We start from the raw sequence: 1153433 nt of genomic DNA on the forward strand, positions 1-1153433 counted from the left end.
AAGCGATTATTAAGGCTCACAGGATAACATGTTACATAGATATAGGTTGTGCAGGATATACAGGTCAGATTATGTTTCTCGATGCAATTGTGAGGCTTCATTTGGAGTATTGTATGCAGGTTTGGCCTTTTTATTATGTACTGTAGAAAAGTATGATGTAACATGTTCTTTACAGGATAAGAAATCTTGATATGATTTCACCTGAAAAGTATTTTCTTTCCATAATTTTCATTGCTTTACTATATGGCAGGTTCAGTGGCCTCCTCTGTGTTTCCTGATGCTGAAGCTCTCCTGTTTGAACTTGTACAGTTTGCATGCATTATTGAAAACAGAAAGTTATTGGAGTGAAGTCTTCTAAAAGCACATCATATAAAAGCATACACCTCAGGCTGACTAATCTGAAACTCGGCATAAATCACATTAAATTGTATAATCTGCCAATCAAAAAAAATGTTTTTTTTTAAGCAGTCTGATTTATTCAGTACAGCTTGGAGTTTTTTGAAAAGTTCAGTGTTTTGTGTTAACTTTATTTAAGCAGGCAAAAACAATAAATAAATAAAAAGAAAATTCTTATATGCAATTGCAACAATGCATTTATTTTTCTAAATTCCTTTATCAAGCAAATTGTAATGACTATTGTGAATGGAATGGTGGGGTCCAAGCACTTACAATGAAACCAAGAAAACATATAAATTATAGTAAAAGTTTTTTTACATTGACAAATAATTTTAAATGAGGTGGCATGGTGGCACAGTGGTAGTGATGCTGTCTCCCAATAAGGACACCAGGGTACACGTCCTGAGTCCTCCTTACATATTCTCCTTGTAGCTGCATGAGTTTCCCCCAGGTGCTCCGATTTCCTCTCACAGTCCAAAGACATGCTGGTTAGGTAAATTAGTGTAAGTCTAAATCAGCCATAGTGTGTGGTTGGGGTGTGTGTGTGTGTGTATGTGTGTTTGCCCTGCAATGAAATGGCATCCTGTCCAGGGTTTGTTCCTGCCTTGCGCCCTATTCTACCTAGGATAGGCTCCAGCAGACTCCTGTGACCATGTTCAGGACTAAGGGTTAGAAAATGGCTGCCTGACTGAATTTGAAATGAAATCCAATCAACCGAAGACCATTCAAGGCTCCGTTAGCTTTATTTGCTTTGCTAATGGAGTCAGCTACACAATTATGTTGCACTCTGTCTCTGGTCAAAAGTTGTTCTTTTCCTGCTAAATTCCTAGTTTATTTGTTTCATTTGCCTCAAAAACTAAGTCTGCTAAGTGGTTGTACTGACATTTCTACATACTGTATTTGTCATATTAAAATAAATGAAATCAGGGTCAAGAAAAGAGTTGGTAGCTTTATTTCTTTTTTTTTTTCGCAGCTGGAATAGCAAGCCACAACATTTAAAATATTTAAGCATAAGATCTTTGTGACAAGGTAAAAAAATTAAATAGTGGTAAAGGGAACAAGACTGTGAATCTGTAATTCATAAATAAACAAGATCTGTACTGTTTGGTCTTCCGAAAAGGTAATCTTCTTTTAAGTTAAATTCAGGCAAATAATTAACACATTCCCTAGGCCTTAATTATAATTGTCTTTATGCTGCTTCATTAACTGATGCACGTGTGACAGTACCACAGCAATGGGAAGGTATCTATAACAAAAAGAAAGTAAACATTACATAAAAAACAACTTTCAAATAACAAAAAATGTTGAAAATGATAATTAAAGATCGTGTCTCCTATGTTGTGTTTTCTTTGTGAATGTGATCAAAGCTCATGTATGAGTGATAAGTATCTGGGTTGCACATAATTAAAAGAAGAGGGTTAGATAAGTAATAAAGTTAATAGTTAAGTGTCATTTTTTTTTTTCAAATCTCAGATATTAACTTGGAACCACCCAGACAATCACACCAGCTCTACTTTGTAATGCTTGCACAGGGCAACAGCAGTTTTGAGAGAGAGAATGGAATTATGAGATGGCACGAACAGATCAGAATTTAAGTAATGATCACAATTACTTAATTGTGAAGGCTTAATAATATGTTAAGATCAGGATGTGAAACCAAAATTATGTTTTGATAATGAATCCAAAACTTGAAAGACCATGAAATGTAAGAAGCTGACCCTTATGCTTTAATGAAGTAATGTCTAGCAACAGCATAGCAGCCATCAATAAAGCTGTACCAAAATGGTAGAAAGCTTTGGCTGAAGACACTGTAAGCTGTGGAGGTCCACGCTAGACAGGAAACATGTGACCTCCCCGCGAGCTTGTTTTAGTCACTTGGAGCCAAATGACCTTCCCTCAACCCTAATTTTAACCATTATCTAACCATGTGCATTTTGTGAGCCAGAAAACCCCCCAACAAACCTAATCTTAACCATAGTGTAAGCAGGTGTATCACAGAACACCACGATTTTCAGTATGGAGGTCACATGTTTCCAGTCTAGCACGGACCTGTCTTTTGCGGACCGTCACACTTTCCTTTGGACAGTGAAGGTGATGTGTTTTCTGTCTAGCATATGGAAATGGGATTATGAAGGGGAACAAAGATTGGGACTGATGGGAAAACAAGAAGGCCAAAAGAAGAAGAAGTCTGCACTAGTAAATAATCTTTGAGAAGATCTTTAAAATAAGTGTGAATCAGATCATGGAATGCTTTGTAACTGAGACACTTAAAGCCAATACAGTACTTAAGTGGAAGCCAGTGATATTTATGTGAATATGGTAATGTAACTTTGAGTCTTTGTTTGACTCAACAAATTCACACTCAAATTTTGAACTGATTGCAGCTTGTTTATAAGTTTAGCCAGATACTGATACAGGTGCAGAGTAATTCTTGAAAAGAAAGCCTATAATGACAATTTCAAACTTTGCAAACTATTAAGTGCCATCATGGAGACAACAAGAATAAACTTTAGATGTTTTAATAGAATTATAAAGCTGTGTGTCATTTGAATAAGATTACCGTGATTACCATGGCAGTAGAGTGTTGTACCATGTTAGCTATAGATTGATACAGGAGAAAGTAGGGTGATACATAATTGAACTAAGACGATGAAGAAGGTAAGTGATAAAAAGCGAAGATCTCAGTAGTGGACCCTGTGGCACATTATGGGTAAAAAGTGAATGGAGGAAACTGCAGTTTTTCAATTGAATAAATTGAAATATATTAGTTATTTAGTATTGCAGCTATGAATAAGCGGTACCATTTACATCCTAAAAAGACAGCCTGTCCAATAATTTTTTGTAAGAATTAGTGTTAAATGATTATCTAACTTCAAGAAGAATAAGAATGCTTAGTAATCTGATGCTTTTCAATGCTACAGTGCCTAAAAATATTCAGCCCCTTGGAGGTTTTCATATTTTACTGTTATACCACATTGAATCACAGTGGATTTAATTTGGCTTTTTTGACACTGATAGAAAAAGACTCTTTAATGCAAACTTGAAAATAGATCTGTACAAAGTGGTCTAAATTAATTACAGATACAAAACACAACATAATTGATTGCAGACGTGTTCAAGTATTTAGTGGATAAACCTTTGGCAGCCACTCCAGCCTTGAGTCTGTGTGGACAGGTCTTTATCCATCAGCCTTGCACATCTGGATACTGACATTGTTTCCCATTGTTCTTTGCAAAACTGCTCAAGCTCTGCCAGGTTGCATGGGGATCATGAGTGAACAGTTTTTGTAATGTCAAGCCACAATATTTGAATTGGATTGGGATCTGGACTCTGAGTTGGCCACTCCTGAACATTAACTGTTGTTTTTATACAATTTCAATGTTGTTCTAACTTCATTATTGGAGTCATTGTCTTGCTGGAAAATAAATCTCCTTTAAACTGCAGACTGCACCAGATCTTCTCACCAAGACATCCCTGTATTTTCCTGCATTCATTTTACCCTCACATTTGAGGCCTGCTGTGGAGAAGCACCCCAATAGCATGATGCTGCCACAACAGTGCTGTGAGATAATATGCAGTGTTTGGCTGACATCAAATAAGTGGTTAGTCAGATGGCCAGAAAGCTCACTTTTGGACTCATCAGATCATAAGACCTATTTGCAGCTGATGAGTCCCCTGTGCACCTTCTGGAAAAATCTAGCCAAGATGTCATGTGAGGTTTTTTTTTTTTTTGTTTTTTTTCTTTGCCTCTCTCCCATAATGCTTTGACTGTTGAAGCACCTGTACAACAGTTGAATGCATAGTCTCTCCAGTCTTATCCACTTTGGCTTGTGACTCTTTTAGAGTTATCATAGGTCTCTTGGTGGCCTCCCTTACTAGTCTTCCTCTTGCACAATCACCCAATTTTTGTGGACAGCCAGCTCAAGCAGATTTACATCTGTGCCATACTCTGTCCATTTCTTAATAACTGATTTAACGAAACTCCAAGGAATATTTAGTGACTTGGATATTTTCTTGTATCCATCCCTTGACTTGTGCTTTTCAATCATCTTTTCAAGGAGTTGTTTGGGGTGTTCTTTTGTCTTTATTGTATAGTGTAGGCCATTAAACTAACTCACCACATGTTGGACCTTCTAGATAAGGTGGATTTATACTACAATCAACTAAAACCACCAGACAGTGGTTATTTAAGTGACTCATAAAACAAAATGGCTGTATCAGTGATGAATTTGGGATAGCATATTAAAGGGTTCAATACATATGAGCTCAATCATTTTGTGTTTTATAATTGTAATTAATTTAGACCAGTTTACTGAGATGTATTTTCACTTTCACATTCAAGAGTCTTTTTTTCTGCTAATCGCTGTCAAAAAAGTCTAATTAAATCCACTGTGATTCAATATTGGGGATAAGCACAGTAGCAGAATATAAAATGATTTAGTTCACCATTAAAATAATTACATGGTGTAGTCCTGGTCATCCCTATTTAATTTCAACCAAAATATTTCATTTTTTTCAAGTCAAAAAAATTAGGGTTGTTATGTGTGCTGTCAGAAAAGCTTCAAAACAAAATTGCTGTCAGACTAGGTGACCAAAAGATAGTCTGGAAGGCATTCTGTTCTGTGTTGGGTTTGGCGCAAGACTGAATACCTCCTCCTGACAGCAACAGGATTTATAGCTCGTCTTCACGGGGCATCTTCTCTGTGCTGCAGTGGGAACAACAGTGGAAAATCTTAGCATTAGTGCCCCTTTGTGATGCAGAGAATTATTACATATCTCTGATGAGCCCATAGGGTGGTCCACAGATGCACTAGCATGACAATGTTTTGGAGGAACATTAATTTGCTAACTGGACCACAAAATATATACAGTGGAGGAAATAATTATTTGACCCCTCACTGATTTTGTAAGTTTGTCCAATGACAAAGAAATGAAAAGTCTCAGAACAGTATCATGTGCGCAAACTTGGTCATCAATTACAAGAAACGTTTGACCTCTGTGCTTGCAAACAAGGGTTTTTCCACTAAGTATTAAGTCTTTTTTTGTTAGAGGGTTCAAAAACTTATTTCCCTCAATGAAATGCAAATCAATTTCTATCTTTTATTTAAAGTTATTTTTTCGATTTTCCTTTTGATGTGCAATCTGCCACTGTTGAAATAAACCTACCATTGAAATGATACTGTTCTGAGACTTTTCATTTCTTTGTCATTGGACAAACTTACAAAATCAGTGAGGGGTCAAATAATTATTTCCTCCACTGAATGATATGCTAAAACAGTAGTTTTATAGTAGTCTGAAAATTGCATCAGTACAACCAGGCTTGGAAACATACAAAATTCAAGCACGAGTAGCCAGTGTCCAAAAATAATAGTCATTCTGTTGCAACTTTTGAGCTGATGTCATGTTTCAGTCAAATAAGTTCCTTCTCTTGAATTAATTTGTGGATAACTAAAGCTTTGTTATCGAGGGACTGACCATTAAGCAAAACTGCTTTTAATGTAGTTGTGTAATTTGCACATGAAACATCCTTTGCAAGTGCGTGAAGAGAAATGACATTCATAAAATGACACATTGTGCGATTAGCATTCAAACTGAAGCTTCACCAAATAGTTTTAAAATTGCTACTGGTAGTATGATAGTGTTGTCCGGGACCACAATGAATATAAAGCAGATGATAAGGAAAGGTGCAAGAGTTCACGGGTAGAATATTTCCAGAGCATCTTATCTGATGAAAGCTAAACAAAGTGTTAACTGTAATCCAGCATGCTGAAGCAAACCAACCAATCAGATTCATCAGTATGTCCAACGCAGCAATCATGCAGAAAACAAATCCTGTAAAGGAGACACTGAGAAGTTAATTGGACGTATTAGAATACACAAATCTGATCCTTTCAATAACAATGCCAGCTCCCAATGGCAGTCTACACAATGACTCCTAAAAATGATATACTTCACATATATATTCTTCTAAATTGTCTTACAATATATAAGACCAGGAGAAGCAAAGCAAAATTGGTGAAAAGCAGCAGCCAGATGTGCACACTGTTCTTTCAACCAGACAAGAACTGAGGCCAGAAAAAAGCTGTGCAGATTTCAAATTGTTCCTATTCATTTGGCATAGTGATGTCAGCTGTATGAAGTGAGACAATGGCTACAGCAACTCTGTGAGCAGTGTGAGAAATGGTCCAATGCCACCAGAATAAAGAATATGCAATGCAATTAAATCTTCAGTATTTGATTTTACTGACACTGTTTCTTAAAAGCCAATACCTCATCCTAAACTCCAATTCTCTGCATGCAATGAATAGAATATACAAGCTGCAATGTCACCTGGTTATAGTTTACACAGACTATACTCTGTGAGCTATTAAAATCCTACCATAGAAGCTCAACATCTTTGTAGATATTGAGAGGCTCTGCCAATATGATGTAATAGAAACACATAGCTTCTACTGGCATGGAAGAAGAGGGAGATAAGGAATGACAACTAATGGTCCTCAAAAGTAAGCAGAAAACACAGCGTGCTAAAGACAACTAATCAAAAAAAAATTGGTAGAAAAAATTGGTATTGCTAAGTAAAGAAAAGTTGTGTTTTTTTTAAAAAGGGTCTGTTTAAGGCTTTATATGTTTTGTTTGTTTCTTTAAGTTCTCTCATGCAGTTGAGCCATTTCTAAACATTCAGAAAACTGTATGCTTATCACAATTTCATACTGGAAATGGGTCTTTCAGTCCCTGCTAGCACTGGGACCTATTCTAAACAACTGACTCAATTAGCACACTGTATTACAGATATATCAAGAAAGTTCTATCTTAAAAGACTATACCATTGTTTATGGCTATGAAAGAAAATTAGATTCTCTTCAAATTAAACAGTTACTGATGAGTTTAACTTAAAGCATTAACTTTCTAAGATTGCCTCTTACAACAGTTGACCCATATTTGTCCATTCCATAATGCTTAAAGAAGAATACATACTGTTAAGCAAACCTTATTTAACTATTCAGTATTCTGGCCTTGCCCATGTAAATGTGGTGGCCATCTTTCAATTTAGTAGTGTTACTGCCAAAAATAATTTGCATAAGGGACAAAAAATAAAAGCATATAAAAGTGAATTAATTATAATTCATGCTGTATTTATCCTGTATCTAAACCAAGACAAAATAGCTAACGGAGAGGACTCATTTAAATGGGAACCTGATGAGCCTAATTTAGTGGTTTAGTTGAATCCGGTGTGTACCTTGCCGCAGCTGCATTCTCTAAATAATAAGACAGGAAAAAAAGCATATTACTTAAATATTACTCCCAAAAACTACAATTAATTAGTTGAAATTAAATGAATGAATTAAGACATTGCATCACTATCTATGAGTGATTTCGACTTCTCCATTAGTTCAAAATATAGGGAAGGAACTTAATTTGAAATGAAAACCAATTGCTTGCACTCTGGGATGGTTCAAAAGGCAACAGGCACCTGGATCTGACAAGACATTGGGCACCCATCCCCAAACTCCTGGCCAATTCCAGAACCAACTTATGGGCATGTTGAATAAAAGTACATTATCCATCTAAATAATGATATTTATTTGAACATACTATATAATTTAAACAACAATAATTTGTGTTGGGATTACTGTGCTTTATATTAAGGGCTGGCAATGGGTTAAGATGCATTCACCTACATAAAAACACAAGACATTTGATATATCAGAGGAGATCATTCAGTCCATCAAGCCTGTTTGTTTAGCTAATAGCTAAGCCGTCCTAATATCTCATCCAGATACTTCTTAAAGGTTGCCCAAGTTTCTGCTTCAACTATATTTGTTTGTAGTCTATTCCAGATTCCCACAACTCTTTGTATAAATAACTGCTTCTTGGTGCTATAACACAAAAATAGTAAAACTCCATGATAACACTATCACAAAAATCACAATCACAATTTGTGCAAACTTATACTACCTCACTAAAGTCCAACAAACAGTGCAACACTGGATTTTGCTGACTGTGCTTCATCTGCCAGTACTCACTAGCTGTGCAGGAAAGTGTACCTTCTGAAGAACTACTATTATGTTATAGCCATCAACAATAACTCTGTTTGTACTGGAACCTTTACTGTTTTCACTTTATATGCTTTCATTGGGAATTATTATTAGAAAACATAACATTAATTTTCACTCATATGCAGATGACACACAAATATACCTTTCTTTTAGGCCAAATGATGTTTCTCCAGTGCTGTTCTTATTTAATTGTTAGTACCTACTTCCCATTCCAAATTACTGGCTCATTGGCAAGGGCCATACGAGATTAAGGAACGAAAAGGACTTGTCGATTATTCGGTTAAACAACATAATCGTCGACCGCGTGAGCGGGTATATCATGTTAACTTGCTGAAACCGTGGAAGGACAGAGAGGTGGCACCTTTTCGCCTCCCTTTTCGTAGAATACCAACCCCTTAATTTCAGTCCTAATTTGTCATGGCGTCAAAGACAAGAGTTAGAGAATACTATCTTGACCATTCCGGAAATGGTAAGTGAACAACCATTTCACTCTACACTGATTGAGCATGACATAGTCACTGACCCGGGTGTGATTTCCGAGAACGCCCCAATAGGCTTCCTGAAGCAAAGAAAACTGAAGTTGAACTGGAAATTAGGCGAGTGCTAGAAATGGACATTATTGAAGAAAGCTATAGTCCATGGTCTAGTCCAATCGCCTTACTTCCTAAGCCTGATGGATCGTGGAGGTTCTGTAATGACTTCCGACGACTCAATCAGGTTTCTAAATTTGATGCATATCCCATGCCTCGTGTGGATGATCTCCTAGAAAGGTTGGGAAATGCTCAGTTTCTAACTACACTTGATATGACGAAAGGGTATTGGCAAATTCCCTTAACGGACTCCGCTAAAGAAAAAAAACACCTTCAGTACTCCTAGTGGACACTGGCAGTACAAGGTTCTCCCATTTGGTTTGCACAGGGCACCAGCAACCTTTCAACGTCTGGTGGATACACTGTTATGGCCCCACAATTCCTATAGTGCCGCCTACCTGGATGACGTAGTTATCTATTCTGGTACTTGGGAGGAACATGTAGTGCATGTGTTGGCCGTTCTTACCACTCTAGCTCAAGCAGGACTCCGGATCAATCCAAAGAAAAGTTTCTTTGGACTGAACGAAGCTAAATATTTAGGCTATCTAGTACGAGGTGGTACAGTTCAACCAAAGTGTGCCAAAATTGATGCCATTGTCAAATGGCCCCGTCTGATTGCAAAGAGGCAGGTTCAGGCTTTCTTGGGTTTGGTGAGTTACTAGTGTTGTTTTGTTCCTCGTTTTTCCAAGAGGGCTACGTCTCTTACTAATTTAACAAAGAAAAGGCTCCTCTTAAAGTGATATAGGATGACAATACTAAAGCTGCTTTTTGTGACTTGAAATTGGCCCTTACATCAGCACCTGTTTTGAAATCTCCTAACTTTTCTTATCCTTTTATTTTCCAGACCGATGCATCAGACACAGGATTAGGTGCCGTGCTGAGCCAATGCATCGATGGTGCTGAACACCCCGCATTATACCTAAGCCGGAAACTGTTGGACATGGAGACGAGGTATGCAGCGGTGGAACGAGAGGCTTTGGCGATCAAGTGGGCTGTGACCCAACTTCGGCTTGTTGAGCCATGAGTTTACTCTGGTTATGGACCATGCCGCTTTACAGAGGATGGCCCTGAATCGTGAGTCGAATCCGTGTGTCACCAGGTGGTTTCTGGAATTGCAACCTTAGAGGTTCAGAGTCACTTATTGTCAAGGTTCTCTTCAGGCCAACGCTGAACCTTCGACCTCTAGGTGCAGGCCGCCTGCCCCGATGGGTCTGGGCTGAGGGGGGGTCATGTCACACACATGCGCTTAGGAGGCAGCCAACAAACCCAGAGGTGAGCGATTTATTAACAGATGGGGGTTGTTTTATGGTACTGATGCCACTCTTTCTAATCTTATACAAAACAAAGAAGATCAATAATCCAAACATACCTGCAATAACCCACATCTCAGAAAATGGCAAGTCTACTTCTTCATTCAAGACATCACTTCTGGCCTCGGGTGATGATGCCACTCCCGGTCCATCCTTGATGATGTCACTTCCGGCCTCTGATGATGACGTCACTTCCGGTCCCCCCCCACGATGACACCATTTCCGCTTTAATCATGTCATGTTTAATTCATGATCATCTGTTGTCTAATGTCTGAATTACTTCTACATTTTCGACCAACTTTTGCTACAAGCAATATACGGGGCTATTGACCAACTCTTTATAATTGTTTTTGTGTATGTTATTTCGTCACAGCGCACATGGCTTAGACAGCGTGTGCAAGATGCTGTATACCAATAATCTGATCAGCTGCTGTACAGCTGTGATACTTACACTCAGATACAGTGGGTTAAATACTCAGTGATGCACTGGAAATAACAACACTAAAGCAGTGATGGTATTTAGAATAGTTTGGTCATTCGGTGCACAATTATATGGTTATGGGTTGATTACAATGAGCCTTAAACTAATAAATGATATGCGGTTAATTTCAGTTTACTTGATAAAGCCGCATCAGGGATGTGAATCTAAAAACCACACCGGAACAGTAGCACTGCTTTGACGCTGGGGGCCGCCAGCTTACAAAATTGAGCAGAGAACTTGTATACACAAAGGGTTGAGCTAGCGTGAAAATGTGTGTGGATTTACGGCAAGTTCAGTTTTTATACATCACGATGAGAGCATGGAAACGGGCAAACGCAACATTTTTGTGCATGCGTACCGTTTATACATGACTGTAACTTTATTTTTTACTTTTTTTTTACAGTTATAATCTCCACCATTGTCAACTGGCCATATATTGTTGGTTTCAATTTAGGTTTAATCAGTTCTTATCTTGATCTTTGTGTGTTTTAACAAATTTGCATGTATGTGTGTACCAGTTCTGTATTTAGTAATTAGTATAATTACACTTTTATTCTAACTGAGAATTGTTGACAGCGCTCTGTGCCTACACTCAGTTAAAAGTGCTATACAGAAACAAGTTGTATTATATTGAATTGTATAATATGCCAACTCAATAAATCACTATACCACCTATCACCGGGTCTAATATAGTAGAAAACAAAAAAAGAGAAGGGGACTCAAAATCCATACATCTAAACCAAAAACTCACTTGTTCTAATTTTCATGGGGGTGCTCCCTGCTTCTGGGTCCATGTGCCTGAGGATGTTTGAGTTCCATGTATACTTGTATCAAAGCAGGAAACTGGAAAAACCTTGCCAAACATCCTTTACAGAGATAATAAAGGGGATATACTGGTCAATCATGATGAAAGCTTAGAGAACATTTCAACAATATATAAAAATATTTAAAAGAATTTACATTTCAAAGATCCTAGGTAATGATGGGAAAGGAACTTTTCAATCAGTATCTCATAAAAACAGCGGAACTAAGTCATATATAGAATACACCCTTGTTCTATATGAGCCAAACATTCCATAATTCAACTAAAGGTCTTTCATCAATCACTATTTATTTTATTTAAATTTGGCAAAAATGTACTCAGGGCAGGAACCAACCTGCAAGCACTGCTATCTGTGTTTTGAGAAATTATTAAATTAACATCAAAGTTGCTATATAAAAAAATGTATTATTATTTTATTATTAATTTTGGACAAAAATCTTTAGATACTTCTCAGACAGCCTTAGTGTCACAATCACTATTAATTAATCAACAATATTTGGTGTATTCGTGGATGGCATTAAAGTGTATTGGCATAAGACTGTAATTGCCTATGTCATGAAACTAGTATGCAGACTTTTCTTGCATAACTGGAAGCATTCCATTTCACCTTCTATAATTTTATATTACTGTATCTCACAAAAGAAAAATATCAAATTCTATCTTGGTGGATATGTGCAAAACATTTTTAAAACATGGCAGTAACTGATTAATATTATTTTAGAATAAGCATACTGAGTCTGTGGTTGATTCTCTCATGTTATTGATCATTTTATCATATTTAAAAAAGTTAGATTTTTTTTTTCCTTCTGCGGTATTTTTAGTTAATACAAGGTGAGACACAAAAATAACCGGACTGGGCTTGGGGTTTTCTGGAAAACTGTTTTGAGGTCGGCTAAACGTGAATCATAGAACTACTGTATATCCCCTCCTACACGCCCTGTCAAACCGCCGACTGGAAAGGTATATCCTGTGAACAGCCCAGTCAGTATTTACACAACAATAGCTACATGAGTTGCCACGATAATGTTGGGTGAAAAAATAAAACAGTGAATCAACATCACATTTCTCCCGAATTTTCTTTTTTTCCGTAATGCAGTTTTTGACTGACAAAAACATTCCTGTCCTTGATCATCCTCCCTATTCGCCCGATTTAGCTCCCTCTGATTGTTACTTGCTCCCAAAAAACATATTTTTCTTCAATGGAAGAAGTGAAGATAAAAACAGCAAGCCTGTTGAAGAGCCTCAAGCAAGAAGACTTGCACCGTTTCAATCAATGGAAGATACGTATGGAGCGGTATAGAGATCAGGAGGGGGAGTATATAGAAGGTGGCAATGTTTAGAATACTGTAATTCATCAATAAATATTTTTTATTTTTTACCAATCAGATTATTTTTGTGTCTCACCTTGTATATATAACAATGCATTATTAAACAAAGGAAAAGGACTGAATGGAATTCAAGGGTTAACTAAATGCAACTTAAAGCTTAAGCGAATGAGGTCTTTGTCTCATCTTAGAGAAGCTACCAACATTATTTTCCAAGGTTAGAATGAGGTTAATGAGTAACAAAGACCCCTCCAGAAAACAGGGATAAACTGAAGGGAAAGCCAAAACAATCCTCCTATGAAGCAGTGCTAAGATCAGTAGGAAAATTCACAAACCACCTCTCTTAACAAAGTGGTGTGCAGAGTAATGGGAGAATCAACAAGTGTCAGAAATTACAGTTGGCTTTAGTTGATTGGAGGAGGTAATAAAGTTCTGTATACTAAGAGTGAGATGATGTGATGTATTAAAAAAGGTGATGTAATTAAAAAAAAGTAAAAGGAGATGAATTGTTTAAGTGATTACGCTTTCCATGGACTGAGTCATTTGTGCATAACTTTATGTAAATAAATAATTTTTTTTGCATTCTCACCTGGGCCCCATAACTGCCTAGTCTGAAGATGAAGGAAAGTTTTTTTTTTCCCCACAGCATTTCTTTGCTCATTTCTCTCTGTTTGTTTTTTTGTACTTTGTAGTCATTTTGAACTCAATGGTTGTGTCTGTTAAGTTATTGTTTTTTTTGTTTGACTGAGTAGCTTTCCATGGTAACATTCTGGATTTTGAAAATAAAATTAAAGGAGGCTATATGCATCCCTGCAGTGGTGCATAAAAAAGTCTGTGTATGTAAATAGAGAAAAGTCAAACAATTTTGGACTTAATATCATGTCAACAAACTCCTCTTGTTAGTATGATGTACAGTAAGTGCAATCTGTAATAAAGATTTGATTTAAAATACAGAAGTTAACAAACTTCTGGGCATCTCTGGTTAAGCTGCTGCCCCCGCGACCCAACCTCGGATAAGCGGAAGAGGATGGATGGATGGATGGATGGAAGTTAACAAACTTTAGTATATAATGAGAAAATACAGAGGTACATTTGTGAATTCAGGAGCAGTTGAGGTGTTATGTGGTCAATTTAAAAGAATACTTTTTAAAATGCAGGATACAATTTGCTAAACTATCAGCAGGAGCAAGAAAATAAATGAGTGAGGGAGTTAAGAAACAAACAGAAATACACTTTACAAATACAAAAAAATGTAGCTAATTATTTTATATTTATAACTAGATCACTTTACACAGATCTGTTTACACTTTGACATTAAAAAAGCTTATTCTGTTATCAGGTCAGGGGTGAATACTTTCTATGGGCACTATATCAGTGTGTACAGTATACTGCAATGGACTGGTGCCTCATCCGGAAATAGTACCTATGTTGTTTCAGGAGGAGGCACTGACACTCCAGGAGCATGAAGTGGAAAAAGAAAGCCCAAAAATGGAATGCTGAGCAGGAATTTAAGTGGTGTGTCAGCTTCAGTGACTGTTTTTGTCAAGCTTTTCATCTGTTCTTAAAGTAGGTGTGGGATCTCTGACACTTGCTTCACTGAGACTGCAAAGCATTTTGACCCGAATCTGACTGAATATACAGTAGGTATTTAAAAGGAAGCTAATGACAACTTTCATTTTATACAATACAGTGACACAGTTTCTGAACTCATTCTTTGACAAACAACCAGACTTTATCCTGTTAGCACTTGGCATTAGTATGAAAAAACTTTGGAAGGGATGAAATGCTAACACAGGGCACCCAAACCTGCTCTCACTCATACGAAACTTGTTTGGATTTGCTGGTCTTTCTAATAGCATATATGTAAAATGTAAAAGTGAATGGGAATCCCCAGGGAAAAGCCAAGCGGTCATGGTCATAAGGGGGCAGCAATGTCTTCAGGTGCCAACCCTCGTGCGAGTCCATTGCTGGGCTACTTTTAAGTTTTAAAATGTTTAAACACTTCAAAATTTTCCTTTGAGTTATTCAATAAATAAAAGCAGAAGGTGTTCCTTTCACAATTATTACATTTTCAGATGAGATGATGCAAACCTTGCATAGTTGCATATGGAAAATTAGCAAGTGATTCTTAAATAAGCTCCGATGTTTTTTCTTCCATATTAGTACATGTGGACACATCCTGCTATACCCTAAAATATTCAAAGGTTTCTGTATGTGGCATTATTTTACGGAACTGAAAGCAGTTGCCAAACCAAATTTTATATTGAGCACATCAAATTATGTGCACTAAAAATACTCAAAAGCTTTCTTAAAGGAGAAAATTCACAAGAGTCATAAGATTATAAGTAGTAGTCATATAGAATAAAGCATTGCAATAAAAATGAGGTGGCAAGTTTCACATTAACTGGAGATGTAAGAGCTAAGAGCTTCAAATAAATCTACCTCAAATATATACATAGCTATGTAGCTACGCTACTATAAAAACGTAGATAATGTGCAAGGATAAATCCATCCATTTTCTGTATTCATCCTCTACAGGGTTAGGTGGACCCAGAGCAAGAAGTGTAATGGGGCACTAATCCATCTCAGTGTACACACACACATACACTTGTCTCTCATTGATCAACCTCATTCAATTACCAATTAAGGTAACATGAATTTCTTATGAATGTGGATAGAATTAGAAGTACAAAAGGAAAATTACATGAAAACCAAGAATGGACGTACTGCACAGATCCAAGGACTGAACCCTAGTTTGTGTAGCTCTTAGGCAGTATCACTAAACATTGAGCCATCCATGAAGTATACTAGTGATGGGGAATATTCACTGTATCTCCTATTATATTTATTTACATCAGAGCAATGCATATTACCATAAATTAATATATTACTTTTTTATTATACTTAAAACCACACACAGACATCCTAGATGTCTAAATTGCTTAACCATTTTTGAAAGGTGCATATAGCTAAACTGGGTGGGACTGTGATTTGTGCTTCTGGGTTACAGATCCAGTGTCCTAGGTATGAATCTCATGCCACATTTGCCTTGTGTGTGGAGCTTGTGTATTCCCCCAATGTCTTTATAGGGTTTCTTTCAGGTACACCAGTTTTTCTTCAACATTCCAAAGATTTTTAGGTTAATTGTAAATTGTGCATGAATAGACTGATACCTCTGCTAAGATTCATTTCTGATTTGGACCTGATGGAGCTAGCTTAGCCTTAAAACCATCCACAACTATGATTTGGATTGGGATGTTATGGTAGGCTCTTTCAAACTTCTTAATTACATTTCCATATTAAATAAAAGTATTTATTAATTTATAACATAATAATATTATACCAGTTGAATCCATTGCAGAGCCTCAGAAGCATTGCGCACAATATGAGAACCAATGCCAGCCACTGTGAGGTCCACCCACACACACCTACACGTGCCCACAGGGTCAATTTGGAATTCCCAATTAAGTGAGCACACACATCTTTAGCAATGTGGGAAGAAAACCCACATAGAAAACTCAAAAGCCCACACAGGCAATGACTGGGGCCCAGGATTCTGAATATATGAGGCATCAGTGTTATATTATATGTTTAACATGAAAATTTTGTCAGTACTGCTCACATATTTTCATATTTTATAATAAACTGATACAGTATTAGACAAGGACTAGTGCTTCACCATGCATGTTGTGCTCAATACGTTGATTATTTGTTAGAAAAATGTAGTTAAAGCTCAAAATCAGAACATTCAAAATCTTAACATCATGCCTCCTTTAACTCATTACATGCTATTTAGGAGTCATCAAGCCTACCTACTCAGATTCCTTAAAATGGAAACTGAAGTGGAAACAACTGGAATAATGCAGAATTCTAGCCTAAATTGAACCACTAATGGATATACTTACTCACATTCTTGCTCACTCACATCTTTATTCACCCACAGCATCACTTACTCACTGATTTGCTCACTCATTCACTAGATCAGTACGATGTTGAAATTCTGTTAACTCTTTACTATTTCTTGCAGGTCTACATTGAAATTCACTTTCAATGGACATTCAGCATGACTTAGCAAAAAACTGTAATCACTCCAAAACGCAATTGTTGACTTGGAGAAAGTGAACACACCACTTTTCAACCACCTCAACTATACTTGCTTCATCTATGATCCTATTATCTTTAAGACTAGATGACTAATATACAGGTATGCCAATCTGAACATTTCAAATTACCTGGCACAGCTGCTTTTAACCGATCACCCTGTCAGACCATTGAGACATCTTCACAACTATACTTGTATATTTTTTTTTATAACTGAAGCCGTGCTCAGCTTGAATATACTCCTTTTGATATTTGCTGTTACTTTCTGAGTTATTATTTCTATGTACTTTGCTTTGCAGTTTTATGCTCTAGGTGTTGAATATATGCCTCCTTTTGGTATTGACTGTTTACAAATTGTTACATACACTCACCTAAAGGATTATTAGGAACACCATACTAATACGGTGTTTGACCCCCTTTCGCCTTCAGAACTGCCTTAATTCTACGTGCCATTGATTCAACAAGGTGCTGAAAGCATTCTTTAGAAATGTTGGCCCATATTGATAGGATAGCATCTTGCAGTTGATGGAGATTTGTGGGATGCACATCCAGGGCACGAAGCTCCCGTTCCACCACATCCCAAAGATGCTCTATTGGGTTGAGATCTGGTGACTGTGGGGGCCATTTTAGTACAGTGAACTCATTGTCATGTTCAAGAAACCAATTTGAAATGAATCGAGCTTTGTGACATGGTGCATTATCATGCTGGAAGTAGCCATCAGAGGATGGGTACATGGTGGTCATGAAGGGATGGACATGGTCAGAAACAATGCTCAGGTAGCCCGTGGCACTTAAACGATGCCCAATTGGCACTAAGGGGCCTAAAGTGTGCCAAGAAAACATCCCCCACACCATTATACCACAACCACCAGCCTGCACAGTGGTAACAAGGCATGATGGATCCATGTTCTCATTCTGTTTACGCCAAATTCTGACTCATCAGACCAGGCAACATTTTTCCAGTCTTCAACTGTCCAATTTTGGTGAGCTCATGCAAATTGTAGCCTCTTTTTCCTATTTGTAGTGGAGATGAGTGGTACCCGGTGGGGTCTTCTGCTGTTGTAGCCCATCCGCCTCAAGGTTGTGCGTGTTTTGGCTTCACAAATGCTTTGCTGCATACCTCGGTTGTAATGAGTGGTTATTTCAGTCAAATTTGCTCTTCTATCAGCTTGAATCAGTCGGCCCATTCTCCTCTGACCTCTAGCATCAACAAGGCATTTTTGCCCACAGGACTGCCGCATACTGGATGTTTTTCCCTTTTCACACCATTCTTTGTAAACCCTAGAAATGGTTGTGTGTGAAAATCCCAGTAACTGAGCAGATTGTGAAATACTCAGACCGGCCCGTCTGGCACCAACAACCATGCCACGCTCAAAATTGCTTAAATCACCTTTTTTTCCCATTCTGACATTCAGTTTGGAGTTCAGGAGATTGTCTTGACCAGGACCACACCCCTAAATGCATTGAAGCAACTGCCATGTGATTCGTTGATTAGATAATTGCATTAATGAGAAATTGAACAGGTGTTCCTAATAATCCTTTAGGTGAGTGTATATTTCTCAAACACATTTATCTATCAGTTCTGTAATTTTGTAATTGTTTATGTTTTGATGAATTTATTTTAAATATTTGATGCTATATTTGAGTCTTGTTTGTGCTGCATGTTATCTTGTGATTGTGCATGTGGTTATTGGTGACTTCTATCAGAAAAACTGATATATTCAGTAATTAACTTTGCTAGAATAATCTGAATTCTACTTTGTATTTTCAACACATATTGCTAAGTTATCATCATCTGCTGTCAACTCATGTTTCGGGATTTTAAATCACCTGTAACTTGCAAACCGTTTGAGCTATTGACCTGAAATTTGGTGCACATATACTATGTGACGTCTGCTATCCGCTTTTTGAATTTTGGATGAATGACCTCCAAGGTTATTCCTTTTTTTAATTTATATTTTATTGTATTGCAGAATCCAACAGGGTGCTCATGTGCCGTTCTCATTCCCAACCACCTTCACCACACTTCCCCTACCTCTTCATATCTTAAATCATTCTTGAGGCAGATTGAAATCAAGTGTCAGCTTAAGTAAAAAATAAACGTACTAAGTAATTGCAACACAAACACTGACTTAATCAGTTTTAACACGAAAAGCGGCTGATGAAAGAAGAGAAGAAGCAAGCCGCTAGGGTGGAGAAAAGAAGAGCTGCTCAGGAAGCAGGAAGCCCATCAATCTCTGAGCAAATGAATGGTAAATGTACAGAGAAAGAGGACGAAAACTATGAATGCTCAAGTCAAGTGTATTCGTGCAGTGTGCTGTTACTGGTATTTTATCATTTCTAAAGCACCTCACGATGGCATACCTTATGAAGAGGACTATAAAAACACATGCAAAGCACTTTACAAAGACAGAAGGCGACTAATACAACCATTACCAATCTGCAGTATCCACCTTCATAATGTGATGGCTGTCATTTTTGCACCAGTACACTCCCCACACATTAGCTTATTAGGCGGTGAAGAGGATTATTAATACTTGCTCTCATTAGGTTTTTGGGACATTTTTAAATCCAACACTTTGGTTATGCTCACAACCTCTACTGGGACTTTACTTTCATGAATTATGCCTTCAAATAGACAAGCCTTTATATGTATGCCTTTAATACACCATCTCACTGGTATAAAAAATAAAAATTCCATTAAAAATCACAAAATAATTTGTTTGAATGTTTGTGCTTTTAGTTTCATTTGAGTCAAGTACTATTCAGATGACAGTTTTCAACATATTTGCATATTTTTTTTATGGCTTTTTTGTAAAAATTTGTGTTTTATATTGCTAATGAAATGTTTCTATTAATATTTGAATAATGTAGATGCATTTTTTATTACAATAACAATAGGAATATTCTCTTTATAAGAAGTTTTTGTGTAAGAGTTTTGTAGGCAGGCTGATTGTATCGTAAGACTGGCACATACTCAATGCTGAACCATAATATATCAATGGGATCAGCGTTAATGGAATATAGTCTGATAATGTAACTGGAAAATTAAATACATTTTAATACTATCTAAACTAACTCTGTGGAGGATCCATCTGAATACTTAACCTTTTTTGAGAACCCACCTACCTACCTACCCACTACTAGGCTTGTAAAGTGAGAATCAACCATGGCTGGGGTACCAGTCTGAATTCTTTTGAATATTAGTTGCAATTAAAATAGTTTTAGTGATGTCTCCTAGATTGTGTTTTCTGATGAAGGCACTGTTTGAAAATTTTACATGGCCTTTGACAGTCAAAAACAGCACCAATGATCTAGATGATGTATAGATATTGTTTTGGGTATATCCTATTTTTTTAAATTTCCTAATTCGTTCATTCATTTTCCAAACCTAGGAAACTGAGAACATCCCAAGAATGTAGGGAGAAACTGTCCCTAGACTAGATGCAGGTCCATCTCAAGGCATGATTACACAAACAAACCCACATACACACACACTCATTCACAGCAGGCCAATGACACACATTAAGTTAACCTACACACATCTTTGGAATACCTTTGTAAAAGCTAGAAGAGGGTATGTATGACCAGTCCAAGAATTCAATCCGTATCCTTGCAACTGTGTATTAGAAATGCTAACCACCAAATCCAAGTTTTAGTATTGTGGGGATGTAGAGCCTAAATAGTAGCAATTGTCACCTCAACTTGTTCAAGGGCCCAGCACAGTAGAGTGACTTCTGGCATTTTGCGGTATTTGAACCAGAAACCTTCTGATTGCCAGCGCAGAGGCCCTAGCCTCAAAGCCATGACTCCATGCCACACTAAGATTAGTTATATTTAACATTATGAGAGATGATGTTACAAGCATACCATGCATTACCTTAATAGATGATCCTTGTCATGTTCAGATTTGTTATATACAGTGTCGTGCGCACACAGGGACAGTTTAAGGGCTCTGGTGATTGCACTTCTCCACTGCTTCAAGGATTGGCGCTTTGTGATAATGCCTTCTCTTTTCCTCCCTCTGACAGCTTTTCCACCACTTACGTCACTTCCAGTGTCTGTCTGCCTGGATTCACCTTTTCGTGCTGGTAATCCACAAAACCAAAAGCTCCACCATTTTATTTGAAAAGATGTCTTCATTTAACCAAAAAAATCTTGTCTTGTTTTCCCTTTTGAAAATCAATTATATGGGATTTGCCCATGGGTGCCCCAACACTCTTTACTGTGACTTCTTATTCTTACAAATGATATATTTTTCTTAATAGATATACAATATGTATTTTTTAATCTGGATTTCTTAAAGGAAGTAATGCTTTTGGGTTGAAACAACACTCAAGGAAACAAAAAGCATCTAAAAGTGGATGAGGAGACTTATTAAGAGCCTGTCCAAAGGCCACCACTCCTGTGGCAATCAGGGCCTTAAGTAGGTGATTATTGATGCAATATGCTATAAATGCAATAGGAACACTAAGATATCATCAGTCATCAGGGCTACCACAAAAATTTCACATGATAAATGTCCTACAGCTTCACTGCAGTTTGGTTATAGAATCTGAGGTTTTCCTGTACAACCTCCCTCTCACATTTTGCATGTGTGAAACTCAAACTGTTCTTGCAAAATGTGCGTTAGACAACTATAAGGAATAGTCTAATGAATATAGGAATAAGCTAATAAAATATTTGATCTTAAAATATTTGATTTGAGTAGAATATTAGGTGCTTCAATTATTTCTTTTCAGTAAGTATCATTCTAGAATTTTGTACATCCATCAAGATCCCTTTACTATTTGGTGTCACTTAATATTTTTGTAAATGTGGTTAAAAGATGTCATTTGGAGGGGCAAGATGTTTGTGTTATATACTACCAGTAATGGTGCACTGCATGATAGATAACATGCAATGAATACACTTAACTTGAGCATTCCTAGTTTTCATCCTCTTTCTCCGTACGTTTAGCATTTGTTTGCTCAGAGGTTGATGCACTTGCTGCTTCCTGAGCAGCTCTTCTTCTCTTCACCCCAGCGGCCTGCTTCTTCTCTTCTTTTGTCAGCATCTTTTCGCGTTAAAACTGATTAAATCAGTGCTTGTGTTGCAATTACTTAGTACATTTTCCTTAATTTTTCATTTAAGCTGGCACTTAAGTCTTCAATCTGCCTCAAGAATGATTTAAGATATGAAGACATAGGGGAAGTGACGACGAAGGTGGTAAGGAGGAGAATGGCGCCCGTACGCATGTGCTGCTCGCCCGCCCTGCTGGCTGCTGCCAAGAGTTGATTCTCAATAAAATAAAAAGAGGAATAACCTTGGAGGTCAATCATCACCCTGAAAGTGGACACTAGACGTCACATAGTATATGTGTACCAAATTTCAGGTCAGTAGGTCAAACAGTTTGCGAGCTAAAGGTGATTTAAAATCCTGGACAGACAAACAGACAGCCACAGTAGTGTATTATATAAGAAGATAATGATATTACATTCTACATTCAAATTTAATTTCATTGACAATTTCTTTGTCATACTGTTGCCAAGACAGGGGCAAGGATTCAATGGAAGCAGCATCAAGATGCACACAATGTCTGGATATATAATCAACTAATAAAGAAAAAAATTAATTAGATGCTGAAATATACAATTACAAAATAAATGTTTAGTAAGCTCAAAGTCATGACATTTTCTAACCTACTTAATCCAGGCCAGGGTTGTTAGGGGTGCTGGAGCCTATCCCAGCAAGCACAGGGTGCAAGACAGGAACAAACAATGGACAGGGTGCCAGTCCATCATAGGGCGAGCACACACACCCATTGTGAACAGGCTGAACACAAACCCAAGGAGACGTGGTTGCTCTTTCAAAACCCCCTCTTAAATGGTGATTCAATGGGAAACAAATACATTTTTTACCTTCTCTTTGCTAGATCAGCTGCAGGCGTGTTGCTGCTGCCATGCCACGTGATCTGCATCTCGCACGACATTTCAAACATTTAAAAGGCTGTACTGCAGCTGTCCTTTCACTGCCTTGTCTCTCTTCCACCCCAGACATCCTCTGCTCCTGTTGGGGCTCCCGCTCCCGAGGTGCGGCCCTATGTAGGGGAAGATTTTCTATTCTTTTAATTGAGAGACAGAGCTGTGTCCTCTGGGTACACACAGGGCCCGGTTAACTCCTGAAAGAGATGTATGTTTGTTTGAAGTGCTTAAATAAAGTTTTTGTCTCTAGAATCTCCTGAGTGTGTCTGTGCAACTTTGTGACCCAAAGCGTGACAATATATACCCACAGACCAAACACACACTATTGCCAATTTAGCATCACCAATTTCCCCTAACTAGCATGTCTTTGAACAGAAGGAGGAAACCCATACAGACACAGGATTTCACAGAATGCCACTGTGTCATTGCATCACTGTGCCTTCTAAATGAAAACAGATGACCTAAACAAATTACCTATTAATCTTTAGCATAAAAACAAACTATAGGCTTATACAAAAAATACTGTTTATTCTCAAAATTTCTCAAAATAAATATAAAAGATAAAGGTAGGATAGAATGAGGTAGAATATACTCTGTCAAACAAGCCATTTACTTTAATTTTGTTTTGATCAAATGAGGCAATATGCCTCCTGCATTATATTTAAAAAAAAAAACAGCCTATCCACTGATGCTGGCTTCAGCACTGACCTGTTACAGCTTACTATGTTTCTCCCAGTGTTAAATAGTAGGTTGCATTTTTTCAGAATTTTTTCTGAATGTTATCGTTTTTTTCTGGGATTTATTGATTCTTCCCTTAGGGTTTTTAAAACCCTAGAATTCTGTTTCACTTTCAATTTCTGTATTTATTTTGAGTTTGGATTACTTACTTCATTCATTTGTTATGTAAACTTGTTTTAGTGGATGGCACTATTTTAAGATGTAGTTGTTATGACGTCTTGGAAGACGCACCGCATGGCATCATCAGTGAGACACTTTTAAATCCAGTGTCATGTCCACCACCTTTTTACAAGTTTGTGGATAACCTGTCTAAACATATCTCTTGCTTTCCAGTTAGTTTGAACTTCAGGTATAGTCAGGAATCTTGATTTGTACCTGTGACAACAAACATTGCTTTACTTTTTGGGTATTGGTGTTGTGATTCTATAAAATGTACACTATTGACTTTGGCTAGATTTCTGGTTTATGTTTTGCTGCTTATCTCCAGGTCCTCTTCTTAAGTTGCCCTGAGGTCAAGTCAGAATCTGGGAATTCATTCTTTATTAAGGCAGATGTATAATCCAACGATTTGCAACTATTGTGTTTCTCAATGGAAAAAATATATGAACTCATACATTTTTCCTGGTATCATAAAACAGTCACTTTTGCTGATGAGCTATTTTCTTTATTAACAGTTGAGCGCTTTTAGATTGAATATAAATTTCTAAGCCACTAATGACTTTGTAGAACTGACATGTATGTGTTAATAGCTAATTGGTACATTTTTTTTTTTACTTTTGTACTATACATTTGGTTTCCCACTATTTTTATCCAGGCTGAAAACACAGATATTAACTTTTAATGCATCTGTAAGTTTATATTTTCATTTGGGTATCTTTTGTACTTAGAAGCAGTGTAATCATTGGGTAGAACGATTCTTTTATCTGATTGACTGGCCCAGCACTGACTCAGCTGTAGAATGGACAGTAGTAGTGGGGCTTCTTGGCTGAGTTCTCCAGTATTCTAACTTTTTCTGTCTGGGTTGTCCGATTCCTTTTCTACAATCTGGCTGTCATACAACAAATAGTTGATGGACAGATATTGTTGTTTTTCATTTATGTAAATTAGCTTCTACTTGATTTATGATGTACTTTAACAAATCTGTATACTTATGTGTGATGGGTCTGGATTTAGTGAGTGTTTCAATCTGTTCTTCGATTTTGCAAGTAGAGTTGTCACGCCACTCTAAGTTCATTTTTGTGTGTTGTATTTACCCCATTTTTGATACCCATTGCAAGCCCAAAACTACCTGGAAGGGGGTCTCTTTCTAAATTGTCTTTCCCAAGATTTCTTTCATTTTTTTTACCAACAAGGTTTTTTTTGGCAGTTTTTCTTGTCTTCTTAGAGAGTCAAGGTTATCAAAAACAGGGTCTGTTAAAGTTCATTAAAGCATTCCTTGTGTGGTTTTGGGCTATACAAGAAATACATTGTTATTGTTGTGGTGCAATCATAGTGAGGCTCTGCCCCATCTGACTGATATTTAAGCTTCAAAAAGGGCATGTCCTAGTCAAAAAGGTTGTCTCATCACCCTAAATATCAAAATGAGAATGAAAATAATAGGCATTGCAGTGACCAATGAGAGGTGATGCAGAGATAATGATAAGTGCTGTCAGATAAGTCAAGTGGTGGAGTTTTTCTAACTCTTTTTCATCTATGCAACTGGAAGATAAAAAAAGCCAAAAGGTGAGGGCCGTGATACAACAGTGGCAGAAACAAAAGCAGCAGATGTTGCTGTATCTTAAATCTCAATTTGTACTTCTGGCCGTTTTCAGGATATGTAGTGCACAGTAAGATTCCACTGGCAATTCTGACACATTCTTGATCCAACACTTGAAAGTTCTAGTTTCAAGCATAATGTCAAAAAGGTTTCTGGGCAAGTCAAGATAGAAAAGCAGAAGTGCAACAATTCAATTGTGAATATTCATTATTCCTAGCCTACCAGCCAGTTATTTATAATGTGATAACTGTGGTGTAGTTTTCATCAGAATAGATCAGTAACAAGTTACACATGATAGCCTAATAGATAATTGGGAAAGTAAAGTTGTATTGAAGGTGCAGACAATCCCAAACAGTCAGTGATAAGTATATGTTCATGACAGAAGACTGCGAGTCAGCAGAGGTCTTCTGTTTCACTTCAAACTAATTGCCCACCTTTCAACTATCATAACCCTGCTGGCCTGAATAACAGCCAATGCATATGTGTTATGCAGCACTATTGTTACGCTACTCTACTCTCTAAATCTTGCAGTCCACCCCAGTAGAGACATATTACCGAAAGGCTGCTGCATCTCTCAGCTGTCATAATGCAGCTAGCCAGAATACTGGCCTTCGCTATTTTTTTTTTTGCTGTAGGTCAGTTTTGGTTTTGCTTGTAGGTTTCCAGAAGAAAAGGAAAGGTAACTCAAAACAGTAGATGCTTAGTGTACGCAGAGAAATACAAGTAGGCAAAGAGAGTTTTTACCATTTGCTCAATGGGTTTCTTTCCTCCCTGAGCCCATCTTAGGATATCTGCATTGCAGTGTAACAGGTGTACTTTTATAAATCTAATTTTTTGGTTTTCAAAATTTTTGAAAATTGCTGGGGAGGCTAGGGTTATAGTGCCAAAAAGCTGGAGAGAACAGGATTCAAAGGGTTAAACGAAGCAAAAAGTTTAAAACCACAAAAACAAACTAACATGCACCGAAGTCCTAATCACTAATCCAAAATGTGCGGCACAAATGCACACTTTAAGAACTGTTCGGTTGAACCCACAATCTTAAACAGTGTACTACCTTAGACACCAAACTTTATAATGTTGAGCCTTTAACATCAACACAAAAGACTTCTGAGGTAATGCCCCTAGTGACTGCAACATGATAACCATCATTATTCAAAATGGTGACTCCCACTTAAAAACAAACCCTGATGTTTTCCTGCTAGTAATGCTTTAGTCACCTTATGGAAATAAAAAACATCTCTGATGACTCAGGTTACTGGATAGAATTTATGGTTACGGCTCTTTGGTTCTGGCATAGTCCTTGGGTTTTACGTGGTTTACATTTTGATTAATAAAGAAATATTGGCGTTTGACTTTTGATATGGAATGTGGTATCATGTTGGCTTTTTCAGCTATATTCAGTTTCTATAGAGTTCACTGTTCTTTATTTTGTATCCATTTCTCATTTTTGTGCTTTTGCATTGTCATTTTGGTTGGGAACCCATTATGTTGTTGGGTGCCCCATATTGTTAATAGCAACAATGACAGTTGCTAATCACACATCACATCGTCACACACAAACTTGTGTTAAAAATTAGACGCCATAATGGAGAGACCTGGAATCATGAAGTGCTAGAGCCAAAAACAAAAAAGAATCATTAAGCTTTAACATAGTGTATTTTTTTTTACTGTTACTTTTGGCACTTGTGTTGGTTATAGATTTAGTTTTTCTCAGCATCATTACATTGGCTACCTGTGTAATTTAGAATTAACTTTAAAATACTACTTATGGTATATAAAGCCTTTTAAATAATCTTGCTCCATCCATATCCTCCTACATTCAAAGTCATATCCTTAGATCATCTTATGGTTGTCTCCTTACTATTCCAAGAGCTAAGCGTTAAGGAAATGGTGAGGTGGTTTTTTCCTGTTATGCACCAAAAATCTGGAATACTCCAGGCAGACACTGTGGATCATTTTACAAAAAACTCCTAAAAACACACTTTGGTTTTTCGTAACTACATGTTAGTATTGCTCCTAAGCAATTAGATATGCATAGAATTATCATATTCTTTAACAAATTATCAGTCGTTGGTAATCTCTACTTCTCTCTTCTTTCTTTTCCAGTTTTTCTGTGGTGGTGTTTTGTCCCGCCTCCACCTGATCAAAGCACTGTTAAGTTGTTTTTCATTTCTTGTAGCAATTTCTTTGACATCTTGTAAAATGCATTGAGCTACATCCTCTGTATGAAAATGTACCATGGAAATAATTGGTGTTGTTGTTTTTGATATACTGTACTTGTCTTCCATGTTTTGGATCCTAGCAAATTTTACTTCTTTGTTCTGATCATGATGCTGCTTTTATAGTTCTGTTCTGAACTGTGTCCCATGATGATTCCTCACATTAATCTCATTCAAAAGATATCTCTATACACTTCACATATAAAAGAACACCTATAAATAAATATTGAAATTTTTGGAAAGCTGAAAGTAGACATTGTATTGGTATGAGTTGTGGCCAAGGAAGGCAGAACATCAAACAAAAACCCAGATGAAAATGGTCAGCTGGATGTGTGGAATGTCATGGTGAAAGACTAAGGCAAAGACTTAGTGTAGATGCAATCAATATTGTGCTGAAGGGCAGAGGATAATTGGGTCAGAAGGTGCATTGTGATGGAGATGAAGGATATGAGGCCCAGAGCAAGACTAAAGAAGATGCGCTTGAAGGTGGTGTTAAATGATATGAGAATAATATTTCTCATTCCAAGGAATGCTCAGGACTATAGAAAGTGAAGGAAAAAGATTTGATTGCAACTGGATGAACCTTGATAATGGCCATTAAACCAGAAATAGTGATGATGATGGTGATAAACAGATGAAGAAAATGAAAAGAATTTTAAAATTGTTGTTCTGTGGTTTGTACAGTGTGAGATGTGTTAAAGTCTGCTGTAATAAACATCTCACATATGAAGAACCTGCATGAATATACTGTATGACCAAACAGTAATATGAACACTTTAGAGCCTTTATTTTTTGTTACAAACTGTATACACTTTGAACTAAGTTAACAGTTCAGAGCTGTATGAGAGCATGTCACCTGTGGGACCACTCAGAAGTCTATGAGTCACTCTGATAGCTTGAAAATTCAAAGAAAAAAGCAAGAAGCTTATGCTGTGCTGTACATGTAGACCTCATATATTCTAGACCTACTCCATACAACCGAACATGTACTTTTTTTCAGGTTGGTTAAAAAACACGCCTTGCAATTCTCTTTATATGAAGGTGTTCTAAGAAACTAAAACTCTTTCTTGGGCACTAACAACATTTTCACCGACTCACTGTGACACTTCGATTCTCACCTCATAGAATCATCACCTTGTGGCACGTCGCTACACCATTCTGAATGCTGCAGCACATTGCTCCACTTTTCATAAAACCGCAGTGCTGTTCTTGTGGTTATCCTCCACAAATAAAGCAAGATATATATAAACACATTAAAGTGAAACATGTAGAATTTAAGACTTTAGCAACTGTGAGTCATTTCAGAGATGAATGATTCAGATCTTGCTAATGCTTGGTACAAAATCCCCTGGAGTTCATTTCTCTGTAAGGATGATCAAAGGTGATGACCAAAGGTACAGCATAGCTCTTACTGTGAGGGGATGCATGGTGTTTCCTCAGTTACATATGGTTGTGCCCATAGTACAGTTTTGAAAATCCTTTGAAAAAAAAGGTATACACTGCTCTGTTTTGTAAGACTTTCAGAATGGAAATGCCACTTATCATTTCTCTGGTTATAGTGTGTGTTAGTTTATAAACTGATATCAGCTTGATCATGTGTCCTACGATTAACAAGTATATTTAGTGAAAAAACAATATATGTAAAGGTAAGTGAGCTAATGTTAATGTCTGTTTTTCACACTTACAGGTAATTTGCTTATAAGTGATTGAAGCTTCATTATTCTTTCATTTGTATGTATTCCTAAATCTTGAATGAATTTGACAATACATAATGCAGATGCAAACCACAGTAATTGAGCTCTGCTTTAAAATTTTCATAGTGCATGTTGTTGTGTGAGGTGCACTTAGTAAAGATTTTATTACCAAGAATGAATGCATTTTAAACGAATGCTTTAAAGGTCTACATGTGATTGAGAAGAGATCAAAAACACCTAGCAATTCCACAGAGGTTGCATGTTCATGACTCTTGTGGGTATAGTGGGTGAAGCTGGGGAAAAGTGTGTAGGCTTGGTGGTTACAATTTCATATTTTTTGTCTACCAACAAAAGGGGAAATATTTTGACAAGTTCCTCTGATGTTATGCAAAGGATTCAGAGTAAAACTGAAGAACACCTAGAAGCCTTAGTAGGTGCTTAGAAGATGAAGCATCTTGATAAATACTGAGAAAAGAATAAAATAAATTCTAAAGTTAAAAGGATAATTATCAAGAAAATAAAATTAAATCCTGAAACACACAAACATTGTCAGGTATTTGTAAAATGGAATCGGAAAGGAGCAAATAAATGGATGATGAATAACGCATTGCTTCTAAAGTCCTCATCATTAATGATAGTTAACCAATGACACAGCTTTAAATTCTTGATTTTTCTAATTTGCTTTGACATTTTTGCTAGTGAACAGCATTTTTTCTTTGGCCAACCTTTCATGAATCAGTTAAATACATACATACACTCTTATAAATAAAGGTGACAAAGAGGTTCTTTAGTATGATGCCAAAGGGGAACTTTTTTTTCATAAAGAACATATTTATTTAGAATTACAAAAATGATTATGAATAGACGGTAGATTTGTGAAATACCCATTAGTTCATAATTTTGAAGCACTTTTTTCTGCATAGAAAAACACAGGCTGATTTCAGGTTTTGTTGATTTGTTAGTACCTTGCTAGGAAGCTTACTATACATTATAGACCTTTTGTTTTGTCCACATATAAGGAACTGTTTCATTAGAAACGTTTTGAAATGTATTTTTTTTTTGTCAAGTAATGATGCTGTGAAGAACCGCCCAACCCAGTAAAGAATCATTTTAGAATGAATACTTTTTGAAAATATTAGATAGTATGGTCTTTGGCTGGCTTGTCATCCTGGGCAATACCCCCAGGCCGCCAGACGGAGCCCTCCCTGCTGTATGGAGGTGCCCCGAAGACCAGCAGGGAGTCATGGAATATGTAGTTTTTATCCTCATCCCTGCTGGATACCACAGGGGCCGCAAGAGGGAGCTGCAGGGAGGACCGAAGACTTCTTTGTGCCCTATAACCCGGAAATGCATCAAAGGAAGAGTGACGTGCTTCTGGGGTGAAGAAGAAGGACTTGTACCTGACCCGGAAGTGATATTGAATTACATGGACTGGGGATTGGGAACACTTCCCAGTCAGGGAGAATAAAAGGACTATGGGAGCTCCCAGACAGCGAGCTGAGCTGGATGGATGGGTGGCAACGCGTCTGTGAGTCGGAGGACTGGTTTATTGTGTATTGATTAGTCATTGTATGAGTATAGTGGAGGAGAGAGTGCTTTGTGCACTGTGGCATTTGAATAAAGTCAATTATTGGACTTTTACCTGGTGTCTGGAGTCTTGGACAGGGGTTCAAGGGAGCGATACAGCCCTAGTCTGTCACAATAGATACATAGATCTGCATTGTGCACATTGAGCATGGCGTCATGCCGAGGATGAAAGCCATTGTTCAAAATGGTGAATAGTTATGAACAGCATCTTTCTATCTTCTGCTATCTCCAAGCAATCCAGGCTAGTGCCCAGAATAACAATGACCTTCCTAATTAACTTGTTAAGTCTGTTGGCATCTCCTGTCATCATGCCACTTACCCAAAATGCACTCCATAAAGCAGCACTGTTTTGTCCTGAGACTGATAAGTCAAATGATGAAATATTTAACACACACTAAAGGTCCTAAGTCTCTACACCAAATGAAGTGAACTCAGGAGTTTTTAGTTTCTGCTGCCCAGTGCCGAGTTTCTGGGAAATCATTTGTTTGTTAATGTTGCCTTTCGGATGGCTGTCTCTCTATTACTTGACAAAGTGATCCTCTGTTGTCCTCCATCTGTCCACCACTTATGTGCTCAGTGATTGTAATGTTGTATGAACACTTTAGCAGATAACACATCTCAAAATAATATTTGAAGTCCAACATGTATAGGATGAACAGGAAGGGATCTTGGATAGTTGTGGGGCACTGTTTTGCTAAGCATCTGTTCTGACGCATAGTTTGAAATCTTATAATCGCCACATTCACTGACCTAGAGAAGTTAAAAACACAATTCTCACGTGGCTAGCGAAATGGTGAAGCCCCTATAAGGCAGATGATGGCAATATTTACCTGCCAGGAAGCACTTCTTAATGCAAAGAGTTATGGGAATATAAAACAAACTACCAACACATGTAGTTAAAGCAGAAACGTTGACAACATGTAAGGGATTTCTGGAAGAGCTATTGGGACAGCTTAGCTGACAGATAGGTTAAAAAGAACAAGCTGGATGGACTTATTCATTTCGTTTTGTTTGTCAAATTTGTTATGCTCTTATCACTGCACATTACATTGAGTACATACAGTATATTTACCCACAAGGAGGGCCAATTTAAAGTCATCAAACACATTAACCTGTATGTCTTTGGGATGTAGAAGAAAACCCAGAACAACTGAAAATCTACATTGAAACTTAAAAAACATTTAGTTTCTACGCAGGGTTGACTCTTGAGGGTGAACCTAACATTTCTTCTCATGGCATATTATACCAAAGTCAGTAAAGCTTGAAGACTGTAGTTGAAATATTGTTGATTTGTAACCACGTGTGAGCATTAGATTTAAAGAATTTTAATGGAATGCATTCATCTGAACATTAAATTTGAAAATTCAGGATTTATTTTTGGATCACTCTGAACAGGACATTCCATCAAATTCAATTTATATACTGTCCAAAAGAAGGTAAAAAGGGACTGAAAATCCCAGAGTAAACGGAACATTTATCCAAAAAACAAACGTGGTGTACTTGGGAATTTTCAACAATGAATGTAATGTAAATGTGCAAGTAAATTTAGCTAGTGATTCCTTGTGCATAAAATAATATTGATGTGCTCTGGACAAATGGGTCAAGCCTTTACAAGTGACAACTTGGAGAGATATTGCTTCATTGCATTAAGGAAAAAGCTTGCAGCCTGGATATCACATTCTAAAAATGTTCCTTTAAACTACACTGGACAGAGGTATGTAACCAATGGCTGAGAGGAACCTATATCCATGTGACACAGTCACAATAAAGGGCTATTCTAGAGCTTGAAAGTCCTTGAAGGGACTTTCAGATTAACATTACTCATCACATCTTGCCTTTGCCATCCTGTATGATGAGTCTACAGTCAAGAAATAATTTGGATGAAAACTATATGTGAGGGAGTAAAAAAGGTTAGAGGTTTGTAGAAAGAGAGGGGAGATAAGAGTTTGCACTGATAGTTGAATAAATGGTGTAACTGTCTCATTATTAACAACCTATAGAGTAAGGCCCAGCAAGAAAGCTGAATTTTATTAAACTGTATTTCAGATTTTGTGGCTAAACTGTTTGTTTTTCATTTTTAAGTTTAGTTTTCATTGGCAGTACTCCAAATAAGGACAGCTATTCTACTCTTTACTCCACATACAATCCCACAGTGCTAGATGTAAGCTTGTTTTCTTCTAGACTCGCCACTTTTCCCCCCACATCTCCGAAAATGTGCATATCAGGTTGATCGGCGATAATAAATTTGGCCTAATATGGATACAAGTGTCTACAGAAATAAGCTACAGCCCTCAAAAAAATTTCAGTGAGATGGAGAACATTATACATTTTGTAAGACAAACTAAAAAGATTACAGAAGAGGATGTAGACGAGGATCATGAGGTTGAGGTTGAGGTTGAGGCAGGGAGCATGCGCTGATTACAGCTCATTGCCGCACCCACCACACAGCAAACCACCCGGATTGATCATGACTCATGTATATGTCTGCTTCCTCCACATTCCCACAGTCTCCTACTTCGAAGAAGATCCGTGACTTCTTATTAGCTAAACTTTCCATCCTCTGCCTCTATCACTCAACCTTCCTTTAAAATTAACTACATCAGACTCATCTCCATTGTCACATATAACTACAAGGAGAAGAGACGTTCTTTTTAATTATTGTGTCCTTGGCAAAGCCAGTGGTATCTCACAGTAACTCATTATCCATTTTCACAATGCTCCAAACATGTTTTTTTTACTAAAACATTGCAAAATAAAGCACTTATGGAAAATGCTCTCATCAAAGAAAATGGAATGCAAATGAGCATCTGAAATTTACACTCACCTCTTGTTGTTACATTGGTAATCTTAGAAGTGAGCCACAGCTGGACTTCAATTCAAATACTCAGTCATATTTGAGCATTTTCTGTTTTCATAAACAAGAATGTTTTTCCGCCAGTAGTTTGTTTAACAATATTTTAGTAAAATATTGTTAGCATACAAATGGATGACTTAACATGTAAATTATCTGACATGAGTAATGTGAGATTTTTTTTCATGGACATTTTTGATATCGTTTGATATTATCCAATAATGGTGTCCATAAACACCTATTCTATCAGAAACTTTGCTATATCTGTTTTGCATGAAAACATTAAATATTCTTTTTGGCCATCACTACAAACTACTTTGCATAAGTAACATTAGAAAAATGTTATTTTTGGGTGGTGTATTCCTTTAATACTATAAGCTGTGAACTAGGTTCCCGTGTGTTTGCAGGATATTTCATGGTGTTGATAGGGCAACACTCAATCAATATGACTATTTTGTTTTGTTTTGCTAAGCTGGAATCCTGTCTAGCAGTCTCTGGACACTGCTGGTCAGAGCAAAACAGTAAATGCATTGTCTAAAAAAGAATTATAAACAAATAAATATGAAAGCTAAAAAGTAAATAATGTAAATGCAGTATAAATAGGATTTTCTCACTCATACTCTCACCAGCTATACCTCTAAGATATGCTAACTGCTCAGATATCTGTGTTTTCCTTCTCTCTGCAAGAAAACTGAAGTTAGAAATTTATTTCCAGCTCCAACAAGAAATGCCTAAAATAAAGGAATAGCTATAACTGGGAAGTTCCCTATCATTGCCTGAACCACAATACTATTACAAATCTAAGGACTCCTAAAGAGGGCAGCATCAGGAGACCCCCATGCAATTTGATTGAACTTGAATTCTTTTGAAAACTTCTCGTGTGTTAAGTGAACAGAGGTTAATTCAAACAGACATAACCCTATAATCAAAACAATAGGTGATTTCTGAAAGTACTGTAATAGTCTTTTTTAGTTTCAATTAAATATGATTGGTTACAATGTAGTGGTATTAGTAGTAGTATTGTCACATTCTACATGTCCAAGATAAGACTTAGTTCAGAATTTTCATTAACAAAAGCAGAACTTTGTAATATGGTTGTGTGGACTTTTGAAATCCACTATACTGTAGACCACAGGTGTCAAACTCCAGGCCTGGAGGGCCGCAGTGGCTGCGGGTTTTCATTCTAACAATTCACCAATTTTCACTGCTAATTAACTTTTTTTTCCATTCATTTTAATAGCCTTGTTTTCAAAGATTCAGTCCTCTCAATTGATTCTTTTCTTCATTAAATGGCAGCCAAACAGAAATGAGATGTGAAATGAGCCAACAGATGACCAGCTAAACTGGGGCTTCCAACTCCAGTCAATTTCACTCCAACCAGTTCCTTAATGAGAAGTCAGTTCTTGCTGTTAAATAAATCTGTTACTTAATTCAATGGCTTGCTGCTGCTCTCATTCTGCTACAGCAGACATTTCCAAAACTGTTGATTTTCTGATTTTTCTAAGAATGCCGTCAAAATGTTTTATTGACCTGAAAGATCAACCTTACTGAAACCCTCACCTTTCTTTATGTTCAGATAACGTGGTTAGCTGGTCATGTGGCGGCTAGTTTTGTGTCTCATTATTGTTTGGGTGCTAATTAAAGAAAAGCAAAGAATTAAGGGGTCTGAGTCGAGTTCATTCAAACTAAGGCAAAAGACGTTAATTACCAGCAAAAACAGGTCACTAATTAAGAAGGTGGTTAGAAGGAAAACCTGTAGCCATTGTGGCCCTCCAGGACCGGAGTTCAACACTCCCAGCCGGGAGTTTCTCAGAAAGGATGGACTGTTTGGATGGATGTGGTTCCATTTCTATAATCAGGAATTTTCTATAATTGAAAGTAGCATCCCACAGGTGAGACTGCCATTTCTATACCTATAAAGCATCATGGTGGCTGTAGTTCTAATGAGCAGGCCTGTTGGGGTTCTTGGGCATTGCCAGGTGGAGCTGCAAGGACAGAGATTTCACTAGACGCAGATCTTGTATAAGGTTCCATTATAAAATACTAGGGTATGTATTTTTTAATTTACAGAAAACACTTAACATTAGCACACAATTTTACATGGCATATACATATAAGTTTGTGAAGAAAGAACTTTGACATGAAAAATGTCTTGGGTCTACTGTATTAAAAAAAAAAACTGAATTTTTATATAAGTATATTTTTTGTTCTATTTGTTCTGGGTTGGGAAGTTATATGGAAGTCATCCACCTGAATACTGTGTATGCTGTATAACTAAAGAACTGACAAATTGGTTTCTTGCTCAGCATTACAAAGTGTGAGTGAATGAATGAAAGGACCAAACCAGCAACCATCTTATACCTTTGGACACATTAGCTATTAGGGCATCCTGCCTGCTAATACTCTGTGTTATCTGTGTCTGATTCTACTAAATTTGGAGATTTTGTTTTGGCAATACTGTAGTTTAAGCTCATTAGTATATATGAATTGTGGATGCCAGCCCTGGACACAGACAGACAGACACCTCCATGTCTTCAAAAAAACACATTTATTTACTAAGTTCACAGCACACAGTGCTCCTGCACCAATTACCCTCTTGAGTCCTTCAACAAGTCCTTTGCCACCTCCACTCCTCTCCGCCAAGCTCTGTTCTCTTCCTCCCGACTGCAGCCCCTGACTGGAAGGAGGCGGTCCCTTTAATATCCACCCGGATGAACTCCAGGTGCTTTCCGATGGACTTCCTGCGGCACTGCCTGGTGTGGCGGAAGTGCTGCATGACCACCTGGAAGTACTCCGGGCGTCCTCGGTATTCCTTCTGCCAACACCTCCAGGTGTGGCGGAAGCACTACTGTCCGAGGCTCCACAATCGACTGGGCACCCCCTGGCGGATGCCACGGGGCCTTACAGGGTTGAGCTTCCATGCTCAGACCCCATGGCCCCCAAACCAGCAGGGCGGCTGCCCTTTCCTGTTCCTGAGGATGCGCAGTCCCTCTCCTGGTCCATCCAGGTGTTGTGACTGGGCACAGCCCCCAGCCAACCACCACAGAATTTAGTTTGGTACAAAAACTGTTACAAGTTGCATTGCATAAGAGCAGTGCTGTGATCAGCTGTGTTCAGTTCTTTACTTAGAAACTGACTTCCTTCATGATGACATTTTTCTGAATTAAGATCAGTGAATAAGCAAAAGAAATGAGCAACAATGTTTTATTAGACAATATCTTAGACAGATTACTCAAAACACCCACTGCCATTACAGCTTTACACCTATTTTAGGCAGGTTTAAAACAAAGAACACACCATGAAGCTTCAACCATTTATTCTGCATGAACTCTAATTGTATTTGTATTTTTGGTAAAGATTTTAATCTCATCACTGTCTCTGCAGCAGCAGTAGCTTTGGACTCTGGGTGGGGAAGACAGCATTTAACTTCTGGTCTTGTCCCTCAACTAAAAACTAAAATAATGATTAAATGTGATACATTTAAAACTAGTTACACTCATTTGGAATGAGGAAGTGTAAATGCCAAGTATCTCTTGGAGCAAGGCTTGATTTTAGGTGAAGTGGCTTTTAGTGTGAAACTCCTAAACCCTCAAAGAGTTGGTGCAAGTTTCCTTTAAGTCTTCGGTTTCCTTTCATAAGCAGCGCATTACATTGAATAGGAAACCTACATTGCATACATTGTCAGTGCAAACTTTAGTGTGCTCAATGGATCATTGAGAGTTGGTTAATCTCTTCCTCATGTTAGCAAAGCTACCCGTTTCTGTGTCATGTTGACCTAGGAAATGTGGAATTAAGAAACTGGTAGATAAATTGGTTTCAACCATTTCAATATTTCTTAAAACTTTAGAGTGAGGACTTAGAATATTTTTCTATAGTTTTTTTTTTATGTACAATGCCTAAAACTTCACACTACAATTCCCACAAGTCCCACTGCAACTGTGCAAACCTGCTTTAAGGACACAGACCCCATATTTACAAACCAGGTATCTATGCCACCAGTATTGTTACTAACATATAATAATCAGCAAACAGGATGTACCTTACAAAAAGGAAAACCTCCTTCAATGTACTACTGTATAAAGCAAAGTCTGCCTGATTGTTTGATTAAGTACAGTAATTGTGTTTTGTTTGCCATGTGTACTTAGTTCAATGACAGTCCTACTTGAATGAACAGAATCCATCTGTTCATCTTTCAAACCTGGTTAATAAGAGTAGGGTCACTTTCAGGAAGCATTGGGAGCTAGTTAGGAACAATTTTTGGAAAGATCACCAGTCCACAAAAAGGTTAACGCACACACATACAAACATACAACACACTGGGGCCAGTTACATCAACAAAAGACACACATAACAAATTATGCGTACAGTGATATATTAACTTCTTGACAGGCAGGCATCAGCTGGTCTGATGGTCTCTCAACACAGTGATTGCATAGTGTTGTATTCTTAGTCCTATGCTATACTCTGTACTTAATGATTGCAAGGCTGCAAATGACTGATTATCATTGTCGAGTTTGTTGATGACACAACAGTGGTGGGCCTGATTTCTAACAATGATCAAAATGAGCAGGGTGAAATCAAGAGTCTGTCACACTGGTCTCTGTCACTCCTGAACATCTGCAAGACAAAAGGCACTAAAAGAGGACTTTGGGAGAAAACAGGAGAGGCACTGTCACCCCCTTTAGTGTTACCAGCACTCCAGTGGCAAGGTCAGACAGTTTCAGATACCTCAGTGTCCATATCACAAAGGACCTGACCTGGTCTAAGCAAATTGACACCATGTTAAAATACTAACGAATTTCTATAAATCCACCATTGAAAGGAAGTATTACTCTCTGTAATAACAGAACGCAGCAGGACTGCAAGGCTTTGCACAGAGTGGAATAGTCAGCTAAACATATCACTGAGCATGCACTCTCTAACTTCCAGGACATCTATACTAAGCAATATAATTCAGGGTAATATACTGTATATATATATATATATATATATATATATATATATATATATATATATATATATATATATATATATATATATATATATATATATACATACAGTGGAACCTCTGTTTTCGAGTAACTTGGTTTACGAGAATTTTGCAAGACGAGCTAAATGTTTAAATAAATTTTGACTTGATAAATGAGCGATGTCTTGCAATACGAGTAGTATGGATACACTTTGTCTACTCAGCATCATGTGGTCACAACTGAGCTGATGGTTCTCTCTCTCGTGTGTCTCTCTTTTCTTTATCTATCTCGCTTGCATCTTTCTCTCTCCTTGTCTCTCTCGCACAAGCGTGCATCTCTCTCTCTCTCTCCTTATCTCACTCGCGTCTCTATCTCTCTCTTCTCTTGAGGGCAATCGTCTCCTATTCTCCATCTGCATGTCCACGATTATTTTTGGATACGCTTATACGGCGAACTGCTATATATTGCTATATATTTTGTATTAATCATTTTTATATGAATAGTTTTGGCTTGTGGATCGAATCATCTGAATTTCCATAATTTCTTATGGGGAAATTCACTTTGATATGTGAGTGCTTTGGACCGCGAGCACGTTTCCGGAACGAATTATGCTCGCAAACCGAGGTTCCACTATATATATATATATATATATATATATATATATATATATATATATATATATATATATATATATATATATATATAAAACAGACACCAGCCATCCCAAAAATGGCTTCTTTTCTGGGCTGCATTCATTGCCTGAAGACCAATTCAGAAAGACTAAGGAAGGGCTTCTTTCTACAGTTCATCTTGACTAAGGAAAGAATCTAGATCAACATGATGCCTTATTGTTAATTCTCCTATCTTAAGTTATATATTTATTTATTGATTATCTTGTATATAGGGCAGCACGGTGGCGCAGTGGGTAGCGCTGCTGCCTCGCAGTTAAGAAACTCGGGTTTGCTTCCCAGGTCCTCCCTGCATGGAGTTTGCATGTTCTTCCCGTGTCTGGGTGGGTTTCCTCTGGGTACTCCGGTTTCCTCCCACACTCCAAAGACATGTAGGTTAGGTGCATTGGCGATTCTAAATTGTCCCTAGTGTGTGCTTGGTGTGTGTGTGTGTGTGCATGCCCTGTGGTGGGCTGGCGCCCTGCCTGGGGTTTGTTTCCTGCCTTGTGCCCTGTGTTGTTTAGGATATAGTGGGTTGGATAATGGATGGATCTTGTACATAAACGTCTACGTGTGGAAGTGGGTATGTCTGTCCGGCACAGAAGTGAGAGGTGGAGTCAGGGTAAGGGCTCCACCTTCAAGGATACGTAAGCGAGGCCAGCACCTCAGCAAAATGAAACCTTCATGGAAAGTGACTTGCTTAGCCGCTAATACAGAAGCGAGGCGAGCACATCGGCAAATCGGTATTCCTTTTACTTTCCTCCCTCTGCTAATACACAAGCGAGGCAGTCACGACAGCAAAAGAAAACCTCCAAAGAAAGACAAAGTTGCTCAACCGCTAATACACAAGCGATGCGATCCCATCGACAAAATGAAACCTTCAAAGAAAGACAAAGATGCTCAGTCTCTAATACACAAGCGATGCGAGCATGTCAGCAAAACAAAACCTCTTAGGTGAGAGATGTTCAAAGTATTTCCTTTCAATCACCTGATATCTCTACATTTCAATTTTTTTTCTGATGATTTCAATAGTTTCTAGGACCCCGGGCTTTTTACAGCACAGGCTTACACAGCTAGTAGTTTTATAATATTATTATAATGCTTGCATGCATATTGATATTTACAGAGTTCAGTATTTACCAATTATTCTTCTAATACACAGTCAAAGTTCAGCAGCTAAGCATTTACTACATATAATTTGATTTGATATATAGTTTATATACACTGTGTGTGTACATATTCGCACATACATGCATAATATACTGTATTTTAATATTAATTAAGGTGAGGTCAACAGAAATTGGCGATTGCTGTTCATAAAGGATGCTTCTAATTCCTCCATTTAAAAAAAGGCATTTTATTTTCATAGTTTGCTATAGAGGTTTCTTATTAAGATATTCTGAGCCCACTGTATTCAAGATGGCAACAATGAGATGATTTGTTCAGTCATTTTTCATAGGCAGTTAACTATTTCAGTGCCTGTTCTATCCATATAATGTAGTTTTATCCATATAAGGTACAAGTTGTGATGGGTAATGTACAAATATATTATGCAAATGTGTTATAAGATCATCTCACTTTATATAACCTCCTTATTTTATTGGGTCATGGGTTATAGTGAACTCAGAGTGCGTGTAGGGTAGATGCACATTACGTGATGTCCATTGTAACTATTGCAGTGTTGACCTCAGCTGTTATTTAGAGGAGGATTCCCTAATAGTGGTGATCATAAATATGTACGCATTCATTTTCTAGCCAGATGACCTATTGGTCAGGATAATTAGCATACGGTGTGTATCCCAGCCTTCCTTGGTGCAACATAACATAACAACACTGCATAATCCTATTCAGATTCTCGTTAGTCCATCACCTACTGTATACGTGTAGCACTGGGGGGAACACAGGAAACAACCCTGGCCTGAGTGCCACTTAATTTTAGAATAGCATGATATGACATTCATTCATGACAATTTAATCCTGTTCAAGTTATAAGGATAATGCTTATACTGACAAGACAGGAAGCAACTTTAGAAAGAGCACCAGTTGATTTTATAATATTCTTGAGTGAACGTTTTCGGAACATTGATTTCTTTTTATGCAGAAATGAAAGGGCAAATCGATTTGGTTTAAAATAGGAAATACTTGCAAACCTACCCCAAAACCTCAGATTTATGGAGTTTTCACAATATTACTTTATGTTAACTACCCGTCAAGCTTTGATAATTTAAAATCAACATCTGTTTTTTGCTTTGGGATGGTAGAAGCATATCTTTATTTTATTTTATTTTTTTGTTTTTCATACTCTGTAGGATGTATAATCACGTATCCATATGGTAACTTCCACCTTCCTTTCCCCTTTCCTTTCCTCTCCGCTTCTACGCACCCCCTTGCGCATTAGATTTTCCTCGGTAGGTGGAAACCGTCGTGAGCGCAAGGGCTCTTTCGGTCTCACCCTAACACACACACTCTCTCTCTCACTCTCAGAATATCTCTTTTCGTTCTGTAATGGGGAAGTACCACGGGTGGAAGTTCCACTCGCAAAAGCTTACATAAAACAGACATCATGCAGTCTCAGATTTCACAAAGCTCTTGACCATTTTCAAAAGTCTATCTCAGAAAGAATGACTGTACAAGAATACGTCCCCCAGGAATACGAAGGTAACAGGGGAATGATAAACAACAGCACTTTGGGACCTTACGTGGCGGTGGATTTACAGAAGCACGGCTTTGTGATGCTCAGAGAGAAGCCAAAACAGTCGTACAGCTGCTGGAAGTGGATCGGTGTCTTCTCCTTTACGGTGGTGCTTTTGGCATCTGCCTTCCTGACGCTGATGTACTTTGATATTATTCCTTCACTTAAAGCTTCACCTGAAACGAAGCTGGTAAGTGCTAAGTTATTTTTTTTTCTGCTGCGTCTTTACAAAATAAGCGCCACGATTGCGAGTCATCTAAATGTAAAGCAAATTTTAGACTCTGCACTTTTAAGAAGATCGTGTTCTTTATCAAAATACGTTATTTTTAGTTAGGTATTAACAAGTAAGCAGCACATTCTGATTTGAAATGCAAGCTTTAGTGGCTGGGTAACGTCGTTTGCTGCTGTCTGCGCTTTAAAAAAAAAACGGCACCAGTGCGGGCCAATCGCCGCGGCGCGGAGTTAAAGTCGTTTAGCTTCAGGCTCACTTCACAAGCTGCTCTGCCTCTGACCGGACTTTGTATGCTTTCCTCAAGCAGGTTGAAGGCACGTTGCCAGTGAACATTACGCCAGAGGAGAACAACAGTAAGTTTCTGTCTTACACTCTTTTACTATGCATGGAAAGTCTTTCTTTCTTTCTTTCTTTCTTTCTTTCTTTCTTTCTTTCTTTCTTTCTTTCTTTCTTTTCTTAACAATTCTTCATTTCTATTGCAGCGCTTCCTGAGGCACTGAAACAGATGGCAATCAAGCCACAGACTCCAGCAGCACACTTAGTCGGTGAGTATTTTTAGATTTAGTTGTCTGAATCAACTTTATAGTTAGTTGCTTGCGCAAGAGCAATTAGCCCTTTGGATTTTAATTGTGGTATTTGAAGAAAAGGCACTAAAAACTTTTAAGTCAGTGTGGTGATCTTTAGACGGGTAACAGAAGTACTGCTTTTTAATTTTAGTACTTCTTCATCCATTGCTGAGTTCTATACATTTACAGATTCTAAACATTAGACTAGTGAGTTTGCAAGTTCATGGGAACTGTTACAACCATCTGCATTTAAATGTGAGCTTGAGCAGGGAGATACAGAGCACTAGTCCCTTAGAAGTTTTAATAACAGAACATATTAATGACAGCATTGGGAATGCAGCAGCAGAATTTGAACTTTGTATCTTGCAATTAGTAGTTAGCACAGGCAAAAACCATTTACAATTTATAATAACACTTTCACACAGGTATTATCTTGTTAAATAGTTTGCATTCTACATTATGTATGAATCTCAACATAGTGTTTATAGTGTTCAGGGTAGCTGCCGCCTGTACTGGTAGAATCACATACAAGACAACCGAACATCGAACCCTGGGCACACTCAGATTAACTCCGATCCAGCCAATATAGAAGTGCCAGTCCACCTAGCCTGCACATCAGAAAACTTGGGTTTAAGCCCACCTATGCGCACCACTGTGCCACCTTGTCGCACAGAGAGCCTCTCAATATCAATTTGTTTTTAATTGTGGTTTTTTGTGTATGCTGCTTCAACAGTTTTGATGTAAACACAGAAGTCATACTTGGTATTAAGCCTATTAACGTGTGCTTCTGTTAGCGGAGGTCAGCATTATCTGCCCTTTCAACTTATAGTCAAGTATACTGGCAGGGAATCCAGACACATGTCCATCACTACAACATCCTTACTGTGGGTAGGACTGTTGCCTATTTAGGCAATTGAGAAGCAGTAATTGTCAAAGGCTGGGTTTATAGGTGTTTGTAAATTTTAAGTTTACTTCTCAATTGTCATACACACCTCCAAGGTTCTTGTGAAAAGACAATTTCCTCTCCAGGATTAATACAGTGTATCAGATCAAGAATCAAACTGGACTATAATTACTTAAGAGGAGAAAATTCATCCTGTAAGCTTGCACACATTTTTGAAGTCAGTATTATGATTATTTATAGGTATAGGCTTAATGTAATTACTAATTAGAACCCAGAAGCAAACCATTGAATGGCTGGATTTGTAATCGTAGCACCTATTGATGTTCCATCCAGGGTTGATTCCATTCTTGCATCCGATGCTGTCAGGAAAGGCTATGGCAACCATAAAACTGGATTGAATGGCTATAGTATAGTAACGCCATACATCATGATCTAATATAGATAGATATATACTGTAGATACTTTATTAATCCCAAGAGGAAATTCACATACTCCAGCAGCAGCATACTGATAAAGAACAATATTAAATTAAAGAGTGATAACAATGAAGGTATAACAGGCAGACAATAACTTTGTATAATGTTAACGTTTAACCACGGGTGGAATTGAAGAGTCTCAGTGTGGGGGACTATATATATATATATATATATATATATATATATATATATAACCTTCAAGCTCCAGCACTGTTGTGTTACTAATTGGAAAGAGAGAGGAGCGGAGATGCTGATTGAAAATCTGACCCAAGTCTTTCTCTTACAGCTGACGTTTCCTCTGATCTGAAATGGCTTAGTGATGTGGACCAGGCGTTTCTGGAAAACGGAATGAAGCTTGAAGATGGAGTGGAGCTCATTATACCCAGAAATGGCTTGTATTTTATCTATGTTCAGGCTGTATTTGAGACCAACCAAGTTAAAGAGTTGACCGGTAGCGGGGACTGTGTGCAGAGTACTGATCTGTCAATAAGTGTTCAACGGTACTCTGAGTCTTACCCAGTGTATGTTAGTATTCTCAGCACCTCCCGGTCTTTGTGTCTGCCCAAGATGAAGGACAGCTTTCATTTGCCACTCTACCAAGGTGCCTTGTTTAAGCTACTTAAAGGAGATAAACTAAAGGTACTAATAGATCCTCTTGAATTTGTGGATGACAGAAAAACATTCTTTGGGGCATTCGCTTTGTAAGGATGTGTCAGTGATGTGTGGTATCATGTTATGAATCAGGTGGTTATTGTAATTGCAATATTAAATTTGGAGCTGCTCACAGGCCACTAGGTGTGGGGTGTCCTAAGCTGCCACTGAATGGAAAGAGTTTTCTGAAGAATCATTTGATATTTATGTATGTATTTTTATTTATTTATTTATTTACAAACCAGTGAAACCTTTTGTACATATTTGGTCTGACTAGCATTTTTTGAAATGCACACCAGTTACTGTATTGGTGTTTTAACCTCAACACTAAGAAAAAGGTACTACTGGATTTTTATATTTGATGAATTGCTGTATTTATTAATTTTAGTCATCTTAATTAGTATTTAATGATTGCTTTCGATGATCAATTGACTGTAATGTCTTTTTACATTATGAGTACTTCTGTTTAAAAGGAGCTTGCAACTTGAGGTCCATGCTTTGCAAGGCAGCAGTGGTTCAAGGGTAGAACGGACCGACCTAAAGTGTTACTAAACAAATCGACGTCAGGGGCACCTTAAAGTGTTGCCAAAATGTAAGCTTGATTTCTCAGAACAAGTCTTTGAAATAGATGTCTCATGTTGAGAATATTGTAACTTGTTTTATATTAAAATAAGTATTGTGTATTTAAAAAATATGTTTTTAAGATGAATCTATTGAACTGTTATTATTTATGTAATACAGCATGCAATAAAATTGATTATTTTGTCAAGTCAAAATGAAACATCTGATATCTTATTGTTTACGTGAAATTGATCTGGAATTAGTTTGGGGTAAATTCTTCAATAATTCACATGCACTTGATGGGTGTCTCTAATTTGGCCTGTAAGAGTAAATCGGGGTGTTGGCTGTGATGGACCGGCGCCCACTCTAGAGCTGGTTGTCGCCATTGCTCCACCCCACCCTGAACTGGATAAATTGGGTTTTTTGGATGAAGAGAATTATAAAGAAAATACGTTACATAGAAAATGGATGGAAATTATTATAAAAAAAATACATTACATAGCAGTCTCAATGAGAAGACAAGCAAAATGGCACCTTTTATCGGCTAACTAAAAAGATTACAATATGCAAGCTTTCAAGGCAACTCAGGCCCCTTCTTCAAGTAAGATGTAATACAGAGACTGGAATGATAATGGACTGTTTTACATCTTGCCTGAAGAAGGGGCCTGAGTTGCTTCAAATGCTTGCATATTGCAATCTTTTTAGTTAGCCAATAAAGGGTGCCATTTTGCTGGACTTCTCATTGCATCCATAATGGCTAACACGGTACAACACCCTAGTACTATAGCAATCTCAAATAAAACATTCTCAAATCCACCTAATCCAGTTCAGGTGATATTAAAGGCAACACATTTACTATTTGAAACAACACAAATAATATTTGTAATATAAATCAACACAAATAATCCCTTAAATGCAAGTAATAATTTATCGATGGTACTGTATGCCAACTGTCTTGTTTTTATTTAAGTGATCTTGCCTCTTATGGCTTGTTTTAATAGTGAATGAATGTAACTGCTGTCTTTTGGCTTCCATTGCAATGTAAAGCACTCCATTCACCACACTTGATTATTCTTTTCAAAAGACAAAATGGCTTTTACTGTCAGTCATTGCTGATTAGTTATTAGCTAACTTATTTTTCACCACTCACTACTTTCAATATATCTTGACTCCTGCTGCCACGTTATGTATCTAATTAATCAAACACAACAAACCCATCAACTAATGGCTCTACTCAACAACTGGAATTTCCTTGAGTCTATTCTTTGTAGAAGATATTATTAAATAAACCCTGAGCATGCTTCACGCAGTGGCCCAGAATGGCAACTACATGTCATTATCTCCTGGTTGAATCAAATCTTCATAGCATGCAAATGTTATTGCTCGGGAAAACACAGATGTAAAAGATTAGATCTAATTGATATAGTCAAATGCACTATGTACAACTGGAAATATTAGACTGAAAGGCTGTTGAGGCAAAGACCCTGGCACAGTCTATGAGAAGAAGCTTCCAAAACTGAAATAACTAGTCAGACAAGTATGCATACATTCTTAGACTTGTCCAAACTGGAAGCAATATAAAAATTAATAGACAGGTATAGAAAAGTATAACATGTAAATTTTAATATTTAATAAATGTAATAATGTAAAACAGAAGTAAAAGAACAGGAATGAGGGTGCTAAAGACAGTTATTTATAAAGTAGGTAAGAGTAAAACCATTTAACCAACTTAATTGGTTTCCCCATTTTTTAGAATCTCTTGCACAAATACACACTGACAGAAGATATGTGTAAGGTCAGATAACCAAACCATTGAAAGTAATCCATAGTGAACATGTTTAGCTAGTTTTTTCTAATTATAACTTTTCTGCTGAACTAAGCCTCAGTTCAAGAACTGTCTTCTATGCCACTGACAAATGACAAGACATCTACAATTAGACTCATTTAGCTTTCAGTATTCTGAAGGTGGGGCTTTTCTTTTGTCATTGCATCAGAAGATTTCCTCAGGTTTTTTTTTTTGCTGTTTAGACCTAGGGAATGCCCCAGTTTATTTAATCATTCTTAACGATACTTGCGCAGCTCCTGCTGGGTTTTCCACGCACAGTTTAAAACTTGAATAGTGGGGTGAATACAGTGCAGCACTTTTTTTTATAAGGTATTTTTGTGTTGCTGCTTTGTGGATCCAGCATCCCAAGTTCAGGTCTGCCACCCATTTGAGGATTGTGTTGAGCTTGCTTGTTCTCTCCATTCCACTTGTCATTTCCCTCCAGGAATTCTAAATTGCCTTTCACATCACATTAGGTTTTTTACTGATTGGAAGTTGTCCCTGCCCATCTCCTGTCCTCAGTTGGAGAGGCTAGTTGAGAATCCAGGGCCTCCAAGTCAAAAGCAAACTCCATGCCTCCAAGTGAAATCCCAGATTTATGACTAAAAGCTTGTACCTGAGAGTTTATAAAATTACCTAGAAGCATCAGGCTCTCTTAATTAAACTTTGCTCTGTTTACACATCCCATGACATTTGTGAAAAAAATCCAACAGCTTGGCCTGTTAACATGTTTCTTAATGGCATTGAGATGATGTCATGTGTTGCAGTAATGTGATTAACAATGAGCCCTGTTACTACCAACAATACTACTGTAAATAAAATCTTAAAGGATACGTAAACGCAATAATGATATGCAATATTTAAATGTGCCCATCACTACTGTCACAGTCATGTCCTCTTAAGAGTTTGTTTTTTCTGTTTTGAATTTGTTAATGAATTGTTTATTTTTCTGTATTTATTTAAATACATATTAGTGACAATATTAAGTGTCAAAAATATTTAGCATTAATTGTCCTACCCACATGCAATGTAATGGAATGTGCTCATGTGGTTTTGGCAGCCATGTTGTTTAAGGGTAGCAATCTTAATACTTGTCCTTATTTTGTGTCCTGCCCTTTTGACTCAGTACCAATCTTTACCTTTGGTTAGCACAGCCGTCTGGTCCTGACTATTCTGTCTTTGCACTTTAAAAAGAAATATCAGACTTATTCTTAAAAAAAATCAATAAATACATAAACAACCATTTTTATCATTCCTTTTTTTATGGAATGATCGAAATTGTTACATCAGTCATCATTTTACTATAATGTTTGCCTCGATTATTTCCTTAGAACATTAGAGCAATCTAGGCAGACCATCTAGCCCAACAAAGTCTGCCAGTCCAATCCAGTAAATTCTTCTAAAATAACATTGTCATGATTTGAAAGTCCCTGAAGTCCAACTGTCTACCACACTACTTGTTAACTTATTCCCTGTGTTTATGGTTCTCTGTGTGAAGAAACACTTACTGATGTTTGTGTGAAATTTACCTTTAACAGGTTTCCAACTGTATCCCCATGTCCTTGATAAACTCTTTTTAAAGTTACAGTCTCTAACCACTGTACTAATTCCTTCATAACTTTAAGCACTTCAATCACAACTCCTCCTAATGTTCTTTTGTTTAAACTGAAACAGCTCAGCTCTTTAAATCTTTTCTCATAATTTATCTCTTTTAGCCCTGGAATCAGCCTAGTCGCATAACTTTCTTGAATCTGTACTGTACACATTGTGCTATATAGTCTAACATTCTGTTAGCCTTCTTATTGGCTCCTGAGCGCTGTCTGGCAGTGTTAAGTCCACTACGACTACCTTCTTTTACTAGATTCCACTTGACTTTTTGTTCAGTTTGTGTCCTTTTACATCACTAACCTTCTGCTGGTCAACATAATCTACAGCTCTTCTATTTGACTGTTTCATGCTTTCAAATATGCTTTTAAAAATTCTACTATAACAGCATAATAAAACATGTTATCCTCCTGTAATGCCTTCTTTAGATATTGGCTTCTGAGCAGTGTGCTAATCTTGAGCTCCCAAAAACCAGGAGTTTCAAAATATAATATTCTCATACCCATTTATGAGTTCTTATGAGTCTGAATTCGTGTAAGCCCGCATAATTTGGGGGTATTCATAAGAAATGCAAGGATTTGCTTCATGAAATTTAAAGTCTAAACATTTTCAGTAGAAATTAGAAATCTCAATAGAAATCCCGGTAGAAATTTGTCGTTTTCCACCTTCTGATAGAGATCATTAGAAGACTAGATTTTTGTTAATATTTACTTGGGATGTTGACCACTAGGGCACACTTTTGTTCAAATTAATTTTGAGTCCAGATATCTTTTGAAATTCTGATAGTACATTTACGGCTATAGGCACAGAATTGTATGGATCTGATATATACAGTACCATATCATCTGATATTATCTGTTCAAGTCCTTCTCTGAAAATCCCCTTTATCTCTAATGCATTTTGAAAGTGAACAGCCTGTGGCTCAATGGCAATTGCAAACTGCAGTGATGACAAGGGGCATCCTTGTCTAGTACCATATTCTAGTTTGAAGTAGTCTGAAATAATGTTGTTAATGCAAACAGAAGCTTTCTGGACTGGTATACAGTAGTTTGATCCATGCAGATATGTTTTGGGAAAACCCAAATTTATGCAGAGTAGTGAACAGGTAATCCCATTCAACAATATCAGATGCTTTTTATGCATCCAAAGATAATAAGATCTCCGGAGTGTTAGGCTTAATGGGTGAATATATTATATTAAGTAGGTGTTGAAGATTGGAAGCCAAGTGTCTACCTTTAATAAATCCAGTTTGGTCTTGTGATTTAAGGTAGCACTTTCTCAATCCTTCTAGTTAGGGCTTTATTGAGTATTTTAGCATCATTATTCAGACGTGACATTGGTCTGTATGATGCACATTGTAGTAAGTACTTATTTTTCTTATGAAAAATGGTAATTAATGCTTGGTAAAAAGTTTGAGGTAGCATTTTTTGGTCTCTAGCTTCTATAAATGTTGCTAATAAGAGGGGAGCTAACTTAACTAACAATGTTTTATAAAATTAACAGGGTAGCCATCAGTAGCCTGGTGCTTTCCCACTCTGAAGTGAGTTTATAACGTCTAGTAATTCTGATAGTGTCAGAGGTTTATCCAGTTCCTCTACACTTAGAGTATCTAGCTGTGGTATCTGTAATGTATCATAAAACGCATTAGATTGTGTCTTGTGTTCTTTAAACTGAGTAGAATATAAGAATCTATAGTAGTCTCTAAATGTGTGCATTATATTTTCATGGCCAATGATTCTGTCTCTGCCTGTGTTGGTGATTACTATTGTTGCATTGCGAAATTCCTACTTATGGACTCTCTGAGGACTGGATTCCTACTACAGGATTACAAATTTAAATAACATCATATTCATAATCACTAACCTTGAAATAGTTTAAAATGTTATTCCACATGTTTATATTTGAAATATGTAATTTTTAACTTTCTGGGATTGACTCTTTGTAGCAGTGATGTGCGGTGAGGTTCATGACTGGTGAGGCACTGACTCCTCCAGAGTCAGATTTACAAATATACTGTATGAAGCCAAAAAAGTAGCTTATTCACTATTCATTTGGCAGCTTGCACATTGACTATTGGCTATGTTTCATATCTCATCAGCATTCTTTACACACGTACAGTATTTGGCTGAGAAAGAACATTAAATTTATAGCGACAAGAGAGAGCAGAGAGAGAGCGCATTTGCTCTGCACCTTACATGTGTTCTAAATTTGCTGTTGCAATTCCACAATTCATACTCATTCAATACAAATGAAAGTATAGAGTGATGTAGAAAAAAAAAGGATTTCAATTTTGACCTTTATTGAAATATTTAGGTGTTTTTATAAGCTTTTAATTCTGATTCTTTAATCAATTTTAATACAGACTGTTCAACAAAACGATAACAAGATAAAAGATTATTTTATTTAAGGTCAAAATTTTGTTTTTAAATATTGGATTGTTTTTTTCTTAGTCTGATCCCATTTTTTATTAAAATTGAAAAACATTTATTGTATTTCCTTTATTTGTAAATAAAGTCCATGTGCTTATCCTTCTCCACGAAAATCTCTGTCACTTTCTTGTAAAAGTCCTCCTTATTTTCCTTTAGTTTTAAAAGTCTTAGTCTTCCATTTTGGCAGTCAGTCGGAACAAAAAGTTAAAATAAATGGACCGCTGCAGTGCATTTGACTTTCTGAAATCACTAACTTATTGGCGCCTAGAGCCTCTGCATAGAAGAACAGCTGCAACAAGCAACTGTTGGGCTCACATCCGCCCCATTTGGAGTGGCACAGTACTGTTTGCCTCACCTTGTGCCTCTTCACTGCAGATTTATGTCCAATCAGCAAGACTAAAAATGTCACATACATTCATTAAAGATATTAGCCAGACTGTGGAAAGTCAGGCATAAACATTATATTGGCGACATACAGAGAGACAGCAACAGGCACGCGCCAATTGCACGCATCAACCCAATGTGTGAGGGAGGGTGCAGTCCGAGGTGAGGCTCGGCAGTTGTTGCTGCACCTCACAATCTCCCCCGTATTTGAACAGGAAATCTATAAATTCAGTGATTTTGACTATAAAAATGATCAAAATTATTAAAATCATACAGAAAACAAATTTATAGCACAGACCAGTGGACAAATTTATTTTCTGTTATCATTATTAGTTTTTTTTTTTTTCATGATTACAGGTGAGGCCTCCCCTGACCACGTATCCCTGCTTAGTAGGCTAGGGCCACCGATAAAGAATCAAATATCAAAAATATATTCATTACCAGCAGCATCAAAATAGAATTAAATGACAATCCACATGCTTATATTACCAATCCCATCATTGACCCCTAGTATATTATTAGGAGATAGATAGATAGATAGATAGATAGATAGATAGATAGATAGATAGATAGATAGATAGATAGATAGATAGATAGATAGATAGATAGATAGATAGATAGATAGATAGATAGATAGATAGATAGATAGATAGATAGATAGATTGATAGATAGATAGATAGGTGGAATTGAAGAGTCGCATAGTGTGGGGGAGTAACGATCTGCTCAGTCTGTCAGTGGAGCAAGACAGTGACAAAAGTCTGTCACTGAAGCTACTCCTCTGCCTGGAGATGACACTGCTCAGTGGATGCAGTGGATTCTTCATGATTGACAGGAGTTTGCTTAATGCCCGTTGCTCTGCCACAGATGTTAAACTGTCCAACTTTATTCCTACAATAGAGCCTGCCTTCTTAACTTTAAGTTTGTCCAGGCGTGAGGCATCTTTCATCTTTATGCTGCCTACCCAGCACACCACCACGTAGAAGAGGCCACTCACCACAACTGTTTCATATGTGAACCGTCTCTTATCCTCATAATATGTGAAGTTGAAGGTGTGATATTTTCATAAAGATGCTTGTTAGCATTCAGTCAGATGCAATCATTTTGTCTATAATGAGCAGACTCCTGTCAATGATGGAAAATCCACTTCATCCACTAAACAGGATCATCTCCAGACAGAGGAGTAGCTTCAGTGACAGACTGCTGTCTTTGTCCTGCTCCACTGAAAGACTGAGGAGACCATTCCTCCCCCACACTATATGACTCTTCAGTTCCACCCGGGGATTGGGGGATAAACATTAATATTATACAAAATTGTCTGTCTGTAATACCTTCATTGTTATCACTCTTTAATTTAATATTGTTCTTTATCAGTATGATGCTGCTGGAGTATGTGAATTTCCCCTTGGGATTAACAAAGTATCTATCTATCAATCTATCTATCTACCTATAAGAATATATTTAATGAGAAAAAAGAGATAATGTTCCTGGCAAGATATCTATATAAAACATCTGTGTAGTCATTGAAAAGTTATTTGAACACATGTAACACACAAGTCACAACATGCATACTCCGTGATCTGCAGCAACAATTCACAACTGTTGTTAAGTGTCTATTTTTACAGTTTCTCAGGTTTCCACAGTCATTTGTCTTATCCTCAGTTATCAAAGTGCAGTCATCTTTAATAAACACAGCATTTGTCCTAAGTAGAATCTCCAGCAGAGTTCCTTATGGTAATCCATAGGTGAAGAGCCGTTCTTTTTTATCAGGCTTTGTTTATACTCCTCTGCGGCCACATAACCAGAAAGAGAAGTCCACTCAACCCCACCTGCTTCGTGCTGTGTTGGGCCAATACTGTGGCTCTTTTTGTGAAATCGCAAGAGAAATGTCCAGGGGATGCACATTCATGTTCATCCTATAAAGAGAGCAAAACAGACTTTGAAGCCTACTAATTCTTAAATCATCCCTTGTGATCCCATCACTTTTTGGTAAGTAGCTGAAGTGAACTCTTACAATCTGTGCATTATTTGTATATTGTTTTGCGCTTTTTTTGAATATCATACAGTATATCTCATTTGTAAGTAACAGTTCATTTGCAATTTTCTGCTCTTTGAATGCTGCAGTTTAGGTTTTTATAATAGTTGTATTCTTCTTTTAAATTTTATTCCCTAATTTTTGAAATTCCTTATGTTTTCTTTATTGATTAGTTAGTTCATTGTATTTTAATAATATATTACTAATAAAATATCCCTTTGCACTTTTTTGACATACTTTTAATTTTGTTCACCTTAGGTAATTTTGTTTATATTATTTGTTTTTTTTTTCATTTATTTATAAATTATTCCATCCATCTCTTAATTTTATTAACCTGCTTTTTCCAAGACGGTACTGAGATGCCAGAATGTTAGTCATCTACAGATCACGTTTACTGACACTCCCACACATATTCATTGGGCCCTTCAGTGGAGTCAGTTAACACAATATTGATGTCTTTAAGGTCTGGAAGGAAATAAAATATTCAAAGGAAATCCACAAATGAACAAGCAGACTTCTCCATATACAGTAAGGTGGTATCCAAACCTGTGCTATTCTAGGTGTTATGCAGTGTGGCCCTGTGTAGGAATGATAAGTTGCTGAACAAATGAAAAGTTGGGTCACCAAAGGGTGTCCCATTTAATTAAAGCAGTCTAAACAAAAATCATGCCCCTTAGTATCACTGTAAATAGATTCTCATGCAAATCAACAAAAGTACTTGGGTCTTTACCACAGAATATGGGGCCGATCACTGGAACTTCATCCGGTGGGTCGCTCTGAGTGCAAAAGACACCTCCTTCTTGGCAGCTGGGCTTCTTATATAACACAAACTGGAAGTGGTGGAGCTAAGTGCCCTCACTGAGTGGTTTTTCAGTGCTCTGAGGAGAGTAGGGGAAGAGAATGTTAGCTACAACACCCTCCCTCACCCCGGTGGGCTACCACATACGTCAAGCAAGTCCATGAAAAGATCCTCCAACACACAGCCGTTTATCTAAATAATTTATTTAAACAAATTTGCAAGGCTGCTAAATCTGGTATCTCTCATTTCAAACATTTGCCATTTACATACTACTGTTTATATGTTTACATCAATTCTGTACCCATCTGTATACCAGCTTTGTTTAGTTACATTTAAAGTCTTCAACTGGGTACAATATCTAAACCATTTTGAAATTCTTTTTGATCTCAATATAAATATATTATTATCTACTGGTAAGAAATGCTTTTGTTTCTTCCTTACAAAGCTGTAAAATGGATTATCAGCTAAGCATTTTGTCTCCTTTTTTGGGTTTTAATAATAATATTATTATCACATAGTTTAAGACTTTATTAGGCACATTTTGTATCTCAAGTAAATGGTTAATTAACAAACAGAGCCAGCTATATCCAAAAAATATCTAAGTATCCAATTGTTTGATCAATTGTAATGGTAATTGGTAATTTCTACTGTAAAAATGTTCTATATATTAATTTTACAGTGTGTTTGTAATTTTACAAGTCATGTTCTGTAGTATGAATTTCAAAGAATGAATCAAACAGCAGCTACAGTCATTGGGTTAAACAGACATCTATGAGACCACTTAGGTATGCATAATATGCAGAACAAGGTCTAAAAAATTGAAAACAAATCCTCAGATATCAATTCTGTTTAAGCAGTTAGGCAAGTAATAGAATTCTTCGACTTAAAATAATGAAAAGTAAGATTTACTTTTTTTCTTTTGCTGGCAATGGTAAAGTAATAATGTGAAATATGGGATGCTCCAGGACCCCCAACACCTAAAGAAGGCAGAAGCTACCCTGAAAATTTAGAGTAATAAAAAAAAAAATTACCAACTAAATTATTTATCATTTCTTATTCAAAAATAAATGAATTTATAAATAAAAACTTTTTGGTATGTGCTACTTTATCATTTAAGTTACACACACATTGGATGTCAAGTTGATTGAGGTACAGACTTTTTTGTTATCTTTTATATAAAAAGCACATAAATTGACAATTACTGTAAGTCTTAACCTAAGCATGGCGCCCTCCGTGGCAGATGTGTTTTCTCGCTCCAATCAATGCCGTTTTTTGTTTTGTGTTTTTGTTTTTCACCTTCTCTACAGCGCTCAAATGCTTTGCACTACAATCATACAGCAGACAGGCATTGCTGGACATTGCTAACTCACACAGTCCCCTGGAATTTGCCGGTTTTATACCATCTGAGGTACAGTTCACTGTTCGCTCCCGCAGCCAACACCACAACCACACCCAGGAAGACCCCGTAGCACCGAGCTCAAGTGACCAAGCTGACCCCAGGAGACTGCTCAGGAGACGGTGATGCAATCGAGGCAAGAGGGGAGGGCTCCACTATAGGCTGAAAGCCCGTGCTAGCCGACCACCGCTACCCAGCCTCTTGCTAGCCATGATCTCCGTCGCTGGAAAACAATCTGGATGAGCTAAAAGTCAGGATTACAGCACAGTGGGAAATAAGAGAATGCTGCGCTCTAATTTTCACTGAGACCTGGCTTTCGGACAAAGTCCCAGAATGCGCCATTCAGCTACAGACTCACTCCATGCACCGAGGAGATCGCACTGCAGCCTCCGGTAAGTCTTGGGGGTTGGCGGGTTTGTTTATTAACAACTCGTGGTGTGGAGATGTACAGATTGTTTATAAGCACTGCTCACAAGATGAGGAGTTTTTACTGCTGAAGTGCAGACCCATCTGCCCTCTCTGCAGAGCATCTACAACTGAAGAGTCCGCAGGAGAACTGCCTCGATCCTCAGGGACCCCACCTACCCCCAACATGAACTGTTCACACTTCAACCCTTAGGCAGGAAGTATAGAAGTATGAAATGCAGGTCTTCCAGGCTAAGTAACTCTTTCCCAAGGCCATTAGACTCCTAACTAATTGACTGGAGTTTATAACCATGGTTCATCTCATTCTATCTACCTCACACAACTGTAACTGTAATTGACTTGTCCATCACACACCTACCTGCACATTACACTTTATATTTCTATTCTGTTTTTATACTTTATGCTGCCTCTGTTACTTATTATCTATCTGCTACTTATTATTTATGCTTATCTTTATAAGTTGGTTTGGTTATTTGGTGTGGACAGCAAAGAATGAATTTCATTGTACAGGGAAACGTGTTTCCTTACTGTGCACAAGACAATAAACTTTGAACTTGAAGTCTTAGTCAGGTTTTGATGACTGATCAACAGCTCAGCAGCCTATGTTTAATTTTTATTTTTGTGCGAAAAAGTCTGCATAACTTCTTTCTCTGTTCCCTGAATGGTCAGGAGTCTGTTACAATAAATGACGGTGCATCATTTGTACCCTGGGTAGTCTTGTTGTAAAATAAAACAATATTGCAGTATGCTAAATTAGAGCTTTCTAAACTGCATCTTGTAAAGGTGTTTCATATACATTTGTACCATATATGCCTTTTTATATTGGTTCTTCTTTTTATTAATAACATTTGTAGTTTTTTCCTTGCATCGAGTGATTATGACTCAAATATTGAGTGCTTAAGAGTAGTAGTCATCAAACAAATCAGACATCTGAAAACACAATTTCTCAATATACACAAAGTGACAGGGTTAAAGAGGAAGTGGAATAGGGCACAATTCCCACTACCTCCTGGTAACTGTAATGCACATAAAAAACCAAGTCTCTCATGATTGTGAAGTGGCTAAAATGAGCATTTCTGACATTATTAACTTATGATCCTCTGAAAAACTTGTTTAAAGTTGTGATTTTAAAGCTACTACTATAATACAAGAAAAGTTACATAATGTATGTATTTCTTATTGTCTTTAAGGAGAAAGAATCCAGTTTTTGGTAAGTGCAATCAATGCTTAAGAGTAAGTCGTGTATTTTATGCTTAAGAGTGCAGTGGAATAGAAACAGGAGCAGAATGTTAATATGCACAGTTGTTCTCATTCAAAATGACCCATGCATGTTGGCATTTTCACACAAAGACTTTTGGAAGTAATCCAGTTCCATAAGTCAGTTCATATTGCAACTGTAGATCGAATAGCTGAGAAGCCAAGTACAAAATCTGTCCCCAAATGCATTGTGAAGGATTTTATTTAAAAAGCAGAAGCCCATTCTTCTCATTAATGACAGACAATGCAAGCTAACCGCACAAAATTATGAATAAGCAGCCATTCATCCATCCATTGACTGACAATTATCCAGGGGCCTCATGTAGAATTAATGTGTAGAATTCACACTATAACATGGCGTAAGCACAAAAGCCGAAATGTGTTTACGCACAGAAAAATCCAGATGCAGGAATCTGTGCGTACTCCATCTTCCACGTTCTTCCGCTACATAAATCCCGATCAGCGTGAAAACTAAAGCTCGTGCATGTGCTTTATGTAACGCCCCAACTCCTCCCAGAATTACGCCTCTTTGAATATGCAAATCAATATAAATCGCCCTTAAGCTCAGCCTTTTGGGAAAAGACAATGGGGAAAGCACGGGGGAAAATATAAGAATTTCAGCGAATACCAAGTGGAGGCAAAGGAAAAACATACCATTTGTTTAAACTGTGGTATAATCAACAAAAGGAAGTTGGTCGAGTGACATACCGTGTTGGAGAAACTTGAAAGCTCACGTTCACAAAATTGCAGTGCCGGAAATAAAAAAGAAGTCACATATCAAAGTTGCAGTGAAAAGGCGAGTTGTAGCCCACTGTCTGAGTGTCATATGAATGCTTATTAGGGTACAGAGAAAAAAAAGGCACACAGTGGGGAAAAAGCACGAAATGTCAACTTCACTCTCGAAATTTCCACTTTAATCATGTAGTTTATTTTGTCATTAAAGTAGAACATCATAAACTTCATCTTAAAATCGTTTAATTAACCAGTTTCTCAAATCACATCGTAATTAAAGTAGCACGTTAAATGCTTTGTTTTGTATGTGATCTTCTATGTGTGTGAATCACTACTTGCTTCTTAAACCGGCTCTCTTCTTCCAACAGGAGGAAGAATCGGTGGCTCCTTCGACCACCAATGTCAATATGGTAGCTTATGTACGGTGGATGGCCACATCCGTTGCGGACACTGAATAGCAGCCTTGTTGTCATGACACAAGCATTTAACTTTTGCCAAAATTTGTCGCTGCGTTTTTTAGCTGTGTTGTTATTTTCTCTTTCTGTTTAATCTATAATAATAAAAGGCAAAGCCCTCACTGACTGACTGACTGACTCACTGGCTCATCACTAATTCTCCAACTTCCCGTATAGGTAGAAGGCTGAAATTTGGCAGGCTCATTCCTTACAGCTTCCTTACAAAAGCTGGGCAGGTTTCATTTTGAAATTCTACGCATAATGGTCATAACTAGAAACTATTTTTCTCCATTTACTGTAATGGAGTTGAGCTTGAAAGCCGTGGGGGGCGGAGTTTCGTGTGACATCATCACGCCTCTCACATAATCACGCATTACGTAGAAAACCAGGAAGAGCTACAAAAAGCGCTGAAGAAAACATGCATTATATAATTAAGAAGGCAGTGAAACAATTAGAAGCGAGCGAGTGACATATAAAACCATATTCAGCAGCTCTGGGAGGCTGAGTATATGTTTACTGACATTTGTGGTGCTAATGTGGCTGTAATTACAGAATTTAATCTAAGACGGCACTATGAAACAAAACATCAAGATAACCTGAAAGACCTGAATGCAATGCACAAGATACAGAAAGCAGAAGAGTTAAAGAAGAATCTGACACTTCAGCAGACGTTTTTACCCGTGCAAAATCACAAAGTGATTTCAAGTGAAGCTACTTTTATAGGAGACACAAATGCACAAGTGCAACTTGCCCCACTTTCCCTGTTGCCAAGTAATGTTTAACCAAGTTGGCACAACGGTGTTCCTAAATAAGCACTTTGCTGATAAACTGAGCGCACTGCGCCCTGAGTTTGCACGGCCCTTTGGTGACATTGAAGAACAAAAAAAGAATTTTGAGTTGTTTCGCAACCCATTTGCCATCGATGTGGAAACTGCAACTGTGCAGATTCAGATGGAGGTGATTGAGCTGCAGTGTAATGGCACACTGAAGGCAAAGTACGATACTGCAGGGCCCACACAGTTTATTAACTCCATTACCGCAGAAATGCTCCAGCTCCGTCTACATGCGGCTCGAACCTTGTGCATGTTTGGTAGCACATATCTGTGTGAGAAGCTCTTCTCAGTCATGAAGACTAACAAAACAGCACACAGGAGTCGCCTCACTGATGAGCACCTGCAGTCCATCCTGAGAATCTCCACAACACAGAACCTCACACCAAACATAAATGAACTTGTTGCCAAAAAAGATGCCAGGCACACCCCAAAGACTGTATATATATATATATATATATATATATATATATGTGTGTGTGTGTGTGTATGTGTGTGTGCGTGTGTGTGTGTGTGTGTGTGTGTGTATATGTATATATGTAGATATGTATGTATATATATGTTTATACGGTATGTGTGTGTGTGTATATGTAGATATGTATATATATATGTATATATATGTGGATGTATGTGTATATATCTATGTATATATATATATATATGTATATATGTGTGTTTGTATGTATATATATGTGTATATGTATATATGTATGGATATGTATATATATATGTTTATATGTGTGTGTGTGTGTATATATATATATATATATATATATATATATATATATATATATATATATGACATCAACACTCATCACTCACAGTGAGAAAATAATTACATTGACAATCATGTTACATTATTTTCAAAATGTTTCCTTTTCTTTTTCATTACTTCTTTAACACACTACTTCTACGCTGCGAAGCGTGGGTATTTTGCTAGTATTCAATATATATGGGCGTAGCCGCCCCTGCAGTCCTTGCTTTTCTTTCTCCAAGTAACCGATCGCCACACAATCAGCTCTGTAATAGATGTTAAGCCATCTGTAAGCTTAGAGCGCTGATTCTTCAAAACGTTTAAGGAACATTGAAATATCTTCGTAGTACATGTTTACTTATTCTATCCTTCACGACAGTCCCAGTGAAGAATATAGATTATTTAAATGAAGTTAAAGTTTTATCTGTATAATATAAAAAACATATTTTGCTGCATTTCATCTTAAAAATGATATTGTCATCATTATATAAATACGCACTTTATAAAGTGGCTCAGGTTGTGCGATATTATAATTGTAGTGCAAGTTTACAGTGGGGTACAGTTTTACGAGGAGCAATTGATTTAGTACGTTTAAAGTTCTTGGGATGAAACTGTTTCTGAACCGCAAGGTCCGTACAGGAAAGGCTTTGAAACGTTTTGCCGTGGCTGAGACAGCGTGTGCTTGAAGCTGTATACCGATAATTCTCTTTCCGATCAGCTGATGCTGTGATTCCCCACTCAGATACATTGATATAAATACTCTTTAGTGGTGCAGTGAGAGTAATATGGAAAAAGATGATCCGCTGTGGCAACTCCTAACGGGAGTAGCTGAAAGAAGAAGAAGAAGAAGGTGCAGTGAGAGTAACAACGCTAAAGCAGTAATGGTATTTGGAATACTATGGCTATTCCCTGGACCATTATATTGTTACAAGTTAATTACAATCAGATGCATTACACTAATAAATAATATGTGGTTAGTTTCAGTGTATTTATAAAGCCGCGTCAGGAAAATAAGGCATAACCACACAGGAACCGTAGCACTGCTTTGACGTTGGGTGCCGCCAGTCTGCAAAACCGAGTGGAGAACTTGCGTACGACAAGGTATAAGGTACCGTGGAAAGTGCGTGGCTTTACGCCAAGTGTAGGTTTTATACATCGCGATTTGAACATGGAAAAGTTCTTGCGCAACATTTCTGTGCGTACGCATCGTTTATACATGAGGCCCCAGGTGTGTGTTGCGGGGTCATCAGTCTAAGTAAAGATGCCCAGACATCCCTCTTCTCTGCTACTTCCTCCAACTCCTCCGAAGAGATATTGATGTGTTCTCAGGCCAGCTGAGAGATGTAATTTCTCCAGCATATCAAGAGTCTCCTCCCTGCTGGACATGCCTGAAATATCTCCCCAGGGAGGTGTCCAGGAGGCATCCTAATCAGATGCTCAAACCACCTCACCTGGTTCCTTTGGATATGGAGGAGAAGTGGCTCTACTTTGAGTGAATGTCTGCACTCCTCACTCTATCTCTAAGGCTGGGACCAGACACTCTGCAAGGGAAACTCATTTCTGCTGCTTTTATCAGTGATCTAGTTCTTTTGGTCACTATCCACAGCTTGTGACCATAGCTGAAGGTAAGAGCACAGACTGACTGATAAATTAATCCCCTTGCCTTTCAGCTCTACTCTATCTTTAACCACGACTGACCCCAGTACAACATCGGCATGATTGTAGATGCTGCTCCTTTCTCACCTCAATTGTGAAAAGAACCCCAAGATACTTAACTTCTCTGTTTGAGGCTGCATTCCATCCCCAACATATAGAAGGCTAAAAACCATGATACCAGACTTAGAGGTGTTGATCCTCATTCTGGCAGCTTCACACTTGGCTAAAAGTGTTAGTCTAAGCCTGATGAAGCCAGCAGGACCACATCATCTTCAAATGGCATAGCTGTGATCCTGTGCTCACCTAACTGGACACCCTCTACCCTTTGGCTGCGCCTAGAAATTATGAACAGAACTGATGACAAAGGACAGCCCTGGCTGAGTCCCACATCCACAAGAAATAAGACTGACCTACTGCCGGTAATGTGAACCAAACTTTCACTCTAGTTGTACAGGAGCCAAATAGCCTGCAGCAGCAGGACCAATACCCCATACTCCAAAAGCACACTCCCAAAGAACACCCCAAGGAACATGATTGCATGTATTTTCTAAGTCCACAATACAAATGTAAATTGGTTGGATATACTCCCATAAATCCTCCTGAATCCATATGAGGGTAAAAAGCTGATCCAATTTTCTGCAGTCAGAACAAAATCTGCATTGTTCCATCTGAATCCCAGGCTCAACCATTAGCCAGATCCTTCCTTTCAACATTCTAGCATAGATCTTTCCAGGGAACTTGAGGAGTGTGATGCCCGTAAAGATTGAACACACCCTTCAGTCCCCTTTCTTAAAGATGTGGACCACCACCTCATTTTGCCAATCCACAGGTAATCTCCAGAGGCAAACTGTTGAAGAGGTGTGTTAGACAAGGTATCCTAACAACATCCATATCCTTTAAGAACTCCTACCATCTGCCGTTAGACTGTTGCTACAGAGGAGTTTTTTAAACATCCAAGCAACCTCAGCTCCAGTGATGGGTGAGTGCTCCTCCAAGTCTCCTGACTCTGTTTCTTTAAAGAAAGGAATATCAGTGGGATTTAGGAGGTCAGCAAAGTGCTCTTTCAAAGCAGAAGCCTGTCTATTTTTAATTAATGACAATACAAGCTAACCATTCAAAATTTTGAATAGGCATAGGGAGAATAGATCTTGCATGAGATCTATAAAATAATACATTACTCCATGATAATGCCGTCCCTTTACATTTAAAAGACAGGTTTTTCTTTTGAAAATGTTTAAAAATACATCTGAGTTATAGATGAGCAGTAACATTTGATCTGACATCCCTAATCTGCAAGAAGAGGTGACATCTGTTAACTCCCTATAAAGTGACTGTATGGATTACATTTAGTTTGCTAGTTCAGTCAGCTTGGTGCCACTGTACTACTATGCGTACATGACAGTCAGCAATTTTGCGTGAACGGCAAAGTCCTATGTGTGTGGTACAGTGCATAGTCTTCAGTCAGTTTTTTGTATGTTATACAATCAAAGTTGTTTTTAAGTGATTGCAAAAAAATCAATTATAGATAATGTTTTTTTGAGAAAGAGAAATATTTACACCATTGAAGAAAAGTTACAAGCTTCATCAAGTAGGGGTGTTCACCCTCTTTGGACAGAACTGCAAAAATACAAAAGGTAAGGTGTAATTATACAGTAAGGAGTATTAGAAAATGGAATTTGATTTGAGGTGGGGTGATGAAAACAGAACTGAAGAAAAAAATACCATGAAAACATGTAAATGTAAAAATCCATGGTAAAGATATGCAAGTTAACTAATTTGTGTCATATTCTACCTAACATAAGATATTTGTAAAACTCACCAGTTACTAACCAAAATGTTTGTTGTGAAATTTGTTTGTAAATGTAAACAGCTTTTCTTTCTTTACTGTCTTCTAAAGTCTGGCAATTTATGCCAATAAATACACAAGCCAGTTATGTTGGGGTGTTGAGCAGGATTTCGAAAGTGTTTGGAGGTTGTCAAGGAAAAGCTTGTAAAGCACTAACATACTATATGAGTTGAATTGTTCATTTCTAAATATTTTTGTATTGTTATTTGATCTATTTACTTGTAAACCGTATAGCCAAAATGAATTCCTTTTCAAATGAAATAATTTTTTACCTTAATAATGTGTATAGCTTTGTCATTAAGATGTTTTTCATTTTTTGGTTAAATATTTCTTGGTGGTCAGAAAGATGATCATTTCACATTGCTTGGACTTCATTAATCAAAATTAATGCTGACTAAGCAATCAATAAAGTCATTAATTACAATGCACTTTTTAAAAGCACACCACACTTAAATATATTTAATAAAACTCTTTTAGAGTACAAAACACAGGCAGTGGGGTGTAGTGGTTAACACTTTGGTGCTGGGTTCAAATCCTGCTACTTGACACTGTGACAATAAACAAGTCACTTCTGCTTTAGATGAAAACAGCAAGAGATGCAACTGATTGCATCTCAACTATGCTCGTGGCATGGTCTAAACTAGTCGGTACTAAGGTGTATGACTGTGCTCTCTCATTGTTTTGCAATTAATGACCTGTGCTGGTCATAAGCATGGCCCTAAAAAGGTGAATGAGAGATCTTGAAAACTATGGACTAAGTTCATCTTCCTTGTTACAAGAGACAAAAATTAGCCCAATAATATGAAGCACAATAAAGTAATCAGTGGACTGGGATAAAGTAAAGGCAGATAATACAGTATTAGGCACAAAAAAGTAACCCTGTTCATGGTAAAGAGATATGCCCTGTTTTTTAACAAGTTAAAATAACCAGGAAAAGTAATTGGGAAGTCCCCATTCATGTTTTACTTTGTTTTGTTAGTTCTGTTATGTGTATGCTTCCTGGATAGAAGACATGTACTCATTATCACAGCTCATTTCAGTTTTGGAGCTGTATGTTGCTATAGGTTTTATCAAGATATGTGAGGGATTTCTGTTATGAGTGCCCCTGTTATACACACAGTTCAGCAATTGTTGAAAAATAGACATTATGTGAGTAATAAACTAAAATCAAGAATTCCTCCCCACTGTACCCAAAAGGTTACTACTCACACAGTGGATCACAAGGAAAAATGGCAAAATAAATCAACACAGTGATTATCATAGCAGAGGGATGTGTCACTAAAGTCATGTCGGCATGTACCATATGATTTAAAGGCCACCTTTATAAGAATAGTCCAGATTTGTTGTGAAGAGCTGTCTTACAGATACTCTGCTGCATTTCTTCGTTAATTGTACTGTAAAAGGTGCCATAAAAAATGCAGCAAATTCTGATCGATTGAATTCATACCCAATGGCACATTTCATTTGTTTTTCATGTGGCTGAAAGTATATGCTAATTAAACCAAATGCCATTTGCCAAACTTATTTTATTTTTGCTTGCTTTAATCCTGTTTAAAGAAGAATTTGCAATGTAGTCCAAGTCCTTTATTCAGGCTGTCATATTTGAATAAATTGGGTTATTCAAATGAATGTATTTTGAAAAGTCTGTAGTGTTATTTTTTCTTCAAATAACTACTAGCAGGCATAGTTGTTTTTAGTTATAATAATACAATTTAAAAACTATTGTGCGTGAAGTACATACAGTATGCACCTTTTAAGCTGGTTCTGTCCATAATAGAATCAAATGTTTAAAATTTAAAACACAGTCTGGTGAAGTAGGAATTTGTAAAATGTACAAAGTTCCCAAAACACAAAGTTGCTGCCCCATCATTTTTCAGTTTGTCATTTTGAAATGTCTTCAGTAAAGTTTTAATTGACAGTTATGAACACATGGGTTCTGTACATTATTCTTTTACCAATGTAATATATATATAAACTGCTCAAAAAATAAAAGGAACACTTTGAAAACACATCAGATCTCAATGGGGAAAAAATCATGCTGGATATCTATACTATATGGACTGGGTAATGTGTTAGGAACAAAAGGATGTGTCATCGTTTGATGGAAATAAAAATGATCAACCTACAGAGGGCTGAATTCCAAGACATCCCGAAAATCAAAGTTAAAAAAAGAGATGGCAGGCTAGTCCATTTTGCAGAAATTTCATTGCAACAACTCCAATTCATACTCAGTAGTTTGTATGGCCCCCATGTGCTTGTTTGCATCCTTGACAACGTCGGGGCATGCTCCTAAGGAGACGACGGATGGTGTCCTGGGGATCTCCTCTCAGATCTGGACAAGGGCATCACTGAGCTCCTGAACAGTCTAAGGTGCAACCTGGCAGTGTCGGATTGACCGAAACATAATGTATCAGAGGTGTTCTATTGGATTTAGGTGAGCATGGGGCCAGTCAATGGTATCAATTTCTTCATATTCCAGGAACTGCCTGCATACTCTTGCCACATGAGGCTGAGCATTGTCTTGCACCATTTGGAACCCAGGACCCACTGCACCAGCACAGGGTCTGTCTATGGGTCCAAGGATTTCATCCCGATACCTAATGTCAGTCAAGGGGCCAATGTCTAGCCTGTAGAGGTCTGTAGATACCTCCTTGGATATGCCTCCCCAAACCATCACTGACCCACCACCAAACTGGTCATGCTGAAAGATGTTACAGGCAGCATAACATTCTCCACGGCTTCTCCAGACCCTTTCACATCTGTCACATGTGCTCAGGGTGAACCTGCTCTTATCTGTGAAAAGCACAGGGCACTAGTGGTGGACTTGCCAATTCTGGTATCTATGGCAAATGCCAACCAAGCTCCGTGGTGCCGGGCAGTGAGCACAGGGCCCACTAGAGGACGTCGGTGTTTGCAATATGTGCAGTTTGGGGAAAGTGAGTCATTGGCTGGATTAGCAGTTCGAAAATAAACACCTTTCTGAGACAAACTGCACCTGTATGCTCTTGTTTTGTATGCAACAGTTGGGCCTTTAGGCCACCCTCATGAAATCTGTTTTTGATTGTTTGGTCAGAGACATTCACACCAGTTTCCTGCTGGAGGTCATTTTGTAGGGCTCTGGCAGTGCTCCTGTTCCTCCTTGCCCAAAGGAGCACATTCCAGTCCTGCTGAAGGGTTAAGGACCTTCGATGGCCCTCCTAGAGTAACTGCCTGTCTCCTGGAATCTCCTCCATGCCCTTGAGATTGTGCTGGGAAACACAGCAAACATTCTGGCAATGGCACATATTGATGTGCCATCCTGGAGATCTTGGACTACCTGTGCAACCTCTATAGGGTCCAAGAATTGCCTCATGTTACCAGTAGTTGCACTGACCGTAGCCCAAAGCAAAACTAGTGAAAAAACAGTCAGAAAAGATGAGGAAGGAAAAATGTCAGAGGCCTCCAGATGAAAGATGAAACTGATTAACAACCCCCTCTGCTACTTAACTGATCAGATCAATAGCCCAGACGTTTCACTGACGTGATGCTATACTGATTAAAAAGTGTTACTTTAATTTTTTTGTGCAGTATATATATATATATTTGTGAAAGGACTCAGACCACACAGCAAAAAGGTTTGGGGGCATCCTCCCGTAAACTTGAAATTGGGTTTCAAAAAGTGAAGATTTGGTTTCACAGATCTTTATAGAACTGTCAGGCAGACAATAACATGGCGGTTCAAAAGCTGGGCAGGGGAAAAGACATCATCTGGGCAGGAAGAGGAAGTGATGTCATCTGTCATCAAGGCCAGAACTGGAAGTGATATCATCTGGGCAATGACCGGAAATGATGTTGTCCAGGCAGGGACTGGAAGTGATGTTATTGGACCCAGACCCGGAAGTGATGTCATCAAGCCCAGTTGGAATTTCTTTGCATTTGGTCTGGAAAGGAATAAGAGAAAGGATCAGTGCACTCTGCCATTTTCAGTTCCAGTGTGGAATTATCATTTTTGTGCCCTTTAGCTGCCTCCCATGTGCACGTGTGTGACTATATACAGTATATATTGTCACAAAAACGACCATCAAGCATTGAGAAGGTTTGGGGCAGCCACCCGTATAATTGTTCCCGGCTGCAAAACTGATTGACAAACAAAGACATGTTCATTCAACTGAGCCCAAAACAGAACTGATTCTCTGGAGACAAGATGGCGGCTTTAAAGGCCAGAACAGGAAGTGATGTCATCAATACCAGAACCGGAAGTGATGTCATTGGCTGCCCCGGGATTCACCTAGAATAGTCTGCAAAAGATTGAGAAGGAAAATTAGTGCACTTCACCACCCCCTGGTCTGGCATGGAATCACATGTATTCAAGCACTTTAGTTGTCTCTTAAACACATGTGTGTGACAGGGCTCCCCCCCTTAATGGGTCGGGCGTTCTGTACCGAGAGGTCATGAATGCGGGAGACAACATCGGTGTTGGCGTGGAGAGAACCCTTCCGATGAATGAGGGAGAATTTATAAGGTTGTAGATCAAGTAACCATCTCGTGACTTGAGGGTTAGACTCCTTATGTAGGGCCATCCACTGTAAAGGTGCATGGTCCGTGACAAGTGTAAACTCCCGACCCAAGATGTAGTGCCTCAACTGTGTAATCGCCCACTTAATCTCAAGAGCCTCTCTTTCTACCGCCGCATACCTGGTCTCCCGATCCAGCAGTTTCTGGCTCAGGAACATGACAGGGTATTCAGCACCATCGACGCTTTGGCTCAGCACTACTCCTAGGCCTGTGCCCGAAGCGTCCATCTGGAGGATAAAAGGCAGTGAAAAGTCAGGTGCTTTTAAAACAGGTTCCGACGTCAGGGTCTTTTTTAAGTCACCGAAGGCTGCCTTAGTCGTCTCAGTCCATACCACAGTGTTAGGAGCCCACTTCTTTGTTAAATTAGTCAAGGGCACGGCTCTGTCTGAAAAGCATGGCACAAACTGGCTGCAGTACCTTGCCAAGCCGAGAAATGCCTGGACCTGCCACTTGGTTCGCGGACGGGGCCATGTCAAAATGGCTTCTATTTTAGAGCACTGCGGCTTCACAGTATCACGACCCACCGGGTACCACAAATATTTGGCTTCTTCCAATCCAAAGAAACATTTCTTTGGATTGATTCGAAGACTGGCTTCACCTAGCGTCCGTAATACCGCTCAGAAGTGCTGTAGGTGTTCCTTCCAGGTGCTGGAATAAATGACAATGTCATCCAGGTAGGCAGCACTATACAGTATGTGTTATGGGGGTGGAGCACTTTGTCCACCAGACACTGGAAAGTTTCAGGAGCCCTATGTAACCCGAATGCCGAATAGAAGGACACAATACTGCCAGTGCCCACTAGGGCTGCTAAACACGGTTTTACCCTTTGCGGAATCCGTTAAAGGAACCTGCCAGTACCCTTTGGTCATGTCAAGTGTGGTCAGATATTCAGCTTGTCCAAGCCTCTCAAGGAGGTCGTCCACTTGAGGCATTGGATAAGCATCAAATTGTGAGACCTGATTAAGCCGACGGAAGTCATTGCAAAATCTCCAACTCCCATCAGGTTTAGAAACCAAGACAATTGGGCTGGACCAGGGACTATGACTCTTCTCTATGACTCCTAGGTCCAGCATGCTCTTGATTTCCAGCTCCACTTCAACCTTCTTTGCCTCGGGAAGACGATAGGGGCGTTCTCAGATTATGACTATGGGCTCAGTCACAATATCGTGGGCAATCAGAGAGGTCCTTCAGGGTTTTTCGTCTACTATCTCTGGGAGAGACGAGATAACTGCTTCAAGCTATCGCCTCTGTTGGGTATTCGAATTAGACCCAAAGTTAAGTGTGTTAATCTGAGCAAAGAAGGAGCGGGGCTGGCCGGAGGTGGAATCAGGGTCCCTTTCCTTCCACGGTTTCAGCTCACTCGGTCGACAATTGGGTTGTTTCACCAAATAGTCGACGAGTCCTTTTCTCTCCTTAACTTCGTATGGTCCTTGCCAGTGGGCAAATAGTTTAGAGTGGGTGCTGGGAACCAACACCATGACTCGGTCCCCCGGTTGAAACTCCCGAAGTGTTGTGCCATGGTCATAATAGTGGGCCTGTGCTGCTTACGCCTCCTCCATGTGACTTTTTAATATGGGCCGAATTTTTTCAAATCTATCGCGTAACTGCGCGACATATTCCAAAATATTAGTTGAGGGAGGAACCTCTCCTTCCCAACCTTCTTTTAAAATCTCCAATATGCCCCGGGGTTGTCATCCATATAATATTCCAAAGGGTGAGAACCCCGTTGAGGCTTGAGAGACTTCCCTGTAGGCAAAGAGTACGAGGGTGAGGAGTTGATCCCAATTCCTCCCATCCCCGCTGACCACCTTGCGAAGCATCTGTTTGAGAGTCTGATTAAATCTCTCTACTAAACCATCGGTTTGAGGATGATACACCTCGGTTTTCAAGTGCTTTATTTTAAGTAACTTGGTCGTTTCCCTGAATGTCTCCGAGGTAAACGGCATCCCTTGGTCCGTAAGGACTTCTTTAGGAACCCCAACTCGCGGAAGGACTCCCATTAGTTCCCATGCGATTGCTTTAGAATTAGCTGAGCGCAACGGAACAGCTTCTGAATATCGGGTCGCATAATCCACAAGGACTAATATATATTTATGCCCTCGGGCCGAGGCTTCCAGGAGCCCCACTATATCGACCCCTATCCTTTTAAATGGGACATCAATTAAGGGAAGGGGAACAAGAGGAGCACGGTCCCTCCTAGGAATTTGCCGCACCTGACATTCTGGACATGAAATACAGAAGCGGCGAACCTCCTTGTTAATTCCTGGCCAATAGAAACGGAGCTTAATACGCTGTAGCATTTTCTCAGTGCCCAGGCAGCCTCATAGGAGGTAGGCATGCGCTAACTCACAAACTTGCCGCTGGAAAGTTCATGGGATTAGCAACAGCTTCCACAAACCGTGCTCACTGACCCAATTTAATAAATCATTTTCTATAAGAAAGTGGGGTCCTTGTAGCATGGGCTGATTGGTACTTTGGCCGTTGACTAGGACAACTGTATTCTTAGTAAACTTAAGGGAATCATCATTCCATTGTTCCCTTTTAAATGAGGCCAGTGTTTGTCAAGATTGGAAGCTCAGATCTGAGAGAGGGTCTGGTCTGACCTCAAAGGGTGGAGAGTCATTCTGTTCTGGCGAGATGCAGACAGACAACATAGTGATTCGTGACAGTCCATTAATTTCCCTGTCCTCCTCTTGGTCTCCCATATCTCTCTCCACCAGCTGAGTACACGGTGTGGAGACAACTTGAGACGGTGGATTCCCGTCTGTAACTAGGCCCAATTTTGTTTTAGGAGAGATCAGTACATCAACGCTTTTAATATCACACCAGTCTCGCCTGAGAATCACAGCGCATGGTGGATTTGGGAGGACCGCTACAATAATTTTTTTAAGTGACCTTCCGTGGCTGATGAAACATTGGGGCGGATTTATAGGAGCAGATATCTCCGTGCACACAGGTAATTCTGGTCTTTGTTTTTAACCACTGTCGCGGTAGTACGTATCGGCGATCAACAATAGAAATGTTGCTGCCAGAATCAAATAGAGCTTTTACTTTGAAGCCATTTACTATCAACTCTTCCATAAGAGCCATTAACAAGGGGTTTGAAAGTGCACACAATCCACCCCTCTCTCTCCATTTACATTCCGCCTCGCTCCCGAGTGAGGGCTGCGCCCACGGAATCAGGCACCCCGGTGCAAACTCCGGTTTATGCCAAGAGGGCAGATTAAGAGGAACATAATCTCTACGGTGTCCGCTTAAGGACTGTTCTGCTCTCCCAAATTGTGAGGCTGTCCTAGTTGTTTCAATGAGCTCAATGAGCTCGTTTACATTAGAAAATTCTCCCCAGACCGGCTGGGTAAAATGCTCTGTCAGGCTATTTATTAATAGAAAGTAGGCCACTTTTTTGATTAGTTGAAAGGTGGTGCATTCAGTTGGCCTTAACCAACCTGCCACCTCTTCCCAGAGAGTATCTAGCTGCTCTCGGGTAGAACGCTTAGAGTCAAATCTCCATTTTTGTATTTTCCTCACCTGCTGGTCTGGGGAATCCCCACTTTGTTCTGGGGCCTTAGCCCCGGTGGGAAGGACAGCTCTCTTCTCCAAGAAAGCATAATGAGTCCCCATTGCTTCCCCCATAGAAACCAGCCCACGTCTGTGTGTCCCATCGACACTCTAAGTATTTGATTTAGGTGGCCTGGAACTAGACAAAGGGAGCAGAGTCTGCACTGGTTCTTTCCGAAATCCGAGACGCAATCCCCACCCGACAGCTCGGCCCAGGTACTCTCCCACCTGGACATGATTCAGGTCATATACAATTGGTTGTACTTGTGATATTATTATTTTTACTATTTATTCTTTAGTCATTTTCAATAAATCATTTTATTTTAAACATTTGGTGCCAGTGTGAGTCCATGCAGTGTCTAGCAGATGCCATCTTCCCACAACTTTTGTAAGAATAAATAAAACAATCTATCATATCATCACTTCTAGGCTGAACTGATAATATTTTTAGCAACTTATAAGATACTCTGTATACCTTTATTATAAATGTTTTTTCTCATTTCAATAGCAGCTCTAATAAGTCTCCTTTCTTATCTTAAGAATATATTCAAGTACTAGCGACTGGGAGCCCGATCGAATCGGGCTACAAATTCAACGTTTGTGAAATCCATACTTTCTCTGCAAAAGAATTATTTGTTGTGTTAAGTCTTTGAAATGATTTTGTTATCATGGCTCTGATTTGTGGTTAAAATAGACCTTTATGGCCACCGTAAGGCACGGGCTGCTCGATTTCTTTCAACCCGTGCTGCATTTGCGGCTGCTCGAGCTTCTTCAGTCGCTTGTGCACAGCTGGCACAATGTCTGTCAGCGTTAGTAGCATTCTGTAGCGCATGTTCTTCATCTGTCCTTTGTGTCCGATTTGCACAGTTTCTTTCAGCGTTAGTAGCATTGCTAGCCGTACGCTGCTCATCTGTTTGTTATGCTGGTTGTGTACATATGGTCGCATTTGTAAATCTACGTTCCGCGTCAGTCATGTGACTTCGTTTCCTAAGCATCCTTCCCGTGGCCGCTGATCTTGTGGCTGCTCGAGGTATTGCTGCGAACACCATACATATGGATAGTATCAAATTATATATAAGGATTTTGTTAAGCAGTCTGAGGTGTATTTACTCTATGAATTATGCTATATTTATGTATTATTACAGGGTCAAGTGTATTGTTAAAGCAAACTCATTATAATATCCCTCATTATATTCAAGGGACTGTTATTGACACATGACTATTAAGTGACAGAAATATTTCACAATATTTGTCAGATATGGCTCACGAGTGAGCACATTTCTGTACTGTTTCCTGCATTAATCATTATTTTATGTTGTGTTTGACTGTCTGTCTATTGTTTCCCTGGATCCAAGATGACTGAAACATCATGACACAGTGATCACGAGACGTAAGAATGTAAGAAGACAGGAACAATTTGAAAGCAACAGAAGAAGTCATTTAGCCACACATATCTTATCAATTCCTACTCACTTGACTTCTGTTACATATCATCAAGTCAAGGTTTCAAGGTCAAAAAGTAACACAGCTTACTACTTGATTGTTGTTCTTCATGTATCTGTAGTACTCACATTTCCTAATGGTTGTGCAATAATATTAAACTTCTAAATGTGCTTTGTGTTCTAAGTTAAGTGATTTTTTTAAATAACAGCTATATCAGGATTACTTCCTATCATTATTTTGGAAACTACTAGCATTACATGTCTTAATGTTCATTTACTTATATTTAAAAAATGTAATTTCTTCAGTCCATCCACATAGCTTGATGCACAAAGCCCAGGGATCAATCTAGTAGATCTAATAGATACTGTGACAGATAGGGGGCGCTGTCGTCTCCTTGAACCCTCAGATCAGATGCCAGACACCAGAAAAAAGTCCCAAATATTGACTTTTTATTATAAATAAGTGCACAAAGCACCCTCCACTCCACTATAGTCATAAACCAATAAACAAACCCCAATAATACACAATACAATAATCAATAATCAAATCCTCCTCTCCCAGATGCGTTGTTCCCTTCCTCCCAACTCAGCTCAACCCTGGAATCTCCCACAGTCCTTTTTATAGTCCTTGATCCAGAAGTGTTTCTCTCTTTGTCCATGTGACTGGTAACACTTCCGGGTCAGATAAAAAACTCCTTTTCTTCAACCTGGAAGCATGTCATTTCTTCTGTCCATGTGACTAGGACGCACTTACGGGTTGTAGGAAAAACAATCGTTGTTCCTCCCTGCAGCACCTTCTAGCGGCCCCCGTGGTATCCAGCAGGGCTGTGGATAAAAACTCCATTGTCCATAATTCCCTGCTGGCATTCGGGGCACCTCCATGCTGCAGGGACGGCTCCATCTGTTGGTCTGGGGCTATTGGCCGGGATGACTGGCTGGCCATATATCACAATATATATATATAATACCACTGACATATATATATATATATATATATATATATATATATATACACAGTATATTGTAATATATATATATATAGTTTTCATTTTTCTATTAAGTTTTTTATTAAATCAAAGATGTAAATGGATGGATATGGAAAAGCTAGATGGAGAACTGTTGGCTGCTTTGTGATTTACATCTTATTACTAAATAAGGAGTCATTAAAACAGTCACTGCAGCAGTTTAAGACTAAAATAAGCAATTAAGGGTGGGGAACCTTAACAAGCAAAACCACTAAAATGAAGCATCAAAATGTCACTTAAGCAATAAGTGCTTTATCAGCAATAATTGACTTCTCATTAAGAAACTGGGTTGGATTAAAAACCTGTAGCTACTACGGATCTCCAGGACGAACATTGTCCACCCCGCCCTATGGCATTGCTCTGGCACCTTTATTTTTAAGCATGTAGGCTGTAACGTTTATTTGTGCTTATTAATAAGGGATTGGTTTAGATAGACAATCATGTGACTAACTACATGGGTAAGGTGACCACATTAAGTCAGACTAGTTGTAGAGTATTTCAGGGATTTTACCATATGTTACTTTTTCCATTTTTCATCTTCCATCCATCCATTATCCAACCCGTTATATCATGTCAACAGGGTCACGGGGGTCTGCTGGAGCCAATCTCAGCCAACACAGGGTGCAAGGCAGGAAACAAACCCCAGGCAACACACCAACCCACTGAAGATTTTTCATCTTGTGTCCCCTTAAAACAATTACATTATTTTAAATAGCTGAGATGTGTCAATATTATTGTCTCCTGGAAATGAACGCAGAAGGCCCATATCCACAGTCATTGTGCAAATCATTTGTCTAAGCATGACTGAAACATCACTCAACTATGCAACTTTTTTGCAATGTCCTGATTTTATTTTTAAAACTTGAAGAGCAAACAGAGTCGCTTGTTTCAACCATCTACATGTTAAAATAAAACACTAAAGTCAGTTTGTCTAGGCCTGAAATGTCACAGGAATGTACCTCAGGAGTGTGGACTGTGGAAGGTTCCCAAATGTAAAGGTATTTTTTAACAAAACTAATCTCAGACATGAATGAAAAAGGAGAAAAAAAATTAAATGAGAAACATTCACAGTAAAAGAAAACTGTCACATCCCCACTGGGCCTACTTTATACAGATTTTTAATTGTGTCACACCTGCATGGTGGCTTTTCCACTTTACCATATTTTATAATGAATCACTTTGAAAGTGAGGTGTCCATAGCATTTATAAAGAAAATGTAGTAATTAGAGGAAAAACTGTTTTAGAAGGTGTAGCAACCTGCATAGTAACTGTAAACATAAGAACATAAGAAATTTGACAAATGAGAGGAGACCATTCAGTCCAAGTTGTCTACTTCAACTACATGTCTCTGTAATGTGTTCCAGAGACCAACAACTCTTTGGATAAATAAGTGCTTCCTTGGTTCAATTTTAAATGCATTTCCTCTTAATTTCTGATGTCTGATTCACCTATAAGCTGAAATTTAAACAAAATAGCCATGGCAATGAAGGAACCCACACAAAACAGCTACACCGAACATAAGGACAAAACTAAAATGGTGGTGTAATGTCATTAAAATTAAATAGCCATAAGAAAAATAAATAATATACACACAAAAGTGAGAAAAAATAATCTGAAATAGCAAAAAACACAGAATCATAATCATTTTAAAGTATGAAAATGTTCTTATTTTTCTTCTTCATTTTTTATCTCTCTCATCTTTGATGCCAGTTGAACCATTAACTCACCTCTCATTTCCTGATGTGATAATGACAAAGACTGTCTATTAGATTAGTCATTGGTTTTTTTAGAGGCTCTACAGAACTATTTAAGAATTTAGGAGTCAGCAAAAAACAGCCCTGCCATTGGCTTCATCCATCTGCACTATACAGTATATAGTGACTTTCTGGCTTCCTGTCCCCCGCTACAAACAGGAAGACCATAAACACAAACATCCCTGTGGAGTCTAAAGGCGTTTTCCCACTCCTAGTCTGTTTGCTTTATGCCAAATCAGGAGATGATTACTGACTTGTTTCAGTCTCCAGTTAGTCTGGATTTTGTTTCACACTGCAAACTTTCAGGTGAACCAGAAATAATACTAAATGCTGCATATGTGTGTCATGGACTTCATTCACTGGTCAGAAACAGTTTTTCCCCCATAAAAAATCATCATGAACATTTAATAATAGCTGTGCTTGTACAATGGCAAATTTGCAATGCGTATGTAGTTTGCATACCAAGCAGAGCTCTATGAGCAAAATGCCTCTTACCTGATAACAAGAACAACACCTGAAAATGCGTTCTTTTGCTTGCTATGAAAAGGACACATTTCATCTGAGTGACTCTATGGCAAGTTGTGCTGATTGAACACAGTGATGTGTCTCCATTTCATTTAGACAGTAGATGTATCAGGTAAATTTAATTTCACTGTAGGATGTTGAGAAATTACTCTCCAAACATGAATGTCACACCTGTTTAGGTTATCCCAAATCACATCTGCTGTTTTTAGGCCTGTAAATAATTACTAATAATGTTAATTTGGGAATGTTCAATTCAAATTCAATGTTTAATTCCAGTGCCCGGATTGTGTCAGGATTTTGATCACATTGAGAAGACACCCCATCAGTGTGCACGTCTGCTGTTTTTACGCCTATAAATAATTACTAATAATGTTAATTTGCGAATGTTCAATTCAAATTCAATGTTTGATTCCAGTGCCCGCATTGTGCTAGGATTTTGATCACATTGAGAAGACACCCCATCAGTGTGCGTAACTCTTGCAGTGTAAGATTAGGGGCATTTGTTTCTTACTTACTCTGTACACTCTCTACCCAATCACAAACGAATCTACACCTTTTTTATTTTTTCCATGGTCGACTGTTATATGATCCTAATGTGAGAGAGATATAGATATTCTGAGGTTAAATTAAGCGCTAGGATTGATCTGATTGATTGGTACTTGTGTTTAGACCTGGATCTAGACTGTTTAGGTTGGGCGTTGGAGGCGGCTATAAGAAATTTTGAGTCGGCACCTTTTCACACAGTTGACTATTGTGATGGACAGCCACGGCCACTACCTGGCAGGGACACCAGCAGGGTAGAAGGATCAGGGGAAAGAGCATTGATGAGGCAATAACTCCCCTGGGACACTACAGGGCAGCCCTCCTGGGTTGCTGTGGCACCATGGATTCCTGCAGGGCATGTCAGGAACTGGAGCTGTTTGGGGGAGCTGCAGAGCCCTGTAGAGGACATCCAGCGCACCTGGGAGTGATTCCAGATAATAGTGATGCACTACCTGGAACACTCCCAAGACCTGAATAAGAGGAGCTGCCTCACTCCATTAAGGGGCCAGAGTCGGGAGGAAGGAGACAAAGCCTGAGAAGAAGTTGAGGCAGATGGACTGGTGGCAAGGAAGTCGATGGACCGTATATTGTGGTGTCGGTAATGTATGCATAAACTGTAAATAAACTCAGGTGTTGATTTAACCTGTGTCCTGCCTGTCTGTGCCTGGGGGTTAGGGTGGCAGTATGCCCCCTAGTGGCTTGCGCTATACAACAGCTCAGTAGCTGCTTATGACCAGACAGTGACTTTCAGTATAGGTTGGGATGGTCCGCTATTATTCAGATCACTTAGATAATTTTCAGCCACAAGAACAACACCTCTACCTGCACTGTGTTGGTGTGAAACAGGTAGGGAAGGTACAACATTACTGCTTGAACTCCCCTTTTGATCTGAAAGGCATGGGTCACAAAGACTGCATATCACAGCTAAGAGCAGCAGTGTCCAAACTGCTGGTAGCAAGAATTGATTTGGGAATCAAAAATCACTGCATGGTATTTATGGCTTCTTTAAGGGATACCCAGCATAGACTCTAACCATAGACAGTGCATGTGCTACACAAGAAAACACACAGTCATTCAAGTAACAGTTGTGTGAAGTCATTTGTCACCATCCACATCTACCCAATCCAACATCAAACGCTTACAGTGATCAAATGTCCATAAATTAATCATGAGAAATCACCCAGAACATGATGAAAATGTGTACAGACAGAAATAGAAATCTCTACAAGAAAAATCTTTGGGGGAAAGAAGTTCAGAAGTTGAACCTATCTGTTCAGAGACTCTATACAATCTAGCAACCAGGTTTAATTAAATATGATGAAGAAAAGAGCATGGTAAAATAACCAGAGGTTTTGGTTTAATTAAACAGAACATCAAATGCCATAATGAAGAAAGGTGTGCTCTGAATAAAAAACTCAGGGCTTTTCAGGGTCTCAAGATCAGATCGCAGCACTCCAACATGCAACTCATAAATGTGAAGAATCCATTAAGAGCTCTTATATGATTGGTTTTATTTAAGAACAATCTTCCAAAATGGCTTCCATCAACTCGTCATGAACTTGACATTGAAAAAGCGCATAGAATTTATATGACAACTGATGGTCTCAACCCTGTCCAATTTCAGTATCTTTAATGTTCTACTCCACGAATTGAGACCTTATTCTAAAAGGAGTCCACCAGTAAGAGAAGATCATATTTAATGCAAGACAAATCTAACTCCTTGCTTACTACAGCCATCCCATGACAGGCAAAGAATCCAGTCATCGCTAAAACCTGAGAAAGGGGCAATACTTTTCTCTTTTACCCAGCAATTGTCAAGCTCTCCAAGGATAATACACTTGTACAATAGTCTCTTCAGATTAATATTGGTGACTCAGATTCAAATCAGGATGGCTGCAATACTTATGTTGTAATTTGTCAATACTGACTACCTCTCTCTCAAGTCATAAAGTAGTTGTACAAATTTTTTGAATCCCTGAGTTTCAGAAAAAAAAATCAGTCATTGGCAATTTAATAGATCATTATTGTCCAGTGAAATGTTTTGTTCTGAATTATCAAAGAAATTAGTGGATTTCATTCCTATAAACTGTCTACCACTAACTAATTTCACTTTTGTAGGGATTTGCATATTCTCCCTGATTGTTGTAGTTTTTCTATCTTTTTTTAGCTCAGAAACCAGTCTTGGGCCAATTTGTGATGACTCTGTAGGTGAATTTTAAGGTTTGTAGGGTTTTAACTCTTAATGTCTATAGCACACAACATATCCTGCTCTAAGACAATTCGCTTACATTGACGCTTTCAAAGTTTTATTTGAATAAATGCCATACTGGGTTTTGTCATTTTCTAATGGCCATGTTGATCTCTGAAATCAGAAAATGGAAGGCTACTAAGATCTTAGCTCAACAAATCAACAAACAGGAAGTTCGCAATGCAATACCAGTAATTACCAACAAAGACCATGAAATTATAATGTACACATTTAGAGACTACAACAACAACATTTATTTATATAGCACATTTTCATACAAACAGTAGCTCAAAGTGCTTTACATAATAAAGAATAGAAAAATAAAAGACACAATAAGAAAACAAAATAAATCAACATTAATTAACATCGAATAAGAGTAAGGTTCAATGGCCAGGGGACAGAAAAAACAAAAAAACTCCAGACGGCTGGAGAAAAATTAAATCTGTAGGGATTCCAGACCATGAGACCGCCCAGTCCCCTCTGGGCATTCTACCTAACATAAATGAAACAGTCCTCTTTGGATTTAGGGTTCTCACGGAAGGGCTTGATGATGATGATGGTCACGTAGACTTCTGCCTTTAAATCAACAAGACTACTATAAGCCATTATATTCTACTCAGCTTAAAGAAGTCAAAACACAACCTGATGCATTTTTGGATGAAGTTTTTGCAGGAATTGGATAAACCTCTGGCACTTTCAGAATTACTAGATGCAATAAACTCACTTCAGAATGGGAAAGCAGCAGGCCCTGATGGCTACCCTGCCAAAATTTATAAGAAATTCTCAATTAAGGTAGCTTCCCTTTTATTAGCAACATTTCGAGAAGCTACAGACAATAAAATTCTGCCTCATACTTTTCGCCAAGCATTAATTACCATTTTTACTAAAAAAAATAAGGACTTATTATAATGTGCATCATACAAACCAATCTCACTTCTGAATAATTAAGTTAAGATACTCTCCAAAGTCTTAGCTAGAAGGATTAAGAAAATGCTTCCTTCTGCAATATCACAAGACCAAACTAGATTTATTAAAGGCAACCACTTAGCTTCCAATCTTTGACACATGTTATTTTAGTCACCCATAAAGTCTAACACCCCAGAGATATTATTATCGTTGGATGAAGAAAAAGCATTTGATATGGTTGAATGGGACCATACCTTTTCACTACATTGGAGAAATTTGGGTTTGGCTCGAACATATGTGCATGGATCAAACTACCAGTCCAGAAGCATCATTTTGTATTAACAACATTCTTTTAGACTACTTGGTACTAGACAAGGGTGCCCTCTGTCACCGCTACTTTCTGCATTCGCCATGGAGCCACTGACAGTTCACTTTCAAAATGCTTAGATAAACGGAATTATCAGAGAAGGACTTGAACAGAAAATATTACTATATGCAGATGATATGGTACTATATATATGAGATCCACAAAATACTATGCCTGCAGTCCTAAGAGTAGTAGTAGAATTTCAAAAGATTTCTAGACTCAAAATTAATTTGAATTAAAGTGTGCTCTTTCCAGTGAACTCTCTAGCACACAATATTAGATTGGACACCTTCCCTTTTATCATTGCAGGGGTAAACATTACAAGTAAAGATAAAGCTCTTTATCAGCATACAGTGGTGCTTGAAAGTTTGTGAACCCTTTAGAATATTCTATATTTCTGCATAAATATGACCTAAAACATCACCAGATTTTCACTCAAGTCCTAAACGTAGGTAAAGAGAAACCAGTTAAACAAATGAGACAAAAATATTATACTTGGTCATTTATTTATTGAGGAAAATGATTGAATATTACATATTTGTGAGTGGCAAAATTAGTTGAATGTGAAATTAGAGTCAGGTGTTTTCAATCAATGGGATGACAATCAGGTGTGAGTGGGCCCCCTGTGTTATTTAAAGAACAGGGAACTACCAAAGTCTGCTCTTCACAACACATGTTTGTGGAACTGTATCATGGCACGAACAAAGGAGATTTCTGAGGACCTCAGAAAAAGAGTTGTTGATGCTCATCAGGCTGGAAAAGGTTACAAAACCATCTCTAAAGAATTTGGACTCCACCAATCCACAGTCAGACAGACTGTGTACAAATGGAGGAAATTCAAGACCATTGTTACCCTCCACCAACAAAGATCACTCCAAGAGCAAGGCATGTAATAAAAGAATAAAAGAACCCCTGGGTAACTTCTAAGCAACTGAAGGCCTCTCTCACATTGGCACATTGGCTAATGTTCATGTTCATGAGTCCACCATCAGGAGAACACTGAACAACAATGGTGTGCATGGCAGGGTTGCAAGGAGAAAGCCACTGCTCTCCAAAAAAAAATTGCTGCTCGTCTGCAGTTTGCTAAAGATCATGTGGACAAGCTAGAAGGCTATTGGAAGAATGTTTTGTGGGCGGATGAGAACAAAATAGAACTTTTTGGTTTAAATGAAAGGCGTTATGGTTGGAGAAAGGAAATCACTGCATTCCAGCATAAGAATCTTATCCCATCTGTGAAACATGGTGGTGGTAGTATCATGGTTTGGGCCTGTTTTGCTGCATCTGGGCCAGGATGGCTTGCCTTCATTGATGGAACAATTAATTCTGAATTATATCAGAGAATTCGAAAGGAAAATGTCAGGACATCTGTCCATGAACTGAATCTCAAGAGAAGGTGGGTCATGCAGCAAGACAACGACCCTAAGCACACAAGTCATTCTACCAAGAATGGTTAAAGAAGAATAAAGTTAATGTTTTGGAATGTCCAAGTCAAAGTCCTGACCTTAATCCAATCGAAATGTTGTGGAAGGACCTGAAGCGAGCAGTTAATGTGAGGGAACCCACCAACATCCCAGAGTTGAAGCTGTTCTGTACGGAGGAATGGGCTAAAATTCCTCCAAGCTGGTGTGCAGGAATGATCAAAAGTTACCGGAAACGTTTAGTTGCAGTTATTGCTGCAGAGGGGGGTCACACCAGATACTGAAAGCAAAGGTTCACATACTTTTGCCACTCACAAATATGTAATATTCTATCACTTTCCTTAATAAATAAATGACCAAGTATAATATTTTTGTCTCATTTGTTTAACTGGTTTCTCTTTATCTACTTTAGGACTTGAGTGAAAATCTGATGATGTTTTAGGTCATATTTATGCAGAAATATAGAAAATTCTAAAGGGTTCACAAACTTTCAAGCACCACTGTAATTTTGCTGTTTGCATGGAAAAGCTTAAGGAAGACTTGCATAGATGGTCTACCTTTCATCTCACTTTTGCTGGAAGAATTAACATTGTCAAGATTAATATCTTTCTTAAGCTTCTTTTTCTATTTCAAAGCATTCCAATACACATTAATAAATCATTTTTTAAAAAGTTAGATTCAATCATAACCTCATTTATTTGGAATTCAAAACATTCACATATCCAAAGAGGCAACCCTACAAAGACCTAAGACAGAAGGTGGCATGGCTCTACCTAACTTTCAGTTTTATTACTGGGCTGCAAATATACAAGCTATAAAAATCTGGACATTGACACAAACAGATCAACATACACAGGCTTGGCCCGCAATAGAGATAAGCAGTACTTCTTTATATTCCGTGCTTTTTACCCCAATAAATACAAGTTATCGCCAATATACTGGGAACCCAATTGTGCTTCATTTACTCAGAATATGGAAACAATGTAGAAAGTAATTCAAGATAGATGACCTTTTATCTGTGGTATCTCTGCACGATAACCACCTTTATCTACCCTCTCAAACATGTGCAGTTTTTAATATTTATTTATTTATTTTTTAAACTTTATTAATCCCAAAGGAAATTACTTGGTTTTCGCATACCCCTTGGCGTCAGAGCGCAGGGTCAGCCATTGTACAGCGCCCCTGGAGCAATTGAAGGATCTCTGTTGGCAGTGACAGGGATTCAAACCAGCAACCTTTGGGATAACAGCACAGATCCTTAGCCTCAGAGCCACCACTCCGCCCCTCCAAATGTTTATTTGGAAAACACACAGGATTAAATTACTTTGAAATTTGTACATAGATAATGTCTTTGCATCCTACGAACAATTACACTCCAAATTTAACTTTCCATCATCACAATTCTTTCACTGCCTCCAAATTAGATAACTTTGCTAAACAAAATCTGCCCAATTTTCCTCACCTCATACATACTTCTATTCCAGAAGAAATATTGATCAGTCTTGAGGACACAGATAGAGTTTCTGTAATATAGAACAACATTTTAAAGTCCTTTCCTTTCAAAGATCACAGAGTACAGTGGGAAAAGGATCTCTTACTCAAAATTTCAGAAAAGGAGTGGAAGACATCCATGCACAGAATTCATTCTAGTACCATATACGCAAAGCATACAATTATTCAACTTAAAATCTTTTATCGAGTAGATCTATCTCATTTAAAATTGTCCAAAATATTTCCAGAGCAAGATCCAACCTATGAACGTTGTAATTGAGTTCCAGTCTCATTGGGCCATATGTTTTGGGCATGCACCAAATTAAAATTATTCTGGACCATTATCTTTAAATGCCTATCAGAGAGCCCTGGTGTCACAATCTCTCCTAAACCATTAACAGCTGTGTTTGGTGTACTCCCAGATGAGCTTAAAGTGGAGAAGGACAAACAAACTGTAATTGCCTTTACTACACTATTTTCATGTAGACTTATCTTGCTCAACTGGAAGAATCCTAACTTACCTGTTTCAATTCAGTGGGTAACCGATGTTATATACTCTGAAATTGGAAAAGATCAAATTTCCAATTAGAGGAAAACTTTTATAAAACCTGGCAGGATCTAATTAAATAGAATAAGCATTTAAATTGGGGAAACAGATTTTCTTCCCTTTTTTTCCTACTCTTAAAGTTTTACTGTTGGCCTAGCTCTCTTTCTCATGGGTGGGGGTTGATTTGAACTTTTTGTTTGTTTTGTTTTGTAAAGTATGACTTGCTTGTATGGAATGTTACTTGCTTTTAATAAATTGAAAAAAAAAAATAGATTCTAGTGTGTTTAGATATAATCACAAAAAACAATGGGGAGGGGCTTAGAAGCTAGCGGCCCTGGGACTTAAAGCATTGCTTTGGGCCCACCTAGCTGTTCTCAGGGAAATCCAGAAAAACTAGCACATAGCTGACACTTGAATAGCCACTATACAAGAATAACAAGAACTCCATGAGCAGAGAACAAGACCAAGCAATGGGTATATGGACAAATGCAGAAACACAGAAACAGAATCTTAGATTATGAGCAATACATAGATAAAGATATAGATATAGAGATAGAGATAGATATATATTGTTACACATGGGAATAGACAAGGTATGCAATGACAGTGCTAACAATACCATATCCTTTCTCATCCATAGCTCCAAGAAACCATCAAGTGAGGTCACCTCAGCCACACTAACACTAAAATAAACCACGTCTCTTCTGGGCAGGACAACATAAATTGTTCGAGGAATTCAGTCCCGCATGTCATGACAGAGCTCCCCTACCCAGACCTGTTCAAGAATACTGATAGTTTAGAGAACCTACTGAAGCTAAAAAGGCAGATATTGCAGCTGATTTCTGTTGCACTGCCACACACTCATTTTTGGTGTTAGTTTTGCATACTGCCAGTAAACAGAGTGACCTGAATGGCACCTCCAGTTTTGTTTGGTTTTGCTCTCCCTTATTTGCACATCAGTATATATATATATATATATATATATGTGTGTGTGTGTGTGTGTATACTGTATATATATACATGCAAAAATTACATAAAATTTCTAACCTTATCCAGAGTCACAGGACAGTAACAATTCCTTTACAGTGTACCAGCCAATCACAGCATATACAGTATGTATCACATGTTAAATGTTAAGAACAAAGAGAGTATGATCATTCAACTATATATTTTGCGAGAGAGCGAGAGAAAGAAAAATTATTTTAAAACATTGTTCTGCTGCCAAATTATTTTCACAAAACCAGGTATTTTCAGTTGTGAAAATAAAGCTACAAAAAATCTAAATATAAAAATATATAACGTAAATAAAAAAACAAATTAGTAGGATTAGTGTTTCACCAGTTTACAGACTTTGGACACTTTTTTCAAGCTGCAAATAAATAAACTTTACCTGTAGCTCAGTAGAGATACCATCAACTGAGTAATTGTATGAGGTTTGTATTGCTCCATTGTCAAGAGACCTTCCTAAAGCAGAATTGATTAACCAACAACAACATTCTGCCCATGTATGTAGACATATTAGTTTGTCAAAGAGCTTTTTTTTTTCCTTCAAAAATGACTTCTGTGTGAAGTAACAAGTGAATTGTTGTCAACAAGATGCAGAAACCTGAAAAATAAACAGAAACGCTCTTGCTTTTCTGTCTGGGTTCTGTCCAGATAGTTTTGTTGACCAGCACTTTTCAACTTTAGAATCATGCCTTGATATACAAGAAGAGCAAAGAAGGCCATTAGCTCATAATACCGGAATTTAAACTAACTACTCCATCCTCACAATATTCAGTGCTTTCACCACTGTGATCTCATTTTCTGAGAACTTGCTATCTTAGTTTTTGAATCATCATAGTCCTAAAAGAGGACAAACTCCCAACCAGCGCTTATGGCATTAACTCTCAACCCTAACTAACATCAAACTGGGTTTGCCTCCTACCTGCCATTCTTAAATCATTGAATACTTTGCCAGAGCATCTTTGATGACATCTAAAAGTCATTGTTTGTGGACTGTGGCAGGAGGCTGGGAAGCAGACCCAGCTGGGATGCCTGGAAGGACCGGGATGCAGTTTATATGTCCCCCGGGCCACAAGGGGGCAACCGTCATGGATAAGAAGGGGACCATGGGGACGGAGCCAGGAGGCTCAAGCCCATTGGTGCCCGTGACCACTGCTAGGGGGCACTCCGAGTGTCGTGAAGCCAGGGAAACCTGGAATTCTGCCACACCTGGGCAGGTTGAAGAAGAGCCTCCCAGGGACACCCGGGCTCGTGCGGCACTTCCACCCCACCAGGAAGTGCCGCCAGAAGGTCATAAACGAGCATCTGGAGCACATCCGGGTGAATATAAAAGGGGCCGCCTTCCTACAGTTGGGGAGCTAGAGTCAGGAGCGGGAGCAAGATGAAGCTCCAGGGACAGGAGGAAGAAAGGCGGCCCACGTACATTGAGAGAGAAGCCCATGTTGAGGAGTGTTTGGTGCGGGAGCACTGTGTGCTGTTTGGACTTTATTATTAATGAACGTGTGTCAGTGCCAGTGTTTGTCTGATGGTGTTCGGACCTGCTCTCACAGGACTCAACACAATATTGTTTCCAATGTGACCTGCTTGTATCTCTTAGTTGAATCTGGGGACCATTCTCCTAACATTGCATGATGATAACCAGAGTTTCCTCTTGCTTGCACAAAAATCTGTGACATAGTTATACACTCTCCACAAAATGTTTTCCAATTTGCAATACCCACATTCTGTGCTCTGACAGAGTATCTGTCTTAAATCTGTTCACTTCTTTAGAAAATTACTGCTTGTCATTTTTGACAGGGGGGTTTTCCAAAAAATGATAGTAAGAATAAACAAATAAGATTAAAATTGACTTCACACCTCTTCAAATACTATGGGTTTTCTGCTCACTCAAAAAGTACCACTTTGAAGGCAGGTCCAGCTATATGAGTAGAAGAGTCAATGAAACACTATTAGTATAGAGATGCTAACAATCAGTCAGCCTTCTAAAAGTGAATATAATGGAGCATGTGAGAATTTTCTGTGCAATAGACTTGTTACCTACCCACTGTTAACAAGTTTAGATATGGAGTATTGCTAAACCCCACTGGATGAATGAGATAGAAAATGAAGAGCTCAAGAATTCCCCTTATCACACTGGTTTTGTCATTTAATACAGTATCTTCCCTTATACTTTAAGTGTGCTCTGATATCATGCGAGATCTTCAGATTTGTTTTGTTTGTTCCCAAGAGACCAAATGATGTTAGATTTACCAACGACAGCACTATAGAACAATATAAGTAATATGATACCATACACATACAAAAAATTCCCTGCTAGCTTATTTATATCTGCAAGGTATTTAAATTTTAAAGGAACATCAATAGTGTTATTTCTTCCCTTAATTAATTCTGCATTTCTATTTTTGTTTTTCTGTTTATATTTAATTAAGTTTTCCTTTGCTTATATACTTATTTGCACATTTTTTTTTATCTTTCTAGGTTTTAAATTTTAATTAGTTATTTTTCTTTCAAATTTTGTAGGTAGACTTTAAAATATGTTCAGTATACATAAATTATTATATTTTTTTTAAATGGTATGTTTGTTGGAGTTTGAAAGTTCTCCTCATTTCCACATGGGTTTCCTCGTGGGCACTGTCCAAAGCCATTCGGGGTGGGAGTATTGATGTTGTTAAACTGGCCCTAGTGTGCGTTTGCTTGTGAGTGTGTTCGCCCTGTGATGGGCTGGGGCCTTGTCCAGGGACTGTTCTTGCATACTGCCCAGTGCATGCTGGGATGGGCTCCAGGTCCCAAATGAACCTGCTCTGCATTAGCCGGTTTGGAAAATGAATGGATTAAACGTTTTTTTGTTCTTATTTGATTACAGTTAGATCCATTTTTATACGTATTCATGTTCTTAATTGTTTTTTTTTAATAAAAAGCCAACAGTGCCTCATTTAAAGAACCCAGTTTTAACAAGTAGTAGATTTTTGGCATGCTTATTGTTCTTCTCATTTCCAATCCTCACAATGACTTACTGTCCTTCCTCATTACTAGAAAGCTATTGTTTTCAAAGCTCTATCACATGTTGAATACATTAAAATAACTCTGCAAAAGCAAGTTAAGAAAATTAATACTTTAAGGTTCCAACAGCACCCGTTCTCCGCCTCTGTCTGTTTAAGCTGTTTAGGTCAAATGTGACCATGGGCAAATGTCAGCGTACAAAGTATCACTTGATACAAATAACACCAGTTACATACCAAACAGTAGTCTCTGGTTCACACCAAGTCTCAGTGTAACCTCTCTCTGGTGGGTTGACTTATTCTCTCCCATATAATGAACATATTTCCATCTTTGGTCATACAATATGGACATAACTCAAAGTGGACTGTGAGTCCGGTATTTAGGTTCGGTTAGGTGTTGAGTCTTGGGTTCAAAGAAGACGTGTGAAGTCTATGTACACAACACCCTGCTATTGTACCTATCCTGCACTCTGTAGTGCTCTCAATTTGCCTCTGTAATATTACATGAATAGCAACCTGGCTATGGACTTTGCATGTCTTTCATCATAAATAATATTGCCAAGAGCACTTGTGCCCATGTAAAACAAAACATGTAAAAAATACTTAGTATCAGTGTAAGTGAGTGAAATTTATGTACGTTTGAGCATGTAAGACATTTTCCCAAAAGTGTTCAGCATGGTGGTGCAACACATATTGCTCCACCTGACCTGGATACTGGTACAGTTACTAACTTAATACAATTTGTGTGGATTTTTCACATTCCTCCTGCCATTTTATTGACTTTCCTAACATATAAAAGTTTCCTGCAATAATAGAATAATGTAAAGATTATCATTCTCATTGACTGCCAGTTCTAAGCTTGGTCAAAATAGACAACTATGCATATTTGCAAAAGTGAACTTTGAAACAGGTCATTGTTGATGTCTTTCATCTGATGCTGCCAGGATCCGTTTTGGTTCACCACCGTATTGTGAAAAAAAACATTTCAGACAAGAGTCTCATGGATAGAAGAGTCCTAAAACGCATTTTCCTCCCCTTTACATACTTTGATTCAAGTACAAAATGTAAGTATTGTAACAAACATCAGCATGACAGCAGTAAGGCACATGCACACCAAATGTAGTCAAACCCAAAATGAGCATTTTTATTGCAAACTTACAATTCTGCAACCTTCCTATTTTTGCCATAGGAAACTCCTGCCAAAATAACAAATTCAAACAGTAACAATGTCGTACTACTGCCTCTCTCACTGTTTCACACAACGACTCCAAAGAAAGAAAGAATATGGCCGTTACTTGTGCACTGGCTTCAGTTCAGACTTTGCCCAGCTTCCTTCGTCTTCCCAACGCTCCTCCATAGAGAGTCTGCCTCACCTGCCCGTTTTACCTCTTTCACTTCAGTCTCTATCCCTGCCTTTCTTCTCAGCAACCAACCTGCTACAGCATTTTCATTGCAAATAATTATATAAAAAGCTACTGTATCTATTCAGCTTGCATGAAATTGAAAGAAACAGTGATTTTTCTATTATATGGAGTCTCAAAATAATATCTTGCGGTGTCTGCACACATCTTCAGTTAAGGATGTAGAAGCTAAATGAAGGATAACATTCCCACACTGGTGTGAATAAGAATGTTGTATTTACAACCATTTGCTGTGTTTCTGCTTTATTTGTTATTTGAGTTAATAATAAGAAACACTTAAAATATAGACTTTGTAAGGAGACAGCCCAGACACAAACAGACGTACACCTAAGTTCTAAAAAACACACGCATTTATTATACAAGTTCCCCAAATTCCAAGTCCCTCACACACACAGTGCTCCAGCACCAAACACTCTTCACTTTCTGGGCCTTTCAATGGTCCTCCTCAGGCCGCCTTTCCTCCTCACTCCCGAGCGTTGCCTTCTTCCACCCAACTCCGGCTCCTCTTTTATATTCACCCAGCACCCAGCTGTGCTCCAGGTGCTCCCTGACATCCTTCCAGTGGCACTTACTGATGTGGTGGAAGTGCCGCATGAGCACCAGGAAGCACTCCGGGCGTCCCTGAAAGTTCCTCCACCAGCACTCTCAGGTGTGGTGGAAGTGCAGACATCCCGGGCTCTATGAAGCTTGGGGCGCTCCCTGGTGGTGGCCATGGTCCTCAATGGGGTTGAGCCTCCATGCTCCGTTCCTGTGTTCCCCACACTACCCAGGGTGGTTACTCCCCCTTGGCCCGGGGGATGTATAGTCTGCCTCCCGATCCTTCCAGGCATCCCGTCTGGGTCTGCCCCCCAGCCACTTGCCACAACTTTTATACTTATAAAAGACACAGCTTAAGCAAGTGATCAGTAAACATTTTTAAACAAGTCAAAGCCCACAATACACAATACATTTCTTTCATTTGATGGTCTCTAACCTACTTTAATAAAAGAACAAGTGTCTGTGTGTGCACGTTTATGTATCTGTTGTGGCGAACGGCCGGGGTCCATGACTGGCTGGGACGTCCTTTCACTATATATTCAGGGGGAGCAGCCATGGACTATTCAATACCTCCCCCTGGATGCTAGATGACAACCCCCCTGGGTTGCAGCAGTGTCTCGGTTTCCCGCAGGGCTCCATGGAAATTGAAGTTTGGTGCAGCCCTTTTGGGTCCCGCAGGTACCGCCAGGGGGTGCTGCAGCTGGGATTCCTGAGCCCTTGTGGACAGTCTTTTCGCCACACCCAGAAGTGCAGCCAGAACTCAGCAATCAACCACCTGGAGCACTTCCAGGTGCCTGATAAAAGGGGCCAGCAGCCACTATTTAAGGGGCCAGAGTTGGGAGGAGGATGATGAGGTTGCCAGGAAGGAGTGGTGGAAGAAGAATAGTATGCCTTTTGTTGTTGTTTTGTGCTTTGTGGGTTTGTGCTGTGCCTGTGGGACACGGGGAAGATGTGCCCTACAGGTGAAGACAATAAATCTTCGTTTTATTTTTACACATGCCTCCCTGTCTCTTTGTACCGGGTCGGGCGCCTATATAGTTTCACACTGTATGCTATGTCAGTGTTATATGCCAATTGGTATGAGATTCATAAAAGCAGTGGTAAGCTTTGTGATGTGCCATCTTTTGGAATGAAAAATGTAATGCGTTTTACTACTACAGTTGTGCTTGAAAGTTTGTGAACCCTTTATAATTTTCTATATTTCTGCATAAATATGATCTAAAACATCATCAGATTTTCACTCAAGTCCTAAAAGAGAAACCAGTTAAACAAATGAGACAAAAATATTATACTAGGTCATTTATTTATTGAGGAAAATGATAGAATATTACATATTTGTGAGTGGCAAAAGTATGTTAACCTCTAGGATTAGCAGTTAGTTTGAAGGCGAAATTCGAGTCAGGTGTTTTCAATTAATGGGATGACAATCAGGTGTGAATGGGCCCCCTGTGTTATTTAAAGAGCAGGGATCTATCAAAGCCAGCTCTTCACAACACATGTTTGAAAAAGAAAACAGAAAAAGACTTGTTGATGTTCCTCAGGCTGGAAAAGATTACAAAACCATCTCTAACGAGTTTGGACTCCACCAATCAACAGTCAGACAGATTGTGTACAAATGGAGGAAATTCAAGACCATTGTTACCCTCCCCAGGAGTGGTCGACCAACAAAGATCACTCCAAGAGCAAGGCGTGTAATAGTTGGTGAGGTCACAAAGGACCCCAGGGTAACTCCTAAGCAACAGAAGACCTCTCTCACATTAGCTAATATTCATGTTCATGAGTCCACCATCAGGAGAACTCTGAACAACAATGGTGTGCATAGCAGGGTTGCAAGAAAAAAGCCACTGCTCTCCAAAAAAAAATTGCTGCTCGTCTGCAGTTTGCTGAAGATCACGTGGACAAACCAGAAGGCTATTGGAAGAATTGTTTTGTGGATGGATGAGACCAAAATAGAACTTTTGGTTTAAATGAAAAGTGTTATGTTTGGAGAAAGGAAAACACTGCATTCCAGTATAAGAACCTTATTTCATCTGTGAAACATAGTGCTGGTAGTATCATGGTTTAGGCCTGTTTTGCTGCATCTGGGCCAGGACGGCTTGCCTTCATTGATGGAACAATGAATTCTGAATTATATCAGAGAATTCTAAAGGAAAATGTCAGGACATCTGTCCATGACCTGAACCTCAAGAGAAGGTGGGTCATGCAGCAAGACAACGACCCTAAGCACAGAAGTCGTTCTACCAAAGAATGGTTAAAGAAGAATAAAGTTAATGTTTTGGAATGGCCAAGTCAAAGTCCTGACCTTAATCCAATCGAAATGTTGTGGAAGGACCTGAAGCGAGCAGTTAATGTGAGGGAACCCACCAACATCCCAGAGCTGAAGCTGCTCTGTACGGAGGAATGGGCTAAAATTCCTCCAAGCCAGTGTGCTGGAATGATCAAAAGTTACCGGAAATGTTTAGTTGCAGTTATTGCTGCAAAGTGGGGTCACACCAGATATTGAAAGCAAAGGTTCACATACTTTTGCCACTCATTATGTAAATATGTAATATTTGATCATTTTCCTTAATAAATAAATGACCAAATATAATATTTTTGTCTCATTTGTTTAACTTGTTTCTCTTTATCTAGTTTTAGGACTTGAGCGAAGAACTGATGATGTTTTAGGTCATATTTATGCAGAAATATAGAAAATTCTAAAGGGTTCACAAACTTTTAAGCACAACTGTATATTTATTACAAAATATATTCCAATTGATGGTGTACTACAAACTTTAACAGTGAATATGCTGAGCTCTAAGTTGAATGCTGAGATTTCAACCTGTTTTAGATGAGTAGCACAACTAGTGAAGATAATACCTACAATGTGAAATTCTGGATTCTGTTCCCTGCTGTATCATGTTACAAGCACATTTTTATCGAGAAGGAATACTTAAAATTTATGAGTGTTTATATGGCAGACCTATAATACATTTAATTAGATTCTATGAAAAACACTAAAGGCCAAGAAGCATGGGAAAATGACTGGGAGATGAAAACAAAAACAGTACAGTATGTAGACAGCCACAGTAGTCTTCCAGTAATGAACTTAGGATCCTCTGTACTAGAGCATTTCTGACATCACATGCTGCAAATTCTAGTCAATGCAAGATTGCAACAAAATTGCAGTGCCTGTAAAATAATGTTAATAAAATTATTAATTAATTAATAAAAAATTTAAAATTGTTTTGTGTGTGTGTGTGTGTTGATTTTAGTTTATTCTACATCATGTTGGGCGAACATATACTACAACCGAGACAATCTTAATGTCGAAGTCTGCTGTGAGGGGAGTGTTACAGCAGAATTCATTCACTCGCACAGCGTTCTGGTGGATATAGCCAGGACACCCGGCTCCCCGTGGATTACCATCCCTGGAGGCCGACGACGAAGGCGGCACAGAGAGAGGAAGCAGAAGCGAGGCTGCAGGGCCGGCGTGCTAGCTAGGCTATGGAGACAGCCTCACAAACCTCCGCTTCCAAGTCTTTTCCTCGCTAACACCAGATCTATTGTCAACAAGATGGATGAACCGAGGCTTCAGGTTTCATCAGCCCGCATGATCAAGGACAGTTGCTTGTTTGTGTTCATGGAAATCTGGCTTCATTCATGTATACTGGACTCGGCTATTGAGCTAACAGGCTTTACGTCATGGTGGTACGACAGGACTAGAGACTCCAGTAAGAGGGGTGTGTGTGTGTACATCAATAATAACTGGTGCATGGATGCAGTGATAGTGCTTAGACATTGCTCCCCTGACTGTGAAATGTAGACCTATCTATTTACCGCGGGAATTCAAGGTGGTAATGATCACCGTTGTTTACACACCACCACCTGCTAATGCTAACTTGTCTCTGAGACATTTATACAGCAGCATTAGCAGCCAACAGAGCCATTACCCTGATGCCGTGCTCATTATTGCAGTGGACTTTAATCACATGGACTAAAAAGCAGTGCTCCCCAAACTCCACCAGCACGTAAAGTGTGCTACTGGAGGAACCAACACACTGAATAAGGTCTACTCAAACATCAAGCTGGGCTACAGAGCTAAACAGTTTCCACACATGGCCCAGTCTGACCACATGTCACTGCTGATGATTCCTGCATACACCCCTCTCCGCAAATCTGCCCTTACCACCACAAGATCCACCGTAACCTGGCCTGATGACGCATCTCTGCAGCTGCAGGACTACTTCAACAGGACTAACTGGGACATTTTTGAAAATCCAGACCTGGAACTCTACAGTGTATTGTGTTACATTAAAACCTGTATTGACACTGTCATAGTGGAGAAACGTATCCATGTCTATCCAAACCAGAAGCCCTGGATGACAAGAGAGGTTCAGTGGCTGCTAAAGGAAAGGAACACTGCCTTTAGGTGTAGTAACAAGGCACTCTACAGCATGACATGGTCCAACCTAAAGAGAGGCATCAGAAAGGCTAAGAGGGACTACAGGAGAAGGATTGAGGAGCACCTGGACAGTAATAACAGCAGGCAGGTTTGGCAGGGAGTCCAGAACTTTACCAACTACAGGACCATCCTCCCTCACAGATTGGTGTGCAAGCTGCTAGCCTTGGGACTTCCGTATTCCACCTGTATATGGATTAAAGACTTCCTGACAGACTGCACACATCAGAGGGGACTGTGTGGAGAGGTTGTCAGACTTCCGCTTCCTGGGAGTCCACATTATAGAAGACCTGTCCTGGGGTGTGAACACAGCTGAGCTGGCGAAGAAGGCTCAGCAGAAACTTTATTTCCTGAGAGTCCTCATGAAAAATAACATCCCCCAAAAACTGCTGGTGTCCTTCTATCACTGTACTACTGAGAGTATTCTATGCTACTGCATCTGCATGTGGTTTTCCAGCTGCAAAACAGTGCAGAGGAAAACTCTTCAGCAGATCGTAAAGACTGCCCAGCAGATCATCGGCTGTTCTTTACCCTCTCTGGATGATCTACACAGCTCTTGCTGCCAAAGGAAAGCGGAAAACATCTTCAAAGAATCCTTACACCCTGCTCATGACTGTAATTTCTCCGGTCCTGTTCAGCCTATATACATCGGACTTCCAATACAACTTGGAGTCCTGCCATGTACAAAAGTTCGATGACGACACTGCTATCGTGGGCTGCATCAGTAGTGGGCAGGAGGAGGAGTATTAGAACCTACCCAAGGACTTTGTTAAATGGTGCGACTCAAACCACCTACACCTGAACACCAACAAAACCAAGGAGCTGGTGGTGGATTTTAGGAGGACCAGGCCCCTCATGGACCCGTGATCATCAGAGGTGACTGTGTGCAGAGGGTACAGACCTATAAATACCTGGGAGTGCAACTGGACAATAAACTGGACTGGACTGTCAATACTGATGCTCTGTTCAAGAGAGGACAGAGCCGAGTATACTTCCTTAGAAGGCTGGCGTCCTTCAACATCTGTGATCTGTGGTGCAGATGTTCTATCAGATGGTTGTGGCGAGTGCCCTCTTCTATGCGGTGGTGTGCTGGAGAGGCAGCATAAAGATGAGGGACGCCTCACACCTGGACAAACTAGTGAGGAAGGCAGGTTCTGTTGTAGGCATGGAGATGGACAGTTTCACATCTGTGGCAGAGCGACGGGTGATGAGCAGGCTCCTGTCAATCATGGGGAATCCACTGTATCCACTAAACAGTATCAACTCCAGACAGAGGAGCAGCTTCAGTGACAGACTGCTGTCACTGTCCTGCTCCACTGACAGACTGAGGAGATCGTTCCTTCCCCCACACTATGCAGCTCTTCAGTTCCACCTTTAAATATTAACACTATACAAGATTATAGACTGTTATACCTGCCTCGCACTCTCTCCTTGCATTTTTTAACTTGCATTGTGTTTTTATCACTCTTTAATTAATATTGTTTTTATCAGTATGCTGCTGCTGGAGTACGTGAATTTCCCCTTGGGGATTAATAAAGTATCTGTCTATCTATCTATCTATGTTCCAACTGATTGTTGTATTTCTTACAATGACAATAAAGATATTCTGATTCTGACAAACTTAAACTCATGAGAAAATATTTTCAAAAATAAGCATAACTCTAAACAAAACAATCAAAATCATAGGAAATTCTCATTGACCTAAAGCCACAATTGTTGTGCTACAGCATGTAACTTATGTGCTATTCTGTGCCACTTTGTCCCTTTGCATTGTCCAGTTGAAGAATCACTCATGCAAAATGCATTGAAAATAAAGAAAATATATTATAGCCTGAACCCCTTGATAGTGAACTGGATTAAAGTTTCAAAGACGAATGAATGGATAAATATTAATGCAATTTTACTTTATGTAAGATTAGCCCATTCTAAGCCTTCACTACAGAGGTTAAATTTATTTTTGTTGGATGTCAATAATCTGCAAAGAAAAATATATTTCCTGTTGACTCAGTTACTACAGCGTTATTAAAAGCATATCATAAACTGGTTGTTGCAACTCAGAGTTTTTAAAAAGAGAAAACCTCAGCTTCCTTTCCCATTTCTGTCTTGCCTTTCTCATGCAAAAGTTAATATTAGATTGCAGTGGTACATGGTAATGAAGTAGTTTATAGATGATACTACTGTGCATTTCTGAGTCTACTACAAAGAGTTATATTATTTTTTTCTTATTTTCCATGCATACTTACTGATACAACATTTAGTTATACTGAATTAGTGGTAGGTCGATAAAAATGTGTGTCTTCAGATATGATTTATAATATAAGAACGTATGAACTATTTTGAAAATTTATGTAAAATACTATAGAGTTGGGAATTGAAGGTCCCCAAAGTACTAATATCTTCTACAAAACTTGGTAACTTATTGCATGCATCTATAGTATTCCTTAAGAAAAATGAAAATAAAAAGTTCAAGCCTTTGAGCAAAATGTATCCTTAACCAGCTTCCATGCATGATATTTTACATTAATTTACATCTGCCACATATCTGCTAAAGTCATTCATAAAGAATTCAGAGGAAAAAAGTCCACTTATAGTTATTTTGCTGACTTCTCTAAGGTACCTGACATTCCACCTTGTTTAGCCCAGGATCTGTCTTCAAATGCTGACTCAATGCTGTGCCTTATGAATCTTTTTGGAGCTGATTCTTACAATCTTTCTAATATGCCCTGAAGCACCAATGATCAAAAGTGCTGTAAAAAAGTTTTTTGCCCCTTTCTCAAAGTCCTCTATTTTTGAATGTGTTACAATGAATGGCTTCCGATCTTTAGACAAAGCTTAATATTAGATAAACGGAACCAGAGTAACCATATAACACTGTTTTCAAACTGCTACTTAATATTTTTGAGTAATGAAATTATGCAACACCTGCATTATGTGTGTGAAAAGATAATTGCCCCATTAGTTACTTATTTAAATAGCTGGCCAGAGTTAAGTGATATGACAAAGTAAACTAAACACAGCAGATTTGTTTAATCTATACCTTGTCATATATTGACTCTTCCTGTGCAAGTGAAGTCATCACCACCAGGGGCCTCATGCATAACGCATGTGTAGAATTCACACTAAAGCATGGCGTATGGACAAAAGCAGAAATATTCGTACGCACAAAAAAATCCAGATGCATGAATCTATGCATATGCCAACTTCTACGTTCTTCCCCTACATAAATTATGGTCAGCGTGAAAAGTAACACAGTGCATGCGCCTGCCGCCACTCCTCAACTCCTCCCAGAATTATGCCTCTTTGAATATGCAAATCAATATAAATAGCTCTTAAACTCAGTGTTCTGTGAAAAGACAATGGCAAAAGCATGGGAGAAAATAGAAGAATTTCAGCAAATACCAAGTGGAGGCAAGGAAAAATGTACTATATGTTGGTTTAAATAGTGGTATAAACAACAAAAGGAAGTTGACCGAGTGACATAGAGTGTCGGAGAAACTCGAAAGTTCAAGTTCACAAAGTCGCACAGTGCCCGAAATAAAAAAGTTGTCAGATATCAAAGTCGCCATGAAAAGGTGAGTCATAGCCCACCGTCTGAAAGTCATATGGCAGCTTATTAGGGTACAGAGAAAAGAAAAAAAATTGGCACACATTAGCAAAAAAGCTTGAAATGTCAACTTTAATCTTGAACTTTCCACTTTAGTCATGTAGTTTATTTTGTCATTAAAGTAGAACTAGTTTCTCATATACCATCATAACTAAAGTAGCACTTTAAATGCTTTGTATTGTATTTGTTTTTCTATGTGCTCTATGTGTGCGAATCACTATGTGCTTCTTAAACGGGCTTTCTCTTCCTCCAAGAGCGGACAGAATCCCTTACATTCATAATATTACAGCTCTCTGAATAAATTAAATAATGAGATGTATAATTGATATGATTTTCTTGATGATAAGAATTAAAGCATGTTATTAAACATGAGAACACGGTGGCGCAGTGATAGTGACGAGCTGGTGCCCCGTCCAGAGATTGTTCATGCCTCCTGCAAGATGCTTGCTGCACTGTGAGCGACCTTCGATGAAATAATTTATTGCAGCAGTACTGTCTCTTTCAAACATACTAACTCCTAATTCCTGTCCTTACTTTTCTTTCTCCAAGTACCCAATCGCCACACAATCAGCTCTGTAATAGATGTCAAGCCATCTGTAAGCTTAGAGCACAGATTCTTCATAACTTTTAAGAAACATTGAAATATCTTCATAGTTCATGTATAATTATTCTATCCATCTATCCATCCAGTGCCGCACCAGTCCAAGCAACCATACAGGAAAAGGCAGGAACAATCCCTGAATGGGGTGCCAGATAGTTGCTAAATGCTGCAACACCGTGTCCTCACATGTTTAATTATCAACATTACAGATTATTTAAATGATGTTAAAATTGTATCTGTATAATGTAAAAATCATATTTTGCTGCATTTCATCTTAAAAATGATATTGTCATCATATGTAAATATATACGCTTTATAAGGTGGCTCAGGTTGTACAATATTATGTATTACAAGTTTACAGTGAGGCAATTGTACATATAAGTACAAGCAATTCTACAAAGAGCACTTGATGGACTGATTGACGCTGGGTGTTGCCAGTTTGCAAAACTGAGCAGAGAACTTGCATATGCCAGAGAGTGAGCTAGCGTGAAAATGTGTGTGGTTTTACGCCAAGTTTAGTTATTATACATTGCAATGTGGGCGTGGAAATGGTGTACGCAACATTTTTGTGTGTACGCACCATTTATACATGAGGCACCAGGTCTGTAGAAGAACACTATGCCTCAATCGAAAAAAAAAATCCAGAAAGAGATGAGGAAAAAAGTTCTTGAAAGTTACCAATCCAGATTTAATATGAGCCATTACATCCAAATGGAGAACTATTAGAATAGTGCTGAATCTTTATCACGGAAGGCCGGCTTACCTAAATTACCCCAAGGGCACTGTGACAACTCATTCAAGAAGTCACAGATGAACTAAGAAGAACATTTAAAGAACTGCAGTTCTCTCTAGCATCAGCTAAGGTTAATGTTCATGACTTCACGATAAGAAAGAAACTGAGTAAAAAAAACTTCTGGTGTTTAAGAATAGTTCTCGATCTTCAAACTTTCTGACATAATATTCTCTGAACAGACAAGTCTTTAGATGACACAGGTCCGTTTGAGCCTGGCATGATACTAATACAGCATTTGACAATAAGAACATCATGCCTGCAATAAAACATGGAGCTGCTTATGTGATAGTGTGGGGAAATAAAAAAATATATATCATCTAGCTGTGACCTGACGCTAAGAAGTGTAATTAGGTTATGCAGCAGGAAAATGACAAAAGCAATTGCTCAGAAGAAACAAAATTAAATATTTGGAGTGGCCTAGCTGAAGTCCTGTGGCAGGACCTTTGTGTATAAATGAAAGCAGATCAGCTGTAAGAATTTAGTTGTGATTCTTACTGCTACATCTGCTCCAATCAAGTACTGTAACTGGGGTAGCCATTAGTTTTTCACGTGAGTGATGGGGTGTTTTAATTGAAAAAAGAAAGTAAAGATTTAAAATCTACCGCATATTCAAATCTGAGGCCATTCATTGCGTAAAATATGCAAAAACAGAAGATACTAGGAAGGGGGAAATACTTTTTCATGATACTATGGAACGGATTACACTTAGATGATTTGCATGGGTTGTGAGCAGAGTAACCAAAATGAAGAATAAAAACCAATAAAGTATGTAGTGGGTCAAATATGACCCAAAGGACATGAATTTTTTTTTTTTGCTTTAGTAAAATGTGGTCACTTTACTAAACCCTTCACAATTCTGAATTGAAAAGATGAACTTTTTGCCACACTAACCACACAATTAAACAGCTTGAGATCTTGGTTTGCAACCCACCAGGCAGAAACACGGTCCAGTCCAACCCTCTGGAAATGACCAACTATCTGCCACAGCCAGGTGTTACATGGATGTCACCTTGGCCTGGTCCAGCTGCTCAGGTCCTCAACAATAACAATCCTCCCAGCTGGATCACACTCGGGGAATCATGCCACATGGCTGTAGTGCCATAACTGATGCTCCCTCACAATGCAGGTAATGTTCCACATTCGGGCATGAACAACCACTCATGTGGCACAAAGTCAAACAAGTGTTACCCAAGTTCCTCAGAAAACTGCATGCAAACCCATTAGGAAAAGCCTAATCTTGGAGTACAGCCTCATTCTCCTAGTAGGTGATAGCCTACTGGACCTAAGCTGGATCTTCAGAGTAGCAACAAACAGGTCTGTGGTCAGAATTCACAAACTGGGCACGTCTGTAGACCCTGCAGTTCTGTAGGAGCCTTCAGGGTCCACCCATAAGGATGTGACCTATCTCCTTCACCGCACCACCAGTTCTGGAGTACCAAGTCCAATGATGTGGTTCAGTGTGTTGGAACCAGGATCCAGCGTTCTACAGCCCCTAACCTTTTGCAAACTCATAGAACATTGAGCCACTTTCACCACGGCCTCCAGACCCATGGGGATAGACAAAATTCTCATACCCAGCCCTGTCAGTGCCAGTGGTCGTATTGAAGTCACCCATGACCAGAGGAGTGTCACCTCATGGGCATCCATCAACCACTGATTGAAGTTGCAAATAAAATGTCTCCCTTATCGAGACATCACTCACCACAGTTGGAGCAAACACTGAGGCAGAGAGTGCCTTAATCTAATTATCATAATACACTCATTGAAAAGAGTGACATCAGACACCAAGGAAAGAAACTGATATAGTACAGCAACAGCTACTTCTCGAGTATGACAGGTATCAGAGTGACCAGAACAATAAAAGGTGTATCCACCTATAGAGATCTGGCAATTTCCAGGTTTATGCACCTCAGAGAGTGCAGCCACTAAAATATAGAGTTTACTAAGTGTCTCCAACAGAAAAAGAAGATGATCATCATGCCAGAGAGCCAAGATATTCCACACGCCTACCCGGATGGGCCTCCTCAAATTTGAACCCGAATCTGCCATGCAGCTGATGACGCCTCAACATCACACCAGTTCTTATCCCCAACAGCCCTGACTCCATTGGTTTCCTGCGATTTTAACTATTCCAGGGATGAGGCTACCAAGGGCTTTCCCCCACCCCCTTCATAATGCAAGCAGCTTTCCTATGGGTGGCTGCAGCAGAGGTACTCTGATGAAGAGCAGAAAGGAGTCCTGAATATTGTTTTGGGACTGTGTGAAGTTTTTATTGTGGCTGGCGTGCCTTTCCTGCCATCAACCCCCCAAGATTTCTCTGCAAGTTGGAAGACCACTTGCAGGGCCGGATGTTTAACATCATACCCAGGACAAATGAAAGATGTGAAAGCTGTACAAATTAATGGATGTATACATTTTTTACTGTGCATTAATTAGGGAAAATATAGGAAAAGAACAAAATTTAATTCTTAATTCTTAATGGCCCAAAAACAAAAAAAAAGCATTCAACTCAGGATTTTATGAAATATGGCTTTGGCCTAGTGAGCAGGCTAATAAATTACCTTTTGAGTGGCTCACAGTATTGTGCCTGCTTGACTTCCTGAGAAACAAATTAGACATTGTAACATGATAAAAATCTAGAAGAAAGTTTAATTACATCATACTAGTACAGCATAATAATTAAAAACAGGACTTTTAAATTGTTGTGATGTTTATCCAGATGCAATCCATCTTTCTAAAAACATGAAATGTGAAAGCAGGTTTACTCCCTTTTTCTTTCTCCCTTTGTAGGCAGACATCTACACCAAATTTCCTTTATAAGAGTCACATGTAAATTTTTTACAATATTCAGAAATTTAATATCAAGTCCAATACCATAAACAACACACATACAGTATATATATTTAGCATTTCACATACTATAGCTTAAATATACTGTATATGATTTTACTTACATTCAAGATAATTATTTACATAACTTTTCTAGCTTCAATAGCTGAAATGCACAGCCATATATCATATACTAGCAAAACACCCGCGCATCGCAGCGGAGAAGTAGTGTGTTAAAAAAGTAATGAAAAAGAAAAGGAAACATTTTGAAAATAACGTAACGATTATCAATGTAATTGTTTTGTCACTGTTATGGGTGTTGCTGTCATATATACATATGTATTGTGAATAAGGCTCTATATAAAAGCGCCCGATCCAGCACAGATTCACACTGAGGCACGTATAAATTGAACAGAAATCTTTTTATTTTCTCTTCAGCCAAGGGGCACATCTTCTCTGTGTCCCACAGGCCCAACACAGTCCCAAACACTTAAACACAGTCCAAACATTCTTCCCCTGTGGGGCATGTCTTCTCCGTGAACCCCACAGGTATGACACAGTCCCAAAGCACCTTACTTTAAACACAGCAATCCTTCCGTTAGCACCACCACTCCTTTCAGGCAACCTCGTCCTCTTCCTCTTGATTCTGGCCCAGAGTGGTGGCTGTTGGCTCCTTTTATGGCCCTCCCAGGAGTGCTCCCGGGAGTGTGATGTTGCGATGTCCACGGCTTTATTTAATGTTAGCTAAGACCCGGCACTTAAAAGTTTCTGGCTGCACTCTGGTTGTAATATGACGAAGCTGCGCAAGCTCACTCTTGAGAATGCAACGTATAGTTGTCCAGGAGAAAAGCAATCTTGCCTCAAATCAATGGCAACCTTTTGTAGTTAAAAGTTTCTCGCTACAACAAATTCAACTCCGTTACAAATTGATCCAAACTCTTGTTTTATACATCGTGTCTTCTCATTAAAGTTGTACCTCGCGAATGAAGCAGAGCGTGTCTATAAACTTCATTTAAACTTACGGTTTACACCGTGCTTTGTTTCCACAGTAGCTGCACTTATGAATAAGCTTAGGAGCTTTTCCTTGTTTTCTACGTACTGCGTCAGCTCACGTGATTACGTGGGAGGCGTGATGATGTAAGACGCAACTCCGCCTTTCACGGCCATCAAGCTGAAGTCCATTACAGTATATGGAGAAAAATAGGTTCCAGTTATGACCATTACGTGTAGAATTTCGAAATGAAACCTGCCCAACTTTTGTAAGTAAGCTGTAAGGAATGGACCTGCCAAATTTCAGCCTTCTATCTACACGCGAAGTTGGAGAATTAGTGATGAGTGAGTGAGTGAGTGAGTGAGTAAGTCATTGAGTGAGTGAGGGCTTTGCCTTTTATTAGTATAGATTCAGGGGTGGGACAAAGTTAATTTTTTAACAGCACAATATCTTCTATTTATTAAACTAAGGACACAGCTTATCATTTATATCACCCATGGCTCTTACATCATATATTTTCCTCATCATGTTGTTGGCTTGTCTGAATCTGAAAGCAAACGTCACTACCCACTCCGAGTGATGCACGATTTAGCATTACATCAGTATGTTTACACGGGAGGACACTGTTTAATCTCACACAATGGTCTGGGGTTTATTTCTGTCATGCACTCTTTAAAACTGTTACAAATAAGTACATAAAATCATTAATTTTTATACTTTCATGATTTTCATTTAAGTGAAAAAATTTAATTATGAAAATTATCAAAAATATGTAATACTATTCTATATAATTTAAATGTCAAACTTCTGCTCCCATACCAGCTTATCATTAAGGTGAACGCTCAGGCACTTGTAGGTTTTAACTATATCAAATTCTTCATCCTGGATGATGACAGGAGACAGAGTAGACTTCTTCTGGATGTCCACCACAAGCTCCTTTGTTTTCTTGGGGTTCTGGCACCACTCCACAAAGCTACTCACCAGGATTCTGTATTCTTCCTCCTTTTCTTCACTAATACAACCAACAATAGCAGTTTCACATGAAAACTTTTGAAGGTGGCAAATCTCAGAATCATACCTTAAATCCAAGGTGTAAAAAGTGAAAAGGAAAGGAGCAAGGATATTCTCCTCTGGAGCACCTGTTCTGCTTATCGCTTTCTCTGACACATAGTTCTCTAATCTCACATACTGGGACATGTTAGTCATATAGTCTAAAATCCAGGAAATCAGTCCAGTGACAACCTGTGCCACATAGAACTTGTCCCTCAATAAGAGAAGCCGGATGGTATTAAAGGTGCTGGAAAAGTCAAAAACACGAATATCACTATACCCCTAGCCCTCTCCAGATAAACTACACTAAACTTAAAACAATACTTTCCAAAAAATGCTAATGACTTTATTAGTTACTTGTCCTCTGTGGTTTGTGGTGATGGCTGGACAGGAGTAAACAATATTTAAACATTCATGAAAACATCCAAATTATTTGTGATGCATAAACCATCTATTATCCATGCAATGTGCTCAAAAAGTCCAAAACGCACACATTTTGCATTAAATACACTCACACGTGCACATGGGAGGCAACTGAAGAACTTGAAAATGGATAATTCCATGCCAGACCAGGGGGTGGCAGAGTGCACTGATCTTTCCTCTTTTCCATTGGCAGACCAACCATGGGAAATTTCGCTTGGACTCAAAGATGTCATTTCCGTTTCCAAGCCCTGATGATGTCATTTCCAGTTCTGGCCCCAAGGACATCACTTCCCCGGTTCGACTTTAAAACCACCATGTTAGCCTATCTGTGTTGTTCTATTTTGCATTGAAGTCTTCACATTTGGCAGTGGCTGCCCCCAAACATTTTCCTGTGTTGTCTGAATCCTGTCACAAAACTTTCTAGAATATTAAAGTAGTACATGAAAGTGAGCAATATTAAGGAGGAATGAGTTTTTGAATTGAAGCTATCTATACTTCTTGAAGGAGAAAAAGCAGATCTTCAGATAGCTGAATCCTGTTTAAACACGGTTTATGTCCTTGTACTATTCTGATTATTGGGAAGTACTTATTTAACAATATTTTAGCAAAAAAAGCATATACTTTGGATGGTGTGAACATAGGAGTGGAAAAGTGACAGTGAATTATGTGACACAAGTAACTTGAAATTTTTTTAGTCTAAATTTTAATATTTTTATGGTTCTTTAATTGGCCTTAGCTTATTTCTTTGTACTTACTAATTCTGGAGCAATGAGAAAAATCATAAAAAAATGTTTTAGACAGGAGAACACAATTTTCTGTCTCCTTGCTAATTTCTATTGATTTTTCAAGTTAACACTAGTGCTACCAAAAAATGGGTGACTGGAAGGATAGGAGCATTTAGTGTTGAGCCAGGGGTTAGTGACTATTTTTTATAAGTTTGTTTTCAGAAATGTTAATCCAAAAAATCCACTTTTCTTGCTAGAATCCTATTTGTTACAAATAAAAACTTCCTCTGTTTAGCTTTGATTGTATAAGAAAATGACCTTTCCAACTTGCCAATGAATAGACGGATCAATATGGAAGCGTTTTTCTCTGTATACAGAAACAGCAGTATTGCTATATCAGAAAACCACAGTGAGAACTGTAACATTTTTTAAAGTGTTATCTGTACCTTTATTAATTTTATTGCAGGTTTTTAAGAGGTTCTAGCATCAATATGAAGAATGTTACATGCTCTTTTAAGATAAAAAGAAAAACAAAGCATTTTCATATAGGTTTAGTGAGTTGCAAGCGGTTAGCTATATACTATGCGCTTGAATATATTTATTTTTCAGAATATTATACAAATAATTTCAATTTAGTTAGGTTTTCAATGTGTACAATTTCCTTATCATTATGTACTTTTCAGTATTGAATGATTCTTTTGGTAATTTGTAAATATGATCTCCGAGAAAGAGTACTGATGTTCTGTGTAAGTTTCATTTGAGATAACAAAAGCCCCCCTATTTTTGCACCTTTATCAAGGAGCACATATCTTGTCTATAACTGCCACCAATCTGTAAGACAGAATTGTTTTTAGGATGTATATTTGTATTTGAGCACTTTTTACTGCTTACTCGTTTTTTCATTTCACTGGAATTATGTTTAATAATGTATAAAAATTTAATTTCTGTCTTCTAGTCAGAGTTCATCCTCCAGCTAAGGAGGTTGGACATTTCTGAATCCATAGTTCTTGAAGCTGAACCACCCAATCTCACTAAGATTGCACAGGTGGTGAACCAGCTGAGGGTTGAGAAGACTGCAGAGATCTGTGGTATCCAGGGTGAACTTCTCCAGGCTGGGGGTAATGCTATTCTCCTGGAATTGCAAGCAAGCTTTGTTTCCATTTTACTGCCTAGGAAATGGGACTTGTTAACCTTATCTGGAAGGGGAAGGGTGATCTCCTGGATTGTGGCCAATACAGAGGAATAACACTGCTCTCGCTGCTGGGTAAGTAAGGTCCTTGCTTGGGTTATCCTCAATAAGATCCGTGATCACCTGCTCATCTACCAGCAACGGGGCAATCTGGCTTTACGCGTAAGAAGTCTACCATTGAGTGCATCCTGGCACTGAAGGTTCTCATTGAGCACAAATACAAATATTGGCAGAGTTTCTTTGCAGCTTTCGTCAAATCTTGTAAAGTTTTTGACTCAGATGATCAAGCTGTCCTGTGGGATATCGTGAGACTTTGTGGGATCCCCTTAAAGTTGCTGGATATCGTGGATGGCCTGCACACTTGTACTGCAAGTGTTGTGCAGAGTGTAGGCAGAGTTTCTGCGTTTTTCCCAGTTCATTCTAGAGTTTGTCAGGGGTGTGTTTTTGGTCTTACTCTGTTCAATACTTACATGGACTGGGGCAGGGTCATGGGGTGCAGCGGCTGCGGGGCATCCATTGGTGAAGAGAGATTCACTGATCTTGACTTAACTGATGATGCTGTGATCTTTATGGAGTCAATGAGGCTGTGATTGGGGTTCTCGAGAAACTGAACAAAATGTCTGTGTCTGGGCTTGTGTGTGTCCTGGATAAAAACCAAGATCCAGGACTTTAATGGCCTCTTGGGCACAGCCATCAGCAGTGTGTCTATCTGTGGAGAAAATGTCAACCTCTACGAGGTTTACTTACCACAGCAGTGACATTAATTTCTCTGGTGACTATTCCTATGAAGTCAGTAGACGGATTGGGAGAGCATGGAGGTCACTGGAAAGGGGTGTGTGGTGCTGCCAATATCTCTGCAAAAGGACGAAGGTCCAAGTCTTTAGAGTCCTGGTGCTTCCTGTTTTGCTGCAGTTTGTTGGGGAGGCAGTATGACAGATAAGAACATTAAGAGGCTGTACAAGCGGGTGAAGAAGGCTGGTTTGCAGCGTGACAGAACTGTTGACATATTGGGAATTGTAGTGGAAAGGTGAATGGGGAAGAAGGTACAGGCCGTCCTTGACAGTAGCAGTCACCCGCTCCACATTTTGGTAGTTCAGGAAGTAAACATTGCTGTCATTTTCTGTCACTGCAATGAAGAACAGAATGCTTTAGAAGATCATTTGTTCCTACTGGTGTGAGATTTTATAATACTGTTGTCAATACAAGTGATTCATGACATGGTCACCACTCTACCTTCTAACACTGTTTGTTCTTCTTGCTTTTACAATAATGTTTAACAATTTTTACTGATGTGTTTGAGTTATTAAACACTTGAATTTTCCAAAACAGTCTCACAGACAGACAATGAAATATGCAATATAATGTTCATTTTGACATTATAAAATTCTCCAACTACTGTTTTTCATCAAGTCCCTCCACATCTTGTCCCCACTATTACTAACTTCCCCCTCCTCCTTCCCTCTGTGTCCAGAGTTTCTACGCACAGATCTGTTAGTGATGAGTCTATTTAAAGCAACAGCTATGAATTTTTGTTTTCCCTTCCTTGTCATTATGAGCTGAGTCACAGATGTTCTGCAATATAAACAATTTGAAGGAAGCATGTACTGTAGTTTGTATTCATGGATGTCTATTAGGTCACTTCTGTTTTTTACTAATTTTAAAGATTCAGGATCGATGTCTTTATACAGTCATACAGAACTGAGTCACTTTTAAGTGCAGTCTAACTGTAGCCTTAGTAACCTGCAAACTGTATTGGCTACAATTCCACTGGTATGGACCTTTCAACTTATTATTAGTATTGTGACTTTCCTCTAGCATTGCTCCAGGATTAGGGTAAGGTCCAAGGACCCCCAACTTTAGGATGGGGGAAATCTCCCCTATTACCCACGTATTGACAGCATCCATGTGCATAATCTTCCCTGACTAATTTTTTTTATTATTATTTTTACCATGCAGCTTTAGGAGGTATGTTTTTAAATGGTTTGCTCATCAAAAAACACAAAATCCCATCCCCATTTATTTTTTGCTTTTTCTTTATTGTAGACTCACAACTAACAGTTTGCAGTTTCAGTATTTTCATACTTTGTAAACACTTTGAGGGTGGCACAGTGGCGCAGTGGTAGCACTGCTGCCTCGCAGTTAGGAGACCCGGGTTTGCTTCCCGGGTCCTCCCTGCATGGAGTTTGCATGTTCTCCCCGTGTCTGCGTGGGTTTACTCCAGGCGCTCCGGTTTCCTCCCACAGTCCAAAGACATGCAGGTTAGGTGGATTGGCGATTCTAAATTGGCCCTAGTGTGAGCTTGGTGTGTGGGTGTGTTTGTGTGAGTCCTGCGGTGGGTTGGCACCCTGCCCGGGATTGGTTCCTGCCTTGTGCCCTGTGTTGGCTGGGATTGGCTCCAGAAGACCCCTGTGACCCTGTGTTCGGATTCAGCGGGTTGGAAAATGGATGGATGGATGGATGTAAACACTTTGATGAGGATTGTTCCAACATAGTCTTCTTACAAAAAAATACTAAAACTGTCCCTTTGTCATATGACTGGCCACCCATGTTATTTAGACAGTCTGATTCTAAAAAACTGAAATAACAACACTGGCTTTCCACTTTGAATAAACATGTGACATTTTAAAATGCACAGTATGTTCTCAGATAATCCTATTTCATTATTTAAGATATAATAATGAATTACCTAATTAATTAATCACACAGATTAACTTAATATATAGCAAACAGAGGAAAACTGGAGAACTTCAAGTGAAACTCACAAAGAACATGCAAATTCCAAACAGACCGAATGGGGAGATACTTGATGCCAGGAGTTAAAGTTCCTGTGAAGCATAATCACAATGAGGCTACATTAAAAAAATATATACTGTATTTGTACTACATCAGGAAAATACTGGCTTGGGTTTTCAAGTTACATATTTGCTTCAAAATAAAGTATTAACCATAGTGTGGAAGTGTCAAAGCAGGTTTTATTAGTGTTTTTTCTTTATCTACAGTAACCTGAGACGTGCCCGCCTCCTCAAAACCAAAATACGCCTACTTTGTAATGTCTAGTTTTCATCATTTGCTTTCTTTTCCCTCACAGTCTAATCAAGTGAGTCACAGGCGTATTCCTCAAAGCCCCCACCTGCACAGTAGTCTCAGTCCCATTTTGGATGAATCATGAAAGACTGTAGGTGATGTACAAGATGTGGATAACATAATAGTAACACCTTTTATTTTGTTATAATCCTGGACCTAATAAGGACAACAGGTCCACAATTTGTCTTTTAACAGAGCATCAATATTTCTTAACATGCTGTCATAAATGTTTTGAATTTTGAAGAGAGGCATATTGCACTATTGTTCAAGATGAAATGCTCTACAGTCCTTTAAGTGATGAAATCATCTGTATTTTGTGCTCCAGAACTTTTCAGAAAGTGTGGTGATTTTTAAAACTTGTGGTTGGGGAGGCTAAGAATGCTGTTTTAATTCATCCTGGTGATCATAAAATAATTTGTGACTCAGTTTGGAATTGGAGAACATCATGAAGGGATAGAGTCTGTACCACAGAGTGCACTTGGTCTTGTAAAATGACCATTATACAGCCATCCACAGCCATCATTGGGTATAATGACTCCCACAAGCTGGCTGGCCATAACTTTATGGATTCCACTCTAGCTAGCAAGAAACATTGTCAGCTGAGGGACTCCATTAAGTTTCTCCAGATGTAATCCAGTGTGCATGTAGAAAATCAGAATTTTTATTGGTCAGGGGTCCTGGTTTTGTGCTTCTTACACCAGGTTATTCAGAGATAAACAATTTTCCAATGGCAGACCTGCCATAAGGTCCAGCTTTACTCAACTAACAACATGCAGTTTTAGATGATTCTATTTCAGAGAGTAGCTCATATAATTTTGTGGTAATTTTGGAGGATGTGCTTTCGTGGCATTTACCAACTTTCTTATGAAGTGTTTGTCTGTCCCTATCAGTGAGATGAAACTTGCAGACACTATTTTTTTTGCCTATGCAATTTGTCCATGTTTTGAATATGCTGTCATTATTTTTGAGATAGTTCCCTGTGGTGCATGTAATAATTAGGTCATTTAGTGAGTGATTCACCTGCAGTTCAGGCACCGACTATTAAGATTCTTTCAAGGTCATTAAATTGCCTCATGTTGGTTTGAAAATTCACATATCAAAATGAAAATTATCAAACCGCTTTTATGGAATACACACACTGCTAATTGGCAATCATCTTAATACAACTCATGTTTGCAACTGCTTTTTAAATTGTGATTTAGATCTAAAACTCCTTTGCCATGTGGCGTTTTTTTTGTTTTGTCCTCTCCTATTATATAACATACTGTTTATGCACAGTATATTAAAGAGTATTTGTGAAAATAACAAATGCTCTCCTCCCTCTGGATCACAGTGATATTTGTTACTTTCGTGCTCTTTAGAGGAACATATTTGATACAATTACTGAAAACAGTACTTATAAAAAATAGTGAGATACATAGTGTTTGGGAGATGCTTAATGGAAACATTGATTGACAAATGTTAAGCAGTGCAGAAAAATCTAACATTTGGAAAATTTTAGGATAAAATCTAATACTTAAAGCAGAATCTGTATTGGTCCGGTATGAAAATCCACATTGTTGCATTGCCAAATTTTGCACAGGTTTCCCATTTATACAGGCGAAGACCATAGGCTATGTTGCATTCTGAAAATTTTCCTCATGGTATCTTTATTTAGTGACCATAATTTATTAGGTAAGTGAACCTAAGAGGCATTTATGGGACTTGTCACAGGTATACAAAGCTGATCCCCATGGTGGGTTTAGTCTGAGTCTTTTAGTCTTTTAGTTTGAGTCCAGAAGTGTTCCCCCTGAAGAATTTATTCTGTGACCACAACTGCACTTTCATTGCACCCTAGGCAGCTCTGGGTACCCCTCAGATACCAAATAAAATAAAATCCACTGCTTAAGCTAATAAAACTGAACTTCAATTTAATCTCCCCAAGCACACATAACACCCAAAACGAATGTTCTTTTACGATAACAGAGGGTATATAAAGAATGTGGACTCACATTAATCAGTTGTGTTTCCTTATCACTCAGTCAAGCTTCCTTCATGACTAAAAATATCAGTTTTCAAAAGCACAGTACAGAGCCTTCCTGATTAATACTGTTCTCAAATAACTCACATAACATAAATTATACTTCTCTTGGTTTTGTCCTTAGTTTTTTTTTTTTGTTTTGTTTTAATGCTGATCAAAGAGAAAATACTGATGACAAAACTTGTCTAAATAAATAGAGACTCAAAAACTCACATTTATTTAGCATTGTGGTGTAGTGGTTAATGTCTCTTCAGGAAAGTTTGCAGTCTCTCATTGGTATGACAATGTGAAAGTTCTTCGCCAACCAGTACCTAAATTCTTTAAGTAGATTTTTCAATTCTTTGTACCAGAGATTCCATTGTTTTATAAATTTAAGTCAGATTATATGCACAACAATGTTTCTTGCATAGGTTAACAGATTGAAGTTCTTAATACACAGAGAGAGTCTCTACAAGAAGAACAAATTCATGGCATTACCACAGAGTATTTAAAGGGAGAGGAACTCTGCATCACAGTACATCCATAGCTTAGGTTGGAGTTCCTCTTCTTCTTCTCAACATTGAAAGTGTGTTAGTAGACCCCATATACATCTCTGAGGTCAACTGACCTGAAGAGGGTGTCCATACTCAGGCAATGACCTTTCTGGGTTGGGTAGCCTTCTCTAACATTCAGGTGACCTTACTGGCTGTGTCTTCACCTTGACACTTCCTTTACCTTTCTGTTAGAGATTCTCATTTCATACTGGCCCTTATCTCCTGAGGAGGTATTGCAAACTGTAACAATAGGTTTCTTTATGAGCCAAAGCAAAATGAGTTCAGTGTTTGTTATGGCATAGCACTGCTGCCTCACAATGAGGAAATCATACTTTCACACGCTGGTTCCTCACTGCATGAAGTTCTTTGAGTAGTGAGAAAAGAAAATGTAAAGAATTATTATTAATATTATTGTGGTCAAAACAGCTCTGTGTTTATCACATCAGATTTTTTTGCAGTAGTCATTTTCTTCATCAAGATGTTAAATGTCAAACGTCGGTCATGAATCTATATTCTTTTTGAGAGGAGAGGCGTTTTTCTACCTGACCTTGAATCTAGGGCAAAGTAGTGGAGTCTTATTTGAATGGTTGACTCATGCTATCTGCCATTAAATGAATCAAGATCTACCTGTAAATCTCTTGATGTTACCTTGTGGTTACTGGAGACGTTTCACTGCATTTTTGGTAGTTTTCTAGGCTGAATTTAATGGCGTGACCTGGCCTGAAATTTTCAAACTTTCTCTATTTGAAGATGATCTTTTGGTACATTGTAATTATTGTTTGATTAGAAGTATCTTCTTATACTTTCAGAGCTCTTTTAACTCTTCCTATAATGTAGCTGTACTTCTTAATCACTTCAGATTCCTGATGTTTATGTAAGGATGGGCTCTCCAGGTTACTGTCTAATTAATTTTTGAATTATTTTCACCTGATTTTAGTTTGAGACCTTTGATGCAAGAGGTAAGAGTGTATTAGTTTTCTCCATATTAGCTAATTACATTTCTATTGATTTAATTAGATCACTTTATCTTAATTATTGTTGAAATGATGATCAATTTTACTTTTGTCCAAAAATATTAATAAACACTTTCAAGTGGTGAACTTTCTTTTTCACAACCACTGTATGTAATATATAATAAAAGAAGAAATTACCTGTTCCCCCGGCAGAGTCGGTTCATTCCTGGATAGAATCTACTGTAGCTTTCAATTACTTGAAAAATTGGAACAAGCAGCTGAAGTAAATGAAAACCTTTATAATCAAAAAACAACAACATCTAACAGATAAGGCTTGTTTGATGAGGTAATTTGTACCAGTACTTTATCTTAATTTACCTCATTTGTGTTTCCAGATTTCCTCAATCCTTTGCATAAACGATTATTGTCTGCCCTCTTTATTTGAACTGCTACAAAAGAGTCTAAGAAATCTCATCATGCTTTTTAGTAAAACCTAAACACATACTGTATGTAATTCGCTTTTTGTTGTCCATTGGAAATGTTTTCCTTCCCTTTTTGTGACCCAGAGCCTTAGAAGAGATACACACTTCAAACACAATAAATTTATATAGCGCCTTTCTGCATAATTTACTAGAGTGCCTTACTTTATAAACATAAAGAACAGTTTTTTTTTACAAGTCAATGGATTTGCTCCAGAGTCCAGGGAGCTAGTTGGAGGACTGAACTGGCATCCTTATGGGTAGAAGTTCACATCCTTTAATCAGAAAACCATAAAACCTTCAAGTATACTATGTGGACAAATTATGGCATTGTTTTTGGTAACAACTCTTATTGTTTGTTGTATGTATCTCCTTAAATGTACATTTTAAGCAAGTTGTTCTCATATGATGTGGCCCCAAAATTCACAAATGTGGAAAAGGGAATTTTGTTTGTAAAAATGCAGGTTATCTATAAATGTATAGTAACATCCTGTAACCCATTTAACCCATTTTTTTGTCACAGCAGGCCAGTGCCTATACCTGCAGTAAGGCAAGAACGAATCCTGGACAGTGTGCTAGGCTATCTATTCCTGGACAAAAGAAAATATTAGATTTCCAACTAATATGAAACCTTCTTCATATATTACAGTAAAAGTAAAAAAAAGTACAATGGCAAACTTAATTCATTTTCCCTCATTTGATAACAGAATCCATTGACTCAGCACATTCCAGCCAGTCCAGCAGTTCAATTTTCTGCTTCAGTGTTATCACTTTTTCCACTCTTGGCTGCAAATGCAGATGCTGGGCTTTTTCAGTGGATGATCTAAGCATCAAATTTACAAATTCTTTTGGTCCGTTCAGAACCAATGGAGTGCCACAGCAGGAACAAGAAGCAATTAGAATGTCTGTGCAATGGAATGGAAGTCTCAGGATAAAAGGATATCTGGCATTTCAGTTTGTTCCCCATTATAGTATTAACTTTTGACCTTAAGAGTAAAATAACTATGACTGCAGAATAGGCCAAACCAAGGAAAAAGAGGGTTGGCATTTTGAAATGCAAGTGACATTTTTTACCTCTATCCCCATCTTAAATTTGTAAAAAGTCCAACCACATAAATGTAGTGTCATGGAGGGCCAGGACCCTTGCCCGGCAGTGACATGATTATTATGGAAGGACTGGGGTGTTGGGGAGGAGAGAGGTCAGGGCATTATTCTCACAGATTCCCTCAGTGCACTGTTTGAGTTAGAGTTTGCTGCAGCCCCGTTGAGTTCCATGGTTGCCCATGGGGAAGGTGTGGGATTGATAGACCATAACCCTAATGCTACCCCTAATCCTAACCCTTCATGGCAGGAAGTCTGCCACACCAAGAAGTGCTGCTGGAAGAAGGTCACCGAACACCTGGAGCACTTCTGGGTGCTTGATAAAAGGAGCCAGCCACCACTACTCTGGCAGTTGGATGGGAGATGGATAAAGCTTGCCAGAGAAGAAGTGGAGGCAAAGAAGAGAGAGAGAGAGAGAAGAAGAAGAAGAAGATAAGGACTGTGCTTGATTGTACTGTATTGGTCCTTTTACTTTGCTGCTGCAGGGAGAGAGGAAAAGTACTTCCCCATGTGAATAAAAATACATGCTGTGCTGGAACTTGTGCCTGGAGTCTAATTGTGCCAGGTTTTTGTGGCTGGAGTGTCCCCGTCAGGCTACAGTAGTCATTCTCTAAAAAGTAAAAGTTGGCAGTGTAATAGTGTGCTGGGTAGAAACGGAGCTGGATGAAAAACAGACTATTACAAAATGGAGTAGGACCTTACAATATCTTAATGATATAATATATAATATGATATGATATATGATATGAAACAGTGTACCCTTGCCCCAAAAATGAACAACATTTTTGTACAAATAACACTAAAATACATTTAAGTTTATATAATTAGTTTGATAACATTAGTCACCCAAATATACCCTAAGATGGCAGCTCTTTACCAACGCTTAATTATTTTAAGTTATGCATTCACAAAATGGCCTTTCAGTCTTTCTTGGACTTTTCCAACTATTTTCTGAGCAACCCACGATGAGCTGAGTAAACATAGCACATGAACACACAAGTACACTATGCTGCAGCCCACCCCATTTAGCAGGCTGCTGTGAGAACAATGTGTGAATGCAGTGGCTGCAGTTGTGAAAATGACTGAGACTGAGTTTGCATGTCACCAACATCTGACTCTGCCACAAACATAGAGCTGTGCTCCCTTCCACAGACTGCAGCAAGGTGTACTTGGAAGGACTGTGAAAATGATCAGGTATCAATGGTAGAGGCACATGTTCGAAATTTGTACCAAATTCGGTGTATGTGAAATTTCTGCTTCATCGTGGTACATAAAAAAGAGTATTTAAAGAAATTCTTCATATATGTTTATTTTTTGAAGCAGTTGTTCTTAAAAGTGTGTGAATTCTGTACTGCCATGGGATGGAGATCACTAATGAGAGCTCAGCAACTAGTTACTCCAAGTGACGTACTGAGGAATGGCAATAGGCAAGAATTAATAATTTAATAGAGGACGTTCTCCTCCTGTCTGCTAGAACAGACGGTACTGTTGTCTATATGGACCCTGTGCTGTTTAATGAGGAAAACAAGCTGTCTGCTCCTTGAAATGAGAACAGAGGCTCAGGTAGTTATGAAACCCGACCAGCACTAGAGGGAGCCCTATTACATCAGCCTCTAGTACTAGAGATGCTCCAACAATGATGGATGGATTAAAAGGAAGAAGTCTACGTGACCATCATCATCATCAAGCCCTTCCGTAAGAATCCTAAATCCAAAGAGGACTGTTTCATTTATGTTAGGTAGAATGCCCAGAGGGGACTTGGCGGTCTTGTGGTCTGGAATCCCTACAGATTTTATTTTTTCTCCAGCCGTCTGGAGTTTTTGTTTTTCTGTCCCCCCTGGCCATTGAACCTTACTCTTATTCGATGTTAATGTTGATTTATTTTGTTTTATAATTGTGTCTTTCATTTTTCTATTCTTTAATATGTAAAGCACTTTGAGCTACTGTTTGTATGAAAATGTGCTATATAAATAAATGTTGTTGTTGTTGTTGTTGTTGTAGAGCATGGGGCATGGACCTGGGAGGACTGGTGCTGGCCTGAGGCCAGGTGGTTGAAGAAAGATGTGGGAGGGACGTTAATAGAGGAACATTTGAACAAGTACTGTGCTACAAGGCAGGTTTCACTCCTGTACTGTAGACACAAAAGGACAGTAAGTTTATCACTTTTCCTACTCTTATTTTAAATGTTGTTCTCCCATTCATGTTGTATAACCATTCTCTATATTTACTTAGTGTAACAAACCTTTATTTTAAAGTATGTTCCCCTTTGGTTTATTCTGGCTTCAGAAATTGCCAAATAGAACACCTGTCTTCCACAAAATAATAAACATTGATTATATCCTTAATATTCAGGGAGACTCCAGATCATGAATAAAACCTTATACGAGTGAGAAGAAGAACAGTAAAGTGTATTTCAGCAGCCTTTAGATATAAGACAACGAAGATGATTGAATTATGATCTAATACTCTTTTTTAATATGAATCAGCTATGATTCATACATTCTTGCAAGTACAATACTTGGTGACATTTTTACCATAGTGCTGTTTCTTCCTCTGCTCTATTATTGTTTTGCTTGCTTATCAACAAGCCAAGCTGCCTGATTTCCTGCCGCTGATTGTTACAAGAAACCTATTTACTGCTCTGTCTTGAAACTCTGCAAACTATTTTTATTATTTCTTGACCTCCTCATATTGGGCCGCATGATGGTGCAGTGGTAACGCTGCGGGTCTTCGTTGCATGGGTTTCCTCCCACTGTCCAATGACATGCAGGATAGGTGATTTGGTGACACTAAATTGGCCCTATTGTGTATTTGGAGGGTGTATGTGTGTGTTTGCCCTGCAATAGAATGATGTCATGTCCAGGGTCTGTTCCTGCCTTGTGCCCTATGCTAGCTGAGATAGGCTTCAGTCCTACCCCCATGACCCTGGTCTGGATTAAGCAGGTTAGAACATGTCATGACAAAATGACTCTGTTTTAACTTCTTCACTTTTGTATTAGCCAATGTGTGACTTACTTCATATCTATAAAATGACCTCTGCATTCTTGTACCCAATAACAAACACATCTATCTTCTTTCTTCAGATTTGTCTTACTCAGTCCCTCAGCCAGAATTTGTAACCTCTGTGGCTGGAGGCTTATTCTAAAGTGATTTATTCAGTACAACGAGTGAGTGGCACATATTTGTGCAATGTCACATGTCCTGAAACCTCACGTGTGTATTTTCACATAAATATGGCTTGTCTGAGGGTCTAAAATAATGACGATGACAGAACCGCGAAAGAGGACGTGGCATCAGAGTTTGAGACACAAAACCATTTTTTCCGAAAACGTGACCTATGAATAACATTGAATAACATCAATCACTAAATCAAACATCGCTCAGAACAACATCCACCCCTTGACATTTCTGCTTTTCTGTATGCTTTTCTAGGACTGTTCATATCCAGACTTTGTTATTCATTTTATTTTCTATTATATTTTCTTCTATTTACTATTATCTATCTAATATATGAAGCAGAGTCAATGAATGTGTGTATGTTTTTTTGTCTGCTATACAAATCTGCTCCAGGCGTCTGATCGCCACCAAACTGGGCATGGGACTGATTTATGACCATTCAAGAGAATAATAGATCAAAAAGCAATAATTACCAAACAAACAAAGATAACTGGCAGTAACAGTGCAAAATTCACAATTGGTATGCCAGTTTGAAAAGATACGTTTTGAGGGCAGTTTTAAAATGTGTTATTGAATCGAGCTGATGTATATGAGAGGGAAGAAAATTCCCGAGTTGAGGAGCAATATGAGAGACACTGATGTGTGGTACAGAAAGTACAGCTGCAGATGAGGATCTCAGTGAGCGAGAGCAGTGCAAGTCTGCGGGAGATCAGTGAGGTTGTGGAGAGCTTTCAATGTTCAGAGCAGTATTTTGTATTGTATTCTATAGTTAACAGGGAACCAGTGAAGTTGAGAGATGTTCAGTGGATTTAGAACAGCAGGTTTTTATCCTGGCAGCAGCATTTTGAATAAGTTGTAAGCGCTGGATACGTTTTTGTGGGATTGCAGATAGAATAGCATTACAGTAATCTATACGTAAGGCGACTCGGGCATTAACCAAAACTTCAGTACTGTGTGGCGTAAGAACAGGATGAAGTCTAGAAATGTTTCGGAGATAGAAGAAGACAGTCCAAGAACTGTTACTTATATGGGAGTAATTATTTAATAATAATAATAATAATAATAATAATAATAATAATAATAATAATAATAATAATAATAATTTTTGTTATTTAATAATTGCCATTATTAGTGTATAAATGAACATAAATAATTGCATGTAAACGATTTGCCAAAATCTGTTGTATGTAAACGATACTGTTTTAAACTTGTGTTTTCATCAGAAAACCCGGTTTCCACGTCTAGTTGTATTATTTTAAATGGCACTTTTGCCACTTGCAATACGGCGGACGCGCTGACGTATCATGTCGACTGGGCAACACAGTGAATGAGGAGTCTATCTATATATGTCTATGTATGCGTCGCTCTTTACCAAAGTTTCTATAAATTGCCAAGAGATGGCGGAATTGTCCAAGTATCAGAAGGCCGACTATTTTCATTGGGTGACTGCTTTTCACTAATATACCCATGCCACCTAAAAAAAGAGTTAGAATTAGACAATCCACTTCCGACGCCAGAAAAAAGTCTATTTCAAGGACATCTGAAACATTGCGCAAGACATGAACATGTTTTCATACCTGGCATTCCGCTGATTCCAAATGATTTAACCTTTGATTTCAAACGAATAAAATTTCCTGTTCATTTGTCAATTAATAAGGCTCAAGGGCAATCACTACAAGTTAAAACCATCAATTTGGAAATTCCATGCTTTTCACACAGACAGCTCTACGTAGCATGTTCTAGAGTGGGCAATCCTCAGAATTTGGTCATTTTCGCACCACAAGGCAAATATATATATATATATATATATATATATATATATATATATATATATATATATATGTACTGTATCCAAAGCCTCTAAAATGACAACTTATATTACCTATTACAATAAAATGTCAATCAGAAAAATGTTGGTTTGATTTCTATGTTCTGTTTCTTTCATTTGGGAAATTCACCAGTTATAGATTCCCAGGCAACGGGGTACTCCTGCAAGTATGTTAATAAATACCAAGTTGTTTTAATATTTTCTATACTTTGTCTTTTATCTAAGAGAGTGATTGAAATAAGAAGAGGATACCAAGTGTAGTCAAATTGTCACTTTCTTGCCCACAAGGTTTAGCAAGGCTACTGAGGTCAGGCCTAAATAATTAGAACACCTGCGGTAAAAGCAAGACATGGTTTGGTTAGTAAGTGGCATAAAACCAAAAGAGTTGCAATTTTATGTGTGTCACAATGACACCTGCATGTTTGTTAGTGTTGGTGATAGTGAATCCCTATGTAGAGAATCTTATGTGGAATATTGGGGAGTGCTTGGCAACTGGCACCTTGAGTCTGTTTGTATGTGTGTGTGTGTGTGTGTGTGTGTGTGTGCGTGTGTGTGTGTGTGTGTGTGTGTGTGTTAATCTTTGAAGACAGGAGTAGAAGAACCTAATAATTCCTTTTCTGGTAAGTCTCACAAACGTAACGATAATACAACAGTGCACATGACAACCCAAACGGCATTGTAAAAGACACAAAAAAATTGTAACTTTCTGACAAAAAACATTCCAGCAAGAAAGCAGAAATAGTCCTTAATGTTATAATCCTGAGTTTGTGTTCATTTTATTTAATTTTAATGTAATATTTTTTACATCATTTATCGTATCAACTTTAAAATATTTGACATCTTATTTTGGACTGTACTTGGATAAGAAAGCTGTCAAAAAAACGCTCCTATTACCCTCCCGAGTTGAGCGATGAAAGAGGATTGTGACCCCATTTGGGTTCTGCTATAAAATGGCGGCATGCAGCTTTCTCAGTATCCCTTGGTGTATTGAAGAAATATTTGAAAGAGCTTTTTTAATATAATTTAGAGCAAAGAATTCAGGCTCTTTAGATTTTAAAATGTTGAAGCTTTGTTTAGTCCTTTTTGATTGTTGATGAACCATTTTCTACGTTGATTTTTTCTGGTTTTGACGTGTATTGACAATGACTTTGCCTAGCCCATTTAATGGCACTTTCATTTCCTGCTTTTTCCTATCATAAAAATTAGGTTCTTTTCTACTAATTAGTTTCTTTTTCTACTAATCTTTTGGATAGTTGCTTTAAATTAAAAAGCTGTACAGTTGATGCAGACAAAATTTAAGATTATAGAATGGAAAATTTGTTGCAGGCTTCCTTTGATTACAAGCATTACTCCAACTCGAAAAAAGTAATTACAGTGTCTTTTACATCCACCTGTGTCAATGTAGGAACTCGTGCTTTGAAGGGGAATTTCTGAGTGTCATCCCTATGACACTTAAAATTTTACCTTGATTAGCTTCACAGAAATGTTGCATTTCTATTTTAAAATGTGCTAAAATACACATATATTTTGCCAACCACATTTCTATAACAGTTCATCATGTTTTGTTTTTCACTCCGGTCAAATAAAATGACAAGTGGTTAGAGAGTGGCAAAGTGTCATAGTCATATGGAGGAACCCATGGGTGGAGGAAGCATCCAGCATGTGTCACTGGTTTCATCAGTAACCTTAATTTTAACCAACCAGAACTGAGGAAAATATATGTGCCTGAACATGACTGTTACCTTATGAGTGAGCGCACAATAATGTAGTCATCAGTGTTATATAGAATCACTTGTCTAAATGCAAAAGTCGTAAAACGTTACTTCCAATACCGTAAAAGAAATGTTTTCAGTTTGGTGTGCATAACCATCGGAACAAGCAAGTTAAATGTGGAGTAGCCTGACTAACATACTGTAAGTCAAATTAATGACATAACTTATTCAAGAATTTCACTGGTACTCGCCTAAAGACAGCACTAGTGTTTATGGTGGTTATTTTTTAAAATATTTTTGAGAGTTCCCTCATTATCTACATCTAACACATATTGCACACAGCTCCATAAATAATTTTTTAAAAATTGTTTCTTCCACCTTGTTTCAACTTGTCTTGTAATCCATCCCTGAAATTGAAGAAGTGTTGATCCTGCCAGATAAGTCTTTGTGTTGCTTCCTATGAAATGACACTAAAAACACTAAAAATATAAACTACTAATTAATTAGGTTTACGCTTAAAACATAACTAACATATCTCAATGATCTTCAAAAATGTCTGCAAAATTTAGTTTCAGAAATGCTTTATATTAGATTTTTGCTACATCTCCATAGGAAGGAGCCCCCTTAAACATTTTCAGGCAATAGTATTTATTATTAGATTTAGCTTTCTGTTTATTTCATTTTTCCCCAGAAATCATTTAAACCTATAAATCTATCCATTAATTAAACCTCTGTAGCTCTAAACCTATTACAGTACAGCGTTGCAAAATTCAGTTCATGGTCTTATCTCATTAATTGATTGTCAAGCAACACCAGAAAAATAACACAAATAGATAGCTGATGTCCTCCCAAAGGTTCTTTGATTTCCAATCATGGCTCTACTGAGGATGCCCACTTCATGACTCACTAGCCATACACATTCATTAAAGAAGCAATTACAAAACACCAGTCATCCAGCCCACACATTGTTATACTGTGAGAGGCAGCAAGCATCTTAGGGGGAATCCCATCCAGAAATAGCTAAAACATGCAGTCGTCAAATGAAAGACTTCCAAACATGGGATCAGTCCAGGACTGAAGACCTCATGGATGGCTACATGCTGCCATGTGTCATGCACCTTGAAAGAAGCTAAACAATTTTAAGCAGTTTCTGTCATATTAGACATCATAACATAACATTTTAATGAAGGATGAAGTAGACTGTTGCAAAAGCATTGCTCAGTCATCAAATATCCTCTCCCTTGGTGGAAGGTCTAGTCATAATTTAAGGGGGAGTGCAAGCAAGGTTGCTTGTTGCTGAAATACTTTGTTCTTTCTGCTTGATGGAAATCAGGCAAGATAGGTGGGGGAGGGTGAATGGTGCTGCTTTAGTCATAGAAGTGTGAAGGTGAACAAATCTTTTTTTGGAATATCAAGTCCCATTCAGAAGAACAGACAAGCACTTTAGGTTGTCTCTGTCCATCCATGCTTATAGTTTATGCATATAACAGCTGGGCAGCATTAACTGTGGGAAGAACCATTATTTCTCTTTATAATGAGTGTGACTATACCCCTACAGCATATGTTTATACTACAATGAAAACAGGGAAAGCCACTGCCCACAAAACCTAATTTACTTCAGTGCACAATTGCCCAACTAATGAGATGCACACACCAAAACACAGGAACTTGTGGTTCAGGGGGCCTCTTTCTCGAAATTAGCAAATGCATCATGTTACAAGGTAACCAAACAAGAAGCAAATTGTCTTTACGAAACACACTAGGCCAGTATCAACTTATCTGTTCACTCTTCTCACATTTAGCTGTGGCTGAGTTCATCATTTCAGATCATAAACATGCAGAAGCATTGAGAGAGAACTGGCAATTTTTCAAAGGAAGACTCATTGGTGGTTGGTTATAATTAATAAAGCAAAATACTAAGAATATCCAAACATTGAAACATTTATATTTTCAAAACCACTTGAACAAATTCAGGGTCACACATGACTGGAGCCTACTCCAGCAGCACTGAGTGCAAGGCAGGAAACAAAGAGTGTCAGTCTATCACAGGGCCCACTCATACACACACACACACAAACACACACACATTGGGGCCAATTTAAGGTTGCTATCTCTGGTTAGGAATTCACTCAGGGTGATGAATCCCCTCAACATCCCTTTCATTTGTTCATCATGGCTGAGACAGCGGAGGCAGGACTCAAATTTGGGGCCTTCAGATTTCAGAGCAGCCTTCTCTGCCACTTAATTAGAGGAGAACTCCCTCACCTCCAAAAGCCGATTAGGCTTAAATCAGGCTCTTGCTCTCTTCCTTTCAGCCTTGATCTACTCACCCCCTTCTCCTCACTACACAATTTAGGACCCTAGAATTCAAAGAAGTCTTCTCTGCCACTATACTAAGTAGAACTCCATTAACCGCAAATGCCAATTGGACTTCAGTCTGGGAGGCTCCCTTTCTTTCTCTCTCTATTAATTCTCAGCCTTGATCCACTCATCCCCTTCTCTGAGAAAATCAGGGTAAAGGCACCACTTGGTGCCTTCAGACTACAGAGCTGCCTCCTCTGGCTCTGTACCAAATGCATTCTCCTGTGTACAGGTAATAAAACAAGACTATTCTGAAATGTGAAGGCCTAAGTTCAAGTCCCACTACTGATGTTTCAAGGATGACAAGCAGCTGAGAAGACGTTGAAGCTCTGACTAAAATTCTCAGCATAGACAGTTGTCAATTAGCCAAACCTGCCCATCTTTTGGGATGTGGAAGGAAAACTGGAGTGTCCAGAGGAAAACTTGGGAGAATGTATAAACTCTGCACAATAGGGCATGAAATCTGAAATTAGGACAATGGGTTTGTGAAGCAGCAAAGTTAACTTCTGTCCTACTGTGCCAATCCCAGGTATTATAAAGGACGTTAAATAAAGTTGTGGACTCACAAACAAATATCATGTAGCAGTCAATACTGTGCCTTTAAAAAGTATTCACCCCTTTTGGAAATGTTCACATTTTATCGTTATACAACATTGAAATACCATGGATTTAATTTGGCTTTTTTGGCCCTGATCAACAAAACAAGATTCTTTACTGTCACAACAAATTTCTACTAAGTGGTGCATCTGTACACTGCATTTTCTGCCCAATTCTTCTTGGCAAAACTCAGGTTGCATGGGGATTCTGAATAAACAGAGTTTGTCAAGTGCAGCCACAGACTGAACTGAGATCTGTACTCTGACTCTGCCACTCCAGGACATTAACATGGTTGTTTTTAAGCCATTTCTGTGGATCTTTAGATTTATACTTGGGGTCGTAAAATCCTCCAAGATTCAAGTTTGTTGCAGACTGTGCCAAGTTTTCCACCATGATTTCCCTGAATTTTGCTGCATTCGTTTTACCCTAATCCTCACAAGTCATCCAGGCCCTGCTGCAAAGAAGCATCCCTGCAGCATAATGCTAGCACCACCATGCTTCACGGTGGAGATGGTGTGTTTTTGATAATGTGCAGTGTAGCATGGTATTTAGTCTGTTGGCAGAAAAGCTCAATTTTGGTCTCATCAGACCCGAAAATCTTCTTCTATCTGACTGAATCTCTCGTGCACTTTCTGGCATACTCTACCTAAGATGTCATGTGGTTTTTTTTTGCCACTCTCCCAAAGCGTTGCAACTGGTGAAGCGCTCGGTAAACAATTGTTGCATGCACAGTCTCTCAAATCTTAAACAATGTAGCTTGTAACTCCTTTAGAGTTACCATGAAAGGTTTTAGTAGCCACCCTCACTAGTCTTTTTACATGGTCATTCAGTTTTTGTGGACAGCCTGCCCTAAGCACTTTTGCAGCTGGTTCTTATTCTTTTCATTTGCTTAATGCTTTTTTTTAACTGGACTTCAAGAACTATTCAATGACTTGTGCTTTTTAATCACCTTTTCATCATGTTGCTTGGAGTGATCTTTTATCTTCATTGTGTAGGTTAGGCCATGATACTGAGTCACCATAAGCTGGACTTTTCAGATGAGGTGCATTTAAACCACAACCAACTGAACCTCCTGATGTACAGTCCAAGCCTGTGACACTAGGTCATACTACCCAGGTTACTGTACATTAAAAAATGAAGAGTGCTACCTTTTTGCTGTGAAGAATAAATAAAATACCCTTAGCCTATAATACAAATGACACAAAGATATTTGTCAGCAGAATACACTTTGTTTTAAATCAATAATTACATTTTAGTTCTTTTCTAATGGTGTACTTACCTACTAAATTGTGCATCATGCAACTATTGCTCACATTTCCTCTATTCCTGCACAACAGAACTACTGCACTATGTATCATTTCCATATTTCTGCTTTAATGCTAAGGTATAGAATTATTAAAATTAAAACCAATGAGGGTTTAGTGCCCCTCACAGGCTTCAGGCAGTACTGCATACGACTTTAGTGTCTGAAACAAACCAAGTAATAGATTCAGGTTTCCAGCTCCTTACTAATTTCTCAGCTAGTTGTGAGATAAATGATGAGCATTATGTCTGATTCTAAAGTAAAATAACTCATTGGTAGTAATCCATTGTCATTCTGCGTGAAGAAATGGGTTAAATGACAAAGTGACAGTCTCAGACCCACTTTAATTGAATTTAGCATTCCTGAGCCGGTGGCATGGTGGGAGCAGATTCTATGAGCATTGGGTGCAAGGCAGGAAGCAGTCCCAGTTGGTGGACAGTTCAAAGGAGCAATTTTGCATCTCAGATTAGCCTAACCTGCACCTCTTTGAATATGCTGTGTGGACCACCAGAGCACATACAGCCGCCCTAACCCGACACAGACAGGCAGACACGAGGTTACCACACAACACACCTTTCATTGTCACAGCAGACAGTTTAGCTCACAGGGCAAAGTACAACACAGTCCCTTTTCCTCCTTCTTCTTCTTCGCCTCCTGCTTCTTTTTCTTAGCCGCCTCCACTCCTCTCAAAGCAAGCTTCGCCTTCCTTCCTCCCAACTCTGGCTCCCTGAATGGAGTTAGGTGGCCTCTTTTATACTGCACCCGGAAGTGCTCCAGGTGCTCTTTGATCATCCACCAGCACTTCTGGGTGTGGAGGAAGTGCTGCATGGGCACCTGGCAAGAACTCCAGGTGCACCCGGATCCACTTTTGGCATCACCTTCGAGTGTGGCAGAAGTGCTGCAGTCCAGGGCACCACCTGGTGGTGGCTATGGGCTCCAGCAGGGTTGAGCTTCCAAGCTAATGCAGGGAGATTGCCCTCTTATGTTCCAGGGTCCTTCCATCACAGGGGCACCCCAGCTTTGCGACCCACCTGGAAATATGAAGACTACACACAGACAACATCCAGATGTGGCATCTGAACCCAGGATGCTGGATCCATGATGCAACAGCACCACTATGCCACCCCAAAAATATATACTGTACATAAAGCAAAATATCAAAATTTCCTTCTCAGTCCTTTCTGTAATATTTACAGAGAAATGAAATGGTCTGCAGATCAATCCCTTTGGCTTTAGGGACCCATGTCAAGGCCTGTGGTGAGGTGTATTACCTAAGGAGCTAGACTAAACCACAAGACAGCCAGTTTAGTTTCCCTTCTGGCCCAAAGCAAGTCATTCACAGCGTCCCAGGTGTAAAAAGCAGTTATGATGTTATATTATATATCCATACTTATAAGAAAGCCCTGCAATAATATCCTCTATAAAAGGGATCAATATAACTTATCAAGTTTGTATATTCAGTGGGATGTTACAGATAGTGTCTCTAGAACAACCAAGTAATGATTTTCAACACTTAATTTCACCTGCCAGGCTTGCTGCTAGTGAAATGTGACCGAGCTGAACCCTTGACACTGTACATACTCTTCCCATTGTGTGCCTATTATTCTTCCTTAAAGGAGTTTTATTTACAAAGTTAAGAATCATCCTAAAGTGCCTGGATCTGCCAAGCAAAACTAACCTTTTGCAGCCCTGGGCAATAGCTTATTGATCAATTTTTAAAGAAGCAAAAACCCCTTGTGTCCATACAAGCTGCCTGCCTTATCATCCCCGCAAGGAGAATACCAGCTACTTTCTCTTTTTCTGTCAAATAAGCCTTGTAAGAGAGAATAGAGTTGAAAAATAATGGAGAATTAGACTTTCTCTAAGACAGATGTCTATGTTTAATATGTAATAATAAGAATCTTACCCACAGCAAAGTGGGTCCCATACACAGTTGCCAGAATGTTTCCCATTCTTCTAACATTTAATTCCTGGATCCTTATTGATTATAGTCCTCAACCAATTACCTATGTTTGCTGAAGTTCTTCCCATCCTTTTTATGAATCCACATGTTCACAGTAGCTCATCAGTGCATTCATTCAAGCACTTAGGTTGCTCATTGTCTGCAGGGCATGTTTTTCCCCCAGTGGACTTAACCAAGCATCATCCTTCAAATGTATTCTTATTGTCTAACTTCGTAATACCGATCTGTAATATCTTGCACCAGCCATACCACATGCACTCCAGAAAAGGTAATCCACCTAAAGCTAAGCATGTTCAGGCCAATACTTGAATGGGGGACCATCGAAGAAAAGTACTGGTTGCTGCTGGAAGAGGTGTTGGTGAGGACAACAGGGGGAGCTACCTTGTGGTCTGCATGTTGATCTCTGTGCTGACTCTCTGTGGTCATATAGGATCCCTGGGCATCTTTAGTAAAGAGTAGTTTGTGTCCTGATGTCCTGGCTAAATTGGCATCATGGTCTGGTCGTTCTGGCCCTGTAATCATCCCTGGTCTCACACTGGCTAACTATCTCTCTCACCCCTTCACCACCTAATAACTACTGTGTGGTGAGCATATGGCCACAAAATGGCTGGTGTTGTTGCACATTGGTGGTGGTTGAAGTGGCTCTCCCCTCTCGATGTAAAGCTCTTGGAGTGTCTTGAAAAGTGCTCTATAAATGCAATGTCTTCTTCTTCTAATATCCTGACAGAATCCATCTGCTCAACCTCTTGACTGATAATTTAATCTATATGTATGGAACTGAAAACCCTGACAATGGACATCTGAACCGGTGATGAGCAGAACTGGCACAGTCCTACAATAAATGAGCTTGGGAATTATTATTTTCAACAACATGCAATTTTTTATTTATAAACATCTACAGTCATCTGCAGTGGGTTGGCACCCTGCCCGGGATTTGTTCCTGCCTTGTGCCCTGTGTTGGCTGGGATTGGCTCCAGCAGACCCCCGTGACCCTGTGTTTGGATTCAGCCGGTTGGAAAATAGATGGATGGATGGATCTACAGTCATACAATCATAGAGAAAAATGAACATAAGGAAGCAGCTACATAGTACCTAACATTTGATGGCTTTCGATCAAGTTTAGAAATATTTCACTTAAACACATTATTTAATGAGTGAATAAATGTGTAAGAGAACTACAACAACCATTTCTGAACCATTTTTGCAGAGTTGCAGGTGACATTATCCTGCCAAAAGAGGCCACTACCTTCACGGAATACCTTTGTCATGAAGGGGTATGTAGTCTGCAACAATCTTTAAGTAGGTGGTATATGTGAAAGTCACATTCACATGAATGCCAGGACACAAGTTTTCCCAGCAAAACATTGCAAAGAGCATCACACTGCCTATGCAAAAAAGCTTGTCTTAAGCACTTTGAACTACATTATTTATATGAAAATGTGCTATATAAATAAATGTTGTTGTCTTCTTCCTGTAGTGGGTCCTGATGCTATGTGAACAACTGGTAAATCTTCCCCAGGTAAATGAAGCATATACATCCACATGATCTAAAAGAAAGCATGATTCATCAGACAAGGCTACCTTCTTCCATGGCTCTATGGTTCAGTTATGCTGCTTACATCCCCACTGTAGTTGCTTTCTGCAGTGGAAAGTGTCTTCTTGGTCACTTTGACCAGTCTGTGGCTCTGCATTTCCATTAGGCAGCAAGATGTGATGCACTGTCTGATACCTTTCTTTCATGGCAAGCATTAGGATTTTCTGCTTCTGTGGATTTGGACCAGATGGGCTTGCCTTCACTCCCCACACACATCAATTAGCTTTCCATGCCTATGATCCTGATACCAGTTCATAAGTTGTCCTTCCTTGGACCAGTTTTTGGAGATACTCTGACCCAGTTATCTAGCCATCACAATCTGGCCCTTGCCCATGTCACTCAGGTCCTAACACTTGCCTGTTTTTCCTGCTTTCTACACATCACCTTTAAGAACTGACTGTTCATTTGCTGCCTAATATATTCCACCTATGTGCAGTCTTTAAAAGAACATGGAACATCGGTTTACTTAAACGTCTACAAATCTGCCTGCAAAAAACAATGCATCATGCTGTGCTCTCTCTCTTTTCACTTTGAATACCAAGGAAGCAAAATTCTCCAAAAACAATTGGAATGTAAAAAAGGTAACAGGTAAGGCCGGGTTAGGATGGGGAGCATGCACTGGTACAGCATGTTGCCACACCCACCACACAGAGAAACCTGCGTAACCTTGGCCTGGTCCAGCTGCTTGGGTCCTGAGCAGTGAGGATCCTGCCAGCTGGATCACCCTTGGGAAATCGTGTCACATGGCTGTAGCTGACACTCCTTCACAATGCAGATGCCTCATTCAGGATTCCATTAGCAACTGCTCATTTGACACAAAGTGAAACCAGCAGTACTCAAGATTCTCCAAAGATACACAATACCAAAGGAGTCCAGTCTCCATCTCAGGTCAATAAATAGCGCCCGTGTCTCACAACCTTCATTTCACATAAAGAAATGCTCCTGATGGCTGTGCCCAAGAGGTCATTAAAGGCCTAGATCTTGGTTTTTATCCCTGGACATTCGCAAACCCAGCCACTCAGACTCCTCTGCCAGTCTTTCGAGAGCCCTGATCAGAGCCTCTATTGCCCCTGCAAAGTTTACAGCATTGTCAGCAAAGTGAAAATCAGTTAATATCTCTTCACCAACAGATGCCCCACAGCTGCCTAACCCCACAACCCTGCCCAACACCCAGTCCATGCAAGCACTGAACAGAGTAGGAGCAGGAACACAACCCTGATGAACCCCAGAATCAACTGTGAAAAGCACATGGGTTCTGCCACCACTCTGCAAAGCACTCACAAAAGAGGTTTTAAGACCAGACGTGATATCCAGAAACTTTGGGGGGATCCCACAAAGTCTCAAGATGTCCCACAGGGCATTTCGATCAAGGGAGTCAAATGCTTTACCGAAATTGAGAAACGCTACAAAGAAACACTGCTGATATTTGTGTTTCTGCTTGAAGAGAATCCTCAGTGCCAGGATGTGGTAGACTTCTTAGGCATAAAATCAGACTGCTCTGGTAGGTTAGCAAGTGATCACAGACCCTATTGGAATGACCATAGCAAGGCCCTTACCAGGCACCGAGAGCAGTGTTATCCTCCTGTATGTGTCACAATTTAGGCAATCACCCTTCCCTTTCCAGATTGGATGATAAATCCCATATTCCAGTCAGTTTGCTTGCAATGCCAAGAGGACAGCCTTACCACCAGCCTGGAGAAGTTCACCCCGGATACCACAGATCTCTGCAGCCTTCCTACACTCAGCTGTTTCAGCACCTCTGTAATATCTGTGAGATTGGGTGACTAATAACTAATTGGAGGATTATCCTCAAGAACCTTGGACCCAGAGATGTCCAACGTCCTAACTGGAGGATTAGCTTTAAACAGCTACTTAAAGTAGCCAGCCCAGCAGGTCACAATTGCAGCTTCATCCATAAAGACTGTTCCATCACTTGCCCTGACTGCAACTGTCCGAGAAACAAATTCGAATGTGCATAATGTTTTGATTCCTCTGTAAGCAGTATGTGGGACACTAGAGCATAGACAGTGTGTCACTTGCTCACAAATTTCTCTAACAAGTGACTCCTTATCTGCCTTTAAACCATTCCAGAAGATAGCATTCAAAATAAATTCTTAATTGATATTCAGATTTGACTGTCCGATTTCCAAAGATTTTTATATAATACATTTTAATGAACAATTGATATTGAAGCAACATGCCCTATTTTAATCACGTAAATAGTATCTAGTGATAACCAAATACCTTCAAGTATGCAAAACTGACACTCTGATTCATTTTACAGGTGATAATGTATTTGTGAAACATGAAACTCACTAAAAAGAGTGTTTTGAATCTTTTATAGGGTGTTTTTGTCATGGAAAACAATGAATACTCCTCTCTAAAGCCTTGTTCACCATTGTGTCTAAATGTGTTCTTTCCTGCAGCTGCATAATGCATGTAATCTATCACACACCAATATAATCAGTTCTATTTAAGCCTCTCATTCACGTAACTACAGAGAAGCACAGTTAGTTTTTTCTTTTTTTTTTAAATATGACATGCTGAATATTTTCCATGCAAACACCCATCAAAACTTACCATTGTGCAAAGTATTGTGTTTTCCCCACTGGGAAATCTTACTGCATGGGAAGCTGAAATGCTTTCCAACCAACGCCATTACATTGTAACTGCCAGTTTCTTTATTCCTGTAGAAGAGGCTTAGGATATGCGCTCTGTGAATGCTTTAAGTTTCTTTTCTGCCCCCTATGCATCTTCAGGATTGGGATTGCCAAGGTTGTCACCATAACTGGCAAAGTGAGGATTGTACTACTAGAACACATTTGGTAGGAAATTATCTTTTTCTTTTTTCAAGGGAAATTTTTATATAAATACTAAATGAAAATGAATGCATGTAAATTCTTCTAGACAGGACTAAAACACCTCTTGTGTCAATGGCAAAAATAAGCAAAATGCAATTTTTTCACATTTTATTTGGAGAAGCAAAACTGAGTTTCACTGCAAATTCAATTTCATGCAAATTGTTGTTTTTTTTCAGTAGTGGAATCAATGCAAGGGGGACCCTTGAACAAACATTCCATTGTGAATCCTGCTATAAGGGATCCTACTCCGTTGGGCCCTTGAGCAAGGCTCTTAACCTGAAAATTGCTCCGGGGTGCTGTACAATGGCTGACCCTGCGCTATGACCTGCAAAATTTCACTTCAGGGATCAATACAGTGTACCAAATACTAAAAAAGTATTATCCTTAAAGCGGATTGACAGTAGATGTATAATAATCTTCATAACATGCTCAGAACATCTTAGGTCACAATCATTCGCCATCTACCAATCAAATGATGTAAATCAATAGCAGAACCATTATGTTAAATAACTCCATAACTGATAGGTGCAATGAGGATGTAGACATAGTGGTTAATGTTAACTTCACACCCCAGTCTGTGCAATGTATGTGTGAATTTTGCAAGTTTTGATACAGGCTTTTTCCTGGCGTTTCTTCCCATATCCCATATTACCTTAATTAGCATTTTAAAGCTTAGTGTACGTACTGTATAGCATTGACAGATGTGATTTCTACCTAGTGCTATAATAGCCCCCATGACCCTTATTTAAAATAAATAGGTGCTGAAAATAACATATTAATTTATTACTGATTATATTACATAATTATTTATCATTGCTGCAATAAATATTTCAGTTGTCAATAGATTGCAATAAGCTCAAAATGCTGCTCACATAAATCCATTAGCCTTCAACTGCTTCAAGTTACAAGGCTGAACGTTTGCATGAGTAGAGCACTGCTGCGAATTAAAATCTACATAAACAGAAAATGCTAAAATATAAAGTAGTCAACAGAGAAGGTAAAAAGCAGAAATAGTGAGTTACAGCCTAGGGTCTTAATTAAGGAAGCCAAAGATTATTAAACCCAAACTGTCTAAGCCTGTACAGAAAAAAGCAGCAGGGAAGATATGGAACCAAGGAACAGAAGAAGATCTCAAAAATGAATAAAACTTTGAACTGGTTAAATATACTGGTAACATTACAGACACATTTAGTGTTGAACAAAGAAGCTTACCTTTTCAAAAAGGGATGTTGTGGAGGACTGCCGGCTTCCCATGCCGGTCCGCACTTCCAGGCCGCCAGGAGGAGCTCCCCCGACAGCAGGATCGTGCCCTGAGTTCCAGCAGGGCCTTATGGACTATGTAGTATTTTTACACAGCCCTGCTGGATACCTTGGGGACCACCGGGGGTCGCTGTAGGAGGGCCCTTGTGTGCCCTATAACCCAGGAGCACGTCACGGTCACGTCACGGGAAGAAACAACATGCTCCCGGGGTGAAAAACAGGACTGTTTGCCCTGACCCGGAAGGAAAAAGGAACTGTGGACTGTTGGGACAGAAACACCTCCGGGTCAGGGGCTATAAAAGGGCGGTGCCTCACTCCAGACAACGAGCTGTGCTGGGAGGTGGAGGAGCAAAGTGTCTGAGCGAGGAGGAGAGTTTATTAGTAGTGGATTGTTTAAAAGAGTTTATTGTATGAGTAGTGTGGAGGGTGCTTGGTGCACATTTGTGTTAAAAGAAAATAAAAGGTCTTGGACTTTTATCTGGTGTTTGGAGTCATCCCTGAGGGTTCAAGGGAGCACTAGCGCCCCCTACTGCCACAATGTAAAGAAGCAGAATTGGCAGAATACTCTGTGTATTTTAAGAGTGTAAAGTAGCAGTGGAGGTATGAGGTATGGTAAATAAAAAGTAGTTATATTTTGTGAGGCTTAAAATTAATACAAGGACAGATAATGTCTTTGAATAGTCAAACAAAGAGTTTGAGAAAATTCAGAAAGGAAGGAGGAACATAATAAATATGATGTAGGAAGCAATGAACTTGTTTGGATTCAAAAAGGTGTATCATTAACAAGAGTTTTACAGAGATGAAGTAATGGAATCAGTGATTGTGCAATAATGGAATAAAAGAATGCGGTATAAGCACTACCCTGAGGCACAAGATGTAAGATAACAGGATGTGTAAAGGATGGCAAATCTAAACTTAGAAAGACTGAGTTAAAAACCTGAATAAGGAGTTTTGTAATGGTATCAGTTGTCCTGAAACTAGACTAGTGGCAAGTCTATGGGGAATGCTGAAAAGAGAATGAAAAGGAAACACATTGAAATAGTGTCTATTTTTAGATAGAAAAATTTAGACAAAAAAAACCAAAAAGCTGCCAGGTACTACAATTACAGGGTTGTTGCCCACAAGTGAGATCAGAGGGAATCATGCATGAGTTTGAGAAAAGCCAAGTTCTTAGAAAAATGTTTCTTTCTCACAATTGCTCTTCCCCAGGGAGAGTAGAGGCACAAAGACTTAGATTGCAAGTACAAATGGCAGAAAGGAGAGCTCTAATTTCTGGACTAACTCTTTGTGGCTAGGAGAGCAGTATAACGTTTTGGAGTATCTGCTTTTTCTACAGATTCAGAAAAGAAAGTTGAGGATTGAAATCTAGTCAAGACGTCCTCTAGGACATCCCATTGGAAATATATCAGCCATAGCAAACAATGAGGAAACCGGGAGAGAGACTAGTCTACCGGATGAACACCTAGCTCATAAGAAGCTAGAGACCTATTGCTGGAATTTTGCAAGTCTTATTTGAACACCTTCACTTACCATACCAAGATGTACATGGAGCCTTCAGAGATGTGGTTTCGTATCCAGGGACTTATCAATCACAACACTATGCCTGGGGGAAAAACGTGCAGAGCTTAAATCTCCAATCACGAAACTAAGAAGACTCAAACAGTTAGGCTCATTGGTTAATTATTAACAATTATGGTTATTGTTAATTTTCATCCATCCATCCTCTTCCGCTTATCCGAGGTCGGGTCGCGGGGGCAGCAGCTTAAGCAGAGAAGCTAAATTAATTATTGTTAATTTTGACATACTAAATGCTAATTTAAGGTTTCTGCTCCCTGATATCTAAAGCTTCTAGTCTAGTTATTTAATTTGTTAATGTTCCAAATGTGAAAAAATTATCCTGTATCTCTGTATTACTTACTCACAAACATATATTTGACCTCCTGCTGGTTGTGAAACACAAGTTACTTTTATAATAGACTGTAGGGATGTTAGTCTCATGCTTATCCCCCAAGTTTAGGGACAAGTCGTTTGATTTTAGGGATTTCATTGCTTAGATCACCTGTTTTCATTACAGCTTACAGAGTCTAAATAGGCAATAACAGGTCTATGATATCTGTAGGTGCCCAGGGCTGCATGAGTGCTACAGTGAATAGATCAATGTGTGCCTACCTAGCACAGAGAGGCATTGATAAGCCCATTCATGATGGGGCTTGCAGTTGTTCCCCACAAATGAGGAATTCCCAGTAAGTGTAGGTCATAAGTTCTCAATGGTTAAGTCCCTGTACTTTCTACACATCACTCATCACTACTACCAATTGGATGATTTAGTGAGGTTCTCACATTGGTCCCTTGCTGCGGTTGATCATGGCTTCTGGCAGAGAACATAGAAGATGATCAAACTTGACTATAGAGGATTACAGAGGAAGTAAAAGTTGTAACAAGGTTTCTTTAGATGAGCTTTAGATTAACCATTACTGAGCCTTGTAGGTTGCATCTGCCAGACCTCTTATCCCCTAGCCACTCCTTTCCCTGAGTTAGCATCCCAGTGGAACCTAACCTCATTTTTCCCATAGGATCGATGCTTCAGTACATACGGGTTCCCTATCTATGGGGTTTTTCAGTAAGACAACCACAAAGATAATGAGACTTCACTGTATGCCGTTTTGAAGGAGTACGATACAATACCACCCAGCATCCTCACAGTCCCTTCAAAACCTGCTACCTTGGCCTTGGGCTACTTATTTAGGTTTCCCCTTATTAATTATTAAACTATATAGACATCTAGGTCATTCAAGTATCCACCACTTATCGACGTACTCCAAGCAGCTGACCCTAAGATAAGTGTTTACTATCAAACCATCCTACATAAATATATTGTATTGTCAGAGAAGAGATATATCTAAAGTACACAGCTGCTGAGTTTAATCTAATATACAAATTAAGATTTAATAAGTGCTGACAGCGCTGTGATTGGCTTCGGAAATCCAACTGTTACAGCTCAATCAAACTGCATGTGATGTCCAGTATAGGAGCACAGGGAAAGGCCTAGGCACAGATATCTACAAATTTCTCTTTTTCTCTCTCTCTCTCAGTTGAGGCCACAACCATGAAGGTCCAGGAAAGTACCAGAATAAAGCAAGCAGAGAGGACAACCTCTTTCGGGCAAGTGATCCAGGGTTCCTTGCAGAGAGCTGTGCATTTTTGATTTGACTGGCATGAGACAAGGATTTTTAGAGACATTGAGGACCAGGAGAGACTGACTTAAAATTTTGAAGACATTGACTTTGAATGCTTAAGATACTGTTAGGGAAGCAATATAGACTGAGATAGTGATTGGCAATAAACCTTTGAATTTGGCCCCCAAATATTTGCACAAAAATCTTACTCGCTTAAAACTTTAGGCTTAAACTGTAAACAGTAGGGACTTTGCAATTAATATGTGATCATTACAAAATATTACAGAACTGACAAACCAGAAATAAAAATTAAAGAGTAAAGTCTTCAGGTAGTTGAATATTCTATGTAGTTTGAACCTGAAAGTCCATCTGTTTGAGAGTTAGTTTCCATGTGAAAGATTGGGGGCTGTATAAAAATGGCATTCCATGGTACAGATAGCGCTTCTTAATTCACCTGTAAATCAGTATGCAGATTGTTTTCAGTTCACACATGTGGCAAAAAGCATAGAATTCAACAGTAGTGCTGATTAAGAAATGTCAAGCCTGCCATATAAGAATATGCATTCGCTAGGTGATCTGCGGCAATCAAAATGAAACCAGAAGAACTGGACTGAAAGGAGCACAAATCAGACACGAGGAATACATTGCATTCAAAAATGATTACATTTGCTATATCAAAATGTAAATGTAATCATTTGAAAGGCATTGTATTCTTTACTGAAACGTTTGCCTGTGATTCAACCCACCACCTAGTCAAAAAACAGGTTAACTATTAGCTGATAAGGTGCTTCCATTTGGTACCCACCTTTTCTAAGAAAGGGATGCAAATCTTACATTTGATGGGCATTTGGGTTTGCAGTTTGTGGGTTGACTTGGAAACAACCGTCTTAAGTTAATTTTAGGAAAAAAAAAATAAATCCACCCTAGAATGTCATTTCCCTTTTAAATGGAGGTAGTTGTCCACCCTGTGTTTGGAGGAAGTCCAGGCACTTGAATAATTGTCTAAAGTGCTCACTGACTCAGTATGAGTCAGTATCAGTATGTTGCTGCTGGAGTATGTCAATTTCCCCTTGGGATTAATAAAGTATCTATCTATCTATCTATCTATCTATCTATCTATCTATCTATCTATCTATCTATCTATCTATCTATCTATCTATCTATCTATCTATCTATCTAGTCCAAAGGTAAAAATGAGCACATTTAGCAGGAGTGGCTGAGCCAAAATCGCCCCATGCTGTAAAAAGAAAATGCAATTGTGTTTATTATAACTGCAGAAATAAACCATCATATACTTCATTATTACATATTAGCATCAAGAGGTTGAGTTAAAAGGTTGCAATTTTTTCACATTTTATTAGAGAATTATATAATAGTTTTTTGCACTGTAATCAAAATTCTACAAATGAATGTAATACACACAATAAATTATAATAACTTGCTGTACTTGCTGTAGGTAAAGTGCAATAAACTGAATATACATTTCAGAGCTGACAAACTGTAGCTTTTAAACTTTAGTGTAGTTTAATATTAAATTTTTTCAATTTTGTTTGTTGGTTTTGTTATGAATATTAGAAGAAGCTTTTCAATTTAGTAAAAATCCTTTTTACAGTGTTTCATTTTTTTCCAGCATCAGTTACAAACAAATAGGATACACAGATGGACATTTCCAGGTTATATGATCTGATTTTACTGCATTGGCTAATGATATAAATAGATACAAATTTTAAGAAAAAAAGCTAGAATACAGAAAATGTGTTGGCAAAAGTTAATAATAAGGTGCCGAGTGGTGGTTCCCACATTCTCTAATATAATAATTGCCCTGCAGATCTCCAATCCAAAATGACCAACTTTAAGAGATGACATTGTTAAAACAGTTTCAGAGTAAATGCACATTAACCTCTGAGGAAATACAAATGAATTCAAGTGAAGCACTCAAAAAACAATTACAGTTTTGTTCCACATAACTTACATTATTTTCATCATAGACAAGGATAGTAATTGTGCATAGATGCAAATCCACCGATTAAACAGAACAATAACTATTTCCTGTTTACAGATATACTGTAATTAGAAAGCAGATATAAGGATTTGGTACCAAGTTACACATTACTACATTGTAGTTAAGGACACTTAAAATAAAGCATTACTACAAACAAATGAACCATTTTATTTTATACTGAAGTAGAGGTTGTTTCATTTTGAGTACCATAACCACAGCTTTCCACTGAAATTTCAGTACTCTTAACAGTTTTATTATACAGTAGATAATATATTTATATTATGTGTAGTATGGATTGTTTTGTGGAGTACTGAGAATGATTGGCTCGACATCAGAAATAAAATCTTAAAACATTTAAAAATGATTATTGCTGTGTTTTAGTCATTCTGGAGCTGAGACTAAACCTGGCATAATGTGTATGCTTTTAAATTTGTATATATTATCTTGTGTATATGCAATTTATACACACGGATACTGTACATATAGTTAATAACAGGAAATAAAATATGAACCCCATGGTAAGCATCGGACCAGATTCAATAGTCCATTCTATTCTGCAGATTCTAAAGTCCATTGTAAGAATAGGGTCATTAACAGTTAGTGATCACTGCTTCAGTGAAGCAACTCATTTCCAGTCTTAAGGAGTGTTTCAGTCTTTTCTCTCGTGCTCTAAATCAACACACACTAAAGGCTCACATAAAAATAAAAGTAAGTCCAGAAATACAATGAATAAAACAAAAATGAATGATTAAATGAATGAAATGGATAGTTTAAAATAGTGCAAATTGTAAAAAGTGCTAATATTATATTTAAATTAGATGTAAATATTGTTCTGTGATTTTACATTTCCTTCACCTTATTAACCATGTTATTGTGGTACAATTGTGCTCCGTCAAACCCCTTACCAAACTCCTTGTCTCACACATATTCTGATTTGTACATGTTGTTCTCATCCTTGCCATGGGGTATTTAACTTGATGTAAGTAAATAAAGGATGAAAAAAAAGTGCTTAGACACAAAACTGTGAGTCTATAAATAACAAAATACTATAAAAAAGTAAATAGTTGACATTTCAGAAAGAACAAAACATTTAAAGCAACATTCAAAGGTTAGAACAAGATATGCTTAGAGTATAAAGTAAATGTTTTTGTGGAAGACAATTTTAAACATTAACAAATTAAAAAAAAATTTATATTATTTTCAGATAGGTAATTAACACATTAAAATGCTAGTTTAATCAACTTTACAGTGCCCATTTAATCGATATTCAGGTACATCTCAAAATACATAATGTGTGTGTCTATGTATGCATGTAACTGACAAATTAAAAGAAACACATATTGAGAGGGCCTCATGGCATGGCAACTGCATTATCTAAACTGTACCTGCCACACTAATCTTCCATGAGAATTTGCATTGTTTTGTATTTTGATGATGGTGGCAGAAAATGCTCTCTTAGGTCCTGTTCCAGAGAACGGTCTGCAAATTCAATTTTGGATGGCTGCAGGTTTTTGTTGCAACTCGATTTCTTAATTAGAAACCAATCCTTGCCAATAACTGATCATATAAATTTAATGGCTTGTTGGTGTTTTCATTCTGTCATGTCAGGTCATTCCTATATCGTTTTTTCTCAGTCCATGGATGTTTTTGAAGTAATTTGTAGCCTGAAGTGGACGACTAATTCTATAGAATAATGTCTTCAATTTCCTTCCAAATATTTTATTAAACCAAATAGTTCACGATGAGTACCCAAAAGGTGTAAATGGAGAGCTGCTGTAACTTTGTCATCTACATATTATTGCTAATAAGGAGCAATTAAAAACAGTAACAGGAAATCCATCTGTTTAAAACAAAAATAAGCAGTTAAGGGAGGGAAATCTTAACAAACAACCAACTAAAATTAACTATAAAAATGTTGCTTTGAGCAGTAAGTGCTTCAACAGAAAAGAAAATCTTTAGGCATTATAGCCCTCGAGGACCAACTTTGCTGTTCTAGAGTCTTACATTAGTGCTCAGAACACATGACTGATATACACTGTTATTACGCTTCTTAAACCGTTCATTGAGAAACTCACATGGGGCATTGTGGATCTGAGTAGCAGGATAAAAATACCTCACTGCAGGACAAAAGTTATGATTCAGGATTGCTTTGTATTGACATTCACTGTCAGTGAAGATGTACCTCAACCACCAGAACCCTACACTATTGGGAAATAAGCATGGAGGCCATTGATCTCTTTTAGTGTGCAACACGCATGCACTCATGGCATATTGCTCAGTACCAATGTTTTGCATTGTTTACTCCACAAAAGAGCAGTTTTAGGTACAATGATAAAGTTTACACACTAAAAAGCAATCATAGTGCTGCCTGCCATAAAGTTGTTAGTGCCTATTTTAAATTAGACATCCTGTTTCTACCTCAAAATTAAATATGTAGTCAACTGACTGAGAATCAGTTTCCTGGTTTTCGATACATCTCAAAGCAAGGTATAGCCATCACAGTCAAGGAGTCTACATTTTCAGGCGCAGTTGTGCCCATATAATGATATTGTTCGATATCACTTCTATGCTCACATCACCTTTGAAAGAGTTCTTCCTAAAACACCAGCAAATTGAATATCCTGCTAAGCAGCCCCTAGAAAAGGCATAATGAAAAATAAGGAGAAAATGGACTCTCATGGCCTTTTTATGTTTGATCTTATGCATAATGGGATATTATTTACTTAATTATCTCAATGAACTCACCTACGCACGTAGAAGTGCCAGCTTTTAGTTTAATTGGTTTCTTTTATTTTACCAGTTAGTTGTGTGCATATATTTGAATGAATTATTATGCCCCTTACCTCATGCGCATCAAACTTTTATAGTACTTCATAAAAACTTCTTAAAATGTAACAAGCATGTTACAGTTGTGTAACTAAATATACCTGTTATGATTTCATAATACAAAAATGACAAAACATTTTAAACAATAAGCTAAGCAAATCAGCTACTTTTAATTCATATCTTGGCATGTATTAAAATAGTAGACGGGCCCTTCTTTACTGGAAATGTTTACCACGTTTCTTTGCAACTTTAACATCTTCCATACGTACATTTCACACAAGATGAATAGCAAATCACTGGAAACAAGCTACACAGAAATTCAAGTGATAGATTCCTCTGAAGTTTAATCACAGGCACATGTAATCCTCCTACTTGTCCTTTCAGACTTTGCTGTTTTGTTGTGAATAATAGTCTAATTGCAATCAAAGCATGTTTAGTTAATGGGAAGTTATTTTACTTCAAAAGTGATCTTATGTTGAACTTATTTCAGATTTAAAGGGATTTGACAGCCCATATCATACTTCATTATTATTATTATTGTCCAAAATTCCTCTCTGTCACAAATTATTCTTAAAAACTTCAGGATAATAAAATGGCAACTTGTCCATATCTTCTGTATTTCCTTTGTACTTCACATTTTTATTTGCAATTAGTCAAGTCTCATCCTGCATTAGACTTATAAACACCTAATAATTTTCCAGCATCAGTTCCATGATTCCAGTCCTACAGTTATGATGTGCTGCCCAAGATATAACATTATTCACAGTCTTATGACTAGAAAGATCACCTTCATTGGTTACAGGTATTCAGAATGACCCATGCCTGATTTGTGTTACTGATTGTTATGCAAGTTTGAATATTATTTAATTTGAACATTATCAGTTTAGAGTGCTCACCTGGAAATAGAGAATAGGATTTTGCTGCTGACTTGTGCTCATTGAAATAAATCCTTGATTCATGGTTTTTTCCTCTTTAAGCATTTATAGCTTCAGTCTTTGCTTGTTGATCAATCGATGCATTTATTTTAGGAACTGTGAGTCACGTTGAAAGATCCTTGTCAGCTTGTGTCTCTGTTACCTTTTGTTATATTTTAATTTGGAAGAATAAACAGATAAGGAAATAGTCCTCCAAAAAAGAGATTCAACAGCAAATTCCTTGACATTCATTTATAAATAATACATGATATTCAGACTGCCACATCATATGGTATGTAATGCTCAGATAGTAGTCTCCCACATTTATGGATCTATTACACTGTAAAATAAACATAATCCCCTTAACCAAAACAGGTATTTTATCCATTTAGTTAATGAAAGCTACATGACATAACAAGGGGTGAAGGTGTAAAAAAAATAACATTTTATTGTGGCACCAAGTTCGAAGGGTCAAAATTAAGATTTTTTTTTTTTAATGGTACTGGTGCTTTCACTTGTACAGCAGGTGCAGTCGACTGCCATGGCAGTTGTTGCGACTCAACTTGTCCGCTAGTGGGGGGCGCACTGAGGGCTGGTAAAGGGATGCTATGGGGGCAATGTTCGAGTTGGTGAAATGTTCCTGGTGGTTCTCTACAGAAGAGGAAATTGGGAAGCCAGAGGAGGGAGGTCCCTGGGCTAAAAACGCTTGTTTTTCATTGACTGAAGGTCGACGACGAGAACGTAGCTGCTGTCTCTCCAGGAGTTGGTGTCGTAACTCGGAAACACGCTCCTCTTTCTGCAAAAATAAAGGAAAAAATAAAATTAAGGTTTTGGGAGTAAGGATAGAGAACTTCAGTTTTCAATGGATACATTGCATTTTAATTCACCAAAATATCAAAGTGCTATTACTGCTACACATACAATTGCATGGAGTAGATAATTCCTCATTTGAATCTATTACTATACCAGTAACGGCACACTGCACGATAACGTGCACTGAATACACTTGACTTGAGCATTCATAGTTTTCATATTCTTTCTCTGTACGTTTAGCATTCGTTTCCGAGAGGCTGATACAGTTACTGCTTCCTAAGCAGCTGTTCTTTTCTCCACTGTAGCGACCTGCTTCTTCTCTTCTTTCGTCAGCATCTTTTTGCGTTAAAACTGATTAAGTCAGTGTCTGTGTTGCAGTTACTTAGTATGTTTTCCTTAATTTTTCACTTAAGCTGGCACTAAAGTCTTCAATCTACCTCAAAAATGATGTAAGATATGAAGAAGTAGGGGAAGTGATGGCAACAGTGGTAGGGAATGAGAATGGTGCAGTACGCATGCACTGCATGGCTGCCCTGCTGGCTGCTGCCGAGAGTTGCTTCTGCAGTAAAATAAAATAAAAATAAAAAGAGGAATAACCTTTGAGGTCACTCATCACCCTGAAAGTGGAGAGTAGACATCACGCAGTATATGTGTACCAAATTTCAGGTTAATAGGCCAAACGGTTTGCAAGCTACAGGTGATTTAAAATCCTAGACAGACAAATGCACAGCCACGGTAGCATATTATATATAAAGATATTAGGAAAATCATCTAGCATCACCTTGTGGGAATACGGTTTATTATCTTCATCATTTAAATATGACTTTTGACCAGAGTGTACAAGACTTAACATGTGTTTCTAAATCACACATCCCCACAGCGAAGGCTACATGTTATGTTAAGGTAAGCCTGGTAGGTCTGTTAGATAATATTTATTTATTTTAATATATAATTACTTATATATTTTAGTTTATCTTATTAGTTGTTCTGTCAGATACACAATTAAAAACTTAACAACATAACCTTCTCAAACTCATTTCAGAGTCACAGCAGGCCAAAGCCTACCTCAGTAATACTGAACACAAAGTAGAACACAAGTCTGGGAAGGGCACCTTTCTATCATAGAGACAACTCACATTCACATCCACACCTACACTCACACAGGGTCAGCTTGAAATTGACATATCAGCCTTACCAACACATCTTTGGAGATGCAAGAGGAAAACCCAGCAGACACCACAGAACTGACAGACACATTGACAACTAACAATGAACGTAGAACACTTGAATCATGAATGAGCAACCCTTCTCAATGCACCACTACACAACAACATTTATTTCTATAGCACATTTTCATACAAACAATGTAGCTCAAAGTGCTTTACATGATGAAGAAAGAGAAAAAAGACAAAATAAATAATTAAAATTAGGGAACACTAATTAACATAGAATAAAAGTAAGGTCTGATGGCCAGGGAGAAGAGAAAATAAATAAATAAATAAATAAAAAAAATACACCACCAAAATAAAAAAAGAGTTTGTTTGATTTAACTATTGTTGGAGTTTTGTTTTGTGTGTTAAAACTCTCATTGTGACATCCCATTTCAAAGTAAGGATACCAAGAACAAGAGAGAAAGACATGATGGAACACTGGTTATCTCCGTTTACTTCCAGCTTGATGACTCTAAATAGGCCTCATTGTGACTACATTCTTAACTGTAACTGAGACACTGTTTTTTGTTTTTCTTTTCTTGTAATTGTTATTTGTTTGTTATATTTTTCTAGTGCGTGAAATTTTATAAAAGTTAAGTTTGCCCTTAAAGCAAGCCAAGTATTGTCTTTTTATCATATGCTAATTCTAGCATTATGTCTGATATTATAGAGTATAACACAGGCTTAAATATGTACTGTGAGTGACATCAAATTGTGCATTAACAATGAAAGGACTGTTCAGCAAGCCGTAACATTTTAATCTTCAATAGATAGTAATATTTACTTGACTGTAAACTCAATAATCAAAATGCTCGCTTAATGACTTTTGGGAAGAAATTCATTATAAAAAGAAAAAAAAATGCATGGACAGACCTCTGCAATGATCTTCTCTAGCTCTCGATTCTCCTTTTCCAGCTGTCGGGACTTCTCCTCATCATTATTATTGGTAGAAGATCCTGTCTTCATTGTGTCCTGCTGTTCAGACTGCCACTCTCCACGGGTGATGAGTCTTCTCATCTACAAGTTTGAAAGTTTATCCCATGGAGTCAATGCAAAGACAAAGACAATCACAATGTATTTCTTTCACCTCATGTACAGTACATACAAAAATACTTGTAATTGAGGTTGTGTTTATTTATATACATACACAAATGCACTGTATATTTATATTCAGGCCAGCTGGGTATTGCATATTACATTGCATTTTGTATTTTCCCTGGTTTGCATTTGTTGTCAGTTTTAGATAGATAGATAGTCATTATGTTATTTTTGTTGATAATTCTGTAATTGTTTACCGTCACTTTGAAAATTCTTACATTCCATGTGTTCTATGGGTGGTACCACAAGTGGTGGGCCAAGACCTGACGTCACCAGTCTGGACAATTTCCTCTAGCAATTTCAGGCCTGGAGATGAGGATCACAGGTTTAGTGCATTGACACTTTACAGGGTCAGTAATGAATGTTGTTTTTTCTTGTGGATTTCCTGTTTTTTTTTATTATTTTCTGCTCTGAATTTTGTTTACAAATTGTGTTTCGGGACTTGTACTTTGTGGATTGCCATTTGCCTTTACATTCTTTTTCAGCAGTTTTGTTATAATTTTGCTTGTTTTGAAAAAATATTCTCATTTGATAAAGATTCTGTATTTTGAATAATCTTTTCAAACCAGAGTTTTTCATAGTTTTGCCCTCTTTTAAGGCATTTGTGATATTTTGAAACTTCAAAATATATTCAACGCTTTAAAAGCAAACTACTCCATTTTGGGGCTTTCTTAAGCATAGGCCTGCAGCTAGTAGTTGGAGGATGGTTTGATTGGGGTGAGGCTACTTTGGATAAGCCAGTGAAGATATTGTCCTGATTTTGTAGCACTTTTTGGAGACCTCACCCTTTTCCGCAATGTTTCTGATTCCATATTATAACACCCATTATATGTGGTTAATAACCCTCTGTTGGTTTACAGGGATAGCATGTTCTGTTAGGGGGAATGGTGACCTGGGGTAATTTACCAGAAAACAGGCTAGCACCAAACTTGAAGATGTATTCAAAAGCACTGGAAGAGGCCCAGGAAGTAATTATGGATTGAGATTAAAAGCATATCTGAGCTGGGAGGGAGAAGAATTTGGATTTGGTAGAATAGAAGAAAAAAAGAAAGAGTGACTCTTGAAAAAGTGGATTAGGTACTACATCATGCCATGAAATAGTAAGGGGATTTTTTTGATGTTTACGTTTTTTATTTCATTCTGTAAAGCTCATTTCATCATTGCCTATCCCTGTTTATTTATTTTGGATTTGTTTTTTGCTTCTGGCCACTGCATTGTCTAGATAGTTTTTCCCGCTGATAGAGGGTGTGGTCCCCCATGACTCATGGATAATTGCAGCGATGTGATTAAAAGGCCACCCATTAATTGTATTCTCATCCAAACTGAGGATAACAAACCTTGATTTCTGCCTTCATTAAGAACCTTTTTTTTTTTTTTTAATCTATGGTTTTCTTACTTTTGCTATATTGAAACACTGTGATTTTTCACTTCTCATTTTGGGTTTGGCACTTTGGGTTTCTTGATCTCTCCATTCTTATCCCTTTTCTGTCTTCTCGCTGTTCTTGCAGTTGCTCTTTTAAAATGAGTTGGCTTGCCGACATTCATCCATCCATTATCCAACCCGCTATATCCTAACTACAGGGTAACTGGGGTCTGCTGGAGCCAATCCCAGCCAACACAGAGCACAAGGCAGGAAACAAACCCCAGACAGGGCGCCAGCCCACCGCAGCTTGCTGACATGTCCATTCTTAAAACCTCAGTTTATATTAATACATAGGTTTTATTATTATACTAGCAAAATACCTGCGCTTCGCAGCGGAGAAGAAGTGTTTTAAAGAAGTTCTGAAAAAGAAAATGAAACATTTTAAAAATAACAGTTTCGTTTATACCTTGTGTCTTCTTATTAAACTTGTATCTCGCGAATATCATATTTGTCATAGGCATGACAAACGCCAGTGGCAGCGTGTCTATAAACTTAATTTAAACTTACGGTTTACACCGTGCTTTGTTTCCGCAGTAGCTGCACTTATGAATATGCTTGTATGCGTCACTCGCTTCATATATATTGTGAGATGTGGCCGGCTTGTCATCCCGGCCAATACCCCCAGGCCACCAGATGGAGCCCTCCCTGCAGTATGGAGGTGCCCCAAAGACCAGCAGGGAATCATGGACGCTGTAGTTTTTATCCTCAATCCCTGCTGGATACCTCAGGGGCCACAAGAGGGTGCTGCAGGGAGGACCGAGGACTCATTTGTGCCCTATGACCCGGAAGTTCATCATAGGAAGAGCGACGGGCTTCCGGGGTGAAGAAAAGAACTTTTACCTGACCTGGAAGTGATTGAGGATCACATGGACTGGGGATTGAGAACACTTCCGGGTCAGGGAATATAAAAGGACTGTGGGAGCTCCCAGACGGCAAGCTGAGCTGGGTGGAAGGGTGGCAACGCGTCTGGGAGCTGGAGGATTGTATTTGTGATTATAGTGATTAGTATATGAGTGTTGTGGTGGAGAGTGTGCTTTGTACACTGTGGAGATTAAATAAAGTCAACATTTGGACTTTTAGCTGGTGTTTGGAGTCGTGGACAGGGGTTCAAGGGAGCGAGAGCGCCCCCTATCTACCACAATATCTTTTGCTGCCTTTTCAATTGTGTAATGCGTTTTTTGTTCAGCGCTCTTTGGAGCTCTTCCTTGTTCTCTACGTACTGCATTCACAGTCAGTTCACGTGAGCCGCTCTTTTGTGTGATCTTGCGATGTCCACGGTTTTATTCAATGTTAGCTAAGATCTGGCACTTAAAAGTTTCTCGCTACAGCAATTTTAACTCCGTTACAAAGTGATCCAAAGTCTCGTTTATACCTTGTGTCTTCTCATTAAACTTGTATCTCGCGAATATTGTATTCGTCGTAGGCATGACAAATGCCAGTGGCAGCGTGTCTGTAAACTTTATTTAAACTTACGGTTTACATCGTGCTTTGTTTCCACAGTAGCTGCACTTATGAATATGCTTGTATGCATCACTCGCTTCATATTCTTTTGCTGCCTTCTCAATTGTGTAATGCGTTTTTTGTTAAGCGCTCTTTGGAGCTCTTCCTTGTTCTCTACTCACTGCGTTCGCAGTCAGTTCACGTGAGCCGCTCTCTTGTGTGATCTTGCAAAGTCCACAGCTTTATTTAATGTTAGCTAAGACCCGGCACTTAAAAGTTTCTCTCGCACTTTCGCTGAGTTTGTGCCAAACACAAGACCATCTCATCTTCGTTTGTATAAGCACAGTCCTTCACCCATGAATATTTACCTTATATGGGTAGGCACTCAATTATGTGGGAGTCGTGATGATGCGGGACGCAACTCCGCCTCACACGGCGACCGAGCTGCAGGCTATGGCCATATACAGTATATGGTCGAAAGTATGTTCCAGTTATAACTGTTACGCGTAGAATTTTGAAATGATACCTGCCTAACTTTTGTAAGTACAGTAAGCTGTAAGGAATGAGCCTGCCAAATTTCAGCCTTCCACCTACACAGGAACTTGGAAAATTACTGATAAGTCAGTCAGTGAGTGAGTGAGTGACTGACTGACTGACTCACTGACTGACTGACTCAATGACTCATCACTAATTCTCCAACTTTCCGTGTAGGTAGAAGGCTGAAATTTGGCAGGCTCATTCCTTACAGCTCACTTAGAAAAGTTAAGCAGGTTTCATTTCGAAATTCTACACATAACGGTCATAACGGTCGACAACGTCCGCAATGTTGAACTTTCTTATTTATTGCCCCATCTTCACAAAATTTGGTAGGCGGCTTCCCTGCGCTAACCGAAACCGATGTATGTACTTATTTAGATGGTATGACACCACTGTCGGCCGCTATATTGATCTTTCCAACGTCACTAATTTTCCAACTTCCCATGTAGGTAGAAGGCTGACCCCATCTTCACGAAATTTGGTAGGTTGTTTCCCTGCACTAACCAAAACCGATGTACGTACTTATTTCGGTGGTATGACGCCACTGTCGGCCGCCATATTGAATTTTCCAAACATCACTAATTCTCCAACTTCTCGTGTAGGTAGAAGGCTGAAATTTGGCAGGCTCATTCCTTACAGCTTACTTACAAAAGTTAAGCAGGTTTCATTTCGAAATTCTACGCGTAACGGTCATAACGGTCAACAATGTCCGCCATGTTGAACTTTCTTATTCATGGCCCCATCTTCACGAAATTTGGTAGGTGGCTTCCCTGCGCTAACCGAAACCGATGTACATACTTATTTCGGTGGTATGACGCCACTGTCAGCTGCCATATTGAACTTTCCAACGTCACTAATTCTCCAACTTCCCGTATAGGTAGAAGGCTGAAATTTGGCAGGCTCATTCCTTACAGCTTACTTACAAAAGTAAAGCAGGTTTCATTTCGAAATTCTACATGTACCGGTCATAACGGTCGATAACGGTCGACAACATCCGCCATGTTGAACTTTCTTATTTATGGCCCCGTCTTCACGAAATTTGGTAGGCAGCTTTCCTGCGCTAACCGAAACCTATGTATGTACTTATTTCGATGGTATGACGCCACTGTCGGCCGCCATATTGAACTTTCCAACGTCACTAATTTTCCAACTTCCCGTGTAGGTAGAAGGCTGAAATTTGGCAGGCTCATTCCTTACAGCTTACTTACAAAAGTTAAGTTGGTTTCATTTCAAAATTCTACACGTAACGGTCGATAACGGTCGACAACGTCCGCCATGTTGAACTTTCTTATTTATGGCCCCATCTTCACGAAATTTGGTAGGCGGCTTTCCTGCGCTAACCGAAACCAATGTATATACTTATTTCGATGGTATGACGCCACTGTCGGACGCTTTATTGAACTTTCCAACATCACTAATTTTCCAACTTCCTGTGTAGGTAGAAGGCTGACCCCATCTTCACGAAATTTGGTAGGTGGCTTCCCTGCGCTAACCAAAACTGATGTATGTACTTATTTCAGTGGTATGATGCCACTGTCGGCCGCCATATTGAAGTTTCCAATGTCACTAATTTTCCAACTTCCTGTGTAGGTAGAACGTTGAAATTTGGTACATATTTCGGTGGTATGATGCCACTGTCGGCCACCATATTGAACTTTTCAACGGTCTTTGTTACTTATGGGCCCATCTTCAAGAAATTTGGTACGCGGGTTCCCAACGCTAACTGAATCCTACTTACATACATATATACGTCCATAGCCTGCAGCTCGGTCACCGTGTGAGGCGGTGTTGGGTCCCCCATCCCAACGCCCCCCACGTTGTTGGCTGCCTGCCTATATAAGGCCGTCTGTCGCTCCAGTCTCTACATTCCCTTCCTTGCTTCGCCACGGTATTCACGTCTCCCTGCTGATAACTACAGCCTTTTTATTTAATCCACGGCTTCTCCGCTGTTTTATTGTTCATTTATTACGATTATAGTTATTGTGTAGGTATTTAAGACTTACTTTACATTGTTCAGGTACCCATTTCCTTTATCATTCCCACCGTACCCCCATTAACATGTCTATCGAGGTGATCACCATTGATCAAAGAACTGTCACTTACCAAGTGGTTTCCATGCCCGGAGATGGCACCTGCCTTTTCCATTCTCTTTGTTACATATTGCACGGCCATATCAGGCTCACTCTTGATATCCAGGGGAACATTGTGTCTTATGTATTGAATGACTGGGACAGGTTCAAGGTGTGTACTGATGACGGTACAGGAGATAATTATACTACACAGGAGCACTAGAAGAGTGAAATGCTTAAGCCCTTCACCTATGCATCTGCATGTGAGTTGATGGCTGCCGCTGAATTGTTCGGTTGTCGCTTTCAAGTGTACCGAAATGGCCAAATATTTTACACCTTTGGACAACTGCCAATGCCTCTTAAACATCTTAGATTTACAGGTGACGATTTCAGTAGTGGACACTTTGATGTTTATGAATGTTTAAACTCTCAAAAGCTGGATGTGAAGTTATCGATGAAACCGGTTGTATACTTACAATGCTTGACAGATGCCGAATGTCTCTTCAACACAAGTCCTACAAATACTGTCGTAATTGAAACAAACCATGAAACTCAAACCGATTATGACAGCAGCAATCTAAGCTGTGAGATTTGAAACAAGATTACTGTTCACATGGCCAACTGTATGTTGCATGCTCAAGAGTAAGCTCAAGGCACAGCTACAGCTTGGTCATATTACAACTGGAGGGCAGAACTGACAACGTGGCATACAAAGAGATCCTTAACAAATAATTATTGGTATATTTTTCCTCAGTTTAAAAAGGTTTAATTTTCTTCTTAATAAAAATTTTAAGCAAGTACTTCGCCACTGCGAAGCATGGGTATTTTGCTAGTTATATATATAGTAGATGTGTTACCTGGTGTAGCCTGGGTGAAAAGGTGAAAAGTAATTAAAAATTAAACATTACCCACATTTATTATCCTTAAAGCTGTTTCATTAAATATATTATTTTAGTAGAGTAAAATGTTTTAAATATAATATTGTTTTTTTTTTCTTTTCTGTGGGTGCAAAAAAAAGGTGTGATGCCCTGGGGCCATAATAAAAATAAAAAGGGGAAATATTTGATTAAAGTCATAGTGAAATGTGATGGGCAGGAATCAAACCCAGATTTCTTAGTTAAACATTAAGTGTGCTAACCATCACACCGTCATCACAACCAGAATAGTGTTGCTTTTCTGTTAGTTGATCACAATGTAGTATTTCTTGCCATTAACTCCCATCCCCAGCTGTCCCCAGCAGCACTTTAGAAGGGCGAAGCTGAAAGTTGTATGTCAGAAACCAGATACATGGTGAAAAATGAAGCTTTATAAATAAGGAGAAAATTTTATATATATGAATAAATAAATTCTGCATTTTATTATTGTTTCTTTAGTGAGGACTTTCAGTTTGGGAAAATATCCATCCATTATCCAACCTGCAATATCCTAACTACAGGGTCACTAGGGTCTGCTGGAGCCAATCTCAGCCCACACAGGGCACAAGGCAGGAACCAATCCCGGGCACGGTGCCAACCCACCGCAGGACACACACAAACACACCCAAGCACCAAGCACACACTAGGGCCAATTTAGAATCACCAATCCACCTAACCTGCATGTCTTTGGACTGTGGGAGGAAACTGGAGTGTCTGGAGGAAACCCATGCAGACACGGGGAGAACATGCAAACTCCACGCAGGGAGGACCAGGGAAGCAAACCTGGGTCTCCTAACTGCGAGGCAGCAGCACTACCACTGTGCCACTGTGCCACCGTGCCGCCCCTGGGAGTATATTGACAAAGCTATTCTAAAGGATTTTTACTCTGACCATAAAGATATATTTAAAGCTGACTCATCAAATAAAATGTCACTTACTGCTCTTAAAGCAGACAAAAGCTGATCTGTAAGTTGTGTTGCAAAAAATAATATTTCAATTTCTATGTATTCCTATGTATTCCTTGATTTAATTTTTCATTGACTGCAGTATGGCTTTTCAGCATAAACTGAACACACTGATAACAAATGTGTCGGCACTTATATCACAGTAATGCATGATGTGCTGTGTCAGCTTTGCTTTGGGTTCTTGTAAGGGTTTTGCTCCATCAGTCATGCAGGTTTTCCTCTCAGTAAATGTTCCTATTAATATTTAAAGCAATTTTATATATCACTGGCTTCATGCTGAAAATGTTATTTTTATATCAGGAATACATCATTTTTAGGGGGTGGTTTTTATGTGCAATCATTTTCTGTTGCAGCATACAGTATTTGCTCCATTTACTGACTATTACCCTTTACAACATGATTTAAGTTTTTTCGCTTTTTTAAGGTTTCTTGCTTTCCCAAAAATATGAAAACATGCCTTTAAATACTTTTCTTGTGGTTAAAATAAATGCCTTTAAATTTTAAAAGTAAAACACATATTTAAAGTTTTCATTTTTACACCCTACCTTGGGCACAAAAAGAACAACGAGAGTGATGTACACAGAGAAGACGATGGCAAGGGAAGCAAATGCAAAGGCTGCATCCTGCTGGCTGTTCAGAATCATGGTCACTGGAGCAGTAATCAGGCAGAGCACCTGGCCAAAGGGAAAAAGGGGGGAAAAAAAGGCTTGAATATTTCATGAATGGACTGGATATTAAGTGGTATCACATTGTTATTTGAACAAACGTTTTCCTATCATATCTCTTCAGAATAAAACCCACCATGGTGCTTTACAATCAGGTGCATAATTTTATTTCAAGTATAGGGAGGGAATATGTTAATATAGACAAAGCTGTTGTGTTTATGACCCACATATTACACTCTAGATACTCTTTGTCTGTTTACATGTCATGCTCAGTCCTGCAGAAGATACTACTGGGCTTCAATTTCAAGTCCCCTGTTAGAGAGTTTGGCAAGTAGTGGATCAGCCCTCATGCTGATTAGGACTGTTTCCATTATAATTTTAAAAAGCACAGGGACAGAATTGATTTTCAAATTATAACAGTATTTCAATGCTGTAGTATTGTATATTTGCTTCAAATAACTGGACTATTGAACTAATATTATGTTTATAGTTTTGCAGAGGTTACATTTGACTGCTCTAAGCTACACACCATGTGCTGAAGAAAAAATAGCTCAAAGGTTGCTGTGCTGTCACTTGAAAAATTGTGATGATTCCAGTCCTGTCATTGGTGCAAAATATACTGTTGAAAAAAATTAAAGGAACACTTTTTAATCCGAGTATAGCATCAATTCAATAAAACTTCAGGGATATTGATCTGGTTAGTTAAGTAGCAGAGGGGCTTGTTAATCAGTTGCATCTGCTTTGGTGTTAATGAAATTAACAACAGGTGCACTAGAGGGGCAACAATGAGATGACCCCCAAAACAGGAATGGTTTAACAGGTGTAGGCTACTGACGTTTTTCCCTCCTCATCTGTTTTTTCACTAGTTTTGCATGTCACTACTGGTGGCATGAGGAGATACCTGGACAATACAGAGGTTGCACAGATAGTCCAACTTCTCCAGGATGGCACATAAATATGTACTATTACCAGAAGGTTTGCTGTGTCTCCCAGCACAGTCTCAAGGGCATGGAGGAAATTACAGGAGACCGGCAGTTACTCTAGGAGAGCTGGACAGGGCCGTAGAAGGTCCTTAACCCATCAGCAGGACCAGTATCTGCTTCTTTGCGCAATGAGGAAGAGGATGAGCACTGCCAGAGCCCTACAAAATGACCTCCAGTAGGCCACTGGTGTGAATGTCTCTGACCAAACAATCATAAACAGACTTCATAAGGGCGACCTGAATGCCTGACATCCTCTAGTGGGCCCTGTTCTCACTGCCCGGCACTGTGGAGCTCGCTTGGCATTTGCCATAGAATACCACAATTGGCAGGTCCATCACTGGCGCCCTGTGCTTTTCACAGATGAGAGCAGGTTCACCCTGAGCACATGTGAAAGACGTGAAAGGGTCTGGAGAAGCCGTAGAGAACATTATGCTGCCTGAAACATCATTCAGCATGATCAGTTTGGTGGTGGGTCAGTGATGGTCTGGGGAGGCATATCCATGGAGGGACGCACAGACCTCTACAGGCTAGACACTTTCACTGTCATTAGGTATTGGGATGAAATCCTTGGACCTATTGTCAGACCCTATGCTGGTGTAGTGGGTCCTGGGTTCCTCTTGGTGCACGACAATGCCCGGCCTCATGTCGTGAGAGTATGCAAGAAATTCCTGAAGGAGGGAGGAATTGACACCATTTACTGGTCCCCAAGCTTGCCTGACCTAAATCCAATAGAAGACCTCTGGGACATTATGTTTCAGCCCACCTGAAGCCGCCAGGTTGCACCTCAGACTGTTCAGGAGCTCAATGATGCCCTGGTCCAAATCTGGGAGGAGATTCCCCAGGACACCATCCATCATTTCATTAGGAGCATGCCCCGGGGTTGTCAGGCATGCATACAAGCACATGGGGGCCATACAAACTACTGAGTACGATTTAGAGTTGTTGCAATGAAATTTCGGCAAAATGGACTAGCCTTTGATTTTCAGGGTGTCTTTGAATTCAGCCCTTTGTAGGTTGATAATTGTCATTGTCATCAAACAATGCAGCATCCTTTCATTCTTAACACATTACCCATTCCATATCAGTCCATACCGAGATCTGATGTGTTTTCAAAGTGTTCCTTTAATTGTTTTAAGCAGTTTATATGGACAAAAAAAAACTGATTCTTGCACTAAAAAGATGTATTTAATCACACTATTTGAAATTCACAAAGTTAATTAAATTTGAAACAAAAGAGAAACTGGCAGTGAAATTACATATTAAGATCACATACATGTACATGGAAGGTAGAAAAAGGGATTTATGCAGATGTGTCATTCTGACTGATTTAATTACAAATGATGTGGTTGCAATTTGTTTTGTAGCCCTATGTGCACAAACTGACCCTCCAAATGAAGTGTGTGCTTCTTTTTCAGTGATTGTAATCCATTTAATTGCCATAAACACTTTCTTGTTATAGGAATTTGTCATTTTGCACATACCTCAACTTACTCTCCACTGGCACACATAGAGTTTTGGGGTCAGAGTACAGGGTCAGCTATTTAGAGCAATTGCAGGTAAAGGGCCTTGCTCAAGGGCCCAACAGAATAGCAATACTTTTGTCATTGCCAGGATTCAAGCCAGAAACCTTCAAATTTCCAGCCCACATGTTTTAAGCACAGAGCCACCACTCCGACCCAGGCTTTAGTAGGAGGTTCTACCAAGATTTGAACTAGGATTGCCTGATTCAGAGTTCAGAGTACTTCCTGCTTGATTCAATTATGTCATATCTTTTCTTGTAGAGTAATGAAAGTTCAGCACTGCATGATGAGTAAATCTGTGTTTATTCAATATGCCCAAACTCTCTAACTGAAGATTATGGAGAGTAAGAAAAAAGTAATCACTGCAATTGGGAACCAGTCAGTGATGACTTAGTGGGTGAGCAGTACTGGGAAAACTCTGCTTTAATTAACTTTTATCTGAATGAATAGACAATTATTACTATTCACTGTTAAAGCAAATAATTTGAAGAAAGTTCTGAAAATTTTTGATAATTTTTTTGATAATTAATGATAGCTTGCCCATATTACCCATAGATTGTTGTGACGATGCAGGTTCACTGCATGCTCTCATCATCCACCCGGGAGCCCTTGAACCCGTCACCGTTGGTAATGTTACAGATGAGCTCGGTAGTGAGGCACAACAAATAGAGCAAGGGGATGGTGCAAAATGTGCAAAAGTGATTTTATTTAAATCTTCAATAAATAAATCCAGTTGAAAACGAGGTTAAAACAACGCTGGAAAAAGTCCTTTAAAAAAAAATCCAAAGCCCGGTGTCTTTTACCTGGTGGCTCCCCTGCTTTTCCCATCAGGCTTCTCAACAGGAGAGTCGCCCTACCAGCAGCTGGCCTTCTCTCCACTCTACTGGTCTGGAGGCTTCCTGATCCCTGGCTTCGGCTTCGCTCTCCAGACAGAGACTTGGCTTCCCTAACGACCAGGATACTCACGTCAGGGAATTCACCGCCCAAGGCTCCCGACTCCCATTGCCTTCTTGGCCTTGCGCCGCCAGCCATCCTACTACTGGTCATTCCCATTCCTCCATAAAATGTTCAGCGGGAGCGACCACTTCCAACTGCCCTAAGTGTTGGCCAAATACCCCTGCTAGGGCTCAACTGTCCAGCTGCCTGCCTGCGAGCCTTCACTTGCTCGCACCGGCTCTCTCTCTCTCTCTCCACGCTGCTTGCTGCTTCCTGCACCCTCTGTCTTTCTTTTTCCTTCCTTTTTTCTTCACCTCCTAGCCGCCTTGTGCTTCTATTTATGACGTTGTGGGTCGTGATTCACCTGTGGCAATCAGTGGCTACCGGGTACAATTACAGATGCGGACAGCTCCTCACCTGTGTACTTAAGTGAGACTCGCCCACACCGCAAATCACCCCAGGAGCCACTTCAACCACACATCACCACGCCCCCAGGCTAAGCCGCGAGTGCAATGATTATTTATTTTAAAAATGGCCCTTTGACTTAAGCTGTGGACCCGCTATACCACAATTGTGGATTTACCTTTAACATTTTTCAAAGTTTTGCTTGCATTGACTAAAATTGAATTTATAATGAATTTATTAATATAAAAATTTGAAATTTCTGCCTCGAGTCTTCTATTTTTAGAGAGCAATTTGTCATGAAAAAACAGATGTAAACTCAGTAATACATGTATAAAAAAAGCATGTGAACTTCAAGAATGAAAACAGCAAGTAGCAGGAAAGCTGGTCTCAGTCCATTTCTAGAATGAGAACTGAGCAAAACATGTTTTCTAATTTCCCCCAGGATACAGTGATATGGCAGTACGGGGTCAGTGAGAACACGGCAAAAACCGAGAGGAGCTTGCTAATGAATGGTGCAGCGTGTATTCTCATGAGCCTAAAAATGGCATTTAGAAGAGAAGACTGTGTATTGATATGATTATAACTTAACTGATTTCTTTTACAACTTGGGAAAAAGACACAATATATGATCTGTAACCCAGAGATAAATGTTAATTTTGAAAGAAAGAAAGATTATATAGACATTGAGAAGGATTTGTCAAGAAGCAGTATATTTATGACTGTCAAGACTGTTGTTATTAATCATTAAATGTAATAATCTATTTATTTATATGATTACTATAAAAGAATACTGGTATTATATCTATGATATATGTTTGCTGCACCAAGGGAGTGAGGGCCAGCAGGTGCTCTTTGGAGCCAGATTCCACCATTTGTACAAATTTGCCCCACATTAAATCTTAAAAAACAAGTATGTGTTTTTAAGGTGTTTTACATAATAAAAACAAACTGAATAAAAATAGCTATTTAGCAAAAAACAGAAAGTGTGGCAGTTTTCCTAGACAGAAGTGTACTGCAATTTTCATTGCATGACTGCTACACAGATTCATCAAGTTCAACTCTTCTAATAGCGAGTTCAGAGGTTTAACTGTCTTTGTATATCTGAGGTTTTACTCGAACAGTATAACACATGAATCTTGATATAGTGTTACTTTATCAATGGCTAAATATTGATAGATAAACATTATACCAACTATGCATTCTCTAGTAGTAGGATATGCTACAAAAATGTTATGTTTTTTAAGCTTATTTTTAACATTTATCATATTTTGTGATCTTTCATTTTACTGAAAAGCATATTCATTGCTGTGTGCTGGGTATTTTGTATTATGTGCCTTTGCACGTATACTGTAGGTGCCACCAATGTGGCATGCTTTCAACCTCTCCTTGGTTTAGGTTTGTTAAACAGCACTGTTAACCTGTGTAGGAAGATGTTCAATTTTGCTATAAATTTTAGGCTGTTGCACTCAGGAATATTTTTGTTAAAAAAAAAAAATTGTGGCTTGTATTTCTTGGACTCCTTTGTCCACTCAGTAAGTTTATTATTGGCTAACTCTGGAGTAAAGGAGCTCCTGTGCATTAGCAATAGATGTCAGATTAAGGGAAGGGATGACCCTTCCAAAATAGAAGTAAATTTAGTTTAATTTAATTCAACTTAGTATTTAGATCACACTTTTATTTACAAAATAAAACAAATTGTAGGATTGCTTAGTGTTCTTTAAACATGTGATTTCCATTACAATATTTTTGCAATTACCTTTTTATTCTGACTTGAACTGAACATGTTTTATTTTATCCATGTCTTTATTTTCATTATTTATACAATGCTCCATGGAAGGATCACATGATCAGTTCAGTAATCTCATGACAATACTGGAAGATTACACATAAAAATGCAGCATTTGCTTCTCTCATTATCCCCCATTCAGTAAAACAAAACAAAACTTGTGAAGAACTGTAATATAGATAGCTTATTATCAAAGTTGACAATTGAGTCAGATTTGGATCACTTTTTTAATCCTCAATTTTTATTTTTGATTATCTTTTAGGTGTTTTGCATGGTTCTCTCTGTCCTCCCGGTTATGATCTCTGCTACAACTTTTTGAACATGATTTTTCAGTTCTTTGTATATCTCCTGGTCCCTTTGGCCTCATAATAATTCAGAGACATTGTTTTCATTTAAAAAAAAAAAATAAATAAATATATATATATATATATATATATATATATATATATATATATATATATATATATATATATATATATATATATATATATATATATATATATTACATTTAACAAAACTCAAGATAAACATTTCCTCAATAGACTGGTTGGACAGCTCCATCCTATACCAACAGCGACAAGGAGAATGTCCGGATTACAGGGCAGCCCTAAGACCTAAACCTTACTGAGCTGACTTTCAAAAGATTTAAGAATGCCGTCAATCTCAATGGGTTATTTTTAAACTAAACTTACTCCTTTTATGTTTTGTTACAATACTTTCTGCAGTAGCATACCTTTATTATTGGAATATAGAACTTCTCTTCATGATAAAACAGAACCCTAGTTCGGAATACCATATACAGTATATAAGCACTGCTCATTTAAAGAGAATTTCCAAAACTAAGCTTGGTGGATTTTGTTTGTTTTGCACAATCTGTGGAAAATTTAAAAATACTACTACTGGTTAGTGGAGTAAGGTGAAGTCATTATGGATTTTGTTGGGTACCCTTCAGGGGGCTTGATGTCATGTTTTTATGTTGTTTTATATTTTTCTATTATTTTCTTCCTTTTGCATTCATATGTGATCAAATGTCCTTCAAATGATAATAAACTTATGGACTAAACTTATTTTTGTTCTACTTGCTTTCTTCTGCCTTAGTCAATAGAAAGTCATTTTTTACTGACATTTACTTTATTTGCTGTCATTGTCTGCCACCTATAGGGCACTGGAGGGTAAAGAAGGCATGTTCTTTCCTGAAGTAAAACACAGTTTAACCATATTTATATTAACTGATTTTCTTTACCATTAAAATGTTCAGTAAAATGGAAACAGAAAAAAAACAAAAGTATATAAAAACTGAAGTATATTGCACATTGCAGTTAAAAGACAACCTTTTCAGCCAGGCTTATCCTATTTAAAAGTACACTTACTGCCACATTGTAGATAGCCATGCCAACTGCACGATGGTCATTGATCTTTTCTGTGGACACACTCTTTGTCTCATAGGCAAGGAAGATTCCTAACAGCAAAAGAAGACCTTTGTACCCATACACCACTCCTGCAAGGGAGCACAATAGGTTAGTTTCTTGGCAATGCCATAGTATCTACTTAGAGGCATCAACCACTTGAGAGATTCTCAGATCTTTACAATACTGGCAGCTTTTATAAGAGATAAAAGAAAATATTAAACAGATTAAACATCCCAGAAATGGTGAATCCCAAAGGGAAAGGATATGCAAAATACAGCCAACAGATTCAATAACACCAGGGTTGCATGAAACAAATTTCCATATTTTTTTCTGATGTAGCAGTCTGCATAAAACATTAACATTGATTTAAATTCCAAACCAATGAGGGTTTTATAAATACACCCACTGTGGACGAGCTGCTCGATAAACCACTAAATAATTTCTTTTTAAATAATTGGAGGCATTACTTTTGTCACACGCAACCTTGATTCTTAATTGTGCAAAAGCAAAGCTACCCTAACACAACATGCTTAAGCGTAATGGGCATTTGAGTGAAATATTCCTGTAACATATACAAAGTACATTTAGCAAGTAATATATTGCAGAAAAAGCATTTTTCTAAATAAAAAGTGTTTATTTCCAGTAACATTAAATTTAACAGGTAATATACTGTGGAAAAACATCTTTCTACATAAAAATTGTTAATGTTTTCATGATTACTGATGAAGTAAACAATTGCAAGAAACCAAATATCAAGATTTAATAAATGACAGGATTAACATGTAAATTTCAATCAATTTTATGTGTGAAATCAGCAAGGAGGCTGACCTTGGCTACTGCTCTAAAATCCCGTTACAAGCAATCAACCTTTTTAACACTATTGACTAACTTAATTTAAAATGCGAAAGCCATATTGTTTTTATAAGGATGGAATTCATTTTTAAAAATATTAATCTAAATTTGCAGGGGTGGCAAAGTAATCTTGAGGTTAGTGCTGCCTTCCCAGAATTTGCTGAGATTCAGGTTCAGATGTTTTTGTCAATGTGGCTTATTCTCCACACTCCATGTGTATGTAAGGATACCTGGCTTCTTTAAATTGGTTTGTGTTGGTCTCTGCCTTATGCTATTTTAGAATATGATGGATAGTTGAAATTTCCAGCATTCCGTTAAAAAATGTAGTTTAAGTCCTAAATAACTTTATTTATTTGACCAAAGTAAATATTAAATATTACAAATTATTTATCCAGATAATATTCAGTTTTGCCATGTCAACTTTGAATTTCATATCCCATAGACCTAGGATCATTCATGGCTCTATGATCAACCCGTGCCCTTCAAATGTCATTATTTTAATGATTTATTCCAGCTTGCCAGCAAAGCAACTGCTATGCCATTTTTTAATGAAAAGGTTGTTTGCGCACATACCATAAAGTACAGCCTTCTTTTCATTTCAAAACTTCACAAAACACAGTTCATGATCTACTATATAGTAATATAGTATTAGCATTAGTAATCCTTATTTATTGAATCCTGAAAATGAGTCATTAATGGCATTTCTACATTCCACCTTGAAGCAAATTAAATTATTAAATTGCTGTAAATTTTTGAAGTGGTTCATGGTTTTTCTTTGTTTATTTTGGGGCTGTGTTCCTGTATTTAATCAGGCATTCTTTGATTTGATTGGCTGCCAAAATAACCCTCACCTCACACTATTCATATTATGAAATATGACCAGCACTGTAATTCACTTATGGCAGCAGCTCCAGAGACTGAGGAGTGGTGAGATTTTTTTTCAACTGCATCCCCTCAATGAGACATGCCTTCTGTCTATACATTTTTGCAAGCTGTTCCAAGACATAAATCTGACACTGCCATTAGGCAACAACATTATTTATATCTTTCCTACAAAAAATAAATAAATCCTGCAATTCTCGCCCTTTCATGAATGTAAAGAAAGCAGCGTGTTCTGACCTCTTATTTATGGTAACAAGTTGTGACTCAGCTATTTATTTATTTTTTTGTCATTTGTAAATGTGAATTTAAATTTTGTATATGTGTTCCTTTTTGTGGGTGGCACAGTGGCGCAGTGAGTAGCGCTGCTGCCTCGCAGTAAAGAGACCTGGGTTCGCTTCCCGGGTCCTCCCTGCGTGGAGTTTGCATGTTCTCCCCGTGTCTGTGTGGGATTCCTCCTACAGTCCAAAGACATGCAGGTTAGGTGGATTGGCGATTCTAAATTGTCCCTAGTGTGTGTGCGCCCTGTGGTAGGCTGGTGCCCTGCCCAGGGTTTGCGTCCTGCCTTGCGCCCTGTGTTGGCTGGGATTGGCTCCAGCACACCCCTGTGACCCTGTAGTTAGGCTATAGCGGGATGGATGGATGTTCCTTTTTGTAGATATTCTTTTAACATAATTTAATTAATATTTGTGTGTATTCCTTTTTGTTGTAAAATGATGAAACCTTATCTTATATAATATTATTTAATTTAAATTGCTACTCTTATGTAATTCTTCAGTGCCACCTTTCTAGGAGCAACCAATGCCATGTATTAATAATTGTTTTTAGGGGGTGAAGTGAAGCATTAACTAAAATCAAAGAACTATGCATGATGCCTAACACTTCATATTTTCTTTTTTGGTTTGATGCTATGAGTCTTAACTTTTGTTGCTTAATAAACCTCTTTCTTAAATACATTTCATTGACCTATTTTTACCTCCAAAATGAAGGATTACTTTGAAATACATACATTGCTTTTCTAAAAATAAAAAAATATATCAAAGCTAAATCCATAGTCCATCTCTTTGATGTTTTTCCTAACAGCTCTGTCAATATTTTTATAAAGGTTGTCCGATTCTGACAGTCATTTATTGGCCCCCATATCCAAGTCTGTTTGAAGCAAATTGCCTTTCTAAAACCCAGCCATTAATTTTTGGAATATACTCTTTCAGTTAGAGAAATGCCATTTAGAAAAAAAGCAAAATATGAACAGGGCTGCAGGAAAAAAAAAGTTTCCACTGTTTGTGAACATTCATTGGGTATATTCATTCTGAATTCAGAGGCAGAGTGCAAAAACAAGGAAAAAAGAAATGCCGTTGAGGAAACCCATCAGCTACACTCATGGATTTTCTTCAGAAGGATCGATTATTAAGACCTGCAGTAACTTTACCCTTGTTGTATGCAGATCATAATGTACAGTACATACTGTATCTAGCCTCCTGAATTAAAGAAAATCTTAAACTATTGTTCATAATCTGAAAGAAAGGCTTTTAAACATGACCCCTATATACAATCTGTTTAGGGAGCTTTGTCTTAGAAATACAAAACAATTTCCTCTATTTTACAGTATATATATAATATTAATCTACTTTGAGTGATGTCTTTCCTACTTCCAACCATTTTCTGAGGCTTAATTCTGTATCAGTAGGGTGTTGTACCATGTTAGCCATTACAGATGCAATGAGAAATCAAGCAAAGTGACACCTTTTATTGGCTAACTGTACAGATTACAATATGCAAGCTTACAAGGCAGCTTAGGCCCCTTCTTCAGGCAAGTTGTAATAACTTAATTCTAAATAGCTAGCTTTATATTTTTTTAGCTATATAAGGTGTCACTTAGAGGTCAGTACTCCAACTATTATGGTTTTAACTATACGTGCTACTTCTGGAAGATGCTAAATATTTTGAAAACACTTCTATAGAGATGATGTTTAGACCAAATTATAGGTGCTTTCCCACTGCAGGAACATTTTTCAGGAGCGGAAGACTTTTTAAAAACATTTCCACTACAGAAACTCTTGTCATTTTTAGGGCTTAGACGATGAATTGTGCTGATTGGTTGACTTCAAGCACTGGCAACATAAATTTTGTATGTAGTTTGGGCTCAGAAGGGTCATCGTAAAGATGGTATGCCGTAATTCACACCTTATCATTCTTCATAGCCAGCTCCCCGGTGTGTCACATCAGGCAACTCATCAAAGCAATAATCTGCCACTTCAAGTTGCAATTGCATCAAAGCAATAAGGCAGGAGGGTATTTTTTGAACTCCTGATCACATCACACCTCACACCGAATCACTCTTTATAGCAGCCTCCCGAGTGTTGAGCACCATTCAGTACAGTGAAGCAATAAGGGGAAGGTCCCATGATCTTCCAAACCTGCTTTACTTCACACCACATCACTCTTCTTTGCTTGTCACATATTTTGCATAAAAGTTGCGAGTTGGGAATGAAACACATAAAAGTGGCCAGGGGACCACAGGTGGCCCAGGATCATCATACAGGAACTCATTGCTTCCTGACAACAAAGGTCTTGTGTTGAGAAACCATCTTATGTTACTACTGTCATACATTTAATTAATTGTGTTGATGATTTCAAGATTGGATGAGCAATACCTACCTAACTGCAAATGTACTCAAAAAATCTATTTTATCATTTGATAAAAAATTACTTACAGCAACAATGTCTGTTTCTTTTTAAAAACATCACTTTTACTGAATGGAGATGCAATTTAGGTATTATTTTTAAAACCACTCTATTTTCCCAACATTATCTAAAACTTTCTTTTTCCATTATTTCATAAAATTAATTTAGAATTTTTTTTAGATCTTCACTGAGGGCTGAGAAGGCCTAGATAGTGTTATGATCACCATAGGATTTGTGCAAATTTAATAAAGTTTTGAATATATTATCTTTTTATTATTAGGAATAGAAGGGGCGTCCAAAAGAATGGTCTAATAAAGTTTTTCTCAACCACTGGTTTGCAGCCCACCTTTGGGTCACAGACTGAAGCTGGTGGGTTGCAAGCTGCTATTGTTTTTAATGGTAGTAGTCATTGCGACAGTCATACTCGATTCCCCCCTGCTCTGATGACTGTACTCGAATCACCAAAGTGGACATCCAACTGTCCAGTGAGTCACAAAGACCCTTACGTGGGCAGAAGTGGGTCGCGACCGAAAGTAGTTGAGAAACACTGGCCTAAGAGCTACTTGAGCTCAAAGCATATTAAGGGGAAACCAAAATTCAAAATAGTAACGCTGCTTTACTTCATAACTAACGCAAGGTTATTCCTTTGTTTGTGAGTTAAAATACAGCCATTATTCTGTGGGTGCACCTTTCATGATGGCAATGTGAGGATATTACACATTATGTTGCTGTGTTGTCATATGTTGCCAACAGCAGCACAAAAGAGCAAATGACAATAACACAGAAAACAGAAATGCCCACCAGAAAAGCAAACCATAAAATGGAGGTACAGTAAAGTCACAATAAATGAATAAATAATAATTAAAATAATAATGCTAATGTGTCCAATGAAACAAAATCAGCAGATACAGTGGTGCTTGAAAGTTTGTGAACCCTTTAGAATTTTCTATATTTCTGCATAAATATGACCTAAAACATCATCAGATTTTCACTCAAGTCCTAAAAGTAGATAAAGAGAAACCAATTAAACAAATGAAAAAAATATATTATGCTTAGTCATTTATTTATTAAGGAAAATTATCAAATATTACATATTTGTGAGTGGCAAAAGTATGTGAACCTTTGCTTTCAGTATCTGGTGTGACCCCCCTTTGCAACAATAACTGCAACTAAACATTTCCGGTAACTTTTGATCATTTCTGCACACTGGCTTGGAGGAATTTTAGCCCATTCCTCCGTACAAAACAGCTTCAACTCTGGGATGATAGTGGGTTTCCTCACATTAACTGCTCGCTTCAGGTCCTTCCACAACATTTCGATTGAATGAAGGTCAGGACATTTCCATTCCAAAACATTATTCTTCTTTAAGCATTCTTTGGTAGAACGACTTGTGTGCTTAGGGTTGTTGTCTTGCTGCATGACCCACCTTCTCTTGAGGTTCAGTTCATGGACAGATGTCCTGACATTTTCCTTTAGAATTCTCTGATATAATTCAGAATTCATTGTTCCATCAATGAAGGCAAGCCATCCTGGCCCAGATGCAGCAAAACAGGCCCAAACCATGATAACTACCACCACCATGTTTCACAGATGGGATAAAGTTCTTATGCTGGAATACAGTGTTTTCCTTTCTCCAAACATAACGCTATTCATTTAAACCAAAACATTCTATTTTGGGCTCATCTGTCCACAAAACATTCTTCCAATAGCTTCTGGTTTGTCCACGTGATCTTTAGCAAACTGCAGATGAGCAGCAATTTTTTTTTGGAGAGCAGTGGCTTTCTCCTTGCAACCCTGCCATGCACACCATTGTTGTTCAGTGTTCTCCTGATGGTGGACTCATGAACATGAACATTAGCCAATGTGAGAGAGGCCTTCAGTTGCTTAGAAGTTACCCTGGGGTCCTTTGTGACATCGCCGACTATTACACGCCTTGCTCTTGAGGGTAACAATGCTCTTGAATTTCCTCCATTTGTACACAATCTGTCTGACTGTGGATTGGTGGAGTCCAAACTCTTTAGAGATGGTTTTGTAACCTTTTCCAGCCTGATGAGCATCAACAACTCTTTTTCTGAGGTCCTCAGAAATCTCCTTTGTTCGTGCCATGATACACTTCCACAAACATGTGTTGTGAAGAGCAGACTTTGATAGATCCCAGTTCTTTAAATAACACAGGGTGCCCACTCACACCTGATTGCCATCCCATTGATTGAAAACACCTGACTAATTTCACCTTCAAACTAACTGCTAATCCTAGAGGTTCACATATATTTGTCATTCACAAATATGTAATATTCCATCATTTTCCTCAATAAATAAATGACCAAGTATAATATTTTTGTCTCATTTGTTTAACTGGTTTCTCTTTATCTACTTTTAGGACTTGAGTGAAAATCTGATGATGTTTTACGTCATATTTATGCTGAAATATAGAAAATTCTAAAGGGTTCACAAACTTTCAAGCACCACTGTATTAGTAAAAACCTAAAGATTTTATGCAGAATATAATGAGAACACATATTTCCATTATTGTAAAATGCTCTGCATGAACAATTTATTTTTAATTTCTTGTTGTAAAATTGTCTGTACTCACCCAACCAAGTGTTCATTTTCTCCGAGCTGCAGTGCTCTAGCAAAGGCTGGATTAGTACATCATTATCAACCTTTGGAGCCTCTTTTGTAAACTCCTAAACAGAAGAAAAGTATGTTATTTACTGATGGTCCTTTATTGATCAGTACTAAGAAGAACTCAAAAATGATCACACTTTATGAAATTTAAAGACAACAGTACAGTATATTTAAGTTACTGTAAAGGCCATCACATAGAGTTTGCTGTGAGCCACTGACTGCAATGTGATTATGGAATATCAGTTACTGGAATTGGAATTCTATAATGCAATTACTGTGCACAATTACACAAATGTAATTACTTTGCATTATTTACCACAATTTAATTACAGTGCATTTGTAACCAAGAATAAATTAGTTTTATCTCATTCCTGTCCACATTTCCTTGAATCACAATCACTATACATTAATTACAGGAAATCTAAATGAACTACATCAATAGCTTAACAAATGCTTTGCAGTCATATCACTATGTGACAATGATTGCTGCCTAATTGCACAGAATGAATTACAGTTTGACAGTCTTTGTAGTATTATTCTTGTCTAAATCTTATTCATTTAATTTTGTATCCATTTATAGCAGTATTACTAAACAGAATCCTCCTTTACCTTGTAGTATTTTTTACTTTATCTATACATATAAAAGGCAAAGCCCTCACTGAGTCATTACTAATTGTCCCACTTTCCATTTAGGTGGGAAGCTGTAATTTCATGTGCTCATTCCTTGAGTGTACTTACAAAAGTTAGGTATGTTTCATGTCCTATTATAACACCCAAGGGAGGGAAACTGGTGTACCCCCTAAACTGTATATATAGATAGGGGGAACCTCTTCTCACTATTTCTGTGACTTCCAATATACGTAGGAAGCCCAAATTTCCCATGCTCATCATTTACACTATACTTAAAAATGTTAAGTATGTTTCATTTTGCGCCGTGCCCCGTAACGAACTTTCAAAAATAACGTCTTCTTTTTGGCGGTTCTCACCATTATGCCATAAGGAAATTTCGGAACTGACCACTCCTTTTGGCGGTTTCATTCCTTATTTCCATTAACAGATGATTTATTTTACAGCAGAGACGCACAAGGGCCGCCCCCGGTCCCCCTTTCTTTTTCCGCACGGCCGCTGTCCAAGAACCTACCACGTTGTTGGCTCCCTGCTTAAAATTGTGCATTTGTCATACACAACATTTACATTTATAAATTAAACTCTTTACAATTATCAATTTCAATCTCAATACTAAAATAAGCCTATGACAATTACATTGACAATCTTGTTACGTTATCTTTAAAATGTTTCCTTTTCTGTTTCATAACTGCTTTAACGCACTTCTTCTCCACTGCGAAGCGCGAATATTTTGCTAGTTGTTTATAATAAGTTGTCTTTAAGCAAAGAACTTTCAAATACAGTTGTAACTACTTATAGAAGGGGCAATTCGAAAAGACGTGTGAATAGTGGCTTGTAGATTCTCACAAGCCACTATCCTATTCAACCGACTGCTGTTCGCACAGCACTTTTATATGTACTATGAGCAATCTTGTTCCAAAATGGGCCAAAATGGGTTAAAACTAATTCACTCTTAAATAAAAATATGTATATTACAAAGTGATTTCACACATAGTTTTTAAATTCCATATAGTTTTAGAAATCAGTAGTTTTTAGAAGTTCCGCATCTGTGCTTAACAAATGTTCCTGAATCTGGCTCTGTTAGCAGCTTTCTTGGCAGAGCCACATAAATTTTTATGTGGCTGGCCGTCTGATCAGATCTTGCTAATACTGTATATGTTTTATCTTTGTTTTTTTTTTTTTTTTATTAGATTATCTCAACGACCACTTTCCAACGATCGTGATTCTTTACTTAACATATTTTCTTGCTTGCTTTCCTCTCAATTTTCATCACCTGTTGGGATATTATGTGATCCTCCAACTTTGTTTTATTTATCTGCTGACTTCTTCACCTGGACGCATGTTTTCACCTGTATCAGTGAGCTGAATGCCTCTCGGAGACGCAAACGCACCCGCCGCTGACGTGGAAAAAGAGCATGCATTGCTTTCAAACGCCGACTGAAGTCCCACAGTTGCCTACGACCCATCTTCTCCTTCACAGGACTCCATCCTTGGTTCTTGATCACTGGACATCGAATTTAATTTCTCCATTTCAAGGCGGCATCACTTTTCCTTGGTGTGCTCTCGGGAAGTAAATGCTGCTAATGTCACCTGTACTCATCCCGCAGCGAGCTCTTCCACTTCTATCAAGGCTGCTCTCTTGAACTTGAGATCAGTGTCTAATAAAATTTTTCTTCTGCAAGACTTTATTACCTAAAATAATCTGGATTTCTTTTTCATCACTGAGACCTAGATTGTAAATGGTGACTCTTCATGTTTTACTGACTTGGTACTATCAGGTTATTCATTTTTAACCTCTCCTAGACTGACTCGTCGTGGTGGGGGGCATTGCCACTGTTTTTAAAAGTATGTTCTTGTGTCGGAGCCTTACAAAGGGTCCGTTTAGTAGTTTTGAACTGCAACTTTTCGAAGTGTGCAGCTCCCCTTCTTTGTTGTTTGCTGTGGTTTATAGACCTCCTGTAATTAATGATATATTAATTTCTGAATTCTCTGATGTCCTGGCTGATATCACCCTCTCCCATGACACAGTATTTATTGTTGGTGATTTTAACATTCACATTTGTTGTCAATCGAAACGTTTGGTTAATGACTTTTTATCACTATTGGAAATTATTTGATTTATATTAATATGCCAACTCGATCTCATTCTTACACGTGATATTTCAGTTAATGATATTGATTTATGTGATTTTTTTTTTACTGATCACTTTTCTATAATGATGGATTTGAATATTACTGTACATGTCCCTACTACTAATTGTGCTTCATGCTGCTGTCGCTTTTTAAATTCTTCTATTATATCCGATTTTAAAACCATATTCTCTAGTCTGGATGTGCATGTCCAATATGATTGCATCGATGATTCTGTCCTAGAATTTAATTCTTCTTGTAAAACGGTATTAGACTCAATTGCTCCGTTCAAGATACGCTGTAATAAGGGAAGACCTGCTCCCTGGCTAAATGAAACTACGTGATTGCTGCGCTGGGCCTGTCAAACGGCAGAACGACATTGGAAAAAAGATGGTCTGATTGTTTCTAAACAGATTTTTAAGACTTCTCTATTCAATTTTCAGGTTGCAGTTAAGAAAGCTAAATGTGATTTCTTCGCTGATTTAGTTTCATTCTAAGAATCCTAGGGTCTTATTAAATTCAATTAATGGGGCAATTCACCCTCATTCTGTGATGGGATTAAATAGCACTGTTCTTTCATGTGAGCAATTTCTTTCATTCTTTGTCAGTAAAACTGATAAAATTTGCGGTGGTATTGTTCCAACTTGACTATGAACTTCATACTGTTAATCATGGTATTGTATTCGAATCTTTTGATCCTGTCTCACTTTCACAGCTAAAAAGAACTATTGACACCCTTAAACCAGCTGCCAGCCCTCTTAATATAGTACCACCACGCCTCGTAGTGGAAGCCTTTGATGTTTTGGGCCATTTTTACTAGCCATTATCAATGATTCTATTAGTGCGGGGGTTGTGCCTTCATTTTTTAAACATGCTGCAGTGTGTCCTGGTCTAAAAAAGGCAGAATTATATCCTGGAGTTTTAGTCAATTTTCGCCTTTCTCTGTCTTTTGCAAACCTCAAGTCCGCAATCTTGGTGTTATCTTTGACAGTAACCTCTCTTTTGAGAAAAAAGTTAATTCTGTAGTCAAGAGTTGCTTTTTCCAGCTTCGTCTTTTAGGTAAGATTAAGCCTTTTTCATTTTCTAGGGATCTTGAGAAAGCTACTCATGCTTTTATCTTTTCTTGCCTTGATTACTGCAACTCACTGTATTCTGGGATTAGCAAATCCCTGATACGCAGGTTACAGTTGGTCCAGAATGCTGCCGCTCGCTTTCTGGTTGGGGCAAGGAAGTATGACTCTGCTTCTCCAATATTAGCTTCTTTACACTGGCTGCCTGTCAGTTTTCAAATTGATTTTAAAATCTTGTTGCTAGTTTTTAAATCTTTACATGGGCTTGCTCCTGCCTATTTATCTGAATTGTGTGCTTTACCCCAGCCATCCAGAGTGCTTAGATCTTCTGGTCAGTTGTCTCTTGTTGTCCCTTGTACTAAGTGTAAAACCAAAGGGGGACAGAGCTTTTACAGCTGCTGTCCCTCAACCTGTGGAACTCTTTACCTCATCACATAAAGGAGTCGTCTACAATTTGAACTGTTCAAAACAAGATTAAAGACTCATTTCTATTCACTTGCATTCCGTGACCTTCAGTAATACTGATGGTTTCCTCATTGTGATTATATAACATTACTTCTATTTATTATTTATTTTATTTATGTTTCATTTATTTTATTTCTATTTATGTTTTTTAATGTTAATTGTGTTTTTCCTTCTTTTATTGTAAAGCACTTTGGCCACAGCATTCCTATGTTGTTTTAAATGTGCTATATAAATAAAGTTGATATTGACATTTACAAGATTTTCAGATTTGTTTTTCGTGATTATCAATCCATTCATTTACTACACCTGCTTATTCCAGACTGAAGTTTATGGGTAGCCACAGCTTCAGACACCACACTGGGCAAAGTACAAGTACATAGGAGGGCACACTTACATTCATGCCCATTCCAACCTACACAGTGGCAATTTACACCTTTCAGTTAAAACTAACCGACATGTCTTTATGATGGTGAAGAGAAACTGAACCATACCCGGATGTAAAAATCCACACACACAAAAGTAGAATTTGAATACCTCACAAAGACTGAGCAACTGTGACACCATGCCATTAATCTCTTCATATTACATGATGAAACTGTTCTACAAACCACTGGCTATAGAAAATGTAATGTTCATTCATTATTAAGTATTAGTGATATGTTATACGCATACTGTATCTATCTGTAATATGAGCATTTCACATAGATTAGGATTTACCTAAAATGAGAAAAATAATCATTCCCTCCTTATGCATATTAGCAAGGGTTAAGTCAAACTTAACACATATGTAGTTAATTTAAAATATCTGTTTTATGTTTTATTTTCATTAATTTTCTAAAGTGCATTCATGACTACTTAAAAATGCAATTACAAATTACTGTAATAAATTCAAATTAGCTGAGCAACAGCAGTATAAACAAAGTGATGCACAAGTACAGAATTTTACATATTGGACCTGCACAAGCTGCTCTGAGTGGCTGAAGAGCCAGCCCATCAAGAAGGAAAAACTAAAAATGAAAGGGAATGCCTCTTTATCCCCTGGAATTGACACTAACATTAGAAGTCACTGGAGCTCCTTTATAGCTCTGCACTGACTTTGTAGCATCGTTAAACATTGACTGTGTTACAGTGTGAAATTTTATTACAATATTTCCGAGTATTAATATCTGTGAAGATCCTAGGATGAGGGTTATAAAAAAATGCACAGAATTCTAACACATGATTTAAATTCATCTTACAGTCAAAAAAATACTGGTAATACCTACAGGTTGCTGACAAAGACAAGGTTGCTATAATCTACAATGGATACATTGGACATCTGTGCTTATTTTGCAACTGCCTTACTCATTAACTAGTTATACAGTATTAGCTCTCATTCTGCTTCGAAATCACTTTTATAACTTTCTGGCAAAGTTCCCGTTCTAGTTCCACTACTATAAATTTAACATTAACCAAGACCATCTGCTTCTGTATACTCATATGTATACAACCTTCAGTAAACTCTTTTTAATTTGAGGGAGTCACTACTCTTTAATTCGCTCATAACAGATACGTGGATGACTCTTTTTCTCTCCACTGTCAAACATAATTATGACTTTAAAATGTTCTGGTTTTCTATTTATTCATTATCCAATGCATTATCCACTCCTGCAGTAAATCTGTATTGCTTTCATCATACAGTTTTGTTGGTTTAATTGTATTCCCTATTGATTAACACCAGTTTGTAGAAAACAATAAAACAAAAATGAAAAACTTCAAGCAATGATTCTTGAATAAGGAATAGTGTAATTTTTTAATTATGTCTTGTTCAATATAATTAAATGGATAAATAATATTGTAAGATTTACGTACCTCTATAGTAATATGAAGAGGATCAACTATCTGCCAGATCATCAAGGACAAGATGTCTATGGCCAGGAGGACACCTACAGTAGCATAGAGTTTCCAGGGCTCTAGATGCTGCTGAGAAAGTTGAATAAACCAAACAGGAAAAGTGTAAGATATTAAAAAGTATAGCTGGTGAGGAAACCATAGTATCTTGGCTCATGAAGTACAGCATAAGGAGAAAACAAATTAGCAATGAAAATTGGTTGTGGACAATGGATAGCAGTTATCCTTCTGCAAAGAAAGGCCAAGTAAAGATGTTGGCTGTTGAAAAATATGCAGGAGGGTTAAATATTAAGGCTACAACTCAGCAAATGTCTGTATTATTTCACCAATTATTGTTTCACTAAAAAATGAATATCAAGTATCTAGTATTTTAAATTAAATTTAAAATAAAGACCTAAAAAAACAGAACCATTCTACTGCATGCAAAGGGGACAGTGGAAATCAAGCAGTAGTATGTGGCACATATTTGTCATAAGATTAGTAGAAAAATTGAAACATGATAAAAAAGCAAAGCTATGATGAATCTATGTTTTGTTGTTTTTATGTTTTAGCCAGAACCAAATATGTGTGTACTGCACAAGCAAATGATTAATGTAGTAAGCTACTTCAAGACAGCAAAACTGTTTTGTTCATATTTTTCCTGATTGTCGATAATGAACTTTTCACCTCCATGAGTCACAGTCACCCTTGTGCTGCGTAACCTTTCCTTTCAAAGTCTCTTTTGTATATCACTTGATCTTGTACATTGAAATTCATTCTTATTTCTTTGAAGTAAAGTACTGCCCCGCTGCCTTTCTGCAGAGATTTGAAATGGTGCTCCTCTTAAAAGACATTATATACACTGTAAATGGGGGTCTACAAAGTTGTATTTTTTTATTTTGTCTGTAAGGGTCAATGGCAATATTTAATATGCGTTTTGTGCCCCTTAGTGAGTTGAATGTATTTTTGTTTTATTTGTCTAGCAATCTCCCTTTGTCTCTTGGGCGCCACAATTCAAGATACTGCATTCTGGATGTGGTAATATGTGCTTCTGTTTTGTCGGGAACACATACTCCCTGAGAAATGGTACTTCTATTTGTACCCTTAGCTAGCATTCATATACTTCCATATACAGACCAAATGCCTTTAATATAGCAAAGGAAGGACAGAATACTTATTTTATTTCTATGATATTTTAACATGAAACATATTAATGATGTCTATTCTTAGTGATTCCTCTATTATTTTATAGGTTGACTATATTTGCAGTGCTATAAATGGACCTGTTTTGAAAACTGCATTATAAAATCAATCAAATTGAATTGTTTTCTGAACTGTGAGTCATAATGTCAGCCATATTCTAATCACTGACACTTCACTGACTACCGCATCCATCCTGAACCTCTTCCTTTCACCGTCTTTTCTATATATAGATGTTTCCAGAGCTTAAAAACAACTAGTGATCAATTTGACACTGTGATTTGTAAGTCTGGTTATTTTTAATACATTTATGCTTATCTTTCATACACACATAATGATATTAGTAGTAACCTACAGACTAAGACAGGACCTGCTAACTAAGGCCACAAGCAGAAGGATAATGTTATAGTGTTACAGGTTCACTTTCAGTCAGATGTTTAATGGACGTGTTAAACTACTAGAAGAAAGCTTGTTTTCCATATACAGGATTTGTTAGCAAAAACATATTCTTATTTGATTTGCTATTTTTTTTAAACCAAGGACTTTCATAAAGATTTTAAAGACTGGCATAGCCTTATTGAAATTAACCCTGTCTAAATGGACAGACGAAAGACATTCCCTTTGATGTGTATTATGATGGACAATTGGGGTTTCTTCCAGGCCTGGACTCCTCCTTAATAGATGGACCAGGGGAGCTGACATGCCCATGGCACTACCTCCTCCAGAGCACTAAATGCCAAACCCCCTGGGCTGTAACAGTGCCTTGGACTCCCACAGGGCTACAAAGGAGTTGGAGTTGAGCACAGCCCTGTAGGGTTTTGCAGATGCTACCAGGTACTGCTGCAGGAGCGATGGAGCCCTACTAAATTGGCCTTCAACCACACCTGGGAGTACTTCCGAATTATGCTGATGGGCCACCTGAAGTGCTCCTGGGTGCAGCATAAAAGGGTCTTCACATTCAGGAAGCCACAGTCGGGAGGTGAAGGATGAAGCTTGCTGGAGGAGGAGTGGATGTGGAAGGAGACAGAGAGGGTAAGAGAAACAAGAGAAGAAAAGTGCAGTGTGCTGCTTAATTTGTGCTTTTAACTATGCTCTGCAGGTGGGAGACAAAAATAAGTGTTTCCCACAGCAGAATAAAAACCTTTGTTATGCTGGGACTTATGCCTGCATGTGTCTGTGTCAGGTTTGGGGAGCCGGTACATCTCCTGGTCTTCATAGTACATAGCAAAATGCCTCTGACTACCCTGAAGGTGGGCATACAAGTGAGAAAGACCCCACTAAAGAAATGTAGGATAATTTTTCTGTTCTAGAGGGTTTCTTCACCTGTTTGAATATATATAGATATATAGGAAAACAGCCACATTTAATAGCATGCTAAATATATCTTTTTAAAATATTTATGCAGGGTTTAAAGGGGAGAGATATTTTGATTGTACTCTGGCTGTAATTCTAAAAGAACATACTCCCTGGTAGTATGTACCCCGTGTTAGATATAGTTTCTGTGCTCTGATTTTGCTGAAAACCCCATACCATGATGATCTTTCCCATTAATCTTCAGCTCTTGCTATTCAACTTTATGGCAACATTTTGAACAGTTTTTTATTACCATTAGCTATATAATCCATGTTGCTAAGTCAATTGTCCAGTCTTGCTTTTAACCTTTAGCAAAATAAGCTGATTCACAATGCTTCTCAGTCGCCATATGACCCTATCTTGAAATCTTGCTGTTAACTGTCAGCTCTATGACTCCATTCCATGCATACATTCATTAATATTAGTTAATACATTACATTGCAAACTCTTATTTTTCTCTGATATACTTGTCATCACTATGCTTCTGCCTTATTCTGCACATTTGCACTTCCCAATTAGCAATGCAACCCATTCCTTAACTTTCATTTTGTCCTCAGACCAACGACTCCAAGTTGAACTGTTCCTGTTAAGCAGCTGACTTCTTGTGTACACTGAAGCTTTGCTTTTCTCTAACACTGCACACTTAAATAATGCTTAGCGGTGTAACTTCATTCTGGACAGTCTTGTCGCTTTGGCTTCCTTAGTACTTTAAACCTATGCCACTCAAAGGCATTTGAAATCACATTATTTAATGTAATCATTCAACATAATTTAGCACCAGTATATATTCATAACACATTTAGAGATATTTTAATTGCTTATGCTCACTGTGCTAGAAAATATTCCACATGAATAAATCTGTCTCCCTATTTTTTGTTTTGTTATCCCACCACTATATATCTTACCTTTCGCTTCTCTTTCTTTTCATCCTTCTTGGTGAAGACAGTGTGCACCCACCAAATCTTGGTAAACATACTTCCATAAGCCAGGCTAAAACCAAGACCCAGCAGCCAAAGACGAGCCTACATGTGATGCAATAGATATACAAATTATGATAGTGCTTCAGCTCTCATGCCTTCACAGCCTTCCCTTTTTAGCACTTACACACATTTACTGCTTTGTTCTTCACTTTTTATTTCAGTACAATTTTCAGTTTATTAAATACATACAGAATAAGATCAGTTTTTGTATACAATGGCAGGAAGGAACCTAGGCAGACTTCAAAGCATGTATTAAAGCAAAAAAGAAAGAAAATAGACCAATAAAGAAAGGTACAATAATTTTTGGCTGAAAGGCAAAAAGTGCATCATATATACAGTGATAACTTTGGCTTATTCTTTTCTTTAAGGAAAAAATGTGACTTCCTTTGAAGAGTTGGTGACTCAGATGGAGTAATGATTATGTTCATCAAGATCCTGACATACAGGACATATCATAAATGAACGAATATATAGCATGGAGGCAGAGGTCTTAAGGGTGCTAGTCACTATGATAGAGGAATGTATTCCATCAGAGTTGAAGAGTTGATACCAAAAAAAGAAAAACAGACAAAAGATTCCTCACCTGACAGACAAATGGAAAATGGCTCCTAGAAATGTGTTTTCCATCTAATCCAAGTGGGAACACAGCCGCTAAAGCCAGCATGCATCCTACAGCTGTCATATTATTAAGATAGGGTTGAGAATTTTGAATATACCTGAGGAGAAGAAAAAAGTGAAAATTACCCAATTTTGTTAAATACAGCCTGAAAATTACACCATCTGATATAAATGTGCTCTAAGGACCCAGATGCCCAAGTTGTAATTTGTACAGCAGCAAAAAGGATCTGTTTTTGAGGGTTAATTAGTTTGGGATTGGTGTAGTCCAAATTTGAGAGACTATTCATGGGCAAGAAAGAAATTAAAGGATGACGTAAGACTGATAAAGAAAATCTCTGCTTGTAAAGTGTACATATGAGCTTTTTATGTGTAATATGCATGAAGTACTCTTTGAATATATGCTTGGATGTAATGTATTTATTATATGTACAAAAAAGAAAGTTGTAGTTATTTTTTTCTACATATTTGTTCTACCTGCATAATAGTTCAGGGTCACCAGAAGTCAATGCCTGTTACAGTAACATCTGGTTAAAAGTATAAACCCTGGATCAGGAGCTGGTTCATGACAGAGTACACTTTAGAATGCATCAATACTCACTGATTAAGTGCCAGTGAAGAGCTGAGAATAAATCTAATTCACAAACCTTTATGATGTGTGAGGAAACTAGAGTATCTGGGCAAAAACCTGCACAGACACAGGAGAACATGCAAACTTCCATCCACCCATCCATTTTCCAACCCACTGAATCCGAACACAGGGTCACGCTGGAGCCAATCCCAGGGCACAAGGCAGGAACCAATCCCGGGCAGGGTGCCAACCCACCGCAGGACACACACAAACACACCAAGCGCCAATTTAGAATCGCCAATCTACCTAACCTGCATGTCTTTGGACTGTGAGAGGAAACCCACGCAGACACAGGGAGAACATGCAAACTCCACGCAGGGAGGACCCGGGAAGCGAACCCAGGTCTCCTAACTGCGAGGCAGCAGCACTACCACTGCACCACCGTGCACAGTGACCTTTGAGGTAGAAACCAGGAACCATTAGAATCACAGCTCTGGTCTTCATTGTTAGCAGAAGCACCATTATATACTTCCGATTTGCATTTAAAAATGCTTAAGGAGATATTTGTGTAGATACTAATATTTATCATCTTTGAATGTATCAGAAACAGTTCTTTAATAAAACACTTACAACTCCTCCATATAATGAATTCCAAATAATAAATATAAAAAATGCCCAAATAAAGTAAAACTTTCCCTAGTGTCCTGTTCTCTCTGTTTATACTTGCAAAGTAATAATAAAATCAAACTTCCCCTTAAAGTCAAGTACAAAAGTCAAGTACAAAATATACATAATAAACTATACTTTTTTACCAGACATGAAGTAATAACTTGATTAACTCAACCATTCATTTTCTGAGTAATGGAGATCTGGAATCTACCTTAGCTACACTGGTGTTATGTAATGGTCTGAATTTATATGTATTTTATGCTTTATTGTCATTTTTATTTATGTTTCATATTTGTATGCATTTGCTACTTTTGTAATTATGTACTTTTTAACACTAGACTCCCTGAAGCCACAAAAAAACTCATAATCCCAGGCCACCTTAAATTCCTTTGCACTTTTCCATTGGCGTTTTTTGATTTACAAATGTGTCAATCAGCACAAGGAGCAAAAATTTTTGTTTCGAAAATTCTGGAACCCAGAATCTTTGAGTTATAAGGCAGCAGTTCTTACCACTACACTATTCAAGAATACATATCAACATCCTGTCAATTGACATTTGAGCTTGGGTTTTTAACTCAGTGACGGCAACATGAAAATTGAATGATTTTATTTTTTTCTTTGGTTATTTTCTGTAATAAAAACGTACATGTTAATTTGGTATTTGGACTAAAGTATTCACACATTACACACTTCACATCATTATTAGTATAACATGAAAAAGTTTCTGTTTTAGCTATGTGTTCAGCAGTTCCTGTCAATCTATACTCACACAGATTGTTGTAGACACGGAACACACATGAAATGTATGTATTCCAAATAACGATATATTATTTACCCTAAACAACTCCAGGCACCTTACTCCCAGATAAAGAGGCCTGAGATCTGAGAAATATGTAATGGACTCAGCTCTGTCGGTGGGGGGATAGCAGGCTGCCTTCTGCTTCTTCTGATTGACACATTTGCAAAACAAAAGATGCTGGCAGAGAGGTGCGAAGGAATTCAATGTGGCCTGGGATTACAAGTTTTTTCATAGGCTTCAAGGATTCTAGTGTTAAATGTGCCTCCTTTCCATGCATTTTGTGGGTGGAGCCCTAGGAGGTGGGACCACCCTGACTTCACCACTGCTGGATGTTCCCTCATCCAAAGCAAGAGACTCAGTCAGTGGAACATTGTATTTGTCTGTTGTGTGTTGTTATGTTCTTTAGATGCTCCTGGTTTTGCTGACTTCTTGATTCTGCCTTAAGGATTCTGATTTCTGTGGATTTGTTTGCTATAGGATTTCATTTTTGGCTTTTTTTTCTTTTTGTTCTTTTGAGTAATATTTCTGTGTATTTTTCTAATTGTATTTAATAAATCCTAATCTGTAAAGATTCTTTGTTGGCCCAGTTGTTTACAGTTATCCTCCCTCTTGTGGGCCTTTCTGGTATAGTGTGGACATTTTGTCTTATTTCGCCAGCTCTTCATGCATGGGGCCAGCTAGGCTGAAGCATACTGTTCATAGATCTGTAAGCTGAACTGGGTATATCTCTTCTGGGCTGGCAAGTGAAACCTGTGGCCAGTTTTGTGGCAGTATTTTGGATGCTTCACCCCCATGTAGCTAAGTTTGTGTCTCCATTTCATAACAACTGGTGGTAAAACAGCAACCAAATGTGGACAGGCTGTCAATCCATCACCTACGCACACTGAGTGATTTTGTGACTGGAGGAAAAGAACCATACTGATGCAAGGAAAATGTGCAAAATTGGCACAGTTGGTTACCAGACTGGGATTCTGAAACAATTTTTTGAAGCTATGAGGCAGCAGTGCTTATCACTCTGCCATGTTACCAACAAGATTAGCAAATGCTTTAGTATAATATTAGTGAGATACTGTATTCATATACTGTATTATTATTGTTCTATACACAATAATGTATTGCACATATGTCCATATCAAAATGTCTTCTCATAATGCATTTTAATATATTAATCACAAGAAATATCACTATATAAATATATAGCTTGTGTAACGTCTGTTACTATCTAATAAAGATAATTGCTAATTATTATTATTTTTTGTCCTATTTATGTGGGTTTTCTCTGGAGATTCCTGCTTCCTCCCACTGAACAAAGACATGCTGTCAAGCACGAAGACATAACTTGGCAAAGTATGACAATGTGTGGGTGGTTCCTGTCATGGAAAGGCATCCCAGCCAGGCTTGATTCCTCCCAGTGATTCTGAATCAGACCATGGCTTCATATGCCCCTGCACTAGAGAAGCGGGTTTAGAAAACAGAAATCAATTGACTATTGATTTGTAAAGCAATTAAGGAGTATGTAATAATCCAACAAAAAAGCAAACTTTTCAAGGTATTTTTAATTATATAGAACACCAGAAGGTCTATTTAATAGGCTAGCACATATATTAATGAAGCATTAGTCTCAATTTAGAGTCTATTCATGATAGTTTATTAAGTGCTTTGGAACTATATATCAATCGTACTAACGTGTAATTTAATAATTCTTTAAGGAAGACTCACATTATGTGTTCATTTTCAAAAGGCATATATAGTATAGCTAATTGCAACAGCAATAAAATCTTTATTTAGGAAGAGCCTTTGAAAAGAATGGTATCAAGAAGCTTATAGAAAGACACTTGAAAATGGGACTAGTATTTCAAAACTTCTTTTTGCAGGTACCTTGTGAAAGATATTTGCAGAAGACCAATGCTGATTCACAAATTCATTCAAAGTTTCAAAAATATTACTCCCATTTTTCAAGTGTCCTTTTATATGCCCTTCATGACTTAACATTATATTAAAGTACAATGTACCAGAGCTGTTGAATGTGAATACAGAATGTACAAAAAACAAATCAACACCACATACTAGCAAGGAAGCACCATATTACTGAGTGTTTTTTGCCAATTGTAAATGATTTGCTCTTTAGTCCTACAATGTTGACATTACAGTTGATAGAAAGAAGCTTTGCTGCTACTCATGGCTGAGCCTTTTCTTTATTTACCCATATTTAGTATACTTTACATCACAAAAGTTTAATGCTGCTTCCTCACGACTCTAGGAGATCAAGTTCAATTCTCAGTCTCTTTCTTTGTGCCTGATAAGTAGGTTGATTCTAGTATGAGAGAGCATGAGTGTGAGTGTGCATGCGTCTCATGTAGTGGACAGCCAGCCCATCTATAGCTGGTTTCTACCTTGTGTCCTGTGCCAGCAGGACAGAGTCCAGCCTTACCAAGTGCCTCATAGTCTGAAATAATCTGAAATGGGGCTAGTTCCTAGTTCCTCACTGTCAAGGTTGCTTTAACTTTCATGATTCCATGATACTATACACAACAGGTAAAGACATCTAGTGTGGCTTTCCCACATCTCCAAAATACTTGGCTCAAATATGTCAAGAAGACAGGTCACCTTGACCAACTAACAAAAATTCAGTTTTAGAACCAACTTAGGTCAGAAATGGGCTGGCGATACTCAAGATCTAAAAATCAAAAGTAGGCCTGTGAGCTTTTGGGTTTTCAGATTTAAATGTTTAGAGATTAAGCAAATGCACATGACTGTTTTAAGATAAAAGTCCTTTTAAATGTTGTTAAAAGCAGAACAAAAAGGTACATTTGTTCAGAATGTTGATTATTGAAAATAAAGGATTGTTGAATCAAGATGTTCCTCCTTTGAAAACAGAAAGACAGCTACAGAATTGTATGGCTTTTCTTTACTATTCTTACTTTAACTGTGATGCAGAGTCTATGAATTAGAAATAATATAAGTTAGATTGTGTTTCATATTATGAATACATGTACATATTCTGTTTATATTGTACATCATATAACTGAGTATTCTTAAATAAATAGGATAAAAGCATTTTAACATTACCTAGACAGTCCTTAACTCTTGAGCTGTTCTGGTCTCAAATATTCAGTTGACCAAGAGTCTACATGGGAGATATATTGAAGAACAGAACAGACATGGTGGCAGGATCTGCAGGACAACTTGGGGCTCAGGCCTATCACTAAACCTGTTTAAGTCACATTACCAGGTAATAGGCCTTGTGGGTAAGCCTTAGTAACAGTAGGGGTAACACTTCCTCCAAATCTCTCACCTGATTAAGTGTGATTAATAACTTGGATGTTCCCCTACACCCGGCTCTAGACAAATCCAAGACATATGTTTAGTTTGCAGTGGTGTTAGATTTTTGTCACAGTACTCTTTTTCATGCCACATCCCAAACCCATACTGTAAGTGTTAGATTAACTGACAAGACTAAATTGTCCCAGTGTAAGTTAACAAATGTGTTTTCATACAAGTGTGCCCTTGTTGTTGGCTTCTGCCTTCCACCCTAGTGTTGTTGAGGCAGGTGCAGCTTCCCCAACCCTGAAATGAATAAACAGGTTAAAATATAGCTGAATGTGCATTTCCTATCATAAACCAAAAAACATTCTAAATGTAAGTAGAGTACACTTCTTAAAAATGTTTAAAATTGAAGTCAGGTAGAATTATTTCTGTTGTAAAACTAGGAAACTGTATCTTGCTATTTTAAAATGTTTTTTGGAACTGTGGCACATGCATTTGAAGTCAGATGCATTCTCTGTGTGGTCTTCATTGCATTCATTTAACTACATGGGCCTTGAGGATGACAATCCACAGTTCATAAGTTTGCAGTGTAACACCAGCCATAAAACATACCAAGTCAATGTACTCCACTGCACTCCTTATCCTCTCCACTGTGCTTGACATGCAGTCAATGTGCCTGACACAAAGAGGAGTTTGAGCAATAACCAAGATAACACTGTGTCAGATCATTTTTCATTCTGAATGGTCACTGCTTTGGAAATTGTCACACTACATATGCACCAGAGACATCTTTGGAATTCAATTCAGAATGTCCTTATTTTTTCTGCTGAGGTCAGCATGAACCTGTTTGTTAAGCATGCAGTAAATAAGAAGTGCCTTATAATTAATTACAGCAAATGAGTTTAGCAGAAAAGAAAAACTAAAAATAACAAACCTTTTTTGCACTTACCGAACATTACTGTTATAGACATTAAATGTCAGGCAAATTATTCCCAGGAGAATACCTAAGCCAGCAAATACTGACACGATCACAAAGAGCTTCTGGGACAAGTGACGGTATTCCTCAATAACCTTAGTCTGGTCTGCTGGGGGAAGTGGCCCTACAAAAAAGACAAACATGCATGAGCAGACATGTCCAACTATTAGGCGAATAGTGAAAAATCTATACCAAATTAATTTGTATTAAAGTGCATATCTGCTGAATGTGCTTCCATCTGCTCTGTGATAACAGAGCTTCATGGGATCTGTACCACCCCCTCTTCCAATTTTGGTTGATTTCTGACCATATCTTGAGCAGACTGTCATCTTTAATGCTGGAAATTCTGAATCTAACTTTCTATAATAAAAGCTTCCAAGTTGTGAAGGACCAGCTGGTGTCTCATTTGGGATGGGCCCTGCTCGCTTGTCTGGCTAGGAGGTCATTATAAAGGAAGGTCATGGAGGGAGCTACAGTATCCCCTTTAAATGCCAGGACCTAGACACGGAGATATGTGGCAGCAGCAATTATACCAGGGCTGGCATCCCTGGTTGGGTCTGTGAGGAGGGAAGGACAGGACAATGGGTAACTCTCTGCTATGAGCAGAGCATTACGCCATACACTGGGAAGCAGCATCCCATCTGGAAAGCTCCAATATGGATGCCCACAGGGCAGCATAGGAGTTGTGGTCCAATGGGGCTGCCCTGTCAGGATCTGTGGAGACTGCCAGGGGGAGCTTTCAGCTATTAACAGCACAAGGACTGATGTGCTCCTGCCTGGCCTGGAAGTGCTTCCTGGAGGCAATTGATTGAGTATTCCTGGATCAGGTGTTAAAAGACAGTCCACCACTTGGCTAAGGTTGACAGAGTTGGGAGAGGAATCAGGTGAAGCTCACCTGGGAGAAATGGAGGAGTTAAAGAAAAGAAAAGAATCATTGATTATTTCTGAAAGGAGAACTGGTCATTAAAGGAGCCTGGTAATAAGGTAGTTGTTAAATATTATTCTAACCAGGGACTGTGTCAAGGGTTTGTGGTTCTGTTGCACTGACTGACTATAATCAATTATTTGAATTTGTCATCTTTGTAATGAATATACAGTTAGTTTACTTTATTTAGGTGGTTTTGCATAGGTTAGGTGAGGATAGCTCACATATATATATATATGTATGTACCTTTCTGAAAAGTCAAGTTACATGAAAATTGTATGGATCAAAAATAGTGCAGTTCTTACTACCTAATCTAATAACAAAAAAACATAAAAAGTGTATCCTACATGGTGAAAAGAGTGAATCTAGGAGAATTCATTAAGATTCAAAATATAAGAAATATCTACAAATCTTTTATGCAGCATATATATATATATATATATATATATATATATATATATATATATATATATATATATATATATACACCTACCAGTAACGGCGTACTGCACGATAACGTGCAGTGAATACACTTGACTTGAGCATTCCTAGTTTTCATCCTCTTTCTCTGTCTCTGTTTAGCATTTGTTTGCTCAGAAGTTAATGCGCTTGCTGCTTCCTGGGCAGCTCTTCTTTTCTGCACCCTAGCGGCCCTCTGCTTCTCTCCTTTCGTCAGCAACTTTTCGCGTTAAAACTGATTAAGTTAGTTTTTGTGTTGCAATTACTTAGTATGTTTTCTTTAAATTTTTCACTTAAGCTGGCATTTAAGTCTTCAATCTGCCTCAAGAATGATTAGCAAAGGTGGTAGGAAATGAGAACGGTGCCCATACGCATGCACCGCACGGCCGCCCTGCTGAGCGCTGCCGAGAGTTGATTCTACAATAAAATAAAATAAAAATAAAAATAGTAATAAAAATCATCACCCCGTAAGTGGATAGTAGACGTCACGTAGTATATGTGTACCAAATTTCAAGTCAAAAGGTGAAACGGTTTGCGAGCTACAGGTGATTTAAAATCCTGGACCGACAAAGAACAGCCACGGTAGCATATTATATAAGAAGATATATACATACACACAATTTAACTGTAAATACTTGTAATGAAATGGGAACTGAGCAGTCCTCACTGCATTATACTATAAGGTAACTGAAAATTGCCATGCGCTGCAGTCAAAGAGAATTGGGAATCTCAGATGAGAATGCTTACTCTACAAATACTGTATCTGGGAAATGATATAAAACAGAGATGAGTTTAAGTGGGAGCAGAGAAGACTGCAGTGCTTCTTGATAAAAGTTATTATGTGCACTGTGGTATTCAGCTGACAAGTCGGCAATTTTTAGGTCTCTCCAGAGATGCTCAATTGGGTTTAAGTCAGGGCTCTGGCTGGGCCATTCAAGAACAGTCAGAGTTGTTGTGAAGCCACTCCTCCATTATTTTAGCTGTGTGCTTAGGGTCATTGTCTTGTTGGAAGGTAAACCTTCCGCCCAGTCTGAGGCCCTTAGCACTCTGGAGAAGGTTTTTTTCCAGGGTATCCCTGTACTTGGCTGCATTCATCTTTCCCTCGATTGCAACCAGTCGTCCTGTCTCTGCAGCTGAAAAACACCCCCACAGCATGATGCTGCCACTGCCATGCTTCACTGTGGGGACTGTATTGGACAAGTGATGAGCAGTGCCTGGTTGTCTCCACACATACCGCTTAGAATTAAGGCCAAAAAGTTCTATCTTGGAGTTTGCTAAAATACACCTGAAGGACTCTGAGATGGTGAGAAATAAGATTCTCTGGTTTGATGACAATGACCCTAAGCACACAGCTAAAATAACAAAGGAGTGGCTTCACAACAACTCTGTGACTGTTCTTGAATGGCCCAGCCAGAGCCCTGACGTAAACCCAATTGAGCATCTCTGGAGAGACCTAAAAATGGCTGTCCACCAACGTTTACCATCCAACCTGACAGAACTGGAGAGGATCTGCAAGGAGGAATGGCAGAGGATCCCCAAATCCAGGTGTGAAAAACTTGTTGCATCTTTCCCAAGAAGACTCATGGCTGTATTAGCTCAAAAGGGTGCTTCTACTAAATACTGAGCAAAGGGTCTGAATACTTAGGACCATGTGATATTTCAGTTTTTCTTTTTTAATAAATCTGCAACAATTTCAAAAATTATTTTTTTTGTCTGTCAATATGGGGTGCTGTGTGTACATTAATGAGGGAAAAAATTTTATTTAAATGATTTTAGCAAATGGCTGAAATATAACAGAGTGAAAAATTGAAGGGGGTCTGAATACTTTCCGTACCCACTGTATATGATTATTATTATTTTTGTTGTCTCGCAATTAAATGGGGTAGCTGGGCTGGCATACCAAATATTTTTTGGACTCTGCAAGTCACTCTGTTCCAAAATATATATACAAATGATTTAAAGCTACTTCATCTTCCAAACACCAGTATTTCCTGCCAAGATCTGAAGTAGGACTGACAAACTAAGATGATAAAATTGCAATCAATTATAATAATCAAAAATTCACACTGTTTTCATTACACTGACATACGAAGCATAGCTGGCAGGAATATAGCATAGCAAAATTGCACACAACCCTGCAATACACACTGGGGAGTAACCATGTTCACAAACTTAATGAAACTCATTTTATTATGACGTACAGATCACTGCAGTCTTTAACAGTCAGGCCTGTATCCAAGGCTTATTAGGGTGGGCTCTGTTTATTTGGAAGCCAGTGCATCTTCTGATCCACAGCTGCTCTTGCCAGTTTTGCAAGTATACAGTACTTTGTGAATTTTTTTTTCTGTTGAGGAGAGTTGCTTCCCATGTTGGATATTGCCTAATTACATTTGACTTAGGTATACTCACATTCCAATGGCTCTGGTGCTACAAGCTTTTCAAAATAATTGTTAAAATATATTGTTTTTTCTAAATTGTTATGAAATTTTCTTTTTCCCTTGCCATGTCAGGAAGCACAAAAATGTTTATTGTCTGGATAAACAATCAGTTTAGCAGTGCTATCAATTCCCAGTCACCCACAGATCCGACATCAGAAGCAATTGTTAACACTCTCTGAAGATTTCCATACAGCTGATATTCACTAGTTCTGTTTGGCTAACACAGCTGCTTTCGCACTCCCAGTCCTCTTAATTTACAAGTGGCAGGAACCTTAAGTCCTTTATCTCTGGTGATGTTTGTCTCCCACAAGCCTTCCAGAGCCATTTTCTAGGTGCTTCAGTTTACAAAGACTATCTTGCCAATTCACAGCACAATTCCCCCAATTTTGGTACAACATACATTTTCAGGTGTGGGTTCTTACATAGAAAACAAATCAATAGGGAACACTAGAGTAATCAACAAAGAAAAGAACAGATAATAAATGAAAACACAGGCATTTAAACAATGCCATACCAATCAGACAACACCTTTTTTTGCTTTAATTGTCCCCTGTTGAGTTAGTGTTAACATATTATACTTATTATAGTATTATTTATAAACAATCCATGGCAATTTATTTTTCTGTTATAAACTGTGCATAATCAGTGAGCTTCTTTAACGTGCTGTAGTCTGATAGTTCCTATGATTGTTACTGATTGCTTGTGAGATATTGGCTTGCTCAGTACGTTAACCAGTTTAGACACAATATTCCTTTGTTCTTTACTTTGTGTAAAAATTTACAAAATGTTTTTGTGTACTTCAATTATACGTGATAAAGTTCACCACACTAATAACGGGTAATAACTGGTAATTTCCTTTGCCTCAGAATTACAGATTGTCTGATAAGATGTTACACAGGCCCATTTGCAGATTTGGCCTCCCCTGTTTAAAAGAGTATTTAAAGATTTTTTGCACTTTAAAATTTCCAGTCATGATCTTTTTACACACACACACACACATATATATATATATATATATATATATATATATATATATATATATATATATATATATATATATATATATATATATATATATATATATATATATATATATATATATATATATATATATATACTAGCCATGTGCGCCCAACTACGTTGCATGTGTTAAAGTTGTCTGTGAAAGGCTCCCTGTTTAAAAATGAAAACCCTTGGATATTGATTCGATAGGAACGGCCCACTTGGAATCACTGTCCGAATAGTAATTATGTGGTGGTGTAGGAACATTTCTGTTTCTGTCCGTTCACAGTCCATCTCGTTTTCAGGACGCTGTCATTTCCTCTCACGATGTCTTCTCAACCTTTCTCCAATCTCGCAGGTTGGTTTGTGGAAATCCAAAGAGTAAGGCAATATACACGGCGCAAAGGTTATTAAAGGGGGACACATAGGTATCCAGGCTCTTTAAAGCATAAATAGGGATCACTTCACTGACATGTGAGCAAGGCACCGTACAACTGTGAGACGCGCAGCACTCGCCAGCTACAACGTAACAATAATAATTTCTGGAACGTGCTGTTACATTGTCATTTATTTAACCCACTGTCTTTCTTTCATTCATATGTTACGTAGGCACGTACCTTTTATCTTCGGCAATCTCATTCTCTAACCAGGCCTCAGGAGCTAACCAGCGTAACACTGTCCACCACCCCTTTTGTTATTCCGGCACATTGTTGACATCCGTGAGTAACAACAACGTACTAAACTGGAAGGTGGTCTACGCATGTGTGGAATTCGCGGACAAACAAAGATCAAGATCTAAATGAAGATCTCTTTAGTTAATTTAAAGCACAATAATTTGTTTAGTTGGGTTTTGAGGTGTGACTGAAGTACTACAGTCTTCAGTAGTATAAGCCTGGAGGAGATTCTTAATGCAATGCCTATGTTTTAGCTGTCTCTACTGCCATCTAGTGCTTCTTCTAATTCATTCGCGGACAAACAAAGATCAAGACCCAAATGAAGATTATATATAGAGATTGCGACTGCTACTGCTGGGGGATGCGGCAGCCCTTCAGAAACCCCCTCTTAAACAGTTATTCAATGGGAAACAAATACACTTTTACAGCTCCTCGTTGCGGGATCAGCTGCAGGCTTGCTGGCTTGCTACATGACATGCTTCTCACGTGGGGCTTCGAACATTTAAAAGACTGAGCTGCAGCCATCTTGAGGTCTCACCCTCCTGTCTTTCTTCCTACATACTCCTTCTGCTTCGGCCACTGCTTTGGAGCCGCTGTACCTCCTTGATGAAGGAGACTTTGTGTTTTTTTGAGCAGGAGTCGAGGCTGATGTATCAAGTTTGATGGCTGTTCCTTGTGTGTTTGGATCTCCTCTGAAAGGGACTTGTATTTATATCTGCCAGAACAGCAGTAAAGTATTCTCCTGTGCAAACTTGTGACCCAAGCTTGAGAATATATATACCATCTTACATGCATTTTAACTAAAATAATTTTCCAAATTCACATTAGCATAGGTCTTTGCTTATACAGTTTTTCAAGGCTTACACAATACTTTATACTTAAACCTTTAGCCTAAATTACCCTATACATCTCTGTATGTTTCTTTTTTTACTGAAATTACTTTTCTTCCCGGACTGTCTCTTCTCAGTCTTTTAACCATGCAAGTTCAGATTTTCTATAGTACATTTCTCCATTACATTGTATACACTGTCACACAGGTGCGTTTAGGAGACAGCTAAAGGGCCTGGGGAACTGTAATACTACACCAGACCAGGGGGTGGCAGAGTGTGCTGACTGTCTCTCTCAGTTTAATGCAGACGATTATCGGGAAATCTCACTAGGTTCCGGCCTCTCTGATGACGTCACTTCTGGCTCTGGCGCCTCTGATGATGTCACTTCCAGCTCCGGCACCTCTGATGACGTCACTTCCGGACTAGATGACATCATTTTCTTCCCCTCCAATTAAAACCGCCAAATAATCAGTTCTGTTTTGGACTCAGTCTTGTGAACATCTCTGTTCAAATATTTCAAAAACTTTTGCAGCTGTGAAATAATATACGGGTGGCTGCCCCAGACCTTTATGATGTCTGGAGACTCATTCTTATTACAACACATATATAACTTCATGATCACATGTTACTAGACATTGATGGTTACATTTACTTTAGTTGTCTGCTTATTCTGCTGTGAAGTAGCAGCTCTTTTGCCATATGGTAAAGAAAAGAAGCAGCCATAAATAAATAGACTTTGTATGTATAAAGCAAGAGGAATGACACAAAAATCTGGTAAGTAAAGCAACAACAGTAAACAAAAACAATATTACAATTAAACTTTTAAGACTGACAGCAAAGCACAAACGGAATGAAGCCATAATTTTTGGGCCACCCTAATGACACTGTTTCAACGATCACATTGATCCAATTAGCTCTTTTGCATTGCATGGAATGAATATTGATTGTTTACCTAGAAATGCTCTAATAACACTGAAGCAGATTGACATGATACCAGATTCAAAGAAAACATTAAAACACAACAATGAAATAAACATAGATTATGTGATAATCACAAGATAAAGGATATAAAGTTATGAAAGAGAAAAAAATATTTTATACAACACAGTCTTAACTTTGTCTCATTTTCCACTCTGCAAGCATAATTTTTAGATAAGAGGTACATTTAAATGAAAAGAATATATATAAAACTGTTCCAGACAAGAGGCCAGAGTACAGATTTTAAGTTTTGTAAAGATGTATTTCAGGTACAGAAAGTACTTAACATTTAAAATATGGCACAAATAATACAATTACAAATACACAAATAATGAAAGTGCTGTAAGAAATTTTTAAATGGCATTGTACAGCTTGGGAAAATTTATATAAGTAATAACTATATTCAACTGTACAGGTATGACAGATCTGTGCAGTTTTAGTGCAGTTGACTTAAAGAACAAAGAAACAAGAAACATGGGTAGGGGAGGATAGTTGGGTTTTGTGGATTCTGTGTGTCTCATGAAGTCCTAGTGCCATATGCTCAATCATCTCATGAAGTTACTGAGTACTGCTACTGCTTGCACATATTTTACTTTATGCTATACCCACATTCCAATGACTCTGGTGCTGTTAGCATATAGGATGTGTCTGACTTTTTTTGTAAACAATGCATATGAATGATAGCAAGGAACACTTCACTCATTTGATAGACCATTACGCACTGAATATTGGGAGTGGCATTGGTGGACATACAAAATAAGATAATAGCAAAGTTAAAAAGTGACTGACCGAGCATACCAGTAATGATTAAAGACTAGCAAATCAACCTGAGCTGAACCCAGTGAAGCAGATTTATAACACATAGGCTATGTACTATATACTATGTGTATAAAATATGTATTTACTTGAATGAGCTGAAAGGGTCCATGAGGCAAAAATAATTGTTAAAACATAACGCTATTAAGTGTTTTAAGGCAGTTTTTGCAAAGAAAAATTTAAATAAAGCAAATACTGATCAATTATAGCTCACTGGCAGAGAGGGAATAATTTTCCAGGAAACTGAAAAATGACTTGAAGGTAAGAAGTGAACAGACAACTGTTAGATTATAAGGGAGGTGGGTAAATTGAGGAATATAGAAAGGATCAAAAAAGAAGTTAGAGATAAATTTGTTATGTGCTGTGCATTACGCTATATTTTGTGTATATGTAGTAATTTCACATAAAAATGTAAAACTTTTATGCATTATAAATTAACCTTTATAATTCAAAAGATCAAAGCCTGGTTTTCACAGAAATTGGTATAAACTCTTTCTGGATTACTGTTTCGGAGTGCTGAAATGGATTTTTCTTTTTTGACTGTACTCTTAGGATTTCCCACAATCTTCCCATCTGTCACATGTCCATATTCTATTCTATTCTATCCTATTTTATTCTATTCTATATATTCTATTCCACTTTATCTTTAGGAATTTAATCTACTATTAGTCTCAAAGGTGCTGGTAATGGATGATTGGGGTAGTACTGTCTGACACTATAGTATACACAAACTCTCTGGCTTCATCAAATCTGTCTACTAATTTTATCTTTACACTTGTTAATAACATTGTTGGCTGGCACAGTATTGCAGTGCTTAGCATTTCAGCCTTCTAGTTACATGTGATTGGGTCTGTCACCCAGTCAAATTATGGTTTATGTGCAGTCAGCACCTTCTCTTTGAGTTTACATGTTTTTTATGCTTATTGCAGTGTTTTTCCCATATTCCAATATTGTGTAGTTAAGATTAACTGATCATGTTAAATTAGTCTGCTATGAATGAGGTGGCTCCTGTCCTGTACCAAAAGCTCTAAGTACAGGCTGTGACACTTCATGACCATAAACCTGGAAAATTAAATCAGTAAATGTAAGGACAGCTTATAACAAATTACGTATTTAAGTCATTTGAAATTGTTGAAATTTCAAGCAAATGAGATATGTTGTGGCTGAACAAGTATACAGTGTGGCCAGCAGGGGGCGGTGCAGCTCCCCAAACACCCACCATAAACAGTCTCAGGCACAAGTCTGCTACATACAAAGGTTTTATTTGTGGGAAATTCTTCCAGGGAATTTCTACACCACAACCACAGTTACAAAGCACACAGCAGCTCTTTGTCTTTTTTTCTGTTCCTCTGCCTTCTCCATTTCTCCCAGTAATTGTTGTCCTCCTCCTTCCAAACAGAGTTGTGTCAGGAAGCTTCTTTTATGTGACTTCCGGAAGCATTTCTGGTGTCCTGAAGCTGTGGTTTGGAACCACTTCCTGGTGAGGTGGGAGCCCGACAACGTAGGGGTCACCACTTCCCACAACACCCCCTATCAGCACCCATGAAACCCAATAGGGCTGAGTAACAACAAACAGTTCCCATGCTGCCGCAACCCGGAGGGACTGCCATCTAGGAATCCAGGCGAGACAATGCCCTGCGCTCACTATCTCCTGTGTCTTAGGAAGTTGAGGCAGTCCCATCCCAGCCCAGTAAGGCTCCCAGATGGCATCTGTCACAACAGCTTCTAATTCTTTAAAGAAGCACACAAATGTGAACACCTGGCAATAGCTGTGAGGGATTAGTAACCTGGAATGAGTCGTATATATGAACCCTACCCTTGACTACTGAACAAAGAAAGCTCCTATAAAAGATCAACCAAATCAATGCTGTACATGAATACATTTCAGCAGGTCCTATTTAATGAAAAGAGTATGTTCCACATGAAATGACATCCTTTTTGAAATGAAATGAAACAACTAAATAAAAATTGTTGATATAGGTTATTTAAGGTGCAAAAAGTGTGGCTATCATCAAAGATTTGAAAAGAAAAAAAAAATTCAAAAATAAATATAGTAAATGATGTTATACAATATCAAGAAAGTGGCCACCAATCTTCCCTTTCTCCAAAAACTACACTATTCTTCCATCTTAAGGTAATAGCACACCACTTAAATAAAGGACATAGATCTTTAGCTCTCCACCTAGACTACACATATATGTCCAGCTGTAAAAGATCTCCTGTGGACCAAAAGTAGCAGTCAGATGTTCTGGGATGTAGCAACAACAGAACGCCAAGGAGGAAAAGAGAAAGAGAAGAAACTCCCATGCATTAACTTAGACTGAATACTTTTGTCAACCTAACCAGATGGTTTAACAGTAAATGGAGATCTGGATGTTACCAGAACCCTTTCAAATATTTTACACCATGTACAGTATATGGTTAACAAAAACTGAGTGCTTGCTTTTTGGAGTCTCATGAGCAGAGTACAAGGCAGATTAGTAGCTTATATTTGCTGATTCTGTGACTAATAAATTGACATTAGAATTTCCACTAATTGAACAGGGAAACAATTTGACATAGACTATTGCCCCAACCAAGAGCTTCTGGAATGTTTCACTTGTCTGGGTGAATGGAAACAAAGGGGGGTGGTTATAGGTGAAGCTCAACCACTAATCCAATATCCCTTCCAATCTCTAGAGCAGAAGAGAACTCACTCGGAAGAAGCTTGACATCAGTTCCGTTCTAAAGCCACAAAACTCACCTCTTTCTGTCCATGCAGCATATATATCATCACCTACTCACATGTTTGGACCAGCTTTGAAGGAGGATGGAGCTGCACCATCCATAAGCACTTTTTAGCTAATGGAAAACCATGAAGACTGATGACTAGTGTCAGAGCAATTATTTTTGACTTCTTTTCTTTTTTCACTCCGAACATTAACGGATTTGTTCATGGGAACCTCAACTCTTTATGTGTTTCAGTGTTTCCTTTTAAACACATGCATGTGAAATAGTTTAGGGATATGAATGGAAGAATTTATAAAAATCAATAGTAGCTTATCTTTCAGCAACACACTACCAAATAGTAATATATGCAATGGAAAAGTAGCAAAGCAAGCATATGTCCTAAACTGTCTGAAAAATACATTCATAAAATAATTAGACATAGTCATGTAATGCTTATACCGGAGATACACCTACACAGTGGCATAGCTAGAGTTCATGCCGCTCAGGGCGGGGTGGTGCTTCAATTTGCCGCCCTCCAACATATCTGAATATGTTAACCTATTTAAATAGAAAATTAAAATGACGTATACAGAAAAATGAAGATATATTTTGCATGCTATTTATTCATATATATATAGAAACAGCAATAATTTTTCACATATAATTATTTATAAGTGCCAACTAGGCAAGAATATAGTATAGTCACACTGATAAGCCATGTTCTAATTATTAGTTTAAAATAAATACACTGCGAAAACCAGAACCGGTATAGTGTACAAGTGATAGGTGGGGATGTTTTCTGCACAGAGCAAGAATGCATTCGTATTGATAACGAAACAAAATTTTAAATTGTAAATTAGTTGTTTGTCTTCCTAGAAATTATTATCGGTGTAATGTTTATGTTTATTTTTGTTATTGCCTCATAAACTTCAACAGCTGTGTCTGATGCCATCACAGAAAGGCAGTCTGAAAAATATTTTTGAAGCATTTGTGGATAAAAATCAGAGAATTTTCATTATTGAGTGATATTTTTCCAATCCCTGCTGCTTACACACAAATGGTACTGAGCCTTTCGGCCAATAATGCCGCCCCCTAAAATGTGCCACCCGGGGCACACAGCCCCCTCCACCTGCCCCTACAGTGGAAATCCATTTTGTTTTACAATTTTGTATAACTTGGATGACATTTCTTGCACGATGGTCAGCAGACAAAGAAATGTATTCTATTTAGTCAAAGATGTGTACTTCACTGAGGACACTGAATGTTTTTAGTGAAATTAAAATTCTGCAACATGTTTATATAACACGTAGGAGGTTTAAAGTTTGTTTTGGTTTGTTTTCCACTCACTCACTTCCAAACTCCCTTTCTTTCTTGTGTGTGTAAGGCAAAACAAATAAATAGCAGTAAAAGGATCCATTGTTTTAATCCCAGACAACTATACAGACGTTGGTGTAAGCAACTTTTTAAAAATTTAACTATTACAAACTAATGTAACCTGTTTGCAAATTATTACAACACATCTTAAAAGGCCTGGAGTGCATTCATTCAGGTTTTATTTATATACAGTGGTACTCTTCTAAAAAGAAATGCTTAGAACATTAATGAGATTTACAAGGATAAAACAGAAACAAAAAATACAGTCCCTTGCAACATTTATATACATAAGTATGCACATGTATTTATTTAAACAAAAATAAACTAACAAAAATATATTTCTATTTTTTAGTGAATGCTCTCAAAGATTAGGCAACATATTTTTTTCCAAACTGAAATAATATTCAGCAATATGAGAAAAATTACTGACTGTTTTATTTTAGGTATGAAAATTATACTCTACGAAACAAAATGCCTCGAACAGAGCACTGGTCCAATGTAGGGTGGCTTACATATTCATATTTAATCATACCAGAACATGTACGTTTGGGCATATGCATCTCTTCCACTGGGGTCCTCAGCACTTGGACTCCACATTATTGTGTGCTGAACCCAATACTTCATTCATTATTTACACAAAACTGCTTACCTATTCATAGCACAAACATAAGTGAGAAATTTGCAGATGATAACACCATACTAGGATTGATTTCCTTTAACAATGAGATACTGGGATAAAGTACAAAATTTGACCAAATTGGGTGCAGAAAACAATTTGTCACTCAATGCGCAAAAACACAAAATTACAGTAATAATTGATTTCAGGAAAGAATGAAGGACAGAGAAGACATCACAAAGAATAAAAAGTATGCAGTTGGAACAGTGACCCACTTCAGATTTCTCAGAGTCTATATTAGAGAGAAGCTCTCCTGGTCCCTAACACCACACACCTTGTGGAAAAAGGCCCAAAAATGTTTTTTTTCTTCCCAAGGAGACTGAAAAAAGCCAACCTAATGCAGCAGGTTAAGATCAATTACTATCATAGTACTATAGAGAGCATCCTAACTTACACCCATACAATATGGTACACTGGCTGCCATGCATCTGTTCAGGAAGATCTGCAAGAGCAGTAATGGTAGCACAAAATCATTGGTATCAGACTCCCAGATTTGGAATTAGACCTATAGCAGTTGATGCTACAAGTAGGCCCAGGATATCATTAGATATCAGTTCCAACCAGAACACTGCATATTTGATCTGTTGTCCTCTGAAAAACACTACAGGGTTAAACTTAAAAACAGCTCATTTCCTAAAGCAGCAGAAATGCTGTCCTTCAACTTTCACAACACTCCCCTCAACCACCAAATGTATGAATTAATATGTACAATAAACCCTTGATAGCAATCCTTTTGTTCTCTATTTACAAATCTGCCTATTTATATAATTACATTTTTGTTTATTTATAGTATATAAATGCATACAATGCTTACATAGGAGACACCACAGACCTCAGCAAACAACTGATTCTCACCAGATCTTTTGTCATACCAAACCCTTCTCTATCACAGGGCCATATCTAAAAGTACAACATGCATCCTCTCCAAATCTGGAATCATAGTAGAGTACAAACCTACAAACACTCTACAGACAGTTCTTTTGAATGCTAAAAGCAAGAAATCTGCAGCTGAGACATGCAATGTTGTTCACAGTATACCATGCAGTTCATGCCTAGTTGTATACATGGGACAAACATCTAAAACACTCGCCACATGTATACAGGAACATTGCAATGCTGTCAGGAGGAAGGACCCATGATCTCTGATATACGCACATACAAGTTCAACTGGACACATGTTTAACTGGGACACGGTGCAAGTAAAATTCAGGGCTAATACTAAAAGTGCCAGAGAGCTGGTGGAATCATGGCTCTCAAATGAAAACACCATTAACAGACGTTTGGGTATGAACCCAGCATATGCAGGCTTAAAAAGAAGAACATTCACATAATACAGCATTTCCGTAATATATAAAACCATTTTACAGTCCCTTCCTTTCAAAGATCCCAGAGTACAGTGGGAAAAGGATCTCTCACTCAACATCTCAGAAAAGGAGTGGAAGGAAGCAATGCACAGAATTCACTCGAGCTCCATATGTACAAAGCATAGAATTATTCAACTCAAAATTATATATTTAGCACATCTGTCTTGCTTAAAATGGTCCAAAATGTTTCCAGGGCAAGATCCAACCCTGCAAGTATTGCAATCGAGCTCTAGCCTTGAGTTATTTGTATGGAATGCTATTTGATTTTAATAAAATGAATAAAATCAAAAAATAAATAAATAAATAAGACTTTAAGACTACCACCCTCCAAACCCAAAATTATATATTGTCAGGGATGCCAGGGGCTATGACCCGGCCGGGACGCCAGGAGGGACGGAAGAGGGTCAGAGCCCGCCTGACCACGTGGGGTTCGCCTTCGGGTTGCTTTGGGGCCACGGGTCAAGGGCTTGGAAGCTCTTCCCTGTAGGGGCCCGTGGCCACCGCCAGGAGGCGCCCCAATGCCTTGGGATTTGTTTCCCCAGCACTCCTGCCACACCAGGAAGTGCTGGGGGGAAGACTTAGGACGGTGCCCGGGGAGCAGCCGGGAGGACAGCCGACACTTCCGCCACGCTGGGGCGTGGCCAGAAGATTGCCGGGAACACCTGGGGCTCATCCGGGTCCTCCATAAAAGGGGCCGTCTCCCGTCATTCAGAGCTGGAGTCGGGTGGAGGTAGGACGAAGCTGTGGAGAGTGGAGGCGGCCCGAAGAAAGGCATTGTGGCCAGGACATTGGGTGTTTGGGGTTTTTGTGCACGTGACTAGGTCTTTGTGACCGATGAACTGGGGTCTTTGTGACCAGTGAACTGGGGTCTTGGTGACCAAATAATTGTAAATAATTTGTAAATAAACGTGTGGTGGTGTCATAACAACATGTCCGCCTGTCTGTGCCCGGGTACCGTTCACAATATATAGTGACAGATTAAGGTGTTGTCTTCCCCTTGAACCCTCATATTCGACGTCAGACACCAGGTAAAAGTCCAAAAGTTGAATTTATTATAATAATAAAGTGCACAAAGCACCCTCCTCTCAACAATGCTCATAAATAAATCAATTCTCTAATAAACAATAATCAATCCTCCTCTACTGGATGCGTTGCCACCCTGCCACCCAGCTCAGCTCTCCTGTCTGGGTTTTCCCAGAGTCCTTTATAGTCCATGACCCGGATCCAGGTCAGATCAAAACTCTTCTTTTTCATTCCGGAAGCACGTCATTTCCTCTCTCCATGTGACTAGGATGTACTTCCGGGTTATAGGGCAAATATAAGTCTTTGAGCCTTCCTGCAGCGTCCCCTTGCATCCCCCATGGTATCCAGCAGGGCTGTGAAGGAAAACTCCAATATCCATGATGCCCTGCTGGAATTCGAGGCACCTCCATGCTGCTGGAAGGGCTCCATCTAGCGGCGTGGGGGTATTGGCCGGGATGAACGGCCAGCCATTGTCCACAATATATATATATACTAGCAGAATACCCGCGCTTCGCAGCGGAGAAGTAGTGTGTTAAAGAAGTTATGAAAAAGAAAAGCAAACATTTTAAAAATAACGTAAGATGATTGTTAATGTAATTGTTTTGTCATTGATATGAGTGTTGTTGTCATATCTATCTATTTATATATATTGTTCTGCCCCACATCTTGTTAGTTGAGACTGTTATTTGTTGAACTGTGCTCCCCCTTCATCTTGTCATTTATTAACACACCAGTCAGTCACATCCCATACTCGCAGTGGTACTATAAAAGTCTATGAAACTCACGTAAAGCACGTAGGTCCCATAATAAACATTTGAATACAATACACCCCATGTGTCTCACGTAGGCACCCCTGTATCTCTTGTTTCGGTCACGTCCAAAACGTATCCTTAGGGTATATAAACCCCTGTGTCTGGTTAGTTGTGGTACGCAGCAATTTGAACCTCTGTCTACACGCTTCACTTCGTCTTGATCCAACCGTGGAAATCACTCGCCTTGTAAGTGTCTTTAAAGCTCTATTATTTAATGTACACTGTCTACTATGTATTGCTTTGTAAATTATTCTTTATTGTCTTTGATTGTTCACATGTAAATGCTTGTATGTTTCTTTTGTATATATTTCAGTTTACAACGAAGTACGTCCAGTAAAAGCCTTCAAGATAGCTCGCTCACCCCTTGTCGTTTTTTATGTGGATGTACCGAGTTGTTTAAGCTCTCTGCGGCCGCATAGTGCGGAGTGAGGCAGAAGAGTAAAAAGGCGAATCCACGTCGCGGGACAGACTGCAAGAGAATCGTTAAGACAGCTAAGTTAAGGAACGTTCTGGCCACGCAGATCAAAGAAGGATCCTACGGCAACTTAGAAAAGGGGCAATTCCACGGCGCGGGACGGAACCGCAGAACATTGCTCCTCACTTGCTAAGTAAAGGGACGTTCGTGCCAGGGATCAAAGGGAGGATCTCTGGGCAACTTGGCTGAAAGACAGTATTCACACCGCAATCGGAGTGCAACATCTTCACGGCTTCTTTTAAATCAACTGACTCCGCCTACTGACCGGTTGAAGCGCAACATGGAGAAGGTATGCAAAACTGACGCTGTTTCTGTGGCCAGTTCAAGACAGACCCGCTATTCCTACGCGTCTGCAAGCAGCCCCGCAACCAAAGCTCGCGCAATGGCTGAAGCTGCGCGTGTACGGGCATCCTTTGCAATGAAAGAGTTTGCGATTAAAAGAGAACAAGCAAGAATGGAGGCAGAGAGACTTGCACTGGAGGCAGCACTAGAGGCTCTTCAGTCCGAAAAAGAAGCTGCTGCCGCAGTAGCTGAAGCTGAAATATTAGCAGCTGCGACCAATCAACTAAATCATGAGATTCGCAGCCGCCGAAGCTCATCTCAAGCTAAAAGAAGGACAGCAGGGTATGTAACTCTTGATGCTGTCACCCCTCAGCCTGACTCACCTACACGCAAAGAAATGGAAACATCACCTGCAGCACAACAGGACGTCATGATGAAGAGTCCTTCACGCAAGTCAGGTGATCACCCATTTTCTACAGAGGTGCAGGCAGGAGGAAGTGAAGATGTCCAGAAAGCATCATCACAATCAGCACATGAGGGAAGGACAGCAGAGTTTGTACAGGAGCAGACGGCATGGCTCACCCTTGACGCTGTCACCTCTCAGCCTAACTCACCCAGTCAGAAAGAAATGGAAACATCACCTGCAGCACAACAGGACGTCATGATGAAGAGTCCTTCACACATCTCAGGTGACCACCCATTTTCTGCAGAGGTGCAAGCAGGAGGAAGTGAAGATGTCCAGAGAGCATCATCACAATCAGCACATGAGGGAAGGACAGCAGAGTTTGTACAGGAGCAGACAGCATGGCTCACCCTTGACGTTGTCACCTCTCAGCCTAACTCACCCAGTCAGAAAGAAATGGAAACATCACCTGCAGCACAACAGGACGTCATGATGAAGAGTCCTTCACACATCTCAGGTGACCACCCATTTTCTGCAGAGGTGCAAGCAGGAGGAAGTGAAGATGTCCAGAGAGCATCATCACAATCAGCACATGAGGGAAGTTCAGCAGAGTGTGTACAGGAGCAGATGGCATGGCTCACCCTTGACGCTGTCACCTCTCAGCCTAACACACCTACTCACAAAGAAGTGGAAACATCACCTGCAGCACAACAGGACGTCATGATGAGCCCTTCACGCATGTCAGGTGATCACCCATTTTCTACAGAGGTGCGGGCAGGAGGAAGTGAAGATGTCCAGAAAGCATCATCACAATCAGCACATGAGGGAAGGACAGCAGAGTTTGTACAGGAGCAGACGGCATGGCTCACCCTTGACGCTGTCACCTCTCAGCCTAACTCACCCAGTCAGAAAGAAATGGAAACATCACCTGCAGCACAACAGAACATCATGATGAAGAGTCCTTCACGCATCTCAGCTGACCACCCATTTTCTACAATGGTGCAGGCTGGAGAAAGTGGAGATGTCCAAAGAGTGTCATCACAGTCAGCATGTGCCATTTATCAAAGACTGCCCCACCAAGCAGGACTGCTTGATCATCACATCAAGACCCCTCCTCTAAAAAGTAGCCCATTCACAAACTCTCTACGGACCTGTGCTGGAGTTATGGACACAATTGTCAGGAAAGCAGTTGGCTTCCAAACAGAGGCTGTGAATGGAAATGCTCACAAACCAGCAGTTTGTACTTTCAAAACAAGTGTGCTGGAAAATGGGCGACCTTCACTTTTCACGCCTTACTACAAACGCCTTTGCTTGAGAGAAAGGGTGACTTACGGCGGGGAGCCAACACCATTGTCCCCTTTGATCAAGTCTGAGCATAATGATGTGCTGAGGACAATTTTTGACTCCATGTTGCCACGGATCAGACTGTCTGCACTTCCTGGTTGTTTCACAGAGAATGATCTCTTTAAAAGCCAGTGGAGACAAGTGCAAGCCTTGGCAAATGAATTCTGGACATGCTGGAGACTTAAATACCTTTCCGCTTTGCAGAGCAGGCGCAAATGGACTTGCCAAATAAGAGACATTGTGTCGTTGAAGAAGAGTCCACTATCACGCAATAAATGGCCTATGGGATTTGTCATCTTGGTATTCCCTAGCAGCGATGATACCGAACAAAAGATAGAATTTAAGACTGCCTCTCAAGGCATCTCTAGGAACTCTATCAGACATATCACAAAAATCTTTCTACTGGAAAATGGATAAGTTCTAAATTAACACAATGTTTAGTGTTTAGTGTACTGTTTAGTGATATAATGTTATTATATCAGACGGGGAGTGTTCTGCCCCACATCTTGTTAGTTGAGACTGTTATTTGTTGAACTGTGCTCCCCCTTCATCTTGTCATTTATTAACACACCAGTCAGTCACATCCCATACTCGCAGTGGTACTATAAAAGTCTATGAAACTCACGTAAAGCACGTAGGTCCCATAATAAACATTTGAATACAATACACCCCATGTGTCTCACGTAGGCACCCCTGTATCTCTTGTTTCGGTCCGTCCAAACGTATCCTTAGGGTATATAAACCCCTGTGTCTGGTTAGTTGTGGTACGCAGCAATTTGAACCTCTGTCTACACGCTTCACTTCGTCTTGATCCAACCGTGGAAATCACTCGCCTTGTAAGTGTCTTTAAAGCTCTATTATTTAATGTACACTGTCTACTATGTATTGCTTTGTAAATTATTCTTTATTGTCTTTGATTGTTCACATGTAAATGCTTGTATGTTTCTTTTGTATATATTTCAGTTTACAACGAAGTACGTCCAGTAAAAGCCTTCAAGATAGCTCGCTCACCCCTTGTCGTTTTTATGTGGATGTACCGAGTTGTTTAAGCTCTCTGCGCGCATAGTGCGGAGTGAGGCAGAAAATATATATATATATATATATATATATATATATATATATATATATATATATATATAGCAAAATAGCTGCGATTGGCAGCGAGAAGTAAAAAGAAAAGGAAACATTTTAATAATAACGTAACATGATTGACAATGTAATTGTTTTGTAATTGTCATGAGTGTTGCTGGCATATATATATATATATATATATTTATATATATATATATATATATACATATACACACATACATATATATACATATACATATATATACACATACTGTATATATACACACACACATATATACATACTGTATATACAACATATACATATCTACATATATACTGTATATACACATATATATACAAATCTACATATATATATCTACATATATATATTAGGGTGGACTCGATTAAAAAATTAATCCAATTAATTAGAGGCTGTGTAAGAATTAATCTTGATTAATCGTATGTAATCGCACACGTAAATTTGCCCCAAATCGCAAATGTTTTTTTTTTTTATTTAAAACGGTTTTAGTGGGCGACAGAATCAAATAATAGACATGGACATGAATATTGTAAACTGAAGCTGTTTTAATTTCTGAAAAAAGCTTTTAAACTGCATTTGAATTCAAAACAGAAACAAAAATATCATCCCTGGTTAAAATTGGGCAGACTTAAAAATAAAGTGGTAGTTTAAGTACTTTAAGTACATTTTCAGAATAGTATTGTCTTTAAATAATAATAACCAAAATTTCACCATAAAGTGCAGTTTTTCTTCTTAAAAAAATAAGTCAGAAACATAAAAGGTAATTTGACCAGCTTACTCTTTAAACTCTGAGTAACATTAGCCAAAATTATTTTGTACATTAGGCTAAAACAGTGTGATCATTGAACATTTTGTAATTAGATGTATTTAGAATTACTAACGGTCACGGAAGTCCAATGATCCCCAGTAAGAGCCACAAAGTCCGCTTTCTGTAATGCATCTAATTTTGCTTGCTTTTCAGTGTGCACAAAACCATGCTTTTATCAAGGCTTCGCTCGGGTAGTCGAAATGATCAGTCGTAGGAACGCGCTTTATTCCGACTCTAACATTTTTGTAGCTGTGATGTGTGCATCAGTGTAATGGATGTACCAGGAAATCATGCATTGACAAAAGTTCCCGTTTGCTTGGAATTGAAAGTGTGATTAAATGCATTATTTTTAGCGCTTATGGAGTACATGCATCGAAGCTTCTCAACTGTGCTTGTGCTAAGAAAGGGAAAATTTTAAAATAACGTAACATGATTCTGCTTAACCTAATATTTTTCATACGTCCCAAACCAAGGAGATGGGAAGGTAAAATGAATCGGTGGCGTACATAGTCAGTACATCCCCTCTCGGAATCGAAGCTCAATGTCGGCGTTAGAGGCGAAGACTCTACAATTGCGCCACCGCTTGTCTATGCTAAAGTATGTATTGTAGATCGGGCTATAGATATACATTTATATATATATACCCGTGTATCGCAGTGGAGAAGTAGAAGTTATGAAAAAGAAAAGGGAACATTTTAAAAATAACGTAACATGATTGTCAATATACAGTAATTGTTTTGTGAGTGTTATTGAATGTTGCTGTCATCAAGGATTTGATTATCATTATTTCTTTCAATCAGGCTCGTATTTGTACGATGTGTTCAAGTTACATTCCGTGTTTGTCAATCGTTGTAAAGATAAGAGGTTTCATTCATCGATTAGTTCCTTACTGCATCAATAAACAGCTCGTCTTCCTTTTTATCTGTGATGTGACAAACTGCATTTTTTTACGCTGTCTTCCTTTAGCGGGACATTGACTTTTTCCACCGTGTGCTTTGTTTCCACAGTAGCTGCATTTATGAATATGCTTATCAGACGCTTCATATTTTTTGCTGCCTTTTCAATTGTGTAATTCGGTTTTTGTTCAGCGCTCTTTGGAACTGTTGCTTTTATCTGTGCACTGCATCAGTTCACGTGAGCCACTCGGTGTACTTGCATCGAAGGTTCCCAGCTGTGCTGGTGCCATCTCGTGCTATGTCCATAGCTTTATTTAATGTTACCTTAGTCCTGGCACTTAAAACTTTCTCTGGCAGTTTCGCTGAGTTTGTGTCAAACACCACCCTGACCATCTCATCTTCCTCTCCATAAGCACAGTCCTTCACCCGTGAATATTTACCCGTGGCAGTTTGCTATTGGATTGCCGCTGACGGATGGCCTTATATGGGCAGGCACTAAATTACAAACGCCAGCGGCGGCCTGTCTATGAACTTAATTTAAAGTGTAGGTTTACATCGTGCTTTGTTTCCGAAGTAGCAGAACTCGCTTCTTATTGTTTCGCTGCCTTCTCAATTATATAATGCATGTTTTCTTGAGCGCTTTTTTGAGGTCTTCCTGGTTTTCTATGTACTGCGTGATTACGTGGGAGGCGTGATGATGTCACACGAAACTCCGCCCCCACGGCGTTGAAGCTCATCTCCATTACAGTAAATGGAGAAAAACTGCTTCCAGTTATGACCATTACGCGTAGAATTTCGATATAAAACCTGTCCAACTTTTGTAAGGAAGCTGTAAGGAATCACCGTGGTGGCTATGGGGACCATGGGAAAGGAGCATAGAAACTCAACCCTATAGGGGCCTGTGGTCACCATCAGGGGCTGCCCAGATGCCTGGAGAGCCCTGGTCCTCAGCACTTCCGCCACACCCAGAAGTGCTGGCAGGACGAAGACCAGGGACTCCCGGAGTGCTTCCATGTGCAGAGCCGACACTTCCGCCACACCAGGGAGTGCCAGCAGAAGATCATTGGGAGGCACCTGGAGCACGTCCGGGTGAAGACAAAAGGGGCCGCCTCTTTCCATTCGATAGCTGGAGCTGGGTGGAAGAGGACGAAGCATGAAAGAGAGGAGTGGAGGCTGTTAGAAGGTGAGGCATTGAGGAAAAGGCCTGGACTTAAGGGTGATTAGTGCAGGGGCACTGGGTTGTGTGTGGTTTACTTTGTGGTTACTTTGTAAATAAAGCGTGTGTGGTTTTGAACCAATGATGTCTGCCTGTCTGTGTCCGGGCTGTTCTCCACAATATATATATTAGAGCCCGTAATGCATGGAGCACAAGAATGAAGACACAACCTGTTTGGGATGGTCGTCAGTTTTTGTCCCTGTTGGGATGATCAGATATTGGATGGACAAGGAACAAGTGGATCTTTTGAACAATTTGTGCCCCAGCACAAGAGGTGGCAGCGTTCCCCTGGCTGGGGCCTATTAGAGAAATGCTCAGAGTTGTCCGGGAATTGTAGTATGGAAGGGAGACCATGTCAGGGTCCTTGGGTGCTACAGGGTGTCGCTGTGTGGAACGGACCACCCTATTTTGGAGAACATCCCCATGACCCAGTGGTGCTTCCGGCATGCAATGTAACAGCACTGGAAATGCTCCTGGTTCAACATAAACGGTGCTGCTCTGCCTCATCCAGGTGAATCAGAGTCAGGAGGCAGATGGTGAAACTAACTTGGAGGAGTAAAAGGAGGTGGAGGAGGAGAAACAGCTTTATTAACGACTGGTACATTGTTGAATGGACTTCAGATATTATATAGTAGTGTCTAGTTTTAATACCTGCATATCTGTATTTTATGTTCGTGTGTACATATATTAAGTATTGTGGATTTTTGTGTGCAAGGTTTTATTGGGTACAATTTTGGTAAACAAAGTTTCACAGCTTTGTGAGCAGTGGCAAAATAGATTATTTTATCTCATTTTGTTTTCTTGTGATGAGTCAATGGTGTATTGCCCTTTGATAAAACAAACAACTCTTCTGGATGTTGTGATAGATGTCCAGGAACCTTGCCCCACTGGGATGACGGAAGAAGGGAAGGACCGGGAAAAGGGTAGTATCTTCCCTGAACCACAACGGGGTGACCTTTATTGAATGGGAGCTCAACCGTATGGAGGGACATGGCCACCACCAGGGGGTGCCTGGACAGCTCTGGAACTGTGGTCCACAGCACTTCCACCACACTCGGAAGTGCTGCCAGAAGAGGAGCTGAACTCGCTTGCAGCACTTCCGCCACGCCCGGAAGAGCTGTCGGATGTTAATTATGGAGCACCTGGAGCACTTCCGGGTGCTGTATAAAAGAGGCCGCCTCACTCCACTCAGGAGCTGGAGTTGGGAGGAATAGGACAAAGCTTGGGAAGGAGGAAGACCCATTGGGAGGCCCGGACTTAAGTGTGATTGGTGCAGGGACACTGTGTGCTGTGCGGGACTGTTTTCTGGACATTTATGTAAATAAACTTGTGTGTTGGACTTATCGGTGTCTGCCTGTCTGTTTCCGGGCTGAACTTCCACATTGGCATCCCAGATGGGCCATTAGGGGGCATACCGCCACCCTAACCCAGACACAGACAGGCAGGAGACATGTTTTGCCACACTCCACACATTTATTTATAGTTTTTACCAGTAAGCACAACGCAACACCACTAATACCATTCAGTCACTTCCGCCACCAGTCCTTCTCCCTGTACTCCTCTGCAGGCTTTGTCATCTCCTCCCGACTCTGGCCAGCTTACGGTGTGAGGCAGCTCCTTTTTATAAGGCACCTGGATGGACTCCAGGTGCCTAATGAGCTTCTTCCGGCCACATTTCCGGGTGTTGCGGAAACATGACCAAACAAGGCCCTGGAAAGGTCCATGCGCCCACTGGCTGTCCAAGGGGGCTGCCCTCTCTGTCCAGAGAAGATACTGCCCTTGTCCCAGTCCTTCCCTTTTTCCTGCATCCTGGTGGAGCAAGGTCCCTGGACATCTGTCACAAAGTATGAAAAAAACAAAGCACTTGGAGAAACCTCATGTAGTGACTGTGTTAGGACATCAGAAATCTAATACATTTTCAGTAACCTAACATCTGATATCTTAGCATTACTATAGACCATACAGTCTGCTGACACATAAAACAGCATAAATTGCCATTATCCTGTTCATATTTTTGGGGTTATGTATATGACATATTTCAAGATGACACCATTTTATTTGCGTACAACAGTTTAGAATGCACCCTTCATTTGCCACTGGAAGGATCTATGGAATTGACTTATATTTTTTGATTATTTTGCAAAGCTAACTTTCTCTTGGGGTATTTGAAACAGGCTTGGACTATTACAATTAATCAAAAATGCTGTGTTTTCAGTCTGTTTTTAGTGCTGTTTAGAAACACCATAATGTATAAGTGAAAGAGATCAAAAAATCAATTGGTATTACACAATTTCAGCTAATTCCACATTGGACCTATTGAAAGCATCTAATGCCAGTCCATACTGGAAGAACTCTGAAGTATTTCAAAGATGCCAGTACATTGGATTTAGCATCTATGTCAGTAAAGTGAAACAACACTTAATCAGTGCAGATGAGAAATCAACATGCACTGATGGTTGTCCAAGGTGAGTTTATAGATTTGTGTCACTTAAAAGATAGACCCATTACTTCCTTGCTAGAAATTCACCATATTTTCAACCAGACTAGAAATATAGTAGACATGAATAGGAACAAGAAATTAAGACAGAAGGAAAAAAGCATGAATTAACCCATCAGCAAGATGCACAAATGTGTTCAGGCATTGAGCCAGATATCTTCTTGTAAACTGACTGCTGAAAGGAGGAACACAGAAAACACTGAGAATTTTGCAGGCAATTCTGTGAAAAAGGTTCATGGATAATGGTCATTGTAAGGCTTTTTGAAAATAATGGAATAATACGATGAGAATTTGATGTATTACGTTTTTTTCATTCTGTAATACAATCTTTATGCTACGGGGAAGTGTACCTAGCATTGACACACCATAATAATGACAGAATGTAAAGGCTATTGAATAACTAGGAATCAGTGAATATAATATATTTATTTTAAAGTCATTTTGTTGGGGCAGATCATCAAAAAACTTTGCTGTAATTCTATGAAGATGAATATTCAACAAATGCAGAAGAGCTTCAGAAATTAGACTGGTACAAATCTAATTATGAAAGGAGAGTTGCTGAACATAAGAGAATACTAAAAATCATTTATAAAATCCCATTAATCAAAAATCCAATGAATAATAGAGAGAGAGAGATAAGGTAATAAGATAAAACCTATTAAAGTAAAGATAGTCATGCAAGCATTGACATATAGAGGTGATATGACTTAGTAGTCAAAATGCTGGGCTATACAACACATGCATCCCAAAGTAATCCCCACCAGATCACACTCATGCATGGATTTCAGAGGTCACGTGTAATGTTGAATACAAAATGGCCAATCACTCACCACACGTACACAAATGTTTTACTAATATGAAGATGAAAAAAGAAGAAAAAAAAAACTTTCTTCAAGGGAAGAAAAATGATAAGACTTTAAAGGTAATCAAGTGAAACAAATGGAGAAGTACATTAACAAGCAAACCACAAAACAGCAACAACAGCATTTACTTGGCTCTATACATCAAATCATCTGCAAACTAAGACTCGACCAATAATATGGACAGTTTGAAGAGTGTCAAAAACTTTTCTGGAAGTGGTTAGTTTATATGGCTCTTTTGTCACACAGGTAATTCAACATTATGGTCTGACATCCGTTACACAGAGCTCTGCCCAAGTGGATTCAGTCAGACTGTAGTGCTCGCCAGCCTAACTAGTACATTCACCCAATCTTCATTTTTATAACACTTAAAAATAGTGGCTGAATGCTGTATATTTTGTAGGTCATATTTTATTAGATGGGCGGCACGTTGGCGCAGTAGTAGCGCTGCTGCCTCGCAGTTATGAGACCCGGGTTCGCTTCCCGGGTCCTCCCTGCGTGGGGTTTGGATGTTCTCCCCATTTCTGCGTGGGTTTCCTCCCACAGTCCAAAGACATGCAGGTTAGGTGGATTGGTGATTCTAAATTGGCCCTAGTGTGTGCTGTTTGTGTGTGTCCTGTGGTGGGTTGGCACCCTGCCCAGGATTGGTTCCTGCCTTGTGCCCTGTGTTGGTTGGGATTGGCTCCAGCAGACCCCTGTGACCCTGTGTTTGGATTCAGCGGGTTGGAAAATGGATGGATGGATATTTTATTAGATACCAAACTAGAATTTGGAAGCGTCTCAGGCGCAGACTGCCTATGATTTCCTGGTTTGGACACAAATAGAACTACCCTAATGACATTCATGTCTAAACCATGCATTATGACTTACTGGAAGAGGAGCAGGAATCATTAAATGTTTATATATCATTAGTTTTGTCAGCTGTTCACCAGTATAACTTGATAGTCTAAGATAAGTAGACTTCTTTCATTATTACTAGTAAATGATGCCGAAGAAATGAAATGAAATGATCCTGCGTAAGATACTTGTATTTCAGTGTGCTCTAGAAAAAAGTACTGTATCTACTGTATTACATATATTGTTACTTCTTGATTTTACAAAAAAAAAAAAACCTTGTTATTATCTGTGTAAGGTTCCATAGGGTTATATAGTAGGGATCCATGCTTCCTCTTCTGCCATGATTAATGTACAGTAAGTAGAAATAACATTTTTATCATAACATAAAGGAAAATATTGTAGAATAATAATACAATGAAGGATTAGTCACTAATACTTAAACCATATGTACAAGTCCTGGGGTTTACTGTGGAATTACTACTGTTTATAAATCTAACTTAGCGATTTTAAAGGGGAGCTAAAATCTCATCCTTGTATGTAAAGTTGAAATCAAGAGAGGGTGTGCTTAAGCACAAATCTGCAGTACTACACACACACACATTTATTCTACATCTACAAAAGGATAAGCATAAACTGTATATTTGCAATGCATTCTCTCTGGGAGTTCTGTCCAATTTAACAACAGGTCTGTCGGCACGTTTCACTGGTCAGTTGTGTGGAGCACATTGCTCACAGCCTAATCATGCAGATGAGAAAATGATCAAAAACAATTCTCTAAAGATGAGAATTATTTAGATGAAAGCACAGACAGAAAGTACATCACTAGGGCTGGAACCTGCAAAATTCTATAGTAATTTTACAACTATAACGACAGCCTTCTTGCAGTCATATTGGTAACACTGGATATTTTTTAATTCACAATCTATATATCTATATCTGAATGGCTTGTTTTTGTCACATATCTAATTTATATTGTTAATTCCATTGGTAGAACTAGTCCTGATGTCTTTGTTGCAACTTCACATGAAGCTGCAGGACCCTCACTTGCTAGCAACTGGCTCAAGGCAGCATGCACCACTGAATCGGTTACAAGTCCATTTCAGGGCACAGTTACACATTAACACTTTCCCATACTAGGCAGTGAACTAACCCATCCATCTTTGAGATGGACGAGGAAAAAAAATTAAAATACAGGGAAGAAAAGAAAATATCGAGATAAGGAAACAAAACAGAGAGAAATTAACTGCTAAATCCAGGTTAAAAACATCACACACAGAGAAAATATTGAGCATTTTGATTGTCTTAAAAATAGTTTTTCTTTTTATAAGAAACTCACAAAATACTATAGTTTAAACTTTCAGTTAGTTAACTGAATGATTTTTTCACCTGCATTATTTATTACATTAGATTACATAAACTGTATTAATCCCAACAGGAAATAGAGATCCATACAGCAACAAAAACAAAAAACAAGGGGACAGATAATACAGCCAATTAATTTATCAGTAAATAATCCATCCATCTGTTATCTAACCTGTTATATCCTAACTACAGGGTCACGGGGGTCTGCTGGAGCCAATCCTAGCCAACACAGGGCGCAAGGTAGGAAACAAACCAAGGGGCAGGGCGCACACATACACCCACCCACACATTAGGGACAATTTAGGATCGCCAATGCACCTAACCTGCATGTCTGTGGGAGGAAACTGGAGTGCCCGGAGGAAACCCACGCAGACATGGGGAGAACATGCAAACTCCATGAAGGGAGGATCCGGGAAGCGAACCCAGGTCTCCTAACTGCGAGGCAGCACCGCTACCCACTGCGCCAGAGAGCCGCCATCAGTAAATAAATAAATGAATAAATAAATAAATTTATATTGTGCAGGTATTTCAAAATTAACCTAACAAGTAGATTGGCAGGAAGCATTGAATTGCCTGATAGCAGTGGACAGAAAAGACCCCCAGACACTCTTCTTAGCACACAGAGGTGCAAACAGCATGTGGCTAAAAATGCTCCAAGACAGCACCTCCTGGAAGGGATGGAGAGGATATTTTATTGGCATCCAAATTTGCCACCATCCTCTTTTCCATCACAGCTTCCAGTTGGAATCTTCCCTAATAAATGTGTTCAGGCACTGTGCTTCTTTCAAGCTCAAGTTGCTTCCCCATGAGACTGCAGCGTAGAACAACACACTGACTACTATGGACTGATAGAAGATTTCCAGCAGCTTGCTGCATACATCAAAAGACCTGAGTCTCCTTAGGAAGTGCAGTCTGCTCTGGCCCTTCTTGTATAGTGCCATTGTGTTTTCAGACCAGTCCAGTTAGCTGTTTCTGTGAAACCCCTGGCACTTGTAGCTCTGCAATACGTTCACGTCCTCCCCTCTGAATAGTGACTGGTCTCAGTGGCTCCTTGGCATGCTTTTTTCTTGCTGATGTTGAGTTGCTGGTTGTTGTCCCTACACCACACAATGAAGATCTAAAGATGTTTTGGAAGTCCATTATTGCAGTAGTGATTGCATTATACTTAAAGATAACTGACTAATGAAATAATCAGATTGAAGACTTTGATGGTAGCAGTTAACATAAGTACATTAAGAGCTATGTTAGAAAAAAAAAATAAGATGACCCTTGTTGTGTAAAGGGTTAGCAGAAGAATATTTAGCCCCTAAAAGACCTCCTTATATTGAGTACCTCATGCTTTTGTTAATTTCGTTAGATGTGGGCATTATAGAACAACCTATAACTCAATAAAAATTACAATATACTTCACAGCTGCAATGCAAATACATAACCTCAAAATAAAACGAAATTGAATATTTCTCAGCATGCAAGATAAATGATGCTAGTTTAGTACAAGTTTAAAACTATCTAGATCCCTGTTTTATGTTATAAATCAATCACACTCTTCCCCTCAACCAGAAGGATCATTTTACTTCACTACTAATATATGAGGATGTAGGATTTCAAATTAGAAACACAACCATTTTAAAACATTTTGGGAGATAAAAAAAAACAAAAAACACAAGTCAAACCTAACCAAACCTCTTATGTGACAGACAGCACTGCAAACCCCAGCTGTTCCTAACTGTAACTCTAGTGTGCCGATTTTGCCTATTTAAATGGGCATTTCTAAAATGCAGCAGCACAATTAGGGATTAATCTCTGCTCTGTACGTGGGTTGCATTCTAGTATTATAAGAGAAACACACATGGCTGCACTCGGTCTTTCTATCTCTCTCTTTCATACACACACACACACACACCCTCTCCTCTCACAGCTTCCTGTCCTTCAGTATTCTATAGGACACTGGTTGCCATGGAGACCTGGATCCTACTAGGCAGTGCTGCAGCATGGAAGCAGTTACCCCAGCAACCAAAAGAAAAAGGGTGGTGGTGGGGAGCTGCAGTATGTTACCACGGTGATTGAGAAAACTGGGCAAGAAGGCATCTGTATTGTCAGAGTTTGAATAACCTACACCCATTTAATGTAGAGTAATATTAATAGACACTAATCAGAGTTGTTTCTCTTCAAGGTTACTGAATTGTGCTTTAGTGGAATGTTAGCTTTTAAAAAGTACAGTATAATGAAAACCAGTGATGATTCTTGTAAAAACAAAACAAAAAAGAAAACATTTTTAAACTCTTTACATTGTTTTAAACAATAACATACTGTAAATGTAGATTGAACACATGCAGTGTACTATGAAATACAACTGCAAATACTAGGAAAGTTTATGCTTTAAACATTAAAGGATTAAAAACTAAAGTTTAAACAGATGTTCATCCAAATATTATTTGAAAGAGTAAATTTGAATCTCAGATTACAAATCAGCATACTATGAAAAGAAGATCATTAGAAAAACCAAATGCACACTTTGTTTATTTCCAAAAGGTTCACAGTAGTATAAAGTGGTACACCAAGAGAGATATAAAATTATAAAACAAAGGTTACAATTGTTTTACTCATTCAACCGTAAATGTGCTCTAGTCATCTATCCATCCATTATCTAACCTGCTATATCCTAACTACAGGGTCATGGGGGTCTGCTTTAGCCAATCACAGCCAACAAATGGCGCAAGGCAGGAAGCAAACCCCGGGCAGAGAGCAAGCCCACCGCAATGTGCTCTAGTCATGCGCTGTTTTATGTATATATAACAATAAAGCTAATCAACAATTTTAGGTTTCGACCTTTCGGAGTGTTGAGTGTGGGTGTGCACGAGTGGGCTTTACGTTGGACTGGTGACCTATCCAGGGTTGGCTCCTGCCATGTGCCTAGTGCTGCCAGGATCGGCACTTCTCTCCCACAAACCAGAACTTGATAAAATGGGTTTAAAAATGTCATGATACTTAAAATATGTTATTTACAGCAAATGTGGTGAGAGTAACTAACTTGGTGACTACAAAAAAAAAAATAAAAAATGTATGTAAATATAATCAATAAAATGTAAAAACAACAGCTATTGATTCTGCATTAAAAGTTTATTAATGATGCAAGTTCTCTTTTAAAGTGTATTGCATTCTGATTGCAATCTAAGTAATATTTATGTACTGAACTTTGAAAATTATTGGCAATATTTTTGGAATAAACTCAGTCCTGATAGCCCATAAGTTAGAAACTTAAAAATCTTATTACCTATAATTATTTTTTGGCAGTGCATGTGTTAGAATTTTCCTACCACGCGAGTGACATAATATTATAAAAATCAAAACAAATTTGTTATGTTGCTAAACATTCAGCCCTAGCTCATTCACTCACAGCTTACCCTCTGGTATGAACAGACTCAGTCAACAGAATCAGGATCACTTTTCTCAGAATCAGAAACACATTTAATCCGCCAGTAATTCATGTATAGGAATATAACTATATATTACAGCTTTGGAGCTGTTTATAACATGACACAAGGTCACATTCAAACGACAGAAGTTAACAACATACCTTATAAACAGTTTCAGAACATTATAATAGTAAAGGAGAAGTGCAAAAGAAAGCAAGTGTTTGTATAGTGTGTATGCACAAACACAGAAACATACATGTACATATTCTGTACACACACACACACGCACACACACACACACACGCACATGCACACGCACACACACTCTCAGACAGAACACACAGACATAACCAAGGAAGCCAGGCTAAATCATTGGTTAACAAGGGCTACGCTCTGGGAATGAAACTGTTTATGTGTCTGTTACTATTAGCTTTAATTGACCTAAAGTGTTTACCAGAGGGAGGTTTTTGGAACAAGAGATGACCTGGGTGAAATGAGTCCAAGGTGATCTTTTTGACATGGTTTATGACACTAGATACATACAGGTTTACAACAGATGGAAGAATTTAGCATAAGAAGATACAATCAGCAGGATTAATGAGACAGGTACACACAAAACAAGACAACAAGATCATACAGGTAAAATGGGCAGTAGATGTTTGCTAAAGAAACAAGAGGAAAGGACTAAGCAAAGATATTTTCCAATGACATGATTGTAAGGACAGAAAGGTGAAAAATCAAGGTGAGTAAATGCAGAAAAAATTAAAAGCAAAACTGTAAGACACCTGCAAAGCAGGGATACAAAATGTAATGGCAGCACCAGAAGTAGAATAAGGACAACAGGATGACTGTTAGCAAATCATCTCTTTCTTGTGAAGTTATGTTCTCTCCATGTCAACATGGGGTTTCTCCCTGAAGTATGACCATGGTTTTACACAGTCTGTGAAAGAATGTCATTCTCTTTAGAATGCAGCCTTTTGCATTTGCTGTAAATTCAATTGGCAGCACGTGTTTGTGTGAGGCTGTCCCAGGGCGTATGGTGCAACAGATTGGCATTACATTCTGTGCTGCTTCATGCCTTAAACCAACTGCTGTCAGGTCAAACAATGAACTGGATTAAATGATTCTGAAAATGAGAGAAAGCCTACCACACAGAGACACTGGAGTTACTTTTAAAAGACTACGGATTGCTAAGGAAGGCACCTAGACTCAAGGATGAAGTCAGGGGGCTGAGGTAGTCACATTAAAACAATTCACCATTCCAGCTTCAATATAGCACTTTTAAATAAATTGCTATGATGAAAAAAAAAATCACAAATGTAGTTAATTCCCCCTTTTGTTTGTTGATACATTGTCTGATAAAGTATGAGTTGGGGGTGTCTTTAATTCTGTAATAACCTCAGAATGTAAAATGTTGCCTCTGAGTCTCTTGTTCTAAATGATTTAACAATATAGAGTGACTTAACATATGGCAATCAAATGAACAAAACAAATGGATGCATAATAAGGAACTATTTGCCAAACCAAATACAATTAAACCTAAATCTTGTAATTCAAATCTAATAACTTGATCAGAAATGAGTGGTATGTTTCCGACTAGTAAAGAAAACACAACTGCCCCACAGTGACGGAGTTTAAGTACCTCAGGGTCTTGTTAATTGTGAGATTGACGGAAGAATTTGTGAAATGGCTGCAGGTGAATCAGGGACTGAGGCCTCAGGTGAAGAATTTGATTTACCAGTCATCATACATTCAAATACTCAAATATTAAAATAATATAATAATAGGAATGAAGGTCAGTAGGAACAAGACAGAATACATGTGTGTAAATGAGAGGGAGGTCAGTGGAATGGTGAGGATGCAAGGAGTAGAGTTGGCGAAGGTGGGTGAGTTTAAATACTTGGGATCAACAGTACAGGGTAATGGGGATTGTGGAAGAGAGGTGAAAAAGAGAGTGCAGGCAGGGTGAAATGGGTGGAGAAGAGTGTCAGGAGTGATTTGTGACATACGGGTATCAGCAAGAGTGAAAGGGAAGGTCTACAGGACAGTAGTGAGACCAGCTATGTTATATGGGTTGGAGACGGTGGCACTGACCAGAAAGCAGGAGACAGAGCTGGAGGTAGCAAAGTAAAAGATGCTAAGATTTGCATTGGGTGTGACAAGGATGGATAGGATTAGAAATGAGTACATTAGAGGGTCAGCTCAAATTGGACGGTTGTGAGTCAGAGAGGCGAGATTACATTGGTTTGGACATGTGCAGTGGAGAGATGCTGAGTATATTGGGAGAAGGATGCTATGGATAGAGCTGCCAGGGAAGAGGAAAAGAGGAAAGCCTAAGAGAAGGTTTATGGATGTGGTGAGAGAGGACATGCTGGTGATGGGTGCAACAGAACAAGATGCAGAGGACAGAAATATATGGAAGAAGATGATCCACTGTGGCTACCCCTAACAGGAGCAGCTGAAAGAAGAAGATACATTCAAATACTCACCTACAAACATGAGTTATACATAGTGTGCAGATGAAAGGTGAGGAGCTGAACATTACAGATGGAACTCAGGTTAGAACCAATGCTTTTTCAGGTCACAATAAGCTGGGTATAGGAATGTAGAATGGATGGCTCATGATAAACTTCAAAAGTGGAGTGTACCACCCATGGCCCACTGGGAAAAGACCCAGGAGCAGATCCAGGACATAGTTAGATTATGGATTATTACTGTATATCTCTCTGCTGGACCGGCAACATGTGGGAAATTTTATACAGAACTGGAAAAGAAGCTGTTGAAGCCAGGGTGGCCTGGTCAGTTCAGCTCAACATGTTGCTATGGCATCCCTCATCAGGAAAAACATATCTAAAGTGAAGTGAATTGAATCTAGTAATCCTACCATTTCAAGAATACTTTGTGTTACCACCTTGATAAGAAGGATTTATGCTATATTGTTTATGTTTAAAATATTGTGTGTTTAGTTTAACATTCTGAATTTACTTTATACAGCTATGGAATTATACTTTAAAAAATATATTTAAATCACACACATCCCAACTTATCATTTTTGCCTCACTATACAGAAACTATATATTGCAAGCTTAATGAAGCATTCAGGGGGACAGATTCTAGAATCCCAAGTCTAAGAAAATCTGTGAGATCTCAATAAGAATTTTATTTTCTTCCCAGCATGATGTCCCTAGGCACAGTTACCACAGACTACTTTCTGAAACTGGGAGCAAAATTGTGTGTATGTGTGTGTGTGTGCATGAACAAAAATAAGAGCTTGAAAGGAATAGCTTTAAAATCTAATTTCAGAAAATAAATCATTTTGAGATTTCATTGTGCGATCAATAATAAGCAAAAAAGAAATTCCATCTGAATCATTATAAATAAAATGTGATGCTGGAACCTCTCTTTGGAAATATACTGCTGGATCAGTGACTAAATTGTTATACATTTAAGAAGCTTAAGACTCATCTTGAGTATTTCTTAAATTATAGTTCATGTAGTCAAACATTAAAAAGCAAAAACATCAACTATATGCAAAAGAAAAACAAAAAAACAGAAAACGTATATTACACTACTTTGTGCATGTATAAATGATTTCAAGAAGAAAATTAAAATTATGATTGCAGTGCTAAAAGACCAAGTTGGTCAAACCTTACTTTGTCAATACTCTTTAGATTTACTTGAGCAATTTCTAGGTCAAATAAAAGGAGTATTCTCCTCCTATCCAAGCCCATGCCTGGAACACATCCCATGAGACTTGTCAAGGAGGCTTCATCATTATATTCATCAACAGTAACATTCCTATTCCAATATCCAGCAAGATGATTGTGCATCTCAGCCTTCCAAGTAGTCAGGTTTCCCTATGACCTCTGTAGTTATATCTGATTAGGAATGTAACTGTAGTACTGCATCATTGTGCTGCCGTGTTGGACAATCTCACAATAACCCTAAATTTCACTAATAAACAGGACCTGAAGGTAACTGCTCCACTTTGAGAATCCCCTCTCACCTATCCCACAGAGAGCAATCCATGGCTTTTTGAAACAGAACAATGATTTCACATTTGGCAGCGTAACATTTGGCCACAAATCCACTCCTGAGATCACTGTCAAATAATGCAAAAACAACAAGACCACCCATAAATGAGAAAGATGCAGCTTTCATTGTTGGCAATGCATTGTTATGTTCATAGAAGAAAATAAAAATCACAGCCAGAAGAGTGGTCGAGACACAGCATTGATGAGATTTCTACATTCATCTGAAATTTACTCATCATAAAACAGCAAAAGTACACAACTCTCACTCACAAATGAATCACAGACAGTGAAAACTTCTACCAAATAACCCCCAAGGTTTCTCTTTTAATTCTCATGTGAGCATAGTGGTTTTCCATTCCAATCTTAAGACCTTACCTAATGAAGATGAATTACTCTGAATAGTGGTTAAACACACTCACATAAACAGTATTTTCTTTTCTACAACAGGGGGTTGCATTGAGGCAACTGTTTGATTCACCAGTATCAACTATAAAAGGATAAGACCTACCGGTATTTGAAATTGGAACAAATTTAATTCTAACTTAGAGGTTCTGTACAAAATGTTTTCAAAACCTGGCAGGATCTAATAAATAACATTTTAGATAGATAGATAGATAGATAGATAGATAGATAGATAGATAGATAGATAGATAGATAGATAGATAGATAGATAGATAGATAGATAGATAGATAGTTTATTAATCCCAAGGGGAAATTCACATACTTCAGCAACAGCATACTACATACATTTATCTATTTACTTATTTTTACTAGTACAAAGTTTTACTCAGCTGGCCTAGCTCTCTTTCTTATGGGTGGGGGTTGATTTGTTTACATATTTTAATATTGACTTGCTTGTATGCAATGTTATTTGAATTTAATAAAATCAATAAAATGCTAAAAAAAAAAACGATGTTTCAGTCAACCACCTCCCACCCTGTAATAAGAACATAAGTTTATTATGTCACTGTCCTCTGTGCAAATATATATTGTAAATCTACTTTTGTTTCTACTCACATGCACAGTTGACACAGTGCAAGATTTAGCAAAGGGGCTCATCATTTAGAACTGCTAGGCAAAGCATAATAAAAGACAAAACAGATAAAGACAACTGGAAAAACGTTCCGTCAGATTTTTGTATACAGATGTATACTATTTTTTGTCTGTCAGAGTCAGCATGAAACTGTATCCTCTTTGCCTTGTTTGGAATTGTATTATTCACCTAAGTGAGGGCCTCCACACGAAAGAAACAGTATAAAGCCTTGGAAAGCAGCCAAGCACCTTTGAAGCCGACGGACAGATCCGATCCTGAAAATCTTTCCACTGCACAGTGAAAATGGCAGACTCTACACATCGAGCCCCCACTCCCAGTCTTGCCACTGACTTCTTTCATCTGTTATGCAGCGTAAGCCGTCATTAAACAAAGCTAAGTTATTTCTTCTATGTGATTTCTTACCACTGTATCACTAAGGGAGGGGTATCGCCTTTTTATATTATATCTATATAGATTCGGGTTATGTAACATGCAGCAATTAAAAGAACTCATTCTCAGGGAGCTAACGCTTTCTGCTGGATACACAACACTTCTTACAAGTAGGTCCTTTTCCACTGCTGTAGTGATATAGTTTCCTTTGTCAACCTTTAGGACATTTGCTCATTAGTTCCCCTCACGGTTTATTACTAAAACAAATCCTGAACTTGAGCCACACACACATTGAACCCACATGGCGTGAACTGAACCCATTCATTCTGTATGTGTCACCTGTACACTAGCCAATAAATGGCAAATGTCACCCCCAGGCCAGGCTCAATGTGTGAATTTTGGTATTCCTGTTTGGAGCAAGATTCTCTTAGATTTTCATCTGAAGTATTATAGGGGTAAAGTTTTGTTTTTTCTTTATCTAGTCCTCTTTTTAGACCAGTTTGCCCAGAGTGATCCTACCAGGAGCACAAGCCTGGCAACACCATAGTTCTAATAAACCATAGGATGGCAATGTCTCAAGCACATCAACATCATCATTTTGGAATGAAAAAATGTACTGCCACCAGTACATCCACTATGGAAAGGTTTATAAAAATGTAACCCAGATACTGAACTGGATTCAGATGGATGAAACCAAATGGATGGTTGAATTAAAATTCTAATGCTATTTTTTAATAAAACTAGTGAAGACTAGGCTTAGGATGAAAAAGACATATTCATTCAGTTTTGAAACCTGCTTGTCCACTGTAGGGTGGTAGAGACCCATGTCTCTCCTGGCAGCAGTTTGCATAACACCGGAGCCACAACCATTTATTGTGCCATTCATTGATTTACACCCACAAAATCAATTAAGAGTTTCCAATCAACCTAACCAGCACATCAAGCACTGTGAGAACGTGCAGACTCTACACAGATATCAACTAAGGATTGAAACCTTGTTGACTTAATTGAAAAACCAGCGAAGTGCCAACAAGTACGAAAGATGCTGTATTAAAATGGGTTTCTGAACAGACTGATTTGTTAACTCATTTATATAATGCAATATTTTCATCAATTTCTTGTTTAATTAGAAAGAATTAAGTCTTTCATCCACACTATCAGTCATTATTTAACAAAATAGGTTCTTAACTCTTAATACCATCAAATGGAAATGAAATTTGTGCATTACATTTAAATGAAACTGAATTGTGAACCATTTGTTGCGAAACATTTGATATCTGAGTATGTTTTTTTTTATATATTTCATTATCAGGTGTTTAAATGCCCCTAAGTATTTGCATTATGATGAGATACAGTCTAACTTATAGTTCCATACATTGAAACATACATTATACTCTCAAACCAGGGATGTTGGAGGTCAGAGCCTTTCCTGGAAGCAGTGGGCGCACCGGCCCATTGTACTGTAGAGCACGTGTGAACACTTAGGCCATTTTACAGGATGTAAGCAATTAACCTAAGTGGCACGGCTAGAGGAGAAAAATCCAAGTACCTGGGTGGACAAGGTACATAGACACCAGTAGAATATGCAGTCCCACACAGATAATGACAGGCTGTGGGATTTAAACCTAGAATGCTGGAAATATGAGGTAGCAGCACTAAGAGACGCCATGCAAACCCACATAAGAATCATCTAGCAAATATATAGCTGCACAACTCTAGTAAAGTTAAAGGCAGTTTTATTGACATTTCCAAACTTATGAGTTAGCTCTGGTCAGTATTAATAATTACATTTTTTCTTGCATTTATCCTTTCTTGACTTCCTCCCATTAATCTCATTGCCAGCCTCTTCACTCCCACCCACAGTGGGGTCTGTGCCCTCCAGCAGAGTAACCTTTAAGTAACAGCCAGAGGAAGGAGAAAATGTCAGCCCTCCAGCATGGGGCAATCAGAAAGAAGGAAAGCATTTGTTTTGCCAGAAGCCCTGTCTGTAATTGCATGAATGTCTCAAAAACAGTTTTGGCTGGAATGTGAAATTTAGCAGATGTAATTAAAGGTGACATTTTATCTCCATGTTTGGCACTTTCATAATTTGAAAATGTATACAGTTAGTATTTCCCCATCCTCAGAATACAGAAGAATCTGTCATGGCCTGCAAGAAAACCTTCACATGAAGGTCTATTCAAAAATGCTCCAGCTACAAACAGCACTTACTCTCTAAAGAATAGTAAGGTATGTCAGTTAATGACCCCTGGCAAACAAAAAAATAACTCATTCTTATGCAAAAAATAGACACTAAAAGGGAATTCCTTAAAACATCTTTTTTTTTGTTGATGGCAAATTTTTAATGTTCAACTGGCCATGACAGTTTACTAATTACCGACGACACTATACATCTACAAATGACATTTAGCTATAGCCCCACTAATGATTATATGCTTTGCTGACCTTTATAGATACAATTTTGCACTATACATCTGTTCAGTCTTTTTCAGCCTAAATATTTGTGGTTGAGATTTTACACTGCAGCTCTGCTTCCCCTTTCTTCAAACTATAAAGCAAGCAGCTTTGATGCTCATCTGTGATGACTTTTTCAAATAAACGGGCTTTATAAACTGCAATAGACTCTCAGGACAAATTGCACAATCTAATATGCTGGGCATCTACACAGCAAGGCTGTACTTATTTTTAGCTAAAAGTCAGGAAAAGGCATGGGCTCCCACAGGTATTCCCACCAAACAATATGTTTTGTTTTTAATTTAATTGAGAACTGAATTATATTTACCACAAGAAATTACAAGTGGATGATTTATGTCTTTATTTTTATTCAGTGGGTCTGCATTAGACTTATGGGTAAACAATTTAAATATGATAAAAACAGACCGCACCTTCAATTGCAATATTCAATTACAAAACATTATTCTCCACAGTTACCAGAATCACTGAATAACGCTGAAAAACAAATGATTTATAAAAATCCTCTTTAGAAACCTTTCATTGAACATTTTTTTCATGCTGTACCAAACATACTACTATAGTTACTTACCAATCCATTTGTCATTTCCATACCACGAAAGGTTCCCCTTTGTGCTATCATAGTATCCAATCTTCTTGTAACTGCCACCTGAGGGATGACAAGAAACTTAATTTAACAGTCTGGCCAAATCCTCGTCAATAATGCCCCAAAGCACAAATAAACAGAGTCCTGAAAAGAAGGGCACCATCTGCCTAGCTGGGCGTCTTTCTGTGCACTTAATGTCAAATAGAGATCACAGAGTTTGATGTCAATAAAGTAAAACAGTTTAAATGGCCTGTTCTTGCTGCTAATCAGATCAGTAATTTTCTATCTATTGATCGATCGATAGACAGATAGATAGATAGATAGATAGATAGATAGATAGATAGATAGATAGATTATAGATATATATATATATATATATATATATATATATATATATATATATATATATATATATATATATATATATATATATATATATATATGGACACCTTATGATTCCTTTGATTTGAACCTGGGACTCTTTAGAGCATTTGTGTTTGGGGTTTGGGGCTCACCGATGCCCCTAGCTATACTGTATATAAACTGCTCAAAAAAATTAAAGGAACACTTTGAAAACACATCAGATCTCAACGGGAAAAAAAATCATGCCGGGTATTTGTACTGATATGGACTGAGTAATGTGTTAGGAATGAAAGGATGCCACATCATTTGATGGAAATGAAAATTATCAACCTAAAGAGGGTTGAATTCAAAGACACCCCGAAAATCAAAGTGAAAAAATGATGTGGCAGGCCAGTCCATTTTCCTGAAATTTCATTGCAGCAACTCAAAATCGTACTCAGTAGTTCATATGGTTCCCACGTGCTTCTATGCATGCCTGACAACGTCGGAGGCTAGGGGAGGGTATGCTTCTAATCAGATGACGGATGGTGATCTGGGGAAACTCCTCCCAGATCTGGACCAGGGCATCGCTGAGCTCCTGAACAGTCTGAGGTGCAACCTGGCAACATTGGATGGACCGAAATGTTCCAGAGGTGGTCTATTGGATTTAGGTCAGGCGAGCATGGGGGTCGGTCAATGGTATCAATTCCTTCATCCTCCAGAAACTGCCTGCATAATATCCCACATGAAGCTGGGCATTGTCATGCACCAGGAAGAACCCAGGACCCACTGCACCACTTTGTTTCCACCATTTGTTTCCACTTCAAGGAATGAGTTATTTATAAATTGTTCTCAGTTTTAGCACGCCCAGAAAGTTGCAATGGTTAAAACTGAAATATTACCCACCCTGTAGTTGTTCAATTAGGGTCCATGCCATTCTGGATCCCTGGGCATCAAAAACCACGTGACCCTAAAGAATGGAGAAAGAATGAGAAAGAGACAGCAAGTACATATAGCTTTAACTTCTACATCTAGTCAACTGAAGCACATATAGAATATGGTTGTTTGTTTAGGATCCTCATTCAGTGTGCCTAAGCAAGCCATTAGTGAATGTTACACTCTGATCCTCAATGTGTTAGGAAAAGTAAGTTTTTGACTAGTCTAATTATTTTTCCATTTACTGTTCAATTTGTCATTATTATAATATTATTAGGGTGACGCAGGGGTAGCGCTGCTGCCTCGCAGTTAGGAGACCTGGGTTCGCTTCCCGGGTCCTCCCTGCGTGGAGTTTGCATTTTCTCCCCGTGTCTGCGTGGGTTCCCTCTGGGCGCTCCGGTTTCCTCCCACACTCCAAAGACATGCAGGTTAGGTGGATTGGTGATTCTAAATTGAAATAGTGGGTGTGTTTGTGTGTGTCCTGCAGTGGATTGGCACCCTGCCCAGAATTGGTTCCTGCCCTGTGTTGGCTGTGATTGGCTCCAGCAGACCCCCTTGACCCAGTGTTTGGATTCAGCGGGTTGGAAAATGGATGGATGGATGGATAATATTATTAACATTATCCCTAAGGGGCACTTTTGAGGGTGTTGGGGCTTATTCCTTCAGGGGAGTCATATAATATGTGTTCTATTTGAACTCGAATTTGGAGTACCAGAATTTAGGAGAGAATAAAAATGGTATTTTCCAAGTTTGGAGTAGGAAGAAATGAGCCTGACATTTTTCAAAAACAAGATTCTTAAACGATACAACAACCTTTTCTATGCAAATAGGGTATCTAAAAAGGTCTAGATAAGTCCTTATTTCATGTGATGTTAGATTCCAGATGAGATAAAGCCATCATGTTCAGATATTCAGGTAAATGTGTAAAAGTGGGGCATTGCATATGACATCTCAAGAAGGCAAGATGTCATCTGAGAAGTTAAAAATAAGATTTTAAATGCTACATTCATCTGGATAAATCGATTGCCTCTAATTTCAAAGTCATTGTCATAAGCCTGCAATATACCTCTGACTGCTGATCTTTGATGGATGCCATCGAATTACTCAGAGCAGTGTTCATTTTGGTTGATCAATGGGTTTAAAATATATTTTATCAATTGCATATTTAATCTTTATGACCAAATCTGGTCACTTCAATTTCTTTCAGGGATTTCTTTACACTCTCCCATGTCCCCTTAGACAGTGACTTGGGTTAAACATGCAGCCTATTACTCTTCTCTTTGTATAAAACATTTAGCTTAGATTGCCAAAGACAAGATGAAATCAAAGGGCAACACTCTTCAAGAGTAAAGGCCATTTCTGTGCTTATCTGAGTTAATATTTTCACCTTTGCAGCCAAATGCATTCCAAACGTCTGGAATGGGACATAGGTCTATGGCTCTGAAGGCTGAGTGCTCAGTTGACTAAAAATTCAGAGTACACCAAGTGGAATTGTCTATCCTAAGTGTCTTGCCACACCCCATGTAGCTTCAGCATACCCATAGTGCAATTCGGCCTACTCACAGAAACGCCTTCAAATGAGGAGGAGTTCATGGCCTTGTATATCTCATTAGTGATATTCTTGTTATTGTAGTTGAAATCTTCTAATCGCAGCCCTTTCTTAGCTAGCTGCTCAGCTGTTTTGTTAAGAGCTAAGGCCAAAGCCCAAATGGCATCATAGGCAAGTGGAGCTTCCTGAAATCCACCAGTCTCCTCAGGATTTTTCCCACCAAGCCGCTTCATTAGTTGCTCCAAGAATTCTTGAGATGTCTACACAACAGAAAAACAAAGCGAGCAGAATGATAAATATTTCAACAAAAGGAGCAAAAGTCACAGAATCAGAGAGATACAGTCAAGCGTGAAAGTGAGATACTAACTCATTGGAGATTATACATTTCGGATGAGCAGCAGGCAAAAACAAAATGAACGAAAGCAGGCATAGCAGTGTACTTAGTATCGTTTCCCATTCAGAATACTAAGGCCTCTTGTCAAAACTTTGGCACTCAGGACAGCGATTTTCGAATTATTCATTACAACTAATCCTCAACTTGCAACAATAATTCACTCAAGACAGTCTTCTGAAACAAAGGATGGCGAAAATACAACATAGCAAGAAATGATAAAAGCAATAGTTTGAGCACAATAAAATGATGAGTTAAAATGCAAAGTAATATTAATAATCATTCAGAACAACCTAACTGGAAAAGACAGAAGGAAATGGAAGTTAATAAAAATATTCTTGTCATAATAAACCACATGGGATTACACACTGATTGAAGAAAGAAAGGCAAAAAGAGAATATTATAGAGCAAAAAAGAATTAAATTAGAGCAATGCACTGAAGCAAAGACTCATGTACAAAAAATGATTTATTAGAATTATTTTTTATTGCAGGGCAACATTAATAGCTTCTGTGGAAATTCCATGCTGTGCAGTACAATTATGCAGCCCTTTCCTTCCTCTCCATAAAGTGACAGGTCATTTGCCATGCACAACTATGAAATTGGCATGTTTTTAGTAACTTGTCTCTTTGTGACCTGTGAAAGCAAACTAAGCTTTTGCTCACCAAATTGGATGCCCCTTTTACAGTCTCTGGGTTCAGCATGACAATCTCGGTGGTGACGTGACCCTCTACAGCCTCTGTCATGTTCTCCACTGTGCAGTTGATTGATGGATCTTTAATCTTAAACCAGTTGTCAGCGTACCAGCCAATCAAAAACCAGACATACTTTTTACCATATAATTTCTCCTTGAAGACCTGGAGTGGATAAAATTAAGCAAGAACACCTCAAAATTCAGGCAAAATGTGCTGCATTTTTTTCCTTTTGCATATAATGTATAATATTGTACTCTTTGATTTTCTAAAACCAGCTGGTGTCCATTATAAACAGCAAAAAAAATAAATAAACATTGACACATAATTGATTGTGTTTTCTTTAAGTAGGATTAGTTAAACACAATAACCCACAAGATTTCCTATTTTATTTATGTAAAACATCAAAGCCAAGTAGTATAAAAATTGCCACAATTGCTCTTTTATTTGCATTAAGTACATACCAAATGCTGTGATGAATTCATGTTTTAATTAATAATCACTAACATACAGTCTAAAGGTTTCGTTTATTCCAAAAGAGCACACACGTTCTGAAATATTCCAGAAAATCTACCAATTGGTAATGAAGGATCTGCTCTGTTGACTCCCCAGCATTGTCCCCTTAAAGCATCACAAGATGTTTTAGATGTATTTATAATTTCTTATTAATATTTTGTTTTGTAAATCTTCATGCAGTTCAAGTTAAAGTCATTTTTCACAGACAAATTCATTTTCTACCCTGTAATCCTATGTAAAGTAGGTGAATAACTTTTGGTTTTATAGGCGTCTGCTTCAAGAGATGTTAGGTGTCTTCAGGTTTGGACTTCTATTAGTGACTTGTACTTGTGCATTGTAAACAGTTATCTGGGCTTAGATATTATTATCATTGTGAAGTTGATTTTACTGTTTACTGTTGTGGTTTAAGCATACCGTTCGACCCGCATCTTTTTTCTTTGCCTGCTTATTGCCTAGTTTCGATCTATTTAACAAGTGCCGCCCCCTTGCTTTGTGTTGATAATTGCTTTGAGACTTGCAGCTGGGCTCACTCAGCTGCTCCTTACTTCAGGAGACTTACAATGCTCTTGCAAAAGCATCAGCCCTCATGTGCAGTCCTTCTTGTATGAATGCCTATTTGTGTAAAGACCTCAAGTCTATCTGTGTGAGTCTACCAACACTTCTACTTAACTAAAGCATTGTGTTTTGCTTCTCTTTCAATATCGTCTTCAGAATGCATCATCAATACATTCTTGCCCATTTAGCAACAGAGGGAGAAATCCAGACATCCTTCATTCACTGCATCAAGCCACCACTTCAAATATCTTCTTCTCCTTTCGCTTGTGGAACTGCCAGTCTGTGGTCAACAAAGCAGATTTATTCCAACTTTCGCCACTGAAAGGGGTCTCCATGTGGAGGCTCTGACAGAGACATGGATTCATCAGAAAATACAGCAACACCAATAGCACTTTCACCTTCAACTTCTCCCACTCCTGCCATTTCACTGGTAGGGTTCGGGGGGCAGGTATCCTTATGACCAAGAGCTGGAGATTCACCTCCCCCGGTTAATGTATGCAACTTCACTACTTTTGAGTACCAAGCAGTTTCTGTCTCCTTTCCATTAACATGACCATTGATGTTATTTATCTCCCTCCAAGTGTTCTTAGGAACTTCCTTGATGAGCTGGATGGACTGCTCTCTTCCTTCCCAGATGACAACGGCCCACTTTTCATTCTCGGGGACCTGAACATCCACCTGGACAGCCCCTGTGCTGCTGACTTTCTCAATCTTCTTTTTTCCTTGAGCATCACATATCTCCACACCCCACTGACTCACAATGCTGGAAATCTGCTTGACCTCATTCCATAACATAACGGCACTCCCACTAATGCATCTGTCACTCCCCTACACACATCTGACCACTTTTTCATTCAGTTCTTTCTGCTGCTTCCCTCTTCTCATTCTCCTCCTCCCCCAACATTATCCTTCTGCCATCACCCCTACTCCATCTCACCCACCCAATTCTCTTTTATAGTCTCCTTTGCTCTCCCTTCTCCTGACCACTTCTCCTCTCTTTACACCAATACTGCCACAAACATCCTATGCTAGACTCTGTCCTCCTGCCTTGATAATGTTTGCCCACTCTCTTCCAGACTTGCACACGAAAGACCCTTTTGTCCCTGACTTTCTGAAGCACTTCGTAATCAACAGACTGAGGTCAGGACAGCTGAAAGGAAATTAACAAAGTCAAAGGCTCAGGCAGACCTGGCTAAATACCAATTCCATTCCCTTTTTCTTCTGCCATCATCAAAGATAAGGTAAGGTTCTATCAGACCAGAATTACCATCACCACTGACACATGGTCTCTGTTCTCCGTTTTCACCTCTTTTCTTAACCCTCCTCTACCTCCTCCCACAACCTCTCTGTCTGCTAATGACTTTACCATCTTTTTTCAGGATACAGTTGCTGCTATCAACCATCAGTTCTGACCCTCTCTGCCACCCATTATTCCTCCTCCCAAGCATCACTCTGTCATTGATGTTTCTGACCTCTTCTCCAATCATTCCACTACCTATCCACTTGACCCTATCTCTCCATATTTCCTTCAGGCCATCTCCCGTCATTCATTTATGCAACTACACACATCATTAACATATCACTCAGCTCAGGCACATTTCCTACCATCTTCAAACATGCTCTGATAACCCCGTTTCTCAAAAAACAAACACTTAGTCCATCCCAAGTTAACAATTACAGGCCTGTCTCCCTCCTTTCCTTTCTTTCCAAAACACTTGAATGTGCTGTTTCTAACCAGATCTCTTCCTTCATTGTACAGAAAAGATTGCTCAATACCAACCAGATCGGCTGCAAGAGGAACCATTCGACTGAGATGACTCTACTGACTGTGGTCCACCAGCTACGATCTGCTAGAGCTACCAACATGTCATTGGTCTTGATTCTGCTAGATCTCTCCTCTTCCTTTGACGTCGTCAACCACAACATACTACTTTGCACCCTCTCTGACCTTTGGTATCATTAAGAGTGTCTGCAAATAGTTTGAGTCCTACATCTCAGGCAGATCCTACAGCGTGTCCTGGAGAAGAGAGTTGTTAAGTGTGCATTAGACATTCACAGGGTTGTCCATTATGTTCAGCTCCCCATCTTTGTATAGCTTGGTTTAATGTTGCTAACACCTACCAATGCAGTATGAAATCATTGGGTGGTGACTGAGTAGCAGCTATCTTTTTCTAGCCACATTTGTACTATTTTCAGAATCATGCAGGTTCACGCTGTTCAACATCCACAAGATCAGACATTATCTGACAGAGTATGCAGCACAACTAATAGTCCAGGCGTTGGTCTTGTTGTGTCTAGGCTACAGCAACTTACTTCTGGCAGGAGTACCCACATGTGCTATCAAGCTGCTGCAGGTGGTCCAAAATGCAAGCAGCCCTTCTTGTATTTAACCAACCAAAACAGGCACATGTCACTCCTCTGAAAAAATATTGTGGGCAAAGCCAAAATATACCCTTCCAATTGTACTTATATTAGGGAATTACTACATGAGGATTAAATTAGGGAATTATTACATGAGGATTAGATATAGACAATCGATTATACTAAATAGCAGAAATATTGTTCCAAAGCACAAGGAGATGCAAAGAAGTTTCATAGCTGTTAATTTAGTCCTAACATCTACAGTGGTTCTATGGAATTAACAATTTCTCCCTCTCCCCATATTAGTTATTTCTAGCCATTCCTCTTGGGGCACAATTGCATAAATTGGATTAGAGGTTTCTACAAGTGTCCATCAATAGGCTTTGTATGCATGCTATCCAGTATATAATTTTGGACAAATGTGTGCCTTTCAAGGTTGCTGAACACCACTATCCGAGCATCTTAAGATGGCTAAAGAGAGACAGTGGAATTAAGATAAATGTCAAGGCACTTAATTGCTGTGACAAACTGACCAGGTCACTCACCTCACAGAAGACCTTCCTGGCTTCTGTTTCATAGAAGAGTCCCACAATAATTCTGGCATCTTGACGCTAAAAGAAATCAGTCAGAATTATCAAATCTTGGAGGTCTGAGTAAATGACACTGTAAATGTTTAATGCGACAAAACTATATATTTTTTGCAAAACACTGCTCTAGCTTTGTCATGAGGTTCCTAGGATAACATATTGCTCTAACACAAATTCCTCATTGACCCTGAAAGTCTGAGGCCAATACCTTGAGATTCTTAACTGCTATGGCAGGATCGGTAAGGAAACTCTGTCGCACGCTGATCTCAATCCCAGCCTCCTTGACTCGCTCCTCTAAATCATCCAAGGTCTGCAGAGACAAAAGCCGAGGACAGATATAAATCATCAGCAGAATGAGAGGAGCATTAAGAAGGACAGAGGGAGAAGTGCTTTGAATCAGAGGAAGATGACAAACAACTAGTTACATGCAACATGTACAGAGCAGAAGCCAGGTGAAAAAAATGGGCAGAAGAGAAAAACAACAAATACGTGACAGGTGGCACTAATATGGTATAACTTAATCAAACAGAATGAGAGTAAATTTGATAAATCATCCTATCCATGACATTTCTCAAAGAAATTTCATTTGGTTGGTGCATCTGAGCAAATGTCACTTTACATTTGTCCTTGAAACCAATTCTGTTGTCTGGCATGTCTCCTAATATGTGATGTGCCTTCGCCGATAATTAAGAAATGTCAGGTCACTAGGCAACACTCTGAAAGGCTTCAGGAACCTGGCATGTCTCCTCACACCGTTCTAACACATTTAGATGCACCATTGTCAGAATTTGTTATCTTAATGTAGTGTATTTGAATCTTTGGAAATATTAGAAAATTATACTGCCAATTATTGATTATTGTCAGCCAGGTGTTTTACTGAATTTCAAAACATTGACTTTTCAGGCACTAGATCTAATAATTTAAAGTACTCTCAGGTTAAGCTAAAAGAAGTGTATAGCTACACAGATAACATCATTACAAAATGGGAAATTAAGTAAGAGACTTAATGAACTATTTAAACAATTAAGGTTTAATTTAGCACAAAATTCTACTTTTACAATAGGCACAAAACAAAGGCTAAATAAGAGATTTAAATAACTATTTAAATTGGTGAGGCTCAGATTAGCACAAAATTGTACTTTTTATAACAATTTGGATTGGTCCTTATATTCCTTTACATTCCACATTTATCAAATTGATTTCAATAAAAATCATAAATATATTTAATGAAGTGCATTGCCAAATTAAGATTTCAGTGTTTAAGATGTTGAACTTGGAGCTGAATCAGAAAAGAGTAATTATGTGTGTATGGTGTGTGCTCTGCGTGTGGAGTGCTGTATTTATATGAGCCACACTTTAAAGGGAAGTGGGAATCTTACATGATTACAGTGAATTACATTTTTGCAGAGCAACAACTAGCTGCATACTCCTAAACAGCAGCACATATAAAGTAAAATGAATGTATCACCCAATTTTATGGTGTGGGCAATCTTCAGATTTTCAACTGCATACTGTTTATTTAAAATTTTAAAAACTTTGCTCAAACGAACTAGGATGAACTGAATTTGCAGAACTTACAAGAATTGCAAGCAGTCAGTCAGTCATTGTCCAACCTGCTATACCCTAACACAGGGTCACGGGGGTCTGCTGGAGCCAATCCCAGCCAACACAGGGTGCAAGGCAGGAATAAATCCCTGGGCAGGGTGCCAGCCCAGCACAGGGATTGAAATTGTATTGTACTAGTAAGTTATTCATTTGTTCCAGTCATCCTTTTATTCAATTACTTTATTATCTGAGTAAGGCAAATAAGCACATACCACAGAACCCGTTTTAATTCACTTATATTATCATTATTTACTGTATATTATAATTTCTATATTATTTGAATGTATAGATGACATAGGACTAGGAATTGCTGAATTAGTTTACAGCTTGGGAAAAGAATGAGGTACTTAAAAGATCAAACACTTTAATCAGAGTCATTCGCAATTAGGATAGGATGGCCAGTCAAACGTGTACAAGGTCACATGCCCCAAAACCCCACGTGTGTATTTTAACTTAAATATGGCTCTTCTTATAGATCAAATGGAGGAGAAAAGAAGAGGAAGAAAAACAACAAAAGAAAGGTAAAATCAGAGATCAAATGATGTGAAATCATCTGATTTGGACATCAGAAAAACTCTGAACAACGCTGATCACTAAACCAAAAGCCACTCAGAACATTCATTCTTTGACACTTCTGATTTTCAGTAAGCTTTTCTAAGACTGTTTATATCCAGACTTTGCTACCTGTTTTATTTTCCATTATATTTTCTTCTATTTGGTATTGTTGTACATTAATAAATACCACATTGCTTTTATTTTCTATACTTTGTCTTTTATCTAGAGTGATTGAAATAATAAATGGGTACTAAGTGTGAGTTTAATCCTACTTTTCTCATTCAGAGGGTTTATCAAGGAAATTGTGGTAACTCCTCAATAATTAGAACAACTGTGGTAAAAGCAAGACATATAGTTTGGTTAGTAAGTAGCATACAACCAAAATGACACCCACATTTTTGTTAGAACTGGTGATACTGAATCCCTATCTCTAGAATTTTACGGAGAATATTGCTGAATAACTCTCACTTGGAACCACTTAAACTTTATCTGAATTGGATCTCTCTGTATGCTTGTGTGTCTGTGTCTTATGTGCATATTGCAGAGTGACTGGCAATTGGCTCCACTCAAGACTTTGTCTGGATAGGGTCGCTATGTGGATGTGTGTGTATGCCTCTGTGTGTGTGTCTAAATCTTCAAGGGCAAGAGTAGATTAACCCAATAAACGTTCCTGGTATGTCTCACAACCTTCGTGAGTTATACACCCGCCTTACACAGTGTTTGCATACAGGACACAAAAGATTAAATGATATGAGAAGCATGTATTTTAACTGCTTGACCCTGATTGCATCAATATTTCTGGTCAGTGTGTGTATGAGGTGTGTATATCTCTGTGTGTGTTAATCTTCAAGAGCAAGAGTAGATGAACCCAATAAACGTTCCTGATACATCTCACACATTTCTTGAATTATACACCAAATTTACATTGTGTCTGCATATGCATGTTTAAGCATAAAACCTAGGTAACAAGGACATTTGGAAATGAAAACTAGGGGAAGTGGCTTTCTTGATTTTTCCTGATATTATACTTAATACAAAACTAGGACTACCCCTAAGTAACCCATCTTCCTATATGATGCCTAACCAAAGTTTAAAAAAACACTAATAAATCTTTTTCTACTTCTCTTTTTTTACTCTTTCTGTCTCTTTTAGTTACAAAAAATATTTTTAAACACCATAATAATTATTTTTTGTTAAACGTTAAAGAGCACCACCTAAAATTGTAATTGCTTTTTCAATTTGCCCTGTTAAATTGCACTGAAATTTTTGAAATATGCCTTCAGATTTAGATCATCAATATTAGAAATTTTGCAAAAAATGGATACTTTTCAGTTGACTGAGTTGATTTGGGTAGTTAATGTAGCAATATGAGAAAAATATTAGAATATATTAGAATGTGACACTGTTATGGGGTGATTCATTTGTTTGTGAAATAGTAAAGTGCATCTTATTATGCATGTATGGTGTTTAGAGAAGACCAATAAACAGATCTTTTGATTGTTAAATGAAGGTTTGTGTTGAACTACACATGAAATACTGAGGCAGCAGTACTAAAATATAGTACTTTGGTGAATTAGCACAAAAAACATGAATGTTGTTTAAACAGAAGAGGGAAAAAACATGCCACAGGGACTAACTTGCGTGGCACTGGACGCAGAGGTTTCTGTGAGCTAGTTACAAACAGGATTCCACACTAACTGTCAGGCTGACAAGCCTTCGATTTCTGAGTAACTTTACATTTTTAGAAGGCTGTGATTACAATAATTGCATTAGCTGAGATGGAAAGTGCCCTGAAGCCTCCTGGGAAAATAGACTTTGACAATTCTAATTTAATCTCTTACATGAAAAAGATGGAAAGAAGAATTCAACTTGTATAAAGACCTGATGATAAGAGATAAAACAGATTAATACCAAGTGAAACTGTTAGATTACCTGATTGGTGAAAAAATGTAGATATGGAACTAGAGGTTATATTGATAAGTGACGTAATTGCAGCATTGCAGGAATTTTTTGACCACAAGGCAGATGAGAAGATAGAAAGATACATTTTTTTGACATGCAATCAGAGCCAAGACTAGAGCTTGGCACAAATTTTTGACATAACTGAAGACTTCTAACTGCCACCTGTAATTTCAATGAGATCACAGACTCTGTCGTCTGAGACAGAATACACGTGACTCACACTTAAAAGGATGTCTACTTGGACAGACCAGTCTTAGCTTAGGCCAATGTATACAGATAGGAAAAGCTGCAGAGTTGTCTTAACAAGGAGCAAATGTCACAGAATTCTGCAATTCTGCACACTATGTCAACGAAAGGAAAAAAGAAGGGAAAATACAACCCATCAGAAAGCTAGGCACTATACAATGCAAATGGCATGGCCGTAAATATGAGCAAGGAAGTACAACATTTTTTACCATGGTCAGTTGTTCAGTAAGATTCCGAAACTGCCATGCCGTCACATTTTGTAAGAGATATCGATAGTGTGACGGGCGGCCATGGCCATTACCCGGCCGAAATGGCAGCTGGATGGAAGGACTGGGGGGAGAGAGGACCTCCAAGAGAGTGTATCTACCACCCCGGGATGCTAAAGGGGAGCCCTCCTGGTCAGCTGTGGCACCATGGATTCCCACAAGTTTGGTACAGCCCTGTTGGGTTCCATGGGGGCCGCCAGGTAGGGAGCTGTAGAGCTGTACTTAAGGCTTTCAGCACATTTGGGAGTGATTCCAGGTCTGATTAATGAGCCACCTGGAACACTCCAAGGACCAACATAAAAGGAGCCACCTCACTCCACTCAAGGAGCTAGAGTTGGGAGGAAGAGGTACAAAGATTGACAGTGGAGGAGTAGACACAGAAAGGAGAGAAGAAGAAGAAGAAGAAGAAGAAGAAGAAGAAGAAGAAGAAGACAGAATGGACTGTATATTTGGTGCTCTGTGTACTGGGCTGTTGAGGGAAGCGAGGGAGACATGCTTCCCCTTTTGTAAATAAATGTGTGCTGTGCTGAACTTGTGCCTCTGCCTGTCTATGGCGTGGTTGGGACAGCTGGAGTACCCCGGTTTCCACAATAGATAATTCATAATGATTCATTGTGGAAACACTCATGAGAAAGTTTTAGAGGATCAAAGAGGTCATCTTGCACGCCCCAGTGTTGAAGTAATTCAACCAATCTGAGCAGTTTATTCTACAATGTGACACATCAGAAAGAGGACTTGGGGCAGTCTTGATGTAATTAGGGTAATCCATTGCATATACCAGTAAAACACTGATGGAAATATTCATTACTTCTTGTATGGGCAAACTGTAGAAGTGAAAGTTAATCACAAACCACTGAAAAGTATAATGATAAAACTGCTGCACTGAAAAGGCAACTGCACATAGTTATGAAACTCCAGTGGTATCTCAGTTCAGACTTTATTATTGTTCTGGGAAACACACTTTACACTGTTAGTTGTGCGCTTGAGCAGAGCATGAAAGCACTGAAAAAGTTGATGGGGCAATGCAGTGTCTGCTCAGCATGGGTAAAAAAAAATAGGAGATCTTGAGACGACATAGGGACAGATGGTAGCTTGTAGAATGCTTATGGAGACAGAGGGCAAAATGAATGCAGGAAAATACAAGTAAGGCTTGCAAGAGAACAACCTCAAGCATAAAGCTAAAATGTCTCACTTAAAGGTTTTCCAATGATGTATCTGTCCTAGTGTCTACATTAACACAGGGCACTCCAGTTTTACCTATAGTATTACACCTTGCCTGAAGTAGGGGCCTGAGTTGCCTCGAAAGCTTGCATATTGTAATTTTTCTAGTTAGTCAATAAAAGGTGTCATTTTGCTTAACTTCTCACTATAAAAGTACAATGTGAAAACTTCCAAGGGGATAAACAGTTCTTATAGACACTGTATCTATACATCTTCTGGGAGGAGGACTAATTATAAAATATACACTCAAAAACAGTGATGCCAAACACTGAAAGCACACTTCACTAAGAACTGATTCCCAGACATAGTCTTATTTGGGAAATCTTCAGGGGAATTGAAAAAGCTCAGCATAGTTCACATATCCTTGCCAGGGTAGCATCAAAGCAATGGAAAAGTTGAAGAAACAACGAAAAACAATTAATGACCAAAACAAAGAAAGCTTGAGCTATTCCATACTTTATGGTGTTGGATTAAAGGAATATCTCAACTGAAGGATTCGATAGCAGCCCTGTGAAAGTGCCAATAGGACAATGCACTAAACATTTCTTACAATGATTGAAAGCTTACTATGGTTAGTGGTGACAGGGGGCAAACAGGAGAAAAATGAGAAAATACAGCTGCAGCATGTTCATTACTTTGAAACCTTGGCCAAGGATCTCCAAGAAATACACTGCAAGGACAAAGAAAGAGTCTAACAATTTTCAGGGCAAACACAGCGATGACTGAAGGTAAAATAGTGAGACCCATGAAAAAATGATCATGTGAAGTTAAGATGTGGAGTGACTAAATCTTAAGGGGGTACAGAAAGCATCTGAGGGACTGCCAAGGGATGGATGATTGCTTTCCCACAGTGAGAGTCTGTCCTATAATGGCAAAACACTTAGCAACCAACTATTCTGTAAGTAACACACAGCGGTCATGATCTACAAATAGTACAGCACGGAGAGGACCTAAAAGTTCCCAGTGAGCACTCCTCAAAATAAGCTACGTGCCCTGTTCATTAAGTTGGTCTGCATACCTAATTGACTTTGCATGAGCTTTGAAAACACACAGACATGTCTATTTTATTTATTTTTGATAGATTTTGTTGTTGTTTTCTATTATTCAAAATAATATGTAATGAGTATTAACTGTTCAGTCATACTAGAAATAACTGCTGTTTAGCTGTTTGCAGGTGCTGTTAATGTAAATAAGATTTTAAAAAAATAAAATGTAACAATATGTAAAATTAATTTTAATCTGATACTGAAATTGGGGAATTAATTTGTTGCTGACAAAGGCAATTATTTGTCTTGAATTAAAAAAAGAGACTGCTTATTGAAACAATTAAAAGCTACATGTTCAAATATCTCATCCTGTTAGAGTAACTCAGTTGAATGTACCAGACTACAATGTCCCTTTTTATGAGGAAATACTTCCTGATTTCCCACATCAGTGCACTTTCCCTTAATTTCTACAGGGGTCCTGTAGTATATAATTTACTGATCTACATGAAAGAAACTGGATTCTATCATTCATCCACTTTCCAGGTAAGGGCTACAGGGAGCCAAAGCCTATCCTAGTTGCATCACAATTAAGACAGGAATTATTCCTGGACAAAATCCCAGCCTATATCAACGTATTCTGACTCACACTAAAACAGAAGTCATTAATCACAATAAGTCATTAATGAACCTAGCCATTTTAAACCAGACCTCTTCGAGTGTGAGTGTGATTCTGAGTAGAAGCCTAACTTAAATGTTTTCAGGATGCCTACTTGATTCAGGACATACCCTTTAGTCCAGGGAGGCATTTGTAGGCCTTTTTCCTTAAAACTACGAGCTCTCACTTTTTGGTGAGATAAGATGGACAGAAATGTACATGCTATTGTGGTGGCGAAAAATTCATCATCAGAAGGCTTTTTACCTAAAAATAAAGGCTATTAGGACTCGAGATAGACAGACAGAGTTTTAAGGCTTTATTGCAATAAATCAACCACACGGACTCAACCCAATTCGGCCGAATGAGATTGAGCCCCGATCATTGCAGCCATTGAAGTTTTTATAACAATTTGTTATCATTTTGGCTCATTCAATTAGCTCATTCTGCACCTGGTTTTACTGTCCATTGTTCCTCTTGGTGTCTGTTTGGCTTATTTTGATTGGTCTAAGACTGGGTGGAAGGTTTCCTCTTCACCATTTTTGGGCTTTACTATGTAATTTCCTATCTTTTCTGACCTTGCTCTAATGAGCTTGTTTGCCTACCTCCTCTGACTCCCTTTTACTCCTGTCTAACCAGACTTTGAGTTTCCATGGGAACCCTTATTATCTCCTTACTTTTCCTATTACTGCCCCCCTTATGGAATTTGTAATGCTGTTCCCATTTTCTCTAACTGGCCAAGGCTTCAATTCCATATATGGGTTTTCCTCTCATCGTTTCCTCTCTTAAGCCTTCCAAACTTCTTACAATAGTGACCTGAAGCTTAAGCTTTAATTAAAAAGAAGTATAGTATGTGCTTTTATTTGATCATTGCTTGGTATGCTTGATTTGTCTTAATTTCTACACTAAAGTTAATTGCTAATATATTCTTATAATATTTTTGCTAATGCCTGCATTTACTAAGATTTTCTCTTCATGCATTAGGTCAGCGTGACCCTGCTTATAGCAAAAGCCTTTCTGCTGATTCAGCAACCCAGCTGGTTTCAGAGGCCTCTTCTCTATGTTATCGTTTCCTAGCCTTCAATCACAGGTGTTCTCAAACTCTTATCCTGTCCAAAACTGGTCTCGGTGTATCAATTAGCTGTTCTTTTCTTTACTTTGGAAATGTTAATGTAAGCCTATAAAATAATGCAATATAACTGATTTTTAGTTAAATATTTGCTAGACCTATCGTACTTGCTTTAATATTCTAATTTATGCTTAATCTAATGTTTTAGAAGCTTTTAATTACTTTTTATGGCTCTATATGTTAATTTGCTATTCTCTTATGCTAATAAAACATTTTTCTTCTACACTATTCAGTAAAATACTATAATATCCCCTGATGCAGCCATTTTGCTTTTCTGAATAGTCAATGATAGTACTATATAAGAACATAAAGGTTTGCATGAAAACAAATAATTTAGCAACTCACATATCTGTTCACTTCAGACTTTCATGAGGGGGTTTATTAGTGTTGGTTAGCTTAGGCCAAATGGAACATACTTAAAAAAACACTTTTATATTTATTTGAATTTTGATTTAATATGTGATCTAATAGTGCTGGTTAGTTTGTGCCAAACAGAATCAGCTACTCTGATCTTGGCTCATAATCATGAAATAGGTCTAGGAGCTCATCTCTGGGTTTTTCCTTTGTGTAATTTGTAGACCAAAGCCATACAGAATATGAGAGATGTGGTGTCACAAGGCATTTTACATCTTGACTTGTACTCCTCACAGTGCAGGTACTATGAAACCCAAAATTCTATTGTCTTTAAAATAATTATTTATGAACACTTTGAAATTACTTGATTTCTTTGTCTAATGCCCCCACAAATTATATACTGTTCGACTCATTTTGATGTCTAATTATGCAAAACATTAAGCTTTTTGAAATTTGTTGGCAATCAAGACCCAAAAATTCCTCAGTTGTTGGCCATTTTTGGATGGTATTTTTTTGCAAGAAATTACACTCTTATGATACAGAGTATGCCAATCAGTGTCTTCAGCAAAGACCATCAAAAGGACTTGAAGAAGTGCATACTGCATAACCCAGACAACTCTCTAATGGGATACAAGGGGTTTAAGCTATTTTTTTCCAAAATATTTTAAAGAAATAATATTATATACGAGGTGTGGCAGAAAACTAATGAGACTGGCAACACTGTAAGCGATCTGGCAACGCTGCGCTGTTGTCCTTGATGGAGCACGTGTATCAGTACCCTCCCATAGCTCAGTGCGAGTTTCAACTCTTTCTGTTAACTACGTGATTTTTGTGACTGCTATTAGCGAAGTTGTGTTTTTGGTTGTGCGTCACGCAAAATGGAACAGCGGAATTTGGAGCAACGTTGTGCTATTAAACGGCAAGTGTGACATTTGAAAAGTTAAAACAGGCCTATGGGGAACATTCTTTATCCCGAGCTGGCACAAATCATTTTTGGAAGGCAGAAAACACGTTGAAGATGAACACCGTTCAGGGAGGACTTCAACTTCGAAAACCAATGAAAACATCGAACGTGTGAACACTCTTGTGAGATCAGACCGTCGTTTAACATTAAGAATGTTGAGTGAACAATTAAATTTGAACAGATTTACCGTTCATCAAATTTTGACTGAACATTTGCACATGCGAAAGGTCTGTGCCAAAATGGTGCAGAAAAACCGCCCTCTCCATAACAGAATTTTTGATCTCAAAAGGCATTCCTGTGGTTCCCCAGCCCCCTTATTCACCTGACCTCAGTCCGTGTGACTTTTTCCTTTTTCCTAAACTGAAAAATGTTCTCAAAGGACGTCATTTTGGGACTTTAGAAAACATCCAAAAGAGTGTAACGGACATGCTGAAGACCATACCAGTTGAAGAGTTCCAGCGCTGCTATCAACAGTGGGAACAACGTCTCCATCGGTGTGTAGCTGCCCAAGGGAACTACTTTGAAGGGATAACATTGATGTTTGAAAAAAATAAAAACTTTGGTAAATATAAAATCAGTCTCATTACTTTTCTGCCACACCTCGTAGGCATGCTGTTCCAAGGCTGCTGATCATGAACATGGTAATATTTTGCCCTCTAAGAGCAACTCCTGGAGGTTAAAATTACAGATTTGAAACAAGTAAAGTGTCATTTTAGACTGGGGTGCCCACACTTTTTTGACTTGTGAGGTGCTTTTAAACTGATCGAAATGATCTACCTACATTAAAAATTATATATATATATATATATATATATATATATATATATATACTGAGTATACGTTATACATAAAATATGTTGTTTTACCTTGCATAACTGAATAACCTTTATGGCACAATCCATCCATTTCCTAACCCGCTGAATCCGAATACAGGGTCACAGGGGTCTGCTGGAGCCAATCCCAGCCAACACAGGGCACAAGGCAGGAACCAATCCTGGCAGGGTGCCAACCCACCGCAGGACATACACAAACACACCCACACACCAAGCACACACTAGGGCCAATGTAGAATCGCCAATCCACCTAACCTGCATGTCTTTGGATTGTGGGAGGAAACCCACGCAGACACGGGGAGAACATGCAAACTCCACGCAGGGAGGACCCGGGAAGCGAACCCGGGTCTCCTAACTGCGAGGCAGCAGCGCTACCACTGCGCCACCGTGCCGCCCTTATGGCACAATAACAATTCAATACATTTATGGTCACTACAGTATTTGGATTTAATAATCTTCATGTTAAAAGGCTGACTCGCATAAATAAGTAGAGCTGAATAATGCAGTCAAAGAGCTTTTGAATTCAGCCGAGTGAAAAATTACGGCTGTCCGATTAACTGTGATTTTAGTTCCCTCTCCTTTCTCTTTCTCAGATTGCTTTTCGGAAGGAAGTCAGTTTCATAGTTTTTATGAACAGTTTGAAAGTGCCTTTCTACATTTTCTTTTTTTGGAATAGCAATGATAGATTGACAGATCAGACAAACGCACTTCGATTGTGACATTGTGAGAAAAAAAATCCTCTTTCAATTCCACATCCAGCCCATACACTCCCCAAACATTTTTTTTTTTTTAAATCCCTTGTTTAGTCGATATAAATTGGAAGGCTAACTAGATCACAGCCGGAGTTTTGCAGTAGTTTGTGCGTTTGATTGTACGTGCGGGATGACCAGTGTCTTAGAAGAAAAGAGATCTCAGACTGGCCGCCCTGTATGTCAATCATGTGGCAAATGCCATTGGGAGGATACAGTATATAGACTTATTAAAAAAATTTTTTTGGAATGCAACGCGATCTACCTGCAGTATGTACAGCTCAGGTTTTCCGGCCGACAGTGCAGATAGCTTCACCTGCCAAAAATGTTTAGTTAATTTAGAGTTGGTCGGGAAAATACGCGAATTGGAGGACCGCGTTAGGAATCTGATAGCGATTAGGCAAACCGAAAATTGGATCGACTCGGTTTGTTTAGACAATTCGGCTACATCTGATTCGGCTTCAGTCTCTCCAGGTCCCACTGTAGTCAGTGCGAGGCCGAAATCAGCAGCACCAATTCAGCCACAGGGCGAGTGGGTAACAGTAAGACGGGGGTCTAAGAATCCAAAATTTAGTCCCCCAGCACCCAGGTCACCAATTCGGACCCAGAACAGGTTCTCAGCTCTCCGCAGCGCGCCTGTGGAAACTGAGAATAATAAAGTGCTCATAATTGGCGATTCCATAGTGCGGAATGTTAGAATTCCAAACTATGTTAAACCAGCAGTTAATGTTAAGTGCCTTGCAGGGGCCAAGATTTCTGGCATAAAGGCCGCATTGGACCGTGTTGCCGACGATGAAGTATCTACCTTATTGCTGCATGTCGGCACTAATGATATTTATTTACAGCAATCTGAGGTATTAAAGCGAACTTCATCTCTATGCACCAAAGCTAAAACAAAATGTCGGAATTTAATTGTATCTGGTCCCTTACCAAGATTGTATAGAGGGGATGTGATTTATAGCAGATTGCATTCCTTTCACTGCTGGCTAGAAACCTGGTGTGCAAATAAAAGCATAGCATTTGTGAACAATTGGGATGATTTTTGGGAAAGGCCTGGATTTTTCAGAAGAGATGGTCTTCATCCTAACTGGAGGGATCTTATGTATTATCCCAAAATATGGCAGCAAAACTGCCTGGTTGACTGATTAGAGCACCATCCAGGCCGCAGTCATGTGATCTTAAATCACAGGCTGTTGTTTATCCCACCTGTTATTTTCCTGAAGCTGTTACCCATAATCCCTGTTGTGGGGCATCCAGTAAATTTAGTCTTGAAACAAACCATAAATTAATTGATAACCAAAAATAAGGTGTATAATTAGACCAAGGGATAAAACCAGACACTCCACCAGGGGCATCTGTAATAGAAATTTAATTCAAATTAAAACAAAAATATATCAGCAGTTCAGAAAGAACCATGCAGTTTTAAATGCTGTTTATTGAACATTCGCTCTCTTGGCACTAAAGCTGTTTTGGTAAATGATATAATATTAAGTACAAAATCTGATCTGTGTCTTCTTACTGAAACCTGGCTTAGTAAATGTGACACTGTTCCCCTAGCTAGAGGCGTCACCAGATGGATACTCGTTCCTTCATAAGTCTAGAGATTCTGGTCGAGGAGGAGGCCTTGGAATAATTCATTGTAACAAATGCAAATCACTCCTAAAATTTAGGCAACTTTACATCCTTTGAGGCATTCATTTTAAATATTAAAACAGATTTCAACACAATTATAGTGCTAGTCTACAGACCACCAGGGCCATATTCATTGTTCATGACTGAATTTAGCAACCTTCTGTCTGATTTGGCTATAAATTATGATCACGTAGTTCTGATGGGGATTTTAATGTACACATTGATGTGGAAACTGACACTTTTAGCAAATGTTTTACTTATTTGTTAAATTCAGTAGGATTTTGTCAGATTGTCAAAGGTCCAACTCATAATCATAACCATACATTAGATTTAATTATAACTTACAAAGTTGAAATTCAAAATTTAAATATTACTCCATTAAATGTAGTTATTTCCGATCACTTCTTAATTACGTTTGATTTAGTTCTGCCCATGCCAGCACTCGCAGATTAAAACAAAGACAGTGCGACATCTAGATTGTAATTCTGCTTCAAAATTTATAGATACCTTGAGTAAGTCGAGTGTAATTGTGGAAAACCATTTAGATCAGTTAACATCAAATGTAAATCCTAGGGTACTTTTTAGAGCAGTGGCTAAATTAACAAATGGGAATTCAGATCTACAGTGCAAAATACCAACAGATATTAGCAGTACAGACTTTATGAACTTCTTCAATGAGAAAATTAAAAATATAAGATCCCAGATCTCAGCATCACAGTACAAACCAAATACTAGCTTAGCAGACCCTGTCACATTGCATTCAGTACTTTAATAATTTTAATCCTGTAACTCACCAGGAAGTCTTAACTTTAATTACTAAAATGAAGCCCACTACTTGTTCCCTAGATCCAGTGCCAACAAAACTAGTAAAAGTGCAATGGATGTTCTTGCAGCCTATTCTAACCATTATCAATAGTTCATTACTGCATGGCACCGTACCTGATGCACTAAAAGTGTCAGTTATTAAACCTTTACTTAAAAAGTCAGACCTAGACCCACACATACTAAATAACTATAGGCCTATTTCAAATTTACCATTTCTCTCTAAAATACTAGAGAAAGTAGTCGCCAGTCAGCTTCAGTCACACCTTATGCATTACAATTTATTTGAGAAATTCCAGTCTGGCTTTCACACTGGTCATAGTACAGAAACGGCACTAACACGGGTTGTAAATGACATTCTGATATCCTCTGATGAAGGAAATTCCACTGTAATTATGTTGTTGGACTTAAGTGCAGCATTTGAAACCATTGACCATTCTATTTTACTGCACAGGCTAGAAAACGATGTTGGGCTTACAGGCCCCGTGCTCGCTTGGTTCAGTTCTTATTTATCAAATCGATTCCAGTATGTACAGAAATGTGCAGACAGTACTCCATCATTATACACAGAAGTTCAATATGGTGTCCGCAGGGCTCAGTACTGGGACCTTTACTGTTTTCACTTTACATGCTTCCACTGGGATCTCTCATTAGGAAACATAATGTTAATTTTCACTGTATGCAGATGACACCCAGTTATACCTTTCATTTAAATCAAATGAAGTTTCTCCGATGTTGTCTTTAATTAGTTGTGTTAGTGAATTAAAGGAATGGATGAATGAGAACTACTTGTCTTTAAATACAGATAAAACAGAGATGTTAATTGTTGGAGGGAATGACGCTGATCACAGCAATATTTTGTCGCCATTTAACTCAGTTGGAATCCCAATTAATTTTACTGAATCAGCCCGCAATCTAGGAGTTATCTTTGACTCTAGCATGTCATTTAAAGCGCATATTACAAAGTCGTCCAAAACATGTTTTTTCCATCTTAAAAATATTAGGAAATTAAGGCGCTTTCTAAATAAACAGGATTGTGAGAAATTAATTCATGCATTTATCTCTAGTAGGATTGACTACTGCAATGCGGTGTTCACTGGCTGTTCAAACTGTTCTCTATACAGCCTCCAGTTAATCCAAAATGCGCTGCAAGAATTATTACAAGAACAAGAAAATATGAACACATAACCCCAGTTCTTAAATCTTTACACTGGCTCCCAGTTAAGTTTAGGGCAGATTTCAAAATCCTCCTTTTTACATATAAAGCATTAAATGGCCAAGGTCCGCTTACTTGTCTGAACTTATCATGACTTACAAACCTGAGCACATTAAGATCTCAAGATGCCGGTCTGCTTAGGATTCCAAGGATTAATAAAATAACAGTGGGAGGTCGAGCTTTTAGTTACAGGGCCCCTAAACTGTGGAATGGTCTTCCTGCTTCCATAAGAGATGCCCCTTCAGTCTCAGCCTTTAAATCCCGGCTGAAGACTCACTACTTCAGTTTAGCATATCCTGACTAGAGCTGCTGATTAACTGTACATACTGCATCTCTGTTGTTAGTCATTAGCACTATAACATAAGTAACATGATAATTATATTTGAATACTAACCCTCACCTATTCTGTTTGTTTTCTCGGTACCCAAATGTGGCCATTGGTGCCACGGCCCACCTGCCAAGTTGTTTGCCTGCCTATGGTAAAGTCATCCCTGATGGAGGATCACAGGAATCATGGGAAAGAGGGGTCCTTTCATCGGAGCAACGTTTCAGCCGTGGCATGGCCAAATGGGGAGGCAGCTAGATGGATGAGGTCTCCAGGACTCTAAAAATATCCAAACCTAATTATGTCATATCATCTACTGTTAAACCGTAATTCTAAAATTTTTATTATTATGCTGTCTTAAGGAATTGTTCTGTTCTGTATATTGTATTGTATTGACCCCCTACTTTTGACACCCACTGCACGCAACCTACCTGGAAAGGGGTCTCTCTTTGAACTGCCTTTCCGAGGTTTCTTCCATTTTCCCTACAAGGTTTTTATTGGGAGTTTTTCCTTGTCTTCTCAGAGAGTCAAGGCTGGGGGGCTGTCAAAAGGCAGGGCCTGTTAAAGCCCATTGCGGCACTTCCTGTGTGATTTTGGGCTATACAAAAATAAACTGTATTGTATTGTATTGTATTGTACCTGCACTAACTTTGAGATATACTGGTCGATCGCGATCGACGCATTGGACACCTCTGTTTTAGATTTTTTCAATGCCAGTGGTTACAAATATGATTTAATCATTTGTTGGGAATCTAGCCCTCTATGGACCTCTATCACAGGGTGAAAAATTACATGTTTCTATTTTTAAGAATATTTTGACTTTAAACATTTACACTGAAGCACACATTTGAATATTTCAAATATGCATCTATTCTTGTTTATGTTCTTCTGCCATATGAAGTAAATCATTACATTTCTTACGAACACCCCAAATTAGGATGGCTTGTGTCAATTCATACACTTTGGCCTTTTCAGATTACTTCAGTACTTCTGTACTGAACAGAGATGAGTCTTAAATAGTACATCTTTTCATAAGGTGTACTTTGTAATTCCCTAATTGTCAATTATATTATACTAGCTGTGTAAGCCAGTGCTGTAAAAAGCCTGGAGTCCTAGAAACTATTGAAATCGTCAGAAAAAAAATGGAAATGTAGAGATGTCACATAATTAAAAGGAACTACTCTGGGCATCTCTCTCCTAGGAGGTTTTGTTTTGCCGACGTGCTCGCCTTGCTTGTGTATTAGCGGCGGGTGGAAAAGTAAAAGGAATACCGTTTTCCCGATGTGCTCGCATTGCTTGTGCATTAGCAGCTAAGCAAGTGTCTCTTCCTTCAGAGGTTTTGTTTTGCCGACATGCTGGTCTCGCTTGTGTATTAGCGGCTAAGCGAGTTTCTGTTTCCTAGGAGGTGGAGCACTTACCCCGACTCCACCTCTCACTTCCAGGTCGGGAAGACAGACACACTTCCATGCATAGACATTTAAACATAAGATATTTTTCTTTCTATATGTAATATATTAATGGTAATTTGCCACATATCCATATCATATATCACCAATTCATTATGATAAGGTTTGTTTCCGGCATTTAATTGAGCTGAGATTATTTGATAGCACACACAATTTAGTGTTATTTACAAATGTAACCAACTAGTTAGTTACAATTTTATGCAAATCATTATTATAAGCTAAAAACAGTATCAATCCAGAGCAATGACCCTTACCAAATGCTCCTTAGGAACACCTGCCAGTTCTCAATATTTTGCAACATAAGCCATTGTTGTCTGTACCTAAGCTGCTCCTACAGCCATCTATCTACTATGCACTGAATTTCTGCTACTAGTAGTTCAATGATTTGTCTCTCATGTGTGAATCAGTGATTGATGCAAGTTTGAAAGCTGGGAGATGGATGACATTTTCTTTATTGGCTGAGAGGATTATTGATTTGTTTGTTTATTTATTTATTTTTTTATTTAGTCTTTTTATAGAATGATAATGACTGTTTCCAGGAATAGCTAACTGAGATACATTAATTTATGTGAGAATCTCATTGTTTTGTCAATCAAAAGTCAAACAAAGGATAAGCAATTCTAGTAAGAAGCAATCGGCCATAAAGACACTGGCAGATCACTGAAGACTGCATAGATGTTTAGGAAATCACATTTGATCAGACTGCAGCCATGTCATTTCACACAATACTGTCATATCATGCACTTGTTTATGTTCTTCAGTATGTCTGTGTTTCCCACAATTTTGCCTTTGTTGTTATGCACTTATCTTAATTTACACTCCTCCCACTTTCTAAGTATGTCTCTGCAAGAATTATGTGTCTCCAAATGTTGACCCGGTCTGAACAGTGCGAATGTTGTTCACAATGTTAAGTAGTAAGTCCCTGTGCTTGCATAATAACCAGAAGCTCAAATGAAAGGTCAGTACAAGTATTAAAGGTGAAGACCAAATATAAACATCTAAATGGCACTTAATGCACAGTAAGAATCATCTTGAACTTGGCTGATTAACTTTACATAGACCTGAAAGCAAATTCTTGGAAAGAGTATAGAAACACTCTTTAAGGCAAACGATTTTAATCCATGTGTTGAGAAATTTCTGGCTTGAATTCTAACATGCAAAATTGAATTCCTTAGCTTCAAAGAATATTTCAAATGAAAATTATTTGTGAATATTTGTAAGAAGACTCTGAAAGAGGCAATCTAATAGAAAATATACTAACCAAATAACATATTTTTTGTAATGTGCAGTGGAGACATGGGCAGTGTTTAAGGCACTTCCCAAATCCAAAGTAAACTGCCAAACACAACATGTGTATATTGTCTGACACATTCACAAATGGGTGGGCAGCAGAAGTTTGATATAAGTAAAGTGGACTAGCTTCTCATCATAAGAGGGGTTCACCTGTCAGGATAACAAGTGGAGAATTAACTGGTCTGACTCAGGAATCTCCAGGGAGCACGGTGAAATGGTAAATGTTATGACAAGGATGGGCGATCCCCAGTATCCAGCTTTTTTGGGCTGCCGATGTGATGCTCTACTCCTATTACAGGTATGTGCTGTACTCCCTTCCCCTTTGACTTGTATCTCTTACAGACATTACTGTTTCTAATCAATGGAATTAGACTTTCAAAGAATACCAAAAAGAGCATTTGAGTTCACAGAAGCAGCATGCCTCAAATCCATTCCAGCATGCACTGCACACAAATTTGGTTATGCTCATTCTCAAAATATGTGGTTCTGTTCTAATGAACTTTATCAGTTTGACCCTCTTGAACAAATAGTTTATATGAGGGGAAAATACTTACAGAAGTGAAGACTTCAGTGGTTTGTTGGATTGTGGCGATTTTGGTCCATTTCCACTTCTTAAAAAGCTGAACCCGAGTTGGATTATGCAAAGTGGCTGAAGGATGTGTACGAAAGAATGTAGGAAAACGCTGACGATTTGAGAGGGCTGGAGAACTGGAACCATAGGAAAGCTGTGGGAAGAAAAAAAAGAAGAAGGAATAAGCAAGAAGTCTTAGAGACAGAGAAATTTATTATACCTGGATCTGGAGAAAGAAGAAGAGGTAAAAAGGAAAAAAAACACATCAAACTGAGTTGCAGTAATACTAAATTGATTTTCTCAGCATTGATTAATTATACAGCACTTGTTCATCTATAACTGTCTAAGGAATTTATTTTTTTTAACTGATGTTTTAGCCCAGTGGTTCTCAGGTTCACTCCTGGGGCTTCACTGTTGGCTTCAAGTTTTTGTTCCAACCAGTTTCACAATCAGTGAATTATTTCACCTCTAACTGATCTCATAGTTTGTTTTATTTTCGTAAAAGAGACAGAAAACAATAAAAAAGGGTTGGAGATTCCCCCCGTATATTGTAAGGTTTGCTGGAAAAACAAGCAACCAAGTAGTCAAAAAAGACTAAAGTCCCAAATTAGAGTGACTGCAGAGCTATGTCTTATATTGCTGAGGAAGAGGAAGAGGTGGGGCATCTAGAAGGGAAATGATCATCTGAGGTCGTGGTCTGGAGTCGGAGGAGGGAGGAGACCAGATTTTACTGCTCCTGAAGGGAGGGAGGAAGAGGCATTAGTACACCTGATTACCTGCCTGTGCCTGTGTGTCAGCAGTAGCTAGACCCCCCTGCTTCCTCCCATGTGCACATGTGTGACACTTCAGTTCTTATTTTAACTTCAGAAATGCCCAGTAATGTGAAAATTATATTTTTAAGAAATGTAAAAGCTTACAAATGTTTTTGTGAACATTGTAAATCCTTTAACGTGCTTGTTGATTTCCTCTCAATTTACCTTTTTCTGTGAGGTTAACTCACCTTATTGTATCCTAATAGTGATAATTAACAATTAGTGGAAAAACCACCATGGCAAATGACAATGAAGACTGTAGCTACTTCAGTGTAAGACAATAACCGAAGTGGAATAAAAATTTATGACGTTAAAAACAAAAATAAAAGACATTAAATTATCTCAATGTAACATAAATAAATGCTTTGTATATTCCAATATTTTCCTATCATTTTTTTCTGGATTGACACCAAAATAACAGCTTGTTAAAATAAAACAGAGTACAACGTAGAAGCAGGAGCTGAGTGGCATGAAACCTGCAGCCACAGTGGGTCCTCAGAACTGAATGTGAAACCACCAGTTTAATCCAAAGAGATTACAAATCACTGGTGTATTTCTACAGTTAGATTGAGGGCACAAGAAGTGACTGGCCAAGGTCGCCAAGTGTGCCACTGAAGAGTCCTGAGTCTGCAACTTCATGGTTTATAAACTAATATCTTAGCCCCTTTCACTGTGTGGACACTAGAGGGTGCCCCCAGGTAATATGTATTTTACAATAGAACATGCAAAGGGTTGCGGTGGGCTAACGCCCTGCCCGGGGTTTGTTTCCTGCCTTGCACCCTGTGTTGGCTGGGATTGGCTCCAGCAGACCCCCGTGACCCTGTAGTTAGGATATAGCGGGTTGGATAATGGATGGATGGACATTCAAAGGGTTTAACTCCAGCATTGCATAATAAACAAATAAGAACCTCCATCTTCCTTCTACTCTTTCTCTGCGAACACTGGCCACTGCCTCCCAACTCTTAACTCCTTGAGTGAGGTGAGACAGCACTCTTTTATGTTGGACCCAGGAGTACTTTTCAGTGCCATGGCATTCCAAGATGGACTCCAGTCAGAGGAGCACTGCCACCTGTCATGCTGGGGGACAAATTGCTCATAAATTCCAGTTGTCTCTCATTCATCCATTATTTGTTCATCCCGGCCTGGTTGCACCTCCATTCCTGTGATCCTTCTAATAAGCACTTATTACTGCCTGTTCTCTTAAATTGAACCAGATGTGAGGGAGTGGAATGGGATAGTTCAAAGGAATTTTAAGGACCATCAAGCAATTACTTAAGCTTCACAAGTATGCTTCTGCATTTCCCTCATCCTCTACAGTGCTTCTTTCAGGACAATAGGCAGGGCTTGTGGCACAGGTACAAAGGCATACCAAGCAGGATCATAATTAAAAGGTTTGTCAACTGGTGAGCATATATTTAAAAGAATCTGATGATCATAGAACTGAAAAGAAAATATATTATGGATAAAAAAGACACAAAACAATAAAACAGACCAAAACAAATGTAGACAGCCCACACACTAATGTCATCCTGACCACTAGATCTAAAAACCTTTTTGTCTTAGCTTGAGAGTACTGTTTCTTTATTTTCATTTACTGTATATATTTTGGTGTATTTATATGTCTATATATTTATTGCTGTATTTATACAAACTGTACATCACTTTGGTCAACTAAATGTGTTCTATAAATAAATTTATCTTGACTTGACTGTGATGACGTGCACATATTGCAAAGAACAGCTGGGAATCATATTTACTATAAGTGTAGAAAAAGCATTTACAATTTATGAAAAAAAAATGCTTTTTGAGTTTAATTATTCAGATTGATTTCATCTATAAAAACCAAGAGTAAAGCTTGCAAAAAATCACACTATTTTTGGACTTATTGCACTTTTGCCCAAGGTATTCATCTAGGAAGGTTGTGTTCACCAAACCCCAGCCCCAATATGCACACACAATTTTGGAACTCCTATTGGAATCTACTTGTCAGTGCAATGGATTTTAATAACCCACACATGAATGCCTCATGCTATACAGTACATAATTGAAGCTTCTTTTTTGGTTACCATGGACCTGTTCATTAAATTGCATGCAGGAAGTCATCATTTGCTGCTCTTAATGCATAGAACTGAAAATGTATTTAAATCATTTCAGCTTTCTCTTTGATGCCTTTAATACTATTATGTTACATTCAAACATAAATTAATCTCAAAGGCAGATTTAAATAATATATATATATTTTACAAGTAGTGATGTTGCATTATATTTTATTTAGGTTTTTATCCTAACTTACTACACTGAATGGCAGTACAGTGGTTACTACAACAACAACAAAATAGATTTCTATAGAACATTTTCATACTAGGCTTGTAGCTCAGACTGCCATAACAGATGTTAAAGAAAGTAACTGCAAGAAACCCAGGCTCAAAATTCATCCTGATAACAATCTGTGTGCATTTTTCTGTTGATTCCCATTTCCCCAGGATAATTCTCTGGGTATTCTGGTTTCCAGTTTAGCTTCACCGGGGACTTTGTTATCTTTATGCCGGTGATGGTGCCCTCCGATAGACACTCAATACAGGTGTCTTGCATCTGATGCATCTGCTCTGCCTATCTGTCATCTTGCATCAAAATAAGCGTAAGTCAGATAATAAATTAGTGAACAATTAATCTAGCTGCCTTTTACTTGCACAAACATAGCCACTTGCTTCACACCTGATGCTCACAAAGGTTTAGAAAACAAGTTGATAATCACATAACTCTACCATTAAAAGAGGACAAGAACTGAAATACATCCAAAATTGAAATGTAGTAGCAGCACACTGAGAGGAAATGTTGCAGGGCACAAAGAAATGTCTGAGATGTACACAATAATTTCTGAAGTTACCAACATGTTGTTACATATCAAGAGAAAGTCCATTATGAAGAATACTTTGCACAGCACTTTGGAATTATTTTCACTTTAAGAGATTTAGTCTAATCTTAATGATTTTAGCACTCTCAGGATTTAAATGGCTTGAACAACTGAAAAAGAATAATACCAGTATATAAATTATTTAACAAATGAAAGTGCAGATTGGAATAGAACTAATCAGTTTCAATTAAAGGCTTGGGAATTGAACACGTATATTTTCTCCTTCACAAATGCTCCTACTTATGTTTTTATTCTCAATGAAGGTATTTGTTACTTATTCAGAAATCTGGTCAGAATTATTTTCAATAATGGTAACATGTCCCATTTCTGTTTAAGAGATAATGTTTGTAGATGTAGATATACTGTAAGCAACAAAAACTGTGTTAGAAGTGTCACACAGGGACTGACATCCCAGCCGGAGCTGAACCACGATCCTTACCCAGCCCTGGAGGCAAGTATGATGGAAGGACAGAGGAAGCCAACTTGTTCAGATTATTGTCTCCCCCAACACGCTATGGGGCAGCATCCCTGGGTTACGCTACCTCTATGGATACCCACAGGGCATGTTGGGAAATATAGTTATTTGGATAGGCCATGTTTGGTTCTGTGAATGTTGTCAGGGTTTTGTATCAAAGGAGCAGCCAGCTTCAGTACAGGAAGCCAGAGTCAGGTGGATGTGGACTATAGGAGAGAAGGAGAGAAGGAAGAGATGGAAGGACTTCTGCAGGTTTAGATTAAACCTTTAAAGTACACAGGAACTTGTGTCTGTGCCATTGTGTGGAAAGTATGGCCACAAGGTTTAATATTCAAAGTGACTGTAAAAAGAGTGTTTCACAGTTGAATATAATTTTGGCCTCTTACCGATGTTCGTTTCACAAAAGAAATATTAAAAAAAGGATAAAAAGAATCATGTTCTTATAGTTATTGCTGATTTGAACAATACTAACAAGATGAACAGACAACTTAAAATGGCATTATGACAAATTAGTTTGTATTATTTATTAAAACAAGAAAAAAGAATAGGTAACCTAATCATCTCCATTTCCTCTCTTTTTTCGTCTGTAATTACGAGCTTTAAATGGTTCTCTATTCAGAATATATATGAGATACAGTATCTGCCAAATCACACAAAAAGTACACAACATATGTTTCACCCTTATTGGGGCACATCAGGTGTACACACTTTTGACAGCATCTGAGGCAAAGCCTCTGATGTTGCGCCATGGAGGCTGGATCACTTATTTGACAGGGTAAAGATCAAAGTATTACATTCTTAGGTCTGAAATGCAGTCTGATTAATTGGGTGGTTACCTACCACCTCTCCGTAATGGGATGTAAAAGTCTGTACACCCGAAGAGCCTGTATAAAGGCGTGTCACGTGCTCTTTGTATTATTTGGCAGATACTGTATCACATATTTACGATCTCCTTCTTGCAACTAAGAAGATGTGGCGGATGTTTGTCAATTTTTTGTCAATTTATTTTATTTATTTATATAGCACATTTAAAAAAACATAGTAATGCTGTGGCCAAACTGCTTTATAATCTATACTAATAAAAGGCAAAGCCCTCACTGACTGACTGACTGACTGACTCACTCACTCACTCACTCACTCACTGACTCATCACTAATTCTCCAACTTCCTGTGTAGGTGGAAGGCTGAAATTTAGCAGGCTCATTCCTTACAGCTTACTTATAAAAGTTAGGCAGGTTTCATTTCGAAATTCTACGCGTAACGGTCATAACTGGGACCTACTTTCGTACATATATATGGCCATAGCCAGCAGCTCGGTCGCCGTGTGAGGCACCTCCCACGTAATTGAGTGCCTGCCCATATAAAGTAAATATTTACGGGTGAAGGACTGTGCTTAGCATATTCATAAGTGCAGCTACTGCGGAAACCCTCTGACGCTGAACAAGCCTTTGTACACATACAGTATCAATAGGAAAGCAAGGTGTAAAGCTTAAGTTTAAATTACGTTCATAGACACGTTGCCACTAAATATTCGCAGGCAAATCCACAACTTAATATCGAGAATGCCTATTAAACATCTTAGATTCACGAGTACCGATTTGGGTAGTGATCACTTTGATGAATGAAACCTGTTCAAAAAAACGCATTACACAATTGAGAAGGTAGCAAAAGAATATGAAGCGAGTGACGCATACAAGCATACAAACATATTCATAAGTGCAGCTACTGCAGAAACAAAGCACGGTGTAAACCTTAAGTTTAAATTAAGTTCATAGACAGGAAGAGATGGTCAGAGATAGAATAGTGTTTGGCGAAAGTGCGAGAGAAACTTTTAAGTGCCGGGTCTGAGCTAAAATTAAATAAAGCCGCGGACATCGCAAGATCGCACGAGATATTTGCGAGATACAAGTTTAATGAGAAGACGCAGGGTATAAAGCCTTGATGCTAAAGACCTGGCGAAGTCATGGAGAACATGAAAGGACGAGTTCAGATTATACACCGAACTTGCAATGCCGGAGGCAGAGGAAAACACTAAGGTCAGATTATTCCGTTATCTTATTGGAGAGAGCGGCAGAGAATCGTGTCAGACCGGTGATGTAAGACCTGATGAGCTAACCATGAGCTTGATGATACGTAATTTGATAAACATTACAACCCGAAAATAAACAAAACTGTAAAGAGGTTCAAATTTTTTTCAAGAAATCAGGCAAGGGGAGAAAATATAGACAACAACGTCACAGATCTGAGAGAGTTAGCAGCCACATGCAATTTTGGGGAGATTAAAAGTTCCCTTATACGTGACCGAATTGTGTGCGGAACCATTAATGCAAGTTTGCAACAAAGATTACTGAGAGAAGACAAACTGACTTTAGAGAGGTGCATACAAATATGCAGAGCCACAGAACTGTCGAAGGAGAACAGCAGAACAGTCACACAGGCTTCCCCTTTCTTTACTTCTCCCAGTGTGTCTCTCTAAACCCTCCGTGCGGGAACATTATCATAAGGCTTAACAATCCTATTGTTACACCTTCTACGTGCACCCAACCGTCCTTATTACGTTTTATAGGTATATATATATATATACGTATATATATATATAGGTTTATATACGTATTATAGTCTTCCTTGCTTTACCGCTGGCTGCTTCTTTCCTTCCTAGCTCTTTATTTAAACAGTTTTCCTTCTCACTTTTCCACTCCTTCACTGTCTTCTCCCTTTTAGTTCAAAATACACACCTCCTTGCCTTTTTACAGTCAGTTCCCCTTACATCACACCATGGTACGTTTAGCACAAGTTAATACCGGGAATGCGTGTTAAACATCTTACATTCACGAGCAGCGATTTGGGCAGTGAACACTTCGATGAATGAAACCTGTTGTCTTTACAACGATTGACAAACACGGAATGCAACTTCAAAACAACACATCCTCCAAATACGAACCTGATTGAAAGAAATAATGATAATCAAATCCTTGATGACAGTAACACTCATAACAGTGACAAAACAATTACATTGAAAATCATGTTACGTTATTTTAAAAATGTTTCCTTTTCTTTTTCATAACTTCTTTAACACACTACTTCTCTGCTGCGAAGTGCGGGTATTTTGCTAGTAATAGAATAAAAGAAAAACAAAACAATTAACATAAAAACATAAATAGAAATAAAATATATAAACATAAAATAAGATACATAATAAATAGAAATAATGTTATATAATCACAAAGAGGAAACCATCAGGATTACTGAAGGTCACGGAATGCAAGTGAATAGAAATGAGTCTTTAATCTTGTTTTGAACAATTCAATTGTAGACGACTCCTTTATGTGAGGAGCTAAAGAGTTCCACAGGTGAGGAGCAGCAGCTGTAAAAGCTCTGTCCCCCTTGGTTTTACACTTGGTATGAGGGACAACCAGAGACAACTGACCAGAAGATCTAAGCACTCTGGATGGCTGGTGTAAAACGCACAATTCAGGTAAATAGGCAGGAGCAAGCCCATGTAAAGATTTAAAAACTAGCAGCAAGATTTTAAAATCAATTCGAAAACTGACAGGGAGCCTGTGTAAAGAAGCTAAAATAGGAGAAAGAGTCATACTTTCTTGCCCCAACCAGAAAGTGAGCGGCAGCATTTTAGACCAGCTGTTACTTGTGTATCAGATATTTGTCAATCCCAGAATACAGCGAGTTGCAGTAATCGAGGTGGGAAAAAATAAAAGCATGAGTAGCTTTCTCAAGATCCGTAGAAGATCAAAAAGGCTTTATCTTACCTAACAGATGAAGTTGGAAAAAGCAACTCTTGACTACAGAATTTACTTGTTTCTCAAAAGAGAGGTTACTATCAAAGGTAACACCAAGACTGCGGACTACAGGTTTGGAAAAGACAGAGAAAGAGCTGAGAAGTCCAAGACCAATTTGGGCTTTAGCTGATGGACCCACTATAAGCACCTCCATTTTATCTTGATTTAGATCAAGAAAATTATTAGCCATCCAGGATCTTAGTTCAGAAGGAGAGTTGTGGAGTTGATTTGTTGCAGAGTTGTAGACAGGAATATAAACCTGAGTATCATCAGCATAGCAGTGTAAAGAAATGTTAAATTTACTAAAAGTCACTCCAATAGGGTGAAGGTATATAGAGAATAAAATAGGACCCAAAATGGATCCCTGAGGAACACCACATTTAAGAGAAGCAGTAGACGATAAAGAGTTTACCGATTGACTGACCAACCACAAGCATTACCTGGTAGGTAACCACCCAAAATAATCAGAATGCGACTCAGACCTAAGACCTAAGCCTAGAGTTAAGGAGCAGAGAAATTCCAGAATTTAAAATCAGTTGTGTGTGTTTGGGGTGCCAAGGGTGTTGCTCTCCTTGCTGACAGAGTACAAGTACAGTAGGTTCACAGTGGAGAATAAGCTACAGGTTGTCACTCCTAAAATGTTTATACTAAGAAAATATCATTTGGATTTTAACTACAAATCTCAGCTCTTTCTGTGATATATGGGATTGTTTGAATTTATGATTGAAAAGATTTTCTAAAGTTCTTAATTTTGCTTCATATAATAACACTTTTTTGGAACAAATAAAACATATATATTCTTCAATGTGGTTTGTCTTTTATCATTCAATTTTTTTCTCAGAATTTGAAATAAGAGCAATTTCCTCTTGCTATTTACATCACATTGCAGCACTGACGTAAATTCTGCAGTGTGACTCCATGAGGATACTCCAGCCTTGTTTAAGATACAACAGCATAAATTCATGTCATTCCCTCACTTTCAATTGTAATCTTCAAGTGAAACTCCATTACCTGTGCAAGCCTGACTATTGGTACATGTTATATCATTCAGTAATCATCAAATATTATCAAACTACTGCTTTAGATTTTAAAAAATGGAAAGAAAAACTGTAAGTAAATCAGGACATGCTTACTTATTAGATGGACTATGATTTCCACTATTAGTATATTTAACAGCTAGTCAACAGTTGTATAAGAAGAAGCTTCATTGCATATACTGTGAACTAAAAATTATTGCTTTTACTTACATACCCAGGTATTATAGTACTGCTAAAATAAGCTATATCAAAATTAAAGGTCTGCTGTATATATTCATGCCATAATGCAGCCCAAAAAGGAAATTACATGTTATCACTTAATCTGCAAACCGCCCACGATTATTGGATGGCTCTTCTTTTCAAATGTTTAATCAAACCCTTTTTGCTTTATACAGCATACTGTCAGCAACTGTAAAGGAAATCCCAATACACTACACATGAACACTGAGATGTATATTCTTACAAGTTAAAAATAGACTAATACAGAGTTTTGCTTATAGGTTGCCACTGGATTCATCTTGCTGGTGTGTGACTTATAGTGTAGCACACTCATATGAAGGATAAACAGCACAGATTTACAAGCTTAACATGAACAAAAGACAGAGTTGTTGATTGACTGATTAAATCAAAAATGGAACATAAAGTCTTTTGATGGCATAACATAGGGAGGAGTGGACACTGAGCTGACAAAATAATTTAAACCAACAAATGGCACTCAGTTTAATTAAATGCATCATGCATTTAATGTAAAAAGAGAAATGTGACTTATCTTCCAGTGAGAACAAACATAATTATGAAAATACATAATTTTCATTATTCTCTCTCAGACGGGCACTCATGCAGACTCATGGGATAATGTCTAAAGGCTTGTCTTGCCTAACGTACAGTACATTTAAACTATAAATGTAAACCACAGTCTTGTGGGGAAAATGGATACTTTACATGATTTTTCAAAAGATCAAATATACTTGCATTTTAATTATAAAAGAGAGTGTTGTGATGTTGAGTGTTCTGATCTTCATCATCATCGAGTCTTTCCATGAGAGCCCTAAATACAAAGATGACTGTTTCATTTATGTTAGGTAGATTGCCCAGAGGGGACTGGGTGGTCTCTTGGTCTGGAATCCCTACAGATTAAATTTTTTTTTCTCCAGCCATCTGGAGTTTTTTTTTTTTTTTTTTTTCTGTCCACCTTGGCCATCGGAATGTTGACTTATTTTTATTTTTTATTGTGTCTACTATTTTTCTATTCATTTTGTAAAGCACTTTGAGCTATTTTTTTTTGTATGAAAATGTGCTATATAAATAAATGTTGTTGTTGTTGTTCAGAAGATTAAAAGTCATGTATCAACAAGGAAATGGAATAATAAACAAGAACTCCTAAATTAGAGTCTTCTTGGAAGTGTCTTTTATATTAGTTTCTTATAAGAAACATGGAGCAGTAGAAGGCTGCCCAAAGATGGAAGTAAATTTATGCAAGTGGGATTGAAGCACCAGAAAGGGACAAGCAGCACGTAGCATGGAAGCAAGTGGAAGAAAAAAAAAAAAATCAAAAAACTAGGTGGCTTTGAAACTAAGGATCTGCGCTGGTATCCTGAAGGTTGCCAGTTCGAATCCCTGTCACTGCGAAAAGAGATCCTACTCTACTGGGCCCTTGAGCAAGGCCCTTAACCTTCAATTGCTCCAGGGGCGCTGTACAATGGCTGACCCTGCTCTCTGACTCCAAGAGGTATGTGAAAAACCAAGTAAGTTCCTATGGGATTAATAAAGTATAAAAAAATAAGCATAAAATCAAAGAAAAGTTGTAGAAGTATCTTACACTACATGTTCTTGTTATCTCAACCTAATGCTAATAGTAACTGTTGTTCAAAGAATAAATCAAAATGAAAAGTATAAGTAGGAAAGGATGACACACTACATCACAGCCCTCCACATCATGTGACTAGAAATGAACATAGTGACTGGAAACAACACGGCTGCACCCTTGTAAAAATGGTCTCAGCAAGGAGGCACCCATCAAAAAACAGAACACAAAATGTTATTCACAGAATAGCAATACAATAATTTAAAAAGTGCAAAAATTAAAACCACAAATGCACAAATGGTACAAAATTAGTATCAAAAATTCTAAAATTTTCAGTTCATAATAGTTAAAGTGTACCTCGATCACAGAATCTGATATTTAACAGGTATTATGCAGTATTTGCCTTGAGACAGCTCATAGAGAAGCATTGAGAGAAAACAGAAAGGATTGCACGTGGTGTTAATTGATTTGAAGAAGGCTTATGATAAAGTGCCATGTCAAGTGGTCTTGAGGTGCTTGAGAAGGAATAGAGTACCAGAGAAGTATGTGAGGATTGTCCAGGATATGTATGAGGGAGTGAGGACTTGGGTTAAAAGCAGTGTTGGGGTAATAGAAAGATCCCAGTCAGAGAAGGTCTGCACCAGGGATCTTCTTTAAGTTCTTTCTTCTTTGATCTGTAATGGAGGTGTTGAGTCATGGGATAAAACACCACTGCCCCTTGTGCACGTTTTTTTCTGATGACATAGTGTTTTGTTTAGAGTCACAAAAGAAGAAGTAGGGAGGAATTTGGAAGAATGGGGAAGGGCTTTAGAAAACAGAAAATTGAAGATAAACAGGAAGAAGACAAAATATATGAGGTCTAATATGATCAGGATTCAGAAGTTAGTCTGCAGGGCGAGCTATTAAAAAGAATGGATATATTTAAATATGTAGGATCAGAGGTAGCCTGAGAGGGAAAACTAGAGGCCGAGATAACCCACAGAGTGAAGTGTGGAACAATTGGAAGAAGGTATCAGGAGTATTGTGTGATCAAAGAATTAAAGCAAAGATTACAGGTAAGGTTTTTAAGACAGTGGTAAGACCAGCAATAACGTATGGAACTGAGACATGGCCAATAGACAAAACAAAGAAGAAGAAAGTAGAAATGTCAGAAGTGAGAATGTATGAGATGGATGTGTAGAGTTAAAAAAATCGACAGAATAAGAAATTAGGCAATCAGAGGTAAAACAAATGTGGGAGAGATGTGTAAGAAAGTACAGGAAAGAAGGCTGAAGTGATATAGATATGTAATGAGGAGTACAAAAATCACGGCAAAAGAGTGATGGGAATGGAAGTACAGGGGTAGACAAAGTGAGGGAGGAAAAAGTTTTGGTGGATGAATTAAATAAAATAAAATCTGAAGGAAAAAGGCCAGGAGGTGCAGGGCCAAGCTTTTTGGAGAGGTTGATCAAGTATATCAACCCTACATAGAATTGGGAAACAATGAAGAGGTAAAAGAAGAAGAAGATCACGGGACCTCTGTACTGTTGCTCATTCTATTTAAATCAAACACAAATATCCATTTACATTTTTTGTATTGGCCTTTTGACCAGAATTGAATAAAAATGTCAATCTCTAATATTAAATTATATACTTGCTTAGTGTACAACCATTACTACAGCTGTGATATCTAATGCTTAATATAAGACTCCAAAATGAGAAAAGATCAAATGTGATGAATTTTCTTTAGTTTGAGTAAAGACAAATTAAGAGGTTACATTATGAATTGTTATCAGTGGATGCTTTCCTTATTTTTTAGATAAGGAAGGTAGAACTTTAGAGGTACAGTAATCGTACTCACAAATCATGGGTGTCGGAGAGTAGTGACATGTTGCATGCTGATTGACACATTAAAGTAAGAATTTTAGTGTACTCCATATTCATTATAATAATGACCCCATAATTCTGTAGGAAATTTACTAGTGCTAAAATCTGCCTAGTATTACAAAACACAACAGACATCAGTTTGTTAAATAAGCTCCTTATTGAGGTGTTATGTACCAACATTTTCTGTATTCATCTCTTAAGATGTTAGATTCTTTGTTTTATTAATTGATAGTAGTGGTAACAGTAGTAGTGGAAGTTTAGTGTACAGCGAAATTCTTACTTGCATGTTTGCCAAACTTTGGTACCATGATAAATGTATCTGCCATGGCTTTTCTTTCTTAAAATACACAGTGCTTTCTTCCAGAATTTTTCCCTGAGTTGTAAGTTGTCTGGACCAAGCTGCTATCCCGACCTCACAACAGAAATTCAGAGATAAATTGGCAAACATATATTGGTAATATATTTTTCTGTCACCTTGGAACATTGATAAAACCAGAATGGTGATGTGAACTGTGTGTCACTGCACCATTTTATCTAATTCCAGTTTTTTAGCTTCATCAGTCTGAAATTCTTCATACCAAGGATATTTAACTTGTTACACAAGAATATACATGTAGTATTTTGCAAGAAAAAGGTTGTACAGCTTCTGAAAATGGTGCTCTTTCAACTGCTAAACTGTTAAAATGGACTTCCCTTAAACAACCCCAGTTATTGTAAATCTTCAAGAGGGTAAAGCCATTCTAACCAAAGAAATTGCAGGTGTTTGAAATCCTTTTGGGAAAATTTTAAATTGTTTGAGATCTTCAAATGTAAAGTCTATAAAAAAATATTTATTATAATAGTTTCTATGACTAATAATCTCTCTGTGAGTATTAATGACTCGAACATCTTTAAATTACAAGAAGAAAATCCAGCCATTTGTAGTACACTACAATATTACAGTAGGATGCTCAGTTAGTACCCACCAAAAATGTCTAAGCCGAAAAACCATTTTTAAAGCAGAAAGCCCACTGTTGTTGCATTTATCTTTCCATGAGTCTGCAGAACTGGTTTCAGAACACTCCTACTTCTCCTGCTTGTTTGATTTGAAGATTTGGTTCAGGCTAGCGTGTGCAGTGCACCACGCAGTGTTAAATCTACAAGTTTAAAGAGGGTCTCTCTGCTGGTTCTCACCTTTGAAATATCTGAATTTATCTGATTCTGAAAGGACATATTCTGTACTATGTGAGAACAGTATTCATTTGGATTTTTCCTTCCTCTGGTCTTTCAGCAGAATTAGATGGTGGTGCCAAGAAGCCATCATTTGGGTGCTGTCACACCCTGTGCCCCCTTTCTCAATTCACTTTGGCCAATGTCGTTGCCACTAATTTGCCTCTTCTCTATGCACACACTCTATGCTGCTTAATGATGATGCTGATGGAAGTAAGGAGGATTTCTATCTCATGTCTCACTCCTTTATTAGTCATTTGTTTATCTTTAATGTATTAATTGAGAATAATGCATACTATTTTACAGACTACAAGATAATTTCTATCACATCCATTTTATTAGACAGACAATAAACACACTTGTACATGCTGTAACAAGGTTTGTGACATTTGAAATGTAACTTTTTTGATTATTGATCTTTTTCAGCAAAGTGTGATAATGGTTCTATTGAGAAGCATTGCAAGCACTTACTAATAAAGTTCAATATAACCCAATACTGTACTTCAGTTAATCAATGATGGGCAGTATATAAAAGAATATCAAAAATGTTAGAAAAAAAACAGAAATTCTGCACTGAGTAAAGAAGTGGTAAGAAACAAAATAAGACTCAAGAGGATAACAACCAGCCAAAAAAGCAATCAGCACTGCAGCAGTTTCACCCATATTTCCTTGTAGCTAAGTACATAAATAATTGTTTGTAATGTTTAATCAATGTACAAGCAATGCCTCCTCCAGAGTTTTTAATTTTATTGGAAAAAGTTCTGTAACTAACCTGTCTGCCTTAATTTGTTTCTTGGTGTTAATGGAAAATCCACACCAGTCTCCATTAGATGGGAAGGTAAAGATAATGATGCAATGGTGAGCATTTGGGTTTTGAGATGGAAATGAAGGGTCAAAAAGGTATTTGGCTCTTACTTTGAATATTGGCAAGAGGGAGATCCACAAAACTCATATAAACAAGCACAGATACAGCTACTAGAATCAAAGAACTCTAATACTTCACATCTGAATGAGAAAATCATACCTCGTGTCTAAGTCACAGTTCATACTTATGTGCAAATATGCCTTATAAGAACATGCCATTATAATAAATTGTGGTAGATGAAGTCCTCATCCCTGAAATCCAAACACTACTTTACAATGTATAAAGAAATACCTTCCTTAATCAGCACTAGCAGTTTCAGGTAATGGGCAAAGCACTTTAAAGACTGGAACACAGACTTCCCTAATAAGCCACATGGTCATCAATTGTCGTGACACAGGGGTCTCAAGAGCACAGGTATCAAAAACTATTAAATATTATCCATAATACCGTCAAAAATCACAATTAGAAACTCAAAGGGATGAGACAAAATATAAATAAATAAATAAAATGTTTAAAAAGAGCTGCCTGAAGAGGCAAGGCAAACACAGCAAGCAAGTCCCAAATCAGAATCTCAAAACATTTGCCCGAAAACAGAGCAGTGGTTCAAAATATCAATTAAAACAGTTCCAAAACAAAATCCAGAAGTGTAGTCAAAAAAAAAACAGAGATTCAAAAATCCAGAAAATCATAAGGCCAAACAGAGGCACAGATACTCAGAATAAACTCTCCACTCCCTAGAGTATTCAAAATGAACCACTAAGAACTATGGAAGGCCCTCCCATAAATAGGGTGGAGGGTTGTTCCTGGCAGTGATTGGCAGATGGCCCCACCCTTTGAGGCACACCCCAAAAAACACAAGGGACATAACCTAGGACATTTCTACTTAAAAATAAAAACAAAGAAAAACATACATATTAAATAAAAGAAACCTTAATAAAAATGAATGATATAAAATTAGGAACAGTAGAAATGAGGCATGACTTTGAACCCCAGCCAGGGGAAAATGCTGGCTGAAAGATGACACCAATAACAATATGCTTTCTCTTTTGAAAGGAATCTAAAAATTGGCACATGAAAATCAAAGAGATGGCAGCAGAGATTGGAACAGTGCACAGCTTAAATATATTTCTATCATAAAGGGAAACGTTGAAAACAGTAGGAAAAGTGCTTCTTTACGATGGGGTTTTTGTACAGCTGTAAAAAGAAGTACTGCATACACTGTACATTTGATTATATTTAACAATTTCCTCATCATAACCTAATTAAAGCTTAATGCTGATATGCTCATTACTTCTGAAATAATCGTCATACTTTATGTTCTTCCTTCTTTATATCTCCTTTATGTTTTTAGTTGTAAATAAATGTGCATGTTTTACATGTTATTCCTCACTGGAATGACGGAGAGCTGCAACGAGGATGCATATTCTTGTTACAATATGAGCAGCCATTAATGCAGTATCTACTAGCTCCTTCTTCTAAATAAATCTGTTGACCCCCATAGATAGCATCACACATGTGTCTGACTTATTCATAAGCATTTCCAATGCAAAATAAATCAAGGTGACACTAATACTACACATTCATTAATCTATGATTTGCTGAACAGCACAGGTAAGTCTTCCGTGGCAATGGAAGAGAAGCATTAGGAAAAAGCTAATATTAGGTAAAGAAAGCAAATCCAAAAAAAAAACCAAAAACTTACAACAATAAGGTTCCACATCCTTGCTGCTTCAGCCACCAGTGTGGAGACGGAGCTGCAGCCTGGCATCAACACAATCTTAATGGGCTCTTTGTAAAGAAGTTCATAGAGCAGCTTTGTGGCTTCTCCTGGGTCACACTGCAGAAAGATTGAGGGAGAGGATTTAGAAAATCAATAAAGCAATACCTTTGTGAACTTTGCCATGATTTAGTCTTAAAGAAATCAGAGGACAAAGTCCATCAATTAAAAAAAAAACTAAAATGGCTATACAGTACAATATGTGAAAACCATAACTTTTTAGATAATTAAAGAAGCTTAGAACTTAAACATGGCATAAGTGCAGTCAACAATCTCATCAATGAAATGCGGAAACACCTCACAGACCTAAATTAAATAAGTTATTCTTCAAACTATTCAGTTTTTTCCCAAGCTCTGAGTATTTACTTGAAAACTGAAAATTGAACTAATAAAGTTTTAAAGCCAAGACATATTTCGACAAAGGTATGCGTGTGAGCAATAAGGATAGTATTAGATTTGATGACCTTATCCAGTACCATGCCCTAAGTACAACTCTAATTAGCGTTCTGTTTTTGAACTCCTAGATAGAAATGTATTTTTGCTTTGAGGCCTAAAGAAACGTATATTAGCCACAGTGAATGCCATCTGACCACTGAAACAGGTCACCATTTGTAGAACTGCACACCCAGAAAGCACAGGCAGTTATAAGATCTATGAGCAACAAGAAGTTGAGACAGAAATGTACATCCTGATGTTCTGCCCCAAGCATAAATACATTAAGAAATAATAACTAATAGGTATTCATAATTCAATATTTATATATATATATATATATATATATATATATAATACTAACTCACTCACTCATCAACAAAGCACTATTTCCTATTTATTTAAAAAGCGAAAATTTAGCAAGATTTTACATCTAAGCCAGTAGGTATCCACCAAGAAAGGACATTTTGATAAATCAATATTTCAGGGGAAACACCACACCCACAACAGAAAAATGAAATACCCCAAAATCTCAAATATGCCTTGACAGATTTGATTGAAATTTGGTGATGTTATAGAAAAAAGAAAATTAGTTGGCACTTTTATTTGTCACCATTTTTTTAAATTTATGCTAACATACATGCTCCGTGATCTGCTAATGATGGGCTTTATGCAAATGAAAGATGCAGCACAAGGTAACTAATAGGGTGAAAAGAAGACTGAAGAAGAGATGGTATCCTGCATAGGAAATAACAGACATAATTACGTTTTCTGTCTGAAGTCAGGTATGGAATAGAAAAAGAAAAGGTGGACAGAAAGAGTAAGTTTAAACTTAAAAGATTCCCCACGAGTTACTTCACTGAAATATACATTCCCATCTACAGACTTTGAAAGGAGACCCTCACTCTCCAAAATGGTTTAGGTTTACATGTGCATCTGCATATTTTGACCAGGGATGCCCCTCCCATTGTTCTCCAAAATTCTTTGCATATTGTGAATGACTGCACTATGCTTTCCTTCTCTGGGGCTGGATGAACCACAGAAAAAACACACTTTCAAACAAGCTTAGAAGAATCAGCTGCACTTAATAGTGAGTAAGTCATACATGACTTTAAAGCCAACTCACGTACTCAGTACTTTGTCCTGTGTCCAATGCAGACTACCTGCAGCTCTGCTCCTGCCTCCCTTTAACTGAAGGTGCTTTCAAGTTATTTAATCTGAAGGAACTGCTGACAAAACTAAACAACTAGGAAGTTCTCAAGTTTGTTTTGTGTTTGAATAAAACACAGATACTGAATAAAGCTGCAGTACAGTTTCTTCAAGTGCCAGAATAAAAGTCTCTTTGTCCAGTTTTGTCTTGGCTGTGTTTTTGTGCAGCTCAGAGGCTCAAACATGACATTATACATTTTTATCTGCAGATTTTAAAGTGGGACCCATCCCAATCATTTAAGAAGTCTTCAAATTATACTACCAGCGGTTATTTATTTCTACTTCAAACATTAGAGAAAGAACCTCAAAAGCAAAAACATTCAATTCATTCCATGGGCAGAACAAATGTGCATCCTGTAAATATCACTGCTGTTTGTAATTAGTTTAGAAGCATGTAAAAAACAATTCATTGTTAGCACTTTATTATCTGCCTATGGCAGAAAAAAAAAGAAATGAATTGATGAACATACATCTAACGAACCACAAGAAATGAAATACTTGATTGAACAACATGAAGAACTGAAGATTGTAAACATCTAATAATGATAAAAATAAAATGATAATATAATAATAATAATAATATACTCAAATTTCATGTTATTCCTACTGATTACCAATTTCAATTCAGAATAATGCACTTTTCTGTAAAATTGTGTTTTTCAACGACCATCAACAAAAGCCAAGTCACTAGGAAAAGTGGAAATTGATGTAATGCAGGAATGTTTCACTCATGGTCAACCATATGTACCATGTTTAAGAGTAAGGAGTGCCAGTGACCAAATAACATTATTATTACTTAATTGGCTGGTGCATTTATCTAAGGTGGCTTAAAACATCTCAGAAACAATTGCTTAATATTCTTTTGTGTCTCTAGTTTGAACACAGGCAGGTGAAATGACTTTCTCATGGTCACATAGTGTCAGTAATGGGATTTGAATCCACAACCTCAGGTTTTGAAGTCCCAGGTCCAAAGCCTTAACCACTAAACCACATTGTATGTCAATAATATTAGCCTTTGGTAAAAATACTCAACTACATTATATACATAACATTAGTTATACAGTACTTCTGTTTAACCAATACCATTATCTGAGGCCTGTTGTCTTCCTGGGTGAAGTTGGACAACACAGCTAGTTTACAGTATAAAATCCACAGACTGTAATAGATTATATTAAAGAACTGTCTATTGCAAAAAACAGATGAAAGGGAGAAAGATGAAAGAAAGATTATTGGGAATCATCCTACTCATGTGGTATTTAAGTAGGTGTGGGCCTGAGGGACAGTGGGCAGATACTCAGAACTCTGAAGAGGGAATATGTCTGTATTTTTTGGAGAAAGGGTGAGAAATCTAATTTGACCAGAAATCTAATTTTTATATATAGTTTTAAAATTTGAGAAAATTCTTTACCCTGCAATGAGAGAACAACAGGCGTTTGTGCTGCACTTAATTTACACAGTTTAATATTTATATTTAGCCCACTGGCTACAGCATGTACATTTCTCCTTCAGTCAGGGCTTTGGTAAGGCATGATAATCTCTCTGAGCCATAATCACCACATATTATGCATATAGTTTGATTAAATCAGAGTGGCACATGAAAAGGGGGTTATATTAGTATTTAGTCCAATACATGTTATGTTTTGGCATTGAGTACATTTGTTCTTTTAAATTTATTTTGAAGGTTTCAAAATGTTCTTACTATAGGTTCTTTGTTATTTTTTTACGTTGCCATGCACATGAGCATAGGGACAACTTAAGGGCTCTGGTGATTGTAATTCCCTATTGCTCCAGGTGTTGGTGTTGTGTCCTAATGCTTTTGCTCTTTCTCTCTCTGAAGACTGAAAGATTGACAGTTATAACACCACTGATATTGCTTCTGGTGTCCATCAACCTGGACCTGCCTCTTTCTGCTGGAAAGACTTAAGACTGGAACCATCTTGAGCTAGTTCAACTGAGAACTTGTGTGTGGTAGGAGATCTCCACAATAATTGCATATTTTTCTTTGGTTCTTTAAAAGGGTGATGCCCCATCTATTTATTGTGGTCTGTCTGATCTCTTACAGTGTAATATTTAGAAGTATGAAGTATTCAGATTTAATACTATTTTGCATTAGTATTTTTGTTTCTGAAGTATTAGTTTGGTTTTGAATTTTTCATGATATTATCTTAGTTTTTTAGTTGGGTTGGCCATTTTAAATAATAGTTGCAATGAGATGATGACCCATCACTGGGGTGTGTGGCATCAAAAGTTACGTGTTATGGCATCATATGAGTGATGGTATAAAAGTCAGCATCACAGTTAGCACATTGTCCAAGATTGTGGATTTAACCGAGTAATTCTTAAAGTGTTTATCCATGCTGGTATCTAATAAAAATGTATTTTTATTATTACATTTACAGTATATAGTCCTTTTCTAGCTACTTACAACGATATACATAGATAGTGGGCAGCAATTTCAACCAACACCAACGTGCAGCATCCGTCTGGAAAATGCAACGGGATTCTTTCTTGCTCCATGATGCTCACCACGCACTAGCTATTAGGTGGTGAAGGAGTGAGAGAGATACCCAGTTAGAAAAAAGGGATAATTAAAGGGGCATAAATTGATGAGGCCATGATATGGCAATTAAGCCAGGACATTAGGGTACACACTATCCTTTTTGAAGAATGTGAAGGAATAATGTATTAACACAGAGAGTTAGGACCTTAGTTTCACATTCAATTTGAAGGATGGCTCCAATTTTTACAGCTTGGTGTCTTAATCACTGCACTGGAGCATTGGGATCCGCACACACCACAGAGTAACAACACCCTGCTGGCCTCATCAATACCTCTTTCAACAGCAACCCAAGCTTTCCCGGGTGTCCTCCGTACTGGCTGGGGACAAACATACTTAGCTTCAGGTGTTCTGAAGTGCAAGTGGTACAGCTTCTAGCTTTATTTAGAGTTTAAAGACTTCTTACTTCATTAAAACCCTTTTCGTTTTGGAATGGCAATTCGCAGTTTGGTGCATGTTAGTTTGCCTTTCTCGTTAAATGTTCATCTCCTGGTTATTGTCCTGTTTTCTTTGCCTTTGCCTTGCTAGAAAAATACTATTACCCTCTATTTTGCCTCACAAAAGGAATGATAAACAGAGTCAATGGAGCTAGCCAGGACAGAACTGTCAGTAAACATCCCAGATATTCAGTAACCAAAAGTCTGTCATAATGTACATCTAATCCTAAAACAATAACCCAAAGTTGAAATTACGAAATCCTAAGTCTGAACGCTGGGAGAAATTTAGGAATCACTAACTACACAAATTTAAAAAAGGTTTTGTTTTATATTATCTGCAAAGTTGGATGCAGATGGATCTTTGGTGTTGGCTACTAAATCACTGCACTAATGACTTTGTAATGTGTGACTTCTGAGACTGCGCACTCCCAAAACTGGGTGTAGCATCAAGAAGCTGTCATCCTAGGACAAACAAGATGGAGTTGGAAGACATTTTCTACTACAATAAAATTACATTATAGCAACAACAAATTCATGTACAAATTGGATTTACCATCACTAAGAATGCTTTAATGGTAAGTAAACGCTGACCCCCAAAAAAAACACAAAATCACATAAAGATATTATTAAATTATCACAATTCACAACACCCTCTATGTTCTATACTATACTTGTCATATCCACATGAAAATCAACTTTGTAAACAAACACAAGACAGGATACTAGCCCATTTTAGAATATGAAAATGTAATCATCCACTCTAACTCCTACATGGTCTACCAACCTGCAAATCTTTGGACTGATGGAGAAAAGTAAAGCACTCAGAGGTATGGTATACCTCGAAGAACATTCCGATACTAGACAGAAAGCACTCCCCTTAGGAATTACACAAACAGGGAATGTCAGTTACAAGTCAAATGTGATTTGAAGACATGTGAGGTGCTAGAGATGCCCCCTTTTCCAAAAGTTGTGCATTCATTATCCTAAACCAGATCGCAAGGGCAACAGTTATACTGTAGCAGTGAGGCTCATACATTCCTTTCCCTAGGCACGCTTACCACCACATGCTATGGGACCACAAGGCATTTCCAGGCCATCTGGGAGATATAACCTTTCCAGTAAGCCCTAGAACTTCCCCAGGCTCTCCTCCTAGCAGATCCTGCCCCTAAAACCTGCACAGCGAGGCATCCGAATGGCCTCCATATCAGATGCCCAAATCACCTAAATTGTATCTCTTATTGTAGAGGATCAGCAGCCCTACCTCAAGGCTCTCTGAACCTCTCCTGAATGTCTGTACTTCACAACTTCTCTTCAACAGTTGCACCAAAAAAAAATTCTACACCTATTCACTTCTGAATCTGTTTCCTCTAATAATTATCATGAATATATTCAGCTTGTGGAAAGAACCCTGAATTCCTAGACAAAACCTACAATGTGACAAACAGAATGTACAAATTCCACACAGATCGAGACGAGAAATCAAAGTAGGGTCTAAGAACTGCGTTACAGTTTATACCAATGTGCCAATCATTAGAAATAAAAGTCGAACCTCCACTCATTTTTTAGTACACTTTCTTCAATACAAGATTATGGCAACATCAAGCAATCAAGCAGAATCAACTAATCAAAAATAAGTTAAAAAATAATAATTGTAGTATTAATATTTTTAAAAATAAAGGTCAGTTCTTTCTATGTATAACTCACTAGATCAACAGATTCCTTGATTGCTTCTTGTATCTTGTCCTATTTCTGAAATCTTGCAATCCATCTACTTAGGTAGTGAATAGGCACTTAATAGTTTGATGTTTAGCCAACCAAATCCTCTTCAAATACCTATCCTGCAAAACATCAACATGCTTACACAGGACTACAGTAAAAACTGGTTTATGGAACAAAACCAGACCATAAAAACATTAAAAAAAAACCTCTCTGTGCCATGCAGGGTTTAAGATGCATTACACCTACACCTGTATTATCTGAACAATCCAAAACCACAAGAACTCAAAACATTGTTGTACAGCACTCATTAACAGAAAGGGCACCGGCCATCGCCCTTTCACAAAACATGTATTCTTTACATTTGTTTGTCCACTCTCAATATATTTAGTTTGCCAGAAAAAAATTTCAGAATAATCCAGGAAGATGATCAAACTGGACTTCTATTGAATTCAGTGCATGTCACAAGCAAAACAGCTAAGAGGCTTAAAAGCCTCATGATGATTTTCAAACTTTTAAATTAGGTTAATTACAATGAGTGAAAGCCATCACCCTTGCTTTCTAATTAACTGTCAGCTGCATTTTTGAATGCTACTGTGAAAGAGTACGAGATGGGCATGTGAATAATGTCTTCTGAAAGCATTCCCCCCACCACCACGGTTGGCTTCTTCTTTTGCACATGCTCCCTCCTTAACCCCCACTACCCATTTTTGTCGTCTTCACTTTAATCTCCATCTCCAGTTTTCCTTTCTCTCTTTCATTTCCGCTCTCTCATCCTCTAGATCTGCTTTCCCACTGGCAGGGTTAATAATTAATCAAAAAGCTCTGCAATACAGCATCTCCGTAACCAGGACAACAAAGCTCTGAAGCAGTCACATGATTCTATCTGAGTTTAAAGAGCTTCAGAGAGGAGAAAAAGGATTATGACAGGAAAGATCAAGTTTGCCTGTCAGATATCTAAGAAAGCACTTGGAAAGTGCCTAAGTGAGTCTGCTTTTAATTGGAGGGTCATTTTGGTCGATTCCTATTAGAGAATAACTTGATGAATGCTATTTTAAACCAAACTATTTTGTTTCCAGTGATCTACTTCATAGAATTCCTGTGCATTCACTATCTCACACCCGAATTCAACTGGAGGTGAGAAATTTTGTGGAGAAGTCCACATAAGTGGATGTACACATTTGATGCCATAAACTAGGCATTCTAGGAGTGAAATAACTCTATTTCATCTTCAAAGTCCTACTTATTTGGACATAACAAAGGTCTAGTAACCAGGAAGGTTAACTGTGTTATCTTAACTTTTTTAACATCTTTTAGATGCAGCACTTTAAGTATCACGTGTTGATTTTGATAAAGTTTTTGAGTGGAGGTTTTTATCTTTTGGAAGCACTAGTCAAGCAATCAGGGAACATATAACATTTGTTGTGTGTTGTGATTCTTTTCCTTGTTAATTTTTGCACCAATGAATAATAAGATAATGTATTTTATATGTCATATTCAGACGGAGGCCTGACACATTAAGAATTTCTTTGTTGCTGCTGTATAGCATGGGGAAAAACAGTATTATCAAATGTTCAGACAACGGCTGCTGTCAGCTTGCTCAGGTTTCAAGTACATTCCTAAACCAAAAAAATGAAATGACTGAAGAAATGTCCTAAACTGAAAAAAAATAACATTATTAAAATGTAACATTGAAAAATCACTGTACACATCTGGCTTAGAGAAATACCAGAAGCTGCAGCAAAATACTAACAAAAAAAAACATGAAATGATGAAACAAAACAGCTTTTTTTCTAGTACTAGTTCTTTAAAAATGCAGTTAAAGATAACAGAAAATGCCTCACTGACGAGCAAGGAAAAATCTTTGAAAATGAGCAGAAAATGGCATATTAACTAAATAAATACTCGACTCAAGTCTTTACAGAAGGAGAAATAAATGGTGTTGCCTCAGGCTCAAGCAAAAACAAGATTATAGACATTTAGCATAGAAACGTCAGATATGCTTCAGATTATCAGTGTGATGAAGACTAATGTTGTGAACATCAAACAGTTCTCATAGATGTTCTAACAGTTAACTTTCAAGTAACATGGCGGAGATCTTTTTGTTTATCTTTTAAGGACATATGAGATGAACTGCCAGTTGTGGCAGCAGATAGCACAAAAAGAGCACTAAACTTCAAATCATTAACCAAAGCTCAGTTAAATGCAAATTCTGAATGGACATCAAGAAATAACATATTCAATTGCTTTTCTGGAAGTTTAGATGACCTTAAGACTGCAAGGTAGTCTTATAAAATGCAACTGCCATAGTCTCATGCAATGAAACAAGTGAAACAAGTGCCTAGTAAAATGCCTTCTTTTGTCAAGTTAGTTTTGCTGTGGCAAAACGGTGTACTTTGCTCATTGGTGGTTTAAGATTTCAGCATTTGTGGGTAGCATTTTTTAGGCCTTTTTGGTTTTTAGTCTTCTTTCATTTTTTATATTTGGAATGAGTTGGCTTTAGTTTCATAAATATTATTTTTTATTTCCTTGGCCCTGTTTTCCTAATTGTATTATGTAATATCTTGTTCTATTGTCCCTTATTGTTTACATTCAACAAATCATTTAAGAAATAATAAGCATGTGCTTGGGAGAAAATTATTCTGTTAGACTTTAAAAACGAGGTAATCGGAAAAGTAGATGAAAAAAGCATACAATATAATTTGCTTTTAAAAAGCCTTTGACACAGTACTGAAAAACATGTATGTAGTAATTTTAAAGCTGGATGGTACTGGTATTGGATGTAGCTCGCAAAACATTCTCTGGTTTCATAAATTAACAGCTGGATAATTTTTTTATTATGGAGAATTTATTTTATTGGATTTAAAGCTATTTTTTAATTATTTGGACAAAATTTAGAAATATTCTGATCATTACCGTCTTTTGTTAATGTGACATGCAGTTACGTGCCACGTGACTTGCCAATGGCATTTCAAAAACATATGTGGAAGTTCAGCTATAAATTCACTGGCTCTGCAATGTAGCTTCTTTCCTTGGTGGATAACTTCTTTCAAAAAGAACCATCTAGTGTAATTAATATATTTAGCGCTAGGTTTCATTTCTTGTTTGTCTTTGTTCTGTCTCTGACTTCTCTATAAATTCACCTTCATAGTTTATTTGCTGGTTATTATGATCTCTTTGGTTCTGACATTTGCCTGTCCTTTACCATGAGCCTACCTGATGTAACATCTGTTGATCTCCTTGCATCTCACAATAATTTGTGGAGTAAGCATTTTGAGTAGTGAGAAAAGCTCCATATAAATGTAAAGAATTATTATTATTATTATGTCTCAACACCTGGTCAATTAGCCTACTAGAGATTCAAGAGTACAAATAAGAGGCGAATGTGAACAGAGTCATGCAAGGGTCTTTTCTTGGATCCTTTTGAATTTCCCCATGGGATTGTACTAATCTAATCCAATCTAATCCAGTCGATTTTATATTAATGACACAGACTCTGAATTAATGTGAAGAAACATTAAATCTGAAGAGACAGAAAATGCTAAGGAAGCAGCAAACAAAATTCAGAACACTTCAACAATCTTCAAATCTCAGTGAACACTTGATAAATGCAGTTTAATAAGGTCAAGTGCTACATGCAGGCAAAGGGAACATAAATTATAAATGTATGATAGGAGCCTCTATTCTTACAGAAAGTAACCACAGAAAAGGGTTCAGGGTTTATGTTGACACAACATTCTCTTTGTGCAATGGAGAAGCAAATAAAACATGAGGTTATATTTTAATGACTTTTGAATATAAATCAAGGGACTGCATAATGAGACTACATCTGGAGTTTTGTGAGCAGTACTGTTCATCACTCTACAAAAGAGACATAGCATCTCTCTCCCTGAATACTTTACTTACTGTATGTCCCTCACCTTGCAGCTTTCAGTACCAGTAAAAGCTACAATTCTAAAAGAACACATTTCCCAGCAATTGTGCATCCATTACTGGATAAATAAGAAAATGCATGTGTTCCCAGGCCATAAGGCTGCCAGTTCCAGATACTACTGAATTGTAATAAAGATACCGTATTTGATGCTTTCATCTTACATTTTAATTTTACTGAGCAGGGGATATCACTTAAAAATGATTGCACTAACAAGAAATGGTTCAATTTTTATGATATGAAACCTGCTTTGTAGATCAACATGGGCTAAGGCATTAATAGGATTAATTTTGCATGCCTATTACACTTAAGACCACCACAACCAAAGACAGTTGCTTCAATTTTATTTGCCATAAAGATTACAATCTAACAGGGTCAGATGAAAGGGGCCTTGAGATGTGTGTTCCTGGGCTCTGATTAAGCATGCCCTTATTGAATATATTCTTCTCCACACCCCATTCATCAACCAGTGTCTTGGTGCAAAAGCAGTTGTGTCTGCTAAACCTACCTCAGACAATCATCCAGCACCTTAATGATTACATGCATAGCCAAGGAGATGTATTAAATAAATCCACATGTACTGTACATCATGTCTTACTCTTAAATTGCTCTTTATTGGTTTGGAATAAATTGTTATTCCACTCAAACTATTAGTTCCTATTAAAGTTTAGTTAAAATGGCATGGATGAACCTTAGCATGAGTTCTACTGGAAGGTTTCAAAGATAAAACAGATACAACTTTAACAGTTATTTGCTTTTTATTTTCATATCTTATTGTTATCTGTTTTTTTTTTATTTGTTTTGTTTTTTTAGTGCCTGCGGTGGGCTGGCACCCTGCCCGGGGATTTGTTTCCTGCCTTGCGCCCTGTGCTGGCTAGGATTGGTTCCAGCAGACCCTCCGTGACTCTGCAGTTAGGATACAGCGGGTTGGATAATGGATGGATGGATGTTTTTTAGAGCCTACACTTCCATTCTGCAGGACTCTTGTTGATCATTGATTATAAATTCAACTTGTACCTTGAATGCGTACAGCGCAACTTTAAAAGCTATTTTGTAATTGAAATGCTTTATATCAGGGGTCAGTGAAAGACTCATATAGACAGTTAAAGGCTGTTTTCAAAGACAGAACAATTTTAGAACTCCTGCAACACCTCACCAGTCATATAATGGACTTGGAAAAAGCTATAATAAAGCAGCTTTTCTAAAATATGATTTTAATTATGATAGCTGCCACTAGTAAATTGGCCCCATGCTAAATTCCATCCTCAGCCATCCTATATTATAGATGACCTTCTAGAATGGGTGATGGCTGTTTGGGTCATGAATTTTCTTCCAAAAGCTGAAACTACAAGATGCATTATTATCTGATATTATATATGGCTAATGAATACTAATACACTAATGTAAAGTGTGCAAACAACAATAATTTTATAAAGGAATTAGAATGAGGCAGTGTCAGCATGCATCTGTAAACTGAAAGAGGTAACGGTTAATTTCTACCGCTCTACTCTATTGAGAATCAAAAGAGCTGTTAAACATAATTTTCTCTCATCAAGCTGTACTCATATTTTTGTGCTGTCTGTTCTCAGTGCTGAGCACCTTTTACTGCACACACAAACATTGCTGATGTCATGTAATGCCTAAGATTGCAATGTATTGCCTATTCTTATATATGCACAAACACACTAATTTAGAGACATGTGGAACTTGTCTTTTGTCTATTTCTCATTAATAATTTAATTTCTGACCTGAAGAAGATTACTGCCTATTTTAAAGCATCTGAAAACCTTCTTTACTTTAGTTTTATATTTAGTAAAACTAAGGGGCTCTGCCCCTGCTTGCTTTGCTTGCCAACCCCTGTGGGCAGGTGCTGGGTGACCACTGTCTCACGTCTGAGCCACTCAAAAGGTGTCGGGGTGCTGCTCTGTTAGAGAAAGCGATTGTACAGTATTTAAAAGATGGTATCTAGTACAGTATGTGGGGCATGGGAGGAAGACAGTCCTTAGTTATTATAGATGGAAAATCAGTTACTTGAGTATTTCACTATAACTGTTGTCACGTATGAGCACTTCGGGAGCAGCTTAAGGACCCGATTTGCATCGCAACAAGTCCAGTCGGGGGACAATGACGGCATACTAACCTTTCTCTCTTTGTTTCTTTAGAAAGACAGACATGCCGCCACTGTAAAACAACCCGGACAACTCAAAGAGTGACAACACTTCCGGGTTCCTTTCTTCCCTCTGCTTCCCCATGGATGATGTCATCCTACAAAAATGCAACACGCTTTACCCAGCATTCCACGATTTAATTTCCGGTCCTCCCCTATAAACTGTCCATCTTCCCTACCTTCAATGTATTTTGTGTTTTATGGAAAACAAATTGACCTTGCTTTATTTACAGTATATGGGGCTACCACCTCAAAATTTTATGAGTATGTCTGTCTGTTATTTCAGAACATTCCACAGTGGCGTAGTCGGCAGGATAGAAGTCCGAGAGTATGCATGAAGGACAGGATCTGAATACCGTCCTATACACCCTGGCCAATGAACTACAAGCCATCAAGATTGAGCAGGCGGCTACGAAGACAGAGCTAGAGGACACAAAGGGGCATCTGGCAGCAGCAGAAGCGGTAAGGCCGGAGCCCGCGAGACCTCCTCCACCTCCGATCATTGCTCTTACTGAGGCGGATGACAAAGAGGCATACCTCTCCATTTTTGAGAGGACCACCACACAGAACCAATGGCCATGGACAGAGTGGCTGTCCATCTTGGCTCCCTACCTAAAGGGGCCTGTGCAGCGGGCCTATCATGACCTTGCTGAGGAGGATGCCGCCCAATACAACCTCCTGAGGGCCGAAATATGTAGGCGATATGGTGTGATCTCCAGCCAGCAGCCTAGGGCCTGGAGACACTGGAAATTCAACCCCCGCCTAGGGCCCTATCTTTTGAATACTGTGGCAAACTAGGGTGCTTGCTATGGCCAGATATACACCAGGCTCGCCAAGTACCTCGCCCAGCAGGTCTGGAGGCACCCCTTCCAGGACATGAACGGCCTTCTGGAGGTCTTAGAGCGACAACTGGCAGTCAACCAACTCTGGGAGTCGGAGAAGCCAGCTTGCAGGATCTGACAGGGATGGGTTGTCACCCCTGAACCCACTCACCATGTCGTGGAGGCTCTGGCCAAACCGCAAGATTGGTTGACTGAACCAGGTCTCTAAGTTTGACGCCTATCCCATGCCCCGGGTGGATGAGCGCCTCGAGAGGTTATGGATGACCCAATTTCTGACTACTCTTGACATGACAAAGGGCTTCCACGATCCGATGGGTCTGTATTGGGGGTTGTTTGGGGTCATGTCACACACTAGCCCTTCGGGAGAAGCTTAAGGACCCGATTTGCATAGCGACAAGTCCGGTCAGGGGACAACAACGGCGTACTAACCTTTCTCTCTTTGTTTCTTCAGAAAGACAGACATGCCACCACCGTAAAATAACCCGAACAACTCAAAGAGCAATAACACTTCCGGGTTACGTTCTCCTCTCTGCTTCTCCATTGATGATGTCAGCCTATCACAATGCATAACGCTTTGCCCAGCATCCCACATTTTAATTTCCGGTCCTCCCCTATAAACTGTCCGTCTTCCCTACCTTCAATGTCTTACAGTATACAGTGCTACCACCCCAAAACTTTATGAGTGTATCTGTCTGTTATTTGACAACATTCCACACTGTTTATTTTAATACCAATGAATAATAAAATGAAGTAAACAGTAATAGTAGAATTAAAAAAGTAAATAAAAAATTGAATTATTTTTTCCTCTAACTTGCATTCTATAAACGTTGCTTGCTTGCATTTCTGTTCGCATATTGTTTGTGATATTTTTCTCTTTTTTCTTTATTGAATGAATCTCTTTGTTCTTGATTTTTATTATATGCAGCTCTTTTTTGATTTTTGTTCATTTTCATTTCTCATTATCAGCTTTTGCCACTCTTTTTCTATCATGATGTAAAATTTGACGTCCTAGAACTGTGGTGAAGGCAGGGATGGGCGGATCGATACTAACAAATCCTGGCCTTTTAATTTAAACATCGATGTTCAAATTAAATATATCGATATTACACATTTACAATAATATGCATGTTTATTAGAAAGTATTTTTAAAAAGCATTTGATGCTGTGAGCACAAAGAAACTTGTCATATTGTGTAAAATGGAGGGTACTTTTACTTCTGTGCTTTTCATTGCACTGCATTTACATTGGCAGTGCTGCAATCCACCAGTCAAAGCAGTGGACCTGTGTATGTAAGGCAATGACCAAAAGAAAGTGAAGTGTTGAATGAAGTTATTTTACTCCACTGAGTGAACAATAATGGAGCAAAATGTCATATGTGTCAAAAGACTGCACGTTACTATGGCAACACCACAAACCTAGTAAAACACATGAAGGTCAGTCAAGTTGCCAAACACGAGGAGTTACAACAGAGGTGATCAGAAGAGAGCACTGACACTCAGTCTAAAACGGTTGCAAAAGGGCTGTAGTCTAATCTTAAAGAAGTCTTCCAGAAAGGCAGGCAGTACCCAGGTGCCATTAGTGTTGTAATCTGATGTTAGGTTATTGTAATTCTTTGATTAGAAAATAATCAATGTCTGTTTTTAGTGAGGAGTATATTACATTTTTTGCTTGACTAGGGGGTTACCCCCTGCTCGCTTCACTTGCCAACCCCCCTTGCCTGCACTATGCGCCAGCCGCTTCGCATCTCTGCCACTCATGTTGTGAAGAGGAGGGCTGAACGCACCCCAAGGAGATGCAGTCACTCCTCCGAAACCCTCTCTTAAACGGTGACACAATAGGAAACAAATGGTGTTTTTTTATTACCTCCTCTTTGCTTGATTAGCTGCTGGATTGCTGCTGCTGCTCCCGTGCCACGTGATCTGCATCTCACACGGCACTTTGAACATTAAAAGCTTGTACAGCAGCTGTCTTTGTCATCTACTCTTTGTCTTTTATTTCCGGCCCTGGGCGTGGTTAAATCTGTTGGTACAAATTCTCGTCTTGGGAGACGTGAGCTGATCTTTTTTAGTTTATAATTTAAAAACAGAATAAGAATCTGAAAATATAACAACATCACATTAAAGTTCAATAAACTCTAAAAAGAATGATACCAAACATATATATGTAGGTTTTAAAATAAGCCCTTATTTAAAGTGTGACAAAAAACATGACATAAAAAGTCACATAAAATCGTTGCACTTTTAGTCTTAGGATTTTATATATGTAGAGTAGATGACATACTTAGGACAAATTTTCAAACTTTCTGTATTTATTACGTCCACTTTGTAAAAGAAAAAAAAAACAAATTACTCGATATCAGCTTTACTTTATTTGGGCTGTACTAAATAATAATACTAAAAGCGACAGTCCCGAGCATTACCCGAGCAACATTATAGATGTGTCTTCTCTCACCCTGTTGATGTGTCTAGTAATAATGGCATCTTGCAAAAAAGCATTTTTCGGTAGTCCAGGTGTTGCACGCTCTTGACAGTGATACGAGTAGTGATGTTGAGGAGCCTGTCATCAGCAGTGATGACAAAGTGAATCTGTCTTCAGGCAGTGAAATTAAAATGGAAACCTAAAGTGAGTCTGATAAATCCAAACGTGACACTCACTTAGTATTTACATTATCATTATACATTTTACACTTCTGATTGTATACTTTAAGCGATTGCATGTTTTACAGTAAAAAAATAAAAATGCCATTTTTTGAGCCAAAAAATGCAAAGCTGCTTATGTGTTTTTCAAGAAAAAATTTAATGGCAATGCTTGTTGTTGTTCCACTGATCGTTTGCAAAAACTTGACATCAGATGGACATCTAGTAGAAAAAAGTCACATATTTATCAAAACTGAGAGAATTAAAACAGTGTGAAAATAATTATCTGGTGTGCAGATATAGAAAATCTAGCAATTTCTTTTTTTATATAGCAATTTTCTATACATTACACCATACCTAGGCAATTTAAAGTACAGTATTGAAAGTCTCCATAGCTCTACAGTGTAATAGGTTCATTAGGTTACATATTTTCTTAGCATCAGTCTGTGTTTAAATCTTGAAAAAGTGTAGCATTTTAACCACTGTATAATATACATCACTTTATATAGCAGCAGTGATGATCAAAACTATTCTGGTTAAATTGAATTTGACACTTAATGAGAAAAAAATCATGAAAGAAACTAAGGTTTGTTTCTAATGACATTAATGCAGTTGTCACAAGAAGAAACTAATTTAATCCTGATTGAAAGCATTTGCATGCATTAATTCTGAATGTATTTGCCTGTTGTTCAGTATTTAAATAAAAATCTCTAGAGAAAAAAAAAAATCATCTGACTCTTTTCCTGTCACATGTAGACATTTTGTTGAGCAACCAGACATGTTCATATAGTGTAATCCCCACATTGTCAATTTTGATGACAATCCTAGTTGTCACAATCCTGCGATGCAATGGAGATAGAAATTAAACCTGAAGCTTTACCCACTTAGGGAGTGTATATACTCAACCTCTTCTGCAGGAATTAAAAAACAGGAAAGGGCATGAAAGGAAACAGGAAAGGGTGTGCACAATGATGTACCCTGTGAAGAAATGTGCGTTCTTGTAGATTCCTTGTTGTGGGTGGAGCATTCGTAAAAGGTGAATAACTTTTTCTTTTTAAGAGAATAGAATTTGGACCTTGCAAAGAAATGTAGAGATGGGTATGGTCTAGTTGATTTCTGAGCAAGCCCTGATTGTGAAATGTCACTGATTTGCCACATATTTGTCTGTGGTGAACGGAGGGACTGAATTAAATACAACAGCTGTAGCAAACTGGCGAAAATAAGTCATACTTTTCTTAAGTTCTGATTCATGGAGTAAACTATGCGAATTCCTATTTGGAGATGTGGTAGCATTAACTACTCCCATTGGCTACAAGAATGAGGCCCTGCCCTTGCCACTTTCTCAATCAAATTATTTTGGCAGTGATGCCACACAAGAACACTTTCAGAAATCATGTGACTGCAAAATCCTTGCCAAGTGCACTAGTCATGCTCAAAATATAACTTGTGCTTGCAAAATGCACTCAAAATGTAACTTGCACTGACAAAATCTGTGGTACTTAGACATGGACTTTTGGGAATAATCCATATTCCATACACATCTTTTAAAAAAAGGCATTACACTTCTCGGGTGATGCAAACAAGAAGCATAAATAGAACTAATCTGACTGGCTTGCAACAGATTATATGCAGAAAAGAACACAAGTACAGAAGTGTAAGTGAGGCTATAGGAAACAATATTTCTATAATATAGAAAAAAAACTTTAAAACCTCTAAACCTCTTTTTTGTGAGGTTCATGTTTCACAATTACGAAACTCCATGCAAAACAAATTTTTGTGTCAATTTCACAAAACTATGCAAATCGAAACTTGCCTGTTTCACTCATCACAACACAGCTGCTTTTTAAAGCAAGTATCACTTCCAGAACTTTCCTGCTACATATCTACTATATTCCAAGTCTATCACATTTCTAAAATTGTGTCACAAAGAGAGTCCATTGCATTGAGTAAACTGGCAAAGTTATAATGTGCAGTGCAGCACCATTCCTAATAGACCACACTTGAAACCAGTGAGACTCTTCATTTCCATTTTACCAGATTTCTTATGAACTTTGAATGTGTGTCTTTTTATTTAGATTATAGTGGTGAAAGATTAGCAAAGGGTAAATGCATTATTATATTTATTATCTCTCTCTGATGTTCTCTCAATTGTTATATGTGCTGGAAAGAATATAATTAGGTCACATTTAAGCAGCATTTCAAATGCTCTTTGGTGCTCCATTTAATTTATAAAGCATACTGATGCATGAAAGAAATGTATTAAAAGTCTGACTCAGTGCTTACCCTCTCTTAATAAATATTTCCTATAATGTCTCTCTTCTTCTCTCAGGACTGTTGTAATGTAAAATGTCATGGCGATAACAAAGGAGCCACTGTAGTGATGATTTTCAATGCCTTTAAAATTAAAAAATAGGTATGCAAGACAGCAAGTGACAGAATTGCTGTCTTGGTACTTAGGTGTGCTTGTTTGTTTCATGACAAATTTCATTTTCCTGCCTGTGTCATGTTTGAAAGCATTGCACACGAGATGACAAAAAGCTGCTGATGGTTGAATGTGATTGTCATTCCTGTCTTTGTGTTGAAAAGTGGCTGTGAGATTAGAAGAAGAAAATGATCCTTTATGACAGCCTTTAGAAAACCCTCAGAAATGGACCAGTAATTCAACATTGCCAAAAATAATATTGTTATGGGGAAAAATGGTTTCAAATATATTGGTAAGGAAATTTTGCGGAGTGGCAATAAGACAAATCTGCACACTGAAGGAGAAAGAAACTAGCAGCATTTCCAATATACAGTTGAAACCTGTTTACAGCTTTTTAAATTTGGGACATGATTGCTGTTTCGCAAATAGTTGCCATTCCTAAATTCAGTGATCACTATTGTAATAAAATTTCAAAATCTAATAATAACAATGTATTAATTTCAGGTAAGTTATAATCACTTATAGCAGAGCAGTAATTGCTTTATAGCTCTTGAGGTTTATGTTAGTTCTAAACATTAAACTATAAAAAGTATTTGACCAGAGGTGGTTAGTGCTTGTTCCAGTGTGCTACATGTTTTTATAAGTCAGTTACTCATTTTTGTGTACTGACACCATAAAAATGATATTATTGATGGAAATCAAAACAGTTGCTCTGAACAGGAGATGTAAGAGAAAATGCATTAAAGAAATTCCAAGGTCAAAACTAGGAGATGAAGACACCAAGTCATCAAAGACCAAATACAAAAGCAAAGTTAAATAGACACACTGAAAAAAATCTTTCCTATTAAGTTATTTTTAACAATAGCTACCCCACGAGAATTTATTAATGACATCCAGAGTCTTGTACCATAAGATTAGCATGCTGCCATCTATTATATACAGGAAATGATGACTCAGAACGTCATGTGGCTGGCATTGGGTATAGCAACCTGCAAACAATATGGCCACGGCCAAATATGCAGCCACAAAATGGCAGCAAACCTCGTAAAATCAGAACACAAAATGTTCACAACTGCAATCCAAAGCACACATAAATGGGTAACATGTCAATTGCATGCCATTTTACCTATACTTCCTGATGTGCTGGAATGAAAGCAAGATTAAGCCAAGCATAGTATGTTGACATTTAACATCATGAATTGTCTTCTAATGTCTTCTAATTAACCTCCTTAAAAAGAAATCTGTCAGCCATTGTGACTCTCCAAGAGTATGGTTGCCTATCAGTGGACTGAATTAAGGAAGATATAACATTCTCAAATCTGCTTAATCTAATTCAGGTTTATGGGCAGAGTTGCCCATCTCAGAAGTGTTAGGTGTAAGACAGAAGCCACCCTGATCACATTTATAGTCCAACAAAGGAAGAAAGCATGGTGAACAACCTTGCAGAAACTTAGGTAGTATATTTAAATTCCACACAGAGAGCAAAGCATCTCTTAGCCAACGGTTTTGACAGCTCCACATCATGCCACCCATTACAGTTACACGTTTAATCACTAATAAAATCATGAATGCAAACAAATATTATATCAGGTATCTAATATGTACAATATCAGTCACAGAAATCCAAACACAATTGAAGGAATAAATATATGGCATAAATATAATTAAGGGGAGACTTCTTCTTCTTCTGTTGGTTGCACTCATTAGGGGTTGCCACAGCGGATCATCTTTTTCCATATCTTCCTGTCCTCTGCATCTTGCTTTGTTACACCCATTATCTGCATGTCCTCTCTCACCACATCCATAAATCTTCTCGTAGGCCTTCCTCTTTTCCTTTTGCCTGTTAACTCCATCCTCAGAATCCTTTTCCCAGTATACCCAGCATCTTTCCTCTGCACATGTCCAAACCAATGCAATCTTGCCTCTCTGACTTTGTCTCCCAAATGTCCAACCAGAGCTGACTCTTTAATATAGTCATCCTAATCCTTTCCATCCTCGTCACACCCAATGCAAAACTCTGCCACCTCCAGCTCTGTCTCCTGTTTTTTGGTCAGTGCTACCGGCTCCAACACATTTAACAAAGCTGTTCTCGCTACCTTCATGTAGACCATGCTTTTCACTCTTGCTGATACCCATCTGTAACAAATGACTCCAGACACTCTTCTCCACCTATTCCTCCCTGCCTGCACTCTCTTTTGCACCTCTCTTCCACATTCCTTATTACTCTGCACTGCGAATCCCAACTATTTAAACTTATCTACCTTTGCCAACTCTACTCCCTGCATCCTCACCATTCCACTGACCTCCCTCTCATTTACACACATGTATTCTGTCTTGTTCCTGCTGGCCTCAATTCCTTTCCTCTCCAGAGCATATCTCCATCTCTCCAGGGTCTCCTCAATCTGCACTCTACTCTCACTACAGATCACAATGTCATCAGTAAACATCATAGTCCACAGGGGCTCCTATCTAATCTCATTTGTTAACCTGTCCATCATCATTGCAAATAAGAAAGGGCTCAGAGCCGATCCCTGATGTAATCCCACCTCCACATTAAATTCATCCGTTACTCCTACCGCAGAGCTCATCACTGTCACACTACCCTAGTACATATCCTGTACAACTCTTACATACTTATCTTCCACTCACGACTTCCTCATACAATACCACAGCTCCTCTCGAGGCACCCTGTCATATGCTTTCTCCAGGTTCACAAAGACGCAACGCAACTCTGGCCTTCTCTTTACTTCTCCATCAACACCCTCAGGGCAAACATTGCATATGTGGTGCTCTTTTTTGGTATGAAACCATATTCACTAATCATCACCTCCTTTCTTAAACTAGCTTCCACTACTCTTTCCCATAACTTCATGCTTTGGCTCATCAATGTGATCCCCCTGTAGTTACTATAGCCCTGCACATCCCCCTTATTCTTAAAAATCAGTAACAATACACATCTTCTCCACTCCTCAGGCATCCTGTAACTTTCCAATATCCCATTAGACCTTCCGGTTAAAAACCCCACTGCAATCTCTCATAAACATCTCCATATTCCTCAGGTATGTCATCTTGACCAATGACCTTTCCATTCTTCATCCTCTTCATAGCTATCTTTACTTCCTCCTTGCTAATCCATTGCACTTCCTTATTCACTATCACAACATAATCCAGCCTTCTCTTTTTTTCAATCTCTTAATTCATCAGCCTCTCAAAGTACTCTTTTCATCTGCTCAACACAGTCTCCTCGGTTGTGAGTATGTTTTCATGTTTATCTTTTATCACCCTAACCTGCTGCACATCTTTCCCAGCTCGGTTCATCTATCTAGCCAGTTGGTACAGGTCCTTTTCTCCCTTCTTAGTGTCCAACCTTTCATACAACTCATCATATACCTTTCTTTTTTCCAACTTCCCAACTGAGAGGAGACAACTGAAGCCTTTTTATGTAAGCTGACACTTTATTATAACAATTGTTTTTGGGGGACAAATATCAATATATCTATTAGTTGTATTCTTTATTTGCTTGACCTTTTTTTCCACAGCTACTTACAAAAATCAATATAAGCACAAAACACTTAAGCATTTGGCAAGGACATAGATGTTAACAAGCAATAAAGAATGAAGTTAAGAAAAAGTGTAATAGAGTAGAGTAAGTGTGAAGATCTAGGACAGTCAATCAAAGAAAGCACAGTAAAATCACAACTAATAGGACCAGAAAAAATTGCTGATATCCAGAGGAGAGTAAAAGGATAACAAGTTTTAGCAATGAAATGTAGGTCTTCAGGAAGAAAATCTGTATAACGGAACAGTTTGTTTGGCTATAAGAATCCCAATCCACAGCAAAACTTAGAAACAAGAATAGAGAAACACTAATGATGCACAGAGCTCTGCAGTGACCTGTATGTCAATACCAGATTTTGACCTGTATCCTAGCAGTGATAGGAAACTAGTGGACAAGAAGAAGCACAGGAGCACTGAAAAGGACTACAAGTTTTAAAATTACAACCCCAGCCATTGAACTCTCAACTTTCCCACATCTGCTTACACAAAAGTGTAATACATGAATGAACTAAAGAAGATCTGTAACCTGGGGAGTTACCATCTCAGAACAAGATTCACCATCTCCAACCTTCCAACTTTCACCTAGGCTGCACCCATTTACAAACAAATGTATGAAGAGAATGAACTGAGGAAGATCTGTAACCTGGGGAGTTACTATCTCAATCATATTCAGGAAACTGAGCCTTGAGAGGGAAAAAGCACAATCCATAATAATCTCCAAAACAGCTTTTAACTGAGGCGCATATCACGCTTAGACAAAACCTGTGCACTAATCACAAACACAAAAAAATATTGCTTTGTACTGCTTTGTATTGCTGCTGTTGTGACACATTTTGCACTGTAATTCAGTGTGAACATCTCCAAGACACTCATTTAATCTTCCTTCTGAACTGGGAGCAAGTGATAAATTAATAGCACACAATGATATAATTAATTCCCTTAGGCCTCATCAGTCAATTTCAGCCTGTGTCAGATGAGTATAAACATAAAGTGGCTGTTAAAACTATTCACCTTCTTGGATTATTTTTCATCCTATTGTATTGTTTTTTTTTTTTTTGTTTTGTTTTATTTTAATTAGATGCAATTTTAAATAGATTAAGAGGCTATAAATGTCACGGGGGGAAGCAAAACTGTAGATTTTTCTAAGCCCATGAAGAATATTAACAGAACATAATGTATACCATTTATATGGTTCATATGTGAAAGTAAGCACCTTTGATAAAATAATACTCTTGAGTAATTTATATAAGGTTTCTAGCAGTTTTGTACTTCTGGATATTGCAGTTTTTGTCCAATGCTCTTTTCAAAATTGCAAAATGTCTTAAGAGGGGCATGAACTGCTGATGAAGAGAAATTCAGCTCCTACCACATATTTCATATTGTACTTGAGTTTGGAGCCTTGACTGGGTTTTTCTACAACACTGACCACTTTATACTTAATAACCCCGTTGAAACACTGACTGTGTGATTTGGGTGACTGTCCTGTGGAAAGATTAATCTTTGCCCAAGTCCCAGATCACTTGCAGAACTGCAACAGTTTTCCCTCCAGATACTTTACAGCATTCACTTTTCTTTCTATCTTCATGAATCATCAAATCCCTCATGCAGAGTTGCAGTAGTCAATCCTCTGCTTCACAATATAGATGGGGATTTCATGATGACTTTAATGTTCTGCTTAACCTTCAAATGGAATAAAGCAAGAAGGCCAAAAAGTCAATTCTGCTTTCTTCAGAGCACAGAATCTTTTTTCAGTTTCATCTCAGAGTCTCCCACTTGACTTGAGATTTAACACGAGGTATTTTCAGCAACTGATATTTTATCCCTCTTCCACAATGCTCTGATTTGTTTAGTATCTGGGCAATGGGTGGGTGTACATACAATCATCATAGCTAGCTGGGTGGCATCTCAGGATGCAATTAAACATTCAAAATGTTCTGGAGAGATTTACAATTGTACAACTTCTTCTCAATTTGTTAATAATGGATTACGCTAAGGGATTTTTCTTTTCTTCCAAACAGTCTTATACCCATCAGTTAACACAGCATTGTTTTAAACATTCAGTCCCGTGCCTTTTCAAGTGACCTATAGTAATTATCTGTAGGTATATTTGATTCATGTGATGCACCTTAATTGAACACATGGGGACTGATTATGAAGTGACTAATTAGATGACTTCAGAAGACTATCGGTTATACCAGAACATATTTAGGTATGTCATAACTAACAAGAGATTTAGCATTATTTGTCCTTGTAATTAAAATTCAACAGGTCCACTGGCATTATTATAACTTTGACAATGTACCATTTTTTCTTATTCCTCCTTATCAACAGCAAAATGCAACTAAACACATATTCTGTGGATTCCATTCTGTTACAATAACATCTAAAAAGACTGATAATGTTGAACACAAATTCTTCCCAGTGAAATAATCATACAGATCAATTAGTTTAATTATATTGGCTCAGAGAAAAAATACTGAAATTCATGCTTTGAGTTTTTTTCCCATTTCTATTAAATAGTATCTTTTTTAGCTTACTTAATAAATCCCATATACAGAAAAAAATAAGCTGCTCCTAAACAGACAAAATAAATGGTAACAGTCTCTACTTTTAGTGTATCTCATATTGCAACATATTCCAAAGCAGATCCTTCTAACCCTAATTTTATCGTTTATCTAGACCAGGGGTGGGAAATGTCAGTCTTGAAGAGCTGCAATGGCTGCAGGTTTTTGTTCCAACCCAATTTCTTAATGAGAAGTCAATTACCGCTGATAAAGCACTTATTGCTTAAGTGACATTCTGATGCTTCGTTATTTTAGTGGTCTCATTTGCTAAAGTTCCACACACTGAATTGCTTATTTCAGTCTTAAACAGCTGCATTCACTGTTTTAATGACTCCTTATTAGCAATACGATGTAAATGACAAAGCAGTCAGAAGTTCACCATCTAGCTTGTTTTGATTTACATCTCTGTGTGTTCATCATGCACTGTTGGATTTAATAAAATAATTAATAGAAAATGTGACAGACTGAAAATTATCCTTTTTAGGCTTCAAATCATTTTGATGATATTCTTGGAAAGGAAAAAAAATCTACGATATAAGAACCTTACATTGCAGACTAACAAGCCATAAAATTAAATAAGGTCTGAGATTGGCAAGGATTGGTTTGTAATTAAGCAATTGGGTTGGAATGAAAACCTGCAGCCACTGCGGCTCTCCAGGACCGACATTACCCATCCCTGACCTAGACGGTTCTATTGGATTCTCTCTACTCAACATTACAGGTATGTTTTTAAGTCATTTCTTTCCAAATTCCACTTTCTTACTAAAGTCCCCAAGTAAGACAAAACACTGAATTCTTTAAATTTATGCTTCAGAGTTTTCAATATTTTTGCATTTCCATAGGATACAATGGTATATTCTTGTGAAGTAGACAAAAATAAAGGTCATGATCAAAAATAGATGATCTGAATGTCTTTGCTGGAAGTAATACAATTTCTGGAGAGTGATATTATTGTAACTCAGTTCCATTTGCCTCATACGCTTATTAAATTAATTGTCATATACCCTCAAAATAGTAACTCATAATAAAACATTCACTTCAGCTGCAAGTATTGCTGGCTGAAATAACTATTAAAATGACTCTCCAGCTGAAATGATAAACTTTTTATTTTTATTTTGGTTATGTATCACTTCTTTATAGGCATGCATGATTCTGAAAATCATTTCTGTAATTAAATATGGAAAAATGTCTAACATTTTATTAGAGTCACTAAAATCCAACCATCTAGTAGCCAATCCACTTAATCCAGATCAGTACTACTATAAATGTGCAACCTAAATGACATTTATCCAGCTGTATTCACCTGACATATTACCTAACTGTGGTGAACAGCAGCATTTCAACAGAAATGACTAAAATGGGTTGTTGTAGTAACGCAAAAATAAAACAAAATTAAAATATGAATAAACCTTTTGATAGTCTACTGCAATGGTTCCCACTTAAAGGCTAATAACCTTTAAAAAATAAAATGTGTTAAATTTTACTTTTAAATTTCAAATTATTTACAAAACAGAAGAACAGGAAGGAATTAAAAGCCCCAAAGGCAGACAATATTTACACATTTGCCAAGCTATTATGTAAATGCCACATGCACAGAACGTACATAAAAAGACACATAAAAAATGTAAAATAATCAACATTTCATGAACAAAGAAATGTAAGATTTATTGTTGAGATTGAAGGGCACTTTTCCAGCATCCCTGTAGCAGAACAGAAGATGCAAGTAGAACAAATGTTGCCTCTACAAAGTCAGATAAAATAATGAAATCAATTGAGCCTGGAATAAAACTGATATTCACCATCCATCTATGTATATATCCCATTTGAGACTGCAGATTCCAGTCAAACTGTAGTTGGAGCCTAATATAGTCACAACAGACACAATTTAAGAAGACAGACGCAAGATAAAGCTACACCAGGAATTAGGCACAGATGAGATAGACTGACATCTAAGTCCTCCACAGATTCAGAATGCTGCTAAATTCCCCTAAACTGGGTAGGCTGCAGGCCAGATTCCTATCCCGAAGGCTTTTTGGAACAAGTTGAAGATTCCATTTGGGCTCAGTTATTTGAATATGATTTGATTTCACCACACATAAAATTTTCATAAGATTTACTCTAGTATAATGCTGCTTAGTATGTGTATTATTATGTTATGCAATGGAATTGTGCCCTGTGCAGTGTTAATTTCTGCATTATAGGGCTAGGCTCTGGCCCCATTTCTCTCTACATATAGAATCAGGCAAAAAAATGGACAAATGGATAGGCTAACATGGCATTTATTAAAACAGCAAAATTAATGCTGTTTTAACCATCTAAGTAAGAGATAAAGGTTTAAATTACTTTTTTTTTGCAAATAGCATGGCATTAGGTACATAATGCAACACATAGTGGTACAATTCTAAATATCGCATGCAAAAACACAAATCAGCACATTTTTTAGATTACACTTTAAGTCTGAATTGTATTTTTGCAGCCAGACAACTGGCACCACTCCTCTAAAATTTTTCAGGTAACAAAAAAAAAGAAGTTTCAAGATATGGTAATAAACTATGAACCTATAATATTTTCCAAAACTCAAATAATTAAGCTATGAAATTAAAAGGGTATAAATTAAAAAAAAAAAAACTACTATAGTTTCCTTGTCCTGAAATAACTGTGATCAATCATTGATATTGGTAATCCTGTATTTACAGTAATCCCATTTAAATTATATAGAGTAAATCCCAATTGAATTATTATCTATTGTAGAATTTCTTTAGGAGGCCTAGAAAGTTTTATAACACTTTACAAACAGCAATCTAAGTTATTAATTGATTAAACTTTAATTTTAAGCAATAATTTGGTTTTAGTCACTTCAAACTGTAATTAATTCCATTAAATAGAATTTTCTGATCACAGGTAAATTGTATCTGACAGCTCCTGCCCTTACCAATATACTGTAATCAGATTCAAGTGATAAAATTATAACATGCAGACTGCAAACTTTATGAAAATATATAAATATTGTAAAAAAAATTCTAATGTAATTTCAAAGAAGAGTATAGATGAATTGAGAAATTAGAATATTGGAGCATTAGAAAAATTTGATGAAAACAGGCCACTCTGCCCAACAAAACTCGCCAATTTTATTTACTTAGTTACTCCAAGGTAACATCAAGTTGAGTTTTCAATATCTTTAAAGTTCTACTGGCTACATCAGTATTCAGTAACATATTCAATGTGTCTATGAAAAACATGCTAACACTTGTGAGAATTTTACCCTTAACAAGTTTTCATTCATGTGCCCATGTTTTTGTTGAACATATTTTAAAGTAATAGCCATGGATTCACTGTACTAATTTCTTATGTAGTTTTCAAAGGTTCAATCATTTAACCTCTTAATTTCTGTTTACTTAAACTGAAAAAGTTTAAATCTTAATCTTTCCTCATAACTCATACCCTTCAATCCTACAATCAGCCTAATTAGCTCTTTAGCAATTAGCAATTTTTCTAGAGCTGCTGTGCCTATTTTGTGGCCTGGAGACCAAAACTGCATACTCCAGGCGAGGCTTCATATGTGTGCTATATTTTTTAAGCATAACCCCATTTGACTTATACTCTACACATCATGCTATATAACCTAACATAGTGTTAGCCTTCGTAATGGTTTCTGTACACTGTTTTGATGTAGATAGTGATGAGTTCACTATGACTTTTTTGACTTTTTAACGTTTACTTTCAATTTTCAGACCTCATATTTTGTGTTCAAATTTGACATTTCTACTTCCGATGTATGATACCTTACATTTACTTATATTACATTTCTTCTGCTACAAATCTGCCTGATCCTGTATGCATTCTAATATCCTTTGTAACAATTTCACTGATTCTACATTATGTGCCCTTCCACTTAGTCTGGCATTGTCTGCAAACTTAACCATCTTGTTATTTATATTCATGTCCACATATTTATATATATATATTGGAAACAGCAGTGGGCCCAGCACTAGCCCCTGAGGGTCACCATTTTTAACATCACCTAACTGTGACAAGGATCCTCTCAACATAAACTTTTCCTTCTAATAACACTTTCACTATATGTGTGTGTGTGCATATATATATATATATATATATACTATATATATATATATATATATAATATATATATATATATATTGTCATACACGTGCGCATGGGAGGCAGCTAAAGGGCTTGAGTGAAGGCAGTTCGGAGGCATGTGCACTGACTCTTTTTCTCCCTTGCCTGTAGACCATTCCCGGGGGATTTCACCTGGCTCTCCTGACATCACTTCCGGGACTGAGCCAATGGAAGTCGGCCACACCAGCTCCAGTCCCTCTGATGTCACGTCCGGCTATGAACCAATAGTGGAAGACCACGTGCCGGATCCATATGACCTCACTTCCTGTCTCCCCCTTTAAAATCTGCCCCTTTTCCTTTGTTTCCTCAGTCTTGTTTTGGACTCAGTTGAATGCACTTCATTGTTGATTATTTGTTAAAATGACTTTTGCAGCCAGGATACCACATTATACGGGTGGCTGCCCCAAACCTTTATCTGTCCATGTCTCGTTCTTGTGACTATATATATATATATATATATATATATATATATATATATATATATATATATACAGTATATGTATCTGATAGATGCATTAGCTGGATTAGCACCTCTCAAAATAAAGATAAAATACAAAGCACAACGAAACTAACTATGTTAAAAGTGGTGCTCATAAATAATGCTGAAAAGTAGAATGTAAAATGTTCACATAGCAGCACAGATTTTATTAATTTCTTAAATGATAAATTAGATAAGATCCCAGATTTTTAAGTCATCTTGCAAAATTAGTAATGAAGTCCAACCCTTTTTTTCCTTGTGCATTATGCCTTAATGATTTTATTATTATAGGAGAGCAGGAAATCATAAATTTAATTACCAAAATGAGACCTAGTTTCTGTACCTTGTATGTAATGCCATCAAATAAGTGCAAAGCTCATCCTCTATTCTGGTAGCACCCATTATTAATATTATTAATAGACTATAATTGAATGGCACAGTGCCTAATGTGTTAAAAATGTATCAGCTGTTAGAACATTGCTATGAACATAAATTAAGAGCAAGACCCTAATATTAATAACTAAAGACAAAATTCCAGTGTTTTTTTTTTTCTTTCTGGAGTACTTCAGAAAGTAGTACTCTCATGGCACAAGCCTCGCTTTATTTATTTCACCTAATTTGATTTGTTTCAGTCTAGATTTCATGCCACTCACAGTACAGAAACAGCATTAACTTGTGCTGCCTCGGACATTATAATGTCATCTGATGAAGGACATCCTACAGTTATTATGCTGTTAGATTTAAGTGCAGCTATTCAAAATACTGACCACTCTATTCAGCTACAAAGGCTTGAAAATTATGCTGGGCTCTCAGATACTGTCTTGTGGTTTAGTTCATACTTATCAAATCGATTTTATTAAATACAGAAATGTGATTATAGTACTCCATCATTATGTTTTGAATTTAGATACTGTGTATGGTTCCTCAGGGATCAGTATTGAGAATGTTAATGTTTTCACTTTACATTTTGCCTTTGGGAGATATACTATAATTAGAAAATTGTGATGCCCAGGTACCGACAGTCTTGGCATTGTCTTGTGTGTCCATGTATGTAAATGTTGTACGGTTTAGCAACTTGCTGTTAATTCATTATAGTTGTGGATGTGTGCACAAACTCTAAGTCTGTACTCAGAGAAGAGAACTATTACAAATTAAGAAGAATGGAGATGATAGCCATTTTTTAAATGCTCATTCAAGATGCAAATCTGCCAAGTATTTTCATCTAAATGAACCCTTTTCTCTAACTTGTTTCAGTAAAATAAAAATCTTACCTGATGATTAGTGTTTCTAAAATTACTTATAATGGATACTTAATGCACGTGAGGGACAGCTTCCTCACTTCACAATATTTAAAACCACTTTTGCCTTTCTTCACAATGCAGCCAAGTTGATCTCATATTGAATTTTAGTAACAGAATTTTTATTTTTTTTCTGCTATTGTTTAGGTCAATAACAGAAGTACTCAATTTCTAGTCTCATGTAATATACAGTATAGTGTCACACACGTGTGCATGGGAGGCAACTGAAGGGCTCAAAAAGTGATAATTCCATGCCAGACCAGGGGATGGCAGAGTGCACTGATCCTTTCTCTTTTTTATCAGCAGACCAGCCACAGGAAATTTCGCCTGGACTCAATGATGTCACTTCACCTGGCCGACTATAAAACCGCCATGTTTGCCTGTTTGTTTCTTCTATTGTTGGACTGATGTCTGTCGAGACCTGTTTTCATTCAACCAAACTTTCAATCATTGGCAGCCTGTTTCAAATATATAGGTTGCCCCCAAACCTTTTCCTGTGTTTGACGAATCCTTTCACAATAGTTTGTCTTTATTGTTATTTTATATATAAGGCAGAAAACAGCCAAGGCCAAACACCAATAACTTTTAATTAAGGCAATTGTTATTTATTTGGGATGCTGAGGTTTTTAAAGATCAAATTTACTGAACTTGTAACTGCTAAAGCACCTGCATTTTTTTTCTTACTACATTTCTGGCTAAACACTTAATTTAAATTTAAAAATGCAGACAAGATGCAACCACATCAGCAGAAAATCTTCAATCTTTTTTTTTTTTTTGAGAAGCTTTTTTATTTGCTTTTAGTCATGATTAATCAACTCCTCTATCTAATGCACATTTACTACAGCAATTTCAGACAGTAATAGTTTGTTTAAAGCTATAAATCAAAGAGAGTGTCATTCAGCCACTGACAGAGGGCCAAACTAATAAAATCAGCCACAAACCTGAATCTCTCCAGCTGCTGGCCCATTTTTAGTTGGCTGTCTTAAAGATTCTGACGCATTTAAGTCTTTATCTCTTTGAAAGCTCATCTCATTCTCTCTCTGTTATTTTATTCAAATTCCCATTGAAATCTCACCAAAAGCAGCTTGTCACTAGCTTGACAAGTCAAAGAAAACAGCATGACTTTTAATTCATCTTGGATTAAAACCTCTTCTTTTATTATTCTTCCTCGTGATCATTTATTTCTTACTTCCCTTACCTTAGTTTGTCAGTTTCTCAGAAAGACATTGGTAAGATTTTACATAAGAGAACACTTTTTCCCTTCCTTCGCTATATACTTCTGAGCTTCAACGACAGCAAAGTCCAAAATAAAAAAAAAACAAAGGATTAACAAAATAATTCAATAATCTATCTATCTATCTATCTATCTATCTATCTATCTAAATCATTACATGCAGCAGGTCAAATTTGGCTAATTAAAAAGATTACAATATGCAAGCTTTCGGGGCAACTCAGGCCCCTTCTTCAGGCAAGATGTAAACGTTTGCATTTAAAATTCAGTGTAGTTGACAATGCACTAATCTTTTTTGTTTGCTACTGAGTTAGTGGTGTGTGGAGTGGAGTGGTGGCTACTGAGTTGCTGGTTCGAATCCTGTAAATGCCAGAAGTGATTCCACTCTAGTGGGCCCTTGAGTAAGGCCCTTAACCTGCAATTGCTCCATCCTGGGTATGACGTTAATCAGCAAGCAGGTCCTTTAACATGCAGGGAAAACTCAGGGGTGCTGGCATTCCAGCAACTGTAAAATATCCTCACGCTGTTCCACTCCATTTGAATTAGTGTGGTGCATGAGGTGTCACCAGCTGCACTTGGGTCCTAATTTGGGATCTTGAGGTGCACTGCATCAGTGCATGCTGTTAACCTCTATTAAAGTTATTAAATATGAAGTCATATGCTAAAACCAGAAAAAGTTCTTTAACCTGACAAGCCAATAATCCAGCAAAATGTATGAAACAGCTCACATCTCTTATATTAGCTATTCTTTGCAGTAGCCTTGTTTTCTTTATGTACTGTTTCTTGTGATTGTTTGTTCAATTAATTTTGAGGTATGAAGAGAGTCTAACCCTAGGCAGACTATAGACTTAGACAGGATACCTATCTAGTCAGCTACAAGAAGATGTTTTGGGGTAATAAAATAAATTACTGAATATTGTTGAAGAATCAGCAGTTTTTGTAGTTGAGCATAGTTTGCTTGCAACATATCCTTAACATCATTAATTCAGGTAAAAGGTATGTCCATGAGTAATATGCACCAAGTTCTTCATATAGACTTTAGTAGTATGAGTAAAGACTATAAAACAAAAGGCTGATTTGCAATTCAAAGCCTTAATAGAAGTATCAACATGCTGAAGATAATGATACACTAAGGCCTTCAACAACAAAACAAACAATAACATTTATACTTCACTGCTGCCATGAGTGACAGGTTATAGGGAAAAGTTTTCTTCATCACTTTATGCAGCCTACATAACAGCTAGATGTTTAGGAACAGATTACATGGTAAGTCAAATTAACATTTCAATATAGCTCAAAATGAATATCAGAAATCCTAAAATGCAGTTCAGTCTTTCAGATATTAAAAACTGATTTTGAGATGTCACATAACGATTGTTCCTATACATTACAATTTAATTCATTTTGTGATATGCTGGGCTTTTTGAAATATCTCAAATGCATCTTCTGGTAACCCCAAATATATTTTAAAATCTCTCAAAATAATTTCCTGTGTATTTAATTTCAAAAACACATTGAGAAATCTCATCCTACGCATTTTAAGAAAGCAAAGTTTGAAATATCTTAAAATCTCTTCTTGTAAAATTTTCTTTTCCCATTCCTATGAATTCATATCTAATTTAAGATACCGCATAGTGTATATGAGATATCTTAAAATAATGAACTACGTATTCTGAGATATCTCACATACACTATGCAGTATATCTCAAAATACACTTCAGAAACCTCAACTTGACTAGGATGTCATTTTAAGATATCTTGAAATGCATTTGAGATATCTGAAAATGTATTTACTATATTTTAAAATTTATGTATCATTAGCTCTCACGCATAGAGGCGCCTGCTGTTTGTGCAACCTTACAGGTGCCTGTTCATAGCATATCTCACATTTCTATGTGTGGCACACAAAGCCTGATGCCTCTAAATTGTCTGACCTTCAAACAATACATTTTTAAATGTTTTGTGTTTACTATAATGCCTGAGAGGAGAGTACCAGTCATTCTATCAAACCAATTACTTTTTTAGTAGTAGTAGTAGTTAAGAACAAAAAATGCAAAGCAATAAAACATTTGATATAATCTCTTCGTTGAACAGTTGCTGCAGGCTGTATACCAAGTATTTAAGGGCCAAACAAATTGTCCAAGGATTACAGTGAGAAACAAAAAAAACAGGAAATGTTAAAGAAAACAACACATAGTTATAATTGAGAAGCAAAGTTGTAATCAGGAATGTGCAAGCTAATGGGCAAGACAAAAGCCAAAAATCAAGGACGTGAGAGTCAGAAAACCAAACATCAAATTATCACTAGGACCTACTTGAAACTGAGTTACTACCCTACACTGAACTTTCTGTTATCCACAAAGGGACAGTGTATTGAGAAACCATCACATGTTTATAGTGTTATCACCTTGATGTTATTAATATGATGATCGAGGTCAAGTGACACTTCTAACAGCATCACGTAAATAGTAAAAACAAAACCAAAACGAGCTTTTAAGAACAAGATCCAAAAATCCCAAAATACATTAAAATGTGTGTAAAAACTAGTATTATTACAATATCCAGCTGCACATCTAGAACAGAGTGAATTATTTCTTTAGCAATCTACTTCCTTGCTATTTTTAAGAGCCTTTTCAATACAGGCAATGCTCACTCTAGCTGCACCAGCCAATATATAGTTTAGCACTAATCTCAGTAGAGCTTTTGAAGGGATGGTGTGTGTGTGTCCTTCAAGTCTGCACTCTCAGTGGCTGCTTAATTGGCTCACATTACCAAAAACACGTGTAAATTAAAAACAATAAATCAGTTCACCCCTATTACTCCTCTATTATCATTATTATACTCTTATTTCTTTAGGACCACTCTAAATAACATAACCTAATTTATGTCCCGTGTCACAAAGTATTAGACTGAGTCCCACAAGTCATTCACAAAAGTATGCCTCCAATATAAAGAGAAGAAAACTGGAGTGTCTTTTCCGATGTGTCAAACTGCAGAATCTGAAATGTCTTGTCACTATGGGCCAGAATGTCTTACAATTATAACGCTAGAATATTTGTTGTTATATGTGGACTGATTTTGTTTTGTTTTGGTTTGGTTTTTTTTTTTGGAATAGGCTGGAAACCTGGATGAAAGAGTTTGTTTTGCACAACTGATCTATTATTACCAAACACTTACCTTTCAATGTTATGAAAACTGGAATCTTTGTCAATCCTTGTACCACTTGCAGAAAGTAACAGTTAATAAATAGGCAACAAAATGTGTCACTGATTTCATCTCTTCTTCTCTCTTATTTTTTGCCTCAAAAGGTCATATATATCTAAATAACTATGTTGATTATTTTTTAACTACAAAGAAAGAAAGTAGATAGATATAGTGTTAATGCACTCCAATAGCTTTATAATAAAAGCTACCTATACTCAGGAAAATTCATTGTTTTAGACTTTTTGTTTTAGCTACCAGCCATTTATATTTTTTTCCTAAGCACTCAATGTTCTAAGGAAATGCTTGAGTGACCTTTTCACTTCTTTGCTATCTCGGTTTTGAAAAATTAGATGTATTGTTTGCTATTCTTTTTTTATTTTGAAGGGTTTTTATTCTGTTTGTTCTTTACCGTAAAATCTCTGAAGTGACCTTTCAAAATATGACTTCACATCTTTAATTAATTAGCACACACAGCAGGCTAGCTCTGATGGATTTTTTGACTCACTTGGAAATCCCAGCAGTGCACTTCCCACTACCCAAGATGCCATAGAAGCCATTTCTTCCTTTCTTTAATAAAATATGTGACCAATACACCACTTTGTTAAAATGCCATTTAAAAATAAGGGTTAAAATGACAAAAGTTAATCCAGGTTTCACTCAAAAATAGATCTGATGGTTCCTTTCCAAATGTTTGTTCTTCATAAGATCAATGCACAATGAGTGGTGGGAGTAAATGAAGTTGTACACATGAGTGTGCCTTGCAATGGATTCACACCCAGCCTACAGAATCTCTTCTACCTTTGCTTGACACTTGCTGCTATAGCCACCAAATCTCCAGGACTCTTACAGTGGTCTGACCAGGTTCAGTAAAGTGATGAATATGGTGAATTACAGGCAGCTTTATCCATCCATTTACTGACTCCTCTTGCTCATCAGTGGAGGAACAGACAACGATCAATTCTAAATCTTTGTTGTTTTTTTTTTGTTTTTTTTTATTGAAACAGATAATTCTGTGTATAAATTAAATACAAAGACTTTGCAGTGTGTTTCTTCAATGGAACAAAAAGCCAGAAGAAGACTGTGAAGAAGTAACCCTAGGAGAGTTAAATGTTCACAAGTTTTTGAATCTGTCGTAAAGAATGTGTTCATGCCAGATTTTGCAATTAAGTTAGTAGTACCAATTAGCTTTGTTATTTTTTAATGTCTGTGGTGTTTATTAATTTAGTAGCCATGGTACCTGACAAGTAATATAATTTTAAAATATTTGCTATATCTCACCCTTCTTATACTTTCAGTGCCTTTCCTCTGTATTCACTTATATATGAATCTCTCTTCATCGGCCCTCCCGCTCTTGAGCATGTTCCTGTAAAGCCTGTCATTATTTTTAAGGCCCCTTTCTCATCTCTGGTCTGCTTTTATACTTTCCACCTTTGAAGGCGATTCTTTCAGTGTGTGCCTTTGCTTTTTCTTGTGTCTATCACACTCTCACCAATCACGTGAAAGCTATAATGATCAATAAGATTGCTCTGAGGGACTGGACACCCAGACTTTATTATATAGTAGATATTTTTTGTATAGTCTTTTGTTTATGGTTTACTCGCACAGTGTCCCACATGCATGCAAATGTGTGACATTGACAGAAATATTTTTAAATTAATGCACTATACATTCAAAGCAGGGTGGTGCAGTGGTAGCACTGCTGCCTCACAATAAGGAGGCCTGGGTTCGCTTCCCGAGTCCTCCCTGTGTGAAGTTTGCATGTTCTCCCCATGTCTGAGTGGGTTTCCTCCCACAGTCCAAAGACATGCAGGTTAGGTGCATTGGTGATCCTAAATTGTCCCTAGTGTGTGGGTGTGTGTGCCCTGTGGTGGGCTGGCGCTCTGCCCGGTGTTTCCTGCCTTGCGCCCTGTGCTGGCTGGGATTGGCTCCAGTAGACCCCCGTGAACCTGTGTTAGGATATAGTGGTTGGAAAATGACTGACTGACTGACTGACATTCAAAGCATGTTAGAAGTGGCTTTTGCTTTTCTCAGACAAAGTTTTCTTTTCTTAAATCTCTCAGGTTTGACCTTGATATGATTATGCCTGAATTAGGACCAAATATTTGCCCACTTGTAAAGATCATCCACACTTAAAAGCATAGCAACACTTAAATAGCACAGATTTTAAGTGTTTGACCAGTAAGTAGTCTTTTTATTGATTTTTTTTTCACTAAATAAAACAAGATTATAATTTCACAGATATACATGGTTATTTCAGAAATTACCAAAATAGAAGTTTTCTCTTTAAGTGGATTGTCACTTAAAGCATGTAAGCTCACTCCTACACAGGAAAAAATAGATAACAGACAGTGTTTAAGAGTAGAAATGTACAAAGCCATTTTTGACTGTGTATACTATGAGAACTACAGATGGATCAGTTGTTCCCTGATTAAATGGTAGACCATCTTAGTTGCAAATTCAGTATAATGAATCCCAAAACATTCTGCTTCATATACAAAATTGGTACTCCTCTCCCAAACAGCGTTTCAAATGTAAACCTAAAAAGCTGGTAACCTTTAGAAAAATTGAAGGAGATTAAGAGACTGGGGGCTGCTACCCCAAAGAATGCCAAAAGTTTAGTATATTTATACCTCCCTGTAGCTTCAGAAACATGTAAAACAAGAAGCGTCTGCTGCATCCTGGAACACAAACAATCCAGGCATCCAGCCTAAGGTGAAAGCCAGCCAGCTGCAATTGCTTCAGTTGGCATCACAATGCTAAGTCATACCTGAAAGCTACAACTAATTAAGTGCAAGCTGCCAGGGCACACCCTTTGGTTAAGCAGGATGCACAGGTTTGTCTAATGATTCCATCTGCTTTAAACTTCTCCTTTGTTGCTTATGTTTAGATTCTTTTGACTGAGCGTCTATGTTTTCACAAGTGAATGGTAGCAATCCTCTATTTATTTATCTTATGCTGTTCTTTTAAAATGTTTTTTTTTCCCAAAAAATTGTATTTGCTAAATTTTAAACCAAACTATTCAATTTAAAATTAGGGCTTTTTGAAACAAGTTGGGAGTCATTTTACAAGATTTCTCATCAATGTCACTGTTGTAGTCAATTCTTTTTGTGAAGATGTTTATTTCTTGCTACAGTAAAAATAATTAATTAGTTAATTAATCTTAGTTTAGTTTAAATAAAAAGGTTATTTTGATAACTGTCAGATGTTAAATTTAAAGATATGCAGGTATAGCAACAGCATTATGCATCTGATGATGCTAACCTAAGAGTCTAATCATTGCAGATATTCATATTTTCAATTCTTTGCATGGTGTCTTTGAAATAATACAGCATTGGAGCTAACCAGTTTCAATTTCCTGCTAAAGCTCATATACTTAAAATTATAAATTCTTAGCAAGTACTCTTAAATCTGTCTCCTTCTTTGGATTTTGTCATGATATGGAGTTTCTTGAAAGCAAAATGAGGTAAGCCTCTAACCTTAAAGCAGTTAAGGAGCAGAGCAAAATTCTACCTGGTCTGTAGATTCAACTTTGATTTCAATGTCAATGTCAATTTATTTACAGTATATAGCACATTTAAAACGTGTATTCACGTCTCCCTGCTGAAAACTGCAGCCTTTTTATTTAATCCACGACTTCTCCTCTGTTTTATTGTTCGTTTATTACGATTATAGTTATTGTGTAGGTATTTTAGACTTACTTTACATTGTTCAGGTACCCATTTCCTTTATCATTCCAACCGTACCCCCATTAACGTGTCTATCGAGGTGATCACCATCGATCAAAGAACTGTCACTTAACGAGTGGTTTCCATGCCCGGAGATGGCACCTACCTTTTCCATTCTCTGTGTTACATATTGCACGGCCATATCAGGCTCACTCTTGATATCCGGAGGAACATTGTGTCTTATGTATTGAATGACTGGGACAGGTTCAAGGTGTGGACTGATGATGGTACAGGAGATAATTATACTTCACAGGAGCACTATAAGAATGAAATGCTTAAGCCCTTCACCTATGGTTCTGCATGCGAGTTGATGGCTGCTGCTGAATTGTTCAGTTGTCGCTTTCAAGTGTACCGAAATGGCCAAATATTTTACACCTTTGGACAACCGCCAATGCCTCTTAAACATCTTAGATTCAAAGGTGACGATTTCAGTAGTAGACACTTTGATGTTTATGAATGTTTAAACTCTCAAAAACTGGATGTGAAGTTATCGATGAAACCAGTTGTATGCTTACAACACTTGGCAGATGCCAAATGTCACTTCAACAAAACAAGTCCTGCAAATACTAACATAATTGAAACAAACCATGAAACTCAAACCGATTATGACAGCCGCAATCCAAGCTGTGAGATTTGAGGCAAGATTACTGTTCACATGGCCAACTGTACGTTGCATGCTCAAGAGTAAGCTCAGTGCACAGCTTGGTCATATTACAACCGGAGGGCTGAACTGACAACGTGGCATACAAAGAGATCCTTAACAAGTAATTATTGGTATATTTTCCCTCAGTTTAAAAAGGTTTACTTTTCTTCTTAATAAAAATTTTAAGGCAGTACTTCGCCGCTGCGAAGCATGGGTATTTTGCTAGTAGAGAATGAAATTGGACCCAAAATGGATCCCTGAGGAACCCCACATTTAAGAAAAAGAGGAATTTAAAGTCACTGAAAAGTGTCTACCAATTAGATATGACCTGAACCAGTTAAGAGCAGTTCCAAAATACAGTAAAAGCCCCACAAGATGAAGGATAACCATCAACTGTTGTATTAATGGGGCAATCAGAATTTTAACAAATCAAATACTTATTAAAAAAAAAATAGAAGATAAGGCATAAAAGATCAAGAGTAAGACAAGGAGTTTCCTAAAAGCCAGTTGTAACTAAACTAGTCCCAAAACACAGTCCAGAAGGCAGAATCCTATAAACAAAAGCAAAAATTAACAGAAAAACATTTCTACTGCTTGCAGCCCTTCCGTCAGAAAATCTTGGGCCCTTAACAATAATGGTTGAGCACCTGGGCCCTCTGGCTCCATACTACGATAGTTTTGCCTCCCCAAGAAGATCGAGTGATGTGCCTATGCTACACTCAGGCTTAACGTCAATGAAATTGAAATTTCGTACAACCGTAATTAAATTTATATAATATCGTATCACATGTCGTGTATCATCATGTGTGGAGGGTCTGGTAGCTCTGAATTAAAATCACTAACAGAGTCAACATATCTTTTTGGAAACGTTTTTATTTCTGTATGTGTATCTCATGATATGATATCAATGATCACAGTGCCCACCTTCGGACTTTAACATTTCTGTCATACATGTTCTTGACGTGAATCACCTCATATTTTAAATGATGTGACAGGTCCTTTGAATACTTTTCATCTAAATTTGCAGAAGATGCTGAGATCTCCTCCATGCTCATGCTCCTAAAGTTTCAAATTGGACAAAAAAGGTGACATAAGTTGTTTAGGCTTTCAAAATGCCAGACGATTCTGAAATTAAGAAATCCATCATAACATGAAATGTTCCTCTTCTGAATTTTACTTCTGGATCTTTGGATTCCTGATTACCTGCTTCTGAGTCAGATCTGTCAGACTAATTAAGACATCTTAGTTTTTTCCAATGCCAACCTGATTTGAACACAGCAGGGATTTCCATTTTATTTACCTCAGCTTTAGCCTCGTGCAAGACAGCCTCCCACTGCTCGGGACCCAAAACAGGTGTCATGGTTGTTCCCCCTGGTGGTGGCTTTGCTGCTTGGTTCACCTATATAGCAAGAGTAAGGGCCCGGGAGTGGTGACATCAGGGTGATCCTGTCTCGTGGGGCTCCAGCCACAAAGAACAGGGAATATATGAACATGATTATAAACAGAAAATTAATAAAAAATAGAACATACAACTTAAGAAACAGCAACTTTACGCCAGGGTGAGAGACAAGTTTCTAACTAGAGATGATTATAGGACCAGAATAACTAAGCTGTGGTGGGCAGTTTAGCCAGGACAGTGGGATACACCCTACTCTTTATGAAGCATGCCCAGGGATATTTATGACCACAGAGAGTCAGGACTTCATTTTTACAGCAGCAACCTGAGCTTTTCTTGGTTCGTCTCCCATCCAAGTACTGTCCAGGCCCAAACAAGCTTAGATTCAGGTGGATTATCTGTTCTGAAGTGCATGTGGTATAAGGCAAACAAGAGGGGGCGTCTGACTTTATATAGAAAAGGTGTAAATTGGTTATGGTTAGAGAAAGAAGAAGAACTTGCCTGCATTCTGCCACACTGCAACACAGTTAGTTATTAAAAGAATTTCCACAAATCTTTTTTACCATGTATATTCAACACAAAAGCTGCCATAAGTGAAGCAGCTGAAAGTATGTCTCAGGTGTCACAAGAACTAGAATTACTTTCTCCTGAAGTCTTCAATTTTATCTTGGACAATTTTAATCCATAGTTATTGAATAAATCATTAAATATTTTAAGTCAGTACAGTATGAGCCCAAATCACCAAAAAGAAATTCTCAATCAGGGATATAAGAATATAAAACCCAATATAAAACTGGGATCATGTGCACCACATTCTTGTGTACAAGACAATCTTTTAAGAGAGAAAAACTATAACCAAAAAATCCCACACTAATAAACCTTTTAATGCATGTAAGGCTGTTTTAATGGCACAGAGTGGAACTTATTTAAAGTCATTTCAGCAGGGGCATCTTATGAGCATCATAGGCCCCTGAAAAAAGTAGTGAGCTGAGGCCCCTGTTTTGATAACAAAACAGAAACATACATAGGCATCAGAAACATTGTGGGCTGCTAGGCTCCTGGGTTCTCCGGCCATTGTGCCCATACATTAAGTCAGCCCTGCATTTCGCAGAACAAACAAGAGCTCCAATTAAAGTGCAGTCCAAATGTACAAGTGTGTCCTCAAGTAAAAGAGGGTATGAATAAAAATGAGAGATCGCTATTTGTTTGAACAGTTTCTGATCATTTACCAGACTGACTAGACTAAAAGTAACAGTGGAAATTCAAGTTTCATACAACTCTATCGTCCTCACCCTCCCAATTTGTCTTGAAACATTTCAATGACACAGAGGACTTCTACATAGCTAAAAGCATCAATCTTCTCCTAAGAATCAATCACTTTACTTAATGTAAAGTCTCACCAAGGCAGCATAATATCTGCTGACCTCTGTATATGTAAGGGGTTAGTACTCCAGCTAATTGAACTGCACGCAGCTCAGAAGAAAGCAATAATGGGGCTACTCAGACAGAAAAAGCCCCACTTTATGAGCGATCCTACTAAGGGCCAGAAAGCATCTTATTATGCGTTTTACCATGAAATTGTGTTGTACACAGGAGGGAATTTTTCATTTTTTTAAAAGTGAAAATAAAAATACTTTAATATTAGACATGGATGGTAAAATTTCAGTTTTGATACATTTTTTGTTTTTCCTTCAGCTTGCCAACGATCAAGAAAGTGCTTTCTCTTGGGATTAAAAATGCTCATTAGTTCAATGTTATAGACTGACAGACGTTAAACAGGTCATTTTTAAGCCTGATTTACATATCACAGCTATCAAGCTAGCAGGCAGTACAGAATATAAATATATGCATTATAGCACTGCAGGTTCTTTTTCAAGTTATTTCGATTTCAGCTGCAAATCAGTGTGGATTTCAAATCGCATATTAATCAGATCATTAGGACAGCATTTTTTCACTTAAGAAACATAGCTAAAGTTAGACCTCTTATATCACTGAAAGATGCTGAAGAAATTAGTTCACGTGTTTGTTTTCAGTCGACTAGATTACTGTAACTCACTCCTCTCAGGACTACCCAAGAAAGACATAAATCATTTGCAACAAGTGCAGATTGAACCTGCTAGAATCCTAACTAGGAAAAGAAAATCCTAGCACATCTCTCCAGTTTTGATGTCACTACACTGGTTATCTGTGTCATTCAGGATTGACTTTAAAATTCTGCTTATGGTTTATAAAGCCTTAAATAATCGCGCTCCATCTTATATATCGGAATGTCTGACACGTTATATTCCAAATCGTAACCTCAGATCCTCAAAAGAGTGTCTCCTTAGAATTCCAAGAACAAAACTTAAAAGTGGTGAGGCGGGCTTCTGCTGCTATGCACCTAAAATCTGGAATAGCCTGCCAATGGGAATTCGCCAGGCTAATACAGTGGAGCACTTTAAAAAACTGCTAAAAACACATTATTTTAACATGGCCTTCTCATAACTTCACTGTAATCAAAATCCTGATACTCTGTATATCCAACTCATTATAATAACTATTCATGGTGGCTCTAAAATCCGTGCTAACCTCTACTCTCTCTTCTGTTTCCTTTTCCGGTATCCTTTTGGTGGTGGCTTGCCCCACCACCATCTACTCAAAGCACCGTGATGTTCCAACAATGATGGGTGGATTAAAAGCCAGAAATCTGTATGACCATCAACATCAAGTGACTCCATGAGAACCGTAACTACAAAGAGGACTATTTCATCTATGCTAGGTAGAATGCCCAGAGGGGACTGGGCGGTCCTGTAGCCTGGAACCCCTGCAGATTTTATTTCTTTTTTTTCTCCAGCCGTCTGGAGTTTTTTTTTCTGTATTTTCTGTCCACCCTGGCCATCAGACCTTACTCCTTTTCTATGTTAACTAATGTTGTCTTATTTTTAATTTCTTATTTTGTCTTTTATTTTTCTTTTCTTCAATATGTAAAGCACTTTGAGCTACTTTTTGCATGAAAATGTGCTATATAAATAAATGTTGTTGTTGATAACTTTAGAGTCCAAATATTTTCTTTTAAGTGAACTAATGAAAGTAACTATGACTGGTGGGGAACATTAGACCTTAAGGTTGTTTAACTACTTATCAGCCTAAAGATATCTCCCAAGAACCCATTGAAGTATGGATGGAATGCATTATGACATGTTACTGAGATGATGAATCACTACTGATGGCATCTGAGAAAGAGACCTGGGATTGAAATGGATCCAAGAATGGCAGAACAGTCTTCAATCACAGCAGTATTCAAGGAGAAACTGTATGTTTTGGCTTTACTTCATTTTTCACTTGTGCCCATATGTTCTAGGAACTATGAGGCTCCATAACAGGAGCTCCGTTTTTCAACCGTGCAATGTCTTTGTAGAATTTTTACATGCTCTTCCTTCCTCCTTCCAGGTTTTGGTCTATGAATCGCACTTTTATCTCACACCCAAAGACCTGCATGTTGGCTTTTCAATTGTGAATGATGAGTGTGCTCTGAATTGGATAGGCATCCCTTCAAGGGCTGGTGCCTGCTTTATGCTGCTTGCAGCTAGGATGAGTTTCAGCTGCGTATATCCTAAAAATGTTTTGATTGGTTTCAGAATGCTGATTACATTTCTGGCAGATTCACAGGTCTGATAAAGCCATGGAATATTTCCATGACAACAATGCGTCATAGACAAAGCTGAAACATGTGCTACCTCTTAAAGGCATGGTCAGATCTGCTGCATGTATCCTTCAGATATCCTTGGATTTCTCATCTTTCTAACTGGTTAAAAAGCAAATTATATACTGGATGATTCTATGTTTAGAAAATAAGTATATTCTTTTGAATATAATGGCCAGAAACACAAAGTCGTCAACCTTGTGGTGTCTCAGGGCAGCTCTTCTTTCTTTTGTTTTTGGCTGATTTAAAATGACAACTAAGATATGTGAAACTATGCTGGCAATAGTAAAACAGAACCTAAAAATGAATAATTAAAAACTTAAATGGTATATAAAAACAAGCCTGATCTTTATCATTCATAAAGATTGAGTGGCAGTTTCTCAGTTCAGACTTTGAACTGCTTGTATGGAATGTTATTTGCATTTAATAAATTCAATAACATGTTAAAAAAAAATAAAAAATAGCTTAAAAGTTTAAATTAATTTCCATATTATTAAATCATACATACAAGATATTAATGACAGTCAAGAATAAGGCTTTGCAAAGAAAAGCCAAAGTGGACCTGGAATAATACAAATTAAAATGAATTCCCACTTCACTTGAAAATTCAAATTGCCACCTGTTCAGCTTTATCAATTACAGTGATACTGATTTGATGCTTAAAACGCTAAAGGCATGTCAGCCAAGTGGTGGAAAGATCATGGTAGCATATCAATTGCTGCAGGGAATACTGCATTGGAAAAGTTATATGGGAATCTCTTGAAGCCTGTTTCTTAGTCACAACTACTTTAGTTTGTTGACCCTAAGAACGTTTGCACTATACAAGTGAGAGTTCAAGGTGTGGTGTGTAGGTGGATACAAAATTGTCTGAAATGTGCGAAGTAAAGGGGAGTAGTGAAAACAACTTTTTGAGAATTAGGTGATATTAAATATATTGTCCTTCAGGGATCAGTGCTGGGGCTGCTGCCCTTTTCAATATACAGTACATAAATGATCAGGATTGGAATATAAAGAACAAACAGATTGTTTGTAGATGGTCCGTGTACTTTTTGGTATTTGAAATTTCATTTTAGAAGCAAAAACGAAAAAACGAAAATGAAAGGAATTTTCAGATTTAGATTTTTGATTAAAGAATAAAATGAGGAAAATAAGGTATTTTTTAATTCTGTGGTAACAAATAGCAGTCATAAACTTAAAATTACACATACTTTTCTGGATTTGTTTGTGATTCAAATAATGAAAGTGTAATAGCTGAAAAACAACAAAACAGACGCATTTTCGTTGTCTGAAGCCGGAGGTACTTCTTCTGCGCAATTTTTGATGACACGTGCGAACCTCCCAACGTCCTCCTCACAAGACATCGATCTACGGCCTTGAAGTTACACTGCATGGCATCAGCAGAGGATGGATCGTTACGTTGTTTTTCAGAACAGTAAAAGAGTGACACTCCAGGACGAGGACACTGAGTCGCATCTTTCAGGTAAAAATGCAAGCTTTGCAGACTTTGCTACATTGACGTAGCAGCTCTTTTATAAACGTTATTGTTGTTACTTACTGTGAAACAGCTAACATTTGGTGATTTCATTTACTAATACTAAGTCTGGCAATTTTTAGAGTGCTAGCAATTTGAATGGTAGTAAACGTTTCGAGTATTAACAGTGAGCACAAGTGTGACACATTAGGAGAGCAACGTGATTTACAGAAAGTTTTCTTAACATGTGTTACACATGTCAATGAGCAACCATTCACACATTTAAACGTATTCAAATTGCTAGCCCTATAAAAATTTCCAGACTTAGTGTTAGTAAATGAAATCACCAAATGTTACCTGTTTCACAGTAAGTACAACAATAACGTTCATAAAAGAACTGCTACATCAATGAAGCAAAGTCTGCAAAGCTTGTATTTTTACCGGAAAGATGCGACTCAGTTTTTCTGCAGTCAAGTCCTCGTCGCGGAGTGTCACTCTTTTACTGTTCTGGAAAACAACGCGATGGTCCATCCTCTGCTGATGCCAGGCAGTGTAACTTGAAGGCCGTCGATCGATGTGTTGTGAGGAGGACTGTTCGCACGTGGCACAAGTACCTCCGGTTTCAGACAACGAAAATGCGTCTGTTTTGTTGTTTTTCAGCTATTACACTTTCATTATTTGAATCACAAACAAATCCAGAAAAGTATGTGTAATTTTAAGTTTATGACTGCTATTTGTTACCAAAGAATTAAAAAATACCTTATTTTCCCTCATTTTATTCTTTAATCAAAAATCTAAATCTGAAAATTCCTTTCATTTTTGTTTTTTCGTTTTTGCTTCTAAAATGAAATTTCAATTACCAAAAAGTACACGGACCGTAGATGACACTAAACTAGATGGAAGGTCAGCTAAATTGTTACAGGGGAACCTGAAGAGCATACAAGCCTGGACAGAATTGTGACAGATGAAATGTAATGTAAATAAATGTAAGGTATTGCATGTAAGAAGTAGAAAGCTTAGAACTGAATACACAGTGGAAGGTTTAACATCTTAAAGTACCGTTTAGGACAGGGGTCACCAACTCCAGTCCTGGTTGCAGGTTTTCATTCTAACCCTTTTTTAATAAGTGCCCTGTTCAGCTGCTAATTAACTTCTTGTAAATTTATTTTAATTGACTTGTTTTTTAAGATTTGTTAACCTGAATTTTTTTCATCGTTCCTCTGAATTGCTTCATTTCTTTCTTTAAATGGCACCCAAAGAGAAATGAAATGTGACGTTTGTGAGCCAACAGAAGACCAACTAAGTCAGGGCCTCAAACTCCAACCAATTTCACTCCAACCAGCTGTTTAATGAGGTGCAAATTCTTGTCATTAATTAAACCCGTGCTTTAATTGTGTGGCTTGTTGCTCCTCTCACAAAACTGTTGATTTTCTCTTTTCTAAGAGCACAATGTTAAAATATTTTTTGGCACTGAGCAGATCAACATTCCTGAGACCTTCACCTTTCTTTATTTTCAGATATTGTGTGATGGACACCAGTTGTTTTGGTGCATTTTGTATGTCATTATTGTTTGGCAGCTAATTAAGGAAAAAAGAAACATTTAAGAGGTCTGAGTCTTCAAGAGCAAGTCAATTAAAAACTACACAGGTCACTCATTAAGAAAAGGGTTAGAATGAAAACCTGCAGCCACAGTGGGCCTCCAGGACTGGAGTTGGTGACCCCTGGTTTAGGAGAAGGAACTAGGAGTCACAGTTACATCAAGAAGGATGACAGGATGATAGGATAATATACCATGATGTGTGGAGTATAGTCAAGGGAGGTTACACAACACCCTAGTAAGGCCTCACCTGGAGTAATGTGCACAGTTTTTGTCTTCATTTAAAAAAAATGTAGCAGCACCAGAGGACAGTGACTATGTTGAAAGGTATGAGCTATGAGCACAGATTGAAGGAGTAAAACTTTTTGAGTTTAGGCAAACAGAGATTAAGAGATGACATGATAGACAGGTTTAAAATTATGAAGGGAATTCGTACAATGGATCCCAGATGTTACTTTAAAATAAATTCTGCAACTGATATGTTTCCCTAGCTAGGGTTCATGTTTCTCATGTATGTCTTTTAATATTCTAGTTTTAATATGCATATACAGTATATCTTTTTCTATATGCCATGTGTTTTGTGTGCGGCCCCCTAAGAAGTTGGACCACCTGCCTGTTGCTATCAGGGGATTGCTCTAAGCCCTATAAAGGCTGAGGAAAACCCACAATCCCTGGTGGTTCATTGAATTTGCTGGCGTTTGCACGTTTCTATTGTGACTTTTCTATGCTTCTGTGAATTTTTGACCTCTGTGCCTTGTTTTCTGACTATTCTTTGGATTTTTTAATTGGGACATTGTTTGCCGTGGATTGCTTTTGTTGTTTCAAGCAATTCCTTTGCCTGCTTTTGCTCATTGGAGCATATTTTTGTTACATATCATTTTTGTTGATAGTAAATCTTGTATTTATTTATACAAAATATACATTTTTCCTTTTTGACTAGACAGGGTTTGACAGTTTCAACCCTCTAGTGGCCATTTTTGAGATATTTTGGGACTTTTGTGCTTAGGAACCCCAAGTTCATGGCACACATTTTACAAAGCTCTTCCATAAAAACATGGAATAAATTATCAAGTACTATGGTGGTGAATAGAATTGCAAAGACCTTCAGATTTCATCTTGATGTTATTTTAGATAATCTAAGTGAATAAGAGAGACAAGCTTGTTGAGTTGAATGGCCCGTTCTCATCACCACTGTTATAATATTTCAAATACAAATACTTTATGTGACTGTTCTTAACGCATGAGAGAAGGGTGTTGATGTCTCTGTGAAGGTTCAAATCCAATGACAGTGCTGTTTGTAAGTACTGTATCAAGTTGAAATCATACTGAAAGATAACATGATTGAGGGCTTAATATGGGCTATAATTTCACACGTTGTATGCTGCTGCTGTGCTTGGCAGCATGGTCAGATAGAAACTGAAGAAACTGCAATTTACAGTACCTACAGGCTTCTGATTGATTCAAGGGCAGGAATCAGCTAGCAATTGTATGATTTTGATATTTGTTACATTGATTTTTATTATAGCAAACTGAAAGGCAGTAAGACTGCTGGGTTCCATTTTAAAAACATAATGATTTTTAATGAGATACATCAAAATGGTGTTACTGCATGCCCATAAAAGTTGTTTTACTAGGTATGCATGTTGGTATGATAGGCAGTATGGGCTAGTAGCTCAGGTGGTAAACCAGCCCGCTATATCCTTACTACACGGTCACGGGGGTCTGCTGGAGCCAATCCCAGCCAACACAGGGTGCAAGACAGGGAACAAATCCCAGGCAGGGTGCCAGCTCACTGCAGGGCACACACACACACACACACACTAGGGACAATTTAGAATCACCAATGCACCTAACATGCATGTCTTTGGACTGTGGGAGGAAACCGGAACACCCGGAGGAAACCCACGCAGACACGGGGAGAACATGCAAACTCCATGCAGGGAGGACCCGGGAAGCAAACCCAAGTCACCTTACTGCGAGGCAGCAGCACTACCCACTGAGCCACCGTGCCACCCCTGTGGTGAACTATAAAATATAAATTAAATTGATGCCATTAACTCATCTATGACCCTGTGTAAGATACGTAATATGCCAAGGTCAATACTGTCCACAAAGATTCAGTTGTTGTGTGATTTGCAAGTCATTTAGATTTAGAATGTTTCAGTTTAAGTTTAAGTTCGCTGTCATGTGTAAACAGTATAACATGATTCTTACTTTCATGTTTTGTACAGACTGCTGGCATTAGCACAATGCCAACAATAGACAATGAATACAAAACAGACAAGAAACAAAGCACTTTATTTTAAACACAGCATCAGATGGCATAAGAAAACATATTGAATATCCTCAAGCAGTTGTCAGAGTGAGCTATTGTTGAACATCTTAATGACCGGAGGACAAAACAGTCCCTGAATATATTTGAGCAAGTTCTAATGATCCTGTACTGCTTACTGGAATTAAGAAGTGAGACGCTTGCTTTTCTAGTGCACTGTTGCTAAAATATGGCATAGCAGTAACGTTCAGAGCTGAATTTATCAAACTCTGTAGTTCTTTGTGATCCTGAGCCGAATAGGTGCTGCTGCAGGATGTAATGCAGTCAGAAAGGATGGACTCCGCTATGAACCTGAGGTAGTGAACATAGATGCAGACATCTGGGTTTTCCACAGAAATGTACAGAAGAGGCTGAATTCTCTACTTCACTGTATCTCAGCTGCTGTCATGTCATTGAAGTCTTTTACATTAACCAGTAAGCTAGCACACTGCACTTTAAAATACATAGATATTCTATTCTATTACATTTGCACCATGTTCAGATCTTGTTTATAATTGTAATGCTTATTGAAATATATACTTTCTATATATTGATTCACTTTATTTCTACCCTTTTTAAATCTCTTTTTAAAATTTCTTTTCATTTTTGATCTAATTAGATTTAGTGCTAACTTTATTGCATAGTATCTTGGCCGATCAGGGCACATTTCACTACATGTTGTACTTGTATAACTGTGTATGTGACAAACAAAGAATCATGAATCTTGAATCTACTTACAGGGGCCCAAAGCTCCAGAATAATCTGCCAGTTTATGTAAGAGATGCTCGTTCAGTCTCAGCTTTGAAATCTAGGCTGAGGACTCTGTTACGCATGTGCATCAGAGGGTCATCTCGGGGTTTGTCATGGGTAAGCACTACCACCCCAGGACACGAGGGGGCATGATCACTGAATGTCTTGTCTTTTTTCACTCACAGCTCCAAGAAGATGTCCAATGAGGGCAACTGACTCCGCCCCTTCCAGTCTACAGACAATAATACCAGGGTGCACCTGGAAGGAGGTATTTAATGTGGGTGTGAGCAACCCTCCATCATGAAGCCTGATTGCTTTTCAGAGCCTTATTACAGCAGCCAATAGCTAAAGCCACTTTTTGTTGCATTTTGCACCTGTTATCTCGGATCAGATTATTATTTCATTAAATAAGGTGACCCAGTTGGCACCCAAACATTTCATTTGAACTTGTGCAGCCCCACTGGTTGGAGACACTCACTACTTTAATCCATCATACCCTAACTAGAACTGCTTATTAGTTGTTTGTTAGTCATTTCTAAAAAAAATAAAATGATAAGAAATGCAATAATTTAGAACCATTACTAAGCCTCCTCTATTCTGTTTCTCTTCCTGCTAACCTGCTGTGGCACTTAGTGCCACTGCTCTAATTCCATGCTGTTTTCCTGCCCATTAAAAGACATCTGAGATACTGGGGGCCTTGAAATCAACTGATATAAAGATTCTGTCATCAGATTAGATGGCCCAGCACAGGCTTTACTGTCAAATGTCCAGGATGGGGTAGGTAGCCATTTGGCAAAGGTCTCCAGGAATGCCTGACTTTGTCTGCTATATCTGAACATGGAACCCCAGAGATTTCTCTCCTCTGTTGTAAACAGAGTTCAACAATTAATTAATGGACTGATATTGTTAGGCTACTTTTATGTTAATCAGTTTCAAAAAAACGTTGCTTCTCTGTCTGTTTAAATAAATCACTGTCTGTATTAGAGATGTGTGTTACAGTAATCTCTAATGCTGAGTACTCAGGTTTTTTCGAGGGAGAGTGTGGGATGGGGTGGGAAGGTTTGCACCAAGTCTGCAGTGAGGGTGAGTTGGGGACTTGATAAAAGCAAACAGATATAAAGTGTATTATATATATTATTTATTGACATTTCATGTGCAGTGGAACCATGGATTGCGAGCATAATTCATTCTGGAAACGTGCTTGTAATCCAAAGCACTTATATATCAAAGTGAATTTCCCCATAAGAAATAATGGAAACTCAGATGATTCATTCCACAACCCAAAACTATTCATATAAAAATGATTAATACAAAATATAAAGTAAAAATACATAAAACAAATTAACCTGCACTTTAACTTTGTAAAGAATCATGGCTGGTGTGAGGGAGATGAGAGAGAGGAGGGTTATTGTGTAGCATGACTTTCAGTCTAACTAATGGAATCCCTGCTATCTGTTGGCTCACTGGAATCTTCTTCTTTTTTTGCGACTTTAAAAAGGAAATCTATCCAATGACAGTTGCTTTTGCCTGAAGAGTCACTACACTTGGACACTGTGGACTATGGCTGGCCAGTCATCCCGGCCAATACCCCCAGGCCGCCAGATGGAGCCCTCCCTGCAGCATGAAGGTGCCCTGAATGCCAGCAGGGAATCATGAACATTGGAGTTTTCCTTCACAGCCCTGCTGGATACCCTGGGGGCCACCAGAGGACGCTGCAGGGAGGCCCAGCGACTATTATTTGCCCTATAACCCGGAAGTACGTCTTAGTAACAGTAACAGGAAATGATGTACTTTAGGGATGAAGAAGAAGAGTTTTGATCTGACCCGGAAGTGCTAGGAAGTCACATGGACTGAGGGTTCAGAAGCACTTCCGGGTCAAGGACCATTTAGAGGACTGTGGGAGATCCCACGGTTGAGCTGAGCCAGGAGGAAGGGTGGCAATGCGTCTGTGAGAGTGGAGGATTATTTGTTATTGTATCGATTGGTTATTGGATGAGCATTGTGGAGTGTAGGGTGCTTTGTGCACTGTATAGTCGAAACAAAACAAATTATTGGACTTTTATCTGGTGTCTGGAATCTGATCTGAGGGTTCAAGGGGACGACAGCGCCCCCTATCTGTCACAACACAAAATAAAAAATAATGCATTACGCACTGTAAGGTTTCTAAACTCTTTTGTGATTCCGCCCAATGTCCTGAAGCAACCGCAGGCTCCAAGCACTGTAGCAGTTCGCCATAAAAGCAAATCCAAAAAGATTGCGGACATGCTATAAGTGCCTGCCGTTGATGGGTGATACAAGGAACATTATAAATGTGCAGGGCACAGTATATTACATGGCCACTAACCTGGCCATGACCCTGCCTGACTGCTGTGTCTGTGTATAGGAGAGTGGCAGATCCCGCTACAATAAATAACCATGCTCTTCCTGTTTCAAGTTGAATAAAGCTGGTGTTGCTAAAGTACTGAGACTCAACTTCGTGTTTGGGATGCAGGACAGTGACTCGCACATTACAGCACATACACGTGGTCACAATGCTATAGTAAACAGGATATGCTCGTACAGATGTTGACTATATGTGTGAGGCATGCTGACTGAGACCAAGGAAGAAAATGATTACCCACTATCCCGCAGCGAGACAGAGAGAAGAACCATCAGCTCAGTTGTGATCATGTGACGGTCGGCATACAAAGCGTATACGTACTACTCATATATCAAGACCTCGTTCATTTATCAAGTTAAATTTTATTAAAAATTTTACCTCATCTTGCAAAACACTTGCAGACTAAGTTACTCGTAATCCAAGGTTTTACTGTATTTATTTACTTCTTTGCTTATTTACTGAAACAATAAATCTTAATGTGCACATGATCTTTGAACTGTTGGGCTACTGAACATTCAATTGGGTAAACAAGCTCAAAATTCTAAAAGGAAAGGGTAATTGTATTTAAACTATAGGTTTTTATTCAAAAAGATCAATCCATCTATATGCTCTGGTGATAGGTGAGTGCACATTTGATTGGCAATCAATCCAGAGGTGGAGAAAATTTACTCAGTCATAACAGTGGTTGTGGGGACACAATGAATATTTTTCAGAAGGGCACTTAGCTTTTTGTAGCTTTTTTTTTACCTTTCACCAAAGCAGAGGGTCTTGCCAAGATGTAATGCATGACATATTAACACAGCTTTGTAGCTCACTTTATTGTAAATACTCCATTGCACCGTAATCTTGTCTGAGGAAAGTTTCAATGCAGGGGCTGATGCTGATGATTCATTTGAGATATATCTGATATGTGTGTGGTGGATAAGCTTATCTTTCATCAAAGCTGTGCGTTTCTAGTATGAATGACCCATTTGTCGTCAATAAAGTGACATGTTATGGTAACATAAGAGTCAGTGGTTAGAAAGATCCATGAGTCAGTGGTGATATAAACACTTTCTATATTTGAAAGTCTAGCTTTAAGGGAAGATGCACTCTTTTTTTAACTTATCTATTCTGGCAGCCATGGATTTTCTGCAGGGTATGCTGTATTGGGGTTCAGTGTAATGCATGAGTTCATTAAAGTGTTCCCCCTGTATAAGGCCAAGTGATAGCATGTCTTTAGCAACCATTTCAGCTGCTGTCTGCGTAGTTCTTTCCACTCCTCCAGTGTCACAATTTTGAGTATTAATGGATGAATTAATGCTGCTTTAGATAGTCAAAGGCTTTGATATATATGAGTATCCATGGACTTTTATATTTAAAAGAACGATGGTCATGCATTGTGATCATTATGGTATGGAACTGAGTTTTATCTGGCACAGCTTGCACTGAACAGTGCTTTGATCAAGTTGTTCAAAATGCCTCCATACCTCACTACGTTTGTTCGATCTCATTGTCTCCACTTTCAAAGCTAGTCTGCATTTGACTGTGGAGGAGATGGTCTGGGAAGTTGAAACGTACTGCTCAACTCCATATTCAATACAAAATATACAAAAATAAACTGAATTCAGCTGAAATGAAGTTAGTGTCCTTTGCTGGAAAAAGACATTTGCCTGTCCTTTAGATTTTTTTTAACCTGCTCCCTCTATTTAGTTCATCCCCTGGTCCTCCTTTCACTATTTTTAATTATGTGCACATTTTCTGCATCAAAGTGTACATGACATACATAACACGGGGGAATACAGGCCTTCTGTTAGATCTACAGTATTTAAATGGGTCTATGGTGGGCCTTTTTGTCATCAGGTGTACTTCATTATATTTTTTTTCCTTTGAGTTGAAAGAAAAAAAATAATGAAGTAATCCCAGCAAAGGAACAGATTATAAGAGATATTATAATAATATAATAGATTTCTTGAATACTTATCATTAAGACGTCTGAGTGTACAGATCTCAGATGTAATGCACATCAAAAAAAAAACTAACACTTTGATAAAATCATAAGACATCCAACTTTCACATAAGCTATCTGTGTTAAATCTGCAAATACAAAGGACTTTTTCTTTGCATTGATAGAATATGTGTACAAAGGCACGGATATTGTCAATGTCTGCCCAGTAAGTGACTTATGTACCCAATTAAAGAGCTATTTAGGAAAACCTATTGAAACGTAAGTCAACAAAGAGCATGCTTTAATTATATTTGAAATACTAACAATTATTTCACCTAATTTGCAGCTTCTTTAATCTTTAGTGCTGTCACCAAGCTTTCTTGGGCTTCTCTGTAGCCAGGTTAAGAGGAGATTTAAGGAAAATTAGAAACTTGCAAGCAAATTCAGCTGGGGAGCTATGCAGTCCAAGATCATATAAAGCCTTAATCTAAATGTAAAAGTGTACTATGTTAGAATATTCAGTGATAACAGCTAATACATTACAGATTTGCCTTTTTGTGAGATTTTATGTACAGAAGTTAGTTCACCAAATAATCCTTAATACTCATGTTAACATTCTAGTGCATGATATACATTGATTTAATTGTATCAAAAAATAATAATTTTTGTTGTTTTTTATTAATTTTATTGCAATCCATACAAAGCAATCAAGTTTTTACAAAAACAAAAATTGAGTTAAGAACAGATCGATCCCCACCCCTGAGAGAGAGAGCAAGCCAAACGGCGTAAAATTTAAGGCTTGTAAATATACCTAAATTAATAAATTCTCTTTGCTTTATGAACTTATTTTAAAATATTACTGATTAGATCCTGCCATGTTTTGAAAAAAGTCTGTACGGATCCTCTAACTGAGTATTTGATTTTTTCCAATTTCAAATAATATAACACATCAGTTTCCCACTGACTTAAAAGAGGAGAGTTTGGGTTCTTTCAGTTTATCAGAATAAGTCTGCGTGCCAAGAGTGTAGTGAATGCAATCACAGTTTGTTTGTCCTTCTCCACTTTAAGCCCCTCTGGAAGAACCCCAAACACAGCTGTTAATGGGTTAGGAGGGATTGTGAGTCCAAGGCTGTCTGAAAGGTAATTAAAAATTTTGGTCCAGAATAATGTTAATTTGGTGCAGGCCCAAAACATGTGACTCAGTGAAGCTGGGACTTGGTTGCAACGTTCGCAGATTGGATCATGCCCTGGAAACATTTTGGAGAGTTTTAGTCGAGACAGATGTGCTCGATATATAATTTTTAATTGTATAATTGTATGCTTTGCGCATATGGAGCTCGAGTGAATCCTCTGCATTGCTACTTTCCACTCCTTTTCTGATATATTAATTGAGAAATCTTTTTCCCAGTGTCCTCTTGGATCTTTGAAAGGGAGGGATTGTAAAATGATTTTATATATTGTAGAGATGGAGTCTAAGTCCTTGAGATTGATCAAAAAATAATTTTTAATTGCCTATTTCATTAATTAGCTATGTTTTTGGTCCATACCTTTTATAGCCCACTTTTCACGTCCATTCTAATGGGGAGTCTGAGCTTATTCCAGCAGCTTTGAGCACAAGGTGAGACCCAGTTCTAGATGGGGTACACACCTATTGCAGAATGTACATAGAAATACTGAACCCACAAACCTGTACTGTACACTTGCTCTAATTGGGCCAATTTAGAGTTGCCAGTTACCCTAATCCACTTACTTTTAGACTGAAGAAAGAAAACCAGGCTTTCTGATGAAAAACTCACAAAGATATAATGAGAATACATTAATTCCACAAAGACATTTCATTAGGCCCTAACGCTTGAACGAATGACTTTTGAGCTGTGGGATAGCTACATTATCTACTGCCCCATCATGTACAGTATGCTTTTGTGCTCAAACTGTGGTTGTTGCAAAACTAGCTAAGCACTTAAAGCCTTGAGGACACAGTGAAACTGCCTCACATTATTTAGTCCCAACAAGTGTGCTTTCCTCTAACTCCAAACAAAATGCATTCACTCTTACCTCATTGCCAAAGAAATCATGACATCAAATGCACACATTACACTGACAGGCACATTGACATAAGCATTTGGCATAAATATAGCCACCTCTGCTACCATGCAGAAGAAGCTCAAATAACATCAGACGTCCAAGGAACTCAGTGCACAAAGTTATGAAAAATTTAATTTTCAATACAAAATGAGTGATGCATTGTATAGTTTGAGTGTAGTACATAGAAAAGCAATAAGCACCAGCATTTTCAGTGCAGGCATCTGGCTGCTCAATGATTGAAATTCTGAGGAGTACTAACAAGAGAAATGGTTTCAACACAAAGCCAGAAAATAAAGAAACCACATAATATTTCACACAGTGTGTTGTTAATATGTAGAACCTGCCATGAGGACATCTTTTAGGAGCAAATACAGTATGCTGGACCTTTGTAAAACAGTGCAGATTGATGGTTCTTATCACAATCAGATAAGAAGTGATCTGCCGGTAATGGTGCTCTAACATGGAGGGTACTCATTCCTCCAGTTACTATACCAGAGTGAGATTTTCCTTTCTTTTGTAGTTGGTTAGCAGTCCCACCAATGTGCGGTTAGGACTTAATCTTGACAGTACTGTTGAGCTTGTAAAAGCTATATGGTTCTTTTTTAACAAAAATATGTTCAGGTCTTACATCAGATTACATTTGCCCATCAATGTGGACAGGCCCCAGAGGCAGTGTCCACCCAATCAGACCGTTGGGCCCAATGCTATTTTAATATAAAAAACTGAATACATACATATAATGTATACAATGAATTAAGCAGGCTTTTTTTAAATGACAGGCACCTTTCTTGCAAGTCTGATTTTGTTTCATACCCAGCTTGGGTAGTTGGTGTTGGTGGTAACCAGGATTACCTTAAGAGGGAGATTGTGAGTATGTCAAAGTCGTCAATGCAGATCACTGACAATTACAAAACGGCATTCATTTTTGAAAAATTACTTTATGAATTCTACTTTATTTGCAGACAAGCTTTGAAGAGACTCTACATCTTAATCTGTAATTGCATTAGAAAACTACGTGAATGGTTGGAATATGTAGAAAAAAAGTGGCAGCAACAGAGCTTGTGCTGCCATTATCCATGAAGAAGAAGCAGGGCACAGACTAAATCATATGTGCTGTTTCTTCATTGCACAGAAAATCCTTAAAAAGTTATACTAAAGAAATACTGTAGAAGTTCCATAGTGGGTGAGTTATTATTTTACCCTGAATATATGTGTATATTGCCCACGTCACTGTATAGCGCCTATTTATGTGTTGTCTGCTTTGGTGATGCTCTGTTTTTTTTGTTGAGTATGTGATTGATATAGTCAGTAGCATTTGATTTATTTGATTAACACTGTATATTCCTAAACTACGCCTACAGAATGTGCTGTTGTGTTCAAAGCTTTATTGTACTTATTGGCTGGTTGTATTTTTGTTTTGGTGGCCTGAGCTTAATGCTGTTCTTTGCTTAACTCTAATTAACTGCTAAGGCATAGCATGTCTGCCTATCATGTAAGTGACCTCTTTTTATGGAACATCTATTCAATTTAATGGTTGATCAATGAGTGTGTCAGCATCACTGCTATTATGTTATTTTAATTTTTATTTGATATCAATGCTTTATTAAAATAGTTCTGGAAATAAAAAACAGTATTAATTCAATTTAATATTGGAAAGTGCCCACCTAGAGAAACACAAGGTTTGGTTTGAGTAATGGACCTTATTATGTTGTTAGTGTATGTTTCCAAATTTAAAATAATAAAAAATATATATTGTTTTACATTTACTTTGAAGAAAATTATTGCAAAAAACACAGGATGTAAATGCAGCTGACTGAAACTTATTACAAAACAGTAATGTTGTGTATTTGCTGCAATGGACATGGAAAGTCCCATTGTTGAATACACCAGGAATGCATGGAAACATTTCACTTCAAGAAAGTAATGTCATTGTTAATCAAGGCATTAACCCTCGAAAATGTCCATCCATCCATTACCGAACCCGCTATATCCTAACTACAGGGTTATGGGGGTCTGCTGGAGCCAATCCCAGCCAACACAGGGCACAAGACAGGAAACAAACCCCGGGCAGGGCGCCAGCCCACCGCAGTGCGCACACACACACCCACACACCAAGCATACACTAGGGACAATTTAGGATCGCCAATGCACCTAACCTGCATGTCTTTGGACTGTGGGAGAAAACTGGAGCACCCAGAGGAAACCCATGCAGACACGGAGAGAACATGCAAATTCCAGGTCTCCTAACTGCGAGGCAGCAGTGCTACCCACTGTGCCACCATGCCACTGTCCTCGATAATGTTCTTAGGAAAACTGCCAGTGTTAAAGGAGTACTCCAACCAAAATATATTTGTTTTATCTATTACTTATACTGTGTAGCTTGTACTGATGAACTGGATTGAACTTTTAACTGAAGATGCCTATTCATTTATCAAGAGCCCTGTCTTTTATTCAGAAACGTAATCCTGTCCGAACCTGCCTTATTTGGAATTATTTATTTTAGCAAAAAATACATGTGATTTGGACATTGTGAGCATATGAGTAGATAACCGACTTGAGGATTATGTGGTACAGTAGTCAGTCAGTCATTATCCAACCCGCTATATTTTAACACAGGGTCATGGGCGTCTGCTGGAGCCAATTCCAGCCAACACAGGGCTGTGTTGGGAGTGGTACAAGTAGCTTGAGATTTTTTATGGATAGTTTAATATTGGTCAAAAGTGACTCTCAGACAGTCCCAGTTGACATCTGTTGTATCTTAAACTTTGTGATCTCTATTCTCCAGAAAAACATAAGGATAAATATTTTTCTCAGTGTATACTACAAACAATACAGGGTAAGTAACAGATAAAGACAAATATCATTTTTGTGTATCACACATGGCTATTTTTCTCCATATATATGTGCACCCTTTGAGTATTATTTTTGCACTGTCTATTTTGTTATATACTGAGCAGCTGACATGTGTATTTGGGTTAGAAACTGTCAACAAGACGCACTCTAATGGCATCATAATGCTTCACTGCACCCTCCTCTTCTAAAAGCCTGCTATGGCACTTATACACATAGCTGCTGATCACCAAGTTCTGATATCAGTCACTGTCAGTGAAATCTTCTCAAAACTTACAGTCTAATACTTGTCTACCTCACCAGCGTTAAACATTCCACCAAAATTAAACTGCAACCAGAAGTGCAAGATAAAAGCCGAAGACACCCTGTACTATATGTTTTAACTATTAGTGGCAAATTACCTTCAGTTTTCTTCTAATAGTACAGTAAGAAGCAAAAAAAGTAATAGCACAGACAGCTTTGTTACATTGGGCTGCCAATCCATACGCAGCAGTGGTTCCATTTCAAAAAATAAAATGTGTTTCTAAATTTTTGAAAATAAATGCAATGATCGAAGTTGAAATGATTATAAGCACCTTGAGCATGGGAAAGGTGCTATATAAATAAAATATATTATTATTATTATTATTATTAATTCATATGAATAAAAAAGACTTAATGGAAGACCCACAGCTATTGTATTGTATTAGTGCAATTTTTAAAGATGTAGTGTGAAAAGAGCTGATTTGAAATGTCGTAAATAAAATATGCTTTTGTTAACTTTTTAAAAGAAGTCCAACTCAATCCCAATGGTTTTGGAAAAGATGTAAATACAGAAAAGTGTTATTTAAGATTTGAATTCCCTGTATCTATCGCCCTTACAAACCTGTAGATAGGGCAAAGAAAAAACTTCACGGAAAAATGCAAAAAAAAAAAATCTTTACAAATAAATTAGCACTTTTATATATACTGCAGACTGGGAAATTACAAAACTAGACACTTCAGGGAAAAGAGCCTCAGAACTGTTTGTGCTCCGTTTCTATGCCATTACCTAATTAGATATTTAATTTATTCAGATTATTTTTTTAAATATTTCAGTAAATGAACTGCGCCTCTACTGATCTTTGAATTACCCTTTAATTAAAACTGACAAGGCTTTTTTTTTGTTTTCCTTTTTATTTTTAATCAGTTTACATGTAGGGCTTGCATTAACCAGGCTCTTAATATTGGGCTTGTTTATGACTTCATAATTCCTTACGTTATTTGTACATATATATGTTGTACGCTTCATTTATGTACGTTATGAAATTAAAGTGGTTGATGCAATTTCAAACATTACATGCTAACTTATATTTCTGGATGCGAAAAAAAAATCTTTTTTCCCTTTTTTGCTTCCTAAAAGCTAAAAGGTTGGCACAACAAAAAGAAGTAGCTGCTTATTTCTTAAAATGCTGTAGTTTCATACACTGGGGACTTATTAAGCTTATTGTCCAAGACAGTGAAAGTACAGGCGCCTAAAAAATGATTAAACAAAGCTCCTGGGTAAAGCAGCATTGCCCTTCATGAAAGGTGAGACTTCAAACTAGCTTATCTATAGAAGTGTAACAGAGGAGGAGGCCACAACTAGAGGAAGGCTTATCTAATTGTTACAATCCATTCCATCTTAAAATTATATTGTTACCATCAGCCCATAGCTAATCGTTTTCTCTTGTGTCTTGATTTTACCTCTTTGATATACTATTTTGACAAATTGTGCTGTTATCCTAACTCAAGACTTATACTATTGTGTTAATATATTCCACTATTTAACACACAGATCTTTCAACTCGATATTGTTCTCATGTGTTCTGAATCAGTTTTATTATTTTTATGCTTACTGACCCTTGGGGCCTATGGATATGGCAGTCTCTGCAACCATCTAAAGCAGCTGACTATGAAGGGTGCTATATAAAAATCAGTTAAACGGAACAGAATTGGTACTTGTTTTATAAAGGTATTGTGTGGGTGGGTGGGTTGGTTGGTTGATTGGTGCATAGATGTGTACGTAGGTCGGTAGACTAATGGATTCTGAGTGGAGAGGGGTTGCCATGGGTAACCAAAGGGCTGCACGAGGGCCGAACAAAAAAAAAAAAACAACGTTGGTTCTCATAGAGCTTCCCTACAAGCGGGTAAAAAGCATATGCAATTGGACAATAAGCTCTGCAAATATAAATATTGTTCTCACTCACTAAGAGGTAAAGGAGTCACAATTCCTCCAGGGTGTAAGAGTCTTTCAGGCAACACCAGCAAGGGACCTGCTGAAGTAGAGGAGTTATCACAGACATTAAAAGAGTTTCCTCCAATAAATACAAACTTTGGCAGGATTAATTCCTCACTGTGCTATGAGACAGTATTTGGTAATGAAATTGGAGTTTTTCCAGGATATCTCTGACACTGCAAGTAATTTCTAGAATGGCACTGCAAGTGAACTACAGGCCTCTCTCCTTTAGGAGCTCAATGAGTGTTGAAGTGAGATGAGGCAACAAAATACTAAATATTTGCTTAGAAATGACTTGAAGAAAATGAGCTTGAGCGGGGGAGGAAAGAGAGAGAGAGAAACTGTAAAATTCAAGGAGGACACCATTTTCTGGTCATTTGTAAGTGGGGAGGCCTGTCTCTATTGAAGCAGTTGATGTGGATTGGGGTCAAACCAATAAATACCTGGCAGTGCAGTTGGATGACAGGCTGGACTGGTTAGAGAGAACAAAGACTCTGTTCTAAGAAAGCAGGGCTCCTTTAAAATATGTAAGAAACTCTACAGTTGTTCTACAGTATCAGTCTGTGGTTGCCAGTACTCTGTTCTCTGCTGTGGTGTGCTGGGGGTCGGGTTGCTTGAAGAACACAGATGCTGATTGTATTGGCAAGCTGATTAGGCTAGCAGGATATGTAGTTGGCATGGAAATGGACTCTCTGGTGACAGTGACAGAGAGAAGGACACTGTGGAAGCTGCTCTCTATTATGGACAATGAACATCACCCACTATACATCACCATAATTAAGCAGAGGAGTCTGTTTAGTGATAGGCTACTATTACAGAAATGCAATACTGACAGATACAAAAATTAGTTTGTCCCCACAACCATTAGACTCTTTAACTCTTCCCAAACAGGGCAGGGGGTGGTTGACTTGAGGGTCTGATGCTCCTTCTCTGCTTATACTGTAAGTTACATTAGCTATATTAGCTAGCACTACATCCAATATCTCACTACTTGGTCACTACTGTATAACCTTTTCTCATAATGTGTCCCTTTAAACGTTTTATCCTATCAGCAGAAGCCATGTCACTTTATTGTACTTTAATATTATTAAACTTTACTATCAAAGTGACAGGTGGCACATACAGTAATTATAAAATGACAGATACTAATGTTATTTGTACAGTTCCCATTGCACTGGCATTATTGTATGCTGTATCCACATTACCTGCATTGGACTTTAAGATTATAACCCCTGTGTACTTACTTAATGTTATGTGTATTGTGTACATATCTATCTATCTATCTATCTATCTATCTATCTATCTATCTATCTATCTATCTATCTATCTATCTGCCTGTCTGTCTGTTTAGCAAGGTAAAGCCTTACATAACAGAGGTATAGGAATACTTTTGTAGTGTAGTTTATTTATTTGATATTGTGTGGAACAGAAATATGCACTGTTATCACCCAGATACAGGTCCTGGGTTTGCTTTAGGAGCCCTGTGCTTTTAATCTCACATTCCAAAGACATAAAAGTTGCAAGCCTAAATTTCCCCACATGAGTACAGTATATGTGTTTGCGAAAGGACCCTGTGATAGACTTTCTGAACTTCTGAACAGTGTTTCTGGGATAATATTTGGACCTCTGTGACCCTGAATTGGATTAAAGGATCAGTTCTGTATTTTTCAAGTTGAAGTTATTTCTTCACAATCATGGTATACATTAATTTGCCATTTAAATTGTGCCCAGAAGTAAAGCACATTTTGATAACTATTAAAAGTAACTGTTTTTGCAGCTTTAAATAGGGCTTAAGGTAACCTGGGTTCAAACAAGAAAAAGGCTTAAACTTACAAAATGCATGCACTATTTACTGCAAGAAAGTTATCAGATATTAATCTACATCTTGAGATTGAACAAATATTGTAAAACATCATATCCACATTACTTTAGAAAGGAATTTAAAAGTAAAAAAAACTATTAGTGAGATTTGGCAATTTTAAAAGAAAATCATCTCTGCACCTCATCTTCTTTCCTGCGCGATAAACTTTCCCCCTTCAAGAAGATGGTTTCCTCTAGCTCGTGTTGTGAATAGACCACACACCACCTTCATTTTGAGAATCTGCTACTTTTGGGTACATTTTCTTTCAGAATTTAGACACATAAGATATCATTTTAACTCAGCCAAAAGTCCGACTACAGTATGAACACAAGTATACATTAAGCATTTTTGGTAAACCGTGTTTATATGAATGAGAGTATATTGATGAGAAGATCCAACAGATTGACGAGGAAAGAACTAAAGAGCAGAGCAGAACTGGTCGGTCAAAAAGAGCAAAAAAAAGTAACTGGAAATTATGTTGATGCAATGGACAAGTGGCGATTAGAGACATTAAGCATTTGCTTTGCCAGATCAATAATTTAGAGCTTCCATCCTCCATTTTCAGGCCCACTCTTATTTTGGGGTTGATGTAGATGGAGTCAATTCCATATGCAATGAATCTGCAACAGAGCTCCACTGCCGCTGCAATGGAAATATAGCAAAGAAGCAGACAGCAGTTCATTGCTGGGTGCTTTCTAGTACAGCCACACAAACACAGACACACACACAATCTCTCACTCTTCCTTTCCGTGTAAATTGGAGACTCCAATTAAACTGACAGAATGTTTTTAGACTATGGCAGCAAACTGGAATTCAGAATGAACATAGACATTGATGCAGTTCAAACATTTTGTCATTCTAATGAATAATGTAAAAAGAACTCTATGTCTGTTATAAGTAACAATTGTTGCTTGCTATGCTCAGAATGTTGGAAAAATACAAAACAATGTTAAGCTGCACCCAGACACCTGAGTGGAGTCCATGTGTACGACAGAATGAATGTGAGGGTTTACCAGAGATGTCTTTTCAAGCAGAATTCCTTTCTGTTTCAGCTGCATGCCTAGCAGTTTAACGGCCACCTGACACCCACACATTTCAATAAATGAGAAATCTGAACGGCTACTCAAAGCACTGCAAGGCCAAAGCACAGCAACCAATCAGTACTCATCTTTGCAGCTGCCAAGCAAAACCAATGCAGTCCAGCTAGTAACATGAGGCTGATAGCAGGGAGCAGATAAAGCGAGGAGCTGGTGGTTTACTGATTCACAGACTGGCTGCAACTGCTAAGGTGGGGGCACATGAAAATAAAAATACCACAACTAGCTAGCTTGACAATCATGCTCAGTGAGTCTCAACAAAACATGGAAAAGCTGTTGTACCTTTAAAAATAATGAAATGAAATGAGATTTATTGAGATCACTGTGCATTTGTTGGGCACCAGCAGAAGAAGACACTGATACTGAGTCTCACCTAAGAAGACATTAGGCAAGTATACTGCTGCTTAGAAAATAAAAAGACTCTGGACCTTCACAGTTCAGTGCAAATATATTTAAAAGCATGAAGATCACTGGAGTGTATAGTATTTTGAGTCATAATGCACCTTCCATCTGTTCCTTTATTGAACCTGCTTAATCCATTTTTAGGATTGCAGGGTAACAAAGCAAATGCTGGTAGGAAATAAATGAACCCTAGACAATAGTCTATTGTAGGGCACAGATTCACTCAGTCTTACAAGGCCAGTTTTGAGTTAATCTGACACATACATGCACACACCTTAGACTAGCAATCTTAAGGCAAATGCTGGAGCCTGGTGTTAAGGACCAGATTATCTAAAGAGAAACCCTTGAGAATACAGGAAGAACACACATAGTCATTAGAATAGGATACAATGCAGTTCTAAAGTTGCAGCACAATCCTAGCTATTATTAGGGAATTGAGTGTAAGACAGTACCGTTAACCAATAAAATGTGGTGCCACCTTTTACAAGCCTAGGTGAAACCTATGGGAACAATACTAAATACAAATTCATAATTAATTCTAGTAGATATTAAGAACTGCTACACTAAAGTACACTCCACAGATGATATTTCAGCATTTCAGCATTTATTATTCGGTAAGAGCTGATCACCAATATCCTAGACTTGAAATGTAGCACAATTGTCTGCAACTGGATTTTGGACATCTTAACTAGAAGACCACAGCATTTACAGACTGAATGCATCACTTCCGCCATGCCTCCAAAGAAGCATCTACAAAGTAGTTTACTAAGGCCACTGCTGTACTCCATGTTGTCAGACACAGCTCCAACTCCATCACTACATTTGCCAATAACACCATAAGCATAAGCCTGATTATCAAAATTGGTGAGATGACTTGATTTGACATGAACAGATTTGCCTTTTGACACAGTGGTGCCAGGAGAAATCTGTCTCCTTTCAGCAAAACCAAGGAGCTGGTCAAAGACTTCAGGTAGCATCAGGCAGACCACACCCCCATCAACATCAAAGAGGATGCTGCGGAGCAGGTAAATAGCTTTACATTTGTTTGTCTCATCATCACTGACAACTTGACGTTGGCACAGCTGATCTTGGCTGTTATCAAGAAGGCTCAGTTTAGTCTTTATTACTGCACATTAGTGCTGGGCGGTATGACCAAAATTCTATATCACGGTATTTTTCAAAATCTTACTGGTTTCAGGGTATTCATATTCAACGGTATATTTTTCCCAAGCATGAGTGGATGTTATCCACATTTTCCACTGCAATTACTGCAGCAGACTGGCTAAGAATAACCTATTCCACTGTCATGAGAATTGCACATTGTACAAAAAAAATTTTAATGAGCACACAAGTATTAATACAGGTTTGCATGGCCCGATAAAGTGATAGTTTTCAAGAGGTTGGCACTAATGAAGAGAATGAATCACATTGCATAACAGTTGCAGTCAAAATATAGAACCTTCTTATTGAACAAATTTTGCAAACAACTTAAACTATAATTTTGACAACATGTTTTTGACCATCCAAAGAAGCATTTAGACTTAGTAAAATATCCAGAGGTGCTTGTCAAAAGTTGAAATCAATAGTAAATACTTTTTGTAAACCAACTACACTTTCTGTTAATGTTAACAATCTCTGTCCACTGACACGTTAGCTATATGGATTGTAATGGCATTGGTTATCTCGATCCACCACTTGCTTTTTTTGTCGTAGGCAGTACCTCTAGCAAACACGTCTACAGGTGACGTCTGACTCGAGCGTCCTCCAGCTTTTTCAGTTTTATCTGAGGACGTGTAGGGTGCCAATCTTAGTTCCATACATTCATGGTACTCCAAATCATGTTTGCGGCTAAGGAGGTGCAGCAAATTGCTCATGTTGCCAACTTTAACTCGACAGCATTTGTTGTCCACATCCAACCTTTTAAAACCAAAGTATCTCCAGACAACAGACATGGCTCCTTTTTTCAGCAAAAGTTCTTCTGTGTCATCATGTTCAACTTTATTGTCTGCTACAGCTTCAGTTTCAGAATGTTCTCTGTCCATTTTCACCGCTCAATACTTCCACTAACACATGTACTCTGATGCATGCATGTTTAGTGGTGTAGCAGTGAAAAGGTTAAACAGTTTTCCGCTGCGCCACGTTCCAAATATTGTTTAGGCTATTAAAACCAGTGTTGCAGTATAAGAAAATTCCATATCATAACAAAAATAATATTTCAGTATGAACCAGCATACCTCCCAGCACTACTGCAAATATCTTCAATAAGCCTAAAGGTATTCCTCTGTTTTTAGCAAATGTGGTAGAAGCACAGTGTAGTATAACCTGCATTACACACTTTTATGGAACTTACTCAACTCAGTACCACAAAGCATTACAGACAGTGGTGAAGTCAGTTGAGAATATTATTGGGGCACAGCTCTCTCCGGGCCATTTACAGTATAATTCACATTACCTTTGATTTCAAACAGTATTATTAAATTAAAAATCATTCTGCATCCATTCTGGAAAACAGTACAAGTACATTAGCAATCACACCAGTAGATTCAAGGACAGGTTTTTATATTGTGGTCATAAGGCTAGTTAAAAGCTGCTTATGCTAACAGCTACATACATACATGTGCCTGAATTGTGCTTATTTTACTAATTAATGTTGAAATTAATATATGGTGTTAAATTTATTGCCTATTTCTATTACACTAATGGCACAAGTCTGTGGGAGACATTTAAGTATCATCACATTTTTTAGACATGAAATACACTTAAAGTTATTTTAATGTTAGTCTTGTTGATGCCAGATCTATAATACACGTTTGGAGACAACCATGAGTGAATTTTTCTTAAAAACGGGTTGGCTCAACTAGATGGATCACTGAGTGTCACATTTCTAAACCAATTTAATACCACATGAAGATGGTGCTGAAAGAGGGGGCAGTGATTTTGAATTGCAAAGATCAGATGTGCCCTCGTTGTCCTGTTCTGACAGATAGTAATCTTCTGTTTAAAATGAAAAAACTTCAGTCAAAAAGTATAGTAAAAAATCCTCTTTTAGACATAGAAATGTGTGTTGAATAACATGTTTTAAAAACAAACATAACTTGATGCAAGGGAAAAAACTTTATGTAGCATCAGATTATGTATTGCCATTTGATGGCATCAACTGATGAGTGGTAAATGTGAACGATATGCTGTTGCAGGTGCTGTGTATGTGCTCTGTTGTGTAGTGTGTGAGTGACAGCCAGAGTTTCAGTCTGGCCGGGACGTCCCTCAACTAAGAGAGAGAGCCTTTTTAGGACACTACATCCTCCGGGACGCTAGATGGCAGCTCCCCTGGATAAAAATGGTTCCCAGGATTCCCACAGGGCAGCATGGGACATGGAGTCCGGTTCTTCAGCCCTGTTGGGTGCCGTGGGAGCCGCCAGGGGGAGCTCACCAAGAACCCGGGGACTATTATGGTGAGGTTAACCTGGAACCGGGACATCTGAAGAAGGCATTTGACCCTGAGATGGAATAATAGGACTGTGGGAAACCGCAGAAGATGGAGCCAGAGTTGGGAGGGAGTGTGACAGAGCTGCTGGGAGAAGTGGAGGATTTCTTATTGTGATTATTGATTTATTGGAGTATTGTGGAGTGGAGGTGATTGGTGCACATTATTATAACAATAAATTCAATTATTTAGATTTTTACCTGGTGTCTGACGTGTCGTCTAAGGGTTCAAGGGGATGATAGCGCCCTCTATATTCCACAAATGTTACAATGATAGTGTAGGAGTTGATGTAAACTTGAAAGAACTGGCAGCTATATTCATAAAAATATGATCCGCAAAATATATATTTGTATATTATTATTATTGTATTATAAGTAAATAAAGTGTCACACTACATTAAAAGGATGACCGTGAAGACAGCTGATAAAAATGAGCCACAGGAGATGTAGATTTCAGTACTCAAAACACCTGAATCGTCAAATCTGTCTATCAACACCAGTAGAAGCACAAATGAGGTTGCACAACATCTACCTTCTGACCACACATCTAATGGAATAACTATAGAAATTTAACATGCCATGACAAAATAGTTGCAGCATTTTAACATGTTGTATATCCATAGACCAAAATGTTCATCTGAATTATATTTGCTATTGTTATGTCATATATTGAAGCAACAATTAAAATGACAGAAAGATACTGTAGCAGAAAGAGCCATTTCCCAAACAGGTGGAGCTCAGTAGCTATACTGGTCTATGTGTGTGTGTCGGACTCTATCCACTATCGTAGCACTTATTATAATGTGCAAATTAATTATTTAGCTTCAGTTTCCTTCTGCTACTGAGCTCTTAAATGCCAAACAGCAATTTTAGCTTTTCATTTTTTTTTTTGGCATCAAGTCTTTTGTTCAGCATCTTTTGCATTCTCCCTAAAACCCCGGCCTTAGTTTAAAATGCATCGACTGAAGAAATTGGAGGCGTGTTTTAGGAAAAAGCCCAGTGGGTGTAACTTTTGCAGCGCAAGATTTCAACGATATTCACTACACACTTTTTTACAGGTTGCCCCTAGCTATGTATTCTCATTTGAGAGTCACATCAGGCCCCGCGAGTTTAACTTGATGTTAACTCACATGGCTTTTACAGACCTAGCCTTACCAGATGTTAAATGAAAGGCAGCTTACTGCCACAGACACCACAGCTCCCTACAAACAAGCGAAAACAACAGGCTCTGAAAATCCCTAATTTAATTCTGCTAATGTGGTATAGGAATACAGACTCTCAACCCTCCAGTTTAATAAAGGCATTATTAGTGATAAAGCTATGAGACCCCCTTAAGCACATATAAATGCAGTATCTTAATCCTTTTGAAATAATATAGTAAGAATCTCTTATTGTAGATGGCGTCATGTAAAATGTGCTGGGAGTGGTGTGGAAACATCTGGAAGGAGGCCAAGAACTCAAGATGAGGCGGTAAGAACTATACCTCGCAGTCTGGAGTCTTAGTTTGCTGAGCTCCTCCTGTTGTTGCATATCTGCTGTTACACAATGCTTGCTTCCCAAGTGTATACTGGATAGAGGTATCATGTGGGTGGAGATTGCACAATCTCTGTACTGTTAGTGCTTTTGTATGTGGCAACACTCTATAAATGTCAAGAAATATTAAACTGGCTTTATTGGTTTCTTGTATGAGAGAAGTGATACTGCCTGTAATAAGAGGTTCTTAATAAAGAGGCCATGAGACCGACACCTTACTGGAATGCCCACCTCCTTACTGGTAGCCAGTTACTTGCTAATTCAATATTGTTTGAAAGTAGAGCAGCATCAGAATGAGAATCAGTAAATTGAAAGGGGAAAGGATTCCTACAGGGAATGGCAGGTTAATATCTTTCAAACTCATTAGGTTAAAAAAAACACAGGCCCAATGTAAATTGTTGTGAGATTTGGGGATTTTGCTAATTAAATATGTTAACCATTAACTGACACAATTTAAAACATTAAAACACCAGCTAACAATAGTGAGATAGAAAAAGATACTGACCACAACTCCATGATGAAAAGAAAATCAACATTTAGCGGAATAGAGAATGGAAAATTTCAACTCTTTGGGTACTGAACATTGCATTACAGGACAAAGCATTTGTTTGGTTCACAGTCCTACACAAAGCAAGTGTGATCAAACATCTGTACACCACAACTAGAACACAAGGTCAAAGACACTCAAGACAAGCAAAGCCTCAAAAATAACACTGTAACTATTTCATTAGGGATAAATAAAATTGCAGAACTCACTAATAAGCACATGTGTTTGCAGTCAAAGGAAGCAGATGATGATGGTGTAAGGAACCTTTTCAGAATTGGCTGATGTTAAGAGTGTGTCCCACAGGGGTCAGTGATTGGGCCATTGATATTTAGAAGATATATAAATTATTTGGATAGGAATATAAGTAACAAGCTGGTTAAGTTTGCAAATGATACCAAGATAGGTGGATTGGCAGATAATCTGGAATCTGTTGAATCATTACAGAGGGACCTGGAGAGCATACAAGCTTGGGCAGATTTATGGCAGATTAAATTTAATGTCAGTAAATGTAAATTATTACATTTAATAAAAATGTTAGGCTTGAATACATGATGGAAGGTCAGAAAATCCAAAGTACACCTTATGAGAAGGATTTAGGAGTCGTAACGGGAGCAGCCGAAAGAAGAAGAAGAAGTGGACTCTACGCTATCGACTTTCAGACAATGTTCAAAAGCCATTAAGAAGGCAAACAGAATGTTAGGTTATGTAGCATGATGTGTGGAGTACAAGTCCAAGAAGGTGTTGTGGGGTACAAAATCTGATAGATATTTTCATTATATTTTGTTCAAGACAAAACAACAGATGAACTTAAATACAGGTCACTATTATGGACAGTCAGTCAGTCAGTCATTGTCCAACCTGCTCTATCCAAACACAGGGTCGCGGGGGTCTGCTGGAGCCAATCCCAGCCAGCACATGGCACAAGGTAGGAACAAATCCCAGGGCAGGGCGCCAGCCCACCACAGACTATCATGGACAGTTAACATTAAAGGCAATCTGTTTTCAGCTGTTTACAGCTTGGGAAAGGATGTCATGCTATGGTTCAAGCTGAATCTGATTACTTTACAGTCTGTGACCAGAAGGAGATGCCATGGGACTGGAAATTACAGCTTGAGACAGGCGATTGTTAAAATATTAGAGACTTTTTTGCTTGGGAAAATGGATGTACTAAGACTGATGAAAGAGTTTGAGCAAATATATTCCTCATATTGACAGCCGGCCAATCAGGTGCATGTAGTAATCACATCTTGCGAAACCCCCAGATAGAATTTTATAATAAATATGCCTTGTCTGAAGAGCGACAGAAGAGAAGAACAGAGTGATGTCAGAAGACAACGCCTGCAACGTGTGGCCATTTCCATCTGATGATCAGAAAAGCATCTCATGAACAACTACGAGTGCTAGATCAATGCCATCATGGGCCATTCATTCTTAACATCTTTTTTGCATAACTTTTTCATAAGCTTTTTCTAAAGACTATATATATCCAGACTTCAGTATCAATCTTATTTTCTATTATTCTTTGTTCTATTTGGTATTATTATTGATGTAATAAATACAATGCTGCTTTTCATATTCTATGATTTGTCTTCATGTCTAGAGTGATTGAAGTAATAAGGTAGATTTCTTTGAGCACCTGTTGCAGCCAGAAGTTTGACATACGCTCTGTGCTGTAAGGTTTATTAAGGACTGAGGGTGTGAGTTCCACCCAATAGTAAGGAACAGTACGTAAAGTAAGGCATTCTTGGTTTTAGATATATTTAAAACATTGTATGTTGTTCGTGCAAACAATAAGTAAGTCTCTTGAAGTGCCAGAAGGGTGACAGGCTGTGTTATTCCTAAGGCACTTGTGTGATTTAAAGTGCTAGAGGTTAACCAGCTTTGTGTGTGTCATAAGGCACTGTTGAGTTTCTGTGTGTATGTGTATATCTATGTATGCGTGTTAATCTTAAGGTGTGACAGTAGACCATCCTGGTAATGAACCTGATGAGTACACTTACCCCTAGGTAAAGGGTAAGTAGTGGGAAATATCACAATAATACAGAAGGTTATGCTCAAGCTTTATAACACACTGGTGAGGCTTCATCTGGAGTACTGTGTGCAGTTTTGGTCTCCAGGCTACAAAAAGGAAAGTTATTAGGAACACCTGTTCACCTGCTTATCCCTGCAATTATTTAATTATACAATCATGTGGCAGTGTTGCAATGCATAAAATCATGCAGATACAGCTCAAGAGGATCAGTTAATGTTCACATCAAACACCACAAAACAGAAAAATTTGACCCTGGTGATTTCGGAATTGGAATGATTGTTGGTGCCAGACAAGCTGATCTGAGTATTTCTGTAACTGCTTACCTCCTGGAATTTCCATGCATAACAATAACTAAAATTTACTCAGAAAGGTGAGAAAAACAAAAAAAAAAAATCTATTGAGTCTAGACAGAAACACCTTGTTAATAAGGGAGGTCAGAGGAGAACGGCTGGATTGAGCTGACAGAAATGCTAGAGTAACTCAGATAACCACTCTGTACATTTCTAGCGGGCAGAGAAGCATCTCAACATGCACAACACATCGAGGCTTAAGGCTGATGGGATACAACAGAAGAAGACCACTTCAGGCTCTACTACTGTCAGCTAAGAACAGAAAAGTGAGGCTCAAAAGATTTAACTTGATCTTATGATTTCTGCAGTGGCACACAGATGGTAGTGTCAGAATTTGGCACCAACAACCTGAATGCCTGCTTCTAACCAGCCTTGTGTCATCAGTCCAGGTTGGTGGTGGTAGTGGTGGTGTAGTGGTTTAGGGAATGTTTCCTTGGCACACTTGGCACAATACCAATCAATCATCACTTGAATGACATGGTCTATCTGAGTATTGTTGCTGGCCATGTAAATCCCTTCATGGCCACAATTTATCCATCTTCTAATGGCTACTTCCAGTATGATAACGCACCATATCACAAAGCAAGTCTAATCTCAAACTGGTTTCATGAACATGACAATGAGTTCATTGTTCTTCAGTAGCATTCCCATTCATCAGATCTGACTGTAATAGAACACTTTTGGGATGTGGTACAATGGTAGATTCACATTATGAATAGGCATCTGATAAATCAACGCAAACAGTGTGATGCAATCATATCAACATGGATCAAAATCTCAAAGGCATGTTCCCAAAATCTTGTGGAATCCATGCCATGAAGAACTGAGGCTGTTTTGAGAGCAAATGGAGTCCCTCCCAAGTATTAGTATAGTGGTTCTAATAATTCACTCAGTGAGAGTATGTAACAAAGCTATTGCACAATCAGCGTCATTGTGTTGTTCATTCCTCTCTCATCAGTGTCACTTCTGCATATACAATATGTCGAGGCCCACAGTCTTTCTGATATGTCATGGCCTGAGTCACACCTATTAATATGCTTTTGATCACACCTCCCACATGCATTTTGACACTCAGGCTTTCCATGTGCAGGTTGCTTCTGGCCACTCCTCCCACTTTGTATTGCATGATAAATTCTTTGAACATCTTACCCACATTCTGATGTATTTAAACAATCTCCTAAACAACATTTTTCTCTCAGTCATTGAAGCACTCATGTACTAGTGTCTTCATCTAGTTACAATATTCATGGGATTTTTTTTTTGTCCATCGTTCTTCTTAGACTTGTAGACTTTGGAATCAACATTGCCTAATCAGTTAAACTTAGTTAGAATTTCGAGTTGATTACCATATCTCGGACCATATCCTCATTGAACTGTGCAGAGAAAAAAAGGATTTTTTGATCGTGTCCATATGAAGTTAAAATATACATTTAAAAATGATTATTTGGCAACACTGTGGTCAAGTTGTTAGATTTGGTACCTCATTCTTTCAGGGACCAGGGTTCTTTCAGAGGGGTCTGCATATTTTCCATTGTGTTTCTGTGAGCTTCCTCTCCACATCCCAAAGGTGAACGAGATAAGCTGACTGGCAGTGACTGGCTGAATTCTAATGGATTGATATTTTGGGAAGAGTTGATTACTGTCTAATGCTAGTAGAACTAACATTAGGTCCTAATAAACTGGTAATAAATTAACTATATTTATAAAAAATATGGATAACAGTTGTTTTAGCATATTAAATCTAATGTGTGTTCAATAATCATTCATGCTTTCTGAAGCTACATGCTTTTAACTTGTTTTTGTTAGAAATCATTCTTCCACAAGGAAAGACAGCGAATGATATTCACACTTTATAAAAACGATTCCCATATGTAAATGTCATTACCACAAACCATGCAACTAGAAGTTCGCAAAAATTAATTTGCACAAAAATTGTTAAACCTTAAACCTTATATCTTTGTCCTTGATAAGGCCTAGCAAATGTTTAAAATAAAAAAAAAAACACATTAATATGCATTCATAAACTTAGAAGCATATTTTAAAAAATACGCACATCTTAATAATCATAGAAATAGTATAAAATACCCCTATTAAAGAGAGAGTCATAATAATTTGGTTGTTAACATTAGCTTTTTGACCATGGCTGACACTGATTGAGAGTGCTCATTTGCAGTGATTACAGAACCCTCTTCTGTCATTCTTTGAAAATAAAATCACTCCTAAGCATTTCCTTTGAAGCTTTCAAGGTAGAGAAGATGAAGATTTAGAATTGTTTAGCATACACTAACAAGGTGAACCTCCTCTAAATTCAGCTCTGCCTGTGGATGACTGAGTAAACTTTGCAGGCACTTTGGCAATGGCCACGTGTATTCTGTCTATTTTCAGGGTTAAAAACAATCTGAAAAAAAAACAGTGTAACCATGAGGCAAACTAGTTGGACTGCAAAGTTGACCATTCCATTGCCAGAACTGACCCACTGTGTGACCCCAATAAAGTTGCGTAGGCATCAGCATCACCAGCAGCAGAGATTTGTGAACACTTTTGGCATGAGCTTCTAATTTATATGTTGATTTATATATTGCATTTTAATGTTCTCAGTTACTTGACTGCTTCTGTGAAAAAAGATGCCTGGCTTCATAAGCAAAACTATTCAAAAGTATTTTTTAAAATATAATTTTTTCATTCCTTATGAACAGATCCATTTTCTAATGTGTCTTATTAAAAGCAGTCATATTTTTTATTTCTGCCTCTTCTGTAAAGACAACAGATGGGTCTCAAGGCAGTCTCAAAAAGTCTGAATTAACATAAGCCACTGTAATTTGAGGTGTGTATACGAAATGTAAGGATTTATTTCATGAGGTAGAAGTATGTAATAAACAAAAATAGTCAGTCAGTCAATATCTAACCAGCTTAGCCCAGAACAGGGTCGTGGGGGTGATGGAGCCTATCAAAGCTAAAACAGGGTGCAAGGCATGAACAAAGCCTAGACAGAGTGCTAGGCCATTGCAAGGTGAACAAACAGAAACACACACACACACACACACACACACACAGACACACACACACACACACAGACCAATTCAATATCATCAATGACTTGCATGTCTTTGGACTGTGGGAGGAAACCCACACAGACACAGGGAGAACATCGAAACTACACATAGGGAGGACCAGGGACACAAACCCAAGTCTCCTTACAACAAGGCAGCAGTGCTACCACTGTGCCATCCAACAAGAATAGATGCATCAAATATTTGAAACATTAAAATGTGTGCATCAATTTAAAAGTTTAAACTCTCAATATTTTTGATTGTAATACACTGTACCAATTATGGCGCACTAATACACTTGACTTGAGCATTCCTAGTTTTCATCCTCTTTCTCTGTATGTTTAGCATTTGTTTGCTCAGAGGTTGATGCGCTTGCTGCTTCCTGAGCAGCTCTTCTTTTCTCCACCCTAGTGGCCCGCTTCTTCCATTCTTTCATCGCCATATTTTTTGCGTTAAAACTGATTAAATCAGTGTTTGTGGCACTTAAGTCTTCAATCTGCCTCAAGAATGATTTAAGATATGAAGAGGTAGGGGAACAACGGCACTCGTATGCATACGCTGCATTGAAACCCTGCTGGCTGCTGCTGAGAGTTGATTCTACAATAAAATGAAAATAAAAAGAGGAATAACCTTGGAGGTCAATCATTACCCCGAAAGTGGATAGTAGACATCACGTAGTATATGTGTACCAAATTTCAGATCAATAGGTCAAACAGTTTGCGAGCTACAGGTGATTTAAAATCCTGGACAGACAAAACGAACAGCCACGGTAGCATATTATATATAAATATAACATGAAACAACACTCTATGTGCCTATATTATCGCTCCTTATTCTTTTAAAACTTTGTGAAAAGGACATCTTCTTGTCCTTCTGATAATTTTTGCTGAAAACACCAGTTGGTTTGTTCTTTAATACAATGGTGTGATTTCCCACACAAAATGTGAATCTGAATGGCCTGAAATGAGGGGTTTTCAGATCTAGATGGCTAAAAAAAGGAAGTGGGGATTTGGGGAGGATTGGAAACAAAAAACTTAAAATCTTGCATAACTAAATAGCAAGATGCCTCAAGAGGTATATCATCTGTGGAAGTTTTCTTGTACATGTAAGTCAAACAAAAAAAAAAAAAAAACTGAAGTAATTTGAAAGTGCTAATAAATAATTCTTATGAACACAATTAAAAATATACAGACAGAAGCTAAAGGGTTGACTGTCTGGTCAGGGGCCCAGAAAGTATTGATAACCGGTTGGGGGGTCATTGGGTGTCAAGAAGTCAGATGGCAAAAAAAAAATTTCAAAAGTGCCAGATGTGTTCAGTCAGTCATTACCCAACCCGCTATATCCTAACACAGAGTCATGTGTTTAAATCATGAAGGCCTCACCAGGAAATTGTCACTTAGTGGACAGTGTGATGATTCAATAAATAGATAAATGCAGATTGGTATTACCGTGTTTAAATTGTACCCCAATATACTGGTTCATAAAAGATGTGCAAATGTGGAAGACAACAACATTAAGGAACAATCATCACGGTACCACGGTATGGTGCTAAGCTATTGCTACTAATCTTTGACTGCACACTGCCGCGTGAAAAAGAGTGTAGTCTGGTTTTGAGATTGCTGGCCTTGTTAAGCATTAATGTTTAAGTAAATTTAGATGTCCATGTTCACCAACAGAAACCTCTTAGCCAGCTGTAAACAGAGCTGCACAGTCTCATCTTTCAAGAATGGTGAACAATTGTATTAAATACAGAGCTTGACTAAACAAATAAAATGCTAATCAAAAATGTTCAGGGGAATTGTGTGAGCCAGAGAAAAGGCGACACTGACTAACTAATTAAGCTGAGACACAAACAGGAGTTGGTCGAGGGACCCCAGAACAGTGCTGATGTGATTCATTCTTTTCCTTGCTGTGATATTAATTTTTCACTTTTTGTCCTCTTCCAGATTTTAGTTATTTATTTCTCATACCTTCAGTGCTTCTAAGCCTTGATTACGTGTTAACCACATCACCTTATTAAAGGAAGAAACACTTCAACTTATCATTTTCAGTTATTTTCTTCCATTTCTACTTATATTGTTTTTTTAAAACTTTACTTGTTTTCTCAACAAGACCATTGGGTTCATTGTTTTGGTTGCTTGTGCTTAAGGATTTTGCCTGCCTGACTCTATTTATTGTGTATTAGCATTAACATCTCCAACAGGAGAATACGTTAGATTAAGAAGTTTAAAAAAAAAAAAAAAGATGAAAAGAAGCAGTAATCACAGTAAGAAAAAAAGATTATTTTGCAGGAGCACACTCTTCCTGAAAAATACTGTAGGTTCTTTTATTTTGCTGCCAAAATCAAGCCTTGAAACACATGTGCATACATCTCAAAACACTTAAACAGTAGATTTTAGCTGAACTCTACTCACATGGTGGCAAAGGAATGTTGTCTATAAATAATATGGACACCACCATGGACCAATACTACAAACAGCTGCTTAGCACCAAAACAAAACAGTGCCACAAACATGTCAGCAAATATAACAATTATTAGAATAATATCAAAAAAAATATTTATAGCCCATGTGGTGAGCAAATAAGAGTCCAGAAAGAATGCATAGTAGTTTATACCATATACTACATGGGTGTAGTAGTTAATGAATTGTATTTGTTATCAACTACAAAAGGAATCCCTAGTAACATATTACCAGTGGTGTCAAAATGACATAAATACATCAAATGTGTCAGTGACTGCATTGACACAGCACATTATACAAATACGTTTGAATTTTAACTGGCGTTTGGTAGTGTAATGATACTTTTGATGCACCAGTGATGGAAAATTAGAATCAAAATGCATAATATTTTGTTGGAGGAAATTGTTATTTGATCTCTCGATCTCACTCTTTCTTGTATCCTCATAACAGAGAAAGTTGAGCTTGTCTCAATCACTTGCAAAGCTTGTTCAAGGCCTTTATTTCAACTACACTATACTGGTAAGCAACGGGTTTTAAATAATTATAGAAATCTGAAATCTGTAAACTGCCATTTATCTAGAACCGGGGTGTCCAACTCCGGTCCTGGTGGGCCGCAGTGGCTGCAGGTTTTCATAATAACCGTTTTCCTGATCAGCGACCCATTTTCACTGCTAATTAACTCCTTTTCACTTCATGTTAATAGCCCTGTTTTTAAGGATTCAGTCCTCTGAATTGATTCTTTTCTTCATTAAATAGCAGCCAAACAGATGAGATGTGAAACGAGCTAACAGATGACCAGCTAAACTGGAACGTCAAACTCCAGCTAATTTCACTCCAACCAGTTTCTTAATGAGGAGCCAATTCTTGCTGTTAATTAAAGTCATTATTGAATATCATGACTTGTTGGTGCTCTCATTCTGTCACAGGAGACTGTTGATTTTCTTTAATTTCTAAGACCACCGTCAAGATGTTTTGGTGACCTGAATAGACCAACATGACTTTTCTTTATTTTCAGGTTAGCTAGTCATGTGGTGGCTTATTTTGTGTCTCAGTTTTGGCTGCTTATTAAGGAAACAGAAACAACTAAGGCATCTGAGTCATGTCAATTAAAAATAAAGCAAAACAAGTTAATTAGGAGCAAAAACGGCTCACTAATTAAGATGATGGTTAGAATGAAAACCTGCAGCCACTGTGGCCCACCAGGACCCGAGTTGGACACTCCTGATCTAGAACATGAAATCTATTTGCATCTGTGCTCTTGAATCTTGGCCTTTTTTAAAACAATCTAGATGAAAGCAGGCAACTCATGCCAACAAAGCTTGCCAGTCCTATCCACTTAATTATTTTAAAATAACATCAAGTATAGTTTTGAAAGTCCCTGAAGTCCTGTCGTTTACCACACTACTTGGTAGCTGTTCCATGTCTCTATGGTTCTCTGTGTAAAGAAAAACTTCCTAATGACTACATTTGAACTATAGATGACCATCACTTTTACTTATACCGATTAAATTTTACATTGGCTACTATAATACATAATATAGGTAAATGTGTTAGCTGTTAAGTTAGCTTTGGACTCAAATGGAAAATTCCCCAGGATTCTCTTTCTTTTAAATTTCTGGGAATCGGCCTTGCGTGATATGGTCCTTCTTGAACTCTCTGTATCACAGATTAGTGGCTCATCTTATTCAGCTTAATCAGAAAGTTGCTGTCTGCTACACATGTGGGTGGGAGCTGATTGGTTGGTGATCTCTTCACTTATTTCCCCCTGTCCTCCTCTTAGTGTTTTAGTTTTGTTGACCTGTCGTTTGAGTTGCACCATATTGTGGCCAGCTGGGCATCATCTCTTTTTAACTCCTTTCCCTTTCACCTACTTATAAGGATGGGATAGGAGATTTTTTTTTGCTTGATTCAAATTAAGTGTAATCATTCATCTGTTATATTTGTATGATTCTACTAAAGTCTGATCACTATGTATGTAAACTTCTCTTGGCCAGAGTTTACCTCAGATGAAGTAAATCTTTCTCTTCTTTCATAAACAACACCCTTCGGTTCTCATGCATGCCTGTAACCACTTTGGCCTTGACTTAATGTTCATATATACACTTCTTATTTTAGGTAAATACCTATTTGCAATTGTTATGCAGTTACAGTAAGTAGTCTGGGTTAGATGCATCGTCTTATTGTCCTCTCATTCACTACAAAAGTCTACTGCAATTTAGAGTTCATGTTCATGTTGAATTTTAAGTGTGTTATGCCTGTTCAGTAAACTAAGTGCCAGATTATTTAAAAGTGGTAAGAGGCTTTTTGGGGCTAACCTAAACACGAAGTCCTTCAGACTGGACGATAAGACACTAAATTTGTCAAAGTGACTGAAACCAGAGGGCTAAGCAGAACTTGTGAAGTCTTTGGAAGGGCAAATATCAAAGAAACAGAAGAAAATGTAAAATAAAATTGTTTAAGAGGCTAATGTTCTTGTACTGACAAGTCTTTGCTTTGCAAAACAAGGTGCTGATCCTAAATGTTCTGCATCTCAGTATTTTTAAGATATTTAAGACAGTTCATTCAATAGTGAGACAACAGATACACAAATGGCCCCAGTGGTGATGCTACTGAAGAATTCCTAAAAAATAAAGTGTAACTGCAAAGTGATTTAATTGCGGACACCAACAATACCACAAATGAATGTGAATGTGTAGGATCAAGTAGATACTGACTATTGTATGTGACATCACAAGATTTCAGGCTCATAATACACCAATGACAGCATCGTGTGACCCCATGTACTCTGACTAAGATCCCCTTGTCTGTTGTGTACTCTTGTTTAAGGGATCTTTATTCATAAATAATGGTGAAAAAATCAATGGTGTCACTTGCAGGACCACATGGAATGATGGCAGTATCCTGCACTTAATCAACAGAATATATCTGATGGGACAAAATAAGCTAAAACTGACTTTGAAACCAATTGGCTTCTATTGGTGTAAATCTGTAACATTTTGGCCTGACATTTCAAAACATCTTAGCAGAAAGAAATTTCACAAAGCATTCCCCTTTTTTTTTTGGAAAGTTCTTTAGTCTTCAAATAGAGCACATACCTCTCGGGGCATTCTCATAACTACAGCCCAGCAGCAAGTAAGGGGTTAAAATGTGCCCCCGTTTGGAGCCATGTTAGTGGAGAACAGTTACGATTGGAGCTCCGAGATCTGCAGTAGAGGCAAGTGCAGAATTCAGTGCAGAACTGAGGCACAGTTGGTATGGAAACGGTTGCTAAGGAAACCAAGGTTCAAACACTAGCAATGACTTTGACAGGAACAAATTCCCCTGCAGTGGCCTACTAGCACAAATTTGTTTGCATAGTCTTCTATAGCATCGTTCCTGTTTGTTTGACATTTGCCTTGTTACTTTATTTATTAAAATAAAAAACTGGGTGCTGTCAGTCATTGGTTTATTATTTGAATTGTTAGACATTTCAGTTGCTTTTAGGTGAAGAAATTCAGATCAGCTGGAAACTGCCAAGAAGCAAAAGAACAACACCTATTACTTTTGATTTGTGTACTTTTCTTTTGTCAAAACCACTGTAACCTGCGTGGATAACAGAGAGCTGCTGAATATTTGTGGGCCTTAGTTTCAGCCTAATAATTAGGTGGCACACTATGGCTTTCAGGGTGAAAGACTGTTCAAGTAGACAGGAAAAAGTGTAACATTACCCAAACCAAGCTGACAAGAGGTAGGAGAGACATGCTAGCATGAGACCAGTAAAATGTTGCCCCCATTTCCTGGAGTAACTTAAAACTTAGAAATGAAAGAATGAGCTTAGAGGACCCAGTGGATGCAACTGTCAATGGCCTGCTGAAGTTCAAATCTTGTGGACGATTCCCTTTCAATGGTTATGATTAGTGAGTTTATTCTGAAAGTATTCCCCAAGATGCAGTTTACAGTTCACTCTAGAACTGAGTTGGGGCAAGGCTTGCCTTGAAAGGAGGTAGAGGTGACACAGATGCCTTCCTTACATTTGTCCTGTTTGGAATTTGTGTATGAATGACTTGACCTTCCTGAGTATCAACCAGGGTTGCCTAGAGCAGTAGATGTTCACACAGCCAAAGATGTATTTTAGACACTTAGCCTTCAATATGTGGTTCCCAGACCTATCATTAAAACAAAGCACCTGCGATTTTCATTATATGCCTAGCAAGAGATCATTGTGTGAGAGTGAAGTGCTGCTCTCTCATGGAGTGAAATGAGCAAACAGTTGCATTGTTCTTCTATAAATATTACATTATTTACTGTTCATAAAATTGAAAAGAGCAAGCACGATGAACAGACTTTACCTTCTATTCTAGGCTAAATGTCCTTACTATTTATTTATTTGACCGCTATGAAGTATTTATTGCTTCTAGGATCTCTGCAAAAACAAGACAACAGATTTATCCCATTGCTTCCTCTAGTCATTTTTAGTAACAGAATCAAAGGTTCACATGGTTTATTAAAATGTAGCTCAGTGACATAATAGTTAGCACTGCTGCTTCAGAGCTCCAGGTCGCTGGGATTCACCATCTGTTTGGAGTCTGTACATTCTCTCAGTTCCTAGATGGGCCTTTCTCTAGGTACTGGTTTTACTCCCTTATCCGGAAGATTAGCATGCTGTGTAATGTGAATAAGAGTAGGTGTGTGCATAGATATGCCAGGGTGAAATCATGCCACGTGTTTGATACTGAGAGATTGACTTCTGCCCCCCTGCAACCACTGCATTAAATAACATTTTTTGCCAGGCAAAAGAAATATCTAGGAATTTGTCTAAGCGTTAACAGCCATAAATGTAACAACTGACACATGTAATAGGCATTACAGGTGGGAGCTGCCCATTTCACAGTCAAGTGAAAAGTAAGTACCCCGGCCAATGGAAACTGTTGACTTTTCAACATATTTGAATGGGCAAACGTGAGATCAGTACTTCAAGTTGCAGGCACATGCACTTCAGAACGGGTCACCCACCTGAAGCTAAACATGTTCCAGCCCACCCAGTACTTGGAAGACCATCTTGGAAAAACTTGGGTTTCTGATGGAAGAGGTGTTGGTGAGGCCAGCAGAGGGCGCTTACCCTGTGGTCTGAACGTGGATCCCAATGCCCCAGTGCAGTGATGGGGACACTGTCCTGTAAAAATGGCACAGTCCTTCAGGTAAGAAAAAATTGAGGTCCTGACTCTCTGTGATCATAAAAGATCCCTGGGCATCCTTTGTAAAGAGTAGGGTGTATCCCGATGTTCAGGCTAAATTGCCCACCACATCCTAGTCATTCTGGACCCCTAATCATCCCCTGTCTCTTATTGGTTCTCTCTCCCACCACTTCACCACCTAACAGCCAATGTGTGATGGGCGTACTGTGGTGGACGCTACACATTAGTGCTGGTTGAAGTGGCTCCCCACTCACTGAAGTGGTTTGGGTAGTTTCTTCACTAGACTGCCACCATGGATACATAGGTCATCTACCTAAACAGTTATCCTCTCTAGGATTGTGGCCCAATGGCCCTGCAATAAAATCAAGATTTTTTTCTTAGTTATTGCAGTGGGTATCTTGAGCTCAAGGTAAAGTTTATATAGAAAGACTGCTATAAAGTGGACAAACCAGAACAACAGTGACTGAGGCCTAAATGTGTTCCACAAAAAATTGATCATGCTCAGAATAAACAATTCATTAAATTCAAATCTATCCCTTGAACCAGGTCTTGGTGGGTGCTTGGCCTGCAGAACCAGATTTTAATACTGTGCATATTATACAAAAAACACTTATGGCCTACCCACTATTAAATTAAAAAAATTTGTTAATGCTTTTTGAAACTCTTTATTTAGAATATCTATATATATAATTCACTAAGGCAAGACAACCATGGAAAGCACGCCGGAAGGGGTGTGGATTCACTAAGCCGCCGACAAGTGAGACGCCCATGGCGCAAGCAGGAAGGAGCCACAGCCACCAACTCTAAAACCATTGGATACGACGACAACTTACAGACCCACTCCCACCAACTCGGACGCGATGACACAGGAAAAACGCCGTCATTTATGTTCGTCTGTTGTAGAGTCCACATGCAGCTCTGAGCCACGTTGACTGTTCATAGAGGCATGTTTCTCGCGGAAGTGAATCGCTATATGCAACGTGTAAACAGTTTGCGAGGGGTATCCCATGGGATCCTTAAAACAATCCTTTAAAACTGAGGTTAAAACACAATGAAGGAAGCAGTCTTTAAAAACAAATAAGCCCTGTGCCTCTGTTTCATTACCGTCTCACCTGCTTCACCAGTGCAGGCCCTGCAACAGTCGAGACGCTCTCTCGGCAGCTGACCTTCTCTGTGCCTGACCGGTTCACAAAGAGGCACCACATGACCAGGCGGTGTGTATGCTTCAAGAACGAGGGTGGACACGACAGGACTATCTAAGAAGAGGCATGTTTGTCACGGATGTAAATCGCTGTATGCAGCGTGTAAAACAATTTGTCGCAAATGTGAATCACCGTATGCAGCGTGTAAAATGCTGTATTGTATGTTGCCCTCTCCAGAGTTGCATCTTTTCATTCACCTACAGTCGTATACACAATGAAGTGAGCAGTCTTTAAAAAACGAGTTTTCGGTTACAACGCACGACCGCATGCACCATAGCAAACTGTTTTACACACTACATACAGCAATTCGCATCCGCAACAAACATATGTCTTCTTAGATGCTCCTGCAGACGATTGTGCGTTGGTTCGTTCAATGCATTGTTACAATGTTGCTTTTCTTGCTGATTTATTACATTTCCGATTTTTCAAATGTTAATTTTCTCCCTGTGCTTAAAAATCATTAAAAAACCGGCCTGCAGCGTATGGTACGCCACGGGTTGGCTAGTACACTTTATATAAGGAAGTAATAGCCTGCCTGGCACCAAACATTTGCCTTATCTGGTACCTTAGAGCATCTCTTTCCTTTGCTCTCTCATACAACACACGTAAAATCCTTTTTGTGTTTTCTCTTTATTAGAATTTGGTCTAAAACTTCCACATTGGGTGTTTTATTCTTGAACCTCTCTTTTAAAATAGCCATCTAAACTGCAGTCACAATGCTATTAGTAGCCCTAGATTGCTCTCATTTTTCATGTCGTCACCAGCCCCAAGAGACTCATTTTCATTTTAATGCTCATGACTGAGAGATCATATCTTGCAGTGATTGGCTATGAACTTGGACAAGAAGCCAAAAGACTGCAGATTCAGTGTTCTTTATACAACCTGAAAAAACACATTTACCCTGCATTTGCAAAAATTTGCATGAACGTATATAAATATCTTTAATGTGGAAACCCCCCCTAAGTATTTCTATGTACAACACAAATTCCATAAAGGATACTGTATTAAATAAACGTCAGTAGTTAGCAGCTTTCAGGCCCAGACATTGAGGGAATTTCAGCTTCACGTGTACAATGTAAATATTACTGAGACACTCAATTACTGAGATACGTACTGAAAACATGTAAAAAATGGAAGAGTAATTTCATAAACACCACCAGTGTGTCACTTTACCACAAGGAAATACATATTTTCCTGTCTACTAAATTGAAAGCCAAACAAATATGGGTGCTTGATTTCACTTTAGCTGAGCCTCTGATAAATGCATAATGCACCCAAATAAAAGGAATGGTGATTTAAATTTTTTTTTCAGAAGGAGGGAGCAGCAGGTGACATCATTTATTGTGCACTTTGGTTTAACTGGTTTCTTTATGAAACAAAATCTGACACAAATAAAGATTGTGCGCAGAACAGCTTTAGACAAAGGAAGAAAACATATGCAGTGACACTCATATTAGACAATTCACATGCAATTCTGCACTTCAGAGAGCAGTCAACTAGATCCTGCCTTCAATGTTTTCTCAGGGTGCCAGCCAATATGGTGACACACAATGTACAATGTTGCCCATTATTCAATAAGCAGTAATGTAGAAACGAGTTTACAGTAGTGTAACTTTAATATGACAAAGATATTCATTTAGGATAATTAGAGTACAAGGTGGAAAAAATACTGTTATGCATAGTATTTCATTTAGAAACATGTATTGTCATGTGTACATGAAGGTAGTACTGTAGCAGAGCTACTTAAATTGTCTACAACTTCCAGTAGACATGTGTCGACTGCACATTCAGGCTATTTTCTCTTGTCCCTCCCTTGCAAGACTGCATATATCATTTAGGTGGATCCACCTTTCTACTTGCATGTCAACACGATACAAAATGTTCTCTCTTTGACCTCCACTCTATTAAGCAGTTCATTCCCACAGCTATCTATTGCACTCTTATTCAGAGTTTTTTTGGACCCTAATCTCTTAGTCTGTAGAAAAGTGTGAAAATGAAGAACCATGCAATAAGTTGATCATGCAATGAGATGTTTATTCAAAAATGGCAATCCAGAGAACTTAAAATGCCATACAAGTAATCCAAATAAGTAATAGTGTTTAAAAACCCACTAACACAAGAGTCAAAAACATCCATAACAGATAAAAGCGAGTTATCAAAGTGGTATGATTACCATCGCAAACGTATAATTTCAAGATTTATTATTTTTGGGTTTTGTTCAATTATCTTTTTATTAATAAACATTACATTTTTAAACAATCCAATTCATAGTTTGAGGGAGCCATGGCCTAATTACATTATTAAACACTCCAACTCAGAGTTTGAGGAAGCTGCGGCCTAACCACCACCAACAAGTGCAAGATAGGAATCAGGTATAAATGGGGCATCAGTCCATTTGCAAAGCTTACTCATAAATACCTTTTTGTTGATTTGTACAAAGTAGAATGTGTACTCAACTCTGTGCACGGTGGAATAAAGTACAGGTGAGGGTACTACATAAATTCTTCAGGGGCAAAACTTTTGGCTCCAAACCAAAATTTCACTTACCTAGGAGAAAATTTGCATACCTGTGCAAAGGTCTCAGAAATGAACTTTCGGGGACACTTCACAAATAAAGTGCAAATGCAGTCACTAAATAAAGTAATCATTTTGGAATGAAGTGTAGCCTATGTAGAAATGGGTCATATGTGCAAAAAAGACAGGGTTCAACAGTGTAGATTTGCATACCGGACAAACAAATAAACACACCGACCTTCATCTTTATATATTTGAAGTTTAGCCGGGTAAAGATATGGATTTAAATTTGGTTTGTTAAATATTATAGAACTAATAATATCAACATTATTTATTTGCCTGTAAAGGACTAAACCTTCATACACAGTTGGTTCTTACATTACTCATGAAGCTGATTGAATCAGCAACAATCCCTGCCACCCTTTGTTACTGTAAAAATATTTTGAAAATAGAATAATAAAGAAAGAAAAAAAATCATCTTTCTTCTAAGTAGACTTACAATTTTATATTTAGACATCATCTACCTTCCTCCATCCATCTATCCATTTCCGCTTATCCGAGGTAGGGTTTACGGGGGCAGCAGCTTAGCAGAGATGCCCAGACTTCCCTCTCCCCGGCCACTTATTCTAGCTCTTCTGGGGGAATCCCGAGGCTTTCCCAGGCTAGCCGGGAGACATAGTCCCTCCAGCATGTCCTGGGTCTTCCCCGTGGCCTCCTCCTGGTTGGACGTGCCCAGAACACCTCGCAAGGGAGGCGTCCAGGAGGCATCCTGATCAGATGCCCGAGCCACCTCATCTGACTCCTCTCGATGCGGAGCAGCAGCAGCTCTACTCTGAGCGCCTCCTGGATGAATGAGCTTCTCACCCTATCTTTAAGGAAAAGCCCAGACACTCTGCGGAGGAAACTCATTTCAGCCGCTTGTATTCGCGATCTCGTTCTTTCGGTCACTACCTCATGACCATAGGTGAGGGTAGGAACGTAGATCGACTGGTAAATTGAGAGCTTTGCCTTACGGCTCAGCTCCTTTTTCACCACAACAGACCAATGCAGTGCCAGCATCACTGCAGACGTCCCACCGATCCACCTGTCGATCTAACGCTCCATTCTTCCCTCACTCGTGAACAAGACCCCGAAATACTTGAACTCCTCCACTTGGGGCAGGATCTCGCTCCCAACCCTGAGAGGGCACTCCACCCTTTTCCGGCTGAGGACCATGGTCTCGGATTTGGAGGTGCTGATTCCGCTCCCAGCCACTTCACACTCAGCTGCGAATCGGTTCATGGCTATCAACCTTCCTATCCTATTTTAATTCTTCTCTGACAGACCAGTGCTCCATCTATGACCGACTCTTCTCTTGCCTCCTTACACTTCTGGAATATTTCACTCAGGAGAAGTAGATTAAGAAACAACAACAAATTTATTCCACTCAGAATTACTCATAAATAATCCCTTAGTAGATGTCAGTTGAATAATTTATTGTTTTTACAAGACTATTTTAGTGAAGTAACCCCTGCTTGCTTCGCTCGCCAAACCCCAAGCCAGCATTATGCGCTGTTATGAAGAGGGGAGCTAAACTCACCCAAAGGAGATGCTGCTGCTCCTTCAAAACACCTTTTAAACAGTGACACAAAGGGAAACAAATAACAGTTGGTTTTTTTTACCTCCTCTTTCCTCGCTCAGCTGCTGGCTTGCTGTTGCTGCTGTGCAACGTGATCTGCATTTCGCTCGCCTACCAAACACCCCCAAGCGCTACACGCTGTTGTGAGAAGGTGGGCTGAACACACTCCAAGGAAACGCAGTCACTCCTTTGAAACCCCTCTTAAACGGTGATACAGTGGGAAACATATAACAGTTGTTTTTTTTACCTCCTCTTTGCTCGATCAGCTGCTGGCTTGCTGCTGCTGCCGTGCTGCATGATACTGCATTTCGTGCAGTTCTTCAAACATTTAAAAGCTTGTACAGCAGCTATCCTTTTGTCTCACTGCCTTGCCTCTCTCGACTCCCAGACATCCTCAAACACTGCAATCTCTTTTCGCTGTTCTGTAATTTTTCACTGTATAAATTTTACATTTGTTTGTGCAAATGAGATCTTTACTCTCATTTTTTTCAAAAATTTCAAATGTTCCTACTTCCATTATCTCTAACCTGCTCCGCATGTGAATCACAGATGCTTCCAAAGATTGTAAGTATGACATGACTTGTCCGTCTCGCAGGACGTGAAAGTGTCTCTCTGTCTCTCTTCAAAAGATCATGGCTCGTCGCAGGAAAAAAGTTTTGTATCATCACAAGATTTTTTTTTATACCAGAGAGATAGATTAACAATACTATAGGCTACACTGTTAATTCAGAAAAGGAAAATACTGGAAGTCCTAAGTGACACATTCATCTTTTTCAGCATTTCAAGCACTGGTTAAGAGCAGCATAAGCACAGCCATTACAATCACTCTCAATTCTTAAATATGCCTAATCCAGTTCAGACTTATTGGGGTTGGAGAGTATCCTCGCAATAATGGGGTACAAGACAACGAAACAGCACACAATGGGGTAGCAGTCCATCACAGGATCCACTCACACACACTCTCACAAGAGCCCATTTGCAATTTTGCCTGTTGACATAACATAAAAATCTTTGGGGATGATGGAGGAAAACTTGCACAGGAACGTGCAAACTCCACAAGATCAAAAACCAGGCACAAGATTCAAACTGAAGACTGAATTAGTGAAGAAGTAGTAATAAATGCTACATTACCATGCTGCCTTTCTTTAGGGTTCAGAAATGTATATTATGCTATGTCTGCTTGCATAAAATGCAGAGAAACTTCAAAGTTAATATGAGTATGCACAGGATGCCATATCATAATAAAATCTACATTACCCATATGTGGTTGTAAAAATAAATGCTGTTAGAGCGCCCTACACGAACACATGCTCAGTGCTAGAAAAAACAAACCAAATCATTCCTGCCTCTTTATGCCAAAAGGAATCTGTTTAAATCTAATTCCAGCTGCATGCCGGTACTTGCCAAAATTAATAACAGCATTATAATTTTCTTATTTGAGAAAATTCAATACTAAGTTAAATCGTTATTTGAAGCAGTTACATACTGGATACTGTAGATGTAATTTTTATGACATTTTGTACCTTTAGGTGTTTTCACTGTGTGTTCTATAAAAAGTGTGTTATTGCTCTTGCAGCTTGTGAAATAGATTGGAGAAGTTCCATCCGATTAATGCTATTCTTCAATGCCATTTCCTTACTTTGTATGGTACTTTAATGCTTCTCAGCTGAAATTATTAATGGCTGTTTGGTGTGTTGTGGGTGAATGTCAGTGAACAGAGTCTCAATACAACATTTAGTGACAATGTGGACTGACCTGTATTTTTATATGTCTGTTTAAATGCCAAGGCTTGGCTTGTTCCTTAAACAGCTAATTGTGTTTATTTAGTGAACCATATTGTAAATAAATCATATTTAAAAGTAGATTTGCTGCAGCAACTGATAACCACTTCATTCAAAATAAAGGCCATGTTTCAGCCCGTTTTTTGTCCTCACTCTGCTCTTACAAAGTAAACATAAAGAATTTGGTGATTGAAATAGGAACGTCTTTTTACACAGACAGGAGTAACATGGTGGCATATCGATCAGCACTGCTACTGTATCTCACATCTCTAGAGTTGCAGCCAGGGTACAGTATACACATTTTCCCTGGTTTCTCATTATTTTTTTGCTCATGTCTTAAAGATCTTCGTGTTAGGGTACTAGGCAATGCTAAAAGGGCCTACATGAGCAAATATGTGTGGGTGTAAGTGAAAAACTTTGTCATACAGTTGATTGGCACCCCATCCTGAAATGAATGCTTGTGGGATGAGCACTGTGTCCCTAGAATAAATAGGTTTGAAAATGGATGAACAGAACAGACCTTATTACTAGTAACCATGACACATGATGACAGCTGCATACTGCAGACCACACATTATAAGCTCTCAATACCCTATTTATGTAGATACTAGCTTTCCCCCACGGCTCCGTCCGTGTAGTAGTGAAAGAGGACAGTGAGGAGGTCTCCGCCTGGCTCCCCACTCCTGACGTCATGCTTCGCCCTCCCCTCAGCCTGCAGCCTCTATCTCGGATTAGTGTGAATATATCGCTCCTGCAAGTGAACTATGATTCTTAGCGCAATATCACAAGTCGCAAAATCAACCGGAATGTTCAAGTAAATTATAGAAAAAAACCCAATCCAAATCCGTTAAGTATTTCTCTCATTTGCTAGCTAAGCGGAGGTAAGGTACGCCCCAAGGCTGGTGTGTGAGAGAGGTGGGCTCCATCCCCCCTCCCCTCGGCCCACTGCGTGTCTCTTGGAATTGCACAAATAAATCAGTACTGCAAACAAAGTATGATACAAAGTTGCAAAATCAACCAGAATGTTCAAGCATATTATAGAAAAAAAACCCAATCTAAATCCGTTAAGTAGTTCTCTCATGAAAAGTGGACAGACATACAGACAGACAGATAGACAAACAGATGTTGGATTTTATATATACAGGGCGAGGCAGAAAGGACGGACGTCTTTGAAATGGCTAGAACTCACCACTAGGTGGAGTGACAGATGTGCGATAGGTGGCGTTAGGTTTGTGAAGTCTTAGCATTTTTTTATTTTCTTTTTAGTTGAAGCCATGGAGCCGTGGAAGACAGAACACTGTGTTTTTGCATATGACTGTTTTGTCAAGAACAACCAGTCTATTACCCCAGTTAAGCGTGAGTTTCGTTGCCATTTCAATATCCACAGAAATAAAGTTGTTCCCGCTCGTAACACTATCCTACATTGGGTTAAAGCACTTCATACACGAGGTACACTAATGAACAAACGACCGCCGGGGGCTACACAAACGGCATGTACCCCTGAAAATGTGGAAAGCTTACGACTAGCATTGCTGCGCAGTCCAAGTCGATCTGCTCGGAATCATTCTTCTGAACTTGTCCTCAGTAATCGTTCAGTAAGGCGTATTTTGCATTTAGACCTGCATTTCCATCCCTGCAAATTGTCAAATGCTATTTCAATATGAACTCAAATCTTTCAATAAATTTCTTTGTAAGAAAATTTTACAATTTTGTGATTTTGTAAAAAACATCCATCCTTTCTGCCTCACCCTGTATATAAAGATGTAAACTAAAAATCACATTTATGAAAATATCTTCTTCTTTTGTAAGAATTCATCTTCCAGGAAACTGCGTTGGACAGGGCTTTCAATAAGAAATGTAGTGTTTTCTTTGTTGAAAAGTAGAATCTTCTATGAAAAGAGAAATGGATATTTGTAAATTGGGCTTATTAGATGTCCACTTTGGATTGGGATACCAAATTAGATGCCTGTTATCTCTTACCGGTTCCTTCAAGATGTGAAACTGAGAAAATTGCGACACAGTGAAAGAGACTCTAGGGTGATTCAGGTAATGCAGACGTGTGATACATGCAGAGCAGAGATCAGAGCAGATGCTGAATCTCTTCTAATCACGGTGTCCTAAGTCATGACAAGGACATGCACTTTCCGCTTCGTTGCACAAGGTAGCTAAGATTTTTAAACTATCTACTTTACTGTCAAAGACAAAGGCAGGAACTGAGCAAAAAACTTATTTACAAGTGACACTTCCCACAAGGTAGTGTATGTGTTTAGGTAAAGCCGGGCTTGCATTTGCAATAAGTGACTCAGGAAAGCTAAAACATCCATCTTATAACACATTTTCTTTAATCAGGAAATATCTGCAACTAAGTTGAAGACATATCAGAATAGATAGATAGATAGATAGATAGATAGATAGATAGATAGATAGATAGATAGATAGATAGATAGATAGATAATTCATCTAACAAACAATACAATTCAAGTTGTCTACATTTATTTACATATGTGACACAGAAAATCAAAGAAAATGTGCTTCCAAGTCACAGGGATGGACTTCAATTCAGGACTTGTGTTTGGAATGGAAAAAGGAGTGGAATATAATACTCTGGTGAAAGTGACCATATACCCGATAAATGTTATTATTTTATGTGCATGGGCATGTTTTCATATTTATCTAGTTGTCAAGTCCTATTAGATAGAAAAGAAAAAAAATAGCAAAATTATTATATATGTAAATGTATATGGGATCCTGTTTTGGGATCCATAACTAGAAGTAAACACATCCTGTAAGAGATTATCAGTTTCCTACATTGCCCGAGAAGGTAAATGACCCATTCCATCTCCATCATTCCATCAGTATTCTCATTTAGCCCATTAAGATTATACATTTACTTGTGGGCTTTCAGGTCATTGTACTGCTACATGATCCATTTCCAGTTCAGGCTTAGCTGCTGGATAGGTATTTGTATAATTTCCTCCAATTGATTCGTATATAGTGTGTAATTCACATTTTACTCAATGACGGCAAGGGATCCACACTGTGAAGCAGTGCAAGAGTTTTGAAACATCAGCCTCTCTTTATCATAGATGGGTGATTTGAGGCTTTGAAGTCAAAGGCAGCATTAGGCTTTCAACAGACATGAGTGCTGAGAGTGCTTAAGGAGATTAGTGAGCACATATACACAACCTTGACATATATTTATTAAAAATCATTGCACACTGGGGACATTCTAAAAAACTGAAAGCTATCAAATGCTATCCTATTATCTAATAAAAGTAATCAAACTGCTCCAAGTAATTACAGGCCAGTTTCCTTAACATACATTAATGGAAGAAATTATTCAGGAAAAGATCGAGCAGCACATGGTAAGAACAGGTATATTAGTGAGAAGTCACCATTGATTTAAATGAAGGAAATCATATTTCACTAATTTGCGGGAATTTTATGAGGAAGCAATAAAAGATTTCAATCACAGAGGTGCATATGATATTTATTTTGACTTTCAGAAAGATTTTGATAAAGTCCCACATGAGAGGCTTGGGACTAAACTGAAAGAAGCAGGAATTCAGAAAATTGCAAACGCTGGACACCAGAGGTTATGGTGTGAGGCATACTGTCTGAATTAAGTGATGTTAAAAGCAGTGCTTCTCTGGCTTCAGTGCTGGGGCCTGTTACTCTTTTCAAAAAGCATAAATGATATTACAAAAATATAAATGCTATGGACACAAAGTGCCCAAGGATTACTGTATTGTGAGGGAAAAGAACAAGGATATGATCAACAAGCATAGAAGGGTCAACACCAGAGAAACAAATGTGATTGTAGGGCCTACTTGAATTAAAGCTAACTAGCTTTAAAGAGAAGGAAAAATTTTGCATCCACTAAGAAACAAAAGTGAGAATGGCGAGAAATTTAAATGTCACATCTTGTGATGTCATAAGAACAACTGATACAGTCATATGATCCATAAGATGCGTTGCATAAATAATGAAAATCATAACTAATAAATGAATTCAACTGAAAATGTCAACTAATAACATAATTAAATTCTATGTGTATAAAACCCCATTTAGAAATATGTAAATACTACAATAAATAACAAGCATGTTAATTTTGCAGATGACACTAAATTGTGTGAAATGGCAAATAACATAAAATCAGCCAAATCATTACAGAGGGAACTGCAAAGAATACGATCTTGTTCCAATCTATGGTAGTTATGTTTAAGTATTGTAGGTAGTAAATAAATATGATCTGAATATACAATGACAGATTTGAAATTTGAAAGCAAAGCTTATAAGAAGGATCTAGGAGTCTTAGAGGACTGTTCAGTTTTTACATCAAGAAAGCGTATAGAGGCGATTAAGAAGGCTAATAGGATGTTAGGTTACATAGCCTCATGCATGGGTGACAGACAAGGGAAGTTATGCTTAAGCTATATAACGAACTTGTGAACCCTCGTCTGGAGTAGAGTGCACAGTTTTGGTCTTCTTAATAAAAAAAAGATATGTCAATGCGGTAGAATATATATATATATATATATATATATATATATATATATATATATATATATATATATATATATATATATATATAAAATATAGATAGATAGATAGATAGATAGATAGATAGATAGATAGATAGATAGATAGATAGATAGATAGATAGATAGATAGATAGATAGATAGATAGAGCTATGAGAAAAGAAAGCTGAATCTTTTTATTTATTCTTTTTCACAAAGAAAACCATAGACACCGTAGATATAAGTTGCAGTCATGGCATTAGTGTTATGATGCAGACCACTTTAAAAACGTATGTTTTTTAAATTTGTCTTTATCATTCGTGATTGTGGATGCAAACAAGTAAAGTTTGTTGATAAATTGGGTGAGTGTTTTGGTTATGAATTTTTGCTGTTCTCTTTAAGACTTCAGAGTATAGGTGAGCATTTTGCTTTTGGCAACAGAGTTTTCAAGATCTCGATTTTGACTGTCGCTTGATTTAAAGACTTAAGTTCATCTCCTAGTCCTTCCTTAAGTCAGACTGCTCAGTATGTCAGCAACGACAGTGCATGTAGACATAGTAGTCCAGGACATTGCAGACCTTCAAAATTGAATTTGATGTCATTCAGGAGAAATTAGGTGAATAGGATTTACATGCTTATTGGGTTTAATAGTCATCTAATGTTTTAATAGTGGTTTGCAACATAGCCAAACAAATACTCACTGATGATTAACTGACCATTTACATATATGTTGCTTTTCCCAATTTTACTCAAATTCCCTACTGAGATGAAGCTACTAAGAATGTACTTTTCATTAAAGGGCATTGATGTTTGCTTTTTCTTTTACAGAATGCCAAATAAAATATTTGAATTTATTTGTAAAATATTACTTTTACCCACTACTACAGCTTGATGAGACTTCATGAGAATCAAAATAAGTCAAAACTTTAAACTTTCATTGGGGCACAGTGAAGAGGTTTTTAGCGCTTTGACTATTCTCTGTCTGAGGGCAGTTGTGATCCTCTTCCTTTGATTGTGTTAATTTTTATCCAGGATTTCAAAGTTCCTTGCCCATTTTTGAAAAAAGGGAATGTTAGTTTAATGAGTGACTCTAAATGTGCTTGATGACCATATGCTTGGCCTCTAATGAATGCTTCTTCCTACTTTGCTCCTGTTATTTCCCATTGAACAGATAAGGTTCACTGAATGTAAAGATGGAATAAAAAAATTACTTTGATGTACTTACTTTGCGTTCACTCAGTAATATGCAGGGGGGATTTGAATTAAAGAATTTAGCATTTTTCAAGTCAAAGTAATTTCACAATCATGGTATATATTAATTAACCTCTAAAACCGTGTTCTGAGGTGGTATTTTTTTTTACAGATTTTAAATAGTACCTTGTTTGTATGTGCATTTTATAATGGGATTAACAGATGCACAGGGTGAATAAAAAAACTTAACACTTACCAAATAGTTCCACTTTGAAGCAGCAAAGGTTTCAGTTTAAGAAAATATGCCTTTCATGATTATGAGACTCCCTTGTGATATTTAAAGGAAACTAAAAATATTTTTATCACTAATCTTGGAACTATTTTTCTTGAGGTAAAAATACATTTCCTTTTCACTTGTCTGCTCCCAGCCTTGATCGTGCATGGATTCATGACAACCTGACAAACCCCCAGTGCCAAGCTATATTCTGCTTATTATTCTACTTTTCCCTCTGCAATTCTATTTATTCAGTAGTTATGTTCTGTCATGGCTTATAATAACAGACAGATGCATGCTCACTTCTGATGATTATTTTTCCTAAATGGCACTTATTTTTCGCCCATTACATTCTGTATTGTTATTTTACATAACCTATAGAGCGAGACTCCCACACTGAGTGGCAGCAAGATGAAAAGAACACATTAAAGTTTCATTCATGGGTGGAGTTTGACATTGAGGCTTGAGGGGGTCAGACAAATCATAAAAGATAATTGCATTTTTTAGAGTCTCAACCATACTGCTATATATTCATATATTTTCATATTCTAAGTCTAATACAATAAACTGTTCATAATATAAAAATACAATATAACTTAAATCACACTTACAAAAACATTTAAAACTTTTAAATTCTGAACAAGTACACAAGTTCCACTAATGTTATTGAAAAGATAGAAACCTTGTGCCCAATGCTAGCTGGGTTAGACACCCCTCTTCTCTTGCTCTTGTTACAGTATGTGGGTTTAGAAAATGGATGGATTGATGGAAAGTGAAAGCATTTTAACTCATGTAGATATTTTTCCTTATTACATAATTTATCACAGTAGTGTTTGTGTTAAATATGATAAATGTTTGTTCAGACCACCGTACCACTGTTTAGACAAGTGATGCATTCACAACGCTTGAATGCCAGACGTGCATTCGACTTTGTAGTCATATAAATAGCTGCTTGAGGAGTGGCCATCTGACATGTAAAAGAGGGAAATACTCTATATAAAATGTACAAGTAAAAGTGACCTGAGGGCTTGGGCTGGGGCCAGGGTGCAGACCACAGATACAGCACTTGCCGAGCCTGTAAGCTATTGTTTCGAGGCTCTATTAGTGTGCCTTGCATGACAGATTATTGTACAGTTTGCACGTTTGCTACAAATATGCCGACTGTGATTGTGCTCCTGATTTGTAGCTGGCAACGATGAGCTAGGGGAGAGTGGCATACAGGTAGACTCTGACCCTGGATAAGCAGAATGCGTGTTGCTGCATGGCACTGAAAAAAAATGAAATAAATTTCCATATAGTGAAAAAATATAAGTGGTCACAAGTGTGACTTTTTCAATTATTATCGCCAAGTTGTCTACAGAACGCAAACAGCAATTCGCATCAGTCATCAACATTCAGAATCAATTTCAGTGCTTGGTGGGGACTTTCCATGGTGAATCCAAATCCCCAGCCCCGAAAGATTCTGCAGAAAAAGACGAGGGCAGAGCAAAGTACACAGCCTCCTTTGAAAAGGGACAAATGTCACATTAAAGTTTCGCTTTGTGCTTTTTTCTTTCTTTAAACAACAATGATATGTTGTATTGCGGTATGTAAGTAATGTCAAGACAAGGATCAATACTCAAAAACATTTTTTGCTTGAAACATGGATGTGTTTAGAAAGTGTTAAGACTTTTTCATTCACCTATGGACCTGTGTATCTATTTGTCCCAATGTAAGTCTGCAAGAACTGAGAAGGAATTTTTTAAATGAATAAAAAATGCTTCAATTTCAAACAATATTATCCATTTATCCATCCATCCATTATCCAACCCACTATATCCTAACTACAGGGTCACCGGGGTCTGCTGGAGCCAATCCCAGCCAACACAGTGCACAAGGCAGGAAACAAACCCTGGGCAGGGCGTCAGCCCACCGCAGATCCTTTCATTACATCATTGTGAAATCATGTCATAAATATTAATGAAACAAACACAATGTAAATACTTTAACCCTTTCAGTCCTGGATTTTCTGTTTTTATGGGAAAAATTGATGAAAAAAATGATCACTACTATTACACAACCAGTAACGGCATACTGCACGATAACGTGCAGTGAATACACTTGACTTGAGCAGTCCTAGTTCTCATCCTCTGTCTCTGTACGTTTAGCATTTGTTTGCTCAGAGGTTGATGCACCTGCTGCTTCCTGAGCAGCTCTTCTTTTCTCCACCCTAGCGGCCTGCTGCTTCTCTTCTTTCAGTTATTTAGTTTTTGTGTTGCAATTTCTTTGTACGTTTTCTTAAATTTTTCACTTTAACTGGCACTTAAACTCTTCAATCTGCCTCAAGAATGATTATCAAAGATGGTAGGGAATGAGAATTGCGTCCATACGCATGCACCGCACGGCTGACCTGCTGCGCATTGCCGAGAGTTGATTCTACAGTAAAATAAAATAAAAATAAAAAGAGCAATAAAAATCATCACCCCGAAAGCAGATACTAGACGTCACGTAGTATATGTATACCAAATTTCAGGTCAATAGTTCAAACGGTTTGCGAGCTACAGGTGATTTAAAATTCTGGGCAGATAAACGAACAGCCACAGTAGCGTATTATATAGAAAAATAGCTGCCAAATACTTTGCTGGTAAATGCGCACAGATACACAGACGTTTTAATTTCTTCTTCTCACAGTACAGTGCACCAATCACCACAATACTCAGCTCAGTGTTTTACTTTGTTTCTTCTACCTTCTTATTCTTCTGCTGCCTCCACTCTTCCTTCGCAAGCTCCGTCCTCTACCTCCCAACTCCAGCTCCCTGAATTGAGTGAGGCGGCCCCTTTTATAATGCACCCGGATGTACTCCAGTTGCTCCCTGATGATCTTCCTGCAGCACTTGCTGGTGTGGCGGAAGTGCTGCATAGACACCAGGAAGCACTCCGGGTGTACTTGCTTCCTGGTATGGCAGCACATCCTGTTGCAGCAGTCTGTGTCACATAGAACATCTGGGCACCCCCTGGTGGTGGCCATGGGCCCCAACAGGGTTGAGCTTCTAAGTTCCGATCTGGTGGCCCCCATGCAAACCGGGGAGGCTGCCCTCTCTTGTCCTGGGAGAGGTATTGGTATTGTCCCTCTCTTGGTCCTTCCATCTTTCAGGAGTCCCGGCTGCACGGACTCCCCAACTGTCTGCCACAACTTCAATCTTCTTGAAGAAATAAAATTGAAAGTGATGCACACAGTCCAGAAGCAGTCCATTTTTACTTCTGTGTTTCACGGATTGTATGCCAGTCACTCCAGTCTGTGCTAATAGTAGAATACCCGGTTCCAATGGCTGCAAATGTTCCTGTTCTTTACAAAAATGGCTGCATATTTATGTTCTGTACTAGTAATAGGATGTCAGGGCCGAAAGGGTTAATTTGAAAAAATATCTGTGTTACTGAGCAATTTACAGCTCTACTATTCTATTAGTAGATGCAATCAAAACAAGTAATGTGATATTTTCTGTGTTTCTATCCCTAAAAATATTAAAAAAATGTTGTTTTTGAATTACCTGCTACCAAACAAGTATGCTATCCAAAACTGAATGAGCAATATGCACAATGAAAAAGCAGTTCCAAATGATCTATTAAGGTCCAATGGCTCTTTGTAATTCTACAGGGCATCTGTTAATATAGGAATCTAATTCAATTCAAGGAAAAAAAAATCAATGTATTCCAAATGCAGAAATTACTCTGACTCACAGTTAAGTACAGAAAATCATTCAAACAAAGATGGTACATAACCCATGTACCTAATTATATCTACACTAAAATATATCTGGCCCTACTCCCCTATTGCCAGGCATTGGCACCCCAGGCCCTTCTGCTCAAGACATGCATGACTGAACAATCCAAAAGATTAATTACTCCAGCGGCAGGGATGTATTTTTATGTTTTGAAAATGCTGTCAGCATGCTTAGAATTGGAGGATACAAAATGGGTGTTAGTTTTATCTCTGGAAGTCATCTTTTGATGGTTAAAGTATATTTATAGCACTGACTTAACAATAAATGTTCTGGATAGACAACACAGTAGCAGCAACTTTTGCAATAAGGAATCACATGGGAAGCAGATATGAAATATTTATCCACAGCAGAGCAACAAAAGTCAAACTTTCATTCAAATTCACTTTAAGATATAAAGAGGCTTCAAAATGTTTAACCTTTTGGAAGTTTTATTATTATTATTGCTTAAACCATCTTTAGAGATAAGCAGAAGAGAGAGACAGACCAGTACAAAACACTACTGCAACAAGAATAATGTACTTTAGCTAGATAAACAAATGAGCATCCCACGCATTCTTCTACCAGATGTCGTGGGATGACACTTTAAAGTTTTGTGAAACATTGACACAGCCTACAGACATTCCACATATCATATTTATTTAATAAAACATGGACAAGATGCACATTTTTTTCTGTGAATTTGGGAGAAATTTCTGGATTTAAAGAGCTCATGTTTTTATTTTCCTAACAAATTAAATGATAAGACTTAAACCAAAATCTTGATTTAGTATGAAATTATCTAAGGGCATTTTAAAAAGAAAACAAAAAAAAGAAAAGATAATCTTCAAAATAGGTTCTTTGACAAGCAAGCTGAAATAGTGTTACATAATTAAACATGACATATTGAAATATTCAAATTTTTTGGTTGTGCTCACATGAGCCTAGAGAAGATAGAGAAACAACATAAACTCATCATAACAATTGTCCCTACTTGTTGCCATATAGGGTTTCAGTGCCTCCTATTTGGACAGTTGATGTCAAAAACACTCTGGTTGGTATCAAATAGTGGTGGCTTTCTGATCAAGAAACAATGAGCGCATTTACGTGCGCTTTAATAACCCGGTTATTCAAAAATGCTATGTACCACAAACCCTTATTTTGGTTATTGGTCTGTCAGAAAGTGGGTTATAACAAAAATGTCTCTGTGAATAACCCAATTATTTGGCCATATAAACTCATAACTGGGATAGAGTTAAGGATTTTGTAGACTGTACATTACCTTGGACACCAGTCTTTGCTTTGCACACACATCCAGCAGCCAAAAGTAGAAAACGGTCCACAAAGATGCAAATGTTTGAGTGATAACATTATTCCTTTATCTGTAAACTTAGAAAATCTAGAAGTCTTTTAGTTTTAAACATTTGACCTCAAATACCACACAATGCAAAAACCCAGCAACCGTCACAGCCAACCTGCACAAAACAACATGACCCAAGAAAACCAAAATGGCATTGTAAGAAGAAGCTAAATATTTTTGATAATCCCTAAATGAGTCCAAAAAAAATCAGCAAAAATGGATAGATAGATAGAAGTTTAGCTCCCCCCATGAGTAGAATTGAAGAGACGCATAGTGTGGGGGAGGAACGATCTCCTCAGTCTCTCAGTGGAACAGGACAGTGACAACAGTCTGTCACTGAAGCTGCTCCTCTGTCTGGAGATGATCCTGTCCAGTGGATGCAGTGGATTCTCCATGATTGATAGGAGCCTGCTCAGCGCCCGTTGCTCTGCCATGGATGTCAACCTGTCCAGCTCCATACCTACAATAGAGCCTGCCTTCCTCACCAGTTTGTCCAGGCATGAGACGTCCTTCTTTATGCTGCCTCCCCAGCACACCACCGCGTAGAAGAGGGCACTCACCACAACCGTCTGGTAGAACATCTGCAGCATCTTATTGTAGATGTTGAAGGATGCCAACCTTCTAAGGAAGTATAGTCGGCTCTGACCTTTCTTACACAGAGCATCAGTATTGGCAGTCAAGTCCAATTTATCATCCAGCTGCACTCCCAGATATGTATAGGTCTGTACCCTCTGCACACAGTCTCCTCTGATGATCATGGGTCCATGAGGGCCCTGGGACTCCAGTTCCTTGGTCTTGCTGGTGTTCAGGTGTAAGTGGTTTGAGTCGCACCATTTAACAAAGTCCTTGATTAGCTTCCTATATTCCTCCTCCTGCCCACTCCTGATGCAGCGCACAATAGCAGTGTCATCAGCAAACTTTTGCACGTGGCAGGACTCCAGGTCATATTGGAAGTCTGATGTATATAGGCTGAACAGGACCGGGGAAAGTACAGTCCCCTGCGGTGCTCCTGTGTTGCTGACCACAATGTCAGACCTGCAGTTCCTGAGACACACAGACTGAGGTGGTTCTGTAAGATGTTGACACAGTAATAAAATGTCATAATTAGCCATAGTTGTTATGGCATCACTTCAGATCCTGAAACTTTATTATATCCAAACTAACTATTTCAATCAACTTGGAAGAATTATTTTGTGATGTATCCTGCTATGGGGAAATTTGACTTCATACAGATATACACATTATGGACTGAACACTCACCAGAAATGATTGTAAGGGAAGAATGATTCAAAAGAAGGAAAACTTCTGACTGACAGTCACAGCCCTAGTGAGGCATTATGCAGGAGTACTGCTCTTGGCATAAAGGAACCCCAGTAGCGTTTCTTGACACACTTCTGCTGAAAAATGAATTGGCTGAAAGTTCTCAGTGTAAGTGTATCAGAGAGAGGATGTGCAACATTGTTCATAATGGCACTCAGTTTTGTTTTAATTCTCTCCTTCACTACTACCTCCAGAGGATCAAGAGTGCACCCCATAGCTAAACCTGCCCTTTTTCATTAGCTTGTTCATTCTGTTTTATGATTGTGGGCCTCTTGAACCCGACACCGTCAATAATGTAACCAAATGAGCTTGGCAGATGAGGGTAAACACACACAAAACAAGGGGATGGTGAAAAAGTGTTCAGTGCTTTTATAAAAAAAAGTTAAAAAACCAAAGTGTTCCAAAGGTTCAGTGTTCAAAATGTCAATAAATATATAATCCATAAAATAAAGTGTGCTGTGGAGGTAAAATACTCCAATAAATAATCCTTTAAAAATGAGGAGGTTAAAAACCAGAGACAGACCATAAAAACAATGAACCCCAATACTTCATTCTAAAAATGGCATCTCCTCCACTTTTCCTGTCTGGACTGTGCAGTGCGAGGAGACACCCGCCGACAGGTGCAAGTGCAAGTCTAGGCTGGGGTCCCCATTGCCATTCCTCAGTCAAGCTTGGGCACCATGCCGAGCCACACTCATCTCCCGCCGCGCACACATTTAGGAGGCTTTGCTGTTGGGCTACTCTTACTTCCTCAGTGATCGCACAGTAGGAGCACCCTTTCTCCAGCCCCTGACTTCTACTTGTCCTGAGGCTCCAATCCCAACCACCTGCTTTTGTTCTGCTGCATGGGCTGTGGCTCTCCTGTCACTCTTCAGTATGGTCACTCCTTTTCTTCATCTCGCTTGCTGATCAGTCAATTATCACCTTTACTGCGATCTGCTTTCCTTCTCCTCTCCTGCACTTGTGCTTCCCTTTTAAAGTGGAGATGTAGCACAGCAGCAAAAATTAGCACCTCCCAGTGCAAATTACGGTCACGGGTGTTCCTGCACCTGTGCACAAAGTGTAGGGCCATCCACTCCTGCATCACGCGCGGGAACCACTCTCACTACACTACCATGCCCCCAAACAAAGATATGATTGCAGCAATTAGAATTCTCAGCCACGGACCCCACTTTACCACAGGTGGGCTTCTCTTGATATGATGTTACCAGCCCATCACACTTCAGCGCAGAAGAGTTGTAGAAGAACTGAAGGATGTCACTTCCCACATTAAAGGAACACAGTCTCCTAAGAGAAAAACCCTACTCTGCCCTTTCATATATAATTCCTATGTGTTATCAGACCAGTCCAACCTGTCATTAATGTGGACCCCCAAGTGGACCATCTCTACATCCACTCTCTCAACAGAGACCAGACATATGGGCTCTTTGGTGTGGTTAAAGTCAATAAGCAGTTCCTTGATTTTGCTGTTAAGGTGCAGACAATTCTCTTTATACCAAGAAACACATTTTTCCCCTGGCTCGTATACTTGGTCTCGTCCCCCTTCTAAATAGACCCCATAATCATCAGAGAATTTCTGTAAGTGACATGAAATGGTGTTTTATAAGGCACCTGATTTGCAGTCATTTAATATTGTAACTGATAGTAAACTGCATTCTGAATTTCCAAAAGTGACAGTATACCGTGCTTAATGTCTGCTAATACAATGTGTTTGTGTCTGCTCCCCTAAAATGTTATGAATGGGGTAAACAGTGAAGAGACAGCACATGAAAAATAATAACTACAACAGAATATCCTCTACTAAACAAAACAACCACCCATCCATCTACTGAACCCACTTAACCAAATGTAGCTGTGACTGAGTATATCCAAAAATACATTGGTGTCTGCTTTTGGGTCAAATCATGCCTGTACCACTGTGCTGCCAGGATAGCTACAATTCTTTGATTCTATTAAGGAAAACACATTTTTGATAACATGTATATTAAAAATATGTCAACAAACTTACATGAAACCCAGAAATGGATAAATGGCTTAGCAAATGAATAATGGAATGGAAGTAAACTCACACTTTAAGGTCTTCATATTTGGGAAATCAAATAATTTAATGAAGCAAATGGTTCATAATAAGACATCGACTCACCTATCTAATGTGCTAAATAACAGCAGTTCTCCAGTAGCACAGAAAACAAGCAAGCCCAGCTATGCAGTTCTTTTATTTGCTCTTCCAATGTGAAAGTTAGTATGTTTATTTATACACAGGGTAATTTCATGTTCACTTATAGACCATAAGAAATTAACCAGAATTTAAGCAATACTAAAAGGGCTCAGTGTCTAAAACATAACTATTCAAAATCATAGTAATGATTCTGGTTCAGAATACTCCAGTTGGGGTTGTATTGAAAAAAAAATGAATAACTCACATGTTTACGCTCAAGTGACAATGGGTAGTGGCAGCTAGCTATTTCAGCAACCAAATTGCTGAATTAAATAATAGTGCAAGTGGTGCAGATATGGGCCTTCTGAGTGGGTGGCAGTTCCGTTTTGCTTAGCTAGCTAACATGCAATTGTATAAGAGGTGACAACAGCAATGCAAGTGAACCATGTTTGATATAGAATCAATGGCATGGCTGAGCATAACCAAGCCGAGATAAAGCAGCAAAATAGTCTTCTGCTTCACATTACGGATGCTGAAGGCACAAATGTGAAAACAAATAGCTAGGATTTATAAATTGGAATTTAGGAGATTATTAATGTAATAATTTAATGTATCAAAAAACCTATAAATTATCAGATACTATCATACATATAGCACAATGCATAGTTAGCTAATTTTTGGACTGTTTACAACTAGGGTTCATGCGTAAAATGAAATGTGTTATTAGTAAGGGGATGGCATGGCCACATTAAAAAAGAATGCTTCAAGGTTCATTTCACTAATCTATAGAAGCCTTTTTCTGGCTGAAATCCCATATGCTCTACAAGGCAAACAGACACAAAACACCCATTCAGTAAAAAGGGTTAATACTAACTATACAGCCATTCTTCAACCACAATAGGACTGAAATAAATAAAATTACCAAGCGCAGGATTAAAAGTCAAGAATAAACAACACAAAATATTGACATCATTTTCTTTTTTATAAAGCAATTATAAGAAGCATTTGTTCTCAGCTTGTACCACGCTTCCATCCAATCAGCAGGCAATTAAAAGGCGTGACTTAAAGAGCCCAGAATCAGTGTTCATTCAAGTATTTCTGACTCCTACATAGCTGGGGTCACAGTTTGCTTATTTGCGTGAAATTAAATCTTTAGTTTGTCAGAAAGTCGGAAAATGCACTGCCTGCATGAGTCACAAGTAAATCAGCCCAGAATGCCTTGGCTTTATCGTTTGATAACACCTGTAAAGCACTTATCTCATCCCCATGTCAATCCAGACTTATTCCAGTTATTTATTTTGCTGGAAAGTTTTTGCTCGGTTGTTACTGGAGCATTGTCTTCGCAGAGTCACTTCCTAGTGGCACATACTGTAGCTTTATTTTTTTAGATAGAAGCTTACTACAACTGCCTTGACAGGTAAAATCTTCCAACTGGCTGTACTGTTTATGGAAACTTAATGTTTCTGATACACACGATATTATTTTCTAAATATGGACTTTCTCTTCGGGCACTTTGTTTATTTTAATTTACTTGCACAATTACCTATGATTTTTAAGTCATATTTTTCATACCTTTAAGTGTCCCTGTTCTTCATATACTGTGAGGGCTTTTCTTCTTCTTCTTCTTCTCTGTGTGGGATTGATGTGCCTGATGAACCTTCTTCATACAGCTCAGCCCTGTATTCCCTCCTCAGTCAGACCTTTTCCTTCAAATCTTCTTTACTTCATCCTTCCATTTTCATTTTGGCCTCCCTCACTTTCTCTTTCCCTGTACTTCCATTCCATTACTCCCTTGGTCACATGTTCATTGTCTCTCCTCATCATATATCCATACCACTTTAATCTACTTTCTTGTATTTTTAAAGATACCTGTCTCACTTTTGTTGTATCTCTGATTGTATGATTTGTTATCCTGTGCTTTTTTGTAACCCCACACATCCATTTCAACATTGTCATTTCTGCTACATCCAACTTCTTCTCCTCTGCTCCCATTACTGCACAGGTCTCTGCTCCATACATCACTGCTAGTCTTTCCACTATTTAAAAAAAAACTTACCTTTAACCTTTACCTTAATTCTTCGCTCACAGAATAATCCTGATTCCATTTTCCAATTGTTCCATCAACATTACACTCTGTGGGGTGTCTTTGACTCTAATTCTCCATCTCGGGCTACCACTGGTCCTAGATATTTAAATACATCCACTCTTTTCAATAGGTCTACCTGCAGGCTAACCACTAAATCCTGACCTTCATTAAACTTCTTCCTATTTATCTTCAATTTTCTACCTTCCAGAGCCCTTTTCCATTCTTCCAACCTTCTTTCCGCTTCCTCCTTTCTGGCGCTACACAACACAATGTCATCAGCAAAAAGTATGCACCAGGGCATTTGGGCATTTATCCCACAAGTAAACTCATCCTTAATCAAATCAAACAGGTAAGTACTTAAAGAAGATACCTTGTGCAGACTGGGCTTTTGCTAAACATCCAATTTGTTTCTGTAAAAATAGTGTATGACAAATAATGAACTAATGCCCAATTCTAGATTTATCCACAATGAAATGATGATTTTCCTGTTTTGAATTTATTTTTAATGAATAAACCACAATTTTTCTTTGTCATTTGGCAGTTCTTTATGCTTAATTGTGAAATTATACCTACTGTATTATTACTAAACCAGTAATGGTGTAATGCACGATAACATGCAGTGAATACACTTGACTTGAGCCTTCATAGTATTCTTACTCTTTCTCTGTATGTTTAGCATTTGTTTGCTCAGAGGTTGATACGCTTGCTGCTTCCTGAGCAGCTCTTCTTTTCTTCACCCTAGCGGCCCGCTTCTTCTCTTCCTTCGTCGGTATCTTTTAGCATTTAAACTGATTAAGTCGGTGTTTGTGTTGCACTTACTTACTTAGTATGTTTTCCTTAACTTTTCATTTCAGCTGGCATTTAAGTCTTCAATCTGTCTCAAGAATGATTTAAGATATGAAGAGGTAGGGGAAATGACAGCGAAGGTGGTAGGGAATGAGAATGGCACCCGTACGCATGCACCACACTCTGCCGAGAGTTCATTTTACAATAAAATAAAATAAAAATAAAAAGAGAAATAACCTTGGAGGTCAATCATCACCTTGAAAGTGGATAGTAGGCGTCACATAGTATATGTGTACCACATTTTAGGTCACTTTGTCAAACGGTTTGCGAGCTACAGGTGATTTAAAATTCTGGACAGACAAACAGACAGCCACAGTAGCGTATTATATATAAGACTTTTTGATTAATACGTTTAAAGCTGGAGTTTCTTTGTATATAATTTCTTATAGGTTCACGGATCTTAAGGTTCTTAAGGTTCACGGATATCACTAGCTTAGAATTAACACCAAAAAATCATAGCAGGGGAATAGACACCATGGATGATTAACAGCATCCACTACAAAGTAAACAGTTAAAGACCGGATGTTATGTATAATTCTCATCCTATGACATTTGCACCAAAACAGTTTAAATTCCACTCCAGTGTTGATAAACATTCTGCATAAACTAAAATTTATGGGCAAAGGGAATTTCAAAAGGATGTGCTGAGGGACTATCTTAAGGGGATTAACTTTACAAGCAACCTGTTTAGAAAGAGATATCCATATTACTGTACAAATATTTAAATCTATCTATTCATTTTTCTAAACAAACAAAAGTATTTCAACTAAAGCATACATTTTCTGACCCTGCTTAATCTTGTGTAGGCTCACAGGGAACAGCAGTCTACAGCAGTCTATTTCAGTAGTACTGGCCACAAGGCAGGAACCACCACGGGGTGCTTTTCAATCAGAAGGCATACTCGTACATAAAGAGCACAACCAACACGATATACAGGAATCAAAGTAACCTAATATTTACATCTTTAAAATTCAACAAGAAATCAGAATACCTGCAGAAAATGCAAAACGACACGAGGGAGAATTTTAAACGTTTGAAACACGAGTACTGCATCCTCCAACCATCCTTCTGCTGATACCAGCATAGGTGAGACATCCCCACCCACAATTACAGCAGCCCATGTGAGCAGAGAGCTGAAAAGACTTCGTGCCAGCAAAGCAGCGGGTCCAGATGGTGTATCGCCACGACTGCTGAAGGCCTGTGCGTTGGAACTGGGGAGTCCTCTACAGCGCATCTTCAACCTGAGCCTGGAACAGGGGAGAGTCCCAAGGCTTTGGAAAACATCTTGTATCACCCCAGTCCCAAAGATATTACGTCCTAGTGAGCTGAATGACTTCCGGCCTGTTGCTCTGACGTCACATCTGATGAAGACCATGGAGCGGCTGCTGCTTCACCACCTGAGGCCACAGGTCCGCCACGCCCTCGACCCTCTGCAGTTCGCATACCAGGAGAAGGTGGGAGCAGAGGATGCCATCATCTATATGCTACACCGATCCCTCTCCCACCTGGACAGAGGCAGTGGTGCTGTAAGAATTATGTTTTTGGACTTCTCTAGCGCCTTCAACACCATCCAACCTCTGCTCCTTAGAGACAAGCTGACTGAGATGGGAGTAGACTCACACCTGGTGGCATGGATTGTGGACTATCTTACAGACAGACCTCAATATGTGCGTCTTGGGAGCTGCAGGTCTGACATTGTATTCAGCAATACAGGAGCGCTGCAGGGGACTGTACTTTCTCCGTTCCTGTTCAATCTATATACATCAGCCTTCCAATATAACTCGGAGTCCTGCCACGTGCAAAAGTTCACTGATGACACTGCTATTGTGGGCTGCATCAGGAGTGGGCAGGAGGAGGAGTACAGGAAGCTAATCAAAGACTTTGTTAAATGGTGCGACTCAAACCACTTACATCTTAACACCAGCAAAACCAAGGAGCTGGTGGTGGATTTTAGGAGGCCCAGGCCCCTCATGGACCCTGTGATCATCAGAGGTGACTGTGTGCAGAGGGTGGAGACCTATAAATATCTGGGAGTGCAGCTGGATGACAAATTGGACTGGACTGCCAATACTGATGCTCTATGTAAGAAAGGTCAGAGCAGACTATACTTTCTGAGAAGGTTGGCATCCTTCAACATCTGCAGTAAGATGCTGCAGATGTTCTACCAGATGGTTGTGGCGAGTGCCCTCTTCTACTCGGTGGTGTGCTGGGGTGGCAGCATAAAGACGAAAGACGCCTCACGCCTGGACAAACTTGTTAAGAAGGCAGGCTCTATTGTAGGTATAAAGTTGGACAGTTTAACATCTGTGGCAGAGCGACGGGCATTAAGCAAACTCCTGTCAATCATGAATAATCCACTGCATCCACTGAACAGTGTCATTTCCAGGCAGAGGAGTAGCTTCAGTGACAGACTTTTGTCACTGTCTTGCTCCACTGACAGACTGAGGAGATCGTTCCTCCCCCACACTATGCGACTCTTCAATTCTACCGGGGGAGTAAATGCTAACATTACTCAAAGTTATTGTCTGCTTTTTCATTTTTTCATTTTTATTACTATTTAATTTAATATTGTTTCTTTGTATCAGTATACTGCTGCTGGATTATGTGAATTTCCCCTTGGGATTAATAAAGTATCTATCTATCTATCTATCTATCTATCTATCTATCTATCTATCTATCTATCTATCTATCTATCTATCTATCTATCTATCTATCTATCTATCTATCTAAAATACCATACTGACAAAGGTCAAGCTAAGAATCAAACTTGGCCCTGTGACACTATAAAACAGAAGGTCTAATCAAACAGGAAATAGATATGATTGTCATCCAGTTGTATTCTGAGCAATGCTTAATCTATTTCAAGGTCATAGAGACTTGTGCTCATTACTTATTGCATGTACTAACATGAGGCAAATTTGTAGATTCTTATTAATCTAAACTGTGTGTAAGGGGAGAAAATCCAGATGACCCAGAGGAAAACTCACAGAGAACATGCAGAGTCCACATGGACAGTCACTGGAGACATGATTCAACCCCAGGATACTGGACTTGTCCTATTGGTATGCCGGGCCGGTTAATGGCCCTAAAAGTCATCAAATATTGCTATATAATTGGTTGAAACCTTTATCCAATGGCAAATCAAGACACATTACAACATTTTTTTTTAAATTGGAGCACAGACAGGTTAGGGAAGTTGGTCCTGGTCACACAAGGAGGTAAAGATGGGTCTCTTATCATTGTTGGAAAACATTTTATTCTATTTCCAACTGCCACACAGAAGTAACTAAAGCAGTATTTACCAAATGCACAATCTAAAACTGTCAGAAAGATCACACTAGGTGTAAACTTGCTGCAGTATAGATCAAAGTAAGAGAAAGCAGAATGTTCAATTTTTTTTTATTTTTTTTTTTGTCTTCAAATAATGTTTTACTCTGTGCCATTTTGATCTATCCCTTATTGCTAAAGACAATTCTTTCAGGGCGTCTGTGAGAAAATGTTAATAATGCTAGTATTATCTTAAAAAGTCAGACACAGCATTAATAAAAGGATAAGAAACAAAAAGAATTTGATGAATGTTGCAGCTCTGACTTTGTCCTGTCCAATTGTCCATAGATTTTAAGTTCAATAAATTTTCATTACCTCCTCCGCCCAAGCTCTGCTTCATTTCATAAATGATACCATATTCACTGTCTGCCAGCATAGCTCACCAGATTATAATGGACCAACCCAATGTTGTGTGAGTGCTGTCAAAATTAATCACAACTTACAACTAGCTTTCCCCTGACAATCTTTATAATTATGCTTTGTGATTCTGGTTTAATCTCACAGTAGTATTAAACTGCTTGAAGAAATTCAGGTACATGTCATCACATTGAATATACTCTTATGGCACCATGATTTCTACATTATATGTCTGTAGAGCTGTCTGCATCTAATAATGCCTATAAGTGTTTTCATTATAGCAATGTCTGAAACTCCTTTTAGTCCTCCAGGCACATCACCCAATAGTTTTTTGGAGCTGATGCCTTCAGAATCTAAAGGAATATATATAAATACCTAGAAAGATAAAATAAAATGTCATTTATTCTTCAGTCGTCAACCAGTCAGGCATCAAACATTAGTATTAGAGCCATGTGTTTGCAGGGAACTGGAACTTCTGGAAAATATCTCTGCTTGTAAAAATGTTTCATAAAATAAAATACATTGTCTTCCAGCTAGCCTAATGAATATGCTATCTCTTGAAAAGTAGTTAGTGATGTAAGACATACTATTTCTGTGTAGAGATCCAGACTTTTAGTTACTCTCCCTGATATAAAAACAAATTCTCTGGTTATCTGGTATAACTTACTTATGTTTCTTGCCTGAATTATTATTATGTGAAAGTATAACTAAAGAAGTGATACTGTAGCTTTGGGCTCTCTTATTAAGTTTCATTAGTCCAGGAGACATTGGTATTGATTTGGATGAGAAAGAAAAGTAAAGTATTATAATACTTGTTAGCATTATTCAGAACTTAGTTAGTGTTCAGAATACAGCAGGTCGCACGAAAGAAAGATGATTACTACAAAAAACTTCATACACTTTTGAAAATAAATCAACATCGTGAAAGAAGTAATAGCTGAACTGAAGAATGTGGTTGCAGACATGGAAGTTTGTCTTGAAAAGATATTATTTGCAGTACTGAAGGAATTAAAATATTGACTTAAAAGTCTTTCTTTCTTTTTTTTATTAATTTTATTGTAATCATTCCATAAAAATCAATCACTTTTTACAAAAAGTTGAATTGAGAACAAGTCTTTCTTAAAAGAACTCTAGTGAAGCTGTTTCCCTCACTTGGTCAGGATAAAAATCCAAGCCATGGAAATTCATGATATATTCACTTATAATGCAGCGTCTGAATGGGAACAGTCTCGGGTAAAGCAGTCCCCTCACTTCAGACTTTGCATAGTGAAAGGCAGTCACCAGGCATAGGAAACTGCCTACTTCTCTTCCTTGAGTTCAGCTGTGGAAAAATTCAAAAATGAAGAAACAAGGAACAAAAAATATAAAAGATTTCAACTTAGTCACCAAAAGAGGAAAACTGAAATGTGCTAAGTATGCTTAATAGTTTAAAATTTTTCTTTTATTCTTCTATATTTTCAGAACAACAAGATCCACATCAAATATTTAGTCTCTAAAAATATGTGCAGTTGTCTCCAACAGTTTTATTTCCTCTATATTAATTTCATATTGAAAATGTACAAAAACGGAGTGACCAACAACTAAGCTACTATAGCCAAAATCCTACTCCACAACTTCATTCTCTTTTATATTTTATTTCAGTGGAACACTGTTTTACATTCACCTATCTTCTGATAGTTTAATTCTTCAAGGCATTAAACAAGCTTATGGAAACATTCTTGAGGGATTTTTGGTCCATGCTCAATCAATGGCATCACACAGTTTCAGCTAATTTTTTGGCCATAAATTCATAGTATAAACCTTGCAGTCCAACTCATGCCAAAGGTGCTGTTTGTCATCAAGATGTGTGGACTGTGCATATACAGTATTTGTGGAACAAGCTTGAGATGATATATGCTTTGTGACATGGTGTAAAGTAAGCCATAAAATGGCATATATGGTCAGCACCAATGTGTAGGTATGGTGTGACATTCAGATCAAACTCAACTGACATCAACAGGCCTAAAAAAAAACTTTCTCACACTACTACCCCTAGTCCATAATATCAACACAAGTCATGATGGATTCAAGTTGTTTATACCAAATTTTGACTCTACCGTCTGCAACTTACAGCACAAATTTAGATTTGTCAAACCAGATGGTTTATTATGGGTGCTTCCAATTATTGCTCTTTGTTATGCAGGGCTGCCAGGCTATTGCTAAACAGGACAACAAAAGGTTAACGTCATACACTTCCTGTCTAACTCGGATAAATCAATACAAAAAAAAAAAGAACAACACATGGCATTATTATTGTTAAGATATTTCTGGTTACAAACTCTTTTCAGTTTGTTTGACTTTTATTTATGTCTTTTGCTTTGGCTTAGGTTACATGACATTTTATGGTTACACTCTTTTCCTTGTTCTACAATTTTGTCTCACATCCTGGCCTTTTTTTTAATTCAATGGCACTTATGGTTTGTTGTTACAATCAAGATCTATCTTCTGATTCCATCTTATTTTAAATTGCTGATGCCCAGTGCTGTCAGTACATAAATGGTTTAGAAAGTACTTGGTGTTTTCTGACACTTAGTTCAAAACAAAGGAGAACAGCATAAGGACCTATTTCCAAACAGAGAGGAAAGAAAAAGCACTGAACTACAGTATGTTCATAGTGGTCAGATGTCTCCACATCAGTCAAGATAAAATGTATATGTCTGACCAGTTTCAATGTTTTGATCAGCTGTTCTCTGTAAACCTTTTGTGTCCTTCCCTCAAGTTCTTCACGTTAGGCAACCTTTCATTTACAGTATAGTACCATTTTTAGCAGTTTTTATATTTATTTTATTTACTTTACCCTTGGTCAGCATACTTTCAAAAACTGAGGTCTATATCAGTTTAACAATGGCTGAAACACAGTAACAATAGTACAATGTTACATATTAAGGTGACAGCTGCAAGATTTTTTTTCCCTAAAGTTAACAAGCATTGAATTTGCCAAGGTGAGATCTCTGTTCAAGGCATGCCCTCAAGCTACTGGGCAATATCATCCCTAATTGCTAGGATTTGACAGACTGAGACTTGAATTCCTAAAGCAGCACCTTTGAAAGATCAGCTATCAAGACAAATGGGGATGGATTTTGTATCCCGGCAGGGACAATGGTAAGGTAAGGAATTCAGTCAAATTCATTTCAGTTCGATTTGCTGTCATTATCACTTACAGTACAATTGAAAGAACCTGTTGCTATATTTGATAAAACACATGGTACAAATACCATCCATTTTCTAAACCACACAAGCCATTTGCAGATGTCACAAAACTACGTCTGATCTTACCATCAATATGCACAAAGTAAAATCCCACTCCCTCCATGTCAAAGAAAGGTCTTAATGCAATTTTTTGTGCTGTATTTAGTTAAACCCTCAAGGCAGTACTCTGGCGGTGGAGATAGCAAAACCACAACTGAAGTCTCATGTTCCTAGTGCTTTTAAAAACTGACATTTTTCTTTCTTATTATTTGTTAAATAGAATTGTACTGTTCGGTATGCTCTGTTACTTATATTAGTGGCCTGTTTTTTCATTTTACCTTTAAATGTATTGTTTGTTGTGAAATACGTTCTAAGCAGAAGGCCATTATGTAAAATGAAACCATATTGCGTATTGTAAGAACAGGAGTTCATGGTTGTAACCGACTATTCTTTCTCAACCCTGCAGGTCAAACACCAACCACAGATGCAAATCTAGAATTACCATTCTGTAATAATCAAGACAGAAAGAGAAGTAAAGATGTCATTGAATCATTGGGATTCTGCAGTCATAGTCAAGGTTGTGTTTTAGCAGAACAAATATATAACATTTATTTTTGAGATAAAGTTGTTAAGAAATAAACTTTTATATTTGGAGATGATTAAGAAGCAATATGGTAGATTTAAAGATACACTTTACACAATGCAGGACATGTTCAAGCTACTATTTCGAAAGTAATGGGACATGGATGAGTTAAGAAAAGAAATTAAAGATGAAAAAAAGCTGTATAATGACTACAAGACAAATAACTCCAGCCTTAACCACAGGGCTTATTAGCATGGAGAGCAATTGTTAAAAAGGAAATTAGAAATGTCAAAAGACAGTTGGAGTAGAAGATTACTGAAAATGCAAATGTCAATGCTAGGAAGTTCTTTTCATATTTTAGCAGTAAGAGGATGGTGAAGTGTGCTATGAATACTATGGTGGACATAAAATGCATAGAAATGAAATGTCAAATAATACCTTTTCATACGTTTTGATGAATTTTAGCTTTGGAACAGGGTAACAAGCATTTAATTTGTTATATGTTTATATATAAATAATATTAATATATTTAAAGAGAAGAGAAAGGGAGAGGCAAAAGCACTGACCGTAGGGCAGGGGCAAAAGAAATTGCAAACCAACTATTCTCTTTCCTACAGAACGGCGAATGAGACCATGATGTACTGTAACATCATTTTTGAGAAGACCCACCCCTTCTGCATCAGGAGCCAGTTAAACAACCACAACAGCAGGAAGTCACCACCCATTTGGACCTCACTCATTTAGGGAAATGCTTTTGACCAAGAACCAAGCCTACAAGGACCAGAGATGTCAAACTATTGTGATTCTTTGCCCCATTATTGATTGGGCTACATAACCAGTTTCCTAAACGTTTATGGCTTTCAGTTTTTGTTTATAGAATTACTATTCCTCTACACATAATGCAGAGGAATATATATATCATATATATCATATCATACATACATATATACATACATACATATATATATAGTGAGGCCAATACCCCCAGGCTGCCAGATGGAGCCCTCCCTGCAGTATGCAGGTGCCCTGAAGACCACCAGGGAGTCATGGACTATGTAATTTTTATACAAGGCCCTGCTGGATACCACAGGGGCCGCCTGAGGGAGCTGCAGGGAGGACCAAAGACTTATTTGTGCCCTATGACTCGGAAGTTCATCAAAGGAAGAGCGACGGGCTTCCGGGGTGAAGAAAAAAACTTTTACCTGACCCGGAAGTGATACAGGATCACATGGACTGGGGATTGGGGACACTTCCGGGTCAGGGAATATAAAAGGACTATGGAAGCTCCCAGACGGCGAGCTGAGGTGGGTGGAAGGGTGGCAATGCGTCTGGGAGCTGGAGGATTCGTTTATTATTTATTACTGTTATATGAGTTTAGTGGAGGAGAGGGTGCTTTGTGCACTGTGGCAATTTAATAAAGTCAAAGTTTGGACTTTTACCTGGTGTCTGGAGTCATGGACAGGGGTTCAAGGGAGCAATAGCGCCCCCTATCTGTATATCTGTATATATACTGGTCACTTCCCATTATAGTGAATACTGAAGTAACAAAATTCTTAAAATAAGACAAACGCTTATAAACATCATGTTTGCTGGATTTTGTTTTAATGAAATATAACTAACTTTTTTTTCAACCAAAAATGGCCACCAAAGTTAATAATGCAATGCAAAAAACACTTAATGACGCGACTAAACTTTCACAGAGTCTCAGGAACTGTAACAAGTTGTCTCTTTCTTGTTAGACCAAAAGAGTTTTCCAGTTTCAGGCAGTCTTGGCAAGGCTCAGCAAGACTGTAGGTGCGACATCATACAGGTATAGCCGAATTCAGTGCTCCACCGAGCATCCACGGGGGTAGTTGTGTCATGTGCAAATACTGTACTGTTCGAGTTTCATAGCCCTTCTCAAAGTTTTCTTTGCAATGAACAAAAAAAGTGAGAAATGGCATCAGTTTACGCTGAAAAAAAAAAGGCTAACGCTTTATTTTCATTCTGTATTCCTAGAAAAAAAGTAAAATCTAATGTTTCTTTTTCAAATAAAATATTTTTTGCGGTTTAAGAAGTGCTGTTTTTTCTTTATACAAGTATTGTCAAGCTTGGGTCAGAGAGTTACACAGGAGAAAGGAAGGTGAGGCCATGTTTCCAAGGAAAATATAGGTTCTTTATTACTGAATAGAGAAGGCAGGTACAGTCTCAAGACTGTTAGGAGCCGCAAAGTCGTACCTGCTTTAGCTCCCATCTTCAGATTATAAGAACACCAGTGGTTTAGAATCATCACTGTGGCAGACAAGGAGAGAGTGAGGAAGAGCAGATCAAAGTCCAGTGTTACCGTATATCTTCTAGTAGTGGCCGGCTTCTTATTGACGCCCGTTTCCAATAAATGCCAGGCTTGAAGAGATGTCGCGACAAATAGACGCCGGTCCCTAATAGTAGCCGGTCTCCTTTAAGTGCCGGTCTGTAGTAAACGCCGATCTCCAATGACCCACCGCCTTTTTCATGCGCTAATCCTCTTTTCGTACCACCTGTGCTACCGCCCTCCTGCAGTGAATCATACGGTAAGTACCTTTTCGTGTCAAAAATGTTTTGACGTCGGATGCTATCGAGGAAGCGAGAAAGTCAAAAAGAAATTTCTTTGTGTACATTTTGCCCTTTCGTCTCCACGTCAATCATAACCCCACAGGGAGGGCAGAGGTGGCGGGAAGAACATGAAAATGCCATCGACACATTAATCCTGATAAAACTGATTACTGCTCGACAACAAACAATGGGAGTACCTGTATTGCCATCACAAGAAGAGGAAGATGAAGAAGAACTCGCAAATAACAAAGCAATCATTACCTATTCAGACGACGTGTAGATGGTAAGTACTGTACTTTATTGTTTCTTATCCAGTCTCATGTCGTAATCTATATGTATATGCGTGAGTTTGGAGCTTATTGCATTTCCTTATGTTCCGCAGGGGACTTGTCGGGCTGATGAGCGCTTTCGTGCGAAATTCGGACTGGTGTAGGCCAGTGCTGGTGGCATCATTGGCAAGAAAGTTGATGTCTACCGTACCTGTTTTTCATGCTTACGGTAGTACCGTACTGTATACTGCTTTAATAAGACCGTACTTCTGTACTGATAATTTCATTAAATCCTGAAATGTTCATTCAGTGTTGTTGCCTACAATACCATACCGTATTTTACTGCCAAATGAACCCCGTTTACCCATCACCATTCCGTCTGCGAGGCAAATAATAGCCTCCAACAATCGCCGGTCTCTTTTAAACGCCGGGCCGTCCAAATAATTTTTTGAATAAATGCCGAGGCTACTATTGGAAGATATACTTTAAGCACATTATGGTCAAGCCTGATCTTGCAGTGGCCAACCAATTACTTTGCCCTTGGTTCTCTGTTTAGTAGATGCAGCGCAGCAGAGCAACTATTGAACTGTCCTTGTGCTGCAGCCATTAGAGATGACAAATCACCAGCAACCCTTGTCACAATACCCCACATATTTTCCTCATATTAATTAGAAAGAAATTTCCATTTATATATATATATATAAAAAGCAGACAATAACTTTGAGTAATGCTAGCATTTACTCCCCCGGGTCGAATTGAAGAGTCGCATAGTGTGGGGGAGGAACGATCTCCTCAGTCTGTCAGTGGAGCAGGACAGTGACAAAAGTCTGTCACTGAAGCTACTCCTCTGCCTGGAGATGACACTGTTCAGTGGATGCAGTGGATTATTCATGATTGACAGGAGTTTGCTTAATGCCCGTCGCTCTGCCACAGATGTTAAACTGTCCAACAATCAAGATTTCTGAACTCTATTATAACCTTATGGGATCACTGATATATACATATATATATACATATATACATGCATTCACATATACAAATATATATGATATTTCAAGCAACAGCCTATCATGAAGTCACATAAGATAATATGTATAACAAAGAAATGTTTGTTTATAATTTGGTGTTTCCTTGAGTTTATACTTCTCAGTTTCATACTCTTAGAACATATTTTGTTAATTTTCCTAGTGTTATAGATTTCCATCATTTTTTTTATTTATTCCATTATTTTGTTTACAGCAGACTCTATCATGTAGATGGCCTTTCTACTGTCAGTAACAGGGCCCTACTGTGACCAAGTGACTTCCAAAAGCTGCATCGTCAGCACCTAGAAGGTACCTAAGACAGTGACACACTGTTCCTGGTTTCCAAGATTGTCAATTATGAAAAAAAGCATAATATGATGATCGTAGAAGATTTTAACCCACATCGATTAGAAAAGTCTCTTTTGAAAATACATAACAGGAAACTAAAATAGCATTCTTTTCAGATAAATGTTTTAATTTCAAATCCAGCAAAGATTAATCACCTTTTCAAACAATAACAACAGGTTTAAAAAGAGGTCACTAAACCTTTAAATTACAGCCGTCATAGCACGGTTACAGATACTGTAAGAGGAGAATTATAGGACAATCCAAATGACAGGCAAAGGGAATTTGCTTGAGGATGTGCCCCCAAGCCTTTTTCTGTCTCTGTTCTTTTTTCTTACACTAATATTTTATATATTGTCACAGATGACCGGGGAAACTGCCCGGCCGGGATGCCTGGATAGTCCCCGAGTTGGACAATACTTTTCCTCGACCACTACAGGACAGGCGCCCGGGGCTATTTGGGGGCCACAGGGACACAGCTGGGACGCTCTTTATGAGAGGATGTGGCCACCACCAGGGGGCGCCCGGACAGTGAGAGAAACTTGGATGACAGCACTTCCACCACACCAGGAAGTGCTGTCAGAAGTGATTCCAAGGTCACCTGGAGGGCTTCCAGGTGCTTTCCTGACACTTCCACCACACCAGGAGGTGACGTCAAGTGGAGCACCTGGGGCTCATCCGTGTCATGATAAAATGGGCCGCCTTCTTCCAGTAGATGAGCCAGAGTTGGGAGGAAGGAGACAAAGCTTGTGAGGAGGAGGAAGGAGGACGAGAGAGAGAGATAGAGAAAAAAAGAAAGAAGAAGAAGAAGAAGAAAGGAAAGAGAGTTGGTGAGAGAAGGCATTGTGGTCCATTGGAAAAATAAAATAAAGGAGTGTGCTTTGGACATCCTGGTGTCAGTCTGTCTGTGTTTGGGGGTGCGTTCACCACAATATATTATATACAGTATATATATTGTGATGGACGGCCGGGATGCCCCTTCTGTGTATGTTTCAAGGGAGCAAGCATGGGCTGCACAGTACCTCCCCCAGCCCACTTGGTGGCAGCCCCCCTGGGTGACTGTGGTGTCTCAGATACCCGCAGGGCTCAATGGGAGATGGAGTTCTACACAGCCCTGTTGGGATCCGGGGTGGCCACCAGGAGGCACTGCAGGGGTTCCTCGGCCCGTCTGGGCCGTAGTTCAGCCACACCCGGAGGTGCAATCGGAGGCAGGTGGTCAAGCATCTGAAGCACTTCCAGGTGAACTATAAAAAGGGCCAGCAGCCACCACCCCGGGAGCCTGAGTCTGAAGGAGGAGGACAATGCTTGCTGGGAGGAGTGGTGGTGCAAAGAGTAGTGTGTGTTTTGGTTTTGTGTAGTGCTTTTGGACTGTGTACTGCCTGTGTGACACGGGGAACAGGTGAAAAGTTTATTTACTTTTATATGTGCCTCCGATGTCAGTCTTTGTTATAATATACAGTATATATTGTGGTGAGTGCCTGGGGCTAGTTCCACACTGGCGTGGCCGGCAGGATGCTCTGCTTGGCTCAAGGTGGGGAACCTGTAAAAAAAAATCGTTGTGGATGGCCTGGCGCAGCAGGGGAGCCCAGCCACATGCCGCGGGAGCGGCGTACACACAGCCTCGTGAGAGAGGCTCACCCCACGGACCGCCACCGGTCCGCAGAATAGCTCTCACCTGGTGAGAGAAGACAACGGGCAGAGCAAGAGGACAGCGGGCTCCTGCGAGAACACCACCGCTGGAGGGGCCCGGGACGGCCTGTTGCCGAGGGAGGCCACGGCAAGGATGTCTCCTCAGACAGACGGGACCCGGGAGGTAAGTTTCCTGCATACCAGCAACCGGCCCAGGGGGGCCGTGTTTGTTTTCTGTGTTGCAGGCAGGGGCTGCCCAGATCCACGTCAGTGGCAGGCGTAGGTCGATCTGCGGCGCTTTGTTGACGCGGCGGCAGCAGGGAGAGCTGCCAGAGAGGAGTCGCTGTCCTCAAAAAGCCGCAGCATCTGTGGAGCTGCCTGGAGGGAGACCAAAATTGCCACGGACCAGAAGTTCCTCTCTGTGACAGGCACAGGATTGGATGGTGTGTCTTGTGTGCCCGCAGATGACTGGAGAGAAGCGGAACCAAGGAATGTCCATCTCAGGCCAGGGAAGGACCCGATTGGGCCGGAGGAAAGGGCCCACAGGAAGTCGCCGGCACGTGTTGCTGACAGACAGGTAAGCTTCCTGTTCTCTGCCTGTGGTCCCACGCGAACTGGAGGAGTGCTTTCAGTCCATAGGACCATTATTACAGGTGCTGTTCTCTCTGTGCAAAGTTGCAGAAGCTGGAGGGGAAGGCAGTCACGTTGTTACAGACACGGTCTGCTGCGGCAGAGCGGCACGATGCTGGATCCTTTGGCCGGAGTAGTACGGCAGGGAAGGTGAGTAGAGCCAACCCCGTAGAGCATAAAGGAAAGCTCACCGAAAAGGCCCGTGATCTAAATGATGGGAACCGAGTAGGGGAATCTCCGACAGTAGACGTGGCACCAAGTGCTGTGCGTGTGACGAGGGGGGGAAGGAGCAAGAGGGCTGGCAGGACGCGGGCTGTTGTGTGTCCCAGGTCCTAGTACCTTACTCCCTGAGTCAGGTCGTTCTACAGGGATGCAGACGGGAAGGAGTCTTTTTCTTTTCCATAAGGATTTCAGATGGTCAAGGCGCCACAGAGGAAAAGGAGGAACCGAGGGAGGAATGCTGGTTCCTCCGACATGGAAGGATGTGAGGCAGGTCGCTCACGTCCAGTGGTTGATCGCCCACTGCGGAGGCAGAGGGGTGCCCCGGAGTTGGCTGAGGCTACAGGGGGTGCAGGCGGCTCCAACAAGAGGGGTATGGAACCCATGGAGGCAAGTCGCGGGATGCTGATTGGAGGGGGGAGCACTGCCTGTGCGTGGCACAGAAGGACGCCCGTTGGTGGTGTCCAAGGAGTGGCTCTGCCCCTGGTTTTCTGTGTGTTGCAGGAACGGACCCCGGACACGCAGAAGGACCTGCTTCGTTGGGGACCTGTCCTCGCGGGACGTGCCACTCCACCCAATGAATCTTCACTGGCGATGGGGCACTTTGGTGAGTGCCTGGGGCTGCTACCCAGCCGGGATGCCCTGGAGGACCGGAAGAGGGTTTGTGCCTCCTCCAGACCACAAGGGGGCAACTGCTCTGGTTGTTTTGGGGACCATGGGTGCAGGGCTTGGAAGATCAACCCTGTAAGGGCCTGTGGTCACTGCCAGGGGCACCCCGCTGCCTTTGGAGCCCTGGACCTCAGCACTTCCGCCACACCCGGAAGTGCTGGGGGGGAAGAGGATCAGGGTCACCCGGAGTGCTTCTGGGTGCACAGCCAGCACTTCCGCCACACTGGGGAGTGCCGGTGGAAGATTGCCAGGAAGCACCTGGAACACATCTGGGTGACTATAAAAGGGGCCGCCTCCCTTCATTCAGGGCTGGAATCGGGTGAGGAGAGGACGAGAGCTTAAAGAAGAGAGTGGAGGCGGCCTGAAGAATAAGGCAGAGTGTGTGGGAGTATCTTGGGGTTCTGTGTGTGCACTCTTTACATTTTTGAGTAAAGCTTGAAGATTTTTTACCATTTGGTTCCATTTGCAGAGCAACTGTAGAAAGAGAATGCCCACCCTCATTAGTTCCCTGAGAATCTGACATTTCAACAAATATTCTTCTTGGAATGCATGAATAAATATAGGCCTGCACCAAAAACACTGTATAAAGTAAAGGTTTATTGATTGTTCTGTATAACATCAGTTAAAAAACTAAATAAACACATATCAACATAAAAATCTAAGGTTTAGTACAGACTGAATTTAACACCAAAGCAATATCTGAGAAACTAGAAACAAAAGAAACCCACTACTTTGATAATGTACATAATACTTTTTTGCTTTTTGATGATTTTTATTCAAATGACAGTTACAAAGCTATTGCAGCAATAAAGAAATAAATATTTGGGACATGGATTTTCAGAACTATCAGAAAGATTACATTTTCTTTTTTCAACAAATTAAACAGGCAAGCAATGTAGGATTCAAGATAAAGAAAGAAAGCACAATCTGCCACCTCCTGTAGGGCTTTTTTTATCTCTGTTTTATGTGTGGCACTCTACATCCTGTCCAAAATCTCACAGCCTTTTGATCTTGTTTTTCAGCTTGATCCTCACTGAGTTATTAGCAACATGCACATCTGCAGCTTTGCCTTAGCATAATTAATTCAGTCCCCTTGTACACTGACACACCGCACCCAGATGCATATTAAATTATGATGGTGACAAAGTGAAAGCACTGAGTGATTTGGTCCTAGTTTCTTTTAAAAGTACACATTTATGACTGTAACTGATTTTAGAAAATACATATATGGCTGGATAGATTCCAGACTTAAGTTCCAGTATAATTGATTTTAAATTTATGACATATTCCTGACCAGCAAATAAAGGCAAAATAATAACACATGCTGAAGGAATCAATACTAAAGCTTTGGGCTTCTGCAGCCAAAGAAATCAAAACACCCTGCACACAAAAATCATGTACGCAATGGATTTTACCTCCTTTTTTTCTCACCACTGGGGGGAGCTTTTCAGCAGAGGCTCTAATATGTTTACACTGGAACACACTGATTCTTCCACTTGGACGTGATCTGATTCTGTTTTCCACATATCTGACACAGATTGAACTTTGGTATAAACACCCAAAACTACATGTTATTTGATTTTTTAAGATTGGATATAGGCCACTTTTATATGTGGTACTGAATTCTGATTGAATACCAGTGTCCCATATCTGATCTGAGTTTAAACAGTTTTACCTTGGATTATCACTCATGTATGTGACTTATTATTTTTTTGCATCATCTACTCTACATATATAAAATCCTAAGCATAAAAGTGAAACGATTTTGTGCAAAAATTTTATGTGACATTTTTATGTCACATTTTTTGTCACGCTTATTTTAAAAACTACACATACTGTATATGTTTGGTATCATTCTTTTCAGAATTTATTGAACTTGAATGTAATGTTGTTAGATTTTCAGATTCTTATTCCATTTTTAAATTCTAAACTAAACAATATCAAGAACTCACACCCCCCAAGATGAGACTTTGTGCCAAAAGATTTAACCACGCCTGGGGCTGGAAATAAAAGACAAAGAATAGGACAGCTACTATACAGGCTTTTAAATGTTTGCGAGATGCAAATCATGTGGCACGGCAGTAGCAGCAAGCCAGCAGTTGATCGAGCAGAGAGGAGGTAAAATAAAAAAAAATTGTATCACCGTTTAAGAGGGGGTTTCGGAGGAATGACCGCATCTCCTTGCGGTGTGTTCAGCTCCCCTCTTCACAACATGAGTGGCAGAGTTGCGATGTGGCTGCCGCGTGAGGATTGCTGAGTGAAGCGAGCAGGGGGAAACCCCCTAGTGTAAAATAATCATATTGGTTGAAACGAATGGTTGTGTATAGAAACTAAATTTGTAATACATTTATGGGGTGATGAAGCTACTCAAAGCTAATTTACAAGGTATTTACAGAAAATGCACAAAAATAGAAAAAACTAGCATCAGCATTTATGGATCCATGTTTATACCTTACCTGCCCCACAACATAGTGCATACTCAGAGCAAACTGTACATGCTACATAAGCTGAACATGCATGTAAATGTGCAAGTTACATTTTAATTAACATGCACACGTACCGGTTCAGGTACATAACAACGATTGGACGATGTCACAGCCATGTCACAGCCATGTGTGCATGCCCCTCTGTCATGCACCTCGACATACTACACATCAAATGAAAATTCAGAGTCTCGTCTTTCCGATGATATAAACCATTTTGACACACAACAACCACAGCACTGACACTAAATCCTTTTTTACAGAGAAGTAAATACTTTTAAGAGCTGACTTTTCCAACCTTTGACTACCTTTGAAGGCTCTCTGCAAGTCAAACATCAATATTTCCGAGCAATATTGATCTCATTCTGTCCGTAAGGCTCCAGGGAATATAATCCAGTAAAACGATTAGGTCCAAAACACACGATAGATCCTCAAAGGGACAAAAACTCCAGAAAACATTTCTTAACTTGAGACTAGCTCCGACATTTTTTTTCATTTCTATTGGTCATATCAGACGTAATTTGTTTCTGTCGGCAATAACCATGCTAAAGCATGTTACACAGAAGTGTTAGCTTCTGATTGACACCTAAGTTGGCCAATTACGAGGGGTCTGGGGGGTGACTGGCACCTCGTATAGCCAACGAGTGTCACAGACAGCTGAACGATGACGCACAACTCCAAACCCTGGTAGAATCTACCAGTTTGATTGGACGCTGTGAGTGACACTCCAAACTTACAGCCAATGAGCAGCTGAGCATGCCGATATGTAACTTGCCATGCCAACTTGTAAACAAAACCGATCGGAGCTGCGCGAAGCTGGCATTTGTGCCAGTCTGCAGACTTGCTGCGTGGTTGTTTATTGTGATTTCACCAAGTTTTTTCACATTTTAAATATGGATAAACGTACAGATAAACGTAAATACACTCTTGATTAAGTAGTAGAGGCATGTACGCGGCGTGATAGTGATCAATCGGACCAGGAGACGTCTGAGGCAGAGAGCGACATATGACACGCCCTTGTGCTTTCTGCCTGCTAACGATTGCTACAATCAGTGGCACATGGAAAAACGCTGAGCTGTATTGTAACAGTTTGTAAAAAATGTATATAGTTTGTGTGCATTTTATTAAAAAAAAAGTAAAAAATATATATATATATATATTTTAGCCCATAAGACTTGTTTTGACTATTTTTATATTGAAATGTGTATTTTTTTATTGTTTTTATTTTGGAATATGAATTTCCATAACTAATAGAGTGACACTGTGTTCCTTTAGGTGTAAGCTTTCAGTAGAGCCCTCATTGATATATGTGGGTTGAAGCATTCAAAAGTTATTTTCCATACGTTCCAAAATGTGGATAATGGATAAACCATAGGTCCCTCTAAAAAGCACCTGGACATGCCCACATAAAAACTGGTGTAAAAATGTAATTTTTACAGGTATTCTTTTCAAATTTGAAATGTGAGTAGTCAACAAGTTATTCTGTTGGTACATAGTGTGTTTCTGTCCCCACCTACCTACTGCAGCTATAGAGGCCTTTATTTTCACAAAAAATCATTTTTTCTGTGAGTTCTAATGTGCATAACTTTTGATCAGTCACACCTACAGTGATTCTGACTACTAAGGGTGAAACGAGAGAATGTTACCTTTACAAAGAGACCAAACATGTGTTTATACTCCAGATAGTTCAATAACAGCAATGATTCTAATTTGGAGAGGTCAAATTACAAGCAATTTAGCAAAAATGACCCTGAATGATAAGGGGTCAAAGTGTGTAATATAAAACACGGCAGTCATTGGACTGGATTTCATCACTAGCTCTCATTCAAGGATGGAGATCCTGCATTAAACATTGTTCAGTATTTTGGCTTAGGTAATTTTTTACCTTGTTATTTTGGTATGAATTTGCATTTGCATTCACCTTGTTGGGGGGTTCTAACCCAGGGAATTTTGTGATAACGTTAGATTTTCACTTTATGACTTAGTTTCTGTTTTTGTGAAACATTTTGGAACATTTCTGTCATCATTTTTTTAAGCTCCGCTTTTCAGGGTTGAGTTCTCTGAGGCTGTGAACCATCAATCATGACATGATGGAATAAAAGTTCACTGTAAGGTCATACCCATATCTGAGTTCTAGAATTCAAAAAACAAGTCCTTGCTATTAGTTTTGTTAGTGACCAGCTTTGTTAGATACCTTTGTTTTCAATTTTTTCTTTGGATTCTTGTCTTGTGTTTTGATTTTAATTGCTGTAATTCTTCATCTCCCATTATTCAACCCATTTCTGTCTTTAGATTAAGTCTTTTCTCCTGGTTACCTTTTAAAAAGCATTGTGCCTTCCCTAGGAACATGACAAATATGCCATTATTTTTAGGTATGATAAAGGTTTCTGCATCCATTCTATTTTCTCAGAATGAAGTGGCTGCCATTTAAAGCAGAATAGAAGTCTTGCACTGTTTTCCATCCTTTAGCAAAACCTGCATACAGTACTCTAATCCAGAGTTGTCAAAAGTTAAGTACCAGTTAGTCCATCACTGAGCAAACTCAAACCCACACTCACATTTACTTCTCATAAGTTAACCTAACAGCAGAGTATCCAGTGGGGAAAAAATCCATGTAGCCAAAGAGAGAACATGCAAACTACTCACAGACTGTAACTTAACACAGCTTCCTATTTACGTTTGCCTTTAACTACACTTTATAATTTTGAATTAATCATACATGGCAGAAGAAAAATTAATGGTTAAAACATAAAGGTTTCATATGAAGAGATATCTTCTCTCATTTTGCAGTAGCAGTTGCTGGACAAGCTACACCGTTACAAATTGAATCTGAAAAATTTTACAACCACAATTCAAATGTGAAAACGGTACATAAAATAGTTCTCTCAGCTACTGATGATTACTTACATTACATTTTCGTGTTGCTTTTTCTCAGTTTACCCGTTGTCACAGGCGGCTGGGGGTGGAGCTCAGCCGGGATGCCTGAGGGGACCGGAGGAGGCAACCGCCCTGGTTTTGTTGGTGGCCTTGGGTAGGGGACTTGGAAGCCCACCCCTGTAGGGGCCCATGGCCACCGCCAAGCCCCGGTGCCTGAAGAACCCTGGAGCACAGCACTTCCACCACACCAGGAAGTGCTGGGGGGAAGAAGAATGGAGACACCCAGAGGGCTTCCGGGTGCGCAGCTGGCACTTCTGCCACACGGGGGCATGTCCAAGGAGGAGGAGTGCCGGGAAGCAGCTGGAGCCCATCCGGGGTGGTATAAAATGGGCCGCCTCCCTGCATTCGAGAGCGGAAGTCGGGTGGAAGAGAATGGAGCTGGAAAGAGGACTGGAGGTAGCCAGAAGAAAGGCATTTGGGACTGTGTAAAAGGCCCGGACTTTTGGGGAATCGGTGCTGGAGGCACTGGGTTTGCGCTCTGCTACACTTGTAAATATTGTAAATAGTTGTGGTTAATAAACGTGTGTTGGGTGGAAGAAATGATGTCCGTCTGTCTGTGTCCGGGTCCCGTTCCACACCGTACATTGAAAATAACGTTAACAAGCAGTGTAATCGTCTCTGGCTAAACTGTAAATCTGGGCACAACAGCTCTGGTGTGTGGAAACTTTTTAAGCCTTACACATACTTGTAGGCCTTTGTTAGTTGCAGCATGGAAGTATTTTACTTGACTAATTGAAGGTCTGCGCTTGACATTTATGAATGTATAACTTATAAAGCACTGCTATAAATACTAGCAAGTACTAAATTGTAGAATTTAGTGCAGTCATAGAAACTTTCTCTCTTTTGTGGGTTGTGTTACTTAGCTTAGATAGAAAGCTGCTGGCACTAAGCCACCATTTTAGCAGGGTGGCAGCCAAGTGCCTGTAAGCCACAGTCCCTTGTGTCACAACTTATTTATATTCAGGCCATCATTTGAGAAAATTGAAGAAACAATTTGATTTAATGGTTCTATCACATAGCTTGAAGGTTTAACAACTGAAAAATAAACCTGGGCTATACACTTTGACAGTCTTGGTTCAAGGCTCAAGGAAGTGGATCATCTACTCTGTCCACAGGCTGACAATGTGTGGTCTCTAATTAAAAATAAAAGTATTGAGGGTCACGAAATTGCAGTGTTTTTAAAATTTAACTTTCTTTTTGAAAATGAAGTTAAATGATTTCAAAAAATTGGTGCAATGTAATAGGTCTTGATGAGAGTATATTTTGCAGGCTCTACAAGCAGTGTTGTTACCATCTGCCTGCATGATCACTCACTCCAGAGGATGAGCTGGTTAGCATGGTGGAGGATGTCAGTTTTCATTCAATCTTTGGCAGGGATACTATGCATTTTTAATTGGGGGTGGCTTCATATTGTTTAAGAAAAAATTTGCACTCATCTCACTTTTTGCCGAAAGACAGTAAAAGACCACCAGTGCTAGGCTGTTTAATGTCAAATCCACCAGGTGTCTCCTAGTGCACTTAAAAAATTGTGGTGAAATTAGCCTCATTCTATATGCGTTCAGTTTGCTAATATATTAAGCACTGACACTTAAAACATCTTTTTTAATGATTCATTGTAATTATGTTAAAACGTAACTTATACGTTCAATATCAAAACTGTTTCAAATTATACAGATTATTCTAAGACTGAAAGCCATCCTCTCCTCCTGCATAATAATTTCCTTGGCAGGCAGACGCACTAAGTGACAGGCATGAAAGTCTTGAGATGTTATGGAGGGCTGCTTTTTGAAGCAGCATGCGTTTTCATTTGGTCCCCTGACAAGACAAATCAAAGCACATTGATTTGATATGCTTTGAAATACAATTTTGATAGCTCATCCAGTCACATGATTGTAAGTTAAATGGCTTTTTAACATCAGTGAACAGTTACTTTCAATTAAGCTATGCTTCCATGGAACAGCTTAAACAGATGTTTACAATAACCAAAGATACAATCATGTAAACCAGCAAAACCATAAGAACTCTTAAATAAAATACATGAAATTAACTAGAAATTCACTCCGACTTAATTTTCTGTTTCTCTTTCAAAAACTCTTTGCAGTCCCTAAGCATTAAGCTTTCTAAAGAAGGGTTGCTGTGAACCATAGCATATCTTGGAGGCGTCTCATTCTAGGCAGGAACTATCCTTGTTCAGCCTGCTAGTCCATCCTACACTATTATAAAAGGTATTGGTATTAATCATGTTGTGCTAATATAGAATTGCCAGTTAGCCTAAAGTATACAACTCTAGGATTCAAGAGGTAGGCAAAGTAGTGAACAAACACCAATGTGAACACAGGAAAATTGTGCATACGCAATATAAACACTGACCAATCTGTATAATAGAATCCAGCACCTGGAAGTATGACACAGAATTCATAACCACCATGCCACTTGTATCTTTATTTTTTACTTCCTAATTGATGTATGTAGTTTCTAGTTTTAAAATCTCAGATTAATAAAAAAAAATCTCAAAGTATATTTATTAATTAAATCTTGGTCACTATATTATGAAAATGAATTAAACCTCAAAAGCGATGCTTTTAACCAACTTTATAACAAATTCTACAGAAAAGAACAAGGACAAAAAAAGGATAGATAGAGAGGGGAGTATGTGTCTCACCGAAGGATGAGGATGAAGATATTGCAAGAATTGTCAGACTTTAATGTTGTTGTTTCTTCCTATAAAACCATTAAAATGACATCATATTTTCAACAAATTAAGGGTCATGAGAGGGCTGAAATCTGTCATGGGAGTATTGGCCACCTTACAGAAACCAGCTCTAGATACTTAATCAGGCCATTGCAATTTGCACTTATATACACACACTCTGTTATTTCATGGTATCCTAGACATGGTAAAAAGGGTGTAAGGTCTCCAAAATAAGCCCGAAATGCCAGGTTAGGGCCCTCCCTAACCTGCCCAGAAAAGAAAACCAAACTATAATACTCTACTGGCTGGCATCGGCCTACAAAGGCCCAAAGGGGGAGTTGGCTTCAAAGGTTCAAAAGGTACCAGAAATGTGCCAAATATATCATTAATGCTTTACAAGGGAGATAAACCAATATATTCAGGCTTGTAGAGAGAATTTTCACAGAAAAAACAAATGTTTATTGACAGAATAGGAAAGAATATAAAAAGGCTGAAAAACAGCAAAAAGGTGTTGCCTGAAAAGAAATCAAAATGTGAACATTATATAAGAACACAAGCAAAAAACTCCACAAAACCAGAAATATCAAAAACAAAAAGCAAATGCTTACAATAGCCTCCACAAACTCAGTGGATCACCGGTCAGATCGTCTTCCCTGGCTCAAAATACAGCCAGAGAAGAGTCTCAGCAGCAGTGACGTCAGGGTGGCCCCACCTCTTGGGGTATCACCTACAGAAAACACGGAATTGACGCAAATATAAAGTGCATAATTACTAAATCATAGACAAGGATAACAAAAATTACATTATATATGAACAATGAAATTGAAATATAACAGCAATAATAAAACAAAAAATAAACATAAGCCAGGGAAGAAACCCTGGCTGTGATATAACACACCCAGGACAAATTTGAAGCAGCAATCAGCTTAACACACAAAACCCATGTAGGTTTTTCCTCTGGCTACTCTGGTTTTCATCTCCAGTCACGAGAGCATGCAAACTACTGCATCATCAAGTCTCCAACCCTATCAAATTTCCACTTCACTTACAATTATTAAGCTAAGTGACAGAAAACAAAGTAAGAGAAAGAGTGGAGCTTAAGGATGGTGTCTCCATGATGGAGGTACACAACTGAACTTCCTAGCTGCTATTCTGAATTCACCTCTATCAAATTTCCCTCAGTGTTGTCTAGCACTTGATTTAGTAATCGCTTATGAAAGATTCTGCTGGATTATATCCATATGCAGCCTTCTCTATCTCTGCTCTAGGCTGTAGAAGTTGAATTCCCATATCCTTTCAGAGTAGGACATGTCCTTTAGATCAGTAATGCTTTGATGAGCCAGGAACCCTGAACAGAATGACATGACTTCTTTTAAGTTATAAAATAAAGGGTAAAATGAACACCTAATTTAAAGACACCTTGGTTTATGAATTATTTAAACATGCAATTGCTAATGGGCTATACCAGTATGTCATTAACACTGACCCCAGAGTGCCTTTAAACATTAACCCATTTTTTCAATTAATTAGTAAGATGGTAAATAATAATAGCAATTAACTAAGATTTATTGTTTTTATTATTTGTAAAATAAAGTTTGGTATACTGTAATACCATACTCTTTTAGATACCTGAAATTAAATTTGATTAGTCATCCTTTTGAACGATGAGTATAAATAAGTCATAAGGTACCTAACTACAGTAAGCATATAGTAAAGTGAGTTCTTCTTTCAAAAAGCAGGTGCTCATGTAACACTCATCTCCATATCTCTTATCTGAAAAATGAATCCTGGAAGCCCCATTGTTACTTATCCCCAATATTCTAGACATTAGAAATCACAAAGGAATCATTTACACTATTAATTCACAGCATCATGCAGCCCCTGGGGTTTGTCCAAATTTTTCTAACATTTTCTGTCATCTCATACGAAATATTCCATATAGCATGCTGACATGACCTGCTGCCAGGTGGATTTTATTATTGCTAGAATACGTAAGAGTCGTTCTCCCTTAAAGACGTGCTTTTGTAATAGAACAAACCATGCTGAAATACAAGTTCAATTACATTAATATATGCATTACAAAAATAAAAAAATATAATACACTTTCCTTTAGCATAAATCACCCAGGACAAACCACACAGAGTCCCCAGGAATTAATGTACTTTGCAAGCTGTGGAAACTCATTACCAGAAAATCAAAGCAGACACTCTTATTACCATCAAATGATACAGTCCACCTCCCGGAAGACTCAAGTGCTAAACTGATATCTTTTAAATGACAGACAGACTGAATACTGTGACACACGTTAACAAAAAGAAAAATGAAATTGTAGAAAGAATGGCAAATTAATTCCTCTCGTAAAATATCTGGACAGCACATTTCATGAATATGCATTTTTCATTACAGAGTTACACAGCCTGTCCCAGCTTCATCAGAAATAACACAGGAACATAAGAAATTTGACAAACAAGAGGAGATCATTTAGTCCATCAAGATTGCTGCCCCAGTATTTCATCCAGATGTTTCTTAAAGGCGGTCAAGGTTTCTGTTTCAACTACAGTATATGTCTCGGTAGTTTGTTTTAGATTCCCACAACACTTTGTGCAAAGAAGTGCTTCCTGCTTTCAGTTTCAAATGCACTTCCCCCTAATTTCCAATGTATTCATTAATCCATTTACTGAGCCAATTTAATTATTATTAATTGCCTGATTCCTTTATCCAGGCACCTTACAATATCAGAGCGATACAAGCGCATATATTTAATTTTTCCTCCCAGGTAGAGCATGGGAAGTTGAAGGGACTTCGTCATGGTTACACAATGTCAGTAGCAGGATTTGAACCCATAACCTCAGGGTAAGAAATCCAAATCCGTAACCACTATGACACAATGTGTTAGTCCATTAGTGGACACAGGCACTCATCTCAATCCCACTCGTCTCTAGCCAATTTACCGTTACTAGTTAATTTAATATGTACAGTGTTGGACTGTAGGAGGACCCACATGCAAAGTGAGTAAACTCCACATGGACGCTAACTGGGCCAGCAAATGAATAGTGGAGTTCAGAAACAGCAGATACAATACAATACAATACAATTTATTTTTGTATAGCTCAAAATCACACAAGAAGTACTGCAATGGGCTTTAACAGGCCCTGCCACTTGACAGGCCCCTCAGTCTTGACTCTCTAAGAAGAAATCAGTCCTCATTGTATATGTTAAGTTACTCTTTCTTGTTGTATTGGGTGAATAATTAACATTGAACCCCAGGAGCTCATGGATCAAGAGAGTCAAGAAGTGCTGTAATGGGCTTTAACAGGCCCTGCCTTTTAACAGCCCCCCAGCCTTGACTCTCTAAGAAGACAAGGAAAAACCCTAGTAGGGAAAAAATGGAAGAAACCTTGGGAAAGGCAATTCAAAGAGAGACGCATTTCCAGGTAGGCTGGGTGTGCAGTGGGTGTCAAAAAGAAGGGGGTCAATACAATACAATACACAAAACAAAACACAAGTAATCCTCAATAAAATATAACAGTAAAATAAAAATATTACAAGTACAGAGCAGAATTTAACAGTAGATGATATCTCATAATATGATTTGGATCCAATCAGAGTGTCATTATGAGTCACATGATTTAAATAAATAGCAAATTCTAATATACAGTATAGTCATGTATTCCCTCTCTCAATGCTGTGGTTTTACATAAGTAGACATCATCTAGTCGAAAAATTAGATAAATCAGACCACCGGTAACAAACACCACACCAGAGATTATATTTATTCTGCAAAATAAATCAGGCAACATGAGGACTAGATGACAATTATTTATGTCCTGATATATAAAACCATAGAAATAACAGATGAGGTATGTCACATAATAGCACAGCTAGGGAAAAATAAAGAGTAGATATGTTTAAAAAAATTTACAAACAAAGTTTAAGCTATTTAGATGTGCATGTAAGAGAGCAAAAGCAGAATAAAGTCTGAAGAGACAAAAGCAGTTAAAAACTGTGAAAGTTTAGGAAAGAAAAAATTAAATCAGTCATGCATGTCTGTGAAAAGTGAGAAGAGCATTTAAGTTCAGTTTCTATTTTTGTTTTTAATCTTTATAAATGTAAGTACATATAAAAAAAAATCTGGGTGGCTATGTTTAAGAGAAGCGAAGTGCTTAAATACGCTGGCTGAGAAGTTTGATCCTAATGGTCCTGGCACATTCCCCATTTCTGATTCAAGCCTACTGTAACTCATTTATTTATATTTCAAAACCCGCTTATGCTAACATGTATGCTCCCACACTCACTCAGTTAAATCAATAGATTGACTTGGATCTCAGAAGCATTCTTTTCCAACCTATTGGTGTCTCCTTCTATTACAGTACCTAAATTTAAAGGGAAAAACATGGCTTCTGGAAATAATCCTATAATAAGAATGTGGCAGTAACAGTTATATACTGTAGATCTGGGAACTATAACCCAAAGTGTTAAAATGTGACATCATGGCTGTTTGTTAAATGGCTACAGCATGATACTGCATTTCTAAATAAGGACATAAATCACACACAAGTCACTTGATAATGCCATGTTTTAGATGTACGCTATTTATGTTAATACTAGCAAAATACCCACGCTTCGCAGTGGCGAAGTACTGCCTTAAAATTTTTATTAAGAAGAAAATTAAACCTTTTTAAACTGAGGGAAAATGTACAAATAATTATTTGTTTAGGATCTCTTTGTATACCACATTGTTAGTTTGGCCCTCCGGTTGTAATATGACCAAGCTGTTCGCTGAGCTTACTCTTGAGCATGCAACGTACAGTTGGCCATGTGAAAAGTAATCTTGTCTGAAATCTCACAACTTGGATTGCTGCTGTCATAATCGGTTTGAGTTTCATGGTTTGTTTCAATTACGACAGTATTTGCAGGACTTGTGTTGAAGTGACTTTCGGCATCTGTCAAGAGATGTAAGCATACAACCGATTTCATCAATAACTTCACATCCAGCTTTTGAGAGTTTAAACATTCATAAACATCAAAGTGTCCACTACTGAAATCACTACCTGTGAATCTAAGATGTTTAAGAGGCATTGGCGGTTGTCCAAAGGTGTAAAATATTTGGCCATTTCGGTACACTTGAAAGCAACAACCGAACAATTCAGCGGCATCCATCAACTCACATGCAGAACTATAGGTGAAGGGCTTAAGCATTTGTCTCTTATAGTGCTCCTGTGTAGTATAATTATCTCCTGTACCGTCATCAGTCCACACCTTGAACCTGTCTCACTCATTCAATACATAAGACCCAATGTTCCTCCGGATATCAAGAGTGAGCCTGCAATATGTAACAAAGAGAATGGAAAAGGCAGGTGCCATCTCCGGGCATGGAAACCACTCAGTAAATGACAGTTCTTTGATCGATGGTGATCACATCGATAGACATGTTAATGGGGGTACAGTTGGAATGATAAAGGAAATGGGTACCTGAACAATGTAAAGTAAGTCTAAAATACCTACAAAATAACTATAATCGTAATAAATGAACAATAAAAAAGCCATGGATTAAATAAAAAGGCTGTAGTTATCAGCAGGGAGATGTGAATCCCGTGGCGAAGCAAGGAAGGGAATGTAGAGACCAGAGTGACGGATGGCCTTATATAAGCAGTCAGCCAACAACGTGGGAGGCGTTGGGATGAGGGACCCAACGCCGCCTCACACAGTGACTGAGCTGCAGGCTATGGATGTATATATGTACGTAAGTAGGATTCAGTTAGCGTTGGGAACCCTCGTACCAAATTTCTTGAAGATGGGCCCATAAGTAACAAAGACCGTTGAAAAGTTCAATATGGCGGCCGACAGTGGCATCTTACCACCGAAATAAGTACGTACATTGGTTTCGGTTAGTGCAGGGAAGCCGCCTACCAAATTTCGTGAAAATGGGGCCATAAATAAGAAAGTTCAACATGGCGGACGTTGTCGACCGTTATGACCGTTACGCATAGAATTTTAAAATAAAACCTGTTTAACTTTCGTAAGTAAGCTGTAAGGAATGAGCCTGCCAAATTTCAGCCTTCTACCTACACGGGAAGTTGGAGAATTAGTGACGTTGGAAAGTTCAATATGGCGGCCGACAGTGGCGTCATACCACTGAAATAAGTACGTATATCGGTTTCGGTTAGCTCAGGAAAGCCACCTACCAAATTTCGTGAAGATGGGGCCGTAAATAAGAAAGTTCAACATGGCGGTCGTTGTTGACCGTTATGACCGTTACGCATAGAATTTCGAAATGAAACCTGCTTAATTGTTGTAAGTAAGCTGTAAGGAATGGGCCTGCCAAATTTCAGCCTTCTACCTACACGGGAAGTTGGAGAATTAGTGACGTTGGAAAGTTCAATATGGCGGCCGACAGTGGCGTCATACCACTGAAATAAGTACGTATATCAGTTTCGGTTAGCTCAGGAAAGCCACCTACCAAATTTCGTGAAGATGGGGCCGTAAATAAGAAAGTTCAACATGGCGGTCGTTGTTGACCGTTATGACCGTTACGCATAGAATTTCGAAATGAAACCTGCTTAATTGTTGTAAGTAAGCTGTAAGGAATGGGCCTGCCAAATTTCAGCCTTCTACCCACACGGGAAGCTGGAGAATTTGTGACGTTGGAAAGTTCAATATGGCGGCCGAAAGTGGCATCATACCACCGAAATAAGTACGTACATTGGTTTCAGTTTGCGCAGGGAAGCCGCCTACCAAATTTCGTGAAAATGGGGCCATAAATAAGAAAGTTCAACATGGCGGACGTTGTCGACCGTTATGACCGTTACGCATAGAATTTTAAAATAAAACCTGTTTAACTTTCGTAAGTAAGCTGTAAGGAATGAGCCTGCCAAATTTCAGCCTTCTACCTACACGGGAAGTTGGAGAATTAGTGACGTTGGAAAGTTCAATATGGCGGCCGACAGTGGCGTCATACCACTGAAATAAGTACGTATATCGGTTTCGGTTAGCTCAGGAAAGCCACCTACCAAATTTCGTGAAGATGGGGCCGTAAATAAGAAAGTTCAACATGGCGGTCGTTGTTGACCGTTATGACCGTTACGCATAGAATTTCGAAATGAAACCTGCTTAATTGTTGTAAGTAAGCTGTAAGGAATGGGCCTGCCAAATTTCAGCCTTCTACCTACACGGGAAGTTGGAGAATTAGTGACGTTGGAAAGTTCAATATGGCGGCCGACAGTGGCGTCATACCACTGAAATAAGTACGTATATCAGTTTCGGTTAGCTCAGGAAAGCCACCTACCAAATTTCGTGAAGATGGGGCCGTAAATAAGAAAGTTCAACATGGCGGTCGTTGTTGACCGTTATGACCGTTACGCATAGAATTTCGAAATGAAACCTGCTTAATTGTTGTAAGTAAGCTGTAAGGAATGGGCCTGCCAAATTTCAGCCTTCTACCTACACGGGAAGTTGGAGAATTAGTGACGTTGGAAAGTTCAATATGGCGGCCGACAGTGGCGTCATACCCCTGAAATAAGTCCGTACATCGGTTTTGGTTAGCGCAGGAAAGCCGCCTACCAAATTTCATGAAGATGGGGTCAGCCTTCTACCCACACGGGAAGCTGGAGAATTTGTGACGTTGGAAAGTTCAATATGGCGGCCGAAAGTGGCATCATACCACCGAAATAAGTACGTACATTGGTTTCAGTTTGCGCAGGGAAGCCGCCTACCAAATTTCGTGAAGATGGGGCCATAAATAAGAAAGTTCAACATGGCAGACGTTGTCAACCGTTATGACCGTTACGTGTAGAATTTCGAAATGAAACCTGCTTAACTTTTGTAAGTAAGCTGTAAGGAATGAGTCTGCCAAATTTCAGCCTTCTACCTACACGGGAAGTTGGAGAATTAGTTGAGTGAGTGAGTGAGTGAGTGAGTGAGTGAGTGAGGGCTTTGCCTTTTATTAGTATAGATTTGTACTTAATATGTAACATACAGTACTTTGGAATGGCACAAGCTTGAGAGGTGATGTATAAAGTAATCATTACTGCTTTAGTGTTTCCGTTCATTATTCCCTCCAAGCCATTCACTATTTTAACTAATTGAACTGGATTCATATTATAAGGGAATATTATATATATTTGGGGTCAGGAGTTAAAATCAAATTTCCAGGAGAGAAAACTGTTCTTCTTGTTTTGTGCATAAGAAAAGAGTTTAAGAAATTTTGCTATCCAAATGTACAAAGATGTGCAAGTAAATACTGTGCAAATTGACAGTGTAACATTATTTTATCAGGATTCGGACTTTTTAAGTATATCAATTCTCTACTGAATGAAAATAAAAATATTAAGCAGAGTGTAAATACGTAGAGACATTCCTTCCAGTGCCATCAAATTGCTGGACCAGAGGTCATAACACTCCTAAAATGATATTAAATTGCTCCAGTTCTCAATCCATTCATTTAGTTTTCTTAAGGGCAATTGAAGGAAGGGAAATGGGGAGAGAATACAATAACATAGCATTGACTGATTTACAAAACCCACCATTCTCAGCAAATCAACCAATCCAAATGTTGTCTACCTATGGGAATTTTCCTCAATTTCCTTTATTGGCCCTCCAGCTTTACATTTCTCCCTGATAAACTGATTTCCCTCAAGCCAATTATATCTGGTGAGAACATACTTCATGTTCATAATGATCACACTGCTCCACAAGCAAAGCACACATTCCCTTGACTAGCACCCTCCTCTCCTCATAAAGCAAGAATTTTATGCACATCACTGCGTTCTCCTATTCGTTAGCATTAGGCTCTAATCTTTGTCAGATGTCGATTGCGCTGAGTTCAATTGAACCATCCATCTGTCCATCATCAGACAGCCAATGTCTGTCCTGCCAACATCACGCATTAGGCAGGAACCAGCTATAGAGTGGATGGCGCTTAATGAGAAAGCATTAATTACCAAATTTCTCAGTTTTTAGCCATTTAGGTTTTGCTTCTCTTTCTTTCAAGTGTACTTTTTCTGTCAGTGCACAGAGTACAGTGACATTCTTCCTTCTATGTATGACCAACATGCAACATGTTGGCACTCTCTGCCAAAAAATCTAAGAAATTGATTATTTACCTCAAAAATGCAAAATTATTATTATTATTTTTGTAAAATCTATAATAAAACAGCATGTTTAAAGTTAAATACTTTCATCCAATAAAAAAACTTTTAATAACAATACCTAGCCAAATAGAAGTTGTCACAGATGGCCAGGGGCCCTGCCCAGGCAGGATGCCAATATTGTGGAAGGACCCAGGGGAGAGTGTGGTCAGGGCATTATCTCCTCTAGAATGGTAGAGGCATCTCCCTTGAGTTGATGTGGCACCACAGACTCTCACAGGGCACACTGGGAGTTGGAGTTCGCTGCAGCTATGTTAGGGGAACTGCAGAACCGTACTTTGGGCTCTCACTAGACTTCACAAATGAGCCACCTGGAGCACTCCCAGGTGTAGCTTAAAAGGAGCCGCCTGCCTTCACTCCGGGAGTCAGAGTTGGGATAGAGAAGAGATGAAGCTTCCAGAGGAGGAGTGGAGGCAGACAAGATAGAGAGAGACAAGAAGAATTAAAGAAAAATATAGTACTGCTCTGTATTGTACTGTGCTGCTTGTGGGAACAGTTTTGGAAGTGTTCCCATTGTAAATAAACATGTGGTGTGCTGAAACTTGTGCCTGGTGTGTGTCTGTGTCGGGTCTGGGTGGCTGGTGTGTCCCCTGCAGGTCACAAAGTAAAATTATATAATATTGTTACAGTTACAGTGTACAGTTATTTGCAAATCTTACACTCCACAGCAATGTAAGTGTACTTAATTATATAAAACTAATTAAAATATATTTTAAAAATACACTTACATTCACAAGATATTGACACATTTTTGTAAAAGGGAAAAAGTTTAAATTCCATAGATATAATATTGTTTCCAAAATGCTTTTATAAGAAGAACACATTTATTATTTATGCAATAAAATATATGTTTTGCTATATTTTATTATATTAAGCCAGGTGTAATGATTAACTTTGCTGTATCCAAGCTCAGTAAACGTCCTCTTGTGTGTGTGAATTTTTTCTCAGAGTATTTCCACCATTCGTGCTATCTTGATTGAAAATGACAAATCTGAACTTGAACTCGAATCTAGTCTCATTGTCAGCATCAGCAGTGATTTGTATGCCCTATGACACAGTGTTATGTTGTGCAGGGCTATTTCTTGCTTTCCATCTGATGGAGCCTTAATAGACTGTCAACAATGAGTTAAAATAAATGATAAAATGAATGAATAAAATAAATTCAAATGAATGCATTGAAATGAATAAATTAAATGCAATATGCAACAAGGGGTGGCAGTGGAAACACTGCTACCAACTTGGAGTAGGAAGACCAGGGTTTGCATCATGGGTCCACCCTGTATGGAGCTTACATGTACTCCCTGTGTGCCTGGGCTTCTTCTGGGTACTCTGGTTTCCTACCATTGTCCAAAGACATACTGCTTAGGTGAACTGGTGACACTAAAGTGGCCCTAGTGTGTGTTTGGGTGTGTGTGTTTGTGTTCTTCCTGTGATAGCCTGGTGCCCTGTGCTAGGTGGGATAGGATCTGGTGCACCCCAAAGGTCTAGATCAGGGGTCCTCAATCACAGCCCTGGAGGGCCGCAGTGGCTGCAGGTTTTTGTTCTAACCCGGTTGTTTAATTGAAAGCAATTCTTGTCAATAATTTAATTTCATAGCTTCTTAGTGCTTTAACTCTGCTATGTCAGGTAGTTCTCATATCCTAGATTTTCTTCCCCTTTCTAAGAATATCATCCAAATGATTTGAAGGCTAAAATGGATGAGTAATTCTCAATCATTCACTTTTTTCTTTTCACTTTCCTTCCAAATATTTAATTAAACCCAATAGTGCATTATAAATACACACAGGTTTAAATGGTAACAAGCTAAATGAAGAAATGCTGGTCTCTTTTGTGGCACGGTGGCACAGTGGTAGCACTGCTTCCTCGCAGTAAGGTGACCTGGGTTTGCTTCCTGGGTCCTCCCTACGTGGAGTTTGCATGTTCTCTCCGTGTCTGCATGGGTTTCCTCCGGGTGCTCCGGTTTCCTCCCAAAGTCCAAAGACATGCAGGTTAGATGCACTGGCGATCCTAAATTGTCCCTAGTGTGTGCTTGGTGTGTGTGTGTGTGTGTCCTATGGTGGGCTGGCACTCTGCCCATTATTTGTTCCCTGCCTTGCACCCTGTGTTGGCTGGGATTGGCTCCAGCAGACCCCCGTGACCCTGTAGTTAGGATATAGCGGGTTGGATAATGGATGGATGGCTGGTCTCTTTTGTCATTTGCATGTTATTGCTAATTAGGAGCAATTAAAACCCAAGAATACAGATGTTTAAGACTAAAATAAGCAATAAGGGTTCAAAATCATAATGACCAAGACAACTAAAATGAAGCAGAAGTGTTACTTGAGCAATAAGTTCTTCTTATTAAGCAATTGGGTTGGAGCAAAAACCTGCAGCCACTGCGGCCCTCCAGGACCTTGATTGAGGACCCCTGGTCTAGATTAAGCTTGTTAGAATATAACATGACATGACATATAACAAGGATACGCTCTAGATCTCTTTGATTCGAGATTACAGTATCAGTTTCAATACAGAAGAATATGTTTGTATTAAAAAATGTTATTTAAATTTAATTTTTTTTATATTTATGGATTTCCCACCATATCCATGGCTGAGTCGTTTCTTGTGGCGATAGCAGGATGGGCTTCAGCTCCCTGCGTGCTGTAATAGAATTAAGTAGGTTAATCAAATGGATAGAAGATTAGATGCTTGCCAATGTGTGTACGATGCTAATGTGAAATCATATTCAAACTAATATTATATGTTGAAAGAGATACACAGACACAGTTGTTGGATCAGAGGCCTAATCATTATGATATTTTAATTGTTAAATGAAAGTCCAATAAAATGCATGAGAAACACAACATTGGTTGTCTGAAATGGGGGGCCATCAACGGGTGAAACAACATTCAGCCACTGGATATGGCCCATTTAAAACTAATCTTTCTTTTTTGGTTGTTAATAGTAAATAGTTACCTGGGAAAATAATAACCCTTTGGATGCCCTATTTATTCCTCATTAACACTGCTCGGATTTATGATGGAATATGAATAGTCTTTGATAGTTTAAGGATAGGAATGTGTATCAAGTCCATCTCCTCTTCTAGAAAGTAATAACAAAAGAATATAAAAGGTACACAAATGCTTAAGCAATAAATGGAAAGGATGTACTGAAGATGTTCCAATCCATACCAAAGACTTACATTTTCTAGCATCTGTAAAGTTATTGCTGCAATGTACTCTTTGTGTATGTTTATAAAATTTGCTTTTTCCCTCTGGCCCTTTTTCAATTCCCCATTGTCTTCTTCCCCTCCTGATGATTAATCCATCATTTTCTATATTTCCAATATGATTCTACCCATAGGTTTTACATTTTAAAGTATATTACACCAGGAAATGATGTATAACATGTCCATAACTTTGGGGTTACATGAGTAAGTCAAATGTGGACAAAGGTTCACAATCCAAAGCATTCCTGTTTCAAAATTGAACAGAGAAGCAGATGATGTTTATAATATAATGTAGTAATGTGTAAATAAATCACATCCTGTACTATGATGCTAAATTAGGAAATTGGCAGGGTCAGAAATGTGTTTTCTTCTGTTACATCAGAAGTGGCTCAAAGCTGTTCAAGGGGTAAAACGGCACTGACACACATTCTAAGCTTCCATTTCCAAGTCATTGATCATTATTCATAAATTAAGAGCCTGCAGTAAAATAATCCTGTGTCTTTGCATTAATATGTTACATGTTTACATGTTTATAGGCTCCTTTCTTAAATATGTGATAGTAGTCTACAATTTTTTTTAAATATCTACACATACTTTGCTTACAGCAGAATAATTGTATTACTACAATACATATACTGTTTAATTTACTAAGCCATTATATGGTTGATTAGTTGTTTATATGTGACATTTTGTGCTGATTGCTAAGGTGGAACATTACCATCATTATGTATGCAAATACACTCTGTTACTACTCCTTGCCTGCAAGTTAACACAAATAGCTTGGTCCTCCAAACAGCCAATCATAAGACTCAAAAATATAGGCAATATGTAGACATGGTCAAGAGGTTTAGATGTTTTTGACCAAATAATAGAATAGGCAAGGCACATTATCTAGATGATCAATTATGGCACACATGGATGTTTCAGGATCTCAGAAATAACTACCTTCAATAGGATTTTTACAAAGTACAGTTTCTAGAGTTTGCAAAGAAATGAACATAAAGCTTTCATTAAGCAACAGTTCTTTGGTCAAAAAAAATTGTCATTGAGAAAGTTCACAGGATATGGTTAGACTCAAAATTCAAAAGGCCACAAATGCTCAAACAGCAGTATTTCACAACAATGGCTTCCATAATGCTTTGGATATTCAGAATGGACTACATCAGTGGAAGACCATGCTGGTTTCCACTCCAGTCAGCTAAGAACATGAAGATAAGGCTACACCAAAAGTGGCCAATTGTAAACAATAACAATATTGCCTGGTCTAATAAATCTCAATTTCTGCGGCAACAAGGATCAGGATGTGGGACAGACAGTATGAATCTATGTACAGAACCTTTATAGTATCGTTAGTGCAGGCTGTTTAGGTAGTATATCGTTAATATATTTCTTGCCTCACATCAGTCCTCTTAACACCAATTGCTATTGACCAAGTATGCCCCCCCTTACAGTCATAGTCTCCCCTTTTTCAAATGGATGCATCCTGCAAGGTCATGTGCCAAGTCACAAAGTATGCATCAACTGAAAGTGGTTAACTGAATATGGCAGTTATTTCAGTTTACTCCAATAAAATGCCCATAACCCATATCTTAATGCATAAAAACACCATTGCAATGTGACGGAATAAGAAGTCCACAGTATGAATGTTTGGCTCATAAATCTGCAGGATCTATGTGATGATATAAAGATAGTACAAACCAAAGCCAATGTTTCCAGATGAACCTTCTTAAATATATGCCCTGAAAAATTCAGGGTGTTCCGGAGGAGACTGTAGGCCTATCATTTACAAGATAAGTGTAGCCAAAAAAGTGGCCAATGATCAACATGAGTTTCACCCATGTGGCAAAGAACAGACAATACCCCACAGGAAAACCCACACAGTTTAAAGTAGAAACATTTTTACATTCCACGGAGGGAAAACAGAGACCACTAGTTGGAGCATAAACCTTATCATTAGAGTGCACCCTAAGTGAAACATCCGAGGACACAAGAGCAAGTGACAGAGCGTGACAACCTGTGAGGAGGCAGGAGAATTTTTTAGGTGAGTCTCCAGGAGAGAGACTGAGACAGAGAGAGGTCAAGTAGGAAGAAGTATAGCTAGGAATAAAGGGACCACATTGCACATAAATATGTGGCCACTACTGTTCTGGAAACAGCTGGTCCTTAATTAAAGTGTGTGTGTGGTGCTGTGTTACTCTTCTAATGAGAAAGGTCCCATGGAGGCTGCCTTGGAGTTTCAGTCTTTTAAGGGCTATGCAGGGGGTGAAGGGAATGAGAATGTCAATAGCTACTAGAGGGAGTTGTATTTTGATATCTTGATACCCAAAGACGGTCTCTTCTTGACCAGGGGCTCAACCAGGACCTCGCTCCCCCCGCAAATCAGAGTCAAAGTAAGTGTCATTGCTGAAAAGGCACTTTTACAGAAAGAATGAGAAGAGAAAACTGTGATTGAGGTGAAGGGCCCAGGTGGGTTTGAGAAGGAAACAATACTTTATGACGCTTTGAATGCAGACAAGTGGGTAAACTGCACCCCATTGAGTAAATAAGAGTCTGACCTGAAAATAGCTACTCCTGGGTGGCATCTAAAGGTTTTTTTGGCTTCTGTTGTATTTTAGTTCCCTTATGTGTTTAATATTCCTTTAAATACATCTATTATTGCTATACTTGAGTCTCCTGTGAAGATTACTCCTCTATCATCATACATACTGTGTATGTCATACACATATATAATACAGTGGTTACATGTATTTGGCTAGTCAGCAACTTCACAACCATAATGTTTCTTCCAAGCATTTGCTTGGCTGCTTATTTTTGTAATCTAATGGAAACAATTATTCAGTGATGCAATATTAATATGCCTTAATGTACAAGTAATCAGATTTAAGCTATAAAGAAGCTTAAATACTGGAACATTTATTAATTGCAATTATATGAAAAAAAGGTTTAATTTTGCACAAACAACATCATCTAACATGAAATGAAAATGTTATTCGATAGGTGCTTTATTTCTTAATAAAATCGTTCTGCCATTTAGAGCTGAACAGAAGGAAGGTGTGTGTTAAAACAGTGCAGAACTAAACAAACTTTCAAGCTGTCTTAAGACTTTCCTGAACTGAGAAAAATGACTAAAATTAGATAACATAAGGATTTTAAAAGGTAATTTAGTCCCCCCAAAGCATTCATAATCAATAAAGGCTATTTTGAGCAGTGTGGGGAATTTGAGTATTTTCTTGACCTCTTCAGCTTATAGCTATCAACCTTTCTTTCAGCAATTTTCCTCAAGGTACAATTAGTGGAGTAGGGTAGATTGTTATCATTATATTGAAGTCCCGTCAAGTACGACAGACAAATGATTTTCCAAATGTTGACAAGTTTGCAGACACAATGAAGAAAGTTTTTAGACACAGAAAAAAATAAAATTATCTAAAAATAGCCTCCCCTTGGGTGCCTCCAATGTTCTGCAAAACTCAAATCCTATTCTTTCCTGAAAAAAATAACCCCATAAAAAAGAGCCACAGCTTTATTATCAGGATATTTTTAATAATTTCCTCTTATTGGTGGTGTAATGAGTTATGGGAGGAATGTTGCACAGAAATGTGGCCTTACTAATTCTATATATTTTTTAGTGAAACCTCTATTGTGTACTGACAATCATTATTTCTGGAAAAGTTAGGTCTCGTTTTTACAGTGTTGCTCTGTATCTAACACCCCATGTTGTGGGTAGTTTGCATGGTGGTGGTTCACATGTTGGAGGTCACCTAATACCTTTTAGTAAGCATCACTTGTGCTGTGTGTCTGGCCCCTGGTACTGGTCCCAGTTTCCCTGTCCTAGGCTAGGTTCTCTTTCAAAGTATCACGTTAGTCATTAATAGATAGATAGATAGATAGATAGATAGATAGATAGATAGATAGATAGATAGATAGATAGATAGATAGATAGATAGATAGATACTTTATTAATCCCAAGGGGAAATTCACATACTCCAGCAGCAGTATACTGATACAAAGAAACAATATTAAATTAAATAGTAATAAAGATAAATCTTTCTCTGGCCTTATCGCTTACACCTATTTGTCATGGGTAACCCTAACAAGAGCACAAACAGTCTCACCAGCCAACATATTTATAAGGATCACTAAGGCACACATGCCTCCCCTATCAACCCAAGCTTCTCCAGATTGAAAAAAAGACAATTGAAGTGCTTTGGACATGTAGATAAGAAAGGCACAGCCTACTGGGAGAAGACCTAGGCCATGGTAGAGGAATTACACTGTGTGCACAATTATTAGGCAAGTTGTATTTTTGAGGATTCATTTTAATATGGAACAAACACAGTGCTATCAGTCAATCCAAAATGTTAATAAACCTGAAACCTGAATGTTTCACAACGGAAATGTGAGTGTGAACATCATCAGGGGAATACATATGTGCGCACAATTATTAGGCAACTATTAGTGTGCAGATTTATTATGCAACTAAAGGAAAAATGAAAATTTTCCCATCTCACTTGTTTATTTTCATCTGTTATAGTGAGAATAATAAACAAACACCTCAAAATTTACAAATAAACATCTCTGACATTTAAAAAAAAATAAATCAATCAATCAATGACCAATATAGCCACCCTTCTTTCCAATAACAGTCATAAGCCTTTCCATTCATGGAGTCTGTCAGTTTCTTGATCTGTTGACGATCAGCTTTTTGTGGAGCAGTGACTACAGCCTCCCAGACACTCTTCAGAGAGGTGTATTGTTTTTCTCCCCCGTAAATCTAGCGTTTAAGAAGTGCCCACAAGTTCTCGATAGGGTTTAGGTCAGATGAGGAAGCACTTTGGAGTTTTTTTTTGTTTTTTCTGTCCACCCTGGCCATCGGACCTTACTCTTATTCTATGTTAATTAATGTTGACTTATGTTTATTTTTTATTGTGTCTTCTATTTTTCTATTCATTTTGTAAAGCACTTTGAGCTACATTTTTTTGTATGAATATGTGCTATATAAATAAATGTTGATTGATTGATTGATTGATGAGGAAGGGGGGCCATGTCATTATTCCTTCATCTTTAAGGCCTTTACTGGCTGGCCACGCAGTGGAGAACTTCGATGCAAGTGATGGAGCATTGGCCTGCATAAAAATCATGGTCTTTTCCTGTATCACTGTTTGAAGAAAGTGTCTTCGAAAAACTGGCAGTAGGTTTGGGAGTTGATTTTGAGTTCATCTTCAATGCAAAAAGGTCCAACTAGCTCATCTTTAAAAATACCAGCTCATACCAGTATCCCACCTCCACGTTGGAGTGGAGCTCTGTGCCCATTACTGATCCACAGGTCCATCCATCTGGTCCATCAAGAGTCACTCTCATCTCATCGGTCCATAAAACCTTTGAAAAAATCTGTCTTCAGATATTTCTTGGCCCAGTTTTGACGTTTCAACTTATGTTTCTTGTTCAGTGGTGGTTGGGTTTCAGCCCTCCTTACCTTGGCCATGTCTTTGAGCACTGAACACCTTGTACTTCTGGGCACTCCAGGTAGGTTGCAGCTCTGGAATATGAAAGTACTGGAGGATAATGGGTTCCTGGTAGCTTCACGTTTGATTCTTCTCAAATCTTTGGCAGCTAATTTGCGTCTTTTGTTCTCAACACGTTTCTTGCGACCCTGTTGACTATTTGCAACAAAATGTTTGATGGTTCTGTGATCACACACCAATATCTTAGCAATTCCAAAAGTGCTGCATCCCTCTGAAAGACTTTTACAATTTTTGACTTTTCAGAGTCAGTTAAATCTCTTTTTTGGCCCATTTTGCCCGAGGAAAACTAGCTGCCTAATAATTCTGCACACCTTGATATAGGGTGTTGATCTCCTTAGGCCACACCCTCCCTCGTTACACAAATACACATCACCTGACGTGCTTAAATCCAATAAGCATTCAAGTTAATACAGCTTGGAGTTGGAATATACGCATTAAAAATGATGATATGGTCAAAATACTCACTTGCCTAATAATTGTGCACACAGTGTATATCTATTGGATTGCCAGGGAGCATCTGGAAATTATCCAGGAAGTGTTGGAAGAATTTGCTAAGGGAAAGTTAGTCAGCTTAGGTTAGTATGTTGCTATTATGTCCCTCTTCAGATTACTAAATACCACAAGAGCAAATGTCATAATTTAAACAAGTTAGTAACAATTTTCTGCAATTGGATTGTTCAAAAATTAAAAAAAAAAAACACGTACACAAGTATCTCTGTCAGTCATATTATACATTTTTGATGTAATGAACTTCACTATAAAAGGCACAAAGTGAAAAATGTGATGAACAGCATTATTCATTTAAAAGTTACAGACAAAGAGGGTCAATGAAGCAAGCAATCAATATTAATTTTATATTGAACCTTCTACATCTACTACCTCAAGTCATTCTCGAAGCAATTAATATTTTCTGAAAGGCACTTTCTCCAGTTATTATATTATACAGTTCAGTAGGTATCCATTTAGGTAGTCTTTTACTTAGCTGCTCTGTATTAGTTGTTACTCCATTTCGACCCCATCATATTCTTGTCAGCCTCACCAAAGCAATGGATACCAGGCACAAACCAGCTCTGAAAAGCAAGTTAATTCATCGTAGGCCATACTCATATTTATTCACTAGTAGAGACCAGTAAACATTGCCAGTGCTCCTTACTGGTGACTTGAAATTGAACATAAACAAATAATAAGCTATAGGATATATATAATAAACGCATATTCTTGACTTGAGAAGTGTCTTCACAGAACTTTTCATACTGAATACTCATATATAGGTTATTTATGTTTGTATACACCTAAAGCCAATGTCACACTATACATCTTCCAGTTGTTGGGTATGTCAGAATTGTGACTGTCAGATGCTGATCTCATCAGTGCATCATATCAATTTACATGATTGAAAATTGCCAGGCAAGTCAAATTCAATGACATGTGCCAACCTTCCAGCAGAATCAAACCTGCCCCTTATTGTGACAGCCTGTCTGATGGAGCTGGTGCTGTATGAAGGGTTACCTAGAGCAATAAGTTCAGCTGCAATCGAGCTTCCTTTTTTTCCCTTTTTTCATCATGTGGTGGTAAATAAAACACATCAGACAGACAAGCCTCTCTTCTGGTTGTGATGTCTAAAGCACCTATGTTCCATATACCTCATTCTCTGCATTGTATTTCCAGATAAGCATTCTTTGGCTTGTCAGCTCTCATGCACACAGTGCTTGTCCTTACAACTAAAGATGAAATCAAACCTCTTTGATTTCATTGGAGTGAGCTGCACACTAGTTGGAGTGAGTCACTGGGTATGTGACATTATGAGAAAGGAGTTCACGGGAGCATGTCACTGACTCCCTCCGAATCGCTAAGATTATGTAAAGATTATGTAAATGAATATATAACTGAAAACTGCTTGAAAAGTTGTATAATGTAACAACCCTAACATTATTAAAAGCAAGACAATTATTGGACTCCGATGACATGCATTTGTCTGACAAATAATTGATTTGCCACAATGAAACAATGAGTTTCATTGATCAACAGTGTGTTCACTTAAAGTTTCACATTCTAACCTTACTTCTTAAAAATCTTGTAATTCACACAATCTGATTGGTCATTCTGCCCCTGCATTCTACACAACATCTTCTGAGGCATCAGATTTAAAATCTGTAACAAATACAAGATAAAATAGAAGATCTAATCTAGAGAGAAGAAAAGATGGCAAGTTTTTGTGTTTGATGGTAATCATCCTTCTTTTTTTATTTCCTAAGTACAACACTTCCTTTATTAAAATCTCATGCTGCGTTTCTATGGTGTGCAAAAACAAATTACACAAAAAATACATACTGCTGTAAATTTTTGTTGATGCTGTTTTTCAGTTGGTAGATGAAAGGTTTGCAATTTTATTTTCCTTAGTTAACAATCATTTTCGAATGTGTTACACTCTGAAAATTAAGAATAAAAAAATAATGTGAAGATTATACATGGACAATGTGACCTACACTTGAAATATTACAGACAAAAACTATATAAAACAGAAACAAAATCAAAAGTTGACAAAATGATCTAATTATCACCTATTTAAAATAAACAGTTTTAGATTTTCAAGAAGACATTTATTTGTCTGACATTGAAAAACATCTGAAAATAACATACAAGGAATATCCAGAGATGTACAAATTTACTGTCAGTGTTTACACAAGCCTAATTTATTAGCTAAATATTATTGAATTCAGTGTACTCCTCTATATCACTCTTCATTGGGAAAAAAAGGCTCAAAACATTTACCCAGTTTTATAAATACAAAACAGCAGAAACAATTATATAATTAACATTTTGATCAAACTGAGGCACCATCTTGGAGCTGATCCCAAGTCCGGATAAATGGGGAGGGTTGGCGTCAGAACAGGCACCAGGCCGTACAAATCATGCTGAAATCTATAAAATATCGACCCCACATGGAAGTTGGAAAAAATCAAGAAGAAGAATCAGCTTTTCTGGTGAGTTATCTAGTTCATAGTTTCTTAATCCATGGGTTTGATCCATTTTAGGTTGTCTGATTTTGGGTTATACAAAGTCGTAAGTTCCAATTCTATGCAATTGGAAAGGGTGATTTACAGTTTGCGTGGTGTCTCTTGATGCATTGCCTCGGGACATTTAAACATTGTTCCACTATGACCTGCAGCAATGATTCTCCAAGGGGGGCAAAAATCCTCTACCCTGGTATGACTATTGGTGTGTCTCAAAAACACAAAAAAGACTAAACTGGGACACAAGATAAAAAAAAAGTTTAAGAAACACTGATCTAGTTTATTGGTTTGTCTTGTTGAGGTTCATACTGGGCACATATTGTGATGCACAGACTGGACCCTCCCCCATTTCTTGTGCCAGCCTCCAGGTACTTCCAGATAATGTCCAAGTTCTTTCAGGCCAAACAAGAATTCTGATTTCACAATTGTGCCCAGAGTCTTTTCCCCAACCACGTGCCTAAACCAATTCAAGTGGCCCATCTCAATCCAGAGAAACAGAGATTCCTCTGAGGTGCTCCAGTGTTATTGTACTCTTCATCATATCATGAAAAGGGAGGCCAACAGCCTGGCCCAGAAACCACATTTCAAATGCCTATGCATACAATCTCATTCTTTTGGCCACTATGTAGACGTCAAGACCACAGATAAGAAGTTGATTGACAGACAAATCAAAAGCTTTGTTTGTAAACTTACTTTCCACACTACAGTCTCAATCTGCAGCACAAGCTACACCGACTTATAGTCCTTACTTACATAAACAAGACTCCAAGATGTGTGAACACCAGCAATAAGGGCTTTCTCTCCCTGAACCTGCAGAATGAAAGCCACTCCTTTTTGATAGGGAACCATAATAAAATTTGGAGAGGCTAAATCAGAATGTTCTGTATATGTAATATGATGACATTGTCCAAAAACAGTAGAGAAACAATACAGTATGCAGGTCTCCTAATTAGATAATACTCAAAATCTCAATTTTGCCTTGATATTGCAAGAGACAAAATGAAAAAAATAACTAACAGAAAAGGGGATAATATGAACCATTAGTGGAGTCCAATGACAATTGTTAATAGCACCGACTTATTGCTAAATATAAAAATATAACCCTCAATCAAGAATTGAAAGGCAGGAATTAATGGTCTTGGAAACATCATGCACTTGTAGCAAATTACACAGTCATAAGCCTTTTACAAGTCTATAAAACGTGAATATGCAGGACTGAATAAGTCTCAGAACTTTCCAAATAGTCAAAGTTCTGCTGTTGTCTGGAATTTAAATTCAAAAAGGTAACCAAAAAAAAGCATCTTATTCTGTACAGAGAGTGAGAGGTTGGGAGCATGCACTGATTAAAGCGCATTGACACAGCCACCACACGGCAAACCACAGATTGAGATCTGAGTGCAGAATCTGCAACAAGTGACACCTCAGCACCACACTAAACAGCGTGAGGTTCATTTACGGTGACTGGAGTGCCAATCCTGCCGCCAACCCCTAACTTCTCCCTGTAGGTTGGAGGAAACTGCTTGCAGGGCTGGATGCAGATTAACGTCATACCCAGGACGGAGCAATTGCAGGTTAAGGGCCTTTCTTAGGGGCCCAACGATGTGTGGAGTTACTTCTGCCGTTTATGGAATTCAAACCGACACAGATCCCTAGCCTCAGAGCCACCACTGTAGAATCTAATGTTAAATTAAATTGTTGAACTTAGTTTTATTTAATCTTTGTTGATTTTTCTTTTATTTTAGAGAGTGATATCTCAAACAGAGACAAACTGTTTTTGCTTTTTAAACACATTTTATGTAATAACAAGGCCTAAGTTAATTGAAACTGAAGAAACTCAGATTCCAATACTAATCAAAATGTAACAATATGGAATGGAAGTAATTTGATTTCAAATAAGAATTATTATGACAGTAGCATGAAACAATTATTGAGACAAGCTATACATCAACATCAGATAAAACAATTTAACAATATAAAGAGGTTGGCTTGGTGGTGCATTATCCATCCATCCATTATCCGACCCACTAAATCCTAACTACAGGGTCACGGGGGTCTGCTGGAGCCAACCCCAGCCAACACAGGACACAAGGCAGGAAAAAACCCTGGGCAGGGCGCCAGCCCACCACAGGGCATGCACACACACACACTAGGGACAATTTAGGATAGCCAATGCACTTAACCTGCATGTCTTTGGACTGTGGGAGGAAACCGGAGCACCCAGAAGAAACCCACACAGAAACAGGGAGAACATTCAAACTCCACACAGGAAGGACCCGGGAAGCGAATCCAGGTCTCCTAACTGCGACGCAGCAGCGCTACCCACTGCACTATTATGCCGCCCTGGTGCATTATCCTGGGTTTGAATTCCACACTGTGATGTTTACTGTGAAGTGTTTACATGTTTGCCCCATGGGGTTTCCACATGAACATTCTACCTTCTTCCTCCTAAAACCCTAAAGATGTCTGTGTCAGGTTTAACTGAATTTGCTTGGTGGTGGTATGTGACTAAGTAAGCCATTCAATTTTATTAGCACCCTGAAAGAGCTGGTTACTATCTTTGCGCTAGATGTTGCTGGGTTGGGCTCAGGTCCCCATAATACCTGTAAGCAGAGAGAATGTTATGTTACAATATGAAGTTGACCTTGATAGCCTTAAGGTCTACAAGCTTTGGATTAACTAATTCATGACAAATGTACACACAGCGGCTGCCATTTCAGAAATGTAGGTACATCCCATTTTAATTGGTATCCCACAGGTGTTGAATATATTATATAAAGATTTCAGGTTTAATCCCAGGAACCTTAAAATGTATATATTTATTCATACATATACAACCTTACTGAGAATGAATTTAAATAATAGTTTTTAAAAAACGTGTACGTTATGTATGCATGTATTTATTAGAAATGGATGTTAGCATATTAAAATCACAAAGCAAGACTAAATTGCATAAGATTGCTTGATGCACAATAGGGATTCAAATTCTGCAGTAAATGTCTCATTAAGAACCACCTCTGTGAACGTCTAGCTGGTAATCAAAAGCTGTTAGTAAGGGTTTTTCTTCACCCAGATTTGTCTCCTTTTCATTACAAATGAGAACAGCAGTTATGGGCACTTTATGGATACTTCTTATTGTGACCCCAGAAGAACTTGGGCTTTGCAGCTCTAGACACTGCTTTTTTTCAAAGTAGCAGTTTGTGAAATATTTTAATTTATGCATTTGAAATAGGAAGTGGTGGTGGATTACAGTACAAAATAACCAGAATGAAAAAGCAACTGACAAAAGTTATTTAAAATTATCCCACATGCTAAAACAAATTCACTAAACCTTTGTAAAATAAACACAGAACCAGAGTGAAGTAATTTCTTAATACTGCCCTGTATTGCTGTGGAATCACACTACAAGGCATTTCAGTTTGCAGATTTGCAAAGTGGTAACTCATACACTGACCCTAAATCTTTTGTTCTTTGTTATATGGAAGCATATACAGTACTCCAAAGAACTGTAACACTAGGGGGCTTTGCCCCCTGTTAGCTTCGCTAGTCAACCCCCCTGCCTGCGCTATGCGCTAGCCTTTTTGCGGTTCTGTTGCTCACGTATGGGGATGCGGTTGTACAATTTAAACAGATTTTTATTTTCATGGGAAATGTTACATATGCATAATAGAACTATTTTATATTATGAGTAATTAACCTCATTAAAAAAAGAGTAAAACGCAATAATTTGAAAGTAAATTATGTTTCATGTTGCGTTAGAGTTATTTGTTGTGTAATATGATTTTGTTGTGTTTGGCTTTGAAATTAACAAGCAAATACTTTTTAAACTTACACTTTTACTGTAAAACTTCAATAAAAACAATGTTTTAATTAAATATACATCAATATTGCATTGAATTTTGATTCTTGGACTTTCATCGTGACAATGCAACGTGTCTGTGGTTGAATTTCGTTTCTTTCTATTAAATAAACAACTTTTTCGAATGTTTGGCTCTGAGATTTGGTAATTGTCTTTGCAAAAGCTATTCTAACAAGAAACTGTTAACATTTTAATACAAATGGCATATCAAGATCTCTTTTGTTGTGTAATGTTATTCACGGAAGATGTACTACATTACCTTTCTTGTATACATCCTTATTTCTACAGTAATTCACGCGGTGGAAGACAGGACGGTGTTAACCGTTGTAGATACGGGATATTGTAAGTTGATGTTTTCATATTCTGCATGATCACCACCAACTGTTTCAGCATAGTCTATTGACACGCATTTAACCAATTTGCCATGTAACTAATTGTCATTTTTGCTGTTAATTTGTTTGACTTCATCGTTTCTCGGTGCTAGGATTGCCCATGTACTCATTTTTTCTGTTGATAACCCTTCATGATGAAATTCTTCAATAAGATTTGAACATAATACGTCTTCTTTTATTGGTAACTTAAAGTGAGGAAAATTTTAAAATGTAGAAGAGCTGAGAGAGCACAAACTGTGTCTATCAAAAGCATTCACATGAATGAGAGGTAAAATTACCGTGTGCGTGGTTGAACATGGTTGAGAGGAGGGCGTGACTTGAAAAAAATCTCATGGCCAAGGTCTCAACTCACGGGACTTAAAAAAATCTTCCAAAAAGTCTTTTTATATAATAGAGAGATGTAGGACTTTCACCTGGAATTGTCAGCCATAGTGTGCAGACAGGGCTTCAGTAACTAAGGTGCATCCTTGCCTGTTGTACTACTTCATCAAAGACTGCACTATGTACAAACTGGCCATTAAACCTGTGTGTTCGCGTTTATGCTTAACAAACTCAGGGAGTGTCAGCTGTGGCATTCCCACTAGGAAGCTGGGGCTTTAGCCACTAAACTACACCCTTGCTCACTGTGCACAGACTGACTATTGGGAATGTCTTCTTTCGCCTCTTCTGGCTAGGAATTAATAATGAGCTCTTAATTCCCAGAAAATAAACAACACGCAAAATAGCGGTGAAGGTAAACTTTCATTCAGTTCAATGTAATATAAGTGTAATGCCATCAGCAGAATAAAAATTCTACAACCTGGACACTTGCAACTGTAACAGTTTTAAGAAAGTCTTCATTCCAGGTGGCACATTTCTTAGTTACAGAGCCTCTCAAGAGGCAGACTCACAGCATGTCATTCTCAGATGGAAAAGAAGAAAGGGCAACTCTCTAAGTTATTGTTTAGTTTATATCTCCTGTCTATGCGCTAACATGCTTGTCAATAACTTTCCTTTGCTTTCTCTGGTCCGTTTTCAGTGTACAACAGATGATGAATACAAACAGAAGAGTGACTGAATTTCTCCACGTAAGTAGGCTGAATGACTGATTGCACAGATTGAGATATTTGTGATACTAATTAAAGAAAACAGCTAGTTTGAAATACCACTCTGATTGAATTATTTATGACCTTTTCTTGGGGTACCAACAAAGGTGTCTAGGCCATTTTAGAATATCCTTATAGAAAAAGCAATGCTTGCCTTGCTTTCCTCAATGGCATGCATGTAAACATGGAACAATTGCTTATCATTTAATCAATTTTCAGGAGGCATACAGCACTTTTTCCAATGAGCTGTGTGGGTACCGAAAAATTGCCTGTACTTCCACTATGTTGATTTACTTATAGATATTTCTTGTTATATCTGCATTTGAACCTTATTAGCATACTTAAGATTTTGATAATTCTTGTAAAATATATATATATATATATTATTATATATACTTATCAATAGCACCTGATGACTCCGACTCTTTCGATACACTAACACAACGTCTTACTGGTATTTCTGAATGGATGAATAGTAATTTTCTCAAACTAAATAAAGAGAAAACTGAAATTTTAGTAATTGGCAATAATGGATTCAATGAGGTTATCAGAAATAAACTTGATACACTAGGATTAAAAGTTAAGACGGAAGTAAAAAATGTAGGGGTAACCATTGACTGTAATCTGAATTTTAAATCACATATTCATCAGACCACTAGGACAGCATTTTTTCGCTTAAGAAACATAGCTAAAGTTAGAACTCTATATCATTGAAAGATGCGGAGAAATTAATTCACGCTTTTGTTTTCAGTAGACTAGATTACTGTAACGCACTCCTCTCAGGACTACCCAAAAAAGACATAAATCACTTGCAACAAGTACAGAATGCAGCTGCTAGAATCCTAACTAGGAAAAGAAAATCCGAGCACATTTCTCCAGTTTTGATGTCACTACACTGGTTGCCTGTGTCATTCAGGATTGACTTTAAAATACTGCTTATGGTTTACAAAGCCTTAAATAATCTCGCTCCATCTTATATATCGGAATGCCTGACACGTTATATTCCAAATCGTAGCCTTAGATCTTCAAATGAGTGTCTCCTTATAATTCCAAAAGCTAAACTTAAAAGAAGTGGTGAGGCGGCCTTCTGCTGTTATTATATATATAATTTGTGCCTTTTTTGTCTCCTGCTATAACCTTTGTAAGTGCTACAGAGGGCGAATGGGTGTCCAGCCCAGGGTGGAAGTGGATTCCTCTCCCGGCTGGCTTTCTTTCCGTTATTTAATCCACTTCTGTCCTGGGCGAGACGCCCATCCGTCTTCTGGAGCACTTACACCTTTCTCTTTCCTTTTGTAATTAATAGAGCTTCTATCTATCTATCTACACACAATGAACCAATCACATCATTGGTATGCCATCCTCAAAAAAATTCAGTCTAATAAAAAGTGAATACAGCACATCTTTGTTGCAGATTTGCTTTTGTGCAGCACTCTGTACAGATATCCAGTTAAATTTGCAGTTTAGACAGTCACACTTTCCGCACCACATTAAGCTCCCTGACCTGATGTAGTCCTCCTTGTCTACATCACTTTTCTGGAAGTCTCTGTTTGCATTATGAGTTGATTCTTTTAACATTCAAGTGGTTACATTTACATACAATTAACTTACTGTAAACATTGCTCATTTATTGCCTAGACAAAGCATTAGCATTCTAGACATTAATGTGGAGAATTTCTCAACACAATGCAAATCAACAAATGAGCACCTAGAAAATTCTACAAACAGTTTAAAGAGGTACAATTTGAAAATACATTAAAGGATTGACAAATCTTTGGTAAACTTAAAGATTGAAAAGTGGAAATGGAAAATATAAAGAGCATACAGTAAATATTTCAAAACTTGTGTTATCCATTTTGTTTGACAGCAGAATTTAGCTTTCTTTTTTCCCCTTGAATGAATTCCTTGAATTTGACCATCAGGCCAACAAACATCAAAAGGACACAGAAAGTGATCAAAACTTATTCTTGAAGTCTAAAAATCCAATGTGTTTCATGACAAAGAGATCATTTGTACAAATGACAAGAATTATTAAACTGTAATCTTTCTACACCCACAGGTCAGTCAGGAAATGGAGGTCTTAGACATTCACTATTATCTGTTAACCCAGGAGGCAGGAGAGACAGACCCCTGAACGAAAGAGAACGAGGACAGACTTTCAACTAGAGGATTGCGAACAAGCAGCGTGCTCTTGTGCTTAACTTTCCCTGTAGAAAACACATGTTGATGATCTGTACAGCACTAAAGTATTTTTCTAATTTTCTTTATAGTCTAAATTATTCCTCTGCTAATAATTTTGTCCGGCCCATTTTTGGAGTTCTGTGTGAAATGATGTCAGATTTGGCTTTTTTCTCTGTTTTTTCTGTTGTTCCAATGCACATAAAGGAAATAAAAGTGTATACCAAAACATTTGTAATTGCAACAGTTTTCTGGGAGAAATGGTGCATTTTCTGGGAAAATTCCAGGTGTGCCGATAATTTCGGCCAAGACTGTACACAATGAAGTCCATGAGAGCAGCTCCCTCTTGTGCTTAACCTTCCCCTTTAGAAGACATAATTGATGATCCTCCTAGTACTAAAGAGTTTTTCTGAGTTTTTGATCGTAGATTTCTTTACAGTCTAAATAATTTCCAAGATAATATCATTTGTACACACTGTAGTCAAAGTCAGTACCCAAAAAGTGGAAAGGGTGCCATTTTATAATGATTTACAGTGTTGCGTGACTTTCTGTTCAGCTTCTTGCTTATCCAGGAAACTTGGGTCCAGTTCAACATTTAGAATGAGGCATCCACACAAATTAAAATAACATTCATCATTGAAGCAGTAGCCATATTTAAGAACAATGAAGATTCAGACTTTTCAAGTCAGGAAAATCTCTTAATGTTACCTGTCTTAGATTTAGTGATAAATTAAACAATTTTGATAATCTGGCATTGTATTGTTAAAATGTGCAGATTTGTACATTGCAAATGCTGATTTTAACAGTTTCTATAACTGGGAATCAAGAACAACTCCATCACATAACCTGTCACAAGTAAACGTTTGCTTTTATTCTGGTTCATAAGCATATGCATGTCATGGGAAAGTAATATTACATTTTGCACATGCAGCAAATCAATTCTATTGTATCAAACAATCATAAGTGCTGAGCTGCAGTTCCCTATTTTTATATTACTATCTCAGTAGATATTATAAAGAACGTAACAATGGAATGTCTTTACTATACCAACTGTAAGACATTCAAAACTCTGGTTAATGTTGCATATCCTTAAAGATGAGCTCTGAATTAAAGTGAAGTATGTGAAAGGATTTTGGTTTACATAATAGGAATTAAGATTTTCAAACCCTGACTGGATGCAAATTCTAAACCGCACCAGAGTCTTAAACATCCTCCATGCAGAGGAGTCAGCCATCAACATTCGCCTATGCTTTATCTATCCTACTGGTCTGCATGTACATAATGTCTCTAATGGAAACTTTCTTAGGTCAATGGTTTAACATTAGTGGAATACCTTAATTATTTGTGGTTTACTTTCCCCATCAGATATGACATCTAGGCTAGCTCTTTCTATGTACAGTAGTACCCTCTTTCCTCATAACTAAGAAATAGACGAGCATTAAAGAAAAATAAAAGACAGAAATGAATACTTTAAGCCTTAGATTAATGCATTTGAGTACATTAAGACTTTCTACTTTAAAAGAATAACAATTTTACATTTAAAGCTTTAGCTCTATGCTGGATTCATAATTAACCACATACAGTATGTGACTTTTTTCATTGCTTAATGTCAGCTGGAATTCTAAGAAATGATAATTATCTACCTGATGTGCACTACATGGGCTTTCCTTAATTAACCCATTCTAAGGTGATGACCTCTTTTTACATAAAAAGAGAAGCAGATTTGTATAAGGTCTCATGGCCGGAAAGTAAAGATTGGCAGGAGAGCCCCATAGACTAGAGGCATGTGAGCACTCACATTATTGATCTTTAAGCTGTGGAGGACTTCAAACATGAGCAATACAGTAACATGATGGCATAAAAACAAACATACAATATTACATAATTAGTAACTGTATGGCGTAAAATAAAAGCTATTTACAGTTATGGGTACTGGAAATATACTTGTAGTAATTTGGGAGGCATGGTTGAAGAGTGCTTGGCTGCCTCACATTTCCATGCTTTTCACCAGTGACTCTAATTTCCATGCATCTTAAACTAACTTACATGCCTATAATTAAAGAACATACTCATAAATAACCTGAAATGAACACAAACTATGTGAGTGTGCATGTGTCTGATAGTTTGCAGAATCATCTTATCCATGATTCATTTCTACATTATGCCAGAGTCTGTACAGATAACCTCTGTCTCCCCACAAATCCAGTAATGGATTAAAAGTTTAGAAAATTGATAGATGAACGACAGTCATGGTGGTTAAGCTGAAGACAAAGGTACAGATAAGTAAAGAATGTTTCAATCTGTGTCTGGACCATTCCGTTTTGTAATTTTATACAATGTCAGATTCTGAAAAAGTAAATTTGAAATTTTTTCTAAAAACTCCAAATCTGGAAGTTTAGCAGAAGCTGAGGAGGCAGCAAAAACATTTCAGAAAGACTTGATGCAGTCTTCAGAACTGGGTGAACTCTTTGAAAATGCATATTAATATAGAGAAGTACAAAATATTACATTGATTATAAATACAAGATGAATGAGGCTGATCTGCAGGAAGCAGCCACCGCAAAGGATTTAGGGGTTTATGTAAATGAACCGTTTTCAGTGTCACAGAGGCAGTAAAAAGACAAAGATGTTTAGTTGTATGCAAAAAATTATTAAAAGTCACTCATAGGATGTTATTTGTTCAAGTGACAAGACGTTTTTTGAAGATATCACTTTTGACATACACTCTGTGTTGGACTGGCACCCTCTCCAGGGTTTGTTCCTGCCTTGCCCCGATGCCAGATGGGATAGGCTCCAGCACCCCATGATCCTGTTCAGGATTAAGCGGGTTAAAAAATGACTGACTTTTGGCATAATAGATTCCTACTTCTTTGTGTTCATGTAAACCTCCAGTCAATGTTTTAGTACAAATGGGAATTTACTGTTGATTTGCTACTTGATCCAAACAAAAAGCATTTAAAGAAATACTATAATGTTTTCAAGAAAGTAGAAAACAACCCAACTGCATTAAGGGTTTAATGTCACTTCAAATATAATTCATTCACAAAATGCCAAATCTGGTTGACTTCATTATTTTTTAATATTATATTATTGAATGAGGTGAGAAATAAAAGCTATGTAATAACCCTTCAATTTGGGTAGAATTGTTTCTTAAAGTGTCCCACTTCTTATGAACTCTTCCATCTTTCACACGTACTTGAAGTACATGTCTGCCGTTCTGGTTACCATCCTACAAAATCACATGATAACTCTTGAAGATGTGACGAGAACAACTAAGTGCATCTCATGGTATTAACCCTTTTTAGTACTAAAGAAAGAAGGCTACATGGAACTAAATCAGGTCTCCAACATTTTCACTCATTAATACATTTGATCCATCTCAATTCTTTCTTTTAAATAGTGGATTGCATTCTTCAGGACATCAGTATAACATAAGACACAATGCATTTAAGATGAAAGGCAAAATAAAAAACACTTCTTCACAGAAAGAGTTATGGAAAATATCAAGTCATCATGGGCATTTGTAGTGGATTCAAGGATGGCACTTCCCTTTCTCCATAAAAACCAAGTTATATTTAATTTCCGTAGTCCTGTTTGTTTACTAACACATTTGGACAGGAAGTATCATGGGGGAACTATAAATGAAATTACTTTCATCAACCTTGCTGCAATGATTTGCAAATACTTAAAACACAGCATGTGTCGGTTGCATTGATGGATTTTACTACTTAGTTGTATTAGGCTGGCATCATTCTGCACAGTTTCTAATCTTAAAGAATGCCAGTTGCTGAATCTCATTAGTTTTGAGCATGTCAAATTATTAGACTAGGTAGCTCCGGGGATGATGGATTACACAACTCCCTCACGACTTTCAGCAAAGTTTGAAATAGGACTTTATTGCCTAGGAGTTTTCATTAAAGCAGGGTATCACAACATCCTGTGTTTGCCACTGTATCAACATATCATGCAGTTCTCAGCACCTCTTAACTTTGCCAAAATTTGCCCAAGACAACAAGGTTAGATTAGTGGGGCAGAATTCATAAGGATAGAAGAACACATTTTTCTTCAAACAATTTATTATAATTCCAAAGATAAGAAAAAAAAAAAACAATATTTGGTATTTGGTACACTTTAATAATCCCCGAGGGCACCCCCACAGAATTTTTAAGGTTAAGGGCCATGCTCAAGGGCCCAATGGAGTTGGATCCCTTCTGGCATTAGCAGTAACTGTGTGTCATTTATCTGATAAAGCCAGCAAGAATGAAGGCAACATTAGCAAGGGAACGTTAATAAAGGCAGCTAGCACCTTGAGATTTACTTAAATTAATCAGAAGGTTAACAATTGTGTCTATAAAATTAGATACAGTTTTATTCATAAAAAATTACTAGAAAGGCCTACGAGATAACATGAGGGAAAGTGGATCTGATGTTGCAACAGGCTACAAGTGTGAAAGGGAGGATCCTTCAGCACTCCTGAAAAAGTTAACTTGGCAGTGTTTCAACATTTATATGTTAAGGAAGCTTAAAAAACAAGCCTTGCAGCAGTTGCTTGCTCTGGTGTATGTTGCTTATTGAAAATAATCAATCCATCCATCCATTATCCAACCCGCTATATCCTAACTACAGGGTCACAGGGGTCTGCCGGAGCCAATCCCAGCCAACACAGGGCGCAAGACAGGAAACAAACCCTGGACAGGGCGCCAGCCCACTGCAGGACACACATTTAGGATTGCCAATGCACCTAACCTGCATGTCTTTAGACTGTGGGCGGAAACTGGAGCACCCGGAGGAAACCCACGCAGACACGGGAAGAACATGCAAACTCCACGCAGGGAGGACCTGGGAAGCGAACCCGGGTCTCCAAACTGCGAGGCAGCAACGCTACCTACTGTCAATACTGTGTATTGAAAATAATGTGTTTTTATAATCAGAAAATTAAATGCTGTTTAGGATTTAAATTCTATTATTCCTGTTTTATGTTAACCAAATACACTGTTTAAGTTTATCCTCTTTTCTATTTGTATCATTGTATTCAATTAATTATCATTATTATTCATGGTGGCTCTAAAATCCGTACTAACCCCTATTCTCTCTTCTGTTCTTTTTCAGGTTTTCTTTGGTGGCGACCTGCTCCACCACCACCTGATCAAAACACCGTAATATCCCTATATTGATGGGTTAAAGGCCAGAAGTCCATATGACCATCATCATCAAGTCCTTCCAGGAGAACCCTGAATACTATGAGGACTGATCATTTATGTTAGAGGGGGCTGGGTGGTCTCATGGCCTGGAACCCCTGCAGATTTTATTTTTTCTCCAGCCGTCTGGAGTTTTTTTTGTTTTTTCTGTCCTCCCTGACCTTATTTTTATTCTATGTTAATTAGTGTTCTCTTATTTTAATTCTTACTTTGTCTTTTTTTCTCTTTCTTCATCATGTAAAGCACTCTGAGCTACATTATTTGTATGAAAATGTGCTATATAAATAAAGGTTGTTGTTGTATCCTATTAATGTCCTTAATTTGGTGGTTCCCAGAAACTTTCACCCCCAAAAATGTCCTGTGAACAGCCATGCAAGTCACATACTGTACTGTTAGCAGAAGCTTTGTCAACTTTTAAAAAGTTGTTTTGACTTTGTATTTATTACTTAACTAAACAAGCATTATGGACTGAACTGTCTTCTCTTATTTGTCAAATTTATGTTCTTTTCAATGCATAGAAATGACTCCTAACAGTATTTGTGGTAAGCTATTCTGTATAAATGAAGCCTTCCTCTTTGTTAAATTTCTCCAAGTTGGAGTGTTCTTTTGTAAAGATCCCCTCTTCTTTCTTAGTATTGATAGTTCTCAAAAGTCACTGTTTTTAATGTTACTATTACTTACTTCATGGGTGTCGAACTCCAGTCCTGGAGGGTTTTTATTCTAACCATCTTCTTAATTAGTGACCAGTTTTTGCTGCTAATTAACTTCTTTTGCTTTAGTCTTAATTAACTTGACTCAGACCCCTTTAGTTATCTTTTTTTCCTTAATTAACACCCAAACAATAATGAGACACGAAACAAGCTGCCACATAACCAGCCCATGCCCATCACACAATATCTGAAAATAAAGAAAAGTGAAGGTCTTGGTAAGATATTTTGATGGTGTTCTTAGAAAAAAGAGAAAATCAACTGTTTTGGAAATGTCTGCTGTGGCAGATCAGAGAAGCCATGAAATAAAATAATGGCTTTAATTAGCAGCAGGAATCAATTTCCCATTAAGAAACTGGTTGGAGTGAAATTGGTTGGAGTTTGAAGCTCCAATTTAACTGGTCATCTGTTGTCTCGTTTCTATTTGGCTGCCATTTAATGAATAATAAACTAATCAATTCAGGGGACTGGAACCTTAAAAACATGGCTATTAAAATGAAGGGAAAAGAAATTAATTAGCAGTAAAAACTGGTCATTGATTAGGAAAAGGGTTAGTATGAAAACCTGCAGCCACTGCAGACCACCAGGCCTGGGGTTTGACACCCCTGACTTACTTATTATTTGTCTGACACCTTTAAAGGGACTAACCACATTTGACATATAATTGGTTACATTCCTTTTGTTGTGCCAACTGGAACACTGACGGGTGAAGTGACTTGCTCGTGGTCAAACGGAGTTGGTAGCAGGGTTTGATCCAAAAACCTTAGGGTTTGAAGTCCAAATCCTTAACCACTGCCTGTATTATGTGGGTTCATGATATATGTGTGTTATGAATATGTGAACGTTGTCCTTTGGTAGCATATTGACTTTATTATCTGATGCAATGTTTTTTCAAAATTATTGAGAATGACCTGTCTCTAGTTTAAAGTTAAAATACAGACTTTTTCTTTCTTGGCTCTGCCAGGCCTCTGAACCCTGGTAAAGTTCAAGGATGCTTACTAAACTGCTCAAAAAAATTAAAGGAACACTTTGAAAACACATCAGATCTCAATGGGAAAAAGAAATCCTCCTGGATATCTATACTGATATAGACTGGGTAATGTGTTAGGAACGGAAGGATGCCACATCGTTTGATGGAAATGAAAATGATCAACCTACAGAGCCCTGAATTCAAAGACGCCCCAAAAATCAGAGTGAAAAAATTATGTGGCAGGCTAGTCCATTTGCCAAAATGTAATTGCAGCAACTCAAAATTGTACGCAGCACTTTGTATGGCCCCTGTGTTCTTGTATACATGCCTGACAACATCGGTGCATGCTTCTAATGAGATGACAGATGGTGTTGTGGGGGATCTCCTCCCAGATCTGGACCAGGGCATCACTGAGCTCCTGGACAGTCTGAGGTGCAACCTGGTGGCATTGGATGGACCAAAACATAATGTCCCAGAGGTGTTCTATTGGATTTAGGTCAGGAAAGTGTGGTGGCCAGTCAATAGTATCAATTCCTTCATCCTCCAGGAACTGCCTGCATACTCTCACCACATGAGGCCAGGAATTGTCGTGCACCAGGAGCCAATGTACCAGCATAGGGTCTGACAATGGGTCCAAGGATTTCATCCTGATACCTAATGGCAGCCAAGGTGCCTTTGTCAAGCCTGTAGCGGTCTGTGTGACCCTCCATGGATATGCCTCCCCAGACAATCATTAACCCACCACCAAACTGCTCATGCTGAATGATGTTACAGGCAGCATAATGTTCTCCATGGCTTTTTCAGACCCTTTCACTTCTGTCACGTGCTCAGGGTGAACCTGCTCTCATCTGTAAAAAGCACAGGGCACCAGTGGTGCATCTGCCAATTCTGGTATTCTATGGCAAATGCCAATCGAGCTGCATGCTGCTGGGCAGTGAGCTCAGGGCCCATTAGAGGACATGGGGCCCTTGGGTCACCCTCATGAAGTCTTTCTGGCTGTTTGGTCAGAGACATTCACACCAGTGGCCTGCTGGAGGTCATTTTGTAGGGCTCTGGCAGTGCTCATCCTGTTCCTCCTTGCCCAAAGGAGCAGATACTGGTCCTGCTGATGGGTTATTGACCTTCTATGGCCCTCTCCATCTCTCCTAGAGTAACTGCTTGTCTCCTAGAATCTCCTCCATGCCCTTGAGACTGTGCAGGGAGACACAGCAAACCTTCTGGCAATGACACGTATTGATGTGCCATCCTGGAGAAGTTGGACTACCTGTGCAACCTCTGTAGGGTCCAGGTATCACCTCATGCTACCAGTAGTGACACTGACTGTAGCCAAATGCAAAACTAGTGAAGAAACAGGCAGAAAAGATGAGGAGGGAAAAATGTCAGTGGCCTCCACCTGTTAAACCATTCCTGTTTTGGGGGGCATCTCATTGTTGCCCCTCTAGTGCATCTGTTGTTAATTTCATTAGCACCACAGCAGCTGAAACTGATTAACAACCCCTTCTGCTACTTAACTGACCAGATTAATATCCCATAAGTTTCATTGACTTTATGCTATACTCTGATTAAAAAGTGTTCCTTTAATTCTTTTGAGCAGTATATATAGATCAGACATCATATGACAAGGAAACAGTCAGTCATTCATTTTCCAACCCGCTATATCCTAACACAGGGTCATGGGGGTCTGCTGAAGCCAATTCCAACCAGTACAGGGCGCAAGGCAGGAACAAACCCCGGGCAAGGTGTCAGCCCACTGTAGATGGCAAAGAAACTTAAAATTACTTAAAAATTACTGGTAAAATTTACGGAGGTTGATTAAATATTTTAATGATTTTTTTGAGTAACAATGTAAAAAAGTATCATCAGAAATTATTATTTTAGAGGCGCCTTTTAAAACTGTATAGTGAGACACTTAGATCTTGAAAGCTAAAAGCTACTTTCAGCCATTCAACAACTTTCTGAAAGTGGGTCATTCCCAATCCCAGGTCACAGAATACAAGAGCTTTATATAGAAATCAGTTCTGGATGGTGTGGCAGACCACCACATGGCACTAAAAACTATGCATCAGTTAGCCCTTTTCACAAAATTTGGAAGTGACACGTTGGCAGGCAAATCTTTTCTCCTGTCAGCTAACCAGCAATGGTTTGTGTTTATTCAACTTGTCTACTTTCACTTCCAATAATTGATTTTTACAATGTAAAAGTATGGTTGAAAAGCACTGTCTGGCCAAGAAGTAGGAGGTGGAGTCGGGGTAAGGGCTCCACCCCCCGAGGATTCGCAAGCGAGGCCAGCACCTCAGCAAAACGAAACCTCTGAAGAGTCACTCGCTTAGCGGCTGTAATAAGAATATAAGTTTAATGTCACTGTACTCTGTACAAAAATTATTTTATAAATCCACTCACATGTACAGGCCAGGCCAAAGTTAGCACATAGGGGCTCTCATCATTTAGAATTGCTTGGCCAAGCATAGGACAAGATAGACAAAGACAGCTGGAGGAATGTACTGTATAGTCAGAACAAAATCTTCTTTCCTTGTTTGGCAATGGACTATTTGCCGACAAAGTTATTTTCTCTTATGTGATTTTTAATGCCGTATGACTATGGGAGGGATATCGCCTCTTAATACCATATCTATATAGTTTTTGGTTACTTAAAGCGCCACAATTACAAAAGAATTTATTCCAACTAGGGAGCTATGGCCCCCCAAAAGGAACAGCGGCTAATACACAAGAAAGTGGAGCACATCAGCAAAAGGAAACCTCCGAAGAAAGACAGTCGCTTAGCCACTAATGCACAAACAATGTGAGCATGTTGGCAACACGAAACATCCTAGGAGAGAGATGCCCAGAGTAGCTCCTTTCAATTACCTGACATCTCTACATTTTTTTTTTTTTTCTTTACGATTTCAATAGTTTCTAGCTTTTTACAGCACGGGCTTACACAGCTAGTTCCTTTATAATTACCTAGATACGTATGACAGTAAGCTAACAGACTCCTCTAACCATTTTCATTTTTTTGTATAGTTAATGTTAGCTCACTCCATTTCAAGACACATCATTATATTGTAATATAAAATAAACAAACTAAATAAGCTGTAATCTTATTAAGATAACTGCATTTGACTGATGTTTACCTAGTCATCATTTATCTTTGCATTGTTTTCAAAAGTTTTTGTAAATTTAGCCATCGAATGCACAAACATACAGTATTTAAACTTGTAGTTCATATTATTAGCCAGAAAAAAAAAACTTAATTGCAGTGAAGTTTTATACACTGACCAGGAGCAGATGCCATTGCATAGTCATGCTGCACTGAGAAGGGACCTGCTGTGCTGTTTTCCACCAGCGCAGACTCTAACACATTAAGTCTGAGATGAGTATTTGCCCTTTCAAAAGCTGATTCCAGTGTCAGTACGACACCATAGTTGTTCCACTTAAAAAGGCATAGCATCAATCTTAAGGCAGCACATAAACTTAGTGTACTCATCCGATTTTAAGTGCTCACTGCTAATATAAAGGATGCCATGGTGTATAAAAACGTGGTCCTTCATCTCTTTTGATTGCTTGATTCCATTTTGTTGAGTAGGTTTCATTGCTGAAACACAGGAAAGGAGATTTTAGTTTGAATTTTAACGCAGGAACACTACACTAACTAGTCTTTTGTGGTTCTGCCATCGATTAGTATAACCTGTGTACCCATCGGTGGCACCTATCGAAAGAAAAAATATGAAAGTGTGAAAAGGGCTTCCAAAGATGCATCTTTAGAAGAATTAAAATATGGGGCAGAATAACCAAAATATAATTATATAATTAAAAAAAACAAACTTTCCAATTATCTTATAAGTCACTTTTACACAAATTAAACAGGACATACACAATGCAAAATAACAGTTCAACAATGCAGGTCCAAATGGTTGTATGAGTTAACACATCTTTAATAAGTTCTTGAACTTCAATTAAGTGATGGCTGTTTAAAAAAGATTAAATGAAAAGAAGTTAACTCATAAATCTTATCGTTCAGTAATCAGGCACCCTGTAACCCGAGCCTATCCTGGCAGCACTGGGTACAAAGAAGGATCCAAATTTGTTGTCTATTACAGGGCTCATTCAAGTCCATAAACAGGGACAAATTACAATATTCAATTAGCCCAATGCATACAGGTATCTTAGGGATCTGGGAGGAGAATAGTGGCTACCGAAATGAAATCCTCACAGACACATTGCGCACGTGCAGCCTGTAAACAGGGAGCAGTCAGACGAAGGACAGAAATAAATGATGGAGGGTCCATGAGGCAGGAGCATTAACCACTGCACCCTCTTTTAACTTACAAAAGGGAAACTAATCTTCTTGATTTCCTTAGCATGAAGTCAAATTGGTACTGATCACTTGACATTTTAAGAAACGGGTGGCTTTAATTATTTTTCTAGTAGACTTGTGCTTGCTGTAAAGCATTAAATACATGCAATGATTATAATCATATGCCAGTTATAAATACATTTTTTTAAAAGAGCTCTTTTCTACAGTTTATATTGTGTATGAGTGATTGTAATTTCTTCTGAAAATGTTAATAATAGATGAACAATGAAGAGCACGTCTGTATAAATTAGGTCAAATTTTAAATAAGCACTTATAGGAAAGGTTGTAAATGGAACCAATAACATATATTAAAATCAAATTTAATGTCATGTTGAAAACAATGCATTTTGACAGTTCGTTTGTGTTAAATTACATTATCCCTCAAGATAAGTCATTTGAGGAAGTTAATATTATGAAATATGGTTTTAATTGCAAATTCATGTCAATGTGAATGAAAAAAAAAATCACTTCCAGGAAATCAGAAAATATTACACAACTGTTTTCAACTTCTCCTGTTACAGAAGATTTTATAGAAAAATACGTATGTCCACTAAATGCAGTATTAAAGCAAAATTTTTATATCACTTTTTTCAAAAAATGTATAAGAAACATTCATTTCAAACAAATTCTTACTAAGAAATCTTAATAAGATTTCTCCTTATCCACTGTCAATAAAAGATAATGTAAAAATAATAATAATAAGGGAATGCAAAAGGACTAAATTCAGAATCAGAGAAGAAGATTTCAATCTATAACCAGTAGTCTAACATTACCTTTTCTTAGTCTATTATGTACTTAAATTAGACTTTCACTGATCATTTTTTTTCAAATTCAGTTGTTCTAATACAGGGTTATGAGGAGGCTGGAGCCTATCCAGGCAGCATTCAGCTCCATAGAGGACGTCCATCCATCATCACACTAACAGAAAACCAGAGCAATGAGAGAAACGTGAATAATGCATAGGTGCCATGTAGATAGGAACTGGTTTGGGATTTGAACCGAGGACTCTGGACTTGCCAGGCAGCCTAAGTGAAGTATATATCTGTCTAAGACTCTCAAACCCACTTAATCCATTTCAGAGTCATGGGGACACTCAGAGGCACAGGTCAGGAAACAGCCTGAACAGTGTGCCATTTCATTTCAGGGTCTGCTTTCTACCACAACCACACAATTGTCAACGTCTTAGAGGGGAAACTAAAGTACTCAGAGAAAAACTCAAATGTAAACTCTGCAGTGACAATGGGGCTAAATGCAGGATGGTGTATCCTTTTGGTAACACCTCTACTTACTGTGCCACCACACCACCCAGAATTAGGGTTAGTAACACATATGAACTCAACCAAATGAATTATTTATTGGTATTGACTGGAAACCCATCAAGGAATCAGGTACTACCTTACACCTAGTGGTACAGAGGTCCTCCATGACCCTGAATTGGTTAAATAATTGTTATTATTCATCAAAGTATTAACTCTGAACAGCACAAATACTCTATAATTGAAATAGCAGGCTTTCATGCAAATATAAATAATAAATAAACATGATTCATGAACTTATTTTCCTCACATGTCAGCATCAGCAAATGTTCTACAGCAACCACTCAAAGTACTCAATGCATAGTAATTAGTAATTTCTATCATAATAAATAATGCCAATTTGAAAGTAACACTTCACAATGAGATGATGTACAGTATTATTGTATTTTATATTCATCCATTCATTTTCTGAAACTTCTCGGTCCATTACAGAATCCTGAAGATCTATAACCTATCCTATTAGCATAAGGCAGAGAGAGCCCACCATTAGAGAGGATGCTGCTCCATTGCTGGGGTCACTCATACTCAGACCCTTTCACTTGGCCAAATGCAGAGCTGTCAGTTAGTACTGTGTGTGTGTTTGTAGCTGGGATGTGAGAGCAAAGTCAACTCCCCTGAGGACATCCATGCAGGCTTGAGACATTGAGGCAGACTAGAACCAGACTGCAAAAGAACCTATAGGTCCCTAAAGCTCTGCTAGGGAGTACAACTAACCACTGAGTCACCATGTCCCCATTTCATATATGAACATATTGAAGTCATTAGCTGTAATTAAAGCAGTTTGCTCCATAATTAAAGAAAATGTAATCAAATTCACAAAAATACACCGGAGGCAAAATTGCTGATCATCTACTATATGTGAAGTAAAATGAAAGGTTCTTATTATAGAAAATAATCAGAATTTCCTACCTCTTCACTTTCAGTACAAAAGTAGTAAAATTAAGTTATCTTTAATCTATAAAAAAATGTGAGTAATTTTTTACTATAATATCAAATCATATTTTTCATAATATTACCAAGAGAATAAGTGCTTTATAAATTACAATATGGATTTTTATTCTATTCATTTTTTTTCCCCCACTTTAGCCATACCTGGGGTCATGGGGAGCCTCAGCCTATCCTGGTAGCACTGAGTACTAAACAAGAACCAGCCCTGCATAGGGTTCCAGCTTTTTCAAATTATGTATTATTGTTTAATTAGATACTATAAAAATCATACATTAAAGGTTATGGAATAACATGCAAGACATTAAATATTTTAAACTATTTAAAACACTCTATGACTATTGTTTTATAAGTGAGCACACGACAAAGTTTCTAATCTTGTACTGAACATGTTAATAGACTAGAATAGAATACATTAGATCTTCAGATTGATTATTTAAAAAGGCAAAATCAAAATTGAACACTACAGTTCAAGCCTTTTACTATAAATCGCCTCACTACTACTTGCACATACAATAAAACATTTTATGCACCGTTTTCAGATATGGCAGGTATGCAACAGTTGCTGCTACATCTAATTAACACTCTTCACAGTACAAATTACAATAAGCATAACTGAAATGGAAATTCCATTATTTCAAGGCATTTGAATTCTGTTATAATATAGAGTTAACAAAACAACATTATCAAATACCCATGCACAACATTCAAATAAATAAGAAGAAAGGTCATATTCAGGGCTGCAGAATAAGCAGCTGCATTATTTCCATTTAAAATAAGCAGGATGTGTTGTGTGTATTTATTTACTGTACAAGCAAATAAGAAAAATAGTGAAGGATTGCGTGAGTGTGCAACGGGGTAAAAGCTCATGTTAGAAACACAAAGTTTCAACTGTTGATCCATCAATAAGTGCATTTAACTTTCTATTGTGTTACCAACTTTGACTTAATTTTCACTTTATGGTCTATATTTGTTTTTAAAATGAACATACACACTCACACTCTTATGATGGCTTAAATGATAAAAGTGGCACAAAAATTTTCTTTACAAGTACTTAGGGCTCTAGAGCTGTGAGCCAGCAGCAATAAAGTGTGGGAGCTAATGAAAAAACATGACGTTTGTGTAAATTATTAAGTGTAAAAAGTAATATAATTTTAGGAATTTGCTCATGTAAGCCCTGGCACATGAATCTGGCTACTGATACAGTATTTTGTAAAATGTTATGTACATTTTCCAATTAGTATTAACTGATTAGATAATTGTAACACAAATACTAGTGACTACAGAAAAGACACTGTACCTAAGGATTATATGTTTTAGACACATTATGAAAATTATATAAAGCACGTTAAAGTAAAGGGATGTCTCTTTCTGTCTAACATATCAAGTCGTAAACATTTTATAAAAACAGCATTTGTGCATTCAATGCAAGTGGAATAAAATATTTATGAAACATAAGAAGTTAATATGTTCATGGGCTGGCTTTTTGTGCCTACATATCTCACTGTGACAGAATTTCGTTCTTTTAGAGTACATTGAATGCTGAAAGTTTTTGTTGACTGGTGTATTATCTAAAATTTCCTTAATGCATGATCTTAAAAACTACATCACAGATGTTATTTCCGATTGACATTATTTCTCAGTGAAGCAATTACATTTTCTAAATTGTTAAGCCTCCATCGTGCCCACAGCTTGGCCACACATACACGCATGCATTACCCAAACCAGTTTTCTAACTAGAACCTCAGCACTTGATTGTGCCTTAGGTATTTAAATACATTGATTTAATCAAATGAAGGAAGGAAGAGAAGTGCTTTCTTACCTTACTGTCCTGGTAGATGAGTTTGAGTTCGTATCCGGGGAGGATGTCATGCCGGTTGTTGACGTGCTCTAGGGCCATCTTCGCTGAAGGTAAGCAGGCTTGTCCACCGGGCCATCCTCCGCTCATCGGGAAAAGCGCTCCGATGTATAGTGGCTTCTTACCTAGAGCCGGAGTGAGGAGCGAGGACAAGATCAGCGAGGCAATAGTCAAGATCACACCAGGGAAAAAGCACCTTAGCGCGACTAAGTCTCTGCCATGCGACGACATTACGGCGGTAGGTCTCCGCTATCGAGATGTGCAGTGTCCTATAAACCTCCCTGTCTGTGCCAGCCACGAGTTCGAGGACCGTTATTTCTGTAGCTCTGTGAAACTTTGTGCTGCGCTCCTCGCTGTGCGCGCTACATGCCTTTATACAATATGACTGAACAGCTTGTTCTAGTCAGCACGAACAATCTCGCACCATTTTATCATTACTGCTATTCAGCCTAGCAGTCCGGCCGTTATAATATTTAGCTGCTTAACAGATCAAATACTTGGATTTCTAGCTCTCCAGAGTTTGTCGCCCTGTATATCTGTCTAGCATTTTTAGCCAAACGCGATTAATCCATTATTGGCTGTCTGCAGGTGTTCTTATTAACCTCTCACTTGTAGGCACACGCACGCGCAGTCTCTCACACATCACACACAAATCTATAGCTGGAATCAGAGCCTGATCGTTTGCTCGAAATCTATTCACATTGCTTCGTGCAGGCCACTCTTAATTACCGCTCTTAAATGATCCCTGTCAATCTGTCTCTTAGTTCAACAAACCCGTTCATCTTGTTTTTTTGTGTATTTGTTTGTTTGTTTGTTTTGCCCGTTGTGTCAGCTCTTTGAGAAGCAATCAGTTTGATATATCGATTGCTAATTAACAGATTAATTAAGTGCCATAATACAGTATCTGTTTATATCCCCCAGTGTGGCTGCTAGATTTCTGCACAGTTGCTACTCGGCACAGAGAAAAACAATTACAGCGAACTGTTAAAAAAATCACAAAAGCACCAGCAGTCCAAATATAAATTCCGAGTCTTCCGAATAATAAAGCGGCTCAGTGAGAGAAGAAGAAAAAGCATGGAAAGATCCAAAGAATTCCGATTCAGCGTCCACAGCTATTTAAAATACATCTTTCTAGAACACCATCGACGCGATTTGAAACTGTCAAGTCTCAAATTAATTCGAGCATTTCAAGCAGGCGATGTGTGGACTCAGAGATGGAGTGTAGGATAAAGAGAGCAAAAGTGAAGGGGGGATGGGGGTGGCTCAGGGGGGCGAGAGAGAGAGAGCTTGCTTCTTTTAAAATAGGTCGTTTCGACGGCGTTTCTTCGTACTGCAGTGAGTGCGAATAACTGAAGAGCCACAGTGAAGGATTTTACAGAAAAATGTGATTAGAGCTTTTATGACAATTTCAGAGCACACGTTATTGACCTGTCGAGCTTTGTGATGTCCAACCAATCATGACTCTATTGAAATATGAATCCATCTGTCAATTTAAAAAGCCTTTTTTGTCAATTTTGCGGTCGCATCAGGTTTAAGGTTCGACTCATCTCTGACCGGGGCTTCTGTTTATCACAGTACACACTTCTTAATGAACCAGTGAGCCTAACACACGCGTTGTTTGCTCGTGGGCGGAAATCTAGAGTAGCACACATAGAGAGAACTAGCAACGTCCACAGAAATAGCAACTGCACCCTGATTCAGATCTAGGAGCTGGGGCTAGGATCTAAGTACTGCGGCACCATGCTGCTCTTGCATGTACATTTTTTTTAAAAAAAAAGTGGGTTCCTTAATGGCACTTTACTGTTTTTTTTAATTCTGGGAAGGTTTCTTTAAATATGAAGTGGGACTCCAGGCTAATATGGGGACAACGCTAAAATCTTTAATGCATAGTAGGCTACCTAACAGGATACTAACAGATCAAGAAAATCTATTGTATGCAGCAAGAGAGGAGAAAGAGAGTTTGGGAGCCTGCGCTGATTATAACGCGTTGCCGCACCCACCACACGTGGAACCACCCGGATTGGGACCCATGTGCAGCCGTGCAACAGGTGACACCTCAGCACCACGCAACAAGAGTCCTTTTAAAATAAGAAACCCATTGGTGTTTCATAAATCTTTTATAATCTGTTCATGGCTATTTATGGAGTCTGTTATATTCTAAATAAACTAAGGTTCTTTCGTGAAAGCTTTATGTGAATGGTTCTTTTGGTAACCAAAAATGGTTTCCCAATTGCATCACTCTGAAGATCCACTTTGGAATCAAAAATAGGAGACAGGAGACACAGATAAAAAAAATAACAGTAAACCAGTGGTAAAAAATATTATCCTGAGGGTCTGTGGGCATTTTACTTTTTTTAGACTAGGATCAATTACCTTATTTTTCCTTGATATTTTTCAAGACCAAACTCCCTCCAGGGACGTGCGGTCTGGGGAGGCAGGTGAGGTAGAGCCTCACCTGTCATCATGAAAAGTTAAAAAAAAAAATAATGATGACATAAAATAAATGTGTCCAGTGGTCTATGCTATAAATGTGTTTTCTGTATGATTCCAATAATTTTAATAATTTATCTAGACAAAATCGCTGAATTTGTGCAGTTCCTGTTCAAATACAGGGGAGAAACACAAGGTGCAGCAGCGAAGAGTCCAGCCTGACCTCGGACAGCGCTCTCCCTCACACTGGATTGACGCACGCAATTGGCATGGGGCTATTGCTGTCTCTCTGTATGTCGTCAAATATAATGTTTACAAATATGTTTATTATACACCCTGACTTTACACAGGCTGGCTAATATCTTTAATGAATGTGTGTGACATATTTAGTCTTGCTGATCGGACATAAAAGTGCAGTGAAAAGGCACATGGTGAGGCAGACAGTACTGTGCTACACTGAAGGGGGTGCACGTGAGCCCAACAGGTGCTTGTTGCCACTGTTATTCTACAAAGAGATGCCAAAAAGTTAGCGATTTCAGAAATTCAAATGCACTGCAGCGGTCCCTTTATTTTTATTTTTTCTTCAGACTGACTGCCAAAATGGAAGATTAAGACTATTAAAATTAAAGAAAATTAGGAGGATTTTTACAAGAAAGTGATAGAGATTTTCGTGGAGAAGGATAGGGACATGGACTTCATTTACAAATAAAGGTAAGACCATAAATGGCTTTTAATTATATATAAAAAAATGGGATCAGACTAAAAAAAAAAAATCCCATTTTTAAAAATTCAATTTTGACCTTAAATAAAATATTCTTTTGTTTTGCTTGTTATCCTTTTGTTGAACAGTCTGTATTAATATTGATTAACGCATCAGAATTAAAAGCTTTTAAAAACAACTATACTTTCATTTGTATTGAATGAATATAAATTGTGGAATTGCAACGTCAAATTTAGAACACATGGAAGATGCAGAGCAAATGTGCTCTCTTTTGCCGCTATAACTGTAATGTTCTTTCTTAGTCAAATATGTACTTTACCTACGTGTATGTAAAGTATGCTGATGAGATATGAAACATGACCAGTAGTAAATGAGCATGCAGCAAACTGAAAAGTGAATAAGCTACTCTTTTAGATTCATATATCCTTAAATCTGACCAGGCCTGAACCTCACTGCGCGTCACGGACTCCTTCCTCCAAGTACTCACTTCAAAAGTCAAAAAGACTGATCCCTGGATAATAAAAACGAAGACGGCTGACAGACAGTTAGCTACACTGGGGTCCACCAGTTTCACTCTTAAAAATAGAGGTGCCAGAGTGGTTGTTCAGGGTGATGCCATAGGGGAACTGTTTTTGGTTACTAAAACACCCAATGCACATGATGATTGCGGAAAGACATTTTATTTATTTAGATCTGCAACATGTACCGTACACTAACTAACCATGACTAGATTGTAACCAATTTATGAAACACAAATGGGTGATAGTTTTAAAAGGACCCTCACTACATGCAATAAGACAGGCCAAGTCCCAGTTTTCTGAATCTGCTAGTGTCCTGCAGGTAGCCTACCATACATTGAAGATTTCAGGGTTTTTTTTCTATATATTAGGAGCTTTTTCAAAGTAAAAAGAACCAACTTTCGAGAATAAAATGGTGCTTTGTCAAGCAAGTGTTCAACAAGGAACTACATAACTCAGTAAGAAACATAAAGTGCCATTAGCAAACCAGTATTTTTAAGAGTGAAGGACAATGCTTACACCCCAATCAATCTTTTCACAGCCATTCTTGGTGCAACTGGGGGCATTGAGCCTGCATTTGCTCAAAACTTGTCTTTGATTGCTATAGCCCTGTCGTCAATTTCCAAACCAATGAGATAGGCAGGGAACAATCTAGTTGCATCCTAGTGCACACTCAATCACAGTATTCATGTTTAAACTTATTATTATAAATGATTATTTGGCTAACACCTTTATCCATTGTGAATTTCAACATCTGAGATACAATCAGTTACATTTCTTTTGCTTTTTAAATTGCAGCACAAACAGGTGAAGAGACTTGTCATTGTTACACAATGTCAGTAGTGGGCCTGGACCCACAACCTCTGGGTCTGAAGTCCAAAACCTTAACCACACCATTCTCAAACCAGCCCTAGACCACCTTAGTTCTCACTGAAATAGAGTATAACCCGGCAGCTCTTGGAGTAATGCAGACAAATAGTCACTGTCTGCTGCATGTTCTTAACACATTATGAAAAAAGATTTCTTAAACCATTTTATTATCAGAAAGACTCCTCAAGAGGCTTCATCATCTCAGAGGTCAATAACCATTTAACAGCAGTGGAAGAGATCTTGGAGTACCCCAAGGAAAATTCACACACACAACTAAGAGAATGTGCAAAATCTACGTAGACAACTAAACGAGCTCGGTATTCGAACTCAAAGCGCCATATCCATGCAGCAGTGGAGTTAACCAAGGCGTCACCGCCCCTTATATTTTATTTATTTTTGTAATTTAAACTGTGATACTCTCAAAGTACAAATGTGAAACGATCACCGAACCCATGACATCTTACGTTATGTTAACTTATAAGTTTATACGTTTAATGTCTTACTTTAATTTCTTATTTTGTCTTTTATTTTTCTTTTCTTCATTATGTAAAGCACTTTGATCTACTTTTTGTATGAACATGTGCTATATAAATAAATGTTATTATTCCAGCAAATTCTGTTTTGCGGCCACCTTCGTTTATAGCGTTCACTTTCTTTTTCTCCCCCTCTCTCTGGCCACACTAAAGACATGATATCCCATATTCCACTCTTCAGAGAAGCAGCCAAACGCACAGAGAGGACAGGCTAGTTAGACTGGAAAAAGGAGCCGTTTTTACTTTGCCACTCGCGATTTACTGCAACATTCTCGCTTTAAATAATTCACTTATAAAAAGGGCGATGACCTGCGTTAGGACCCCTTCCGCAAACCTAAAACGCTATCAAATATTGTTTAATAATTTACCAGACAATCTCGCTATTCAAAAGATCCCTGCGGCATGGAGCATTGCTTGCTGCAAGTTTACACAAAAGGCACCTCAAACAGCAGGAACTCCAGCGTTTGAACATCAAAGAGTAGACGGAGCCGCGACGGTGCCAAGTATCCACTCCTAAAATTTAACACAACGCGCATTCATTTGACTCATGAAATTTTGCGGTGATCTACACTGTCATTACTAAAAAAAAGTGTTATAATTATCATAACTGGTGACTAATGCATAACGCTTTTTTATTTTTCATAAGAGCTTAATATTTGTTCGAGAGTATAAATCCGGGAAGACTGGATTCGAATCCCGTCCCGTATAAAAGTTGAGAACATCTAGAGTTCGCACGTTCTCATGGAGCCTAAATGTTTCTCATGCCAGCTCCGATTTCACTTTTATATCTCAAAGATCTGTAAGGTTAATTGGTGAAATAAGTGCACGAGGGCGCGCGTGTGTAAGTCCAGAAACACGCCGGCATCCCGTTTTAGGCTGATGAACATTTGCGCCGATGCTGCCAAGACAGGCTCCAGCTCTCTCCACTGCTTTTCATACACGTTGGCCTATAGAATGATTGGAAATAGCTGCAAATGTTGCATTTAAGTGAGTATTTGTTCCCATTTGGTGCTTTTTGTTTTTTCTATCTTCATCATTATTGTTAAGCTAATTGGCAGCTCTGAACTGGCTGTGGGCTGTGTGAGTGAAGATCCTGGGTCCCCATTTCGGGTTCATTCCTGTCGGGATTACCGGGATTAGCCCCGCCATTGACATCCGCTACACCAAATTGGATTAATCGGGATTGAGAATATTATGATTTGTAAATTAATGCTAAACTTGATTTCCCCCCCTAATTCCCTAATCTTTTCTGTTCTTCTGTTGGACCGATTAAAATCTCTCTTCAACTTCACTGCCCCCTTGTGGGTATTTTATTTAAATTCATAATTCATCCAAAGACAGTAAATAGAAAGGTCTATCAGTAAACTAGCTCTTGTCATTTATATTTAATTACCTACTGATAAAAACTGCTGGTTCTTGAGAGCACTCATCTTTACTGATATGCAGCCAGGTTAAAATGCCATTAGAGTGAATACCCAAGCTTTTATTAATTGGTGTGTGGAAGTTTTTAATACAAGATTTTAAAACCAGATAGCTACTTTTAATAATACAAACAATGTTCTTCTATCATACATTACGCATGAGATGCCACTGACTTTCCATATCCATTCAGAATTTTCTCAGGTACTTTGCAAGGGCCGCTGAGACACTTTGAGTATCTTTTTGTGCATGCTCAGCTTTCCACGCAAACATCAGGATTTATAAAGGAAAACATGACGTGAGAAGCTGTATATATTTACATCAACTATGAACCAAATGTACGCAATGGAAACAATTGGAAATGACAACATCCTTGATCAAGTAGCGAAATGCGGCCAAAGCAACCAAATGACGACTGACACTTATAATAATGCATTTAATTGAACCGTTATTATGATGTCCATTGATGGGATAAAAATTACATCTCAAAAGTGATGAATATGATGTACAGATTGTATTTTAGTTCCCTTTTTAGAGGATCAATGCTCATTGTTTGCACTGAAGAACTTTTTTGGTTTTTAGTCAGTTTATAAAGCCTACTTGTTGTCACTTCTCAAGGATCCGGCTGACAGGTCAGCAATATCTCAGCCAAGCTTCACTCCATTATGCCTGCTGTTCTGGAAGCCATTAATCGACTGACAAGGTACCTTCTAATTACGTTTGGCACAGATGTATTTACATAAAATATAATCTTTTTTTTGCCAACATAAAAAGGCAATTTGCAGCTGCGTCTCGTTCTCCTAACATAATCGTATCGCTTTACTGCACTCAATAATGGCACCTGGTGAGAAAGAAGCTGCTTTTATTAACTGTAAGCAGTTAAAATTCCATTATCGCACAAGTCAGCAGTGATGACAAGATGAAACTAATAAACGTCATGACTCGGTGGCCTGGGTCAACCTGTAATTCATTCATTTTAAGGCAAGGAAGCTCTGGCAAAGATGATGGTACTGTACATCAGTGTTTCCCAACCTCGGTCCTGGGGGCACACTGTGGCTGCAGGTTTGTGTTACAAACAGCTTCTGTTTTTAATTGGACTCCTGGGCTAATTAAGTGATGTGTTATTTCCCAAGTTCTGTGTTTTGGGAAGAATATAGAAACTAGGAAGCTAAGTTTGGTTATATATATATATATATATATATATATATATATATATATAGTACAGGCCAAAGGTTTGGACACACCTCCTCATTCAATGTGTTTTCTTTATTTTCATGACCATTTACAGCACTCCATCACTCTCCTTCTTGGTCAAATAGCCCTTACACAGCCTGGAGGTGTGTTTGGGGTCATTGTCCTGTTGAAAAATAAATGATTGTGCAACTAATCTGACTTCTGCACAACACAACTGCTGGTCCCAACCCCATTGATAAAGCAAGAAATTCCACTAAATAACCCTGATAAGGCACACCTGTGAAGTGAAAACCATTTCAGGTGACTACCTGTTGAAGCTCTTCGAGAGAATGCCAAGAGTGTGCAAAGCAGTAATCAGAGCAAAGGGTGGCTATTTTGAAGAAACTAGAATATAAAACATGTTTTCAGTTATTTCACCTTTTTTTGTTAAGTACATAGCTCCACATGTGTTCATTCATAGTTTTGATACCTTCAATCTGATTGTATGAGTGGTTACCTACCAGGTAACGCTTGTGGTTGGTCTGTAAGTCGGCAAACATCTGCCATGGTGCCCTCTTCAGTTGCGAGAAGCAGATCATAAGATGTTACAAAGTTAACTGTCAAATAATGCAAAGAGTACGCAACACCAATCTTGCAGAGGTTCAGTCCCCAAGAGGGATGCAGTGAGTGTGTATGCCTCATGAGCCCAAATAAGGGAGAAACACGTGTCACATACTCTTTGCATTATTTGACAGTAAACTTTGCTATATATAGGAACGCATGCTATGGAGGTGCCGTCAGATCATCTTCTGTCTTTCTGATGCTGTCGCACTGCTATTAGTCTTCTGTGCTGTACTCTACCCTCCCTCAATCGGACCTAACAGTCACTTAAAACAAAAAAGTCTTCAACCTGACTGGGAAGCTACAATACTTTCAAATTTTGCTGCTTTCATATTCATTACCTTTCTCTGCATGCGTATCGCGCCATCGTTTGTTTGAGCCTTCGGATTCCACTGCTTTAATAATCTATTATTTGCCCTTTTTTCTCTCTAACACTTTTGGGTCTCTTTTCTCCGTGCTGCTCTTTTTTCTTTGCTTAGTCGTTGGCGTTTCATCTAGAACGTACTGTCCTTATACGCTTTATATGTGCTGAGAGCACAGGATCTGTGTGTGCTACGTGCCTTTACATGACTTTGTGTTATTTGATATTGTTTGCATCTCACAGGTCTTTTAAGTGTCTTCTGAGAACTTCCGAGAAGATCATGTATCGTCGCCCTGCTTTTCCTTTCCAGGATTTTTTTTTTATAATAGAGAGATATTTTCATTTTGATTCTCATTTTACTTGTCTAGGTGTTCTAATTGTTTAATTAATCCATTATTTAGTAATTAGGGGGTCTGATGCTAAAGTAGTTGCAGCCTTTGATTATTCAGTGTTGTTTGCCTCTGCTCATTTTTAATTGTCATTAATAAGATAAAACAAAGAAGAAAAACTGCACAGAGAAAGGGCAAAATATAATGAAATCAACAAAAGAGAGTTAAGCATTTAAATCTATAGCAAAAGCAGAAATATTTCTAAATGTCTTATAAATGTAAAAATCATGCTCCTGTGCTTTTCTAAATGTAGATTAAGAGAAAAAAATGCCAGCTAATTAAATGAGATCAGTGTTACCAGTTGTTGTCACTGATTATGAATCTGGTTGGAACAAAAACATGCAGCCACAGTGGGTCCCAAGGACTGACTTTGAGAACCCCTGAGCTATACTTTTGTCACACAGACATTCCTAGTGATGGGAAAAATAAAGCTCATGAATGAAGCTTTTTTTTTATTACAATCTATACAAAGCAATCAAGTTTTTACAAAAAGAAAAATTGAGTTAAGAACAGATCGATCCCCATCCCTACCTTTCTTTCTATTTGTGTTGAAAAAGATTCAAAGCTTTGAAGCCTCAGCCCAAGTATGAACAGCAACATCTGGTGGTTAACTGAGGTCAAGGCAAGCTCTCAGTAGTGCAAGTGAAGCAGCACTCACTGTTTCAGTCTCATGTCACCAGTAAAAGGTCAGAAAAGTTTGTGTTCATTTTATTCTGATAAGGTCCTTATCATTTATATTATTTAACTTCTGAACCCCGTTTTCTGCTTTTAGTCGCCATATGTCATCAAAGCTCTCCAAATCTCTCTCTCCTTACAACCCAACATTGTTGAATGAGAACGATGCATTTTTTATAGGCTACCTGTTCATTTAGCACCAAAGCTGTCAAACCAACAAAGCGCTGTCAAACCAATAAATTGCGTTCTGAAGCACTGATGACGTTCGAAGCTTCAAACGTATGGGTCACGTGACAGCGGTGTTTTGACACAAGCTCCGGCACAGTGATTCGACTTGCTATGCTTCAGATTGACTGACACGAGCTTCGGTGCCTCGCTATCATTTTCCCATCTCTAAACATTCCATTACCTTTATCTTATAGGGGGTGGAACTGTATCTTCCATTATGTACATTAAAGCAACATTATATTCAAGTTCAAACGTAGCACAAGCTAAGGTAAATTTACCATAAACATTAAATGAAAGGATTTGGCCCTAATAGTTTATGTATTGTTATTACAGAATGGCAACATGGTGAAGTTTGAGGCTCATTCAAATACATATTTTTACAACACGATTCTTATTTATAAAGGTAAATTGCATAAAAATGTGTGTAAATCAGGTTTTATAACTTTTTTTTTTTTTTGCAGTACACATTTTTCAGTTTTTTTGGTGTGCACATATTTTTGCACTTGGATTCAAGCAAAGTTTTCTAAATGAGATCCCAGGTCAAGTTTGCTTGATGTAGCAAGTGTGCATGTGTTGGTGTGCCTTTTGATAAGTGGTGCCTTTTTCAGTGTAGCTTCCTTCCCTGATCCTGTAATGGAATAAGCAGGCCCAGAAACTGCTAACATGGATGCATATTTGGGGATACTGACCTATCTTTGAAATGATTTCATTTAAATTTGTTGGCCAATGTATGTAATGTTTATTACAAAATGGTTTGTTGGCAAAAACCATTGGTTAAAGTAAGAAAATGGACCTCTTGATTACTCAGTGTAGTTTATTACCTCACAGTGTTTTCTTGTCATGTGCATAGGTTTGTTTAGAGTTTACTCATTGGATTAATGAGCTAGTAAACTACATATGTTGAATTTTAGAATTTGCAACAGAATATTCTGTTTTCTGCAGTGGGATGGCGTTCTGCCCGAGGTTTGTTCCCTTCTTGCACCCTGTGTTGGCTGGGATTGGTTCCAGCAGACCCCCATGACCCTGTGTTAGGATATAGCAGGTTGGATGATGGATGGGTAGATATTCTGTTTTTCTTTTTTTATTAACTATTTTCTAATTTTTCCAGAAATGTTTTATTTTTCTAACTGAATTAAGTACATTTTGAGTAGACATTATGGTCACAAATGTTTAAATGCAGCTAACTAAAAAGCATTCAGTGCATGTCAGTGATATCTGTGCATTTTTTGATTGTGTTTAACTTAAAGAAGCTAATGTAAAATCTTTTAAAGTTAACATCCTATATTAGACATATGGTTTATAAAAACATGCACTGTAAGCAAACTTAACTTAAAACATTTGAAGGCTATACTGTTAAATAAGCAAATAACAATAAAATGTGTCCTTAAGTAAAAGTTAAATCACATGATCTCATACATTTGTAATGATATATATTGTGAAACATATCCGAATCCTCCTGATCTATCTGGAATACAATTAAAGTAAATCTGAATAGAACAAAGAATATCCTATTGCTTACACAAAAGCTAGAATGACAAAGCAATTAACCCTATGTCCACAATTGATGACTGAATTACAAAAATGACTAGCTTTAGAGTTTGATTTATTAATCACAAGAACAGCTATCCAGTAGCTATCATTTAATTCACACTCTTCATATTATGAACATGGCAAAAAGGAAAATAAGATTTTAGATAACAAGAAGTTCAGAAAGGTATTGTAAAAAGTAATACTGTAGCCAATACAAGCGTTATTGAACATGGAGATATATAAATAGCAGATTTGGTGAATGTTATAATGCATATTACCATGCACGATATAGCAAAAATCACTCCCATATTAGAAAGGTCTATTAATAGTTTAGATATACCAGAACTCCAAAGCAAATATGTATAAATGAGCTAGAGAAATCTTTAACACTGTGATCATCATTGGCAGCCCCGTAGGCCAGAAATGGCAAAATGAGCAAGTTTGCCTTTTGACCCAAGCTAGGCCCAGCACCATGGGGACACAAAAGGTGGGTGTCATCCCCTTAAGAGAACAGAACTACTTTGCCAGTGGTGCTCCATGTAAAAATAACAGAAAGAAGAAGAGCAGGGAAATTTTCTTTTACAGCATTATTTGTGATTTGTTCCAAAATATGTGAAATGTAACACATTAGCAATTGCTCTTCTGTTATCTCAGATAATCTTTATTGTCTGTGAACTTCATAAACAAATTTAATGCCATAAGAACAAACAAACAGCCCTGAAGGAGATAATTCTTTAACTATAATTTTTATTGCAATAGAAGTTTGCCTGATGAAAAGCTGAAAAATGAAAACACTGTATTTGCTATAGGTTTAGCTTTATTTTTTCATCATGAAATTAACTTTCCTCATTTTTTTTTTTAAATCTGCAATTACTGAAAATATTCTTTTCTTAGATCTTATAGTGACATGAAGAACTATCATCTGTTTTTGCTGTAATTAATCTGCATAAATCTTTTAATGAATTGTTCTTCTTCAAGTGCCATGAAACAGAGGAAATAGTAATACTGTTTCTAGTGTTTCATATTTGCTTTCAGACCCTAACTTGAAAAGACAATAGTAGTAATAGATCTGTGAATGGTGCAATCTCCCTTGCCCTCTGGAACATCTGGAAAGGAAAACACTTACATCAGGATGCTATTCATTAACCATTACTCTGCCTTTAACACCATAGTTTCCTCCAGCTTGGTGCTGAAGCTCAGAGATCTTGATCTGAGCAGCCAAATCTGTGGCTGGGTGTTTAAATTCCTGATATTTATGCCCCAGCCAGTGAGGATTGGCAACAGGTACTCCTCCACGCTGTTCACTAATATAGGCATTCCACAAGGCTGCAACATCATAGAGTCTATTCACATGTGACTGCATAACAAAGTATGAGGTATAAAGCAACATAATTTTCACAATTGACACCACTGTGATTGACCTCATCAGTGACAATGATGAGGATATCTACAGGAAGGAGGTAAAAGACCGGACTGTATGGTGCCATGACAACAGCCCCTCCCTGAATGTCAACAAAACAAAGGAAGTCATTCTTGACTTTGGAAAGAACAAAGTAATCAAACTCCACCCCACATAACAACTCCCCCGTCCAAACAGTTAGCAGCTTCAGGTTCCTAGGTGTCCAGATCACCAACTGCCTTTCATCGTCTGTCAAGGCCACCTGTATCCTCCAAAAGGCTTTTTTTCAGAGGAGGCTAACTAGTTTTGGGGTGGGAACCAAAACACTAGTGAACTTTAACACTGCACCATTGAAAGATGCATCATGGTGTGATTTGATAACATCAATTATCAGGATCGCAAACTCCTCCAAAGGGCTGTCTGAACTGCTTCTAAAACCATTGGGTTTGGCCTTCCACAGCTGCCTACAATCTACCCCACCCAATGTTTGAGGAGGGCTGAATCCCTCGCTTTTCTCTGATGCCAGCAATCCATCATTCGCCTTCACACTCCACCTGCTTCGGGGACAGCTTTCTCCCCAAGGCCATAAGGTACCCATAGTACCCATAGTTTTATGATTTATGTGTAACTGTATTGTACATACATTACATGTGTACTCCCATATTTTTTCCTACTGTTTATCACAATCTGTATGTCTGTACAGTTTTATTTCACACTTGCTACCTTTGTTTACTGCATTTTGTATTCCCTGCTAGTCTTACCTGTATTTATTTACTGCATTTGTTTATTTTTAAACCATCTTACTGTCTATATATACTCCCCTCACACCCCCACAACTGTGGCACAAGAATTTCACCATGCTGTTGTAGTGTATGTGACAATAAAGACCTGTAATCTAAGATATGCTGCATAGCATCTTTTATTTTGAAACATCACAATTCTAATTGTCGCATTTTGATGCAAATTTTCAGTCCTGAAAAGGAAACCTATAAAGATACAAATGCCATAAAATGTATGAAGCAATTCAAGTAAACAAATAATATTATACAATAATTATTTCCATAATCAGCAACTCATTCATTTGACTGCTGTTCAGGGACATGACTTAATTTATTTTTCACAACAGAAACAGAACAGAGCGACAGTCTACAGGTGGAAAATATAGGGAAAAAACACACCAAAGTTAATAGTGTACAGCGCAGAAACACACGGACAATCCTTTAGTGCACTTGTATTGTGCTTCATACAGCTCAGATGATTTGGACATGGTGCTGCTATGATAGATAAAGCTAAACTTAATAAGCAGATGAGAAAGTGAATAGTTGGATGCATTGTGTTCCTCCTTAGGTTTGCTATTTTTGTGCTAAATTGTTCAATATGTTAGGAAAAATGTTCTTACATTAATTGACTGACAAACATTACCAGTTTTGTACATTGTCTGAAGTAAAAAGCATCTGACACTCCAGTGTATTCTTCAGTTGCTGGTTCTGGGCTGTTTATTTGGTTGCAAAGTTAAACAGGCAATAGTAGATCTACTTCAGCCCCAAGCTAAACTTATATTATTTATTATTACTGTACTGTTACAAGTGCAGAGTGGTAGCTCTGAAGCTAGGGACATGCACTGGCAATTGGAAGAATAGCAGTTTGAATCCCATAAACACCAAATGTGACTCTACTTAACCTGCAATTGCTTCATCCTGAGTATGACATTAGGCCCTCCAACCTGCAAGGAAAAACCTGGGGGTTGGTGACAGAATTGGCACACCAACCACCATAAAAAAACCTCACATTGGTTCCAGTCCATTTGAACTAGTGTGGAGCATGACTGCACTCGGGTCCTAATCTGGGATCCTGAGCTGGTTTGTCATGTGGTGGGTGCAGCAATGTGCTGTATCAGCACATGTTCCTAACCTCTTACTTGAAATAATTTAATATTATGAATTTTATTTTTAAATCCTAGTCATTAGGATTGAAAATATTGTCTGAATTTTAGACCAAATACTCTAAGTACTGGTAAAACTTTGCTTTTTAAATGATAAAATAAGAAGTCATAATGGCATACACCATATGACTTTTTCAAGGCATATACAGTCAATTACTAAAACCTGACAGTGCAGCTATACAAAGTGTTAGATAAACAGGGCATCTACAGTGCATTAATGTCTTATTTCAAAATTAATTTCCATAACTACATTTTTAATCACACTATTTTTTACTTCTCATATGCTATACTTGCAACATTTTTCACTTTTGCACTGGGCTGCCAGACTGTGAAATTTGTGAGGTGAAAAGAAAGCAAGTCCTGTCAATTTCAGAAAAAAATGACCATCAGATACTGGAAACACTTTAAACTTGGGGCTGCCAAAGTTTAATCTATGAGTGAATTAGAAATATTCAACAAGACTTTAAAACACCTTTTACTTGTTCCCATTAGTCTCTGAGCATCAATGACAACTCTTTAAATTAGGAGCTACTGATGAGCCACTTACACCTACAGACTTAGGTCTGTAACAAGATCTTAACAAATGCTCATAGCAATAAGTGACTAACAGATGGCTTCAGCGAGTACTTAAATCCCATTTTCTAAGGTAATACACAAATATTAATATTTATAAGTATATTTATATTCAATAGTTCAGTAATATATTTGGGATATTATCAGCATGCCCAACTGATGTCTATGTAACTCCATTTTAAATAAATATTGTGTGACCTGTAGGAGGCTTCTCAGAGCGCCAAACCTTAGATATAACCACACAGAAACAAATCCCAGGTTCAAAAGACCTTTTGCTCGAAACAATAACTTTACAGGTTTTCTTTCAAGACACAGTTCTTTTCATCTTTTTCTTCCTACCTTTCCTTCACCCCATCCAGGCAAGCTTTGTCCATCTTTTCCTGACTCCCAGAGTCAGAGGATGCAGCTCATTTATGCTGGACCTGAGAGTATTTCCAGTGCCAAAGCAATGCACCCAGGAATCGTTTCTGGGTCAGGCAGTTACACCGGAAAGCAAGAGAATCCTCACCTGGCAGAACCCAATAGCACCATTCAGGAAACCAATAGGGTTGCCTGTCAGAACTACACTTTCTATTCATCCCTGCAGTTCTCCAAATCAGAGTCATTCCAGAGGAGCACCGTCACCTATACTTTTGAGGGCAGCTAATCTCCCCCAGTAAATCTATTATTTTTGCAACGTGATAGAGAAAGGGAATAGAATCCATCCAAACCAGGATGCACATCCATCTGTGCTGTCTTTTTATAATGACCTCCTGCCCAGACACAAGACCACTCTCCATCCCAGTTGGCATGCCAGATCATTAATTACATCAATGACAATTGTGAATGATTAAATCTGAAATACATGTAATCGAAGTGAAACAGAAAGAAAGAAAACTGAATGAGATATCTGCTCTATATAGACATTGCATAGTACGCAGTGCATACTGTATCTTTGGAAGCTGTCCTTCCAAATGTACTGTCATTCCGTAAAATAACATAGCAACTCACTAAAAGACTCCCACATTTCTCAAAACAAATTTTCCATCTTTTAACTTAATGCTGCCACCAAAAAACAAAGGAAATATTGGATTATGATGGAGAAAATAATAAGAATAACTAGGAGCGGCATGCTGTGTTTGTAGTACTAATCCAGCCTAAATATTTCATATTCTCCATCACCATCCACGAAGACATACATTACACTCGCCTCTCCACCCTAGACAGGGAAACAGTCTTATGAAAGACCTCAGCAAGTCACAGTCACTTTTCTCAGTTCTTCGATAGATCATCGACACCCACACAAGTCATAAAGTTACTGAACAAATAGGTTAACAAATATTGTAACAAAAACTAGTTCATATTATATATATATAATATAGTATATATTATATATACTGTATACTAGGGGGTTCCCTGCTGCTCGCTTCTCTCGCCAGCCACTTCATGTCTCTGCTGCTCACGTTGTGAAGGGGGGCAGAACGCACCCCAAGGAAATGGTGTTGCTCCTCCATAACTCCTCTTAAATGTTGATACAATGGGAACAAATACAGTTTTTCTTGCCTCCTCTTTGCTTGATAAGCTGCTGGCTTGCTGCTGCTGCCGTGCTGCGTGATCTGCATCTCGTGTGGCACTTCGAACATTTAAAAGCCTGTATAGCAGCTGTCCTACTGCTTGTGTTTTATTTCCGGCCCAGGGCATGGTTAAATCTTTTGGCACAAAGTCCCGTCTCGCAAGATGTGAGTTCATGATATTTTTTAGTTTAGAATTTAAAAATGGAATAAGGATCTGAAAATGTAACAACATCACATTAAAGTTTGACAAATTCTGAAAAGAACAATACCAAACATATGCTGTATATGTAGGTTTTAAAATAAGCTCGATTTAAACTGTGACAAAAAATGTGACATTAAAAATGTCACTGTTGCACTTTTAGGCTTAGGATTATATATATATATATATATATATATATATATATATATATATATATATATATATATATATATATATATATATATATATATATATATATACTAGCAAAATACCAAGCTCAGGCGGAGAAGTAGTGTGTTAAAGAAGTTATGAAAAGAAAAGCAAACATTTTAAAAATAACGTAGGATGATTGTTAATGTAATTGTTTTGTTATTGATATGAGTGTTGTTGTCATATCTATCTATTTATATATATATATATATTTATATATATATCTGTATATATATATATATATAGATATATATAGCAAAATACCTGCGATTGGCAGCGGAGAAGTAAAAGAAAAGGAAACATTTTAATAATAACGTAACATGATTGACAATGTAATTGTTTTGTCATTGTCATGAGTGTTGCTGGCATATATATATATATATATATATATATATATATATATTGTCACACACGCGCATGGGAGGCAGCTAAAGGGCTTGAGTGAAGGCAGTTCGAGGCATGCCGGGTGTGGCAGAGTGCACTGACTCTTTTCTCCCTTGCCTGTAGACCATCCCGGGATTTCACCTGGATCTCCTGACATCACTTCCGGGACTGAGCCAATGGAAGTCGGCCACACCAGCTCCAGTCCCTCTGATGTCACCTCCGGCTACGAGCCAATGGTGGAAGACCACGTGCCAGATCCATACGACCTCACTTCCTGTCTCCCCTTTAAAACCTGCCCCTTTTCCTTTGTTTCCTCAGTCTTGTTTTGGACTCGGTTGTATGCACTTCAGTGCTCTGTATTTCTATAAGAAAACGACTTTGCAGCCAGGATACCACAATATACGGGTGGCTGCCCCAACTCTTTATCTGTCCATGTCTCGTTCTTGTGACAATATATATATATATATATATATATATATATATATATATATATATATATATATATATGTATGTATATATATAGACACACAGACACATATATAAACATATCTATATAAATATATATATATATATATATACATCTATACACATATATATACATACTGTATATACACATATACATATCTACATATATACTGTATATACACATATATATATACAAATCTACATATATATATCCACATATATATATATTAGGTGGGACTTGATTAAAAAATTAATCCAATTAATTAGAGGCTGTGTAAGAATTAATCTTGATTAACCGTATGTAATCGCACACGTAAATTTGCCCCAAATCGCAAATTTTTTTTTTTTAATTTAAAAGTGTTTTAGTGGGCGACAGAATCAAATAATAGACATGTACATGAATATTGTAAACTGAAGCTGTTTTAATTTCTGAAAAAAAAAAAGCCTTTCAATTGCATTTAAATTCAAAACAGAAACAAAAATATCATCCCTGGTTAAAATTGGGCAGACTTAAAAATAAAGTGGTAGTTTAAGTACTTTAAGTAGATTTTCAGAATAGTATTGTCTTTAAATAATAATAACCAAAATTTCAACATAAAGTGCAGTTTTTCTTCTTAAAAAAATAAGTCAGAAACATAAAAGGTAATTTGACCAACTTAATCTTTAAACTCTGAGTAACCTTAGCCAAAATTATTTTGTACATTAGGCTAAAACAGTGTGATCATTGAACATTTTGTAATTAGATGTATTTAGAATTACTAACGGTCACGGAAGTCCAATGATCCCCAGTAAGAGCCACAAAGTCCGCTTTCTGTAATGCATCTAATTTTGCTTGCTTTTCAGTGTGCACAAAACCATGCTTTTATCAAGGCTTCGCTCGGGAAGTCGAAATGATCAGTCGTAAGACGCGCTTTATTCCGACTCTAACATTTTTGTAGCTGTGATGTGTGCATCAGTGTAATGGATGTACCAGGAAATCATGCATTGACAAAAGTTCCCGTTTGCTTGGAATTGAAAGTGTGATTAAATCGTTATTTTTAACGCGTTATGGAGTACATGCATCGAAGCTTCTCAGCTGTGCTTGTGCTAATAAAGGGAAACATTTTAAAAATAACGTAACATGATTCTGCGTTAACTGAATATTTTTTCATACGTCCCAAACCAAGGAGATGCGAAGGTAAAATGAATCGGTAGCGCGCGTACATACTCAGTGCATCCCTCTCGAATCGAACCTCGAATGTCGGCATTAGAGGCTAAGACTCTACAATTGCGCCACAGCGTATGGCTTGTCTATGCGAGAGTATGTACTGTAGATCGGGGTATATATATACATTTATATATATACCCGCGTATCGCAATGGAGAAGTAGAAGTTATGAAAAGGGAACATTTTAAAAATAACGTAACATGATTGTCAATATACAGTAATTGTTTTGTGAGTGTTATTGAATGTTGCTGTCATCAAGGATTTGATTATCATTATTTGTTTCAATCAGGGTCGTATTTGTACGATGTGTTGTGTTCAAGTTACATTCCGTGTTTGTCAATCGTTGTAAAGATAAGAGGTTTCATTCATCGATTAGTTTCTTACTGCATCAATAAACAGCTCGTCTTCCTCTTTATCTGAGATGTGACAAACTGCATGCACGGGTTTTTTTTACACTGTCTTCCTTTAGCGGACGTTGACTTTTTCCAACGTGTGCTTTGTTTCCGCAGTAGTTGGATTTATGAATATGCTTGTATGTATCAAACGCTTCATATTTTTGCTGCCTTTTCAATTGTGTAATTCGGTTTTGTTCAGCTCTTTGGAACTGTTGCTTTTATCTGTGCACTGCGTCAGTTCACGTGAGCCACTCGGTGTACATGCATCGAAGGTTCCCAGCTGTGCTGGTGCCATCTCGTGCTATGTCCATGGCTGTATTTAATGTTACCTTAGTCCTGGCACTTAAAACTTTCTCTCGCAGTTTCGCTGAGTTTGTGTCAAACACCACCCTGACCATCTCATCTTCCTCTCCATAAGCACAGTCCTTCACCCGTGAATATTTACCCGTGGCAGTTTGCTATTGGATTGCCGCTGACGGACGGCCTTATATGGGTGGGCACTAAATTACAAACGCCAGCGGCAGCCTGTCTATGAACTTAATTTAAAGTGTAGGTTTACATCGTGCTTTGTTTCCGAAGTAACAGAACTCATGAATATGGTTGTATATGTCACTCGCTCGCTTCTTATTGTTTCGCTGCCTTCTCAATTATATAATGCATGTTTTCTTAAGAGCTTTTTTGAGGTCTTCCTGGTTTTCTATGTACTGCGTGATTACGTGGGAGGCGTGATGATGTCACACGAAACTCCGCCCCACGGCGTTGAAGCTCATCTCCATTACAGTAAATGGAGAAAACTGCTTCCAGTTATGACCATTACGCGTAGAATTTCGAAATGAAACCTGCCCAACTTTTGTAAGGAAGCTGTAAGGAATGAACCTGCCAAATTTCAGCCTTCCACCCACACGGGAAGTTGGAGAATTAGTGATGAGTCAGTGAGTGAGTGAGTGAATGAGTCAGTGAGTGAGTGAGTGAGGGCTTTGCCTTTTATTAGTATAGATATATATATATATATATATATATATATATATATATATATATATATATATATATATATATATATATATATATATATACACTTACATGTGTAAATATCTAATCAGCCAATCACATGGCATCAACTCAGCTGATTGAAAGGAAAGGAAGACAGACTAACAGAGTTCAGTAGCACAAAGAAGGAACAGACCTGGTTGCTGGTCTGTCTCATGACCCACTTACACACATGCCTATTCACTGTAACTAAACCTAATCTGCCTTGTGTGCAGAAAGAAAGAAAAAATGGAATACTCAAAGAGATCAAGGGAAAACAGGCCAAGTAGATACTGTACAAGACAGTATCCGGGCTGGGATTTGAAACCAAGATTCAAAAGCCTTGAAGTAGTGGTGTTAATCACTGTTTTACTCTACCACCTATAATATATTTCTTGTATATGTATGCATATTACACTTGCATTCTCTTTAATTCTATTCTATTTGTATTTATATTGAAACTCAAAGGATAAGGCACTAGTTTAAAAATAGCATGGATTCCACCTACAGGTAGCGTTTCCATGTTCTCCCTTTGCTTATTTGAATTTTTTCAATATATTTTCTAATTCAAAATAACTTGCTAAAAATTTCATCTACTGTGTAATTCTGAATTAGACAAGTGTGAGAATATACTGTATATGGAGGAATTGACAAGAATGTAGATTTGTTAAAATGGTAGCTATTGCACATTAAGAGTTAATCCAAAAGTCACATAATTCATATTAAAATATGTACCAATGCTGCAAATAATATATTTTAATTGGATTCATAAACAGAAAATGTATGTTGATGTGACTTTGCAAGAGGAAACCACTTTGTATTATAACCAGCTTGTACCAGTCAATCAGCTGTCTTTCACCAAGAAAGGATGTCTTTTTTTACAAGTCGCCGAGTGTTCATTGACATACACTATGTGGCATCTTGTTCTTATTTAACTTGCAAAATGAGTTTAGGAATACATTTCCAGATTCTCCTGTGGGGTTTTTTGAAAGGGAACGTATACAAAAGCAAACCACGTCACAGTAAAAGAATTGAAAGAAAATATTGAATTGTGCATTTCCAATGTCACGGACGATAATCTATAGAGAGATTCATCAGACAGGAAGGAAAACGATGAATTCATGCTTTGGTTTATTGGGAATTTTAAAACATTTAATATAAAATTCTGTTATTGTTTTGTAGTGTAATGTAGTTGAACATAACAATGGAACTTAGACATTACTTTGTTAAGTGGGAATCTCTTGACTCTATACTGAGAAAAGCTAATTTACAAAATAGAAAGACATATGGATGGATGGATAATACTTTTTTGTTTTTAGACTACATTGTCATTTATTATTTGACAAATAAAATATTTATTCAATATGTGAAGCTTACATTTTTGATCATTTTCACCCATCCATCATCCACATTTATACCCACTTGCACTTCCATTATTCATCAAGCCCACATTGTGAAACAGGAAAACAGCATTATTTATTTGGCAGGAAATCCCTCTTGTGTGAAAAGAAAAGGCAACAAAATATGTTTTTATATTTTTCTAAACTTTTACAAACCCCATCCTAATCCAACATAATGTTTGCTGCAGTGATTGGGAAGTGGCCACAGGAGGCATTATCTAAACTGCAAATTGAGCCATAGGATGCAGAAAGGGTTTACTGCAGTACCTCCATGTGCAAATGATGGGACATGCTGAGGGTGCTGGCAGGGTGTGTTCATTTGGTGGGAGTGAAGAACAAGAAGCAGGCTGTTGGTCCTTTATCTGCTTTTTCAGGGGAAATGAGCATTTTTGTGTGCTTTGGTGTTATATAATTTTCATGTGATTTTGCCCCGAATAAAACTGAAGGATGATTGACAGCCAGCTACTCTTGACTTTTTCTTTCAGCAGCAAAGCATATCTCTGAGAGTAAGGACATTTATGGAAAAGTGAAAATACTCAAACCACTGATGTAAGATATTTGGTGTAGTCTGTACTTAAAATTATTCTTCACACCACAACTTGAAGTGCAAACATTTTCATAATGTACTATAATATTCTCATTGTCCTGGCAGCAATGGCACAAGGCAGGATTCAACCCTGGGCAGAACACCCTCCATTACAGAGCCCATGATTCCATCCATATGCTTACTCATCCAATTAACCTAACATGTTCATCGTCTGGGATGTAGAAGGGACATTGAAGTACCAGAATGAAAATACACATGAACATGGTGAAAAACACTACACAGGGATCTGAAGTCTAAACAAAAATGTGAAAGACTTGAAATCAGAATGGACCTGAGAGACAGCAACACTAACCTGTGCCACCCTGGGAATTAATATATTGCTCAATATAAAGCTCAGCTTGACTTCATTGACAGATTGTGAGGTTAACTGATTCATAGTCAGCAGTACTCCTCTTCAACCCTCTTTTAAAATTGAAGTATTTCAATTTAGAGTGGAATGGAACTTTGCAAATTTTTGAAATCAGCAAAATGTCCTTACATGCTGTCTTAAAAGTGGTTGGTACCATCAAGAGCATGCAGCCATAAAACCCTGCTAAATCAAGGAATGTTGCTTAGAAACAGATCCAATAGGAGTGCTAGGTCATCTCTTGTAGGTGATGTGCATATGGACCCTCCAACACTACCACCAAGTGTGATAAATGATGTAGACGTTCTGCAGAAACCACTAAAGAAACAAAGAAGTGAATGGAACATGTATGGAAAGTGGAATAATTGAGTGGAATGCGGTACAAAATTGTTGACGACATGGTATGAGTAAGGAAGACATATTTTGTGTTAAAGGAACCAGATAAGCAAGTTAGTCTATGAAAAGATTGAGAAATTGATATAAAGTATTCTACTATAGAGACCAAAACAGAAGAAATAGAGTAGGGGTCATCATAAGGAGACGAAAGACAGAGGGTTTGAGGTTAATGGCATCAATGATGGATTCAGGATGATAAAACTGGCAGTTCAGGATATGATGTTGAACATTGTACTGGCATTCGATGTTATTGGGGACTCAGTTTTTGAAAAAGTAGAATTCATGATTACCTTAGAAATGCAAATGAGAAAGGGAGGAGGTCTTCCTAGAAATTAACCCAAATGGCAGTGCTAGCAAGACATTAGAAGTGTATGAGAATAAACATGGCAGGTGCTGATTTAAGAGAAGGAACATAAAGGGAAAAGAATCCTTGAAATGGCCCGGGGAGTGAGAGCCAGATTTGCAAAGAAAGATATCCATATTATTAAATATAACAATGCAGTACATAGCAGCAAAGTAGACCACGTTCTAGTAAGATCTGAATCTGATCTGAAGGAAAATACAAATTGCATGTCTATACTAAATAAAAAGATAGTAGATTTGAAAATATAAGTGATTCTGTATTGTAAATGGAAGAATAAAATAAATAATAAAGAACAAAATTCAAAAGCAAAATTTAAGATGTGGATGTTTAATGATGAAGCATTAACAGGCTTAAGAGAAAGGTGAGAAAGGCAATAATCTGAGTGAGTCCAGTGGGAGTACAGAAGCTATGTGGGATAATATGAAAGAAATATTAGTAAATGCAGCTGTAGACATAGTTGAAAGAAATATTACCCATTCCCAAACAAAAGGGCAGTATAATGGATTATGGGATTTACAGAAGAATTAAATGAATGGAACACTGGTACTGGAAAGGAGAAACATTCAGCACCTGAGGGAAATTATACAAATTGACAAATTCCAGTTTGTATTCAGAAAAGGAAAATGAACCACACATGCACTTTTCATCTTGAGATTTATATCAGACAAAGTAATTAAATGTGAATGAAGGGAAAGATGCACTGTGCATTCATTGACAGATTCATTGACATAGAAAAAATGAATGATAGACGTGGAGGTGGTCTGCTAGTGTCTGAGAAAAATGCGGGTATCAAAAATATTAGAATAGTCCAAGAAATGCAAGTTCGAGTAAATGTGGTTATACAAATGAGAAGCAGAGAAAAGAGAAGGTTGTAGATGAACGGAAGTTTAAATCATTGTTTAGTGCCCATACCTTTTTACATTGGTTAGGACGTAATAAGCAAAATATCAGAAATGAAGAGATTGAATTAATCTTTGTCATTGATTTAACCATAGTAGCAGATTTGGAAAATGAACAATAGAATAAAGTAGTGAATTGGCAAGAAGCCTTGGAACAAAAAATAATAAGAGACAAACTCAGGAAACACAAAAGCTATAGTGACAGAAGAAGTGTAGAGCTAACACAACTGAATTATGTGAAATATCTGGATTCTGTGTCCACAGCAAAGGACAGAGGTGAAACAGCAGTAAAGGAGAGAGTTAAATCAGGATGGATAATATGCAAAGAAATGAAGGAGCTATAAATTATCAAGGATTGCTAAGAAACATTTTGATTAATTTGTATTGGGCAGTCATCTGACCAGTCCAGCTGTATGGCTACAGGCAGACCTTGGGCCATCAGAAAGAAAAAGGAGGGGAAGGAGCTGCTCATCTGGACAGAAATGTGCATGCTGAGAGTGGTGCCTTAAAGAGATAGAGGAACAAATATTGAAGTCTACAAAATAACAGGGATCAGATACATCATGGAAAAAGTTGTTAAAAGTAAGACAAACAGATTTGCTTACATTGTGTGAAGTAAGGAGGATAACCCAATTGGAAATCCAATTTGTGTAAGAAAACAGATCAAGAGGAAGGCAAAGGCTAAGGTGGAGAGACTTTGCGCCAAGAGATTTGAAGGTAGTTGGTTTGAAGGCAGAAGATGCTACAGAGAGAGATGAATGGAGACAAAAGATTTGGTTGACTGATCCCTAACAGCTGGGAAGTAGTTTCAAGTAAAAGATGATTTCAGGATTGTGCACCCTGTTATTTTGACAAATAATTTTGTTTTATATTATTCAATCATTAATTCCTGATCATCCTCTGCTAAATTATTTTTTGAAGCCCCACTGCAAAGTAAGGCTGTGGTTACTTCTTTGTTACTTCTCAATGCTTCTATTTTTTTTTTTTTTTTAGAGAAAACTACATAACAACTGTGTTGTACTTTCTATTAACTTTTATGGAAAACAGCCATTAATTTTATTGGACTTCATGGTGCTAACACTGAGAATGCTTACCTTGATGCTTCTGGGTAAATATTAACTACTAAGATTAATGATGCTGAAGTACCCAGCCTATATTGGTCTGTGATCCCTGTTATATCCTTGTGCTTAAGTCTTACAGCCAATTCAGCATTCCCTTTTATTCTGTAAACCATTTGTAATGTCAGGATACATTACAGCTCTTTACAGATAGTTTTTTTAAACACAGACATATCCTTAAATAGTATGCTCAGCACAAACTATTCATGCTATCTTGTGGGTTTAGTCCCATGTCTTATCTACTACCCAAAATAGCCTGAGAAATGCAGCTGTTGTATTTAGTTTTGGCAAGTCATGTTATGGTGGACTTGCCCCTTCTTACCGGATGCAAGCATCAGCAGTGACACAGCCCCATATTTGCCCTGAATGTCATTTATAAAAGAAACTTATTTAAAGGATGGGCATATTCCAAGCCATGTACAGCATCAGCCTATATTATTGTCAAGTCAGTTACATTTTCTAAGACTGTGTTTCATGCTTGAATTATTCTCTCTTCAACCTTTAACCTCCCAATCATTTTCCCTTGTAGGCAACTGCTCTTAAATAAAAAGAGGAAAAACAAAGAGACTGCATTACCTTTCAGCTCAGGTACTTATACTTAGCTGGCTAAATGAAGTACACACGTTTCATTCTGGCTGAGCAGTCATACACTATACCATTAGTTATGATTTAATGGCAACCTTGCAGAACTAAAAGATCTCCTTCACCTCGCAGCAGGATTCTGATAAAAGTAGTAAGTGTACATCGTGCTAACATTCAGTTCAGGTCAATGCACAGAGGGCATTGTGGTTGAGCTATCCCAGAGAGGATGCTCACAATTTCTGCCTCTGGTTATACTCACTCTTTGTGAAAATTTTCAGTGAGCATTTGAGTTTTGTATACAATATCTGTACTTTTTGGTTTAACTGAAGTTACACCCACAGCCTGCCCCTGGATGGCATGTGTCGTAAACAAAAAATTGGATAAACATAAAATTCTGTCTACAGTGTTCTTGTTTTTTGCTTCTCTGACGCTTTTCTTACTTTATAAAAGAATGTGAACAATTCTCACATCTTACAGATTTAATGTTGTTCATCTTAGTTATTCTCCTCACTATTAAGCCTTAAAAGTGGGTAGAAAATTGGCCATTAATGCCTAAAATACAAAAAGCCCTGGAAGGGAATTGACACTCCATTGTAGTGTGCATTTGACATGAAAAATACATGAACAACGGGATTGGCACATTAAAAATAAATATTTATGAAATAACAGGATGATGAATTTAGTAGTGCTGCTGCCTAATTAGTCCAGTATCTCGAGATCAAATCTCATGTCTGATTATTGTCCAAATGAGACTCCTAAAGTCTATGTGCATGTCTGAATAACTGGCAGCTGCAGATGGTTATATGTACATGAAGTTGTGTGCATGTGTGAGCCTGTAATGGATTACTAACCCATCCAGAGCTGTTTTCTGCCTTGCACCCCACGCCGTTTGGATAGGTTCTGGCCTCCAAGACCCTGAATTAGATTAAGTGAGTTTAAAAATGTTAAGCATGAAATAGCTGGGCAAATTAAGGCATCAGGATATACCAAAAAGCACTTATCTTCTCAAAAGATGCTGTCAGCTTTTATTGCTAAATGGCAGTGTATTTACAGTGTAGTTTGGAAAAAGTACAGTTTTAAAATATATTTTGACAATTGTAGAGTAAGTGCTTCTTCTCAGGAACAGTTTAATTATTTTAACAATTTGATTACTAAGAATTTGCTTGGCCTTGATTTCAAGACTGCCTTTTTATCCTATGTAAATATATGCAAGTTTAAATTTAAAAAAAAGAAAAAGAAGTTCAAGTAAAAAAAGAAAATTTAAAAGGTAGAATTAAGGTGATATAATACATAGGGAAAAAGTATATACTGCATCCAAAGCATTGCAGTTTTCAACAAGATCTAAGCTATGTGCAATTATAACAGAACAGAATATCTATGTACTGTAAAATGCAGTGTGCTTGTTTGATGGTTAAAATAGATTTAAATGACGTGGCAGCTGAGAAACAATGAGGTAGAGAATTCAGTTTGTGTTAATAAACCGTTAAAAAAATTGTGGTGGCATGACCAGGTTAAGAAGTCTTATAAGCTCCTCCTGGGCCTTTCTGTTTTGGCTATAATACTCTTAAACTTTTTTCAGCAGGTCGAACAGGTAGTTACTGGGATGAAACGAGCCTCTGATTATCCTAGTTGCTCTGGCCCTGCATCTCCTAGTACAGATATCCTACAAAGATGGTAGATCAGATCTGATGCAGCATTCTGCCACCCGCATCACTTTCTGTAGTTCCTTAATGTCCCAGTACACAGTGCTTCCCAAAGTAGGACGAGATATTCTAAGTCAAGACAGTTTCAACAGCACCAGTATAAAAAGTCCTTAGGATCACTGGAGAAACCTGAAACTTTCTCAGCTTTCTAAGATGGTAAAGTCTATTTTGGATTGGGTTTAAATATGGTCCTCTGTGATGTGAACGCCCAGATATTTGAATCTGTTGACCCTTTGTACTGCGATTCTACTGATGTTGAGGATGTTTAGGACCATTGCTGTCTCCTACTGAAGCCCACCACCAACTCCATGGTTTTGCTGACATTCAGTTGGAGGCAGTTCTTCTGAAACCACGATGCCAGGTTCTCCACTTACTCCATGTTTGCTGTCTCATCATTGTTAGAGTTGAAGCCCAACACCATGAGTCATTAGCAGATTTGATGATGGAGTTGTTGGCATGTGTGGCAATGCAATCGTAAATGTAGAGAGTGTAACGCAGAGGGCTGAGTACACAGCCTTTTGGTACTCCCATAAGGGTGTAATGATGCTGGAGGCACAACTACCAACTCTCATCACCTTTGGTCTCTCTGTGAGAAATACATTGTGAAGACATACAATATACTGTGTGCCCAGCCCATGTTTCTGAAAGATCTTTTGTGGCTTACCTTTTAACCTGAAAAAGTTAAACACAGGCTTTCCAATGAATCCTATTTTTTTAACTTCTAGTAACTCCTTATAAGTTGGTCAGGTTGGTATACGTGTCAGCCTATGTTGGTTGCAATGTGTTCTATGCTGAAAAAGCATGAATGTCAGCTGAAAAAGTTTGAAGTGTTTTGACATTTCAGGAAAGTTGGTAAAAAATTTTACAGTGCTATCAATATTAGTTTCAATATTATGCCACATTGCTTCAATCTCCTGTCAGGCTAACAATTTTAACTATAAATTGGTCTGTTCACAAATGTTCTAGTTTTGGAAATTTGTAGGATTACAAGCAACATTTCAAAATAAAAGGAAAAATCTGTAATCAAAATGAAGAGAGAGAATGTTAAAGAATTTAAAAGCTCTTAAAAAATAATTTTCATTGTATTTGAAATCATCTGCTTGACAATTTAAAAACCAAGTACTGAACTGATGACAGAACATAGCAAGTTACAACCTTAAAAATTACTTGCTCAGGGTTATTACTTAGGTTAATAACAGTGCGATTTGGTCTAAGATAGACATTGTCACACTTGTGTGAAAGCTAAAGGGGCAGCTAAAGGGCCTGAATAATAGTAGTACCATGCCAGACCAGGGGGTGGCAAGCTGCATTGACTTTCTCTCTAAATCCTATGCAGACCATCCACAGGAAATCCCGCTTGTGTCTGGCGCATATGATGACGTCACTTTCAGAATTAGTGCCATTGATGACATCATTTCCCACACCGCCGCCATTGATGACGTCACTTCCCATACATGCGCCATTGATGAAGTCCCCATCTTCCGATCCTAAAATCAGTTTTGTTTTGGACTCTGTTTCTGTGAACAACTGAACAATTTACCCATTTGCAGCCAGGGCACAATATGCGGGTAGCTGCCTCAAACTTTTTTTGATGTCTCTGGCTCGTTTGTATGACAACATCAATATAAAAAAACACCTTGTGGATGTATTTTAGGTGATATTTCCAAAGCCATGTTAATATATTTTTTAAATATTCTTTAATATAAAACACATCTACACTAATAAAAGGCAAAGCCCTCACTGACTGACTGACTCACTAACTCACTCATCACTAATTCTCCAACTTTCAGTGTAGGTAGAAGGCTGAAATTTGGCAGGCTCATTCCTTACAGCTTACTTAAAAAAGTTAAGCAGATTTCATTTTGAAATTTTACGCATAACGGTCGACAACATCCGCCATATTGAACTTTTTTATTTATGGCCTCATCTTCACGAAATTTGGTAGGCGGCTTCCCTATGCTAACCAAAACCGATGTACGTACTTATTTCGGTGGTATGACACCACTGTCAGCCGCCATATTGAACTTTCCAACGGTCTTTGCTACTTATGGGCCCATCTTCAAGAAATTTGGTACGCGGGTTCCCAACGCTAACTGAATCCTACTTACGTACATATATATGTCCATAGCCTGCAGCTTGGTTGTCGTGTGAGGCGGTGTTGGGTCCCCCATCCCCACGCCTCCCACGTTGTTGGCTGCCTGCCTATATAAGGCCGTCCATCGCTCCGGTCTTTTCATTCCCTTCCTTGCTTCGCCACGGAATTCACGTCTCCCTACTGATAACTGCAGCCTTTTTATTTAATCCACGGCTTCTCCACTGTTTTATTGTTCGTTTATTATGATTATAGTTATTCTGTAGGTATTTTAGACTTACTTTACATTGTTCAGGTACCCATTTTTGTTATCGTTCCAACCATACCCCCATTAACATGTCTATCGAGGTGATCACCATCGATCAAAGAACTGTCACTTACCGAATGGTTTCCATTCACGGAGATGGCACCTGCCTTTTCCATTCTCTTTGTTACATATTGCACGGCCATATGAGGCTCACTCTTGATATCCGGAGGAACATTGTGTCTTATGTATTGAAAGACTGGGACAGGTTCAAGGTGTGGACTGATGACGGTACAGGAGCTAATTATACTACACAGGAGCACTATAAGAGTGAAATGCTTAAGCCCTTCACCTATGGTTCTGCATGTGAGTTGATGGCTGCCACTGAATTGTTCATTGTCGCTTTCAAGTGTACCGAAATGGCCAAATATTTTACACCTTTCGACAAACGCCAATGCCTCTTAAACATCTTAGATTCACAGGTGACAATTTCAATAGTGAACACTTTGATGTTTATAAATGTTTAAACTCTCAAAAGCTGGATGCGAAGTTATTGCTTATGCTTACAACGCTTGACAGATGCCGAATGTCACTTCAACACAACAAGTCCTGCAAATACTGTCGTAATTGAAACAAACCATGAAACTCAAACCATTTATGATAGCAGCAATCCAAGCTGTGAGATTTGAGGCAGGATTGCTTTTCACATGGCCAACTGTACATTGCATGCTCAAGAGTAAGCCCTGCACACAGCTTGGTCATATTACAACCGGAGGGCCGAACTGACAACATGGTATACAAAGAGATCCTTAACAAATAATTGGTATATTTTCCCTTAGTTTAAAAAGGTTTACTTGTCTTCTTAATAAAAATTTTAAGACAGTACTTCGCCACTGCAAAGTACAGGTATTTTGCTAGTCACAAATATATATTAAAATGATCTATTTATTCAAAGTATCTATGTAGATAGATAGATAGATAGATAGATAGATAGATAGATAGATAGATAGATAGATAGATATTGTATAGTATATTATAATCAGAATGTATACTATACTATATTTAAAATGTTTTGTGATATATTTAGTAAAATGTGTCATAGTATATTGTTTCTACTATTTTAGAACATACCACCTGCACTTCAGAATGTGTGTTCCACCTGAAGCTAAGTATGTTCAGACCTGGCTATACTCGGAGAGGGGACCATCGAGGAAAAGCTTGGGTTGCTGCTGGAAGAGGTGTTGATGAGACCAGCAGGGGCCGCTTACTTTGTGATCTGTGTGTGGATCCCAATGCCCCAATGCAGTGAGACGGACACTGTGCTCTATAAATGGCACCATCCTTTGGATAAGACATAAAACTGAGGTCCTGAATGTTGTCATAAAAGATCCCTGGACATCCTTCATAAATAGTAGGGCTTTTCTAGATTTTTTGGGCAAAATTGCCCACCACGGCTGAATCATTTTGGCCCCCTACTTATCCCCAGTCTATTACTGACTATCTCTCTACCCTTTATCACCTAATGGCTATTGTGTGGTGAGCTCACTAGTGCCAAGTGGCTACCGTCTCATCAACCAGGTGGATTCTGCATGTTAGTGATGGTTGAAGTGGCTCCCTACTCACTATGTAAAGCACTTTGATTAGTGAGAAAAGTTAAATATAAATGTAAAGAATTATTATTATTATTATTATTATTATTATTATTATTATTATTATTATGCTGATTAATATATTTTATATTTTGAAAATATATTGCAATATACAAAAATCAGCAATAATTTACATTTTTTACAATATATGTCAGTGTAATGTATTTTTCTTTGAAGTGCTTTGCAGAATATTTTCCATACATTGTATTAATATTGGGGCAATATATTTTTGAAGAATATATTTTACACATATTTCATTTTTGTATAAGCAAAGGTAGAGACAAACAACCAGACTGCTTAATGTACAGTAGATCTCACCTTGAAAAATTAAAATAAAGGTCTAAATAAAGGGCAAAAATGAATAACTGAAAAGTGAACAATACAACTAAGTAACTGACCTACACATACACAGGTTAACAAAAAAAAATGTAATAATAATACAATCAAAAATTGAGAAACATGAGAGCTGAGATTGTCATTGCTATGTTCAAAGGTAACAACTCGGTTCAAAAAGTTAATTGAGCCCAGCTTTGTAACTGTTCCCAAATCCAAATCCTATATGCCTCTCTGCTTAATGGGAGAGAATCCTTAGCATGAGAGAATTGTTGTAATCTCTTGTCTCTGGGGCACCACAGCTGTTCTTCCATAATTTTATAGTTAAAGTCTATTGATAGTGGGTGTTTTTTAGAGTATATATGTTTCTTTTGTGTTCTAAAATTGTATTGCATATACAATTTTTAGTTCTCTAATATAAAAATATGGGCAAGAGCAAAAAATAACCCCTTTTAAAACCCCACAATTTGAAAGATATGTCAAAATTATACTGATAACTTTAATACTTTAGTCTGTCTCCTTTAAAAATGTCATGGCAGCAACTGCAGTTTAAACATGGAAAATATACAGGTTTTATCCATGTGCAGTGTTTAATGGGCTATCTCAATTAAAGTTTGGTGTCTTCATAATCCAATCCCATATTTTGACTTTTATTTAAGTTTTTAAGCTGAGATATATATTATGCAGACTGGTTATACCAGCTCTCTGTTACCTAGAAGTGGACAAGCAGCTTACAAAAATGAAATCATGAATAATGATAATTGGTTACAATGAATACTGCGGTGGGCTGGCACCCTGCCCGGGTATAGTATAACATCTAATATAACATACTCCTGGATGTCTTGCCTAGCGACAGTACAAATAGCAAACAATGGTGGTACTGATACTACGTAAAAACAATACGAAACCTCGGGAAGATGTATTCCAAAATGAACGTCTTCAAAAACATTCAAAATCAAAAAGCAACAAGACCATTAAATTCCTTGACCTCTAAAATCTCTAAAAGGCTACCTCCAATATTTTTAAAGATCAAGCAAAAAGGCTGTAAAAAAATAAATCAAAATGAAAAACAAGTCCAGATGTTAAAAATGATTTTCATTCTCTTGCAGCACCATTTTGTTTTTCTTATGATGCCACATATGGAGATCATGTTTCATGACACCACTAACACACCGTTTTACAAAGCTAGCACCACATATACCTTACCATTCAAAATTTGGATATGTGATTATTGTTGGTGTTTGAAGTTAATAGTTAGATGGTTTTCTGCCTTTTGATTACAGTTTACGTGTTATGTTTCTTGGCACTTGTTTTGTGCATCCGTTTCGGCTTACTGCTTTGTTTTCTAAGCACAATTCTGGCTACACATCTTGAGCTTTATTTAATTACCAGTAAAGGTGCACTGCACGAATACACTTTATTTGAGAATTCATAGTTTTCATCCTCTTTCTCTGTACGTTTAGCATTCATTTTCTCAGAGGTTGATATGCTTGCTGCTTCCTGAGCAGCTCTTCTTTTTTCCACCATAGCGGCCCGCTTCTTCTCTTCTTTCATCGACATCCTTTTGTGTTAAAACTGATCAAGTCAGCGTTTGGGTTGCAATTACTTACATTTTCTTTCATTTTTCACTTAAGCTGGCACTTAAGCCTTCAATCTACCTCAAGAATGATTTAAGATATGAAGAGGTAGGAGAAGTGACGGTAAAGGTGGTAGAGAATGAGAACGACACCCATACGCATGCACCACATGGCCACCCTGCTGGCAGCTGCCAAGAGTTGATTCTACAATAAAATAAAATAAAAAGAGGAAAAAACTTCAGGAATAACCTTGGAGGTCAATCATCACCCTGAAAGTGGATAGTAGACATCACGTAGTATATGTGTACCAAATTTCAGGTCAATAGTTCAAACAATTTGTGAGCTACAGGTGATTTAAAATCCTTGACAGCCAAATGGACAGACACGCTAGAGTATTATATAAGAAGATTGGTTACAACCAATGTATGTACTCTGATTTCCCTGTGCCATTTTCTGATTCCTTATTCTCTCAAAACTGGCACCACATTCCCCAAGCCGTACAATCGCAAGGTGAATAATGTCGCAAACACAATTGTTTCTGTCCTAATGTAATTCTCAAATGTCCTCCATTCAGGCAAATGAGCCTGAACTTTTAGCACTCCCACCTGGAGATCAGAGAGAAATTTTTACCTAAAGGATTAATTGATGTTTAATCAAAGGATTACTCAAAAGCCACTCTTACTGTTAAGCACATATTCTTTTAATAAATTGTACAGAAATGTTGTGTTCCATGTATGATGACTTTTTTGTCTATTGTTTTGTATTGTATTACTGTCACTAGCCTGAGGGAAACAGGCAAGTATGAATTTCATTGTACTGTGTACATGTGACAATAGACTTAACTTACAACATTCACAATTTTAAACCATGAATTGCTAGGTTGAGTGCATTTGTATCACTTTAAGAAAAAAAAAACACTCATGATAGTCTGTGCAGAATATAAATTATCATCAAAACAGAAATAGGACTAAAACTAATAATCTCACAAACGTGCCTATTGCTTTTCATTAGATGACACCAGAAGGCACTTTTAGAATGCAAATAGTTGCCTAAATCCAAAATCTTCCCAAAGCAGGGATACATTTGAAAGTCATATTTTTCTTATCCAGCAGGATTATAACATTTCTTTGCTCTTACTAATAACTGCATTTTCTCTCTCAATAAAGCTGAAAAATAGAGCTAATATTAATTGTTGGTCTCATTATGCAAATGGTAAACTTGACGCTCATTGGGCCAAATATGGCTGCATTACTTTTTTTTAAGTCAGATGATAACAACACAGCGCTAATTCAATTTAATGTTGTTGCAAACCACAACACATCATTAGATTAGCGTCTGTGTATTATTCTACTTCATTACTTTTTCTCGATTTAGCCTGCTACTCTATTAAAAGAATAATAGTATTGGCTAGTGAGCAATGGAAATATGCACAGAGGACCATGTCTGAACAATTTTCTTTCAAAGCTGCAGTAATTTACCACAACGCCATCGCTCTTTTTACAAGAGTTAAAAAGATATACAAGAATGGCTTAACCCAAAGAAAAGAACTATTGAAATACAATAAAATACAGCTGGATGTTAGCAGGCAGAATTATAGCTGACAAGGCAGAGACCCAGTTAAGAAGCATGCGAGTAATTTAAGAATAACTCAAGCAATAAGAGATAATCAGATCAGGACTGATACAAGAAAAAATGTTCCCAGCTGGCAAATGAACTAATTAAAGAAATAGGAATGACAGCTAGGAATATCTTCAGTCGAAAACACATATTGTTTTTAGTGTTTTGAAGAAAATATGAATAAAATTCATAAATATACATTTTTATTTCAAGACGGGACAGATCTGTTTGAATTGTTTTAACTGCTTGCTCAACTATTTATACAGAAAGCATTCAAATAAACTAAAAGAAAAAGGCAGTCAATAGGAAACATTTTTATTTATACAATTTCCTCAACTTCATAACAAATGTGAAAGTATGAATTATTCTAGCTTTATAGTTCCAAAGGTTTTTATTTTGTTTTATCTTTTATATATTTCTTCTACCAATGTAAGTTTTTCATATCATATCATCAAATATTTAAACAATTTCAGATTAGAAAAGACTGTGAAAGTCAGACCATGGAAAGCTTTAGTGGATGCAAAAATTAAAAAGCAAAAAATGGGAGCATTTAGAAATGCAGTATTTTTGTTTGTTTGTGGCTCATATCAATAGCTACATATTTTAAAATTCCCTTGGGATAAGTGTTTGCATACTACAGCAAAAACCATTTTCCTAGCTAGCGTGGCCGTTGCAGACTTGCTCTTAGCTAAGTCAGCAAGTCTCTCTGGCAGCATGCATCCGACACTTTCAACCAGGCCACTTCTTAGTGAAAACATTCCAAATCCACTGCAGTGCTTTCTCAGTCAGGATATTTTATTTTCAGCTTTCCATTGCAGTTCTGAGTAGTACTCCCCTTATCTCAGATGCTTTTCTTGAAAGGCAAAAACATGAGAGAGGTATTCATGCGTGCAGAGAGGTGGAGGATTCAAAGCAAGAGTAAAAGCACAACAAATGGTGCTCCGAGAATGTTTCTTGCTTTCCCAATATTTTCATCTGAGCTCTTTAAAGGCTGTATCAACATGTTTAACAGCATATTCATTTTCTATGTATTCCTCATCTCTGCATAACAGATTTGTGACACTGTGAGAAATAGGTTATCAGCATCAGGGATGCCTATCAGTGATTAAGTTTTTATATTAAAAATGAAGCACACTTAGAGTCTGGAGAAGCTGAGCATCTCCAAAAATATCTTGCCATAGCTACACCGCCAATTTACACATCAATTTCTATACATCTTTATAATTTATAATATATCACTTAATTAACTAAACTGGTTGAGGTTTTGTAATGTAACAAAAGCGATTAAGATCACATTTATAGCTATGCCACAGTGACTTAAAATATGACTTTGATTACAACTGTGTTGGGTTAATATGATCACTGAATAATTATAATAACATCCGATCATTCATCCATTATCCAACCTGTTATAGCCTAACTACAGGGTCACGGGGGTCTGCTGGAGCCAATCCCAGCCAACATAGAGAGCAAGGCAGGAAACAAACCCTGGGCTGGGCGCAAGGCCCACCGCAAGGTGTGCACACACACCCACACACCAAGCACACACTAGGGACAATTTGGAAATGCCAGTTCACCTAACATGCATGTCTTTGGACTGTGGGAGGAAACCGGAGCACCTGGAGGAAACCCACGCAAACACGGGGAGAACATACAAACTCCACGCAGGGAGGACCCGGGAAGTGAACCCGGGTCTATAATAACATGGTTGCATGTATTATAAGTTTTAAATCACATACAATTGAGGTTGTGTTAAAATTCAGCAACCCAGAATGTCATCAACTTTGTTCAGGTTTATGGGTTTTGCCTGTAAAGTTTTTTTGCCATTTACTTTTTATTTTGAAATTCAGTTTCTGATATATCAACATTTTGTGCTGATGTAGTAAACTAGACTGCAAGAATTGTGTTAGATAGATAGAAAATGTGTTTTAGCCCTTGCAGAAGATACAAGGTCACTGTCTGCATGATAAGTAGTGTGGGCTTTCTCACTATTTCTGAACTATATATAAACTTTTGTAAGGCACAAGACTGATTCCAGTGGGCAGATAAAGTTAGCGTTTTATGATAACATAATTCTTCTTAACTCTGTCTTTGAGTTAATAGGTAAGATATTGAACAATCAATGATCAAACTTACATAATCCAGTTCTTAGTTACAGGACCAAGAGCCTATCCCAAGCAGCATCTGGCTCACGTCTATCTATCTTTTTTGGGGTGTTGTAAGAGACTTGAAGTACTTGGAAAAAAAACTATACAGACTTAGATAGAAGATGCTTTCTTCACACAGACAGTGAAAAAACAGGATCTCAGTCTAGGACTGCAGCACCATCCTGCTAGAAAATATATGCAATGTATTGGAAGGTGCTTCTTTTTGCAAGACACACTACAGACTACTACATGAATTATCACTATTTGGGAAGCTTAATGTATCATTTGAAGCTTGGGAAATCAGCCAGTCCTGTGGAGGTACCACCAGTTCACCAAAAAAGAAACGTCCTTTGACTTTCAACTGTTTTTACTTTCAGTAAACTTAATGTGTAAATATTTGTATGAACACTAAAAGAGTCAACACCATAAGACATAAACTAAAAATGTTTCACAATGTGTCCCTGAATGAAGGGAGGCTCAAAATCAAAAGTACCAGTCAGTATCTGGTGTGGCCACCAGCTGCTTGAAGTACTGCAGTGCATCTACTCCTCATGGACTGGACCAGATTTGTCAGTTCTTGCTGTGAGATGTTACCCCACTCTTCCACCAAGGCACCTGCAAGTTTCTGGACATTTCTGGGGGGAATGGCCCTAGCCATCGATCCAAATCGATCCCGCTCCAGGGTACAGGCCTCGGTGTAACGCTCATTCCTTCGACGATAAACACAAATCCGTCCATCACCCCTGGTGAGACAAAACCGTGACTCATCAGTGAAGAGCACTTTTTTTGCCACTCCTGTCTGGTCCAGTGAAGGTGGGTTTGTGCCCATAGGCGGCGTTGTTGCTGGTGATGTCTGGTAAGGACCTGCCTTACAACAGGCCTACAAGCCCTCAGTCCAGCCTCTCTCAACCAATTGCGGACAGTCTGAGCACTGATGGAGAGATTGTGTGTTCCTGGTGTGACTCGGGCAGTTGTTGTGGCCATCCTGTACCTGTCACGCAGGTGTGATATTCGGATGTACCAATCCTGTGCAGGTGTTGTTACACGTGGTCTTCCACTGCGAGGATGATCAGCTGTCCTTCCTGTCTCCCTGTAGCGCTGTCTTAGGCGTCTCACAGTGCGGACATGGCAATTTATTGCCCTAGCCACATCAGCAGTCCTCATGCCTCCCTGCAGCATGCCTAATGCACGTTCACGCAGATGAGCAGGGACCCTGGGCATCTTTCTTTGGGTGTTTTTCACAGTCGGTAGACAAGTCTCTTTAGTGTCCTGCGTTTTTAGAACTGTAACCTTAAATGCCTAGGTGCATGTTAATTAATTGATTATGGTTAATTGAACATGCATGGAAAACATTGTTTAAACCCTTTACAATGAAGATCTGTAAAGTTATTTGGATTTTTAAAACATTATTGTTGAAATGCACAGTACTGAAAAAGGGACGTTTCTTTTTTTGCTGAGTATATATAGTCACACACCTGTGCATGGGAAGCAGGGGCTTAACTGAGGGTGAAACGTGGAGTCAGGGGTTGATGAAGTGCGCTAATGTCTTTTCTCCCTCTTTCACAGTCCTACAGAAGGGAAACCCAGCTAGAGCTCAACACGCTTCCACTGCCAGGCCACACCCTCCTACTGACCTCACTTCTGCCAACGACCTGAATCGTTCTGCCCACCACCTATAAAGATCTAACCACCTCACCCTTCCATTCAGTCACATTTAGACTCCGTCTTTTATGATTACTCTGGTGGTGTTGAACTCAATTTCCTTTTATATTAATCGGGGTGGATCCCCAAATGTTTTCTTGTTTTTATCTTCCTTCTTACAATATATATATAAAACAGTATGTACTCTATACAGACATATTTATGTTTACACCAGGAAAACAGTAGGTGAGTGAATCAGTTACTATTCACACAGTTTTCTAGAATAGAGGAACACTGCCCAGAAAAGGTTGCCATTTCTTTCATTCTGCCTCTCACTCCACCAATCTGAAGATGTCATCAATAGACCAGCATCCTTTCTGAAGAGCCGATGCCTAGAAGCCTGTATTGTCTGAATGATCAGTGCTACTTTTTTTCCAAAAGTCATTCCAAGATAACCTGACAATTTAAAGGGGTTTTCATGTGCTGTGTCCTTCGATTTTATATACTGTATAATATATATATATATATATATATATATATATATATATATATATATATATATATATATATATATATATATATATACATATAGTCGCACAACAACATGGAGGAAAGATCATGGATGGTTATACACAAAGACCGCTCGCATCTTGTCCGTAGCCCAGAGGACGAAGCACACTCACAATGCTTTTGGCTTGGCTCCAAATAACCTGCCTCTTCCACCTAGTTGCATAATTAAACAACAGTGTTGCCGGAAGTCAACTTACAAACACAAAACCAAGAAATACTGTAAGAGCATGGAGCTCTGAGAAAGAAGGTGTTGCTGGAAGCCCAAAAAGAGAAGTATAATGTCCATGAGTATTGGACTAACACTTTTGTTTTCTTTTTCCCAACCTTTATTTTAGTTAAGTGGGGTATTGGCAAGTTCCTAACTCTTTATGCTGTCCCTCTTTTTCATTTCTCTTTACAATATAAATAAAGCACTACCTATCTATATACCATATTAAAACTTACAGCAGTCTACTTTGTATCTGCAAGGATGGTTTACTTATCCATAGCTTAATAGACAAAGACAAATAGATGGGATAATGTTGAAAAAACGAATTAATTTCTAAATGTTAGTGTTTGCTTTGGAGAGGCTAAAATATGTTTTGGAAGGTTTCCCAGACAGCAATGAAAAAATGAGTCAAGAGCTTTGTGTAATGTGTGTTTACTATACTCTTCTGTGTGCGTTTCTCTATATGCATATTTTCATATTTATTCTTTACAGACAGTAGGATTAGAAAAGGGTTGAAATGAAAGATCCACAGACATTGTCTGTGCCATATACCAGTGAAAGACATAATCCTTTAGTAGCTGGTCTGAGTAGATATGTATACATTAATGTGAAAAGAATATGCATACTGTATATAAATAATGGGAGGTACTGTGGTGCAATGGTTAATGTAGCTTTCTCACAGAATGTCGGATTGAACTCCCCGGCCAGGTACTCCCTGATGTGTAGTTTTTACCATTTTTGGTTAGTACAGATTGTATCCAGGTGTTCTGGCTTCTTAATAGCCAAACTCTTAGAACTGTATTTCTGTTTATAAACATTGTCTTATTCTTTAATTCATGATAACAAGAAGGGTAAATAATATATACAGGTTTTTATATGTTTGTGCTGGACTACACTTTATTCACCCATACATACATTATCACACTATAAGTTAATCCAATGTATTTCGAGTTCCAAAGCCTACTCTAAAAGCACTGGGCAGAAAGAAGACATTAACCACTGCACCGCTTAATGTTTCATTATGTTACCTTGCAAACACTTTAATGTTCATGGAAGCACTAAACACACAGCAGTACACATATTCAATATCCCATTGCTGACTCATTTTTTTATAAGTAGTAGCAAAGGCTTAAATGAAGCCTTAGTAAATGTAGAGAATGTTAAATTATGAGGTAGTTAGGTAGTTTATTTGATTATACTGTACATCCATTTTTAGTAGTAGATTGTGCAATGTGTAAAACACAGGGCTGCAATAATGTGTTTGTGTAAAGTGTACTTCTAAAAACCTTTGATCTTTTTCTTTCTTGTACCCGAAACCGTTGGGATTGACTCAAGATAACATAACTCTGAATTTGAATGAAATGCCATTAGGCAGTAAACTCAAAGATGGATATTTTGAAATAACTAAAGGCTGTATTTTTAAATTTTTACGTACAAATTATAGCTCAGTACATGTGCTGCTTAATTTTATATGAATTTGTTTTATATATTTATTTATTATTATTCAAGGATTCTAGTACTCCTCAGCACACTCCACTACCCAGGGCTTTTTAAGTCCAGCTTAAAACTTATGAAAAACTGAAAGAGTTTAAAATCCAGACATGGTAAAGTTAACAATTTAATTTTATAACTAGTGTACAAAGCACTAATGTGCTGTTTACAAGTATACCTCCTCCATTGACAAAATGCCAACATGGCAACATGTTGACATGTAGACTAAATGTCCTTCCGATGGCAAGAAAATTATTAACAATTGTGACAGATAGGGGCTGCTGTCATTCCCTTGAACTCTCGGATCAGTGGCCAGGCACCAGATAAAAGTCCAATAATTATTTATTTTATAATAATAATGTGCACAAAGCACCCTCCACTCCACAATTCTCATAAACCACTATAATAATAATAATAATACAATAATCGTCCACACCCAGAGGTGTTGCCACCCTTCCTCCCAACTCAGCTTGTCCGTCTGGGATTTCCCAGAGTCCTTTATACTCTTTGACTATATAAGTGCTTCTGAACCCTCAGTCCATGTGACTTCCTAGCACTTCCGGGTCAGTTCAAAAGCTCTTCTTTTTCATCCCGGAAGTACGTCATTTCCTCTGTCCCTGTGACCAGGACATACTTCCGGGTTATAGGGCACATAAAAGTCTCTGAGCCTCTCTGCAGCATCCCCTTGCAGCCCCTATGGTATACAGCAGGGCTGTGAAGGAAAACTCCAATATCCATGATGCCCTGCTGGAATTTGGGGCACCTCAATGCTGGCGGAAGGGCTCCATCAAGAGGCGTGGGGGTATTGGCCGGGATGAACGGCCGGCCATATCTCACACAGGGTACGCTTGAAGTTGGAAGAATAACAACACTCTCTGAAGCTTCTTGACCATAGTAAGAAATACACCAGTCAAGCAGTCTCCTTTTACATGCACATGCGCACCACCGTGCACCAAAATCACTCAAGCACTTAACAATGGGAACACCTCTTTCAAGTGAGAGAATTTTACATTTATATGTCAAAACAACAACAGTGTGTGAAGCTTGTCCTACCAGTTTCCACCAGCACAATGTTTCTTTCTTCATGTGTGCCTGTACTGTTTAAAGTAAAATACAAAAAGCAGTGCAGAGGTGAAACTGAGGCTCCTCATTCCTGCCCCACTCCTAAGCATAGCGGGTCACTGTACAAACACTATAGTAAAATTGCACAGAGACTCTGTTTTCTGAAATGAGTAGCTCTGCTGCAATGCATTTTATGAAACATTTATTGGAGGAAAACCTGCATTTCAAAGTTACAGTCAAGTAATTCAAGTAACTTGATCAGTTAAGTTACTCCCTTGATGGCGATTAGACATAACAAGCACTGCTCCCAAGATCTGTTTTGAATCTCTGAAGGGAGCCCAATTAGAAAAGCAATTGAAAAGTCCTACTGAATATATTAACTCATTTATTTTGAAGCAGCTTGTTAAAATGAATATTAAAAAAGTAATCTTTAGAAAAAGGGAGCACTTTCATTCTTATGGAATTCAGTTAACAGTGAAATCATACTCAAGTCACAACTGGAATTACAGAGTACATACATTTAAGAATGAAGAAAGGAAGCAATTCATTACACAAAGAGTGTTTCGATTCTGAAGCAAACTACAGAAACATGCAGTTGAAGCAGAAACCTTGACAACTTTTGAGTAGACACTGGGACAATTTACCTGTTACTTAACCTGACAAGGCCTCAGTTTCCTTTCATTTGTCAAACTTCTCATAAGCACAGCAAATGCAGATAATATGAGACACCAAACTCATTTTGCATTTCTCACACACTACAAGTACACCAAGCTTTGTATTTTAATGTAGATGTCCAAAGTTGCATTTCACTCAACAATGAAAAGTGTAATTGGTCTTTCGTAGAAACTCTTTTCCAATATTTAACACTATGAAAAAGAAAATTTAATCAAAAATAAAGCTAGAGATGTTATTTCAATTAAAAGTCTACAGAGGTGTATTTTTATTCTCATTTTAATGTGCTGTACTTCCAAATAAAACCCTCAAGCTTTACAATAAAAACCATATATTCAAGTATTAATTTACTTTGAAAATGAAAGGGCAATTTCACTTTCCTCACAATGCATAAAAGTACCTTTAAAATATATATACACCAATCAGCCACATTAAAACCACTTGTCTAATACTGTGTGGGTCCCCCTCATGCTGCCAAACCAGCTCTGACCCATTGAGGCATGGACTCCATAATACTTCTAAAGGTGTCCTGTGGTATCTGATACCAATACATTAATTAGCAGAAGATCCTTTAAGTCCTGTAAGTTGCAAGGTTGGGCCTTCAAACTTTTTTTTTCCATAACATTCCCAGATACTCGATTAGGTTGAGATGTGGGGAATTTGGAGGCTATGGCGCCTTGTACTCTTTGTTATGTTCTCAAACCATTCCTGAACAATTTCTTCAGTGAGGCACTGTGCACGATCCTGTCGAAAGAGACTGCCATCTATTGTTGCCATGAAGATGTGTAAGTGTCTACAACAATCTTTAAGCAGGTGGTTTGTGTTAAAGTAACTTCTGTATGAGTGCCAGAACCCAAGATTTCCCAGCAATACATTGCCCACAGCATAACACTGTCTCTGACGGTTTGCCTTTTTCCCTTAAAGCATCCTGCTGCCATCTCTTCACCAGGTAAACAAGGTATATGCACCTGGCCATCTGCATGATCTAAAAGAAAATTTGATTCATCTCACTAGGCCACCTTCTTCCTTTGCACCGTGGTCCATTTCTGACATTCTAGTGACCATTGTAGGCATTTTTGTGCTTCCAGCAGTGGACACAGATCACCATGAGCACCCTGACTGGTCTGCAGCAAGCTGCGATGCACTGTGTATTCTGACATCTTTCTCTCATGCCCAGCATTATGTGCTGACTGGATGAGACAGATCAGCTTTTGCTCCCCTTAGGCATCAATGAGCCATAGGCACCTATGACCCAGTCACTGGTTCATTGGTTGTCCTTCCTTGAACCAGTTTTGGTAGATACTAACTACTGCATACTGGGGATTTCCCACACGGCCTGCCATTTTAGAGTTGCTCTGAACCAGTCGTCTAGCTATCACAATTTTATCTTTATCAAAGTTGCTCATATCCTTAGGCTTGCCCACTTTACCTGCTTTCAACACATCACCTTCTAGAACCGACTGTTCACTTTCTGCCTAATGTATCCCACTCCATGACAGGTGCCATTGTAACCAAATACTCAATGTTGTTCACTTCACCTGGTAGAGGATTGAATGTTGTGGCTGATCAGTGCATATCAGAACCTGTGACCCTCATTTGGGATTGATTTATGCATTGCACGTGATTCTGCAAGGTTAGGTGTCATCTTGTCTTGCATCCTTTTTATACAACTCTATTAGATTAAATATACCAAATAAATAGATAGTTAAAAGAATGTGACTATTTACCTGAGCTTTTTGGGATTATATTAAGGGAGACTCAGGGGTAGTGTGGTGTTGGATAAATGAGAGGTAACCTGTCTGTTTGTTTTCTGCACTGTCTTCCAGCAACAATGACCCACATCTGGCCACTGCATCCTAGCACATCTACTGTACAGTACATATAAAAGGACCTCCACCACTTCAAGCATCCTTTCTTTTTACTGGATGGAAACATCTGTTAATAACCTTAGTAATCTGTGCAACAGGCAACAGTCCACCAGTGGTGAGCTAGCTGAAATAAATGAGTTTTCCATCTTGAAAAACAAAACTGTTGAATTTTGCTTTTACGGATCCTGACTTTTTACTGTGCTGATGTCTGATAATTTAAGTATAAAATGTAGCTATCTCTGCTATATTGTGTGTCTAAGTGCAAGGGGTACTTCCAAGTCATGCATATTGTTACACACACACACATTTAGAAGACAGCTTCAGGGTTTATTTGTTGGTAATTCCATTTGGAGCAACAGGTCGGTGCTGTCACTAACTGCCTCTATGGTCCTTCTATCCTTAGTCCAGGAAATCAATGGCATGTGGAACAATGACATCACTTCTGAGGAGGCCTTAAATAGACTGTCACCACAGCAGCATATCAGTCAATGGACTTGTTTCCGTTAGATGTTGCTACATCAGGTTGTGCGTTGGTGACTGTTTCAAAACATGTTAAACAAAGGATGTGTACTAAATCTGCATTAATGCAGCAAAGCACACCTTTTCTACAGTACTTGTGATGACATTTTGGTATTTACATGCTTCTCTACAAACAATAACATTTCTTTTCCTTGTCTTTTCCTTGTTTTTCCAGGGGTAACAATAAAGCTAACGTAGGTATATTTCTTGTAGATTGCAAAATATTTCTTACCAATCAGTTACAGTCCCACAGCAAACTGGTAATATGTAATAAATGGCTGAAGAAGGACTGCTTTCATCATTTTTATTTTCCACAGATTTTCTGCAGGTTACTTTACTCTCACCTGTCATGTAGAGTGTTTCATTTTTTACTAAAGGAAGTCATCCCTACCTGAATAACATTAACTTTTAATGTTTCACTCCATCTTTTGGTATTTTCTTATGTGCACCCGATTTGCATCATTACAAGGAGCCTTTATATGAACTTCATGGATAGATTAGATATTTCAGTATCATTCAGTAATGCTGTTTGAAATAAAATCTGGAAGTCTGGAGCCAAACCCTTCTTGAAAAATTACCCATCATGTAACTTCAACAGATCATCCAAGACTAGACCATTTTCTATATGAGATGTTTTGTGTGTGTTCTTCTTAATTAAACAGCAACTTAAGATATCTTTATGATAATTTTCTTGTTTGTCAAATCAATGCCTAAATGGGCCCATATACAGTAGTTAGACTTTCAGGGACTCAGGTTTCTAGAAACTTAAAAAATGAAAACTTTGTTGTTGGCAAATTAAGAGACAGGCTTCAACAATTATAGAAATGTTAAAAATAGTTATCCTTAAGATGGACTTCATTGTCCATTTACTCAAATTTACTAACATCCATTACACTTATTCTAAGTCACGTTATATATAAATGTTTACACATGGAAGTGTCTGTGTCTGTCTGCCCGGCCCGGAAATGAGAGGTGGAGTTGGGTATGGGCTCCACCTATGAGGAAAGAGAAATTCTCGCTTAGCAACTAATAACACAAGTGAGGCCAGCATGTCTGCAAAATGAAACTTCAGAAAAAAGACAAAGTTGCTTAGCCGCTAACATCAGCAAAACGGTATCCTTTTTTCTTTTCCTCCCACCGCTAATGTACAAGTGATGCAAGCACGTCGGCAAAACAAATCCTCCTAGGAGAGAGACACCCAGAGTAGTTCCTTTCAATTACCTGACATCTCTACATTTCATTTTTTTTTCTGAAGATTTCAATAGCTTCTAGGACCTCAGGCTTTTTACAGCACAGGCTTACACAGCTAGTTATTTATAAACCCTGTTCAGACATTTTAATATAATCTGCTTTAAAAAAGCACAAATGATTTTCATGGAAGCTGCACACCTTTTAATTTTATTTAACTTCTGTTAATGCATTATGCATTTGTCTTTCTGCACACTCAGAATGTTTATGAAACTTTGAAAACCTTTAAAAACTTTAAGGCACTGACCAGTGATAGTGCTGAAATGTTTTATTATTTAGCATAGTGTTCATTCAGAACATCTGTGGGCGAGTTTATGATGGCTTTATATCCATTACTTGTGACTTCTCAGTTATTACTAGATGGAATTTAAAATACAGCTCAAGGCATTTTTATTCCTCCCCACAGTATCTTTTCATTCATTACTTAAATATTTGATTTTCAAACAGTGGTAAAGCTCAGTTTTTCACATTCACTTTTTTCTCATTTCAAAATGTACAATAAATAACATAAAAAATGTAGAACAATTCTTTAGATTCAAAATGGGCCATACTAAGGAGCACATTTACACTAATTGCATTACTTTGGACTGGCATTGCTTAGCCAAGCACCCTTTAAAAACCTGCAAGCTGATGCAAGAAGTCTACTAACAGAATTGGAAATTTAAAAAATATATCTTAACATTCAATTTTGAGAATGCAATTCTGGGAAAAGTCTTTATGGCAATAAATAACCTTTAACAAGCATCAGTTGAAATAAGCAACTCACTTGAGCTAATTAAGATCTCTGTAGGAGATCTAATAGGCGTGTGTTCAGGAAAACTTGCAGAATTGTTTCTTCGTAAGAGTAAAATGCCAATCAATTCTATGAAGAAGAACAATTGAACTACTTTTTATTCAGACACATTTTTCATTTTATATATAGTCATATGAAAAAGTTTGGGAACCCCTCTTAATTCTTTGGATTTTTCTTTCTCATTGGCTGAACTTTCAAAGTAGCAACTTCCTTTTAATATATGACATGTCTTATAGAAACAGTAGTATTTCAGCAGTGACATTAAGTTTATTGGATTAACAGAGAATATGCAATATGCATCAAAACAAAATTAGACAGGTGCATAAATTTGGGCACCCCAACAGAGATATTACATCAATACTTAGTTGAGCCTCCTTTTGTAAAGATAACAGCCTCTAGACACCTCCTATAGCCTTTGATGAGTGTCTGGATTCTGGATGGAGGTATTTTTGACCATTCTTCCATACAAAATCTCTCCAGTTCAGTTAAATTTGATGGCTGCCAAGCATGGACAGCCTGCTTCAAATCATCCCATAGATTTTCGATGATATTCAAGTCAGGGAACTGTCACGACCATTCCAGAACATCATACTTCTCCCTCTGCATGAATGCCTTTGTAGATTTCGAAAAGTGTTTTGGGTCATTGTCTTCTTGGAATATCCAACCCCTGCGTAACTTCAACTTTGTGATTGATGCTTGAATGTTATCCTGAAGAATTTGTTGATATTGGGTTGAATTCACCCGACCCTCGACTTTAACAAGGACCCCAGTCCCTGAACTAACCACACAGCCCCACAGCATGATGCAACCTCCACCAAATTTGACAGTAGTTAACAGGTGTTTTTCTTGGAATGTGGTGTTCTTCTTCCATCATAAATACCTTTTCTCATGATTGGATACAATTGTCTATGAAGTTCAAGGCTTAACGAGCAAATCCAACCAATTTGGTGTTGCAAGTAATCAGTATTGAGCAGTTATGTGCATTCAAATCAGCAAAATTACAAGGGAACCCACATTTTTGCACAGCCAGTTTTTCACATTTGATTTAATTTCATACAACTAAATACTGCTTCACTAAAAATCTTTGTTCGGAAAACACTCATATTAATCAGATGTTCCTAGGAAATGAAAGACATACCACTGTTATCTTTTTTGCTGAAAGTAGAGTAAATTATTATGCAGGCTGAGAAGGGTTTTCATATGACTGTACATATAGAGTGGCATTAAGGTGTCATGGATAGTATTGACATCACAGCACTTGAATCCTGGTGTGACTGTTGGCTGGAATACTATCTCTGTCTACATGTTTTTGATGTGCTCATATGGCTTTGTTGTTTGGAATAGTGTTGTGGTGTGAACCTTTGTATACAAGTTATTTTGTATGTCTTTATTTGTAACTTAGACAAAGCAATGTAATATTAGTGTGATATCATTGATAAGAACAGCAATGGTTTAATGTTTAACTACCCTTCCCCCCCAGGACTGAGTCAGAATAGTGAATCATTTTATGACATGGTTGAGGGAAGTGCCTAAAATCAGTTGGGCAAGTGATTCTCTTCAGGACTCTCTCAATCAACCCCAACAGAAAAGCCAGATTGCCTGGCTGGCAAACATCAGCTCAACAAATGGTTTTGGGGACAGGTGTGAAAGATATTGTGTGCCCCCCCCATTGGTCTGAAGTATGGCTGTTTAGGATTGGTTTGAATCAGAGGCCGTTCTGTAGCATGATGCCCTATTGGTGTAAGGATTTGGATAAAGAATTTATAAATTTGATTGCTTTACCCCTCCATCTCTCTCTCACACCATCATGATGAAGGTACATCTCTTACACCATGGACTGAAAAGAAAACCACACTAAGAAACACAACTCAGCAGCCATATTGAGACAGGCATGTGGCCTATTCTGAAGAAAGCTGAGTAAAAATGATGACCTAACTAGAGACATTTTAAGTAACTAACAAGTCTGTGTGCCGCCTGAAATTACACATCAGCATTTATCAGGTTGTAACGTTGCCAATATTCAAATGTACTTTGCTTATTGTTATTATTTTATGAATACCTTCTTATATAATATGCTACCGTGGCTGTCCATTTGTCTGTCCAGGATTTTCAATCACCTGTAGCTCCCAAACCGTTTGACCTGCTGACCTGAAATTTCATACACATATACTATGTGACATATACTGTCTGCTTTCAAGGTGATGATTTTTATTACTCTTTTCATTTTTATTTTATTTTATTGCAGAATCAACTCTCAGCAGCGGGCAGCAGTACGCCCATGCGTACGGGCGCTATTCTCATACCTACCACCTTCACCGTCACTTTAAGTCAAGTGTATTCACTGCACGTTATAGTGCAGTCCGCCATTACTGGCTATCAATAATAGATTATTTAAGTTGTAACTTAACTCCTGCTTGTCTTTTACTCTATTGTTTTATCTTGGTAAAGTAATATATATATTGCTCTACTTTCCCCTATTGTATTATTAATATGTAGCCTTAGAATGCCTAATCTCACAGATTTACCACTGTTTATAAGGTATTATTGTTTATAACTTATCCCCACCTTCCCTTCTATATCTATAACCTCAGGCAATTAGATGTAGTAAAAAGACAAGCAGGAGTTACGTTACACATATAATAATGTATTACTGATAATATTCATAAATAATAACAAAATGCAAGTACATTTGAATATTGGCAACCATACAACCTGATAAAATGGTGATGTGTAACTCAGGTGGCACACAGACTTGTAGTTACTTAAAATGTCTCTAGTTAAGGCATCATTGGTGCTCAGCTTTCTTCAGAACAGGCCTCAAGCCTGTCTCAATATGTCTGCTGAGATGTGCTCTTCATTGTGCTGTTCTTGTCAGTTCATGGTGTGATGGTCTTCATTAGTTGTTAACAAGAGAAAGATACTTCTACATCATCACAGATTAGCAAGAGAGAGAGAATGTGGTTGAGCAAGCAAATTTATACAGTAAGTTTTCTGTCCAACCCCTACAGCCAATAGGACATCATGGTACTTAAAGGCCACTGAGACAAGCCAATTCCAAACAGCCATATCTCAGACCAATGGGGGGAAATAGTACATCTTAACACCTGCACCAACCAAGACCATATGTTAAACTAACCTGGCTTTGTGTGCGGATGTTGAAAGACTTTAGCAGACAAATACTCATCAAACTGGATTAAGACGCATCCCTCAAATTCTGTCGTAAAATTACAAAGAAACTTATTCGTAAACGGGGGGGCAAACACGAATCCCTCTCACCAAAGTAACACTAAATTGCATTGCTTTGCCTAAATTACAAATAAAGACATACAAAACATTTATCAATTTATATGCAAAATCTCACATCACAACATCTACAGTATGTACTTGCCTGAAGTTATAAATGTAGAAGGGAAGGTGGGGAGAAGTTATAAAATACAACAGCTTATAAACAATAGTAAGTCTATGGGATTTGAGGAATCCTGACAAAGGTTACACATTAAATAATAAAAAAGGGAAAAGTAGAGTAATATAGAACTCTACCAAGACAAAACAGATACGATTCTCTTAAATTGACTGGTCTATTTACAGCATATTTACACAAATATTGGGAGAATATACTGTGACTTTGATGTGCATTTTGAACATACAGTTGATGTGTAATGAATTAATCCTTTCTCTTGAGTAACTCAAGTATCTAGACAGAAGTTAAAGTCCACAGTACAGGAATCCCCGCTTAAGACATGAGTTTATTATGGGGTAAACTCAACCAGAGCCAGCATGTGCATTTAAAACATCTAAATTTAGGGCTATGTGTGCTCTGTTATTGTCCTTACAATTATCTGCTCATAATTCAAGAAGACTGCTTTTGATTGCTTTTCCTGGCCTTGTCCATGTTTATCTAGAATTGGCATGTATGTTGTATGCGTTTTGAAAGTTGTAGTTAAATTTGCTCAGTATACAGTAAATGAGTGTTACATTGGTTGTAACTACATCTTGTGGAAGACCAGCACCATATCCACATTCAGCTCTTTAATGCACTTAAGATAACTGAGTTAGACACTCAAAGACTATGATGTAAATTAAGCAAATGTGGGAAACAGATGTTGATGAAAAACTAATGAAAATCAAAAAGCATTAAGCTGAAGAAAACTGATTTTTTGGTTTGTCCCATTTTAGGGCAAACATGGAAGCTCTCAAAGTTCTGTCACCAAATTTAAGCAAGAATACACTAAGCTCCTCTACTATTGTTGTTTTAGGACAGCTGTGTATTATTTTAGGAATACTACTTGTATCAAGACATGAAAAATCTGAAGATTGTTATTTTTGCTTCAAAGTAACAAAGTGTGACAGTATATAGGGTCATTTAGTGTCCCTTTCTCTTATTTAGTTGGTCTTGAATTCAATAATAGTTAATTTACTTTATATTTACCCACCACAGCTTATCCTCCCTGATTCATTTTTAGGGCGGCTATCCTACTTAAAGGCATTCAGCGAAGGATGATATCTGCTCACATACAGTACATCCAAGACTATCTACAGAGTGTGGTTTAATGTATCAGAAATTCTATGTATCCTTAGGGTTATAGTAGTGCGCTGTGTGCCACAGCAGCATCTACTTAAGTTTTCATCAATCTAAGACTATGGCCAATGACTAATGCATGCTGTGGATTTCCAAATATTCAAAATCTCTTTACCAGAACTGAATCCTTGACCCACGGGCAACTTCTCTATGAAGAAAACAGAACTTTGAGGTGTGCACTTTCATTGGTTTCTTCGGTGTCCACAGAGTTGTATGATTCCCAAAAGCATCGTTTTGATACTAATGAAATCACTGCACTTGCTGTCATTACTCCTGAGGTGACTGTCAATGTTAGATTTAGCTTATGTGCGTACGTTACAGCAGGCAGTAGAAACTGTGCCGACAGTATGGCAGACAGCCCTTGGCCTCTGCCCCACAAGTCCACAGGCCCATCATCTGCATTGTGTGCACTTCATCTTACATCAGTACACTATTCATTTTTTTCTGTAGCTTCCTTCAGTTGCCTTATAAATGACTCTCAGCTTGAGCCAGCAATCTGCCATTACCTTTTAAATATTCCTTGAGACAGTCTTAAATGTTTTAGATCAACTGGTCAACTGAGCCATCAGCTTGGGTGTCAACTCATAAATAATTTTTAATTAATTTTACTCTTTATTTTGAAGTCTGCAATTCATCTTGATTTGTATAATCTGCTCCAATATAAACCAACAAATCATATTTTCCCTACAAAAAGAATAGTTCTTTTGACTTCACAGGAAGCACTAATTTTCTACACTATGATAATTAATATCCTTTGCACTCGGTGCCTCAGTAATAATAATGTTAATTACAATACAGCTCAGTGCACTGTTGCAGCATAAATGTATAAATATGCATGCTACTGCTGGCTGCCACCACTCTCAAAGGGACAATTTTAAATTTATGGGTCAGATTATAACAATTGCTCAAGGCTATCCAAGGGGAACCGAAGGAGAACAAATAAAAATTTATTTCCTGTAAATGATGACAGTGGTATTAGTGCAGTTAAAAATAATGTTAATTAAACGTGTAATTTTACAGTGGAAAGTATGGTGTTGCAGTGCTTAGTGCTTCTGTCAAAGGCTGTGCTTCAAAGTCAGGGGTTCTAACTCTGGCTCAGTTCAACATCTGTATGAAGCTGTCATGTTGTCCCTTTGGGTTTTTCCACACATTGTCTAAATGTATCCCATATCCTAAAGATGTGTGTGTTTGTGTAATTGGCAAGTCAGAGAGTAAGTGGTTGTATCTGGCAATACACTGGTGCCACATTCAAAGGTGCTTTCTGACTTGTGCCTGATGCTTTATTAGTAGACAAAGGCCCTAGTGATTTGCAGTTGGAGTTAGCAGTTTGGCTGAATAGATGAGCAAATTTATAGCTTTAAATACATCTTCTTATATAATACGCTACCATTTGCTCAGAAACCATTTGACCTATTGATCTGAAATTTGGTACATATATACTATTTGACGTCTACTATCCACTTTCGGGGTGATGATTGACCTCCAAGGTTATTCCTCTTTTTATCTTTTGTGGACGCGGCCCGGAAACAGACAGGCGGACATGTTGTTAAAATACCACCACACGCTTATTTACAATATTTACAAATATAATAATGGTCACTTAGACCCAATCCAAAGTCCATAAAGTGCACAAACCCCAAAATGACACTCAGTCCTGGCCACAATGCCTTCTTCTCGGGCTGCCTCCACTCTCTTCTGCCTTGTCCTCCTTCCACCCGACTCTAGCGCTGAATGAATGGAGACGGCCCCTTTTAAACAGTCCCCGGATGAGCCCCAGGTATTCCCGGCATTCCTCCTCTGGCCACGCCCCAGCGTGGCGGAAGTGCCGGCTGTCCTCCCGGCAGCGCTCCGGGCGCCGTCCTAATTCTTCCCCCCAGCACTTCCTGGTGTGGCGGAAGTGCTGGGGTAACAGGTCCCCAAGGCATTGGGGTGCCTCCTGGTGGTGACCATGGGCCCGTACAGGGTGGAGCTTCCATGCCCTGTACCCGTGGCCCCCAGAGCAACCAGGAAGGCGGCCCCCACGTGATCCAGGGTGGGCTTAGACCAACATCCGGTCCCTCACGGCGTCCCGGCCGGGTCGTTGCCCCTGGCATCCCTGACACTTTATTTCATTTTATTATAGAATAAACTCTCGGCAGCAGCCAGCAGGGCGTACAGGCGCTGTACTTATTCCCTGTCACCTTCGCCGTCACTTCCTCTACCTCTTCATATCTTAAATCATTCTTGAGGCAGATTGAAGACTTAAGTGCCAGCTTAAGTGAAAAATTAAGGAAAACGTAGTAATTGCAACACAAACACTGATTTAATCAGTTTTAACATGAAAAGAAGAAGTGGGCAGCTAGGGCGAAGAAAAGATGAGCTGCTCAGGAAGCAGCAAATGAATCAACCTCTGAGCAAATGAATGGTAACTGTACAGAGAAGGAGGATGAAAACAAATGAATGCTCAAGTCAAGTGTATTCACTGCATGTTACCGTACAGTGCGACTTAACTGGTTTTAGTATATTTCTGTCAAGCCCATGATCCTGCACTGCAAATCAAGTTTATTTCAAATTCGATGGATGGATTAAGCTTTCTCTCAGATTCTGGAGATGTTCATGAACATTTCACAAATTCCAGAATGTCCAATGGATGACACAGGTTGGGGGCAAGCATTCAACTTTTAATAAATCAGATTCCAGACAGTATCTTAGTTTAGTTCAGTGTTTCTCAACCTTTAAGTATTCATAACAGTTTTAATTGCGCCCCACCCCTAACGTTTTTTTAGAAAGGAGCCCACTAATACCAATTTGTTCTTTTTTAATTAATGTTATGTCATAGATGCATATTTTATTATACCTACTAAACTTTTATTGACATTTATCTAACTCTATATTTATTTTTCTAGTATCAGAATGTAGTTTAAGTTAATCTGTTTTGGTTTCAATAGATGTATTTTTCATATTTTTGATTCTTGTTTTCTTTTATTCACATCTTCATGCACCCCCTAGGGGGGCACACCCCACAGTTTGAGAACCACTGGTCTAGTTGTTAAAATGCATTTAAGCAATAGTGTTGTTTAAAAAAATAAAAGAACCTCAGATCTACTTAATCTAATTTATTGTGGGAGCAGATTCAAGTACAAAGCAAGGACAAGTCCTGGAAAGGTATGCAGTTCATCACAGAGACATAAACAGAAAAAATCTATTTAAAATTGATTACCATTTGGTAACAGTCAGTAAAGCATTATTCTGACCAAACATTTTGCATCATATTTACAAAATCTGGAAAAACATCACACAAGTAACGCTATCTTGAGCTACTCTGCTTGTAGGGCCTGCAGACCAGTGTACTTTCTGTAATACAAGTAAAGGGCTGTGACACCCCGTGTAGTGGCAAGGTTGGCACCAGACCACACAGTGGGTGTCTTGTAGTGTAGGACCGACTGGGATCAGATTTGTGAGAAGTCAGATATGGAGACACAGACACAAAAAGGTGGAATTTCCAAAACATGAGTGGGTTTACTTACAGGTGCAACAAAACAACGAAAATAATGTCCCAATCAAAAAAGTGAGCAATATATAGTGACATTTCCAGTCCCCAAAATAAAAATAAAAACAATAATGTACATACACAAAAATTAGTAGTCTTCCTAAATGAAGGAAAGGTGTTCAGGAAGAAACTACACACAAAGTCCAAAGAATGCCAAGAATATTTAGAAGGAAATAAAACAGTGTATATACAAGAACAAAAACAAAGTGAACCAAAACCCAAAATCTATATAAATATAAATACCTCCTCCAAAATAAAGATACACTAGGACATACCTATAATATATACAAGAAATATACAAAATAAGGCACAAGCCACTTTTGGTATACTAAATGAAAAAAGCTATACCAACTACTCAAACCACACCACCTTGTCTAAAGACAACCCTTAATAGGCAGGAAGCGTCTCTTATAGTCGGGGCACAAATCTTTACTCAATCCCACAACATGTTGCTCCATTTCACCAATCACGACAGACGCAGGTGATTTCTGCACAGGTGCTCCTTTCAACCTTTGCAAGGCATGTAATAAACAGGGATAGCGGCCTCGCGTGTGCGTGAGCGAGCACAAGTGCGAACTGGAACACATCCTGAAATGTTCTATCATTCTTTCTTTGATAATTATATCCTCACACTAATGCATGCATACACATTCGTAACTAAAACGCTTTGCTCCTCTCTTTGACAACAGCAGGACTAGAGAGATGCTCGCCTTTATGATGGGATACATGACCCATCGTCGGCGTCTCGCTGCGTGAACCTGCCGAAGACAAAGTTAAAATGACTGCGAAAGCTCACCCTGCACTTAATGACTTAAACAGGTAAGTGCTTAAAGTTTATTTTGAAAAAGTCGAATTTACCCTATTCTTAGGACTTTCTTTCCTTTAAAGTGGTAATGCTGGTAGGCAGACTACCACACGGGTATGTCACATTAGACAATTTTCCAGCGATTTCTAGTCATAGTCTTAATTTACGTTATCTAAGGGAGTCGGAGGCAGTTGGCGGCATGCACCTGTAAAGCTGGTTGCGTAATGTGACATGCCCTGTGACTCACTCGAAATAGTTTATGACTCGCTCTGACAACATGAAATAGCTTTGTTTTATCTTTAGTCATTGGGCGAGAGAGCTGATAACCAATGAATGTTCATCAGAAAGTACCATGCATATAATGCAGAGATGAGGAATTAAGAATGTGAATGTTATGAATCTCTTCAACAGAAGAGAAGTTCATCTTTCTACTGTCTTGTGTTTCATTACCATGAGAGAATGAAGAAAAGGGCAGAGATTGCAGCTGAACTCACCCTCCCTGTTAACCCTTAATGTCAGGTCAATCAGGCAGCATGAAAAATGGGCGGACACAATTGTGCTAAATGCGATTTTTAATCATCTGAACTGACATTGTCCGGAGACAAGATCTTCAACTGAAGTCGGCAAATGCAACATAGATATCACGTAATATGATATTAGCTCATGCAGTATATTTTCCAGTGATCTGATTGAGTATGCATTGGACATCACTACTATTGGCATCCCAGAACAAATAGAAATTGTACAAATGAAAGGCTACCCAGGCATGCAGTGTAAAGAATTAGAAGTATGGTAAATGAAGACCGCTATCAATAGAGCATTAGCTAACATTGTCACTCTTCAAAAGTGATAGGGCTTGCACTGGCACACAGCTCACTGCACGCATGCTTTAGGGCACTGAGAATCTTAATATTATTCCTTAGTGATGTGTGGCTGGTGATCATATGCAAATTCCAATGACAGCATTTAAATGAGATTTTACTGAAAGATGAAAAGCCTCCTTCACTAGCAAAATGACACTAAAAATTGAAGACTCATTTCAAAAAGACATGAAAAGGGGAACCGAGCTCTTCATGTGGACCACCCTTGAAGCAGCCCTGATAGGTCACATTTTCGTAGAAAGCTTTGGCTAGTAATAAATGATAGAAGAAGAGCAGAGTAGTTATGTGAAAAAAACACAGGATTTTTGTCTCTGACTGCAGCTTTTTGATCTCCCAGAGGATGTAATTATGAAACTATTCAATCTGTGTAGCAGACTGATTTTACAGTACAGTAGCTGTTAACAGGATGCATCAAGTTCTTAGTCTTTTTCATCCTACTGAACTTTCACTGAACCATTTGTCTCTTCAATCCAGGAATTAATGAGCTGTCATATTTGGATTTCTAGCACATGTAGAAGAATAAGTATATGTTTAAAAATCCAGCCTGGAGAGAAGAATGAACAAAGTATATGTGATACCTTTCCATCTGCACCCTACAGCTCTGAGTGGATTTGAAAAAGAGCACATCTTTACAGAGTGCATGCCACCCCAAAGTACCTTACAAGCTATAAGAGAATTGTTTAAGCAGCTTTTCACAACTGGAACATGAGTGAGTTAAGGGTCTTACAAAACAATGAGTAACCTTGTCGAGTTTTAAAGTCAATAACTCAACCTCTCACCCAGACTACCTTCAACATGTCGAATTGAACGGTGTGGAATGGCAGTTGATTTAAGGCATTAGAATGAGGAGGCAGAACAAAGTTGGAAAAAAGAAGCCAAAATTGTAACCAAGAGTCAAAGGCCCACAATGTGAAACAATGATCGTGGTCAAGAAACAGAATGAAAGGGCCAGTAACCAAATGGTCATGTAGTCAGAGCCAAGACAAAAGACAGAAATCATAGCCAGATTTAAACAGAATGTGTAACCAGATGGAATTAATAAAAATAACGCTGGAGTTTTAGGTTGAATCCACAAACTCGGACAAAGCAGGAAGTTCAATGAGTTGATCTTTATACTCCTTGACCTATAATGTCACACCATCCAAGACCCTTGACGTCACCCAAAGCAAACATCAACACTATACTCCCAAAATGGCAGTGCTTGTGCTTTGGTACTTAGCAGGTGAACAGGTAAACCTGATTAAAAGAGAAAAAGAGTGCAGAGTCTGTTGTTTTCTGTCTCTTTTTTAAAAAAAAATGTTTATTCCCTTATTTTGTTCCTCTCCTTGTGCTTCATTTTCACTAAGCAAACCACTATTGTATACATTTGGCTTATTTGGTGCTATTCCTGGTACAGAAATCTGGCACAATGGAGACTCCCAACACATCAACACAAATCGTTTGTGCCACTTTCAATAAACAAAGTCAATGAAATCCTGCTCAAAGAGCTGAGTTGGAAGTAGTAGGGAACCAGTAGGGAAAATAGCCATACTATTTTCTTGCCTTACTCAAGCATAAACTCTGGATATATAGGGCCTGCCAGCATATATAGTCTGAAGAAATTGTCACCTACTAGTGATGTCAACAATGTGACAATCCATCTACCTGTGAATCTTTTACAGGTCTGTCATTTTGTAATGTTTTAATTGTACTGACACACAATGAATAATTGGCAGGAAACAGGAGAGCAGAAATAAGTGCTAGATGAAACATTATCAAAAAAACAAAGTTGGGGGCTCATTAACAAAAGAACAAATGATTTTACATCTATGCCAAAATGAGAAACACAAATCAAAACCAAGATTTTCATGTCAAAAAGTTTGTAACAGAATGATATACACTGAAGCACTTAGAAGAACGTTTTGAAAATATCCACAATCTTGGATAACGAGGTGCACATAGTGCCTGCATTGCGACTTCTGGGGCTGTGCCCCTAAGAACGAGTCCTCATGTCCTGGAGACAATAGCAAGTCCCAAATCAAAATGTAGGTAGAAAACAAAAGTGAAATTCTCAAGATTTTAAAGCCACAATAAAAATGATTAATTCCCAAAAAATGTTAAACTTAAGAAACATTTATGAATTACAATCTAAGATATCACAGCCCCCTTTTAACTGAGTGTTGGCTTTGATTATATTTCCTATAAATATAATGAACCTTGATGTATGCAGTTCCTCAACAGAGTTCAGTTACAGGCCTATAATTATTTCTGCTGACCAAATGACAAAGTGAAGTTTATGTTTGGAGTGAACAGATGCATTGTCATGTCAGACAGTTATGGAGAAAGTGGGGATGCTTTCAGTTACATCCATATAAAGATCTACTAGCACTTATTGGGATAACTTAAAGTGTGTAAGGTGAAGGAAATAAAAAAAATCTCCTGCACCTTTTTGATAAGAAAAGTCTTGTGGTCCTTCCTGTTCATAATATGAGTGATAGTAGTGCCAAGAATTTTAAATGGCTACACCATATTAGTTCTGCCTATCAGTTTATTGACACTGCCACCATTTATAACCAGGGGAGTAAGAGATGAGGAGTGCCTCCTAACATCCACAGCCATTTCCACTGTATTCAAGTTGACACTGCTATGATTGATCCAAATGAGGAGCCAATCCACATTCCTTCCTCCTATAGAGGACCTTGTCCACATCTGTGATCTGGCCAATCAGAATAGTGTCATCAGCAAACTTCACTAGTTTTATAGATTGGTCACTGGAAGCGCTGAGATTGGTATATAGAAGCAGAAAAAGCCAGGATACAGAACATAGTCCTGAGTGAACCTCACGCAGAAGGTCAGGGGCTCTGACTGATTGATATTTGTCCAGCCTCGCTGTCTGATGTATGTTCCTTAGAAAGTCAGACAGTCTTGGAATAAGCAGTTGAGGAATCTAAGTGCTACAAGATGTAATGGAGAGCCATGTTTGCAGCATCCTCAACTGACCTGTTGGCACAGTAAGTAAACCGTAGAGGGTCAAGGAGAGAATCTGAGACAGATTTGAGATGCTGGAGAATGAGACGTTCAAATGTTTTCATTATTACAGAGGTTATTGTCACTGGCCTGTAATCATTTAGACCGTAAATATTTTGCTTTTTGGTCACAGCCATGCTTATGGATTCTTTGAAACATGCAGGGGCTTTGTGAAGGGAGAAATATGGTCTGGACCAGGAGCCTTACAACATTTCTGTTTCTGGAAGAGTAAATTAACTTGATGCTCACAATTGAGGAGGGGGAAGAAGAATTTGGCTGTACTTCTTAAATCTGCAGTATAAACTGTTCAGCTAATCAGCCAAAGATAGATTAGTTAGTGGCAACGGAAGTCACAGGGCTGGGGGGGTGGATATTTGACTTGCTTTTGTAACCAGTAGTCATTAGTCAAGCATTCCAGACACAGCAGTAGCCACTAATGGAGAAATTTCTGGCATGACCTCATAATTTCTGGTGGCATTCTTAACTGCCTTATCTAGTTAATGTTTAGCTTCTTTCTAAACGGTCTTATCTCCACTTTTGTAAACTTACTTTGTAAGCTGGGTGGCACGGTGGCACAGTGGTAGTGCTGCTGCCTCACTGTAAGGAGACCTGGGTTCACTTCCCAGGTCCTCCCTGTGTGGAGTTTGCATGTTCTCCCCGTGTCTGCATGGGTTTCCTCTGGGTTTCCTCCAACAGTCCAAAGACATGCAGGATAGGTGCATTGGCAATCCTAAATTGTCCTTGGTGTGTGTGTGTGTGCCCTGTGGCGGGTTTGTTCCTGCCTTGCGCCCTTTGCTGGCTGGGATTGGCTCCAGCAGATCCCCGTGACAAGTTAAAAAATGAATTATTGTAAGTTGTTCATAACTTTATAAGCTCTTCAGAAAATTGATGTTTGCCATTATTGTCTTTGATGATTGTTTTTGTCAGCATAGAGTTTTCCTGACAAAACATACATAAGATATAACTGTGTTTATATATTTAAGTAGTCCAAAACAGCTTTCAACCCCCCAGATAGTTGAGTGTAGGGAACTGTGTGGTCTCTACAGTATGTTTGCGTGGTGTACAGGTACTGGAATATCACTGAAAAACTCAAATTTTACCATACCATAAACGTCAGCTTTCCTATCAACAACAACAACCTACACATACACCACCACTACCTTCCCTTAACACTTGCTTATGCAGCTGTGTAAAGATTTCAGTTTCTTAGACTATTTTCTTAGTAACATTTTGTAGATACTGCTCCCAGTTAAGATTAGGGCAGATTTAACATAGAAAGACTTAACAAGGCCCTGCCTACTTATCTGAACTTATCATTACTTGGAAACCAGACCACACCTTAAGAGCTCAAGATGTCGCTCTGGTTAGGATTCAAAGGATTAACAAACTACAGCGGAAGGTTGGGCCCTGGTAGGGTCTGCCTGCTTATATAAGACATACACCTTCAGTTTTAGCTTTTAAATCCCAGCTGAAGTCTCACTACTTCAGTTTAGCATACCCTGAGTAGAGCTGCTGATTAACTGCACCCCTTTGTTAGTCATTAGTACTAAAACGTAAGTAATATGATATTTACTGTATAAACTGTTACTCTCACCTTCTCTGTTTCTCTTCTTGGGATTCACGTGTGCACTTGCTGCCACTGTTCTGCTGCGAAGTTGTTTGCCAGCCTATGGAAAAGTCGTCAGATAAAGAAGTACTGGAATCATGAGGTATACGAGTCCTTTCATCAAAATGGCTGGCCCAACACTGACTCAGCTGTAGAACGGCCATAAAGAGAGGCGGCTTGTTGGCCGAGATCTCCAAGACTCTTACTGCTTTTGGCTTGTCTTCAATCTTCAATCTGGCCATTGTTCTGCAGTTGGCTGTTGGACAGATGTTGTTTTTTTATTTATATTAAGTAGTTTCTACTTTGTTTTTGATATATTTTAACAAATTTTTATCCTTATATGTATGTGATGGTTCTGTATTTAGTGAGTGATATAATCTATTCTTGTATTCTGCCTTCAGAATTGTCACAGCACTCAACACCCAAACTACCCAAAGTGGGTCTCTCACCGAATTGCTGTTTCCATAATTTCTTAGATTTTTTTCCCTACATGTTTTTTTTTTCTTGGGTTGTTTTTCTTGTCTTTTTAGGGAGTCAAGGTTGAGGGTCTGTCAAGAATTCAGACCTGTTAAAGACCATTGAGCCATTTCTTGTGTGCTTTTGGGCTATACAATAACTAAATTGTCTTTATTGCTATTGTTGTAGACAAAACAAAACAACACCCTTTGACATATTCTGGACTTGTCAAAGACCATAAATTGCTTCGAAGGTCTGCAGTGAGTGCAGGTTTTCATTCCAACCAGTTTTGTAATTAGAAGCCAGGCCTAGCAGATAATGAAACTTTGTATTTAATTCTATGGCTTTTAAGTGCTTTTATTCTTCCAAGACAAATCTTTAACACATTGTAGATTTTTTTTTATTTTCTGAGAACATAATCCATATGTTTTGTGGTCTGGAACAGATTTGTACCTCTTAGTCCTCCTGTTCTCTCTCATTAATTTCAAAGTATAGTATTAACACAGATACTTAATGATGCATATACCCAGGTTTAAATGGAAGCATGTTAGCTGGAGAGCTGGGTGTTCCTTTGTTATTTGTACTTCTTTATTAACCGACAGCTGATTATGAAAACAGAGAGCGATTAAAATCAAAGAGCTGCAGCTACTGTTTTTTTTTAAGCTAGATACTATATACAGTAGATACCATAACTGTGTTTCTCAATTTCTCCTAAAAGGCTCATGGAAATAATTTGAGGTCATCACTGGGCTGATTTAATTGATGGAAACATGGAACAGAGTAAGTGAGCCCCACGATAGACTGTCTATGGCTGATTCTTACCTTGTATCCATTGCTGCTGGGATAAGCTCTAGCATTCCCATGAATGTCAATCGGATTAAGCGCATTTGAAATTGTTGGGTTATCTCTTAGAGTTACTCTTAGTGTGAAATTTCTTCTTAGTAATCAATCTGAATAGGAAAGATAATGAAGCAAAACCGGCAGAGGTGCCCTGAATGAAACAGATGAAAAAAATTTGTCTCTGTGAATGATGGCTAAAACTCTTGGAAGTTTCAGTTAATTTCACATCTTTAATCTGATGTTTTTTGGTTTCCTTCTCTTTAGCTAGAGGGGAATAATACTTCACTCTGAATTTATTTATTTTTTTGGTTTTGTGTTGTTTTTTTAAGTTATTTAATTTCATGGAAAAATACATTTATTAAATATTTTATCTTTTTATTTTTAAATCATCAATCGGTACCTTGATTCAATTGCTTGCTTACAAACTATAATCGCATTATCTTTATATCAAATGTTTTGAATCAAGACAACCTAGTAATAAAAACAGTCAGGCCTAACTAGATTAAGATCCCACCAGAGATATGTTGCCTGCAATTAAAACTGTTGTTGACACAGCACTTATAGATAATTTAATTGACTGTCAGATAAATTTATCTGTTATACTGTGTTAATCTATTCCATTTTTGTACTTTATCACTGCCTAAAAATGTGGAAAAGAATTCCCTGATGACCTGTTAGTCTATTGCTAGAGAAGAATTCTAAGAAAATAAATTGATTTAGATCTTTTCCTTATAAAATATCAACCTTTGTTTATAATCCATGAGAGTCAAAAACAATGTACAGCAAAACATTATGATAAATGAAGCCTGTGGCTTCTGGCCAAACAGGATTACTGACAAAGGTTGTAAAAAGACAAGATTTCTCAAGACTTGCCGAAGTTGTGAATATCAATAGAGTTTTAGTTTTTAACCCTTGGAATAGAATCAGTTGTATGACTGGCAAAAACACAAAGGGTGTCCTTTAACTTTACCTTACCAAGGAGGAATTAGTCTGGAACAGGAGTGAAAAATATCTCCATCACATACAAGCAGACTGGACATGACCAGAAGAAAAAATGTAGTATATCTTATAATTGAGCAGTTTTCTTTGATTTTTTGGTGATTTCATTTTATATATTATTATAATACAAAACAATCAAAAACACACTGATACAAAAAAAAATCCAATCACAAACTTAATCAATGCAAAATAAGAAAAGTAAACAGCTAAGATAAATTAATCACAACCAACCCCACCCTCACCCAGTGCAGAGAGACATTTAATACCCAAAAGCCCTTCTATTATAGTTCCTCATATTCATTAAAATAACAGACATTAAACAGAAATGTATTAGTTCAGCAAACTTATTTTAGAGTAATACTGATAATTTCTTGAGGATATTTGGCTCATTACTTGATAAAATACAGTATATATATACACCTATATTTCATGGCAGTTAGGCAAGTTCTCTTTTTAATAGATAAAGTGTGTTGAAGGGCTATCTAATTTAACACAGAGTTGATCAAAGGGTCTGACAAATATCTCTTAAAGGTTAAGATACTTAATGACTACCATAAATCAAATGCTGCACAACTTAAAGGAAGGTTGGAATATAAAATTATCCTGAAATGAAACCACTTCAAATTGTTTCTTGATGGGTTCTGTATTTTAAGCATGTGAAGCACAATCTGTTTGTTTCTATACTAATGAAATTATTGATGGCTGGAACACAATGTAAAGCATACTGTACAAAGAAACATCTGAGCAGGATTTTCTTTTGAAAGCTAACCAAGCGGGTACATTCCAAATGCCTTCTATGTTATTCTGTTGTCTCAAATTACAAATTACAAATATTTAAAAGTCAAGTAAAACCATAATAAAACCCTCTGTGTACAATTTTTCGAGTTTCATCCTTTAAAATGTGACTTTTTGCCTTCCATATAAATGCGTTTACAATTGAGTGAAGATGTTTATTAATGTTAACATACAGTATATGGGAAAACATTGAAAAAGAAATGAGTTTTTGGAGCACGTTAATTCTCCCAAATAAAAAGTGCTGAATAGCTGACCACCTTGTTTAATGCTTTCTAATATCTTGAAGAAACTGAGTTAAAAAAGATCTTTAAACTCGATTCATTTTGCTCAAAAACATCATTGCAAAATTAATGAAAAGTAGAAATGCATTTTGGTTGCTACAAGGTCATTTTGATTTAATCCATTTTGCTCAGGTTCTTGTGTGGCTTTATCACCTATGGGTAAGCACAGTAAGCAGTTGTAGGCCATGAACTACGACAGATGAGAAAATGGCAACGCTGATCATGACTCTTGTTGTTTCTCCATGAGTCTTTCCCAAGCTTGAGTGCTCCAACAGAGTGGAGAGTAGATAGCTTTGTTTCTGCACTGGAAAGACGAATAGCCAGCTACTCTGGCCTGAACTAACTTTCATTTTAAACTTTCTATAGGACATATATTATTTTCATGATATTAAGACTTCAGGTGGTGTGCCTGACCATTATGACTTCTGTGGATTGTGATTCAGGTCTCTCTCTTCTTTATATGCATTTTCACAAAATTTCACATCAAGCTGGAATTTTTGTATTCCTCTCCTCATTTTCCATCTAGTCTAAATAAAATTATACATTAAAATGTACAAGTGTTTTATTATTTCACACATATATTGATATTCCCTGTGCTGCTTTCAAAATGAAAGTTTTACAGCACTCAGAGACAAGATAATGCAAAGGTCGCTATTAAAAATTAAATTGAATTGATTTGAAAAGGTTTATCCTTAGGAAATCTACCTGCTTTAATGCCAGAAGTAGTATTCTGTGAGGCAATAATCTGTATATCGTTGTGAATTAAAACCCTTGATGTTTCATGTGTAACACCCTTGTATTTTCTTTTTCAACTATACTGTAAAAAGCCTACTATAGATCTATTCTTGTAAATTGAATATGGCAATAAGATCTTCCTCCTAATATCACTCTTTATTACAGCACCATTTTTAAAAATATACTTTAATCTGCCCAATGCCCAATTTTAAAATTATGTATTGATTGTATATCACTCCCACAAGCATTTTTCTATGCGCCTCCCTCCTGACAGTTTTGCCCCTTAAAAATTCCTGATGTGCTTGTCTGGCAGACTCAGAGGATTAATGCCCATTCAGTCTCAAGCAAAGGAGACTATGAGGGGGACTAATCCAGTTCTTGAAATCCTCAAAGGCTTTGATAACCTAAATTCATCTGAATTTTTTCAACTTGAATTATGTATTTGAAGACACCAGTGGAAACTGAGCAGAAATGACTTTAGGACTGAAGCTTGGAAGCATTCTTTACACAAAGAGTTGTGGGAATCTGAAACAAACTATCTACACATATAGTTAGAGCAGAAACTTTAACAAACTTTAAGAAGTATCTGGATGAAAAATTAGGACAGCTTAGCTATTGGCTAAACAATAAGCTTAATGGACTCAATGGTCCAATTTCTTACATTCTTATGTATATGTTTCTCCACTTATTCTACTTCTCTGTACTCATCTCATATCTTGTCTTCTTCTTCTTCAATTCTGGCTATTGATATTGCTGTTTCTTCTCATATTTGTATCCTCATGAACATGCATCTGTCTGCCTTTACATATAAAAATATTTTCCTTGGGGAACTATACAGTAGCTACCAAATTGGGCCTGGCCTTTTAGTATGATTCTGATTCTTTGCAGCTGAAACTTTGGAAATCCTTCTTTTACAGACATTTACTATTTTAACTCATCCATGGGAATCAATGAATCTTCCAGTATAAATATTAGGAACTGTAACCTACATCAGAAATAGAATATTCTTTTTGTTCCGTCTGAGTAGTCCTTGTAATGGATTGGATTCTTACCTGTGCCTACTGTTGCTGGGATAGACTGTGGTCCTCTGTAACCCAAAATTGATTGGTTTGAGTAAATAGAGAAAGTTATGAAAACCACCCAATATGCTTTACAAGTGCAAACCTATAGTACAATGGTTGATGGTTTTACAAAGCTGAATCATGGGCAGGTTAAGAGATTTGATAAAGCTCACAAAGTCTGTCAAAAGAATGGATTGAACCTGACAAATCTGGTTTTTAAAAGTCAGGCTGTAAATCTCTAAGAAACACTATCTGCTTATAAACCAAAAACTAACATATAGGATTGGATAGCAGTAAACGTAAATAAAGCAATGAGATTGTGATAATCTGGAAATATAAACATTTTTGAAAACAACTTATATAATCAGTGGTGGTCAAAGCCCTTTTGAAGCCTTATGTGGGAAGGTAGGAAGGACACCTCGGTGTCCAAAGTGGGCAGTCAGTATCAGACTTTGACAGCTGGGGGACTGTCTTAGTGCCCCTTCAGTTACATAATTACAAAATTGGCATCTCTCTGTTTACATAAGACAGACTGTATTACCATTCCAAATTTTTTGGTACAGCCACCCCATGCAAGAAGCTGCCACGGAAAGCTGCCCGTGTCACCTGTACCTAAATCCATCCCTGTAATTATAAATAAACTATATACATTGTCATGCCTGTGCTCCTGAGGTTCATCTTCCTGGCTATATTGAAGTAAGCAATACCACTCCAGAACAAGAGGGGGTGCTCACACTAACAGTCTCTTGATTTACCTTCAATTAGAATAATCATTTTTAAACAATTTAGGACGTTAAATGTAACTATATTGCACAGTCACAACTTTCAACAAATTGTAGAACAAAAAAAAACCAGAAAGCATATTAATGTACTGTAATTCAATATTTATTATATATTTTTAATAATCAGAATTTAATATAAATGAATGAAAATGACAATTGTTAAAACTGTTTACACACAGATATTTTTGACTTGGAAAATATACAGCAAAACTAGGGGACCATACAGCTTTATAGCAAAATACTCACGCTTCGCAGCGGAGAAGTAGTGTGTTAAAGAAGTAATGAAAAAGAAAAGGAAACATTTTAATAACGTAACATGATTGTGTTGTTATTGTCATGAGTGTTGCTGCCATACGTATATATATATATATATATATATATATATATATATATATATATATATATACTGCTCACAAAAATTAAAGGAACACTTTTTTTATTGGGCCTGGCATGAAATCAGTTAAACCTGTCTGATAATTTTCTGGTTGGTTAAGCAGCTGAGGTCATTGTTAATCACTTTCAGCTGTATTGGTGTTCATGGACTTAACAACAGGTGCACTAAAGTGGCAACAATTAGAAAACCCTCAAAACAGGACTGGTTTTACATGTGGAGGTCATTTCAAGTTTCTCCCTTTTGATCTTTTTTGGCTGGTTTTCCACTCGTGCTAGTTTTGGCTTGAGTAATTATCTCTACTGGCAGTATGAGGCGATTCCTTAACCCTACAGAAGTTGCACAGGTTGTCCAACTTCTCCAGGATGGCACATCCACACGTGCTGCAGCAAGAAGGTTTAATGTGTCTCCCAGCACAATCTCCAGAACATGGAGGAGATTTCAGGAGACTGGCTGTTATTCTCGGAGAGCTGAACAGGGCCGTAGAAGGTCCTCAACCCATTAGCAGGACCGATACCTGCTCCTTTGTGCAAGGCGGAACAGGCTGAGCACTGCTCGTGCCCTACAGAATGACCTCCAGAGGGCCACTGGTGTAAATGTCTCTACCCAAACAATCAGGAACAGACTTCATGAAGATGGGCTGAGGGCCCGACGTCCTGTAGTGGGCCCTGTGCTCACTGCCCAGCACCGTGGAGCTCGACTGGCATTTGCTCAAGAACACCAGAATTGGCAAGTCCGCCACTGGCGCCCTGTACTTTTACAGACGAGCAGGTTCACCCTGAGCAGCTGTGATAGACGTGAAAGAGTCTGGAGAAGACAAGGAGAACGATATGCTGCCTGCAACGTCGTTCAACATGACAAGTTTAGTGATGGGTCAGTGATGGTCTGGGGAGACATATCCATGGAGGGACGTACAGACATCTACTGCGTAGGAAATGGTGCTCTGACTGCCATAAGGTATCGAGATGAAATCCTTGAACCCATTGTCAGACCCTACGCTGGTGCAGTAGGTCCTGGTTTCCTCCTAATGCACGACAATGCCCAGCCTCATGTGGCAAGAGTATGCAGGCAGTACCTGGAAGATGAAGGAATTGAAACAATTGAATGGCCTTCACGATCCCCTGACTTAAACCCAATAGAACATCTGTGGGACATTATGTTTCGGTCCATTAGGTCTTGCCAGGTTGCTCCTCAGACTGTACAACAGCTCAGGGATGCCCTCATACGGATCTGGGAGGAAATGCCACAAGACACCATCCGTCGTCTCATTAGGAGCATGCCCCGACGTTGTCAAGCATGCATACAAGCTCGTTGGGGCCACACAAGATACTGAAAAGCATTTTGAGTAGCAGAAATTAAGTTTTTGAAAAAATGGACTAGCCTGCCACATCTTCATTTCACTCTGATTTTAGGGTGTCTACACAATTGAGCCCTCTGTAGGCAGAAAACGTTTATTTCCATTAAAAGACTTGGCATCCTTTTGTTCCTAAGACATTGCCCTGTCGTTATTTGTATAGATATCCAACTTCATATTGAGATCTGATGTATCTAATGTGTTTCTTTAATTTTTGTGAGCAGTATATATATATATATATATATATATATATATATATATATATATATATATATATACATATACATACATATATATACACATATACAAATATAGACATATATATACATATATACAAATATATATATACACACATATATATATACATATCTACATATATACTGTATATACACATATATATATATACAAATCTACATATATATATTAGGGGTGGGACTCGATTAAAAAAATTAATCTAATTAATTAGAGGCTGTGTAATAATTAATCTTGATTAATCGTATGTAATCACACATGAAAATTTGCACCAAATCCCAAATTTTTTTTTTTATATTTAAAAGGGTTTTAGTGGGCGACAGAATCAAATAATAGACATGGACATGAATATTGTAAACTCAAGCTCTTTTAATTTCTGAAAAAAAATGCTTTTAAACTGCATTTCAATTCAAAACAGAAAGAAAAATATCATCCCTGGATAAAATTGGGCAGACTTAAAAATAAAGTGGTATTTTAAGTACTTTAAGTACATTTTCAGAATGGTATTGTCTTTAAATAATAATAACCAAAATTTCAACAAAGTGCAGTTTTTCTTCTTAAAAAAATAAGTCAGAAACATAAAAGGTAATTTGACCAGCTTCATCTTTAAACTCTGAGTAACCTTAGCCAAAATTATTTTGTACATTAGGCTAAAACAGTGTGATCATTGAACATTTTGTAATTAGATGTAATTAGAATTACTAACAGTCACAGAAGTCCAATGATCCCCAGTAAGAGCCACAAAGTCCGCTTTCTGTAATGCATCCAATTTTGCTTGCTTTTCAGTGTGCACAAAACCATGCTTTTATCAAGGCTTCCGTCGGGTAGTCTTTTGAAATTAAATTTTCCTCCAATCAGTCTTAGGAACGCGCTTTATTCCGACTCTAACATTTTTGTAGCTCTGATGTGTACATCAATGTCATCGATGTACCAGGAAATCATGCATTGACAGAAGTTCCCCTTTGCTTGGAATTGAAAGTGTGATTAAATTAGTTATTTTTTTTAACACGTTATGGAGTACATACATCGAAGCTTTGCATCTGTGCTTGTGCTAAGAAAAGGAAACATTTTAAAAATAACGTAACATGATTCTGCGTTAACCGCATATTTTTTCATACGTCTCAAACCAAGGGGATACGAAGGTAAAATGAATCGTCAAGCGTGCGTACATTCTCAGTGCATCCCCTCTTGGGAATCGAACCTCGGATGTTAGCGCTAGAGGCGAAGCCTCTTCCATTGCACCACAGTGTGTGGCTTGTCTATTTGAGAGTATGTAGATCGTGGTATATACAGTATATATACACATATATATATATATACAGTAATCCCTCCTCGATCGCGGGGGTTGCGTTCCAGAACCCCCCGCGATAGATGAAAATCCGCGAAGTAGAAACCATATGTTTGTGTAGTTATTTTTATATATTTTAAGCCCTTATAAACTCTCCTACACTGTTAACATTATTAGAGCCAAAAGTTTAAACTGTGCTCCATGACAAGACAGAGATGACAGTTCTTTCTCACAGTTAAAAGAATGCAAATAGATCTTCTTCTCTTCAGGAGCAGAGAATTTCAGAGAGTGAGAGAGTGCGCTCGCAAAGAAAAGCAAACAATCAAAAAATCAATACGTGTGCTTTTAAGTTTGCCGCGGCATTTTTAGAGGAGCGTTAGTATCTTCTAAGCAAACAGCCTCTGTGCAAACAGCCCCTCTGCTCACATCTCCTCCGTCAGGCGCAGAGAACGTCAGAGAGAGAGAGAGAGAGCGAGATTAAAGCAAACCATCAAAAAATCAATAAGTGTCCTTTTGGAAGCACCGCAATAAAGTGGCATTTCTTAGAGGTGCGTCCGTATCCACTAGGCAAACAGCTTCTGTGCAAACAGCACCTCTGCTCACAGCCCCTCCGTCAGGCGCAGAGAATGTCAGAGAGGGTGAGATAGAGGCAGAGACAAGCAAACAATCAAGCTCCGCGTGGGATGCATATCTTATAGCATTGAGGAGTTTTAGTTAATATGTAATACGTGCTCTGATTGGGTAGCTTCTAAGCCATCCGCCAATAGCGTCCCTTGTATGAAATCAACAGGGCAAACAAACTGAAGAAGCGTGTATCATAAATTAAAAGACCCATTGTCCGCAGAAATCCGCGAACCAGCGAAAAATCCGTGATATATATTTAGATGTGCTTACATTTAAAATCCGCGATAGAGTGAAGCCGCGAAAGTCGAAGCGCGATATAGCAAGGGATTACTGTACCCGCGTTTCGCAGCGGAGAAGTAGTGTGTTAAAGAAGTTATGAAAGAGAAAAGGGAACATTTTAAAAATAACGTAACATGATTGTCAATATACAGTGATTGTTTTGTGAGTGTTGCTGTCATCAAGGATTTGATTATCATTATTTCTTTCAATCAGGTTCGTATTTGTAGGATGTGTTCTGTTCAAGTTACATTCCGTGTTTGTCAATCGTTGTAAAGATAACAGGTTTCATTCATGGATTCGTTTCTTACTGCATCAATAAACAGCTCGTCTTCCTCTTTATCTGAGACGTGACACACTGCATGCACAGGTTTTTTTACACTGTCTTCCTTTAGCGGGACATTGACTTTTTCCACCGTGTGCTTTGTTTCCGCAGTAGCTGCACTTATGAATATGCTTGTATGTGTCACACGCTTCATATTTTTTTGCTGCCTTCTCAATTGTGTAATTCGGTTTTTGTTCAGCACTCTTTGGAACTGTTGCTTTTTGTCTGTGCACTGCGTCAGTTCACGTGAGCCGCTCGGTGTATATGCATTGAAGTTTCCCAGCTGTGCAGGTGCCATCTCATGCGGTGTCCACGGCTGTATGTAATGTTATCTAAGACCAGGCACTTAAAAGTTTCTCTCGCAGTTTCGGTGTGTTTGTGCCGAACACCACCCTGACCATCTCATCTTCCTCTGCATAAGCACAGTCCTTCACCTTCATTTAGCGGCAGTGTTTCTATTGGATTGCCACTGACGGACAGCCTTATATGGGCAGAAGCAGAAGTCTATTATAGTATATGGACGAAAAAATAGGTTCCAGTTATGACCATTATGCGTAGAATTTCGAAATGAAACCTGCCCAACTTTTGTAAGTAAGCTGTAAGGAATGAGCCTGCCAAATTTCAGCCTTCTACCTACACGGGAAGTTGGAGAATTAGTGATGAGTCAGTGAGTCAGTCAGTCAGTGAGTGAATGAGTCAGTGAGGGCTTTGCCTTTTATTAGTATAGATGACTAATATAAGATTACTGTTATAGGTTGAATTTGCTTATAAAATGTCTTACCTAACTTTCTTTTGTAAAACAGTCTGATTTTATTCCACAGTCATGCATATATGTAAATTTAATTTGCTTTTCAATTTTATTGTAACACAATATACACTACTAAAAAGAAAGCAGGAAAGTATATTTAATTTACCATCACCACTATTCAAAGTGTAATGCCTAATACTGAAGTGTGGTGAAGATAAATATACTTTAATTCATACTCACTTCTCATCATTTCTTTTTTGAAGTGTCTGATTTGACATGGCTCCAATGAAATCTAAGTATGTGAGAGAAACATTTGAATCAGCTTGATTATGAAAATCAGCACACAGCGTACACCAGTCGGCAGCACGCCAAGACGCAATGATACTCCAATTTCAATGCAGCCTAGGGAAAGGGCTGATTTCATCATCAAAAACTGCTGGCTTTAACAGAAAATCAGGAATTATATATAAAAGAGTTCCACTATGAAGCATCATGATAGTCACAATAGAGGAGTATAAATAATGCACTGTGACCTTGGCAATGAAGAAATGCGCCAATACTTAGATTTATTACATTGATGCGTGAGGTAAAGTTAACTGGAAAAGGGATAACAAATAAACAACCTGCATCAGCACCTGTCATCCTGTCCTTCACGTGTATTAGTGCGAGTTGCTAACAATAAAAGATAATAGCAAAGTGAAAGTCAACTGATGAGCCCAAGAATGAAAAGAAACTGGTGGTGGACAAAAAATTAATGAGCATCAAAGCGAGTGCAAGCAAGTAAATGTGACCATGATGTACATTCATAATACCAATAAAATCTTGGAAGAGAAAACACAAGAGTGCCTGAATACTTAATTTAAAGAAACTGTGCAGTGTAATTTGATTAATTTAGAAAGCACTTTTTAACTAAATGACATGCGGTTAACAAGTGACCTTCCGTTATGAAAATTAATTGTAGAGTGTCTTTGAAATGTCTGTATGTTTTTAAAAGTTAATCAAAAAAATGATGTAGATATAATTTGCAGTATAACTCAGTATAACTGAACACCCAATTTAACAGTGGAAAAAAACTTTCTCTCTTAATCCTTCTCATTCTGGTTGGAGTATAGGGCCATTGCTTTAAAAGTCCACCCGTCTCTGTCTTGGGCTGCCCGCTTTGCCTCACCCCAGGACATTGCAATGGTCTTTATCTATGTCAGTATGGTACTCCTCCAGTTCAGAGCTGGCCTCCCTCTCTTCCTCTATTCCTGGAGATTCTATTCTAGGGCATGACATGCAATGTTAGTCTGTTCCCTGTGAAAGATGGGCCCATTCCACTTCCATTTCATTCAATGTTTGATGCCAAAGAACAAACTGACTGATTAATAGTTAATAGTTACTAAAAGTAATAATTTTGCATACAGGGTTATACAGTATGTAAGCAATGCAATTGAATTTTTTACTTCACTTTGAAAGTGTTTAAAACTAAATGAAGACAGTCTAAACAACTTCTCTGCAATGAGTTAAAAGTCTCATGTTATCTTATTTTGGGAATATAAATAATGTCTTGTGGGAAAAAGCATTTTCAATAAATATATTGTTCCTCCAACTTTTAAGTCCATTTAATCCAAATCACAGCATGCCTAGAAAAATCAGGTATAAGGCAGGAACCCTTCCTGCAAAGAGTGCCAATCCATTGCAAGACAGACATACACCAACACTCACATTCTCACCGTAGCTGACTTGGCATGTGAAAGGACACTCAACACGGACAATTCTACACGGCATTCTACCTAAAGTAAATTATCTAAATCAGTCCTCATGGTTTTCAGGCTTTATGTGAAAGAATTTGATGATGATGGTCATGTGGATGTCTGGTGTACTGCCTTCAGGCTTCACAATGAATCTCACTGAACTGTCTGTCTCCACCGCCTTTACAGGACTGGGAGTGATTCCTAAATAGAAATGGACAGATGGCCCCACCTCTTGGGATTCCACCAACAAAGAACCTGAAAAATACTCACATTTGAAGAGGCAGTACACCAGTAAATAAACACATATTAACTCTTTCATGCATGATGTCGACTTTTGTCAAAAGGAGGAGTTGACGATGGTAATCAACTGTAAACTGCCAAAACAAGCCATTATATTTTAGTTGGACTCTCATTGCTCTCGATATAAAGTTAGCTTCATTGGTTTGACCGAGATTATCTGCGCTCATGTGAGTAGTAAGGTGCAAACAAGAGCAAAAATGGCACTGACATAATGGCGAGAGATCAAAGCGAAAGTGTAAAGCAAAATTCTCCGTGGACGAAGTTTTGCCTATTATCCCTGAACTGGACTATGACCTTCCGGACTCCGATTTTGATACAAGTGATCGAAAATGAATGTGAGGTTCCAGCTTGAGCTGACTGGTCCCCAGCTAATCGTGTAGCTGACACGCCTACAGCAATGTATGTCATGAGGACTGCCACTTAACAATGATAACAGGTAGAAACCAGATTGCAATGCACTGGGACCATGACCGCTGCTGCGGCTACCACGCCAGCCATGCGAAGACAGCCTGGCAGCAAGTCTGCCGCACATTCTTGGCAAACTGGCAGCCGCAGCATGCAGCAACAGATGTTTCATATTGATTTCTGTGTGAAACCATTGCTTTTCAGAAACTATATTTTTCGGAAAAAATATTCAGCCCTCAAAGAGTAAAAAATAACATAAACACATTACAAATAATAACTCAAACAACAACAGTTATAAAACATAAAATACACATAACTTAATCTCGATGTAGTACAGGGCATGCCTACATATACAAGGTAATTCCTGCCACAAAAAAAGAGCAAAAAAGAGGAATACTGGTCTCAAAAGCCAATAAAGAACCAGACCAGTACATACTGAGCAAAACTCATCCTAGACAGCGTATCCCCAAACTCCAAGAGCAGTGTTTTAATTAACAGAATATCAAAACTTCCCAAAATGGAGAAGAGAAAAACCAATGGAAAACCTCCAGTCCCAGATAGACAAACACAAAGTTCCTTTATAATTAAATGTTAATTAAATGATTCTGAAAAAGAAAAAGCACAAAAAATGAGCAAAATAGGATTTTCCTAAAGAGACAAAACCTAATAACAATAAATTCAAACAAATCACTTAAATAGGAAAAATACCTTTAGTTAAGCAGAGGATGAAGTCAGCACATCCAAATAAGAACACAATTCACAAGAGCAGGAATTTAGCTCAAAAAATGCAACATTGAATCTGCTGATCCATTTGCAGCTTAAGTACTGTTGGGAGTGGTCCACAACTGGAACATTAAGTGGCCCCGCCCCTAGAGGCTCTACATAAAGGGGACAGGGCAATGAACAAAAAAAAAGATTCCTAACACACTATACATAACTGAAAACTAATTAATAAACACTATATTAACAAAACACAGAAAGAACTAAAGTAAAAACAGACTCAATAACAAAATATACAACACTTATTTGAGAGAGATTAAATAAACGCAAAATAAACTGAACCTGGAGCTAAAACCATGATTCAAACATAACACAAGCTATGCCATCAGCTAAGCATTGCCTTTTCCTCTATGCTGGCATAAAGGCATATGCTGTTCCTCTCAGTGCATACTTTCCTTTCTTTTCTAGCATCTTGCTGAGCATTGCCCTGTACCAGCCTTTCCTGTGTGCCATTCCAACAATGCCACCCCTTGCAACTTCTAACAACACCTTCTTATCAAACTATATTGTTTGATTCTATTGAAGTACTCTTATCTCTTTAAAAGTATAGTAAACATTTTCATTTATAGATTTAAAGAATTTTGTTGCAAAGTAGCTTGCAGATTATAAGGAAAGAAATACATAGACAAAGGGCCTGTGTAAGTGTTAAATTGTAAACATCATGTTGAATCTATTCCGTAACTACAAGTCTACAAACCGTACTGATTAAAAATAAAGTATGGCAAAAAATAAAAAGCATTTTTACATCCTGCTAGATCAGGACTGATCTGTCTCAAAAATAAAGACTGATCGATCCAGCAACTACAGCAATTGGCTCTGGGCATCCTCTAGGGTTCTATCAGAAGTTCTTTTTCTATCTTGACTTGAAAATGTAGTCATTTCTTTGCAAAAAAAAAAAAAATGGCTGAAGGATAGCTGCTCTACTTTTTATTGATCACAGCCTGGCTTTTGTTATGTGACTCATTTTCTTAGCAAACAATATTGTTTGTTTTGGAAAAATTATGTAACATAGGAGCACAATTTTGCCTCAAGCTAAAGAAGAAAGTTTTCTTACATATAGTTGTACTGTTAAGGACTGTTCAAGTGTTCTCCAACTACAAAATGGACTCCTCAAAAAGTCCAATGCTGTAAATTCTTTCATTGTATAGTGGAGCTTTATAGAAGCACACATCTTTTGATCATCAAAGAAATTACCAAGCATGGCCACTGTAATGCTAAGCTCATAAAAAAATAATTCAACATTGCTGAAAAGAAGAAGGTCAGAATGTCTTCATCTGTCGTTAGTTAGAAAGCACTGAAAATTAATCTGCAGGATGGATTTTTTAGACCTATCTCTTGTTCAATTTATCAATTTTTTGCCATAACAGATCTATCTGTCCATTAATAACATATTTAATTTTGTGTTTGTGCAATTTTATTTCCCAGCCCTTAATCGGATGTCTTGCACAAATATTGACTCTTACAGGTGAGCAAAACAGCAGAGTTTTGTTCTATATGCAGTTTTAATTAATAGAGCCTAAAATTAGTTTTGCATTACTGGAATTAGTTTTGTTTTTATTTATTAAATTTTTTTAAAGGTGGAAAGCAAATAATATTGCTAATTATTGTTATTCTGCAGCTGAAATCACTGTCTTCATCCTCAGCAGCCCTCCAATGCTGCCCTTGCACAACTCCTTCCATGCAACTCCATGCTACTGAAGAACTGCATGTCTGCACATTCATGTTGCTGGTTCTGATGCTTATTTAGGGTCAAAGGAAACACCATCTACCCTCACTTTACTCTATTTCAGGATGCTTCTGGAGGCTCATCAGCAGCTATATACCCAGGTCAATTGATTTTAGCTGCGGAGAATTGCCCCAAAGAGCTAGCAGGTAAGTGCTCTATAGCCATGTCCCCCTTTATGTACCAGAATATGCATAAGGAGAAAAAGTCTACTTATGAGATGAAAATGTATCTGCTAATCAAGTCAGACATGCTTGAAAATGAAATGATTTACTGTGAACGTGGTAGAGGATTTATACACACAAAAAATCAACAGAAATATATGTTATGCCTCGCCTACCAGCTAATTGATAGTGAAATTTTAGGGACTGAGTGTAATTTCTGCTTGTTATGTCAGCAAGCTAACAAATATGAGCACCGGGAGATTTGAGACACAAAAAGGTCGAAACCATGAGGTCAAAAGACACGATTGTCAAGTCAAGACATAAGATAAAAATCACAGCCAAAATACATAGCAGAAAGTACCACAAAAACCAAATGAGAAGGGTTTCAAACAAACGATGTGGCAAAGGTTTTAGAATTTAAAACTTGGATAAGGAGGTAGCTGTTAGCTGATCCTTTAACCCATTGTGCCAATTACACACTGCAGAGGAATCACCCCGGAAATGAAATTTGCTGCCCTAATGACGAATTCCCAAAACAGTTGCAATCGTTAAAATACAAGATGGCAGTCAAAAATTTGCAAAAAAAAAAATGTAACAACTCTTAAAGAAAATGAAAAAGTAACATGAAGTGTAAGATCATATGCACTAGCTGAGATAAACTCACAGAAAATCAACCAGGACTCTGCTGAGTCACAGGCCAGAGAATCAATGGAGCTACGACTGTGAGAGACCCTGCTGAGAACACGAATTAAGGGAAATCTGAGGAGCCTCCTGAGTTAAACTATAAAAACAGAGAACTTTAACATTTAATGAGTCAAGCAGCAGAGAAGACAAAATTGAGAGCTCCTTTTCTTCATTTACTTATGCATTAGTGTCTAAGGTATAATTACTTTGTATTCCATGTGTGAAGGAGTACCAATTGTAATGATTAGAAACAAATAAAGATGTGCTGTATGTGCACCTAATGTTGGCAAAGTGTATCACAAGATATGGGATATTTCATCAAATTGAACTGTTTTTCTTAGTGTTGTCCAATTGATTTTGTTAATTTGTATAGTTGGTGTAGCTGTTTCTCTAGTCTACATTCAAAAAATTCCCCCATTTAAGATTTCTTTCATTCTACCACCTTTGTCATGTGTTATGAGTCGGTAACCCACAGTTATTTGTCTTCAATACATTTTTGTTGTGATTTTGGTATACCTCTTTTCAAAAATTAATTTTTGAAGGAATATGATTTTACATGTGTTTAAAATGTATATTTTTTAGTTTAAGGAAGAAATTTGACATACTATTTTTAGAGAGTCACTATTTTTGAGTCTCAGGATTTGGTTAACGCACTACTAGTGCAAGGAATGGCTGAAAAGCACTACAATAAATTTCAATGCAGTTCTTCAGTCCTTCATCTGAGATTTAATTCCAGAAAATTTCAGTTTGCAGCACTTACTGTTTGAAATTCTGGTAACAATTTAAAGCTTTGTTGCTCAATTTGATTCTTAGTCGTAGAATTTTGATTCTAGTAAAACTCTCAAGCTTTTGGTGAAAACACTTACAGTTAGACTAATTAGTGTTTAGTAAGCTATTTTAGTTTCAGGATTTTGAAAAAATAACTTAGCTCCTGGTCTATTTTTTTTAATAACAACTTAGTGGTTTTTCAGTAAACACTATGCCAGTATAACAAAATAAAAGGGACCGGCTAGAAATCCTAAGATGGTGGGATGAGCCTGGGCTGCAGTCTGGCCAAGCAGTTTTTAAGACTAAAAACGAAGCATATGCAAAATGTAACTAGACAATGAAATAATACGGTAACAGCACTTCATCATTATGCAGTTCCAGCTCTTGTTTTGTACCTTCCAAGACTTTTCTTTTGCTTTCAGTTATATTTCAAATTGCATATCTCAGTGCTGAACTGATTCATTTTTACCTATACCTTTTAGGCCATTTGAAAAATCGATATTAGTTATTCCCAAATATTTTTCCACTCACCCTTGAAGAGATGAGGCCCAATCCACACTACCATATTTTCCTTTAAATGGCAAATATTAATCTCCATTTTCATCTTTCATCCACACTACCTTGGCATTCTTATCCCCTGAAAACTGATGTTTTTGAAAATACTTTTGAAAACATAGCATCAGTGTCATGGTGTTGACTGGCAAAAAAGTTTTTTGAGAACGCAGACTCTAATTGTGTTTTGATTTGTTTGTGCATACTATGTGCCCCTTTCCTGATAGGATCCAGTTTGTTAGAATGTCTCATTCCTTGACTGGTCCCACTTCACAGATGAATGCCAGATTCCAACAGGGGCACGTCTACCATCCAGGTGTTCAGGGGCCGTTGGCAGCAAGGATGCTTTTCTCGCTTTTCCCACTTGATGAAACGATCGAGTGTCTGCATGTTGAAACTACCAAGAGGGACAATTCGATGAAACAATTAAGTATCTTTGAGCAAAAATCAAGACTGGTAACAACAGCGCTGTGCATTCAAATGGTTTGTTAAAGTGAGATCAACTCTCTGTTAAGAAGCTTTATTCATTAGATCACCCAGGGGCCTATGGATATAGAAGAGGTGCTGTTGTGTTGCTTACCTTTATGCATTGTATTTTGTAGAGTTTGAATGCTGTATACACTCACAAAAGGCAAATCCTTTGCCAGTTGCTATAATTTTGTGATAAATACTGCGGCCCACAGTGTTGCCACCCCTTCAAGGATTTTTTTGTATACATGCTCAGTGTAGGTAAACATCTACTGTATGTCATATGTGTTTTGGGGCATTTTAGTGTGTAATACTTTTATAAACAATGTGAAAATGGTAGCATGGACAGAAATTGTTTTGGTCTAAAAATATTGTTTTTAAATGAAAACATAGTAGTGAGGACATAGCATCAGATTCCTTGAGTTGTCATTGCTGGATTTATTCTTTCATCCAGAGTTGTATCTGACTGACCTTCTCAGGACATGTTTCAGCAAACTGAACTTGGCCTCACTAGTTCGCCATAGTGTTGGGAGATTATGTCTTTCTGTTATATTCAAAAAGTTTTCCGCCGTGTCCGAGTTATTCAGCCTTGACCACTCCCCTCCACACCACTCTCACAGTCATTACTCCTACTGTACACATCCTCTCCACACCACCCGTGACACTCTTAGTGCTAACTCACCCTTCAACACAGTTGGTTATAATGGCAAGGCAGAAAAGCAAATCATCTATTCAAGGACATCAAATTTCAGATTGCGATGGAAAAAGAGCGGCAAGAGCTGATAATGAATGTCGAATGAAAGACAACGAACAAAGAGCTGCATATAATACAAATCAAGAACAAAGAGAATAGTCCAAGAAATAAATATATAGATATATAGAAAAATATCCCGAACAATATGCAAACAAGAGTGCAAAAAAGCAACGTTTATAGAATGTAAGTATTTCATAATATTGCTTTTGAAGAGGCGTTAATGTAATTAGATTTTTTATTTACCTTTTATTATGTTTTATTACATTGTACTTTTTTACTTTTTTATTAACTTTTTACTTTTACTTTTTACTAGGTTTTATTATTCATTGGTATTTAAAATAGACATTTGTAGTGAAATACTCAAGTAACTGATTTTCTAAGTATAATAACTAAGGACCAAACCATCTTTCTTCTGCACCCTGCATACTTATCTACTTTATATAATATCTCTTTAAATACGATCACTTTCTCTAATGAAGAAACACCCCGACATCCTTCGAGCGGCTCAGTTTGAAACATTGTAGTTTCTTATTTTGGTAGCAGCAATAATGCATTTTAATTAAAAAAAATAAAGCATATATAAATGAAAAAGTATTACTGTCTTATTAATATGTAGTATTAATATATACCATAAAGAAGCAGCACAATCTTTAGTGCTGCTCACTCCAGAGATGGGGCTGTCAGCCCAGTAAACTGCCTGTGTGAAGTTCTTACAGTCTTGCTGAGTCTTTCTCAGGTACTGTGTTTGTGAATTACACAGAAAGAAATATTCTGAGTGTTTACTCTTTATCAGTCAGTTATTTTCCAACCTGCTATATCCTAACACAGGGTCATGGGGGTCTGCTGGAGCCAATCCCAGCCAGCACAGGGTGCAAGGCAGGAACAAATCCTGGGCAGGGTGCCAGCCCACCACAGGGCACACGCGCACACAAACCAGGCACACACTAGGGACAATTTAGGATTGCCAATCCACCTAACCTACACGTCTTGGACTGTGGGAGGAAACCAGAGCTCCCAGGGGAAACCCCGACAGACATGGGGAGAACATGCAAACTCCACACAGGGAGGACCCGGAAAAGCAAACCCAGGTCTCCTAACTGTGACACAGCAGCATTACCACTGTGCCACCGTGCCGCCCCACTTTTTATCAATTTTGGTTCAAATAGATTAAAATGATCACACTTTCCATAGACCTATAGAACTCAAATAAAGATGTTGTTTATATCATACGTATATAAGAAAATTCTTTTTATGGTACAAATGCATTGAACTAATGTAAAGGGGTTTGGCCAGAATAGAGGCTTGGGAAGATTTGTGGCAGATGAAATGTAATGTAAATAAATGTAAAGTATTACATGTAGGAAGTAAAACATTAGATTTTAATCCACAAATGGAGAGGGAGGGGGGTCAAAGGCTTATGTGAAGGATTCAGGAGTCATGGTAGTTTTGTCACTGTCAACTGTCAGACAGTGTGCAGAAGCCATTAGGAAGGCTAACAGAATGTTAGGCTATAAAACACGATATTTGGGGTACAAGTCAAAGGAAGTTATGTTCAGGCTTTATAATGACTGGTTAGACCTTATCTGGAGTACTGTGTGCAGTTTTGGTCTCCAAGCTACAAAAAGGACAGAGCAGTGCTAGAAAAAGTCCAGAGAAGTGTGACTAGGCTGATTCCAGTACTGTTATGAGGAAACATTAAAAGAGCTAAGCCTTTTCAGTTTATGCAAAAGGAGATTAAGAGGAAACATGAGTGAATTGTTTAAAATTATGAAGGAAAAATAGTCCAGATGATCAAGACTATTACTTTAAAATGAGTTCATTGAGAACACAGGGACATAGTTGGAAACTTGTTAGGGTGAAATTTCACACAAACATCAGGACGTTTTTTTTTTTGACACAATAACATAGACACATGGAATAAATTAGTAAGTAGTCTGCTAGACAGTAGGACTTTAGGGGCCTTCAAAACTAGACTTGCAACTATCTTCAGAGACTAGAAAACTGATTTTTTTCAATTATATGACATATAAAGTTAGTGTGTGTTTTTCCAGCATTATTTCTGTCTGTTAGTCATTAATGCTATGTAAGGCTTTGTTTGTGTTACATACCAACAAGTGCCTAATAGATGCACTGTAACAAGTCTCAATTCTGAAGTGTGAAATGTTCAGTCTAGTGAGTTTCTCTTAGTGACTCTCATTCACGCAATCATTTGTTGTAAAGGATGACAATATCTGTGCATCCATCCATCCTATTTCGACTGTGTTCTAGGCTGCTGATCCAGTTAAATGGCACAGGGAGTTGACAATATTCCTGTAAAATGAGTCTTTAACCACAGTGTCCTGCATTGCTTCCAGTATTGTGATGAGACCCATGCAGATTAACAAAATGTAGGTAGTATGACCTAGACATGTTAATGCAAAGCATTTCTGAGTCTGAAAGAATGTCCTAGGGTTTTTACAATGTTTTAGGAAATAATTTATTATATGGTTTTCTGAGTTCAGGTACAGAATTGCCTTTTACTTGGCCAGTGCTTAATGTTCATTTTACTGTATTTGTTGTTATTTTAAAGCAACATTGTTTTGTAGATATGAGTAATTTGCTAGGTGGGTGTACATAAAGAGGTACAGCTGCTATAAAGATTAACAATAAAGCAGATTTCTTTTGTTCAGAGGAATAAACCGAATCAAAGACAAAGTAAGGATAATGACAAAATAGAGCAGAGCAACAGGTTATTCCCCTTGAGAGAAATGAGGAAATGCATTATAAGCTCCACTGGTAAAGATAATGAAGTGGTAACACTAATCCCTGAATTTCTTTTCCTGTTTTATGAGTTCTTTCACTATTGAATAATGTTTGTCACTTATGCAAAACGGCCAAGTCAAATGTCAAATGAAATCCTTATACATTAGATAATGATATTTAACATGGAGGACAGAGTGAAAAGGGTGCTGATGCTACTCACCTGCAGCTCCAGAGCAACCCCACTCTGTTTACCATATTTGCTTATTCTCTTTGTATCCAGATGATTTTTCTCCAGGCAGTCTCACTTTTCACTAAAAGCTAAATCCATGCCAGTTAGTTTAACTCGTGACTCCAAATTGGGCCTGTGTCTACATGTGTTTGGATAGAGACCGCAGGAAATTAAGGCATGTGGATGACTTGATGAATAAATGGCTGAATGGATAGAATTTAAAACAGTCTTGGGGAATAAACACAAAAACCCTTCCAAGAATCCACATTTCAGCTTCCAATACTTAATATCGTATTTATTAGGTCAATGACCAGTGATCAAAACTAAAGATAAGGACAGAAATGTAGACTGACCAAGAAATCAAACACTTTCTTCTATGTTTTAGTTCCTGCTTCACTGCTACACTCTGGTTCAAAGCTTACAAAATTGCCACTGATCCATGAGTTCCCTGATGAGACTCACAATCATCTCTAGATTCTAAGGTTCTTTAATTTTATCATCTGACAGTCAGTGGTGTAATTAGAGTTCGTGCTGCTCGGGGCAGGGTGGTGCTTCAATTTGCCACCCTCCAACATATATGTTACCCTATTTAAACATAAAATTAAAATGATGTACAGAGAAAAATTAAGATACATTTTGCACAGATTTATTCACATATAGAGAAACAGCAATAACTTTGCACATATGATTATCTATAAGCATCAACTAGACAAGAATATAGTATTGACGCACTGATTAGCTGTGTTTATTAGTTATTATTTTGTTAAATATAATTACGCTGCGAAAACCAGAACCAGTGTAGTGTACAAAGTGATAGGTGGAGATGTTTTCTGCACAGAGTAAGAACGCATTCAGATTGATAACGAAACAAAATTATAAATTGTAAATTAATTGTTTATCTTCCAAGAAATTATTATCAGTGTAATATTTATGTTTATTTTTGTTATTGCCTCATTAATAAAACTGCAGTGTCTGATGCCGTTACAGAAGGACAGTCTGAAAATTATTTTTGAAGCTTTTGTGGATAAAAATCAGAGAATATAACTTTTTTCATTCATGTGTGATATTTTTCTGAACCCTGCTGCTTACATACAAATTTTACTTAGCCTTTTGGCAAAAAATGTGCTGCCTGGGGTGGACAACCCCCGCTCCCACCCCTAGCTACGCCACTGCTGATGAAGCATACATTTTTTTTCTACAAAAAGACCATGATCTCAGACGATTAATACAGTATTCCAAATACCAAACAGTTGACAGGATTGGACTTGGATACAACTACTCAAGTATGTGACACATCAGCTCCTCAAACTAAATGCTTTATATACCTGTATGTATATATATATATATATATATATATATATATATATATATATATATATATATATATATATATATACTGCTCAAAAGAATTAAAAGAACACTTTTTAATCAGAGTATAGCATAAAGTCAATGAAACTTATGGGATATTAATCTGGTCAGTTAAGTAGCAGAGGGGTTGTTAATCAGTTTCAGCTGCTGTGGTGTTAATGAAATTAACAACAGATGCACTAGAGGGCAACAATGAGATGACCCCAAAACAGGAATGGTTTAACAGGTGGAGGCCACTGACATTTTTCCTTCCTCATCTTTTCTGACTGTTTCTTCACTAGTTTTACATTTGGCTACAGTCAGTGTCACTACTGGTAGCATGAGGCGATACCTGGACCCTACAGAGGTTGCACAGGTAGTCCAAGTTCTCCAGGATGGCACATCAATACGTGTCATAGCCAGAAGGTTTGCTGTGTCTCCCTGCACAGTCTCAAGGGCATGGAGGAGATTCTAGGAGACAAGCAGTTACTCTAGGAGAGCTGGAGAGGGCCATAGAAGGTCCATAACCCATCAGCAGGACCAGTATCTGCTCCTTTGGGCAAGGAGGAACAGGATGAGCACTGCCAGAGCCCTACAAAATGACCTCCAGCAGGCCACTGGTATGAATGTCTCTGACCAAACAATCAGAAACAGACTTCATGAGGGTTGCCTGAGGGCCCAAATGTCTACTGCGCCCTGTGCTCACTGCACAGCACCGGGGAGCTCAATTGGCATTTGCCATAGAATACCAGAATTGGCAGGTATGCCTCTGGCGTCCTGTGCTTTTCACAGATGAGAGCAGGTTCACCCTGAGTATATGTGAAAGACGTGAAAGGGTCAGGAGAAGCCGTGGAGAATATTATGCTGCCTGTAACATCATTTAGCATGACTGGTTTGGTGGTGGGTCAGTGATGATCTTGGAGGCATATCCATGGAGCGACTCACAGACCTCTACAGGCTAGACAACGGCATCTTGACTGCCATTAGGTATCAGGATGAAATCCTTGGACCCATTGTCAGACCCTACGCTGGTGCAGTAGGTGCTGGTTTCCTCCTAATGCATGACAATGCCCGGCCTCATGTGGCAAGAGTATGCAGGCAGAACCTGGAGGATGAAGGAATTGAAACAATTGAATGGCCTTCACGATCCCCTGACTTAAACCCAATAGAACATCTGTGGGACATTATGTTTCGGTCCATTAGGCGCCAGGTTGCTCCTCAGACTGTACAACAGCTCAGGGATGCCCTCATACAGATCTGGGAGGAAATGCCACAAGACACCATCCGTCGTCTCATTAGGAGCATGCCCGACGTTGTCAAGCATGCATACAAGCTCGTGGGGGCCACACAAGATACTGAAAAGCATTTTGAGTAGCAGAAATTAAGTTTTTGAAAAAATGGACTAGCCTGCCACATCTTCATTTCACTCTGATTTTAGGGTGTCTACACAATTGAGCCCTCTGTAGGCAGAAAACTTTTATTTCCATTAAAAGACTGGGCATCCTTTTGTTCCTAAGACATTGCCCTGTCGTTATTTGTATAGATATCCAACTTCATATTGAGATCTGATGTATCTAATGTGTTTCTTTAAAGTGTTCCTTTAATTTTTGTGAGCAGTGTATATACAGTGGTACCTCGGTATACGTCTGCTTTGGAATAAGTCCAACTTGGTATAGATCCTGTTTAGAAGCGAAATATTTTGCTTGGTATACGACCTTTGTTTGGAATACGACTCATGTGCTAGAACAACACGTGTGGTATACCGGTAGCCTTCAAAAAAGGGCCAAGTTTTAACCTGTATGCGTAATCCTCGCTATATCGGCCGACTTTCGCAGCTTCACTCTATCGTGGATTTTATATGAAAGCATAACTAAATATATAACGTAGATTTTTCACTGCTTCGCGGGTTCCGTGGACAATGTGTCTTTTTACTTCCTGTACATGCTTCCTCAGTTGGTTTTCCCAGTTGATTTCATACAAGGGACGCTATTGGCGGATGAAGCTAACCAATCAGAGCACGCAGTTAAGTTCTCCTGACTGAGAAGCTAACCAATCAGAGCACGCAGTTAAGTTCCTGCGTGCTGAATGCAGTGTTAACCAGGAAGTCTCGTCTCGCTCATTCAGCATCAACGCGTTTCGCTGTGTAAAGAGTTGTGCTCTTTTGTGTTTATCTTTGTGCATAGTCAAGCCCTTCATTATGGCTCCAAAACGATCTGCTACTGCTTCAGGGGCCGTGCCCAAGTGCAAACGGAAGATGTTAATGATTGCCGAAAGGTAAACATTTTGGATTTGTTGAAGGCTACGATTCTTTTTATTAAAAAAGTAGTAAAGGAATATAAGATCTACGGCCGCAGTGTCCTTTTAACCAGGGTGCAAAACGAGTAGTAAGCGGATGTAATAAAGCAGTAGTCTGGATGGAATCTGCTTTAGGGATTTGGATTGAAGACTGCCAGAAGAAGAACAACGGCAGTGCTACACAATCGCCTGAAGTGGCTCCTTTGTTGTGCAGTAAAATTAAACTCATTGTTATCGGACAAGTCATTTTGATTTATTTCATCTAATTGCTTTTGTATTTATGTATTTTAGTATTAAGCAGTGTTTAAATTATTTTATACAACCCCATCAATGTATAATATGCCAATAACAATAGGATTTTTTTTTCATTGGAGCGAATTAATCATTTTCCCATTATTTCTTATGGGAAAAATTTGTTTGGTATAAGTCCTGTTTGGTATAAGTCCAAGGATCTGGAACAGATTAAGGACGTATACCAAGGTACCACTGTACATATATATATATATATATATATATATATATAGTGTGGAGCCGACCCAGACACAGACAGGCGGACATGTTGTTCATCAAACCACCACACGTTTATTTACAATATTTACAACAATAGCAATGGTCACACAGACCCAGTTCAGTCCAAATAGTGCACAAACCCCAAACACACACAGTCCTGGCCACAATATGCCTTCTCTTCGGGCCGCCTCCAAACTCTCCTCGTGCCTCGTCCTGCTTCCACCCGACTCCAGCCTGAATGAATGGAGACAGCCCCTTTTAAACAGTCTCCGGATGAGCCCCAGGTGTTCCCGGCATTCCTTCACTGGCCACGCCCCAGTGTGGCGGAAGTGCCCGCTGTCCACCCGGCAGCTCTCCGGGTGCCGTCCTAAATCTGGAAGTGCTGGGGTAACAGGTCCCCAAGGCATTGGGGCGCCTCCTGGCGGTGACCACTGGCCCCTACAGGGGGTAGCTTCCATGCCCTGTACCCGTGGCCCCTTGAGCAACCAGGAAGGCGGCCCCCAGGTGATCCAGGGTGGGCTCTGAACCTCTTCCGGTCCCTCACGGCGTCCCGGCCGGGTCGTTGCCCCTGGCATCCCTGACAATATATATATATAAATGCATAATTAAATTTTATATCCTATCCTAGTGGTACAATGGTGATTCTACGATAAGGAAAGTGAAAATAACACTAAAGAAAGAATACATCTAGTTTATTTTACTGCAATATCAGTTAGATGCTACAATAATGTAATTTTCAATGGAGAGTTGCTGGTGAAAACATGCAGTTGTGGCATTCCTGCCGTCAACTCTAACCACTTTGAGAGTGTGGGAGGCATGTTTCTAGGTATGGGTAAGAGCAATGTCTTCCATCTGTCTGTAGATGAAGTCGACTGTCCAGTGTAGTTTCCAGAGTTTTATACTTTTGTCTTGCATTTTTCAAATGTGGGCTAAAATCTTTTGCTGTCATAAGGTAAATGGAAATAGCACCCAATAACTGTTGACCATAAACTGACCATCAGAACATGAGATACGCCTTCTCTCTTTTAATAGCCTGTCTGAGTTGTCTCCACTTGTTTCTTCCCATTTCCCTGTCAGGTTACTTAGATGGCAGTAATGTTTCTCCCTGTCAGATGGTTTGCATGGCTTCAGCTGTATTTATTTATGGCCTCATATTATCTGTTTTAAATTGAATAATGTCTATGGAATAAACCTCACAGATCACAGTGGCACACTTCACACCTTTGGCTACAAATATTCAGTGCTGCGTGTTGGGTTGTATGACCATATTTGCTGATGGAGGCCACCTTATACGCATTTAATAAATATAACTTGTGCTTAACATTGGTCTTGTTGGGCTTATAGCATTATATTGTCTAAGATGAAGATCTGTTTGCTATAGTCCATTCTGCATGCACTTTGTGGAATGTATGTTGTAAAGTGAAAATTCTGTGGGTTTTATTATATTGTAATTATACACCACATCCCCCATCCCATAAAAAAACAATGTCCCTGTAAACTTTGTTTTGCCATTGACTATGGAAGAATATTTCCAAATAATATTGTTCCTTTCTGCTACACACTGATTTCTGACCTCATCTACAGAACTAATATTATTCTCTCTTACAGTTGCATTTCTGAATTAAGGGCTAGTGGGGCACTGTCCCTCAGATGCTCTGCAAAATAACTAATAAGCCTCCCTGAATAATTTATTAAAAATTTTTATAAAAACCCTTCACTTCTTAAGAAATTTTATTCAATTATCCATCATATGCTCAATCAATTTACTTATCTAGAAAAATATTGCTTTTTCAGTAGGCAAAGCTGTCAACATTCTACCTAGTTTGCCATGTAAGAATGCTAAAAAATAATTCTAAAAATACCAGCTATTCTTTCAAATTGCAATTATTTCTGCAGCTTGAACCTGTGAGGCTTTGAGAGTACAGATAAATATTTGAAAAACTGGCAGTTTTCCAATATTCTTGTGTTTTCCCCATTTTTCCTTCTAGGTTTGACAAGTTCAGAATGCATGGTAGTATTGAAACTGACAAAATGGAAATATCTGAACATTATCATCTGAGCAGTCATCTTTTATATAAGGCTGCCCTCATGTGGTTGAAATGTACATTACAGCCTCACTTTGTATTCCAAAACAGAGATACACATAGCAAGAAGAGCGTAACAAATAGTCTAACAAGAACCATTAATGATATTTTCAGTCCACATTCCTATTGGCAAAATAAGCAGACAGCACTAAAAGGGTGCTCACAGTTCCATGAATAACTACCACATGCAAAATTGCATTTATCAACCATTAATTAATGTTTACCACAGTTTTAGACATGGGGCTATTTCAGTAGCATCAAAAGCAAAGTAGAAGTGAATCAGCATAGCAGCCTATCAACAGGCCCGTTCATTCACAAACATGGAATGAGGAAATCGGGTTTGTGTTTAAACTGTAATTCTTTTGTTGTATATAACAAGCTTTGCTCTTTGGTTGGAAGTAGGAAGCAAGTATACTTTTAAATCGGAAACAAACCAGCATCTAGTCAGGATTGAAAAAAACCCATACACAAGGGGGAAACATGTAAGCTCATCACAAGCATTGTCATAGCCTAGTTTTCCACTGTAGGAATCAGAACATTGAGTACTAACCACTGTGCTGCCCTAATTTTGATACCAGCAAAAATAATTCAAATGTACTGTACATTATATAAAAACAAAGATTTTTGGTTATAATTTCAACATTACAATGACACAGAAATTAATACTTCAAAAGAGTTCAGTTGATATTTCACAGTTAATTCCTATAATCTACAATAACTAAAAAATTTTGTAATAACTGGCCTTTGTGTTTTATTCCATGTTATGTAAATTATAAATAAAGCATTCACGAATTCTAAAAGCTAGATGTAAAATAACAGACCTTTAGTAGGTCACCATTCACATCTTTCTTGTCATGCTTAGATAAAACACGTCTACAAGGAATAGTGCTCTGAGACTGCTCCTTTTTAAAAATGAGCATGTAAAAAGGATGTGTGTTTTTTTTCTTTAATACTAGCATTTAGATTTTGAATGGTAGAAATTACTCTTTGATTAATTCATGGCCAATCATGAGCATCCGTGTTGATAGCAAATCAAGGACAAAGATATTTGCTTTGGTGGAGATGTTAACAAGACAGTTAATGGTCAAAATTTAATGTGCCTATTGTGATGAAATTATGAATGGTATGGCAGACAATTAGGCAACACCCCTAGTTGTCAGGGAAGCTGGGAGACAAATCTGTCAAGCAGGCTGCAACAGCACAAAATCTGCCTTAATGAGAAAAGGTAATCCTTGTTCAATAGTGTATCAACATAAATATTTAACTGTTTATAAATAGTAGTGATGAGTAAACACAAAATCAAAATCATAGAAATGTTTGGGAACATCACCAAAATGCATTGAAGTCATTGGGGAAGGAGGATAATAATGGTGTAGTTGTCTTTCAAGTGTCCCTGAAGGTTATGGAAGCATCTACCAACTATAATGAACTAATTGTTGTCCACTGCCGTCAGAGAATAACGTTACCATGAATGGGTGTACGTGGTCTGCAACAATCTTTAGGTTGGTAGTATGTGTCACAGTAACATCCACATGAATGCCAGGACCCATCACAATAGAGCTTCAAAATGCCTCCGTTGGTTTGCCTTCTACCCATAATGTATCCTGCTGCCATCTCTATCTTAGATAAATGACACACATGTGCAACCAGCCATGCAGATGATCAAAAAGAAAATGTGATTCATCAGGCCAGGCGACCTTCTTCAGTTGCTCCGTGATCCAGTTCTGACACTCACATAGGGGATAGCATGGGCAATCTGTCTGGTCTGTGGTGTTCTGACACCTTTATCTCATGAACAGCATTAAGTTCTTCAGGAATTTGTACCACAGTACCTCTTTTGTGGGATTAGACCAACTGAATAAGTATCAGCTTCACAGTCTGTGTCTGTGTCTGATGACCAATTCACATTGTTTTGTTGGTGGACAGGGGTTAGCATGGGAACTCTCTGTTCTGTGATGCACTGTGTGTTCTAACACCTTTTTGTTAATGATCAGCATTATGTTTTTCAGCAATTCCCACTACATTATCTCTTTTGTGGGATCAGACCAGATGGGCAAGCCTTTGCCATCCATATGGAAAAATGAGACTTGGGTTCCCATGACCCTGTTGCCAGTTCAGTGGTTGTGCACATTGAACCACTTTTGGTAGGCACTACTAATCACTGCATAACAGGAACACCCTACAATACCTGCTATTTTGGAGATGCTCTGATGCAGTCGACTAGCCATCATAATTTGGCCTTTGTCAAAGTTACTCAGATACTTGTGTTTGCCCATTTTTCCTCCTTTCAACACATCACATTCAGGAAATTACTTGACTTGCTCCTGAAAATACCCCAGTCCTTAACAGGTGCCATTGTAATGAGATAATCAATGTTATTCACTTCATCTTTCAATGGTTTCAATGTTGTGCCTGATCGGTATATACAGTCATATGAAAAAGTTTGGGAACCCCTCTTAATTCTTTGGCTGAGCTTTCAATATATGACATGCCTTATAGAAACAGTAGTATTTTAGCTGTGACATTAAATTTATTGGATTAACCGAAAATATGCAATATGCATCATAACAAAATTAGACAGGTGCATAAATTTAGCCACCCCAAAAGAGATATGACATCAATACTTAGTTGACTCTCCTTTTGCAAATATAACAGCCTCTAGATGCCTCCTATAGCCTTTGATGAGTGTCTGGATTCTGGATGGAGGTATCTTTGACCATTCTTTTATACAAAATCTCTCCAGTTCAGTAAAATTTGATGGCTGCCAAGAATGGACAGCCTCCTTCAAATCAACCCATAGATTTTCGACGATATTCAAGTCAGGGTACTGCCACGGCCATTCTAGAACATTGTACTTCTCCCTGTGCATGAATCCCTTTGTAGATTTTAAACTGTGTTTTGGGTCATTGTCTTGTTGGAATATCCAACCCCTGCGTAACTTCAACTTTGTGACTGATGCTTGAACATTATCCTGAAGAATTTTTTGATATTAGGTTGAATTCATCTGACCCTCGACTTTAACAAGGACCCAAGTCCCTGAACTAGCCACACAGCCCCACAGCATGATGGAACCTCCACCAAATTTGACAGTAGGTAGCAGGTGTTTGTTTTGGAATGCGGTGTTCTTCTTCCGCCATGCAAAGCGCTTTTTGTTATTACCAGATAACTCCATTTTTGTCTCATCAGTCCAAAGCACTTTTTTCCAAAATTAATCTGGCTTGCCTAAATGAGCATTTGCATACAACAATCGACTCTGTTCGTGGCGTGAGTGCAGAAAGGGCTTCTTTCTCATCACCCTGCCATGCAGATGTTCTTTGTGCAAATTGCGCTGAATTGTAGAATGATGTACAGATACACCATCTGCAGCAAGATGTCCTTGCAGGTCTTTGGAAGTGATCTGTGGGTTGTCTGTAACCATTCTTACAATCCTGTGCAATCCTATGGGTTTAACAGTAACTGTGCCTGTGGCCTTCCATTTCCTGATTACATTCCTTACAGTTGAAACTGACAGTTTAAACCTCTGAGAGAGCTTTTTGTAGCCTTATCCTAAACCATTATACTCAACAATCTTTGTTTTCAGATCTTTGGAGAGTTGCTTTGAGGATCCCATGCTGTCACTCTTCAGAGGAGAGTCAAAGGGAACCACAACTTGCAATTGACCACCTTAAATACCCTTTCTCATGATTGGACACACCTGTCTATCAAGATCAAGACTTAATGAGCTAATCTAACAAATTTGGTGTTGCAAGTAATCAGTATTGAGCAGTTACATTCATTCAAATCAGCAAAATTACAAGGGGACCAACATTTTTGCACAGCCAGTTTTTTCACATTTGATTTAATTTCATACAACTAATACTGCTTCCCTAAAAATCTTTGTTTGGAAAACACCCCAGTACTCAGGTATTCCTAGGAAATTAAAGTAGAGTCAATTATTTTGCAGGCTGAGAAGTGTTCCCAAACTTTTTCATATGACTGTATATCATTACACTCACAGAATTCCAACCTTGAAGCACATACTGAACATGCCACAATTCAGCCATGTGGGACTGTCACATTCCATTGGAGCTCCTGGTGCAGTTGGAACATCTTATTTGTTTCCAATCTATCTGTGCAGGAATTTTGCACTTGTTTCTTCCATTAAGTAGTTATAAACATCTTATATATAGTAATTAATCTTTATTGTTATTATTATGGGGCAGCACGGTGGCGCAGTGGTAGCGCTGCTGCCTCGCAGTTAGGGGACCCGGGTTCGCTTCCCGGGTCCTCCCTGCGTGGAGTTTGCATGTTCTCCCCGTGTCTGCGTGGGTTTCCTCCCACAATCCAAAGACATGCAGGTTAGGTGGATTGGCGATTCTAGAGTGGCCCTAGTGTGTGCTTGGTGTGTGGGTGTGTTTGTGTGTGTCCTGCGGTGGGTTGGCACCCTGCCCGGGATTGGTTCCTGCCTTGTGCCCTGTGTTGGCTGGGATTGGCTCCAGCAGACCCCCGTGACCCTGTAATTAGGATATAGTGGGTAAGATAATGGATGGATGGATGATGATAATAGTAATTATCTGCGGTGGCTTGGTGCCCTGCCCGGGGTTTGTTTCCTGTCTTGCCCCCTGTGTTGGCTGGGATTGGCTCCAGCAGACCCCCGTGACACTGTAGTTAGGATATAGCGAGTTGGATAATGGATGCATGGATAATAATAATAAATATGTGTATAGTACCATTCCCACTTTGTATATTTAATATATTAACACATGCATCTGGAACTTAACAACTGATTTTCCACACCAACATGGCTAAATGTAACAAGAGTTAAGTTCAAATGAAATAATATCATTAACAAAAGTCATATGTTGGAATTCAATAATAATAGTTACAGTAGTTGCTCTTTAGCAGTACCCAGCAGGTCGTCATCTTAGCATTAACCCATAAGCAACCTTCAACGTAACGAGTCTTCATACAACAAAATTAAACTTAAATATGCATTGCCACACTGACACATTCCTAGAACAATGTATCCTCTAATAACTTGAAGTAGAAATCACTTACCTTATATTTATAGAGATTTCAGAATAAACAGACTATGAACATATCAGTTTCCTGCTCACCTTGATGATGGTTATTAGTGCATATGCCCTGGAGGTTGGGTGTGCAATTGATGAGAAAGAAGGTTTTTGGAGTGAGTTGGATAAAGTGATGAACAGTGTACCCAAGGGACAGAAAGTGGTGACTGGAGCGGATTTCAATGGATATGTTGGTGAAGGGAACAGAGGAGATGAGGAGGTGATGGGTAGGTATGGTATCAAGGAGAGGAATGAAGAAGGTGAGAGGATAGTGGATTTTGCCCAAAGGATAGACATGGCTGTGGTGAATACATATTTTCAGAATAGGGAGGAACATAGGGTTATGTACAAGAGTGGAGGAAGATGCACACAGGTAGATTACATCCTATGCAGAAGAGTCAACCTGAAGCAGATTGAAGACTGCAAACTGGTGGTAGGGGAAAGCACAGTTAAACAGCATAGGATGGTGGTCTGTAGGATGATGTTGGAGATCAAGAAGAGAAAGAGAGTGAGGGCAGAGCCAAGGATCAAATGTTGGAAGTTGAAAAAGGAAGACTGCAAGGCTGAGTTTAGGGAGAAGGTGAGGTAGGCACTGGGTGGCAGTGAAGAGTTACCAGACAGCTGGGAAACTACAGAAGATGTAGTAAGGGTGACAGCAAGAAGGGTGCTTGGCGTGACATCTGGACAGAGGAAGGAAGAAAAGGAAACCTGGTGGTGGAATGGGGAATTACAGGAGAGTATACAGAGGAAGAGGATGGCAAAGAAGAAACAGGACAGTCAGAGAGGTGCAGAAAGTAGACAAGAGTACAAGGAGATAAGGCGCAAGGTGAAGAGAGGGGTGGCGAAGGCTAAAGAAAAGATGTATGATGAGTTGTATGAGAGGTTGGACACTAAGGAGGGAGACAAGGACCTGTATCAATTGGCTAGACAGAGGGCCCCAGCTGGGAAAGATGTGCAGCAGGTTAGGGTAATAAAGGATAAAGATGGAAACGTACCCACAAATGAGGAGAATGTGTTGAGCAGATGGAAAGAGTACTTTGAGGCTGATGAATGAAGAGAATGAGAGAGAGAAGGTTGGATGATGTGGAGATAGTGAATCAGGAAGTGCAACAGATTACCAAGGAGGAAGTAAGGACAGCTATGAAGAGGATGAAAAATGGAAAGGCCATTGGTCCAGATGACATACCTGTGGAAGCATGGAGGTGTTTAGGAGAGATGGCAGTGGAGTTTTAAACCAGATTGTTTAATGGAATCTTGGAAAGTGAGAGGATGTCTGAGAAGTGGAGAAGAAGTGTACTGGTGCCAATATTTAAGAATAAGGGGGATGTGCAGGACTGTTGTAACTACAGGGGGATAAAGTTGATGAGCCACAGCATGAAGTTATTGGAAAGAGTAGTGGAAGCTAGGTTAAGAAGTGAGGTGATGATTTGTGAGCAGCAGTGTGGTTTCATGCCAAGAACGAGCACCACAGATGCAATGTTTGCTCTGAGGGTGTTGATGGAGAAGTATAGAGAAGGTGAGAAGGAGTTGCATTGCATCTTTGTGGATGTGGAAAAAGCATATGACAGGGTGCCTCGAGAGGAGCTGTGGTATTGTATGAGTAAGTCGGAAGTGGCAGAGAAGACTGTAAAAGTTGTACAGGATATGTATGAGAGAAATGTGACAGTGGTGAGGTCTGCGGTAGGAGTGATGGATGCATTCAAGGTGGAGGTGGGATTACATCAGGGATTGGCTCTGAGCCCTTTCTTATTTGCAATGGTGATGAACAGGTTGACAGACGAGATTTGACAGGAGTCATAGTGGACTATGATGTTTGTGGATGACATTGTGATCTGTAGCGATAGTAGGGAGCAGGTTGAGGAGACCCTGGAGAGGTGGAGATATGCTCTAGAGAGGAGAGGAATGAATGTCAGTAGGAACAAGACAGAATACATGTGTGCAAATGAGAGGGAGGTCAGTGGAATGATGAGGATGCAAGGGGTAGAGTTGGTGAAGGTGGATGAGTTTAAATACTTGGGATCAACAGTACAGAGTAACGCATATTGTGGAAGAGAAGTGAAAAAGAGAGTGCAGGCTGGGTGGAATGGGTGGAGAAAAGTGTCAGGAGTGATTTGTGACAGACAGATATCAGCAAGAGTGAAAGGGAAGGTCTACAGGATAGTAGTGAGACCAGCTATGTTATATGGGTTGTAGACGGTGGCACTGACCAGAAAGCAGGAGACAGAGCTGGAGGTAGCAGAGTTAAAGATGTTAATATGGATAGGATTAAAAATTAGGACATTAGAGGGTCAGCTCAGGTGGGACAGTTGGGAGACAGAGTCAGAGAGGTGAGATTGCATTGGTTTGGACATGTGCAGAGGAGAAATGCTGAGTATATTGGGAAAAGAATGCTAAGGATAGAGCTGCCTGGCAAGAGAAAAAGAGGAAGGCCTAGGAGAAGTTTTATGGATGTGGTGAGAGAGGATATGCAGGTGATGGGTGTAACAGAACAAGATACACAGGACAGAAAGAAATGGAAGAAGATGATCTGCTGTGGCGACCCCTAATGGGAGCAGCCAAAAGAGGAAGAAGATATATATATATATATATATATATATATATATATATATATACACACATTTCTTCTGTTTTGTATTAAACTTGTATTATCTTAGGTTTTAGGTTTATAACATGGATATGTGAACCATTTCAAAAATGGTCCTTCTGCAGGTAAAGTTACTGCTATTTAAAAAAAAAACTCTTAAAAAATCCTTTGCCTTACATTAGTAAGAATTGAAAAGCAGCAATGACACATTCAAATAGTGCATAATAATAATAACAGTACATCTATTAGTCACTTACTGCTACATAACAGGATTCAGCCAATGATTTCTTTATGTCACTTAGCATCCCTGACTAATAGATGTGCTATAACAAACCCTTAAAGCACCTGGTCAGGAATTTGATTTTATTTTGTTAAACTTGCCATTATTTTTAATTGCTTTTCAGTAACATTAATGTCAAAATTGCATTAGTATTTGATTTTGATATTTCCAGGTTGTTCAGATATGCTTCAATTTATTATTTCATGGTATTTTGACTTTTATTATTCTCTGCGTTTTTAATGAACACCTCCATTTTGTGGTAGCAGATGCAGCAAACAAGACTTGTACAACTGTACAGTGCATAGTAGTACCATAATTGTACTTTAAAAGATGGTGGTGAGCACAGTAAAGCATCTGAAGTGACTAATCATAGGCAAGACTTTGGGAAAGACTTTAAAGCTCAAGACAAAGGGGGAAAAAACTTTAGTTAGGCAAAGGTCTTGTCTTTTTAATTGCACTGTTGCTTTACTTCTGGTTTTACTGTGGTTTCTTGAGCATATGATATATTTGGATTTCATTTCTATGTTTTTTTAAGACTATTTATTTAAAAATTCTAAAATACTATGATTATCTCCATTTTCAACATAATTGCGCTGCCATTTTATGTATTGTTTTTGCACATGGATGCCATTATTTTGAGTTGACTGCAGTCATGTCCTTAGTTTGTAATGTCTCCAGTTTCTACCAGGTGACCACCACAAGGGGAAACACAAGACATACTCACATTACTAGTATAAAAAATGGTAAGATAATCCAAGTTTGTAGATAAAAAACTTCAAAACCTTGTAAATGGCAGGTCTTCTAATAGTCAATAGATTTTTACAAGTTCTTTTGGACTTTGTTTCAAGATTAGGTTTTGGGGTTGTGATTTATTTATTTATTTATGTATTTATTCACTCATTTATTTCTTTATTTATCTGGTTCCTGACCCTGCTCTGCCCCTGTGTAATGATTTAGCATTCATCTTGTCGTTCATTTACGTCCCATTTTGACTTTCCATTATTGTATACATAATGGGAGCACAGTTTTTGTTCTAGAAATGTGAAGATGTATTAATAATAAATCTTGAGTACCAACTTTGCTAAGCTTTAGAAAAAAATCTTGAAGATAAAGAAAATAAATTGAATTAAATACATTGGAAAATGTATTATGCTGAGTCAACTAGCCTTCATTAATGTACTTGACCCATCACTACGCTTTGTGCAGGGCATATCACATTTGACTTTACAGTTCTAACACTTTAAGCACTGAAAATAATGAAATTCTTATTAAACCATAAGTAAAGTAAATTCTCACTTGGAAATGTCTCTTTTACACTAAACACCTTCCGATGTTAGAACATTCCTTTGGCTTGACACTTGAAAACACCCAATTTATAGCCATTCTGAAGATCAGTTTAATATACAGTGATCCCTTGCTGTATCGCGCTTTGACTTTCGCGGTTTTGCGCATCGCGGATTTTATATGTAAGCATATGTAAATGTATATTGCGGATTTTTCGCTGATTCGCGGATTTCTGCGGACAATGGGTCTTTTAATTTATGCTACACGCTTCCTCAGTTTGTTTGCCCAGTTGATTTCATACAAGGGACGCTATTGGCGGATGGCTTAGAAGCTACCCAATCAGAGCACGTATTACGTATTAACTAAAACTCCTCAATGCTATAAGATATGCCTCCTGCGCGGTGCTCGATTGTTTGCTTGTCTCTGCCTCTATCTCACCCTCTCTGACATTCTCTGCGCCTGACGGAGGGGTGCTGTTTGCACAGAAGCTATTTGCCTAGTGGATACGGACGCTCCTCTAAGAAATGCCGCTTTTTCGAGGTGCGTCCAAAAGCACACTTATTGATTTTTTGATTGTTTGCTTTAATCTCGCGCTCTCTTTCTCTCTCTCTGATGTTCTCTGCGCTTGACGGAGGAGATGTGAGCAGAGGGGCTTTTTGCACAGAAGCTGTTTGCTTAGAAGATAGGGACGCTCCTGTAAAAAATGCTGAAAGGCTACCTTCGCATTGATCCCTTCATTGCCGCTGCTTTATCGCGGTGCTTGCATACTTAAAAGCGCAACAGCCCTATTGATTTTTCATTGTTTACTTTACTCTCTCTCTGACATTCTACGCTCCTGACGCGCACCTTGAAGAGGAAGATATGTTTGCATTCTTTTAATTGTGAGAAAGAACTGTCATCTCTGTCTTGTCATGGAGCACAGTTTAAACTTTAGACTAAAGGGTGTTATTTCATGTCTAGAGGGCTCTAATAATGTTAAAAAACGTATTTAGAAGGTCGTAAACAGGTTTTCTATTCTCCAACCCCGAAAATATTAGATTTATAAATAAAGAATCCTACTTCGTGGAAATTCATTTATCTGTCTGGAGCGGATTAACCGCGATAAACAAGGGTTTACTGTATAACTGTGCGGAGAATATTTATAAACAGTGTGGGAGAGTTTCTAAGGGCTTAAAATATATAAAAATAATCATACAAACATATGGTTTCTACTTCGCGGATTTTCACCTATCGCGGGGGGTTCTGGAACGCAACCCCCGCGATCGAGGAGGGATTACTGTAAAGTGTTTGTTTAATGTCAGAACAGTTGTAATGGGGAATATCATTCAGCTCGACAAGTTCATTCATCCTATTCACCTAGATTACCCAAAATAATATCAAGTTGAAGGTCCCTAAAGGCCTGCTGTATACCACACTTCTTGTGTACATGTATATGAAGTTCTATGAATGAAGAAAATCTTTCCAACGTTTGAGCAAAATTTGTCCTTAACACATTTCTGTCCATAACATTTTGATCCCCCATGTTCTTGATAAAGAATTTATATTAATGTAATAACTGGCATTCTGTTATGTACACTCTCGCCACTCTTACCTGCAATAACAACTACAGAAAATGTCCTTCCTTACTTACATAACAGCTACAGTGCCCTCTGCTGAATACCTACAGCTGGGATTTACTATACTTATTCTTTTCATAATTTTAAACACTTCACTCATATCTCCTGTTAATCTCGGTTTGCTTAAACACAAATTAATTTAATCTTTCCTTAAGATCAAACCTCTCAGTCTTGGAATCAGCCAAGTTGCTCATCTCTGAAGTTTCCCTAGTGCTAATACATCTTTTGTATAATATGAAGAGCAAACCTGTACACAAAGGACTCCAGATGTAGCCTCATTACTGCATTATATAACTTAATCATAACCTCTTTTGACTTGTACTCCACACATTGTGCTATATAATCTTATGTCCTATTAGCCTCCTTGATCGCTTCTGTACACTGTTTTTGATGTAGAGTCTCATGTCTCATAAACATTTTTTTTTAAGTTTCAAGCCTGCCATTGTGTATTCTAATATAACATTTCCACATGATACAAGTAATACTTTACATTTACTTACATTAAATTTAATCTACCAAAAACCTGTCCAAGCCTGTATGCTGTGTACTAGAAGGAGCAAGCAGGAATGAACACTGGATTGACTGATTTCAGCCTTCAGACAATTATAGTGGTACTTCCATAAGCACCTAATGATAAAAGTAATGTTTAAGAAAGTGAAAGATAACAAGGTGTATTGCATAATCAAGTTTTCAGCCAAATGGCATTGTTTTAAAAAACTCACCAATATAATTAGAAAATTTAAACTGTTTTGATATGGAAAGATTAAGCACTGAACATATGGCTTAGAATACCTTTCTACTAAAAAATAGTAAGTAAAAGTCAGTCACAAGAAAAATGCTGCACTTTAGTCTAGTAGTTATTGAATAATAAACTCAGATCAGGTTCTTATCCATATTAGATATTTTAAGGAAGAAATGTATTTCTGTGAAACAATGTACAAATAACAACAATCTAAACTCCACTAAACTGCTGTCACTTTACAAAAAGGTAGATCCATCTGCTAGCAAAATACTGTGTTTATATTAATCTTACTAAGCAAACAGTAAAATAGTTCCAAATATTCATTTAAGAAAGTATATTAATTTGTCCAATTAGAGCAAGCCTCCCTTGTTCTCCTCAATGCACTGGAATATCACTGCAGTCACAGGCAGCATTAGTAAAAGAAATAATGACATTAATACTTTACAAATTAAGTGAGATGGTTAATGCAAGGAACCTGCGGCCACAAGGGGGAGCCAGAGAGCCCTAAACCCAAGAAACAGTGTAACACCAGATGTTATATGATAAAATAACAGGTATTTATTTACACCAAGCACCTTTTACAGACCTTTTTTTTATTAATGTACTACAATTATACAAGAAATGACCAATAAATCTCCAATTCTTCCTCCTCCTCTCCTCCACTGAGTGTTTCTCCTATTTAAACTGGACACGGGACTACTTCTGTTGTCATGCTGTAGCTTCCTGGAAGTACTTCCAGGCCATGGACAAAGTAGAGTTCTCCCCTGACAGCACCCCTCTCTCAGTATCCATGGACCCTGACAGGGCTGCACTTCCGGACTTCAGCTCCCAAGTACCACTGTCACTTGCCATATGGGGAAAGGAACCACTCCAGATCCTCAGCTTTTCCCAGTCTGTCTGTTATATCATGCTGGCAGGACACAGTTATTTTCCTGTTGTGCAGGCCACTCCATCTGTCGTTCAGCTCTGGCCTGCAGACCGGGTAAGAAACCATCCTCCTTCCCGGCCGGGATGCCCGTCCTTCTCCTACAACACCAACTTATATCTAGTCATGCTAATAATCATCATACCCAATCCATCTATCCATTCATTTTCAAACTTGCTAAATCTAATTTAAGTTTACTTGAAGGCTGAGCAACAACTAGTAAAAGGCAGTAAACAATCCTGAACAGAATGCCAGTTGATCCCAGAAATTCAAGGTGTTAATCATCTTTGCCGTCTTTATCTCTAACAATTATATTTCAAAACCACACAGATAAATGCATGTTTTTTTTAAAAAAAAAAGTAGGTTACAGAGAATTTTACTTGTCAGCACCACTACTTTACAGCATTGAGCTAATTGTGTCTGGAGTTTACATATTATCTGCATGTCTGTATGGATTTTTATTAAGATCTCCTATTTATTACAACATTTCAAAACATGTGGGTCAGATTGAATGGTTGTTCTAGCAACCTATCCAGGATTATCCCTGCCTTGTTGCCAGGATAAGCACCAACAAGTAAACTGGTATTGGAATCAGCAGGTTGAGGAAATGGGTAAATAATTTTTTCTGTCTTTGTTCTTTCAGCTTTAAGTCTGTTCTCTTAGATCCTTTTCTCATTAAGCAAGCAGAGCAGTGTATGAGACTGGTTAGAGTGGATGCGATTAGAGCTCCCTCTGCTGGATTTTTGCACAGGTTGTCTCTATTTTAGACAGGAAGAAGATATTTGCTTTTACTGAATATTATCCAATATGGACTTTCCACCCAGTAGGGGTATGACTTAGACTCAGTTAACTGAATCTTGGCTTCATTACATCCAGTGCTAACAACAGTGATGTCAGGGTCTTTGTATGACACTTAATCTTGAGTGATAGAACATTCATTTTTCTCCTTATAGCACCTTGGTATGGAAGTGTTTTTTAGCAGCAAATGAGAAACCTGGTACATACTGAAGGATATATCGCATTTCATAACAGGCTGCAACTATTGAGCGGTAATGCCCATCTGTTATCAATAAGTATCCTGGAAAGAATCTTTTTCTTTTTCAAATAGGTTTTTCGCCAATTTGATGTGACACTATGATTAGTGTTAATGGAAATCAGAAAGCACATTTATTGATAGACATGGCCACTCCGTGATGGGATTCTCAACATAGAATTTTATCCAATCAGGGCAAATGAAATGCAGGTTAAGTCTCTAGTTTTCTAATGACATGATAACTATGATTAAAGTGTACTGAGCTAGTATAAGTTTTATATAGCATTTGAAACAAAGAAGCAAAATGTTCTAAAATAAGTCATATTTTCCTCATGTTCTTAGTGTACTGGATTAACAAATAAAGTCCTTGAATAGGTGCAGATAAATAAATCAGTTTTTCTACTATGTAAGGGAACTATGGGATGCTTAGCGCTACTTCCCTACCTGCAGCTTCTAGCGATCTGAAGTCTGGTCTACAATTGATTACCAAACAAAAAGTAAGTTTTAAGGTTTCCTCTCCACTACACGCTCCATACTTTTCTGCAAACTGAGCAAGGTTAAATCCATAAAATATTAGTACCATTGTCAGAAAACAGAATCTCATAGATTCTGTGGCTGCTGATTATTGACATAAGATGCATTCATGTATCTTCTGCTTTCCAGACATTTAGGCTTGCAAATTCCATAAGCCGAGAAAAAAATTTCACTTGTACTGTACACTGTGAGTGAGACTTCATACTGATATCTCAACAGGTCTGGCTTTCTCCTTACATTTGCTCTTTAGTTTCAAATAGATCATTAAAAATTGCAACTTATTGTAATTTTAGCATTGAGCTTCTAGCACAAGCTGTGTATCTCTTCTCATTCTTCTGATGTCACTTCAGTAAGGGATCCATAGCTTGGAGTCATCTTGCTGGGAGATCATTGTGGGAAAATGGTCTGTTATAACAGCATACTCGATGAAGTCTGGCAACATACTTAAGCCCAGGCTTATGAAATGTTAACCAGCATGGTCTGTTTGGAAGTGTTCTTCAGAAGGGAACAAATAAGAGGAATTTAACAGGTAAGTTATTCTCTACAACTCGCATATGTTAGTAACCTTCTTCATGACACTCCATGATTTGTTATATCTTCCAGTATGTGTCAGTTATGACATGTTAATCAACATTCATATCTACATTTTGTGATGGTGCAGGTCAGCCTCATGCTACCGTGTTCCACCGGGAGTCTCTTCAAACCGTCACCACTGATAGTCATGACCAGTATGAGCTAAACAGATGAGGACAAACACACCAAGCAAGGGGATGGTGAAAAGTGCTCAGTGCTTTTATTAAAATAAGTCAAATATCAAAAACCAAACTGTGTTCCAAAAGTGCAGTGCTAAAAGTTCACTAAATAAGTAATCCATAAAAACAGGTGAGATGTGGAGGTTAAAATGATCAAATAAAGAATCCAAACAACTGACAGGAAACTGTCTTCTGTTAAATGCCTGGTTTATCCAGGAAGGGACCTCAAAACAGAGGAGACATCCTACCAGAAAGTGCAGTCAACCGTTCATCACGTCTGGGTCCTTGCTGGTCCATGGCTCCAGAGTAGGGCTTCCGAACTGGACTCAGGCTCAGGTCCTTTCTGGAGCCATGGCTCCAGAGAGACTCCCCACCTGAACCTTCAATTCACCTCGTGGCAAGTCACTACTATTGCTGGCTCTCCAGCTCTAGGAAATCACTCAGCTAGAGTGACCCACTTCACTAACCACAAACGCAGACTCTACCCTCAATTCCAGGGGCTCTCATCCAGGATCCCCGCCTACCTGCCTTTTCTATCTCTTGCTCACTCGCACCTGCTTTCTCTCTCCATCTTTTAAACTCCTTTTTTTCCTCCGTCGTTTGCTTACTTTCTTTTTTTTTTTGTTCTTATAAGGTTCCATTGGAAGAGCATCTCAATTGTGCACCGCAGGAAGCAATTAAGAAAGACCGCATCTTCATGTTTTGGTGCATGTCGCCCCAATTACTCCACCAACTCCCCGCAGCTGCATGAGCGTAGACTCACAGAGAATGAGATGGCCAATTATTTGATTAAAAGGCCACATTTTCGGCCACGGACTCACTATACCACACATCTATACTGACAAGATCTATATAATGACTGGAAGAGTGACATCATTATCACCAGATGCCAGTGTTAGGAGTTACGCATTGGACATCTAGAAAATTGACATTTAACTTAAGCCACTCAACTCTGGCTTTGGCTGCATTTCTTGAGTCTTTGTCCATCTGCAAGTTGAACCTCCTCCAAAGTCTCATTTCTTGAATACTGTGACAGACATCTTCTGGACATTATATTTACCCCACTGTATTTTTTTTTTTTTTGTTACCAATTTTTTATCAATTCAAGGAATTTAATGCACCCATAAAGAAGGTTGATTGAAAAAGAGAAAAACTATATATTCCAATCAGTGGCCATTACCCTTCCCGAATACCCACCCCTCCGTACTGAAATACAGCCTAGTAGCAGAGTCAAAATCAACAAAATCCACAGAGGAGAGGAGGTAAATAATTAGGTAACATGCTCACTGCCAAATGAACCGAGTTGTGCTGTAGGTATCTGATAAAAACATTTTCATTGATTAAAATTGTCATAGTCCAATTTTCAAAGTTTCCAAGGAGATTCCATTAAACCAAGAGGCAGAAATTTACAAAAGAATTAGATTAAAAAGCAAGATTGCCAATTGTCAAAAGAAAGAAGCTTAGGGGATTTTCTTAGCGGCTATAGTGCGAAAACAGACTAGTTCATATTGGTGATGGGTAATAGAGAGCTTTGAAAGCTCAAGTAGAAGCATTGCTTGAGAAATCAGACGTATGTTGTATAGACAGAAAGGAAAAGAAAAACTTCCTTGTCTCTAACCAGAAAGAGTAAACAAGAGGGTGGATGACAGAATATATGAAGGAAAGTAACAAATAAACCAAGAGAACACCAAAGACAAAATGGATCAGGAGAACAACCCTTGAGAAGCTGCGCAAATTGGTAGATAGGCTTTCTAGAGAAAAATCTGACACTGTTAAAAGTATTTTGCCAAGAGAGGAGCAAAATCTTAGGATGATTGAGAGATTAAAGTAACATGTTTTGTAGATAGATTTACAGAGTAAAGAATAAAAAGTAAAGGCAGTCTTTTTTATGAGAGAAAGGAGCAAAACAAAGAAAAAAGCAGATGCAAAGGAATCCCGCAGTACTCAGGCGTCTTCTGCCTTTTTGAATAATCATGGCCCTGATGCAAGTCCTGAGGTGTGTTGTTACACTTGGCGACAAATGTTCTGCTTAGAGCCGAGGTCTAAAAGGTCTGTACTAAAGGTCAAACTAAATAAGGAGAAAACAGAAATTTTAGTGATTGGTTAAAATGGAAATAATGAGGTTATTAGAAATAAACTTGATGCATTAGGATTAAAAGATGGAGGTAAAGAATTTAGGGGTAACTATTGACACTGACCTGAATTTTAAATCACATAGTAATCAAATTACTAGGACACATTTTTTTACTTAAGAAATATAGCAAAAGTTAGACCTTTTATAACACTGCAAGATGCTGAGAAATTAGTTCACGCTTTTGTCTTCAGTTGGCTAGATTACCGTAACACACTCCTCTCAGGACTACCAAAAAAGACATCAATCGATTGCAATGAGTGCAGAATGCAGCTGCTAGAATCTTAACTAGGAAAAGAAAATTCAAGCACATCTCTCCAGTTTTAATGTCACTACATTTGTTACCCATCTCATTTAGAATTGACTTGAAAATACTGCTTTTGGTTTACTAACCCTTAAATAATCCCGTTCCATCCTATATTTCAGAATGTCTTACACCTTACACTCCAAATCGTAACCTTAGATATTCAAATGACTGTCTGCTTAGAATTCCAAGAGCTAAACTTAAAAGAAGTGGTGAGGCGGCCTTCTGCTGTTATGCACCTAAATCTGGAATAGCTTGCCAATAGGAATTCGCCAGGCTAATACAGTGGAGCACTTTAAAAAACTGATAAAAACACATTACTTTAACATGGCTTTTTCATAGCTTCATTTTAGTTTAATCCTGATATTCTGTATATGCATTTAATTATCAATATCATTCCTGATGGCTCCGTAATCCGCACTAACCCCTACTTTCTCTTCTGTTCTTTTCTGTTTTTCTGTGGTGGCGATCTGTGCCACCACCACCTGATTAAAGCACGGTGATGTCCCTACAATGATGAATTAAAGGCCAGAAGTCCACATGACCATCATCACCAAGTTCTTCCATGTGAACTCTGAATACCATGAGGAGTTTTCTCCAGCTGTCTGGAGTTTTTTTTTGCTTTTTCTGTCCTCTCTGGCCATCAGACCTTACTTTTATTCTATGTTAATTAGTGTTTCCTAATTCTATTACCTTTTTTATTTTGTCTTTTTTCTCTGTCTTCATCATGTAAAGCACTTTGAGCTGCATAGTTTATATGTAAATGTGCTATAGAAATAAATGTTGTTGTTGTTGTACTGGAGTCACCAAACAATACAACTTTCTACTGGCTAATTTAGGAGACTTCCATATGGCGTTTTATAGTACTCAGCTACTATCTTGCCATTTTAACTTAAAATTTGGCAATCAATATTATTAAATGATTTGGGTACAAGTTCCATGTTTACATTGTGCACATGTTGACTATAGCCACTATTGAGAAAAAAATCCCTCACTGATGCTTATGATATAAATTCAAAAAACATTAAGGGTGTAGAGGGTGTAGTTTTTACAATATTGCATCACCTCTTGTTCAGTGGATTTTTAAAAGCGACTAATACAATGTCCACTAGCAAGTTTTACAGTGCAATATAGGGGATGTGTTTCCTTGCTATTACGTGCCCTAAAGGCTGTTGTATTTAGAAGCACTACCAATTTGTTTTAGATTTAATAATTTAGCATTTTCTATTTAAATTATCATTAATCATCTTGAATATTGAGTATGCGCTATATGATATTGGATAAGAACTATTGAAAATTAAATTGTCAAATGTAATGCCTTAATGTAGTGGTTTTCAAGTTAAATCCTGGTGAACCAATCCAAGTCTGTAGGGTTTTTCTCCAATCAGGGCTTCAGTCTCACAATTAATTGATCTCATTATTTTGTTATTTTGGTTTAAAGTCAAACACGCGTGATTAAGGGGCAGCCAATGGGCCCAACAGAGTGTGAAAAGACGCAGGATGGGAGTTTAGGACAGCGTATTAATGCCTATCTCTCTTTCTCTCTATAAAAGTGAAGCTCCAAAGTCCAAAAATGTACAGGAGATGACCTATCAACAACAAAACCCTCCGCAGTTCTGCACCAAATCCTGTGATGACTTAATTTTCGGTCCCACACTGATGTCCTCACTTCCGGCTCCTTACGATGACATCACCTCCATCCCGCTCTGTTCACGTTATCCTCATTTTCCCTGCATTTCCATTCCTTCCCATTTTGACTCCATAAAACCTCCCTCTGTCAAGTATACATTTGCTCGAGTGCAATCTGTATGCATCTGACCGGCACCACAGTGCTGTTTTCACTGCCTGAGTACTGCACAATATACGGGGACTGTTCCCCAACCCTTAATCTGCTTTCTCTGTGTTTTTGTTCTTCACAATATATAGGGTTTCCCAAAAAATGTATACATACTTTAAATGAATGTAAGTACAATGTCTGTTGAATTGTCTGTTTTACAACTGTAAAAACAAATGTAGAATTAAATGTATACATACTTAAACAGCTTATAAATCACTGATTTGAAAGTGGTTTGCACTAATTGCAGAGAAAAGGAAATTTATCCTAAGGTGCTACTAGAAGATTGGGAGAACCAAGATGCTAGAAAAGTTTACAAGGGAGTTTCAAACAAATCCACCAATGTGACTCACCGTTGCTCACAAGTAGTGTCCTGGAAGAACGTGGACATCTAAGAGTCACACAAGAGAAGAAAGGCTGTTGGAGGCTTACCTCCAATCTCTCATGAGACAGGCATTTCAAAATCAAGCGTCCATTGCATTTTGAAGCATACCACACCCTCAATTAATATTTGTTATCATTCAATGTATACATAATTTTTGGGACATTCTGTATATATATGCTCTGATTCAATTTAAAAGCAAGACTGACCACTTTAACAAAGACTTTGCCTATGCCCTACAGATTATGAAAACATCCATCCATCCATCATCCAACCTGCTATATCCTAACTAAAGGGTCACGGGGGTCTGCTGGAGCCAATCCCAGCCAACACAAGGCGCAAAGCAGGAAACAAACCCTGGGCAGGGCGCTAGCCCACAGTAAGGCACACACACACACAATTTAGAATCACCAGTGCACCTAACCTGCATGTCTTTGGACTGTGGGAGGAAACTGGAGCACCCAGAGGAAACCCACACAGACACGGGGAGAACATGCAAACTCCACGCAGGGAGGACTCGGGAAGTGAACCCAGGTCTCCTAACTGCGAGGCAGCAGTGCTACCACTGCACCATAAAACATCCCATAAAAAAATCTACCTAACTGCAGGCTAATCTGATTATTGAAGATTTGAAGAATGTTCTATTTTAACATATGATACTATTTTAACGTTTTAATTAAGAAAAATAGTTAAGGGTATTATTCAAGGCTCACTTGCAATAAAAATCAGAAAACAATAAATTCCAAAATTCCAAACTTAGAAATAATTATTAAGTGAAACTGTATTGAAAACATAAAGTTTGATAATATGGATTAAACAGTTAGGATGTGCTGTATATAGCCATTCAATGTTGTAGAATATTGTGGTCAGAATGTATTTGTGTCTACCACTGAATCTGATCACAAAGAAAACTGACAGCTAAAGCAGTGTGGACTGACGGCTTTACCATCATATCCAAATTTAGCAGTGCAACTCACCTTTTATATTTACTACTATTACACACACTTGTACTATAGGAATGTGCTGGAGGCTGTTTTGCAAGAATCAAAACAGGACAGATTTAAGGGAAAAACATATATTAACCTCTTCCTCTCCCATGGAGACTTCAGAGGAGCAGTGATGTTGCCCTTTTTGCCCTGTTGTGTCATATAAGAGACAAAATGCCGAGAGATAAGTGTTCATTTATGGACCTGTATTAGCCTGCAGAAGCATCATCCACTTAAGCTGGAAGAAATGGAGAATCCTGACTTTATTGTTTTCTTTGAATGGCTTTACAAATAGCATCAGTAGTACTAAACAAGGTGATCAAATGTCCCAGCCCTTTGTCTCATTTTAATTCTTCACACTGTTTAGCTACATAATATCAGTTCAGGTGTACCAGACTTATTTATTGTTAAGGTAATTACCACATATATACTTGTAAAGTGTTTATTACATAAAATCTTGGGAAAAATGAAAATGATATGAAATGACCTACAGTATCAAGGTTTAATCTTCTATCCCCGCTATGTGTATTATGAAAATGTTGCATTCTACCAAAGTAGGAAGTATTTAAACATCCAGGAAACATCCAGTACTCCAGTACTCTCTAGAGCCCATCCTCTCAACTTTGGCAGATGAAAACGGCAGTTTTAATCTCTTATTTGGTGTTGTGTGCAGTATCACTGAAAAAAAATAAATCCACCTTAATAAAGTTATGTGTCTGTGTATTTGTGTGTCCATCCAGTTGCCATATCGCTGTCATTCCAACAGATGGCACATCTGTAATGGTTGTAGTCCACTTGACTGTCGTGGAAACTGCCACATTATAACTTTTTTTTAATTGGCAGTACTTGATAGTAGAAGAGATGAGGAAAAAAGCTTTGCGTCGTTCTACTTTTTAACTGCGCCGAGCTGTAAACAATGTGAAGACGACACCTGCCTTCAGCGGCGAGGGGTCGTGAGAACAAAGTGGACACTCGGAGGTGGGGAATGTCGGGCTGCTCTGCCGGGTCGAGAGCTTCGCAGTTTCGGGCAGAGTCCTCTCTTCTCACACTATTTGTGACACTTTGAGTGCCCCATCAACACCTGGGAGAGTGGAAATCATTGCGAATGAGTGTGATTGGCGCCATCGAAGCAAAACTCTCTTTGTAAATTGCACTTCACGACTACTTACTGTCTCTTAAGGTGAGTTCAGTTCACTAAAACCCCACAACATTCAAGGTTGCTTTTGTGATAAATTATTTTAAGAAGATGGAGGACTTACATCTAAGAAGATGTACCAACCTCTTCATGTTAAGTTTTGGACTTGGAAATTGTTTGGACCTTCTGCCCGTTAAGCATGGAAGGGCAGGATCCACATTTCTCAGAATAATTTTTCTCTTAAATCACAGGCACGTAGTGCAAGGTTGTCAGGCAGAAATTTGCAGGATCGCATAGAAAATGTAATTTCTATACCACAGCGGTCGTGTAGCGCCTTTCACAAGGGATCTGCTACCGAGAGATGATCCAAATACATTTAAGCTGCTGTTAGTGCTACTTACCTGTTGTGTTATAGCACCTTTAAAATGTACTTTACCCAAAAGCATTCCAGTACTGCTCAATGTAAATCTACTTCTTACATGTTAATGTTTTCCTGTTTAATAATTTATATACTACATTTTATTTTTTTCCCTTGCATTCAGTGAGCGAAGCCACTGGGTAATCAGCTAGTATTCTAATAAAAAATGCATTTAAGTAAAACTCTAAATGCTAACATAGTGAAACTTCTACAATGTGAATTTTTTTTAGCTTTTAAATAATTTTTAATTAAAAGTTCAATTCAAAGTGAAAACCTAGAAGAGCACTACATATGTAATCAAATTACATGTTTTAACAGCTAGAGCAGCACTAAGTAAAGTGAATGTCATGTAATAAATCACTGCTTATGTTGTAATCTGCAGCTTTAAAACGTTACTCCATAATCATCTTGACAAAGATCAGTGCAGACAAGTGTTTAGAAGCTGCTCCTGTACTGTGTTAACCATATTTTTTATACGGCTAATATATACTGTAATCTCCTACGTAATTATGTTGTTCTTGTAGTTCCTTCAATTTACACCAGAGGGTGATAGAGATTAAGAAATAAGAGCTGAGGCCTGCAAGGTCTTTGTCGGCTCCTGTCACAATTTCTGAATTTAACAACGCTAATTAGTTTGTTGTATATATTTTTTTTACAGGTGTATTGCATGTTTCATTAGATATTTGACAGTGTGTCCACTTACCTGAAGATGATAAACCTGTGTTCTTGTCATCTGTTGAAAAAAAAAATATACACTACTGGTCACTCAGGAAGAGGGTTTCTTTTAACAGATCGCTAACAACAATCACCCACTGGGCTCAACTGAAAACACATATATTCAAAATGTTTTTATCTTATAATGATCATTCATGTGGCAAAATTAATTTAGCAGCTTTAAACTGCTTGAATTCATGGTGACTAATAGCTAGTTAGATTTCATTTGCCAGCATGTATATATGTATTCTATGTCTGACAGATATTAATTAAACATATAAAAAACAAAGCTATTTAAATAAATAATGTGGTTCTTTGCAAGCAGCACAACAAGACTCTGAATGTCATGCTACACAGTATGTGCAGTTTTTCAAAGAATACAGAGAACAAAAGATAAAGGTAGAGAAAGACAGGCTCAAATTTGCTTAGCATAAATACCTAGAAAATTCAAATCATTTCTTGATAACAGACTTGTATAATAGAAAGGGGATGAGAGACAGAAAGAAGGGAAAAGCAATTAAAAAGGTGAGCAGAGCAATCAAAGCAGTGTAAATGGCATAGAAGAATGCTACAGAATAAAAATGGAACATAAGATATACACGACTAACATTACTATTAAGAACTGAATCGGAAAAAGGATATTCTTACACTCGCAGATAGGTTTGGGGTTGCTCCATTTGCCCTCCTTGTTGCAGAGGCTCGAGTTGTGTCCAACCAATCTGAAATTATGGTTACAGCGATAAAAAACCTGGGTGCCTTCTACAGGAGAGTGTTCAACATTGCTGTGGTGGACTTGTCCATTCTCCAATGATAGCCAGATACGTGGACACTGGCGCACTGCAGAATACAGAAGGAGATATAAACAAAGAGGGCTGCTTTATTCATTGATTGATGATTTCTACATAGACTTAGATGGCTGCGCACCTAAAGTGCATGTATTGTGTTACTATAAAAGAAAACACAAAGTTTTATGCTCAGAGAAGATAATAATTAAGTAATAGTGAAGAACAAAATCAGTGTAGAAGAGTTCGATTATAGACAATACCAATAAGTTCAAATCATGTTACTTGGTTAGAATATAATGTACTTAATAAAGAACAGTAAACCACGTATCAGCACTGACTTGTTCAGGCTGCTGTCCACTTACTTATTGATGCTTAAGCGCAAGACGAGGAAGCCTGCTACTCTCTTCCATCTCAAAAAGCAACTCATTTAGATCACTATAAGTACTAATAGATACCAAGTCTCTTACTTTAATTAACTGACTGAACAATACGTTTATATGCTGCACACATTGAGCATTGGAATGAAATTCAATAATCTGATTTACAGTGTAAAGCCCAATAATTCCTGGGACAGTTATGAAAATTTCTATGCATTTTGCCACTCTAAGGTGAACCATAAAAACCAATGAGCAGAGCCTTCAACTTAAACACAACGGCATGTAAACAAGAAGCTGTAAAGCCAGTTTTAGAACAAACTGAAATGGAACCTTTAATTGAATCAAGCAGTAGTGATGACAAAGTGAATTGGTCCTCCAAAGCTGACACGGAGAGTGAAACTGATGCATGCAGCACTGTACAACCAGATATGCCGTGATATGGCTGGTGAATTTGGTCATCTTAAGGCTCACCATGGTGCAAGTAGGTGTGATGGCAAAATGATTGCAATCAAGCAGAAGGTCAAGAAAAATGTGAGCCCTCTAAACACTGTTCACAATGTTGCAGCTATCATTAATGTCATGGGAAATGTAGAAGTCATTAAGCCTTGTGCTGTGGTAACCTACAATAATACAAGGGGCCCGTCGAATGTGAGGATCAGGCACTGCTATACTACCCTCTCACATGCAAGCAACAAAAATAACTATTGTAACAAAAGTGTGTAAAGGAATAAGCTTCTACTCCCCCAGTTGTAACATTGGCCTGTGTTGTGGTGATTGTTGCAAAGCATGTCATATTAAGAACATGCACTAAATCTGAACCAGTATAGTAGGGAACACAAGACATACCTATTGCACTATATTTATGTTGACGTTTTAATAATTACATGTTTCTGTTTCACATAATATTTTTTCTTGTTGAAAAAAAATTCAACATTTTTGGCTACTGATTGCATCTCTACTGTCTGAGACCCTCACCTATAGCCCTGCCTGTTCTATTCTTTGTATGTGTAGGTGTGTCTGGCTGGCTCGATAACTACAAACATAAAAGAAAAGAATTAAGAGGGATGCAATAGATTTTCTGTGTTTGCTTTTACAATATAGAAGCTTCATTCTCATACACTAATAGTGGAAGTAATAGCAGTATATATAAAATTATTAATATAAAATCAACAGATGGATATGTCTTTTGTGTGACCCATCTTCTATTTTGGTAACTTTACTCCAACTCTTCTGGTTTAATTCAGCTTTTACCTTGAGCTATTCTGCCTGTAGCAGTCTCCTAATTTTGGATAACATACTTGCTTTCAACCACAGTGTTCTGATGACATTCAGAGTCTAATATTTTCAGTGCCTATAAAAATTTATCAACATCTAGGAATTTTTCACATTTTATTGCTATACAACACTAAATCACAGTGAATTTAATTTGGCTATACTTGATACTAATTAACAGAAAATAACTATTTAATGCCAAAGTCAAAACAGATCTCTTCAAAGTGGTCTAAACTAATTACAAATATAAAACACAAAAAATGTATTATGTTTCCCCCCTTCAATTCAGTTTGTAGTAGAGAGTCTTTTTGTATTCTTGACAGCAATGAGTCTATGTGGACAGGTTTCTTTCAGATTTGTACATCTGAGCACTATAGTTCTTCCCCATTCTTCTTTGCAAAACTGCTGAAATTCTGTCAGGTTGCATGGAGATTGAGAGTGTAGACAATATCATCCACTTGCAGAGCCACAGCATCATACGTCACCGCAGTTCTAGACCCACAGTTGTAGACCCGCGGTTACAGACCCGGAAGTGATGTCTTCGTCGTTTCAGGACTGACTTTATAAAGTTACTTTTGGAAGGTTTTGGCAGGTCTCGGCAAAGCGCGGAAAGTAACGTCGGGTCAAGGACCCGTTCAGAAATTAAGAGATAAAAATGAGAAGGGATAAACAGTACATCAAACTAAATACAGTAATCCCTCCTCGATCGCGGGGGTTGCGTTCCAGAACCCCCCGCGATAGATGAAAATCCGCGAAGTAGAAACCATATGTTTGTATGGTTATTTTTATATATTTTAAGCCCTTAGAAACTCTCCCACACTGTTAACATTAATAGGGCCCTCTAGACATGAAATAACACCCTTTAGTCAAAAGTTTAAACTGTGCTCCATGACAAGACAGAGATGACAGTTCTTTCTCACAATTAAAAGAATGCAAACATATCTTCTCTTCAAAGGAGCACCGTCAGGAGCAGAGAATGTCAGAGAGAGAGTGAGATAAAAGCAAACAATCAAAAAATTTATACATGCTTTTAAGTATACAGAAGCACCGCGATAAAGCGGCATTTTGTAGAGGAGCGTCCGTATCCTCTAGGCAAACAGCCTCTGTGCAAACAGCCCCTCTGCTCACACCCCTTCCGTCAGGTGCAGAGAATGTCAGAGAGGGTGAGAGAGACTGAGAAAAGCAAACAATCAAGCACCGCGAGGGAAGCATATCTTATATCATTGAGGAGTTTTAGTTAATATGTAATACGTGCTCTGATTGGGTAGCTTCTAAGCCATCCGCCAATAGCGTCCCTTGTATGAAATCAACTGGGCAAACAAACTGAGGAAGCATGTACCATAAATTAAAAGACCCATTGTCCGCAGAAACCAGCGAAAAATCCGTGATATATATTTAGATATGCTTACAATTAAAATCCGCGATAGAGTGAAGCCGCAAAAGTTGAAGCGCGATATAGCAAGGGATTACTGTAATACGCATCATTGTGAAGTTCAGAGGGCTTCTGCCATCACATTGTGTCATACATCAAACTAAACAATACGGATCGTTTCTGTGAAATATTAATATTAACATTTACGTTGTGTTTGGGTCTGTGGGAATCATTTAACATGTTGACAAAATTAAAATCATCGAGATCTTTGTTAATTGAAAATAGTTTTTTAGTTTACATTCATGAAATGAAGTATACAATATAATTATAATTGTTACACCATGTTATAGTTTAGTAAAACGTTTATAATAAAAGTGATTACATTTTTTAAAATGTACTATGCATGTGTGCAATATTGTTCTAAACCAATTTAGAATTAACATTTAAGTCAATCTAATATTTTAATATGCATGTGAAGAAAACGGCAATACATATTCTACACTGAATTATGCTATATATTAATTGCATTATATAGAACTGCTCTAGTTTTTGCCACTTATTATTATAAACGATGGGCCATCAAAAGAAAAAAAAAATACTAATAAGAACACAATTTATTTATATAGTACCCTGTCCAGAATTCAGAAAGAACAACAGGACCAATATAACATTGGCTACAAATAATATCTTCACTAAATAAAGATAAATACAGGATATATAAAACATTCAAATAGAATAAAAGACAATAATCCAGACTAAAATACAAAATATAATACTACAAACAAATCTTGAACAAATAGCATAAATTGTGATTAAAATGCAAACCCCGAGTACCTGGACAGATAAAGGGGGCAAATTGAAAGAAGGGGCAGAATGTCAGGTCTGTTTAATGTCTTCCTAAACAAATGAATGGAGTCAGCTGATGTCATTAATTTCAGGAGGCCATTCCACAGTCTGGACGCTATATAGAGCTGAAGGCCCTGCCGTCACCCACAGAGTGCAGGTTAGTGTGAGGCACAGAATGACAGGACCTTAGTGGGCAGGTCAATAACAGAATTTGATATTCAATCCTGTAAGACACAGGGAGCAGGGAAGGTGCAGCAGGATGGCTGTGATGTGCTCGCTGTTGGTGGTTTGTGTCAGGAATCTTGCAGTTGAGTTTTGAATCAGCTGGAGCTGTGATATGAGATTAGAAGTGGCACCTGCCAGTAGTGACTTACAATAATCAATGCAGGATGTGATAAAAACAGGGACAAGTTTCTCAGCATTCGAAAAGGAGAGGAATGAGCAAACATAAGGAATGTGACACAGGTGGAAGTAAGAATGTTTCTTAATGTGGCTTACATGGGTGAAATAAGAAAAGGAGGAATCAAAGTGGCACCGAGATTGTTTTCAGTAAAAGAAGGTCTGATGAGATCATCACCAAGAATGGCTGAAGAGGAGTTTGTTTTCTTAAGTTACACTTTAGTGCCACTTTGCAGGAGTTCAGTTATGTTGCAATTTAATTTTAAGGAGTTTTGCTCTGTTCAAGATTTAATTTTAATTTAATTTCACTGAGGTAAGTTGTGAGCAGAAAAAGCTGTGATGAAGTGTCACTTTTAACACTGAAATAGATCTAAGCATCATCTGCATAAAATGATAGACCAGTCCAAAGCTACGAATAACTTGCTGAAGGGGAAGCACAGAGATACAGAAGAGCAGAGGATGTCATTTCATTAACAAAGGGTTAGTCAGATGGAGGAACTCCTGTGAGAAATTAAGGCATGAGGGTTGCCCTGGACATGACATAAGCTGCATGGCCACAACACCATATGCAATAATTTACTTTTACACAAACTGGGACAGCAGCTCCTCAAGAGGAAGGTAACAATGCTTAGGACAATAAGGAAAAATAAGCCAGAGCTTCCATCTCAACTGCTGGCCACACAGAATAGGCCAGTGAAAATATTAAGATTTGTCTAAACAAATGACACATCCTTGGTGCACAATGTGATCTGCATAAGGATAGGAGATTCCATGGCCAGAAATGATAATGGACTATAATGCTACAAAAACAGGAGAGGAGAATTTAGACAAAACATTATGCTGGATGCTGGCCACAGGTAATTTTTTCAACATACTGAACATCTCAGAAAAAAATACTTTTGTCATCTCGACAACCTTGAACTGAGACTGGAACAGGGAGAAGGAGAGGAGCAGGGTAAACCATTGGTGACACCTCATATGCTACTGGGACGGCATGTGCCAAAGACCCCAGCATGTACAGCCATTGTGTACTTTGTAGATTTAACAGTCCAATCCACAGGAGAACCAATGACGGCATAGTGTGTATGCATAATAAGTGTATTTGTGTGTCTCACTGTGTCATTTTAACCTGCTGAACGGTACAGTTATTACAGTATTGTGTAGAAAATTAAAATATTCAGTTCTGCTTGATAAACAAATAGAATGTGATCTGAGGGTAAAAAGTAAACAGGTTATTTACATTGCTTGTTAAATTAAAGTGGCCATCTGATTTAAAAAAAAGTCCCTCAATAATACATACATAGCAAAAATGTAATCATAAGTTGAGATTCTACACAATTATATTTCATTCTTCTCAAAGAGAAATTAAAATATGATGTTTGTAAACTACTGCATTTGTGAAGGATTGAAGTGTGGGGCTATCTAAAACTATCATTGAGTGTATTTCAGTAATTTATGTAGTGACTTATAAAACCACAATATTACATTAAAATATACTGCTCAAAAAAATTAAAGGAACCCTTTTTAATCCGAGTATTGCATCAAGTCAGTGAAACTTGTGAGCTATTGATCTGGTCAGTGAAGTAGCAGAGGGGCTTGTTAATCAGTTTCAGCTGCTTTGGTGCACTAGAGGGGCAACAGTGAGACGACCCCCAAAACAGGAATGAATGGTTTAACAGGGAGGCCACTGACATTTTTACCTCCTCATCTGTTTTGTCACTCGTTTTGCATTTGGCTATGGTCAGTGTCACTACTGGTAGCATGAGGCCATACCTGGACCCTACAGAGCTAGCACAGGTAGTCCAGCTTCTCCAGGATGGCAGACACATCAATATGTGAAATGCCAGAAGTTTGCTGTGTCTCCCAGCACAGTCTCAAGGGCACTGAGGAGATTCCAGGAAACAGGCAGTTACTCTAGGAGAACTGGACAGGGCCCCTCATAGAAGGTCCTTAACCCATCAGCAGGACTGAAAGAACAGGATGAGCACTGCCAGAGCATACAAAATGATCTCCAGCAAGCAGGCCACTGGTATGAATGTCTCTGAGCAAACAATCAGAAACAGACTTCATGAGGGTGGCCCGAGGGCCCAACATCCTCTAGTGGGCGCCGTGGAGCTTAACTGGCATTTGCCATAGAATACCAGGATTGCCAGGTCCACCACTGGCGCCCTGTGATTTTCACAGATGAGAGCAGGTTCATCCTGAGCACATATGTCAGACATGAAAGGGTCTGGAGAAGCCGCGGAGAACATTATGCTGCCTGTAACATCGTTCAGCATGACCGGTTTGGTGGTGGGTCAGTGATGGTCAGACTGGGGAGGCATATAACTGGAGGGACGGACCAACCTCTACAAGCTAGACAACGGCACCTTACGTATTACGTATTACGTATCGGGATGAAATCCTTGGACCCATTGTCAGACCCTATGTAGCTTATGTAATGTCCAGGGCAACCCTCATGCCTTAATTTATAATATAATAATTAAGTTATCTTAATTTTATAATATAATCTTATATCACAGCTCCAGCTGATTCAAAACTCAACTGCAAGATTCCTGACACAAACCACCAACAGCGAGCACATCACAGCCATCCTGCTGCACCTTCCCTGCTCCCTGTGTCTTACAGGATTGAATATCAAATTCAGTTCTTGACCTGCCCAATAAGGTCCTCTCATTCTGTGCCCCCACTAACCTGCACTCTGTGGGTGACAGCAGAGCCTTTAGCTCTATATAGCGCCCTAACTGTGGACTGACCTCCCTAAATTAATTACATCAGCTGACAAACATTCATTTGTTTTTAACTCATTTGTTTAGGAAGACATTAAACAGACCTGTCATTCTGCCCCTTCTTTCAGTTTACCCCCTTTATCTGTCCAGGTACTCAGGGTTTGCATTTTTATCACAACTTATGCTATTTGTTCAAGATTTTTATGTTGTATTTTAGTCTGAATTATTGTCTTTTATTCTATTTGAATGTTTTGTATATCCTGTATTTATGTTTATTTAGTGAGATATTATTTGTAGCCAATGTTATAACGGTCCTGTTGTTCTTTCTGAATTTTGGGCATAGGACGAGTGCTAAATAAATAAATTGTGTTCTTATTAGTATTTTATTTTTTTTCTTTTGATGGCCCATCGTTTATAATAATAAGTGACAAAAACTAGAGCGGTTCTATATAATGCAATTAATATATAGCATAATTCAATGTAGAATATGTATTGCCGTTTTCTTCACATACATGTTTAAAAATATTAGATTGGCTTAAATGTTTATTCTAAATTGGTTTAGTACAATATTGCACACATACCTAGTACATTTTAAAAAAACGTAATCACTTATTATAAACGTTTTCCTAAACTCTAACGTGGTGGAAACATTGTAATTACATTGTATATTTCGTTTCATGAATGTAAACGAAAAACTATTTTCAATTAACACATGATCTTAGTTTTGCCGACATGTTAAATGGTTCCCACAGACCTGAACACAACGTAAATGTTAATATTAATATTTCACAGAAACGAATCCGTATTGTTTAGTTTAATGTATGACACAACGTGATGTCAGAAACCCTCTGAACTTCAAAATGATGCATATATATTTGGTTTGATGTACTTGTTTTTCTTCTCGTTTTTAGCGCTTAATTTCTGAACGGGTCCTTGACCTAACTTTACTTTCCGGGTTTTGCAGAGACCTGCCGAAACCTTCCAAAAGTAAGTTTACGAAGTCAGTCCTGAAACGACAGAGACGTCACTTCCGGGTCTGTAACTGTGGGTCTACAACTGCGGTGATGTATGGTGCTGTGGCTCTGCAAGTGGATGCTTCTCAGTGAAGAGCCTGTTTGAGGCCCAGCCACAGATCCTCAGTTGGATTGAGATCTGGACTCTGACTCAACCACTCCAATGCATTTTTTAAGTCGTTCATGTATAGCTCTACCTTTACGGCGTTGTTGTCTTACTGGAAACAAATCTCCTGAGGAGCAGGTTTATTGTGGATTGCACCAGGTTTTCCTCCAGGATTTTTCCATATTTTATTGAATTCAATTCATTTACCAGAACAAGCCTTTCAAAGCCTGCTGCAGAGAACTAGCCCCATAGCATAATCTTGCACCACCATACTTCACAGTGGGGGATTACGCATTTTCGATAAGGTGCAGTGTTCAAACATGGCGTTCAGTCTGATGGCCATAAAAAAGCTCAATTTTGGTCCTATCAGATTTTAGAACCTTCTTCTGTCTGACTTCAGTGTCTCACAAGTGCCATCTGGCAAACTCTAGCTGAAATTATAGTATTTGTCTTTGAAGTACCCGGGTAGCAGTGATTGTATGAATAGCCTCTCCAAACACAGCTACTCAGTTATCATATTTCTCTTGTTGTTCTTCTTCACTTGTCTTCTTCTTGCATGAAAACTCAGTTCTAGTGTATGGACTGCTCTAGGTAGATTTTCATCTATGGTCACGTTTTCCATTTTTTAATGATTGACTTAACTGGACTCCAAAGGATATTCAGTTACTTGGATATTTTCTTGTCTTCTTTTTTGTTTTATGTAATTTTTGTTTAAAATCATACATAATAATAATAATAATAACAACATTTATATGGTATTTTAGAGAAACACAAAAATGAAATATTGTTTATGTAAAATACACTGTGGTTAAATAACAGACCAACAGAGTAGGTGATAAATGATGATACACAGTCATGCACCGTTTTATGGCTCCATTTGGGACAAGTCATTGCAATTGAGGCTCTGTGGTTCTGGTGTGGGTCACCGGTATTCATACTTTAACTGTCGGTATGGAGTAGCACAAACTGATCTTCCTATCTCAGCTGCTACACACCAGGTTCATGTAAGGCAATGTTTCACGTTCACTAGATCTCACTGTCACTAAGTCATGGGTCACGGTGGGTCGCCTAAACCAGTGTTTCTCAACTAACTTTGTTGCAACCTTTCTTGCCTTTGGTGGCTCATTGGTTGCCATTGCTGGTTCAGGCATAGGTCGGTAATGGGTTACTTAATCAATCAGCAGCACTGTGTGATATGTTTCCCCATTTCTAAGGCAGTTCATTTTACCAAGTGGGACTCCTGATTGGGTTCATTTCACCAAGGGAGCAGTTTGCAGTTTCTGCTAGTGGGTCATCAATGAATGTAAAAAGGCAAAACTGGGGTGCAAGATCATAATGGTTGAAAAGTACTGGTGTAAGGAAGGCGGACTGGGCTTAATATTTAAGAATTAGCCACATGAGGCAGCGTCGATCAAAACAAACTTTAAAGGGCATCGCAAGGGTCAGAAAACATATGACACCCTGTGAAATAATAATAACCAAAGGTGCATTACTGTGAATAGTTTTGGCCATTTTTAGGACATTTTCCTATTGTTTTACTTTGGCCTTCAGCAATAAGTACAAAATGCCTCAAATCAGTCGGGCCTAAATCAGCATATGACTTATTGTAATAAAAATGCTGAAATTGTAGTTTATGAGATATTATATCCTAAATATTCATGATATCAGCTTGCATGTCATTTTTTAAACAGTGCTTTTTAAATTTACATTCAAACCATTCTGCACAAATAAGGAAATGTAATATTAGAATTAATTCACGGTTATTATTCTTTAAACACACTTCCAAGCCTAGTGCTAAAGATTTAGTGCTCTGGGCATATTCTGAATATTTGATTGACTTAACAATGACTATGAGTAACTGAATTTGTTTTATGAAGGCTTTGTTTTTTTGGTAAAATATTATAGACATACAGGGGTGACATGAGGGGTCCTTTCATCGAATTGGCTGGCCCAGCACTGTTTCAGCCGTGGAATGGCCAAATGGGGGAGGCAGGTTGATGGATGAGGTCTCCGGGACTCTAAACAAATCCAAATCATATAATGTGATATCATCTACTGTTAAATTCTGCTACATACTTCTAAAATTTGTATTTGTATACTGTATTGAGGATTTGTTCTGTTCTATGTATTGTATTGTATTGTATTGTATTGACCCCCTTCTTTTTGACACCCACTGCACGCCCAGCCTACCTGGAAAGGGGTCTCTCTTTGAACTGCCTTTCCCAAGGTTTCTTCAATTTTTTCTCTACAAGGTTTTTTTGGGAGGTTTTCCTTATCTTCTTAGAGAGTCAAGGCTGGGGGGCTGTCAAGAGGCAGGGCCTGTTAAAGCCCATTGCAGCACTTCCTGTGTGATTTTGGGCTATACAAAAATAAATTGTATTGTATTGTAAATTGTGTACATACATGGCCTTCACTTCACTAACGGCACTGAAACCAACTTACCTATTCTCTTTTACCTAGTTATGTGTGTGATGTTGAAACAGACTCCACTAGTAAATCTGTGATAGATCAGGTTCCCCATATTTTTTTCATTCTGCATTGAGAATGGGTGGTCAGAAGGCTAAGTGCTGATGGATTCTGTTTAGAACTGAATTTTATTTATCCTCTCCTGTTTCTGTTTCAGTTTGATATTAATCAAACAGTTAAGGGTACAGGCATTCTGTTAGGAAGAGAACTTTTTTTTCTTTTTTAACTTTCCTTGTGCTGTTTTGACTTGCTAATATTTATACATGTTAAGAATTTAATTTATATTTCACATATTTTTAACACGTCTGTAGGTATTGTCACAAGGAGGTGTGAAATGACCAAAAATGCAAATGATATAGCCGTGAGCTTACACTTGCAATGTGTCCTCCATGCTAGAAATTCATTTGTAGCCTACATTTTCACACATAGAAAAATACAAAGAGACAAAAACTAAATTAACTGCTTGAACTGATGAGGTGGAATTGTTTTTGAGAGTAAAAAATTAATATAAGGAGAACAAAGTGGATGAGAAAATGTAATGAGCAAAATTCAATCAGGGAAAAGCCACGTAATGAGCACAAGCCAATCCCAGTATGATTAGAGTCTGCAATTTCAAAACTCTATATTTTCACCCATCCAGACTGCCTCTCTGAGCTAAGTTTTCAAAAAAACGTACAGACCCGACAAGTAATTTTAAGTGTCTCCCTTTTTTAAGGAGTTAAAAATGCCAGGACGGATTTAAAAAAAAAGTCAAAAACAGAGAATAATGTCTGCATTTTTCAACAAAAACATATTAGTAAAAACATAGCCTCAGACAGTGCTGACTACATTTATATTTGTATTTATTCATTTGGCAGACACTTTTATCCAGAGTGCCTATCAAATGAGGTAAACAATCAAGTAAGTTAGGCTAAGGCCTGTTTGTTCATCAAGTGTAGTAGGACAGGTAACAAAAAGTTGATTGCCACAAGTGATAAAGATGTAATAAATAATAAATATACAACCTGGGATTACAATCTATAAGGCAATTAAACTTAGTCTAACAACAAATATCACAGGGCAAAGTTTTTCTTTTAGTATCATCTAGACAAGATATTCGCAGAACAGATGGGGTTTCAATTGCTTCTTGAATACCATAAGGGAATCAGCAGTTTGGATGGAGGTGGGCAGCTTGTTCCACCTACTAGAAACTACACAGGGAAAGAGTCTGGATTGAGACTTGATACCACACAGAGGTGGCATCTCCAGACTTTGTCTACTGGCAGACCTGAGTGGGCTTGAAGGAGTATAGCACCTCACCAGTGTCTCCATCAATTACACAAGTGTTGAGCCATTGACTACTCTGTAGGCCAGCATCAGAGATTTGAACTCAGTGCAAGCTGCTTCAGGGAGCCAATGTAGTGACCAGAAGAGGGGAGTGACATGAGCCCATCTCGGCTGGTTAATTACAAGATGGGCATCTGCATTCTGATGTAGGAAGAGGAAACAGTTGTAAAATAGCCTTAAATGCATTCTTTTTTTCAATATTTACCACAAAGACTGATAAAAAAAACATAGAACTCATTTAAGCTTACAGCAGAAGGACTTTTTTAATGTGTTACAGTTGGGAGAATTGAATAAAGACAATTCTAGTTTCTAGAAATAGAAAATCTATTCAGAGAGTTGTTGTCTTACTTGTAACTATACTATTATAATATAAGCATATTGAATATATCATATAGTGTGGTGCTTATTGTGCTTTTATTGTATTTTTGTTTTTAAGTGCACTGTGTGTATAAATGAATACAGCACTCTGGTCTTGTTAAACAAGAAGTGTTACATAAGAATAAATAAAACTGAATTAAATTAAATTGAATATTTCATGGATATCCTAGCAAATATATCACAAGGCTAACACTGACTACAAATATTACTCATAAGAATTACAAAATATAAAACTAATTAAGCAAATGTGAATGCAAGAACATTTTTGTCCCAAGGCAATCCCTACAAAAAAGAATGGCTAAAGAATATAATTACATGTTTTGACAAGAATGGGCTCCTTTGCCCAACACCGCTCAGCATTTCTTATTTCCTCTAACATTTTGAAAAATATTGTGTAATTAATGTATGAAGATTCTCACGATGCTGCTTTTAAAAACTCTAGAAGCTCTCTAGAACTTCTGTCCAAAATCTGTCCTGAACCTTCCAGCTGTACTTTCTTGTTTTTGGTGAAGAACTGATTTTAAAGTACAAGCTCATCATTCACACTGTTAACTCCATGTTTAACACTTTGATCATGTCACTTCATAATCTGATTATCTCAAGACTAAAAGATTCATCTCCTTCAACCTACCTTCACAACTTGTATCCCACAATTCATTTTTTTTTTCATTTTATTGATTTTGTTAAAATTAAATAACATTTCATACAAGCAAGTCAAGTTTAACAAATCTAGGTTCGAAACAAATCAACCCCCAACTGTGAGAAAGAAAGCTAGGCCAACAGAGTAAAAATAAGTAAATAGATAAATTAATAAATTAATACAAATAAATAGAATAAAAAAGAGGGGAGAGAATCTGCTTCCTCAATTTAAACGCTTGTTCTAAAATGTTATTGATTAGATCAAGCTCATCATTCACACTGTTAACTCCATGTATTACATTTCCATCATGTCACTTCATAATCTGTTTGTCTCAAGACTAAAAGATTCATCTCCTTCAACCTACTTTCACAACTCATACCCCACAATCCTAGACTAAGCCTGGCAGTTGGTTTCTGGATTTCCTATCCATCTTATACACAACTTTGAACTCTTTTTGGAAACACACTCATGATAATGTGCATTTGTTTCCTGCTGAGATGACAGTAAATGTGCCACCAACATGGGAGCACAGTTCCATTTATTTAGCAAGATTGGATGAAGTAATTGTCCCAGATCCACACCAGCTGATAAATTAGAAAGACAACTTACTGAAGTGTCCATCTGCAATGTACGGGGATATTTTTACTTTGTTTTATCCCTCTGAATGAACAATGAGATGATGAAAAACAACAAGTGCAGTAAAGCATTTCACTGAATCCCCCCACCCCAGCAGTAAAGTGGGTTGTATTCAACTAAACCCTTTTAACAGCATTGCTTCTTTATCTATTTTTTTTGAAAGCAGACGTACAAATAAAAGTGATGACCATGCCATGTGGGTGTTATTTCAGTCATTGGTTTAATGCAGAAACAGCGTGGCACTCCTGCATTGCTGGAAAAGAAACGTCATGTGGCAACGTCACAGCATTTTATGAAAGGTAAGACAATTTTGTTCATAATTACAATTTTCACATCTTAGCAAGTATAGATATTTACTAGCCTATTAGGTGCAGCCATGAGCAGGCGCTATACCTCAACAGTGATTTGGCAAGAGATGCATCTGTGCTGCTACACTGCTTTATGACAAGTGGATCTGCTAGTGGACAGATGGGTTGGAATACTGTGCAAAATGTAATAATTCACACTGAGCTCCTACATCAATGCTTATTGGTTCCTGGTCTGTCTATTTTCATATTTGAATATTGCAATTCAATATAGCATTTCCATCTTCCAAAATACAGCAAGACAGATTTATTGATTAAAATGTGAGCCAATTCATGTTGTGAGGACAGGATAGGAAGCATTGGCTCTGGTTAGCTACAGAAAGAAGCAGGACCGATGGCTGGTTTCAAGGTTCTGAGACGTGGCCGTATTCGAGTCTACTGATGAATTCAATTGAGTAGAGGAGAATGGAGAGAAGACACAGGAACAGAAGCAGAAAGGAGGATCCAGAGTATAATAATATATAATATAATATATATAATATATAATATAACAATATAATAGTAATCAGTGTAGAGGGCAAATAGCCAGGTGACCTGTGGGGCACCGACTGAGGTGGCAGTTCAGAAGAAGAATCAGATTTCTATTCATTAGATGGATGTTTGGGCTTCATAATTTTTTCCCCAGTCTAAATTCATTACTTCAATTCTCCCTGGAAAAACCAATGTAGTGAGATTTAATTGCAAGAGTCAACATTTTGGGCATCAAATGGCACTGACTTGCACATGTGTAATTGTTCATGAACCATAAATTCAACCAATCCTTAACTAACCCGAATAGTGTAGGTCATGTCAAGCATATTTTCTGTCATTAATTACCTTTGACATTTCAAGGCAACATTTTTTGTCATCCTTATGTACTGCTTTGACAGAATTCTGAACCTCATCTCTTGACTGAGGCATAGAAAGGTTTTGGTACAAGATGACTAGGTGAGAATGAATCTCCTAGTGTTAGAAATTTTGTTATAATTCAGCAAGATCACTTGGTCATGAGAAAAGAAATGTATACCTTAACAACCACAAATGGTATAAACTCGTGATTAACATATTTTAGAACATAAAATGTATCTTTAGCTAGTTGGAAAATCAGCACCATAGAATACCCTTTTGAGGTTCAGGCTGAAAATGTTTTTATTACTCCTCGCATGTATAACAAATACAGTACCTTGCAAATTTTTATGCCTACTATACTATATTTTATTTTTTTTTGGCTTATTTAGTTACATACGCTTACAACTCTTGTGAATATACTTAATTACTCTCTGTCACTGCCTGGGTGACAAATTTAAATATTGTATTTTGGAAGACTTGAAAGCCTGGGGTTTATATATTTTTCCTGATATCCAGTTATAATATGTGGGCTGACAAATCTGAAGAGGAAATCCTTATGTCCAAGAATCATTAATGTAAATTCTCATTCACCAGGTCTGACTCTGCCTCTCCTAGGGACTTGCCCTAGATGGTCTTCCTGTAAGCCAGCTTATATGCCTCTGTTAACCTCACCCTTCCCTCGAGGACTCCCAGGCCAGGCTCTAACCAAGCACTGAGTAAAGACCCCGAAGAGACAAATAGACAGTTAATCACATGGGTAGAACCAAGTGTAAAATGAAAGTAAGAGAGACAAGAGGAAAAAAAATGGGATAATTTGAAGTAAAGAGGTGCAGTGCTTAATATTCAGAGACTATATTATTTTGCTTTTTTTCTTGACCTAATAAAAATATATTGTAAATACCTGGAGAGAAGGAAGCAGGAAGTGAGTGCTCTTTCCCTGTACTGCCTAGCTGTCATATTAATTATTAAAATATTAACTGCATGTTTAAGTTTATATAAGATTAGTGTTTATGCTACAAAGACTTAAAAAATCAATACCGTCATGCGCTGAGTTACGGCTCCATTTTGCTGTATTTCAGATTGGCTCTATGTCAGTCACAAAGTGTACACGTCGTTGCAAAGTGAGGGTCTGTGGGCCTGCCAACATAGTGTAGCACAAACTGACGTTCAAATCTTGACATCCACATGCTGGATGCATGTAAGGCAATGCTTCTGCACTGTTGTTGCGCCATTGCTGGGTCACAGGTTGCAGTTGTTGGTTCATGAGTGGGTCGTCATGGGTGGGCTACGCCAGTGTTTCTCGACCACTGGGTCACAACTCAGGCTGCCGTTGATGGATTTCAGGTTGCCATGGTTGGTCCGTTATTGGTGGGTCATCCATCCATCCATCCATTTCCTAACCCGCTGAATCCGAATACAGGGTCATACGGGGGTATGACAGGGTCATACTGTGGAATATTTTTTGCCATTTCTTATTGAGTTTGTTTCACCAAAGGAAACCCACTATTGTGCTTGTTTCAACAAGGGGTCAGTTTGCAATTGCTGCTAATGGGTCATCAATGAACTGAAAAATAAAAAACTTGATTGTGGTACCATAAAGGTTGAGAAACTCCGGTGGAAGGGAAGGGAAGGCAGCGCCATGTAGAGTGGCAATGATCGAAACAAACCTTAAAGGGCCTTCCATGAGTCAGAAAACATATGAGACCCTATGAAATGATAATAATAATAATAATAATAATAAAGGATTTATTGCTGCATTTGGCTGTTGTTTTGCTTTGGTCCATGGCCATAAGTATGAATCACCTTAACTCGGTTGGTCATATATCAGTGTATGACTGTAATTATTTTTGTAACACAACATTGTATATTAATGACACTAATATCCAGCATTTTATACATTACTTTGTGAGGTATAATGCCAAACACAAATAAGAGCTTGATATTAAATTCATAGTAAACTGTCAATTACCATGTCATATACTTATGAGCTGAGCAGAAGGGATTACACAAGAAGAATTACTAGTGCCAAACCCCCATGGATTTGTTTGGACTTCTAACAATACTGATATGTGGGTAGCAAAGGTGTCCATTTAACAATACATAGCGTTCCATTAGGAGTTTGGGATATACCGGTAGAAATTTTCATATATAATTTTTTATCATAGCGGAAGACATCAAGAAGCCTTCTTTGTTACTTGTCGCACAAGAGACAGGGCGTGGTGGGGAATGGCTGACAAATGATTCTTTTAAAATAACAACTCATTCTTAAAGTTTTGTATTTTATTGTGGTTTATTGCCTGTTATTAAGATGCAACGCTTTGTGTTTCCTGTATTTATTTTTAATTATGGGACACAGTCTGGACTCCCTGGAGGTCGTAGTGGAGGAAAGAATGAAATTAAAACTACCATTCTGAACAATGCTGCACATCGTCTCTCTGACAGACTAAAACTGAGGACTTTCAAACAACAAATCATCCAGCAGAAGAGTCTGGAAAAGCTACTGGGGCTTCTTTATACCAACAGCAAAATGACAGAATAATGCCTCACTGGGACTGGGACTGCCAAGTCAGAACTTTTCTTTTCCTTTTAAATTTTCTTCCTGTACAGTCTTTCTGCTGTGTATTCAGACCAAAGTGTGTGTGTATTTATTTATTTATGTACCTATTTATGTATTTATTTATTTACAGAGCTACTATAAAAAGCCAGATTTCCCCATAGGCACAAATATACAAAGCTCAATCCAGTGTTTTTTGCAAATATTATTTTGTGTCCAGTGTTGTGTATTTTGATCTTTTTTCTGCTTTTTATCTGATGTTCATTCTGAAATTCTGTGAAGCGGTTTGGGCATTATTAAATAAAGGCATTATACAAGTAAAAGGTATTATTATCATTATTATTATTATTATTAATTATTTGCTTAAAATAGTCCTTATGAAAAGAAACATTACAATAAATCTACTCACTCCTAATCTCTATAATTTGGCCACCAGAAGCACCTAAGATGGATTCAGTCTGAAAAGTATTATACTGTGATATAAACAGTATAAATACAATATAAGAATTTTCAGTTATACTGCCCAACACTGTGTCTTGCTTTTATTGTTAATTATTAGGTAACTAGAAAAATAATACTTACAAAACTAAACGTATAATGTTTTCATATTAAATGTCTTAATTTAACATTTAAACAGATTAAATAACTAATAACAACTATTGCTAAAACTCTAATGGTCTTCAGAAAACAGATTCACTGAAAATGTATAAATTATTTATAAATTATATGATGTATCAGAAATAATAACTGAAATTCATTTAAAAATTGCTTGAAACAGTAACAGTTTAAATATTTAAAAACAAATAATGATTTGTATAATAGACAGTGCAGCAAAAACACTTTTTTAATAAAATAGTAGAAAAACACTGCTTGTTCATAAATAAATATGAGCTGTTGTAGAAGAACATATAAAATTCTTTTTTACTCCAGTTGCTGTAGATGAAAGAAAATGCAAGCTCACCTCTTGGAAACAAGTAGAACTGTAATTCAAACTCAGAATAAATTCAGTCATTTTGGATGAATTGCAGGCAAACATAACATAAATACATGTCAGACCTATTTAATCTAATTCAGGACTTCTGGAGTTCAAGCTGATTGGGCAACATTGAGTGCGAGGCAGGAAACCACCTGCAGAAAGCACCTGTCCATGCACACAGCTGCACTCACACTCAATCAGCATCTTTAGTCATCCTAACCTGCACGTTTTTGAGGATGTAGGAGGAACACCCAAAGTAAAATATGTGAAGGCATGGAAGAATGCGCAGACAACCCACGACTGGCCTGGGATTTAAACCCCAGATGCTGGATCTGAGAGGTAGCACGAGTGCACTATCTTTAATTTATAATTGTCTTGTCACCAAGAAAGAAAAAGAACATAAACATTTTATAAACATAGTTTTATGACTAAAAGAGAGACTGAGCTTTCCCTTTAAGTTTTTCAGCTGCCTATCCATATAAACGTTAGCCACCTAAAGACATGCAATAGATCAATCACATTACTAGGTAGGCAACTTTTCTCACAGCTTTTAAAGGTTCAGAAAGTAAAATGTGAACTACAGAGGGTGTGACCGAAAAGCAGGTCTGCTGTGTAATGATATGTAAGGATGTTTTTTAATATACACAAAGGAACCCTACTTTGTTAAACCACTACAATTACAAATTTAGTCTAGCAAGGAAACTAACTTAGTAAGGCATCTTAGATGCATAAAAGGAGATCAATTCATTCCAGGGTAATAAGTGAAGGCCCTTTTAACATCTCATGGGCTGACGATTTCATTTATCTTATTGAACCAAGACCTAGTCAAACACTCCTGTACACTTGGAGCAAGATGTACAAGTGTCCGTTTTGGCAGGCTGTGAAAACAATGGGGAAAGTAGAAAATCTTAGTATTTTAGAAGAAAAACTGTGGACTTAAAGAGTAAAAGTAAGTAAACAAATGATGTTATGCATCGTCTGTAAAAACTGCCCTTATTAGCTGTCCCAGGAACAATGAATGCAGGCAGAGTTTAATGGTTTGAAGCACCTGTAATTGATTTGCACATACTTTGTTAACTCTAAATTCATTACATTGTGTATATAAGTCAAGGGGTTTGGGTCTTCAAACTGAAGCTGTTTATAGTAGGAAAAACCCCTAATAAATTATGCTTTGCTATAAAGAATTTCTACATCATAATATCATTGGAAGTTCAACCGATATCACTACATTGACAAAGTCCCAATACTGGCCCAATATACATATACATATACATATATATATAGATTGTGGTCTATGGCCGGCTTGTCATCCAGGCCAATACCCCCAGGCCACCAGATGGAGCCCTCCCTGCAGCATGGAGGTGCCCCAAAGACCAGCAGGGAATCCTGGACAATAGAGTTTTCATCCACAGCCCTGCTGGATACCCCATGGGCCGCTAGATGGAGCTGCAGGGAGGAGCAAAGAATATTATTTGCCCAACGCCCCAGAAGTACGTCTGAGTCACATGGACAAGGGGAATGACGTGCTTACGGGGTGAAGAAAATGAAGAGTTTTGATCTGACCTGGAAGTGCTAAGAAGTCACATGGACTGAGGGTTCACAAGCACTTCCGGGTCACGGACAATAAAAGGACTGTGGCAGCTCCCAGACGGCGAGCTGAGCTGGGTGGAAGTGTGGCAATGCGTCTGGGAGTGGAGGATTGTTTATTGTATTTTATTGTGAGTATTGCGGAGAGGAGGGTGCTTAGTACACTGTTGTTAATAAATATAGTCTACCATTGAACTTTTATCTGGAGTCTGGATTCTTGGACAGGGGTTCAGGGGAGCAATAGCGCCCCCTATCTGTCACAATATATATATATTTATATATCTATATATAATATATATATATATATATATATATCTATACTAATAAAAGGCAAAGCCCTCACTCACTCACTCACTCACTCACTCACTGACTCATCACTAATTCTCCAACTTCCCGTGTGGGTGGAAGGCTGAAATTTGGCAGGTTCATTCCTTACAGCTTCCTTACAAAAGTTGGGCAGGTTTTATATCGAAATTCTACGCGTAATGGTCATAACTGGAAGCAGTTTTTCTCCATTTACTGTAATGGAGATGAGCTTCAAGCCGTGGGGGCGGAGTTTCGTGTGACATCATCACGCCTCCCACGTAATCACGCAGTACATAGAAAACCAGGAAGACCTCAAAAAAGCGCTCAAGAAAACATGCATTATATAATTGAGAAGGCAGCGAAACAATAAGAAGCGGCGGTGACATATACAACCATATTCATGAGTTCTGCTACTTGAAACAAAGCACGATGTAAACCTACACTTTAAATTAAGTTCATAGACAGGCTGCGCTGGCGTTTGTAATTTAGTGCCTGCCCATATAAGGCCGTCCGTCAGCGGCAATCCAATAGCAAACTGCCACGGGTAAATGTTCACGGGTGAAGGACTGTGCTTATGAGAGGAAGATGAGATGGTCAGGGTGGTGTTTGACACAAACTCAGCGAAACTGCGAGAGAAAGTTTTAAGTGCCAGGACTAAGGTAACATTAAATACAGCCATGGACATAGCGAGATGGCACCAGCACAGCTGGGAAACTTCGATGCATGTACACCGAGTGGCTCACGTGAACTGGCGCAGTGCACAGATAAAAGCAACAGTTCCAAAGAGCTGAACAAAACCGAATTACACAATTGAAAAGGCAGCAAAAAATATGAAGCGTCTGATACATACAAGCATATTCATAAATGCAAAACAAAGCACACGTTGGAAAAAGTCAATGTCCGCTAAAGGAAGACAGTGTAAAAAACCGTGCATGCAGTGTGTCAGGTCTCAGATAAAGAAGAAGACGAGCTGTTTATTGATGCAGTAAGAAACGAATCGATGAATGAAACCTGTCATCTTTACAGCGATTGACAAACACGGAATGTAACTTGAACACAACACATCCTACAAATACGAACCTGATTGAAAGAAATAATGATAATCAAATCCTTGATGACAGCAACACTCAGTAACACTCACAAAACAAATACTGTATATTGACAGTCATGTTACGTTATTTTTAAAATGTTCCCTTTTCTTTTCTAGCTTTTTAACACACTACTTCTCGCTGCGATACGGGTATATATATATATATATATATATATATATCGATCTACATACTCGAATAATGGATACTTTATTCGCCATCAATGATTGTTTTGGTAAAGCCATACTCAGTGTATTCATTAGATGAGCGGTAAAAAGTAAGAGCGAGGAGGATGACTTATTGAGGCATGCAGGCTGTAGTCGCGTCAACTCTATCTGAATTGCGATCACATTTGAAAAAATATATCTTTTCAAGTTCTATTTAGTCCATATGTGTCAAACTCAAGGGCCGGGCCACATCCGCCTGGCGTGTAATTATATCCGGCCCGAGATCATTTTATATACTGTATTATTGTTATTAAAGCCCGGGTATATGAAACGCTGGTAACACAATAAACTACAGATCCCATAATGCAGCGCTTCAGCTGCCTTGCCGAACACTTACCGCGTTAATCAAGTCTACCTTATGATGCTGCAAGTTATTGCGAAGCTAGCTCACACATGCTGAAGAGAAAAGTTGATTCTGAAAATAGAGCCTTTAAAAACTGATGGGAGGCTGAGTATATGTTTACTGAACCCGTGTGTCTCATTTGTGGAGCTAATGTGGCTGTAATTACAGAATTTAATCTAAGACGGCACTATGAGACAAAACATCACGGTAACCTGAAGAAGAAGATACAGAAAGCAGCATAATTAAATAAGAATCTGACACTTCAGCGGACGTTTTTACCCGTGCACAATCACAAAGTGATTTCAAGTGAAGCTGCTTTTATGGGAGACACAAATGCACCAGTGCACCTTGACCCACTTTCCCTGTTGCCAAGTAATGTTAAACCAAGTCGTCACTACGGTGTTCCCAAATCGCACTTTGCTGATAAACTGAGCGCACTGAGTTTGCACGGCGCTTTGGTGACTTTGAAGAACAAAAAAAGTCCGTCTACATGCGGCTCGAACCTTGTGCATGTTTGGTAGCACATATCTGTGTGAGAAGCTCTTCTCAGTGATAAAGACTAACAAAACAGCACACAGGAGTCGCCTCACTGATGAGCACCTGCAATCTCCACAACACAGAACCTCAAACCAAACAGAAACGAACCTGTTGCCAAAAAAAGATGCCAGGCGTCCAGCTCTAAAATGACATATGAGCAAAGACAACTGAATGATTTGATTTGTTATTGCTGAAAGGAACACATTTTATTTATATTTCTAGGTTTTGTTATGCAGCATGTTCATATTTGAATTTGTATAATTTTGACAGGATATATTTTTATGGAGAGCAAAATCTTTTGGGATATTTAAAATCTAAGTTTATTTTTTATATAAAATTACATAAGAGTAAAGAAATTTGAATGTTTGTTCTTTTAACGTTTACTTTATTTCTAACTTGTATAATTTAGACAGGATATATTTTTATGGAGAGCAAAATATTATAAGTTGTTTAAGGTTTGAGTTGATTTATTCACGAATAATATTCCTGTCTGTTTTTACCATTCCTACCAAAGATATTTCTGTCGACTAAATAAAAATTCCTTCTATTTAAAATTTAAATAGAACTTGAACAAATCGATAGTTCATAATATCCACGCAGACTTGCGTAAGAGCGGAGTCATCCGTTTTAACAAGCAGCGTATTGCACTGATCTGAAATAGCTGTGTGTGTATATATGTAGATATGTATGTATATGTATATATATGTTTATATATGTGTGTGTGTATGTATGTATATATATATGTATTTGTGTGTATATATGTGTGTGTATGTATGTATGTGTGTATGTATTTATGTGTGTGTGTATATGTATGTGTATATATGTAGATATATATATGTATGTATATATGTGTATATGTATAGATATGTATATATATATATATGTTTATGTGTGTGTGTGTAAATATATATATATATATATATATATATATATATATATATATGACAACAACACTCATCACTCACAACAGTGACAAAACAATTACATTGACAATCATGTTACTTTATTTTTAAAATGTTTCCTTTTCTTTTCATTGCTTCTTTAACACACTACTTCTCTGCTGCGGCCTGGGTATTTTGCTAGTATATATATATATAGTACATATATATATATATATATATATATATATATATATATATATATATATATATATATCGTGACGGATGGCCGGGCACATGCCTGGCTGGGACGCCCCTTCGGGAGGGACAAGGGTGGGAAGCCCAGTATCACCCCCTAGACGCTAGATGGCAGCCTCCCTGGGTTGTCAGCGGTGCCTCGGACTTCCCCAGGACTTCATGGGGGTTGGAGTTCTGCGCAGGTTACCTGGAAGTGGAGCCAGATGTCGGCAATCAAACACCTCGAGCACTTCCAGGTATCCAATAAAAGGGAGCCAGCGACTACCGCTCAGCAGCCAGAGCCGGGTGGAAGGAGAACAAAAGCTGTGGAGGAGTGGTGGTGGAAGAAGAGAGTGTTTTGTGGTGTGGTTTCAGTGCTTGGGATTGTGTTGTGGCTGGAGTTATTACAGGGAAGACGTACCATCAAGCTAAAGAAAAGTAAAAGTTTTTTATTTTATACTTGCCTCCCGTTTCAAGTCTGTGCCGGGTTGGGGGCAATATAAAGCCTTTCTTACAATATATATATATATATATAATAAAAAAATCTTGGAAGGCTTGGAAGGAGGCGATAGATGATCTTGACAATGACAATTTGATTTCCCGCGAGAGACACTTTAACGTAGCTTATGAGTGCATATGAGCAAAGGTTAGAAAGTGTATCAGAAAAGTTAAAAGTCAGTTAGAGAAAATATTGCAGAAAATACTAAAGGTGACCCAAGGAGATTCTTTTATTATTTCAGTAGTAAAAGAATGACCGAGTTGGGAGTGAATTGTTTTGGGAATTGTAAGAATGATTCAAAGTAGAAAATGTACTAAATTACTTTTTGTGATGTTTTCATATGTGAAGAAGTAGAAACTCTCCCAGCAGCTATTAAAAAGCTGCTCAGTGATTTGGAGAGAGCAGAGAGAGAAGTGCTGCATAAATTAAAAAGTCTGAAATCAAACAACTGTAATATAAGATGTATTCCCTAGTGGTTAGGGAGTTTATTAAATACATATGTAATGACACATATTTTTTTTTCCAAAACAACTCCACAATGAGGAAATTCTTATAGATTGGATGATAGGAAATTTTGGAACATTTTACAAAAAAGGTGATCAGGTTGATTTTATTAACTAGACCAGTAAGCTTAACATGTGTCCTCCTATTGTGCTGCTTCACGTCCTACACATTAAAGAAGACTATTAATGGTAATATGAGGCATATACATGAGCCATAGTCTTATGAGGACATACAGACTTTCCGAATGGGGAGGGTGTAAAATATTAGAACAATTGTCACAAGAACAGGCCATTCCGCCCAAAAAGATTGTCCATCTTGTTCACCTAGATTGTCCAAAATAACATCATGTTGAGACCTAAAGGTGCCGAAAGTCCTTCTTTCCACCACACAACTTGGACATTTATTCTTGTATCTATGAATCTTTGCACAAAGAAAAACTTTATAACATATGTGTAAAATTTGCCCTTAACAATTTTTCAACTATGTCTCCATGTTCTTTTTGAAAAATTTACACCAATCACTCATGACATTAAAACCAACTGCCTAATATTGTGTAGGCCCCATCATGCCACAGAAACATCTCTGACCCATTCAGGGATGGACTTCACAAGATTTCTGATGGTGTCCTGTGGTAACTGGCACCGTAGATTGTGAGGTCAGGCCTTCATGAATTGGACCTGTTTTTCCAGCATATCCCACAGATGCTGATTAGGTTTGAGATCTGAGGAAACTGGACGCAAAGTCAACACCATGACCTCTTGTCATGTTTTTCAAACCATTCCTGAACAATTTTTGCAGTGTGGAAGGGCACATTATCCTGATAAAAGAGGCCACTGACATCAGGAAATATTGTTGCCATGAAGAGGTGTACATGGTCTGCAACAATCTTTAAGTAGGTGGTACGTGTCAGAATGACATCCACATGAATGCCAGGACCCGTTTCCCAGCAAAACATTGCCCAGAGTATTGCACAGCCTCTGCTTGCTTGCCTTCTTCTCATAGTGCATCCTGCAGCCATCTCTTCCCCAGATAAACAATCCACATGCACCTGGCTGTCCACATGCTCTAAAAAAAAACCAAACATAATTCATCTGACCAGGCCACATTCTTCCATTGCTCCATGGTCCAGTTCTGATGATCACGGTCCCATTATCGGTGCTTTTGGAAGTGGACAGGGGTCAGCTTGTGAACTTTGACCTTTATGCAACTGTGCAGCGCCACACACAGCAAGCTGTGATGCATTGTGTGTTCTGATACCTTTCTTTTAAGGCAAACTGGGCTAGTGTTCGCTCCCATTTACATCAATGAGCCTTGAGCGCCCATGACCCTTTCACCAGTCCCCCTTTTGTCCTATGTTGTACCACTTTTGGTAAGTACTAACAACTATATACCAGGAACACCCCACAACATCTGCCATTTTGGAAATGCTCTGACCCAGTCATCTAGCTATCACAATCTGGCCCCTGTCAAAATCACTCAGATCCACTTAACCATTTTTCTTACTTCCAACACAGTACCTTCAAGATCTGACTGTTCACTTGGTACCTAATATATGCCATACCTTGGCAGGTGCCATTGTAAAAAAGATAATTAATTTTACTCACTTCACCTTTCAATGGTTTTAATTTGGATGATGAGTGTATTTTAAAGCAACAACTCAGAACTACTGTAATAATTCACTTTGTTTGATCATGCCACCTCTTAATCTCTATATGCCTAAACCAACAAGGTTTAACTCCTTCAGTCTTTCCTCAGAGCCCATAACTCTTCATACCAGAATTAGTCTAGTCACTCTCCTCTCAGCCTTCTCTAATGCTGCTATGTCTTTTTGTAGCCCGGAGACCAAATACTGAACACAGTACTCCAGATGAAGTTTCATCAGTGCAGTCAATAACATACATCCTTTGACTTGTACTCCACACATCATGATACCTAACACCCTATTAGCCTTCTTGATTTCTTCTGTACACTGTCTTGAAGTAGATGGAAGTGAGTCCACTAAGACTCTTAGTTCCTTCTCATAAGGGGTACTTCTAAGTTTGTTTGTGTTTTTAAAATCTACTATTTCTACTCCCCATGTCTAATATCTTACATTTACATAGATTAAGTTTTATCTGCCACAGTTCTGCTCAAGCCTGTATGCTATCCAAGTCCCCATCTAACAAGTTTTAATTAATTGTACATTTTTCGCCCTTCCACCTAGTTGGCGGAGTGGTGGATCTGAGGCTAGGGAATGCACTAGCAATCAGAAGGTTGCCGGTTCGAATCCTGAAAAATGCCAAAAAGGGACTCTCCTCTGTTGGGCCCTTGAGCAAGGCCCTTAGCCTGCAGTTGCTCCGTCCTGGGTATGATGCTAATCTGCATCCATCCCTGCATGTAGGCAGTGTTGGGGAGTAACGAAATACATGTAACGGCGTTACGTAATTAAATTACAAAATAAATGTAACGGTAATACATTACAGTTACTGTATAAAAATGTGTAATTCAATTACAGTTACTTGTGTAATTTTTCAGAATTACAATTTAAGTTACATATTAAAAATGTCAGCAAAGCCTTTATGAAATATGAAATAATATTTTTTTGCCTGTTTCGCACGTTTTCATTAGGCCTATAAACATCGTCCTTTTCCATTCCCCCCCCTCCCACAGACAATAATTATTTCTGATAGGCTCTCCTATCACGTCTATAATTGCAGCGCCAGCGCCATCACCTCAGTCTGATAGCAGATGCCTGGGCATGTTGTGATCTGAGTTTCAAACTACTACTAGCAATGTCTAATAAAACTGCATTTCACAGCTGGAAATTTAGAAAACATTTCAGATATGTCGCGGAAAAGGGCATAAATCTAACTGTGCAATGTAATGCTTGTTTGCCGGCTATCAAGATGTTGTCCACATCGAAAACCTCAATGTCCAACCTCAGGAAACATCTAGAGGTAAGTGCTGCTTGTAAGAGCAAACGGAAAGTTTTTTTTTAGCAATGAAGCCTTCACATTGTCACACAGTCACAGACGCCACGCCACTTTTCACAGCCACACGCTTTTAATGTGCCCAAATGCAGATGTAGCCTATGGCTATTTTAGCTCCCTATTTCGGTTCACTTTAAGCTAGCTACTCTAGATAGCTAGCTAAGGAGGTTGTTGAGCCATATTACGCACTTTCCCTCCCATTTTGTCAGTTTTGATATTAGCGTGCCTGACTTGCTATATGTAATTTAAAATGTGCCTGGAATGGTAGATTTTAACAAAGACTACGCATTGTCCAAGTTTTACATGTATTGTCTTGAATGCAAGCGATCGGCTACTTCAGCATTTGTGATTGAAAAATAGACTGTAAAATGTTTTGTCTAGTAAAAAGTAACATGTTTTTTGTAAAGTGTAAACACAATAGTGGTGCACCATAGTCAATGTCTACCCCATAATTTAGTTTTAATTAATAATAACCACCATTTAATGCTACTACTACTACTACTACTACTATTCTTCTTCTTATTATTATTATAGCATTAATATTAATGCTATACATAATTAATAATTGTAATAATGTTGTAATAATTCATAGCATTAGTATTAATGTTACGCGTTGTTACACTAGAGGGAGCTGTTTTCACCCAATTTGGATCTAGTCTTTCACAATGTAAGAAAATAACATGTCATGTTTTGTAATCAAGTGGAAGACAAGATTTTAATTATGTAATGCATCTTTAATTAAATATGTATTTGTTATTTTCAGAGGAGACATCCAAGTATTCTTCTGACGCAAGATACACCATGTCAGTCTGATGATCTGCCAAGCACTTCTACCCAAGAATCTTCTCAACCTCCTATGAAGCAAGCAAGGATAGTGACAGGGACCAGGTTCAGCGTGTCACAGGAACGTGTGAACAAGTTGGTGTTTGATTTTGTCGTTGAAGATGTACAGTGCTTTTCAGTAGTGGAGCAACCATCATTCCGGAAGCTTGTTGAGGGTCTTAGTGGTGGGAAAAAAACAATGTGTAGAAAGACTCTAATGCAGCGGATTGATAGGAGTTTGCAATTATGAAGGAATCTGTTATCTCCAAGCTTATTGATGTGGACACTGTCTGCACAACAGCAGATATTTGGTCAGCACAAAACCGTAGTTTCTTTGGTGTGACATGTCATTGGATTGATAAGGACACGCTAGAGAGGCATTCTGCAGCTTTGGCCTGCACCCGCCTGAAAGGTCGACACACCTACGAAGCGGTTGCAACAAAACTAAACAAAATTCATGCAGAATATAAGATTCAAACTAAAGTCAGATGCACTGTTACTGACAACGGAAGCAACTTTGTAAAGGCATTCCATGAATTTGGTGTTAGTGAAGAGGAGACAGATGATCACAGTGATGGTGTGACATTTTCTGATGTCAGTGTTCTTCTTCAGGAAGAGGAAGATGAGCAGTTTTTTCTTCCACAACACCAGCGGTGTGCAGCTCATACTCTTAATCTAATTGCCACAAATGAGGTTCACAAAGCAGGAGAGAACGGTCCATCGTGTAAGCTATACCGAAGTGCAATGGCAAAGTGCTCATCTATCTGGAACAAATCACATAGATCTTCATTGGCTGCTGAGGCAATTCAGGATATAGCCAAAATGCAGTTAACTGTTCCATCAGTCACAAGATGGAATTCAGAATTCAGGGCCATTTCAAAAGTTGTAGGGCTCTCAGAAGACCAGTTGAGGGACATCTGTGATAAGCTCGATTCTCCAATGTTTCACCCGCAAGAGGCAGCATTCCTAAAAGAATACACTGAGGTTTTGCAGCCTTTAGCCCTTGCCATTGATATTCTCCAGGGCGAGAACAAATGTTACTTAGGATTTGTCATCCCTACTTTGTTGAGCCTCAAGACAAAGTTGTCTGAAAAGCTTCCTCATGTTATTTACACTGTGCACATCATCACCACCATTACTGAAGCTATAGAAGAAAGGTTTGGTTCAGTGTTAGCCAGTCATGAAGCACAGATGGCAACCACAACTCTGCCAAAGTTTCGTCTATGTTGGATCACCCCGAAAGAGATGACATGAGAAGAATGCTTCTGCAGAAAGCTGTTGATCTTGAACAACAACAAAGCCCAGTTTCATTAAGAGAAGACGACAACAGAAGATCAGATGATTCAGATGATTTTTTTGTTTTTGAAAATGGCAAAGACGTAGCATATGACAGCACAGCCCACAGTGAGATGAGGAAATACTTGGAGGACACAGACACCACCATGAAATCTCTGCAGGCATTTCCAATAATCAAGAAGCTTTTCATTAAATACAACACTACCCTTCCCTCCAGTGCTCCTGTGGAGCGTCTGTTCAGTCAAGGAGGCAAAGTTTTGACTCCCACTAGAAATAGAATGACTGATAATCACATGGAAGAGGTCTTGCTCCTACGCTACAATAGACAGCTTTATCCTGATTTTGTCCATAGTGACTAATGGAGGACATACCTTTACCACCTGATTTTGATTAGCTTAAATGCAGAATTTGTTGGCTATGTTTTTTTTTAAGTGTCCAAGCATAAGTATTCTGATTTACAGTATCAGCAATGATTTATTTTACAGTTTTTACACTTTTATTTAAGTTTTTATTATAGACAAAAAGCTAACAAAGACACATTCCAAAAGAGTTAAGAGCTGCTTATTAAAGTACTGCTTATTGTTTCTTATTTTAATTTTCATTGTAGACAAAAAGCTAACAGAGACACATTCCAAAAGAGCTGCTTATTAAAGTAGTTTCTGATACCTACAATGTTAAAAAGAAATCAAAATGTGTGATTTAAAAAAAATGTTTAACAGTAAAATGTATCTTGAAGTCTGACCTTGTGGTGGTTATTATAGTGTCTTTATGAAAGTTCTGATGTTACTTTGTGTATTAAAAGAGAATCAAAAGTGTTTAACTATTTTAAATAAGAAATTCGGTGTGAATTATCCCATAACTCTGTTGTTTGATGTCCCCCAAGTGCTGTCAGCTGGAAAAAGAATTTAAAAAATTGATACAACATACTGTACAACATAGACTGTAATAGTCTGGCAACTAACAATAAGTGGATGTGACACAATAATTAACTTTCAGATTATTTTTTCTCTGCTTCATTGATGTAAGAGATATTGGTCCATTATTCGGTCTATGCTGCATCAAAGATTTTTTTTCTTCCTATATACAGGCAGCATTCAGTCACCTTGAACAACAGGGCTATGGACTGATTCACACTTGATTTCACCATAAAGATTATTACTGTCAGGTTTGAAATTGAAAATGGATACATACAAAGCAGGCTACGGGTACAGAATACCCATCCAAAAATTGGAAAAGTAATCAAAAAGTAATTAAAAAGTAATTAGTTACGTTACTCAGAACAAGTAATTAAAATAGTTACACTACTATTACATTTTGAACAGGGTAACTTGTAACTGTAACGAATTACATTTTTAAAGTAACCTTCCCAACACTGCATGTAGGCCCTCCAACCTGCAGGGAAAAACTTGGGGGTTGGTGGCAGAATTGGCACTCCAGCCATCATAAATAAACCTCACACTGTTCCACTCCATCTGAACTAGTGTGGTGCGGGGGTATCCCCCATTGCATGGCTGCACTCCTAATCTGGATCCTGAGTTGGTTTGTGGCGCATGCGGCAATGCAATGCACTGTATTAATGCGTGCTCCTAACCTCTCCTCTCTCTCCACCTAGTTTGGAATTATCTGTAGGCTTAACAAGCTTGATGTTTATATTCTTGTCTAGGTCATTTATGTACAATAAAAGTAGCAGCAGCCCCAGCACTGATTCCTGATCACCTACTGTAATTCTGAAAAACGTTCACTTCATCATAACCCTAATCTTTTGTTTCCTGTGTTTTGAGTCAATGCTTCCAGTGTATCCCACACTTGGGCTACACTTTCTATATTTTATACTGTTAGCAGACCCTAAGATATATCCCTTTAAGAGACGTTATCTGTATAGCTTGTGGGCAATGCACTTTATCAAAGTGCAGGTTTATTAGATTTTATTTTTGTTTCATTGAGCAATCAAGCAACTGCAACCCATCACCTACTGTCATGAATGGGTTTTAGAGGACTTGGGTAATGAAGAAAAAAGAGAATGACAGGGAGAGAATGATGTGGTGGAAAAGCTTCTATACTGATGCAGAAAAAAAGTATAAAAATATCAAAAACCAAAAAGGAAAAAACGTTTTTGAGGCCTCATTGGGAACATTTCAGCAATATGTATTTTCCAACAAGGAAAACTATAAGGAAAAAATAGAAAAGAAACAGAATCAGTTTAGTTTAGATGTAAATCTGCTAAAGTTAGGAAGAGAAACCCATGACCACTTCCCTAATTTCACCCAGGTAAGCAGCAATAAAGTGCTTAGGAGAGAAGGGGTGGTACACATGCATCTTGGATAAATTAATTAAAGCAATTTAAAATGAGGAGACTGAGCATTGCAAGGCCAAAACACATTGGTGAAAGTAAACAGACAAAGGTTTAATGTGTTGATTGTGTTTCACTAATATGCTGGAATTCTGTAAGAAAGCAAAAAAAGCTCTGCTTATTAGTAACCAAAATGCTGATATCTAACCAATGATATGAATGGAAAATGCTAGTAACACTATTTTCTTCCTCACAAACAGGCAAAACAACAGAGCAGGCAGATACAGTTGAGGCTATACACACACAAGAAAAACAGAAAGAGCTTCAAAGGAACAGATTAGGCGGACAGCACTTACAGCATCGGCTTTGCAGAGTCATGTCTGTCCAGGTGCCATTTTCCAAGCACTTTCTGACCTTGGGTCCAACAATGATTCTGTCAGCACGACAGAGGTATTCAATCTCATAGTCCACAGGCAGAATCTCCACGTTGCGTATCTGCTCCTGAGTTAGCCCTCGGTATCGGATCCCACCTTCTCGTGGAGGCTGAATAATGCGACAACCTGCAGGAGAAAATAGTGAATGTGTCCTGGATTAAGGAGTCTTTATTCAGGCAAACAACAAGGAACAAACCAAATTTTAAAGTAAAACCTGAAAGATGAGAGTAGGTTTCATCGAGGTGTGATTACACTTTTACAGCACAAAAAAGTTGGTGGTGTTAAATCCATTTCTAAAGTTGTAATCTCGCTACCACAAATAGTTTCCAAAAGATATTGGATTCTGTAATAAAACAGCATTTTTAAAAAAAGAATATTGAATTATTTTTTGGTATAAGAATTTTTCTTGATCAGAATATTATTTGAAGTAGTATATTCTGAGCTGAAAAATAGTAATCTTCCTCATTCTTAACTTCAGTTGACGTGGAAGCCACCCAGAATGAAGAGTTTCTTATATATTTCTTTGTTCTCAATCAGTATTATTTTTGCCTCTTCTTGTTTATTCAAAATATCTAAGAAATTATATTTAGAAGGTTCTTAGTTTTAAAAGATGCTTTTTTACTGTCCAGAGGAAGTTGTTGTTTAAATGTTTTTTACAGAAATATGCAAAATCAGGATGATCCATCCATTGTCTCGACCAGTTAAGTTAAAAAAAAGAAGCTTGGGATGCATTTGAAAGCATGTGCCACAATTTCCTTGCGAATACAAAGACTAAGTGGAATTAGCTGAGGAGCTTCTCTCATCCTGCCCTGCATTCGGGTGCAACATAGCTTTGAAAATCCGTTTGGATTTTTTTCCTTGAAAACATGTTAGCAGTCTCTGATGAACAAGTTGAAAGGTTAAATCAGGACATTGCTTAATGGAGAGACATTGTAATAGAAAGTGAAATGAGTCTGTGTAGGCACCTTCAGAGGTTCATATGAGGTAAAAAAGTACCAAGTGACTACTTTTCGTAAGTAATAATCCACCTTCCAAAAAGGACAAGCATCCGTGTGGTGGTCTGTGCATCTGTGTGTCTGTCTGGTTAGGAAACAAATGTAAAAAATACACAAAACATGTAGAAGAAAGAGCAAAACAAAAATAAAAAATAATGATAATAATCCAAAATAAAGGTCTAAAAATAAAAAAATGACCTTATTGGTCTACTCTGTTGTCCAAAGTTATACCCCAGCAAAAGCAGCATCGTGGTGACTTTCCTGCACCCGCTTGGGCCATGTGGACAAGATTTATAGCTGTAATAATGCCAATGACAAATAGCTGTTCATAGTAGGAAGTAGATGAGTGAAAATAAAATTGTGGGAAGAAAATAAAAATTGTGGGAAACCAAAGCCCCAGCATGACTTCACTTAGAGATTCACTAAACATCCCTATCCAAAAAGGAAACAAAACTATGCGAACGAAAGGAATCAGGTGCGTATTATTATATCAGACCAAATGAACAACCCTTGTATCAAAAAAAGAGGCCTACATTGATTACTTTGATTTCAACACATATTAGATAGGTAGAACAGCTACTTATATTTAAAACAATTACATGTGTAATTTATCATTTTTTCAAGTCTAAATGTCATGAGAGGAGTATGTGGCATTGGGTATTATAATAAAATAAATCAATAAAGGAGCTGTCAAGTTTATTTTGGGCGCAGGAGTATGTGTGGTAGATTGGCACAGTGGCTCAGAGAGTGTAAATTGGGGTGATTGACTGGGTAAGCATTCACGTGAAGACTCACACAGTTCAGTTGATTGCCTTGTTAATGTTCTGAGGTCTGTAATTAGCACCAGCAGACCTGAATCCAAATGAGTATAAGACGAGCCTGAGCAGAGAAAAGAGGAGAGAGGTTGCAATGGAAAGATAAAATGGCAGAATCAGGAAGGTGAACCAGTGTGGTAGAAGGGAGTCAGAGTGGTCAGAGGCCCCGGCAAAGGAGCCTAGGAAATGACGTTCCAAAGATGGATCATTCCTGCTGAGCACCACAGAGTAATTCCCAGTTGTTCTGCAGACGGCACTGAAGGAGGCAGGAAAGTAGGAGTTGGGCTCTAGGCCTGCCAGCAGATACTGATGGAGGCAGTTGGGGCAGGAGCCAGATAGTGTGACTGCATGTGTCTGTGTCTCTGCCAGCTGCAAGACCTAGGAAGGTTGAGCTGGGCAGACAGTAAGAGAAAGACACGCTGGGCTGATAATTTAAAATAAAATTATTTTTAATAAAAATAAAAAAAAATATTTAATATTTATTTTAAATACAATAACCCAATGTTGTCATAGTTTTATGATTTTATGGGATCTATTTATTGTTGATTTTATTCCCTTGATGAACACTAGTTTTACGGAGTATTTATTGATAGCACTACACTTCTGCACTTAGAAAAACTGAAACTTTGTTTGATAGGAATAAAAAAACTAGCAGTTCTTTCACCTATGCTTAACTGTGTGTCCTCATTTGCCCGGCTCATCCTTGGTTACATTATCGACGGATCCAGGTTTAAGCTGACAAGGAACTTGAAGCCAACCTGGAACATTACTCTAAATAATTCATTTTAAAAATATATTACATTTTTTCTCTAAAATAGTGTTGCTTTTCTTCATTTTAACCCTTCATCTCTCAACAATTGGATGTGATGGAGCAATTCTGTTGCCAGGTGTGGATTCAGCACCCTGAAATCTATAAAGAACATCTAATATTTTTGATGGGACCAAAAATATTTTTAATTTGCAAACCAGTATTATTTGAGCCGTCAATATAAATCGTTCAGGCTTATTATTGAGCTTAGCTGTTAATTAATTATTATAGTCAACTTGCATTTGCTATATATAATTCTTTATAGAGAATTCAATGTGTGTTTGTGTGTATACCCCTTCTTGATATATTGGTGTGACAGTTGTGCTTGTAAAACCTTACTCCTAAAATTAAGAGCAGAAATTCAGTTGGCTGTTATAAGGATCTGCAATGCTGATGAACAGTTTGCAGGGAGGCTTACCACATGTATAACAGAAGGTAAGAATTTTTTTTTTTTCACTTTATACATTTTGAATGTATGTTGTTACACATGCACATCAGAGGGTCACCCTCCGTGTTTCTCACAGATAGGTAGTTCCACCATTGGCCGAGAGGGGACACTACTATTCTCTTCATCTGCCTCCACAGTGATGAGAAACCACCCAGTGAGGACATGTAACGTTGTCCTTTCCGGTTCCTAGGCCATAAAAGCACAGCCACCCCCAAGGAGGCAGAGCTGTTTCATACCTTGATCCAATTATTACCTAAAGAAGCCTTTGAGAGGCATGGGTTCTGTTGTTTATAATGCCATTGGCGAATCCTTTTTTGTTACTGCACATTAGAGGATATTAGATGGATATTAGAAGTCAACAGGGACAATTGTGTTGGAGCCCCAACATTTATCTTATATTTTGATCTGTCATTCCCTCAGATGACCACAATACGTATAATTGTTGTGTATAGTGTGATCATGATGCCATCGATGCCTGTAATCTTGCATTGTGAACTGCAAAAAGTGACACTAGTTTTAGGTAAAGATGGCCATTTGAGAACCTTGAGTACTTAAGTAACATGATCCCTACAGAGTGTGCTTGCATTATCTAAAACTCTGCAGCAAAAGCATTCACACGATTTATTTAGCTGTCTGGCTCTGCCCAGATTTTGCATTTTTTATTTTTGGGTTTAGTAAGATTTGTTTATGAAACAGACGTCTGTGTGATGAACTGTTCAGTTACTGCACTTTGTGCAGGCTACTCAGATGAAATTGACATGCACACAATGTGCATATTTGTTTTTGTGCGCTTAACTTGCAATTGCTTATCTAATCATAATGTTTTTGAGGCTGAAAGTGTTTTAAAATTGTATTGAACTGCTAAAGAAAAACAAAGGCAGCAAGTCATTTGAAACTCAGGGGAGCAAAGAGGTTCTCAAGAAATCAATTCAGAGGCAAAGATATTGAACCGTGTCTATTTATAAAGAACGGACAAGCAGCCTGATACTTCCTGTATATATGAAGACAGACATACAAACAACCTACCAACTGTTGTGTTGTAGAGGGAGACTCCCATAGGAAGAAGGCTAATGAGGACAAGCAAAAAGAGGAACATATCCATGTCTGAAAGAAGAGAACCTGCGCAAAAGAGAAAAACAAATAAATAGTCATTTTTCATTCATTAAAACCAATTTTCCTTGTTGATAACAGTAAAGTTATATGTGAAAAAAGAGAAGCACAGCTACTGAAAGACATCTCTCTATTACAATAAAAAAATCTTGGGAAGAGGGATGAGACGTGACTTTCTCAGAAAAACACTTTCACGTCCCATGAGACGAGACTTTGTGCCAAGAGATTTAACCACTCCCGAGGCTGGAAATAAAAGATCAAAAGTAGATGACAAAGTAGTTGTAAAGAATTCAAAAATATTGCCGTGATACACATGCAGATCAGGTTAAAGATAATGGAAGTATGAAAATTAGAAAATCTCAAAAAAATAATAGTAAAGATCGCATTAGCAAGATCAAATGAAAATTATTACTCGGTGAAATAATAGAACAGCGAAAAGAGATTGAATATATTGTTCGGATCTAAACTTTAAGTCGGAGACTTGTAGATCGTCTAATTCGTGTTGCCATTAGGAAAAAGTAGTGTTTCTTCCCAATGAAGAAGCGTATCAGCGAGAATTAAAAAATTTGTTGTTTGGTGAAAGTGAAATTCTGCGAGAGAAAATTTCAACCCCCATTGACAAGACTTAATGCAAAGAGATTTGGAAAAATCCTGCCCACATCTAAATCATTTACAGCCACGCACATGGTTCAATCATTTCTCGTTTTTGTGAATGCTATTGTCAGACATAGTTTGTGTAGAGAGAAAGAAATGATATTCACTCAAGGGCAGTTATATGTTGCGGTGTCACGATGTAATTCCAAACATGGAATCAAAATTCAATGCGATATTGACGAAAAGGTAAAAGCGAAATGAAATTGAATATATAGACATAGGTGATGTTTGGCTTTAAACTTTAAGTCAGAGACTTATAGATCGTCTAATTCCTGTTGCCATCAGGGAAAAGTAGTGCTTCTTCCCAATGAAGAGGTCTATCCACTAGAATTAAGTTTTGTTGTTTGGTGAAAGTGAAATCCACATACATGAGCGGCAGAGATGCAAAGTTGCTGGTGCGTAGCACAGGCAAGGGGATGGTGAGCAAAATGAGCAGGGGGCAAAGCCCCCTAGTATTGACAGATGTTCAATCCTCCTCTTCCCTGAAGTGCTTTGCTCGGGTTTGCATGCCTCTGACTCCCAAAGCCACCCTCCAACTCATTCATTCTCCAGCTCAGCAGGAACCATAGAGCAGTGTCTCCTTCTCCACAATGCAGTATGTATAATAACCCTTAAAATCTGTGCTAGACTGCTATTTATTCTGCAACTGTATTCAGGTATAATAACATAAAAGACCAAAATTATTCTAGAAATCTTCAACAAAGACATTCCTGTCCATTTATAGTCAATTATTCATCCAACCATCCATCTATGTTTGAACCTGTCAAATCCAATTTAGGGGCCTCAGCCAATCCCAAGAAGTGGCATAGGACTGGAAACCACTCCTGAACATGGTATCAGACCATATATTCACAATGAATTTGATATTGTTACATTAGAATCTGCCCTAAAGAACGCAGAATTGCTCTCAAATAAACGAATATCCAGGGAGAGGTTCAAGACAAAAACAACCAGCAAACATATTTATATAATGTTCTAGGAAACTTTAATTCTAGAAATCTAAAATCTAAGTGTTACATAAAAATATTTAACATAGTGTCTTTCTAAAGTGAACATCTTTTCCTGATATTTCACAATTACTAAAACAATAATTAATTACCTATATAAGGTGGCAAGATGGCATTAGTCTTGTTGCTACCTTCTGGTTCCACACACCCATGTTCAATTTTTGAGGTCCTGTTTGTTTGGGGTCTACATATTCTACCCATATCTGTGCGAGATTTCTGCAGGTAGTCCAGTTTCTCCCACATATAAAAGAAGAGTAAGTTACGTTGTTAGTCTAAATTAGCCCTGAGTGAGTTGGTCCTGAGGTGGACTGCTACAGTATCTGTTTGGTTCTTTGCATCCATTATTGCAAAGACATGGTATGACTACTTGACAAGAAGCAGGTTAAGAAAACAAGCCAATATTTACATTTTGTTTTTCCAGTTAGAGAGCAGGAAGGTTACATGACATGGTCAGGTTCACTATTAAAAATTAAAACAGCACAGAAGGAATCTTACCCCCTTAATATGTATTGTCGTGTCACCCATTATCTGTATATAGTTTTGGATGTTTGGATTTCATATTTAAATATGCAATAATAACTGGTATGCTACATGGTAAAAAAAACTGCAGATATTTGCAATTAACTTTTAACTCAAGTCAACTCAAACATGTGACTAAATCATAGTAATTCAACAGTAGGGAAGTCAGCCTAAACTAACTCTGAGAAATATGGGAAGGATTGCAAGCAAACATAACAGTAACCAAGAAATGACTTAATGAAGCAGTGATCAGAGAATCCTGATATTTAAGCCAGCTGGATTTAGTCTTTTGCTGATCATCACCATTAAGTTGTATGTCAAAGTGATTATAAGCATTGTTTTATTTACTGTACTGAACTGTTACATTTACTGTATTATATACACAGTGTTCTGATGACACTTGTCACATCTGGACTGGCTCTAATGGACACACCTGTCACTTAATGCACACATATCATTAAATATACATTTACTTGTGGATATACATCAGCTATTATAACTATGCTACAAAAAGCCCATCTTGAGACTTGACTTAAAAACTAAAGTGATTTAGGTGAAATTACTTTTGCTCACGTCTCACGTACCTTAGGTTGTTTTATATGCAAAGTACACGAGCCTAGAATTTTCATATGAAAATTACTCATTCCGAGGAAGATTTGATATGTATGTGGTCAATTTTCATCAACTCTACTGACATTTTCATTATTGATGTCTACAAATTGCAATGACACACAATATTCTAATAACCTAGATTTGGCAAATTCTGTTTGTTACACATGGAGGCTATGCTTTTTATTCTTTGAAAGGTTGAAACTAACAAAACACAAACAAGTAAAGATTTAATCAGTTCACAGTTTCTATGAGTTTAGAAAAAAATGAAATTGAAATGGATATTTAGTTACATATCAATTTTACTGTATAACATGACGGTACCAATAAAATTATTAATAAAAGTACAATTAAACTGGCCAGCTATCAAGGGCTCATTCCTGACTTATAGACATAGATATGCTGCAGCTGCCTGACACCCTGACCAAGAAATATTCTACACAGAAAAACAGAAGTATGCCTCCCCCAGGACAAGTTTCTGCTTGTCAGTCAACCTGTGATACCATACACCACATTTAGCAAAATCTGAACATCATAAATTAAAAATACCACAGTTTAATCCAAGGATTTAATTGAACTTGTAATTACAAAGTGGGGTACTTTAATTCTGGTACATAAAAGAACACTACTAATTCATAAAATTATTATACTAATCCTGAAGGGTAGTATAATAAATATCTTTATCACCAATGAAAATATTACCTCTGTAAAAAATGATGACCTGAACAATGAGAATCCCTCCTATTTCATTAATAACTGAATTGGCATATTCAAGTACTATAGTAGGAAACACGTTTAGCACTGCTGTCATCACAAAAGTGAACAGATCAACCATTTCTGCTAACATAAGGAACTTTTACTCTGGCTTGTCATCAACAATATTCTCACAATGATTGTTTTCTCACTAGTATCTCTATTAAAGTCAAATAAAAAGTGAAAAAGCACAGAGATTTATTTAAATAGGTACTGAGAGACAAAGAGTACTTAGAAACTGAGCAAAAATTTTGTAATCAGTCAGTCCTGTCTTTTGTCAAAACCTGAATCAGAAACCAAAAGTGATAGTCGAAAAAATGTAGATGATTTTATACCCAACGTTTAAAATACACTGCACACTGAAGTACATTTAATTGGATATCCTGTGGTGACTTTGTATACTGTCACACAAAGACAATGCACACCCACATGCTCCCAGATGCTAACCACGTTAACCAAAGACATAAGAAACACAACATGGCAATGCCCAATAGCAAACAATATGGCATGAGAAACAAAAGATTAATAACTTATTGGAACAGAATACAAAAGTATTAAATAATGCTTTTATCATCAACCAAACTGAATAAACTCACCAGGAGCTGAAAGATTTAATTATTACTATAAACCAGATCTTTTAATTCAGAGATTGCAATGTAATAATTATGAACACAGTAATAGAGAAAGGATATAGCTGAACAATCAATTAAAAAAGAATAAGGAAAAATCATTTATATGTAATAAAAGACCAGCAGGAAATTATAATTCAGCACCGTAAGGCAAAAATGATACACTTCAAGTATGTTATAGCAAATTATACATGTCAGGTTTAGAACCAAACCCAGCAGGCACTCTTTCATTTTTCAGCAGCATAAATTGTCCAAAACTGGCCAAAGAAGAAGCAGATGCGCTTGACACACAACTACCAACATTTGAGTTTCATAAAGCACTTAGTCCTCAGTCCAATATTTTTAGCATCTTTTTGGCGATTGTTTATCAGAATGAAAAATGATATAAAATATAACTTAGAAATACCACTGCATATAAACACAGCCATCATCTCTCTATTATTGCAATTGGGCTACAATACTATTCATTTTTTATTAAAATAGATGTCAAAATTATATGCAGAGAGTAAAGAAGAGGAAGCAAGCAGGGATACAAAGTAAGAATATTCAGATAAACTAAAAAAACTGTCATCTACAAATGAGTAGTGAGGGGGAAACACTAGCAGACCATTGCAAACTATAAACTGAGAGCACCTTCTAGTGATGAATAGAAATAGCAAAGTTTTGCTTTGCACACAGTTTTACACTGTGACCTGTATGGAAAAACAAAAGCCTATACTTTAACACTAACATCAAAATATTTAAGTTAATGTTCACAGTGTCCTGTTATATGGTTCACAATGCTGAAAGCTGAAAAAGAGCATCTGCTGAAAACTAGGCATTTTCCACACAGAATGTCTCTGTTGCATCAAAGGAATTATTGCTAGAATTGTTACACAAACCAGAAAATACAAACACATGACTCCAGCTCTCAAGTCCTTACATTGGCTCCCAATTAACCTTAGGGCTGATTTCAAAGTTCTCTTTTAAACTTATAAAGACTTAAATGGCCAAGGTCCTGCTTACTTATCTAAACGTACCATTACTTACAAACTAGAACACACATTTGACATCTCAAGATGCCGGCCTATTTAAGATCCCAAAGACTAATAAAATATCAGTGGGGTGTTCAGCTTTTAGGTACTGAGCCCAAAAGCTGTTAAATGATATGCCTGCTTATTAAGAGATGCTTCTTCAGTCTCTGCTTTAAAATCCCAGCTGAAGACTCACTACTTTAGTCTAGCATATCCTGACTAGAGCTGCTGATTAGCTGTGCACACTGGATTTCTGTTTCTCAGTCATTTGTACACAAATATGTATCATGATATTTTTAAACTATTACTAACCATGCCCTATTCTGTTTCTCTTCTCAGTATCTGGATGTGCTCCCTAAAGCTAGGCTGCACTCCTTGAATAAAGGAGCAGTGAAATCATAAGATTCTCTCATCAGATTGGATGGAGAGCACAGACTCCACTATAGAAAACTCAGAAGTGTGTAGGCAGCCAGCTGACTAATGTCTCCAGGACTGTGACTTTCTTTTTGACTTGCTCTTGTATGATTTTAATCTCCACCGTTGTCAACTGACCATAGTTCATCAATTAATTATTGGACATATTTGTTGGTTCAATTTATATTTTATCAGTTCCTACCTTGTTCTTTGTATTTTAACAAATCGGTATTTATATGTGTACCAGTTCTATATTTAGTAATTGCAGCAATCTGTACTTGTATTTTAACTGAGTATTGTTCACAATGCTCTGCACCTGCACTGAGTGAGGAATGCTATACAATAATAAGTTGCATTGTATTGTATTGTATTGTAAAGGAATATTGTGGTAAAATACCATCAAAAACAATGACCTGCTTCACTCAGGAAATGCAGTTATCAAGTAGAGAAGGTGGAGATGGCTTGACCACATCCTTTGTATGCAACCTGATGCTCTTCCTAATTTTACATTACACTGGACACCATGAGAGAAGCACAGAGGAGACCACCCAAGAGAGACACTTCAACAATCTAAGAAAAAAAACATAAAGAAAGAACTGAAAGGATGTGGCCTGACATGAGCAACAGCCAGAAGAAAGGTAGCAAACTGTCTGCTGCAGAAAACACTTGTGGGAGCCTCGTGGGTCAGTAGGCACAACAAGTCCTGATTCCTGACTATAGTTTCGCAAAAATGACCCTAAACTTTCCTAAACCAAATGCAAACTCTTTAAAAGGAGATTTTTTTTTATTGGGGGATTTAAAAAAAACTTTTGGGGTAGAAAACAGAATATTGTCCCCTTAATACTTGCACACACTACATTTACATTTACATTTACCTGTATTTTTGCAGGGCGGCACGGTGGCGCAGTGGTAGCGCTGCTGCCTCACAGTTAGGAGACCCGGGTTCGCTTCCCCGGGTCCTCCCTGCGTGGAGTTTGCATGTTCTCCCCGTGTCTGTGTGGGTTTCCTCCGGGCGCTCCGGTTTCCTCCCACAATCCAAAGACATGCAGGTTAGGTGGATTGGTGTTTCTAAATTGACCCTAGTGTGTGCTGTTTGTGTGTGTCCTGTGGTGGGTTTGCACCCTGCCCAGGATTGGTTCCTGCCTTGTGCCCTGTGTTGGCTGGGATTGGCTCCAGCAGACCCCCGTGACCCTATTCGGATTCAGCGGGTTAGACGATGGATGGATGGATGTATTTTTGCATAGCCGTATAATGCAGGTAATCCAAAGCACCCCAGCAAAACATATTTAATATAATGGCTCATGATAACAATACTGCAGGGAAGCACAGTGCATTTTTCAAAAATGAAACATGCTGCATATTGTCCACATGATAATACACCAAAATGCACCATTGTGCACATTACTATGGTTTTTCCACAGGAAAATGTACTACATAGGAACTCACTCCTTACTCTGATCTTTTCTGTTTACTGATTCCTGTTAGATGAAGGTAAAGAAATTCAGCTCCAGTTACCCGGACTCCCAGCTCGATCCTCTGTAGTCTGCCTATACAGGAAGCTGTAGTCAAATACAGTATGCCTTCCATTATACACGTCAACAAATGGGCTGTTTAGGTACATATTTAATAGTTACCTTTGTTGATTTCAGCATCATTTCTAAACTTTTATAGGGTGAGCTCTCTTGGCTGGTTGCGCCTGAGTCTAGCTGCATTTGGGATTATCAACCTCCTCACTGACCAGAGGCAATGTGTAAGATTGGGTAAACTCATCTTGGATGCATTAACTTTCAGCATAGGACCAGCACAGGCCTGTTTGCTATAGCATTTTCCTTTTAGTATTTACATAAAAGGCTACACTTCCAAGGATCACTTTGTAAAATGCCTTAAGTTTGATAATGATACTATGATGACTTGTCTCATTCATGAACGTGACAATGTATAGAAGACTTCCTGGTACAGTTAAAACTGTGTAAATACTTAGAAAAATATAGACTCCACTGTGAAGTTCTTCATTTCCCTGTGTATTATAATTTATCTAAATCTGAAAAGGGAATTTAACATTAAATCCATTGTTGGAAACTGTACAGAGAATCTATTTTCTAAGACAATTAATTATAGACAGTTCAAGAAATTTAAATTGTCAAAGCCACAGCTATTCCAGTTCTACACTGCCATCACTGAGTCTATCCTAATGTCCTCCATATCTGTTTGAATTGAAGCAATCACTACTGAGGGCAAGGTCAGACTTCAGCTTATCATCTGGTCAGCAGAGAAGATAATTGATTGTGACTTGCCCAAACTCCACATTCTAAAAGCCATACAAGCAAGCTTATTGCTGACCTTTTCCCATCCTGGACATCATATCTTTCAAGTCCTTCCTTCTGGGAAGCATTACAGTTCACTGAGGGTCAAAACAAGCAGTTTTTCCCAAAGCAGTAAATCTTATTAACATTTCCTATACAGGGGATCCTCGGGTTACAAAGTCTCGACGTACAACATTTCGAGTTTATGACGCTCACTCTCATAAAAACTTTTTAAAAAATTGAGACATGAGAAGGAATAAAGGTAAGGATTTTTTTCACACTCATTTTTTCTGTTACTACAATACAGTACAGTATATTTGTGTCCTTTTCCTTTTTCTGAGGCTTAGATTTTGTGTTTTTATGTTCTAGATTATGATTTTGCAAATGTGTTGAGAGGTAAGTGACTTAGGCTAGTGTGTGTTTCAACTTACACCAAAATTCGGGTTACATCACTGTTGTACGAACGGAACTGTGTCGTAACCTGAGGACCCCCTGTACTTCTAATGGTCCATATGATGTTACAGTTGTTGGTTTCGTACACTGGATGTTTTATGTCTGTATATTTAATGTGTCAGTCTAAGTAACCACTAACGCAAATTCCTTGCATTTGTAAGTGTACTTGGCTAACAAAGTGATTCTAATTCTGTATCACCCTGATGAAGCTTGATTTATTGAATGCATATATACCACAAATGATATGTCTTGGATGTTCCAACTATTTATAATCTGATATTTTGTCATTTGATACAGAAAAGGCTTTTAGATTAAGGGTATTATACATCTCACCTATGACCATTGTTATTGCTGATGTATTGACATCACAGAGTTTCATATGGCACAGGGGAACCAAGCTTGTCCACTTTCACATACTTTTCTTACACCTTATATTGAGCCTTCTGTCTTGGTTATATGACAGAATATAAATATAAAGGGAATGCAGATTACCAGCACAAAGTTCAAGATAGACTTGCATACAAATAATACATTATTTTATGTACAAGACCCAAGTAAATCCCTGCAGGATGTCATTAAGCTTATCAGTTCCTTTTCAGAAATATCCAACTTCTCAATTAATTGGATTAAATTCACAATCTTATTATGATGATGATGACTAGAATGTTACTCTTCATTAACTACCATTCACATTATCAACTGGCAATTTTAAATATTTAGGTTTTAATGTTTTCTCCTAGCAATTCGACTTAATTTTTAAAACATATTATATATACACACACATATACATATATATATATATATATATATATATATATATATATATATATATATATATAGAGTGACAGAAGGTGCTATATAGGCTTCGACCCAACAGACTGACAGCAGAGGCATGTATAAAAATAAACAAAAAGGTTTTATTTTTTCTTCACCATGAGGCACATCTTCCCTGTGTCCCACAGGCCCTACACAGTCCCCAAAACAACACCAAATGAAAAATACCTAAAAACACATTCTTCTTCTTACTCCACTCCTGACAGGCAGCTTTGTTGTCGTCCTTCTTCCAAATCTGGCGCCACAAGTAGTGTCTGCAGGCTATTCTTATAGCCTATCTGGAAGTGCTTTAGGTGATAATTAACCTAATTCAGGCTGCACTTCCAGGTGTGGCGGCATTCCAGCCTAGACGGGCTCATTAAGCCGTGCAGCTCTTCCCAGCGGTGGCCATTGAGCCCAACAGGGCTGAGCCCTGAGTCCCAGGCCTGTGGCCCCAATGTAACCCAGGAGGACTGCCACCACGTATTCCGGGGAACATAGTATGCATCCCATGGCTGCTCCACCAGATCCCGTGTCAAAGGGGAGTCCTGGCCGGGCATGAGACCTGGCCATCCGCCACAATATATATAATTTATTTATTTTATTTATTATTTCTCACACTGGCAGAATAGGCACTGATAACATTATATTTCTAACTAAAATTTACTTTTCAAAATGGTTTCCACAAAACCTCCTACTAACTAGTTTAAGTCATTTAATTCTTTACTAGGTATTACTGAAAAAATGAACCATTCAGAATCAAGTTAGTTGTCTTACAAAACATAAATTATAAGGAAGATTAGGAGCGTCTAATTTCTATAATTATTATCTTGCAAATGAGTTACTGCATGTTACTAAATGACTTCATCCTAATCATTTAAATACTTCTGGGATAAAAATAGAGCAAGCTAAATCTGATGAAATCTCTCTTTCAAACTTACCTTTGCTTAATAATTCTCTTAAACAACATTTATTTCTATAGCACATTTTCATACAGACAATGTCAAGGAAGAAGTTGTATGCAAAGAAAAACAAATTAATATTAGATAACAATAATAATGCATAAATAGTATACAAAATAAGTAACTTACTGTTTTAATAATACTTACATAAGATAAATATACAATTAAAAGAAATAAATCCTTAAATGTAGACGTTTTTTTTTTAAGTCTCAAAATGATGTTTGTTTTTTAAAAATATCATTTTTACAACTCTTGGTGGAAAGTAAGCAATTACAACATCTTTACTAAGTACGCAAACCTTGAAATGAAAAATTCTGCATTTCTAAATTAACCCAAAGCATTTATTTTTGACCGTTTTGTGTCTTTTGTGGCTATTGAAAGGTGTTACGAATCTCAAGACTCAAAATGGAAGAATTCTAATGTTTAAAGATTTGATCCACCTATGATTTTGGTAAATGATAATTCAATTAAAATTAGCCATCAATTCTACAACTAGCCTAAAACAAAATATCTGCAACAACTCTTATTAACAAAGCAAATAAATACAGTATGAACTTTATTTAACTATCCAAGTTATATAAAACACTATCTTCTCTTGATTTACAAATATTTCCTTTAATGTAAAAATAGAGAGTAGACTTCTCAATTAACTGTGTGTAGCCATGACTTCTGGACACACATTTACATTTTCAATGCCTAGAAATGCACACATACAACTTGTTCAATATAAATTACCTTACAGAGTTCATTTTACTCAGCAAACAATGTCTAGGATGGGCATAACAACTACAGACATGTGTCCACACAGTGAATATTGCAGAGAACTATCAACATTTGGCTTCGATTGCACACCTGTACAACATTTTTGGCAGGCAGTCATCCACAAATCGTCTTGCCCAATTAGCCATAGCTTTGCTTAATCTCCGTCATTTTGTGTGCTTGGGGATCTCTCAGAATTAAATCTATTATTCAAAATCTCCAAACAGTTCTCATTGCCTTTACTGCCTCCAAAATGGTTGTTCTTTTAAATTACAAATTCAAAAGTATGCTTAACATCACACAATGGTTAAATATGCTTGAAAAATATATAAAGAAGATATATAAATGGGCAGTTTATAGAAATTTAGGATCCATTTGCTAAAAATTTAAAATAACTTTAAAAAAAAAAGATTTTACACACAAACTGATTATAGCTATAACCCCTCTAAATACTGTGTAGTATAATCTTTTTCTGTCTTTATTACTTTTTAATTTATCTTCTCATTCCCCTCTCTGTTTGATTGTTAATACTGTCATTGTTTGTTTTATACTAATTCCAATGTACATCTATAGCTATTATTATTCATGTGTGATTATGAAGTATGCAATTATGCATACTTAAATTTATTCTACTTTTTCCTCCATGCTCCTTTTTACTCTTCTTTTTCTTTATTTCCATTTCCTCTGTTTTCTGTCAGTTTGACTTTTAGTTTGCTTGTTTATTCAGTCAACTGTGTGCACATTTATTACATTGTAATGATGTTGGGTGGGTGGATATTGGCTAAGGGGGATCTGATCTATTTATAATGCATAAACAATAAAAAAATTGCAAAAAATAGCAAAGCTTAAGGGACCCTACATCTTATTTCACTTCCAAGTGTATTTCAAGTTTATGGAAACCTTTAATAACGTGAAATGTTTGAATTTTCAATAATTATAAGACAGTCACAACAAGTAATAATTGACTCAGTACAGTGCACAACTACTCAATGGAAGGCAACACATACATTTTAGTGACTGAACAGAGAATCTCAATTTAATATGCCGTCTCTCATCAGAAAGTGCAAATAAGGTTATACTATAGTATCAGACATAGAAGCTAATCATGCATACATCTACTGATCCAGCACTAGGCAGAAGGCAGGAACTAACCTGGTTAGGTTACAAATGCTTCACTGTGTACACTCATATACTCTCACATAGCCAGCCCAACCCTTATATGTAGGAGTTAAAACCCCATGAAGACATGGAAAGAATATGGAAACTGGCCACAGACAGTTTCCAGGGGCCTCATTTCTAAAACTTTGCATGATTTTGAGCATAAACATATGTGTATGCCAAAAACAGGAAACTGCATTTGGCAAAAAAAAAAAAAAAGATTTATAAAGCCTGGTATATGCACATTTCTGCATAATTTACACTTTCTAAATCTCAATCATCTTGTAAATGTGAGTTTGTCAATGTGCCATAAAACCCCACCCAGTTTCACCGTGAAACAACCATATATGGACCATGCTAATCAATCTCATACATATGTAGTAATGATGCTGCAGATCTTCAGTGTATGGTAGAGCAGCCGCCTACGTGACGCATTCAGTAGTGCGAGACAGAAGAATGAACTTTGAATTGGTGTCAGCAACAAAGCAAATGCATTGAATTTGAAACTGCTGCTGCAAATGCCTTGATCTCTAGCTGCACCCAGGGCTAGTGCCACCATTAAGGTGAATTAGGCATTCGCATAGGACGCAGATCAAATGGGTGGGAAAAAACCCAGCTCCACGGGTTAGCTACCAAACAATTGGTTGGCAAACTAATAAGCTTGCCCTATGGCGGAAAATAACCTAGCACTGGCACTGTCTGCCCTGTGAGTGAAATAAAAGTACAAAGTCCAATGTCTGATGACGAAATGGATTGCTATTCACTGGTAGAGTGTGCATGTAAAGGGAGGAGAAAAAAAAACACATCTATGCTCACTGATTTTAATCTGTAATTGGAGATGACTTTTTATGCATCATTGCGTCAGAGCAGTCCTGACAATCGTCAGTTTCATCTTGGCATGACAGACGATGACTTGTATGTTAATGGAATATCACTGCTTATAGTTAGCAAAAGCAGCTTCATTTTTGCCCTAATTGCAATATAAATGCATTAAAGTGCTCTGGTTACGTTAGGACAACCGAACACTGTTGCAAATTGCCTCTTTGTGTTCATGGTTTATGAATATACACCAAAACCACACAAAAACTGGATACAGCACTTTGTCAGTCAGTTAAAGGTATCAGGTACAGCGGGCATGGTAGAGTAAACCTCGGCTAAGATAATTCTGAAATGTCAGTCATTTCCCTCAGAAATGACAAGAGGTAGCCAAAATTGACAAAAAAAAAAGTCCTATTAAAAGGAAACTAAAATGTGGTCTGTGTTATATTTATTGATTCTGAGCTTTAATATGTTTGTCATGTCGGCACACATTCTAATTATGTGATATGAATTATTATGCATGCGAATTGTCATTTAGCTGGTTTGGCTGCATTTCCCTATTTTATCAAGGGTATCGTCATTTCCCAGTTCTTCCAAAATGTTATACGCATGGGTCAGAGTTGCCGTGAATATATATATACATTCTCCCGTCTAGTTTTCTTTTATAAATCCCAGAATTTGCTTGGAAAGTTGCATATGAACATTTCAGGCCTCTTTTATTGTGTACGCAAGCTTTATAAATGAGGCTGCAAGTCAGGGCCTAAACACCTGAAACTCAGTATAATAAAATAAAAAGCAACAAATACTAAACAAAAAATTCAGCATTGACAGATTCCTGCATGATCTACTATAAGTACGCATGACACATTTTAACAACAATGATTTTCAAAAATAATATATTGCACCATAAACCCAATCCTTTAAAGTGCTAGATATTGCTTGGTTAGATTGCTATTATAATGTAACATTATAAATAGATAACTAAATATATGCAAATGGAAAGCAAAGTGCATTCGCAATGATAAGGAAAGGAACGACAAGACAAGACACAATCAAACTTTTCTTCTTTTTGAAGAGAAATTTGGCTTTTTACAGAAAATCTTTAAATAAATGAATACATAAACAGATAAATATTTATACACACACAGTATAATCTGAACACACACCAGAATGACTAAAAAGGAAGAAAATTTAAAGAGAAAGAAAACTTCTATCTTGGCAGTCACCATCACTAAGAGGCATTATGCAGGCATGAATTTAGATGTTTAAAAAAACATATTATGATTCAAAATGCAAGCTGATTGTGTTACATCATATCCTAAACCAAACCAACTCAAGTGTTGGATGATAATGTTGCAGTTTTTATGCTGTTACTAATGAGTAATAGGTAACTACTAAACTGCTCAAAAAAATTAAAGGAACACTTTGAAAACACATCGGATCTCAATGGGAAAAAGAAATCCTCCTGGATATCTAAACTGATAGAGACTGGGTAATGTGTTAGGAACGAAAGGATGCCGCATCGTTTGATGGAAATGAAAATGATCAACCTACAAAGCCCTGAATTCAAAGACGCCCCAAAAATCAGAGTGAAAAAATTATGTGGCAGGCTAGTCCATTTTGCCAAAATTTAATTGCAGCAACTCAAAATTGTACGCAGCACTTTGTAAGGCCCCTGTGTTCTTGTATACATGCCTGACAACATCGGTGCATGCTTCTAATGAGATGACAGATGGTGTTGTGGGGGATCTCCTCCCAGATCTGGACCAGGGCATCACTGAGCTCCTGGACAGTCTGAGGTGCAACCTGGTGGCATTGGATGGACTAAAACATAATGTCCCAGAGGTGTTCTATTGGATTTAGGTCAGGAAAGTGTGGTGGCCAGTCAATGGTATCAATTCCTTCATCCTCCAGGAACTGCCTGCATACTCTCACCACATGAGGCCAGGAATTGTCGTGCACCAGGAGCCACTGTACCAGCATAGGGTCTGACAATGGGTCCAAGGATTTCATCCTGATACCCAATGGCAGCCAAGGTGCCTTTGTCAAGCCTGTAGCGGTCTGTGTGACTCTCCATGGATATGCCTCCCCAGACAATCATTAACCCACCACCAAACTGCTCATGCTGAATGATGTTACAGGCAGCATAATGTTCTCCATGGCTTCTCCAGACCCTTTCACTTCTGTCACGTGCTCAGGGTGAACCTGCTCTCATCTGTAAAAAGCACAGGGCACCAGTGGTGCATCTGCCAATTCTGATATTCTATGGCGAATGCCAATCGAGCTGCATGCTGCTGGGCAGTGAGCTCAGGGCCCATTAGAGGACATGGGGCCCTTGAGTCACCCTCATGAAGTCTTTCTGGTTGTTTGGTCAGAGACATTCACACCAGTGGCCTGCTGGAGGTCATTTTGTAGGGCTCTGGCAGATGCTGATCCTGTTCCTCCTTGCCCAAAGGAGCAGATACTGGTCCTGCTGATGGGTTATGGACCTTCTATGGCCCTCTCCAGCTCTCCTAGAGTAACTGCTTGTCTCCTAGAATCTCCTCCATGCCCTTGAGACTGTGCAGGGAGACACAGCAAACCTTCTGGCAATGACACGTATTGATGTGCCATCCTGGAGAAGTTGGACTACCTGTGCAACCTCTGTAGGATCCAGGTATCTATCACCTCATGCTACCAGTAGTGACACTGACTGTAGCCAAATGCAAAACTAGTGAAGAAACAGTGAGAAAAGATGAGGAGGGAAAAATGTCAGTGGCCTCCACCTGTTAAACCATTCCTGTTTTGGGGGTCATCTCATTGTTGCCCCTCTAGTGCATCTGTTGTTAATTTCATTAACACCACAGCAGCTGAAACTGATTAACAACCCCCTCTGCTACTTAACTGACCAGATTAATATCCCATAAGTTTCATTGACTTTATGCTATACTCTGATTAAAAAGTGTTCCTTAAGAGATCCTCAAAGGGAATTTAAAGAGCAAGAAAGAAAACTTTGACCTCTTTTATACATGCAGACTCTCCCCGCTAATTTACAGTAAATCCCAGGTCAAAGGCATATTTGAACAAATCTGGGTCAACATGTCCAGGAAAGTTGACTTAGAAATTAATGAGGTTATGAGCTGGAACATTTACAAGGAACTGGCATGTATGTACACAAAGGCAGAAAATATCTGGGAAAATAAGCACAGCTTTACAGAACCCTCATTTATTATGCATCAACATTACTGCAAAGAAACTAATAATAAGAAAAGAAAGTCATTTATGAATAATTGGCAGAATTATGTTTTCTTAAATTAGTTTTTTGAAAAGTGTGTAGAAATCAGTTTGATTTCCGAGGAGCATATCTCCTTCCAAGCCAAGAAGAAAATCATTACACCCACGCATCACCAGATGCAGGCATGCACCTCCTTCTCTGATACTATTTGCCATCAGCAAACGCAGTGGCACACCCAGGTGGCTGTAAAGCAATGATAAACGGTGGTTGTGGGTCACATGCTCATATCTCAAAAAAACTCAGCTTAGAGTGGCCTTTTTAAAGGAATACGCCACCTAAAAATAGCATTTTTCATTGGTTAGTTCCCCCCATTTAATTTGTAGGGATGGCTGAGAAAACTTTTAATCTCATGTGTTCATGGAGACTTTTCTGATAAAATGAGCATCCTTGGAGACCAACGTAAGACAGCGGTAAAACATTTTAAAACTTTTATGCAAGAATTTCACATCACTTTTCACATATAGTCCACAAGTTAAGTCATCCGGATGTATGCTCATAATGCGCAAAACGCAGGCATTTTTTGCAAAAACTTTGTTAAATACTTCCTGAAAATCAGAGCAGTTTGCACTGAGGAACAGCGTTCCCACAGGACTGAGGTTTTGAATTAAAGACGACATTCTTTCTTGAGCAGTAAATGAGGGGAAGAGGTTAAGCCTTCAGTTCAAAAATTCAAAAATTAAGTAATATAGGACTTAATGTTATTGCTTCTTTATATTTGAATGGAATTTTTTTAATTTTCAATTCAAGTTAATTATACAAAAATTACAATTTAAAACAGCGCTTCCCAATTCATTTTACCCTCACACCCCCTGTGACGGATGAGGCCGATTTTGCACCCCCTTGGTTTGAGAAGAAGTATGAAAAAATATGAGTTCATATGATAGTTCATAATACCCACGCAGCACTAAGTGCGCGTAAGAGCGGAAATCATCTATTTTAACAAGCAGCGTATTGCACTGATACGAAATAACCTGCCATTTAATTATTTAGGAATGGATAGATAAACTAAGATTTTGTACAAATAATGTTTTTCATTTTTCTTCCTCGATGAATTCTGGCACCCCCAGCAACAGCTGCTCAGCACCCCCAATCGGGAAGCGCTGGTTTAAAAGGTAAACACAACAAATTCCACCTGACAGTTGGTGCTCACCCATTTTAACAACACTTTATCCACCTTTTAGGTCCTCCGCCCCATTACTTAGGATGTGAGGTTCATGTGTGAACTCTATTTGCCTAGATATGCATGCATTAGCAAATCCAAGTAAATTCCCATGATGGACACCCAAGGAATGTCCAGAGTTATAATGTATGTGCAAAAGCGGCTTTATTGCCCTTCTGAATTTTACAACAGGTTATAAATACAACTTGATATCAGACAAAGACTCCATTTAGCTAAACATATGCCTCCAGTGAATTTGTACATTGGGATTTGGAGGCTACCCTGGCAACATTAACTGGCTCAGAATGTCAAATCCACTGATGTGAAATTAGAATTTTAAATCAATGACTGTGGTCATATAATGAATAAGTCAAAATTTCTACATAGTCAGTCCAAAAAATACCCATAAAATTTATTTTCAAACTGCTAGTTGTTACCATTTGCCTTTTAACTGCTCAGTCTTCTTTCTACAACTTCCAGCACTTGGATCTTCACTACTTTTAATGGATGCTTACAACCGGGAGTCCAATCTGCCTTTAATTAGCAGAGACTGTCCAACATTCAGTTTGCAACTGAATTATTAAGAAGAGGCAATGCATCAATTCCAGTGCACTGTTTTAAAAGGCAATCTCAATACTTTCTCAGAAATCTACACTGAGCAGGACTGAGAATGGACAAATACATGGGAGAAAGCAATCATTAGATTCAGAATACAGGGCCAAAAATAATCTTTTGCTTGTTAAAGGATGGAAATACCTGAATTGAATGTATTTTACTTGTTTATATAGTCATTTCCAGAGCTCTTTTCCTTACCAATGGACATAGCTATTTATTTATTACATTTATTTAAATATGGTATTATTTGACTGCTGAGAATGCATTAGATTTGTTTTTCGGAAGGTCTTGACATGTTGCAGTGTGCTTCAGAGTACTCTATAAATCCTCTAAGTGGAAAATAAGCATCTTCACTAGTGCACAAACAAGAGCTTACACTCATCGCTGCGGACGTAACACCTGCTTATCACTGTGTTTCTTTTACCCCTTCCTCACCACAGTGCCCCACCAATAGAGTACAAATATTCATTAACAAAATCATCATCTGCACTGATTGTGTTTTTTAAGGATGAGTGAAGCTGAGTGCACATGGCTAAACATGATGGAAGTGTGGAGGGGGGTGGCTATTTAAAAGTCCCCAACAACATTGCTTGACAAGCAGCCTCTGTGCAAACAGGACCCTAACAAGGTTAGGGACTCATTAGCTTGGCGATAAGCGCGGATTGTTCCTCTCAGCTGGAGAGATTGTCCTTTCATGAGACGGTAAATTGATTCTGACAAACAGGCACAGTCCTGCTTCCCAAGCCATTACGTTAAATAAAGTAGAATAAGCACAATGTAGCTGTCTGTCTGCTTTGCTTTTTTATGTCCTTATTTGTCTGTCTGTTCCACACCTTCTCCATGTTTTAGATTTCATTTAATAGTATTCCGCATTAAACACTCTACAGTCATTGATCCATCCTGTATTTTAATGGTTCTCTTCTCAAAGATATAATTTTACATTTATCTCCACAAAGACATTTCTCTAAATCTGGTGCACATAAATAAACACGTATACTGGTATCTCATAGTGATGGCTAAAATTGAACAGTGCTTTCATTTAATCTTTTAGTATTCCTCACTTTGAAAGCCACTATTTATGGGGAAAATAATGACTTATATTATAAATATCTGTCGTACAGATATATCTAATTGGAGTTTATGTTTTCTGCGTTTTTTTACGTTTGAGCCCTTAAACTTTCAGCATTAAACCACTGAGGCATTCAGACTTTCACCATCTTATTGCAGAGATTTGCTCAAACAATATTAGTGCTCAGACAAGTAAGTTAAGTTAATGTGAAAGACTCCGCCTACAAGTTAAGGGAAGAACTCCACCAATTATACAGTGCACTACCCCATTCTGGTCAAATGTGTCCCTGTGTTAAAGGGGAATCAATAGCATAATCAAATTTTAAAGTGTAATACACTGTAAAACAGCAGAAATTTGTGGTGATCAAATCCAAACCCAGTCATTGTGCATTTCTAGCTTTAAACTTCTTCCCATTTTTATGTGTTTTACTCCCACATTTCAGAGACTACAACAAGATGTGTTAGCTCAAATGGAGTGGGTGCAGGGTTTGAAAATGCCCTGTGGAAAGGCAGTTCTACTTACAAGTACAACAGCAACAAAATTACCACAGAAGCAAAAGCCATCACAACACAAATAATTTTACACTTTGCTTATATTTAAAAAATCACTCAGCATTCAATTCCTGTCATGCTGTGCTGGGAAAAAGTCACTTGGAATTCAGAGAATCGGTACAGTTGCAGTGGTTTGAACGCTCTTTCTTCCCTTTCTCAGTCTGTTAGCTGAGGCACTCTTAGTGCTCCAGCTGTTCTCTTCTCAAGGTGCTGTCTGAGTATTCAGACGGTGGACGATCATTAAAGAATACCATCATTAAAAGGTTCTGGGGTGAGCAGGTCAGAGATGGTGATGGTCCAGTGTGTCTATAGACCAGCAGTTGTGGGTTTTTCAGTTGCCGCAAGGGTTTGGTTACACTTTTTATAATTTTAGGATAATATAGTTTTGGTACAATAAAGCAATCAGTGTTTAACTTGAAGCTTCACCTCCTGGGAACAAAGAACCTTCTTAGAGTTTCTTCCATCGGAGTCCAATAAATAGTCTCATTAAAGACTGATACACCATAATATGCAATGTAACATAATAATCATGGGTAGAAATAAATGTACACTGTAAAATATGCATTCAGAATGCATTAAGACCCCTTAACTTTTTTCACATTTTGTTATGTTGCAGCCATATGCTCAATTTGTTTAAATTCTTTTTTGCCCTCACCAAGCAATCTTTGCAGATTTTTAAAAATTCATCAATCCATCCATTTGTTATCAAACCCACTATATCCTAACTACAGGGTCACAGGGGTCTGCTGGAGCCAATCCCAGCCAATACAGGGTGCAAGGCAGGAAACAAACCCCGGGCAGGGCGCCAGCCCACCACAGTATTCAGACCCTTTGCTCAATACTTAGTTGAAATAATTTTGGAATGTTCTTTACACACATGGATTTTCATTTTTTTTTTTGCCATTCTTCTCTGCAGATACCTCTAAAGCACTGTCAGGTTAGATCAAGATCGTCCATGGACAGCTGTTTTCAGGTCTCCGCAGAGATGTTTGATTATGTTCAAATTCAGGATCGGGTTGGGCCACTCAAGAAAATTCAGTGAGTGGTACCTAAGTCACCCCTGTGTTAACTCTGCTTTGTGCTTGGGGTCCTTGTCCTGCTGGAAAGTGAACTTATGGCCTAGTCTGCGGTCCAAAGCGCTCTGGAACAGGTTATCCTTAAGGATAGTTCTGTACTTTGTTCCACTGAGCTTTCCTTCAGCCCTGATTAGTCTCCTACTCCCCAAACCCACAGCATGATGCTACTATCACCATCATTTACTGTTGGAATGCCATTGTGCACATGATGAACAGTGCCTGACTTCCTCCATACATGATTCTTAGAATTGAAGACAAACAGTTCAATCTTGGTTTCATCAGACAAGAGAATGCTCTTTCTCACAGTCTTAGAGTCCTTTTGGTGCCTTTTAACAAATTCCAAGTGGGCTTGCATATGTTTTTAATCGAGTACAAAACTTCCACCTGGCCAATGTATCATAATGTTCAGATTGATGGAGTGTTAGAGTGATAATTATCCTCCTGGAACTCTCTTCCATCTCCATACAAGTTCTCTGGAGCTCAGTCAGAGTAACCATCAGGTTGTTGGTCACTTCTCTTACCAAGGCCCTTCCCCCAGATTTCTCAGTTTAGGCAAGTGACCAGTTTAAAAAAGTTTGTTTTTCCAAACTTTTTCCATTTAAGAATTATGTAAGCCATTGTGCTATGATGGACTCAGATGGACTCCAACAAAGGTATAGAAACATCTCAATGATGAGCACTAGAAGGGGATGAACCTGAACCAAATTTCCCGTGTCATAGCAAAGTGTCTAAAAAGGTGTCGTTCTGATGTATTGCGTATTGGTTGAAATTAATGACTGACTACAAACTGTTGTTTCCAGCCACTGCTCAGACAGGCTGCATGTTCAGCACGTTTCTGTATGGGGTTTCCTTCTACATCCTTATTTATGTTACTAGGCGAACTGAAGACAGTAAATTAACCCAGAGTGAGTTAATATGGGTGTGGGTGTGTGCGAGTGGGCCCTCTAAAGGACGTACGTCCTGTTTAGGGTTAGTTCCTACCTTGTGCCAATTCTGCCAGGATAAGCTCTATTGTGTGACTTCAATCATAAAATATGTCTAAGAGCAGACAGTATTTAACTTTTCCTGGGTAATGCCGCTCATGAGGTTCTCCATATTTTAAAATTATTTGATTCCTAAGAGTGCCTCTCCAGTTACAAGATAAAATTATCTAAATCTGATCTCTTACTCGTGAATTCCCTCAGTAATTATTGTTCGTTTCCTCCCTACACCCTTTTAGTTACATCAGTCAAATATCTAGGTATTGCTGTGTCCCCCCTAGTGCAAGATACCATTATTCATAACTATTGCAGAGTTTTCTCATTTGTGTTAGAGACTCAGTGACTTCCTGGTCATTCATTTTCATGTCTATTAATTCAGGTTCAGATTGGCTATCATAAAATTAAACATTGTTCCTCACCTGAATTTAGTTGGTGCTATGCTTCCTCTGTCTTCTCCAGTTAAGCACTGGTCTAATGTTAATAATTTCTACCTAACCTCTTATGGAAAAGTTACAAAGTAAAAGATCAATTGTAAAACACACTGAGAGCGAATTCTCCCTGTCTGACTCAGAATGTTATCATTGGGCTTATATGTTAAGGCTAGTGTGGCAATGGATGTATCCTCTTCCATTAGCACTTCATGGTTATCGTTTGCGTGAAAAGTGTGTCCCCAAGTTCCCTGTCCACTCTCCACTTATCTGCAATTAACTTCAGGTCTCATTTCTTAAAAATGGGTCCTTTAATCACTTACGCGCTAGAAATGTGGTTTAAAGTAGAGCGGTATCTTGGCCTCAGCCAAACATGACATACTTTTACTTCTCTATTCCAAAACCTTGCCCTACATATTGGTGGTGATCACATTGCTTTCAAGCCTTGGGCTTGTAAGGAATCATACTCTGGGTGATTTACGTGGTAGATCAGGCCATTGAATGTTCCAGTCACTGAAATCTTCCTTATTTTTTCCTTTATCTTCAATCTGGATTTATTTTTAAAGGATAGAGGATTCCAGATTCATCAGTCAGAAACCTGTTTCAACTTTATACTAAAAGCTATGCAAGGCATCGTGTTGTCCCCTACACTGTAAAGAATTCTGGTTTGCTATTGAGAAGTGCAAACTGTCAGCAGGCCCAGTTCAAATTTATTCAGCATTTGCACTCAATACCATATAAAGAACATGTCTGGGGACTGACCTCTGACCCAACTTTCATTTCTATCCTTTGAATACTCTGGGCACATTTATGCATGTCTTGGGATTGCCATCATTGTTTAGGTTTTGGTTCTTTGTATCTAAGGTTTTTACTATTAATCATCTTCCTCTATTTTTTTTTTTTACTGCTAGACCTTTCTTCACTTCATCTTCCACTATCCTGCAGAGGATGTTTGCCGTGGAGATGATTACTGCAAAAGATGCCCTCACCTCTGGCTGGAAGTCTTCCAATTCTCTTTCTCCCACTGTCGGGGAATCTTACTTTTTCAGTTTAAGTTTCTTCAAGCTGTAAGTGGTGATGATCAATAGGGCTTCTGGCACCTACATTGAGGAGTGGTATAATATGATAAAGTTAGTGTTGGAGGAGTACCCTGTGGTCCTCATCACAGCCCCGTCTCTTAGGCTTTTCTTTAATGGCAGTGTTATGGTTTTGCTCCTCACCTGTTGGTTCACTTGGGCTTCTCTTGTTATTATTGCTTTTGTGATCTTTACAGGGCTGTTTTGGAGTTGGGAGATGGGCACCTTGTATAGGATTATTATTTTATTATATTTAAATTTTGATTTGATAAAAAAAGCCTCTTGTCCCCTGCGACCTTAGATTGGATTGTGCAGCTTTGGCAATATATACACACTATAGATATAAGTATGTTTAAGTTTTTATTTCATATAAAAGTATACAGTATCTGTTATTACATGGTTTGTGCCAAATTATTCCCATATATTTTCTGTTACTCCATGGTAAGAGTCCTCTTTTAAATTATATGGAATAAGTAGTTACAAAATTATATTCTAAATATAAATTTACAAAACATGCTGGGCAACAGTTTACAGAAACATGTGCCCAGATTATTATATAATAGTCTGAAATTTTTGAAAAAAAAAATAAATAAAAAAAAACTAAACTAAGAAGCATTGAAATTCATTTTGCTCAGCAATCAAATTTTCCCTAACCAGATGAACATTCACCCTCTGTGCTCTCTGTACTCAAACCACAGCTGCTAAGCAAGAGCCTGACAGTTGCTTTCAACATGTTAACACAAGAAAACTCAAAGGTGACAGAGAAACAACAAAAACCATTCTCTTTTTGAGTCACCTTGAAGTAAATCTGGACTTTAGCTTTTCAAACATCCTCTAACTGGCACTGTATCCTGACTGGCATCTAATCCACTTTGCGTATTGCTGTTCCTTGTCTTATCTCTCATGGTCAGGATGAAGGAATGGCATAGACTGACATTATCTTTCTGATTTTAAAGAATGAGTTGTCACAGCACCCAAATAAATTAGGAAAAAGAAAGAATTAGTTCAGACAAAGTAAAGATTCATGCTAGACAAAATGTCTACACATCAAACCTTTTTGGGTCCCATGCCTCCACCAGATCAAAAATGTGAGCTCCTGGGAAACCCTTAACTTTACAACAAGGCAATTACATTCAATAAAAAGCCTCAAAATTACATTGAGCAACAGATTCAGTGGTCTTGCTGCCAATTTATATTAGTTCTTGTGACCTTGAAAGAACTTTTGAACATGTTGGAATTTTTTTTACATTTTAAGACACAACTATTTATCCGTATTTACCTTTACTTGTATAGTTTTTCCACATTCCTGGGCTTAATCTGTTTATTTTGTTTTCTCTATATTTCAAAATTGTCTTGTTGGTTTCATCAATAACTTTGAATGTGTTAATTACTTTCTTTTATTATGTGATTGTTTTTCACTGTGTTTTTGTTTTTTATAATTTTTTTGCATTAGTTTATGCCCAAGTGGAGACCCTTCTAAGTGCTTCAGGAGTGCAACTAAAGGGGCAATGATCCAAATCCCAGTTCACGGGGTTAGCCGATCCCATTGGAGCATTAAAAAGGGGTTTCTGGGTCATTGGCTCTGTTTTCAAGTTTTTTTCTCCTTTTGTGGATTTTGACCTTTTGGAATTTTTTACGTGTTTTTGGTAATTTGTCATTGTATAATTATTTTGTCCTTTATATTCTAGACTTTCTTTTTCTTTTTTTTTTTTAGGCATCTCTGTATAACTTACCCTTATTTTACTTATTGTATTTTTAACAATGTATCCTGATATTCTTTATTTTAATTTTTAATCACTAGTTCTAGTCTTTATTGTATCAAGAGTTTAGATAATAAATCAATTAATTTAAGAATCAGCCTGTTTTGGAAATAACACCTTCACTTTCCTTACCTTTTTTCCTACAAAAATCATTACATATTCCTCCTTTTCACATATTTTTATTTTTCGCAGCATAGTGGTGCAGTAGTTTGCGCATTGTTTATTCAATGACGCTGGTCATTGTCTATGTTCAGTTTGCATATTTTCTCCATCTGTGTGAGCTTTCCTTTGGTTTTTCCCCCACGCTGATGCCCTCCCACATTTGGGTTAAACTATGGGTGAAACTAACTGGTAATTCCAGATTCGTTCTTTGTGAAGGTAGGTGAGCCCTAAGATTTAACATTACCCTGTCTAGAGCTGTTTTTTGCCTTATCTCCATCCAGGATAGGTTATACAAATAAAATTGTAATCCCCTCTGTCTGTTTGTTGAGCTTTTCATCTTTGTTAGATTTTTTTATCCATTTTCCACCCCGAGAACCTCATTTAACCCTCAAATCACATCTTGTCTGTTTGTTTGCTAATCATATAAAAACGGCTGAAGCGATTTTCACTTAATTTTGTGTATAGTTTGCCATTGGTCCAACTTAAAATATAGCACATACAGAGTTTAAAAGTTTCATTAGGAAGAGGAAGCTGGAGTGCGGGGTGTGAAAACTGCACACTAGTCCAAAACAGCAGAGTCGAGCTTAATAAAATTTGGAATGTTTAAAAAAGCTAAACTTTAAAAATTTGAAAGGGTGGTTGTAATGGAGATCTGGGCAGGGTAGCCAAAAAAAATCCATCATTCCAAAGTGAAGTCAATGAAATTTTTCATGCTTGTTACTGCTTATACAACTTAAAATGTAGACTTAACATTAAGGCCTTTCAAAAAAAAGCAAGATTGGGAAGTGGGCACAAAATCAATACCATGTCATCACAGTAAAATGGTTCAGCCAATTGTAATGAATTTCGCATTTTGCTTAGGTTTGACCTTATTTTGTTTTTATTGGTGAATTTAGATAATTTCTTTCTGTATTCTATAGTCTTTTTTGAACTTCTATGCATCTAATCTAGGGGTTTTGACCTCAAGGGATTCCATTTTGGCACTTGTTTCTTCCTTTCTTGGTTCCTGAAATACTTGTAATTATTAATATCTTATCTGTCCTGGTGCAAAACATTTTAAATTTTTGAACTGAAGATTGTTTTCATGTTAAGTTTTAATTATAATATTCAAATGAATCAGGATGAACTGAATTTTCATAGCTTTAATAACAGGCCTTTCTCATACATTCTTTCTATATTCAGTAGTGTATGCATTTGTTTCTGTAACTTTTTTTCAATTAGTTTGTGACCTGGGAATGGAAAATAAGTACAGATGCCAAAGAACCTATTTTAATTAATTTGTGACCTGGGAAAGGATGGACACTGTAGGACTAGGAATTACAGAATTGGTTTACAGCTTGAGAAAGGAAAGAGTGCAGAGGTACTTAAAAGTTCAAACACTTTGATCAGAGTCATTCGTCATCAGGACAAGATAGCCAATCAAATGTATGCAATGTCACGTGTCCTGAAACACCATGTAATGCATTTTAACATAGATATGGCTTCTCCAAGGGATGAAAACAACAACAGAAGGATGACATAGGAAGCGATGTCAGAGATGAAGAGACATGAGGCCATTCGATTTGGACTCAGGAAAAGTAACCTTTGAATAACACTGATGGCTAAATCAAAAGTCATCCAGGGAAACCTCCACCCATTGACGTTTCTGATTTTCAGTTAGCTTTTCTAAGACTATTTATATCCAGACTTTGGTATCTGTTTTATTTTCTATAATATTTTCTTTTATTTGGTATTGTTATACATTAATAAATATGACATTTGTTTTATATTTTTTATATCTTGTTTTTTATCTAGAGTGATTGAAAAATAAGCCAAGTGTGGGCAAAATGTCCACTTTCTTGCTTACATGGTTGGTAAAGGCTATTGAAGACATGCCTCAATAATTAGAACAACTGTGGTAAAAGCAAGGCATAATTTGGTTAGTAAATGGCATATAACCCAAAGAGTTAAATTTTTACATGAATTGCAATTACACTGGTATGTTTGTTAATGCTAGTGATAATGAATCCCTATGTAGAGAATCTTGTGTGGAATATTGGAAAGAATTGTTATTTTTATGTGTGTGTATTTCTGTTTAGATATAGATGAAAGTAATAAACGTTCCTGGTAAGCCTCAAAAACTTCATGATAATACAATGTTCTTGCAGGTGCCACCATTTTGTAAGTTTCACATCAGTCATTGCTTTGGGATTTCTATGTATTCCAAGGAAATTTGTAATGCATGTTGTCATTAGTGCGACCAGTTAAAAGGTCAACATAGATAGTTCTTCACTATCTGATTTCGGATCAACATTTGGTGAGTGAATTTCTAGATGTTTTCCTTTGTATGTACTGTATTTTTGACCACACTTCACCCCCTTAGTTAAAGTTTTTTTTTCTCTGGCTCCTGCTGAGTCAGAATATATTTACAGTTAAAGCTACATTCCATGTCAGTGATTCAATCGAAATGACACAAAAATTGCATATCACTCAAGCACAGCAGTGTCTGTTTTCACAAAATGTTATATTTACATTAGGACAATGGTGATCAAGGTGATGTCACAATACCATAATCGTTTTAAACACCGGTCAATATGTAACTTGACAAAAGTCTTCTTTTTTCTAGTATTTTATGATGTAAGGTGCATTACCAGCAGCTGCTAAGCTGGATTGTGGAGCAAGATGCCAAAAAGAACAAAAAACAATCTTTCATATGATATTATATAGTCCAATCTATTTCAAAAAGTCAAATAGACACATATGTATTCTGTGATTGCAAGTCCTTTGTAAAATACTCTCCAGAGACACCTACAGAATTCCTAACTCTTTCACCTTAGCAATAAACTATTGTTTTTGGACCTCATATAACTTACAATCCAGTAAAACATGTTGTTTAAAAAAACAGCATCAAGTGTGAAAAAGCTAAAACATTTACAGAAGTCACATACAGTTTATTGTTTGTTTTTTTTTTCACTACTCAGCAGCAAAGCCAACAATATAAACTGAGTTTTGCACAGTTTATGGTATCCGTTCTCCTATTAGCATGCCATGAAATAAAGGCCACCAAAATGCTCTGTTGGAGATGTTTTGCATATTGTTGATGACTCAGATTCTGTACACTTAGATGAGGATTTTGAAAGTAAAGAGTACTGTAATAGAAATTTAATTCAAATTAAAACAAAAAATATATCAGTAGTTCAGAAAGAACCATGCAGTTTTAAATGCTGTTTATTGAACATTCGCTCTCTTGGCACTAAAGCTGTTTTGGTAAATGATATAATATTAAGTACAAAATCTGATCTGTGTCTTCTTACTGAAACCTGGCTTAGTAAATATGACACTGTTCCCCTAGCTGAGGCGTCACCAGATGGATACTCGTTCCTTCATAAGTCTAGAGATTCTGGTCGAGGAGGAGGCCTTGGAAGAATTCATTGTAACAAATTGCAAATCACTCCTAAGAATTTAGGCAACTTTACATCCTTTGAGGCATTCATTTTAAATATTAAAACAGATTCCAACACAATTATAGTGCTAGTCTACAGACCACCAGGGCCATATTCATTGTTCATGACTGAATTTAGCAACCTTCTGTCTGATTTGGCTATAAATTATGATCATGTAGTACTGATGGGGGATTTTAATGTACACATTGATGTGGAAACTGACACTTTTAGCAAATGTTTTACTTATTTGTTACATTCAGTAGGATTTTGTCAGATTGTCAAAGGTCCAACTCATAATCATAACCATACATTAGATTTAATTATAACTTACAAAGTTGAAATTCAAAATCTAAATATTACTCCATTAAATGTAGTTATTTCCGATCACTTCTTAATTACTTTTGATTTAGTTCTGCCCATGCCAGCGCTCGCAGATTAAAACAAAGACAGTGCGACATCTAGATTGTAATTCTGCTTCAAAATTTATAGATACCTTGAGTAAGTCGAGTGTAATTGTGGAAAACCATTTAGATCAGTTAACATCAAATGAAAACGTGGAAAACAATTTAGATCAGCTAACCTCAAATTATAATGTGACCTTGAGAGCTCTGGACACAGTGGCTCCCCTAAAAACAAAAGTGATCAAAGCACATAGAAACTCTCCCTGGTTTAATGAAAATACTCGAGCTCTTAAATTAGAGTGTCGAAAACTGGAGCAGATGGAGAACAACAAAGCTACATGTCTTTCAAATTGCATGGACAGAGAGTGTAAATAAATATAAAAAAGCCCTCTTTAAAGCTCGCTCAGAATACTATTCTACATTAATAGATAGCAATAATAAAAATCCTAGGGTACTTTTTAGAGCAGTGGCTAAATTAACAAATGGGAATTCAGATCAACAGTGCAAAATACCAACAGATATTAGCAGTACAGACTTTATGAACTTCTTCAATGAGAAAATTAAAAATATAAGATCCCAGATCTCAGCATCACAGTACAAACCAAATACTAGCTTAGCAGACCCTGTCACATTGCATTCAGCACTTTAATAATTTTAATCCTGTAACTCACCAGGAAGTCTTAACTTTAATTACTAAAATGAAGCCCACTACTTGTTCCCTAGATCCAGTGCCAACAAAACTAGTAAAAGTGCAATGGATGTTCTTGCAGCCTATTCTAACCATTATCAATAGTTCATTACTGCATGGCACGTACCTGATGCACTAAAAGTGTCAGTCATTAAACCTTTACTTAAAAAGTCAGACCTAGACCCACACATACTAAATAACTATAGGCCTATTTCAAATTTACCATTTCTCTCTAAAATACTAGAAAAAGTAGTCGCCAGTCAGCTTCAGTCACACCTTATGCATTACAATTTATTTGAGAAATTCCAGTCTGGCTTTCGCACTGGTCATAGTACAGAAACGGCACTAACACGGGTTGTAAATGACATTCTGATATCCTCTGATGAAGGAAATTCCACTGTAATTATGTTGTTGGACTTAAGTGCAGCATTTGACACCATTGACCATTCTATTTTACTGCACAGGCTAGAAAACGATGTTGGGCTTACAGGCCCGTGCTCGCTTGGTTCAGTTCTTATTTATCAAATCGATTCCAGTATGTACAGAAATGTGCAGACAGTACTCCATCATTATACACAGAAGTTCAATATGGTGTCCGCAGGGCTCAGTACTGGGACCTTTACTGTTTTCACTTTACATGCTTCCACTGGGATCTCTCATTAGGAAACATAATGTTAATTTTCACTGTATGCAGATGACACCCAGTTATACCTTTCATTTAAATCAAATGAAGTTTCTCCGATGTTGTCTTTAATTAGTTGTGTTAGTGAATTAAAGGAATGGATGAATGAGAACTACTTGTCTTTAAATACAGATAAAACAGAGATGTTAATTGTTGGAGGGAATGACGCTGATCACAGCAATATTTTGTCGTCATTTAACTCAGTTGGAATCCCAATTAATTTTACTGAATCAGCCCGCAATCTAGGAGTTATCTTTGACTCTAGCATGTCATTTAAAGCGCATATTACAAAGTCGTCCAAAACATGTTTTTTCCATCTTAAAAATATTAGGAAATTAAGGCTTTCTAAATAAACAGGATTGTGAGAAATTAATTCATGCATTTATCTCTAGTAGGATTGACTACTGCAATGCGGTGTTCACTGGCTGTTCAAACTGTTCTCTATACAGCCTCCAGTTAATCCAAAATGCGCTGCAAGAATTATTACAAGAACAAGAAAATATGAACACATAACCCAGTTCTTAAATCTTTACACTGGCTCCCAGTTAAGTTTAGGGCAGATTTCAAAATCCTCCTTTTAACATATAAAGCATTAAATGGCCAAGGTCCGCTTACTTGTCTGAACTTATCATGACTTACAAACCTGAGCACATTAAGATCTCAAGATGCCGGTCTGCTTAGGATTCCAAGGATTAATAAAATAACAGTGGGAGGTCGAGCTTTTAGTTACAGGGCCCCTAAACTGTGGAATGGTCTTCCTGCTTCCATAAGAGATGCCCCTTCAGTCTCAGCCTTTAAATCCCGGCTGAAGACTCACTACTTCAGTTTAGCATATCCTGACTAGAGCTGCTGATTAACTGTACATACTGCATCTCTGTTGTTAGTCATTAGCACTATGACATAAGTAACATGATAATTATATTTGAATACTAACCCTCACCTATTCTGTTTCTTTTCTCGGTACCCAAATGTGGCCATTGGTGCCACGGCCCACCTGCCAAGTTGTTTGCCTGCCTATGGTAAAGTCATCCCTGATGTAGGATCACAGGAATCATGGGAAAGAGGGGTCCTTTCATCGGAGCAACGTTTCAGCCGTGGCATGGCCAAATGGAGATGCAGCTAGATGGATGAGGTCTCCAGGACTCTAAAAATATCCAAACCTAATTATGTCATATCATCTACTGTTAAACCGTAATTCTAAAATTTTTATTATTATGCTGTCTTAAGGAATTGTTCTGTTCTGTATATTGTATTGTATTGACCCCCTACTTTTGACACCCACTGCACGCCCAACCTACCTGGAAAGGGGTCTCTCTTTGAACTGCCTTTCCGAGGTTTCTTCCATTTTCCCTACAAGGTTTTATTGGGAGTTTTTCCTTGTCTTCTCAGAGAGTCAAGGCTGGGGGGCTGTCAAAAGGCAGGGCCTGTTAAAGCCCATTGCGGCACTTCCTGTGTGATTTTGGGCTATACAAAAATAAACTGTATTGTATTGTATTGTATAGTACAAGCTAGACTGTATAATCTGTAGAAATAAGCAGGAAAACAGGACTGGTCTGGAAAAATAACCCAATGCTTGTTAGTTAGCTGCTTTTAATGATAATACACTCCAGAATTACTCAGTATTGAGTGTTCATACATTTTCTATGTGTTTGTTTTACAAACTTCACAGGAATGTGATACACTATCATATGCTGATGGGTTTTTTTTTTAACTTTTATTGAATTTGTTAAAAGCATGTAATGTTCCATAAAATCAAGTCAAACTTAACAAAACTAAATTCAATTCAACTCCCACCTATAAGAAACAGAGAAATGAAAGGAGTCCTCCCCAATATAAATGCTTATTCTGAAACATTATTGATTAGATCCTGCCAGGTTTTAAAAAAATGGTTTGAACAGAGAGAATTAGAGATTTTCCAGTTTCAAATGGTATATAACATCAGTTACCCACTGACTTAAAAGAGGTGGGCTAGGATTGTTCTAGTTGAGCAAGACAAGTCTATGTGCTAACAGTGAAATAAAGGCAATTACAGTTTGTTTGTCCTTCTCCACTTTATGTCCATCTGGGAGTCCACCAAACACACCTGTTAATGGATTAGGAGGGATTATGACACCATGGCTCTCTGACAGGCAGTGAAAGATCTTGGTCCAGAATGATATTAATTTGTTACACGCTTAAAACATATGGCCCAGTGAGGCTGGAGCTCGATTGCAATATTCACAGGTTGGATCTTGCCCAAGAAATATTTTGGACAATTTTAAAAAAGATAGATGTGCTTGACAAAAGATTTTAAGTTGAATAATTCAATGCTTTATGCATATGGAGCTAGGGTGGGTTCTGTGCATTGCTGCCTTTAACTTATTTTCTGAAATGTTGCGTGAGAGATACTTTTTCCTCTGTACTCTGGGATCTTTAAAAGGAAGGGACTTTAAAGTGTTTTTATATATTATAGAAATGCTGTCTGAGTCCTCAAGACTAATCAATATCTCTTCTGGAATAGAAATAGGTGAAGGATGAGGAAAATTGGGCAGATCTCATTTAGCAAACATTCTAATTTGGAGATAGTGGAAAGATTGTGTTGATGGGTAACTAAATTTGGAGTGTAATTGCACATAGAATGCAAACAAATTGTTTATATACAAATCTCTAAATGATTTAATCCCATACATTTTCCAAATATTAAAAACTGGTTAAGTTTGAGAAGGTGGAAAAGGTCCTTATCATGTAGAGCAGTCACAGATAAAATATTTTCTAACCTGAAGTTCTTCCTATATTGGTTCCATATTATGAGTGAATTAAGAAAAAATTGGTTGTTAGTATATTAACGATAACTTGTATTTACTTATTTCGAATTCCAAATAAATGAGGTTATGACTGAATCTAATTTCTTACTAAATTATTTGTTGACTAGCTGACGCCCGCCGTAGCATACGGCGGTGTAAGAATAGGAATGAAAAACGGTGAGAAAGGAATTGAGAAATCAAGAAGAAAGAATTACTTCTTGAAAGACGCAGTTGTGAGTAGGTGTTTTGGTGGAGACAACAGATAATGGGTTGAAAGATCTAACCCTAGAAAAAGCCACATACAACTGACCATGGCTGAAGACTGGTTGTTGTAGATGAACGCAAATCTTTGCAAACGTTTGTCCTTGGGACTTGTTGATAGTCATGGAGAAGACGAGTCTGAGTGGGTATTGTGTGTGTTTAAATTTAAAAGGGAGATTGGTGTCAGAAGGAAGGAGAGAGATTCTGGGAATGAAGATTGTTTCAGAATTTTGGATAGCGATCAGTTTGCACTCAATAATATGTGTATGCATTCAGGCACCGATGAGTCTTATTCTGTTGCAGACCTTTTGATGGCATAATATTTTGGAGGCGCATAACTACAGCACCTACCTTTAGATGAAGGATATGGGGAGGAATGCCAGTTGGTGTGAGGGTGTGTAAAAACTAATTTAAGTATGTTAGTTGATCATTAGGATCATCAATGATCACTGTATCTACACTCTTGAAAGTCACTTTTTTACCCTGTATAAGACCAAGAACTTTGTTGTTAATATGTAGAGAATCGTCGTTTGTGACACTCAGTATTGCTCTTGCAGCAAGTTCTTGTGGAGTCACAGTTGAGAAATTAATATCACTGTAAAGTTGAGCAACTGGGTATTGTTGTGGTAAACATTGAGAATGTAGTTCTGCCATGTCTCCAGTTTTACCTTCCCCAACTTGAAGAAGCCATTGAACAAACTGAGTTTCACTTTCGAGAGCTGTCATATTTTTTGTGGGTTTTAGGACCTTCATTTCATTCCACAGCCTGTGCTTGTTGATGCAAGAGGCAACAGTGAGGGCTCGAGAACCACGGAGTGGTTGCTGAGTGAGATCTCGCAGTAGTCTGTCAACAGCTTGAAATGCATAACAATGTGTCATTGCTGCTTTATCCCAGATGATAATTTTCGCTTCAAGTATATTATTGGCATCCTTGGTATTTGACTTCACGTTGCAGGCTGATGTTGGTGTGATTTGAAGAGGCATTTTAAACACAGAATGTGCAGTATGGCTGCCAGGTAGCAAAGTTGCTGCAATTCCAGTTGAAGCAACCGCTATTGCCACATCTCCTCTACCTTTCACAGAATGAATGAGGGTTTTGTATTAAAAAAGGTCTTGCCTGTTCCTGCGGGGCCGTCGAGAAAGAAACATTTCTTGAAATGAACAGGTGGATTGTATATTGCCTGCAGTACTGTTTGTACGACTGTTCGCTGATCGTCGTTGAGTTGTTGTGTGCAATCTGAAGCTATTTTTTGTTCATGGAGAATGTCAACACAGGTTGGAGTATAAGGTGGGATGAATTTGGTGACTGGGAGATGAAATTGTTGAAGAGTCGTATTATAGCACTTGAGTATTTCATTAATTTCTGAGAAAGCATACATCGGGCAGTGTCAGTGGAATATTTAGTAAACAGGTCTTCGCAAATTGCCAGTTTATGAGTGTGCCTTAGGTCCGGGATGTTGACAGGTTCCCCAAAGGCACAAATGATAGCAAAGAGTTGTCTCATATGTACAGGCATCATAGTTTGTGTAGCTTCATAAAGAGTGCCATGCCAAATCTTTTCGTTGTTAAGGAGACCTAACTCTTGACATGCTGCTTTAAATGAGCTGCATATGTTTCCATTTATGGTTCTAAGCTCCTGGAAAGTAGTAGCTTCTGGAAACCAAGGGTGCGTAAGTAGTAGCGTTCAGAGTCTTGAATGGAGACAGTTGGCATTCTACCTATAGCATTATTTTTTTGGAGTCATCGCTTCCACACACTAGCCTTGGAATCAAAAGTATAATAGTGTGGAATGTCTATATAGTGGAGTGATTTCGCATGAATATACATTCGTATTCAGGTCAAACCATGCTGTTAGCATGGTTTTTTTTCGTTGCTTCTTGATTTAAGGTTTCTTCTTCGAGACTTTCACGAAAGAGGACAGTTTGTTGTTCAGGAAGATGGACAGGTAATCGTATAATTTTGTGAGATTTGTCTGACATACTGTACTCACTAAGATGCCACATAGCTTCTGGAGCACTAACATATCTTCCGTCTGAAAAAGTCATGATTTCTTCATTAACCCAGTCATCGTTAGCATGTTCTTGCTATAAGGTAAGGTAATATTTGTAGAGATATTTGATGGACTTTATAGATGAGCAAATTTCGACATTAATATGCGCATCGAATTATTTACTCAACCAAGTGTTGTACGGAACTATCCATCGATTATTAATTATAAACTTGCCTATTTGTGCAGTTGGCCCTTCTCTTCTGCAGTAGATTGGGTACCCATTAATGTTTTCTTGCGTGTGTTCCTTGTAATCTTTCGGAAATCGCTTGGTGCAAGTACCATCCTTCATGCACACTGCTGTTGGGTTACCTGCTGTACTGCATGGTCCATGTACCATGCATTTAGTAACAATTTCAAATAACTTACATTCAGTGTCAGGGTTAGGGAGTTCAACAGTAACATCTTTATCAATGTCAGCTTTGGTTTTTATTTTAGAATTATTGTGAAGAGTAAACAGCATGTGGCATGAGGAAGGCCGTGCTTCTGAAATTCGATTATGTAATTATAAGCGATAACAACCCCAAAAAGATGTTGTTGTAGAATGTCTCTAAGTAATTCCTGCAGCTTAATCCAAAAGACTCATACTACAATATCAGGTCTGTGCTCCGGTCTTTGGGTATCCGACAGTGCATGTAGAATTTCTGGTCAAGCAGGATTACATGTGAAAGTGATAAATAAACCAGGCTTTCCGAATTTACGTACTATGGCCATGGCATCCTGATAGTTTTGTGGAATGTATCTTGGACTTCCTAAGATTTTTTCTATACGCACGTTGTTATTTTCAGCCTTTGCTTGCAGTGCGTCTGATAGTCCTTTGTATTGTTCCACGCGCAGATCTTGTTGCTGTAATCTGAGATAGTTGAGACACGTGCCCTCTGTTTTAACATACGCATCTACAACATACTGTTAGAATAGTTTGTCGCTAGTGCAAAATATTAAATGTATTCCTCATTGATAATCTGTACACGTAAAATTGGCATTGAGTAAGCCATGTTGTAAATCTTTGTGCCAGCCAATGTCTCCATAAGGGAATAAAAGTGGGTAAACCATAGGATTGCAATTCATATTGAGCGTGAAAATCTGTTTACAGGAGTTGCCACTGGGATAGATGCAAATATCCCTTTCAGCAGGGGGCTCGCCATCTTCTCCGACGAAAATCGCTGCAACATCGGTGTGACATGTCGGGGCATTGTATCGTCATAAATCCTACCCAGGATTTTCCTTAAAAACCATTCGTACAGATGCTGTTGGATTGGACTGAGTGATTTCATGCATGTTTGTATGATTTAGCGAAGGGGTTGATTGTTCTGATCATAGAATCTAGCTGGAGAAGTATAATACATTTTCACTGCATGCAGAGTTTGCTTTATTTTGTAAGCGTACTTCAGTAGCTTGCACTGTGTCAAAAACATACAACTGTCCATATCCTGGAGAGGTAGAAGTGTTAGCATATAGTGAAGAGATTTGGTGATAAATTTGCCCGTGTATTTTAAAACAGTATTGTCCGTGGCCAGGAGTTTGACCTGTCTGTGCACCCATGGAAGCAAACGCTAGAGAAGAGTTGTATTCTCGAATGTGTTCACAATAATTTTTACCGACTGATGTTTGCTGTGTAAGAAGCTGTTGTAAAGGCACAGGTGGCTCCCGCAAAGGTGGTAAAGCTACTTTACCGTAGTGGCAGCACCTCGAATACTTGTTGGATATATTATGCTCAGCAGGCTAGTATAGTGCATGACAGCATTTGCACTGCTGGTCTGGAGTCCCAATGTTGTACTCTTGGACAGGAAGACAGAAAGAAGTACCTGTGGTAACGGGAAGAGGATTGTGTGTATGTCTTCTGAGACTGCGTTGGTTTGGAAATATTGCTTTGCAGATGTCGCATTGCAAGACTTGTGAATGAGTTTTGTTGTGTTTAGTCAGACAATCCTGTGTAGTGAACTTCTTATTGCATTTCTGGCACTCATATAGTTGCTGGGAAGACTGCCTTTTCGTGTGTTTAGCAAGTGAGGTTCGCGTTTGAAAAGTTTTGTTGCAGGAATCGCACTGGAAGAATGTGTTACTAGAGTGGGAGTCAGGTAATTTTTCAGCGGAGTGAATTTTTGTGTGTTTGTGAAGATAGTTCTGCGTTGTGAAGTGTTCTTTGCAAGTGTGACATTGAAACAATTTGTCGTTGCAGTGAATTTTCTTGTGTTTGGCAAGGCTGGGTTTTGTTTTGAAAGGTTTACTGCAAATGTCGCAGAGGAAGTTTGTACCAGTAGACGAAACTGTAGTGTTTTGTGGAAGAGAAGAATGACTGAGGACTGATGTGCTGGTGTTATCGCACATTATGTGCTGCTGTGGAGACATGATCGGAATCGGTAGGAGGGCTTCATAGTGGCCATTGTCCAGTTGTGCTGAGTACAGAAGGTAAATGAAGAGAATATTTCCAGAATTGTAAATGCAAGGTGGGATATTGGGGTCATGTTTGAAGTAAATGACAATGGCAGCAAGGAGAATCTCTGAAAGAGCTTGAATTTCAGCTTCACCACCATAAACTCCAGATGTTGCCATGTATTGATAGTACTCCTGACTTGTTGTGATAACTCAATTTGCGTTGGAAAGAACAACAGAAAGAACGTCTCCAAATATGTCCCAATGTGATGTAATGAAATCTACTGCCCTATGTCATTGTGAGAGTGCATTGCCTTCCTCAACCGTTTGTGTCAAAAAATAACCCCCTGATAGGAACAGGCAGTTTCCAGATCGCAGAATAGAGATGACGTTGTACAAAAACCCGTCGATAGAGAAGATACTGTCGTTCATTTCATAACAATGGTTTAGGAAACAACTGTTGCAGTATAACGAAAATAGCAAGGTGTATGGGAGGCCGCAGGCAGAGTGGGAAAGGGTTTGGAAGAGAGCAAATAGGAATCAAGAAATGCCATGTCGCGTGCGTGTGGGTGAGACCGATTTTAAAGAGGAGACACAGGCAGCGAAATGCTGTGTCAGCTGTGTATGGGCGGGACCGGTTTTGAAGAGGAGATGCAGGAATTGAGAAATGCCGTGTTGGCTGCGTGTGGGCGGGGACCGGTTTTAAGGTGGAAGTAGGACGAACCAGAAGAGAAATATATATAAGAGATGTATATGGGGATGTTTTGTAATAGAAACAGAAACTTAGGGAGGATATTCATTTTGATAGTGTTAATTCTCCCTGCTAAAGTAAGATGGAGGGTAGACCATCTATGCACATCTTGTTTAAGAGTGACTAGGCTGATTCCAAGGCTACAGGGGTTGAATTATGAGGAAAGATTGAAAGAGCTGAGCCTTTACAGTTTAAACAAAAGAAGATTAAGAGGAGACATGATTGAAGTGTTTAAAATTATGAAGGGTATTAGTACAGTGAATTGAGACTGTTATTTTAAAATGAGTTCATCAAGAACACGGGGACACAGTTGGAAACTTGTTAAGGGTAAATTTCACACAAACATTAGGAAGTTTTTCTTTACATAAAGAACGATAGACAGTGATGTTAGGGACTTTCAAAACTCGACTTGATGTTTTCTTGGAAGAAATAAGTGGATAGGATTGGCGAGCTTTGTTCGGCTGAATGGCCTGTTCTCGTCTAGAGTGTTCTAATGTTCTAATGTTTAACTTTTTCCAAGCAGACAGCAAAACTTTGCTGAAAAAGAGCTTTATATTTATTTGTAATGTTATCCCTAGGTATTTAAACGGATCTGCAATGATAAAAGGGAAGGTGTCCAATCTAATGGTGCTTGCTAGAGAATTCACTGGAAAAGGGATACTTTTGTTCAAATTAATTTTGAGTCCAGATATCTTTTGAAATTCTACTAGTGCAGTTAGGCCTGCAGGCTCAGTATTTTGTGGGTCAGATATATACACTACCATATCATGTGCATATAGTTATATATTCTGTTCTAACCCTTCTCTGAAAATCCCCTTTATCTCTGATGCATTTTGAAAGTGAATAGCCAATGGCTCAATGGTGTTTGCAAACAGCAGTGGTGACAGGGGGCAACCTTGTCTAGTACCACGTTCTAGTTTGAAATAATCTGAAACAATGTTATTAATACAAGCTGAAGCTTCTGGACTAGTATACAGTACTTTGATCCATGCATATATGTTCAGGCCAAACCCAAATTGATGCAATGTGGTGAACAGGTAATCCCATTCAACCATATTAAATGTTTTTTCTGTATCCAAATATAATAAGATCTTCAGAGTGTTAGAATTTATGGGTGAATAAATTACATTAGGTGGGTTGGCGCCCTGCCTTGCGTCCTGTGTTGGTTGGGATTGGCTCCAGCAGACCCCCGTTACCCTGTAGTTAGGATATAGAGAGTTGGATAATGGATGGATGGATAAATTACATTAAACAGACATCAAAGATTGGAAGCTAAGTATCTACCTTTAATTAGTTAACAATATTTAACACTATTTATCAATTCATAAATACATACTTCTATTACTACTGAAGCAAAACAACAGAGAGTTAATATTATTTCTCTGTAAATGTGATAAAAACAAAAGTTCTGTTAATAGTTATGAATTCTGCATACAGCAAGACAATACTGTCAAATCCTAATTTAAAGCACTTCACCTTTAATTAGGCTGAATCCACACAAAAATGTATTATCTTAAAGAAAGATTTAAGTTTTTGTTATTATATTTTAACACTAAAATCTGCTTTCTCCTTCTTACAAATATTGCAAAATTAAGGTCTTTTCCTAATATGCAAAACAAATACAGTACACAATGAACACTACAGTCTATTATTTTGTATTGCTTTATTAATTGTCAAGGAGGTTATCTGCAAGCTAACCTTTTGTACTATAATGGTCTCCATATTATGTAATCTAAATGATATAAATATGTTAAAATGTTGAGAGAAAAGTAATTAGCCTAATTTTAAGTCTGTGTAGTATGAACAATGAGGAAACACTTGTCAAGACTGTGCAAATACGATTCCCTTTTCAGTTTATTTTTTCAGTAATTGCAATGACATTGTTTGATCACTATTTGTGTGTTTTGTTTCATGGGTGGTGCCATTTAAGATCTTTAGATCACTATGATGCTACATACTGTCCTTCTTAAGCATGTGATTCATGTGTCATGTGACCAATAACAGCATAGTTCCAAACTTTAGAGCAATATAATGTAAAGGCTTTGCCATAACACTTTATTCATTAATATCCTACTTGGTGGGGAAAATAGTTTTTTGTTTCTAGTTTATTTCAGATTTAGTGAAACATTCTTTAGCATAATGGTCACTCACTTGTCTTAGTCTGCTCTGAGCTTGGCCATGTTTGACTGCCCTTTAGTTATCATGTCCCTTAAAATCGCTGACAGACAATTTAATTAAGGTGTCAGTAAGGACTTACATGAGAAAAAATTCCCCAATGGTAGCAAGAAGAGCTTAATGTTTTCAGTTTAACCAAATGAAGAACAGATTAAATACTAGATGTTTTATACAATTATAAAGGTAATTATTAGAGTGGGTACCATCTGTTTCTTTAAAATGACATCTTCAACAAGAATGTGCAAGCACACTGTACTCACTGCAAGGCAGAGAAGAGAAGAGCAGAGAAGAAGAAAGAGGAAGAGAATCAGAAGGAAGACAATAAGCATGAAGTAAAGAGTCTGAGCTATGAGTCGTAATCTGGAGAACAACTAGCGAGAAAATTCTTAGACCAATATGCAAACTAAAAGACAAAACCCAAAACCTTTGTGACACTGATAGCTAAAAAGAAAATTTTAAGGCACAAGAGAATTGTCATTAGTTTTATTTAAAAAAAAAACACCTGCACCAAAGAGAAGTAGACTGTGTTCTCCTGGGGAAGCCACTTGGGCACAAAAGAAACACAATGCCTGAACAAACTTATCAGGAAAGCCTGCTCCATCACAAGACGAACACTGGAGGCACTGGAAGCTGTTGTGGTAAAGATGATGGTGGCAAAATTGAATGCCATTATGACAAATCTCCTCCATCCCCTCCAGAAGGTGCTCTGTCTTTTAGTCACAGGCACATTCCACCATGGTGTGCTTAGAAGTGCCTCTTGAAGGCTTTTGTGCACACTGCTATCAAGCAATTCAATGTTTCCATCCAAAGTACTCATTAAGTTTATTTTTTATATTTACTTATCAATCAATTCTTTGATTGATTGACTCTATTATCTGTCCGATGAGACTATATTTTTGTTTTTATGTTTCTGCTGATATATGCACTTGAGTTTCCCATGGGATTAATTAAGTGTTACCTAATCTAATCTAATTATACAAAAAATTATTAAGATATTATTCATTGATTAATATTAGTAATTTATTCAGGCAAAGATATCAAGTCATAAGTATATTTTAGTTTTCTTCTCATTTACAGGAAGAGATAAACAAATACTGTGCCTGATGTCAATACAGTATTACCATTAAAGGAAGACATTAAGAAAAATATGTTATTTATTGTTTTCTCAGTATTTGTGAAATACTGCAAAGATAAGTATTCTGCAGCTTTCACCTGTATATCCTCATAATGGATTACATATGAGTATATTAAATTAAACAGTGATTTTTATTCATAGGCAGTCTCCATATATGATACACACACACACACATACAAACACACAAGCACAAATTGTCAGTTTGCTCAACAGTATTTCCTTGAAAGTGAGGGGGAAAAAACTGAGCATTCAGGGAAGCTCATCTGCATGCAGCAGGATGAAATAAAATCCACTCAAATACCATCTTAGCCCGAGACATGTGCATGTAAAATATATTTTTATCTGTATTAACTGTCACGATAAAAGCATGGAACAGATGTTTTTTTATTTTGAAGTAGCTAAGTAATATCTGTAAGTCGATTAATTTACCACTTCCCAGCGCACATCTGCTGGCTTAAAGGGGAGCAGGCCCTCAAAAAGGTAAACTGGCCACAACAACTAATAAGTCCTAAGACGCTATAACAATTGCTACCTACAGAGCAAGTGCAACCATCAACCATTGGTTGTAAAAAGGAGCAGATGTTTATAAAAAGAAAAGACGTATGTACAAAACATTTTTGTAATTCCAAAATTCTCAAAGGAGCGCAAAAAGACAAATATGGATATGCCCAGAGGTAATCCAAAAACAAAGAAAGTTCCAATTCAGAATTCAATAATCGTGGTCAAACACAGACCAGAGGTCATAAATCCTGAGAATCAAAGAAAGAATAATATTCTAATAAACAGAAAGAGAACTCACCAACACCAGACATAAACTACAAAGCACCACGGTAGACCAGTGGGTCTCCCCCAGTACAACATGGAGACACTTGGGGAGCCACACACACAAAGCTCAAGGGACATAACAGAATTAGAACACATGCCTAGAAACATAACTACACAATAGAGATTATACATATTATATAAATATACTGCTCAAAAGAATTAAAGGAACACTTTTTAATCAGAGTATAGCATAAAGTCAATGAAACTTATGGGATATTAATCTGGTCAGTTAAGTAGCAGAGGGGGTTGTTAATCAGTTTCAGCTGCTGTGGTGTTAATGAAATTAACAACAGATGCACTAGAGGGGCAACAATGAGATGACCCCCAAAACAGGAATGGTTTAACAGGTGGAGGCCACTGACATTTTTCCCTCCTCATCTTTTCTGACTGTTTCTTCACTAGTTTTGCATTTGGCTACAGTCAGTGTCACTACTGGTAGCACGAGGCGATACCTGGACCCTACAGAGGTTGCACAGGTAGTCCAACTTCTCCAGGATGGCACATCAATACGTGTCATTGCCAGAAGGTTTACTGTGTCTCCCTGCACAGTCTCAAGGGCATGGAGGAGATTCTAGGAGACAAGCAGTTACTCTAGGAGAGCTGGAGAGGGCCATAGAAGGTCAATAACCCATCAGCAGGACCAGTATCTGCTCCTTTGGGCAAGGAGGAACAGGATGAGCACTGCCAGAGCCCTACAAAATGACCTCCAGCAGGCCACTGGTGTGAATGTCTCTGACCAAACAACCAGAAAGACTTCATGAGGGTGACCCAAGGGCCCTATATCCTCTAATGGGCCCTGAGCTCACTGCCCAGCAGCATGCAGCTCGATTGGCATTCGCCATAGAATACCAGAATTGTCAGATGCACCACTGGTGCCCTGTGCTTTTTACAGATGAGAGCAGGTTCACCCTGAGCACGTGACAGAAGTGAAAGGGTCTGGAGAAGCCATGGAGAACATTATGCTGCCTGTAAAATCATTCAGCATGAGCAGTTTGGTGGTGGGTTAATGATTGTCTGGGGAGGCATATCCATGGAGGGTCACACAGACCGCTACAGGCTTGACAAAGGCACCTTGGCTGCCATTAGGTATCAGGATGAAATCCTTGGACCCATTGTCAGACCCTATGCTGGTACAGTGGCTCCTGGTGCACGACAATTCCTGGCCTTATGTGGTGAGAGTATGCAGGCAGTTCCTGGAGGATGAAGGAATTGATACCATTGACTGGCCACCACACTTTCCTGACCTAAATCCAATAGAACACCTCTGGGACATTATGTTTTGGTCCATCCAATGCCACCAGGTTGCACCTCAGACTGTCCAGGAGCTCAGTGATGCCCTGGTCCAGATCTGGGAGGAGATCCCCCACAACACCATCTGTCATCTCATTAGAAGCATGCACTGATGTTGTCAGGCATGTATACAAGAACACAGGGGCCATACAAAGTGCTGCGTAAAATTTTGAGTTGCTGCAATTAAATTTTGGCAAAATGGACTAGCCTGCCACATAATTTTTTCACTCTGATTTTTGGGGCATCTTTGAATTCAGGGCTCTGTAGGTTGATCATTTTCATTTCCATCAAACGATGTGGCATCCTTTCGTTCCTAACACATTACCCAGTCTATATCAGTATAGATATCCAGGAGGATTTCTTTTTCCCATTGAGATCTGATGTGTTTTCAAAGTGTTCCTTTAATTTTTTTGAGCAGTTTATATATAATGAACATACAACCCCAATTCCAATGAAGTTGGGACGTTGTGTAAAATGTAAATAAAAACAGAATACAATGATTTGCAAATCCTTTTCAACCTATATTCAATTGAATACACTACAAAGACAAGATATCAAATGTTCAAACTGATAAACTTTATTGTTGTTTTGCAAATCTTCACTCATTTTGAATTTTGAACACGTTCCAAAAAAGCAGGGACAGGGGCATGTTTACCACTCCTTTTAACAATACTCAATATGCGTTTGGGAACTGAGGACACTAATTTTTGAAGCTATGTAGGTGGAATTCTTTCCCATTCTTGCTTGATGTACAACTTCAGTTGCTCAACAGTCTGGGGCCTCCGTTTTCGTATTGTGTGCTTCATAATGCGCCACACATTTTCAATGGGAGACGGGTCTGGACTGCAAGCAGGCCAGTCTAGTATCCTCACTCTTTTACTATGAAGCCACACTGTTGTAACACATGCAGAATGTGGCTTTGCATTGTCCTCCTGAAATAAGCAGGGACGTCCATGAAAAAGACGTTGCTTGGATGGCAGCATATGTTGCTCCAAAACCTGTATGTACCTTTCAGCATTAATGGTGCCTTTACAGATGTGCAAGTTACTCATGCCATGGGCACTAACACACCTCTATACCATCACAGATGCTGGCTTTTGAACTTTGCACTGATAACACTCTGGATGGTCCTTTTCCTCTTTGGCCCGGAGGACACGACGTCCATGATTTCCAAAAACAATTTGAAATGTGGACTCGTCAGACCACAGCACACTTTTCCACTTTGCGTCAGTCCATGTCAGATGAGCTCGGGCCCAGAGTAGCCGGCAGTGTTTCTGGGTGTTGTTGATATATGGCTTTCGCTTTGCAAGTTAGAGTTTTAACTTGCACTTGTAGATGTAGCGATGAACTGTGTTAACTGACAATGGTTTTCTGAAGTATTCCTGAGCCCACGTGGTAATATCCTTTACAGAATGATGTCAGTTTTTAATGCAGTGCCGCCTGAGGGATCGAAGGTCACAGGTATCCAGTGTTGATATTCGTCCTTGCCGCTAATGTGCAGAGATTTCTCCAGATTCTCTGAATCTTTTGATGATATTATGGACAGTAGTTGATGAAATTCCTAGATTCCTTGCAATTGTACATTGAGAAACGTTGTTCTTAAACTGCTGGTCTATTTGCCCACACAGTTGTTCACAAAGTGGTGAACCTCGCCCCATCCTTGCTTGTGAATGACTGAGCCTTTTGGGGATGCTCCTTTTATACCCAATCATGACAAACACCTGTTTCCAATTAACATGTTCACCTGTGGAATGTTCAAAACAGGTGTTTTCTGAACATTCCTCAACTTTCCCAGTCTTTTGCTGCCCCTGTCCCAGCTTTTTTGGAACGTGTTGCAGGCATCAGATTCAAAATGAGTGAAGATTTGCAAAACAACAATAAAGTTTATCAGTTTGAACATTTGACATCTTGTCTTTGTAGTGTATTCAATTGAATATAGGTTGAAAAGGATTTGCAAATCATTGTATTCTGTTTTTATTTATATTTCACACAACGTCTCAACTTCATTGGAATTAGGGTTGTATACAAAATGCTTGAATTAAACAAAGAAGAGTAAAATGGAACTTAAATGGTAATTGCAGAACAATACTCAATGCTATCAGTATTGATGAATTAAGTGGATTTAGTAATAGATATTTGTATGGAGACTGAGTGTTGTGATGTAGCAAAATAAAATGGCAAAAATGGGTGCAGGCTACAAAATCTATGAAAAGGACCCCTGACAATTGGTGTGCCTAGAAAACAGGCCTAATCCTAAGCAACTAGACTTCAAACTCAAGAGGCCTGCAAAGGTCAAAAATGAGACACTAGCTTGAAAGGTACAAAAAATCCTTTTAAATGTCCCACATATAAAAAAAATCCCTTCAATGGAGTAAAAACATAAAACCTCTGAGTTGAAGAGCAATGCCAGAAATGTCTTATAAAAGAAGAATTTATTCAGTAAAAATCATAAAAGAGAACAAAAATGAGAAACGGCAAAATAAGGATTTGCATAAAATGTAATTCAAAGCAAACAAGTCTAAATTCAACAGAAAAATCCAATAAGCAATAGCAAACATTCAGTATACCTGAGAATCCAATACAATACTTCACAAAAATTTCTTTAGTCTGCAAACTCCAGTGAAACTCTACTGGGCCATCTTGTCAACCACAATATAGATGTTTATGGTAGTCCCTCAGTAGTGATGTCATGGTGGCCCCGCCTCTTGGGGTGCCATCCACAAAACAGAATGAATAGATTCAAACATCTTTAATTCACATTACATAAACATTTCTGTATAAATATACAACTTTTCTTTTGAAAATACTGAAAAATTGTAATTAAAAAATTACTAAAATAATAATAAAATGGTTAATGAACATAAGCCAGGCAACAAACCCTGGCTATAACTTAACACAGAGACTAAGAGTTCTCTTTATGTTGTCTGTTCAGAAAGATCAGTTTGTCGCTCGTGTATACACCCATATTTTAACATGACTATTTCAATTCAGCAATGCAGAATGGTGCTGAAGACTATGCCAGAAACAGTGGGCACAGCACACAAACCAAAGCAGGATGGAATTCCATTTGATTATACAGTCCAGTCTCCCACACACCAACACTTGTATTCATTTGGGGTCAATTTAGAACTCTTAGCTAGGCTAACATATACATGTTTGGGAGGTGGAAAGGAAAATCCAAGTACCAGGAGAAAATCCACATGAACTCAGGAGCAATATGCAAACACCACACAGGCAACAACTGCTTGTTAAAACCCAGGTGGAAGCTCTAACTACTGAAACACAGTAACTGTGTCATATTATATGTCACAGTTCTCTCCTCTTTCTTGTGATGTCAGAGGTGGGAACATAGGGTGAATAATATAACAGAATGAAAAAAACAAACTCCAGGTTCCACAAAGAATGTGTTTATTGTTTTCTTGGGAATAGTTCAGAACTAGCTTGTAAAGAATGTCGCCAGTAATAGAATCAAAGGTACCTACTGTAGGATCAAAGACAGCCCAGATCAATCACAAAAGCCCTAGACACATGTCTTTAGGGATCCAAACCAAAGCACCCAGAGGAAACCCACGGGGAGAACATGCAAACTACACGCAGGGACCACTCAGGAGGCGAATCCAGTCTTCTTATTGCAAAACAGCAGCACTAGTTCTGCACCAATGTGCTGCCCTCCATTATATTATATTATATTATATTATATTATATTATATTATATTATATTATATTATATTATATTATGAAGCAGAGTAATGGCTGCATTGGAGTAATGTTCAATCCACTGTTAGTTTTTGCCTTGTGCCCCATGATTCTAGGACATGGTCCAGTTCTGATAGCAATGAAATTGATTAAGCAGGTCTCAGAATTAATGGATAGTGTATAATAATAGTTTTTTTATTAGAATATGATGATGCAAAACAATTTTAAAAATTCCTTTTGGCTGTAGCAAGAGCGAGAAATAATTCAGTACAAAATGTGTGGATTCTATATTAAACTCTACAATCTTAATTGAACACTTTGCTTTGCATTATTCCTCAGATTTGTTATTATTATTATTTTAAGGCAGCTAACATGTTATTTAAGTTTCAGGAAACAATGTACCTCAGTCTAGGCTGAATATTTATTTTGGCATGATGGATACCAACCTCTCTGGCCCAGCCTTCAACCTTAAACTTCAGATGTTCTTAAGTTCATTGAAAATGTACTAAGCTACCTGATGTACAAATGACTCAGATATTATGTAGTATAATGTACATTTTCAACTCTAAATCTCAAACAGGAGGACAAATTAAACTCTGTACAAGTTGCCTGAACATGGAGAACATTCAGAGAACTCAACGAGTAATAATAACTCTGACTGAGTTTTACCTGTTGGACTCATTGTCAGAAATTTATACTTTAAACTGGCTTTTAAAGCTCGCTGTAAAGTCCTCCAAAAACTCAATAGTCCTTTGGCTGTCTGATGGCCTGTTATGTGGACAGCTGCAATCCTGCTATATCCCAATTTCACTCTGTAAATTGAAATGAATCCTAGTGTGATTTAATGGCATGAACATCATTTCTGACGGCAGTGTCCCATTTTGTGCTGCATTATGTGCGCTAGTCATGAGCTTTTCTCAGTATAATGTTTAAATGACATATTTATGGTAATAGAACAGCTGCTTTATGCTCCATTTCTGAATTGCGGGGTTATGTTCTGGACCCAGCTGCAAGCAAATAAACCAGTTTTACAAGTAAATCTATTGGAAAAATATAACCTGAGAGATGCTGTTTTCACTAATAGTGTTTTTATTCCAGGGCCAGTGAAGGATGTATTGCAGTGTGATCTGTGCACGTGCTGTAGGCAAATGTATTGTGTATGTAAGAAAGCTGTTTAATATATAAAGACATGAATGGCAAGAACACACTGCACAAAAATTATATTTTAGATATTTCCTGTACATAAAGTCAACTGATCCTCCTATGAATTATATTACATCCCTCCTGAAGATCACAGCAATAGGCTTTCATGCTGAAGGGTTCATCCTTGGGCTATGCTGGGACCCTTGAATTTCAAGTTTGCACCCATGAGAGCAAATGACATGCAGAAAAAATATGAGAACTGAATCTCTTTTCAGTCCTTCAAGATTTATTAATGATTGAGTCTTGACTTATTCATCAACTGTATATATAAAGCACAGTTCTCGTATTCCCTAAGGACACAGAAAACAAAATCTGAGACTTTTTCAGTTTTGAAACACAGATAACAAAATCCTTCCATCCTGTAAAACATACTGTGTTTTACATTTAACATGTCAAATCTACTATTGCCTATATTGTAAAAAATACAGGGAATGCCCAGTTATGCTTTACTGGGGTAAAGCTATCATGAATTTCTTATTTGATGTGAGGCTTAATATCTTAACAGTTTGGTAGGCCTAATTCTGTACATTGTGGTAGGCGTAATTCTCTACCTTAATACCTACAACACTGTGACACTGCACCTTTTGGCAAAACTGCATCCCTTTCTTCTTAGTAAGCCCATCTACCATAGATTTCTCCATTATTTTTGTGTTCCCCTCACAAAGATCTCATTTTTCAAGTGACTGCTGGGGAGAGAAATGACAGAATGATAGCATTAAGTAATTAATTTATTCATTAGTAAGTGGACCAATAGATAATGGTATTACCATGACTTATAATGTGACATATTACTCTGATGTGTCTCAGATATTGTACAGTGATGGAGGAACATGAGCACTAGTACATTTTCATTTTAAAATAAATAGGGGGCTCCTGCTCACTTCCCGAGCCCACCCCCTCCCCCACGGGGCACCCCATGCAACAGCCACTCCGCGTCACTGCCGCTCGCATTGTAAAGGGGGTGGCTGAATGCTCGTTATGGAGATGCAGATGGATCACCTGCTTGCCTACTGCTCCTCCTGCCATTCTACATGTTCTGCTTTTCGCGCTGCTCGTCAATCATTTCAAAGCCTGTACAGCAGCTGTCCACTCTTTGCTTGCTAAACCCGGGGCGCACTTCATGCTAGCCACTTCGCACCTCTGCCGATCACGTTGTGAAGGGGTGGGGGGTGCTGAACACAAGATAAGGAGATGCAGACAGCTGCTGCCTTTCTGCTCCTGCTGCCAAGCTGCATCTTCTGCTTGTCGTGCTGTGCGTCGATCATTTAAAAGCCTGTACAGCAGCTGTCCTTTAGTCTCACTGCTTTGTTTTGCAGGACGTCAAAGTGTTTCTCACCGGACTTCAAAGTGTCTCTTGCGGGATGTCCGTGTTGATTATTACTTTCCTTATTTTCTGAATTTACACATAGATTATTATTGTGCTCTTGTGCATCCTTTTTTGCCTTCTTTTCTTTCCAACGCTTTCGTGTCTGTTTTCGACGCACTGCTCTTTCTTCTTCGCTTAGTCATTCACGTGCCATCTAAAATGTATAACATTTTTAAGAGCTGGGAGCACATGAGGTGTGTCTGCCAAAAGCATTCCAACAACTGCGAGGTTAGATGTTCATGAACTTGTTTTAAATTATTTGTAAGTAGGGCATGACATGCAAAAATCACCATCTCACTGGTCTTGCTTCCTAAGGTTGTAATGTCTATTCTCACGTGATGTCAAAGTGTCTCTCCGAGATGATCACGTCTCACATGGTGTCAAAGTGTCTCTCCGATATGATCGCATCTTGACCCAAGATTTTTTTATATAATAGATAGACAGACATTGGCTTCGTTTTTGCCTTTTGTCCTCACTACAGTGCTGTTTTCAACCAATGAAAACAAATACTTCTGAGAACACTCTCCAGAGCCACAGACTTTTGAAAATGACAGCACAATGTTTCAATTTGGATGAGCAAAAATGAAGCTTTTTGAAAATGCATACTCTATTGTGCTCCAGTTATTTTGTGCGTATTATGTGGCTCTTTCCTGAATGAAACCTGCTCAGTACACATTTCATTCGCTGATTGGTCAACCATACTACAACATAGCAGTCATAAAAGAGTTGCTTTCCATTGCACTTGTTGTGTTGCTTACCCGTATGCGTCTAAATTGCATTTTGTTAAATTTTTAGAAACCATGGTTAAGAACCTATCACACTGCACGTTCGAATCACCAGTTGTATATGTGCTCAAACTGTACAAATATTGTTTGGTCCAATTGGCATGCTCAGACTATACATGTGCGATACATTCTCACTGCGGTTAAGATATCTGCACTGCACAATTATGTCATAATTGTTTTCAGTCGTTTAAGTAAGGATGAGAATATTTTCTTAAACAATGTGAGAATGCTAGTGTGCAGATGAAGGTTGTTTTCATTAAAAATGCTGTGTAGTAATATGGCTAGAATTAGCTCAGGGTCTGCAAATGGTGGGTAAGGTACGACGGTCCCAGCTTTAGTACTGTTCTCAAAAATCAAGAGCCACCAGGAAGCAGTATGAAGGCCTGGTTCCAAGTATTATTCCATTACAAATGGGTAAGTTTTACATGTATTTTTATTACCTCAAATGTAATTAAAAATATAATTAGATTTAAGGAGGAATTCAGACAACAGTCTACTGTTGTTCTGATGCTTTGTGATACTTCTCTTTCCACAATTAATGTTGTCTCCACTCTGCTGGACAAGATGACAATTCTTCAGATGTTCTTAGCTATTCATTTGCCTAGTGTTTTTCTTAAGAATCAAAGTTTCCAAGTAACATCAATCATCATTTGAAACTGAAAATAAAATTGAGCAAGAAAAGCAAAGCAAGAACCAATTCAGTCTTGATATCTGCATAGCAAACAAATGAAAAGCAATGTATAAAGCTCTATTACTACAATTCTGTTCAAGGTATTCCAGTTGCCAAGAGTTTCAAAATAACGAACAGCAGTTGAATGAGCCATAAAATTTCACAGGTAATTTCTTTAATATTTCTGAAAATGTATTGAGAACAAACTAACCAATTCACCGATTCTTGGTGCTAGTTGAAAATATGCAATCTGAGGTCTACATCTACATACATATAATGCAAAATTGACTGGCTAACTCACATCTAAAAATACTCTTTTCCAGTTAGACAAAAAGCTGAAATTTAGCAGGATGACTCATCTATGGCATTAGGTATCCAGTAAGAAGGGGCATTTTGATAAATCAATATTTGGTGTAAACAAAAAAAATTCCAATAGAAACACAAAATAAAATACCTTTGATTGACATTTCATGACATTGTCAAAAATACAAAATTAACCAACACCTTTTTCCATTTGTTAATATTTGTCATTGATAATGGTTGAGCAAGTGGGACATTCTGACACACCATGTCTCCATTTTAGTGTAACACTGACAGCATTCACACAGAGAAATGGGGCGTGCCATTTTATGCAAATGAAGGTTGTCTGAAGAAGCGAGGTTAAAGGAAGAAAGTTTAGCAAAGATTAAAGTGGGGACTGCAATTCTCATCAACCAGTGTACTGCACCAGACAATTTCATTAGCACTCAAAAAATTTAAAATAGTGCATCGACAAATGCGGCATGTCATCAAAGGTAGCAACTACTAAAATCAAGAGGTGGTTTAATGATAACAATCCAAACCTCGTCTGGAAGGGACTTAAAACAATTACAGGACTGGACTCTAAAAACAATGTGAATTTTCCTGCTGACAAAGACCACAAGCTTTTAGCAGATGAACTCAATAACTTTTTTGCCAGATTTGGAACAAGTGATTTCAGCACCCAAAATACAGAAATAAAGGCGATGCTTTATAAAAATACCAAGCAAAATGACACCTTTTATTGGCTAACTAAAAAGATTACAATATGCAAGCTTTCGAGGCAACTCAGGCCCCTTCTTCAGGCAAGATGTAATACAGAAACTGAAGTTTCCTGTGTTTATATCCACACACTAGGACAAGAAACAACAATGGTAAATTTTTGAATGAAAACTCTTAAATGTAAAAAATTAATAGGTTCATTCAGGCTAAGATTAATTTAACAGGAGATAGAAGAACAATGTATGGTCAAGATCTTTAGATAAGATAACTGTCCAATAAAGTCCTTTGAAGTTTGTGAAGTTTTTCAAAACAATGCAGATCTGTAGTCAGGTTGTCTGTGTCAGTCTGAGAGACGCAAACAGTCTTCATATCTGGCTATAAAACTCTTGTCTCTGTTCAAGCCATGCTGTAATGTATTCAATTTTAACATGAGCTTAACTTCCCATTCTTTTCTCTCTTGCTGCGTTTTGAAGTTGCCCATAAGCACTGTGACTTTAAAGTCCCTCTCACAGTGTCCATGGCTGTTGAAGTGGGCCGCTACAGGAACATCTGTGTTGCCATGTTTAATGTGGAATCTGTGTAAATTCATTCTCTGGCGGAGTGTTTGTCCAGTTTCTCCCACATAGAGTGCAGTGTCAGGACATTTCATGCAGAGAATTAGGTAGACAACATTCGATGATCTGCAGGAAAATGATCCCTTTATGTGATGTTCAAGTCGGGAGTTTGGTATAATTATACGGTCTGTATTGTAGATGTGGGCACACGTTTTACATCTTTTCTGTAGGCAGGGAGATGTGCCAAAGGTGTCATTTTGCTTGGCTTTTCTCTACATTCATAATGGCTAACACGGTACAACAACCTAGTACTAAAAATACCTGGAATTCTGCTGTGATGGGTTTCAGTTTAACTGAAGTGGAGAAAGGCTTGCAGCAGGTCAAAACAAACAGTGCAGTGGGACCAGACGGTATATCAGGTCGGCTCTTAAAGTCTTGCTTTAAGCAGCTCTCGCCAGTTTTTCATTTGCTTTTTAACTGGTCTTTAACCTGTGGTATTGTACCTAATCTGTGTAAACAATCAATTATTACCCCTGTATCTAAGGTTTCTAGGCCAAGCTGTTTAAATGACTACAGACTAGTGGCACTTACATCTATTCCAATGAAATGCTTTGAACATTTGGTGAAAAACATTTTAATGACAGAGACAAAGTCTTTTCAAGACAAAAATCAATTTGCTTATTGTGCAAATAGAAGTGTGGAAGATGCTCTGCTTGTTATCTTACATCAAATCTACACCTTTCTTTATCAGCTTGGTTCATATGTCAGAGCACTATTCTTGGGTTTTTCTTCAGCGTTCAATACCATACAGCCTCATATACTGATTGGGAAATTGAACAGTATGAATGTAAATCCATTTATTACACTATGGATTCAGAACTTTCTTTAAAATCGTTCACAGACAGTTAAAGTACAGGATACTTTTTCAGTAGTACTAGGTTGTTGTACCGTGTTAGCCATTATGAATGTAGAGAAAAGCCAAGCAAAATGACACCTTTTATTGGCTAACTAAAAAGATTACAATATGCAAGCTTTCGAGGCAACTCAGGCCCCTTCTTCAGCCAAGATGTAATACAGAAACTGAATTTTCCTGTGTTTATATCCACACACTAGGACAAGAAACAACAATGGTAAATTTTTGAATGAAAACTCTTAAATGTAAATTCAATAGTCATTCATTCAAACACAGCAAGTCCGCAGGGGTGTGTCTTATCACCATTACGGTTTACTCTGTACACAAGTGACCTGAGACAGAACAGTGTCCACTGCTCCATTATCAAGTATGCTGATGACACCATGCTCATGGGACACGTATCTGGGGAGGATGAAAGCCACTATCTAAATCAAGTGGACTTTACGGTAAACTGGTGCAAAAAAAACTCTCTCACTCTGAATGTAAAAAAGACCAAAAAAATGATATTTGATTTTAAGAGGCAAAAATACAGTATGTATGTTCATCCATTGTAGTTCTGGGGGAAGAGGTAGAAATAGTGACTGAATATAAATACTTAGGAACTTACCTAGATAACAATTTCAACTGGAATACAAATACAAAAAAATGATTCTCTAAATGCAACCAGTGCTTATTTCTCCTCCATAAACTCAAACTATTTAAAGTAGACATGGACCTCATGTTGTCCTTTTACCGCAGTATAATCAAGTCTGTGATCACTTTCAGTTTAATTGCCTGGTTTAATAGTCTGACAAACCAAAACTCAAAAAAGCTCCAGCAGATTACGAAGTATACAACTAAAGTTATTGGGGCTGATGTTGATGATTTGACTAGTTTGTGTCAGAGGGCAATGTTAAAGAAACTGGAAATCATCTCAACTAATGACACACATCCATTACATGTAGAACTAAAGTTCAGTAAATCAGGAAGGGTGGTCAATTTGAAAACCGACACAAATCTCTCCAGAAACGCCTTTCTTCCTAGTGCTATACGACTTTTCAATAAGAAATATTGGAGATAATGAATAAGGTTTTGATATATATCCTGTGCCCATTTCTTGTGTGAATATGTATTATCTAACTGCCTTACCTTAACCTTTCTTGTTTCTATTTGTCTGTTTTATTTCATTCTGTCTGTTTTTAGATGCAACTGAGAAGGCAAATTTCATGTTTTCTTGTGTAAACATCACTAAATAAAGAAACCTTAAACCTTAAGCTACTGTGTTTTTTTTTCTAAACCACTATGGGATGACAATTTTATTGTCTTGCTGGATTACAGTGTTTATTGTAACACAGTGTTTGTCAAATTTTATAGCCAGCTTTACCTGTTTAAGTTTCTTAAATACCATTTGAAGAGGGGGATTTCCTGCTGAGGGAATTAGCCTTAGTTCAAAGACCAGGGAGAAAGGGATTCCCTTGGTGAAATGACCACAATTAGAATCAGGGAAAATATCACTCAACACTGTTTATCGCTTTGCTGGACCAGGGGTGTGTTTTATGTGACAATAAATCTGAGATATGCTGATTACACTACAGTATATATTTTTTATCAGTGCATAGCCTTGATAGCCTTAAAAAAAACCAACATTGTTGTCCACCTGTATATCATCAATAAGCTCACAATACCAATCAACAATCAGTGTTAAGCATTTTTGAAGTAAAAAAAACAACATCAAAGAGTACATTTTTGAAAAGGAAGAAATACACTGCAAATTAACCGATGAAGTCAAGACACTATTAATTAAGTGTGATTATTTTCTATAGCTGATGGAGATGCTGTTTTTCAGAATGTAATAAGATAAGAACAGGATGGTGCTTTTAAATGCGTAAAAGTAATTTGTTACTTTTATTTTTTTTTCTCTTGGTAGACATTTACTCAAATCCATTGTATACTAATTTTAGACTTTGATGTTAATAGTCAAGATTTTTGGCAGTTTTTTGATTTGAGTGAATCAGCTTTATGTCAGATCTGTAACATTACCAAATACCTCTTTAATATGAATTTCTGCTTCAATCTCTTTAATACTAACACCACCAAGGACTGTATGTAGTATGTTAAACAGTATGCAGTTTGTGAACAGATAATATTAGCCCTTGGTAAAAAAACACAGTGTATACAGATACATACTTAGTTACATAGTATATCTAATACATCTTATTAACCATCTACAACTGAAGCCAAGTGGTATTCCTGGGCCGAGTAACACAGCTAATAGCACATATATGTGAAAGGGATTTGGTGGACACCACTAAGTAATGACGGATGTACGTTTCAACAGGCCACTTCATTACAAAGCACTTTTTCTGAAAGTCATAAATAGGGAAAACTGTAGAGCTTGGATAAAGTACACTGTGTTTTTTTTCATTCATCTCAGCTCACTAAACCGACATGTGAAGCGTAATTTTTCATTCTGAATCGATAGTCTGAAACCTGAATTGGAAAGCAGGTTTTTTTAAAGCTTGTGCTTCGGGTCATTGAACATTGTGAGTTTTTTTAGCCTATCTATTTAAAAAGTGGGAAAAAAAAATACTTAACAACAAACAAAAACAATGCTTTAAGCAGTTTTCATGTTGTGTAACAAAAATTCTAAAACTCTAACAAGGGCAATACAATAGAGTTAAGATTTCTAATTGTGATCGTGATTTGCTTGGGCTTTAGGAGATAATGTCTTTCACAAAAGAATGCTGTGCTTAAAAAAACTTTGCATAATTATTGTGAAGCTAAAAAGGACATCAGCAATAAACAAAAATGAATTTACATATCTAATTGGATTAACTCAGCAACTCAGGAAACCACCCACATATAAATATCACATTCTGGGCAACTCTAATCAGTCATGATATACTGATGACAGAACGCGGCTACTGCCCCCATAATACTCACGCCTCAGATTAATATCACTCTATATGGATTTATTGTAAAAAATGTTGTAAAAAAACAAATACATATCTGTGCTCCCTTTCAACCCCTCACCACATACACCTACTTCCATAAACAACCCTCCTCCATGCAACACCCATTCATTGCAACATTTCTGCCAATAATTTATTCTTCGGGAAGAAAAAAAAGAGGAGACAGTCTAGGAAAATTGCCAGGCACACACTTAGTTACAGGAACATAAACTAATAAGGCGGTAATATGTAATTTAATATGAGAGGCAATGTTATGATTTAGCTACATACAAATAATGTGCTGACATTTCTGACCAGTGGGGAAAGAATAATTTAGTGAAGAGGAAAAATAACTTTGAGAACACCATATTGACAGTGCATAATAAGATTATGTTATGGTGAAGTCTTTTCTGGCTTTTTTTGTTTTTAGAAATAAACCTAAGCAATTAATATCACTAGCATTTCTGTTACTAAGATAAGGATAGATTCTCAGTTAGGTTAGAGCTAAAAACTTTGCATGCTATTTCATGGTGAGAAACTGTTTGTCACCTTCAGAAAATATGAAAGATTAAACAGTAAGAATTTATTGACTTTATGGAGAATCCACTGTGCTGCCATTTAAAACTGAGTACTTAGGCACCACCTTTCTTTTTCTGCCTGCAATGATAGCCTTGAACACCATGTAATTCTTCAAAACACAATCAGAAAAGGGATGTGTACAGTATGTGGAAGGTTTGACCGAATGAATTGATTCAATGTTTTGGAGGTTTTTATAGCTGCAAACACCTTTTTCAACAGGCATGTCCAGTCGTACACAAAAGGAAAACACATAACATAATTTACTGAGATTTTCAAAATAATTTGTTTTATTTCCACAGCAAAGATCAACTTTGATACTAGAAGCCGGAGGCAGATCTCCAAAACTGAATTTCAAGTTGGTTAATCGGCTCCTAAGGGTCTCAGGCCAACACTGGAGTCCCTCAGTGATTTGTGCTCGACCTGCTACACTTTCTAATTTTTATTGAAGTTACTGTCGCCTGTATATAGTAGTTGTGACATTCATATTGAACAACATGCAACATGTCACTTTTCATCAGTACCATGATAAACAAGTAATAGTCCAGCTTCATAGGAATGTTTTCGACAGTATACAGTTTGCTCTTACTGATAAATGTTCGCAAACTCACATTGAATGCTTCCACCATTGTGATGACATTTCACATACTCCCTCCTTTTACTTTAGTCTTTTCAGCTTTCCAGTTGGTTATGGACAATTTATAGTACCACTTTGGTTTTACTGTTGCTTTATTAATGACATTAGTAAATTTGAGAGATCTTCAGCTGATGTAATAATTAAAGAGATTTGAAATACTGCGGAGGCAGAGAAAATATTCAAATAGCCCTGGACAGTCTCCAAAAATAAGAGTCTGTCTGGAAAATGACATTTAATGTAGACAAGTCCAAAATGCTACATGCTGTCAAAAGACACATTATGTATGTATAGAAGACAGAAGAAGAAGTCGTGCTGTAAGCAACCTCAGAAAAGGATTTAAGGATTTATGGTGACACAACATTGTTATACTGCTGGAAGTGTACAGGAGGTAAATGAAAAAGGTAAATGCAATACTAAATATTGTGAAACTAGGTTTAGGATTGTGAGAATCTGAAGTCAGTCCTAGTAGTTGAAAGGCTGAAATGAGAGGCTACTTCATCCCAAAACACACATGTACTCATCTACTTTCACCGTTACAAGGCTGATTTAGAACTATAACTCAACCTAAGTGTCTATTTTCTGGAAGCAGGAGAAACCTGAATATCTTCTTATATAATACGCTACCGTGGCTGTCCGTTTGTCTGTCCAGGGTTTTAAATCACCTGTAGCTCGCAAACCGTTTGAACTATTGACCTGAAATTTGGTACACATATACTACGTGACGTCTACTATCCGCTTTCAGGGTGATGATTGACTCCCAAGGTTATTCATCTTTTTATTTTTATTTTATTTTATTGTAGAATCAACTCTTGGCAGCAGCCAGCAGGGCAGCCATGTGGCGCATGTGTATGGATGCCATTCTCATCCCTACCACCTTCGCCATCACTTCCCCTACATTGTCATATCTTAAATCATTCTTGAGGCAGATTGAACAGTTAAGTTCGAGCTTAAGTGAAAAATTAAGGAAAACGTACTAAGTAATTGCAACACAAACACTGACTTAATCAGTTTTAACGCAAAAAGATGCTGACGAAAGAAGAGAAGAAGGAGGCCGCTACGGTGGAGAAAAGAAGAGCTGCTCAGGAAGCAGCAAGAGCATCAACCTCTGAGCAAACGATTGCTAAATGTACAGAGAAGGAGTATGATAACTATGAATGCTCAAGTCAAGTGTATTCACTGCACGTTATGATCCAAAATAAATAAACATTATGTAGAAAATAAAAGGATTTAAGCTTAAACCTAGTTTTGACTAGCTGTAACGCCAATAACTCCCTCCATCACATGAGCACTGTGGAGGGTAAGAACCTGGAATCTAAACCAGAAGGCTGCTGGTTTAATACCCACTGACAATTCACAGTGTGGCCCTGAACAAGTTACTTTAACTTGCCTGTGCTTCAATTACAAAGAAGCAAAGTGTTCATCAATAGGCTCTTAAAGGTCTGTAATTTTAAAGGTTGCTACCTGTCTCCCTGTTTCATCCATGTAGATGACTGGAGATTTCTAACAACAAATGCAGTAAGTAAGATTTGCAGTGTTATAAGAAGCTTATTGTTTAATATTTACCAGAGGGACAGGATAAAAGGGTACTGTTGGTGACATATTCACAAGTGACACTGTGACTCCTGTTGCAGCTCAAAGAGCCTTATGGAAATTGTGGCTCCTCTCTGTGAAGTGACCTGCAGGTGAGAAGTTTGCATAGCTTAGGTGGCCGATAGATGAAGATCAAGGGAGAGCTAGGAAAAAAGGCTGCTGTGGAAAAATCAGAGTGAAATGTGGAGACATTTTGTTTAATGACCTTTTGGAGAGATGGAGAGTTAGGTTGGAATCGGTGGTTTCATTAATGGGGTTTCTCTTAAGAGTGGATGTTACGAGGTCTGCTCCTGACTTGATTCAGGGCACTAACCACAACATGAGACTTCATCAATGACGAAACACCTAATCCTGAGTGCTTAATTACAAAAGTCAACCTCATAAACTACTCATCCTGAGTGCTTCATTACAAAAGTCAATCTCATCACTGCAGTGGCATTGGAATCCAAGGAACTGTGAAAGAGGTTGAGAGATTTTAGTATGACAGGAATGAAAGGACCTATAAAGGGAGAAACTGTGCAAGTCACTTAGATTGTAATAGAGGTTTTAAACTGATTGAAGGACTGATATCTGGTAGAGTTATGATGGAAATCTTGACTATGAATCTGAGAGATGGAGGGAAACTAGTCAAATCATTAATGGATTCCCATAGGCAGCTTCATGAGCAAGAGATGGCTCCAGCACAATAATCAATATAGCTCTTATTATGCTTTGTTACAAATACTTGGTTGGAAGAAAAGAATGCATTTCTACTCACCCAACATAGCTAGGATAGCTAGATCCTATTCTGATACCTGTTACAACTCCACTGACTTTTTAAAGTTTGTTATCAAAAGAGTAGACAGGAGGAGTAGGAGGAGCCTTGACTGGACATCTGTTGAATGCCTGCCTGATGGCAATGCGACCTTCCTTGAGAGGAAAAAATGTGTATGGCGAAGTGACATCCATGGTAAAGATAAAGCAGTTGAAAGTATGCAACCTAAAGTTGTCAAGCAGCAGCATGGTTCATATTTTTTAAGTATGAAGGGAGACTAATGGTCTTATAAAATCATTGAGGAAAACTGAAATATAACTAGTGGGATAGTTGAACACAGAAACATTACTGTGCCCAAGATTGTTTAGTTTGTGGATTTTGTGGATTCTGAGATATCTGTTGTTTTTTGACAATGAGGTGGTCACCGTTAGCAGGCAATTTTTTTCTGCTGATGAGAAGAGAAATAGTAGAGCTGGCCTACTAAGGTTTATTGTCTGTAGGATCCTGTGGTGGCATATTCAGTATGTATTTGTAATATATACACAAAGGGAGATTACTAAAATTACATTATAGTCCAAATAATATTTAACAAATCTGCATTATTATTGTATGAAAATGAAGAAGCATTAAAATCTTTCTAGTTTAATAAGTGACCACCATTAATAGTGGAGCAAGCATGAAAGGGATTCACACATATATGCTATATTTTTCACCATGTGCTGTCAACCACATCTGGTGTTATGGTTATATAAGATCATAACCATTTCCAGAAGAACTGGCCATTCAGCCCAGCTCATTTAAACTTCAGCAAAATATTGTCACACACATTCGTGACTTATTTCAAATTCCTATGGTTCTCTGTGTGAAAAAAATCTCTCTATTTATGGACAATTTAAGTTACTGATTTTTCTTTTACACTCCAAGAGTCATGCAGCATTAAATCTGGACTTGTGGACAACTACACCATGTTGTAGGCCAAGGTTAGATATCTGGTATGAGTGAGTATCCTTGTTTGTTTGTTTATTCATTTTACTGGAGGAAAACACAAAATTAAAATCTTACATATATAATTAAATGTTCTGTGACGTGTAATAGCCTATGAAGGCTTAATTGAAATACCCAAATGCATCTATCTACTTAATAAAATTATAATGCGATTAGATGTGTAGAAGACTACTTCCTAGCTAGTTTTTACATTCCCTACAGACACTATGGTAACAGTCACACTGCATTATTTAGATTGGATAATAGGTGTAATATATATTTGCAAATAAAGTTAAATGTGTCAAAGGCTTGAAAGAACATAATAATCCAAGAGTCTTATTAACAGTGTTTTGAACTATTATAAAGCAGAAAGATCTGACTTTGAGCTAATACTGTAAAAAAATCTAAATTAAGATTAAACTGCAATTAAACCCATCTTCTGCTGGCTACTTCTAGAATGATAATACATTTACAGCCAATGCCTTTATCCAGGATGACCTACAACATTTATGATACAATCGGTTACATTACTTTTGGTTTTCCAATTGGAGCACAGGCCGATCATGTGACTTACTCAGGGTTGCACAGTTTCAGTAGTGGGATTTGAACCCACCAGCTCAGGGTTTGAAGTCCAAAGCATTAACCACTACACCACACTGCCTGCAAACACCATGTCACAAAGTGAAAGTCATCTCAAGCTGCTTCTGTGGCCTTTCATATACTACACTAGAATCCAATGGGACTCTTTTGGGATGTGGCAGAACAGGAAATTCACAGCATGACTGTACAGCATGTCAGTATGGACCATAATCTCAAAGGAATGATTCCAACATCTTATGGAATCCCCACCACAAAGAATCAAGGAAAAGTCCCTACTCAGTATTAGTATAGTATTCCTAATAATTTTTATCAGTGAGTATATATTCAATAATACAGTTGGTAACAGGAGAAGCAAAGGAGGTCCTGAAATACCTCACAATACACACTACTAGCCTAGCAGAACACATTTTATCACACACATAGCATTTCAGAATAAAATAAATCATACTTTGTTTCAAATCCTAACCTGACCACTAACTCTGTGGTGTTTCTGTGGTGTTTCCATATTTTCTTTGAGTCTGAGAAGGATTTCTTTCCACCAAGATTTACATGGAAGATTAACTAAACACCCTGCAACAACATGTATGTGTATAGCACATTTTCATACACAGGATGTACCCGAACTACTTTGCAAGATGTCAAAGAAAAGTAAAGCAAAATTACACCTTTTATTGACTAACTAAAAAGATTACAATATGCAAGCTTTTGAGGCAACTCAGGCCCCTTCTTCAGGTAAGAAATAAAAGGTGTCATTTTGCTTGACTTTTCTCTACATTCATAATGGCTAACACGGTACAACACCCTAATACTACAAGATGTCAAAGAAATAGTTACAAGAAAAGAAAAGCAAATTAAATTAGGTAACAATAATAATGAATAAGTAAAAAATCATTACATGCTTACATAACATAGATGTATTATTAGTAGAAAAGTCGAGTTCTTAAATGTAGTATCAAATCCCGAATTGTCCTGGTGCATTTGTTCACTCCAAGGACCTGGTACTATATCTAGAGTTGCATTTGGTCTTGTGTTAAATAATGCCTTTTAACCTTAGAAAAGGATTTAGGTGTATATATGGACACTACATTTTTATTAACTAAGCAATGTACAGAAGCAGTTTAGAAAAATGTTAGGTTATGTCATAAAAACTGTTGAATACAAGTCAAGGGATGTTATGTTCAAACTATATAATACACTAATAAGTCTGCATCTGGAGTATTGTGTGCAGTTCTGGCCACCATGCCACAAAAAACATAGCAGCACTTGAATATGGGCAGAGGAGATCAAACAAGTGCATCCCACAAATACTCTGACAGACTCAGAGAATTAAACCTGTTTAGTCACGATCAGTGGAGACTGCGTGGGAACGCAATCCAGGTATTTAAAATCCTCAAAGGTATTGATAAAGTAGATCTAGCAGAATCTAGCGTTAGGGTGAATCACATACTTGAGGACATCAGTGGAAATTAAGGAGAAGTACAGGCAGTCCCCGGGTTTTGTACGAGAGTGAGACAGTAGGTTTGTACTAAAGCTGAATTTGTATGTAAGTCTGAACAGGTACATTATTTTAATAAATGCTGTTGTTGACTGACTGTAACCAAGTGCTTTGCCAATGAATGATGGAGTTTCACCTATCTCTGACCTTTTTATTATTTTTACTTTATTTTCAATGGTGATGGTTTTTCTCTTCTTTACTGTATCACCAGCACTGGCATCAGATTTGTGTTTCAGAGACATTCTGGAAGGGTAAAGACAAAAGGTTAAGATGAGCTCTTCTGCACAGCACTGTACACGCTATCACAGCAGGAAGGCACCAGTCGTCAACACGTCTGATGTACTGACAAAAGACAACTTCCTGCTATGTCCGTAACAGTACAAGCAGACTTGCTATTGAGAATGAATGGGGACGGCGAGGGACGGTTCACCACCTGCCCACCACACAGTCACCTCCACTACAGTATACTGTCTGCAGCATCTGCCCACTGAGAATTGCTCACCACTGCCCCTATTCAACAGGCAGCCACCCGAGGCACACTACAATGCTACCCCCCACCGTCCCGTTCACCCTTAGTGGCCTCCGTTTAGCCACAACTGGGTCACCACTTGCAGCATTACCAGCCACCCACCAAGAACGAACGGGGCAGCCATGTGTAGTGGATGGGCAGTGAAATGCCCCCCTCTGCTCCATCAAGCCTTTGTCCAGTCAGGAGCAGTAGCTGTTGTAGCGTAGTGGGATTGCACCAAACCTCCCCATCAAGCCTCCATCCTGCACACGAGCGATAGCTGTGGCCCCGGTGACTTTGGACCACGGGTCACCGCTTACCGCCGGGAGACGCCCGAGGGACACTACACTGTGCAAGCAGTGAAATCGCCCCCCTCCAGTCTCTGTCCAGCCACTGCTTGCAACGTCCCCAGGGTGAAGATGACGGAACAGCAGTTACTGAGGCTCATGCTTTGCAGCTGCGGCCCCATTCGTAAGTCGTAGGTCAGATGTCAGTAACCTGGGAACTACCTGTACATTTAAGACTGAAGCCAGAAAGCACTTCTAGAAAACTGGAACAAACTTCTGAGACATGTAGTTGAAGCAGAAACCTTGACAACTGTTAAGAAGAATCTGGACAAGGTACTAGGACAGCTTAGCTATTAGGTAAAAAAAAAATTGATTGTTTGACTGAATGGTCTCCTCTACTTTGTTAAATTTCTTACGTTCTACGCGCTTATGCCAGAATAGGCTCTGACCCTGTGAGCCTGAATTAGGTTAATCCGCTTCAGAAAAAAAGACCGGTGGATGAATCACTGTGCCATTTCAGCTATGATATTCCCTTTGTCCAAGAATTTTTCCATGAACACTTTTCTAAATGTGTTTGGAATTAGTGGCTGTCCCAACAATTTGAAACAAGGATACATTGCCTTAAAAACTCACTAAACACTATGAACTGACTTGCAGTTTTGATTTACTAATGCCTTTTCAATTTGAAGCAGGAACATTTAGATCCATCTATCCATTTTATCGTCTTGTTTTTTCAATTAAGCAGTGATTCTTAAAGTAAGGGCTGCACCCACCAGGCAAAGCCAATTTTCTACAGGAAACACGGAACAGAATGAAAAACAAGTAAGAGACTAAATATGTTTCATACGGGAGCAATAAAACAAACTGTGTTACTAGGTGCCTGCTATAAGCTATTACACTGTCAAAGTCAAATAAACTACATGAGGTCAGTGAAAGGGCAGTAAGCAAATAACAGTATAACACTGAAACATGTTTGACAGAGATGAAAAGAAAAGAAGACGACGCAAAAACCAAGGTAGCTGAGTCAGGTGGTGATGGAAAACCAATGATTAAAATATGTGACGACATATCTTGCAGTCGAATTTATGAGTTCAATAGTGGATGAAGAAGAGAGAGTCCTGGGTGTTTTGCATCTTTGAACAGTGGCAGCTCATAGTTTGAAGGCCGTATTGACACACTGCATCTCAATCATGTATAGTATGTTGATTTGGTAAAAGCCATTTCTGTGAAAACTAAAACTTAAATAGCCTTATATCAAGTCACATATAATGTGGAATGATGCAAAAAACTGAATATGATTGCAGAGGAGTTAACACTTAATGCCACAGTTGATATTACTGATCAAGCAACAGCCAAAAATGTTAACGCCATTCCTATATCTAACAGCACTTTTCAAGACATATAAGTGACCCGTCAAATGCTCTTAAAGAGCAGGGGCCTCATGCATAATGCTGTACTTACAATTCACACTATAACATGGCATATGGACAAAAGCGGAAATGTGCTTAAGCACAAAAAAATACAGATGCATAAATCTGTGCGAACGCCAACTTCCATGTTCTTCTGCTACATAAATCCCGGTCAGAGTGAAAAGTAATGCAAGTGCACGGCCTGCTGCCCCACTCCAACTCCTCCCAGAATTACGCCTCTTTGATTATGCAAATCAACATAAATAGCCTCTAAGCTCAGCATTCTGTGAAAAGGCAATGGCAAAAGCACAGGGGGATATAGAAGAATTTCAGCGAATACCAAGTGGAGGCAATAAAAAACTTACTATTTGTTGGTTTAAACAGTAGCATAAACAACAAAAGAAAGTCAATTGAGTGACATAGAGTGTCGGAGAAACTCAAAAGCTCAAGTTCACAAAGTCACACAGTGCCCGAAATAAAAAAGAAATTGTCAGATATCAAAGTCGCCATGAAAAGGCGAGTCATAACCGTCTGAGTGTCATATGAAAGCTTATTAGGGTACAGAGAAAAGAAAAAAAATAGGGACACAGTGGGGGAAAAAGCTCAAAATTTCCACTTTAATCACATAATTTATTTTGTCATAATTATTAGCAGTTAATTTCAGTGTCTTTATAAAGCTGCATCAGGGATGTGGATCTAAAAAAGAAAGGGAAACCACACTGGAACAGTAGCACTGCTTTGACACTGGGTGCCGCCAGTTTGCAAAACCGAGCGGAAAACTTGCGCATGCCAGGGTTGGACCTACCGTGAAAATGTGCGTGGTTTTACTGCAAGTTTAGGTTTTATACATCGCGATTTGAGCTTGGAAACGTTCTTACACAACATTTTTGTGCGTGTGCACTGTTAATACATGGGCCCCAGCTCATTACCAAAATAAAAGGCAGACACTTGTGTGTAGATGGACCAGGCTACTGACAGCAGTAAAGACTGCTTGCTAATTGCTTATATTAGTTATGTTGATACAAAGTCATTTACTGAAGATTTGTTCTCCATGACAGAAATATGACAGCAAAAGCTGATTCATTTTTTAGCATAATAGACTTGTACCTGACCAAAACTCTGGACTTGAATGGAAGGATTGTTTGGACATGTGATCTAATGGATTATATATTGTACTACAGCAGGAAGATGGACTGGGAAACAGACATCATACAGAAATCTTGTTGGATGCATTGCCTTTTGCACTAAGAAACCCTGGCATCAAAGTAGCTGAGTCCCAAACTGAACAATATTTTGCCTGAAGTCATTACCACAATCAGCCTTTTCAAAATGAGGCCAGTAAAATTTCATCTTGGTAGGAGATGGAAGATTGCTACTGAGCTGTATTGTTTTATAGTAAGGACAAATGGCTCCCCAATGACACGGTGGTTTACAGAATGTTTAAGCTTAGAGGGGAGATTTTACATGAAGACAGCATGTGCAAACTCAATAATAAATTTAGCAAAGGAAATTTTTTAAATTAAAATGGCATACCTCTGCAGGATTTTCTTAAAATTAAGTTAATTAAATCTAAAGTTGTAGGGAAAAGACAACCATCAACCACATTTGGCTGACAAGATCAAGTCATTCACTAGGAAGATGGAGATGTGAGGCAGGAGACTTCAAGGAGAAAAAATTAAATATTGACTCATTTGAGAACCTGATGATATTTATTAAAAGCAGCAATGTCAAAAAAAAGTACTGAAACTCATTGGCTCATGCAGCACATTACAAAAAATGCATTTACAGAAATATTTCCCAGTAAAGAGCGGTCAGTATAACTGGGTCAGAGGGTCCATTCAGTACAATAACAGCAGATGATTTTAGTTCTGACTGCCGCCTTAGAGACTCATTCACCCTTCAGACACTAAGTGGATTCTGGCTTGAAGAACAAGTTCTCAGTTATAGAATAGATGACTATGACTATTCTTCTTATTTTCCTTTTGCTACATCCTATCAACATGAGATAGGCTTCTCTGTTGTTGCTTAACTAAAATATAAATCGAAGGTGAACTCAGAGAGTGACCATATCAACAATTCTGCCTCACTTTGCAAAGCCGAGTAGTGAAAAACAAGCCCGCTGCAGTTACTGATTACTTTAGGAAAAACAAATTGTCATGTTTAAAGAAAATTTGCAATTAATAATCTGAATACAGTTCTTATCAGTGTTCTCTGGTTGTCTGATGTTCTTTAATTGTTTAAAATAATACAATGGAGCATTTATAATTACAGGCACAACAGCTATTCATTAATAGAAATAGATAATGGGTGGGGGAGAGCTGAATTGTTTTTCATTTTCAAAGACAGCATGCTTGAAAAAATTTTGGAACCACTAAATTGTAGGGCCAAAGGTGATTGAGACTAGTCTACAGTAGTAGCGCACGTCAGGAATCATCCACTAACGTATTCGGTATCTTTGAAGTTGAAGTTACTTCTTCACAATCATGTGTCATACACATTGCAGGCAATGAAGGGCTCAAACAGGGATAATTCCATGTCAGACCAGAAGGTGGCACAGTGCACTGAGCCTTCCTCTTTTTAATTGGCAGACCAACCACAGAAAATTTGTCTGGACTCGATGATGTCACTTCCGGTTCCAGCCCTGACGACATCACTTCCCCTGGCCGACTTTAAAACCGCCATGTTTGCCTGTCTGTTTGTTCTTTTGTTGGACTGAAGTCTGTTCAGACCTGTTTCATGTGAACCAAACTTTCATCGTTGGCAGCCTATTTCAAGTATACAGGTGACTGCCCCCAGACCGTTTCTTGTGTTTGTCGAATCCTTTTAATAATGATATATATTAATTTGACACATATAGTGCATTCTAACATGAAGCATATTTTATAAGATTTTAAAAATGACTAGCCTGCTCTTGCCTTTTATAATGGAGCTAATGAGTACTAGAGTCCCATTATTTAAAAAGAAGCATGAAAACTTACTGAATATGTCCATGTTTCAAGCCAAAAATGCTATGGAATATTGATCAGTGTTTTAAGAATCCATAAATATTGCATAGCAACTTATCCTTTAAGACTGGAAAAAAGCACAAACCAAGCCACAGTCATTTTTCAAAGGAGACTGCCTGAGCACTTTACTCCTCTACTAATGTTCCTTTGTGGTATCTTTCAGGGCCAGGGGCATGCATTCACCTCAGAAAGTTATTGCCAAATGTCATTGCTGACTGTGAACATTGATGCCAAGGTGTCATAGCTATCTCTGTTCTGTGTAAAAATAGACAATAATGACTGAAAACGTCATACAATCACTTGAATTCTTATTCTATAAGAAAGCTTTTTTCTTTATTTTGCAAAGATTCAGTATTCCATGCTGCTGCTGCAACGATAATGCTTCAACGTGATACAATATTGCAACAATATGACGGAGTAAGAGAGACAGAGGAATGCAAATGGCCACATTACACCAAATGCTTTTGAGGAGATCCTAAAAAGAACTTCCTGGTTCTTCCGGAGCCCCTTTCACCCTGTAACCCAGATGTTAGGTGGTGACACATGCTTCCAGCTGCTTCGACCTTTTGCCTGCTCATGTGTGCCGCCCAGCTATTCCTCACTTCACTTACCCGGGAACACTGTTAATTCATATGCCACTTTTTCCCTCCTAGCATCTGTGCAACCAGAGATGATGGACAGTAGCATGCGGGAGATGTGTCTAAAGTGCTCTCTTCAGTGTTGTGTCTGTGCGTGCCTCCCACCCATTTAATGCCAGCTTCTCCAGGTAGAGCAGAGCTGTCATTCCACCTCACAATGCTGTGTATTTCCAAATCGATTGGTATGAGTGAGTATCACTCAGCAAAAGCAATGTATTGTGCATCAAAAAAGTCAATGCTTTGTTTGTAGCACTACAATTTGCTCTATTGCATACTCTGCCTTTTTCAGTTTTTTTTATCGTGAATACACTGAACACATTTCAACTGTAACTTGCAGGTGGCTTGGCTCTTTCAAAAATATTTAAATATTAGGCTTTTATTAAAAATACAATGCTGTGTAATCAGTTTGCTTCAGACTTTTCATTATTTGTACAAAGTACAATGAAAGTCATATGTGCTATTTTCACTACGCTGTCACTCAGCGTGAAACTTGCTCCGTAGGCTTTGTAAAATATCAAAAAAAAAAATAAGCGCTGTTAAGGAAAAGATAATTATATGATTTAAATGTGCTGTTTGTTATTACCAGCCATGGCAGAACACAATTATTGAAAAACAGAATTGCAAATGCAGAAGTTGGATTTTAAGCAGAACAAAATTTAGTCCTGGGAGCTTGTTGGGTTTGTCATAACTCCATCTATGACAGTGGCTATAAGCAGACAAACAAACAGGAAATGTATTCTTACCTCAAGAAAAATAGTCCCAAGAATCTGTGATAAAATAATAATTTCTACTTCTGAAGGATTTCTCATAAACAAAGAAGGCATATTTTCTTAAATGGAAACTTTTGCTGCTTTGGCAACTTTCAAAGCTTTTTCATTCACAACAACATTTCACTTTAGAACACAATTTTTTGCAGCAAATCAATATGTACAATAATTGTGAAGAACTAAGTTCAACATGAAAAATACTAATAATTAAATGCTATTCAATAAATCCAATATAGTATATGGAAAAGAGAATAAGGAATAATACAGTATATAGCATATATAGAATTCATTTGTGCAGCTTTAAAACCTTCAAGCCAAATCAAAAGCTCTAAAAGAAAGTCATACCAAAAAGGTCTGAGACCTCTCTAAGAAGGTCTTAGCTTGTATGCAACAGACACAATTGACATAATACACATTTTCATTATAAAATATGTTGCTATTAATACTTTACTACTTAGTGAGACATGAGTGGCTAAGAGAGTTTTTTGTTATCAGAAATATTTGGAAAAAGGCAAAGGCAGAACAGATGAATATAGCAATATCTTAACTCCATTCCTAGTTTAATTTTATTTGGGGAGGCAACACAAGATGTGGAAGAAAAATGGAAGGGAGATGATGGAGAGAGTCCAAGTTTTAAATTGTATGCCCACAGTGCTTTTTACTTTTATCGGAGTAAGGGCTGGCAAGGATAAATATGTGATGGATGGTGTGGCATCCGGCCGGGGCTGGAGCCCGGTCGGGACGCCCAGGAGGACTGGAGGAGGGCTTGTACTTCCTCCAGACCGCGAGGGGGCGTCCGCCCTGGTTATGTTGGGGGCCACGGTAAAGGGCTTGGAAGCCCAGCCCTGTAGGGACCCATGGCCACCGCCAGGCGGCGCCCCGGTGCCTGAACAACCCTGGAGCCCAGACGGCTTCCGGGTGCGCAGCCGGCACTTCCGTCACACTGGGGTGTGTCCATGGAGGAGTGCCGGGGAGCAGATGGAGCCCATCCGGGTTCCTATTTAAGGGGCCGCCTCCCTTCAGTCGAGAGCGGAAGTCTGGTGGAAGAGAGACGGAGCTGGAGAGAGGATTTGAGGCGGCCAGGAGAAAGGCACAAGGACTGTGAGGCCTGGACCTTGGGGAACGGTGCAAGAGGCACTGGGGACTGCACGGAAAACTTTGTAAATATTGTATATAAAGGGTTGCTGGGTGAAACAAAGATGTCCGTCTGTCTGTGTCCGGGTTCAAGTCCACAATGGCCAAAGTTATAATTTGAAAGGATCACATCTTTCTATTTTCACCCAGAAATATAACTTCAGTGAGTTCTGTTAGCTGAAATGCCAAGTGTTTCGATTTCAACCTCAGTGATCTCTGAGGTCAAACAGAGCATTTTTGCATGAGACTCACTTAAACAGTAAAGGTCAGTCTCAGCTGAAAAGAGACTGTGTTGGTCAAATTTTTTATATAGCAATTGTGTTCATAGTCACTGATATAGTATCCAGTCATAAAGAGTGTTATGTTAAGTTGGTGATGCATCTTTAAGAATCTAAACTGATTCTGGCTTGTGGTGGTAAGATGTTCATTAAGGAGACAGCTGGGCAGCCTTTGACATGCCAAGAACCACTGAAAGGACAGGAGAGAGAAAAGAAAGGAAAAGTTTACAGTACATTCAACCTGGATAAATTTGCCAGATTATTAGAAGAAAATTAGTTGGTGTCCTAGGAAGAACATCTTAGAGAAATGTACAGTGACCCACTAATGGAGTAGGTGTTATAGGAGGGCAAGAAGCCACTAAATCCGTCAGACTCACAACTGGATTTAATATGTTAGAACCAAAACTTACAGAGAAAAAAATATAGTCAGAAAGCCAGAGCAGGATCTGCCCCAGGGCCAGATGGGATTCCATATTACATTAATAAATGCTTCCCAAGATTAGTAAGATGGAAGCTGCTGAGGTTGGTATTGATAAAGAAGAGGTTGACAGATAGCTGGAAGATAGCAGAAAGAGACATAATTCCCAAGGCAGAAGGTTCAGAGAAACTCTCACAGTTCTGTTCCATATGTCATTTATATATGGGAGGGAACATATTCCTAGCTATTATTGCCTTTGGGACCCAATACATGTTGGGAAAGCAGTACATTGATATTGACAATACAGAAAGGCAGAATACCAGGATGATCAGCATTTCTGGAATTTGCAAACCCCCTCACCCAAAAAATAAGAGGCGAGGAAGTGAAGGAAAAGTTACCATTTATATGGCTAGCTTTGAGGAATGTATATGTCTCTATTTCTCATCAATTGATAAACATCACCCTGAAGAAGTGTCACATGCCCTGGGACTCCTGAAAGACTACTTCATGGATTTAGATGATGTTTTCAGTAGGCAGTCATGCAACAGATTGGCAGATGTTGGAGAAAGGGATCCACCTCCTCATGAAATCTGAAGTGAGGCCTAGTTAAGGACTATAGAGGAGGGCAAAATTTCTCTGATCGCCAATGCAAGCCTTTATGGATTATATCGCCATTACAAAAAGGTCAGCCATAGAAAGCAAGTGGATTTTTGAGAAGACTGATAGACTTTATAATTGGGCAAAGATGACCAAATTGGTCAAGGAAGTGTAGGTGCTTGGATCTGAGGAGAGACAGCCTGAATAGTAATACTCAGCTCAGAGCTAGTGGAGAGTAACATTCAAAAACATTTGTAAAAATCTTGGGGAGCAGTTTAACACCCATTAAGATGGAACAGCTTTGTGAAAGTTAGTGTGGCTCAGGCAGAACAGTGTTTGAAAAGGGTGGATAAGAGAAGACTGCCAGGAAAATAAAAAGCCTGGTGTTACTACTATAGGGTTTTCTCAAGGCTCATCTTGCCACTGCTGGTTTCTGAACGTCAACAATCGATGCTGCCAGGAGAAAAATCAATGGTCACATGAGAAGATGGTTACGGTTACCAGTGAGCTTAGGTGGCATTAACCTCTATAGCCCGGAGACAAAATTGCATCTTCTTCTCAGGGATTTTGTCAAAGAGTATAAAGCAATGAAATCAAAGCAGATGCTGTTACTGCAAGGATGACGAAGTGAAAACAGCTGGAATAGGTATTCATACTGGTTGGATATACTCAATAGCAGTCAAAGAGTGTAAAGTGATGACAGCAACGCAGATGCTGCAACTGCAAGGATGGCAGTGTGAGAACAGCTGGAATAGAAGTCCATACTGGTTGGATATACTTAACTGCAGCTGCAGTCACAGAGGCCAGATTACACCATCTGGATAACTTTGATGCTGGCGCAAAAGGACACAATGGCATTGGCTGTATCCCGCATCTATGCTGGGGGAAATGTCAAAGGGAGGGAGAGGAGAGAGATGGTGAGAGACAGAGACAGAGTAGATGTCAAAAGTAGTGGGAATGAAGCACATTGTTGTGGACGGCCGGAGACCTTACCTGGCTGGGATGCCCTGAGTATGGAAAGACCGGCAAAGGGCAGCCCGTTTGGCTTACAACGGGGCCATGGGTCATTAGCATGGATCCTGGACTTTTTGCCTTATTTGGCAACACTTCCGCCACACTTGGAAGTGCTGCCGGAAGAAGCTTGTTGGGCACCTGGACTCCTTCTGGGTGCCTTATAAAAGTTGGCAGTCACCACCACTCAATGGCTTGAGTTGAGAGAAACTGGACAATGCTCTTGAGGAGGAGTGGAAGGACTGGTGGAAAAAGGGACTGTGTTGTGCTTTGTTAGAGTATTGTGTGTTGGACTGTGTAAATAAACCGTGTGTTGTGTGGACTAAAACCTGTGTCCTGCCTGTCTGTTGGGATTTGGGCGGCTGTACTCACCTAGGCTTTCACAACATTAAAAAGGAGCCAAAGAAAGGAGGATTACATAGACATGTTGTCGGGTGTGGGGAGCAGGTTAAGATTCCTTCTGCACAACCCTTATAATATCCTAGCAAGCCCGCAAACTTTGTAATCTGAGAACTAAAGGAAGACCCAAGCCTTATACCATTTAAGAGGTCAGTATGGAAACACAAGAAAATCCAGAAAGGACAAAGGCTTATCCGATTTATTAGGAGTGAAGAGAAGGCCTTTAGATGCAGAGAAAGTGCGATAGCCATAAGCTTGGAAGTGAGATTCAATAAATGGTGGCAACTCTACTTAGTATCAGGCATACTCAATACAAAACTAAAGCCAGATATTTTTTCATTTGATTATGCTGGAGCTAATGGTCTCATGGACAGATCTTATGGAGGAGTTGCTTGAGCGGAAACTCTGCAAGTACCAGGCACTGGCTGACAAGTGTATAGAGAATGGATGGAAGGCAAAGTGCCTGCCAGTGTAGGAAGAAGTCAGTGTTTTTCCTGGGCAATTACTAGGAGAACACTGAAGACACTGGGGGTTAAAAGGTTAAATGTTGTGAAAGTGCCAGAACATACAATATAATGACGATGGGAATCAACTCAAGGTTAACCAAGTAGCAGCTACATAATCCAGGTGTATACATTTAAAAGCCCCAAATATTAATTACAAATTATTTATGGCAAAGGCTCTTGCACAAATTTACAGTATGAGTTCTTACAACCTCATGATAGCTAGAAATTGTAAATGTGTAATAAACACTGATCTAGATATATCTTTACCAACTGCAACCACAATAACTTGAACTTCAATGGTCATCTTAAAATCCATGAAGGATCATATCACATCTATAACTCTTTGTGATAAATGGTCTGTGGTGTTGGGTGAATTTTAAATAAATAATTGTGTTGGCGGGGCTCCAATTGGGTGCGGGTCTGCACTGGCACACTTCACTCTGTGATTAATTGGAGTACTTGGCAGACTGCATTGCGTACATGTGTGGAGGCGGGCAGTTCAGTCAGGCACCTCTATTGTGCCTCGGAGGAAGTGGCTTGTCACACCTGCACCCACTTAGAGAGGACAGATAAAAGGGAGCCTGCACGGCAGAGAAGGTCGCCAATACAAAGAGGGAAACAGAAACACGGAGGTTAACTTATAGAGAAAAAGACAAGAGAGAGCTATTGCAGAATAAGAGGAAGTAGACGGACAGAAATGGAGCCCCAGGACTGAGGTGTGTGACTGGTGCTCAAGATGGGGCTGAAGGTTGCTCCTGCTGAGCAGCCAGGGAACAGAAGCAACCACACATACTCTGGAGGACTCCCCACAAAGCTAGAGATGGTAGTGGGGGTCAAAGGAGTGGAGGTTCGGCAGTGGCCAGTGGAATGCCACGGGGTGGGTGGCAGGGACACGGACAATACGTCTCTCTGTGCTGCGAGATCCAAATAGGGAAACTGCCGAGACATTGGTTTTAAAGGGATGTACCAGGGCTCATGAGTTTTTACAGAGGATGATTTCCTCATTTTTATGGATATTTATTTGCCTTGATTTCAACCTCCATATTCGCTGTCATTTTATGGATTATTAATTTATTGAGGATTGCACTGCACTTTGAAACACTGTTATGTTTTGATGGATTTTAATAAAAGCACTGACCACTTATTTCACTTACCCCTTACTATAAGTGTGTGTCTTCATTTACAGTCACACTCTTGTATACCTATATACAAGAAGTATACAAATATGCCTTTTGTATATACAAGTATACCTCTTGTATAATATACCTCTTGTATATACAAGGCAGTATACTCTTGTCTCATTAGTACATTGTACTTTCTTGCAAATTTAATTCTGTTTCTATTGAAAATAGTATACTACTCGCAGTTGAATTTTGTAAATATGATACTACTGTCATGTACTCTAATTCTAGAGCACAAATCATTGTGCTCCATCAGTATAACTTTACTTTTCCGATGTATCAATGTCAGTGAATAAGGAATTTGTAAAACTAATATACTCACAAATTGATATGTGTTATATCTATGGGCAATAATATTGTGATTATAAAAGGAAGAAGATGGACACAGGTTCAAAGTAGTAACTAACAAGTCCTTTACTAAGATCGTTCCCAGAGTACACGTTACACAGCTTAATTATTAGTCTCTACTTCCCGATAGCTCTCCAATACCCATAAACCCTCATTACTATGGAATCCCCAAAAGTCCAGACTTACAATATACTACAATATGTTCTCACAGACAAATATTTCTCCCAAATCTGGACAAATCATCTCATATGTTTCACATAAACATGAATTACTTCCTAGAAGGCCATCAGAGTTTTTGTTTTCAATCGGAAACATGCAGGATTGTCAAATCTTGCACTTTACAAAAAGGTTATCACTGCAAACTGAATTTAACCTCTTGACTTCAAGCGAAACAGTGCAATGGTATCTTGAGCTGGTAAATTTGGAACACTGATGAGAGCAGTCAAATATGCAGAATTCTGTCCCTTTTTGTAGTTTGGGCACAAAATCTTTAAATACTTGTCTAGTGGAAAGAATGGGGTCAGCATACTGTACTGTGCCCCAGACATGTGCTACAAATTCATACAATCAGATGAAAGTTGATGTTATTGACTAAATAATGCATATTGAAAAGAGAAAATAGTTATTGAATGAAATTAAATTATTTTTTGAATAAAGCATGAATGAGGAAGCTTGCAGGTTCTCACCCTACTGTAGAGACACAGGCATGAAAACTGGCTTCCTATTCAACAGCAAAACCTACAGTGAGCTCAACAAGTAGACTGACAGAACTTTCAATAGCAAAGTGACCCTTCTGAACTTTTTAACTCAATCTGAAAACATGTAAACCTTTTCACTATTGTTTTTACTATCCAACTTAGACATAAAGCCCTCTTTTGAAACCTGCGAGCTTCTCCTAATCAGACATGTGACATGTCCATCGCAGTCTGACAAAAAAAAAACAGTCAGCCCTAACAAATGGAATGTAATTTTAAAAACTGTGCATGTTCGTAGGCTTAAAAATAGTATCAGTACTGGTATTAAATTAGAAAGCAGCAGGTTGACAGCTATACATATAGCAATGAAGCCTCATTTGTCACTCAACTTGCTACTCTGTTAGAAACCTGTCACTTTATAATTTGACTGCATGAATGGTAAGCAAGATTTGAGCTTGCAATGGAAATAACATTGCTTCACCTTACTAGGATTTGAAAAGGTATCTGGATTAAAATTAGCTTTTACAGGCTGTTCTATTTCTATTACCACCTATTTAAATAATAAAATTATTCGCATTTCTTTTGGATTATTTGTAATAGAGCTTGATGTGAATTGACTATTTCCATAATAATACAGGGATCACATCAATAGGTGGTAAGAAGGGTTTAAATCCTGTTCCACAATAAAAGGAGCATGAGTTTACAGTTTTTTTTTTCTTTCTATATTCAAACAATAAACTCCAACAGTTCAGTTAACAAAGAGGCTTAAATGTATTGGAATAGATGTAAGCTAAATACACATTTCAAACCTTTTAAATCTTTATTTTCCAAAAGAGTAAAATTCTTAGAAATTCAGTTATAGAATCACTTAAAATGACTGGTTTAAGATGATGACGTCTCGTGTCATTAGTATTAGTAAGTCTATGGATTATGCTTCTTGAACTTCTTTAGATAAAGAAGAAAGAGAAATGCATCAATAATGGATGTGTTTGGCTCAATCAAACAGATATACTCCCATTTCTCAGTGATTACCAAATTTAGTAGGGAAGATGCCTATATAAACTACGGTTACTCTGCATGTGCTCTGCTGTTTCAACAGGCTTACCCACTTCTAAAATCCCAACAGTCAAATTGCTTTGCCTGATGGATTTAAAATGCAGTAGTACAGAATTTTTCCTGAATCCTTGTGACACTTGCACTGATCTGTATCTGCAGAAACAGTCAAATGCTTTTAAATTTAGATGTCTTTGAGGTTCAAGTTGCAACTGTGTGTTGCTTATAGCTCTAACCTGACAATAAACATTCAAGCCAACACTGAAAGACAATTAATAGATTGTGGCAACTAGAGGGCGTACAAACTCCCCAAACCCTAGACACAACTACACAATGACAATTATGGGTTCAACTAAAAGTTATTTTTATTGGCAAACATTACTCCAGTAGTACACAATCCAATCCTTTCTAATCATGTTCTTTTCTCCTCCACTCTTCCCACACTCAGTACCCCAGAATGACTGTGAAAACAGGATTTTAGCAATTGTTACAAATTTATTAAAAATAAAAAATTAGAAATGCAATATTGATACAAGTATTCAGACCCTTTGCTGTGACAATTGGAATTTGGCTGAGGTGCATCCCATCTTTGAGCTGTTCATCATTGACCTGTATCAATTCAAATGATTGCACATGATTAAGAAAGGGACATACTTGTCTATAGAAGGTCCCACAGGAGACAATGCGTATCAGAGCAAAAAACAATCCATGAGGTCAAGTGAATTGCCTGTAGAGCTTAGAAACAGGATTGTGTCAAGGCACAGGTCTCGGGAAAAATGATGTCTGTAGCACTGAAAGTTTCCAAGAACACAGTGACCTCCATAATTCTTAAATGGAATACATCAGCAACAATCTCAACTCTTCATAGAGCTGCCACCTGGCCTAACTGAGCAATTGAGGGAGGAGAGCCTTGCTTAGAGAAATGACCAAGAACCTTGTGGTCACACTGACTGAGCTTCAGAGAAGCTTTCAGAAGGACAACCATCACTGCATCACTACTAATCTGAGCTTTGTGGCACAGTGGTCAGGCGACACATGTAATTTGTCAAAGGGCATTTGAAGAACTTTCAGACTATGAGAAACAAGATTCTCTGGTCGAATGAACTGAAAATTGAACTGTTTGGCTTCGATTCTAACTGTCACATCTGAGGGAAACCAGGCACCACTCATCACCTGCATAATACTACAATAAATAAAAACTGTACACTTCCACGGACTCTACACGCACATCACCACAAATAGGGACTGGAAGACTATTCAAGGTTGAAGGAAAGCTGAATGGAGCAAAGTACATAGGTATCCTTAATGAAAGACTGGTCCAGCGCACTCTGAACATCAGACTGGGCCAAAGGTTCACCTTCCAACAGTACAATGACAAAGCAAATGACAACAAAGGAGTGGCTGAGAGTCAAATCTGTGAATGTTCTTGAGTGGCTTAGCCCGAGCCCAGACTTTCACAACATCTCTGGAGAGAAATGAAAATAGCAATATGGTGATGATTTCTATTCAACCTGACAGAGCCCGAGAGGATCTGCAAAGAAGAATGGTAGAAAACCTGCAAATCCAGGTGCAAGGAGTTTGTCATGTTATACCCAAGAAGACTCCAAGCTGGAATCACTGCCAAAGAAGCAGAATACTTGAGTCAATGTGATATTTCAGGGGTTTATTTTATAGTCTTCTTCTTCTTTCAGCTGCTCCTGTTAGGGGTGACCACAGCAGATCATCTTTTTCCATATCTTCCTGTCCTCTACATCTTGTTCTGTTACATCCATCACCTGTATGTCTTCTCTCACCACATCCATAAACCTTTGCTTAGGCCTTTTGCTTTTCCTCTTACCTGGCAGGTCCATCCTTAACATCCTTCTCCCAATATACCCAGCATCTCTCCTCTGCACCTGTCCAAACCAACACAATCTCACCTCCCTGACTTTGTACCTCAACCATCCAATGTGAGTTGACCCTCTCATGTACTCACTTCGAATCCTATCCATCCTCGTCACACCCAATGCAAATCTTAGCATCTTTAACTCTGCCACCTCCATTCCAAAAATCCTGTTTCATCTTTGTCATTATGGAGTATTAAATGCTGTTTGATAAGGAGAAAAGTGTATTTTTTAAAATTTAATGTAAGGCTGCAACATAACAAAATTTGCAAAAAGTGAAGGGATCTGAATGCTTTATAAATGTACCGTGCACACAATTTAGAGTCTGTTTGAAATAATAAGGACAAATGCAAGTCAAGATCTTCTTGGTCATTGATTTGGCTGATGAATTAACCAACTAACTACATAATTATTCAAGGAAACATCCAGAACAAAACAGAAATTCTTTAAGGCAACATAATGTAAAACCATTTCATTTGTAACAATAATACTTATAGCCAACAAATACATTTTACTTATATAGCATCTTTCAAAACACGAAGTGCTTTACAAGAAAAATCACAGCAACACATATATGTTTGAATGCAATAAAAGAGCATGCAAAATATAACAATTATATATTAGTAGTACCAAAAGCAAGTTTATACAAATAACTGTTGTGACAGATTAAGGCTATCTCCCTCCCTTAAACCCTCAGACCACTCGTCAGACACCAGGTAAAGTCCAATAATTATTATTTATTATAATAATAATGTGCACAAAGCACCCTCCACTCCCCAATACTCAATAAACAATACAATCACAATCCTCCACTCCCAGACGCTTAGCCACCCTGCCTCCCAAATCAGCTCATCCGTCTGGGATCTCCCACAGTCCTTTATAGTCCTCAACCCGGAAGTGCTTCTGAGCCCTCAGTCCATGTGATTATTCAGCACTTCTGGGTCAGGTAAAAACTTCTCTTTTTCTTCAGCCCGGAAGTATATAATCTCTTCTATTCCCGTGACTTGGAAATATTTCCGGGCTATACGGAAAATGTAAATCCCTGGGCCTCCCTGCAGCGACTCCTGGCGGCCCCCATGGTATCCAGCAGGGCTGTGCATTATAACTCCACTGTCCATGATTCCCTGCTGGCATTCGGGGTACCTCTATGCTGCAAGGAGGGCTCCATCTGGCAGCCTGGGGGTATTGGCCAGGATGAATGGCCAGCCATATCTCACACTGTTAAAACAAGATTTAGAATCTGAAACTAAATCAGTCCATCTAGTACTAAAAAGAAGGATATTTCAGACTCTTGGCACCTTAACAGTAAAGGCCTGATTACTTGTCGATTTTAACCTTGACATTAACCTAACCAGCAATACCTAATCTGATTATCTTTAAATCTCATATGGGATCAACATTTTGTTAAACCATGTAAAGCCTTATACACAACAAACTAAAATTTTTAAATTAATCCTAAAACTCACAGACACAATTGCAGCGAGACAAGCATAGGTGTAATATGAGCTAATGATTTTGTTTTAGTAAGTAACATTTTATTCCAAATGAAGCTTAAATCAATGTTTGAAGATTTTAACAAGAAAGCAAAGCATTACAATAATCCAAGTGAGATGGAATCAATGCATGTATGATCTTTTCATTGTGACTAAAAAAATAGATCTAACCTTTGCTATATTTCTATGATGTTTAAAATAAGACTGCACCAGTTTCCTTGTGTGATACTGAAAACTTAAGTCAGAATCCAACGTTAGCCCATGTCTGAATATGGTTCTCCCCATTATACCCCAAATTCTATTTAGCAGATTTAAAAATTTAAAATTTCAAGAAATGGTATTACATCCATCAGTACAATCATTCAGCACAGCTTAACTAGGTTTAACAGAAACATACTGTACTGTAGATATTATTAACAAAAAAAATTGATTTTATGCCTCTGAATAACATGACTGAGAGGCAACATATATAATGAAAACAAGACCAACACCAGAATGGAGATTGACGGCACACCACTACAGATGATGCATATGAAATTTACATGAAAATGTAAATGATTTCCAATCACTACTGAAATTTTTCTGTTTAACGAATAGGAGGCAAACCATTCCAAAGCCCATCCAGACATACTGTAAATAGCCAATCTTTCAGTCTGTTAATTAAAATTGTATTACCAATGGTATCAAAAGCTGAGCTTAAATCAAGCAGTACCAAGGCTGAATAGTCCCCAGCATCTGTGCTCAAAAGCATATCATTCATTACTCTAAGCAGTGCTGTTTCCGTAATAAATTCTTATGAAAACCTACTTGAAATTCTTCATAAATATTGTTGTTTTCCTAAGCAGCTGAAACTTGTTTTGCAATCACTTTATCAAAGACTTTAAAAATAAATGATAGGTTAGAGATACTTTTATAGTTATTCAGAACTGCCAAGTCAAGTGTCAAAAAATAGAATTATTCACTATTTTCAACAAAATAAGGCTATTGATCACCATGGCTATGTTAAGGTGACCCACACGTAAAATATTTAAAGGACAGGGGATGGGTCTCATTTGCGGCATGGTATGTAGGAGTTATTTCTGCAAAAAAGAAGTAAAAGTAGAAAATAAATTTACATAGAGTAAAGGCACATCATTACAGGGTGAAGGGCATACAATCAAAAGAAATAACATTACTCAACAAATAGATTTGTAATATTTCCCCAATAATTAGATTTTGTGCTATAAATGTTTACATTTACCTTTATTTAAATGATTTTATGTTTGAAAGAGACATTCTTAGGCTACATTCACACTACTACATGTTCTTTTAAAAATGTTCTTTAAATTAAATCAATCACCGTACACAACAGTATCTTCCCACTGTTTTCGTAAACACATACGATGGGCACTCAGAATGGACATCTTTAACTTGGCATACACTGTATGATGTTGGCATGACTCAATGCCTGATTTTTAGTGGCCAACTGATTTTCTGAGTTGGCTTGAATTTCAGGTTTATCAACTGTTGCTTCACATGCAGCATTTGAGTGGTTGCAATGGCCAATTGCCTCTCATAATTTGGCTATTAAATATTTAGAAAAGCTTCTGTCATGTCAGATATTTTTAGTCAGCTATCTTTTAGTTTGAACAGTCCATAAATCAGTTTTATAATGTCTCCATTAAATTTCAAATTAAGAGTGTAGCACCCATGTAATGGTGTGTTGATTTGTGCAGTTTGATCACACACTTGACAGGTGACTCTATCGTGCAGTGTGAGTGTTATGTTTCCTGGCTGGGATTCAAATTCCTGTTTTATGTCTTTTTTGTCCATTTTTGACTGTTTTGTCTATGTTTTTATATTATTGCTTTAGTTATTTATTTGCATTGTTATGCATTTATTTTTAGTTTTGTGTATAATGCTATTTCTATGTATCCATGTCAGTGTTACTATGTTCCACGTATTTTGTGAGTATTTCTGTAAGAGGTGGGACCACCTGTCCATTTCTATCAAGAGACTGTACTAAAATCCTATAAAGGCTGAAGGAACGATCAGTTCTTTGTGGTTCATTGAATGTGCTTGGTGGTTTTGGTTTATTGTGCGTTATTATACATTTCTGGATTTGTTGACATTTCTGCTCTACTTTTGACTTTGTCTTCTGGATTTGTTTTTGGGATTTCTTAAGCTTGGATTGCCCTTTTGAGCGTTTTATGCCCTTCAAAGCTTATTTGTGTTATAGGGAATTATTGTGAAATAAATATTTTTTTTTATAAAAAATCTTTGTTTTTCCCTTTTTTCTTGAAGTGAAAGATTTCCATTTGTGGTGCTGTTTGCTTTAGTTTTTTAGGACTATGCTAAGGTACTCCCAAGTTCATGACATCATAGTCACTTGACTACGATTTCTAAAAATTGCAGAAAACACAATTTAGCATACAGGTAAACAACACAACAAGCACCATGGAAAGCAGCTCTTCTATGCCCACTATGTTTTCTTTAATGGAGAGTGACCAATCAGGAATGGAGGCATTGTAATGAAAAGGATCCAATCAGGGAAGAGCAACCTAATAAGCACAAACCTATCACAGCATGGTGAAGTCAGCACATTTTCATCCATCCACACTGAAACACTGCACAGGTGTTTTTAAAAGTATCCAACTCTAAAGAGTGTTTTCAGAAGTATTCATTTTTATTGGTTCAAAATGCCAGGGTAATGTTGATGGAAGATGAAAATGGAAATAAATACTTGTGTTTTTAAATAAAAATGTACTAGTATGGATGGGGCCTTAGATAACATTAATGATATAATGGTGTTTGGAACCAGAGGCTATGCGTTATAGTAGATAGGCTAATAGGATGTTCAGCTGTATATCATTTGTGTGAAGTAAAAGTGAAAAAACCTTACACTTAACCTATATAAAATTTATGTTATTACAGCTGGAATTCTGCACCCATATTATTTAACATAATTTAAATAATAACATTTAGATGGACACTATTCTGACTCAAGGTCTGTGAAGTGTGGAAGATTAGAAGAACATAATTTTTCATATTAAATAATATATGGATATTCCTGTTCACAACTATTAAAAGAGTAATACATTTCTGCAAGTTTACTGAAAAATCACAGGGATGCAGAAGAAAACATGTAAGTAGTAAATATAGCACAAATGTAAGAAGTTGTCTCTTTGCACAGTGAATGGCAGATAGAAGGAACAGGATAATTAGATGAGCGTCTTCATACCGCACTTTAGTCATAATTTGAACGTTTTCAGTGAACAGGGGTCAAAAGTAAATTTCCAAATCTTCAAGTTTTATTTACTTCTGAAAAGTGAACGTCTGTTTTCAGGATATGTTACTACTGCATAAACAAACCAGCAAACCCAATCAAAGATCATTCTTTTTCCAAAGCTGTTCTGGCAAATTTTCAGTTGGCAACTTAAGTTTCCACTTGACAATCTATGTTATGATTAGTGGCCTCTTTCACTCAGCTGTTTCCCTTTGTTCCTACAAATCACAGGGGTCCTATTGGTTTATCTATTGAACAGAATAATAAGATGAAATAAGCCATACAGAGAGTCAGTGTTTTTCAGTCCAATACTCAGCCAGTTGCACATATTCTCTGCCTCTCTCATTCAGTGTTCATGATTAAAATGCTGTAATACTGCCACAGAAATTAATAGTATGGAATTGTAAAATATATTTCAGCTTGTGGTTGCTACATTAGAGCTGATTACATTTTAATTTGCAAATCATAAGCATCCGTTTGGAAAATGAACTACTGTTTAACCTTTATACAGATTTTGAAGTTTAAAATATGTTTTCAATGAACAATATGACAAAACAAATCAAATAATTATAGTAATGTTGATTTACTGTGTTTGGCACCTATTAAGCTATATTTTGGGACATGTACAATACTCCTACAGTATGTGCAAGAACAGTAATTTAGGCTTTAATTTGCCTTCCAAAATGATTTAAATTAATGATTTTAAAGTAATGTAGCATTCCATTATAGTTTGTTCCAGTCTTAATGCCATGTCTCTTTAAATATTCCACACAAGAACACTGGGTTTATTGTTATTATATATTTACATTTACACAGAAATATTCTGACGTACTGTGCCATCGTCTGAGTAACAATGCAGCAGCTCAACATTGCTCTCAGGCATCTCAGGTAGTTGTCAGCATTTTCAAGAAACTGAGAAAAAAGAAATCTGCTTGGTGACAGTTGACTTGTTTAAGAAAGCTTATGTAGCATTCTGCATATGCGCTCATATGGCTACCCAGACGCTAGTAGTGAGTAGTTTGCAAAAGATACTATGTAAATGGGCCTGCACACTGAGCTAGCTTCCTTTTCAAAAGCAGGCTAAACATCTTGTGTTAAATATTAATAATCTTGCTCCTAGAAACATCCTGATCCTAACGGGAGAAATAAAACAGGACATGTAAATTGCTAGTCTCAAGAGGGGAGAACTGAGATAACTCCTCAAGCACCCAACAAGCCATACTATAGTGTAAATGGTGCAGAAGTGGAAAAGGGTGAGAAGAAATGGCAGAGCTGGCAAAATTCTGGGCAGCCAGAGGGCTCACTGACCCATGCTAATCCTCAAATAATGGCAAAAGCAGAGCTACAGTACTTGGAACTTTAAAGTGTTATGAAAGACCTAGGGCAATAGCTTTGTGGTGTTAAGGCTGTATTAGAATTGAACCTGGCAATGGAGGTGCCTTTGTGGGTCACCTGGTAGTGATCTCAGGATGGAGCTTAGAAGCGTCACAACCAGATTCTAGCGGGTATAGAGTCAGGGATAAAGGAAGGACAGATGCACAGCTGGAAGAAGGAATGGAAAAAGAGGGGGTGTGATAAGAGATATGAGAGGTGAGAAGGAAAGAGCTTATAAGCTTTGTGGGAAGCAACAGACAAACTGCCCTACAAGGCAGATTGGTCCAGAAGACTGTTCTTTTTTTCTGAATATGCCTTTCTTGTAATTATTTTTATGCAATATTTCTTGTATAATGTGATGTCCATGGAATTGTTCTGGAAACATTAAACCACACACTTGATTGGCAAGGTAAAACCCAAAAATAGTGAAAGGCAGCTCCATTATGGACACTCTCACTGAATGCATGGTGTGCTGCATAGACAAATGGCATACTAAAGGTTATAGTGATAGAATATGACGATTTGCTTTGCTATTTAACCACACAGACCAATCAGACTCGCTTATTGACCTCACGCTGGATTGTCTACACCGACTGCAGTTCCAATTTAGGAACTTTCTGTAAATGGCCAAAGCGTAGCATATTCCTTTGCATGTGGCTCTTTTCTGTAATAGAAAATAACTTATTTCAGCAGACCACCAGTGCAAACAGCGCCTGTAACATCCGCTACCTGTACCATTGTGAGTTATGCCAGCTGACATACTTGCTCCTTCTTGGAGCTCATTTTGGCTCAGTTACTTAAATGAATCTTGAATCTATTGGCCAGAAATTAATAAGGAAATAAGGTATTTTTACACATCTTGTTTCAATTGTCAACCACACCAGATCCTGTGATTCCTAAAAGTGCAGCTGATCCCATTACCCATAGCTGATATTCCGTTTAAGCAGCTAGGCATTGACATTGTTAGGCAGTTCAAACCAATAGTGAAAGGACATAAATACATTCTTGTGCTTGTGAATTAGACTTCATGGTATCCCAAAGCCGTCCTTCTGAGAGTGGCTAATTTTAAAATTATCACCTGGGAAATTGTTGGAGTGTTTATGCAGGTAAACTATCTGCCAAGGAAGTCCTTATAGACAGGCCATGACATCTTCTTCACATGCACTTAAAAAAGTGGCCAAAATCATTCACATTAAACATCGAAAAATATCTCTATACCATTCATAAACAGATGGACAGGTAGAAAGAACCAGACATAAAAGTAAATCATTAAAAAAATGGAATGAAGTAATACAACTAGATTCCATTCATACTCTTTGCCTATCAGGAAAGGCTGCAGGCATCTACAGCCTTTTCATTCTTCAAGCTGGGGGCGGCGAGGCACAAAACAGTGAGCCTACAAATATTTTGAAATACATTGTGCAATTGTATGACTAACTCCACAAAATACATCCACTAATGGGAGATCATCAGTCCAACTGATGCAGTCATGCCTTTACAACCGCAAAACGGCCCTTTGTGCATTCTGGTAGGGGGGACTGTGTTATAGTGCTAAGATCCATTAGCTCACTGGCAGAGACCATAAGAGACTAATGAAAGACTGCATGGTAGACTACACGGTAAAAGAGTCAAATTGGTAGGCAATGGAGCCTATTCGCCATGTAAATCTATAAAAGCCATGGGAGATCTGTATCTAGGCCCTCAATGTAATTTACAAACCTCTTAATTTCAGTGAAACTTCGACTCAACCTAAAGATACCAATTATAACAAATCATTGTATAGGTGGTGAATGTCAACCTTAACTAGCCTGGAAGAACAACTTGATTTTGTTTGATATTATCACAGAATCAGGAGTTGATAAGAAAGAGCACCCTCATTGACTCACAGAGGCAAAGTGGAAGTCAAAAAATGTTAAAATTGGGGGTTATCAAAGAAAGCAGTTGTTCCTATTCCGGTGTCATTGTCTTAGTCCCCTAACCTAAAGGCTGCTGGTGGTTTTGTAATGATTTCTGTCAATTAAATCAAACCTTCTGGCTTGATGCATACCCTATGCTGCAAGTGAACGACCTCCAAAAGTGACTCGAACAAGCCTCTTACCTCACTACAACAAACATAACTAAAGGGTACTGGAAAATCCCTTTAACTAGAGAAGCTAAAGAAAAACCATGTTTAGCACCCCTAGTGGTTAATGACAGTATCGTATTCTTCACTTTGGGTTGCACAGGGCTGTGGTCTTTTCCAGAATCTGGTGGACAGAGTGCTACATCCTTATAAAACCCACAATGCTGCCTACCTAGACAATTTAACCAGTTATTCAAACACCCAGGAAAAACACTCACAACATGTCTTGGTCATAATTATATCCCTCTGTGATGTGGAATTGTACTTTAACCCAAAAAAATGCTATTTTGGCTGAATTGATGGCAAATACTTGGGATATATGGAGGGACAAGATAAGGTCAAACTCTAAGGGTCTAAAGTTTTACCCATTCAGAAACTAGCCATGGTTGTGATCCAAATGGAAGTTCAGGCTTTCATAGGGATAGCAGACAACCCTGGATTGCAGACCATTTCTCTGAAAAAGTGGCACCATTAACAGATCTGACATGAAAACATGCTCCTATCACTTGTGATCTGAAATTGTAATAAAGAAGATGGATTTCTAGACCTAAAGAAGTCCCTGACTAGGCACCTGTTTAAATTTCTCCTAAATTCTCTGTTTCTCTTATTCTCCAAACAATTGCATCAGAGAACAGCTTAGGAGCCAAGCTGAGTCAGATTATTGATGGCATTTAGCATCCTGTACTAGACCTGAGCTGAAATCTTTTAGACTGGATGACCAACTATGCAATAGTTAAAATGGAGGCCCTGACCATTAAATGGGCCATATCTTAGTTGAAATAGTACCTTCTGAATTTTAAATAAAGCCTAGTAAAAGACATCTCAAACCCGCTCCAGTGGATTACAGTAAAAAAAAGAAAGGATTTGAAGAGTTACTCGCTGGTTTCTTGACCTGCAGTCATGCAATTTGAAGTGGTGCATCATAAAGAACTGCTTCAAGCTAACACTGATGCTGATGCTCTTCCACATCTACAACTTCATGGCCAAGTCTGTTCCTTCCTCTCAGAATTATTTGTGACCCATATTATACAGGGTGGTCCAGATCTAATTATGCAGATCCAGATCATCTGGATGACTTTGATTTATGCGGGGACGATCCAGTTCAGTGCAAAGACGATTCTTCATGTCGTCAGTTCGCACACTTCTCGATGGTCCAGGATTTTTCGAGTGATTTTCTATGTAATAAACTTAATAAGTTATAGCGTAATGAAAATTGCATAATTAGATCTGGACCACCCGATAGATATGAGCATGGGGAGTGTTTCACATATGCCTGTTGGAGATGTGATGGGGCAGAGGAGAGAGTGTTTCACTTTTCCATCTTCTTTTCTGTTTCTGCCTTTGGAGTGAATAAGCATGCCTTAGAGGGTGGGATGTCACGTCAGGCTTGCCTGCACTAATAAAATACAGTTATCACCAGATCTCACCAATCATTAATCACTGTTCTATGTGGTGCCTGACTTAATCAACAACCAAATTAAACATGGCATCCCTCTTGAACCACAACTCGTATCTGTCTCTGATTCACTGACTGACTATTTGCAGACAACCTAAGGAAAAAATTGGATTTACTAATGGATCAATAACTTGACCCTGAAGTCCAGAAAAATGCAACGTCACTGATAAAATTTGTTTAATCATGAAAAAACTGAGAACACTATGGTGACATTTCACATTTAATAGTTGGATAGGTGATCTTCATGCTGGTCCATGGCAGTTGCAGAATAGTGCAGATGGTAACATGTCTGACTCCGTCTCCGACATCATTGTTTGAGTCCTGAATGTATCCTTCTGTGTACCTTGATCATTTTTATGTTTTGTATATAAAAATATGCAGAAGAATAATTAACAAAACTACGTATATATTATCAAAAATAAAAAAGATGTTTATTTTAAAATTATGTCTCATCATAGAAAAAATATAATCCCACATTGTTCTAAAATGCTTAAGATAATCACACTCATCATTCTTTACTTCTGCCTATTGTACTAAGCTTTGTGTTTATTTTGGGAGTTCTGTGTAGTTTTGGCCTTATGCTTGGGGTCGTTGTCTTTCTGAAAAAGTAACCAATTCCCAACACGCAGGCTTTTTGCCAAATCCATCAGATTTTCCTCCAGGATTTTCCTGTATTTTGCTACATTCATTTTACCCTTTACCCTCAGAAGCTTTTCAGGGCCTGCTGCAGATGAAGCATCTTCACAGTATGATGCTGCCACCACCATGCTTCACAGTGGATTGCTATATTTTTCATAACGTGCTGTGTAATTATGACGTTTAGTCAGATGCCCAAAAATCTCAGTTTTGGTCTCATCAGACCACAGAACTTTTTTCGAGCTGACTTCAAAGTCTCACATGTGCCTTCCTTCAAGCTTTAGCCAAGATATATGTTATGTGTGTGTTTACCACTCTCAGATAATGCTGTGACTAGTGAAGCACCCGTCTACAAATATTGTGTGCACAATATAACCAATCTTATGCACTGTAGTGTGTAACTCCTTCATAGTTACCGTAGGCTTTTTGGTGGCCTTCATCATTAATCTTCTTGCATGATTGCTCAGTTTTTGTGGATGGCCTGCTCTAGTTTATCTAATTTAATGATTGATTTAACTGGACTGAAAGGGATTTTTCAGTAACTTGAATATTTTCTTGTTTCCATCCTGACTTGTGCTTTCAATCACCTTTTCACAGAGTTGCTTGTAGTGTTCCTTTGTCTTCATTGTTCAGGTTGAGGCACCATACTTGCTCACCCCATGTTGGACCTTTCAGGTACAGGGGTCTTTATACTACAATTAACTGAAACCCCTTTAGCAGGTGATCTCCACTGAACTAATAATGTGGCTTCTGAAACAAATTGGCTGCAACAGGCATGGTTTTAATGTGTCACATTAAAGAAAGTGATTAATTACAGGGGGTCCTCGGGTTACGACGTCTCAACATATGACAGGGGTTCTTAAACTCGGTCCTGAGGGACCACTGTGGCTGCAGATTTTTGTTTAAACCAGATTCCTAATCAGTGACAACACCAGATAATACTGATCTCTTTTAATTAGCTGCTTTTATTTATATTTTATTCTACATTCAGAAAAACACAGCAGCGTGATTTTTACATTTATAAGAAACATTCTTTTAAATATTTCTGTTTTTGCTATGAATTTAAATACTTAACTCCCTTTTTATTATATCTCACCCTTTCTCTGTGCAGTTTGCTCCCTTCATTGAATCTTAATAATGACAATTAAAAACAAGCAGAGCAGAAACCTAAGCAAACCACATTTGATCGTGAAAGGCTGCAACTAATTTTGTGTCAGCCCCACAAAGCAGTAAATAACGGATTAAACAATAAGAACACCTAAAATGACAATCAAGATGAAAAAACTGTTAAAAAGAAACAAATACATATAACTGCTTAGTACATTTTACTACTTTTTTTTTTTACCAAACTTAGTTTTCTAATTTGTATATTTTTCCCAAAACAGGGAATCTGGGAAACAACAGTTCACTTAATTAGCAGAGTCCAATTAAAAACAGAGGCTGGTTGGAACAAAAACCTGCAGCCACAGTGGTCCCCCAGGCCCGAGTTTAAGAACCCCTGACATATGACATTTTGAGTTTACAACACTCACTCTCATAAAAACTTAAAAAATTGAGATGTGAGTGTTTCGGCTTATGCCGTTAGCGTTGTACTTACAGACTAAGTGGGCAAACTAGTATGGTTGTGCACGGCACATGTGTTCCATTTCTGTTGCTTTGTTTGCCGACTTTTTGGCCCTTATCATAGCTAAAAGAAACTCAGAGTCTTCAGATGGTAGTGCTTCGAAGAAGAGGAAAGCCATCACGATTGAAGTGAAATTATACACAGTACAGAGATCAAAAGGAATAAAGTTAAGGAATTTTTTTACACTCATTTTTTGCAATTTTTTTCTATTACTACAGTACAGTGTACAGTACAGTATATTTATGTCCTTTTCCTTTTTCTGTGGCTTAGTTGTGTTTTTATGTTCTATATTATGATTTGGCGAATGTGCTAGGATAGGTAAGTGACTTAGGCTAGGGTGCGTTTCGACCAAACTTCGGATTATATCACTGTTGTAGGAATGGAAATGTCGTAACCCGAGGACCCCCTGTCTTTTGTTTTATATTTGTAATTGATTTAGACCACTTGTTAATCAGTGGCAAGATAAATAAATAAAACCCACTCTGATTTACTGTTGTATAACAATAAAATATGAATGTTTCCAAAGGGTGATTACTTTTTATAGATACTGCATATACTCACATTTCTTTTCACATAGGTATAACTTAAACCATGTATTCCCAGTCCTCTCTGCAACTTTGTGGGTTTTTATGATTTCCTTCTACAGTATATCCCTAAGATGTGCACCTTAGGTTGACTGCTAATGTTAAATTAGCTTATAAGTAATTCTTACCACAGATACTCAAATCTTTCATTGCAGACTATGTACTTTTGATAAATTTGATAACAGGTATGCTTAGATATTACATTTTTGTGGAAAAAGCAGTTAGCATGGCATCAACTTTAACAATTAGTTGATAATTATGAGCTAGGCAGTAGTCCCTGCTTCTTAAAATTCTTAAAGCCTGAACAGTATTTGTGCAAATTCATTGTATTTCCTTAATTTCAGAAGAACAGTGCATGATTGGTTAGAAAAGCACAGTCATTAACATTATGACAGAAGTGCTTGATGGATGCCTGCTAAGAACTGAGTGACCGTCAGGTTTCAGTGCCCCAAGGGATTTACTTTTAACCATCCAATACAACAGAAATATCCTTTCCAGTGACTTAGAATGGCTACAATAGTGAACCATGAGTTTTATGTTAGCTGTCACATCTACAAAATGAATAGTAAAGCTTACAACATTTTCAAGTTGTACACCTTCTGTGAAAAGGGGAGTAAAAATAAATTGGCTATTGCTTTAAGAAAATATTTCTTCCCAAAAATTGAACATAATTCACATTTTTTTATAGGCTAGAGCCAAGACCAGATGAAAAAAGTTCAAATGTTTATCAGTGCCCAGGCAGAACTGTCAGAGCGTTCGATAGACATATTTGTCACTGAATCATTGAGTGACATTTTGGATAAAGAACTTTTTTGAAGGCTTCAGCTAATGTCAGATCTCATGTTACATTACTGAAACTGTTTATCTGTCAGAAGTAGTCATGGTGAATGGGCAAGCAAGATTAAAAGTCATGCTGAGCATAGTGCAAGACACAAACAGGTAATGGCGTGCACACAGTAGGGACACAAAAAGGCATTCAGTGGATTCAGAAAACATTCAGACCCTTCCATTTTCTGCATATTTTATTGTGTTGTTGATTTAATTTTAAACAGATACTGTATGTATGCCAATTTTACACATCAATAACAAAGTTAAACATGTTTTCATAAATGTTTGTAAATTTATTGAAAATCAAAAACTGAAAGTCATATAAGTCTTCAGACCCTAAACTCAGTTCTTTGTTGCAGCACCTTTGGCACCAAGTACAGTTTCAAGTCTTCTTGGGTAAGTCTGTACAAGCTTTAGATATGAGCACTTTATCACATTCTTCCTGGCAAATCCTCTCAACCTTGGATTGGATATTAAGTGTCTGTAAACTACCGTCTTCAGGTTTCCCCACAGATGTTCTATGGGACTTAAGTCTGGGTTTTGACTGGGCCGCTCACGAACAGTCACAGACGTCCACTAATGACCACTTCAGTGTTGTCTTGGCTATATGCCTCATGCTAAAAGCTGAATGGTGAAAGGTTATTGTCATACTAAAAGGTGAATGGTCACCCCATCTGAGGTCACAAGCAGGTTTTCTTCAAGGAACTCTCAGTATTTGGCTGCATTTGTCTGTCATTTAATTCTGACCAGTCTCCCTGTCATCTGTCGCTAGGAAAAACCCCATAGCCTGATATTTCCAAAACCATGCTTCACAATGGGGATTGTATTATGCAAGTGATGGGCAGTGCCTGGTTTTTGCCAGAGAAAGTGCTTGCACTTCAGTTTTTCCTCCTCAAGGTCTCAGAGTGCTTTTATATCATTTGGTAAACTTCAAGCAGATTGTCTTATGCCTTTTACTCAAGAGTGGCTTCCACCTATCTACTCAACCATAAACACTTGTTTGATGGAATGTGGCTGAGATGGTCATCCTTCCAACAGGTTCTCCTTTTTCAGCTCTGTTAGAGTGACAAATCAGTTCTTGGTCAAGGGATTCACCAGATCAGAATATGGAACGCCACAGCAAAGGGTCTGAATACTTACAGTGTATAAATGAGAGATTTTAGGTTTTTATTTTTAATAAATTTGCAGGTCTTTCTGAAAATAAATATGATTTATTTTTTCATTATGCATTATATTGTAAGAATTTCGAAATTAAATCTGCAACATAATAAAATGTGTAGAAAGTGAATGCACTATAGTAAGCATATGTAGCAAAATGCAGCATTAAAAACAGGAGAGAGCTTTACCTGTGAAAATCACTGAAAGTAGGGCACTGGGAAAGAATGTGTCACTGCAGATTACTGAGCGAATTCACAGAAAATGCCTCACAGTCAGAACATATCTTAGGTGTGGTGCTAAAGCAGTCATGGACTAAGAAGTTGAAAATGTCACATATGAAGAAAAAAATAATATTTCAGATAGAAACTGTAGCACTCTAGAATTATTGTACATTACTGGTAATTATTTTAATTTTGTGGCTAGTACAAAGACAAGCAGTACAGTTTAGCAATGTGTGTGGTCAATAAATACAGCAAGAAATCCTACTGCACTACAGAAGAAATGAGGCAAGCGAAACCTCAGGTTTGTCTGATAAGAATTCCAACTAAAACAAAGGTGAGAAGATTCTGTCTGCATGAAAGAATGCAGTCTTATTCAGTGCACACAGTGCCGGGGTTACATTTTTTTACTTCAGTTTCTTATAAATTGGTTGTGTTCCAACAGTATCAACCAGGAACACTTTTTTTAAAGTGCACTTCAGTGTCATCTTAATTATTAATGGAATAAAGAAACAAAACATTTTCTAGATATAATGCTAAACTTAAAGCTTGTTAAAAAATTTTCCATTTTTTAGCCTAATGAAGAAGCAATCCAGGTTGTGTCATGAGGTGTTGGGGCCTATGAAATGCAAGAAAGCTCATTAGGTATACATTTACACAACTACAAACAATACCCGATGAGGTCACCTTTAAAATGCCTTAATTCAAAGCTCAGGTGACAGCAAGACAAAGGTCACACATAATCAGTTTTATTTGCTTTCCATAATGTCTCAAATGTCACCAGAAGGATTGGCAGGCTGCAGGCAGGCTTCAGTGCCAGCATTGTTAGGCACTATGGATTAAGCAGCTCTACAGCATTCCAGCTGCTGGCAAGGATCCACCTTCAAACGACCAAACTAGATGAGGGCTAACAAATCAGACTATTCCATCTAAGAAATATTTTCAGATCTTCCACCTGAACTCCTACTGCAAGTGACAGTAAACACAATGAGTGCATCAGCATCAGGAAATGATAGTTAGAGACAGGTTCAATGGTGCTGACCTTACAACAAGGTGACCAGTCAAAGGCTGTTTGTTCATACCTTCTACAAAACATAACCCTATAGCATGACAATGCCAGGTCACACACAACTACTGTGGTCACAACTGCCCTGAGGAATGAATGTTGGAGTGCAGGATGTGCCATGGCCAGGCCCAGTTCTAGAGGTGAAGCCGCCATCGTGCCATTTAATTTCAGCCACCCCCTCACTCTATAATACCTTCACTCATTTCCTAAACCAGTGTATTTAAAATAAAAAAATTTCGCAATTTCCTTAATGTTAAAAAAATGTAAAGAAAATTTCTTTGTAGGTAGAAGAAAACTTGACTTTTACACATTTAACGAATTGGTGACAAATTTAATTAATTCATCAGTAAAATTCCAATTAATGCTACAAAACTTTTGATTGATGTGCTGCGTACTTGAGCTGCCACAATTCACGTGTTGTGACTTTCCCGTTTTTCTTTGAAGCTAGTTACCGACATTCGATGGGAAAAGACAATCCCTGTGCTGAGCCTGCATTTTGTTGAGGGCCGCCTTCGTGCATGCACCCTTTGCACGACCAGCAGAACCGGGTTTGGCCATGGCCTGCCTTCTTGCCCAATCTTAACCCCATAGAACACCTTTGGGATTCCATGGATCACAACATCTCCTACCTGATGATGGCCAGCAGCTTCTTGAGACCTTCTTTAGGAATGGGATAACATGGCACAACTGCAGATTCAGAGGTTTGTTAGCTCTCTCCTCCAGAGTTGTTAAGCTGTGCTGACTGGAAGACACTGAAACATGGGAGAGAAAGGCTGTAGGACAGCTGTTGTAAATGCTCCCAGTTTGTTATTGTTTTGCTGGGGTTTTTGTACTATTTTTTATATATATATTATATTATTATAATATTTTATATATTGTTATTTTAGCAATGAAGGGTGAAATTTCTGCCCAATAATAAGTGAGGCATTTATTTTTTTCATCAGCATATACGTAAGCAATTGAGATAAATGTTTGTTCTTCTAACAATAGAGGAGTTCTTTATAAAGTTGGTTTGCTCCGATATTTCATTTTCATTAAATCACCATACCACCAAGGTATTAGCCGATATACCGACTTACCTAGAGTTTCACTGTTTTCAAGAAACTGTTTCCCGAAGACCCATTTGATAAAATAACCATACTAGAAATTAATTAGCATAAAGTACAGCAATACTAGAGTGCTTTCATGTTGTAGCTACAACATGAAAATTCTTGGTCGAAGCTGATATCAGAGAACACTGGGCAGAATGCTGAAAATCTCACTTGCTTTAATTTTTTGCCAATTTGTTTTTGTGCCATTACATTTAGCCTAAATTAAATTAATTTCAATGATTAACTTCAATGATAATGAAATGTAACAATGTAAGTTGATAAAAATCATTTTATTATTGAAGTTAGTCTTTTCATAGATGAAAACAATTGACCTGAAAACTGGTCTACTACATAATAAAACACTAAGGTCTGCATGTTTGTTTAGTTCCTTCTAACCATTTGATTGGTCAGTTTGGCTTTGGTGGAGGAATTGAAGGAGGAAATGTGAGTGTGAGACACACAAGGAGGAGTAAAACTGTAAGAGGCATTCTGAGAGTCACCTTCAAAGATGGGACATATAAAAGTGGAGAGGACGTGAGCAAGGTGTCTCGGACTGACAGAATCTGAGAAGCAGTCTTTACGATAGTGCATGCAAGGGTGGAAACGCCAGTGAAGAGAGGTTCAGACACACAAAGACACCATGGAAAACCACTGAAGAAACACGCAGGGCATTGATTAATATGAATCTGACCTCTAATGAAAAAAATTCAGTTTGGAACAGATTTGGCTTTTCTTGCACATAACCATGCTATTATGTGGTTCAGAAAATGCAAGAACTAACAAAGACATCCAAATGTGTCTGCTCACGAGAAGAGTTAGCTTGTAGGGGTGCTTTCTTCATGCTTTGGCTGGAATTTGTATGGATCCATATTTAGTTTATTAAGCTCATCTTGATGTTGCTTTACATCCTGGTTCAACTTGTCGTGGTCTGAACCTGCCTCCTTGTCCCTTTCTTTGTCCATTTGCTTTTGCTTTCAAAAAAAATTGCACTTTTCACAGTATATAACTACTACTGACCTTCCTCATTGAAAACAAACCACTTCAACCCTGTAAAGGTGACACTCACACCCCACAATGCAATGAAGTGTAAAATATTGTTCATTCCTTAAAGAACAGGATAGAACAGGAACAGGCTATTTGATTTTTTTTTACACTTTCGATTAAATACTAAATGTGCAAATATTTGCAATTTTTACCAAAATATTTTTGGTGGCTGAAAATATAGCACCTGTACATACGTAATATACAATGTACCAGTCATCCACCATGGTTCCACCCGCATAGTAATAAAACAGGACAGTGAGGAGGGTCCTGCCTGGCTCCCCACTCCTGACATCATGCTTCCACCTCCCCTCGGGCCACAGCTTCTGTCTCAGATTAGAGCAAATATAGCACTCCTGCAAGCAAATTCTGATTCTTAGGACAATGAGAGAAGTTGCAAAATCAACCGGAATGTTCAAGCAAATTCAAAAAAAAAAAACCCAATTTAAATCTGTTAAGTAGTTCTCTTCTTCGCTAGCTAAGTGGAGGTAAGATATGCCCCGAGGCTGGCGCATGAGTGAGGAGGGCCCCGCTCCTTTCCATTCAGCCCGCTGTGTCTCTCTCAGAATTGTGCAAATAAATCTGTAATGAAAGCGAACTATAATGCATAGCGCAATGAAACACCGATCTAAATCTGTTAAGTAGTTCTCTCATGAAAAGCAGACAGACGTTGGATATTATATATGGAGAGATGTAAATAGTATTCTGAGTTCATAATAAATTTTGGGGAGCAAAATATAAACCAAAGAGGTTTTCTTCAAGGGATCAAGCTGATCAGCTCAAACAAGAAAAATCCATGGTAAGGCAAAGGCAGCTATACTTCATGGCACAGTTGTTTCAACAGGTGTAAACCCAGACTGAAACAGAGTGAGGGCTATCCAACAACTCTCTACATGCAGAACTGAAAAGAGAGATTGCAAAGGTGAATAACGGGCATAAAAACAGCATGTCTGGGATCAAGTTAGAATCATTAATTCACATGTGTTTGGCTGAAGAAGAATGAGTCCTGATAACTAGAATTAACTACAAGAAAATATTACTTACGCAACATCCTGAATATCCATAATCTGCCTACAGTAGTCAAGACACTATATGGACTCATGAAAATGTGTGCAAGCCACCCTAATTTGAGGTGTTTATAAAAAATGTAATGATGTACTTATATGATAGGAGTACATAAACATGATGAGTTGCATCATATATTTGAAATATTAAAATATGTGTTTCAATTTAAATGTTTAAGGTCTAAGTATTCTATTGTAATAGAAATTTGTCATTTTTCACCCTGTGATAGAGGGCCATAGAAGGTTAGGTTCCTAATAATGGATCAAAAATCTAAATTAACATTACAGTAATCCCTCGCTATATAGCACTTCAACTTTCGCGGCTTCACTCTATCACGGATTTTATATGTAACCATATCTAAATATATAATTTTTCTCTGCTTCACGGGTTTCTGTGGATAATGGGTATTTTTACTTCTGGTACAGGCTTCCTCAGTTGGTTTGCCCAGTTGATTTAATACAAGGGATGCTATTGGCAGATGGCTGAGAAGCTATCCGATCAGAGTACGCAGTTAAGTTCCTGTGTGCTGATTGGCTCAGCGACGGAGCACCAAATTTGATTGCGCTGCATTAACCAGGAAGTCTCATCTCGTTCATTCAGCATCAACATGTGTCGCTGTGTAAAGAGTTAACTTTTGTGCTCTTTTGTGTTTATCTTTGTGCATAGTCAAGCTCTTCGTTATGGCTCCAAAAAATTATCTGTCTATCGTAATGGCTGTAACATATGTGATACTGGAGACGCTCGATATCTTTAAAATAATATTTAGGTTTTACTGTATATAAACTGTGTTTACAGACACAATTTCAACAAATCTTACCTAATATCTAAGAAAATACAAAGGGTTTATGCTGTATAACTGTGCAGGAAATGTTTCTAAGAGTGTGGGAGAGTTTATAAGGGCTTAAAATATATAAAAATAACCATATGAACATATGGTTTTTACTTCGCAGATTTTCACCTTTCGCGGGGGACTCAGGAACGCAACTCCCATGATAAAGGAGGGATCACTGTATATTCATAATCATAAAACAATATTTCAAGTTCCCTATGTTTGAAATTTGTCATTTTTAACTATCTAGGAGTAGCTGTTAGAGGGCTAGGGTCATCAGTAAAGAATTTAATATCAAAAACAAAGTCATATTCATCATCAGCAACCTGCATAAAATTATATTCTACATGCCTATATTACTGACTCCCACTTTTTAAAATTTTGTGAAAAGTACTTACGGCTGATGTGGCTTGCACAACTTGAAGTCCTTCTGATCATTTTTGCTGTAGACACATATTGGTTTATTCTTTATCATAAAGGTGTAACAAAATCTGATCCAGAAGTGGCCTAAAAATTAGGGTTTTCCGGTCTGGAAGGCCAAAAATAAAGGGAATGCCGAAAAGCTTGCATAACTAAACATCAAGACGATTTGAACATTATATCATATGTGGTTACTTGGTACTGGTGAGTCAGCAGACGCCAGACAAAAAAACTGAAGTGATTTCAAAGTATTTCTAAGTATTTCTCATGAGCACAAAATATCCTTTAATTAAAAAGGACTAAACTGTATATTTTTTAAGGTTTAAATAATTTCCATCTTGATTCTTATTACAGTATCTTTCTTTTTCTTTTATTACAAGAGAAATTACAAAATAAGTAATTGATGAATACCTAAATAAACAAAAGACTGGCAGTAATGAATGAGACAGTAATATTGTAGATTTTGCTGATGTTTATCAGATCTGAGTGGCCAGTACAAGTAAAAAAACACCCTTCTTTCAATCAGGGAATTTTTACCTTTCAAAACTCAACTGACAAAGTATAATGATAGCATTACCAGAGGAAACTGCATAGTAATTCCACATGTCCTGAGAGCCGACATGCATGATCGAACACATGATGAATATCAAGGTCTAACAAAATTTCAGAAACATTCCAGCCCATTTGTCTTATAGTCAGCATTTCATCTGTGACAAAGCACACAGTTCTGTTCTATCAGTCATTCTGCAAGATAAGACAAAGATAAACACAGGCAGGCAGTGTGATGGTGTGGAGAAGGCATTGGACTTTACACCCCACGGCTGCCGTTTCAATTCCCACTTCTGCTTCAGTGAATGATACCTTGCAAGTCACTTAAACTGCTTGTGCCCAAAAAGTAAAAAAAATAAATACAATCTGAAAAGTTGTAACGTGGGCCAACTTTGTAAACTGCCAGTCCACATACAGAATATAATAACACTGAATGGAGCCACTCATCTGAATGCTTCTACTTGACCCATTTATGGTAGGAATTCACTTTAGATGTGCGTACAACAAACACCTTATGTGATAGCATTTGGTTACGACTGCAGAGTCAAATTTGTCAGCAACTTCGTAATTTATTTTGAAGCTGAAGTTGTTTTGTTTTTGTACATTTTGACATTTCAGATGAGATTGATGGAGACAACATCTCAAAATATGTAAGCTCAGCCCTTCAAGAATGTGTGACTCAATTTGACTGTTAACACATTGCATGTATTCCTTATAATATGTAAGGGGAAAAGAGCACATCGAGATAGACATTCCAAAAGAAAATCGGATAATGTCTGCATTCTGAACGCTTGTATACAGTATTTGAACTATACCTAAGCAACTCATCTTAGCTTCCCATGTGCTGCAAAATTCAAATGAATACAGTACTTCCAACAAACAAAGATCTGTGTAAATGGACCACACTCAAAACAATAAGAGGAAAAAAAAGCCATCAACCCCCAAATAAGCCTTTTATAGTTCTCCTGATGATAAAAATCCAAAGGGTTGCAGGAATAGGATATTGTGGTCTGTAGATCAAGAATCTCACCAAACCATCACCATACTGTACTAGCTCTGCTTCTCAAGGCCTAGTAACCTTGTTGGGAAATGAAGATGCTCATTGGATCTACAGCTAAGGTCCACTAGTCCAGCACATTACAATCCATTCCAAAAATCTAATGAAATTCTATTTATCTGGTTTAGCAGACTGAGCAATCCAATAATAATTAAAATTTAAATTTAAATAATAATTATAAGTAATTATTGGAAATGTTGCAAAAACAGAAAATATTAACATTCACTATTGAAAAAAAATGGTGTTTACTCCATGCCTGTAAGCATTTTTTGTGCTAAATTTATATATGTCTTAAATCTGCATGCATCTGCCTGTTATTTAATATTTAAGGTTTCTACTACAAAACGACACCAGCGTTATATCCCGTCATATGCTATTGTTCAGCTATGGTTGTTCTGGTGATATGGTGGTGGTTGCTTGGCATTGTATTATCCTGGAGACAAGACATAGTAATGCAAACGATGGTGCATTTTGATGCATCTTTGTGTAGAAAATATGCAGCATGTCACATTTGTCTATAAAGTATGGTGCTCCTTTGTGGCGAAGTGAGTGAAAGCAATGAAATATAATTGATTTTTACTGGTGAGTGTACCTAACCAGCATCATACAGATGTAGAAAAAACAAAGGTTAATGCAGAAGTATGAGTGACACTTTATGAAGAAACATTTCTTATGTTCCACTACAAAACAACATTTAAAACCCTAAAAATCTCTTTTAATTAAATGTTGCATTTGCTCAAAATGCATGCAAAACAATATCTGCATCATTTTTGTAAATCTGTATGCAAAACAAAACTTGGTACTGTGACCAACAGTAGAAAGTCAGTGTAAAGTAAAGTGTTTAAAAAGAAATGTCCAGTAAATAAAAGGAGTACAAGAAACAAGTTGTAAGTCAAAACCAAAAGTTAGAAACATGATCAACAGAGTACAAAACGTTAACCAGAAATCAAAGTCAAAAAGGACTATGCAAGAAGTCAAGTACCAAATTCTGAAGATCACATGCAAAAAGAAGTAGTATCCAATGGCTTGGGTGACTTTTATGCCAGTGCACTGCTGAAGTCATCACTGCACAGTGTATTATGGGATTGCTCAATCAAAACTGGTGATGCGAATGCCCCAGAACAAAAATTGGTAAAACAAAATGACAGCGAGACTGATGCTGAAAAAAATCATAGAATTTCAAGTAGCAGAGTTAAAGATGCTAAGATTTGCACTGGGTGTGACGAGGATGGATAGGATTAGAAGGATTACATTGGAGGGTCAGCTCAAGTTGGACAGTTGGGAGACAAAGTCAGAGAGGCGGGATTACGTTTGGATATATGCAGAGGAGAGATGCTGAGTATATTGGGAGAAGGATGCTCAGGATAGAGCTGAAAGGCAAGAGAAAAGAGTAAGGCCTAAGAGAAGGTTTATGGATGTGGTAAGAGAGGACATGCAGGTAATGGGTGTAACAGAACAAGATGCAGAGGACAGAAAGATATGGAAGAAGATGATCTGCTTTGGTGACCCCTAACAGGAGCAGCCAAAAGAAAAAGAAGAGGAGAATTCAGGAAAAATTATAGGAGATGTAAGTTCTGACAGGTAGTTTCACTCATTTCTGATCAAGTCCTAATGTTACACAGTGTTGTATGGACCTTTAGTTTATTACAGGAGCTTGTTGTGTTAGAATGCTAGAATGATTATCATTGCCATTTTGTTCACCTGTTGAATGGATAGCTTCCACGTTTCCAGAGGTGTGCCCTCAGAGGTCGTGACCTTTTGACTAACGATTTGACTGGTGTATAAGTCACCTGAAAGGTTCAATTATTTATATGGGTTCATATATCCCAGAACCCTTTGGTCAAATGTTCTTTTGTTAAAAAACAAAATCCCTTTTTCACTGGGCTTTAATTGTGTTAGTATTTTTGAGTTTGTTTTTTGTCTCAAGAATTGAGGTTGTAAATCAGGGGTTCTCAACGTCGGTCCTGGGGACCCCCTGTGGCTGCAAGTTTTTGTTCCAATCAGATTCCTAATCAGTGACAACACCTTATAGCACTGATCTCATTTAATTAGCTGTTTTTTTTTTCTTTTATTAGACATTCAAAAAAGCATAGCAGCATGATTTTTACATTTATAAGACATTTATAAATATTTCTGCTTTTGCTATAGATTTAAATGCTTAACTCTCTTTTGTTGATTTCATTTTACTTTACCCTTTCTCTGTGTAGTTTTTCCACCTTCATTGTATCTTAATAATGACAACTTAAAGCCAGCAGAGCAGACACCCAGGCAAACACTGAATAATCAAAGGCTGCCCACTAATAAGAGTCAGACCCACTAATTAGTAAATAATGGATTAATTAAACAACTAGAACACCTAGAAATGTAGAATGAAAATCAAGATGAAAATACTGTTAAAAAGAGAAAAATACATTATTCCTATATAACTGCTTCGTACATTTTAATATATATATATATTTTTTTAGCAAACTTAGTTTTCTAATTAATATATTGTTCCTTAAACACAGAACTTGGGAAATATCAGTTCACTTAATTACCCCAGGAGTTCAATTAAAAACAGAAGCTGGTTGGAACATAAACCTGCAGCGACATGGGGTCCCCAGGACCGACGTTGAGAACCCCTGTTGTAAATGATGCAACTGTGTTCCTAGTTTTTGCATTCTTTTTGGCCTTTTGACTAGTTCCATTTTCCTCTTGCTAGATTTACTGGCAGAACAGCATCAATGCAAGCAATTCCCAAAATGGCAATGTTCGTGTATCTTAAAAGATAATGTTGAGAATATAATAAAACCCCAAAGGATGATTAATGTTATAATTTTTTCGAGGTTCATTTTAAGAGGGATAACATTTTAGAATATATATAGAAAGAAATTTAAAACAAAATCCAATCACAAAAAGGGCAGGGTAACTGAAAGGGTGAGCTTGGCAAGACACTTTGCTCAGACACTCTGCTACTTGTCAAGCCCATGTTATGTTTTATGGCTTTTGTGATTTTTTTTAATTTCTTGCTGTTTTTTGGATTCTCTTTGTAAAGTGCCTTTTTGGATAACTATGACCTTTTGCCTGTGCTTCGGACCTTGCCTTTGTAGTTTGACTATTGACTATTTACCTCTTAGCTAAGGTTTCTGTCTTGCACGCCTGTTCAGGATTATAGCAAAACCAAACTTTTGGACTGCCAGCCACATTTTACAGTGATTTGGTTTTTTCCTGCAGGGTCTCTATTTGCATTTTTTTGCCTCTATGGCTGTGTCTAGCAGGTTTGTACCTCACAGCCAGGAAATTCAACAAATCAGGATGCACAGCAAAGTGATAAAGGATAAAGATGAAACACACTGAAAAGCAAGGAGAGAGTGTTGTGCAGATTGAAAGAGTACTTTATGAGGCTAAAGAATGAAGAAAATGAGAGGGAGAGAAGTTTGGATGATGCAACAGATTAGCAAGGAGGAAGTATGGAGGTGTTTAGGAGAGATGGCAGTGGAGTTTTTAACTAGATTGTTTAATGGAATCTTGGAAAGTGAGAGGATGCCTGAGGAGTACAGAAGAAGTGTACTGGTACAGATATTTAAGAATAAGGGTGAATAAGGGAAATATGTAGAAATGTCGTAACTACAAATTACAAATTGATGAGTTACAGAAGGGAGGTGATGATTAGTGAGCAGCAGTATGGTTTCATGCCAGGAAATAGCACCACAGATGCAATGTTTAGCTCTGAGGATGTTGATGAAGAAGTGCAGACGAGGACAGAAGGAGTTGCATTGTGTCTTAGAGAAAACATATGACAGGGTGCCTAGAGAGGATTTGTGGTACTGTATGAGGAAGTCAGGAGTGGCAGAGAAGTATGTAAGAGTGGTACAGGATAAGTACATGGGAAACATGACAGTGGTAAGATCTGCGGTAGGTGTGACGGATGCATTCAAGGTAGAGGTGAGACTACATCAGAGATCAGCTCTGACACATTTCTTATTTGCAATGGATATGGACAGGTTGACAGGCTAGATTAGACAAAAGTTCCCAAGGTCTACAATGTTTGCGTATGACATTGTGACCTGTAGCAAGAGTAGGGAACAGGTCAAGAAGACCCTGGAGAGGTGCAAATATGCAGAGATGAGAAGAATGAAGGTCAGTAGGAACAAGAAAGAATATATATGTGTGAATGAGAAGGAAATCAGAGGAATGGTGAGGATGCAGGGAGTAGAATTGGCAAAGGTGAAGGAGTTTAAATACTAAGGGCTGAAGGGATTAACAGTACAAGATAATGGGGAGATGTTGAAGAAAGGTGAAGAAGAGAGTGCAGGCAAGGTGGAATAGCTGGAGAAGAGTGTCAGGAGTGATTTGTGACAGACAGGTACCAGCAAGAGTGAAAGGGAAGGTCTACTGGACGGTAGCGAGACCAGCTATGTTATATGGGTTGGAGACAGTAGCACTGACCAAAAAAGAGGGAACAGAGTTGGAGTTGGTAGAGTTAAGATTTGCATTGGGTGTGACAAGGATGGACAGGATTAGAAATGAGTAAATTAGAGGGTCAGCTCAGGTTGAACGGTTGGGAGACAAAGTCAGAGAGGCGAGATTGTGTTGGTTTGGACATGTGCAGAGGAGAGATGCTGGGTATATTGGTAGAAGGATGTTAAGGATGGAGTTGCCAGGTAATAGTAAAAGAGGAGGGTGGATGTGGTGAGAGAAGACATGAAGGTGGTAGGTGTAACGGAGGTAGATGCAGAGTAAAACAAGATATGGAAAAAGATGATCTACTGTGGTGACCCCTAATGGGAGCAGCCAAAAGAAGACATATGAGATGAAGAAGGATGCACAGCAATAATGTTAAGAGTTTTACAATCATCTCAATGTAATTGCAAGAGGACAAATTGTCAAGTGCAATAACGACTGTTACTGAATATGATTTATATTTATTGTACTTTTAAATCACAAAGTCAGTACCGGGGAATTCTTGAATTTGCTCTGAATAAAATCTATTGGAAAGCTAAAGGGATGGAGGCACAATCACTCTGCGGGACAACAGCTGGCATTTCAGTGAAAACATTGTCAAGCTCATATTCCCTTATGCAAAAAAAATTAATAAATCAGTGTCCAGATGGGCAAGATGAACAATGCATGCACTATATCTTTGAACTGCTGTGCACATGGAACCCTTCTTCATATCAGCCACTGCCACCAATTCTTAGCTACTGTATATCCATATCTTACACTAGGCTTGTACCACGCACTTGTCGTATTCTGAGCTCCCACTGTGTTCTATTTCTTTTCATCTGTGGAGATCAAAAACCATCTTTTGATGTATGAAGCAATAAAACTTTCACATTCATGGATCTAGCACTGAAGCCCCTTTTGATTCATTTGTAATGGTAAGCATTTTTTAGACATACGCTATGTTTCAATATAAAAAAATGAAGTCATTAGTTAAGATTAAATATTAAAATTACGATTGGCTCTTACACCTTACATCCCCCATATTTAAAAAAATGGCTTTGAAAAAAATGAAATAATGAATTCTTTCTGTTTTGTAATTTGTCTCCTACTTGCAGTTTTTCAGCTTTTTTTAATAAAAAAAAAACAATGATTGAAGCATGTTTTACTTGTCCTCCGTGTCCTGTTGTTAAATGTAGGTTGCCATAAGGGGCTACTCTTTAACATGCTTTAATTGTTCATATTATATACAGTATTTGTAATGAAATTGATATCTATGAATCAGTTCATGTCATAAAACTATGATATTTTTGTGTGTATGGTCTCAAAGCAAATGAATCTAAAATGTAGATTATTTTTTCTCAGAAAATGTTCTGCTCCTAATACAATTAGAAACTAATGTTAGTGGATCTACTTAAACATAACATTGAAGGCAGAAAATGCATGCTTTTTGTTTGCAATTTAAAATCAACTAAAAGAAAATTTATCTAAATAAGCCAAGCAGATAAAATAATGTACCAAAACCCCTTAATTGTTATAATAGTGGCCTTGGAAAAGCCTTCTTAAGCATTGTGAGTCATTGATGCACCAGCAATGGTAAGCCATTTATGTTTACTGAAAGCACAAAGACCCCCTGCTGTCAATGTTTACTAATGTAAAATTACAATTACTGCATGTTCTGTGCTAGTATACACTGTATTTTCATTTATAAGAATCTTAAAGAATAGTAAACACCAATTTCATGAAATTAGAGGACTGAACTTAATGACCTTTTAAAAACAAAACCATTTTAAATTAAGAAACAAAATCCCAGAAACTAGATTATTTCATCATGGAAGCAATGCATTCTTTCTTGTTTAAAATTCATCATCTTACTGTTAAGTTAAAAATTACTGCAGGACCACAAATGTTCAGTATTTCAAAGAAATAAATCAGAAAGAATAACCTAGCCACATCCAGTGTGGAAATACATTCTCCCATATTTATAAATGTTTTTTAAGGGTATTCTAGTATTCCTCCCAAAGCCCAAAGGTGGGCATGTTAAGCTGGCAAATGCCTCTAAACTGACCTGATATGGGTAAGCAAGTGTATGTGAAGGAGTGGAACCTCTCAAGTAGGATCGGCTCCTGGCTTGAGGCTAATATTGCTGAGATAGACTGTGGCTTCCCATGACCCCAAAATCAGAATAAGTGAGTTCAGCAAATAACTGGATGAGTATCAGTCTGGGTATAGGGTAATATACAAAGATGCTTCATGCATTTAATTGACTACACTAATATGTAATGAAATGCAGTTTTATAACAATTTTTTTTTTAAATTCACAAAAATGTCTGCTAATTTCCACACACATATCACGCTCTTCAGACTTCTTCATTTTGGGTTAACATCTATCTACCATATCAGGGGTTTTCAAACTCGGTCCTGGGGACCCACTGTGGCATCAGGTTTTTGTTCCAACCACCTTCTATTTTTAATCGGACACTTGGGCTTATTAAGTGAACTGTGTTTTGGGAACAATATAGAAATTAGTAAACTAAGTTTGTTAATATATATATATATATATATATATATATATATATATATATATATATATATATATATATATTTAAATGTAGCAGTTATATGGGAATAATGTCATTTTTTTTTCTTTTTCTTTTTTTTCTTTTTCATCTTGACTTTTCCAGGTGTTCTAATTGTTTAATTTATATCATCACTTGAAACCCCTCCCAGGGCATAGGCTGCCGACAAAGTTCTTCTAGTCATCTCTGTCCTCTACCTTCCTCTCCAGATGGCTCCAGTTGTAACCTGTTCTCTTCATATCAGCATCCACCTCCCTACTCCATGTGTTCCTTGGCCTCCCCCTTTTTTGCTTGCCCCGAGGATTCTGACTGTAATACCTGCTGAGTTATGTTGGTCGCTGGTTTGTGGAGTGTATGACCTATCCATCCACAGCACCTCTTCCGTATTTCGTCTTCTGCAGGTAGCTGGTTAGTCCTCCCCCTGAGGTCACTTTTGCTGATTTTGTTGGGCCAGAAAGTCCATAGCATCTTCCTTAGGCAGCTGTTTATTAAACCTTGCACTCTCTTGACTATAGCTGCTTTGATTCTCCAAGTCCATACAATAGTACCACCTTAACATTTGAGTTAGACAGTCTAACTTTAGTCTGAACAGAGAGTACCTGTGATTTCCATATGTTCTTTAACTGCACGAATGCTGTTCTTGCTTTGCCAATTCTTATTCTTACATCTGCATCTGTCCCACCTTCTTTTTTAGTGATACTTCCCAGGAAGGTGAATGTTTCCACATCTTATAAAGCTACCCCTTCCAGAATCACCTGGTTCAGGTTGTTTGTATTGATCTTCAGGATAATGGTTTTCCCTCTGTGTATATTGAACCTTATCTGCCTTTATTGCCTCTGCAGGGATGTTGTCAGATCCAGCTGCTTTCCCATTTATAAGCTGTTTGATTACTTCCCTAATTTCTTCCCGGGTTGGTTTGTTGCAGTTTATAGGCAGATCCATATCAGCTTCATCAACTTTGGGAGGATTTTGTAATGCTGATCTATTCAAAAGTTCATCAAAATGCTCCATCCACCTCTTTCATTGTCTTCGGTTGTTGATTTTCCCTCTTTGTCCTTTATACTTGTTGTACCTTCCAGACAATTTCTTAGTGATGTCATAGAGTTCTTTCATCTTGCCTTTTTTTGCTGCTTGCTCTGCTTCTGTTGCCAGACTCTATACGTACTTCTGCTTATCTGCCCTGATGTTCTTCTTCACTGCTCTGTGCATATTCAGATTGAGTGTTTGCCTTCTCTATTCTTGTTCGGCTATTGTTCACCACTGCTTTCTTTTCTTTTCTTCCCTGGACCTTGTGTATGCTGTCAACTGAGATCCATTCCTTTTGTTGCTGTTTCTTGAGACCCAGTACTTCTTGTTATGCTGATATTACTGTCCCTTTTATTTTATTCCACTTGTCTCAAGATTTTCCTCAACTCCATCTTCTACCAGTTCATACCACCATTTGTTTCTCAAGATTATGCTGTATGTTTCCCTTATTTGTGTGTCATTAAGAAATCCTACATTGTACTTGTGCTGTTTTGTTAATGCTGACGTTCAGCTATTTTTCAATTTCAGTTGAAATTTTCCTAGAAGGAAGTGATGTTCTGTTGCTACATCTGCTCCTCTTCTCACTCACACATTCAGTAAGGATCTTCTAAATTTCTAATAGTTTAATTAATTCATTATTTACTAATTAGTAGGTCTTACGCTAAAGTGTTGCAGCTTTTCATGATTCAGTGTTATTTGCCTGGGTGTCTGCTCTGCTAGTTTTTAATTGTTGTCATTAAGATACAATGAAGGGAACAAACTGGACAGAGAAAGGGCAAAATATAATGAAATCAACAAAAGTGAGTTAAATATTTAAATCAATAGCAAAAATAGAAATATTTCTAAATGTCTTATAAATGTAAAAATTATACTGCTGTGCTTTGCTGAATATATAATAAGTGAAAATGAAACAAAAATACCACCTAATTAACAGTAGAATTACCAGAGCCTACGAGAAACCTTGTAAATCTGGCCCACCTTAAATCTGTTCGCACCTCTCTGTCAGCGTCTTTTATGCTGTAAATGTGTCGATTAAGACAAGCAGCCTGTTATTCTATCCCCCCACTGCCGCAGAACGTTCACAAAGTTCTCCCAGCTCATGCCTTGATTATCTGGGAGTGAAGTGCTGGAGTTTTAGAGTGGAAATAATAGATTGTTATTTGGAACACATGCATTTCATGTCTGTTCCATTTCTACAGTAATCTGTGTAAACACATTGTTAAAACTGAAACTTTTTCATATTTTAGTAATAAATATTACAAAATGTAGGCATAAACTATAGAATGTGTGAAGCCTGAAGTCCAACAATTAAATAAACACTTTCACAACAGGTTCAAGGACAATACAACAGCTTCAGTGGCGTAGCGACTTATAATCAACAGTCCCCAATTCGATTCCGACTGTCTCATATATTTACTGTTTTCAGTAGTGAGCTGCTCTTATTGTTAATATTATATAATACACACATACATTCAGTTTGCGTCTGTAACAGACCGTGTACATTTATAGTACTGTACTTGTAAAAGTTACCTTTTTTTCACTTTTATTCTCTCACAATCATGATACATACTACCGCCCTAGGGATCTGACGCTGTTAGTTTTTATTTGAAACTGGGAGTAACTGTAGATGTGAGTGGTGTTTTGAGGCAATGGAACTGGACATTCTGTGATCTGGAGGGATAAAAGCTGACACAAAAACGCTGGTGAATCTGCCTTCTTCGTATCTCACTGTTAGTTTATTTTTTTATATTCAGTTTTATTGAGTGCACCTGCTCATGCTCATGCAGAATTAGTATGCACCTTATGGTTTATGATGTCAAAAAAAACAGAGACATAGGTATATATGATATTTGGAATTATTCATTTTATGACCTTTTATGAGGTCAGTTCAGTGCTATATGCAATCATCAAATTCAAATGTTAACAGTTCACACACACGCAAGGACATTCCTTCCTACATTTAGGACATGTGTACCTGTTGCAATGCGCACACTTCTCTCTATGCTGTGGTTTCTATTACACACCTGAAAGAAAGACAATGTATGTGACATTTTGAAGAAATAATTTTTTGACCTGAATAGTACCAATCAGAAAACATCATCGCACTAATGCAATATTATTTGAAAACGAACAGCATCAGAAGGTGTGAATTTATGCTGGCGCTGTTACTTAGAGTCAGATCAGGATGGTTGGGGGGGTTAGTACTTGATCGTGAGAGAGTAAAACTGAAAAAAGCTAACTTTAACAAGTACCATAAATTTATACCCAATGACCTATATATTTGTCTCTTTCTTTTTTCTGATGCTTTCACAATGGAAAATGGGGGTCCATCTAACACTGGTGATAGTCAAAAAGTGGACAGGAGGTAAGCAATGCTCCTAAAAATTGAAGAGTCTGAGAAGCAGCCTTTACGGGAATACAATCAAGATTACTAGCCAAGACAGGCTGAGACACACAAGAATACCGAAGAAAGGTATAGGATGAACACTGATTGTACATATAAGGCAAGAGATATTAAATATTTTTACAATTATTCTATTACCTGTCTTTGATATTTGCATCATCATTAAAATCTATAGTATTTATACATGTTGCCCAAATTGGAGTTTCTGGTGTGTATTATTTACTATCTACATACTCACTGCATTAATTTTCTCTTGTTGCACACTACAATGATTTCCACATGTTGCACAGTTTTATGCTATACCCTGCTTAGAAACATATGCACAAAATTTAAATATCAGTAACATAACATACTATGTTTGTAATACATCTCCAGAGCATGCAATGGCACTTTTGCTAATGCCTTCTGTCACACGTGGAGTACATGTGTCTGGATGAACACTTGTGTCACTTCCTCCTACATCACAGAACTCCCACCTTTTCTCCCCCAGACGACTATTAGAATAATAAGGAACTGGCAGTCAGCATTCACTGAAGAACCTGCATCTTGGAGTGGAGCATCCTAACAGGAGCAAGCTGAATTTAAGCCTTGGACCTATTTAATTCCATGACACTTTCATTTTGTTTTCTTTTAAATTAATAGGCATGCTTATAGTAAAAAATCAAGCAAAATGACACCTTTTATTGGCTAACTAAAGAGATTACAATATTCAAGCTTTCAAGGCAACTCACACCCCTTCTTCAAGCAAGATGTAATACAGAAACTAGAGTTCCCTGTGTTTATATAGACACTAAGATAAGAAACAACATTGGTAAATTTTTACGTGAGAAAACTTAAATGTAAAAAATTAATAGACCTCTTCAGCCTAAGATTCCTTTAGCAAGAGAGGAGAACAATATGTGGTCAAGATCTTTGGATAAGATAACTGTCCAACTAAGTCTTTTGAAGTTTCCGATGAGTTTTTCAATACAATGTGGATTTGTATTCAGGTCATCTGGGTCAGTTTTAGAGATGCAAACAACCCTCATATCTGGCCATAAAACACTTGTCTCTATTTTAACCATGTTGTAATGTGTTAAATTTTAGCACAAGTTTAACTTCCCATTCTTTTCTCTCTTGTGTGTTCTGAAGTTGCCCATAAGCACTGTGACTTTAAAATCCCTCTCACAGTATCCATGGCTGTTGAAATGGGCTGCTACAGGAACATCTGCGTTGGAACGTTTAATGTAAAACCTGTGGAAATTCATTCTCTGGCAGAGTGTTTGTCCAGTTTCTCCAACATAGAGTGCAGTGTCAGGACATTTCATGCAGAGAATTAGGTAGACCAAATTAGATGATCTGCATGAAAATGATCCTTTTATGTGATGTTCTAGTCGGCAGTATAATTACACGGTCTGTAATATAAATGTGAGCACACGTTTTACAACTTCTCTGTAGGCAGGGAGATGTGCCATTTTCTGTTAGTTCACTTAGGGAGCTTTGGAAAATTAGTTGCTGCAGGTTTGGAGGTTGTCTATATGCCAGGAAGGGAGGTTCTAGAAATACATTTTTCAGTGTTTGGTCGTTGTTTAGCATTGGCTGTTCTAGTGTCTATGTAAACACAGGGAACTCCAGTTTCTGTATTACATCTTGCCTGAAGAAGGGGTCTGAGTTGCCTTGAAAGCTTTCATATTGTAATCTTTTTAGTTAGCCAGTAAAAGGTGTCATTTTGCTTGACTCCTCACTACATTCATAATGGGTAACACGGTACAACACCCTAGTACTTTAGGAATGCTAATTAAATGGAGTTCACCACAGTGATGTCCCAGCTCTTTTTGTGCCATCTGATTGTTTTACAATATATACATTAGAAATATATAAATTAAGAATCAGAAAATAATTAAAAATCTCTCTCCTCCCAAAGATGTGCATGTTAATGTGATAATTCTAAATTAGCCCTGTATTAACTTGCATGCATGTGCAAGAGTGGGCCTATGATGAAATGGCACTCTGCCCAGGATTTATTCCTGGCTTGTGGTCCTTGATTCTGTGGTAGGCTCCTGCACCCCAACACTGCATAAGCAAGACTTAAACTGTTATGTTTTATTAAATTAGAGATTGTGTTAGTGAAAAGCTTCTGGTAAATGAAAAACACCTTTAGATGGTTGATACTTATTTCCAAAAACAAAATTGAAAATTCTCTGTGATCACGAAACAATCAAAGTTAGCAAAGAATTTGCCTCCCAAAAACAGGAAGACATCAGTGTGAGCAGTACTGCTAGGCCTAAGGGCCACTTTAAGAAATGTAATTATATACTGCACAAAAAGACAAAATTTCCATTGCAGGTGACCCATACGCATTTGATGATAAATTGTGAATTCTTAGTTCTTGCCAAGGCTGTATAAACGTGCCAGTATCTGATCTGTTTGAGTATTCAATATGTTTAATATTAGCAAATTAATGAGTAATATCATTAAACAGCAAGACCTTTAGATGCTGCAATTTGTGCATGCTGTATTACAATTTATTAAATGACACAGGTATGAATGATATTTCTTTGGTAAATTACAGCAATTAATGCTTGAAATGCCATCTAATGCTAATCTTTACAATGTTAATCAATCATAATTAAAAAAAGGTTTCTTTGCTGGGTACTTGTTGTAGTGTGTATTTTGTTTTTGATGTCAATGAAAACATATTGCTTGTAAAATTGCTGATTATTAGCCATAAAGCAAATCTATTCTATTTCTGTGCATATTTCTTTCTGTGAATGTCACAGGCAGCTTAATTCTGGAACAATACAAAGCAGAAATGCTTTAAGGACTATAAACTCTGATCCACTGCATGGCACACTAAACCACAGTGGGCCAATTAACCTGAAAGTATTTCTTTGAATTTGGAATGGAGGTAGTATCATCCATCCATCCATCCATCCATCCTCTTCCGCTTATCCGAGGTTGGGTCGCGGGGGTAGCAGCTTAAGCAGAGAGGCCCAGACTTCCTTCTCCCCGGCCACTTCTTCCAGCTCTTCCGGGAGAATCCCAAGGCGTTCCCAGGTCAGCCGGGAGACATAGTCCCTCCAGTGTGTCCTGGGTCTTCCCCGGGGCCTCCTCCCGATTGGACGTGCCCGGAACACCTCATCAGGGAGGCGTCCAGGAGGCATCCTGATCAGATGCCCGAGCCACCTCATCTGACTCCTCTCGATGCGGAGGAGCAGCGGCTCTACTCTGAGCCTCTCCCGGATGACTGAGCTTCTCACCCTATTGTTAAGGGAAAGCCCAGACACCCTGTGGAGGAAACTCATTTCAGCTGCTTGTATTCGCGATCTCGTTCTTTCGGTCACTACCCATAGCTCATGACCATAGGTGAGGGTAGGAGCATTGATCGACTGGTAAATTGAGAGCTTTGCCTTACGGCTCAGCTCCTTTTTCACCACGGCAGACCGATGCAGAGCCCGCATCACTGCGGATGCCGCACCGATCCGCCTGTCGATCTTACACTCCATTCTTCCCTAACTCGTGAACAAGACCCTCGAGGTAGTATCAATGAAGGAAATTAACATAAGCCCAAAGAGAACATGTAAACTCTAATCAAATGCCTCCCAGCCTGGAATCAAATTGGTGCTCAGGATCTGTGGGGTATAGTCCTGCTTGTGGTACTGCAGCAGTTCAAACTTCCATGCAAGTCTGCAAAGTTTATTGGTATACTTTAGTTATTCTCATAACTTTGGTGAAGTTTACATAAATAAAACATTAATCAACCAATCTGTATATATAAAATGCTAAAGGTTGTCTGCCATGCAAACCTTTGCAAACCACTGGGCCTTGAACCTTGATCTTGGTCTTAATCAAAAACTTATAATGCAATACATATATTGTGACCCAAGAATTGGAGGTTCATGCTACCTTGACCACATAATTGTGTTACAAGTCCTTCTCACGGAAAGCAACAGCACATCTACTGTACATGTCATGTCTGACTGGAAAAGTATAGCAGCAACATCTTCTGACAATGAAGCACATTTGTACAGACCGATTGACCATTTTCATTGCAAGTGTAAGTCATGTGCACTGAGTGCAAAAGAAAGTCATACATGACCAAAGAACTGGAGGTGTGGGCTTCCTAATTGGGCTACAGGTCCTACTCACGGTATGCAGCAGTGTGGCCATGTGACATGGCTGACAAGGAAAAGACAGCAGCATGAGCATAAGGCATAGCTGACAGAAAATGAACTGCAGCAACATCTGATGACAGTGAAACACAGGCCAACTAATTGTTTTAACTGTAAATGCAAGCCGTACACTCCAAGTGTTTGAAACATTCATTTACATAGTTAGGGCACAAAAAAGTTGTCAGCACCCTCAGTAGCTAAACCTGGGGCTGTGTTCCGATAGAAGCACATGAACCACCTTTTATTTGAGGCTGGAAGTATGATATAAAAGGAAGGACAAAAGTAATGGTCATTTTCCAACAGTCCCCAAAATGGCAACTGAAGAATACTCATTTAGGTAGTTTCATCAAAATTGTGAAGATTTTAAAAGTCTTCATTATAAGGTTATTCATCTCACAGCTTGTGGGTTAGCATTCTGTGCATTGTTTGAAAGCAAATGGTACAGCTGCCTTAGTAGCTACTCAGGTCAATTAGAAATTTACTGCTGTAACAATTCTGGAGCAACACCAACTTGGCTTTGTCCACAATTTTTTTTTTAATATGGGAGTTTTGATGGTTTAATACTACATTCTCCATTTTTTCTTTTGTGTTTGTCACTTGCCCTGTTCCCTTGCTTTGTTCCTTTATGTTTTATTTTGTTTTTTGATTCCTGAAAGAGGAATTAGATAACTGCGGTGGGCTGGCCTACCCAGGGTTTGTTTCCTGCCTTGCGCCCTGTGTTGGCTGGGATCGGCTCCAGCAGACCCCTGTGACCCTGTAGTTAAGATATAGCGGGTTGGATAATGGATGGATGGATGGAATTAGATAATTCTGGTTCTCAAAATGAAATCCAGTTTTCAATAGCATGAGTGAATTAGCTAGTGCCAGGTTGGTATGGAATTACATATGTTCATGGCAGTCCTTCTGAGTCTAGCACTGAACAACCATTCAGGCATCAAACTCAAGTCTGAGAAACAGAGGGCAACAATCCTTCTTCACATCTGAAGAGCAAAAGGTCCTGTTACCATTGCATGAAGTTTATCGGAATATCCTCCAAAAGAGGAGCAATACAGCAGTTGCCAAGAAAAGAGAGATGGTATGGAGGAAGATCATTGATTGAGTGAATGCATGAAACAGTTAATCAATGAAATCCGGGTACATTTTGTGTAATAAAATACTGCATTGTGCAAAATGCACCTGATGATATTACCTTACTTGAAATTTTACAAACCATCCAGTAACCATTGTAATGTTTTTATGCAATATCAATGATATCAAAAAAGCACAAAACCCATGGTGTTAAGGGTTCAGCACATATAGAGTTGATTCATTCATTAAAGTCGGACTGTGAGAGATGTCAAATATTATTCTGTCTGCACTGAACCCTGTGCTGTCCCACAATTACAATCTGTACAAAAGAGATCAAAAGTTCATTATTCTTCATGTACAAATTTGCAAAAGACAACTTTTAACAGTACCCACTCTTTCAATGGTAGCATACCCCATTCAAACTTAAGACACTGGATATTTTTCCTCAATATTTGTAATTATGTGTGCGACATCTCACATTATCATAAAAATGGGAAAGAGGACAAGATAATATTTGTATTTAGTATTTAACATTCATACGTGTACTTTTTTATGTACCTTCACACTGATGCTGTGAGAAGATTTCATCTTCTTTTTATTGTGAAAATGTCAATGATATAAAAATAGGGAAAGCTAAGAAGAAGAAGAAGGTATAGGTACTCTTGGAAGAAGAGTCCTTAGAGGTGTTTCTTTAACAGTTGAGGCACTGAATAGAAGGGATGACATTGGGCAGTTTATTCAAAAAGCAAGCCCATTATAAGATATTATTGCTCAGAAATGGCACAGTTCTTTAAATTCAAATGCTCTACCTGTGAATCTGTGGAATCCCCCTAAAATGGTGGGAAGACAGCCCATGTGTATGTGCGTTTGTGTGCAGATACGGTGTCAAAGTTAAGCACTCTTTTCTGACCTCTCTTCTGATAAGTGGTGTATCTAATGTTGCGGAGAAAGCTATCTTTAGCAAAAAAATAAATAACAATAGGAAATGTAAATGACCTGTATCAACGTCAGCTCGATGTCAGGAAGTTATACTGAACATGTCATATGTTAGAAATTTGCTCAAATGCAATATATTAAAGTGTCAGATGTAAAATGCAGATACTTCTGTGGGTATGCCAGAACATCTGACTGCGGTCTGATAACCTTTCTCTGTGGTAGTATTTGGCGAAGGAGTTGTGTCTTTGTGTCGATTGTTCTCTCAGGTAGGGGCATAATATTTTTAACACTTTGTCTGCTTTTTCTGTTTCTTAGTGAATTTGGGATCAGCATTTCAGACTGATCATTTTTGATATTTCATCCCATGATTAGGTTCTTTGCTCATGAATCACTCCACCCTTAAAATATCAATCATTTTTGTTAAACTGTTTTGCAGGTTCGTTTCTGGATATTGGTTGCCCCTGTAACTTATTTGGATTTCTTCACATATTTTTATGGAACAAGCAAAGTCTGACTCCATTCCAAAAAGCATGATTAGCAAATTTTTTGCATCATGAAACTCTGCCTTAATCTGTTCCAGAAACACAGGTTTGGCTAAATCTAGTTTTTTTTAAAACTGAATTAGGCCAATTTCAGTGAATCCTAATTTACTTTATCCTGATTTCATACTAATCCTTTCTGAAACAGACCCCAGGCCAGTAGCTACATTTTCACCCTTCAGGTGCTGTGATCATTAAGGCCACAGTTACTTGTGGGTCATTTAAACCACAGACACTTTGCTGTCACATTAGTTGCTTTGCAACTGTGTTCATGAGCTCCTTTTTATGGTCCTTTGTTTAGGCGGAGTAATATTTAGGTCTGGCATTTTGGTTTTGAATTTATAGTTTTGCCTTTTAAGAGTCTTGAATTTTGAATTTCAATTTAGGTCATCTATTATTTTCTTCATTTATTTCTCATCTTCCATTCATTTTTCATAGTCACAGTTTTCAGTAATTTTCTGGTTTTATGCACAGCAAAACTGCTAGGTATAAATAAACTAATAGTGTTTATTCTTAACCCTTTTTAATGTTCACTTTAAGTGTTAAATTATCACTAGTAACTTTGCGGCGTATATAATTTATGTACTCTCTTATTTTTTATTACTAGTAGTAATAGTCCGTCAGTCAGTCATTATCCAACCCACATTTTTTGTATTATGAATTTGGAATAGTGAATTCTTTCATTAATAAAGCTGAATGTAAATATTGAGTTTGGGCAAGGATTTTAATAGTTTTGACCTGCCCATTTGTCATTGGTGATATTTAGATGGCTGGACAATTAACCATTTAAAATAACTTGAAAATAAGCAGCACTGCAGTGAACCACTTAATAAATTTTATTCTTGCCGGGTTTGTTACATGACACAACATTAACTATTTTCTGAAGCTATATTATAGTTAGATAATATTGTGCACTGTACGACTGACATTGTAACACACACAAATCCATTTACATAATGTCAGAATCTATCATCCACATCTTGTTGTTATTATAGCACTAATCTTTTTTCCCACCCTTTTTTCCATTATTATTTAAATGGTGATCGCTGTGATGTAAATTATTTCACTGTGTTGCATTTGCTGTTGGGCTTGTGCTTTTTTATTTTTTCAGCAAAATGCATCAGAAGTTGTAGATGTATTATTTCATAATCAAAACAGGCCAGATACAGTAATGTAATTCAGTTTTAAATTGCAGTGTGGATTGATGGGTGCGTATACAGAGAATTGATTGCAGTCTTTGTGGCAACACATGAAAATTCCGTGAGGGCTCTGAGCCACTAGAGACAGATATGGCATCATGAACAAAAGAAGTGAACAAATCAGGTAAAAAAAGCATGTATATTTCTTTCCTTATTTGCTGTTCCTAATAGAAGAAAATGTTATTATTCAATGGGCATTTGTCTGCTCTCTTTGGCTAACTCTCTCCCTGTGATTTATGAGCTTGCAGTAAATTCATGGACTGCTGATGAGAGCTTAGATATAATTAATGTTTAGGTAATGTTTTACAAGTTCACAGATCTGTCATTGGTGCTTTTATATAATAAAATAATTGGAAGTGCGCAATTTTAAAATAACATTTGATAAAAAATACAAACAATAACATTGCACATGCTAATTGCAATTGATACGATTATTAAAATAAATGTGTGCAAAATATAGCTGTTGAGAACATAAGTGTTTACATGTGAAGGGATTTGAATCAGAAGAGTGATTTTTTTCTCAAACATACAGGAATTGCTAATTATGTACTTATGTCTTCATACCCTCATTACTGCTTTTATGAAAATGTCATGTAGCACTATTTGATTCAATTTAAGACTGGAAAAAGCAAAACATTCATTTTTCTTCTACATAGTGCTATTTTTAATTTGAAGTTATTTATGCATTAACCCTCGCATATTAATACAAGGGTTACAATTTGTACATCTTAATTTAGCAAGGGCAAAAATATCCCTATGGTAGCTCAGGACTGAGACCAAGTCCACGTAGAGTGGGCACATAGAGATAAACCCTATTTCAGCACACCTCAACATGGGAAATGTGGGCTACTAAGGGAGCTTTGGAAGGGGTCAGAAGACAATACTGATCCTGGAAACATCAAAGGAAATCGTTAACATCTCCTGAAGTCAAATAGGGGCAGACAACCTTGCACTTATAATGGCAAATGCCTGGAGGTAGCAGGGCTATGGCTTAAATTTCACTTACTGCCAGTGCAGGAATGATTATACAGTCAGTTGTAACCAGGGCAAAGGGTCACTGAGAGGATGGAAAAGAAAATAGAATATATAGAAAATATATAGAGATTTATAGAAAATAAAAAGAAATGGAAAGAAAGATAGAGGAAGTAAATAAATATTTGATGGGAAAGTTGGGAAGCCTTCCATCTGATAAATAGGGACAGATAGTAATGTAGTAAAACCCAAACATTCAGCAGCAGGGTTTGTTTTTTCCTCTGGTTTCCTTTATTACTCTAGAGCTATCCTAATTATTGAATGTTTTCACAGTAAATGTACTGTTTGGATATTTCTAGAATCTACTCAAGACTGAGGATCCACATCATGGCTACTCTCTCACTTATATCCTTTAACAGCATACATTTAATTATATATGATCATAATATTAAACTAGCAATTACTTCATTAAAAATATATATTATTGCAGTATTTCTGCTTATTTTATTATATTTTATGTTTGTATTGATTAATGGACACAAAATAATAGCTATGGATTGCCTCAACGGCTTTTTTTATTATGGTGAATTATTATGGCTTTGGCTTATTTTTCATGTATATCCATCTATCCACATCGGACCCTTACCAAATGCATCAGTTTTAAGCAGTATTAGGTGAGAAGCAAGAACCACCAATTTGTCACAAGACAAGCCTATGTTCACATTCATAAGCCTCATATGCTAATGCACTAGTAAGACCACTTCTGGAGTATTGTGTGCACTTCTGGGGCCTCATGTATAAATGGTGCGTACACAAAAATCTTGTGCACACCTGTTCCCATGCTCACATCGCGATGTATAAAAACTAAACTTGGTGTAAAGCCAAGCACATTCTCACGCCAGCTGAAACCATAGTGTACGCAAGTTTTTACCTCAGTTTTGCAAACTGGCAGCACCCAGAGTCAAAGCAGTGCTACTGTTCCTGTATGGCTTCCCTTTATTTTTTAGATTCACATTCCTGACGCAGCTTTATTTTATAAGTGTGAGTGTGGAATCACAACTTACAGCAGCTGATTGGAATGAGGATTATCGGGATACAGCATCGAGGATATGGTGCCTCAGCCATGCGCACAGTCTATTTGAATTACTTCCATGTGGCAAACACTTCAGAGCCTTTCCTGCACAAACCTCAAGGAACAGTTTCATCCCAAGAGCTACAAAAACACTCAATCAAATGCTCCCGGTAGAACTGTTTGTACTTAGAATTACAATTACCATTACCTCACTGTAAACTTGCACTACAGTTGTGATATCTGCACTGTATGTACATGTATATTGTACTTATGCTTTCATATTGTATAATTTTCATTGTTTTTTATTGTATTATTATTTTATACAAAAATAAATTTATGGAGGATTTGCATATTGCATCTGATTGTATCATACAATAACAATAAAGGAATTTAATTCATTTCAATAGAAGAGAGCACGTATTTACAGATGATGAAGACTGGCTTCTAAGTCAATCTAGATATCCAAGCACTATCTTCTTGGAGCTCCTGATATCATTTTAACATGAAATACACTAAAATATGTATATTACATTATACAGATACATTTTTATTTTATATAAATAATGTATACCATATGCTTGCTAGAACTGGCGTGACTCTGAATTCTGTGATGGATGGAATAATTAAACATGTACTACGAAGATATTTCAATGTTCCTTAAAAGTTTAGAAAAATTGGTGTTCTAAGCTTACAGATGGCTTGACATTAATTACAGAGCTGATTGTGTGTTGATTGGTTACATGGAGAAAGAAAAGGAAGGACAGGAACTGGGAGTTAGTAACGTTTGAAAGAGGCAGTACTGCTGCAATAAATTATTTCATCGAGGCTCTCACATGGCACAGCAAGCATCTTTCGGGGATCAGGAACAACCTCTGGACGGGGCGCCAGCTTGTCATTACCACTGCGCCAACGTGCCCTAATGTTTAATTCCTATCATCACGACAATGATATCAAGTATACATCTTATCATTTAAATTGTTCAGAGAGCTGTAATATCATTAATGTAATGTATTCTGTGTCCTGTCTGTGTAAGAGAAAGCTGGTTTAAGAAGCACACACATAAGAGTACAGAGAAGTACACATTGAATATGAAGCATTTAATGTGCTACTTTAGTTATGATGGGATTTGAGAACCTAGTAAATTAAATGATTTTAAGATGAAGTTTATGACATTCTACTTTAATGACAACATAAACTATGTGATTAAAGTGGAAATTTCAAGATTAAAGTTGACATTTGGACATTTTTTCCCAGTGTCCCTATTTTGTTTTTCTTTTCTCTGTATCCTAATATGCTTCCATATGACATTCACACGGTGGGCTACGACTCACCTTTTCATGGCGACTTTAATATCTGACTACTTCTTATTTGTTTCAGGTACTGTGCGACTTTCTGAACTTGAACTTTCGAGTTTCTCTGCTACTCTGTCACTCGATCAACTTCCTTTTGTTGTTTATATCACTGCTTAAACCAACAAATAGTACATTTTTCCTTGCCTCTACTTGATATTCGCTGAAATATATTTTCCTCTGTGCTTTTGCCATTGTCTTTACACAGAACACAAAACATATGGGGCTATTTATATTGATTTACATTTTCAAAGAGGCGTAATTCTGGGAGGAGTCGGGGTAGGGCAGCAGGCGCATACACGTGCATTACTTTTCATGCTGACCAGGATTTATGTAGTGGAAGAACGTGGAAGTTGGCATACACACAAATTTTTGCATCTGGATTTTTTTTGTGTGTATGCACATTTCCACTTTTGTCCATATGTTTTAGTTTGAATTTTATGCACTACATTATGCTTGAGGCCCCTGGTCACCACAGTACAAGAAAGACATAGCAGCACTTGAAGCTGTGCAGAGGAGAGCAACCAAGTTCATACCAGGACTTAAGGGCATGTCCTACTCTGTGTGACGATGTGGGTTCAGGCTCCACACTCCCTTTGCTATTGGAAGCACTCGAACCCCACACCGTCGATAATGAAACCGAGTGAGCTAGTCAGTGAAGGCAAATAAACAATTGAGCAAGGGGTGGTGCAAAAAGTGCAATAGTGCTTTTATTTAAAACTGTCCATCAAAACAAAAACAGTGTTCATAAATAGTGCAGTACTCCATGTTCTTCAATAAATAAATAAATAATCCATTAAATGAAAACGAGGAGGTTAAAATCAATAGAAAAACAATCCTTTAAAACCAGAGGTTAAAATGATCAGGAAGCAGTCTTAAAAACCATCAAACAAATCCGGTGCTCATCTGTTAGCGTCTCACCTGCTAATCCCGTTTGGGCCAAGCAGCAGGCAAGACGCTCTCTGCAGCTGCCCTCCTGAAACACACGCATGAGACTGGAGACCTCCCGATCCCTGGCTCCGGTATGGCACTCATCCCAGTCCCGGAGAACTTGGTTTCCCACAACGGCCAGGTCGCTCACGTTGGGGATTCCCACCACCAAGTCTCCCGACTTCCGCTGCCTTTCCATGGCCTTCATGCGGCCAGTCGCTTTCCTCTAGACACTCCAGCTACCTGCTCACTCAGCGGGAGCAACCTCAACTCAAACGTCTCGGTGTTGGCCTAACACCCAGCTTCCATACAGCTGCCCACGGCGCGATCGCTCACCACATGCTCGCACCGCGTGTCTGTCTCTCTCCGGCAACGCCTGCTTCCACACTCGCTCACTCCCTACAACCTCCGTCTTCTTTTCCTTTCTTTTTTCTCTCCGATCGTTTTTACACTTCGCTAAAACCGACTCGCGCTTCTTTTTAAAATGACGAGGGCCACAGCAGCTGCAGCATTAGCCACGGGACAATCATGAATGTGGGCAGTTCCTCACCTGTGCACTAGGTGAGAAACGCCCACACCCTACGGATCGTCCCACGGCCCACTATGGCCCAACGTCCCCTCGCTAAGCCGCGAGCACATCGATTATTTATTAAAAATGGCCTTTTCTCAACGAGCTGTGGACCCATATCACCACACTCTGACAGACTCAAAAACTTAAACCTGATTGAGCAGAATAGACTGCATGGGGACCAAATCCAGATATTCAAAATCCTCAAAGAAATTGATAAAGTAGATCCAATAGCAATTTTTCAGCTTAAGGGTGAATCATAGAGTCAACATCAGTGATAATTAGGGAAAGTGCATTTGAAGCTGAAACCAAGAATCTCTTCTATACACAAAGAGTTGTAGGACTCTGGAACAAACTAATGAGACATGTAGTTGAGGCAGAAACTTTAACAACCTTTAAGAAGAATCTGGATGAGATATTGGGGACAGCATAGCTATTAGCTAAATACATGGGCTGGATGGACTGAATGGTCTTCTCTTGTTTGATGAATTTCTTATGTTCTTATGTATGGTGTTGAAATATCAAAGGAAAATAAAAAACTTGTGACAATATTTGAAAAATAAGTATAGTAAATTCCATACAGACACAGATAGTCCCTAGTGCCGCATTGAAACAGTGATATCCATAGGTCCACCATGTTGTCCATTTTCATGTTAATTACTAATTTAGACATACAGACAACATGGAGTAATTGTGACGTTCCTTTCCATTTATATTTTCAGGCCATTTCCCCTTGTGAGAGATTCAAAAAATTGAGGAAGGTGGACTCCAGCAACAGACTTAAACTTCTAGTAAGGGAATTCTAGATATTGTCTTGCCACTACTGTAAGGAGCTCTAGAATATTGAAGCTCAACCCAATATCACAGCATAGTGTTTCTAAAAAATGATACATGACCTCATAATTGCAAATCAGACATATGCAAAGACATTCATCTGCTTGTTTATGTATGTATTTATCCTTTTTGGGTTATTCTAAACTGTATAACTATTTCTACCCATTACATGGTCATATAGCTTTGACTTCCTTGTCACATGGGTGTAATTTACAGAATTAATACTAAACTTTGTAGTCCTATCTGAACTATAGCCACAAACTGCAATGTCGTTACTAAAAATGCACTTTTGCAAGATAAAAATGTAACATCAGCATGTTTTAGAATTTCCCTTATCATAGTATAACTGGATAGCGACATGGACCCTATCCAGTGACCTGAGATGAAGACTGGACTCCTTTGGTACTGTGTCTCTCCGGAAAATCCTAGGGTACTGTTGGTTTGACTTTGTGTCGAATGAGCGGTTACTCATGGAGTCCTGAATGAAGCACATTACCTGCATTGTGAGGGAGCGTCAGTTACAGCACTACGGCCATGTGGCACGTTTCCCAGAGGGTGATCCGGCTCGTAAGATCCTTATTGTTGGGGACCCAAGTGGCTGGAGCAGGCCAAGGGGTCACCCACGCAACACCTGGCTGCGGCAGATAGAGGGTCATTTCCAGAGGGTGGGACTGTACCGCATGTTTGCCTGGGGGGTTGCAAACCAGGATCCCGAGTTGTTTCGCCGTGTAGTGGGTGCGGCAATGCGCTGTACCAGTGCATGCTCCCCAACTTGACTTGACTTGGTAGTATAACTTAGAGAACAGCAGAAAGGAAATATATTATGTCAGAGTTAAAGGAATAATGTACATAAGACCTCAAGAAAAAAAAGGAACATCTTATTTATCCATATGTAAAGCCTACTTTGTGAAAGCATACGAACAGTTTTGAACCACAGAATTGTTTCAATTCTCTGACGAAAGTAAGCCTGAGGACACAGACCAATTGTTTTACCACTTTTTGTTGACATTAAATTACCTTAAGATGTGCAGACATGAAACTAGTTTCACAAAGTATAAAAGTCTAAATTGGTCAAAGCTGACATAATTTGGGGTTTTTAAAAGAGTGTAATGATTTAGTTCATGAAGCAGAGGTAATCAATAAATAAGAGACATTGTGTTAAATATTTGAAATATTAAAATGTATGCTCACCTTAAATGTTTAAAGTCTAAATATTCTTGGTTGTATTAGAAATTTATTGTTTTTCACCCTCTGATAGAGGTCTATAGAGGCCTAGATGAATCGTAAAGGGTTAGAAATCAAAAATAACATTATATTTATAATCACTGACCAAGAAATAGCCTAAAACAATACCCCACATGCTTATGATTGAAATTTGTCATTTTTAGCCTTTTTGGGAGTGGCTCTTAGGATGCTAGGATGACCAGAAAAGAGTTGAATATCTGAAATATTATTCATGATTAGCTACCTTGAAATGACATAAAACAACACTCCACAAGCCTATATTACCATTACTATATTACTGTTCCCCATTTTTTCGGAGTGTTTCAAAAATGGCCTCACGTATCACAATAGGGGCTGAAACCCTGGGATTGGTTGATGTAACATATATAATTTCAAGTCATTCTGATTATTTTTGATAAAAACACCTATTGGTTTACACTTTATTAGAAGGGTACCATTTCCTGCAAAAATATGATCTAAAAAGGTTTTTTAGAGGACCAAAAATAGAAGGGTATCCTCCAAAATCCTGATGTCTTCCATAACTGGACATCAAGAAGAGTTGAATGGTATATCATATGTGGGAGTTTTCTTGTCCTGGTGAATCATCAGGTTCATAAGTGTTTCTTATAAACACATTAAATCTGAGAGGGCGTCCTTATTTGCCTTGCTCTTGATTAATTTGCTCCAGAGCAACACATCAGGACTCTTTCAAGTGCAGACAGGCAGAGGATTTCAGTTATCTTATTGGAGAAAGAATTGCCCGTCACTTTGATGTGAAAACATACTGTTGCATGGACTACAAGCAGATGCTTTATGCAGTTGTTAGCAGCAAAAGTGGCCAATCAAGCAATTGCCACATGTTACAGCAGTAATCTTTTACACGTTAGAAAGCCAAACTTCATCTCATTTTTATTGGATAAAAGCCTGTCCACTGAAAAGGAAGTGATCATAGTTATTAACAGTATAAACTGTAATCCAATGTAATGTTGTTCGGAGCCATTTTTACTGCTATTCAAAAGATTTTGTGACCTAAACCAAGTGAGGACTCTTTTTAAAAGCTGTCAGGCTGGATATTTCAGAAATCTACCCAGTTAACAATATACTATCAATTTAATATGATAACAGGTGTTTGAATATGGGACATCCTAACACAGATCTGCTCATGCTCATAACTCAAGTTTCCTAAAAAGCGATGCGTTTTTTCAATATACACAATGTATATATACAAAATATTCGGTTGACATTCATTTCAGTTGCTATTGCTAATGGAGTTGAAACAATGCACCGCCAGTTAGTTAGGCTACTAACGCAAAAGGTAACTTAAAATTAGTATTAATGCAACATGCATATAAAAAATCCAGGATAACCATTTAGAATGCATTTATATGGAAATATGTTACTCACTTTACTGTCAGTAGTTAAATCCTTAGGATCTACACATTAGTAAGCTCTGTTTTTACCAGGTGATTTCCTACAAGAAAAAAAAGAAAAATACCAAAATGACTATAAAGATAATAATTGACTATTCACACAAAAACAATAGCCTTCACTACCATTCAGTAATGCTGGCTAGGAAACTCACAAATACTCAAGTACCATGATGCAAAACATAATTAAGCACTGAACAGCAGCTCAGAAGGAGTTGATCCAGTAAAAACTATGAGATTGAAAGTATCATTTCATAGCCAGTAACCCTGAAGTGACATCCTAGCAACTGCTCACTACAACAGAACTGAAAACTAATTACAGCACATCTTTATTTATTCTGTGAAAATCTGCTTTGCTGTAGTTAAAGGGTACTGACATAAAACATAATAGAGTATGGTGGCTCTGCATTTCACTGGTATTTTAAAGGTGACCGATCTCATAACACAATCAATATTTCTTCAATGAAAGAATGAAAATCCAAATAAAGCTAACAACACAATTACTTTGAACGAATACTTCTTAAAAAGAAATAATAAAATTGTTAGAGCTTTTAAGGCTCACTGCATGATTGCACAAAAGATATAAAGAGCTTAAATCAGTTCTGCTTAGCAGAACTTGACTTCTCTAATGTGGAAGATTCAGCAATCTCCAGAGATCAAGAGGACTGCATCATGTCACCACCATCTGAAATCTGTGATACTAAGGGACCTGTCACTTTCTGTAATAGTTAGATATTTGCAGTCAGCTCCATATAATCTAATCTTGTAGCTGGAGAATATTTTAATTAACTTATACTACTGTGAGAGAAAAGAAGCTTATTCTTCATCACGCATGTGCAGCACCATTCAGAAATGTCTGAAAAAGCTCATCTTGCTCGGGTTCTGTCTTCTATTTTTTGAAGAATTTGCTTGTATGGTTTTAAAAATGATTTTAATATTTGGGTGCAATTGCCTGAAACCATCAAATACTATTAAAGCTGTCATTTGTTGCTTTAAAAGCACTGGGTCCTTGTGACCAAGGTCTCCTGCAGAGTGGGCGTGCCTGAATTTCTGAAACATAATGAATCTTCATTCACTCAGTGTTTTACTCAACACGCATTGCCTTAAGCCTGCCTGGTAGCTTGAGGTTGCAATGAATTTATTAGCATTTAAAACCTGCTGAAGGAAAATTAGAATGAGAGCGGCATCATTTAAAAAGTCCTTGTTTGTGTGATTATAGTGTGACACTGTGAGTAGTTCTGCAACCTTGCAGATTCCGTGTCCTGGATTCAGATTCCATGCCCAGTTGTTTCTGGTGTTAAGTTTACACATTCTCCTTAGTGTGATTTTCCCCTATATCCATAAAGATATATCGGTTAAATTACTTGATCATTTCAAATTGGTCTTGTGGCAATGTATGCATGAGTAGATCCAGTGTGATGGATGTGTGCCTTGTTCAGAGCTGTTTCTCAATGCCTGGGGCCTTATTTATAAAACTTTGTATTATTTCAAGCATGAATATGCATGTATGCCAAAAGTCAGGAAAATGTGTATGCTAAAAAAAAATAGATTTACAAAACCTGGTGTATGAACATTTCCATGCAATTTATCCTTTATAAATCATAATCATCTTGTAAATTTGTGTTTGTGAATGCTCCTCAAACCTTGCCCAGTTGCCATCATGAAACAACCACATATGACTATGCTAATCAACCTCATACATATGCAATCATGATGCTGCAGAACCTCATTGGCTGGTATAGCAGCCTCCCACATGGCGTAACCAGTAGTATGAGAATTAAGTTTTTATTCTCTAAGTTAAAGGCACCCAAATGTCCTTCATGTGGTGGCCTAAGCACAGGTGTCAGCAACAAGCGCAAATATGCTAAATGGCAACATGTTACTGCTAGCATACATGCTGTGAGCTCCAGCAGCATCATTTCTGAAGTAAAATGAATAAATAAATAAGTTCAAGTCTCTGGTGACAAAGAGAATTATTAGTCACTGGCAGAGTGACGAAAGGAGAAGAAAATACATCTACACTCTTTAATTTCGATCTGCAAGTGGCATTTGCAATTGGAGATACCTTTTTTGGAGGCATTATGCCAGAGCAGTTCTGACGATTGTCAGTTTCATCTTGGCATCACATATGACTTGATAACAGAATGTAACTTCTTACGATTAACAAAAACAACTTCATTCTCACTAGGTGCCCTAATTGCAATATGAGTCCCTCTCTCCGGAAATTATCATTAATCTTCCACAGCCAGGTATTATGTGGGCATCCTCTTAGCCTGGTTCACCAGTTCAGGTCTTCTGCCAGCCAAGTCACCCTTTAGGGAATTGTGCCACATGGCTGTAGTGCCATAACTAACGCTCCCTCACAAGGCAGGTAATTTGCCTCATTCAGGACTCTGTGAGCAACCGCTTAATCGACAGAAAGATAAACCAGCAGTACCCAAGGATTCTCCGAAGACACAGAGTACCCGAAAGATATCGGGAATGCCTCACATCCCTTTCCAGCAACCTCATGACCACCCATGCTCTCCCAATATGTCTACTGACTTCACAGGAAGAGTCATCAGAAACATGAATGTTTCTTCCCAGGTAAACATACACTGCACAAGAAGTTCCGTGTGGTCACAAAATATACTGCTCAAAAAATTAAAGAAACACTTTTTAATCAGAGTATAGCATCAAGTCAAAGAAACTTATTGGCTATTGATCTGGTCAGTTAAGTAGCAGAGGGGTTTTTAATCAGTTTCTCCTGTTTTGGTGTTAATGAAATTAACAAGAGGTGCACTAGAGAGGAAACAATGAGATGACCCTCAAAACAGGAATGGTTTAACAAGTGGAGGCCACTGACATTTTTCCCTCCTCATCTTTTCTGACTGTTTCTTCACTAGTTTTGCATTTGGCTACAGTCAGTGTCACTACTGGTAGCATGAGGTAATACCTGGACCCTACATTGGTTGCACAGGTAGTCCAGCTTCTCTAGGATGGCACATCAATATGTGCCATTGCCAGACGGTTTGCTGCATCTCCCAGAACAGTCTTAAGGGCATGGAGGAGATTCCAGGAGACAGGCAAATACTCTAAGAGAGCTGGACAGGGCAGTATAAGGTCCTAAACCATTCAGCAGGACCGGTATCTGCTCCTTTGGGCATTGAGGAACAGGATGAGAACTGCCAGAGTCCTACAAAATGACCTCCAGCAGGCAACTACTGTGAATATCTCTGACCAAACAATCAGAAACAGATTTCATGAGGGTGGCCTAAGTGCCTTATGTCCTCTGGTGTTACCTGTGCTCACTGCCCAGCACTGTGGAGCTCGATTGGCATTTGCCATAGATATCAGAATTGGCAAGTCCACCACTGGTACCCTGTGCTTTTCACAAATGAGAGCAGGTTAACCCTGAGCACATGTGCCAGATGTGAAAGATTCTGGAGAAGCCATGGTGAATGTTATACTGCCTGTAACACTGTTCAGCATGACCAGTTTGGAGGTGGGTAAGTGATGGTCTGGGGAGGCATATCCATGGAGGGACACACAGACCTCCACAGGCTAGACAACGGCACTTTGACTGCCATTAGGTATCGGGATGAAATCCTTGGACCCCTTGTCAGACCCTGTGCTGGTGCAGTGTTGTCCTGGGTTCCTCCTGGTGCACAACAATGCCTGGCCTCATATGGCTGAAGCATGCAGGCAGTTCATGGAGGATAAAGTAATTGATACTATTGACTGGCCCCCATACTCGCCTGACCTAAATCCAATAGAACACCTCTGAGACATTATGTTTCGGCCCACCCGATGTCACCAGGTTGCACTTCAGACTATCCAGGAACTCAGTGATGCCCTGGTCCAGATCTGGGAGGAGATCCCCCAGGACACCATTCGTTGTCTCATTAGGAGTATGCCCGGATGTTGTCAGGCATGCATACAAGCACGTGGGGGCCTTATAAACTACTGAGTATGATTTTCAGTTGCTGCAATGAAATGTCTGCAAAATGGACTAGCCTGCCGGGGTATCTTTGAATTCAGCCCTCTGTAGGTTGAGATCTAATTGAGACCTGATGTGTTTTCAAAGTGTTCCTTTAATTTTTTTGAACAGTTTATATGCCCTGATCCAAATGTAGAACTACTCCAGACCCATTTGTAGTCACAGGAAGGACCAGAAGTAAATGCAGATGTCAAAATAAGGCCACCACAGACTTCTAATGAGCTTGGATTTAGAAGGACATGTTGGTGTGAGGTCAGCTGTTGTGAAGAAGAAAACATTTTCTTCAGTGCTATTGTAACAAATTTCCAATACCTCTACTTAGGTTCAAAAATATTATATATTGTGTCAGATATCTCTTAAATATTCAATAAATGTTATATACAGGTTTGGATAAGTATTCCAAAATCATTACAAAATCACTCTAAATCAGGCTGGTGTAAATGGGTGTGAAATTGATCTTATTAAGCACTTTAGAAAGTGAATGGATGGGCAATATTTCTTTTGTTTAAGTTTCCACTTGCAATGCACATTTTGATTCTTCCCTATTAAACGTGATTTATTTATACAGCAGGCAGTGTTACCTTTCAGTTGTACACTTAAATATTATTTCATGTTCGTGCTTTCATTTGTAGCTGTTAATTTCTAAAGGAAATATGCAGCTATGAATACAGAATTTACGTCTGCCTTTTAAAAAGCAGCCAATTAGTTTATTTTTCCTGTTCTGCATAAAAACACACTTCCTCATTTGGACACATGGATGTGTTTGTCTGACAAGGTTGTTGCCTTCAGTGGATGAAGGAAGAAGCATGCGTTTTCTATTTCTCTTGTCAATAATGATTTTGGTATCCCAATATGCCTTTTTCATGATTGTTTTCCCTGCATTCACGTTCACTTCATCCTTTGTTTTACAGCCCCTGTAGACCTCCATTTCCTTGCACAGATATTCTTAATGGTTAATGTCCTGTGTTTGTGTGGGTTTGACTTCAGGTACTCTTGTTTCCACCAACCCCAAAGATGTGCTATTCAGGTTAATTGTCAACTGTAAATTGTAAATCCAAAGCTACCAGGATAGATACAACCCTTCAAGACCCTGAAATGGGCTAACATAGTATGAGAATGTTATTTTAATATTCCTTTAGTGCTTTCTTTTCCTCCTAAGTAATATTCACTGATCTGCTTATTACTGCATTATTACAGACAATTTCCTTCATTCGCTAAACCCTTCTGTATTTTTTCCTGATCATTTTGCCTATAGTTTTCAGTTTTTAAACAAATATTTATAGTTCTTCAAGAAAGTGCATAATTGGGCCATAGAGGTCCTTTAAGATCTTTTACAATATGTATACAGAACATTATTATTAATTTTGCCTTGGCTGATGCCTTTGTCCACAGCAGCATGTTTAGAATACAGTACAACTTTTTAATGACCTTTTTTACTGTTAGACCACAACTAGGCTAAGTGACTTGCTCAGGGTCACACATTATATCTGAGATAGGAATTAAACCGCCAACCTCGTGCTTTCACAGATATTCTAAATTATAGCTAAAGTAAAGCCAGCTGACACATGGAACAAAATGATTTTATAATAAACATATTCACATAAATTTATATTAGGCATTTAGTAACAAATGTAGAGCATTGTTCCTTAGACAAAATGTAAAAATAATACAATACAATAACACAAGAACACATCATGTGAATACTATGGTGGGCTGGCACCCTGCCCAGGGTTTGTTTCCTGCCTTGCTCTCTGTGTTGGCTGGGATTGGTTCCAGCAGACCTCCGTGACCCTGTATTAGGATATAGCGGGTTGAATAATGGATGGATGGATGGATCATGGGAATATGTTAACATGACAGGAGAATCTGCATGTTTGTTTGGATGGCACTCTGGAAGAGGTACTTGTAGAGCAGACCGCCATTAACTGGAGTCATTTAATGGGGTTCCAGGTGATTAAGTAGTTCAAATCTCATGGATAGTCAAACTGCCCAATGGGTCCAGGTGGGGATGATTGTTATGGAAAAAGTAACCATATTGGCAAAGAGAACAAAAGAGCGTGCTTTGAGCAAAGAGTAATCTGTGGTGTGAATCTGCTAAGTATAATAAGGTCACGTCCATAAGGTATGGTCTCTTTTTATAAAGTAAGCAAATAAACAAAGATGATAATCTGGCAATTGCTTTTTCAGTAAGACACTATCCACTGTTGTTTTCTGTTGTAGCTAAACTGTAAATCAGTTAACTATAGATACTTTACATAATATATATGCTGTAAGGTAAGCTTTAATTTGTGTGTTAGTATCATCTTTATTAATTTAGATGGAATTCAAATAAATGCAGTCTAACTTAACTGGTGATAAATGTCTTTCCATTGAGAGGAAGGTCATAAGCTATTTTTCAGCCATAACTGTCTAGTCTTCTCCCACCTACAGAACTCATACTGAGATGTTCACACTTAAAAGAATATTAATCAAATGAAACATTTTCAATTAAATGAAAGAATAACAAAACATTTCACATTTGAGGTTTGGCTCTAAAATGACCTGTTTTTAGTTATAAAATGGCATAACTTCAAGGTATAGATTTTCTTTTTCAACGAAGATAGAATAAAACAGCAGTTTTGCATTTAGAAAATAGTTATTTAAGAAATGTATTCATAAAGCTCGAGGGTAGTAGCTTGACATAACAGGTGTTAAGCTACAGACTCCTTGCTATTATTATGCAGTAAGTATATCTGTATAGCATGCTAAACAGCTGTAAATGGAAAAAAATATATTTATGTGTGGCCCAAAACATAAAAAAGAAACATTATATGCTCCACTGCTTTGCAATATAAATTAGATCTGAAAAATATTTTAGAAAAGTTTTATTTCATTGGAGATGGCACAGCGGTGCATGCAATTTCCTCACATACTCCAAAGACATTTAGATTAGGTGATTTCACACAATATGTGGGGATGTGAGTATGAAATATGTGTGTGAGAGGGAACTGCAACAGCCAGGCATCTTATTCAGAATGAGTTGCCACTTTAGCCTGAGAAGAAATATTTCAATCTTTTACAACCCAGTATATGAATAAGTGGGTTTGGAAAATGAATAACTTACTTAGTTGTGCTCATTTCTTAATATTGTCTTCAATTTTGGATTTACAGGGTAACACCATGTGATTCATATAAAGACTTTTCCTTGATAAGCTACTCACTTTTCTATTCTCATTTGTAATAGATTAGTATTGCTGCAGTCTAAAAAATATAAAAATGTTATGCAGTATGGGCTGTATTTAGTTATACTTAGCATAATTTCCATTTTAATATATGTTTTTTTTGGGGGCTTTTTTTTTCTTTTGAAGCAGAAATGCCCAATATGCCAAAAATCATAGTAACCTGTGCAATAGCATACATAATTGAATTCCATATGTTAGATTTGTAATTAAAAGCCAAGTCCTTCCAATGAGTTAATTAACAACGCATTCAAACAGCTATTTTTTTCAATTAGAATGCTAAATTAGCCCCATCATTGTCATTTAACAATGCAGACACCTCAATCGGAGCAATCAAATAACAGTTTCGGTTGTTCATTACCAAAATTGCATTTGTTACAGAGCTAAGTCAGGAAGTTCAAACACAGGCACAGATGCAAATGCATTTCAAAAGGTTAGATCATTTTTATTTCATTTTATAATTTTCCTATTGTAATGTTTGCTCATACCCTGCACAGTAGGGGATGGTCCTTAATTTTTGAACGGATGAAATGCTTTTCTGGAAAGCTTGAACCATATTATACTATCAAATCCAGATTAAACTAAGTTAGATGGAGCAAGACAATTCAAAAACAGTGGTAAAATGAGTTTTCCATTCATTTAAAGACAAAAGAAAAAAATCAAATGTTGGCCATGGACTGGTTCTCTGTAGTAGGAATTTACATGTTATACAAATACAACTGATTTTCAGAAGGCCTTTGATGAGATGGGTTTGTGTCACAGGTCTTCCCTGCTGGGAAGTTTGCATGTTCCCCCTGTGTCTGCTTGGGTTTCCTCAGGTTGCTTCAGTTTCATACCACAGTCCAATGGATATGTAGGTTAGGTGCATTGGTGACGCTAAGTTGGCCCTAGTGTGGACTGGCGCCGTGTCCTGGAGTTGTGCCTGTCTTGCGCCCTTTGCTAGTTGGGATATGCTCCAGCACCATCCATAACCCTGTTCAGGAATAGGTGGTTTAGAGAATGACTGAATGACCTTAATAAGATCTCACTTGAGAGGTTTCTAATCTAAAAGCTAAAAGGAGTGGAAGGTCATGACACAGTGTGTGGGTGCAAAATATTCTTAAACACAGGAAGTAAAGCACTATGGTGTGAGGGCCTTTTTCTGAATTAGGTGTTGTTAAAAGTGGTTTCAGTACTGGAGTCACTGATCTTTTTAATATACATTCATGATCTCATTAATATAATCTGAATAAGAATATAAATAACAAGCTGGTTAAGTTTGTAGATGATGCCAAACTAGGTGGAACAGCAGCCTATCTACAGATGGACTCAAAAAAGATTCAGACCTGGAAAATCTGCAGTAGCTGAAATTTAATGTATGGGAATAAAAATGGTTACTCATAGGAGGTAAACATATTACATTTGAATATATGTTCACTTTGCCAAAAGTTTCTCGGGTCCACTTTTTGTTGGACAATGTTACACAAATCTGATGCTTTTAAGGCTGGGTGGAAACAGAAATCTAATCTTTTCAAATTCAGATTTGAGTCACTTTCACATGTGGTCCTAGATGGGATACCTATCCTATCTGTGGTCATGTTACGTGAATGAGAACAGTCAGATCAGAATTTGTGTGGTTTTCTTTTGACTATACACGTGGGCTGAGTACTGTCATCTGAGCCAGTACTGACAGCATGGCAAAACAACAATGGAGGAGATCTATAGTTCTGACAACAGTCTCGGTCCCACCATCTATGGCTCCTTTCTCATATCCACACATCTCTTGGTGCAGCAGTGCTAGCAATAGCTGCAAAAACAGCAAAAGCTAGCCACCTGCCTCTTTTCACCTTCTCATGTGCAGCTGATGAACCTTTAGACGTAATTCGGAGGAAAATATGATGTATACTCTATCTACTAGTGTGTCCATTTTGTCAGCTTTCATACCATGAGTTGTCTCACAAATAAGACACTTTTTGTTCTTAGTGACACAGATGACTTATGCACAAACGTATCGAGGTGTGCATGCATGCCGTTTCGGAGGACAGATGTGTTCATATTACAGTTAGATACAGGTCACTTGTATTTATGAATATGAACTGTCAGGAGAGGCAAATTCAATCTGAGCAAAAAAAATGGAATTCAGCAATGAGGCTTGTAATGTGAATGTAACACCTTAAGTACACCTTATGAGAAGGACCTAGGAGTCATGGTGGACTTTTCAATTCTAACATATAAACAGTGTACAGGAGCAATTAAGAAGGCTAATAGAAAATTAGGTAATATTACCCCAATGATGTATAACAATTGAAGGTTATTGCTTAAGCTACTTAGCACACTTAGAACCTCTCACCTGGAATCCTGTACGCAGTTTTAAGCTTCATTATTACCAAAAAGACATTCTAGGTATAGGAAGAGTAGGGACTGGCCTAGGGGCTCCAAACCACGCCCCACCATATGCTCATCGATGTCATATGTGATTAAGAGGGTGCTGATCTCTTAAGGGGGACCCTTATCGAGTGCTTAATGAATCGTGATGTCTCTTTTGGGGCACTTACAACCCAGACTGTCTAGGGGCACAATGTATCCTTGAGCCGGCCCTAGTGCTAGAGAAAATCCAGAGAATATCAAGTAAGCTCATTTGTGAACTGTAAAGTATGGGCTATGAGGAGAGACTGAAAAAGATTCAACTTTTCACTTTAAGTAAACTGATTCAAATTTTAAAGAGAATTAATATGGTGGATCCTAGCCATTATTTTAAAATAGTACCTCAAGAAGAATGTCGATACAGATGGAAACTTGTTAAGATCACATTTTGTACAAACTTTAGAATAGGTTTCTTCACACAGAGAACCATAGGCAAATGGAATTATTTTCCAGGTAGTTTGATAAACAGTAGGATTTTAGTGATTTTCAAAACTCTGCTAGTTGCTACTTTGGAGAAAGGCAAACAGGCTTGAGGAGCTTTGCTGAGCTGAATGGCATGTCCTTGTGAAACTTTTTAGTGTTCTCACAAAAATTAAAAGAGAATTGATTGAACCAGCAGTATCCTATAAATATTAGTTTAATGCAAGTTGAGGATCAGTTCAGATTTTTTAGAATGTGCTCTAACATCATTTAAGACAATTCAAAGAAACAGTTTTTCTTCCACAAACTGTAAATATAAAGAATATTCTTTTAGACTAGGGGGCTCTGCCCCCTGCTTGCTTTGCTTGCCAACCCCCGGCCCAGCTACTTTACGGCTCTGCCGGTTGCATACGGGTCAGCGCATGTACAATTTAAACAGATTGTTATTTTCATAGGAACTGTTACATATGCATAAAAGAACTATTGTACATTACAGCAAATAATTAACCATAGTAAATATAGTCAAACGTCAAAAATTGAAAGAAAATGTATATGCTTTTGAATTTTCGTCATTTTTATTAAGTTCAAAATAAGCCAGTTATTATTATTATTAATTTTTTTGCTACCTGTAAAGCTTGTGCTTCTTTGCCTTCTTTAAATTGAATCATATTCAATTAGTAATAATTCAACAGAATGACTTCGACTGTTCATTGGCAATTCCATTAAATGCCACCTGCTTTGTATTGCACTGACGTACCGAGTATCTAAATATGCTTGAACTTCGTCCTGAGTCTGTTCTTTGGGTACATTCACGTGTACTCCCTGTGCCCTTTATGAATGTACTTGTAGATGTCCTTAATACTCATAACTGATGCACAATACTCGACATTAATATGACCATCGAATTGTTTAAGCAAATACAGGTTATACTGTACAATTATTGAATTATTGATCATCATAATTTTAACAACATTCATTTTGTGATAAGTGTGTTGTTTGTGATGATTATCTCTGTGTCGATAATCAGGTAAGCCAGCCTTTTTTTGTAGTCCCAACATACTGAATCTTTTAAATGAGGTCCGTGAGACATGTGTTTAATGACTTTGTACCATAATTCAGGATAGGTTTCTCTGTTTGTAATTTCAGCACAGACAAAACGATCTACATCATCAGGAGTTAATAATTTATTTTGCAAAGTAACCAATAAATGCATGTGAGGGTTTTGCAGATAAATTTTGTGTAAAGTGCAATACTTTTGGACGTATGGATTTGTATCCATTATTGGCTGTAGAATTTCTAATACATCCGATTATTTAACTTTCGATTCTATTTTGCATTGGTTCTTCGTGATCATAACATTAAAATTTATAAGAGCCGAGAGAGCAGGAACTGTGTCTGTCAATAGCATACACACAAATCAGAGGTGAGATTACCGTGTGCGTGGTTGAATATGGTTGAGAAGAGAGTGTGACTTGAGAAAATCTCAAGGCCAAGGTCTCAACTCATGGGATTTAAAAAAAATCTTCCAAAAAGCTGTTTTTTTTATTATAATAGAGAGAAGTTTGTTTAGTATTACGGTCTGATCTGTGTTTTTTGAAAAATACCTGCTCAAAATAAAGTTATGCTGTAATTTATAATTTAGGCAGCAAGTAAAGTCATTGGAGTCAATTAAATGACAGAATAAAATGTATAATTAGATTGTGTCCTAAAAAGGTACTTTATCCTATAAATTTTATTTCATCTTTTTAGCATAGTAATGAAACCTGTGATGAAGAATAAAATAATCTAATAAAAGAAACTATGTATTCCTTTACTAGTTAAATTGTGTAGTGGTAAAGAGTAGCTGAAATGAAATGCAGCAGCCTAGCTTGATCAAAATGAATGTGTTAAATCAAAGGATACTGTAGGCAAGTGAACTTTATTCTTGGCCTTACAGTGCATGATTTTCTTTCTCATTGTCTGATTTTTGTGTCATTTACCTGTAACACATATGACCAAATAAATTTCCCAGTGTTGGAAAATTAGGTTTACTTTGACTGTGACCTCTTAATTTTCTATTCAACAAGTCTGTTCACACTTTTATTGTATAGCTTGGAATGGTTGTCATTATTCATCAGATCAATTAAAAAGGCATTATCTGAAAATATAGGAACATGCTGGTTGGGATAACTTGAAATACATTTTTATGGATGGATACTTTGAAGCAGAGAGCAAATATATGTCCCTGTAAGCCATGCAGCTTGTTTAGATCAAATAGGAATGGGTACTATTGATCTTAAATGGCTGTTTTGTATTAGTGAGTAAGGGGAGAAGGGGTGATTTATTGTGCTGATGCATCTTAGAAAGAATTATTAGTTGTATTGTGTTAAGATGAAAGAAAAGTGATAAAAACACTCTTGAATGCACCAGATGCCGCCTGAATTAAACATGTAAGAAATCCTGTATATTATGTAAGGCTACCATGACTGAAATAAATACATTTCTCACTCATTTTTTATGGGTTTGAGGGGAGTGTTCTTTCCTGGAAATTGTGTAAACTACTGGCCAAAACACATAGCACCCCTTCAATAAGGTCTTCTCTACTGTAAGTACACAACTACAATAGTTTGGGAAAGGGGCTATATTAGGGGGAAAATGTAAAAGAGGATTGAACTGGAGATATTCAATGTACAGTGAATAAAAAAACAAATATGAGAGTGGAAGGCAATTCCTGGAAAATTCACATTCATTCACCACAGAGACTTTTAGGAAGCAAATAGGTAGCCCTCATAAGGAGAGTAATAATATTATTGAAAGGTGGATATCATATATGACGTGTGTATGTTGGAAACCAGACATCTATCATTCTGCATTTAGTAATTCTAAGAGATAGTACTCGATGAGGAGAAAGGAAAATACAATTTTATCTTAGGGTATTAATAGTGCTTTTTCAGTCATAAGCTATGACATGAGCATTTTAGGGGTTAATACAGGATTTTAAGGGACTTAAAACAAAAGCCCAATTATAAAACTGGAGATCTGGAATAGCCAAACCTGCCCTAGTTCAATTGCGAGAGTGCGTATTATATTTAATCCGCAGCCTCTTTTCACTCCATATAAATGTTGAAGGGATCTTACTAGAGCTGAGGAAATTAAAACCTGTGACTACATACATATTGATTGCTGCACATGAGACAGAAGGGATAAGGCAAGATTAGTCCAGAAGGTTAAAAATGATTTCACTTGCCTCACTTCCTGCTTCAGTAACTGGAGAAGGCTATTGTATTTATGCAAAAAATATCAGGCCTTAAATATCTCATGCGAGAAGGAACAGGTGTATTAAACATTTCCCATATTGTAGTGGTCATTTAGTGGAAGTCAAGATAATTTAAGCTGTATGTTTTTTATATACTAAAAGGGATTCAGAGTAACTGAAAAAGTTTAATTCATTATTAATATATAATTCTGAGCATATGCAGATAAAGTATATGGTTTAAAACTAATAGTGTTTCACTCACATAAAACATTGAGACTTTCAAATTGCTATTTACAGCTAATAACCCTGTATGGTCAGAGTTCTGTCTCATATTTAGTAGAGCAAGATATACAAAGTAATATTTGATTATTCACAAAAATTGTAGTTACTATAGACAGGAAGTCGCAGACATCAGGGGCTCTACTCTCTTACATACAGGCTAGGGACAAGCCTTTTATAGAGCATATAATATAGCCACGCTATCCTCAGATAGACATGGGAAATTTAAAGCTGGCTTATTTTAAAACCTACCTGTTTTTTTGAACTTTAATGTGGTGTTGTTAGGTTTTCAGATTCTTAATCCCTTTTTAAATTATAAACTAAAAAATATCAAGAGCTCATGTCCCGCAAGATGAGATTTTGTGCCAAGAGATTTAACCATGGCCGGGGCCGGAAATAAAAGACAAAGAGTAGATGACAAAGACAGCTGTTGTACAGGCTTTTAAATGTTCAAAGCATGAGAGCACGGCAGCAGCAGCAACAAGCCAGTAGCTGATCAAGCAAAGAGGAGGTGAAAAAAAAACTGTATTTAAAGGGGGGTTTCAGAGGAGCGATCATGTCTCCTTGGGGTGCGTTCAGCCACCATATTCACAACACGAGTGGCAGAGACGTGAAGTGGCTGGAGCATAGCACAGACCCTGGTTGACGAGCAAAGCGAGCAGGAAGTAACCCCCATAGTGTGTGTGTGTATATATATATATATATATATATATATATATATACAGTATATTGTCACACACACGCGAGTAGGGGGCCACGGATGGACCTAAATACGATCGGTAAGACATATACCAGGAGGGAGTGGCGGGGTACTAACCTTTCTCTCTTTGTTTCCTACAGAAGAAAAGATGCACCACCGCCATGACTCTGCCTCCTATAGTTTCCCTCACTACGTTACTTCCGCCCTTCCTCTGGCTTCCACCTATGATGTCATCGATCCCATCATCCACCACGGCTCCTTCCCAGCATTCCTCCACTTCCAGCTCCTCCTCCATAAATACTCCTCCGATGCCATCTTACTTTGTCAATTGTTTTGAATGTATTTCTTGACTTTGACCTTGAAATTTTGTGACTAAATTGTGGATTATTTTTCAGTATACAGGGCCGGAAACCCCAAATCTTTATGTTTATTTGTCCTTTCTTTACAGTGGCATAGTCGGCAGGATAAACAGTCCGTAGAAATATCGGAAGGACAGGACCTGAATTCCGTGCTGCAAGGGATGTCAGCACAAATCCAATCCCTGCAAAAAGCACAAGCTGCGACGAAGCGGGAGCTTGAAGAGACGAAGTCCAGGTTGGCCACCGCCGAGACGGTAAGACCGGATCCGCCTCGACCGGCACCTCCTCCATAGTTCCCTTATCTGATGTCGATGATATCGAATCCTATTTGGGACATCTTCGAACGGACAGCCACCCAGAACCAGGGTTCGGAAAGGCAAGCTCACGGGAACCGACAGGGACGGCCAGCCACCCCCGAGCCCTCTCGACGCGCTGCAGAAGCGCCGCAAAAACCCAAAGAGAAGCCGGCCTCCCCACACTGTTTCAAGTGTGGTGAGGTCGACCATCTATTACCTACCTGCCCGCTGAACGCGGAACCCATGGACTGCACTTGGGCAACCACAGAAAGGTACTGTGCTCTGTCGCACCCCCTGGCGAGTCCTAATACGGGAGTGGTTTTAATAAATGGGCACTCGGTGGTGGCTTTGTTTGACTCCGGCAGCAACATAACCATTGTGGCTCACCGTTATGTTTTACCACAACAGTGGCTAAGCCAACACCTACAGGTCACTTGTGTGCATGAAATGACCAGATCATATCGGTCCGCGGAGTGTTATATCGCCTGGAAAGGGTAATTGACTCTTTTGCTTGTGGCTGTGTTGCCTGAACCCCCCTTTCCAGTGATTTTGGGACAGGACTGGTCGCACAATATCTGCGGTAAAACACACACCGCTCCTCGCGCCTCGTTAGGTCTAGTTATGAAGGGGTGGGGCTCCCTTTCCGCGGTCCCCACGCTGTGCTCTCGGGCAGACACCAATGACGCAGGTTCCCGGGAGGGTGCTTCTCCAGCGACGGACCTTGACCCGAAAGTATCCACCGGGGAAGGTACAAGCCGGGGAACCCTTCTGGTTAGCAACACACAAGACCCTCTGAGTAGCCTGGATCACCAATTTCGATCCACATCTGCTTCATTTAAAAGAGAACAGTGGAATGATAATTTCCCTGAAATTCGCCTGGAATGCTATCGTTGTCCCCGGCGGCCGACAGGCTGACAATTCCATGCCATGGGAGCCCTTTTTTGTCCTGGAAAACGATCTGTTATATCGAGTTGTAACTCACGAGGGTGAGGTGCGGAAGTTGCTGCTAGTTCCGCGTACCTTCCGGCGGGAGATATGCAAACTAGCTAATGCTCACCTCTTAGGCGCCCACCTCGGGGCCGAGAAAACATTGGAGAGGATAAAGCTCCGCTTTTACTGGCCCGGGATCAACGAGGAGGTCTGGCATTTCTGCCAGTCCTGCCCAGAGTGTCAGATTCGCCAGATACCTAGGAGGGACCATGCTCCTCTCGTCCCCATACCTCTGATTGATGTTCCCTTTAAAAGAATAGGGGTGGATTTGGTAGGACCCCTAGAACCCTCAAACCATGGCCATAAATACATATTGGTCATGGTTGATTACGCAACCAGATATCCAGAGGCGGTTCCCCTGCGCTCTGCTAATACAAAAAATATCGCACAGGAATTGGTCCATTTGTTCTCTAGAGTGGGTATACCCAAGGAAGTCCTAACAGACCAGGGTACACCCTTTACCTCGGATACGTTCAGGCAGGTTGCCAGGTTACTCCGAATAAAGCACCTGAAAGCGTCTGTCTATCACCCGTAAACTGACGGGCTGGTAGAACGTTTTAACCAGACACTTAAACAGATGCTCCGCAAGGTAGTCAGCGCAAACGGTAGAAACTGGGACCAGCTCTTGCCACTAGTACTTTTTGCTTACTGGGAAGTACCCCAGGCCTCTACGGGTTTCTCCCCCTTTTGAATTGTTATATGGACAACAACCATGAGGACTATTGGATATAATAAAAGAAGGTTGGGAGGCAGAGGCCCTACCCTCCACCAATATACTAGAGTATGTCGCGCAACTGCGTGACAGGCTCAATAAGATTAGACCCCTACTAAAGGATTATGTGACTCGTGCGCAGACAGCGCAAGCTCGCTGCTACAACCGTAACTCGGTTCTCCGGGAGTTCCACCCAGGGGACCGAGTGATGGTGCTCGTTCCTACCTCCCATTCCAAGTTATTAGCTCACTGGCAGGGACCCTACGAGGTTAAGGAGAGAAAGGGGCTCGACGATTATTTGATTAAACAACCGAATCGTCGGCCGAGCGAGAGGATCTACCACGTGAATTTATTAAAACCTTGGAAAGACAGGGTGGAGTCTCCCGACAATCGTAGACCCCTGTCCCTATTCGCATGTACACCTGCCCTTAACCTCGGTGATGAGCTGACACCTCTTCAGCGGCAGGAGTTAACCCAGGCAATCCTAGTCATCCTCGAAGTAGTGAGCGAGGCACCGGGCCGGACTTCGCTGATTGCACACGATATCATCACAGCACCCGGAGTTGTAGTCCGGGAGAGACCCTACAGACTCCCTGAGGGAAAACGTGCCGAGGTGGAACTTGAGATTCAATGGATGTTGGACATGGACATTATTGAAGAGAGCCATAGTCCCTGGTCCAGTCCCATCGTCCTCATTTCTAAGCCAGACAGCTCCTGGAGATTCTGTAATGACTTTAGACGTCTTAACCAGGTTTCTAAATTCGATGCCTACCCGATGTCACGGATAGATGACCTTATTGAACGCTTGGGTACGGCTCGATATCTGACTACCCTTGAAATGACAAAAGGGTATTGGCAAATTCCCTTAACGGCATCTGCCAAGGAAAAGACCGCCTTCAGCACTCCTAGTGGACATTGGCAATATAAGGTCCTTCCATTTGGGCTGCACAGGGCCCCAGCAACTTTTCAGCGTCTGGTGGACAGAGTGCTAAAGCCCCATCAGTCCTATAGTGCCACCTACCTGGATGACGTAGTCATCTATTCCGGCACCTGGAAGGAGCATATATTGCAGGTTTCCGCTGTCCTCACGACACTAGCAATGGCCGGCCTCCGCATAAACCCCCGTAAGTGTTTCTTTGGTCTAAAGGAGGCCAAATATTTAGACTACCTAGTGGGACGAGGGCAGGTGAAACCGCAGTGTTCAAAAATAAAAGACATCCTGGAATGGCCCCGTCCAACTACCAAGAGACAGGGGCAGGCTTTCTTGTGGCTAGCGGGGTACTACTCAGACCGGCCCGTCTGGCACCAACAACCATGCCACGCTCAAAATTTCTTAAATCACCTTTCTTTCCCATTCTGACATTCAGTTTGGAGTTCAGGAGATTGTCTTGACCAGGACCACACCCCTAAATGCATTGAAGCAACTGCCATGTGATTGGTTGATTAGATAATTGCATTAATGAGAAATTGAACAGGTGTTCCTAATAATCCTTTAGGTGAGCGTATATATATATGTATGTATATATATATTGTGGTCCATGGCCGGCCATTTATCACGGCCAATACCCCCAGGCTGCCAGAGGGAGCCCTCCCTGCGACATGGAGATGCCCCAAATTCCAGTAGGGCATCATGGACTATGGAGTTTTCCTGTAAAGCCCTGCTGGATAACGTCAGGACCACCAAGGGTCGCTCCAGGGAGATCCAGGGACTACTATTTGCCCTACGCCCTGGAAGTACGTCCGAGTCACATGGACAGGAGGAATGACGTACTTCCGGGGTGAAGAAAAGGACTTTGTATCAGACCCGGAAGTGATAAGGAATCATGGACTGAAGGATGGGAAACACTTCCGGGTCAGGAACTATAAAAGGACTCTGGGAACTCTCAGACGACGAGCTGAGCTGGGTGGAAGGGTGGCAACGCGTCCGGGACAGTGGAGGATTATTGATTATTGTATTATTGAGTGTTTATTGAGGTATAAGGAAAGGTGGAGGTGCTTTGTGCACTTATTTATAATAATAAATATTATTATTGGACTTTTACCTGGTGTCTGATGTATAGTCTGAGGGTTCAAGGGGACGACAAAGCCCCAATCTGTCACAAAATAGATATATATATATACACATTTCCTTGAATACAATTCTAAGGATTGCTTTGACCCTGATAATAATTAAGAATTGTAGTTATGGAATATTTTACAGTAAACAAAATGTAGCTTTTTCTCCCTGGATTTAATAATTAAAACTGACAACAATATGCTATAGATATGGTCCTAATGCATTGCTTTTGAATTTCAGATGAGGCGTATAGGGCAGATTATTCCAGTACAGTCTGGAAAATACAATTTCATTTTAAATTTAGAGTCCAAAAAATATGCACTACTACTTAAAAATTTTAGGGATTAGCATTCCAGCATTCCAGTCCCAGCCTGGTCATTGACTGAGTGGAGTTTACGCATTCTCTTTTCTCTTGGTAATTCAGTGTCCTCCCACAGGTCTAAACAGTATGTGTGTTAAGCTAACTAGTAACTCTGAATTAGACAGTTATGTGTGATGTGTGTGTGTGTGTGTGTGTGTGTGTGTGTGTGTGTGTGTGTGTGTGTGTGTGTGTGTGTGTGTGTGTGTGTGTGTGTGTGTGTGTGTGTGTGTGTGTGTGTGTGTGTGTGTGTGTGTGTGTGTGTGTGTGTGCATAAGAGAAAGTGTGCCCTATCCAGCAAGCAGCCATACCACATGCACTTCACTTCAGAAGCTAAGCATGTTTGGGCCTGGCCAGTACTTGGATGGGAGACCATATAGGAAAAGCTTAGGTTGCTGCTGGAAGAGGCGTTGGTGAGACTGGCAGAGGGGTGCATACCCTGTTGTCTGAATGTGGATTCCAAAGCCCCAATGCATTAATGGGCACACTGTGCTGTAAAATGGCACCATCCTTCTGATGAGATGTAAACCCAAGGTCCTGGTCTCTGTGGTCATAAAATTGCCTAATCATTCTGGCCCCCTAATCATCCCCTGTTTCTAACTGACTATCTCTTTCACCCCTTCATCACCTAATAGCTCATGTGTGGTGAGGGGACTGGTGCAAAAATAGCTGCTATTGCATCAGCCAGATGGATGCTATACATTAATGGGGGCTGAAGTGCCTCCCCACTCACTATGTGTAAAGCACTTTGAGTAGTGAGAAAAGTGAAATGTAAGAGTAAAGAATTATTATTATTATTATTATTATTATTATTATTATTATTATCATGGCATCCTGTACAAGGTTAGTCTCTTTTTTGTTTTGAAAATGTGGTCTTCTAAAAGAACAGAATGAAAAATTTCCCTCCTTGCTACAAACACATCTACATTTCATCTGTGGCTGTCAGGATTTGGAGGATTTTCCGGGCTATCTGCACTTTCTCTGTTTATTTCTTACCATTTATTTTCTTTTTTAGGGGTTGGGCCATTCAGAAACTGGCATGTTTATTTACCATAAGATATAGCATCAGTGGCCACTCTATTAGGGTCACCTATGCAGTAACTGGTATGAACCACTTTTATCTAAAAGATAGCCTGAATTCTTCATAGTATGGATTCAATCAAGTGATGCCATCAAGCATTTAATGCATATTTATCAGCCATATATTCATGCTTCAGATTTCTCATGCCATCAAGGTTCTCTGCTGGATTGAGAGCTGCAAACTGTACAGACCATCGGAGTAAACTGAAGTTGCTGTCATGTTGAAGGAAATAGCTTAAGATGATGTGCGTTTTGTGACATGACACGTTATTCCACTGGATGTATCCATTTGAAAAAGGGTAGACAGAGGCCCTAAAGGGATGCAAATGGTCAGGAACAATGCTTAGGTATGCATTGGTACCTGTTTGATTCTCTAATGCTTTTAAGTGGCCTACAAAATGTTCCCTGCACCATTACACTACTAGTCTGTACTGTTGGCAAGGTGGATCATTGGAATCATACTGTTTATATCAAATTCTTTTCCTGTGGCAAATATCAAGATTTTTGAGAACATGTGTGATTTTTTTTAGTGTTTAATCATCTCAGTTTTTGATCATATGCCCACTCTAGTCCCATCTTCATGTTCTTAGCCTATAGAGTGGAACCTGGTATTGATGTCTGCTGCTTTAGGTCACTTGGGTCAAGGACCAATGTATTATGTGTTTAAAGATGCAGTTCTGAACACCACAGATGTAAAGGGCTGTTAAAGGTTAATGCATCCATAATATTCTTAATTGTCTTAGAAAGTGCCACTTCTGGTGCGCTTTTTGGAGCATAACATATGAGCTTTTCACTTGCATTTCAATACATTCACTAAAGTCCAGTCACTGCCTACTTGCCATCCATAACCTTGTAGAATGCATACTCATTATCCACTACATACTGTAAAAGAAATCCTTCCTGAAGTGTGGAGTTGGAAGGTGTTCAGTTTAGGATGGAATGGACTCCGTTGTTAATTTTACTTTAGGTGTGCATACACACGTTTACAATCCTGTAACACAGTTCATTTAGCTTCGGTATTTCCAAAATAATACTATTGACTAGAGCCATTTTATTTGAAGTAACCAATGATCTTGCTCAAAGACATTTCAAAATGAAAATGTTTGATTACAGGATTTAGGTGCACCTTATGAGCACTTTAAATTATGACATTAAGTAAAATGTGTGAATTAATTATATTTTCAGTTTATTCTTGATCCAGTGCAATGAGTCAAATGACTAAGGTTAAATGACCATCCATACTTCTTCTTCTTTTGGCTGCTCCTGATAGGGGTTGCCACAGCGGATCATCTTCTTCCATATCTTTCTGTCCTCTGCATCTTGTTCTGTTACACCCATCACCTGCATGTCCTCTCTCAACACATCCATAAACCTTCTCTTAGGCCTTCCTCTTTTCCTCTTCCATGGCAGCTCTATCCTTAACATCCTTCTCCCAATATACCCAGCATCTCTCCTCTGCACATGGACAAACCAACACAATTTCGACTCTCTGACTTTGTCTCCAAACCCTCTAATGTACTCACATCTAATCCTATCCATCCTCGTCACACCCAGTGCAAATCTTAGCATCTTTAACTCTGCCACCTCCAGCTCTGTCTCCTGTTTTCTGGTCAGTGCCACCATCTCCAACCCTTATAACATAGTTGGTCTCACTACCATTCTTTTAAAATACCATAAGCTTGTGCTGCACCTGTTATAAAGGAAAGTATATTTCTCTTAGCTTAACTAAACCCTTACACTAAGGATTTGCACTGGCAGTAATATACCTCAGGTATCTATTCCCTGCTTATAATGATCAGATTAGATTGGATATTATTGTTTTACTAACAATGTGCTTTCTTTCCATTTTATTCTTTTAGCGATTTTCAAATGAGAAAGATGCTTGAATGGAAACAAAAATGTATATTTTTTATTATATGGCTATTACTGTTTGTCTATGTATAGCTCTGCTGTTATTATGGTAATAATCCTCTTCTTGAGTTCCAATATGGTACTGATTTTCTTATTAGGGTCCTCAGATTAAGACGTTTAAGAACCCCTGGCTTATTAGAAAGTAAAAACTGGATAAACAGAAACAATTTGTCACATATAGCTGAGTGGAAGCAATGTTGTTTCTAGTCACAATAAGTTGAATTGTGATTTTAGCCTTAACATTTTGCACACCTGCTCAGTCTCATTTCCAGCCTAAGGTATACGTACATGTGGGGTTTACATGTTTTCAAAATGTTCAGCTGGGTCCGCAGCATTGACTCTGGTTACTTTCCACAAGAAGAAAATATACATGGAAACCCAATAGACTTTGAAGTATGAATAAATGAATGAATTAGTGCAAAAGCTACAGTCCATCCGGGCTCTTCAAATGCGCCCTTTTTCAATCTTACAGAGCTGTCAATGGCTCTTTGGGCATTAGCAGCTGTTTGTCTGCCTAAGGCTAAAGACCCCTAATTTGAAAAAAAGCAAACAAGTCCTCACCTTGAAGCTGCAAGCAGAGGCAGGCTTGCTGCAAACATGCACTGACAAGCTCCCTGCACATGCACAGACACGCTCCACACACATACACAAGCTATTCTACGGTCCATTCACTCTGGTGGGGTAATGAAAGAAAGATGACTGTCTAATACTGTAACCTAGCAACCACCCTACACTCACACACATCCCACGCCCTTCCATCTCACTGTGTAGATTCTCAGCTATTAACAACAGTTGATGCATTAAGAGAAAAAAAAATAAACTGCAACCAAATAAACATATTTGACCGCTCTCACATTATTATACTTTCTGTCTGAAGGGGTACTCTATTTGTGAATTTTCTCATTTTTGATCCCCCTCTCTTTATTTTTATCTTTACCTCAGTCTCTCATATCTCATAATGGACTTTTCTAACTCATTCATCATTCACAATCAGGTGACAAATTGATATATTAGAAGTATTTCGCACCTGAAAAATTCAGCCACTAGCAGACTGGTAACCCAGAAGAGGAAGCAAGAGCCTGAGAAGTTTTTGCTCCCTAGACATTTCTATCTAAAATTGTAGAATGTTTTGCCAGTTACAAATGCTGCTGCGGCACAGAGAATAAGGCCTGTGTTGGATGCCCATCCATTCCAAGCTCAATTTAGCCAACTCTAGCTTCATATTTACCTCAAAGGTCCTGGACGGGCAAACAGGTCAAGTTCGGATCACAGCCTCTACACCGTGTTGTTACGACAAATCCTATAGCATGGCCTCAAGGGAAGAACATGAGATTCCCCTGCTTTTCGCCACTCAGTCATTCCCTGGGTAATTGCAATGTTCAGTCTCTTAATTTAGCAGTAGATTAAAGATTAGAAATAGATTATAATCATGAAACTCTTTGCAGCTATTAGAACAAATCCAGACCCACAGCAGCAGCTGCAATCTCATTCATAAATATTCCCTTTTCTGTATGCAAAGCCAAAACAGTAATGCCAATGCTTAATCTTTTGAAGACAAAAGAAAAAGAATAAAGCAGACACATTCAAAACCATAGACTTTCTATATATTAAAATATGTATTTTATATAAAATATACATATATATTTTTATCCTTTTTTAACTTTTTAATATTTAAACACAAAATTAATTTTATCAGTTAGAGGAATTACTTTAAATTGACATCAGGAAGAAGAGAAGACACACTGCTGAATTATTATTTTTATAACTAGGGGGCTTTGCCCCTTGCTCACTTCACTCACCCACCCCCTTGGGAGCACGCTATGCTCCAACCACTTCGTGTCTCTGCCACTCGCATTTTGAAGTGGGGGGGGGCTGAACGCATGCTAAGGAGATGCAGATGGATCAGCTGCTGTCTTGTTGCTGCTGCTCCCGAGCTGCGTGTTCTGCTTGTTGCGCTGCGCGTCGATCTTTTAAAATCCTGTACTGCAGCTGTCCTTTTGTCTTGCAGGACGTTAAAGTATCTCTAACAGGATGTCAAAGTGTCTTCCGAGAAGATCACGTATCGACCTAAGCTTTTTTATTATATAAGAGTGATATAAGAAAGCCATTATTTGAAATATTTTATTATTTCCAGTTAGGGATTTACATTAATATAGTACATATACAGTATATCGATATATGCTGAGAGATCAAATTATTTAGTACATCTGCTTCTTAACACTATTGGCGGAGTGGTGGCTCTGAGGCTAGGGGTTGCCGGTTTGAATCCAGTAAATGCTAGAAGTGACTCTACTCCATTGGGCCCTTGAGCTAGGCTCATGGGTATGACGTTAATCTGCATCCAGCCATGCAAACAGGTCCTCCAACTTACAGGGAAAAGTTGGAGGCTCGTGGCAGGATTGACACTCCAGCCACCATAAAAAAAACCTCACACTGTTCCAGTGTGGTGCTGCACTTGGGTCCAAATCCAGGTGGTTCGTCGTGTGGTTGGTGTGGCAATATGTGATCAGCACATGCTCCCAACCACTCTTCTTGACGCAAATGGCCAATCATTTAGCTTCATCTTATAAATTTAACATGCAGACATGGTTGTTGCTTGACAAGTATTAGAATGGCCAAAATCTGTCATCTAAGTAACTTTATCTGTGATATTATTGTTAGTGCCAGGTGTGGAGATTCCAACATTTCAAAAAATGTCTTCTTGGGATTTTCACACACTACAGTCTATAGTGTTTATAGGGAATGGTGTAATAAGCATCAGTTCTGTGGGCAGAAATTATCTGCAAATGAGAGAGGTCAGAGAATAACAGCCAGACGTAATGCTCTGGGAAATGTTTTCTGGTCACAGCATTAGCCCTCTTAATACTAATCCAGTTTCTTTTGACTGTTAAAACGTACATAAGTGTTGTGGCTGAGCATGTGCATACCTTTATGGCCACAGACTACTCATTTTCAAAGGAACACTTGGAGGAAGAAAATATTACAATACATACATCATCTCAGGATAGTTCCTCTAACATGACAGTGACTTCAGTTTTCTCAAATGGCCTATACATGTCCCAGATGTCAGTTAAATAACGTACCCTTAGGTTGAGGTGGAATCGAGGGTTTGTAAAATAAATGCATGGCTGAACCCATCTGCAGGAACTATATGATCTTATCAAGTGAAAATAAACCAAAGTTCGAAATTTTATTTAGGACCTTGATATATCCATGACTTGGACAATTATAGCTGTTTTGGAGGCAAAGGGGTCCTACATGGTAGCAGGTAGGTGTCTATAATAAAAAATGGTGAGTTCATGATAATCAGTAAAATTTTAAAGCACACAAGGAAGTGTGGGTGGTTCAATTTGTATAAAATGAATACTAATACTATGACAACTCCTATTAACACAGTTTCTTTTCCTTCATGACAGAAGGATATAAAATCACAGATAAGTCAATCTGTCAATCCTAAAGCCAAGCAATCTCTTATAACCTACATATTTATGTCACCTGTTTGAAAAGCAAATATATCCTTGCAAAGTTTGCCTTGAATGACCCTCCATTTGTTGAAGAGCTAAAGATTAGCCATAAAAGCTCTCTTCAGGCTGTATAATACAAATTTTATCTCCCTCTAACTTTACACTTCTTATTTGTGCCTATATTACAAGATGTAAATTGTGCTGAAGATGCAGGTTTCCTTTAAACTCTAAGGTTGAATAAAACTACTGTAGAAGGCAGAGTCTTCGCCTACAGGCTACACAAATTCTAAAATAATCTGGCAATCCAATATTAGAGAAGATCCATTATCATTATCACTTATTTAACAGTCGTATTCTGGGTATACGTATCTATCTATCTATCTATCTATCTATCTATCTATCTATACCCATTTTAGCTAGTTCCCCTCAAATCTTTTTCCTACTCTCTCTGGGGTCCTGTGCATTGTCTGGTGTGAGACCCAGTCTTTTCATATCATCTGACACCACCCACCAACCAGGTTATCTTTAGCCTCCTTATTGTCCCCATTACATCCAGTTCTATCTTAGTACACCTCTTCCCCCAGTCATCCATATGTCTAAACCACCTGGATCTGTTTCTCCTCAACATAAAACATTTTGCCTCCACACCAAGTCTTTCTCATAACTCATCATTCTCATTCTTCTGACTTTATTAAACTTCAATATTCATCTGATCTTTTTAGGATTTTAGCAGACCCAGACCCCTCCTGGACCCCGTGATCATCAGAGGTGACTGTGTGCAGAGGGTACAGACCAATAAATACTTGGGAGTGCAGCTGGATGATAAATTGGACTGGATTGCCAATACTGATGCTCTGTGCAAGAGACGACAGAGCCAACTATACTTCCTTAGAAGACTGACGTCCTTCAACATCTGCAATAAGATGCTGCAGATGTTCTATCAGACGGTTGTGGTGAGTGCCCTCTTTACACGGTGGTGTGCTGGGGAGGCAGCATAAGGAAGAAGGATGCCTCACACCTGGACAAACTGGTGAGGAAGGCAGGCTCTATTATAGGCACGGAGCTGGACAGTTTCACATCTGTGGCAGAGCGACAGGTGCTGAGCAGGCTCCTGTTAATCATGGAGAATCCACTGTATCCACTGAACAATATCATCTCCAAACAGAGGAGCAGCTTCAGCGACAGACTGCTGTCACTGTCCTGCTCCACTGACAGACTGAGGAGATCGTTCCTCCCCAACACTATGCGACTCTTCAATTCCACCCGGGGGGGTAACCTGCATGTTTTACCTGCATTTTTGTCACTCTTTAATTTAATATTGTTTTTTATCAGTATGCTGCTGCTGGAGTATGTGAATTTCTCCTTGGGATTAATAAAGTATCTATCTATCTATCTATCTATCTATCTATCTATCTATCTATCTATCTATCTATCTGTCTATCTATCTATCTTCATCTTTGTTCTTTCCAGTTTTGTGTCATGTTTCGCTTTCACTGGCCTTTCTTCACTCCCATAGAGCATACTATTCTTAACACAACCTCACAAACATTTTCCTTCAATTTCAGAGAAACTTCTTTATAGGTCAAAATGAGTATAGCTCTCAGAATTTCTTCATACTCAGTACCACAGCTTATACCCATTATCTCCTTCTGCACTTACCATCTCATCTACGTAGCAGAATCTCACAAATTTTTCCAAAGCCACACTATTGCTGATGCCTAAATTCATTCTTAGTACATTATCATTGTGCAGCCCTCTCACACACCTTCTATACCACTTCACAACACTTCATCTTTTATGCAACCCATGCATTGGACTGAGTTCCTCTAACACCTCTAACCACACACATTGCACAACCATGCAACCACCTCTTCTACACTTCCTGCCACTTCACCATGCCTTCTCATAGACTGATGTCACCGAAGACACCAACCATTTATCCAACCCATCTTCCTCAATACATACATTACCACCTCTTGCAGCATCCTGCCAAACACATTCTACAGATCTGCAAATGCACAATGCAATTTCATTCGCTTTAAATATGCTTTAACTGCATTTGCCTTAAAAACAAAGATGGCACCTATCTTTGGATGTTTACTTTCCAGGAAAGAACCAAGGCTGAAGACTCATTTTAGTATAGCATAATCTTGTTAGAATTTGTTAGATATTATTTCAAATGCTTCCCTTATATTGTTTTTTAATTGATATTTGTTTTTATTATTTACTAACTTGTTTATCTCTTTTCTTCTTTTTATCTGTGGTGGCACTCTGCTTTGGAGTAGATGCATCATCAATGTAATGGACAGCTCTGCAAGCGTGCACATGGGAGATCCACCAGGGTGATGTTTTCACCTATTGTGCTGTACACGTAAGGATCCATTCATCCTGCTGGAATGCCAGTCAATCCATGTCCTCTAAGTGTTATATATATATATATATATATATATCATCAGGTGTACACACTCTACTGCTCCCCTCTCGGGGATCGAACCTCGGATGTCAGAGACGAAGCCCTTTACGCTGCGCCACAGCGTGTGGTTTGTTTATTTGACAGCCTGTAGGTCCGGAGTAATTACATTCATTGCATTCGTAGTCTGAGTCCCGAACTGAATTGTGTGAGTGGTTACCTACCAGGTAACACTTGTGGTTGGTCTGCCATTCAGCAAACATCCGCCATGGTGCCCTCTTCAGGTTGGGACTCAGACTACGAATACAATGAATATATAGATACAGTATATATATATTGTGACGGATGGCCGGGGCCCATGCCTGGCCGGGACGCCCCTCCACCACACCTGCCAGGGGGACAAGGGTGTGAAGCCCAGTATCTCCCTCTAGACGCTAAATGGCAGCCTTCCTGGGCTGCAGCAGTGCCTTGGACTCCCCCAGGGCTTTATTGGGGTTGGAGTTCTGTTTAACTCTGTGGGGTTTCGCAGACGCTGCCAGGGGGTGCTGCAGCAGGAGCTGCTGGCCCCTTTTTGTGCCTCCGGTGTGAATCTGTGTCGGGTTGGGTGCAATATAGTTCTTTTCTTACAATATATATACTGTACTATGAAATTTTCATTACAACAAAATATTTTTTTGGTCTCTGGCAGTTCGTTGTAATGGAATTGTACCTGTAGTTGTAACTTTGTAAGTATGTGTGATAGAAAATTTTTTTATTTTTGCCTTATTAGGGGAACTGAAAATCCGCATGAGTGTGTTGATCATGAAAGAGATTCTCCCAAAGTTAATGTGTGGTGTGCTTTGGGAAAATATCGAGTCATATGGCCGTTGTTTTTTGAAGGGCATGTTGTTAATCGTGATAGCTATTTAGAAATGCTGCAAAATTACTTTAATTCCTAACCTTGAACAGTTAGGACTGATAGAGAATACAGTGTTTCAACAATATGGTGCTCCTTGTCACTTTGCTTTGCATGTTAGACAGGTTCTACATGAGAAATTCCCTAACAGATGGATTGGAAGAGGTGGACCATTTTTTTGGCCTCCACCTTCGCCAGGTTTAACTCCATTGGATTTCTTTTTATGGGGAAATGTGAAAACTAATGTTTATTCAACCAAACCTTGATCTTTAGACTTGCAAGCTAGGTTAACTGATGTGATTGGTGGTATTACTGAAAATCAACTTAAAATGTTTTCCGATAACTACAGAACCGTATTACCATTTGTATTAGTAATGATGGTGAACATGTTGAAAATTAACAAGAACAATAAAAAATACTAGCCAACCCATGGCGTACCATACGTCGCATAATCAGGCCGGTTTTTTAATGATTTTTAAGCACAGGGAGAAAATTAACATTTGAAAAATCGGTAATGGAATAAATCAGCAAGAAATGCAACATTATAACAATGCACGGAATGAACCAACACACAATCGTTCGTGACTGAAAACTGGTGGACCAATCTTGTTGATGTGAGTGAAGGAAATGTAGATGCGCGCCTTCTGTTCTGACAGATGCGTCGACGATGTATTGCTGGAAGAGTTTGCCGCTGGAATGCAAGATACTAAATGAATATCTCATGGCAAGCCTGAAAGCATAAAATTGGAGCTGTGTGACTCGCGTTCTTTTCACGGTTCGCTTTTACTCAACATGTGCCAGTATGTGCCAGCCTGGATCTCCGAAAGGGAATAGCAGTGGAAAAACCATCACAGTTCATATTGAGAACAGAGATACGCTTGCAAGCATCTCCCCTTGGATATATGCAAATGTCGCGTTGTGCAGGAAGTTCCCCGTCTTCACCTACAAAGCAGCAACATCAGTTTGACAGGACTGGGCGTTATACCTTCTCCTATCCAGACCTGGATTTTCCATGAACACCATTCGTACAGCAGTAACAGAGTAACCTTGAGTGATAATGTCATGCATTTGCATGTAAGACTTTGCGAAGGGATTAACCTGGCGTATCATGTTGTCTAGTTGAAGCAACAAAAAGTCACTGCAAGCGCTATTACATTCCTTTTGCAAACGTTGACTGGTAGCCTCAGCAGAATCGAAGATATATAGGTGACCGTATTGTGGTGACGTGTCAGGATTGTTATATAAAGGAGAGACCTGGTGATAAATTTGACCGTGGATTCTGAAAGCATACGGTCCTTGTCCAGATGGTTGAGCGATGTGTGCGCCCATTGACGCATAAGCTAAAGCAGAGTTGTATTCCCTGATATGGTCACAGTAATTTTGGGATCGAAGGTTCTTGCCAGTCAAGAGGTCTTCCAATAAAAGAGGGGGCTTGGATAGCAGTGGCAAAGACACCTTGCCGGCATAACAACACTTAGTGTAATGTCCGGATTTGTTGACCTCTGCTGGCCAATGAAGAGCACTGCAAGAAGCACATAGTGCAGTAGGTAGGTAGGCCAATGTTATGTTCTTGGACATGAAAGACGGTATCTTCTTGAAAAGCTGCAGAAAAGTGAATGTGATGTTTGTGCATGAAGGGAATTGGAATGAGTTGTATCGAAGCATTGCTAGCAATGTTCACATTACATAATTCGTTCTGTGGAGTGTGTTTTTAAATGCATGTTGAGAAATCTCTGCACTCAGAACGTTTTTGAACAAATTGTGCATTCAAAGATCTTTTTGGAATGCGTTCGTTCAGTGGAGTGGGTGTGTAAATGTGCTTTGAGATATTTCTGGCGTGTGAAGGTTTTGGAGCAGTGTTGACACTGAAAAGAATTCATCAGGGAATGTGTTTTGAGATGGTTAGTAAGGTATCTGCGTGCGTGAAAGTGCTTGTCGCAAATTTTGAATACAAATCTTTCCGTTGAATGGATCTGCATATGGTTGTGGAGATCCATCTCACTTGTGAAGTCCTCGTTACAAAATGTGCAATTGAAGGTGAGAGTGGAATGAGTTCGTAAGTGTTTTTTGAGAGCGCGAGTTGCCTCGAAGCATTGTTGGCAATGCTCACATTGCATCATTCGGTTAGTGTTGTGTTTTTTCAAATGTGCGTTCAGATATCTGTGCACTCTGAAGCTTTTGGAACAAAAGGTGCATTGAAAGTCCTGTGTGGAATGCGTGTGTTCAGGGGAGGGTGTCTTTAAATGTTTTTCAGGAAGAGGAGAGTGGGCAGGTGATGTCACATTAGTGTGGCGAGCAAGTGGGTGTGCACGCTGTGTGCACATACCGACAGAGTCAAAAGATATCACCAGAAGGTTATCACGTGGGTATTTGAGAGGCATGAGAACCTCGTAATGCCCATGATTCAAAGGACCACTAAAGAGAAGGGATATGAAGAGACGCTGGGCCGGATTGTAAACTCGAGGAGAGGCATGAGGACGTTCTTGGAAGTAAATGCTGATAGTAGCTGGAAGGATTTGGGACATTGCCACAATTTCTGCCTCACCACCATAGACTCCGGACATATTCATATAATCAGCGTATTGTTGAGCAGACTGTATAACAATGCCTCTGAGACTAAGAACAACGGACACCACGTCACCGAAGTTATCCCAATGTTGGCAAACAAAGGCAACAGCCATGTTACGAAGTTTGAGAGCAACAGTTTCGTCAATGACATTTTTCCAAAAAAACCCGACTGACAGAAACAAACAGTTACCTGAAGCAGGAATTTCTATAACATTGAAAGAAGTGTTGTTTCCATGAAATACATTTGAAGTGGTAGCCATGGAGGGCAAAAGAATAGTCAACGTGGCTCACAGCTGGGTTTGGACGGCAGCACAGACCAAAGTGAGTGAGTATGTGTTTGATGAGCTGTTTGATTTGGTGGGCAGTGGTCTGAGGTGCGTTCCTGAGCACGTGGGAGGAGGGGTAGAGTTTCTGGGCGGGGCTTCGTTGTCCCTTTTACATGGTTTTTCATGGTGGACGCGGTCGGGTGTCAAAACCGAAAAGAATAATGAAAAGTTAACGTGGCTTAGACGTGCATGTGGACTCCTAGCACAGACAAAGGGGCTAACTGGGTGGTCGGTGAGATTTTGCGTCCAGGCACATGGGCAGGCAGTGTGAATGCCTAGAGAGCGAGGGTAGAAGCGTGCCGGTGAAAAAGGAGTGTTAATGGGCAGGGAAACGTCTTCTGTATTTCTGCAGGAGCATCTAAGAAGACACATGTTTGTCGCGGATGCGAATTGCTGTATGTAGCATGTAAAACAGTTTGCAATGGTGCACGCGGTCGTGCGTCGTAACCGAAAACTCGGTTTTTAAAGACTGCTTACTTCATTGTGTTTTAACCTCAGTTGTAAAGGATTGTTTTAAAGATTCCATGGGATACCCCTCGCAAACCGTTTTACACGCTGCATATGGCGATTTACCTCCGCGAGAAACATGCCTCTATGAACAGTCAACGTGCAGGTGCATGTGACCTCTATGACAGACGAATATAAATGACGCCGTTTCTTCTGTGCCGTCGCGTCCGAGTTAATGGCCGTGGCTCTGCGAGTTATCGTCATATCCAATGGTCTTGGAGTTGGTGGGCATGGCTCCTTCCTGCGTGCGCCATCTGTGTCTTACTTGTCGGCGGCTCAGTAAATCCACGCCCCTTCTGGCGTGCTTTCCATGGTTGTCTTGCCTTAGTGAATTATATATATAGATAAGTGTTTCATCTTTCCCTTTTACAGATTCTATCTCATATACTTACAAAGTTGCAACTATTTTAAATTGCACTTGGACTTTATGGCAACCCTGTATATATACAGTCATATGAAAAAGTTTGGAAACCCCTCTTAATTCTTTGGATTTTTTTTTTTATCATTGGCTGAGCTTTCAAAATAGCAACTTCCTTTTAATATATGACATGCTTTATGGAAACAGTAGTATTTCAGCAGGGATATTAAGTTTATTGGATTAATAGAAAATATGCAATATGCATCATAACAAAATTAGACAGGTGCATAAATTTGGGCACCCCAACAGAGATATTACATCAATACTTATAACAAATATAACAGCCTCTAGACGCCTCCTATAGCCTTTGATAAGTGTCTGGATTCTGGATGAAGGTATTTTTGACCATTCTTCCATACAAAATCTCTCCAGTTCAGTTAAATTTGATGGCTGCCAAGCATGGACAGCCTGCTTCAAATCATCCCATAGATCTTCAATGATATTCAAGTCAGGGGACATTCCAGAACATCGTACTTCTCCCTCTGCATGAATGCCTTTGTAGATTTCAAACTATTTTTTGGGTCATTGTCTTGTTGGAATATCCAAACCCTGTGCAATTTCAACTTTGTAACTGATGCTTGAACATTATCCTGAAGAATTTGTTGATATTGGGTTGAATTCATCCGACTCTCGACTTTAACAAGGGCCCCAGTCCCTGAATTAGCCACACAGCCCCACAGCATGATGGAACCTCCACCAAATTTGACAGTAGGTAGCAGGTGTTTTTCTTCAAATGCGGTGTTCTTCTTCCGCCATGCAAAGCGCTTTTTGTTATGACCAAATAACTCAATTTTTGTCTCATCAGTCCAAAGTATTTGTTCCAAAATCAATCTGGCTTGTCTAAATGAGCATTTGCATACAAGTGACTCTGTTTGTGGAACGAGTGCAGAAAGGGCTTCTTTCTCATCACCCTGTCATACAGATGTTCTTTGTGCAAATTGCGCTGAATTGTATAACAATATACAGATACACCATCTGCAGCAAGATGTTCTTGCAGATCTTTGGAGGTGATCTGTGGGTTGTCTGTAACCATTCTCACAATCCTGCGCATATGCCGCTCCTGTATTTTTCTTGGCCTGCCAGACCTGGGTTTAACAGCAGCTGTGCCTCTGGCCATCTATTTGCTGATTACATTCCTTACAGTTGAAACTGAAAGTTTATACCTCTGAGATAGCTTTTTATATCCTTCCCCTAAACCATGATACTCAACAATCTTTGTTTTCAGATCATTTGAGAGTTGCTTTGAGGATCCCATGCTGTCACTCTTCAGAGGAGAGTCAAAGTGAAGCACAACTTGCAATTGACCACCTTAAATACCTTTTATCATGATTGGACACACCTGTCTATGACGTTCAAGGATTAATAAGCTAAACCAACTAATTTGGTATTTGAAGTAATCAGTATTGTGCAGTTACATGCATTCAAATCAGCAAAATTACAAGGGTACCCACATTTTTGAGCAACCAGTTTTTCACATTTGATTTAATTTCATACAACTAAATACTGCTTCACTAAAATTCTTTGTTCTGAAAACACCCCAGTACTCAGATGTTCCCAGGAGATGAAAGATATACCACTGTTATGTTTTTTGTTGAAAGTAGCGTAAATTATTATGCAGGCTGAGAGGGGTTCCCAAACTTTTTCATATGACTGTTGTGACAGATTAGGGTTTTCTCGCACCCTTGTACCCTCAGACCACTCATCAGACACCAGATAAAAAGTCCAATTATTATTTATTATAATAATAATGTGCACAAAGCACGCTCCTCTCCACAATACTCAATAAACAATAAACCAATAACAATCCTCCTAACTCCCAGACGCTTAGCCACCCTGCCTCCCAACTCAGCTCGTCCGTCTGGGATTTCCCACAGTCCTTTATACTCCTCGACCCAAAAGCGTTTCACCCTCTCTGTCCATGTGACCTGGAACACTTCCGGGTCAGATAAAAAATTCCTTTTTTCTTCACCCAGGAAGCACATCGTTCTCTTTGTCCATGTGACTATGACGTACTTCCTGGGCGTAAGGCAAATAGTCTTTGGGCCTCCCTGCAGCAACTTCTGGCGGCCCCCATGGTATCCACCTCCATACTGCAGGGAGGGCTCCACCTGGCGGTGTGGGGGTATTGGCCGGGATGAACAGCCTGTCATACATCACACTGTATATAATATATATGTAATGAGATTCTGTATTTGTCACTATAGTGCTTTCTTTCACATGCATCCAGGCATTTGCAATCATTTCAATAGCTTCTTTTGCGTTAATTTTAATCTCCTCCTGTCTACAAGTTATGCTGACGAGTATTTTTCTCAGCATTTCTTTGCAATAACACACTTTCAGGGTGCGAATTATGCCCAAATCCAATTGCTGAAGCACTGCTGTCCAATTGGGTGGGAGGAATTCAATGCGAACATTATATAAATGTGGAAGCATGTTGTGGGCAGCACAGTTATCAGTCAGAAGCCAAATCATCCTTTTCTTCTTTATATTGTAAAGTGTCTGAACTCTTTTGGGACCACTCCCCACCCCCGACCCAACAGGACAACATGCTGAACTGCGTCTCGAAGCTTGGTCTGTGGAAGATTGCTTGTCTGTTGCTGGGGCATGGCAACAGCAAGCTCACATCGGTGCAGTGAGGCACCTCAGAAGCAAAACCTAAAAGATTGCGTTCGTGCTATAAGTCCCTGTATTGCAGCCCAAAACACGAGACTTTAGCAAAACCCAGCTTTATTTAGTTTGAAACAGGAACAGCACGGTTACTTATTGTAGCGGTATCTACCACGCTCCTATACACAGACACTGCGGTCAGGCAGGGTAATGGCCAGGTTAGTGGACAAGTAATCCTGTTCCCTGCATTTACAATGTCCCTTGCATCACCCATTGAGATCTTTTCTGTTTGCTTCGCTGGCGAGCCGCAGCAGAGCTGTGAGCCTGCTGTTGCCCTGGCAACGGAAAAACAGTCTTCCAGAAACACGGTGATCGCACTTCGGGATGCTCTTCAGCGTGTTGTCCAGTTAGGGGAGGTCCCAAGAGAGTCCTCACATTTTCTTGAATGAGTGCCGCATTAATAGGAATGTTTCTTGAACGAGCATCACTGAACCACATAAAAACTGCTTTTTTGATGTCTTCAAATGCAGCACTTTGCATACATTTTCAACCTGTGATTTTACTTCTTTCTTTCAAGTAAGTTGACAGTGTCGATTCTGAATTCACTGGCAACATCATTTTTTTTCTTTTTGCCGGAATTGAGAGCCGCAAAAAATTAAAGTCTTTTTTTTTTTCTAATATGAACTGTTGTCGTTTTTTGTGTGTCTTCTTTATAACAGTAAATGAAATTTGTTAAATATTTACACAATTTATTTTTGAGTCATTAAAGAGGGCAGATCACCAGAATATTTAATGGACTTAAATTATATTAGTCCTCCATTTATCATTCTTTTTTATTTCCAGTATTTTCTTCTATTTAATTTTCCATTATTAAGTTTGTGTCCTTTTGTCAATTGCCTCGATCAATTGTGATGCACTGTCTGTTGGAATGAACAATGCAATGCAGTTAATGACTACATGCATTTCAAAATACATTTCAACAGATGGTGTAAACATTAATGCTGAATATGTCCATGAATATGCCCAACAGATTGTAACTGCTGGATGGAAAGAAATCATCTGATGTATACAGACACACACACATACATACACTACATGACATGCACACCTTTAAACAAATATAATCTTTTCATTTTGACCATTCTAAGTAGGCAGACTTTCTTTATGATTTCCTCTCTGTACAAATCCCTGGATTCTATAATTTATCTTGCTGTTCTAATGCTATTTTAAATGACAGCAGTTTAGAAATCTGAACTCTGTCCTGGCCCTATTCTCAAGTCACTTGTGAGACTAACACTGGGGAGACTGAACAGTCTAATTATGAGTTCTAATTTTTTCACTTAAGTGGATAGCATACGGGTCTCATGAAAATAATGAGAAGTCTCTTTTGTGTGAAGAACACAGAATTAATGACAAAGTGTAGCCTTAAATTGTGCATCTGTTTATTTAAGTACTTGTGCTAGTGTGTGCAGTTTAATACAGCTGTGCTCTTCGCGCTCCCACTATGCTTTGTTAGACTCATTTCAATGGACTCCATGACTACAAGATTGTTGTTAAGACGTAGTTATTCCATGCTGTTAGCTTGATTGAAGTTTTTGCACACTTCAACAGAACGAGGAGGATTTGGACTCCTAACTGAGCAACTACAATGATATTTCACAAAACCTCCAGAGTATAATGTAAATTTTCTCGAATTTCTTATTTTTCCAGAACCAGAAAGTAGAAACATGCAGACAAAACTGAAGTCGTGCAGACAAATTCCACATTACACTATATAAAGGTAATGTAACTTTTGAGTTGTAAGCAAATAGTAATGGATGAGAATTAGTCAATTAGAGATGGATTTTTATACATTTTGGAATAAGAAGCTCAATTTATATATTGTAACAGATAGCCCGTCCACAGATAGACACGCCCCTACAATGTCCACAACACACATGTTTATTACACTACTATTTACAATGAATATTTACAGTTTGCGCAGTCCTTTGTCCTTCGGGCCGCCTTCACTCCTGTCTCTCAAGCTCCGTCCTCTTCCACCCGACTCTGACTCCTCGAATGGAGTGAGGCGGCCACTTTTATAACGCCCCGGATGTGCTCCAGGTGCCTGATGACGTACTTCCAGCAGCACTCCCCAGTGTGGCGGAAGTGCTGCCCTTGCACCCAGAAGCACTCCGGGCATACATCATTCCTGGTCCGTCACCAATTTCTGGTGTACCAGAAGTGCTGTCCTCCAGGGATCAAGGACTGTCCAGGTGCACAGGGAAAAGAAGTGCCACTCTCCCGGTCCCTCCTTCCTCCAGGCATCCCTGCAGGGCAGAGTTCCTGGTTGTCTATCACAATATACAGTGGGATGCAAAAGTTTGGGCAACCTTGTTAATGGTCATTATTTTACTGTATAAATCGTTGGTTGTTATGATAAAAAATGTCAGTTAAATATATCATATAGGAGACACACACAGTGATATTTGAGAAGTGAAATGAAGTTTATTGGATTTACAGAAAGTGTGCAATAATTGTTCAAACAAAATCAGGCAGGTGCATAAATCTGGGCACCGTTGTCATTTTATTGATTCCAAAACTTTTAGACTAATTATTGCAACTCAAATTGGCTTGGTAAGCTCAGTGACCCCTGACCTACATACACAGGTGAATCCTATAATGAGAAAGAGTATTTAAGAGGTCAATTGTAAGTTTCCCTCCTCCTTTAATTTTCTCTGAAGAGTAGCAACATGGGGGTCACAAAACAACTCTCAAATGACCTGAAGACAAAGATTGTTCACCATCATTGTTTAGGGGAAGGATACAGAAAGCTGTCCCAGAGATTTAAGCTGTATGTTTCCACAGTTAGGAACATATTGAGGAAATGGAAGACCACAGGCTCAGTTCAAGTTAAGGCTCGAAGTGGCAGACCAAGAAAGATTTCGGATAGACAGAAGCGACGAATGGTGAGAACAGTGAGAGTCAACCCACAGACAAGCACCAAAGACCTACAACATCATCTTGCAGCAAATGGAGTCACTGTGCATCGTTCAATCATTCAGCGCACATTACACAAGGAGATGCTGTATGGGAGAGTGATGCAGAGGAGGCCTTTTCTCCGCCCACAACACAAACCAAGCCTCTTGAGGTATGCTCAAGCACATTTGGACAAGCCAGCTTCATTTTGGAATAAGGTGCTGTGGACTGATGAAACTAAAATTGAGTTATTTGAGCATAACAAGGGGCGTTATGCATGGAGGAAAAAGAACACAGCATTCCAAGAAAGACACCTGCTACCTACAGTAAAATATGGTGCTGGTTCCATCATGCTGTGGGGCTGTGTGGCCAGTGCAGGGACTGAGAATCTTGTCAAAGTTGAGGGACGCATGGATTCCACTCAGTATCAGCAGATTCTGGAGACCAATGTCCAGGAATCAGTGACAAAGCTGAAGCTGCGCCGGGGCTGGATCTTTCAACAAGACAACGACCCGAAACACTGCTCAAAATCCACTAAGGCATTCATGCAGAGGAACAAGTACAACGTTCTGGAATGGCCTTCTCAGTCCCCAGACCTGAATATAACTGAAAATCTGTGGTGTGAGTTAAAGAGAGCTGTCCATGCTCGGAAGCCATCAAACCTGAATGAACTTGTAATTTCTGCAAAAGACGGATCTACTAAATATTGATTTCACTTCTTTTTTGTGGTGCCCAAATTTATGCACCTGCCTGATTTTGTTTGAACAATTATTGCACACTTTCTGTAAATCCAATAAACTTCATTTCACTTCTTAAATATCACTGTGTGTGTCTCCTATATGATATATTTAATTGACATTTTTTATCGTAACAACCAACAATTTATACAGGAAAATAATGACTATTAACAAGGTTGCCCAAACTTTTGCATCCCGCTATATATATATATATATATATATATATATATATATATATATATATATATATATATATATACACACAGACTCATATATAAACATATATATACAGATCTACATATATATACATATCCACATATATATATATATACACAAATACATATACACATACATACATATATATATATACATACTGTATATAGCAAAATCCCCAAGCTTCGCAGCGACCTTTGTACACCACATTGTCAGTTCAGCACTCTGGTTGTAATATGACCAACTGTGCACTGAGCTTACTTTTGAGAATGCAACATATAGTTGTCCAGGAGAAAAGCAATGTTGCCTCAAATCAATGGCAATCTTTTGTAGGGTCTGTCCCTGAGACTTATTAATTGTCATCGCGAAGCAGAGCCTTACTGGAAATTGGAGGCATTTGAATTGAAATGGGAGATCAGAGGGTATAACGGTGATGTGAGGAAAACATTCAGAGTGTGGCACTCTGCTGCTTTTTTGTGTAGCTGCCTTCACACTGCATCTCCACTGCTTTATAAACAAACGGCATATGAGGCCATCATTTCTCCTTGCTTCGTGGTTCTGTACTGTTTTATTGTTCTTTTAAAAATTTAATACGATTGCTATACTTATTGTGTAGCTATTTGAGACTAACTGTACTGTTTAGGTACCCATCTCCTTTATTTAATCCGCGGCTTGCACGCTATTTTTTGTTCATTTATTACGATTATAGCTATTTATTGATTCCCTTCTTTAGCTGACTGCCTGCTCATATAAGGCGCTCTGCTGGTTTTTTGTAAAGCAGCCTTTACACAGCTTCTCCGCTGTTTTATAAATGAACGACATATAAGGCAATCGTTTTCCCTTGCTTTGCCAAGAAAGCTGCCTTTTTATTTAATCCACGGGTTCTCCGCTGTTTTATTGTTCGTTTATTATGATTGTTATAGTTCTCTTTATGTAGCACGTTGTCAGTTCAGCAGTCCGGTTGTAATATGACGAAGCTGTGTGAGCTCACTCTTGAGAATGCAACGTATAGTTGTCCAGGAGAAAAGCAATCTTGCTTGAAATCAATGGCAAACTTTTTGTAGCGTCTGTCCCTGAGACTTATTACTTGTCATCGCGAAGCAGAGCCTTACTGGAAATTGGAGGGTATAACAGGCATGCAAGGAATAAATTGAGTGTGGAGAAACTCTAGAGACAGCGTGTGTATTAGCTTGTGGATTTTTCTGTGAGTATTTGGTGGCAGCGTGACGAAGTTGCCTACGCAAGACAGCGTTAACCGTGGAGCTCAGCTTGGAGCATATTCTTTTCCTACCTTGTCAATTGTGTAATGCGTTTTTTGAACAGGTTTGATTCATGGAAGTGATGACTCGTACTGCGTTTAGTTAGTTCACGTGAGCTGCTCTCTTGTGTGATGTTGCGATGTCCACGGCTTCATTTAATTTTAGCTAAGACCCGGCACTTAAAAGTTTCTCGCTACAGCAATTTTAACTCCGTTACAAAGTGATCCAAAGTCTCGTTTATACCTTGTGTGTTCTCATTAAACTTGTATATCGCTAATAAAGTATTCGACGAAGGCATGACAAACGGCAGCGGGAGCGTGCCAATAAACTTAAATTAAACTTACGGTTTACACCATGCTTTGTTTCCGCAGTAGCTGCACTTATAAATAAGCTTGTATGCGTTTTTGTTCAGTGCTCTTTGGGAACTCTTCCTTCTTTTCTACGTACTGCGTTTACCGTCAGCTGACGTCATTACGTGGGAGGCGTGATGATGTGAGACGCAGCTCTGCCCCCCACGGTCATCGAGCTAAAGTCCATTACAGTATATGGAGAAAAATAGGGTTCCAGTTATGACCATTAGGCGTATAATTTCGAAATTAAACCTGGCCAACTTTTGTAAGTAAGCTGTAAGGAATGAGCCTGCCAAATTTCAGCCTTCTACCTACACGGGAAGTTGGAGAATTAGTGATGAGTGAGTGAGTGAGTGAGTCAGTCAGTGAGGGCTTTGCCTTTTATTAGTATATATATACACATATATATACATATATATATATATATATATATATATATATATATATATATATATATATATATATATGCATGTGTGTGTGTGTACCTCTAAAGTATGTACTACCACCCCAAGCCGAGCGGGAGCACTATCACTAATCATGTCCTCTCTTTTTTCTCCCACACAACCGAGAAGATGCCAAATGAGAGCATTTGACTCCACCCCACAGAGTCATTCCAATGAAAAATAATATTTCTTAGGGTTTAGATCCACAATCAAGAGTGCATTTAAAGTTTATATTATACTGTAAATTGAACAAGCAAATTTAGAAACACTCATTTTTCTACTCACTACCGCCACCGCAGGGTGAGACTTCCAATTTTCTCTTATTTGGTGATGAGGCTTGTAAAAGCTTAAACTACAGGGGAGTATTTTTCGTACGTGGATTACTCGTTTAGCCGGTTGTAATTCCACGCACGGACACTGATTAAGTGTTTGAGCTAATCCTTGTTTACATAGAATAAACCTGCTCTATGTAAACAAGGATTAGCTCAAACACTTAATCAGTGTCCGTGCGTGGAATTCATTCAGTCATGGCTTCCTTGTTCATGAATGAGTGACCAATTGATATCGGTGGGCAAATTATAAGAAGAGAATTTCATATAGAGAGGGTTTTGCGTGATCAGCAAGATCCTTTATTGCTCCTGGAGGAAATTCTTTTTGAAAGATACCGCTTTAGCCGAGGGGTAATATTGTACCTTAAAGATTTATTAGTACCTTATATTCGAAGTCAAACTAGGCGAAGTCGGGCTCTCACAACCACACAAACAGTATGCATTGCTTTGAGGTTTTTTGCAAGCAGCACTTTTTTTTTATATACTGTAGGTGATGCGGAAAATCTGTCTAAAAGTGCAGTTTGCCAGGCAATTCATAAACTCTGTTTGGCTCTGAAATATTTCCTTCGGGTTTTCATAGTGTTTCCTGGACACCTGCTTGTGCAAACAATAAAAGAGGCGCCATTGCAAGTAGTTAATACACAGGCAAAAACACCCACAGTTCCATAAAGAATCTCACAATCAACCTAACATTCTCATTACCCAGAATTTCCAAATGTGATTGGGGTACATGGGACTGATCAGAGTGAAGTTTGATCAAACATTATTTAGAAAATTTACCTCTCCTCCTGATGAATAATCAGTGTCTTCATCAAATATTTGACCTTCGTCAATATCTCGTTGGTCAGACACAAGTTCTAGGGATATGACATTCCCTGCAACTGACCCAACAAAAAAGAGGGCTATAAGGAACATACCTATGGCACACATTGAGGACAAATATATGCAATGACCATCCTTTACCTGAAATGAAGTGACCACTGCATACTGCCACTGGTTCTGAGGAGGAGCTTCCCCCGTAATGCCCTCAGAAACAGGGCGATGGGCATTTTGCTGGAGAGTCAACTCTTCTGCAGGGGTTAGGTCTGGACTGCGCGGACTTGCACCTGTTTTTTGCTTGTCTGCCTTCTTATTAGCTTTAAAATTAATGGTTTTTATATGTGATTCTTTATGTCAACAATTCTTTAAACAGTTATCTATACTAATAAAAGGCAAAGCCCTCACTGACTCACTCACTCACTCACTTACTGACTAATTCTCCAACTTCCCGTGTAGGTAGAAGGCTGAAATTTGGCAGGCTCATTCCTTACAGCGTACTTACAAAAGTTAAGCAGGTTTCATTTCGAAATTCTACACGTAACTGTCATAATGGTCGACAACGTCCGCCATGTTGAACTTTCTTATTTATGGCCCCATCTTCAGGAAATTTGGTAGGTAGCTTCCCTGCGCTAACCGAAACCGATGTACGTACTTATGTCGGTGGTATGGCGCCACTGCCGGCCGCCATATTGAACTTTCCAACGTCTCTAATTCTACAACTTCCCGTGTAGGTAGAAGGCTGACCGCATCTTCACGAAATTTGGTAGGCGGCTTCCTTGCGCTAACTGAAACCAATGTATGTACTTATTTCGGTGGTATGACGCCACTGTCGGCCGCCATATTGAACTTTACAACGTCACTAATTCTCCAACTTACCATATAGGTAGAAAGCTGACATTTGGCAGGCTCATTCCTTACAGCTTACTTACAACAGTTAAGCAGGTTTCATTTCGAAATTCTACATGTAATAGTCATAACGGTCGACAACGTCCGCCATGTTGAACTTTCTTATTTATGGCCTCATCATCACGAATATTTAGTAGGCGGCTTCCCTGCACTAACTGAAACCGATGTATGTACTTATTTTAGTGGTATGATGCCACTGTCAGACGCCATATTGAACTTTTCAACGGTCTTTGTTACTTATGGGCCCATCTTCAAGAAATTTGGTACGCGGGTTCCCAACGCTAACTGAATGCTACTTACGTACATATATACGTCCACAGCCTGCAGCTCGGTCACCGTGTTGGCTGCCTGCCTATATAAGGCTGTCCGTCGCTCAGGTCTCTACATTCCCTTCATTGCTTCACCACAGGATTCACGTCTACCTGCTGATAACAACAGCTTTTTTATTTAATCCACGGCTTCTCCGCTGTTTTATTGTTCGTTTATTACGATTATAGTTATTGTGTAGGTATTTAAGACTTTCTCTACATTGTTCAGTTACCCATTTCCTTTATCATTCCAACCGTACCCCCATTAACATGTCTATTGAGGTGATCACCATCGATCAAAGAACTGTCACCGAGTGGTTTCCATGCCCGGAGATGGCACCTGCCTTTTCCATTCTCTTTGTTACATATTGCATGGCCATATCAGGCTCACTCTTGATATCTGGAGGAACATTCATTGTGTCTTATGTATTGAATGACTGGGACAGGTTCAAGGTGTGGACTGATGACAGTACAGGAGATAATTATACTACACAGGAGCACTATAAGAGTCAAATATTTAAGCCCTTCACCTATGGTTCTGCATGTGAGTTGATGGCTGCCGCTGAATTGTTGGTTGTCGCTTTCAAGTGTACCGAAATGGCCAAATATTTTACACCTTTCGACAACCGCCAATGCCTCTTAAACATCTTAGATTCACAGGTGACGATTTCAGTAGTGGACACTTTGATATTTATGAATGTTTAAACTTTTAAAAGCTGGATGTGAAATTATCGATGAAACCGGTTGTATGCTTACAACGCTTGACAGATGCCGAATGTCTCTTCAACACAAGTCCTGCAAATACTGTCGTAATTGAAACAAACCATGAAACTCAAACCAATTATGACAGCAGCAATCCAAGCTGTGAGATTTCAGACAAAATTACTTTTCACATGGCCAACTGTACGTTGCATGCTTAAGAGTAAGCTCAGCACACAGCTTGGTCATATTACAACCGGAGGGCCGAACTGACAATGTGGTATAAAAAGAGATCCTTAACAAATAATTATTGGTATATTTTACCTCAGTTTAAAAAGATTTAATTTTCTTCTTAATAAAAATTTTAAGGCAGTACTTCACCGCTGCGAAGCGCGGGTATTTTGCTAGTATACCAATATTTATCAGTTTGAAGTATATTCTTTTATTTCCCTTTAACCTGTTTCCATGTTCTCCTTGTGCTCGCATTTGATCTGGAATTATGACATATTAAATAATTAATCTGACACATAGGAAATGAAACACTGCATTCAGTAAGTACAATGCACACTACTTACGCATTTAATTTTTAGGCCACTTTTTGCCAACCGTCTTTTCTGGTTTGAGCTGCTTTTGCAGTGTTACCCCTTGTGCATATTAAATCTTGAAATACTTCATATCCTTCGAGTAAAAGGTTCTGCTCCACTTGTGTGAAAAAATGCACCTGTTCCTTCATCATTTTGTTGCAGCCTATCAAAGACTTGCTGATCATGCTTTCTAGACTCAGTATATATGGGGTTTTCAATCAGCACAGGCACACGCAATAATCTCGGATGATTAGATCCAGCTAGACTAATCTACTACATAGCTGCGTTTGAAAAACTGACTTATCCCGGATGAGTTTCACTCATCACAGTTTCACTTGGCATTAACTCATCCAAGATGAGACGTCTGATATCGGATGATTTAAGCGACTTACGGAAAATACACCCCAGGTCATGTCACCAATGGCTACAAAAAACATCCTGCTGCTGCTGGTTCTTGGGTTTGCGGCTCAAGGATTAGAATCCTAAGCCATCTCATTCTGAATGAGCTGAAAGAAACCAGTCATGAAGATAGACATCTCTAAAAACGTGGAATGAAATTTATCAGTAAAACAAAGAAATTAAAAAGATATTGTGTATTAGTTGTTCTGAATTTGCCTTAATCAAGAGAACATCACTTGAGAATTGTATGTGCTTTGACATGAATAGCATTTCATAATGTGATTGAAGAATATAACACAATTTTAAGAAGAATATGCAATTTAATTTTTTATTCTTATTCCTATACCTCATGTCCTAAATAATATCAAGTCAATGCCTGAATTTTCCCATTGTGATATTTTCAAGCACTGTTAAGCTGGCGGATCCATTTTTCTACTCCTCTACGGGAGAAGCAATATTTTTTTTACATTTGAGCCACATTTACTCTTAACCAACTTTAAACTGTATTCCTCCATCCTTGAGTGAAAAAAAACGATGTTAATTTGGTACAGGCCCAAAACATGTGACCCATTGAGGCTGGAACTTGATTGCAGTGTTCTCAGTTTGGATCTTGCCCTGGAAACATTTTGGGCAATTTTAAGAGAGACAGATGTGCTCAATATATAATTTTGAGTTGAATAATTGTATGCTTTGTGCATGTGGAGCTCAAGTGAATTCTCTGCATTGCTACCTTCTACTCCTTTCCTGATATGTTGAGGGAGAGATTCTTTTCCCATTGTCCTGTTGGAACTTTAAAACGGAGGGACTGTAAAATGGTTTTATATACTGCAGAGATGCTGTCTAAGTCCTTGAAACTGATCAATATATTTTCCAACATAGAGAGAGGTGGGAGATGAGGCATATTGGGCAGGTTCTGTTTAACAAAGTTTCTAATTTGAAGATAGTGAGAGAAATGTGTTGCTGGAAAGTTAAATTTAGAATGTAATTGTTCATAGGATGCAAAGATCTTGTCTATTTACAGATCTCTAAGTGATTTAATCCCAAATGTTTTCCAGACATTAAAAACTGCATATGTTTGCAAGGGTTGAAAAAGGTGGTTCTCATGCAGAGGTACCACCGATAAAAAATTCTCTATCTTAAAATGCTTCCTACATTGGTTCCATATTCTGAGTGAATGAAGCACAGTTGGGTTATTAGTATATTGGCGATAATTTGCATTTATTGGGGGACAAAGCAAGGAATATAAAGAGGAACTGCAGGATTTTATTTCTATTGCAGACCAAGCCTGTATATGTTCATCTATTCGTTTCCATGTCCAGGTTTTTATAGTTTGTATGTTTGCTGCCCAGTAGTAAAATTGAAAGTTAGGTAGAGTCATGCCACCTTCTGCCTTTGGCCTTTGTAGGGTCGCTCTTTGGATACATGGATGTTTTGAGTTCCAAATAAATGTGGTTATGGTTGAATCTAATTTCTTAAAGAACGATTTATTGAAATAAAAAGAGAAGTGTAGTGACGATTTTCATCTTAACAATGTTAATTCTTCCAGCTAAAGTGAGATGAAGGGTTGACCATCTATGCAAGTCTTGCTTGATTTTTTCCATACAGACAGCGAAATTTTGTTGATAAAGAGCTTTATGTTTACTTGTGATGTTTACCCCTAGATAATTAAACTGATCTGTGATGATAAAAGGGAAGGTGTCCAATCTAATATTGTATGCTTGAGAATTCACTGGGAAGAGCACACTTTTAGTCAAATTAATTCTGAGACCAGAAATCTTTTGAAATTCTGTTAGTGCTGTTAGGACTGCAGGCACAGTATTTTGTGGGTCTGATATATACAGTACCATATCATCTGCATATAGAGAAATTTTCTATTCAAGTCCTTCTCTGATAATCCCCTTTATCTCATAAGCATTTCGACAGTGAACTGCCAGTGGCCAATGGCAATTGCAAAAAGTAGTGGTGACAAGGGGCATCCTTGTCTGGTACCACGTTCTAGTTTAAAGTAGTCTGAATTAATGTTGTTAACACAAACTGAAGCTTCTGGATTGGTATACAGTAGCTTGATCTATGCACAAATGTTCAAAACCAAAACCAAATTTCTCTCAATGTAATGAAAAGTTAGTTCCATTCAATCATATCAAATACTTTTTCTGCATCCAACGATAATAAAATCTCTGGGATGTTTGACTTTGCGGGTGAGTATATTACATTAAACAGACATTGAAGATTGGATGCTAAATGTCAGCCTTTAATAAATCCAGTTTGATCTTGTGATATTACCGAAGGCAGCACTTTCTCCATCCTTCTAGCTAGGACTTTGGAGAGTATCTTAATATCATTATTCAGAATTGAAATTGGTATGTATGATGCACATTGTAATACATCTTTATTTAGTTTAGGAAAGATAGTGATTAATGCTTGACGAAAAGTTTGAGGTAGAATTTTATTGTCTCTAGCTTCTGTGAATGTTGCTAATAAGGAGGGGAGCTAGCTGAGTGGAGAACTTCTTATAAAATTCGGCAGGGTAGCCATCGGGGCCTGCTGCTTTCCCACTCTGAAGTGACTTTATAGCATCTAATAATTCTGATAGTGCCAACGGTTTATCCAATTCCTCTGCACTAAGAGTATCTATTTGTGGTATCTCTAATGCATCCTGAAATGCATTATATTGTGTCTTGTCTTTTTTAAACTCAGTAGAATAGAAGGATTTATAGTAGTCTCCAAATGTGTGCATTATATTTTTATGGTCAATGATTATGTCTCCGTTTGTGTTGGTAATTGCTGGGATTGCATTGCAAACTTATTGCTTGTGGATTTGTTGAGCTAAAAGCTTATTAGCTTTCTCTCCATGTTCATAGTAATGATGTCTTGATTTAAAAATTAGTTGTTCAGTTTCTTTAGTTGTCAAGAGGTTGAATTCTGAATGCAGAGCCTGCCTTTTCCTATGAAGAGCCTCACTTGGACACCTGGCATGTTCTTTATCTATTCTAGTAATTTCGCTGGTTAGCTTTGATACCTGCTTGGTTTCCATTTTATTTCTGTGGGAAATATATGAGATAATCTGTTCTCACAGACCTTCAGGGTTTCCCAGAGTATTCCTGAAGAGACCTCTGAGGTTATATTTGTCTCTAGAAAAAAAATGATTTGTTTTGATATAAATTCTGTAAACTTCTCGTCTGCTAATAAAAGTGGGTTAAGACGGAATCTGCGAGATGAGTATGCGGGGCATAATGATTTTATCTCCAAGATCAGAGGGGCATGGTCGGAAATTACAATAGCATCGTACTTGCAGGATTTATTCGTAGGCAAGAAATGGTTATCTACAAAAAAATAATAAATTATTGAGTAGCAATGATGCACTGGTCAGTAGGAATATGTTCTTGAGTTTGAGTTTAGAAATGTCCAGGGGTCTGATAAGTTGTGGTCAGTTACAAACTGTGTAACTGTCTTTGCAGTGTTAGATGTCATTGCCTCTGTGACAGGAGACCTATCTAGGTCTGGATTTAAAACACAATTAAAATCCCCAGCCATTTTAATTTTATGAGTGTTCACATTGGGAATGGATGCAAATACATTTTGGATGAATTCCCTAACATCCACATTGGATGTATAAACATTTGTCAAAATCAATTTACAATTAAATAAATTACCCATGACAATCATGTATCTTCCTTCAGGATCAGATACAACATCTGATACTACAAATTAGACTGTTCTATGTATAAGAATTCCCACACCTCTAGTTTTCTTTGTAAAGCTGGAATGGAACATTTGGCCAGTCCAGTCTTTTTGCAGACGGAACTGATCCTTGCTTAATAAGTGGGTCTCCTGTATGAATAATATTTTAGCGTTTAGATTGTTAGGTGAGAGAATACTTTCTTTCTTTTTAATTTGTGATTCAGGCCTTTAACATTCCAGCTCACAAAGTTAACTGTCCCGTTCTTTCCCATTCCCAAGGGTTATTGCCATGCAGTCTATTGTTACGTTGGTAATTATAATAATAAGGATTAAATAGATCAGAGATAGCTTGCTCTCTTTCTCCCCCTCCCTAGCACTAACACCCCAACCCCCGCTTTGCCTCCTCATGTGAGGCTGAACCCCACTTCACAAAGTTCCAGTCCTCTGACATACCCAGAGAGAGAGCACGTCTAAAACAAAATAAGCCAACAAACTCACCATTTTTAAAAGTTAAAATATAAAGTAGCTCTCCATAATTTAACCACACTGGAGTCACACAGTAGACCTATTTCCACCAGTAAATGCTGTGATTTTAGATAAGAGCAGGTTTTCCTGAAGCTTTACAACCGTGTATTGAAATCCCATTGCAAGACAGATAACATTCACCTTTGTGAAACATGCATTAATTCCTTTCAGTCTAGCACTGTAAAGCTTTTAAGTTAATGCTTTAAAATCTTTCCCAACAGTGTTAGTTATTTGTTCTGTTTTGGACTGATATAAACCAGACATTCAAATATACAAACTGGGAAGGAAAAGTATCCTTTTAACCAGATTACTATTAAAAATCAGAAAGAAAACTTGAAAATTGTACTGCCATTTTAAGGCAGAAAGTTTGTGAAATTATTAAAAAAATTATTAACAAAAAAAGATTTGAATGATCAGTACTATGTTTTATACTTTTCTTCTGCCTCTACAAATAAAGGAAATATTTTGGCGGTTTTATAGCTCAAGCAACTTTTTTTTTTTTTAAATTATGGCATTTTTGAAGGTATTATTTTTGAAAGACATCTTCTGGTGTCACCATGATGGAGTAGTAGTTTGCAGTTTGTGATGCAGGGTGGCCAGGCTGTTGCTAGGCAGGACTATAGGGTGTATGTAATATGTGACGTCATTACTTCAATGGTATAAAGGTCGGCATTTGTTCACTTCCTGGCTGACTGAGTCTGGGGATAAATCAAAACATAAAATAATTACAAGTACGTTCTAGGCTTGTAGACGTTTGTTCGTGAGATGTAAGTGCTTTCAGGTTGGTTTCTTTTTGTGATTCGTTCCTTGTGGATTGCTATAGTTATTTGAGCTTATTTATTCCATTACAACTAAGTTTATTTTAATGTTTTCTATCTGCACTTAAATTTACTGCTTGACCCGCTTTCTTTGTTTGTTTGCTTGCTCCCTGACTAACTTCGATTGGTTTTATAAGTGCTGCCCCCTTGCTTTGTGTTGCTAATTGCTTCATTGTAACTAACAACTGCCAAGTCAGTGTGCAGCCTTGGGGTGGTGATTGATGTAATCACATTTCAACTGACTATTATTCATGTCAATTCATGCTGTATAATATTTGCATGATCAGACCTTATCAGACTGAATATACAGCAATATACAAGCTATGGCAGATAGTCCAAAACATTGCAGCCTATCTTGTATTCAACCAGCCAACATGGGTACATGTCATTCTTCACTTCAGGTCATTGCATTGGCTCTCTGTAGCAGCACACATTAAGTTCAAATCTTTGATGCTTGCCTACAGAATAGTCAATGGGTGGGCACATGTGTATATGGAGACACTGGTGAGGTGCTATGTTCCTTCTCGTCCATTCAGGTCTGCCAGTGATCAGTGTCTGATGATGCTACCTCCATGTGGTATCAAATCTCAGTCCAGACTCTTTTCATATGTAGCTCCTAGTTGGTGGAATGAGCTGTCCATCTCCATCCGAACTGCTGACTCCCTCAATGTGTTTAAAAAATAACTGCAAGCCATATTGCTGTGTATCTGCCAAATGGTTAAGGAATGTTTTTGGTCCTGTGGATCTGAAACTGTTAATTGATGATTTTTAATAGATTGTATATATATATATATATATATACAGGGTGGGCCGTTTATATGGATACACCTTAATAAAATGGGAATGGTTGGTGATATTAACTTCCTGTTTGTGGCACATTAGTATATGTGAGGGGGAAAACTCCACCAAACAAGATGGATGGTGACCATGGTGGCCATTTTGAAGTCGGCCATTTTGGATCCAACTTTTGTTTTTTCAATAGGAAGAGGGTCATGTGACACATCTAACTTATTGGGAATTTCACAAGAAAAACAATGGTGTGCTTGGTTTTAACGCAACTTTATTCTTTCATGAGTTCTTTACAAGTTTCTCTTTGTTTACAGCCTGACATGTCGTAGAGGTTAACACGTGAGGAGAGGATAGAAATTGTGTTGATGTCTGGTGAACGCAGTAACCGGGTCATTGCAGCAGATTTCAATGCAAGACACCCTACGAGACCACCCATCTCCCATGCTACAGTTAGCAAACTGCTTGCTAAGTTTCGTGAAACTGGTTCAGTGCTGGATTTGCCAAAATGTGGACGCAAGAAAACTGTCACTAATGAAGAAACATCAGTGGCTGTCCTAGCTTCATTCAGCAAGAGCCCACAGCGTAGCACTCGCTGCATGTCACTGGAGAGTGGCATTAGTCGAACATCCCTTCGGCGGATATTAGCTACTCACAAATGGCACCCTTACAAACTCCAGCTACTGCAGCATCTCAACGAGGATGACCCGGATCGGCGCACTGAATTTGCAGAATGGGCAAAACAAAAATTTGAACAGGACCCTCAGTTTACGCAGAAGATTTTGTTCAGTGATGAGGCAAACTTTTATGTGAATGGTGAAGTTAACAAACAAAACCACCGCTATTGGTCTGACACTAACCCACATTGGATAGATCCCTCCAAGACTGTTGGAACAAAAAAATTGATGGTATTGTGTGGTATATGGGGTACAAAGATAGTGGGGCCATTCTTCATCAATGGAAACCTCAAGGCCATTGGATATGCAAAATTGCTACATGATGATGTGTTTCCGTCTTTATGCACTGAAGCTGGCACGTTCCCTGAGTTTTTCCAGCAAGATAGGTTATGGGTGTCAGGTCCGAGCATTCCTAGATGAACAGTTTCCTGGAAAGTGGATTGGTCGTCGTGGGCCAGTTGAATGGCCCCCAAGGTCTCCCGATCTGACCCCCTTAGACTTTTATCTTTACAGTCATCTGAAGGCAATTGTCTATGCTGTGAAGATACGAGATGTGCAGCACCTGAAACTACGGATACTGGAAGCTTGTGCTAGCATTTCTCCTGCGGTGTTGCTATCAGTGTGTGAAGAGTGGGAGAAGAGGGTTGCATTGACAATCCAACACAATGGGCAGCACATTGAACACATTTTATAAGTGGTCAGAAACTTGTAAATAACTCATGAAAGAATAAAGTTACGTTAAAACCAAGCACACCATTGTTTTTCTTGTGAAATTCCCAATATCTTTGATGTGTCACATGACCCTCTTCCTATTGAAAAAATAAAAATTGGATCCAAAATGGCCGACTTCAAAAGGGCCACCATGGTCACCACCCATCTTGAAAAGTTTTCCCCTTCACATATACTAATGTGCCACAAACAGGAAGTTAATATCATCAACCATTCCCATTTTATTAAGGTGTATCCATATAAATGGCCCACCCTGTATATATATATATATATATATATATATATATATATATATATATATATATATATATATATATATATATATATATATATATATATATAGGCCTGGGTAAGTTAGCACATTAACTTTTGTGATTAATGTGGGTTTTCTAATGCATTCAAAATATTGTAATATCCAGGGCTGATAATGAGGCAAATGCCTTAGGCAGTGCTTTGGTCAGGACGTCATTTTCATGTTTTTTTTTTTTTAATTTTATAAAACAATAATACCAATAAGTCTGTACCTAAAAAGTTAGAGACACATCCTTTCTTATATACCACCTTTAAAACTTTTAAGGTTTAACATTTCATATTACCTAGCTCACAATGATAAGCCACATGTCAATTTATACAGTACCACTGGTGTTCATTTTCTTTGATTTGCACATACTTATAAACGTGCAGGGGAGTCGGAGGAAAGGGACTGAGGGGAAGGATTGTTGGCAGTCCTGGGGCAATGCCAGAGAACAGTTATGAAGGTAAAAATTACGCTAATTCTGTTTTTTCATTTCATGTTTTTTTTTTAAGAAGATCAAATAAATATCATATTACATAGGAGCTTCATAGGTTATCTTTGAGGGGCACTAGAACCAAAGTCAGTCTTCTAACACCTCTATATTTAACTCATCAGTCTGACAGCCAGCTTTCAGAGCTGACTGTTCTAATATAATGATGAAATTCTATGAAATAGAAGTGTAATGATTATCCTTAACCATGTCCAAGTTTGCAGCAGCTTCGGAAATTTATGCAAAGAATACAACATAACCATCAAAGTAATGCATTCGTCAGAGATCTTTTTTCGTATGCCAAGAGCAAAGGTGAAGGTAGAGCAGTGTTTTCTAACAGTTTTTCTGTCATGGCACACTTTTTGTAACTCAAAATATCCCAAGGCATTCCATGAGTCTAAACATTAAAAAAGCATTAAATTTATACACATGCTAAACTGTCTAAAGGGGGCAGCAAAAAAAAGCACATCAGAGATTGCTGTTCGCAGACACAGCACATAGTGAGCAATTTGTACGCATTTTACAACACTTTGCCTGCTCATACCGGTGGTCCTTTCTCTGCTTCACTCCCTGTCCCTGAGTCAGAAGCAACTCATCTGCCCACTGTGCCATGGCTCTGCTAGAGTCACTGGTGAACATGGATCTAGGTTAATGAACCCCCTAAATGTCTCCTGGCTGCTAAAATGATCTCTAAGTTCTATGTTTGCAAAATTGTAATCACGGAGCTGCTTTTACACTGGCTTCTCCATGTAGTCCTGTCCTCCTCAGACAGGTGTTGACTACCTGAGGAGTGTGTCTCTCTCAGGTCAGGACCCAGGGGCAATACACTGTTATTTCCATGGTGCCCTCATTGAAAAACACTTGTGAAGAGTATAATTATTGATTCATTGATGGTGATGAACAACTGAGGATACAGAGTTTTAACACAAGTTTTAATGTATGCCCATTTAAGAGATGCTTATTCTTTCAATTAAATGTCTTCAGCAGTGCATTCAAAGTCAACAGTCATTTTGATTGTTCAGTTTTTACTTTAACACGTCTGTATTTCATATGCTATGCTAATTTGTTAATTAATACACTGGCCTCATTTTCTTATTTTATTCTTTTCAATTTGCCTTTTAGGAAGGCATTCAAATTCAGGTGGTGATCAACATTTGTAACCTGTCCTGCTATGCTTGTTCAAAAACAATCGCTTTGAACAAAAGCATCTGCCAAGAAAATAAATAGAAATTTGTAAATGGAAATTGCATTATTACTGCTAAAGACCTATCTGGTTACATATTCTTTTCTGCTCTTCAACTTTGAGCTAAGTCTTGCATTGTGGCTTAAGCTAGATAAAATAGGTGGTGTTTCTTGGTCTATGATTTTGTCTCATTTCCTGGCCTTTGGTTTTTAGATTTCTATACTGTTATGACCTTGGCTTGTTATTGCCATTCTGATCCATCTTCTGATTCTGTCTAACTGCAGTGAGTGCAGGAAGAAGGGTTCTGCCTTAGCATGGGTGGAAGTAAAAGGAAAGAAAGAAGACATAACCACAAAACTAGGGCTGAATACCAGAAGAGAGGAACTAAAACTGTTTTGTGAGAACTATGTTCAAAACTTATTAATACAAATCAATATTCCTACTCCTCTGATCAGAGGTGGATATAATTTTATGGAAACTGTGGTCTAAGCTGTTGACCACCTCAGTCACAATACATATACACATACATTTAGTCAGGAGCTCCTGTCCTAAAGTGCTCTCCAATGCCAGTAATAACAACTGTATATATAGTTGAAACTGCACAAAATGCTGAATGTGAGGTATTGTCTAAAAACTTTTATTAAGTAATTATCATATGCAGTAATTTAAAGGGTTTCTATGTATCTGAAGCAATGTTAATATGTTCTTTAATTGGTAGTTTACCTCTATGGATTCAATAGCATCAAATACTTTCAGGTAATACCCACACACTCTCATATCTAGCCCCGGAACACAAGGAGATATGACAATAGAGACCCGAGGTGATATTTTATCAAGATAAGTGTTTGGTTCGTGTTTGCCCATGTAGAAAAATAAAAGATCTGTAATGTAAAAAATAAATGTATAAATGAAATAGTTCACTAAACTTAAAAAAATGAATAAAGAAGAAAATTGCTTACAAATTCACCACTAGTAGTGCTTTTGGGTCTACCAATTTATATATTTTAATTAATAATGCATGGATGGATAGACAAAATACCAGTGTATGAGGGAGCAAGCAATAAAAATGAATACCCTTTTAAAGAAACGAAAAGCACCAAAGATTGCCTTCAAATGGTAGAAAACACATAAGAGATGGGGCAGATGGTATTTTATTAAAAACATGTCATATTGTTTAATTCTTTGAACCCTACTGGGAATGTGTTTTCAACGTAAATATGTATTTATGTGAAGCAAGGATTATTATAATCTGAGCTCCAAACAGCAACAGAGGCATATTTATAAAAGGTGATTGATATATGATAGGTGTTTATGGAGCCCAGAGAACTCAAATGTGGTCAGCAAGAAGTAAATGTGAAAACAGTTCATAAGAATAAAAAAGTTTTTTTAGGAACTGTTTGTTTGGCACAACATAGCTTGTGTGAACGCTGGCCCGGACACAGACAGACGGACATCGTTGGATACACCACACACCGTTTATTTACAAAACTATATATAAATACGTGCTAACAAACCCCAATGCCTCCAGCACCGATTCCCCCAATGTCCAGGCCACACAGTCCTGTGCCTCTTTTCCTCCTGGCCGCCTCCAGTCCTCACTCCAGCTCCGTCCTCTTCCACCCGACTTCCACCCATGACTGGAGGGAGGCGGTCCCTTTTATAAGAACCAGCTGCTTCCCGGCAATCTCCCGCGGACACACCCCCGTGTGGCGGAAGTGCCGGCTGCGCACCCGGAAGCCGTCCGGGTGTCCCCAGTCGTCTTCCCCCAGGCACTTCCTGGTGTGGCGGAAGTGCCGGGATCCCGGGATAATAAGGCACTGGGGCGCCGCCTGGCGATGGCCACGGGTCCCTACAGGGCTGGGCTTCCAAGCCCTTTACCCGAGACCCCCAACATAACCAGGATGGACGCCCCCTCGCGGTCTGGAGGAGGCACAAGCCCTCCTCTCGTCCTCCTGGGCATCCCGGCCAGGCTCCAGCCCCGGCCGGGGACCACACTTGTCAGTTCCTCTTCATCTAATTTTAGCAGAATACCATCGGGTTGAGATTTGAATATCCACACAGTGTTACTCTCAAATACATCACACACACCTTGTTTCATGTGTCCAGTTCTCTTTGTGAAGAAACTATTCTGAACAATTGTGTTAAAGTTAACTTGAATCAACCTTAAGTGAAACCTATTTTAAGAAAAGAGCATACAACCACTATACCAGTTCCTTTCTTTATTTAAACATTGTTGCGCCAGCTTGCTTAACATAACAACTCATATTTTTAATCTTTTCTCATAATTGAGAAGGACAGCCCTAGAATTTATAGATGTTCTTTGAACTATCTCTAGTGCTGTCATGTCCTTTTTCTAAAATACAGCGTCATCTGTACATATGACCTTGTACTATGCATGCATTTTTTAGTTTTATCATATGGTATTATAAAAACCTACATTCTAATTACCTATCACAGTTGATTCTCCAAAATATATAATACTATACTAGCTCTAGTGCTAGCTCTAGCACTCCCAAGTCTTTCTTACACACAGCTAAATACCTCAGAAATCAGGAAGTGAAGTGAAGTGCAAAGAAGACCTCTAAGTGCAGAATTTCTGCCAGTTGGAATAAAATGCATGTCAATTTGAGCTCTTGTCTCATTGATATCTACAGCAAAGTTTACAGCATGAGAAGAAGCAACTGATGTATTACAACAAGTGACTAACAAGGATAGAAGACAAGCTTTCAGTGGCTTATGAACAGGAGCCTTAGTGCTGATGCCGCGATGTGTTGTCACCCTGTGGTTTGCTACATGTGACAAAAAAGTCACAAATCTGGCATGAATCCCTCAGTCATCAGATCGGAACCATGCTAAATATTGATAGTAGGCAACATTTTGAGATCAAACTTGTTAAGAAGGCAGGCTGTATTGTAGGAGTAAAGCTTGACAGTTTAACATCTGTAGTAGAGCGACGGGCACTAAGCAAACTCCTGTCAATCATGAAGAATCCACTGCATCCACTTAACAGTGTCATCTCCAGACAGAGGAGTAGCTTCAGTGACAGACTTTTGTCACTGTCCTGCTCCACTGACAGACTGAGGAGATCGTTCCTCCCCCACACTATGCGACTCTTCAATTCCACCCGGGGGAGTAAATGCGAACATTAATTTTATTTTTATTTTTTTCATTTTTATTACTATTTAATTTAATATTGTTTCTTTGTATCAGTATACTGCTGCTGGATTATGTGAATTTCCCCTTAATTAATTGATTGATTAATTGATTAATACTCTATCTATCTATCTATCTATCTATCTATCTATCTATCATTTGTCATCAAAAATGCAGAATTTCATACGGTGATCCATTTAGTTTTAACTATTTTTGTGGCATTTGGTAGCCGAATATTCTATTAAACAATTTCACATTGGTCCTTCCACCATTATGGTCACTAACAGAACAGCTGGAAATTTGGAATAACGTACAAAAAAACCCTAAATGCAACACTTAATGCGATGAGTTAGTGATAAACAAAAGAGAGGAGTTTCAGTTTGAATACAGTTTTGCAAAACTCATGTGAAAAATCTGTTTTTCTGGCACTATTTTAATTACAAAATGCAGAATACAATAAAAAGAGTGGGGCAGAGAACAAGGTATACTGCTGAATATTTTACCAATCAAGACACAGTTGTACACATTACTGTGTTTTCTCCACAGGAAAACTCACTACATACAAGAACCTGCTTTCCCCCTCCTCCCATTAGCTGGAAACCACTATTTCCTGTTCTTGATTCCTGCAGATGAGCACTCATATATTCCATGCAACGTAGAGTTTCGAGTTTCATTTCTGTCTCGGACACATCTTTAGGACTGCAATCAATCATAACATGCAAACTGGGTGTGCTCTAAACAAAACAATCACAAAACAAAATGTCTACATGTCACAGGAAATGAGTCTGCCGGGTTTTACCTTCTTCACTAGAGATCTTTATTTAAACTTTAAATGATTGTTAGACGCATGTGGAAGTAATGAATGAAAACGCTTCCAGACAGGATATAAATTTTTGCGTCAACTTTACAAATTTTGCTGGAAGGTACATACCATTTATATTTGCAAAGCTTTTGTGAAGAGGTTTGCTGTGTTTTAAATTCACATGAATTGTTTCACTCAGCACTAAAATTGGATAATCATTATGAATATTCAAGCCTGAAAGTAAAAGGGAAGATCATTTTTAATTCAGATAAACAGTTGGTCCAAAGAGAAGTTCATGTCCATAAAAATATTTTTGTAATTGACTTAAAAAGAAGTTCATGCTATTATAGAAAAAGTTTTTCAAAGCACCAAGAATGCTGCAAATCATGTTAAGGTTTTGTCTCTAATGAGTACAAAACATGCCGGCTTTAGACTTCCAGACTGATTCTTAGTCTGCATACCAAGGAAAGCTGTTCACACATCTTCTTCTTTTACTATCTTGTGCATCATGACTCCAACAAAAACAAAGATAATGAAAGAGTTGCAACAATCCAAGAAAATCAAAACTTTATGTGATAAACAATAAGTAAACAGCTTGTTTAAACAGCAGTTAATGAAGGCAAAAAGTCTTATTATGGCTTGTCTTAGTGACTAATGAAATTATTAAACGAAATATGCACAATTCCCTTTATATTAATGGTAGTTATGTGTTTTCGTTATACAAATTCATCTTACAAAGGTATTTTCTGGAAGACACTGGCTTTGTAAAACAGGGGAAGCCTGTAATGTTATGCTAGATGCCGTATAGACCCAACTAGGTGAAGAATGACTCACAGAGGATGGTGTGAGCCACAGTCAAGTTCTCTAACATCAAAGCCAATGATGAAGATACCTGTGATCACTGAATCCATTACAGCTTTTTAAAGGCGAAACCCTGGACTCTCAATTGCAAATCTTCATCATTTTGGACGGCCAAAGTGGTTTCATAAAAACAATACAGACAGCCAAAACCTTCAGGTGATAACTCTCTAAAATATTGTTTGCACAGACATATGTTAGGCATAATAAAACATGGTCACTTGTTTTTTAATTCATCAATCCATTTGTTTCTATGTTCCCTTCTGTTTTAGAATGCTGCTGAAAAACAAAATTTTTACAGTGTGGTATAATGCAGTAGTTGTTCATACACAACTCTGATTTTGTGGAACCGCACGAGACATTTTGTGTGGTCACAAAATATACTGCTCAAAAAAATTAAAGGAACACATTTTAGTCCGAGTATAGCATCAAGTCAATGAAACATCTAGGATATTGATCTGGTCACTTAAGTAGCAGAGGGGGTTGTTAATCAGTTTCAGCTGATTTTTTTTTTTTTGCTGTGTCTCCCAGCACAGTCTCAAGGGCATGGAGGAGATTCCAGGAGACAGGCAGTTACTCTAGGAGACCTGGACAGGGCCGTAGAAGGTCCTTAACTCATCAGCAGGACTGGTATCTGCTCCTTTGGGCAAGTAGGAACAGGATGAGCACTGCCAGAGCCCTACAAAATGACCCCCAGCAGGCCACTGGTGTGAATGTCTCTGACCAAACAATCAGAAACAGACTTCATGAGGGTGACCCGAGGGTCCCGACGTCCTCTAGTGGGCCTTGTGCTCACTGCCTGGCACCATGAAGCTCATTTGGCATTTGCCATAGAATACCAGAATTGGCAGGTCTACCACTGACACCCTGTGCTTTTCACAAAGGAGAGCAGGTTCACGCTTAAGCATATGTGACAGATGTGAAAGAGTCTTTCGTATGCTCAAGACATTTTACACTACAAACTATCTGGTGTGCACACGAATTTGCGTACAACAAATATTTTTTTTTTTGCTCACGTTCCTGTGGGAGCTTTGTACGAAACACTCTCTATCAGCAGACAGTTTTACCTGGGATAAAAAAAACAAGAAGGGTTAAAAGGATTTATTTCCCAAATTTAAGAATCTGGCTATAACAAAATAAAATTTTATAGCCTACCATCCAATTCTGCTTGCTTATAATACCTTGAAATGAAATGGAGAGGCAGTAGTTAGTGGTGCTCCCTAATATTGCCAGGGTCCTAGGTTCTGCTCCAGTCTTTGGTACAAACTCATCTTTCCATTTCTGCATGAATTTTCATCCCAAAGATAAGCAAGTCCGATTAACTGGCAGCTGTATACTGTCCGCACACAACAGACTCGTGCCTTGTTCATACTTGGTTCTCATTGTGTTTAGTACTGCCCAGAAAGGCACTTTCCTGATCTAGATAAGCAGGACAAAAAAACAAATTTGTGATGAGCACTGAACATTGTAAAGAACCAAAGAAATGGCCCTGCTTTCAAAAGCTTTTCTATCAGCTGCTGTTGACGTTTAACTCTTTTCTTAAACTGTTTCAACATAATTAATAATGGACAAAGAGCTAGGCATTCTACAACGTAGAATAACACATCTGAATCAATTTTTATTGGCATCATTGCATAAAGTGCATTATAAAAAGAGTTTTTTTCTTTCTTTTTTTGCCTAGTCAGGGTTTCTGCACTTATTTATTTATTGCATTTTTCCTTTCCCTATTAAATTTGCTTTTTGTTAACAGTTAATAAATCAAATAGTAAAAAGGAAGCTCATTAACACTTTCTCTCTCTCTCTGTCCATCACCACCGTATCTTGTTGTACAGCAAGTTTCAAATTTCCTAAAACAAATCCATGGATTTAACAGAGGGCACAGAATTCTGTCTTTTTTTTTTTAACTTTAATTTTTTTCAGGTAGTTGAGCTGCTTCATTTCACTGGTGCGCCATCTGTCTCTTTTTCTCTCTTCTTCTGTCTGCATGCAAAATCTCTCCAGGGCATCTCTGCCACTATTCGCTGCTTCTCTCCTCAGCTTCTGAAAGAGCCAAGTAGCAGCCATTTGGTGCCGCCAAAGAGAGACCCATATTCTGGCAGGTAGACCAGGAGCTTTCTCCACAAGTAAACATATCAGCATGACTACTGAAGGAAGGACATTTAAGAATTGTGCCATAAACTGAAATGAGGGTGTGAGTGACAAAAAGCAATGGTTTGCAATGAGAAGCCATCATTTGGAGGAAACATGAATTTAGTTTCATTTTGCTGACTTGTGCTACTCTGCTGCCACAGGCTACATATTAATGCAGTAAACTCTGCCTTTAAGCTTAAAGCTTCTGAAACATTTTTGTCTGTTGTGATTTGGATATACAGGGCCCTCCATAATGTTTAGGAGACATTCCTCCTTGATAAACTCATCTGCTCCACAGTTCAAAATTACAAATCAAATAATTCAGAGATGATTAAGTTGCACATTGCAGATTTTATTTGAAGGGTATCTGCATAAGGTGTTTGCATACATTTCAGTCACACCATGTAGAAATTACAACAGCTTTTCTACAACTGAATTGTCTAATTTGTAATTTTAAACTGTGAAGCAGGGAATCAAGGAAGAATATGTCTTTGTCCCAAATATGGTGGGCACTGTATATGAATATGCTAAAGTAGGGTAAGCCTGTATTTGAACTTTGGGATGCAGAGTAGTTTTCTGCATTTTTGATCTTTGTGTTCTAGTTAAGATGTTCAGAGTTCACCAGTGCTGGCAATTTTTATATTAGATAAACAAGTGCAGAAAGTATCCAGTAAGACAATTAAAGGCACCAGTAAATAGAGGCTGGCCACACTGGTGTTTATGGGGTAATTTGGTTAAGCAATTCATGACTGGAACTCCGCTTCTGTGCAGCACCAGTCCTCATGCAGTCAAAACATAAGTGCTTCAGATAAAAGAAAATTCTTAAAGTCAGGGTGGCCACTAATGCTTATGATCACTATGAGGGGCCATTACAAGTCTGGAAATATTTTTCATTTCTGTTGTTATCCCTCACTTATATTTGGATATATGTCATGGGTAATAAATCTAAATGTAATAAGCCAAAGAAAAAAGGAAGGGAATGGTTACCAGTTTGCCTAAGGTGTGCCGCCTGATATACTGAACAGGGGAATCAGTGCATGGATTTTAGAATTTATGGTTAGTATTTGGGGCAAGTCAAGCAGTTTTATTAAGAGAGAAAACTAATTAATACATAGACAGAGGTTAGGATCATACACTGATACAGCACGTTGCCTCACCCACCACATGACAAACCACCTTAGGATCCCAGATTAGGACCCAAGTGCAGCCATGCAACGGGTGACACCTCAGTACCTCACTGGTTCAGATGGAATGGACCAGTATGAGGTTTTTTATGATGACTGAAGTACTGGTCCTGCCACCAACCCCTAAGTTTTCCCTGTAAGTTGGAGGGTCTATTTGCAGGGCTGGATGCAGTTTAACATCGTACCCAAAGACGGAGCAATTGAAGGTTAAGGGTCCAACGGAGTGGAATCACTTCAGGTATTTACAGGATTTGAACCAGCAACCTTCCAATTGCCAGTGCAGATCCCTAGCCTCAGTGCCACCACTCCGCCTGTAAATTAATTTTAGAAAACCAAGAAAATTTCTACCTGTACCTATTAATGCTTTGCAAAATTCAGTTCAAAGTTAGATAACAATAATAATAGGTTAAAAGCTCTATTAAGCCATGCATTGCTATGCAAGAGTTAAACAGTGATTAAAGGTTCACGGTCCCCCATGTACTGTCTCTCAACCTCATGAGCAGCATGTACCTGAACGTGTATTAAACTTTGAATCTTTAACTTGCAACGCGACCCCTACCAGCTAATCTGTTGCAGAAGTGTGCCAGCTTGGGGAGCTTACATCAGGTCAGCTTAGAAACAGATGAATGGTATAATTAATTCATAATGTTTAACCATGAGCCAGAAGAGTGTAATGAACTGTGATTTTGATTGTGAAAAAATAACCATAAGTACTATGCAAGTGGTCTTTCTTGCATAAATTTCATTCTGAATAACAAAAATACCATCATCTGCAAGGATTTAGCCGATAACTCTTGAGCAATAAAAGTTCTAATAATTCAAGTGTACATTTAATATTCATTTTGTCAACCATGCTGCAGAAGCTAATATATTTGTTAATTTATTTTTAATAAATAAATATATTTTTAAATTACACAGTCTTGCATGTGTTGAAAATTCCATTACAGACAAGAAAAACTGATGTCTGTGGTAATTGGTTATTTGTGGTTTGTGCTTGCAGAGCAAATAGATCGACAAAGGATGCCATCTCTCTAGCTCTGCACACAACTCTGACTGATCTAGAGGTACAGATCTCATATCTCTAGACTATAGCTCTGCTTTCAGTACTGTTACAGCTCATCCATAAACTGCACCAGTTGAGCCAAAGCATACCACTATGTAATTGGACCCTCAGCTTCATGTTGGACAGCCATCAGAGGGTATGGCTGGCCCCCATTTCTCCTCCACCATAACCCTGAAGGCTGTGTACTGAGAGCACCATCCTCTACTCCCTCTTCACTCATGATTGTGTACCTGCATATACCTCTAATACCATCATAAAATTTGCAGATCACAAACAGTGATTGGGTTAATTTCTAATAATGACGAATCAGCCTACAGAGTGGAGGTGAAAAATCTGGTGAGATGGTGCTCAGTGAACAACCTGTTTCTCAACATAGGGAAGGAGCTCATTGTCTATTTCAGAAGTTCACGCTCCAGTTTTCCTCAATGGGGACAGAGTGGAGTGTGTATCAGGCTTTACGTTCCTGGGGATATATATCACCAGAGACCTTTCACGGACAGTTAACACCACAGCACTGTTGGAGAAGACACGGCAATGGCTGTTTTTCTTAAGAATGTTAAAAAAAAGCTGACTGCTTTAGTAGGTGCTGTTGACCTACTTCCACTACACCACAGAAAGTATTTGCGTGTGGTATCTGAGCTGCACAGCTGCTGATCAGAAAGCTCTACAGCGTGATGTGTCAAGAGTGCAGAGGACTGTTGGGGTGCAGCTTCCAGTCCTGGGGGACATCTATAGCACATGGTGCCTTAGGAAAACCACCAGAATATGCATGGATTCCACTCACCCATGTCATAGTCTTTTTTTCCCATCTGACAAACGCTACAGAGCCTTTCATTCACGGACCTCGAGGCTCAGAGACAGAGTAAGAGCTATAAACGAACTCAGTCAGTCTATTAAGGGCTCCAGTAGAGCACTTTGCACTATATGTGTATGTACATTATACCTATGTTTTGTTATTGTATACTTGTATTATTTTATTGTGCTGGTTTTGTCATGTTATGGGAAGATTATTGTTTTTTGTGGAAGAGTTGCACACTGAATCTCATTGTACTGTGTGTAATGACAATAAAAGAATTCAATTCAATGCAGTAAATCAGCAACATCTTCATAGCATTTTTTTGTTCCTGTCAGAGTCACCATTTTCTGTTGAAATAATATTATATGAAATGAAATCTGTTTTTAGACTGAATAACTTTTGATGAATATTAATGAAAATGTCCTTGTTCTTATCAATTCAATAGCAAGGACAATAGGAATTCTTACCTTTTGCTAAAAAATATAATAATATCTGCAACTTATTGAAACAGAGCCAGTGTCAGTCAACCCATTAGGCCAACTAGGATGCCATCTTCTGGAGGATGTTACTTAAGCATGCTAAAATCAGTTTGTCTTGGATGGTGTGTGCTGCGCTTAACACACTCCTTATGCCCTTAGAATGTGTGCCTTTTCTAACCAAGACGTATGATAAAACATTTGTTTTTATGAGAAATGTTCCTACCACTCGTATGGCAGATCCAGTCCCCTTTAAACCCTTTTAAAATAATCCAGGAGCCAACTCGTTGTACATGCACACCGTCATTCATAAATTAATGCATCTCCAGTGAAATGCAGGTAATGACAGAGGGTGCAACAAAAGAACTAAAAAGTGCTGTTGGAGCAAGAGGAAAAAAGCAATTTTTCACGTTGTTATGAAGGGGATGATTCTGAATAAATGGTAAACTTCTGAATGTGGGTGTTGTAACAAGAGCTTTGGGTAACTTTCACTGATCTCTTGGGTGAAAGGCAGATGCATCAGGTACAAATAATCCTGCACAGATTTTCAGTCTTTTCACAAGTGATGGCAGTTAGACATGATTATGACTGAGCTAAATAGACATACACAGAAATCATCCAGCACCGCACCTTGAAACAAACTTCTAGAGTGCTCATGTGGTCTGACGTCAGTCGTAACGAGCTGCTGGCTTTCTTTGCACTCCATGTATATAATGATCCAGATGTCTTATTTAAAACACCTTATGGACTCTCCTGGATATGATCACGAATTAAAAACCTTTCAAGGTATTTATCAGGAGTTTGCATTTTCTTGACAACAACTTATCGGCCATTAGTGAAAAAATCCATTTCAAAATTCTTCTCTACACTTCACATACATGAGCAGAATGTTATATGGACAAACCTCAAATTATAACTTGTATAATCTCTTGTTGTTCCCATCTCTGTAAACTGAACAACTGATACATTTTATTGGTAGCTGGACAAAACTGCCTAGAATGTGAAAACTGGTGAAAAACTAAACCTACTGATATGTTTTTTATTTTTCTTTCATTTTTTAGATACATTTTTGCTTTTGGTTTCAAACTTTTTTTTGTTTTATCTTACCTTCTAAAAATACTTGATATCATCAAAAGAACTAGGTGCCAGAATAATGTTTAAAATAGTTTTCCTTTCTCTCTTCTTCCTTGTTTTTTCTCTCTCAAAATAGATAGTTGATGGATCTGTTACTTTTGTTTCTGATATTTGACATGGTGTGCTGTGCTCTGATGGCTAAGCTTTGTCATTGCATACTCTGTCTCCCTCTCTCTGTCAATCACAATCTCAAATGCTGTTTCTGTAGTTTTTGCTGCTATACATACACCCATTACATCCTTGCATTTTATTTTCTGTTCTTTGGTAGTACCTGCTCAAGTTTAGGTGACTCCTAAGCTTTGTTATCACATGCTAGCTTTTCTGGTTCCCTCGGAACACCTATAGAGAGACCTGCACAATAGTTCAAGCTAAACCCGTCTCTGTGCATAACGGTGCTATTAGGCCATCTTAGACATAACCAAGTTCTAAAGTGGTACAAAAGATTTTAAGGAAATGATCACACATTCATTCTCAACTTTATGCAATGTCATAATAATTAATCCTCTTACACTGAGGATCAACCATGAGGTTGCATAGAAAGTTGAGGAAGTTAAAATTGTAAATAGGAAATTTCTCATTGTCAATCCTTAAATTTTGTTAAATGTCGTAGTGAAATTATTGTGTTACGTTCAAGTGATATTATGCATTATATGCATAGTTCCAGAGATAATTGTTTTGTTTAATTTATTCTTATATTCATATTTTTTTAATTTTGCATTTGCCTCAAAGTGCCTCTTTAAGATTACTATTATTAGTAGTATTTACAATAACCTTGCATGCACTTTGCATATGTTTAGTTTGACACTAGTTTGGTCTGTTGTATTAAGCAAAGGCATCTGTGCAATTTCTTTTTTTTTAGTTGAGGGGTAAAGCTTGTCTAGGGCTCCATGTGGGCTTCGACGGACACTCAAAAAAGAACAATTCCATTCCCATGCAAGACTGTCTCCAACCCTGATTTTATAATTCTCTAGTACTTTGAAAACCTTTCTGTAAAATTTATCTGTTAAACTTACTTATGTCCCTAAACTTAGTTTTCTTTTAAACTTAATTATAGAAAAATAAAAATCACTTATAAACATATGTTTGCTTATGTCATGACATAATTTCAAGTTTCTTTTTAAAGGAAAACTCCACCCCAAAATTACATTTTTTATATGTTACTTTCATGATGTAGTTTGTAGTGATGGCTGAGAAAAAACAGTACTGTTATGTTTTTGTGAAGAATGACGTGTTGTGTAATTTCATTTTTATAGTTGCTTTTGTCTATTTTCAATTATTTTTCATGTTTTCATGTCTGTTAAGTTTGCTTCTTATTTGTTATTTGTGTTCTATGACTTTAAATAAACTGCATTTTCTTTGCTTTGTGGGTGGATGACTCTGATGTCACTGTTACTGGGACCTTCTTCTGGCTTTATACTGAATTAGGAACAAGAGACTCAACAGTGGAACATTGAGCTTGCATTGTGGTCGTATGTATTATTTCCTCGAATTTTACTGTTTTTTGTAAATTTTTTGCTTTGTTCTCTTGGATGTTGCCTTTCGAAAGTGATGTCAGACTTGTTTACTTTAGGTTCCCTTTCAGGCAGTGCCTTTTTGCTTTTTGAGTATAAATCTGTCGATTTATAAAGATTCTTTTTGAGATGTGTCAAGGCTTATCTCTCTCTTTTGTGAGCCATTGATACACTGTGAGATTTTGTTTGTATTTTTAACTTTTAAATCCATCTCCCCATTTTTTGGGCCTGCTTTGGCCTGGGCCAGCAGGTACAAGTTAGGGTCTAGCTGATTTACTGTAAGGTGAACCCCCACTGGGCAAGTCAGTGAAGGTCCAGGTCTGCATTAGGGTTCATTTGGAGGCCTCATTTGTTCTTTTACCATGTTTGTGATTCCAGTTCCCAACAATAGTGGTCTACAGCGACCAATGCTGGAAACAGCAAATGCTATAAAAAACTAGACTATTATGAAAGCCTCACGTTACTTGTGTTACATATTACACACGTCAAGTCACCTAGTCATATGCTCACAATGTCCTAAGCAGATGTATTTTTTGATTAAATATTGTTAAATACATCACCTCCAGAAACAATCTTATGAGCGAAAATGGAATGCATTTCAAGCATTTGAAACGTAAACACACCTTCCCATTTCATTCATTAGTCAGGGCTTCAGGTAGTTTGTTTTGTCCTGGCTGTTACCCTGTGCCATTCTTCAACTCATCTCATCTCATTTTCTGAAACCACTTTTCCTTATGAGGTTTGTAGTGGCAGCAGGCCCAGGAGGTCAAAACAGACTTCCCTGTCTCCAGCTACAGATTCCAGATCTTCCTGGTGAATTCCCAGACATTCTCAATCCAGCCAAGAGATATAATCCCTCCAGAATGTCCTGGGTCCCTGCCCAGTGGGACGTGCTTAGTACAGGTCTAGGGGAGCTATCCAAAAAGAATCCTTACACCATACCCAAACCACTTCAATGGGTTTCTCTTGAAGTAGCTCTACTCTGAGCATCTCCTGAATCACTGGGCTGTTCACCCTATCACAGTTTCAACTCGGCCACCCTGCGAAGAAACTTAATGTCTATATCTTTCTCCCACTATCGCATACTTTTGGTCATTACCCACAGCTCATGACCATAGGTGTACCGGGATATAGATCGATCAGTAAACAATTAGTTTTGCCTTTAGCCTCAGCTCCTCCTTCACCACCATGGACTAGTATGGCCTCTGCAGAATAGATCCCACCACTCCAATCCACTTGTCAATCTCACGTTCCTCATCTGTGGTGCTGCTCCTTCCAGTCATATGATACAAGGGCAGAGGGAAATATTAAGAAATATGTTGAGTTTTGTTTTTGGCTGTTCCTCTTTTATTTTCCCACCTCTGTCATTGCATGGCAGCTGTTATGTAACAATTAATGTTACCTAATAGCATAATAAAATGGAAAGAGCTGGCACAGGCTAGCAATATGTCAAAGGAAAGGTGACCAAATGAGCCCAAGATACAGGTTGAATGAATCTGGAACATATAACCTGAGGATCATGGCAGTGTTGTGATTATCACATTATATTATTATAGACAGAAGGCGAACATTCAGTTGATGTGATTTGGGATATCTAGTGGGCACAGTATGTGATCTCATCCAGCCATTTCTTAAAAGATGGACTGTAACAGGATAGTGTATTATGGATTCTCAACACACTCTGTGTATAATTGTGCTGTTTCTGGTCTAATATAATCTGATATATTTTATAAAATGTAATGCAGATTTTTTTAGCATAGTAATATCACAGTTTTACATTTTTCTGCATTTTTTTGTACAATTGCATCTTTGTTTATTTAATTCCTTCTTGGATAATAATGTCTACCCAACGTAACTAGACTTAGTTTTGAGAATGTTATATTACATTTTTGAATAATATCCAGGAAAGATAACCTTAAAATCTTTTGATATGTCTTTTTCAAAATTGTAATGTAAACCCACTTATAGTTTATTGTGGCTTGGAATATTGTCTGTGTGTGAAAAGTATAGGTAGAAAAACATTGATGAGAAAAGGTCAAACTTAGAAATCGGTCATAGCATAGTAAGTCTGTGATGATTAGGCAGTGTAAAAGAGTAAAAAGTGATGTGTGTGAAGTGTGAAGCTACACAAACTCGTCCAATAAAGTGGTCATTGAACAAGTCAGCAAAGGTGATATCCATGTTGAAAGCATAGAGGCATGTATACAAATAGGTATACAAATTAAAAAGACAGTAAAAGGTCAAAAACTATAGTTCCATCTTCAATATTTATCTAATTTTTTGATCATTTCCTTGTATAAAGAATGAAAGCCAGGCATATTCTTCAAAAACAGTTAATTTCATTCACCATTTCTTCATATTTGAAGGACAAGCACCATTGATATGAAAAAAGCTCTTTATCTCTGTGTAGACCTCAGGATGCAATGTGTGCTATAGAGGAATCTTGGACAATGGATGCAATTCATCATGATTACGTTATTTTTTTTTTTAATAGGGTCACTTTATTCTTAATTAAAATGACTCGCATGTATCTTGTTATTGGTTGCTGAATACGAATTAAACTTAAAATCAATTTTAATTTCTAAGCTGTTCTAGTGCATAATTCAACTTCTCAAGCTGACTTAATGTTTTACATACTGTACACAGGTCAATCGACTTACACACCACTTACCATAGGTAAATCACTAAATAGGTCCTTGAATTTTTATTTTTATTTTTTTTTATTGTCAGAGAAGCAATGCTGTTCCTTCTCCCATTGAATAATGCAGCCATTTACCACTTCAGTGTTTGAAAGCTCTCAGTATGAACAGTGTTATATGTTTTTCTTCATATTTTATTTTCAAATACCAATGACAACTGCCTTTTGCTAAAGTCTTACACATTAAATTCAGTATATTTTGTCAGCATTGACCTGTCAGCTATGCAAGCAGTATTTGTGAATCAAGATTTTTACTGACCAGTAAAGTGAATTTAGCACTTTTAATATTGAATGTTCTTTTGTTATCTATTGGCAATCTTTGACATTGTTGTTACACATCAAATTGGGCATAGAATTATAGAATTATAGTATTGCCTTACTGTTCCTGCTGTTGATCATTTTACATCTCTAAATCCGGGTTATACCAAGGAAGAATTCAGGTGTTAATAAATGAAAAAACTTATCCCATACTCTACCCCTTGAGCCCCTGCTTATATTAAATGAGCATCAACAGTTATTTTTGGCTATATTAGAAAAATTTTGATGTGAACAGACTGGTCAGCTCAACAACCTCACTGATTCTACTACCTAAATTCTCTAAAATACCGTCAACTCAAGATGTGTATTAAGTGATAGTGAAATCCCAAATAAGAGGCTAGAAAGAAAAGGAACATTCTTGGCTGGCAAAGAGGGATCAAGGAAGAGGTATATTCTGATTCAGTATATCTGATTTGATTTGATATCATTTACTAATCCCCGAGGGGAAATTGTCTTTCCTCGAGACTGTGTGAAGGTCAGAGCACAGGGTCAGCTTTTGTTTACTGATCCTGGATCAATTTTCAGGTTAAGGGCTTTGCTCAAGTGCCCCAATAGAGTAATATCCCTTCTGGCAGTAACACAATGTGAACCGGCAACCTTTCAGATACCAGCACACAATCTTAGAAGCATTAAGAAATAGAAGTACTGTATATACTCGCGTATGAGTTGGATCTGGAAACCCAAAAAATCGATCATAAAATCAGACCCCAACTTATATGCCTGTTTCAAAAATGTGACACTCTCAGACACATTGAATTTTGTTGTAGCAGCGCAGTTACCAATTTATTTCACCACTTCAATGACTTTTAATTTTAAACCAGCTTCATATTTTCTTGTAATCAAACGCTCCATCGCAGATAAGGGATGCTCTTACAATATAGGTGAATGAAGGTGGAGATACAAAAAAACAAAAAACAGAGCAAACGTTGCTTCGGAATAGTTTGGGCATTACCATGTGGTCACATAGGCACAATACATAAAAAAAGGCAGTGTCCACCGTTGTTACTCTCTCAGGTGAGTATTAGCATATCATAATCTCTTGGATCAACAGCTTGAGTTTTCTGCATTCGACTTATATGACCAACATTATAAAATACCAGAAATTATATGGTAAAATCAAGCCCCAACTTATCCACGGGAGAACTTAAATGCGAGTATATATGGTATATTTTAGAATAACCTGTAGACACATCAAGGGGAACATGAACTGAAACATTGGTTAGGTACTCTCATATACAGTGCCAGGGATGCCAGGGGCCATGACCCGGTCGGGACGCCATGAGGGACGGGATGTGTGTCTGTGCCCACCCTGGATCACATGGGGGTCGCCTTCCTGGTTGCTCTGGGGGCCACGGGTACAGGGCATGGAAGCTCCACCCTGTAGGGGCCCGTGGTCACCGCCAGGAGGCGCCCCAATGCCTTGGGGACCTGTTACCCCAGCACTTCCGCCACACCAGGAAGTGCTGGGAGGAAGACTTTGGAGGATACCCCGAGAGCTGCCGGGAGAACAGCCGCCACTTCCGCCACGCTGGGGCGTGGCCAGTGGGGGAGTGTCAGAAGCACCTGGAGCTCACCTGGGTCATGTATAAAAGGGGCCGTCTCCCTTCATTCGAGGCTGGAGTCGGGAGGAGGAAGGACGAAGCTCAGGAGAGCTGTGCAGGCGGCCCGAAGACAAGGCATTGTGTGGCCAGGACTAATTTGGGGTTTTGTGCACGTGACTGGGTCTGAGTGACCATTGACTGGGGTCTGTGTGACCAATTATACTTGTAAATATTTGTAAATAAACGTGTGGTGGTTTGATGAACAACATGTCCGCCTGTCTGTGTCCGGGCCGGGTTCACAACAGCAAGAAAGTGTGTACTGATGTGGTGTGTTTTAAACCCTTCCTTTAGTGACTGAAATTCCCATTGTTTTGTCTGGTTTGTGATCTACAGGTATTCTGTTCTGAATTTTCAAGCAGTTACAATTATATCAAATATTTTCCTTTAACAAAGGGAGACAACCTGGCCATGTGAAATGAACTTTAAAAAAATACTCCAGATCAATCTATCTACTGTAAAGCAACTACTTTAATTTAAAAATTAAACTAACCTGTGGTGTACTGGCATGCTACTCAGGTGTGATTTGTTCATTGTATTCAGTGCTGCTTGTATAGTCTGTTGCTTGTGTTTAAAACTGGAACAGTATTGTCATAATAAATGTGTCAATTGATGAAACAATAATTCCAAAAATAACAAAAATAGAAGCAATAGCATTAAATATGCTGAAAAGTTCCCCCAGTTCAAGCCAAGACTCCTTATCTGCGTGTGAGATCTGGAGTTGTATTGGGTAAATAATATAGCATATCATTATTTGGAATACATGCATTTCATGTTCCATGTCTACAAAGATCTGGGTAAGTGTAGGATGAAAGGAAATGCGAGAAATGCAAGAAATGCAGAAGCTTTTTCCATGTTATACTAATAATGACATGAAGCGTATGATGTGTGAAGACTTTAGTCCAAACATCAAATAAACATGTGTGCTTTTATTTAAGAATATATAACTAAAGAAAAAAAAACATTCGATTTACATGTTACTGTCAATGAGTTAAAAACCCAAGCTAAAATATCAATCGACAGAATGTTGATATGTATTCTTGAAAGGCGCAGAGGTAAGAGATATCTTATTTAATTATTCTATGACAGCTACTGTGGCTAGTACTTTTCACTAAATAAATAACTATTGCAAGAGAGTGGTGGTCTTTTACATTGTTTGTACATTTAAGAATTCTACTCTTTTTGGCACTTTCTTTCTTAACTCACAAGATTTGCTGTTTTCAGAAGTAGCTTCACCTCTGGAATTACCTTCATAAGTAACAAAATGCAAGAAGACTCATAGATGGCATCGAGGCCACTGAAATATCTAAAATCATCATATCTAATAATGTATGCATTATGCACAGATATAATTTTTTTACACAAAGTAAATACTTTATTTAAGTATTAAATAAAGGAAAACTGAAAACCATTGTTTCAGTATATCTTTTTGTTGACAGAAGACAGCCAAGAATAAAAAGATGAAGAAATCTTAGACTGATTTTAAGTAATAAGTACTTCACGTGGGTACTGAAGTTAGTAATTTTAAATATTGTATAGTTATAACATAAATGACATTCTCAAACCATATTAAACAAATTCAGGGTCATGGGGACAAGAGTTTTTGTCTTGAGCTTCCAGTGCAAGACAGAAACTAAAACTAAATAGGCCAGCAGCCATTCATGCACAAAGCCATGTAGGCCAATTTGCAATCATCAGTTAATGTGACATGTATGTCTTAAGGACGTGGGAGGAAACTGGAGCAACTAGGCACAGCACAGGAACCCAGAATTGAGGATTGATAAAGCAACAGTACTAACCACTGTGCCATCGATTTGCCCTGTTTGATTTTTGCATTCAAAATTTACTTCACATATTTGGCATATTATAAGGGCAACTGAAACCAAAAGAAATCCAGAAATCTTAAATTCATGACACAAGGACAACTATTTTTCCACTGACTCTCCTTCCCTCAATGTTAGTGCAATTATGTATCACTATTGACAGTCCACAAATGCATTTGCAAAGCAGAACAGTTTTGTATTCAGTGGTCTTGTCTGAGTGGTAAAGAACAGACACGTAATTATAGATTGTGCAGGATAGTGTAATTCCTTAATTACAAGTGCAAGTGCATATTAGCCACATCTACTTCAAAATGGCCTAAGTATTCCTGAAATTATTACGCTAATTAAACAGATTGCTTCCACAATAAGAGCAGAACATTATTAATATGGCTAATTTAGAAAAATTTAAACACAAAATAATCAACACAAAGGAATTCTGGTCAAGTCTCAGTCAATTAATTCAAAGAAAATCATGGATACAATTTATTACTGCCTCTGGCAAAAGCAGAACAGGAACAGTAGGTCTGAAAAAGAAACTGGGGAAAGAAGGTTTTAAAATAAATGGAGAGACAAAGAGCCAGAACAGAGGGTGGGATGGATGTTTGCAAATGCCTACCAAATGATATGCCCTAATTAACAGTAAGCTGAAGTATCAAGTTAAAAACAAAAAGCAATAGTGAATCTAATATAGATCTCATCAAGTAGCACTGGAGGTAGACCAGAATGTGTACTCTGAGTGCCAAGTGGATCCACTGGTAATGGTACTAGAAAACAGAACTCACTGGGAGGAGCACATGGAAGAAGCACATGAGAGAAAATGTGCAAAGTACCAGGAGCTAGTAGAACAATGCAGGAGGCAGGGTTAGAAAACTAGCTATGAGCCAATAGAGGTGGGATGTTGAGTCTTTGCAGACTGCTGTCTCTGCCGGGTGGTGGCTAAACTTGGCATCGGGATTGGCATTAAAGAGAAGAGCCATCAAGGCCATTATGTATGCTGCAGTGAGGGCCTCTGGGTAGCTATGGTTAAATAAGGAGGGTCTGTGTTCGACACCTGATGGGATGTAAACGGGACTGATCACCTTTGGGTGGGTTGCCTTGGCAAGGGTGTCTGATGTTGGGAAAGGTACAAAACATCCAAAGACCCGTGGAAACATCACTGAAGATACTACCCACCACATCCAAGGATGTATCAATCAAGTAAAAGCCAGTTCTGTGCTGAAGTTAAATAATATGCAAGAACCTGCATGAGCACTCCTATCATGTTCAGAAATTTTGGTAAAATGTCCTTTCAGTGGTGTAACCAGAATTTGATACATCCTAGTGCAAAAAATAAATCAGACCCCCTTAATGTAAAATTAAATTACAATAAATTAAAAAAAACAATCGCCATCAATGAAATACATATGAGCTACATAAAAGGGCAATAGTCATAATTACGCTTTTTGGAATTATGGGAATAATCAGAGTCGACCTTAGGGGTGTGTGGGGCCTAGGGCCTGACTAACCCCACATGGGGCAGGTTACGTCAAACGCTGTTACCGGTATGTGTGGACTGTATAAACTTCAATAAAAATAATGTTAACATACTGTACACCGGATTTTCTCATTATATGAGTATTCAGCTAAATTTTTGCATGATGTAATCTATTAAAAAAGGGCAATTCATAATTCATGACAATACCACAACAGTGCGAAATGTGATGCAGAGTCATGCGAAAATTAGCAGGGCCTCTTCTAGAAAAGTACCCAAACTAGTATACTTTGAGTCTCATAGTCATAGCTCACGTTGATGTCATGTCAGCCGGTTATCATTAGCAATACATGTTTTTGTACATTAATACTTGGACATGTTTATGTCATACAAATAAAATGTGAGTTTCAGTGTTTCGACAGGAAGTGTGAAATTAACATCATCATGAAATCTATCGGTTTCCAGGTTCAGAGACGAAAATCCACTTTTCTTGATTCCGATTGGAAAAGTCGTTGATGACATCTTCGTAGTCTCATCTGGATGCAATGTCTGTTTCTATAGATAGGAGAAGCCAACCCAGCAACTAATGGGCTATACCTATTTTAGGAAGGGATTATACAAGGGATTATATAAAGTGAACTATGGAATGTTTTCAAAGATATTCGTGTATGGAATTTGACCTTGAAGAGGGATTTTAAAAGGGACCTTAAAAGCGGGACTCCCATCTTATCATTGTGGAGTCAAGTAGGCAAGAATGTTAATAATACAGCCTTGCAAAAGAACAACCATGTAATCACTGTGTGCCCCACCGACCCAATGGGCCCCAATGCAACTGCCTATAGGTGTACCACTGCACCCTCCGACTCTTTATTTTTGTCATCATATCTTTTTATTATATGATTTTTAACAAATGCATCAGGAATATGCCTTACATATTAGCCATGTTTGATTTTAACCCTTTCGGCCCTGGATTTTTTGTTTTTATAGAAAAAAATATTTTATGAGATATTTTACCTTTGGGGTGTCTAGGAAGCTCAATAATGAAAAAACAAGAAAAAATATCTCTGTTATAATACAATAACTGCCAAATACTTCCATCCTCTTGAGGAAATAAAATTAGAAGTGGAGCTACTTACTATGTGGTACCCTCATGTGGTGCACAGAAGCATCCATTTTCACTTCCGTGTTTCGCAGACTGAATGCCACCAGGCAGCACCCAAAGCAACTGCCACATCTCTCCACTCTGTGCTAATAGTAGCATGCCCAGTTCCAATGGCTGCAAACGTACCTGTGCTTTACAAAAATGGCTGCATATATGTGCTATTAATAGGATGTCAGGGACGAAAGAGTTAAGCAAACATATTTTAGTCTGAAAGTCAGAAAAGGGTCATTGACTTCAGCCAGTATGACTTTTCCTTTTCTAACCACTTAAGTTATTCAGTGTTTTATCACCTTCCAGCCTACCTTTCATTAGCAAATACATTTAACTCTGTTCAGGCTCATTTTAGACTTACCATTTAACCTAGCATACACATCTTTGACATGTGGTTTGAAACCCTCACAGACATGGGGAAAAACTTCACAGAGAGATGGGGAAAATACTACACAGAGATGAAGAAAACTCCACATAAAATTGGGGAAAACTGTACGTAGAGCTGGGGAAAACTCCACACAGATAGTGTCCAAGCAAGTGTTGGAGCCCATAATTCTAAAACTAGTACCACCGCTTCTCCAAACCCCTAAAAAATGAAAACAGAAAATATGTATTTTGAGGGCAAACGTACTGTATTTACTTAGAATAATATTTCTAAGGATTAGCTCACAAAATAATAATACAAACATTTACAGTACGTATGTTCTTTTTTGTCTTTGTTGCCTCCCGTTTTTGTAGAGCTTTTGGAGATTTCAACCCATAAATTAAAGCTGCTACAACTGTTTAATGCTTATAGATGATTATGTTAGTAGAAAGAGTTTAAATTAAATCAGTTAACAGGTCATTAATCAGTGCTGTAAAATGAATCGTGCATTGAAATTCTTACACTTTGACTACCTGAAATAGAATGCTATTTGTACAGAGCAGTGCTTCCCAAACTCAGTCCTAGGGACCACCTGTGGCTGCAGGTTTTTGTTCCAACCAGCTTCTGTTTTTAATTGGACTCCTGGGCTAATTAAGTGAGCTGTTATTTCCCAAATACCGTGCTTTTGGGAACAATAGAGAAATTAGAAAACTAAGTCTGGTTAAAAAATAAAAAAAAAAATGTACCAAGCAGTTATATGGGAATAATGTATTTTTTTTCTTTTTAACAATATTTTCATCTTGATTTTCAAACTACTTTTCCAGGTGTTCTAATTGTTTAATTAAACCGTTATTTACTAATTAGTGGGTCTGACGCTAAAGCAGTTGCAGCCTTTGATTATTCAGTTTTGTTTGCCTGGGTGTCTGCTCTGCTAGTTTTTAATTGTCATTATTAAGATGCAGTGAAAGGGTAAAACTGCACAGAAAATGGGCACAATATAATGAAATTAACAAAAAAGAGTTAAGCATTTCAATCTATAGCAAAAGCAGAAATATTTCTAAATGTCTTATGAATGTAAAAATCGTGCTTTTCTGAATGTAGAATTAGAGAAAAAAAATCCAGCTAATTAAGGGAGACCATTGTTATCAGGTTTTGTCACTGATTATGTACCTGGTTCGAACAAACACCTGCAGCCACAGTGGGTCCCCAGGTCTGAGTTAGGGAAACACTCTTCCAGAACATGGTGGCACAATCTATTGCCTCACTGATCTGTGGACCTGGGTCTGCTGCCAGCCTGGTCACCTTCTTGTGAAGATTACATTTTCTTCAATGTTTGCCTGGTTCGCCCCAACACCCTGGAGTTATCCAGTTCATCCTGGATCCTGAAGATCTGACTGTTAAGTAAATGTCCAATATGAAGCATCTCTGCTTAAGTTTACCCTTGTATACAGAAAGAAGCAGTTCCATTCCTTGCCTAAATGCTGTTGGTATAGGCTACTTCTCTAATTGGCCCTGGTAGATGAAACAGGTTCAGAAAAATGCTGTATATACATCTTTCATTATGAGGTATAAGCATACAATTGTGTTGCATAATTCAGGAAATTCATCCTTCGGTTCAGAACATTTAGAATTTACCATTTTGAATGAGATAGGAGACTTCCTCAGTAGAGGTATAATGTATTTTAGTCATGACTTTACAAACTCACATCCTCCTTTGGAACAGCAAGGACAGATGGCTATTGTCATATGTAGGAGCGAACAAGACAACAGGCAGAAAAATCAAAACTTAGACCCAGAATAACAAAACAAAATGTAAAAAGCAAAGTCAGAAATACTAAGTGTCTGGTCTAACTCCTATTGCAAAAAATACTTTGTGAAAACAGTTTCGTCTCTGGTCTAATATGCATGCGTAAGATTTACTGCATGGCCATGTTAAGTAGGAAAAATGCGATAATGTCAAGCATTGCCACAAAAGTCCACACCTCTAATTAGCAATGGAAGTCATTGCGTTGACCAAATGAAAAAACTCATAAAATGGCAGCAACTGCTGAAAAAATCACTATAGTTGGTGTTATAAGACAGTGTCTCAGAATTATTGTGAAATAAACAAGAGGCTTCCAAATGTACGCAAGAATTTAGGTAAAAAAAAAAAAACAGGCAGCAGTGAGAGCCATGAACGCAGGAAGCACAAGTAAGAAAAACCAATGGGCAAAGCAAAAAACTATGTTGAGGAAAAAAAGGGTTTCAGAAACTCTAACACTAGAGGCTTCTCTGATAGAAAAGCTAACTATCACTAATTCTTTTCTGAGTTTTGTCGGGAATAATAATCAAGAGATAATGAAGAATACAAATGGCACCATATTTGTATCACTATATTTGATATCGTCAATGCTACGATGAAGAGAGTTGCAATAACTAAAGAAAAACTTTTTCTGCTTAAGTCCAAATAAAAGTTATATCATAGAACATAATTCTCAACATGATCATTAAATGAATACAATCATGTGTATAAAACTGGCCTAAAACACTACAGATGTCATCTCAGTAATAATGATAAAAATTTCACAATGCCAGATAGATAGATAGATAGATACTATTTTGATCCTGAAAATCACATCTACTCTATATATATAAAATCCTAAGCCTAAATGTACAATGATTTTGTGCAACGATTGTATGTAACTTTTTATGTGACATTTTTTGTCACGCTTTTAACTGGGCTTATTTTAAAACCCATATATATATATGTTTGGTATAATTCTTTTCAGAATTTATCACACTTTAATGTGGTGTTGTTAGATTTTCAGATTCTGATTCCATTTTTAAATTCTAAACTAAAAAAATATCAAGAACTCACATCCCGCGAGACAACAGATTGTGCCAAAAGATTTAGCCATGCTGGGGGCCAGAAATAAACGTCAAAGAGTAAGACAGCTGCTGTACAGGCTATTAAATGTTTGAAGCACCGTGTGAGATGCAAATCATGAAGCACGGCAGCTGCAGCAAGCCAGCAGCTACACGAGCAAAGAGGAGGTAAAAAGAAACTGTATTTGTTTCGCATTGTATCACAGTTTAAGAGGGGGTTTCTGAGGAGTGACTGTGTCTCTTTGGGGTGCATTCAGCTCTCCCCTCTTCACAACATGAGTGGCTGGCGCATAGTGCAGGCCGGAGGGGTTGGCGAAGCGAGCAGGGGCGAACCCTCAGTTAAAACAATAATTTCTTGCACACAAAATGAGGGCCTCATTAATAGAAACTATGCATAGTTGCTTGTTGTCTTTTTTGAAAATATTATCATGATGCTTCTTGAAATAGAAAAAGTGGATAGCTGATTACATAAATGAATAAACCCCATGCAGTGTTACTGACAGGTATAGGTCATGTCACACACGTGCGCTTGGGAAATAGCCAAAGGTCCAAATTGGAACGAAAATAAAAGAGATAGGGGTTGGAAACAAGGATTAATGCCTTTTTCCCTCTTTCAGCAGAACAATGGAAGAATAACCTTTCTTTTCCACTTCCATCCCAACCAGATGACATCATGTCTGTCTCCACTCCAATGACATCACTTCCGTCTCCCCTCCGATGACATCACTAACCCTAACACTTTTGAGCTTCTGGTTTCACTTCAGCAGCCAATAAAATGACTGTCTGACTTCCTGAAACACCTGTAGGTCATGAACAAAGGTGGAAAGAAACAGGATGAATGAGCTTTTCCTGTAAATGAGTGAAGCAGCCAATGGTCATTATTGTAGCCAATGATTCTGTTATGAGTTTGTTATAGCTTTAATTATGGGAAAGGAGAAGAAGTCATCCATCTTTTTTTGCAATCCTTTGAGTAAATAAGGAGGATTATAAGGTTTCCTGGTACACGTTAAGCACTGAAGTAAGCATCTCAACATGTCAAGACTTGATAGTAGTTAGTAATGTAGTTGTAAAATATGAGAAGAAATACACCTCCGCCAAAATTAGACATTGAGCTTTAAGCTGTGAAATAATAAAGTGCAAGAATTACAAAAGCAGCTGGCAATCATGAACGTGTTTCCAGATTCCCTGGTGAGGACACTAAAGAAGAAAATTAACAGGATGTCACATCCATCCAGTGCTGTGAAACCTAAACTAACAGAAGAAGTTGATAGGACATTTGCCTAAAATAGTTCAAAATCTTACCAAGGTTTAAAGCAAGGCAAGAAAACAGCTTCAAAATAGAATTAATTTTAAATTCACAACCCCTACGTAAGCAAAATGCAGTGCCATAGTCTTAGAGAGGTGAAATATTATTTTAGAAGGACCAGCAAGTCTTGCAATCATACCAAGAAATTAGTTTGATAAAGATTCAAGGTGGGCTATACATAATTATCAGTTCTGAGTCACTTTACTATTTAAAAATATCTGCAGTTTGCCTCTCGGACAGAGATTGGAGTGAAGGAATTATCTATTATTCTCACCTGGACAAAGCTGGTGGCACTGTGAGGATTATGTTTTTTGATTCCTTCAGTGCCTTCAGTACCATCCAGCCATCCATGTTAAGGGGTAAACTCAGAGATATGCAGGTGGGTGAGCCTATGGTGTCCTGGACAATGGATTATCTGTCAGGCAGGCCACAGTTTGGGAGACTCAAGGACTGTGCTTCTGATATGAATGTGAGCAACACTGCAGAACCAGAAGGAATAGTCCTGTCTCCTTTTTCTTCACTCTGTACAGCTTAGACTCTAAATATAACATCAGGTTACATAATTTGCACTTATGGGGTGTATTGATAAGGGAGATGAAACAGAGTATTTGAGTCAGGTGAAGAACTTTGTTTCTTGGTGCACCTTAACATCAGTAAAACCAGGGAACTGGTTATTGACTTTCATCACACCAAAAAGCTTCTACTGTATGTCCGTTCACTATTCAGGGAGTGGATGTAAAGGTGGTCCACTCCTACAAGTACTTGGGGGTCCACATTAATGACAGGTTGGACTGGTACTGTAAACAGAGGAACTATATAACAAAGAGCAGAGCAGGCTCTTCTTCCTTAGGAGACTGTGTTCCTTTAATGTGGAAAGCGACATCCTTCACTTATTCTATAGCTATGTGATGGCCAGTATAATTTTCTATGCTGTGGTGTGCTGGTCTTGTAACATTATTTCAAGAGAGGCCCACCAAATCAACAAATTAATTAAAAGGGCTGGCTCATTTATAGGATACACTCTGGATCCCCTGAAGTTGATAGCAAAGGACAGAATTGAAACAAAACTGAGTGCCATTATGAACAATGCTACACATCCTCCCTGACACACAAACACTGATTATTTTCAGCCAATGAATTATTCAGCAGAAATACAGTATGTCAGGAAACACTGCTGGGATTCCTTTATACCAAAAGCTGTGCATCTGTATAATGCCTCAGTATGATTGTGACTGTCAACTCAGACATTTTTCTTTTCTTTAGTCCTTCTGGTGTGTGTTCAGACTATAGTGTGCATGTAAATACAGTATATATTTATCTATCTATTTATGTATTTAAAAACCCTATGTAAAAAGAGAAATTCCCTCCTGGGAACAAAGTTCTATCTATCTATCTATCTATCTATCTATCTATCTATCTATCTATCTATCTATCTATCTATCTATCTATCTATCTATCTATCTATCTATCCAGCCGATACATAGTATGAATATTTGATTGAATATCTCAAGATATCAATACAGAAGGTACATGATTATTAACATAGATCCACCTAAAGATGTAACAGGCACACATACATCCAAATCTGGTCCCAATAGCACTAATTTTCCTAAACAAAAGTCCCTATAATCAAAGAAATAAAATGAAACTTTTTTTTCAGAATAACAAAGTTAATCGAATTTACAAAAGTAGCTGGCCGTATCATTTTAGGGTACGTTCATGCATTATTTTACCAGTTCAGAATGAAGCAACTGATCATCTAATCTGGAAGTGAAATACCTTAAATCCTGAACTAATTCCTAATGAATTGAGTACATTATCAAGTGTAGCATTAACAGCCCATAACTTTTGGATAACTGTGACTTCTTCATTCAGACACCTATTAACTCTAACTTTCTGGTGTTGCAATACAACCTGCTATATTTCCATGCCCACTGGCCGAAGTTTTTGGAATGCTTGACAAAACAAATTTCTTTTTCTGTTGGCGTCACTGAATCATCAAGGTCATTACCATGGTTGTTGTACAGAAGTCGTCAGAAATCGACAAAACCAAAGTCAAAATGAAACTCTATTCAAAGGCAGTAATTATTTCCTATTTTACTATTCTATGTTGCTTTAGTGTGAACTCTCTCACGAAGGTCTTTCCTTTGTTTGATCAAAGTCTCCAAGCTTCATCATATGCACTGTCATCTTTTATAGTGCGTTCATGTCAATGTCACGTGGAGTGAACATGTGCATCCTATTGCTTAGCAACACACCATACTCACAGACACAAAATGGTGAAAACCATGATTTAAAATTTTTTGCAGACATCTGTGTTTTTTTTAATTTGTGTAATTATGTTATTTTTGTTTGTGCATTCTGTTATAATGAATATTAGTTGTGAACAACAAACCCATTTAAACACTGGAGCAATAATTCAAAATTCGAATTTTAGCTTAATAATTATAGGACTGCTGCCATCAGTCATACTCAGATGGATTAATTGGCACAAATCAAAAAAGAATAACTGGAAAAAGAGATCTAGGAAATGGAGATGAAGGGTGGGCATCCAAGAAACAGCAACTAACTTCATCTATCCAACATTTTTCAGGGCATTATAAAATCACTAAAAGATAAACTAAATCACATGCAGGCAAGACTGCATGGCTACACAGAGAACGGATGTGTTTTTTCTTTCTCAGAAACATGACAAAGTGCTGAGACAGCAGATGCTGCAATACAGACAGATGGCTTTACTGTCTGTCCTGGTGATCGGAGTGAACTGTCAGGTAAAAAGTAAAGGAGGAGGCATGTGTTTTATGATGAGCAACATGTGCTGCATAAATGTTACAATTGTCTCTAAAAATTGTCCACTTCATTTGGTATATTTATTGATGTAATGTAATTTGTTTTATCTGCACAGCATTATCACAGAATATGAGTGTTGATGAATATCCTTCCTAAGCTTCAAAGAATTCCAATATACATTAACAAATCATTTTTTAATACGTTAGACTCAATCATAACCTCATTTATTTGGAATTCAAAACATCCGCGCATCCATTGGGCAACCCTACAAAGACAAAGACCTAAAGCAAGAGGTGGCATGGCTCTACCTAACTTTCAGTTTTATTGCTGGGCAGCAAATATACAAGCTATAAAAACCTGGACATGGACACAAATAGACAAACACACACAGGCTTGGTCTGCAATAGAAAGAAAATCCTGCAGTACTTTTGTATATTCCTTGCTTGGCACCCCAGTAAATATGAGCTATCACCAATATACTAACAACCCAATTGTGCTTCATTCACTCAGAATATGGAACCAACGTAGGACGTACTTCACAACAGATAAGCTTTTATCTGTGGCACCTCTGCACAAGAACCACCTTTTTCCACCCTCTCAAATGTACTAGTTTTTAATATTTGGAAAACATATGGCATTAAATCACTTAGAAAATTGTACATAGATAATGACTTTGCATCCTATGAACAATGTAACTTTCCATCAACACAATTCTTTCACTACCTCCAAATTAGAAACTTTGCTAAACAAAATCTGCCCAATTTTCCTCCCCTCCTACCTACTTCTATTCTGGAAGAAATATTGATCAGACTTGAGGACTCAGAGAGCATTTCTGTAATTTATAAAAACATTTAAAGTTCTCCCTTTAAAAGATCCCAGAGTACAATGGGAAAAGGATCCTTCACTCAACATTTCAGAAAAGGAGTGTATGGCAGGCACGCACAGATTTCACTCAAGCTCTATATGTGTGAAGCATTCAATTTTTCAACTTAAAACATGTCTCATTTAAAAAGTTTTTCCAAAATGTTTCCAGGGCGCAAGATCCAACCTGCGAACGTTGCAATCGACCTTCAGCCTCATTGGGCCGCACACATATTTTGAGCGATTACCAAATTAACATCATTCTGGACCAAAATCTTTAAATGCCTTTCAGACAGCCTTGGTGTCACAATCTGTCCTAATCCACTAACAGCTGTGTTTGGTGTTCTTCCAGATGGGCTTAAAGAGAAGGAGGACAAACAAACTGTAATTGCCTTTACTACACTATTGGCACGTAGACTTATTTTGCTCAAATGGAATAATCCTAAATCACCTCGATTAAGTCAGTGGGTAACTGATGTTATATACTATTTGAAATTGGAGAAAATCTAATTCTTACTTAGAGGATCTATTTACGTTTTTTTTATTTTTTTAAACCTGGCAGTATGCAATCAATAACATTCTAGAATAAGCATTTAAAAAATTTAGATTTTCTACCCCCCTTTTTTCTACTCAAAGTTTTACTCTGGCTGTTGGCCTTGCTCTGTTTTTCTTTCTCCTGGGTGGGGGTTGATTTCATAAGTTTTCATAAGTTTGGCTTGCTTGTATGGAATGTTACTTGATTTTAATAAATTCAATAAAAGGTTAAATAAAAAAGAATATGAGTGCTTACATCTTGCAAAATTGTTTATTATTGCTTAGGACATCAACAAAGCAAATTTAAGGAATGTTTACCGTAAATTTCACAAATGTTTCCAATGTCCCACAAGATCACTGTTATGTCTCAATAAAAGATGCTTACTACCCGCTACCGCACCCTTTTGTTGGTAGATCTGTTCACCAGTCACTTCTTATACTGCCATCTTACATGCAGAGACTGAAATGTGAGGATTTGGCAAAGAAAATTCAACAACGCTTGACAATACAGGTAGAGGAGAAATTGCAGGACTGCTTTGATTGTGTAAACTGGGACATTTTTAAAGGCTCCTCATCAGATCTGTGTAAATATGCAGATGTCGTAAGAGGATTCATTAAAAAAATGTGTGGATGACTGTGTACCTAATATATCAAACAGCATGTTTCCTAATATAAAATAGTGAATCATCTTTGACATCAGGAATTTACTGAAGAAAAAACAGCAATGCATTTTGAGTGATATGGTAGGATGCAAGAAACACACAAACTGCCTCAGGTAAGCAATCAAAGTGGCTAAATGCCAGTATATGATTAAACTAGAGATGGACTTGTGCACAAAGTTTGGAAAGGATTAGAGATACATATGGACTACAAAGTAAAACCTAAAACCGATAGCTTCTGAATTTTCACTTCCAGATCAACTTAATGCTTTCTATGCACTCCATTTAATCGTCTGCAGTACTAAATGATTCAATCTTCTTGGCTTTTGTACCTGACTTATGGTTGGAATTTTAAATGAGCTAAAGTCCATAAGGCATACCAGCCCAGATGGAATTGCAGGGTAATTTTGAAAAACTTTTAGCAACAACTTACGTGATGTCTTTAGTGACATCTACAGTATAATATTTCACTGAGAGAATCTATTGCCCCGACCTGCTTCAAAAGTATAACAATTTTCTTGTGCCTAAGAAAATAAAAGTGGATTTCTCTGAATGACTACAGACCAGGGTCACTCAGCTTGTGACAAAGTGTTTAGAGAGACTGGTGTTGGAACATATTAATCAGAATATTTCAGATAGTCTGGACCATCTTCAGTTTGCACGTCATTACCAACACTCCACACAAGTAGCTATATCCCCTGTGTAAAACATCCTGGCACATATGGATAATAAAATCAATTATGCCAGAGTCCTGTTATTATTACATGTCAGACTTTAACACAGTTAGACATGCAAAGTTGTCCACCAAAGTCCTCAATTGAAGACTCTGCAACTGAATTTTAGATTTCCTAACCAACCAACCTTAACATGTGCAGACAGGCAGTATCACATTCTCCATTCTGAATGTCAACACAGGCACTCCTCAGGGTAGTGTGCTGATCACCCTTGTGTACTCCTTGTTCAGCTTTGACTGTATAACCAGACACAGCTCCATCTCTATCATTAAATTTGCTTATGGCACCACCATCATAGGCCTGATCACTAGCAATGATGAGCCACCTTGCAGAGAGAAGGTCTACCTGCAGGTACCAGGACAATCATCTCATTCTTAAAGTCAACAAACCCAGGAACTGGTCAGATAGCAGAAGTCAGACTACACTACCCTCTGCATTGGAGGGGATGCTGATGAAAGAGTGAGCAACTTGAAATATTTTGGAGTGACAATCATTGACAAACTGAAGTGGGCACAACACATTTTGACTCTTGTAAGAAAGGCTATTAGCACCTCTTCTTGCTCACCAGTCTTGAAGCGCACTTGTATTTCTCATTTGTTCTATATGTTGTATGCTAGGTAAACTTATTCATTGGTATTATATTTTTTTCAAGTGTTCCAATTTAAAATTTTAGTATAAATGTATTTTACTAAGTGCACATTACCTTAAACTTGACTTGACGGTGTTGCAAAAAGGAAAATACACATGCATGTCAGTGGGTCATCCTGCATATTCTTCCCAGGTATGTGGTACCACCCTGGGCAGAGAGGGTGTGCTGCGCTAACTGACTTGTCTTTTTCTTCCTCCAATGTGCAAAGAAACCACCCAATGAGAGCAAATGACTCCACCCCTTGTGCACCCTGGGCCATAAAAATACGTCAGTGTCACTTCTTTCCTGAACCAGAATAAAGGAGCTCCTCAATCATTTGATGGCAGACACAGTCACATTTATTGTACTAGCTGCATTATTCAGGTGGCCACAGCTTTTTTTTTCCTTTTTACGTCATTGAGTGTCATTTTTGTTCATACCATTAAGAAAACAGGGACCACAGGTTGGTGCCCCAAAATTTATTTTAGTTTGAGCCCATTATTACCTTTGGACAACCACAAAAGACAAAAAAAACAGCACAATGACACTGAGAGAAGGGTTAAAATAAAAAAAAGGAAATATAAATAAATAATATATCAGATCCAAAAAAATGCATCAAAAATGAATTACAAACAAATTCCTCATCACCAGTTTTCAAATATGTAGTCTTATATTAATGACAATATAACACTATTTGTACTTATTCAAAAGTCGCATCTGTATTATTGTATTGGAAATTGTATTAGCTGCTTGGTAGATTTGGAAACTAGAATTTTAGATGCCATTTTAGGAATATAATTGCAGCTCCAATGAAATCCATGTTTACTTAACAGAAGAGCAAGCAAGGGTAGGCTTTTTCCTGTTACAAAGTGCATGTTGTACAAGTAACAAGAGGCTCAGTAAATCTCTCCAAGGCTTCCAGTATCTACATAATTTATTAACTGAGGTAATATTGAGTTTATGAGCTAGTATTTTATTAAGCAATATACTATTATAGAGCAAATCACAATCAATATGTCTACAAGAAAACCTGTAGGATATTTACAACTAAAAATTATTGTCTTTGGTTGTACATAAATAATTTATTTTTTATGTTGAGCTCCAGCAACGGTCATTTATGCAAACAACTGCCTTCTGACTTATTTCCTCTTTTATATTCATCATGTGCTCAGTGGGTTAAAATGATTAAGACCTAATAGATTAGCATTTTATCTGGATTTTAGATCAAGACTTAAAAAGGGTTTAGAGATTTTAAAATTATGGACAACAAAATTTGATTTTCTGGGTTACTCCTATGTTTTAATGAATAAAGTACACCCAATGTGGTGGGAGTTACTCTAGTGGTTTGTAACTGATGGTGTTCTGCAAAATAGAACATCAGTAGGATACAAAGTTGACCAGTGCTAATAATTTCAAAGCTCCCAAGTAAATTGACTCACAGATTTAAGCAAGGATCTATAAAGTTGAAAAGTAGGAAAGGGACATAAAGGAAAAGGAGTGTGATAACTAAATTCTTTTTGTGTCGCGTGGCATATCTTCCACTATGCAAAAAAAACAAGATAAGCATTAACAACAAGAAAATATACACATTGTGACTATAAAAATACAAAAGAATTGAAATGAACTATTTTTAGCACACAAACCCACAAGTTTCCAGAAAGGGCCTGCTATGGAGCCAGCATTCATTAAAATTTAATGTAAAAGATCTTGCAATGTATGGCTGTCTGACCATTTTGCCGAGATGCTATGGCTCTGAATTATTTGTTCCCTTTCTCACAGTAAACCACTTCATTATCATTACTCACAGTGATTTTTATTAATGTTATTATATTCTCTGTGTTTCTAATAGTGTTGTTGGTAATTCATGTTTTTTCAGAAGGTTTCTCATCATTCACAAAACCACAAGCTGTTGAATGGTCATATCAGAATTCTCTTTATTTTATTACCTTTCACGAATGCATTTTAGCATTTTAGCTCAGAGATGAGTTAGGAATCACAAATAGTACAGCAGTATCGTTTTTAAATTATGGTTGTAGACTGAATGATATCTAGCACCATGCTCCTTCTCATATTCTATAAAGAATTGTTACACTAAAGCAGTTCCTTTTAAGATTTAAGTTTGACTTTATTCACACAACATAACCCATGCTTTTACTTGATTGATTTAAAAGTTTCCTGTGCAAATGCTCCTGACACAGCTATAAAATATAAAATATATATTTGACTGATTGGTTTCTTTGCTTTATTCTATTTGTTTTCATCGGACAATTCGGATTCACCAGCATAAAGAAGAATACTGCACCACCTCCGACAGTGAGATTACAGTTGTTGAAATCTAAACCTTCTGGAGTAAGAATTTATGCAAAAGTTGAATGTTGCTAATTACTAGAAATAGGTGTGTTCTTAGGGAAATTTAGTTTGTAACTTGTACTTTACAAAAACACTCTAACAAATGCAATAACGACATACTCATAAATTTAAATTAAAACATTGATTGGTCCTCCCTGTGTGGAGTTTGCATATTCTTTCCGTGTCTGTGAGGGTTTCCTCCTGGTGCTACGGTTTCCTCCCACAGTCCAACGATATGCAGGTTAGGTGCATTGGTGATCCTAAATTGTGCTTGGTATGTGGGTGTGTGAGCCCTGCCCAGAATTTGTTCCTGTGTTGGCTGGGATTGGCTCCAGCAGACCCCCGTGACCCTGTGTTAGGATGTAATGGGTTGGAGAATTCTAGGTGCACAGAATGGGATATTTTGTTAAACATTCAATTGATTAAATGTTATTACTAATACTGTCAGTAGAAGTACCAGCTTGATAACAGCATAAATTCCTTTAAATAGATTTAGAAAATGGAAGAATTAATTTATTAACTTATTGCATGTTTTAACAACGAACCTTTAATTTAAGTAATTGATTATTTCTTTTCAGATACCACTTTAGGGTAATCGGTTGACAAACAAGAACTAACCCTCCACCGTTGGAGACATTTATTTGCCGACTGGCTGACCAACCACAAGCATTACCTGGTAGGTAACCACCTAAATAATCAGCTTGTGATTCAGAACTAAGAATGTAATACTGTGCTCTGATCTTCACCATGTCAGATAAATGAACCAGCCTCAGGTGCTGAGATCCACGTTTCGATCATACATACGTAGGGGAGCACTTAAGGGCTTTGATGATGGCAATTCCCTGGTGGTCCACAGATTAGCGCTGTGTACTAACGCCTTTAGTATCTCCCTCTGTAAACTGGCAGATAGATGGCTTTAACACCAATGACATCACTTCAGTTTTTCATCCACCTGGACCCGTGTTTTCCTGCTGGAAGTCCGTAAAGGCAAAAGATCCACCATCTTGGGCAGTCAAGATTTAGACATGCTTCTGAAAAGGTGTTTTTCCTCAACACTGTTTGTTAAAGGCGTTTATTTTATTTATTTATATATATATATATTTATATATATATATATATATATATATATATACATTTATATATACATTTATATATACATACAGTGGTTGGGTAATTTGACTCTGAAACTCAAAGTGGCGTAGTTGGTAATTCCTCCTCCTTTTTTGCGCATAGGATGGAAGACCTCCAACAACTCAACTATTGTCCTTACCTCCTCCTGTTCACCAAAAGATCCTCCTCTTCCACCCCAGACTGCCACTAAGAGCCCACAGTGGCAGAAGTCGTGATTAGTTTTGGACTTAAGCCAGAGTGCAATGGAGCTAGATTGTCACTAGAAGCAGTTTCTCACAGCTTTAAGCAGAATGGTCCCTTTTTATTTTTGTTATTTTATTCTGTTGTGTGGCCACCTAATCTATCCATTAAAAGGGTTTTCTCTTCAAACTCTTCAACCTGTGCTGTTTTTCTCTTTTACAATATATGTAAACAATCACAGAAATAACAATTTATTTCTTGCAGAACCCAAAATCTTACAACTTCCAAGTAGGTTAGGCATGCAATGGGTGTCAAAAAATGAGGTAAATACAACACACAAAACAGAATAAAAGTGCACGTATATTTGCCATATACACTCACCTAAAGGATTATTAGGAACACCTGTTCAATTTCTTATTAATGCAATTATCTAATCAACCAATCACATGGCAGTTGCTTCGATCCATTTAGGGGTGTGGTCCTGGTCAAGACAATCTCCTGAACTCCAAACTGAATGTCAGAATGGGAAAGAAAGGTGATTTAAGCAATTTTGAGCGTGGCATGGTTGTTGGTGCCAGATGGGCCGGTCTGAGTATTTCACAATCTGCTCAGTTACTGGGATTTTCACGCACAACCATTTCTAGGATTTACAAAGAATGGTGTGAAAAGGAAAAAAACATCCAGTATGCGGCAGTCCTGTGAGCGAAAATGCCTTGTTGATGCTAGAGGTCAGAGGAGAATGGGCCGACTGATTCAAGCTGATAGAAGAGCAACTTTGACTGAAATAACCACTCGTTACAACCGAGGTATGCAGCAAAGCATTTGTGAAGCCACAACACACACAACCTTGAGGCAGATGGGCTACAACAGCAGAAGACCCTACCGGGTACCACTCATCTCCACTACAAAAAGGAAAAAGAGGCTACAATTTGCCCGAGCTCACCAAAATTGGACAGTTGAAGACTGGAAAAATGTTGCCTGGTCTGATGAGTCTCAATTTCTGTTGAGACATTAAAATGGTAGAGTCAGAATTTGGCGTAAACAGAATGAGAACATGGATCCATCATGCCTTGTTACCACTGTGCAGGCTGGTGGTGGTGGCGTAATAGTGTGGGGGATGTTTTCTTGGCACACTTTAGGCCCCTTAGTGCCAATTGGGCATCGTTTAAATGCCACGGGCTACCTGAGCATTGTTTCTGACCATGTCCATCCCTTCATGACCACCGTGTACCCATCCTCTGATGGCTACTTCCAGCAGGATAATGCACCATGTCACAAAGCTCGAATCATTTTAAATTGGTTTCTTGAACATGACAATGAGTTCACTGTACTAAAATGGCCCCCACAGTCACCAGATCTCAACCCAATAGAGCATCTTTGGGATGTGGTGGAATGGGAGCTTCGTGCCCTGGATGTGCATCCCACAAATCTCCATCAACTGCAAGATGCTATCCTATCAATATGGGCCAACATTTCTAAAGAATCTCAAGGTGTCAGCACCTTGTTGAATCAATGCCACGTAGAATTAAGGCAGTTCTGAAGGCGAAAGGGGGTCAAACACCATATTAGTATGGTGTTCCTAATAATCCTTTAGGTGAGTGTATTTGTAAATTGTGTCATATTTATGTAGATATAATCCTAATTCTTAGTTTTCCAGTAGTCTGAGCTACGCATGGAGTGTTAAAAGAATTTAATAAAGAAAAATGTCTTGTTTCCTTATGACTCCATTAATTTGGGTTCAGTCAGTAATGCAATAGGCTTCTCCTCTAATAATATTTTAAACACAAGCATAATACGTTTTTGCATTTATCTGTGGGTTTTGTTTGAAGTGAAATTTAGAATCTGATATAAAAATAAAATAAGCGTCATTCTGGAATTCCTTCATGAATAGTTGAAAGGTTCAACTGTGAAATCATCCCAACACAAAGAAAGCAATTATAATGTCGTATTTTGTTCTAAAATCTAAAAAATGCATTAAACAGCAATGTCTGATTTTTTTGGTTTTGAATAAATGTTTTTGACTATACATACTTACAAAACATGTCTATAAAGAGGTTAAGAGGTCTTTACCATCTTTTCATCTGTTGATATTTGAAAATAAACATCCAGCCAAGAACATTAAATAAAATACTGTATTAACCATTACTGACTTTTTAAATATAAAGATTGATCTATCCTTGTTTTCTACACTTTACTTTCAGTTCTGCAGTGAAACACTCATTGTGGATTTTTTTTTGCCAACATAAACAGAATCTTTACATGTATTTGATTTTTTTCCAAATGTACTTCTTTTGTCTTTCCATTTCTGCAAAACGTTGTATTTTTAAATTGCATGAGTCATCCTTTCACACATTTGCCTGTGTTTTTCCTTTAGCTATTATTTTTCTCTTTAAGAAAATATCTTCCATTGCTCGCAAAAAATGACACAAGACCTAAATGTCATGGCAGTCTGACAATGAGTAGTGACCCTTCATGAAATAGACATCTTTTTCAAGCAGGTGATTTTTTTTAGAATTTCTCAGAATCTGTTTGAATAACACTCCATAGACTTAAACACTTGCATCATCCATGTTTATTGCAACACCAACACACGTTGAGATAACCTATGAAGAACTAGCATGGCAGCAAAGCAACAGGAATTGGTGGGAACAAGTGTACTCAACTCGATAAGGATGTGGCCTTCATGTAGGTTTGTTAAGATTCACATTTCTTAAAAGGGAAATGCACATAGTCATGCAAGTTTTAATCAGAACAGACGCTGATGAATATGTGGGAGTGATGTTGCAAAGAGCTGGCAGCGTTAGACTGAGCAGATGTGGGTGCAGCAATCTGAGCGAAGACATAATTAAAATATTACAATGGAGAGGTGGTCTCTGTTCTTCTGAGAACTCTTGAGAAATATGTTCCCCTATGGGGGAAGTCTGCTTCACATCCATGCATTCTGTGTCTGCTAATTATTTACAGGCAGAGAAATCCTGATGATTTGTGGCAACCTCTCCTTAACATCCATCAACAACATTTTTCCGCTGCAAGCTTCTTTATCACTTTTGTTCCTCATCAGATGCTGGCATATTTTGCCGACTACAAGGGCCGCAGAATAAAAGAAACAACACCTTGCTTCTTGTCGGTCTCATACATACTAACAACAATGAATTAAACTAATTTGGAGTCATGTAAGAGCTTCTAGATTTCTTGGAGAAATGTGAGGTATGTATTTCTTCTTAATTTCCAAGTCATAGCCACACTCGGCGAAAGGCCTGTTTATAGAAGGAGACAGCTATTGAATGTCAGACAGTTTGGTTATGGAAAGAAAGTATAAAGTCACAGAATTTTTTTTCCAGCTGTCAGAGCAGCTTGCAGTTCCAAACCACTGACTCATAGCATTACATCTAACAGGTAGTCTTGTCAACAGCATAACATTCAATATACAAAGTGGGCCTAGGGAAAGAAACAGCAGCAGCAACTGACTTTCCTCAATATTTGTTGATGGTATTATGAACTCCCATCCTGATACACAGCAATCAATCCATTATCAAACCTGCCTAGACTCATTCTGGGTCATAAGGGCTATCCTGACAGCATCAAAAGAAAATGGCAAATCAGCCATTAATTTAAATCCATGATTCTGGAGTTTTAGGCAGAAGCATTAACCATGGTTCTGGCACTGTCGCTTTCTACATAGTCAATTGAGAGACAGTGAGACAGTGTTTGATGAGCAAGAAGATGTCACTGACAAAGGCACTATCAGGACATTAAAAGACAGTACAGAGCCCTACAGACAGAAACCAAGGAAGAGATGGAACGGGAGTCACCATGGTGGCAGGAAACATCTTGCAAATGTCTTTGTAGTAATGTAGAGTCCACCATGCCTGTATCTCTGTGGTACATGCTCTAGAAAAGTAGTAGGCAGAGATGCCAGCATAAGTAAAAGAAAGAGAGAGAGAGAGAGAGAAATGGCCTGGATGGAAGTTGAAATACAGCAGTCGCTAGAGGGTACACAATTCTAGAAAGTGGATGATTGCTGAACCTGACCAGAAGTGACCCTGGAGTTAAAAGCCATCTCAAAGCTAGGTGCTCATCAAGTTCAGAGAATGTGGCAAACATCATATGCCTATGATCCGAAGAGAGAAATGTGATGATAGTACTTCACCATTATTTTATGAAGTTGTGGTGTTCCTCATGGCTCAGAACTCGGATTGATAGCATTTTCATTTTACATGCTTTTGAGTTACACAGTGTACTATTAGCTTCTCGTAACTCAGCTATATCTTTCCTTCAAATCAAATATTTTTTATGTTGTGTTAACAAGTTAAATGTTTGGATGAGTAATAACTATAACCTGCATTTTACTGTTTACAAATATATATCAATTAAGACGGTTTCTAATTAATGGCATCCACAAAAAGTTCATTCATGCAGTTCTTTCTAGAAGAATTGGTTACTGTAATCCATGGTTTAAAAGTTGTTCAAATTGATCTCTTTGTAGCCTTCATTCAATTGAAAATGATGCTGCAAGAATCATTAGATAGATAGATAGATAGATAGATAGATAGATAGATAGATAGATAGATAGATAGATAGATAGATAGATAGATAGATAGATAGATAGATAGATAGATAGATAGATAGATAGATAGACACTGTGAATCATAGTTGGCTCAGCATCCTGCTATGGGTTCTGGAAGGGTTGTGAGAATAGAGGTTACAATGAATGCAGCAAAATATAGGGAAATTCTAAAAAAAAAACTGATGCAGACTGAAGAAGAAACCTATGCTTTGTGCAAACATTTGTTTTCCAGGAAGATAAAGACTCCAGGCATAAAGCCAGATCTACACAGGAACAATGTCTTGGAGTGGCCGACTCAGAGTCTATATCTCAATCCAATTGAGAATTTGTGGCTGGACCTTGAAAAAGGCTATTCACTCATAATCCCCAATCAACATGGCAGAGCTTGAACAATTCTGAAAATAAAAATGGCGATTTGCAGTGACCAGATGTGCAAAGCTGATAGAAAGAGAACTGTCCACACAGACTCAAGGCTGTCATGGCTGCTAAAGGTGCATTTACCAATTACTGACTTGAAGGGGATGAACATTTATGTGATCAATTATTTTGCGTTTTCGATTTGTAATTAATTCAGATTGCTTTGCATCTGAGATCTGTATTCACTTTGACATTGAAAACTCTTTTTTTCTGTTGATCAATGTAACAAAGACTGATTGGATTGGTTGGGAGCACGCATTAATAGCATGTTGCTGGATCCACTACAGTGCAGTAGGTGACACTTCAGCACCACATTGGAACAGTGTGAATTTTTATGGTGGCTGCAGTGCCAATCCTACCACCAACCCCCAAGTTCTCCCTGTAGGTTGGAGGAACTGCTTGCAGGGCTGGATGCAGGTAAACGTCATACCTAGGACAGAGCAATTGCAGGTTAACGGCCTTGCTCAAGGGCCCAACATGGTAGTATCACTTCTAGCGTTTATGGAATTCTAACCCATATGACCCAAATGTCATAAAGTCCAACTTAAATCCACTGTGATTTAATGTTGTATAATAATAATACAATGTAAAAAATTTCCAAGGGCATAAATACTTTTTATATCCACTGTTTACTTATCACAACACCCAGGACTGAACAGACACTGTCACTTAAACTAACCGTGGTCTTACTTATCATTTAATATTAAGTCTCATACAACGTAACAGAGCTCTGAACTTAAAAAACAGTTAAAGTATACTTTCCCAGAAGAATATACAGTATAATAGGCAAGGGCAGACAGACATCCAGTAGCAAAAAGCAGTATGGCTCCCTTCCTTTCTCTTGTATTTGTTGGATCTTGGCTAACAAATTTTCTGACATTGATGAGAGGCTGCTTTGTTATCCTAATGATCCTTGGTCAGTGGTCACTGTCTTCTCAGCTGCAGTAAATCCCCCCCACAGTTCATGTTTGTGTTAACCCATTTAAAAAATGCATTCCCATTATACTAAAACATACTTGTTTACATTAATTTGTAAAAGATACAATGCCTTTATCTTAGTCTTTCCTTTATATATTATTTGACATTTGACCTCTACACTAATAGAATGCGACAGAGGGGTTTAAGCTCATCATGTAGACAAGATGTTTTCTTTGTTCTGTGGACACTTTGGTAATTGCTTTGCCTGATGTGCATTTTATGTTTTATTTTTTCTTCCTTATGCTTCCTGCAAGTGAGGCCACTCTGCATTGCCTTGGCACACATAAAACAGCTTGTTTGCCATTTTCTGTATTTATATGCCTTTTACTAAACCTCTGTCCTATCTTGGAACCCTCAATTCAGTGTTCAGTCCACGATCATTCATACGTTCTTCAATATTCCCACCACAAGCTGCTTCTAAACTTCCCAACTACTTGTTTGAGGCATAGACAATGTAATCCCAGAGCTAGCTCATCTAGATTGATCGTCATCAAGATGACACCACTCACTTACAAACCCTTGCCGTTGAATATCTACAGCACTTGTCTTCTCTGCTTACTTGTATAACCCCTTGAGACAGCAGTGATACTCTCTTGACAGCCTTCTCACTGCTGCTGCTGCAGTACTGAGGAAAGATGTTCATTCCTTTCCCTGGAGATTTCTCCTTACGTCTGGAGGGAGATTTCTGAACCCAACATTCTTATTTAAAAAAGACCTTTCTCTGGAACAACTAATAAAATATAAAATTTGAATCCTTGTACAGTTCCTCATGTTTTCATATAAAGTCTAGAGTCAGAGGTATCCAGCCGTCTGGACTAACACCAGAATTAAAATGCAAACAGAATAAAGCTGATTGAAAGGTAGGCTCAGAAAAAGAGACACAATTTCTCCACCTACAAACAGAGAAACAGCAGTAATTATTGCTTTATATAGCTCTACTCCACCCAGCAGCACCACTGGACGATGGAAACAAACTGCTGGTTTCGAGTTAAATTCATCTCACCTTCTTGCCTACCTCCCCTCTGTGAGTACAGCTCCATGGAAATTTAATGAGATTCTCCGGCGCGTTTCACCAAAGCACTTAAGGGACTCTCTGGGCAAAAAAAAAAAAAAAGAAGGAAAAGAGACAAGAGAGGCAAAGAGAGCTCGGGCAGGGTGTGTGTGCATGTGTGAAACGGAAGAGAGAAAGAGAAAAGACACAAAGAGAACCAAAGAGGTAGAAAAGACTTCCTATAAACAAATTTTAAAAATGTGGCTTGTATACCATTCTTTTATCTTTGAATACTGTATTTGCTTCCCTTGTACTCAGCAATTTTTTTCTCCTGTTATTCTTCAAAACAATGTGACAAATGTAGGTAAAAAGCTGCCTTTACCAAATGTGTTCTGTGCGCTGGAGATACTTAAACTCTGAAGGAGAGAAGTCAACTGAGTAAAATTACAATAAAAATCTCTGTAGGCCTGACCTTGCTATAGGTATCTAAGATACAGTAGAGCTGAAATATTTAGGATAAAGGTATAAATCAATCCCTTGCCCTCCGGAATTGCAATGTTTTATTTTATTTTTTCATGACTTTAACTCATTCCTGCCAAAATACATGTATATTTCTTGACAACTTCAGTTGCTGCTGATTTGCATTCCTGTGATAGTTTGCATATATTCATATACAACACTAGTTTAATCTTCATCATTCTCCCAACTCCATTTTACATAGTATATAGAGTCATACACGTGTACTTGGGAGATAATATGTGTGCTCATCATGTAATTCCACCTCAAGTTGAGGGTTGGCGCTGTTGCCTAATGCTTCTCCTCATCTCTCATTAACAGATATAATGACCAACAACACCAGTAACATCACTTCCGGGTCACAAACCCCTGAACCTGCCTCTTCTGCCCTGACTTCCTCTTAAGGGGTTCCACCAGCATCCTGAGGCAGTCTAGCAGACTGATCTCTATTTTTTTTATTTTTGCCTTTACGGCACCACAACGTTTCATAATTTCTCTGTCTCATTTCTTACAGTAGTTATAGGAGCTTTAACTAGTCCTGGCAGCATAAGAAACAAGCTATGTACAGACCGTAGATGCATCTCATGGCACATTACATTGAAGTCACCAATCAGCCTAACAACCTCTTCCAAATATACTGCCCCTGAATTATTACAGTGGTGATACACAACTCATGGGCAGAAGACTGGAGTATCCCACTGAACACTTTGAGATTATGGCATTTCCAGACAGGACATTCCCCAGTTGGGAATATAAAGAGGGTTCACTTCACCAATGTGCCATCTACTATATATTTTATCATATTTACCCTGTCCTATAAAACATCTGATAACCGTCCACTTAAAAGACATGCTGGGAATGTTTAAATGGTACTGTCTAAACCTATTTACCTGCACTAAGTATATTTGATTTATTCAGTTCAAAATAGTATATATGCAAATATAAAACAGAAAACACTATAACTATGCATAAACATTTAATTGAACAGTTACTTACTTCTCAGACATCTGAGGAAAGCCCAGATGTTTCCTTTTGTGCTAAAATGCTTATTGTTGCAGAGGGTGATGATGTTGGCACAGAGTTTTACTAATACATAGCTCCCTTTTGTTCTGGACAAACAGAAAACAAACTGGCTCTCACCGGTGAATAATCATTTAGGGACTTGCCCCTCTCCATTTGATGCCTTCATATGTAGGGGCTGACCACAAACCCAGAGCCTCCATGGCAGAAGTGAATGCTTATCATGTTATGCTAAAGGAATTTCCTGATTCAGCTAAGAATTCCCACTCCTTGACCGCAGCTGCAATGGGGAAGGTGTGATGTTTCACAGAGACAAGTTTGTTCTCTCTTTTTCTCCCTCTCTTAGCCTTTCTCTCCCTTCCCGAGTTATTCCAGAAAAGCCCCCCAAAGGTTACCAGCAAGGAATTCACCAGGGTTTTGTCTATTTAATTTCCTAACATGGAGAAGATGGCCACAGAAACTCTGGACTTCTGTGCCAGAATGCTTATTCACCATTCCTGAAGAGAATTCCCCACAATCAGCTGAGCAAACAGTTCCCATGACTTTCACTTTAATGAGGAGGGTATTGTATTACACAGCGATGGGCTCACTCTCTCTCTGCCTTGTTGACCCTACCCTGCACTGTCTTTCAAAGGCAAATAGTATAATTGAAGACCTGAGCAAATCTAACTCCTCTGTCAAATGGTTCAAGACCATTAGCACCTGCACCACCAGATGCTGTAGGACACAAATGACAAAAAGGCGAGGCCTACAAATAGACCCCCAAAACACTGTCCAGAATCCTAATTGGCCTGCCTCAAAATAAGACTTATCCCTGTGAGAGTTAAGAAACTGAGAGGTTTCAGACCTGCCTTGGCTTCAAAATGGAGAAACGGCTTTTAAAGTTCAAAATTCACAAGTGACTCTTAATATACGTCTCATAAGAGGGAGATTCGTGAACCTCTGGCTTATGCAGAGGATTTATTAAAGGATGATTTATTAACAAAATAGCAAAATATAACAAAATAATAAAAAAAGTCAAAAACAAGACAAAAGGATTTTCTCTTTGTTGCTTTGTATCTACATCCACAAAACCAGTACAAGCTTTTCAAATACACACAAAAATATCCAATCAACTTAGAAAATCAAACAAAATTCATACTTATAAAGACAAATCTCCACTCCACCAAAGCATATTCTAATGAACCACAAGAAACTGCATTTGCCATAAGCCTTTATAGGGCAGTGGGCAGCATAACAGAGATGGACAGTTGGCTCCACCTCTTCGGGATCCACCCACAAAATAGACAGGACATGGGAGAACAGTAAGACTCACATAGATATTAACAATAAACAAACAGAATTAAAAAAACAAATAATTAAACAAATAATAAATGAACAGAACAATATTACAAAAACAATTGCAAACAATGAATAATAATGAAAAGAAGCACAAAGAAGACAGAAAAATTAAAATTAATCATAAGCCAGAGGAGTAACCCTGACTTAATGGCAACACCAGTTTCAGGGACAGTTTAAATCCTCAGATATTAAGGTACCTCACCATCTGCTTCTAGTGACTAAAGCATAAGTGTACTTCATTTATGTCTTACACCGTATGGCTGCAGCTGCCTTACTCCCTTGAACCCGGGACTGTCACGATTGAGATAAGCCTGACAATGAGAACACCTAAAACAGCAAGTGTATGGGACACATAGTGCTTAGTGCTCTTTGTTTATAAAATGGTGCTTTCTAACAATAAATCACGTGCGGTGCCATCTTTCTTTTAAATAAATAAATTAAAATCCAATAAAATCAATGCTGACACGGAAAAATAATGTTTAAAATCCATATATAAAACCATCAAGGCTTCAGGAGATGATCTCCAGCCAGCCCAAAGTGCCTCTCTCTCCCCATCTCTCCAACTCACCCCATCGAGTCTTTTCAACTGGAGAAGATGCTGACAGTTGTGGCCCCCTTCTGTCATCCTACCTGCCTCTGCCGGCGTGTTCTGGGATTGAAGCAGCCGGTCCATGGTCTTTCTTTAGGCTCCCTTGCCCTAGGTGGCCTCACCAACATCCCTGCTTCTAACGACTGATAGGTGGGAACACTGCACCTAGCACCATTTGCTTCACTCTCTTGTGGAGGCTCCAACTGCTCTACCTCCTCTCCTCTGCACTGGCTTGCTCTCCCAATGCTACCATTAGATTTCATATTCCGTTTGTCCTCCCTCGCAATCCTACTTGGGCTCCTTTAATGGCGAGGTGGGCGCTGGTGCTTTACACAACCCAGAGGGCTAATGAGGAAAACCACATGAATGCAGGCTCGCCAACTTCCTCATCAACACCCAGGGCTTCTCCACCATGCTACCACATACTTACACCCCTCCCTGAGTTTGAATGCTCTGTTTTTATAATAACTTGCCCCGTCACAGACATCTTATATACAATATATGTATTTTATATAGCATACTGTATATGTCATGTGATGTAAATAGTTATATTTATTGTCTGTTTAATGCATTATTCTGCTGTAACTAATCTATGACAGAAGGAAGAGTTTCTTTTAAATTTAATTAAATATGTGCATTGGTACTCAAAGTGCTATTAACAGCACATTCAGCTAATGCAACATCTGGCCAGTTAATAATGGAGGAAAACAAAAACTCCAAGTAACAAAAGTACTGGTTTCAAACAAACCTCTAGGAGCCCACAGTCCCTTAGAACAAGCAGAGTCGTATTTATGCTGCACATGGCAGTTGACCATACTAAACCTTGTGGACATAAAATTTTATGAAATTTGAACAGCTTTACTTTACGAACACTTTTCTTAATCTACTTTGTAGCAGAAAGATGAAGGTAAGCCTAGACATAAAAAAATACAAACAGCAGAAGTATAACTGAATTTTGCCAGATAAGGACATTGATCAAGGGCATTGAGGTTTAGATTTTAAATTCCAGCAATATGATTTTGTTTCCAAAAAATAATGTCTAAATGTGTACACTGTATTCACAGATTTATATTCCATCCTGTTTCCTGACAATAAAGTAGGTTTTGCATTACAGATATCAGATGGTGATTATTTCCGGTTTTCTGTCAGACAAAGCAAAAATAGATGTGTAAATGGAGAATATGCTCCAGCACTAGCTTTTCTCCTTCTCAGTTGTCAGCTAAACAAGCAAATCGCTTTAAATAGGCTCTCATAAAAATGTACTTCCCAGGGGAAAATGCACTAGTCTGCATCTCTCCTGTTTGGTAGTGCCCAGCTACTTCTTACATCTCTGACTCTTTTATCCCAGGGTTCTAGTTCAGAAACTACTGCAGTCTCTGTGATTGCATAGGATATGTGGGAAATAAAAAGGAATTATTAGATAAATCAGTGCTGGTTACTTTAAGAAGCAAGAGTGGCATCAACTACTTCCCCAATAAATGTGCAAATTAAAGAATTTATTTAAAACAACTCATTTAGACAATTTGCTTCTTTGCACACATTTCTTTTCACATTTTCTTTCCTTTATAAACTGCTCCATGACAAAGTCCCCTTTAACCACAGATTGTCATTCAGATAAGTGATCAGGAGAAAGAAACTGAAAGGACACCAATTAAAACATGGCAGACACTGAAGATATGTTCGTAGAAGAACCTAAGATACTGGAGCATGTAAGTTTCCCCTTATTTAAGTGATTACAATAAACAATGAAGGTTTAGCTTCTTGAACACTTTTGAGTATCTTATGTGTTTTTACCTGTTAATCATAAAAATCACCTTTAACTGATACATTTTTTATTTTTGCTTGCTTGATGGTGAACTAAGTAGGAATGGGTACAGTTCAGTTCCTTCTCTGACACTTTTACAATATATGTCTCATATACAGTATATTTTTTTTTTACTACAAAGACGTTAATGGCATGGCCATCAATTGCGTCATTGACTACAATGTGGTGTGGTCTATGGCCGGCTTGTCACCACGACCAATACCCCCAGGCCACCAGATGGAGCTCTCCCTGCAGCATGGAGGTGCCCCGGATGCCAGCAGGGAATCATGGGCTATGGAGTTTTCCCTTACAAACCTGCTGGATACCCCAGGGGCCAACAGAGGACGCTGCAGGGAAAAATAGAGAGTCATATGCCCTATAACCCGGAAGTGCGTCATAGGCAGAGCGACAGCAGAAGTGACGTACTTCCCGGATGACGAAAAGGACTTTATCTGACCCGGAAGTGATAAGAGATCACATGGACTAGGGATTGGAACACTTTCGGGTCAGGGACTATAAAAAGACTGTGACAGCTCCCAGACATCGAGCTGAGCTGGGTGGTAGGAGGGCAACGTGTTTGGGAGTGGTGGATTGATTATTGATTTATTATTGTGATTTATTTATGAGTATAGTAGGGTGGAGAGTGCTTTGTGCACTGTATTGATGCATGAATGAATAAAGTCTACTTTTGGACTTTTACTTGGTGTCTGGAGTCTTGGACAGGGGTTCAAGGGAGCGATAGCGCCCCCTATCTGTCACAGTGGCTATGAAAGCATGTACTGAGCAACTACTACTCTCTAATGTAATCACTGATCACACTTAGAACTTACTTGTCATTTTAAGAATTCTTGATTGGTAAGTTCTATTGCTGACAACTTTTTAACAACCCTTTTCCTCTTTATGTGTCATGCTTCGTTTACTCAAGATATAATTAAATTAAAAGTGCACTGAAAGGCACTTTTTCTTAAAATATTTTAGAAAGTTAAACTTTTCTGGCAATCTGTGCAAGTCCATAAAAATAAAAGGCAGTGCAATGAATGAAGTAAGGGAGAGGTAAAAACAGCAGCAAACACTCAGATTACTATGATTGAATTCTGTCCTGCATTGGGTGTTCACTGCCTCATGGCAATTTATCCTTCATCTGCTGATTCCAATACAGCCATAGGTTCTCACAGAAGACTCCAGGATGGCACCTTAACTGTTACATGCAGTATTTAACTGAATAACTGACATTTGGATTATGTAACACAAGTAACGTAAGACTTGTTTTTTCTGCTTTTTCCATGGATGTTTTCACATTCTTAGGTGTTTTCCATCATTTGTCACTATTGAATCTCATTTTATTAAACATTGTGATGTCCTTTTTCCATGAAAATATGAGATTAACAATTTTTCCCAGCCACCACTGCAAACAACATGGGGTAGGTAATGCATAAAAATATATACTTTTGGATGGGGAACTCCATTAAATATCAAAAAAATTATGTTAACTTCTACAGTATGCAGTTATTGTCCAAGGGTTACCCATTTCTTATTATAAATGGAAGTTGTTGCTAAGGGGCAAAAATAATTAATTCTCATAAAAATCGCAACAAGGAAGCTTTAAAGCAGCAATACTCACATCAAAGGAATACCTTATTGTGCCAGAAGATTAGAGTCCATCAAAATGAGTGCTGATGGGCGTCCTGGCCCCTAATCACAAAATTCAAAAGCTCAGTTAATGAGACCAATGCCCCAGCTAGACAGTATAGAAGCAGAATAACATAGTTTTCAAGATCCTCGAAGAACAGAACAGTTTGCCAGTTAGGGCTTGTGCAATAGACACTCAAAAAGATGATGCAGCATAAGTACAAATAGTCACTGTGCAAAAAAGGTAGAAACCACGAAACCATCAGCGTTTACATCACCAAAACCAAGGGACATAGAGATATTTTACATGAGCATTACACTTTTACCAAAAATGAAAGAAGTCTTGATATAATAAAGGTACTCAAAAGTAAAATCGCCAAAATGTATCTTTCTTTGTATCTTGCTTTACCAGTCATTTCCTAATAGTATTTTATTAGTTTATATGTATAAAGAAAATGGAGGCTCTGATTGGGGCTCTCGAGAGACTGAGCGAGGAGTCTGAGTGTCTGGGCTTATGAGTGTCCAGGATAAAAACCAAGATCCACGCCTTTAATGATCTCTTGGGAACAGCCGTCAGCAGTGTGTCTGTCGGTGGAGAGAATGTCGACCTTATCAAAGTATTTACTTACCTTCGCTGCAACATGCATGTCTCTGGTGACTCTTCCTATGAAGTCAGTAGACGGAATGGGAGAGCATGGGGGTCATGAGGTCGCTGGAAAGGGGTGTGTGGCACTCCCAATATCTATGCAAAAGGACGAAGGTCCAAGTCTTTTGTGTCCTGGTGCTTCCTGTCTTGCTATATGGTTGCGAGACATGAATGCTATCCAGTGACTTGAGACGAAGACTGGACTCCTTCGGTACTGTGTCTCTTCAGAGAATCCTTGGGTACTGCTGGTTTGACTTTGTGTCGAGTGAGCGGCTGCTCATGGAGTCCTGAATAAGGTGCATTAACTACATTGTGAGGGAGTGTCAATACCAGCACTACGGCCCTGTGGCGCGATTCCCCATTGGTGATCCAGCTTGAAGGATTCTCATTATTGAGGACTCGGAAGCAGATAGATGGTCATTTCCGAAGTGTGGGACTGGACCATGTGTCTGCTTGGGGGGTTGCTAACCGGGATCCCGAGCTGTTTTGTCGTGTGGTGGGTTCAGCAATGTGCTGTACCAGTGCATACACCTCAACGTGACCTTACCTGACCTATGTATAAATTATATTTAATAGTATGTTATACAGGATGGCTTGGTTTTGCATAGACCAACAGCACTAGCTTATAGAAGCAGGAAATGACTCATGTTTCAGTGCATTTCCCCTCATTTTCCCTCTATCTTTGTTCAGTTGGTAAAATGTTACCAAGTTAGAATGCTCCAATCCAAAGACATAAACAAGCATATACTAAATGCTGTAACCAGGATCAGGCTCATCCTTAATGTCCACTGGATCATACCATAGTCCTCAAAACCCTGCTGAGGAATGGATTTACAAGTGACCTAAATAACTGAGCAAAAGATGAAGTAGTTTGATGGCTTCTACCATTGTCACACAAAAATGAAATACCATCTCTGCACAGTTATAAGCTTACAAGTCAAACACCATACTTTAATTCACCATTGCTGGCAAATAGCAACCCCGCTCCTGATCGGGTTCAATCTTTGCACAAGCTATTGAGTGATTGCATGAGCCAGCAAATCAGCAGACCTGAAGAGCATTTATTGTCTACGTCAGTGGCTGTCTCTGTTGTTATCTGACGGAACCTTGCAATCACTTCTCCATGAAATTCTTTCACAGCCCTCACACTGTCACAGTACACACATGAGCACTCAGCTAAGTTTCCTGGGTATTGCTATGCAAAAGACTCTAAGATACAGTACATATTTTGTTATGTTCCCACTGATAGGCTCTGGCTGGCTTCCACTCTGCCTTGGATGAAATGCTTTTGAATAGTAAATGGATTGATGTTGCTCAGGTTGTTTAGAATACTGAGACAACATATTCTGTCAGAATTTGATTTATTACACATTAAAAAAAACATTAACATTTGCCAAGGACTAGATTAGAATGATGACATGATCAAATCATGAGTAAGTTCTATATTGTGCAGCTAAGAATCTCTTTTTTTGGCTTCTATCTCCAGCACTATCACTTTCCCAGTGTCAAGTGTTGATGTTCAATATGAAATTAGGCTCTGTTGCATTCATCGTTAGCTTGGCATCTAACACCTCCATCAAGCCATCTGTCCTCCAAGTTGAAAATTCCTATACTATCAGGCTGAAATATAAATTACGAAGCTCCTTTTTCTGTTCTTGTTTAATTGCTGCTACAAACAGCTCTAAAAGAGAACATAACATAACCTTCCATAACAACCTGCATTAGTTGTGCACCTCCAGAACAGAAGTATGTAAGCTCCTAGTAGTGTCCACCCTATTTATTGATCAAATTCTGCTGCTATTATATGCCCCCGATATAAGACTATTTCCTGCAGAGTTTCTCTATACTATTCTGCCTGTCTCTACTCCCATATTTTATTTAATATGGGTACATATCGACCCTAGCTGCATGTTGCCTCAGATGTAAAGCAAGACTTTACCTTTCGCCTTCATTTTGGCCCTGCATCTGCGGCAATCACAATCCTGCACACTCCCATTAAATATTTGTGAATTGCTAATTGCTGCTTATAAAGAGCTGTAAGATTTTTAATTAGCGACCAGCTGCATTCTTAGCTGAGGTTAATTAAATGTAGCGGGGGTCACTTTGCAGTGAAGAAATTTTCGAAGGAGGAGAGCCAAACAAAAAAGCGAGGGCACAGCTGCCATAGCTAAGTACTGAAGCCCCATACAGAAGTTCAATCCTCCTTCCTATAATTCCCTGTGCTTTTAAAGCAGTCAGAATTTCCAAGCTAGAAATATAGTGCAAAGCCTGGCTACTTTTAAAAAACTGAAAAATCTATATAAAATATAAGAAGGTAAAAAATCTCTACAAAATTCTCAAATTACTTGCCTTGTAATCAAAATGATTGATTTTAAACATTATTGAACTGGATTATGTGCAGAATGGCATCTTACTCCTTTACATCCAGTATAGACCTCTAAAGTATCAGGTCTGCTCCAAAAGTAAAAAGTACTAAAGCTCAACATTTTTTATATTTAACACTAGCTGTGTTATCCAGTTTTGCCCTGGAAATTTCCTAAAACAAACGGCGTAGATTATAGTGCTGTTAATCAGATGTATCAGAAGTAATATGTAACTGAGTATTTTACTGTATACATCTTCTTCTTCTTCTTTTGGCTGCTCCCGTTAGGGGTTGCCCCAGTGGATCATCTTCTTCCATATCTTTCTATCCTCTGCATCTTGTTCTGTTACACCCATCACCTGCATGTTGTCTCTCACCATATCCATAAACCTTCTCTTAGGCCTTCCTCTTTTCTTCTTCCCTGGCAGCTCTATCCTTAGCATCCTTCTCCCAATATACTCAGCATCTCTCCTCTGCACATGTCCAAAACAACGTAATCTCTCCTCTCTGACTTTGTCTCCCAACCATCCATCCTGAGCAGACCCTCTAATGTACTCATTTCTAATCCTGTCCATCCTCGTCACACCCAATGCAAATCTTATCATCTTTAACTCTGCTACCTTCAGCTCTGTCTCCTGCTTTCTGGTCAGTGCCACCATCCCCAACCTATATAGCATAGCTGGTCTCACTACCATCCTGTAGACCTTCCCTTTTACTCTTGCTGATACCCATCTGTTACAAATTACTCCTGACACTCTTCTCCACCCATTCCACCCTGCCTGCACTCTCTTTTTCAGCTCTCTTCCACAATCCCCATTACTCTGTACTGTGGATCCCAACTCATCCACCTTTGCCACATCTACTCCCTGCATCCTCACCATTCCACTGACCTCCCTCTCATTTACACACATGTATTCTGTCTTGTTCCTACTGACCTTCATTCCTCTCCTCTCTAGAGTATATCTCCACCTCTCCAGGGTCTCCTCAACCTGCTACCTACTATCGCTACAGATCACAATGTCATCAGCAAACATCATACTCCACGGGGACTCCTATCTAATTTCGTCTGTCAAGCTGTCCATTATCATTGCAAATAAGAAAGGGCTCAGAGCCAATCCCAGATGTAATCCCAACTCCACCTTAAATGCATCCGTCACTCCCACCGGAGACCTCACCACTGTTACACTTCCTTCATACATATCCTGTACAGCTCTTACGTACTTCTCTTCCACTCCTGACTTCTTCATGCAACACCACAGCTCCTCTCAAGACACCGTGTTATATGCTTTCTCCAGGTCCACTAAGTTACAGTGCAACTCCCTCTGGCCTTATTTTTTAACCGGGGTTAATATTATTAGTTCACTGAAGTTAGCACACTTGAACATGTTACGAGACAATTGCCCATAAGTAAAACATCCATGCTGTGTATCAATTTCTGTTTTTTCTAGTACATGACCTTAGTTTTTGTCAATTGTCATTGGTTAAATACAGTTTTACAGGAAACTGTATTATGTTAAATTCAAACAGGTAATTAGTAGAACTAATGGGACTTTGGGGTATATGTATAATTTCACCCTGTTGTACATCTTATAAAAAAGGTAGCTTGAATAAGAATTCAATGCAATTCTTTAATCTCTAATCTTCTACTGTCACAAAGGTTGAAGATTTTAGATATATACACTGAATTGTGGTTTACTTTAACTTATAACATACATCATTGACTTTTACAGGCTGAACAGGACAGCATTCATTTGCCTTAAGTGGCAGCCCACTTCTCTGCATGATTCCTTCCTTTCTTTCCTTCCCAGTAGTCATCAAGAAAAGCAACACAACCTTTAAGAATAGACCACTTATAAAGCATTATTACAGACATATATGGATAAATAAAAAGATATGTGTTGGCTAATTTTCTTTTCTCTGTAATATCTCCAGATTTTAATCACATCCATCAAGGACTGCAGTTATTTAATTTTTCAATAGAGGGTGGTGGATAAACCCTAAATATTGATATATCAAAATGTCCTTTTTTTGTTGATGAGTGAGTCAACTTTGCATTCTACTGCATATATTTATAAACTGCTCAAAAAAATTAAAGGAACACTTTGAAAACACTTCAGATCTCAATGGGAAAAAAACTCATGCTGGATATATATACTGGGTAATGTGTTAGGAACAAAAGGATGCCACATTGTTTAATGGAAATTAAAATTATTAACCTTCAGAGGGCTGAATTCAAAGACACCCCGAAAATCAAAATGAAAAAATGATGTGGCAGGCTAGTCCATTTTGCCAAAATTTCATTGCAGCAACTCAAAATCGTACTCAGTAGTTTGTATGGCCCCCACGTGCTTGTATGCATCCCTGACAATGTCGAGGCATGCTCCTAATGAGACGACAGATGGTGTCCTGGGGGATCTCCTCCCAGATCTGGACCAGGGCATCACTGAGCTCCTGGACAGTCTGAGGTGCAACCTGGTGGCGTCGAATGGACTGAAACATAATATCCCAGAGGTGTTTTATTGGATTTAAGTCAGGAGAGGGTGGGGGTCAGTCAATGGTATCAATTCCTTCATCCTCCAGGAACTGCCTGCATACTCTTGCCACATTAGGCCAGAGTGCATCACGGTGGATGGAGCTCAATTCAGTGGTGGTGGTGGGGGGAGCATAGTACACCAGTGTTGACCCTCTAGGAAGCATGGCATTGTCCACCTCCTGTGTATACTCCTTCACTGAATTGAGGAAGTGTTTAAACTTACTAAGGAAAGCCTTGGCATTGTCGTGCACCAGGACGAACCCAAGACAACACTGCACTAGCATAGGATCTGATAATGGGTCCAAAGATTTCATCCCGATACCTAATGGCAGTCAAGGTGCCATTGTCTAGCCTATAGTCTGTGTGTCCCTCCATGGATATGCCTCCCAAGACCATCACTGACCCACCACCAAACCGGTCATGCTGAACAATGTTACAGGCAGCATAACATTCTCCACGAATTCTCCAGACCCTTTCACGTCTGTCACATGCGCTCATGGTGAACCTGCTCTCATCTGTGAAAAGCACAGGGTGCCAGTGGTGGACCTGACAATTCTGGTATTCTGTGGAAAATGCCAAACGAGCTCCGCAATGCTGGGCAGTGAGTATAGAGCCCACTAGAGGATGTCTGGCACTCAGGCCACCCTCATGAAGTCTGTTTCTGATTGTTTGGTCAGAGAAATTCACACCTGTTTCCTGCTGGAGATCATTTTGTAGGGCTCTGTCAGGGCTCTTCCTGTTCCTTCTTGCCCAAAGGAGCAGATACCAGTCCTGCTGATGGGTTAAGGACCTTCTAAAGCACTTTCCCAGCTCTCCTAGAGTAACTGCCTGTCTCCTAGAATCTCCTCCATGCCCTTGAGACTGTGCTGGGTGACACAGCAAAAAATGCAGATGAAACTGATTAACAAACCCCTCTGCTACTTAACTGGCCAGATCAATATCACAGAAGTTTAATTGACTTGATGCTATACTCTGATTAAAAAGTGTTCCTTTAATTTTTTTGAGCAGTATATTTATAGATTAGAGGGAAACATTTTCAGTGTAGTTCAATGCAGTTAACATTCACATGGGGTTACAGAGTAACACAATGTTCTAACATACTTCAACAGACCAGAATAATATCTCCACTTGGTCAATATAATTGTAATGTTTACTGTTTACTGCTGGCTCTGTGTCCGTGTAGGCGTTCTTTCAGTACTCCAGTTTTATCTCACTTATCAAACTTGTGCAGGTTAGGTTGACTGGTGACTCTAATTTGCCCAGCATTGAAAGTTAATTTGCTCTTCAGTTAACTAGCACTTTATCCAGCACTGGTCACCACCATGTGCCTTTCCTTGGTAGTTTTAGATCACTGTGTCCCTCTGTCCTCCTTCTTGTAAACCTCCTCGACGCCACCAGGAAAATGTCGTCTTTTTTTGTCCCTCCAACTGCTGATAAAATCTCTCTCCTCCAATCCTACCCCTGATGGAAAACATAGAAGATGTAAGTTGGAAGCGTTAGATTGGGGTGTGGCTGCTGCCAGTCATTTTCATGATGAAGACTGGCAACCCACCCAAGGGTTTATACTAGTCGCCAAGCATTAAAAAGGGGGGAGATGCAATCTTCAATGTTTGTAACTTTGTACAGTTTTGTACTACCCATTCATTGCATTTACATAATAGGGAAACACTTTACACAGCCAATCATGTTAATTTTCCATAGGCTTCTTTGAAAAAGATTTCCAATCAAGTGTTATTAAACCCTAAGCTGTTTTTCATAGAGAACTTTTATATATAATCCACATTTTTATAACCTGATGCTTGTAAATAGAAAATCATATAATGTGTTACAGGCTGCCATTTACTTTGCAGATGTTTAAAGTATCATTAGTTTTCCATTTTCTAACATTTAACATCAAAGAACTATATATTATGCACTTAAATGCACCATTGTATGAATACATTTTTAGGGCAATGGATCATTTTTCTACCATTTAATCATTTATAATCAGTGTTATTATATTTTAATAATGAAAGCACTTCCCATGCCTGTTTTAATGTATGTCTCAACTAATAGACATAGACTAATAGATAAAGTAAGCCAGTATTTTAAATATAGTTTATTTCTTAGTGCAATCCTGAAGTGCACATTCCATAATGTGTGCAAATTTGTACAGGATCATTTATATGCATTTTTTGACTGTTGTGTGTTTCTGAATGAAAAACCTACCACTTGGATGGACCTCCCCACCACATAATAAATATATAGGCATAAGTGTGTTGAAAAGGGTGTCTAACAGGACATTTGAATTTGACTCAAAAAGAAGCTGAAGGCCTTAGTGCTATGCCTGTTTGCCCCTTTGTGAAGAATCACCTACAGAAGATTATTCATACCCTGTGTGTACCAAATAGAAAGTGCCTGGGAGGTGGTAAAGAAATCTGACCTGAGAGAAAAGAAGAATGAAGAGAGAGAAGGAGGACTGCAAGCACTAATTCAATTTAAAAGATCCGCTGCCTTTCACCTCAAGCTCCCTGCATCAGTAGTATAGTCGGTAAAGACTTTTCACTGTATTGCTCTTCAGTTCACTCATCTGCTCAATAAACAAGGAGACCACTGTTTTCCCAAGCTTTTACCTGCCTTCAGGCATTTCCTACCACAAGATATGAATACATTTATTTGGCAATTGCATTTGACATTGCTATCATTTTTAAAGAGGGCCACATCCTAATCTATCTGTTCTGAAAAGGAAAGTACTCCACGGTATTGTGATTACTTTTCTTTAAAACTGCAAAGTCAAAAGGATTGTATATCAAATTCAGCAATCATATCCACAACTGACACTGGTGCAGAGCATCTCAACTTTAAAATATAAATATGTCCAGACACTTTCAAAGTTCAACAGTGAAAACTAACAGATGGATCTTTTCTTACCATTAAAATCATCAAATTCAATGCCAGAGTTAAAGTGATGTGAATGATTAAATAAACTCTTGATCATTAAAATTTACACAATTGCAGATAACTGATGATGGGGAAGAGGATCATACTGTGTTTCAGTATGAGCCAGTATTAGCAGTGAGGAACACACAATGAGCACAAAAGTAATGAGTAACGTGTAGCTGTTTATTTTCTTATAGCCATTGACCCAACAACAACAACATTTGTTTATTCGTATAGCACATTTTCATACAAATGATGTAGCTCAAAGTGCTTTCTACCTAACATAACTTCCTCTTACATTATATTATGCATGCAACACTTTGGGACGGGTATAACAGCAACCTGTGGTTGTAAAGCATACATAACAAATTATACAAGGTTCTGGTAAGCTTTGCCTTTGGCAGGAATAAAAGTATTCTGAGCTCCAGTGAAGTTATCCTTGAATCCTAATATTTACCGTTTTAGCAGTCTGTTAAAGGTAATATAAACTGCTCAAAAAAATTAAAGGAACACTTTGAAAACACATCAGATCTCAATGGGAAAAAGAAATCCTCCTGGATATCTATACTGATATAGACTGGGTAATGTGTTAAGAACGAAAGGATGCCACATCGTTTGATGGAAATGAAAATTATCAACCTACAGAGCCCTGAATTCAAAGACGCCCCAAAAATTAGAGTGAAAAAATGATGTGGCAGGCTAGTCCATTTTGCTAAAATTTAATTGCAGCAACTCAAAATTGTACGCAGTAGTTTGTATGGCCGCTGTGTTCTTGTATACATGCCTGACAACATCGGTGCATGCTTCTAATGAGATGACAGATGGTGTTGTGGGGGATCTCCTCCCAGATCTGGACCAGGGCATCACTGAGCTCCTGGACAGTCTGAGGTGCAACCTGGTGGCATTGGATGGACCAAAACATAATGTCCCAGAGGTGTTCTATTGGATTTAGGTCAGGAAAGTGTGGTGGCCAGTCAATGGTATCAATTCCTTCATCCTCCAGGAACTGCCTGCATACTCTCACCACATAAGGCAAGGAATTGTCGTGCACCAGGAGCCACTGTACCAGCATAGGGTCTGACAATAGGTCCAAGGATTTCATCCTGATACCTAATGGCAGCCAAGGTGTCTTTGTCAAGCCTGTAACGGTCTGTGTGACCCTCCATGGATATGCCTCCCCAGACAATCATTAACCCACTACCAAACTGCTCATGCTGAATGATGTTACAGGCAGCATAATGTTCTCCATGGCTTCTCCAGATCCTTTCACTTCTGTCACGTGCTCAGGGTGAACCTGCTCTCATCTGTAAAAAGCACAGGGCACCAGTGGTGCATCTGCCAATTCTGGTATTCTATGGCGAATGCCAATCGAGCTGCATGCTGCTGGGCAGTGAGCTCAGGGCCCATTAGAGGACATGGGGCCCTTGGGTCACCCTCATGAAGTCTTTCTGGTTGTTTGGTCAGAGACATTCACACCAGTGGCCTGCTGGAGGTCATTTTGTAGGGCTCTGGCAGTGCTCATCCTGTTCCTCCTTGCCCAAAGGAGCAGATACTGGTCCTGCTGATGGGTTATGGACCTTCTATGGCCCTCTCCAGCTCTCCTAGAGTAACTGCTTGTCTCCTAGAATCTCCTCCATGCCCTTGAGACTGTGCAGGGAGACACAGCAAACCTTCTGGCAATGACACGTATTGATGTGCCATCCTGGAGAAGTTGGACTACCTGTGCAACCTCTGTAGGGTCCAGGTATCGCCTCATGCTACCAGTAGTGACACTGACTGTAGCCAAATGCAAAACTAGTGAAGAAACAGTGAGAAAAGATGAGGAGGGAAAAATGTCAGTGGCCTCCACCTGTTAAACCATTCCTGTTTTGGGGGTCATCTCATTGTTGCCCCTCTAGTGCATCTGTTGTTAATTTCATTAACACCACAGCAGCTGAAACTAATTAACAACCCCCTCTGCTACTTACCTGACCAGATTAATATCCCATAAGTTTCATTGACTTTATGCTATACTCTGATTAAAAAGTGTTCCTTTAATTCTTTTGAGCAGTATATATACACTGAACTGCTAACACTGACAACCTATGTGCTAGGTCCAGACTCCTTACTTAAATGACATGGATCAAACAGGTTATCAAACAAGCGTGTCTGGCTACTGAATTCAACACCTGCAAAAAGTATCTGTCTATGGGATAAGGAAACGATTTGAGGATATTTGGAAAGAGGAATCCTTAAAAGAAGGAAGAAGTCATCTTCTAGTAGGCCAAGCAAGCAAACTCCAAAGAAAGAAAAAAGTTGCAATAACAAACTCAATCTAAGATTAACACCTTAATATTACCCCCTCATTATGATGGCCAGTGGTGGTTGAAAAGGCTGCAAATGAGCAGTCTAGGTTAAATTAAACTTTATGATATGGTATCAATATAAAGACCAGTCTAGAAGATACCAAAAAATACACTCTCATTTTTAGAGGCTGCTTTCATCTGCTATTTGCATTTTTCAAAAGGACCTCAAACTGAAATTCATATGACAACACACTGTTAGCTAATGGCTCTAATTTACAATTAATTATATTTTTCAGAGCACTACTTGTTTGGAGTTTACACATGCTCCTTGTGTCTCTGTGGTACTCCAGTTTTCATCGTACAACCAAAGCAGTGTGTATTAGGTTAATCGATTACTGGCCATGTATGAGTGAACACGGGCAGTTCATGAGGGGGTTCATCAAGGGTAAGTTCGTACACCTTATGCTGCCAGTGTAGAGCATTTAATAATGGACCGACAGATAAATAGATGTTTGGACTGTTTCTGTTATGCAAAAGTTGGAAAATTCTGAAATAATAATTTCTTGTGGTAGACTTGTCACAAAAAACTTAATAAAATATTATTTCAATCACATTTTATTATCCAAACACAAAAGTTGAGGGCACATAGTCAAAATTGTGATTAAGAAACTTTTCAGTGCGTACAGTTTAATTCTATTTGTTTCACAATTATGTGCTTGTCATTTCACACATTTACAAATAGTGTTAAAACATGAGAACATTAGATCAATCTTGATGAGAACAGGCCAGCACAACAAAGCTCTCCAGTCCTATCCTCTTAATTCTTCCAAAATAACATTAAGTCGAGTTTTAGTGGCCCCTAAAGTTTTATTGTGTACCACATAACTTGGTGGCTTATTCCATGTGTCTATGATTATTTGTGTAAAGAAAAATCTCCTGTTTGTGCGAAATTTCCACTTAACAAGTTTTCAACTGTGTCCTCATGGTCTTGATAAATTCATTTTAAAGTATGTCTGGATCCACTGTACTAATTCCCTTCAAACTTTTAAACATTTCAATCATGACTCCACTTAATCTTTTTTTGCTTAAATTGAAAAGGCTTATCTCTTTTAATCTTTCCTCATAATTCATCCCATCTAGCCTTGAATTCAGCCTAGTCAGTCCTCTCTTTACTTTTTCCCGCGCTAATACGTCCTTTTTGTAGCCTGGAGACCAAAACTGTACACGGTACTTCAGGTGATGTAAAAACAGTGAAAGCCAATCTGAATATCAAAACACCATCCCAGAGTTATACAATTGTACAGGTTCATTATGCTGTATTCAACAGATGTTCCTCTTGTATGATCAGCATTTCACAATGTCCATCTGGTTGTTTTTGGTTTTAACCACTCTGCTCATCTCTAGACCTACTCAACGGTTAATGTCAACCCTTAATCTCCAAGTTGTCTTCATCTTCCTGATGCTCAGTTTACTGCCTATTATTAGAATACCTTCTTCTTAGCCTCTCAAACCTATTGCAGGTCACTTTTATTGTGGCCAAAGCTGAGAAAATAGACAGAAAATGGAGCTTGTACCTAGATACAAAGAGCCAAGGGAAAAAGCCAAAAGAGAAGTCAAGACAAGTGAGGGTCTATGCCAAAAACTCAATTTGAACCTACAAGTCAAGATGGTAATCAAAATTTGAAGGTGAACATACTGAAGAAAAGGTTCTAACCAAAACCAAGATTCCTTTCCCTAGTTATAATAATATGAAAATGTGACAATAATCCACCTTAATAAAAGAATAAGTGTCTGTGTGTCCATCTGGTTGCAATGCCTCTGTCATTGTAATAGATGGTGCATCACAAACATTAATACTGCCTTTATGGATCCCATACCAAATGAAATATAACAGAGATACATGCATTGCATGGTATGGTGCATTGCAAATGTTAACACTGAGGACTATGCTGATTACGGGGAGCATAGCTTGTGATCCTATTAACCCATATAACTTAAAAATATGGGAAAAGTGATGCGACCCAATGGCAACAGCCTATTCTTGCTTCAAGCAATTAGATTTTTAGAATGATTTAAAAACACTAATTAACAGAAAGTGCACAGAATTTACAACTTCCACATGACAGTTTAATTCTGCCTGCACAGCATCATGTCACAGAATGTGCTGAGGGCTTCTGTCCTGCTTTTCTTCCTTCTTTCTTTCTTTTTTTGCTTCATATTGTGCCTAATATGAAACGGTAAGAGATAAAAATGCGTGTAACTCAGCAGAATCTGATTTGCTTATGGAGAAGGCAGATATTGTATACTTGGAAGAATTTTGGCTATCCTCCTCTGAAAAGAAAAGCCAATTTGTCTGGAACATTTGCAGTGACTGAAAACCATTATTGGACACCGCTGCAATGTCTAAGTGAGTGTTGGATCAACAAACCATGAAGGAAAATTGGCTTTGAGATGAAAAGTGCATGTGCTCATGAGGCCCTGCTTGTTCATTTACTGCATGAACATGGTACTGGATATAATCAAGCAGAGGTGTAAACTGTGGCCTTCAGGGGCTCTGGTTAGTTATGGTGAAGTTGCTAAGCTGTTTCCTTCACCTTTACCTACTCATTACCCATAATGTGGACTGAGTGGACTACTGGGGAATTGCAGAGAGATCTGAATGGGTATTAGCCTGTGAAGATGGCTGTCTATTACTAGTTTCTGAGGTACAAATCTTCAGTAAGCTGCACTCATAACTTTGAAATCATACTGGAAAGGCACTGGAGTGCCATCAGATTGGCAATGCTGAATATACCTGTATACTTTTTGCTCAGTAGGGTATGCTGTCTATTATATCAGTGCAAATGATTGTATGTCATGTTTGTGCATAGAATTATGTTTCTTAAAAGTGATGAACAATCTGGAAGAGCAGTCAGACAGGTTGGCTCAGAAAACATCACATTTACCAAGTTGACCAAACCAAATGGGTAAGAAGAAATGTTCAAAAACTCCCTCCAGAGTTTCTTTTTTTTTTTAGAAAACTTAAAGTGTGGAAACTAAATGAATTGCATCTTAGTTTTTTTAAAGATAACTGCCATGTTTTAGGAATGCATTAGCAATTTGTCTGCTTATATGAACATATAAAGTATGTAACAATAAGTCTAAAACTTAAGGTTTTTCATGTGTGTTATGAACATTTTTTCGTGGACAATTACCAAAGTTATATTAGATAAACCAAAATAATTATATCTGAATAACAATCAGTTACTTATCATTTTACTGGTGCTGGTGCTGCTTTGCAGAAAACTGAGTGTTACAGCTGTAGATTTCAAATGTTATGTTCATAACAATAAGCCACAAATGCAGTACTTTGGGTTTGTTCAATGGTGATTTGACCTATTGAACCTTGGATATGCAGAAATGTGAGGCATTTGAACATTAGAATAATCTGGATGAGAACAGGTCATTCTGCCCAACAAAGCTCCACTTAATTCTTTTAAAATAAATTCAAGTCTAGTTTTAAAGTCCCTAACATTCTAATTTCTACCCCACTACTTGCTAACTTATTCCACGTGTCTATGGTTCTTTGTGTAAAGAAAACTCTTTGTAAAGAAAACACTTTTAATTTTATCCCATAACTCATCCCCTATAGCCCTGGAATCAGCCTAGTCACTCTTTTCTGGAAATTTTCTTGTGCTGCTATGTCCTTTTTGTAGCCTGCAGACCAAAACTGCACAAAGTACTCCAGATGAAGTCTAAACAGTGTGTTATAAAGCTTGAGCATAAATTCTTCAGACTTGTACTCTAAACTTCGTGCAATATAACTTAACATTATGTTATACTTCCTAATGGCTTCTAAACACTGTCTGGCTGTTGATAGTATCAAGTCCACTATGATTCCTAAAAGCTTCTCATAAAGTTTACTTTAGATTTTCAGACCTCCCATTGTGTATTCAAATTGTATAATTCCTATGTGTAATACTTTACATTTACTTCCATTAAATTTCATCTGCCACAAATCTACCCAAACCAGTATGCCTCTGTAATGATTCAATAGATCATCGATTATAAATAACCAGCTTGTTACTTACATTCCTATCCAAATCATTTATACTTATTAAAAATAGCAGCGGTCCTAGCACTGACCCCTGCAGAACACCACTCTTAACATCACCAATTCTAATAGGGTTGGTTCTTCACACCATATCCCTCTGCTTCCCATTTCTGAACCAATTTTGACCGCATCTATACACTACACACTCCATTTCTTTTAGTTTGATGCACAAGCTCTCATGTGGCATCTGATCAAATGCTTTCTGAAAGTCAAGATAAATAATTTCATATGCTCCACATTGATCATATCCTTTTGTTGCTTCCTCAAAGAATTTCAGCATGTTAGTAAAACACGACCTCAGTCTTCAGAACCAATGGTGACTGTTCAGAATAACTCCTGTTCTTACCATGTGTTGCTCAATATTTTCCTTAATATTTCCTTTGATTAATTATTAATATCCATCTGACAGCTTTTAAACTTTAATTGTATGGCACTCTAAGAACACACTCTGCAGTGACGCAACATGCTATCCAATAAATGAACGCGGTGGGAGGCAGGTCTTCAATTCTAAAGATCGTTCTTTTTAAAGCAAGGATTTTCTAATAGAGGCTCACTTTGAAATACTTTACCAAAAATACATGTGTGTGAGATGTAGTGTGTGCATAACTAGATGTTGAACACGTGGATTGTGTAACACAAGTAATTTGTGATGCCTTTATGGAGCTTTTGATTATTGTTTCCTGTTATTCATGTTAAGCTCATTGTATCAGGAATTTTACCATCTCCAAGTTTCATGAATACATGAGATGAAAATGTTTTCACAACCATTACTACAAACACCATAATTATGAGTTGAGTTGCAAATACAAAAAAATCATCTTTGAATGGGGAAACCCTTTAAAGAAAAAAGCTGTGATTGGCTAGTATTCAATTGAAATGTTTAGAAAGCAAACTCTGAATTTTAAATTGCATTTGGTTAGACAGCTGTTTTGGTTTAGTTCTTTTGCTTTGATGAAAAGATATAACCAACCTTCTGAACTACTGAACATCACTACATCTCTGACTCTCCTTTCCAAAGCACTTAAAGATGTTAATCTCTGCCACTTGAAATGATTACATTTGTCCAGTAGGAAACTGCGTCTTGTTCTATTCATGCATAACACTGAGAAATCATTGGCTTAGACGCACATAATGTGCAATGATTCCTGTTTATTGGGGATATAGTTTGATTATGATTTTTTTTGGTTTATTTTTATTGTATACTTCTAGTGGTTATGAAATTTTGTTTTTATATTTTTGATGCCATTGCAACAAGAAGTTTATTTGTTTCTCAGTTGTTTTCTGCCACTTAAGGGCCATTTTTAGGTCTGTCTCTGGTCATATCATCATGGAGCTGCAGTGTGTTGTATCATTCCTAATATTTATAGTTGTGCAATATTACTAACATTCACATTTATGGGTAAAAATTTGTTTTGCTGTTCCACTAGTTTAAAGATTTTTTCGTTGTTTGTTTTCCTGAGTGATATTGCTTGACATTTTCATGATTCTGATGATTTGTCCTTTTCTACTTTCTGGCATCCTTGTCTTTATCAGGTTCATTAACAATGTCTTAGCACTCTACTTTTTTGTATTTTCATCTCATGATGCTTTTTTACAACAAATTCAGTCCCATTTTATGTTGTTACTTAGAGATCATTACCATTCAGGCATGTGCAACTAACTAACTAACAACCTACTAACAACCTACATTAATTTTCATGTTATTCATGTTGCACAATCCTAACATCAAGTCACGTAAGTCGTATTAAGCATTTTTTGCTCAAATATTGATAAATACTTCCAGAAAGTCAGAACAGTGCAAGTAGAGGAAATGTGTTCACCTGGGACCATGCTTTTGAGTTTATGATCCACCTGTCCCCCTCACTACTTAGTCAAGTGTCCTTTCTTCAATTCAAAAGCTCATTCCCGTGTGAACACATTTTCTATTTCCTCTGATATTTCTTTTACAATATTTTAGCAAAAATGCATGTGTTATGACTAGATTATGGATTATGTAACATGAGTAATTTTTTTCACGTTTCTATATTGTGTATCCAGCATTGGCTTCCATGATGCTCATTCTATCAGAAAGTTTACTGTCTGTGTTCTCTGTCGAAAGCATGACATTAAAATTTTTTCTCAGCCATCAACTTTTTGAGTGGAATATTTATTCAAGAGGGTTTGAGAATGTTATTTTTTTCTTATGTTGTTTTATACTCTACACTTTTAATGGATTTTGTATGCATTTTGTGGTTTTGCTGCCTTATATCTTCTAGCTCTGCTTATACTGTAGTTCCCATCTTACTTGTAAACAGTTAATTTGGTAGCAAGCATTTAAAATTCCATTACACCTGTAACATAAAGCAAGTAAAGCTGAAACTGCTTTCTTTTACTGTATCTTTACCATAGGTGTGGGTATCCCAAGTGTATTGTTTTATATATTTATTAAAGTGTGGCATCTTTTTCATTACTACTCTTTGTCCATTAACCCGACTACTTACATCTCAGTTTTCTTTTTTACTTTTTCATCTTCTTCCTTCTGTTTTGAATTCTTGCCCGTGTCAAAACAGAAAGGAATCTAGCATGATGCCCTTTCAGTCCTAGTCTTTGCCAGATGCCCATAGTGACAGGGATTATTCTTGGCAAGCAGTTAAGTACACAGTAAACATAACCTGTATTCATGCTGTCTTTAATACAGGAAAACCTAGAGTTGGAATTATTAAATTGTTTTTATACTATACTTTCCATAGAATATTTGATTTTGTGATTCGTATTTGGAGCATTCACTAATAAGCTACTGTCATCAAGTCCAAGTATCTTCTGTTCAAACAGACACAAATTTCATCTATTCATTTCTAGACTCTTTAAATCCTCTGTACAATCTCAAGAGTCACCAAAGCCTATCTTGGCAGGATTAAATCCTGGGCAGAATCCTTGTTTATCACAGAAGATTCCAGTTTTGGCTTCAGAAACATGTATATGATTTCAAAAGTTTGTCAACTTAAATTCAATACACTTTTTTGCCTTTTGGAATGAGGGTGTATTTCAAAATCTGAAACTTGGATGGCTCGCATCCAAATTTTCCAAAATATAAGTAATTTTAATTCTTAATTTATTTTGTCTTTTTTCTCTTTCTTCATAATGTAAAGCATGTTGAGCTACATTGTTTGTATGAAAATGTGCTATATAAATAAACGTTGTTGTTGAAATTGTCCTGCAATTTCCCAAGCCAGCTTTGTTAATTTCTTTGAGAGGCACCTACAAACATTTTTGTAAAGTCAGTAAGAAATCTGCATATTTTAAAGTCATCTTAGACAGGTAGCACATGAAATATTCTGTCTACTCTTCAACAGCCTACCCCTTGGCATTATTTAATTTTTGGAATGTACATAAAGCAATTAATTACAACAAAATGATTGTCATAATGCCACACTGTCATGTATTACTAAATGCACTTGACAGAATTTTCAAAATAAATGAAGTACGAAAGTTTAAAATGCTAACCTACCTTACTATTAATGTAGATGTAATTTGAAATTATGTAAATTTAAAAAGGTTTGATTAGCAAACAATTATTGTTATTTTGCAGTCCTAGTAAAAACAGAATGACATAATGCTACAGTCAGTTAAAATATATCTTAAAATAAATATTTTAGTACAGGCATAATGAATTACCAGAAAATTGAATAATTATGTAGCAAAACGAATAATGCAATGTTTTATAAAAAATAGTATAAGAATGTTTGCTTGTCTAATCTGAAAAGGATGCTTGAGTCTGTTTATTAATAAACAGTAAAAAATACAATATAATGATGCTAGAATGAAAGTAACATTCCCGCATTAAACTACTGAGAGAACATGTCATTGCTTAATCACTGTAAAGAATCCTAACATGCAGTTTACTGAATAATATTCTGTTAGCATTTATGTTTGATGCTGGTACAACAACAATTTTGATGCTTAAACAAAAGAACGATACAAATAGCGGAATTGTTTTGTCTATTTGAAGGCTTCATTGCTGCTAATTAAATCGGAGACAATCACCTTGGCAACAGCTAGAAAGAGTATAGGAAATTCATAAAAAATAAGTATGAACATTTTTACTTAGTAACATACAGTATAAAGAAGGATAGGACAGTTCACAATTTTAGCTGTTGACTGGAAAAGAAAAACAATGTAAACATATTATCTTATACTACTGATTATTCTACTGTATTCATTTTACTTTGCTATGCATGTCTTTAATATATCTTAGCTTTCTTTCCATCATGTGGCTACATTAACTACTCTATATCAAGGCCTTTTAGAGCTATCACACTTAAACTCTACAGTAAGTTGAAGCTATGTGAAATTTTTTTTTTTACTATTTTATCCATCCAACTTTTTTCTAAAATAATTATCCTAACAGAATGCAGTAGGTCTATTTTAAACTATGCTTTTAAAATCTTGCTAAGCCAATACTGTCTCAACTTTGCATTCAAATTTGCCAGTTCCAGCAGCAAATGACTGTGGTCATCGCACCAACTCTGAAACGAAACCTATTTTACTAAGTATTACTTTTGTTTAAAGAGAAACTGAGACAAATGTCTAGTCTTGTTTAAGTATTGTACAAACCTAATCTTAGTTTCACTGTAGTGTACTCTCCTGATGAAGAGCTAATGTGTACACAACCTTAGTGACACTTGCTACATAAATCCATGAGAAAATTCAGTGGCAGGTAAAGGTAGAAGAACAGGTGTAGATGGACACTTTTTGGCAGGAGTTTAACATTGACCATTAAGTTTTTGGGCAACGTCACACCACTCAGTAAGGAAAACACCAGTCCTGGGGCCTCATGTATAAACGGTGCGTACGCACAGAAATGTTGTGTAAGAACATTTCCATGTTCAAATCGCGATGTATAAAACCTAAACTTGGAGTAAAGCCATGCACATTTCCACAGTAGCTCATAACCTGTCATACGTAAGTTCTGCGCTTGGTTTTGCAGACTGGCCGCACCCAACATCAAAGCAGTGCTACTGATCCTGTGTGCTTACCCTTTATTTCTTAGATCCACATTCCTGACGCGACTTTATAAATATACTGAAATTAACTGCATATTGTTTATTAGTTTAATGCATCTGATTGTAATTAACCTGTAACAATATAATGGTCCACAGAATGGTCAAAGTATTCTAAATACAATAGCTGCTTTAGCGTTGTTACTCCCACTGCACCTTCCTCTTCTTTTTTCAGCTGCTCCCGTTAGGGGTTGCCACATCGGATCATCTTTTTCCATATTACTCTCACTGCACCACTTGGAGTATTTACATCACTGTATCTGAGTGTAAATCACAGGAGTACAGCAGCTGATTGGAAAGAGAATTATCGGTATACAGCATTAAGCACACACTGCCTCAGTCATTCTCTATTTAAACTGGTCTCATCCGACAAACGCTTCAGAGCCTTTCCTGTTCGGACCTCACGGTTTACAAACAGTTTCATCCCAAGAACTATACATGCACTTAATCAGTCCATCAAGTGCTCCTTGTAGAACTGTTTGTACTTGCAAGTTTACAGTGAGGTAATTGTACTTATGATACAGTTATAATATTGCACAACCTGACCCACTTTATAAAGCGCATATTTACATATGATGACGATATAATTTTTAAGATTAAATGCAGCAAAATATATTTATTATATTATACAGATAAAACTTTAACTTTAACTACATGCTGCCGCAGCGCTAGCGAGTAATTTGAGCTTTGTTCATGGATTGTTCCTGCCTCGTGCTGTATTCTTACTGTGGCTGGCGCGACACTGGAAGGACAGATGGATGGAATAATTAAATATTACGAAGATATTTCAATGTTCTTAAAAAGTTTAGAAAAATTGGCGTGCTAAGCTTATAGATGGCTTAACATCTATTACAGAGCTGATTGTCTGGTGATTGGGTATTTGGAGAAAGAAAAGGAAGGACAGGAATTGGGGGTTAGTACGTTTGAGAAAGACAGTACTGCTGCAATAAAGCATTTCATCGGAGGTCGTGCATGGCGCAGCAAGCATCTTGCGTAAGACATGAACAATCACTGTGCCACCGTATTCCCATGTTTAATAACATGCTTTAACTCCTATCATCATGAAAACGATATCACGTATACTTCTCAGTATTTTAATTATTCAGAGAGCTGTAATATCACAAATGTAATGGATTCTGTGTCCTGTCGGAGAAAGAGGAAGAACGGAAGCCATAGTGATTCACGCACATAGAGCACAAAGAAGATCAAATACAAAACAAAGCATTTAACGTGCTAATTTAGTTACAATGGGATTTGAGAAAATAGTAAATTAAACAATTTTAAGATGATGTTTATGATGTTCTACCTAATGACAAAATAAACTACATGATTAAAGTGGAAATTTCGAGATTAAAGTTGACATTTCGTGCTCACACTGTGTGCCTTTTTTTTCTCTGTACCTTAATAAGCTTTCATATGACACTCAGACGGTGGGCTACGACTCGCCTTTTCATGGCGACTTTGATATGTGACCACTTCTTTTTTTATTTCAGGCACACTATGTCACTCGATCAACTTCCTTTTATTGTTTATACCACAGTTTAAACCAACAAATAATACGTTTTTCTTTACCTCCACTTAGTATTCGCTATAATTCTTCTATTTTTCCTTGTGCTTTTGCTATTGCCTTTTAACAGAACACTGAGCTTAAGGGCTGTTTATATTGATTTGCATATTCAAAGAGGCGTAATTCTGGGAAGAGTTGGGGTGGGGCAGCAGGCGCGTGCACATGCATTAATTTCCACGCTGACCAGGATTTATGTAGTGGAAAAATGTGGAAGTTGGCGAACGCACAGATTTATGCATCTGGATTTTTTTGGGTGTAAGTACATTTCCACTTTTGTGCTTACGTCATGTTATAGTGCGAATTCTTTGCACGCCGTTATGCATGAGGCCCCTGGTCTTGCATACTTTCACATTTTAGGTTTTCCCGGGCCATGGAATCAATCAGATTATTTGCTTTTGTTGAAAGGCTTGTGTGCATGAATGCTTGTATCTGTGGCCTCTAAAAACAGAGAGTTAGACAGAGACACTGCAACTGTTTATACCATCTGTATAACAATCTAGACGTTTGTAAGAAAGATAGTCAGAAACATTTGTAAATATCTGTATATCTTGCTCATGTATTCATAATGTTTAGTGTATAACATTATTAGAGATTAAATATTTATTTAAACTTGCTGTTTTTTGCCAGTTTTACTATTCTGAAGACTTTACACGTGGTAGTGGTTTTGCCCATATAAATTTGCAGTTAGGTAATATGGATAAGGAAAGTAAAACAAAACACAATAAACAAATTATACATGAAAACGATCCTGAAAGAAGATGAAGTGTATTTGTGATTTATTTTGCGGTCGGGTGGAAGGAACAATTGGTGCCTGTGCAAACTGTTAGTGTGCCAGCCAGGTTGTGCCCTTTAATCGTTTTGAAAGCAAAGTAAACAGGTGCTTAGTAGCGCAGTAATAAACATAAATCACCTCAAGGGCTACGGAATTCAATACTGCTCTTGTGAACGAGTGAGAATTATGGAGCTCTGTCCACTCTAGCATTCAGGTCCAAATGAGACACCAACATGTCTCCCTTTTATAGAAGTCTCGACGTAAAGGCCACAGTCATATGCCTTTGGGGGTGTCATTTTGGTGATGAGGAAGAGGAAAAAAAGACATATCTATTAGCGGTAGTGCCCTCTTTCACCCTGCTATTACAAAAATTGGATGAGCCATTGAGATGTACCTCGGATGCATATGCGTGACAATGTATAGATTAAAAGTAACTGTCATGTGTGAAATGGTGTGAATATCATTCAATCGTCCACTTCATGAGTATGTTTATTCCAATAATGGGTTGTGGAGACAGAAGCCTACCTTCACATGTTCCTTGTGATTTGAAGTTATGGATGTGGTCCACATTATATATTCATGCAAAAGAGTTTAGAGGGAACACTTGGAAGGCCAGAGGATTGCCCTAATAATTATAATCCAAATCCTGTATGTTCTCATAAGAATAAAAGCTCCATACATTATATAGAACCAATTATTGCACAAAACAGGGCCAGAATTATGGCAGTATTTCTGGTTACCAGAGGAAAATGAGGAATGAACTGCTGTGTATAACAAGTGAGTAAGACAGAATATGAAGCAAAAGAAAAATCAATCCCAAAGTGGGAGCCTAAGAAAGAAAGGAAAAATACACCACCTAACAGGGACCTGGCAGGACATAACCAAAGTCATCTCCAAGACATAAGATGAAACACAAGTTCCACACAAAGCAATACACTGGGTGAGAATATGGGCATTGTTTCAGTTTGCTTGCAACTTTCAAATTGTAGTTTAATCTCCTTAACACAACCGTGGGAGTTCATTTTCTAGCTTGTATCAGAAGCAATAAAAATTCAAAAGGTTTTATTGATATAAGTATGTTGATTTTTAAACATGAAGGATCCATTTAAAGGACCAAATACATCATTTTTGAAGGAACAGAAACGGCTTATTCTGATGTTGTAAGAGCTGAAGACATGGCCAGAGTTTATGCATTAAATAAATGTTTATGCATAAAAAGAGTTTGATTTAATATCAGAGAAGAAGTTTAAAAGATTGAGTTTCACTTTGGCCACGTTTCAGCAATCATACTCTTCTGGCAGCAGAAACATACAAGTCATGTGTAAATATTGAACAACTGCCCATGTTGAGTCTGATTGACCAAGGGAAGAAATCACATTAAAATGCACATGGTCCTGCAGATGGTGATGTATTTAGTTTATCTACAAGTATGCATTGTCAATTTTTATTTCAAAGGGTGAGGTTAGATAATGACTTCACAATTCTAATTTTTAAAGTTGAGACAGCTTGCTGATATATAGCATCGATATAATAACCTGCTGCTATGGACACATTAACGCACCATCAAAAAGTAAATAAAGCACCTTTAATGTTTTGCCAAGCTAAAACCTGTTGAATATATGATAAGTGCAACCAGGAGGCAAGAGCCTTGACTTTACAAATGCCTTTTCACTCTAATCTCAATTAATTATTCACATCCCTGTTCAGCTACAGTTATAAGGTATAACTATAAGTGACAGTCTGCCATTCGGGACTGTGACTGATAATTCCATACATGACAAAATGATTATTTTTTCTTTACATTATGAGCAGGTAAGCAAATGAAGGAAAAGCTTTACTTGAAATGATAACCACAAGTCAACAAACTACACGTGCATTTTATGGTTGTGCAAAACCTGGAAAGACTATTATCTAAAAAGCAGTCATATTTTTACATCAAAATTTAACAACAGGAAAACACAATATGACGGAAAGTCCACAGTAATGTAATCTGTGGTCTTTGCAAGTACACACAAATATTATAATGAGCAGACATATAGTTTTATTATAAGGAAGTAATAAGTAATGAAGAAAGAAGCTATGTCATTGTATTCAATCACTAGTGAAAAGCCCATTTAGCAGAACAGGCACAACACCACAATGCTAGAACAGGAATCCATTCATCCATTATCCAACCCGCTATATCCTAACTACAGGGTCACAGGGGTACTGCTGGAGCCAATCCCAGCCAGCACAGGGCACAAGGCAGGAACAAACCCCAGGCAAGGTGGCAGCGCACACACACAATGGACTATTTAGGATCGCCAGTGCACCTAACCTGCATGTCTTTGGACTGTGGGAGGAAACCTAAGTAGGGCAGACCCAGGTCTTCTAACTGCGAGGCAGAAGCACTACCCACTGAGCCACCGTGCCGTTCCTATACCAGGAATGAAGGAAAATACATTTATCCTATTTCACACACGTGCGTTTAGGAGGCAGTCAACAAGACCTAAGGTGAGTGATATTCCATAAGATTAAGAGTTGATTGTATTTACTAATGCCTGTCTCTCTCCTTCAACAGAGACAAAGAAGAAAAATCATAACTTACCTACAATACTTCCAGTTTTCCAAAATGGTCACTTCACAACAATCCCGTCCATCGATGACGTCACTTCCGGCTCTCCTGTGATGATGTCACTTCGGGCTCCTAACGATGATGTCACTTTCTGGCTCTGCCATGATGATGTCACTTCTGACCCCTAAAGATGATGTCACTTCCGGCCCTCCGTAATGACATCACTTCAGGCTATTATGGATAACCTCAATCTGGCTCCGCCCTACTTTGATGTGATTTCCCGTCTTTAATCATTTCCTGCCACTATGCTGTCTATATAAACCTCATGCACCAATCACAATACTGTCAAATGCTCTGGTTTTTGATTGTTTTGCTATCATTTTTTCATTTTGTCCAACAGACATTTTACAGGGTCATTTCCCAACTCTTCTTGGAGTTTTCAGTGTGGTTTTCATATATTACACCTACTATTAGTATTGCAGACTACACCATTTTTATTGAAGGCAAACGTGTTTGATAGAGTAGAGATACTTTCCATGTTATGGGATATGCAGTATGTGTAGTCTAGTCATTAACTGTTCAATGAAATTGTCTGTTTGAATGGGCAACAGAATTACTTTTTATTTTTGACAACACTGTGTAAATTCCTCATCATGTGTTCATGCTTTGCTCTAGCAGATAAACAACTACCATTGAATGGTCCACAACTATCGCTGATAACAATAGATTAAATGGTGGTAAGTTCTGGCAATGAAAGCAGCAGTCGTGTCTGTTTTAATCACATTGTGCATTTATGAACTTCTATTCACCAGACATGCCATGCATCCATTTTTCTTTGAGATTCTTGTTGCCTTTGTTCATCTGACATTCCAGGTCATCTTTCTTTTTTTAATCCACCCATCATTTTTCTAAGTTCTAATTGCTCCTCATCTGAAAAAGAATTAATTTTAGGTTTTATTTACTACTGAGGAGAGTAATTCAAAATATCTATTTACATGAGCAAGGTTCACACGTATAAATACTGCTATGTTAAGCCTTACCAAGGATGGCTGCCAGACATTTTGACTGGCCATTGACGGGCGCTGGATATTTTGTCATTTTACTGAGATAAACTAACACACTTCTGATCAATTTAGTGGATAGAAGGTACAGATTTTGCAAAATGACAAGTTATCTATCCATTTGCTAAAGGGAGCCAAAGCCTATTCTGGTAGCATAAGGCATTGGGTGGAATCAATTTTAATTTAAGTATTTTCATGTCTTTGTGATGTGGGAGGTAAATGGAGTACCCAACATGAAAACAAAAAAGTGTAAAAAATGTCAACCAGAAAGTGACCAGGATCCATTTCCAACACACTCTGCCTAAGCTGTGCCACTGTGCTGTGCATAAGTAACATAAGTAACATGATTGTTATAATTTAAAACAACATAGGTTGTTTGCCTGCCTATGGTAAAGTCATCCCTGATGGAGGATCACAGGAATCATGGGAAAAAGGGGTCCTTTCATTGGATTGGCTGGCCGAGCAACATTTCAGCCGTGGAATGGCCAAATGGGGAGGCAGCTTGATGGATGAGGTCTCCAGGACTCTAAAAATATTCAAATCTTATTATGTGATATCATCTACTGTTTAATTCTGCTCCATACTTCTAAAATTTCTATTATTATGCTGTATTAAGGATTTGTTCTGTTCTGTGTATTGTATTGTATTGTATTGACCCCCTTCTTTTGACACCCACTGCACGCCCAACCTACCTGGAAAGAGGTCTCTCTTTGAACTGCCTTTCCCAAGGTTTCTTCCATTTTTACCTACAAGGTTTTTTTTGGGAGTTTTTCCTTGTCTTCTCAGAGAGTCGAGGCTGGGGGGCTGTCAAGAGGCAGGGCCTGTTAAAGCCCATTGCGGCACTTCCTGTGTGATTTGGGGCTATACAAAAATAAACTGTATTGTATTGTATTGTATTGTATTGCTGTCTGCTAAATGAGCACAGGTAATTTGTGGCACATATTTTTCTGTTTGGAAATCTGCTTTCCTCTGGGAGTGAATTATTAATATATTTCACCCTTTCATAAAACATTTTGCATTTCATCTGTACTCATATGTTTGCTTAATTCTCCATAAATATTTTAGGGAAAGCATTAACTTATAACAAATAGGTTTCACAGTTCAGAATGCTTGATTTTAATTTCCCAATTATCTCATTTCATTATTGCTTTTAAATATAATTAGAGAGGGGATCATTTTTAGAAAATAATTTCTTCTTGGTCTCCAGCAGTCTTGATTTTATAGCTGAGCTTGCCCTTTAATTTGATGGATGTCAGTTGTTTTAAAACCTTGCAGAGTTGAACTTACAAGCACAAATGTAAGAACAGTGCAAACAGGCAAAAAGTGCCTTAGGTGTCAAAGGGATTTAGTGTGCTCCGGTGGACACACTCTCCACACCTAACAAAGCTCAAAGAGCACATAAAATAATATTACAGAATTCCTGTCACCACTAGGATATTTCAATCTACACTTACACAGGAAACTAGACTGCTGGAATGAAATAAAAGATTTTATTAAGAACCACTTCTCTAGGGCTTACCATTAAACTACTGTTGTGAAAGGAATTCAGTTGGTGACACCATATCATTCCACTAATTTTATAATTGTAGCATATATATTATTTTTTGGATTGGCTCCAGCAGACCCCCATGACCCTGTAGTTAGGATATAGCGGGTTGGATAATGGATGGATATTATTTTTTATGTCATTGTTATTTAACATTGTGTTTTTGACATCTTTGCACTGTTGCTTTGAGACTTTTGTTCTTATCGTGTGCACCACAAGTTTGTGTTTTTCTTTGTGGCCATAGCCATCTCGTTTACTGTTACTACACATGTTGCTACAATGTGATTCATGTCACGTGAGGCATGATGCCATCTTCCTGTGGGTATTTAAGGTAACAGCAAAGTAGTGCGGTCATTGTATTTTTGGGGTATTCCTCACATAATGCAAATCTGTGCCTTGTGATTTTCTTTGCAGAACTTACATTTTCTACTTTCTAATTTTCTGGCTTTGATCTTTGACCTATTCATCTACATTTTTGGGTTTATAAAACTGGTATTAGTGCCTTTCTGGATGTTCTTTAAACAATGATCTTTCTCTGCTTCTTTAAAGATTTCCATCTCCTGGTTGTTATTATTTCCTTGTTCTCTAGGCCTCTTATAACACTTTTTAAAATGTTTAACACACCAGTCCTGAGATCATTCTGACAGAGATGTTGAAAAGTTTAAAGTAAAGCAAAAAGGAATTTTAATTCCCTCATGTCACTAGAGGAGACCTGTCCTCTTTAAAGGAATGCTCCACTCAAAACTGATATATTTTTAAATTTTAGCTACTCCATGTAGGTTGCAATGATGGGCGAGAAAAAAAAAAATCTCATTAGCTAACAAAGTTTATTCTTTAATGGAAGTGGGCAGTAACCAATGATGGACAACAAAAAGCAATTTCAAAACATCGATGAAAAAAAGTCACATTACTCAGGTAGAATAATCCATAACAAAGCATCCAATTGTATATATGAAATGTACCAAATGCAGTTTTTACTAAAATATTTCAATATCAGCTACTCCAATAAAATTAAAGTAGCCCAAAATGCAGAGCTACACGTTTGAATTGAAGTCAGAACTCTTGGCCAATGTATCGCGGGAGAAGTGGGTCTTCAATTCATAAGTGTGATCCCATGTAAAATGGGGTTCCAGGTTGAGAAGTTTAATCGGAAGAATCAATATAACAATATTTCAGTTTGAGTATACGACAGGATGACTTGACGTGGATTATGCAACACAAATAATGTGAGATTTTTTACATTGACATTTTGATATTGTTTTCTGCTGTTGAGGGTTGGTCACTACCCTCTTCCATTAAAGCAAAAACATTGTTAGCTCTGTTCTGTATGAAAATATGACATTAAAAATTCTTACATCCATCTCTTCAAACCGCATGGGAATGAGTAATGTTTAAAAAACATATATCATTTTTGGATAGAGTATTCCTTTAAGTGCACAATCCACTTTACACTAAACTATTAGGTTTCTATGGTGTAAGAGTATCCAGACTTGCTAGAGAAAACTCTAGGTGTATGGTCCCAGGGCCTCTACACAACCTCAGAAGACTCTGAAGTAATTCTTAAGTTCAGGACTGGACCTTAAAAACCCATTCCGGCCACTTAGCGAGTGAGCTTCAAGTCAGGATGTGGGCAGTTTCTAGCAGAAGGAAATCAAGGCTAGTGATGAAGGTGTGGACAATGGGTATTAGTGCAAGGTGAACAGGAAGCTGTGAAATTTTACAGTGGGTAAGTGGACCAGCCACCCCACATGGTAAACAGGATCTATTATGTACATTGATGGCACTGTGGGCATTGGGTCTTAGTTGTTTTTACCCTTTTGCAGAATGTTATGTTCTCTTTGTTGTGTTTAACATTTCTTTTTTAAAAAAAACTGCTACTAATTTTATATATTTGACTTCTTTGGGTTTTATTTGGTTCTGGGGACTGCTTATGTACAAAAATGTCTTCCATCTCTCTCATCAGTCCTATTCGTAATTGTCATTAAAAATCTGCCTACAGAGCAGCAAGATCATTTGAGAAACTGAGAGGGGAAGTTCAGTACAAAAGGTTTCTTTTTATAAAGACAACACATTGTTTTATAGCTGCTGACCAGGCTTAGTACGACATGTGCAGTAGATAATAAATAATTTTATGTTTTGGGATTTAAAATAAATCTTAGCAAAAGCATGCTATTTCTAGTCAACAGTTCTGCTTACCAAGCTACATTTGAAGAGTTCCCTTTAATTGTTTTGCAAAAAGGTATCTAATTAGGTATTAAATAATACTAACTTTCAATAGCTTGTTTAAATAAAACTTCAATCTGCTTTTAGAGCTTGTTAAATTTCCAATCTGTTTCATAGAAATCTGTCTTATACAAGGAGAATAAATTCAGTCAAAATGGATATTTGTCAAACCTTCCCATATGTCTTTCAGTGCATACTTTTTTAAAACATTAAGTTCAGAGGAAATATAATTCATTTTTAATAACAAATAACCACACCTGAAAACACAAAGTCTTCAATCTACAGGAACATTTGGTGCTCCCAAATTTCCAGTTATATTATTTAACAATAATATTCAAGCTCTGAGATTTTTTAAGATATATTTTATTTCAGAATTGCTTGGTTTAGAAAATCAACTTCAGTTGTGTTCACCTTGCTCCACGAATTGTCACAACTATAGCACCTTTTGGTATCAAAATGGGAAACATTTTAATTATAGGCCCTTGTTATCAATCATATCATTTCATGACATTCTTGTATAATTTTGCCAGTAAATTTTGAAGTATTCATGGCTATAACAGGAATGCCCCCCAAACCACCTCCTCTGCTATGTGCATTGTCTAAATCATACCAATAATTGCAAGACAATTACTAAAGATCTATTAGAATAGCAAAGGCAAAAGACCAAAATTTCAGATAGACATACTTTATTTGTCCAGAAGGAGACATGTACTCAGAATCTGCCTTTCTTTATTATGTACTAGGTATAGACTATTACAATTTAAATTTTGCTCATTGTATTCACCTCTCAATGCTTACACTTTCCAAAATGTATCCAAAAATAGATGCAGCAACTGAGAGATGAAAGGCAATGTCAGTCTCCCTTAGGCATCTGCTTAGCTCTGTATTTGATAAACTATTGGATTAGCATCTTTATTCTTCTGTTGAATGCTCTAAATGGTCTTAATAAATCTGTATCCACTTAAAGGTCTCTTTGCAGACATGCAAGATCACTCAGTCTGACACAGTGGCCGGTGTCACATTAATCACATTGAATCAAATTATGCCCAAGTGCAAATATCCAATATCACCTCTCATCAAAATCCTCCTTTTAACATATAAAGCTTTAAATGGCCAAGGTCCGGCTTACTTGTCTGAACTTATCATGACTTACAAACCAGAGTGCACATTAAGATCTCAAGATGCCAGTCTGCTTATGATTCCAAGAATTAATAAAATAACAGTGGGAGGTCGAGCTTTTAGTTACAGGGCCCCTAAACTATGGAATGGTCTGCCTGCTACTATAAGAGATGCCCCTTCGGTCACAGCCTTTAAATCCCGGCTGAAGACTCACTACTTCAGTTTAGCATATCCTGACTAGAGCTGCTGATTAACTATACAGACTGCATCTCTATTGTTAGTCATTAGCACTAAAACATAAGTAACATGATAGTTATAATTGGATACTAACCCACACCTATTCTGTTTCTCTTCTTGGTACTCAAATGTGGCACTTGGTGCCATGGCCCACCTGCCAAGTTGCTTTGCCTGCCTAAGGTAAAGTCATCCCTGATGGAGAATCACAGGAATCATGGGAAAAAGCTATTTCAGCTGTGAAATGGCCAAATGGGGGAGGCAGCTAGATGGATGAGGTCTCCAGGATTCTAAACAAATCCAAATCATATTATGTGATATCATCTACTGTTAAATTCTGCTCCGTACTTCTAAAATTTTTATTTTTATACTGTATTGAGGATTTGTTCTGTTCTGTGTATTGTAATTGTGTTGACCCCCTTCTTTTTGACACCCACTGCACGCCCAACCTACCTGGAAAGGGGTCTCTCGTTGAACTGCCTTTCCCAAGGTTTTTTCCATTTTTTTCCATACAAGGGTTTTATTGGGAGTTTTTTCTTGTCTTCTTAGAGAGTCAAGGCTTGGGGGCTGTCAAGAGGCAGGGCCTGTTAAAGCCCATTGCGGAACTTCTTGTGTGATTTTGGGCTATACAAAAAAATAAATTGTATTGTATTGTACATGTATGTAACATTAGAATATGATATATTTCATAAATCTAGAAAAGCTAACATCCATTCTTTTGTCACCACAGCTATTTTATCAAAAAGCCCTTTTCCTTCACCACCACATACAAATATATATTTATGTCTGATTTTATCTGATTGGAAAGGACTGTAGATTCTTCAGGTGACTCAAAGAAATCTTCGATTTGCCAATGTTTTAGAGAGGAACAAGTATATTATGCACTTTTAAGATGTTTAGGTTACTTTGGAGTCACACTTTAGCTTATTGTAAGTGGTGAAATGATTTTCGGAGTGTCCCCTCATACAGGTAAGTTATCACATGACACTACAACTAAACATTAATAGTGACTGCACTGATTCCGCTCAGTTAGAGCAGTGGCTAAATAAAAATGGAATCAAAAGTCAATACCAGAAAGACATCACTATTATAAAGAAACTCAGGATGTGAAATCAAAATAGCTATTCAAAGAACCTAACAGAGGAGTTGAAAACTAAAATAATTTCACATAACCAAAGCCAAAACATAAGACAAAAAAATCATACTCAATTAACAAATATATGTGTTACTAGAAGTCAGCTTGAAACAGTAAGGCGAATGCTAGTCTTTTCTTTTTTGTATCCGCAATTGCATGACACTGATCTTTATTCCTTTGGCCCAGTGACGTCACAATTTCGGTTGACTTTGCCTAGTAACTACCTGGTAACCAGACCATTAGAATGTGCAAAATTGTGGCATCTATTTCACAAAATAGAACAACAGTAAAACATATTTCTTTTTTAAACATTATTAAAGATGTGTATACTGTAAATTAAAATACATGAACCCATTGTGCTTCTTGGCTTTCTAATACCCCAAAATGATGGTTATTTTTAAAGGCTGAGGAAAAGTGGAAAAAAATATAAGATAACTCAGATCATGACACTGACATGGCTGTCATTTATTCTCTAAAATGATCCTTCCACCAGGGTAATTTATCGTTCCTGGTATTTAATCTATAACACATTTAGTCTGCTCTACAGAATTAATGGGGTTATTCTTAGTTTTTCCTTGAAGGGGCTATAGGGCTGCTCAGGAAGTTAGTCACTCTGTGTGTATATAGAATATCTCTTCTAAAAATTGATATGTACTCTAAGTAATTTAAGCTTATCTGAAAAAATAAAACATGCTTCCAATGATTTAATAAACAGAGTACAAAAAAATCAACTATTGGTCAACTCAAAACTAGTTTAATTTCACACTAAGTAGTTGAAATAGGGAAATGGACTAAGGGGGAGTCTGAAGAAGACATAGTTAGAGGTCTTGTCAGATAATATGAAAACAAGGATACCCAGGAAAGACAGAAGAGGAGGAAATTTTGGGAGTGAACTGGTAAGCAGGGTATACCAAGAAAAGGCTGTTAAAATGGTCATAGTAATGATAGCAACATTTAACTTTCTCATTAGTAAATTAATGCATTAGCCGTGTAGCATATTTAGTTACTTTCTTATTGTTCTGAAATGTTTTAGTATATGTATATCACAATGGTAATGTTTTGACCATATGCCTGACTTCCCAACTGACTTACTACTTTAATGCACAGCATCAAAAATTCATTTGCATTCTAAATGTATGTTATTTTTGCTAACAGTAACAGCTCAGTATATTAGTATTTGTTCTTGGCAACTGCTGCATCATTCTTTACATTATAGCAATGATCCCCCTAACCTCCGTCCCTTCCAGTTGACATGATATTTTTTTAAATTACACACAAAAATTACAGCCATTCTTGAGTAGGAGCTGAGTCACATCTACTTTAGAATCACAAGCAAATGTCACCTCTTTTTTCACAGCAGGTAGTAAGGATGTAATATCATTTGCCCAGCAGAGCTATGTCAACTAAAATCCGGAATCCTTCAAGATAGAATTAAATAATGCCCTGAGGCACTAAGTAAGTTTGACTTTTACTGTGAGAAAATCAACAAGGTCGGATGGGCCAAATAGCCTTTGTTGTTTTCAATTTTTACTTGTTCTTATAGAGAATCAAAATGAATTAGTCTTCAGTTGTTGGCAGTTTAAAAAATGCCTAGAAGAGTTGTTTTTCAAAATACTTAAACAGCGTTTTTCCATTTCAAAAATTCAATCCATTAAATTATAAAAAGAAAATAAAAAAAACTGCGGGAGAGAAGAACCAGTACAGGGCCAAGAACACTCTTTCCATTTGTGGCAGTTAGATTATTTAAAAATGTAAAAATTCAAAAGTTATCCAAAAATTAAAATCATTTGGATGCCTCATTTTGGAACTAAAAAAGATCAATGAAATACCCATAGGAAGAAAAGGAATATCTGTCCAAATGAAATATGAATTGTGGCAAAAGTCTGTCATCTTGTCAAGGGAACAAAATTTACATACTGTATACACATCAACATACACTGAAGAACTGAAGGAAGTATTCATTATTTGGGAAAGTAAAACATCATTTAAGACTTTGAGGTGACATGTTTGTGGCATTCTTTCAGCTTCAGAAGCGTGCTTAAGCTTACCCCATGTACATCCTATTTCCCATCTCAGTGACATGAATATAAGGTTGATTGACATCTCTAAATTGGTTCTGTATAAGTGTTGATGTGTACAAGGAACTGGCATCCAACTCGGAACTGGCTCTCGTACCAAAAGCCGCTAGCTTAAGCTGCAGAACCCAATCACTCTGAAAATGAAAAGTTTACAAAATAAAAGAATATAGAAAAAATCAGGTTGTGGACTTTGTTCATTAGCATGCACCTATGTTTGTTGCCATTAAATTATCTGATAATGCAACAGTTCAAGACCAGGGATGGACAAATCAGTAATCTGAATGCCTGGTACTATCAGTTTTTAATTCGGGCAGCCAAACTACAGACTTACTAACACTTGCGGACTACCAGATGTTTCAGATCTTAGGTCCTTGCAATATTTAAACCATTTTAACCATTTAAACCATATACCAGCAAAACCAAGGAGCTGGTGGTGGATTTTAGGAGGCCCAGGCTCCTCATGGACCCTGTGATCATCAGAGGTGACTGTGTGTAGAGGGTACAGACCTATAAACACCTGGGAGTATTGCTGGATGATAAATTGGACTGGACTGCCAATACTAATGCTCTGTGCAAGAAAAGACAGAGCCGACTATACTTTCTTAGAAGGCTGGTGTCCTTCAACATCTGAAATAAGATGCTGCAGATGTTTTATCAGACGGTTGTGGCGAGCGCCCTCTTCTACGCAGTGTTGTGCTGGGGGGGCAGCATAAGGAAGAAGGACGTCTCATGCCTAGACAAACTGGTGAGGAAGGCAGGCTGTATTGTAGACATGGAGCTGGACAGTTTGACATCCGTGGCAGAGCGATGGGCGCTGAGCAGGCTCCTGTCAATCATGGAAAATCCACTGCATCCACTGAACAGTATCATCTCGACAGAAGAGCAGCTTCAGAGACAGACTGCTGTCGCTGTCCTGCTCCAAACAGACTAAGGAGATCGTTCCTCCCCCACACTATGCGACTCTTCAATTCCAGGGTAGGGGGCTAAACATTTAAATTATACAAAGTTGTTGTCTGTTATACCTGCATTTTTATCACTCTTTAATTTTTTTTTATCAGTATGCTGCTGCTGAAGTATGTGAATTTCCCCTTAAGGATTAATAAAGTATCTATCTATCTAAATCAAAAATAGTGTTTTCTATTCAAAGCAAAATACGTAATTCTTCATGTAAAATCTTAACTTGGGTGTCACTTTTAAAGCTGCTTATAGCGCACCAGACTGCCATAATCACCATCTATCACACAAACACACACACAAGTGAGTAATACAGCGAAATTGTACTGAAAGACTCTAAATCAAGGAAGAGAAAGCAAGAATGCCGAACGTTAATCATATCCTTTTGTTGTTTACCTCAATATAAAGGTAACAATTAACACACACCATTCAATTACTGCTTCAATACCATTTACAACTGAAATGACTCATAATTACAAGCAACATTTAATGAAGATAATTTTTCAAATACTGGAAGAACTTTTTCAGTGGATTAAATACAGAAAATATTCTACAAACAGTGACGTACGGTGAGGCTCATGGCCGGTGAGGCACGGACTCCTTCAGAGTCACATTTACAAATAAATGAACCCAAAAGAGTAGCTTATTCACTATTTAATCGGCAGCATGCACATTGACTACTGGTTATGTTTCATATCTCATCAGCATTCTTTACACACACACATAGGTAAGCTACATATTTGCCTAAGAAAGAACATTACATTTATTGCAGCAAGAGAGAGCGGAGAGAGCGCATTTGCTCTGTACATTCCATGTGTTCTAAATTTGCCGTTGCAATTCCACAATTCATACTCATTCAATACAAACGAAAGCACAGAGTGTTGTACAAAAAAAAACCTTGAAGGCAGTTACTTCAGGTTGTATATTTTTTATATATATATTTTTTCTTTTTCTTTTCGACAGCACTTCCTGACAGTGAAACAGTGAAACACCACCAATCTTAACTGCTGAAGCAAGTACTCTTAAACCGCTGGACAAGAGATGGGAAGGGAAGGGGTCAAACTGCAGACAAGATTGGATGGCCAAATCTATACTAATAAAAGGCAAAGCCCTTACTCACTCACTCACTGACTCACTCATCACTAATTCTCCAACTTCCCCTGTAGGTAGAAGGCTGAAATTTGGCAGGCTTGTTGCTTACAGCTTACTTACAAAAGTTAAGCCGGTTTCATTTCAAAATTCCACACGTAACGGTCATAATGGTCGATAACGGTCGGCAACATACGCCATGTTGAAATTTCTTATTTATGGCCCCATCTTCACGAAATTTGGTAGGCGGCTTCTCTGTGCTAACCGAAACCGATGTACATACTTATTTCGGTGGTATGACGCCACTGTCGGCCGCCATATTGAACTTTACAACGTCACTAATTCTCCAACTTCCCGTGTAGGTAGAAGGCTGAAATTTGGCATGCTCATTCCTTACAGCTTACATACAAAAGTTAAGCAGGTTTCATTTCGAAATTCTACACGTAACGGTCATAATGGTCAACAATGTCCGCCATGTTGAACTTTCTTATTAATGGCTCCATCTTAACGAAATTTGATAGGCGGCTTCCCTGCACTAACCGAAACCAATGTACATACTTATTTTGGTGGTATGACGCCACTGTCAGCCGCCATATTGAAATTTCCAACGTCACTAATTCTCCAACTTCCTGTGTAGGTAGAAGGCTGAAATTTGGCATGCTCATTCCTTACAGCTTACATACAAAAGTTAAGCAGGTTTCATTTCAAAATTCTACGCGTAGCGGTCATAACGGTTGACAACGTTCGCCATGCTGAACTTTCTTATTTATGGCCCCATCTTCACAAAATTTGATAGGTGGCTTCCCTGTGCTAACCAAAACCGATGTACGTACTTATTTCAGTGGTATGATGCCACTGTCAGCTGGCATATTGAACTTTCCAATGTCACTAATTCTCCAACTTCCCATGTAGGTAGAAGGCTGAAATTTGGCAGGCTCATTCCTTACAGCTTACATACAAAAGTTAAGCAGGTTTCATTTTGAAATTCTACGCGTAACGGTCATAACAGTCAACAACGTTCGCCATGTTGAACTTTGTTATTTATGGACCCATCTTCACGAAATTTGGTAGGCGGCTTCCCTGCGCTAACCAAAACCAATGTACGTACTTATTTTGGTGGTATGATGGCCACTGTTGGCTGCCATATTGAACTTTTCAATGGTCTTTGTTACTTATGGGCCCATCTTCAAGAAATTTGGTATGCGGGTTCCCAACGGTAACTGAATCCTACTTACGCACATATATACGTCCATAGCCTGCAGCTCGGTCACCGTGTGAGGTGGCATTGGGTCCCCCATCCCAACGCCTCCCACGTTGTTGGCTGCCTGCCTATATAAGGCCATCCGTCGCTCTGGTCTCTACATTCCCTTCCTTGCTTCGCCACGGGATTCACATCTCCCTGCTGATAACTACAGCCTTTTTATTTAATCCACGGCTTCTCCGCTGTTTTATTGTTCGTTTATTACGATTATAGTTATTGTTTAGGTATTTTAGACTTACTTTACATTGTTCAGGTACCCATTTCCTTTATCATTCCAACCGTACCCCCATTAACATGTCTATCGAGGTGATCACCATCGATCAAAGAACTGTCACTTACTGAGTGGTTTCCATGCCCGGAGATGGCACCTACCTTTTCCATTCTCTGTGTTACATATTGCACGACCATATCAGGCTCACTCTTGATATCCGGAGGAACATTGTGTCTTATGTATTGAATGACTGGGACAGGTTCAAGGTGTGAACTGATGATGGTACAGGAGATAATTATTCTACACAGGAGCACTAGAAGAGTGAAATGCTTAAGCCATTCACCTATGCATCTGCATGTGAGTTGATGGCTGCCGCTGAATTGTTCGGTTGTCGCTTTCAAGTGTACCGAAATGGGCCAATATTTTACACCTTTTGACAACCGCCAGTGCCTCTTAAACATCTTAGATTGACAGGAGTCGATTTTAGTAGTGGACACTTTGATGTTTATGAATGTTTAAACTCTCAAAAGCTGGATGTGAAGTTATCGATGAAACCGGTTGTATACTTACAATGCTTGACAGATGCCGAATGTCCCTTCAACACAAGTCCTACAAATACTGTTGTAATTGAAACAAACCATGAAACTCAAACCGATTATGACAGCAGCAATTCAAGCTGTGAGATTTGAAACAAGATTACTGTTCACATGGCCAACTGTACGTTGCATGCTCAAGAGTAAGCTCAGCGCACAGCTTGGTCATATTACAACCGGAGGGCCGAACTCACAATGTGGTATACAAAGAGATCCTTAACAAATAATTATTGGTATATTTTCCCTCAGTTTAAAAAGGTTTAATTTTCTTCTTAATAAAAATTTTAAGGCAGTACTTGGGTATTTTGCTAGTATTAACATATAAGGAAGATAAAACGTTAGATTTGTTCAGTATGTATTTATTCATTTTGCTAATAATGATATTCTTCATTCTTTTGATATGACAGTAATGGTATTGTTTCTTTACTTATCACCATACAAGGTAAATATTGTCTCCCACTATACCAGAATGCAGGGGTAGGACTCATAATGTGTTAACAGTCTGGCTTCTACCTTCTCCTCCATCCTGCACTTGTCTCTGCTGTTGCGTGGCGTCTTGCACAAACCTCAGTCACAGCAACTCACTTCACCTGTTCATTGATATCAAAGCAGGTGACATGCTTTTATTTTTTACTTTTACAAAAACATCAACACAACTTATGTACAAATGTGTAAAAGATTGTTCAGTGACACTTTATGCTACAATGAATAAAATATGTATTCTGCATTTCTCTTACCCTAAAAACAACCTAATGGCTGCATTGTCTAAAGATTGTAATGATTCGCTATTTCTCTGACACTAAGCCCTACAATGATCCACTATCTATAATGTTTGAATGGAGCCAACAATTTTAGCCACTAATTTGAAATCTCCATCAGGTACTTCTTTGAAAAATTTTATGTTTAAGAAATTTAAACTACAATTATCCACTGACCCTTGATGTCCAACAACAATTAGCAATAACACAAGTCTTTATTTTACTTGAGATAACATCTGCTGACTTTGAAAGACTCTTTATCCACGTGATATTATAAAATGGTATTAAAAATATTTTATGTACAATACTGTTACATTCTATTACCACTGCCATTTTTGACTGTGACACACTGTTACAAAATATATCTGTATAATAAACAAATCTGTCATAATAAACTCATGGATGAAGTTACTAGAAAATTTCTAAATTCTCCAAATTTCAAGCTATGCATACATTTTTTTACTTGTTATATTTGGATTCTCGTGGTTTTGACCATGGTTTTTGTATTAAGTATGTCAATAAATATCTTCCCATAGATTTAATGTTTCTTTACTACATGTTTTCATGGGGGTTTACTTTATATTTATTAATTACTCAGCTTAATTGGAACAACTTTTGAGTTATTTATCAGTGATTAATTTCTCATTTACTTAGAACAGATTTTCATTAATTACTGACATTTAGTTAATTATTTTATATTTAGGTTTAATTTATATTTTGGGATTTTGTCACTGGATAACTTTAATCATGTAAAAAAATTATACTGTATTAAATCAAGTTTGAGTTTGAGAAGGTTTTTGGCTTGCTTACACATCACTGGCAAAAATCGCAATAGTGATCACAAAAAATAACATTTTATTGGTAACTGAAGTTTCCAGTAATGGGGTTTTTTTTTGTTACGTTCTGATAAGGGTTAGACGTTAGGTTTAGGGCAGCATGACCTCTTACATTGCTGCCAGCCAGATAAAAAAGGATGTGAGAACCTACAAGAATCTGCTCTTTTGTCTTATATATTGTTTTAACTAAACAGTTATCTGTCCAAAAGTAAATAAAAGATTACTAATATAAAGTAAATACCAATACAGTCTTGATAATGTACATCATAATAGACAGAAAATAGTACAGGAGAGTATAGAGAGGAAGAGGATGTTGAAGAAGAAGCAAGATAGTCAGAGAGATGAAGAAAGTTAACAGTTGTACAAGGAGATAAGGCGAATGGTGAAGATAGAGGTGGTGAAGGCTAAAAATAAGGTGCATGATGAGTTTTATGAGAGGCTGGACAACAAGGAGAGAGAAAAGGACCTGTACATCAGTTAGACAGAGGGACCGAGCTGGGAAAGATGTGCAGCAGGCTAGGGTAAAAAAGCATAAATATGAACTCACAAGAGAGGAGAGTGTGTTGAGCAGATGAAAAGAATACTTTGAGAGGTTGACAAATGAAGGGAATGAGAGAGAGAGAAGTTTGGATGATATGAAGATAGTGAAGCAGGAAATACAACGGATTAGTAAGGAGGAAGTAAGGACAGCTATGATGAGGACGAAGAATGGGAAGACTGTCACTCCAGATGACATACTAGTGGAAGCATGGATGTGTTTAGGAGAGACGGCAGTGGAGTTTTTAAACTAGATTGTTGAATTCAATCTTGGAAAGTGAAAGGATGCCTGAGGAATGGAGAAGTCGTGTACTAGTGCTGATATTTAAGAATAAGGGGGATGTGCAAAACTGTAGTAACCACAGGGAGATAAAACTGATCAGCCAAAGCATTAAGTTATGGGAAAGAGTAGAAGAAGCTAAGTTAAGAAGGGAGATGATGATTAGTGAGCAGCAGTATGATTTCATGATGGGGAAAGAGCACTATAGGTGCAAAGTTTTCTCTAAAGGTGTTGATGGAGAAGTATAGAGAAGATCAGAAGGAGTTGTATTGTGTCTTTGTGGACCTGGAAAAAGCATATGACAGGGTGCCTCGATAGGATCTGTGGTATTGTATGAGGAAGTCTGGAGTGGCAGAGAAGTATGTAAGAGCGGTACAGGATATGTACGAGAGAAGTGCAACAGTGGTAAGGTCTGTGGTAAGAGCGACAAATGCGTTTAAGGGGGAGATAGGATTACATCAGGGATCGGCTCTGATTCCTTTCTTATTTGTAATGGGGATGGACAGGTTGACAGACGAGATTAGACTTGAGTCCCCATAGACTATGATATTTGCAGATCACATTGTGATCTGCAACAAGAGTAGGGAGCAGGATGAGGAAACCCTGGTGAGATGGAGATATGCTCTAAAGAGGAGAGGCATGAAAGTCAGTAGAACCAAGACAGAATACATTTGTGTGAAAGAGAGGGAGGTCAGAGGAATGGTGAGGATGCAGAGAATAGAGCTGGTGAAAGTGGATGAGTTCAAATACATCATCAGTACAGATCTATAGTACAGAGTAACAGGGAGTGTGGATGGGAGGTGAAGACGAGAGTACAGGCAGGGTGGAGTGGGTGGAGAAGAGTGTCAGGAGTGATGTGTGACAGATGGGTACCAGCACAAGTGAAAGGGAAGGTCCACAGGTTGGTAGTGAGACCAGTTGTGTTATATAGTTTGGAGAGGATGATGGCACTGACAAAAGACTGGAGACAGAGCGGAAGATGGCAGAGTTAAACATGCTAAGATTTGCATTGGGTGTGATGAAGATGGACAAGATTAGAAATTAGTACATTAGAGAGGTGAGATTGCATTGGTTTGGACATGTGTAGATGAGTGATGCTGGGTATATTGGGTAAAGGATGTTAACGATAGAGCTGCCATGCAAGAGAAAAAGAGGAAGGCCTAAGTGAAGGTTTATGGATGTGGTGAGAGAAGACATGCAGGTGGTGGGTGTGATGGAGCAAGATGTAGAAGACAGGAAGATATGGAAAAAGATTATCTGCTGTGGTGACCCCTCACAGAAGTAGCCAAAAGAAGAAAAATAAATGCCATATTGTATGCCTTTAGGAACTTTAGTACATTATTTTTGGGGTTTTTTTAGGGGTTGGTACTTGTTTTTTTTATTGTTGACTTTAACTTTTGTGATAATTATTCCTATTTTTCATAATGACAGGCCTCATTATTTGTACAGTTTCACCGGCGCCATTAGTTTGTGTTTATATTGTGGAGACAGCCCTGTTGTTTATAGCTGTGATGTCATTGCCACCACGGGATGGCAGTGGCACTACATGTGACATCATCATTACATTGTTTACTTAAGTTGATGGCACATGAAATATGTTACCTTAGTTTTAGGATAAATTCTGTCTCTGTCAGTGGTTTTCAGTAAGAAAATGAAAGTAAACTTTCATTTTCAATTTCTCTTTTCAGTTTAAACTTACTAAACTTGTTTCATCTTTCTGTGCTCAACCTCTCCATTCCAAGTCTTCTAAGGAATTTTCACTTTTCACTTCAGCGTACTCTAACCTAGAGATCTTACATCAACTTGATTGTTTCTATATTATTTTTTTGCTTAATAAATGTTAGGTACTCAGTGTTTAGGTATTTTTCTTTGCATTGCAAGGGATAGAATTTGGGATTGTTGCTTGATGCCTGAACAAAGCCATTCCCAAAGTTAATATGCTTCAAGAAAATATAGCCATTGATTTAATTACAGTACATCACTTAATCACAGTACTTGTTTTATTGGCTATATGACTTCATAAAGGTAAATAATGGAGTCAAGTCTAAAGGAAAATGTATTTAGAATTGTTTTACCTCTTTTTGAACATACAGTACATGTTCTTTAGTGTGTTTATATGGCTGTCTTTTTTCAGTTTTAGCTACAGGTGCTTCAATTTGATTTTATAAGTAGTCAGAATGAATTGACTAAAATAAATGTTCTCTTACTAATATAGTGGAAGTACACAAAATATAGGATATATAATAATTTTTCAATAATAGAACTGACACTTCTATCTGCTATCAAAATGTTAAAATTAAACTGTTTATGCTGTCTGAAAATATGCCTAGACTTTCACAGTCCCATTTTATTTGTATCATTTTTTTTTCTTTAAATGATTTGTTTTATGCTGTCTAGTAATAAGTGAGCACTGGAGGTAATCACCATCTCATGGAATGGCTAATCTAATTTTCTCCAGACATATTTGTGCCCATGGGCTGACTTTACAGTTACCCATGCTTTTTTGAAAAGAATTTATCTTAATCAGTTATTACTCTTCTTTCTTCTCACTTAACTTGAATAACCATCAATTCCTTTGCCGGGCCACTCTGTAATTTCCAGTGATCAGTTTTCCAAAGCACAGGCCATTAGTATGTTGACATCACTTCTCGCAGAAGTGGTTTCGTGGTTTTTAGCATAACGCATTTTAGATCCTGGGTATGACGTTAATCTTCATCCAGCCCTGGAAGTAGGCCCTCCAACCAGTAGGGAAAAACCTGGGGGTTGGTGGCAGAATTGGCACTCCAGCCACCATTAAAAACCTCACACTGTTCCATTCATTCCGAACTAGTGTGGTGCTGTGGTGTCACCTTTCGCATGGCTGCACTCAGCTCCTAATGTGGGATCTTCAGGTGGTTTGTCATGTGGTGGGTGCTGTATCAGTGCATGCTCCTAACCTTTTATTTTAGATCACACCAGAGTGAGGAGCACACATGAATGTGTGTGCCAGTCTAATGGAGTGACTACCATTTAAGTGCTCTGGTAATCAGCAAGCACTGGCTGTGTTGTCAATAAAAGAAAAATGAGTTAGCACAGAAAAAAAGAAAAGAAAGAGCAAAACTGAAAAACAGCAGTCACAGTAACAAGTTTAGATCCGGCAGAATTTAAGTGTGGACAAGGTGCCCTCAGGGGACCTGCAGTGAATGACAGAGGTGGCAGCTACTGTAACTGCGGTGGCAGTTCATGGTTTGCAAGGTGGATCTTGTGATTTAAATAAACTTCTTGTTCACATTTGACCTGTAATAAACCACTTTCATAGGTGTCTATGACGACTTCCTGCAAGTTTATTGCTGGGATAATCAACTTCCCGTTGAATGGTGGTTGGCAAACACAATGAAGCAATGTTCAACTGTTCTGTTAAAAAATTTCCCAAACTGACCATGGCATATGTGGAGCACAACATGACATGTAAAAAATTTGAAAAGGGATACAAATACATTCATGAAAATAATCTTTTCAACTGCAAAGGTAAGTGCTGTCTTGTTAATGCAGTTTTGCTAGCTAGCATCACACGCCATGCTAATTTATGAATGGAGCAATTTTCATTTTAATTTTCTTTTGTTCTTTGTACGTGCAGGTGTCACAGATCATCATGTTTTTTGATATTTATTCACTGTGATTGTAATAGTTTCTGTTACTGAGTACAAGTGCTGAATATCAGCATTAAATTTACATTAGCGCTTCATTGCTAATTCTTTGTTAGTCACATAAGTGGTTCAGCAGATGTCTTAATAAAAGTTACATTAAAAATCATTATATTAAAACACGTAAGCATACCTGATGAAAGAGGATGTGCATAATTGTGGCCTGTCAATATATCAGTGTCACACTTTTTCCATGTACATCTCTTGCATTTCTAGTGGCACATCAGAAACAACATGCTGAAAAAACATCTCTCAGACAGCTCTTTGCTTGGTCATACACAGAAAGCTCTCCTTGTTTCCCAACTTATGAGCTGTTCCACTTAAACCGGGATGGGACAGTGCAATTTTGAGACACTTAACGATGTACAGATGGAAGGTAGTCATTCTCGGTAAAATGCAGACTACATACAAAAAGCTATGTCCATTAACATGAAACGTTGAGATATGGTTGGTTTGGTTTCAAAGTAAAACAAAAAGGAACACTAAAAAAACTCATTGACTTGGTTTCAGACATTGCTGTGATATAACTAGATGTGCCAGATCACAATTTGTGAACGCTTACGATTTTATGAATCCAGGAAGTGTGAAAGTGGTCTAATCTCACTTGTCTGTTCACTCTCCCCAGTCCTTCCTCAGTTCATGACTATTGATGCCCAGGATAAAAGAAAGTGACAATGGCTGTGGGTCTGTTTCACCACATGTTCATACTAATTTCTGGAAACTGTGGACTACAAAGGTTTATTATCGTAAAGGTGTAAAAGTAGGAATAAAGCCATCCTCTGTGTAAATGCATGTGCACTTTATGTAAATACATAAAACTTTTCTAATATTTTGCAAATGTATTCATATTTATTCAGACAATTTCTAGTTTTACCTTTGGTCTGTGGTTTAATTTTGCTTTGAGACTTTTTACTAAATTTGTTCATTTGATAGTGGTGGCATGTTGTTGTTCAGTGGGCACCCCCATATTGTCACTTGGCTGCTATGTTGCTGTTGTCTGTTGCTATGATTGTACCTCCTAGAAATTGTGGTGCATTACATCATCAGTGTGATGCTATGTGAGCTAGCTTTGCATTTCAGTCTTTGTCAATGATTGTGGATGTAAACTCAAAACATTTTGAGCGCTCAAAAGTAAAGACTTCTTGGGTAATGTTTCCTGACTTTAATTTTTGGTTTCATATTGGGTTACAATCGTACCTCCTGGTCAATTTTTTTGCCTTTTTGGATTGACAGTTCTTCTTCCACCTCTGACAGAACAGACAAAGGCTTAACAAATGCGAGCACAACACAATTATATTCTACATCAAATCAATATTAGTACCCTTCTCCTACCAAAATTACAGAGTAATAGATGAAAATGCAGGGGAGCAGTAGTGTAATGTAAATACATCATAATAAATGTTTCCTGACAGAGTGTTATCCCATCTGTTCAGTATGTACTGATGACATAGGTACTTAGTTTGGATCTAACCCTGGATTTTTATTTGGATAATCTTAGTTAAAACGGGTTGTGAATAATATACATTTTTAAACTGAATTTCACCCTGCTTACTGAAACTGATGAGGTGTGTTGTCTTGTTGATGGCTGATTTTCTAAGATTCTAATTTAAAATGCCCTTTTGCCTTTGATAAGAAAGGGGTACACTATTTGAAATAAGCTGGTAAAAGTTAGAAAAATGTTTATATTTTCATCCGTACTAGATAATTTGATTTCAAATATTATCTCTCTATTATAATAAAAAAATCCTGGGATGAGACAAGACTTTTTAGCCTGGGACGAGATGTGACTTTTGCAAAAACATACTTTTACATCCTGCGAAACGAGACTTTATGCCAAGAGATTTAACCATGCCCGGGGCTGAAAATAAAAGTAGATGACAAAGTAGAACATCGTAAAGAATTCAAAAACTTTGGCGCAATACACATGCAGAGCAGGTTAGAGATAATGAAAGTACTAAAATTAGAAAGTCTCAAAAAATGATAGTAAAGATTGGATTATCGCAAACAAGTGGAAATTATTACTCGATGAAATAATGGAACAGCGAAAACAGATTGAATATTTGTTCGGATCTAAACAAGTTGAAGATTTATAGATCATCTAATTTGTGTTGCCATCAGGGAAAAGTACTGTTTCTTCCTAATGAAGAGGTGTATCCTTAAGAATTAAAAGATCTGTTGTTCAGTGAAAGTGAAATCCACATACACGAGTGGCAGAAATGTGAAGTGGCTGGCGCGTATCACAGGCCTGGGCAGTTGGCGAGCGAAGTGAGCAGGGGGCCCTAGTATTAATAAAAGAAGTTTGAAAACATGTTTATTATTTAGGTAACTTTTGATTCACAGCTAAATGTACTTTGTCTTACCTTCCATGCAACCATGAAGTGGTGATAGAATCCAAAAAATAATTATATTTTGAATTTTTTTTTTGATATTTAAAAAAATTCTCAGTGGTGAGGGCACAATCAATGCCTTTTCATGGAACTGGAGGATATGGAAAAAGATGATCCGCTGTGGCAACCCTTAAGCAGCCGAAAGAAGAAGAAGGTTTCAATGACGCTGCACTTTGCATGATGGTTGTCTGTTTAAGAGCAAGTCACATGTTAAAGGACATTCAAATGTTGTTTACATAAAGGAAAACATCATGAAAGAACACTCATTTGTAAGCAGCTATTTGAATTTGAAGACAGTTGAGCCTTGGGAGAGTTTATTTAGCAACTACATGTTTTGTTTGCTTCATGAATCCATTTGTTGATCCTTGACTTTATTCTGTTGACTTATGCTTGTTTGACCACTTTCTGCTGATGTGTTTTTTTATTCACCATATTGATCTGCTTGTTTAATTGAAACATTTGTGACAAACAATGAATTTACAGACACCTCACCAATAGCCAAAACCTTCTACGCCATTCCTCCTTAGTTTTGCCTTTGCAGAATTTCTCATCTCCAGAAATGGATGGAAACCTGTTTCTGCCACATTTGAAAGTTCTTCAAAAATGCTCCTACAATCAAACACGCTTCTACCAACTTTCAGGAACCTAAGACATGATATATTCTGCTGCTTCTAAGGAGAGTACAAAAGCATGGACACTGAAAGGATTATATTCACAGCCTGAGTAGAAAAGGCAAATTAAAGGTAGTTGTGTTCTGTCATGACAGCAAACGTGGGATTTGGTTAGAGAAGTCAAGCGGTATAAGCAGGGGGCTTTTAATTCAAAATTAACAGGTGAATGTCAGTACTTGGATGAGAGGTGACCAGTGGGCCAAGAAAGTATGACGAGGCCATGGAGAATAGCTGACAGGTAGCTAAAAGAACAGATTTCAAGTATCATTAATATATTAAATGTTTTACCAATTTATTTTTAAACAAACACAATAAGAAAGTAAATTGTATAATTCCTCACTAGACCCAAAGAGGCTTGGTTCTTCATGAAATATAGCCACTACATGCTACTAAGGTGCTGTGTGTTTGTCAGCCACAAGGCTTCCAGGCTAGCATTAGCACTTGAAGCTTTTAGTCTATTTTTTCACACACAGTAAGAAATTGCAGGCTGAACACAAATTCAACAATTTTCTATTTATGAATTCTTTGGCAATTTATTTAATGGGTGTATTTCTTTGAAGGGGAAAAAATAATTTTGTTTTACTGAACAGAGTTCAAGAAAGTAACTGCTTAGTCTATATTTTATTGACTGATTCAATTTTACATCACAGAGTCATTGATTGTTCTTTCAAAGGGTAGTACACACCATTAATATGTACTGCAACTGTTAGAAAGAAAGAAAGAAAGAAAGAAAGAAAGAAAGAAAGAAAGAAAGAAAGAAAGAAAGAAAGAAAGCCTTCTTTCTATTCACAGAGTTGTTTGTGCCTTTTGGAGGCAGTTGAACACATCACATTTTCCAAATGTCTTGCCTACTACAACAGAGGCGTCAAGCTTGTCTCCCTTTTGATCTCTAAACCTGTCATACTCTCTTCCTGTTGTCAGCAGTCAGGACCCCTGAGAGCGCTAAGCTTTGATGCCCTGCGGTCATTCTCCCATCTACAGAGATACACCTCCTCATCTTTATAACCATGCTGAGAGTTTCAAATGCTTAGTGGTTCCAGGGAGGTACCCCACAGGCATGAGGCACACGCTCATACACACAAACACACACACACACACACACACACATATATATCTAGAATATAGCAACAGTTAATGCCTGGATTGCAACAAAAGACAATTGCATGAAAACACCCAGTGTCTACACTGTTCTACTCAGCATCAACTTTTGCACTTTAGTCGATACTAGTGTGACAACTCTCTCAAACCAAGTCACATAAGAGGCTTCAGACAAAGCACTATTATTATATACTGGAACACAATAGGCAGCACATGCTGAGCACAGACACAATGAGGCAAACCAGTGAACAGAGCTTAGAAAGGTCTTAACTTCACAACGAACAAACCCAGAAAAATAAAAGATGGCTGTGAAATTGTTTCGCTTTTGTAAACGTGCCTGTTATTTGCAGTATTAGACAACACTGACAGAGGTTACCTGGAATGTTTCATTACTTGACCATTGTAATAGCCTTTGAGCAAAGAAAGAGAGAATGAAAGATTTTTTTTTCTCACTTGGAAAAAACATAAAAGGAACATTAACAGTACATTAGCCACACTAAATCAAAGCAATTTGGTCTCAAACACGATTATGCAGAAAGAAAGGAAGGCCAATTTCTTTAATTGTACAAAGAGCCTTATCAGTTTGCCATTCTGCACAAAACCATTTATGTTTAAAGTGATTTAATAAAATGTATATTTTAGAAATATTCTGAATTACACCACAACAAAAAAAATCCTTAGCAGATCGCAGTTCCTGTCTGCTGCAACTGCTTATATCAGTTCAATGAAAGAGCCAGCTTTAATCATTTTTCTTATTTACATGCATATAATTTCAGTGATAGAAATTCCAGCAATAAATATAAAATTATGAAAAGAGAAATTAAGAAAAGTGAAAACTGACTTAAGAGTGAAGCTGAATCCAATCACAACAAGGTGGAACTGCCTGTTTGTTTCTCTTTTCCCTTGCAGAGCAACATTTCTCCATAACCACAGCACCAATGAATGAGACCTGAACATTAACAGCATTGAAGACCTTCAGTCCTGTTATTCAAGAAGCTGATGGAGTAATATGAGGCATCCACAGGACCCTGCAGGCCTGTACAGGCTTGTAACAAATTCAGTTCTGACTGCTGATTCACTACATTCCGGCTACTAGTCTTGGAATCCTTTATTTTGGATTCTCTTTATTCTCTTCTGAAAGTTCTGTTTTTTAATTTTTTTTCTGATTAATGAACTGTTTGCTCTGTTTGGATTTGATTTTGAATTTTGGTTTTGGCAATTTGTAATAGAAATCTTGTTTAGTTTGTGGGCTTGGGGTTTCACAGTTTCCTCTCCCTTTTTAATTTTTGATCTGCAGATCTCAATGCTGTTTAAAATTTTCAGTGAAAGGCTTACTTTGTTTCTAAGCCTCCTCTAGAGCCTCTACCGGGAATTTAATGCTGAATAACAGGGGGACAACATTGTTAGCTTTTTCAAAAAAAGGAGGCTGTGCATTTCAGATATATTGACACGTCTGGTTTTCAAACAAAATTTAAGTCCTCACTTTACCAAGTGTACAATGGTAAGCCAACTGTTGCAGCATACATGATGTCAAATATAACATCATAGCGGGTGGTGATTGACAGCACTAAATAAACCACGTTTCAATTAATATATTCTTCAGAAAATGGTCTTGATGAAAATAAAGTGAGGGAAAATGTCTTTTGTAACTGTAATCATGATAAACATAACAGATGATGACAGAAATATACTGTATGTACTGAAATATAAAAGTTGTGTTCTAGTGAAGCAATGAAATTTCTATCACAAAGCACTTTAGGAAAGAAAAAATGTAGGAGCTTTTCACTGGCTGAGAAGCAACAGAGTTTGGAGGCATTGCATGAGTGAAGCAACACTGTAAGTTTTTTGAAGCTATAAAAGCTGTTCCTTCTAATTTTAATTTACTAATTTTTTCTTTTCTCCAATACATCCATTATTTCATTTAAAAATTTCACGTTTTTAAAATGAAAAACTTCATTTTCAAAACCTCTCTTATTTCAGAACCTCAGGTTCAGGTGTTCCACAAGTACATGTACATTTTAACAGCGTATTTCTTAAACTAGTGATGAACAAAACAGGCAAGTTCATAATCAGTTTTTCAAAACTGACCCTAAAATTTGTTTTGCAGGCAACTTCACAATTACAAAATGCAGACACACTAATAAGTTGTTTTTGGGGTTTTAAAGGTTTTTTTGGAGGTTAAAAACAAAGAATATTGCTCCCTAAACCTTCGTTCACATTTCCATGTTTCTCTGTTTTCCTTTCTGCAGCTGTGCAAAGCAAGTAATCGGTTGCACACCAATAAAATGAATTCTTTTAATGCCTCTCATTCACATCACCATGAAGGAGTGTTATATTTTTTTAAGTGAATATTGCTTACTTTCCACACTAAGACACCATAAAATGTGCTATTGTGCACATTATTGTGCTTTCTCCACAGGAAAACATATTTCATGAAAAATTACTGCTGCCAAAACCATCCTTCTTCCTTATTAGAAACCACCTTATCCTAGTTGAGGATATGCACACTTGTGATAAATGAAATACTAAATGGCAGATAGAAGCATGTTCAATTAACAAAATGTTTCCAGACAGAAATGGTTCTAAATGGAAACTAAACATCTTTCTTCTTATGAAGATGACACAAATTTGTTTGTAAAGCAAAACACAGAGTTTCACAGCAAATTAAATTTACGTTAATAGTTTCATTTACCATTACTTGCAACCAAAGACTTAGATTACTGACAGGGAATACAAGCACCATGCCACTTCACTGCATCAAATATTTTTCAACAGTCAATCTCACAAAACTGGTGGGGACACTGTAATACTTTTTAATGAATTGCTCTCTTGTGCTTTGAGTCTTTTTCTGCATCTAAATGCAAAAGGTTCCCACTACTTTCCCACCTTTCTCTACAGGAAAATTTTATATATAATGTTTATAGTATGAAAAGGTAACCTCTTTTTCTCAATATACCTTTGAAGTAGGTGACGTAGTGGTAGCACTGCTGTCTGGCAGTAAGGAGACCTGGATTCACGTCTCAAGTCCTCCCTGCGTGGAGCTTGCATGTTCTCCCCGTTTCTGTGGGCATTTCCCCTGGGTACTCCGGTTTCCTCCCACAAACATGCAGATTAGATTAATTGGCAATACTAAATTGGCTGTAGTGTGTAGCTATGTGTGTATGTGTTTGCCCAGCAATGGCCCGGTGCCCTGTCCAGGGGGATTGTTCCTGCCTTGCACCCAATGCTAGCTGGGATAGGCTCCAGCAAACTGCCATGACACTGGTCAGGACTAAGCTGGTTTGAAAATGACTGACTGAGTAACCACTGAAGTAGCCATTTGGAGAGCATCTTCTTGTAAATGAGCTTGTTCTTACAGTCCAATCAAAGGAAAGAAATTAATTTATGAATGATCCACCGCCTCCTGCCTCCTCTCTTTTTTCTACTCCTTGCTGTTTGACATCTATAGTAATACTAGCTAACATAGCTGAAATACCCAGCATTGCCCGGGAGGAAAATAAAGTGTTTTTTTTTAATTGTTTGAAAAAAGTATAATTTAAAAAACCCACAACTTTAAAAATAAAAATAAATTACCAAACAATGAAGACTCACTAATGTGCTTGTCTTGCGGTCTTGTATGTATGTTATCATCCTGTTGATGCTCTGAACTGGCCAACTGTATTTAATTTCAAAAGCGACAGGGGTGCAGTGGTGCTGAAACATAAAGAACACTGGCAGTCACCTCCAGTTCACCCTCTGGTGGTCGTTCCGAGTGTCAACTGGATGATAACATGCATACAAGACCGCAAGATCAACCCCCACCCTACCCAGAAGGGGATGGGTTAGGGTTGATTTCACCCTACAGTATTTTTAGTCAACCAATGAGAAACATGTGTAGAAAGTTTCATGAAAATCGCTCCAGCTGTAGGTAAGTGATGCATGGAACACTTTTAAAAAGAACTGAAATTACAGTATACAAAAATCAAAACAAGAGCACAGAAGTTAAAAGCAGATTGTCAGCAAGGGAATAGTGAAAAGACCAACAAACTTACTCAAGGAACAGGAATGCGTTAAAGGGAGCCAAACAACAAGAACACAACGTAGTGAATTCCTCAACAAACTGCCTGAGGCCAACTAGGCCCTTAAATAGACCTCTGGTAGAAGGAGTGTAATCGGCACACCTGTAGTACCGATGCTATGGTTCAGCCAGGATTATTTCCCTGGCTTAGGCTTATTTTTAAATATATTTAATGTCTTTCTTGATATTTAAGTTTCCATGATTTATTTTTTTTTTGTTTTTTGTTTCCTTTTTTGTAAAACTAGCTGTGTTAACCTACTTCGCCTAAGTATTTACTAAGACAGTGGGCCCAAGTTATAGTGCTGTCAGTTAATTGAATGTATCAGAAGTATTATGTGAGCATATCTGAATATCTGTAGTTTTTACCAGAGGCCAATGTTATTAGATCACTGGAGCTGCTTACTCTTGATCATGCTACATACAATTGCGTAAAACATTTCTGCCATAGATCAGTTCTTGTTTTCCTCTTGACTGACCGTTGGCTTTGGTTAATGATCATTGTAAAACACAAGTTTACAGGAAACTGTTTTGTTTTTTATTTTAGCACTTAATTAGGAATAATGAGTATTTATGGTATAAATACTGTATAAGTTAACCCTGTTGTACATCCTGTAGAAATGGTAGCTTCAGTGAGATTTGAATGGTATACTTTGATCTGTAATCTACTGTTACAAAGGTTTGGACGGTTTAAATCAAATACAATATACACTGAAATGTGGTTTCCTTTAACTTAGTACATACAGCATTGACTTTTACAGGCTGAACATTTACCTGAGCCTTGCAATGGACAGAACATTTTAAGCATTTTACAGAAAAGAACCGGTGAAAATAAATAATATCGTGAACTACAGCGCCCCTTATAATGTTTGGGACAGGGACATATTTTTCCTTGATTTAAAAAATGATGTGCTCCACAGTTTACAAATTACAAATCAAATAATTCAGACATGATTAAAGTGCACATTGCAGACTTTAATTTAAGGTTATTTGTATATATTTTGGTCACACCATGCACAAGTTACAACATTTTTTATACATAGTCCCTCCATTTCAGGGCACCATAATGTTTCGGAAATAATAATGGTAGGTATTGCTTATTTTAAAAAATGATGAGTCTAACTTTTTTTACATCTTTTATACCTTTTTTTACCTTATTTTAATGGATTTGAAAGGTCTGTTCTAGTTTACTGACAACTTTCAGGGATGTAGTCCAAAACGTCTAGTTACTTTCCAAAGACCATTTTTAATACTACCAATAGGGGAGAAATTATTGAAGATCTAATTTGAACAATGCACCATTTTTGATGAATTGTCCTCAAAAGGAAAAATAGTACAGTACTCAACTATCAAAGAAAAAAAACAAAGCATCTTAAGATAGACACTACTTTTTCAGAATTTGGCAAGAATTCATTAATATAGTTCTAAAGTACAAATGCCAGGCCAGTGCTGGACTTTTTTATTCTGTTTGCTACAATTATTATTGGATTATGCTTGTTTCTGTAAATAAATGAATAAAGATCCCCTAGCTTGGCAGATCGCCTTCTTCTACAGTAAATTTTTACACATAACATTTGAGTTTCTACCTTCTGTTCAAATTGTTAAGAATCTTTGGACGTGAATATTTTTTAAAGTAAAGACAAACAAAAGTTCACAAAGAAAACTTTCCATACCAACTACTCACAAGGAAAACAGTACTGAGTTCTGCATTTTCTGTACTGATCGCTATGTTGTGTACTGCAACGGAAGTTCAGTCGAATTATAGAGTTCTATAAGTGAAGAAATGTAAATAGAAGAATCTAGTAAACACTCAGTAAAATGATTCTAAATGAGGAGACACACCTAAAGCAACAGAAAGCCCAATAGACAATGAAGGCAAATATTCTTACTCAAGTACGATTTAAGAGACTGTCATTTCAGACTACTCTAAAGAGTGCCCTTTAAAAAAAAACTAAAGTACAGTGATGAAATTATTACAATCTAGCTACACTTACCTTTCTTGCCATATTTACATCTTCCCATGCCTTTCCTCTATATCTTTGTGTGTCACAGCCTCTCTTGCCCAGTGCTTCCTCTCTGGATTGCGTTTCTGTAAAGCCTGCGTTTCAGACTTTGTCATTTCAAGCAGCCTTGCCTGCCTTCTGTCGGCTTTTTGACTACCATCAGTTGTATCCACTGTGAAAACATCATTCGTATTCTTGTGAATACTTCCTGCCTTTAAAGATGATTCAGGTTGCATTGAGTGTTTAGTATTTAGCCACCCAATGTCACTTGGCAAGTTATTAACTTGAAATGCTCCATTTTGACTTCTTTTTTGTGAAGATAAAGAAATTGTCACAATCACAAATTGAACTTTTCATCCTTAAAGTATCGTGTCATTGTCCTCAATACTGAGCAGCCAAAACCAAACTGACAAATCAAATTATTCAGAGGGACTGAACACAGACACACACACACAGAAACAGTAGTATTTTATTACATAGTAGATCTATTACTTTATTCCCCTATCTATACTGTGGGTTTATTATTGACACAAAACGAATACTGAAATTCATCAATCCATTTACAGAAGCCACTTACTGTAAATCAACTTTAATGTCATTGGAAGTCAGACAGTGTTTCAGGAGCATAAGGCAACCAGCCTTAGATTGGTTTGTAGTCTATCTGGGGCTGCATTCAATTACATACAATGGAGCGAATCAAAGTCACCAATTTCCCAGAGAAGCATGTCATTAAAATGAATACCAGAGTGGATGAGCTTGTGGTGTCCTGGATAATGTACTATCTGTTGGGTAGACCTTTGACTATAAATATAAGGTCATGTCACTTGCAGAAATTCTCTGATGATTCTGCACTTATGGAGTGTATTGATAAGAAGGAGGAGACAGAATATAGGAGTTAGGTGAAGAACTCTTTGTGGGTGCAGAAAGAACTGTCTGCAATTTAACATCAGCAAAACCAACTGGTTATTGACTTTCACACACCAAAGCGCCTCTATGGCTGGTCACTATTCGAAGAGTATGCAGAGGTGGTGCACTCTTACAAGTACTTAGGGGTCCACATAAGTGACAGGGTGGACTGGTCTATTGACACAATGGTACTACTGTATATAAGAAAGAGCTGAGCAGGCTCTTTTTTCTGAGAAGACTGCATCCATTTAATGTAGGAAGTGACATCCTTCACATCTTCTATACTTTCTGATTGCCAGTGCGATTTTCTACACTATGGTGAGCTAGGCTGATAACATCACTTCAAGAGAGGCTCACTGAATCAACAAAAGTGCAAGTTCAGTTATAAGATGTATTCTGAAACCCCTGGAGGTAGTACCAAAGGAGAGAATTACAACAAAACTGAGTGCCATTTTGAAAAATGCTGCACATTCTCTCTGTGATACACTAACACAGTACTTTCAGCCAACGAATTACAGTATTCAGCAAATGTGTGTCAAGAAACGCTACTTGGGCTTCTTTATACCAAAGTCAATACGCCTGCATAATGCTTTAGATTTATTTTTTCTTCCTTTTTAGTCATTCTAGTGTAAGTTTGGACTAAGCAACCCAACATCACTTGGTAAGTGCAGTAGTGTTTGTGTATTTATGTATTCATTTATTCAAAGAGTTTCTGCAAGAGCCAGACTTCCCCCTGGGGAAAAATAAAGTTCTATCTATCTATCTATCTATCTATCTATCTATCTATCTATCTATCTATCTATCTATCTATCTATCTATCTATCTAATTACAGAATTATTTCTGTATTATTTCGAAATTGGATGAAGTGCATTCAAAGAAGTTTGTGTTATATACGGCAATAAACCATTTAGTATTTTTGACTTCGGAATGCTGTAGTGCTACAACTGCACCACTACAGCATCCCGAAGTCAAAAATACTAAATGGTTTATTGCCGTATATAACACAACCTTCTTTTTTTAATTTTTTTTATTAATTTTATTACAATCAATACATAGCAATCAAGTTTTTACAAAAAAAAGAATTATGTTAAGAACAGATCGATCCCCACCCCTGAGAGAGAGAGCAAGCCAAAAGGTGTAAAATTTAAGGCTTGTAAAAATACCTAAATTAATAAATTCTCTGTGCTTTATAAACTTATTTTAAAATATTACTGATTAGATCCTGCCATGTTTTGAAAAAAGTCTGTACAGATCCTCTAACTGAGTATTTGATTTTTCCAATTTTAAATAGTATAACACATCAGTTTCCCACTGACTTAAAAGAGGAGAGTTTGGGTTCTTCCAGTTTATCAGAATAAGTCTGTGTGCCAACAGTGTAGTGAATGCAATCACAATTTGTTTGTCCTTCTCCACTTTAAGCCCCTCTGGAAGAACCCCAAACACAGCTGTTAATGGGTTAGGAGGGAATAACACAACCTTCTTTAAATGAACTTCATCCAATTTCGTGATGGGGAGGTTCTAAAAGCAGCATTGGGCAAAAAACAGGAAACAATCCCGAATAGGGTGCCAGTACACCATAGGTTCCACTCACAAGTACACTGACACTCAAACACACTTGGAATAACCAGTCGTCCTGAGAAGCGTGTCTTTAGGAATGTGGGAGGAAAACCGGAATAACCATAGGAAACCGGACATAGACATGTACAGACATCGACTGGGCATGCAAATGAAATGCAGAAAATTGGATCACTCACCATTTTGTCATCATGTATATAACACAGACAATTAAATTCTTACTCAGATTTTTCCTCTACAAAATGTGGGTAGTATGGCTTCGTGGTTAAGGCTTTGTGGTTGTGGGTTCATATCCTGCTACTGACGCTATGTGACTATGAGCAAGTCACTTGACGTGCCTGTGCTCCAGTTGGAAAACCAAAAGAACTGTAACCAATCGTATCATAAATGTTGTAAGTTGCCTTGGATAAAGGCGTCAGCCAAATAAGTAAATATAAATTTTAAATATACAGAACAATTAAAATTAGAAAGGCTATAAAAAAAAATGTGACCACTACAAGAAGTCAATACAAACTGCACACAGACAGTGACTAGGCTGGAATTCAAAACCAGGTCCCTGGAGTTGTAAAGTAGCAGTGCTATCTGCTGTGCCGCTCGACATTATGCTTTTTAGTGTTTGGTATGAGAATTTTTCAAATATTAAATTGTTTTACTTACATAAATCTTTAATTAACATTCTGCTATCTATATTGATATATGATTATACATTATAATATTCTGAGGCTCTTTACTGTAAAAATGCAAATTAGTGTTTAAATATTTAATCCACATTTAGTAAAACTTTTGTTGAATTTTTCCTTTCCATAAACTACACTTTTTTTTTTAACATTTATATGTGCATTTGTTCCTAAATCTCAAATATTGCAATTCAAAATCAATGCAATCATTTATTCTATAATAAGAATAAACTTTGCAACTTGTAATCTATTCTTGTTATCAAATAAAAGTGTAATGTCAAGCTATTACTATATTATCTTAGGCTGTTGGGAGATTTGTGGGCCTATTCATCAAACGACAATCAATCCTACCAGATTAACGTCAATATGATCTGACGTTCAGTTCATTTTATTCTGGTGTGGTGCTCATCACTGGCGCTTACACTGAAATCAAGATCCTGATTGAAACATTTACATACATAAACTCACCTTAAACACACAAAAAACAGACATGATTCTCAGGGAGTAAAATAAATAAACCATGGCAATCTATCATTACCATATACTGAAAGGATCTTCATTTACACAAGCAAATGCAACAAACGTTGAAATGCTACAGCAATCTGTTTACTGGGTCAGATTTTCTCTTTTACACGGTTGCAGAGAGTCAAATCCTTTCCTAATAAACTGTAAGGGATGCCAGTACATTGTAGCCCATTAACCTCACATGCAAATCTTTGGAATGTCACAGAAAAACTGTCATGGGTAGAAAAGCCATGCTGACACAAAGAGAACACACAAGCTCCACAAAGGTATTGACTTACGTAGGATTCAAACCCAGGTCCCTGCATTTGGGAGGCAGCAGCATCAATTAATGGGTCTGTATTTAATACACATCCCTTTTTATAGGATAATCTAGTGAAGACAAAATGAGAATTCTGCTCTTGAATGCCGCTGTTCCATTTGTAGTATAAGCACATATAAAGAGCTTCAGAGCTGCTAACGTCAAATAATTTCAGTACGGATCAAACTGTATTTGCAGAGATTTATACTGATGTACTGGGGACTTGTGCGGAATGGTACGCTGATCACAGGCATAACGGCCAAAAAGTCTTTTTATATTACTGACTTCCTTTTGGCCAATATAATTTACAGCACAAATTACACTGTAGAAAGATCTACAAAAGAAATTCAACAACACAATTGTTTTTTTTTTTATGTTTTGTGTTTGAATATTGCAATTTAAGGAGCGCAAAGACAAGAATTACTGGTAGCTCTGTCAATCTAACTATGTCTCGTTAAAATGAGTTATATCAGTGGTATTCCTGAGGGAAATCATGGTGGTACAGTAGCTAGCGTTGCTGCCTCAAAGACCAAGATTTGAATACTCACCTAGTCGCTTTCTGTGTTAAATTTGCATGTCCTCCCTATTTCTGCATAGTTTTGCCTCCAATTTTCCAAAAAAAATGAAAGGTTAATTTTTAAACCTGTCCTACCTTTTGTTGGAATGTATCTGAATGTGCCCTGCAATGAACTGGCATCCTGTCCAGGGTGGGCTCTGGCTTGGACTCCAGATTCTTCCAAACCTAATTATCTTGCATAGGGTGGGTTCCAGACTGCAGATTCCCAGAAATCTGAGTTGAATGAATGGAAGGATGGATGTGTTCCTGTCATCTGAACTCCTTACAGACACTGTGATGCATGGTTCCAGGAGTGGACTGAGAAGCCCCAGTGGAACTTTATGGCAGGTTATCCTCCTTAAACGTAGTTGTGCACAGCAAGGGAAATGAGTTTGACAAATCGATAACACCAGATTGACAAATTACTTGTTTGGTAAGCCATTCTTGCTTTGACACCCAGCACACTTTAACTTGGTATAACAAAGGCACTTTGTTATACTTATATATGTCTGCCAAAGAGGCTGTCTGCTGGAGGAGTGAACCACGAGTTTATTTGTAGATTTATGATGTCATAGGCGTTAAATAAAATATAGTCATTTATTTTTAACTGTACAGTACCTCCTGACTATCTCCAAGATTGACCCAATTGAGCTCTTTCCAGTGCGTGACTAAAATATACTCCCATCCACACAGCTAAAAGTTTCGAATTCACGGCTGCCAAGAAGCTTTTTAGCATTTTCAGTTGGCAAGTGCCAGTTATAAACATAAAGTTTTTTGAAAAACAGTTTAATTTTTTATCCCTATAAGTGAGCTAATAATTAGCAGAAAATGCCTAGTACTGTCAGCTTTTCAAGTTGAACCATATGAACCATTTGAAGTATTTCAATATCGATTTTAGTGAGTGTGTTAATGTTTGATTAAGTGCTATAGAAACTTACATATAAAAACGCATCAAATAATTTAAACCGAGTCATCATTTTACTAACCAACAGAAAACTGACTGCTCATCTGACTTCTGAATGAGAGCAGCCTGTGTGTACACATGAGCAAAGTCAAATGATTCACTGGGGGACAGACATACTGACATGAACAGCCGCACTGCTGGGGTATCACACACAACAGTGTCCCAGGTGTATCAAGAATAAGGCACAACCAAGACAAAACATCCATCCTGTGCTCAGAAACAGATAACTGATAAAAGGGGCCAGCAGAGGCTGACATGACTTGTGATGGACTGGTCACAGCCTGGTAAATCCCAGCCTCCCTTGATTCACATTCATGGAATAACCAGATATGGAAAAATCCATGAAAGACCATGAAGACCATAAATCCACAGTTCTTGGTGTCACCACAAAGGCAAGTAATAGCAACATAATGGTGCGTGTTTTGCATTCATTGCATACACTAGATCCACTGATATGAGCAAACTGGTGCTTGAATATAACAGAATACGTTGGCATATTTTTGTACATTTGCACAAGTCTCTTTTATTAATGGTTACTTCCCAGTATGGATTTTTTGAGGCACTGAACCAGAATTTTGCATTTAATTTTTTCATAAAAATTGTTATCAGTTATTAGGAATTATTATGTGGCATTTTAACACCATTTTCTTTTTCCTGGGTGACGCCTTGTTGTGTTGCCATCGTAATAATGCAAAGACAGTTGCCCTGATATGCAGTTCCAGAAGTATATGGTTGAAATCATCAGCTCACCGCTGTAAGAACTGGTGCATCACATGTGTCATTATCTAAGTTTGCTGATATCCATGCAAAAACTATCATTGTGCATGTGTTAATGGTACTGTACTGTAATCTTGTAGTGTTAAAGACTTCCTGGTTCTGACTTTTGCTTTGATTTGTCTTACTGCATTTATTAGGTTTAGACTTGGGTACTGATGCTCAATATGACTGATCTATAGTTTCGACTTTCTGTCCTTCCGTGAGAACCCTAAATCCAAAGAGGACTGTTTCATTTATGTTAGGTAGATTGCCCAGAGGGGACTGGGCAGTCTAATGGCCTGGAATCCCTACAGATTTTATTTTTTTCTCCAGCCGTCTGGAGTTTTTTTTTTGTTTTTTCTGTCCACCCTGGCCATTGGACCTTACTCTTATTCTTTGTTAATTAATGTTGACTTATTTTAATTTCTTATCTTGTCTTTTATTTTTCTATTCTTCATTATGTAAAGCACTTTGAGCTACTTTTTGTATGAAAATGTGCTATATAAATAATGTTGTTGTTGTTGTTGTTCTTTTACATTTCCTCTTCTGTTTATCCCTTTAAACTTAGTAGCTTTTCTTGTGAAAGCATAACCATAAAGGAGAAGTGTAACATATTCAGACACTATTATGTATATCTCTAACACTATTATGCATAGCTCTAATGCAACTAGATTACAACAGTTTAAAACCATCAAAATAGAAATACCAATAAATAATAAATATTGTCAACACATAGATCCATAGTCCAATATCAGAATCAGAATATCAACAATATTAAAACTTGGATGCCAGATTCATAATTTATCCTTGTCAAAAATATGCACTTTAATGCATTATTCATGCCCTAACAAATTAACTTAATACCCGAAATATCAGAAAGTCAGAATTTAGGGAGATTCACTAAGCAGACATGACATACATCAAACTCAACTGTGTAAGGTGAATTGAATAAATAACAATATCAGGTGTATATCACCACCATGCACTAATGTCTGGAGGAAAAGTATGACTGTCAGAGCATTAAGTCACATAAACCTTGAGTATCCATTCCAATGAAGACCACCCAATCATCATATCTAGTAAAAATCAACATGAATAGGTTTCCTCATACATAAAATTGTACCTCCGGGTTGAGAACTTTGGCCTTTCTTTTGTTCAGTTTCATCTTTTTTTAGAATTGCAAACAGTGGACTATTCTGCCGGGATCTAATCCAATCAAAAAGAGGCAGACTGAGATAGTTGAGGCTCCGATCACAAACATTTCCACACTACCACTTTCTGATTTGGAAAAAAAAGCATATTATGAAACAGCTTGTTCCTACACCAAGATATAGGCTTTTAAATAATAGGGTCAAGTTGTTTCAATCGGTAGAAAATTATAATTACGTGTTTTCTTTATAGTGAGTAGGAAGAAGTGGAGAACTTGCCCTTCCATTTAAATCCACCTTCCCTCCGTCTGGCCTGATTGATCCTGAGTTAGATACATTTATCTGATTAGTAAAGAGGGATATTGAGGAGATAGATTCACAGCGACCTAGATGGTTTTATAATATTACGAGAGACGTGAATGCTGCATTACAACTGTTAATGAATGATTCCTCAGTTATTATTAGACCTTCTGGTTATTGAGTGTGCCTAACCTCTGATTTTCTGGGATTTCGGGTATTACGTTAATTCGTGAGGGGGTGATTACTGAATGAATGTGTGTATTCTTGACAAAGATGAATGATGAATCTGGCACATACATTTTAAGACTGTTGAGGTGCAGTTCTGATATAGGTCTATGGGTCTATGTATTAATGCTATGGATTATATATTGTACAGTATGACCACAAAGGGGCTGCCACTGAGCCCCAAACCCAAGACACAGTAATACAACACACGTTTTTAGAATAAAATACGATATTTATTCTTACAAAGCACCTCTTCACAATCCTCTCCTGCAATCAGCCACAATAACAAGACAAATTAAACAATCATTCCTCCTTTTCTACTTCCATCAAATGTTTCCCACTACCTCCTGACTCTGACTCAGCAGCAGATTCCTTTTAAGTCAGACCAGGGAAAGCGTTCAAGGAAGTACTTCTGAGCCTTAGAAAAAGTCTGGAGGTCCTCCCCCAACAATATCCTCTATCAATATCCAGGGATCCCAACAGGGCTGCACTTCTGGATTCCAACTCCCAAGCACCCTTGTGGGTGTCGTACTGGACTACCATATGAGGACCAGTGAACCTAGAATATCGGGGTAGAACAACTCCTGATCCTCGGCTTTTATCATTAATCCATACAGGCCGGGTGGAAATTTATTTCCTTGCCCCACCAGCCAATTCGCTTGCATCATCACACTGCCCTCCTGTCCGGATAATGAATCATCCTTCAAACTGGATGCCCGTTCTCCTCCTATAATTGGTATTTCTATTTTGATGGGTTTTAGCTGTTCTAATCTAGCACTTTAGATATACATAAAAGTGTTTTAATAACGTGTTACACTTCTTATTAATGATTATGCTTTCTTTATGTGTAAGGATATATTTTGATATTCTTAATGGTTTAGTCTAAGACATATCTGTGGAAGCTCATCACTATATATAAAGTAACTATTTACCCATGCAATATCCAAACTGGTGCCACAACCTATTACAGCAGCTTTAGGCATAAAAAAAGAACCAAACTTAGAAGTGTGCCCGTCCATAACAGGGCATATTGATACACACTCCCTTATGTATATCTGAAAATGTATTTTCATTGGTGCAAGTTTCTGGTTAGAGAGAAGAAGAGGAATGCCCACACAAAAGAGACATTCCAGGCAGGGGTAGGCAGGAACCAACAGTAAGTGGCCAGAACAAGTGACACCAGAGGTACACTTCAGTTTGGTGTGAATACTGTTACTCATACTTGGCCTAACTGAATATTTACTGTAGTTTGCACCATATCATATATAGCCCATCATCTAGTGAACCAGCATAAGTGAGCTTATACTTTATGATGCTTGGGGCAATTGAAGGCAGAGCCTATAAAAGGTGGGTGTTTGTCTTACACTTGTTTTCAACCTTGGGCAATCAATGTATAAGTAAAACAATCACCCTGGTGCTCCTAAGAATATTGCCTACTATAAAAAAAAATATGAAACCTACAGCTGGAGGGGAAATACAAGAAGGAAACACTGTGGCAAAGAAGTGAGAGGTGTAATTCAGTAACAAGAAGGAAATGTTCTGCATTTTTAGGTAAATGGCTTAACCATCTCAGTGAGAACCATGTCAGATAGAGCCTGGTTATACTAGTGGGGATTAGTGCTTCCATTCACCTGGCACAGACTCTGTTTTCCCTCTTCTCCACATCTTTTGTGACTTATAGCAACATTAATAATTCTTCCATATGTCTACACACTATTGTGCACCTTATACATAGCAGACGCCGTTTTAACTTTCTTTGCAACCTCTTCCAAGGGGTAAGATCCACTGGGAGCCTAATAACATATGCATGGAGTACTTAGATAATGGGCAGTGAAGCTTTGATGGAAAAGCTAAATAGCAGGTCTGAGTGGAGAAATCAGTTAATTTATGTTCTATATCAGAAAGAACATCAAACGTTGAAACTGGGCCTGCTTCCAAGTCCAGCTTGGGAGTTACATAAGTCTAGTTTATATGTTTACCACAGCCAGCCTCAAAATGTGCTCTCAAATGCGGCCTACACATTTCTTAATGCACATGTAAAGAAGATGATGCACATTTGACCATGACAAGAGATCTGACTCCTCTTTTCCAAGCCACCATTCTTCAACAGCCAATTGTAGGTAGATGAAATGGGTAATAGTTTCAAAATTAAGTAACTCTCAAAAAAATAAAAGAAATAAAAGCATATGTTAAAATTATGAATAAATTATTATGTGTGTCTCTCATCAGATATTACTGGCCAAAGCCGGAAAACAATTCCTAACGTCCTGTTAATCAAGCCCCGTTATTCGTACCTGAAAGAAAAACATTCACACGCACAAGAACTGGAACTGGAAAGTCAAAAAGAGTTCTCACATCTTCTAACCTTCTTCTTATCCAATACAGAGTCCTACGACACTGAGCTCAAGGCAGGAACCAACCCTGGATGGGACTCCAATCAATCAGAAGGCACACACACTCATGCTGGCCTCATTTAGAGTTATCAAATGTTGTAATAAACACATGTCTGGGATGTCTGAGGGAAGCTACCACACCCAGAAAATTACCCACACAGACACAGGGAGAACATACACACTCTACATAAAAAGAATCTGGACCAGGAATCAAGCCCAGGGCACAATCTATCCACCCTCTCTGTTCTGTCTCACTTAGACCATTTTAGGGTTGTGGGGTGAAAAGATTCAATATTTGTATTAAAATGAAGAACATCCAAATGCTTCAGTTTTCAAAGCCATCTTACCACCTTTCAGTACATTTGGCCTGGCACTGAACAAGATTTTGGTATTTCTAAACAGAAAAAGGATTTTGGTCTGGTGACATAGGATGTTTTGCTTTCTCCATCTTCTGGTCAATTTAAACTTCTCTGGATAAGTCAAATAAGTAAAAATCTCATGGACTCTGCTTGGAACTGGGCAGTGGATGTTCAAAGTATAACCACTAAAGTAAAACCAGCCATAATGGGATAGGCTTTATCATAGCAGCTGTCATTTGCATTTTAATCCATTAAACCCATCAAACAATGATCCATCCTTTATCTACCCCTCTTAATTCAGCAAGTGGTGATCAGAGGCGATTACAGCAGCAGCAGGTAGAAATCATGAATAGGGTGTCAGGCTATCACAGGGCATACCCATGCACACTCCTATACACTCACATGGATTGAATTCCAATTATCCTAACATTCAAAACTTTGGATGTTGGAGGAAAACAAGCGGACAGAATGTGCAAATAGTAAACTGCCAGTGGCTAGGGCTGGATTCCAGCTCCAGGACTCTAGGAATGAGACACAGCAGCACTACTACTGCACCAACAAGCTACCATTGATCAATATGTATTTTTTTATTTTATAAACAATTTGCACCATTTAGTTCAAACAAGATTAAAGCACAGCATCAAATATGTAAATAAATCCATTCAATTAAAAACCAAAAGAAGCATGTACAAAATTAGTTTGAATTCCTGTAGTTTTGAATTGTCTCTACTGAGTTAGGAATTCCAAGTCTTCAAGAACTGCTACCCAGTCCCTAATATATGAGTCCCATTGTGGCAGACCTTCTGTTCCCAGAGTAGTGTGCCATTCGGACATAGATTGGAGTGGAGGATGCAATTATGTATCTGTTTCACAAGGGTTACTCTCACCTGGACAAAGCTGACAACACCGAGAGGATTATGTTTTTTGATTTCCTCAATGCCTTCCGTACCACCCAGCTGTCACTGTTAAGGGGTAAGCTCAGGGATATCCAGGTGGATGAGCCTGTGGTGTCCTGGATAATGGACTGTCTGTCAGGCAGACTGCAGTTTGTGAGACTCAAGGACTGTGTGTCTGATATGGATATTAGCAACACTGGAGCACCACAAGGAACAGTCCTGCTACCTTCTCCCTTGACCTTGTACACCTCAGACTATAAAAATAACACAAGGCCATGGTACATTCAGAAATGTTGAAATAATGCTGGGGTGTCTTGATAAGGAGTATGAGACAGTGTGTAGCAGTCAGTTGGAGAACTTTGTTGGTGCAGAAAGAATCAGCAAAACCAAGGAGATGGATTTTGATACCCGGTCACTATTCCATGGGAGTGAATGTGGAGGTGGTGTAATGCTACAAGTACTTGGGGGTCTATATCAATGACAGGCTGGACTGGTTTTGTAACACAGAGGAAAGATATAAGAAAGGGCAGAGAAGACACTTTTTTTCTTAGGTGACTGCATTCCTTTAATGTGTGTATTGACATCCTTCACATATTCAATAACTTTGTAGTGGCCAGTGCAATCTTCTACACTGTGATGTGCTGTTCTGGTAACATCAGCTCAAGAGTGACCCTTTAAATCAACTGCCATTATGAACAATGCTGCACATCCTCTCCATGATGCACTAACACTGAGGACTTTCAGCCCGTGAATTATCCAGCAAAAGTGTGTCAAGAAACACTACTGGGTGTCTATTATAGCAAAAGCAATACACCTGTATAATGCCTAACTGTGACAGCCAATCAGACTTTTTCTTTTTCTTTCCTTTTAGGTTTTTTTTAGTCATTTTAGTATATATTTGGGAGGGATTTGCTGTTTGTCATAACTGTGGTGAAGAGAGAGATGAGCCAAAAGGCAAAGCTCTCCATTTACTGTTCAGTCAATGTCCCTGTCCTCATCTACGGTAATGAACTTCGGGTAGTGACTCAAAGAACTAGATTGCAGATACATATGGCAGAAATGAGTGTCTTTCACAGGGTTTCTGAGCTCAGCCTTAGAGATAAGGTGAGGCACGTTGACATTCGGGAGTAGTTTAAAGTATGATTGCTTCTCCTCTGTGTCAAAAGGAGCCAGTAGTGGTGGTTTCAGCATTTGTTTAGGATACCTCTTGGACACCTCCCTAGTCAGGGGTTTCAGACTTGTGCAACGGGGATTAGACCCTGAGGCAGATGTAGGACATGCTTAGAGAGATTATATCTCGCAGTTGGCCTGTGAATAACTCAATATCCCCTCAGAGAAGATGGAGGAGGTGCCAAGGAAAAGAGATGTCTGAGCATCTTTGCTTATGCCACTGCCCCTGAGACCCCTGAGTACCCAGAGAAACAGCCTAAAATGGATGGATGGGGTGGATATTTATTGGGCTTCTGTAAAAAGCTAAATTTCCACCTGGGAACAAATAATCTATCTATCTATCTATCTATCTATCTATCTATCTATCTATCTATCTATCTATCTATCTATCTATCTATCTATCTAGTGGTGTAACAGACAGAACAATTTTATTTGTAAGAGATATTCAGCCCAAGAGGCAGCATGTTAGTGCAGTGATTAGTGCTGCTACCCCACATATTCGTTCTCCTGGGTTCAAATCCACCATCTAGTCACTGTCAGTGTAGAACTCAGAGAGTCTAGCCATATTTCTAACAGGATTTCTCCCACATGCCAAAGACATGCATGTTAAGCTAACTGGCAATTCTAAACATGTGTGTACTGTGTGACAGACTGGGGTTCTGTCCAGGGTGTTTTCAGGCATGCATTCAGTGCTTCCAGGAAAAGCTCCAACTCTGGATGGAATTAAGTGGGTTTCAGAATGAAGGTATGTATTTGATCTAATAGACTCCGGTTTCTATGACTGCAATATAATAGGAAAGATGAATGTTTGACCCTGACGCAAACACATCCCATTTTTTCATTGTGCTGTAGAGTGCTGTAATGATGTATCATGTGCCAAATGATCTGTACCTAAATTGACCAATAAACTTACTATCCTGAGATTCACACCACTGGGATCATGTGTGCATTATGAAGAACTCCAGGCAGGGCTGCACTGCCATACACCGCATTCACAATGAAGGAAATGACATACACACACACACACACACACACACACATACAGACAAATACAAAGTAGAAACTGATAATTAGTGAGATTGCTCATTAGGCTATTTGAAAATACCTTTGTGTGTGGAAAATTCAATGCGCTTCAAAACAATGAGCTTTTTAGAAGTTCATTACAGAAAGGGGACGCATGAAAGACAGATAAACACTCTTTATGAAAGACGTGTCATCTTCAGCTGCTGAATTCAAAATGTGTGGCTTTTTTATTTATTTATTTGCAAGTTGACAAATTTTTATATTGTGAAGAATATGAAAACCAGCAATTCAAGCCACTCTTCAGACTAATGTGCAGCTTCTTTTCAAAAGGGACTTCTTTAACGACGTTTACACACCAACAAAACAGCACCTGCTCTTTAGAAAACTGCAAGATGGCAAAAAAAACAAAAAAAAAAAACAAACCCAGAAGCAAATTATTGTACAGCTTGCTGATGTCTTTACCATACATCAGATCTCTGAAATGAGGGGGGCTGTTAGTTCAAATTAAACGATGAAATTGGCCATCAGATTATTAATGCATATATTCGTCCATTCGTTTTCATCTCAGGTTATCCTGCAGACGGTCATGAAGAGATTGGCTTAACTCAGCAGCAGCAAATGCAAGGCTGTAACCCACCATTTACAAAGGGTGTAGATTATAAGGCACCGCTGATTCACGGTGCTACCCTGAGCAAGTCACTTAACCTTCCATGTGCTCTAACTAAAAAAAAACTACACTATTCGCTTGTAACATGATGCAAATTTAAGTCATCTTGGATAAATAGGTAAGCCAAATATATAATTAATCGTAAAAGGAAGCAGGTGTGCCTAATGCAGCTATACAGCACATGATTGCTGTGAAACCTTACAGTTTGCTTGTTCATTTCGTTGCTATGATCCTTATTATTTTATACGTAAAACATCTCAGTAGGGTTATGTAATAGTTGATGGAGCTGCCTAAAGAGTCTTTAGTTTGAGTTTGAGTTTGGATGCTCTCCCTCTGAACAGAAGGGTGCTGTGGTCACATGATCAGGTTCATTGGTGGAGCGGGAGTTTGCATGCGCTTCTGATATCTGTGTGGGTTTTGTCTGGGTGCTCCAGTTTGCTCACACATTTCAGTGGCAGACATATATGTATCCAGCAGGAGGCGCTAGCTCCCTGGAATTAGGTCCTTTATTGACTTCTATCTGGCATGGATATGTATCCATGAATCCGAATACAGGGTCACGGGGGTCTGCTGGAGCTAATCCCAGCCAACACAGGGCACAAGGCAGGAACCAATCCTGGGCAGAGTGCCAACCCACCGCAGGACACACACAAACACACCCACACACCAAGCACACACTAGGGCCAATTTAGAATCGCCAATCCACCTAACCTGCATGTCTTTGGATTGTGGGAGGAAACTGAGCGCCGGAGGAAACCCACGCAGACACGGGGAGAACATGCAAACTCCACGCAGGGAGGACCCGGGAAGCGAACCTGGGTCTCCTAACTGCGAGACAGCAGCGCTACCACCGCGCCACCGTGCCACCCCATGGATATGTATGTATAAATGAATTATGCATTGCATTGTTTGGGGCGGAAATGACATTTTAAAGCAAGTTAAATACATATATCTCCTTTTATACCATACCAGTAACGACAGACTGCACGATAACATGCAGTGAATACACTTGACTTGAGCATTCATAATTTTCATCCTCTTTCTCTGTAGCACTTTGAGCTACTTTTTGTATGAAAATGTGCTATATAAATAAATGTTGTTGTTTCTCTGTACGTTTACCATTTGTTAGCTCAGAGGTTGATGTGCTTTCTGCTTCTGGAACAGCTCTTCTTTTCTCCACCCTAGAGGCCCGCTTCTTCTCTTCTTCCTTTGACACATTAAACATTAAAAGTGATTCACATTAAAACTGATTAAGTCAGTTTTTGTGTTGCAATTACTTAGTACGTTTTTCTTAATTTTTCACTTAAGCTGGCACTTAAGTCTTCAATCTGCCTTAAGAATGATTTAAGATATGAAGAGGTAGAGGAAGTGACGGTGAAGGTGGAAGGGATGAGAACGGCGCTCATACACATGCACTGCATGGCTGCCCTGCTGCCCGCTGCTGAGAGTTGATTCTAAACTTAAAATACACTAAAAATAAAAAGCGTAATAAAAATCATCACCCAAAAGCGGACAATAGAGGTCACGTAGTATATGTGTACCAAGGTTCAGGTCAATAGATTTAAAATCCTGGATAGATAAACGGACAGCCACAGTAGCATATTATATAAGAAGATTGGTCTTTTCTGATTATTTTCACCATAATAAGAACATAATTCCATGGACCGAGCGACCCCTGCTGGATATAACATATGATTTTCATTTGGCACCGCGTGGTTCTTCATAGCAGTGTCACAGGGTAACCATTTTAGTTCCCAGAAGAACTATCCACATGAAAGTACCAGAAAGAACTGTTATATATTTAGACCAGTAACAAGTGAAATAGAGGTGAATAGATGATAATAAAATAAAAATGGGTTCATGATTTTATAAGAATCCATCCTGTAGCTGTCACAAAATATATATGTATATATATCTAAATTTGATACCTGAGTTTGTGGAATATGTTTTGTAAATTATATTGTATATTATAATAGTGGTGGTGCAATCTTATGGTAGATAACGTTTTCTTTTAAAGTGTAACTTTGCTATATTTTTTTTTAACTCAACGTCTTTGTACATAAGTATACAATTTGGTTTGAACGGAAGGGTGCTGTGGTCACGTGATCAAGTTCATCGGTGGAGTGGAAATGCGCATATCAAGACACTTAATGGACGCTAAGCTGAAGAAAGGTGTTTTTCTTTAATAAGATGGACATGAGGTTGGTATCAGAGAGATTGTAATAAAGACTCCTGAACTTCTAGTCAGAAGGAGCACACGGTATATTTTAATTTGTTATCCCTACACCTGTATAACTCATTTATTGTTTAATTGACTAGCTTTATTTTACTTTAGTTTTGCATGGTGTTTGAGAGCTCTAAAAGAGAAAGAAAGCAAATCAGTACTCTTCAAACATCAGTCAGATTGTGGTCTCATCTGTAGCAGGAAAAAACTTTCAGGAGCAGCTACACATCCTGTATATTAAAACAGACCAAGTTCAGGTTTTCTTGATCTATCAGTATAGGTAGGTAGCCTACTATATAGTAAAGATTTCTGTTTTGTTTACATATTAGAAACAGTTTTAAAACTCAAAGTACCAATTGTATATGCAAAAAATGAAATGGTTCTCTGTCAAGCTATATGGTTCTAGATGGATCTATTCAACCCTTCAAAGTGCCATTAAAGAACCATTATTATTAACTGTGTAGCTGGTTCCTGTCTTGTGTTTGATACCACTGGCCAAACTGCTCCAGGTTCCAGCAACTACTTAAGAGCAACCTTTAAATGCCTTCACACAACTCCTAGTGAACATTCATTTAGTGGTATGACTCCAACTCCGATTTCTCTCTGCTCGGGTTTGTTTCTTCAGTTTTAACATTTTCATTATGACTCTTGACCCACATTTTGACTCCGGGTTCCTCTAACTGTTTCCCCAAAATTAACTCTCTGAATTAGACTTCACCATACATTTAAGAGGTGCAGTTTCTCAAATGTCAGTTTATTTCTCTATTCCCATAATATATTGTTCCCAATACTAGACATCATCTCATTTCCATGCACATTCATATGCATTCTCTGATATGCATTCTTCTTCATATGCTTGCTATGGTTCATTTCACAAGTTTCTGTCTAACAATGAATTGTAATTTTAGTGTTGCATAGCACCTGCGATGGTGTAGGCTTTTAAGGTGACATAAAGCATACGGATTGACTGATTGATTGGTTGATCTAAACAGTTATTTCTTCACGCACTGAATAGCAGAAACATGGAATAAAATACCAAATAATGAAACTGAGGGTGGCACAGTGGTCAGCATTATTTTCAAGTCCTGGGTTTGAATTTGGACATTCTCCTCATGCAAGTTTTGTCTCAATTTTTAAAATTGTTCTCCCCACACTCTATTTTTTTTTTCTTTCCAGTTGGTGAGTTTAAATTGCAGCTCTGAGGTTAGAATAAGGTCACTGTCCCTCTTGCATGTTGCTCAAGGTGACTAAAGGAGGCTGGCATCAGAAAGGGCATTCAGCTATAAAAACTTCTGCTCCAGTAGCCCCACAATTTGGGAGGCAGCTGGCAAAGCAGAAAATATCCAATAAAAGAGCAGAGAGAGAATGTGTATATATTAGTGTGGCCAGTGTCCTAATCTGGATCTTATTTATATATTTTTTTCATCTTTTCCTTGGCCTCTAATAATACTGCATATATAATTCCAAGGGCTTTAGAGGCAAAGGAATTTAACGGTCAGGTTGTTTTTCTGATTTGGACCATGGATGACATTGTTGTTTGAAATATGTCTTGCTGCAGCAGGATTTTGTTTTTTTTTTATGGGGGCTGCCAAGGTTTGCTGTTTGTGATAGAAGGTTGATCAGGCTGTTGGTGGGCAGCACGAATGAGAGAGTTTAGCATGTGACATCATTACCTAGACCTTGTGGATAAATCAAAACTAAATAAAACCCTTGTAATAATTATTCAAAACTCTTTCTGGTTATGCATTCCTTTTTGTTCTTCAGCTGATTCTCATCTTGTGTTTTGGCTGCAAAAAATATTCTGATTGGATAGCATTTGTGTCTCACATCTTAGCCTTTGTTTATTTCATTTCTGAGCTCCCAGTTACTACCTTGGCTAGTTATTACACATATAATGCCCCTTCAGAGTCCATCTTACTTTAAACTGCTGCCGCCCTGCACAGTCGGTACACCCTATGATTTACTCAGGGTGGGTTTCTACCATTTGTTTGATACTCCCAGAGTAGTCTTCAACCATCAACTGCATTAAGCAAGTCTGATATTTGATTGATGGATAGTGAAGTCGATTGAACTATACGGTGAACCTTCAGACGTCAACTTGATGACTTGATGATATTGGTTAGTGACCTGATCACACTGGATGAGGTATGCATGTTTCCCCAAGTATTCTGTTTATTCCCTTTCAATACACCAAAGACATGTATTTGATGATTATTGAAAATTATAAATTAGCTTAGTGTGAGTGACTCTATGTGTGTGCGTGAGTGTGACTTGTAATGGATTGGCACCCCATGCAGGATTGCTTCCTGTCTTGTGTTAAATGTTTCTGGGGTAGGACTTGGCCTCTATCAGCACTCAAACTGGATTAAAAATGTTGTGCAAATGACTGGACAGATTTAGTTGCATCACTGAGGGGCATAGTGGCACAACTGCTGCATTTTGATCCCACCCTGATCCATGTCTATGTGGAGTTTACATGTTTGCCTCACATCCATGAGGTTTTTTCTTCAGTTATTTCAGTTTTCCCCATTCCAAATGCAAACAATTCTAGTTGAAATGGTGACTCTATATTGCCATGGTATGGATGAATGTGCTTTCCTATGAACTGGAGGTTTCCTGAATTCAGTGCTGCCAAGGCAGACCCCAGCCCTAAAACTTGATTAGGCAGGTTCAGAAAGTGACAGATGGATCAATCAATCAATCAATAAACAGTTATTTATATAGCACATATTCATACAAAAAAATGTAGCTCAAAGTGCTTTACAAAATGAATAGAAAAATAGAAGACACAATACAAAATAAACATAAGTCAACATTAATTAACATAGAATAAGAGTAAGGATTAAAGGGCATCACTGAGTTGTGCAGTAGCACAGTCGTTAGCTTCAATTTTGCTTTGCAATTTAATCTACAAATATCATTTATTTCAAAAGCACCCATTTTAGTGAAACACAAAGGAAATTGTAGCTACTGTATGTAAAAGTTAAAATTTCATGCAGTAAAAGTAAAAATATCAAACAAAAAAGTGTAACTACTTTTTTAGCTGTTATCTTTCATAGTAACCTAGTGGCACAGTATTGGGTCCTAGATTTCCACAACTTTTGGGATCTAAGCTCTACAGCATGTCGTTAAATCTGTGTGAGTTTTCCCTGGAAATTTTAACTTCATGATACATCACAAAAACCTGCAAATCTGGTGACTCTGAATGGGCCTGGCATCACAGTATGGCTTCGACTTTGTGTCTAATACACCCAGGACAGTCTCTGGCTTTACGTGATGTTGTAATGTAAAGGGCAATTACAAAAATGGCTGGATGAATCTGGTTGCATTGTAATCAATGCACTTTTTATATTTGCACAAAACTGAAATATTCTTTTCATAATTTCCATGACGACTACAGGATTGAGTTGCCTAATCAGTAGCGCAGCACATGAATGTTACTTAGTCAGACTGTGAAAGCACAAAACCAGAATTCCTTTGGTGCTTCCTATCTACGAGTATCCCACATGTAGAATAGGTGGAGTGTAGGAAAGTAGCTCTCAAACTACACCCTGGGGGACCTGAAGCTTTTTGTTCAGGGGCCAGTCCCTCGATTTAGTTGCACCCCTTGCTTAATTAGATAGCAGTTTCTCTTTTATTAAATGCTCCTCAGTGTGTGATTAAATTTGCAAAAGCTTCTGTGACCCTCATTTGAAATAGCAGAATGAAAATAAATGAATGTCTTTAGCAATGGTTTGTGTTTTTATCTCAGGATTTAGGAAGCAGGGCTCTGTTCATTTTTCTTCATTTAGCTACCATCTTCATTTTAATTCTCTTGCTTGTTACCATTTCCTCAATTAATTGACCCAATTAGTAAAATGTACCCACAGATGCCAATGCTGCACCAAGTTTGCTTACCACTACATAGCATATTCCGTGTCCATTACACCTAGGTGTCTGTCACAGAAAGGCCTGCTTTCAAGAATATTCACAAAGAAATCAGAAAGAATAGAATGACTGCCAACAAAAAGCGCTTGGGGCTAATAAAGGGACATCTATTAAACAGGCACAGAATGTACTTGAATTTACATCAAAAATATTTTCAGACAGAGAAAAGAAAAATATCAATCCAATTTTTTATGATATCGCAGTTTAAAGCAGCACGTCTGTCCTCGTTTCAGAGAAACTAAAAGTGGAGAAATGTGCAATAAAGTAACTTTGTAAGAGTTACACGGTGGTTTGGAATTTTAACATTAACAATTGTACCGTGTCACATGCAACTACTCATAGTGACCACTGAGTGGCATGCCAGTCACACACACACACACACACACACACCAACACCTATTAAGTTTCACTCCTGTAAGTGTTAGAGATATTGGAAATAAGAACCACACACATGCAGGGACCCCAACCCTTCAGCTGGGAAGCATCAGCCCTAACCTCTGTGACACCATCTCACCTATAAAAAAATCAAATGTCAAGATTTAATTGAAACATGTTAATTGTAACAAATTGTAATACTTCTTCTTCACAGGGAACTCAAACTAGTACACTAAAACAGTTTTTTCACATATCTACGTATTCTCCCAGTTTTTTTCAAAGACTATTGCGGCTGATGAAATAAATAATATGTGCATGCAGACAAATTTGTACACAGATTAAATTACAAAGTGAAGTATGCGTAAATTGAAAATGTGAGTACTCCTCATAATGCTGATTAAAATTCAGGTTCATTTTAGTCCATTTAGCACAATTTTCTTAAATTTTCACTTCAGAGTTATTTATTTAAACAGCTGTCGGTCCTTCCCACTTTCTAAATGGTGGCAGGCGCTGCTCTGCCTCAGTACTGTGCTCCATTAACCGTACAGTTGTGTAGCTGTCAATGAATTCAATGCAAGCTCCATTAGAGGTAATGAGCAAAGCAAAGGAAAAAACAACGGGGTTTGTTGTGTGGTCTGCACAGGTACTTACTAGTGAAACATGAAGCCAGGCAAGGGTTTCCTTATAATTTGTATGAAAGCTAATTAACAAGAAAGGTTTACTTCTTTTCACAATTAGCTGACATTGGCTTCTGTTGAAGTGTTTGGTGAGTAAACTCTTTTTCTTATGATTACACTTTTGGAGTGGTAACTTCAATGAGCTCCAGTGAATGTACTTACACCTGCACTTAGCTCACCCAGACATCCGGTGAGTTCTGTCAAACTGTTCATAATGTTGTACTTGCCCAGTAGTCAAATAACTCTCCGTAACTATTTATTGTATATGATCATTTCTGAATTGCACTGCAACCTCATTCACTGCTTAGTTAACCCAAATTAACCCAGTCACAATTTCAAACCACTATATGCTGTTTTTATAAAGCTGTCTACCAAGATGCCTTTCTTGAAATAATGTGAAGGCCATTGTAGAGTCAGAATTACAAAATTATTCCATTGTAGGAACCCAATGATGTTAAGAATTTAATGCCTGGGAGCCCTTGTGCCTGGTGATGAAATTGGGCTCCTTGTGTATCCAAAATTGATTTCAGTGGGTTAACAGTATGGATGGACAGATGGATGGATGGATAATATAAAAAATATATAGAAATACTCATTTCAGATTGCATTAACACAACAGGTGCTTATCATAACAGCTCCAGGCTTTCTAGTCCTCAAATGCACATGTCTTTATATATCTAATCTAATTTTACTCTTTAAAACAGCACAGGATAAGCAAGAAAATAGATGGATTGGTCTAGTTATTTCAACATCCATTTTAACCATTCCAGCACATGGTCTAATTCCATAAATTAGAAGGAGATAGCAATTAATCCAATGTGGCCAGCAGCTCCACCCAATGTACAGTTTATAAAGCAGGCTCAGAGTCCTGCACACAGCAAAATGGCTTGTGTTAAGTTTATACTTGAAAACAGGAACAGTGACCCCATGCATAGGTATACTCTATTAAGTGTTAATTTAATTCTGGTCAGTTTGCTGTGCACAAAAGAAGTGATTTAAAAATGTACAGTGCATGGCAGAGGCAGTGAAGAAGCGGAAAATCAAAACTCTGGGATTAATCCATTTCAGAAGGCTGCAGCCATGTCTGACTTTATAAGCATTTTGAAGCCTGCACTCAAGTTACCTGAAAGTCTAATTCTGTGGGCTTTCACAAGACATTAATCACATCATGAGACTCCAAATTATGTATCTATTATTTACAATTTCACAAATTTACAAGCATATTACCTGGGAGATGGACCTCATCAGCTTCTAACTTGGAACACGACTTCTTCATCTTTCACAAAACTGCAGTCAAATAGCCTAAGTGTCTTATTTCTCTACTTTTCAATGGCTTAAAGACATGCATCCACATTAAACTACCTGTCTAGTTTTTAAATATCTTATGTGCTACATTTCTTCTCTTTTATTACTATACTTTACTTTTATTACTACTTTTGTCATTTATTTGCCATAGGTAGGTTACGAGACTCCCACTGTGAGCCAAAGGTATGGTTTATCTGTTCTGTCATACCACCTGCCCACTGATAGTCCAATCCCCTCAGATTTCACTGGACGCCACTTTATCACCTACCTGATCTTGTCAGCATTCAGATCCCCTCAAACACATGACTTGAGAACTTTCTTTCAAAGTCTGCAGTCACACTGATCTCATGTCATCAGCTTTCAGGAGCTTGCAGCCATGTCACCTACTAGTTTGAGCATATCATCTTTTTGATGCCTGCTGCTGCATTTCTTGATTATTTAATGTATTCAGCTTTTCATTAAGCAAATCACGACAATTGTTTTTAATCCATCTCTCAGACATTTGCAGCCTATTTACTTTATAGCATGATCTCATCAAATGTAGGTGTCCACATAACTTCAGAACCAGACATCAGAGCACACTATATTCAATCTTCAGAGTTAAGCATCCACCCCATCTGCAAGTCTTATCCAGCACTTAGTATGTCAAAAATCATCACCTTTTAGAAACCTGCAATTTCATGACATGACAGCCTGATCTCTTTAACTTCCAGAAGCCTGTGGCCGCATTAGTAAAGAACAAGGGGTCAACAGTCACCCTGCCAAAGATTCTGATCTCTTCATCATTCAAAGCTCGGCTGTCACATCACCTGGGGGCCAGATTTCTTCCATTTTCATAAACCCACAGACATGTTTTCTGGAAGTCTGACCTATTCTGCTTTTAGCTGCCTGCAGCCAACAGTAGCTCAAGAGTCTGATCTCATCAGCATTCAGAGTCGGCCGTCTCACAGCACCTTGTTATCTGATCTCATCAGTTTTCACAGCCTATCCTAGACACGTCAACTTGGGAGCCTGATCTCATCAGCTTTCAGATACCTGCACTCGCAAACCTTGTCAGAGACATTCAGATTTCACAGGCTTGCCATCATGCCACTTTGGTGCCTTTCAGCTATTAAACATTGTGACAGAGAGATGTTTACTGTAGCTATAATTATTATTTTATAAAGGTGGCACCCAAATTTCCACTCTGCTCTTTCTGATTCAAAAACTATTACTTTTTGCCAAAGGTTTGAATAATTATCCATTTTGCATATCTGCTCATCAAATTCAGGATCATGGAGGGCCAGAGATTATTCTGGCATCATCAGTCCCAAGGCAAGAGCCAACTTAATGGGTGATCTATTTACTGTGGTGTACACTCATGTGCTCATCCACCCTGATTTGGTTCAGATCCATCAGTTAACATGAACTTCATTTCTTTGGGATGTGGGAAGCAAAGTTGTGCACTCTGAGGCACAGGGAGAACATCCATAATACACATAGATGGCGAATGGAAATCAGACTGAAAGCTCTAAAACGGTGAAGCAGCAGTCTTAACCATTGTGCCAGTGTCTTGCCCAATGTTATTATTTTTCCAAGTCTTTTTCTAGCACTAATCTATTCAGGATGCAACAGGCAAAAAACAAAAACCTACCTGATCCATCGCTGGGCAAAAAGCCCACCAAGTTGACCTGTGCATATCTGACATAAAGGAGGAACTAAAATACTCAGAGACAATCCACAAAGACATGTTTGAAACATTAAAACTACAAACTGTCAGGATCCAATTTGAACCCACGAGTCTGAAGTTGTGACACAGCATTGCTAATCTCACATCCTTATTACTACAGTAATTCAATTCATTGCAGAATTTATTGTTCCAAGAGCAAGTCTGGCTCACTATGTTTCGAGTGGAACACACAAAAAGCAAGGCTGAACTAATATAATTAATAGTATTCTCCCTCTATTTTCTCACTTACTCATTTTTTGCTCCAGATTTGCAATCTTGCCAATATAGGCCCATATCAACCCAGCCACAGGGGATGGACAAACCAGTGTGTTTCTTCGTGCCAGTCCCAAGCCTGGATAAATGGGGAGGGCTACGAGAGGAAGGGCATCCGGTGTAAACTTTTGCCACATCAATATGCGGACAGATGATCCACTGTGGCAACCCCTAACGGGAGCAGCAGAAAAAAGAAGAAGATGATAGGCCCATATCATCTATCACAATATATGATTATTATTATTATTATTATTAGCCACTCACTTATGCATTCATTTACTTGAATTTGTATCCAGTTTTAGGGCCTTGGGGAGATAAAGTCTTTCCCAGAAGCATCAGGTACAAGGCCAGGTCCAACCATGGATGGAATATCAGTCCACCTTAGAGCACTTACAGTAAAATTATAATAAAAATATCAGTTTACTCAATGCTTTACCTAGGATGGCTTACAGAAGTCACACTACATACAAGTACAAGCACATTGCTGCTGAGGTAGCTAAGCAGCAGGGCAAACTAATTTTCTTCCTAAAGCAATCAATAGTAGATCATATAAATAAAGTCTTTACCTCCAGATTATATGTAACAGTAAAGAAAACTATCAAACATTTATAAACAAGACAGTAATAAAATTTGCCTTTTTTTTTTACAGTGAACAACAGAAAGTAGGTACAAAAACAATAAAAGTAAGCAGAAGCTTAAATGTGCATTAACTCTTTACATCTGTCATACCAGGTGTAGCTACACTAAAGCCATTACTGTCTATGGAGTCCAGACAAATTGATGAAATTTGTTAAGCAAGACACATCCAGACAGGCAATCAATATGGGCAGCTCACTGAAGCACAAATACCCCCACACCACACAAATGCATCATGAAGCATGCCACCTGAACCCCGATCATACACAAGGTGAAGGCTGCTAAAGACAATTTCAATAAACATTCTGAAAAATCGGTCCCTGGAGAACCGTAAACATTTGGCTGGATTCTCTTATAATTGTAAGTGTTATCCATCAAAACACCCCCCTCACACCCCTGCTGCCCTCTGCTTAGAACGTAAGACAGCCTCACAAGTCTAATCTTGGACAGCAGAAAAATTGAGAAATATATTTATCCTTCTTTAATCATTTAAAATCCTTTACTGTGGTTAATCAGGCTATCTTCAGCAATCTTATTTCATCACTGAAAGCTGTAATTTCTTCTGTTGCTATATTGGCACATGCTCCTAACCTCTAGATTACAAAAAGTATAAGTTTACTGTGACTGTATATTGTGTGTGTTTTTTTTTTTTTTGCTTTTTCTTAGCTCAGTCAATCAACTGAAATAAATAAAGGACTGTTTCATGTAAAATGTAATTATTTTGTCATTGCATTTTAGTTTCATTTAAAATTACTTTTTAAGTTGGCTTAAGATCTCTGTATACAGTTATAAGTGCCTTAGAAGTTATTGTCTTATTAAAGATCTTTTGCCAGACTTGAGCCAAAGAAAAAGAAGCCATCATTCCTTTGAGTCTGGCAAATGCAAAATAATCTCTCAGGGACTGTTTCACAAAGCATAAACACAACAACAAAAAGGGCTTCTTCTGTCGAGTAAAAACGTGTGGTAACTGAGTGAAAAAACAGCACATGCAGTCAATGTTACATGATAGGCACAAGAGAAAACTATTTCACTGGGCACGTTTTGGGTATTTCTCTGGGTATACACACCCGTATTGAACAAAATAGCATTACTTCAAGAAGAGCATCTCTTCAAATTTAGAATTAAGCGTAAATGTTTATTATTTATTAAAAGTTATCAGCAAACACAAAACCTACCGTGAACGTCCCGCACACTTTGAATCCTTTTTCATCAAGTCTAGTACTAAATTGTGCATCATGAGATGGAAATTTTACAACATAGTAAAAGCAAACGTTCGCCTGAGCATCACGTTAGACGGAACACATCTGCATAGGTGTGCAGAAAATCACCGAGTGGCATAAATCAGATCTACGAAAAAGCCCTGAAACACAAGCTTATCAGTCATGTGTCATTTTAAGAGGGAGCCGTCAGCACGCATCCTCGAGGGAAACAAACATGTTTTATTTAACCTTTAAATGCCGGTTCACCATTCAGTGGCTGCATGCAACACAACGTATCGCGGTGACGAGAAACTGCTAACATGTAAAGTGGATCGCTCTGTTTAGATGCTCAAATCATAAAGGCTACGCATCCAAACTAAGGAAGCGCTGACCATTTTATACAGATGTGCCGTCAAATTCGAGTGTAGCCGTACGCATCATACGCAGACACAGGCACACTATATATATATATATATATATATATATATATATATATATATATATATATATATATATATATATATATATATATATATATATATATATATATATATATGATTCGAATATAAAGAGAGGGAGAGAGAAAAATACACACATGATTCTTTTAATCAAATGTCAATGCGGAAAAAGCCAAATTAAGCGACTAAAGCAACTGCTGTTACATCGGTTAATAATAATAATAATAATAATAATAAAAGCACGAGAAAATTCCATAAAAATATGTGTAGCCCATGTGGAAATCGTCAAAAGAATCACTGTACACCTTCTTGCAAAGAAACAAAAAATAAAAACTTACCTTTGCTCCTTATTAATGAATTTGTTTAGGATGTCTAGTAAGAAAACAAATTAGTTGCAATATATCTATATAATCCACACGTCAAAGGGAGTAATGATCCTTTAGAGGAATAAATTACCACTGGAAATAGGAATATTCTTGCACATAAATATATGTATTTATATACATTACCAAACACATTAGGGAATAAAAGACTGCATAAACAGAATAATGAATTGTTACTGTCCAATGCGCTAGTTCCGACTATTAACAATAATAATCAAGCGGATAGTATTAAAGAACTCCAATTACCGTGCGGTGAAGAACGGTACAGGACTACAGTATTGAACTTCCTGTTTTGGGTTGGGACAATCTCATACTGATGCAGAAACGAATCTTCTCTCCTGGAAAATATTGGAGTGCATTTACGGAGCAAAAGAAAAAAAAAAGAAATGAAAAACGAAGAAACGAGGGAAGGAAGCTTGATTGTGGCACTGGTGCTGGAAAGCACAGCTCCTGGTTTCGGATACGTACACTCTATGTTGCTCAATAGGCAGGGCTCTAGAGGGTGGGAAGCGCAGTAAAGCGATAATCCGATCGGCGAGGGATGGAGTGATATTGCTGTAGCCTACGAGCCGGAGGTGCAAGAGCTCCGATCTGCTCCTCACCTCCCTCTCTTCTTCCTTCCCTCCCTCACTCCCTCCCTCTCTCTCTCTCGCTCGCTCGCTATCTCCCTCCACCAGTCTCTACAAACGCATGCGTGAGTGGATGTACACACTGGATTTACTCGTCCTGCTTATGTTCTCACACACCCTACAGGATTTATTTTTTTGTTTATTAGACCATATAACTATATTCCGTTGCCTTGTATTTCTGTATGAAATTCTAGCTTTGTTACTAGTCGTTCTACTCTCTTTAAGATAAGATTAACTTTTTCTTCTATACATTAAATTGTACCTTCCCCATCTATCAGTCTCTCTTTGCACGTCAGCCTCGTGGCGAGTTTAGGCACATTCAATTATATTTGTGGTTCTTTGTAACAAATAGGTCCAAGAGAAAATTAACAGATAAGCAGTACTTATTTGATATATCGTGTTTCATAACGCAGCTAATGAATCAGCCAAGAATGCAGCACATTTGCCAAATAAAAACAAATTACAAATAAGCAACACACCATTATAAAATGCAGAGAAACCCTATACCTTGTAATTATGTATTTCATTTTACTATAATGTTAAATGTGCATACAATTAATGAGTTCTTCTTGTATTCATTTTTAATGTATTCATTTTTAATTATAACTTTAAAAACCTGTCTTTATGTATTATATTATGGCACCTGGTAAAGTATAAGTGCAACTGCCGTTTTTTTTATTTGGTGTTTGTGGGATGGTGATTAGGGGTCATATTTGCTAATGTCAATCAGAGGAAACTTGTCTTTTTGGAACGACACGTTCGATTTGCTAACCTAGCGTTAGCTGCTGCTTTAGCTGTCCAGCAAGTCAATGTTCCAGGTGTTCCCAGATGTGCTCAGCTACTATAGCTGCACTTGACACCTTTAAAGTCAGTGGAGATCTTTATCGGTGTACTGAATTCCTCTTATTACTAAACTCGAACTATAAATCTTTGATCACATTTGCAAGTTATAAGTGCATTTACATACGCCTCTCCCCATAAAACATCGCTGACAAGATATTTTAACGTAACTCGCTCACTGAAATAAGTGCCAGTGCGTGTCAGTAGAGGACCATGCACTAGAAAGGCTTATCTTAATGTGTTAAACGGGAAGGTTGATGTTCAAATAAAGCTTGTGCACCTTTTCTACTTCCTTGACCAGAATTACGCAAACGCACATCACTGCACCTCAGTTGCGTTATTTTGGAGTTTAAAATGCGGTGTACATCAGGACCCTGAAGGCTTTGCACCTTGCTCCCAGCCCTCCTTCTCCTCCCTCTTGACTCACTCCCTCCTCTTCTCCTTCCCCTAATTATCGAGATTAGACCTCTTGTAACCGGCTAATGACAGTGCGATTGCACCGAGAGACACCAAACTGTCAGCAGTTAGCTCTGCAGACATGTGACCGCTAGTCAGTGGCGACCTCATCCCACGTGACTATAAAGCAGTTTGGATGGCGCTGAAGATGGGGCGGGGCTACTCGTAATCACGTGTGCCGTCGGACCGCTATTCTCGGAACGAAACAATGCACTCCACTAATACATGTGAGCACCGGTAACAGCACAGTTAACTCAAATAATTATAAAGAAAGTATTACAAAGATGCATTGATCTACTTTAGTATTCTTATACAAGGTCAATAATTATATTTAATAAAGATTATTTTTAGTTACATGAACGTTTAATACTTGGCACAGACCCACTATTCTTTTTAGTAACAGGTGTTTTACAATGTTCACTTAGTCTTTTTCATGATAAGAACCATTTTCTTTCATTCATTCACTAATCATTCTCACATTCATTAAGTCATTCATTGAATTTTTCACACTCTTACTCCAGGAGCAGAAGTCTCAGCAACAGAAGGCATAAGGAAGGTGCCAACTCTGGACAGGACGCCAGTCCATTATAGTACAAAATTCCACTTTGTACTGCTAAGATGCCAATAAAGTTAAGGAATTTTAAGATTGCATCATCAAACGTTGTCGATGGAAACAGCTTTACCTAGCTGCAAGTGAATAATACCAGCCACTTCTAGTAAAAATAAATTGTCAATGTATTCATTTGCTTTTCCTCATCCACAGTGCCCATAACCAGCAATTTATAGTCTTGTCTGTTAAAGGTTCACTTTCTGCACATTTTATTGTGTTTGTAAATTTAACTTTAATTGGACAAATCTGCCATGTTCACCCATCAATCTATAATCAATAAGCCTTAAAGTCAAATTGAAAATATGATTTCACATAAATCCTGTTTCCTTTAATTCTCCTTGAAATGTGTCTAGAAGTTGATTGGAGTCAACCTGTGGCAAACTGAATGGATTGGATATTGTTTAGAAAGACAGACACCTATGTACTTACTGTACGATCCCACAATTCACATTGCGTGTGAGGATGAAAACCAAGTCATGAAGTCCAATGAACCATCTGAAGACCTCTATGATAGTATTTTGGTGAGGCATAGATCAAAGCAAAAGTGTAAAACTATTTCTTGAAGCTTTGAGTGTTGCCAGCAGCACAGTTACCTGAATAACTGTGTAATGGAAACAGTTTGGGACCACCTGGACTCTTCCCAGAGTAACACAGCAAGAAGGGCCTTGGTCAGGGAGATGATCAATAACCCAAATGTCACTCAAATTGGGCTTCTATTTTTACTTGGGAGCACCTGCTGAAAAGACGACCATCTTACCAGCACTCTGTCAATCAGGGGTTTATAACTGAGTGGCAACACAAACGTCCGTCTTGAATAAAAGGCATATGACAGCCCGCTTGGACACTGAGAGCATCAAGAGAAAGATTCCCTGGTCTGACAAGTGAAAAACTGAACTCTCTGTGCAGACCTCCAGGCACTACATCTGGCATTATGCTATGGAGATGCCTCCCAGTGGCAGGGACAGGGAGACTGGTCAGAACTGAAGGAAGGAGGAATGCAGCCAAATACAGAGAGGTCCTTCAATAAAACCTGCTCCAGAGTGTATGTGAGCTCATGCTGGGTCAACAGTTCACCTTTGAGCATGAAGATGACTCAAAGTATACAACTAAGACTGGAGTGGCTCTGTGACAAGTCTCTCACAGTCATCCCAGCCAAAGCCCAAACTTCAACCCTACAGAACAGCTGTGCAGAAAGCCAAAAATGGCAGATCACAGATGTTTCCCATCCAATCTAATAAAGTTTAAAAGTATCTGCCAGGAAGAATGGGATAAGCTGCATAAACCCAGGTGTGCAAAACTCGCAGAGACTTAACCAAGAAGACTCAAGGATGGAATTGCTGCCAGAAGGGCTTTTACAAAGCACTCATATGAATGAGAAATTAAAATTTTTGATTTTTAATAAATTGGCAAAACTTTCTGAAAACATGTTTTTACATGGAGAGTATTGGGTAGTGAGAACAGAGTTATAATTTTTGGTAGGCAAGGTCTGACACAAATAATGCAAGTATATTGTTTTGTCTTCTGTTTTTCACCCCTTATGTATTGTAGTGACCCAGGGGTGTGAGAGATGAAGCAATGGAATCAATCTTCCTCTTTAGTGCGGTGATAAATAATCGGTGGTAAAATGCATCATCTCTTTGTCTGATGCCCAGCTCTGCCTTACTCCGCTCACCCAGGTATGCAGCACTAGCCCATGGCTCCGTGAGCTGACTCATGGCCAGGGTCCACAACCAAGTCTCACCAATGGCCACATTTCAGGGCTGATGAACTCTACCAGCTTGGAGATGTGGCTGAAGTGCTCTCTAAGTGCTGTGTCTGCACGTCTACTCCCTGCTGCTCAGAGAGCTGCTTTATAGTTAACCTCTTATACCTGCGCCCTCAGACAGTGGACTCAGGGGTAATACATTATTATAGTTTATAACAAACTCACTCTTCTTGTATATTTTGTCCTCCTTGAAGTCATTCAGGTCACTTTAGAAATTTAAACTAAGACTGCCACTTAATACATTTTAACTAATGTGGGCCTGAGTATGTTGCTTACCATGCTTTTGCTTCAATTAAAAAAAAAAAAGACACGAAAATACTGCTGTATCTTGTAAAGTGCCTTGGGTTGGTATTTACTATAGAAAGGTACTGAATTAATTTTTAGTGATGTCAGTCAGCCTAAGTGAGTATTTTTATAGCTGGTGAGAAGACGCTACAGCTCCTAGAGGAAGCCCTGAGGACACAGGGAACTTGTTGGTCCAAATGTAGTGAGGCAGCAATTTGCTGCTGTCTGTAACTGATAAGATGGAAATAAAACATACAGAATCCTTTTAATTATAATAATGGAAACATGCATGTGTAAATTCTGCTTTTGTGAATTATAACACACCCTATTTATTAAGCCTTAATTACACTAACAAAATTATATTAAATTGTGTAGTATATGCATCAACTCATATCATTCCTTATTTTTATTCTTTAATTACATAGAACAATGTTTCTTAATACAATATATCAAAAGAAAAATAAATCCCGATAGTGCAACAATCTCCTACAGCTGCAATAATGTCCAAATCCCTAATCCTTTAACTATATAAACCACGCATATTACACTTCAGATGTGCTCTGCCATGGGTTAAGAAGATACCGCCTCGGGTCTAATGCGCTTAAAAATTATATACGCTTCGATTAAAGAAAATCTCACCTTTTTGCAGTGAAGTACACAGGAAAATAATTAATAAAGTAATGTCATTCAATTTGTACGTTGGGGGGATGAATACCAATAAGAACTCAATAATCTTCGAATCGTATTATTAACTCAAATTCATTCCATTGCATAGTTCTTCATTAATTAGAAACATACAATTTCGAATGCACTTTGATTAAATGTAATACATGAAGACACCTGTCATATTGCATCTTCCACATTTGTACTTGAGGAAAGTGCGCCGTGACGTTTTTTCTTCCAGAGGGCTGTGCGTGAGCGCGCGCACGCAGTGCCAGTGTGTGTTCGTGTGTGTGTGTGTGTGTGTCTGTTGGTGTGCGCCTGTCTTGAGTGTGTGTGCGCGCGCTCAGTTGGATGCGCGCCCTTGGTTTGTGTGTTTGTCGCGCTGCGTGCTGTGATTCGGAACAGCGGTGACAGATAATATGATGGCTTCGCGGCTTGAGGATCTGTGCAAGGAGATCACTGAATTATTATATGAGACACAGCGCAGCTCACCCACGGGGCCACATCACCAGACCGTATTTTCTTCTGCTCGCCGACAACAAATACAATTAGATTAATAGCGTCGTACCTAGTTGCACAATAATTTTACTCAAAACGCCATATTTCTAATAAATATGTAACCAATAACATTTCTTTCTTTTTCTGTTTTTTCTTTCGATATGTAGCACACTAATTGAACTCAAAACTGTTTATGACACTTTAGATACAGAATTATTCAGTGGTAAATTAACTATTATCACGAAGAATGATTTGACATTGTGAAAAAGTTAATCCCAGACAGATAACTTATTTACATGTGGAGAGTTAGCAAACGATTTCTGTAATGTTTGATTTGAAATAATCTGATGTACAGTATAACTGATATTCCTCGGCACCTGTGTATTAATTTATCCATCCATTTTCTGAATATGCATGCAACACCTCAAGGAGTTTATCCCAGCATTAACTGAACCATATCTAGAGCCTAAGACACATCATTTCAATTTAGAGGTGCCAATAATCCTAACAAATTAGTTTAAGAATTAAAGGAACTTCCCAAAAAGAGAGGAAGAATGAGAAGGCAATGGATGCTGATTGATGCACAGAGCTGGTATCAGGAAATACTCTGTGAGGGGCCATCATTACTGTGGGTGATTTCAATCACTGCAACTTCAGAACTGTAATCCCCAAGTTTCATCAAAATGTCTCCTGCCCCAACCAAGGAGAATGAAATCTTAGTTCAAGCGTATACAAACATTGCTGAAGTCTAAAAGAATTTACCGCTCCCCCACTGTGGACAATCAGATCACCTTTCCTTGCTCCTCCTCCCTAAATGCACACTACTTATCAGATGCATGAGACTTTCAGTGAGGAGGGTGAAAGTTTGACTTGAAGTTTCAATACACAGACTGGAGCTTGCTTGTCGCTAATGTACCTCTTCTGTTACATCAATACAAGCATTAATGATATCACAACGCACAAGCAGATTAAGGTCTTCCCTTCCAGAAGACTTGGATGAATAGAGAGGTTAGACTCCAGATGAAAGCACATGACACTGCTTTCAGATATGGCGATGCTCAAAGCTACAGAACATCCAGGACCAACCAGAAAAAAGTCATCAGGAGAGCCAAACAGAAATACAAGCAACAAACTGAGGAGCATTTCAAAAACTTTGACCCCAGACATATGTGGCAAGGTATCCAGACTATCACAGAATACAGGAAGGTAAATACAACCTCAACAACTAGTGATGTCTCTCTTCCAGATGAGCTAAACAACTTTTATGCTCATTTTGATAGGGACAATAAAACACTTGGCAACCAAAACTGCCCCTCCCACAGACAACCAGCTCTATAGACTTACCACCTCCACTGTACAACTACACTGAGCAAAGTGAATGCATGCAGGGCTGCTGGTCCTGATGGCATACCTGGGCACATGTTTAAGGCCAGCACTGGGAACTGTCTGAGGTCTTCAGTAACATCTTCAACCTGTCTTTGGCCCAGGCTGTTGTCCCTTCATGCCTTAAGTCCATAACAATTGTACCAGTGCCTAAACTATCCTTTCCAGAGAGCCTGAAAGACTACTGCCCTGGTACACTCACCCCTATGGCCGTCTTAACACATGGGCATCCTGGGCAGTTGTCCAGGGACCCCATGCTAATCTGTTTGTTGTGACTTGCTGAGTGGTTGTGTAGGTAGGGGCCCCAGTCCACTGCTTTGCCTGGTGGCCTATAATGCTGTTAAGGTGACCCTGCTCACCCCCATCATCACCAAGTGCTTTGAGAGGCTCATTCTGGCCCACCTCACATCCAGCCTACCTCCCACACTAGATCCCTACCAGTTTGCCTATCGTGCCAATAGGTCAACGGAGGATGCCATATTCTCAGCTCTTCACTCTGCCCTGACACACCTGGGTGAGAAGAATTTCTATTTGTTGATTTTAGCTCTTCGTTTAACACAATTATCAACTCCAATCTGGCAAAGTCAGCAACCTCAGAAACAGCACCTCTCTTTGTAATTGGACACTGGACTTTCTAACCAAGAGACCCAAGTCTGTCAGATTAATCAACCACACATCCTCTACCCTCACCTTGAATATTGGTGTTCCGCAGGACTGTGTGCTCAGCCCATTCCTCTATTCCCTTTTCACCTATGACTGTAACCCTTTATATGGCTCCAACTTGATCACAAAGTTCACAGATTACACCACGGTAATAGGACTGATAAGTGATCAGTCATCCTACAGATAGGAGGCCCAACACCTGGCAACATGCTGTGCTGATAACAACCTCATCATCAACACCAAGAAGTCCATAGAGCTCATCGCAGATTACCAGAAAACTAAAGGCAGCAGATTCTCTCCCATCCCATGGGGCTGAGGTGGTGTGTTTCCTGGGCGTCCACATCTCTGAGACTTTTCTTGGACAATAAACACTTCTAGTCTGGTTAAAAAAGCTCAACAGTGAGTTTACTTTTTGTGGAGGCTAAAGAAAGTCTCCCTGTCTTATCAGATTTTGATGAACTTTTACCGCTGCACTGTTGAGAGCATACTGACTAACTGCATTGCGGTGTGATATGACAACTGCTCCCTAGCTGACAGGAAGGTTCTGCGACGGGTGGTCAAAACTGCCCAGCACATCATTGGCATCTCGCTGCGGACTATCACTGACCTGCAACTTTCATGGTGTCTGTGATGGGATCACAGCATCATCAAAAATACCTCTCACCCCAACCATGGACTGATTACCCTCCTCACAATTAGGGCGTGCTACAGGAGCCTTCAGTCCCACATCAGTAGGCTCAGTAACAGTTTCCTTCATAACACCACCACCATTCTGAACTCTCAATCCTTACTACTCAATAGCTGGCCTTTCTAAATATATATAACGTCTGACTGTACTCTACGTACATTTTCACTATTTACAAATATTTATTCTTTACATAAAAATATTTCATATATCTATATTTATTCATATCTTGTATCTGTACTTACCGATCAGTATTCTATTTACTGTTCCTTGTATATACTACTACCTGTAAATTAAAATATCATATAGATATATATTCTCATTTGTATGCTGCCTTATTGCACTTTATTGTCTATTGTACTTTAATGTATTATTTGGACCCACTATCTACCGCACCTTATTCTGCTATTTGTACTTTCTGGTTAGATGCTAAGCTGCATTTCGTTGTACCTGTACAATGACAATAAAGTTTAATCTATTCTAATCTAATCTAATTTGGGGCTCCTCACTGTAGACCAAAAAGTAAAGGAAGCTGAGCTGAATTAGAAATAAGAAATACTCCTCCAAAATGATTTTTTCTTTTTTTTTTACTTTCTCGTATACAAAGTAGAGGGGAAGTATTGTAATCGTCAAAAATTCAACTTCGAGATTTTGACGAATCTCGACGTTTTAGACATCCCAGAGTCTGATTTACTTTCTCGTAGGAAAAGTATTGTAATCATGCAAAAATTCCATTTTGAGATTTTGATGAATCACAATGTTTTAGATCTCCCTGACTCCAAAGAATACCATTTTTGGTATTGTGTCTGTGTGTGTGTGTAAACACGATAACTTGAGTACGCTTTCACTTACTGTAAGTCAACCAAATTTCACATACAAGTATTAAGTACAAAATGTAGATTTCTATCAACTTTTGAGCTATTTCTGCTAACCGGGAGTGGTATTTTTTTATTCATACAGCTGCAGAGTCTGATTTATTCAACTTTATTTTTATAATAATCGTTCAATATATTATTAATTTGATTTGTTGTTGATGGTTCTTTAATGTATGTAATATAAAAATATAATAATTGTTTTGCAGTTTACTCCTCAAATATTCATCTCCATATCTGAATATACAAGAAAGTTTTGGGGAGACCACTCCCAATTTTTTAATCTGTTACTCCACATTAAATATATCTTTGTGGTGACCGCATATCACACAATCATAATACAATGCACTTGAATGGAGACCCAGTTTGAATTTCAGCAAAGGATATGAAACCGCCCATAAAAATCTCACATCACTCGTGTTACCTAGTTCAAATATCAGGTATCCATTATGTACTCGCAACATACCAAACATAAATTTTGTCTAAAATATTGTTAAAATAAATCTGAAAAATGGCTTTGTGCATGAGAGAGAAGCATATTGAAACGGGTTTGATCATTTGCATTGAAGACTCATGCCTCCCTTCATCAAGTCGCAATACAACACATCGGGCGATTTCATCAGCAGTTCATGAATTGACCTTCTGCTTATTGATGTATCGAAAAAATGGACAATAGCCACCTGAGAATGTTTTCAATCAGTTTCATTTAACTTTTAATCTCTAATTGTACACCTCTGTAAGACTACACTTTGTAAAATTGATGTCACATGAAGCCACTTCATTTCCATTAAATGAGCTATTACTGGGTGGGACTCCTGGCCAAAGAATGAGAGAAGAGGAGAAGAGAGACAGGTCTTCAATTCAAATATCTGACATTGTCAGAATGTGCTGCCTTTATCCAAACTGGAACGTTTCAAACATGCCCAAAACTTGATTTATGCAAGACAAATAATTACATTTTTTTATGGACGTTGATATTATTTGCTATTGTTCTGCCCCACTGCATCAGGAATTTGGTGATATTCATTCCCCTTGAAAACGTGACATTAGAATGTTTTCTCGGCCATCACTGGAAATTTGTGGTAAGTAACCAATTCAAAAATTATCATTTTTGGGTAAAGTATTTCTTTAGTAATAATGAAGAATTGTACTTGTACAGAGTGAGTTTGTATTTGAAAAGGGAGGCTGCTATTCAGGTTTTAAAAAAGCACAGAAAATGGATAGAAGCTAGAATAATTACAGATTTAGATATGGTTTCATATACAGTAAGGAAAGTAATATCATTCCTTTAAGTTTAAGGTTGATCTCATTCTATACAATTTTGTGAAATAGAGACAAAGCAATTAACCAAAAAAAAAAGCAAAATTCCGCATTGTTGTACAAACTCAGTGTCCATCCATCCATTATCCAATCCACTATATCCTAACTACAAAGTCACAGGGGTCTGCTGGAGCCAATCCTAACCAACACAGGGTGCAAGGCAGGAAACAAACCCTGGGCGGGGCGCCAGCCCACCGCAGGACAAACTCAGTATCTTTGTAAGAAATCTACATGAACACAAGGAGCATATCCAAACTTCACAAAGAAGACACCTCAGCAAAAAAGCATTATGGGGTCCAAGCAGCCCGAGGCAGTGTCAATATCTGTCTGCTGTGTCACTATGCTGTTTTCAAACAGACTGATTGATCAACCTAAATAACAACTACTGTTTATCGTGTGACAAGTCAGGGTCCACTAGAGACTCCAGCAGCTGGCTGAGTGCTCATGGCAGATACCAGGATTAAATTTTGACCCGTGGCGCATAAATACATCTATCAAGGACAAAATTGATATCCCTTAACAACTTTATAGGATGATAGATGGAGGAACTTGAAACATCTGATGAAAAAGTGGTGAAATACATGAAAAGGAAATGCCTAATCCATCCAAACTACACGAGTGCAGACTTGTGTTTAGCATTATTTAATTCATGCTGTGCCAAAGCATTTAAATATGCAGCATATTTTCACTAGACAAAAACATCTACCACATGACTGATACAAGATTATACTTTTCCATCTATGAATTAATTAAAAAAGTCTATTTCTTTTTTTTAAGTACAGTTTATTGGCTGGATAGGCTCCAGCCCCCTATGAAGTGAACTAAAAGAATGTTACCTCATGCTATTATTTAAGTTGTCCTAGTAGCTACTAGTCTTATGTTTTTAAGCATATATTTCAACCTACCAAATACACTTTGGATATATCTGAATTAATCAGATATTTTCCCTCCTGTCTAAAAAGCAAAAAAAAAAACAAACTATGGAATCCGATTAAAGATCTACATTTGGATCTGAAACCGGAAATGATTTTGATTTCAGAGATATGACATGTGTGACAAAGCCAAATGGTTTTTTTCATGTTTCTCTTTGTGTGACACGGGCATCATCACCTAGGGCTTAAAGTGAACATCAACATATTAAAACTGATTTAGAATTAAAGGCAAACCTAGATGTATGTTACAGAAATAAAACAATATTTAAAGAAATATCTCCTGGTTTGCTGCTTAAGAGCTTGAAGCACTCTTAACATATCTGCAGTGTCAATGCAAAATTAAAAGCCTTAAGGAGAAGAAAAAAAATGCTGCTTCCATTTGTCATATTGCTTTTGTTAACATAAATCATTACTTCATATGACTGCCCAAAAAACATCCATTTATGTTGCATTTCATACTACTTTTAAGAGTGCATCTTCTTTGAACACAGAGATATATATTCGGATGAACAATCAGAAAGGAAACATTTTGCTTTTAGTCTTGATCTATAAACCCAGACTAAGACAAGTGTATCTATTTTAACAGTGTAATCCTTTTGTGTGGACATGCGGTTTCCTGCCCTAAATAATACTGAATGATTAGCTGGAAGAATTTTGTTCATTTCAGCTCACCAGAGGCCTCATGTATAACGGCGTGCGTAGAACTCACACTATAACATGGCGTAAGCACAAAAGCGGGAATGTGCATACGCACAGAAAAATCCAGATGCAGGAATCTGTGCGTACGCAAACTTCCACGTTCTTCCGCTACATAAATCTCGATCAGCTTGAAAAGTAACACTCGTGCATGCGCCTGCTGTCCCGCCATGACTCCTCACAGAATTACGCCTCTTTGAATATGCAAATCAATATAAATAGCCCTTAAGCTCAGCCTTCTGTGAAAAGACAATGGGAAAAGAACAGGGAAAATATAAGAATTTCAGTGAATACCAAGTGGAGGCAAGGAAAGACGTACTATTTGTTGATTTAAACAGTGGCATAATCAATAAAAGGAAGTTGATCGAGTGACATGTCAAAGAAACTCGAAAGCTCAAGTTCACAAAGTTGCACAGTGCCCAAAATAAAAAAGAAGTTGTCACATATCAAAGCCGCCGTGAAAAGGCGAGTCGTAGCCCACCGTCTGAGTGTCATATGAAAGCTTATTAGGGTACAAAGAAAAACAATAGGCACACTGTGGGAAAAAGGCACTAAATGTCAACTTTAATCTCAAAACTTCCACTTTAAATATTAAATTGAATAATTAAAATACTGAGATGTATACGTGATATCTTCTTTGTGATGATAGAAATGAAAGCATGTTATTAAACATGGAAACACGGTGCCGCGGTGACTTTCGATGAAATTATTGCAGCAGTACTGTCTCTTTCAAACGTACTAACCTCCAATTCCTGTACTTACTTTTCTTTCTCAAAATACCCAATCGCCACACAATCAGCTCTGTAATAGGCGTTAAGTCATCTGTAAGCTTACAATGGCGATTCTTCAAAACTTTTAAGGAACATTGAAATACCTTTGTAGTACATGTTAAGTTATTCTATACATCTATCCTTCCAGTGTCACGCCAGCCCAGCAAGAATACAGCACGAGGTAGGATCAATCCTTGAACTAGCTAGCGCTACAGCATCTTGTCCTCACATGTTTAATTATTAACAATACAGATTATTTAAATGAAGTTAAAGTTTTATCTGTCTAATATAATCAACATATTTTGCTGCATTTCATCTTAAAAATGATATTGTCATCATATGTAAATAAACGTTTTATAAAGTGGCGCAGGTTGTGCAATATTATAACTGTAGTGCAAGTTTACAGTGAGGTGATTGTACTTATAAGTACAAACAGTTCTGCAAGGAGCACTTGATGGACTGATTGACTGTGTTTAAAGTTCTTGGGATGAAACTGTTTCTGAACCGCAAGGTCTGTACGGGAAAGTCTCTGAAGTGTTTTGCCGTGGCTGAGGCAGCGTGTGCTTGATGCTGTATCCCGATAATTCTCTTTCCAATCAGCTTCTGCTGTGATTCCCAACTCAGATACAGTGATATAAATACTCTGAGTGGTGCAGTGAGAGTAATATGGAAAAAGATGATCCACTGTGGCAACCCCTAACTGGAGCAGCTGAAAGAAGAAGAAGGTGCAGTGAGAATAACAATGCTAAAGCAGTTATGGTATTTGGAATACTATGGCTATTCCCTGGACCATTATATTGTTACAGGTTAATTAGAATCAGATGTATTACACTAATAAACAATATGCGGTTAGTTTCAGTGTATTTATATAGCCGCGTCAGGAATGTGGACCTAAGATAAATAACCACACAGGAACAGTAGCACTGCTTTGACGCTGGGTGCCGCCAGTCTGCAAAACCGAGCACAGAACTTGCATATGACAGGGTATGAGGTACCGTGGAAATGTGCGTGGCTTTACTACAAGTTTAGGTTTTATACATCGCAATTTGAACGTGAAAACGCTCTTACGCAACATTTATGTGCATATGCACCATTTATACATGAGGCCCCAGATGATTCTGGGAGGTGGAACAGACCACAACATCTTTTCTTCTGTTCAGGAAGAGGGACACTTCTCTTAGTATGTCTAAAGGAGGACATTCAGTCTGAGGTGTCAAGGTGAAAGAAAGCTATTAACTCACTTATGTTCCAAACATATTCATTTCAATACAGGATCATGAGAAGCTGGAGCTAACCTCAACAGGGAGGAATTAACCTTTTAAAGGGTGTCAATCCATCACTCTTGCAGTCACATTAGCTCACACCCGGATAATTTAGATTTGCCAATCCGTCTAACATGCATGTCTTTTGGATGTGGGAAGTAACCCAAAAAATCCCAAACTGACACAACCAAAGTCATTGCATTTCAAAGTAGTCAGGATAATGGAACAATTAACAAGTACAGTGTTGAGAAAATCAGCAGTTAGGCATTGCCCTTAAAATACATATTATACGTAAAAGTGATCATTTTCACATGTAGCCATTTCCTAGCCAGTAATTTTAGTCATAACTTTTTAAAGAAGTCTTAGTGTGGTCTCATATTGTTTCAGCAATTCAGAACAATGGAGAATAATATCGATGCTGAGAAGTAAAACATGCACACAAGGTCAGCTCTGAGGCACAGTATCAGCTTTGCATAGATAGCAAGGACATAAATAATTTAAAAAGGGGAGAAACAGTCCTGCTCCGAAACACATACTGTCTGCCCAAAGCAAGACCTAATTAGAAGAAGAGCTGCATTTAAAATTATTCTTAGTTGAAGTTATAAGCTACATACCATATCATATATAAAGTGCATTCCATGAGAAGGCACAAAGTAGTGTAGACCTCAGTCCTGGAGGGTCTCTTAATAAGGAGCTGATTCCCACCTTGAGCTGCATTCATAGACCTTTTTTGTGAGATTTCAGCATAAAACCTTAAAAAGATCTGGCTACTGATTAGCTTTTCTAATACACAGATTAGACATGGATTTTATTCACACCTCTTTCTCGTGCTTGACCCGAGTTCTGTTTCTGTCAGTATTATTTTTTAAAAAGGTTTGATTTAAGGGTACTAATGAAAAGTGTTGTTTAGACTTGTAGATTAATTATTTGGCAACTGTTTTTCAAAATAGTTGTTAAAAACAAAGAGCAAACTCTACAGAGGGACTGGTGAAAATTCTCACTTTTGTCACACACGTGCGCATGGAAGGCAGCTAAAGGGCTTGAGTCAGGACAGTTCCGAGACATACCGGGATATGTCAGACTGCACTGACTTTTTCTCCCTTGCCTGCAGACCATTCATGGGAGATTCCACCTGGTCCTCTTGACGTCACAATTTTATTTTTGTGTGTAATGTTTTGTAAGATTTTGGATATGATTTGGATTTCTCTTTTATAATCTAGATCTGGAGTTCCCAAACTTGGTCCTGTGGACTCATGTGGCTGCAGGTTTTTGTTCCAGCCAGCTTCTATTTTTAATTGGACTCTTGAGCTAATTAAGTGATGTGTTATTTCTCAAGTTCTATGTTTTAGGAACAATATAGAAATTAGAAAACTAATTTGGTAAAAAAAAATATATATATACTAAAAAGTAATAATCAGTTATAAAGTAGTTGCAGCCTTTCATGATTCAGTGTTGTTTACCTGGGAGGCTGCTCTGCTTGTTTTTAATTGTCATTATTAAGATACAACAAATGGAGCAAACTGCACAGAGAAAGGGCAAAATAAAATGACTTTGAGAACCCCTGATCTAGATAATAGATCTGATAACAGTTTAGTGGCTTGATTTTGATTGTGTAAATTTATTTGGGCCGTTTTCACCACTGTCTTTGATTATTGCATTGTGTGCAGTTTCGTACTGCCATCACTAGGAAGACAGTTCACATCATTATGAGTGTGCCATCAGAGGTTGTGATTTTTGGTAACGACACAACAGGTTTAATGTTATGACTAGGAGTCCCAAAAGCACTTACAAAAATGCTTGCTAGAGTGGGAAATCCACTGAAAAACCCTAGCTAGACACAAAAATGGTCTCACAGAATCTTTATAGAATAAAAGATTTATTCTTCACAAAAACTGCTCTGTAATACTGTGAAGCACCAAAGAGAATAAAAGGCATACACTACCCGTTAATGGCGATTCCAAAAGCAAACAAAGTCCCAATACAGAATTCAATGAGAGGTCAAAAGAATAAAACAGGAGGTCAAAAAAATCCAATAATATCAAAAAAGCACTAAGCACAGCAAACCACCACTTATCTCACCAACTCCAGGGTGCATTTACATTGAACTGCCAGGAATTGTGGGAGATCCTTCAGATTTACTGGGCAGAGGGCAGTTTCTGACAGTGATTGGAAGGTGGGAGGACCACCCTCACAACACATTTAGCATGATAAAGGCTTAGATACACATACAAAAAATATATAATATACTGTAAATAATAAAGACAAAAAATACTAACAAATACAAAAAAAAAAAATCAAAAATTTACAACAAAGTCACAAATCAAGCATTTTAATTCCAGCTATGACAGGACGCCTGGCTGAGTTTATCAAAAAGTTCAGTCCCTAATCAAATGTGTGGATTCAAAAAACATCCCTTTAATGCCTTATAATGCAAATGATCTCTACTCTAATCTGATTCTCAACTCATGCTTTTATTATTTGACTTTGAGTTTTCTGTCATGATTTGGCTTTGGTAGTGGTGTGGGTTTCAACTTCTTTTTTGGTTTCTGGCTACACCTTTTCATCTGGTAACTTTTCAAGTACCTTGCTAGTTTTCCTAGCCTAATACTTATGTTGGAGTAATGAGTACAATTTGGTCTACGTATTATAAAAAATACAAAGCAGTGCTTGAGAAAGTCCACACAAGAGTGACTGAGAGGGATGAGTTATAATAAAAGATTGAAGTAGTTGGACCCTTTCAATTTAAACAAACACATATTAAGACTTAACATAATTGAATTGTTTCAAATTATGAAAGGAATTTGTTTGGTGAACCTGGCTGTTACTTTACAATAAATTCTTCAACAAAAACTTCGGGACACAGATGGAAACTTGTTAAGCACAGACATGGCACAAACTCAAATACGTGTTTACTTTATACACAGAATCATAGACACTTGGAATAAGTTACATGTAGTAAGTAGTGTTGAAGATAGTTGACCAAAATCTGACTTGATGTCATTCTGGAGAAATTAGTGGAATCATTTTGACAAGCTTGTTAGGCAGAATGACCTATTTTCAATAAAAATGTTAATGTTCTAAATTTAAGTCTCTTATCAACCCACTCTCTTTTATATGTAATCAAGAGAAATGCTTGCTTTGATTGAATAATCATTGTATATAATACATCACAGGCTTTCAAACTAAATAAATTCTGTTCATTCACATCAACCTGTGCCTTATTTGTTATTTTGTTCTATCGATCATGTTGTTTCTCAGGCATGTACATGATTTGGCTATCACCTTTTCAGTACTCTATTACCACCTCTGGTCATGACCTTTGCTTTTGGCTTCTTACTATATTAAATATTTAAACTTTTTGACTACTGTAACAAGAGACTTAAAGCTATAAAGACTTAATAACACATAATAAGTACTTACATTAACAAAACAAAAAGCATTTCTCTAGCTCTCTGAGCTCTGCCCAGGTTGATGGCTTAGTCCCTCTACATCCAGTGAAGTGCCGTGCCTTTATGCCCATCTCATTATGCAATTTTCGCTTTTATCTGTCTCATTTTGCCCTACTGTATTGCTATCTTGATTCTAATGCTCGCTCTAATTCACATGAGCCTCCATAGTTTCACCTCCTGGAAACCACTAAGCCAAACTAAACTTCAGTACTCCGTAAAGTGCGTCTTCTTGTGTAACGCCAGTGCAAAATTTCTGAGTGGAAATTCAAACTAAGACCCTGCTCTTATGATTCTCCTTGTTATGATCTGCTTTCATTTTCTCATTTACGAGTTGTTATTCTGTGCTATTTTAGTTTTTTGTCCCTTTTAGGAATTTCTTAAAGGAACAATCTAATTTGTTCAAATTCACATAGAAAAGTGAAATAAAGTCATCATTTTCATGTGCTTTCCAATGCCGTTTTGTTAAGTTATGCTCTCTGCCAATTCGTTAATGTTCTTACAGCACTATTAAAGACTGATGACTGGAACTTCACAGTGCATGACATCACGACCATTAGCTGCATATAAATTCTGGGTTTTCCAACAAGATTCTGGATAAAAACCTTAACGCTTGCTGAGTGTGTTTATGTTTTGGTTTGAATTTCAAACTTTGTTTTAACATTTTTACTGAGTTGCTGGTTACTGATATTTGGTTTTGGTGAAAGACAGGATAGATTTCTAGATATCAAACTTCAGCTTGGCTTATGGTTACTCTTATGTTCTGGTCCCATACAAACTTTCTTGGGAAAAATACGTATGTTCTTTCTGCTGATGGACATAGGTTTTTTAAACAATAAAAAGGACAGGAAAAAGAAATGTTTAGAAAAACAGTGATTGGGTCGTAACATAAAGTTCAAAAGCACAGCTGTCAAAACCAAAATATAAGACAAGAAATTGTATTAAAAAAAAATTCAAGTTTAAAATCAGGAACCAAGAAGATCTGCTTTTTAAAGGTGGTACAATCAAGGAAGAGTTATCCTCAGTCACAATAGCAACCTTTTAACTTGTTGCATTAATGGCACAAAAGTTGTCATCTCCTAAATTAACGCCCCTCAGAAATCGGGAGTAGTACGCAAAACAATAACGCCTACATACAAAACAAGATCGCCTTGGGAATTGAGCAAATAATTTCAACATCTGTAAATAACAGTAATCATCCATAAATCAAAAGTTGAAATAGGTAAAAACAGAGGGACACAAACATATGAATTTCACATTCAGCACCGAAGAAGGCAAGGCCTTCAAGGCCACGATTACATAAAATAATCATAAGTTTCACATTAAATTCATAACAGAACTACAAAACAACAGGCACAAAAGAAGAGTATGAAGAGATAAATTGCCACGAGTATCTGTTACATGAGAGATGGAAAGCAACTGACTGACCAAGGCTAAACAAAAGAAAATCAAGACTACTTATATAAAAGATAAAGGCTTATAAGAGCCGAAGAAAAAAAAAATTAGAGAGAAGCAGCAGCTGTCTTGGCTGCACAAGCAGCAAAGTGAGTGATGAGCGTAAAGTAACATAGTGATAGACTGCTGAAAGTGAAGATAGAAGCAGAGCCAAGAAATCTATCAAAGTGTGCATGCTAGCATCAGCGTATGAAGACAACAAAGTAGAGGGTGTCTACTAGAAAATGAAAAAGATAATCGGCTCAGCAAAAGCAAAAATCAATTGCTGGTGAGGAGAGACTTGAAAGCAGTAGTTGGAATAGGACAAATGGCAAAGAGATGGATGGGTATGGTTTACTAAGACAAAGTGACAGGGGGCAAAGATGGGTAGAATTATAAAAAAGACAACTGGTAGCAGCAAACAGTGTTTCAAGAAGAGAAGATAATGTACACTTGGCACTGAGAATAAACTGAGGCACTGTAAAAAGGTTATTGGGTCGTATGAAAACCTTGCGTAAGTATTATTAATTCATCAAAGGGAGCCATGAGGGCTATCATTTACCTATTTTCTCTTCTTCCTTAGCCCTTGGTGTTTGGTTTATAATTACATTTTTGTGTATGTTTTGATATTTTTACAATTGATCATTTAAGAGTTTAGTTTTCTGCTCTTTATTTTGAATACTTTCAACAGCATTTTATAAAAATAAAATGGGTGTTGTTGTAGTGATAGAAAAAGGGCTAAGATTAAGTGAACAAAGTCAAATTTCAGAATGATTCAAAGAGAAACTAAATAAACAAAGAAATCACTACAGAAAGCAGTGGGGATAGGAAGCAGGAATCAAGTCAAAAGAACTGATGAAAAAATGATGGAAGAAGCAATCAGATGTCTAGGATATAAGGAAGGGATTCAAAGAGCACAACAATGGATAATGAATGAAATGGTCCATATAATGGAAGAGATTAAGGAAGCAAAAAGATTAAAATTCGTGGAAGGCAGAAGGAAGTACCACTCACCGAGAAGAATAACAGAGAAGGCACAGGAGGATTGGGGAAAGAATGAATGTGCTCATATCAAGTTTTTTATAAGAAAATTAAGATGTAGAATAAATGATCACTCACCGTATATAACAAACTGAAATAGCTTGAAAACAGACGAACAGAAAATCTCAAGTACACTAATAACAAAAAACAAGACTTACTTAGGAATTCAGAAACCAAGTAATATATTAAAAGAGTGCATCTACAATTCATTACAAAGGTACAGTACATGAGCAAGATGTATTACAAGAAAATTAGACTAGACAAGATTGATTTGGAAAACCAAAAACTTTAGGAACTGAAGCCTAAAACCCAGGCTGCTCTGTTAAAGCCAGGGACTGTTCCCTGTTTTATTTTTATCTTGCTCTTTATTGTTTTTATTGTTAGTATTTTTTATGTTTTTTGTTATTATGTAATATTGTTAATATTATTGTGTTAATTTATTATTTAATACTTATGCATTGTGTATTTTCTTATGTTTTACCGGTGGAATCTAAAGAGGTGGGTCCATCCTTATGTCACTGCTGAGTCTCTCAAATATTCATTAAAGCTGGCAAGTGTATGGTTTTGATTTTTCAGTTTTTCTAAATTTTCCTGTTGTTTTGGGATTTTGTTACTGGATTGGGGATTCAGACTGGTTTGCTTTGGATTGACTTTTAGATAAGACCTTGGACCTTATTTTGCTTGTTTTCCATTTTTTATTCTCTTTTTGTTTATTCAAGTAAATTCTTCAGTTTATAAAGATTCTGTATTGATCTTGTCCTTTCATGTCAGGGATTTTATGGTTTCTTCTCTCATGAAGGGCATTTATTGTATTTTTGTGTTTCTGGAACATTTAAAGTATATTTTTACACTTTTAAAGCCAAACCTCATTTTGGGCCTTTACTGGTTAAAGCCTGTCCATTGAGTTTAGTGTCAGGCTGCCTGGAGAGAGGCCTACCTCTAAGCAGGCCAGTGAAAGTCCAGTCCTGGTTTGTGTCTCTTTTAGAATTTGTTTCGTGCCTTTTGCTATGTTAGAACCTGCAAGATGGGAGAAAGCGTAGAATTCCAAACTATGTTAAACCAGCCGTTAATGTTAAATGCCTCGCAGGGGCCAAAATTTCTAACATAGAGGCCACATTGGACTGTGTCGCCAACGATAAAGTATCTACCTTATTGCTGCACGTCGGCACAAATGATATTTATTTACAGGTATAAGGTATTAAAGAGGAATTTCATTTCTCTATGCACCAAAGCTAAAATAAAATGTCGGAATTTAATTTTATCTGGCCCCTTACCAAGATTATATAGAGGGGATGTGATTTATAGCAGATTGCGTTCTCTTCACTGCTGGCTAGAAACCAGGTGTGCAAATAAAAGCATAGCATTTGTGAACAATTGGGATGATTTTTGGGAAAGGCCTGGATTTTTTAAAAGAGATGGTCTTCATCCTAACTGGAGGGGATCTTATCTATTATCCCAAAATATGGCAGCAAAACTGCCTGGTTGACTGATTAGAGCACCATCCAGGCCACAGTCATGTGATCTTAAATCAGAGGCTGTTGTTTATCCCACCTGTTACTATCCTGAAGCTGTTACCCATTATCCCTGTTGTGGGGCTTCCAGTAAATTTAGTCTTGATGCAAACCTTAAATTACTTGATAACCAAAAAATAAGCTGTATAATTAGACCAAGGGATAAAACCAGACCCTCCACCAGGGGCATCTGTAATAGAAATTTACTTTAAATTAAAACAAAAAATATATCACCAGTTCAGAAAAAAAATGCAGTTTTAAATGCTGCTTATTGAACATTCACTCTCTTGACAGTAATTCTGTTTTGGTAAATGATATTATATTAAGTACAAAATCTGATCTTTGTCTTCTCACTGAAACCTGGCTTAGTAAATGTGACACTGTTCCCCTAGCTGAGGCATCACCAGATGGATACTCGTTCCTTCATAAGTCTAGAGATTCTGGTCGAGGAGGAGGCCTTTGAAAAATTAATTGTAAAAAAAATGCAAATCACGTCTAAAAATGTAGGTGACTTTACATCCTTTGAGGCATTCATTTTAATATTAAAATAGATTACAACACAATTATAATGCTATTCTACAGACCACCAGGGCCATATTCATTGTTCATGACTGAATTTAGCAACCTTTTATATGATTTATAAATTATGATCACGTAGTACTGATGGGGGATTTTAATGTACACTTTGATGTGGAAACTGACACTTTTAGCAAATGTTTTACTTATTTGTTAAATTCAGTAGGATTTTGTCAGATTGTCAAAGGTCCAACTCATAATCATAACTACACAGAATTAATTATAACGTACAAAATTGAAATTCAAACTTTAAATATTACTCCATTAAATGTAAACTTGGAAAACAATTTAGAACAGCTAACATCACATTATAATATGGCCTTGAGAGATGCTCTGGACGAAGTGGCTGCCCTTAAAACAAAAGTTATCAAACCACATAGAAACTCTCTCTGGTTTAATGAAAACACTCGAGCTCTTAAATTAGAGTGTCAAAAACTGGAGCGCAGATGGAAAACAATAAAACTACATGTCTTTCAAATTGCATTTACAGAGAGTGATGGAAAATATAAAAAAGCTCTCTTTAAAGCTAGCTCAGAATACTATTCTACAATAATAGAAAACAATAATAAAAATCCTTGGTTACTGGTTAGAACAGTTGCTAAATTAACAAATGGGAATTCATATCTACAGTGCAAAATACCAACAGATTTTAGCAGTACAGATTTTATGAACTTCTTCAATGAGAAAATTAAAAATAAGATGCCAGATCTCAGCATCACAATACAAACTGCATACTAGCTTATCAGACCCTGCTTCAAATTGTTTTCAGCACTTTAGTAATTTTAATCCTGTAACTGAGCAGGAAGTCTTAACTTAAATTTCTAAAATGAAACCCACTACTTGTTCCCTAGATCCAGTGCCAACAAAACTAGTAAAAAGTGGAATGCATGTTTTTGCAGCGCCTATTCTAAATATTATCAATAGTTCATTATTGCATGGCACAGTACCTGATGCACTAAAAGTGTCAGTCATTAAACCATTACTTAAAAAGTCAGACCTAGACCCACACATACTAAATAATTATATGCCTATTTCAAATTTACATTTTCTTTCTAAAATACTAGAAAAAGTAGTCGCCAATCAGCTTCAGTCACACCTTACTCATTACAATTTATTTGAGAAATTCCAGTCTGGTTTCTGCACTGGTCATAGTACAGAAACGGCACTAATGCAGGTTGTAAATGACATTCTGATATCCTCTGATGAAGGAAACTCCACTGTAATTATGTTGTTAGACTTAAGTGCAGCATTTGACACCATTGACCATTCTATTTTACTGCACAGGCTAGAAAATGATGTTGGGCTTACAGGCACTGTGCTCTCTTGGTTTAGTTCTTATTTATCAAATCGATTCCAATATGTACAGAAATGTGCTGACAGTACTCCATCATTATACACAGAAGTTCAATATGGTGTCCCGCAGGGCTCAGTACTGGGACCTTTACTGTTTTCACTTTACATGCTTCCACTTGGATCTATCTCTAGGAAACATAATGTTAATTTTCACTCATATGCAGATGACACCCAGTTATACCTTTCATTTAGATCAAATGAAGTTTCTCCAATGTTGTCTTTAATTAGTTGTGTTAGTGAATTAAAGGAGTGGATGGATGAGAACTACTTGTCTTTAAACACAGATAAAACAGAGATGTTAATTGTTGGAGGGAATGACGCTGATCACAACAATATTTTGTCATCATTTAACTCAGTTGGAATCACCATTAATTTTACTGAATCAGCCCACAATCTAGGAGTTATCTTTGACTCTAGCATGTCATTTAAAGCATATTACAAAGTTGTCCAAATCATGTTTCTTCCATCTTAAAAATGTTGGGAAATTAAGGCACTTTCTAAATAAACAGGATTCTGAGAAATTAATTCATGCATTTATTTCTAGTAGGATTGACTACTGCAATGCAGTGTTCACTGGATGTTCAAACTGTTCTTTATACAGCCTCCAGTTAATCCAAAATGCTGCTGCAAGAATTATTACAAGAACAAGAAAATATGAACACATAACTCCAGTTCTTAAATCTTACACTGGCTCCCGTTAAGTTTAGGGCAGATTTCAAAATCCTCCTTTTAACATATAAAGCATTAAATGGCCAAGGTCCAGCTTACTTGTCTGAACTTATCATGACTTACAAACCAGAGCGCACATTAAGATCTCAAGATGCCGGTCTGCTTATGATTCCAAGGATTAATAAAATAACAGTGGGAGGTCGAGCTTTTAGTTACAGGGCCCCTAAACTGTGGAATGGTCTGCCTGCTACTATAAGAGATGCCCCTTTGGTCTCAGCTTTTAAATCCCAGCTGAAGACTCACTACTTCAGTTTAGCATATCCTGACTAGAGCTGCTGATTAACTGTACAGACTGCATCTCTATTGTTAGTCATTAGCACTAAAACATAAGTAACATGACAGTTATAATTTGTTACTAACCTTCACCTATTCTGTTTCTCTTCTCTGTACTCAAATGTGACACTTAGTGCCACGGCCCACCTGCCAAGTTGTTTTGCCTGCCTAAGGTAAAGTCATCCCTGATGGAGGATCACAGGGGTGGGGTAGAGGGGTCCTTTCATCGAATTGGCTGGCCCAGCGCTGTGGAATGGCCAATAGGGGGAGGTAGCTTGATGGCCGAGGTCTCCAGGGGCCTCATGCATAACGCCGTGTGTAGAATTCACACTATAACATGGTGTAAGCACAAAAGCGGAAATGTGCTTACACACAAAAAAATCCAGATGGAAAAAAATCTGTGCAAACGCCAACTTCAATGTTCTTCCGCACCAAAAAATCCCAGTCAGCATGCAAAGTAACGCACGTTCATACGCCTGCTCTCCCGCCCTGTCTCCTCCAAGAATTATGCCTCTTTGAACATGCAAATCAATATAAATTGCCCTAAAGCTCAGCGTTCTGTGAAAAGGCAATGGCAAAAGCACGGGGGAAAATACCAATACCAAGTGGAGGCAAGGAAAAACGTACTACACAGTATTTGTTGGTTTAAACAGTGGTTTAAAGAACAAAAGGAAGTTGATCGAGTGACATAGAGTGTTGGAGAGACTCGAAAGCTCAAGTTCACAAAGTTGCACAGTGCCTGAAATAAAAAAGAAGTTGTCAGATATCAATGTCGCCGTGAAAAGACGAGCCGTGGCCCACCGTATGACTGTCATATGAAAGCTTATTATGGTACAGAGAAAAAAATAGGCACACAGTGGGAAAAAACCATGATATCTCAACGTTAATTTGTAAATTTCCACTTTAATCAAGTAGTTTATTTTGTCATTAAAGTAGAACATCATAAACTTCATCTTAAAATCGTTTAATTTACTAGTTTCTCAAGTCCCATCGTAATTAAAGTAGCACGTTAAATGCTTTTTTTGTATTTGATCTTCTATGTGCTCTGTGTGCGTGAATCACTATGTGCTTCTTAAACAGGCTTTCTCTTCCTCCATCTATTACACTCGCAATATTACAGCTCTCTGAATAATTAAAATACTGAGATGTATACTTGATATCATTTTCATGATGATAGGAGTTAAAGCATGTTATTAAACATGGGAACACGGTGGTGCAGTGTTTGTGCGCGACCTTCAATGAAATCATTTATTGCAGCAGTACTGTCTCTTTCAAAAGTACTAAGTACTAACTCCTAACTCCTGTCCTTACTTTTCTTTATCCAAATACCCAATCGCCACACAATCAGCTCAGTAATAGATGTTAAGTATTCTGTAAGCTTAGAACGCCGATTCTTCAAAACATTTAAGGAACATTGCAATATCTTCGTAGTACATGTTTAATTATTCTATCCTTCCAGTGTCACGCCAGTCCCAGCAAGCACACAGCGCGAGGCAGGAACAATCCATGAGCAGAGCGCCAGATCCTTTGCTAACGCAGCAACACCATGTCATCCATGTTTAATTATTAATAATATAGATTATTTAAATGAAATTAAAGTTTTTATCTAAATAATATAATAAACATATTTTGCTGCATTTCATTTTAAAAATGATATTGTCATCATATGTAAATACGCGCTCTATAAAGTGGCTCAGGTTGTGCGATATTAACAGTAATGCAAGTTTACAGTGAGGTGATTGTACTAATAAGTGCAAACAGTTCGACAAGGAGCACTTGATGGACTGATTGAGTGCATTTATAGTTCTTGGGATAAAACTGTTTCTGAACCGCGAGGTCCATATAGGAAAGGCTTTGAAGCGTTTGCCATACGAGAGCAATTCAAATAGCCAGTGTGTGCTTGATGCTGTGTACCGATAATTCTCTTTTCGATCAGCTTCTCCGAGTGGTGCAGTGAGAGTAATATGAAAAAAGATGATCCACTGTGGCAACCTCTAACGGGAACGGCTGAAAGAAGAAAAAGAAGGTGCAGTGAGAGTAACAACGCTAAAGCAGCTATTGTATTTAGAATAGTTTGACCATTCCATGGACCATTATATTGTTACAGGTTAATTACAATCAGATGCATTAAACTAATAAGCAATATGCGGTTAATTTCAATGTATTTATAAAGCCGCATCAGGGATGTGTATCTAAAAAAGAAACGGAAACCACACTGGAACGTAGCACTGCTTTGACGCTGGTTGCCGCCAGTCTGCAAAACCTTGTGGAGAACTTGTGTAAGGCAGGGTATGAGCTACCGTGAAAATGTGCATGGCTTTACGGCAAGTTTAGGTTTTATACAAGCGATTTGAACATGGAAACAGGCTTACGCAATATTTTTGTACGTACGCACCATTTATACATGAGGCCCCTGGACTCTAAACAAGTCCAAATCATGTTATGTGATATCATTTACTGTCAAATTCTGCTCCGTACCTGGAAAATTTTTATTTTTATACTGTATTGAGGATTTGTTCTGTTCTGTGTATTGTTTTGTATTGACCCTCTTCTTTTTGCCAGCCATTGCACGTCCAACCTACTTGGAAAGGGGCCTCTTTTTGAATTGCCTTTCCCAAGGTTTCTTCCATTTTTTTCCCTACAAGGGTTTTTTTTTGCGAGTTTTTCCTTGTCTTCTTAGAGAGTCATGGCTACGGGGCTGTCAAGAGGCAGGGCCCGTTAAAGCCAATTGAGGCACTTTTTGTGTGATTTGGGCTATACAAAAATAAATTGTATTGTTTTGTATTGTATTGCAAAGCCAGTGTAGTAACCAATCTCTCTGTTCTATCACAGGAAAGGCAAACCAGAAAACAGCCCAGCACCGTGAATTCACTTCCAGTCTTACATTCAGACGGCTGGGCCACTTCCATATTCTTCAGTCACGTGTCATCCCTTCCTGATGACATCACGAACCTCCCAGGATTCCCTGATGTTCCCGACATTCTTTTCGCCGTCCTCTCCTCCATAAATACGTCATCTAGTCTGCCTGAAAGACGTCTTGTACCAATGTTTACAGTTGTCTGTAACACATATAACTTGACCTGCATTTTCCTACACTATAACTTTAACGTTGTTTCAGTGTGCTTCTTTTACAAGGTGTATTCACAATCTTGGACAATAGTAACTTGATTTGCTGGCTTATAAATCGTCATTTTGATGATGTCACCACATGGAACCAGACCACTCAGCCACTGGCTGTCATGTAATTGGCATGGCAGCAACCATAGTATATTTCAAAATATAGTGTTAAACAAAGTTAATAATAGCATATACAGTACAAAAGAAACAAACATATATTGAGTATTTTCGGTGATCACAACCACTAAGAAAAGTCATCTTGATGCAATTTTAAAAAAATTGCTTATGTGCTTGTGTTTCCTATATATGTTAACACACTGCTTTAAGATAGATGATATCATAGATACTGTACCTCAAGAAATTTAGTCACTTTGTGCCTTGCTTCTTGGTTTGGTCTTTTTGGACCTTGAGTCTTCTAGTAACAAGCCTCTGACCGTCTTTTGTCCCTTTTGTTATTCCCTTTCATTGCAAGTCTTCTTTAGCATAAGGCTCAAGAGACCATTTTGAAAATTTGCAAATGCTTTTTAAATGAAAACAACAATATGTTCTTGGCATTTATTGCAAGGACACCTGAAAAAAAAAAATCAATATTAGCAACACTTGAAAAGAAAGTAAATGTGAAGATCATCAGTTTTTGGCTTATATCAAAGACAATGCTTATTATTCTGCTTAAAATATTACAGAGGCGGACAATGTATTTAATTACAAATAAAATTGAGATTCAGTAAATGTTGTTGAACAAGAAAAGTAATTATTGCAATGGAGATTTATTTGTGAAGCAAGAGTAGAATTCAATGAGAAGTTGTCTGTATGCTTCAGTTATTTTGAGAACATTTTGAACACCATAAATTGTTAAATATAATAAAAATAGAGTTCCAATGACTCTCACATCTCAGTTTCAGTCAAGACCTTACCCTTTGCATAACTTTACCAGATTGAATGCCTTAGAGGTAGAGAATCTCCAGTTGTGTGCAATGATTTTAAAAACAAATAACCGTCAATAATAGGTAGCAGAATTAAATGAAACAGTGTTACAAGTAATAACTCTAAAGTGAAAATCAGAGAGCTAATCCTAGTAGTCTTACACAGCAAAATTGCTAACTATTGAGTAAAGTCTTTAGGAGTATCCCTAATCAATGCAAGGAAACATGAATGTTTGAACTCTATTTCCATTAATTTTCTGAAAGAACTAAAATTGTCTTTGTTATTTAATATCTTACTGTAAACCCATAGTGATAACATTGTGTCTTTGTTTCTTTATTGGTTTTCATTTTCAGAAAATTTTGTAATTTTCCACCACTCCTTTATTTATTTTCTAATTATTTTTATTGCTTTATTTGTAGTCTTACTCTATTACATAATCCCACTAGTTTGAAATTAGTGACCAATGAAAATGTCTTTAAATTGGTGATGGTTGTCACCGTTATCTCAGAAACTGAATATCACAATTGGTCAGAGATAATTTAATTATTAACATCATATTTGTTATAGGCAGTTAGAAAAGGAGTTAGAAAAAAGCACAAGATTTATTGTGAGAAGAAACATGCTGGGTGATGATGAGCAGGAAATGGTCAAAGCCAAGAGAGACAACGATCGATTCTTAAGAATTTACATCTTTAGGGTAAGGTTGGAATCAAGAGAGGCATCTAACCATAAAAATCATGGCAAAAATTCTGTAGGAAAAGTCTAGTCAAAAAAAATAGCGACCCCATACAAAATTGAGAATATTTATGGGAGAGAAAGTCAAAAGGAGAAAGGGAAATTCAATATTGAAAGTACTAGCAAGAGGTGAAATGTTAAAGAACCTGAAACTAGTGTGTGTTTTTTTTTTTTCTAAAAATGAGTCTTTGATCCATTGTTGGGTGTCTGACAATGCAGGATGCCCCATTTCATAATGGAAACCCCAAAGAAATCACACACTGTGGATCACATGATGGTAAAATCTCATATAATATAATAAAAATGGGGACCACCATAAGAACAAAATTAATGTAACCATGTTGTTAAATAACCGAAATAAAAATAAAATGTACTAAAATGCTACAAACAAGTAAAAATAATTAAAAACATGGAACTGTAACAGTAGTGATGAGAGCAATAGTTAGTAACCTTTTAAACAATTACTTTTAATAATTTTGTGAGAATAGGTATTACCATTATGAAAAACACATCCATGCTGTTTTTTATGCACTTTCATATGAACAATTCTTCGGGCAATGGTAACTTTATGCCCTTTAATTAATTAAAAGAAATAGAAGCAAGTAATACAATAAATTTTTATTAACATGCTGAAAAACAGTGAAAATAACAACAAACATGACCAGAACATCCAGAATTTATCAATCTCTGTTCATGTACAAATTTGAGGGTTTTAATTATCTTAATGTGATGAAATACTTACGTTCTGAATGCACAGGTGCCTTTTAAAAGGGGGTTACACTGTTAAATACCCTGACTAGATATAAAAAGGGTGTGCCCCAAAGCTCTGAAAAGCATAAAGGAAATGCCTCAAGAATCAAGAAAGACACAGTAAATAAGTCCCAAAACAGAATCTAAAGATGTTGTTCACAATAGAGCAGAGGTTCAAAAATATTAAATAACAAAGGCAAAGTGAAAAATACAGCAGGAGTTCAACACTTTAGAAAATCAAAAACAATAACAAAGTCACAGCACATTCACAATAACTCTCCACTCCCAAGCTCACTCAATAAACTGCAAGGAATTATGGGGGGTTCTCCCTTAAATAGAGTGAAGGGCCATTCCTGGCAGTGATTGTCTGGTGGCCCGCCCCTTGGGAAGCCCCATTAAAACACAAGGGTGATGTCCTAGGCCACACAAAACACACACACCCCCCCACACACACACACACAGTAAATGTATATTATAAAGAAAAGAAACATTAATACAAATAAATGATACATAATTAGACAAAACAGACAAGAAACACAGCTATGAACACTAGCCAGGGGTAAAATGCTGACTGAAACATGACTACAACTGACTACTGGTAGTTTCTTAAATTGGTTTGAATCCTACCTGGCAGGTAGAAAATTCTTTGTTAGTTATGGTAATTACAACTCAAACAACAACAACATTTATTTCTATAGCACATTTTCATACAAATAATGTAGCTGAAAGTGTTTTACATGATGAAGAAAAGAGAAAAAAAAAGACAAAGTAAGAATTAAAATAAGACAACACTAATTAACATAGAATAAGAGTAAGGTCCGATGGCCAGGGAGGACAGGAAAAAAAAAAGAAAAACTCCAGACGGCTGGAGAAAAAAATAAAATCTGCAGGGGTTCCAGACCAAGAGACCATCCAGCCCCCTCTAGGCATTCTACATAACATAAATGAAACAGTCTTCTTTGTATTTAGGGTTCTCATGGAAGGACTAGATGATGATGGCCATGTAGACTTCTGGCTTTTAATCCATCAATGTAGGAACATCATGGTGCTTTGATTAAGTGGTGGTGGCGCAGTCCGCCACCACAGAGAACTGGGAAAAGAAACAGAAGAGAGGGTAGGAGTTAGTACGGATTTTAGAGTCACCATGAATAGTTATGATAATAAATTGAATATACGGAGTATCAGGATTAGATTAAAATGAAGTTATGAGAAGATCATGTTAAAGTAATGAGTTTTTACCAGTGTTTTAAAGTGCTCCACTGTTTTAGCCTGGCGAATGCCTATTGGCAGGCTATTCCAGATTTTAGGTGCATAACAGCAGAAGGCCACCTCACCACTTCTTTTAAGGTTACTTCTTGGAATTCTAAGCCGACACTCACTTGAGGATCTAAGGTTACGATTTGGAATATAAGATTTCAGACACTCTGATATATAAGATGGAGCGGGATTATTTAAGGCTTTGTAAACCATAAGCAGTATTTTAAAGTTAATTCTGAATGACACAGGTAACCAGTTTAGTGACATCAAAACTGGGGAAATGTGCTGGGATTGTCTTTTCCTAGTTAGGATTCTAGCAGCTGCATTCTGCACTAGTTGCAAATGATTTATGTCCTTTTTGGGTAGTCCTGAGAGGAGTGCGTTACAGGAATCTAGTCGACTGAAAACAAAAGCGTGAACTAATTCCTCAGCATTTTTCAATGATATAAGAGGTCTATCTTTTGCTATGTTTCTTAAGTGAAAAAATGCTGTCCTTTTAATATGTGATTTAAAATTCAGGTTACAGTCAACAATTACCCCTTAGTTCTTTACCTCCGTCTTGACTTTTAATCCTAATGCATCAAGTTTATTTCTAATAACCTCATTATATCCATTATTGCCAATCACTAAAATTTCTGTTTTCTCTTTATTTAGCTTGAGAAAATTACTATTCAGCCATTTAGAAACACAAGTAAGACATTGTGTTTGTGAAACGGGGTCATCAGGTGCTATTAATAAATACAGCTGCGTGTCAACAGCATAGCTGTGGTACTCACATTATGCTCCGAGATAATCTGACCTAACGGAAGCATGTAGATTGAAAAGAGCAGCGGACCCAGGATAGAGCCTTGTGGAACACCATATAGGATATCATGTTTCATGCACAGGATGCAGAGCAAAGTACTTTACAAGTTGTCAAAGAAAACTATGTGAAAAGAAAAACAAATAAAAATTACATAAGAAAATTGATGAATAAAAAATACAAAAATAAATCCATACACACATAAATTAGAAAGAAATACAGATAATAAAATAGATATATGGATAATAGAAAGTGAAGTCCCTTACATATAGAATTGTTTTTGAAAGTTTCTAAAGATGAGTCCGATGATTAGGTCAGATGACTTGGAAGGACAGAAAATAATGAAAAAACTCCAGATAAGCTGAAGAAAAAAAAAAAACCTGCAAGGGTTACCATGGCTAAAAGACCACCCATTCCCCCACTTGGCATTATACCTAACATAAATGTTCTTTAATCAGTTTATTGTTCTTAGGCATCATCCTAGAGGATATGATACAGTAAGTCTGATGGAAATTTTGAGTATCATCTTTCCTTCAAGCATCACAGTGCTTTGACTAAGTGGCGGTGCAAAATGCCACCAGAAAAGAAAGCAGCAAAAAGTAAAGATTAATAAAGATTGCAGATTTATTGAGGAATATGATAAATCTATGCATGTGTAGTTTATTAGGAGTAGAACTAAAATGTAACTATAAAGAAACCAATTATTTTAAAAGTTAGTTTTAGGAGTTTTTTAAACTGTTCCACAGCATTAGCCTGGCATATCTCTGTTGGTAAAATTTTCCAAATTTTTGGTACATAACAGGAAAAGGCCACCTCACCACCCGTTTCACACTTATGTCTTGGAATAATAAGTAGACCACTACTGGAAGATCTAAGGTTCTGACATGGAATGTTGGGGGACCAGCACTCCAAAATATAGGAAGGCACAAGATTATTTAAAGTTTTATATATTTGTATGAAAAGTGGTATTTTAAAATTCTAAAGAACACAAGTAGTCAATGTAATGTTTCTGAGACTGGTGAGATGTGTTCAGATTTTCATTTTTTGGTTAAAAGTAAGGAAATATACAGTAATAAATCTTTCTAGTTTATTGTTAATTAAAAAAGTATAATGTTTTTATCTCATAGAAAGTTAAGAAAAAACTAGTATCATAAAACATTACTTCATGTTAAAATTCAGGCTTTTAATGGGGGCTCATGTATAAAATGTATTGAGTGGTCAACTAAGCCAATTAGAGTACCCTTGTATAGCTGTTAGTGTCTTGCTGACATAAGTACTCTCAGAAACTAATACTGTAGGAAAATCGGAGAATTGTTCATTTTAAAACATGCAGCACTTGCTAAACAACATATTGAATTTAAGAATCTAAAAATTTTCAATTAAGAACTGACAGGTTAGTTCATTCCCGTTGCACAGGTGCTTTATACACATTGTATTCTCACTGAGGCCTGGAGACACCTATGAATGAATTTGGCTTAAAAGTGAGTGGGGAAAAAATTAGATAATATATTCAGTTTGAAATTTCTAAATGTATCCAATGCCTCATGAGGCAGAACTCAGAGTATTGTTAGTGATTTAAAGAGCAAAGAGAAATAGTGCTTTTGTTAACCTTGTCCGACAGACAGCAAACTTGTCGTTACAATGGATAAACCTTCTATGGCTTAAAAGCCTCCTATAAAGTCCTCTATAAGACATATAAATGTTGTGTGTGTAGAAAACACATTATAGGCACTAAAAGTAAACATAACCTGTAGTAAAGGAAAACCTTTCTGTAAAACCAGTCCATTCTTTGACATTCAAAGACATCACTAGGCTACCGGTAAAAGTGATTGAAGAAGACTGTATGTAGCGGTTTGTAATGCGGGGTGCAAAAACAATTTGTTTATTTGCACAACATCCATAAAAAATTGGTCCCAACTTGTATTTGTTGAATTTCTGTGTGAATACATATATTTCCTGAGTGGAGGATGCCTGCTGAATGATAGTGTATGTAAGTACTTGATATTTTGAAAAGCAGGTGACCTGAGGCTGCGCTTTAATTGGTTGCTTTCAGATTTGTCTGGGCACGCAGCTCTGTGCACCCCAGACACTGCTACATTTATTGGAAATTAATACAGTTTTAGGTTTTTTAATCTAATGGGATTGGACAATTAATGACAAACTATTTCATGTTCACATCCATGGTTCACAGTTCACTACAGATGAGCAGGCGCAACTTTAGGGAGATGGCAGCTTCAAGTGGAACTTCAGAAATGAAAGTAAATTTGGTTATTTCTTTAATGAAATCCCTTCATAAATCATTCACTTGAAGTAAAAAAGAAGGTAAGGGAGTTTGAACCTGACTGACCTGACTTAAGAATTCAGCAGCAGGCAAGTGATCAAGGATGACCTTACACACTGATTTTATCCAGCTCTTGTTATGACAAAGGGAGTTGTCCAACTGGATGTGGTGTAAGTAATGCCTTTTTTTTGCTTTCCCTGTTTGCTGTTTCAAAGTGTTGAAGCATTGTGGACAACGATGGGGGTATGAGACGTATAACATCTTCCTGAAAAAAACAAGCAGCATTAAAGTAGCCCAGTCATCTGGACTAATGTTTTTAAACCAGTGTCCTGTGGAAATAATAGTATAGTGCACTTGGGTCTGAACCTGAGAGGAACAAGTTCCGCAGGTGGCCGAGACCTGTCTAAGGAGGATATGTCTACCTGGAGAAGTTGGCATAAAATTATCTCCATGATCGCTGTGATGCAGATGTGTCTCCAGGCTGTTAGAGTTCATCTTCCCTAGGTGTGTTGTCACCAGCAAGTCTCACAGGACCAGTGGGCAGTGGGTATACGAGTTGCCTTTGAGGCAGAGAGGGGTGGGCAAAGGGACACAGCAGCTGGGAGATGCCACACTGATCTCGAAGCAGCTTTTTTAGCTGCTTCTCTGGTAGTCCCAACTCTTCATACAGTTGAGCGCATGTATCAGATATAATTTGTTTGTGGTTAGTAAAATAGTGACTTGGGATTTTATTGGCTAGAAAAAGTTTGCCACCAAAGGAAAAAGGTTGTGACACACTAATCTACACAATATTATGAGGTTAACTGTTTCTGTAGGCTCAGTGAAATGACTCATTTTAATCAGAAGTTATAGGTGGGGGTAAAATTTATATTCAAGGAAATATGTGTATCCTGATCATAAAGGCAGAATATGATTTAAGTTGGACTTGTACTGTGGGTGTAGTACAAGATGGGTTAGGGGGCGAGTTATGTTTTAAGATGTGGGGGTCTGTGGATAGGTGAGATAAGCCTGGCAAACTTGCATTTGGACTTGGCAGACTGACAGCAAGTGCAGAATAAAATTAGGGTGGGAATGACTCTTTGGTTGTGTTGAATGATAAACTAGGATCCAGAAAAATCAGAGGACTAGTGATTGTATGATGTAGAGCTATGGAATACAGTGGAAATGGCCAAGGACTGGGCACTCTGTTAGCAGAAACAGAATAAGATTTGGATTGGACTTATGCTATGGATATGTTAAAGGACAGATGGAAGTGCATATTTTTTGGGAGATTACAGAGATGGGGGTGCAGACATTATGGTGTGGGTTTTGGTAGAATGTAAACTGAGCAAGTCTGCAGAGGATTGGGCAATGCAGCCACAGGTGTAGTATAAAATTTGGGTGGCAGGTGCACCTGTTCCATTCCACATCGAAAGGGCACGTTATGGGAAAAATAAGGGGACTGTGGATGTCACGGACTGAAGATTTGGAGACACAACAGAAATGGGAAATCTGGTATCAGATTGGGCAGCATGGTGGAAAGGGTGCAATACATTATAGCCTTGATTTGTCCTATGGATTATGTTTCAAGATGTGGATCTTACAATGTAAATTTGTGCCCAGGTGAGGTGAGGTAAACCTGGCAGACTTGCATACGACTGTGCAAACTAGAGTAATGGGTCTGGTAGTGGACAGGCCAAGGTATGCATTGACCACAAGAGCATTAGGAATGACCAGACAGATATAAAAGGCACTGTACCATAGACAAATGTGAAAGACACTGTATAAGAGGTAAGTGCTGCTTCAGTTTGTCCCTCCAAAAACTGCGCCCCCACCCACATTTTTTTCACCAGCTGTCACTCTGTCTGTCATTATCAGTTAGGATGATACAGTCACAGTCAATGTGAGGCTAAAAGAATTGGCCGATACATCAGTGAAAACTGAACTGTAAAATATGTATTTGAACTAAATGGTGTGCCATCATACCCAATAATAAAAATGGGGAAAAGAACTACAGCTAAGGTATCTGTTAAAGAAGAGCCACAGAAGGTGTCATTTCCAGTACTCAGTACAGTACACCCGAAGCAGTAAAGGTGCCTAGTGAGACTGACACAATTCCAGAAGGACCACAGACAAGGCCTCACAACACCCAGTGTCTCACTGAGCGCCTAAATGAATAACTGAAGTAAGTTCATAGTTTACTCTCTAAATGGAAATGCCAAACATGCCATTTCAGAATATAGTTGCAGTGTTTAAACACACGGTTTATACATATAGACCACAGTGCTTCTCTAAAACACTGCTATTATGACATGCTGTGATGCAACAGTCAAAATGACAGCAAGATATGTAAATTAATCATTAAGCTTCAGTTACCTTGTGTTCACTGAATTGATAACAGCAATTTCACTTTTTTTGTTTTCAGTCTCTGTCTTTACTACAATTTCTTATTCTCTCTCCGTGTCTTCCATATTTTTTTTCCTATTTTTCTAATATCCAGTGGAGAAATACAACACTGCAACCCTAAATGTTAAAAATGCACAGGCTGGAGGAAATTCAGAGAAAGGGTTTTAGAAACAACTCCTGTGGATGTTACCTTTTTTTGTGGCAGATTTAACTGCTGTTCACTACAGACTTTTTACAGAACTGTCCCCAGTTATGAATTCTCAAACTGTGAATCATTTCTGGCCCCACGAGAGTATGCAGGTAGGAGGAGGTGACAGAATGGGGACTCCCAATCATTCTTGTTATGTTTATTTACCACTTTTATTTTGAAGTAGGGATTTGATTCTTTGGATGCAAAACATTCCTATATATCCAGATATTTATTTTAAAACATTTGTGGTGCTAAACTATACATCATGATATTTACAAGAACAACAATATTTATTTATATAGCATATAACATTTTTATACAAATGATGTAGCTCAAACTGCTTTACATGATGAAGAAAGATAAAAATAAAATTAGGTAATATTAATTAACATAGAATAAAAGTAAGGTCCGATGGCCAGGGAGCACAGAAAAAGCAAACAAACAAACAAAAAAAAAAAAAACTCCACATGGCTGGAGAAAACTTTTATTTAGTTTTATTTAAAAGCTTGACTCCATTAGGTGGGTGTTGAATTCAGTTTTGTTGCTTACCTTTTTGTTAACTTTCTGATGTATACATACTGTGCTGTGTATCTTATTTATGTGTTTTTAGTTTTATGTTTCTTGTGTTTATGTGCTCATTTTGAAGTCATTTGTTGTATAAGTTCAACTTGATTACAAGCAATGTTATTTTCTTCAAATAAAATTAAAAACAAAAGCTTGAATCCAATGGTATACACTTCAGACTTACTAATTAACTCTAATATTACATGATACTTGTTAGTTACTTTTTTACTAAAATTCTGGTAGTAGGTGATAGATTTATTAAGTCTGTACACTTTATTCCTATTAAGAAATTATCTTGAGCCACAGCTCTAGCTGATATCTTTACTCAGTATGCATTTACGTTTCAGAGATTTCCTATCTGTAATAGTTTCAGATAGAGCATTTTAGTTGTGCCCCAGTTTTGAAAAGCTTTTCATCAGTATACTGACATTTCTATTCATTACACACACGATTATCTGTCTGAATGCAACTATCAGAAAGAGAAAGTCAATCAAGACTCAAAGTGTTGTTACTTCGTTGGAGCAGAATCTTCAAAATGTTGTTAAATCTCTTGTGACTGGAATTTTGTGTTTTGATTGACTTCAAATTCCTATTATATTATATTCAGATTTTATTATAATAAACTTTAGTTTTTATTATAGCCCCTCACATATTGTACATGATTAATATTAATCAGTTTATGTATGATTTAAGGAGCCTTCACAATACACAGGAGCCTTACGAAAGCCACTGACATCTGCAGCACCTCCAGCATCAACCCACGTTGCCAGAGGGACTGAGCCATGCAGACAAAAAAAGGGAGAGAAACATGGACAATCAGTGCATACTATGGCAAGAGTGCAGACCAAGACAAGCAGTTGAGGACTGAAATGTCACAGCCATCAAACATAACAAACATCCTAAAACACATGGTATCCAATTCAGAGTCACAAGAGGTCCAAGACAGAAAATCGGTCCATCGCAGGGCCCATTCATGTACACAGCTAAACTTATACAGAGCCAACGGACCTACAGTATGTAGCGTGTGTTTGTGCTTTTGGTAAGAAAATACCTGAATGCCTGGAGGAAAACCCATGCAAACTCTCCCTGAACAATGACCAGGCTTGAGATTCAAAACCAGGAGACTGGATCCCTGAGGCAACATGGTTGCATAATGCACCATGAAGGGTATATGAGGATGGTGTGATTTGCTTTCTTACTTTACATATAATATTTTGATAAAGCATGTATGTGTTCTATTATGTTTGTGTTCAACTCAGACAATGCTAGATTGTAATCAGTTCAAACTTAACATGACATAAATTCAGGTAATTAGAGAACCCAGGAATCTGTCTTTCCATCCATCCAGAGACTAATCAGTTTACTAAGACAAAGAGACACCTGGTAATCTAGGCATATTGGATGCTTAGACTCCTAGCAAAAAGAGCTGCTATCCATCCAGGTTGTATTTGGTATTATTTGTTACCCTCATTACTTTGCTTCTGTTTGGGGCACATTAGAAATCATAAGTTTAGAGAATGTAACTGTATAATATATGAATACAAGTGTAATCATTCTTTCCTACTTGTTTTTGCTTGTGACAAACTGGTAAGCATAGACATATGATGGCTGTTGTGGGGATTTGGGACTCTCTGTTCAGGTCCATATAGCGCATATACTCGTGTATAAGTCTGGTCTTGAAACCTGAAAAAAATTGATCATAAAATCAGACCCCGACTTATATGCCCTTTCAAAAATGCGACACTTAAATTTTTGTTTTTACATCTTCTTGCTTCCTCCAATCTCGCATCAGTTTCTCAGACACATCAAATTTTGTTGCAGCAGTGCAGTCACCAATTTCTTTCGCCACTTCAACGACTTTTAATTTAAAACCAGCTACATGTTTTCTTGTGATCGAATGGTCCATTGTAGATAAGGGATGCTCTTACGATAAAGGTGTATGAGGGAGTGAGATACAAAAAAAATAAAACATTACAAATGGTGCTTCGGAATAGTGTGGGTATTACCGTGTGGTCACATAGGCCCAATGCATAGAAAAAAAGCAGTGTGCTCCATGGTTACTCTCTCAGGTGGGCGTTAGCATATCATAACCTCTTGGACCAATAGTGTGAGTTTTCCACATTCAACTTATTCGACCGACATTATATAATACCGGAAATTATATGGTAAAATCATGTCCCGTGGGAGAACTATAACATGAGTATATATGGTAATAAAGTCTCTGAAAGTGAGAACAGGGCCATCCTTCGACCCTTCCATTATAAAACAGAAGTTAAAAGGAAATTATATTTATTTTATGATTTAAAAATAATGTTAGCAAAAATGGAACATATGAGTGTCTAGTATATCTGTTTAATGGTCCTAACAAGATTATTCAATTCAGTTTTCTTTTTTTTTTTTTTGTAGAATGCTCTTCACTGAAAGAAGTATCATAGTACTTGAAACTTTCCAGTTATAATGCAATGAAAGAAATAGTTAAACTATATATTGTTGACAGGCATGATGACAACATTAATTTTAAAAACAAAGAGGAATTTCAACTTAACATAATAAAATTGTGGTAACATAAATAGATTAACATTATAATTGATGTACTGCCTATTGACAACAGAAGAGAGATAAGAAAACAAGACTCCAGTCAACAGTCTTAAAAAAAAACCTCTGGGCAGTCAACAGTCAGTTTGAGAAATTTTGTGGAAATTGTCATCTAACTAGTGTACTCTTTTTGATTACTGTGCTGATTTTGCCCTTTGGTTATTGTTAAGAAAAGAATGGTTTCTATTTGAACTATCTAAATTTAAGATACTATATCTTTCAGCCAAACACCAGACACCTTGCAGTATCACAAAATATTAGTACAAGTATTGCAGAACATTCTTGTAATAGAAGGATTTTTCACTTCAGACGTAACTTGCACTTCGGTAGAGCCTACAGCACCAAGGCTACTATAAAGCTGCATACAACAGAAATTGAAACCTGAGCAATGTGCCAGGAAAGCACTTGAAAAACAAAAATTGCAACAAGATCATTTTAAGAAGCTGGAATATGCTTGGAAACAAACAATCAGCATATTTAATACACAGCTAAGCAGTAAACCACCTATTCCTTTAAAGGGCAAAATGATGAAGTCTGAGTGAACAAAAATTTCAAAATCTAATGTTGGAAAAGTAAAACCTTGTCCTTAAAGAGTATTAGTGGAGGTGTGGAGCCACCGAAACAGGCTGCTTGCTAGTAAGCAATGAGAAATAGGGGAACATTACAGTATCACCTGGTATACAGTGACATAAACAAAAAAACACAATCTGATCTTTCCACATCAGATATTGTGTGTTTGCCTTCTTTTCTTTATACAGTATTTGCAAGCAGGTTCTCATGGAAAAAGTCTGCTGCTGTATTTGTTTTTTTTTTTCCAATGTGTCAGTAATTTGCAGTGAACTCATCCAACCGAGCGGCATTGCTAGGATGGAAAACCCAGCCTGATTGCTATCTGTGTTCTTCTTGTGTCTAAGTGGCTTTTTGCCAGTAGTGCAGTTCTTCCTTGTATTCCAGAATTGCACATGTTTGGCTGACAGGTGTCGCCTCTAATCTCACCTGGTATATTGGAGGGATTTCTTATTCATCATTTCCTTTTGTAAAAGAACACCCTGTATATTATTCAAAGCGTCTCAGAAAGCAAGAGGAATAAACAGCAGTCTCAAATGACTTTATTCAAGATGGGACTGACTGGGGAAAGGCAAGAGGTTGGCTTTATAGGCAGTGGGAAGGAAGAGAAAGAGGTCCAACGGGGATCAGGCGGAAGTGAGGTCAGTAGGAGGGGGTGGTCTGGAGACAGAAGTAGAACCTGGTTGGGGTTTAGGTTGTCTTTTCTTCTGGTGATCTGCTTAAGCCCGTTGACTGTCTCCCATGCTCATGTGTGTAACACTGTCTTTGTTTTTTTTTATCCCATTAGAGGGTTTTGAAGGCCACAGAATTCATTTCTACATTTGTATTTCAGGTAAGAATAACATTTAGCAATGTTGATATAGGTTTGAGTCTTTTCTGATGCCCTCTTGCATTTCAAGGGAGCCGCCATTTTCTGAGTGCTTTTTTATACTGTTACGATCAAAGAATGCAAGCCAAACGATTGTCAAGTTCATAACACAATGCAAAAATGAAAGGTCTAAAGAAACAAAACAATTCAAATCCTGGGAAGTCTTTTAACAAAAATAAGTTTATCCAAACTTGAATATAACAAGGAAATACACATTGCTGTTTATATGATCTTTCCAGTGCTGACAAACGTGTCACACATTTCTGGTGGTGCTGGGATAGATCACTATGGGAATGGCCAATATGATTACTCCAAAACTGATGCTGCCCATAATTAAACAAGTTAGGTATTGCAACATCTTTTCACCTTTTCTATTTCATGCAAAAATGAAAAAGCAATGTTGTATCAAGATCAGTTGAAGTTTAAAACACCTAATACATACTTATTGTTAAAATCTTTCCAGGAAAATGACAAAATATTAGTAAAGATTACTTATCATAATGATGGTTATTTATTATGTCAACGTAACATATGGGATGAAAATCAAACAAACGTAAAACAGAAGAGGCTGGGTGTTTTTGAAGTTTCTTAATGTTACAAGCTTTCTGTTTCATGTGTCACTTTTGTAACTGTAGTTTGACATCATAGTCAGCTCTGATGTACACCCAAGGATAAGAGAGAGCTAAACCATTAGGCTGCAGTTGTACCCGTTTTTATCTCCAATTATTACTTAAAAAGCTAGAGGTTTATCTGATACACCTAATAATGAGCTTGTTGCAATGTAGTAATTTAACATGAGAAAACAGGTCTTAGCTGACTGTTAACTAGCTACTAAGAGTTCTAATTTATATTGGCCCAGGCAAAGGAGTTTTACAATGTAATACCTTTACCGATGCATTGATTTGAGTGTTGTGCCTCAAGGTCCAAAGGATGGTCTTTGCTTTCAGGTGGAGCACAATCATTATTTTTTCCAAGTGGTCCTTTCTGTATAGTATGGCGTTGTATTCCTCAACTCACTGGGCATTTAACTCTTTGCCATGTACTCTGCAACATCATTGGAAACAACTTCACTCTGTCTAACGAAAGAATTTAGGTGCTAAGATTTTCCTTCTTAAAGAATGGCTTCTTCTACTAGGTTGGGTCACTGACACAGAGCTCAAGTTTGAAGGGGTAGATCTTACAGTCACAGTCTTTACCAGGGGTGTAGAGGAATCTATAAGTGTGGAGTTCTGAGAACTCTAACGAAAGTAGCTTTCAGGCCCAAGGAGAATGATTTTGATCCCAAAAGAGATGTTTAGGTGAGCTTACTTACTTCAGATAGAGGGGATGACTTTACCAGATACAAAAACAGTGGATGTTCTTACTATCTCAAAAGTGAGTAGATCAGCTTAGTTCCCCAAAGACAACAGAGAGGTATACAATTACTCTTTAACATCCTTGGCGTTAACTCAGAGTGTAATTTGGACTCAGAATTCAATGCAATTACGGTTAAACCCGAGACAAGCTTGGAGGGACATGCAACAATACCCTTTGCAGTGTTAAGCCCAAATAACTCTATGGACAGTGTTCTGCTGCCATTTAGTAGATGAAAAAACATGATTCTGTAAACAAACATGGGTATTTCTTTGTTTTTTTACCAATTTATGGTATCTCAAAAGTAACTCATTGTTATTCATGAGTGGAACGGAGCCTCCAACAGAAAACACAAAATCATTGTTCAAATCGAGCGATAGTGATGATGATGTGAATTGGTCATCAGACGTTGACATGGAAAGTGCAAACTGATTCATTATATGGCACTGCACAACTGAACGCTGTCATAAGCTTCACAGTAACTGTGTAAGAAAAAGGCAAAGTAATTGTGAACAAGGGCAAGGACAAGCTAGACATTCAACCCTCTAAGCACTTTTCGCAATGTGTCAGCTGTTAATATTTGTGTCAGTCACTAAGTCTTGCATTGTGGTAGCCTGCAATAACACACGGGGTCATGTTGATCATGCAGGTCAGATACTAACATTCTATTTTCTTGAGTGCAAGAAACAGAAAAAAATATAAGAAGAGTGCGCAGAAACACGTTTCTACTGTCTCGATTGCAACATTGAGCTGTGCATTGGTTACTGTCTCAAAAATGTCATACGAAGGACATGTATTAAATCCATCCATCCATCCATTTTCCAACCCACTGAATCCGAACACAGGGTCATGGGGGTCTGCTGGAGCCAATCCCAGCCAACACAGGGCACAAGGCAGGAACCAATCCCGGGCAGGGTGCCAACCCACCGCAGCATGTACTAAATCTGCATCAGTATAGCAGTGGACACTAGACATAACTTTTCTATTGTATTTATGCTGACATTTTGGTATTTATGTGTTTCTATTACATATAAACATTTTTTGAACATTTTGGCTTGTTTTCTTCTGAGCTAAATAACGCTAAGAAGGCTACAGGTTTGTTATGAACAGCTAGTTTCAAAATGTTTGCGTTTATCTCTTTACCCTTAGAAGAACATTTTTATTTTCTGCAATGGTTTTTTAAAATGCTGAAAATGATATTTGAATTTACTTGTTTATTGCATATCATTTTAAAGTTGTTAAAATATTTTTGCTTCGCCATCTCAACAAGATTAAGGTCAGAGTCATGCGTTTCGGGGTTATCCATGATTGTGGAGAATATGTGTGTTAGTGTGTGTGAATCTCTTGTTTTGAATCTTTGTGTAAAGAATCGTGTGGCTTGAATCTCAACTACAATTTAGCTTACTGATTTGGGTGAGAAGAAAAATAAAAATCTTTATTTAAGGAAACTGGCTTTTTCTCCACTACATTTCATTTTCTGGTCCCTTCACTAAAACAATCTCTGTCCTCACCTTGGTGTGGATAGAATATAGTCCACTTCTGATTAATGCAGCATGATGATTACTAGCTTAAAATTAATTGTCCTTTCAAGTGACACTTTGGTCTGCAGAGTCACTGTAAATATATGTCAATTGTCAATTTTGTCAATTTATTTATATAGCATATTTAAAACAACATAGGAATGCTGTGACCAAAGTGCTTTACAATAAAAGAAGAAAAAACATACAATTAACATAAATAACATAAATAGAAATAAAATTAATGAGCATAAATAAAATACTGTAAATAATAAATAGAAGTAAGATTACATAATCACAATGAGGAAACCATCAGTATTACTGAAGGTCACAGAAAGCAAGTGAATAGAAATTAGTCTTTAATCTTGTTTTGAACAGTTCAATTGTAGGCGACTCCTTTATATAACGAGTGTCATAAATATGAGACAGAGTCATATAAAGGTTTGGGGCAGCCACCCGTATAATCTGGTATCCTGGCTGCAAAATTAATGTTGTAGCAAATACAGCACTGATGTGCACAAAACCGAGTCCAAAACAGAACTGAAGGACTAGGGAAAAGGTGCTGGTTTTTAAAGGGGAAGACAGGAAGTGAGATCATATGGATCGTGCTCATGGTCTTCAGGCATTGGTTCAAGTCCGGACGTGACATCACAGGGGCCGGGGCCGGCAAGGTCTTCTTTCATAGGCTCGGTCCCGGAAGTGACGTCAAAAGAGCCAGGTGGGATCTCCCGTGAATGGTCTACAGGAAAGTGAGAAAAAGAGTCAGTGCACTCTGCCACATCCTGGCATGCTTCGGAACTGCCCTTACTCAAGACCTTTAGCTGCCTCCCATGCGCACGTGTATGACACGAGGTAAAGAGTTCCACAGGCGAGGAGCAGCAGCTGTAAAAGCTCTGTCCCCCTTTGTTTTATACTTGGTACGAGGGACAATAAGAGACAACTGACTAGAAGATCTGAGCACTCTAGATGGCTGGTTTAAAGCACACAATTCAGATAAATAGGCAGGAGCAAGCCCATTTAAAGATTTAAAAACTAGCAACAAGATTTTAAAATCAATTTGAAAACTGACAGGCAGCCAGTGTAAAGAAGCTAATATTGGAGAAACATGATCAGACTTTCTTGCCCCAGCGAGAAAGTGAGCGGCAGCATTCTGGACCAACTGTAACCTGCGTATCAGGGATTTGCTAATTCCAGAATACAGCAAGTTGCAGTAATCAAGGTGAGAATAGATAAAAGTATGAGTAGCTTTCTCAAGATTCCTAGAAGATAAAAAAGGCTTGATCTTACCTAAAAGACAAAGCTGGAAAAATTAACTCTTAACTACAGAATTAATCTGTTTCTCAAAAGAGAGGTTACTGTCAAAAATAACACCAAGATTGCGGACTACAGGTTTGCAAAAGACAGAGAAAAAGCAGAGAAGTTCAAGACCAATATGGGCTTTAGCTGATGGACCCACTATAAGCACCTCCGTTTTATTTTGATTCAGATCAAGAAAATTATTAGCCATCCAGGATCATAGTTCAAAAAGACAATTGTGCAGTTGAATCATTGCAGAGTTGCAGACAGGAATATAAACCTGAGTATCTTCAGCATAGCAGTGAAAAGAAATGTTAAATTTCCTAAAAATAGCTCCAATAGGGTGAAGGTATATAGAGAATAAAATAGGACACGTAATGGATCCCTGAGGAACACCACATTTAAGCAGAGCAATAGACAAAAAAGAGGAAGTTGAAGTCACTGAAAGTGTCTACCAGTTAGATATGACCTGAATCAGTTAAGAGTAACCCTTTTAAGCCCAACAAGATGTTCAAACCGCAACAGCAATATCTTATGGTCAGTAGTGTCAAAGGCAGCGGTTAGGTCAAGGAGGACAAGGACTGCAGCGCCACCTGAGTCAGTAATAATAGAGATGTCATTGAATACTTTAAGGAGGGCCATCTCAACACCATTAATTGACACCTTTTGTTATCAGATGAAACCCTGAGCTCAGAGCTCATGTTATATTATTATAAAGGGAGATTTGCAACAATGCCATTCAAAAGTCAAGGCCGATGTTTAAGAACTGGACACAGATTTAATTAGCACAATGAGAGATGATTTGCAAAAGAGTGTTATGATTTCATTTTTGTTTATTCTTTTATTTATTACCCTAACTCAGTGTTATCTTAATCATTTTGAGAAATTTCTAAGTGTCTTTATAGTCAGAGAATTCACTGGAAATAATTATTTTGTGTGATAGTATGTGGCAAGTTATTGTTGGAAAACTTTTTAAGATGTTCTTTTGTTTTGATTATAGTCTTGGCTATTTTATCGGCAGTGCTATGCCCGAATGGCCAGTATAAAGGTCGGTGGCAAACATTTCCTGGCTATCTGACATTGCAGATAATTTTAAACAAAACTCTTTTCATTTTAGTATGATTGTCTTTGTAGATTTTGGTATTACAGGCCATTCTTCATTTCTCAACTTTGATTTCTGGTTAAAATTTTGATTAAGAGGAAAAGTAGATTGGATTTAAACTTTGGCTTGGTTACGTCCATCCCCATGTCACTAAATATAAACCGGCTCTGCCTCCCTATGAGAGCATAAAAGTGTGGAGGAGATGAGGACAAAGTAAAAGAGGATAACAACATTTGACTGAAAACGTAAGGTTTGTTATGGCAACAAATGCATGTATGTTACACTTTGAAATATATTGGATTCAAAGATACAGTAAGACTTGATGAATGATTCCAAATTTTTCATTTATTTTGACTTCTTTCTGGCTTCTGATTACTATAAACAGTGACCTTTCTTGATTGGTTTATGGTGTTTCTGGCAGAAAAGACACTATCAAGTGTAGTCACAGTTTCATGCAATACCATACACTATAAAAGAAATAAAACAAAAAATCACTCAAGTGATCTTTATTTAAGGTGTAGCTTTAAGGAAGGTTGATAGAGAAAGTAGTTGTAAATCTCTCACTATGCACACCATAAAAAAAACTCACAAAAAATGCCTGAACCCTGCTTAAATAATTTTGCACTTGAGTATGGTTGCTAAAATCATTTGGATGAACAAACAAATACATTCTTGTGCCCCATTGCAGCACTTATACTATTTTCTTTTTCAGATGCCAACATTATACACTGTACATAGAGTATATATTAGGAAAAAAAGGTTTCTGCTAAGCAGTGTCTGAACCCAAATAATGATAAGGAGACCACAGTATGAGAAAAGAAATGGTTTATAATAGTAACATTAATTAGTTACAGAATGCAGAAAAATAAAACAGGTCAGTCTATCATGGCCTGGTCCTACTTAGACACAAGTGCCCTCTTTCCTTCTGTCAATTTTTCCCTCAGTCTCTCTAGTATGGTGGCTGTCTTTGCCTCCTCGCATGAGGTGAGCCCTTATTTCCTTCCAAATCCAAGCCCACCCAGCTGGTAAACAGAAGGGTCTTCTGGACGCCAAGCAGGGAAAGCTCCTGAACATTTTATGGGCTTTAGAGTGGTCCATGGAAGTCCCAGGTCCCCCAGACTAGAGTCAAAGGCAAACTTTATTGTCATCTGAACCATATACAAGTATACAGATAGACGAAATTGCGAAGCTCAGGGTCCACAGTGTAACAAGTGCAAATAAAAAATTGAATTAAAATTTAAAATTAAAATTAAAACACAAACAAGACAAGACATTGTGCAAAGACAAGCTTGATGCAATGTATGGTATTATGCAATCAAGATTGATAAATATAGTCAGTAAATATGTAATTTAATAAGTAAATCATAGATATAGATAGTACAGAAATTATCAGCGTATAATAATAGTTGTTTTTTTATGCCTAGCAGCCCCAGGTGTTTCTGTGTTTCAGACACCCAGCACCCATTTAATGGGAGAGACCAATACCAGGTTCCCTGTCTACCATGTAAATGATCAGTGTGCCATGCATATAGTAATGAGCATTCTTGCTGTCATCTATCTGTATTATGGGTGATTAATATTTCCTCCCACTGAGTTGTGACCATGGAGTAAACTCCTGGGCTGGTAGTATTGAAATGGACCATAGTGCCCTTGTCTTGATTTCAGAACAAGTGTAATTTTTTCTGAAGAAAATTCAAACAAGATAAAGCTCTCCCTATGAATATTTTTTCAATATAGAGAACCTTCTTCTGATAAACAAATTATCATTCTGAGAAGACTTAATCAAAAGTACATATTTCTTAGCGTTTTTATTTTTAATTATACCGTGACAACATTTTTGTTCACGTTGGTTTCCACTATTTTGTGGCTTAGTTGCTAAGTATAACTCACAGTTGCTAAGGGACATGCTACAGGAAGTCACGGCCAATGTCATCATCGACACAACAGTACAAATAGCTGCCATTGTGGTTATCTCGCCATCCAACTTGCTGAATTCTTCTTATGTGTTATTACATAAGTTTTCTTTTGATTGCGGCCTGCTTTTTTTTTTTTTACTATGATTTTAGCTCACCCCTTTATTTCTTAGAAGCTTGTCATCTTGCTTTTTTCTTTCATCTTTTGTGCCTCCTTTTTTTGTGCATAATCTGACTTGGTCATATTCTGGTCCTCTCTGCCTCAGTCAGTTTCTTTTGAAATCTTGTAATAAATTATTTGAGTTCTTTAATCTTTTGCCATTTGTAGATTTTCTTTATTTAATCAATTAAAATTGAAGATTTAAGGAATTTAAGCTTTGTGTTTGGGCAAGATGTTTTAAATGATTTTGGCCTTCTCCTTTGGGGCAAACGCAACACAGTGGGACTGGAATGATTAAAAAGGTCAGCTTAAATGAATGACATCACTATAATTTATGTATTCTTTTTTTATCAGACTTGCCAGTCATTTAGACTATTTCATGACATACACAAAACATTGTGGTTCAGTAGTCCTATTTGGACCAGTGTATCATAGTAATAGCTACTTTGCTACAGTTTTAAAAATTGTACTAGACAAAGCAATTTGGCATGATGTTTTTCAAGGATGGTAGCATATATAATAATATTTGCATTTAAACATTGTTGTCCAGAGACCAACATCAATTAATAACTTTTCAAGGTGGCATGTCACTCCACAGATTGCTGGCCTGATTTTGTTTTTTAACATCATACGAAACGTATCTAATGAATCCTATTTGGAGACCAATGTTCTCTCAGTCTCTTCCCCTGTTTTAGTTTATTTTCTGTTACAACTGTGTCTCGATGCCAGGCTCACAGTTTATGTGAGAACTAAATGATATTTGACCCTAGTAAAATGCCCAGTCTGTGAGCTGCTGCACGGAGTCAGAGCCTTACAGTGAATGCTAAATTGAAATCTTTCAGATTTCTGTACATTTTCTTTGAATGGGGGGAGTAACAGGGGTTTGTGGTAGTGGTGTGCGATACTACAAGATTTGGTATCGATCCAATGACAAGTAAATACAGGGCCAGTATTGCCGATACCGATATCTATACTTTTTAATAATTAAGGTGAATGCATCATCAAATTGCTAAAGCTGAATTCATTTTCATTAACTTTAAGTGTTTTGTGATTTTTTTACTAATTAGTTAAAACCCAGGGCAGAATTTGGGCAAAGTAAATAAATACTTTATTATAAAACACAAATAACACATAATGTCTTTTTCTTGAATAAAATGCACAAAATTAGAGAACCGCCTTTGAAAAAAATTAAAAATAAAAAATAATTAGTGGGAATACAATAAAGAAAGTACAATAACAAATACAATAAAGTGTAAACACGCTCAAAGAAATATCCCCCCACCCCCCTGTGCAGAACAGATTAAAGGTTTTTGCTCAGAAACAGTATCATGTTCACATTTTTCAATTTTACTGCACTTCGCCTGGTACTTAGTAACTGTCCTGCCTTTGAAAAAAATCCTCTCAGCTGGCACTGAGGTTGCAACCACTCCTAGGTGCTTCTCGGCAAGTTTGTTCAAAGAGGGGAATGTTGATGATTTTTTTTTTTCCCACCAACGTAGTGGATCCTCATCCCAAGGAATTGGCCTCTCTTCTGAGTACCTGCACATTTCAATTAGGACATCAGTGCCATTTGTCCGATGCTGCTGTGATGCAAGGACTTCAGTTTCAAATTCTGTCCATATCCCACCTTTTGCTGCAGGTGGGGATGCAGCAGCCCCTGCAGATGAGCTTGAAGTAGTTGCAGGAGCTGGGGCAGAGCTTGTGGCAAAGCTTGAGCTTGGTGCAGATGATGCAGTCAGTGAATCAGACCTCAACACCTTCATTTCGGTGTCAAGTCGAGCTTTATAGGCTCAACATTTTCAGAATCATGGAATCCCAGATTTTTAAATCTAATGTTCAGATAGGAGCTGACAGCAAGACCATAAAATGTTTCAATAGCCTTGAAGCGACAGTGACACTGCACTGACAGCTCAGCAGCTAGCTTGCTACCTTTGCACTCAGAAGTTGCAGTGGTTCTGTGAAGCAGTGACACCAGTGGAATCACCTTTGAAAGTGAAACATGTTTTTTAGTTAATATCTCACTGGTTTCTTCCTCATATGGTCTCAGTGCATTGATGGAGAGACTGATGACAGACCATTCTTCCTCACTTAAGCGAAGTGAGCTCTTTCCAAAGAGACAGAAGACTGTGGTAACTGCCTCCTTTTGCTCAGACAGTCTCTCCCACATGTAGAATACAGAATTCCACCTTGTCTTAACTGCTTGAATTAGTTTGTGTTCAGGGAACTTCTGCTGCTTCTGAATTTCTTTGAGCTTGTCTGAAGCTTTAGTGCTGTGGTGAAAGAAAGCAACAATAACACTGTTTTTTTGCTGAATCTCAAGCAAGCCAGGGTGAGCCTTGAAAGAGTCTTTCACCACCAAATTCAAAGTGTGTGCAAAACATGGGTAGTATGCCCAACCTGCTTTGCACACAGCAGCAACCATGTTGGCGCTATTATCGGTTACAACAGCCAGATTCTTCTCTGTTATACCCCATTCTTCCATGATTCTGGTTAACTGTGAACAAATATTGTCTGCAGTGTGTTGTCCAGGAACACAACACATTTCTAGCACATATGCCAGCATTTTCCAGTTTTCATCTATGATGTGGCATGAGACTGTTAAATATGGCTCTGTGGCTCTTGATGTCCACATGTCAGTTGTATGCACAACATTGTCCACACCACTCAATTCCTTTCTGACCTTAGAGCAACATTCTTCATGAAGAGCTTTTAGTTTCCCTCCATTAAAGATTTTTTACTTGGAAATTTGTACCGTGGGTCGTGTCCTCACAAAATTTCTAAAGCTGTCATCTTCCACCATGGAAAGAGGATGCAGGTCCTTCACTGTCATTTCTGCAAGTCCCCTCATAATCTCCATTGCTCTTGGGGAATCGGCTTAGTGAAATAATAAAATAATTAAGTGTGTAGCACATCTTGTAGTTTAAGTATAGTAGTCATCACAGTTAGCAGAAAAGGGTAATTATATTCAATCAAATCTGAGCTATATTATTTTCAGTATATTTGTTTCAATTCCAGTAAATGTATTCATTTTTATAACATGTGGCAATGGGATAATATTGTATCAAATAACTATGGCACAGAAAAAATAATGAGTTAAAAAATAACTTTGATTAACTGCGTTCCGTGGTTCTGTTCACAGTGACTTTGAAAAATGATGACGTAAACCCAAATTATTTACCTATTTGACCCTGATTCTAGCACTAGCATCCATAATATAAAGGTCTTAGCATAATTTATACTTTTTGAGTTTTAACCACTTGCACTTTGAAAATTTAAAATTAGCTAATGCTGAAGATGACTAAAATATTACTTTCACCACTATAATCTACCTGGATATTCTCTGCCAAATTGAAAGGCCCCTGCCAATGTCTGCTGCCTCGGGGTTGGGGGTCTGCTTCTGTCGGGGCCAGGTTGTGTTGGATTTATCACCTCCTCTCTCCGTTTCTGTAGCTCTGCATTTTCTTTTGAATGATTTCTTATATGCTTGTATAAATTAGTTGTATTACCACTGTATTTGACAGCCTTTTTACAAATAATACAACTTGTAGTTGATTGATCTTCGGCTTGAAAATAAAGCCACACACCACTCCTGTTTCTCTCTGTCATAATTTCTTATGCTCCGTATTGTGTGTGTGTGCGTGCAAGTGAGCCTGTTTGCTGTTTGACAGTACATCAAAACACAAGAGAGAGGAGGAGCAAAGCCTGCTCCATGCTGTGACAGCCATGAGAGCAGCAGTGCTTACCCAGACAGCTGCAGTGCATTCAGGTGAGAAATTGAAACTAAAGTATCGATGGTATTGATCTATATCAATACCAACACTATTATTGGTATTATCGATACTTGGATTGATCTGCCCACCACTAGTTTGTGGTATGTCTTACAATCTCCAGTGTCCTTACACTGTACTTCATTGTGCAATACAGGTGAGTGAAACAATTTGATCTGTGGCACTAGCATGGACATTGCATCACTAGCTTTGTCAGTTTTAAAAGTAAGAAGGTGTATTGAAGGCAAAAATGTGCAAATTCACTAACAATATAGGAAAATATCACGCACAAACAAGAAAATGAGATAAGAAAAAAAGAAAAGTCCTCTCCTCACATAATTTGACAGCTATTATGTCACAAAGAGGAAAATTGTTGTTATTGTAGAACCCTGAATATACTACATTTTCTTGTCCTCATACAACTGGATTTGCAAGTAACTTTAAATAAAAGCAGTTGTTTGTTAGTGTACAGTATAGTATGCAATTGTTCCCGTATTTTTTCAGCAGGAGCACAGGCAGATGTGGATGACATTAAAGCACTCATGAGCAGATGAACAATTGGAGTAACTGAAATTACACAACAAAGGCAATAAAAAAACAATAAAAACTGGTTGTATTGGCACAAGCACCTCTTTTCTTGCCTCTTGGATTTTTCTGTCATTACTGGCCTTTCTATGTATGTCTGGTTGGATAAATACAGGAGACACGGACATGGTGATCTTCACTGACCTGTCTTTATGTAGCCTCATCCCTAGGTGGCAAGCCCCCAACTGCTAATGGCAGGCTTTGGCAAAGACAGGCCCACAATTGGGGAACTGACTATTAAAGTTCAAAAAAGTAAAGAAAGTCCCAAAATATATCAAAAATGTATTATAAGGGAGAGTCAACTGTAAAACTCTGGCTTGTACAGACACACCAAAACAAAAATCTTTGTTAACCCTTAAACTGCCACATACTTTGGGGGGATAATGCACACCTGGATGCCAAATACTTTTTTGCTGCACTTTTTAGGGAAACGTCACAATTCACCAAGAAAAAGTTACATTTTAATGGAACACATTTTTTTCATGCAAAGAACATCTCAGTTACTGCAATACTGATCATTTTACACTCTGCCAATGAACTGTAAAAGCTATAAAAAAAAAATCTATTATTATATGGACAAGGTGTAACTGATGCCATTGATGAAATTCAGTAAATCACCGAGCCAACTGCGCTTGAATTGGCTGCACACAACCACATAGAGGCCAACACTGATGCTTGCAGGCGAGTCTAGTGCAGCGACTGAATCCCAGGGACAGTGATGCTGATTCGTTAGGGGCGGCGGTAGTCATGTACAGCACTGACTGATCAGCTCTGGCGTGCTGGCAAATTGCACTGGGAACTGACTATAGTCGGTGGTGGCGTTCGATGAAAGTACGTCTCTGAATATACTCGGCTCCTGTCTGCTGGCAAACTGCAGTGGAAAAACAACTATAGCTGTTGGTGCGCTCAACGAATATACATTACCGAATATACTTGGCTCCAGCATGCTGGTAAATTGCATTGGGAATCGACTATAGCCGGTTTCGGCGGTTTAAGGGTTAATAAAGTATTTATTGTAGAAAAGCAAAATAAGTACAGGAAAATAGAAAAACAGTGCCTTGCCTAAAAAGACAATTCAAAGTAAACAAGACATAATCCAAAGTCCAACAAGCAAAACAAAATAACTCAGAAACCAGAAAATAAATCAAACACAAGCAATACTCACAAAACTCCTACTCAAATTAAATGATCCACTCCTGGGTGACTTGCCCTGACTGAATATAAAGGCAGATGGATTATCCATCAACACTGACATCAGAGTGGCCCTACCTTCTATGGCTTCATCCACAAAGTACAGGGAATGGACAAACATTTAAAGAGTCAGTAATTAAATATTAAATAAACAAGCATAACAGGAATTACATAAAAAACATGAAATTATCATTCAAATATAACAAAAAAAACAATATAAAAGAACATAAATACAATCCAGGAAAAATATTCCTGGCTGTAACACAACATTTTTGAGCACTTGCCCCAACTCACCACCTGACGGTAAAGCTCATAAGGTCCTTATGAAAGAGGCAGGTTTAAACTTATGTTGGAATTACATTCAGGGCCATCTCTAGAAATATTTCCAAAGTCAAACATGTTCTCTGAAAGCCACAGAGCTTTCTGAAGTGTCCCCAGTTTCTTCTCCAGTCATGAGCCCCTGCTATTATTTAATATGTCATACAACCCAATCCCCTGTGTGCATTCGGGGTGCACGTATAATGCAGAGGACCAGCCTGTACCCATCTAACAAACTTTAAAATTTCTAGTAGGTTACTTTTTCACCCCTACTGCAATTTACCTGTGTTTGTTAGTTCCCTAGACTTATTTCTCACAGCAGCCTTGTTATAAATTAAAAGTGCTATCTCTTGCCCAAGCATGCCAATAAACACTCGTTTTACCAGGGTCTGCTATCCTGTAGATGACCCCGTACTCTGCAATCTTAGTCCTGTCTAGTAACATCTCGGCACATGATAAATAATTCAATAAGGGTCAGGCAATGAGTCCATTATACAGACTGAGCAAACCACCTTATGGTTCATGGTCCAGTGCGTTGCCCACTCAGCTTGTCTGCCTGTTCACACTGGAACAAAATTGACAGAGTTTGAAATAAAGAGAAAAACATTTTTAGTCTGAAATTTAGGTGATTTTAGATGATGATTTATTTTGTTTATTTAAAATGCTCCTGAGAAAATAATCTACTTCTGAAGACACTGTTGTAAGAATTTATGTGCTAGTGAATGTGCCCTGAAATGGTCTGGTATTCCATCCATGGTTGGTTCCTGCTTTGCACCCAATGCTTAGGCCTCAGTGCCAATGACATAGTAACCTCATTCAAAACATAAAATAATATTGAATTCACAGGCAGACTGTGGGAACATGATTGCAGTGACCTGAAATAATCTTTTTCAGAAAGACTGTGGTAGCTATGTAGAATGATCTTTCCAGGAGGACTGTGTTGGCGTTCCACAGTGATTGTTTTCTGAGATCAGCTGTCATTGTAGTGATGACATTGAGGGATCTAAAAGGATGAGTGTGAATGTTGAGGTTGGACTGGAGAGACTGACCAAGGAGAAGCCAATGTATCAGGCTAGACACTGAGTGAGAGGAGTGGATAATGCACTGTGGGAATGACAGGAAATAGTATGGAGATGGAAATACACCAAAATAGAGAAAGAGAAAGTGAGCGAGAGAGTGCTACCTCCATATATGAATATGAGTAGAGTGGGAGACGTAGCTGTGAGTTTATTCTGTGTGGTGTACATCTTTTCGTCTCAGTGTTTGTTGTAATACAATATTTTATGCAGAGAAATGCAAATACTCAGTTGGCACTGTTTCAGATTTTATCTGGTGTTCATGGGCTGCATAGTGGAAAGCACAAAAATTGTTGTGAGGGGTAAATAAACCAGGGAATTAATTCAAATAGGAATTTAAGTAAAAATAGTCAAAGCCATGCAAAGTTTTTAACTAGAAAATCAAAGAAACTATATTCAAAAAGGCAAAATGGCAAAAGTCATAGTAAAGGCACAAGACCAAAAACAAGCAAACACTATGATTGTTGATTCTTACAGACATTGAGATACTTTTTAAAGATTTTGGTCCTACAATAGGATGCTGAATAGTGTTAGTTATAGTTATTTTATCCATCCATTATCCAACCTGCTATACCCTAGCTACAGGGTCACGCCAACACAGGGCACAAGGCAGGAAACAAATCCCAGGCAAGGCAAACACACACACCAAGCACACACTGGGGACAATTTAGGATTGCCAATGCATCTAACCTGCATGTCTTTGGACTGTGGGAGGAAACCGGAGCACCCAGAGGAAACCCACACATGAGGAGAACATGCAAACTCCATTCAGGGAGGACCCGGGAAGCGAACCTAAGTCTACTAACTGTGAAGTAGCAGCGCTACCACTGAGTCACTGTGCCAACCCCATTATTTTATACTGGAACAAATTAATGATGTTACAACTGTGCCAGGTGATAAATGTGTTAGTAGTGTGGTAGTGTCTTATCAACTGATTCTCAAAATCGCAGCATCCTCAATATTAAAATGCAAGCTTAATGCTAATATAATTCTAACCACATCCAAACCACAATAAAGAATTACCAAAACAAAAGTCATACTAAAACCACAGAGCCCTAAGAAAAAAATCACCAATTCTGAAATAAAAATATAAAAGACATGAAAAAACATAAACAAATGTACACAATCAAAACACTAATACAATGCAGCTACAATAGCAGATCCCTGTGTCAAGTGGTAATTTCAGCTCAACTGCACCTATTTTGCAGTATGTTTTAAGTTCAATAGGCAGATTAATATGCATTGTTACAACCTACTCTAAATCTTTTTGTTAAACTCTACTGTAATTTGGTGCTGATGATTTAATGGAGTCCTGCCCTAATTACCCACCTATTGAGTTGCCTTCTGTTAATAAATCACCTAGGTTGTGGGTGGGGTGCAGATTATAAAAGAAGTTTCTTTGGGTTTTAGGTAAGGGAGAGGGGAACGGGGACGGTGATGGTGATGGGGACAGGGAGTTAGAGTTGGATGGCTTGGCTTGGCTTCGGGTTTTTGTTACTTATTAAAGATATGTAATTGTTGTAAGCTAGCCATCTATGTCAGCGTTTCTCAACCTTTACATATTTGTGACCAGAGTTTTCATAAAAGTTTTAATCACGGCCCCCTAACATTTTTTTGAAAGGAGGCCACTAATACCAGTTTGTTCTTTCTTAATTGATATATTATAGATGCTTTTTTTATTATACCTACTTAATTTTTATCAACATTTATCTGACTCTATTTTTCTAGTAGCAGAATGTAGTTTAAGTTATTTTTTTTGGGGTTCAATAGATATATTTTTCATATTTTCGATTCTTGTTTTCTTTTTTTCACATCTTCGCATCCCCCTTTTTGTTACTTCGCGCAATCCTAAGGGGGCCCGCCCCACAGTTTGAGAACCACTGATCTATGTGATAAATGTGGATAGTATGCATCTAGCTGTGTAAACTTTGTGAAGCTAGACAGCTAAGTTAGTGTTGTCCTCCTGCCTTGTTTCTGTTTTTTGTCACTTTCTCCATATTTTGTGTTTTTTCCTTTTTTACAGTAAATGGGGTCTGTTTTTATTTAGTGTTTTGTCTCCCTCGCTCTCTCACTTGTATGTGGCCTATTTATAAACCCCTAGGCCTTTTTGATAGGCCATAGCATACAAATTTGACTTAGAGCCTCCCTCAGCCAAAGTGAACTAATGTGGCATTTTGAGGTGGTCATAGGACTTTGACTTATATACATTACTCTAATGGTCATTCATTTATTCATGTCATTCATGTTCTGAACTTTAGTTCAGGGTCCTGTGAAACCAAAATCTTGCCAGCATTATAAGAGGAAAAGCAAGCCACCTCTATGGGCAGGGACACTGACACACACACACAGTAACTCAATGACTAAAGGCTAATTTAGATTTGGTAATCTAATGAGTATGTATTAAATGTACATTTTAGTGCTAAGCTTCTGGTCACTAAGTCAATCTGTTTCATACACACCGATGTATACTATGAAAATGATTACATTTTTATCCTGAGGACTCAATTTGGCTCATCTATATGGCATTCTTTCTTTAAATCAAATTTCCCATGTCATTTGCAAATGTATGGCATGCACTTTACATGATTTTTTCTAACTTTAGCTCAAGTTCTTGCTAGTGCATTAAACAAACAACTGCCTTGAATTTTCACAAAACAACTTTTTGAGAAATGGAATCAAAGAAACATGTTCCTTGTGGAGGATAATGGGGTGATTGGGAGAGACAGGCAGAGCCGACTTATGTTTGTAGAAGAGGATTTTGCAGTGCACAATGCAAGGACAGCCACAACTACCTGGGAACATTTTTATAAAAGTTTGCATTAAAAAGACTGCCAAAGTTGTTTATTTATAGATCTCCCTTTTGTAACATTTGATAAAGGTATATATAGAGAGAGTTCTAAGGGTATAACCTCTAATAGTAATTTATTAACTTTATTTGCATATTACTTTTATCATCTTGGTATGAAGATCCCTTTGGAGTGTTAAATGTCAAATGCCAAATGCTGTGCTGTTGAGTTCTTGAATGCTCAGTAACAAGGAATTACAAAGAAATGTGACATCAGTGAAGTGTTCTTATCAACACTCTGCCAAGAATGCAACCTGCCTGGGGCCATCTCCAGTACAGAGACAAAGAGAAATCTTCCTCTTTCTGCCCTCCTCCTCCTCTTTTGACACCCCATCTTTTTATATCCAATAGTTGTTGGGTTCCTCAGCAACATTGTCAAAAATGTATGTTCGTGGAAGACATAAGTGTTCTTCCACTGTCCCTTCTTTACCTAAAACCTATCCACTGTGGTTTGTAATGGTGATGAACATTTTGTTTTGCTTTGAAGTTCAGTGTCTTGGGTGGCAGCTATGATAGGGGATGATTATTGCAGCTTAGCACATCCAAAGAACAGCACTGACTGGTTTGCTAAACCCAAAATCACAAATATGCAACATTTGCTAGGATATTCTGCTTTATGAATTCTGCACAGAGGTCAAGATGCTGCATATTATTAACACAATACACCACAGTGAGGTCAGTGCTGTTTTTTTTACCTAATATAACCATCATTTTCAACTTCATACATGAACAAACTTATATATACAATACAGTACTTCAATTCAGTTTATGTTTGCATAGCATTCTTCACTGAGTGCATGTGCAGAGTGCTGTGACAAATCACAGACAGATACAAATACAAACTTTACAAATTACTAATTACATACTGAGTACAAAGAGTTATTTAAACAAAATAGTTCAACAGTAATTAACATAAATGATGCACAGCGAGGTCTGTTTATTTACATTATTGGTGAACTGTAGCCAACGGAGGAGTCATCTGGACAGTTAACATCATCCCATCATAGGCAAGGTCAGACACAGTCATAGCTCTGGAGACCTCAGCCACCACTCTCTTGTGGGCATTCTACAGTGTAAATCTATGCTGGGCTGGGCCATCTAATCTAATGAGAGAATCCTTACATTCATTGATTGCAATGCTCCCAGTATCTCAGATGTCTTTCCAGGGCCATTAATATATACATACAGTATATATTGTGGAACTGCCATAGAAAAATGTATCAAAGTAATTCACATTGTTGGTCACAACTCAAAATGTGCAAAATGTTAAACACAAAAAATGTAATGTGCAAAATGTTTAACATAAAAAATGTATACACTTATATTAAATGGGCAAAGGTAACAAAAATGGAGAAATGCAATAAACAGGTCGTGAATCTGAAGGTAGAACCTGAAACAACTTCTGAAAAGTAAACACATTAAAATTGAATGAGCATTCACATGGGAAAAGCATAACATGCCTTTAAGTATAGCTGATCATTTATAAAATTGAACTGTTTTAGTAATTCAACTAAAAAATCTGACTCCTCTTCACCAGATCTCAGTTCCTGTATTCGTTTCCAATTGTCCACTTCTCATTGGCCTTACAGTCATGATTAATAGTACTTTGAAAATCGAAATTTTGCAGCAGGTGTGGTGTTCTTCCATTAGACTTCTGCTCTTTGTGTCCTGGAGAAAGACTCATAGGCCTGAGTAAACCCTACTGGTGTGGGGAATTGTCATTCTGGAATCTGTACAATCATGTCATCTTGACAACTCTTCCCCTTGACCTTGTTATTTGCCTCATACAGGCTTTCCAGATACTTGCCTTATCCTAATTACGAGGACTTATTATTCATAATTTCTGTAGAGCACTCACTTACTCTAGTTTTTTGGCTGTAATTATTTGAATCTCTCTGTGAATGTGTATTCATAAAGCTCTTCCCATGTTCAAATTCACATCAGTCTGCATTTTGCTCTTTCTAATTTAAGTTAGATTCATTTTTAGTTTTACATTTCTTGTTTTTTAATTTTTTTAATGTGATTTGCTGCCATGTTGTAAGAATCTTTGAATGACCGCAGCCATATTGTTTATTGCTGCTTAACCATTTCCAGTCACATGACACATTATGCAATCACATACTACCTACTTAAGATGGTGGCACAGTGCTTGTTTTATCTAAACTTTTGTACTTGCTACAAAACAAACTACAACAATAACTTTGTTAAGAATGAATAATACCAACAATTATCAGGACCAATTGTACAGTACTTTTGTTTACTTTGTAAAATAACTTGTGATGGTTTATTATGCCAAGAGTGCTGTTTAAAGTAAACTTTGATTGACCGATGGGTGGCATAGTGTTATTGCAGCTAGTATTCCTCTCTGCGGCCAGGCCATTGCATGGTTTTTGTACTTTCTGCTTCTATTAGCCCTGTATGAGCAAGGGTGGGTGCATGCACAAATCTGCCCTGAGTTGGCATGGTGTCCCAAATAGGGACTCTTCCTGCTTTTTACCCTCTGATGCATGTACAGAGTATGTATATCTAAATAAGCTTTGTGTAAGAAGCTAGCAATTATCATGCAAAGAACAATAATCCACATACATGTCAGTGTTTGTGGAAATTCTCTTTTATTAATATTCTATATTTATCCAAGGGAACTTACAAGATCAGGATAAGTTACAGGTGTTTACTGACTTTTCATTCTACCTTTTTACAGTTGTAGCACAGGCCAGCTAAGACACTTTATCAGGATCACATAAATCAGCCAGAGGATGAAATGAGCCGGCATACTTGTGATTTAACATCCCTTAATTCTCATAATGTTTTACAAAACTAAAAGTAAAAATCGCTTACCAGGCAGTTTTCTTTTTGTATTCTGTACTAGCTGAAGCCCGCCGTAGCATATGGCGTTGTAAGAATAGGAACAGAAAATAGTGAGAAAGGAATTCAGTATAGCAAAGGCTTAGGAAACCACCGTCGCAGTATAACGAAAATAGCAAGGAGCAAAACCAATGCCAATGGTCGAGAGAGAACCTTCCTGTAGCAGGCTACGGAAAACATAGACATATATAGATAGACGCCGCATTCACTGTGTTGCCCAGTCGACACGATAAGTCAGCGCATCCGCCCTATTGCAAGTGGTAAAAGTGCCATTTAAACTAATACAGGTAGATGTGGAAACCGGGTTTTCTGGTGAAAAAACAACGTTTTAAACAGTATTGTTTACATATAACAGATTTTTGTGAATCGTTTACACGCAATTATTTATATCTATTTATACACCAATAATGGCAATAGAGTTGGTGGGCGGGGCTTTGTGAGTTGGTGGGTGTGGCTCTCTGTCTTGCGTGCGCTCTCTGTCTTGCTTGCCCTTAGTTAGAGTTGGTGGGCGGGGCTTTGTGAGTTGGTGGGTGTGGCTCTCTGTCTTGCGTGCGCTCTCTGTCTTGCTTGCCCTTAGTTAGAGTTGGCAGGCGGGGCTCTGTGAGTTGGTGATCGTGGCTCTCTGTCTTGCGTGCGGTGTAAAGTCAACGTGGCTCAGAGGTGCATGTGGATTTTTGCACAGACGAAAGCGACTGAGGCTGTATTTGGTGAGTGGTTGCGTGCCTCGAGAGCGACGCTGGACTCGGGAGGAAAGTTACAGTTGGCGTGCGTGGCTCTGTCGTGCGTATCCCATTAGGCAGTAGAAGGGTTAGAGTTGGCGGGCGGGGCTCTGTTTTGCTTGCGTTCACTGTCTTGCGTGCCCTCAGTGTCTTGCTTGCACTCAGTGTCTTGCATGCCCTTAGTGAATTATATATATAGATTATTTTCTGCAGCTGCATAAAGCATGTAATTCATTAAATACCAGTAAAATAAATTTGTATGTATGCCTCTGGTTCATAATCATCACAGAGGAGCACATAGTTTTTGTTTTTTTTAATGTAATATATTTGACCACACAAAAACACACCATTGTGTACATTACTGTATTTTCTCCACAGGAAAACTCAATGCCCAGAGAGTCGCCACTGACAACCATTCCCTTTTGTTTCTAGCTGTGAATATACACTGTTCTTTATTTTAATACTACATAACAGGCAGACACCTACCTAATTAATGAATAATGCTTTCAAATAGGAACTAAACAGCTTTCTGTGTAAATGGCACAAATTTTGCTGAAGGTGAAATTTAATCTATTTGTGTGAATTTGATTTTTGCGAAGCAAAACACAGAGTTTTGCTGCAGATACAAGAATTTGTGAATCGCTTCATTACTAGTCACTATACTATACTTTCTGACTGTTCCAAATAAGTAGTTGACAAATTTGGAATAAGGGCTCAACACACACATCTGAGAGAACTCGACCAAAGGCGTATGTCTCTGCAATCTGGACATCATTCAAACATTATTTCTTTGGGCAGTCAGTGTCACCTCACACCAGTTTACACTTTTATTTAAGCAGAATCTTCAGTTATTCACTGCCAAATAAATTTTTGTTTCCACATCTAAGATATATCGCAAGCAGTAAAATAAATGAAGACTGGACTTCGACAGTTACATTGATAAAAAGATCAGCTATAAAAATAATAATAGTACATTTTATTTATATAGTGCCTTTCCCATGCTCAAGGCTCTTTACAGAGTTTAAGAAAGAAAGGCAGGGTAAACAATATATACAGTAACATTTTACTAAACCAGAAAAATAAATAAAGAAAAGTAAGATAGTAAACTCAGAGAAAATCCTAGCAGACAACATAATTGATGGTCTAGCACACGCACATACAGGTTACATGAGCATCTTAACAGAGAGGTAAACTGATAGAAGGGTGATAAAGTCAGGTAGAGCTAAAAGCCTTCCTGAGCAGATGAGTTTTGAGTTGTTTTTTAAAAGATTTCATGGAGTCAGCTGACCTGATTAATTTCAGGAGATCATTCCAGAGTCAGGGCGCTATACAGCTGAAGGCTCTGTCACCCATGGAGTGTAGAATAGTGTGGGGCACAACAAAATTGCCAGAATCAGAGGACCTTAGTTGGTGGACAGGCACATAGTGATGGAGAAGGTCACTGATGTAGTTTGGCGCAAGGTCATTTAAGGCTTTGTAGGTTATTAGTAGAATTTTATATTCAATTCTGTAAGACACAGGGAGCCAGTGAAGGCGGAGCAGGATGGGTGTTATGTGCTTGTTGCTGCAGGTTCGAGTAAGGACTCTTGCAGCTGTGATATAAGATTAGAAGGGGAACCTGCCAGTAGAGAATTACGATAATCGATGCCGAATGTGATAAAAGCATGGACAAGTTTCTCAGCATTAGAAAAGGAGAGTAAGGAGCTTACACGGGATATGCAAGTTTTTTGCTTAAAACATGTCAACAAGACAGGCAAAAATAAACTTAATAACAAACTGGTTCCACTGATCTAATGTCAATAGACAAGTTTAAGTGTGGCCATGTTGGGAAGTTCGATTCAGAAATCTTGCATACATTTGATATTATGACCATAGTCTGAGTCCTGTACCGCTTTTACAGATTCCTCCATATCTCTATTTGAAGGCCTCCTGTAAAGTCAAAGAATGATCCAGATGATGCTTGAGCAGGATTACAGCTGACAAAGTAAAAACATTTGGCTATCTGGGTAATTCACAAGCACTGCACAGTTTTAGTTAGACATACATTTATAAATAAATTGAGAGTTCTTAAAATTTAATTTATAACTAGTTTTGATTTAGGCGCTTTTGATCGTAAGGCCATCCTCTTGGATGCTCATCTCTCGCACTGCCCATTGCTAAATTTAAACAACTGTTTCATTTAGAAAGATTAAATCAGTAAATCCATCTGATGTTAAGGTTAAAATCTCTGGGGTACTTACCCTAGGGTGCTCTACTCTTTCAACCTCTGGTCAAACTATAATGTTTCATTATCTTCCACTCTGAACACTCTGGCTCCCATTATATCACAAATTGTTAATTTTGTCCATTTTTCCCCTTGGTGTGATCATAATCTCCACTTCATAAAAACCCAGGGATATCAACTTGAGTGTCTCTGTAGAAAAAAAAAAATAGACTCGAGGTGCGTTGTGAGGCTTTCAGAGCACACCAACAAGCTTATTGAGAGGCACTCATCTATGCAAGAAAATCCTATATTTCAGAATTAATTTAATCTGGTAATGGAAACCCAGTGCAAATGCTTTGCGTTAAGCTTTAGTAAAGCTGAGAAAAATAAATTCTTCAACACCATTGCAGTTCAAGGATATGTTGATATTTGAAAGGACTGTGCGAATATTAACTTAATTTATTCGCTTGACTCATGGGGCTGGATGAGGAATAAAATGGCACAAATAATTAATTGATTCTATTTAATTACTTTTTCCTAATTTTTTTTTTCCAAATAATGGTTTTCAAAGGAGTTCCAGTGGTAACAATGCATTTTTCTGAGTACGCAAATAGTTCCCGGTTTTAATTTAACAATTCAATAAACATTTTAAAAAGATGAGATATGCAGCTAAATTATTACTAAAAAAATGTGTGTTTGTTATTTGTATTTTATATGGGTAACAGGATAAATCTTCATAAATAATTTGGCAACCTGTTTATTTTGAAATGTTTACTCATATTGTGCTGAATTACCTCAGCTTTAGTGCTGCTTCTCCAAAACATTTTTCACAGCAAATATGCTTTGTTCACTGGTAACATTGTTTGGCAAATATTTTTTTGAAAATTTGCAGTGTTTTTCAAAGCCCACTATGATTCTCTTCACTTGGCCATAACTGGGTCACAAACATAAGCCAAGAAAAAAATGCCAATTCAGCTACTGAGAAGCATTAAGCAAAGTACACCCATTAAAGCACTTGACAGTATTGTGTGATACTTTTCCTGAACTCTGACCACACTGGTCCCTTTCACTTGTGGTCGTTTCAACCCCCAACGTACTTTGATTGCTGTTTGTGTGTTGTCAGTGAACTTAAAAATCGGAGGCGTCTCCCCTAGACTTTCTTGTATACTCAGATATGGGGATGAATATTTGAGGAGTAAACCACAAGACAATGATTATATTTTTATATTATGTACATTAAAGAACCATCAACAACAAATCAAATTAACAATATCTCTCTATTATATAAAAAAATCTTGTGACGAGACACTTCCGACAATGAGACATGGTCTTTTGCAGAGAGATCTTTTGAAGAGAGACAGAGAGACACTTTCACTTCCCACGAGACGGTCGAGTCACATCATACTTACAACCTTTGGAATCAAGTCCCGTGATGCACATGCAGAGCAGGTTAGAGATAATGGAAATGGGAAAATGTATCACTGTTTAAGAGGGGTTCCGGAGGAGCGACCGCGTCTCCTTGGTGTGTGTTCAGCCTCCCTCTTCACAATGGTATGTAACACTGGCGGGGGGCGGGAAAGGGGTATGCGAACGAAGTTCAGATCACACAGCATGGCAGCAGCAGCAAGCCAGCAGCTGATCGAGCAAAGAGGAGTTAAAAAATGTATTTGTTTCCCATTGTATCACCGTTTAAGAGGGGTTTTTGAGAAGCAGCTGCGTCTCCTTGGGGTGCGTTCAGCCACTCTCTTTACAATGGCGCAAAGCGATGGTGGCAGGAGGGACGGGGTAGAAGAGCAGAATGCAGATCATGTGGCATGGCAGCAGCAGCAAGCCAGCAGCTGTTCGAGCAAAAAGTAGTTAAACAAAAATGTATTTGTTTCCCATTGTATCACCATTTAAGAGGGGTTTCAGAGGAGCGGTCCCATCTCCTTGAGGTGTGTTCAGCCCCACACTTCACAATGACACATAGCGCTGGCGGGAGGGGAAGGGGTTTGCATTCTAAGCGAGCAGGGGTCAAAGCCCCGTAGAATTGAACAATTATTATAAAAGTAAAGTTGATTAAATGGGGCTTTGCAATTGCATGAATAAAAAGTAAAGTACCACTTCCGGTTAGCGGAAAAAGCCCAAAAGTTGATGGAAATCTACGTTTTGCACCTAATACTTGTATGCAAAATTTGGTTGACCTAAGTGAAAGCATCCTCAAGCTATCATGTTTACATACACACACACACACACAACACACATAGGCATAATTCCAAAAATGGTATTTTCGCACTCGGGGAGTTCCGAGATTCATCATAATCTTGAAATTGAATTTTTAAATGATTACAATAATTTCCCTATATTTCATATATAGTAAAAAGAAAAAAATGGGTCCCGAAACCACAAATGTTGAGAAACACTGCAAGATCTTTATCCCGCATGGGTTAAACAAAAATTAAGCATAAAAGCACAGTACTTTGAGTATTGCCACCTAAATAACACAGTTCCCTATGCACCAGCACTCCAAATTAGCCATGTGTCCAGCAACCAACTTAAAAGAAGCCTTAAAGGAGTTCTCCTCCCCCTGCCCTCATCAAAAAACACAGGGCATGCAGTAACATAATGAAAACAAAAGATGTATTACTATTTACAATTTGTTAAAAGTGTGAAGCATCTGTACAGTGTAATCTTTGGCCGGCTTGTCAACCTGGCCAATACCCCCAGGCCGCCAGATGGAGCCCTCCCTGCAGTATGGAGGTGCCCCGAAGACCAGCAGGGAGTCATGGACTTTGTAGTTTTAATTCTCAGCCCTGCTGGATACCACAGGGGCTGCAAGAGGGAGCTGCAGGGAGGACCGAAGATTCCTTTGTGCCCTAAAAGTGCGTCAGAGGAAAAGTGACGTGCTTCCGGGGTGAAGAAAAGGACTTTTTACCTGACCCGGAAGTGATACAAGATCACATGGACTGGGGATTGGGAACACTTCCGGGTCAGGGAATATAAAAGGACTATGGGAGCTCCCAGACGGCGAGCTGAGCTGGGTGGAAGGGTGGCAATGTGTCTGGGAGTTCGAGGATTGTGTTTATTGTTATTGTATTTGGTTATTGGATGAGTATTGTGGAGGAGAGGGTGCTTTGTGCACTGTGGCGATTTAATAAAGTCAACTATTGGACTTTTACCTGGTGTCTGGAGTCATGGACTGCCTCCAAGCTTCGCCCACCTCCTCCCGACTCTGGCTCCCTTAATGGAGTGAAGGGGCCTCTTTTATGTTGCTCCTTAGCATTATGGAAGTGCAAGATAAGGCTCTGCAGCTCCATGGAACCCAACAGGGTTGCACCAAACTGCAACTCCCAGCATCCCCTGTGGGAATCTGTGGTGCCACAGCTGCTCAGGAGGCCTGCCCTCTAGCATCCCAGGGAAGGCAGTGCCCCGCAGATGTTCTCTCTCCCAGTCCTTCCAACCAGCTGCCATCCTGGCTGGGTAATGCCCGTGACCGCCCAGTCACATTTTGTATTTGGTTTGTGGTATTCATTTTGTCTGTGTCTTTTGTTTTTTGAGGCATGGTGGTGCAGTAGTTAACACTGCTGCCTCACAGCTCAGATCACATATTTGGGCAGAATAATCAGGCCAGCAAAGTTGGCAAACATTTTCCTTGCCCTCAATTAAAAAGACCACTGTGGCGTTATAATCCACTCAGAACTAATTTAGTTACTCTTTCCCCGTTGACTTCATTGCAATTCGTGGAGTTCAATGAAGTTTGTGAACATTTCCTTGATTTTGGCAAAATAAAGGCAAAACGAATTCAATAGGGTTCATTCATCCCTATTCAGCTCCTCTCTACACCCTGTCTCACATTTTGATATTTTCAGGTGTTTTTTTACAGTTCTCAGTTGTCCAACAAACAGGTCCTTACTACTACCAGAACTTTACAATAGTGCTACGAGAAGCACAATAAACTTAACGCAAAACTTTATTACACCTCTGTTAGAGATTTATGCTGTAAAAGTGGACACACAATAAGGCACCAACCAGTTTTCTATGGCGGATGAAACTTTATTTAGTATACAACCCAGCCACTAACACCAGACCTCTGCATAAGCTAACTTGCAAGATGTATGAATATTTTTTTAGTATTGCTGTGTTAGACTTGCAGATTCAGTCCTCTTGAATTTTTTTACCGTTATCCCTGTGAGAACTTGTCACCCACTAGTTGCACACACCCCGCCACTCTCAGTGACTTTTAGAAAGCTGTTGGACAGCATTTGCTGAAAAAAGATGAGCTGAATATGGACAATCGGAAACAAAAAGTGTTATTACATAATCATAACTCATAACCCATTACAAACATGTTCAAGAAACACTGAGACTGATAGATTCAGATTTTACTGTTCTATTCAGCTCTTAGCTTGGTTGCCTTTCATGAAATATACTCCTTGCAGACGATCCCCGTGAAATCCCACCAGGTTCAAGTGCCTTTGATGATGTCACTTCCGGTTTCGGACCCAATGACGTCACTTCCTCTACGCCATCTTACCTCCAGTCTGACAGTTCTGTTTTGGACTCAGTCTTGTGAACATCTCTGTTCAATTATTTAAACTTTTGCAGCCAGGATATAATATACAGGTGGCTGCCCCAAACCTTTATGATGTCTGGAGCAAATTACTTGTCACAACATTTATCAATTATGCTACACATTTCCATTCATTCAAATAGTGTTGATTTAACATTTACAGAGGGCTTTGTGTCAACATAAGTGCAATTGTTGAAACAGAATTTAAACATATCTACTCATTTGTTTTGTCTTCAATTGATCTAATCTGATTTACTTTTATTAGCCAAAAATATTTACTAATTAAAAAAAAAGATTATCAATGCAATTCATTGAGATTATTTGAAGTCTATCCAGAGACATTCAATGTAATTATACATTTTTATACTTCATTTGCATCAACAAAAGAGAAGACTGCTCTGTTTTCTGTTTATTTTAGATGATCGCACTTTCTATGTAATCTTAACATTACTCATTCTGTTGTATGAGAGGCAAAGAAAAAGTTGCCTTTGCAAGTAGGCTGGCAACAAATTTGCCAGCGTATGAAAAAAAAGTATCATAAATCAGTTTCCACAAGCACATGAAAGCCACAGCAGTTACAACAATGCAACAAAAGGGACAGATATGTATACAAGCATAGGATAATCACATACATAAAACTTATTTATTTTAGTCTAAATTAAATAAATTTAACTGTGTAGAGTGAAAATGGACAAACCATATTTTCAGTGTTAAAAAAATAGTTAATTTTGACTCCAGTTAATTTAAACTAGGTGAGTAAAGGCAACAATCTCCAAGGCTGTTACGCTTCTGTTAAAAGAAAACAATTTCACGGTTGCAGTTCAACATGATTTAATTGTGTTAATGTGACATCTAACAGAATTATGTCAATGTAACTAGAACAAGTTAAGTAATGTCAACAAACATCATTATTTTAAATTATATTCACTGAAATTAGATAAAGAAAAAAGAAAAACCCTATTGGTTAATTTTTTGAGTGCTTCATCTAAATACAGTTCTGCCCTAGGACAAACCAATAAAAGAAAATTAGTTAATAGTCGATGAGTGAATATTGGCACACAACTACTGTATACCAACGCATAATTTCAAACCTGCAGCACCCCTTGGTGTTTTTATGCATCTAAATGAAAGATTGGATGGCTGTCATCTTTTGACCTTGGCCAATAAAGCTCTTATTTTTTATTTTGGAATTGTTGCCAGGGCCTTGCTAACACTGGACTCAAATTTCCAAAGAGACTCAGCCTGACAGAATTTTGCATTGTGTAACACGAAAGTGTCAGCACTTGCAAAAGAAAAAAATAGCAGGGAATCTTAATCACAATATCAGTCAGGACATTTATTTATACAGTGTCCCTGATAAGCTTAGGGCACATTTGACATGAAACCTGGTAAAACCTCATAGTAATGTAACACCCGCTTAACAGAATACAGCAGTCAATTTGTAGAAACTCGCAACATGTGGAGAAGATAGAGAGGTGAAGACGTACATTGCTAATTAGAGTTCTTGATCAGATTTAGGTGATGATTGCTCTATAAAAAAAGAGCAGTCAGTTCTATAATCTCCATATGGTTAGAAACTTGAGTGGAAGAGCAAGAAGTCCTGCACTTCACCTTAAGGTAATGCAGCAGCCGTCCAACTAAATCGGAATCATTACAGCCTAGACAGCTGAAGGCCTATCTGATTGCACTGCTTAATTTGTAGGCGAGCGTGAAGCAGTTCACCTGTCTGCAAACCAGAAAGAGAAGGAGACATCAACGCTTACATTCATGTCTGTGTGATGTGTCCTTTACATTAGATTAAATTGCCATGATCTTCTACTAGGGAAGCATTTCATTGATTAATTGAGTATGTTGCCATCAGTGCTTTTCATTTTTCTAGTTATTTATGTATTACAGCAGCCCAGTGGTTAGCTTTGCTCCATCTCAATTCTTGACATTCGTTCTCAGTCTTCCTGATTGTTTTGCTCCCAATCTAGCAGGAAATTTGAACTTGAACTTTGGCATACCAAAAAAAATCGTTATGTTAGGATCTTTGATGATTGTAACATGTGGGTGTGTGCTTGAGTGTGTCTTGCGGTGGATAGGCACTATATCACAGGCTGGTTCCTGCTTTCAGCCTGAATCTACCAGTAATAGAATCTTTAGGTTTTTGTAAGTCGATTGATGCATTTTGGTGTTGCTCACAAACAGATTGCTTGTTAATAGAAAAAAAGGCACATGTATTTCATTATATTGCAGTAATTAACCAGCTAAGCCTCTTTGTTTTATTGGTACAAAAAAATGACAGATATTAAGAGACTCCACCACCCCTTGATGCTTTATTTTTCCCTGTATTGTGTGACACATCACATGCCTCAGCCCTTAAAGGATGGAGAAAGTTCTGTATCGGTTCTGAAATGAATTCTGATCTATTTTTGTTCATTTTGATTCAAAGTGTTGTCCCTCTATGATTAACACATTCTGCTTTGCCAGATACTAACCACAATTTAACCAAAACCAACTGTATTGTAACAAGTATACTAGGCAGCATTGTCTTTTTAAAATATTCATGCAGCTAAGTCAATTACAACAAGGCAGTGTTCTCGCTCCCTGTCTCTATGTCAGATGAACCTCATCCTGTATCAGTTATTCACGTGCTTGGCTGCCAGCCCTGCTGTTGTCTGCAGTGCTGGTAAACCACATGAATCTGCTTTGTTTAATGAGACTTGGCTTAGGTCCCTATGACCCTGTGCTGGATGCAACGGTTGGATGGATGACTGCATAGATCAGTCAGCTTACAACTAATGACACTGCCAGCAATCTCGCCCTCAAAACTCTGTTCTCTTTATCTCTTTGCCCACAGACCTGGCATGGTCATTCTCTTCTTTCTGGCCCTTTTGTACATTTCCTGTTTCTACACTGCTGATAGAGTGGCCTTCTTTAAATCTTTCTACTGTTTTTTAAGTAAATCAATAGTACCTCGTGTGTCCCTTCTTAAATTATTTTCCATGCTTTGTTATCTCAAATAGACAGGATTTGGTTAAAAAAGATTATCACCAAAGCCCTCCTGCACCAATAACCTTGAACTGATTTAAACAGGTTTAAAAAGAATGAATTAATTGAGGGAATTTTGTTAATTCACTAATTATTTTCCTATGGTTATAAGTAGATATCAAAACTGTGAAGCTCTGGCACAAAAGATTCTTTTTATATTAAGGCCTGTTTCTTGCAAATGTTTTTCTTTCTTCAAAATAAGTAAATATCAATGTATATACAAAATCTAGCTAAGATGGGCTCTCATGACTCTGAACTGGACTGGAAGTGGATTTGATATTGATATACCATATGCCTATAAAACGTTTTCACATTGTATTGTTATGCAACACTGAAATACAGTGGATATACTGTAATGCTTCAGAAAGTGTAGCTGCTGTGGAAAACATCCTGCATTGTTCCTGTTCCAAAGAAGGCAGGCGCCTCTTCACCTAATGACTACAGACCAGGGATATTTGCGTTACACATCATGAAGACCTCTGAGAGACTGACCCTGGGCTATATGAGTTCCTTTGTAGTAGACCACCTTGACCCATTGCAAAGACTGGAGTGGAGGATGCAATCATCGATTTTCTCCACAAGGCTTATTCTCACGTGGACAATGTTGGCAGCACTGTAAGGATTATGTTTTCTTACTTCTCCTACACCTTCAGTACCATCCAGTCATCCCTGTTAAAAGGTAAACTCAAAGATATGCAGGTGGAAGAGACTGTGGTGTTCTGGATAATGGATTATATGTTGGGCAGACCACACTTTGTGAGACTCAAAAATTGTGTTTCAGATACGGATGTGGTCAAACACTGGAGCACCACAGGGAACAGTTTTATCCCCTTTTCTCATAAATCCAACTGTAAATATAACACCAGGTCATGTCACTAGCAGAAATTCTCAGATGATTCTTCACTTATGGAGGTGTATTGATAAAGTGTAGAAGACAAGGTATGGGAGTCAGGTAAAGAGGTTTGTTTCTTGGTGCAAAGAGAATTGCCTACACCTTAACATCAGCAAAAACCAAGGAACTGGTTATTGACTTTCACCACACCAAAGAGCTTCTGCTGTATGTCTGGTCACTATTCAAGGAGTGGATGTAAATGTGGTCCACTTCTACAAGTACTTGGGGCTTCACATTAATGACAGATTGGACTGGTCTCGTAAACACAGAGGAACTATATAAGAAAAGGCAGAGCAGGCTCTTTTTCCTTAGGAGACTGTGTTCCTTTAATGTGGGAAGTGACATATCCTTCACATCTTCTACAACTCGGTGATGGCCAGTGTGATTGTCTATGCTGTGGTGTGCTGGACTGGTAAAATCACTTCAAGAGAGGCCCACTGAATCAACAAGTTAATTAAAAGAGCAAACTCAGTTATTTGATGTACTTTTGACCCCCTGGGGGTAGTAGCAATGGAGAGAATTAAAACAAAACTTTTGAATAATACTGCACATCATCTCTCTGACACAATAACACTGAATACTTTCAGCCAACAAATTATTATTTGGCAGCTATGACAGCCTTAAGTTTATGTACACCGGTCTCCAGCCACAAAAGAACCTTCTTCCAGTTGACTTTAGAGACTCTTATGTGCCTTCTTGCAATCTCTCTGTGAGTTTGTTTTTATTTTAATAGTGTCTTTCTCTTTGTAACTCTTCTATAAAGCTGTGACCATTGAAGTGCCCATGGAACAGTTTATTGTCTGCACAGTCTCTCCAAACTTATTTATGATAGCTTGTAACTCCTTCAGACTTCTCACAGGTCTATTGGTGGCCTCCCTCACTAGATTTAGTTTTGCACAATCACTCAGTTTTTGCGGACGGCCTGCTGTAGGAAGATTTACAGCTGCGCTATACTTAATAATTGATTTAACCGGACTCCAAATGATATTATGTGGCTTTAATATTTTCTTGTCTCCATCCGAATTTGTGTTTCACAATCACCTTTTCACAGAACTCCTCATGTTCTTTTGTCTTTATCGTGTAGGTTAGACAACCATGCTAAGTCACCACAAGTTGGCCCTTCATGGTAAGATGCATTTAAACCCCAGTCAAATGGTCTCCACTGAACTAATTCTGTGACTTCTAAAACCAATTGGATGCGTCAGTGAGGACTGTGAATAATTTACATTTTATATCTGTAATTAATTTAGACCATTTTGAAGATATGCACAGCTTAACAGTGGTAAAAAAAGCAAGTCTAGGTTTCTACTGTGAAGAGGAAACTTTATGCTGCTGGTTTGACAGGACGAGTGGCCGTAAGAAAGTCATTCCTTAAGGGACAAAATGCGGTCATGAAATTCCGGCTGTGTTACTACTGCAGACTGGAAGAAATTGGCTCAAAGTCTCCTCTTCACAGTAGAAATAGAGTTGCTTTCCTTGACCACTGTTAAACTGTTGAGCTGTGAGGTTACTTTCACACAAGCTGGTGACCCTCAGAAACTTGTCTTCTGATTGGGTTGTGACTGTGGGTCTGCATGATCTCTTCCTATCAGAGTTTTCTCCAGGTTGTTTTTTGGTTTGTGTAGGACAATGTACTCACTGACACTGTTTTTTGAAATTTCTCTAAATGAAAGGCCTACACTTCTAATGTTTTCTCTTATTTTATTTTTTTAATTGCAGTTTTCTTTCCATTATAACTGGCATTTACAACTATCTAGTACTTCAGCCAGAAGTTGGGACACCTGTGCAAATTGTTTGCTTCAACTTACAAGACTTAATTTACTTTAATTGCTGCAGAACATCTGTAGGTTGTAACTTATTAGTTGTTCCCTGAAGAAGACCCATTTGTAATATTCTGAATTTATTTTCAGTTTCTGCTAACCAAAACTTTAAATTTAAACCTCTGGCAGCTTACTGCTTACCTTTTCACCATTTTAGGTGCATTTCATGACTGACTGACTGGAAAACCAGAGGTGTTCTAAAATGTTTGACTGGTAGTGTACTGTATATAGGCACTGTATATAAACACACATGTTGAGTTAAGTTAAGAACTGCTCACAATTTGATGTTACTCTATTTCTCATTGCCTTTGAACTGTCATTCCAGCCATTGAGAAGTCAGTTAAGCATAATGTACATCTCAGCAGTTGATTATTTAGAGACTTTTTTTTACAAATGACACTGATGATGAGAGCTGGATGCCATTTGCATAATCTGTGAGCACTTATGCAGAAATTCTTAACCTGAGAGAGAGACTGCTAATTAATTTTGGAATATACACAAAGCTACTAAATTGGGAAAACATGATGACACCACCTACCTCACAAGTCCTTCTTTGAAATTTGGGAGAAAGTCTGGTGTAACGTAAGACCTGGGCTTTTGGCCAAATGTATGGTGGGTTCACTTCACACCCCATCTTGCTGCACATCCTGCAGCCAGTCATAAATTCAGCTGTTCAGAGCAAGATTTCTGGAAGTTGTATTGCATGGGTAATGCATTTTGTCTTGTTGTTCACAAAGCATGGAATGTACAGAATTTTTTCTTATCCTTAACTTTTAGAGTGTAGTGTGATTTTGCACTCATTTCTTGTCTATTTATTCATTTAGTAGTGTGGCACACGGCTTGCGCCTCCTCCAGACCACAAGGGGGCGACTGCCCTGGTTGCACTGGGGACCACAGGTGCAGAGCTTGGAAACTCAACCCTACAAGGGCCCTTGGTCACTGCCAGGGGGCGCCCCAGTGCCTGGAGAGCCCTGGACCTCAGCACGTCCGCCACACCAGGAAGTGCTGGTGGGAAGAAAACTGGCGACACCCGGATGGAAGTGGCCGCGGAGGAGTGTCGGAAAGCACCTGGAGCCCATCCGGACTTGTATAAAAGGGGCTGCCTCCCTTCATTCAATGACTGGAGTCAGGTGAGCAGCAAACGAAGTCTTACGAGAGAGGAGTGGAGGCGGCCTGAAGAAAGGCACTCTAGAGAGAGGCCCGGACTTTGGAGAATCGGTGCTGGAGCACTGGGTTGTGCACCTTGAACTTGTAAATATTTTAAATAAATATGTGTGTGTTGGGTAACAAAATGCCTGTGTCCGGGGCTCATTCCACAGTGGCGTAGCCAGCAGGATGCTCTGCCTGGTTCAAGGCAGGAACCTGCTTCAAAAAATCAGTCTGTGGACAGCCCGGAGGAGCAGCGGAACCCACACACACGCCGCTGGAGTGGCGCACACACAACCCCGCGGGAACGGTTCTCCCCACGGACCGCCACCGGTCCACAGAAAGGCCATATTCCGCGGGTGCGGAGGAACAACCACGGGCATTGCTGGAGTGCAGCGACAGATGCGCTGTAGCAAAAGACGGCCAGGACGACATTGTGACGAAGGCCATATCGAAGCACGCACATCAGAGTGATGGGATCCAGGAGGTATGTGCCCTGCCCAACGGCGGTCGGCCCTGCAGGGTCAAACTCACCTTTTGTCTTTTAGGCAGGGACCGCCCGGTTCCACGTCCGTGGCATGGGCATGCTGGTCCACGCGCCATCGGCAGTGCAGAGACGGCAGCAGGAGATGCTGCAAAGATGGAGTCGCCGCAGCTTGAGAGGCCGCGACAGCTGCGAGGTTGCCCGGAGGCACGCCATCGCACCAGCAGAGGGGGAGACAAGATGGCCGCAGACCGGAAGTCCCTCCCTGTGACAGGCACGGGATTGGATTGAGTGTCTTGCATGCCCGCCAATGACTGTACAGAAGTGGGACCAAGGAATGTCCATCTTGTGCCAGGAAGAGACCCGACTGGGCCAGAGGAGAAGGCCCACAAAAAGCAGCCAGCGGCTGATGCTGACGAGCAGGTAAGCTCCGGTCATCGCCGGCTGGCTTTTTATCCTTGTCTACGGCTCTGCGGGCACTGGAGGTTTGCCTTTGGTCCAAGAGTCGCTTCCACAGGAGCTGTGTGGCCTCGGCGCAGAGGTACAGAAGCCGGAGGAGAAGGCAAACACATCAGGAAAAGCGCAACGCTGGACCTTTGACCAGAGAGGTACAGCGGGGACGGTAAGTGGAGCTGACCCCATAAAGCATCCGGGAAGTTCCGCCGAAAAGGCCCGTGAACCATGTGTACAGAACCAAATAGGGAGATCTCCGATAATGGACAGCTGGGTGCTGCACGTAGTGTGAGGGGGCTGGCAGGATGCGGGCTGATGTGTACCCCAGGTCCTAGCGCCCTCCGCCCCAAGCCAGCCGCAGCCTTGCACCGTTCTACAGGGACGCAAATGGATTCGGGACTGTGCTTTTGCTATGGGCAGACCTAGACTGTCACAGCGTCCCAGAGGAAAAGGAGGAATCGAGGGAAGAATGCCGGTTCCTCCGATAAGGGAGGACGTGAGGTAGGACGCTCACATCCAAAGAAGGTCCGTCCTCTGCGGGCGCAGAGGGAAACCCCACAGCCGGCTGAGGTGACGGGGCGTGTGCAGTCCCGTCCAATGTCCGAACACGGGGGACACAGAGGTCTTGAAAGGGGGGCCGAGGTTGCAAGCACTGGGGTGCCGGTCAGAGGAGGGAGCGTTGCCCTTATTTAAGGCAGTGAGACACCGAGTGGCGGCGTCAGGGCAACGTCTCTGCCTCTGGTTCTGTTTTCTGTTTTACAGGACTGGGCCCTGGACTGGAGCGTGTCGGCTTCCAGCCGTGGAAAACCTGCCCTCGCGGGACGGGTTGCACTGGGGACCACAGGTGCAGAGCTTGGAAGCTCAACCCTGTAGGGGCCCGTGGTCACCGCCAGGGGGCGCCCCGGTGCCTGGAGAGACCTGGACCTCAGCACATCCGCCACACCAGGAAGTGCTGAGGGGAAGAAGACTGGGGACACCCGGAGGGCTTCCAGGTTGCGCAGCCAGCACTCCTGTCACACAGGGGAGTGTCCGCGGAGGAGTGTCAGGAAGCACCTGGAGCCCATCCGGACTTGTATAAAAGGGGCCACCTCCCTTCATTCGATGACTGGAGTCAGGTGAGCAGAGGACGAAGTCTTGCGAGAGAGGAGTGGAGGCAGCCTGAAGAAAGGCACTGGAGAGAGAGGCCCGGACTTTGGGGAATCGGTGCTGGAGCACTGCGTTGTACACCTTGAACTTGTAAATATTGTAAATAAATATGTGTGTGTTGGGTGACAAAACGTTGTCCGTCTGTCTGTGTCCGGGGCTCGTTCCACAGCAGTTACTATTTTTTACTGTCATACTTTAGATGCTTTCATTTTATATGATATTTTTGAACATAATGCATTACTTTAATCTAATTACATTTCCCAGCAACAAAGTGGTGTAATGCATTCCAGTTATTAACTAGAATTTCATTATTTGTTATGCATATGTCTCTAAGCAAATAATTTGTAAAAGATGTAAATGTCTTGAAAGGTAGGCATTGTTTCATTTAATATTCAAAGAGGCAAATATGACTACCCAGTTGCTGTTCCCGGCCCAGTGGTCACACAAATGCGCTCTGTTTTGCACAGGCAAAAAACAAATTAAATTTTATGATGCTATCAGATCTGTATTAGAGAGGAGTGTTATTTTTTGCAACATTAAAATTTTATTTTGGAACTGTGTTCAGGTCAACTTTGTTTTTAATGCGAATTTAATATTTTAAGTTTTAATTTAAAAGGTTACACTTTTTCAGTTTTACAATATATGGAAAGAATATGATTAACTGGGAGAAATTAATTATACTTTAAGTGAGAATGATTCATGGTGTATATTCAGAAATCATTATACTTAAATATTTTGGTCCATTGTGATGCACAGCCTCTTGATCAAGGAGCTGATAAAGAATTAGCTGTATGGAGGCAAAAAATTCTTGGATATCACATTAAATGAAAATGCTGTAAGCATCAAATGTTGTAAAATGTAGCAGCAGAGCTTGAAATACATTTCAATATTGTCCTTCATATTTCCTTAACATTCCCACCAATGTGAAGGAAGGTCGTCTATAGGTAAGGTAACAGAATATTTACCTTAATTGTTAGTGAATGTCAGATAGTTAATTATAAAAAGTATTATTTTATAATGTACATTTCTTTTTGATCACAATGTGTCTTTCTGAAGGTGTAAAGAGCACAAGACGGGAGAGACACATGGACTTGAGTGTATTGATTGTGTTACATAATAAGTTGTCTTGTGTGCTGGATGCAACGTCAATGATTTTATTATTTAACAACCCCATGTTGGTAGGCATACTAGTGTTTGCATCCATTTTATTTTTCATTATTAAAATTCTTTATTAAGAATTCCTCCACTTGCTGGTTCATGCATTTGAAACAGCACAGTACTAATGTAAGTTATGGAGTTTTTTTCCTTAACTCCCAATTTCACACTGTTATTTGTTGTTTCTTCCATTGGTGAAAGGACATGTGGGTGTCATTGTAGAACTTTTCAGTTGGTGCATATTTGCATCAGCTTTAAGAGTTACATAAAACAAAAGAAATTAGTAATGGTATTACTTTTCCGAAGAAATAATTTGTAAAGTAATCGTGTTACAATGATAGGGAAGTAATTAGTAATTTGTAACAAATTACTTTCTTTGAGTAACTATCCCAACCTGAAATGCAATGCACAATATCATTATGCTGAATGTACTGTTAACATAACGGTGCGTATACCTCATTGTTCACGTTTCTGTTGTGATAAGAATAACACAGATACATCAAAAAGGTTTGGGGCAGCCACCTGTATATTATGTCCTGGCTGCAAAAGGTTAATTTTTGTGAGTTATGCTCAGATTTAAGTCCAAAACAGAACTGACTCAGGTTGGATAAAATGGCAGCTTTAAAGGCAATGACAGGAAGTGACGTCCTCTGGACTGAAACCGGAATTGACGTCATCAATGGCCCCAGTACCGGAAGTGATGCCATCAATGGCACCAGTACTGGAAGTGATGTCATCAAAAGCACCGGCACCTAGTTGCATTTCCCGAGGAAAGTCTGTAGAGGATGGAGAGAGAGAGTTAGTGTAGCTCGCTACCCCCTGGTCTGGCATGGTATTACTATTATTTAAGCCCTCTAGTTGCCTCCCATGCCCACATGTGTGTGACACTGTCTACAGAATGAATTCTGATACTGCATTTAGTTATTTTCATTTCAGTTCAATCAATATTGATATGTGTGTGGTATCATAACTACTAGTTTCTTCTGTCAAATTACACATACATGAAAAATATAATGACACCTACCATGGCAATCATGTGTTCATAATTCAGTGCAAGAACGCAATAAGGAATGCATTGTTGACTTTATATTTGTTTGGTTTTGTTTTCTTCATGGTTTAAATTTTATTTTACGTTGTTATTGTTACTTTGGTGACCTCATTGTCTCTTATGTGTCAAGTCACTTTGAAAATAGAAACATAGCATTTTGCCAAGCACGCCATGTCATTGCTGCATGCAGTAAGGAGCTTGAGAATTTAAAGATATGACTTACTTAGACTAGCCCACTCAGGAAAAACAGAAAAAGATTCCGCTTTCAACTTTTGTTACATTTTTTAACTTTGACTCCTGATGCCTTGAATGTACAAACCATTGCTAACATCCCTTACAGCAAACTTTAACTGTTTTTTACCACTTTTTAGAGCACGAATCCTAGGTGCCAGGGAGCATGGTGTCAGAAATTGTGACTTCTAGCATCAATGGAAAAAAGAGAGTTCCTGTTAGATTCTCAAAGGTAACAATGGAGGATTTGATATGCCACTGGGATGGAGGTGGGTTTGGAAAGGGTAGCCAGGACCAGACTGGATCAAGGATCTGTCGTAGTGTTCCATATGAGGCAGTGATACCCCACCAACCCCCTTATTAAACTTACTTTGAATTAACAGATAGATAGATAGATAGATAGATACTTTATTAATCCCAAGAGGAAATTCACATAATCCAGCAGCAGTATACTGATACAAAAAAAAATATTAAAGAGTAATAAAAATGCATGTAAAAGCAGACAATAACTTCGAGTAATGTTAGCATTTACTCCCCCAGGTGGAACTGAAGAGTCGCATAGTGTGGGAGAGGAACGATCTCCTCAGTCTGTTTGGAGCAGGACAGCGACAGCAGTCTGTCACTGAAGCCGCTCCTCTGTCTGGAGATGACACTGTTCAGTGGATGCAGTGGATTCTTCATGATTAACAGGAGTTTGCTTAGTGCCCGTCGCTCTGCCACAGATATTAAACTGTCAAGCTTTACTCCTACAATACAGTTTGCCCTCTTAACAAGTTTGTCCAGGCGTGAGGCATCTTTCATCTTTATGCTGCCACCCCAGCACACCACCTCGTAGAAGAGGGCACTCGCCACAACCATCTGGTAGAACATCTGCAGCATCTTATTGCAGATGTTGAAGGATGCCAACCGTCTAAGAAAGTATAGTCTGCTCTGACCTTTCTTACACAGAGCATCAGTATTGGCAGACCAGTCCAATTTGTCATCCAGCTGCACTCCCAGGTATTTATAGGTCTGTACCCTCTGCACACAGTCTCCTCTGATGATCACGGGGTCTGTGAAGGGCCTAGGCCTCCTAAAATCCACCACCAGCTCCTTGGTCTTGCTGGTGTTCAGGTGTAAGTGGTTTGAGTCGCACCATTTAACAAAGTCTTTGATTAGCTTCCTGTCCTCCTCCTCCAGTCCACTCCTGATGCAGCCCACGATAGCAGTGTCGTCAGCGACTCCAAGCCGTATTGGAAGTCTGATGTATATAGGCTGAATGTTATATAGTATATAGGCTAATGTTACATGTTCAAAATGAGGTCTTTTCATATTCCATAAAAAATTGGAAATAATGGATCTAACTTCCGACCAGTAGCCTGCAGGAGGAGAAAGTGGAATCTTAACAGGTTGAAAGCTCACCACTGACATGCATTTCTCATCTAAGATGGCAGATAAACACAAGCATTCCATGCAATTCCACTTCTGGTTACTAATGTTTGACTATGATTTCTTGTTTTGCATTTTGATTTTGACAGTTTTTTTGTTTTTTTTTACTTACTCGTTAAACAACCAAAGTTTGTTTTAAACTGTTTCTTCATGTCGTCCTTTTTGCTTTTTGTGTTATTTTGTCATTCCAAAGCACAACACAGAGATGAAAAGGTCACCAGGTAGCCCTGATGACAAGTACTACTTTCTGGAGATCTTCAAACTAACAGAAATACATTTAATGAAATTAAGACTTCTGTAGAAAAGTAAAAGGTGCATAGATTTTATTGACAATTAGTAATGTTCTAGTCAAATTGAATCCTAAAATTAATGTGTTTTTATAATTTTGATACAGCCCTTATGTGTGTTTTTAACAACTATATTTAAATTCATTGTCATAGAAAACAAGGGTTGGCTGGAACTGAAATGCTTTAGTAATGGAAGGGTGGAAGTAGACCACTAATCAAGGCCATCTGCTCCCCCAGTATGACAGGTGGCAGCAGGTCTTTGGTGGATCTCCCTTATGCACGGCTTCAAGGGTGCTTGTGGGGACAAGGTTTCCTCATTTTAAGGAGGTTCTGCTCGACCAAAAAGTGCCTCCAGGATTCAATGTGGTAGCACCAGAAGTACTACCAGGTCTGGTATAAAGGAAGCCACTCCTCCTCGCACGGTGAGTCAAAGTCAGAGGGAACAGGACCTGTGTTTGTAATGTTGTGTCTGGCGTTTGCAGTGCTGGTATCCTTACTGTATGAAACCCTTTTACTCACTAATGCCTAATTATAAAGAATGGAGACTGCATACAATCATATTCAAATTTAGTTGGATCTTATATTTCTTTAATGTTGGTGTACCAACAGTTTGTAGTCTGGGATATAATGATATATTCAACTTGAATTCAAGTTATGAAATGATCCCTAAATTTCTCCCAGTCTGAATTCATTAGCTTGGGCCCCAGCTTCCCTGCCACCCTGCTAAGGATAAGCAGGTTTGCAAAATGAATAATGAAAGGATAGAAGGGCGTTATCTTCTCTATCGTTATAAATTGAATGATAGAATGATACTTGATGTTGCTGGGGTTTTTGTTTTGCATCCATGTTCACTTGGAGCTGAAATGAGAAATTTTCAGAAATGCCAGACACTTGTAAATCCTATGTTTCACTGCAAAGAAGCTAATCCTTCACTATTTACAAAATCAGCCATGTAGAATACTCAGTTTCAGGATCAAATCATTTAGATTACCCCCTCATATCTGGTAGACACATTTACACAAAGCAGCCTAGAGAATCAGATTACTTCTTACATATACTTGTTTTTTTTTTTCAAAACTTGAACACAGATATTTTACATGACCTACTCAGGGTCACACAGTGACTGTCATGAAGATTAAACATGTGAACTTGTGGTTTAAAGTCCATTGCCCTAGCCATTATGCCACACTTCTTACTATATATCAGTAAAGACACACACACATACATTCTCATTTTCTGTTCCTGGTGAGTGTAATGCTATTTTAACTTCTTCTTTTAGTAAAGGCTTGACCACATGGGATGCCCACAAGGCCTACAGACATAGGATCTCATTTTTATCATTAATATTTTTCTTTTTCCTCCCCCAACCCAATTTCTATCATTATTATTATTTTTTAACAGAATTCCACTTCATGGCTGCTTTATTTCTGGCATAATGATTTTTTTTTTATTTTCACCTCCGGGGGCGCACCGTGAATTTGTGCCCTTGTGGATGAATGGGCTATCACTTTGTCAAGCTGCATTACAGGAGATGAAAATATAAAAGATAAAGACAGAAAACTGCCTGTCTGTAGGAAGAAGCACCTTGCTATCTAGGCACTGGCTAATACAGATGTGCTATGGGGCCCAAACATGACTTTCAAAAAATTCAGAGCACCCTAAGGGGTGCAGATGTCTCAGTGAAGGCAACATTCTAGGAGAAGAACTCACCACTGCAGCCGATATGCACACAAATCATTTACTGCTTTTTTTTTTTTTTAAGAAGCCTGTTGTCTTTAATGAGCATGCAGAGCTACAGTATTACTGTAAAGATTAAAGAGCCATCACTCAAGCAGCAATCGATATGTCTCTGTAGTGCAGTGGGGTGGAGGTGGGGGGATGTATTAAAGGGATGAAGACAGAGTGAGAAAAAGAGCAATCCGTCCCTGCACCTCCTGCCAAAGGTACTGCCTTTTCAGAGCAGAATGCCCCTCTGTGACATTTACTTTCTGAGCAAGACTCTAACATTGCTGCTCCACTGCACTCTGGAGAGCTTATAACATATTATGCGGCTGACTGAGTTGCCTCTATCTCTTTACGCACGTGCATGGACATGGCCATGCGGTTATCTGGAAAACACCATCGCAGTTTGCTTATTATCATTCCAAAGCTAAAGAAAAAAACATGCAAAGTGAATAAACTAGCTTTGCTGCATGTTACTATTTCATTTCCTTCATTTTCTCCTTCACTTACTAGTGTGCGTCTTATAGATATGGCAAGAAAAAAATGTTTTTAAAAACATTGCTTTTATCTGGTCATCTTATTTCTCTTACTATATTACCATAGTTACTGTTAATTTTTCATAACAATAAGAAGATAGAAAGATAATTATGGACATAATGCTAAATTAAACTTAACACATAATTTATCCAATTTGCAATCACACTCACTCCAGGTTTCATGCATTCATCATACCTAAGCTTTCAGAGTCACTGACGATGACTCATGTTCACTCATATTAGACTAAAACAGACAAAATAAGATTAACTATAATCCATATAAAATATTTTGGCTAGATTTGATCTTTGTGGGTTCAGCCGATGCTGATAATCTTAATAACTGGGCATACATATCAAATTTAAATTGGTATGGTTTGGCTAGAGTTCCGTCCCTGATTCAGTTGCCTTTTCATTTTCTTGTTTATATGCATTGTATTATGTCACAAATCAGGTAATTATGAATAGTTCTGTTTAATTATTTCATCTTATTTTGTTTAATTATTTAATATTATTTTGTTTTGAGTGTAGTATGTTTTGTTGTCCTTTAAATTATGTACTCTCTGTTCTTTTTGTCAAGCCAAAGGAGGTGGGGCCTCCCAACACTGTAACCGGAGGACTGCTCACAGTGATATTTAAGAGCCAGCAGCCCATGTAATGACTGCTTCAGTATTGCATTTGATTTGACATTTGTGATAGGATTTCCTTCCTTATAGACCTCTCATTTTTGTTTAATGGGACTATTACTGCATTTGTTTTATTCAGTATTAGATACAGCAAGCCTTTTTTTCATTTTCTTTTCTCCTGTTGTAATGCTTGCCACAACAAAGCTCACAAATGAATGAAGGCCTCTGGAAAAGCACATAAAGCCAAATCTGTTCTCAACCTACTGGAAAGGCCTCACCCCAGGCAACCTAGCACCAAACTCAAAGACAGGCCTCCACCTTGCACAGGCCAAAAAATAGTGTGACACATATACACAATCAATGAATAAAAAAAAAAATTTTCTTTTAATACTGGTAGAGTTGTACATTCAAGTAAGGCGATGATTACAAAATAGCAATACTCAACTTCAGTACACCACCAAAATCTATAACCCAACATTAAACACAAAAACTATTTTAAAATACAGCATAAATAAAATCATAATTGACTATTTAATTTTAGCTGCAGCACCGTAGAGCCTCCTGGGAAGTCAGTGCCATCCGTCGCTACATCAGTATTGAGGGTTATAAATTCCATCAGATCTGAAAACTGCCCAAAGTTGGAGGAAAGGAAAAAATTTATTTATTTAAAGGTTCAAAAGAATACAAAAAGACAAAGCAAGAAAAGAGGCAAAATAGATTATGCCATTTAAACAAATCCAATAAACAGCAAGCCAAAGACAGCACCTTTAAATGAATGAGAGTAAAAGTCAGAAAATCCAATAATCAAAAAACAATAATCACTAACAGAATTGTTGGACTGCATGATCAACATAAAGGAGACAGAACAGATAGCAGAAAAGAACTTATATACAGTGAAATACAACAAATAATAAAACAACTAATACTCAATACATAAAGTATAGATGTACAAAAATAAAACCAACAACCAAAACTAATACATTATTAAAATTAAAAAGTTTATTTTTTGAAGTTGTTCTTCTTTTTGTAATCAATTATTTATTGAATATTTCCAGTATAGTAAATAATATTTATTATAGAATCCATACATTGATGACTACTACACAAACACCAAACCCATCCTAAGTCGTCAAGTAATGAATTAACAGTAGCAATTAATGAGCAGCAGACATCCAGGATTTAAAGGAGTGAACAGTGGTAGAACAGCCTTCAATAGTTTTAATGGATGCTTTGTTAATATGAGATACAGATAACTCCATATGTAATAAACTGTGAAATGTAAATACCCAATTATCATTAGTGGCAGCCTCAGGAGATTTCCACCGTGAAGCAAAGAGAAATTTAGCAGCAAGAGTGCCTAAAGAGATAAGGTTCTGCTGGTAAGAGGCGAGATGCAGGGAGGACAGTTAAACAGGATTAGAGTTTCAGGCAATATTGCAATATCAACAGAGAGGGAAGAAAACAATGAACAAGATAAAAAGATCCAAAGGGGAAAAAATAGGAGGGCAGAAGCAGGACATGCGACAAAAAAGTGCCTGGGACACCCAATGTGCAAAAGTGGCAATGAGGATCAGGTTCAAGACCCATCAGATATCACTTAAGGGGAATAGGGTAAAGTTTATGAAGACATTTTAATTAGGTTTGTTGATAAGTAGGATTTTGAGAACAGCATTTTACATTATGAAATGTGGTCACCCAGGCAGGAGGAGGTTAAGTGCCGTGCTCTGGGGCCCAGCAGAGTAGGATCTCCTTTTGGCAGTGAGGGGGATTTGAACCGGCAACCTTCCGGATACCGGCGCAGATCCTTAGCCTCAGAGCCGTCACTCCGCAGGTTGTTGTGGTGTGAAATGAGGGTGCAGGTCAAAGTTGGGTACCCGGAGTACCAATTGGGCAAAAACCCATAAACCCATAAACCATAAACAAAGAATACAAAATAAAAATTGCTTCAATTTGCCTTGTATCAATAAGGAAGTTCTCTCTCTGGGACATCACATTAATGTTTCTGGCTTGGCTGAACACAGAGACAGGGCCAAAACAGAAATGTGACACTACCTTCTGGGAGTGTTCTGTAATATATCATTAGGACTGAAAGTGATGGGGCTTCCTTCACTTAGGTGCCTTCAAGGGGGAGTTTCTTGAGGCTGTGAGACCAGCGAGGAGCATGGTAAAGGGAATGAAGTTGCTGCAGCTACAGTACATAAAATAGACAAGATGATCTGAAAGACACAATGAAATTAAAGACCGGTTTAAAATTGATGGGACTAAAGTGTGAGAGACTAGAAAATAATCAGTGCAAGACTGGACTTTTTGCAGAGAGAAAAAAAGATAATTCTATTAGTAAAGGATTTACTAGGCAAAAAACATCAACTAAATTAAGGTCAGCACAAAGTTTACATAAAGAAATGGTTGAATAGGGACTGTGCTGAAAAAATGGAGAGAGAGCGTTCTCTAATAAGAATTAATTACTGCATTCGCATCAGTTCTATCAGCTCATATATATCGAATTTAAGAAGTCAGCTGGCTAGATCAGGAATATAAAGAACAGTAAAGAGTATGAGCATATTTGGGATTCAATTGCTAGTTTACAGCTCCCCAGCTAGGACATAACAGAACTGGCCAATATCATCAGTTCCTACTTTGATGATATTGATTTGCAAGCTCCTTCTGAAAAAAAATAGCACAATGCATTTTTTGTAAGATGAACATCAGTGGTCAATAAGTGCAATTCCTAATTTAGGGTTATATCTATATGATGAAGGTGAAGAAACTCCAGTACACTCGGCAACATTAAGGGCAGAGTTCAGGGCCCTGAAATTCCAAGCAACAGCATTCAAAATAAGAAAAGAATGACAGAATATATGCAAGCAAAAAAAAACAGTATTCATCAATCTGCAATCTCACAATAGCGTTGAACTTATTACAAGTTTTTCCTGACTCAGGATCCAACCCACAAACCCTCAAACTCCTTCTCCCAAACAGTAAACACGCCATCCACCACTGTGGATTCCCTGCTAATGATGTAAACATATAAATTAAAACAGCAAAAGGATGGCAGGAAATCAGCCCACCCTCTACCTAATCTGGTTTGTCTGAGAATAAAACTGATACAAGGCCCAGGATTATGAAAAACTGGGTTCCTTGTTGATAAATGTTACAAATACAATACAAAGGAGACAAATATGAAACAGAACCCAACAATTCAAGATGATACTGTGGAAATCCAGGTGCCCCAATCCCTAGCTCCCCAGAACCTATTCTCTAGTTTGAGCAAGGAAGACAGTCCATACTCCAAAATCAGCAATGATGTCAAAACAGTCAAAGTCAATGCATATGAATATAATAAACACAACTCCTGAACAACACAAAAAATAATGTCCAAATGAAGTAAAAACAGTACATGAACGGCAAATAGGCTATAATAAAACAGGCAATTATCTGCACTCAGGAACAAATTAACAAACTAAGGCTTAGCACAAAAAACAGGAGAACAAAGTAATGTGCAAGGCTGCAAGAAGATGCCGTTAGTGGCAAATGTATCTATTGCTGTGAACAGTGGCTTTACTTCAGGGTTGCTGGGTAAGGGCAAAACGACCAAAGGCTAACCTTTTTTTGCCATCCTTAGTTCAGGGTCCATCAATCATCTGTGTTGTGCTGTAACAGGACTAAAAGTCTGTGCAAAACCAAAGACTTGAACCTTCATATGAAACATACTGAACACGACAAGCTTCTTTCAGCATATGCTACAAATCTGTAAACCGTAAAATGTAATGATGATGAATGGGGCCTGGTTGAGTCAGTGCGGCTGGAGTAGATAATGTTTGCCTAATTATCTCAGGGACAAAATCAGAAAGGTTTGGAAACCATTTTGGCCACATCCTGGATAGGACGGAATTGAAATTATCACTTTCTGTGCCTCTGTTAAGTCCTAAAAACTGAATGTTGTCTCATCTTACCCTGTGTTCTTCATCAGCCATTTTCATTTTAAGGTCACAGAGTTCAAGCCAGAGAATAGCTCTTTCTGAGTCATGGCAAGATATATCAGACCAAAGAAATGGTAATGTTCTCCTGTTCTACCCCAATACCAGAGATTTCAGTTCTAAATTTAGGGAAGTTAGTTTGCGTGGTTGCATTCTGAGTCTTTGTATACATCATCATGGCTGCTCAGTAGGAATCTTCAATAGAATTAAAGGCAGCTGAATGAGTTCTGCGACAGGAAGAGAACAAGGCCTTAGACTGTAAGGTAAGTAAAACGTTCTAGCAACTTTTCTAGTAGTTAAGGTAGAGGTTAATATTTTAAGGTGGATTCTAATAGGAGCGAGATTAAAGAGCCCAGGGTTTAGACAGGCATCACCAGGAAGCATCACACGACTCCAGGTTTTTCCTTTTTGGTGAGCTGGGAGAATCACAAAACGAATCAACTAATCTTTTCATATCACTGCATGTGCACTTGGGCTATGTCTTGCATAAGATAACAGGAAAAAAATAATTAGCATTTATTAAAATCAATTAACATGCAAAGCCAATATGAAATCCAGTAAATGTATAAAAGAGCAACTTCTAAGCCTCTAACACCCACTACATTCTTGATAATCCTCCTGAGCATGTTTATTTCATTGCAACATGAGAACGCTCTGCCTAATGGAGAAACAGCAAAGCTCAGCTGATAAAAACAGGTTTAATAGTAATTGAAAGATTGAAATCTTTCAATTAGAAAATTGTAATCAAAATCTTGGATCAGGCCAACCAAAAATGAACGAAAACCAAAAAGTCAAAATAACACTCCCAAAGTAATGTTATCCTTCTCCGACTAACTAAATTTATGGTTTGGCTGTTCAGATTTGGATGCATCTCCATGCCTGCCATCTTCCCAAATAGCCACAGCCTAATGACGTAATATGCTACAGCCATGAACGGTACATGCCACTTCTATATGATGGCAGATGTTGTTGCAATAAGCAATTTGGCTGCACCCATACCAAACACTACAAAATGGCACTGTTCCTAATAATAAATAGAAAACAATTATACATTAAACATTACTAAATAATAAAATAATTAGAACAATAATCCTACACACTGCCATGTGTCCTTGGAAAAAAAATAACAACATAAAATATGGGACGCTTAATTTTGTCCAATACAAAAAAGTGAAAAAGTTCATGGGATCCTTTTTGTATGCTAATCTATTTACAAGGATTGATCATGTCACTTGCAGAAATTCTCCAGTGATTCTGTACCAATGGGGTGCAAAGATGTCTGCAACTCAACTTCATCAAAGTCAAGGATATTGATTTTCGCTGCACCAGAAAGCCTCAACGTCTCATTCCCATCAGTGGGGCTCTCATATTCAGTGCGTTCAGTGAGCACAGTCTAATACAAGATGCTTGTAGTGTATTACTCAAATGAATTCATACATTTTATACATAAAACATGCTACTGAAGCACAACATGGTATCTCATGGTTTAAAACCCCAAATAAACTGTAGCATTTATCAAAAAAGCAGCGGAAGTGAGTGTATTAATGTGAAATATGCAAAGATTTGCATCACTCAGTTAACCCAAAATTGTCAGACATGAGTGCCTGTCCAAAAAAACTAGCTCCTGAAGAGTTGAAAAATAACACCACAATGCTGTAAAAAAGAAAGAAAGAAAGAAAGAAAGCACTTTGAGAACAAAAGTAAGAAGAAACAGGACAATGCAAAATGAATAGGTCTATATATAAAATGACAAGATGTCTGACTGTGCCCAGATGTAACATAGCAAAACCAGTGTTGCTTGTGTCATCCAGCTTCCAAAAGGACATCTTTTTAAAAGTGGTTACATTGAATTAATCCCCTTGGGAATAAATACAACCTAACATTAATTCCTCAGATGATGACTGAGTAGAAAATAAGAAAGAATTTAAAAATGAAGGACAGAACGAGCAAAAGAAAGACAAGCCTGACTGTTGAATGAGCAGAGACAGCAAGAAGAACAAAGAAAGAGGGATGTAAATTCTGGCATCAGTTAACAACTGAACTATGTACATATATATATATATTCAAAAAAATTATGAAAAATATCACAATTACTCTGTAATCATTTGCATCTTTTGTTGCTACAAATTCATCTTCACCAGTATTTTGCCCGTATTGTTTTAGGAGTAATGGTGTGATCTCATTGATACAGTGCATTACATCTAGCTAGTAGAAAAATTACACAGTTTATCAAAAACAGTGTAAACAAATACATTTTCAGTCTTTATTATCAATATAAAAGACTACAGACGTTGTATTATGCTACCCTAATCCATACAATAGAGACGTTATTAACAATAAAATTTAAATATACTAAAAAGAAATTTCCACTTGACATTTCCAATAACATTGGCACAATTTCTAGTCTATCAGACAATTCTGTCTGTAATAGAAATGGTATTTTCTGCAAACCTAATAAAACAATATAGATTCCCTTTTTCTACTTTTTACTCTACTAAACAGGCTTTTTGCTAGTGCTCAAAGGAAATAAATTATTTAAATAGGAGAAGGACTTAAACATGACACAAAGATGATGTCTTGCTCACTGATAAAGATCAAAAAACCTGATGATGTCTTTGAGTTCTTGTTATAGGAATATGGGTCTGGTTGGCATCACACTCTACACAAAATTCATGAGCATGTGCAGTCATGTCCTACTCAAAGCCAGTTATCATAACAACATCTCGATGGTACAGCCATATTGGAACCCGGAAAACAATGGAAAATATATAGATATAAAACCAAGAAAAGTAAAAAATAATGATAATAGAGCACATTAGCAATTTCAAATGATTAATGAATGCAACATCACTATGATAATTAGCTTTAAGTCACAGCCATAAAAAAGGAGTATATGTCATGCTTTGGTAAGTTTCAGCCTCTCAAATTTAAAATGAAAGATCCCTGCCAATATTCTGCTCTGATGGACATTTTCAACAAATCACATTGCAATAGGTAGATGTTCAGTGTGTAAAAATGCTGTTTATGAGCCATTTAATTAAAAATTCTCTGGTGTTAACTGTTCTGTTTATCCCTTTTTATAACTGTATAATTAGAATCAGGATTAGATGAAAGCAGGACCTCAGTTGTGCAGCAGTAAGTGCTTGGCCAGATCTCACTTTGGTTGTCCCTTTGAACAGTACATGCAAAAGCACATTCTTATATTTACTGGAGCAATTTAGTGCCATCTGTCAGCCTGAAAGTATAAAGTAGACTACCAGGCCATAAAAACTGAACAGCATCCACTCTTTCCTCTGAACTTGCTTATTGAGCTAGAAGCTGCAGGGAGCTGAAGACTCACTGAGCAGTTAAAAGCACAAGGCACCAGGGTCTGAACAGAAACACAGCCGTTGAAAAGGGAATTAGTGGAAGAATTTCTAAAGACAGCAGGAGGTTAACTGGAAACTTTATAGCAGAAGTGCATATCATATGGCACTTGAGCAGTTTAAGGAAATCTCCTAGCCTGGCACAATAGCCCATCCAAATTTTCATTAGAATAAATTTCTTTCCACAGCTGCAGTAAATGGTGTAACTTGCATTGTTATGTGATAACAAGGAAGCATTCACATTTTTCACACATGCTGTCTATAATAGGAATTTACCAGTCAACACAGTGACAGCCTCTATCCCGGTATACCGGCCTAGTAATATACCAATTTATCTTGATTTCAGCTTAGTTAAATTGAAATATGTGTATGTGTATTTAACATAAATTGCTATTATTAATAATCTTCCACTAGTCCAGGTTTGACTGCCTACTTGCTGATCACAGTTCCAGACAGCGGTGATGTTACTCAGACATGCAGAGTAAGAAGTTCACTGTACTAAACAATAAACAGGAATGTAAACTTGAACTTGGGTTTCCAAGACTCTGAGTCACCCTCTGTATTCTCTGTATTTTCACTTCTGATTTGCGAGAAGTGGCACCTTTGAATTTCACTTGGTGCTGCCATATCATGTAGCAGTGATTCTCGTAGAGTGTTTGGACTCTTTGTTTAAATCGACACAATAAAATAAATTTTCCTATTTCCTCAAATTCAATTCAATTGAATACAGTTTAATTTTGCATAGTGTTGCTCAATGAGCAATTTCTATTACAGAGATGCCTGACCCTATTCCCAATCACTTCATTTAATGCTGCCACCAAAGCTGTTGCCCTCTTTCCACATTTCAAGCCCACTCACTAGGTAATCAGAGTCACCTTTTTAGGCTCAGCCAGGGATCACTTTGGAGTAAATTCCCCTTCACTATGTAATGTAGGAATCAACCCCCCTCTAAATAGGAGCTCCCTCCCTACTGTAAAACTATAACAAGAAGGCAGTGGAAATAAAGGGAAGTATCATAAGATAAAAATGCAAACAAATTGTTGGTAAACAGACAAAAGTCAAAACTGGGAAAGCACAAAAATATCAAAATACTGACGTTCCAAATGTTAATAAGAAGTAGAAGAAAACAGTCCTGAAACTGTACACCTCGCTATTTTGGAGTAGTTGTCATCATTTTTATGAAACATATTCATTGCTTATGGACAGTATGATATACAACTTGGTCCATATCTCACGAAAGAAGTCAAAAACAAACAAAGCAGCAATGTGATTAATAAATAAAAAGATTAAAAAAAAAACAGGCCAACCAGAAAATTACCAAAATGATTCTAAAAAAGTAACCAAACTGTTTCCTTTAGTAGGATTTCTGCTGATTGCAATGTAGTGCAAAAATTGAATAAATAGTGAACTCTCTTGTAGGAATGGAAAAGTTAATTTTAACATGTCTACTCAGGAACAGTCATCATCAGGTGGGAAGAAGGAGGGATTTCATTCTGTTAAACAATTACCAGTTTTGCCTTTGGCAATGCCAGTAACTGAATGAATAATATGGCAAGTGTCCTACTTTATTTACCTTACCTTTCTCTGTAGGTGTTGGGTCCCCAGCCTTGAGACTTGTATCAAAGTAACAAAGGCAAACTCATTTTAAGAAACAGAATAACACAATCTTATATATAAAAGTCTATGCATGGAAGTGTGTGTGTGTCTGTCTGGCCTGGAAGTGAGAGGTGGATTTAGGGTAAGGACTCCACATCCAAGGATATGCAAGCAAAGCCAATTGGCAACACGAAACATCCGAAGAGAGAGTCACTCACTTATCAGCTATTACAGAAGTGAGGCAAGCACATCGGCAAAATGGTGTCCTTTTTACTTTTCCTCCGAACGCTAATACACGAGCGATACAAGCACATTGGCAAATCGAAACCTCAGAAGAATGACAGTTGCTTAGCCGGTAATGCACAAATGATGCGAGTGTGTTGGCAAAACGAATCTTCCTAGGAGAGAAATGCCCAGAGAAGTTCCTTTCTATTTTTTTCTGACGATTTCAATAGTTTCTAGAACCCAAAAAGCACAGGCTTACACAGCTAGATTTTTAATAAACACAAGGATTACAGAAATGTGATAACTGCATATTATTGTTAATATATGATAGGTCGCAGACAGACTAGACAGACAAACATATAACATAGAAAGGCTGGCTGTTTACTGGTTATTTACAGTTCTACATTATCTTGGCACAGAAAAAATAGTTTTACGATACTAAGTCTTTGAAGATGATGCCCAATGCTGTGTGGAGTTGCTTTGTTATTGCTCCAGATTCAAGTGGAGGAATTTTCTTGCATTGAAGTACAGTAATCCCTCGCTATATCGCGCTTTGACTTTCGCGGTTTCACTCTATAGCGGATTTTAAATGTAAGCACATCTAAACATATATCACAGATTTTTCGCTGGTTCGCCGCTTTCTGCGGACAATGGGTCTTTTAATTTAGGTTACATGCTTCCTCAGTTTGATTGCCCAGTTGATTTCATACAAGGGATGCTATTGGCGGATGGCTTAGAAGCTACCCAATCAGAGCATGTATTGCATATTAACTAAAACTCCTCAATGCTATAAGATATGCTTCCCGCGCTGTGCTTGTTTGCTTCTCTCTATCTTTCTCGCTCTCTCTGCCTGACGGAGGGTGTGAGCAGAGGGCTGTTTGCACAGAGGACACGGACGCTCCTCTACAAAATGCCGCTTTATCGCGGTGCTTCTGTATACTTAAAAGCATGTATTGATTTTTTGATTGTTTGCTTTTCTTTGGCTCTCTCTGACATTCTCTGCTCCTGACCCGCTCCTTTATGACGGCGCTCCTTTGAAGATAAGATATGTTTGCTTTCTTTTAATTGTGAGAAAGAACTGTCATCTCTGTCTTGTCATGGAGCACAGTTTAAACGTTTGACTAAAGGGTGTTATTTCATGTCTAGAGGGCTCTAATAATGTTAACAGGGTGGGAGAGTTTATAATAACCACACAAACATATGGTTTCTACTTCGCGGATTTTCACCTATCGCGGGGGGGTCTGGAACGCAACCCCCGCGATCGAGGAGGGATTACTGTACACTCTTTCATTGCTGCATAATCCTCTGTTTGTGGTGTGCAGTGCTTTCCTAAGTTAGGCCCTTTGCCATATCGTCTGCAGCTTCGCGGGACAAAACAGTACCCTTTCTGATTGAATTGATGAAGTGATGGCTTCTTCTGAACTTTCAGACGGTCTCATTGTTTAGCTTGGTAAGCTAGATCTCAGCTCTAAGGTTCGTAAAGAGAAAAAGATTATTAGTTCCAACTCCCCAAAGTGAGAAAGAGTGGCTCATCAACTTTTAGTTTCAGAGAAAGAGGCTGTTTCACAGATTTTCAGTCTTTTTTGGAGAGTGTGCTCAGGTGTGACACTGGGAGAGTGCCCTAGGGAACCCCCCCAAGCGTTTCCTCAGAATTCCCTTGAGTAAGCCACCTGAGAGAGCCAGAAAGCATCCCAAAAGAATCCTGAAAATGGTGAAGAGAGTTTTAAGGGAATTTATGACTTTTTTGATTGATTAAAATTACTTCCAGTTACAAAATCAGCAACTTCTCATAAGCTAGTTCTTCTGTCCATCAGAGTTGTAATTCATTGATTTACAGGTTTGAGTCCATTTTCAGCTTTCTGGTTCACAGATTCTCTGCAAAGTGGCCTCTGCAAAGATGTAAGTGCAACACTGACTTACAACTTTGTTGTCAGATGAACTACAGGCTTGTTATGGTACAAAGAGTTCAGCCACTTACTCTGGAATGCAAGTGGGGGAAGGCACAGTTGGAGGTCTGCTAAATCTGCTACCTTAAGTGGCTTGGTGTGCCTTTAAAGTCTAGCAGAATGGAAAATGCCCACTTTGTTTTACACTCCTAAAAAAATGTAAATAAACTTTCAAATGTTTACATCAAACTCAATTTAGTAGTCAAAAACATATTTTCCAGTTTTCCTTAATTGCTGAATTCAGTTTCTAGTCTAGAAATACACATTTCTCTTCGAGGATTTGTGAAATGTTATTTGTGTCAGGCACTGTTATCTTGTTTCAGGTTGCTTGGTCACGTCCTTACACCCCACAGTGTTCTCGGAATATGTTTGCACAGGTATGTGTCCGTGCATCCTGAATTTTTCAGTTCCACCTTGGGGCTCATTTGTTGATTGAGACACAATTTAAAGCATTCCTGAAACTGTACATCTCATTATTTTGGAGTAGTTGTCATCATTATTATGAAACATGTTCATTATTTATGGACAATGTGATATACAACTTGGTCCATTCAACAGCAATTGGAATGTTTATGATATTCTTCTATGTTTCTGCTTTCAGTATTGAGTATTTGATGTATATATTAAGATATATGTTAATATTGTTATTATGTAGCTACACTTTATGGAAAAATAATTTGCTGATGGATGTAATTTTGATGCATTTTTAAGTATATTATTTTAGGTGACATTTCATTATCACGGGTGTGGATAGTCTAATCCCGGGGTACTCAATAGGCGGACTCCGGTCCGCATCCGGACCCAAATACGGTTAAATCTGGACCGACGCCAAAACAAACATGCAAATTTAATCATAATCCAAATGAGTTTTCAATAAAGTGCGCAATTGTGATTCCGCGCGATATATCTTTGAGGTTTCTACTCGGTTTGGCTGCTTCATCTATGTCCAATCACAGCAGCTGTAATAGTATCGTTATAGCAACGTTCCACTACTCCCCGCCTCCCCAATACTCGCTCGCTCGCTCGCTCGCTTGCTCATTCACGGCAGCCAGATTTATGTACCGGTCACTTGCTCTGGGTCAGGCCGGTGAACAGGCAGTCTCATCACTCGCGGGCAGTGCAAATTTCGATAACTAAATTTTTTTTTTGCTGACTGAAAGTGAAGATGGCTGGCTCAAGACAGTACATTGATAAGAAAAGAAAAGTTGATTTTGAAAACCGTGAATTTAAGAGTGAGTGGACAGAAAAATATGCGTTTGTGCTCCCCGTGGGAAGCAGAAAACCAATGTGTTTAATCTGCAACGAGACGGTAGCAATAATCAAAAGTGGTAATGTGAAACGCCATTATGAAACCAAGCATGCACATTTCGAACAAAATTACCCTCAGAACTCAGAGGTAAGGATCATAAAAATAAACCACCTGAAATCATCATATGAAGCTAAAGCAGTGTAATAATTAGATCAGCCACACAACAGGAGCGGGCAACAGAAGCCTCACTAAGAGTAGCATGGGTCCTGGGAAAAAACAAGAAACCCTTCTCTGATGCTGAAGTAGTCAAAGAGTGTATGAGTGAAGTGGTGACTGCTCTGTTTGAAGGGACTCAAAAGGATGAAATAATCCAGAAAATAAACCAAATACCCTGTTCTGATTCCACTGCTGCAAGACAAACTGAAATACTCGCTGATGATTTGCTTGAACAACTTAGTTCTGCTATAAAAAAAGCCAAATTCATTTCATTGGCTGTGGATGAATCCACAGACATCACGGACAATGCACAACTCATGGTCTTTGTCAGATTTTTTGATGAAGAAAAGGGAGAATTTCATGAAGATGTTTTGGGTCTCACAAACCTCCATGGACACACAAAGGGGGATGATATCTATGAAGCAGTGACACAGATGCTTAGAGACAGAGCGATAGACCTGAAGCATGTTGTTTCCATTGCTACTGATGGCGCACCATGTATGATTGGGAAAGAGTAGGGATTAGTGTCACGCTTGAGAACTCACCACCCTGACCTCATGGCATACCACTGCATAATTCACCAGATGGTTTTGTGTGCCAGCCTTGGAGAAAGGTACTCAGAAGTCATGACAACAGTCATGAAACTAGTCAATTATCTGAGAGCATCCTCTGCTTTGCAGCATCGTTTATTGCGCTTATTTCTAATAGAGGTGAATGCAACATTTGATGATTTGCTCCTTCATACCAATGTCCGGTGGCTTAGTAAAGGCAAGGTACTGGAGCGTTTTTGGGCACTGCGGAAAGAGCTGGAGACATTTCTGTTGGATCAGAAGAGTGCAAAAGCCAAACCGTTTGCGGATTTCATGAAGAATGACGAGAAAATGGAAATTGTTGCTTTTCTAACGGACATTACTTCCCATCTTAATGACCTTAATATGAAGCTCCAAGGCAAAAACAGCACAGTGTGTGACCTCATGTTAGCTGTCCGTGCTTTCCAGAGGAAGCTGGAGGTGTTCAAATGTGACTTACAGCAGGACCTGCTTCACTTCCCAAGACTTTTAGATCAGACTGCAGGAAAACATCACCATCACAATTATGCTGAATTCCTGGACAAGCTGATTAAAAATTTCCAAACTCGCTTTGAAGATTTCCCTTTGGGAAAACAAGTCTTGCTGTGCATCGAAAATCCATTTCTTGTCAAAAATATTGCAGAATTCTCAAATGAAGCCACAAAAGTCTTCCAATGGGCCAGTGCTGCTTCTCTGCAAACAGAGTTAATTGAGCTACAAGAAAACCTAGCACTGCAGGAATCTCACTGTGACCTTGTCACCTTCTGGACAAAGATGGTTACTGCGGCAGGTGTTCCTCTCCTGCAGAAGATGGCCCTTCAAATTCTTACAATGTTTCCCTCAACGTACTGCTGTGAATCTGCCTTTTCCACTATGAACATGGTGAAAAACACATACCGCCACACCCTCACCAATGAACATTTACATCAGTGCCTCCGTCTTGCCCTCACACCTTTTATGCCCAAGTTCAAACAACTGGTGGCACAAAGAAGGTGTCACCTTTCACACTAAAAGGCCTACCATGTCATTTTTTTGTGTATAGTTCTAAAGTTTGGGGATTGCCTTTTTTTGGAGTTCTCTATTTGGAATTTGACCGTCACTTTTACGGACCTCAGACTGAATGGAAATTTAGTACGTGGACCTTTCAAATTTATATTTGAGTAGCCCTGGTCTAATCCATTGTGAAAATGTCACTCCATCACTCAGTAATGTGACTTGTCTTTTACAGTTCTTTCTTTGCAGCACCAATGATCTTTATTTCTCCTGCATCCCCTGCCACCACAAGCATGCCACTGACTGCACCTCACACCACTCACATTTTAAGATCAGAAGCAATGCCATCTTCATTTTTTCCATCTCTGTGAGTACAGCTGTTACATGCCAGGATCCTTCCCGATAAAAATACAAATACAATGGCCAATGGATTAAAGATGTGGATCTCTTAAGTTCTGCTCTCTCTCTCACACACATACACACCCACACACATGCACACAATGACACATATTCTATATGGCATCATAGGATAGCTCCACTCCTTCTGACAGCATTGCACCCCTTCCTGCAATGAAATCCTTTGTCCCTGCCAGTATCCACCTCCATACTTCTACGAGGTATCTGTTGAGCTATGTGATTATTCTTTAAGGGGCAAGCAATGTTTGTCCCTTCCAGAGCAACCACCACAACATACTGAAATATATAGTATTTGACCAAATAGCACACAAAATTAATCAGAGTATGCTTTTAAAGTGTAGTGCAATATTACCTTTTTATATGAGCTCCAAAATTTCTCATTTACTGCAGTTATTTAAAATAGCAACAAATGTTCCTCATTTAAAGCTTTACATAAGCTTCTGTCACACTTCTTTTCTATATCTGCTTCACCTAGCCCAATAGAATATAAGTGGGTGGACTACAATTGGCATATTTAACTAAACATTAGCCAGAAAATCATTTTTTAATCTCGAGAAACTCTCCTCATGCTTGTGCACATTTAGAATGCATTGTTTCTATTTTAGTCTTTGTGCATCTCAACTATGTTTAATCCATTTGAATAATTCAGCGATTCTGATTTCAGAAGAAGGTGCTCTTCATTCCTGAGCAGGCAACATTTCCTCAGTCTGCCAACATGCACTGCAGCTTCTGCTCACCAAACTCAACCTATTATGTTATGCTTGGAGAGTGTAAATATTTCATCACTGTGTGCTGTATCTGTCACACAAAAGTATAAGACTGGCTATATCAACACAAATACCTGGAGGATATTCAGAGTGCATAGGCTATATTTGGGGGAAAATGATTATCAGGTATAAATACTGCATATGGCAGCACGAGTTTCATCTTAACACCTCTATGGCTTTATTTTCCTCACCACCATAGCTGCATTCTTTTGTCCACCCCCTGGAAATAAAATGTATTGCTATTTTGTTTTGCTTACTCTCCCTTTTCACTTTTTAACTACCAAATCTTGCTTGTATTACTGTCTTCTGCATCAGGTAAAACATCAGTTTAGAGTCTTCTAATTAGGAAATTTTCCATGAATGAGTGCTGTAAATTGAATTGTATAAAAGTAAATCAGAAGTCATAATGTCTAAAAGCTTTAAGATTTCAGTTTAAAGCAAACAGTAAAATGTAAATGCTTAAGGTAATAATTACAGCTTTAAACAGTATAAAACACTCCTCATTCCCCCATTTCCCTCAAACCTCCCACCATGCGAACTATGACACATAGCGAAATGAGAGAAGTCACAGAATCAACCGGAATGTTCAAGCAAATAATAGAAAAAAAGTCTGTTAAGTAGTTCTCTTGTGAAAAGCAGACAGACACACAGAAATTGGATTTTTTATAGTATATATTAGTAAACCTTCTCAACATTTCTGGAGCTTAGTACAGCCAGATAACTGTAAGAATCTTCACCAAGCAGCTCTGAAAATGTCTGCTTTGTTTGGGTCTCCATACCTCTGTGAGTCTGCCTTTTCTGACATGAATGTCATGAAATCAAAGTTCAGAACAAGACTGACAGATGAACATTTAAATGACTCCATAAGAATGAACCTAAGTGGCTACACCCCACCATACACCTCTCTTGTTGACTCCATGCAGTGCCAGTCATCTGACTAACTAAAAACACATCACACATGCAACTGGACATGTGAATACTCTTGTGAAGGGAAGAGTGACATGGAACAAAATGACAAATGAATAAGTAATATCTGTGTATTTGTAATTGCATTGTTTTGTTTTGACAGCATTCATCTTTTAACTCAATAGTGTGAGATACACTAGAAAATGCGTACAGACATACAAAATGCACTTGCAGGTGAACTAAATATTTTTTTGTAATGTTTTAATGCAAAATGTGAGTTGTGGACACCAACGTTTTGTAAATGTTCAGGCAAAACAAGCTTATTCAGTTTGTTTGGGCTGAAATAACCTATGAGAATTAACGTTAGAAAACATGAGTAGCTCTTGGGCCTTTTTATTTCGTAAAAGTAGCTCTCAGGGGAAAAAAGGTTGGAGACCCCTGTCCTAGATGCATAATGATGACCATTAAGACTACATCCACACTAGTATATTTTCATTTAAAAACGGCATTTCTAAACAAACGTGTTCTCAGTCCACACTAGTGTTTTCATATCATATACAAAAGTATCTCCATTCACACTAAAATGGACAAAAATGCATGTGAAGTAGCCATTCACCTTCAGTGGGAATTCTCTCATTGGGGGAAAGAGGAAAATGAAATGATGACCTGGTTCACATTTATTCTTTCTTTATTTAACAATTTTGTTATCTTTTTAAATATTATTTTTCATTTTATGTTATTAATTCTGTTTGTTGTATACATGTAACATTATGCTTTTGTATGTTATTGATTGTGTGTTGATTATTAATTAATTTGTAATTTTGTATTGTAATACTACTATACAGTAAGTAGTAGTTCTATTTGTTATCTGCCCTGTCTCCTGTATGTAGTGCCTAGGGTAAAGGGGTGACCTAATCATGCAACTGGAGCCTGTACTGCCAGAATGAGAAAGGCAGCAATTGTTTTAGAAAATAAACATGAAATAAAAAGATACCTGTTTGACAGAAGAGATTCTTAACCAGGAAGTCAGCAACATGATTGTCAAAGCCAAAACAAAACCCTAAATAAAAGTCAAAAAATCATACCACAAAATTCTTTAACCAGGAAAGGTCTCTCAAAATAAACATATGCCAAATACCTTATTTCTTTTTCTCCATAAACTTGAATAAATAGGAAGTGCTCATTGCGACCTTTATACCCACGAGCCCATGATGTCACCACTGCTTATTACTGGGTCACTTCCCTAGCTGCGTGGCAACAACTGCTTCACAAAATGGTGCTATCTGCAATCAACAAAATCTTGTCTTGGAAAAGATGGTAAAATAAATCAACATTAAAATAACCATTTCTGGGCACAAACTAAGGTCAAATCCAGAATCCACAACATTTTGCAACATTTTTAAATACTTTTAGAAAACACTATACAGAAGCCACAAAAAGCTTAGAAATTTCTGATTCTAATTTGCAATTCTTTTGTTACTTGACTTTTCTGACTTTGGCTCCTGCTTCATTAATAAGGTACCGTTGTTTAGTTTATATCCTCAGATTAGTTTGCCTTTAAGTTTTGCCTTTGAATTGCTAAAACATTGCAAATGCTTGTCACACATTATTGACCCAATATTTATGTGACCATTCACCATTGTTGAGCACAAAACAGCTGTGGCCAACAGGAACAAACCCAAAATGTCAGCAGTCACTACTCCAAACGAATAATAAAATGGTGACCTGGAAGTGTATAAACAACGACAATAAAATGTTTTCACAACAATAAAACAATGACAAAATTAACAAATAGTATTGACCAGCTTTGAAACATTTACATAATTAGTGATTGCTTGCACATAAAAATTGATGTCATTTATAGACATTTAAAATACATTGTTGCACTAACAAATGCAAGATTCCATCAAACCCCTTCCCAGATCCACATAAAAATTACATTGGAATCAGAGTAAACAATGTAAATGTCTGCATTGTTCTAAAACTGAAATTATTTTATATCTTTGTGATTTTGTTCAGAGAGCCATAGTCTACTTAAGGTCCCAAAGTGCTTTTCTTTCTCAACCAAACAGAGCATCTCTTCAGCAGGACTGGGTGAGGCTTAAATAAAAAAAAATTACAAACCAATGGCAGTGTAATCTGGTAACCATTACAAAACTCTACTCAGCATTAAATGGTTTTTCTCAAAGAGTGTGACGATTGTATTCCAATTATTAATTTTTTCTATACATATTGCACTTCTATTAACAAAGTCAGCACTGCTCATATTTGCAAATTAAATGCAGTAAAAAACACACACATGATAAAACAAAACCTCATAAGGTGGTTTTAAACACAATTACAAGGAACTATAATCGGCCTTAGTACCATCAATCACCATCCTTGATGCCTCTGGACCTTTGATCCTGCTGTCGCCCTTGAAGGACAGAGTCTCCCAAGTCTGCCTCAATGATCCCTGCCTGATTAGAGAGTCAAAGAATGTATGTTTCTTTCTGGAAGATTTTTTTGTGACATTTTCTCCATGTCCTTACCAGTAGCGCCATTATGGGGTTTCCCAGGGCTTTGGTTTCTGATCTCTTTTCCCAACTCCATCTCATGGTCTCCAGCATCCAGCCCCTAAACTTTGAGAGTCTAGACCCCCTATCATACCTGGATGCATGGATGATTCATGCAAAATTACACATGCAAACACATGCTCCCTTCACCTTGACTAGCAGTAATAACAGAGAAAGGACTAAGCCCGTAATTAGTGTTAAAGCTAGAGACACCCCTGGTCTTTGCTCCCTTTTCAGTCAAATGGTCAGAAATCTCTATTCACAGCTTGGTTACCCTGTCCCTAGTGTCTTGAATTAATGCTGACTGCTTTTCTTAACTCATGTCTCCTTCATGCTTAGGCAAGTGTCTAATTGTGCCCACAAGGCACCACTGCATTTCCACACTAGCGACAGCTTGACTTCTGCTTGTGTGAATCTTTCTCATACCCAGAGTTCTATCTGTTCCATCCTTAGTAGTTCTCTTTCCCCTAGCAACCTCACATACCCAGCAACTGCATATCAATAATAAACCCAAATTATTCATGGTTTTGGGAAATCAAATAAAACTACTATATTTGTCTTATCTAAGTCCCATTTTTCAATTACTGATTTGGCTGACAACAAAAACTCTTGAGCAAATAGGATTTTCATTTAAACCTTATGCTTTTAGTAATAACATGCATTTAACAACATTCATTTAAAATCTTAACATAAAAAGTCACATTTGTTTTGCTTCAGAGTCAGTGATTACTGTTATATTAACTTTATCATCTCCCTATAACTAGGTTGTAGGCGCTGTTAACCTATTTTAATCAAAAGAAGACATAATTTCTCCGGTCACTTTCTGTGCAGCTGAACCACCACGAAAGCCACTTATAACACTGATCATTAGAAAGTGGGGGACCTCCAATAACCCTTGCTGATTTCCTACACAAAACTACACTCACCTAAAGGATTATTAGGAACACCATACTAATACAGTGTTTGACCCCCTTTCGCCTTCAGAACTGCCTTAATTCTACGTGGCATTGATTCAACAAGGTGCTGAAAGCATTCTTTAGAAATGTTGGCCCATATTGATAGGATAGCATCTTGCAGTTGATGGAGATTTGTGTGATGCACATCCAGGGCACGAAGCTCCCATTCCACCACATCCCAAAGATGCTCTATTGGGTTGAGATCTGGTGACTGTGGGGGCCATTTTAGTGCAGTGAACTCATTGTCATGTTCAAGAAACCAATTTGAAATGATTCGAGCTTTGTGACATGGTGCATTATCCTGCTGGAAGTAGCCATCAGAGGATGGGTACATGGTGGTCATGAAGGGATGGACATGGTCAGAAACAATGCTCAGGTAGCCCGTGGCATTTAAACGATGCCCAATTGGTACTAAGGGGCCTAAAGTGTGCCAAGAAAACATCCCCCACACCATTACACCACCACCACCAGCCTGCACAGTGGTAACAAGGCATGATAGATCCATGTTCTCATTCTGTTTACGCCAAATTCTGACTCTACCATTTGAACGTCTCAACAGAAATAGAGACTCATCAGACCAGGCAACATTTTTCCAGCCTTCAACTGTCCAATTTTGGTGAGCTCGTGCAAATTGTAGCCTCTTTTTCCTATTTGTAGTGGAGATGAGTGGTACCCGGTGGGGTCTTCTGCTGTTGTAGCCCATCCGCCTCAAGGTTGTGCGTGTTGTGGCTTCACAAATGCTTTGCTGCATACCTCAGTTGTAACGAGTGGTTATTTCAGTCAAAGTTGCTCTTCTATCAGCTTGAATCAGTCGGCCCATTCTCATCTGACCTCTAGCATCAACAAGGCATTTTCTGCCGCATACTGGATGTTTTTCCCTTTTCACACCATTCTTTGTAAACCCTAGAAATGGTTGTGCGTAAAAATCCCAGTAACTGAGCAGATTGTGAAATACTCAGACCAGCCCATCTGGCACCAACAACCATGCCACGCTCAAAATTGCTTAAATCACCTTTCTTTCCCATTCTGACATTCAGTTTGGAGTTCAGGAGATTATGTTGACCAGGACCACACCCCTAAATGCATTGAAGCAACTGCCATGTGATTGGTTGATTATATAATTGCATTAATGAGAAATTGAACAGGTGTTCCTAATAATCCTTTAGGTGAGTGTATAAGCAAAGATCTAATAGCATTGGCCTCATTATTTGACATTCCACATCCCTCACCCATGTAGGTCATTCTCAAAGTCATATCATGTTTAAGTCATTGTTGAAAGTGAGCATTTTAATTCCTCTGTAAATTAATATATGAAAATATCATTATGGTCCAGTTTTATATTTTATATGTTTATGAGAAGCTGAGGTGTTTCTATCTGGAGCATCAAACACTGCAGAATTCAACAACTATGAAAATGTACACATAGCATAGCAATCAGGTACCTACAAAAACTTAGTGTGAAAGTTGGAGCATTTTCAGTGTTCTAGTCACTTTATCAAAGAGCTTGGTTATTTTTTCTAACTTTGAGGCATATTCAGAAATAACAGTGGTACTAAAATGTAATTAAATGCATTAGCAATGTACATAAAAAAAAATTTGTAATACCATTTTACAATGTCTTTCATAGACAGCAGATTGATGAAAAGATTCATGTGATGTGCGATTGTCAGTTTTTGTTAGATGTCGAGGGTCTGTGGCTAATTGTAGTGCAAATTTCTTAAACATAACATTTTTCAAAGCAGTCAAAGAAGTCCCCAATGGAGATTTAAAATCTTTGCTGAAGGTTCTAGCTAAAACTTCTAACTGCATTTGAACATGATAGAAAGTGGATCATTGTGGCACTTTCTTGATAAATACTGAACTACTGTAGCATAAAGTGTCACCAAGCCATCGTTCATACATTTTAACATAAGTTAAGTTGCTTTTATTTTTTACTTTTACTGACATGAACATCATGTCACTTTCATTTTAAATAGGAGAACATGTGAGCCATTGTGACTGAGATTTGCACAATACACTGTGTAGACACAGAGTCGAAGGTGGAATGGGGCAAAGTTAGTCTTGCTCAGCCGGAAATGATTCTCAAACGAGAATACACATTTAGGGACAACCCGTTAAAAAGTGTGTTGTGAATAGCAGCAAAATCCTGCGCTGCAAAGGCTACACCCACAGGGTGTCTTCCTAAGAACCTGGCCCCTAATTCCTCCATTACAACTCGCAGTAGGGGATTCAAGGAAAAACCAAAAGAAACTGAAAAGACCTGACCCTGAGAGAAAATAAAAAAAGCTAAAATTGTTGTTATCCATTCAGGAGCTCAGTAGCACAAGGTAACTGAACCTTAATAATTAATTTGCACGCTGTAATGACCACTGCGACAGTGGAGACAAACATGTAGACCACTGCAGCTACTGCGGTCCACACATTTGAGAAGCTTCTATCTGCTATGATATCTTTCTGTCATTTTAGCTGTTTCATCACTGTATGACATAACAACAGCAAATAAAGTTTACATTATGGATATTTCTGCAGTGGGTTGGCCCCCTGCCTGGAGTTTGTTTCCTGTCTTGCACCCTGTGTTGGCTGGGATTGGCTCCAGCAGACATCCGCGACCCTGTAGTTAGGATATAGCGGGTTGGATAATGGATGGATAGATGGATTATGGATATGTAATTGTTAAAACGTAGCGGCTATTTTGTCATGGCATGTTTGCATTTCCAATTAGACAGTAATGTTAAATTTCTTAAGTTTTTCATTTAGACGTGCATTCAGAAGGTGGTTGCTGTGTATAGCCTTGTCCGTGCTTTAGCGGTGTTGTTAGGCAGATTTGTTTATTCAGGTATTTTGAGTACTGAAATCTGCATCTCCTGTGGCTCTTGGTTATCAGCTCTCTTAACGGCAGTCCTTTTGACGGAGTGTGACACACCATTTATTTCAAATGCTTATTTTGCAGTTCGTATTTTGACAAGCTGCCAATTTTTTCAAGTTTACATCGACTCCTACACCATTGTTGTTAAACACTAAAGAGCACACACAGAACCTGCAACAAGGTAGCATTCATATTTACCATTAATTCATTGTTGACGTCGAATGCCAAAGTTTAATCTGATGCTATAGGAAGGTTTTTTCCTTTGCATGTGGCTGTGATTTATTTTAAAAACATGCAATGTGCTCTTTGCACATTTGACACACATTTATGTGTTGTCACACATGTGCGAGTTGGAGGCAGCTAAAGGGCTTGAGTAACTGTAATACTACATTAGACCAGGGGGTGGCAGAGTGTGCTGTCTCTCTCAGTCTCTTACAGAACATTCCCGGGACATCCTGCCAGGTTCTGGTGCCTCTGATGTCATCACTTCCGGTTCCGGCATAGATGACATAATTTCCTTTTCTAGCTCTTAAAACCGTCATCTTACCTCCACTTGTTCTGTTGTGGACTCTGTACTATGCACATCGTGCTACTAAAAAATCAACTTGTGCAGCTGGGTAAACAATATATAGGTTGCTGCCCGAAATATTTATGATGTCTTGGTCTAATTCTTATCACAATCTCTAATTAGGAGGCTTTTCAACTGTAGATGGTTCATCATAAACAGAAGCTTGCTAGTCTCTCTAGACATGTATTATACATCTGACCTCAGTGAGACTAGGAAAAAAGCAAAAGCCAGACTTTTAGCATATAATGGGACCTACATACCGTTGCATTATGGTACAGAAAGAGATGGTGTGGAAAAAATAAAAAATATCTTTACTACTGAATTTAACAAATTAAAAATATAGCATTATTAGTAAATTGATACTTTTTATTGGCTAACTAAAAAAAGATTACAATATGCAAGCTTTCCAGGCAACTCAGGCAAGAAGAAGGGGCCTGAGTTGCCTCGAAAGCTTGCATATTGTAATCATTTTACTTGACTTCTCACTACATTTATAATGGCTAACACGGTACGACACCCTAGTACTTGCAAACTGATTACATTCTTAAACACTGTGGTGTATGGCCGGCCATTTATCCTGGCCAATACCCCCAAGCCGCCAGGTGGAGCCCTCACTGCAGTATGGAGGTTCCCCGAAGACCAGCAGGGCATCATGCACATTACAGTTTTTATACGCAGCCCTGCTGGATGCCGTGGGGGCCACTAGGAGACGCTGCAGGGAGGAACAACGTGTATTTTCCCTATGCCCCGGAAGCACACATGGACAAAGGGAATGACGTGCTTCCGGGGTGAGGAAAAGGACATTTTACCTGACCCGGAAGTGATTGAGAGTCACATGGACTGGGGATTGGAACGCTTCCGGGTTAGGGTATTTAAAAGGACTGTGGGAGCTCCCAGACAGCGAGCTGAGCTGGGTGGAAGGGTGGCAACGCGTCTGGGAGTGGAGGATTGATTTATTGTTGTTGTATTTGTGATTTATATGAGAATAGTGGAGGAGAGGGTGCTTTGTGCACTGTGGCGATTTAATAAAGTCAAATATTGGACTTTTACCTGGTGTCTGGAGTTGTGGACAGGGGTTCAAGGGAGCGATAGCGCCCCTATCTGTCACAACACATAATGTCATACCTTTCTTATAAAGTCATCCAATCTGCCTACATCTGTCCCTTGACCTGCTGTGAGGTGTACTTGCTAACGTAAACACAACTTTAGGTGTTTTACTGTTTTGCTGTCAGGAGTAGCTGTCAAATGAGTAAAATAAAAAATAATAAATATACAACTTGAAGTAACCGCTCTCAAGGTAAAATTGAAATGGTGAACTAATTTATAGCTGAAGTCACATAGAATGTTAACACAGACAAATTCACATTCATTAATGCTTTTCACTGTGAGATTTTGAAATTTCAAAAAAGCATACAGCATCTCAAACAAAAACTGAACTGTCCTGTCAAATTTCCCTTGGAGAATCCGAGTGTCAAATTTCAACAACATCAGTCCACTGGGAGGCAAATTATTTAATGTAAACCAATGTACAGAAAGACAGACAGACAACAGACATGGCTATCATAGTAGGTGTTTTTCATGTTATACACAAATGCCACTGAAAAATGAAGGTATGCTCTGATAGTAGATATGACCAAAACATCACTGACTTGATATCAAGACTGATTTCCTTAATACATTAAAATTTCTTATTCTTCATTTTTTTAGAAAAAGAAAAAAATCCCCATAGAGAAATTTCTCTTGCTGCATTATAAACATATGGTAAGCGGTGGCGCAGTGGGTAGTACTGCTGCCTCGCAGTTAGGAGACCGGGGTTCGCATCCAGGGTCATCCCTGCGTGGAGTTTGCTTGTTCTACCCCTGTCTACGTGGGTTTTCTCTAGGTACTCTGATTTCCTCCCACAGTTAGGTTATGTTAGGTGCATTGATGATTCTAAATTGTCCCTAGTGTGTGCTTGGTGTGTGGGTTGTTGTGTAAGTGCCCTGCGTTGGGCTGGCGCCCTGCCTGGGGTTTGTTTCCTGCCTTGCATCCTCTGTTGGCTGGGGTTGGCTCAAGCAGACCCCTGTGACCCTGTAGTTAAGATATAGCAGGTTGGATAATGGATGATGTGAAATCCTTTTTAATTGTAAATTCTTCATATACAGTAATTGGGACACTTATGTCTAGAACAGAATAAATAATTTTTATCCTGTTCGCCCGTTTGTCTTAATTTTTTAAGGAGGTTGTACCTCCCATGAACACTGATTTTGATTAATTGGTTCTGAGAATGTTACACTGTTACCTTTACCAAAATTTACCTTACAAAGTCAGTATCATTTCTAATTTTCTCCAGATAAAACAAAGGCAGAGTCATTCAGCCAGTTGAATGAGCTCTATCGCTGTCATGTCTAGTTAGGCTAGGATCATCTGACAGTTTGACAATGTGAGACATGAGACAAACAAAACAGTCAAATATTAGGAGACACAACAGTATATACTAACAATACTATACTAACAATATACTAAACTAAGATACAGTTTTATTGTTTCATATATATAAAAGACAGAAGATATTCTGACTCATTTCATTGCTACTCTGTTTCCTCTCTAGCTCAGCACAAAGCATTTCTTCTTTAATGATTAATACAACCTGATCTTATGGTTTGACACGATGGAATACCAGCATTGGTTAAATCCACATACTGTGGGACTTTTCAGTTTGAAGTTCCTCTCTACAATTCTTGAACTGAAAAGTCTTGTCCATTTAGCCCCTACAGAATAGAGATTAGCAGCAGCAGCAAAACATCAAAGCCTGATTTTGTAACAAGTGTATTTGGCCTTAGTTAATGCTGTCCAAAATCAGTTTCATTCGGAGCTAAAGCTAAATGTATTTCCCCAGAGCTGAGATGCTTTTGTGTATTCTTGCTGCCACTGCTCCATTTTTATATGCATTTTGAAGCAATTCTCAAAGCTTTGTCATTTTCCTGAAATTTCTAATATTTTTCTATCTCATTCTGATGCTTTCAATTGATTAAAATACATTGTTATTGCTCAGTTATTGATCTTCTTTACAGATGAAGTGTGGGGATGGAATAAACTGTGAGGAATTTGTAGCTCTGTGTTATACATATGATAAATTGAAAAAAAGTATAATGATCCACCTAAATGTGAAAGTGAGTTGCAATTGCAATGTGAGTCATTGTCTAAAACTGCCTTATCCTTTAATACACAGTGGATGCTATGGATTAATCTGTGTTTTCTAGTTGTTTTTGTTGCCTTTGTTTTATTTTGCATGCTTTTTATGTTAATTTTGTTTATTATTGTATAATTGTTCCTTGGGAGTGGTGCCACAGGAGGTGGGTCCACCTGTCATTGTGGCTCCTGGTCCCTCCCTTTGGTTATATAAATCTTCTGGGAAGATTATTCATTTATAATGGAGTTTCAGTAAATATTGTATTTCTTTATTGGATTCTACTGATATTTTGGACTGTGTATTGGGATTTGTTTGCTGTGGATCTTCTTTTAGGCAAATCCTTTTTTGCCTTTTTGCTCTCTTAGCATGTTTGCCTTATTTGCTGTTTTTTACTAATAAATCCTTTATTCATAAAAAATGTTTGTTTGAAATTTTTGCACAAGCCAAGGGTTTATGATCCCCTACCTTTCTTGTCAGGATTTTATTATATCATTGGGAAACTTAAGCTATTTAATCCCCATTCTGGGCCTGTGAAGGCTGTGGTAGACCAGTGGCGTGGGAATTAAGCCCATTGAAATCAGGCCTTTTCTTGGAAGTCTATAGAACTGCACATTGACTTTTGATGGTTTTTATTGGGATCCATTTTTATTATTCATTTTACTTTCATGCGGTCTATTTCTGAAACACGGAGTTGTTTCATGTGACTATGATTAGCGCGTCAGTTAAGTTAGATGATGCTCCACTATAAATATGGCAATGACTCCAAGTAGCATTACCCCTTGGTTAGATAGCTCTCAAATTCTTTACTGGTAGTTAAAGGAGGTCACCCCTGTTACATTTATACTGGTGCTTCCTTCACATTCATTTCATACTAGTCATGGTTCATTCTTTTTCTGTCCATCCATCTCTGGATGTGGTTAACAGAAATCAAGAATTCAAGGTCCATAAGATACCGGACTCCAAAAAGCATGGGTCTAGAGTGGAATATTTAGTTGACTAGAAAGGTTATGGGCCACTGGAGCGCTTGTGAATTTCCACTCACAATATACATGCTCCTAGGTTATTAATTAAATTTCAGCAATTGTATTTTAAAATAAAAATAAAATAAGAAGAGAAAATAAGAAGTTTCTACATGGGTAGCATACACATTTAGAAAGTATGTGAGGAAATGGTTAAGTTGTTGACCAGATAATTAAAGTTAAGTTACAAGAAAAAGAACTTGTTATTTTTGTTATGAACTTCAACCAGAAGTTATTTAGTGAGTAATCTTTTCCATTGTGAAGCTAAATGGTTGCATACACTACATTTTTGTCAAGGAGTCTGCCGAGTGAGCCAACCTGGCAAACTGTGGAAGTTCTGTATCTTAGGGGCTGGACAGACAAGGACTTTTATGAATATTTCTTTATGAATTCTTTCACCCACAATGCTATATTGTTGTTGTGTAGTTGCTAGGTTTAATGTAGTTGTAGTTCGGAAGTGTGTCAGACTTCCCTGCAGCTGACTGTCAACAGGTGATGAGAATATCATTAACACAGCAGATCATGTTTTCTCCACTGCAGACAGAGGAGTAGAATTTCTTGTTGATTCTGTAGGTGCAAAGGAGCCGCTTATTTCAGCTGCACAGCTCGCAAGCATCAACCAGACCTGCAATGTTTTACTGTATTTGTATTACCAATTTTCCTTTTGTTCCTATTAGTTTAAAGCAGGACTTTTATTTAATTATTTGTGTTTTTCAACAAGGACATTTTTTTCATGTAATATATGTAAAGAACTTTTGGGTCACACTTAATCTGCCTCAAACACTTCAGTATAATATTTCCAAGTTACGTTTTTAAGTGTTTTTGATACTGTATATACAGGGTGGTCCAGATCTAATTATGCAGATCCAGATCGTCTGGATGACTTTGATTTATGTGGGGACGATTCCAGTTCAGCGCGAAGACGATTCTTCATGTCGTCAGTTCACACACATCTCGATGGTCCGGGATTTTTCTGGTGGTTTTCTATGTAATAAACTTAATAAGTTATAGCGTAATGAAAATTGCATAATTAGATCTGAACCACCGTATATAATTGTAAATGTCCTATTGATATATTAGAAATATATAAACGAAAAAACCTGTGTGTGTGTATGGAGCAGTCCGCTCTGACTGCTAAACCACAGCCACTAGATGGCGCATGCATACACTTTTACATTTTTTTAGCACTTGCTATGAAAGACCAGTGTACAGCAAACGGTGCTGCACAACAATTACATTCTGCTAATCATACAGATGAATAGACACAATGTTGAAACGAAACAATCGTCACAGCTCATCAACATGCAAGAGGAACACCTCAGCAGCGGAGAGCAAGGCTTGAAGTTTTCACTAAAAACATCATCTATCTGGAGGTATTTTCTCAAGACAAAGAGTAATGGGACTCATATGCCATCAGTACAGTTAAGGTATGGTGCCAGTGTCTTCTTACGAAAGCCAGTGGGTCAGCAACCACAGGTGGGTCCATGTTGTCTGCACTAGGTAATTCTTAAGAGTGAGCTGACTCCTCTCCAAGGCGTAAAACTGCCAGGGTGTCTTTGGGATGTTTTTTGTCCTGAAGACCGCATGCAGCTAATATTTATATATTTGTGAATAATAGTTCATAGATTTAAACTGACCGATTGTATGTTTTTTGATATTAAATAGGTATAGATATAAGAGGTATCACACATGTGCAAGTAAGAAACAACTAAAGGGTCTGAATAATGGCAATTCCACATTCAACCAGGGTTCTGCAGGGTGCACTAACTGTCTTTCTTGATCCCTTGCAGACCATTCGCAGAAAATCTCGCAGGGTTCCAGCACCTCCGATGACATCACATCCTTTTCCAGGTGGGAGGGTTGTGCGGGGTTGGCCTCTGATAACGTCACTTCCAGGCTTACCTCCAATGGCGTCACTTCTGGTCCCACCTCTGATGACATCACTTCGGGTTCCGACCCCGATGACATCATTTCCTACACTGGCCTTTAAAGCTGCCATCTTGTCTCCATACCAGTAGTTCAGTTGTGCAATACATCAACATTTTGCAGCCAGAACATAATATACGGGTGGCTGCCCCAAACCTTTCTTTGATGTCTTTTTGTGATTATTGTTAGTGTTTTGCTAAGGTGTTAACGTGTTCAGATTTTAAGTTCATTTTACTATCAAGTCTAGGCAAATTAAGAATTAAAATACAGTGCTTAGAAATATGTAGACTAAGTATACTCAAACTAAGTCAACATCCTTATTAAATGCCAAGGGACCAAGGGGATTCTACGTTAAGCCTAGCAACTACACAACAATGGCAGAATGTAAACAAAAACAATACAGCATTGCAGGTGAAAAAACTCAAAAAGAAACACTCATAAAAAAACACATTAGAAGAAAAAATAAATGAAACCACAAAATTTCTTAACCTCTGAAACCTCTGACCTGGCAGCTTTACAATTTTTGAGGACATGAAATGACAACAAAAAAATGAAAATAAAATCCAACTATGACACATTGAAAATACTGCCCCTGAACTCCTTTCTTCTAGGCTTTAAATAGCCTGAGGCTCAAAAAAGTGACGTCAAAGTGGACACGTCTCCTGGGGCTCCACCAATAATGCACTCAAAATTTTATGACATTTAAAGAACAACTACAAAATTAGAAACATAATAAAACTAAATAAAAATGTGAAAAATACTTAAAACATTACAAAAAACAACTTGAATTCAGACTTTTACATAACAGTCACCACATTGGGAGGCTTTGCCTAAAAAGGGCACCACGAACATGAGAAATCAATTGCTGCATTTTAGTTAGTGAAAATTCTAGCATCTGAAGTCACCTCGTTACAGTCATCTCCAGTCCATATCACACAGCTCTTTGCAGTCCAGTTAGGTGCAGACAGTTTCCAACTACTCAAAATACAGTAATAATATTTTATGTAACTTAAAGTCTTACAAAGGAAATTTGCCAGATAATAAGAAAAAGTTGTTTGTTGCCTCTACGCCTGTCTCAGCTCCATAATCCAGATTTTTTGCATTTCACATAATCACAAGTGTACGCTTTTTGATTGCAGTTTACAAGCATGGCTGTTCCACAGTTACTGTAGATACCATGGGCAGCAGTTTTACACTTAACATGTAATCTGTACAACTTCTAACAGTAAATTAAGTGCCTAAACTGGATTTTATATTCACTCTAACACTGAGATGCTGGTTATCACCATGTCACGTATAGCAAAAATACCTGCAATTGTATGGTATATTTTAATTGTTTTACATCTTTTTAAAGAAACATTTACAGAGATACTAACATTTACACTCATCTCAGTAGTCCACCCAATTTAAAGTCAGCAATTCTCCATCTGTTAATTTGCTTAGCCTCCAGCTATTTTTTCACATTGTAAATTTATTTTTGTTTCCATGATCACAGACACTTGGAGATTATTACAACAGCTCTGAGAAGATTTTCCAATCAATCCCTCTATGCATCCATCCATTTTTAAGCCTATCCCTGAGGCAAAAAGGCAACCAGCCCTGTATGTGACATAGGGCCCAAACATACATGTGCCCATTCTTGGCTCTATAAGTTCACTCCAGAGACCCCAGTAACACTAACCAACTGATTTTTAGGAGCTGGGAGAAATCCAGACTCACACAAAAAACAAATGCAACATTGAAGCTGTACACAGATGGTAACCAGAATGTGAAATGAAAACATGGCCCTGTGAAATACAAGAGCTAACTACTGTGTCTTCTAAAACCACTATATTATTTTTTATTGTGATCAACTTTTTTCAATTGAAACAAATTGTATACGCGTGAAACCTGAAGGCAAGCCAATTAAGAATGAACAGTGTAACCCAACATCCATCAAGCTTCCCCTCATACCACTTCCCCCCATTACAACCTAGGAACAAAAAGACTGATGTACATATAAAGGGTAGAAGGAAAAAATATAATGGTAGGGAACTAATAGGAAACTAACCACACTGCCTAGGCGGGCTAGAAGAATGAAAGAACAAATCAATGGGACCCAGACAACCAGGTTCTAATTGACTGAGCCAAGGCAGATCAATTCTCCAAGGATTTAATTGAAGCACAATTGATTCTGTATGAGGATAGTACAAGGCAGATTAAATTAAGAAAAGAGGAATGCCAATTGTTAAAAGTGACAAGCTCTGGGACTTTCCATTGAGAGGCAAGGATTAAAAATGATGGATTAATGTAAGCCACCCTATTTAGGAATTTCATAAGAAATATAATCATTTACTTCTTGAGGTAGAAGTACACAGTAAATAAGAATAGTGGCATCATATATTTCAATTATTATCATATGTGCTCCAAAATACATTTTAAAGTCTAAATATTTGTGTTTGTAATAGTATAAATAAAAATAATCTACATGAATGGGCAAATAAAGGTAGAGCGAGTCCCAAAAGTTTTGGGGTGCTAATGGGGACGCCTCTTTTAAAAATATAAATCAAAATCAGTGTTCACTGGCAACACAGCCTTCTAGCTTTCCAAATCTCTTGGCTCTTGAGATGGGCAGCACAGTCCTTTATCAGGTTCGGGTCCATATGAGTCGCCAATGTCATAAGCCGTTGGACTTTTATACGCTTTCGACTAGAAGAGTGTGGAGTTAATTTCCCTCAAGGGCTGCATTGTCGCTGCTGCAGAGAAAAGAAAAGATGAGACTGTTAGGGACAGGACTCCCTTTTGCCCCTGCAGGTTTCTGCGTACCTGTGATGAGCTAGGAAGTTGTTTCTCTGATGCATATGTGTGACACTCGTCCAAATCATATTATGTGATATCATCTACTATTAAATTCTGCTCTGTACTTGTAATATTTTTATTTTACTGTTATACTGTATTGAGGATTACTTGTGTTTTGTTCTGTGTATTGCATTGTATTGTATTGACCCCCTTCTCTTTGACACCCACTGTACGCCCAACCTACCTGGAAAGGGGTCTCTCTTTGAACTGCCTTTCCCAAGGTTTCTTCCATTTTGATCTTAAGGACTATCTGCGTGCCGTGCTGATGGCATGCCGCGTCTCATAATATTGGCTTCTAAAATAAACATTATTATATATGCTTTAAACTAGTAATTCATTTTTAATGAAACTTTCGCGATTTTGTCGGCGCGTTTTAATCTGCGCTATTTTGTCGGCGCGTTTTAATCACCGCGCAAATGTCAGGTCACACAAATATCAAATATTTTGGCGTATTCGTAATTAGCAACTTCAAAGTGCCATAAAATGACGTTCCTCATGCCTGTATTATTGATCCCCATTTTTTCAAAGTTTTCTGAAAAGGAGTAGCTTTGAGCCTTTATATTCCATTTGGGTTTGAACCCCTGGGGTCGGTTGGTTTACACTTTATCATAAGGGCAGAATTTTCTACACAAAATATGGTCCACAAATGGCCTTAAAATATGGGGTTTTTAGATCTCGATGGCCAAAAATAGGGGGGAACCCTGAAAAGTTTGAGGTCTTGCATTACTAGACATCAAGATGAGTTAAACGGTATTTCCTTGTTTTTTTTTTTGTATTGTGGAGCCGATCCGGACACAGACAGGAGACATGTTGTTCTCAAACCACCACACATTTATTATCCAATAATATATACAAGTATTTGGTCACTCAGACCCAGTCTCATGTGCACAAACCCCAAAGTCACAATCCTGACCACAATATGCCTTCTTCTCGGGCCGCCTCCACACCTCTCTCGTGCCTTGTCCTTCTTCCACCCGACTCCAGCGCTGAATGAATGGAGACGGCCCCTTTAAACAGTCCCCGGATGAGCCCCAGGTGTTCCCGGCATTCCTCCTCTGGCCACGCCCCAGCGTGGCGGAAGTGCCGGCTGTCCTCCCGGCAGCTGTCCGGGTACCGTCCTAAATCTTCCCACCAGTACTTCCTGGTATGGCGGAAGTGCTGGGGTAACAGGTCCCCAAGGCATTGGGGCGCCTCCTGGCGGTGACCATGGGCCCCTACAGGGTGGAGCTTCCATGCCCTGTACCCATGGCCCCCAGAGCAACCAGGAAGGCGGCCCCCACGTGATCCAGGGTGGGCTCTGACCCTCTTCCTGTCCCTCACGGCGTCCCGGCCGGGTCGTTGCCCCTGGAATCCCTGACAGTATCAATGAGTCACAAAATGCTGAAGTGATTTCAAAGGATTTAAATTTAATTGCTATGAACCCAATTTAGCTGCTAAAGTGGCAACACAGACAAATTGGTGAAATTTAAGAAGTGAGAGTAGAGAGGTCCGATAAAAGGAGGGTCTGGTGTAGACAAGTAATAATGACATGAAATGAATAGAGAAATTGATAGGATTTGTGGCCAAAATGGGGGAAAATGGGAGAACACATGTAAAAAATTAACCAGGCGATCCAAGGGAACAGAAGTGGCAAAGTGGATCAGAGGAGACACCCATTGAAAAACTTTTCAGAGGGGTGGGATGAAATCTATAAAGTATTTTTAGTTGCATGTATTGATAATTGGGATTACTGGAGCAAAATTGAACATTCCTGAATATATCTGCCTAGAAGTGGTAAAAGAAAGTGGAGAGAGAGAGATGAAATTAGAGGGAGATGTTTGTAGGATGATTTGCAAACGGTGGATGAAATGAAAAGGAATGAAATGGTGGTTACAGTAGGAAGACAGATAGAGAAAAACTACTATAGTCTTATAACATTAATTAAACAGATTTTTTAAGAAAGTGATGAATGTGTGCTTGTTATCAAGTCAATCCAATTTTAGGGTGAAATGTTGCATAAGATAAGATGTGCTACTGTCTAGCAAAGGATTGTGTATGTCAGCGTTTGGAACAACACCACATGTTACAAGAATTAATTGGTCAGTTAAATACAAAAGTATTGCATTTCAATCAGGCAGACATTTTGTTGAATTGACTAACAGTTGAACAGACCAGGAAATATAGATGACCCTGAAGCAAACAATTTCACTGATTGTTTTCAAGAAGGACAGTGGAGTAAGACAGTGCAGCTAAGAAACAAAGAGGCCGCAATTTCCACTTTGTTCAGACAAGTTCTTATTGCATCTGGGCAATAAAAGTACATTACATAAAGTAGGAGACCCATCTCTCTTGTTGATGGACTGACCCATGAGAGCTCGCCCCAATCAAGTGCTGAAGTAGCTACTCCTCATTTTCAACCTGTGAACAACTCTTTTGATCGATGGATGGCTTACTTTATTTCTTTTCTCTCTCTTCTCAGTAAACTCATCAGGTCAGCGTGGGATGCAGGGCGGAGGTGGCATGCAATAAGACGGATAGTGTAATCTGTCAAGAAGAAAGAGAAGTGCTGAGGGGGAGAGGAGCAATGAACCTAATTGGTGACACGCTACATTTATTTTGCTTCAGTACAAATGAGGACAGGCTGGCAGAGCTGGTGACCAGTCTGTCTCTACAGCCATCTGTCTTTAGAAAATAAAATGAATGAAACATGCTACCTGATTGACTGATGCATCAGACCCGGCATACGGCAGGCTCATATTTTCAAAATTTGTAAGTTAGCTCTTAAAAGTTACAGATGGTTTCTTTCTTTTTAAAATACTTTAGTAAACAGGGGAATACATTTTCTTTCCTTGTGGATTAAAGACTCTATTAACTGTTCCTGACACCTCAATCTCTTTACTTTCCTCGTCTCAGAATAAAATCAAGTACACTGAAAGTCAATTCTGTCCCTTCAAGCTTCTTCGGCAATGAGGAATCTGCACAGGCGGGGTGGCTGATTAAAAAAAGAGAAGGGGGGGGAGCAGCACCCAGAGTTCAGCCTAATGTTTTCCAAGAAAAGCCCACTATTAAAATGATTGATGCAAACAGCTGTCGGTTCACTAGAAAATTGCAATTCAGAGGATGATAAATTTGCACCTCATTTCAGAAATATACTGTCTCTCTCTTTCGCTCTCCATTTGATTCTCTCCTATCAGCCTGCCAATAGCTCCATCTAATTACCGCTTACTGTACAGTTTAATTTACCTTGTGACAGGTATCATCGTGAAAGCTATATATAAGACTTGGTGAGCTTTGCATTTCTCACAAACTATCTTCTGTTCCTCTGTTTGTACTTCATTAAGATGTTTGCAAACCAAGAGTTTACAACTTTTCACACCTTTTTGTCAAGCCGTGATGATATATCCATGTTTTGTTGATTTTTCTCACAATTGCTTATTGTTGTCAAATGTCACAGTGACTCCCAAATCTGTCAGATTACATTTAATCTCCATCAACAATTAAAATAAGGCAGCATCCTACCTTTTCCTGCTTCAGCTTTGTTGAGCAGACAAATATTTGCTGTCATTTCATACGGTGCTATGAAAAACAATTTACGTTTTCCCCGATTTCCACAGCTTGCAAATTTCTGACACATGTTTTCATGTCTTCAACTAAAACCTGCTATTAGATAAAAGGCACTTAAGTCAACAAATTACTTTTTTTTACTTGTTTCGTTTATTGCATGAACAAAATTATTCAAAACTGTGTGAAAAGGTAATTGCCCCCTGCACTTAATACCTGCTTGTACCACCTTTAACTGTAATGACTATGACCAAGCACTTCCTATGATTCAGTATCACTGTGGAGGAATTTTAGGCAATTCCTTCTTGCAGAACCACATTAATTAAGAAACATTGGTAGGTTTCCAAACTGCTTTAATTAAAAAAGCATTGGTAGGTTTCCCAGGATTAATTGCTTGTTTCTGGGCACACCTCTGCATCTACTGGGTTTAAGTGTATACTCTGATTAGAGAGTGGCACCGTGGTGCAGTGGTGGTGCTGCTGCACAAAAGTAGGGAGACCAGGGTCTCCTTGCGTGGATTTTGCATGTTCTCCCTGTGTTTGCATGAGTTTCCTCTGGGTACTCTGGCTTCCTCTCATTGTCCAAAGACATGCAGGTTAGGTGGGCTGGCAGTACTAAATGGACCCTAGTGTGTGGATGGTGTGTGTGTGTTTGTCCTGCAATAGCTTGGCACCCTGTCCAGAGATTGTTTCTGCCTTGCCCTCATGCAAGGTGGGATTGGCTCCAGCTTCCCCTACGACTGTGTTCAGGACTGAGTTAGACTGTAGTGGACTAAAAAAATCCCAGCTAAGATTCACACCGCTGTTGATGGTGATTTATTTATTTTTTTCGTGGGGATCCCAGGAACACACTCAGCCTTGGCCCGTCTCTCACGCACTCCCTCACAAAGACAAAAAAGCAACTGGTAATAAAACAGAAATTAAAGACTGTATTAAACAATAATAAATTAGATATAACTATACAAACTACAAAGATCCCACCCAGTTCCGTTTATGGCAATATACAATAAACACAAATTCACCAATAACAAACAACTAAAAACAAGAGTTTTCACACTCCCCAGTAGTGCTGCTACAAGACAATGACTGACTGACTTTGATTAGGGCACTTCACGTCTCTAATTTTGCTTCTTTACCCTTATCTGAACTTGCTTTTGAGTTTTGGATTTGGATGCCCCTGGTCCAACCACCCAAATCCCCCGCCCCCAGATCCTATCACATAACCACCACGATCATAAGTTTTCTTTACACAGGTAATCATGAGATTAATATTGTCCAAAAAGTTCTAATGTTGGATCGTCGGGACATTCTTTCAAAAGGCATAGGGATTATCCATGTATTCCCTGGAGAATGAGAGAAGAGCCACTATTCTTCTTGGTTAGCAGTGTTTTTTAACTTGCTGCCTCCTAGTGAAGCCCTTCTTTATGCACAGAGATGAAGTCACGAATGCTTACCTTTGCAGATGCAAGAGAATCCTGCAGTCCTTTGGATTACTGTTCCAGATAATTTTCATTAGATGATTATGACTTTCACAGCAGTCTAGAGGAGTCCCAGAGCCTTAGAAACGTGTTTGTTTGCACATTCAAGACTGTTAGATACATTTTTTTCTGCTCATTTCCCGAATTTCGTGTGATTGTGGCATTATGTGTTGCTGAATCATTTGGCTGACAACTTGACTCTAATGATAAAGGACAAAAGAGTGAGTTTCATGTTGAGTATAGAAAGTAGTAATCAAGCCTGGCTGTGTTCATCCAGTTAACACTAATTATATCTTTAATTGGATTAATTTAACTAGGGGGTAATTCCTTTTTTACACAGTACCAGTTGGTGTTAGATAACTTAGTTCATTAGATAATGTAAATGAAATAAGTTTTAAAAATGAGTTAGTTGATTTTGATTGAAAAATCTGATGAACATTCAGTGTTAAAATGCAATAGCAGGAGGAAATCAGGAAAAGGTACACACTTTTTCTCTGCAATGTACTGTAAATTAAATATTAGCAGTGAATGTTTATCAATGTAGCACAATCATTAGTACTGCCACAGAGCAGGTCCCAAAAACATAAACAAAAATGTCAGATATGCCTTTATTTTAGATCTGGCACCTGGATTAGGCTTCACCCCAGGCAGTCTGATCCTAAACTACACAGGCAGGCTTAGGCCTGCACAGACCCAAAATGGGGATAAGGATAAATAAAGAAAATCTTTGTGTCATCCTTAGAATCAGACAGGTAATTATTTATTTAGAAAGTAAAATAAGTTCCTTAAATTCGAAGAATTTAACAAAGAGTTTAAAAAATATCACAGTAAGATGATACAAGCACAAAATGACCAAAAATAGGGTTTTGCCTAAAAAGCAAACAAAGTCAAGAAACACAATTCGGACTCTGTATTTTAAACACAGTAAAAGCCAAAAGCCAAAAAATCTAAACCAGAATCATCAGTTGAAAAATCAGAAGTCAAAACCAGAAGGCCAAAGCTGCCATGAGAACAGCAGCTCCATTTCTACTGCTGGGACAGTCCCCCTGCTGCATAACCAGGTGACCCTAACTCCTTAGCCTCCACTTTAAGGAGGCAGGGTGGATTAGTAAACCAATATTAATCATATTAATGAAATTAACAATACAAAATGGTAATGTCATTAATTAACACAATATTGATAAAACCATAATACGACATAATGTATATTCAAAGGAACGACAAAGGCAAAAGCAGAATTAATAACATCATTTGAAAAATTATATTGATAAAATAAGAAAAACACTAAAAAGCAGCAAAGGGCAGCAATCCTGGCTGTACCATAACAGAACCAAGGACAGTAGTGATGTTTTTGTCCTGGTCACTGTCGAAATCGACTTGGCACATTGTGTAAAAGTACCCAATGATTTTTTTTTCTGGGAGCTCACTACCACATGTCAAAGACACAAATCCTAAGAAGAATAAGGGCCAATTCACACTTTAGCATTTTTCTAGCATTTCAGTACTAGACTTGAATGATTCTAAATCTCTTGTAAAGTTATTTAGCATTATTTTCAAAGACATTATTTACATTGAAGCATTTAAGCAGCAGCAAAGCGCTTTAGAAAACTCCTGCATGCAGCAGTTTTCAAGCATTTTCAGCCGAACACTTGCTCTATTGAAGTTTGTAAAACACTGGTTAAAAAAAAAAGAGAGAGCATTTTAAAACAGTTTTACAGCAAGTCACTGTCTCTTCCCGGATGAGACAGAAGTGAAGCCACTTATTGTAACTAGAAATAAAAAATGCCAGTGTTATCATGTACGAGTGTGCTTTGGTCGTCTCGTGACAGCCATTGAAGGAGAGGTCAAGTACACACATAGTATGATATCACAAAACAGTGTCACAAACTGAACAAAAGGTATTGGCATTTACTTTTATATTAAGCTGAAGTTTAGTAAGTTTAGTAAAGATGTTTTAGCATATGAACAGAGTGGTGGCACATGTTCTATTCATGAATTTCTGGATTGATCATTATTAGTGAGTGTCCCTAACAGCAGATGCCTACCTGTTTTAACCCAGAATACTAGAAATGTGTCAGTTATACTTCTTAATTAAGAAAATACATTTAGTCCTTGATGTGTTTTGAACTAAATTACATTTATTCACTTTTTCCATCTCCAGCCCGAGACAATGAGTATGCACATTGGCTGCTGTTTCAAAATATCTACAGCAAATAACAAAATAACAGAATTAAAACTAAAAAGACACTTTACCTTGCTTTTCGCCTATTTAAATTTGCATCGCTTCTCCATGATCATAAATATTCACCTGACCAAATTGTGTTTTCTTTGAAATTAAACTTGTCATTGATTTAACTGTTGCGGGACCACAGATTCTCATAGCGTATGGTCCATTATTGTGTAAATCTATGTTTTTTGCATTGAATGATGCGAAGGCGCAAAAGATTATTGTAGACTTGTATACGCCCTGCCCGGGGTTTGTTCCTGACTTGCTCCTTGTGCTGGCTGGGATTGGCTAATGCAGACCCCCGTGACCCTGTTTTTGGATATAGCGGGTTGGGAAATGACTGACTGACTGACTGTTTGTGGATTTCACTTTTCTCAAACATCATATCTTTTAATTCTCTTGGATATGCCTCCTCACAGTGTAGAAACACTACTTTTCCCTGATGGCAACATGAATTAGACAATCTACAAGTCTCTGACTTAAACTTCAAAGCCTTACAATATTGCCATACTTCTGAAATATCATCTATGTCCGCATATTCACTCTGTATTCGCCTTTCCGTTATTTCACTTTCACTAATTTCTCTTTTTTAGTGCTAATGTGATCTTTATCTTGTTTTGATACTTTTGAATTTTTCTGCTTTGATATTCTGTAACTTGCTCTGTATGTATATCGCTCCTAGGTTTTTTTTGTGTTTTTTGAATTACACTGTTTTCATTATCTCTGACGTGCTCTGCATGTGTTTCTCCCCCTTGTTTTTGAACCTCTTTATGACGTTATACTTTGTTTTCTACTCTTTGCCTTTTATTTCTGACCTCACTTTGTCCTGCTATTTTCAGTTTCACCTGGTCCCGATGATTAATTTCCATTTGTTGGCGCTAAGGCAATCTTTACTATCTTTTTTTTTGATACTGTAGCGACCTCCGCATCCGGCTCAAAAAGAGAAGAAGTAAAAAAAACAGACTGACATAATAATGTCTCACAAAAGTTTTACTTGAACAATCAACTTGACTTCGTAACCCCAAACACAACGTTCTAGCACCCTCTCCAACCCCTCTTCCCACAGGTCTCGCCACCCCCTTATCATATTAATCAATACCCCGCTATCAGTCTTCTGTGCTGTGCTCCACCCTCCCTCAGTCGTCCTAACAGTCACTTAAAAAAAAAAAGGCTTCAACCTGGCTGGGATGCTACAATACTTCCGAATTTTACTGCTTTCATATTCCTTACCTTCTCTGCATGTGTATCGCACCATCGTTTGTTTGAGCCTTTCGAATTCCACTGCTTTCATAATCTCTTATCTGCCTTTTTTCTCTCCAACGCTTTTGGGTCTCTTTTCTCCACACTTCTTCTTTGCTTAGTCATTGATGTTTCATCTAAAACGTATTGTCCTTATACGCTTTATATGTGGTGAGAGCACAGGATCTGTGTGTGCTACATGCCACTGAGTGTTTTGCTGGTCGTGCTCTTATTTGATATTGGTTGTAAGTAGGGCGTGTTTTGCAAGAATCTCATGTTCCACGTCCCCACGAGACGGTCCTGGGACAAGCTCCTGGCACCAAGTCTAATGTTTACGGTCCCGTGGCCAGTCTCGCGGGTCTTTTAAGTGTCTTCTGAGAAGTTCCGAGAAGATCATGTCTTGTCTTCCTGCTTTTCCTTTCCAAGATTTTTTTTTTATAATAGAGAGATATCACAATGATTTATTTTTTCACTTTAGAGTTTTGAGAATAAGCTTCCATAAGCAAGCAGCTACGCCAAAATGCTATACAAATTCAAGCAAAAATAATACTACAGCATAAACACAAAATAAAACTAAACTAACAAAGACAAAACAAATTAGGTCTGCAAACTATCACATATCAGTGCGCTTATCGGAAATTTCTGTAAGCCTGGAAATTTTCAGGATGCTGCCCAAGTTCTTCATTTTGTGTCTCAAGTTGTCATAAAGACTCTGTTTGCTGTAGAGCAGGGAAAAAAAAGAATAATGTTGTGTGCTCACAGTGTTGACAGCACCTCCTCGTCAGCAGTGTGTTTGCTAGGATTAAAAGCAATATTGTCATAGAAGTCATTCTGGAGACACAACAAGTTGTATTAACATTGTGCCACTATGTTATTGTCATTTTTATCATTCTTATAGGCACCACCATTTTAGAATTAATTTTCAGGGATTGCTATGTTATTTGTGGTGACAGCATGCAATGGAGGTCACAATGTTGCATATGGTGCCTATTTAAGATGGTGGCCCACAGAATTGGTCATCCAAGCATTTAGGTTTGTCAAAAACTTTAGTAAACTTCATTAAACTTTAGCATTACTTTGGGAAAAAATATTATTTACAGCTAGGACCATTTTGCTGTTTTTCTCTTGAGAAAGTTTTCTCATTGTTTTGTGTTTGTCATGAGGAGAGGTAGATCCATGAGGTGTGCACTCAAGGGCCCATGATGGCAAGGAGCCTTTACACCAAAACCTTGATGAAATGATTGAGTATCCGCTAGTTAAAGGGGATGGAATTTTGTTCCAGGTTTTGTTCTGAAACCAAAAGGGAGAAATATGATGCCTGCTTTAAATGATCTGGTACCTGTATGCTGCATAGTTGAAAGTATGATCAACTCTCCGTTAAGGAGCTAAGTCACTAAGAGGCCTGTGGGGGTCTTAATTTGGCCCTGGTCATGAGTAGTTTTTATGTCATTTCTGGTTTCAGACCCTTGAATTTTCTTTGTTTTTGTACCCTTAAAATGCCTTCTTTTTCTCCTGGTCTTTGTTCAACTAAAATTATTACTTTTGGACTTGTCTGGATGTAATAGTTACAATTTTTTAAATTGTTCAAACATTTACATTTACCAAAGGTCAGTATCCAGCAAGCACTAGCTCCCTGGGAATTTGTCTCTTTTAAAATCTAAGAGAAGATGTTATTTGACTTGTCCAATTGTTTTAAAAGTAAGATCAGGAAATGCAGGGCTTTCTTTAGGGTCATAGCAGTAGAAATGCAAGTAACAGACAAGAAGTCAAAACATGAAAGACATGACAGAAATGAAAAAAAGAAAGTGTCATGGTTCAAAACAAAAAACAAAATTCAAAAGCTAGGAAACACATCAAATTCCCTAACACTAGTCTAATCTCTTTTGCTTGACACCTGCTAATTTGTTTTGTTTGTTACTGAAGATCCAAAGCTTGGATGCCAGACTGCCAGTTACCATTTACACTCTTTAATAAACAAGAGAACAGTTTTCACTAGAGCTGATTCACAAAATAAGCAAGGAGTGAAATAGTTTTCTTTGCCAAATAATTATCTTAGTTCCTTTTGTCTGTTGGCTGGTTTTCAAGGTCTTTGGGGTACTGTATGTCCAGTATTTTATAGATTATGAAGTCCATAGTCTCAACATATTATTAAGTTTTGGGGAGTACATGTGTTCAAAATCTTTACCAAATCCTTTGGTAAAAGTGTTCAGTATCTTTTCTCTTGTGATTTAAAAGCTCCCCCATCTTCATTTCATGTTATTGTCAAAATTGCATGCTGTTTTCTAAGCTGAAGCCTAATTTGAACTAGTTTTAGTCTATTGTGGTTTATTTCATAAGAAGACAAGTTTGTTTTGTATACAAATAAATAAATACATGAAAATTATGCTAAAGACCACAACAACACATAAATTAAGTATACCATTTACAGAATCCAAGGACTGCAAGATTAAGTGCATATTCTGGCAGTTTAGTTGTTTGTACAAGGTGCAGTCCAAAATAAACTTGGCTTTGCATACTGCTCAGCAAACATGACAACCCTGATGATGCAAATGGCCATGGATATTTGGTACGAGATGTCTGAAATTATTTACCATGCAAACTCAGAGGAGTAATAGTAGTAGTAGTAGTAGTACACCTCCTCACTAGGCCCTATCATCGTCTCCCATGGTTTTTCTTCTTAGTGTTATACTGATGTTATACAGCTGGACTTGTAATTCCCTCCAGAGGACCACACGGTATCAGCTAAAACCTCTGTATTTCTCACTGATATTGCAACCTAAATTAAGAAACACGATCTTTACCTCAGTCTGGCCTTCTTGTTCATCACCCTATGTCTGTTCATCTTGGCTTATTATCGCTAACACCTGCCAAGTTGGGGCAGAACCAGTTGAGGACCAGCTGTCCTTCAGCGACCATGTTGCTGTGATCTTTTGGTATTACAGATTCACCCTACACAATATCCACATGATCAGGCCACAACTTCCGGTACAGGCTTTGGTCTTGTTATGTCTGGACTGCTACACTTCTCTGCTAGCTGGAGTACTGGCATATGTCACCAAGCCATTGTAGATGATTCAAAATCAAGCAACACATCTGGTATTCAACCAGTTTAGGCATGCACATGTTACTCTTCTTTTCAGGTCACTACATTGACTTCCTGTAGATTAGATTAGATTAGATTAGATAGATACTTTATTAATCCCAAGGAGAAATTCACATAATCCAGCAGCAGTATACTGATACAAAGAAACAATATTAAATTAGATAGTAATAAAAAAAAAAATGGAAAAAAATTAAAATAAAATTAATGTTAGTATTTACTCCCCCGGGTGAAATTGAAGAGTCGCATAGTGTGGGGGAGGAACGATCTCTTTAGTCTGTCAGTGGAGCAGGACAGTGACAAAAGTCTGTCACTGAAGCTACTCCTCTGTCTGGAGATGACACTGTTAAGTGGATTCTTCATGATTGACAGGAGTTTGCTTAATGCCCGTCGCTCTGCCACAGATGTTAAACTGTCCAACTTTACTCCTACAATAGAGCCTGCCTTCTTAACAAGTTTGTCCAGGCGTGAGGCGTCTTTCATCTTTATGCTGCCACCCCAGCACACCACCGCGTAGAAGAGGGCACTCGCCACAACCGTCTGGTAGAACATCTGCAGCATCTTACTGCAGATGTTGAAGGATGCCAACCTTCTCAGAAAGTATAGTCTGCTCTGACCTTTCTTACATAGAGCATCAGTATTGGCAGTCCAGTCCAATTTGTCATCCAGCTGCACTTCCAGATATTTATAGGTCTGCACCCTCTGCACACAGTCACCTCTGATGATCACAGGGTCCATGAGGGGCCTAGGCCTCCTAAAATCCACCACCAGCTCCTTGGTCTTGTTGGTGTTAAGGTGTAAGTGGTTTGAGTCGCACCATTTAACAAAGTCTTTGATTAACTTTCTGTACTCCTCCTCCTGCCCACACCTGATGCAGCCCACAATAGCAGTGTAGCAGCAAGTGTTAAATTGAAATCCTTGATGTTTGCCTACAGATTAGGTCAGCACCTATATATAGTACTAGCAAAATACCCGTGCTTCACAGAGGAGAAGTAGTGTGTTAAAGAACTTATGAAAAAGAAAAGGAAACATTTTAAAAATAACATAACTGATTGTCAATGTAATTATTTTGTCACTGTTGTGCAACTGTGTTGCTGTCATCAAGGATTTGTTTATCATTTTTTTCTTCAATCAGGTTCGTATTTGGAACCGTATTCGTGTTGTTATGAAGTTACATTCCGTGTTTGTCAACCGTTGTAAAGATAACAGGTTTCATTCATCGAAGTGTTCACTACGCAAATCGCTACTCGTGAATGTAAGATGTTTAACGGGCATTCCCGGTGTTAACTTGTGCTAAATGTACCATGGTGTGAAGTAAAGGGGAGCTGACTGTAAAAAGACAAGGAGGCGCGTATTTTGAACGAAAAGGGAGAAGACAGCGAAGGAGCAGAAAAGTGAGAAGGAAAACGTTTTAAATAAAAAGCTACCAAGTTGAATGGAAAGAAGCAGCCAGCGGTAAAGCAAGGAAGACTTCGTAATAAGGATGGTTCGGTGCACGTAGAAAGTGTAACAATAAGTTTGTTAAACCTTGTGATAATGTTCCCGCACGGAGGATTTAGAGAGATGCACTGGGAGAAGTATAATCTGAACCTCTCTACAGTTTCGTTTATTTTCGGGTTGTAATGTTCATCAAATTTAAGTATCATCTGGTCCGTCTAAATCAACCCGCCCCTCAAAAACTAATTTATGCTTATAAAAACCATCTTAATATGCAGAAATACAGTATAAAGAGCCGCTGCATCGCAGATAGATAACTCCTGTAGCCACAATAAATGCCTTTATTGAATAGACAAACCAGGGGTGAACAAGTTCCTTTCTACTGCAGCTACAGCCGCGACACACATAAAAAACATCAATAATAACTCATAAACTTGCAATATTATTTAGGAAAATGGCAACATTTTACTCACCAAAAATTCGGATTATTTGTAAATAAAATCCATCCTCCTCTCTTTCCTCAAAAACAGTTCAATTACTCAGTCGTACAGATTATCCGTGCGCTTCAGTTCCATCAAAAAGTCCCTTTCTATCGCCATCGAAGCTTATGCTGAAAGTTGAACCTGCCCTGTCGTATTTCTGGCATGAGTTTTAATACACTTTAGGGCTGAAAATGTCTGCTCAACAGAAGCAGTGTACACGGGAAAGGTCACCGCCAAATATACCAATGAGTACAGCTGCCCCATGCTCTCGTTCAGATTTTTCTGATGAAGGAAGTCAAAGAGATCAGTGGGAGATTTTCCTGCAAAATCATCCATGGCATACATTACAGTCAGTTCTGTTTTTAGCCGAGACAGATCAAAAACTGCTCCGTGGCTCTTGTGTTACACTGGAGAAGGCTGCATGCGGGAAATTTTTCTTGTATTCCCAAAACTTCTGGGGGTCGAGGAGCGTGACAAACATCAGTTTTTCATGGTCTTGAAATCTGGTCTGTGTCTGGCAAATAATCCATCCATCCATCCATTTTCCAACCCGCTGAATCCGAACACAGGGTCACGAGGATCTGCTGGAGCCAATCCCAGCCAACACAGGGCACAAGGCAAGAACCAATCCCGGTCAGGGTGCCAATCCACCGCAGCTGGCAAATAATATTGTCCAGAATCCTGCCATGGAGTTGGCAGAAGTGCGCGCTCAGATCTTGCGCTCGGAGCGCCTGCGGTGCGTTGAGTGGCCTCGTAGAGTCCCTCATATCGGCTTCTATCCAATCAATGGGTCTGAATACGGTGACGTTGCCATACGCCTGCTAGAGGGCCCTACTGACACCAACTTAAAATCTGATTGGTTGAAACAACAGTTTAATCGACATTTATTCTGTGTTAGAGGGCCTGCAGAATGGATTGTGAAGGCCTCTCTGCCTGGCAACAAATGATGGCTGAAATGTGATTGGTTAAATTCTTTAATACGAAAATACATGTCTGGAAGCAGCACAACCATCGGAAAAGCTATGAAAGGAAGCGGACAGACTATTTGGAATTATTTAATAAGTTTTCATGGACAAAATATAATTAACATCAGTTTGTGATTCAGATATTTTTTTAGGCCAACAGAGAAGGCCTTGCAGGCCCTGACGGCCCACCACTTACATGACCGGTCAGCGCCTGACACAATTCTCTGCCGCTCTCTCCAATAAGATAACGGAATAATCTGACCTTAGTGTTTTCCTCTGTCTCCGGCATTGCAAGTTTTGTGCATAATGTGAACTCGTCCTTCCATGTTCTCCATGACTTCGCCAGGGGCCTCATGTATAACGCCGTGCGTAGAACTCGCACTATAACATGGCGTAAGCACAAAGCCGAAATGTGCTTACGCACAGAAAAATCCAGATGCAGGAATCTGTGCGCATCCAACTTCCACGCTCTTTCGTTACATAAATCCCGATCAGCGTGAAAACTAACGCTCGTGCACGCGCATTTTGTAACGCCACAAATCCTCCCAGAATTACGCCTATTTGAATATGCAAATCAATATAAATCGCCCTTAAGCGCAGCCTTCTGTGAAAAGACAATGGGAAAAGCACGGGGAAAATATAAGAATTTCAGCGAATACCAAGTGGAGGCAAAGGAAAAACATACTATTTGTTCAAATAAACCGTGGTATAATCAACAAAATGAAGTTGATCGAGTGACATAGCGTGTTGGAGAAACTTGAAAGCTCACATTAACAAAATCGCACAGTGCCGGAAATAAAAAAGAAGTCACATATCAAAGTTGCCGTGAAAAGAAGAGTTGTAAGCCCACTGTCTGAGTGTCATATGAAAGCTTATTAGGGTACAGAGAAAAAAGGCACACGGTGGGGAAAAAGCACGAAATGTCAACTTTAATCTCGAATTTTCCACTTTAATCACGTAGTTTATTTTGTCATTTAGTAGAACATTATAAACTTCATCTTAAAATCGTTTAATTAACCAGTTTCTCAAAATTACATCGTAATTAAAGTAGCACGTTAAATTCTTTGTTTTGTATTTGATCTTCTACTCGTATGTGATCTATGTGTGTGAATCACTACTTGCTTCTTAAACTGGCTCTCTTCCTCCAACTGGACACAGAATCCATTACATTAGTGATATTACAGCTCTCTGAATAACTAAAATACTGAGATGTATACGTGATGTCATTTTCATGATGATAGGAGCTAAAGCACGTTATTAAACATGTGTTTCATGAGCCTCGTGCTCATGACAAGCATTTATCTTTTGTCGAAATTTGTCGCTGCGTTTTTAGCTGTGTTGTTATTTTCTCTTTCTGTTTTATATTCAATATATACAGTATTGGCGTGGCCGGCCCAAGAGTCCTAACTTTTCTTTCCCCGAGTAACCGATCGCCACACAATCAGCTCTGCAATAGACGTTAAGCCATCTGTAAGCTTAGCACCGATTCTTCAAAACGTTTAAGGAACATTGAAATATCTTCGTAGTACATGTTAAATTATTCTATCCTTCACGACACTCCCAGTGAAGAATATAGATTATTTAAATGAAGTTAAAAGTTTTATGTGTATAATTTAACAAACATATTTTGCTGCATTTCACCTTAAAAATGATATCGTCATCATATGTAAATACGCTTTATAAAGTGGCTCAGGTTGTGAGATATTATAACTGTAGTGCAAGTTTACAGTGGGGTGATTGTACTTATAAGTACAAACCGTTCTACAAGGAGCAATTGATTGAATGCATTTAAAGTTCTTGGGATTAAACTGTTTCTGAACCGCGAGGTCCGTACAGGAAAGGCTTTAAAACATTTTGCAGTGGCTGAGGTAGCGTGTCCTTAAAGCTGTATACCGATAATTCTCTTTCCGATCAGCTGCTGCTGTGATTCACACTCAGATACAGTGATATAAATACTCCGAGTTGTGCAGTGAGAGTAATATGGAAAAAGATGATCCGCTGTGGCAACTCTTAACGGGAGGAGCTGAAAGAAGAAGAAGAAGAAGAAGAAGTGAGAGTAACAAAGCTAAAGCAGTTATGGTATTTGGAATACTATGGCTGTTCCCTGGACCATTATATTGTTACGAGTTAATTACAATCAGATGCATTACACTAATAAACAATATGCGGTTAGTTTCTGTGTATTTATAAAGCCACGTCATGAAAATAATGAGTAATCACACAGGAACAGTAGCATTGCTTTGACGCTGGGTGCCGCCAGTCTGCAAAACCGAGCGGAGAACTTGCGTACGACAAGACATGAGGTACCGTGGAAAAGTGCGTGGCTTTACGCCAAGTGTAGGTTTTATACATCGCGATTTGAACGTGGAAAAGTTCTTACGCAACATTTCTTTGCGTACGCACCGTTTATACATGAGGCCCCAGGTCTTTAGCATCGAGGCTTTATACCCTGCATCTTCTCATTAAACTTGTATCGAATATCGAATATCTTGTGCGATCTTACGATGTCCACAGCTTTATTAAATTTTAGCTCAGACCCGACACTTAAAAGTTTCTCTTGCACTTTCGCTGAGGGAGGGTTTCCGCAGTAGCTGCACTTATGAATATGCTAAGCACAGTCCTTCACCCGCAAATATTTACCTTATATGGGCAGGCTCTCAATTATGTGGGAGGCATGATGATGCGGGACGCAACTCCGGCTTGCACGGCGACCGAGCTGCAGGCTATGGCCGTATACAGTATATGGACGAAAGTAATTTCCAGTTATGACCGTTACGTGTAAAATTTCGAAATGAAACCTGCTGTAAGGTTTGAGCCTGCCAAATTTCAGCCTTCCAACTACACGGGAAGTTGGAGAATTAGTGATGAGTGAGCCAGTGAGTGAGTCAGTCAGTCAGTCAGTAAGTCAGTCAGTCAGTCAGTCAGTGAAGGCTTTGCCTTTTATTAGTATAGATATGGAGACATTTGCGAAGTCCTATACTCCTTCTCAATGACTCAAATCTGGTGATACCACCTCTGCGTGATATTAAATCACTGTCAACACTCCTAACTTGTGTAATTCCACCTGGTGGAACAAGCTGGCCACCTCCCTTCAAAATTCTGGCTCCCTCAACCTGTTTAAGAAATGACTGTCTTGTTTAATGAGTTCCTGTCTAACTGATATTAGTTGTTAGGTTGTTGTAACATAGAGATTGTAGCTAGCTTGTATTTTGTTCTAAACTCTTTTACCTTGTCTGGTAAAAATTGTTCCCAAAAGAGTCCCCCATACTGATGTTTACTTGATTATGGTGAACTCTTTTGTAAGTGTCTGCTAACCAAATAAATGTAAATATAGTATTGTCCTGTATACAGAGTACAAATAAATTCTTAGCTACATGTTCAAATATGCAGCATTTTTCAACCCTCCAGAATGTATTAGAATATCGACTTAGTAGAAGACGAGCTGCGTCTGTCTGCAGAATACCAAGAGGATACAGAATTCTTAGAATCACCTACTGTCTACCCCGGCCTTACCCAGCTGTGTGTGTTACTGGAGAATGCAGAAATGAAAGGTTTTTCTGAAACTAATCAGTTTGCCCTTCCTTTATAGTTTCTGTGAGAGTCTTTAGTGTCTTGCATTTTTGTCATTTTCTGTGACCTTTTATTCTGTATCTACACCTTGGTTATCCTTAGCTGTTTCTTGTTGCCTGTCTTGCACCTTGAACTTATGCTTGGGTTGAGTCAAACTTTTCACAGGTGTAATCTTTTATTAAACACTTTACCTGCTCATTATCACCCGATCTCTAAATCCGGTTGTTGAATATGTCAAGGTAGAGATCTGCTCATAACCTCAAATGGCTTAGCCTGGAGATGCATGATTAACATATTTGTAATATCAATTGTTGAAATACCACATTGGGAGCAGAACAGTAAAAAACCGGGTACATTTATAAATGTCATTAGTTTTCTTCCTGTAACTGAATGATCATCTTCTCTAGTGGCAGGTCTGCCCACATGGAACTGTGATTCACTGAAAAATATCCTTCTTTGAAGCATTTGTGCTTCAGATACGCTTTTATTACTTGACTCAACTTGAAACAGGTTAAAAGTCTCAAAAGATATTTTTACTTAAGCCTTAATGTTTATCTACTAATTGTTAAGCATAATTTTCCCTGTGGCCCCAAGACTGTGACTGCCATAATCAAATTGAGGTAGTTTGGGAGATCACATGATAAGCCTTCTAATGGCTGTTTAGCTCTGTTTCTGTTCACATCCTCTCCATTTTCTCATTTTTCACTTTCAAGAAGAAAGGCTCAGAAATTATGTAAATCAGCAGGTTTCTTTAATGATTTTAAAAAGCACTAGCAAAACCAATTAAAAAAAAAAAAACTATCTAAGGTGTTGTTGGGGGGATATGGTGATGTGTTCCCAGTAGAAGTTTCAAGTGTAATGACATTCAGCTTGTTTGTTCTCTTTTCTCCAGTGCATATTTCTTCATATTTCTAAAAGACATGCATTGCAAGTCCAGAAGTAAGGTATCACATCTCCACAGTGGTCATGTTTACTGTGCAGTATTTATCTCACCTAAAAATGTGAACTAGGAAAATCACTCAAGCAAGAATATTAACAGAAATCACACTATAGAATAAGATAACCATAATTATTTAAAATAATCTCAATAAAATGTTAAAGAAGAAACTTAGACTACAGTGGATTCATAAAGAATTCAGATCCTTTTCACTTTCTGCATACTTTATCGGGTTGTACTTTTAATTTTAAATGGATGATTTTGCCCTTTTTGTCAACTAATCTACGCTTGATAACCCATAATAACAAAGTAAAATCATGTTTCAGAAAGGCTTGAAAATTTATTAAAAATTGAAAACTAAAATATCTCCTTCATATATTGTAGGTATCCAGACCCATAATTCAGTACTTTGCAGAAGCCCCTCTGGCCACAATTACAGCTTTGGCAAATCTTTACAAATTTTGTAAACCTGGATTTGGCAAGTTTATCCCATTCTTCCTGGCAGATACTCTGTAGCTCCATTAGGTTATATTGGACGCATCTATAAACTGACATCTTCAGGTCTCTTACTGGATGATATTTTCCAGAGGCATCTTCCTCGTGTGGCACGTATGTGATGGCAATACAAGATTGGTCGGTACAGAGTTTGAGAAGAGAGTTTCCCTAAAGGAGCTGTTTCACCACGTACTGGAACATCATGATGAGTATGACGAGGACTCCTTGGGTTATGCTAAAGGATTCAATACACTTCTGGATGATTTTGAGTCTTGTTTTTTGCTTCGCATATTTTTGAGTATTCAGATGTACTTCTTGCAATATTGGATGTACAATTATATCTGGCAAGGGAAAAGGAGTTTTGTGATACCATTTAAAGAGAGAGGGGCCGATTTGGTCAGATCTATGACGCCACTACACACATCTCAAGTGCTCTGAGCGCATGGAGAGGCCCAGCACAAGGAGACCTGCGTGCATACTACCACCAACTCCAAAGCAATTTTCTGAACAACATTCTTTGCCAAATACGCAATAGATTTCAATACCATGAAACATTTATGTTTCTCTTCCCATTCAGCCCTCAACAGTTGCAAACATACCAGATAAAATTCCTGCACACAGCTTTCTACAGCTTAACACAGAGTCACGGAACAATATTCGATCTGTCCTAGCTGAAAACAGAACTGACTGTAATGTATGCCATGACTGATTTTGAAGGGAAAAGTCCTGGGGCCTCATGTATAAACGGTGCGTACGCACAGAAATGTTGCGTAAGAACTTTTCCACGTTCAAATCGCGATGTATAAAACCTACACTTGGCGTAAAGCCACGCACTTTTCCACGGTACCTCATGCCTTGTCGTACGCAAGTTCTCCGCTCGGTTTTGCAAACTGGCGACACCCAGCGTCAAAGCAATGGTACTGTTCCTGTGTGATTACTCATTATTTTCATGACGCGGCTTTATAAATACACCGAAACTAACCGCAATATTGTTTATTAGTGTAATGCATCTGATTGTAATTAACTCGTAACAATATAATGGTCCAGGGAACAGCCATAGTATTCCAAATACCATAACTGCTTTAGCGTTGTTACTCTCACTTCTATTTCTTCTTCTTCTTTCAGCTCCTCCCGTTAGGAGTTGCCACAGCGGATCATCTTTTTCCATATTTCTCTCACTGCACGACTCGGAGTATTTATATCACTGTATCTGAGTGTGAATCACAGCAGCAGCTGATCGGAAAGAGAATTATCGGTATACGGCATTAAGCACACGCTGTCTCTGCCACTGCAAAATGTTTTAAAGCCTTTCCTGTACGGACCTCGCGGCTCAGAAACAGTTTAATCCCAAGAACTTTAAATTCACTCAATCAATTGCTCCTTGTAGAACGGTTTGTACTTATAAGTACAATCACCCCACTGTAAACTTGCACTACAGTTATAATATCTCACAGCCTGGGCCACTTTATAAAGCGCGTATTTACATATGATGATGATATCATTTTTAAGGTGAAATGAAGCAAAATATGTTTGTTAAATTATACACATAAAACTTTAACTTCATTTAAATAATCTATATTCTTCACTGGGAGTGTCGTGAAGGATAGAATAATTTAACATGTACTATGAAGATATTTCAATGTTCTTTAAACGTTTTGAAGAATCGGCGCTAAGCTTACAGATGGCTTAACGCCTATTACAGAGCTGATTGTATGCGATCGGTTACTTGGGGAAAGAAAAGCAAGGACTCTTGGGCGCTACCAATATATATTGAATATAAAACAGAAAGAGAAAATAACAACACAGCTAAAAACGCAGCGACAAATTTCGACAAAAGATAAATGCTTGTCATGAGCACGAGGCTCATGAAACACATGTTTAATAACGTGCTTTAGCTCCTATCATCATGAAAATGACATCACGTATACATCTCAGTATTTTAGTTATTCAGAGAGCTGTAATATCACAAATGTAATGGACTCTGTGTCCAGTTGGAGGAAGAGAGCCAGTTTAAGAAGCAAGTAGTGATTCACACACATAGATCACATACAGTAGAAGATCAAATACAAAACAAAGCATTTAACGTGCTACTTTAATTACAATGTAATTTTGAGAAACTGGTTAATTAAACGATTTTAAGATGAAGTTTATAATGTTCTACTAAATGACAAAATAAACTACGTGATTAAAGTGGAAAATTCGAGATTAAAGTGGACATTTTGTGCTTTTTCCCCACCGTGTGCCTTTTTTCTCTGTACCCTAATAAACTTTTATATGACACTCAGACAGTGGGCTTACAACTCTTCTTTTCACGGCAACTTTGATATGTGACTTATTTTTTATTTCCGGCACTGTGCGATTTTGTGAACGTGAGCTTTCAAGTTTCTCCAACACGCTATGTCACTCGATCAACTTCATTTTGTTGATTATACCACGGTTTATTTGAACAAATAGTATGTTTTTTCCTTTGCCTCCAATTGGTATTCGCTGAAATTCTTATATTTTCCCCGTGCTTTTCCCATTGTCTTTTCACAGAAGGCTACGCTTAAGGGCGATTTATATTCATTTGCATATTCAAATAGGCGTAATTCTGTGAGGATTTGGGGCGTTACATAATGCGCGTGCACGAGCGTTAGTTTTCACGCTGATCGGGATTTATATAGCGGAAGGACGTGGAAGTTGGAGTACGCACAGATTCCTGCATCTGGATTTTTCTGTGCGTAAGCACATTTCGGCTTTTGTGCTTACGCCATGTTATAGTGCGAGTTCTACGCACGGCGTTATACATGAGGCCCCTGCTGATCTTGATTTCCTTCAGTAGAAAAATCTGGTTAAAGGCATGGGCCAGCTGAACACATTGGCATGTTTGGCAGTGACTATCCCTGTGTCCAGTGCTTCTGTCAAGTGGACATTCTCAGCCCTAAAGCAAATTAAAACGTATGCCAGAAATACGACTGCATAGACTCAACTTTCAGCATGAGCCTCCATGGTGATCAGAAAGGATTTATTGTTGGAAATGATAACCTCTACAACAGAGTGATTGAACTATTCTTGAGGAAAGAATGAAGGATGGATTTTGTGTACAAATAATCACTATTTTTGGTGAGTACAATACATTTTATTTATATGTTTGTCATTTTATTAGGTTGATATTGATGATTCTGCTAGAGATAATATATGTGTTGCATCTGTGGCTGCAGTGAAAGGAGACTTGTTGAATTGTGCTAAGTGGGTTTCTTGTTTTAGTAATGGCATTCATTCTCACTATATGAGATACCTGTCTGTGAAGCAACACCCTGGTATACTGTGTTTCTGTATAATATTGATGGTTTCTATAGCCATGGCATCATAATGATGGTATTAAGAGGTGGATTAATTCAGGTAGGACACCACTGGAATGTACGGCCCGCCACTTCTTGAAGTAAAACTGTAGACCATTAGCATGCTGAACGGTTTACCACCTCCCCAGTCTGAGGTGGCGTGCACTCTGGATCAGGTTTTCTTCAAGGACCTCTCTGTATTTGGTAGAATTCATCTTTCCCTCAATTCGTATTAGTCTTTCTTTGCCTACCACTGAGAAGCACCCCCATACATGATGCTGCCACTACTGTACTTCACCATAAGGATGGTATTTAGGCAGGTGATAAGCAGTGGTTGGTCTTTGGCAGACATAGTGCTTGGAGTTCTGCCCAAACAGTTCAATGTGGGTCTCATCAGAGCATAGAATTTTTTTCCTAAAGTTTTCAGAGTCCTTTAAATGCTATCATATCTCTTTTATTCAAGAATGTCTTTCATCTAGCACCTCTACCATAAACAATTGACAGAGTGCTGCTGAAATGGCCATTCTTCTGACAGGTTCTACCATTTCAGTGGAAGTCTTCTAAAGCTCTGTTAGAGTGACCATTTGGTTCTTGGTCACTTCCTTGATTAAAGCCCTTCTTGCCTGTTCAATCATTTTGGCCAGACAGCCAACTCTAGGTTTCAAACTTTTTCAGTTTCACAAGAATTGAGGGCACTGTACTTCTGGAACACTCAAAGCTTTAAAATTATTTTATCCCCTTGCCCTGATCTACACCACACCACAGTTTAATTGCAGGGGTCTACCTCCTTGGTCTTTATGATTTGGTTTTTGTCTTGATTTGCAGTATGAATTGTGGACTTTATAGGTTTGTGCCTTTCAATTCCAATTGCCACAGGTTGACTCCAATCAAACTCTAGGCACATCTCAAGAAGAATTAAAGGATGTATCTGAGCACAATTTGAGTGCCAAGAAAAGTAAATGAATACAGTATTCATAGAAATGACCAATTTCAGTTTTTAATTTTTAGTACATTTGCAGACCTTTCTGAAAACATGTTTTTACTTTGTCATTATGCGTTATTGGGTGTAGATTGACGGACAAAAGTGTAAAAATTATCAATTTAAAATTAAATACACAACTCAACTAAGTGTGCAGAGAGTGGAGGTGTCTGAATACTCACTGATCTTTTATTGGATCGGAAGAAGCATCAAAACCTCATCAAATTACTAGGCTTTGTGTATCAGGTTCCAGTCAAAAGCCTCAGTTTATGAGGCCTGAAAGTAAAAAATAAAACCCATCAATCTTAAAGAAAAGTGAATGAAGTGAAACTGGCCAGTAGCTAGTTGTCTACATATGGCCTATTTCTGGTTTGGGGAAATCAATTATTTTTTGTTGTGCTCCATTTCTTAAAAATAATTTTGTGGACTATGTCTCTTATATACAATCAGGCTATAAATACTCTAGCTGGAGCAATGTGCCACAACATTTGGTAACTTCTAAAAATGATTGAATTTGTGTGGAGGGTGGGTCTGGATACAAGAGCATAGCATGGTCTGTATCTTGCTGATGGCACTTTAGACTACTTAGTATTAAGAAATCACTTCTGTTAATTCTTATGATAAAAATTTGAGGCAACAACTGCTTTTGGGGAGGTTCCCTTGTGATCATCCCTTCTTATTGTTTCAGAGAAGAAATAGACATGGTTTTAATAACTGATTGTGCCTCATGGTGTGCTTCAGGGCAGATGGTATGGATGTTCTGTTGATATTATTGATACTGTAAGGGAGAACAGGATGTACAGTAGTTTAACTCAGTGATTATTATCCAAGTGTATAGAATGTAGTGTACTCTTTATATTATAAAATAAAAATTAATGTGAACAACTAACCTACAAGGTGGAAAAGGATGGGCCTTCTCTATGTACTAACAAATGGATGTTGTTTTACTCCCCATCCTTTGTGCCAGAAGCATACAACCACTCTCTTTGCCTTTCCATATCTTCAGACCTTTTGTCACTAGTTTTTCCACCTAAAAAGAAGGCACCGAACCAGATACAGGCAGTTCATTTCTAGGATTGAATACCTTCCTTTTACCCTTGTTTCTATAATGATCTCATTTTATTAACTACTCCTGAAAAGACATAGATGTCTGCACTTATTCTTAAGAAGGTTCAGAAATCAACAGTTTAGAAGCAAGTTACCTTTACAAAGTGACAGCCACAGGATGGCTCCCAGTAGTATGATCTATTAACATCCCAACAACCAAGCAGGGCTGAGAGTCATGAACGTCTAAGTAGCTGGCTAATAGAAGTGATGTTAGTGCCAATAGAGCACACTCTGTATTTTGGGTCCCAAATCACATGCTGATACAGAAACAAAATGACAATGGACACTGGCCTGTAAGAGGTGCTACTTTTAGAGGGCAAAATAATGGTTTGAAATGTCTACCATATGGCAAATACAAATAATATGTGGGGAGAATCAGGACAAGACGAGATAAAATGTTGGGGTCTCCCTATGAGCAGCATTTATTATTAGTAATGCTAATAAAGGTAAGGCAAAAAAAAATAACCAAAAAGGTATGGTACTTGATCATTGTTTTGGACTTTCTCAAATGCAGTACTTCTAAGGGCTAGTGAGGCTACAGCAGCAGGTTAAATGCTGTCTTCTGGCTGTCATGGCGTTTTTTAAGAAGTGGGGCTTTTAAGGGATTGCAGATGTGAGGTCACTATTCTTCCAAGGCTCCTCCTCCTGTCTCGAGCTAGAAGATTAGGAGTTGTTAGAACATGCACTTCAGCATAACCTGCCCCTATTCTCCTGATTGGAGACAGAATGTGACAAAGCATACCCAGGTCAAAAAGTAAGCAGTTTTCCCCTAGTTTAACTTTAATCCTTTCTAAACATTCATGGTGACCTCTTCATGTTGTTTCTTTTTATGGTCATTTAAACCCATTCCTTAATTTAGTTAATAACCATAAAGTCTTGAGTGTCACTGTGATGTGTAATATTGTGGTTGCTACACTAACTCACATTATTACTACTATTATTATTATTATTACTAGGGTAGGAACTTTGAATGTTGGCAGTATGACTAGTAAGGGAAGAGATTGAGCAGATATGATGGAGAGAAGGAAGGTTGCTATATTGTGCATGCAAGAGACTAAATGGAAAGGGGTGTAAGGCCAGGTGGATTGGAGGTGGATTCAAATTGCTCTGTCATAGTGTGGATAAGAGGAGAAATGGAGTATAGGTTATTCTGAAGGAATAGTATGTCAAGAGTGTTTTGGAGGTGAAAAGATTGTCAGACAGAGTAATGATTATGAAGCTGGAAATTGGAGGTGTGAAGATGAATGTTGTTAGTACATATGCCCCGTAATTTGGGTGTGCAATGGATGAGAAAGAAGATTTTTGGAGTGAGTTGGATGAAGTGATGAACAGTGTACTCAAGGGACAGAAAGTGGTGATGGGAGCAGATTTCAATGGATATATTGTTGAAGGGAACAGAGGAGATGAGGAGGTGTTGGGTAGGTATGGTGTCAAGGTGAGGAACTAAGAAGGTCAGAGGATAGTGGATTTTGCCAAACGGATGGACACGGCTGTGGTGAATACGTATTTTAAGAAGAGGTTGGAACATAGGGTTACGTACAAGAGTGGAGGACGATGCACAGAGGTAGATTACATCCTATGCAGAATAGTTGATCTGAAGGAGATTGAAAACTGCAAAGTGGTGGCAGGGGAAAGTGTAATTAAGCAGCATAGGATGGTGGTCTGTAGGATTACGTTGGAGATCAAGAAGAGGAAGAGAGTGAGGACAGAGCCAAGGATCAAATGGTGGAAGTTGAAAAAGGAGGACTGCAAGGTGAGACGGGCACTAGGTGGTAGTGAAGAATTGCAAGACAGTTAGGAAACTACAGCAGATGTAGTAAGGGTGACAACAAGAAGGGTGCTTGGTGTGACATCTGAACAGAGGAAGGAGGAAAAGGAAACCTGGTGATGGAATGGGGAAGTACAGAAGAGTATACAGAGGAAGAGGATGGCAAAGAAAATGTGGGATAGTCAGAGAGATGCAGAAAGTAGACAAGAGTACAAGGAAATAAAGGCACCAGGTGAAGAGAGAGGTGGCGAAGGCTAAAGAAAAGGCGTATGATGAGTTGTATATGAGGTTGGACACTAAGGAGGGAGAAAAGGACCTGTACCGATTGGCTAGACAGAGGGACCGAGCTGGGAAAGATGTGCAGCAGGTTAGGGTAATAAAGGATAAAGATGGAAACATACCCACAAACAAGGAGAATGTTTTGAGCAGATGGAAAGAATACTTTGAGAGGTTGATGAATGAAGAGAACGAGAGAGAGAAGAGGTTGGATGATGTGGAGACAGTGAATCAGGAAGTGCAACGGATTAGCAGGGAGGAAGTAAGGACAGCTATGAAGAGAATTAAGAATGGAAAGGCCATTGGTCTAGATGACATACCTGTGGAAGCATGGAGGTGTTTTGGAGCGATGGCAGTGGAGATTTTAACCAGATTGTTCAATGGAATCTTGGAAAGTGAGAGGATGCCTGAAGAGTGGAGAAGAAGTGTACTGGTGCCAATATTTAAGAATAAAGGGGATGTGCAGGACTGTAGTAACTAAAGGGGGATAAAATTGTTGTGCCACAGCATGAAGTTATAGGAAAGAGTAGTGGAAGCTAGGTTAAGAAGTGAGGTAATAATTAGTGAGCAGTAGCATGGTTTCATGCCAAGAAAAAGCACCACAGATGCGATGTTTGCTCTGAGGGTGTCAATGGAGAAATATAGAGAAAACCAGAAGGAGTTGCATTGCGTCTTTGTGGACCTGGAGAAAGCATACAACAGGGTGCCACAAGAGGAGTTGTGGTATTGTATGAGGAAGTTGGGAGTGACAGAGAAGTATGTAAGAGTTGTACAGGATATGTACGAGGGAAGTGTGAGGTCTGAGGTAGGAGTGACGGATGCATTCAAGGTGGAGGTGGGATTACATCAGGGATCGGCTCTGAGCCCTTTCTTATTTGCAATGGTGATGGACAACTTGACAGACGAGATTATACAGGAGTCCCCGTGGATTATGATGTTTGCTGATGACATTGTGATCTGTAGCGATAGTAGGGAGCAGGTTGAGGAGAACCTGCAAAGATGGAGATATGCGCTAGAGAGGAGAGGAATGAAGGTCAGTAGAAACAAGACAGAATACATGTGTGTAAATGACAGGGTGGTCAGAGGAATGGGGAGGATGGAAGGAGTAGAGTTGGTGAAGGTAGATGAGTTTAAATACTTTGGATAAACAGTACTGAGTAATGGGGATTGTGGAAGAGAGGTGAAAAAGAGAGTGCAGGCAGGGTGGAATGGGTGGAGAAGAGTGTCAAGAGTAATTTGTGACAGACGGGCATTAGCAAGAGTGAAAGGGAAGGTCTACAGGATGGTAGTGAGACCAGCTATATTATATGGGTTGGAGACGGTGGCACTGACCAGAAAGCAGGAGACAGAGCTGGAGGTAGCAGAGTTAAAGATGCTAAGATTTTTCACTGGGTGTGACGAGGATGGATAGGATTAGAAATGAGTACATTAGAGGGTCAGCTCAAGTTGGACGGTTGGGAGACAAAGTCAGAGAGGTGAGATTGCATTGGTTTTGACATGTGCAGACGAGAGATGCTGAGTATATTGGGAAAAGGATGCTAATGGTAGAGCTGCCAGGTAACAGGGAAAAGAGGAAGGCCTAAGAGAAGTTTTATGAATGTGGTGAGAGAGGACATGCAGGTGATGGGTGTAACAGAACAAGATACAGGACAGAAAGATATGGAAGAAGATGATCTGCTGTGGCGACCCCTAACGGGAGCAGCCAAAAGAAGAAGAAGAGAGATTATTATTATTATTATTAATATTATTATTAATATTATTAATTAAGCAGATTTCTTTATCCAAGCTGACTCACAAACCATTCACATGAGCACTACAGTACTATAATAACCAAGATGAAATGTCTGACCATATGTGACAGAGGGATACTATATAAATTGATTCTTTGATTACAGTGAAAGTGCTGAAAAAGTGATTACCAGAGTGTTGGTAAGTTGTTAATAAATAAGTTCCCAAATGTTTTATTTAAACATTTTATTAATTTTATTAAAATCAAATAACATTCCATACAAGCAAGTCAAGTTTAACAAAACTAGGTTTGACCCAGATTCCAAATATTTTATTAGGGTACGTTAATCATAAACTAAAACCTATGTCTTATTTAATGGGATTGGGAAAATGTTTTTATGACATTAGTAAAATGTTTTAAGAATATTAGAACATTGTAAGAATTTTTTCAAGAACAGGGCATTCAGCACAATAGGCTTGCCAATTCTATTACCCAAAATTTCTCCAAACATCAAATGAAATTTCAAAGGTCTTTAAGATATTACAAGCACTTTGAGCATGTGAAAGGTGCTATATAAATAAAATGTTTCATCATCATTTTGTCCATCACGCTACATACTTTGTGACTTATTTTAGGTAGCAGTGATTCTCCACATGAACACAAAGTCAAATAACACATCCTCCAGTTCCAGGGTTATTAAACTTTACTAACTAAAAGTACCTATAGTAATATGATGCTTTCAGTCATTAATGATGAGATAGCAGCCATATTTACAGTCAACAAGGAAAAATAGCTTGTTTGCCCACATAGTAATATCAGCACTACTGCAGGATTTGCTAACAAGCACGCACTAAACAGGATTTGTACCAACATCTAACACAAAAGGAAACCCACCCAAAGAATCAGACATCAGATTCAAATTTCCTGAGGCTATCTTTTGTGGTATGACTGTAATACACTTTGGTGAAAGTTGATCTCATGTAGAAAATAAGAAAAGCAAGCTGAAATCTAATAACTAAAATGATGTATCCATTTATTCCTTGACCCAGATTAATCCAATTCAGCCCACCTCAGCTACACTGGGTACAAAGCAGGACCTAATCCCAGACAGGTAAGCCAATGTATTGCTGAGCAAAACAGAACATACATGCAATTTAGAGCTATTAATCAACATAACCTGCAAGTCTTTGGGATGTGGGAAGAAAATCACAGGTGGCAGCCAATTCAACCAGTTCCCTGCACTATTTTTAAGCAATAATTTACAGTAGGTAGGCTAAATAAAAAGGTGTCTCATACTTTAAGGCTGGCCCCACTCATTTAATAACACAGACTAGCTATGAGTCCAAAAGAGCTGTTTAATTGGATGCGTATACAATTCTTGACAGCTTGTCAGGATGATTTCTGAGGCGAGAATAATAATCAGGCTGGATGGGGCTGAATCATTCTTCTGAGATCCGGCCTGATGTAAAGCACAATCAACTTACAAGGTTCCTACTGCAATCCCACTATGAGGCTCTTGATAAATCCTGTGAAAAATCCTTCATTGGTGACACATCGAATCAGCTGCTTAGCCATGTGTGGAAGGCTGATCTGTGCAGCAAACGATTGTCAAACAAAGCAAACAAACGGCTGTAAATCTGTGCCTACCAAAAAGACAATCCTGCCAACCATTCTGTTATCTCTGCTACAACGCGCAGGTAATCGCTCTAATTAAAATGCAGAATGAGTCTTCCAGCGTCTCGAGCCGTCCCAGCTGTATCCTTCATCCTTTCGCTCTCGATGCTTCCATCTTTGCACTACTTGCATTCCAATTTGTTTTAAAGCCCCCCTCCAGAATCACTTCACCTTATTTTTTCTCTCTTCCTCTGGTTCTCTTTCTCGTATCTCTTTCTCACTTTCTCTCCTTCTCTTGTCCTACAGAGCAGCTGCTTTTTTGCATAAGAAAGAAACTGAGCAGCCTAAACCTCCATAGAGTGCCTTGGCGCATAAGACAGAGAGCAATTACAAGTGAATACATTTGTCAGTTTAACAAGCTTACCCAAGCTGATATGCCTGCTTGAATTTATCTGCTGATTTATCTCTGATTATTCAGTTTCCAGAAGACAGACAAAACACTCCTTACTGTATTGACCTCCCATGCAGCCCATCAATACTTTCTAAGAGTTAGAGTGATTGCTAAATACTGTATCTGATCTATTTCCACCATTAAAGGCTCTCAAATGGGAATGAATATGAGTGAACATGATTTTTCGGAAAAAGTATGGCTTTTCTAAAATTCCGGATGTTGTCTTACATTTCCCACCAGAACATTAGAAAAGGTAGTAATAAATATACTACAGCATGTTGCCCTAACATGTTCATCTTTTCAAACTCAATATTTCCTTTTAGCACTTTTTGTGCTGATTTAACAGGCCTTGGACTAGCTGAGGCTGCTTTGGTGTATATAAAGCAGCCAATGGTTATTCGGGGAAAAAACTCCTGTAATGAAAGGAAAATCAATGCACAGTGCTTAACTGGGGTCATGGCCAGTCAGTTTGCCTTTAATGAGACCCAAGAAAATTTTTTGCTAAAGGAGCATATGATAAAAAGATAATGGGTACTTCTTAACAAGTTTATAGCTGAAGGTTTATAATTTGAGGGCTTTTTATGTTCAAGTGCCTAGAATTTGTGATGCTCCATCCACAAATTCTAATTTATTTGTTGCTTTAAAGAAGTTTTAAGTCTCTTTGAGTTAAAAAAAATCTTTTTATGGTCTGTTGTTAGGATTGTGTTAAATATGTTCCTGTATTGTTTTATTTAATTTTTTAAGTTATTTTAGTTCTTAGCATTGACTTAAATGCTTATTATTATTTTTGTAACATTTTCTTTGAATTCTCATTTTCCTCAATATTTTTCTATGGCTGCTGCCATTTCATGCTGCCACCATATTGTTTATGACACAGTTTGTGATTTCATCAGTCCATCATAGCAGTGCATTTGAACAAGTATTTGAACTTTAGATGAATAATAATAAAATGGCTCTATACCCTGCAATGGACTGGGTTTTCATCCCCTACTAAGAAAAGAGGGGTGTAAAGCATGCATGCCAGAGGATCACCTTCCAGATTCATCTGAAGTATTTAACACCACCCCAGGATGAGAGGGGATGCTGTTCCTAACTGTGTTATCGTTCCTTCCATCGCCAGTGCTGAGAAGACACTTGGTGAGGTTAACTAACCCCACCCATCCAGTCTATGAAGCCTGGGTGCCCCTGGAAGGTGGCATCTACTTGGGGATTGAGTGCACCATCATTACAGAGCTCTAACACGAAGCTACCAGCTCAAGAGAGATGATTGACAGCCACTCAAATGCTATGTGTAGTTATCTCCCACAAAGTTTTTTCTTGTATGTGCCAATGAAGGCCTAGTTTTATTTTAAGTTGTTGAAAGGAATTAAATAGGACACTCTCGTTAGTGTCACAATCTTTCTTTTGTCTGTGGCAATTCCTTCGACCAGTGGCATAGTCGGCAAGATCTTTGTCTGATGAAATGACAGACACAGCTAACCTGGCAGACCTTGTACAGCAGCTGGTGGACCAGGAGAACCACCTGAAATACTGGATACTGGATGCATGCCACAATGTTGCCAAAACAAAGCATCTGGGAAGAGGCCAAGGGCAAGCACAATGACATGTAGAAATATACTTAATTATCTTTGAGTGCGCTGGCCTCAGTACAAATAGGCACATCTACTAGTTCCCTTTTTGACATGGGAGTGGCAGCAAACATGTTATGACTTGGAAGAATAAACTAGAAAAGAGTAAACTACCCTTAAAAGGGAAATCCTGGCCTGTTACAGATTAGCCTCCGTGTGATAGGATCAACACTGCAGGGAATGGCATTTTGCCCCTGAGTGCCCAACATGGGCTCAGGCCTTTGATCTTGAAGGCACGCTTGCTCACTGGTTGATCTTTTTAACAAGGCATTCAAGCAGATGTTGAAGAAAGTGGTTTGGGCAGACGGAAAAGGCTAGAACCAAATACTGCCTCTCATTCTGTTTGCCTTCCGGAAAGGGCCACAGGCCTTGAATGGCCTTTTCAGCTTCTATATGGGAGACAGCCCAGAAATCTACTCAGTCTTGTCTACAAGGGCTGGGAGGAATATATTAAATATACTGCAGACTTATGAGACCGCTTTATGTATCTCTAACCTCTGGTGAGAGAATACCTTTTATTTTACCTGGAGATTGGGTCATAGTTCTTGTTCCTACATCCCACTCTAAGCACTGACTTCACTGGTATGGACCGCAAAAGAAAAGGGATGGTGTACTATCTGGTCTACCAGCTTAACCAGTGTACGAGGGAACGTATTTATCACATAAACCTTCTCAAGCCCTGGAAGGACCAAGACAGAAGTAACCCAACGGCTACACTTATGGCAGCACTTCTTGTGCTTGTCCTGTCATGGCAACACTGATGCAAGGCAAGAAGTAGTCAAGAATAGAATAAAAGTACATCACAGGAGCAACTGTACAAACAAATACTCTCACTCAGCACATCAGACAGAGCCATTTTATAACCATCAATTCAGCTAACATCTTGAGGGTGAAGGAGAGCGGTTAGAAATATAAAGAGGCAGAATTACAAATGGCCAAAAATGACCAACACAGGCAAACCAAGACAGAAGATCCCAGATATAATAATAAAAAACAAAATGAATCCTAGAAATCACAAGGATGTGGGGCACTCAAAATGGCACCCAGTACAGTACTAGAGCTCATGCTAAGGACTGTGCTGTCCTGTGGTTGCCACACAAGAGTATATGTTGCCAAGTAACAAAACAAGATGGGATGAGCAGCTCAAGAGAGGAGAGGCCAGGGACAGAACTGAAGAGAACAATCAAATGATTAACAGGAAGACATGGGCTGCTCATCCTTTACCCAATATGGTTTCTTTCTACACTGCAGTCAGAGACAGAATCTGAGAGCTTTTGGTGGATTTTTGACGTTAAACTGTAGCACAAGAATTTAAAAAGTGCCATCAGCTGGAAGAGTTTGAAGGCATCAGAGATGGCAGTATGGCAGGAGATGGGGTGTGGGTTTCAACACATAGCCTCACATCTCCAGATAAAATAAGGTCACTAGCAATAATATTATTAGGCTATCACAGGTGCAGTTACACATACATTTTTATATATTTTGAGGCAATCTTTTTAGTTTATAAAAATAAAAAAAAATTAACTAGGAAATGAAGGTTTTACCTGTTGTGCATCCTTAGTCACTTTCTAGCATTGCCCCTGGGAGGCACATATTTCAAATACTGATTATAACACAGATGTGAGAAGCAGACTGTTTGGGACGCCTAACTTCTGAATTAGCTTAATTCATCTGTTTATTTTTTTATTTAGTCCATTAAACTTCCACTGTTTTTTTTTATTTGTACCGATTAGTGATTTTTAAAATTTCCCTTCTTTTTTTAGTATGTGATAGAAATAAACGGCTGTGCCAGTGATTAACGTGCTGTCTGAATACAAGATGGTATGGTGTTTAATTTAGGAATTAAATGCTGTATCTGAGAAGAGCATCATGCTCATGGCTAAATAAACACTTACATGAATGCTTGGCTTGATAGGTGTGTCCAAAAACGCTACATTTTCAATTTTCCTGAGCACATTTATTTTATGCAAGACACATCCAAATGTCAAGGTGTGCTCTGTTTTAATCTGGCAACTAGAGAGGTCACTTTGCACATTTTAATTTCAATTGCATTCTGGAGTAAACTGTGCAGGTTTGAGTCTTATTTGACTTGCCCCCGTGGTCTTTAAAAGTTCAGGAATTGATTGAGCCAGCTGGAAAACATCCTAGTCTTTCTGCTTATTGCTGCATTTTTGAGCAGGTATGTTCATGAGAAAAATCAAGTTAAACACTAATGGGATGCTAAAAATACTTTTAAATGCTGTAGAGAGGTTCACAATATTCGAAATAAGCAAAACAAGTACACACTCAAATTAAAGCCTTTTCATGTAATTATTGACTTAATTAATGAATGACCAAGCAGGAATTTACAATAAATGAGGTTCTTTTTTAGTGTTATGTGCCTCTTTCTACAAACTGCATATGTTCCCCATCTGGAAGAGGCTCACAATTGAAAATGATGCCTCTGTCAGTGTGACCCCCCGTGTCGTGTGAAAGAGGGCACCTCCTGTAATATGGAACCGATCGGGATCAGAATGAGAGATGTAAGACAGGGGGCACAGACACAGAAAGGTTGAGTTTCAAAACCAAAAGTTGCTTTTTATTTACAGGTACATAGCAAATAGTGTCTCGTGGGCTTTTTACACAGTGAAACTGTACAATATTTCTAATGTGTATGGCAAGTCCAAAACACAAAACAAACAAGAACAATAAATGTATATACAAAAAAATGTCAGTCTTCCTCAGTGAAAATGTAAGCAGGAAGATACTGCACAATAGCGCAGTCCCTTAAATAATATAATCCACAAAAAATTTACAAAGAAAAAAAATATAATGTGTACATACAAAAAGACATCCCTTTTGGGATTGATGACGTCATAGGTAATAGACAGAGGAAGGGCGGAAGTAGCATACTGCGGGAACTGGTGAGTAGACTCATGGCGGCGGTGCGTCTTTCTTTCTGTAGGAAACAAAGAGAGAGTAAAATCTGGGGTTTTTAATATTGGTGCCAAGGTTAGGGCCTTCTTTAAGTCACTGAATGCTTGTTCCGCCTTGTCATTCCATACCACGTATAAAGGAGCGCCCTTCTTCATCAGATTAGTCAAGGGTGCTGCCCTTTTAGAGAAGTGGGGCACAAACCGGCGGTAGTACCCCGCTAACCCCAAGAAAGCCTGCACCTGTCTCTTGGTATTCGGATGGGGCCATTCAAGGATGTCTTTTACTTTGGAACATTGTGGTTTCACCTGTCCCTGTCCCACTAGGTAGCCTAAATATTTGGCCTCCTTTAGACTGAAGAAACACTTACGGGGATTTATGCGGAGGCCGGCCTTCACTAGTGTCGCGAGTACAGCGAATACCTGCAATAGATGCTCTTTCCAGGTGCCGGAATAGATGTCATCCAGGTAGGTGGCACAATAGGACTGGTGGGGCTTTAGCACTCTGTCCACCAGACGTTGAAAAGTTGCTGGAGCCCCGTGCAGCCCAAATGGCAGGACCTTATATTGCCAATGTCCACTAGGGGTGCTGAAGGCAATTTTCTTCTTGGCAGATGCCATTAAGGGAATTTGCCAGTACCCTTTAGTCATGACATGACTAAATATCGAGCCGTGCCCAATAGTTCAATGAGGTCATCTATCCTGGGCATCGGGTAGGCATCGAATTTGGAGACCTGGTTAAGACGTCTAAAGTCGTTACAGAATCTCCAGGAGCCGTCTGGCTTAGAAACGAGCATGATAGGACTGGACCAGGGACTATGGCTTACTTCAACTTCAACGCGGGGAGGCCGGTTTCTCTCTGGGCTTTGGTGGTGCTTCCGCAGCGCGTTGAGTGGGCTTGGCGGTGACAGCACGTCCCTGTCGGGCCCCATGAGCTGGCCTTTCCAAAGCCCCAGTTCGGTCAACTGCGAGCTGACGCTCCAGGACTTCCTGGAGACCCTGCATATCCTTAAAAGGATGTTGTCGGACCTGCTGGGCGAGGTAACTGGGCATGGCATTGACTAGCCCCTCACATGCCACCTGTTCAACCACTTTCCGGGCTTGGGGACCTTTGGGCCATAGCCAACGCCCCATCTTGCCCCAGAACTCAAAGGCCTGTGCTCATGCTAGCCAACGGGGTCAAATTGCCTGTTCCACCACTCGCTCGCCTGCTGGCCCGACGTAATGCTGTAGCTCCCCAGGATCTCTGTTTTTAAATGGTCAGAATTCACAGCCTCCTCCTCAGGGAGGTCGTAATAAGCCCGCTGCGCGGGTCCCTTCAGGTAGGGTGCCAAGATGGACGCCCACTCGAACCGCTGCCACTGGTTCCGGGTGGCCGTCCTCTCAAATATGCCCAGGTAAGATTCTATGTCGTCCGTCTCTAACAAAGGAACGAGTGGAGGAGGTAGAGGTCGAGGCGGATCTGGTCTTACTGTCTCTGCGGCGGCAACCTGGATTTTGTTTCTTCGAGTTCCCGCTTTGTTGCTGCCTGCTTGAGTTGGAGGGATTGGATTTGAGCTGCCATCCCTTGAAGCACGCTATTTAATGTCCTTCTGACATTTTCCGGACTTCTCTATCCTGCCGGCTACGCCACTGTAAAGAAATAAAGAAACAAGCATAAATTTTTGGGGTTTCCGGCCCCGTATACTGTAAAAAATCAGAAAAATATAGCAATTAGTTGCCACGGTCAAGTACATGAAATCAGTTCAGTGTTTTACAGTTCAAAGATGGCGGCGGAGGAATATTTATGTAGGAGGGGCCAGAAGTAGAGGTATGCTGGGTAGGAGCCAAGATGGATGATGGGATTGATGACGTCTTAGGTAGCAGACAGAGAAAGGGCGGAAGTAGCGTACTGCGGGAACTGGTGAAGGTAAACTTATGGCAGCGGTGTGTCTTTCTTTCTGTAGGAAACAAAGAGAGAAAGGTTAGTACCCCGCCACTCCCTCCTGGCATATGACTTTCCAATCTCATTTAGGTCCGTCCACACCCCTACTCAAGACGTATGACAATATATATATATATATATATATATATATATATATATACATGTATAAAGAACATACATATATACAAAAACAAGGCATACGCCGATATGGCTGATATACTTTACAAGCTTATGCTATGTTTCATTTACTTCAGAGTTCAGATGTTGGAGCTGGGAATGATATCACACCCGAGTCGACTGTATTCTAGTAGAACCTTCAGAAAATCAATATGGATGTGTCCAAGAAAATCATTGCTATGCTTTTTCAATTGGAATAAGTAGCAGTAGATAAAAATGCATTACATGGCATTTTGCACATCCAGACACCACTACATCAAGTCCATGGATAGCTTTTGGACAGTACTGTGTATACAACTGATGTAATGTGATGCAAATAGACAGAAGTGCTAATGAAAAGTATAATACTACTAGCTTTCACTAAATGTTTGCAGTGTATGTCTCCTTTCTGGATTGATGTCATAATCTCAGATCAGACAAACTCAGACTTCTTTGACTTAATTCCAGAGAATTCAAACTAGGAACTTCAAAATTCTGTCTTCCCACTTTAAATGGAACGCCACACTAGCCATACCAAACACTTACCACAATGACTCAGTTGGGAAGACAGACAACCCCAGCAGGCAGGAAGTGCTTTTTATATTTGCCGCCGTTTTCCAACCAATCCTGGAGTTCTATGTCTCCCTATAACAAATCGCGTGTGACAAAGGCATGTCTTCCTACTGAGGGTAAGTTAATACAACTCTTTTTAAACCTCAGATTAGGTTAATTTTCCCTTTAACTTTCCGTGGTAAAGTAAACTAAACACTCCACAACTTTATCAGAAGCCACTAACACTGAAAATCAGCACCATGTGAAACTATGTAGGCCTCCATAGTGACACTGATGTTGAATGATCTGAACGTGTTGTCTCACTAAAGCAGGGCTAAAACATTAGCAAAAGCATCTTTTTGCCTTCACTACGGCTGAACAAAAAACATTAAGCGCCTTTCTTATTCTGTTCTCTTTTGGGAGAAAACTGTGGGAGGAAACCAGGGCACCCGGAGGAAACCCATGCAGACACAGGGAGAACATGCAAACCATGCCTACAGGTTAACCAGCAATTCTAGATTGTTTGAATGAGTACCTTTAGTGACTGGTATCCCATCTAGCATTTATTAACCACATGTTGGCGCCTTGTGACCCTAAATGGGGTGTGACCACAAGGGGGCACCCCAGACTGCAGACACAAGTGAATTAACACATGCAACGGTTCAAATAAATTGTATTTTATTACACAAAGTGCTTTTTCCAGGTTCTCCTTCCACTACAAGTAATTCTGAACACAATTTGTCCTCACCTACTCCAGATAAGCCTTGTCCCCTACCTCCAACTTTCTGAATGAGTGTGAAGCAGCTCCTTTTATGCAGGACCTGGGAGTACTTCTGATGTCAAGACTGTACACCGAGCAAGTGCTTTTGAGTCAAGCGGAAGCCCCACAAGTAGGAATAGCCATTTTCTACAGCACCTTTGGCAACACACATGGAACCCAACAGGACTGCCTCATAGGACTATAATTCCGTGTACACCCAAATAGGTGTTCCAATGGGTACTAAGAGCTAGGATCGTTGCCACACAGTGCACCTAAGGTGCATGCAGTCTTGGCAGGCAGCTTCCCTATGTCCACCTGCCAATCTTGCCTTATATCCGAGCAAAATTCTTCTGTCTAATCCTACGCGGATGTCAATCCATCCATGTTGGCAAGTTGTGTGATTAACCTGTGTCTGATTACCCATTATGCTGACCCCCTGGCCAGGCAAGAGAACAGGGTCTACCCCTGCCATGACACCAATCCATCCTGACTGTCCACCATGCTGGATAAGCAGGTTTGAAAATCAATGAATGGATGATGAATTGTTGTGGGCTTGTTTGTTTGCTCCTCTTCCTCTAAAAAGTACTATACAGTATAAGTATATACATCATAGCAAAACTTAACAAAGACCTTATTTATATAATTTTGTAGTAGAGAGGGGAGAAATGCTCACTTCTAGCAGATGCCTTATAAGAAGTGAATTGAGTCAACAGATCCAAAAATCTAGGAAAGATAGTTATGAAAGATGCATATAGAGTAGTAATAGGCTTCATCAGACATAAAACCAAGCTGTTCAAGGCTAGAAAAAGCTTTCTGAGTTAGCATCAGATTCTTGTATGGATTTCTGACAGTCACAGGGTGTCAGTTTAGGTTGTGTTCTCTCTACTGTTAGTCAGGCTTCAGCTGCAGAGTTTTGAATCAGTTGATGCTGAGCCAACAGGCACCTTCTAGTAGACAGTGACATATGTCAGTCTAGCATTTGAAAGGACAAGTGTGTCATAGTTACAAAATAATAAAATATGTATACAGGATCTAACAGGTAATGGAAAAGTTTGTTTTTATTGTGACATACAAAACTTGTAAAAGGAATTAAAAATTACAAGAATGCACATTAAATGATGATCTTGGGACTTTATTTTAGTGTGATTAACTTTTATTATGCGCTGTAGAACTTTAGCGACAGAAGGAGCACTAGCAGTTTCATGCACCAAAAGTCATAGCTAATATTGCATACATAAACTTATTTAAAAACTCTCAAAGCAAAAGAAAACATACATATTTTAGTGTACAGAACTCTAGCAATGACTGAAAACAGACAAGTGAGGCATGGACAAGTTCTCACCTTTAGTTTGTAAATTTTGCCCAGACTTTTGATGCACATGAGTGAAAAGGTCATGTTTAGCTTCTCGCATACCAAATTAAATTTAATATTCTTAAGGCAGAAAGGGGATTGATGTCACTATTTAGAAATGGCATTCAAAAAGTTAAGGTTGGGTTAGCATGCCATGATTTCAGTTTAAAAAAATCAGATACAGTATACAACTGAGACGTTTCATATGGGAGTAAGTGAGTTAAACCTACTCCCATTAGTTACTTATCTTGAAGTTTCCAGTGGCACTTTCTATAAAATATTTTATGGATTGGTCCAAAGACCCTGGGACAATAAAAAAGGATGCGTGACTAGCACATTTCACTGTCTGAAAAGCTTTAGCTTTACTTTGGCCTGAATGGATCCCCTCCCAGACTGTCTTGATCATAAACAGCTTTAACTGGTGTAGTTGCCTCTCTGGTAAACTGATTCAAACCCAGTACACTCCTGCTTGTCTTCTTTTACAAAGGTGCAAGTTAAGGCCTGGCATATTCTACCTTGTCAAGAGGTTTACTTACCATAGCAGTGACTATGTCTCTGGTGACTCTTCCTATGAAGTCAATAGAGGAATTGGGAGAGCATGGGGGTTCATGAGGTCTCTGGAAAAGGGGTGTGTGGCGCTCCTGATATCTATGCAAAAGGATGAAGGTCCAAGTCTTTAGAGTCCTGGTGCTTCCTGTCTTGTTATATGGTTGCGAGACATGGACGCTATCCAGTGACCTGAGACAAAGACTTGACTCCTTTGGTACTGTGTCTCTCTGGAAATTCCTTGGGTAGCATTGGTTTGACTTTGTGTTGAATGAGTGGTTGCCCATCGAGTCCCAAATGAGGTATATTACCTGCATTGTGAGGCACTTACAGCCATGTGCTGTGATTCCCCGAGGGTGATCCAGCTCATAGGATCCTTATTGTTGGGGACCCGAGTGGCTGGACCAGGCCAAGGGGACACCCACGTAACACCAGGCTGCAGCAGATAGAGGGTCATTTCCGGAGGGTGGGACTGGACCTGTGTGTCTGCTTGGGGGGTTGCTAACCGGGATCCAGAGCTGTTTTGTCGTGTGGTGGGTACGGCAACGCACTGTATCAGTGCATGCTCCCCAACTTGACTTGACTTGATACTCTACTGTGCCTGAGATACACTGACATCTGTGATTTTTTATTCTGCTTATGACTCAAGCAGCTCGTTGTCAACAGCTATTACAGGGTGCAGGAGGTTGAATTTTGTGTATATGATGAGTGTCAAGTGTTGAATTCAGAAATATTCTAAATATTTTTTAGTATTTCAGCAGAAAAAAAGTCTAAAAAGAGGTGAAGTGTATCAGAATTATTAAAGAGGAATTAAAATATACAGACAGTGAAGTAGCAAATGCTCTAATCTTGCATTTTTCTGAGGTCATCACATGTGAGGAAGTGGATAACATCCCAGAGGTAAAAGGGACTACTAAGAAGGTACTGAGTGATTTGAAAATTGTAGAGGGATAAGTACTTCTTAGATTAATTAGTTCAAAATCAAACAAATCACCAGGACCAGATAATATTTATCCTTCAGGTTTAAGGAAGTTAGTGAGTACACCTATAAACCCTTGATGCATATTTTTATGAAGTCACTGCACACTGGGGGAAATTCTGAAGGACTGGAAAGTGGCAAATATTATCCCATTATATAAAAAGGGTGACTGGGCAGATCCCACCAACCAGTGGCCAGTAAGCTTATTGTGCATCACAGGAAATTTAATGGAAAGAATGATTAAGGATAAGACTGAGCAACACATGGCCATAACAGGAGTCTTACTGAATAGTTGCTGGAATTCTATGAGGAAGCAACAAAAGCATCACCTAATTCTGAAAATGTTCTTTCTACCATAATCAGATTTAAGCCAGTCATCTTCACATTGTGACTTGAATTCCCACTTCTTTAGGTTTGATTCATAGTCTCTCTCAAGCTTATCAAAAACTTTCTGAAGATCCAGGTAAATAATATCATCTGCACCTCTCTTCACATATACTTGTTCACAGAATTCCATTATATTAGAGGACCCTAATCTCCTCCACCTCAACTGTTCTCTTATAAATCTGTTGCTGACACGTCTGGCTTAATCTTGTTCTTAATAATTGTTTCCTTTAATTTACCTATGTTGTACGTCAATGGCCTATAGTGACAAGCTCAAGCCTGATCACCTTTTAACTATAATAGAACAACATTTGCTAGCTTCCAATCTTTATGAATTTCCCTCTGCACCCTACCAGGTTTTTTGCTCAATGCTATATTTGGTAGTTTTAAGGAATTGTGTTACATGATTCTCAGCTTTGATAAACATGTCTAAAATGAATAGGTGCAAGGATGTAAAGAGTTAACATATATTTCAGACTGGGGAAAAAACACCTTAGCATACAAGAAGCAATAAAGATAATCCTGAGTTTTTGCTTACCACTATGGAATCACAGTGAGTCATTCGACAAAAGAAAAAAAGAAAACTGGCCTTATCAAACTAAGGTGATGATGGTGAGAATCATTCAAAAGCTGTATTTACCATCTGAAAGGACAAAACCCACAAAACCTAACAGCTAAAATGACAAGGAATAAGGATTGATTTTATCCACTGAAAAAGAAAATCTTTTTTGAGTCAGCAAAGTTGCTGTGATGCAGGAAAAGCCCCGTCAAATAAAATATCCCAAAAGGTTTAAAGAATCAAAGAAAACATTTTTTTTCCATTGTTAAAAAGGTCTTTTCAAATAAATTTAAACTGTGCTTTCCAAAGCATTACTGAAGGAGCAGTCAGTTCCACTTTCGACTGTGAAGCCTGTCAGTATCCCCAGTGTGCTTTTAACCTTTAGTCCAGAAATAAAGGCTGTCTGCTAAGTTTAAATGAAATAGTGGCTCAGGAAAAAAGTAGGACCCTAATGGTGAAAGCAAATGAGCTTTCAGCTGCAGATCTGCAGATTATTGCATTCTTATTGCCCTGCCAATCCCATGCCCAATATAAAAGCAAAAGCCACACTGCACCTTTAATGTGTTTTACCACAGAAGAGCTCTTTAAACAGGAATACTTTGCTTTCTAAAGATATGTGGATCTTTCAGGTGTTGACTCAGTCATTGGATTCAAGTGGTCAAACTGTCGATACAGCAAGCCTGCTTAACAGCCAAGTGCAATTTCAAGAGTGTTTAATTAGATAAGACTTTGCATCGATTAAGAAGATTTGAACCTCTTCACGTGGCTCTCAAAGGCAAATAAGCCAATGCACTGATAACATCTTAGAACAGCTTAAAGTGGTGTATAAATAAAAACGAAGACACATGTCTGGTTACCCATGTTAAACAGCTCCTGAAAAATTTTTTTATACGGTGCGATCATCGTTTTATAGACAGCATGTCAGATGGATTGTATCTACTAAGCTTAGACAGTGGAAATGTTAGAACATGCTTTAGACAGAATGGTCAATCAGGTTACCAATCAATCTCAATTTTTGGGTGAAAACCAGACCCATCATTAAAGTACAAATGGCAATTGGGACTTAGCTGCTTTAAGGCTAGCCATTGCACCCCTGTCTCACTCCATAACATACAATCACTGAGCAAATGATCAGGAACACCATATTAATACTAGCTAGGGCCTCCTCTTGCTCTCAAAATAGCCCCACCTCTTCATGGCATGGATTCCAAAAGATGTTGGAAACATTCCTTTAAGATTTTTCTCCATGTTGACTTGATTGCATCACATTTTTTCTGCAGGTTTGTCAGCTGCACAATATGCTGTGAATCTCCTGTTCTACCACATCCTGGAGATGTTCTATTGGATTCTGATTCAGTGACTGGGTAGGCCACTGAAGAATGCTGAACTCATTGTCATGTTCATTAAACCAGTTTGAGATTTCTTTTGCTTTGTGACATTATTCCTTATCATGATGGAGGTAACCATTAGAAGATGGATACATGGCCATGAAGGTCAGCAACAATACCCAAAATAAAGCTGTGGCATTCAAGAGATGATTGATTGGTATTAATGGAACCAAAGTGTGCCAAGAAAATATTTCCCACACCACTACACCATCACCACCAGTCTGAACTGAAGACACAAGGCAGGTTGGTTGCATTGATTTATGCTGTTGATGGCAAATTGTGACCCTGCCATTTGTGTGTCTCATCAGAAATCAAGATTAATCAGAGCAGGCTACGTTTTTCCAGTCCTCAGCTGACCAGTGTGGTGGACCCATGCTCACTGCAGCCTCAGCTTTCTGTTTTTGACTGACAGGAGTGGAATCCATCATGGTCTTCTGTTGTGTACTCTGATATACATTTCTGCTCACTACAGTTGTACAAAGTGATGGTCTGAGTTACCATAGTCTTTCTGTCAGCTCGAACATGTCTGTCCATTCTGACCTCTGACCTCATTCATCAACAAGGTGTTTCTGTCTGCAGAACTGTCACGTACTGGATATTTTTGGTTTTTCACACCATTCTGAGTAAACTCTTGAGACTGTTGTATGCCCCAGTCTCATGCCCCATTGATACACTCACCCTCCCACACTTACACAGGGTATTTTATCATGAAAGGGTTATCAGAGAACCCTGTCCTAATTTTCTTTTGCAGACACAACAAAGTCTTGTTCTCTTATTCTTGTACTCAACTGTTTAGTACAGAGATGACTTGCACAAGGGACTCCGATCTGACTTACCCCAGAGACTGACTGCTACTGTGACTTTGCTTCCCACTCTCTACTAATCTGTAGACCCCAGGCAATATAAGAGACAAGCAAGGGAGCAAGTTTAAATAATTTTATTCTCTCATTATAAATGCCAAAAGAAGAAACAGAGGAAAGGAGTGTGGCAATTGCACCATACAACCTAAATTTTTATGCAAATGAGTTTTCAGCATTAACTCTTTTTAGGTTATCTTGCTGAAACACGGGCATTTTATGGCTGGGTGGGGGGGGTTCTTGGGGACTAAATGTTTTCCACTTTTGCTTCTTACTTTTTAAACCTTGTCTGTGCCATGTCGTTTGATAAACGTTTTTGAGATGATGTCATGGCTAGCAAGTGTCACTCTTCAAACTAGGTAAGGCCAAATTCAGCAACACTGTTTACTGCTACAGACATTTGAAGAGGGCATTGTAATAGTTACCACAGAAATGAAAAAAATGTGCAGTGATAAAACATTTTTATTCAAAGAAGTGGATGGCCACCCAGATCAAAGCAGAGTTGAATGAAGCTCATGGGGACACCAGCACTGTTTATTTCTGGATAAATGAGTTTAAACGTGGCTAAACATGCACTAAAGATGAAGCATTCTCTGGACTGCCAGTTGAGGTCACCACGATGGATATTGTTGAAAAAAAAAGTAATGTATTGTTATGGAAGACTGCCAGGGAAAAGAGATTGCTGAGACTGTAGGCATCTCAACTGAATAAGCGAACGGTATTCTGCATGAAAAGTTATACATGAAAAAGCTTGACACAATGGGTGCCGAGATTGTTGACTGTTGACCAAAAACATATGCGAAAGGACATTTCAATGCAGTGTTTGATGATGTTTAACCACCATCCACAGGACTTTTTCCGTCAATTTATGACCATGGACAAAACATGGGTTTACCACGAAGCAGTAGTCTGGACAGTGAACAATGAGTGGTGACAGTGTTCTGAAGAACATGAAGACCGTTTTATCGGTTAGGAATCTGATGGCCACTGTTTTATGGGATTCTCAAGGAATCATCCTAGTCGACTTCTTGGAGAAGGGAAAGACAATAACAGGAACCTATTATGCCACCTTATTCAAAACAAGAGCTGAAACAAAAAGCCAAAATGTGCTCTTTCACCAAGACAACATGCCGTCCCACAAATCGATTATTGCAATGGCAAAATTGCACAAATTATGCTTTGAGTTGAATCGTCATCCACCCTATTCTCCTTACTTGGCCCCCTTGCAACTTCTTCCTGTTCCCAAATTTGAAAGCCTGGTTTGGTGGGAAGAAACTCTTGTCGAATGAGGATGTCATTGTTACCATCAATGTGTATTTTGCAACCTTTGAGAAAACCTACTGAAAAAATTTGGAATCTCACTGGATCGTGTATAGCCCTCAATGGAGACTATGTTGAGAAGTAAAATCGATTTTTTCCCAAAAAATACTTATCAAATGATCCTCTATTATTTTTCTGTAAGCACTGTTTTGATTTTTTTTTCATTTTTTGCTCTATTATATGGAATTGACTTTTGGATTTTGATTTGGAATTGTAAGACTTGGTTTGCCTTTTTGGCAAACTGTTTTGCCTCAGTTTTCATGTTTTGCTTGACTTTTGGTGTTTCCTTTTGTTATTTAAATAGATTCTTTATTTTATATAGGCTCTTCATTGGATTTGTCTCTCAAGATAGAGTTTTGATGGCGTTTCTTATCCCTTGAGGGCTATTTTGTGCATTTGAAACATTGTCCAATTTGATAAATCAGTTCAGTTTTTTGGACCTTCCAGTGGAGTTTGGGATCACGCTACCAAGACCAGGGAATCTCCTGGTGTAGCATGTGGGTTTTTCTTAAGGCCTTTCACCTCTTTTCATCATTTTTGTGTCACTTATTTAAAACAAGAAATAACCAAAACGAGAAAACCGGACATAAATCTTGGTTGATACATAACACTGTGCTTCTATTAACTGCATTTCTCCATAGGATCTATATTTAGACTAATTGAATAAGACAAACACGCATATCCCTAATATTTTGTAAAACTGATAGAAAATATAATAATTTGCACCCCTTCCTTATAGCTCTAGTGAACTCTACTTGATTATAGTCCTGGTTCCTATCTGTGGATAATTGTACATTTTCCATCTAATGGACCACATTTTCTCAGAGAAAAAGCAGGAATGTGGAATCCTCGAGTAATCTTGCCTTGGTGTGGGTGTATGTGTGAGTGCGTCCACAATTAGTTCTTGTGGTGCCTTTGATGCTCCCTATACTGTTGTAATTGAAATTTGACAAATGCACTAGATATGCATAACAGCATATATGTAGGTTGTCTACCAGCATTGCAAGTTCCTTTAGAGTATTTCCTTCACAGAACTAACTGACTAACTCAGATGGCTAATACAAATTACACAGCTGGCAAACATATTTGCTCACCAAAGAAGCAATCTCATATGTAGGCAATATTTATTGTATGCATTTAGGAAAACTGTCAATGGAGTTATGTAGCTAATGTGCTATACTGGGATTTGAAGGAGAAAGGCAGCCCTTTGAAATAAGGAATTGGGATGGGTGAGAGGTGATTATGCATGCCCATCAACCCTACTCCTGGTGGTAAAAATGTATTAAAACGCCATGCTTTGAAAGTCCTTGTTGTACAGTTTAATGCTTCATTCTCTGTGTAGCCTCCAGAAGAATTGTATGTCCTTTTTTAAGTTTGACATAGGCCATAGAAAATGTAAATGGATCAAACGGTGCTGCTTACAGCATAAATTGGGTAAAACCCAGCATGAATCACGTAAAAGAAGCTGAAATATTTTGACAGGTGCCCAGAGCTACCTTATTTGTTTTATCAGTAGACTGGCCACCTACCTCTTTGAAATAACATAGGAGTTCAGTGCATCCCTGAGCCATAAAATCACACAAACCCATGGAGCTGCTGTAGGTAACAGAATAAATCCTCTGACTGCTGGCAAAATGAGAATCTTGGCAGCAAACAAAAAGCTTCAGTGATTAGCAATGCTTTCTGACGCAGCATAAGATGTTCAAAGAAGTCTGGCAGACTCTGAAGTGTTTTTATAGAACATTTTGCTTATAATGCACAATTTTCCTTGGAAACAACTTGCCTACTTATTTATTCTTGAAATGGCAGTTGAGCCTGACAAAGTGCAATCTGTCATTAGTCAAATTATTATGAGTTAACAATGAGGAGAACACTCGTTGCAAGTGAGTCTGAAAAGTAATGCAAAGTGGGGTGAGTAAGTAACTATTTTCATGAGTATAACTAAAAACTATAGCCAGTGTCTGAAAATTAAGGAAATAAGACTTCAACCACGCAGTAGTATAGTAATTTAGTAAAAATATTGTGTTACTGTATGCTACTGTACACTACATTTTAAACATAAATGGCTACTTTTACGCCAATATATTTTCTGGACACAACTTTTGATGCAATATTAAACCAGAAAACAAAGAAGCTACACCAATATACATGATATTGTACTTAGTTGTTTAAAATACAGGCTGTCACATGCCACTGGTGGGAGCCACTACCCTCTTAGCAGTTCATAATTGTGCAGCACCAAGGGTATTCCAGAAAAGACATATATTAAAAATAGAATTTTATTAAAAACACAATTCAAAATTCATGAACAAGGCAGTTCAGGTGCACAAAAATATTAATATCCACAAAACTAGAGAAATAATAGGAATAATCCAGGCACATATTCAAATAAGAAAAATAAAAATAACAAGTGCACAACTAAATGAAAAATATATGTTAAAAACACCATGTCTATAAAGAGAAGTTAAAGCTACCAAATGTTACAAATAACAATCTACATGCAAAAAAGAAGAAAGTTAGGCTCTTTTAAGGCCAAGTAGCTATGCACCTATCCAGGTAGCAAAAAAAACACACCTTGTGAAGCTATGAGTTATAATTCCAGCTTCACAGGGATTAATTCACTTAATAATCAGCTAAACTATTAAATTCTAATTCACCAAATCATTCTCAAACACTTACCCTAAATTTTAACAAAAAACCTGTCTGAATCTGAATTATGAGTTATAGGCTCTATAGCAGCCCCTCAGCCTGAGTCATCCAGTGAAACTGTGGCTACACACATGCATATGAAGACCTTTATGCCCTCTGTATCTTTTTGCCCCTGGGACTTTTAACAAACAAAAAATACACTAAAATAAAAGTGCTGAACTAAAATGAATGAATTGCCTTCTAGGGAAATGTACAGCTTTTATTTTTATCCCCCATTCCTTAACATGCCAAGTGTATAATCCTGGTTCAAAACCACTGCCAGCAAAATTAGTTGGAAAAAGGCAGGGTGCATGAAGATGTGTCCAGACACTGTCCTTATGCCAGCCTGCCAAAAGGGTTGCATTTAGATGTTTAGGGTGGAAATGGATGTTGGAGAAGCACAATCCCAGTCTTGTTTATTTCCACAGCTGATGCTGCTTTGTTCTCACACTGCAGCTTGCAAATTAAAGTTTGGTATTTTTCAAGTTATATCTTAACAAACATAGTACATATGCATTTGCCATGCAAAATTTGGTTTTAAAGTTCAGCTTTTTAAATTAATTTAAATAAATGTCTTGCCTGCACTGGTGCTTTACAAAGAATTTATGGGGCATGGGTACAGCCAGACAACAAAAGCATTAAAACATCAAATACATCAATTTTTCAAGCCAAGGTAGCTGTCGTATATTGATCTGCATCTTCTGATTATACACACATGATAAAATAGAAGTAGCTTATATGTGTCATTTTTTAACAAAAAAAAAATCATAATATTCTGAGATTCAGCCATTTTTAAAGAAAACCAGCTCAGCACTTGTAGTCTTTCGCAATAACCTTTCACATGGGGAGTGGTTTCTTCTTGAAAGACCAAATCACAGTAAACTGTTCATGCCACTTGGTTGAATTCTCCTTGATTTACTTCCATATTTAAGTAAGAACTCACGCAAGCAAATAGAAAATGTATCCTTGCCTCGAGAGAAATAGCAGCAGGAATATTGCTAAAATGACTATTTCCAGATCTCTTTTGTTGTTTTCTTTTATCAAAACTCAAAGTTTAGGCTTTTATTTTCCAGTGGTGGTTTCTGAATAAATGCCTCCATTGTAAAGGGGCATTGCCAGCAAGAAATCCTTTTAAAATTTACAGAAAACCTTACACTTTATATACCATTTGTGTGAAGATATAACTTTGACTTGAAAAATACCAAAATTTATCATTCAGGATACAATCATTAACATGTCCACTAATGCTGAATGACACGTTGTAGGTACTTGGCTTATAGTTTAGTGAACATAATACAAATCACATGCAAAAAGAAGGAAGTATGAATTATTTTAAATTGGTAAGAACATTTTTAATGACTTTGTCACACACGCATGCATGGGAGACAGTTAAAGGGCTCAAAAGAAGGTAATTCAATCCCAGGCCAGGGGGTGGCAGAGTGCAATAATCCTTTCTCTTTTATTGCAGCAGACGAAAAACACGGGAAATGACATCCTTGGGTCCAGGCAAAATTTCTTTTGAGCAATTTAGCTGCCTCCCATGCACTGTGTATGACACGTGGCATAGTCAGCAGGATGATTGCCTCCTCAAGGAACTGGAAGTGACATCATTGAGTCAGGAAGTGACATAATCAAGCCTGGAACCAGAAAGGGATAAAAGAGAAAGGATTATTGCACTCTGCCACCCCTCCCTGGGCTGGCATGGAACTTCTTCTTTTGAGCCCTTTAGCTGTCTCGCATGCACACGTGTGTGTGACACTATATATAAAAAACAGGGAATTGCATAATGGCACAGTTATTACACTGCTGTCTTGCAACAAGGAGACTGGGACTCAAGCCCTCTATTCCCATGGTATTCCTCCAGGTGCTCCAGTATCCTCCAATAGTCTGAAGACATGTGGGTTGGTGAATTGGCGATAGTAAATTGATCCATGAAGTATATGTTCACCTTGTGATGCTGTCCAGGGCTTGCTTGTTCCTGCTTTGCACTCAATGCTTGCTAGTTTAAGCCCCAGCTTCACCACAGCCCTTCACCGGATAAGTGGTTTTTGAAAGTAGATGGATTAAAACAAAAATATACCCTACACTTATAGGTACTTAAGAACAATTAATGTCAGATACTTTAAAATTTCTACTTGAGTAGTTTTGTCATGGGCAAATTTTACTTTTACTTCAGTAACCTTTTAGAACACTATCTCCACTTTTACTCCAGCATGGCTTTTGAGTACTTTATACAACATTGGTATCATGCCACAAATATAATTAGTACATCTCTATGATTTATGCAGATATTCTATATGTCATTTTTTGCTGCATTTTCATATTTTACACATAGATTTGGTTTGCATTGCACACACATAAAAGTGTCTGCATTCTTCTTCACTCTGTGAGCTGTGAAACAAAGACATTTGAAATATAGACATCCAGAGAGAAATAAGAAAACAAAATTTGATCTGAAGCCCCTAGAAATTGGCAGAATTTCTAGTTACAGAGGAACAGAGATGGAAGAAAAGGAATATATGGAATTATATCATTCATTGGGAAAATATTATATATTATATTGGTGTAAAATGATAAAATTGGGAGGTACATCACTTTGCTGTTGCAGTCCATTGTGTCACCATTCTTTAACATCTGAGTGTCTTCTTGTTGGACGTCATTAAGTGACCCAGCCTTTGGACAGTTTCTCCAAAATAAGCCACCAGAATGCAGGTAGAGAGAGACTAAATCTGAGTGTGAGACAAGAAACTTGTGCTCTTCCATACCAGACACTCTTGTTTGATGATGTAATAGAAATTTACTTCAAATTAAAACAAAAAATATATCACCAGTTCAGAAAGAACCATGCAGTTTTAAATGCTGTTTATTGAACATTTGCTCTTTTGGCACTAAAGCTGTTTTGGTAAATGATATTATATTAAGTACAAAATCTGATCTGTGTCTTCTCACTGAAACCTGGCTTAGTAAATGTGACACTGTTCCCCTAGCTGAGGCGTCACCAGATGGATACTCGTTCCTTCATAAGTCTAGAGATTCTGGTCAAGGAGGAGGCCTTGGAATAATTCATTGTAAAAAATGCAAATCACTTCTAAAAATTTAGGCAACTTTACATCCTTTGAGGCATTCATTTTAAATATTAAAACAGATTCCAACACAATTATAGTGCTAGTCTACAGACCACCAGGGCCATATTCATTGTTCATGACTGAATTTAGCAACCTTCTATCTGATTTGGCTATAAATTATGATCATGTAGTACTGATGGGGATTTTAATGTACACATTGATGTGGAAACTGACACTTTTAGCAAATGTTTTACTTATTTGTTAAATTCAGTAGGATTTTGTCAGATTGTCAAAGGTCCAACTCATAATCATAACCACACATTAGATTTAATTATAACTTACAAAGTTGAAATTCAAAATTTAAATATTACTCCATTAAATGAAGTTATTTCCAATCATTACTTAACTACATTTGATTTAGTCCTGCTCTTGTTAACGCACTCACAGATTAAAACAAAGACAGTGCGACATCTAGATTGTAATTCTGCTTCAAAATTTATAGATACCTTGAGTAAGTCGAGTGTAATTGTGGAAAACCATTTAGATCAGTTAACATCAAATGTAAACATGGAAAACAATTTAGATCAGCTAACATCACATTATAATGTGACCTTGAGAGATGCTCTGGACACAGTGGCTCCCTTAAAACAAAAGTGATCAAAGCACATAGAAACTCTCCCTGGTTTAATGAAAACACTCGAGCTCTTAAATTAGAGTGTCAAAACTGGAGCGCAGATGGAGAACAACAAAGCTACATGTCTTTCAAATTGCATGGACAGAGATGTTAAAAATATAAAAAGCCCTCTTTAAAGCTCGCTCAGAATACTATTCTACATTAATAGATAGCAATAATAAAAATCCTAGGGTACTGTTTAGAACAGTGGCTAAATTAACAAATGGAATTCAGATCAACAGTGCAAAATACCAACAGATATTAGCAGTACAGACTTTATGAACTTCTTCAATGAGAAAATTAAAAATATAAGATCCCAGATCTCAGCATCACAGTACAAACCAAATACTAGCTTAGCAGACCCTGTCTCACATTGCATTCAGCACTTTAGTAATTTTAATCCTGTAACTGAGCAGGAAGTCTTAACTTTAATTTCTAAAATGAAACCCACTACTTGTTCCCTAGATCCAGTGCCAACAAAACTAGTAAAAAGTGCAATGGATGTTCTTGCAGCGCCTATTCTAAACATTATTGCATGTCACACTACCTGATGCACTAAAAGTATCAGTCATTAAACCATTACTTAAAAAGTCAGGCCTAGACCCACACATACTAAATAATTATAGGCCTATTTCAAATTTACCATTTCTCTCTAAAATACTAGAAAAAGTAGTCGCCAGTCAGCTTCAGTCACACCTTACGCATTACAATTTATTTGAGAAATTCCAGTCTGGTTTCGCACTGGTCATAGTACAGAAACGGCACTAACGGGGTTGTAAATGACATTCTGATATCCTCTGATGAAGGAAACTCCACTGTAATTATGTTGTTGGACTTAAGTGCAGCATTTGACACCATTGACCATTCTATTTTACTGCACAGGCTCGAAAATGATGTTTGGCTTACAGGCACTGTGCTCTCTTTCTCTTCCAATATGTACAGAAATGTTCTGACAGTACTCCATCTTTATACACAGAAGTTCAATATGGTGTCCCGCAGGGCTCAGTACTGGGACCTTTACTATTTTCGCTTTACATGTTTCCACTTGGATCTATCTCTAGGAAACATAATGTTAATTTTCACATGTATGCAGATGACACCCAGTTATACCTTTCATTTAAATCAAATGAAGTTTCTCCGATGTTGTCTTTAATTAGTTGTGTTAGTGAATTAAAGGAGTGGATGAATGAGAACTACTTGTCTTTAAATACAGATAAAACAGAGATGTTAATTGTGGAGGGAATGACGCTGATCACAGCAATATTTTGTCATCATTTAACTCAGTTGGAATCACCATTAATTTTACTGAATCAGCCCGCAATCTAGGAGTTATCTTTGACTCTAGCATGTCATTTAAAGCACATATTACAAAGTTGTCCAAAACATGTTTCTTCCATCTTAAAAATGTTAGGAAATTAAGGCCTTTCTAAATAAACAGGATTCTGAGAAATTAATTCATGCATTTATCTCTAGTAGGATTGACTACTGCAATGCGGTGTTCACTGGATGTTCAAACTGTTCTTTATACAGCCTCCAGTTAATCCAAAATGCGGCTGCAAGAATTATTACAAGAACAAGAAAATAAGAACACATAATTCCAGTTCTTAAATCCTTACACTGCCTCCCGGTTAAGTTTAGGGCAGATTTCAAAATCCTCCTTTTAACATATAAAGCATTAAATGGCCAAGGTCCGGCTTACTTGTCTGAACTTATCATGACTTACAAACCAGAGCACATTAAGATCTCAAGATGCCGGTCTGCTTATGATTCCAAGGATTAATAAAATAACAGTGGGAGGTCAAGCTTTTAGTTACAGGGCCCCTAAACTGTGGAATGGTCTGCCTGCTACTATAAGAGATGCCCCTTCGGTCTCAGCTTTTAAATCCCAGCTGAAGACTCACTACTTCAGTTTAGCATATCCTGACTAGAGCTGCTGATTAACTGTACAGACTGCATCTCTGTTGTTAGTCATTAGCAATAAAACATAAGTAACATGATTGTTAGAATTGGATACTAACCCTCACCTATTCTGTTTCTCTTTTCGGTACTCAAATGTGGCATTATCCTGCAACACAAAAACAAGATTAAAGGAGAAGGATCAAGCCAAATTTAGGAATACAATATAAGAACCAAGTAAGGAAGTGGGGAAAGAAAACAGCAGAAAGAACAAAATACAAAAATATTGATAACGCGTTTTCCTCCAAGTGTCACTTGAAACGAAGTCCTAGTATCACTTCAAGAATTAACGGTGGGTGTCTTTTTGGTATAGAAACATCAATTCTGAGTTCTTTCTAGTTGTCCCCAGTGTCCCTGTCTCTCTAAGGTTTAAGTAGTTTTTAAACAGATGGCATCATAGAGACACCTCAAATTTTCATTCCCAGAAAGAAGCTCTTCTTAAAGTCTAGAAGCACATACTTCCCGCTGCATCTTTCATCCATTGAATGGCATCACAGTCTCAACTCTTTCAGCCAGAGACGCACCACTGGCATTTGTTGGTGAAGAGACTTTGAAGTTTCTTGTCATCCCTTTATAATCTCTCTTACTGTCTCTGATTAGGTGGTCAGGCACATCCAGCCTTTGCTCTGTTACCTACTCCCAAACAAAACTTGCTGTCATCTTCTTCTGTGTGGCACCCTCTGCCTTACTTTTCCATTTCACTTGAAGTACAGCCTGCTTAAGGGTGTCTGCTTCCTCACACTTGCTCTGTTATTGCTAGTATGGCTCTGTGACCATTTGGAGATTTGCTGTGAGACATCTGTCCTTATCTTTGGAAATCCATTCCCACCTAGGCATACATAGTATATTTGACACTTTTAGTGAAGTATGCCCTTTTAAGTATGCACTTAAAATTTAAAAGGACACGCTTTGTGGTTATATCTGCATTCAGTGCACTCCAGTGTATTCCAAGTGTCTGTTTACTTAAATATATTCCAGACTTCAAAAGACAACAATATCTTTGGCTGCGTTTAGCAGGGCCTCTGAAGTGACAAAAAATTAAAAGAGGTGGCAGGTACAAAATAATAGATAGATAGAGAGATAGATAGATAGAGAGATAGATTGATAGATAGATCTTTATTGTCATTGTCACTTTTACAAAGGAACAATGAAATTGAAGGTGCAGTCGACTCAGTGTGAAGCATAAGAGTTAAAAAGACAAGAAGAGAGAAAATAATAACAAACTGAATAGCAATAAAAGTACTTTACAAAATATACAAATTGCACTTGTTGACTTAAGGTCTATATTACACGTTGGAAGAGAACGATATGGAGCAGTTTTATTCTGAGCTCAGGGCCATGATTGCTTTTGGATAAAAGCTGTTTTTAAGGCAGTTTGTCCTGGTTTTCATTGCTGTGTATCTCTTGCCCGATGGCAAAAGTTGGAAGAAGCAATGACCGGGATGTGATAAATCCTTTGAAATGTCTATTGCTTTTTTGCAGCATCAGGAGGTGTAGATTTTTTCCAGAGTGGGGAGGGTATAACCAATTGTTCTCTCTGCTGTCCTGACAGCCCTTTCTGAGGAATAGCAGCTGCCGTACAACACAAAGTCCGTACGTTAGCACACTCTCAATGAAACAGTGATAAAGGCCAAGGAGCAGATTTTTGGGGAGTTGGTTCTTTCTGAGGATTCTCAGAAAATACAGTCTCTGCTGCACCTTCTTCAGCAGCTCCTTGGTGTTGGCGCTCCAGGTCAGGTCATCCTCCATCTCAATGCCCAGAAACCTGAACACCGGGATCCTCTCCACACAGGCCCCGCCAATGATGAGTGGCTGGACGTCAGTTTTGTTTTTTCTAAAGTCAATAACAAGCTCCTTCATTTTTGTGCTGTTGAGGAGCAGGTTATTGACTGTGCACCATTCTGACAGCCGCTCCACCTCATCCCTGTATGCCTGCTCACCCTCCTTGCCTGAAATGTGTCCGACCACTGTCATGTCATCCGCGAACTTTATGATCTTCTTGCTATGGTGAGTGGGGACTCAGTCATATGTGTAGAGGGTGTAGAGGAGCGGGCTGAGCACACAACCCTGCGGCGTCCTGGTGTTGAGTCTGAGAGCAGGAAGTGGATGTGTGGAGACACAGCCTGACCCTCTGGGAGCGACCAGACAGGAAGTCCAGTATCCAACTGCAGGTGAGTGATGGAAGTCCCAGATCTGCCAGTTTATACAGCAGTTGTTGTGGGAGGATGGTGTTAAACGCCAAGATGAAGTCTACAAAGAGCAGTCTGGCATAACTCCCCTGCTGCTCCAGGTGGGTCAGGGCAGAATGAAGGACTGTGGCCACAGTGTCCTCTGTGGATCTCTTTGCTTTGTAAGCAAATTGAAATGGGTCCAGGTCTGCTGGCAGGCAGACGATGATATGACTCCGCACAAGTTTCTCAAAACACTACATGATGACAGATGTGAGTGCCACTAGGCAGAAATCATTCAGACTGTTGGTGATGGAGTTTTTCAGCAGCAGAACAATGATTGAGGACTTGAGGCAGGATGGGACAGTGGCCTGGGACAGGGACTGATTGAAAATCCTAGTGAAGATGCCGGCCAGTTGATCTGCACAGTCTTTCAGCACCCGTCCAGCCACACTGTCGGGTCCTGCAGCCTTCCTCGGGTTCACCTTCCTCATCACCCACCTCACCTCACACTCTTCCACCATGAGTATGTTGCTGTTGTGAACAGGCGGCTTGTTGGTATCGCCTCAAAGGGGCAAAGAAGATGTTCAGCTCCTCTGCCAGAGAAGCGTCTCCCTCAGCGGCCGAGGAGTTGCTGGATTTGTAGCCGGTGATGTGCTGGAGACCCTGCCACACCTCCCTGGTGTTGTTGCTCCTCAGATGGTCCTCTATCCTCCTTCTGTACGCTGCCTTGGCCTCTTGGATGCCTCTCTTCAGGTTCTCTCTGGTTACACTATAAAGAACCCCATCCCCAGACCTGAAAGCAGTATTCCTTAGCTTTCAGCAAACTGTGGACATCCCTCATCATCCAGGGCTTTCTGTTAGGATAAATCCTTACAGTATGTGTCTGTCCCTGGTGATGTTGTCCGTGCAGAACTTGACATAATCCAGGACTGCTGTAGTGTGGTTCTACAAGTCTTGGTGATCGAAAACCTCCCAAATGGTTCTCTGCAAGCAGTCCTGCAACTGTTGGGAGGCCTCCTTGGGCCATATGGTAACAGTCCTGGTCATAGTGGGAGCTTGTTTCCTGAGGGGGGTATATGCAGGGATCAGAAGCAAGGACGTGTGATCAGACTGGCCAAGGTGTGCTAGGGGTTTAGCCCTATAGACCTGTCTGATGTTTCTGTACAGCTTGTCCAGTGTTTTTACTTCCCTGGTTGCACACTTTATGTGTTGATGGAATTTGGGGAGAACTGCTTTCAGATTTGCATGATTAAAGTCCCCAGAAATGATGTGAACAGCCTCAGGATACTTGCTGTGTTTACTGATGATGGTGTTGTGTAAAAGCCCCAGAGCCAAGTTAGGATTAGCATCTGGTGCTATATACACAGCAGTTAGCAATATGGTGTTGAATTCACAGGGGAGGTATACGGGTCTGCATTTAGTTTTCATAAACTCCACGTCTGCAGAGCAGTGTCTGGTGAATAGGTGGAGCTTGTAAAATATGAGGAATGGTAACAATAAGAACTGACATACAAAATGAAGCAAGTGGCAGCATGAAGGGGATGGTGCAAACACATACACAGAATCACAGGGGGTGACAGCATTAAGAGTGTCACACACGAAAATAAGAGATAGCCTATGCACAACATGAGGCAGCATTAAGGAATAAGTTTGGTATTTTAAAATCAAACTTATTTCTTCATAATCATTATTTATATAAATTTGCTACATAAAATATCTTGTGGAGTGAAGCTTATTTTATAAATTAAAAAAACGTATTTGTTCTTGAAGTTAACAATGGGGCTGAGGGGCACACAAGTCCACATATGAATGAAAAAGGTTTAAAACTTACCATATATGTTGACTTAAAAGAAGCAAAGATTGTGATTTAAGAAATTATAGCTTCTGCATTTATGAGGCAACCTTGTGATAATGAAAGGAAACAAGAAATAATTGTTTTTGTAAAGATTCTTGGGATAATAATCCTTGAGGTAAGAATATAGTTCATGTTCACTGGTCTGCTCACAGCCATCGACGTTGATGGAACTATGGCAACTCCAACTACTCCGCTTCACCAAGATGTATTCTGTTTATTATGACTACATCTGGAATTCTGTTTCTGTTCATTCACCAGCAGTCAGCGTAAAGTGGTTCATTTCACTCCTACCTCTCTCTCTACACCTCAAGTCAATGCAATATTCTTTCTCAATTAAGCACACGCATGCATCATCAATCCTGCTGCAGCAGGGAATATCTTTGTGAAATTTCCAAATAAGCTTCTGTATAGTGTAAGAATATAAGTGATCATAAGTCTAAGTTTTTAAGTTATTATTCTCTAGTTGTCTACAGAGCAAAGACAGAAATTCACATCTGGACATCCAAACTGAATAATATCAATAAGAGGAACTTGGTGATGACCTTCCAAGGTAAATCCATGGAATGGAGGACAAACAACAGAGTCCAATGAGCTGCTGGTCTCCTTTTAAAATAGCTAAATGTGATAATAATGATTTGCTTTTTTCTTTTTTTTATCTTCTTAAAGCGTCATGAATATTCTGTTTTGCAATATGTATTTAAATTCAACATGCTGATCAATACTCGATTACATTTTTGCTTGAAAAATAGACATATTCTGTAAGTTTTAAGGCTTTTCTTAATAAAGGGACTCCTGTACCATTCATCCCCATTATAAGGGTGTAGTTATTTTTTAAAATTTTAAATATGCTTCACTTTAGAATATACCACAATTGTGAGTTAAAAAATACTGAATGTATCCTTAAAAGGTGGACCCGGGCAAAACTGGATTAGTTGAAATATTCAAAGGTGGTGCACATGAAATTGGAGCAGTGGCAGTAGGAGAAATGGTTCACACAAAATCAAAGGAGTGAGAGCTTAAAGAGTTCTATTAAATTTCTATTAAATTAGTATTAGTATATTACTGTTGTAACACTAGATGACACTATACCAGCACTTAAACCAACACACAAACACTGACAACATGTTTTAAAGCACCAAGAAGTTGTTTAATTTCTTCTCTATAATAAATAGTGCCCAACGCAACACCACCACAAAAAACAAATAAACGCAATAATATTTAATTCTCAAAATCACTGCTCCACACCTCCCAGTAAGCTCTGTCCTCTACCCCCCAAATCCAGCTCTCTTGCTGGGTCTCCAACAGTCATTTAAATAGTCCTTGACCCGGAAGTGCTTAGACTCTTCCATCCATGTGACTTGCCAGCACTTCCGGGTCAGATGGAGAGTTAAAGTTCTTTAATCAGCCCGGAAGTACTTCAGGGCTCCCGTCCACATGATTTGGTAGTACATCTGGGCTATGGATGAGGCATGGCTCCTCCGGTCCTCTCACAGTTCCTCCTGGTGACACCCACGGTACCCAACGGGGCTGAGAAACCGAACTCTAAGTCCCAAGATGCCCTGTGGGAATCCGGGGCACTGTTACACACCAGGGGTGCAGCCATTTAACCTTTTGGGGGAGGCAGTGTCCTTGAAAATCTGCCTTCCCCTATCCTTCCATCGCAAGTGCGTCCCTGGCGTTTGAGCTGGTGGCCGTCTCTTACACTATATATTAAATTAGTATTATGAGCATGTTTTTGAGAGGAGTCTAACATTAATTTTAACACTCTGCCAGAATTTGTCCTGCCTTGAATGCACACCATACACACCGTATTAAGAGTGATGTCTGCTGAAGTAAAGATAAAACCATTGGTTTTACTTCATTGAAAAAATGTGTTTTTCAGTCATGACATACAAACAACACTACTAATAAGACAGCATTTGTGTGTGTGTGTCAAATTCAGCATAGAGTCATAGAATTGCGTGTCTCTTTAGAAAAGTGCTCTGTTTGACGGGGTGATATGCAAACACAAAAGTGCTATGAATGCAGATATCTTTGTCTAAATGTTCCAGAGTTGTTGATTGTTTTAATCAAAGACAAAGTAAAACAAAGCTTCTCAACCTTAATATGCGATCCAATCGACCAGCACTGCCATGTTGGTGAATGGTATTGTAGCAGTAGTCTCACTGCTCCTTGTCAGGGTCTTATAATGTCTCCTCTTTGATTTATTGTTTTTATGCTTGTTACATTCATTTTATCCATCACCATTATATGTATTTGTTTTCCTATGGGGCACTGCCATTTTATATGTCTGGCTGCTGTGATGCTACATGGTTGGTGGGCACATGATACATTAGCATGTGACCCATGACACCACACAGTGAAATTCACACAGTTGAAGTACTCTGCTAATATTGTTAAAAAATAAAAACTGAAAGGGAAAATTTTTTTGAGCATTCATCTTATTAGAAAGCTTGACGTCAAATTTAGAGGACTCCTTTAAGCTTAAAAGTGTTGTCTTGAGTTTTTGTTTTGCAAAATTGACCTTAAAATTAATTTCAATAGTAATTTTACAATTGTGAAATACAAAACTGATTAAAAGTTTGGTTTTATTTTTTTTAAGGTTTTTTGGGTCAGAAAGCAAGGAATATTGCTCTATGTGACAATCATGATCTATAAACCTATTAGGACCATACCACAGCCAACTATGGTCTCCATCCTCACCCACCCTACAATGCCACTGCACTGCCACATCTCCTTCCATGCAGCTCCATGCACTCACATCTGCTTTGTGTGCTATGATTTGCCTTCATTAAAACTTTTTTACAGCTTTGTTTTTCATTTTTCTCTGATTTCTTGGTTATTTAAAGGTTTTGAAAGTTGCTGAATCTTACCGAGGCAACAGTTTTTTAAAAAACATGTTTCTCTATTATAATAAAAAAATCTTGGGTCAAGATGTGATCTTCTCAAAAAAAAACCTTTGATGTCCCGCGAGACTAGACTTTACAACCTTCGGAAGCAAGACCCGTGAGGCAGTAACGTTTGTACGTCACACCTTACTTACAAACAATTTAAAATAAGATCACAGACATCTAACCTCTCAGTTGTTGGAATGATTTTGGCAGACACTATTCATGTGCTCCCAGCTCTTAAAAATGTTATACTTTCTAGATGGCACGTCAACGACTAAGCAAAGAAGAAAGAGCAGTTATGTGCAAATTCTGAAAATAAGGAAAGTAATAATCAGCTCGGACCAAGTGGAATTGAAAACCTCGTAGGTCCAATTGGTGTCAGAAATAAAAGACTTCATAAAGACTTCAAAAACTTTGACGCGATAGACATGCAGAGCAAGTTACAGATTATGAAAGTAGTAAAATTTGAAAGTATTGAAAAAAAGAAAGTAAAGATTGCATTAGCTCAAACAAATGGAAATTACAGTAAAAACTCGTTTATCACGGTTAATCCGTTCCAGACTCTACCGTGATAAATGAATTTTCGCGAAGTAGGATTCTTTATTTATAAATCAAATATTTTTGCAGTTATATAAGTATAGAAAACCTGTTTACAACCTTCTAAATACATTTTTTTAACATTATTTGAGCCCTCTAGACATGAAATAACACCCTTTAGTCACCATTACACTCGTATTACCCAATATATTAGACAAAATAAGAGAAAATAAGACATATCAGACGTTACAAATATCACATTACTAGGCGCACTTGCCTTTTAAGGCTACCGACTTTTATCCTCAATTTTTGTGCTCTCCATGTGTACATCGGGCATGTAAGTGTAGGGAATGAGAACATCAAAGTGCCCATTCATAACATCTCCCGAAAACGAAAAGTTTTTTTATCCCCTCAAGTGCCTGTCCAAAGTCATACAATGTCAGCCCGAATCTGTACCGCTAAAGACGGAGTTTCATGCACTAAATAAGCTATAGATGAGAATAAGCAAGCACCATCTCCCCTGATATTTACTACGCGGTGAGGCATTTGTACTCCATCAACATTAATTATTTCCAGAGACATAATTTGGTCTATTTTTCCAGCGCATCGCGCACAAAAGCAAGGGAACGATGAGAGCACCAGAACTCTGCTCACATCGCGTCACTTCGTACCTCAAGCTGCAAGTAGTAAGTCTGTAATAAGCGGAATACCACTACGCTTTGCACTCACGGGACGGAAGGACAATCCCGAACGCTTTTATCTAGTAGATTATTGTACTGTACATTTAATTGCACACAACCACTAACCTATGAAGGCACGACCTCAGTAGGGGAGTCATCAGAGGTGGTGCAGTATCTTCAGCAGGTGTGTTGTTGTCTTCAGTGAAGAAGTACTAGGAGTAGGCAGTGGTGTCTGGGTGCCGGCTGAAGAACATCTTGATAGGCAGTTGCTGGCGCTGTCTTTTCATATGCATGAGGAGGCTTTTGTAGGGTATTGCCATCTTTAATCATATCCAAGAGTTTCACCTTCTCCTGGATAGTAAGCATCTTCCTCCGGCGCTTAGTTTTATTGTCAGAAGGCTTAGAAAAGCGCACGTTTAGGAGCCATCGTAGGGCTTAGATAAAAGTTCTCAGAAAGCGCATGCGTAGTGACGTAAGCGTGTATGAGAAAAAAATCGAGATAGAGTGAAAACGCGAAAGTCGAAGCATGATATAGCGAGGGATCACTGTATTACTCTGTGAAATAACGGAACAGCAAAATAATTAGATATATGGACACAGGTGATATGTCAGAAATATGTAGATATTGTAAGGCTTTAAACTTTAAGTTGGAAACTTGTAGATCATCTAATTCGTGTTGCCATCAGGGAAAAGTAGTGTTGCCTCCCAATGAAGAGGCGTATCTGCGAGAATTAAAAGATTTGTGGTTTGGTGAAAGTGAAATCCACAAACACTACAGGCAAAACATCAGAGTCTACAATAATCTTTTCGCGTTCGCATCATTCAGTGCTCAAAACGTATGATTCACACAATAATGGACCATACGCTATGAGAATCTGAGGTCCCACAACAATTAAAGCTACAACAACTTTAATCCTGGAGAAACCACAATTCAGTCTCGTGCATATTTATAATCACGGAGAAGCGATGCAAGATAGAATCGAAAGAGTATGTAACAATTCCCATGAAAATAACAATCTCTTTAAATTGTATATCAGGATAACCAAACTCGGGGGTGGACGAGCGAAGCGAGCAGGGGGTGGAGCCCCCTCATTTATTTAAAGATGTTAAATACTTTACTGGCTTTTTGTTTTTATCATGGATGTCACAATTTTGTTTGGTTCTGTTGTAGTGGTTGCTCCATTCTTGCTATGGGTGAAGTCCGAGTCTTGCTGCAAGTGTCATTGGGGTTCAAAGTTATAATGGTCAGCTCTTCCTGGTAACCAAGTTTGTGGATTGAAACACTAATTGTTATTAGTTCATTTTTGATGGTTTGACTCAACACGGCTTGTTTGGCATTGCTTGAAAACTACACAAATGGTCGTATATTAAAGAAATTAGCTTTTTTTGCCCCTGTTGATGACTGGCTTATGTGTTGATTTAGGCTTTCATAAACCGCTCAGTTTTCCTAATATAATAGGGGCAATTGATAGCACTCATAGCAATAAGGGCCTCTATTGAGAATGGCGCTGCCTTTGTTAACTGTAAACAGTGATATTTCATTATCACACAAGTCATCCGTGATGCCAAGATGAGACTGACAAAGCTCGGGTAAAATGATTCATTTATTTCTAGGCTATGCAGCGCTGGCAAATGACTTACTCACAGTGCTTCTGTACATGATGGCTGGCTTGTTGGTAGAGTAACTGACTGAATCTGCATTTTATCATATGGCCCGTACTATTTATTGTAACAGCACTCATGTCGTTGTATGTGCCATGTGATAGTGGATACGCCATATAGAGCAAGCCATAGGACTCCTCACAAGCAGACAAGACATAGGGGGTGGTTTCCAGATGAGTCAGATGGGAGGCTGCCTACCAGCCAATAAAACTCTGCAGCATTGGGATTGCATATGTACGAGGTTCATTAGCACAGCCCATATATGGATGTTCCAGGGTGGCAGCCATGCGGGGTTTGATGCTTGTTCACATGAACAAGATGACAGTGATTTGTAAAGGCAAATTGAGTACAAATGTGCATACCACCAGGTTTTATAAGTTTGATTTTTTGCCATATGTATTTTCTTATTTTTTGGTGGACACTGTGATGGATAGGCCAGCAGTTCAACCTGGCTGGGACGTTCAAAGAACAGAAAGATGGGGGAAGGCAGCTACTGTGGAACACTGCCACCCCCAAGACCCTAGATGGCGACTACCCTGCAACATAGCGGTGCCCTGGATTCCCACAGGGCACAAATGGATCTGGAGTTCAACTTCACAGCCCTGTTGGGGACTGTGGGTGCTGCCAGGAGACACTGCAGGGGGACCTGAAAGGTTTTACTGTTTGCATAGCCCAGAAGTACTACAAAGTCATGGGGACGGAAACCCCAAAGTACTTCCGGGCTGAAGAAAAAGCAAGTTCTCCATTTGACCCCGGAAGTGCTGGCAAGTCAAGTGAATGGAAGAGAAGTACTTACAGGTCAAGGACTATATAAATGACTGCTGAAAACCCAGCAAGGGAGCCGGAGTCAGGAGGAAGAAGACTGAGCTTACTAGTGGAGGATTGAGGTTGGCAGAAGAATAGAGGAGAGAGAAAAGAAAGAAGGGACTGAGTAATCGTGGCGGATTTATGCATTGTGTGGTGCTGTAAAGAAGATAGAAGGGTATTAACATGATTTTTGGACATCTGGTGTCTGTCTGTCAGTGTTTGGGGGCTGAACCTCCACAACACATATTTTCATGCTCAAATCAACACACCATTTTATAAATGAGACCACTGGGCTAGTTTCTGTTTTGTTTTAGCTCCTTCCCAGCCACGGAAAATAGATGATTGGTTACAGATACCTACATGCAAAGTTACATCTTTGAAGTAGAACTGAGATCCACAATAGTATTTGGCTCTTGATTCCAAAACAGATTCAATTTGCTAATTGTATTTAATGTTTGGAGGTTTAGATCATGTTTCTAACACTAAAGAGATTCATTTTTTCATATCAGTCTTTCCAGAACTGAATAACTTCATTATTTGATACAGAAGGAGAAATGATCAAGACTTACGTCATTGGTGTCACAAGTAGGGGGTGTCATGAGTTATGAAAGATTCACAAAATTTTGGGTAGTCGTCTCTATTTTATTTTATTAAAATCAAATATTGCCTGTGTTTTAAATTGTCGCATTAATGATGGCATTAGGGTTGTTTTTATTTCTAGGGAGGTTTTCCTGTTGCAGCATCTGACGTGGCAGTGACCATTGTTTTTAGGGCCATGGTTTTTCAGACTCACATCTTCTAAAGATTCTGATAAATAAAGACTCTTCATAATTTCTAATCAAAAGAATAAAAATGTAGGATTTCAGAACTGGCTTTGTTAGTTCTCAGCTTTGAATGATGATCATCCGATCATTTGACCTCTGCCCATTGTGTCGTAATAATTCCCAGCTTAGTGACTCCAGTCCTCAGCTACTCACCTCTGAAGACAGTGGATGTTATTTAAGTTTTTATAAATGTGTTTGCAGATCACAGGTGGCATATTTAATTTCACTTTGGAGGAAATGCCTTTGTGCAGGAAAAAAACAAGATGGATGTTATAGAAATAAAATCATTTTTGAAAAATAAAATACCTGCTGGCATGAAAAAGGAATGCAGAAATTCATATCTGCAGGCTGATGAAAAATTTAAAGGGCAAAAAAAATGTACTCTTTGGCATCTGTGTTATCACATTTGTTAACATGAATTCTCTGGAAACAGCCATTCAATTCTGTTATCAACTGTTTTTTACTGTCGCAAAAGAGGAACTCAGTAACAGTCACAAGCATGATAAATAACTTGAGTCTCAATTACACAAAAACTGCCTATCGTAAATAATGGGTTATAAGCCCAACAAATAGGGGTCAATGGTACATGATAATTCAAACTATAGCAACTATGCAATTTTTGCTTGAAATGAGGCATCAGTTGATACAAAATGATTATGAAAGCTGCAATGCAGGATCTGTTTCCTCTGTCATTTACCACTCCAAGTAATTCAGTTTCAAAGGACAAATGTATCTCACCATCTTGATTGAGCATCAGTCACAATCAAAGCAATGGTGTGAATTCTTCCACCATCTGATGTCTACCAGTTTCTGTAGGTTTCTTTTTAAATGATCATGCTTGTATTTCAAGGCATTTAAATTGAAACTGAAAGCTTAAGGATCACAAAAATGTGAGCATGTCAGCCTGCTTGTGTATCTAAAAAGCAGAGTTGATGTATGTTTGTTTGTCCACCATACAAATCTGCACTGGGCGTCCGATTGCCACCAAACTGGGCATTGGGCTCCTTTGTGACCAGACGAAGGTCATGGGGTATGTTTGGTTGGGACAAATGTTCGGGGTGAAGCACAGGGCACCTTTTCACCAACAGTTCCGCACACGTCCCTGTACTGCCAACGGGAGAAGGGCTGCTGATGCAAGACCAGATGAATCATCTCAAGAAAGGGAAACCAGGATTAATCATGTCAAGAAACGGAAAACCAGGCTATCTGCCAAAAGAGAAGGGCTGCTGATGCAACAGCGGATGAAACATCTGAAGAAAGGGAAGGCAGGCTGTCTGCAAGACCGGATGAATCATCTCAAGAAAAGGAAACCAACAGGAGAAGGGCTGCTGATGCAAGACCAGATGAATCATCTCAAGAAAGGGAAACCAGACTGTCTGCCAAAAGAAAAGGGCTGCTGATGCAACAGTGGATGAAACATCTGAAGAAAAAGAAGGCAGGCTGTCTTCCAACACACTACAATTTCGGTGTTGGTCTTTCTGACTGACTGGTGCTATTTGTTGAAGAAGTATCCCTGAGATCTGCTTCAAGAAACACAGACTGGCCAAGATGGATATCCACTATACAAATGACAAAAAACAGGTGAAGGAGGTTTTACTACTACTATAAAAATGCGCATTGGTGGTGGTTACCAGGAGATTGTGGACAACAGGTGGATTGTTCCCTACAACCCCCTTCTATCAAAGATGTTCCAAACTCATATAAATGTGGAGTGGTGCCATTCTGTGCAATACGTCAAATACATTTGCAAATTTGTGAACAAAGGAAGTGATCAAGCAGTATTTGAACTTAAGAAAAATGGTCCTATAATCGACGAGGTGCAAGCATTTCAACTTGGAAGATACATTAGCAGCAATGAGGCTGTGTGGAGGACACTTGGTTTTCCTATCCATGAAAAGTATCTGACAGTTGTGCATTTTAGCGTCCATTTGGAAAATGGACAAAGGATGTACTTTCAACCCGGAAACTTGCAACAGCAAGTACAGGTCCCACCAAAAACAACGCTTACAGTATTTTTTGATTTATGCCAACATGATCCCTTTGCGCAGTCACTTCTCTACTGTGATGTGCCAAAGTATTATACATGGAATGTTCCCGACAAAACATTTCAAAGGCAAAAGCAAGGAACTGAAGTAGATGGGTATCCGAGAGTGCAAGTTACTGAAGCTTTGGGTCGTGTTTACACTGTTCATCCTTCAAATGCTGAGTGCTTTTATCTGTGAAAGCTGCTCCATTTCGTCAGGGGGCCGACATCTTTTGCATACTTACGGACTGTCAATGGAGTCATACGTGAAACTTTCAGGGAAGCTTGCGAAAGACGAGGATTGTTGGAAAATGACCAACACTGGGACATGACAATGGCTGAAGCCATTGCAACACAGTCATCATTTAGACTAAGACACCTTTTTGCCATATTGCTGACTTCCTGTGCACTTGATAGCCCATTTAAATTATGGGAAAAATACAAAACAGGTCTTAGTGAAGACATTTTAATACAGCTTAGAAGACAGAATCCTGCTGTGACAGTTGACTTCTGTGAAGAGATCTATAACACAGCTCTGACGCTTTTAGGCAGGGAAATCCTTACAAGTCCTTGGGTTGCCATCTACTATCCGAGACTTGGGTGACAACCAACTGTCTTCTGAAATCTTACGAGAAACAAACTATAGATTCGAAGATCCTGAAAAATACATTTCTGAACATAAGCCACGTTTGGAGACAGATCAGAGAGTTGCTTACAATACCATATTGAATCTCATATATACAAACAAAGGATATATCATGCACCTGGTGGAACTGGAAAAACATTCCTCATCAACCTGATTTTGGCCCAGATGCACTGGCAGTGGCATCTTCAGGTAATGCTTCCACTCTCCTTCAAGGCACATTCAGCGTTGAAGCTGCCACTAAACTTGGCTCATAGTGACAGTCCTGTATGCAACATTAGCAAAGGATCAGGACAAGCCAAAGTGCTTCAAAACTGCAGCGTGATCATTAGGGATGAATGCACAATGGCTCATAGAAAAGCTCTAGAGGCTCTTGACCAAACACTACAAGACCTACGTTCAAACAACTCTTTGATGGGATGAACTGTTGTTGTTTTAGCTGGTGACTTTCGGCAGACACTTCCCGTTATTCCAAGATCAACACCTGCTGATGAGCTGAATGCATGTCTTAAAGCATCGCACCTGTGGAAATACGCCAGAAACATTACGCTCACAACAAACATGAGAGTTCATCTGTGTCATGACACCTCGTCATCGTTCTCTAAACAATTGCTTATGCTAGGAGATGGGAAGGTTCCTATAGATAGTACCACCAGGCTGATTGAAATTGAAAGATCCTTTTGCAATATTGGTGCAAGTGTTCAGGAGCTACAAGAAAAAGTTTCCCGCAATATTCAAGTGAATTATAAAACACATGAATCACTATCTCAAAGAGCTATTTTATAAACCAAGATGGAGATGGATTTCTACAGCCTGCAGTCAGAACTTCAGACTAATTGCATGAAGCTGACCTGGATGCATCACCATCACAGATGATGTGTGTGCATTGGAAGTACTCTTCAAACAATTCATAACTGCCCAAGAGACCAGCAAGAAACTCATAAGGAACCTCCAGCACCAGTTCTCCCAACTGCAAAGAGAAGTGAACCGAGTACAGCAGTTGTGGTCTTCAACAACTGTTGAACCTGCAGAAAGCAGCGGAGGTTTATTTACCTAATGTGGGATTTTCTTCCATTGTACAGAACATTACAAAATTTGTCATGGTTTTAAGGTAACTTCTGTAAGAAACTTCTGTAGCTGCCTACTCTGTAAAGGAACAGCACAAACCCAAACATTTCTTCTTAAGACCATTCACATTTTATTACCCAGGAGGTACTAGAACCTTTGGCATCTTCTCAATGGCTTCATTATGTCTTTAGGAAAGGGAGCTAAACTTGCTAATTGCTAAACTGCCATCTTTCTGATGTTCTAGAGTAGGATTGTAGTATTTCACCTAGGCCATGTTTCTCTTTTTCTCATGATGGTTCCTGTATAGGAACATAAATTTACCTTTGCAACTGATGCTGCTTGGGTAATAGATTTAAGCTGAACAGAGGTGCAGTGTGAGAAAAGCTAAAAGGCAACATAGGATTTAAACTATTTTGCTTATTTAGAAAGTGCAGCTTTTAATTTAATTTAGTATAACCTTGAGCTTGTGATACTGATGTAGTGACATTTTTGTGGTTTGAGAAAATTAAATGTTTTTTGACATGCTGAATGAACAGTAAAAAGAAAGTCATGTATTGGTGCTTATGTTTGGTTGAGAAGGGAGACAGACTGCTTTTTTAGACATTTTCAAAAAGAGTTATCTCAGTTCATTTGTTGGTTGTTGCAACAATTGAGCTTCCCTCAGTTCAGATGTTGCTTTTATGACATATTTGTGAAAAGCTCAGCACAGGTACTGTTTGGGGAAAAAAACGTGCATTCTCATGGAGCTTACTATCTTACATACTTTTTATCTCATGGACACTTTCCAAGGAGCTCTCATTCTGGCAAGAAAACTTTTAATTTTTCAATTAAGAATAAAAGTACCTAAAATAAAGAGGCCTTCAGAAAATTGTCATATTGGACTGAATGAAAATTGCATCAATCATTTTATTGCTTATATTTGCTGCTATTGGTTGTGAAGTAAATAAATATAACTTTTAAATTAAAGATTGAATCAGTGTATCTGTCCAATTGTTACTGGTTAGCTGGGAAGATTTTTTATTCCTTGTCTAATTGTAGTCCCTTAAGGACTTAAGGGGACACCTTTGAGAAGCTCTGCCGTCAAAGGTCGGGGATATACTTAAGTTGAGGATGCAGCTGCTATGCAAGCAGCATACTGTCTATACGCACAAATACTTTAAGTAAATCTGGACGATCGCATGAGGTGTCAGAGAGAGAAATCATCACGGGGAGAAAACAATGTCCGGTTTCACTGTGTGAGAGAAGAAAGTAATAAATAAACAATAGAAATGAAAAAATAAATAAAAAAAATAAGGAAATAAATAAATAAAAATTATTTGCACTCTGATGCTATTGAGAATGTGCAAAAAAATAAACAGAACAGCAACACAGAATGTTGAGGCCTTTAAATTATTATGTCATTACAATGGGGAATATGTGACGATTGCATTGCCAGAAATGGATGAAGAAAAGCACCATGAAGACATTTGCATTTCATTTAACTTTGAAGATTTGGTTCACCGCATCAAACCAGTCATCAAACATCGAAGCACACACATTGATTCTGTTGGAAATGTATTATGGTTTGCCGTCACATGTTGATAGTAAACTATGATGCTGATGTTATGTAAGAGAACTTGAATACACACAGCAACCAAATATTGGCTGGTATTGCAACTCACGCACATGCTTAGAGGACAAGTCAAAATAATACTGGGAACATATGGCAGCCACAATGCATGTGTGTACATGCTCTAAGCGTGAAGTATAAACCGGCCTAACAGTAGGAATAAAAAGACCTCTTCTGCTGCTTATGTGTGTGCTTATCTGTCTTTCTTCCTGTCTTCCAAACTGTAGACCCAGTACACATAAAGGGCACACTGCCAGTCTCCTGCTTACACTGGCGCAATGTCATACAGTATGTGGTTATTACAAGTACATGTTTTCTTCTGTTTTGTAGCAGAGCAACATATCTTATAATTGCACTGTGCCATGCTATTCTAACAGCAATTTCTTCGGGTATTTGGATAACCATCATAATACATAAAGACAGGAAGAGCAGTACAAGTCAGAAATGACAAAACAGGAAGACCAGTACACATCAGAAATGAAAGTCCAATAGTAAATTATTTACTTACTTTCCAAGGTCACTGCTTTTATTCAGATATTATGTTAATTAAACTACACTGTTCCAATGTGGTAGAAGGACTGATTTCTTTCAGGCACACCGCAACATGCCTCCGCTAAATGGATTGCTTCTCTTTATTTACTTGATTGTGCTGCCTTTCCTTATGTTGCTTTTACTCCCAGAGATCCTCCAATAGCCACAAACCAAAGCATTTTTTCTCTGATTGGCTCCCCCGTGACCCTGTAGTTAGGATTTAGCAGGTTGGATAATGGATACATATAACATCTGTACCCATCTGTACCAGTCCTCCATGCTCAACATCTTGCTGATTACACTTCAATTTGGAAGAAAGTTGATGGCCATTTGATCTGCTGGTGAAACAAAACTAAAGCCCACTTGGTAGCTGCCACCAAGGGCCTTCTTTAGTTCATTGTGCAGCAGGGCAGCAGTCTAGTCAAGTATTCTTAATTTATATACTATTTAGAAACTCATAAATTAAGTAAGGTTTGGTAAAACATTTAATTTATAAGAAGTCAGTATAATAATGGACTCAAGTACCAATCAAGCCGTCTTACTATATTGTGTTATGCTTTAAAAGAATTTGTACTGTATCACTTGCTACCACTAGGAGGGCTTTGGTAAACAAAAACAAAAGGATTTCAAACAGGTAATTAAAAAGTGACATGCTTGTTGCATCATTTTTTATTTATAGCAGCTCTAAGGTTACTAAAATAAGTCTCATTCCTTTATTATCAAAGTAGCAAATACCTGGCAGGTGGGTCAGTTCCAGGTTGGCAGAGGAGCTGGAAGCAGTCTCTCAGATGGAGCTTCATCCACAATTGTGTATTTGTGAAGTTTTTAAATAGACTTTTCAGGACATTGTACTTGAATTATTGAGACTTTTTTACTTTTTGTTTTCCATATTTCATGTTTTTATTTGTTTGTTTGTTTGTTTTCAACTTCTCAGTATTTTTGAGCCTTAGGAGGGCTTTACATTATTCCTTGAGGTAATAAGTATTCTTTCAGGTGAAAACTGTTTTAAGTCTTTTGTTTTTATTAATATGTTAATAGTTTTATAATATTCATATTAATACAAATTTTAGTTTTTTTCTAATATATTTGTTTAGTGCATTAGTTGAAGAAGTGGTGCCTGGAGGCTGAAATGGCTCTGAATGACTGCCTTCAAATGACAGACATGATGTGTGAGTCACATGGGGACAATATTGAGGGACCCTGTCACTGCATCACAGACTATGTTAACTTCTGCGTTGACACAGTGATACTCAGAAAGACTTTGTAATGCTTTCCAAACAACATGCTCTGGACTACTAAGGAGCTAAAAGGTCTCCTGAATGAGAAAAAGAGAGCAATCAAATCCAGTGACAAAGAGACTCTGAAGGATTTGCAGCCTGTGCCAAAGAAAAGCTGAGTGAAGGAAATGAAACTTACAAAACTAAAATAGAAGACAAACTCACTCAAAATGACATGAAGGATGTCTTGGAATGGACGGGTATAATAATTATGGGAGTCAGACAATTTAGGACTCAAGTGCTAGAAGGGAATGTGGTCAAAGCTAATACCCCAAATCAATTTTTAATAGATTTTCACTGCCACTGCCACCTTTTTCCAATGACCAATCTCCCCACACTTTCCCTAATACATCAACAACTCCTGCCACATCAATTGGAATGGCCAGTGACAAGTCCATCTCTGACCATCGGTGTGGGCTGTCCATAACTGAAGACCAAGTCAAAAAAAAACTGAGGTAGTCACACACAGGAAAGGCTGCAGGACCAGTGGGAGTCAGTCCTCAAGTTCTTATGGCCTGTGCTGACTAGTTTTGTGATGTCCTCTGTCATCTGTTCAGTCTGTCCCTAAGGTTTTAGAATATGCCACTGCAATGGAAAACATCCTTCACTGTTCCAGTTACAAAGAAGGCTGGTGCCTCTTCACCAAATGACTAAAAAACATGTGGCACATACGTTTCATATCAAGAGTTAGGTTACGGTTAATCCATAATGTAAGACATATGTGCTCCAGTTCCAAATAAGGCAGGCACCTCTTCACCTAATGACTATAGACCAGTGTCCACCAAATGTCTTACATCATGAAGACCTTTGAGAAGTTGGTACAGGAATATATGAGTCATCTTGTAGTAGACCACCTGAACCCACTGCAGTTTGCCTATTGAACAAAGAATGGAGCGGAGGATGCAATTATCTATCTGCTCCACAAGGCTTATTCTCATAAGCTGAGGATTATGTTTTTCAATTTCTCGAGTGCCTTCAATACCATCCAGCCATCCCTGTTAAGGGGTAAACTCAGAGATATGCAGATGGGTGAGCCTATGGTGTCGTGGACAATGGACTATCTGTCAGGTAGGACGCAGTTTGTGAGACTCAAAAGGTCTGTTTCTGACACGGATGTAAGTACCATAAGGAACAGTCTTGTCTCCTTTTCTCTTCACTCTGTACAACTCCGACTATAAATGTAACACCAGGTCATGTTATTTGCAGAAATTCTCAGATGATTCTGCAATTAAGGGGTGTATTGATAAAAGGGTTAAGAGTAGAATAGTCAGGTGGAGTTTCTCGGTGCATAAAGAAAATTGTCAGCATCTTAACATCAGCAAAACCAAGGAACTGGCTATTGACTTTCGCCACACCAAAGAGCCTCTACTGTACGTCCAGTCAATAACAAGGAATGGATATCAAGGCATTCCACTCCTACAAGTACTTGGGGGTCCACATTAATGACAGGTTGGACTGGTCTTGGAAAACAGAGAGACTATAAAAGAAAAGGCAGAGCAGGCTCTTTTTCCTTAGAAAACTGTGTTCCTTTAATGTGGGAAGTCACATCCTTCACATCTTCTACAACTCTGTGATGGCCAAAGTGATTTTATATGCTGTGTTGTGGTGGACTGGTAACATTACTTCAAGAGAAGCCCACCGAATTAACAAGCTAATTTTAAGAATAAGCTTAGTTATGGAACTCATTCTGGACCTCCTGGAGTAAGTAACAAAGGAAAGAAATAAAACAAAACTGACTGCCATCATGAAAAATGCTGCACATTCTCTTTCTGACACACTAACACAGAGGACTTTCAGCCTATGCAAGTTATTCAGCAGAAGTGTGTCAAGAAACATTACGGGGGCTCCTTTATATCTACAGCAACACACCTGCATAATGCTTCACTGTGACCATGACTGCCAAGTCAGAAGTTTCCTTTCTTTCTAATTTTCTTGCTTTATAGTCATTCTGGTGTGTTTGTTCAGACCATAGTGTGGGTGTATACAGTATATATTCATCTATTTCTGTATTTATTTATTTAAAGAGCTTCTGTAAAAAGCCAAATTTTCAAAGTCAAAGTCAAAGTGAACTTTATTGTCATTGAATCTCAGGGTCCACAGTGTAATAACATGACGTGCAAATAATAAATTAAAAATAGAATTAAAATTTAAAAATTTAAAAATTTAAAATTTAAAATTAAAACACAAACAAGACAAGACATTGTGCAAAGATAGGACAAAGAAGTAACAGCAATATTGATGTGTAAGATATATAATATAATAAATAAATAATAGATATAGATAGTACAGAAATTATCAGTGTATGATAATAGTTTTTTAAGACGTGTGTAAACAATGACAGGTCAGAATGTTTCACAGCAGAAGTATAAACAGTGTCAAAATCCTTGAAGGTCAGCATGAGATTTTCAGTTCTTTTCTACATGCACACTCATCTTTGCAGGACAGTGATTTTCATGTATAAAAGTTCTGTTTTTAGAGGTGGTTGAGGCCGTGTGGAAGGTCCCAAGGGGGCAGCCTGGTAATAAGGAGTCTAACAGCTTGGAGGTAAAAACTCTCCTGCAGCCTGTAAGATTTGGCATTGATGCTGCAATATCTTGGCAGAAGTGTGAAAAGTACATGTGAGGGGTGTAAAGGGTCCTGTACAATGCTGCAGGCCTTGCGGACACTGCGTTTGTAAAATATGTCCTGTAGTGAAGGGAGAGGCACCCCGATAATGTTCTCTGCTGTCTTCACTATCCTTTGCAGGCGCTTGTGATCGGATATGTTGCAGTTGCCATACCAGACAGTGATGCAGCTGGTCAGAACATGGTGAGGATGGAAGGGGGAAGACGTGCTCGCTTCACCTGTTTCAGGAAGTGTAGTCTGTGCTGGGCTTTCTTGATTAGTGATGAGGTGCTATGTGTCCACATGAGTTCCTCAGTTATGTGCACACCAAGGAACCTGGTACTCCTAACAGTCTCCACATCTAAACCATTGATAATGAGTGGGATGTGGGCAGGACGTGATTTTGTCGACATTGAGAGATAGATTGTTGTCTTCACACCATGCGGACAGCCGTTTCACCTCATCACTGTATGCTCTTTCATCATCCCTGCTTATCAGTCCCAGCACAGTCGTATCATCCGCAAACTTGATGATGTGGTTGGTGTTGTGCATGGCTGTGCAGTCATGAGTCAGGAGGGTGAACAGCAGTGGACTAAGCACACAGCCCTGCAGTGCTCCAGTGCTCAGTGTGATGATGCTGGAAGTGTTGTAGCCCATCCGAACTGACTGGGGCCTCTCTCTCAAGAAGTCCAGGATCCAATTGCAGAGGGTGGTGTTCAGACCCAACATTCTCAGTTTTACAGCCAGCTTTGGAGGGATGATTGTGTTGAAGTCAGAGCTAAAGTCTATGAATACCATCCTGACATATGTGTCTTTTTTATCCAGATGTGTCAGGGAGAGGTGAAGGGCAGAGCATATGGCATCCTCAGTTGACCTGTTTGAGCGGTATGCAAACTGAAGAGGATCAAAGGAGGCAGGGAGATTAGTCTTTATGTGTGACATGACTAACCTTTCGAAGCACTTCATTATGATTGGCGTGAGTGCAACTGGTCGGTAGTCATTCAGGCATGTCACTGATGACTTTTTCGGCACTGGTATGATGGTGGTCGACTTGAAGCATGCTGGGATGAATAAAGTTCTTTCTGTCTAATGAAAGTATCTGTGATTTTTTTCCCTCTATCTTTAAATTATTCCTTGTTTCCTCCTAGTAGTTTGCAATATAAAAATGTTATGTGGTTTTTGGTGTGTTTTTATGTATTTTCTACGGTGGCCCTGAGGGGCAAAGCGTGAAAAAAACACACACACAATAAACATTAACAAAAAACACGTACAACAAATTAATAAAAAACGCACACAACAAATTAATAAAAAACACATAAAACAAATTAACATGAAACACATAGAACAAATTAGAAAGAAAACGGAAGTGGACTTTCAAAACGGAAATGATATAATTTTTAATTTACCAGAAAGGAGAAAAAGAAGAAGACCTGCACTGGTGGTATTTTTGAAGATACAGAAACATTATCATTATCTGTTTGTCATTTCAGTGTCGTTTTTTAGTATAGTTTCAGCGATTGGTTATAAAGCAAGCCTTGCGTTGGTATTGCATAGTTTTAAGGTGTTTTCAGTTCGTTCCAACATTGTTTAAAATAAACATGTTTTGTCCTTTTTGTGGCACAAATCTTCGGTTAAGAACAGCATATTGCCATAACTGCAGCCGCTCTCTAAGTGTATTGACAAGCGTTTTAGAAAATGATTCAGGTATGTTATGTTTTTAATGGCATACTATATAATAAACTTAAACTGACTGCAAGTAAATGGTAGTGATATATGCATAAGTTAATAACCATTGGGCATATTGTCTAAAGTGGCAGAAATAACATAATATATCGCGCTAAATTCAGTGACGTAGGAAGCCTGAGTATGTCCCGACAGCACTAGGCAAAAGTCCAAAAGTTTTAGACAAGACGCCAGTCCATTTCAGAGCCCATTCAATCACTTTTAGAAGTACTTCTAACGTTGAAGAGGTAATTGAGTTTTTAGAAATAAATGAAAACCGGGAAACTTTGTAAATTTGTAACTTTGAAAGCAATAATATATGATTATTATATAGTGTCGTTTAATTTTTTATGGGTTACTGTGCTCTAAATATCCATCCACACTAAATAATATACTGTTTTTTAATAGGTGTTGTGAATACCACAGACGTGTCTGATTTAATAAATGAATATTTTCGAAAAGGTCACAAGTACGATGTGATTTTAGATTTCCTCAAGACGCATCATGGATTCAGCATAAGTCTCCGGACTCTGAAAACAAAATTAAGACTGCTTGGTCTTTCGAAGCGAGGCAATTTCACTTCTTTACAGGTAGTCCGTTCTACGATTCAAAGGGAACTACGTGGACCTGGACAGCTGTTTGGTTATCGGACAATGTTTCAGATTTTAAAACAAAAGTATCAGTTGCGAGCTAGAAGAAGTGACGTAATGAAGCTTATGTCAGAAATGAATCCCTCTGGAACTCGAGCAAGGAGGATCCGAAGGTTTTTCCGAAGAAGTTATCATTCTTTGGGACCTAATTATGTTTGGCACGTCGACGGTAATGATAAGTTAAAACCATACGGTTTCGCTGTTAGCGGATGCATTGATGGATTCTCGAGAAAAATATTATGGTTGACATGTGGCCCAACTAATAATAATCCAGCAGTAGTGGCATCTAACTATATGAAGGTCATTTATGACCTTCGAGTTGTTCCGATGCGATTGAGAACAGATTGTGGAACAGAAAATGGAATAATGGCAGCAATGCAATGTGCTCTGAGGTCGCATCACAGTGACCGTTTTTCAGGAGAAGCAAGTCATATTTATGGGACATCTACATCCAATCAAAGAATTGAATCCTGGTGGGCACAGTACAGAAAACAACGGTAAGCGCAATATCTTTATTTTAATTAACGCGCCGCACTTGATATAGCCTAGGCTAATTTAAACATTTACGAGTATTTTATTAACATTTTGTTTCGTATGTTTATAACATATGCTTTCTGTTAGTTCACAGTTCTGGATGGACCTTTTCGAAGATCTGAAAGACTTGGGCCATTTCAACGGCAGTCATGAACACAAATGTTTGCTACGCTTCTGTTTCACTGATATCCTGCAGAAAGACCTAGAGGAATGCAAGCAACTATGGAACCAGCATAGAATCAGACCTTCCAGAATGTCTACGTGCCCCCCAGGAATTCCTAACGAATTGTACAGTTTGCCTCACAGGTCTAGTCCCTTTTGAATTTTATTTCATGTAAGGTTGTGTAGGTGGCGTAGTGATTATCATCGTTTCCGCATTACAGTTTATGGAGATTTTGCTCCAAATCCATCCTATATGTGCACGCAAGTGTTGCGTTTGATTGGCTGGCAACGGGTACAGTTGTTATTTGTGCCTTTCCAGCCTTGACGATCATATTTATTAACAGCAGTCGTTACTTTCAAAAGTTCTGCTTTTTATAGTACAATATAAGTAAAGCCATAACTCAAGCTTGTTGCCCATCATTGCTAAAATCAAAAACACGCTTGTATCATAATAAGAGTCTTAACCAATACGAGATGGTTTTGCCTTAAAAGGACGTAAGACAAAATCGACTGTTTTGATAACAGTGCAACACAGTTGTTAAAACCGTCACCTTTATATTCCAGGTGAGTGGTTTTAGGTTTCTCAAGCACCGAACACAAGGGTGTACTTGGAACGGTTTCTCGAACACCTTTTATCGGTGAGAAGGCAGTTACACTCGTGAGAATAGCATTTCTAGACTCTCACTGGCTTTCTCGAAATGAGTGACACGCGTGAATGTGTGTGAGAATCAGCCTGTTCGTTTAACAATATTATGAAATTCACTAGGAATGAGACCTTCCTCAGTAAGCCGTTCAGTTACCAGAACTTGCAATGCACTGATAGCCAAATAGCGTATGGAATTATGTAGTGATTACACATTTGCAAGTTTACTGTTTGAATGTCCATCAGGGATGTCGCTTGATTTAACGTTACTTTGGCGCTTTCTGCTGTGGTTAGCTGCTTGTGGGATGTGGGAGAACGGTAGAGAATGAAAATGAAAACTGGAGCCTTTCTTGCGGCTGCAATAATAAACCGCTACAAGCATCTGCTCACGCCTGTCTGTTTCTGTGTCTCTAAAGCGGATCAAACAATGCAGCCTTTCACAATACTCTGTAGCATAGCCCTCGATCAAAGAAGGTCAGTAAAATAGTGGAATATAAACATTAAGCCTTAAACGGTTACTTAAATAATGTGAGAGTTCATTTGACACTGGCACTTTGCAATGTGAGGGGTTTCATATTAAGTCTGATTAGTCTGCTTAACGACACACAGATTTGATTAAACCCCTCACTGACGAACCTCGATTCTGCGTTTGTAGGAAAAGATTTGCTTCCCTGTGATGGACTGACGCCATGTACACGGATTGTTCCTGCCTTATTGTGGTTCTTTAAATTGTATCTATATATTCTGTTTTAAAGAAATACACACCTTTTTGGTTTTATGGCATAATAATTTAGGCTGTTGTTTATACAGACTATGCACATTCAAACTTTGAGAGTTGGCAACATTTGTAGTTATTGTGTAATTTATCAACATTTACCAAACATGTTCTGATCATTTCCATATATTGGGATATTTAGCAACTTTCAGGCTTTCTTGTTCACTGAGCAAATTAAGGTACTGGTCCTAATTTATTTTTTTTAGTATCAGTTTAAGTATATATCATATTTTTAAGCAAAGATTTAATTTTGCCATTGAATGTTTATATTCCTATATTATAGGTTTTGGTCAAGGGATTGTGGTTTTCATGTTGCACAGCAGCAGCTTCAGGACCTGAGGGACCAATGTGAAACTGTTGGTCTTTGTGGAGATGAAGATATACAAGATTACCTCACATATGTGAAAGAACAATATGACCTTCAAACACCACAAGTCTGGGAAGATGCCCTGGATTTATTCTTTAAGTTGAAGGAAAAGACAAATGTTTGATAACAGCAATACAGCAGATGCAAGCTTTCAGAAAAAGCAAAACATGTATAAGTTAAAAAACACTTAGATCAGTTTTGTTAACTTGTGCAAAAAAGTACTATGGCAAGCCGAATTAACATTTAGAGATATCTCAAAATGAATTTCAGATATCTTAAAATGTAATTTACTTTTTATGATACCTGAAACTCGCCTTAAGAGATCTTAAAATAATTTCCTTCATATTTTAAGGTATGTGCAATACATTTTGAGATATCTCAAATACATTTTCAAATATCTCAAAATAATTGTGTCTGCATTTCAAGATGTCTCAAATGAATTTTCAGATATCTTAAATTGACCTTTTGTGCATTTTAAGATATTTTAAATGCTTTTCAAGATAACTCAAAATCATTTCCTGTAAAACTGCCTATTATTTCAATGGAACGTCTTGTTTATTATAGATATCTTAAAATGTATTTGAGATATCTTGAAATGAGCAGGGAGTGATGTTGAGATATCTTAAAATAGACAGGAAGTCCCATTGAAAGAGTAGGAAATTTTACAGGAAGTGATTTTGAGATATCTCTAATTGCATTTAAAATATCTTAAAATGCATTTCACATATTTCAAAATGTACAGCACATCATTTCAAGATTGAAATCTATTTGAAATATCATAAAATGCTTTTTAGATTTCTTAAAACAGATGCATTTTAGATATCTGTAATTCATTTTGAGATATCTTTAAATGTTAATTTGGCTTGCCATAAAGTACATAAATTTTGACTGAAGAACTTCAATCTGTAAACCACCAGCAGTAACAATAGCTTTGAACAATGTATACTTTGTATGTGCAAAATACTTCATTTATATTGTCAACCTTATTAATAAAACAGTCAGCCAACATCAATAAATTGCCTTTCAATTAAACAACATTTTGCATTTAAAGATAAACAAATTGTTGATCAATAAAGCCCAAAGCCTGGAGAATTCAAAATTCCAAAGCTAATATGAAATTTGAAACTGTCATATGATGAATGTAGTGGCAAGCATAATGTATTGCTGCAAGTGTTGGCAGTTGGAAACGGGGAATTATCATGCAGGAATTTTATTGTTGGCCTTGGCTCAAATCCCAGTGGTGGAATCATCTTCAGTCCTGTTGCAAACATGACAATATCTTCTAAAGTTGGATCTGTAGAAGAGATGTTACCTTAGGAGGACAAAGGGAACACAACAGAAATATCTTTTAATGATGTAACCATCAAGGTAGGCTAAAGAAATATTCTAACCAAAAATGATAATTTCACAAATAATTTGAGTTTTTATGTTTTGATATTGTTTGCTGTTGGTCAGCATTAATCTATTTGACACCTATTTTAGCAGCAATTTTCTTATCTTTTTTCTCCATAGAAACATGAGATTGAAATTCTTTTCTGTGATAACTACAAATAACACTGAGTAAAAAGCAGCTTTTTAAAATCACTTTTGATTTAAGTATTTCTTTAAACAGAGAACAAAAACATGCCTAATTATGACTGAACAGTACACTGAACAATACACTAGTTCTGATGTTAAGACAATATATTTACTACTTCTTACATAATTTTATTGCCAATTATGATAGTAGTTACTTCTGAAACCATCAAGTACTACAATAATAGATATAATTTTTTTGAAAACATCTAAAACGTTTATTTATGAATTTCAAATTTAAATCTGCACAATTTGAGTTATTAAAATTAGATAACTTTAATATGTAGCAAAATAAACATATCTTTCTATGCCTTTGTATAAGAATAGAAAATCACTGTTTTGCACCTTCAATATCTAGTAGATAATCTGCCCAGTAAGATGCTATCCTTCCTTCTTCGCGTCTCTTGTTGCTACCCGCCACACTAAATTCAACTCTGAAGATGCTTTCAACCAGCTCAGAGCTGAGATTTTGAGTACTGAAGCACAAATAAGGTTCAAACGCTGATGGACTTTCTAGAATTTTCTGAAGCACATCGAGGGTTGACAATCCATCTTTGAATCTATTAAAAAAATAGTTGTCACTGTCATGTTTCACATATATACAGTAAATGTATCTGCCCATTTTAGAGAATCAAAAACTGCTCAGCATATTTGCTTAATTTTATGCTTTACGTACCTTTCAATGCATGCAGCATTTCTTGAAAAGAAGTACCATTTTAAAAAATCTTGCACAACACTTTCTCTCTCTCCGATGTCTTTTATGCTATGAAGACATCCAGCCAAAAGGAGTACTGTGCTGTGTTTTGCCATGATGTCTCTCAGGATTGACAAAGATGTGGATGACACTATCTATTTTTAAAAAGTACACTCCATTAAACTCCATTTGTAAACAATAGTTTTACAAAATTTCCATTACTGATATAACGACAATTTATTAATCAAATTAAATTAAAACACTTACCTCCTGAAGCACATTCTGAATGTCTGGATCTGTGACATCTTCAATAGATGGTGAAACATCTGTTTTACCACAGATGTATTCTACAAAATGTCTGGAGAAAAAGTGTGGAGCAGGGCCACCATGGACAAGTGACACAGCAATTACTCTTCCAATGATGTAATACTCATCCTTGGCAAGTCCTAAAAGTAGACAAAATGGTTTTACCATCTATTTTGTAACTACCTTTGAAATTAAACACACACCGCTCAAAGAAAAACCCAATTAATATATAATATAAGAGCAGGTGTCCATCGATTTTTCTTGTGTGGTATATTCCAGCATCCTTCCATTGTCTACTCACCCTCTACTGTATATACAAGGGGTTAGCTGATTTGTGCGTTTTCTCTAAAATGTTGAAGTTATGTAACATTCTTGTTTATCATAGCACTAGAGAGTGGCAAGTTGTTGCATGTTGCGTGGACATGCAAGTATGAATTTCATTGTACAATTTCACTACTACAATACAGAATTCCTTCATCCTGTCTTTGCCTCATCAGGACTGACTTAAAAGAATTTATGAGGTTGGAACAATGAGGCGATGAAGAAGTATTTTCATAACAAAGATTGGCCATGTTAATATGAGGCGTATGTAAGGTAAATACAAGTTTATATGAGTCTGGTACAACAGGCATGACACTTTCTAGAAAGGGCCAAGAGAAAGATGTAATGCTCCCCTCCATCGCCCTTGTTACTGCATATCATTCTAATATTTGCAGTGCTGTTAAGACCAGAATGTCAGGCATAACTGGGATATTTGTTAATGGAAGACCTAGAAATTGGGGCTTTTGAAAGTCAATAGAATTACTTACATTATTATGTCTACATTTGTCTCACACTTGCTTGTCAGGCAACTTCCATTGCACCTAAGCCCTATCTGTCATCCCTTACTATCTAGAGGCACTCACCAGCAAACGCCACCTCCATATCTAGTTCCTGCAGTGGGTGAACGTGTCCTCAAGGTTTCAGGGGTATGTTCCATCACATCAGTTGTTTTAAAAGGTCTTGACTCACCTCTTGCTTGCAAATTTTATGGATGGGATTGCACAATATTGAATTTGGGCACCTGAGTATTGCATCTGCACTGTTTGAAGATCGTGTTGTCTTCTTGACTTTGATCTCTAGCACACACTACAGTGGTTTATGTCTTAGTGTTACATTGTTGAATTCTAGCATATTGGAGTAGCATCCATTTATGCTATTGTTCTGTATTATTATTTTTGTTTTGATATTGCATTTTTTGTTACTTTGTGATGTCACAATGCTGTCACTTTGTATATTTTTAGATACACAGTCTGCCATTTTTAAATTTACCATGTGATTGTGGCTGTATTATCATTTTCACTGTCATACTACCACCATCACAAGTTTGCAGTAGTGCTGATCAGCGAGTGTACAAGTTTCTGCATAGTCAAATGAAAATGTGTGCATGTAAAAAGTTTTTTTTTGTTGTTATATAAGACTCAGAACCTTTGCTGATTTACTGACTAGGCTTCTGGATTGTGTATTGGGCTTTAGTAATTTGATTAGTTGCTTTCCTGGCTTTAACCTCAACTCGTTTATGATTTAGATTATTTTAATTTTATATCCTGGTCCTTTTGAAACTCTGTTTCTCAGAATGTGCCCTTCTCTTTTTTGGCATAACATACATAATAAGAATTAAGAAATAGAACCTTCTAATCTGAGGCTGTGGTTCATTTTCCAGAATGGAGTGGCTTGCTCTCTGCATGACCCAGGTGGAAACGTTTAGACATCCTGGGCTCTGGTTCATATGTAAGGCGATTTTGACTGCATGATTTAGAAATCATTCTTACAAATGATGGTGTTGTAAAAAGGAAGTTAGATCTTTGTGAAAGCTTCTAATTGGCCATCTTACCAGTTTACATCTCCATCATTGACCTTTGAGTAGGAGTTATGGGTATTGAATGAAAGTCTAACACTTGACTATGAGGCCTACTGCTTCTCTGGATTGAAAAGGGCCAATTCAGAGTAGTTTGGGAATTAAGTGAAGAGAGAGGGAGTAAGTTAGTATGTTACACTTTTTCCTCAGTAAATGGTTATTGCAAGTAATGTATGGAAGTACTGTAGGTATACAGAGAATCTCTATTAAATTAGACATACATTTGAAACAAAACTATGTTTTACAAAAATTTCAAACATAGATTGTAGAACTCACTGAATACATTTTAAACAGTAACTGAACAGCCACAAGCAAATGACAAATGATTAATTACATTTTAAAAACTACTATAAATGACTAAGACAAATCCTCAAACTGAGTGCAGCAGTTTATATTAAGTATAGTAAGGGTTACCCAGTAAATAAATTGTACTTGCCTGTACTGTCACATCGCAAAAATTTCTCATTCTCTTTCCCTTCAAGTAAACTGTGTCCTTTTATGTGACACATCAACAACTGTAGAAATTCCCTTTTTGGGCCACCTGCATCAATTCCATCTTCATTTATACCGTAATCATCTGTAAATTTCACCAGCATTGTGTAAGTCGGATCATAGGACTGTCTCTTAAATCCACGCAGGGCTCCTTCCCAAAGATCTCCTCTGTTTATATTGAATCTGGAAACTTTATTAGGTAGTATTTGCATGGCCAGATCAGACAAAATTGCTTTCACATCAACTGATGGATCTTTAATACTTTAATAAAAAAAAAGTACAATTATGGGTTGCATTTACTAATACATTCATCAGCCTAGAACAATCATGCACATGTGGACAGCCGCTTGTGATTAATATTGAAAAATACTATCCAACAAGATGGCGGCACAGTGGCGCAGTGGGTAGCACTGCTGCCTCGCAGTAAGGAGACCTGGGTTCACTTCCCAGGTCCTCCCTGTGTGGAGTTTACATGTCCTCCCCGTGTCTGCATGGGTTTCCTCCCACAGTCCAAAGACATGCAGGTTAGGTGTATTGGCGATCCTAATATGTCCCTGGTGTGTGCTTGGTGTGTGTGTGTGTGCCCTGTGGTGGGCTGGCACCCTGCCTGGGGTTTGTTTCCTGCCTTGTGCCCTGTGCTGGCTGGGATTGGCTCCAGCAGACCCCAAGACCCTGTAGTTAGGATCTAGCGGGTTGGATAATGGATAGATGGATGGATATCCAACAAGAAAGAATTTCGATGTGGTGTCAAATTGCTATTCCCAAATGAAAACCTGTGACAGCTGATTTACACATACGTCAGTTTATAACAGTTTCATGAAACAAGAAAGGGTGATGGCTTATGGCATTTATAAAGTATCACTGGAAAAAAGAAACAGAAAATAATTTGTCCCCTACCTTACTATGTTTTCAGACTCTTCTTCAGAGGAGCTTTCCTTGTCCTCAATGACAATGGGTGAATAAAAGTCTACGTAGTTGCTGTGTTATGGTAATAATTATGCATTACAAATATTTCAGTTAACAGGGAGAAAAATCAATAATGAAACACAAAATTATGAAAGTTTAATTTTTTATGGTCTAACCTGTAGCACTGTGACCCGGTCAGGGATGATGAACTTGTGGATGTTTCTGTGGTGCATTTGTCTAATTGCTTTTCACTAATTGGGACTGAAATCTAAAGAGGAAAAATTAATATTTGATTCTCAGAACATAACCACATTTATTTGTAGAATTCAGTGTTTTTGCTGTATTTTGGTAACACATTTACTACTACTGAAATCTGAGGTATAAATACAGTCAAGCTTCAAGAAACATAAGTTTAAAACATTTACTCAAAGTGTTTTACACCTTATTGTCTACTGCAACTTAAAAAAAATTACAAAATATGTATTTTGGGGATTTATTAACTGAATGTATGACAGTGTCATTGGGACCTTTTTCAAGGATGAGCAAAGGCCATACCATTTGTACTTCAGAACAGGTCATCCACTGGAAGCTCAGCATGTTCAGGCCCTGACAGTACTTGGATGGGAGACCACCAGCAAAAAGTTGGAGTTGCTGCTGGAAGAGGTGTTAGTGAGGCCAGCATGGGGTGCTTACCCTGTGGCCTGTGTGTGGATCCCAATTCTCCAGTGCAATGACAGGGACACTGTGCTGTAAAAATGGCGCTGTCATTTTGGATGAGACATAAAACCGAAGTCCCAACTCTGTGCTCAGTCAAGATCTCTGGGCATCTTTCAAAAAAGAGCAGGATGTTCCCTGATGTTCTGGTTAAATTGTCCACCACAGCCTGGCCATTCTGCTCCTCTAATTGTCTATCTCTTTCACCCTTTCACCACCTAACAGTTAATGTGTGGTGAGCATGCTGGTGTAAAAATAGCTGCTGTTGCATCATCCAATTATGTTAAATGTTTATGTTAAATGCTATATAAATATACAAAATTTATATTATTATTATTATTATTACTAAGAAGAGCTGTACAAACAATGACAAACAAGTTAAAACACAAGATTCCTATATTACCTTTTGTTGGTCAGGCTTAGATTCCTCTCTTGGTGAACTATGACATAATGGCTACAACAGATAGAAAAAATGCTCTCCATTATTTCTATTTAATGATTTGTACAGACTAAAAATGTGCAGCTTTTTGTTTGAGCACCTCATTACCACCTTGCTTCAAATGCTACCCAAAACCCTGAAATAGATGAACATGTTATATAATGAAGGGAAGGATGGATGGACACACAAGATTAATAAACACATAGAGAATATTATTACAAAATGTACCAAGGTGTCTTCTAAGTTGTCTCTATTCATGCTCCATCTTGGATGAATAATAACTTCATTATCAGTCTCATCCCCTTGACCTTCAAAATTAAATAGTTCATAGTCAATGACTAATCAGCAATGTATTAATTACATAAATTGTACTTAATTTGTACAAAGTTAAATTAAATCATCTTTTCTGATATTTCAACTTGATTTTCTGAAATTATGCACATGTATAAAGTCATTAATGTTATTTATTTGACTCTGTTATTGGCATTGCACTATTTATTACTTACGGAGTGTTTTGTAGTCTTTCTCTGCACAGATGAAAAATGTTAACCTGTTGAAGGGCTTTCCAATTGCATCTTTGAATGATTGAATAGTAAAACTCTCTTCAGATCCAGGAACCTTATCCACTTCTAATCCATCAGAATGGAGAATAACATATGAAATATTAGGAAGATGATGAAATGTCTTAAGCTTTGCTTCTGCTGCCTGAAGTAGCTGTTGTGCAGAACTTTCTGATGAAATCACTAATGGCAATGTTTTTCCTCTTTCCTTTTTAAGTATTTTATCATGGACACTCATGATACCCACATTAACCTGAAACAGAATTTTTTTTACATATTTATAAAAATATAAGTAAAATATTTAAGCTAAACTTTAATACTTAATTTGTAATGCTTTACTCCCCCTCCCCCCCAATAGTTTTAGAATAATGTACATGTGAGAACCAATCTCAGAAAGTTAATGTTAATGTTAAAATTCACACAAATGTTTGCTTAATTTGAATTGAATACAAATTTCACAGTTACTTACAGGATGTTATAATCTTTCACCACCCATAAGCTAACATGTAATAGACCTTTCTTAGCTATTTCTGTGATTGTTAATTAGGCAGTTAGGAAATAGCTTCTCTGACAGAGGCATGAACTCTCACATTAGCTTACAAAAAAACAGGGTATGCAAGTCTTAAATGAACTTTATACAAGGGAAGTTCAAAAAGTTTCCGCACTTTTATATTTTCGTTGGTAACGGTGAAGGTGGGAGGAGGAGGAATTGAGCATTAAAAAGTTGGTATGATGCTGGGAAAAGGTGACTGTGTAGAAAAGTGTTGTCATTTGTTTTGGAAATTCGTAATAAATGGAGATAAAAAAAAAGTGTGTAAACATTTTATATGTCCCTCATATATATATATATATATATATATACACACACACACACGCACACATACATATATATATACACACACACACACACACATATATATATATATACACACACACATACATACATATATACACACATACATACTGTACATATATACAGTATATACACACACACATACATACATGTATATACACACATACATATATATACACACACACATTATACATACACACACACATTATATATACACGCATATATATATATATATATATAAGTTATATACAACTTTCCCTTTCCTTGTAATCATTTTTAACTTTATTTTTGTGTGAACTGTTTAGCTTTGAATTTTATTAAAACTTTTAAAACTAAGTACTGCGAAATTATTAGATTATGTGTCACACTTTTGCCTGAATCATTCTACGAAGTAAGCAAAACCTGTAGAACCTTGTAAGTTTTAGAAAAGCCCCAGAAAGTACATCATATATTACAAAATCCTAAATCAGGCTTTATATGCTTCATTATTACAAGACATCACTCACAACTCCACACATTATTAATGGATAAAAATGCAGTTTTATTGTACACATCTATTGAACTATCACACTGTTAATATAAAATATAAAAAGAGAAACTTTTTGGGAATGGATATGCTTTATTTCACATAGGTGTAAATACAGAACACACATTTGTTAAATTAATACTGTTGATCAGGTATATAGGCTTTTTGAATTTTCTTTTTGTAAAGATAAATTGTATTCAACTGAGACCTCCCATCAGAGATAATACACAGGTCTCAAGTGTAACTCTGAGTAGATAGCTTGAATATGCATTTCATTTTAATGGTCACAGAGACCTGAGATTTCAAGGTCAGGTCAATGTTAGACTGGTAAAACTTTCTGATTAGGATCCTGGGGAATGCTGACATTTTTACTATTGTAGTACAGTATTTGTCCTGGTCAAACAGTAAAGTAAGAAATGCACTATATGAAAAAGAACTTTCAGTGCGTTTTCGTCAAAGCAGCGAGCAGCTGCTCTGCAAGGCCAGTCGAGTAAGTAGCTTCGAATGAGCGGCTAACTTCAGTCACGTAATAAAAAATAAAGCCGTGTGTTGTAACGCTGCTATTACAGATTTGAATTCCAAAATATGTAAAATGTTACGATTCGAAATTTAAATTACTATCTCGACTGAAATGGAGGGGCTGACATGTCGCTCCTAGCTCTAAGTGTGTGTCTGGAAGTTTAACTGGACCTGCAGTGTAAAACCGTGGAAGCATTAAAGCAGTGGTTCTCAACCTTTATGGCCTTATGACCCAGTTTTACTTAGCTATTCACTGATGACCCACACGTATAAATCGAATTAGTCAAATTCACGCAAATATAAACGGGAAAAATAACCGCGCAGTGCTGTTGGTACTGCCGGTTAAAATGGGGTGGAATTGGGAATACATTATAGTGTGAACAAGTCAGTCGGTGAAATGACCAAAAGGTCAGAAACACTGGCTTAGAGTGCCGCTAAAATAATCTCGATAAGAAGTCACAATTTCCACCTGATTGAGTCCCATCGCCATCATTTTATAAATAGGTTTTTATCTCCCTAACAAACACTCATTTCACGCCGTCCACGAAAATCTGACTAACAAAGAAACATTGTGATAATTTCACCTAATTGTAAAAAATACAAAATTCTCCATAAATTAATTTGTGAAGATCACTGCTGGTGAATAGTCACACCACAATGTCAACAGCAGAACTCCAAACGTACCTGAACATTTTTAGTAATTCTTCGCTTGACTGATGTCTGAAGCCGCTCACTTTGTTTTAAGCTTCGAAATCTCAGGAACTCCTGTAGGGTTGTCCCTGTCTCTGCATTTAATCAGAGTCAAAGAGAATGTTGATTAAGAAACCGCGATAAAGTTTACGCAAACGACACTCCCTGGCTTGATACTTGCCTCTGTGGGTTGTTTCTGATTTTTCCACTGAAGACCCAACAGCGTCTTTTAATTCTTGCGGCAGAAAAGTTACAGATTTTCCACAGCTCTGGCAAAATAATGCCTGCTGAACTATGGAAACGCCACAAAATGGACAAAACATATTACATAACACAGTACAGTAGTGTAAACTAGCGAAATAACAAAATGGATTGAATGGGTGTGTAAAGTTCTAGCTCCCTTCTCATTTTCTCTTCATTAAAATTATGTAATTTCCGTTTTGAGAGTCCACTTCCGTTTTCTTTCTAATTTGTTCTATGTGTTTCATGTTAATTTGTTTTATGTGTTTTTTTAATTTGTTGTGTGTGTTTTTGTTCATTTGTTCTATGTGTTTCATGTTAATTTGTTCTATGTGTTTCATGTTAATTTGTAGTTTGTGTTTCATGTTAATTTGTTTTATGTGTTTTTTTAGTAATTTGTTTTATGTATTTTTTATTAATTTGTTGTGCGTGTTTTTTATTAATTTGTTGTATGTGTTTTTTGTTAATGTTTATTGTGTGTGCTTTTTTCACGCTTTGCCCCTCAGGGCCACCGTAATTTTCAGATCCTTTCCAATTTTAACATGTTATAATCATTTTCTCTCAATGCATTGATCATGTTCTGAGTCATGACTGAGAACACCAGGAAATTTATATACTGTAGTTAAAAATCAAGTCGATTATGTTAACCATTAAGTCAAGAATATCTTTTTTAAATCCAAATATTAATCAAGAATTAAAGTTATGTGAAAAGAGGACAGATTGTGAGGGAACCAGGAGAAATAGTTGGCACACCAGCAGGTCTACCCTGCTTAATTAGCTGACTTCTTGCCACCACATAAAAACAAATAAAAGAAAATCACTCAAAGTGAAACATTTGCTAAATCACACAAAGTTTATCCAGTCTCAGATCAACTTGATGCTGACCTAGCTATCTTTATTGCGAGAAGAAAACTAGGCCAACAAAAAAAGTCTTTTTCCTGTAAAAGTAATTGAAATACTCCTTTTCTGAGATCTGCAGCCTTTCTTAAATCTGAAGTCTAATGGAGCTCAGAAGAATGGGGGTGACAAAGACAGAGAATTAAGCAGCACCCACGAAATATCAGAAATGTTTATTTATTAATTGACAGCACTGATCTGAATAAAAATGAAAATAAAATGATGTATAAGTCTGTGTGACAAGCTGGCACTCTGTCCATGCTTGGTTTCTGCTTTGCGCTTGATAGTACCGTTCCAAATCTGAACTGGACAGAGCCTGACTGACATGGATGGATGGATGAACTTCTGAATTTAATGATCATTGTCTAAATTCTCTTGTATACATGTAATATCTCCATAATCATATTAAACATGTTTGGTATTTCAGTGTCTTTTAATAAATAAGAAAAGTAAGACAAAGGGCTTTGACCAAGAAAGAGCATCAAAATGAGTGTTTAGTAAGCATATCACACCAGAACACATTTTTTAAGCTAAAATTTGTAAACTCGTTACAGATTTGCCTCATTTCTTACAAAGGCATGACACAAACACTTTAAGGCCTTACATAATAACTGAAGAAATGTTTTGTATAAAGAATAACTCAGCTGGAAGTTAATTAAAAACACAAAAGTATCCTAGTTAATATTAGGAAAAATGTTTGTGTGTGTTCCTGTGTATCTGTATGTATGTCTGGTTGTTAGGGTTAGGAAGAGCATTTTTTTTTTAATAGACAAAGAAGAATGAAAACAATTAAATGATAATAAATATATATAATATATAATAAAATATATATATAAATAAATACATAAATCCATCCATTATCCAACCCGCTATATCCAAACTACAGGGTCACGGGGGTCTGCTGGTGCCAATCCCAGCCAACACAGGGTGTAAGGCAGGAAACAAACCCGGGCAGGGTGCCAGCCCACCGCAGTAAATAAATAAATAAATAACGGTCAAAAAGTATGAAAACTGGTCTTATCAGCTTATTCTATTGTCTGACAACAGCAGCCTGGTAGCAACTTTCTTGTGCCTCATCAGGCCACACAAATGAGGTCTGAAGCTGTAATTGGTAAAGACTAGTAACTTTGTGTGGTGGGCAGTGGATGAGTGGAAATACCAAAAAATTGCTGCGTATTTCAGGAAACCAAAGCCCCAACATGGCTAGGCTAGAATCACTAAGCCAGACCAATGCAGTAGCAACCATGGCCACATTTTCCCAGAAAAACACTTTGACTATATGTGTGGTCAGTTTCATGAGTGATGGTGAGAGGCTCTATACAAAGAGAAAAGGCTGCCATGAGAGAAAGGGATAGGATACATGTTGTTACACCAGATCAAATGGACAACCCATGCATCAAATAAGAACTGGTTACTTAGTTTTCAGTAGCACAGCTAGTTTATGATATTGAGAGAACCTAAAGTCATTTTGGCACTGAGTTTAGACAATGGACACATAGTCTTAGAGATACTTAAATGTCTCCTTTATAATGTTTTCCACTTACATGCATTAGGTTATCTCATTGGGGTTCCCGCTTTTATGATAGCAAAGCAACCCTTGTTAAATCTGACAGAGGCTGAAATTGTTCTTTTGCAAAGCTGGTACTTACCATGGCAGTATTGGGAGGCAACTAAAGGGCTTAAAAGAAGGTAATTCAATGCCAGGCCAGGGGATGACAAAGTGCAATAATCCTTCCTCTTTTATTCTTGCAGACCAAACATGGTAAATTCTGCCTGGATCCAATGACACCATATTCAGTTCCAAATTCAATTCCATCACTTCTGGGTCCAGAGCCAATGACATCACTTCCCCTGACCTACCTTCCTTCTGTTACTCGGTTCTGTTTTAGACTCAAATCTGTAAACAACACTGCAACGTATCGCCTCAATTTTGCAGCCGTATGTCAAGTATATGGGTGGCTGCCCCAAACCTCTGTCTTGTGTCCATAAGTTTTATTTCCACAGGTGCAATATGGGAGCCAATCCCTGGACTTGGAAACATTCCAACAAAGAGCATGTGCAGTCACATTCATTCAGACTGGGAAAGTTTAGGGTCACCAGTTTATCAAATGCAGGAAAAAAACCACATGGATTCCAGAAGAACTTCTCCTGAACTGTGGCTGGGACAAGAACAGATTTGAGATCTGTGAAAAAGCATATCAAAAATATCAGATTCCCTAACAAATGTAATGTAGAATATGCAAAGAATGTCTGCTTACATTATGACAATAATTTTATATCTAAATATTTACATGTTTATGTAGTAATTAATGTATTTAGAAGAAACCCAAAGCAAAGGCAACTTTAAGATACCATATATTTTAGTGTCTGAGGAAAGAGTGCAAAGTTAATAGGCAAATGAGAACAATAATCTTAGGTAGATATAAAAGCTTTAGTACTTTAGTGAGTGGACTGGGGGCCTGATAAAGTCAGTAAAAGCTGAGGTGTAGCAGAGTAAGCAGTCCCAGGACTTCCTCAGTTCCTCAGGAGGCACCTGAAGCTCAGTAAATTGTGAGCATTCTGAATGGTCATAGAGTGCTCATTACACAGCTTGAAAGAGATTTTCGAATCACATTAATGGCCAGTACACTTTTGGTGATTTTTATCTCAGTTATTATTGCTTTGCCATTAAAACTGAATGACCAATATGCTTGCACACTTTGTATTTGCTCTCCAGTTAGATGGCAGTGCTTTACATAATCTGCAATCAGTCTCACAATGAAATTCCCAATAGTACATGCTTGCTTTATTATTAATCTGTTTTTTAGAGTAAGCAAGCACCATAAGTAAAACGATAATGAAGAAATATGATCAAATTACTGCATAAATGGTTATAGTCATGTGATTTGAAAACATCCACAGTGTAATTTCCTTTCCAGCTGAGTCCAAAGCCCAACTAGACGCATTTCTATGCAGTTTGTTTGCTTTTCATTTGCTTCTTTAGCTGACTACAAAAAAAATATCTTGAGCAATTTGTAAAGGAAATTAAAAAGGAGGCACATTAGGAAAAATGAAACGGAGGAGCATATCTGGAAGAGCCATAATTGCTTCAACTACTAAATACATGCTTTTATATTATGAGCCATTCAAACAATATTCTTTTGTTCAGTTTTAATACTTTCTGTGTTAAAAAAAATAAAAAGTAAAGAACAGCTCAGATGAATGTGAAGAGGTAAATTCAAAACATTAAACCACCTGCCACCATATTAAAGAATGGCATGTCAGCAAGTATTACCTGAAGGATACAAATAAATAATCCTCATGCTATCCTGGAAAGCAAAGTCTGGTAGATGTGACAAGGTTTGTTTCTCTTAATTTTGATATGACAGTTTTAGGTCTGTCATCTCCATGATGCTTCCCAGTCCTGTTTCTCAAACACTAAATGTTTAAACCATTAAACAACCATGTTCTTCTTTGTTAAAAACACAGAACTAAATATCTTAATAACGCAGGGAGGCATAGAGAATCACAGTCAGCCCAGTCATCCTTCCTATGATGTACTCCGACCTTATATAACAATGGCTTATAAACAGCAAAATTAATCAATAGACTTTACATTTTCTTTATCTCAGTCTAAACACTGAGTTTAATGCCTAAAGCAACCATGCGGTGCCAGTTGAGCCCCATGTAAAGCCCCAAGCAATGTTCACTGCTGGCACCCCAAACCCTAAAAACACATAAAGTCCAAATAAATACACGAACACCGGATGCAAAGCTTACAAATGCCTTTATTTACTACAGTACACCAAAGCAATGGAAACCTAACCATGTGTAAAGTGTATACAAGGTAATCCTTATATTATTATGCTTGTGTCCGTCCGTACTCGATATAAACAACGGTTGCCACAACTACTATATCCCTCCACAACAAAAGCAAGGAATCCGTGTTCTTGGCAGAGCTTTGGTCTAAGGCTTATCTTCAAGTCTTCTTTTCTTCAATGTGACCAGTTATCGATTGTGGTATTTGACTGTGTATTCGGTACATACTTTGTTACTGACCGAAACTGCATTATGACACTAACATTTTACACCACTCCTTTTTCCTTCATTTCAATGTAAGCCTCCCAATAAAATGAAAAGGCACATACAGCCTAGCTGCAACCAACAGAAATGGTCTCACTGGACTACATACTTTCACCATCGGAAAAGAGCAGAAACATCTACATCACGCAAGACCATTGAACACAGGCAAGATGCCCTAGAATAACAAAGACAACGTATGACAAACCACAAAGCAACATTATCAGAAGATCAGTGGCAGCAAGTCTTGAACTTAGACAGTGAACAAAACACAAATTACACACACAACCTTTTTGAAGAGCAGAGGCAAACTGCCAGACAACAAGAAATATTATGACGGAAAAACCACAGGGATTCCATTAAACTAACAACTGAAAGCAAGATATTCCCTTTATATTACGCCGTAGGCAATTTCCCTCTTCATTTAGCATATTGTATGACTATTATCAAGTCACAACGACAAATGTTTAATAAAGTTGTTTATTCGCCAGGCCCTGCTTTTACCCATGGCTAGCTGTACACTATATTTTCCAGTTACAATGTGCAGGTACATGCAGGTTACACATCTGGGAATATTTTTGCTAACAATAACGTTTATCCATCAAATTGTGTTTTCCGACAATTATTATAGACATCGGTATTCTACATTACCTGATGGCCACCATTCACATATACTGACTCACATGTGCCCTTCATTTCCCTTCGTATCCAATATGTTCTGTTAACTTGTTCATGTTACACTTTGTATTGTAAATATTCATGCTGTTGTAAATGACTATAATAACATCCCATACAAATCATGTGACTATTCTAATATTGAGTCCTCTTACAAATCTCTATTAACTAAAATAATCTTCTTTCTTACTCTAACGTGTGATGTTCTTCTCTCCTTCATCATCATTTCAGTAACGATGTTATACTTGCAAAATGTTCGCAGGCACAATTTGCTAGTTGTAAATATAATGGTAATAATTATTGTCAAACAGGTGCCTTGAAGCAAATGCATAATTACAAATATATGAATGTAAGAATAAAAAACACAATTATCTCTGAAATTATGTATATTATACATGATATCACTTAACTATAACACAATGATTGCAGAACTTTCACAACTGACATTTAACAAAATGTAAGCACCTAAGATCATACATGACAGTGTTATAAAATCCATGTAAGCAGTTGCCCCATTTTCTTTTATTATAATACTAGCCACAGTACCTGTTAAAGATATGTAACAGAATAATTTAAAAAAATATTTGCTATCTCTTGCCGTATGTGTACCTTCCAGAGACTTTCCTCTGCATTCGCATGTTTGTGAACCTCTCTTTGTCGGCGCTCCTTTTCAAGAGTGTTCCCGTAAAGCCTAATTCTCCAACTATCATTATTTTTGAGGCACCTTTCTCACCTCTGATCTTTAAAGGCAACCCTCTCAGCATGTGTCCTACATCTCTGCTCCTTTTTGCACATCTCACACTCACATTTCCTCTTTCGATTGCATCACCAAAACCAAATTGACCAATCACACCAAACCCAAACTGACCAATCAGATTTCTCTGAGGGACTCAACACACAGCCCTTATTTTTTTTTTACTATATAGGAGATTTCTGATCGATGTCAGTCACTGATTGCAGCTATTAAATATTTACTTAATCTTCCCCCACTCTACCATATGGTGTTGGGGTAGCTGATGGATATAAATACAATCAAACCCTGAACCATATTCCCTGTTAACTTAATATGGCCACGGAGTCAAGTTTAGGTTGTACGATTAATCAGATAATTATTATGACATTAAAGTAACGTCAGGCTGAACATGTGATATTTTCCTTCAAATCTTTTCTGACCACTACAGAACTTGCTGATGTCTATGATGTTTAAATAGCACTGTTATGCACTCTTTAGCAAAGAAAACACAGGTATCTGATTTTAAGGATGTAGTTAACAGCCTGTAGGCTAAGTTTGCACATCCATTATCTTGTGTAGCAAGTTTATTTGGCTTATATTTGTGCTAATAGTGATAGTGATGCCATCACGCCGAGCCCATAAAATACACAATTTACATAATGACAGAATATTCTTACCTCTGTGTTCAACTCATCCCTCCTCTTCTTTCTTTTTTGGGTTTGAGCGCCTGATGATGACTTTTGCCTTATCATTTTGAAACATTCCTCAATGAGTCCTTGTCCTGTTGTCGCCATTTCAGTTGCAATGCATTTTTTTTTGCAGAGGTAGGTAGGATGGGTGGGTCACACAAATCTAACTTACCAGCACCCATGCCAACTTACATATCCCCTAACATCGTGTAGTTGTTCTTTCCTGGTGACACAGAAGGCATGGATTCTTACAGGTGTGAGGAGCATGTAGAACATGTTGCACATTTTCCCAGACAAAATTATTAGCTGGATAAATTGGCACCCCTAGAAGAAGACAGCCTCCAATGTCACCTAATGGGGTGACCAGCACTGCAGCCATGGATGTGATGTCTGTCCCAGATGAGGGGCACATGCTACAGCCACACATTTCTATGTGATTCGGTATTGCTAGCTAATCTGAAAATACTTCTTGTGCCTATTTGACCTAATCTCAGCTCCTGAAGCAACCTGGTACAAAAAAATATGCTATATTACATTTTGGGTGGTATGGCACACCAGTGGTGGTGCTGCTTACCTGCATCAAGGAGACAGGGTTTGCATCCCATTTTCTCCCTTCATGGAATTTGTATGTTTTGTTCTTGTCCATGTGGATTTTCAAGAGATTCTCTAGTTTACTCACAGAATGCAAAGCCGAGCAGATTAGGTGATTTGGCATTCCTAAATTGGCCCCGATATGTATGTGTGTGTGTCCACCCTGTGACGGACTGGTGTCTTGTCCAGGGATTAATCCTATCTTATTCCCTGTGCTTCCTGGGATAAGTGCATTTGGAAAATGGATGGATAGATGTATTGCATTCATTTTTCTTTTGCCAGAATTTTATTAACTCTATAATCTTGCCTGCCAAGAGCTGGCATTGTTACTGTTATTATGGCTGGTAATTAGGGAAAATTCGAGAGCTTTATAAATGTTTTTGTGTGATTTAAGGCTCTGAATTAAGTAGAATTCAAATTTACTTTAATTATCTAATTATTTTTTTGGTTTAAGGCTTGCTATATTTCTTTATGTGTTTAAATTACCTCAACATTTTTTTTGTTTTTAGCAGGAGCTGACATTTCGGGGAGTCACTGCCATAACATAATAAGCTGTCTGTAGTGTGACTTTATTTAAGCTAGTGCAACATGGTCTTCACGGTTCAAGTTTGCGGATTCTGTCTGAAAAACATTTTGCAAGTGCTTGTGTTGTGATCTCCTGGTTACAAATTTTTGGACTTTGATTTTCGGTTCATGTTTTGACTAAGACACGCAATCTTTTGTCTTTTGGGCATTGTCTCTCGTTTGCTCTGAATATGTTTCAACCTATCAAATCTTATTAGTTTTGTTTCTTATATATGGTATTTGCCATCTGGTAGCTTTGGTGTCTATTAATACATTGTTTATTATTTGCACCAAAATGAGAAGTGGTTTGTTACAACAACAATTTACTTTTGTATAGCCTAAAATCACACAAGGAGTACTGCAATGAGCTTTAACAAGCCCTGTTTTTTGACAGCAAACTCCCAAAAAAATGGTATACATCTTGGGATATGCAGTTCACAGAGAGCCCTCTTTCCAGGTTGGTTGGGCATACAGTCAAAAAATGGGGTAAATAAAATACAATACACAGCAAAGAATACAGGTAATCCTCTTCACAGATCTAGATGACCAATCTATCATTGCTACCTCAGGAATACAATGCAATAGTGCAATAGTAATAGTACAAGCTACAAAGCAAAATGCAAGAGTAGATTATATCACAATATGGTAAAAGCTTCATCCTTCTATGTAAAAGCGGTCGGGATTGTCCTTCCGTCCCATGAGTACTATGCAGGTGCGGAGTTTCACACACGCCCTGTCCATTTTGCAATGCACGATGGGATTTGTAGTTTCGTTTTTTCCAGGTAAAAGATGATTTTCTACTCCAGACTCTGCGATAGCTTCTTCTTCTTTCTTACTATATAAAAGCGGTCGGGATTGTCCTTCCGTCCCATGAGTGGAAAGCGTAGCGGTATTCCGCTTATCACAGACTTACTACTTGCAGCTTGCAGTACGAAGCGACATGATGTGAGCAGAGATCTGGTGCTTCCATCGTTCCCTTGCTTTTGTGCGCGATGCACTGGAAAAATAGACAAAATTATGTCTCTGGAAATAATTAATGTTGATGGAGTACAAATGCCTCACCACGTAGTAAATATCAGACGACCTCAATATAGAAAAAACATTTAAATTTCATCACAAAAATAACAAACTACGAGTATTAAAGTAATACCGCTCAAATGCAATATAACCAAATTAATGAGTTTGTATAAAATATCAAATTGATCTACATATTGAATTGCCTTAAGAAGTGGTCAACTTAAGTCAGTCGCCTTAAAAGGCGGGTCAGCCTAGTTATACAATAAAAATGGTAGGCTTTCACCTCCTTTAACACCAGGCAGTCTGTTTTGTTCACGTATCGTAAAAGATTCCATGGTTTTCAGTACGGCCATTGTGAGGAAATGTCTTGTAATTTAGGTTATCTGACATAGCCAGGAGATTAATAAGGTGCTTTACAAGATGAGGCATAATCATAATTGTCCAACAGTCAAAAATCAGAAACCAAGTGTAATAATAAGAAAGCAAATAAGACTAACCAAAGATTCAAAAACCATAAAATACCCAATATCACCTTGGATTTCTTACCACTAGCTACCACTACCAAAAAGTTTGCATTTTCAAATTAAGAAATTAAGAATACTAAGATTTGTACTCCTGCATCTTCTATTTAATATGATATGTTGCATAATTTTAAACAATATGTTTTGTTCAGTATTGTTCAATTTATATTCTCAGCCTTGAGAAACAAGCACAGAATGGTAGAGTCCTTTAAAAAAAATGACATCATGGAAGGTCACCAAGCATAACTCTTAATTTGTGTAAAAATAAACAAGTTTGAAATAACATACATGAACATAATTTCCCACAATAAAAAGACCTTGGCATTAACAAAACCAAATCACCGCAGTTTTCTACTGACAAAATACTCACACTTGCAAAGCGTTCTGTTACACTTGTAATGAATGACATCACATATCCGAATATGACACTGTTTGCCTGTCATTTTATTCTGATTGTTATTTTGGATGTATTAGTTTTTCTGGAATTAATTGTTTTTGACCTTATGTTTACATTTTTAAGTTATCATGACAAGCTAATGAAGTAATCACATCAGCGTGTTACTACAGTTTCCAAGATATAATAATGGTTGTTGATTTGGGGAAGCACGTGTAACACAGTGTGTTACATCACAGTAGCCATCTTACATAACCATGAGTCTTCAGGCATCCTTGGGTTTTCAAGTTTAGTTAGTCACAGTTTATTTAAAGGTCTTAATTAGGCATTCTCACTCATGCATATTTTATTTTTCTAATTTGACTGTATGTTGATTTGGCATTTAATAATCAGATTTCTACCATTAAAATCAGAAAAATAAGATATTTGGGCAAATCAACAGCATGACACAGTATGTATGAACAAGTTACATAAAATTCATTGTTTCTTTGCCCCTTTGTAAGAAAGTTTGAGCTCTACTGGCTGCAATGCTATTGTTGTGAAAAGACTGAGTATCCTGAACATAAATGATTTGAAGAAGGGGTGGATCAGAAAAGAAAAGAGACTTGTTTTTTAAAGAGGAAAGCAAATGAATGGTTCTGTAATCAAAGTTAAATAAAAATCACAAAAGTTAAACCTGTTGACAAGGACTAAATTGTAATTTAAGAGACAAAGCTAAGTTCATTATCTAAACTAATAATAAGAGAGCCCTAATCAAAACCAGACATGGTCACTTTTTTAAAATGATATCCAGAAGCTGACTACTGCAATGCCAGTCTGTTCAACTCTGCTCAAAGACAGACGATTTATAAGTAACTAGCAAAATACCGAAGTACGGCGAAGTACTGCATTAAAATTTTTATTAAGAAGAAAATTTAACCTTTTTAAAATGAGGGAAAATATGGCAATAATTATTTGTTAAGGATCTCTATGTATACCATTTTGTCAGTTCGGCCCTCCGGTTGTAATATGACGAAGCTGTGCGCTGAGCTTACTCTTGAGCATGCAACGTACAGTTGGCCATGTGAACAGTAATCTTGTCTCAAATCTCACAGCTTGGATTGCTGCTGTCATAATCGGTTTGAGTTTCATGGTTTGTTTCAATTACGACAGTATTTGCAGGATTTGTTGTATTGAAGTGACATTCGGCATCTGTCAAGCGTTGTAAGCACACAACCGGTTTCAGCGATAAAATCACATCCAGCTTTTTAGAGTTTAAATATTCATAAACATCAAAGTGTCCACTACTGAAATCGTCACCTGTGAATCTAAGATGTTTAAGAGGCATTGGCGGTTGTCGAAAGGTGTAAAATATTTGGCCATTTCGGTACACTTGAAAGCGACAACCGAACAATTCAGTGGCAGCCATCAACTCACATGCAGAACCATAGGTGAAGGGCTTAAGCATTTCACTCTTACAGTGCTCCTGTGTAGTATAATTATCTCCTTTACCGTCATCAGTCCACACCTTGAACCTGTCCCAGTCATTCAATACATAAGACACAACGTTCCTCCGGATATCAAGAGTGAGCCTGATATGGCCGTGCAATATGTAACAAAGAGAATGGAAAAGGTAGGTGGTATCTCTGGGCATGAAAACCACTCGGTAAGTGACAGTTCTTTGATCGATGGTGATCATCTCGATAGACATGGTAATGGGGGTTGGAATGATAAAGGAAATGGGTACCTGAGTAATGTAAAGTAAGCGTAAAATACCTATACAATAACTATAATTGTAATAAAAAACAATAAAACAGAGGAGAAGCCGTGGATTAAACAAAAAGGCTATAGTTATCAGTAGGGAGACGTGAATCCCGTGGCGAAGCAAGGAAGGGAATGTAGAGACTGGAGCGACGGACGGCCTTATATAGGCAGGCAGCCAACAACGTGGGAGGCGTTGGGATGGGGACCCAACGCCACCTCCCACGTGACCGAGTGCAGGCTATGGGCGTATATGTACGTAAGTAGGATTCAGTTAGCGTTGGGAACCCGTGTACCAAATTTCTTGAAGATAGGCCCATAAGTAACAAATACTGTTGAAAAGTTCAATATGGCTGCCGACAGTGGCATCATACCACCGAAATAAGTACGTACATTGGTTTCGGTTAGCTCAGGGAAGCCACCTACCAAATTTCGTGAAGATGGGGCCGCAAATAAGAAAGTTCAAAATGGCGGACGTTGTTGACCGTTATGACCATTATGCGTAGAATTTAGAAATTAAACCTGCTTAACTTTTGTAAGTACGCTGTAAGGAATGGGCCTGCCAAATTTCAGCCTTCTACCTACACGGGAAGTTGGAGAATTAGTGACGTTGGAAAGTTCAATATGGCGGCCGACAGTGGTGTCATACCAACGAAATAAGTACGGACATCGGTTTCCGTTAAAAGTTCAATATGGCGGCCGACAGTGGCATCATACCACCGAAATAAGTACCAAATTTCAGCCTTCTACCTACACGGAAAGTTGGAGAATTAGTGACTTTGGAAAGTTCAATATGGCGGCTGACAGTGGCGTCATACCACTGAAATAAGTATGTACATTGGTTTCGGTTAGCGCAGGGAAGCCGCCTACCAAATTTCATGAAGATGGGGCCATGAATGAGAAAGTTCAATATGGCGGACGTTGTTGATCATTATGACCGTTACGTGTAGAATTTCGAAATGAAACCTGTTTAACTTTTGTAAGTAAGCTGTAAGGAATGGGCCTGCCAAATTTCAGCCTTCTACCTACACGGGAAGTTGGAGAATTAGTGACGTTTGGAAAATTCAATATGGTGGTCGACAGTGGCTCATTCCACCGAAATAAGTGCGTACATCGGTTTTGGTTAGCACAGGGAAGCCACCTACCAAATTTCGTGAAGATGGGGTCAGCCTTCTACCTACACGGGAAATTTGAAAATTGGTGACGTTGGAAAGTTCAATATGGCGGCCGACAGTGGCGTCATACCATCGAAATAAGTAAGTACATCGGTTTCGGTTAGTGCAAGGAAGCCACCTACCAAATTTCGTGAAGATGGGACCATAAATAAGAAAGTTCAACATGACAGACGTTGTCGACCGTTATCGACCGTTATGACAGTTACGTGTAGAATTTCTAAATGAAACCTGCTTAACTTTTGTAAGTAAGCTGTAAGGAATAAGCCTGCCAAATTTCAGCTTTCTACCTACATGGGAAGTTGGAGAATTAGTGATGAGTCAGTGAGTCAGTCAGTGAGGGCTTTGCCTTTTATTATTATAGATCAACAGAAGTTGGGACACCTGTGCAAATTGTTTGCTTCAACTTGCAAGGTTTAATTCACTTTAATTGCTGCAGAACATCTGTAGGTTTTAATCCATTAGTTGTTCCCTGAAGAAGGCCCTTTTGTAATTTTCTAAAATTTCCTTTTTTCAGTTTTTGCTAACCTAAACTTTAAATTTAAACTGCTGGCAGTTTACTGCTTACCTTTTCTCCATTTTAGGTCATTCACTGCATTTCAACTGATTACATTTGAAGACAAAAAGGAAAAACTGAGGTGTTCTAAAACTTTTGACTGGTAGTGTACATGCAGTGGACACTAGTGAGCATAAATTAGCCCCAACAGCTTGACTCAACTACACCGACACAGTGTTACTGCACAGAATGCCTTGTCACAGGTTTCTTCGTCCAGAATACAAAATACTCCATTCTTTTCTTCATTCTTTCCCTTCCTCCTCCACTCTTGAGATTTGCCCAACTTCACTCCTCATTTAGGGGAGATAGTGCAACTCCTTTTCAACCTGTACCCGAGATTACTTCTGGTGTAACATCATCGCTGACAAGAAGCAGTCAAAAACCCAGTCAGGCGAAACTTCCTCAGGACAGAGGAGTGTCCCTTTGGCAATTTCCCTGGCAGCATCCAAGCACCCCAGCAAACTACAGCTCCCATGTTGCCTTGGAGGTGTACAGATATGAGCTCCACCAGAGGGGTTTTGCCACCCATTGTATGAGAGGATTATGTGGCCCCAGAAGGCAGTCTCTATCTGTCCTTAATTTATTATGGCTTCCTGGCCAGGAAAGCAACCAGCTTGGCGGTGATGACCATCAATCCACGTCCTCCATTATAATGTATATAGTATATATAGGGTGGTCCAGGTCTAATTATGCAATTTTCATTACGCTATAACTTATTAAGTTTATTACATAGAAAATCACCCAAAAAATCCCAGACCACCGAGAAGTGTGCAAACTGACGACATGAAGAATCGTCTTCAAGCCGAACTGGAATCGTCCCCACATAAATCAAAGTCATCCAGACGATCTGGATCTGCATAATTAGATCTGGACCACCCTGTATGATAACCATGTAACATACAAGATTAACAGCAGAATAATTAAAATATTCAAAACAACAAAATAAACATCATCTGCAAGTCAGATACATGCCACTAATAAACATACTACTAATAAACACATACTTCTGATCATCGACAATTAACTCAGTTCCATTATAATTCATAGAAATGAACAAACAGCAGTCATCACTCAGTTGTGGCTCAATTCCATCCTGAGATGAAAACTTGGCTCTCACATTCACAACTGTCAGATATGTCTGAGTATTTTAGTTGCTGGTGTCCTTGTTGTTGGTGAGGGTGATGTCTTCTTCTGAGTGTGTCAGGCTTACTTATTGAACAGCACTGGATTATGGTATACAAGGAAATCAAATTGGCCTAAAATTAAATAAGAAAGCCCAACATATCCCTTTTTTTTAGTTTAGTCATAAAACCCAAAAGAGGTAATTGCAAAGCACTAAACATGTTTTATATAAAAAAGACAAAAGAAAAACCTTCTTCCCCACCGCCTGGACTATAAAAGTCCCCATCTAACAAGTTAGATGACTTGTGCCCACTCTCTTGGCATCTCTCTTCACTTTCATTTTTTTTAAATATCTGGACACACTATCACCTATCTACCTAACAGACTCTATAAGTGCAGCTGGGAAGCAGATATTTACACCTCATTATGATGTTTACTTCCATGGCAATAGCTGAGCCACTTCTGGGAACAGGAGCTTCCAAATAAACTCCTGGCACTATCCAAGTATAACATCATATGGTGGCTGCTGGTTCCATTGCACCCCTAATCCTGATGCATATTTACAGGGCCAAATACTCAGAAATTATTCTGGGCTTCCTTCCATTTTCCTTCAATCCTTACTGATGCTATCTACTCTCATCCAGCACCTTTTGGAAATGATTGGCATTGCCAAAGGTTCAGTATACTTCTTCACAGAATGGCTTTCTGGAATGCCACCATAAATAAAAATTGCTTGCCACCCTCCAGTGGCTCCCATGCCCACAGTATGCCAAAAGAGGCTTTTTACAGTCCTTAATTTACTCCTTTCTTCTTTCTCCTTTGTGCCCATTCAATTCCTGCCAGGCTTTCACTCACTGGGAAACCTATCAAAATATTATTTTTTAACCTAATTGAGTTTTTTTTCATCTATATTTCATAAGTTGCAATGAAATAGATGGGATGCACTAAAGAAAAATAGATACAGAGCTCATAGTGCAAATAATGAGCCAAAAATGCTCTACGATATTAGAATTTGTGGAATGTATGCAGCTCAGGGATATTTAAACATCTTATAAGAGAACCTCATTATGCAAAACATTCATTGGTCTGGCCTACTTGAAAAATATATGCTGTTTAAAAAAGCATACAGCATAAGAAATATTTAAACAACAGCAAAGTATTTAAGCCCTCTGTAACGTGTCCGGCATGCCTAGAGACTTTAAACTTGGACTTAAACTAGAAAGAAGGTGAACGTTAAAACACTTCACAGTGAGATGCCATTAATTGTTTTCATTTGTAATACTAAAAAATATATTCACGTACAATATTCTTAATTGGTGAGGTTTTGTGTAACTCTTTTCTATAATGTGGCCTAAAGCCTGAGCTTTAATCTCAGGGGAGAGATGCGAAACGGACTTAACACACAAACAGTGTAATGAAATGAGGGGCTTGAAGAAAGAGGGGGGGATATCAGCAACTACTGTGTATACCCGAGGCAAAGAATAAGAATGCATTTCTATTATAGGCTAAACCATCATTCTGAAAAATGTAGGAGAATAAAACACTAAAGAAAAAAACTGGGCTCACCAATCTAAGCCAGGCAGATGCTCCAAGCCATGGAGACTTGTTAGTGTTAAGAGTCCTGAATAAAGCAGTAACTACAAGTTAATAGGATTTTTATCCTAGTAACATTTAGGACCATTTTATAAACTTTGGATGATTTGTGACTGATTCATTTCAAGTCCAAGGAGCATTTCTAATAATAATAATAATAATAATAATAAGAAGAAGACTTTATGAGTCCTCTCTAGAGTTGACTCCTTTTGTACAGAATGCGGCCATGGTAGGCTCTGATCCCAATTACAATGAATTGGATAAGCAAGTAGAGAAACCAGATGGATGGATGTTCAAGAAGTGGGTGGTTAGTATTGCCATCACACAACTCCAGGAGTTGTGAAGGGTGTTTATTCCCAGAAGAGCTGCAGATTTCTCATCACAGACAACTCAAAGCCACGCATTTTTGGGCTAATCAACACAACAGTACCAGTATATGCATGCATGAGTGATTGACTTGGTTTGGTGCAACCTTGATTTGTTATTTATCAGCTAGGCTTCCTTCCCAGCTGCAGTTCACATTTCTCATTCTGGTTTGCTCGTTTTTTTTGTGTTAACATTATTGATCATTTAGTTTGGACATATCTTGCAATCTTTCTTTTATGTATTTTGTGGGTGGTCCCCTAAAAGGTGGGACCACTTGCTCATCACCATCAAAGGACTGCCCTCAGCCCTATAAAGGCTAAGGAAAACCCACAGTTCCTTGTTGTTTATTGATTTTGTTGGCATTGGTGAGTTTCCTTTGTGATTATTCTGTGCTTTTGTGAAATTACTAGATCTTTGACCTTATGCTACTTTGTATTCTGCATTTGTTTGCCTTACATTGCTTTTGCTTTTTCAGGCATCCTCTGCTGTGCCGTTAGTGCTCTTCAGGGTTTCATTTAGCTTGTTTACATATAATTCAATAACCCAATTATTCACTGAAACCTGATTTCTAAAATAATATGTAAAACCTAATTCTGTTTTGAGAACAGAGATAGAATAACCCAATTATGTAACCATGTAAACCCTTAACAAGGATACCGCTAAAATGTTTGTAGTCTGTGCGTATGGAGGAATATTTCGGACAAAATGAAATAAATAAATAAATGCATAAATAAATAAAAGTACTGTGAAATGTGAGCATAAATAAATAAATGTGTCATGAAATGACAGCCTTAATAAATAAATATGTCATGAAATGAGAGCATAAATAAATAAATGTGTCACGAAATATGTTTTTCGTTGCTTATTTATTTATTTCATTTTGTCCGTAACATTCCTGCAAACCGTCATGAAATACGGCTTGAAATAAAACTGCCACTTTCACTCATCAAAGTTGAGAGGGTGGGCTCTAACACGCCCTCTAGTTACTGATTGGTGAATCGATAGCACAAGAATTAATTAGAAAAATGCTTACTACTGCCGATTAAATGGATTCTGCCGAAGATATTACGTATTTCAGAGAGAATTGAAGATTTATCGGAAGAGATTACAATGTTGGCGCCCTTTTAGAACTGAGTATTTGACCCTTGTTTTACGAGTAGAAAGTCAGTTGCATATTCGCAGCTACTTTTTCAAACAACTGTACAGCTCTGATCAGTGGTAAAGTTGTTCAGTTCAAAATATTAGGTGGAGCTGCTTTGGGCATTCCATGTCAAAGTACCTAAACTAATACAGCCGTTGCAGCTTACCGTATATCAAACTGGCTCATTCGCCTTGTGATCGTCTTCTCCGATACACCATATAGATCTGCAATCTGTTGTACTTTTAAACCGCATAACAGAAGGTGTTCTATTGACTCAGCTGGAATGTCAAAGGATGGATGTCCAGAGCAGGGTACTGCATCACCTGAACTGGAGTGTAGTAGAGTCTGTTCCACCTGTTCTTCGATAATTTCAAAACAGTTTCATCTATATCGGAGTCTAAAAGGGCCGCCAACATTGTAATTTCTTCCGATAAATCTTCAATCTCTCTGAAATACGTAATATCTTCGGCAGAATCCATTTCATTGGCAGTAGTAAGCATTTTTCTAATTAATTCTTGTGCTATCGATTCACCAATCAGTAACTAGAGGGCGTGTTAGAGCCCACCCTCTCAACTTTGACGAGTGAAAGTGACAGTTTTATTTCAAGCCGTATTTCATGACGGTTTGCAGGAATGTTACGGACAAAATGAAATAAATAAATAAGCAACGAAAAACATATTTCGTGACACATTTATTTATTTATGCTCTCATTTCATGACATATTTATTTATTAAGGCTGTCATTTCATGACACATTTATTTATTTATGCTCACATTTCACAGTACTTTTATTTATTTATGCATTTATTTATTTATTTCATTTTGTCCGAAATATTCCTCCATATGTGCGGGTCCTTTGCACTCTATCAGCTTGCGTATGTATTTGCTTCACACACACTTTCAGCAACCGCAGGTAGAATTGTACTTGCCTTTCAGAAGAATAATCTTCAGTCCTCTCCTTCCTACAGAATGTATAGATATATAAAAATACTGTTTTTTTTAATTGGTTAAATGTAAATTGGTTCAGATTTTTTTTTTTTCTAAGGACCCTTTTATATATTTATACTGTTCCTGCCTTGTGCCCTGTGTTGGCTGGGATTGGCTCCAGCAGACATATTATATATATAGTGGACGCTAGGGGTCACTGTTGCCCTGTTCAACCCACCAGACAGACATCCCAGACACACTTGTAAAAGCACAAGAATAATATTTAATAATTCTTTTGAATAAAGTACACAAAGCACTGGACACTCCACAATTCTTCCAATAAACAATACAATAATCAATAATAAACAATAACCAATCCTCCACTCCCAGCAGCCCCGTCACACTCCCAACCTAACTCCGGCTCAATCTGCTGGGGTTTTCCATAGTCCTTTTAAAGTCTCTGACCCGGGAGTATTCAGTCTCTGGGTCAAATGCCTTCTTCAGGTGTCCCAGAAGTACTGCGGATTTCCGTCCTCGTGACTCCTAAGTACTTCCAGGTTAACATCACCATAATAGTCCCTGGGTTCTTGGTGAGTTCCCCCTGGTGTTACCCACGGCACCCAACAGGGCTGAAGAACCAGACTCCATGTCCCATGCTGCCCTGCTGGAATCCGGGGAACCATTTCCATCCAGGGGAGCTGCCATCTAGCATCCCAGGGGAAGTATTGCCCTAAAAAGGCTCTTTCTCTTGAATGAGGGACATCCAGGCCAGACTGAAATGCCAGCCGTCCATCACAATATATATATATATATATATATATATACATATATATAGTGAGATTTTTGAGACTCTGACAACCTCCCAACTGCACTGTGCGCCGAAACACTGTTAACACAGACAGGTGCAATAGCAAGTTAACAGGCTCACCTCATAACACGTCTGATGCCCAATGGTTGATGCAGGGAACATTAAAAACCTGCTGCTGACCTGGCCAGGTGCTCACTTTCTGTCTCCTTGCTTGTGTCGGAAGGCTATCTTTTCTTTGGATCTGAAAAGGGAGAGAATGCAGGATGACATCATCATCCCAGCTTGCATGCTACGTGTGTTTGAGTAATAGTTCCCATTAGAATAAATGCTTTTGTTCATGTCTTCACAACAATACAGTTAGTTCATTTTCTTGGAAACCTACACTCATCTCTTTCTCTCTTATGCAAGTCTGTGACCTACACAACACTATAAATATATATATATATATATATATTTGCAGCCAGAGATCCACAAAGGGAGAAAATGAATCACTTGAATCACGTATTATAAAGTAGTTTTTATTCCTGAGCTTTCAACCCCTACCAGGGGTCTCCATCAGAGGATAATGCTTAGCAATAACTTACGTGGGGGGGTGGGGCAGGGGGTGTCTAGGTCCGTGGTGGTGGTGGGGGTTATTGGGTGTAAAGTCTTGTTGATTATGAATAAGTTCTTCAGTTTGCATATGCTGGATTTATGTCCAAGTGTCTGTTGATGCCGTTCTCAATTTGATAACCAGGATTCAGCCAGCTCTCTGGCACTTTTAGTATTGGCTTTAAATTTTACTTGTACATCATCCCAATTAAATGTATGTCCTGTTGATTTAGCATGCGTATAGATCAATGATCGTGAGTCCTTTCTTCTGACGGCGATGCGGTGTTCTTGTATACGTGTTGCGATTTTTTGTGATTCATTTTTATTTTTATTCATATTAAACAAGACTTTACACCCAATACCCCCCACATGGACCTGACAACCCTTTCCCCCCCCACACGTAAGTTATTGCTATATATTGCCTTTGATTCTTGTAAGTCTAAGCCTTATCCTCTGATGAAGACCCCTGGTAGGGGTTGAAAGCTCAGGAATAAAAACTACTTTATGATACGTGACTCATTTTCTCCCTTTGTGGCTCTCCAGCTGCAAATATGCAAACCGTATCACAGACTTTCTTTTCCATATATATATAGTTGGTTGGGTGGTAAAAGAACAGCCTCAAAAATGAAGACACAAACCAGGTCGCCCCCTTTATTTGTCTCCTGATGAAACGAAAAGAACAAAAAAAGAAAAGAAAACGCACAGGGTTTCTCATTAACAAAGTAAATATCATTTAAGGTGAGACAGTGCTCCATCCTACAGCTTACAATGGTCTCCACACAGACATTGTCTTCTGGGACACCTGGCTTTTATGGTAGTCAAACTGGAAAGGGCGGGACTAGATTACCTTATTGGGCAGTTTCTCTGCACTCTGAGGAAAGAAGATCAAGAAGACAAAGTTAGGAGTAGCTCCCCTCTCGTCTCTGTGGGTTACTGCACACCTGAACTAAGCCTGTGGGCGAGTTCTCCAATGTACATGCGTGACAATATATATATTGTAGCTGGGTGTAAGAATGACATGCTGCCATTTAGGTCATTCATTGCATTTCACCTGATTAAATTTGAAGAAAAACTGGATAAACTGAGGTATTCTAAAGCTTTTAACCAGTTGTGTAAATCTCTGGTTTATAAAAGCCCTCCATTGTTGGTATTACTTTCACTTTTACTTCTCTATTATTACCCAAGGCAGGACTTTTGTTCCATGACCACTCCTTTCGGCTTGTATTGATTAACCAGCACACAGTTAATTTCATTGCTGTCTGTACTGTTCTGCAGACTTGCATTGTTTGAATGGCTTGATATTTTAATAATGCATTTAAAGACAGTCTATAAAGAAAAATAGATTACTATACATTAATATCTGACACTGCAATAAATTTTACTGTAGTTAGTTTAATAATCCTTGTCTACTTATTGGTTCACAATTCAGTTACTTTTCTTTCTTGCAACAGTAGCAAATAAGGCCATATTTTTCTTCAACTTTTTGCATGTTTTGCTTATTCATTGTTTATACTAATTAACGAGACTTTCAAATTTCTTTTGTTCTTTCTAGTCAAGGAAATTTTTAAATGAATGCACGTATTTGCTAATGGTACTAGAGGTTCTAACATCTATAACTGTCTAAAAAATAATAATGATGCATATTTTAAAGAAAGGCCTTCCATATGCTAAAATCTCTTAAAACCAATAATCAAAAAGGATTATAAAGACAGGCAGCAAGTAATTACGTTCCGTTAATTCATATTATTTAATATGACATGTGCCAATCAGATGATTACAAATCCAATTATATTAAGTACTTAACAATATGGGTATTATTTTAATTAAAAAAACCATCCACTCATCTTCTCGTTCATCTTTCCATTCATCCATCAGTACTATAAAAAATAATGTTTATTGATTGTGAACTGATTTGCATAGACAATCTGCATATCATCAAACTCAAAATAAGATTGAATTGCACTATAAAACTGACAATATAAAATGAGTATATTTATGTAAGGCTTTGAATACAAAAACATCTGCTGTATGTGAGGGATTGAATACAGAGAAGCAGAAAGTTGTTAAAAATTGGATATAAAAATATGAATAAAATCAGAGATAAATCCACTTTAAAGGCCAAAAGCTGTATGATTAATTTTTACTTGAGTAAAGCAACAATTACAATTAGTGAATAAATACCCATCTGTTTTTTTAATGTTTACGAACATGTCAAAAATGTGTTTGTCTTAGAAAAAGTATGTGTAAATGAGAGAAATGTCATGTAATCTTTTTGAATAATTTTGAATTAAATTGTTTCCTTAGGAAGTCCAGTGAGAGATATGAATGCAGTAAAGACAATGCATAATGCTCTTGGTTTCTGTATAAACTTTATCAGTGAAGTGACATTGCAGTTATAAAAGTAACTTGTAAGTTAGCTAGCAGAAGATATATACAGTATATCAGGAGTGAAAGCACTTTAAACTGTGGTTAAGATGACTGACAGGAGGATTCTTTCTACAGACCTATGATATTCATGGATGCACACTATGTAAAATGATCATCTCATCATCTCACCTTCTCACATTTGCTTTTCCTGATTAGGGTCATGGCAAGCAGCAGGAGAAGCACATCAGCATACTAATCAGCTACAGATTCCAGCTTTCCTTGTGGAAGTCCCGGGTGTTCTAAATCCAACAAAGAGATATAATCCTGTGTCTATTGCAGGGTCTCCATCTATTGTGACATGCCCAGAGCAGCTCTGAGTGGACTTCTTGATGACATGCCCAAACTAATTCAACTGCTTCTTCTCCTGGAGCAGCGACACCAAGACTCTCCTCAATCATTCAGCTCCTCACTTTGTGACAGAGAATCAGCCCAGCAGCCTTTGAAAAAACCTCAGTTCTGCTGCTTGTACTTGCAATCTCATTCTTTCAGTCATTACCCACAGCTCATGACCACAAGTGAGGACAGGGATCAGGGCTGTAGATTTACCATTAAACCAAATGTTTTTCTCCTAGACTTAGCTACTTCTTCACGACCATTGACCAGAACAACTTTTGTAGAGGAGCTACTGCTGCTCCAATTCATTTGTCAATCTCTTGTTCCCTTCTTCCATCACTTCCTGTTATGAGATGTCCATGGGGAAGTGCAGTTTTTAAATAAATGTGTCCCGGGAAGTGCTGGCTCCAATTGTGTGTGGTTGTGCATGAGTATGCTTAACTCCAGAGTTGATTGGTGTGCTTGGCTGAGCATGCATACACATGCACATGTAAGTGGATCGGTCAAGTGCCTTATTCACACCTCAGAGTGGGCAAAATACCATACCTACACCCAATCAGGCCCAAAAAAAAGTAGCTTGCATGGCTGAAAGGGGATGGAACAAGAAGAAATTAGAACAGAAAGACATCGAAGTTAAAGGAAGGGAGAGAAGGGCAGGAATTGGTTGGAGCTGGTGCAATACAGAAGGTATGCAGGTGGACGGAAAAGTGAACCCCAGGGAAGGAGTGTGTACCCGAAACTCGAGGAGGGTGAGGGTTGCTCCTGCTGTGCAGCCTGGGAGCAGGAGCAACCAACTACTCCAGGAGGACTCCTCCGCAAGGCTGAAGAATGGCTTTGGATTTGGAGGGAGCCGAGTTATGTTTAAGATTATATTCTAGGTTTATAGTATTTGGAGTGTATTACCAATAGATATCTCTACCTTAATCCTTCTACACTGCTGCTGGGGGGCTTGTTTTGTTTTGGACGTGCTCTGTCTCTAGGTATGTCTGAGGACTGGGACTTCGTGAAGTGTGATCTAGCCTCATATGGGGAGGTAAACTTTGAGGTAGGAGAGAAAGAGAGCAAGCTATTTCTAATCTGTCCTTTTTATCCCCACAATTGTAAGGGCCAACACAACAACAGGCTTCATAGCAATAAGTCCTGCAAAAATTAGAAATTGAAACAAACCTTAAGAAAACAGATAATGTCACTTCTCAATGTAGTCTCCACCCTTTTCAATGCACTTCTACCACCTGCCTGGTAGTGCCTGGATTCCAGCAGAATAAAAGGCTTTGTCTTGTCCTCGCAACCACTTGTGCACCTCTTACTTCATGTCTTCATCCGTCTTGAATCGACAACCACCCTGATGTTTTTTTAGCGGTCCAAAATGGTGGAAATCACATGGTAAGGAGGATGTGGCAATACCTCAAACTTCAGTTTCTCCAGACAAGCCTTGGTGTTCTTAGCAGTGTGTCATTGTCTTCCAGTAAAAGGACTCCTTGAGACAGTAGTCCCCCGCATGACTGGATCAAATAGCAGGCTTTTCACAGTAACTTGCACTAATGACTGTAGTAGGCCTCAGCATTTAGTGTTCGACAATAACTCAGGTGCGCGACTTCACCAGTTATAGACCTTACTGTTTTGACTCTTCCACTTGTTTGAAAGATTACTTCTGTTTGAACCACTCCATCAGTCCAAAATGTCCCTCACACTATTCATGTGGTGTAATGTAAAGATATGGAGGTCCCTAAAGTGCTGATATCTGTCACAGTGCTTGGCTTGTTTCACATATTTATGGTTCTTCATGTGAACAATGATTTTCAAGCATTTATGGAAAAATGAATTTTGTGTAGTTTATATTTTTTCTAGTTGTTCTAGTTGAAAATTCATTTGAAAGTAGCAGAAGGAATGCAGCCTACTTACTCTCTTCAGAATTTTGAATATTTCAGTCATGTGTTGTGATTTGACTGTGCTATAATTTTTTACAGTTATTTCTCAAAAATAAATTAGTTTGGTGGTTTTCAAGGAGAAGAAGGTGGTTGCCTTTATTTTTTGTTTTGATGCATTTTTATTAAAACTTCATTCTGAATGCATTCCCCCATGACCCCATTTTGTTTCTTAAGGTCACCACCATTTTTTGTCTTTGTATTGCATGGTTGCAGTGCAGAATGGCTGGGAGTTTGTGATGCATTATGTCATTTCAACAACGATAGATAGATAGATAGATAGATAGATAGATAGATAGATAGATAGATAGATAGATAGATACTTTATTAATCCCAAGGGGAAATTCACATGCTCCAGCAGCAGCATACTCATAAAAAAGAAAGGTCACCATTATGCACTTCTGAAATTGCAGATTACTTCAAAATTAAACTAGGCATGCAAGTTTCTATTATAATGTTATATTTTGGTCTTTTAATTTCATCTCTCTTTCGACCATGTCTTATATTTTCACCACTCATTTTGATTTACTTTAAAATTTGTTCCCCTGGCTTTCAACCTTCTCACAACATTTTTTCTGACCCTGATTCTCATCTCATTTTGCCTCTTTCTGGCCACAACTTCCCTCCTCATGTCATGATTCTTAATTAAACTTCCATAGGACTGCTCCTTTCTATGCAGTCATCACACTCTTAATCCCTGCTTGATTAAAATAAAAAGGCCCAACTTGAAGTCTTTCTTCTCATTTCATACCCTATAGTCCTAGAATAAGTCTATTAAATGTTCTCTGAACTTTGTGTAGCACTATTATAAATGTTTTATAATAACAAGACAAGAAAAAACTGTGCTAAATATTCTAGATGTAGTCTGGCTTAAGAATAAATTTACATTGTATAGAACATTAGAACATAAAAAAATTTAGACAAGAGCAGGCCATTCATCCCAAAAAGCATGCCAGTCCTATCCGCTTAATTCTTCCAAAATAACATCAATTCAAGTTTTGAAGTCTACCACAACACTTTATAACTTATTCCATGTGTCTATGGTCCTCTGTGTAAAGAAAAACCTCATTAAGTTTATATGAAATTTACCCTTAACAAGTTTCCAACTGTGTCCCCATGTTCTTTCCGAACTTATTTTAAAGCAACAGTATCAATCCACTGTATTAATTCCCATCTGTGATGAATGGTCCATGGCAGAGTGCTAGTTTTTGCGTGTAGGCTCAGAATCAGGTGCGCGTGTGCATGAATGTGCTCCTCTTTGGGGAATGCAAGTGTCAGTCAGGTGCCTGATTCGTGCCTTGGACATAGCGGCATGTCACCCTTGCATCCAATCAGGCCATATAAAAAGGAGCCCTCACTGTGAAAAGGGAGAACAGAAAAGAAACAAAAAGATAGACAGAGGTTAAAGGACATAGAGAAGGCAGGAGCGAGCGAGCCGGTGTGACAGAGAGGAAGCAGGCAGTTGGCAATGTGAGCCCCAGGTATGGAGTGTGTGGCCACTGACCAGTTTGGGAGCAGGAGCAACCAAATACTCCAGGAGAACTCCACCGAAAGGCTGGGCATATCAGCAGGAGTCAGAGGAGGCTGGGCTGGGAGGCTCCCCGTGGAACATCACAGGACACACTGTGAGATCCAAACAGGGTAAGCTGGGGAGACGTTGGATTTTAGAGGGATGCACCCAGGCATGTGAGTTTTTAAAGGACTGCTATCCTGCCTTAGATATTAGCTTTATTTTATTGGTTTTATTTATTATGGATTTTTAACTTCCACAGCTTTCACAAATTTTATGGATTATTTATTTATTGTCTAATGAATGGAACACTGCATTATTCGCACTTTGAAGTTTGTTTGACTTTGTTTTAATAAAAGCACTTGGCACATTTGCACAAACCCCTTGCTGGATGTGTGTGTCCTCTTTTGCCCAGATCATTTCATTATATGACTATTGACAGTTCAAGTGTTTCTCGAGTGGAGCCCACCAAGACCGTCACAACTTCATAATTTTAAACACTTCAATCATGTTACCTCTGAATCTCATTTTGCATAAACTGAAAAGGCTCAGCTCATTTAATATTTCCTCATTTCTCATTCCCTGGATTCCTGGAATCACCCTAGTCGTTCTACTCATTTCTAGTTCTTCTATTTCTTTTTGTACCCTGGAAACCAAAACTGTACACGTTACTTCAAATGAGGCCTCACCATTGTGTTATAAAGCTTTAGTATAACTTCCTTGGATATGTACAAATCAGGGCACTATATAATCTAATATTCTGTTAGCCTTCTTAATGGCTTCTGGACATGGTCTGGCATTTGATAATGTTGTGTCCACTATGAATCCTAAATTCTACAAGTATGGTGTACTTTGAAATTTCAGACCTCCCATTGTGTTTTCAAATGTGACATTTTGATCAACTTGTGTAGGAGTGCTCAAAATTATCAGGTTGTTTGTGTTATATCCATAGGTCTGAATCAACCACAAGCATTACCTGGTAGGTGATCACTCAGATTGTGATTCAGACCTATAGATTTAATACTCCGATCTACACTCTGTCAAGTAAGCGAACCAGCTGCTGTGGCACAACGACTGAGGCTCTGCCTCCGGCAGTGACGCTCAAAGTTTGATTCCAAAAGGGGAAGCAAAAGTCCATACACCTGACCAGCCCCAATTAGGGCAAAGCACATGTTGTGTACTCTTTGTATTATTTGGCAGGTACTATATAACATTTCTATAAATATATACATATGTAAAAGTTTGCTCATTCTTTAACCTCTGTAAAGGAAAAACACATAAAAAATTAAATTGGTTTAGCTTGGTAGAAAAAGTTCTTCCTTAGCATGTACAATATACAATAAGTAAAATTTAGACCATATGGATAAAAAGTAAATACATACACAAGAAACAACAAACATCAGTACTTTCCCTTGAAAAACATGAAAAGTCACAAAATCTTTAAACTGGCAGGTCACACTCCAGACAACGCTGGAGTGACTGGTTATGGCTGCTCGCCGGTAACTTTTTTACGATTAACTTGCAATCTAGTGGACTAAGCAACTGTTTTCATTTTGGGCAGATTTATTCATTGAGTTTTATTTTTCAGTTATTTAAAGCTAGACTGATTTCTAGCTCGACTGGTGATTTGGCTTTGTATGTACTATTTTTCAGCCTATCCCCGCTTTGAAACTTACCTGGCTTTGTTCTCCGGACATCTGAGTTGTCTGCATCTTTACTTAACATGTGGACCGGTAGGAAATTTATTTGGTTCGTGTTTGTTTGGTCCCTCCTGTCTCTCGCTATCCAACCTGCGAAGGGCCTTCAGGTGTGCTTCCACCTGTCCGAGCCTCTGCTGACTGGGCTGTATCTCCACCTGGACATCGTATTCCTCCCCCGTCGGAGATACATCCACCGCAGGTCTCACCGGAGTATCCAAGCTGACACTTTGAAAATAATAAACTCCATCTGGTTCAGTTCGCAACGTCCTCCACGTAACTTCGGCAGATTCGCAGACCACAGTGTGTTAGCCAGCCTTGCCCAGGCGGCTATCACTGTTGCTAAATGCGATATCGCCACTGTCAACTTCAGTCTGTTGAACATCTGCTCACTTACGTGCAAGGGGCCTCTCATCCACGATCTCCTCACTGATCGTAAGTTTGACTTTTTCTGTCTAACCGAGGCATGGCAACAACCTCATGACTTTTCCCATCTTAACGAATCCACTCCCCCAGGGTTTGTTTACATCTCTCAACGCCGTAGCTCTAGCCGGGAAGGAGGCCTTGCGTTAATATGTTGTGAGAAGTGGAAAGTCCTGCCGTTGTCTGTTCCTACCTTCAGTTCTTTTGAATCTCTTGTGTGTCAATTAACTGGACCTATTCCTACTATTATTGCAACTGTTTACCGGCCCCCTAAATCAAATAATGACTTTCTGAGCGACTTTGCTGGTTTTCTTACACATTTATCTACTGTTTCATCACACATAATACTTCTGGGGGATTTCAATATACATATGGATAATATCAATGTCCCTATTATTAGAGACTTTACATCCTGCTTTGAGAGTTTTGGATTCCAACAGCATACTGATGTTCCCACTCATTCCAAAGGTCATATCCTCGATTTGATTTGCTGTTCTGGAGTTACCCCGCTTGATTGTACTGTAGATGAACTCCCCATAACTGATCGTTTTCTAATTCAATGTTAAACTTGCACTTTCCAATACTAAGCTTTCCTGTCTCATGTCTTTCCTTAATATTACAAATATTAACTTAGACTCTCTTTCCTCTGGTATTGATTCCCTTATGGACATTCATAATTTATCCACTCCTGAAGAACTGGTCTCACACTATAACACTGGGCTTGATGGTATTCTTAACTCTCTCACTCCGTTAAAAACTAGATCTGTTTCTTTCTCCTTTTCTGCTCCCTGGTTCATGCCTGAACTTCAGCTTTTGAAAGCCAAAGGCCGGCAACTTGAACAGTTGTATAAAAAAACTGGACTCTTTGTTCACAAAGAGATGTACAAAAACCATATACTTCATTACAAGGACTGTATTGCCCAAACTAAATCTATCATACTCACATTATTTCTTCCAATGAAGGAAACACCAAGTCATTGTTTTCACTGCTTAATAATATCACACAACCCCCGGATTCTTTACCTTCTCACATTTACTAAACTGATTTTTTAAATTCCCTTATGTACTTTTTTAATGAAAAAACCCAGAAGATTCACCAGTCTCTTCGTACGGATTCCTACAGTATTTCATTTGAATTTCACCCACCAACTCACTCATTTTCCTCTTTTCAGCTTCCTACCTTCTCAGAAATCTCAGATCTTGTCTGTAAGTCTAAGCCATCCACCTGTCAACTGGACCTCCTCCCTACACTTCTGGTCAAAGCCTTACTCCCCTCTCTGGTCCCTCTTATTTCTGCTCTAATCCACTCTTCTCTCACTACTGGTACTGTTCCTTCATTTTTTAAAACTGCTGCAATAACCCCAATACTGAAAAAACCTAATTTCCATCCTATTTCTAATCTACCCTTCATTTCCAAAATTCTTGAAAAAATAGTAGGTATTCAACTTAATTCTCATTTATCTCAAAATAATCTGTATGAACAGTTCCAGTCTGGTTTTCATCCCCTCCACAGTACAGAAACGGCACTTATAAAAATTACTAACGACCTCCTTATGGCAGCTGATTCTGGTTTAATCACTATTCTCATCCTCCTTGATCTGAGTGGAGCCTTTAACACTATTTGTCACATTACTCTTCTCAATAAATTATCTTTGATTGGCATTACCCACACTCCACTAGATTGGTTCAGATCCTACCTCTCAGGCTGCACTCAGTTTGTTCAGCTTAAAACTTTCACATCCCAACCAACCGCTGTTACTTCAGGTGTGCCCCAGGGCTCTGTCCTGGGGTCCCTCCTTTTCATTATTTATCTCCTTCCCCTTGGAAATATCTTTCGTAAATATAACATTAGCTTCCACTGTTATGTTGATGACACCCAGCTCTATCTCACTAGCAAACCTATTGTTTCCTGTCCACCGTCCTCACTTATTGATTGCATAGCAGAAATCAAATCCTGGTTTTCTTCAAATTTTCTTACATTAAATAGTGACAAAACTGAGGTTCTCCTCGTTGGTACAAAATCAACATTATCCAAAACTGAACATCATTAATATCTCCCGGTCTGCATATTTCCACTTGCGTAACATTAATCGTATTTGACCCTCTCTCACTCCCCACACCACTGCTATCCTTGTTCATAGCCTTGTCACTTCTCGTCTGGATTATTGCAATTCCCTTTTCTTTGGTCTTTCTCGCAAATCTCTTCATAAGCTTCAACTGGTCCAGAATTCAGCTGCCCGCATCATTACTAGGACCCCCTCTATTCACCATATCACTCCTGTTTTGCAAAAGCTTCACTAGCTTCATTTTAAGTTCTGCATTCAATTCAAAATTCTCCTACTAACTTTTAAGGCTATCCACAACCTTGCCCCTCCATATCTGTCTGACCTCCTCCATTTTGCCATTCCCTCCTGTACCCTTAGATCCTCTTCCTCCATCCACTTGACTGTCCCCTTCGTCCGTCTTATCACTATGGGGAGCAGAGCATTTAGTTGAGCTTAAAAATATTGAATCATTTTCACTTTTCAAATCTAGACGTAAAACTCATTCGCTCAAGACTGCTTTTTCTCTTTGATTACAACTGCTCTATCTGATTTTCAATCCATCCATCCATCTTCTAGCTCTTCCGGGAGAATCCCAAGGTGTTCCCAGTTCAGCCAGGAGACATAGTCCCTCCAGCGTGTCCTGGGTTTTCCCTGGGGCCTCCTCCTGGTTGGACGTGCCTGGAACACCTCACCAGGGAGGCGTCCAGGAGGCATCCTGATCAGATGCCCGAGCCACCTCATCTGACTCCTCTTGATGCAGAGGAGCAGCGGCTCTAATCTAAGCCCCTCCCGGATGACTGAGCTTCTAACCCTATCTTTAAGGGAAACCCCAGACATTCTGCGGAGGGAACTCATTTCAGCCGCTTGTATTCAAGATCTCGTTCTTTCGGTCACTACCCATAGCTCATGACCATAGGTGAGGGTAGGAATGTAGATCGACTGGTAAATTGAGAGCTTTGCCTTATGGCTCAGCTCCTTTTTCACCACAACAGACCAATGCAGAGTCCGCATCACTGTGGACACTGCACCGATTTGCCTGTCGATCTCATGCTCCATTCTGCCCTCACTCGTGAACAAGACCCCGAGATACTTGAACTCCTCCACTTGTGGCAGGATCTCTTCCCGAACCCTGAGAGGGCACTCCACCCTTTTCCGTCTGAGGACTGTGGTCTTGGATTTGGAGGTGCAGATTCCCATCCCAGCCACTTCACACTAAGCTGCGAACTGATTCAGAGAGAGCTGAAAATCACGGCCTGATCCACCTGTCAAGGTGGCGAGGGATGCTGTCAAGCTGAAGAAGGAGTCCTACTGGACCCTTTTGTCCTGTGGGACTCTGGAGGCAGCTAATAGGTACCGAAAGGCCAAGCGGAATGTGGCTTCGGTGGTTGCTGAAGCAAAAACCTGGGCATGGGAAGAGTTTGGGGAGGCCATGGAGAATGACTTTTGGACAGCTTCAAGGAGATTCTGGTCCACCGTCCAGTGTCTCAGGAGGGGGAAGCAGTGCAGTGTCAACACTATATATGGTGGGGATGGTGCACTGCTGACTTCGACTCGGGACGTTGTGGGTCGGTGGGGGGAGTAATTCGAAGACCTCCTCAATCCCACTAACAGTGAGAAAGCAGAGCCTGGGGACTCCGAGGTGGGCTCCCCCATCTCTGGGGCTGAGGTCACCGAGGTGGTTAAAAAACTCCTTGGTGGCAGGGCTCCGGAGGTAGATGAGATATGCCCAGAGTTCCTCAAGGCTCTGGATGTTGTAGGACTGTCTTGGTTCACACGTTTCTGCAACATCGCATGGACATCGGGGACAGTGCCTCTGGATTGGTAGACCGGGGTGGTGGTCCCCCTCTTTAAAAAGGGGGGCCGGATGTTGTGTTCCAACTACAGGGGGATCACACTCCTCAGCCTCCCTGGAAAAGTCTATTCGGGGATTCTGGAGAGGAGAGTCCGTCGGATAGTTGAACCTCGGATTCAGGAGGAACAGTGTAATTTTCGTCCTGGTTGCGCAACAGTGGACCAGCTCTATGCCCTTAGCAGAATCCTGGAGGGTGCATGGGAGTTTGCCCAACCAGTCTACATGTGTTTTGTGGACTTGGAAAAGGCGTTCGACCGTGTCCTTCGGGAAATCCTGTGGGTTGTGCTACGGGAGTATGGGGTACTGGACCCCCTGATAAGAGTTGTTCGGTCCCTGTACAACAGAGCTTGGTCCACTTTGCCGGCAGTAAGTTGAGCCCGTTTCTCTCTGATTTTAATTTTTGTATTTTAGTTTTGTTAAGCCGGCATGGTGGCGCAGTGGTAGCGCTGCTGCCTCGCAGTTAGGAGATCTGGGTTCGCTTCCTGGGTCCTCCCTGCATGGAGTTTGCATGTTCTCCCCGTGTCTGTGTAGGTTTCCTCCCACAGTCCATAGACATGCCAGTTTGGTGGATTGGCGATTCTAAATTGGCCCTAGTGTGTGCTTGGTGTGTTTGTGTGTGTCCTGCTGTGGGTTGGCATCCTGCCCTGTGTTGGCTGGGATTGGCTCCCATGACCCTGTGTTCGGATTCAGCAGGTTGGAGACTGAATGGATAGTTTTGTTAATAATCAGTGTTTTATCTATTGGTCAGTGTCCTTGAATGTTTAGAAAGGCGCATACAAATAAATAAAACATATTATTATTATATTATTAAATGCTCCTAATAATGCAGTAAAGTGTTTTCCACACAAATTTCCACCTTCAATATGTGTTGTTCACTAAAGCATCAATGCACACTGCATAAAAATCTGAGAAGTCTTCAGTCGCTGGAATAAGCACATGCCCTCTTCTAAACACACTATTTAAACGAAAGTGTCGGCTTGTTTTCAGCACATACCTTTAACTTCATATAAGTAATGCAGCAAGTCTTCTCATTTGAGCCACGGAACCAATGAAATCCAAAACTTCCTGAACCTTCAAAATGCCTTCACAGGTATGCCATTACTCATACTACAAACTCTGACTTCTTGACTCATTTTGCCCAACTCAGTCTTCACCCCAAGTCTTCAATCGTGTCATCAGCCGCCACTCTGAAGCTGATTAGGTTTTTGCTCTACACACAAGTCCCTGTCACTACCTTCTTCTTCTAGAGCCTTGGTTTGGGCCAGAAGACGAACAACCCAACTACCACACATGTAAGTACTCCTCATTACTTAACAGACTAACAGTTCCAATTGGTAGGAGCTGCATGCCAACATAACCTTCATGGCTTCATAGAACTGTGTCAAGACATCCAGGAAAATGCAGAGCTGCTTAAAACCTATACGTATATATGGACTCTATTGTGGTAAGAATAGAGCTAGTGATATATAGTGTTTGCCTCACTACCCTTTGTAGTGACATCTTTTTTCTGGGTTATGGTATTCCAATTCCAGATTGTGCAACCATCCTGTCAGTACACTCTCAGTAGTATGTCAGTTGAAGTTCACCAGTATTTATCTCGGCATTCCGCACTTCCTCGAGTATGTGAGGAAGTGAACAGACTGGCAAGCTTTGTTAACGATGGCAGGGATGTTTTTTGGCTGGTTTAGTTTCTCTGAAATGGGCAGAATATGAAATTTTGAAACAGCTTACTCTCTCAATCTCTGCCACTGCTCCAAAAGCAGCCTTGTGGAGCTCCAGTGTTCAACATCACTGGTGGTGATGTTTTGTCTTACATTTACAAATCTCTCTATCATAAAAGAAAATCTTGAGATGAGACAAGACTATCCAAGAGGTTTTTTCAAATCCCGCGAGATGAGACTATTTCCAAGAGATTTTTTCAAGTTCCGCCCCACTCTCAACCATTTCAGGTTAACGGCCCACGCCCATGATCCTCTCACCACTTATTCGTGTGAATGCTTTTGTCAGACACTGTTCCTGCGCTCTCAGCTCGTATAAATTTTTACGTTTTCTTCACTTTAAGTTCCCAATAAAAGAAGACTTATTATGTCCAAATCTTATTGAAGAATTTAATCCTGAAGAGTTATCCAACAGAAGAAATGAGTACACGGGCAATCCTATCACCAAGGAACGAGGAAGTCAAATGAAATAACACGATAATTGTTGATCGATTCAATGCGATATTGACGAAAAGTTCATTCAAAAAATTGTTTTGCTGAAGTTTTACAGAAAAAGTGTAAGTTTAAAAAGTATTTGCATGTTAATTTCAAAGCCAAACAGAACGGAAATGTATAACGCAACAAATACCTCTAACGAAATATGAAACATAATTTTCTTTCAATTTATTAAGTTTTACTATTTTTTACTATGGTTAATTACTTGCCATAATGTAAAATAGTTATACTGTATTATGCATATGTAACAATTTCCATGAAAATAACAATCTGTTTAAATTGTACATTCGCTTCCCCATACGCGAGTGGCAGATCCGCGAAGTGGCTAGCATGTAGCGCCTGCCCAGGGGTTGGCGAGCGAAGCAAGCAGGAGGCAGAGCCCCCTAGTAATTAAATAAAAAAGCATTTGCCACAATAAAAAAATTAAAGGACACACTCCCACACAAAAAACTATCTGTAACCCCATGTTTAGAATTCCTAACTGGAAGGGGAGAGGTTAGTTGTCTCAAGTAAGAATTCATCTATCCATTATCCAACCTGCTATATCCTAACTACAGGGTCATGGGGGTCTCCTGGAGCCGGTCCCAGCCAACACAGGGTGCAAGGCAGGAAACAAACCCCGGGCAGGGCGCCAGCCCACCGCAGGACATGCATACAAACACACACACCCACTCACCAAGGACACACTAGGGACAATTTAGAATTGGCAATGCACCTAACCTGTATGTCTTTGGAATGTGGGAGGAAACCGGAGTACCCGGAGGAAACCCATGCAGACACAGGGAAAACATGCAAACTCCATGCGAGGCAAGTAAGAATTCAGTACTTAACAATTTAAGACTGAAAAAACAGAGGAAGCTGTTCCAAAAATGGAAGCTACTATATGTTTTGTTGTTTTTTTTCTGAGAAGAAAGATGCAGCTCCAAACATTTGTGGTTAAATGAATCAATTAGCCTGTAGGCCATTCCAAGCTGTCTTGATACATTGCTCTGGAAAACACTGAGTGCAAGCCAGATGTCACATTGATCATACTCATAAACATTCCACAAAGCTATTCAATCGCTCAAAATACCTCACTTGTTCAGAATGCCAGAAGCTAAAAGC

The 1153433-nt window shown here is 38.2% G+C and overlaps 4 protein-coding genes and 1 long non-coding RNA gene across 9 annotated transcripts; 3 read left to right on the plus strand and 2 right to left on the minus strand.

Moving 5' to 3' along the window:
• The first annotated feature begins 41874 nt into the window (after positions 1–41874).
• Positions 41875–45798, plus strand: LOC120539012 (tumor necrosis factor-like). 2 transcript variants are annotated; one of them, XM_039768690.1, is made up of 4 exons: positions 41875–42411; positions 42761–42806; positions 42936–42998; positions 44686–45798. In XM_039768690.1, the coding sequence occupies exons 1-4, from the start codon at positions 42151–42153 to the stop codon at positions 45102–45104; spliced, it is 789 nt and encodes a 262-aa protein (XP_039624624.1). In that variant the 5' UTR covers positions 41875–42150; the 3' UTR covers positions 45105–45798. The 2 variants fall into 2 exon arrangements, with proteins under 2 accessions (XP_039624624.1, XP_039624622.1); XM_039768688.1 differs by having other exon boundaries at positions 41877–42411; positions 42758–42806; positions 44686–45797.
• A 7725-nt stretch (positions 45799–53523) lies between these two features.
• LOC120539765 lies at positions 53524–117338 on the plus strand. Of its 2 annotated transcripts, none has more exons than XR_005635673.1 (3): positions 53524–53841; positions 55994–56474; positions 117196–117338. It is a non-coding gene; the product is annotated as an uncharacterized LOC120539765 (long non-coding RNA). The 2 variants fall into 2 exon arrangements; XR_005635674.1 differs by lacking the exon at positions 117196–117338 and adding an exon at positions 73506–73757.
• Positions 117339–139960: 22622 nt separating this feature from the next.
• Positions 139961–910185, minus strand: gabbr1b (gamma-aminobutyric acid (GABA) B receptor, 1b). 3 transcript variants are annotated; one of them, XM_039768693.1, is made up of 24 exons: positions 909823–910185; positions 722569–722635; positions 594194–594286; positions 590024–590227; positions 557665–557853; positions 557006–557035; positions 443156–443316; positions 267936–268070; positions 251438–251608; positions 232816–232917; positions 232566–232631; positions 228562–228753; positions 227521–227766; positions 225928–225991; positions 224665–224742; positions 184551–184701; positions 178264–178396; positions 177606–177722; positions 174130–174237; positions 167952–168045; positions 160904–161031; positions 153784–153912; positions 145666–145809; positions 139961–143564 (listed from the first exon to the last, which is right to left on the minus strand). In XM_039768693.1, exons 3-24 carry the CDS (start codon positions 594267–594269, stop codon positions 143280–143282), a joined length of 3003 nt encoding a protein of 1000 aa, XP_039624627.1. In that variant the 5' UTR covers positions 594270–594286; positions 722569–722635; positions 909823–910185; the 3' UTR covers positions 139961–143279. The 3 variants fall into 3 exon arrangements, with proteins under 3 accessions (XP_039624627.1, XP_039624625.1, XP_039624626.1); XM_039768691.1 differs by having other exon boundaries at positions 174130–174240; XM_039768692.1 differs by lacking the exon at positions 722569–722635 and having other exon boundaries at positions 174130–174240.
• A 194232-nt stretch (positions 910186–1104417) lies between these two features.
• Positions 1104418–1107573, plus strand: LOC120539766. Its single transcript, XM_039770145.1, has 4 exons — positions 1104418–1104455; positions 1104616–1105354; positions 1105479–1105697; positions 1107255–1107573. The coding sequence occupies exons 2-4, from the start codon at positions 1104861–1104863 to the stop codon at positions 1107460–1107462; spliced, it is 921 nt and encodes a 306-aa protein (XP_039626079.1). The 5' UTR covers positions 1104418–1104455; positions 1104616–1104860; the 3' UTR covers positions 1107463–1107573.
• An 832-nt stretch (positions 1107574–1108405) lies between these two features.
• Positions 1108406–1117875, minus strand: LOC120538555 (G2/M phase-specific E3 ubiquitin-protein ligase-like). Its single transcript, XM_039767950.1, has 11 exons — positions 1117504–1117875; positions 1114868–1115174; positions 1114590–1114669; positions 1114326–1114376; positions 1113385–1113476; positions 1113200–1113280; positions 1112247–1112563; positions 1109875–1110053; positions 1109590–1109762; positions 1109259–1109473; positions 1108406–1108650 (listed from the first exon to the last, which is right to left on the minus strand). The coding sequence occupies exons 2-11, from the start codon at positions 1115157–1115159 to the stop codon at positions 1108406–1108408; spliced, it is 1725 nt and encodes a 574-aa protein (XP_039623884.1). The 5' UTR covers positions 1115160–1115174; positions 1117504–1117875.
• Positions 1117876–1153433: the final 35558 nt, after the last annotated feature.

The sequence above is a fragment of the Polypterus senegalus genome, chromosome 11 (assembly GCF_016835505.1).
Source record: "Polypterus senegalus isolate Bchr_013 chromosome 11, ASM1683550v1, whole genome shotgun sequence".
NCBI lineage: Eukaryota > Metazoa > Chordata > Cladistia > Polypteriformes > Polypteridae > Polypterus > Polypterus senegalus.

Bases quoted from the DNA above. Each gene is read 5' to 3' on its own strand.
- LOC120539012 (XM_039768688.1), top strand. From the start codon at position 42,151: ATGACTGTACAAGAATACGTCCCCCAGGAATACGAAGGTAACAGGGGA. The intron at 42,412-42,757 runs GTAAGTGCTAAG...GCTTTCCTCAAG, and splicing joins CTTCACCTGAAACGAAGCTG to CAGGTTGAAGGCACGTTGCC. The intron at 42,999-44,685 runs GTGAGTATTTTT...TTTCTCTTACAG, and splicing joins TCCAGCAGCACACTTAGTCG to CTGACGTTTCCTCTGATCTG.
- gabbr1b (XM_039768692.1), bottom strand. From the start codon at position 594,269: ATGGATATGTTCCTCTTTTTGCTTGTCCTCATTAGCCTTCTTCCTATG. The intron at 443,317-557,005 runs GTAAGTGGACAC...CTCCGGCTCTAG, and splicing joins CACAGGTTTATCATCTTCAG to GTAAGAAGCCACTATACATC. The intron at 174,241-177,605 runs GTAAGATATATA...CAACTTTCTCAG, and splicing joins AAAAGAAAGAGAAGCGAAAG to CAGCATCTAGAGCCCTGGAA.
- LOC120539766 (XM_039770145.1), top strand. From the start codon at position 1,104,861: ATGTTTCAGATTTTAAAACAAAAGTATCAGTTGCGAGCTAGAAGAAGT. The intron at 1,105,355-1,105,478 runs GTAAGCGCAATA...GCTTTCTGTTAG, and splicing joins GCACAGTACAGAAAACAACG to TTCACAGTTCTGGATGGACC. The intron at 1,105,698-1,107,254 runs GTCTAGTCCCTT...CCTATATTATAG, and splicing joins TTGTACAGTTTGCCTCACAG to GTTTTGGTCAAGGGATTGTG.
- LOC120538555 (XM_039767950.1), bottom strand. From the start codon at position 1,115,159: ATGAGTGTCCATGATAAAATACTTAAAAAGGAAAGAGGAAAAACATTG. The intron at 1,114,377-1,114,589 runs GTACATTTTGTA...TATCTGTTGTAG, and splicing joins ACAACTTAGAAGACACCTTG to CCATTATGTCATAGTTCACC. The intron at 1,112,564-1,113,199 runs GTAGGGGACAAA...TTTTTATTAAAG, and splicing joins GAGTCTGAAAACATAGTAAG to TATTAAAGATCCATCAGTTG.